This window comes from Stenella coeruleoalba (genome assembly GCF_951394435.1).
Source record: "Stenella coeruleoalba genome assembly, chromosome: 3".
In the NCBI taxonomy this organism is placed as follows: Eukaryota; Metazoa; Chordata; class Mammalia; order Artiodactyla; family Delphinidae; genus Stenella; species Stenella coeruleoalba.
Genome location: NC_137148.1, coordinates 104,015,690 through 105,169,122, shown reverse-complemented (window position 1 = coordinate 105,169,122; position 1,153,433 = coordinate 104,015,690). Strand labels below are relative to the sequence as shown.

Genomic DNA, 1,153,433 nt, shown 5'->3' with positions numbered 1-1,153,433 from the left:
TGAGTGACCGCTCTGCCCTCCCGGGTTGTAACTAACTAGTGGGCCAGGAATCCTGATGTAGCTATCAAGATGGGTGGTGGTGGGGACTGAGCGAAATCATCACTTATGACGGCAGGAACAGAATAGAGGTTGTCAACATTGACCAAATAGGCAAGAGTGAGGTCGATTATTTAATTAAAAAAATCAAGAGAACTAAAAAGGGCAACTGTTAAAATTTCGTTCTCCCTGGGGTTAGATCTAAGAGATGAGCAGTGCAGAGAGTAGCTGCTTTTCAGCATAAGCCTTTCTAAGCAATTTGGCTGTCTAACCATGTGCATGTTGTTTAACTATGTGCAATTTCTCTTTGCAAAGATGGTCAGTGTAGTATGAGCAAAACATTAAAAAAATAAATAAAAATCTTGCCTGAAACCCAATGAGTCTCTTTACAGTGTTATCCTAAGTACCAGCAGCAAATGGATGGATAATTCTTTGAGAACAAAGGCTTCCTCACACACCCAGAATCTCCCCTCAAGGGCTGTGGTCCATTCTGCATATAAGTAAAGCTGATCCTTCTCCACCCTCCTCAAGCATCTTGTGTGCACTCAAAATCTGAGTTTTTGTTTTTTTTTTTTTTTGCGGTACGCGGGCCTCTCACCGCTGTGGCCCCTCCCGTCGCGGAGCGCAGACTCAGCGGCCACGGCTCACGGGCGCAGCCGCTCAGCGGCATGTGGGATCCTCCCGGACCGGGGCACGAATCCGTGTCCCCTGCAGTGGCAGGCGGACTCCCAACCACTGCGCCACCAGGGAAGCCCAAAATCTGAGTTCTTGTAATCACACGCAGTGCCATAGGATCTAAGCTATCGCCCTGGTTTTCCCATAACATGCAGTGTCTATTTTATGCGTTATCTGTTTATTCATTTATATGGCTAACTTGTATTTAATTATTTATTTGTTCATTTATTTATGTATATGTATTTATATCCCATTAAATTTCAGAACTGTTTGAAGAAAGCTATGAAGTAGATTATATGTCATTAGTGGTAGCAGACTTTTTTTAAAATTTTTTTTATGTATTCAATGAATTTTCTCATTGCTAGGAAAGGCTAGATATACTTGTTTTCAAGTTTTGAAGGATAAAGTCATTTTAGAAGGGTTGTGTGGCTGAAGCACTAGATAGCATGTTTAATCTAAAAGAAAAAAACTAGGTTTTTATAAACTTTATTTTGTAGCAATTGTACATAAACAAATGCATAGCGTATATTGATACTTCAATATGTTCAGTGTAGATGACTACCGCAGAGGTGAAAATGCTACATGGCGAATTAATAGGGACTGAATAGAGTTCAGTAACAATTTTCAAAGAGCTGTGAAAAAGTCAACTCTTCATTTGAAATGCTCAAGGATAGCACCTTAAAATAAGCTGAGACAGAGCAGATTATCAGCCAAGTCTCACTTCCATCTGCCTTTGTCCTCATGAGAATGCCCTTCATTGTTAGTTTCAGAAAGGGCCCTTGTTTTTGTTCTCAACATTTTTCTTACTTCAAAAGTAGATGTGGCGTCAACTGAGAAAAATGAACATTTAGTGTTCCCAGTAACCCCATAATTGGTGTTGCATATCACGAATATGGTTAGGGGCTTGGGTCAAATACCAATGCAGTATTCAGTGGACTATGGATTACTAATGTGCAAGCCAAGAAAAGCTGTGTTGGCAAATGCGAAAAGGATGAAGAAAAATCTCTCCATCATTCCCTGCACATGCCCACGTTCATAGGCCTAGTCAGGATGGCAGAATGGGACATTCATCATTAACAGAGACCCCTTCCCTAGTCTTACCTTAAGGATTAGCTTCTATGATCTGAGACGAGCTCTCACTGGCTCCTGGGGCTCTGTCTTAATTTCCCTCTAGGTTGGAGTCCATGCCTTGTCTGGCTCCCTGATTACAGTTCCTTGCATCTTTTTTTTAAACCTCTCTCATTCTGTAGTTCCCATCACTACAAAACCACTTCCCTATTCCTAGGCCCTCTATTTATCTAAAATAATAAATTACATTTCTTCCTTCAAGTATTGTCCATTCAAAGGCTACCTGGCTCAGAGAACTAAATATGGCAAAGAAGAATAATGGAACTTATTTTTTCAACTCCTGTCAACAACTGCTCTTTTTATATCTTCTTAATATCTAACATCACAACAACAACAGTAAAATAATGATGATGATGATGATAATTAGAATAACAGTACAATCACAATAATATAACTCGGCAAACTTGTACCTTTGGTCTTCTTTGACTTTGGATTCTTACAGTGGCAGGACTTGAACCTTTTTACATGTTTTTATCCAGTGAAAGTAGTGTGTGTGTGTGTGTGTGTGTGTGTGTGTGTGTGTGTGTGTGTGAAATTGTTCAGGCTTTCTGATTAGGCTGAATACTTAGATACTTGAGAATAAAGAAGGCTGGATCTCCTATTAATGTATTTTTCCACTTGACTGGCTATACTATTAGCAGAAGTAATAATTTATCCACAGACTTCACTCTTTGTTACAAATCATCCTAAGTAAACATTGTAGTCGTATTTGTTCCTAGTTGTTTTCTCTTGCAACATCATTGTCCTACTTTGCCTGTCATATTAAAATAAGTCTAACCAGGCATGACCATTAATTACTGGCTTCCAACCGGTAATCTTCATTTGTATCAGTCAAGAGCAGTTAGATAATGCTGTGATTTAAAAAAAATTTTTTTTCAGTGGCAACAAATAACAAAAATTTTATTTCTTGCTACATGTTCATTAAGGGTCATCTGGGGACCCTGCTCTGCCAAGTGGCTTAAATTGCATTGGACAAAGCAAATCTCATGGCCACATCTGAATTTAATAGGCTGAATGGTATAATCCTTCCCTAGGTAGGAGCACAGAACACTGTCAAACAGTGGCATAGTCCACCATTACTAGACTATGTAGACTGTTAACTCGTTAACTAGAATTCTGCCCTTTACAAAGTTACCCCTCATAGATTATGCCCCCACAATAACCTTTCTTTGGCATCTCAGCATCCTTGAGCTTCAACCTGCACCGAATTGTCTCCCATCCAGCTCCAGCTCCACCTCATCTAGGTCAAATCTCCTGCTTAAACCTTCTTGCCTCCCCTTTGCTTCTAGTCTCCGTTTGGATTTTGATGCCAGGGTTCCTTTGGCTTCTTTAGCCTTTGATCTGTTGGGTCCTCTTCTGGATGCAGAAGACAGCATCATTAACTCAAGGATGTAGCTGAAGGATACCCTGTACACTCTACTGGCCTCCAAAGGCATTCAAGGGATCATCAAATATGTTGGACACCTTCTGTTCAGATCTTGATTCAGGCATCTTCTGTGAAGATTGACTTTTTGGTTTGGTTGTTAGCCTGGATACCAGAGGAGAAGATATCATCCATATCATCATCAAATACAGACTTAACTTCCACTTTCTTTTTGGACTTTTCTTTCGGTTTTACAGTTAGGTCAGCAAAGATATCAATGTTATCATCAAACAAGTTGGAGTCAAATGTATCATTTCCTTTCTAGCTCGGCACAATAAGGCAGTCTATTGAGCATGTTGCCTTTCTGATGCAATCCCAGAACCTTCGGCTCTTTCATAATGGGCTGTCACAATCTGACGTTTCCATACCCACTCCCACACTGTGGCTCCAGCCTAATGGGTGAGGTATCATACCTGGTACCTCACAGGGGCCATACCAACCCAGGATACAAAATATCATTATTACTCCAATTTTATATCTACATAGACAGAGTTTGGGGAGGTGAAGTGATTTGCTCAGGAACACGAAGATCACATTTAAAATATTTTTGCCCACCTCTCACTTTTATGCAGGGCCTAAGATAAATAGACATGGCAGTGTCTTAAAATAACTCAGAGTTTGATAGAGGCTTTTGGAGAAACAGTGACATTCATTTCTTAGTGGGCAGGAAAGGTGGATGTGGACACTGCAAGAGACTGCATCCAACCTGAATTCTGAGCATTGCCCCTCTGGTCTGCAGGAACGTCTCGTTCCTGCAAATGGAAAGACAGAGCGTGGCCTTGGTGAGTTTGAGGGGTGGACGGTTGGGAGGGAGACAGCGAGCTGGATCTCTGCAATAAGGCAGCCAACGATTTCTTGGGTTTGAGATCCTAAGGGGAAAGTTATTTAGGTGCCTTTTTTTCATCATTCTGACCTACTTGCAATATTTCAAAAATAATTTTTTGTTAATCAGAGATTATTCGTATTTGTCTTCCTTGTTCTCCTGTACCATCTTTTATTGTTCTACTGATTTTTTCCAGTTGGACAGAACCTCTGAAATCCTTCTTGTAACCACCATGACCTTGGCCAACCCCTCTCCTAGATCCATATAGAATCAGAATTTTAAATCAGCACCATTTCTAATAAGGTAGAAGTGATCCTTTAGACTAGACTCCTCAAGGCATAAACATCGTGTAATGGATTTTGCTACTTTGCTGTCCTCTGAAGAGAACATAAGCCTGAGGCCTTCCTGAGTGCAGAGGCAAAAAATCTCTTCAGAACAACAAAAAAAAGAAAAGAAAAGAAAGAAGGAGAAGAGAGGGAACAAGGGAGGGAGGGAGGAAGGAAGGGAAAAGAAAACCCACTCTCATACCTGAAGTTCATGTTCTTAATGGGGACTGACCCATTCACCTTCTTGCATGGATTTTGAGTTTTTAGGTTAATATGGGTCTTGAAGTGACCACCATGTATGTAGCAGATGACTAACCCAACTAGTGGGCAGCTGAGTTCTCTTGGTCCTTTGCTACCTACCTCCACCTCTTACATTTAGACAGCTAAATTTGCTCTTGAGTTAAAATATTACATTATAGGTGGTTCCAAACTGAGCATAGAACTGGGTCTGGGGTTGGTTGGGGGAATAGATCGTCTAACTTACAATTCCACGTAAATTATTATAACTTGATTTAAAGAAGAAATTTTCATCAATTTTTTTATGTTAATGTTTTATATTATAAAATCATTTCTCAAAACTGTACTCTAATTAGCTTGGAACCAAATGAGAGCTCCATGCTCCATGGCTATGATGTTTTACTGTAGGAAGTATCAATAAATAAGGCAATCAGTGTTTTGCTACTCGAAGAATATCGAGTTCCTTTATGTCAAGGAGAATGGTTTTGAGTCTCAGCTATATATTCTAACCAGAATGCAAACTAGCTGTAGTTTGGAGGGACTCTTATACAGTTTTGGATATGATAACTCACGAACAGTATAATCTACTACTCATTACACTCAGAACAGTATAATCTGCTACTGAGAAAAGAGGAATTAAGAGTTACCTAAGACTCCTGGACCCTTTGAGTTGTGACCTGGAGGAGGCAAAGTAGCACAAGGAGATCTGCATTCTTACACTGGCTGTGAAACCAAGTCATCCTAAGCTCTGGTGTCCCATGCTCCCCAGCTGTTAAATCAAGAAGGGTATAACTAGACCTAAAATTCTATGATTCTCCATCTATCATGTGCTCACAAGAAAAAATCACCACTGTCTTCCCACGCTTGGAAGAGCTTACCAGAACACTTACCACCTCCATCAGGATAACTGGAGGGAGTACAAGCCCTTCGGGAACTCCACCTCTGCAAGGCGGAATGGTTCCACCAGCACTTCAGGAGGAAAATTAGAAGGAAATTTCCATCTGGAGGATGAGAGAGATTTCTTGAGTTTTCTCGCATGTTTTTCAGAAAAATATTTTGCAGTGTTGCCTTATAGACTGCTTCACTCAAAGACAGACGGAATAGGGTAACTCTACATTACTATTTGCCTTGAGTCTTCACCTGCGGAGTCAAAAGTCAGATGTTGGAAGTTGAGGAGTGAAGGCTCTGAAGTGTGGTGAGAGGCAGGAAGTATCTCTTCCTTTTGCAGGAACTTCTATCCAGTTCTAACATGTACGCCGGCCATTCTCTGGGGGCAGAAGAGAGAAGTAGGTCTGTTACAGTTGAAGCACAGTAGCAACTTCAATATACAAGCCAACCTTTAAAATTGAAAATATCAGCTATCTAAAAGTAGTTTCCACAATCCATTTGAGTATCAAAATAGTTCAACATCGCTTGTAAACCAATCATAGGGAATTATACTCTTATTCTGAAATACTTGCACTTTCCTCTTACTGATAAATGATGGAAAAGAAAAATTCAGTTCCACAAGCACATTTTCATAAACACAAAGAAAACTAATTCAAATCCATCATGATTTGAGTAATTGGTTCAATTCAAACTGAGTGGGTGGTAATAGCACTGACTATGTTCCTTTCAAAGGTCACTGTTTATAATAAGAAAGTAAATTCATGGATTTCAAGCAGAAACATATTCTAAGAAGACCTAAATAAAGAGTCGTTTCAGAGAATAGCTAGAAATCATGACCCTTTTATTGGTACTTCTGATGGAAAGCTTCTTGGGATGCTTTGCTAGATGAGCTTTTGCCATTATGAGCTACTCATAAAATGATTGACTAAGTACCTAGGAAACATGTTTAACATTTTGGAATCTGGTTATATTAAACCAGAAAGTAATTTCAAAATTACTCTATTGTTAGCAGTTGTCATTTGTGTTGGCTTCTCTAGTTCTCTGACCCATCTGTTAATCATCCCCAGAAACCACCCAGCCACTGAAATCCATTCCTCAGTCAGCTTGGCCCTGTCCTCAAATGACCCTCCACGGAATAAACAGTCAACAAAATCCTAATATAAATAATTCATAGATGAAACTTCACTTTAAAAATTAAATTAATTTTAAACATGTAAAAGAATGAGATCTAATGAAAGGCCAAGAGTTCATAGTTACCATCAACATAAGACAAAAAACAATTCAAATAATGGCATTGTTCTTCTCTCTCAGTTTCTCTGTGCCTATATTCCCGTGTATGTAAAATGGGGATAATAATAGTACTTACCTATCTCCTAGCATTGTTGTAAGGATTAAGTGAATTAAATTTATATAAAAGAGCTTAGAATAGTTTCTGGGACATAGAAGTATATGCTATTATATAAGTACAAGCTATTATATAATCATAAATTTTACTTTCATCTTTTCTCTCTGATTGTATCAATGATAATGGCACATCTTCCCATGATAAAGTGCATTATAATTTTTCATTTCAGCATATATCCAGCAAATTCAAATGCAAGTATAATTTTAAAAGCTACTGCTTATGCTCCAATTGGAATTGGAACCCTAAAGAAATATTGAACTGTATACTGGATCATTAATGTATATGTTATAGTTATTTTTATTGAATTTTCACTATGTGTCAAACAACTTAAATGTGCTTTACATGTGATAGTTTATTTAATCCTCACAGATTAGGTATTGTCCTCCTAGTTTTGCAGCTGAGACACAAACTGTTTGTATGACTTGCCCAATATCACAGAGGTAGAAAGTGGTAAATGAGAAATCCAAATGGAAGCAGCTGGCCTCAAGAGACCACTTTTTAACCTGTACACTGTTTCTTTATGTGGATGGAAAATTCCTCATTGTACTTCCTGAGCTAATAGCTACTATTGTGCAATAACAGGCAAGTCAGTATATAGCTATTACCATCTATAACTCAGAAGAGCTGCCCAAGTTCAGATTCTTTACAAGGGGCACAATTTTATTTAATGAGAACACTGTCACATAATATATGTCCTATCTCCCTAATTATACTTTAACCTCTCTGAGGAGCTTTATATCCTCCAGAAAGTCCAGTATAGATTAAGACAGCCCTGCGTAAATAGGACTTCTGTGATACCTTCCCACCTGATGGTAAGTATTACAGAATTCCACTTGAATGAGGGGAGTTTTTCCACTTCTGACTTAGGACTGGTTTCCCCTGCCAGTACTCCTTCCCTGTGCCACACATCTGGTCGAGTCTGCACTGAGTTATCTGGGGGGCCCCACCTGGCAAGACTTTGTCTTCATTCTTCTGTGAGCCATCTGCATCTATCTTGCTTTTAAAAGAAAGTTATCATTCAGGCCTTGATATAAATATGGAGGTCTCGAGACAATGTTAGCTTAAGAGCTGATATTGTCAGGTATAGGGCTTCAAGACCTTCCAAGGGGCCCTGTGTTGGGTGATACAGATCATATGATGGGTTTCAGGGTGATTTTCTTGCAGAGATACAATATGCTAAGTTAATATATTTAAACTATGTCCAACAGAGAGCTCTGTCCAACAGAGCTACGTCTAGACATGTAGCTTTCATTATATTCTATAACAGGGAGGTAGCTGTGATAAAGTAGAAGGAGCTCAAGATTTCTACCCAATGGTATACATTCCAATTCTGCCACTTCCCAAACTCTATAAACCTGGGTAATTCGTTAACCTTTTCAAGCCTCAGTTTTCTCAGATGTCAAATTAGGATAGGTGTGCTAACCCTCCCCATTTGCTATTCATGAGTAGGTTTTTGCTCTTTAATTCCAGGGAGCACTTTCACAGCTAAGTGTGCCTTTTAAAAGGCATAATGTGTAAGGAGATAATAAAGAATCAGGATCATCATTCTTTTTTGTTTGATTGGTTTGGTTTTTGGTTTTTATTGAAGTATGGTTGATTAACAGTATTATATTAGTTTCAGGTGTATAGCATAGTGATTCAGTATTTTTATAGATTATGCTTCATTAAAAGTTATTACAAAATAATGTCTATAATTTCTTGTGCCATTCAAGATATCCTTGCTGCTTATCTATTTTAAACATAGTAGTTTGTATCTCTTCATCCCATACCCCTTTTCTGCCCCTCCCTACTTCCCTCTCCCTACTGGTAACCACTAGCTTATTTTCTATATCTGTGAGTCTATAAACTTTTTCTTTTACTGTATATATTCATTTTCTTTTTCAGATTCCACATATAAGTGATATCAAACAGTATTTGTTTTTCTCTGTCTGACTTATTTAACTAAGCATAATATTCTCTAAGCCTAACATCCATGTTGCTGCAAATGGCAGAATTTCATTCTTTTCATAGAATTTCATTCTTTTTATTCCATTATATATATATATATATATATATATATATATATATATATATATATATATATATATATATACATATCACTCTTTCTTTATCCATTCATCTGTTGAAGGACATTTGGGTTGCTTTCTTATCTTGGCTGTTGTAAATAGTGCTGCCTTGAACATTGGGGTTCATGTATCTTTTAGAATTAGTGTTTTCATTTTTTCCGAATATTTACCCAGGAGAGGAATTGCTGGATCATGTGATAATTCTATTTTTAGTTTTTTTAAGAACTTCCATACTGTTACCCATAGTGGCTGTACCAATTTGCATTCCCACCAACAGTGCACAAGAGTTACCTTTTCTCCATACCCTCTCCAACACTTGTTATTTGTGGACTTTTTGATGATGGCCATTCTGACAGGTATGAGTTGATATCTCACTGTGGTTTTGATTTGCATTTCTCTAATAATTAATGATGTTCATGTGTCTATTGGCCATCTGTATGTCTTCTTTGGAAAAATGTCTATTTAGGTTTTCTGTTCAATTTTTTCATTGGGTTGTTTGGGGTTTTTATGATATTAAGTTGTATGAGCTATTTATATAATTTGAATAACAACCCCTTATAAGTTCATATCATTTGCAAATATTTTCTCCTATTCTGTAGGTTTCTTTTTGTTTTGCTGATGGTTTCCTTTGCTGAGCAAAAGCTTTTATGTTTAATTATGTCCCATTTTGTTTATTTTTGCTTTTATTTCTTTTGCCTTAGGGGACAGATCCAAAAAACATATTGCTACAATTTATGTCCAAGAGTGCTCTGCCTGTGTTCTCTTCTAGGAGTTTTGTGGTTTCAGGTCTTACATTTAGGCCTTTAATCCATTTTTGAGTTGTGTTTGTGTGTGTGTGTGTGTATGATGTTAGAGAATGTTCTAATTTCTTTCTTTTACATGTAGCTGTCCAGTTTTCCCAGCACCACTTATTGAAGAGACTGTCTTATCTCCATTGGATGTTCTTGCCTCCTTTGTTGCAAATTAATTGGCCACAGGTGGGTGAGTTTATTTCTGCACTCTCTATGTTATTTCATTGATCTATGTGGTTTTTTTGTGCTAATACCATCGTGTTTTGATTACTGTAGCTTTGTAAGGATCATATTCTTGGAAGCTAGTTCTTTCTTCCCTCTTTCTCCCACTGTTCCTCTCTTTAAGACATTAATCAGTAGACAGGATGCTCAGAAACTTTACAGAGGAGTGGAGTACTAAAAATGCTCATCAAAAAGCATGTACCCAGCTAAATAATGATCAGGACCTGACAAATGAAAGCAGCATGCAATGGGATTAAGCATTGTAAGTCTCCTTAATCTCAAAGATAAGGGATGATTGACCCCAAAATGGCTAAATAGGCAGAGGAGAAGGGACTGAGAATTTAGAAATCAGCTATGTGGAAGAATCTTGGGAAAGCATTGCCTCTCTGCTCATCATTCTTTCATACGTGAAACCCTAGGCCTAGACTCTTCTTCAGCCATAGAATAGCCAAGGCAATATTAGGGAGAGTAGAAAATTCTTCTCCAATTCCCTTAGCAATGCACATTTATTCATTAATATTTAGGAGAATGTTACATATAAAGCAATTTTTTCCTTTCCTATGGATTCAGTTTTCTCATTAAGCCTCATTCACGGTGGGAAGAGCCATTTCCTTCTGACTCACTGTAATTGTGGAGTCACCTTAGCTTGTATTAGCTGTGATGGTTAAATACTATTGATGGAAAAAAAACCTCTGCAAGTATGAGATATCTTCAATATTAAACAGGAAAAATTGATTGTGGAAAATGTAACTGTTCCAGGCAGTTACTCATTTCCCCCTCAGGGCAGCACTTTCTTCATGTCTGCATTTTAGAATTTCCTACTTTATATTCTAATTCTGGGGTCCGCAAACTTTCTGTAAAAGGCTGGATTGAAAATATTTTCAGTTTTGCAGGCCAGGCAGTCTTGGTATTTGCTACTCAACTCTGTTGTAGCATGAAAGTAGCCATAGATAATGCATAAACAAATGAGCATGTCTGTGTTCCAATAAAACTTTATTTATGGACACCGCAATTTGAATTTCATATAATTTTCATGTGTCCCCAAATACTTTTTTGTTTGATTTTTCCCCTAACTATTTAAAAATATAAAACCATTCACAGCTCTTAGGCCATGCAAAAACAGGTGTTGGGCCAAGTATGACTCACAGGCCATAGGTCCCCTACCCCTGTTTTAATTCATCTATATAAAGCCTTTGAGAGCAACAACCATATTTTTCTCATCTAAATGAATGATAATCAGATCATCAGCAATGAATATAAATGCTAAGGATCACAGGAACGTTCAAACCAGTATGAGAAAAGAGAACAGAAAGAAGAACATGGAAATAAATAACTGAAATGTCATATCTTAAGAGTGCCTGAAATTGGACTGTGCTATCTGTGAAAACATTTCTTGATAAGCTATTAGGAAACATTGGCTTTATTTTTCACTTTTAGAATTCAGGTCACAGTTGAACCTGGATTACTCAGCAGTGCTTCAAGGGGCTGCTGCGGCTTTGCCGTGATTAGCATCAGAACTGAAAAGATGAGATATGAGCCATGATGGTTAATGGAAGCAATGGCTTTATCCCATTATCATTCTGCAGGGCAGATGGAGAGAAAACAAATATAAATAGAAAAAAAGAAATTTCAAGCTTGTTTATGTGTTCTGATGCTAGCCTTAGGATTGAAGAGAATTTTCAGAGTAATTCAAATAAGGCTATTTCCTTCTGAGCCTAGGAAAAAACCTTGAGATGAAGAGATTGCTTCAGAGTTTCATGGGGTTTCTGGGTTTCAATTGGATATTTTTAACCACATAGAACTCTGCTGATAACTTGTGGTGTGAGTTTATCTGGTGCCCAGGGGAGAAATGGGCTCAGTGCCCATTCAGAAAGTTTCTACTTGTTACTGTCCTGATCACCACAAACACATTCTTTCCAAATGAATAATAAGACCTCTAGGAGAGCTAATGCAAAGCATAAGACCAAATCATTTTACTTTCAGAACTATAAACTTTTTTCAAAAATCACACTACTGCAACTAGAAATTATTAATACAAATGAGTGCCTATCTACAAGTCTCAGAGCCTCTAAAACTTGGGCCACGTGAAAGCACTCTAGACTACTTTCTTTTTTTTTAATTTATTTTATTTTTGGCTGTGTTGTGTGTTCATTGCTGTGCACGGGCTTTTCTCTAGTTGCGGCGAGCGGGGGCTACTTTTCATTGTGATGCATGGACTTCTCATTGCGGTGGCTTCTCTTATTGCAGAGCATGGACTCTGGGCGCGTGGGCTTCAGTAGCTGTGGCTCTCGGGCTCAGTAGTTGTAGCTCTCAGGCTCTAGAGCGCTGGCTCAGTAGTTGTGATGCACGGGCTTAGTTGCTCCGTGGCATGTGGGATCTTCCCGGACCAGGACTAAAACCCATGTCTCCTGCATTGGCAGGCGGATTCTTAACCACTGTGCCACCAGGGAAGTTCTAGACTACTTTCGTTCCAGTAGGAAAAATCTTAGAATTACCAAGTTGGAATAAATTTTGGATATCATGTAGCTCTCCTCAACATTTATCAGAACAAGGCTTAGGTCATTTCAGGTGAAAGAAAACCCCAAGCACCCTCCATGTACATTAGATCTTCTGTCCCAGTATTTATGGTCCTCCCACACCATATATTATCCTTGTGCCTAATTTACATCCTAAGAGGCAGTTCATCTGCTAGACCCGTTTTGCCAGAAACTCATGGATGTTTATGCCAGTCCACAATACCAAAAACTGAGGAAAGAACTTTGAAACTTTTGTTAAGTTTGTAAAAATTGCATAAGGTTTTTTCCTCCCTATACATTGGTGATTAACTAAAGCATGCGGAAGTGTGCTATAGGAAAGGCAAGATATGACTCATAAAAAGCCAATCAAAAAGCTTGGTCCTGGAACACTCCTCTAGCCTAGAAATTGAATTGAAGTGAAAAATAAATTTGGTATGTTTGATGTCATTCAGGAGTAATCAGTTTTGTATCTGCAGCTTTTTGTCTGGCACTATATAAGCTCATTTCGACCATCTCGTAACGAGAGTTCTTTCACCTTCCCTAAGCCAAGCACTTCTGCCTCCTCTCTTCCAACAAACAGCTCCTCCAACAGCAAACAGACACTGAAGCCTTGCCTGCGACCTCTGAAAAAATGTGAGGCTCTCTTCCTAAATCAGCCTGCTCTAAATATGTATTCCCATGATTCTAATTTTTCCACTAGAGTAAGTAAATGTCTGCTAGAGTAGGTAGATTATGTCATCCCTTTAATGATATAATATGAATACTTATTCAATCAATGGAGCTGTTAAATGCTTATTATGTCTATCTTTATACAAATATTATGTCTTGGATTAAATTTAGGGTAGTGCAGGCACTGAGTTTAGTTTCTTTTGTGTCCCAGAGTTGTCCCTAGACACTGTCTTCAGGGCTGACCCTTTGTATTGTCAGTCAGTTCACACGCTGACTTCCAGAAGACCCTTATATATTTCTCCGCCTCAAAACTGACCAGCTTGTAGCCTCTTTGTCAGGACTCTGCTCTCAACCAGTTGTCATTTTGGAAGGAGCTGTGATAAGTAAAATGATGTTAATAGATATTAATGTCTTCACATAGCACTTTTTCTGGAATACTGTACTGTAATCAAGATTATGTTGAAGAGAATTAGAATGGCAGGAATGAATCTATATCAGAGCTGGAATTGCAGGCCAAAGAGTGAGAGACTTTTTAGCCTGAGAGCTTTCTCAGGGCTCTCATATATAAGGAGATAGGCACCTCACTTGTCACCAAAGCTAATCTAAATAGCCCAGCCCAGGGAAATACCTTAATACACAATCTTGATAGGAATGACTATACACACATTGTAAATAAAATTATTAATGGCAAATAGTACACGTGGCAAAAATTTTAAAGTTATGATTGTAAAGAGCCTCTTATAATAATTATAAATAATAGGAAATCTTTCATGCAGGGGTCCCCAACCCCCGGGCTGCGGACCAGAAGCGGTCCGCAGACTGTTAGGAACGCGGGCCTCCCAGCGGGAGGTGAGCCGCAAGTGAGCAAAGCTTCCTCTGCCCCTCCCCATCGCTCGCCTTTCAGTCTGAACCACATATGCCCAGCACCTCGCCCCGGCCCCAGCCCACCACCGGTCCACAGAAAAATTGTCTTCCATGAAACCAGTCCCTAGCGCCAAAAAGTTTGGGGACCTATGCTTTAATATATATGGAATTTACTTAAATAATACTGTAACTATCCAAACTTCATCATATTGGCCATATGCTTGAGCTATACATGAGCTTATGAGCATAATTAGTCAATTCATGAATTTCAATTTCACTTATACTTTTTTTTTAATTGAAGTATATTTGATTTACCACTTATACTTCTAATACCAAAACTTAAAGTAAACAAATTTTTTCTTGTGTAAGTGGTTCAACCTTAATTAGGTCATTAATTGCAATGAGAAAGGAAAATGTATTTTCCTTTCAAGTAGCTCATGTTTCAGCCAGGCTTGGATAATATGTTTCTGCATGTGGTCTCTAATAAAGGCATAAGCAAATATTGCTTAAATATGTGCTGCAGCTAAAGACAGAACAGTGGACAATTACCATGTAGAAGAAAGGAGTTAGAAAAGTCGTGAGTCAGGGTTCAATATATATTTCTGTGAATAAAAGGGCAAACAATTTTCAGGTTAAACAAAACCATTTGCCTTTACTACAGATATAAATATTTGAGAATATTCATTGAACTTGAGTCACTGCTATTAAACTACTATGAGCTCCCAAAATTTTAACGAAGACAGAATATTTTTGCGTTAGATAAACCTATGGTTAGCAATGAGGAAAGACCTGTAACTGAATTCTAAGTTATAAATGTATGTAGTTTTTCCCCAGATGCAAGTAATAAGAATTCCTGTTTGTTTTCTTTGTTTTTTTTTTGTTCATGACATAAACATCTAAGTTTTCAGGAAGAATTTAGAAATGTCTATAGAAAAAGAAACATCATTGCTATAACTGCTTTTCATAAGTATGTATCCAAATATTTAAAGGGATTGGCTGCTCACATTTTTAATTATATCCACTGACTTTTGTGATTAGAGAATCTGTTTCTGTTGGAATTCACCATTTATTGCTTACAATGTCTCACTTATTCTCACAGATTCATTTAAAAGGCAATTATTTTAATAATCACTTTATAGTTGAAGGAACTTAAATTGGGAGAGCATATAAGTCTCTCTCTCTCTCCCTGTAAGGAGGCAAAATGACTTGCAGAGCAAAGAAGACAATTTGACCCTTCTGAATGGAAATGTAATGGTGAAATCTGCTAGGAAACACTGTTTTCTGCCTAATTCTTAAGATACTTGGATCCATTCAGGCTTGTTTACTGTCCGTGGGTGCATGGGACATCAACAAACAGGCTCATGGAAACCTAAAAGAAAAAAGAGCACATACCCTAACAGTGTGGCTGTCGTTTCTAGATCTCTTACCAGAATGTGGGAGGGCTGTAGGCCTGGTGATAGGGCCAGAGACCAGAGCTGACAATTGGCTGTGGCTCCCAGACCCCTTCAAGGTCCCTGGGATGTGGGTAACAGCAGGACAGGAGCATCCTTCTTTCAGGCTTAGCTCACATCTTCCTGGAGTCAAGGGACACAGACTCCTTCACAGATATTATATCAAGTAATTCTTACACAAGCCCTGCCAGCTAGTTGGTGCTACCACTCTAAGTGTACTAACCAGGTTGACATGACTCACTATACCATTAAACTCTAATCCACACGCATTCAGTAATTACCACATAAACCTTTAGACTTCCGATTATAGGGAATAGAACAGGTCCCTTTTATATAGCATGCTAATGATTTATATTTTCAGGCCAGGAAGGCAAAATTGACATTTTGAAAAAGATTATGTTGTATCTGAAGGACTTATATTCCACCAGGATGGCAAAGGGAAATTCTCTGTCACCCCAAGGCCGTGAAGTCCCAGCTCTCTCTGTGATTTTCATCTTTAAAAGGTCCATCAAGGCAGGGTAGTGTTAATAATGTTCCGTTTCTCCTCCCTTGGGGAAAATCTGCTGAGGAACCCTCAAGGCCTGAGGTGCTGCGGTGTTGGACAGAGCACGTCACTTCTTGACACTGGCATTCTGAGTTTACTTTAGAAGATGAGGCTACACCTCCTCAGAGAACCTTCTACTGCAGCTGATTGGCTGCACACTTGCCATGTGGTTGTGTCATTCAGGGTCTCATTCTCTTTTCTACATGTCCACTGGCACACACATGAAAGTACAGAAACCCACAAGATGCACTCGTGTTTGAGCCAGGTCGTAGATCCTCAGAGGACTCAGAGGGCCTAAGGAGAGGTGGTGCTGAAAGGGGCAGCGGAGGCCGGGGAGGGAGTGTCACATCCATCACAGCTCCCATCTGAAACACTTCTGGGTGAGTGTGTGCATTTGTTCAGGTGTGATGAGAAGTGGGAATCATATAACACTTCATTTATGGATTTCACAGCACTGCAATGGGAAAGTGAAAAGTTTATTCACAGGAGTCTCACAGAAGTTTTCTTTAGACTAGTTGTATTCCAAGAACGTATTTCACCTAAATATCTTGAATAGTGGTGCAAATGTTAGAATGGAGAGCATTACTTGCTTCACGTGAGTGTATGATAAACACACACAAAGTCTTAAGAATTTCAAACATATACAGGGACGTTGTAAATCAACTATACTCCAATAAGTATTTTTTAAAAATTAAAAAAAAGAGGCCAAGCCAAAAAAAAACCCACAACCATATACAGGGGTATGAATAAAAATACCATCAGTTCAAATAGAAGTATAGTGTGAATACAATATGTAATCATATATATGTATATTTATGTATAGATATGCATCAATATATATCTTGATTAGTCAAATCATCTTATTTTAAAATTGGCGGGGCCATCCAGCCTCCCTTTTCCTCCACAACGAACCTAGAACTTCCGGATTAAAGGGCAACCAGGAACTTGAAATCTCCTCAACCACCTTCCATACTCTGGGATTTTTAAATTAGATTCACAGTTTGTATTCCAAAATATCACATTTCATAAAATCATCCTTTACAACCCAATCCAAAGTGGTACTGCTAACAACAAAGTCATACACTAAGCAGGGATACCTTGCTCCTTGAGGGTACACACAAGGACACACAGACACAGACACAGGGACACACACTCATATTAGTGAGACGCTCAAGTGCCTTTCCCATTGGGAGTGAAAATACTTGCCCCTCTCAACCCCACCACTGAGCACTGCTTGACCCTGGGGGTAGAGGGAGAAGAAAGAGGGGTTAGAAACCCTGGACCTGACTGAATATTTACCCAAGAGACTGAGAATCTGCAAGTAACCCAGATTACTTAACAGTAACTAGATAGGGACTTCCCTGGCCGTCCGGTGGTTAAGACTTCACCTTCCAATGCAGCGGGTGCGGGTTCCATCCCTGGTCAGGGAGCTAAGATCCTACATGCCTTGCGGCCAAAAAGGTGAAACATAAAACAGAAGCAGTATTGTAACAAATTCAATAAAGACTTTAAAAATGGTCCACATCAAAAAAATCTTTTAAAAAATTTTAAAAAAAGAAGTAACTAGATAAAATTTTTCTATTAGGCAGAATAAGAAACAGAAACCATTCTATTCTGAGTTCAGAATTAAAAAATAAAGTTGCATTTATTTCACATACTTCAGGGTTATGATTATAAGTTATACAGCCAATTGTGTGATTTTCAATTTGATTTACAACATAAGATTCAAAGGTAATATTCAGAAGCTCTGGAAATACAAAATGGCACTCAAAATACTGAGTTGTACATAAGGTAGGAGTTTTGCTGGGTGAATGCAAAGCAGACTGTATTAAAAACTCTTATGTCTTTAAAACCAAAGTTCAATACCTATTTTAATCTATATGCTTGTAAAAGTTACTGTCTGATAGCATCATAGTGGTCTTGTCCTCATTGTCTATCTTCAAGCAAATAAAAAGGATTAGAGGATATGTTTTCAAGACAAATGAAAGAGACTATGCAGAATCACTCATGACAAATAATGTTTTCTTGAGGATAAACCGCAAAAGGTATCAGCTAAGAAATCCATCTTTTAAATCCGATGTTGGGATTTGGGATATAAACCATAAACACAAGAATTACTTTGTCATAGGGGGAAATGCAAGTTCTCTGAATAAGCAATTAATTCAGGTAAAATGCAACTGAAATATTTCTGATCTTTCCCAATCTGTGAAAATAAACTTAAGATGATTTTTCCTCTAATAAAACAAAAATGGACTTTGAACTTCATTAGCAACTTCTATAAATGAAAGTAAAGAAACATTTTCATTTCAATAATTCCCATTAGTTATCATTATTTCATCTGTCAACTCCCAATACAAATTTAAGGAGGGAAGACTTTAATAAATTGAATAGATTAACTTTGACAGCAATGTTCAAATTGTCTGAAAGACAGCATGGATCAAAGTCAACTGAGAAGAGAATATACTCACCAACATAGGTATGGAGGCAGGTTCTACATACTGGGAGTCATTGCTTCTAACGGGACTATGGCATGTCTTCCTGATGTGCTGAGGCGGAAAGAAAAAGCAATATCTCATCTATGAAATTTTGAAAGACATTTTCCAATTCTATTATCATTCTAAATGCTTACATATTGTAAACAACTGACTATAGTTAAATTGAGTAGCATTAATTTATGCAAAATATAACAAAACAATTCAGTAACTGCATTTTTTTTTTACAAAATCACTGAAATTCTAGATCTTAAGATTAATAAATATAGGGACATATTTTTGGAGTAAACCATGTGAGGAATGATTCAATCAGACAATCTTCAGGATTGAACTGAGAAGCACAGATCTATGTGCTTCAGAAAGCCTCAGCTGCCACAGTGTAAAAACAAAGGTTCTATGCACTTCAATTTAGTTCTCCATATAAAGAACAGGGGATTCCTTAAAGGAAAACTGAGTTACAGACCTTGTCCTATAAGAACCCTGTTCTCACCCACTGCTCCATGGGGGTAGAGTTTCCCAGCCTTCCAGATTTCCTGCAGAGGGTGCCTCTGATACAGTTCTGCTTCCATGATGCAAAACTAGTGTGACCTCTTAAAGAGTGACAACCAACGTATTACCAGAAGGATACTCAACCCTTATTGTTAGAAAAATAGAATAGAGTCTAAATGATGATATATAAAGGAGATTCAGTCGTATTCAGGGAGAATTGTGTTTTCTTCTTCATTCTTGTCTATGGGAACCACGGGCTCTTACCCAGATTTCAATTGAAAGACAGAGAGCAACTTTTAGTGTAAGCCATAATTTTTAATTATCTCATCATTCATTCTCAGTCATCATGGATCTGGTTTCCTGGGGGGGAAAAAATGGCTCTTATGTTTGACAGTCTCTGCATTCTTTCCTCTTATTTGATTGATATTTTCGCTGTGTATTAAATTCTACATAGGAAATAATACTCTTCGTGAATTTTAAAGAATTTTTCTAGCTTACAGAGTTGATATGACCTTTAACACTTTGTATATGACTTGGTTTTCCATCTGAAAGCTTTTAGAATCTACTGTGTGCCCAGTTCTGAAATTTCACAATGATGTACCTTACGTGGGCCTGTTTTCATTTATTGTTTAAGCCTCCTATGAACCCATTTAATCTGAAAATTCATGACCTTCAGTCCTGGGGAAATGTCTTCAATTATTTTCTTGATGATTTCCTATCTTCAATTTCCTCTGTCCTTGCTCTTTTTGAATATCTATTATTGTATGTTAGATTTTCTGGACTGTTTTCTAAACTTCTTATCTCCCTTCACCTATTTTCTGTATTTTTAAAAATAAATTTATTTATTTTATTTATTTCATTTTTGGCTGTGTTGGGTCTTCGTTGCTGTGCACAGGCCTTCTCTAGTTGCGGCGAGCGGGGGTTACTCTTGGTTGCTGTGCGCGGGCTTTTCATTGCGGTGGCTTCTCTTGTTGCAGAGCATGGGCTCTAGGCGTGCAGGCTGCAGTAGGTTTGGTTCAAGGGCTCTAGAGCACAGGCTCAGTAGTTGTGGCGAAGCTTAGTTGCTCCATAGCATGTGGGATCTTCCCGGACCAGGACTTGAACCCATGACCCCTGCACTGGCAGGCAGATTCTTAACCACTGCGCCACCAGGTAAGCCCCCCCTATTTGCTGTCTTTTTGTTCTACTTTCTGATCTATGTCTCTAGCTTTATTTCCAACTCTTCCACTGAGATTTTAATTTTTGCCATCATCTTTTTTAATTTCCAAAAAAATCTTTTTAGTTTACCGAATGTTTTTTCCTAGCATCTTGTTTTCAATTCATGGATGCACTAACTTCTTTTAATTCTCTGGACTATGCAAAACAGGCTTTGGAAGATTTCTTCTTCCTCACTCGTTTCTTTCCCTTCCTTATTGTGTTTTCCCTATCTGTTCTGGTTTTTATCTACCATCTTGGAGGTCTTCTCTAGTTGGAAGCTCTGAACAAATGTGTGAGATTTGTTGACTTTGAGCTTCGTTATCATGTGATCTGGGTGGACCATTTATCAGAAAACTATGATGTCAGTGACTTTAGGTCTTTTCTCTTAGGTTTCTCAGACTCTCCATAGGAGAACTTCCTAAGTCCCGTCTGAGTGATGGAAGTCCAGTGGGGCACCTAAGTAAGCACTAAGCATCCAAAATGTGTAAATTCACCTAAGCTGTTGTTTTCAGGATGGTTTTCAGGGTGAGGACTGGTGGTCTAAATTCCCATTGCTGCCCCCTCCTTGGCCTTCCCATTTTTGTTGTGGAGTGCATTTGAAATTTGCCATCTTAAAATAATAAATATGAGGAGTGTATTTTCATCTCATTAACCAGATCTAGTCATTGACCCACTTATTGCTCAGATATGATGGAAGGACACATATGATTTCCGTATACAGATGGGAAAACTGTGTCTCAGTGACAGCACAGGGTCTTCTAAGCAATAATCTCCCCTATTGACCTGGGAACCCAGTTAATCAACTTATTTCTCAATATATAACCTTTTTTCCACTTCCAGTGCTGAGGATATAGAGCCAGCAAACTTAAGCCAGTGTTTATAAGCAGTAAGCGTATAAGGTTCATGGTAAATGTTTAAGGTATCTACAAGCTCAACTTTTACTTCCTTTTAGCACTGTTAATCAACAATAGACTTCTCCTTCTTAAAGAAATTAGCTAAGGGAAACAAGATGAAATATAAAGGCTGGTGACAGGCATACAAAATTCTTACATAGTGCTTGCCCTTGAGTCATTTCTGCACTAATTTTTCACACCAAGCAAATTTTCACTTTAGTTATGGCTTCCCCTGTTCCGCATATTTTCATTAATTATGATTTTTCTCTTCTATTTGGTGTTTTCTATTAGAGTTTTTTATTTCCTTTTTTTCCTGCTACTTCTCCAACGCCTTTTTAGAGAAACACCTGTTTCTCTCCTTCATTTACAGAGTAATCTCATGATCAATGACACCTTCTACCCAACGGATCTTCACAATTACCAATAAATCAACCAGTAAATGATTTCTGAGTAGATTAAGTGTGTGTGTGTGTGTGTGTGTGTGTGTGTGTGTGTGTGTGAGTGTGTGTGTGTGTGTGTGTGTGTGTGTGTGTGTGTGTGAGAGAGAGAGAGAGAGAGAGAGACGGAAGAATGGATAAACCCTGGAAATAAAGCATGAGAGGTATAAGAACACACCTCACGAATGTTCTATGATTGTAGGATTTTTCCATGTAAACCAGCTAAGTGTACGTAAAATGTAACAGAAAATGTGGAAGATATCCCTGATTAAATTTCCTCCACCTGATGCTTCCCCCGAGTTGACATTGTTAGGAATGATTAGCATTCCACAACATCCAAGTTCACAGTGTCGGTGAGTTTTCTCTGAGCTAGGTTAGATGAATAGAAAGTCATTCAGATCCGGTTAATACCGGTAACAAAAATAACATGCTGGCAAGATTTGGGTTCGAACTTCTATCCTTCATCTGCCAAATTTCCATTTTAAATGTAATCAGAATAGACATACTTTTAATATGGAGAGCAGCTTGGTAATAGCTGACATTTCTTGAGCATTCAGTACAAGCCAGGCAGGGTACAGAGAACATGCATTATTATATTTCATCCCTTCAGATCTCTGTTGAGATACTTGTGATTACACTGCATATTTTACAGGTGGAAAAACTGGGTCTTAGATTAATGATGTGCCAAAGGCCATGTAGCCGGAAAAAAGTGGAATCTAGTTTTCATGGCTCCAGTGGCCATGCTCTTAACTACGATGCTTTACTGTCTTTAGTACTGGAGAGAATATACTTTCAACAATTAATTCATTAGAAACTCAGGGTAATAGTTTTCTGTGTTTCTCCATGCTGTTTTTTACTAAGAAAACATGATAGAAGATAAGAAATAGAGACATCATCCAATACTGTGAATCCTGCAGCATTCTTCATAACTCAGAACTGAGTCAAGCATTAGAACCGCTGCCTCCACTAAGAATATGCATTGATTATATATTGTTGCTGAATAGGAAATACTCCTATATTTATTCTACTCTATTACAACACCTCTGACGCCAGATGGCTGGGTTATCCACATGAAGCAATTCTGACACTAACTGCCTGGATTAATGCAAGTCCCCATAGGTTAAGGGCTCAATCTCACAGGACTGCCACCCCTTCATACATCAGTCACAAGTAGTGGGTCCCCAGGCTACTCACAATTTCTGTCTGCCTCAGCTACAAATCAGAGGTTCCCATGACCCCCTCCTTGGGCTCAGTAACTTAATAGATGGGCTCACAGAACCTAGGAAAACAGTTTATTTAGTATTGCCAATTTATTACAAAGGATATTTTAAAGGATACAAATGAACAGTCAGATGAAGGGGTACATAGGACAATGTCTGGAAAAGTCCTGAGCACAGGAGTTTCTCTCCCCTTCTGTGGAGCTGGGGTGCACCATGCTCCTGGCACATGGATGCGATCACCAACCCAGAAGCTCTCCAATCCCCATACTGTGGGGATTTTTATGGAGGCTTCATCATATAGGCATGATAGATTATTAACTCAGATTTTAGCCTCTGTCTCCTCTCCAGAGAATGGGGAGTGGGGCTGAAAGTTCTGAGCTTCTAATCATGGCTTGGTCTTTCTGGTGACCAGCCCCCATCCAGGAGCCCACCAAGAGTCATCTCTTTAGAACAAAAGATGCTCCTATCAATAGGAAATTACAAACATTTAGGAGCTCTGTGTCAGGAACCAGGTCAAAGACCAAATATTAGCAAGAACTAGGGCAGAGACCAATACGTATTTCTTATTACTTTACAGTTGCATAACAAATTGCTACAAAACTTAGTGTCTTAAAACAATAATAATTATTCTCTCTGACACTTCTTGAGAATCAGGAATTCAGCAGTAGTTTGGGTGGTTCTGCATTTGGGTCTCTGATGAGTTGCAGTCAAATGTCAGTCAAGACTTCCATCATCTGCTTCGAGATGGTTCACTCGCATGGTTGGCAGTGTGGGTGCTGGTGTTGGCAGAACCTCGGTTCCTTTCTACATGGGCCACTTCACAGAGCTGCTTGGGTGTCCTGGAGGCATGGCTTCCCCCAAAGTGAGTAACCCAAGAGACCAAGGTGGAATCTGCAATGACTTTTAGACCTATCTTCAGATGTCACACATTGTCACTTCTACCATATTCTCGTGGTCATACAGGCCATGATTATTTAACCATGATTCATTGTAGGTGGAGGGTACACAAGAACAGTAGATTCCAGGAAGCAAGAATCATTGGGGGCCATCCAGAGGCTCATTACCACAAAGGAAAAAACTTGTTTTGTTTAATGAACACTTGGAAAGCCACTGGGTGTTGGATGTGAGATCCCAAGGGGTTTGGGAGATAATGATAGTCAGTAGTAGAGCAGTTGCCAAGGGGAATGGATCCCTCTGTCCGTAGGGCTGTTGTTTTGCTGAGTGGGATATACCAGCTGAGGGTGGGAGCGGTATTACTCCAGAAAGTAGAGAGGTTTGAGGGGGGAAGGGGAAAGAAAGTAGAAATTTGAGGCAGCAGGAGAGAAATTATGGTGAAGTTCTCAAATATTTAATGTGAAATTTTATTGTTTAGATTATTTTTGTTTGGAGTTTGTTTCTCTTTGTGGGCAATGTCAGTTTACTTCCCTGTATTCCTACTAAATCCTGTTAACATCTAAAATACTTGTCATGTTCTGTGGAATTGGATTTGTTCTTTGGGATGTAAAGAAAATGCTGAATTATGTTTCAAAGTGAGTGCAGACACTTGGAGCGCCAGGATCCCATCATGTCTGGATGTACATCTCTACCACCTTCCCTTATCTGAAGCTGGAGGCAAGTACCTCTCTCTGGAGAAACTATCTTATAATTTATTTTAAAAGAATGATTTATTCTTTGTTTTCACAATGTAATGAAAGAGATTTTAATGAAGGATTAAGAAAAAATATCAGGTAAATGAGATACTTGAATGGCTGATTTTGAAGAGCATATAATCTCTCTCAGTGGAACTTTTTAGCAATTAGTTTTAAAACTTTTATAAATAAGTATTTGTGCCTCCGTCTCCCACTCCCATCGCCACCTCTCTCCATTAAGCAATGACTGGAACTGCCTTTTCCCTGGCACTCTGGGAGGAGCTGGAGCAGGTCACCTTGCAGTCTCCATCAGCTTTACATTCCTACACATCCCTCTGGGAAAACTAATAGAGAAATATCTAAAACAGTGTGCAGGAACATGTCATGAATGCAATGAAAACTTGTCTTCCAGGGGTGACATATGCATAAAAAAATTCCCCTGTGTAGACATTGACCAAAACCGGAGTTTTTTCTTCTATTACTGTCTTGTTTCATGTTCTCCATGCTCTGTTTTCCATCACATTCAGAAACTATTTTCAAGTTTTTGATGAAGTTTTTATCCTTTGAAAATAAGAAGGTCGTCTTTCTGCGATTGTGCACTCACCCACGTTCAGTTGTTTTCCTTGTGTTGGAAAACCATGGGTGAATTCTGATACCCTCATCACAGCAGTCTTGACAGTGAATTTATCTGAGATTCCCAGGTGTATTTACCTCCAACTGACCACAGATTCTTGGGAAGTTTTCCGGATTGATTTTGCATCATTTAATTAACCAACCATCCATCAGAGATTGTGATCACCAACATGACTGCAGTAGTGTAGAAATAAGGAAAATTGTCTCCTGAAGTGTATTTGAAAAAAAAAAAGCTTTAAGTTGAAGTTTAATATATGTATAGCTTCAAGTTTAGCTTCAAGTTTCATGGTATAGGTAGTATAGGTGTCCCTCCTACCTCCCTGTATTCTCAACTAAGACTTTATGAAGGAAATAGAACAATTATCTCAACTTTATGAAGGAAATAGAACAATTATCGCCGGATAAAATCATTTAAAACGTTGTGGCACCAGTCAGAGACTTTCAGAATCAGGGATGAAATTTACAGTTACTGCTCCATGCACAGAGAGCTGATGACAATTATCCAAACAAAATTTCTCCTTTTGATAAGCACCTATTGGCTATTCTCCCACCTGTTTTTCTCTTACACGGGGCTTATAGGAAAGAAAATAAATCTAAATATCTAACAAGAAAAATCTGCTATTTTGAGAAGAATGATGGAATTGTAAATTGGGGCTAAGGAATAGGGCTGCCAGATAAAAAGCAGGATATTCAGTTAAACACAAATTTCAAGTAAATAATTTAATAAAGTTTTTAGCACAAGGATATCCCTAATGTTTTACTGAATATCCTGTATTTTTATCTGCTGAGACTGGCAATGCTGCTAGAGGATTTTGAGGATCCTTTATTTTCCTCCCCTGGTTCTAATGGCCATGAAATGATCTAAAGAAGAGTACTCCAGCATGTTGCTCGGGAGGATGACATGTAGTTTGCAGAAAAGGTAAAATGTCTGCTTTCTAACCATTTATATGGAAAAAAACTGGCTGAATAAATAATGCATAGGATGCTTTTGTTAGCATGTGTGCAGTCCCACCAAAGGCATGAGAACGATTTTGAAAGATTAGGAACTCTGACTTGGTATAAAACACTGGCCCTGCTGCCTCTTCCCTCAGTAACCTCAGACACGAAACTTAATCCGAGTTGCAGTTTTGTTGTCTGTAAAAATGGAGATTTTCATCGAAGTACCTGGCAGATGGCTGGCACCCAATAAATCTAGGCTTGGCTTTTTCTTACACGTGGGTGGCACAGGTTGAGACTCCAAGACTGAGGGAAAGGATGTTATTTGCTCCCAAACTCCTTAAATTACCTGGTCTGCTCTTAATTATGGGGATGGAAATAAGCACCTTATCTAAAAAAAAAGTTATGTCTTTGGTAATCAAGGTGTATCTAAATTAAAAAAAAAGTTTCTGAACTTTCGGAAAGTTTATAGACAATGCTGTGTAAATTAACAGTTCATTGTACACTGTATTCTACTATTCTCTAATGGTCTTAATGGGAGGGTGTTTTCTTCCCAAGATGTTTGTTAATACTTGAGGGAATATTCTTCAGGTTCTTTGTGTTCTCTACTGTTTATAGTGGTTTACAGTTACCATATATTTTGCATAAAAAACCAGACATATTGTCTGACAAATAAATGGGTTTTTAGAATTTGTTAATTTACATATGAAGCCAGCTAACATTGTAGAAATTTAATTTCATTATTTATACTTTTAATCGATTGCCTCTATTGAAAAGAAAAAAATCAGTGAGAACTAGACTGTCCCATAAGATCACAGTGTGTGGTTATGGCACTCCCAGCCCCTGTGTAGTCCTGGGCATTTCATACTTCTTGCTTTTACCTAGAAATCACAGTGTTTTAGAATTAAGAAGGGGTTTCCAGGCTTGATAGGTACAAAATAGACTTCTAGGCCAGTGGAAATCAGAGACCATTTCATTGAATGTTTGCCATCTCAACTCAAAGAGCAATCTAATAGCAATTAGACAGCCACTTTTTTTTCTTTTCCCAACATTTTCATCTAAAGATAGTACAAAGAGCACATAGTAAAAGGTCCTTAGGACTGGAGAGCCTGACCTATAAAATCAATACATAATAGTAAGAGCATAAAAGGAAGAATATTGCCAAGACAAAAAGCCTAGCAAACTTGACGGTTTCCTAATGATGGATCCTAAGTATCTAAAAAGAAGTAAATAAATGGGCGATGGACCATGTGGAAACAAACACTGGGAGAGGAAGGGCTCTAGAGTGTTGTGGCTGTATTGATTGAGTACAGTCTTAGGAAGAGGGCTGTTGCTTCTCAGAAACAGAAGGACTTTGTCACTGAGATGTTTTCTTTTGAGGAGATTAGCAGTCCCAGTTCTGTCCAGGTTAAAAAAAAAATTCAAGTCTAGTCACTCTCCTCTTTAATTTCCAACTATGTCCCAATTATGAATTTGCCTTCCAATACTAGGAAAGAGGCATTCAAGATAGATGTGACATCACCAAGATATTACAGTACTCGTGAACATTTACACAATTAATCACATTGCTTTAATATGAACCAAAATCTGTTAGATATTCAAAGGGAAAATTGACAAACCTAAAATCATACAGAGAGAATTTAACATAACTTTCTTAGATACTGTTTAAGACAGTAAGGGCGTAGAGGATTTGAAGTTTATAAGATTGGCCATATATGTTTTACCCAAGAAATAGAGAATATATATTATTTTAAAAAATCAATGAGAACTTTACAAAAACTGACATAGCTTAGACCAAAATAATCCTTAACAGTCAAAAAACAAAAATCATACAGGGCACATTCTTGTACTATGATGCAATAACTGTTTTAAATAGTCAAAGGGGAAAAAAGCCCATGAAAATTGAAATTTAGAAAATACCTTTTTCAATGACTCAAGTTAAAGAAAAAAAACTTAAAACTGAAATGAAGAGGATAATTCCCTCAAAATAAACTGTGATGTCCTAGTAATTAAAGCAGGCAAACAGATCCAAAGAGCGAAGTCCAGACACAAATGCAGATAGATAACAGAATTTAGTATTTGTTAAAGATGGGTTTTTGAGTCAATGCAGGAAGGATGTAGGTTTCCAGATGGCTAGCTATTTGGAAAACGAAATAAAGCTGTAGTTCATTTTCTTTCTCTTCTGACATCTTTTTTTAAAATTGTTAATGAAGTATAGTTGATTTACAATATTGTGTTAGTTTCAAGTGTACAGCAAAGTGATTCAGTTTTATATATATGTGTGTACATATATATATTCTTTTTAGATTCTTTTCCATTATAAGATTATTATAAGATACTGATTATAGTTCCCTGTGCTATACAGTAGGTCCCTGTTTTTTATCTATTTTATATATAGTAGTGTGTATCTGTTAATCCCAAATTCCTAATTATCCCCCTCCTTTCTCCTTTGGTAACCATAAGTTTGTTTTCTATGTCTGTGAGTTTATTTCTGTTTTATAAATAAGTTCATTTGTATCATCTTTTTTAGATTCCACATATAAGCTATATCATATGATATTTTTATTTCTCTGTGTGAGTTACTTCACTTAGTATGATAAGCTCTAGGTCCATCCATGTTGCTGCAAATGGCTTTATTTCATTATTTTTGTGGCTGAGTGATAGTCCCTTATATATATACATACCACATCTTCTTTATCCATTCCTCTGTTGATGGACACTTAGGTTGCTTCCATGTCTTGGCTATTGTAAATAGTGCTGTAATGAACATTGGGGCACATGTATCTTTTTGGCTTATAGTTTTCTCTGGATTGTAGTTCCTTTTTACATTCAATGTAAAATTAAAGTTTATCTAGATTTCAAAATTATTTTTAAACTATAATAACATTAAAAGGAAATTTAGGAGGCATATGTTGTGATATTATAAAGGAGATTACCTTCTTAGTAAACCTATGAATTCCCAAAGTCATAAAGAAAAAGGTTTGATTATATAGAAAGATGAAACTCCAACATGAGGGACTTCCCTGGTGGCGCAGTGGTTAAGAATCTACCTGTCAGTTAAGGAGACATGGGTTCGATCCCTGGTCCAGGAAGATCCCACATGCCTCAGAGCAACTAAGCCCATGCACCACAACTACTGAGCCCGCGCTCTAGAGCCCACGAGGCACAACTACTGAAGACCCACACCCTAGAGTCCGTGCGCCCTAGAGCCCACATGCCGCAACTACTGAGCCCACGTGCTGCAACTGCTGAAGCCCAAGCGCCTAGAGCCTGTGCTCTGCAACAAGACAAGCCATGGCAATGAGAAGGCTGTGCACCACAATGAAGAATAGTCCCCGCTTGACACAACTAGAGCAAGCCCGTGCGCAGCAATGAAGACCTAACACAGCCAAAAAACCCAACAAAAACAACAAAAAAATAAAACCTCCAGCATGAAAATCAATGGTCTGGGGGAAACTATTGTCTGCAGTGTACAATAGACAATAGGATCTGTTTCAGGATATAGAAAGAGTCCCTATGAATAAATAATTACCTATGGTGAGAGGCTCAGTATACAGATTGAACAGTGAGACCATAAGTAAAAATAGAACTCTAACCCACAACCTGCAGCAACCAGCCCCTAAAGTCAATTACCCCTGTAGCAGTTGGTCCAAAACAACAAAGACTTGATTATTAACTAACAGTTTCCCTAATTTGCCCCCTGTTCCCATCTTCAGACCAACTGGAGAAAGCCAAATATGCACCCCTAGCCAATCATATAGAATGCCCTGCTTCTGGTTAGTCTGCCTCTAGCTTCCTCATGCCAACAACCTCCAATCAGGGCATACCTGCAGCTTTCCCTTTTTCCACTGTAAAGCCTTCCCTCTCCTTTCCTTGGCTTTGTGTATCTGCCAGACACAAGTGATGATGGCTAACTCCCTTGCTATAGCAAGCCCTGAATCAATAGACTTTGATCTCATTTGGGTGGTCTTCATTTATTTCTACCATGGGAACTCTATTCATTAATTGTCTATGTATGTGAATTTATAGAGAAAGCATTATAAAGGCATATTTTTGATTGCACATTTATTGGGGATGGGGAAGGTGGTCTCAGAGATCAAGGGGTTTTCACTTTTTTCCTAAGCATGTCCATATGGTTTTGAACAAGGCCCAGGCCCTTCTGTTGTGTTCCACTCTTCCAGTTCCCCCAGTGATGCCAGTGCTATGGTTCTGGTGCCACTCCAGTGGATCCCATCAGGAATGTAACAAAAGTAAAGCTAACCCAAACTGTGGGTTAGGCCATATGGAAAGATCTCAGCGTTTCTCTCTCTCGGTGACCCAGTGGTATAACAAGTCCACTGGATAGCATTTAAATGGCTCAGCACACTCACCTCTGCTGTCATGTTACACTCTCTAAAGCAGACAATGTGCTGAGATAGCACCTGTCTTAAAAGCAAGTGACTCAGGAAGGGCCGATCATAACAGAGATGGGGGAGCTGTATTTAACCTGTTTGGACTTTTTATTTGGTTGGGTTGTGATGAGTTTGGTATGTTTTCAAAATAGGTCAGATTATAAACCTCACTGGAAGGCAGCAGCCATAACCAAGGGAACAAAAAACATCTGGAGACCCAAGTCCTGCGTGACTGTCCCTCAGAATAAAGTTGCAGAGGACAGGAAGCAGAGTAAGGCCCACAGGAGAGAGGGACTCAGGTCTGGGAAGGCTTACGCCCCAAACCACTTCATTTAAGGAATGCAGTGCCTAACAGTACGAGTCCACAACCAGTGAGGCTGTTTCACTGGCCGTGTTTTTAAGTAATCGTATGTGTTAGGATTCTCAACGATCTAGAGAGGCCCAGGCTACTTTTGTTTACTGAAAAAAGAAGAAACGCCAAAATAGGGTTTCAGTGTTGTGTCAACATTTTAAGTGTTCCGTCTTGACTGTGTACCTCTGTGACCTCCTGAACAACCCACTTTGGAGGTAATGTTTGCGTAGGAGACCTGGGCCCAAGGCAGAGCACAGAGCTCTTGAAGAGGAGGGTCCATCCAATTAAGATGGGGTGGTACATGTGACTACACTTAGGAGTTATCTCTTTTCCACATTTTGTTCTCACTAGGGTAGATTTTCTCATTTTTAAGGGTGAGTTAACCTTAATTAACTGGTGTACTGGTGAAATCAACATTTACATTTTTGTGTGAATTTTGTTTGTTTCATCTCGCAGTGTCTGTGCTTTCTCCCATCCATTATCCACACATGACATCAGCTTTTAAGCTGCCCGTATCCAAACACCCTGGTGTCACCTTCCTAAGGAACCTAGGCAACTGGAATGTTCTCTCTGACTCACCCTTCAATCTTATACTTTAAAAAATTCTGTTAGACTATCATAGCTAAAATTTAAGTTGTTCAACCTTAAGTCTGACATCTTCAAGCAAATTCTATTCAGTTAATATAATTTATTTTGAGACGTAGAAATGTTAGATAACATATTCTAATTCCAAAGAAATTAACACAGATGTCAGTGACAAAGTAACTAGGAAATGACTATAAATTCTTAGAAGGCAAACTCAAAGTCTTTTGTCTCCCATAGAATCTCAATGAATTTCAGTTAATAATTTATAAAGATGTTTTCCTGCACCAGGACATTGTAGTCTAGTGAATAATAACCAAGTAGCAAAAGTGTTAAAAAACAGATTACAAAATAGTGCAGGAAAGAATTTTTAGGACCTTTCCAAGTAAAGGTGACTTGGAGAAGTTATGGAATCCTTTCCCGAAGCCCAGAGAGTTTTAGTATTCTCTTTATAATGTATTTACAAAATATACAAATATTTAGTGATTTAACTACAAAAATTCGTAAGTCTTGACTCTTGATTTCCCCCTGTAACTCAAGACTATACATAAAAGGAGAAATTTCCTTGAGGTTACTTCTAACTGAAAGTAGAGAGTTTGGGATATTTTTTTTACCTGAGAGATGTTTCTGGTTTACATTAATCCACATTTGTTAGTGGTCAAAGAATGATTTCTCTAAGATAAACATGAACCTCAGTTCTAAAATATGTTCACCCAACTTCCCTCCTGCCCAGACAAGACCCAAATTTACTGCTGGAACTTCTGTGTCAGGGGCTTTTCCAGATCCCGTGTTTTCCAGGGAGAACAAGACCTTTTCCCTGGGAACAGATCTGAGGACAGTGGGCTCATATTAAATATCATTCACGTTTATATCCTCCACATAACTATCCCCCAAAGAGAGGAGAAATATTAACTTCCAGGCATTAGAGTCATCATCATTTTCATTCCTTTACGAAACAATATGTTTTCAGACTCTACATCCCTGTTTCTTCTCAAATATATAGCAAGTTGGTGTCATGGAAAGAGGAGCATTGTGGGCTGAATTGTATGCCCACAAAATTCACATGTTGACAGCCTCTTCTCTAGTACCTTAGAATGTGACTGTATTTGGAAATAAAGTCTTTAAAGAGGTAATTAATTTAAAATGAGTTCATTAGGGTGGGCTCTAATCCAATATGACTAGAGTCCTTTTAAAGGTTAGGACACACACATGTTACAGAGGAAAGACAATGTGAAGACACAGGGAGAAGACAGCTGTCTGCAAGCCAGGGAGAGGGGCCTCAGAAGATAGCAACCCTGCCAACACCTTGATCTTGAACTTCCAGCCTCTAGAATTAGGAGCGAATAAATTTCTGATGTTTAAGCCACCCAGTCTGTGGTGTTTGTTATGGCAGCCCTAGCAAACAAATCCAGAGGATAAGACCTAGATTCATCGCCCAGCTCTGGAAAAGTGACTTAAACCCTGAAAATATCCTCAAAATGGACATAACGTTTTCATTAAAACCTCCTAGCAGTTTTATGGTTTTACATACTGTCTCTACGTGGCTGCCTCTAAATGTCTATCCCCTGCCTTCTCCCCAGATTCATGCTCATAGCCATCTGTACCCCCACATCTCTACCAGGAGGTCTAATGGGCATCTCAGATTTGATATGGCCAAAGCAGAACGCCTGGTATTCCCCACAAAACCTGAATTCTCCTCAGTAAGTGGAAACTCTAACATTCTAGTAGCTCAGGTCAAAATCTTGGAGTTATGCCTGACTCCTCTTTTTCTGATGTCCCACATCAAATCCATCACCAAACCCTGTCAGCTCTACCTTCAAAACATATCCAGGCCCATGAATTGAGAGACAGATTAATGGAATTGAATATAAAGTACAGAAATTGATCAGCTTTCAAACATTATGAACAAAATCAAATGACAAACTCTGAGACAATATTCGCAACATATATCTTAGATAAAGAGCTAATAACCCTAAGAGACAATGAATTATTTTTGAGAGAATAAAAGCCTATAGAAAAAATAGGTGAGAGACCTGAACAGATGATTCACAAAAAGAATCTAAAAATGTCTCTTGAACATATAAAAAGATGTTCCATTTCATAATAAGTAGAGTGCATATTAAAAGTACACTGAGATACAATTTCTTACTCATCAGATGGACAAAAATTCAAAAGCATGACAACACAATCTCTCGGGGAGGCTGTGGAGAAACAGGCTGTCTCATATACTGCTGTTCAAAATGTAAAATGATATCATCCCTATGGAGGCAATTTGGCATTAGCTAACAAAATTACACATGGATTTACTGTTGATCCTGCAGTCCCACGTGTAGCAATTTATCCTGAAGATACACGTGGATTGATACAAAAATACATAGGCATAAAGGTTGTTCATTTGCAGTATTACTTGTAAGTGTAAGACATTGGAAACTTCCTAAATGTTCAAGCATAGGACATTAGTTGGATAAACTATTGTATCACACAGTGGAATAGTATACAGCTATTTAAAAAGAATAACAAAGATCTCTATGAACTGATGCAGAGTGATTTTCTGGAGATATTATTAAGTGGAAAAAAGCAAAGTACAAAAGAACGTATTTAGAATGTCAAAATTTGAATAATAAAGAAGTGAAAATTAGAAAATATGTATCTGTTTTCTTATCATTACAAAACAAACAAAACAAAACATATAAAAATGATAAACCCCAAGAGTGATGAAGTTGGTGGCCAACAGGTAGTGGTGGTGGAGAAGATAGAGGAAGGAGTGATGCTTCTCTGAGGACATAATTTTGTACAGTTTTGATTTTTGAAAGTGTGTTAATATTCTACATGTTTGAAAATAAAATTAAATCAATAAGGACGGAAAAGTAAAATTGAATGCAAACTGAAACAAATGAATCAAACTGTATGGCAAATGGATACTACAACCACAGGGAAGGAAAGGAAGGGAGGGAAGAAAGGAGGGAAGAAGGAAAAGCGTTGCCAGATAGAGCAAGGAAAAAATACAGGACAGCGAGTTAAGTTTGAATTTCAGATAATCAGCAAATAGTTTTTTAGTATAAGTATGTTCTGTGCACTACATCCCCAGCCACCACCCCTTCCCCTACTTATCTCCATGACTCCCTCTTGCTTTACTCACTTCCTCAGCAGCAGACATGTGGACCTCCCCTTAGACGTGCCAAGCAGCTCCCACTTCAGGGCTTTGCACATGCGTACAGGTCTCTTTTCCCTCATTTATTTAGGATTCTGGTCAGAGGTAATTATAATTGAGAGATCTTGCCTGCCTACCACACTCCTTTTATCTCTTACTTTGATATATTGTTGTTTCCTCTAGCACTTACTGGAAGATACATATATGCCTATAGAAAGTATATGGGGTGTGTGTGTGTGTGTGTGTGTGTGTGTGTGTGTGTAAGAACATGGCACATAGGAAGTGCTCCATGACTATTTGATGATCAAATAAATGGTATTATTGGGCCAGTTGAATGAGTACAGATGCGAAGTCCCTGACACTGAGCAAATGTTATCTCCCATTTCTTAGTCATTCCTTCTTTGCATATAGGGGTTTCCTTTTCAAACCTAGAACTTAAAAACTAGTCAAGAAATTCAGCAATAACAGTGCAAAGAGAGGGAAGATATTTTGCCTCTAGCTTTTTGTGACTAATCAACTCTGCTTCAAGGACTTTGAGGAGATATTTCTCTTCCAACTATGGCTCTTCCATTTAAAATGATAATCCCAGGCCTCATTTTGTATTTTCTCCTATGAAAGGATGTGAAGATCACCCACTTAACAAACTCTTCAGTTGATGCAAAATGCATGTAGAAGCAGCAACTAAGGCAATATAAAAGTGAAGATGAATTGAAGTTATTTATATTCAGTAAAAATGTGTTGGAGGAGTAAAGTAAGAAAAATGTGAATATCCAGCAAAAGTGCTTTATACATGGTTAAGAAATACCCATGGAGAACTTCCCTGGTGGCTCAGTGGCTAAGAATCTGCCTGCCAGTGCAGAGGACACAGGTTTGAACCCTGGTCTGGGACAATCCCACGTGCCACGGAGCGACTAAGCCCATGCGCCACAACTACTGAGCCTGCGCTCTAGAGCCCATGAGCCACAACGATTGAGTCTGCATGCCACAACTACTGAAGCCAGCGTGCCTAGAGTCCATGCTCTGCAACAAGAGAAGCTAACGCAATGAAAAGCCTACACACCGCAACGAAGAGTAGCCCCCACTCGCCACAACTAGAGAAAGCCCACGCAAAGCAACAAAGACCCAACATAGCCATAAATAGATAAATAAATAAATTTTTAAAAAATTTAAAAAAAAAAGAAATATCCATGGACCACCAGCCACCAACTATGGTTACAACTTCCCTCTTCCCAGAAGTGACCAGGCCAGGCAACAGGCAGGATGATGAGGATGTGCCTAGGGTACTTCCAAAACAGAAGCACCACAGGGTCTGAGGAAAAACTGGAAACAGTTATATATGTTCAAGACATAAAAGTGATGACCAAATGGAAAAATAAGAATTTGATTGGTTTATTATTCCTGCTTTACAGTTTAGTCTTGTTTCAAGTTTGAATTATGGTGTAGAGAAGCATCTTAATCTTTTCTGGGCTTTGACTTCTCAAGGTGGTCATTTGGCCCTTTTCTAGAGGACCATTCAGCTCATCTGAAAAAGGGAACTCCATCCTCCACCGGGCAAGACCTTACCTTTCCTAGTAATACCTTCTCCTCTAACCCAGTAGAGCACCTTTAGAGCATCTGGAAGCTTCTGCCAGCTGGAGATAATCTTGATATTATTCCAAAATAAAAACACTCATCCCTTGTAACTCCATTTTTGTGGGGAAGGGGGTTACAGATGATCAAGAAAAAGGGCTAGCATTTGATCCCCTTAGATACAGGCATTTATCTTGTGTTGACACCCTTGATGAGATTCTCTATGTGCTGAAATGTGACCACAGGTGTGTAAGAGGCACACAGACTGTCGATTGTATCGACAAGGTAGGGCTGAACCACGTCCACAGCTTTTTATAAAATCCTATTTATCTTGATAGTCTGGGATACTCAATATCTTTATTCCAAAAGTCACTATATATCTAACAAAAACAAGTTCCACAAAAATGTGGACCATAATCTTCATGATTCAAGAATTTAGCTTTTTAATCTTTTTATGATGGAAAATGTCAGGCAATTAATTTGGATTGCCTGTGATCATGTTTTCTCTTTTTAACTCAAAATAAAATAGGTTTTTGTATCATTTAATAACAGTTTTTTTCATATTGCTGGGTATGAAACCAATTTAGAGGGTCATAACAAGTAGTTTCTTAATGAAACAGAATAAAATAGAAAATAGAGTGCCACTACAAGAAGGGAAATTATTTTTCATAAAACTTTTGTTTCAAGAATATGTTAAGCGTGTGTATCTATAGTATGTATATGTTTTAGGCTGCACTATAAAATGCACTTCTTACTGTGGAGCACAGTAAAAAAAAAATGTGAAAGCCATGGATTTAATATTTTCACTTTCATAAGCAATTAACAGACACCCACAGTAAAAAATAAAATTTAATTCATAGATTAACTGAAAAAGAAACACCACTACCTATGTGAACTAACTTATAGATAAACATTCAAAAATATTCATGCTTCTCTAGAAAAACAGGTACTTTAGTAAAAAGAAAATAGGTTTATGACTTCCTGAAAGTCAAATCCCTAACTTGCCTTACGTGCTGAAGGGTAAAAAAAAAAAAAAAAATCTTATTCACCTTAAATAACCTTTAAAGTAGAATTTATGATGACTGGGTTTTGTTGGCATTTTGATGACTAATTTGAACATTTTTATTAAAATGAAGTGCAGACAGATTTATTGGGATTTAAAAATCTTAAAAGAGGCTTTTATAGGACTTATTTCATTATGAGAAAAACTGTGGTAAACCCTCAGTGGGAGGAATGACATCTTTGGCATCTTAATGGGTGATGTCAAACATGGGCACTTGATAGATGCTGCTCTGGTCTCTACCCTTGCTCTGGAACTTTTCAGCAGCTGCCTGTGTTGTGATGCATAGATAGTCAGGCTGTGAAGGTCCACACCAGTAGAATAAGATTCCAGTTTGGCGTCTGCTCCAGGAATGAATGAAAAACCTAGAAAGTTGCACATAAAGATTTGCCCGTGGGATATTTTGGGGCAGAGATTGCTGACGGTATTTCTTGAGACCCACTGAGATGACCCTCAGACTTCTGAAACCACCTTGTGTATTGGGAGTCGATCTGGGATGTAGTGCATGGACTGCGACAATTCATCTCATTTTGCCCTCTGCCAACTAGTCTGTCATTAATTGCTATTTGCCAGCATTTTTGGAGCTCATTTGTCCCTATCTCACTCCAAGGTACCCTTTTATTGAAAGCTCCCCTGTTTGGGAATAGAAAATCAGCACAGAACGTGGTACCTGGGTAATAACAGAACAGTTGACAGAAGTATCTGCATCTTTTATTTTCTTATTTTATTTTATTTTTTTTTACATCTTTATTGGAGTATAATTGCTTTACAATGGTGTGTTAGTTTCTGCTTTATAACAAAGTGAATCAGTTATACATATACATATGTTCCCATATCTCTTCCTTCTTGCGTCTCCCTCCCTCCCACCCTCCCTATCCCACCCCTCTAGGTGGTCACAAAGCACCGAGCTGATCTCCCTGTGCTATGCGGCTGCTTCCCACTAGCTATCTATTTTACATTTGGTAGTATATATATGTCCATGCCACTCTCTCACTTTGTCACAGCTTACCCTTCCCCCTCCCCATATCCTCAAGTCCATTCTCTAGTAGGTCTGTGTCTTTATTTCTGTCTTACCCCTAGGTTCTTCATGACATTTTTTTTTTCTTAAATTCCATATATATGTGTTAGCATATGGTATTTGTCTTTCTCTTTCTGACTTACTTCACTCTGTATGACAGACTCTAGGTCCATCCACCTCATTACAAATAGCTCAATTTCGTTTCTTTTTATGGCTGAGTAATATTCCATTGTATATATGTGCCACATCTTCTTTATCCATTCACCCGATGATGGACACTTAGGTTGTTTCCGTCTCCTGACTATTGTAAATAGAGCTGCAATAAACATTTTGGTACATGACTCTTTTCGAATTATGGGTTTCTCAGGGTATATGCCCAGTAGTGGGATTGCTGGGTCATATGGTAGTTCTATTTGTAGTTTTTTAAGGAACCTCCATACTGTTCTCCATAGTGGCTGAACCAATTCACATTCCCACCAGCAGTGCAAGAGGGTTCCCTTTTCTCCACACCCTCTCCAGCATTTATTGTTTCTAGATTTTTTGATGATGGCCATTCTGACTGGTGTGAGATGATATCTCATTGTAGTTTTGATTTGCATTTCTCTAATGATTAATGATGTTGAGCATTCTTTCATGTGTTTGTTGGCAGTCTGTATATCTTCTTTGGAGAAATGTCTATTTAGGTCTTCTGCCCATTTTTGGATTGGGTTGTTTGTTTTTTTGTTATTGAGCTGCATGAGCTGCTTATAAATTTTGGAGATTAATCCTTTGTCAGTTGCTTCATTTGCAAATATTTTCTCCCATTCTGAGGGTTGTCTTTTGGTCTTGTTTATGGTTTCCTTTGCTGTGCAAAAGCTTTGAAGTTTCATTAGGTCCCATTTGTTTATTTTTGTTTTTATTTCCATTTCTCTAGGAGGTGGGTCAAAAAGGAAGAAGTATCTGCATCTTGATTTAATGCTTTTGGACAAAGTCTTAGTGTAAAAATTAATCTAGTCCATCGATAAGAATATTTGAAACTCATTGACCAGCCTCTAGAAAACTTGACAAGTCATTTTCAAAATGGCCCAGACTATAAATGGATAATGGAAAACGTTGTTTTTGCTGAAAAGAACTCCAAAAAAGTAAAGCACTCCTAAAATTTATTTCGCAGCATCTACATATTCCTGCTCTCATTCTTTCTTGCAAACAGTGCTATAAGTTTAAAAGCTAAGTTCCTAAGCCTAAAGTTCACAATTAAATGTTTACCAGAGAGGCCCCTGTGAGACAAGGTGGTATAAATATTAGAATTATAACAGTGCTTGCAGTTTAAACTTTTACACTACCCTTTCATAAGTTTCTCCTCAGATATGAGAATAGGACCTGCTAACTCTAAGGCATCCTGGTGTTCTAATGTTTAAAAGACAGCTCGGCTAGAACAATGTTGAGGACTGTAGAGCATTTGTTTACTAGGGTGTACAGACTAATGGCCCCCCAAAGATGTTCTTCACATCCTAATCTCCAGAACCTGTGAATATGTAACCTTACATAGCAAAATGGACTTTTCACATGTGATTAAGTTAAGGACCTTGAGACGGGAAGATTATCCTGACTAGCTGGGTAAGCCAGATAACCACAAGGGTCCTCACAAAAGGGATGCAGAGGGTGTCAAAGTCAGAGGTAGAAGGTGTAAGGACCAAAGCAGGAGTCAGAGGAGAGAGATGTTACCCAGCTGGCTCTGAAGACAGAGGAAGAGGCCATGAGCCACAGAATGCTGGCAGCCTTTAAAAGCTGAAAAAGGTGAGGAAATGGATTCTCCCTTTAAATCCTCCACAGGGGAACAGCCTGGCCAACACCTTGAGCTTAGCCCAGTGGGACTGACTTCTGACTTCTGACCTACTAAGAGTAAGAGAATAAATCTGTGTTGTTTTCGTCACCAGGTTTGTGGTACTTCTTACAGCAGCAACAGGAAACTAATACATTTACCAAGCTCAAAAAAAAATAATACAAGAAAATAGAGAGGGGGAGCCCCTTGTACCACATTTACTTTGGAGTAAGTGTGTTTATTCTTACAACAGATACAGGGTCCTCCCACACATCCCACCCAAAACAGGCCTTAGCCTGAGCACCTTTTCATCAGTCGCTGCTCATTTAACAGCAGGAAATGGAGGATGAAAAATTTGCTTACTCACCCAAAAAATCTGAAAAATTCCATGATGGAAAATTTTTTTGATGTAACCTCTCAGAAATAGTGCAATTTTAGAGAGGTAAGAATACATAACAAACTGGATAAGTAGAGATATTACACTTACTAGAACATATTTAAACTACTGCAGTTTTATAAATAAATCTGTCTTCCATGAATGCTATATTAATTTCTAGGATTTCTCTGATTCATCTTTGCTTACCTTGGTTTATACAGAAGTTTCTAAAACAAGAAAAAGAGGGATGGATTCATTTCCCTTCTCTTTCTTGTATCTCTATAATATTACCAGGTTATTTTCCATATTGGATGTATATTTTACTATTTACTTTGGATGGAATCAGGTGATTTGTTTGAAGTCCAAATAGACTACATTTCAACAAATAAGGTAATTTAGCTATTTTAAATCAACACTTGGTAAAATATTTTCTCCATCATTAAAACTTCAGGAATAATTCCATGCTGTCAAAGACATTTTTCTCCAAATTATTTCTTCCTTCTTATTTTAGAATGTATCACTAAATAAAGGATTCCTTTTTAGTATCTTATCCATTTATATTATATAAGTGGTTCTTCAAACCAGGAAGGGTAAAATATAACTGCCACTGGTTTTGATCATCTATTAATATTGAACTTGCACATCACACACACACGGAAAAAAAAACATATTAAGGAGAAAAGGGAATGTCAAATTCTCTAGGGTTTGATGTTTCTGTAATAATCTCAGTGGAGCCATGTTTCTTCTCAGTAAAGGTGCCTACAAAGCATAAAAAGAAATCCTCCAAAGTCAAATTTGCATAAGATTTGAAATATGAAAGTCTGAATGGTAGAATTCAAGAGCTTGCAGGAAAACCTAGGAGGTTATTAGTTTATCTTATCCTAGCTATCAGTTTCTCTTTAGCAAGTAAGAGTTGGCCCCAGTGTAAAATACAGCCTGAAGTACAGAAAGTTCACACAAGAAAGAATTCACCCGAAAAACTTGCAAATAATAAAGGGCCATGCAGCAAGCTGGCAGCGAAATGAGAAACAACCTCTCAGAGAAAGGTCAAGAGATCATGAGGAGTGAAAAAATTTCCAGGGAACTGTCACTTTCTGAAAAGGAAAATGACAAAAGTGACAAATTTCAGAGAGTCTGAGGAGAGCAAAGGACAGAGGTTGAAAAATATAGAGTAGAACTGCCTGCCTTCTTTCTTTGAGAGACCATTCAAGGACATTTCCCCAGAATCCCTTAGGGGTTCTTCCTTAAAAAAATGGTGAAACCCTTGACCCTCATCACTGCTGACCAGAAGAGGTACCTGAGAAGACAGAGATCTGCATTCCCTGAGCTGACAGCCATGGCCCCTGCTTTATTATCCAAGCTCCTTGAGGAATTTTTCCCTTCAATATTAAAAATAAAAATGCATAGAAGTATCATACCAACCTGCCTTATAATGACCTCCTGAGTAATAACAACCAAGCTCAAATTCACACACTCAGCACACACACACACACACACACACACAGAGTGTTGAGTTCTTAAGCCATTTCCCAGTTGGTGGCCACCGGCAGGGAACACTTTTCCTCCTCTTTCTTTCCCATCCTTTTGTTTTGTCCCTTTCCATTTTTTCTCTCCCTTCAGCTAGTTTTAAAGGTAGTAGGGGGAGCATTCAAAGCATTTTTTTTAAGACATCTTTATTAGAGGATGATTGCTTCACAGTGCTGTGCTAGTTTCCGTTGTACAACAAAGTGAATCAACCATATGCATACATACATCTCCATATCTCCTCCCTCTTGCGTCTCCCTCCCACCCTCCCTATCCCACCGCTCTAGGTGGTCACAGAGCACAGAGCTGATCTCCCTGTGCTATGCGGCTGCTTCCCACTAGCTATCTATTTTACATTTGGTAGTATATATGTGTCGATGCTACTCTTTGCACCTGTGATAATATTCAGCAGTTTAAAATGTTCTCAAGCCTTACCCTTTATTGTGTTTTCGCATTTTGAGACACAATACACCAACTCCAGTCAGAGCTCCTGACTTGAGGCCAAACGGAGACTGAACTGAGAATAGTTCTGAAGGTTTTCAAACAAATATTCAAGCCTATCTCCCAACCAGTTCCTCTAGCTTCAGAGAGATAAAGAGTTGAAAAGCTTCTTCCTAGAGAGTAATGTATGTAATATTTGTCCAACAATGAAAATTCTTTGCTTTTAATATCTCCAAATTTAGGACATAGTTTAAAACATACAGTGATCCATCCTTTAACTACTTTAAGATAACATTATATCTTTGAGGTTTTAATCATTTCTTTTGCAAGTTATTTTTAGACATGTTCATTTTTGGTGGAAGCACCAAAATACAATGGCATTCTGCAACAGCAGTATTCCATCAAGTGCTTTTATCTATAAGGCGTGAAAACAACATTGATTACACTGCCACACACTGCGAAAATGCTCTGCATCATGAAAGGATTGGAACCTCATTTACTATCATCCAAATTGTACACTTGATAGCAACACGTTGTAAACTGAACAGCCTTTCCTATCCAGACCAAAAGATATTATAATAAAACAATCGAGACATTGTGAAAAGCATGATTTGGTGGATTCCAAGCCTAAAAGAAATCTTATTGTTCCCCCATGACAAACGCTGATTGTGTGGCTGCTTCAATAGGTTTGTCCAGCAGGGTTCGGTAATAATCCTGGTCACTTAGAACGGCACTGAGAGGTCAGATGAAATGACAGAGATGCAAAAAGTGTCTGAATCCCATCACCAAAGAGCAAAACTCTGAGGCCTGATGACAGGGTTTTGGTTTTCACATTACATCACACAGAGGTGTTTGTGTTTTCCTCCTGGGAAACATCAAATAAACATCAAAGCAACAAACCTATTAGCATTGACCAAACGAATCCAAAAGTCTATCCTAATTAGAACTAACATAATTTTCCTGATAACAAAGTTTATGTGAGTTTTGGAACTGAATGTGAGGTCCAAATTCCCATGGTGGGGACCACATGTCTTTGGCCAAGTAAAAATATGGGAGCCGATAGTGTTTCTAAATATTGGTCTAAAACTGAGGTTCCAAGTGTTGAAAACATGAGTGCTGATCTCATGATGTCCTAACACCGCCACAAAAACGGGGATTGACTATTGAGCTCTATGCATTACAAAAGGTAAACATTTATGTTGATAATGAATGAAAACTAATGTAGAATGCATTTATTCATTTAGCTGGCTTTTGTGACCCAGGAATAACTTTGTTTAGCTAGTGTCTCTGTACGCTCATATATAGTATTTAACAGAAGACAGTTACACGGGATTTGATGTCTGTCTACGTCTGGTTCCTTACAACTGATGGACTATTCTGGGCTGAACTTACACACTTCAAGTGTTTTATTGCTAATGCAGATCCATAATACTTGAATAATTGAATTTATATGCATATATATAGAATTTTAGAAATCAAAGGATTTGAATTATACCATTATTTTTAAACTTTTTTGGTTGGATTTATTACCATCAGAAAATATTAGCTTTACTGCCTTTTGTATTTTCAAAAACTGTCCCATCCTGTGTTCTCACAGATCTTGTCATTCCCTGTCGAGAGGTGGGATCCCTGTCTCTTCCCCTTGAGACTAGGTGGGCCCCTGACAAATCCAGTGGGGAAGACCCGGTGCCACATGATTTCTAAGGCTAAGTCAGAAGACGCCATGCGGCGTCTTCCAGACTCTCTTGCGATGCTCACTTGCGGAGCCCTAAGCCTCCAAGTCAGTGAGAAGTGCCAGGTGGCCATGCTGTGAGGAAGGCCAAACGAGGCCAAAGACAAAGAGACCACAAGGGGAGGCCCCAGGATAGCAGGAAGAGAGAGAGGTGCCCGGCCAGCCCCACTGCTTCAGCCACCACCTGACTGCATTCACACAAAACACCTCAAGCAGAGCACCCACTCCCAGCCCAGCCACTTGGGCATTTCTGACCCACAGAAACCAGGAGCAATACTAAATGACGTCTGTTGTTTTAAGCCAGCAAGTTTGGGAGTAATGTGTTATAGACACGGTATTAGATCACAGGAAAAAAAACTTCTCTAATTAAGGGACCTCTTCAATAAAGGACCTTGCAGTGGATCTGTATGTATCGTCCAGACTCTCCCTCCATCTCTCTCCATCCCAGAACCAAGGAACTCATTCCCCCAGATGAGAGGAATGTTGGCCCTGAGGGCTCACAGCTGCGCCCCTTTCCAGGCATTGCCCTCAGCCAAAGGAAGCTGACTCACCCACGGTATGCCCCTCCCCGAGGACAGCCCACATCTAATAGCGATTAATGTGGGATACTGAGACCTTGCCTCCTTTGCCTCAATTCAGGCAACACAGAAGGATCCTCACAGCTCCAGAGGTCCTGTGGGACAGGCTAAGGCCTTGGTTGCAACAGTAGCAGCTCAACTTCTTCCTCTGGTCAGTCGCTTCCCTCACTCCCTTATAGGTATTATTCCCGAGTGTCTACATCAATAAATTACTACACACAAATCTCCATTTGAAGGACAGTTTCAAGATAGCCTGAACAGGCCTCAAAGGTTAATTACCATTGGAAAGGAAGGTGAAGTCAGGCTCTGAAGTATACAGTTCCCTCGTTTTCGAGTAGACAGCAATAATAATTAGAGATACGTTGACCCTCATGATGACATGAACGAAGTTTCTAATCAATGGATTATTACCTGTAGACTGAGATGGTCTCCCTGATAGTCTTTAAGGCATCCTTTGCTCATTCTGACACTTGCTGGACATAATCTAGTTTGCCTGACCAAAATCAAGTTGGCCTCTGGCAGTTTTAACTATACAATGTTTCAGAAGAGAGTGTGTTAAAAATAAATCCTTTATATTATGAATCATTCCATTAGCAGTGAAACACTTGAAACAAGACCACAACTCATTCTTAAATCTTGGTCCTGGACATGTGGCAGAACTTAATTAAATATATGCTTTAAGAAAGAAAACCTTTTACAGCAAAGCCAATGAGATTTGAAGGTGCCTAGTTCCATTTTTCCTGGAAGAAAATGTTTTATTTTCTTTTTTGTTGCTTCATCTCTTATTTTATCTACGCGTCATCTTCGAGAAGTGATTCATTATTTCACAAAGACTGTGAAAAGAAAGACTGAGTTCAGAGATCATTGCCAGAGGCTGATGGCATGCGGACAGCTCAGTGATTTAAACCGCAGGACATTTTTCTTTTTCAAACCAGAGCCGATCTTCTACTTCAGGCATTTTATAATTAATTCATGAAGACAAGCTTCAAATTTGTTTTCTCACTTGTCTATCTTGTGTTTGCAGGTTCTTCCCTATCTTTACATGAGGACAGCTCCCAGCAGGAACTACTGATTTCTCAAATTTTTCAAAGTTCTCTTGAGGCCATTACATCATCTCTGAAGACAGTCAGAATGAACACATACATTTATTGTCTTCTCAAGAATCTGTGCAGTGACATGTGGAATTGTTCTGTACTGCTTCACCAGCAGCAAAACAAAATAAGGTACCATTCTTTTCTTTTTTTTTTGAAGTATAGTTGATTTACAATGTTGTGCTAATTTCTGCTGTACAGCAAAGTGACTCAGTTTTACACATATATACATTCTTTTTTAATATTCTTTTCCATTATGGTTTATCCCAGGAGACTGGATATGGTTCCCTGTGCTATACAGAAGGACCTTTTTGTTTATCCATCCTAAAATGTAATAGTTGGCATCTACTAACTTCAACCTCCCACTCCAACCCTCACCCAACTCCCTCCCCCATGGCAACCACAAGTCTGATCTCTTATGGTTGTGAGTCAGTTTCTGTTTTGTAGATAGGTTCATTTGTGCCATATTTTAGATTCCACATATAAGTGATATCATATAGCATTTGTCTTTCTCTTTCTGACTTACTTCACTTAATCTCTAGGTCCATCCATATTGCTGCAAATGGCATTATTTTGTTCTCTTTTATGGCTGCATAGTATTCCATTGTATATATGTACCACATCTTCTTTATCCATTCATCTGTTGATGGACATTTAGGTTACTTCCATGACCTGGCTATTGTAAATAGTGCTGCAGTGAACACTGGGGTGCATGCGTCTTTTTGAATTATAGTTTTGTCTAAGTATATGCCCAGGAGTGGGATTGCTGGATCATATGATAGCTCTATTTTTAGTTTTTTGAGGAACTTCCATACTGTTTTCCATAGTGGTTACACCAATTTACATTCCCACCAATAGTGCAGGAGGGTTTCCTTTTCTCCACACCCTCTCCAGCATTTGTTATTTGTAGACATTTTAATGATGGCCATTCTGACTGGTGTGAGGTAGTAAGGTACCATTCTTTTTAATATTCTAACTAAGTTACTCTCAACCCTCAATCCACCCATGGAGGAAAATATCTCTTCCTTCTCTGGGGCCCTCCTTCCTAAAAGAAGTTCCAAGGCTCAGAGGTGTTTATTCAGTCCAATGGGTCCATTTTACTCTTTCAGATGAGTAAATGGAATACCCACCTTGGTCAGAGTCTTAGTCTTTTCAGGTTACTGTAACAAAAATACCATAGAATGTTAGGCTTAAACAACAAACATTTACTTCTCGTGGTTCAGGAGGCTGGGAAGTCCAATATCAAGGTTCTGGCATATGTGGTGTCTGGTGAAAGCCTGCTTCCTGGTTCATAGAGGGCCTTCTTCTCGCTGTGTTCTTATATGGTGGAAGGGTTGAAGGAGCTCTCTGGAGTTTTTTTTAATACTTTTTTTAAAAAATTATTTATTTTTTTGGCTGTGTTGAGTCTTTGTTGCTATGCACAGGCTTTCTCTAGTTGCGGCGAGCAGGGGCTACTCTTCGTTGCGGTGCGCGGGCTTCTCATTGCAGTGGCTTCTCTTGTTGCGGAGCATAGGCTCTAGGCATGCAGGCTGCAGTAGTTGCAGCATGCAGGCTCAGTAGTTGCAGCATGCAGGGCCTAGAACACTCAGGCTCAATAGTTGTGGTGCGTGGGCTCTAGGGCGCGTGGGCTTCAGTAGTTGTGGTCTGTGGGCTCACAGCACAGGCTTATTAGTTGTGGTGCACAGGCTTAGTTGCTCTGCAGCATGTGGGATCTTCCCGGACCAGGGCTCGAACCCATGTCCCCTGCATTGGCAGGTGGATTCTTAACCACTGCGCCACCAGGGAAGTCCCCGGAATCTTTTTTATAAGGGCACTAATCCCATCCATGAGGGTTCCATCCTCATCACCTAATCACCTCCCAAAGACCCCCACCTCCAAATACTATCACACTGGGTATTAGAATTTCAACATATGAATTTGGGGGAGTTACAAGTATTCAGTCTATAACAGTCCAGCAAGTAGTTGGTGATCCTCAGCTGCAGAGGTTGTTATTGCCAACGTGCCAGTGCAGTCCTTGCCTACTGAAGAGACCACAGCACATCTGCCAGTGCTAACCTCTTAGGAGTTTCTCCCCATTCAGGGGAGAGAAGCATTGGTGTCTTGTTCAGCTAAGGTTGCTCTCAGCCCTATAGCTCTCTAGACACAGGTCCCTGCCCTACACAAAAAACCTAGTCACCATCCCAAGACCACTATTCCATGATGCTAAAGTAGCTGGACCAGAGGTATACAGTCATCTAACACATGTTCTGCCCAGAATTGTATCCCCCTATGCAAACACCACTTACTACCATGGCTCAGTTAGTCCACTCTCCTTGGAAAATGAGTCCCCTGTGCTGCTTTACTAGAAACATAGGTATAGGCCGGGATCCACAGACCAGTGGTGCTGCTAATATAGTCCAGCCACATCAAAGAGAAGAGAAGGTCAGTAATTTCTTCACCTAGCATGCTTCTTAGTCAGCACTCTGACTGTCTCATCCCCATGGCCCACCATCAACGATCAAAATATAGACCCACTATCCTAATACACGTATGCTTGATTTCCCATAACACAACAACCTGGGGTAGCAAGAGTCTTAAAACAGTACAATTACATAGTATTTCTCTGATCCAGCTCCACTAGGTCTGAGGAAACTCTCAGAATACAGCTGGATACTTCTGGGAATTCTCAGAGGCAGCCTGCACACGCCGCCTGAAGTATTTCTTTCAGTGTTCACAGATTTCACTTCTCACAGTCTTCACAGCTATCATTGCTGCTCACCGGGGAGCTGTCTCTTGTCATGGCTGACTTCCAACTGCAACCTGTTGTCCGTCATTGTGGACCATGCTCACGAGAAGCACGGCACTGTGGGCAGGCACCAGAGTGCTGCCACTGCGGCTCCTACGTGGCCAGGGCACTAAGGTACGGCAAGACCACTGGCAGTTGCCAGCAAAGCCACATCAGGGCAGGCGCTGTGCCCGCTAAGGGAGCTGTCTTCCATCAACGCCGACTCTGAAGGCCTGGATGGCTGGCACCTCGTCTCGAGGTCTTTAGCTTTTGCCCCATCTCACTTTAGCCCCCTCCCTTGGACACAGGGCAACACCCCTGGGGACAATTACAGTTCCACCCTGTGCTTCCCCAGAACTCACTTTGTGCAATGCCTGCAGCATGACTCACTGCTTTCAGGGCACCATCTTGCCTAGCGGGTACCCCGGTCAGACACGGAAGCAGAGCCTGGCAGTCCATCCGCTGTTGTGCAGACATGTTCGCGCACGCCTGGACCTCAAGGTGAGTGCAGCTCAGCCTCCCCCTGTAGCTCCTGCCTGCAGCGTGAGGTCACAGGTACTTTCTGGATTAGAGATGACTGACGACTGTGGGCTCAGAACCTCTGGGGAGAGGGGCCACAGCTCGGTTATAATATTTTTATTTCTCCTCGGTTTCATCACCGAATATCCCTTTGACTATCCTTTAAAACCTACGTTGTCTAGCAAGGCGGAATAACCTTGTGTTTGACGGTGAAGAGAGCCACCCTCTGAGAGAAGACATCTGTTTTGTGATAGCTTCCTCCACAGACCCAGGGATTTAGAGCCTTGCGAGTTTCTCTGAAGAAAATAATTCAACTGTCTAAAATCCATAAAAGGGAAACTGTCAGCTCTATTCCTAAGGAGTCAATTAATTAAAGTTAAGTCCCCACAAACACTTGCCAGCCCCAGATTAAAGGATGTGGACAGGAATTAGGCTGTGGCCTCCTGACGCTGGTTGAGTACCTGGCAGATTTGTGGAAAGTAGCTTGTGTGCTGATCTGACAGAAATGAGTATTAACTCACGAGGAAGGAAAGATAAAGAGTTCAAGGACAACCTCGAGCATTTAAATTTGGGGACTTTTCATCTTTTTGCGCCCTCTCCTCCTCTTTGCAAAGTTTTCATCGTTTTTTCACCCACACTTGTATTTATCACCGTCTTCTCATGGGGGTATGTCTGAGATGAATCACTACTTTGAAGTCTGTCTGGCTTGGGGTTTGAGAAACCACCTCTCTTGAGTAACATACCTTCCTCTCAGATTAACAAAGACCAGTGTGTTTCTGTTGCAAAGTTTCGAGCTTAGAGCTGGGCACAGAGGCATACAGAGCAGGCACCAGTCAGTGGCTGTAAGAGTCGGATGCCCACGTGACAAAAAAGGTCACGGGGGAGCCCCAGCCTGCTGGGGGGTGCCTCATGTGGTCCCTCCAACCCTCAACCTTTCCCATCAGGTTGGCACAAGTGTGAAAGTTCAGGGTCTGAGATCTCTTCTCTGCTTTCTGCCTTCCAAATTTCTCTTTTAAAAGCTAATCTCCAGTCTAAGCAATGATCTTTTATTTCTACCTTAGTAGAGATTCATTTATGAGGCTACTTTCCCACATAAGTGGAGGAAACGGGGCACAGAGCAGGAAAGTTTAAGGAAGCTGGCCTTCCATAGAGGGGTTTTAGGAATTAAAAAAGAGGAACGTGGCCAGGTGAACTGGAAAGAAGGAGGCAAACAAATGGAATATCCATTATGCACACAACAGCCCAGTTAAGTAGGTATTAATCCCCCCCCATAGTAGGTACATGCTATTTTTGGATTTTTAAACCTGAAAAAGTACAGAGAAGTTAATAATTTGTCCCTTTACTGACTCTGGAGCCCAGATGCCGAGTTAGGATGACCTGATACCTCTGCCATGGTACTTCCCCAGAATCCAATGCATCACTTAAATCATTTTCCCAGGGAAGCTGCAGCGGTAGAGGGCCCGCCACCCCTTGGTCTGCAGAGAGATGGGTTTAGAGCTCCCTCTACTGAGGCCTGGAACTGCCCCTGCTTCTTCACCTGCTGGTTGAGATGTACTCAGAGTTTAGTTGGATATGTCTTAAATCAGATCCCTGTAATAATAATTAAAGATAACTAGAATAATAATGCTACTGTTTATGGAGGGCTTGTGCTGTTCTAAGCACTTTACAGACACTGTCTCAGAGAGAATGCCAGTAGAGCAAATACCGTCTCTGGTCATCAGCATTTGACCTTTTCCTTGGAACCCAAAAGCCACATAATCTCAATGTGTGTTCAAGTCAGGAAAGCAGCTAATTAATTGATTTAAAAACCAGTTTCATTTTATTTTTCTCTGCCTGGTAAATGCCCTCATCTGTTCTCTCCTGACCCTGAAATGAAATCTTAGGGATGTCTCTGGTTTCTGATGACGCTCAGATGAGAAAAGTTCTCTGGTCACCTTTAAGCATTATCCCGTCCACTCCGGTGACAATTACAGTGTTCAATCTGTTCTGGTAGAGTAACAAAACTCCAAACTCATTTAAAGCTAAAACTTGTCCTCTCCCCATCACTCCATCCAGGTCCGCTCCCCGCTGGAGTTCTGCCATGCGGAAGCAGAGAAGCAAACCACTGGCCTCTAACCTCCTGTCATCTCTCCTCCCCCACCAGTTTCTATTTCTCACCCTCCCTGTGACTAGGCCCAGGGGTAGGGTTTAGGGAGAGAAGGTGCAGATTAAATTGGTACCAGTGCCCTTTGGGCATGGGGGATGTCTGAGGTTGGCTTTTATTTGCGTGAAGCACTTGCGCAGGTTCCTCCGAGAACCCAACTGCGGCCTCGGACCACAGTGCCCTTGCACAGGCAATGCCTCTGTTCTGGCTAGCCGCTTACATCCCCTCAGCCTCTGAGCTTCAGGAGTGTCTGCCTCTGAGGGGTCCTTTCCCCGCTCCACACTATCCTTGTGGACAAGCTGGCTCTCCCATGTGAGACCCACATCAGATCCGTGGAAAACCATCGCTTTCGCCCTGCCATCTTGTTCGCCCCCAAGGAGGTACACCTGCCTTTGCTCTGATAACTCCAGGCTGACCCTGCCGTGAACTCAAGCCCGGGGATGGAGTGTGGCAGACACAAGGTTAGCTGTCTGAGTGGCCCCTTGAAGCTCTTCTCCCTTGGCCCAAGGGTGACATTCTCCCTCTCTCCATAGCCAGACTTGGGGTGAGAGAGAAAGAGAGTAGAGAATCCCACAGCACTGCAAACTGCATCCAAAGAAAACATCTGTGTACCCTTGATCAGTTTCACAGAGCTTCTGCCATCTCCTTAACATGCCTGCACATGGGAAATAACATCTTTGGCACCTCATGTTTTATTCCCGGATGGGAAGCTCAATGGAAACCACAGAGAAGCCGTTGAGGTCCTATTATACTCCAGGAAGGGTGCACATTCACTTTCCCACCCTTCCATCACTCACACTTTCTGAGAAATTCTATGCTTTGTGACAATCAAATTGCCTTGTATTGTCAAGTTCTTGAGTAGCAAACAGTGCACCCGACTGGCTCTCGCATTGTGACTGGACATACGCCCGCACTTCCTGGGGGAAGAATAGGCCACGTAGATTTTTCACATTTTTGAGGCTATGAAACTCTTCTAGATTCTTTAGACTCATCCCATCCCCTTCAACAATTTATGAAATGTTATTGCAATGAGACTGAAAACAATTTTAAAACCATGGTAAAGATCCTTTGGAAATGTCTTAAAGAATCCCAACATCTCTGTTAAACTTAATTAAAAAAAAAAAATTCCCTGTCTTAGACTAGCCCTCTTCTCCAAACTTTAAATACCACTATCTAAGGCTTCTATTTTTATCTCTTCAATCATAATGTGAAGCCCATATAGTCTGGGAGAAATTTTCTCTGAAAATAGGCATGGAGATAATATTTTCAACAAAATGTATTTTCTATTATCGGCATTATATATATATTAATCCATCACATAGTGGCTCCTTAGGTGATCACAGGCTAAAAAATACTGATCAAGTTGAAGCTTGAATTCTTCACATTCAATCCCAATACATTTAGCTAAATTTTATTTTGGAAAAGAAAACAGGGACTTCCCCGGTGGCGCAGTGGTTAAGAATCCACCTGCCAATGTAGGGGACGTGGGTTTGAGCCCTGGTCCGGGAAGATCCCACGTGCTGTGGAGCAACTAAGCCCATGTGCCACAACTACTGAGCCTGCGTGCCACAACTACCGAAGCCCGTGTGCCTAGAGCCCGTGCTCCGCAACAAGAGAAGCCACTGCAATGAGAAGCCCGAGCACCGCAACGAAGAGTAGCCCCTGCTCGCCACAACTAGAGAAAGCCTGCGTGCAGCAACGAAGACCCAAGGCAGCCAAAAATAAATAAATAATAAATAAATAAATTTATTTTTTAAAAAAGAAAACAATGCTTTGCAACATTGGCAGTTGCTCATTGAAATTTCACTGGCTCTTCTCTTTTATTTCCAATGATTAGTATCAGTCTTAGGGTCAATATTATGAATATATATGTTGACTTTTTTAATACTGTGTAATAATATAATTAAACACCAATATGTGTGGTAGATAAAATATAAAACCAAAGCACTGGGTACAATGACTAAGAGCTCTTTTTAGAAGAGGACAGGATCTTGACCAGACCCTGTTTAAGTCGAATTAGCTGTCTCCCTTCCTTCAACCTGGATAGATTTCAGAGCAATTGTCAAGGCCCAGGAGGTTGCTTTTGTAATGAGAAGCTGTTCAGCAGGCTATAAACTCCTCGGAGGCAGGGACTGGATGCTGTGTAAATTAAATTTTTCAGGGCTCTAGGACTGTTGCTGTGTATGGTAGGTTTTGTTACATGATGCTTATTTATAGAATATCCTTAATACGGCTTTTACTTACCTTTCTGGGAGCATTGTCAGGAGGTGACAGACTCTCCGTGGAACTGCTGAAGGTGTTTTCTTTGGAAGCATTTGCAGTGCTGTGGCATCCCACACGTTTAGATTTACAGCACTTTACTGAACTGGTACTTCTCGCCACTGAGGCCTCAGCACCGGTGTCCTGTCTTCAGAGCCTCTTTCCATCTCTCTATCGTATCCCTCCTTGGATGATGTCCAAGGAGTCATCGCAGTTTAAAATGTTCTTGCTATTTGTTATGATCTGCCTCCCCCTCTGATGTTTAAACCCCAAGAAGGCAGCGACCTTGACCTTGTCTCTGGCTTATCTGGGACCTAGAGTAACATCTGGCACATGTTAGATCCCCAACTAAAGAAGTTCTAGCCACTGGCCAGAAGAACCTTGAACAAGTTATTCCATTGCTGTAGGGCTTGGGTCTTTATCCTCAAAGCCAGGGAGCTGCTCAAGGTAATTTTTAAAGCTCCTTCTGACTGCAAAAGCACACCACTCTTCAAAATACTGATATCCTTATAAAATTTGCCTTTTTCATAAATTCAAATTATTGGCTAAAGTAGGAAGGAGTCATAGCCTTACTGGTCATCATGACTGACTTTCAGTTAAAATATATGTCCTCAATCTAATCTCTCTGGCATCTGGGAATAATTTTAGTATACAGTTAATCCCTTCCCATTAGTTGTTTCTTGTTCCTTAAATATGTTAGCATAAACTGCCAAAATCCTTTTTGTAGACTTCCAATGCCAGCCTTACAGCCCATCTCTTATGGCTAAAGGGAAGGAAGAGTAATACTCTGTGCTCAAGGAATTCCGGAAGAAACCACAAAGACGAGTTGGGGCAAAGCTCTATAATAGAGAAGATACCCATACATATAGCCAGGAGTATGTATAACTGTGAGACAGTTAGAAGGACAAGGAAAGTGTAAAGGAAAACAGATCCACAGACGCAAGGAAGAACAGGAAAGAAAGATTTCCCTACAGATGCCTGGAAACTCCAAGGAAAGCCCATAGACGTTCTCAGAAGTGAGACCACACCCAGCCATCTCTAACTGTCATAACACTAACACAGGACCTGACCCGGATGCCTGATATAGTAATACTCTGGGTTTGCTGATGATAACCTCTAGAGAACATGAGGCTGGCAAGTCATCATTTCAGCCTTCAAATAACACCCAGAAATTTCTGAAATGGTTTGTATAAAACTACAACCACGGGAAGCAAGGTGGCCTCGCTCAACATTCAGGGCCCCCGGCCTGGTGCGCGAGTCTTTTAATCTTATAGATCGGGGTGTCCAAACACTTGCTTCTAAGTGGCAGGAAACTTCAGCAAAGGAGCCAACTCATTTGAAGCCAGTGTTTTCTTTAGGCACCTACGAGGGTTTAGAGCCCATTTATTTGCTAGCAGTAATCAGCTTTCTACTTTCCAGAGATCATCTTTGCCTGAGTTAATCGGCAGATAATCTGGATTAAAAAGTTCCAGCCTCTTAATAATATGGGTCACCCCCCATCTGTGTGTGAGGCAGGTACAATATTATGCAAACATAGCTTTCACCATCTTCTACTCTCCTCCGCTTTCTAAGAAAGATTCTTTAGCTGAATTTCTCAACTTCCCAGCCTTTGTCTCCTGAGTGGTGTCGTGGGTAAAATTGAAGAAAAATACTTAGAGATGCTACATTTTTTAATGTAAATTTAGAAAAAAGAAAGAAAGAAAAAGCTTGAGCTCTCTGAAAAGGAAAACTTTCAGAAGCAACAGAGAAAGGAGGAGACAAGCCTAATAATCAAAAGCAATGAAAAGAAAGCCAGAGGGTCGTGAAGACTCATAGAGGTGGTGGGAAGAGATTCGGAGGAAGCCACTGCTGGGCAACGTGGGGCTTCACGGAGCTGAACAGGCAGAGAGGTTTCAAGGCAGTTCATTTATACATTATAAGATGCAATCCCCCCTCAAAAGACTTCAGTAAGGACTCACATTATGTTTCAAGCCTGTGGAAAGCAGAAGTTTCTTTAAAATATGTTACTGACTTGGACCGGACCTTAAAGCAGGACTCGATGCCCACGATTTGGGCGGCATGCGACAGGGTCACAAAATTAGATGATGGCATTTGAGGCTCTGCCCTTGAGAATGAAAAGTCACTGAAATGGCCCAAGCCTGGCAAGAGCAATTAACCCTAATCTGCACGTGCTTACGAGCCAGACAGATGAGGCTCCGCTCCTGCCCCTCTCCGGCTCTTCCCCTCAGTGGGACACCAGGGCTCCCATCAGGCATCCTTGCAGTGATCGCTGAGCACGGCCACCACCTCACACAGGCCCCACCGCATTGCATCCAGGAGGAAATGCTCCCAAAACGTACAGTCGTTTCTGACGTTGTGATAAACAAATAATATATACGGTTATAGTCCCTTGACATACACGTTATTTTCAAAGACAGCAAGCAAATCATCTTCCGAATTAAGACAGTGATTAAACCATGGGTCGGGTCAATTACAGTTGCTTACAGAATCAGTGCCTATGGACAAATATATGAAAAATAAAATCAATGACTTTAACTTTGGTAATTTAGAAATTCGCCCCCTTGGAAGCATGAAACTAAACAGTCCGTAACAGTCTCTTTCTCCTCTGTCATAAGGGAATGCTACTTCCTCTTTCAGCTTCCTAGCTCCCAATCCATTTTTATGCTGCAGCCCCCAAGATCTATGTCAAACAACGCACACTTTGCTCATGTTTGGAAACCTACAATGTTATCAGCTGAATTAAAGCCACACTCCTGTGCCAGGTTTTCAGGGTCGTCCACGCAATGGGCTGCTTTACCTCTTAGATCTCACTAACCACAGCCAACACCCTCCAGCCACTCCAAGCCTCCAGCCCTGTGTCCATCCAGGCTACCTCTGTTTCTGCTGGTCTGAGCCCCACCCGAACTTCTCCCCCTGCCCTGCCCCGCCCATGTCCACTAGACCCTTTAAGCTCCAGCTCAGCCGCTCAGTCCTGCCATGCACACTCCCCTGTTAGCAATAGTCCCTGCCATGGCAGTAGCTTCAGTCTTTAAATTCCTTTGAAGTTATCGCTTGTACTATTTGCAGGTTTTTTTCTGTATTCTGATTTCCTACTTAGTTATCCTGCACAATTTCGCCCTTTCATATATCAGTATATTATAACAATACTATTTATGATAGCTCCATTGTAATGGGTGAACCTAATATTGCTGGCCTTCCCATGAGCTGGTCTTACACAGCACCTTTTGGCAAGGAAGCTCACCTGATTGGCTGGGTCAGTCCATCTGGCCCCCAGAAATCCATCTGCTTCAGATTCCTACTTTAATTACCTTGGAAGGGCCCTTTTACTAAGATTATAAAAAGACAACCAAAAAAGATAAATTGAGAAGCAATGCTTTCACCTTATGGACTATGGAATAACTCATATTATTAAGCATTTAAATGATACATTTAAATTATACAACAAAATGGATCAAAAGTTTGTTCTTTGGTACTGTGCCTCTACTAATCCCATACTCCCAATTTATCCCTCGCCCCCTCTTCCCCTTTGGTAGCCATAAGTTTGTTTTCTATGTCTGTGAGTCTGTTTAGTCTATATTCAATATCTTGTAACGAGCTATAAATGGAAAGGAATTGAAAAAAGAATATAGATATATACAAATATATGTATAACCGAATCACGTTGCTGCACACTCGAATCTAACACAATATTGTAAATCAACTATACTTTAATTAAAAAAAAGTTTATTCTTTGGGATATTTGTAGACCTCATATATACCCAAAAGAGTGTTCGGTGGTCAGATAAACTCAATAAGTCCTGGGTTAAGCAAATGGCAAACAGGTTTCCTTACTCTAGCTTTTCGGAAAGTCTCCTAATGTCTGCACTGGGAATCTCCTTGAGTGGGTGAGTGGATGCTGTATTCCCGCAAATGAGTTGACCCCAGCACCATTTTTCCACGGAGCAACTTCTGGGGAGCATATTCCAGGAAACTCATTCTGTCTGACACTGATGTGGTTGAGGCATTCCCTCCCGAAGCCCTGCTCATCAGGATCTTGCTTGAATGTTTAGTGAGCGGCGGCTAAAGGAAAGGTCTATTTTCTGTCCCTGACTTCCTCTGTTTTGTTTCCTGGTCTGGTCGTGTGAAGGGCCCTGTTCTCTCTTTTTTTTTTTTTTTTTTTTTTGCTGTACGCGGGCCCCTCACTCTTGTGGCCTCTCCCGTTGCGGAGCACAGGCTCTGGACACGCAGGCTCAGCGGCCATGGCTCACGGGCCTAGCTGCTCCGCGGCATGTGGGATCTTCCCGGACCGGGGCATGAACCCGTGTCCCCTGCATCGGCCCGCGGACTCTCAACCACTGCGCCACCAGGGAAGCCCCCTGCTCTCTTTTAACATCTCACAATTTTCATGTTGTGTGTTAACAGGTAATTCTTAGTCTCTGTCTGCATTTGCTCAGTGTGAATTCCAGTTCAGAGAGGCAGCCTCCTAGACCAGTCAGCACTGTGGACCCCAGAGTCCCACAGGCTGGCTTTCAGCTATAGCCACGGCCACTTACCAGCTGTGTAAACCAGGGACATTTCTTAATCTCTCGGCGCCTCATCTGCAGGCATGATTATAGGACACACGTCACAGGATTTTGTGAGAGGTTAATATAGGGAGGGTGTTGTACAGAATCTGGCCTCTAGTAGTGCCATTAGTATTAATTTACAGTATGGTCCTCAATGATTCCATTTCTCCTAACTATAGCTATTGCTGGAACCATTAGCTATTATGAGGATCCATGTAAATCCTAAAACTTCAGGAAGTCTGACTCATGACTTGAAAACTGCTTACTGTATTTGCCTGCGAAAAATGTTCCATTTGTTCTTCGTGGGAACAAGAAAAGAGAAATAGAATGAATTAACTGCTATTGGTGAGAAGAGAACAGCTTCTGGGCTGAGTGTTTTCTCAAAGAGTTATCCCCTATGACTGTGCTTCAGAGGTCAGCAAACTTCTTCTGTCAAGGGCCAGATAGTAAATATTTCAGGCTTTGCGTGATAGAAGGTCTCCATGCTAACTACGCAGCTCTGCCCTTGTAGTGTGAGAGCAGCCATGAGCGATGGATAAGTGAATGGGCGTGGCTGTGATCCAGTAAAACTTTATTTATAAAATCAGGAAGCTGGCTGGATTTTGCCTGCAGGCCTTGTCTGGGGACCTCTGCTCTGCTGTCATCAACTCAATTTCCCAGGGATGGGATTTTTTTTCAGGGTGGCTTTGCCACCATATGTGAGTAGGGATGCTGACCCCTCTGGGACCCAGTAGTGGTGAGAGAAGCCAGTCCAAGAAAAAGCCAACAAACTTGGAGAGTAGCATTGAAAAAACTGCAGGGAACAAAAGCACAGTCCTGGTGACATTGTAAACTTCTGGATCAACTTTGCTGAAGCCTGCCTTACCTCGGGACGTTATGGTTATATAAGCCAGTAAATTCCTATTACCGTTTTAGCCAAGCTGAGTTGGGTTTTCTTGTCACATGCTAACCAAAGTCTTCTCCTGCTACACCATGATTATAGCTACATTAAGTACATCAATGAACACTTTATGGTGGATGCGCCTGGTGCTCAATTATGTTTTATATCTAGTTAGAACTTTCGCTGACTAACTCAGAAAAGGAAATTTAACAACCAAAGCCCATTCCAAAATGAATTTACAGCCATTCATCTAAAAATTTCTAGGGCACTTTCATCATTTCTAAAGTGCTTGGGGACATTATCTTTCAAGTATCTATTATTCATATTTTATTTATAAAGCTCTCTTGTATTTTGGTTATATTGCTTCTGGCTCTTCTGTTATTCTACATAATAAAAACAAGCAAATTCACCCATCAATCTATAACCCCTCCAAGTTCTGACTCTAGTTGAGAAGGACTCTAAGTAAAAATAAGAGAGGCGCTTGCACTGCGTTCATAAATCAACTTCTTGTAAGATTTCTTTAATGCCTCCGAGTGAGCCTTAAACCTAAAACTGCAGGATGCTCTGATGACTGTTTTCTCTCTATAGCAGACAGGGTGGTGCCAGGCACTCAGGCAAGGTGCCTGGAAATGTTGTCCAAGTCCACCTAGAAACCGGGAATCTTGAACACAAGAAATGGTAAAGGCCTTACTCACAGCATTTACCCCAAAGATATGGATCATTCCTGTGACATCTCTGAGTGAATGGCAGGAACTCAACACAATAGTACTGTCCCTCCTCACTCGCCCCCGCTCAGCACACCCTCAGACACACCCTGTGCTCCCAGAACTTGACTGACTTGCTGATCACCTCTGGAGCTTGTGTGATAAAAGTCCTCACCTTGTACAGCAGTTCCCACATTGGACAAATGTCAGCACTCGTCAGGCCCAGGATGCCGTATGGCCACTAACAATGGGTCATTGATTTCGTTCATGCTATGAGTCAGTCTCCTATGCCGCTGTAACAAATTACCAGAAACTTAGTAGCCTAAAACAACACATATTTTTAATCTTATTGTTCGTATTTATTTTTAAAATTTTTTATTGATGTATAGTTGATTTACAATATCGTTAAGTTTCAGCTGTACAGCACAGCGAATATATATATATATATATATATATATATATATATATATATATATATATATATTCTGTCTCAGATTCTCTTCCACAGGTTATTACAAAATAATAAGTATAGTTCTCTGTGCTGTACAGTAGGTCCTTGCTGGTTATCTATTTTATACATAATTGTGTGTATATGTTAATTTCAGCCTCCTAATTTATCCCTCTCCACACCTTTGTCTATGAGTCTCTTTTTATTTTGGAAATAAGTCCATTTGTGTCTTTCTTTTCTTTTTTTTTTTTTTAGATTCCACATATAAGTGATATCTTATGATACTTGTCTTTCTCTTTCTGGCTTGCTTCACTTAGTATGATAACCTCTAGGTCCATCCATGTTGCTGCAAATGGCATTATTTCACTCTTTTTTATGGCTGAGTAATATTCCATTGTATACATGTATCACATCTTCTGTATCCATTCCTCTGCTGATGGACATTTAAGTTGCTTCCATGTCTTGGCAATTGTAAACAGTGCTGCAATGAACATCAGGGTGCATGTATCTTTTTGAATTATGGTTTTCTCTGGATATATGCCCAAGAGTGGGATTGCAGGATCATATGGTAGCTCTATTTTTAGTTTTTTAAGGAACCTCCATACTGTTCTCCATAGTAGCTGTACCAGTTTACATCTCTACCAACAGTGTAGGCGAGTTCCCTTTTCTCCACACCCTCTCCAGCATTTATTGTTTGTAGATTTTTTTGATGATGGCCATTCTGACTGGTGTGAGGTGATACCTCGTTGTAGTTGTGATTTGCATTTCCCTAATAATTAGCGATGTTGAGCATATGTTCATGTGCATTTTGGCCATCTGTATGTCTTCTGTGTAGAAATTTCTGTTTAGGTCTTCTACCCATTTTGATATTGAGCTGCATGAGCTGTTCGTATATTTTGGAACTGAAGGCCTTGTCGATCGCATCATTTGCAAATATTTTCTCCCATTCTATAGGTTGTCTTTGCATTTTGTTTATGGCTTCCTTTGCTGTGCAAAAGCTTTCAAGTTTAATTAGGTCCCATTTGTTTATTTTTGGTTTTATTTTCTTTACTCTAGGAGACAGATCCAAAAAGATATTGCTGTGCTTTATGCCAAAGAGTGTCTTACCTATGTTTTCCTCTAAGAGTTTTTTAATACTCCTCTTATAGTTCTTTAAAGCAGAAATCCGACGTGGGTCGCAATGGGCCAAAGACAAAGTGTCAGCAGGGCTACAATTTCCTAAAGACCCTAAGAAAGGGTTTTCTCATCTTTTTCAGCATCTAGAGGCTGCCCACAGTCCTTGGCTCACAGCTCCCTTCATTGTCCATAACCAGCAATGGAGGATTGAGTCATTCTTATAGCAAATCCCTCCCATTTACATTCTGCCTCCCTCTTCCTCTTGTAAAGACCCTTGTGATTATACTGGGTGATCCAGATAATCCAGGATAACCTCCCCATCTCAAGGCCAGATGATTAACAACCTTAGTTCCATCTACAACCTTAATTTCCCCTTTGCTGTGTGACAACATAGTCATAGGTTGCAGGGATTAGAACCTGGACACCTTTGGGGGCCATTATTCTGCCTACCACAGAAATAAACAAAATAAACAAAATATATTAGTGGCAGATGATGCTAAGAGCAGTGGAGAGAAGCAAAGCAGGGGAGGGTATGGGGTATGCCGGACATGTGTGGCCTTTTACACAGGCGCATCAGAGAACGTCTCATGTTTAGGAGACATCCGAGTAAAGATCTCCAAGAGATTAGGGAACTAGCCATGAAGATATCTGGGGGGAAGCTTTCCCGCCAAAGGGAACAATAAGTGCCAAGGCCCGGAGGTGGGAGCAGGCTGGGAGTGTCTGAGGAACAAGAGGAAAAGCCGTGCAGCTGAAGGTGGGGAGGGAACGAGTGGAGAGAAGGACAGAGAGGGGATGGTGAGCATCGTGTCACCATGATGACATGATTTTTAGGCTATTGAAAAGGACTTTAGATTTGACTCAGTGTAAAACGGAGAGGTTTTTTTTCTTCAGTGTTTTTAGATACCTTTTATTTTAAAATAATTTTCGATTTATAGAATAATTGCCATAATCCAGAAAGTTCCCAAATACTTTTCACTCAGTCTCCGTTCATGTGAACATCTTATATAACCACGGCACATTTACCAAAACTAAGTAATCGACGTTGGTTTGAAACTATACCTAAACTTCAGACTTTAATTCATATTTCATGGTTTTCCCACTAATGTCCTTTTCCTGTCTCGGGACTCCATGCTGGGCTTAGTCATCATCTCTCCTTACTCTCCTCTAATCAGTGACGGCTTCTCATTCTTGTTTTTTGTGACCTTGGTGCTTTTGAAGAGTCCTAGGCAGGTATTTGTAAAATGTCTCTTAATTTGGATTTGTCTGATGTTTGCTCACAATGCGGGTTATGGGTTTTGGGGAGAAAGACGACAAAAATGAAGTGACCTTCTCATCATATATCATGGGGAGCACGATGTCACCATGGTTTACTACTGGGGTTGTTAACTTTGATCACTTGATCCGACCTCTGCCAGGTTTCTCTGCTGCAAATTTACTACTTTCCCCTTTTCATCTTCTATTCATTAGAAAATGAATCAAAAGTCCAGTCCACTCTCAGGAGGAGGAGAAATAACTTCCACATCCTGGAGTGAGGAGTATCAGAGAATCTGTGGATGTATGTTAAAACCGCCTCAGTTATTACAGGCATACCTCGTTTTATTGCGCTTCACAGATATTGTGTTTTTTACAAATCAAAGATTTGTGCAACCCTGCATTTGGCAAGTCTACCTGCACCATTTTTCCAACAACATTTGCTCACTTCGTATCTCTGTCACATTTTGGTAATTTTGACAACATGTCAAATATGTTTATTATTATTATATTTATTATGGTGATCTACGATTAGCGACCTTTGATGTTACTATTGTCATTGTTTGGGGGCCCCAGGAACTGCACCCATATAGGATGGCAAAATTAATTGGTAAATGTTGTGTGACTTCTGACTGACTGCTCCATTGACCAGCCATTCCCCATATCTCTTCCTCTCCTTGGTCCTTCCTATTCCTTGAGACACAACAATATTGAAATTAGGCCAATTAATAACCATACCACGGCCTCTAAGTGTTCAAGTGGAAGCAAGAGTCCATCGATACAGCAAACCTTATTGTTGTCTTATTTTAAGAAATTGCTACAGGCACCCCAGGCTTCAGCAACCAGCACCCTGATCAGTCAGTAGCCATCAATACTGAGGCAAGAGCCTCCACCAGCATAAAAGATTATGACTAGCTGAAGGCTCAGATGATGGTTAGCATGTTTTAGCAATAAAGTATTTTTTTAAATTAATGAATGTACAGTTTTTAGACATAATACTATTGCACACTTAATATACTACAGCATAGTGTACACTAAATTTCCTATGCACTGGGAAACAAAAACATTCGTGAGCCTTGCTTTATTGCAATATTTGCTGTATTTTGCAGTGGTCTGGAACCAAACCCAGATAACTTCCTGGTATTCCTGCAATGAGTATTTTGGAGGAGGTACTTTGAAGCAATGAAAACATCCTGCTTCTCTCAAAGTTTTGCCCACTAATATTGGCATCGATCAGTGGATCTTGACTGTAACGAGTGGTGCTTTAATGGTGATTTTCTATTTCCTTAATTCCTTCTATGTTTAATATTTGGAATTCTTCTGTAAGGAATTCTTCTGTGCCTTTTCCCTTATTCAGTTATTCATTTATTTATATGAGTATAAACTCACGGACAATCATTTTGTTCTTTGGATTGTAATCTGATACTATTGTTATTTATTTTGTTTCTCCGATAGTTCTGGCTTTGGACGTTGGGAAGTCTTTCCCATTGGCTCCTGTGTCCATTTGACATGCCCTGTTTTTTATTTTGTTTTGTTTTTAGCATATCTTCTTCTCCTGATACTTACTATAAGATGCTCCAGGCTTATCTTATATTTTTCCTGTCCCAACCCTCAAATCAGCCATTTCTCTGAGGAGCCCTGGTTTCTTTTATTAGTGTATGCTTTAAGAAACAGAGATCTGGGTACAGTGTCAGTTTTGTCATTGGAGAGATTTGGCAGCAGAAAGATACCATACCTGTGACATGTTTTTAAAGGATCAGTCTTATGGCTGGGTTCAAAATAGCTACATGGGGGTGATTGCTGCAATAATCCCAACTCCTTGACATTCATGTAGAGAAGTTGTAGAGTGAAGCAATCCAGTCACTATGAAGTGCCTCAGAGGCCCATTCGAGGACTCACCCATGAAGCAAAGCTATTCCTCATTCATGAAGCTTTTATTGAGCCCCACTGTGTCCCAGGCCCAATGCTCTCTGCTGATGATACCGTTGTGAAAAAGAGTTTTCCTTCTCCTTGGGGCATTCATAGTCTGGTATAACAGGTGCAGCCCTGTGGTAATCGGGGGAGTAAAGATTTGTAAAAGGTAAGGTGTTAGCACAAAAGAGGAACTAGCTTTTATTAGGAGAGAGTCACAGAAATCATAACACAAGGTGAAGAGTGTAGTTCTGGAGTCAGATTTACAGGGTTGGAATTGGGGTTCCCCATGTATTAACTGATGATTCTGAATCTTTGAGCCTCAATTTCCCTATGTGGAGGGGATGATAGCACCCACCTGTCGAAGCGACCATGATGCATCCACCATGCAGTTTTGTCTTCATCCTGCATTTCTTGGTTCCCCTGCAGCTAAGAGGGACCATATGTCAGACTGGTGGCCCAGAGAAGATGGGGGAAGTAGGGGGGTACCACTCAGAGGTCTCCCTAAAACATCCTTGCGATCCTTCTCACCCTCTCTGCCTTCTACACCAAAACTCCAGGATGGGCATGGAACCCAGTGCTCACAGCTTAAAAGTGAGCCCCACAGGTGCTGCCAGCCAGGAATTTGTGCTCCAGACTCTGCACAAGAGCAGGAAACAAACAGTCCCGCTGAATTCTGCGACTGCTTAATTGCAAGCTTCAGCCTGTCCTGATTAGCACGGCACCTCAAAGGTGGCTGGAACTCCTAAGCAAGATAAAAAGCACATGATAAGCCCTCAACAGCTGATAGCCATTACTGCATTACATGGTACAGAGAGGGGGCCACGCTATAGAGTTGGGACTTGAGGGGATCTGCTAGGTGGATGGGAGGTGATTGGAGTCAAGTGTTTTGAGCAGAGGGTAAACACTGACAAGTAAAGAAAGGAAAGGGGGATGGTGAGAGTGTTAGAGGGGGGGAGGGGGGAAACTGACATGGGACAAAGGGAAGCAAGAGCCATCCAAACTGCAGACAGGGCAGCTGCTGGGAGGTGCCCTGGCCCCCAGGGTCCCGCCTCTGTCATACGCACACAGGGGCGGAGCCCAGCGCCTGGGCCTGCTCTACTGATGGCCACTGATGGCCGCTCAGAGCCTCAGTGATGTTTCCCCCTCAGCTGCTCCAGACCCAGATGGAGAAAGAGGCCTGGTTTTTCATTTGTCTCAACCTAATGATAAGATTCTTCCTGGACACTTGTTTTTACTCTTTGAAATGTGTTTCTTTTATCACCTTCCGGTCACAGGAAGAGTCTTAATGGAGTTAGAATAAGAGAGGGAGCAGAAAGCCCCACAGAGGGGAGGCCAACCAAACAAAGGACAGAGGTGCCTTTGTCTCTCTGGCTTGTCAGGGAACAAAGGACAAATGTGCAGTACGGGGCTGGAAAAGCTGCAATGGACGCTTTTCTTTAAAGTCCCCACTAAGCAGTACAGACAGGTCCCCAGGCTTAGGGGTTCAGCCCGTGGTCAAGTGAAAATTGGCATCTATGCAAAGCTAGCCAGCCTGGAAACTGAGGCAGCCTCACTCGACCTTCCCAGCACTGTGGTCAAACCGGCCAAGTGGCCACCTAGCAGAGACGAGTCCTGATGCTCAAAAAGGCGCTACTTATTTTCCTCTTTGCTTAAACTTACCAAAGTTCACTTATCCAAAAAGTCATTGTTCTGGGGCCTCTGTAAATGTTGTTAAGCTTTGGGGGTGGTTAAGTTGCAGCTTTCGCTTGTGACACCAAGGAACCTTGTACACAACTGGAAAATTGACACCAAGCTGACTGGACCAAATCAACCTAATTTTTATAGAAACCTTATCCAGCAGAAAACTATACATCAGGGCTTCCCTGGTGGCGCAGTGGTTGAGAGTCCGCCTGCAGATGCAGGGGACACGGGTTCATGCCCCGGTCTGGGAAGATCCCACATGCCGCGGAGCGGCTGGGCCCGTGAGCCATGGCCGCTGGGCCTGTGCGTCCGGAGCCTGTGCTCCACAACGGGAGAAGCCACAACATTGAGAGGCCCGCGTACCGCAAAAAAAAAAAAAGAAAGAAAGAAAGAAAGAAAACTATACATCAGAAAAAAATATAGCAGTCCGTGTTTCCAGATAAAAGGATCACCTGTGCCTGAAAAACAGGAAATAACCAAAACAAAGAAAACCAGATCCAGAGAAATAAAATTTGGACGCATGTGAAATCTAGGAAACCTTTACAGTGAGCTGTTTGGGCTCCTGCCCACCAAATTCTTCCTCCGTCCGTCTTCCCCTCCCACCTCCTTGCCTCCGTGGCTTTCCAGACTGACAGTCTACCAGTGAGAATTTGGGAGCGGTGCTTCTTGCTGAAGGACCCACTTTGACCAAGCCCCAACTGCAGGACAGGCTTCTAAAAGAGCGCCGTCTGTATAAATTAAAGCGTATTAGCCATTGTGCCCTTTTCCTGGAAAGGAAATCACATCTACTTATGTGTATCTGGAAATCAAAACCTACTTGTCTGTGGCATTCTCGTGGACACGCCAAAACAAAACCCAGGCCAGCCTGCTTGGATGAGGGCTGAGCACACAAAGAGATCTATTCATGCCTTTGGACTTCAAGAGAATCATATGGTCCGACGAAGGTCAACAAAATGGTCACAGCCTGATTTCAAAGGTTAGTTTTTAAAGGTACAGTTCACTACAGCTGCTAAGAAAAAAACCCTTTTTTTCTTTTAGACACTCAGAGATAAGAAACAAGCATAGGAGGAACTGTGCAATCTGCCCTGTGGTCCTGTCTCTTTAAGATATGCAGTTGGTGTTACATAGTGAATTGGCTGTAAAGTCTAATTTTTAAAAAGCCTCCCATACTATGGGATTTACTCACGTACTGTGGAAAACTGCCTAAAATATCTACAAATATCATCATTATTTAAACGCACAAATTTCTTCCACGTCTTGGCAGGTAGAGTCTTTAGGGAAATTTTTTCTTTCTTCAGCTACCTTCCTTCCTTCTTTCTTTCCTCTTTCCCTATTTCTTCTCCCTCCTACCTGCCTTTGTTTTTATCATCCTTTTTTTTTTTTTTTTTTTTTTTTGCGGTACGCGGGCCTCTCACTGTTGTGGCCTCTCCCGTTGCGGAGCACAGGCTCTGGACGCGCAGCCTCAGCGGCCATGGCTCATGGGCCCAGCCGCTCCACGGCATGCGGGATCTTCCCAGACCGGGGCACGAACCCGTGTCCCCTGCATCGGCAGGCAGACTCTCAACCACTGCGCCACCAAGGAAGCCCCTATCATCCCTTTTTGATGAAAGAACAGGAAAGGAGAAAGTAAGATTTATTGAGCAGCTACTTTGATACAAGTGTTTCCACGTGTATTCAGCAACCATAAGCACGCATCCCCTGGCTTAATCTGAAAAAGCCAGTTGCGCTTCCAGTGAATTCGCTTTAGTAGAGATTTATTTTTTTAAGTAACAGAGACAACTTATTAAGTACACTGTTTTAAGATGTCAAAGTCCTTTGAATGACTTAATATGTCTAATCATAACTAAACTAATGCCCTCCCATGTGATTGGCAGAGGATACATTTTCTGTTTTTGATATAGAAACACACACACAAGCACAAACATGTTCTTTCTTCTTCTGTATTGGTAACTTGCATGCTACGTTTTCTTGGCTGTTGGTTCTCTCTGCCCCTGTGGGACTTAATTAGCCTCTGGGAAGACAGTGTAACATAAGCAGTCTTGAGGAAAGAAGTCTCTCTGTCCTTCCGAATAACTTTCTGACTTTCCCCAACCTTTGCTTCCTCTGCCCGCACCTTGCCTCACCCACTGTCAGCGTCCTCTGGCTCTCGGAGTCTACAAGGCCACGTGCTCCATCTTACACAGGATGGGAGCCAAGCGAGGGAGGAAGGACCTCGAATTGCTCAGTATTTTTCCAGAGAAATATCTATTATTCCTTCAGATTAGACATCAGTGGAATGAGACAGTTCCTCGGATGGAAACAGGTTGAGTTTATTTAAAGTGTTATGAGGAATCTTGAGAAATTAATAGACAGTGTCCCTTACGGGCATGCATTTCCACCTTGCCACCCCTGCCCTCACTTGGCTGGGCCCCTGCACACCTTCCCAGGCTTCCTCCCAGCAGAGGGAGTCCGAGGTCCCTTCTCAGACTCACTCCGGCAAAGGGGAGAGAGTGGTCTGCAGCCTTTTTCGGGGATTTCGTTCACTCTTAAATGTTTTTCCATCCAGTCAGTTCCTTCCTTTACTGCTGATTCATCAGATTTTCTCCCAAGAAGGAATGAGAAGATTAACCTTCAAATATGCTTTGGACCAAATAAATGTTAAGCCATTGTTCCCACAGTGGCTTCTAAGATGCATTTGGGGAAGTTAAGTTTCTCCTGGGTTGCATCAGAGCTTCATGTTTGACAGGTGTGCTCCCTTGACTTTCTAATGATAACAACCCACACCTGTTGAGTTTTTTGCTTTCTTAATCTCCACAAAGAGTAGCCTGAAGAGAGTATTTATTCCTCATCCTATGATGAGGAAACAGACACAGAAAGGTTAAGTAGAGTGTGGCCTGTGACTGTCTGATTGAAAATCCCAAGCTTTTCCCCAACTACCCTTTTGTTTGTGTCAAGGGGGTTCTGGAAGACCCGCCCACACCCTTGGATGAGGCCGCAGGTGTGCCCCCGGCATGCTCCAGGAGGCTTGTCTTCAGGTGGAGATGATAGTAGCAATAATCTCCCTGCTTATAAAGAACCTGCTCTACGTGCTCATTTCACAGGGAGGAGGCTGAGGTTCGAGGTCACGTAGCAGAGGCGCTTCGTGCAAATGAAACGAGCTGTCCTTTATCAGGAAAGTTTCTTCTGTTTTCCCAGACGTCCTGTGGTAAGTTTAGGAGTCTCTGAGAGGAAGATAAAAAGCATCGTCAATGTCCTAAATGTGTTTGGCCCCGGGACCCCTGGTGTGGCCAGAAGCACAGGGCCATTGTTATGTAAGACGCCTGGGAGGTGCTGGTCTTGGTGACCGGATTTTAACAATTTTTCCCGGGTATGCATATAAATTCATTTATCAGGCTTTTTTGTTTTCTAATTCTAGAATGAAGCAGTTGATCTGCAGACATGGTGTGGCTGAGGATACATGAAGGGTGGCAACAGGGCCGAGAGAGTCGGGAGGAGGTGCAGGGGGTGCATACAGGTAAGTGATTTAACTGCTCGCGGCCTCAGGTTTCTCAGGTACAAAGTGGGTGTGATGATACCTTCATTGAAGGGTTGTGAGGATCAGAGCAGAGAATGGCTGTTGGTACAGGGTATGTGTATGGTCAATGCGGGCTGTTATTTACTCTTCTGATACCTCTTACAATGAGCAGTGTCATTGTGGGCAAGTTTTGTTGTTGTTGTTTTGTGGTACGCGGGCCTCTCATTGCTGTGGCCTCTCCCGTTGTGGAGCACAGGCTCCGGACGCGCAGGCTCAGCGGCCATGGCTCACGGGCCTAGCTGCTCCGAGGCATGTGGGATCTTCCCGGACTAGAGCACGAACCCGTGTCCCCTGCATCAGCAGGCAGACTCTCAACCACTGTGCCACCAGGGAAGCCCTGGGCAAGTTTTTAAAATAAGTGTAAGCCCCATTTCTTCCTCCATAAAACAGGGTTAAATGTTCCTAAGACAGTTGAACTGATATAAAACCTAGACGTGCGCCTAGAGCCCGTGCTCCACAAGAGAAGCCACCGCAGTGCGAAGCCCGTGCTCCGCAGCAAAGAGTAGCCCCCACTCACCGCAAGTAGAGAAAGCCCCCATGCAGCAACGAAGACCCAATGCAGCCCCAAAAAATAAATAGAAAAAAAAATTGATACTACTTAAACAATCAAAAACTTAGCCTGGAGCCAGGTAGTCAGTGGCTTCTCAATATGTGATGTGAACTTGTCCTCCGGCTGGCCGTGCCCTCACATAGGGAGCTCCCCCTTCACCCCGCTTGCCTCAGTCCTGGAGAAGATGGAGATTCCAAGGGCATGAAAACCTCTCACTGCTTAACCCTTTTTCGGCCTTCTACTTAGGCTAATTCCTTTATCCTGGGTTCATTAAGCTCATCTACCAAGCCTCACAACGTGGTGAGGACCTGAGGGTTTAATTTCCATTTTTAGAGCGCACAGCACAAAGCACTGTGATTGAAGATCCTGCCTGGCCGCACTCAGAAATGCACGGCAGCTGCTGTCACAGAGCCCCTAATGCACTTGCTTCTACAGCCTGTGTTCCGTGTCCCCCCACCAGATGCCAATTATAGCTCACCTGATACTGGGTCTGCCTGGGGTAGGCAGAGTCCCTGTCATTCCACTCAGTACAGAGTACCTGTCAGCACTCCACAGAATCAAATAGTTCCGTGGTGAATACTCACTTTCCTTTTTTTGTTTTTCTTTCAAAGCACAAGATTATGGATTAGGGAAAACATAGCAGATGCGAGAGAATCAGCCCAGTTTTGCTTGTATGAACTTCAGCAAGGTCGTAGCACAGGGGGTTGGGACCCTGAGGCAAAGCAGTGGAAACTGGATGGTTGGCAGTTTTCTTAAGGCTTTGTTTCTGTGCAGTCCCATGCAGGGTTGCATAAACCAGCATCTGAGCAGTTTTTCTTAACTTTCAATGGAACATCACGACTAGGTCTTATATGGAAACAACTATACACTACAGGGTAGAGACTTAGAGAATTTTATCTTGCAGTTTTGCTATCCGGGGCAGACATTCTGCCCATACCAACCATTTTCATTTGTTGCAGAATCAAAAACTAAACCGTGTGCAAAGTTCATATAAGGTTTTACACATGAACCAACACATGGTAAGAGCCAGAAAAGCGGCAGCAAAGACTATGTAGCCATGTAGTTTTGTTAAAAACATGTTCTTGGGCTTCCCTGGTGGCGCAGTGGTTGAGAGTCCGCCTGCCGATGCAGGGGACACGGGTTCGTGCCCCGGTCCGGGAAGATCCCACATGCCACGGAGCGGCTGGGCCCGTGAGCCATGGCCGCTGAGCACGTCCGGAGCCTATGCTCCGCAACAGGAGAGGCCACAGCAGTGAGAGGCCTGTGTACCACACACACACACACACACACACACACACACACACACACACACACACACACACACATGTTCTCCATGTCTCCAACTTACTAGATCTATGAATTAAAAGAGAATTCTGAAAACATTAAAAAGTCAAAGTTAGCATGTTTGTTTTACTTAATAGCAGAAATGGAGTTAATAAGGACAGGGTAGTGTGGACGCTACGTTATTGCAAACCACTTCTGTGAGATTTTGCTGTGTTTGAAGTTCATGGGCGGTCATGTCTAGACATTTTATGTTCAACTGGCGCCCTCTAGTGACAGGGGAGCAGGCTCTGGCCGTGTGTTGTCTCATTTGAAAGCCAAAGAATTCCACTCAATGTAAAGTATCCTTAGCCAAATTTACAAGAAAGGGAGAGAAGATGAGAAGCTGGGAGGCAAGAAGGTGCTTTGGAGTACGTTTGTAACTCAGAAGGCAAATCCCAGCAGCTATCTGCAGTTTACACAATAGGGGTCTTACGTGCCTGGAGAGAGCTTGAGGACATTCCAGAGATGAGGACATCCTTCAGAGAGGGATCTCTGAGAGCCTGCCTAGTATGGGACCTGAATTTTTCCAGCCTGCCTCAGATAATTCAGATACACTCCAAAAATTACACAATTCCTCTTGGCTTGAGACACTGGAATAATGAGGCAGAACGCAAATGTTCCACAGTCCGTAGCCAGAACAGAACATGGACCTCTCATGAGCTGAAATCCTTTAGCGCCAGCAGAGGACCAAAGATGTATGTATCCACTGTATGTATGTATCCACTGTCCAAAGCCTTTCTTGCTATGGAACCAGATCCTTGGCCTGGAAGACCATCTTCACGGATGGTACCGACATTGGGGGCAGAGACCACACTTGCTCTGGGCTGGCATCATCACCTGCCTATGGGACATCTTGCTTTCATCTGTCCTGGACACTGCTGCCGTAATCCAGGCCTTGTTCGTTTCCAACTGAGACTGTTTTTATATCTTCCAAGTTGGCTTCTCGCTCCCTTGTTAATTAATGCATCTTTTACACTGCCACTAGCTGTTTCTATTAAAAAAAAAAAGTATCTGGTGATCTTATGGGAAACTACAGTAACATGAAATGACCCCAACTCACTTCTTCAGTCCCTTCTCCCCTTTTCCCAGACACAGAACATGCTGTCCTTCACTGAACATACCACATGTTCATCTTCCTGCTTTTCCCTCTACGCAGAACTTCTGCCCCCTCCCCACTGGCCACCCTTCCTGACCTGCAAGTGTCATCTCCTCTAGGAAGCATCCTCCACATCCTAATGTCTCCCACCCCTGATCCCACAGCTGCTTTGACATCAGTGTTGCTCCTGGAGTCTTGGTATCGCTTGCTTTTGCCTTTGTCTCCACTTTGACCTCCTCCAGAACAAAACTCAAGCCTTGTTCTTTTATTTCATTTTTAAAAATATTTTATGTTCTTTTATACTATAAAATACTATACACAAATACTGCACACAAATATTTGCTAAAACTAAAGGGATAACTGAACATGCTTGTTTATATTTGTTAAGATATAATTGACATAACGCTAATTTCCAATGTATAACATAATGATTTGGTATTTGTATATATTGCAAAATAATCAAAATAAATCTAGCTAAACTTCTGTAAGCAACTTTCACATATACAATTATGTATATTGTTATTTAATATATGTATATTACATATACATGAGTATACAATGAAGAACTATAGCAACCTGCTGTACATTATATTCTCATGACTTATTTATTTTATAACTGGAAGTTCGTACCTTTTGATAACCTTGACCCGTTTCATCTACTTCCCCACCCGCCACCTCTGGCAGCCACCAATCTGTTCTCTGTATCTATGAATTCTTTTTTTTTTTCTTAAGGTTCCACATACAGGTGAATTTATATGGTATTTGTCTTTCTCTGACTTATTTCACTTAGCTTAATCAGGCTTATTTATTTCATATGGCCCGGAGTTGCCTGGCATCTAGCAGCACACACACGAGACAGATACAATTTTATACAACTTTGAAGGTCGGCTTCATTTTATCTCTATCTCACCAGTCAAAATGGAAGGATCGTGAAATTCAGCCCTGACAGGACAGGGTTTGAGTCCTTCTGCCACCTCTTACTAGCTGTGTGACCTTAGGCAAGTGATGAACCTCCCTTATAGAATAGAGATGATAGTACCTTCCGTGCAAAGTGAAGGCTAAATTAGGTGATGCATGTGAAGTGCCTAGGAACACCTGGAACTAGGCACTCATTGAACGAAATTTAATCAGTCCATCTGTTATGTAATATACATGGTATATGATTAAGTGGATTTTTTCTTGCTGTTGCAACAGCTGAAACTCAGAATATCTACTTGTTTCTCTGATCTCATGCTGAATATTTCTATTCTTTCCACCATGATTCCATGCACATTTTCACTCGAACTTGAATTTGGCATAGACTGATTTTTTTTTTTAAACTAATGGAAGCTTATTTAAGGGGCAATTATTACTTCATGGAAATATTTATCTACCATTCCTTAGTTTCACACTAAGAAGCAAGGGGAAGGTATGTTTTTACTACTAGATAATTTAACCTTTTTTTTGGTCTCTATCTCACCTCCTATATATCTACTAGGGCCAAGTCAGCTGAAAAAACAAAATCATATAAGCAGACCTCTACTTCATCGTCTTGTCTCAGAAACTCCTGCTGACAACACACATTTCATATACCCAAAGTGGGGTGTTCTGAAAGAAACAGACTCCAGCTCCCTAATTCACTGCCCTCCTTTTATTAGCATCAGATTCCTAAAGCATCACATGGGTGGCTGGCCATCTCACTGTCAGGAGGCTGAAGCAAGTCACAGGGGGTCCAGGAAGGAGACATTAATGCCAAGTTCCTGCTGACAAGGATACTTGCCTACACCCTTTTAAAGCATTAAACATAGGCAAAGAAACAGGCGAAAAAGACCCGGCTTGCCAAAAAGCCATTACGCAAACCTAAAAATTTGGTACTAAGTTTTTCTTTACAAGTGTTATTTCTGTGACAAGCCCTGCTAACTGGTGCTTCAGCTTCAAAAGTATTTCAGTTTTTATATTACAGAAGAGACCTCAGCATCTAATTAGGTATGTTTGTTAGATACACTTGATTTTTTTTCTACCTGTTCTTCCCATGTTAAATAAAGTAGTGAAAAGCAAAATGTAGGAAGAGTTTTAGGCTAATGCATTAGGTCGTAATTTTTCACAAAGTGTTGGGATTTATCCTGGATACAGCAACTCTGCAAAGGCAGAGAAGAAGGAAACTCACCTTGACACTATTTGGAGGAAAGCATGGATCAAACAGCCCAGTGATAGGGAAGTAAAAGAGAACAGGTAATCTAAGTGACAGGCAATTGAATTTCACTCCGATCTCAATATCTATAATACACATTATGTAGCATCCCGTGCAGCTCCAGCAATAACCAGACCTTGAGCTCAGGTGATATAAACCCACACTTTGGGATCCCACCACACACAACAGTCACAGAACTCTCCCCGTTTTAAAACTCTCAGGGGAATTGACACATAAGATTTCTACAGTCTGTTAGATTCCAACAGGTCACAACTGGGAGCCCAGAGACTGGACCCAACCTCTTTGTCATAATTTCTTTGGTCAGAGTTTTAAGAATTGGGCAAATTTATATAAAAATCTAGACATCTGGATACTCTGGGGGGAAAAAAGTCAGATCTTAGCACATGACGGCCCACAATCCCCCAGGGCAACAATTAGATGAAGCTAAGAACACCTTTCCCTCGTGGGTGGGTTATGTGTTTGCCAAGGCAGCCCATCCACCTTTCCCACTTCTATCGCTTCCCTGAGCCTACAGCATTTGACTATACCTAAGATCATTTTTTCTCTTTTTCTTTCTTTTCTTTTTCTTATGTTTTGGACTGTGCCACACAGCATGCAAGATCTTAGTTCCCATACCAGAGATCAAACCTGCACCCCCTGCAGTGGAAGCCCAGAGTCCTAACCACTGGACCAGCAGGGAAATCCTAACATGGTTTTTCAAGTGCTTATTAATATAGTAACTAGTTTCTCACAGTTCTTTGGGCTAGAAGTTCAAGGTGTCGGCAGGGTTTCCTTCTTCTGAAGCCTCTCTCCTTGGCTTGGAGATGGCTTTCTTTTCCCTGTGTCTTCACATGGTCTTTCCTCTACTAGTCTGTGTCCTAATCCGTTTTTATAAGGTCACCAGTCATACTGGCTTAGGATCCTCGCTAATGACCTAGTTTTAACTTAATTACCTTTAAAGATCTTATTTCCAAGTACCTCGACATACGTTTTTTTTTTCTCATCTGTATTGGAGTATAATTGCTTTACAATGCTGTATTACTTTCTGCTGTACAACAAAGTAAATCAGCTATATGTATACATATATCCCCATAACTTCTCCTCCTGAGCCTCCCTCCCACCGTCCCTATCCCACCCCTCTAGGTCATTACAAAGCAACTAGCTGATCTCCATGTGCTATGCAGCAGCTTCCCACTAGCTATCTATTTTACGTTTGGTAGTGTATATATGTCAGTGCCACTCTCTCACTTCGTCCCAGCTTATCCTTCCCCCACTGTGTCCTCAAGTCCATTCTCTACGTCTGCATCTTTATTCCTACGCTGCCACTAGGGTCATCAGTACCATTTTTTAGATTCCATATGTATGCATTAGCATACAATATTTGTTTTACTCTTTCTGACCTACTTCACTTTGTATGACAGACTCTAGGTCCATCCACCTCACTACAAATAACTCAGTTTCATTCCTTTTCATGGCTGAGTAATATTCCATTGTATATATGTGCCACATCTTCTTTATCCATTCATCTGTTGATGGACATTTAGATTGCTTCCATGTCCTGGCTATTGTAAATAGTGCTGCAATGAACATTGTGGTACATATATCTTTTGAATTATGGTTTTCTCAGGGTGTGTGCCCGCTAGTGGGATTGCTGTGTCATATGGTAGTTCTATTTTTAGTTTTTTAAGGGACTTCCATACTGTTCTCCATAGTGGCTATACCAATTTACATTCCCACCAACAGTGCAGGAGGGTTCCCTTTTCTCCACACCTTCTCCAGCATTTATTTCTAGTTTTTTGATGATGGCCTTTCTGACTGGTGTGAGGTGATAGTTCATTGTGGTTTTGATTTGCATTTCTCTAATGATTAATGATGATAAGCATCTTTTCATGTGTTTGTTGGCAATCTGTATGTCTTCTTTGTATTGGATTGTTTGTTTTTTTGATATTGAGCTGCATGAGCTGCTTGCGTACTTTGGAGATTAATCCTTTGTCAGTTGCTTCATCGACAAATATTTTGTCCCATTCTGAGGGTTGTCTTTTCATCTTGTTTATGGTTTCCTTTGCTGTGCAAAAGCTTTTAAGTTTCATAAGGTCCCATTTGTGTATTTTTGTTATTTCCATTACCCTAGGAGGTGGGTCAAAAGGATCTTGCTGTGATTTATGTCATAGAGTGTTCTGCCTATGTTTTCCTCTAAGAGTTTTATCGTGTCTGGCCTTACATTTAGGTCTTTAATCCATTTTGGGTTTATTTTTGTGTATGGTGTTAAGGAGTGTTCTAAATTCATTCTTTTACATGTAGCTGTCCAGTTTTCCCAGCACCACTTATTGAAGAGGCTATCTTTTCGCCATTGTATATTCTTGCCTCCTTTATCAAAAATAAGGTGACCATATGTGCATGGGTTTATCTCTGGGCTTTCTACCCCATTTCACTAATCTATATTTGTGTTTTTGTGCCAGTACCATACTGTCTTGTTTACTGTAGCTTTGTAGTATAGTTAGAAGTCAGAGAGCCTGATTCCTCCAGTCTGGTTTTCTTTCTCAAGATTGCTTTGGCTCTTTGGGGTCTTTTGTGTTTCCACACAAATTGTAAAATTTTTTGTTCTAATTCTGTGAAAAATGCCATTGGTAGTTTGATAGGGATTGCACTGAATGTGTAGGTTGCTTTGGGTCGTAGAGTCATTTTCACAATGTTGATTCTTCCAATCCAAGAACATGGTATGTCTCTCCATCTGTTTGTATCGTTTTTGATTTCTTTCATCAGTGTCTTATAGTTTTCTGAGTACAGCTCTTTTGTCTCCACAGGTAGGTTTAGTCTTAGGTATTATTCATTTTGTTGCAATGTCAAATGGGAGTGTTTCCTTAATTTCTCTTTCTGATTTTTTGCTGTTAGTGTATAGGAATGCAAGAGATTTCTGTGCATTAATTTTGTATCCTGCTACTTTACCAAATTCATTGATTAGCTCTAGTAGTTTTCTGGTGGCATCTTTAGGATTTTCTATGTGTAGAATCATGTCATCTGAAAACAGTGACAGTTATACTTCTTTTCTGATTTCAGTTCCTTTTATTTCTTTTTCTTCTCCTATTGCTGTGTCTAAAACTTCCAAAACTATGTTGAATAATAGTGATGAGAGCAGTCACTCTTGTCTTGTTCCTGATCTTAGAGGAAATGCTTTTGGTTTTTCACCATTGAGAATGATGTTGGCTGTGGGTTTGTCATATATGGCTTTTATTATGTTGAGGTAGGTTCCCTCTATGCCCACTTTCTGGGAAGCTTTTATCATAAGTAGGTGTTGAATTTTGTCAAAAGCGTTTTCTGCATCTATTGAGATTATTATATGGTCTTTATCCTTCAATATGTTAATATGGTGTATCACATTGATTGATTTGCATATATTGAAGAATCCTTGCATTCCTGGGATGAACCCCACTTGATCATGATGTATGATCCTTTTAATGAGCTGCTGGATTCTGTTTGCTACTATTTTGTTGAGGATTTTTGCATCTATGTTCATCAGTGATATTGGCCTGTAGTTTTCTTTTTGTTGTGACATCTTTGTCTGGTTTTGGTATCAGGGTGATGGTGACCTCATAGAATGAGTTTGGGATTGTTCCGCCTTCTGCTATGTTTTGGAAGAGTTTGAGAAGAATAGGTGTTAGCTCTTCTCTAAATGTTTGATAGAATTCACCTGTGAAGCCGTCTGGCCCTGGTCTTTTATTTGTTGCAAGATTTTTAATCACAGTTTCAATTTCAGTGCTTGTGATTGGTCTGTTCATATTTTCTATTTTTTCCTGGTTCAGTCTTGGAAGATTGTACTTTTCTATGATTTGTTCATTTCTTCCAAGGTATCCATTTTATTGGCATATACTTGCTTGTAGTAGTCTCTCATGATCCTTTGTATTTCTGCTGTGTCAGTTGTTACTTCTTTATCATTTCTAATTCTGTTGATTTGAGTCTTCTCCCTTCTTTTCCTGATGAGTCTGGCTAATGGTCTATCAATTTTGTTTATCTTCTCAAAGAACCAGCTTTTAGTTTTATTGATCTTTGCTATTGTTTCCTTTATTTGTTTTTCATTTATTTCTGATCTGATCTTTATGATTTCTTTCCTTCTGCTAACTTTGGGTTTTTTATTCTTCTTTCTCTAATTGCTTTAGGTGTAAGATTAGGTTGTTTATTTGAGATGTTTCTTGTTTCTTGAAGTAGGATTTTATTGCTACAAACTTCCCTCTTAGAATTGCTTTTGCTGCATCCCATAGGTTTTGGGTCATGGTGTTTTCATTGTCATTTGTTTCTGTTTTTTGATTTCCTCTTTGATGTCTTTAATGAGCTCTTAGTTATTTAGTAGCATATTGTTTAGCCTCCATGTGTTTGTATTTTTTACAGTTTTTTTCCTGTAATTGATGTCCAGTTTCATAGCGTTGTAGTTGGAAAGGATGCATGATACAATTTCAGTTTTCTTAAATTTACTGAGGCTTGATTTGTGACCCAAGATGTGATCTATCCTGAAGAATGTTCCATGTGCATGAGAAGAACATGTATTCTATTGTATCTGGGTGGAATGTCCTATAAATATAAATTAAGTCCATCTGGTCTAATGTGTTATTTAAAGCTTGTGTTTCCATATTTATTTTCTGTTTGGATGATCTGTCCATTGGTGTAGGTGGGGTGTAGAAGTCCCCTACTATTATTGTGTTACTATCAATTTCCCCCTTTATGGCTGTTAGCATTTGCCTTATGTATTGAGGTGCTCCTAAGTTGGATGCATAAATATTTACAATTGTTATATCTTCTTCTTGGATTGATCCCTTGATCATTATGTAGTGTCCTTCCTTGTCTCTTATAATAGTCTTTATTTTAAAGTCTATTTTGTCTGATATGAGTATTGCTACTCCAACTTTCTTTTGATTTCCATTTGCATGGAATATTTTTTTCCATCCCCTCACTTTCAGTCTGTATGTGTCCCTAGGTCTGAGGTGGGTCTCTTGTAGACAGCATATATATGGGTCTTGTTTTTGTATCCATTCAGCCAGTCTGTGTCTTTTGGTTGGAGCCTTTAATCCATTTACATTTAAGGTAATTATCGGTATGTATGTTCCTATTATCATTTTCTTAATTGTTTTGGGTTTGTTTTTGTGGGTCTTTTCCTTCTTTTGTATTTTCTGCCTAGAGAAGTTCCTTTAGCATTTGTTCTAAAGCTGGTTTGGTGCTGCTGAATTCTCTTAACTTTTGCTTATCTGTAAAGCTTGTGATTTCTCTGTCAAATAAGATCCTGATCTGATCTGATCTCTGGATCTGATCTCTGGATCTCTGGATCTCTGGATCTGATCTGAATGAGATCCTTGCTGGGTAGAGTAATCTTGGTTGTAGGTTTTTCCCTTTCATCACTTTAAATATGTCTTGCCAGTCCCTTCTGGCCTGCAGAGTTTCTGCTGAAAGGTCAGCTGTTAACTTTATGGGGATTCCCTTGTATGTTATTTGTTGTTTTTCCCTTGCTGCTTTTAATATTTTTTCTTTGTTTTTACTTTTTGTTAGTTTGATTATTATGTGTCTCAGCAAGTTTCTCCTTGGGTTTATCCTGTATGGAACTCTCTGCACTTCCTGGACTTGATTGACTATTTCCTTTCCCATATTGAGGAAGTTTTCGACTATAATCTTTTCAAATATTTTCTCAGACCCTTTCATTTTTTCTTCTTCTGGGACCCCTCCCCTATAATTCAAATGTTGGTGTGTTTAATGTTGTCCCAGAGGTCTCTGAGACTGTCCTCAATTCTTTTCATTCTTTTTTCTTTATTCTGCTCTGTGACAGTTATTTCCACCATTCCATTTTCCAGCTCACTTATCCGTTCTTCTACCTCAGTTATTCTGCTATTGATTCCTTCTAGTGTATTTTTAATTTCAGTTTTTGTGTTGTTCATTACTGTTTGATTGCTCTTTAGTTCTTCTAGGTCCTTGTTAAACATTTCTTTTATTTTCTCCATTTCTGAGATTTTGGATCATCTTTACTATCATTACTCTGAATTCTTTTTTAGGTAGTTTGCCTATACCCTCTTCATTTATTTGTTCCTGTGGGCTTTTATCTTGCTCCTTTTTCTGTAAGATATTTTTCTGTCTTCTCATTTTGTCTAATTTACAGTATTTGAGGTCTCCTTTCCCTAGGCTGCAGGGTCATAATTTCTCTTGCTTCTGTTCTCTGCCCCTGGTGGTGAGGTTCATCCAGTGGCTTGTGTAGGCTTCCTGATGGGAGGGACTGGCTCCTGCGTTTTGGTGGATGGAGCTGACTGAGTCTTTTCCCTCTACTGAGCAGGGCCATGTCAGGTAGTTTGTTTTGGGGTGTCTGTGAGCTTAGTATGACTTTAGGTAGTCTGTGTGTTGATGGGTGGTTTTGTGTTGCTGTCTTGTTTATTGTTTGGTATGAGGCATCTAGCGCTGGGAGCTGCAGGCAGTTGGGTGGAGCTGGGTCTTGGATTCAGATAGAGGTCTCTGTGAGACCTCTCAGCGATTAATCTTCCCTGGGGCTGGAAATTCTCTAGTGGTCCAGTGTCCTGGCCTCAGTGCTGCCACCCCAGAGCCTCAGGCCTACTTCCAGTCAGCGAACCGAGACCCCGCAAGTCGCTTGTCCCAGCAATGAAGGGGATTAAAAAAAAAAAAAAAGACCAGCAAAACCCCAAATGGTAAAAAGGAAAATCAAACAAAGACAGAAATAAGGAAACACACACACACACAAAGGAAACAAAAACAGAACCAAGTAAAACAAAAAGCAAGAGAACAACCAGACAAACAGAAGTACCCCAAAACAAAATCAAACAATTAGAATCAAAACTAACAAAAACACAAAACCTAAAAACAAAACCAAAGCATTGTGCCAACTGAAAAATAAAGCAAAGAGACAAAACAAACAAATAATGACTTTTTAGAAAAAGGGGAAAAAACACAGAACTGAAAAGCAAAGTATGAATGGAAATATACAAAAATAAAAAATATATTAAAGAAGAAGAAACAAATAAGGGAAAAGAACACAGAACAACAGAAAAGCATAGTAAAAATAGAAATGTATAAACTAATAAAAATTTAAAATGTTATAAAACACAAAGATCCCAAAAGACCAAATTAAAAAAAAAATACAACAAACAACAGACAAAAACCAAAAGCCAGAACCAACAACAGAATGAATCCAAACATAATAAAAATATTAGTAATAATTATGTTTCCCTGGGATCTCAGCTGTTAAGTGTCCTTGCATACACTGTGAGCCACAGCCCACCTCTGCCTCCCCAAGAGGCCCTCCTCTGCCTCTGGGCTGGTCTCTGGACATGCTGTGAGTCCTGTGGGGACCACTCAGACTCTGATCTTGCCCGGTTCCTGCATGTGTTGCCCCCAAAGTCCATAGCTACCTGAGCTAGACCATTTTCATTTGTGGGAACACTCATTGTCTACTCAGATAGTCCATAGATGCAGGGTCTACCTAGCTGATTGCGGGGATTTAATCTGCAGCTTGTGGGGCTGATAGAAAGATTTTTGATCCTCTTCCTTAGTCGCCCCTTCCCTGGGGTTCAGCTTTGGTTTTATCCCCACCTTTGCATGTGGTCCACCCACAGGAGTCTGGTCCTGAGGCTGCCTTGGAGCTCTTGGGTCTGCCCCATTGAGGACAGGGCACAGAGGTGATACGATTTCTTGGATCACAGGAGCCCTGGCAATGTCAAATGCACAGGGAAGCCAGCGGTCACAGGCACAAGAGATTTGGCCCTAGTGAGGTCCTTTTCTGGTGCCCACCAGAAGACGCATGAGGGCCAGCCCTGAGGGGGCTTTTTCTATTGCTCTGCAGCCAGCGCATGAGAGCCAGACCTGAGAGGGCTTCTTTTATTGTCCGTCAGCAGGCGCCGGCGTGTGGGGAGAGAGAGGCTACAATAGTGGCTCCTCCCCCTGTGTGTGACTAAGCAGCAGTGCCCTGCTTCCCTGCTGCAGATTTCCTCCCTCCCATCCCCTCAGTCCATCTCCCCACAGCCAATAGCAGTTCTCGCCCTGGGTCTGTTCTCTAATCCCCATGCTCCAGTTTCCAACCCCCTTGCACACCTGTGAACACAGTTCCCAGTCCGGGGCATATAGGGCTGTGGTATGGACTGTCTGTGTAGTTCTCACTCTGTTCCGTCTGCCACAGATCGGCCACTTCACCCACTTCCAACAGCATCAAATGCTTCCCTTCTGTCCCAGTCGATTTTCCCATCAGAGAGGGGGTTTCCCCAAATTCGAGAATCTCTCCTTTGCTTCAACTCCCCTGCCCTGGGGTGCACGTCCTGTCCTGCTTCCTCTCCTCCTCCTTCTCCCTTCTTTTTTCAGTCCTACTCAGTTACCCAGGGATCTTTATAATCCTTTCCAATGTCCAAGGTCATCTTCTAGTGTTCAGCTGGTGTTCTGTGAGAACTGTTGCAGCTGTAGATGTATTCCTGATGCATCCGTGGAGAGAGATGAACTCCACGCCCTCCTACTCCTCCGCCATCTTAACTCTGCCTCCAGGTTCTAAGAACATAAGATTTTGGAGGGGCACAATTCAGCCCCTAAAATTTCTGAAGATAACAAAACAAATATTAAGTTCAGTCTATTCTGCTACCATCCGCATTTCTTTAACAATTAGCGTAAACAAAATTGGGAAATGGGTCCATGTTGTCTGTGTAAACTAGAAGTCTTATTGGTTCATGGAAATAAGCAATAGCACCTAAATGTAAAATCACAAACAGAGATTGAAAAACGGAATCTCTGGAGTGTACTACACTGGTTTCCACTTAAGCAAATGTTTTTCTCTTTGGCTTAGATGAGACCCTTGCTCTGATTTGGAAGAGTTCATTGCATTGTCCTCCCTGACCATTCTGTATTTTTGTCCTTTTTCCAGAACTCAGCCTCCCCAACCCTTTATTAGTCCCCTCTCTTTCCATCAAGCTACCTCCACCATTTTTTAAATTAAGATATAATTGACATATATATTATAGATAATTGACACTTAATAAACATATGATTTCAGGTGTACAACATAATGATTAAAAACTTGTGTATATTGTGAAATGATTACCACAATAAGTCTAGCTAATATCCATTACCACAGAGCTAAATTTTCTTCTTGTGGTGAGAACAAAGATCTATTTTCTTAGTAATTGTGCACTGGTACAGTATTATGAACTATAGTCATCATGCTGTATATTAGGTCCCAAGTACTTACATATTATAACTGGAAGTTTTAACCTTTTACTTCACGCATTTCACCTGCTTCCCACCTCCCAACACTGGAAACCACCAATAAGTTCTCTTCATCTATGAGTTTGACTTCTTGGGGTAGTTTTTTTTTCAGATTCCATATGTAAATGAGAACATAAGGTATTTGTATTTCCCTGTACTTGACTTTCACTTAGCATAATACCCTCGAGGTCTATCTGTATTGTTGCAAATGAAAATATTTCATTTTGACTGAATAATTCTCCACTGTATATATATATACCACTTCCTCTTCATCAGTGGGCACTTAGGTTGCTTCCATGTCTTGGCAATTGTAAATAATGATGCGAAGAGTGTGAGGGTGCAGACAGCATTTCGCGTTAGTGTATTTGTTTCCTTTGGATAAATGCTCAGAAGTGGAACAGATGGATCCATGAAATAGTTCTATTTTTAAATTTGGGGGGAAACCTCTATACTGTTTGCCACAATGCCTACAGCAATTTGCATTCCATCTAAAGGGCACAAGGATTCCCTTCTCTCCACATCCTTGCCAACACTTGTTGATTTTTTTCCAGTTTTATTGAGATATAATTGACATACACCACTATATACATTTAAGGTGTACACTACTACAGTGGTTTGACTTACCTATATTGTGAAATGAACACTGCAGTAAATTTAGTTAGCATCCCTCATCTCATTAAGAAACAATAAAAAGAGGAAGCAAAAAAGAAAAAAAAACTGTTTCTTTTTCCTTATTACAACTCTTTAGGATATAATTTCTGAACAAGATATATATATATATATATATATATATATGGTATATATATACAGTGTTAACTATAATCACACTCCTGTACATCATATCCCTAGTACATATTTACCTTATAATGGAAGTTTGTCACTTTTGACCACTTAGATCCAGTTCCCCCTCCACTCAACCCCCTGTCTTTGGTAACCACAAATCACATCTCTTTATCTATGAGGAGTTTGGTGGTTACTATTGCTGTTGTGATGGTGGTGATGGTAGTTTTGTGGTTCCATATATAAGTGAGATCATACAGTATTTCTATTTCTCTGACTTGTATTATTTAGCCTAATATCCTCAAGGTCCATGCATGTTGCTGCAAATGGGAAGAGTTTCCTTCTATTTCAATAGAATACTTTTCCATTTGCGTATATACACCACATCTTCTTTATCCATTCATTCATCCATGGACGCTTCAGTTCCATGTCTTGGCTATTATAAATAATACTTCTATGAACATGGGGGTGCTATTGTAAACAGAATAATATTTTTCATTTCTTTTTTAGATAATCATTGTTAGTGCATGGACACATTATTGAATTTTGTATGTTAATTTTGGGTCCTGCCACTTAATTCAGGTGGATGATTAGATCTAAGAATTTTTTGAATTTTCTGTATGTAAAATACTGTCACCTGCAAATAGAGACTTGTTCTTCCTTTCCAATTCCGAGGACTTTTATTTCTTTCTGTACCCTTTTTTCTCTGGCTAGGACTCCCAATACTATGTTAAATACAAGTGGTGAGGGAGCATCCTTTTCTTGTGCCTGGTTTTAGAGGAAAAGCTTTCAGACTTTCACCACTGAGTATGATATTACATATGGACTTGCCATATATGGCCTTTATGTTGATGTGTGTTCCTTCTATATTGAATTTTCCAGTTTTTTTTTAATCATGAAGAGATGTTGACTTTTGTCGGTTTTTTTAGATGATCATGTGCTTTTTTTCCCTTCCAATTTATTAATGTATTGTAGCACATTGATTGCTTTTTGTGTATGCTGAACCATCCTAGCATCCCAGGGATAAATCCCAATGGATCATGGAGAATGATTCTTTTAATGTGCTGATGAATTCAGTTTGCTAGTATTTAAGTAAGCATTTTTGTACCTATATTCATTGGGGATATTGGCCTGTACATTTCTGGTAGCATCCCTGTCTGGCTTTGGTATCAGGGTAATGCTGGCCTAAAAACATGAGATTGGTAGTGTTCCTTCTAAGATCTTTTGGAAGAGTTTGAGGAGAATTGGCATTGCGTCTTCTTTCAATGTTAGGTAACATTCACCAGTAAAGACTTCTGGTCCTGGGCTTTTCTTCATTCAGAGGTTCTTCATTGCTGATTCAGTCTGCTTCCTGGTCTGTTTAGATGTTCTGTTTCTTCATGATTCTGTCTTGGTAGGTTGTATGTTTCTACAAATTTCTTCTTTTCTTCCAGATGGCCAGTTTGTTGGTATACAGTGGCTCATAGTAGCCTGTTAGGTTCCTTTGTATTTTTGTGGTATCAGTTGTAATGTCTCATTTTTCATTTCTAATTGTGTTGATTTGGATCCTCTCTCTTTTTTCCTTGGTTAGTCTAGCTAATGGTTTGTCAATTTTGCTTATCTTTTCAAAGAGCAAACTCTTAGTTTTGTTTATTCTTTCTATTGTTTTCTTGTTCTCTATTTCACTTATTTCTGCTGTAATCTTTATTATGTTTCCTCGTGCTAATTTTGGGCTCAGTTTATACTACTTTTTCTACTTCCTTAAGGCAGGAGTTAGGGTGTTTTTTTGAGATCTTTTGTTCTTAAAGTAGGCACTTATTGCTCTAAAATTCTCTGTTCAATCTGCTTTTGCTTTATCTCATAAATTTTGGTATGTTCTGTTCCTATTTCCATTTGTCTCTAGACATTTATTTCTCCTTTAATTTCTTCTTTGATCCCTTGGTTGCTCAGAAGAGTGTTCATATCTATGCATTTGTGAATCTTCCCATTTTCTTCCAGCTATTGATCTCTAGTTTCATACCATGGTAGTCAGAGAAGATAGCTGGTGTGATTTATTTCTTCTTAAATTTGCTAATGTGGTCTCACACATGATCTATCCCCAAAAATGTTTCATGATCGCTTGAGAAGGATGTGTATTCTGATGCTGTTGGATAGAATGTTCTATACATGTCTCCTAGGTAACTTTGGTCTCTAGTGTTGTTCAGATGCTCTCTTTGCTTATTGACTCACTGTCTGGATGACCTAAGCATTGTTGAGAATGGGGTATTAAACTCCCATTTATGATCAGGAGGTAGTTCTATTTTTAAACTTGGGGGGAACCTCGACAGTGTTTGCCACAGGGCCTTACAGCAATTTGCATTACCATCAACAGTGCACAGGTGTTCCTTCTCTCCACCTCCTGGCCAACATTTGTTAATTTTTTTCCAGTTTTATTGAGGTAAAATTGACATACACCACTGTGCACATTTAAGGTATACACCATTACAATGGTTGGACTTACCTATATTGTGAAATGAACACAACAGTAAATTTAGTTAGCATCCCTCATCTCATTAAGAAACAATTAAGAAGAGGAAGCAAAAAAGAAAAACATACTATTTTTTTTCTTATGATAACTCTTTAGGATATACTTTTCTTAACAAGTTTTATATATATCACCCAAATGTGTTATAGTCTCCTTCCTGTACAGTGTATCCCTAGTACATATTTATCTTATAACCAGAAGTTTGTCCCTTTTGACCACTTTGATCAAGCTCCCCCTTCCCCTAACCCCCATCTGTGGTTACCACAAATCTCATCTCCTTTTCTATGAGGAGTTTGGCAGTTGCCGTTGTTGTTCTGTGGTTCCATGTATAAGTGAGATCATACAGTATTTCTCTTTCTCTGACTTGTATAATTTAGCATAATGCCCACAAGGTCCCTCCATGTTGTTGGAAATGGCAAGATTTTTCTTCCTTTTAAATGGAGTAAAATTCCATTGGTATATACACCGCATCTTCTTTACGTATTCACCCGTCCGTGGATGCTTCCGTTTTTCCGTCTTGGCTATTATGAATCATGCTGCTGTGAACATAGGGGTGCTGTTGTGAATGGAATCATTTTCTCCATTTCTTCTTCGGATCATCATTGTTAGTGCATGGACACATCACTGAATTTTGTTTGTTAATTTTGTGTCCTGCCATTTAACTCAGGTGGATGATTAGATCGAAGAATTTTTCAGACTTTCTCTATATAAAATACTGTCATCTACAAATAGAGACAGTTGTCCTTCTTTCCAATTCCAAGGCCTTTTACTTCTGTCTATAGCCTTATTTCTCTGACTAGGACTTCCAATACTGTGTTAAATACAAGTGGTGAGGAAACATCCTTTTCTTGTGCTTGATTTTAGAAGAAAAGCTTTCATCCTTTCACCACTGTGTATGATATTACATATGGACTTGTCACATATGGCCTTTATGTTGAAGTGTGTTCCTTCTATACTGAATTTTCCAGAGGTTTTTTCTTTTTTAGTTTTCCAGTTTTTTTTAAAATCATGAACAGTTGTTGGATTTTTTCAGTTTTTTTAGATCATGTGCTTTTTTTCCCCTTCCATTCTATTAATGTAATATAGCATATTGACTTATTTTTGTGTATGCTGAACCGTCCTTGCATCCCAGGGATAAATCCCAATGGATCATGGTGAACGACCCTTTTAACATGCTGCTGAATTCAGTTTGCTCATATTTAATTAAGCAATTTTCAGCTATATTCATCGGGGATGTTGGCCTGTACATTTCTGGTAGCATCCCTGTCTGGCTTTGGTATCAGGGTAATGCTGGTCTCACAATATTAGTTTGGTAGCGTTCATTGTAAGATTTTTTGGAAGAGTTCAGTTAGAACTGGCATTGAGTCTTCTTTCAATGTTAGGTAACATTCACCAGTAGACCTGCTGATGTATAGCTATTCCTGCTGTTGTATTCTTTTTGGGTTTTTTTTTTTTTTTTGGCTACCATTTGCTTGAAATATCTTTTTCCATCTCTTTCCTCACAGTCTCCATGTGTCTTTAAAGCAAATATAAATCTCTTATTGGCAGCATATCATTTTTCCAAGTTTTTTATCCATTCAGCTATTTAATGTCTTTTGATTGGAGATTTAATCCACGTATGTTTAAAGTCATTATTGATTGGAAAGGACTTACTATTGCCATTTCCTTCATTTCTTCTTGCTGTGGTGTAGACTCATTCCTGGTTTCTTATCCTGTTGACTGTTTTTTTCTGATGTCTTTTGGAATCCGTATGCTTGACCTCTTTATCATGTTCTTTTGTGCAGTTACTATAGGTTTCTCCTTTTTGGTTACAATGAGTCTTACATAAAATATCTTAAAATTATAACAGCTTATTTTAAACTGGTAACAACTTAACTTTAATAGCACTCCTAAACTTTACACTTTCTCCTCCCCTCCACACTTTAGGTTATTGATGTTACAGTTTACATATTTTTTCTCTTCTGTTAATACTAACAAATTATTGTAGTAATTGTTATTTGAGTTATGATTATTGAGTTATTTTAACTTTTAACTTTTAAACTAGAGTTTAAGTGCATTAAGCACCTCCTTTTCATTGTTACAGAATCTAACTCTTTGACTATATACTTACCATTTCAGTTAGTTTTACACTACCTTCTTATTGTTTTATGACATTAATTGGCTGCATTTTACTTCCGTTCAGGGAACTCCCTTTAGCATTTCTTGTAAGCAGGTCTAGTGGTGACAAACTCCCTCCACTTATGTTTGTTTGGGAAAGTCTTTATCTTCTTCATTTCTGAAGGACAGTTTTATCAGGTGTAGAATTCTAGGTTGATCAGGTTTTTGATTTCAGTATTTTGAACATACCATCCCATTCTCTCTAGGCCTGAAATGTTTCTGTTGAGAAATCTGCCTGTTACCTTATGGGGATTCCCTTGTATGTAACTTCTCTTGCCATTCTCAAAATTTTCTTTAATTTCTACCAATTTAATGATAATGTGTTGTAGTGTAGCCTTATTCAGGTTCAACCTCTTTGAGGTCCTTTGTGACTCACAGATCTGGATGTCCATTTCTCTCCCCAGGTTTGGGAAGTTTTTGACCATTACTGCTTTAAATATAATTCCTGTCCCTTTCTCTTTTCCTTCTGAAATTTCCTTCTGCCATCATGCAGATATTGTTTCTTTTGATGGTGTCCCATAATTCCTGAAGGTTTTTTTCATTCCTTTCCCCCTCCCAACTCAATAATTTCAATGTCTTGCCTTCTAGATCACTGATTATTCTGCATGGTCAAGTCTGCTTATGAACCTCTCAATTTAATTGCTCAGTTCAGTTATAGTATTTTCCTGCTCTAAGATTTCTGGATTTTTTTTTAAATTTATTTATTTGTGTTTGGCTGCCTTGGGTCTTCGTTGCTGCACGTGGGCTTTCTTTAGTTGCATTGAGTGGGGGCTACTCTTTGTTGAGGTGTGCAGGCTTCTCATTACAGTGGCTTCTCTTGTTGTGGAGCATGGCCTCTAGGTGCACAGGCTTCAGTAATTGTGGCTCGTGGACTCTAGAGCGCAGGCTCAGTAGTTGTGGTGTGTGGGCTTAATTGCTCCGCGGCATGTGGGATCTTCCCAGACCAGGGCTCAAACCCATGTCCCCTGCACTGGCAGGCGGATTCTTAACCACTGCACCACCAGGGAAGCCCTGGATTGTTTTTAGTGGTTTTCATGTCTTTGTTGAACTTATTTGTTCATGCATTGTTTTGCTAACTTGGTTTAGCTGTCTGTGTGTTTTTGTAGTTCACTGAACTGCTTTGAGGGTTAATTTGAATTATTTGTCTGATTGTTCCTAGATCTTCATTTCTTTAGGGTTAACTTTTGGATCTGTATTAGTTTCCTTTGGTGGTGTCATGTTTACCTCCTTTTATGTGATCCTTGATTCCTTACATTAGTATCTGTGCATTTGAGTAAGTGGTCCTCTCTTCCAGACTTTACAGGTTCCCACTGTCAGAGAAAAGTTAATCACCGGTCAGCTCAGTCTGGGCTGCTGGGCATGTCTGCTGGTGATATTCTTGGGCAGGTGGTGCTTGCTATCTTGGTATATTTTTGGGTGTGACCGCTGCCAAGTTCTGAGGTTCAAGGGGTGGGTGCCACTGGCTGAAAACAGTTGCATAAAACTGCTGGCTTGATTCTCTGCTCAAGTGAGGCTAGAGGATGGGCTCTGCAGTTACCTGGGTTCTCTGGTCAGGCTTACTAGGCAGTCAGGATTGGGTACTATACACAGCAAAGGTGGACCTATGAATTAGCTTCCCTGCTCGGACTGATCTCAGGGCCTGCACAGCTTGTTTTCTGCAGACCCGAATCAGGTGACTATGTACTGAATTCCCTGGTCAGGTGGGGCCAATGGTTTTATTCTGCAAAAACCATGGGATGTGCTGTGTCAAGCTCTACGGCAAGCATGGCTGTTGGATGGGCTCTACAGCTTCCCTGTGCTCTAGTTAGGTTCCCTTTGGGTAGGCTGAATGCTGTATTCAGGAATTGGTGGGGCTGCAAATGTTCCCCTGTTGGGGCACAGTGGGAGACCCAACCGCAAGGCCAGTAAGGCTCTTTGCGGTCTTGACTCAAGTCATCCTGTGCCCCAAGTTCTCTGGCTGAACAGGGCCACTGGATTGCTCTACAGACTATCAACTCTGCCTACTGATCCTCTACTTGTGCTGCTGGGCTGTGCAGCTTCCAGGCATTCATGCCAGCCTTTCTGGTTAGGCAGGGCCAAGAGCTACACCCAACCTGCCAGCTGGCCTGTGGCTAAGCCCCCCTGCCTGGATTGGGGCAGAACAGGTTCCACAACTACTGAGGCTCTTCATTTGAGGGCCTGAATCAGATAGACATGGACCTGCCAAGTTCCTGGTCAGATTGCTCCACTGACTTGGTTCTGCAGATAAGCAAAGCTGCTCTTGGCACTTGGGCACTGCAGGTATGAACTCAATCTCTCAAGATCTGAATGCTGGTGATTTTAAGCCTCTCTGCCTTCTCCATCACAGTCAGATTCCCAGTGGTCAACCCCTGAAGATTCTCCTGCACCCTCCACTGGAGACCAGAATAGCAGCTCCCACAAAGCAACCCACAGTGCTGGGTGTCACCTGGCCTCTTTTTTTTTCCACGACAGGCTCACAGCAAGGTGCTGCTCCAGCCTGCGGCCGGGGGGGTGGTGGGGGGGGGACAGTGCAGTCAGTGTGTATCCACTCCTCTTAACCATCTAATGTGGTCTGTCTTGGTCTCTGTGGCACTGGGAGATGCTTAAGCCTCATCTCCATGGCCTGGAATTCCCTCAGTGGCAGCTTGTCCATGAATAGTTGTTAGCTGGCCTTCTTGTGAGAGGGAGCAAAGTCAGGAACAACCTATGTTGCTACCTTGGTGACATCACTCTCTCTACGATACCTTAGTATATGCAGAATGAGTCAGGATTTGTATTACAGCAGTGGTTTTCAAAGTGTGGTCCCTGAAGCAGCCATAAGTATTTTTACAGTATTTAAAAACGTATGTGGTCAGTACCCTGCTTGAAGACTAGCTTAACAATAATGACATCTCTGGCTTTTATCCTAAAAATACTAGAAGGTAAACCTAGTTTTTGGTTTCTCAATTTTGGGAGTTAGAATAACCAGTTATCACAAATATATTTTCATACCAGCAGCAAAGCCAAAGCAGCCCTCTCAAACTAAAATGAAAAGGCATAAAATAGTTTCCCTTAAACATAATATTGTAAAATTAAAAGTATACTAGGGCAAAGTCCTCATGCCACTATTTGAATTCAGTTAAATTCAAAAAATAATTATAAGTGATTTACCCATAACTTCCTGAAGGAAATATTCAGGACGTTTTGGAAGAGAATGGTTTACCAAGTTACACATTCCATTTGACTTCTATCTCTGTAACTTGTTTGCTGGGATGATCCTGGATAAGCAGCTTAATCTGATTTGGTTATGTCATCTATAAAAATAAGTGCCTACTCCATTGCCTAACTAACAATAGGTACTTATCACATAAATGTTAGCTTCTCTTCCCTTTCTTACTGCTTTGAATCCTTAAAATGAGTTCACTTTATGGATAGTTCCAAAGATTTCCTTCATCCTTAAATTTTTTAATTTCCTTGATAATGACCTTTGCCAATTTTGTTTCTGTTGCCATTTTTTCCCCTCTTCCAGTTAATTCTGAAACAAAGTATAAATTTAACAGGGCTTTTCCTGGGCCCTAAACCGCGTTTTTCTTGTCTATTGAAAACTATTAATAGTTTGTCTTTTGGCAAATAAATCCCCAAATCAATATCCTACTGTCATTTGGCATGTATCCCTTCCCCCACCAAAACAAAAGAGAAATCCCTCGTCTGGAGATCATAGGCTCAGAATAGCAAAGAGTAATGAGTAAATTTTTTTTTTTTTTTTTTTTTTTTTTTTTTACAAGAAAAGATACTCCTGCAGGTCAAGGGTAAATTAAACTCCCCACTGGAGAGGTTTCCTTATGAACACAGGCCTTAACTTCCTGCCTATTACTTTCAATGTATCCTCTCCCCCAAATATTCTGAGTTCTTTAACCTTGAAGTTAAACTCTGGTACACAGTCGACCCTTGAACAACACGGGTTTGCACTGTGTAGGTCCACTTATACACAGATTGTTTTTCAATAAATAAGCAGAACAGTATTACATAATCAGTGGTTCGATGATCTCTGATGTGGAATTATGGATATGGAGGGCTAACTGTAAAGTTGTACGTGGACTTGAGACTGTACAGAGTGTCAGCTCCCCTAAACCCTCATTGTTCAAGGGTCAACTGTATTTGAATGTTATAGTTCCACTTGAAAGACGGTGTTTGAAGCTGCTATTACATAATTCTTGGCATCCAGTAGCCAGTTGAGACAAAAAGGAATATGGGTCCTTCTAATATAATATGAATATGATTAGCATTTTAAAAAAATCACTTGGGATATAAGTCGAGGTATTTTTTATTTATGACATATGTACATACGTACAAAATTGGCTTTATCCAATACATCATCCTGCATAGTATCTTAAAAAACAATACCATATTCTGGGAGTAAAAATCTAAGTTTCTTAATTTATGTATAACCTAAGATCTTTTAGAACATCGAATATTACCAATTTGGCTTCACAGAACACAAATTCCTGTTTAGAATTTTTTCTAGCCAAGGAAAAAAATAAATTCAACAACATCTTAAATTAATTTAGCTGACCCTGAGTATATTACTAATTTGCATAACTTGAATTAATGTATATAATACACTTTCATCTGTACTGTTATCTACTTATATTTATCATACTACCATTTTGTCTATATCCATTCATCTCAATTTTCCACCTCATTAATCCTTGAGAGAAAGAACAAAGAATGGGGAAGTAATAATAAGAGATTCAGAGGAGAAAACTACAGGTATTAGCTCAAACTTTTCCACCCAGAAGTTTGGGGCCCAGCTCTAAGTCCAGGGTTACCTGATAAACTTAATAACAAGATGATATTGATCTGAGTAATCTGAGTACCTTCTGTCAATTGAGGCTGATGTAAAATTACTCTTCCTGCATTTCTTCCTGTTCTCTTTCACAACACTTAATTAAAAAGTATACAAACTGAGCTTCCCTGGTGGTGCAGTGGTTGAGAGTCTGCCTGCCGATGCAGGGGACACGGGTTCGTGCCCCGGTCTGGGAGGATCCCACGTGCCACGGAGCGGCTGGGCCCGTGGGCCATGGCCGCTGAGGCTTGCGCATCCGGAGCCTGTGCTGCGCAACGGGAGAGGCCACAACGGTGAGAGGCCCACGTACCGCAAAAAAAAAAAAAAAAAAAAGTATACAACTTATCAAATTCAGTAAGTAGTTCTGGGAGCACTTCAAAAGAAAAGAAAACATGACCAAAATAGTAGTGGCAAAGAACTGTGTTAAAGATAGGTTGTCCCAAGATGCTTGAAGGTAAAACTCCCCAGCTCAACTCTCCCAAAAAATGCTAGTGCAAGAATTATAAGGAAACAAGCAAGAAAAGGACAGGGCAGCTGGATGATTGGTGAAGGGAGCCGTGGCCTTAGGTTGATGACCAGCATATCTCATGCCAAAATACCAACAGTAAAAGACCTCCTGGCTCATGCTGCCCTGGTGTGTGAGAGGTAATGAGTTACTTTTCTTGCCCCTTGTACAAGAGGGAAATCCAAGAATGAAAAAGTAAACAAGAGGCTGGGAAAGTTGACTGTGGAGTCAGTCATGCACTGATGCCTACATCTCTCTTCTTTCTCTCATTACTTTTAATGACACAGAAGACTGAATGACAACTATACAGTGCACAGAAATTAACACATAACACAGATGGAAAATTAGTACTTAATCTTCTCATCCTCAGGTAAAAAAAATAGAAATCAAACAAGTGCTTGAAATATTAATACAAAGCAAACATTACATGAAATGACAGCACAGGATAACAGCTTCAATACCTTAAAAGATTTTATAAGATTGTGCTGATTCTTTTACATCTAAAGAATTATATAGAAGAGTAAATAAAAATTAAATTATGTTTATATAAGAAACTATCTTCAAAAAGTTATTTGAACTTTCATATATAGAGTTCAAAAGTATATGATGAACTATTTTTGATTTGTATAAATCCCAAAATGGTAAAATATATTATCTGGGGGAAAAAGAAGCTTTCATTAAATACAAACATAATGGACTAAATAAACCAGGTTCACTATAAAATAGTTTCTTGGAAAACTTCCATAAAAAGTAAAGGCAGAATGGCACGAAGTTAGAAAAGCTGTGTTTAAGGCAAACTAAATAAGTAACCTTAAAGTAAGTCATATGATCCCATAAACAAGAAAGTAATTTCCTCTCAAAAATTTCTCTATTACAGTTGGAGAAATGAATTAAAGCAGAAATAATGGCTGTTGTCAGAGTTACTTGGAAGCACTGAATACCATTACGCAAAAAAACCCAAATGCTTCTAATTTAAATATGCTTGACTCACTTGCCCCTTAGTTGTCATAGAGCAATGAAAAAAATAAAATGCATTATCCCAGTGTTCATCGTACAGTATGAATGTGAAATGCTGAAACATTAAAAAAAAAAAAAGAATTTTTCAGGCTATGCGTATAACATGATAACCAAAAAGAAAATGATCGATTCTGTTATTCTGGCCTATGTTAAAAATATGCATAGACAAGTGCACCATCTCCCTACAAGTAGGTGTGTTAGAGTCTCTTGTTGAGCACATGGCTTAGCATCAGACCTGTGATCACATGGACACGTGAAAAGCTTCCAAGACGGACAGGGAATAGATTAATCATGAATTAAAAGAAACAATGCTTTTAAACAGTGTTCGGTAAACATGTTCTTTAGTCAACTATTTCTTAAAAAACAAAATAATCAAGTACATATCATTAAGTTAAATATCTTAGCACATGAATTTGCACCTTATAAATCTGGTGTATCAAACTGTCCTATAAAAATATTTATATATTTTTTGAGAACTATGGTACGTGCAATTATATAATCAGAAAAAGGATCTGTTTCTTTTCATCTACTGGAATGACACCATGCCTTTCTAAGAAAAAAACTGCAGCCTACAGGAAAATGATCAAAACAGCTGGACTGACTGAAGTTGTCCAGTTTAAGAAGGGACTGTCTCTTCTCCACCAGCAGCTCAAAGTTAGCAAGTGTCAGTATCCCAGGCCAGCCTTCTCACATGGTCCCGGGGGACAGGCGCTGTTTATACATGCCTGCTACTGCTTTGGCTGCACTGTAGATCATCTGCCGACGAGACATGCCAGTGAAAGTCATATGCCAATCAGTCCGGCTGACATTGAGTAAGCTCTTCTCCAGGACTTCGCCCACTGTCACCAAAAGGCCCGACCACCTCAGACTGTAGTCCTGGGGAGTTAGACTTTGAGCCTAAGGAAAAAAGAAATCGATATTTTAATACATTAAAAAACATCACTGGAAGTAGTTATGTCATAAGTGACATTTCAAAGTCTCTCAGGTTACTTCTCATAGAGATTATGACAGACCCTGAGAAACACGGCTATGCTGCTAAATGTATGAAGTTACAAGGCTACAAAAAAAACACAAAACAATATTGCACACATGGACTTGATTTACAATGTCCACACTAAGCTCATTTTGTTGTTTAAATACAATCTAAGTCTTAAAGCTAATGACTCTATCTAACAGAGCTCAGTGTCAGAGGGCCTAAGTGTCAGTTCTATATTCAGTGTCACTTTAGGTTAATAAGATTAGTGCTAAAATAGAAATGTTATTTTATCTTTTTACAGTAATAAAATTCCTTACAATTACAAGAAAGAGAGATAATACTGCATATATTAAGGCTTCAACCCTATCAGAAAAGAATTGTTAAATTAATCTGCAGAAGAGTATTCCTGGAAACTTCATTTATGTGTGAATAAGTTAGTACCAATATATATCAAATAACATCCAGTCCAGGAGAGAGCATCAACCACTGTTACATCACTTGTACTTGACCCAGCCTACATCTGCTCCATGGCAATCATTTATTCACCTACACAGGAATGAAAAAATAAACCCACTGCCTGATATCCAAGAATGATAGTTTTTTGGCTTTAGGGTGGTAAGTATAGTCCAGAGGAGTATACCCATATGTAGAAAGGATCCATGCAGTGATTCCCAAATGTGCTATATATTACAATCGCCTGAGATGCATTTTTTTTTTTTTTTTTAACAAAACCACTTTTCATGCTCCACCTAAGGCCAATGAATTGGAAACTCACAGATGGTTCCAAGAGAAAGAGCACAATACTTATAAAATAGTTTCTGAGAAATTTTGCTGGGGAGCCTGCTCTGTCTTCCCTTCCACAGGGTACACTGCACTATCAGTATTCTACTATGTTTTAAAGAGAGATAGTAGATAAACCACTATGGTCCTCAGAACTGTGTTTCTCAAATGCGATGTGCACATGAAGCATCTGGGGAGCTTCTAAAGTTGCAGATCCTAATCCCATAGCCTTAGGTTAGGGCCCAAGAGTACTTTTTTTTTTAAGACTAAATGGGCAATGCACAAATCCTTTTTTTCCACTTTTGAGATAAAACTGACATATATCACTATTTAAGTTTAAGATGTACACCACAATGGCTTCACTTACATTTATTGTGAAATGATTACCATGATAATCACCCCATATTTAGATACAGTAAAAAGAAGCAAAAAAAAAAACCTTTTTCTTTATGACAAGACCTCTTAAGATCTACTCTCTTAACAACTTTCATATAGCATACAATAGCGTTAACTACAGTCACCATCCTATACATCGTATCCTCAGTACTTATTTCTCCCGTAACTGGAAGTCTGTACCTTATGACCACCTTTCTCCTACCACCCTTCCTCAAGCGTGCATTTTTAACAAGTTCCCAGGTGATGATTATGATGCTAGGCCTAGGATCATACTTTTGAGGATCAAAATACTTGACATTATCAGCTAACATCTAGAAACTGGGTTTTTAATTGGGGGAGGAGGGATCATTTACATTTGTTTAACCAGCATAAACTGTATAAAAATTTTTCCTGATTTTCACTAATATATTGATATATGCTGATTATAATCCCCTTAAGGGCTGATTTCTAGTCTCTTAAATTCTCTTTAAAAATTTCAACTACAAGGGAACATAGAATTGAACATCTTGCAGTGGATAAAACAAGAAACAGCGTAGAACTGAAGAGCAAGGACAAGAGGAAGGAATCTCAATACCTATACTTTTGTATCTCAACTTTGTACCTTGTGAAAGAGATGAAATGACAGCAGAAATGGCAAAACAAAAAGCAAACGACACTCTTTGAATACCACTGTTCACAGTTAACCACATTAAGAGCCTGTGTGTACTTTTCCAGGCCTTTTTGTCCTATTCATTTATATACATTTTAAAGTATATATGGGTATACAGTATATATATATAGTATATAGTATATATATAGTATAAAGTATATATATTATATATGGGTATATGTGTGTGTGTATATATATGGATACTACATGCAGTTTATTTTCACTTAGCAATGTCACAGACAAATTTGAATATTAGTATATATAGTTTTATTAGTATATATACTTTTGATGCTTTGTTCCTTGAGCATAATGTCTGTTTCTTTCCAATATATATTTTTAAAACAATAAAAATTGTCCTTGCAGTGATCAGACATCTAGCAAAAGAGTCACCAACATTTTCTGAAAAGGGTCACGTAGTAAATATCTTAGGCTTTGTGGGCCAGACAGTCTCTATAGCAACTACTCAATTCTCCTGCTGTAGCAAAAAAGCAGCTGTAAACAGTATGTAAACAAACGGGCCCAGGTATGTTCTTTACAAAAAAACACTTCTTTACAAAAACAGGGGTCAGGCCAGATTTGGCTGTAAGACTTTTTTCTTTTTTTTTTTTTTTGTGCTAGTCCCTGATTTCAAGCAATGTAAGAATGACAGTGACAGAAGCAGCCTTACAATTACAAGGTTCCTAATGTTTTAGCATTAGATCTGATTTTTGCTTTGACTTTCCAGTATACACATACCCTTCTAATCCTAATTAGCTAAGAGTTATTAGCACGGTTGTAATTTCTTTTTTTTTCTTTTTAATTTTTATTGGAGTGTAATTGATTTACAATGTTGTGTTAGTTTCAGGTGTACAGTGAAGTCAATCAGTTATACATGTATCCACTCTTTTTTAGATTCCTTTCCATTATAGGCCATTAGAGAGTACTGAATAGAGTTCCCTGTGGTATACAGTAGGTTCTTATTAGTTATCTATTTCATATATAGTAGTGTTTATATGTCAATCCCAATCTCCCAATTTATCCCTTCCCCCCTAGCCACCCCTTGGTAACCATAAGTTTGTTTTCTACATCTGTGACTCTGTTTCTGTTGTAAGTATGTTCGTTTGTACCCTTTTTGTATATTCCACATATAAGCTATATCATATGATATTTTTCTTTCTCTGTCTTACTTAGTATGACAATCTCTAGGTCCATCCATGTTGCTGCAAATGGCATTATTTTGATCTTTTTTATGGCTGCATAATATTCCATTGTACATGTACCACATCTTCTTTATCCATTCATCTATCAATGGACATTTAGGTTGCTTCCATGTCCTGGCTATTAGAAATAGTGCTGTAATGAACATTGAGGTGCATGTATCTTTTCAAATTATGGTTTGCTTCCGGATATATGCCCAAGAGTGGATTGCTGGATCATATATTAACTCTATTTTTAGTTTTTTAAGGAACCTCAACACTATTCTCCATGTGGCTGTACTAATTTACATTCCCACCAACAGTGTAGGAGGGTTCCCTTTTCTCCACACCCTCTCCAGCATTTATTATTTGCAGACTTTTTGATGATGGCCATTCTGACTGGTGTGAGGTGGATCCTCACTGTAGTTTTGATTTGCATCTCTCTAATGATTAATGATGTTGGGCATCTATTCATGTGCTTTTTACCCATCTGTATGTCTTCTTTGGAAAAATGTCTATTTGGGTCTTCTGCCCATTTTTTTTTTTTTTGGGTTGTTTGTTTGTTTTTTATATTGAGCTGCATGAGCTGTCTGTATATTTTGGAGATTAATCTCCTGTTTGTCACTTCCTTTGCAAATATTTTCTCCCATTCTATGGGTTGTCTTTTCATTTTGTTTATGGTTTCCTTTGCTGTGCAAAAGCTTTTAAGTTTACTTAGGTCCCATTTGTTTAGTTTTGTTTTTATTTTCATTACTCTAGGAGGTGGATCCAAAAAGATATTGCTGCAACTTATGTCAAAGAGTGTTCTGCCTATGTTTTCTTTTAAGAGTTCTATAGTACCCAGTCTTACATTTAGCTCTTTAATCATTTTGAGTTTATTTTTGTTAGAGAATGTTCTAATTTCATTCTTTTATATGTAGCTGTCTAGTTTTTCCAGCACCACTTATTGAAGAGACTATCTTTTCTCCATTGTATAGTCTTGACTCTTTTTTTTTTTACATCTTTATTGGAGTATAATTGCTTTCCAATGGTGTGTTAGTTTCTGCTTTATAACAGTGAATCAGCTATACATAAACATATATCACCATATCTCTTCCCTCTTACAACTCCCTCCCTCCCACCCTACCTATCCCACCCCTCTAGGTGGTCACAAAGCACTGAGCTGATCTCCCTGTGCCATGCAGCTGCTTCCCACTAGCTATCGGTTTTACATTTGGTAGTGTATATATGTCCATGCCACTCTCTCACTTTGTCAGCTGCTTCATTTACAAATACCTTCTCGCATTCTGAGGGCTGTCTATTCATTTTGTTTATGGTTTCCTTTGCTGTGCAAAAGCTTTTAAGTTTAATTAGGTCCCATTTGTTTATTTTTTATTTTATTTCCATTACTCTAGGAGGTGGATTGAAAAAGATCTTGCTGTGATTTATGTCAAAGAGTGTTCTGCCTGTTTTCCTCTAAGAGTTTTATAGTATACGGTCTTACATTTAGGTCTTTAATCCATTTTGAGTTTATTTTTGTGTATGGTGTTAGAGAATGTTCTAATTTCATTCTTTTACATGTAGCTGTCCAGTTTTCCCAGCACCACTTACTGAAGAGACTGTCTTCTCCATTGTATATCCTTGCCTCCTTTGTCATAGATTAGTTGACCATAGGTGCATGGGTTTATCTCTGGGCTTTCTATCCTGTTCCATTGATCTATATTTCTGTTTTTGTGCCAGTACCATACTGTCTTGATTACTGTAGCTTTCTAGTATAGTCTGAAGTCAGACAGCCTGATTCCCAGCTCCGTTTTTCTTTCTCGAGGTTGCTTTGGCTATTTGGGGTCTTTTGTGTTTCCACACAAATTGTAAATTTTTTTGTTCTAATTCTGTGAAAAATGCCATTGGTAATTTGATAGAGATTGCATTAAATCTGTAGATTGCTTTGTATAGTATAGTCATTTTCACAATATTGATTCTTCCAATCCAAGAACATGGTATATCTCTCCACCTGGTCATGTAATCTTTGATTTCTTTCATCAGTATCTTACAGTTTTCTGAGTACAGGTCTTTTACCTCATTAGGTAGGTTTATTCCTAGGTATTTTATTCTTTTTGATGCGATGGTAAATGGGGTTGTTTCCTTAATTTCTCTTTCTGACCTTTCATTGTTAGTGTATAGGGATACAAGAGATTTCTGTGTATTAATTTTGTATCCTGCATCTTTACCAAATTCATTGATTAGCTCTAGTAGTTTTCTGGTGGCATCTTTAGGATTTTCTATGTATAGTATCATGTCATCTGCAAACAGTGACAGTTTTACTTCTTCTCTTCCAATTTGGATTCCTTTGGATTCCTTTTATTTCTTTTACTTCTCTGATTGCTGTGGCTAGGACTTCCAAAACTATGTTGAATAACAGTCATGAGAATGGACATCCTTGTCTTGTTCCTGATCTTAGAGGAAATGCTTTCAGTTTTTCACCGTTGAGAACAGTGTTTGCTGTGGGTTTGTTGTATATGGCCTTTATTATGTTGAGGTAGGTTCCCTCTATGCCCACTTTCTGGAGTTTTTATCATAAGCAGGTGTTAAATTTTGTCAAAAGCTTTTTCTGCATCTATTGAGATGATCATATGTTTTTTATTCTTCAGCTTGTTAATGTGGTGTATCACACTGATTTGTGGAAATTGAAAAAACCTTGCATCCCTGGATAAATCCCACTTGATCATGGTGTATGATCCTTTTAATGTGTTGTTTGATTCTGTTTCCTAGTATTTTGTTTAGGATATTTGTGTCTATGTTCATCACTGATATCGGCCTGTAATTTTCTTTTTTTTGTGATAACTTTGTCTGGTTTTGGTAGCAGGGTGATGGTGACCTTGTAGAATGAGCTTAGGAGTGTTCTTTCCTCTGCAATTTTTTGGAAGAGTTTCAGAAGGGTAGGTGTCAACTCTTCTCTGAATGTTTGATAGAATTCACCTGTGAAGCCATCTGGTCCTGGCCTTTTGTTTGCTATTAGATTTTCAATCACAGTTTCAACTTCAGTACTTGTGAGTCATATTTTCTATTTCTTCCTGGTTCAGTCTTGGAAGGCTATACCTTTCTTATCTGTCCATTTTTTCTAGGTTGTCCATCTTATTGGCATATAGTTGCTTGTAGTAGTCTCTTATGATCCTCTATATTTCTGTAGCATCTGTTGTAACTTCTTTTTCATTTCTAATTTTATTGATTTGCACCCTCCCCTTTTTTTCTTGATGAGTCTGGCTAAAGATTTATCAATTTTGTTTATCTTTTCAAAGAACCAGCTTTTAGTTTCATTGATCTTTTCTATTTTTTCTTCATCTCTATTTTATTGGGTTAGCCAAAAAGTTCTTTCAGTTTTAAGTAAAAATAAGACACAGTTTTTCATTTTCACCAAGAATTTTATTGAACAATGTATTTACTAACCGAATGAACTTTTTGGCCAACCCAATACTTATTTTTGCTCTGATCTTTATGATTTATTTCCTTTTGCTAATTTAGGGTTTTTTTTTTTTTTTTGGTTGTTCTTCTTTCTCTAGTTGCCCAACAAGGTGGAAATTTTAAAAAGTTATGAAGACATAGGTGAATAAAGTAAATTTTGATTGGGATGAAACAGAGGAAACAGGAGATTCACAGAACTTATCCCAGCAGGGTGGAAATCTTCAGATGGCCATTAAGAAACAGGATGAATAAAACAGACATAGGTGGGATTAAAACAGGTTTTAACACAGCACTACCAAAGGTTGAGTGGGACTCCCTGCTGGTTCCCCAACACTGAAGGGCCCCAAATAAGTCTGCTCTATTTATCCTAGTTAGGAGAAATTTTAAAAGTCTGAAGGTAGAAATGACAATGAGAAATTTAAGCAGCAATCAATTGGGGCAGTGACTAGGCAGATTAATCAAGATAAAGACTGACAAATGGGCCAAAACCCCTTGGCTCAATCCCTAGCTGGGGACCCAAAGACTTTTGTACAAGAGTGAGTAAAATGGTCAGGAGTGGAGAAGAGAAGTTTCCCTTGAGCTGTGTTACCAAAGTCCACTAGTGAAGGCCTGATGTGTGCTACAATTAGACTGAAAGAAAGTAAAAATGTAATGGTTGATAGGATTATGAAAGTTGACACTTCCCCTACCTAGTATTACAAAACCAAAACCCACTGATGAAGTCTCAATGGGGGCTACACTGAGGAACATAAGTGATGATGGAATTACAGTATAAGTTTGTAGGAGACTTGGTGTGTTTGAACTGGTTTCATGTGAAGTGATGGTGTTTTTTTTCACCTGATTATATTTTGGGGATGGACACTGTATCTCACTGGGGAACGTTTCCCTTATCTAGTATTGTAAAACAGAAGGGATGGAAAGCCACCCTTCAAGCATTATTAACTGGACATGCTCTATGGAACCAGTAAGATTGTCTGAGCCTGCAGTGTGGAATAGAAGTTGGAGTGCTGGTAGGGACAAAACTCTCTGCGCCACAGCCCTATGTGGAACGTAGACTGAGGCTTATGGCAAAAATCTGTGAGTGCCTCCCAGCAATGACTACTTGAACTTCGAACTACAGAATTTCCATTTGAGGCATGTTTACTACCTAGCCACTGGACATTATTAATTGAAGCTACTCATATGACTAAAGGGCATAAAATGATACTGAAATGCGAAATACCCAAAATGTCTGGGATGATGGAGAAACACCCTAATAGGGATGGCAGTGCCCGGAAGAGTTCCACCATAATGGAAACGGTTTATACAGGAACATGCTGTCTGGGGAATACAGGGAGGAGACTAACAAGCTCGGTGTCTCTTTTCCTCTAGGACAGATTTTGGAGTCACCCGAGAAGCTGCCGGAACCGACTGCCATGTAGACAGTGCCCTATGAACAGCTCTTAACTGACCAACCAAGAGCTGCTTGGTTTATGGGTAGCAGTTCCAAGGTGGATGGATAACATACTATTTGGAAGTCCACTGCTCTGACTGAGGAAGGTAAAAACAAATCAGACAGGCAAGGCTGAACTGCATGCTGTTTTCCCAGCAGTGATGAAAGAATTGAACAGTGATATAATCTCCTATCTTCTGGTTTTTCCTGAGTCATGGGCAGTGGTCAATGGCCTGGCCATATGGTCAGGCAGGAGGGCAATGGAAACCTGGCCTATTAGAAGGATGCCCATATGGGACACACAACCCTGTGGAAATCACTGTGGGAACTAGAGGGATGCATTAAACTAGAACATGTTGATGCCCATCAGAAGAACTCCTTTCCAGGCTTGGAAGGTGAATGGAATCAACAATCAGATATCCCCCTGCTCTCTCTCAAGACGGCCACCTGGGTCCATGAAGTGAGTGAATATGGGGTTAGTGCAGCAATGCAGAGATGGGTTGAATCTAGACCCATTCTTCCTGTACACTCTGAGTCACAAAATGCCAATAAAAACTGTTCTGTCGACCAGCAAAAAAGACAGAGACTGCAGATGGCTATGTGGCAGATTTCCTGTTAGGAAGGCCCTGAACATAGCAAGTTAGTTGGTAGCCCTGGGGGACTACAAACGGTTCTTTACAGGTAGAGACAGTGACTCTAGGTGGGGCTTTTCTTACCCAGTGGTAGAGGCAAATGCTCAGTTTCTGGTTCAGCACTCTATGTTGTTGTTGTTGTTGTTTTTAACACCTTTATTGTAACTATGTTTTTAATCTTTGTTACAACTCCTAAGGGCCTTTAGGGCAAGATGTGCCTTCACTCCATCTGAAAAAATGGGGCTAACAGTGATTGCTGCTATATGGGCTGGTGGTAAAGACAGCCCACCTGTTCTGCACCTATGTAACCTTAACTTATCTGAATAGAAGTGGATGAGGGGGAGGCATCTGCTAGCCTAGTATTGCTGTCTGTAATCTAGACCAGCACAGTTGCTGAACCTAATGTCCCTTCCAAAGGTGGAGAAGTTTGGATATGAATGGAGAAAAGGGAAAGAAAAAAAAAAGGCTCAGAGCAAGAGATGATACCATCTCTTAGCTCTATTATACTACATGCCTGAAAGGGTGAAGCCATATAGTGTATCTCTGACACCCCTCCTGCTGTTTTTTTAAATTGAAGTATAGTTGGTTTACAATGTTGGGTTAGTTTCAGGTATACAGCAAAATGATTCATTTATACATATGTATGTACAGATCTATTCTTTTTCGGGTTCTTTTTCATTATAGACTACTACGAGATATTGAATACTGTATAGCACAGGAAACTGTAAGTCCTTGTTATCTACTTTTTATATAGTAGTGTGTATTTGTTAACCCCAAACTCCTGATTTATCTCCTTGCCCCACGCCGCCACTATCCCCTTTGGTAACCAAAGTTTGCTTTCTATGTCTCTGAGTCTATTTCTGTTTTCTAAATAAGTTCATTTGTACCATTTTTTTTTTTTACATATAAGTGATATGTATTTGTCTTTCTGTCTGACTTACTTAGTATGATAATCTCTAGATCCATCCATGTTGCTGCAAAATGACATTATTTCATTCTTTTTAATGGCTGAGCAATATTCCGTTGTATGTATGTACACCACATCTTCTTTATCCAGTCATCTGTTGATGAACATTTAGGTTGATTCCATGTCTTGGCAATTGTAAATAGTGCTGCTGTGAACATAGGGGTGTACGTATCTTTTCAAATTAGAGTTTTTGCCTCTTCTAGGTATATGCCCAGGAGTTGGATTGCAGGATCATATGATAGCTCTATTTTTAGTTTTTTTATGGACCCTCTATACTGTTCTCCATACATTCCCACCAACAGTGCAGGAGGATTTCCTTTTCTCCACACCCTCTCCAGCATTTATTATTTGTATACTTCTTGATGATGGCCATTCTGACTGGTGGGAGGTGATAACCTCATTGTGGTTTTGATTTGCATTTCTCTAATAATTATTGACGTTGAGCATCTTTTCATGTGCCTGTTGGTCATCTGTATGTCTTCTTTGAAGAAAAGTCTCTGGATCTTCTGCCCATTTTTTGATTGGGTTGTTTTTTTGTAGTAGAGTTTTATGAGCTGTTTGTATATTTTGGAGATTAATCCCTGTTGGTTGCTTCCTTTGCAAATGTTTTCTCCCATTCTGCTGGTTGTCTTTTCATTTTGTTCACGGTTTCCTTTGCTGTGCAAAAGCTTTTAAGGTTTAATTAGGTCCCATTTGTTTATTTTTGCTTTTATTTCCATTACTCTGGGAGACGTATCCAAAAAATATTGCTGTGATTTATGTCAGAGTCTTCTGCCTATGTGTTCCTCTAAAAGTTTTATAGTATCCAGTGTTACATTTAGGTCTTTAATCCACGTTTGAGTTTATTTTTGTACATGATGTTAGAGAATGTTCTAATTTCATTCTTTTACATGTAGCTGTCTACTTTTTCCAGCACCACTTATTGAAGAGACTATCTTTTCTCCATTGTATATCCTTATCTCCTTTGCTGTAGATAAACCGACACACCTGTGGTCAATTAATTTCCAGACTTTCTACCCTGTTACATTAAATCTGTGTATTTGTTGCCAGTACCATACTGTTTTTGATGACTGTAGCTTTGTGGCATAGTCTGAAGTCAGGGAGTGTGATTCCTCCAGCTTCATTCTTCTTAAGATTGTTTTGGCTATTAGGGGTCTTTTGGTTTCCAGCCAAATTTTAAAATTATTTGTTCTAGTTCTGTGAAAAATGCCATTGGTAATTTGATAGGGACTACACTGAATCTGTAGATTGCCTTAGGTAGTATGGTCATTTTAACAATATTGATTCTTCTATCCAAAACCATGGTATCTTTCCATTTGTGTCATCTTCAATTTCTTTCATCAGTCTTAAACAGTTTTTGGAGTACAGGTCTTTTGCCTCCCTACATAGGTTGATCCCTAGGTATCTTATTCATTTTGATGTGAATGGTAAATGGGATTGCTTCATTAATTTCTTCCTTAATTTCTCTTTCTGAGAACTTAAGAAAACAATTTTCCACTCCTGCTTTTGAAACCTGCATACCCATGTGCCCTCATGCTGGGAGACTTTCTCATGATATGACAATGTACTAAATAGTTATTAATGACAAACTGGGATGCCAGGTATCATTTAACATTTATGACTGTTTTACTATAAGGGATACATGTTCAAAGATCAGGGAGTGGATTGTGATATTCTGATTTATAAAGTATAAAGGACAGGGTTTAGACAGTTTCTTGGTTGGTGAAGGTGTGGAGATCTGGAGAGAGTGGAGCACTAGGAGAGGGTATGGAAGCTCCACCTCCTTTCTCCATAGCTTGCCCTATGCATCTCTTCCATCTGGCTGCTGCTGACTTATATCCTTTTATAATAAACCTGTGATCTAGGGTGAAGTGGGTTTCCTGCATTCTGTGAGCTACTCTAGCAAATGAGAATCTCTGATTTCCTCTGATATACAGCCAGTCAGTCAGAAGTTCAGGTAACAACCTGGACTTGTGATTGATAGGTGTCTGGAAAGGAGGGGTGCAGGCAGTCTTGTCGGACTGAGCCCTTAACCTGTGGGATAGGTGTCAGAATTGAGTTGAATTATAGGATATCCACACGATATCCAGCTGTTCCTAAGAACTGCTAGGTGGCATGGGGAAAACTACACCCCCACACACACTTTAATGTTCTAATAAATACATTTCAAACTTTTATTACTTTTACTGTTTACTTAAGTGATACTGACTGTATTATAATTTATTTTTTCGTTAGGTTACAAGCTAGTCTCACAGAATAAAATGGAAAACTTTCTACCTCTATGCACGAGAATCACGTATTACGTATTCTTTGAATACCTTGTAGACCTCACAACACCATTAAAACTCAGTGATTTTTTTGGAGCTAGATGAAACTCTTGCATCAAAAGGCTTCACTAAGATAATTAGGTTAAATCATATGAAACTGCCAAAATGTGACTGGTTTTGATCAACCTAATGGTTATAAACTGCCATTGTTGATTCAAGAATATTTTCCTAGAAAATCAACCGTTTTCTGTAATTTTTCTAAATTATTGTATAATAGCGTACAATCTTTTAATCACCTTCACATTGGAGTGAGTTTAATAGTACCATGTATAAAAATGTCTTCAACTTCTGAAGAGAAAACTTCTGAAGAGAAATTTTGGTAAAATCCTATGGTGTAAGTAAGTAAAGGTTCAATAAACTTAAAAATTCCAAGCATAAATTCTTATTCCCCATCTAACCTGTAAACCCCTAAGAAGGCCACAGGTTGCTTTCAGGGGCTCTGTAAACATGTGAGCCAAATTTATATGTGAGTGCATACATCATACATGCATGCTTTTGGGGGAGAACCCAGTAGCTTTAGCAAATTCTCAAATACCTAAAGTCCCAAATAACTTTAGAGAGTTTTGAAATGACATTTAACAAGGTACATACATAAAAATGTGATGGAAATTCTATTAAATGGAAGACAGGAAAAATACCATTTCAGAGTACAAAGATCCCAATGTAAACAAACTTAACATTCTATTTCATTTAAGGATTAAAAGTACATAAAAATATAGAAGGAATGAAAACCATTTTATATTAATGCTAACATTCTTCTGGAAACTATGTGGATAGGTAGACATTTTTCAACAAACCGAAAAGACATGTGACTTTCATCCAAGGTTTGTAAACTTCTAAATGTGTTTCTACATGTTTTTAGAGCTGAACAAACTAAAGAGGAAGATGAGGACAATCGAGTAACAGTAACAGCAGAAAATAAAATGTGAGATAAAGGAGACAGTTAATGAAAGGTGAACACAATTTTTTTTTCCAATCACAAGGTAGTGAGCACAATCACAAAAAGAGGGAAAACAATGAGAAAAAGAGGATTAACCATGTAATGGCTTGACAAAGACCACTGGAAAACGAAAGTAGGGAGGTACTGAAACAACATGGAAGGAATAGAAAATTGAAAAGCAAAGAGAAAAGGCTAAAAGGAGCAAAGAGAAAAGGCTAAAAGGAACAAGTGAAGCAAAACAATGAAAAATCTTATTTTGAAAACAGTATTTCAGGTTTCTCTGAAGCATAATGAAAAAGAAAAGGATAAAACTAACCTGTTGTACAAATTCCAAGGGTACTGGTGTGGCTTGTGTAAATGCTTCTAGATGAATACCATGCACAGGGTCTTCAACTATCAGACAGCCAATGTCAAACCATCTGCAACAGAATGCATGAGTTTCACATTGTGTATGTGCTAAATGAGTTATGGTGAATAGATAAAGTACTAACATTCCAGATTGACTAGAAAAACATTTCCTTGAAATTTTCAATAGGACAATCTATAAAACAACATATAAAATTACCCTGTTGGCTTAATTCAGAGAAGGAAAAACAACAAAGAAAAAATAATTGAAATTACTCATCATGGAAAGTTCCTTTTCTTGCTAAGATTTGGAGAAAAGAATGGCAATTAGGGGTGCTCAAATATGCAACAGATAAATCTACTCATTTGAAAATTCAAATAACATCGTAATTAAAAATGTCACTTGCTAAAATATGGGAAAATTTATATTACCAACTCTATAATTAATATATAGGCAAGTTGCAAAGTTACTATAAAAATAAACTCATTCAGGAAATAACAAATCCTCTCCTCATTCCTGATAATTCCTTCTAATCACACTTTCTGAATTGTTCACAACGAATCAGTTTGAAAACAGCCTCATGAAATCAAGAAAACTTTCTTCAATTTAAAGATACACGTAAAAAGTGATAGTTAAAAACTGACTTAGGTGAGGTCATCTGTAATATCACTAGCATTTTAACTAGCCAGAATCAGGAAATCGTGAGTTTAAATAAGATACAGATCAAGAAAATTTTAAAATATACAGATTAAAGTGAGATGAAATACAATATGATTAGGAAACTTATTTACATATTCAAAGAAACAACAAAACAATATGTAGAGTAACTTTCAGTGTTTATAATGTCTGTAGTATTCACATCCTAAAATTTTCCTTTAAATTAAGAACCTTAAATAGTTATTTTATTTATTATATGAATCATTATTTTAAATAATTTATTTGGTATATGATGAATCAGTGTTTTATTTTATATGATTTGTGTATTATGCAGATGGCAGAGAATAACTGTAGTGACTAAGCTTCCAGGCACAGCACGGACGTCCTGAAAAGCAGCAATCCTGAAGGTACGAGCAGTCTCCCCTACAATGCCGGTGATCACACGAGAAAAACTCCCCTTCCTCTTCAAACTACTGTCACGCTCCCGAGCGTGTCAACCTGGATATCCCATCCTTCTCAACTCAAATCTAAACTGCCGTCACTGTCATGCCCACCGAGACCTCTTCCATTTCCCTGACTAGTGCTATTGGCTGAGGAAACGCTGTCTTCTCTCTCCTTCCTCCTGTCCTTCCACCAGCAGGAGGAAAAGTTGTGGTCTCCACTGTTCGCACTCAAGGACAATTGCTGAAGAATGCTCTCCTTCTCCTCACCCTCTCCATGCGGTTGGGGAAGTAAGACAGACTCGACCAATCCCATATGGAAGCTACTTAGACTTAAAAAAGGCTTAAGAATGGTGGTTCCAAGACATTTAGATTTCATGTAGCAGAAAAAAAATCAAAATAGCACCTGAGGAGCTGACACAGGTATGCCAATTTGTATTTTATCAAAGAAAGACCATCCACTACCACCAGTCACTTCACAGAAGGACATTTTAACCCATTTCACACATAACCCTTGGTTTTAGAACTTGATAGGTTAATCTCAGAATAAGGACAAATCATGTTCACACAGGTTATTTTTCCATTTTGGTATAAAACATGCTAATTTCCCTCATGTAGCATGAACTGATGCAAAGTTTATCACAAATAGCTAGGTCTATACTGGCTTTACTATTAGGAGGCAAACACCAATGGTCTTTTCTTGACTCAGTTATAAGCATGTATTTTCCTGACTATCTTCTGTCCATTTATTTTTCATGGGAACACCACAGAGAGAAGTAGCCAAAGCAAACGATCAAGTGTTTGTTTTGGGTCATGGGTTTGCTGTTTGTTCTCATGTCCTTCCTCTAGTCCCCTTCTGTATCTTAATATTACAGCCTTTTCACCCTCTCCTCCTTAAACCATACTGGAAACCACCCACAGACTTCCTAATACCAATTACTATTCCTAATCTTCCTTATTTGCTAGTCTTCTGCTCAAAAAAAGGTAGGAAAAATAGCACATCTAGGTATGATGGAGCAGTTGATGGCAGACCAGTGCTCCCAATGAAAAGCTGGATGAGTACACAAGTCATATCTAATGGCATCCAAGAGCTGTAGAAGCAAGGAAGACAAAATGGAGTAACATTCTGGACAGGGACAACCTTTCAAAGGTATGCTGAAGATTTTCAGCTGACCCTGAGCACAACCCAGCCTGGACTCAGGTCAGTCTATCTAAAGTGCACCAAACTACCCCTTCCACACACCTCACTACTCTGTTTATTAGAGGGAAGAGTGAACCTTCTCAAAATTACCTCAAGACTCTCGAGTTTCTTATAAACAATGCCTGGCCTTCAAAGATTATGAGGCATCCACAAAGACAGCACCTTATCGTCACACCAAAAGGAGGCTAAAAGAGGCCCACACACTGGATTCAGTAGACAAAGATCTTAAAATAAATATGACTCATATTCAAGGAAAGAGAGAGGTAAAGATAGTCGAAGTAGAAAATACAGGTATTCAATAGTAAATTAAATCTACTTTTTAAAAAAAATCAATGTATGGGCTACACAGCAGAAGAATCAGAGTGAGGAAGTAGGGGAAAGAGAGGACTGACCAAATGAGAACTCTGAGGCACAGTCAGAAGGTGAACAAGCATGTAATTATAGTCCTAGAAAGAGAAGAGAGAAAATGGGCCAGAAGCTAATTCTGAAGATCCAATGGCCAAGGACTTTCCAAAACTGATGAAAGACATAAAATCCAATGAAAGAAAGAATCAAGCTCAGGGAATCCACAAAAATTCAATACCTAAGCAAACACACACCCCTGTACCTACCATACAAAACTGCAAAAATAAAATGACAGAAAAAATCCTAAATGCAGCTAAACAATACATTCTTTTCACAGAAACAAGCTGGATAGCTGATGTAACAGAAATGATGGAAGCCAGAAAACAGTACAACAGCATCTTTAAAGTACTGAAAGAAAAGATCTGCCAATCCAGACTTCTACATCCAGAAAAAAACACCCTGTGAAAATAAAGGTGCTTTAAAGGCACTTTCAGACAAAAGCTGAGAGAACTCCTGGCTAAGGTCTTCCATCACAATGTATATAGTACCAAAGGATGCTCTTTAGGCAGAATGACAATGATCCCAGACAGAAAAACCAAAAATGCAGGCAAGAATTCAGAGAATAAATATAAGTGAATAGAGTGTACAGAACTATACTAATATCTTAGGAGTTTAAAATATATACACAATTAAGATACTTAATACTGCAAAAGATGAAGGGGGTAAATGGTATTGAAAGTAGTTCAGTATTATCAAAGTCATAATTTTTATTAAAACATAATACGTGGAAAAAGGCACAATGGAATCTCTAAGGTAGCCCTTAAATGAATATTTCAGTTTCCCCCTCTGGTAACCTTTTAATATTCATCATCACTGGATGGTTGCTTGGTGCTTACATAGAAAGTTCAAACTTCCCAACCTAGCAATCAAAGCTCTTCCAGCTACTTTCTGATTTCCGATTTCCTATCTGATAAAATCACTGACCCCTGAATACATCTTAATCATCGTCACACTTCTCCTCCATGCAGAATGTCCTAGCTATTCTTTTCTACTTAACCAAATTTTACCTACTCTTCAAAATTCAGCTCAAGTCCCAATCATTCACGGATCTTACCTGACACCATCTCCACATCAAGTTAATTCCATTGAAAATGTACATAGCATTTTATGTACAGCCCACGTGCAGCAACGAAGACCCAATGCAGCCAAGAATTTAAAAAATAAAAAAATATGTTCCTCTACTGACAGGTGTTTGGTGATACCTATCAGTGTGAAAAGATATTTAAAAAAAAAAAAGATGAATTATGTTGCTGGAGGGTTTTTCCAAACTAGATGAGGTAGTGTTCAACAGAACTCAAACCTAGTGACTGCCTCCAGGCCCTCTTGCCATACCTTCCATTACTCTGAATGACTGTGTAAATGATTGTTACTGGAGGTCAACATCCAAGCCAATAACTAAATCACTGTATCATATATAATTGATTATTAACACAATCTTAGCATGCAGGGAACACAATGTCCATTTTATAATTAAAAAGGAGAAACGAGCAGAAAGGTGAGCTGAGCTACACAGGTCACACAGCTAGTTAGATGACAGAGCTAGACCAGAACGTAATTTTGTCTCTGGGTCTAAAATAGGATACATTTTTTTACTAGATGTTCAGTGTAAGCAATCATATTTTGCTCCTAAGAGAAACATAATAAGCCTCTTACTGAACCATTATACGCCAACAAACTGGACAACCTAGAAGAAATGCATAAATTCCTAAAAACACACAACCTGAATCAAAAGAAACAGAAAATCTTAACAAATGGATTACTTGTAAGGAGACCGAATCAGTAATCAAAAACCTCCCAACACACAAAAGTCCAGAACCAGATGGTGTCACTGGTGAATTCTACCAAAGATTTAGAGAAGAATTAATACCAATCCTTCTCAAACTCTTCCATTACAAGGCCAGCATTACCCTGATACCAAACCCAGACAAGGACACTACACAGAAGAAAATTAAAGGCCCAATATCCCTGAAAAACAGAGATGTAAAAATCCTCAGTGAAATACTAGCAAACCAGATTCTACAATGCATTAAAAGGATCTATACCATAATCAAGTGGGCCAGGGATGCAAGGATGGTTCAGAATGTGCCAATAAATCAATGTGCTACACCACATTAACAAAATGAAAGATAAAATCATACAGTCATGTCAACAGAGCTATAAAAAGTATTGGACAAAATTCGACACCCATTAATGACAAAAACTCTCAACAGAGTGGATACAGAAGGAACATACCTCAACATAATCTAAGTCATCTATGGCAAGCCCATAGCTAATATACTCAACAGTGAAAAGCTAAAAAGCTTTTACCTCTAAGATCAAGACAAGAATGCCCGCTCTTCCCACTTTCATTCAGCATGGTATTGGAAGTCCTAGTCAGAGTAATTAGGCAACAAAAAAAATGCATCCAAATCAGAAAGGAAGAAGTAAAACGGTCACTATTTGCACATGACATATTATATATAGAAAAACCTAAAGCTACCACCAAAAAACTGTTAAAACTAGTAAATTCAGTAAAGTTGCAGGATACAAATTCAATACCCCAAAATTTCTTGTATTTCTATACACTAATAGCAAACTATCAGAAGAAAAAAATTTTAAATACCATTTACAATTAGATCAAAAAGAATAAAATAGTTAGTTAGGAATATATTTAACCAAGTAGGTGAGAGATGTCTACTCTGAAAACTGTAAGACATTGATGAAAGAAACTAAAGAAGACACAAATAAATGGAAATATATTCCATGCCCATGGACTAGCAGAATGAACATTGTTAAAATGTTCCTATTACCCAAAGGAAGCTACAGACTCAGTGCAATCCCTATCAAAATTCCAGTATTTTCCACAGAAATAGAACAAACAATCCTAAAATTTGTATGCAACCACAAGACCCTGAATAGCCAAAGCAAATCTTGAGAAAGCAGAGCAAAGCTGGAGGCAATATGCTCCCTGATGTCAAATTATAATACGTAGCAACAGTAATCAAAACAGTATGGTACTTGCATAAAAAACAAAAATACAGATCAATGCAATAGAGCCCAGAAATAAACCCATGCATTTATGGCCAATTAGTTTATGACAAAACAGCCAGGAATATACAATAGGGAAAGGACAGTCTCTTCAATAAATGGTGTTGAGAAAACTGGACCACAATTTCACACCAGAGATAAAAATTAATCAAAATGGATTAAATACTTGAGCATAGCATCTGAAACCATAAAAAACTAGAAGAAAACATAGGCAGTAAGCTCCTTGATATCTGTTGTGGCAATGATGTTTTCTGGGTTTGACACCGAAAGCAAATGCAACAAAATCAAAAACAAGTGGGACTACATAAAACTAAAAAGTTTCTGCACAGCAAAGGAAACTATCAACAAAATGAAAAGGAAACCTACCAAATGACAGACAATACCTGCAAATCATATATCTGATATGGGGCTAATATCCAAAATATATAAAGAACTCATACTAATCAACAGCAAAAACCAAACAATCCAATAAAAAAATGAGGAGAAGATCTGATTAGCCTCCTTTTCCAAAGAAGACATACAGATGGCCATACGTGAAAAGGTGCTCAACATCACTAATCCTCCAGGGAAATGCTAATCAAAACCACAATAAGATAACACCTCACACTGTTAGAATGGCTATTATCAAAAAACAAGAAATAAGTGTTCACGAAGAGGTGGAGAAAAGGGAACCCTTGTGCACTGTTGGTGGGACTGTAAATTGGTACAACCACTATGGAAAACAGTATGGAGGTTCCTCACAAACTGAACTACCAAATAATCCATAAAGTTCACTTCTGGGTATTTATCCAAAGGAAACGAAAATACTAACTCAACAAGACATATGCATCCCCCTGTTCACTACAGCATTATTTCCAACAACCGAGGCATGGAAGCAACTTAAATGTCTGCTGATGATAAAGAAAATGTGATTTATACACACACACATAAATATGTACGTATATATACAATGAAATATTATTCCATTGAAAAGGAAGGAAAACCTTGCCATTTGCAGCAACGTGTATGGACACTGAAGTCATTAAGCTAACCGAAAAGTCAAATAGAGAAAGACAAATACTGTATGATCTCACATGTGGGGGGGAAAGCAAACTCACAGATACAAAGGAGAGATTGGTGGATGCAGAGGCAGGGGTGGGAGGGGGAGTAAAATGGATAAAGGGGATTAAAAGGTACAAACTTCCAGTTGACATGAGAATATAATGTACAGCATGGTGACTATAGTTAATAATACTTTTTGTACATTTGAAAGCTGCTAAGAGAATAGATTTTGTCTTGTAAATTTTCTAAAAAAATTATACCTATGTTAAAAAAAAATCCTCTTACTTGTCAGGAAGCAATTCTGCAATGAAGTTTTCTACTGACACAGCCGTCTGTTTTTCATGGATCACTCCAGTTCGACGCAAGCTATCTATCCGTTCCTGGGCACCCTGAAACAGTGTACATTAGAAACTATTTTAAATTATTCGGTTTTAAACATACTAATTTATGACTGTATAAGTAATATACATTTATACACAAACACATATATACTCACTGTAAACATGAAAACAATACAGAAACACACATATATACTCATTGTAAACATGAAAACAATACAGAAGCACAGAGGGTAAAAAGTGAAAAAGCCCCACTGTATTCCCCTCAGTATTAAGAGTCTGCAGTGCATCTTCCAAATTATTCCTATATGCATTATGCATTATTATTTTGGTTGCTATCATGAAATGGATAATTTTTATATTACATGTTCTAATTGGTTATTACTAATAAAAGGAAACTGTGCTTTTTAATGTTGATCTGGCAAGAGGCCATCTTACTAAATAAAAATCATTTATCAGTTCTAGTAGTTTTTTAGTTGATTCTCTCTTGAATTTTTCTAGGCAGGCAATCATATCAATAGCAAATATGTTTTTTCTCTTTCTTCTGATTCCTTTTATATATAGCCTTTAAAGTTTGCACCAAAATAAGTTATTTTAACTTCAAATGTATGCATTACATCAAAGCTTATTCAAGAAAATTAGTACCATTTATGAAACAAAATTGAGGGGCTGAGAACACTATATAGATAACTCAAAATCATGAATTAAATATATACTTATGGCAGAAAACTAAAAGCTGGATTAATGAGGACAAGGTTGTTGTTTACTACTTCTATTTGAATCACTTCATAAAAGTGATCATGAATGATATGATGAGAATGTGTTCAAAAAGCAAGATAAAGCTATTTCTGAATAAAACTAGTCATGGATAATACCCCTATTTTTATCATGAACAGCAGAGCTAAGCAGTGAATGAGATTAAGGGGTCAATTCTTCTTCAAATGAAAAGGAAGAAAGCTAAGATACTTCTAGAGACAACTTAATTTATTTCAGATAAATAAATAAGTGACAACTGCATGAGAACATGTAGGCCAATCTGTCATTAGCTTATAAACATGAAAGATGAAAGAATATATGAGTTAAACTACAATAAAGTCAAGCTGTATTTTTGCTTACTCTTGTATCTCTGGTACCTAGCATAGTGTCTAACCTAATAGGCAGCCAGTGAGAACTTACTACATGAAAAAGTGAACAAGGGAAAAACTAAGGGCTTCTGAAGGCCTATATGGCTAATATTAGGAATCTAAAGAGTGTAAATATGGCATCACCAAATCTAATAGTGCACGAGGAGGTCACTGTTGAATCTGAAAGAAAATACAATAGCTAAGATGAACCTAATTCTTTGTACTGGATAATGTAAATCTGTTCCGAAAAGTAAAATAATTCCCTCCTCCCAAAAGGTAGTTATGTCTAATTTTTACTATAAAGAAGTTTAAATAAATGTTAATTCAGTAAAAAACTATTAGGGGATTAGTGGGATGTTTAGAGATTCATTCGCAACTCTTCAAAGGTGCTATCTCAGCTACACACTACGACAAAATATTCCTAGATTCTATGCTCCCAGGAAGCAGAAACTAAGTTGGTTCATTTTTTACAATCCTACAGCACAGGGCTTTATACGTCATAGGGTTCACAAAATACTGAACTGAAATTAATTAGCACCTATAAAGATAGGATAATGAGTTAGGTAGACAAGTGTAATGCTTGTTTTTATGGAATCCAGAAGAGAAAATGAAGAGGGCGTAAATCAGCCTCTTTCCTCCTCTGACTACAACATTACTTAAGTGTGGCATCTTTTGGCGTCACAGAGACACTTTGATATTAGTCACTACCAATGTTTTGAGAAGGGAATTTTAAACTTTATTTTTCAGCAGTGCAGGGTACCAAAAATTAGGTAGTTTAGAGGCCACACTGAAGTAACTGTCTCAGAACTGAAGTAAGATGCAGAAATGCCTCTAGAGCTTATACTGTACTCTGAGAGCTTATACTAAGCAACTTGGTTCAGATAATCAAAATTCCACGCTTCTTCAAAAATTCTCACAGATATTAACTACATTCTTCTTGACTATAAGCTATAAAACAATGGTCAGAAATATAATTGGCTTTTCAGTAAAATTAATACTTGGCATTGGAGAAGTTTCAGAAGCTTCCTAACTTTAATTACAGCTGATTTATTTCCTTAAACAATTTCATATGTTTAAAGGAAAACTTAAGTTTAGTCAAAAAAGACATTCACTTCAAATAAAATCTGATGGGGAGAAAAAAATCTGGGTTGAAATTTTAATATTCTACATTACTTTCTTTTTGTTAGTTCCCTCTACTGCTTCTGAAAAAAAACAAACAGCTGGGAAAATTACAAATCACTTTCCTATATATATCAGTTTCAATTAACTTTAATTTTAAGCTTGTATTAAAGATTGTGGAAAAGGAACACTTTTCTAAATTTGAAGGGCAAAAACCAATACTAAAACAAATCTGTCAAATACTAATAAAATCACAATATAAACTGAACTATTAATATTCAGAAAATAAGATTTTCTAACAGAAAAAAATCTCCATCAGCCTTTCAAGTTCAGTTTATACCGATCTGAAGTGTCTTTTATGCAATGATATTTAACATAAAATATTTAAGACTCATGTTTTAAAAACCATAAATTTTGAGTTATGTTCCAAAAATCATGTGGTGATCTATCATCAGAAATTATGAATGACAACCCTATCAGTTTTTTTGAGAACAAATAGAAACCACAGGACTTGCAAGAAGATTTTACCGAGTCATTATGTCATTTGCATTCTTAACATCTAAAACATTATTTTGAATTGTCCCTTCGTATGACACTCTGGAGGATTTTAGGTTCCGAGGCAATCAGTGGGTGAGCGGTATATCTTTATTTTCTAATGGGAGAGGTCAGAGCTTATGAAGAGGAGATGAGAAAGGAGATGGCACGTTGCCTCCATTACAAGTATGTATTCAGGCAGAAAATTTTAGGAAAGCATACATACGGAAGTTGAGGAAGGAGAAGCTGAGTTCCTGAAAACTATCTGGGTCTACCTGGACCTTGTAAAATCTTTGCATGTCACCAGAGGTACTTATGCACAAGTCTGAAGACCACTGTTTGATGGTAAAGGTACTATCAAAGTATAGCAACAGGTGGGCAGCTAGAGCTCTGTTAAGGGGAAAAATCTCTATTCTCATATGGCTGACATGTTGTTAAACCAAAATTCAAAACAGATCCCAGAGTGAAAACTTCTTCTGCATTAGACTGCTTACTTGAGGAAATAAATTATTAATTTAAAAAGTTTACCCTAGCACTTTAAATTCTGTTGTTTGGGGTTTTATACCAATATATCTCAATAGGACTGCTAGATATTCATTTTAAAGAACATGAAGCACTATTCTAAAAGTTTATATCTGTAAACGGAACAAAGATCTCTGCTCTTGTAGAACTTAATTCTAGTGGGAAAAAAGTATTAAAAAATAAAAATAACATCAACGTAAATTATATGGTAAATCAGAAGATGCTGGCTGCTATAGGAGAAAGATCAGAGGAGGGCTAGAGAGATCAGGAGTGCAGGGCAGGTATGTGCAGACTGCAGTACTGAACAGGGCGGTCAGGACAGGCCCCACTGTGGAGGGAAGATTTTAGTGAAGACTTGAAGGAGGTCAGGGACTCAACCAAGTAGATAACTGAGGAAAGAGTGGCTCAGAGAGAGCTGTTAAAAGGCTGTGAGAAGAGAGCAGCCTGTCAGACAAGCGCAAAGACCTGCAAGGAGGCCAATGTGGCTGGCATGGAGTGAGCAAGGGGGAAGACCAGAGAAAAGCAGAAGGCCGCTGGTGCAGCCACTGTGGAGAACAGCATGGAGGTTTCCTAAAAATCAAAAATAGAGCTGCCATATGATCCAGCAGTCCCACTCCTGGGCACATACCTGGAAAAGATGAAAACTCTAGTTCAAAAAGATACACACACCCCACTGTTCATAGCAGCACTATTTATAATAGTCAGCTCATGGAAGCAAACGAAGTGTCCATCGACAGATGAATGGATAAAGAAGATGTGGTGTGTATATACAATGGAATATTACTCAGCCATAAAAAAGAGTGAAATCATGCCATTTGCAGCGACATGGACGGACCTAAAGATTATCACACTAAGTAAATCAGAGAAAGACAAATATTTTATGATATTACTTATACGTGGAATCTAGAAAGATAGTACAAATGAACTTATTTACAAAACAGAAATAGACTCACAGACATAGAAAATAAACTTATAGTTACCAAAGGAAAAAGGGTGGGGGTATAAATTAGGAATTTGAGATTAACAGATACACACTACTACATATAAAAGATAAACAACAAGGACCAACTGTTGTACAAGGAACTACTGTTGTACAACAAGGAACTATACTCAGTATCCTGTAATAACCTATAAAGCAAAAGAATCTGAGAAAGGATATATATACACACATATATGTGTGTGTGTATATATATATATATATATATGATATAACTGAATCACTCTGCTGTACATGTGAAACACTGAAAATCAACTATACTTCAATTTAAAAAAAAAAACAAAACAGAAGGCCAGTTCAGCCAGGCCACATGGGGCTGTGGAAGCCTTGGTAAGGAATTTGGATTTTACACTCAGTGAAATATAAAGTTCTGAAAAGCATAGTGAAATGGTTTGATCTTGTGTGTTGAAAGAATTACCGTGGCTACTCTGTTGAGGATAACATATAGGGCCACAAGGGTAGAAATGGGATGACCTGTTAGGAGGTGAACCCAAGATTCCAACAAGGCTTTGTGGTGGCTTCACCCAGGGTGGGAGCAATGGAGACAGTGACAAGCAGTCAGAGGCTGGATGTATTCTGAAGGTACAGTGAACAAGATTTCTTGATGAACTGGACATGGATAACGAGAGATGTCAAGGATGACTCCAAGGTTTCTCAACTGAGAAAACCGAAGGACAGAGCCGTCATCAACTGAGATGGAGAAAGCTGCGGCGGGGGACAGGTTGGAAGGAAAGAAAAGCAGTTGAGTACTAGACATGATAAGTTTGAGACATTCAAGTAAAGGTATTAAAAAGGCAACTTTTATATTAACCTAGTTTACATGAGAGGTCTCTGCTGGAGATACAAACTCGAAACTGTCAGCACACAGCTGGTATTCAAAGCCGTGGGACTGGCTGAGATCACTGAGTGAAGGTAGATGAAGGGAAGGAGACCATAACGAGGTTGGGGAGAAAAGGAGCCAGCAAAGGAAGCACGGAGGAATTTGTGAGGCAGGGAAGAAACCAAGTGTGGCATCCCCAAAGGCAAGCGTAAAAGACATTACAGAGGAGTCTCAAAGCCAGTGGTAGGTCAAACAAGATGCACAACATTGGCGACCTTGAAAGCATTCTCGGTGGAGGGGTGAGGGTGAGAGCCTGGCTGGGGTGGGTGTAAAAGACTGAAGACAAGAACTAGAGATAAAACTCCTGGCAACTCTCTGCAAGTTTTGCTGCAAAACGAAGTGAAAACCTAGGGTTGGAGGTGATGGGGAAAGTAAGGTAAAAAAATTTGTTAAGGTTTTCTTTAGTTTCTTTTTGTTTTTTAAGGTGGGAGCAGTGTTTACATGCTGATGAACTGTTCATTTGTTTTTGCGTGTTTGTAGACTGATGGTAAAAAGTGTATGAGAGGGAGGGCAAAACTCTTGGAACTTTAGCACTTAGCACGCAAGAGGGGGCCAGGTCTACTATGGTAATGGGATTGGCTTGTGTATGTGACAAATTTTTTAATGGTAACAGTCCAGAAGACAAAGTGTACAATATTCAAGTGGTGGTGTGAGTATGCAAGTGTGTGAAATTTGTTTTCAAAATAAGCCATTCTATTATCTGCCACTATTACGTAGGGATTATATAGGTATCTATAGACTTAATCACAAGGTCTTCTTCCCTCACGACCAAAAACTATGGCAGTGTCTTCCTTTGGTAAGTGCATTACTACTGGTAATGTAATTTAATAGGTCTCTATATGCTGATGAGACCTTGGCACACTCTGGTTATATACAGGCTTTGTGCCTATAATATGCCAGCTAGTCAGGTCTCTTAGGCAAGGTAGTTAAAAGGACAGGGAAAGGGAAGACTCAAAGAAAGTAAGTTAAGAAAACTTTCTGGATGAGCGCCGAGTCCCCTCATCAAGTACTGGCTTGGCCAAAAGGTTCGTTCGGGTTTTTCCGTAACGGAAAATACAAGGGAAAAGGGGGACTTTGTCAGGTGTATTTACAACCTGCTTACTAGAACCCCATTACTACTCTGGAAACTTCCAAATATATGAGAATCCCATAAACCATGAAGAAATACATAAAGTGTAAAGTATTATGAATAGTGATAGTAATAAAAAGCTTACGGGATTCAAGGGATATTATAATTTCAGTAATGGATTTAAACGTTAATACTGGGTTAAGAAGATCTCTTTCAGGACTAAAACTGCTCTCTTTCTGTGCTCTTGGCATGTGGTTCCTCCCCTCCCCCGATAATCAAAACCTACTTTAGGTTTCTTTAAATTAAAACTCCACTGTATCTTCCTAACACTACAGAATTGTCTAATTGAAAACCAAATCAATATTTCAGTATGTAAAAACCCAAAAGCTCCATACAGACCACAGGATTATCATCAGAAATTTTAAAAAATGAACTGCCAGCTACTATATCCCGAAAAAGATGCTCTATTACTCACTTTTAATCCAGCTGCATAGCCCACTGGTTGTGGGGCAATGCTGGACTGCCCAGCTTCCCCTATCACCACAGCTAAGCCAAAGACCTCCTGGAAGGCATCTCGGACAGCGGCAACTTTTACTTCTTTATTTGAGGTCACTACAATGTCCAGTTCACCTCCAGATTCTACAAAAACCAGAAGAAAATTTCAATTCCAAATTAAAATAATGAAATTCTCATAATTACTACCATGCACTAACATTTTATTACATAATTACTCTTAACCTGGCAAAACAATGCAAGCTATAGATTACCTTTTTATTGGCCGAGGAAACTGAGGCTGATAAGGTCTCACCCAAGGTAACACAGCTACTTAGCAATGATGTCAGGACTCAAATCTAGGTCTGTATCTTTTCACTACACTGCCTGATGCAAGCAGACACATTTCACCCTGTCATCTAATGGCATCTTACTCTGAGATTTCTCCAGAAAGCTGTTTGTACTGTGAAATATTTTGCCCTAGAAACAATGCTTTTCCTCAGTTAAGTATCTTTTGGAACAGCTGAAAATATTTTCCAAATATCTGGGCTTTTTATTATGGATTTCTTTTTTCCTGATTGAAACAATGTTCCACAGATCCCATCTTTACTGGAATTTCTTAAATTATTAAAACCTAAAAGCAAGGGTTACCATAGGAAAGAAGAGGAAGACTATATGTTTTTCTTTTTTTTCCTCCATGTGGGACATATCTCTCAACGCTATCTAGCTAAGTACTGTTCCATTAGGCTTCAGCTCAAAAAGCTTTTCGGTTTTTTGTGATGACTCATGCCACTTTTAATGATTATAAAGGGAGAGCTAATCAAAAAAATGTTGAAACTGTGTCAAAGTCCATTTCTAATAGTTCTTGTGCTTTCTTGATACATTTGAAATTGTTATGGTGATTTCTAAAATATTTATATAAAAACATGGTAAGTTTTACTAGAGTTTTGTTAGATCCAAATGGTCTCGTTTTTGCTGCTTGTCAATAGCTTTTTCACACTCAGTATTACTGCTTTTTATAGGTGATGAAGATTATATGTTATTATATCTTCTAATAATAGAAATTTTATTTTGTACCTTTCTCTCCCCGTTTTATTTTCCTTTTTCTGGATGTCATGCAGAGTACTGGCCTGAGAAAAGTCTTTGGTTTGAGTCCTGATTTTATCACTAACTAGTTTCGGTACCTTGGGGAAGTCACTGAGCTTGTTTCCTCACAGAAAAGTTCCTGCCACCTCACAGGGCTTGCTCTAAGGATTAAGTAAGGTAATTGATTTCACCATCTAACACAGTACCCATTAAAACAACAAGAGCTCCAAAAATACTAATTCCTTTCTTTTTCTCACTAAAAATAAGAGCTTGTGAAGAGAAGAAAATATATACTGCACTAATTATGTCAAACTTGATTATTATGAATATATGAAATCAGTATATATGGTAGGGTCCAATTTCTAAACCCTGGCAATTACAAACACAGAGAACAATTCAGCTGAGTTAATTCTTTGATTCAATTTTCCACTTAAAGGGAAGCAAAGAAGCTAAGTGTTAGCTCCACCACGTTGTGTAACCTAGGATAATAATAAAGCTCTCTGAACACAAGTTCCTCATCTAAAACTTGAGAAAAATAACACCTAGCTTGCAGAGCTCTTACGGGAATTAGTATCTGGCAGATCAAGCATTTAATAAATGGTGCTTATCATTATTAGGTCTTGCCCTTTGACATTTACTAGACAATTACCAACAGACTCAAGACTTATGAAAGCTACTGACTTTTTATTGCTGCTGAAAAATCTCTGTTCAAGTACCTGGTGCATAGCTTTGGCCACTAAATTGTTATCTTCAACAGAATTACTAATAATTGGTCACAAATCCTGCTAAAAGATTATGTTATTTCACTTACTGGATATGTACATAAAAAATTAATCCTCCAGTTAACCGTCTGGAGGATTATTGGTAATGAGGATTCAATAAAGTAGCTTTCCCAACAAATCTAGTAATGACATATTATTAGTAAATAGATTAACAGCCTATAAAAATTTTATTCCTGAGTTACACATGAACACATTTAATTAAGATAGATAACTGGAGAAATGTCAAAACCAAATATGAACAAAGCAACACTTCAAATGTCAACAGTGAATGGTAAAATTCTTATAAAGCAACACTAACCATATTCATAATTAAAATCAGTAAGTATACTAATAATTCAAATCATTTTTACTCCTCCAAAGTTCATTCTGGGAAGTTTTCAAAATTTATTTAGTGGTGACTAAGAAAAAGATGAATTAAAAGTATCAAAACCAAGACTGACAATCAATGTAAGAATATAGGAGGATTTTCACTAATTACAAGACCTGTGGGATTACACCCAGTGGCTGACATGAGCACATACTTTATATGGCAGATGCTGCTCTATTTTATGTACATACTGATATATGGAGCCATGCCAGGGTCCAGCGTTGTAATCATACTTTCTACTGAATGTTTTGTTTTATCAAGCACAGATTTCACCATAGGGTTCCCAGCCACACCCTGCACAGAACAAATTCACATGTAAATACTCATTCTAAGCAAAGAACACCATGATTACCGGATGGTGAGGAAAAAAAAAATTTTTTTTAAGTTTCCAATGCATTGCAGACCTATACTTTTGTAAAATATAAGAACACTAAGGTTATGGCAATGTCAAATTGCTATGAAATTTCAAAATGCTTCCTCTCAATTTCTCTTCTCATCTCATCATAGATTGACAGCAATCTACTGACCCCACTTCGAGCAACACTGGCCTGGGAAGTATGTTTACTGTATATATATGTATGTGTGTATGTATATATGTTTATTTCATTTCTATGTATACCTATATTTTTATTTCATTTCATTACTATTTATTTATCTATATAAAAGACTAGGCAAAACTTGTCCATCAAGGTCCCAAATAAAGACTGCAATTGGATGTCTCTGAAGACTCATATTTTGTTCCCTAATATAAAAATAAAAACAGTAAAAACATTTCTTTTCTTATCTTTATTTCCCAGAGTTACTTATTACCTTAATATATAATACTCTGTTCTATGAAAGTTTCTTTTTTCCTACTTCCTATTTGTTTTGTTCCCAAATTCTCCCTTTTAATAAAGCCAGACCTAGTCCTCTGAATTCCTAAAACCACACTATTAGACAGAAGGAACCAGATCTGAGTATTTCCTTCCATCTATGCTTCTTCCACAGTCAAAGAGACTTAGAGATGGCATCTGGCTAACAGGCCATGATTCCACCTGTCCCAACCTACTACTAAACTAAGGAGATTCAGAAAAACAGATGAGTTCATAACACTGATATTTAAGACTGTCCACCCATCTTATGCTGAATATTAGAAGAATTATTTACAAGATCTGTAGGGTTGAACTGAGTATTACAACTGGTAACTGACATGCTGACACATGCTCTTAACGAGGAAAAGAAGTGACAGTCTCTACATAAAGAAGACCCTTAAAAAGCACAAAGTGATATAAAGAAGCAAGCTTAGAAAAATGCCATCTTTCTGATACTTTAAAACTCAAACACTGTAAATCAGTTTAACCAGCTACCAATTTAAAAATATGTTTAACATGTAATTAAATTGCAGCCAAACGCTCAGAATATTGAGGGGAACTTGACAAAGCGATTCTAAAATTCATTAAGAAAAATAAATAGAAAAGACCAGCAAAGAAAAATTTTGAAAACAGCAAACTTACACAACCAAATGCTGATCTGCCTTTATGAATGCAGAGACTCAGAACTGACTTTTCTATCTGACTCATCTATGAATACTCTTCATCCCCACCTCAGCAGAGTAGGCTTTCAATAAATATTAGTGTAATAAACAAACAGTTACAATAATTAAAATAGTGTGGTACTGTTGCAAGGACAGGCAAAGCAGTGAAATAAAATACAGAGTGCAGAAACTGAGGTTAACACACAATTTAGTAACTAAGGTAAAGGTAACATATCAAATCACTGGGATATGATTTTGGAACAGTCGATTAAGTGGTTGGAAAAAAATTAAGTTTGATTTCTACCTCATATAATATAGTAAAGTAAGTATCAGCTATATCAACTTGGTAAGTAAAAAAAATGAAACCACAAGAAAATTAGAAGAAATCATAAAAAAACATCATATAATATAGTAGGTAAATGTGATTTTTAACATTTAAAAAAATTGGAAAAAAAATTGATAGAAGTGACTCCCCAAAATTTAGAAGGCTTTGTGTCAATAAAGCATAATAAAGTTGAAATGTAAGATAAAAATGGAGGCTACTGCAACATATGATAGCATATAATAAAATATTCTTCTTACATTAAGAGTTCTTATCAATTCATTAAAAAAGAAAATCATCCCAATTCAAAACTGAGCAAAGAACATGAATATAGACTTCATGAAATAAAAATACAAATGGCCAAAAATCACATTAAATAAAGTTCAAATTGAGTAACAAAGAAATGCAAATTTAAACAAGGTATTATTTTTTGCCTATCAAATTAGAAAATACTACACTTCAATTAATAAAATCACTGCTGGCAAATGTATGATGTTATGACAGTGTATCTTGGTATAACCTTCCTGGAGAGCAATATGTATCAGTAATTTTTTAAATGTCCACACTGACATTTACCAAGAATTAACTCTGATAAAACAGAGATGCACATAAAGATTGGCATACAAGAGTGCTCATCATAATTTAATTAATAAGAATTACAATTAGAAAATGCCAATAACAGGTAAGTGAAATATAACATGGGAAATAAATGCAATGACATGTTGGGCAAAGTAGCCTGAAGAATTATAGCTGGGAAGATGTTCATGATACACGCTAGGTAGACAAACAAAAGACACAAAATTGTGTCCACGTGTCACTACTCCAGTTTGCTTTTCACTAAAAAAGAGATACATTTACATAGATATGTGCATCCAAAAGACAGAGGAACTATAGAAAAAGTGTAATAAGAATAAAAGGTATTTTAATTTTTCCTTACACCTCTTTGTATTTTCAAAATTCTCTCTAATGAATATCTGTTAGTTTTATAATTAAAAAATTAAACGTGATTTTTAAAGTAAACACCCCTTACCTTAATAAAACCCCAGAGTCCACCAGCAGATGCTTCATCCTGCCCTCTACCAATTCTAGGATCTTCTTGCTGCTCTGGAAAAGTTATGGCTGATGCGGTTCCAGTTCCCTGTGCCAGAGACGTCAAACCAGCTTGCTGAGTAATGGGAGTTGGCAGAATACCTAGTTAATGGCAAAAATGTTAATATATGTAATTTATTCCATAAACTATTTCCTATAAAAAGAAGATACAACATATGAGATGAGTAGTTCAAAACAGCTTTAATAATGTAACTATATACTCAGGCATTTCAACACTGAGATATGAGCTCAAAGAATCACCTAAACCTTTATAAAATATACAAAATTCCAAAGAAGAAATTTCTTTCCCTCTTCATAAGCTTACACCAAGTGCCCTGAAAATGGACAGAAAATATACATCCAAAAGTACTTCGTGTTTGCCCTATGAGCACTTGGATGCAGACAGCTACAGTCCGAATCTCTTTAAAGCATAAAAATAGCTGATACGAGCACTCAAGCCCATCATACAAAAAGCATGTAAAAATTAGTAAACATATCCACATAGCCTATTTTAACTCAAAAAAAAATCACATACACATGGGTGTCATACTTGTACTCTCGAAAAATTTTTATTTGTTAAGGTAGACAAGCCAAGTTGGATTATAAAATCACAACAAAATTGTTTCTTTTCCTAAAATGAGAAACAATAGGCAGAATATGACAGGATGAAGTTTTGATATTGATTTCCAATAACCATTCCTGGGAAGTCGAAAAAGTAGGTGTAACTGACCTAGAAAATAAAATAGTCCAATTCCACCAACTCATGGCACATACACTTATTTGTTTTTGAACTTTTACCTGGCTAAATAAAACTACTCCCTGGACCATTCAGTCCTAATAATTTTTTAAGTAAAACTTTTAAAAAAACTCTCAGACTTCACCTTGATGTTTCTCTATAACTGCACAAAATGTTAGGACAAAAGTTTCGAATTCTGTCTGACATTCCACATACTAATCATGTACTAAGTTTTATATCATATAAAAATCATATATTAAGTAACATCAGCTTTATTTTAATAATTTAAATGAAAACAGGAAGCTCTGGAGATCAAGGAAAAGGGAATGAAACATTCATGCACAGTAACAGGACCCCTCATACACTGCTGGTGAGAAAGTAAAACGGTGCAGCTGCTTTGGAAAATAGTCTGGTAGTTGTTCAAAAGTCAGCAATTCTGACATGCACCCCAGTGTTCACAGCACAGCACTATTTAAAACAGCCAAGACATGGAAGCAACCTGAATGTCCATCGACAAATGAATGGAGATATATATATATATATATATACACACACACATATACAATGGAACGTCACTCAGCCATAAAAAAGAATGAAATACTGCCATTTGCAGCAACATGGATGTACCTAGAGATTATCATACTAAGTGAAGTAAGTCAGACAAAGACAAGTATCATATGGTATCACTTATATGTGGAATCTAAAAAACGGTGCAAATGAACTTATTTACAAAACAGAAATAGACTCACAGACATACAAAAAAACCTTATGGTTATCAAAGGAGCAGGAGGTGGGTAAATTAGGAGTTTGGGATTAACAGATACACACTACTATATATAAAACAGATAAACAACAAGGACCTACTGTATAGCACATGGAACTCTACACAATATCTTGTAATAACCTATAATGGAAGAGAATCTGAAAAAGAATATAGATATATGTATAACTGAATAACTATGCTGTACACCTGAAACTAACACAATGTTATAAAGCAACTATACTTCAGTTAAAAAAAAAAACCCTCCAGGAAAAAAAAAGTCAGCAATTCTGCACCTAGGTATAAACCCAAGAGAAATGAAAACATGTTCACATAAAACCCTGCACACAAAGGTTCACAGAATCAGTATTCACAATAGGCAAAAAGTGCAAACAACCCAACAGTTTATCAACTGATGAAATGCATAAACACAACGTGGTATATCCATACAATGGAATATTATTCAGTCTTAAAAGGGAAGTTCTGACACATGCTACAACATGGATGAATCTTGAAAATATTACACTAAGTCACAAAAGACACATATTATGAGTCCATTTATATGAACTGTTCAAAATAAGCAAATTCATAGAAACAGAAAGTAGATTAGTGGTTCTGAGGGCCATGAGGATTGGGAGGAAGTAGGGAGTGACAGCTAATAGGTATGGGGTTTCTTTGGGGTTGATTAAAAGGTTCTAAAATTGATTTTGGTGATGGCTGCACAACTCGATAAAAACAGTAACAACTATTAATCTGTACACATGAAAGGGTTGAATTGTATGTGAATTATACCTTAATAAAGCTGTTTTAAAAAAAAATAAAACATTCACCATAACCACTTGTTTCAAAGTATCAGTGAGAGAGAGAATTACCTGTCACCGGAGGTGCAGAAAAAGACGGCATCAGGGGTGTCTGGGGAGCTCTTCCTGCATGTCCTCGTGTAATGTCATAGGCTGAGCCGACAGAGAATCCTGATGTGGGAGGACCCGAAGCGGGGGCAGATAAGAGAGTGTTTGGGGCAGAAGTGGAAGGTGGGAAGTGGGATAAAGGAGGGTTACTGAAGGCAGCAGCAGTTGGTGGAGAAACATGAGGTGGTAAAGAGGTAATGAGTGGAGGACCAGAAGGAACCGGTGAAGGAGGCACAAAGGGCAAGGGTGGCGAAGGCCTCACAGGAGGCAGGGACTGCTGAGGGGTGGAGAAAGTGTGTGGCGGCGGGGGCTGCACAGAGGACACGCTTGGAGAAGAGAAAGCGCTGGCCGCAGCTAGAAAAAGGAGGGCAGGAAAAAGTGCGTCAGTGAAATGTTTTTCACTTAGTTTTCAAAGTGTCTCATTACTGTCTTCTTGGAAAATTTTAAAATTTAACAGACCCTATCCCAAGAGTTATTTTTAAATGTGTGATGTGAAATATATGACTATGACTGAGTGCAAATGACTTTCAACTCCCATCAGTAAAAGCAGCAGATATGTAAAATTAAGTTATGGTATTGCAGACCTTTGTGTTTTTGTTTGTTTTGATGTGCTTTTAATAAAATAAAGCCGTTTTTCATCCCTGCTGATATGAGCATAAAACCTCACAATTTAAGGCTCAAACTTTGGTCAGAAGGTTAATCACCACAAAGTCACAGAACATTAGACAAAGCTAACACATACTTTTTAGGATATCTCTGTCATAACAAAGAAGATTTCTAGTCAGTATGAACATAAAAAACGAAAGTTAGGATAAAGCAAAACATATATGTTTTCTGTCTTTGGGCTTAAATTAAAAAAGGCTATCTCCCTTCGTCCTGGCAAAGATTACAGAATTTTTAATATACAGGCACATCTCATTTTATTTTGCTCCACTTTACAAATTGAAGGGTTGTGGCAACCCTTGTGTGAAGCAAGTCTATCGGCACCATTTTTCCCAACAGCATTTGTTCTTCGTGTCTCTGTGTGACATTTTAGTAACGCTCACATTTCAAACTTTTTCATTATTATTATATTTGTTATGGTGATCTGCGATCTTTGATGTTACTAATGCAAAAAGATGACAACTCGCTAAAAGCTCAGATGATGATCAGCATTTTTAAGCAATACTTTAGCAAAGTTTTTACTTAAGGTACGTACATTCTTTGACATAATATATTGCACACTTAACAGACTACAGTATGGTGTAACCATAGTTTTTATATGCACTGGGAAACAAAAAAATTCATGTGACTCACTTTATTGCAATATTCACTTTATTGTACTGGTCTGGAACTGAACTCACAGTATCTCTGAGGTATGCCTTTATGCTTTTTTTAAATGACTCTGAGAAAAGATAACAGTATCTTGACTAACCTCAAAACATACTGATGCTAGACAACTGCATGTACCTAAAGGGGCTGGGGGGGGAGATGGCTGTGCCGCTGTGGCAGCAACAGCCAGTCCTGTTGAACCTGGTGGAGGAGTCCCAGGTGGTGTTGTCTCTATTCCACTCTCTTCCATCATTTTTCTTCAATTACGGTAAAACTGTAAAAATATTAAAATGTAATAAATATTACACAGTAATAAAAAGTATATTTTTAAACCTTGTATAGTTAGAGAATAGTTTTTTAAAATAATCAACAGACAGATGTCTGTCTTTACTGTTTATAATGCCACTTATCTCCAGGTGAAGGGTTTGTCAAAATTCCTAATAGTCTGTGAGAATATTTAGCGTGCAAACAATCTGAGACATTTTCACACACCTACTCCATTACTGAGAAATAATTTTACGTTAACTAAGTAATTAATTACCCAATATATTTCAAATAGTAAATTACTAATTTAATTTCTGCCACATGGATGCATGGTAGATTTATATCTAGATTCCAGTCACTATTACTTTTAAAATAAAAATAAGTTATTTAAAGTATTCTTGAAACACTTCCTCTCTCATTAAGCAGTGTATGAGGGCTACTCCTGTTAACAGTAAAAAAAAATTTTTTACTGTGTTCGATTCCCAGGTTTTCTTAGTCTACACTCTAAAATGTGCCCCATAATGGCTAAATGATATGTCTTGGGTTTTAGAAATTTTAACTGTAGCAAAAATGCCACTAGATAGCATTTTGTCCTAACAGTCAAAAATGGGTTACAAAATGTGGGAAAACTACCTTAAAAATTACAAATTTTCAAGCCTGCCTCAAGTATAAAATCAAAACTTCTAAACCTACCAAATTAAGTTTTTGAAGTTTTTACTCATTTAACAAATATTCAGTAACGGTCAACCACTTGCCAAGCACTGTACTGATGCCTCTGGAAATACAGTGTAAGCAAAACAAACGGGATACTTAAAGTCCGGTCCGGGAGACAGTCAAACAATGACAGCAACATAACAATGAACTATAGCCTGAATGATGTGCTCTGAGAGCAAGAACAACTCTGCTCGCTGGGAATACGGTTTTGACTTGTGGACAGAAAAGGGTTCCCCAAGGAAGTCACATATAAGCTGAGATCTGAGGGACGATCAGAATTTAATTAGGCAAGGGAAAGGAGCTAAAGAGGGCACATGCCAGAAAAAGTGAATACAGAGAAGGTATAAAGGCCCTGGAAGGTTGAGGGACACTGACACATTCAAGAAAACGCATGCAGCAGAAAGGAATAATGAGGACCGGAGACATGGAGAAGAACTCAGACTGCGCTGACACGTCTAAGCCAAATTAAAGAGCTGGGTCTTTTAAGAACAGAAACTCACTGTGGGGCATTCAAACTGGGAATGACACATTGGGTCTTTTCACTTTTTTAAAGAAATTTCAGATTCACAAGAAGATGCCAAAATAGAGCAGACTTCATGAGTACCTTAAACCCAGTTTCTGCCCATGATGGCATCCTACATAACTAGACTACGGTGATAAAACCCAGGAAATTAACACTGGCACAATGCGAGTAACTGAACTACAGACCTTATTTGGATTTCACCTGTTTTTACATTCGTGTGTGTGTGTGTGTGTGTGTGTGTGTGTGTGTGTGTGTGTGTAGTTCTATGAAGTTTCATCATATGCACTGACTCATGTAGCTACCACCACAATCAGGACACAGAACTGTTCCATCACCCCAACGAAACTCCCACATGCTGCTCCTTGGTCACACCCTCTCATCAACGATAAGCTCTGGCAACCGACTGTTCTCTACCATTTTCTCATTTCATGAATGTTATGTAAATAGAATCATACAGCACACAACTTTCTGAGATTGGCTTTTTTCACTCCACAGAATGCTCTTAAGATCCATCCAAATTGTTGGATATATCAATGGTTGGTTCTTTATTGCTGAAGAGTATTCCATTTTATAGTTGTACCACTGTTTGCTTATCCATTTATTTGTTGAAGGACATTTAGGCTGATTCCAGCTTTTGGCCATTCATATTTGGGTTTTGCAAAAATTCCTCTGACCACAGTATGCAGTTTGTGCCTTAGGGCAGTCAGAGTAGATGCAGAGAGACCATTAAGAAGGATACAGAAGTAGTTCAAATAACGTCCTAGGTTAGTGATTCTCAAATGGGGAGTGGAGGAGGGTCATTCTGCCCCTCTCCCCCCAAGGGTCATTTGGCAATGTCTGGAGACATATTTGGTTGTCAGAACTAGGGGGTATTACTGGTATCTAGTAGGTAAAGGCTGGGGATACTGCTAAAAATCCTACAATGCACAGGATGCCTCCACAAGAAAGAGTTATCTGGCCCCAGACTAAGGTGATGATAGTGGAGATGGAGAGAGTGGATAGACTCAAGCAATGTTTAGGTGGTTAACACTCAGTGACTGACTGGATATGGGGTCCAGGAGGGGGAGAGGCATGACTTGCACAACTGGAGAGATGGTGGTGCCATTCAGTGAGACAGGGATCACTGGAGGAGGTCAAGGTGTATGTCTGACATCCTGGGAGAGGAGGGATTATGCAGTATTTAATACTGGACCTGCTAAGTTCAAGCTCCTTGAAACGTCCAAGTACCGGTGACTTGGTCTGCAGCTCAGCAACCACATAAATGCGGGCTTCATCAGTTTACTGATAGTCTCTAAAGCCATGTGCTGAAAAGAGATTCTATGAGAAGACCAGGAGAAAAAAGATGGCCCAACGAACCCTTGAGGAAGAGCCCAGGAGGAAAAAAACAGCCTGCAGAGAAGAATGAAAGACCAGAAAGATAGGAAGAAAACCAGGAGGCTGTGGTGTCCAAAAGCCAGAGAAGAGTGTTTCAAGGTAGGAATGGGCAACAGTGTCAAATGCTACAGAAAAGACAAATAGGATGATATATGAAAAAGTCAATAGATTTGCCAAACTGGAGATGAAACCTAGTGAGAGCCGTTTCCATAGGAGGAGTGGGGATAGAAGCCAATTTCAGCTGGACTGAGGTGTGAGGTGAAGCAAATGTGTACAACACTTTCAAAAAGTTCTGTTGTGAATGTAGAGGAAAGATCTATGGCAGTAAGTAGAAAACACGTATCCAGAGAAGCAAAATCCTTTCATTCAATACATACAGACAAAGGGACAGAATGGCCTTCTGGGGACTTTATCACCCCCTGATAAAGCTACCTCTTTTCTTCATCTCATTTTTCTACTGGTTATTCATCTTCCTCCTACAGATGCTACCAATTCTCACAGTAATTAGTAGAAATCATATTTAAAGATAAATATTAATTAATGCATTTGCAAAAGAACCTGTACAATGAATACAACCCATAAAATGGAATAATTGGTCAATTTCTTTCTGTCTTTAAAAGCCACACTATTTGAGAATTGGCTTAATGACAATATTGGGTAAATTTTGGATGCATAAACATACCTTTTACTAAAGAAAAGCTCTTGTGATAAAAGTAACAGCAAAATGTCAGAGTTGGTAAAGGTTCTAGTGCTCATTCTCGACACAAAAAGGATATTAATGTATCAGCATTAAACAAAAAGTGATGGGAAAAAAAGTGATGGAAATGGCTTGGAAAATTGAGTCCTCAGTCTCTGGACCGACCCTGATCTTCCAATTTGCTTGTGTCTTGGTTCTTCAGTTAAAAAAAGTAGGTGGTTACTTATAAAGATACAAGAAAAGGTTTGATAAATGTAAAAGCTTGTTAAAAGCGATTATTATTGTTGATTACCGGTTCAAAAGATAACCTCTACTACCCTTTAGTGAGCACTGCTACAGGAAGGTCTGAGTTTTGTCTCTGCATTCCCACTTCTTATCCCAAAATAACTTCCATAAACGTTCACTGACAAAATAGCAGCTGTACAGGGAAAAGACTGGAATGCCAAAATGCGTCACGTTCGCAGAAATCTACATGTTGTCTCTTAAAATAACTACTTGGAATGACAAAAACTCTCTTGGATTGGACAAATTCTGCCAATCTACAGAACAGGCTATCCGGCAAACTTGCCCGAAGCAGTTCCCAGGAACGAACAAAGAGACAGCACAGTCCAAAAGCCCTCTGGAGCGGCGCTAGGCACCGATGGGGGAACCCACGGGAAAGGAAGCTACATCCCATTGCCCGTCCCCGTTTGCTGACCTAGGAGTCTCCCAGGCGGTAGCGGCCTCTCCCCAAGCTCTGCCACGTCTCCAGGCCGCGCCGGGCCGAGCTAAGGTCAATGGGCTCCTGCCTCCTTATCTCCCCTCCGGCCAGCGCGGTGGAAGGTGGAGCCAAACAACCCGGGGCGCCGGTCCCGGAACTGGAGCAAAGTGCCGGATAAGACCCCCGGGCCGCACCCACCGTGTAAGCCGCGGCGGGAACAGCTTGCCTCTCGAAGCGCACCCTGAACCCTGCATGCACCCACGGCCCGCGCCCGGACTGCACGACGGCGTAACTCCCAAACTACCCTCGCTCTCGGGGCGCCTGCCGGCCCGCCCACCTCGCACCACGGCGCCCCTGGGCACCGGTTTGGGAGCCCGCGTCCCGTCCGGCCGCCCGCATGCACCCGCGTTACTGCCAGGCTGACGCTCACCTGCGGGCCGGAGAGAGTGTCTGCGTGGCAGTGAAAAGCGGGGACTACGGAGGCTGAGCTGTAGGACTACGACTACGAGAAGACGAGCAAGATGCAGGAAACCGCTCGCCGCGCACGCCCCCGCCTCCAAGATGGCCACCGTAGGTGCACTTCCCTGCGCTGCCACGTCGGCCGCGCGCCGCCCCGCCCCGCGCCACGCCCCGTCTCGCTCGCCCGGAGCCCTGACCCGCGGCCGCAAATTTAACCTGCTGGAGTACTTGGGGCCAAAGATCCGCCTGCCCGCAGGGGTGGGTGCTGCCCAGCTCTAGGAGCATTCTGCAGCAGAGCTGCCCAACTTTCCACGCCGCAACCTCCGTACGCGAGAATGGAACCCTTGTTACCGGGTGTAGCTCACTTACTCTGTGCCGTGGCCGCCCGCGGGGATGACGATGAACCAGCCCGGGTCGTCCAGTCCAGTCCCCGCCTCCAGGAAGGACCTTGCTCCGGAAACAGGAGACTTATCCTATGTATTTTCAAAGATTTCCAAATAATAGCGGTTGCATCAAGAAAGAGAGAGAGCACGGTGGCAGCTACCATACTGATTTCCCCCCCAAAGTTCATGTATTACACATTCTTTTTTTTTAATGGAAAACCAAAGATTATCCACTTTCTTAACCTTACGTGCTGCACTTAAAACAGTTCCTGAAAGTCGGTGCTCAATAATGTACACTAAATAAATCAATGAATAGAGTGCAATGGAGGAATATAAAGAATTTGCAATCAGAAGTCCTGTTTAGGTCCAGGAGTGCCCTAATGCTACTTGAGCAGTCATGGGACCTTGTATAGGTCACTTATTCTTCCTAAGTCTCAATATTCCATCTGTAAGATAGGAATAATATTGTTTGCCATCTCTAATCAAGCAGGTAACAGAGTTAAAATAAGACATACGAAAGCACTTTTTAAACTGAGAGGTAAACACATGAAAAACTTGTTTTTATTGTTCCCAAATTCCTTCAGGAACTCATTTGTAGATTTAGCATTAATATAATATCCCGGACTTGACAGCTGAAAGCATTTAAAAATTCCAATACCTCACTGAAACGTTAATACTATTTAACTATGCCCTAATTTCAGACAAAATGACTTGCAGCTGCAGTGGGTTGTTCCCTTTGGCAGTGACTCTTATCCCACCCACTGAGAATGTGTGTAGATGGCTGTCTAGGTTACTCGCCAGAAAGTGCTGTTTGGTTTGGTGTTGAAAATAGTTAGCATCTCTATCCTCTTTGGTCTACACCCTTAATAGCTATAAGAACTGTTCCTTTCTTCATTCATTCAACAAATATTTATTAGTGGCTGCAATGTGCTGAGCATCAGTACTGGAAATGTAGCAATGAACAAGACAGACAAGATCCTTACACTGAGAGGCAGATCTTCTCACAGGAGAGGCAGGCTATGAGCAGGAAAATAAAACAACTAAGTACTGTTTGTGATGGGCACTTTGAGGAAAGTCAATAGGGTGATTATTATTGACACTAATTGGGGTAGGCCACTTTGGATAAGACAGATGTGCAAGCCTTCTCTGAGGAGGTGCGATTTGAGTACAGATCATAAGGAAGCAGCCCTGTGGTTCTCTGAACAGAAGGAAGAGCATGCAAAGGCTCTGAGGGAGGGTGACTGGCAAACTTGCAGAACAAGAAGGAAATCGGGACTGAGAGGGTGGTAAGAAATGAGGTCAGAGAGATAGCTGGGCCAAATCGTAGCCAGCCTTGTAGGCCATCTTAAGGCCTTCGGGTTATATTGAGAGAAATGAGAAGCAGGTGGAAGGTATTGACCAGAGGAGAGACAAGACTTGACTTCAGTTTTCAATCATATTCTGATTGCTGTGTGGACTGTAGGCAGGTGCAAAGACTAAAGCAGAGTGATCATAATGAGATGATGGTGCCTTAGAGGAACTAATGGGATGAGGGCAGAGCGGGTACATGGTGTGGACATATTTTGAAGGTTAAGCTGTCATGATTTACTGATCGATTGGATGTAGCTGTATTAGTTTCCTAAGACTGCCAAAAAAAATTACCACAACTGGTTGGCTAAAAGCAACAGAAATTGGGCTTCCCTGGTGGCACATTGGTTGAGAGTCCACCTGCCGATGCAGGGGACACGGGTTCGTGCCCCGGTCCAGGAAGATCCCACATGCTGCGGAGCGGCTGTGCCCGTGAGCCATGGCCGCTGGGCCTGCGCGTCCGGAGCCTGTGCTCCGCAACAGGAGAGGCCACAACAGTGAGAGGCCCGCGTACCGCAAAAAAAAAAAAAAAAAAAAAGCAAAAGAAATTTATTCTCACACAGTTCTAGAGACCAGAAGTCCAAACTCAAGGGCCAGCAGGGCCTCTCTGAAGGCTCTAGGACAGCATTCTTCCTTGCCTCTTCTAGCTTCAGGGGAGCCAGATGTTCTTTGGCTTGTGCCAGCCTGACTCCAATTTCTGCCTTTATGTCCACATGGCCTCCTCTCCTGTGTCTCTGTGTCTCAAATCTCCCTCTGCCTTTCTTTTATAAACATGCCTTTCACTGCATTTAGGGCCCACCCTAAATCCACAATAATCTCATCTCAAGATCCTTGAGGATCTAGACCCTATTTCTAAATAAGGGTCTAGATTTCTTCCTATTCACAAGTTCCAGGTGGACGCGTCTTTTTTTGTGAAGAACACTGTTCTACCCACTTACATGGGTCATGAGAAACAGGAGTCAACCAAATAAGCAGGATTATAAAATAGGTTTTGAAGTTAACCTTGAACTGCATTTATAAATTGTTTTACTCATCATGTCTCATTTAAACTTCAAAACAACTTTGTGTGGCAGGTACTATTATTATTCCAATATAAGAAATAAGAAAATTAAGGGTCTGAGAATTGTGTGTAGGCCTGGAATTAGAACCCAGAATTCTTCAGCTATACCCCAGATTCTTGCCTGCTTTTGGGGTGGTGGGGTAAGAAGATACGTTCTTAGACGGAGGGCATTGAGGGGAGTCAATGGAAGATTATAGCTTAATGACAGACCTACTTAGGTTTTTTGGTTTTAGCTAGCAGAACTCATCAAATTTTTTTGTACAGGAAGTCTCTAACACATAATAGAGTTCATTTCTGAGCTACAGTGCTATAGTGGAATTTTGCTTTTATTGCTCAAAACCAGAGGCAAATGAAATTACTTCCCACTTGAGGCTTTTTTCAGCTCAATTTGTAGTTAATAGATCTATTCTTAAATAGTCTTAAAACAGTCCATAAAGTTTGTACTATTCATATGAATATTGATGTGTTTATCTCCAGGTGGAGAGGAGACCAGGCTGAGGCTCTGAGCATCTGCAGCATAACTGGGATTAGAGGCAGGGCTGAATCTGTTTGAGAGACCATGGGCTCTGCTGAGAGAACAGTCAGTGAGTTATACAATCAGGAAGGACACATCAGCAGATGTGTCAAGGGTACCGGCTCATGCATAGAGATCAGGGGCTCATACCCACATCCAACTCCTGCAAAGAGGAGATGTAAGTTCCTTTGGCACCTAGGAAGGAGGAGGATGGTTGTCCCAAACACTGCATGGGACATACCTGTACTAAGAAATTATTCATTGTTTATCTGGAATTCAACTTTAGGAGGAAAGCAAGCCATGACCGAGAGTCTGAGAGGCAATGTAGTGTAGATTGGGACACAGATATTGGTACCACATGCCCTGGATTTGAATCCTGACTCTACACCTGCTAGGTCAACAGCTAGCCTTGGGCATGTCACTTAAACTCACTGTGTCTTGATTTTTTCACCTATAGAATGAGAATTATACTAATACTTACCTCATAGTTTTGTTGTTTCTTGGTTTTTGGTTTTTTTCTAATTTATTGTTTTTTGGCTGTGTAGGTCTTCGTTGCTGCGTGCCGGCTTTCTCTAGTTGTGGCGTGCAGGGGCTACCCTTCGTTGTGGTGTGTGGGCTTCTTATTGCGGTGGCTTCTCTTGTTGCGGAGCAGGGGCTCTAGGTGCCTGGGCTTCAGTAGCTGTGGCATGTGGGCTCAGTAGTTGTGGCTCGCGCGCTCTAGAGCGCAGGCTCAGTAGTTGTGGCACACGGGCTTAGTTACTCTGCGGCATGTGGGATCTTCCCAGACCAGGGATCGAACCCGTGTCTCCTGTATTGGCAGGCAGATTCTTAACCACTGCACCACCAGGGAAGCCCCTTACCTCATAGTTTTTTTATTTGTGGATTGAATAACTGAATATGTGTGAAGTGCTTAGAACAGTGCTTAAATCACAGTATTCTCTAGATAAGTGTTAGAGGTAATAGTCTCTATATATTCTTTGACTTTTAAATTGCCTAAATATTCACCTGACAATGACTGTTTTAAACCAAAAAGATTTTTATTTAGGTGAGTCTGAGTTGTAATTTCCAAATAAAGTTTTTATATGCTTCTTTGTTTGTTTTCAACGACAGAAAATTTAGTTTAGTTTTAAACAGAGTGACTCAACCTCTTGATTTGCCCAGGACACTCCCAATTTACTGCCATATTCTCAGCATAATTATTAAAAGCACCCACATTTTACTCTCAAAAGTGTTCCAGGGCTTCCCTGGTGGCGCAGTGGTTGAGGGTCCGCCTGCCAATGCAGGGGACACGGGTTTGTGCCCCGGTTCGGGAAGATCCCACATGCCGCGGAGCGGCTAGGCCCGTGAGCCATGGCCGCTGAGCCTGCACGTCCGGAGCCTGTGCTCCGCAATGGGGGAGGCCACAACAGTGAGAGGCCCGCGTACCAAAAAAAAAAAAAAAAAGGTGTTCCAATTTGGACAATAAATCTTGTGCTTATCCTAGTTACAGAGATATTAAGATACCCTTGGGCTTCCTTGGTGGCGCAGTGGTTGAGAATCTGCCTGCCGATGCAGGGGACACGGGTTCGAGCCCTAGTCTGGGAAGATCCCACATGCCGCAGAGCAACTGGGCCCATGAGCCACAACTACTGAGCCTGCGCATCTGGAGCCTGTGCTCTGCAGCAAGAGAGGCCGCGATAGTGAGAGGCACGCGCACCACGATGAAGAGTAACCCCCGCTTGCCACAACTAGAGAAAGCCCTCGCACAGAAACAAAGACCCAACACAGCAAAAATAAATAAATAAATAAATAAACTCCTACCCCTAACATCTTCTTAAAAAAAAAAAAAGTTTACTCTCTTTGCACATGTGAGTTACAGTGTGGAAATGTCAGTACCTGCTCCTCACCTGAACACACGTAATCGTCATTACCAGAGTCCACTACAGTTTGCTTCAAAAAACTAACTTATCTTTCTAAAATATGGATTTATAAAAACACTCTGACTCCTCATTGCCTGCATGGTAAAATCTTAAAAACTCAACTTATCCTTATTTTCTAGACTCTTCTCCTCTTCCTGCATCTTCCTCCATATTCTCCAGGCACCAGCCTCAAGGATATGCCCCCTCCTGAAACCATGTGCCTTTGCTCTGATCAGTCCCTCTGCCTGAAATGCCTTTTCCCTTTCCACCAAATGAGGAATCCTCATTTTTCAAGGACCAGCTCAAAGTTTTCTTCCATTATAAACCTTCATGCGTTGCATTTTTGTTGATTTTGTCTATATTCACTGTTCATTTATAAGCTCCTTGATGGCAATAACTTTGTCTTTAAAATCCCAATATATTCACATGTTTACATAGAGTGACATGTTATCTGCAGACAGTGACATTTTTACTTCTTCTTTTCCAACTGCATTCCTTTTATTTCTTTTTCTTCTCTGATTGCTGTGGCTAGGACTTCCAAAACTATGTTGAATAAAAGTGGAGAGAGTGGACATCCTTATCTTGTTCCTGACCTTAGAGGAAATGCTTTCAGTTTTTCACCATTGAAAATAATGTTTGCTGTGGGTTTGTCATATATGGCCTTTATTATGTTGAGGTATGTTCCCTCTATGTCCACTTTCTGGAGAGTTTTTATCATAAATGGGTGTTGAATTTTGTCAAAAACTTTTTCTGCATCTATTGAGATGATCATATGGTTTTTAATCCTTCTGCTTGTTAATGTGGTGTATCACATTGATTGATTTACATATGTTGAAGTATCCTGTATCCCTGTGATAACTCATGGTGTATGATCCTTTTAATGTGTTGTTGGATTTAGTTTGCTAGTATTTTGTTGAGGATTTTTGCATCTACGTTCATCAGTGATATTGGCCTGTAATTTTCTTTTTTTGTGTGATATCTTTGTCTGGCTTTGGTTTTGGGGTGATGGTGGCCTCGTAGAGTGAGCTTGGAAGTGTTCCTTCCTCTGCAATATTTTGGAAGAGTTTTAGAATGGTAGGTGTTAAACCCCCAACAGCCAAAGCAATCTTGAGAAAGGAAAACAGAGCTGGAGGTATCAGGTTCCCTGACTTCAGACTATACTATTTTGATGACTGTAGCTTTGTAGTATGTATGGCACTGGCACAAAAACAGAAATATAGATCAATGGAAGAGGATAGAAAGTCCAGAGATAAACGCATGCACCTATGGTCACCTAATCTATGACAAAACAGGCAAGAATATACAATGGAGAAAAGACAGTCTCTTCAATAAGTGGTGCTGGGAAAACTGGACAGCTACATGTAACAGAATGAAATCAGAACATTCTATAACACCATACACAAAAATAAACTCAAAATAGGTTAAAGACCTAAATGTAAGGCTGGACACTATAACACTTTTAGAGGAAAACATAGGCAGAACACTCTTTAACATAAATTGCAGCAAGATCTTTTTCAATCCACCTCCTAGAGTAATGAAAATAAAAACAAAAATAAACAAATGGGACCTAATTAAACCTAAAAGCTTTTGCACAGCAGAGGAAACCATAAACAAAACAAAAAGACAACCCTCAGAATGGGAGAAAATATTTGCAAACAAATCAATTGACAAGGGATTAATCTCCAAAATATACAAACAGCTCATGCAGCTCAATATCAAAAAAACAAACAACCCTATCAAAAAATGGGCAGAAGATCTAAATAGACATTTCTCCAAAGAATACATACAGGTGGCTAAAAAGCACATGAAAAGATGCTCAACATCACTAATTATTAGAGAAATGCAAATCAAAACTACAATGAGGTATCACCTCATGCCAGTCAGAATGGCCATCATCAAAAAATCTACAAGCAAGAAAGAAAAACATTACATGATATCACTTATATGTGGACTCTAAAAAAAAAATGGTACAAATGAACTTATCTACAAAACAAAAATAGAGTTACAGATGTAGAAAACACACTTATGGTTACCAGGCAGTAAGGGGGGGAGGGATAAATTAGGAGATCGGGATGGATGTATACACACTACTATATATAAAATAGATAACTAATAAAGACGTACTGTATAGCACAGAGAACTCTACTCAATACTCTGTAATGGCCTATATGGGAAAAGACTCTAAAAAAGAGTGGAGATATATATATATATATATATATATATATATATATATATATATATATATATATATGGATACATATAACTGATTCACTTTGCTGTACAGCAGAAAGTAACACAACACTGTAAATCAACTATACTCCAATAAAAAATTTTTTTAAAAATCCCTACAAACAGTAAATGCTGGAGAGGATGTGGAGAAAAGAGAACCCTCCTACACTGTTGGTGGGAATGTAAATTGGTACAGCCACTGTGGAGAACAGTATGGAGGTTCTTTAAAAAAATAAAAATATAGAGCTACCGTATTATCCAGCAATCCCACTCCTGGGCATATATCCAGAGAAAACCATAATTTGAAAAGGTACATGTATCCCAATGTTCATTGCAGCACTATTTACAATAGCCAGGACATGGAAGCAACCTAAATGTCCATCGACAGATATATGGATAAAGAAGATGTGGCACATATATACAATGGAATATTACTCAGCCATAAATAAAGAATGAAATAATGCCATTTGCAGCAACATGGATGGACCTCGAGATTATCATACTAAGTGAAGTAAGTCAGACAAAGAAAGACAAACATCATATGATATCGCTTATATGTGGACTCTAAAAAAATGGTACAAACGAACCTATTTACAAAACAGAAATAGAGTTACAGATGTAGAAAACAAACTTATGGTAAGAGGGGGAGGGATAAATTGGGAGATTGGAATTGACATATACACACTACTATATATATAATAGATAACTAATAAGGACCTACTGTATAGCACAGGGAACTCTACTCAGTACTCTTTAATGACCTATATGGGAATAGAATCCAAAAACGAGTGGATATATGTATATGTATAACTGATTCACTTTGCTGTACAGCAGCAACTAACACAACATTGTAAATCAACTATAATCCAATAAAAAGTAATTTAAAAAACAAATGTTTATGAGTATTCTATGAACTTTTTGAATTGATTTGAACTTTCTATGAAGATCCATGTGTATAACACACATTGCAAAAAGTACTTAAAATCATCTTTTTTTTTTCTCCCCTAAATATTATTTTGCTAAAAATAATCATGTAGGTGGCTGAGCAAATATGCTTCCTTTGGAAAATTTGAAATTTTACTTTCAACAAGAAACCATGCAACTGAAATGAGTTATCTGGCAAAAACAAGAACAAAAACAAAAAACACACTGATAATATGCAGCAACATATTACAAAGGATTCTAATTTTTTTCTAGACTTTTTTTTTCTTACAAAGTTTAGTTTGCATAATTTTAACTAAGTGTTCCCGAAGCATAATAACTCCTAAATATTTATACCTGTAGTATTGATTCTCAAGTCTTTGGATTTACAGAACACTCCACTTTTCCCCTCTAGGTTTTATATCATAGTTTAGAAAAGAAAAGGAAATATAAAACAGTTGTTCTTACAAGCACATTCATTTTCAAACAATGTTTAAAGCTCAGAACTTGTATTCATTCTTTTGGCAATTCAGCATTTTCTCTAAGGCTTAGAATTGAAATTTTGGGAAGACAGCCTAGGAGATTAATGACTCCAGTTCACATACCACATACCAACCCAACTGCATATACACAGCCATTTGGTGTCTTCCCACTTGCACTTCTCTTAGAACTGCTGCTGAGCAGGTCATCAGGGTAACGTGGAAAATGCACTAGCTTAGAAATCTAATACTGCCATTAATTAGCAGTGCAACTCTGGAGTTACCTTTCCTGCGCTTCAATTTCTTCCCCTGACAAGTGAAGGATAGATAAGTGATTTCCGTACTGGATGTTAATTATGGTTGGCTTCCTAACAACACAAGAAAAGAAACTGATAAGACATTGTACTTACCAACATAGATGAAAAGTCCTAGATGAAATGTTAGAAGATGGAATTGAGGAGGATACAATGATGATGGTGATGATGATGATATTGATATACATTGTGATTAACTAGGTTTTTTCCCCCAGGAATGCAAGAGTGGTTCCATTTCAGAAGAATGTACTGATGATTTAATAAATTTTAAAAGAAAATGAATCTGATAACACCCATAGATACGGAAAAAAGCATTTGATGAAGTTCAACTCTTATTCATGATAACTCTTGGTTAACTAGAATTAGAAGGCATCTTTAACCTGATAAAGGGCATCTGCAAAACAGCACAGAAAATGTCATAGTTAATGGTGAGCTATTAGAAGATTTTACTTAAAATAAGTAATAATGGAAAAAGAGATTAAAATTTTTAACAGGGAAAGTAAAAACCAATATTGTTCTCATTTGCAGTAAAACTTCCTATTGAAATGATCCAGTACTTATTCCTTGCACCCCTTTTTCAATTTTTAGTGACTAGTCCACGGCTTTAAAAACCATCTATATTCCAGAGATTCCCCCATTTATGTGTCCAACCATAAATTCTCTCCTAAACTCTAAACTACTTAATAGCTTTAACTAGGAGTCTCATCAGGAGGCTAATTAAAACTCTTGATGTTTCCAAAATAACCCCACTCCACTTACACTCTTTGTGCCCAGTGAATGGCAATTCTGCTTTTGCATTTGCTCTGGTAAAAAACACCTTGGATCAGAGTCAACATCAACAGTGGTAAGTCATGTTGATAGAATCTGCCCTTGATATGATGTGATGAAAATGGCACTTTCCTCTGTAGTCTTCCTCCCCAAGACCCATAATCCTGAGGGATGGTGAGAATAAAGATATATTCTATGGGGTAAGACGGGAATAAAGACACAGACCTACTAGAGAATGGACTTGAGGATACGGGGAGGGGGGAGGGTAAGCTGTGACAAAGCGAGAGAGTGGCATGGACATATATACACTACCAAACGTAAAATAGATAGCTAGTGGGAAGCAGCCGCATAGCACAGGGAGATCAGCTCAGTGCTTTGTGACCACCTAGAGGGGTGGGATTGGGAGGGTGGGAGGGAGGGAGACGCAAGAGGGAAGAGATATGGGGACATATGTGTATGTATAACTGATTCACTTTGTTATGAAGCAGAAACTAACACACCATTGTAAAGCAATTATACTCCAATAAAGATGTAAAAAAAAAACAAAAACTCGATATATTCTACAACATCCCTGACCACTATTCCTCAGAACTGTCAGGTTCATCAAAAGTAAGGAAAGTCTGAGAAACTATTACAGCCAAGTGGAGTCTAAGGAGACAACGCCAACTAAACGTAATGTGGTGCGGAAACAAAGGCCACCCAAAGGAGAACAAGAAAAGGCTCTTTACTCAGAGCTTGCAAGGGAGTCAGCCATCACCACTGCAGGCAGTGCAGTAGAAAAGCTTTTAGGGGAAAGAAGGGAAGGCTTCAGGTATGCCCTGATTAGAGGCTGTGGCATGAGGAAGCTGTAGGTGAGATATCTAGAAGCCCAACATTCTATGTGATTGGTTAGGAGGACATATTTGGCTTTCTCTGGTTGGTCCTAAATTGGAAGCTCTCAGTTATTAATCAACTCTAGGTCATTTGGGGCTGATTGCTGCAGGGGTTACTATTTGGCTTCCTGGGCAGGTTGCTATAGGTTGCAGGTCAGAGTTCTATTTTTATATGTGGTCTGGCCGTTGTCCATTTTTATATTCAGTCTCTCAGAAGTATCCTGGATGAGATCTTGGAACTGAAAAAGGACATTAGGTAAAAACTAAGGAAACCCAAATAAAAGCATGACTTTAGTTAATAATATAACAGTATTGGTTCATTAATTGTGACAAAGGCACTGATGTAAGATGTTTTAGTGGCAGAGGAAACTGGGTGTGGGGTATAACAGAACTCTGTACTATCTTCTTAATTTTTCTGTGAATCTAAAACTGTTCTGAAAACTAAAGTTTATTTAAAAGCAACAACACCTTAGAGATATCCTTGACTCCTCCCTTCCCTCACCCTCCACATCCAATCCTTTCGCAAATTCTTAGTATTGACCCCACCCCTCTGCTGTACTGGTGTCACCTTAGCCAACGTCATCACCTCTGCCTTGGAAATCTTCACTAGTTCCCTAAGGGCCCACCTGCTTCCACTCCAGGCTATGTGATACTTTTCCACAGAGCTTTACTGTGGTCTACAAAGCAACGGAAAGCTTCAACAGGTTTGGGAGCCCGATGAATATAGTTGGTGGAGGAAGGAGAGCTGGCAAACCGTATTTCTAATGACTGGATCAAATACAGTCCCTATAAAAGTCAGCAGTTGGCTCTTTTCAGGGACTGGATCCTACAAGCATAGCTCTGTCTCACTTAGCAAGTATAAATTCAGATTTTTATTTCAGATGCTAAACATTTTTAAAAAGTTTGAGTCGATATGTTTTTTTCATTAGTAATGTATACACACAGTACAAAATTCAAAGTTATAGAAAAGCGTGTAATGCCAAGTTTCTCTCATAAGTCTATACTCTAAACCTCATTGTTCTGCTCCTTAGAGACAACCACTGCTCTGAATCTCACAAGCACATGTAATGCATACTCTTTTTCTTGTGTTTTTTACCCAACTGGAAATACACCACGTATACTGTATTATACCTCAGTGCTCGGTGTGTGTGTGTAAATACTGCATGCACATGAGTGTACCCACACATGTGTACGAGACAGGTCTGGGACCCTTTGCTGCAGTGCTGCAATGCTTACACCTGGATAAACATCGAGCAACAAAATACAAAGAAACTATAAGGGACTAAAAATAACTGTGTGCAGCTGGGGAAAATTATGGACAACAAAATACAGGAAAGACCAAAAAGGCCAACTGCCACTTCTGAAGAGTCAGGAGCAAAAGCACGGGGTCGGGAGCAAAAGCAGGGTACTGTGCATGCCCCCTGCACACACCACCACAAAGGGGTGGGCAAACCATCTAATCTACCCCTCTGGCCGACCCCTGGACACACTCCTACCCTCACCCCTTATAAGGAACAAACTCACCCCCACTCAGTGAGCGAGCAAGAAAGGGAACCTGTTATTTGTTCTTGCTCCCCCCAATAAATTTGAATTTGAATTTATTGTCTGGCCTCTGATCAATTTCTACTGATTAAGGAGGCCAAGAACACTGGTCAGTTAACATACTTGGTGGCAACCACGAAGGGACAATTGTCCCCTTCCCAGGAGAGACTCTGGGCACCTCGAGGACCACTGAACGCAGATTCCCTGTGGGTAGCAAGCAGCCTCCTGAACCTCTTGTTTCAACATCACCACGTTTGGTATGTCTGCCTACCTGGACCCTGAGGACCTTAGTACCCTCATTCAGGCAATGCTTTCCCCCTCTCCTTTGTTCTTTTTTCCCTCACCATCCCTTTCCCTCTCCTGAAAACTCTACTTCTCCTCTCTGTCCTCTCCTACTTCTATCCTATTCTTCCGAGAGTGGATGTCGGACAGCTACAGCATCACTCCTCTCAGCTTGTGAGACCCGCTCCCTCTGGCCGGCAGTGGCTCACCTGACAGGTGACAAGCAGAGGTGGGAGAGGCTCGCCTGACACCGTGCAGATCCTGGTCCAGCAGGCTCTCCCTGACCTGAGATCTAAGAGAGTGATAGAGGTTCAAACCTCATATCATGTAGTGGCTGGAAGTCTGATCACCCCAATATTCTCAGCTTTATTTTCCTGCCACTAAGAGAAGTCCTGGTGGGAACGGGCTGAAGCAGCAGATTTCTATACACTGGTGTATGCCTGGGTGAGAGTCCCACCTGTGGGTTAGAGTCCCACAGATGACGTACAACTGACTGGTTTCTGGGCTTGATCACACCAGTGGGCAGTGGACAGGGGGCTCCCTCCTTCGCTGGCCCTTTCTGGAAGCACACAGGTTGATGCCTGAATAGACACCCACAGGGGGCGGATTGAAACAGCAATCTCTCTCTTTCTGCCTCTTTCTCTTTTTCAGTCTCTTCCGTTCCTTCTCCCTTTACCTCTCCCTTGGTCCTCACCCCTACACTCCCATCCCCTTCATCCTGAAGACTCCTTGTTCGTGTCTTTAAGTTTTGGCATTGGCATCTTTGTTTGTGATGTAGTTCTGTCTGTCCAGCTGCTCCGGCAAGTCTCTGCTGACATCGTGGGGCACAGTGCAGTTCTTAAGACTTGAGATACAAACACAGCTCACATTGCCTGTGACTCCAGCCTTGGTTTACTTGGTGGGATTTTAAAGAAAAAAAAGGAAAGGAGAGGGGCTTGCATCTCTCTCCTCTGCCTTTGCAATGTAACTATTCTGCCTGGGCTCTGAGGAACTACCTGATTCATCTGTAATCCCCCAGACTGAGGGGAAAAAAGGGCCATTTTTAATTCAAGTGAGAAAACTATGAGATCTCTAGTTCTGTAGAAATTGGCTTTTTGGGCTTAATTTTGTGGGTTTACTTAATACAGACCTGTCTTTAGAGTCATCCACATTAAGTACAATACATTCATTGTACCTAAGATTATTGCAAGTCAATAAGTACATATTGTTTCTGTTATCAAATCTGTCAACAAGAAAAATTGTCTAATATGATTAAACTTTTAAGTAAACATAACTGGGATAAGAGCTTTTTGGTTAACTCTATAGGAATAATTATGTTTTAGAAATGTCCATCTAAAATAGTCTCTCCAAATTTTGGTAACTTGAAACTAAAGTAAGTTAAATGATAGGAATCCATTGCATATCCAGGGCATTTCAAGTAAAACGAAATATTGGAACATTAACTGCTAAGCGGGTCTAAATTGACTACCGCCACTTTTGTTTTCTTGTAAGAGGGAAGCTAAAGATGTTTGGGTTTATTTGACACGTCTTGAGCCACGTTAAGGAAAGAACTTGTGCTTTGGGAAGATACATGTTTCTAGAGGTTATGGGATATTCCAATCAGGGAATGCTAATATAAAAGACAGTTCATGGTTGCTTAAGGAAAGTAGCATGTGTGTTTTCAAAAAAGAAGGTATGAGGAATGGAAATATATTTTGTTAAAAGGAAAAAGGTGACTTTTTGTCCTGGCACTGGTTATTTCTGAATGGAAAGAATAAGGGACAGGATAATATGGCTACAGAAAGTTGCAGAAGGTTTGCAGAAAAGGAATATTGAGAAAAGAATTTTTTATGTGGTCAGGACTTTCTGAGGTTGGATTAATTTAATTAGCAAAATGGTTTTTATTAAGAGTATGCTGATGCAAGACTGTATTTGGTTTCTCCCTCTCATAAGAGAACGAAGTTTTCCTGGAATGCGGCTTTTTATAACAGATCTTGTGAGTCCCTGTGCCTTTAAGTGATCTGTATTTACTTTTGAAATCTTTCTTCACCTTAGCTCAAGGCGTAAGTACTGTTTCACAGCTACCTATGATCCTATCTGACCGGGTGTTTTAAAACTTTCTGAACTTTTTGACAGGCTTCCCAAATATCAAATTCTAATTAAAGTTCTTTTGACTTCCAGTTAACTTTGGGATGCTTCAAGGGGCCCCTGGCGCATCACAAAGAGAGATCCTAAACTAATTGGGTTCATTTGGTAGGTTAAATTACATGGGACACATTGTGAAAACTTGCTATTGCCTGTGTCAGATGGAGTCATCAGGCTCTCCCCAATTTTATGATAGCCGCGAAACAGATAAGGGATAGCCGCTAATATCACACCTTACTCTTTGTCCAAAAAAAAAATCTCCTGTGGGAATACTCCCACCTCTAGGCCCTCAGGTCCTGACCCCCATGGCATTTTCCAATTCCCGACTCCAATTCCTCCAGGAGTTCCTTTTTGCACCTCTAGGACCCTCTTCACTGCAGGCCTTGGCAGCCCAGACACTGTTACAGCTTACATATTGGGCTGGCCACTTCCAAGCAGCCAACATCCTAGGTTTTATAGATGCTCAATCTCAAGAAATACCCCCAGCATGGGGAAACATTATAGGACAAAAGCCTCCTGGTAAATGTTTTCAGGATGCTGGGCATCATTTCTAGGAGCACTCTTTCTCGGTTGCAGGTTATTCAACATGGGAGGATCCTCTTCTAAGCCAGAAGAAGCACCTCTGAAGCGTATCCTTAAAAATTGGAAAATTTTCAAAACAGATGTGCTGAAAAGAGAAAAACTTAAACTCTACTGTAACATTGCCTGGCCCTTATATAAGTTGGGGAATGGAGAAAAATGGCCTGAAAATAGGTCTCTAAATTATAATACCATCTTGCAATTGGATCTGTACTGTCACAAGATGGGAAAATGGACTGAGGTTCCCTACATTCAAGCGTTCATGGTCCTTTACCGAAACCCCGTTCTATGCGGCTCCTGTAATCAAAAGCCTGAGGAATCAGAAAACACTCCCGATGTTTTAGGTGATCCCCTTCTAACCTTCCCCAGCTCTCAGGAGGGAAACCAAGCCCCACCTACTTCCCTGGAGCCACCTACTTCTCCCGGTCCCTCTGACCAATCCCAAACTCTGCCTCCCTATGTCCCTTTATATCCTCTCTTGCCCCAGGAGGGAGAGATTAGTCCCTCCAGGGTAACTTGTAGTGGAACTTCCTGTCACCTAGGATCAGGTTCAAAGTTAGCCCCCATCTCTGCCCCACAAGGTCTTTACGCTCTTCGGGAAGTAGCTGATGGGAATGGAGGGATTACTAGAGTGCATGTCCCCTTCTCAATGGGAGACTTAGGAATCTGTAAGAAGTCTGGCAGATTCACAGAGAACCCTGACAAGTTTATGGACAAATTTATCAGGCTGGGTTTGACATTCTCTCTAACCTGGCAGGACATCATGGTTATTCTAGCCCACTGTTGCACCCTGGATGAAAAGGAGCATATACTGAGAAAGGCCAGGGAACACACAGATGGCCTACTGGTCACCCATCCACACGGTCGACAATTTATCCGGCAGGTGGGGATGGAATCCCAGAACATGACCTGCCCTGGGAATACGAAGATCTCCAGGCTAGGATGAGACATTACATTACTAGTCTATCAGAAGGAATGAAAAGGTGCATGGTGAAGCCTGTAAATTATGATAAGGTTCGAGAGGCTACACAGGAAAAAGATGAAAACCCGGCAGTCTTCCTGAGCCGAGTGACAGAAGCATTCAGGAAGTACACCAATACAGACCCTAGGTCCGCGGAGGGGAGGACACTGTTGGCTATGTATTTTATCAGCCAGGCTACTCCTGATAGCAGGAGAAAATTACAAAAGCTTGAGGCTGGGCTCCAAACCCCGTTGTCAACCTTGGTAGAGGAGGCCTTCAAGATCTATAACAACTGAGACTTAATGGAGGAGGTCAATAAGTATAAGAGGCTAATAAAGAAAAGGCAGCTTTTGTCTGCTCTAATCCACCCACCACCTCGAGACGACCCTGGAGGGCCGAGAAGCCTGGACAGACCACCAAAGGCTGGACAGACCACCAAAGGGCCTGAACCAATCTGCCTTTTGTCAGTGCCGCTTGAGGGGGCACTGGAGAGGAGAATGTCCTGAGCGCCTCCTGTGGGATACCCGAGGGGCAAACCCGGCTGGCCCCAGGTCCTTGCAAATCTCTCAGACGAGAGATGCCCGCACGCTGACTGATGGGGCCCAAGTGCCTGCCCGGCTCCAAATCCCACTCGATCCATCCTCATCACTCCAGTGGCGCCTCGGGTCACCCTCAATGTGGCAGGTAGGAAAACCAAATTTCTTGTAGCCACTGGGGCCACCTGCTCTGTGCTGACTTGGCCAGCTGGTCCCCTCTCCAACCATGACTGTATTGTGAAGGGATTTGATGGACAGCCAAAGGCAGGGAGATTTACGTCTTCTCTTGCCTGTGGAATCAGGTCCATTATTATTACTCACTCTCTTTTGTGTATGCCAGAATGCCCTGTCTCCCTCCTCGGAAGAGATGTGCTAAATAAATTAGGAGCCAGTGTATTCTTAGGACAGGGTGAAACCCAAGGAGATAGAGAATTCAAACAGAATGCACCTATTGATAGCCCCAGGTGACCCACCTGCTGGTCATCAAAATATTCCCCAAGACATCCCCCAAGAAATTAGAGAACGAGTAGATCCTACATTTGGGGATACCTTGGTGCCAAGAAGGGCAAAACGTCTTCCCTCAATAAAAGTAAGGTTAAGGCCTGGGGAAAAATACCCCTGGAAAAGACAATATCCTTTAAAAGTCTGAGGCCCTGAGGGGAACCCACTGCTGCTCAGCAAATTCCTAAAACACGGACTCATTAGGCCTCGCCAATCCCTTCGGAACACCCCGATCCTCCCCGTTCAGAAGCATAATGGTTAGTATTGGTTTGTGCAAGACTTACACGCAGTGCATGAGGCAGGCATCCCTATTCACATATCGGTGCCAAATGCACGCACCCTTGTCACCCAAGTGCCAGGGAGCATTCAGTATTTCTCTGTTTTGTACCTCAGAGATGCATTTCTCTGTATTCCCCTACATCCGGACTCTCAATACCCTTTTGCCTTTGAATGGAGGGACCCTGACACCCTGCGGGCTACCCAGTGTAGCTGGACAGTGCTTCCTCAGGGCCTTTGGGACAGCACCCATCTTTTTGGAAACGTGTTAGCAAGGAAACTGAGGGAACTGGGCCTTGAGAAGGGAACTCTGTTACAATATGTTGACAATTTGGGGCTTCCCTGGTGGAGCAGTGTTTAAGAATCTGCTGCCAATGCAGGGGACACGGGTTCGAGACCTGGTCCGGGAAGATCCCACAGGCCGCGGAACAACTAAGCCCGTGCACCACAACTACTGAGCCTGCGCTCTAGAGCCCACGAGCCACAACGACTGAGACAACGTGCCACAACTACTGAAGCCCGCGCGCCTGGAGCCCATGCACCACAAGAAAAGAGAAGCCACCACAATGAGAAGCCCATGCACTGCAGTGAAGAGCAGCCCTTGCTCACCGCAACTAAAGAAAGCTGGTGCACAGCAACAAAGACCCAACACAGCCAAAAATAAATAAATTAATTTATTTACTTTTAAAAATTAAAAAAAATAAAATCATGTTGACAATTTATTGATAAGCAGTGAGACCGAAAAGATTCAGATCAAAATACTGTTAGGGTCCTAAGTTTTCTGGCAAAAAGGGGATATGAAGTCTCTCCAACCAAGGCTCAGATCTCACAGCAACGGGTTCAATATTTAGGATTTGTTTTGACCCCAGGGGCATGAGCCCTGGCCATAGATCGAAAAACAGCAATTAGTGCATTACCATCTCCAACCACAAAGAGGCAACTCTGAGGCTTTCTTGGGATAGCTGGGTTCTATCGTATCTGGATTCCAAATTATGGCCTTATAGCAAAACCCCTATATGAGGCTCTAAAGGGAGAAGAAAGCGAACCCCTTCAATGGAATAGGACCACCAGGGGCCTTTGAGACTCTCAAGACTGAGTTGAGTAAAGCACCAGCACTGGGGCGTCCAAATTTGGACAGCCCTTCACCGTATACATTCACGAGAGGTCAGGGAGAGCACTAGGGGTCCCAACAGCTGGGAACAGATCAGAGACCAGTGGCTAACTTTCCAAAACAACTAGACTCAGTGTCCCTGGGATGGCCAAGCTGCCTGAGGGCAGTAGCAGCCACAGCCCTGTTGGTTAATGAGGCTTCCAAGCTTATCCTGGGAAAACACTTAGATGTGTTAACCCCTCATCAGGTACAAAAGACATCATTGGTTAACTGGAAGATGGTTAACAAAATAGCAGGCCCTCCTAATGGACACCCCTGCCATTCACTTAAAGGTGTGCCAAACCCTGAACCCAGCAACTCTGCTTCCAGTGGCCAAGAGTGGAAGCTTAGTGCATCAGTGTATAGAGACCATAGAACAAACTTACTCCAGCAGGTCTGATCTTCGAGATGAGCCTCTTGACAGCCCTGAGGTCGAAGGTTTACTGATGGGAGCAGTTTTGTAGAAATGGGAACCCGAAAGGAGGGGTATGCCATAGTTAGTCTAGATGACGTCATAGAAGCCAAGGCCCTGTCACCCCAGACATCAGCCCAGAAGGCTGAACTAATTGCATTAATGAGAGCTTTGCAATCAGGGAAGGATAAGAAATTAAATATTTTTACTGACTCTAAGTATGGGTTCCACGTGCTATAAGCTCATGCCACCATTTGGAAAGAAAGAAGAATGTTAATCGCTAGAAATTCCCCCATAAAACACAGATTTGATTCTGGCTCTTTTAGAAGCAGTGCAGCTCCCGACCCAGGTGGCAGTAGTAACCCACTGTAGGGGCCATCAGAGGGATGGATATTTAGTGAGCCAAGGGAACAGCAAAGCTGATCAAATTGCAAAACAGGCAGCTCGACTGCAGGAGCCTGAGCAAGTTATAGCCCTAGTGGCTGGCCCCCGTGAACTCCCTAGCCTTCCCCAGTATTCCCCACAGGAACAAGAAAATGCTGAGAAATGGGGTTATGAGAAAGGAAGCACAGGCTGGTATAAAAAGGAGGTTAAGGTTCTAATCCCTGAGGCCCAACAGTGGAAACTCACTAAGAGCTTACATGATGCCACCCACTATGGGAGGGATGCATTATGGGACTTGATGCAAAAGGCTTTTTCAGGGATGGGGCTTAAAAGGACGGTAAAACAAGGAACGCTTGCCTGTGATTTATGTGCCCATAATAACCCATAGGCCCATCCAATCCCCCCTTCATTACTCAGGTCAATTCAGGGCCGAGGGGACAAGCCCGGGGGAAGACTGGCAGTTAGATTTCACCCCAAATGCCCCCATGATCAGGATATAAATACCTTCTGGTGTTTGTTGATACTCCCACGAGATGGGTTGTAGTCTTCCCCACCCAATCTGAACAGGCCATGGAAGTCTGTAAGTCTTTTTTAAAAAAGGAAAGAATTCCTCAGTTTGGACTTCCAATGTCCCTCCAGAGCGATAACGGCCCTCTTTTATAGACAAAATCATACAGGGGCTCACAATGGCCCTAGGGATAGGCTACATGCCACACACCTCTTGGCACCCCCAGTCTTCAGGGAAGGTAGAGAAAATGAACCATACTTTAAAGAAAACCTTAGCAAAGCCCTGCCAAGAAACTCATGCACCCTGGACCAACTTGCTTCCTATTGCACTCCTTAGGGTCTGTGTAGCCCCCAGGAGCGGTCTGAGGCTTAGCCCATTTGAAATGACCTATGGGGGGCCTTTTCTTACTACTGATGTTCTACTGCATGAGGACATGAACCAGGCCCTGAGATATATTCTTAATCCAGGACAAGTTCAGAAGGCAATCCAGGACTATGCCCGCAAGGCACTGCTGGCTCCCACTAAAAATACAGAGGAAGGAGCAGTTCCTTCACAAATAAACCCCGGGGACCAAGTTCTTCTTAAAACCTGGAAAGAGGGGTTCCCTGAAGACCAACTATTGCCAAGATGGAAGGGCCCCTGTAAAGTAATTTTAGCTACCCTCGCTGCTGTCAGACTGTAAGGGATATCTAGTTGGGTACATTTGTCTAGACTAAAGCTTTTACCTTCAGAGGTCACAACAGAAGAACAATACACCTGTGAGCCAGTGGAAAACCTGAGATGCCTATTCAAAGACAGGACCCATCGACAGTTTGTGTGATAACTAATACTTCCTGCTGCATCCGGGTCAACGAGACAGGACAGGTAGAAGTTAATATGAAGGAGGTATACGCCCGGGGCAGAGCAGCTTCACAATTTTGGCAGGGGCGATATCGCATCCACTGCCTGGTCAACGGTTAAGGAAGCCCAAAGTTAACCTGGTTCCTTCCCTTTCTGAGCCCTTTAATGGCTATTGTTGTTCTTCCCCTTTTTAGCCCTTGTTTGTTTAACCTTCTGGTTAAGTTTGTGTCTTCTTGGCTCCAACAGTTTGAAGTAAGGCTCATGATGGCTCAAGGAATTCAACCCATTCCAGCAGAGAGTGGCCCGGGTCCCTACAGTTTCTTGGAACAGTCAGTGAGGGACTTCTACACCTCTGGGGTAGGCTAGGGTCTGTGGCCCCTGTCCAGCAGGAAGAAGTTTCAGAAGAAGAGACCTTCGGCCCCTTACCGCTTAAAAATAAGGGTGTAGAGTCTCTTGGGGGAATAAGATAAGTCTGGGGCCTGGGACCCTTTGCTGCAGTGCTGCAGTGCTTGCACCTGGACAAATCTCTCTTGGAGCAACAAAATACAAAGAACCTGTAAGGGACTAAAAATAACTGCATGCATGTGCAGCTGGGGAAAATGATGGACAGCAAGACACAAAAAAGCCCCAAAAGCCCAACTGCCACTTCTGAAGAGCTGAGAGCAAAAGCAGGGGGTCAGGAGCAATACAGGGTACTGTACATGCCCCCTCCACACAGCACCACAAAAGTGTGGCAACCCACCTAAGCCACGCTTCCAGCCAGACCCCCTGGACACACCCCTACCCTCAGCCCGTATAAGGAACCAGCTTGCCCCCCCACCAAGAGAGCAGGTGAGCAAGGGAAACTGTTATTTGTTCTGGCTCCTCCCTGCTGCAGCAGGGCCCCAGTAAAGCCTCGCCTGAATTTCTTGTCTGATCTCTGATCAATTTCTATTGACTAAGGAGGCCAAGAACCCTGGTCGGTAACACGTGCATGGGCACATGCGTGCACACACACACACACACACACACACACACACCGTGGAGCTATTTCCACATCACTCATTTCTGCTACTTCATTTATAAAGAGCTAGATATGCTTCCATTGAATGGATTAGATTGCCAATAATTTCTTTAACTTGTACCAATTCCTGAACATGTAGTTCATTTCAATCTTCTGCTAATACTAGCAATGCTATGTTGATTCTATTTGGACACATGTCATTTTACACATGTACAAGCATAACTGTAGGATAAATTCCCAAAAGTAGAGTTACTTGATCAAGTGCTGTATCTTTGGAATTTTGAGAGATATTGCCAAATCGCTCTTCATTGGGGATGTATTGATTTATACCCTCACCAGTAAGGTATGAGGCCTGCTTCTCTTCTCCTTCTCCAGCTAAGGTCTGTTATCAAATATTTGAATCTTTGCTGATTTACAGGTAGAAAATATATCCATTTGCATTTATCTTATGAAGAGTAAGATTAAGCACGTTGTTTTTTGTAAAAGTCACTTGGATTTCTTTTGATGTGATCTCTGGGCTTACATTATATTACTGATTTTTAAAAATTAGTTTATAGGAGTTCTTTATACAATAAAGAAATTAGACCTTTATATATAATACATATTGCAAATATTTTGCCTTCTTTGGTGTGTATGTGAGTTTTGCCATGCAGAATTTTTTTTATCTTTCTAGAATCAAATTTATTAGATCTTTATGATCAGTTCTTCTATATTACAGTAAAACTCAGATGACATTTTCATTGAGATCCTATCAAATAGATGCATTAAAGAAAATTGGCATCTTTATAATGCTTTGTCTTCTTACCCAAACTCTTTTTATGTGCCCTGACAACATTTTATTTTTAAAAAATATATAATAGAACTTAAATACTTCATAATTTTTTCTTAATTATTTTATCTGTTTATTGCCATTTTCAATAGAGTCTTTTCTTCTATTGCATTTTCTAATTGATTACTGCTTTCATATAAGAAGCCTATTTATTTCATCATATTAATTTTGTCACCAGTCACCTTACTGAATTGGCTTGTTTCCAACAGCCAATGAATTCATTTGCTTTTGTTTACCAGTTCTGTATGATATTTATACTTCTTATTTATTTCTATCATCTAACTTTCTTAAATTGACTAAGGTTTTATTTGTGTCCTAAAAAATGTCCAGTTAACTCCAGTGTTTTATGGGTATGTAAAAAGAATGTGAAGTCATGGAACTTAGTTCCATGCAAAACACTTGTAACTACCTATTATTTATATTATTTATGTATTCTATTGACAAACTTATTTCTTATTCACTTGCTATGTCATAGACTGAGATACTGGAATTAAAATCTCCTGTAACTAAAGTGTCTCTATTGTCTCTTTGTTTCCTGTAATTTTTGCTTTAATTATTTTGGTACAATGTTGTTTGATTAATAGGTATTCCTAATGATGAGATCATCGAGGTGGATTGTGTCCTTTAACATTTTCTTCACATTTGCCTGATAGGCCTTTGCTCGTCCTTTAATTTTCAATTTTTATGAGTTATTTTATCTTAGGTATATCTCCTGAATTTGAAAATATAATTAGGATTTGTTTTATGATTCAGTTTGAGATTCTTTTCTTTCAATGAGGAGTTAATCAACTTACTTTTATTTACGTGTCATAAATGTTTAGTTTTCATCCAATATATTATCATATTATGTTTTCTGTTATATTGATTTTCTTTTCTATAATTTTTCATTATATTGCCTATAATGTTTTGTATGTGTGTGTAATGCCTGATAATTTAGTTTGTTTTTGTTCTAATAATTACCTTTATAATTATTATTTATGTGACATATTTGACCCTCTGTGTAACACCTATTGACTGCCTACTGTGAATAAAGATGAAACCAGTATAAGCCCTTGGCCTATTCTTACTGCTACCGTCCACTTTTAGTTGATTATATATTTTTGATAGTAACTACCTTTGTATTTTTAAATCACACACATACTTGATTTATTGGATTAATACAATTCCCAAGACCCTTCCTAATCTTCCAGTCTGTATCTCCAACCTCAAACCCTTACACTCAATCTGAGAGGCAAAATCAGAGTCTAGGACAAGCCAGAAACCCAGCCCATGCAGCAGAACATTGGAGCAGGGAAAATATTGTACAACAACCAGTGGCTGTGAGCAATTCTGAGATCTTATAGTTGCAGAAATTTGGGGAAAGAGGAGCAAGCAGGCATTATGGGAAGCAATGCTTTTCAATTAAGTTTGGAGAAGCAAAATTAAATGGGCTTTGCTTTTGAGAAAATTCATGAAAATGAAGTACTCTATGGAATTTGTGAAATTGGAGCCTGTAAAGGGGGCCAGCGAAACAAAGATCATGTTCTGAACATGGGGTTTCAGCTTCTATTATCTAAAGAAAAGAGGCTGCTTCTGGTTGTAAAGCTCAATATATTGTACTTGAAGATTAGAAGGAAATATGAGCTTTGCTTCTTTACAATGCCAAAGGTTGATCTCCTTGTTAGATGATTTTCTGCTTCAGCTGTACTTTTGATTCTGCACTGCTCCTGGAATTTCTTGCCCCATTCTGTCCTGCAACGTTTAGTAACTATTAAGTACTAATATCCACAAAAGAAAGAAAAGGGCAAAGAGTTAATAAATGCTGAATGCCTACTGTGTGCCAGGCTCTCTCTGGAGCTTTTCATGTGCTAGCTCACTCAATCCCAAAACAATACTAGGAGGTCAATATTATTATCTTTATTTTCTGATGAGAAAAATGAATCTCTAGAAGGTAAGAGCTGAAGCCCACACAAATTATAAGTGGCAGGATTCAAACCCTTGTCATATTCTAACTCTCTTATTTTTTTTAATTAATAGATTCTATTTTTTAGAAAAGTTTTACATTTACAGAAAATTTGAATGGAAAGTACAGACAGTTCCCATATATTGCCCCCTAACCAGAGTTCTTCATGTTATTAACATCTTGCATTAGTATAGTACGTTTGTTACAATTGATGAATCAGTATTGATGGTACAATTTCACTGCCCCCAAATTCCCCAGTGCTCCACCTATTCAGCCCTTCCTCCTTCACCCAACCCCTGGCAACTACTGATCTTTTTCTGTCTCCGTAGTTTTGCCTTTTTCAGAATGTTACAAAGTTGGAGTCATACAGTACACAGTCTTTTCAGACTTGGTTTCTTTTACTCTGCAATATGTATTTTGGGTTCCTCCATGTTTTTTTCATGGCCTGATGGCTCATTTTTTTAAATCACTGTATAATAGCCCATTGTATGGATATACCACAGTTTGTTTAGCCATTCGTCTAACAAAGGATGTCTTGGCTGCTTCCAAGTTTTGACAATTATGAATAATGCTACTGTAAACATTCATTTTTGTAGGGACATAAGTTTTCAACTTATTTGGGTAAATACCAAGGAGCATGATTGCTAGATTGTATGGTAAAAGCATGTTTAGGTTTGCAAGAAACTGCCAGACTGTCTTCCAAAATGGCTGTGCAATTTTGCATTCCCACCAGCAGTGAATGAGAATTCCTTTTGCTCCATGTCCTTGTCAGTATTTGGTGTTGTCAGTGTTATGGATTTTAGCCATTCTAATAGGGTGATAGTGGTATCTAATTATTGTTTTAATTAGCAATTCCCTAATAACATATGATGTTGAGCATCCTTTCATTTGCTTATTTTCTATCTGTATATATTCTTTGGTGATGTGTCTGTCTAGATCTCTTGGCAATTTTCCTATTCAGGTTGTTTGTTTCTTATTCTTGATTTTAGAAGTTAGATTTTTAAGCAGTAGATTGTCTTTCAAGAAATTATTCCATTTCATCAATGTTGTGGACATAGAGCTGTTAATAATATTTTTTATTATCCTTTTTAATATCCATGAAATTGTGGTGATGGCCCCTATTCCATTTCTGGTATTAGTAATTTGTATCTTTGTTCTTTTATTCGTAGTTGGCCCTGCTAGAAGTTTATCATTTTATTAATCTTTTCAAAGAACCAGATTTTGGTTTCATTGATTTTTCTCTATTAATTTCTTGTTTTCAATTTCACTGATTTCTGTTATAATTTTTATTATTTTCATTTAGTTCAAAATATTTAAAAATATCTCTTAAAATTTCTTTGACCCTGGTGTTACTTAGAAGTGTATTGTTTAATCTCAAGCATTTGAGAATTTTCCAGCTTTCTGTCTGTTGTTGATTTCTAGCCTAATTTTACTGTGGTTTGAGAGCACGCTTTTTATGATTTCTGTTCTTTAAATTTGTTAAGGTGTGTTTTATGGCCTAGAATATGGTCTGTCTTGATAAATGTTCTATGTGAGCTTGAGAAGACTGTGTATTCTGTTGTTGTTGAAGCAGTCCATAGATGTCAATTATATTCAGCTGATTGAAGGCACTGTTCAGTTCAACTAAGTCCTTACTGATTTTCTGCCTACTGGATCTGCCAATTACTAAAGTCACTAATTATAATAGTGGATTCATTTATTTCTCCTCTATTTTCTATCAGTTTTTGCCTTATATATTTTGACACTCTATTGATAGATGCATACACAGTAAGGATTGTTATATCTTCTTGGAGAAGTGACCCTTTTATCATATATGATTTCTTGCTTTACCCTTGATAATTTTCCCTTCTCTGAAGTCCTCTGTCTCAGAAATTAATAGAGTTAATCCTACTTTCTTTTCATTAATATTAGCATGGTATGTCTTTCCCCATCCATTTAGTTTTAATCTATATGTGTCTTTATATTTAAAGTGGGTTGTTTTTATAGACAACATATAGTTCGGTCCTGTTTTTATCCACTCTGATAGCCTCTTTTAAATGTTACATTTGGACCAGTAATGTTTAAAGTGATTATTGGAGGAGGAGCTTCAAGATGGCAGAAGAGTAAGAAGTGAAGATCACCTTCCTCCCCACAAGCGCATCAGAAATACATCTACATGTGGAACAACCCTTACAGAAAACCTACTGAATGTTGGCAGAAGACCTCAGACCTCCCAAAAGGCAAGAAACTCCCCACGTATCTGGGTAGGGCAAAAGGAAAAAAGAAAAAACAGAGACAAAAGAATAGGGACGGGACCTGCACCAGTGGGAGGGAGCTGTGAAGGAGGAACGGTTCCCACACACTGGGAAGCCCCTTCGTGGGCGGAGGCTGTGGGTGGCAGAGGCGGGGGAAAGCTTCAGAGCCGTGGAGGAGAGCACAGCAACAGAGGTGCGGAGGGCAAGGCGGAGAGATTCCCGCACAGAGGATCGGTGCCGACCGGCACTCACCAGCCCGAGAGGCTTGTCTGCTCACCCGCCGGGGCGAGTGGGGCTGGGAGCTGAGGCTCAGGCTTCGGTCGGAGCTCAGGGAGAGGACTTGGGTTGGCGGCGTGAACACAGCCTGAAGGGACTAGTGCGCCACAGCTAGCCGGGAGGGAGTCCGGGAAAAAGTCTGGACCTGCTGAAGAGATAAGAGACTTTTTCTTGCCTCTTTGTTTCGCGGTGCAGAGGAGAGGGGTTCAACAGCGCCGATTAAATGAGCTCCAGAGATGGGCGTGAGCTGCGGCTATCAGTTCAGATCCCAGAGATGGGCATGAGACGCTAAGGCTGCTGCTGCCGCCACCAAGAAGCCTGTGTGCAAGCACAGGTCACTGTCCACACCTCCCCTCACGGGAGCCTGTGCAGCCCGTCACCTCCAGGGTCCCGTGACCCAGGAACAACTTCCCTGGGAGAACGCAGCACAGCGCGCCTCAGGCTGGTGCAATGTCATGTCGGCCTCTGCCGCTGCAGACTCACCCCGCACTCCGTGCCCCTCCCTCCCCCCGGCCTGAGTGAGCCAGAGCCCCCGAATCAGCGGCTCCTTTAACCCCGTCCTGTCTGAGCAAAGAACAGTTGCCCTCAGGCGACCTACACGTATCGGTGGGGCCAAATCCAAAGCTGAACCCCGGGAGCTGTGCGAACAAAGAAGAGAAAGGGAAATCTCTCCCAGCAGCCTCAGAAGCAGCGGATTAAAGCTCCACAATCAACTTGATGTACCCTGCATCCGTGGAATACCTGAATAGACAAGGAATCATCCCAAATTGAGGCGGTGGACTTTGGGAGCAACTATATATATATATATTTTTTTTTCCTTTTTACTCTTTTTGTGAGTGTGTATGTGTATGCTTCTGTGTGAGATTTTGTCTGTATAGCTTTGCTTTTACCATTTGTCCTGGGTTCTGTATGTCCGTTTTTTTTTAAATATAGTTTTTAGCGCTTCTTAACATTGGTGGATTTGTTTTTTGGTTTGGTTGCTCTCTTCTTTCTTTTTTTTATTACTTAAAAATTTTTTTAATAATTATTTTTTTATTTTATTAAATTTATTTTAATTTACTTTATTTTTCTCTTTCTTTCTTTTTCTTCTCCTTTTTATTCTGAGTCGTGTGGATGACAGGGTCTTGGTGCTCCGGCCGAGCATCAGGCCTGTGCCTCTGAGGTGGGAGAGCCAAGCTCAGGACATTGATCCACCAGAGGCCTCGCAGGTCCACGTAATATCAAATGGCAAACATGTCCCAGAGATCTCTATCTCAACGCCAAGACCCAGCTCCACTCAACGACCAGCAAGCTACAGTGCTGGACACCCTATGCCAAACAACTAGCAAGACAGGAACACAACCCCACGCACTAGCAGAAAGGCTGCCTACAATCATAATAAGGTCACAGGACCGCAACCACCAGATGCGGAGCTGCCCACCAGAAAGACAAGATCTAGCCTCCTTGACCAGAACACAGGCACTAGTCCCCTCCACCAGGAAGCCTATACAACCCACTGAACCAACCTTAGCCACTGGGGGCAGACACTAAAAACAACGGGAACTATGAACCTGCAGCCTGTGAAAAGGAGACCCCAAACACAGTAAGGTAAGCAAAATGAGAAGACAGAGAACCATACATCAGATGAAGGAGCAAGGTAAAAACCCAACAGATCAAACAAATGAAGAGGATACGGCAGTCTACCTGAAAAAGAATTCAGAATAATGATAGTAAAGATGATCCAAAATCTTGGAAATAGAATGGAGAAAAGACAAGAAACGTTTAACAAGGACCTAGAAGAACTAAAGAACAAACAAACACTGATGAACAACACAATAAATGAAATTAAACATTCTCTAGAAGGAATCAATAGCAGAATAACGGGGGCAGAAAAATGGATAAGTGACCTGGAAGACAAAATAGTGGAAATAATCACTGCAGAGCACAATAAAGAAAAAAGAATGAAAAGAATTGAGGACAGGCTCAGAGACATCTGGGACAGCATTAAATGCACCAACATTCGAATTACAAGGGTCCCAGAAGAAGAAGACAAAAAGAAAGGGACTGAGAAAATATTTGAAGAGATTATAGTTGAAAACTTCCCTAATATGGGAAAGCAAATAGCTAATGAGGCCCAGGAAGTGCAGAGAGTCCCATACAGGATAAATCCAAGGAGAGACACACCAAAACACATATTAATCAAACTATCAAAAATTAAATACAAAGAAAAAATATTAAAAGCAGCAAGGGAAAAACAACAAATAACATACAAGGGAATCCCCATAACGTTAACAGCTGATCTTTCCGCAGAAAGTTTGAAAGCCAGAAGGGAGTGGCGGGACATATTTAAAGTGATGAAAGGGAAAAACCTACACCAAGATTACTCTACCCAGCAAGGATCTCATTCAGATTCGACAGAGAAATTAAAACCTTTACAGACAAGCAAAAGTTAAGACAATTCAGCACTACCAAACCTGCTTTACAACAAATGCTAAAGGAACTTCTCTAGGCAGAAAACACAAGAGAAGGAAAAGACCCACAATAACAAACCCAAAACAATTAAGAAAATGGTAACAGGAACATACATATCGATAATTACCTTAAATGTAAATGGATTAAATGCTCCAAGCAAAGACACAGACTGGCTGAATGGATACAAAAACAAGACCCGTATATATGCTGTCTACAAGAGACCCACCTCAGACCTAGGGACACATACAGACTGAAAATGAGGGGATGGAAAAAGATATTCCGTGCAAATGGAAATCAAAAGAAAGCTGGAGTAGCAATTCTCATATCAGACACAATAGACTTTAAAACAAAGACTATTACAAGAGACAAAGAAGAACACTACATAACAATCAAGGGATCAATCCAAGAAGAAGATATAACAGTTGTAAATGTTTATGCACCTAGCATAAGAGCACCTCAACACATACGGCAAATGCTAACAGCCATAAAAGGGGAAATCGACAGTAACACAATCATAGTAGGGGACTTTAACAACCCACTTTCACCCATGGACAGATCATCCAAAATGAAAATAAATAAGGAAACACTTATTTAAATGATACATTAAACAAGATGCTTTAAATGATACATTAAACAAGATGGACTTAATTGATATTTACAGGACATTCCATCCAAAACAACAGAATACACTTTCTTCTCAAGTGCTCATGGAACATTCTCCAGGATAGATCATATCTTGGGTCACAAATCAAGCCTTGGTAAATTTAAGAAATTTGAAATCCTATCAAGTATTTTTTCCGACCACAATGCTATAAGACTAGATAAAAATTACAGGAAAAAATCTGTAAAAAATACAAACACATGGAGGCTAAACAATACACTACCTAATAACCAAGAGATCCCTGAAGAAATCAAAGAGGAAATCAAAAAATACCTAGAAACAGGGCTTCCCTGGTGGCGCAGTGGTTGAGAGTCTGCCTGCCGATGCAGGGGACACAGGTTCGTGCCCCGGTCCGGGAAGATCCCACAAGCTACAGAGCGGCTGGGCCCATGAGCCATGGCCGCTGAGCCTGCGTGTCCAGAGCGTGTGCTCCACAACAGAAGAGGCCACAACAGTGAGAGGCCCGCATACAGCAAAAAAAAAAAAAAAAAAAAAAAAAAACCTAGAAACAAATGACAATGAAAACACGACGACCCAAAACCTATGGGATCCAGCAAAAGCAGTTCTAAGAAGTTTATAGCAATACAATCCTACCTTAACAAACAAGAAATATCTCAAATAAACAACTTAACCTTACACCTAAAGCAATTAGAGAAAGAAGAACAAAAAAACCCAAAGTTAGCCAAAGGAAAGAAACCATAAAGATCAGATCAGAAATAAATGAAAAAGAAATGAAGCAAACAATAGCAAAGATCAATAAAACTAAAAGCTGGTTCTTTGAGAAGATAAACAAAAATTGATAAACCATTAGCCAGTCTCAACAAGAAAAAAAGGGAGAAATCCCAAATCAATAGAATTAGAAATGAAAAAGGAGAAGTAACAACTGACACTGCAGAAATACAAAGGATCATGAGAGATTACTACGAACAACTATATGCCAATAAAATGGACAATCTGAAAGAAATAGACAAATTTGTAGAAAAGCACAACCTTCCGAGACTGAACCAGGAAGAAATAGAAAATATAAACAGACCAGTCACAAGCACTGAAATGGAAACTGTGATTAAAACCTTTCAACAAACAAAAGCTCAGGACCAGATGGATTCATAGGTGAATTCTATCAAACATTTAGAGAAGAGCTAACACCTATCCTTCTCAAACACTTCCAAACTATAGGAGAGGGAGGAACACTCTGAAACTCATTCTACGAGGCCACAGTTAACCCTGATACCAAAATCAGACAAAGATGTGACAAAGAGAGAAAACTACAGGCCAATATCACTGATGAACATAGATGCAAAAATCCTAAACAAATTACTAGCAAAGAGAAGCCAACAGCACATTAAAAGGATCATACACCATAATCAAGTGGGGTTTATCCCAGGAATTCAAGGATTCTTCAATATATGCAAATCAATCAATGTGATACACCATATTAACAAATTGAAGAATAAAAACCATATGATAATCTCAATAGATGCAGAAGAAGCTTTCAACAAAATACAACACCCATTTATGATAAAAAAAACCCTCCAGAATGTAGGCATAGAGGGAACTTACCTAAACATAATAAAGGCCATATATAACAAACCCACAGCCAACATCTTCCTCAGTGGTGAAAAACTGAAACCATTTCCACTAAGATCAGGAACAAGACAAGGTTGCCCACTCTCACCACTATTATTCAACATAGTTTTGGAAGTTTTAGCCACAGCAATCAGAGAAGAAAAAGAAAAGGAATCCAAATCAGAAAAGAAGTAAAGCTGTCACTGTTTGCAGATGACATGATACTATACATAGAGGATCCTAAAGATACTACCAGAAAAGTACTATAGCTAATCAATGAATCTGGTAAAGTAGCAGGATACAAAATTAATGCACAGAAATTTCTTGCATTCCTACACACTAATGATGAAAAATCTGAAAGTGAAATTAAGAAAACACTCCCATTTACCATTGTAACAAAAAGAATAAAATACCTAGGAATAAACCTACCTAAGGGGACAAAAGACCTGTATGCAGAAAACTATAAGACACTGATGAAAGAAATTAAAGATGATACAAATAGATGGCGAGATATACCATGTTCTTGGATTGGAAGAATCAACATTGTGAAAATGACTCTATTACCCAAAGCAATCTACAGATTCAATGCAATCCCTATCAAATTACCACTGGCCCTTTTCACAGAACTAGGACAAAAAATTTCACAATTTTTATAGAAACACAAAAGATCCTGAGTAGCAAAAGCAATCCTGAGAAAGAAAAACAGAGCTGGAGGAATCAGGCTCCCTGACTTCAGACTATACTACAAAGCTACAGTAATCAAGACAGTATGATACTGGCACAAAAACAGAAATATAGATCAATGGAACAGGATAGAAAGCCCAGAGATAAACCCTCGCACATATGGTCGCCTTAGTTTTGATAAAGGAGGCAAGAACATACAATGGAGAAAAGACAGCCTCTTCAATAAGTGGTTCTGGGAAAACTGGATAGCTACATGTAAAAGAATGAAATTAGAACACTCCCTAACACCATACACAAAAATAAATTCAGAATGGGTTAAAGACCTAAATTTAAGGCCAGACACAATAAAACTCTTACAGGAAAACATAGGCAGAACACCCTATGACATAAATCACAGCAAGATCCTTTTTGACCCACCTCCTACAGAAATGGAAAAAAAAAGAAACAAAAATAGACAAATGGGACCTAAGAAACTGAAAGCCTTTTTCACAGCAAAGGAAACCCTAAACAAGATGAAAAGACAACCCTCAGAATGGGAGAAAATATTTTCAAATGAAGCAACAAAGGATTAATCTCCAAAATTTATAAGCAGCTCTTGCAGCTCAATGTCAAAAAAAAAAAAAAAATCCAATCCAAAAATGGGCGGAAGGTCTAAATAGACATTTCTCCAAAGAAGATATACAGATTGCCAACAAACACATGAAAGAATGCTCAACCTCATTAATCATTAGAGAAATGCAAATCAAAACTACAATGAGATATCACCTCACACCAGTAAGAATGGCCATTATCAAAAAAGCTAGAAACAGTAAATGTTGGAAAGGGTGTGGTGAAAGGGAACCCTCCTTCAATGTTGGCAGGAATGTAAATTGATACAACCACTATGGAAAACAGTATGGAGGTTCCTTAAAAAACTAAAAATAGAACTACCATACGACCCAGGAATCCCACTACTGAGCATATACCCTGAGAAAACCATAATTCTGAAAGAGTCATGTACCACAGTGTTCATTGCAGCTCTATTTACAATAGCCAGGACATGGAAGCAACCTAAGTGTCCATCAACAGATGAATGGATAAAGAAGATGTGGCACATATATACAATGGAATATTACTCAGCCATAAAAAACCCCCAAAATTGAATTTTTTGTAGTGAGGTGGATGGACCTAGAGTCTGTCATACAGAGTGAAGTAAGCCAGAAAGAGAAAAACAAATACTGTATGCTAACACATATATATGGCATCTAAAAAAATTAAAAGGTCATGAAGAACCTAGGGGCAGGATGGGAATAAATATGCAGACCTACTAGAGAATGGACTTGAGGACACAGGGAGTGGGAACGGTAAGCTGGGACAAAGTGAGAGAGTGGCATGGACATATATACACTACCAAATGTAAAACTGATAGCTAGTGGGAAGCAGCTGCATGGCACAGGGAGATCAGCTCAGTGCTTTGTGACCACCTAGAGGGGTGGGATAGGTAGGGTGGGAGGGAGGGAGTTGTAAGAGGGAAGAGATATGGTGATATATGTTTATGTATAGCTGATTCACTGTTATAAAGCAGAAACTAACACACCATTGTAAAGCAACTATACTCCAATAAAGATGTAAAAAAAAAAAAGAGTCAAGACTATACAATGGAGAAAAGATAGTCTCTTCAATAAGTGGTGCTGGAAAAACTAGACAGCTACATATAAAAGAATGAAATTAGAACATTCTCTAACAAAAATAAAGTCAAAATGGATTAAAGAGCTAAATGTAAGACTGGGTACTATAGAACTCTTAAAAGAAAACATAGGCAGAACACTCTTTGACATAAGTTGCAGCAATATCTTTTTGGATCCACCTCCTAGAGTAATGAAAATAAAAACAAAACTAAACAAATGGGACCTAAGTAAACTTAAAAGCTTTTGCACAGCAAAGGAAATCATAAACAAAATGAAAAGACAACCCATAGAATGGAAGAAAATATTTGCAAAGGAAGCGACAAACAGGAGATTAATCTCCAAAGTATACAGACAGCTCATGCAGCTCAATATCAAAAAAACAAACAACCCTATCAAAAAATGGGCAGAAGATCTAAATAGACATTTCTCCAAAGAAGACATACAGATGGGTAAAAAGCACATGAAGAGATGCTCAACATCACTGTGTATCAGAGAAATACAAATCAAAATTACAATGAAGTATCACCTCACACCAGTCAGAATGGCCATCGTCAAAAAGTCTACAAACAGTAAATGCTGGAGAGGGTGTGGAGAAAAGGGAACCCTCCTACACTGTTGGTGGGAATGTAAATTGGTACAACCACTATGGAGAGCAGTATGGAAGTTCCTTAAAAACTGAAAATAGAACTACCATATGATCCTGCAATCTCACTCCTGGGCATATATCCAGAGAAAACCATAATTCGGAAAGGTACGTGTATCCCAGTGTTCACTGCAGCACTATTTCCAATAGCCAAGACATGGAAGCAACATAAATGTCCATCAACAGAGGAATAGATAAAGAAGATGTGGTATATATATATATATACAATAGAATACTACTCAGCCATAAAAACGTATGAAGTAATGACATTAGCAGCAACATGGATGGACCTAGAGATTATCATATTAAGTGAAGTAAGTCAGAGAAAGACAAATATCATATAATATCACTTATATATGGAATCTAAAAAACAAAAGATACAAATGAACTTATTTGCAAAACAGAAACAGACTCACAGACTTCGAAAACAAACTTATGGTTACCAAAGGGGAAATGCTGGAGAGAGGAATAAATCAGGAGTTTGAGATTAATATACATATACTGCTATACATTAGATAACCAACAAGGACCTACTCTACAGCACAAGGAACTCTGCTCAGTATTCTGTGATAAGTTATCTGAAAAAAGAATCTGAAAAAGAATGAATATATGTATATGTATAACTGAATCACTTTGCTCTACACCTGAAACTAACACAACATTGTAAATTAACTATACTCCAATAAAATTAAAAAAAAACTGCCAGGAAAAACAAACAAAAAAAATATACAAATTGAGAAGACGTTCTCTTCTTGTCATAAGTAAGTTTGTTACATTTCCTCAAGCACAAAATGACCGATTGGACTAAATAATATTGAGAGCCTCAACCAGGGTTATCTAAATTGTATGATTTAATAATTTAGTCTCTTGGTTAGAAAAGATCTTTGTGTCATTTTTGAAAATATCCACTAGGGGGCGAGATAATGTGTCTCTCTCGTCAGTAATATAGGTGAAATGGATACACGCTCCCCGCGGCAACATTTGGGTACACATCAATTTTTCACCACCATGGATGCTCCACTTAAAGTGAAGCAGCAATGTGAATAGTTCCGAGAATTTTTAAACAACTTTACATGGGATTTACTACCTAATTGAAGTTTCTTATTTTTCCTGGGAATTTTTCCTTTGGGCCTGTAGAGGGAGCTCAAAGCCTTAAATTTTTTTTTCTTTCTGGGCTTTCAGCACTTATTGCCATTGCCATTGAAGACTCTTCATCTTTAAGACCCTGATTTTTCCTAGATTTTTTTTTTAAGAAATTACTTGAGATATCCTCAAAAATAAAATGAGAAAATAAGAATTGCTTTTTAAAAAGTTACAAATAGTATAAGTTATCTAATACAATAAAATTTATAAGCAACATCCTATTGACATCTAGTAAAAGTTAAAATCCTTAGTCTCTACAGGTAAATTTTTTCCCTACTGTATACAGTTAAACTTCCCTTTAAGTTAGATTTTAGGTGCACAAGTTTTGGTACATAGGGACTTTCTTTGTAATTCCGTTCTAATTATTTTCTCACTTCATTATTGTTCTTTGACCCATGACTCATTTAGAATTGTGTTTTAAATTTTCAAGTCTATGAAGGTGTTATCTTTTCATTGATTGATATCTAATTTTATTGCACTGAGATACAAGAACTAAGACTGTATCATGTCAGTTCTTTGATATGTGTTGAGACTTGCGCTGTGGTTTTTTAAAGGATTTAAATTATGAGTGCAGGGTGGTGTGTGTGAGAAACAAGATGTTAACTGACTTTTTATTGTTGTCTTGGTGTTTTCCAGAAGTTGCATAGCTGTCAATGTACATCTTTGCTCTACATTCTAAGAGAGTGTGAGATGGGCTTTACAACCCTTAGATCATCACTCACTTCAAAGGTGCATTAGACTAGTCTAGGGGATTGGTTACGTGTTGATGAAGAGGTCAGGGAAGAAATGTTGGAGAGCCATGGTGTTTCTCCTCTCCTTCCAGATTTGTGCTAATGCTAATATCATTTTAATCAAGGAGCACATTTCAAAAGAACCAATCAGAGAGCTGGACAGGGGCTTTCTAGAATTGGGGGACACTGTAATTGGTACCTGATTTATAAGTAAAGGTGAGAGCCTGGCTGGAGGTCTGCCTGGATTTGGACTGCACTTTCAGAATCTGTTAGCAAAAAAGGATGCATAGTTCTCTCAAGATTTTATGGCTGCTTGGGATGGAGATACTTATGACTTAGGAGGGATATGGTGACTAAAACAGAAGAGTGGACTGTCAGAAGTTAGCCAATCCAGGGATTTATAAACTGCCAACAATAAAAGGTCTCTAAAAATTTTTCACGAAAGTGTCTCTTAAAAGAAAGAGCCAGGGGCTTCCCTGGTGGCGCAGTGGTTGAGAGTCCGCCTGCTGATGCAGGGGACACAGGTTTGTGCCCCGGTCCGGGAAGATCCCACATGCCACAGAGTGGCTGGGTCCGTGAGCCATGGCCGCTGAGCCTCCGCGACCGGAGCCTGTGCTCCGCAATGGGAGAGGCCACAACAGTGAGAGACCCGCGTACCGCAAAAAAAAAAAAAAAAAAAAGAAAGAGCCAGAATTTGGGTGTGGCCACAAAGCAAAGCTTCATACCAGATTGTAACATTGTGAGCCTTGAAAAATTGTTCCCTTTTCCTTAATCCCCTTTTATGCCCCACCTCCTGTCCCCATTGGCCAAAAACACATCTAGGAAGTGAAGAAGGGAGTTTTCCAAGCAAGAGGAAAGAAGCCAGCTATATCCTGCTTCCCCATGGTGGGATTTTACACTTATGACAGTTGAGCTGGGGAAGGAGACCATCTAAAATTGTGTGAGTGTAGAGTTGTTTATATTGGACTGGACTAGACTTTCATTTCCCGAAAATGACTGGAAGAGCTGAACTTGCCAGGATTACATTTAGGAACAAAGTCCTTAGAAGCTGAAAGATTTCCTGGTTTCTCCTTGCACTTTATAAGAACCAGTTTGATAGTTCAATAAATCATATGTAAAGACACAAACATACCTATATCTTTATCCATGTCTATACCTATATCTATATTATGTATACAGTACCTTACACACACATACACTCATATAAATTTAGCGCAAGATTGTTACATTTTTTAAAACATGCTATTCTTTTCCCAACTTTTGCCATTTCCCACTTTTCCTTAAAATTCTTTCAGTGTTTCTTTGTATAGATTGAGGCCACATTGTTAGGCCCACATGGATTCAGAATCATGGCTTCCGGGTAAATTCTTTTATCCACATGCAGGAATTAGTTGTCCCTAATAAATCTTTTACCTTACAGTCTATTTTGTTTGACATAATATAATAATGACAACTTTCTTTGGATGAGTGTTTGTTTGGTATATCTTTTCCCATTTTTGAAATTTCTATCTTCCTACATTATCATGCTTTAAGTATGTCATTTAAACAAAACAGAGATGGATCTGTTATCTTATATGAGACTTTTGACTTTCATCTGACAGGTGTAATCCATTTTATTATTTTTTATTCATATTTTAGATTTGTTTTTATGATCTTAGTTTGTGCTTTTATTTTTATGATTTTGCTATGCTTCCTTTTTTTCCTCCTTTCTCATGATAAAATAGATTAATCAAAATTTCCACGTTTCCTTGTCCATCAACAGATGAATGAATGATGAAGATGTGGTACATAATATACAATGGAATATTACTAAGCCATAAAAAGAATGAAATAATGCCATTTGCAGCAACATGGATGGACCTAGAGATTATCATACTAAGTGAAGTGAGTCAGATAGAGAAAGACAAATATCATATGATATCATTTATATGTGGAATCTTAAAAAATGATACAAATGAACTTATTTACAAAACAGGAACAGACTCACAGACATAGAAAACAAACTTATGGTTACCAAAGAGGAAAGGGGGGGAAGGATGAACTGGAAGACTGGGATTGACATATACACACTACTATATATAAAATAGATGATGAACAAGGAACTATTGTATAGCACAGGGAACTATACTCAATATTCTGTAATAACCTATGTGGGAAAACAATCTGAAAAAGAATGGATATATGTATATGCAAAAAACAATTTTCACATTTCCTTTTCTCCACTTCACTGACTGCTCCCCATACTGACTTTCTTTCTGTACTTTGTAGGTTCACTTAATCCAAAAGATTAATTTTCTTAAAGTAATACAAAAAGGTTAGAAAGTCAAAGCTTAAGTGTTTAGGCTTGGGATGAAAAGGAACAGGCCAGCCTTCCTATTCTTATATCCCACTTCCCAGAAGCAACCTCTTTGAACACTTACAGCTCTTTCTTTGAATATTTATCTTTGTATTTTTAAATAGCATTTTATGCTATGTTTCAAAATGTTTATTCTAGGGACTTCCCTGGTGGCGCAGTAGTAAAGAATCCACCTGCCAATGCAGGGGACACGGGTTCGATCCCTGGTCTGGGAAGATCCCACATGCCGCGGAGCAACTAAGCCCGTGAGCCACAGCTACCGAGCCTGCTCTCTAGAGCCTTCAATCTACAACTACTGAGCCCACACGCCACAACTACTGAAGCCCGCGTGCTCTAGGGCCCGTGTGCCGCAACTACTGAAGCCCGTGCACCTAGAGCCCGTTCTCTGAAGTAAGAGAAGCCGCCGCAATGAGAAGCCCGCAATGAAGAGTAGCCCCCGCTCACCGCAACTAGAGAAAGCCTGCGCACAGCAAAGAAGACCCAATACAGCCCAAAATAAATAAAATAAAATAAAATAAAATGTTAATTCTAGACACTATCTATTGACTAACTACTGACTATTTTCCTGGGATTTCCTCTTCACAATCATCCTGCTATTGCTATATTGGCTCTCCTGCACCCACACTCCATGACTTCTTGTTTCTTAGTTCACCAGCCTGTTTTGAGAGAACACTTCCTTCTGAAGATTACTAAAAAGGGGGTGCCTGGGAGGCAGATTTTTCTCCGAACTTGCATGTCTAAAAACATATTTATCCTACTCTCACACTTGATTATTTGACTGGATATGGGGGTATGAAATCTAAACTGACAATCATTACCCCTTAGAATCTCAAAAGCATCTTCCCATTGCCTTAAAATATTTCTGCTGACAAGTACAATGTCATTCTCTATGAGATTCTGTGATTTCTCCTGGAAATCAAGTTTGTCTCTTAATCTCTCATGTACTGGTATTTCACAGTGATGTGCTTCCTTAACAGACTTTTGTGTTTTTTTTCCATTCGTTCTGCTCTGCAGTCAGTGGGGCAACTTCAGTCTGGAATCTCATGTCTTTGGGTCCTCACATTTTTCTGTATTATGTCTTTGATACTTTCCTTTCCTAGGTTTTCTGTTCCCTTCTTCTAAAGCTCCTATTATTTGGATGATAGAGCTCTTGAAATGGTCCTCTAATTTTTTCATTTCTCTCCTATTGCCGATCTGTTAGATTTTTGTTCTACTTTCTGGAAACATTTTTGAACTTTGTATTCTAATTCTTCTGTTAAAAATTTTGTCTCTACAGTCAAAATTTTCCTTTTCAATGCTTTTTTATTCTCTAGTTTTTCAATGGAAATTTTTATTATTACTTCAAAGGTGTAAGAACTTCTATTTTTCATAGAATATTAATCAGTTATATCCAAATTATTTGCTCCATCTTCCAAGTTCCTTTTTTTTCTGTTTATTCAATTACTTTTATTGCTTTCTTTCACTTTGGAAGTTTTCCTTTAATGTCTAGTGATCATGGACTCTCTATTCATATTTAAGAACAAGGCCCTTAAAAGCTAACTGAAATTTCTAACTCTCTTACTGATATCCCCAAATGATAGAGGATCCAGAGCTGTTTTTGTTTTTTGTTTTCTGCTTTTTGTTTTGTTTTGTGCTCTTGGGCTGGTCAGTTTCATCAATGAGGAGTCTTTGTAACGTCTACCTGAGACTCTCAGCCTGGGTTTCAGTGCTCTGAGAGCCCAGGGAAAGGAGAGGGCTGAGGAGGGAGCTTGCAGGGCTTGACTTGACTCCCTCATTGTAGTTTGGCACCTCACCCCTGCTCTTGGTCATACCAGCATCCATAACACTAGAGCTTCTCGAGGTCACTGTCTTCAGAAAATAAACTTTCTGTTTTTTGCTGTGGTGGAGGAAGGACAGCCACTTTGTTTGCAGCATGGAGGTGGTTTGAGGTTCAAACTTTTTTATGCTTTCAATCAATCGTCCAATTCTACCTGCCCGCCCCCGCAACCTGCACTTTAGCAAAGCCTGTTACCTCCAATTCTTTGGCCTTTCCTCACTCTGTGACGTGAATCAGATTGTTTCTTATAGGCTTTACCCATTAAAGTCTCTTGTATTATATTTCCTTTTTCCCTTCTATAATGTGTTTTTCTAGTTCATACACTTTATGTCTTCAATTCTTTTAAAAACACAGGCTGGCTGTTGTCCTCCCATCTTCTGTTTTCCTTTTCTTTGTGGGCTTACTTCTTTCTTATTTATTTATTGCCATTTTAATGGGATTTGGGCAATAAGTGGTGCTAAACACATATGTTCAAACTAGCATGTTTATAAGAGACACTGCTTTGTTTTTTTGTGCCTACTTGACTTAAAAAGGATAAATTTATTCAAATATATTTATCTTCTTCTTGAACAATAAAAGTTCCATACAATGATTTAACTCTATTCTCCCATATTCCATGTTATTATGACCTAGTATTTTGGGTTGTTTAAAAAAATCTCGATAATTATATCATTTGTTGTTGTTGTTGCTTTCATATTTAATTCTCATTTTCAAATATCTGTATATTTACCACTATTGATTCTAGGACCCATTCCTTCATTTTGGGTCCAATGTTCTTTTTCCTGAACTCTATTAGCAAGCAGGATCTGTAAGTAAAACGTCTTGTTTGTTGTCTTTTTTTAACTAGAATGTTTAATTTTGCCCTCACTTTTACATGGTAGTTTATATCCCAGTCTTGCATTCTTGATCATTTTTCTCAGATCTGTATTTCAGATCTTATTCTTCATTTGTTTGGTCCCCTGAGAAGCAGACATCAAGATGGATTTAGACAACAAGAGATTTATGGAGGGAAATGATGGTAAAGAAGAAAGGGAGGGAGCTGGAGGAGGTAGGGAGCTGTCAGACTGGGATGCATGTCTGACTCCTGCAAAGGAGAGAGGAAGGAAGGAATGATGGATAAGCAGCGTCTTAAACTGTCTAAGAAAGTTTCAGCCAGGCCAATGGGAAGCCTTGGGGCACAGTCACTCATTAGAGGAATGCTGAGTCTCGAAGGACTCGGTCTGCCTATCCCTAGTGCACTCAGTCATTTGTTGGCATCAGGCATTTGGAAGCGTTGCCTCCACCTTACTGTGGGGATAGATTCAGAGCAAAGCAAACCTGGGGCCACCCATCAGTTACACTCCCCACCGCAGAGCTGACCAGCAGTTTCATGGCTGCCACAGATTCCTGTTCAACTGTGTGTAATCTGCTGTTTAACCCTGACAGTTTAAATGACTGTATGTTTCATTTCCAGAAATTTCATTTTATTCTTTCTCACAGCCGATTGTTCTTTGGTCTTGATGTCTTGGTTCTCCTTATGGATTCCATTCCTTTGTTTATCCCTCTGTTTAATATACACATAATTGTTTTGTTTTCCTTTTCAGATGGATTTATTATCTCAAATTCGTGGAGGTGTTACTCTTCTTTTTACTGTATTTGTCAGTTTTCACCTATGATGCCATGTCCTTATTTGTTTGGTAATGTTTGTTGTAAGCTCACCTTTAGCAGGGATTATTGTATCTTTGATACCTAATATTTCATTGTTTTATCTTTAATCCTATGCAGCTTGGGTTGTAGAAGTGACACTTAGGAATGGGATTGATTTTTACAATATCTGGTACCCTAGGGATATCACTAGCCACTGAATAATTTTCATGTCAAATTTTCATCTTAGATGATTGTTTTACCCAATGAACTATACATATTTTTTTTCTAGAGATTTTTTTCCTACACATTGCTCTAGATATTCTTCCCCATCCTTGGTCCTATAGATGTCATTTTTCTAGCTTCCTGTCATGGAGGAGCAGCCTTTCCTATCTTCATGGGGGACAAGAGCTCATATCTTCTTGGAGGACAAGACTCCTGTTTCTAGGCAGACATTAAATTTTCAGCTTCTAGGCCTATAAGACCTAACTGTGGGTCTGATATCCCACCTCCTGACCACAGCAGTAATAGTCTCTACTTCTACTGCTCTGTGTTTCCAGTAACTCTTTTTGTCTGATACCACAAGGATTTTCCCCTTCCACTTTTTTTTCTCTTGCAACATCAGCCATGTATTTACATTATTTTTCCTATTATTTTTTTCCAGAATCTTCAGGTGTTTGTAGCAGGAGAGTGTCCATGTTAGTTGAGTCTACCATGGTTTAGGAACTGGCGTTGTCCTCCTTTGATTATTCCTTCTACCTGGAATGGTCCATATTCTATTCATCCTTCGATCACCCATCCTGGGAGATGTTCTTCTGGGTCTTTCTTCCCACACCCTATTCCTTTAGCCAGAAGTAATCAGTCCCACCTCTGAACAACAATACTACATTATTTAATATCTGCTTTATGGCATAGCATGGTCTCCTTTCAAAATAGTTACTGGATTACCTAGGATTTTGAGGAAAAGGACATGTATTCATAGCCAAACACTCAACACAGTATTATCTATAAATATAGAGTGTAGTGGAAAAAAAAATACTACATTAAATGTTACACACCTGCTAAGTGCCTGAACTTCTTTTCACTTTGCCTACTCATAAAATGAATTACACATTCACTCTTGATTAACTTACATTCTAATGAAAATGAATCTTTCATTTAAAGAGAAATCAACTTAAAGATGAAAATAGTGAATCTAAGTTGCATGTGACATTCTAGGAGAACTCATAAACTGAGAGCACTTCACACACATACAAAAGAAACGTTGCCTTGGTATTTAATTTAAAGTAGAATAAAATAAATCAGAAGGTGAGGAAAACATAATTTAGCTCCCACCTCTGCTGAGTCATCAGATCTTATTGGACAAGGAAGTTTCCTCATCTCCCTTTCAGCATTTTGGTCAGGGTATCTGTGAAAGTACTTAGCAAAATCAGTCAGTTCGGTGAAATCAATATTGCTTGGATAGGCATAGCTTAGTGGTTAAGGATGCAGGATCTGGAATCAGACTGAGTTAAAAGGCTTGCTCCTCCATTTTCTAGTGATATGACCTTGGGCAAGTTACTTAACCTTTCTGTTTTGTTATCTGTAAAATGGTGATAATAATACTTCTTATAAATACTCCTTATTGTGAAGATTAAATGAGTTAATACATGTGGAGTTTGGAAAAACATTTGGCATGTATTCCAGTAGCTACAAGATAAACTACTACTGGTCAGGCACTGGGTTAAGAATTGGGAATATGAAGCTGAAGAGGGTTCTTATAACAAGAAGACAGGAAACTGATCTTGAGCTCAGCATTTGTCAGAGAACATCGATTAATAGGTTAATGGTTGGGTAGGAACAGAAACCAAACACACTTGGCAACAATCTTGATGTAAACTATCAAATTACCTTTGATACATTGAAGGAAAGTATGTTTAGCTCTCATTACCTCTAGTGATAAGGGAAGGAGCAGTGGTGCCCATGATCTGAAATTCATTTCCATTTGGCTTTGAAGAGCATGATGTTATCATTAGGGGCCAATTTGTCTTCCGTGTGTCTTATTGAAGTCAATAGTAAATGATTTTTCATTTTATGACGATAACAGTCCATCACAGAAGGAATCAGCTCATGGCTTGGCGAGCGAAAGACAATCTAGATCATTAATTGGTTGCAGACAATTCACAAAGTACATAATACAGACAGAGGACAGTCAGCGCCAGTAAACTCTCTCAAATGAAACAGGTGTTCAATACCAGTATAAAATCATTTTTATGGAGAGAAGGATTAAAATCTAAGAACCTGTTCTACTATTGTATTAAGCAAAATTCTTGATGTGAATGAAGCTAAAATTCATCTTTATTAACACAGGTTAGGTGACATTCTTTGTATTGTTATATAGTATGTGCTTTTAGGTAGTTGAAATGTTGATAAAATTATGTTACAATAACTTGGCACCCTTTAAACACTATCTGCTGTGGAATGCAGAAACAGCTATAGTTTCATACTGAAATGGAAGTTTTCTACTACTAGAAATGGTAGTATAAAAGGTCAGTGAATAATTCTAAATTGTGTTTAATTGTAATTTTTAGAACCTTTAAGTGAATAATCTTTCTGTAAGTGTAGAATATAATATTGATCTAATTCTCACCTTTATTCAGAAGCTTTGTAAATCCCTATTTACTTTATTAGCCTTTTTCCTTTGGCTTTTGTTGCAAACTGGCTGTTAAATAAACATTGTGAAACATTGTCTGAATGGCTTGTTGCAGGTATTCTCCACCTTTATCAACTAGAAAGCTTAAAGGGGTCACAGGAGGACTCATCTAACAGACAGAGGATTTTTTTTCCTATTCATTTTGACTATATTAATTAATGGAATTATTTTTCTTAGTAACAATTGAGATAAACTCTACATATAGAAAATAAATTTATTTTCAAGTATTTCTTAGATTATAAGAAAAGAAAAAGAGCAATGAGACATGCAGAAAAATAAAAACCAATCAGCATCCTTTTGTGACAGTGCAGAGATGCAGCAACTTTGGGGTTGAAGTACATTTTAGAATTAGAGGCATTAAAGTTCAACATGAGATTTCTGAAACTTTCAAGGAAAATCTGCCAAACAGGGGCCTACAAACACAATACCTTCCCCCTTATAATAAACTATTATGTTTCATACATTTAAAACATTCCATTTTTTTCTGCCAGAAGCATGGAATTCTGAACTCTAGCAGACAATGAACAGAAACCCAAAGCAATGTGTTTCTAAAGGATTATATTGCTGCCAATGCTTCCCAGACTGTTGGTTTATTGTGAGAAACTTAACTCCTTCAAGCTTTTCAGTAATTCACCCCTTTTGTCCATGTCAAGATGAAGTGGCCCCTTGTTTCTAACAATGGATCACATCATCAAAATCCCTGCAAGTGCACAAAGCAAGGAGGTATGTCGCACTGTGCAAATGGCCTTCAGCTTGACTTCCATGGCACTGTCACCATTGTGTCACATGCTGGCAAACCCAGTGCCACAGATATAGAGCCATCGGGTCAGGCCATCATCTAGGATGGAAGAATTCACTTAAAATACAAAAACAGTCCGTGACCAAACCCACGGACATATCTTACTTTACTATTGATAGCAGCAAACCATGAACATGATTCTTGGACCTGCCTGAATCATGACTAGAAATAAAAGGAAAGAAAGGGGAAAAATAATCAGAGAAGACTGTATTAAAGAATGATTCTTCCCCACAGCGAGAATGTTGTATTCTATTTTGAAACCATTCCTCTTGGGTTTTTGCTTGCATTTGCTTCCTTTTTTCATGAGAATCTGACTGTTTTAGGCACAACAGAATTCCATGTTTCCAACTGGTAAATGAGGATTATTTTACAAAAAAGTTGGATGCTAACTGTGTAAGAAGAAAAGGGGGCTCCATCATGCAATACTTTCTCCTACTTTTACAAGAAAGTAACTACTGCCTCACAGATACAAAGAACAAACTAGTGGTAACCAGAGGGGGGAGAGGTTGGGGGAGGGGCAAAATAGGAGACGGGGATTAAGAGGAACAAACCACTAGGTGCAAAATAAATAAGTTACAAGTATGTAATGTACAATACAGGGAATATAGTCAATATTTTGTAATAACTTTGGAGTATAATTTAAAAATATCAAATACCTGTGCTGTACACTTGAAACTAATACAATATTGTAAATCAACTATACTTCAAAACAATAGCTACTACAGTTAGGCACTTCCTCTTTGTCCCATCTGCATGAATCTGTTTTATCATTTCTCACACTGCACTATAATTTTGAAGTAAATGTTTGTCTCCTCCCCATGCACACACATGATGTCCTTCTCAGTCATTGTTTTCTACTCTTTTTTTAAAATTTGAAAACCTAATATTTGGACATGGTTAACAAAAATCACTACAGAGTATATATAATGAAAAGCAACTTCCCTCCCTGCTTCTTTTCACCAGAAGCAACCAAAACTGGTTTTTGTGTGCGTGTCCTTCCAGAACCTTTCTGTGCACATACGAATGTTTGTAACCTGATGGCATGTTACAAAACCTATTTCTGGATTGAAATAATTCACAATGAGCCAGTACAAATTAGTAAATAAAAATAATTATAGTCATAGAAAAAAATAAGATGAAAGAGTTTGTGCTTAAAACATATTGTAAGCCCAGGCAAATAATTTTCTTTGATATTTTTTACCAGTTTATCACCCTCAACAAACCTTTACCCATCTTACAATTGATTTGAGGGTTTATGCTCTAAGTTACAACTCCTGTGAGACATCTTCAGTCATAAATGCCATGAGAACACAGAATCAGTGTCGTATCAACACTTAGGAGTTGTAACCTCTCTTTAAATGACTTAACGTCCCCTTTTCATTCCTGACCCTGTGATTACCTTCTTGAGAGCTGAATAAATTCTTTGTCAAGTCCATGAAATGAGTATCTCTGAGCCCCTTTTAGAGAATCTCCATTCAGGCCTATTGGGTTATTTCTCTCAGGATGAAAAGAGATTAGTAGGTTTAGAGATAAATATTAACTTTTATATTCCCGTGGGAATATAAAATGGAGATAGTTGCTACAAAATCTAAACTTGAACCTTTGCTTCTAAAAAGTGAGTGTTAAAATACTAGCAAACAGAATCCAACAGTACATTAAAAGGATCATACACTGTGATAAAGTGGGATTTATCGCAGGGATGCAAGGATTCTTCAATATAAGCAAATCAATCAATGTGATACATCATATTAACAAATTGAAGAATAAAAACCATATGATCGATCAGAAGAACCTAGGGGCAAGATGGGAATAAAGATGCAGACCTACTAGAGAATGGACTTGAGGATACGGGGTGGGGGAAGGGTAAGCTGGGACAAAGTGAGACAGTGGCACGGACATATATACACTACCAAACGTAAAATAGATAGCTAGTGGGAAGCAGCTGCATAGCACAGGGAGATCAGCTTGGTGCTTTGTGACCACCTATAGGGGTGGGATAGGGAGGGAGGGAGGGAGGGAGATGCAAGAGGAAAGAGATATGGGGACATATGTATATGTATAACTGATTCACTTTGTTATAAAGCAGAAACTAACACACCATTGTAAAGCAATTATACCCCAGTAAAGATGTTAAAAAAAAACCAAAAACCATATGATCATCTCAATAGATGCAGAAAAGCTTTTGACAAAATTTAACACCCATTTATGACAAAAACTCTCCAGAAAGTGGGCATAGAGGGAAACTACATCAACATAATAAAGGCCATGTATGACAAAAAACACAGCAAACATCATTCTCAATGGTGAAAAGCTGAAAGCATTTCCTCTAAGATCAGGAACAAGACAAGGATGTCTACTCTCGCCACTTTTATTCAATATAATTTTTGAAGTCCTAGCCAGGGCAGTTAGAGAAGAGAAAGAAATAAAAAGAATCCAAACTGGAAAAGAAGAAGTAAAACTGTTTGCAGATGACATGATACTATACATAGGAAATCCTAAGGATGCTACCAGAAAACTACTAGAGCTAATCAATGAATTTGGTAAAGTAGCAGGATACAAAATTAACGTACAGAAATCTCTTGAATTCCTATGCACTAACAATGAAAGATCAGAAAGAGAAATTAAGGAAACAATCTCATTTACCATCCCATCAAAAAGAATAAAGTACCTAGGAATAAACCTACCTAAGGAGGCAAAAGACCTGTACTCTGAAAACTATAAGACACTGATGAAAGAAATCAAGATGACAGAAACAGATGGAAAGATATACCATGTTCTTGGGGTAGAAGAATCAACATTGTGAAAATGACTGTACTACACAAAGCAATCTACAGATTCAGTGCAATCCCTATGAAATTACCAATGGCACTTTTCACAGAACTAGAACAAAAAATTTTACAATTTGTGTGGAAACACAAAAGACCCCTAAGAGCCAAAGCAATTCTGTGGGGGAAAAAAAGTGGAGCTGGAGGAATCAGGTTTCTTGACTTCAGACTATGCTACAAAGCTACAGTCATCAAAACTGTGTGGTATGGGCACAAAAACAGACACATAGATCAATGGAACAGGATAGAAAGCCCAGAAATAAACCCCCACACCCATGGTCACCTAATCTATGACAAAGGAGGCAAGAATATAGAATGGAGAAAAGACAGTCTCTTCAATAAGTGGTTCTGGAAGACTGGACATCTACATGTAAAAGAATAAAATTAGAACATTCTATGACACCATTCACAGAAATAAACTCAAAATGGATTAAAGACTTAAATGTAAGGCCTGATACTATAAAACTCTTAGAGGAAAACATAGGCAGAACACAGTCTGACATAAATCACAGCAATATCCTTTTGGATCCACCTCCTAGAATAATGAAAATAAAAACAAAAATAAACAAATGGGACCTAAGTAAACTTAAAAGCTTTTGCACAGCAAAGGAAACCGTAAACAAAATGAAAAGACAACCCAGAGAATGGGAGAAAATATTTGCAAACGAAGCAACTGACAAGGGATTAATCTCCAAAATACACAAACAGCTCATGCAGCTCTATATCAAAAAAACCAAACTACCCAATCAATAAATGGGGAGAAGACCCAAACAGACATTTCTCCAGAGAAGACATATAGATGGCCAGAAAGCACATGAAAAGATGCTCAATATCATTAATCATTAGAGACATGCAAATCGAAACTACAATGAGGTATCACCTCACACCAGTCAGAATGTCCATCATCAAAAAGTCTACAAACAATAAATGCTGGAGAGGGTGTGGAGAAAAGGGAACCCTCCTACACTGTTGGTGGGAATGTAAATTGGTACAGCCACTATGGAGATCAGTATGTAAGTTCCTTAAAAAACTCAAAATAGAGCTATCATACAATCCAGTAATCCCACTCCTGGGCATATATCCAGAGGAAAACATACTTCGAAAAGGTACATGCACCCCAGTTTTCATTGCAGCAATATCTACAATAGCTAAGACACGGAAGCAACCTAAATGTCCATCAACAGATGAATGGATAAAGAAGATGTGGTACATATATACAATGCAATATTACTCAGCCATAAAAAAAAAAGAATGAAATAATGCCACTTGCAGCAACATGGATGGACCCGAGATTATCATACTAAGTGAAGTAAGTCAGACAGAGAAAGACAAATATCATGTGATATCACTTGTATGTGGAATCTAAAAATATGATACAAATGAACTTATTTACAGCACAGAAACAGACCCACAGACTTTGAAAACAAACTTATGGTTACCAAAGGGGAAATGTGGGGCAGAGGGATAAATGAGGAGTTTGGGATTAATATATACACCCTACTGTATATAAAATGGATAATCAGCAAAGATCTGTATAGCACAGGGAACTCTACTAAGTATTCTGGGTTAACCTTTATGAGAGAAGAATCTGAAAAAGAATGGATGTATGTATAACTGAATCATTTAGCTGTACACCTGAAACTAACTCAGTTTTGCAAATCAACTATATTGCAATATAAAATAAAAATTTAAAAAGTGAAAGATGAGACAGAAAAAATAAAAAAAAGTGAGTGTTAGAACCTGACAAATTATTGCCTTTTACTAAAAATTTGCAACTATCTCAAGGCCAGATATCTAAGAAACTCTTCAGATCCAAGCATATCTTCATAACCCATCCCAGTTCAGACATACATGCTCATCACTAAGCCAGAAGTGACCTGAGCTAAGCTCAAAGCAAACTGCCGTTTACCTCTTTGAGTCTCCTCTGACTTGGAAAGCCACACATAGGCACGTTTGCTAGATTAGAGAGCACACACCAGATGTTCATGGGATACCTGTGCACATTGGGTTATTAAACCATGCTGAGTGTCTCTTCTGATTAGACACAAACCTATGATAGGAACTTAGGTTCTTCATTCCACATTTGGAAAGATTTCTACTCCTCCCTGAGTTTGTATTAAGGCAGAATTCCACTTCTTGCTTTGCAACCAAACCAACTCATTTGATTTCTGACTGACCGGGAGAATTCAAAGCCCTTCAATGGAAACTACCAAGTTATCATGAGTTTGGACTTCCTGCATTTCATGTCAGCTACCTCACAGAAACTTTATGATGCTAAGAAAAAACAAATATCAAAGCTCTGGGACATTATATCTGTGTGGACATGGTAATGCATTACACTCCAATGAAAGCTGTGAGCTGTGGCCTAGCTGTGAAAAAGCCTAGCTCCACCTCATTGATGTGCTGAAGGATTGTGAAAAAATCTTTAGCTTTCAAAAGTGATAAATGACCCTACTCTGTTTTCATTTAAGCCATGGAAATACTTAAAAAAAAAACTTAGGATAGATCACATATGTTGCTGAATCTGGGCAAAACACTGCTGATAGCAGAAGCAGAGATGATAGCAAGTATCAAAAAGTAATGTGACCACTGCACAAGGTAACTGAAAATAACTGCAGAAAAATAAAAGGTTAATAGTGGTATCCAAGCCTGATTTCTCTTGGGTTTGTCTTACCAATTTAAGCAAATATTTGGATGCATTGATCAGAGGTAAATGAAATCACTTACTGATAAAAATAGAAAGTGATTTATTGCCCAGCAGGGTCTTGACAGGAAAGGATTCATTCATTATTTCATAAATGTTTGGATGAGAAAAACAGAAGGAAACAAAGTGAAGAACTGGACAATTTGAATGAATTTTTGACTCATTCAAATGAAAAGTAATAATTTATTACCTAAATATCAACTTAAATAATAACTGACTCAAGCAGTGAAATAAATGTCTGATCACAGTGATTTTAGTGACTGTTTTAATAAATATTGTAAACCTTATTCTTAGGATGCATAGTTGCATTTTAATATCTTAGAACTTTTTATGCATTCACAGAGTACCAGGTACTGAGGAAACACATTAATACTTTTTCTCCTGGCTTTGCCATCATACACCAGAAAGAATGGTTGCTACGTAAAAGGAAGAAAATTCAATTTAGACTAGAAGTTCCCAAAGGGTAAAAAAAGGTTTTTTTTAACATACATTTCAAAACTCTGCACTATACACATGAAAACCATTACATGAAATGCTAAAAATGAAACTTTCAAAATGTACATTTCTCCTGTTATTAAAAGAAAACAGCAGAAATGTTAATCATTGAAAATTTCCAGTAACACAAAGTAGGCCCTTCTTAGTGTGCTATTAAACCAAGAAATAAGGGTCTTTGGCATATTCAAGAGGAAAGAAAAATTTGGCATTTGTTCTGCAACACAATTTCACAGTCATAATTTTAGGAAGTCATCATTTACTTGATGTAAAAATGGTATTTCAGACTTCCAGTTTCCAGTCCTGCATGTAAAGAGCTTAGAAGTCGCCACTCCATCCTAACAACCAGTAAAAAGCTGAACAGACTAAAAAAATCAGCAACGCTTCTTAAATCCATCAGAGAAGTGAGGTCACAGGGCAAACCACTGCTTTCAAAACTGAAGAGACAGACAGACTGATAAAGAGAGTCACAACTTACCAGAGCAGAAACCCCTGCTGGAACCAGTGCCAAGGCAGGAAAACCTGACCTTCAGTTAACGAACTGCTGGAGGCTCCAGTGTGGACAAATCTGAGAATTAAAAACTCCAGGGGGTCCAAAAAACTGCAGAGGAAGGAACACTCCCAAACTCATTCTATGAGGCCACCATCACCCTGATACCAAAACCAGACAAAGATACTACAAAAAAAGAAAATTACAGACCAATATCACTGGTGAATATTGACACAAAAATCCTCTACAAAATACTAGCAAACAGAATCCAATAACACATTAAAAGGATCATACACCATGATCAAGTGGGATTTATCCCAGGGATGCAAGGATTCTTCAATATACGAAAATCAATCAATGTGATACACCATATTAACAAATTGAAGAATAAAAACCATATGGTCATCTCAATAGATGCAGAAAAAGCTTTTGACAAAATTCAACACCTGCTTATGATAAAAACTCCAGAAAGTGGGCATAGAGAGAACCTACCTCAACATAATAAAGGCCATATACGACAAACCCACAGCAAACATCATTCTCAATGGTGAAAAACTGAAAGCATTCCCTCTAAGATCAGGAACAAGACAAGGATGTCCACTCTCACCACTATTATACAACATAGTTTTGGAAGTCCTAGCCACAGCAATCAGAGAAGTAAAAGAAATAAAAGGAATACAAATTGGAAAAGAAGAAGTAAAACTGTTTGCAGATGACATGATACTATACATAGAGAATCCTAAAGGTGTCACCAGAAAACTACTAGAGCTAATCAATGAATTTGGTAAAGCTGCAGGTTACAAAATTAATGCACAGAAATCTCTTGCATTCCTATACACTAACAAGGAAAGCTCAGAAAGAGGAATTAAGGAAACAATACCATTCACCATTGCAACAAAAAGAATAAAATACCTAGGAATAAACCTACCTAAGGAGGTAAAAGACCTGTACTCAGAAAACTACAAGACATTGATGAAAGAAATCAAAGATGACACAAACAGATGGAGGGATATACCATGTTCTTGGACTGGAAGAATAAATATTGTGAAAATGACTATACTACCCAAAGCAATCTACAGATTCAATGCAATCCCTATCAAATTACCAGTGGCATTTTTTACAGAACTAGAACAAAAAAATCTTAAAATTTGTAGGAGACACAAAAAACCCTGAATAGCCAAAGCAGTTTTGAGGGGAAAAAACGGAGCTGGAGGAATCAGACTCCCTGACTTCAGACTATACTACAAAGCTACAGTAATCAAGACAATATGGTACTGGCACAAAAACAGAAATATATCAATGGAACAGGATAAAAAGCCCAGAGATGAAACCACGTACCTATGGTCAACTAATCTATGACAAAGGAGGCAAGGATATACAATGGAGACAAGACAGTCTCTTCAATAAGTGGTGCTGGGAAAACTGGACAGCTACAAGTAAAACAATGCAATTAGAACACTCCCTAACACCATATGCAAAAATAAACTCAAAATGGATTAGAGACCTAAATGTAAGACCAGACACTATAAAACTCTTAGAGGAAAACACAGGAAGAACACTCTTTAACATAAATCACAGCAAGATCTTTTTTGATCCACCTCCTGGAGTAATGGAAATAAAAACAACAAAAAAACAAATGGGACCTAATGAAACTTAAAAGCTTTTGCAAAGCAAAGGAAACTACAAACAAGACAAAAAGACAACCCTCAGAATGGGAGAAAATATTTGTAAATGAATCAATGGACAACGGATTAATCTCCAAAATATATAAACAGCTCATGCATCTCAATAATAAAAAACAAACAACCCAATCAAAAAATGGGCTGAAGACCTAAATAGACATATCTCCAAAGAAGACATACAGATGGCCGAGAAGCACATGAAAAGCTACTCAACATCACTAATTGTTAGAGAAATGCAAATCAAAACTACAATGAGGTATCACCACACACCATTTAGAATGAGCATCAACAGAAAATCTACAAACAATAAATGCTGGAGAGGGTGTGGAGAAAAGGGAACCCTCTTGCACTGTTGGTGGGAATGTAAATTGATACAGTCACTATGGAGAACAGTATGGAGGTTCCTTAAAAAACTAAAAATAGAATTACCATATGACCCAACAATCCCACTACTGGGCATATACCCTGAGAAAGCCATAATTCAAAAAGAGTCATGTACTACAATGTTCACTGCAGCTCTTTTTACAATAGCCAGGACATGGAAGCAACCTATGTGTCCATTGACAGATGAATGGATAAAGAAGGTGTGGCACATATATACAATGGAATATTGCTCAGCCATAAAAGGGAATGAAATTGGCTCATATGTAGAGATGTGGATGGATCTAGAGACTGTCATATAGAGTGAAGTAAGTCAGAAAGAGAAAAACAGATATCGTATATTAACGCATATGTGGAACCTAGAAAAATGGTACAGATGAACCGGTTTGCAGGGCAGAAATAGAGACACAGATGTAGAAAACAAATGTATGGACACAAAAGGGGGAAAGTGGTGGGGGCGGGGGTGGTGGTGGTGGTGGGAAGAATTGGGAGATTGGGATTGACATATATATACTAATATGTATAAAATAGATAACTCATAAGAACCTGCTGTATAAAAAAATAAATAAAATTAAATTAAAAAAAACTCCAGGGGGACCCAGTAGTGCAGGATCTCCGTGCTTTAGTGAGTTTTATCTCCAGGAGCTCAGACCAGGTTCTCGCAGTGAATATCATAGAAAAATCCCCTCATGCTTCTAGCAGGGCAAGGGGTAAATGAACCATTTTGAAATATGACAGAACACTGTCTTCCTAAGAAGCTTGATCTCAGGAAAAACTAGTTAACCAGAGCCTAACTGACCTGGGGGGAGGGAAATACCCAACTCCAGCCCTCTCTAATCAACTTGTCCCACTTAAAACCCGAGAAGCAATTGGGAAATTCATAGCCCAGGAACAAGGCTCAGGAAAAGCTGAGGCCAATCACAGAATTAAAGAACTCTTCCTCTCCCCCCACACCTCACCACTACATGAATGAAGGCCTATTTACCTTAGTTCCCTTTACTCAATACATCATATCCACCTTTTCACAGAAAATTATGCAGCATAGTAAAAGACAAAAACAAAGTTTGAAGAGACTGAACAAGCATCAGAACCAGAGTCAGATACGGCACCAGGTTGGAATGACCCGATCAAGAATTTTAAAAAGCTATGATAAAGGGATTTAAAGGCAAAGTATACAACATGGAAGAACAGGTGGATAATATAAGCAGAAAAATGGAAATCCTAAGAAAGAATAAAAAAGAAATGCTAGAGATCAAGAACACTGTAACAGAAATGAAGAATGCATTTGATGGGTTCACAGTAGACTGAACGTGGCTGAGGAAAGAATCTCTGAGTTTGAGGACATGACAACAGAAACTTCTAAAACTTAAAAGCAAAGAGAAAGAAGACAGAAAAAACAGAACAGAATATTTAAGAACTGTGAGACAGCTATAAAAGTTGTATCATACACACAGTGGGAATAGCAGCAGGAAAAGAGAGAAAGGAACAAACACAATGTTTAAGCAATAATGACTGAGAATTTCCCCCAAATTAATGTCAGACACTAACCTACAGATGAAATGGAGAAAGTTGGTGAAAGAATAGACAGATCAACTGGAACAGAATAGACAGCCTAGAAGTGACCCACATAAATATAGTCAATTGATCTTTGATAAAGGAACAAAGACAGTACAATGGAGCAAAGAAAGTTTTTTCAACAAATGGTGCTGGAACAACTGGACATCCACAAGCAAAAAAAATGAATCTAGATAAAGACCACACTCTTCACAAAAATTAATTCAGAATGGATCATAGACCTAAACATAAAATGCAAAACTATAAGCTTCCTAAAATATAACATAGGAGAAACCCTAGATGACCTTGGATATGATGATGTGCTTTTAGATACATCATCAAGGTATGAGCTATGAAAGAAATAATTGATAAGCTGGACTTTATTAAAATTAAAAACTTCTGCTCTGCAAAAGACAATATCAAAAGAATGAGAAGAAAAGCCACAAACTGCGATAAAATATTTGCGAAAGACATATCTCATAAAGGACTGTTATCCAAAATATACCAAAGAATCCTTAAAACTCAACAATCAGAAAGTGAACAGTGATTTTAAAAATGGACCAAAGATCCTGACACCTCCCCAAAGAAGATATACAGATGGCAAGTAAGCATATGAAAAGATGTTTGACATCATATGTGATGAGGGAATTGCAAATTAAAACAATTAGATACCACTTCACACCTATTAGAATAGCCAAATTCTGGAACACTGACCATAGCAAATGCTGGTGCAGATTCAGAATTACAGGAATTCTCATTCATTGCAGGTGACAATGCAAAATGGCCAGCCATTTCGGAAGACGTTTGGCAGTTTCTTACAATATTAAACATATACTTGCCATGCAATCCAGCGATTGCACTCCTTGGCATTTATCCAAATGAATTGGAAACTTATGTCCACACAAAAACCTGTGCAGAGATGGTTATAGCAGCTTTATTCATAACTATCAAAACTTGGAAGCAACCAAGATGTCCTTCAGCTGGTGAATGGATAAAGTGTGGTACATCCACATAGTGGAATATGACTCAGCACTAAAAAGAAATGAGTTATCAAGCCATGAAAAGACATAGAAGAAGCTTTTAAATGCATACTACCAACTGAAAGAAGCAATCTGAAAAAGTTACGTACTATAGTGTATGACTCCAGCTATATGACATTCTAGAAAGTACAAAACAATGGAGGCAGTAAAAGGATCAGTGGTTGCCAGGCGTTAGTGGGGAGGGATGAGTAGGTGGAGCACAGAGGATTTGGAGGGCAGTGAGACTACTCTGTACGATACTACAATGTTAGATACATGTCATTATACATGAGTCAAAACCCATAAGATGTACAGCACTAAGAGTGACTTCTAATGTAAACTATGGACTTTGGGTCATAATGATGTGCCAATGTAGGTTCAACGATTATAACAAATGTATCACTTTGGTGCAGGATGTTGGTATTGGGGAGGTTGTACATGTAGGGGCAGGGGTATTTGGGAACACCCTGTAGTTTCTGATCAATTTTGATGTAAACCTAAAACTGCTCTAAAAAATGAAGTTCATTAATCTATTTAAAAATATTTTACTAACATGAGATTATCCCTGTATTAAAAATAATATTTGCTGTTTTCACAGCAGCATTATTCCATAAAGGTTAGGACTTTTCCACAACTTATCTCATGGACGTTTTTTTCCCATCCTTATTTTCTCCGATGTGGTCAGCTGCTGGAAACACCAGATGTCACTCATATGGTGGAAGGTAAAGTGATTTAAATAGAGCTACACAGAAGGTTCATCTTAGAGATGAACAAGTTAAATCAGGATTTGGGACTACTGATTCATCCTTTCCATAGTTATACCAATGACACCATCCTGTAAGAATCTACTGATTCTAGAAAATCACATTTATATCCCTTCCTTCTTGATCCTTCTACAATGATAATTTCGGTAAATTCGAGCTTCAACAAATATTTCAGTGTCCCTTAAAGTTATTTTATATTAGTTTCCAGTAAGTGGCACATTCATTAGGAGATTTCAAATATATACTTTACACATTATGCCAATTCTGTGAGGAACAGTGTCAGTATTTTTTCAGGCGACTAAACTAGAGCCAAGTGAAATGAATTTCCCTGATCAAGATCACAGAAGGAAGGGGGCTTCCCTGGTGGCCCAGTGGTTGGGAGTCCGCCTGCCGATGCGGGGGACGTGGGTTCGTGTCCTGGTCCGGGAGGATCCCACGTGCCGCGGAGCGGCTGGGCCCGTGAGCCGTGGCCGCTGGGCCTGCGCGTCCGGAGCCTGTGCTCCGCGATGGGAGAGGCCACAACAGTGAGAGGCCCGCATAACGCAAAAAAAAAAAAAAAAAAAGATCACAGAAGGTGTCAAAACTGAAAAACTGAAAATCACCAATACTGCCACTCCATATTTCTTCATTTTCTATCATTCTCAAATGATATTGCTTTAGAGTATGTTCCTCTCAGTCCTAGAAAGAATTTGAAGTAGTCACAATAAAAGCCACTTCTAAAGCACTGCAAACATGGACAATGAAGATAGTAAGGTATAGAGAGAGAAAGGTAAAATTAATATGGAGACTTAAATAATTCAACTGTGACTAACCATAAAATTGAGGTCAGAATCCCTTAAATACACTAGCAAAATCTTTTTTGCAACATAAAACAATGTCACTTGGAAGAGATGATGTGGTCTGTATGCAGTGGGATGAAAGTGGGGAGGGAGTTCAAAGAAGGGTAAGATGATCCTCTGTAGACTAGCAGAGAGAAATCAAAGCAGCATCTTCCAGTTCTATTAAGGAATGCTGTAGGCCTTCTATTCTAATCAACAATGTAATGGCTACATACAAGCAACAGTCTCCACTTTTGCATGCTTTAGGTAACAAGATGCTGAGAACAGCTGTGAGTAAAAAGGTCAAGAAGAAATTCACTGCGACCAGAGGATTTTGGTACTGGCTGATCACACCCATAAGGGCTGAGGTCACCAGCCAGCCCTGTCATTGGGTAAGGGCCACTGCACTCCCTGCCTCTCAGAGCAGTTGCTGGTTTTCCAAAATTCCTCTGAGGTTTTCCTGGGAGAACTTTTTTTCCCTTAGCCTCTGAACCAATTTCTAACAGTATAGGAGCTCTGACTATAAAGTGGTGAGTCCAGATTTTTTTTTTTAAATGAATAATTCAGGATGTAAACACCAAGCAAATGTTTTCCTTAAAGTAGTCACCTTGGGCAGTGACACAGTTTTTCTTAGAGATGCTGTCTTGGCTTAAATCAGTCTGCCTTTAGAACCAGTAACAGCCAAAGGGGGAATTTGTATTATGTAATATATAGAGTTACATGACGCTGTTTTAATATGCCGTGCTTAGTCTTTAAACGTTTGTTTAATGGCACTGTGGCTTTTTACTATTCATGATTTTAATACTGACTTTTGCTTTAAAAGTGCCTAAAGCATTAATGAAGCACATAATGTTCTTATACTTGTTTGTTCAATCAATATTATTTAATGGAAGCCTATTTTATTTATACCAGGTGCTGAGCTCCTAGAAGAATCAATTACCCTAGTAAGGGAAATAGTACTCTTTTTATAACCAAAAGGCATTTTCTAGTGATTAATATGGCCCCATGGTTCCCCATTCTAGGTTTAAGGGTATCCATTGGCAATCACCTTATACTTTCCTCTATGAGGGAAAATAACAATATTTTCAGCCTCTGCATCTGTTTTCCTAGCTTTTCTCCCTCCTTTTCTCCTTTTAAAATAATAACATTCTGGAGATCAACATTTCAGCTTAGCCCCTCAAGGTTCTCTTTCAACATCTCAGGCAAGTAAGACAAATCCTGCCTTTAATTCTAGTGTTTTAAAATTATCTTTCTCAAGTGACTCCGCTCCAGTTTGTTTTCTGCCAGAAAAGAAAATTTACCTACAATACAAATAAAACATTCAGAACATTTTTTAACTTAATAAATATGTAGCCACAATTCAAACATAAAGGACAGCAATTGATATTTATCAATGTCCAGCTATTTAGTGAGCAGAAATACTAAAGTGAATCTTTATAAGTTTAGAACTCTTTTAATTTTAAACATATGTGTTTACATTAGGAAAGTTACCTATAAATTCCTGAATATCCACTAATGAAAAGAAATTTTAAAAAAACCTCTTGATCATTCAAAAAAAAAGTGAATCTTTTAAAAATTAGTGCAGTATGAATAAAACAGTTAATCCAGTTCTTATAGTCACGTAGTTTTAAAGGTCTCTATTAGTTGGGCATCCATCCTGGAAAAAGTCTCAAGTGGGTTCTATTACTCACTTATAGGGTTAGGGAACTCTGTGTATAGTTACAAACAATGGTGTAATCAAGGGCATTTTTTCCTGCATAAGTGCATTTTTTTTCTGAATGGCAATTCATAAATAAATCCTTGTGCTAAGAGTTTATATATATTACACAGAGCCTAGGACCCTTGAGTAAAGTCAGCCAATTCAGCGCTTCACAGGAAAGCCACTAACGAGGGGGACTCCTTCATGGCCAAATAATTAGACTGGTGATCTCCTAAGAATGAGGGAATCCGGTTCCTATCATCTTTTTCTGGTAAAATGAGCACAAGAGAAATAAATATATTTAAGAAGACCCAGCCCATGGTATTTTCAGTAAATAAGTGCTTGCTTGAATGTATAAATCTTCTGGACTTTCATTTTTCTGGATGTAAAGTGAAAATGTAGAAGAAGATGTGCTCTGAGCTCCCTTCCAGCCCCTACACTGTATGAATCATTGGCCGTGTTTTGGGTAAAGATTGTGGCCCCTTGCTTGGATGATCAGAAATCAGGGTCGTGGTAACCTAGAGATGTGCTGAAGCAGCTCATATGGGCTTGTGAGAGACGATTGTTAAATTTTCAGTAATTTTGTGAGCCAGTTGTTAAACATAGCCATTATTAAAATTAAAACATATAGACTTACAATTCAATACATTATATTTTTGAAAGTAATAAATACTCAAAATTCAGCCATTTTAATTCTTTTACTACCTTTTACTATTAGTTACGCCCTTGAAGTCACTTGCATCTATTGGGGAAATACTATATAATGGCCTGCTACTGAGTATCTCTTCCCAACTCCACATTCAGCGATGTCATGTTGGTATTTTCAGATTAGCCATGGTGGGAGAGTATTTACACCATAGAAATGGGAAAATGCTACAAATCACTTCCTTTTCATTCTTTCAGAGAGCGGATTGTTAAACATTTACCAGCACACCACTGGGGTCACCAGGCTGAGACCAAGGAAAGGAAGGAGCTGTGAATTTAAGTAACAGAACAGAGTGCTACATAAAGCAGACCATACAGATGTTTGCACAGGGCAGATTTCACAAGGCATATTTTTACCTCGGTACACCTCGGTCATATGTTCTCCTTAGGCTGTTGCAAGTCTGGTCCTGTGAAGTAGAGAGAGAAGGAAGATCCTGGAGTACAAGCACAGTTTTAAGAAACTTTAGGTCAGGCCAATGGGGAGTCTTTGAGCCAAAGTCAACCGTCAAAGGAATCCCTCATTTCACAGAAAAGGGCTTTCCTTGGTTTCCCTCCTGCACTCAATCATTGCCTGAGAGCAGCCTATGGAAAGCATGGCCTTGGGGCAAATGTTGTGCAGGTAGCCACAGGGACAAAGGGAGAGATGCGGGGAAGTGCAGGGAAAGGGAAGAAGATAGTCGGGCGGGGTGGGGGTGGGGGCTGGGCAGAGAATGGAGACCAGCATGTGGCACAACTCAGCTATAATAGAGGGCTCACGGAAGCAAGGAGTGGGCAAGGCTGAGTGTAACACTTCCCAATAAAATATACTCCCTAGCAATACCTGCTGAAAAAATCAGTGGAAATGCTCTTGACATCTAAAACCTCTGGAGCTGGGGCTCTCAGTATTGTGGGTAAAATATCAAAGACCTGACTTGAGCTTTGAAATAAAATTTTAAAAAAATTTTGCTAAACAGGCTATTGCTGTCCTGTATACATTTTTTAAATAGATCTTTATTGGAGTATAATTGCTTCACAGTACTGTGTTAGCTTCTGTTGAAAGTGAATCAGCCATATGCATACATACCTCCCATATCCCCTCCCTCTTGAGCCTCCCTCCCATCCTCCCTATCCCATCCCTCGAGGTCATTGAAAAGCACGGGGCCAATCTCCCTGTGCTATGCTGCTGCTTCCCACTAGCTAACTATTTTACATTCGGTAGTGTATATATGTCGATACTACTCTCACCTAGCCCCAGCTTCCCCCTCCCACCACACGTCCTCAAGTCCATTCTCTATGTCTACGTCTTTATTCCTGCCCTGCAACTAGGTTCATCAGTACCATTTTTTTTTTAAGATTCCATATATATGCATTAGCATATGGTATTTGTTTTTCTCTTTCTGACTTACTTCACTCCATATGACAGACTAAATATACAAACAGCTCATGGAGCTCAATATCAAAAAAACCAAACAATCCAATTAAAAAATGGACAGAAGACCTAAATAGACATTTCACCAAGGAAGACATACAGATGGCCAAGAGGCACATGAAAAGATGCTCAACATCACTAATTATTAGAGAAATGAGAATCAAAACTACAATGAGGTATCACCTCACACTCGTCAGAATGGCCATTATCAAAAAATCTAGAAACAATAAATGCTGGAAAGGGTGTGGTGAAAAGGGAACCCTCCTGCACTGTTGGTGGGAATGTAAATTGATACAACCACTATGGAGGTTCCTTCAAAAACTAAAAATAGAACTACCATATGTCCTATATACTTTTATGTTACCAGCTTCCTGAACTTGCAGCTCTCATCATGGATTATTGCAATTGTAGGATGGGATGGCAGAAGCAACATTTCCAAGTCACCTAAGAAAAACGCTGAGGAATAACAAAGCCAAACCTGGCATTGCCAAAGTTAAGCACAAGCCATTATTCATTCATTCAATCTATATATATATATATATATATATATATATATATATATATTTATTTATTTTAATTATTTTAAAAATTTATTTTATTTAGTTTTGGCTGTGTTGGGTCTTCGTTTCTGTGCATGGACTTTCTCTAGTTGCGGTGAGCAGGGGCTACTCTTCATTGAGGTGCGCAGGTTTCTCATTGCGGTGACTTCTCTTGTTGTGGAGCACGGGCTCTACGCGTGTGGGCTTCAGTAGTTGTGGCTCACGGGCTCTAGATCACAGGCTCAGTAGTTGTGGCGCACTGGCTTAGTTGCTCCACAGCATGTGGGATCTTCCCGGACCAGAGGTCAAACCCTTGTCTCATGCATTGGCAGGCAGATTCTTAACAGCTGTGCCACCAGGGAAGCCCCAATCAATATTTATTGAAACCCTGGCATGGACCAGACACTGTTGAGTGTTCTGGTGATATGGCAGTGGACCATACAGAAAAGATCATGCCCTCATGGAGCTTACATTCTAGTTGGAAAGACAAACAAGAAATGAATAAACAAAGAGATTGAATAATTTAACTTCAGAGACTAAGCCTCAGGAAGACAATCAAGTAGGTGAAAGCATATAGGATGGTGGGTCTATCCCACGCAGGTGGTCAGGAAAGGTCTTTCTCAAGAAGTGATGGTTGAGCAGCAGCCAAGATTAGAGTTTTCCCCTTTCCTGTTGAAGACTATCATTTAATTCCCATTATTCTAGCTCCCTCTGCCTAAGAAAAGTTGCATGTGAACTAACAACCCTCCTCTTTATATTGACCTCATCCTCTATTTACCACCTGCTCAAGAGCTAATAGATGTTATAAACATGTTGAAGCAGAATAGTCTATACTAGTTTCTTAGTTCCAAAAGCATTTGTTAAAACAAAGTCTCCCCAATATTTGGGGGGATGATAGCAAATTTTAAAAAAGAAGAACTAGAATCCCATGAATGTGTCAGCAAGACCATAGGGATATTTAAATTATTTTTACTTTTTTTTTTTTGCGGTACACGGACCTCTCACTGTTGTGGCCTCTCCCGTCGAGGAGCAGAGGCTCCGGACGCACAGGCTCAGCGGCCATGGTTCACGGGCCCAGCCACTCCGTGGCATGTGGGATCCTCCCAGACCGGGGCACGAACCCGTGTCCCCTGCATCGGCAGGCGGACTCTCAATCACTGCGCCACCAGGGAAGCCCTTTACTTTTTTTAAAAAAACAACAGTTGTTCCTTTTGTATTTTCTCCTCAAGAAATAAGTATGTAAAATTAAAAATTCTTGCATATTTAGATATATACAACTTAAGCATTGTCTTGAATTATTAAGTTCCATTCAATTTTGAATAATTTGTTAACATACAAAACATCTGGGCCACAGAGAGAACAAAAAGCCTCTTTTTTCTGGTTATACACAAGGTGTAGATATTTAATCTGAAGCAAAATACTTAGTCTTTGTGGCTTTCCTCTACAGTTGCATGTGGATATACTGACTATATTATCATGTAATATAAAACACTATATTATTGTCAAGCCAGGTTTTCCAGCCATCTGTGTGAAATAGGTTATAAGAAAGACAGTCTCTTTCTCATTAACTATAAAATCAGTCTTAAGACATGACTCCAAATATTGGAACACGATGACACGTACTAGCTCTGCTTTCTTCGTTATCCTTTATGGTGTGGCATACTTGGTAGAACTCAAGCATGGATGCTAGCATGAGCCTCCAAACCTGCATGAGATATAAAGTGACTTCTATGTAAATGAACTTTGGATATTGTCCACAATCACTGAATTCTTTACCTTAATTTCAGTGCGGCGTCTAAAACTCTATTCTAAACACTTGGGAAGCAATGTCTCAAGTCCCTAATCATGGCTGGACCTTCAGAGAGGACAGTGTTCCTATCTGTTCTCCTAATTGTCCTAATGTACAAGATGCAGCTAAAGGAAAACTAGCCTGTACGGTTAGATAGAAGCCTAGAAAATGGAAAGGCTCAAGCATTATTTCAGCAGTATTTTCGCTGTTTTGTGGAATATTTAGTGGAGGTTATAAGAAATTAATGGATTTCAAGTTCTGCCCTTGGGTATTGCAAGATCACTTGTCTCATAAACTTCTCAATCATATGCCAATCATCAATATACCATGGCAGATTGGCCACTCGTTGGCATATATGGATTTTTCTATTGCTTTATCATCAGTAAAGAAGTTCAGGACATCAATATAGGAGAAAGAACAACCCACCATAAGCCAATGGCCATGTACACTTTTGCTGATTCCATAATAGGAATTCAGTAAAGGATGATTAGCTGGTGCTTTGGTATTTCCAGCTTATCCTGTGCCAGTCTGTCACATAGGCTCCCTTTGCTCTTCCTGTTGTCACTGTCTCTTCCTGGTCTATGCTAACTGGGTCAGAGATTTCAAACAGAATGGAATGGGGGCTATTTAACAATCTGCTGTCAAGTAGCCATGTTGTCCTAGGAAGAGGGTAGCTGCTGTTGCAGCAGGAGAACTTGTCAGGCAGTCTTTTGCCCTTTCCCACCTTGGCCTCCTTCCCATGTCTGCTCCCACCCTACACTCTCACTATTCAATAGAATTATCTTTCCTTTGTAAACACTCTGTTAATTCTACTTGTACCATTCTAATTATTTTTCTAGCCTTAGAGTTCAGAAATTTCACTAGGATTTGTGTCTCCATATTTTTTTCATTAATTCTCTTTCATTAGCCCAGTAGATCCTTTCATATTTGAAAGAAAGATCTAAGAGTCTGAAAGATTCACAGTATGCAAGGGCATAGATTATGGAATTTTTCTTCTATTATTTCTTTGATTACTACTTCTCCAAGTTTTTTTTTTTTTCCTTCTGGATCAGCAGCTGGTTCAAATTGGGTCTCTTGGACGAGTCTTTCCTGGTTCCCTCACCCATATTTACCATTTTTGAAATTTTCTCTTGATCGCATTTTGTCTTCCAAAACATGAATTCAGCCTCTATTAAATTTTAAAATTTTAAATTTTAAATTTTGAAATTGGTAAATCATTCATTTCAGTTCCAGGAAACTCACTCTGGTCCTATAATTATATCCTTTTAAGAGTTTAAACCATTTTAAATCTAGGTTTTCTTCCATTTTCCACAGTAGCTCCATCTCCATAATAGAGGCTTATCATAGTTTTCCAGGTCAGCCTCTTTTCCTTCTGACTGGGCTGCATGTTCCCACGAAGTGGCGTGCGATCTTTCTCTGCCGATTCATGTTGATAGTGTGCTGGTTTTCAACACTTCTGTGGATCTCTCTGGTTCTTTCTTGTGTATTGACAGTCAGAGTAGGGATTTTTCCTTCATTGGCAGCTAGTAATCCCTGTTAATATAACTGACAGAAGACCCAGTTCACAAGTCCAAGATGGGATAAGCTGACCTTAGCCCAACATGGAAACTATCCCTCCTGAGATGCCATCATTCGGAAACAGTCAGTCTCTCTCACTGCTGCATAATGTAAACTGCAGAGACATTCTTCCCTTACTTTCTGTGTATCCCCCAGGTTAGCTGGCTCTCCCCACACTCCCTTCCCCATAGTGCAGCCCCATCAACTCCCAGCCACTCCCATTTACATTTTGCCTTCAACCTGCACCTTCTTTCAAGGACTTGATGTCTCACTGTGTGTGGAACCTCTTCAGGTTGCCAAGGTCAGCCCTTGACTTTTTTGGATGGCTGTATTCTCCAGGATGGGAATATGAGGGCAGGTCACCATTTTCCCACAAACCCACATCCAAAGTTTAAAAATCATTCTCTTGATTACTGTAGCTTTTTAGTATAGTCTGAAGTCTGGGAGCCTGATTCCTCCAGCTCCGTTTTTCTTTCTCAAGATTGCTTTGGCTATTCAGGGTCTTTTGTGTTTCCATACAAATTGTGAAATTGTTTGTTCTAGTTCTGTGAAAAATGCCATTGGTAGTTTGATAGGGATTGCACTGAATCTGTAGATTGCTTTGGGTAGTAGAGTCATTTTCACAATGTTGATTAAAATAGACAGCTAGTGGGAAGCAGCTGCATGGCACAGGGACATCAGCTCGGTGCTTTGAGACCACCTAGAGGGGTGGGATAAGGAGTGTGGGAGGGAGACTCAAGAGGGAAGGGATATGGGGATGTATGTATGCGTATGGCTGATTCACTTTGTTATACAGCAGAGGCTGACACAACACTGTAGAGCAATTATACTCCAATAAAGATGTTAAAAAAATCAGTCTCAAATTCTAGGAAGATAGCATATTACTGGAAGATGAAATTATGTTATTACTGTTTTCCTAAGTTACACCTCTAGAAATAAAATATGTACGGAATGTTTTTGCAGTACAAAAATAGATCAGGATATGGTCCCACAAACATGTAGCTTTTATAATATTCATTAAATGCTCACTTCTGATTTACCAGCTTCATCACTTATCTGGTTATTGCAAACTGGCTCACATTAGCTAATTTTTCATAATAATTATGATAATTAACATTTACCAGCTATCCACTATGTATCGGGCACTGATACATAGTAGTGTTTTGTATGTATAAATTTATTGAAATCTCACAAAACCCCTTGAAATAAGTACTATTATTTCCAACATATTACAATATAGAAACCAAGGTCCTGAGAAGTCAAGTAACTTACCAAGGTCACGCAGCTAATAAGATGCTTCATTTCCTTAACGAAATAATAGCTACTTGAGATCATGTCTTCTATTTCTCTGCATCCCCAACTGTGCTTGGCACCCAGGTCCTCAGTAAAATAAACAGTTATTGAGAGAAGCAGCAATGTTTTATTCATATCTGATCCCTAGAACACAGTGTTATAAAGTGAGAGTTTCAAAAAAATTTTTAATTATAAAATGAAGCACTAACAGGCTACTGAGATTTAAAAAGCAAATCCACATAAGATAACCTGAAGTTTTTTACAGAGACCCAACTCTCAGGCACTAACCTGGGTTCCAGGGATCCGGATATGAATAAAATGTTGCCTCTGTCCTTAAAGAACAAGTGATCAGGAGAAAAAACATGTACACAAGCAATTACATATAATAAAATATAATAATTTTTTAAATGTATATATAAAGTGCTATGGGGCCACACATGAAAAAATACTAATTTTGCCAGTAGGAAAAGGTTTTTCTTCTCTTTTATTAACAATAGAATCAAACATAGAAATAAACACCACTTTAAAGTTTTTTATTAGAAAGTTTATTGCATTAATCTATAAACTCAGTTGGTCATATAAATGACAATGTAGGCTAATACTGTTGAAAGTTTAATCATCTTTGGAAAAGAGATATTTTAATACTGAAAGCATTTTTTGTTTGCTACAATCATGAAAATCCTAATGTGTTTTAATTTTTTTCCTTTTAAAAATATATATTGCGATTTGTTCATAACAAAAGGAAGCCTGGACTAAATACTGAACTAGAATAAACAGACCCAGTGTAAGGACACCAGTATTAAGAGGACCCTAAAAGGGCAGCTGGCCATACATCTTTAGTTACTAGACAAGCACCCATCCACACCATGTGATTCACATTTACACATCTAGGTATACGTCCATGACATAAAGTTTTTAAGACCAGCATACCTCTTAAATAGTTAATGTGAATAATTGAGACATGTTATTCAAAGATAGAAAATCCATTATTTTAAAAACATAACCTTAAAACTCACTTTTTTTATGATTTCATTTCATTTTAAGTGGTAAGTGGACTTCTAACATTGACATGAATTCTAACTGGTATTGCAATATTCTTGTGTAACTCTTGCAATATTTATAGTTTAAAAATCCCAATAATTGATAACTACTATTGTGGCTCTTTGGGGTCAACATGATCACATTTTCATAAAGTTGCTTGCATTTCTCACAGCACATAGTTATTGTGCTAATGGATTTGGATGGGACAGGTTACAACTGTCCTATTATAAAATTCTATGTTGGTTTTCCTGAAATCGATGAATAATTTTCCATAGAGATAATGATAAACACATTAAGCTCCCTGTTAACATTACTGCTATAGCATGGGAGAGGAATCTATATCAAACATTGTAAATAGTTATGAAATATTCCTTATCATATAATTAACTACAAATAACATTCTATCTATTAAAGCAAGCACACAAACTATCATTTGGGCCAGTTTTGATGTATCTATATAGAAACACAAATAGTTTATAAATTTTCTGATATATCAACCTCTAGGGAAAGTATAATAGTTTGGCTGACATTCCTACATGAATGGCTTTTGCTGCATGTCGCCAAGCTCATTCACTGCTTTGACCTCTACAGGGTATAGGGAAGAGATTATTTTTAGGATTCCAAATTAATATGGGTTCAAAGGTCATGAGAATAGCTTCACTATGTAAGACGAATAACATCACCATTAAATTAAATTTGATATTTAATCTGGAAAAGTCCAAAAGGTTGTAATTTCAGGGGGAAAAAACTGTCAGGTCTTTTTGTCTTTAATTCTCATTCTGACAAAAGTATTTCTCTCTCTACCGAAGTCTATATGAAAGTATCTAGAAAATTTTGATCTCTCAACTAGACCTCTCCGAATATAACATGTAGTTTTACGACATCCAACATGCTATGTGTGTTCTGTTGTTTGAAAAATCCTGAGTGAACCCTAATAAGTAAGAATTGCCTTAGGTACAAATGTTGTCTCAGGACAGCAGCCATCCTGAGCAAGAGATCTGTCAGAAAGATTGCACAGGGAGGGATGGCAGTGCCCCTTTTGGATCCGCATCTGCTGCCCAGGTTTTCTACTTACATTGCTGTTGCCTTTGGACATGAAGCTTTCTTTCTTTCTTTTTTTTTTTTTTTAATAGTGGAATGAGAAAAGAAACTGTTTTTTCTTTCTTTTTCTTTTTTTTTTTTTTAACTTATCTCCAGGGAGTAATGGGGAAACTCAACTTACCATGGAGCTCTGAAGAGATGAATCTTAAAAAAGAAGGGGAAAGATGTCTTCTTTTTTTCTAACCAAAAAGGACTCTTTGTGGCTACTGACCCACAAGTGTCTCAATTAGATGTCTATCGCCTAGAACAAAGGGCCAACCAGCAGGTAACTGTTGGAATAAATCAATTGTTTCTAAGGTGTGTTCCAGGCGAGTCCCCATTTCCTTGAATTAACTTTGGAGTTCCCTGAAAGAAACAGCCATCAAAGGAGTGAATGTTCTAAGTGTGTTTGTTCTCTCATCCACCTGACCAAACGAACATCACAGGTGCAGGTGTGCGACAGGAAAGCACTGGATATCCCAACTCAGTAGCTGGCGGGTGCAATGCCTTGTGTATGCTAATGGCAGAACAGGGGTGCAGTACATATTTGTGACTTGACTCACTGAGGTAGGACACCAAGTAGCATTTCATGTCTTTAAAAGATTGATGACCACTGTTTTCTCTTATGAAGTTGCTTCCTCATTCAGCCTTTCAGCCCTTCAGCTTGCTCAGGGAGGTCAAAGAGAAACTGGCTTTCTTGCATCATGTATCAGCATCCTCTTGAGATAACTATCTTGGAGTGAAAAATGTTATTGCATAAGTATGCCCAGGATGAACATCTCTTCTGGTTTGCCTGTAACAGCCCACATTTAAGCCCACTGCAGGATACTTGTTCATAATGCCCTCACTTACTCTCAGAAGTGTTCCAGTTTGGATGATCAATCATATCACCCTAATGAAGGTCTTTAGTAAGACCAGTCTGTGGTACTTTCTCAGTAACAGTGTCTCCCTGCTCCCTTCCCCTTTGGTTTAACTAAGACTCAGGATCTAAGGAACCCCATTTCAGAATATTAAAAAGCTTCTCTATTTCCATTATAAGCCATGCACTTGTGGTTACTGTACTATTTTAGTAATGACCAATTTTAATGGATTTGATTTATATATTTTCATCTCCTCCCTCCAAAAGAAACAAGAACAGTGCATTTTTCTCAAGCAAAAACAAAAGTAGCCATAACACAAGAAACAATAAACATATAATATTTTTTCATTAACAATCCAAACACTACAAAACATAGAATATACAACTTAAAAATGGAAATACAAACTGATGAAAAATGGGGTACATGTCATATTAGCAATGCAAAAGACCAGCTTAAGCATAGTTTCTCTAAATCAACAATTAATAAAAGGAAAGTGCCCTTTTCTCAAATATGCACAAAAATATTTCGGTCACTTCTAGGGAAAAATTAACCAAAACTTTCTGCTAATTCTATATTACAGCCTGTATTACTAATGGTTTACAAAACTTAAGCATCATCTTACACCTAAAATTTACAACTTTTTCCAATCATTATACACTCATTCAATCCAATCTGTCAAAAATAAAATTATTTCATTTCTATATTTATGAAATAATTATTGATATGTTACGGATCTCAAGTGGTGAATGTGTATGATGGGGACAGTAATCAGAATAATGTCATGTATCTAAAGTGGGCCAAGGATCAAATAGAGAGGAGAAGCACTTCTGCCTGGCACATTTGCGTATTGATTCCTGCAATTATTCTAGCATTTCTAAGGTAATTCTAATGGTACATTTCCTCATTCTAAAAGAAGTCTAAAGTTCTCATATTTAAATTTGCTATCCACCTCTAGAGTTTATTCAGAGTCTATCCAGTAATGCCACTTGGCAGAATGGTTCCTGCTGGGCTCATATTATCCTTACAATTCTGAGTCCAGCTGAAAGAAGTTAAACAGTAAGAACTCAATAAGATGGCCCTTTTTCTTCTACACGCTGAGTGATTCACACTTTTATGAAGTATATTTTGTGGTAAACCGCACAATCCTAGGTACAGCTCTATAATGCAAATGAGAAAGAAAACATTTAAATTTTAATTTTTCAAGCAACAATACCAACGTCCACTGCAACCCATGTCACTGAAAGAGTCCTGCACGGTCATGCTTTTAGCCAAGATTTTACAATAAGTCATGCTTCATGAGTGCAGTTCTAAAACTAACAAGAATGGGAAATCACATTGCTATCTCCTTCTGAGCCACCTGTACAAAAAGGACCTACAGTCAGTCACCCTCAGTTTTGAGCTTTCTGGTTCATGTCCAACAATTGCCTACTGAGCAGATTAACGTTCACACAGGGTGGCAAACTCGAGGATGGAGAAGAACCGAACTGTAGTTCTGGAAAGGGTTCCAGCGGCTACCCAGTGGTCCTTTGGTGTCATTCACTGTTGCTGTTGCTGCTGCTGCCGCCGCCATCCTCTTGCTTGGGGGAGGATGAACTGTCTCGGACTGGCAGCAGGTCATAATGGCAAGGGATGTGACTGTTCTTTGGGAGGTCATATGGATCCTGGGTGAGATGCCCATTATTGCTGAATATTCCTTGGACAACACTCACTGTAGGTTCTGTGACAACCAGGGACACATTAACTGATCAGCAATGGAAATTAAAAAAAAAAAAAGAATATGGCATTCCTTGCAAATATCAAACACACCAGAGGAGCTTTTATAAAAATATAAGAAGGGACTTCCCTGGTGGCGCAGTGGTTAAGAATCCGCCTGCCAATGCAGGGGACACAGGTTCAAGCCCTGGTCCAGGAAGATCCCACATGCTGCAGAGCAACTAAGCCCATGTACCACAACTACTGAGCCTGTGCTCTAGAGCCCACGAGCCACAACTACTGAGCCTGCATGCCACAATTACTGAAGCCCGCGCGCCTAGAGCCCGTGCTCCGCAACAAAAGAAGCCACTGCAATGAGAAGCCCGCGCACCACAACGAAGAGTAGCCCCTGCTCGCCGCAATTAGAGAAAGCCTGTGTGCAGCAACGAAAACCCAACGCAACCAATAAATAAATAAATTAATTAATTAATTTTAAAAAATATATAAGAAAATATTATTTTTTAAAACAAATGATCCTTTTATAATCACATAGAGGTGGCTACTCTGTGGTTGGTAGACCCACTGACGCTCACAAACGATGCTCAGAACAAAGGGTGACTATATGGTTGGGATGAAGACATCAAGGGAATATACAGAAACCCTGGACATGAATCACTGTCTGCAAAAACCTGGAGATAATCTAGTCCAAACCCCTTCCTCTACAGGTAAAACAACGAGGTCCTCTGGGGGTCACTTGATTCATGGAAACACATAACAAGTGCACAGTTTTAGAACTCAGGACTCAGGCTCTCAGTTGAGTTCCCATCTCACAGTGGTGGGCTTAGGGGACAGTTCAAAAGGGAACTGTTACTGACTTCTTAGAAATAAATGTAGTTCATTATGGCTTCCATTTCAAAAAGTTGTCTTAATACTTTAAAAAGAATTACGTATCTTTCCATGACATGTCTATGGCCTAAAATGAATGACAAATGACTAGAATTAAATAAGTCACTTCATTTATAAGTATAGTTGACCCTTGAGCAATGCAAGATTGGGGTGCTCCACACCCTCCCCCCAACACGCTGCAGCTGAAAATCCACACGTAACTTCACAATTGGCCCTCCTATCCATGGCCTCACAACCTTGGATTGAACCAACTGCAGATCACATAGAACTGTAGCATTTACTATTGAAAAAAATCCCTGTATAAGTGGACCCGTGCAGTTCCAACCCATGTTGCTCAAGGGTCAACTGTAGTAGAGAATTTTTTTCAGGCTTAAATCATAAACATTGAGAAAGATATGGAGAAAGAAAAATGAAAATATAAAGCTCTACTATCTAGCCCAGGATAGCTCTGCCCAGGATAGCTCTGGTATGTTTTAACTTTCCTCAAATGGCATTTGCAAGGGGCAATCAAAATAACTCTAACACTAACTGAATTCTTATCAATTTGTATCAGATTCACATCAGAGAGTATTACTAATCTAATAGACAAATTTAAAAGTAAAATGTTCCAATCCTGCTAAAAGCATTAAATTAATATAATGAATGCAATCAGGAAATGGAAACATCTGTTTAATCCACTTGAACCATTTGTTTTGGCTAACTTGACATATTAGCTAATATGATACATATGTTATTCCACATGCGTGTTAAAATAGTCACTATGGTTACAAAACAAAAGATGGATGACCGGGTGGGAGGTAAAAAAAAAAAAAAAAAAAACTTACTTTGAATTTTCTAAATGGTATTTTCCCTGAAAAGTTCATTTGACACCAACTAATATGAACACCATAAACACAGGTTAACGTTTAAAATACAGACCATTATTTTCAATACAGTGTATATGGACTGCAACAATTGTATTCTCAAGGACTTTAAAATTGTTTGAAAAGAATATTCCCACTCACTAGGTTCTTTCTTTGGTTAGGAAAACTTACCAATTTCATAGACATTCTTGTTGGCTGAAGTTGAGTTATTGATCTCTGCATATGGGGAATCTCTCCGCGCCGGTGACTTCATCTCCACATAACCACACTCTGAGTGTTTGGGAATAAGGACGGGTGGGTCTTTAATAGTGGCATATGGGTTTTCAGAACTGCTTAGGGAGCAGTTACTTGAATTATATTCAGAATGCTTTCCCAGGTCTGTGAAGAGAGATGAGGTGGGGGGAAGCAAATGCTATTTCATGGGCAACATCATTTATTTTCTTGGCGATTACTGACTTGGGCACATCACTTATTTTTCTTCATAGTTACCTATAATTTTTAACAATGAAAATAATGGCATCCATTTTTTACGTATTTTGGAGAGAATCTTCTATAAAATTACCCATCCACAAAGTAATTTTGGCTCCTCTCTAAGGTGAGGACCAATGTAAACATCATGGATTTGATATCATTTTTATTATCACACTCAAATAAAATTAATTCCACTCTATTTTACTAATAGTCTCTGACTCCTCACAGCCTTCAGTCAAGACCCCATCTGCTGCTGACCCCAGGAGCATAAGAAGATACTATTATCATGGTAAGGAAGGCAACTATGCTGTGAGGCTTCTTTGTAAAACCTCAGGTCTGGGCACCTGAAGTTACTACTCAAATTCCTTCCAAAAAGCAGGCTTCAGTGAACATGTAACCAAGCTGATCTCTTCCTCTTTTCCCTGCTATTTCCATTTTCATATTTCTCTCTCCCCACAAACTATATTTCTTTGAAAGGAATTATGAGTGTTTTCCCAGCAAATCAAAGGCTTGGTTCTCCAAGACTGCTGCTCTAACAGGATCCACCTATGTTCACTCTCTTGCTGGCAGTCAAACGTGCTCATGTCTTTGCTGGAGTAATTAAACCCCCTAACAAGGCTACATTTTCCCTACAGTGCCGCTTTCGCTGGTTTAACAAATTATTTCTGTCTCTGAGTTAAAAAAATTTTTTAATTGTGTTCTGATAAATGTATTTCTTCCTCAAATTTATACTATACCTTTCAAGGATTTTCCCATATAACTTCTGTCAAGTCCAAAAGCACCTGTAACAAAGGAAGAAAAAAATATCCAGTGTGGACTGAAAGAAAGAGAAAACTCATCTAATATTCTCAGGTCCTTGGAGAAGATGGTTTGGGTACCCACTGTCTCCCCACTGCAGGAAATAGCCAAGGATGCTGCTTTCCAAACCTCGACACCAGATCACTTGTGCCAGATGTTTCAGTACTTAAGAGTTTAAAAAAATGTTATACAGCATTCGGAGCATTCTCCTGCTCGTTTCAGTGACTTTGGGAAAGGCTGGTCAATATGGGGCAGAAACTGAGGCACAGATGAATCAGTAGACTTGATTCAAGGGCTAGAACTGAGACAAAGGACTGGGATCTCATCACTTGTTAGCTACGTGACTTTACACAAGATGTTCAACTCGCTGTGCCTCAATTTTCTTATCTCTAAAATGGGGAAAACACAACCCACCTTCTAAGTCTTACAGGGTTGTTGGGAACATGAAGTGAAATAGACCACAGGGAAAGGCATTGCAAATTCTGAAGCGCCATATAAATGAATGGTGCTTCAGTTACTGTAACACTTTTTTTAAAAGTTTATTTTATTGAAGTACAGTTGATTTAAAATGTGTCAGTTCCTGAGCTACAGCAAAGTGATTCAGTTATATATATATATATATTCTTTTTCATATTCAATTATGGTTTATTACAAGATATTGAATATAGTTCCCTGTGCCATACAGCAGGACCTTGTTGTTTTTCTATTCTATATATGTAATAGTTTGTCACACATTGTTGCTAGGAAAAGTTAGCAGTTTCTATGATTCCACTGGGAAAGGACAACTGGAAGTTTCACACTTGAACTTCCCTGGACTCTGCCTCGTGTCTGTTCCCTCGCTGATTTTAATCTGTACCTTTTTGCTGTGATAAACTGTAACCATAAGCATAACAGCTCTTAGTGAGTTCTGTCTTCCTAGCAAATTATTGGTCCTGTGGGTGGTCTTGAGGACACTTGAACTTGTAGTTGGTATCAGAAGTAAGGGTGGTCTTAGAGATTCTGGACTTTTTAAAGGGACCCGGTGAAGATAGGCAGCCTATGGCCTGACAGCAGCCTAATCAAAGAACTCTATGTTATTCTTTGCCTAATTCCCTTGGCCATCTCCAAACTGTGGCAAAGTCTTGTTAAATGTCTGTCTTGATCTTAGCTGTACAATGGCTAGCCTTCCCCAAGGGGTTAAAGAGAGTAGCAACATGGGGTGGATAGTAAATCAGGGAACAAGAGTGGGGCTATGAGACCAGCCACTCATGGCAGATTCCGTCTTCTCTGCCCTGGAAGATCAGGGTGCAGTTTTAACAAGGAAGCACGTGGGCTTCCTCATAAACTCCTGTCTGTCCCAATCCCTGAACAGGCACTTTCAAATGCTCCAGTTAATCTACTTCATACAATGAGCCAGAACATGATCCTTATCTCTATTTTACAAACAAACAAATCAGTCTTGAGAGGATGACTGGCACAGTGTCATATCACAGAACGAGGAATTGATCTCACAGCTTTTGTGTCAAGTTCAGGGCTCTTTCAGACAGCATCACAACTTTCCCATCATTTAAAACTACTACACACTTCATTATCCATAATGTGCCTTATTCTGTTCTTTGTAAGAAAAGACTTTTTCTATGCAACAACTTTACAGGGATATTAAATGCAGAATTACTTTTGGATGGGAACAAGCCAAGGAGATCCAGAATTTCCAATGAAGATTTTATGTTACTAATAATCAGTCCCTTGGGTCTCACTGAGACAGAAAGCGGAGAAATTTATATGTGACAATTACAGTGACTGTGTGTTGTGTTCTGGAATCAGGACAAACTCCATTCAGTGGAGATAGAATGAGAGAACTTTTCCCTCATTAGTGCTGGGTGGTATTTTACTATTATCAATTCACGTACTTCTTTGAGCTAGATTATTAACCTCCCTAAAGTTAAGTGATTTCACCAGTAAGTATAATGTGAATCTGGTATATAAGTAATTTTACTCTAAGTATGTAGAAATACACATCCTAGTGATAATGTTGGTTATCAATTGAAGAATGCAGATAAAAGTTAAGAATTTGTACTCATTTGCTACCTAAACATTTCCATTTCCATAGTAAGAGGGGATTCCAGAGCCCACAGGGGTTGGTTCCTCCATGTGGCTCAGGTGAATTGACATCTGCAGTATTCACAGAAGGATCGAAGTGAGGGGAGGCAGAAGACCAACTGTGAGACCCAATTTTACCCCCTTCCTTCTATGAAATCTTGGACAAGAGAGTTAACCTCTTTGCTTATTCCTCTATAAAACAAGATTTGTGGAAGGGCCCACACAGTAGGGGGTGCCAGATTTAGTAAATAAAAACACAGGAGGTCCAGTTAAATTTGAATTTTAGAGAAACAACAAATAATTTTTCATATAAGTTTGCCTCGTGCAATATTTGGGATATATTTATACAAAAATTATTTGTTTCTTATCTGAAATTCCAATTTAATGGGACTTCCTGGCAACCTTACCACCAAATAAATACATATGAAAGGGTTTGCTGCCCCTAAGACACTGCACACATGCTACTTACTATATCATTCCTCTCCTCCCTGAAAATAAGGGGCTGCACCACATGCTCAATGGGGTATCAGAGCAGTGCCTTAAGTGTGGTCCAGGAATCCCCAGCCCCTTTGCAGGAGGGCCCCGAGAGTAAATGTTGTGTTCTCATCATAATATAACACTATTTGTCCTTTCCACTCTCATTCTCTCTCAGGTGTATGTTGGAGTTTACCAGGAGCCACATCAAGTGTAAGATCACTACTGATCAAACACAGAAGCAGATATGAAAACCTAGCTGTCCTCTATTAAGCCAGATGGTAAAGAGATGTATGAAAGTGTTAAACAGTGCCACTCTTCTCACTAATTTTTTTTGTTTCATTTTGGAAAATGTAGTTATTTTTCATAAAAATGCATTTTATGTTATCATGAAATGAGATGTTATTATAAATTAATAACTAGCTCTTTAAGATGTTCTCAGATTTTATTTGTAATATGGTAAATATCAGCAGATATAACCCATGTCAGTAGGGGTTCTTTGGGCTCCTCGATTACTTTTAAGGGTGTATGAAAGGGTCCCGATTCCCAGACGTTTGAGAACCACTGACTTACTATTTTCAGAACCACTGACTTACTGTTAGATATCTAATTGATATCTCTATTTCCTCACCTAAAAGAGGAAGGGCCTCTAGTGAGGGTGCCTCAGATTAACAGAGAGCAAAGAGAAGCACACACCCTGGAACCAAGCTGACTAGGTTCAAATCCCAGCTCCACCATTTAATAGGCTTTGAGAACTTAGACAAGTTACTTAACCTCTTTATGACTGAATTTCGCAACTGTAACAGGGAGATGATGATGATAATAATGGTACCTGTAACAGTACTTGTGAGAATTAGGTGAGTTAATACGTGGAGAGGTGAGATGTAAGCTACGAGCAGGCAGAGATCCTTGTCTCTTTTTATCAATTCCTGGCTCATAGTAAGAACTCAATAAATGTTGAATAAATAAAGGCCTTAGGACAGTAAAAGCCCCATACAGGGATTAGGTATAATCCTATGACTTTGTTTTTCCATGCATGTTTCCAATAGATCGCTTTGGCACTGTCATGAATCTGTGACTGTTTGCGGTGACTAAAAGACAAAGATGCTTGTGAAGGTGGGGAAGTGGGGGGACTTGCCAAGCTCGTTGAGGTAGCCGCCGTGTTTCCAGTCCGCAGGCAGCGTGCCTGTGTAGTCCACCACAGGGCCCCTCTTCCCAGGATTCACATTTTTCAGGTTCACAAACAGCTGATTGTTTTTTGACTGTTAAAAATATAAACAACAAAAGATTTAAAGAGAAAATACAATATGGCACAGTGAAGTGTTACCCATCTGGGGAAAGTAAGTCCATGGCATGTATCAAGGACCGGTCCTTACATGAGGATGCACCAGGAGGCCAAGGTGACCGCTTCCGACCTGGCAGGACTTAGAGGCAGCAGGAGTATGTGTCCCTCGGCCCCAACCATTCCCTCCACTGCCGCAACTCCTCCATTTCCTGCTGTCGCTCTGTGCCAGTTAGACCTTACTTGGGTTTACATACATGGAACTTTGAACTGAAAAAACCAAATTCTTGGTCTGAGCTTTCCCATCAAACACTGTATGATCTTGTATGAGTCACTCTTAGCAGTTTTCTTAGCCATAAGCATGAGGATAAGATGATCTACTTTGCTCCCTCCCTGAATGGGAATAAGAACAAATGGTATGATAAATATCAAAATCTCTGGAGAATATGAAGTGCTATTTAACTATGAGTCACTATAATTAAAATCCAGCTGCATTAATTTAATTGCAACTGAATTAATTTAATTAGCTTGGTTTTCTTCTAACAGAGAGCTGGAATTAGACAACGGAGACTGGAAATATAATTCAGGTGCAGTTTGGAAGAGAGAAATGTTTGGGATTTCAGATCACTGTGGAAGAGACCTGGGGGTGAACTGGGTGGTACCAGAGGAGCCACTCTGGGGCCTCCAACCTCTACTGGCATCTGTAAAATGGGATAATGACTCTTGATTCATAGGATTGGTGTGAAGATTAAATCATTCTAATCGTTTTACAAATAGAAATTTGTAAAATAATTAGAATTGCTTGTCACATAGTATTAGGTTGTTTCTATTTGATAATTTTTGACCCACAAAAATTCAATTTCATGTGGTTCAAGTGAAATAAATGCATATTATTGTTGTTGTCATTACTCAAGTACGGGTGGCCAGGAAAGGGCACTAGAAGACAGGTGGTCACAAAAGTCAAACTTGGCAATTTTACCCAGGCCTGAGTCCGCTATAGGTTTGGTCTGAGACATTACTTTAGAACCTCATGCAATGTTAGAAACATTTTTCCAAAGAAGTGCAACAAAAACAGTACAAGTTGTAGAGACAGCGAGATGACTCACCTCGTGGCAGCCTCACTCACAAGCGATGTTTGGAAGTGACTTAAATTCCCCATTACTTAGGGGTTTTTGTCAGTAAACCTGAGATCCTAATACACACCCATGGGATTGTTTAGAGGAATAAATGAGATAATAGACGTATGTACGTAGAACGGCAGCTGGCAAACAGTAGCCCTCATACACGCTTGTTCGTTCCTCTCTCCCCTGCCCACCCTCACTGGCTTAGACCATTTCCTCTCACCTTTGCGATGGTCATCCTGTCCCTGTTGTTGACATGAGGGGATGTGGCACACTGGGTGAGTGTGTGGTAACTGGGATTGGTGAAGTAATGGCTGTTAGCATTTCCACCATTGCTGTGAGGAAGGGTTTCTGCCAGAAGAGAAGGAAATGGTTAAGATGGCAGGCTCCCTACATGCCCGTGGGAAAGAGGGAAGCAAAATAACAAGAACAAATGTTTGGACTGCTTCCATATCACAGGCGGGACAGAATCCCCTCCTGCCCTGCATACGCAGCAAAGCCTCTAGAGGCAGCAGGCATCTGCCTTCCTACCTGCCTCCTGGAAAAGTGTGAAAGTATCCACCAACAACTGCTCTTTGCTTTGGAGCTTGTAGAAGCTGGAAAGGCATCACTTTGTAGCTACTTCTGCTGTAACTTTCCTCTTTTTTTAAACACTCGAATTCTTGACACAATATTCCGCACTAGAAGTGCACTACTAAGTAAATCAGCTACTTTATGGATTCCCCCGGAATCACTTTATTTATAAACATGTAACCCACCTGAAATCCTTCAGTGATTGCCCCCAAATTAATAAATACCTTAAGTTTCCAAATTCTTCACCTATGTGGTTACTTCTTCTCAGGATTGAGCGTGTCACTTAAAAATTTACTTTTTATGGGGTCTCGTGACAGAAAGGAAGATTCAAAAGAGTTTTCTTAAAGAACAGCCTTGGTTCTTGCTAATCCCTCCAAACTGTTTCTTATATAACTTGGTTGCTGTGCAGCTAATGATTCCCATGTGCCCCAGGACAGGCTGGAAGGCACCTTGGAAGAATGCAAGGCCAGAGACAGAAGACCGGGTCCTCATCCCTGATCTGCTCCATGACCTCGATAAAATTATGGCCACCTCCTCCTCTCCCCACCCTGTCCCCCACATATGACAACAGCTTGGGACTGGGTGCCCACCAAAGCTCCTTCCGGGTTGAAATTCCCAACACTTAAAGCAACCATATAATGAATCCAATTTTAAATCCCTCACAGAAGACAATAGTGATGATTTTACCACTGTTGTCACATAAAATGCATTTCTAACAATGCATCTTCTCCAAACATAAAATTTTCTCAAGGCTGATTGACAATAACAACAGGCAGCACAGCCAAAAATGCTCAGTTTCAAAGAACCAGGATGAAGCCACATTTTTCAAGGAATAAAATGCCTCTAGTGAGTCCAGTCTCACCTGAAATGGCATAGTCTGCATTCATGACCCTCATAGCGGGGGTGTAGGTGACTGCTGGCATGCTCGATTCCTTCCCCTTCTGCTTGTGTCTATAAATAATGAACAACGCCAGGAGGAACAGAACAACTAGGACAAGAATGATGATGCCCGCAATGGCCCCGATCTGGTAGGAATCAGTGGGAAGAGCTGTACTGGTTCTGCTTAAGCTGTTCAGATTTCCAACTATTATAACACCAGCTGGAAAAGGAGAAAAAGAGATGTGAGTAAGGATGACAATGTGCCGGATACATATTTGGTCTCTATTTACAAAAATCTCCCACTGTGCTAATGCCTGGATATTTTCAGTTCATGAAATGTCAATTTAGAAACTTTTGGAAACAGAGAAGGAAGGAAAAACAAACATTCCTCATGTTCAGGTGTTGTTGGCTTGTCTGTGCCCAGAAGAGGGCATATCTAAGCCTCAAAAAAGAGACAGGATTTCCTGAACCCAAAGACTTAACAGTAGGGTTTGAGAGCTTCTCACAGATTTCCAACTAAATGCTTAGATCAGCCCAGAAGAGGGCTTCTCTAAGCCTCAAAAAAGAGACAGGATTTCCTGAACCCAAAGACTTAACAGTAGGGTTTGAGAGCTTCTCACAGATTTCCAACCAAATGCTTAGATCAGCAGTTACTTGGGGGTAATAATTTATCTAATTTTTATTGTTCTTTATTTATTATCCAGCATTAAGCTTATGAATGGCTAACTCAAGTGCCTAACTTTATGTCTATCCTTAGCATTTCTAAGAGGAAAGTAATTTTCCTTCCAGTCAAGAATAAGTCCATTAGAAATCTAGCCCAGGGCTTCCCAAGGTGGTGCAGTGGTTGAGAGTCCGCCTGCCGATGCAGGGGACACGGGTTCGTGCCCCAGTCCGGGAAGATCCCACATGCCGTGGAGTGGCTGGGCCCATGAGCCATGGCTGCTGAGCCTGCGTGTCCGGAGCCTGTGCTCCTCAACGGGAGAGGCCACAACAGTGAGAGGCCCGCGTACGGCAAAAAAAAAAAAAAAAAAAAAAAATCTAGCCCAAGATCAAGATCTGTCTTGTCCTAATTTCAATGAGCCTTTTACCACAGAAGATATGTTCTATGAGGTATTTTCTATGACAGAAAGGTCTGTCCCAATAATACCTGGTAACATCACCCCAAAACCTTACTCATTAAAATTCAAAATTTCATTTTACATAGTTCTTCCTTGAGTTCCATCAAGTGAAGGCACAAGTGGGGCTGACAATCAAGAAACCTGGCATCTAAAAAAATGGATCCATACATTCTGAACTTTCCCTTAAGCTCTTAGGCTGCAGTTTCATCATCTGTAAAAGAGGAAATAATGAATACATCCTTCATGGCCTCCATGAAGGTACTTCCAGCTCAAATGTCCCTATGACTTTATGATTCTAGATGCTAGACCTTATAAGACAGCCTGCCCCAAAAGGCAGGCACCAAGGCCAGTGGAGTGTGATTACAATGTATTTGTAACAACAATGTTATTGTGGAATATGACATTGTATTGTTATGATGGTCAAATACAAATCATGAGCGTGTCAAAGTTATTTTATGAAAGAAAGTTAAATAGGAATACCCACATAGTTTACTGTTTAAGATGACTTCACTTACATCACTACATGAATTTTCTGAAGCCTTTACAGCCCATGTGTTTATGACATAGAGAAAGCACCACATGTGCTAGGAGCTCTCTGAAGGCCATGCTTCAGAACCATCTTTCTCAAGGGAGCCATCCACCCCAGAATCAGAACTGCCCAAGTAGGACTGACTATGTCTATTGCAGGTAGTCCCGGGTGACTGTGATATACACCCTAGTTAAAAACCACAGGCACAAGTTTCTTGAAAGGCTACACATGCACATACCATAGGACCCAATCCTTCTATTCCTATGAACTTACCCAAGAGAAATGAAAGCCTATGTCCCCAAAGACTTGACACACTACTGTTCACAACAGCTTTACCTGCAGTAGCCAAAAACTGGAAACAATCCAAATGTCCATCACAGGTGAATGAATGGGTCAACAAATTACAGTATATCCACGCAATAGAATACTACTCAGCAATAAAAAGAATTGAAGTATTGATACACACAGCAACATGTTTCAAAACTAATTATGCCAAATAAACAAAATCAGACAAAAAAGAGTACAGTATGGTTCCACGTATATGAAATTCTAGGAAATGCAAACGAATCTATAGTGACAGAAAGTAGATCAGTGATTGCCTGGGACCTAGTGGTGGCAGGGAGGGAACTTTGGGGGGCTGATGGATGTATTCATTATTTTTATTGTGGTGATAGTTTCATGGGTGTATACATACATCAGATTTTATCAAGTTGTGTACTTTGTGTTGTACATATGTGTTTTATATATATGTGTGTGTGTGTACATATATACAGTATAATTATATATATATGTGTGTTGCTTTTTACAGGTTAATTATATTTCAATAAAGCTGAAAAAAATTGTAGGCACAGTGGAAAACTCATGAGCTTTGGAATCAGGCAAACCTGGTATCAAAACACTAACATATTCTAGATATTATGTAACCTTGGGCAAATCACTCAACTTCTCTCAGCTTTAGGGTCCTCATCTGAGTAAGTATCCTTTACTAGCATCCTTACCTTGATCACATCGTGCCCCCTTCCATCCTGGGCTGCAGTAACAGGTCCCGGTGATGTGGTCACAGGTGGAGTTGTTCAGACAGTCACATATCTGGCGACAGCCATAGCCATATGTTCCTGCAGGGCACTCTGAGAAGAAGATGAGAGTCCAATGTAGCTCTCCAGCCTTGGGAACCTGGGGCAAGGGTCTTACTGTATGATCTGGTGTGCCTGGAGGCCAGCCCTTCCAGGGGATCCCTGTCCAAGGAGACTTGTACCACCTAGGGTGTCCTAGAGCTGGCTGGTGTGCCGAGTCATGCTGGGACTCACAGGCCAGGCAGCACAGGGCCGGAGACTGAGGTCCTCGTCACGGCTCTCGGCACTTTCAGGTTCTATTGTATGTACCCACCTCCCTGATGGAGGTTTGTAGAGTGTCTGTGGAACCCCAATGGAGCTGATGAAGATCATCACTAAGAGCAATCTGAGATGACTCCACCAGGCAAAACTATGGGATAGAAGGGGACTACACTGAAAAGTGTAAACTAGAGATGCTTCTTTGAGAACATGTACTTTTTTTTTTTTTTTTTTTTTTTTTTTTTTGCGGTACACGGGCCTCTCACTGCTGTGGCCTCTTCCGTTGAGGAGCACAGGCTCCGGACGCGCAGGCTCAGCGGCCATGGCTCACGGGCCCAGCCGCTCCGCGGCATGTGGGATCTTCCCGGACCGGGGCACGAACCCGTGTCCCCTGCATCAGCAGGTGTACTCTCAACCACTGCGCCACCAGGGAAGCCCGAGAACATGTACATTTTAACTGTAGGCTTTAGGAGCCTCCTGACAGCACATTCTGACTTGGATTAGCTGGGAGCAGGGGAAGAGGGAGAGGGCAAGCTTTGTTAATTTTCTAGGTAAGAACTTCATTTACCACAGAAAGGCTCAAAATTTGGATTTGCAGGTTGAAGACTGAGAGACTAAAATAGTGAGATTTTTATGATGTAGAAACTTGTAAAGGAGTTGGGCATGAATTTCAAAGAATATACTAGGCATGTTAAATGTAAAAATTATCATGACAAAATACTGATGTTTTTTGTAAAGTGAGCAGCAGGGGGCAATGTGCTATTACTATCAGAGCTCTCTGTCAGACACAGGGTTTCTATTTACACATGAGCATTAGGAAAAGTCTCCAAAAATAAGGACATTTTAATTTGATGTTCAGAGTCATCACGGAAGCACTTAAAATGTTTTTATTTAATAAGCCCATAACCATTCTGGCATTCAAGTGAAAGTCAGTTTAGAGCCTATTCTGGTTTCTAGGCATATATGTATGTGTATATATGTTTAGACATTTATACACATACACATAATATTTATATACACAAAGCAGTGTGCAGGCAACTGTGGGACTCAGTATCTGTTTCATGATTAAATGAACTAGCAGTGCAAAACTAAAATGGGGCCATCTCTGTCCAGGCTGATTCCTGGATGTCACTCTTGTTATTTACTAGATGGGAGGATAGGCAGATATATTCTAGAGTTTGGCACATAGACAGCCAGGCAAACCTGGCTGTCCAGTGGTGCTGTGAGGTTCTGGGGAGGGGTCGTGGAGGGAGAGTAGTGCTTTGTTGCCAAAGTCCTACTCTGCTGATCAACCTTTCCAGGCCACATTGCTCCTACAGCCATGTAATCTTTGTTGCATCCTCAAGAGCACACACTCTGTAAGCAGGATGTAAACATCCTGCACCTTTCCTGTCATTTATGGTGAAAGAGTGAGCCTCATACGGCCCTAAGACCTGATTTATTCATCTTGAACATTGAATGAAAGTCACAGAGGAAGGGAACGATAAACTACTTTGAAATACTCAGTCTAAGGCTAATGTTCTTACAGCCCTGTGAGCAGATGCACAGCTGCTGGGGTAGAAATGGAACCATAAGGATGGGGAATTCCAATAGAGTATATGCTCCCTGAGTGGGATTTTTACAACAAAAAAATTGAAGGCAATATATTGTCTGGAAGGTTGTTAATACTCAGATGAGGAGTAGTTAGTGGAAACGGTATAAAAGTACTATCAAGAGAAGGTTGTCAAAAGCATGGCCGTGTTTGCACGGACTCACCCCTCCCCCACGGCGGGGCTGGCACTGGGCTCCCAGCCCCTCTGCCCCGGTGCACCCAACCTGGCCCTACCGAACGCACACCCCTCCACTGCGAGACCCTGGCACTGCCTCTGCCGTGAGGAACGCCTGACTGCCTCTTTTAAAGCTCTGAGCAGCCACATTCCAAAAATAAGAAGGGGAGGGAGAAAGAGCCAGGATGAACAGATGGAAAACTTGAATTCTGTCTTCATCCTTGTAGCCACACCCCCTCCACCCAGAGCGCTGATCAGGTCCTCAGAAGAATTTTGAGGACAAGGACAGCCAGCAAGAATCCCAAGGTAGCGGGGTCTCTGGGAGGGGAAGGAAGTCAACCGCGCTGTTAAGGGACCAGCCATCAGGCGGAACAACCTCAAAGCTGTGGGTCCTGCCTTCGCATCGTCAGGAGTTCTAGGGGAAATAACAGCGCCTAGAGATGCCTCGCTCTCACACTCACTCTGCTCGCAGTGCTTCCCCATGAAGCCCGTGCGGCAAGTACACTGTCCGGAGATGTGGTCGCAGTCAGCTCCGTTTTGACACTGGCATATCAATGCACAGTCCTTTCCATAGAAGCCCAGGGGACATCCTGTGCGAGAAGGAAGGACAGCAGAGTCAAGAGCCCGCTGAGGAGAAACCCAGCTCCGCCTCCAACATGTTTGTTTGAACCTGAAGGACGCTGAGCCCGTAGAGAGAGAATAAAGAGAATAAAGCACATCGCAGCTTCTCACAACGGCTTCTTTGAAGTCCCAAGATGGAGCTCTTGGGAGGAACTTGTACTTCAAGAGCAGGGAGAAGAGCAGTTCCATGCCTGGGGTGGTTTAACCATCACTGGTATCCCTGGAGGCAAGCTGGTGTCTTCTAACAAATCATTCCATCAACCCCATGGAAGTCCGGGGACATTTCCTTTCATGTTTTTCAGTCAACTACTAGAATCCTGGACTCAAATTCCATGGACTGAAATGAGTACTTTGTTAAAATTACCTACATGCTTTTACTTATAGTACAGAATGTCTCCAAATCTGCTACTAGCCCTGTCCTCCTCTGTTACTCTCTTATGTAATAGTATCTTCTTCAGCAAAGATGTGTGGTAGAATTCTGATCTTAATAAAACCTGCAATTCATATGTGCATTGCTAAAAAAAGCAATAAGCCTTCTTACTGCTGCACAATTTTCAAGACCCAGCCTACTGGGGCCTTTGGGCTGAGAACATGCACAAGTCCTATAGGCTTTCCTGGGCCAGCAGCTGCCCTGCAAGAGTGTTTCAGGGCTCTCTGCCATCAAGAAAACTTCAATGCGGGCTGCTCAACGGCTGTTTCCAAGCATCACATGTGCTTTTTAATCTTCCCTTTTTCTTACAGAAGTTTTAACGAAAGCTCAACTTTCAAGAAACAGAGGCAGAGCATGGATGCCAGCATGCAATGACATCATTTCCACATAATTATCCAGCACCTACTCTGTGCCAGATTCTTTTCCTGCATCCTCTCATTGAATCTTTTCAATAACCCAGAAACACAGGGATAGATATTCTCACCCTATGGATGGAAACTGAGCCCAAGTCACACAGCCAGCAAATGGCAGGATGGCAGGGCTACAATACAAACATGGGGAGGTCTGGCTCCAGACCCCATGTTCTTCCCAGTGTGCTGTGCTACTTTTACTTCAAAAGGTCTCCTGATTGAAGCAGGTCCTAATTTTAGAATTATGCACAATAACTTTTCCTTTTTCTTTTCTCTGAAGAGCTGAAAAACTTTCTATATATACAATCTTGGCAGAATATGCTTGAGACAACCTCCCTCCTCGTCAATTTTTCCTTTCAAATCACGGCTCAAGGTCTACACCCCCTTCTAGAAACTTCCAAAAGACTTGTTCAGTCTGTTCTCTAATTATGTTCTCTAATTAGTATTAAATAAGAGTTGACTGATTTCTGACCCATCTTTCTTCCTCAGCTCATTTCCGTGATTTAAAATTATATATTATTATTACTGATCACCATAATACATGCTTTCCTGTCTTGCCTCCTTTATTCCACTGAAGACAAGAGGGCAGAGATCAGTCTTCTTATCCCAACAGTACTGAGCTGTGGAGTACTTTGTACATTATACCCTATGACGCTAAAAACCTCATAGAAGAAGAGACAGTGAAGACATTGTGTGACATAAAATGGAAAAAAAGAACTAGTGGTTCTTAAAGCATGATGCCAGACTGACATCACCCCTTGGAAGGCTGTTAGCAATGTGAATCCTCAGGTCCCACCCCAGACCTAATGAATCAGACACTCTGGGAGCGGGGCCAGCAGTTGTGTTTATCCAGCCAGCCGGGTGATTCCGGAGCTCGCTAAAATTCAAGACCCACAGAATTGGTCTTCTCCAGGAGCACACATTAGGTCAGGCAGTGAGGCTTGTTGTCTTCACTTCCTTTCTAATCACTGCCACTTATCCTAACCTTTGTGCTGCCAGAATTAATGACAGGGAATCTGAGCCATGTAAATAGGGCCTGATGAAAGGAGAGAAGTGAAAGAAGCTGCACACCGTCACTTATAGCATCGCTCCACCTCAGTGTCCTGATACGACACAGGGACAGCAAACCTGGAACGTGGTATCTCTTAACTGCCTAGAGGAATTTAGACGTCTCAGGGTCACTGGGTGACGAAACCCTCCAAAGCCAGGAACCCTGGGGAGCTCAGCTCATGCATGCGCAGGGCAGGGCCGTGTCCCCTGGGGTGGGCCCCCCCTTGGAGAGCCTCCGAAGGCATGCCACTTACTCTGAGTGCAGTAGAGCCCCGTCCAGCCCGGAGTACATTTGCATTCCCCATCGTAGGCGCTGCAGAAGGCCCCGTTGTGGCAGTTGCACGTGTGGATGCAGTTGGGACCCCAATGCACAGGTGGGCAGGCTGAAAGCACAGCATGCATGGAGAGCTCTGTGAGAGTCCTGAGGCCAGTACCCCGAAGAGAGGATCCCACCCGCCTTACACAGCTCCTCGCGTGTGACAGGTCAGCAGTGAGCATCGGGACTGAGAAAGACCATGCTCCACATCAGTCTCAATTCCGATGGTAATGCTGATGGCGACAGCAGCCATCATGACGGACATGGTATTCGTACACAGACTGCAGGGCGAGGTGGGCAGAGTAAACATCATTCCAAATTTACAGATTTAGTTATTTAACAAATGCACATTGAGACCTATATATGCCCAGCACTGTTCTAGGCTCAGGGGAGATAGCAGAGAACAAGACAAGATCCAGATCACCCTCTGAAAGCTTGTAGTTTAGTAGGGGAGGCAGGCAAACCAACCAATCACCCAGCCAGCCAAAAAAATAAGGGCAGTAAGGACTATAAGAAAAAATAAAATAGGGAAAGGGGGACAAGAATGATGGGGGCTACTCCTTTATGGAAGGCCTCTCTGAGGAGAGGACATTTGAGCAGAGACCATATGAACAAGATGGTGTGACTCGAGAGAAGTTAAGGAACCCAAGGTCATATAATCCACCTCTGTGATGTCTAAACCTGCACGTGTCACTCTACTCTAGAGCTGTCCCTAGAGGCTTGTTTTAAATATGAAGGTTCCCATTTGTTTGTAAGACTTGGTTTACTGTAAAAACTCTTAACTGGACAAAGCAGAAAATAGTCAGATTAAATCATTAGGGGTCATCGCCTACTGAAGAGCAATCAGAACCTCAGATAAAGTATCTGTGAAATAACATTTAAAATTATGGGGTAAAATGATTTGATATACCAAAGAAGTACTTTTTATTCATACTAACACTTCAAGAACTACTTAAAAGAAGAAACACAGTTTCTATATGGTTACCCAGTAGGGAATACGGCCCCAAGAAGATAATAAATAAATATGAAGTAATTAAAAAATGAAAAAATTTTCTCCCATAATTGTGTGTACCATTTTTGCCCAAGAGCAAGGGAAAAATCATAGCTGACACTTGAAGTCTGGCATGAACTTCTGAATGGATTTTCTGAGTACAAGACCCTCATTTTACAAATGAAGAATCATTTTAGTGAATAAGCAAAGTGCTACCTATTTAGGTTCTTTCCAAGACATGAGTTGGATTTAAATTCGGGACCACTGCATAGAACTCTTACTGAGGGGAAAAAAGCCACTTAAAAATTAAAATAACATATCCTATAATTATTCATATAGTCTTTCTTGATTATTTAAGTACTCATACTTCAATCCTAAAGAATTTGAAAACAAATGTAAATAAATGGTTTATCAGTTGTTCGCAAACAAGACTTACGTTGAGAGCAGTCACTGCCGATCCAACCTGGGTAACACTGACAAGATCTGTCAATGGGGTTACAGGTTCCATTGTTGGTACAGGTGCAAATTCCTGCACAGTTTTTCCCAAATCTGCCACTGGGACACACTGTGAATAAATCATAGGTCAGAAACTCACAATTACATCTCATCTCACAGAACCCTAGACTCAGGATAGGAAATGACTTTAAAGGTCATCAACCCAGCCGTCCATTTGGTAGCTGCCTCTACTCAAGAGCATCCCTCATCCTGAATGAGCTCATTTTTACAAACATCTGAAGCCAAAGACCCTCATTAAGGCAACATAAATCAGGAGACATCACCACATTTCTAGAAATCTTCCTGGCTCCTTGCTCAGGGAGTCAAAATCCTTCCTCATATTGATTTTTCATGGAAGGCTGTTTCCAATTAAAACTGAAAAGTAGCACAGCTCAGAGAATAAAGAGATTGTGCTGGATTGGCAAGCCAGCTTTTCCAAAGCTCAAAGTCATATTTACAGAAGCTGCAGCCACAGCATACCAGAAGGCACCGCTAGCTGCTAGCTGAAGACGCACGTGTCCTTTGGGAAGCCTGAGGACAGGCTGCATGGGGCGTGCTCACCACCACGTATTTCTCCCAAAGCCTGCGCACCCTACCTTCATTGCAGAGGGCGCCTGTGAAGCCAGGCAAGCAGTCACACAGGCCTGTGATGTGGTGGCAGGGCCCACTGCTGTGCACACACTGTGGACACGTCTGGCTGCAGCGATGCCCATAAAAACCAGGGGAGCAGACTGAAAACAGAAAGGAAATAGTTATCTTCCCGGAGATGTGTTTCTCTCTTATTCCACATAAGGATCTAGTTCAAGTTTGAGGTAAAAAAAAAAAAATTCTTTTTAGTGATACTGAGAATTTTCCAAGTATAAAACAACAACAAAAGGAATGAGGGCACTCTTTAATAATGAAAAGAAGCCAGTAAACTCTGAATTGCTTCAGGGCAGGCAAAATGTCTTAGTTCTCTTTATTTTCCCATTTATGGCCCCAATTAGCTCGAAGCTTGGCATAGAGCAGGGGCTTGAGGAATTTTTGTTGAGCAAATAAATTAAATAAATAAAATTCTAAACACTAACAAGGCCCAAATAAATACTTTCAAGCCACGCGTTAATCCTTTATTCTTTAAGAGTCATTTCTGGCAATAAATAGATCTACAGTCAGAATTAAAAGATTGTTCCTCCTCAAAATGGTCCAGGTTAACGACTGTGACTGAAAAGTGAAAAAGCAAAATGCTCTATAAGTAGGCGCTTCCCAAGACATTATTTGGATTTAAGTATAGAATGATAGCATAGAACCCTTAATGCAAAAAAAATCATAATCAAAAAAATAGAATAATGTATCTTACAATTAGTCATATATTCCTTTCTTGATTACATTTACTAAAAGATTGAGGGAAATCTTATGGATCACTCCCTAACTCAAAAATTCTGTTGACCAATGTCATCAGCCCCCATTTTAAGCTCTGCAATCCTATTTTCCCCCGAGCACTGGCTTTCAGACTACTAGAAGGACGTATGACTTGCCGCAAAGTTTGGCTGATGTTGACTTCTGGTAATTGAGGTAAGGCCGATGCCAAAATGGTTGAATAAAATAGTTACAGGTCAATGGATTTCTGGAACACCATTTGCAAGATTTAAGGCGGGATCAAGAAACTGATGATGATGCCAACGAGGCAATGAAATCATTCCTGAGAAGAAATGGCTAAAGCCCCATCTGTTAGGTTAGTCCTGAAGGTTGGAAAGAATGAAGCCTTTGGGGAAGGGCTATCGAGTGAGGCCAGCTCTGCAAAGGACAGGGTGACCTACGCCACTCTCCCCTGCCCTCGACTGCAACAGAACACTTCTATGAATTGAGGGGTGGGACAGAGATCAGGATTCTGTACACAGAGATCTGAGAAGGGAAGATGGAAACCGCCGTCTAACAAGACACTTACTTCTCTGACAAGTGGTGCCTCGGAACCCTGGTGCACACTCACAGATGCCGTCATCGGGGGAGCACGAAGCCCCGTTTTTACAGTAGCAGGGCAAGGAGCAGTTGGGGCCCCAGCGTCCCTCAGTGCACACGCTGTCACAGTGGACACCTGAAACAAGGCACACGGGCAAGGCTGAGTGAGAAGCCGTTGGGGCGGGCGCCTGGGATGATAAGTCAGAGACCAGGACCAAGGTCACCGTATCGACTCTGAGGTATCACGGGCAGCAGTGAGTGGGGATGATGCAAGGCTTAAAATCCACTTATACACATCAATACATCATCATATATTGGATCATATATCATGTCGTCATAACATTAAAATAATCCCAGAACTGTTTTCTGTGGCATCATAAAGGAGAAGAAATAGAACATCTTTGTTATACTGATTTTTCTTCTTTAGGAGGAGACAGCAGAGGAGAAGCCCAAGGGCTCTGTCTATTGAAGGCAAAATTTATAAAAAATACTATATCCTTTAGCCTCCGGCAACTTCCTCCCTTCCCCATTCTTTGTTTTTATGGAGAAATGGACAAAGTGTAAAAAGATAAGGTGAAGCAAAAGGTGGTTAAATTGTGTTACGTAAAGAAAATCTTCCCCTGGAGCAAACAAATAAACACAGTCTTAAAATATTTTGAAAATACAGTGTGCAAGACAGAAAGATATACTAATCTGTGTCACGAAATTCCTCTTTAAACATTTAATCTGCCATTGGGGAGACACAGGCAGAATATCACAAATGAAGTTACTCATAGCTGTTGTCTAAGCTATTGATTATTATGAACCCATATGCAGGTGTTTAACTCTCAATCTGGAAATAGAGAAACTTTAGAGTCAGTTATGAGTGAACAAATGCCTAAAGGAAACAAAGAAAATCCAAAGTTGCAAAAAATAAAAATAAAGCCAGGTTTTATTTGAAATAAATGGAAGTTTCTTTTGTAAATCTGTATTCGAAATGCCACAGGGGGCTCTTTCTTGTAAGTCAGAATACTTCACAACTCAAAGAAATGCTCCTTGCATTGAGAGGCAAGAAGAATGAGTTATAATTAGGAGTGAACTGGAGACTGCTGGCCTCAGACCAAGTGAAAACACAGTAGGAACAAGCCCACTCCCACTCTGACGATTCCAGAACACGAACTCCGCCCGCACCAAGGAGGCTGACAAGGCCCTGTTTTGTATTAAAGTTTTTGCTCCTAAATTGATTAGGAGAAAAGTTACCATGGCCCAAACCTTAACACAGAAGCAGCCCCAAACCATAAAGTGAACGTTGCTAACTGGTGGCCAGTCATTTCTGCTGAAATAACTCCACTTTTGACTGTTCCTGTTTTTCTCTATCTGAAAGTCTTCTGCATGGTACAGGCTGTTAAGTAGGCATGAAAAAGCACAGACCTCATTGTGTTTCGCTTGAACTTACAACAGACTGTTATTTTAGCTTGGCTGCTGGCTGAAGAAAGGCAAGCAGGCCTGTTAGAAGCCAATTGGGGTTTAAGTGTTCCTCATGAAATAAAACGTGGAATTTTGGCCTACTATGATATTTTCTTTCTTGAGTTCACAAATATTTGATCTTTCTTTCAAATCTCGTTCGAAAAACTGAGATGGAATTGCAAATGCTATGTTCCCCAAGTGTGCTAAGGCTGCCCCAGAGCCTTAGCTGGTGTTTTGACTCATAGCTCTACTAGGCAGAAGCATCAAACGGATTGAGGAGCAAACCACTTTGAAAGAGGCTGCAAATCTAAAGTTTGTTTTCCAAATTTGAAAGAAGTACCCATAAAGGTAACCCGCTACAGGCTTCACTCTCTATTCAAGTTCAAGTCCTGAGCTCTGATGGTGAGCCAGGACTCCTATTTAGCAGCAGCTAATATGGGACACCTGCTTCATAGAGATCCAGACGACCCTGGCCATTTTGGTCTAGAGCTATACCCAGGCAAATCCGAGTTAGGATTTTAAAGAAGTGGAAGCTGAATGATTATCTGGTTAATCTGAAAATCATCCTGAAAATTAGTCCTGATTTTTGACACTTTTTTTGTGGGACAGGCGTTTGCAGGAGGTGGAGATTTAGCCATTTATGGTGATTTAGTTTATCAACTACTTACCAAATCTCTACATGACAATAAATGCAGTTAAGATGGAATACACTTTCGATCAAAAAGCATATATGCTGCTTTTTCACATTAGAGATTATCATGATTTATGTATTAATTAGCACATTCTCAATCAAAGCATGTCAAGAAAAACGACGCCAGGGCAGATTGGCAAATCAGAATAAAGTGATCCTTTATCTCATATCTGTTTCCTCTTCTCTAGTAGGTTTGTCCAGCTGGTTAACATAACCGTCCGTTACAATCAACTTTATCTAGGTAATTTTCATAGAAGTAACAAGGCCCCTGATATAGCAAGGAGATCCATTGCAAAGATAAGCTTTTTTTCACATGATTTACCCATCATTTCATTTCCAGAGAATCACAGGGAATTCTAGAGATCATCTATCAAGCCTTCTGTCTCCAATCATATGAGCATATTTCAACAGAACCAAGCTTACATTTAAATAACTTTTATTTTAGGGCTGCAAAGAAGTCTTTCCTTGGCAAGTAAATTATAACAATTCTATTACCAACTTGCTTTAAAAATTCAATTCCTTTTTTTTTTTCTCTATCACTAGTAAAAGTGAGTCATCATTTTGCAGATATTAATGCCAAATCTATTTGGAGACAAATATAAAGCATGTTTCAGTCAAGGGGCAACTCCAGGAAAAAAGCATGAAGCTGTCTTTTTTCCTCTTGCTGCACCATTTTCTCCTATTGCTATTCCTCCCCTCTGGACCTCTATGCCCTCCTGTTATCTTTCATTTCATCCTACAGTCAGAAAAAGATAAGATAAATGTATCATTGCTGAGGTGTTATCTTCTCTAGAAAATATTAGTATTTTAAGACAGCACACATGTTAGAAGCCTAAGAAATAAATCTCTAGCTATGGAATTTCAGGCAGTAAGGCTGACTGAAATTTAGGAGGTAGTACTGAGGTAAGTGCTTCTCTAGGTCACACTTGGTATATGGCCACTGATATGACCTCCATATAGGGCTAACCCTGCAATGAAACTTTCTCCAGGATAGGGAATTGTAAGTTTGCTTTAACCATTTGGGGGGGGGGAGGGGCTGTGTGTTTTGTGTGTGTGTGTGTGTATTTGTGTATGCGTTTTATTCCTTAATTATTTCCATTGTTCTTATCCTACTCTTTGCCAACCTTGCTGGAGTGCTATAAGACGTCTTTTTCTTTCCTCGTTTGTCAAAGACAGAAAAGAGAATTCAGCTCAATAAACATTCAAGGGGTCTAGAAACTGCTGGCTTGCTCGTGAAAGGTTCTCTAAGAAAGACCTCCAATTCTAGAGTGATGATGGCCCCAGAACAGGCATATCCAACCCTGTCTGGGGATCATGATTAGGGAAGGAGTTACCTTGTGAAGGTGGAGGAGGGTCCCAGGCTAACAGAATGGTGGGTGCAAGGTTCATGCCCTAAGAAGTATGTGTCTATCCTTCAGAAATCACAAGTGTTGGGGACAGCTGAAATTGGTGCTGGGAAAAGCAGGAAAGGCAACGGGGCAGCAGGCAGTGGTCACATAGGGAAGAGCCAAGGATGCCATGCTGTGGAGTATGAGCTTCCTCCTGGTGTTAACAGAGACCAGATGGACAATTAAGTAGGAGAGAGGCATAGTTAGATTTGTGCTTTGTAGGAGGGAAGATGATGGTTTGAAGACGATGGGCCTGGAAGAAAGAAGACATGTCAGGTGGCTATTTTGGGTTACCCAAGTAAAAAGTGCTAAAAATGACAAGGTCTTGAATGAAATCAATGGCACCTGGGGGCAGGATGAATTCCACAGGGGTGCAGGAGAGAATGCAGATGAAAGACCATCCCCCCCCCCCCATATTCCATCCAGGGTAGTTTAGGAATTCTGGCAGCTCTGTGAGGGAGAGACGGATGATGCTGCTTTTGTTCACTGCAGTGCCCAGCACATGGAGGGTGTTAAATAAATGTTTGTTGAATGAGTCAATAAGCACAGTTCCTCTTTCCAACATAATATTCAGAACCATTTTCCAACTGTATGGAGCAACCATATCATTCTTTGCTTCTCCGAAGAAGTTACGAGAAGAGTACTCAAACCAGGAAGCCCAACACATGAATGTTTTGTGTACCTAAAATGGGGACTCTTCCCAGCTAAGGGGGTGGAAATGTCTGCTCTGCTTATTTTGGGCAAGACAGACTTTGATGAGCTTAGGTCTGTGATTTTAAATGTTAGTGCAGATTATAAAGCAATAGAAGAATTATGGGACATCTTAAGGAAATTCTTTTGGAATGTTTATCAAAGTACAGATAGAGGCTTTAATACGAGTTAATTCAGGAAACAACTTCCTACACTATTTGGAAGAAGGGACAAAATCGGAAAGGGATATCTTTAAATTTGCAGGACTCTCTAGTTCAATGGAAGCATTTTTTCCTGATAATGTTCTAACACTGATAAGGAGGTCTGTGCGGGACTGTTTTTGCCAGGACTGAGGACAAAGAGCTCTTTGACAGCCTTCACGAGTTGCTAGGCAATGGCTGAGTGATCGTGATAAACTTCAGCTAAGCAGCTCTAAAGAAATGTTCGTGCATTTAATGCCTGATGCATTATGCCCACGGTCTCCACGTGAAATCAGCATTCACTAGGCATTTGTGATGGCATGAATGCAGTAAATAAATCATCTGGGGTGTCATTATTTCCCCTCTCAGAGATCTAACCCAAACTCCTTGTCTTACTTAATTGTTTATATTCCTCACACAAGTATTGCAATATTTGGGGCGTTAATGAATGAAGGAAATGATTTTGATTTGATGTCTTGTTCCCGAGCAATGAGCTACTAAATATCTATTAGAGCAAAGAGTGAGATTTGTTAACAATCACTGGGCCTGGTGATTATAGGAGAGAGGAACTAAATTATTTAGTCATAACATTATCTCTGCTTTTCTAATCCTCTGGACACCTGAAGCAGAGGCGTATGGCAGTGTAGACAAGTGACTCCCTGGCCTATCCACCTCTGCCCACACAATGCCTTCCCTGAGAGTCATGAATGTCTTCCTGCCGGCCAGGAGCCGGTGCCACCTCATCTTCCTGTTCCTAGCACCGAAGCACTGCGGTTGCATACAACGTGGAGATACTCAATAAATGGTTGTTAAATCAAATTTTTCTCTTTCGATACCATAAACGTTAAAGGAAGAAGGAACTGCTATATTGGTAGCCAAGTTGAAAAAAAATCTTGATAAATAAATAATGTAAATCAGAGATGTTTGTATTTGCAGTGGCAACACAAAACACCAGAGAGCATGGCCCGCCTTAGTCCGGGCCCAGATAAAAGCAAACAGAACGGAATGCCAGGCAGATTAGGGATCTGGAAGCTTGGCTTTTACAACAGCCTTTCTTTTGGGAGGGCGAGCCCCTCCCTCCACCCTCACTTTAGGGACCCCATGTTCTGCTTTTAAATTACTCCCTCCCCCAAGACCATGTGACAGACAGACATATGCATGTGCTAAACATTTCCCACCCTCCTGCCCCAATATCTTAAAGGGTCAAATAACGAGTCATTTGCACTTGTGGCTGATTGGGTGCAAAGCACGTTGATTAAAACTCATGTGCACTTCAATTTGCACTTCTATGTCACTTGACAAAGAAAGTTGGGTCTCCCCTTACTATGACAATTCAGGCATCACCGATCAGTGTCCGAAGCAGCAGCTCCCTTACTCAGCTGGTCAAACTCGGTGTGTGTGTGGAAACTTAGAAAGGGGGACTGTCCTTCTGGAGAGGTGCTGGGACCACTGCAGGCCTGGTTCTGCTTGCTGAAAAGAGTAGAAAAGCTGGCCTCTTCTCATGAAGTTGCCTGCAGTGTTTCCTCTTTCCAGTGCCCCCCTTCCTGGCTGGGCTCAGACGAGCACCCCACCTCTCTTCCTACTCTCCTTTCCCCTCCTCATCATTATCCACGCCTTGCTAGTCCCACTCTCTATCCTAAGGCTCCTAGACTTTGCTTTGGCATCTTAATCTCCTTTCTCTCAGTTTTGCATTTAACTTTTTTGTTCCGGAATGAATGTATCTCTAAGCCTCCTCTAGTCTTTTGCCACTGGCTATGAGGTTTTCTGTCGCAGAAATGTTCCCATGGACTCCAAACTCTTCAATCACTAGAGTAGCAAGGTAGAGCAGAAGCCAACCCACAGATGGGTAATTGCCCCTGCAATTACCGGGGTAACTTTTTAAATAACAGACACGGCCAACAGGTAAGGTTGTGCAGGTTGTACACTGCACAAGAGCCCCTGGCTAAAGGGCTAAGTTAGAGCAGAAATCCAGCTCGTTGCTTTCTACCACCAAGAAGCACACCCTGAGGGAATTCCAAATCTTTTCCAAATTTGTCTGAATGGTACTTTATGGGCTGGCAATGGCTCCATCCTCCTCCTCATGCACCCTCCAGACTGTCATTTAGTAGGTGTGAAGTGGGGATCAGGAATATATGAGTTAAAGGAGTTCCCAGGTGACAGTGATCTTAGCCAGGGTCGGGAACCAGCCTGGAGACTGCATATCCTCCCAGACAGCTGGAATGAAATCTTGATTAGCTGTAACACTCAGCAAAGAGGTGATCTAGCTGACTGAAGTCAGAGCAGAAAGGAAGGGGAAAAAAAAACATCAGCGTGTTTCTGTTTTGGGGAAAAACTTTATAAAGCATATCACTCCACTACTCTGGAAACACACATACACACACACACATACACCTAACTATATTTCACTGACACCTGGAATTTCAGAATAATGATTTTGAAGAGGCAGTCTCATTTTATTAGAGTGTGTGTGTGTGTGTGTGTGTGTGTGTGTGTGTGTGTGTGTGTGTGTGTGTGTAGCAGAGGTGTGGGAGAAGGAGCCCAGGACACAGCCTATATCTTGTTGATGTTTCATTTTTTCCCATTTTTTTAATGCAATCTGCCTCTGTTTGATAAAGTAACCTATTGGCTAAACACATCAATAAATTAAGGTTTTAATTAAAAACATATAATAAAAGTGCATGTCTCTTCTTTTGAAAAATGCTACATTTCTTTTGGAAATAGTATCTGGGATGTCAGATGCAACTTTTGGTTAATATTTATGGTAGTACATTTTGAAAACTTATTTTATGACTAGGTAAAAATGGGACTACCAATTATAGTAGAAATAAATAAGAGTCTTGTTTCTTTTAAGAAAAAAGACTGTCAAACATTAGAAAAGAGAGTGAAGTCACAAGGATGGTGATGAGCCCCTTGGTTGAGAAAGCAAGCTGACCTCCTCAGTATATCATGTCAGTGCCTGACTTTCTCAATGTGGGTATGTCAGTTTCTTTGCAAAGAGGGATAAAGGTCTCTTGACCCTTCTTTCTGGATCCATACTCCTTGGCCAGATCAGCCTCTCCCCATCCTCAGCGGCTGAGCACATTTGGTGCCTCTACAGTATCTTGACGATTTGGTCGAGGGAAGAGCCCAGGTCCCTGTGTTAGATTTCATTGATTCCTTCACAAAAGCCTCACTGTCATCCCACATACTTGCTACCGTCTCCAGCGATTCTCAACATTTCACCTAGAGCAATCTCCAAAATAAGGAGGAAGGAAAAAGAATCACTTGCTTCCCTGGACTGAGGTTACTTATTTTGCCCCGAACCTGATATCTAAAGGAAAAGCAAAGCTTTCTTCCTATTTTGAAATGTCTTTATGAGGCACTTACTCAAAACAAGTATGTAATGAAAAATGATGAGTCTACCCAGTTTTGACAATGAAACGGTGTTCTGTGTACATGATACAGAGTCTACTCTTCTTTCCTTTTAGAAAAATAAGCCAATTCTTGATCCAACTGTAGGGTGTTTTCCAGAACTTCAGGAACTTTCTTTTCCTCTACATATGTTTGCTTATACAAGTGTGTTCTGTTGAGTGCAGGAGATGACTGCTCTAAAAAATGTCTCCCAGCAGTCTTAGATACTTACAGACCAACAGCCCATGCAGAAGACTCACAGGAATTAGACACTGGAGCCATGAAGCAAAGAGATGATGGGCAACAAGTGATAGAACAAATGAAGCAGCAAAACTTCTTCCCCTTTGGAGAAGCAGACCAGTCACAGATGGACAGAGGATTACAAGATTATGTTGTGTGGGGCTTCCCTGGTGGCGCAGTGGTTGAGAGTCTGCCTGCTGATGCAGGGGACACGGGTTCGTGCCCGGGTCTGGGAAGATCCCATATGCCGCGGAGCGGCTGGGCCCGTGAGCCATGGCCACTGAGCCTGCGCGTCCAGAGCCTGTGCTCCGCAACGGGAGAGGCCACAACAGTGAGAGGCCCGCATACCGAAAAAAAAAAAAAAAAAAAAGATTATGTTGTGTGACAAAGCCACCGTATCCCCACAGGAGCTCCACAGGTCTAAGGCCAGATGGGATCATTTGTCTTACTCCATGACCCAGACTATGGAATGTAACTAACACATTTTCTAGCTGGCTTCAGGCTAAATCATATCTCTTGCTTTTCTCATGTATACTAGCGCATGCTTTTCACAGGCTTGTTCTAAATCATCAAAGCAGGTGTATACTTGATCAATGACTGTTGTGTTCAGGAACATCTCACATTTCCTCTATATTCATAAGACAAAAGTAGATTTGGTGGAGTATGGCCCAAAACAAATGATGTGACTTCTCTGTTAGTTAAGTTCTGAATTTGCCAGGGGGGTAAAATGCTATTTGCTTCACTGTGGTCTTTGAGAACTTAGTACTGGTCACTAATTTGAGAACTTCAAGAACGCTGTGAAGTCACAAAATCTGGTTTAATCCCTGGAGGGATGTAGTTTTAACATTTAGTCATTAAGAGCCAAATAGAAACATGGGAAGGTGGAATTTCACATTGGGAAGTCAGTTATCTCAGTCTTTGCAAGTCAGGGAGGAATTAGAGGGCCAGGGAGTCCTTGTTTCTGTGGGTAGCTCCTATTGACAGAAAATGAAGTCTATTACACAAGCCTTGACCTGTTTCCCAAGGTAGCTCTCAAACACTAGAAATCAAGCACACTACAGTTTTTCTCAGTTTACTCCTGCCAGAAGCCAAAGAAGCTCTCAACAAATTCCAAAGGGCTGAGAGACACCACTGCAGAGGTTACTGTTGGCCTCCTGCGTTCAAGGATCTGAAGACTTAATATTGATAAGTTGGCAATATTACTCTCATGGATCTATTTATTCAATCCTCTTTAATTTTACACCTTGTTTCTTTGCAGGAGTTAACATGCTGATCCTAAAATACATATGGAAATTCAAAGGACCCAGGATAGCCAAACAATCTGGATAAAGAAGACCAAAGTTGGAAGACTCACATGTCCCAATTTTAAAACTTTCTACAAAGCTACAGCATTCAAAAGAGTATGTTACTGACATAAGGATAGGCATATATATCAATGGAATAGAAATGAGAGTCCAGAAATAATTGCTGTCACATTTATGGTAAATTGCTTTCTGACAAGGATATCAAGACAATACAGTGGGGGAAAGAATGTTCTTCTCAACAAATGGTGTAGGGACAACAGGATATTGACATACAACTGAATAAATTTGGACCCCTACCTCACACCATATATAGAAACAAACTCAAAATGTATCAAAGACCAGAATATAAAAGCTAAAATTATAAAATGCTTAGAAGAATACTCAGGCATAAATCACTGTTATCTAGGATTAGGCAATGGTTTCTTAGATTTGACACCAAAAGTACAAGCAACAAAAGAAAAAAGTAGATAAACTGAACTTTATAAATATAAAAACTTTTCTGTGGCAAAAGACACCATCAAGAAAGTGAAAAAATAATCACAGAGGGAAAATGTTTGCAAATTATATATCTGAAAAGGGACATAGAGCTAGAATATATAAAGAGATATTACAACTCAATAATAAAAAGACAAATAACCCAAGTTTAAAAATGAGCAAAGTATCTGAAGAGGTATTTCTACAAAGAAGATACACAGATGGCCAATAAATACATGAAAAGATGCTCAACGTCATTACTTATTGAGGGAATGCAAATCAAAAACACAATGAGATAAGGTTCCACACCCACCAGGATGGCTATAATCAAAAAGATAATAACAAGTATGGTGAGGATATGGAAACTTCATACACTGCTGGTAGGAATGCAAAATGGTACAGATGCTTTGGAAAACAAGTGCAGTAGTTCTTAAAAAGGTTAAACTTAGAGTTACCATACAACCCAGCAATTCCACACCTAAGTGTATACCTAAAATATATACATCCACACAAAAACTGTACAAGAATGTTCATAACAGTATTTTTCATAATAGCCAAAAAGGTGGGAACAACCCAAATGTCTATCAACTGATGAATGGGTAAATAAAATGTTGCCTATCCACACAGTGGAATATTATTTGCTAGTCAAAAAGAATGAAGTATTGATATATGCTCCAATATGGGTGAACCTTAAAAACATACGCTAAGAGAAGGAATCCAGTTACAAAATACCACATGTTATATGAATCTATACAATATCCAGAATAGGCAAGTTTACAGAAACAGAAAGTAGATTAGTGGTTGCCTAGAGTAGAGAGAAGGGTGTAGGAGGGTGAGTTGGGAGTAAATGCAGAATGACTGCTAATAGGTACTAATAGGGTTTTTGTTGTAGGGTGGTAATGAAGATCTTCTAAAATTGATAGTGGTAATGGCAGTACAATTGTTTGAATACACTAAAACCCACTGAATTCTACACTTTAAATAGGTGAATTCTATGATATGTGAGTCTATCTATCTACCTACCTACATACCTACCTATCTATCTATAAAAAGGTTGCTAGTTATCAGCACTGAGCACCATGGTCCTCTCATATAATTCTCAGAAGTCTTCATCCATGCTGAAAATAAATCTCAGCGTAACTTCCCTCTCCCCCCAGCACTTCTTGGACTAAGTCCATGCATGGCAGTAGGGTGTAAAAGTTAAGAGAGCTGGCTACACGGTGGGACAGCATTGGTGCAAATCCCATTTCTCATGTTTACTGACTCTGGGACTCTGGGTCAGGCCACTTAACTTTTCTTTGCCTCAGTTTCCTCATCTGTAAAAAGGAGAAAATAATACTTTCTACCTCATAGAGCTGTAAGCCTGCAGTAAGCGCTCAATAAGCATTACTTATTATTATTTCTCTAGAGTCTTCTTTGTGTGCATTTTTGCTAAAAGGTAAGGCCACTCCGTAATTTCCTCAACATGACAACTCTGGTATGCAGGCTAAGAGTCTTCTCTGAAAGACCCATCTTCTGAAAATATGAACCATCACTGAAGAGAATACTGGGCTCGTTACCATCAATTTCTCTTTTAGAGGACAAGTTAAAAAACTATTCTCGAGGATACTGAAGAATCACCAATATGGAAGCAGCTCTGTCTTACAAATCCCCCTCTCTTCTCTAAATATATATACAAATATATTTAGACACAAATATATACAAAGGCACACACAAATGACTTCCAATGAGAATATAATTTTAAATGAAAGTTTTGGTGCATTTATCTACCTCTAATCCTGTCTCCAGTTTAACAGGATTTCACTCTAAGTTGGCAATCAGCATTTAACATTTCAATTTACTTACAGAAGAAATGTTCATCAATATATTCAGTTCATTCTTTCCAATATCTGATAACTTTCCTATTGCATTCCCATTAGTAATTTTTCTTAATGAGGGTTTAAAATTCTATTTTTTGTCTTCTTTTGTCTTCTTAGAACACCCTTGAACTGACGTATCAAAAAGAAGAGCAAGATCCCAATTTGCTTGAGCATTTAGTGCCATCTCCCAAGTCTATATATCCTAAGTAAAAACATGGTTCTTCTCCCAAGACCACTGTTAGTTTGATAAACTTCCTGGCTGAAACCAAGAAGCCATATAAATAAGGAGAAACTTCTACCTTGTGGTTAGAAAATTTGTCCTCAATCATATTATGAATTTTTTTTTTTTTTTTTTTTTTTGCGGTACGTGGGCCTCTCACTGTTGTGGCCTCTCCCGTTGCAGAGCACAGGCTCCGGACGCGCAGGCTCAGCAGCCATGGCTCACGGGCCCAGCTGCTCCACAGCACGTGGGATCTTCCTGGACCGGGGCACGAACCCGTGTCCCCTGCATCGGCAGGCGGACTCTCAACCCCTGCACCACCAGGGAAGCCCCATATTATGAATTTTTAAGACAAATATTATTGTAAGAAATATTTCTAGTAATAAATATTTTAATATTTGCATATTAACCATAAAACTATTTAATAGTTTTGCCTCACTGAGGTGAACTTATTTTCTTATGGTTTATTTCAATCATTCTTTCCTCAATGCTCAAAAATACCACAGAGGTCTTGCTAAACTCTTCACAGCAATTCACAGTTTTCCCTTCTTGATGACGTGAATTCTGATAGTTTATTGGGTTGGCCAAAAAGTTCGTTCAGGTTTTTCCGTAACATCCATACCAGAAGGCTCAAGAGAATTGCTCTTGCCTGACTCAACAAAAAGTCATCCCTGGATTACAGATTAATTAGGCCTAGCAGTAATACTTCTTGGGTAAAAATTTGTCCGCTTCCTGGAGACTTTACCACATTTTCAATTTTTTCTGAAAAGTTGACCTGTGCATGTTTCTCTGAAGTAGCAAGGAACAGCGCTAGGCACAAGTTGGCGTGTTTCCCATTTCAAGTAGTTTCCCATTTCAAGTAGTGGCCCTTGGTTCTCACCTGACCATCCGGGGAGGCAGCGGCAATGGCCCGTGGTGGGGTGGCAGCCATCCGCATGGCTGCAGTCACAGCGCTCGGCACAGTTCAGCCCATACGTGCCATCCTGCATGGAAGATAGCAATGAGGGATGGGAATCCCATGGTGGGAGATGAGAGGGACCTCAGTCAGCCGTTTCAGAAACAACACCCTCCCCTCCCAAACACCTCTCAGCAGCGTGCATTACAATCACCTCTTCCCATGTCTTCTTGGCCCCCCAAATATAGGCTAGGCTGCAAGAGGTAAGCATTTTTAAATCGCTCAAACCTTAGTTTATGTCTACCATATGAACGGTGAACCAACTATGCCAAACCAAATATAGGTAAACATGCCAATTAATTAAAATAATATTTATCTTACCATGAGCCACAACTCATAAAAATATTGTCTTTTTGTTCCTAAAGATTTTTATAAAATATTTCAGTACTCCTTACAGGGCATTTATTTTCCCCCATTGAGGTATAACTGACATACATTTTATTAGTTTCAGGTCTAAAATATAATGATTCGATATTTGTTTATATTGTGAAATGATCACCACAATAAGTTAACATCTGCCACCATACACGGCTCCAGAATTTTATTCTCCTACAAGGCATTCTATTCATTAGTGAAAAGGGAAGTCCCTGACCCACATAAAGAAAGCCTAAAATTTAAAAAATAACAGTTCTAATGATGAAGCTCATTTCCATAAATTGCCAATGAGATACATAGAACTAGGAGAAATTAACATCTTTTGTCACTTTTCCTAATTAGCATCCTCCTCTCCATGATGCCATCGAAACCACATGAAACATTCTGATTCAACCTCCTGAGCCAGGATGCAGTGTGTGTCGGCACCACCCCCACCCCCACCCCCGCCCTCATCCCCTCCCAGACCTTAATGTTTTCACATGCACGTCCGCGTTGGTGGTCCAGCAGAGATGAGACTCTTCACGGACGTGATCATTTAGTTTGTGGGAGAGGAATGAAAGTTCTGCATTTATAAGCCCTGCTCTTTTGCCAGGTCCTGACTGAGGGAGAGTACTACAAACCTCCCACAGCACCAAGCTGCAAAATTACCAACAGGGAGGCACCGAGAACCAGCATTAAACAGGTAGTGGGTGTTAGATGGCATAATCATTTGTCTAGTGCTTACTAAAATAAAATATTAAAAAAACACTTTTAGGTTCTACTAATGTTTGTTCTGGCTTATAGGATTTAGCTTTGCTACAGTGTGAGCCACTAAACCATCTTCAGCCTTTGCTGATTTATTAATGCATCTAATAATATACGAAAAAAAGGACTGGGGGCTTTGCTTTGTCCACACTCAGACTGGGAGTGAAGGGTGATCTTCAAGCCCACCTCAGAGCACTGATAATCTGTTCACTGGTGGATGACAGGAGGCAAAGCTAAGCTAACTTTGTCCCAGGGGTTTGGAGGGCATGGAATAGCCTCCGGTGAGATGCTCTCTAGCTGCCAAATGGGCTGCACTTAATGAGGAGGAAGCCCAGGGAGAAAAGCGCTCTGTGGAAGGACCCCCTCGAGGGGGCCAGTTCAGGGGGTCATGGTGTCACCTCACCATCAGATGATCCCCGGGAGGCAGAGAACACACACCACTGAGAGAATGCTTAATGGCTCGGGAGCGTAGGGAGAGAGAGCAATGGAAAAGAGGGAAGGAAACTGGCCCCGTGCGTGAGAGGAAGCAAGTGAAATGGGCTGTTACTACAGAATGCACTACCCGTTGCCCACCCTGTTGGCCTGCGGCACACTCGGCACAGGGGTTCTGATGATGGGTGCCTCCAAAGTAGGTCAAGGGAACAGAGTCAGCCTTGAACCATGGAAATCTGTGGAGATTTGTGTTACTTCAGAGATATCTGTGTTAAAAGGCAGCTGTTTCCAAACCTTTCCCCACCTCACTGAGGCTTTCTGTGACACCATCACCACCCCCTTTCAATGTCCTGCCACTTTCCACCCCAAAGCCTGGAGGATTTCCATTATAATGGAAACACAATATTTGGAGAGTTGACAGGCATACACTGGGTGTTTGACAAATGCTGGTTACTGGCTGCCACGAAGATATGGGTATATTAGAATAGAGAAAACAGAAGGGAATGGTGGCGGGAACCAGGAGAGAGAGGAAGGGAGGGATTCTCACAAAGCTGCCTAACTAGTTTCCACATCTATTCCTTTTCCTATCCTGTATCCAATCTGAGTTGAAACACCTCAATTCTTCTAGTAGTCACTATGGTTTGGTTCACTACCAGGCACTTTAAATCATGAAGTCTGCAAAAATAAGCTAACCCTCTGGCATCAGCTCCTCCCGGCCCTCCCAGTTGGGTCATACCTGGCAGGGAAATTCACATTTCTCCCCACGCCATCCAGGTGCACAGGTGCAGGTCCCATCCAGGGTGTTGCAGGCTCCGCCGTTGAGGCACTGGCATGTTAAGTTACAGCCAAAGCCCCATGTGCCACTGGGACAGCTGATGGAGCAGTCCACCCCGTGCCAGCCTGCCACGACAAGAGTGCCAGGGCACGTGAGCAAACAAAGGCAGCAGGGAGCTCTGCCCAGCCTTTCCAAGCCACTCTTCACCTGAGAAACATCTCAGAGGTGCACAGAAGTGCCCCTGCCACAGCTCAGGGAGCATTGGCTCTGCCACGTAAAGCCTCTATCAGAAATGAGCTAAAGCACCCGCACAGCTGTCAAGGATGCCAACGCTGAGAAGCACTACCGGGCTACTGGGGGAAGAGAGATGAAGTGAAGTTGCACAACGTACATCACTCACTGTCTAATGCGCAGTGATGCACATTGTGGGGTGCTGAGTTTTGTTCAGGTCAGCAAATGAAATATTTATATGGGAGGGAGAAGGAAAGTTTGCGTTTGAAAGAACAACCCCATCTTTAAAGCAGGAGCCCATGAACCATGAACAGTGAGTATCCAGGATGCCGGCTGCTGCAGCAACTGTGAATAAACACGATCCGGCCCCCACGTACAATCAGGTGCTTGGCTGCATTCTTGTCAGGACTCCAGGCCAATCAATTTAGGGGAATGGACACATGTCTGCTTGCTTACGCTTCACCAAAGCACAGAGACTCACAGACTTTTGGAGCTGGCAGCGACTTCAGAGATAATCTCATGTGAGCCTCTCCCTTTGACTCACGAAAGCAGGAGAGCTCTCCCTGGCTAAGGGTCTTGCTGAGTCCAGGCACCGTATTTCTGCACAGCTGGAGCTAGAATCCTAGTTAAAGTTTCTTTCCTGTGCTTTTAGGAGTTAACAGGACTAGGATCAGGTAACAGACTCATTCACCCACTCACCTGCTTTGCAAGTACAAGACCCATCCACAGGAGAGCAGACAGCGTCGTTTCTACAGCCGCAGAGAGAGGAACAATTTATCCCATAGGTTCCCAGAGGGCATGGGGTAGAGCAGTCAATTCCCTAGATGGGCGCAAATAGGAAAATGCATGCAATTTTACCACATGAAATAAGGCCAACACAAATGAACAAAAATATATCTTGTCCATTCTAATTACAGTCCCTCTCTAATTTTAACACATTGTATTTTTAAGAGTTATTATAACATCACCACTATACTAATTGTACAGATTCAAGGGCAATGCTAGCTGGCCTATATTTAGGATACAGTATTGAATAGGACCCCCAAAAAGCCTGCTGCCTTCATTAGTTTTCCTTGGTAGCAAATAAATTCAAAACCCTCTGTCCTTGCTCAGACAAGTAGATATAGAACAACAAACTGTAGCTGTACAATTACTGTCAATAAACATAAATATGAACTATACATTAAATTGCAATGCTTCCTAGACTGCCTTGTATAACATGTAATACGATTAGCGGGTGAGGCAAAGGAATAGAACACACTCAGCCAGCAGCATGATTCAATTTATTATCTGACAGGGAGCTTTTAAACATAGAAGTTGGTTACCAAAGGTGACTGGAGGTCACCCTCCTTTAAAAACAGAAGACTCTTAAGGATAATTCAAGGGCTCAACCAAAGAATTGTGACACAGGTTAGAAAATCCTGTAAAGATCTCAGCTCTGAGACTTATGACTCACTCATTCTATATTATGTGCTCTGGAGTAATCATCAACATTCTTCACAGTTTAATGTTCTCTCAAAAAGGGGAGAAAATAACTCAAGAACAACCCATTTTCCTTCAAAACAAAAATTTCTAATCTGTTGCTAAGAAATCCTGGAAACTAGGCAAAATTCTTTTCTGTTAGCTTATAGGCATATTGGAAAGGTCTAGATTCTCAAAGGGACTGAAAAACTTATATACTACTAATCCTTGGATATTAATATATAATAAATGCTAACGATGTAGTATGCACCTTCAAATTGCATGGAATTAAAACAAAAACGGTTGACAATAATACATATCCTACTTGGAAAATTTCTTTGCTACCTATAAAACATGATAAAATAATTACATAAGGAATAATTAAAATACATCTTACTTCATGACATATATTAATTAAATAATTAAATATTAATGCCACTTTATAGTCTCACCGGCTTGCCCAGTTATCATTCTCAGGTAAGTATTTATATCTCTTATTATTACATTTCTCTTCATTTTCTTTCTTGTTAATGATGCGATTGATTTTTAGCACATTCACTGGACTTCAGAAAAGGTCAAATAAATCATGGTATCAATATGCTCCAAGCTGCACCCCTTATCTCCTTCCTCCACAGCCCAAGCCACTCACTTTGAATCCTGGGGCACAGGTGCACTTTCCTGTCACACTGTCACAGTCAGCCCCGTTTTGGCAGCTGCAGATCTGTTGGCAAGCTTCCCCGTAGAATCCAGGAGAACAGGTCTCATTACAGTAGAGTCCTGACCAGCCTGGCTTGCAGGCACACTCTCCAGACATGGGGTGACAGCTGAGAGACGTGGATGAAAGGAGCAAGTCACTCTCGGGTAAACATGACACCCAAGGCCCGTGCAAATGTTGCTTTAGCCATGATCATTAAATGTGTGGGTAATTCCATGCACGATCATTTAAACTTCATTCCCAGTCTTGGTATGATTTAATTAATCGGCTGAAACCTGATTGGTACCACAAATGTTGCATGAAATCAGCATCATGTTCTAGCAGGATGACTCTAAACAACTGTGTCCTTTTGTCTGAAACTCATTTTAATTTTTGTAAAGTGAAAGCACTAATTTGATAAGATGTCAACTAGAGGAGACTATCTAAAGAACTCCATCCAATGAACACTACCAAGTCAGTTCACCAGAGTGATGTCCAAGGAACTGCAGGAGCAGCGACCTTTTTAGTCTATTTCTTCTCTCGGCTCCCCATACCTGGTGGCAGAGCAGCTGTCTCTACCTGAAACAGCAGTCGCATTGATGGGCCGGGCAGCCAGCTGTCACCCCATAGCAAATGGACACATCAGCTGCGCTAAGAGGCACGGGTTAGCGAGGCTCACACAACAGGGTGCTCTGTAACACTCAAAACACATGTGCTTCTCGCCAAAGGAAAATCTGAACAATCAAACTAGCTCTGCTCACAACTGAAAGACTGTTGAAGATGGTGTTTCTCCCCTGATGGAGATAAAACCCTCCCCTTAACTCAGGCCAACAACAAAACCCACTGTTTCATCCAGACATTTGCTAAATGACCTCTCACCGGAGGACTGTTCATAGATTTTCTGCAAAAAAACCATGACCTGGAAGGGATGAAGACTGAGGCTGTACATTCCAGCTCTCCCACTACCTGGTCAACATCAGTGAAAACACATAACCTCCCTGTGCCTGACATCCTAAACTGTCAAGTGAGGGTCTCAGCCACACCCCATAATCTCATTTCCTATCTCTTTTTCTTAAAGAAAAGGCCTGTGGGTTAGATAGTTTGTTACTCATTTTTAGAAATTTATTTAAATATACTTTTAGGTCCCTATGGCGACTAAGTGCCCAGAAGCAAAGGCCTAGGCATCCGTCACAAGCATTACTCAGGAAACATGACAGGAAGAAATATTCAAGCACAACTCTACATTTAAGATGGTTTCTGGGGTATATAAGGTTTGGACTCATAAGATAAGAGTTTGAATCTCAAATCAACTTAGAACTACTCAGATCTACTTATCTGCTATTTATCCTTGGGCAAAATACCTGGCATCTCCATGACTTTTCAAATTTAACCATCAAACACAGAGCTCTGGTTCTTCCCTTTCTTCATTCCTCACTCAGTGTTTCCTTTCAACTGCTTTCCACTGAAGTAATGGCACCACCAGCCACTCAGTGGTTTAAGCTAAAAACCTCACAGTTATCCTTGATAACTCCTTCTCCCTCATCTCCCATATTAACTTCATCACTAGGACCTAACCATTCTAACTCCAAAATATGTCTTGAATCTATCCACATCGCTCCATCTTCAGTGTCACCATCCCACTCCAAGGCAAGGTCATCTTTCTCCTACACTCCTGAATAGCCTTCCGACTTTCTTCCCTGCATTCACTCATGCCTCATCACCTAAAAAGTAGATCATATGGTATCATTTTCCTTAAAATTCTTCAAAGACTCTCTTTGAAGCCTACACTCAGAATAAAATCCATACTGTTTAATACAGCTAGAGTGAAGATTATTTATTGTCTAAACCAGGACATTTTTAAGAGTGAAGAGGGAGTTACTAATAATTACATTAGGGCAATAGGCCTAAACCAAACAGTTCCTGTGACACCAGATATATGATGACCCTAAATATAGCCCATAGGCCTTCATCATTTGGCTACTGCCTTCTTTCCGACCTCTTCTTTCATCGTTATTCTCTCTTTATTACTATGTTCAACCGCAATAGATTTCTTTTAGTTTGTAAGAGCATTGAGGTTTTTCAACTTAAGGGCTTCACATGGGCTATTCCATTTGCCAGGAATGCTGTCTCCCCACTCCTGGCCTAGCTCTCTCCATCTTCTCCTTCCAGGCTAAGCTTAAATCTCTCTTACTTAGAGAGGCCTTCCCTGACCACTCATGTTTCAGTTAGGTCTCTCCTATTATTCTCTTTCACTGCACCCTGCTCATCTCACCTATCACAATCTGTAATCTTATGTTTATTTTTATAATCCTTCCCCTGTCTTCTTTCCCATTTAGACTTCCAGCTCCATGAGGACAAGAATTCAGGGTGTTTTGTCACCTGGCCGTGGGCACAGTAGCCCACAGTAAGCACTGATCAAGCGAACAAGTGAAACTGTCAACAGTTGATGTGTGGTGGGGTCTGACTCCAGGGATCGTGCTTTCCCACACAAATCTGCTTCCCCTGATCTCTCGAAGTCATCCAGCAATGTTAAATTATAATCTGTATGTCTGCATACAAAGGCCAGATTTCCCCTAAAATTAGTTTTTTAAATGTCAAATTTATGACTTAAAAGGAATCACCATTAATTGCAGGAGACAGTCACTTAAGTGACATTTATGATGATATTGTAAGCAGGTGCACAGACTAGCACTGAATGTATGCTAACACCATGCTAAGCAATCCATGTGCATGATTTCATTGAATGCTCACAGTGTTAGGTATGATTCCATTTTATAAATGAGGGAAGAGAGACCTGGAAAGGAATTTATTCAAAGTCTTGCACAGGTAGTGGCAGAATCAAACTTGAACCCAGATTTCTTTCTTTGTTTTCACACCAAAGGAAAAGGAAGTTTGATAGCAGCCTGCTAGGAGGTCTATATATGAAAAAGAATTGCTAAAATTTAAATTTTAAAACTGCAAGGATAAAAGGGGTAGCAGGACCAATAAAAGCTTGTATTGTGCAAGAAGCATGGACAAATTTAAGTTTATTTTAGAAAGGCCCTACATATGACAAAAAGAAAAGAAATATTCCAAGTGATGGATTGGTTAAAGTAGTTCACCTTAAGATACTATTTAAAAAAAGGACATATTTTGATAGAAAATATTATTCTACATTAAAAGGTAGAAAATAATATTCATGGTATAGATATAAATGTTAAGCAGAATAGACAATTCGGGGACAGAGAATTGAACTAAGCTAGAGGCAGGCAGAGAAATTGATATTCAATGCCCCCCACTGAGTATTAGTGCAGCACACTGGTTCTCAAATTGATTGACACCAAAATTAGTATTCTGCAATTTGTAATTATATGTAGGAAGCCAGAGCACTTTGGAGGCATTTGATGGGTTCTCACGCAGGCAGCTTAATTGGTAATGAGATTTACGTGTTGTTGTTAGAGCAGCAGAGTGGAGGTTGAAGGGTAATATCCTCCTACCTGATTTCTTTCTAAAGAACAGATTGCTCTGTGTAATATGAAGATCGGATTAAACATAGATAGGAATATCTACCATTTTTTACACATATATAACTAGATAAAAATATTCTAGTAAAGTTTTTCATTTTAAGAGTTAAATTATTACAGGTATCCTACATAATATTGGCTAAAATAGAATGAATCATTGAACTTCCTTTTATTCATTTCCTTAGATATTATTCATGCTCAAATATATGACAATTAGGTGGCATTTGCAAATAGGCACACCCTGATTGCCCACAGCTATTAAATGTCCTTATTAACAAGAGCTAATATACATATCCCATGTGGAATCTCAGTGAATCTTGAATTTTGTTTTCCTGTTCAAAATCATTTCCACTATAAAAGTTAGTTTTAAGAAGTCCAGTTCACAGAGAGTGTCCTTAGGCTCTATAACAGTGCTGTAATTTAAAATACTAATATCACTTATAAATATATTTAAATTCATTTCAACCTTACGATAGCTTGCAAAATAAAGATGGCTACAAACGCTTTGTAACTCCTCCCACTAAGAGGTGGAGTGTAACAAATCTGGACTTGGTTGTGTTACCTGCTTTGTCTAAAAGGACATTAGCAAACATGACAATAACCAAAGGTTTGAAAAGTGTTTCCATGTTGGGGCTTGCCCTCTCTCTTGCTGCTGTTGGAAGCCAGTCACCACTTACAGAAGCCCAGGCTAACCTGTTAGATGCTGGGGACATATGGCTCAGTCTCTCCCATCACCTAGCTAAATGCTAGACTTGTGAGTGAGGAATTCCAGTGAGGAATTCCAGGAATTCCAGCCTCTAGTTGATCTTCCAGCTGAACATAGGCAGACCAGCAGAACAACCACCAAGCTGAGCCCAGCCCAAAGAATCAAGCAAAAAATCATCAGTTAACAAATAATTGTTGTTTTAGACCACTAAGTTTAGGGTAGGTTTTTTTTTTATGCAGCAAAACTAACTGATACAAACCCTTACTCAAATATACGGCTTCAATATATGTCAATACAGACATATCCACAGAACTAAAAATTTACCTAAAGACACTGTAAACTGATAGTGTGCATTAGTTATTTCATTAATTATGACAAAGACTTTTAGGATAAATATACATCATGTATTATGCAATAGTAAGCTACACTCTTGCCTGATTAAATGGTAAGTTAGACTTTCAATTAATACAAAGATTCTATGCCTTTTGGTTCAAAGGGAACCTTGTGTTTCTAGGAATTTTACATAGAAGTTCAAGATATAAGAATAGATGGGTGGCTTCAACTGTGAATTCAAAAAGGCAGAGTCATATAATCAACATTCAACTGGTCTTAACAGAAATTTGTACAAGCTAATTTTAAAAAATAGCTGTCATTATCTAGAGAAGCCACTTCATAGGCTAATTGTTTTTTAATCTTCTGATTATTTGTTATACATTATTAGACAGATTTTAGTGTTCTTTTGATCTATGTGACTATCAAATAAGTTCATGTACTTGTTTGTTAAAGCATACATGCTTAGGTACACATGACCTATGTCAAAATTATATGGTACTGACGTCAACCTAAAAACTGTCCACTTGCACCTTGCAGCTACTAATATGGTAACTAATTCCAACAAAATCAACATTTCCTCTGCTTCTCCAATCCTTCTCATAGCAGAGATCCTTTGTATAGGTTTATTAATCTATTTGATTTCAGGCTGCATCTGTATACAACGAAACAGCACACTGGCATTAAAAAGTCCTTAGCCATTACTAATGACTTGAGCCAAACTAATGAGCCAAACTTATGACTTGTCCCTAATCCTGCCAGCTCCTTCAACACTAAAGAGTTGAAAAACAAAATCCTGCAGAGATTATTCATTTTTACTCCCCAAACTGTCATGTAAAGAGTGGCAATATTTTCCAATGAAGAAAACCAGAAGTTGACTAAAGTAGCTTACTAAGTTGCTTGAGACACATTAAGAATGCACTTCTTGGGCTTCCCTGGTGGCGCAGTGGTTGGGAGTCTGCCTGCCGATGCAGGGGACGTGGGTTCTTGCCCCGGTCCGGGAGGATCCCACATGCCTCAGAGCGGATGGGCCCGTGAGCCATGGCCGCTGAGCCTGCGCGTGCGGAGCCTGTGCTCCACAACGGTAGAGGCCACAGTAGTGAGAGGCCCATGTATCACAAAAAAAAAAAAAAAAAAAAGAATGCACTTCTTTGATATGTCCCACTAAAATGTATTTCAGCACACACACACACACACACACACACACACACACACACACAGTGCAGAGTCCTTTTCTTTTTTTTTTTCTTTTTGGCTCCCAACAAAGGTTTAAAGAAGAGACCCACTACAGGCTTCTATTTACTTTTAACTTTTGTGCATTTGAGATTTGACGTGGTCACAAGTTACCTTTCAGAAACATAAATGAAGTAACAGTTGTGCTGAACACAAATGAAGGTAATTCTGGTGTCATCTGAACTGCTATACAATGCACTGCATTTTTCTCAAACTCAACTTTTCCAGCAGTATGCAAACGAGGCCCAGAACTTTAAGTGATATGTATCTGGTCCTTGGGGGAGGGAGAGGAAGAAACGGTTGGATAGATATTTTCAGGGGCAAACAAGGTACAGAAAAGTGGGTGGGATCTTGGTTTCCTGTTCATAAATTCTTCGAGAAATTTTTGAGCCAAAAGACCTCTATGAATTCTATGTCCAAGTAATCAATTCTGAACACATATCTCACAACCACATGTGACACACTGTCACAAAACTTCCACCAGTACACTTCCTGGCTAGGCAGACGTCAAGTAAAAGAGGCTGCAGTGAGAATCATTTTGTGATAGTTTTACATACTAAACTGGGCTTAACCTATGTCTCTCATTGTATCTTTGCTTCTAAGGGAATGTCCCTCTCTTAGGGATATATTCTACTAACCTCAGCAAGTTTAATATTTTCTAGTGGCCATTAATAGAGAATAGGGGTTCATATCCATCCACGGCCATCTAACAATTTTAGCACTTCTGACTTGTTCCATTAAGTGGAAAAGACTTCTGTTTACTTAGTGGTTCCTGCCCTGGATGACCCAGAGGCAAGAAGGGTCTCAGGGTGGAAATCTCTCTGCCAATCCCTCCTTCTAAATAGTGGACACTGCGGTGAAAACTTTAATAGGACACATCATTCCAGGGGCAGCTGACCCTCACCTATGAGTGTTGTCCAGGTGGCAGGGACACCACTTGTCACATTTGATGCCATAGAGCCCTTCTGGACACAGGCGCGCCTCACAGCGGTCGCCAGCAAAGCCTGCTTCACAGAGGCAGGAGCCGCTCACGTGGTAACACTTCCCTCCATTGACACATTGGCAGGTCTCTGCACAGCGAACTCCGTAGGTGCCAACGGGACACTCATCCTGGCACCTGTCATGCAGGAGGCGGGAGCATAAAATAGATTAGTCAGTGCCTTGTGGAAATACACAGTTGATTCAGATAGGCTTTGTTACGTTTACAATGATATCCTTTTTGGATTTGACATTTATTTGGTAATTGTACCATTACAGATATGAAAAGCATTAAGATAAATTATAGTAGTAACAGTAGTATGACCTGTTTAAAGAAATAGCAAAAACAAAAACAAAATAAAATTATGAGCTTGGGATGAAAAGCATGTTTTACACCTAGTCCTTGCTAAAGGCACACATAGCACTTTAGAAGCTACCAGGAAAGGGAGAAGATGAACTGCCCTAGTGTGAGTTCCCAGCCCATCATTAGGGAATTAAAATATATGCTTTCTCTAAAAAAGAATGAAATAATACCATCTGCAGCAACATGGATGGACATAGAGGTTATCACATTAAGTAAGTCAGACAGAGAAAGACAAACATCATACACCACTTATATGTGGAATCTAAACAAATGACACAAATGAACTCATTTACAAAACAGAAACAGACTTACAGACACAGAAAACAAACTTACGGTTACCAAAGGGGGTAGTGGGCAGGGGGAGATAAATTAGTAGTTTGGGATTAACAGGTACACACCACTATATACAAAATAGGCAAACAACAAGGACCTCCTGTATAGCACAGGGAACTATACTCAATATCTTTTAATAACCTAAAATGGAAAAGAATCTGGAAAAGAATATGTATAATCACATTGCTGTACACCTGAAACTAATACAACATTGTAAATTACCTATCTTCAATTAAAATAAGATATATGCTTTCCCCATTTCAAAGAGAAAACTTTGTAGCAAACTTGAAACGAAATATTAATTCTCTTGGCTTTCACATTGACATTAATTTTTGATTTCAGCCATGTATCTGCTCTTTTCAAAGCTGAATGGCAATCACTGCTCCTCATTTAGAAAGTTATGTAGCTAAATAAACAAAGTCCTCCTTAGATGTGGGAAAGTCTGAGCTACTGAAATGAGGTGTCCTCAACTTCAACCTGGGGAACTCCTGCCAGGAGATGGTAGAGATGCTGGGAGTTCTCGAACACAAAATTTTTATTAAATGGGGTTTTGTCCTCTGTTGGGAAGAAGGGCTACTAAATAGTAAGAAAAAAGATTCACTTTATTGTCTTTTAAAAAATGGCCTAACAGTGTGGTCCCGGCATAAGGATATGCTCTAGGTAAGTTGGATCTGGTGGGAAGCTGAGTTGCTGGAGGGAATTGAGAAGAGAAAATCATCATGGCTCCATGGAACACAAGACTAGCTATCAGGCCAGCCAAGTTTCTTTCTGACCAGGCAAGGTGACTTGAAGGGACTTTCTGTAGCAGCAGGAGCCCTTTCTGCCAAGGGAGGGGAAGCCGGGGTCTCGCCTACCCAGAGTGCTGCCACAGCAGGGTACCCTCTGTGAGTCTCAGCAGCCACTTCCCATGTGGCTCTCAAGTCATGCCAGACCCAGAGTCCAAAATGTAGGTCAGCACTGCATTGTTTCAAATGGGTACAGGGCAAGGGCAAGTGCATGATAATGAATCCAAGCAGACTTCAAAGCAACAGCAAAGAGGCTGAAAAGCAAACATTTTCCACAAGGCTTTGCATAGTTTTTAATGATAGGGTGTGAGGACTAACAATACCAAGGCTGGATGGGATTCTATTTAAGGGCAGAGGATAAATCTTGAGAACCCTTTGATATTTTTCTCCTTAACTCTGGTTCTGGCATGTATTTAGGGAAAAGGGCCTCTTGCAAATTTAGTTTCACAGACTCTAGACACCTTTAGGCTTGTCAATGGCAAAGTCTTCACATCAACCACTCAACAAAGCATTAGAAAAGTTCTGGAGTAATTGAACCAAGTTTATTTAGCAAAAATCAGACGTGTGCTGCAAAGGTACACATGAGTAAACCTATTTTTAGAGCAGAGTATTTTTTAAAGATACTCTATTTTTAACTTGTAAGAAGCTTTACTAAGCCAAGTCACTTAGTTTACTCCTTAAAGATGTAAACTTTGGAGAAAGAAATGCTATAGGACAATCATTGGGCCTCCTCATGGCTCCACTGAAGGCTGGCAAGACAGCTTGGCAACCTGTCTGTCCAGACATCCTTGCAAGGCAGTACCAGAAAAAAAGAAAAAGTTATGCTCAAGGTAAATAAAACCACTAAAAGAAACCCAAATGTTATGCTTTGGACTCCAGGATTTTAACTCAGGAAAAAGCACAGCTCTAAAAGTGGGGAACAGGATAAAAACGTGAAGCATGGAAAAATGTCTGCCGCCAAATGACAGGGGAGCAGTGTGTCTATTCTGTCCTATCTTGGCAGGGACTTCCTTCTCTCTGAGAAAACAAAATCCATAATAGCTGGGCCTGACCCATATTTACCTTTCTAACATATACTTAAACATACTGAGTTTCTGTTTTAAATGGCAAAAAGCCATTTGAATTTTACTTACTGAAGTAGCCAGTAAAGTTTGGTTTACCTTCCCACTTGTTTTTTGTCAATGTTGTACTTGTAAGAGAATTCTATTAATAATAGTTATGTCTGCTTCCACCTACCACACCAAAATGGTAGGATATCTTTCTAGAAGTAGGTATTTTCCACCTTAAAAATAAATGCAATCATGAAGTAGCTTACATCCTTCTCATTGGCTGAATTAGAAGTCTTTGTCAAGCAGTCTTATCTCCCTTTTGGGCTTTTTCTAAAAGAAGCATCATTTCCCAACGAATTTTATGCCCTTAATGTTGCTTTTGTGGTCCCATGTGGAATAAGAAAAGTAATTTTAGAAGTCATTAAAAGAGGAAATATTTTCTTAGGAGAGATGGCAGAGAGGCAGATAAAAATACAGCAATAAATATTGGCCATAGTAGAAATATGAAAATGTGAAGTTCCTATTTTATTTTTTTAGATTTTGAATAATACCCTGGAATTGGGAAAAATGGACAAGCATTAAGTAGAGATAACCTCATAAAACATGACACCAATACCCAAACCAGTGAGGGTCGCAGGCTTGTTTGAATATCATTTTGATTATCATATTGCATCTCACTGTTAACTTATGGAAAAGGAAGTGAGTTAGCACATAAGGGGCGCCAGCTTCCTTTTTCTCCTTTGTCCTTTTGAGCATGGCCCTCCAAGAGTGACCTGAATAAATGGGCCAAACCATGATTTAGTGTGAAAGAATCACATTCCTCATTAAACTGGGATCAATAGATAGGCTGCCTACCTTTCAAACATCTAGAACTGCTGCTCTGGGGAAATATAAAGAACACTGGGAAAGAGCCAACTTTTCCACAATCCCAGAAGCAGGAAAGAGTTCCTCCACTGAAGGCCAGTTCTGCATCCCCCAATTCCTGTCTCCAATTTTGGACTTCACCTCCTTTGGCCCACATTCTTCTTCACTTTCAGGGTGGTACAGAAGACAGCATGGCAGGCTGGCTTCACCTTAACAGAGTCCATAACTGATCCACGGATCTCTCCACTCAGCTAATGCGTAAGGAGCACCAATTATGTACATGGACTCATGCTAGGCCATCAAAGGCCCCAGTGCGATGATGCCATGACAGCCCATCAGCATTAAGAACACTCTTTTAACCCCTTCAGAAGAATTTTTGTGAGGATCTGAAAGCCATGCTCTCACCACTCATACTTGGCTGTGCCGCATGAGATTTCCTCACCACGCTGTCCTCTCAACCGTCCCACAAACCCTACAGCCTATTATGGGGGCATCCCATGATCTGCTCTGCCTGCTTACAAGGTGCCCGTTTTGTTTGTTCTGTTTTCTCTCTGGCTGGGAGGGCCGTCACCACATCCTGGGTACGCTCTGGGCCAGCTGCCTACGGTGGTACCTGTTTCCCTCTGATCTGACCTCAGTGATCAAGTTTCGCTGACTTCTCAAAACAGGGGAAATGGCAAGTCCCCAGGCCTTTGGGCTGCTTTCCCCACACCTCCTGCCACAGATGGTTCTATAACCACTTATTATTTCCCTTTCACGATGACAAATGTGCTTGTTGTCATTGTGTTGTGTGTGTGTGTGTGTGTGTCTGCATGTGTTAACTCTTGAACCCAGATAGTGAGAGCAGAATTGAAAACAGGAGTCATGTCATCAGTTCATCGGAAAAACAACAGTTATAAAAACAAGTCAAGAAGCAAGTTCCCTCTTCACTTTCCTTCTCTTTCTCTAGCTCTTTGCCAGCTTTGCCTCAAATCTAAAACTCACCTGAATATTAGCTGTTATCCCCTTTCCCTGTATGTTATGTTCCCTGTATGTTATCCCCTTTCCCTGTATCATGTAAAGATGAGTATAAGCCGGCCTGTATGTTTGTTGATTTTGTGTTTCCTTGAATTTGAGACTTAAATCCCTACAGGGCAAGAAAACCATTATATTTAAATTTTTAGGGTCCAAAAATATTACACAGAACTATTATTTAGGGTTCTGCTTGGTCCCATGCCTCTCCCTTCCTGACTTATCTTTCTATATTAAGATATTAATGCCACATGGATCCAGAACTCATCTAACAACATCATTTTCCAAAATACAATCATAAACCAGGATGTAGGGCACAAAAACTTTCTGAGTAGCCCAATTACATGTTGTAAAAACCATGTGCTAAAGGTGTCAATACTTCATAACATCAAAAAACTAAGGAAAATATGTAGTTATATTAACAAAAGATGAAAAAGTCTTTAATGAAATTAAACAGATACTACTAACAAAAGTTCCTAATAAAAATAGGAATTAAAAAAAAAAAAACAGGGCTTCCCTGGTGGCGCAGTGGTTGAGAGTCTGTCTGCCAAAGCAGGGGACACGGGTTCAAGCCCTGGTCTGGGAAGATCCCACGTGCCGCAGAGCAACTAGGCCCATGAGCCACAACTACTGAGCCTGCGCGTCTGGAACGTGTGCTCTGCAACAAGAGAGGCCGCGACAGTGAGAGGCCCGCGCACCGCGATGAATAGTGGCCCCCACTTGCCGCAACTAAAGCCCTCGCACAGAAACGAAGACCCAACACAGCCAAAAATGAAAATAATTAATTTTAAAAAAAAAACACTACTCAAGGGGACTTCCCTGGTGGTCCAGTGGTTAAGATTTCACCTTCCAATGCAGGGGGTGCTGGTTCGATCCCTGGTCGGGGAGCTAAGATCCCACATGCCTCGCGGCCAAAAAACCAAAACATAAAACAGAAGCAACATTGTAACAAGTGTAATAAAGATTTTTAAAATGGTCCACATCAAAAAGAATCTTAAAAAAAAAACCTACTGAAGCATGAAAAAGACAGTAACAAACATGAAACTATACTGGAGCCATTTCCAATAAAATTAGGAAGAAGACAGGAATTCCCACTATTACCTCTATTTGTCAACATTCATTCAGAGGTTTAAATTAATGCAACAACTCAAGAAAATAAAATAATCATTACAAATCTTGAAAAGAAGAGCCTAACTTGTCTTTATTTGTAGATGATAAAATAACCATAGTATTTGCTAAAAATAACATGAGAATTAACTAAGAAGTTTGGTAGGGTGGCTAAATAAAAAAATATTCAAAGGCAAGTTCTTCTTTATCCAGAAATATCTAATTAAAAACTTAAATGGGGGCTTCCCTGGTGGCACAGTGGTTGAGAGTCCGCCTGCCGATGCAGGGAACGTGGGTTCGTGCCCTGGTCCAGGAAGATCCCACATGCTGCAGAGCGGCTAGGCCCGCGAGCCATGGCCGCTGGGTCTGCGCGTCCGGAGCCTGTGCTCCGCAATGGGAGAGGCCACAACAGTGAGAGGCCCACGTACCGCAAAAAAAAAAAAAAAAAAAAAAAAACTTAAATGGGATTTTTCAAAAATTACAAAATACTTATAAAAAAATGTAATAAGGAAGTGCAGAGTCTAAGTGTGTGTGGGGGGGGAAACACCCTACAGTATCTTATTAAAAGTCATAAAATTAGACCAGAATTTTAGAAAGAAAAAAATTAGAGAGGAAGGTTAAAGGAATTCTTAATTCACAGATATCACCAAAAAAATAATGATACCTAGTATCTATATAGCTTCTAGACATCACTCAAATAATCGCTAGTATTTATACAGCTCATAGAAATCATTCCACTACAATAATAGCTAATATCTGCAAGTTTCAGCACTGTTTTAAATGCTTTAATGTACTCATTTAATCCTTATAACAACCCTAGAGGAAAGTACAGTTATTTATTTGAACATTATAGATTAGGATGTTTCCAAGGACACAGGTTCCAAAATCTTTGTTTTTGGCTATTATACTCTTCTGCCTCTCAAGCCTCTTTCTCTAATTTTACGCATACATCTAGCAAGCTTGGTTATCAAGTCTTCCAGAATGCAACAGATTAAAGAGCTAATTAGAAGCCGTAAAAGCACTCTGGGTAACAGTTTACCACCTAAGACAAAAAAGGACAAGCAATGGGTGTAAAAACCACGCACCACACGAGCATCACGTGCGACCAGAGAGCCCTGTGAGTCCCACGGGGTCTTACTCTATCAGCACTGCACAATGAAACAACTGCTATTCTTCTTTTTTTTTATCCTTTTTTAAAAACATCTTTATTGGAGTATAATTGCTTTACAATGGTGTGTTAGTTTCTGCTGTACAACAAAGTGAATCAGCTGTATGTATACATATATCCCCATATCCCCTCCGTCTTGCATCTCCCTCCCACCCTCTCTATCCCACCCCTCTAGGTGGTCACAAAGCACCGAGCTGATCTCCCTGTGTTATGTGGCTGCTTCCCACTAGCTATCTATTTTACGTTTGGTAGTGTATATATGTCAATGCCACTCTCTCACTTAGTCCCACCTCCTAGAGAAATGGAAATAAAAACAAAAATAAACAAATGGGACCTAATGAAACTTAAAAGCTTTTGCACAGCAAAGGAAACCATAAGCAAGACGAAAAGACAACTCTCAGAATGGAAGAAAATATTTGCAAACGAAGCAACTGACAAAGGATTAATCTCCAAAATACACTGCAGCTCATGCAGTTCAATATCAAATACACTGCAGTTCATGCAGTTCAATATCAAAAAAAAACACGACTGCTATTCTTAAGAGTACACAGCATCATAAGAAGGTAACTTTATGCCTGACATACTTTTTTTTTAATTTAACTTTATGTTTTTATACAGCAGGTTCTTATTAGTCATCAATTTTATACACATCAGTGTATGCATGTCAATCCCAATCGCCCAATTCAGCACACCACCATCCCCAGCCCCCCCGTGGCTTTCCCCCCTTGGTGTCCATACATTTGTTCTCTACATCTGTGTCTCAGCTTCTTCCCTGCAAACCGGTTCATCTGTACCATTTTTCCAGGTTACACATACATGCGTTAATATAGGGTATTTGTTTTTCTCTTTCTGACTTACTTCACTCTGTATGACAGTCTCTAGATCCATCCACATCTCAACAAATAACTCAATTTTGTTTCTTTTTCTGGATGAGTAATATTCCATTGTACATAGGTACCACAACTTCTTTATCCATTCGTCTGTTGATGGGCACTTAGGTTGCCTGGCTATTGTAAATAGTACTGCAGTGAACATTGGGGTGCATGTGTCTTTTTGAATTATGGTTTTCTCTGGGTATATGCCCAGTATTGGGATTGCTGGATTATATGGTAATTCTATTTTTAGTTTTTTAAGGAACCTTCATACCGTTCTCCATAGTGGCTGTATCAATTTACATTCCCACCAACAGTGCAAGAGGGTTCCCTTTTCTCCACACCCTCTCCAGCATTTGTTGTTTGTAGATTTTCTGATGATGCCCATTCTAACTGGTGTGAGGTGATACCTCACTGTAGTTTTGATTTGCATTTCTCTAATAATTAGTGATGTTGAGCAGCTTTTCATGTGCTTCTTGTATGCCTGACATACTTTTTAAAGATACCTAAATACACATCCCATTTTAAAATAAATCTATCCAAAAATCTTTAAAATGTAAAAAGTATTGGTGCTTGAAGTGGTTGTCCTAAACACTTAACTGTGTAGAACTCATCCATCATGGGTTCTGATATTTTATTATTTTTTTAAAATAAAATATAATATCTTCAATTCACCATTGCTGTATCTTCAATTCACCATTGCTGTCTGTGATCCAGTTTTTATGCACTGAGTTGGGAAGGAATCTGTCAAACACACTGATACCTTACAGATGCTTCTTGGATGATTACAGAATAGTCACAGACAAATGGTAGTAAACGTGTTCCCTGGACCCTCCAAGCTCTCCTTTCACACCGTTACAAACAGTCAGAGAAGCACAAGGATGTCCCTTACCGTTCCCCTGTGTATCCGGGACTGCAGTGACATTGGCCCGTGGTGGCATCACATGTCCCTCCATTATGGCACTGACATTCTTGTGAACAGTTCTTTCCAAAGCGACCCTCGGGGCAAGGCTGACCACACACTGTGCCCTGCATTCAAAGAGACTTGGGAAATTAGATGGGCCTCCAGCCAGGGAAGGGCCAAAGGAGAAGGGAGAAAAGAGGGGAAACAAAAAGGGAGGAGGGATATAGGAACAGGGCTGCAAGAAGATTAGATAAAGGAGATTTTAGAACACGTACACTCTGTTCATCATCTCGAAAGTGTTAGAAATTCTAAATTGACTTATTTGCTTAGTAAGCCTAAATCTCAAGATACACTCATAGGTGGCAGAATAGTAATCTTAAGAAATACCTATATTAAAAAAATAAAGTTACATCAAATTATTATGGAAACCTAAGGAATTTACAAATCCTCCTAAGTATTCTTCCTTGTGCCTTACATGTACAGTAAGTCAACAATACTTATTGAGTATCCATTACATAAATGACAACATCTGGCCCAAATGGAATATCCAAATGCTTCACCATATGTTCTAGAGAAAATAAACTTCATCACTGGTTTTATTTCTTATAAGGAAGCATAAGAAAAGACTGACATTTTTTGTACCTGAATTAATGATAACGTTGCCTAAGAAATACTTCAGCAGAAATGAACCTAGACATTTTATTTCAGAAGAAAATACACTTTTATTTTCAGCAGGTTCAACAAACATTGTTGGGCCAAGATCAATAGGAAAGCCTATTTCCTGGGGAGAAAAATCGAGAGAGTAACTTGGACACATCTCCTCACCCTAGAGGCTGTCTGTCTTGTCAGATACTGTCATATTTATTCCAGTACTATGTGGAGAAGCAGAAGATACTTTGCCAATAAGTCAATGAAATATTCTACTACTTTCTACTTCACTCGTCTACATAACTTGGGCTTGTAGCTTATCATCTATTTACTGGAGTTACTGTTTCAGCAAACAACATATCCCAAGTAACAGGAATTTTTACAATGTTTTTAAATGTTGGAAGCTGTTGCTTTGTCCTCCTTCTCTATAAAAAAGACAGACTGTGAGCACCCTGATATTGGAGGCTAGCGAACACCAGATGGTTTTGTAAATGTTTATTCTGGGTAGTGTAAGAAAATACATTTCCTCTAACTCCTGGCTATCTACAAAGGCAGTTGGTGTGCTAATTAAGTCTCCTCTGGTGGTTTCTAGTTATCTACCAATGAGGAAAGTTCTTCCAGAATCTTGGAACTGAAAAAGCCTTCGAGAGGTGATTCAAATCAATACTTAACTGAGAATCATCTATGTGCCAGGCATCGTGCTAAGCTCTGAGAATCAAAGATAAAGTCGCAACCTTTAATTAGCTCACAACACGGTGAGGGGGAAAGATGTAAAAATAGCTCTGACCCCTCCATTCTAGCATAACATATTAACATGACTAAAGTAATAACACGCCTAGGGTTAATCCATGATAAGCAGGGGTTCTGGTGAAAATTCTCACTCTCTCAGGGACTAACTACTCACATTTTGCAATGGTCCCACATAAGCTTCAGAGATGCTGTTGAAATATTATTTATAAATAAGGATTAATGTCCTACTTAAAGCTATTTGCTCACATTATTCCTATTAGTTGAAATACATACATGTGTATGTGTGATAGGAATATATATTCATCATGAAAAGTACCTAGGATGATTGCACAAAGAAAATGTTGTAAAGAGAAGTATAAGTTGGAAGCTCAGCTATGCACATAAAAAAATGACCTGAAACATTCAGTAAGAAACATCTATCAAGGTAGGGGCCCCAGAGTATTGGGGAGGCTCCACTGGGCTGATGGAGAGGGCCATCTGCCCACCTACTGGGACTCACGGTCCAAGCTTGTGGTTACCGCTATCCCACATCATGACCACCCCAACCCAGAAGAAGAACAAAGCTTCAATCTCAAGATGAGGCAACTCTACAGACAATGTCTACACAAAAATCCTAGGAGTAACATGCCTATAGCTCCTCATTCAAAGAACACAGAGCTCCCTGGACACTCTGCTATCCCAGCAAAATCCATCCCTTGCCAAGGACCAAGCAATGACCAGTGTTGGCAAAAGGTTGAATACAAGAAATAAAAGAAGAGAAGGAGTCAAAGATAATTCAGCATTTCTACCTTGGGCAACTAAAAAAGAAGTGTTGGTTTTAATGAGGATAAAAAAGGTAAAAAAGGAATTGCGGTACAACAAAGGATTAGGGGTACAACAAATTTGGTTCTATGACCACTGACTTTGACGGGCCTGCTTCCAGCTCAGCAGTACTTCAATAGCTCCCCTGTTCACCTCACCATGAGGCATCAATAAAAGGCCCCCTTGCACTGACTCCATTGCTTCATAGAGTTTCCCCAGGCTCTGCTTCCTTGTCTTGCCCACTTACCATTTCCAGCTCTTGCCTTGGTTCTGATATTTCTTTTCCACTTGTCCCAGTGGTCTTAACATCTTGAACTCAACCTTACTTCCTGTGATTCTCACCAGGAAGTGGACTCCAGGTCTCCTTTGCTCCATGCCTACAACAAGGGCAATCCCAAACCAGTCCCATCCCATGTCTGGCTCCTAAGGCAGACACATCAAATACACATCTGTGGTCAAGTGAGGGAAAGTCAAGGTTTGGGAAAATCAGCAGATGGTTGTTAAAGCCATGGATCCTAATGAGCTTTCCAGAAAAGATTTATAGTGACAAAAGAGAAAGGTAAGACTGGAACCAAGGAAATACTGTAAGAAAGCAGTATGTAAAAGAAGGGGGATTAGGAAAAGAGATTTTTAGTAAGAGAGGTAGGACAGAGGATTATCAAAAACTGGAGGGAAAAGAGATTAGGAAAGGGAGGTGGATGAGCAACAGAGTCAAAAGCTTTGGAGAAGTGAAGTGGAATGAGAAGAGAGGAGTTGCTACTGGATTTGGCAATTAAGTCACTTGAACCCCTGCAAGAACAACTTCACTACAGTTCATGGAGATGGAAGGTAATCATCAAGTAAATTGTTCTTTTATTTTCTGTATGTTAACGAAGGAAACAGACATTGGTCATTCACTCTTCTGCCTTCAAGCAGACTTATACACAAACCAATTTAGAGAAATACGAACCAATGTTATTTCCTGATTTCAGAGTAATCTACTTAGTAAACCAGCTTTGACATTTTTTATTCCACATAACATTAAGCCTGTGAGACACTACATAAAGGGTAATGAGAAGGCCACGCACCACAATGAAGAGTAGCCCCCGCTCACCGCAACTAGCGAAAGCCTGCACACAGCAACAAAGACCCAACGCAGCCAAAAAGAGTAAATGAATAAATAATAAAAATAAATTAATTATTAAAAAAAGACAGAGTATCACAGTCAAAGTCTGGGAAGTGTGGTGAGATATAGCTTCCTCCTAAAGTATCATACTATAACCTCTGAGAAGTTCTGCAATACTTGGAAAACCCAGCTTTCCTCAATGTGTCTCGAGATTCATAAGACTGAATAACTTTTTCACATAACACTTAACCTGTTGAGAATAATGTTCCCAAGAATAATAATGATCCACAGAGCATAATTATGAAAATGCTTATTTAAATAGTTGCAGGGTTTGACAGCTCTTGCTGTCATGTGTAAGGCAAGATATTTCCCTTTTATATCCTGAGGGGAAATGCAGAACACATGGCCTACTATCTTTTCCATGAGGACCCTTAATACACTTCAAGTTCAGGATTTAATCACCTTCTGCCTTCTCTGGACTGAAAAATTCCAGCTTTGAAATGATCAGGTATTTCCAATTTTGGAATCTTTAACCATCAATGTAACTTTCTTTTGTATCAAAGTCCTCCACATGCGTTTTCACTTGAGTATCCTGGAACAGGGTGCTTTGGAAGGGTGGAAGTGAGCTTACCAGCCAGCCAGAAGGACACGAGCATTCTCCAGTGACGTGATGACATACACCTCCATTTTGGCAGGGGCATCTCTGCTCACACTGTGGCCCGTGCTTGCCAGGGGGACAAAGATCCTCACAGCTGAGGGATTAACATGTGACAAAGGACACCATGATTTACCCAACCACACAACCCTTAGGTTCACAGACACAGCAGCACCCACAGCCCTAAAATAGACCAGATTTCTCTGTCCAGTATTGTTCGTTTCATTAACATCAAGGGCATCAATCATATTGGCTGGAAGGGTCTTTGAGGGGTCACCTAGTCCTTCCCTTTGTTTGGGGATATCTTCTGAGTGATTAGCTTTTTTGATTGGGGGGGTGGGGGATGATGCTAGGCTTGTGGGATCTTAGTTCCCTGACCAGGGATTGAACACGGGCCCTCGGCAGTAAGAGCATGGAGTCCTAACCACTGGACCACCAAGGAATTCCCATGTTTTGGGATATTTTCTAATGAAACCATTTCAATTTGAGGAGAATCTGTCCTATCAGAGAGCACCAAGGATGACTCTCGTGGGCCACACGCTCCCTGGTGACAGGTACTTTCCATGTAACTTTTATAAAGCTAATGGGTTACACTGGAAGTCTATTTGGTGTGTTTGTGCTAACCTCAAAGGAGACTGAAACGTCTACACATCACCCCATTAGTGTACAAAATCTTCATAACCAATTTTCAGCGTTCTCTTCTTCAGAATGACAAGCCCCCACCCCATATTGTATGAATACACCTTCTTCCCTAAGGCTTTAATTGTCTTTTTTACTCTCCTGTAAAATTGCTGCAAGTTTCCCAAAGCCCTATGCAACTGTGGCCTTGATAAAAACCCATAAAAGCAATATTAACAATTAAATAGTCTGAGATGATCATCCATGCTTCTGAAAATCAGGGCTTTCTTGGCTAATGCAATTCTTTCCTTAGCCCTACTCGTATAGCCCTAACACTGTCAGCAGGAAGTATTTACCGAGTCAGCCACATTTTTTTCAAGTTCTAATTCTGTGACTTACAAGTGTAATTTTCTCATTAAGGGAAGAAAATTGTTTTATCTCCTACTTTTTTTCTGGCAAATTCTGCCTCTTAGTCTGTTTGCTAATACAAGCAAACCGCAGAATGCCTTTCCCACAAAATAAAGCAGTAGAGATTAAGTAACTGCTTTAGTGTTCCCCAGAAAGAATTAAACTATCTGTGTGCACATATCCTGCACAGAGGTGATATATGTACTTTCGAATTCACAAAGCAACATACATATCTATGGGCATTAAATAACCCAGCTAACCTTTCATCATGGACTATTTCTGACATCTTTCACCTTCCTTCTTCTCTAAGGCACTGAACCCACCCCGCTTTATCCAGCTAATTAACAGAGCAGAACAACGTGGATCATTAACAGCCGGCCGTGTAATGAATGCAATTGAGGGAGTATCAAAGTGGAACCCAAATCTGCCCCAACAACCCCCAATACTGCCATTCAGCACAGCATCCTGGCCCTCTCTGCCTCTGCTCTGCCAAAAGAAGGCATGGAAGCTGGCTCTGAGGCTCTGGCTGGGCTCTGATGCTCTACAGCAAACAGCATCTGGGCCTGGGGTCCTATTCCCTCAGTAACTCTTCAGGCAGCAATAGAAACAGAAGCACAGGAATATACCAGCAGCATGAACAGAGAGGGTGGGTGGGCTCTGCTATGCTGCTCAGCAGCAAGTCACTTACAAGGCTCCAGTGTAGCCGGGTGGGCAGCGGCACTCCCCCGTGACGTGATCGCAGGTAGCTCCGTTCTGGCACTGGCATCTCTGGTGACAGTCGTTACCATACGTGCCCTGCTCACAGCGCTCCTCGCAGCGCCAGCCCCGGAAGCCCGCAGCGCAGTGGCAAGCCCCCGTGATGGGGTTGCACAGAGCCCCGTTTTTGCACTGGCACCGGCTGCTGCAGTGAGGCCCCCAGTGATCACCATCGCAGGCTGAGGTTGGGGAAAGAAACAGTGGAGGGCATCAGAGTACAGGTGTGGGTAATGGCAAGCCCTTTAGAAGCAGCTTTCCTCTCCCTTTGGAGAGAGTGGATTGATGATCCCTTCATCACCATTCCTCAACAGAGCAGCAGGGCTCAGGCACACATCCATGGCAATATTTCACTGGTGCTCCGCAGTGGACCACTTCCTATCACTCCGCTGCTAAAGCATTGCTATACTGTTCAACTCCATGCCTGTGCTCAGCCTATTCCCTGCACCTGGAATGTTGCGTTTGATGTGGCCAGAGTCGTTGGCTAGGGGAGGGTGTGAGCAGTTGTAGGGAGAGAGGAGGCTGGCTAGGCAGATGGGAATGGTCAGCTTATGCAGGGGTTTTTATGCACACCAAGAAGTTTGGATTGCATCTGGTGGACAAGGGATTGGTAGTAAAGGATTTTAAGCGCTGAGGGACAATGGAGATTTGCCTTCTAGTAAGATCAGCTGGCTACAGCATGAGGAGGGCAGGAAGCAGCTGACAAGAAGCATAGTACTCAGGGGATCAGTGAGGGGGCCTTGCCTCAGGCAATGATGAGAGGGACAAAGAGGCGACCCACAGGCAGTCCACTGAGGAGTGGGCTGGCCTTGCTACAGGTACGCGCCGAGCTCTCGAAAAGGAAACTGCTGCTGTGCTTTCAAAGTAATCAATCAAAATACATGTGATTGGGAGGTAACCAGAAAAGGTAGGGAAAAAATTGACTAAATGTTTAACGTCACTGACTTTAAAATACAACAAACCTGAAACTGATATGGACAGCAAATAAAAAGATAAGAGGTACATGAAACCAGGTAATACAAAGGCAGAAAAAGCATTTAAAAGACATATTTTGTTTTTAACAGCTTTATTGGAGTATAATTGCTTTACAATGGTGTGTTAGTTTCTGCTTTATAACAAAGTGAATCAGCTATGCATATACATATATCCCCATATCTCCTCCCTCTTGCATCTCCCTCCCACCCTCCCTATCCCACCCCTCTAGGTGCTCACAAAGCACAGAGCTGATCTCCCTGTGTTATGCAGCTGCTTCCCACTAGCTATCTATTTTACATTTGGTAGTGTATATATGTCCATGCCACTCTCTCACTTCGTCCCAGCTTACCCTTCCCCCTCCCCGTGTCCTCAAGTCCATTCTCTATGTCTGTGTCTTTATTCCTGTCCTGCCCCAGGTTCTTCAGAACCATATTTTTTTTTAGATTCCATATATATGTGTTAGCATATGGTATTTGTTTTTCTCTTTCTGACTTACTTCACTCTGTATGACGGACTCTAGGTCCATCCACCTCACTACAAATAACTCAATTTTGTTTCTTTTATGGCTGAGTAATATTCCATTGTATATATGTGCCACATCTTCTTTATCCATTCATCTGTTGATGGACACTTAGGTTGCTTCCATGCCCTGGCTATTGTAAATAGAGCTGCAATGAACATTGTGGTACATGACTCTGAATTATGGTTTCCTGAGGGTATATGCCCAGTAGTGGGATTGCTGGGTCATATGGTAGTTCTTTTTTTAGTTATTTAAGGAACCTCCATACTGTTCTCCATAGTGGCTGTATCAATTTACATTCCCACCAACAGTGCAAGAGGGTTCCCTTTTCTCCACACCCTCTCCAGCATTTAATGTTTGTAGAGTTTTTTGATGATGGCCATTCTGACTGGTGTGAGGTGATATCTCATTGTAGTTTTGATCTGCGCTTCTCTAATAATTAGTGATGTTGAGCATCCTTTCATGTGTTTGTTGGCAATCTGTATAACTTCTTTGGAGAAATGTGTATTTAGGTCTTCTGCCCGTGTTTGGATTGGGTTGTTTGTTTTTTTGTTATTGAGCTGCATGAGCTGCTTGTAAATTTTGGAGATTAATCCTTTGTCAGCTGCTTCATTTGCAAATATTTTCTCCCATTCTGAGGGTTGTCTTTTTGTCTTGTTTATGGTTTCCTTTGCTGTGCAAAGCTTTTAAGTTTCATTAGGTCCCATTTGTTTGTTTTTATTTCCATTTCTCTAGGAGGTGGGTCTAAAAGGATCTTGCTGTGATTTATGTCATAGAATGTTCTGCCTATGTCTCCCTCTCAGAGTTTTAGAGTGTCTGGCCTTACATTTAGGCCTTTAATCCATTTTGAGTTTATTTTTGTGTATGGTGTTAGGGAGTGTTCTAATTTCATCCTTTTACATGTGGCCACCCAGTTTTCCCAACACCACTTATTGAAGAGGCTGTCTTTTCTCCATTGTATATTCTTGCCTCCTTTATCAAAAATAAGGTGTCCATAGGTGCATTGGTTTATCTCTGGGCTTTCAATCCTATTCCATTGATCTATATTTCTGTTTTTGTGCCAGTACCATACTGTTTTGATAGTTTTGTAGTATAGTGTGAAGTCCAGGAGCCTGATTCCTCCGGCTCCATTTTTCTTTCTCAAGATTGCTTTGGCTATTCAGGATCTTTTGTGTTTCCATACAAATTGTGAAATTTTTTGTTCTAGTTCTATGAAAAATGCCAGTGGTAGTTTCATAGGGATTGCATTGAATTTGTAGATTGCTTTCGGTAGTATAGTCATTTTCACAATGTTGATTCTTCCAATCCAAGAACATGGTATATCTCTCCACCTGTTTGTATCGTCTTTAATTTCTTACATCAGTGTCTTATAGTTTTCTGCATTCAGGTATTTTGTCTCCTTAGGTAGGTTTATTCGTAGGTATTTTATTCTTTTTGTTGCAATGGTAAATGGGAGTGTTCCCTTAAGTTCTCTTTCACATTTTTCATCATTAGTGTATAGGAATGCAGGAGATTTCTGTGCATTAATTTTGTATCCTGCTACTTTACCAAATTCCTTGATTAGCTCTAGTAGTTTTCTGTTAGCATCTTTAGGATTCTGTATGTATAGTATCATATCATCTGCAAAGAGTGACAGCTTTACTTCTTCTTTTCCGATTTGGATTCCTTTTATTTCTTCTTCTTCTCTAATTGCTGTGGCTAAAACTTCCAAAACTATGTTGAATAATAGTGGTGAGAGTGGACAACCTTGTCTTGCTCCTGATCTTAGAGGAAATGGTTTCAGTTTTTCACCATTGAGAACGATGTTGGCTGTGGGTTTGTCATATATGGCCTTTATTATGTTGAGGTAAGTTCCCTCTATGCCTACTTTTGGGAGGGTTTTTATCATAAATTGGTGTTGAATTTTGTCTAAAGCTTTTTCTGCATCTATTGAGATGACCATATGGTTTTTGTTCTTCGATTTGTTAATATGGTGTGTCACATTGATTGATTTACATATATTGAAGAATCCTTGCGTTCCTAGGATAAACCCCACTTGATCATGGTGTATGATCCTTTTAATGTGTTGTTGGATTCTGTTTGCTACTGTTTTGTTGAGGATTTTTGCATCTATGTTCATCAGTGATATTGGACTGTAGTTTTCTTTCTTTTTGACATCTTTGTCTGGTTTTGGTATCAGGGTGATGGTGGCCTCGTAGAATGAGTTTGGGAGTGTTCTTCCCTCTGTTATATTTTGGAAGAATTTGAGAAGGATAGGTATTAGCTCTTCTCTAAATGTTTGATAGAATTCACCTGTGAAGCCATCTGGTCCTGGGCTAAAAGTCAGATTTTAAAATGCAGTTCCAAAGGAAAGGAAGAATGGCCATGATTCAAGTCAATGAGCAGGAAAAAGAGAGCAGAGAAGGAAAAAACCTCAATTGCAAACATTCTAAAATTTATGAAGGGTGACAATAAGCAAAGCCTACTCTCAATATGCATTTCCTAGGCAGCGGTGCATTTATTAATTAGACGCTATAAAAGTCACTAGGGAGGAAGCACCCTGCCTAGAGCTCCTAGGATAAATTGCTTTTATGATAAAAAGAAAGTTTCATTTCATAAAACTTTTGTAACGTCAACAGATCTGGAATAAACTATTGAAAAAAACAAAACTAGGCACACAGCAAACAACTTATTAGACTATTAGACATGCAGGATTTATCTTACATTATTAGAACCTACCTTTCATTTCATAATTTCAAAAGGTTTAAATGAATAATTCTGTTTTTAATCAGTATGGCTTTGGTCTCATTAGTACTTTAATAAACATACTTTCACACAATTAAAAGCAGTGGAAGAGAATTATCGAACCTAAAGCAGATCAAGAAAGCAATTACTGAAGAACTCACAATATTCTTTCACAAAATAAGATTAAGTGGTAGTTCCAAGACGATATTTCAGCCTAATTGTTATTCATATGAGTAGCATCTTTTATTGCCTATGGATATGGCCAAAGTTGTGGGTTTTTTTCAATTTTAATTCTTTCAATCTAAGATTTATTCTTAAAAAAAAAAAAATTACATGGTATGTTCCTTTAAGACCTCTCAGCTATCCCAGTTGGAGAAGAATCTGTCCTGTTTTGAAGGTCCCCCAAGGTAAATTACATAGTCCTTTGTAACTTGTTCCCTGGTTCATCAATCCTAAGAGTACGGAAAATCTTCATTCCATGTAATCCAAATCCATTATCCTATAACTTGATCCCCCCCTCCTCTTAACAGCATAGTCAATCCTGTACATCACTGTTCCCTATATTGTAAATGATTTTATTCCTTAAACATGAATACATCCTTGACACTGCTCTTTGTTATACTAAATACTACAACCTCAATACTTCTATGTAGTTTTTAAAAGTTTACTCAATTTCACTCATTTTCTTTGCTGAATCCTCTCCAGAATGTCCACATCCCTCTCAACTTCCGGGAGCCTCAGGTGCTAAATTAAAGATCCATTATTCCTTATGTATAATGGGGGATTAATTGATTGACGCAGAACAACAATGTAGGTAATAAAATTACCTTGATAAGGATATCAAGATCATGTCAAAAGCATTAAAAAAAAACATCACGATGACTTAGAGTTCTTTTCCCTCACTGTGATATTGGGGTAAGAGGGGGCTGGAGCACATATGTTTTATAGAATATATTTTACAACAAGAGGAGAGTGGTAGGAAGAATTTAAGCATTGAGGGGATAGAACTGGTCTTTCCTCTCCTTCATAACCCATTTATTTGTACATCCCATTCAACAGCTTCTCTCCCAGCAGAGCAGTCAGGCACAGACCAGTTCTATTTTCTCGGGATTAGATAAAAACAAAACCAAAAAAAACCCTTAAGATATTTCCTCATGGTAGAAACAAGTTTATAGCAGACATTGATAACTATCAGCATTAAAGAAAGGGTTTCAGGCTTTTAAAGAAATATTATCGTGCCGACATGGTTAATTTCCTGCCTATGTCTAAGCACTGTGGCATGCTTTGAAGTGACAGCTTCTCCCCTTGGGGTTTTATTTCTCTAAAAAGCCACTGATACATGGGCCTCACAATGTGAATACTAAGCACCAACATGGACTCTACTGGGAAGAAAATCCACATACAGAAGTCTACAGACAAATAGACAGGAAGTAGGACAAGTAAGATACAGAAGCCTGGCTTGAATGTAGCCATCAATGTGACTTCCTTTCCTTTCTTCATCTGTCATATTTAACTGCTTCAACATACCCACTTTTAAATGTATACTAGTGAGTTACACAGTTTATCGCACAAAAGCCAGCTTTCTTCCCTGATTACTACAAATACAAGAGTATGTTGACTGTCTAGTACAAGAGGGAGAATTTGTTCCTTATGTTTAGTGCCAAGCTTGGCCAATTATCCTGAATTCAAGTACTGTATTTAGAAAGACAGTTTGGAGAGAGTCTGAACTCAAATCATCTGACATCTTTTAGTTAACACCTCACTCAAATTTCAAGGGGCAAGTATTTCACTCCTCAAGAAAAAGGGACTGGGTTGTCTCCCACAGACAACTTTTTTAAAAAATGTAATATGTATAACTGAATCACTGTGCTGTACAGCAGAAATTAACACAACATTGTAAATCAACTATACTTCAATAAAATAAATTTTTTTAATGTAGTTAACATGGAAACAACTTGAATAACCTAATAGGAAAAGGTAAATGAACAAAATTTTGTTTCAGATTAAATTGAAAAGAACCCAGATGCTAATAAGGAAGCGATGCCTCCTTTTCAGCTTCTGGTTTCAGTTCTTATTGTGCGAACAGCTAGAAATGGGCTATCAGATGCCATGTGCCCAGAATCATGCAGATGTTTCAGGAGACGGCTTAACGAGGGTCTCAGCACAGACAGCTTGCTCTAAGAAGCTCTCATAATAAGTTGGAAATAAAAGGGATTTTAAACTACTGTGTAATGTCAGGAGTATACAGACCATGCTACAGCTCTTCGGGACAGCTTAGCAGAGCACTGGCTCCTCTCAAGACAATGGACTCCCTGGAGCTCTAATGGCTGTAACTTCCGATGACATCTGTAACCACAGGTTATGTTCAGGGGCTGGGAGCTGAAATTCACTCAAGTGATATCTCTTAAGTACCTGCCTTGTGCCAGCCATGGTACCAGGCCTTGACTTCAAACAAGAACAGTAAAGCTCATGCTTCTACAAGCTTATAGTTTAATGGCAAGGTGTCAAGTTACTAGGCAAGAGAATAACCTGTGACAGGTAGTGAGGTAAGGATATGGACTGGGTACAACGGGAAGCACAGGGATGACACTTAACCAATGTTGGTGAGTCGGGAAAGCCTTCCCTGGTAAAATGATGTCTAAGCGAAGACCTAAAGGCAGAGGGTGCCATATTTAAGTAAAGGGCAGAGGATTTGTACATGGGAAAAAGGGGCCACTGCAAGGAGAGGGAGGTTGCAGGGGGTGTTACATTCAGAAAAATGATACATGCAGTGGCCAAAAGCCTTTTACATGACAAACATCCATGAATGCCCTCTTGGGCTTCTACACTATTGTATCATGGCCACTGTCATCTTTCTTAGCTGTGTGCACGACAAAAAGAAGTATAGAAATAAGCAGAGAAGAAGAGATATTAGACATGTCCTCTCCCTCCATCCGTCCTCCCCAGCCTGCCAAGCTCAGCTCAAAAACCTCTGTGCTTCAGGCACATTTTACAACCCAATCTGAGATGCTCTCTGAAAAAGGCAATATATATTTTCCATGACACTCACTTTGCACTTAGATCACAGTTTTTATATATGTTTGCCTTGTCTCATATCTCTCAAATAAAATTGAATTTCATAGGTGTTAAGACACACGGACACCCTTCTAGATCTTAGCAGTTATCAACAGAAGGTTTCATACAGTCATGTCCTGGCAGTCACCTGGCTGACAATGATGGTGAGAGGCATTCTTATTCAGAGATATTAAGCTGTGAAAAACTGTGCAACTGAGTCATGAAGTAGTGTAATAATAATGAGGAGACTGATACTTACAGTGAGGATGATTATCTCTCCCTTTTTTGGGAAAATCAGCATGCTTATGCACTATTATGGGATAGCAGATACCACATCTAGTTTAGAGATTAGCTAAACTGGGAAAGTGTATCAAAAGCCCTTTACTCATAAATTCATCTTTGGGGATTTTTCTAAGAGAAACAAACATAAGTGTGTAAAGACAATTAGTAATACTTACATTGTGCCCACAGACGTTGTTCTAAGCACCTGAAATAGATGAATGACCACAGTGTCCCTATGAAGCAGGGACTACAGTTACCCCTATTTTATAGAAGAAGAAACTGAGATCCAGGTGACGTGCTTAAAGTTACACAGGCAAAGAGGGGTGAAGAACAGACCTCCCATCTTCAGTTTGGATTCTAAACCACTCTATTCTACCCCCGCCCAAGCTTTAAGGATGCTTATAACAGCACTGTTTATAAAAACAAAAAAATTAGAAACAACCTAATTTTCTAGCACTGGTGAAAGGACTGGTGAAAAAAATTTTGGTATAATCATACAATGGAATACCATGCATCAATTAAAAGTGATATTATAGAAGAATATTTAATGAACTTGAAAGATGTTTACAATATTGTAACTGTAAAAAGTAGATTAAAAATATGTAGCACATGATCCAATTTTAGCAACAGATTAGAATAAACTAGATGAAATTGTCATTAACTTAGGTCAAAAATGGTCTAATATCAGCAACTGTATATGGTTGAACCTAATATGTGGGGAAGGGAGGAGAAGAGGGAGAATGAGAAAGACACAGAGACAGACAGACAGATATTGAAACACTCTGTTGTGGGCCAATGGGACCACTGGGTAACTCTGGGTCTTAAGACTGTGCGTGATTTTTTTTTAATTCATTTAGATTAACTAGATTTTCTAAATTTTCTGCAGTTGAATGTATCCTTTTGGCAGGAGGAGAAAAGCAAGCAAAAATTTACATTTTTAAATAGTTCAATCTGCTGAGCATTTATACTGTGCTATGTTCCGTGCTCCATGCTTTACACACCTCTCTCCAGTCCTCACAGCACTGACAAGGTGGGTGTCATTATCACCTTCAGCACATGGAGGATATTTAGGATGAAAACATGTAGGTAAAATGTCCAAAAACACCAGACTGTGGTGTCAGTACTTAAACCCAAGGTTGTCTGCAAACAAAAGTCCAAGCACTTTTCACAAGTCCATTCTGCTCCTGAAGTAGTGAAATCACGTATTTTGGTTAAACATAATATCCCACAATTATGTTTTTCATCTAATATGATCCATTAAGGCGGAGCAGCCAACGATAAGACCTTTCACTGCGCGAACCTATGGGGTCAGCCAGTGACTCAATATTCAGGGGCACTGAAAATAGGAAATTATCTCAGTAGTGAGAACATAGGGCGTTTCTCAAAGAGAAAATAAAATTAAGGAGATGGTTAAGATCTCAAGAGCTTCTGTAAGTTGAAAATGATTCTATGCAAACAGAAAGGGCAGTGAACTCACTATGAAAACAGTACTGATGCTATTAGCTGGCCTGCTAAGGAGTACTCTAACCTGAAAACTAGGCCTGTATAGTACCTGACACATGGCTGGCTCTCAAGATATATTTGGTGAGTGAATGAAAGTGATTGTGCATGCAGAGCAGGATAACTAACTTGGACAAGCAGAGAAACCTCAAAACCATCATCACAATGCTAGGTACATCCTCCTCTCCTAATTCACTTCAAGCAGTCCAGTTTTCCACGCAAAGGACAGGGAGAGAGAGAATAGGTTCCAAGATACACTGAGTTTTGAACCTGTGTCAGCATTATGCAGCTACTTTATTTTAACCTCACAATAACTCGATAAGATGGGTATAATTACTCCAACATTTCATGTGAAAAATGGACTCAGATGATAATTTGCTCAGTCACTTAGCATTCAGGTGGCAAAAGCAAGGGTTCAACCCAAACCCATCAATGCTTCCATATCTGTGCTCTTCCACACACCCTGTGGACCATCCCAAGTGAGCAATGCTCATCAATTACTGGATCTGATATCAGTGCTCATTACTGGCCTGTTTTTCAAAGGGGAACCTTCTAGGACAAAAGTGTCACAGATATTTGAGAAGTAATACTTGTTCGCCTAAAATGAGAGTTCCCAGGCTTCAAAGTGTTAGTAGCAGGTTCATCAGAATGGTTTGATAAGAAATGTTCCAACATGTCCATAGCCATGCATGTATTGACAAAAACAAGGCATTAGGAAAAATCTTTGAACAAATGAGAGATGGTTTAGTAAATCTCTTGTTTTTGTGTAGACCAAGAATAAAGAAAGGAGAACAATTAGAGATACAGAGAAATGCCAAATGGACAGATACTCCAGAGGAAAGAACAAGGGCACATGAATACATTGTCTCATCCAAAGGACTCCCTAAGCAGAAAAAAAAAAAAAAAGGATGAAATCATTTTTCCCTTAGAGAAAGAAGTGATGGTTACCATCAAATTCACCTTGTTAGAAAATTCATCAATCACTAGCTGGCTCAAGAAATGGGTACAATCACTTAGCATTAGACAGGCCTGGACCTTAGCAGGAACACTGCAACTTCATAGGAATGGAAACTTGAGCAAGTCCCTGACTTTTATTATACTTAATTTTCTTTTGGTAAAATGGGGATGGTGAAATGTACTAATTACATCAAAAGTACTTGTTGCTATGTGTGACACAGCACAGATCTGGTAGCAGCAGAAATTTTATTCCGGTGGTTGGCACAGTGGAGCGTCCCACCCCTAGAAAAACATCCTCCAGCTGTATATGAGGCTGGAATAACAGGCCTGTCGGTGGTTTTCATTATTTGTTTGTCTTGCATGAATCATTCATGCCAAAAAGGACAACTTGGTTCTCACAATGTGAATTCCAAAAACAAATTGCCCAGTAACTCCATAAAGTAAAAACAAGCCCTGGAGTATCACCCTTTTCATCCATTTTTATAAAGCCAATTGGAAAAAGCTCAGACCTGGGATGAAAACCAGCGTTAATTTACATCCTATTCTTAATTGTCAATTAAAAACTGGATTTAGAAATTGCTCACTTGCTGACGATTAACGTGTCAGAGGTGTAGGCTCATACATGGAGCCCAGAAATATAAAAGGAGAAACTTAGAAACAAACATGTGAACTTCTTCATAATCCTCCCCTTAGCATAAAGAAGTAGATGGTCATAAATAAAATCTAAAGAATCCTGCCATATTAGAAGGCATCAATTCCAGGACTTGATTTTTCCCCAGCTTATCTACACCCACCAAGACCACAGAAACAGCCTTGAAACACAGTTTGAAGTATAAGATGCTTTTTTTAAAGCAACTGGTTCTGAATTACAGCGAAAAACAAAAGGGCCCAATTCTGTGTGCTTGTGTTTGGTATAAAGAAACCTTTAGATGAACTGAATAGTCCGTTTTTTTGTTTTTGTTTTACCTTGGTTTAACACCTCTGGGATCGAAGAGGTAAAACTGTAGAACTATATGGGTTTCAAGAACTTTGTGGATACATCTCTAACAGATACTTACAACGGGATAGTGTGTTGAATCTTGGAACTTGTGTTTATTATAGGGAAAGTGCCATCAGTTTATAATACATAACTACCCTCACCAGGGTTGCTGTTTAAAGTAACTAAGACTGTAAGTGCCCTTAACATCTAAATGTCAAGCATCTATTAGGTTACATCAGTCAGCTATACGGACTTAAAAATATATTTTTACATGGAGTTTCACCGTGATGTTCTCCATTGACTTTAAATATAGGAAAATCTGTGATTATGAGAGAATTTAATAGGAAAGAAAATTCAGCCCTTCATATTCTCATATATAGACAAAGCACAAATAAGTCACTTTCAAGAAAATATCTCTACAGAGTGCTGTGGGTTTCAAAAGAGACCAAAATAATTTTCTGCTGTCTCAAAGGATAGAAAAACATGATTCTTCCTGAAATATACACACTTTCTTCCCAAGCCTTGGTTCCCTCAGGGTCTTTTATCTCCCTGTGATTTCATTCCTTGTGCCTCAGGCTAACAAGGCTATGGTGTGTCATTCCCTTTGTTAATGTAGAAGAAAAGATCCTCATTCAAAACATCAAGTGCTTTAAAAATAAAACAAGTTTGTAAAGCTTCTCCATCCATGAAGAAGAACAATAAAAATGTATTTTCCAGATCCTCTGAAAGCACTAAAACCTCATGTCCTTCACATGTCAAAAAGCCGGCTGGAGAGCTGACAGAGTGCCAGCAATCACTATGGACAACCACCCAGTGCCGTTTATATTAATATTATTCAGTGGCCGAGAGAGAGAACCTTTATTCTTCTTCTTTAAAAAATGCTTATTAAATGAATTTTCGAAGCATGAACTGTCATTTTATAACATCAGTGCATGCTTATCCCAAATTATGAACCAGAAAAAAGGGTGTGAAATGTTTATTCTTTAATGTTTCTAAATCTGAATGTTGATGTCTCTCAACGAGAGCATATTGATGACTCTATTCACAGTGGAGGGAAATCTCAAGGATATAAATTGTAGGCTGGGATTAAGTAAGGGATTTGGGGGGATTACATTTATTCACTGAAGTCAAAAGAAAAACAACGACCTTGGGAGCCATTATGGGATATCCTGCTTTATAAAGTCTTGCCATATTTTTGCTCTTTTGCCCATTTATTCTTCCATTAAAAATGTACAAAGCAGCTTCTATGGTTACTAAGTTCTGTTTGTTGAGTACTTACTATTGCTCCTCCCTAAGACCTGTCCTATAGCTAAGATTTCTTTGTCTACTGGAAGAGACTGGCCAACAGTGAGACTCATCAGAAAAGAATGTGCTAAGTCTTGCAGTGCACAGAACACTCAAACACAGAGGACTTACACCCACTGCGCCTCTGGGCAGAGGAGAGCAGGGAGGGGAGAAGGCTTCCAGAAGAGGTGGGCTGGAGGTGAGCACTGAAGGATACATACTCAGGACCACCACTGTGCAAGTACTTATTATCTTCATCCTGGATGTGAGAGGCCCAAAGGCGGAAGCCTTAAATGATTTGCTTAAAACCCAACAGTAAGGAAAGTCAGGTCTCAAACCCTCAGTGCTAACAGGATGGTCTGAAAAATTTAAGTTTTCTTGAGTAAAAAAAAAAAAAATTTAACCACAGAAGACAAGTACTACTATAGCAAAGCCCCACGTTCTCACAACCTAGAATTAACTGTTGTGACCATTACATCACATTTGCTTCATCATTTAATGCAAGAAATAACACATTACAGTTAAATTCCCTTTTATCTCCTTTGTACCTTGTTTTCAGTTCTTTCCCTACTCCTTCCTCAATGGGAACCACTGTCATGATTTAAAAAAAAAAAAAAATTTGATTTATTTATTTTGGGCTGTGCTGGGTCTTTGTTGCTGTGCGTGGGCTTTCTGTAGTTGCGGTGAGCGGGGGCTACCCTTTGTTGTAGTGTGTGGGCTTCTCATTGCAGTGGCTTCTCTTTGTTGCAGAGCACTGGCTCTAGGCACGTGAGCTTCAGTAGTTGTGGCTCGCGGGCTCTAGAGCTCAGGCTCAGTAGTTGTGGCACACGGGCTTAGTTGTCCCGCGGCATGTGGGATCTTCCCGGACTAGGGCTCAAACCCGTGTCCCCTGCATTGGCAGGCGGATTCTTAACCACTGTGGCACCAGGGAAGTCCCCGCTGTCATGATTTTAATGTGTATCATTCTAGTCTGCTTGTGTGTCCAAAAATTATATATTGCATGAATTAATATATTATTAATATATTAATAATAATATATCGCATAACTTTTATGAATTTATTAGTTTTCTATTAAAATGTTTATATCACTGTGTATCTTGTTTTCACCCAATATTACGATATTGAGATCCCCTAATGTTGACACATCTTTTAATGCAGTGTATTACTACATAGAAATTTATAGGAATGAATGGCTACACAGCATTACACTGTATTAACAACCTCCAATAAATCTATCTTTTCTCATATTCAAGGCCATTTTTACTTGTCTCCAAATTTTCACTGTTACAAAGATGCAAAGACTATATCCCCTATACATGTATGCAAAGGTTTCTCCAAGGTATACAGACAGATGATAAAGAAGTCAAAATAAAATTACCTAATCCTATGGTGTACACAAATCAACATATTATTCTAGAGGCAGCCAAACTGCTCTCCAAAGTTACTCTGCCAACTTACCCTCCTGAGAGCAGTGTGTGCAAGCTTCCTTTCACATCTTCATTAACACTTGATATTGTCAGACTTCTAGACGTTTGCCAATCAGATGGTGAAAAATGACATCATGTTCCTTCATTATGCACTTCCTTAGTTATTACAAAGATAAATATTCTCATATGCTTATTAGCCAATCAGGTTTCCTTGCCTTGAACTACTTTATTGTATCCTTTGCCTAATCTAAAGTTGAGGGGTTTTTTTCCCTTATTGATTTGTGGGAGTTCTTAACATATCCTATATACTAATCATTTGTTTTTGTTTGTTTGTTATTTTGGCGGTACGCGGGCCTCTCACTGTTGTGGCCTCTCCCGTTGCGGAGCACAGGCTCAGGACGCGCAGGCTCAGCGGCCATGGCTCACGGGCCCAGCCGCTCCGCGGCATGTGGGATCTTCCCGGACCGGGGCACAAACCCGTGTCCCCTGCATCGGCAGGCGGACTCTCAACCACTGCGCCACCAGGGAAGCCCTAATCATTTGTTTTATACATTGTAGAAATCTTTCTCCATTCTCTTCTTTCTCTTTTAACTTTGCTTATGGTGTCTTAAAGAACTAACTTTGATGCAGTCTAATTATTCTAAGAACTAATTTACAGCATGGATACATCTGGTTTGTGTAATACTAATTTTACAACATGAGGCTATTTTTATTTGTAAGGATAAAGGGGCTTTTCTTTAATACATGAACAAAAATTCACGGCTATATACTAATATCAAGTTCAAATCAATTCCATTAAAATTTAAACTTTCTCTGGAAGTTACTTCCACTCACTTTGTGCAAGAGTAGTGAGTAGTAAAACCATTAGGTTTTCACAGAATTTTAAGACACCATTTATGGCCCAGAGGCAGGGCACTTATAACCTCTACTACTTACCCTATTGAAACAGTCTTTATAAGTAGTATAAATGTTACTGTTTTATTACTTTCTACACTTTATTAATTTACACATGTCAAACATGATTACTTTGCTCTAACATATATGTACAAATATTCAAACTTTTTAAAGTCAACTTGGTTGTCAATGAATTAGAAGATATTTTGACCAAAGAAGGAAAAAACAGTTTTTTTTCTTATCTGCCCTGAGGAAGTTTGCAAGTATTTAAAAAACATTCTTTGACACAATCACAAACAATAAGAAATTTGATATAGTCATGAAAGATACCGGACTATATAATAAACCAGAGCACTTAATTTTAGCCAATTAACAGCATAACCTTATGAGAGGAAATGTACATGGCTTTACTAAAATCAGGTATTAGTCTCCCTGATTTTACAGGTAAGGTAAAACCTTTCCTCTTTTGAGGGTGAGGAGCTGTCTTACTACACAACTTCTTCAAAGTTTATGGAACTGACACCTAGTTCATCTTGCCTGGCTTCTACAATCTCACTGCAGCTGTTAGTTTATGGGAATTCACCAAGGATGAATGAGCCTGCATTGCACACAGCCAAAGTGGAGCCTGAGCTCCCTTAAGGCCACTGAAGGAAGGACTTCAGGTCATGCCCTTTCTCTAGAAGACCTTTGACCACGTCCTCCTTGACTTCTCCAGACGCTTTGCCTATATATTTGTAGATGGACTTCCAATCCCTCTATTAAACTGAAAGCATTTGAAAGAAGAGGCAGGGTCTTTCATCTCTCATATCTCATGTTTATATCCATTACTGCTCCTGGAACATTTATGCCTTCATTCCTTCCTTCCACAAATATTTATTGAGAATCACTGGGTGCCCAGCACTGTGCTAGACATTAGGTGAATAAATTAGCTAGGCAGCAGTGAATAAAACAGACAAAATTCACGTTTCTATGGGCCTTCTATCCTGGAGGGGAATACAGACAAAAAAACAAAACCAACCAAACAAACAAAAAAACAAATGAAGTATTTTCAAATAGTGCCATAAAAAAGTGTTAAAAAGATGACGTAATAGATAGTTATGGGAGAATATTCTTTATGTAGTCAGGGAAAGCCTCTCCTGGTGGTGACACATAGATTGAAAGTTCGTTGACCTAAATTAGAAGCCAGCCACATAAAGTTCCAGGGAGGAGAGTATTCTAGGCAGAGGAAATATCAAGTGCAGAGGCAGAAATGAAGCTACTGTGTTCCAAGAAAGGTAGGCAGAGGCCGAGCAGTGTGGTACCCTGAGCGAGCCGTGGGATGAGAAGGGGCCGGGAAGGTAGGGAGGGACAGATCAAACAGGGCTTGGTGGGTCACGTCAGGGCTCTGGCGTTTATTCTAACCATAATGGGAAATACTGGGGAGTTTGGGGAAGGGGAGCAGCATGCTCTGAAGTGCAGTTTTACAAGATCACTCTGGTCTCAATACAGAGAACTGACTGGAGTGGGGCTAAAGTGGATGCAACAGTAGGGAGACTATTGTGATCACCAATTAAGAGAGGACGGTGGCTTGGATTTGAGTGGCAGGAGTAGAGAGTAGGAAAAGGTTAGATTATCTTATATTTTCAGGTTGAACCAAGATTTTCTGATAAACAGATGTAGAGGGAGATTACACAAAGTTAAAAAAAAAAACAAGGAAAACATATCAATAAATGATGTGTGTGGAGTGGAGTTAAATAAAATGACAGCCCAGCCTTGTCTTTACAGCATGTGAACCAACTAGCGCTAGTAACATAAACATCTATAGTGTTCTCACCGTGCCCCGAGCAATACGAACCAGACGTGAATTCATCTGGTAAGGACATTAATGGTCAGAGGTTGGAGATAATGCAAAAAACTGCACCAGGGCTCTGTCTGGGGAGCCTCCTGGCAAGCAACTCTGGACAAAGAGAGGCTCCTGCTCAAGAAGGGTGTGGCCTGCTGGGCAAAACGAGATGTCCTCAAAGAGCCCCTCCATCCATTCTCCAGTCCACAGACCAGTCTGATGTGAAGTCTGGTGGAAGGCACAGTTGTCACACAAGGAATTGTAAGTAAGTACCATTTACTGAGCCATTATCATGCCATTGTGTCATTTAATTCTCACAAGCATATGACACAGATACTTTGAAGCTTATTTTAAGCCAAGGAAAGTGAGGCAAAGAGACAGCACAGAATGGAGAGGCACTAAGTCTACTGTCATTCAGTTCCAACAGGGAGTTGGGTGGGTGGAGGTGGAAGAGATTGTCTGCCCCTCCAGAGAGTAACCAACAAAAGCCCAGGTTTCAGACTCCTTCACAAAGGCAAAATCAGCAGTTTCTGTGTGCGACCTCTATCAAGATACTCGGGCAGTCCATCAATGAAATTGCTTTTGGGCAGTTCTGATGAACCATTCATCCCAAGCTCAGTCCTTCCCACCTGTCATCAATGTCCAGCCCTCATGCCAGTGAACCCAAATGATCCACTCTTATTCTGCTGCTCCATCAACCTGATTTCGAAAGTAATTCTGACAGGGTGATGGGTATGTTAACGACTTGCCTTGAGGACTGGGCTCCAGTGACTTCTCTCCCCAGACAACATCGATCCTCTATTGTATCCAGTCAATAGACCTTTACAGCAGACTTTGCTGGTGAACAAGTCAGCTTTTTGTGCCCTACAACTTCTGGCTTGTAATACCCTTCAAATGGATTCCCCCATTCGAATATCCTGCAGGCAAATTCTTATTACTTATTCGGAGCAGCACAGCGTGCTTGCTTTATCTAAAAGGTTATCAGTACTCTTAATGTTGTACCTGAAAATGTTTGAGCTAGTCTGGCCTCCTAGGCATGTTTTCACTACTTCCAAGTACATTTAACCAGAAATGCTATTGGTGACTAAATAAACTCCAGTTTGGATTTTCTAGACCAAAATTAATTTCCATTTTTTGTTTCTAATTGGTACTAATGTCAAAAGCCTAGGGAACAAGCATTTGAAAACTATTTGCTAGCTGCTGGCTGATTTAGGACTCTCCATGTGTTTTTGGATGTGCCCCATAGCCAGAGGAGAAATAAATTTCTCTATAGACCTTTAGAAAATCATAAATAGAATTATATGGGTTGAGAGAACAAATGTATTATCGCTACTCATACAAAAGGTTTAAAGGGTTTCCAAAACAAAGAAAGATCTCGGGGATTGCAGACACATATTTATGAGAGTAAATCACACATAGAATCATAGGTTTGAAAGGGATCGTAAATACAATCTTGCCCAACATTCTTAATGTTACAAATGAGGAAATTACAAACGCATTCAACCAAATTGGTGTCATTTTAAATGACATGTTAGTGTGCCCTTGACACCTCTCAGGAACTTTTGTCTTGCTCTTTTGTCTGGTGGTATCAGTCCTGCCTCCTGCTCTCATTCACTGACCCTTATCACTTTCACCAAATCTCCTTTCCAGCTCCAGGAGGCACCAGATCCTCATTTAAATTACTGGCTGTGAAAGAGATGCGAGTCTGGTTCCACTATTTACCAGAAGTATAAACTTAGGCAAGACACTTAATTTTTCTGTGCCTCTATTTTCGCATCTGTAAAATAGAAACAAGAATTGTAACCATCTCATCTGTTGAGCATTAAATGAGTTAGTTCCTGTAAAGCTGTAAAGCCCTTACAAAGATGCTTGGCACATACTAAGCTCTCAATAGAGGAGAACTATTGCTGTCATCATCATTATCAACGTACCCAACTTCTGCTTCCCTTGATATCAGCAGATTATCTCTTACCCAGTTCACCAAGAGAAGAAAGGTCATCAAATATGAACTCACTCAGATGCTCCTCCCCACTGCCCGTGAGCTCCTGAGCCCAGAAACCTATCGACATCCTGCCTGCCACTCTTTCCTCCCTCGTTTTGTTGGGAATGGGAAGTACTTCACACTAATCCTTCCATCAGTGTCAGGATCCCATCCGTCTTCTCAGGAGCTGTGTTCCCTCGATTAAATGAACTCTCAATTCAATCTCCAGACTCTGTCTTTTCTTTCACCATCCTCTCAGCCTCTTTCACCTTAAAACACAATCAAAAGCAAACAAACAGGGCTTCCCAGGTGGCGCAGTGGTTGAGTGTCCACCTGCCGATGCAGGGGACACGGGTTCGTGCCCCGGTCCGGGAAGATCCCACATGCCACGGAGCGGCTGGGCCCGTGAGCCATGGCCACTGAGCCTGCACGTCCGGAGCCTGTGCTCCACAACGGGAGAGGCCACAACAGTGAGAGGCCCGCGTAGCGCAAAAGAAAAAAAAAGCAAACAAACACCAAGCTTTCTCCTGAGCCTGCATTTGTCTTTTACTAACTCCCTAACTCTTTACCCTTCCTTGTTGACTTCCCAGTTAAGTTTCTGGAAGAGGAGTCTATGCTTTAGCATCTTTGCATCACCCCTCACCCCACAGCAGTCTGCTTTCTGTCCCCAGCACAACATTAGGCCCTTCTTTCTAGTCCAGCCAGAAAACCTCTCACTACTTTACCCACCACCATTTCTACCTTCCTCAATCCACCTCTTCTCCTGAGGCGGTTCTCTTTCTCAGGATGAGACATTTACAAGTCTGTCTACTTTTCTCCAGGCTGCGAGCTCTGTGGGAACCAACAACTATTCCTCATTGGTTTCTTTATCTGCAGCATCCAGCACAGTTCCTTGCACACAGTATTCAATGAAAGTTCAAACTATGAACACATGAATGACCTTCTCAGAATCATACATTCAATCTCATTAAATGAAACAAGCATTTACTGCTCTCCAATCACAGTCAGGCACAGTGGAGGCCTGGCATTAACAATGCACAGGCCTCCGGGCATTAACAAAGACATTAACAATGCACAGCCCCTGCCCTCCAGGAGTTATCATCCAGTAAGGGAGGAAGAGAAATACAGGACTGATGAACAGATAAGAGATATTGATGGAGGAGGAACAGAGAGAGAACAGGAAAGAGGAGGAAAGAGAGAACTAGAGCTAAGATAATGTCACATAGGCTAGGGTATTCTTTAGGATGCCAATAGAAGTAAAATACATGCATGCTTTTTTTAAAAAAAAATCATTTAATCAAACCTAAAAAGAGGTAATATGCCCAAGTCGTCAAATAAATCATGATTTCACTTCAAGCAAACAAACCATGTTCAGTTCTCTGACACACCTGGTTTTTCATACAGAAAATACATTGAGACCCAGGAACACTGACTGTATACCATATATAGGAATCCGTCCATCCACTGACAAGGTAGACAGTCATACTAAACCTCCAAGGGAAGGCTTTTTAAATTTGTGCTTGTGAAGGTGCTGTCAGACTCTTAATTTCCCATGTATATTGGGAAGGAAAAAATATACAGAGAGAGAGCTATGAAAACGAGTTACTCTTCTGCCTGGAATGATTGATCCTGATGAGCCCAGGGAAACTGGGCTGCTGCTGCATAACGGGAGAAAGCTGAACTACGTCTGGAACCCAAGGGATTCTTTGGGGCACCTCTTGGTACTTCCACGTCTGGTAGTAAAGGCTAATGGAAAGTGTCAACAACCAATAAAAGGCAGGACAACTGAGAATTCAGATCCTTCAGGAATGGAGGTTTGAGTCACTCCTCCAGATGAAGAACCCTAAGTAGCTGAGGTTTGGGCTGAGAGGGAGAAATATGAAATGGGGAAGAAGGAGGCCATACATACAAGTACAGCATGTGACTAATTACAGAAAAGAGGCCTGTAGTAGTTTTTAACATTTCTCTTTGCTTTCTACATCTATGTGTTTATTTGTAGAAGCTATTTTCTTTTTTTCTGCTCTTTGCATTTTTATTTAATTTTATATAAAATAAAAGTTGTTGAAAGATAACTTTAGTATCTAGGTAGCAAAATATTCTGTGGTACTTCATCTGAATTTCAGGAAAAATTAATATAACCAGCTATGGATACCAGGACTTTGGGGACTTGCATCTCCTAATTTTGGGAAAAGAGTGAGAACATCTTAACTTGTAAGATGTCAGGCTGTATTTTATTAGATGGAAAGGCAGAGTCATTTTGTTGATGTACAAGAATTCAAATGTGTGTAGAAAGGTGCACAGAAGAGCTGAGTAAACAAAGGAGTGGACTGGACCAGTTATCACTTTATTGTCTCTCAGGGCTAAATTTATCCTTCATTTTTATCTACAAAAATGGATGTGGGCCCTTTAAGTACTCTTCCTTTGCCAGTTGGCTGACTGTTAAGCGTTTTCTGCAGGGTGCCGGAGAGACACTGTAGGAGGAAGGTGTTGCCCATCATGGTTCTAGTGTGCCAGCTCAACTGACTCCAGAAGTGCCCATGGCTCTTCCAGCACCCAGCCCCTGCCCTGTCAGCACAGTGGGAGTGGCTTCTCCAGCACAGGCAGCTTCTTCAGCATCCAGCTCCTACAGTGCACTGTGGCTAGCAGCACCCATCAGCCAGCAACTTGCCCTGGCATTCCCCCTTGGGCTTTTTTGTAGCAGAGTGCTTCTGGTAAGACACTTCTCCAGAACAGCTTTCTCAAGCATCCTATAGAACAGATTTCTAGCAAGTTCCAGAAAGCAGATTTCCAGCAAGTTTCACTAGGGGTGTACCATGGCAGTCTCTCTGCCATTCAGTGAGCTGTGGCTGTGCTCTAACAAGGTCTGCATCACACCGTTAGTGGGGCTTCCTCTTTGGGTATTCTATCTCAGCCCTAGGAGTAGTGGATGCTCCTTATTTCTGCCATTCCTGTATTCTTTTGAGTGTTATCTACTTTCTACTAGCCAATCTCTACACCAAATTCGTGTTATAGCTAATGATTCTTTTTAATAAACTTTCCCTGCTCAAGTTACTATGCGTTCCAGGAGCAGCGAGCACACCAGCACCCAGATCTTGGTTTCTAAATACCATTCTCCAATGGCTCATTCTAGGACTGAAGCAGGAAAAACACAAAGTGAGCTTGGAGTATCCTACAGTAGCAGAAAGTAAGGAACTGCTCAAAAGACCAAACAAAACAAAACGACCAAACAAAAGGACAATGGCGTATGAAAAGGACACAGAAGCCACCTAAAAGAACTCCCAGTTGCCAAAGCTGGAACAATTTAAGCAACAAAATAAACAATATAATATTGACTTCTCATGTAAATATATATAAGTCCACACTGATATGAATAAATGATTGATTAAATGGGAGGGAATAAATAAATCTTCCTTATAGAATATGTCCAGATAACATATGTATATATTCTCCCCCTCAAAACCATGGAGCTTAATCTCTACCCTTCATCCTTGAGGGTAGGCTAGACTTAGTGACGTATTCTCAGAGAAAAAGGAAAAGGAAAAATAGTAACTTTATGTGGAGAAACCTGGCAAACACTACACATCACCAAATGATGAAGGTTAACCAAGTGATGACACCATCAGTGCTGTCATGTGAATATCATCATACCTCTGATACGATATAATGAGACAGGCACTTCAACTCTGTGGTATTTTCATAACCTGGACCCCTAGTCTAGTCAGGAGGAAAACACAGACTGGGGGACATTCTGCGGGATATCTGGCCAGTCCTTGTCAAGGTTGTCAAGGTTATGAAAAACGAAGACTGAGCAATTGTCACAGACCAGAGGGGACTGCGCAGATGTGGAAATGCAGTGCAGTGCTCAGGACTAGATCCTGGAACAGAAAGAGGACATTAATGGAAAAAATAATAAAATCCAAATAAAGTCTGGAGTTTGTTTAATAGTAATATACTAGTAAGGAACTAACTGGTAGTGTATTCATGTCAATTTCTTTTGGCAATTAGTTTTGCCAAGCTAATGGTAACTTAATATGTTAAGGGAAAAACTGGATGCAAGTGTATGGAAACTGTCAACTCTCTTTGTAACTCTTCTAAAATTGTTCCAAAATGAAAGGTTTACTCAAAAAAATTATTGCAGTTTCTGTCTCTTGATTGGACCCTGACTAATACAAGGAACTGGTGTCATTAAAAAAGCAATCATTTTCTGGATCTAACATATATTATCAAATATAGGCCTAACAATAACCAGAGAGGAGGGGGCAGAGAGATAAAAATCCTTGGGAATTAGGCCATTTTAACTCTGCTACTTAGTAGATTACTAGAGTGTGCATTTGCTTCAAGAATTATCTGGCCAAGAGTAACTAAATTACACACTTCCTAATGAGTGATATTAGGGTAACAGCTATAGATAAAACCCAGGTAACAAAATTCAGTGCTCTGGCTCAGAATAGCATTTTCTTAGGTGCTTAAAAAAGGTGTCAGAAATGTATTCTAAGAACATCTTTAAAGCCTTCAGATATCTGTCCACATTTATTTATGCTTCTGTTCATGATAAAGCCAAAACATAAGCTGTGGAGAATAAACTAAAAGTCACCTCAATATCATCATCCAGGATTGAAAGAACACGTGTTGTCAGAATTCTAGAGGCTTCATTCAAAAGTCAGTCAACTCCGAAATAAAGCAACAGCTTGTTTTCTACAAGGCCTAAATCAGTTCTAGAGAGTCTGAAACCCATGTAGACCTTTTGTTTCGTTTACACACTCTTTAGTCTGATCTCTTAGTTCGAGGTAAGCTTCAGTTCTTAGGGGACAAAGTATGACTGCAACTAAAGTTATTCCACAGTATTCTCACCCTAAAATTAGTAACAAATCTCATTTCTCAAATGAAGAATATAGCCACTCTTCTCTTTCCCAATGGCTTATATAATAATGTTATTTTTCTTCCAAATGTGTAGGCACAACTGATCTTTAAGTTGGAAAAGTCAATGAAAGCAACAATGCATTTGAGGTCAGTTGGCCAGAAAAATGGACATGAGCCAGATCCCACATCCCAAACATTTTGCCTCAACAGCATGTGAACAAAGTGCCCTCTCCCCTCCTGATCTCTAACAGAAGGCTAACAAAACGCAGCAGGACAGTTACCCATTGGAATGGGAAGCCTGTCGGGGCAGAAAGGCGCACGCACGTGCGCGCGCGCGCGCGCACACACACACACACACACACACACACACACACACACATCCCTGTTTAGGACACGACAAAAAGGCTCTTTCACATGGAATGTTCTATGCACAGACAGCATAAGGACCTCCCCTGAAGATGCTGTTTTAGAGGCAGTCAAGAGATCACAAGTCTAAAACAAGTAGTTCTAACAAGATAAAGAGTAATCTCCCCAATTCCAAATGAAAGCAAGTAAAAATTCTTAAAACCAGCTTATCTACATAGCTTAAAGTTCTTTTGGACTAGTTTCAGAAAATTCTTTGGTAGCAAGGAGGACAAAGTTGTGTTGTCATGAGAGTCTGCTAATTTTTAAAACTATTTTTTCCTTTCTCTAAATGTAAACATTTCATGCATTACAATTTAGTTGCACTTCAATTCCTTCTCACATTTTTCAAGGCAAAACGAAGTATAAAGGAACAGGAAGAGTGCACAATTACACGCACAGCAAGGAGTTAGCCAGAAAACCTAAGTTTTAACTGTGAAATTTAGAAAAGCAACTGTATTACATGACATTCCATCATTTAATCCTCATAATAATGAACATAGGATTTTAAGCGCAATCTGCTTATAGTCCAAAACACCATCATTTTACAATTATAATTCTAACATAATGGACAAAAATTATGTACTATATTATGAATTGATTTAATACCTAAATGTTCATGAATTTTCGTTTATTACGAATAATTCTCCCCAGTAATCTGAGCAAGTACTTATTATTTGCACCTCAGAATTCAAAGATAAATATGTTAAGCATTGAAAATATCAATTTTACTTCTGCTTTAGAACCAACAAGTGGTAAGTTTTCATCACCAAGAAAATATATTAGATAAACGAACAAGTAAAAACAGACGCAGGAATACAGTAGCCGTGTTACCACAACTGCCTTACTGAGTTAAGGAATCTAACTTCTGGACCGTACCCGGGAAAATGCATTGATATTCACAGAAGTACAAGAATCAGATGATTGAAATCTTCTTTCCAAGTACCTTTCTTTATACTCTATTCATAACAGTTCTGTGTATAATACATGTAGAGATTTAAAAGAAACAGTATTCGTGAGTTGGACTGGGAATCTACACCACATTTTGCATTGGGATGAAGAGGGAAACCTGTGGCTCATGTAATCTGCAGACAAGAGGCCCATACAGCAAAAACATCCGGAGACAGACAACAGCAGGTGGAAACTTACCACTGGAGCAGTTGGTCCCACCCCAGCCAGGCTCACACTGACAGGTGTTTGGAGCAATGCAGCGACCATGGACACATTTATCAGCACAATGGGCTGTCAGAGAGAAAAATCAATCAAATAAGGAAAGTTGGCACAAGAAAAAAACCCCAACAACACAGCTGTTTCACATCTCAGTCTCAAGTATCACTTAAAAACAACACGCATGCTTGATAATTTTCTTCAATCCGTTCCTCAGCCCTCTTACAGTCCTCTGTGTAACCAAACAATTCCCCTTCTTATTTTGATACCTCCAAATAAATTCCTTCATTTCTACTATATAATTCTACTTCATGCTAAATTAGCAAAGAAGTTTCAAGGAAAATTGCCTAATCCACTTTTTAAAAAAATTATCAGTGACTACCAAATATATCCTCTTTGTTTCAGGAGGAGCGTATGTGGATGCACAAACAAACCACAAAGCAAGATCTCAGGACTCCCGGGCGACAAGAGTAGTCTGAAAGGTATTCCCTTTACATAATACCTTCACTGGAAACAATAGTCAAATTTCTTTGTGCACATGTTATTCACAACCATGACACAGCAGACTTAGATGCCCTTTTTCCTTTGAGGAGAATATTCGAAAAATGTCACCCAGGTCTTTAGGAAATAGTAAATCTCAATTCCTCTTTTGTTAGCGAATATCACTGGTGTGACCCAACCCATGAAAATAAGGGGTATCATTGCAAACATGAGTGGATAATTAGTCTGATGATTTCCAAAGGAAAGCTCAGTGGGCAGATGGAAACGGATCAGAAATATGCTGTGTTGCACATCAGCATTATCCTCAACATTAGTGCCACTCAGGTTGGTTAAATCTTCTTTAAAATACCTGGATATATGAGGAATTGTGAGAACAACTTGGAAGAGTTTGGATTTCAGATGTTCCAGAATTTCATTTAAGGATGGGATAAGGTATCCTATGCTTTAGAGGTAAGTTTCATTAATTTTACTTTTTACAAAAGTAAAACAGGTCTACTGTCCAAACATAAAATACCAATAAGCAAAATAAACCTCTCTCTTAAGGAAAAAAAAAAGAGAATCATAATATTTTTCAATTTGCCTTCCCACTTAATGAGAAAAAAATCTTTCTATGTCATTAAATATTCTTTTGTGTGATTTATATACTGTGTGTAAGTCTATATTGTGTATATATATTTATATATGTTGTGTATATATATTTATATATGTTGTATATATATATATATGTATATATAGTATAGCATATACGTGTGTAATATATATATTGCTGGACCAAAAGTGATAATCACTTCTAAGGTTTTTATCAAAAAGATTTCGAGGGCTTCCCTGGTGGCGCAGTGGTTGAGAGTCCGCCTGCCGATGCAGGGAACACGGGTTCGTGCCCCGGTCCGGGAAGATCCCACATGCTGCGGAGCGGCTGGGCTCGTGAGCCATGGCCGCTGAGCCTGCGCGTCCGGAGCCTGTGCTCCGCAACGGGAGAGGCCACAACAGTGAAAGGCCTGTGTACCGCAAAAAAAAAAAAAAAAAAAAAAAAAAAAAGATTTCGACATGAAGAGATATAAATGAAAGGCATTTTAGATGAAGAGAAAGCAAAAGCAAGCAGTAGAAAGAAAAACAAATGGAAATGAGAAGATCTGTTTGGGTGCAGTGTTTGGAGCAATAGCTTTGGAAAGAGAGAGACACTTTGAAAACCAAACTAAGGTGTCAGGACTTTATTCTGAGAATTAGCTGGGAATATTCTAATGAAAGATATAAATTTGTTATAAGAGAAACTATCAGGTAGGTCACCTGATGAGGACACTGCAACAAAATGAAGTGACCAAAATTTCAGGAAATACACGTTTATGTCCTATTACTAGAATAATTCTTTAGCATCCAGGCAATTTGGTGAGGGGTATCAGGCCAGATGAGCTAGAGATTTTGACACCAGAGCTCCAAGGAGATGCTTAGCAACCTCATAATACTTGATACAATTACGTATTTAATTATAATGAGTAGCAAAATCTGCCTGTAACATATGAACACACTGCCCTACAACATGTTGACTTCTGCTGCCAGGTTAAGTCGACATGTGCTAATCTCAGGGTTCAGTGCCTCCAGCCATTTCTATGCATGTTTGATATTGCAGATGGGTCATTCATTCAAAAGGCCATAGCTCTGTACTGTTATTTCTTAAAATTTAGCTATACATGTATAAGGCAGCAAAATAACATAACTAGAGTATGCAAGGTTCAACTAAATGCCACAGAAGGCCCAGTTCTAATTGTGTAGGGCATGTTCTGGACCCTGTATCACACTGTTTTATGGTAGCCAGGACACCCCCATCTTACAGAGAGTGCTGGCACCCATTGTAAATATGTAAATTTGACCATGCTTGGTCTAACTTGTCTTATGTACTGATGGCATCTATACTTGCAACATACTGTTAGTGATCAGCCTTCAGACATCAAATTCCCAATTTATCCTGCATCAAGATACTAAAACTATTTAAAATTCTGTTTGTATATTTTGAGAAGTTTTAAAAATCAGATACTAGATCTCTTTAATATGAAACCAGAGTTTTCTGATAGTGTGCATCTAAAAGAAAACACAGAGGGCTTCCCTGGTGGCGCAGTGGTTGAGAGTCTGCCTGCCGACACAGGGGACGCAGGTTCATGCCCCGGTCCGGGAGGATCCCACATGCCATGGAGCGGCTGGGCCCGTGAGCCATGGCCGCTGGACCTGCACGTCCGGAGCCTGTGCTCCTCAACGGGAGAGGCCACAGCAGTAAGAGGCCTGCGTACCGCAAAAAAAAAAAAAAAGAAAAGAAAAGAAAAGAAAACACAGAAATTGGATATGAAGGTTGATGAAAAGAAGTATCATTCATATCCTCAAATTTCAAATTTTTGTGTTTATTTAAAATACTCTTGTTGGTCTCACCCATGAATTTTACACTAAGAAAATGTTATAAATGTTAACTTATAACGTATATCTATATTAATAAAACACTACTTTGTCTTTATATCTTAGGCATCTACACATAATTTCATTTGACAGAAAAATCAGTTCCAGTATTTGAAACTTGGAAAATCTCTGGGTTTCCAGGACACTGGATTGGATGACAGCTACCTGGGGTTTCCTATCTACAAAGAGCGGGTGGCCAGGAGAGGAAGGTTTTGGGGGATGTTCCACGGGAAGGTCTCAGTTTGCTCCTCCCCTTTTTTCTGTCTGCTTTCATTTTCTCACTCCTTATCTTCCTTTTCACCTTCTTTTACTACACATCTTTCTCTCCCCTAAAATACTTCCTTGATATGCACAGTCACTACACAGAATGAAGATTAAACTGTGGTTTTAGTTGTAGTTGTGTTGGCTCTTAGCCCCTGAGTAACCCCAAAAGATTTCCACTGTACCCACCTGAATCAACCAGAAAGAAAGGTAACGCAGAGCAAACAGGTCTAGAACCTTTCCTCCAATATCAAGATGGCCTTTACTAAAATGGGTAAAGAAATGCATGATAAGCTAAACCTGGGTCCCAGAAGATTAGGAATCAGAATTGCTTATGCTTGGATACCAATTGATTGTTTTTTGTTACTCTTGTTTTGTTGATTACAAAAAAGGATAGTAAGTGAATTTCTATATGTAAAAATCAAAGGAGATCTGCTTCAAAATGCTTTGAGATTGCTGAATAATCATACGAATACTCTCACGCTTGATTCCTGATGATATGAACTTTGTGTTTTATGAAGTAAACACCAAGAAGTCCAGTCAACTGTAATAGATGGAAAAAAATCCTATCATGGTAATTTTAAAATCTAGATTATTTCTACGAAAACCTTGAAATAATAACATTTGGCTAAAGTCTGAAGCAAAACATAAATAGATAGCAGAAAACAAATTAGTCTGTAAGTTAATTAGGAATTGGAAGGGACAATCTGCTTTCCTAATGATTTTTTTTCTTAATTAAAGCTAGAGTCAAAGGAATCAACTTGAAGCATTGAAGCCTAAAGTCAAATAATGATCTAAGTAATGGAAAATATTATTGGTACGGATTCTCAAAGGAAAGAACACAAAATTCTCCTGCCGTGCTGCAGAATCTCCACATGACATTAGACCGTCACACAAGTGCCATCTCTGTTCCATGCCCTATCCCGCAGCTTGGGACTCTCCACATTCAGCAGCAGCTCTCACCAAGCACCCACAAGACCAGTGGGAGCAAAGAGAGACAACAGAGGAGAAGAGAGCAAGCTAGAAAACTCTGTGTTCTCTGATGTCCCAACTCTCCAAATTGCAGTAACACTAACCATGGCGTATGTGGTGACAAACACAGAGCCTGCCTCTAGGAAACTGACTGAGCTAGATTCCTACCCTAGCTTCATCTTTCCTCTTTTAGCCTCAAATGCCACCTACTCTGGGTGCTGAGTTTTATGACTAACAAACTCCACGTGAGAACCCAAGGTGGGTTAAAGATATGAATTTGTCATATAGAAAATTCCAAAGTCAGCTGGAAACGAGAAAGGGAACAGAGGTCTCCTGTAGCAAATGTTCAATAGCTTAGATTTCAAGGACAAGCACAAAAGAACTATCCTAAGTATGGCTTTCTCATCCATGGAAACTGTCATTTTATTCCCTATCCTATTCTTATTTTTAAAAGGGCAATTAAAATCAGGAAAATGCTAGCAAAGACAATCTATCCAATATGATTCTTTTTCACATCTCTCTTTAAGAAAATCATTAATATCACATTCTGAGTTTTCAGTAATCTTTTACAGAGACCAGATGTAAGCTGAATATGTGGACCATACTTGGTACACCGCTGCAGACACATCAAGTTGCAAAGAGCAGCCAAGGCACCTTCTCCCTCAAGAACTGGGGGGCAAGAGACACTGATGAGAAGAACATGCCACAACTATGAATTGAAAGCTGTGGACAGCCTGTCTGCCTGATGGACAGGTGAGGACTGACCCGATGACCCTCGAATCTTCTCTAATTAGGCTCCTATTTCAGCCTTAGCTCCTAAATCCATTTAAATCCCATTACCAGTGACATGGATCTCATTCCTCTTTCACTTGTAAATATTTGCCTTTAATACTGAGAGCTACTAACTGTACTCAATAGTTTTCTCTTCTGCCATATACATTTCCCTTTGGATTTACACCTACAGTATGGCAGAAAGGTGAAAGTAAGAGTGGGCAGACTAAAGACTCCTTTAAACCAATTGTATCTCTAAACACAGTACCTACCTGTGTCCTAGAGGATATATTATAATCAATGCATTTAAGTTAATTTGAAAAATGCTTCCATGATCAAAGTATCTCTTGAAAATAACTGTCCAATAGAAACACACACCTTCCACCTAATCCATCTTTCCCCAGAAGTGTCTTTTATCTTGATGTCATGAATAAAGAGCATAAGCGACAAATCTTATTTTTGCTCATTTTTTTATTCGGAGTTGCTACAGAGGAACATAGATTTTTAGAGTTAAAGGTGCCTTTACTGAACGTCATTTCCGCATTTTTCAGGCAAGAAAATGGGGACTGGGAAAATGGAATGATTTTCCCAGTATTTGAAGCTGGCATTAGAGGCAGAAGTAGGAGTGAACCCAGGTGCCTGAATCCCAGTGGACCAAAACTTCTGATGAGTTTTGATGGCAGTGGGGAGGCAGGAGGGAAGAGGATGGTAGTAGCTGTGCTGGGTCAGATATTAGGGCAGGTGTATGAGACAACCGCGAGTCGGGAGTTAGAAGATTCAAATGAGGAAGAGAAAGAAAGCAGAGAGTTGACTCCTAAGATAAACTTTAACCACTACATACTTTTGTTTGAGGCCAATTACATGCAAAGTCTTTACAAAAATCTAATTGCTACTGCAGTATTCACTACAGACAGGAATCATTTTGTTTTCATATTTGCAGACATTACATTGTAGCATACCTTATTGTGTTTGTTTATAAAAAGGAAGAGAATTCCCTTTTCCTTCAATTTAATATTTACTGAGGTAGCAGGCACATTACTAGGCACTACTATGGATACAAAGATGGCAGACTGGGAACTCTTAGTCTGCAGAGGAGGTCAAATATAGGCTCCACAAAACCTAACTGCAGAGCAGAATGCAGATGTAATACAGAATTATTAACAAATACTCTGAACCATATTCAACAATTCCATTTATATGAAAAGTCTAAATAGGCAAAACTATAGAGACAGAAAGTGTATTAGTGGTTGTCTAGGGCTGGGAGGGACTGAGGGTGAATGTGGGGTGATGGCTAATGGATACAGGGCTTTATTGAGGAAATAAAAATACTATAAAGTTGATTGTGTGCTGATTGTACAACTCTGTAAATATGCTTTAAAAACCCCACTGAATTATACACATTAAATAGTTGAATTTTATGGTATGTGAATTACATCTCAAAAAGTAATCATAAGAATACCGTGGCAGCTGAGGAAAGGGAGCAATTGATTCCAACTAGAGTGAGATCAAGAAGGGTCTCAGGAAAGAGAGAACATCTGAGCTGAGGAAGTAGACACATTTGTAATAAAGCTGCAGGAGAGAGGTGCCAAAAGCAGCTGCCTCATACTCCATCCTCTTTTCATCCCATCCCCAAGGTTACAAAACCCACTGCATAGGGTCAGGGGCTCTCACCCCACAGCCACCAGTGGTCCATATATGTGACGTGCATAGACTGCTGATCAGTCATGGAGAGTGAGAAAACACTGGAAGTCTAGATAGTTGCACTTGGCAAATGTATTTTTAAAAATCCACATCTAAAATTCCTTTCCTTCCATTCTTGATGGAGCTTTCATGCATGTGAAGGACAAGTACAAAGAGTGATTACCAGCAGCGTCTTTGGCAGACATCTCTAATTGTATACCTAATGTCTAGTCTTCCTTCCACCTTTATTAACAGAATGCCACTTTCACCAGGGACAATGGTGTGACCAGCAAGAAACCACATTTCCATCCCTCTTTCTGGATTGATGTGTCCATGTGGAAACAGTATAGGGGGAGAGATCAATGGTAAGAGCAATCCCCCATCTCCTTCTTCTTCCTGATGACAGGTGTGTAGACAAAAAGGCTGAATCTGCAGATCTGAGGGAAGGGCCCAGGGAATCATGGAACACTTTGATCTGAATTTCTTGCATGGATGAATAAATGCCATAAACCACTCACTTCGAGACTTTTCATTACATAAAAATTAAAAATTCCTCTATATATGTTTAAGATATCTACTTATCACAGCCAAACATGATTCCTAACATACACTGCCCCTTTGGAAGATCTTTCTGGTGAGTCAGTTCCTAAATTGAAAAAAATATATATATAATAGCAGAAAATAATTATCTCAAAAAATGTCCAAAAGGCACTTGGCAAAATCCAACATCCATTCCTGAAAAAAATTCTCTTGAACCCCTAGATTAGGAACAAGACAAGGATGTCTACTCTTATAATTTCTAGTCAGCATTGTACTGAAGGTTCTAGCAAGGTAATAATGCAAGAAAAAAGAAGTAAAAGACATCCAGATTGGGTAGGAAGAAGTAAAATTGCCTTTAGTTATAAATTATTGAAATATATATATATGTGTATAGAAAGTCTGATGGAAGTCTACAAAAAAAGCTACTAAAATAATGAGAGTTTAACAAGTTTGCAGATAAAAACCAATACAAATAACTTAATTATACCTCTATATACTGGCAAGAAACAATCAGCAATTGAAATTTTTTTTTTTTTTTTTTTTGCGGTACGCAGGCCTCTCACTGTTGTGGCCTCTCCCGTTGCAGAGCACAGGCTCCAGATGTGCAGGCTCAGCAGCCATGGCTCACAGGTCCAGCCACTCCACGGCATGTGGGATCTTCCCGGACCGGGGCACGAACCCGTGTCCCCTGCATCGGCAGGTGGACTCTCAACCACTGCGCCACCAGGGAAGCCCAACAATTGAAATTTTAAGTCATTCATAATAACACCAAAAATGTGAAAAACTTAGGGATAAATCTGACTACAGATGTGAAAGACCTATACGCTAAGAACTAGCAACATTGCTGAGAGAAATTAAAGAATTAAACAAAACTATCAATGAAAGTGACCCATTTGACATTTACAGAACACTCCACCCAACAACAGCAGAATATATAGGATATTCTAAATAGAGAGAGAGACATTATTTATGAATCAGATGACTCACTATTGTTAAGAGCAGTTTTCTCCCAAATAGATCAACAGATTCAATGCAATACCAGTCCAAATCCCAGCAGCTTCTTTGGTTGAAATTGACAAGCAGATTTTAAAATTCATATGTAAATACAAAGTACCTACAATAGCCAAAATAACTTTGAAAAAGATAAAGGCTAATACTACTTGATTTAAAGGCTTAAAAACTACAGTAATCAGGACAGTGTGATATTGATGTAAATATAGACAAGTAGATCAATGGAATGGAATAGAGAGTCCAGAAATAAATCCAAACATGCATGGGCAATTATACTTTGATAGAGGCACAAAGGCAATTCAGTGAAGAAAGAACAGTCTTTTCAACAATGCTGGAAAATTTGGATATCCATAGGCAAATAAATAAATATAGATATATAATTTTGCACCATATACAAATATTAACTCAAAACGAATCATAAACCTAAACATAAAACCTAAAAGTATACAACCTCTAGAAAAAAACATAGGAGAAAACCTTTGTGATCTTGAGCTGGGCAAAGATTTCTTAGATATGCCACCAAAAAATACAACTTGCAAAAGAACAAATTAATAAATTTATCCATCAAAATTAAAAACTTCTGCTATTCAAAAAATACCATTAAGAGAATGAAAAGATAAGTCACAGAATGGAAGAAATATTTATTAAAAAAATTAGCTGATAAAGAACTTGTATTCAGAATATACAAAAATACTAAATAAGAAGATAAACAGCTCAATTACAAATAAATAAATAGGCAAAAGATTTGCACACTTCACCAAAGAAGATGTACTAATGGTACATAAGCTCATGAAAAGATGCTCAATATCATTAGTCACTAGAACAGTATGAATTAAAACTGCAATAAGAAAATATTACATATCTATTCAAATGACTGAAATTAAAGACTGACTGTACCAAGTATTGGCGAGGATTAGAGGAACTGGAACTCTCGTACATTGCTAGTGGAGGACTACTGTGGAAAATTTTGTCAGTTTCTTAAATTGTTTATGGACATTTGGATTACTTCCAGTGTTGGGCTATTACAAATAAAGCATCTCTAAACACTATGTACAAGTACCAAATGATTCAGCTATCCCACTCCTAGGTATTACCCAAAAGAAATAAAAGCATAAGTCCATACAAAGACTTGTACACAAGTTCTCAGAGCAGCTTTATCTGTAGTTGCCAAAATCTGGAAATAATACAAGTGTCCATAAACAGATGAAAGAATAAATAAGTTATGGTATATCTACACAACAGAATACTACTCAGCCATAAGAAGGAACGAATCAATGATACGCGTGACAATATGGATGAATCCAAAAGTGATTATGCTGAGCGAAAGAGACCAGACATAAAAGAGAACACACTGTGATTCCATTTGTATAAAGCTCTAGCAAATGCAAACTAACCTGAAGTTGCTGAAAGCAGATCAGTGGTTACCAGGGGGTGAGGGATGCAGGTAGGAATGGCTGGGAGGAATTACAAAGGGATGTGAGCAAATATCTGTATGTGATGAACAAGTTCACTATCATGACTGACATGATGATTTCATTGTTGTAGACATATGTCAGTACCTATCAAATTGTACACTTAAATCTGTGCAGTATATTTTATGTCAATTTTACCTCTGTAAAGTTATTTTTAAAAAAGAAAGGTAGAACGTGAGAACTTCCACCAAGGGTCAGAGACCTCTCTCTATACAAATAAGACATATTAAAAAAAATCTGAGCTAACACTAAAACACTGAACACACTTTGCAATTTCAGTAAGAGTCTGGTCATTGGTGGGTGGGCTCCCCAAATGTTTATGAAGATATTGCCTTTAGAGCCTCCCAAGACATTTACTTGGGGAAATGCTAATACTACAAGCTCACAATGCAAAGTTCTACACTGAGCTTTTCCTCTACAAAATAAATGACATACACAGGAAAAAAAACGTTTGTGTTGAAATTGACTATGGTAATGGATTCCACACAAGGGATTGTAATACCAACTGTGGAGCACATAATCCTATTCATTCATTTAAAAATGGAAAGAGTTTTCAGCTTAATTCCACACATACACAGGCATTATCTATTCTGGCCACAACTCCCACATTGTGTCTCTTTAAGTTAAATCAGATTTAAGTAACATTAGTAACATGATCCTAATAGACCACAGTTTCAAAAAGTTAAGGAGTGCTGGAATAAACTCTAATTTTCCTAAGCACAAATTCCTAACAACTCAGCCTACAACTGGTCTGTTGATACGACTGCAAACTGATTCAATTTGAGAAGGATTTCAAAATCATCAGCAGACAGTTTAGAGAAGAAACCAGAAGGAAGGTACCTTCATTTGCAACAAATTATTTCCCTCCCTGTCCTGTCATGTTTATGTCACTAGGAAAGCATGGCAGTTCTACGGGAAGTGCCATACCAGGCTCTTCTGTTTTTTGACTGGCATTCCTCATGGCCCGACCACTCTCTATGGAGCCATGGAATTCTTTGACAAATATTCTTTCCCACAGCATGTTTTGTACCCCATGGCATTTCCTCATCTGCCCTATTTCATCTTGCTGATACTTGTTTCTAGACACTTTGCTTCCAGCTATCCAGTACGTCTGAATCGCATGTTAATAATAAAGGCCAGTCCTAGGGAAAGTGAAGAGGGCAGTGACAATCATAGTTACCACTTTTCCCATTCAGTATACCCGCCCCTCCTCCCTCCTAGGTGGTGGTCCCTGGACATTTCCTTTTGGACTCTGGTGCCCTAATGTTCTTTCTGCTCTCCTTCCCTGTCTACACTAGCTTGAGAGTAAACAGAGTCCTCATACCGAAGAATCAACAGCTAGTTATAACAGCTAAGGGGGTTATTTCCTTCGTCAGGGACATTTGCATTTCAGTATGAAAGCCTTAAACCAAATGTATAAATTAAGTGGCAGAATTTCTTCAAAAAGGGGAGGATCAAACATCTAAGAGAAGGCTGGCAGCAGAAACTTTGCTACTAGAATGCCTCATAAAAACCAGGGAACACAAACTCAAATGCCTGCAGGAGCAAGTGGGGATCAATGAGAAGAGTATGTAGGTCAGGTAAGGTCTGGGAAACACAGAGAGCATGTGCTCATCTAAAAAGGGCAGCTCCAGGGTGTCAAAGGTACAAACTTCCAGTTATAAAATAAATAAGTCATGGGAATGTAATGTACAGGATGGTGACTATAGTTAATAATCCTGTATTGCATATTTGAAAGTTGCTAAGAGAATGGATCATAAAAGTCCTCATCACAAGAAAAAAACATTTTGTAACTATGTATGGTGACAAGCGTTAACTAGACTTACTGTGGTGACCATTTCACAGTATGTACAAATCATTATGCATTACTGAATCATTATGCAGTACCCCTGAAACTCATGTAATATTATATGTCAATTACACCTTAATTAAAAATAAATAAATAAAAGGGTAGGCTCCCCTTCAGTATCTCCTGCCTATTGCCACATAAGAATGTCAAGCCAGTGTTACCAATATGCTGATTTTTCTGTGGAAGATGAAAGTCTTAGGTTTTATGTTAAAAGTTCTTTACATGTAAATACTACGTAGACCAAACAAAACATGATTATGTAGCAAATCATCCAGCCTGCTAGTTTGCCACCTCCAGCAAAGACTATTGGCCTGCTTTATAAAAAATCAGTGAAGGTCCTGAAATGTTCAGAATAAAAAGCTTTTAAGTTCTTTGACAGATCACATTTTACACATAACTGTCCTTTTCTCTTAATTTTGGTATTTAGCCCCGTAACCGCTGCCAATCACTTATACAGCTATTTTGAATTTAATATCAAGATCTGCTTCATATGCATTGACTCATTGACATCACTTCTGGTAAACACCTGTTTTCCACGAAATAGCTGTTACTAATAGCTCAATACTTGGAGGAGAGGCCCAGCCAATGCTGTACCAATTGATGTAGATAGTAAACAGGTACATCATCTATGCAATGGTGAAGGGAAGGAAGTGCCTGCTATATTCTGTCATGACTGAACTAAATATTTCCCTTTTTTCACTTGTTAAAACAGACATCACTGTCCTTAGAAGAAATTACAGAGTGACACAGCCAACACGCCTGACATATCTATCACGGTATCCCTCCTCGAGAACAATAATTCAGCACTCACCCATAGATAAAAGTGCCTTTGTGGGAGCTATGGAATCCGGCACTATACACTAAGGGACCCAGAAGCAGCCTCACCCACCTGTGCATCAGGTAATAGGCATACAGATCTCAGTCCCAGCTGTGGACACTGAGTGGCCCGTGAACTGTCTCCAGTCTATCTTGGCCATGGCCCAGAAGCCCCTGGAGAACAATGTCTTAGACAATCACCCATGGATGAGAGAGCCTTTGTAGAAGTACAGGTTTCCAGCAGAGAAGCTCCAGCATGTCACTGGAGCAAAAAAAATACAAGTTTGTACACACTGGAGAAGGTAAGAGGAACAGTTAGACTTTATACACATTACCCCTCCTACCAAGGCAGCATAGCTCGTGCCGAGAGAGTCCTTCTCGGCCTGTGATTTCTCATATGGGGGAAAGCTAGTGCATGTGAGTGAGTGAACAGCTTCCCCAGCTGTGTAGGACTTTGCCAAAGAGGCCTGTTTCTCCCTCTCCACATGCACAGTATGGAGTCATGAGCTGCATGACTGGGGGGGAGGGAAGAGTCTGGGAGAGAAACAGATAGAAATCTCAGAGGGCATTAAAGGAATGTGGATCCTACTACCTGTGTCACACCCATGAGCCCACCCATGAGCCAGAGGGGATGTCTAGCCTGTGGATACCCCCAACTGGCCGTGGGCATTCCCCAGTGCTCAGTGTACCTCACTCAACACCACCCCCTACCTTTTGTCCAGCTTTCTGTGCATGCTCCCAACAGTGGTGAGAATGAGCTTTGGCAAATTGCTACTGAACACATGAAGAAAGCTGGTCCCAATCTGCAGACCAGGGAGAGACCACCAACTTGAGTTTTAGCTCTGCCCTTGGGAAGGTAAAAGGCAAGCTGTTAGTACCTGGCCTGGTGCACTGCAGGATGTAGAGAAGGCATACAAGTTTGAGAATTCTCATACGAGAGGGAGCAAGAAGCATGGAGCAGGCATATCAATAGAAGGTCTGAAAAAGCCTCAGAATCCCTAGCAGAGCTGACAGAAGATAGTTTATCTGCCAAAGTCAGTCAGTAAAGACTGAGGAGGTGACTGCTACTGAAAATGCGGAAACAGAAACGAAAGAATTCAAGGAACATTAAATATCAAGGAAACATGACACCACCGAAGGAGCACAATAATCCTCCAGTAACCAACATCAAAGACATGGAGATCTGCGATTTACCCAATAAAGCATTCAAAATAGCTTTTTTTAAAAGGAATTTCAATAAGCTACAAGAAAATGCAGAAGGACAATTCAATAAGATCAGGAATATAATACACAGACAATAAAAGAATTTTAACAAAGAGATAGAAATCATAAAAAAGAACCAAACAAATTCTGGATCTGACGAATATAATGAATGAAATGAAAAATGCAATAAAGAGCATCAACAGAAGAATTTATCAAACAGAAAAAAGAATCTGTGAAGAGGAAGACAGATATTTTAATATTATCCTGTCAGAGGAGAACAAAGAAAAAAAGAATAAAAAAGAGTGAAGAAAGCATATATAAACTATGGGGTACCATAAAGGAAGTCAACAGCAAGTCGTGAAAGAAAAGAGAGGGAAAAGGAGGCAGAAAGCTTATTTAAATAAATAATGGCTGAGAACTTCCCAAATGTGAGAGAGATTTGGATATTTAAGTACATGACCCTCATAAGTCACCAAACAAATTTAACTTAATGAGATCTTCTCTAAGACACACTATAATAAGGTTGTCAAAAATTGAAGACAAAGAGAGAATCTTAAAAGCAGCAGGAGAAAAGAAGCTTGTGACTTACAAGGGAGCCCTCATAAAACTATGGGCAGATTTCTCAGCAGAAACCTTAGAGGCCTGGAGATAATTGAATGATGTATTTAAAGTTTCAAAAGACAGCAACTGCCAAGCAAGAACACTCTATCCAGTGAAGTTGCCCTTCAAAATGCAGGAGAAATAAAAACTCTTCCAGACAAACAAAAGCTGAGGGACTTCATCACCACCATAACTGCCTTTAAGAAATGCTAAAAGAAGTTCTTCAAGCTGAAATAAAAGGATGCTAATTAACATAAAAATATGAAAATACCCAACATGCTGGTAAAGGTAAGTATATAGTCAAATTTAGAATATTCTGATATGAACAGAATGTCAACAAGATATACACACTCCCTTGTTTATTGCAGCATTATTCACGTTAGCTAAGATATGAAAACAAGCCAAATGCCCACCAATAGATGAATGGATACAAAAGATGTGTGCAATGAAAAGATGCTCAACATGTAAATTATTAGAGAAATGCAAACCAAAACTACAATGAGGTATCATCTCACACTGGTCAGAATTGCCATCATCAAAAAGTCTACAAATAATAAATGCTGGAGAGGGTGTGGAGAAAAGGGAACCTTCCTACACTGTTAGTGGGAAACAGTGCAGCCACTATGGAAAACAGTATGGAGGTTCCTTAAAAAACTAAAAATAGAGTTACCATATGATCTACTAATCTCACTCCTGGACATATATCTAGAAAAGATGAAAACTCTAAATCAAAAAGATACATGCAACCCAATGTTCACAGCAGCACTATTTATAATAGCCAAGACATGGAAGCAACCTAAATGTCCATTGACAGATGAATGGATAAAGAAGATGTGGAATACATATACAATAGAATATTACTCAGCCATAAAAAAGAATAAAATAATGCCATTTGCGGCAACATAGATGGAACTAGAGATGATCATACTAAGTGAAGTAAGTCAGACAGAGACAAATATTATATAATATCACTTATATGTACAAATCAACTTGGGGGGACTAGGGCACTTTAACACCCCACTCACATCAATGGAAAGAACATCCAGACAGAAAATCAATAAGAAGATAGTGGCCTTAATGACATACTAGGCTAGTTGGACTTAATAGATAGCTACAGGACATTCCACCCAAAAAGAGCAGAATACACATTCTCTCAAGGGCACATGGAACATTCTCCAGGATAGATCACATGCTAAGTCACAAAAGAAGTCTCAACAAATTTAGAACAGAAATTATATCAAGCACCTTTTCCAACCACAACATAAATGAAACTAGAAATCAATTACAAGAAGAAAAATGGGAAAAAACACAAATACATGGACATCATACAACTCGCTACTAAAAAAAAACCAATGGATCAATGAAGAAATCAAAGACGAAATCAGAAAATACCTTAAGACTAATGAAAATAAAAACACAACTTTTCAAAATCTATGGGACACAGCAACAGCAGTTCTAAGAGGGAAGTTTATAGCAATGCAGGTCTACCTCAAGAAATAAGAACAATCTCCAATAAATAACCTAACTAAGAAATTAGAAAAAGAAGAATAAACAAAGCCCAAAGTTAGCAGAAGAAAGGAAATAATAAAGATCAGAGCAGAAATAAATAAAATAGTCCCCAAAATAATAGAAAAAAGTCAATGAAGCCAAGAACTGGTTTTTTGAAAAGATTAAAAAATTTGATAAGCCTTTAGTCAGCCTCATTAAAAGAAAGAGAGAGAGAGGACCCAAATAAATAAAATAAAAAATGAGAAAGGAGAAATTACAACTGATACCGCAGAAATGCAAACAATCATAAGAGAATACTACAAACAGTTATATGTCAACTAATTGGACAACCTAGAAGAAATGGAAACATTCCTAGAAATATACAGTCTTCCAAGACTGAATCAAGAAGTAGATAATCTGAGCAGACCAATTAGTAGCAGTGAATTTGAATCAGTAACCAAAAAACTTCCAACAAACAAAAGTCCAGGACTGGACAGTTTCACATGAAAACATTACCAAAAATATAAAGAAGAGTTAATACCCATCCTTCTCAAACTATGCTAAAACTCCCAAACTCATTCTATGAGGCCATAATTACCCTGATGCCAAAACCAGACAAAGACACTACAAAAAAAAAAAAAATTACAGGCCAATATCTCTGATGAATAGAGATACAAAAATCCTCAACAAAATACTAGCAAACTTAATTCAACAATATATAAAAGGATCACACACGAACAGGTACATGAAAAGGTGCTTGTCATCATCAATCATCAGAAAAATGCAAATCAAAACCACAATGAGATATCACCTCAACTCACACCTGTTAGAATGGCAATCATCAAAAACAAGAGATAACAATTGTTGGTGAGGATATAGAGAAAAGGGAACCCTTGCGCACTGTTAGTGGGAATGAAAATTGATATAGCCACTATGGAAAACAGTATGGAGGCTACTCAAAAGATCAAAAATTGAACTACCATATGATTCCACAATCCTATTTCTGGGTACATATCCAAAGGAAATAAAATCAGTGTCTCAAAGGGATATCTGCACTTCCCTGTTTATTGCAGCAGCATTCATAATAGCCAAGATATGAAAATAATCCAGATGTCCTTTGGCTGATGAGTAGATAAAGAAAATGTGCAATTATATATATATATATATATATATATATATATACACACACACACACATACATACACACACACACACACATATTCAATGAACTATTATTCATCCGTAAAAAAGAAGGAAATCCTGCCACTTGTGACAACATGGATGGCCGTGAAGGCATTATTCTAAGTGAAATAAGTCAGACAGAGAAAGACAAATACTGTATGATATCACTTATATGTGGAATCTGGAACAGCTGAACTAATAGAAACAGAGAGTAGACCAGTGGTTGCCAGGGCTGGGCGTCAGGGGGCAGGGGTGAGGGAAATGGGGAGATGTTTATCCAAGGGCACAAACTTCCAGTTGTACGATGAATAAGTTCTTGGGATCTAATGTACAGCAGGGTGACTACAGATAACAATATTGTATTATATATCAATACTTGAAAGCTGTTAAGAGAGTAAATTTTAAATATTCTCACCACAGAAGAAGAAGTGGTAATTATGTAAGATGGAGGAGGTGTTAACTAACCCTATCATGGTAATCATTTTGCAACATGTAAGTATATCAAATAATCACATTGTATACCTTAAACTTATGCAATGTTATATGTCAATAATATCTCCATAAAGCTGGAAAAGAAACAAGAAAATAAAGATCCAAAGAGTCTCTGATAAAGTTAAATATTTATAATTATCAGCCTAAGGTTATATAAAAGCAAACCAAATGCCTTACAGCATTGTTTCCCAAATAAGTAGACTCTGGAGACTATTTGTTCCATCATGTTCTTAGAAGAAATAGAAAAGAGGGGTGGAGAGGTAGGGAATTTTATGGCCAAATAAGTTTGAGACATGCATTTACTCCAATTATTCCCAAAGTCTTCAATAAAAATTTACATGTCAAATATGAATTTTTGATAAAGGGGATCCAGCACAAGGCATTTCCCAATTTTACTGGATAATGCAACAGTGAATTCTTCAAGAAGAGTACTCAGTAGTTCACACTTGGGGCACGCAGCTACAGATAATACCCAGGGTCCAAGTTTCTGGAAACCTATTCTCCTCCCTGGATCAACAGATGGATTTCATTTGAGGTAGCACATTTCTTTTTCTGTCCCTCAATTACATGCTGAGTTCAATAAATTAACTCAGTTGTTTTTAAAGCTTAAACCTCAGTTTGGGTGACATATCTTTAGACTTGTCATACAGCTTTTGCCCCTCCAGTGAGCCCAGCTGGCCAGGGAGGTCCACCTTCAGATCATGCTGCCTTCTGTGACCTAGCTAAGAAGACTGCTTTTCTATATGATAGTTCTCTTGGAGCTCTAGATGATTTCCTTTAAATCTTTTTAAGAATTATTCATCAAGAAAAAAACGACATCTGGAACTTGGGATATTACTGTAGCTTAAGAAAAGAACAGTGCCCATGGAGCATTGCCTATATCTGTGCATCAGTCTCCCTTTCCTCTTAGCATCTGTGTGTGTGGTTGGAGGGATGTACTAGGTTTACCACTGGATTACCTGTAAAAGTGCTATCCCAGACTAAAAGATGCAAGTTCTGTCATCACCTGGTCTTGTTAATGTTTTGTGGTTGGTCACTTAGATCAAAGTGTAATTTTTCAGTTACTTTTAGTTTTCTCTAACAATATTTGAACCACAGTGCAATAAACAATTGCTTCTCAGTTCTGAGCTTCTACATTAGCTATTATCTATCCCTGTAAGGAGACTGCATACATTATTAGGACTGTAAAAATTCTACCTGTCCTACACAGACTGAAATTGCAGAAACTCATTTTCTAGAGATAAGGTAAAGCTTTCCATTGTTTCCCTTTGGCCCTGTCTCCATGGGACTCTAAAGTCAGGCTTCCTTAAGGAAAAAGCAGGCAGCAGACAAGATTTCCATCTGTTTAGATGGAGGCTATCTTGAATTCATAGTGGTTTTCATTATCATTATTAAATTCATGATTTCTATCTATAAAACCCTAAGTAGTGAGCAAGCATTTATCATCAATAAAGCAAAAAAGGTTCCCTGCATTGATTATCAGATATCCAGTCTTCACTACTAGCAGACACCAATGACCAAAACCAGAAAACATTAGATTCCAATAGATGTGTGGGAAAATTGGAATTTCTGCTGGTGCAGTATGTTGACAAAGAATCTTTCCCAGTATTTACTGGTACATTCCTCTGAACCAAGTCGGGGTCCATGGCAACAGAATACAGGGTCCCTATGGAAACATGAAAAAATCCACTGCCAGTGGCAGAAAGGGCATCATGGGTAGGTGTACTTAGGAATACCATCTGATTTTGCTGTCAGTTCATGGTTTCTCTGGATAGCTTAACAGGATTGTCTCACTTTTATCTATACTCAAAAGGGTCTGCTTAAAATAATCTACACACTAAGGTTGTTTGGAAATATTTGACAAGATCACAACTTTATTACTAAACAAACTTGTGAGTGTGAGACTCAAACAAATCCAGAGCAGAAGGCTCTGATTGCCCCTCCTCCCCTAAATTCTCACCATGCTCCCAGGAATCCCCCAGAGAAGTCCAGCTCACCCCAAAACAGCCCTCTACCAAAGACTGAATCTTCACAGCCCCCAAAAACAAGGCTGCACTCTAGCTCTTCTCATCCTGAAAAATCTGAGCCCAAGACTTTTCAGCAGCAAAAGACCAAAATAACATGAAGCCTGGATAAAGAATTAAAGGTGTCCCTCCATCCTCTCCAGGTGGGGGAAACAAGTACCTGCAGGGCAGCTCTTCCCAAAAGCCTTGACCATTTGGCCAGTTCCTCAAGCCTGCGATTCCCCCCTCCATCGGATCCTCCGATGGCTGACACTGAGGCAAAATGTGGCCATTGAAAATCTTTTTCCACTCCCTAAATAAAATTGCCTACAATATTATCCTGAGTTAACTTGCTAAATATTCCAGCTCACAAAGAGGAAATGCATTCTGCCTGGAGACAAGAACAGGAATAGTACATATAACTTCCCAGTTAAATGGAGAAGTTAGGTATAACAGGAGCCTATGACCAGGTGCATGATTCAGGAATCTCAATTGATATCTCCATGACTCAAGAGGTCCAAAATGTCACAGGATGCCAGACAGAGTCTAATACAGGGATTGCAAATGTGGGGCACTCAGGCCACCCAATGACCATGACAGAAATCATTAATGAGTCACTCTGTTTTCTCTCTTAGCATAGACATGGCCTCAAAATCCTTCCAAACACAATGTTCGAGGTAGCCGCTTCTAAGAAATGTTACCCTCTCTCCCAAAAGGGAAGCTCTTTGTTAATTCCAGTCTAATACAACATAATATTCCAATATAAAAGGAAGAAATAGGTGGAAACGTATGAGTTATGTGGCAAATAGCCTAACTGCGTCCCTAACGTGCCCCCTGTGTGGCATTTCAGTCTTCTGGAAGGAAAATAGTCCTGGGCAAGTGAGCTGCAGATGTCTTTAAGCCCTTAACCCAAAACTTGGGTTTAAAACCCATTGCTTATTGAAACATGGCATTCAAACAAGAGTAAAGTTCATCAGCAGGAAATATTTTTTATATAAACACTGACCAGAGTTCTAGCCAGTTCAGTTTTTTCACAAAAGTGGCCAAGTTAAAAATCAGCTGTGAATATTCATTCAGTGCTATGGTAATCAATTGTCACACTCCTCTCTACTAAACACAGGAAATCATATACAGTTCAGTGTGCGGGAGTGAAGCCTTCTTATTTACAGTTCCAAAGTTCTCTTAATGATTGCCAAAGACAGCCAGGGCACATCCATGGGAACTGATCCTCTACCATCAGGGCTGGCCTACAAGGCAACAGGGTGGCGACCCAGGCCCCAAACCTCTTCCTGCGTCTTCCCTGTAAGCCACACTGCCCAGGATGCCCCCATTATAGCTTTAATTTGAAGTTAGCATTTGACCTCCACAATCTAACAAAAACAGGGTAACAGAGTCAAGTCCACCACAAAGGAAACATTCATCACAACAGTCCTTTCCTCTGCAGCAGCCTCCAGCAGCAGAAGACTGGGCATCTGGGCAAAAGGATGGGAGCTGCACCAGAGAAGGGACCCCAGGCCATGCCCTTTGTCCATTCACGATTCTGCGGCAAGCAGCCTTGCTTCCAGTGATCTGCTTTCTCTGCCATCAGTAAAGGAAATGGGAGGGAAAATGTATTGCTAGCCTCATCTCAGGATTAGCCAATCCTTCCCACAGAGGGATAGCTGCCAACTTCCCACTCTGCTGTTGTCCTGTGAGCTTTTCCTAGTCCCATGAAACCAAATTTACAGGCAACTCCCACTTGCTAAGAGGTCAGCTTCCAAAGATGTGTTTGGAAATCAGTTGTGTGTATGGCCAAACACATCTTCCTAAAGTTCTAGTGTTGTAAATAATGGTTTGGATGCCTAGGGCAGCCTCAAATCCTTATATACTCCTCAAGTACAGGACTGTGGAGATCACGAGTCTGGGTCTCAGCTCCTTTCCGCAGACCTGGGAGTTTGCATATCACTGTCTAGGGCTCCCTAGAGCTCCCCTCGCTGCCATGGTAGCAGGGATCATGCTTCTCTCCTCAGGGCTCATGGTGGGGGCTGTGGGAGAAGACAAGGGGCTGCCCTGGCTCCAAGCCATTCCCAGAGCTACAAACAGTTGAGGCCTTGGGAGAGAGGGGTACCTGTGGACTTTGGGGTTAGGAGAGAATGGATCCCAGAGATGGTGGTAAGGGTAAGGGGCCCTGAAGGGCCTGGGTCTTTTGCTGGCTTGGCCCGTGGCATTTGTTATTCAAGTCTCAGTCTCAAACTATCTCTTTTACCAGCCTGGAAATCAGCACATTTCTCTCTCCACTGACACCTGTTGTTTCTACCCAGCATTTCTATGGCTCTTGAGACACAAAGCACTCTCTCTTTATCCCCCTTGAAGCCAAAATACAAGTGACTAACAAACATATATTTCTTAAGAGAACAGCATAATAATTAAGGAAATGCAAAGTAAAGCAAGGTACCATTTTTGTCACCCAACAGGTTGAAAGAAATAATAATGCCTAATGTTGGTGAGGATATGGGGAAGTGGGCACCCTCATATACTCCTTGTGGGCATGCAAGTTATTAGAACCTGTCTAGACAGCAATTTGGAAGTTTGTATCAAAAAGTCTTAAAATGTGACTCAGATTTCTCCTTTCTCCCAATATCCATTATTCCCTTCCTACAGAAATATATTTTTACTGGGCCCCTGACCACCCAGAATAAAGATGCCCTTATAGCTTGGTGAGGTCATATGACTAAGGTCTAGTCAAAGCAGAAATGGAATGTGATCACTTCTAGAAACTCTCCTTAGGAAACAGCTGGCATTGTCATTTGCCTCTTTCTCCTGCCTCTTCCATCCATTGCTTGGGACCTAGATTGATGTGGGGTGATCAATAATGGCACATGAAGATGAAGGCTCCACCCTAGACGTGGTGGAGCAGAAAGGTGGAAATTGCCTGGGTTCCTTATTGGTTTACCAACCTCTGGACTCATGTGAGAAAGAAACAAAGTTTTACTCATAGCCAAACCTAATCTTACTGTTACAACATGCATACTCTTTGTCCCAGAAACCCCACTAAATTTGTCTTATTAATCTTTTGCATGTGCAAAGAGATACAAGATAGTTTAGTGGCTGCAGTGAGCATCTTTAAGTGTCGAACATTAGAATAAGCAGGTAGGTAGGAGGGAATGCAGAAAGGAAAGAAAGAAGAAAGGAAGAAAACATAAGTGAGGCAGGCAAAACAGTGAGGAGGAAATAGATGTTAACAGATAATCCTGGAAAGCACTATGTTTAAGCCAATTTGTGTTATGCATCTTTTCATTTTGGGAACAAGGTCAAAATTCTAAATTAGAGAACTATATGAAATCTTGGGGTATGGGGGCTGAGAAGATGGAAGACGAGAAGTGTCTGGAGATTGGTGATCTTGTGGAGGAAATTAATACTCTGGAGGAAAAGCCAGACAACTGACACCCTTGTGACTTCAGACAATACATGGGATCAGCACCAAGGCAAGGTGGAAGAGGATGAACACGATGACTTTAGAGGTTGCGATTTCACATTCAAACACAGCTATGAGATTTGCAAAATGTAACCAGATACCAATATTTACAAGAGATGTGTGGTCATAAAAGATAAGAATTATATGAAAAGAAAAGATAATTGTAGCAATTATCATGGTAGTTAAAGTTAGGCCAAAAAATACATTTATATATCTTAATGACTAAAGATACACAAAATTCAATCAATTGGTATAGCCAACTGGGTAGAGGGTTGTAATCTAACTTGAAAACTAGGACTATTAAATCATATGTCTTAAATCTAAGGAATACAGGATACAACATCTAGAGTAGATAAAGGGCTCAGTATGTTTGGTCAAGGCAGTTAATCAAAGAACATGTTCTCTGGTATTTAAGAAACTTCAGAAAACAATACAAAAGAATATTATGTAGCCTTAAAACAAAAAGGAAATCCTATCACAGGCTACAACATGGAAAAATCTTGAGGACATTACACTAAGTGAAATAAATCCATGATTCCACTCATATAAAGTATCTAAAGTAGTCAAAATCCTAGAAATATAAAGTAGAAGTAAAAATGTGGTCTCTAAGAGCTGAAGGTAGGGGAGAGGGGAAATTAGGTTTTAATGGGTATAGAGTTTCAGTTTTGAAAAATGAAAAAGTTCTAGAGGTCTGTTGTAAAACAATGTGAATACACTTAACACCACTGAACTGTACACTTAAAAATGATTAAGACGGCAAATTTAATGTTATGTAGTTTTTACTACAATTAGCTAACTAACTAAATAATATTAGCAAACTGAAAAGAGACCACCAGAATACTATTTTAAAATAACCCCCCCCCAAAAAAAATGAGATGATATAATTATTTGCTTAGGGGGTATCCGTCAGCTGTGTGAATATTTTGAATTTAATATAGAAACGTGTGTGAGAATCAAAATCTATAGTGTTTATAACTTTTGTTTTGAGAAGATAATTATAATACATAAAAGAATGTGGTCTATTGCAACAAGGGGCTGGTCTTCTAATTTCATTTTTTAAAAGTGTAGTGAAATAACTGATTAGAAATGTTAAAGTTGAAATTTTACAAATACAATATTAGAACATTTAAGAGAATTTAAGATTCCACCTTATTAATAAGTTGAACTTATTAGATTTACAAAAATTATTTAAGCACATGGGATCGTTTGTCACCCTAAAAGCCGGATTATTTAAAATAGGATTCAAATTTATTAAATATACAAATTCCATTTTAAAAACTTGATGGTGTTTAAATATGTAAAACATTAGTCAAAGGCCCTTTTATGTTTATGTGTTTGTTAAATTTTGTTAGGCTGATGAATGAAACACCTGTAAGGTGATTTTAGCTTAAGAAACAACTAGGTTTTGTTGTTGTTGCTGTTGTTTATTTTTTTTTTATTGACCTATAGTTGATTTACAATATTGTGTTAGTTTCAGGTGTACAGCAAAGTGATTCAGCTACATATATATATTTTTTCAGATTATCTTCCATTATAGGTTGTTATAAGATACTGAATATAGTTCCCTGTGTTATACAGTAAATCTTTGTTGCTTATCTATTTTATGTATAGTAGTTTGTAACTGTTAATCCCAAACTCCTAATTTATCCTCCCACCCTCCGTTTCCCCTTTGGGAACCGTAAGTTTGGTTTCTATGTCAAGAAACAACTAGGTTTTAGATTTATAACTTTAGTAAATCAAAATTAATTATTAACACTAACTTTAAAAGAAATTAAGAAAAAAATCCCATTTATAATGTCATCAAAAAGAATAAAAAAATCTAGAAACAATTTAACCAAAGAGGTGAAAGACCTGCACACTAAAAACTATAAGACATTGATGAAAGAAACTGAAGAAGACACAAATACATAAAACCTGACTCAAATATATTTGATACATTCCATGCTCATGTTTGGAAGAATTAATATTGTTAAAATGTCCATACTACTCAAAGCCATCTACAGATTCAATTCAATCCCTATCAAAATTCCAATGGCATTTTTCACCAAAATAGAAAAATCAATCCTAAAATTTGTGTGGAACCACAAAAGACCCCAAAGAGCTAAAGCAACCTTGAGAAAAAAGAACAAAGCTAGAGGTATCACACGCTGTGATTTCAAACTTTATTACAAAGCTATAGTAATCAAGACAGCATGGTACTGGCATAAAAACAGGCACATAGATCAATGGAACAGATAGAGAGTCCAGAAACAAACCCATGCATATATGTGTGGTCAATTAATTTACAACAAAAGAGCCAAGAACATACAAGAGGGAAAGAACAGTCTCTTCAATAAATGATGTTGGAAAAACTGGACAGCCCCATGCAAAAAATGAAACTGGACCATATCTTACACCATACACAAAAATCAACTCAAAATGGATTAAAGACTTGAGCGCAAGACCTGAAATGATAAAACTCTTAGAAGAAAACATAGGTGGTAAGCTCCTTGACATGGGGTTGTGGTGATGATTTTTTGGATTTGGCACCAAAAGCAAAGATAACAAAAGCAAAAATGAACAACTGAGACTCCACCAAACTAAAAAGCCATTGCAAAGCAAATACAAACAAAACCATCAACAAGCAAAAATAAACCAAAAAATCTGATTAAAAAATGGGCAGAGGATTTGAATATATATTTTTCTAAAGAAGATATACAGATGGCCAACAGGTATGTGAAAAGGTGCTCATCATCACTAATCATCAGGGAAATGCATATCAAAACCACAATTAGACATCACCTCACATCTGTTAGAATAGCTATCATCAAAAAAACAAGATATAACAAGTGTTGGCAAGGATGTGGAGAAAAGCAATGCTGGTGGGAACATAAATTAGTACAGCCACTATGGAAATATGGAAGTTCCTCAGAAAATTCAAAATAGAACTACAATGTGGTCTAGCAATTCCACTTCTGCATATTTATCTGAAGGAAACAAAACATTAACACAAAAAGATATCTGCCGCCCCATGCTCACTGCAGCATTATTTACAAAGGCCAACATGTGGAAACAACCTAGTGTCCATCAATGGATAAATGGATAAAGAAGATGTGATATACATATATAGTGGAATACTATTCAGATAAAAGAGAATGAAATCTTGCCATTTGCAACAAAATGAATAGAGGGTGTTATACTAAGTAAAATAAGTCAGACAGAAAAGACAAATACTGTATAATGTCAATTATATGTGGAATCTAAAAACAAAATAAAATGAAAACAGAATCATAGATACAAAGAACAAATGAGTGGTTTCTGGGAGGAGGGGGTGGGGGTGAAATAGGTGAAGGCGATTAAGAAGTAAAACTCTCCAGTTATAAAATAAATAAACCACAGGTATGTAAGTAATATACAGCATAAGGAATATGGTCAATGATGTTGTAATAACTTTGTATGGGGACACATAGTTACTAGGCTTATCCTGGAGATCATTTCTTCATATATAGAAATGTCAAATCACTATGTAGTAACCTGAAACTAACATGATAGTGTATGACAACTCTATTATTTCAAATATTTTAAAAAGTCAAGAAAGTAAATAAATGATATTCCAGTTTTTAAAAAAGCAATGAAACACACAATTAGGCAATAATAGTAACTCTGAAAAATGAATACACTTACAAGCTTAATTAATTTTATGAACAGGTTAAAACCTCAGGAAGGAATCATAGACATCTTCATGTCTAGTATTTTCTCCTTGGAAGATTTTCCAATTCATTCTTTTTCTCCGACCAGATTCTTAGGAAAGGCTTCTAACCACGTTATTCCCTGAACTCTCCATTTTGGCTCTTCCTGCCTGATGGTACATGTCTGTCTTCTGAACACAGACCCTTGTTACCCAAAGTGTGCTCTGTGGACCAGCAGCTTCTGCACAGCCTGAGAGTTTAGCAGAGATGCATAATCTTGGGCAGGATGCAGCAGGGGTGGAGAGGGATGGGAGGATGGAACTTTCTCTCCAGGGGAGATACCCCAGACACCTAAAAGAAACTATTTTCCTAACACAGGTGGTTATGTGAAACCATCCTTTTTTTGCCTTCTAGGTAAACTGATTACCAAAATTAAACTAAAATTATTATCAATTCCTGTGTTTCAATTCCTTTTGTTAACTTGCTGGAAACAGTTAAAATGGTGACAGTGCTAGGTGCCTGGCAGCAAAACCTAGTTGAAAAAAAGATTATGAAAGCAGAACAAAGAATCATGTGTTCTCTCTTCCTTCTCTATCCACAAGGGTGCCTCACTAGTGTCAGCTGTTGAGAGAACAGAAGATTTACCAGTGGCATCCCCAAGAACAAGGAAATCAGGGAAGCATGATTGTCCTCTGGGGTTAAGCTGTGAAATCAAGACATCCGAGTGGAGACATGCAAAATACCCTTAAAGAGATCAAATAGCTTCTAGGCCTTTGAGACTAGACAGTAAGCTGATTAAATATATTAACATATCTGAAGAAAAAATATTTCAGTCTCCAGGAACAGTTGGTCATCCAAGAAGGCTTAGAAAAGGAGAATTTTAGAGGCAAATTCTAGAGATGTCCATCCAAGCGGTCAGGAGGACACCTTGCAACCTGTCTTGTGTGAGATCAAGGAAGAGTTATCTTTACCATCATATGACGGCAATAATTTTTACCAGGTATGATGGTGCTGTGGGATCACCTTGCTTTCTGAGGCAGGCTGCACTACTGAATAAAATGATGGCGGCGTTGGGCTATGGGAGGCTGGAACCACGAAGCACTAAAAATTTTCTCTCTAACTGACCTTGCTCGGATCCACACTCCCCACATCAGCTGCCAATAAAATCTAGTTTCTCACATGCCAGACCTTCAAGGAGAAAAGGTATGACTGGAAGACTGTAAGCACCTCTCCAGGTTCTGTGTAACAATGAATTAGCATCCCAGCTTTATAGATGGTTCCTATGACCTGGGTTAAGAGAAGAGAATCCTGGGAGACAGAACTATTTTCTCAGTGTGCTGACAATTGTATTTGTAAGTTTGAACCCTGGTTAAGTGCACCAAGATAATATCATCCCGAAGCTTCTGTAAAGTGGCAAGCCCAACCAGCAAAGCCTCCCCACTCTTCACTCGGTGTGTATTCAGGGCTTTCCTTTGAAAATTTCCCATCAGCCTGGGCCACAGAGATCACTTCATGATTATTCTCTAAGATGTTTGATTATAAACATGTAAGTTTTCTTATTCAGCATCATTATTAATCAAACACATGCAAATAAAGAAAAAAATAGCAAAGGGAAAATTGCCACAGGGTATAAGCAAAAAGACATTCTATACTGCTGGTGGTGGTATATATTGGAAAAACACTAAACATCTTAGAAATATGTGTATGCCTCTGACCCAGCAATTCTACTATTAGGAAGTTATCCTTACCTATTAATTATGGATATGAACAAAGATTTAACCACAATGATGTCTTCTAAAGCAGTCCATAATAGTTAAAACTTGGAAATCATGTAAATATTCAAGAGTTGAGATCAGTCAAATAAACATCTATAATGCAATAACATACTGACTTTTGTTAAATGTTATAGAAGTTTATTTACTGACCAGGAAAGACATTCACAACATATTTGTATTTTCTTCTTTTCACTTAGTTACATTTTATAATTTCTCTTCAATGAACATTTATTATGTATAGCCTTGGTTTTGAATAAAAATTTGAGAAATCAGCCCTGTCTATATAAATAAAGAATAGACTCCAGGGATCGGAAGGAAGATGACACATACACTGGTCCAAGCCCCCTTGCTGCTTGAGAGCAAATTAGCCTCAAAGAGTTATAAATGGTTTATCCAGGGCCACCCAGATGATTGATGGCCAAGCCAGTGCTATCACTCAGCTCTGCAGAGTTTTAAGCCCAGTGATGTGTCCAACCACTCCTAGTACCTCCAAATTAGAGCAGAACTTTGTCTCTCTCTATACTACTCAACAGCAGCATCTCAGCTCAGAAAGCAAAGGTGTCCCTCTAACTTTGTGTTGAGCCAAAATATTTGAATAAAATTATATTTGTTGCTCTCTTCTACGTGTCCTACACACAATGGTAAGAAACCCCAATTGCAAACTGCATGTCACATGATATTCTAGGATTTCCTAAAGTGCATCATAAAACATCAAACTTCTCTTAAGTCATCTCAAAGATGTAGAGAATGGACTTGAAGACAGAGGGAGGGGGAAGGGTAAGCTGGGACAAAGTGAGAGAGTGGCATGGACATATATACACTACCAAATGTAAAATAGCTAGCTAATGGGAAGCAGCCGCATAGCACAGGGAGATCAGCTCGGTGCTTTGTGACCACCTAGAGGGGTGGGATAGGGAGGGTGGGAGGGAGGCGCAAGAGGGAAGGGATATGGGGATATATGTATATGTATAGCTGAGTCACTTTGTTATACGGCAGAAACTAACACAACACTGTAAGGCAATTATACTCCAATAAAGATGTTAAAAAACAAAACAAAACATCGCAAAATGAATTGGTGAGATGGGGAGGGGAGGGAGGAGAGAAATGACAATGAAAAAAGGTCTACTTTGTAACCCAGACTTACAGTCATTTCCTATTGCGAAAGCTCCTCTACTTTTAATAAGCGTATCATTCTATGTATCAGAAAAGAACATGCTGGCCTCTCAGAAGTTGACTCGGGACTCTGTTGAGCTGCTGCAGGAAGGTTATATCTCTGTTCTCTTCTGTAACCTAAGTTCAATGACTCCCTGACCAATTTCCAAACAGACATTTATTGAAGGACTGTAATGAACATCGCAGCATCCAGCCTTGAATCATCTTTCTACAACATCTGCTTTCTCCTCAAGTGACATTCATTTGGAGATTTTTCATAGGACAGAGGGACACAGTTAATGCTTCCCTCCTTACACAGGCCAAGAAAGCAGCAGTGAATGAAAGGGAATGATCCAAGATGACCCATCTCCCCAGGCCTCTGTTCCAGCCTCCCCTAAATGCAAACCAACACTGCAAAAAATAAATGAACCTCCAAGGGATGCAAGTCTTACTTACGGACACACATTTCCCTGCTCTCATAAAATCCAGGACAACACTGGGATTTGCGCCTATACATAGTTTTTTCTCCATGTCGATAGGCTGTTCGATAACTGATTCTATAGAAAGGGGAAAAATCACATTGTTACTTTATTGGACCTGTAATTTGATTAGAAATCAAGACTTTATATTTTAATACAAAAAGCTATTAAATATAATAAAGGTATAAAAAGCAAAGTACTCCAAAATAATTAAGAAGAAACATGGGATATATGTTTTGACCAATATTATGCTAACTCACTAATTTGCTAAGAATATACGGATTGTCCATTTAAGCCAACCTACACTTTATTTCAAGGAATCAAGTTTCACGACTTCCCTACTTCACTTATCTCGAGATATCTCATATCAGACTCCTTCCCAGCTTGCCAAACACAGAAATACATCTGAGCTTCCATTACCTGTGTCGCGTGCATTTAAACCAGTTCAGAATGTCAGTGCAGCTAGTGTAGTAAATTTGATCAAAGGGATGTGGGTATGACTCTTGCACAGTCACGGAGTAGCTGAAAAGAAGAGGAAAGAGAAGGAATCAGTATTTCTCTTTCTTACATTACTGATAGGTTGTGTACCAAAAAAACAGTGATTGGCTAAATTATCTCCACTTGCAACTGCACACTGACCTTTAACAGAGAATCTTCAGGTTTTTTCAGGTTTCTATTTGTACTAGAACCCTAAAAGATCCAATATTAATAATATATTTTAAAGACAAGGGTTCATCCTATACAGTTCAAAAAAATCTCATTTACTATTCACCCAAAACTCTGATATTCCTAAATTTAAAAACGTATCACCACATATTTTTCTGTATTTAATTCCATCCCCTCCCCCGGGGTCCAGGGATATCAAGACCTTTCACAAATTGTTTTCAATCTAGGCCTCATGCAAATAATAAGGGTAATCAGCAAAAAGACAATCCAAGTACATTTTGCTACTGATTTTGGAAAATCAGAAAGACTATATTTCTCTGGTTGGAACTTGTAATAATTTTCTTTCTTGTGCCTGCCCTACTTCTTAGGCAATGGAAGAATATATACAACCTCTACATAGAAGCTACAAAGAAGTCTTTAAACCCAATTCTAAACATATGGCTGAGACAGTTAGCCTGAAATAATCATATGAACAACCTGTTGCTACTTAAACAGTCTGTTTTCCAACATATTTTCACTAACAGCTTCTTGTTAGAGTAAAAGCATGCACTCCTAAGGGCCTAAGAATGTGGCTGAAAAGCACCCATGAAATATAAAGAATATTCAATGTTCAATCCTATATTTCTTCATTTCAAAGCAGTCTATTACATGCTCAAGAGCTCAGATTTCTTGCCTACAGGAAAATCTGGAGAATCTTCTTTTCAAAACAATTTATTCTATTTTCTTTAACAGTCTCTTAAAGATTTCCACTAAAATCTTTAATTCATGCTAACAACAATGACAACAACAAAATGGGCCTCAATCATGGCCTCACTTGGTGTAGATCAATAGCCCAAGTTCATTAATAGGAACTATCAACTACAGAAGGTACGGAAGGAATGAGGTTAAAATTTCAGCCTGAAGAGTTCAGGTTAGATAGAGAGCAGAAACTTCTAATTTGAAAAGCTAAGCAGTATTGGCCTCACAAACAGAGCAATTTCTTTCTCCAAGTGGTCTCCCTCAGCCATTATGAGACATCCATGAATTAATCATACAATTCATACTGTTTGTACTTGATTCTTTGGGACATTGCAACTTGATTTCTAGGTAAATTTAGGGATCCTCCACAAGCCTGAGGCAGATGCAATAAGCCCCAGTGAAAAAAATCACTGGATTAGAATAAGGCAGGGTTATCATCCTGATCTGACACTGAGCACGCGGCTGACCTTCAGCAGGTAACCTCACTTCCCGGGGTTTTGACAATCACATCATAAAACCAGGGGTTCAGAGATGTTCTTGGAGATCCCTTCTTGGCATTCTGCATTTCTAACATACATTTCAGATGACTACTTCCTTCTATTCCAGCAGACAACACCTGCAGGAACAGGTTCAGACGAGCGTCGAGTATGCCATTGCCTACATCTCTGATATAACTCCTTTGGGGTAAAGCGAGAGGCCTGCGTTAAAATATAAACGTTCTTGGAATGAAATATCACGTGAAGCTATTCAGATTTTCTTCAGACCCCTAGCCGTGTCCTGAAGTTCAGGTTGTTGCAGTTTCTAAGACTTCCTCGCCAATTCTTTTCCCTCCCTATCCAGCAGCTTGTAAAGGCCTGCAGCATTATTTCTCCATTCCATTTCTAGTGGAGAGCAAAGTGAATGAATGTCCTGTGTGTGTGGAACTGCCATCTAGGCAGTCCTACATTCCCATGAGCAAAACAGAACAACTTTCCACATGTGCTATGGGAATGAAGAAGAAACCACCCTAAATTAATGCTGCTTGGGTGAAAAAAATGTAATCTACCAGGCTCCATAGTACTAATTTAGCTGAACTAAATTGGTTTGTTAGAACTAGGCCTGATGCAGTATTCCCACAAAATTTCACAGGCCATGTTAAGTGTTAAGATCTGAATGCCTTGGAGAGCAAAAGTGATAATCAACTAAGGGACCCTGGCCAAACACACGCCATTGGATGTGATGGGGGAGCTGACTCCACAAGCAAACGTGAAAAGTGTTTTCACTAATTTCTAGCAGCCTGGAAGGTTTCTTCAATAAGAGAAAATGTTAAAGTACATGAGCTTCCTCTTCTGGACATTTGCTGCTCACCAATAGCTTAATTTGCAGGATGCTTCTCTGCTTTTAGGATATAAAAAGCTCTTCTCTATAAAAGGATAATCAAACCATTAAGGATTCCAATTCAACAAATGTTTATTGAATAAATTCTATTCAATTCCTGCCCTCAAAGGGCTCTCAAGAGGCCAGCACGTAAATGCTAAAAATAACCTGCTCTTACTTTAATAGAGAAATATAGAGAGTTTGGGGGAAATCGAAGTGTAAAATTCATTACGGTTGAGCATTTCTCTTCAGTCTTGACACTTCTAATTAGAATTATTCAGTCTCAAACTCAATGAGGAACAGACCGAATATAAATTACTTTTCACATTGATCAGCTACTGAGGCTTCCACTTAAGTTTACGGGAGAAGGGCTCTAAGCCTTTTCAACCCAAATTTCTTTTCTGTTCTTTTGCATACATTCTTTTTCTTTTCTAAACAATCTCTTTTTTACTTTTCTTTTTTTTTTAAATTTTTTTTTTTTTTTTTTGCCGTACGCGGGGCCTCTCACTGTTGTGGCCTCTCCTGTTGCGGAGCACAGGCTCCGGACGCGCAGGCTCAGCGGTCATGGCTCACGGGCCCAGCCGCTCCGCGGCATGTGGGATCTTCCGGGACCGGGGCACGAACCCTGAATTGGCAGGCGGACTCTCAACCACTGCGCCACCAGGGAAGCCCCAACTTTTCATTTTTAATGATATTACAATCACACTAGAAAATCTGGAAAACAAATCTTTAAGAAGAGAGGGAGAGAACTATATAACTCTCACCTAACCACACATAACATTTTGCTGTACTTCTTTTACCATCCCTAGGGTTTTTAGTTTTTACTTATAGTTTTGTCTTTTTGTTTTTATATTTTCATACTCATGCTATACACATAATTTTAAACCTACCTTTTAAATTTAAGACTATCATAAGCATTTCTCCATGTTAGTAAATAGTCTTCAAATTATGACTACCAAATACTCACAACTACACCTAATTTGCTCAATACCCACCTATCATTAGACAATTACCTTGTTGTCACTTTTCAAGGGGCCACTTTCTGGAAGCTGTGTGCCCGCATCATGAAGGGAAATGTCTCTGAGAACTGGATGACTTCCTCTGGTCCTCAGTGCTGCTGTTTGAACTTAATTACTACCTCTTGATAGTCCACACCTCCCTGTTCATCTGCAGCTGCTCTTAAAGTCACAGAATGGGAAGCAACCTTCTCGATTGTCTAGTCCAATCTCATTTTCATCACAAATAAGCCACACCGAGCTCCCAGTGCTAGTGGTCAGTCTAGAGCCGGTACCAACACCAAAACCCCCAGACAGCATCCTGTACCTCTGTCCCCTCTCAGATGTTGTAGAATATTGAAAGCTTCTAAAGCAGACAGTGAGTGGCAAACTGTGGTATAAAAGGAATCTGGTCCCAATTCTACACTATTTTCAGCATCAAGATGCAAAACCCTTTATCTCCTGCTTGTTTGTTTAATCTTCTCAAACACACTGAAAACATATCATCACAGTGATTTTAAACTATTAAGTATTGTCCAGGGAGGAACCCCAACAAGATTTAATTTAAGGTCAAAGAACAGGGGGGAAAAGCCATCATCACTTGGACACATTCCAAAGTGGTTAATTACATTTCATCTGCCTAGATTGTCTTGTTACTTTAATTAAATATGGTAATAATTATCATTTCTTATCTCTGCTTGCTTCAGGACTGCAGCTTCAATTATTACCACTCCTGTGTCCCACCCCCAAGGGGTTGGGCAGAGAAAGGCTTCTCTTCATTTGTGCCTTCTTTAGAAGAAACCCCATTATATGGAAATACTTAAACTCACACAACAGGGAAAGGAGATGGGGAGAAGGAACAGATGATTCATGGAGTTATTCATTTTCCAAAAGGATGCTGTGCAGAATTCCTTTAATAACAAGCATCCCTTGTGTATTTTAAATGATTTAATTTTCCTTCATTTCCTTTCATGTATAACTTCTAAGAATCACAATTGCTGCATTAAAATGAGGCATACTTTTATTTGAAAATAAATGATTCAGTAGGTCTGGGGAGGGACCTGAGAGTCTGCATTTCCAACAAGCTCCCAGCTGAGGTTCTTGCCACTGCAGCTCCACAGACCACACTCTGAGAAGCAAGGCTGCAGGTGATTCCATGGCTCGGAACCATTGGTGACAGGTGGGTTTTAGTGTAAGAAAAACCTACAATGAGCACTACTTGGCCCTACTACCAGGACTTTTGTCCTTGAAGCTAATCTTCCTCTCCCTGTTTCAATTCAAGCTCGTTTCAGTTTTTGAAAATACAGGAGAACCTGTCAGCTGCACCTTTATTTGATCATTTTAATTTATACTCCTTTTCTCCATTCTTGCCAAAACAATTCTACTTTTTTTTAACCTTTCTTCAAAGAATCATTATCTAGCCTTATAACAGAAAATCTATCAATAAGAAAATTGTAGCTGTCAATTTTTCTTTTTAGCAGTTTATAGGAAAAATATAGACAGGAAAAAAATCTCCATCATTTTCCTATTTTTCCACACTGAATTTCTTCCCCATTAGTGAGTATTTTAGCGGTTACTCTAATCACCTGTACAACAGTGGAATTATATTAGGTTTAGAGATTAATGTGCCCCTTCTCTATCACTCCGCCCTCCCCACCCCCACTACTGATGTCCATATTTAGTCATTTCCTTTCCTACCAGAAGGTGAGTTTACTCCTCAACAATTATTCACTGAGCACATGCCATATGCAAGGCAGTGTTTTAGACATTGGGAATTTAAAATGGTGAACAGAACAATGCAATTATGTGTTGGTAAGTATGGTTAAATATTGAGCAAGAAATCAGGACAAAATGTGTACATTTGAGTGGGTGCTGGATTACCTGAAGTCTTGGATTCTTTTCTCTTTGTAGCCTTTCCCTCAGAGAGCTCATCTGTTCTCTCATCATGCTGGAGACTCCCAAATCTATATTCCCAAACACTTTCAGGCCCATATTTCTCTTTTCTTTTTTTTTTACATTCATCCAGCACTTTTTATTTTACAAAACATCTTTCATACATTATTTGATGAAAGTTTCACAATAAATCTTTGAATTGGATGATGTTAAGAGACTCATCCAAGATCACTGGACTGCTTAAGTGAAAAAAACAGGGCTAAGCCAATACTCTTTCTTATATTTCATAAGGCCTTTTTGTCCACGACGATTATAAGATAGGACAATGTCAAAACAAACTGGGGAGGGGGGGGCTTCCCTGGTGGCGCAGTGGTTAAGAATCCGCCTGCCAATGAAGGGGATACGGGTTCGAGCCCTGGTCTGGGAAGATCCCACATGCCGCGGAGCACCTAGGCGCGTGCGCCACAACTACTGAGCCTGCGTTCTAGAGCCCTCGAGCCACAACTACTGAAATCTGCGTGCCTAGAGCCTGTGCTCAGCAACAAGAGAAGCCACAGCAATGAGAAGCCCTTGCACCGCAACAAAGAGTAGCCCCTGCTTGCGGCAACTAGAGAAAGCCTGTGTGCAGCAACGAAGACCCAACACATCCAGTAAAAAAAAAAAAGAAAACCTGGGGAAATATCTTTTTAATGTTTTGTTTAAATGAAAAGTTAAACATTCATCCAGGCCCATATTTCAAACTGATCATATCAATACAACATGATAAAACCACAATAATCTCTTCCCTGTCAAATCAGCTCTCTTCTTTTTATTTTTCCATATGTGCACTCTTTCACAGCAGGTTCTAAATCTCAGCCTTTTCTGCCTCTTTCACCTCCACAGTTAATGTATTACCAAGATCTCTTGATTCTTATCTCACAGTACCTAACAAATTTGATTTTTCCTCCCATTCCAAAGCTATCATCCGCCAAGAACTTCAACCACCAATGGACGATCCCTCTTCTAAATTTGATATGTTCTTATTCACGTATTCATCAATTCATTTTTATTACTTTAATCATATTTATTATGTACTTTGTTGATGAAATGTTTTATGAGTGGTTCTGTGAAAATTATAAAGATAATTAATAGGAGGTCCCTTCCCTTAAATTCTATATAACATAGTTAATAGCACAAATATATAGAACTTTATTACACATTCATATTTCCTCTACAGGTTAAAGTTTCATAAGGCTACATAACTCGATTGATTGATCAGGAAAATATGTTTTTGTTACCCTGAATGTAATACTGCCAATGGAGATGGGGACGAGCCCTCACCGATAAATAACGCTATGAGTGAGGAACCAGTGTGCCCCTAGAATAATACAGCTGCTGTGCTTGAAAGACTCTGAGCTTTGTGCATCCCACCAGTGGGTGACACAGCGATTAGAATGTTTACTCTGTGGTGTACTCATCAGGATGCTGAGGGTGACAGGAAAAAGAGACCAAGAGTTTGATGTCATTGAACTTACAGCTATTACAAATATGTATTAATCTCTAGTACTTGACACCTTCTATTTGCTTGAACAACTTGCAAGTGCAATGTTAATTTTGGATAAAGATACACACTTTCCTAGGAATGCAAGTAGCACATGAGAGCACAGTAAACTGCATTTGACGGCACTGCAGTATCACTAAATGGTTTGTGCTGTTTCTGTGTTCCCAAAGGGACTATAAGATGACCTATTATTTTGTACTTCTGTATTTCCTACTGCAAATCACCTAGATCTGGATACTACATCATCTGCTTTCAAATAATCTATTCAACCTTGCCCTCCTCAATCCTGCACTGACTCTAGTTTTACTGGGCACAGTCCTTAGTGGTCTGCATGGCACTGGTTTCAAACTACCTTCCATCCTAGAACCCCACCCAATCACTGCCATCTACTCGTCTTATTCAGGTCTTCAAAGACATCTCAGGGGACAATACTTCCATGCAGCCTTGCCAGTTCCTCCAGAAATCATGTTTCCCTTTCAGGCCACCTACTGCACAATTTTTTATGCCATTCATTTCAACACTCTAGGATATTATTCCACACTGTCTTCCACTGCTCCCTCATTGGTTCCCATGCATAGGTCCAGTTCCACCAAATTATTGCAAACAGATACAGAGCAGGGAGAAGACCTTAGGGAGGTCGTTTTAATCAATCTGTTAATGTTTTCCTTGGTCTTACAACTGCACCTTTGTTAGAATCAGTAAGTATATCAAGTTTTCTTCACATAATATATAATATCTAAGACCAAGGTGAATTATACTATCTAATTATTACATATAACTAATGATTTTTACATATAAGTAATTTTATAATCTCTTCTCAAATTCTAATTTTATATATGGTACTGATAATGAGAGTACATAAAGGAATCTATCAGAAATTATTTCTCAGATTACTTTCAAAACCATTACCTTTCCCAGTGGCTACACACATTAGGGTCTTCAAGGTTCAGAGATGATGCTGTCCTGATCCAGTGGCATAACAGTATACAGATAAAGCCCAGGCATGAGTTCAAAGAAATAACCATTGTTTCTGAAGAACAACCTACAAGAAAAGAAATCCAAATTAAAGATGCGTTAAAATGACCCAAACAGAATTCTTCTGAGCACATCAACTATTCAGTACCAGTTGTTACTAGGGCTGAAACATGCATAACGAGTCTTGGATTTAAGATGGGTCACCAGCTTTCACGGTCCAGGACAGAGAGATACTTCTTAAGTTGTCAGGATGGTCACCATTTTGTAAATTACTAAAAAGTGCAAATCATCATTAATTGCCACCATAACAAGAGACTTTCTCTTCCATGCCAGCTAACATTAAAGGAATCTACCCAAACAGCTCAGAGCAACACAGTCTTCCAGATTCTCTCACCAGGCATATTTCCCTTCTGGAAGAAGAGGGCACACAGAGGAATCTGGCCTCATTTGTCCTAGAGGATAAATAATGAAACAGAAGCTCCATTGACTCAAGAGAGAGGCACCTCAGGCTTAAACTGAGAGTCATTCAATAATTCATTCAACGTTCACTGAATGCCCACTCTATCCTAGGCACCGTGCAAACACTGGACATAAAACACACATCTAGTTCCTGTCCCTGCCCATCAAGATCTTTATAATTTAATAATTGTGATTTACATTTCTTATATTTAGTGCTTCTGTCTCCCCATCTGCTGAACAGAGACAAAACCAGCTGTTTTATAGAGGTTTCTACACAGGTGTATAGAAAAAAAGTGTAAAGGTGTTTGGCGGTCAGTGTTAGAAAAAATGAACCTGGTATTACTATTGAGAGGAAGAAAGACCAAAAAGGAAAAACAGTTAGCAACATATCTTCAGAAGAGTTAGGCCTGCAAAGGAGACAGAAGAAGAGGGAGGAGAATGTTCCAGGCAGAGGGAACGGAGGTGAGGGAAGGTCAGGCACACTTAGGGAGCTCAAACTAGCTCAGCTGGAGAAAGATATGGGGCGTATCACCATGGGTTTTATAAGACATTGCAAAGTATGTGAACCTCATCCGAGGATTACCGAGAGCTAGGAAAGGCTACAGGGTGACATTCGAAAGATCACTGGCTTCAGGGGGTGAGGGACCTGCAGGAGGAGACTATTAGAGGGAGGTCAGGTGAGACACCACTGCGAGTGAAATAAGGAAGTAACACTGGGGTTGCAGGGAACTGAGTGACTCTGGGAGTTTTTCAGGAGGCGAAATAGACAGGACTTGGTGATTGATGTGGGAGTAAGAGTGAGGAGGGATGCCTGATACGGCCCCTTGGGTGGAGGGTGAGCCCCTCATGGAGATGGAAGCACAGAAGCCCTCCTCCTGGGAGGCAGGGGAGGGCAGGGGTGTGGGGAACCTGGCCCTTAGTGAGGAGGAAAAGTTTGTCACACTATATAAAATGATTTTATATAATCATTATAAAAATGGACATAGAAATAGCTGATCCAGGATTTCCCTGGCGGTCCAGTGGTTAAGACTCATCGCTTCCAATGCAAGGGGCACAGGTTCAATCCCCGGTCAGGAAACTAAGATCCCACATGCCGGGAGGCCAAAAAAAAAAAAAAAAGAAAACAAGCATTAGCCTGCTTGTTGGTAAACTGGTGAAACTAGTAACAACTGGTCAGATTATGGGACTAAGCAGTTATTTTCTGGGTGAGAGCTGGCATTTTGAGAATTTGTACTAATTTTCCACACCATGAGATTACCAGTTTTTAGTGTCTGGGAACCAAATTCATTGAATAATCATCTTGTGGTTTTAAAAGGTAAGTTTATCTTAAAACAAACAAATAATAAACAACAATATGGGCAAACACCTAACCTTAGGAAATAGTTTATCCTTCAGATTCCAGACAATAGATTAAACGAGGAAGTATTAAGTTCTTTAAAATCAAGATTGTTATAAGCACAAGTATATTAAGTATATTATGACAAATTACCTATCTCTGAATCCACAAAGGCTAAAACAAAAGAAAATGTTTGATTTGGAATAAGGAATAAAGGTCATGGATTTGTAGGATAATTAAAAGATAGTGTAAGCCACTATGAGAGGTAGTGAAATCTTTGAGAGATTTCTATCATTATGAAATAATTCCAACATATAAAGCATAAATGAGTAGCCAAAATATTGCTTATAAATTAATTCAAATTACTGATGTTTCTCACAGGCTAACCATCATGAAGTTGTAAAATCTGAAGCTTAACATTATATAATTAAAGAAGCTATGCTACTTAACAGAAATAAATACAAAGTAATGATGATGATGATAAACAATAACAGCTAACATTTCCTGACCTATTACTCTGTGCCAGGCACAGTGCTGAACCTTTTATGTGAATTACCTATTTAATCTGCACAGTAACTTACGTAGGTATTTTTATCATCCCCATTTCACAGTTAAGGACATGTAATATACTGTGCTGTTTTCCTCATCCATCAAAAAAAGTAAACCTTTTATATTTTGCTTGTAACAAATAAACATGGCAAATATCTCTCTGTCTCATTGCCTTATCTATGTCAGGTAAGTATTCTGTTTCAACGAAGCGTGAAATATGTATCTTAACTTTCATTCTTTCCTAAAGACAAAACAAGAGCTGGTCAGCAGTAATCTGCCAACTACTCACAAACAATTACCCCAAACTGGAAAGTTTATATCCTGAATCACCAACTCAGACTCAAACCATCCATTTCCCAATTAGAAATGTTTAGTCTGTAAAGTTGGAAATTGCTGGAAGCAATGAATCAAACTGCCAAGAAAAAGGAAGAGGCTGTGTTCTCTCTCTCTCTCTCTCTCTTTTTTTAATGAATTTATTTATTTATTTTATTTTTGGCTCCATTGGGTCTTCGTTGCTGCCTGTGGACTTTCTCTGGTTGCGGCCAGTGGGGGCTACTCTTCGTTGCAGTGCACTGGCTTCTCACTGCGGCGGCTTTGCTTATTGCAGAGCACAGGCTCTAGGCTCGTGGGCTTCAGTAGTTGCAGCACGCAGGCTCAGTAGTTGTGGCTCACGGGATTAGTTGCTCCGCGGCATGTGGGATCTTCCCGGACCAGGGCTCGAACCCGTGTCCCCTGAATTGGCAGGCGGATTCTTAACCACTAAGCCACCAGGGAAGTCCCTGTGTTCTCTTTTAATGTGAAAATTTTAGCGTTAATTTGGTATCTCTTTTTGTTTTGTACTTGATGCATGGCCCCATGAAGGGTTTAACCTCACTAAGGGGATGGCAGAGAAAAAAGAAAAAGCAGAATTTGGTCACCTCCTTATTGCTTCTGAAATTCAGCACACAGAAAAATCAAACCGCACTGCAAAGTTGCCGGCGGCATTCATGGAAGGAAAAATATCAGTATATTTAAAATTGTATATATGTCACTCCGTCTCTTACTCCCAAAGCATTTTCCAAATCAAAATTAGAAAATTAACTGAGTTCTAGAATCATCTACATTAAAGTATAAAATGTTCAAAGCAAAAAGAATTGCTAAATCAAGAAGAAAGGATCGTGCAAACTCACATGAACTGATTAAAATCATTTGAGGAAATAATTCATATGTTATATTGATACATGGTAGGGGGAGAAGACATTTCCCAAATGTGCCAATGAGCTGTAAAGGAGTATAGAAATGAAATATTTCCCTATATTCAGAAACATGGGTGGTCCTTCCTTTTGTTTGTCTTGTCACTGATAGGCAATCAAAACAAGTGGGTAAGGCATTTCATATACCTTTTCCCTTTTTGATTTGTTTTCTTCTATAGGTTTTGATGAGTAAACGTGTGTACCTTTTTTCCTTTGTGTCTACCCTGAAGGAAAAAACTTCAATAAATATTTTTCTTCCTCATTTCTCTTTTAAGCTGTGCCATCTTGTCTGACACTATAATCTTAGAGCGCAAATGAAAACAAAACACAATCTTTAAAAAAGAGCATTATTTCAACTGAAAAAAAAAAGGCAACACAGTGGTGATATGCTTCCTTGAAACAGACGTTCTGAAAATATTCAAAACTCTAAATTGGATATTGAGCTACCCCTACCCACCCAGTCTTTGCCTTCAAATAATTTGCCTCTTAAGTTTAACAAAATTTTAAATGTAAAAAAATAAAGAGACATTTGCATGAACCCCCTAGTGCCAAACTTGATTGCATTCCATATCATTCACTTAATTATTATGGAAAAATCAAAACAGAAAATCAGTACAACTGATGAGCATTGCTAAAGTGCTCCTATTAGAAAGAGGAAACACAGCAGGCAGAGTTAACTCTTACTGCCTACTGGGAAGGCAGGCTTTGCTTATTCTACTACAAAAAACTCAGTAAACAATCAGGTTGAATAAAATCCTTACAATGGATGAGTCCGAGTTGTGATGACAGGGAGTAGTTTCTTTATGAGTGTGTTAGGGAGAAATAAATAATGGGGCGTTGACTTGCTAATTTATTTTTGCAACAACAGAAGGATAAATGATTCCAGACAATTCTTTCTGGCTCTAAAATCTATTTCCTTATTAGAATCATTAAGTGCACACATAGAAATAACTTGGATGCCCTTACCCACTGTTTTTTCAAGCTCACTACTCTAAAATCCTCTCACAGTTCTCTCGATGAAAGTGATTTACTGATTAAGAACAGCCACATTCTCACAATTTCCCCCCTGGATACCAAGAGTCACCTAGTCTACTGATCACTCTATCACGTTATCTGTAAAGGATGTACTAGCTTTACCATGAATCACTCAGAAAGGCTGCCCAGATGTGCTGTACGCTTCCTGGAGCTCTGAACCTGTGAATAGAGTATCAAAGGTCCAGCTTCAGGGTAGTCAAGATGTCAAAAGAGTAACGCTTGCTGGTTGCCCCAAGAACAACCTCAGACGACGACTTCCATGGAAATACTACTTCACCGATAAAAGGAATCCCTGAGGCACTGTCCTGATTTCTATTTTCACCACCCAAAGCTAGTTATTCTAATAGCGTATTAATTTACTCAAGCATAACTACAAACTGGAAGCAGTAAAATGCTATCTATTTTCATCTGGGGATCCTCACATCATTTTGCTCACATCAAATACCACAACCAAGATATGCTTCTAAGTCAAACTAAATCATGTTGTAATGGCAGCCCCCCCAGCATTCCTTGGAAGCTTCTAATAATAAAAGTTAAATGAGTGTGGCTATTAACATTTAAAAAAAGAAAGGTATTCTCAAATCCTATTTTATAAACTTATAAGGATTTTATAAACAACCAAAAAAAAAAAAACTAACACATTAGCATGAAGTGGGTGTTTAATATCAGTTCTGGCATTCACTGAGCACTTCACATCAAGCAAAAACTGGGCAAACCCCTGAGGCTGCCAGGCACTGAGATACCCTGAGGGGCTCACACCACACGGAGAACAGCCACAACCGTTGGCCATCTCAACGCAGCAGGGTGCAGCCACAATTAAGGATTAAGACTGAAAGAGCTGCTGGGGTAACACAGAGGTACAGCCTCACCTACTTAACCAGCCGCCCCACAGGTGTAATCTAGGTGACATTAAGGGAGAGTTTGGGGGAAGCCATGGTCACCCGCTCATCATCAACTCTGCAAAGTACTCTATGACATCCCTGTAAATCCATCTCCTACAACATATGGAAAAAAGTCCACAAACAGTCCTCACTAAGGATCTAAGTGCAAGCAACTGCGGGGAGTATTATGACTTATGAAGCATGGTCTCTAGCTTCAATAGTTCAAAATCTACTATGGAGGAAGATTATAAATAAAATATAATTATTTGACAAATGAGTCAATGTAGAAAGAATTGCCAGAGTTTTAAGAAGATAGAAAAATCGATGTGAGCAGTGAAGGCTCATGAAAGAGGTCAAACTTGAAAAGAAAGTTTCCAAAAGGAGAAAAACTAGAAATCACTGAGTGCCTACCTTGTACCTCGTACCTCACATGCATAATCTCACTGGCTGAGATTAAATGTTTCACCTGAAATCAATTAAAACAGAGCAGTGATTCGAACATGGCTGGCTGATGACTGCAACATCTGCGATCTGCCCTCAGCATCACATCAGGATTAAAGGAAGCCTTTGGGCAAATGAATACAATGGGGAGGGGCCACGAGGCAGAAGGAAAAGTGTGAGTCAAGCCTTGAGAGTGGAGAGCAGGAGGTCTTGTAAGGAATCTTGAGAAGCAGTGCTAGAAAGGAAGGAAGAGCTTCTTGATGAAGGGTCTGGAGCCCCAGGCTAAGGAGTTCAGATGGTTTTATTCTGTCTGCAGTGGAATACACTTAAGTCTATGAGCAGGGTGCATTATTTGATGAAAGAGGTGTTCTGAAGATTAACACAGAGTAGGTGTTCAAAATCCAACCAAGGGATTGCCTCCTGGTGGTGAAGAAAGTGAGTGGAGATTAGTGTCTTCGGGTGTGACGTGGGATGCCTGTCCCAGGGTGGTAGCCTCAGGAATGGGAAGTATGTGAGAGAGCAATGAAAGAAAGAATTGGCAGGATTGGGACACATACTAGAAAATAGGGTTGATAACTGGGAGAGCTGTTCTGGGTTTAAGCCATTCTCAGTCCCAGTTATATTTTCTTGATTCAGTCTATTTTTATCTCCTACTGGGAAAACAATACACCTCTTCTTTATTAGAAAAAGACTTCAAACTTCAAAACTTCAAACACTACTTCTCATTCCAGAATTCAGTAAATAAAATTATATTGATTTTCCTAAACTCTCACAATTTAATATTCCTCAGTAATATTCCTACCTATTCTTCCCAACATGAAGATCTCTAATTTTTTTGGCCCATCCAACAACAAGCCCTTTATCCCTTTTATAAGATACACTCCTTCTTTCCCTTTTTCAACAGCTATGATTTGCAGCACTCATTATACCCTATTGTTGTAGCCAGCCTCCCGGATGACCTCCAATGAATTCTGTCTCGTGTAAACCCTTCTCACAATGAATAGACTTATGTAACCAATAGGATATTGCAAAACTGACAGAGTATAACTTCCAAACCTAGGTCATCAAAGGCGTTGCAGTTTCCATCTTGCTTTTTGGATCACCATTCTGCAGGAAGCCAGCTGCCATGTCATTAAGACACTCAAGCAGCCCTATAGAGAGATGGGCATAGTGAGGAACTGAGGCCTCCTGCCAACAGCCATGTGAGTGGATCCTCCAGCCCCTGTCAAACTTTCAGAAGACTGTAGTCCCTGCTGAAATACCAGCTACAACCTCATGAGACCCTGAGCCAGACCCACCAACTAAGCTTCTCCCAAATTCCTGATCCACATAAATTATGAGATAATAAATGTTTGTTGTTTTAAGCCACTAGGTTAATTTGTTACACAGCAATAGATATCCAATATGCCTATATTTCAATATGTCTATACCAAAAATATTTTGACTTCCAAAATAGTTCTCAAAAATGCCTGCCATTTAGTTGGCATCTTCAGTATCAGTTGTACACAAAAGAAACACCTGCAATGCTTCTGAAATCTTTTCTCTACATTAGAACTCCTAGCAAGAGCCCATCAACTTCTAATTGCACTTCGACTTATTGCGTCCCTAGAGGCATGACCTCACAATACCTGTGTTTTAAGGTGCATCTGCTGCTTTTCCACACAAAGCACTGTCCCAAATTATCCTGCCATTTATCCTTAACCATTTAGCATCTGACTATCCAGAAGAGTTGATCTGCTTCACAACTTGGAGACTTCATCACGTGCTCTGTGCAATGTCATTTGTAAAATATTAAATGAATGGATTCTAGACTTTTCCATAAGTTAATTTTTCATCTACAAATACATGTTCCTTTATTCCTAGTCTTCTGTGATTATCTTTGATTAGATGGCATATAAAATTTAATTATTTCATTTTGTTAACTTTTTATTTTAAAATAATTTCAAATATATTTGAAAGCTATAAAAATAGAACAAAGAGTGCCCTTCACCCAGACGCACTAGTTGCTAACACTCTGCCACATTTACTTTACCACTATCTACATACACATATATAGGCAATATATATACACATTCTTTAACCATTTGAGAGTAATTTGTACATATGAAAATACTTCTAAATACTTCAATTTACATTTTCTAAAAAGAAGAATGTTCACCTATGTGTAACCCAACTGTCTGAGGAAATTTAACACTGATGCTAAAGTACGATGTAACCTTAACCTAATTCAAATTTCATCAACTGTCCTAATAATGTAATTATTTTAACAATGTTTCACATAAACATAGTTCAAAGCCTTTGCTGAAGAACAAACATTTGTTTTCTCAATCAGCAGACATTGATCAGGGACATTTCCGCCCTCCCAGAATTTCTAATCTAATGTGAGAGCCCTACCATGTGGATAGTAATAACAAGGCAATAAAAATTATGATTAGGGTCAAAAGAGGTTACAAAGTAAGTATGGAAGTTAAGAAAGTATTTCCAGCTGGAAAGTGGGGATAAGAGCATATTGAGGGCTGTGCTGGGTAGATGGAGCAGGGGAGGTTGCACCCAAAGGAACGAGTAGGAGCAAAAGCAAGAGAAAGCAGCTTCCCAGAGGGAAAAGCAAATGGGCAAGGCTGTCTGGAGCACAGAGTAGAAAATCAAGTGAGTAGAAAAGGAATTTTAGAGCCAGGTCAGGAATGGCATTGAATATCATGGTTTAAGATTTACTCAAGTTAAAATATCCAAACACTTCATGAGACCTCAGGCAGTCCAGGAATAAATGTGTATAAGAAAAATGAACTAGAAAATAGAACTTGATCAGCCCAGAAAGAAAGGGAGACTATTGTTTTTTGTTTTCTTTCAACCAACAATACTAATTAAAGAAGCTGGACATTTCAGGTTTGACCAATATCCTGACACAGTACAAGCAGGAAAAAATCCAATGGAAACAGAATGAATGACAAAATAAGGCAATTTCCTTTAGAAAGGAAAAGTCAAATTAAAGGGTAAGAGGAGAAAATATCAGTAGAATTCTCTGATGTGCAGCAGGATACTTTGAGTGTCTCAGCATCTTAGGTCTTTCCTTGCACGCAGGGCTGGTGGGAGGACAGAACAATAACAGGAAGCCCAAGTATTTGCACGGTCCCTCTCCTCTCGGGCAGGTCCGTTTCAATGGTGCATGCTGCTATAGTAGGAAAGATGACGACGTTCATCTGCCCCCATCACTGGCATGACAAGGGGGACCTGCTCGTCCAACTCTAGGTCATTGTGCTAACCCTCAATTCCTGAGACACTCACCATTAGGCACAGCTGAGCAATCTAAGTCAAGCCTTACTTTCCTCAAAGATCATTTCTTAGAGAAGAAAACAGAGGAACACAAACCCCATGAGGAAAAGAATTTCTATGGAACCAAGATTTTAGAAAATTCTCCTGTCAGTTGCATCTATCTAGATTCTATTAAGGCAAACACACATACACACACACACACACACACACACACACACATATATACCATTCCTCTATTTTTAATACTTCATAACAGGCCATATAATTGAAGTGTTTTTTTTTAATTTTTTTTTAATTGAAGTTTTTAACATTCATTTGGCTCCCCAAAATTTTCCAGAGCACTACACATATCCTGGGTTCCACAGAGCATTTGTGCTAAAAAATAGAACAGAAAGTTACAGTTTATGGTTTTATGGAATCCAGTCAAAATCCTTTCGTTTTATGAATGGAATAACTGAAGGTCCAAGTTAGGATGACCTGACCATGATCACGGAGCTAGTCTGTGGGTGGTCTGACATTAGATCACAGAACTCAGGTTTCTTAACTCCAGTCAAATTATTAGTACCTCTCCATCAGGTATAACAGTCATAGTCTTCCTAAAATAATACTCCATCTGTGCATTGGAGCCTCTTGAAATGCAAATTCATTCAAAGTTAGATTCTTCAAGTGACCAAGCAACTTCCTGGTCAAAACTGAAAATGTGAATTAGAAAGTACATAAGGTATTTCCATGTTTAGACTGTACAGATGTTGCAAATAATCAGTGACAGCGGAACTCCACTGCCATTCTTCCCAGGGTTACTCAGCTCTGAACCACTAATCCAGACCAGGATGCAGAGTGACCACAGACATCTCTAGCTGCAGGCATTGCCACAAAAGAGTCTGGACACTTTTATCCACATGGTTTTAAGCCCACATGGGCAAAAGCTTTGAAGATTTGGGATAAAATGTGAGGAAATTGCTGAGGAAGTGTAAGTAGGCAGAAGATAATTACTCAAAGCTGCACTTGGCAGGACATTCTGGAGAAAATGCTGGAGCTGCCATCTCTCCCACTTCCGCTTCCTCACCAACAGCATCTATGTGCAAATATAAGAAGCCACAACCCAAACCCCAACTTTATGACTCTTAAAAATAGGGCTTTGTTTTAGTAGATGAAGTGCCACATGCTGAAGCAGCAGCACCACTTCCTGTGGTATCGAGACAGATCTTTTATTCAAGAATTGACCCTGTCTGACCCTGAATAATAGTTTGAGAACAACCCTGAATAATAGTTTGAGAACAATCGCATATTGACAGGAAAGTTAAGAGCCATTCTCCATACTACTTCCTTCATTCACATTATCCATAACACTCTTCTGATTTCCCTGTATCTTATTTGTCCTTCTCTGTCATTTTTAGGGAAATCCAGGATCTGGATGGCACGGGGACAGGAAGGTATAGCGACTGACGTTCTAGTCTGGCTGAGTGTCAAACTTTGATCACTGATGGGTCACTGATTCGCTCTCGCTTTACTTCCTGTTCAGACATATCAGTCAGGAAAGCAGGTTTAATGGCAAGGAGACTTAAAATGAGAGTTGTATTTTCCATTTGCCTTTCTTATAAACCTCCAGAATGCCTATGATTCATCGATTTTTGTGGGAAGATGGCCGTCAGCAGGAAGCTGGTCCAGTACCCTAATTTCACAGATGATGATGCTGTGATCCAGAGAAATTACATGTATGCCCAAGGTCACAAACCTATTTCATAAATAGCTTCTCCTTAGCCTAATAGTGGACCAAAATGCAAGATCCTATCAGTTTATCTTGCACAATATTCTGAATTGCTACACACAAAGATAATAAAGACAAATTTTTTTTTTTTTTTTTTGCGGCTGATGCCAGTCTTAACAGAATACAAATATACAAGCTATAGGCCCTGGGGTTCTTATAAAAGTTTAACTCTAAAATATTGACAAATGGCCAAGACTTTAATCAGGTAACTCGTGAATGCCCTTTCTCATTCCAAGGAGGAGGAGCTCACCATGAGTTATGTCCACCCAATCTCTGCATAGAAGGAGCAGAGTGGACACAGCCTCATAAAAGTTTTGCTAATGGCTGAGGCAAAGGAGTTAATGAAAGGTAAATGGACATTCCCCCAATTCCTCAGCGCAATGATTCCTTTTTGGTTCTTTGTGATGTCCTTGGTACTTAGAACAGCACCTCACAGAGAGGAGGGCAAAAGAATGAATGAAGAACAAATGAATGAATAAATAACTTTAAAGAATAACTTTAAAGAATAATAAAGTATAGAGAAGAGTCAAGTATGTAGACTTGAATAAAGAATTTAAGTAAAGAAAACTAGTTTAAAGAAGAAAAAGGTTTGTGTCTGGTAGGACTTCTCCAGCAAGATTTGGAATTGGTAAATTGAACTAATAAAAATCTGTTGAAAATACATATATTTCAAATTATGGGTTTTTCCAGAACTAATAATTTTTATGTACTATGAGTCCATTGTACATCTCTTATATAACTTAAAGTACCTTTTATTTTTAAAAAATTCTGGGGGAGGACTTTGTTACTTTGAAATGGGGCATAATTTTACAACTCTTATGGGCATTTTAATTTTTCTCTCTCATTCTCAGCCAAATATGCTTGATCTTCTTATGGGAAATGTTTCTCATTAATTTATTTTTCATTATTTTTTAGGGCTTAAGGCAATTTTCCAATGGCAAAATCACTGCAAGAGTCGTTATCTCTTACTGCAAGTATTTATAATCTTTGTATATTCTAGGATGATTTTATAATTATTTTTTAACATAGCATTTGGCGATTTTTACCTGCTTTCCAATGTACTTTTAAATTCATTTTCAGTCCAACTGTATCTACTTAGTATGGTCCCAGCATTTTAAGTTGGTTATCACTTTTATATCTTACCAAAAACTTCTATCAGGAATGAGGAAATGGCCAGTATTTTTTTTGGGGGGGGGCTCTTCCTGAGTCATTAAGTTTTTAATTTTATTTTAACACTGGAATACAAAATAAAGAGTTGAGAAATATATGCCTCTATCATTTATTATTAACTTAGTTTCATTCCTCATTCTAACTACAGCAATAAACAGTTCTGTGGTTTTGGTCCTTTAGTTTGACCTTTTGTTGTAAAGATAAAGTAGGTTTTAAAACCAAGGCCTAGAACCACTAACTTTTGACTAGTTTTTCAGTTTGATCAATTTATCCTTTTTCCAATTAATCTCCAATTCATCCTCCATGCTGCCACCAACCCTCTCAAAACACATATGAGAACATCACACTTTCATACTTAAAACCTTTTGAGAGCTTGCCTTTGTGGTAAAGCCCAAACTGAGCCTTATCACCCAGCAAATTCCCACAGGTATATATCACTTCTAAATATCACTTGAGCAATCCTTGCTACTTGAATTTCCCAAAATATTACACGTTCTCACTCCTCTATGTCTTTCCCCATGCTGTTCTTTCTTCTTGGAATGCCCTTAACTATCTGGTCAACTTAATTCTCACTAGTTCCTCAAGAATCAAAGGTTACTTCCTCTTAGAAGAGCTCCCAGGCCAACCTAGACATCCTTCTTCTTTACCCTCATAACCTCTGGGGCATCCAGGGAGTAGATGATGTGGACTTTGTCAGAGTAATAACACACACTATTTTATTCACCATTTTCTTATTCATCTCTCCACTAGCTGGTAAACTCCCTGATATCAAAAGAGTACACTGTTCATCTTTACATATTCTTACCACATATGGAGGGCTCAATAATATTTCAAGATTTTATCCCATTTAATTGCTAAACTATACTACTACAAAGGGAAATCCTGGAGTTGAAATAAAATGATTACAATACTAGTGAATATAAACATAGGAAAACAATTAAACCTTTGCTAGAAAAGTAGTTGTTCAAAATTAGAGAAAAAAATTATGTTGTTTATATAGAGAACCTATGGACACTTTCAAGGGCTTAATTAATAGTTATTCTGTAAATTCATTTAAAAGCTAAAGGTTTTCTTTTCATTGGCATTCCTTGATTCTCAGTAAGCACCCCTGCTCACACATAGCTACATCTGGTCGTGATTTTTGTAGACCTATATTCATCTCAGCTGTGGGCAAAGTGAGGTGACCATGAGTATACATTTGGGAGCAGTAAAGAGAGGGACCAGGATGCGCTGGGATTCACGCAATATAAGTAACAAAGAAAGGTACAGCAGTCAGGGGCAAAGGAGCAATGGAACCAAGCTCTCAATGGCAGCCTTTTGCTGTGCTAAGAACTCTTGGGAAGAGTTGAGTCCCCATGGCTGAAGAGCACAATTCCTAGGGCCTTTCTGTGTGGGCTGGTAGAGGGACCCATCCCAGCAAACTTCATCATAAAAACAATGTCTGGGAACACACCAGAACAAACCCTCAACAATTAGCAGATTATTACAGTCTACAGTAACTGAAGGACCACCCTGCTTCGACGCGTTCATGAAGTGCAATATAAATATAGTTTAGAAAAGGGAAAGTTTATATTATAAAGTCATTTTAAATATATCCTTGAAATATAGAAAGGAAAAGAACTTTAGGCTCCATTTTTTTGTTGTTTTTTTTTTGCGGTACGCGGGTCTCTCACTGTTGTAGCCTCTCCCATCGCGGAGCGCAGGCTCCGGACGTGCAGGCCCAGTGGCTATGGCTCATGGAACTAGCCGCTCCGCAGCACATGGGATCTTCCCGGACCAAGGCACGAACCCGTGTGTCCCCTGCAACGACAGGCGGACTCTCAACCACTGCGCCACCAGGGAAGCCCTAGGCTCAATTTTGAGAACTACCTAAGGCCCTTGATGGTCTTTAATGAAGGTCACATTGTGATACAAGCAAAAGAAGATTTTAATGGACCCCGAATGTACATGTGTCATACATTACCCAAATAAGGAAAGAAAATGAAAAGCACAGGTGGGCATAAATGCACACCAAGTATAACGCTAAGAATAAATAAATAAACTGTAACATTAACATCAATATAGTTACAGGTTTCATGGTGATTAATACCTTTACTTTCAAGCAGATTCTAATAACTCTTTAAGGGCAATTTGAACCAAAAAAGCTAAAGGTATTTGAACTGAAGCCATGAGTTCTGAACTCTGCAGGGCCACAGGCTTTGCAATTTATGACATTTCTTAAAATCTCTTCCCTTCCTCCGTTCTTGATCTTTTAAATGTCATTTCTCTTTTGCCTTTATTATAAATACCCTTCCTTGACTCTTTTTTTTAATTTCAAAATCTCTAATAGTAGTATCTTCATTTTATCATAAATATTGGAAACTACAGGCAGCACAAAGCATTCAAGATTAAGTTGACCCCATCATACTGAATACCTTAATTTCCTTCTTATGAATAAGTCCCTATAAACTATATTACTGTCATTTGTTCAAGGTTTTAAACTTTCTAATCGTTTAATTTTAAAAGGAAAAATAAAATATAATGGATTTAAACTATACATGAAGCCTATCTCAATTGAAGAATCTATGGAGGATGGAAAAAGTTTCCTGCATGGATTATATTTTTCTTGCTCTGCTAATTTGAAAGGGTCTATGATTAATTTCTATGATTCCCTTGGGTCAACATGTACGCCTCCCTAACTGTTTGAAATTCAAACCATTACATAAGCTTCCTGTCAACTTATTTCTCTCTTTCAATAATTTATTCTCTCATTCCATATCTAATTAATGATGTTTTCAGGACATAAGTAAAAATATTCTTTGGTCTTTTCACTAAAAGCTTCATAGAAATCTCTGATGGAACCAACTCTCCACATCCTTCATCTGTATGTTACCTTGTGCTGCTGGTCATCTTTTCACATAACCAACCCCCCTCCTCATCTAGACTACAAGCTCCTTGAAGGCAGAGTCCATGTCTTTATCTTGTCTTTATTCCACTCCTCTTTGATCTCTACTTCTCTCCCCATCGGTAAGAATATAACAGATGTTCAATAAACGGCTGTTAATTGAGATAGGTCAAAACTTGGGGCCGTGGGGCATGCAACATCCACATTGTTTTCAGCAGTGATCTGAGAGGCTGAAGAGTAGTCAGGGGATTGTATCCTGTGAGTCACAGACAGTTATTATGAGTCTAGAGGCTTGAGGTGAGAGATTAACAACTGAGAACGGCATCCACACCTGGGGAAAACGTCCAAGTAACTTTGAGAAACCATCCCTGAAGTGATCTGTTCCACCAGGAGGTGGCGCTTTAGCTCAGGACCACTCTGCTGGCCAAGTTTCCACTTCATCCGAAAGGTATCTCTCTGAATTTATAGAAACATTTCCCCAGCAACGGAACGGGAACTAAAACATGAGCTGTATCATCCCAGAAGATCTTGCTATTGTTAAGGAAAATATAAGAAAACTAATAGGAATCTTATTTAAAGAAAAGCTTTGCTTTTCCAGCAACTGAATAATCCTTGCAACAGTCTTCTCTTGAACCACAGGTCTTTCCTACTGTACCTAGGAGGTCTCACTTTTTGATGCAAGGTGTACATAGAGATAGTTTCTTAAAACAAATTTTAATGTGGTAAGGTCTGTGGGCACGTGCCTACTTTCATATTTGCCAAGAAATATGTTTGACATCAATGGCAGAAAATGTCTAAATGGATAAAGGTAGTAAAAAAGTGATTAGGTGTCATTTGAATAAACAAATATGGAGTGCCATTAACATTAGTATCCCTTTCCATGTATGTGTGTGTACAAATGTTAAATACATACAAACTGCTTGTTCAAGGCTAATTAGATGAGCAGGTCAAGTTTATGCTTTTTTAATACCTGGGTTGAAATTAAATTAAACCTTGATTATGCTCGATGAATCATCTGCTTCATTGGATTAGATTAAGAGGGCTAAATTTAAGAATATAATCAACTAGAAATTCTCTTGGTAATATCCTGAAAAACTCAAAATTATGCATTAGGAGACAAGGGTATGAGTCAATAATTTTATAAAATGGGATCCAGGGCCTTTTCAAAATACTTAAGCATCTCTATGCTTATGGCCACACTGGATTAGAAACAAGTAAAAAATCATCTCCATGATATAAATGCTGTTTCCAAATCTACACTATCCAATAGAGTCATGTAGAGACGTATCAAAAATGGGCAGAGCACTTGGCTGTCTTTCCCAAGAGCACCAACGATCACATAGACCCAGCTCTAAACAATCCAGGAAGCTCTCCAGAGAGTTTCAAGCCATGTTCTCTTACTATTGAGGACATACACTTTTTCTACCTGGCCCAAGTTATTAAATTCTTAGATTCATTTTCTCCATGATGAGCCAGACTCATGTTCATCATTAAAAAAGAAAGAAGGGAAAACAACCTTAATGAAGACATTTGCCTTAGAAACTGCCACAATCAAAGACAGACCTTTTCAGATATAATTAAATCTTTTTCCAAGATAATTTATCTTATTAAAATATGGTAATTTACCATGGTTTCAGGTTATTTGAAACCTTTCTAGGATTGAAAGCTGAAGTTAATTTCTTGCTATAAGCAGTAGAATTTGGACCAAAGAGATTCAGGGAGCATTTTATATTCACACAAGCACATAAAAGTTAATAAAACTGTTTATTTTTATCCAAAGTACTTAAAGGAATCTGATGGTACCCCAGGAATCTGCATATGCTTCAGTATTGGAGTGCAAAGGGCAGACCGGAAAGAACAGAACTGTCCCCACCAAAACTGAACCAACCTGTCCCTGTCAGCACCCTAGGCTGATAAAGACTTAGGAAGAAAGCTCTTGCAGAGATGTCATTTTTGATGACATCAGGATGCCCAATTCAAAAATCAGCATGATTGGAGGTTTAATGAGGCACTTTGTTATTCCCTGCAATAAAAAATAGAGACAGAGTTCTTCAGGCTTAATTACCACATCTGTTATTAGGCACTTTACCGTGATTGACTGGAGTGTATGTCGGACACCGTGCCAAAAAAGCCTCCCCATGAAAGCAGCTTCCCTCTCGCTGTCTGAATGGCAGCGGCCTCTGTTACAACCAGGATTTCCATGGCAAACAAGCAAAGCCTGGAGTGCACAAGCCCCCGAGCCAGCTGAAGGCATTTTTCCTGGTGCCAGTTAAGCTGGGAGCAGGGCCTGGGCCTCTCGCTCTGAATTCTGCTTCTCTCTCCTTCAGGCTCCACCACACTTGCCTGCAGCCCATGATAAACAGGCACAATGGGGAGAGGAAGGAGCAGGGCAAGACCAGGAGGGGCCCAGTTCTGGCTTTGTTGTGGTGCCTACTTGCAGACATTCAAATTAGGAGTTATGATGGGATGCTGCAAATGAGATGCATTTGCTAGCTCCCAGACTAATTATGACTTTAAAATATGCAGCTAATATCCAATACCAGAAAGGTGCTTTCTCAGGATACCAGTTCCTTGGATGCCTTGGGCTCTATGAACCAACCACCAAATTGGATTTTAGGAACTTAACATCTCATCCTATAACATATGTATTAGAGAAACTTATTGCCATTGCTCCTGTCCCCAGTAAAGCTGTTCACTGATTCCTTCAAGTCTGTGTATGGAGGCCAGTGGGGATCTACTAATTAAACTGCAGTTCATTTGAAAAGAGTTGCCTTTAAAAAGTACGCCATCATTCAACTTTTTAAAACTGCAAAAATCCAGACACCCACAGCTCTCTGTATCCCTGTGCAGGCAGTAGCACGGGGACAATTACTAGCACAGAAAACCATTCTTTAGACCAGATGTATAAGCAGGAAATCTCTTATTTGAACACATGCCAGGTAGGGAAACAAACCAATACTCAGCTAACCAGAGTTGTCTCAAGTAAACAGAGGCCCAATGCTACAGAAGTCGTGACATATGGTTGTAACATAAGAAATGAGAAAAGACTACAACATATATACCTTGTAAATATTCTTGTGGAACAATCAAGTGTAAAGAAGAATGTCCTTGAGGGCTTCTCTCTCTATGTGTTTAATTTGCTCTTCGAGGATGAGATTGTATAAATTTATGATGCACTCCCCAGTCGCATTTTTATACCAAGCAATATCCATGGTGTTTTGATGTGTGGTTACTATCAATGGTGCTTTGTGCATAGAATATAACCCAGAAATAACAGTGAGTAAAGTATGAGAAGTTGGCAAGCAGGAAAAGAATTTTCTACGCTATAAGAAGAATCAGAGCAGCATTTATTAAAAATGAAAGGAATGTATGGTGTTTTCTAAAAAGGAATGAAAAATTTAAAAAGTCATTGTCTATACACTTGGAGGCATTTCAGATATGGAACAACTTTTTCTGTCCTTGGGGTAGAGACTGAGTGTCAATTCCCTAGAGGTTTGCAGCTAAGATCTGCCCACTTTTCAACAATCTTTCCAGCCTGAGGGGAAAAAATGAGCTTTAGGAAATAAATCTCAGACTTCTCAGACAAATGGCAGTCCAGTTTGGTGTCATACACTTCCTGCAAGTCGTGATTGCTAAAGGGCCCTCTCATATTCCCCAGACTTCTGAAATATGGCCTTTCTCTCCTCAGCCCCTATAATACAAATGATTGAGGTCCTTTTCTAACTAAGCCTTTCCCTTACTCTCTCTTTTCTCTTTATCCACAATGAGCCTTTGTGATCCCTTATGAAGAGAAGAGAGATGACAGAGCAGGGTGAAAGTGAAATCAACCAATTCTGAAATTATGTCAAGTCCATCTGCCAACAACAACAACAAAAGAGTTATTTCAAAGCAAAATTCCTTCAAAAGATAAAATTACACAAGTAATGGTTTTTGTGGTATTACAGAGAAAGGAGCTATACGTTAAAATATCTAAAAGCAATTTGGCAGTGACTTCTTGGATATGACACCAAAAGCACAAATAACAAAAGAAAAACCAGATAAACTGGATTTCATAAAAATTTAAAACTTTTGTGCATCAAAGGACACTATCAACAGAGTGAAAAGGCAACCCACACAATGGGAAAAAGTACTTGCAAATCATACATCTGATAAGGGATCAATATCCAGAATATGGAAAAACAAAAACTCCTACAACTCAGCAACAATAAGATAATCAACCTAATTAAAAATGGGCAAAGAACCTAAATAGACATTTCGTAAAGAAAATACACTATTGGCCAATATGCATAGGAAAATGTGTTCAACGTCACTAATCACTAGGAAAATGCAAATCAAAACAACGAGATACCCCCTCCACACCCATGAGGATTGCTATTATCAAAAAAAAAAAACCCAGAAAATCACAAGTGTTGCTGAGGATGAGGAGAATTTGGAACCTTGTGCATTGTTGATGGGAATGTAAAACACTGTGCTGCTGTAGGAAAGAGTATGGAGTTTCCGTTAACTAAAATAATTAAACATGGAATTACCATATGATGCAAAAATTCCACTTCTGGGTATATACTCTAAAAGAATTGAAAGCAGGGACTCAGACAGAGTTGTATACCAATGTCATAGCAGCATTATTCACAATACCCAAAAAGTGGTAGTAACACAAATGTATATTAATGGATACATGGATAAACAAAATGTGCTATATCTATACAATAGAATATTATTCAGCCTTAAAAAAGAAGGATATTCTGAAACATGCTACAACATAAATGAAACTTGAAGGCATTATCCTAAGTAAAATAAAGCAGACACAAAAGTGTAAATATTGTACAATGTCCCTTATATGAGGTACCTAGAGTAGTCACATCCACAGTCAGAAAGTATCAATAGAAGGGTGGTTGCCAGGGGCTGGGGACACAGGAAAACAGGGAGTTGCTGTTTAATGGGTGCATAGTTTCAGTTTGGGAAGATGAAAATGTTCTGCAGATGGATGGTGGTGATGGTTGCACAATAATATGAGTATATTTAATGTCAGAGAATAGTACACTTAAAAATGGTTAAAATGGCAAACGTTATGCCTATGTTATCTCAGTTTTAAAAAAGAAATAACTAGAAATAAGCCAAATTCTAAGGAGTAAGTAACAAATATCTTCCCAAGAGGTAGGGGCTTCTTGTTTGCTTCTTATTTTACCTGTCTGCATGATTACAACACACATCATGCATTCTTCCACGGATCACGCATGGACCTGTAATCTAGTCTCTAGAACTCAAGGGTGGAAGGAGGGAAACATCAGCAAACATAATAACATCTGTGTGATCCTGCGTCAGCCAAGTGTCGCCACTGCCTTCTCTGCCGGGGGTGGGGCGTGGAGGGAGGTGGCAGAATGTAACCTCTCTGCCCTCCTAGAGAGCTCTAAAACAGATCATAATTCCTCCAGAACCAACAAACAGAAGCCAAAATGGACAATTGAACTCCCTCTCAACTTTAAGCAAATGGAAACCAAAGAGCATCCAACATTTGGAAGCCACCCTGCTTGTCAGAATCCCAGCTTTTCACTGTCTGCCTGAATTCAAAACTCCAATTCACTTGTTTAACTTGGAATGAACTTAGGGATGTTGACTTGTGTGCAATTTTTACTTTCTCAGAGAAGTTCTAAGGAATTTGAGGTTTTGGAGTACCTTGTCTTCCTCGATTTCAATTCTAAATTCCTCAACTTGGACTTTCTGGGTCAAATCGAAGTAGCTCTGCTTTGGGGTTTTATTCTCCCCCCCTCCCACTCCTCTAATGGCTAATGAAGTTAAGATGATACAAAACAATGCTTTTTTGAGTACAGAATGCAGATCTCAATCCCTTCTGGCAGGTACTCCTACAGACCAGTTGTTATTTATAATACCTATAAGGGAGAAAAGAGATTAAAAGATCAAGTCCCGCTGCACTTCCCCACAAAGCCGGCCACAGCTGTACCAGGGCTTCCGAGCAACTGGTCGGCAAGGAGACAGCAAGCCTTCTGTTGTCCTGTCGGGTCTGCTCAGGTCACCGCATGTGGTGTGGATTAGAGAATCCTGGCTCTCTGTTACCCAGAGGGGCAGGACTGGGCTTTCCACACCACACTCCCAAACTGGGTCTCTGTGCCATCACTGGACACTCTTTCCAGGGTCTCTTGGGGAACATCAGCAGATATCAGATTTTAAAGGCTAACAATTCCTTTTTTTTTTTTTAAATTTGTGTGTAAATTTTTAAAAGAGAGACACACAGAGAGAACAATTCATTTTTACCCGTTTTCCTGAAGATCTGTTATAATGGAGTAGAAGAAAATGTATCCATTATGGATAGAAAAAGGTAGTTTAGATTCGGTCTGAAGTTAGCTATAACCGGGGACTTTGCTAAAGTTGTGCTTTAAGCTCCACATGTTGGAGCCAGGCTGCACCAAAACCAGGAGCCAGTGCAGAGGAAGAGCCTCACAAAGGCAGCTGTCCCCAAACTCATACTCGGCTTCTCCAGGGCAGAGAAGGGGCAGAAGGAGCAAGCTCTGTAGGTCACATTGTTGTGCTCCCTCCATTTGGTGTCGAGCCCCATGGCCACTGCGAAGCTGCAGCTCTGCTCAGGGTGCTGCCAGCAGTGAGCCTCACCCACCCTAGTCTCACCCACCTGTTCAGCTGCACCCTGCCCTCCAGACACGCCCCAGAGGCTTCCCGGTTGAGGCCATGGGGTTGCAAAGAACCTTTTTGACCTCTTCATCTCATAAATAAGGAATCAGGCATGAAAGCGTTTTTTACGTGTCTACGATCAAACGGTGGCAGACGTGGATCTCAGATCAAGAGCTTTTGGCTCCAGATGCATGGCTCAACCCACCATTCTGGGCCACCTAGTAGAGCTCTAAGGGGAGGTACATTCCCTCACTCTAGAAGCATTTATTTGTTTCACCCAAGGCCATGCGAGTATATATATATATATATATGAATTAGTGACACTGACCTTGAGATTGACATCACTGTTTATGATTTTCATTGGCACCAAGATGAGAAAACACAAAAAACTACCTCAAAATGATACAATTCTAAAAGTGGGCCGCTACGCTCATGAGTAATGCTGGAATTTCAAACTTGGGTGATTCCACCATCTCCCACAAGTCAGCATAAAGTACATTTAAGGTAAAACTTGAACCACGTCAATGAAGTGAAACGTACCAAAAGTCAGTCTCTCCTTAAGCAATTTTGCTTCATCTGGACTTCTTTCCTCTAAACATGGTGTCCCCACTGGGCCTTCAACAATGATCTTGAAGCCTGACCCTGACAACCCGCAGGCATCTTCACTCTCCCTAGCTGCTCCGCTGCCAACAACCGCTGGGACACAGAGAATGGGTGGTACAGTCACTGCACACGGCTTTTTCTTTGTGGGCACAGTGGCCAAAGCCTGGCAGAGGTCGTCTCCTCACGTCTCGGGGAGCACACCATGGACGAAAGTGCACTCTGGTTACCAGTAGACACTGAAGAGGTTTGCTCTGCCTAGGGTCTCACTTGTGATGGATCCAACTCCTAGACAGAGACTGGGAAGCTGCTTTTGTTTTGTTTTAACGAACTCGTTCTTAGAACTCAGTGAAAAACTCACCTGGCTTCTGAAGCCCTGTATTTACTGACTGACACTTTGTCCTGAAGATCTGCCTGTCAGGCCGTGGTTGCCATCCTCCTCAGCAGTGGAGCCTGACACATTCCCCATCAAAGGAAACAGACTGGGCACGTCAGCCACTAACCCATGAAAACACTGTGGTCTCCCTTATGTGCCAGGGAATGAATCTACCTGTCACTGCGGCCTTAATGACATAGCCTCATTTTCACAAAGAATACAACCTAGCCAAGAAATGAAAAATGTTCTTCCAAGTTCCCCAACTAGACAAGAGTTTCCTTAGATCAAGCTATAAGAAATCCTCTGTGGATAGAGAGAGAGGTAATGCCTCTGTCTGCCACACCTTAACTCTGCAAATTCAGAAGGAGCAGAGTTCTGTCCTTTAGGGAGAAGGCAACCCATAAGCACTCACTTAAAATTCTAAAGGCAAATTTGGGGAATCTCTTTCAGAAGCTCTCTGGATGTCATAACAACACAATATCCTCAATCAAAGACAATTACACTGGAAGGTGACAGCTGAACCTAGAGGGTTAGCTTATAGGATGATGATCACGATCATAAAAATTAAACCCTACAGCAGTGATGGGCTGCGGGGAGGCCCTCCAAACAGTCCCCAGTGGCTGCACAAATGAAACTACAAAGCATCATTTACATCCTGCCTTGAAAAAAAAGCCAGGATTTCTTTTTCCTTCCCTAGCTTGGCAGAGCTCCACGTCATAAGCTTTTTGGTTTTGTTTTTGAATGGTGGAAGAACAGTGCCTTTGCCCCAGGCTGGTCTTCACCAAAATAAAAGTAGACCACCTGGCTAGCTCTCCTGAGGAACTCTCTGCAGCTGAGTCCTTGGCTGGGCTCGGGCACAGTCCTCACCCTTCTTGAAGGAGGATGTCTTCTTCTCAGTGGGAAGAACCACCTGACCTCTCCTGGCCCAGGTGAGGCGCTTCCTGGCTGGCATGGCCTCCATTACTGACCCTCCCCTCACACTCTCACCACTTCAATTCCTCTGCCTCCTATGAAAGAATAGCTAAGAGGTCAATTGTTCAAAACCTGAAAGTCCAAAGCATACATTGTCCACCCATTCCCTCACCTCGCATGCTCTGGACAATGGTCCTCACTCGTTATTGACTGTTCACCAATTGTTAGCATCTCCACTAGAGGAAAGATGGGGTCCTGAGGAAGTTTCCATTAAGCAATGATGATACCTGGTGGCCTCACTGGTGTACAGTGGGAGACAAGGTCAAAATTATCCATTCAAATGAGGATTAGGATTGTGGGTCAGGTTCTCCACTTCATGTCATTCTTCTGTCCCTATAGTTCTGAATAATCTCGAAATTAGGTCCACAAATGCTTAAGTTCCTATTCTATGAAAAGAAAGAGAGAGTGAGAGAGAAAGAAGGAAAGAAGGAAGGAAGGAAGGACAGAAGTGAGGGAGGAAAGAAGGAAGGAAGGAAAAAGGAAGAATGAAAGAAAAAAGAAAAAGTTTATATGTCTTGGTCTGCTAGGGCTGCCATAACAAAATACCACAGACTAGGTGACTTAACAACAGAAATTTATTTCTCACAGGTCTGGAGGCTGAGAAGTCCAAGATCGAGGTGCTGGCCAATTCAGTTTCAGGTGAGAGCTCTCTTTCTGGCTTGCAGATGGCCCCCTTCTCACTGTGTCCTTATATGATGGAAAGAGAAAGTTCTGGGGTCTCTTCCTCTTCTTATAAGGGCACCAGCTCTACTCGATTAGGGTCCCACATTATGACCTCATTTAATCTTTATCGCATCCTCACAGGTCCCATATCCAGGCACACTGCGGGGATAAGACTTCAAAATATGAATTTGGGGGACGCAATTCAGTCCATAGCACTATCTGGGGGCTGCGAGATAAACAATATATATCCCACGTGCTCAAGAAGTTTATATTCTAGAATCAATTTATGCTAAAAGTAGAAGGGCCCTCACACTTTATGCAGTCTGTTCCCACAAGTTCCAAGGATTACTTCTAGATACATTCCAAGAACGTACTTCTTCTTTTTTTTTTTTTTTTTTTTTGTGGTATGCGGGCCTCTCACTGTTGTGGCCTCTCCCGTTGCGGAGCACAGGATCCAGACGCGCAGGCTCAGCGGCCATGGCTCACGGGCCCAGCCGCTCTGTGGCACGTGGGATCTTCCCGGACCGGGGCACGAACCCGTGTCCCCTGCAACGGCAGGCGAACTCTCAACCACTGCGCCACCAGGGAAGCCCCAAGAACATACTTCTTGATGAGGGGGTTGGCTATTTTACCCTAATTCCCAGAAAGGGCATGGAGAGCTGAGGTGGCCAGGGGCACTTGTGATGAGGTAAAACAAAGAAATTAAACTCAAATTGTGCCTGTGTCTCCAGAGGGAGACTGGATATAGTAAGGTCTGGGCATCAACCACGTTCCTTAGCACTAGCCTCCTAGTACTGAAAGGGAAGTATCTCTCAGGCCAAGATGTTTAAAAAAACTTCTTGATTCAGAATGTTGAAGGAACATTATTGGGAAGCTTTTTTGCCCAAGCCAAGATCATAATTGTAGTTTGTTAGAGAGAGGAACTTTGCTGCTTTCCTGAATTAAGAAGGCAGAGTTTCTACACTAATTAATTCAACAAGTTCCATATCCAAAATAGTATGGCACATGAAAGAGAGCTTAGACCTGAGAGGCAACACACCAGGAATCTGCAATAGCCTCACTGTATTAAAAACAGAAGTGACCGGGCTTCCCTGGTGGCACAGTGGTTGAGAGTCCGCCTGCCGATGCAGGGGACACGGGTTCATGTCCCGGTCCGGGAGGATCCCACATGCCGCGGAGCGGCTGGGCCCGTGAGCCATGACCCTGAGCCTGTGCATCTGGAGCCTATGCTCTGCAACGGGAGAGACCACAGCAGTGAGAGGCCCGTGTACCACAAAAAAAAAAAAAAAAAAAAAAAAAAACAGAAGTGACCTAGACAAATCCTTGAGTAGAAATTAATCAATCCAATACAATCAAATAAAACTTACTGAGAGCTTACTGTATGCCACATAGTGTCCTAAGTCCTTTCTATTTATTATCTCAATTAATCCTCATAACAGCTCTCTGAGAGACTTAATATTATCCCCACTTAATTGATAAAGAAACTGAAGTCTAGAGTAACTGGCTCAAGGTTATATATCTAGTAAACAATGGAGCAGACCAGGATTCTAACCCCAGGAAGTCTTGTTCTAGAACCCACACTTTAAACCACTACATTATAGCACACCTGTGCCTTAGCTTTTCAACTACATCTGTCCACTGCACAGAGCAGTCAATGCTTGAAATGTATACTATCATAGAACGTGAAGCCAAGGGGGCAGGGACCTTGTTTACCTTAGGTATTGCCCTATCCCTAGCATAGAAAATCACGTGGGACATAATAGGTGCTCAATAAATATTTATTAAATAACTAGCAGATTGTGTTAGATTTAGTGAAATTACTGCAATAGCCTCTTTATCATCTTCCTCATTTTTATTTCATTTTCTACTCCATCATCAATGATAATCCTTTGCTATTCACTGCCTAGTGAATTTAAGCAGCTTTCAAAAATTTTCCAACTTACTCCAACCTATTCTAACTTTACTTCTTGATATTCCATTATACAGACACTCCACTCTGGCTATCTCTGCCTGCCCCTGCTTCTGCCCTCACCCTCCCTCACCCAGCCCTGCATTTCTACCAGCTGGGTTACTCTCTCCCTCTTCTCCATTACATGAAGCTCACTTACCTTTCAAATTCCCATCTCTTCTAAGAAGCCTTCTCTGATCAACAAACCCACAGTGATCTCTCCCCATTCTAAGATGGGTTCACCCAGACATACCACCTGCTTCCTCATCCTTTTCTGTCCCCACAGACTGGCAACGTGCTGAGGAGAGGGGCCAGGGCTTGTCATTTTGAGTATTTTCTCCAACGTGCAGCAAAGGCTTGGCTGTTCAGACACACGGTGAACAGAGATCAACTGACCAATACAGATATATCTCATCTAAAGGCAAAACATCTGCTGATTTCTTTTTAATAAAGGCAAAAAAATTTTTAATGAGATAAAATTCACATGACATAAAACTCATCATTTAATCACATTGTGCCACCATCATCCCTATCTACTTCCAGAACAGTTCATCACCCTCAAAGGAAAGTCCATACCCATGACACAATCACTCCCCATTCCCCACCCCCCAGCTTCTGGCAACACTAATCCACTTTTTGTCTCTACGAATTTGCCTATGCTTGACAGTTCATATAAATGGAATCATACAACATGTAGCCTTTGTGTCTTGTTTCTTTCACTAGCATTATTCATCCGTGTGCTAGCATATATCATACTTTATTCCTTTTTATGGATGAATAATATTCCATTGTATGGAGTTATGACATTTTGTTTATCCAGTCTCCAGTCATCAGTTGGTAGGCATTTGGGTTGTTTTCACCTTTGAGTTATTGTGAATAATGCTGCTGTGAACATTTGTGCTCAAGTTTTTGTTTGAACCCTCTTCTCCATTCTGCTGATATCTTACGAGAGGAGAACAAATTCATTAACTAAAAGCCTCATCCTGGGCTTCCCTGGTAGTGCAGTGGTTAAGAATCCACCTGCCAATGCAGGGAACACAGGTTCAAGCCCTGGTCCGAGAAGATTCCACATGCCGCAGAGCAACTAAGCCCATGCACCACAATTACCGAGCCTGCACTCTAGAGCCCGTGAGCCACAACTACTGAGCCCACGTGCCACAACTGCTGAAGCCCACGTGTCCAGAGCCCATGCTCTGCAACAAGAGAAGTCACCTTAATGAGAAGCCTGCGCACTGCAATGAAGAGTAGCCCCCGCTCGCTGCAACTAGGGAAAGCCCATGCGCAGCAGCAAAGACCCAATTCAGCCAAAGATAAATTAATTCATTACAAAAAAAAAGCCTCATCCTAATTCTGTACTAGAGATAAATAACTTTTCTTTTAATAAGATACTATCATCATTAAAAAATATTCAGGCCCATGAGTAAATTTAACTGTTGTTGTATTCCAGAATATTTTAAATTCCTTATTGATTATATCAGAGTATATCAGAGATCAGATTTCCTAACTTCTGTATTTAATTAATAGAATCTTACTTAAGCACATGAATAATTTGGTCATAAAAATCATAAGCAAAACTTATTCCTAACCGTGTTAATTTTTCTTCCCCATTTTAACATTATTTGGTGTTAAATAATGATAACATGTTTATTGAGAGCTTACTATGTACCTACCACTATGCTAAATGTAACACTCTTTGAAATATATACTGTTATCATTTCACAGGGGATGAAAAGATGCTTAGGGAGTGTAAGTAGCCTGCCCAACATCACGAGGGTTAGGGGTGACCAGATCCTTACCCAGGGTGTCACATTTCACACAGTAAATGACACAACCAGCCAGGAGTAGACCCAGACCATCAAAATCTTGTCCCTAGCTCATGACTTTAATCACATGTGTGTGTGTAAATCAACAGTTAACATTTAAGCCCAATGCCCAAAGGAAGTGTACAGAAGGTTACTCAGACCTCTCACAGCTGTGCTTGAACCATTTCAAGGTGAAGAACTCCAAATTTTCCTTTAGGAAACCAAAAAACGCTCCTATTGTCTCCATTTGAGTCTACCAGCTCCATATGGTAACAGCAAGCTAGGATGTTCTATAGGTACAATGACCCACACTGATGATGAATAACGTCCTCTAGATAGAAAAAGGATCACAGGTCGCCCATGTGTCAGAAGCATCGTTTTTGCTTATAGGGCCATTCCACCTTCACAGGTATTGCTCCCGGAGCTCATTGTGGAGCTCAGGAAGTGATGGCTGAAATAAGTGAGAGAGATGAGACAAAGACCCCATACCTCATCTCACTTTCTCCCAGTTAGAAAAATGAAAGAAAAAAGAAAATAATAGCAGTCCAATATTAGACTTCAGGAGAGTTGTCATCTAAAGATTCAGAAAAACACCCATGACCCAGAGTTGTTCTCTGATTTTTCCTGACAGATGACGGTGAACAGAAGGAGGGCGGAGAGTGGAAAGGAGAAAATTTACTAGCTGACCAACTTGGAGGGGCACTTTTGTTTTAGATTCTGAAGAGTGGGGCTCTGCTGACACTGCTGACCTTTTAGGCACTGGATTTGCTGCCTGGAAAAGTAGAACAATCAAATATGATGGTGCTGGTCCATTGCTTTCTGACACGCAGCTCTTCTGGCTATGGAAGTAAGAGCAAATTCAAAGATATTTAAAGCTCCAGGCCCTCTTAGCCCCAGCAAGACCCAAATTTTGTGACAGTTGGGGTGCTCAGAGTTGATTGTTTTCCATCACTGTTACAGTTTTAATTCTATGTTAAACATCATGCTTTAAATTTTTTTTCAAACTTTTAATTGAAGTACAAAATATATACCAAAAATGTTTACACATCAAAATTAAACAGCTCAATACATTTTCACCAAATGAACACACCCATTTAATCAGCCCCCAGATTAAACAGAACAATATAAGCATCCCAGAAACCCTCCTTGGCCAGGGCTTTAATCCTGACACAAAAATAAGTCCCAGCAAGCATCCTACGCCTAAAAGTGCATTTAGCATTCAATGTGGGACATGAACGACCACAGTGAAAGACATCATATCCCTGCCCTATTTTTTCAACACAAGCTGCATCTACACAGAACTTCAAGTAGAACACAGTACTCATCCCTCACAGCACCGAGGGGTGAGCCTCTCTAAATCACAGGAATGGAGCCAAATGAACAGGCCTAATGACAACGAATTGAAAATTAATGAACTAATCAGGAGCGTGTTGAACACAATTCTTCTGCCACCTGCAAAGAACAGTCTCCTCTTCCCTTTCTCCACTTCAAAGGCATCTCTATCACTGGTAAAACCAAATATCCACTTAGTAAAGTATAAACAAACTGCAAGGGGGAAGGGGGAGTGGAAACACAGGAATAAATAAGCCACTTGCCCCTCTGCAATCCACTTGCTTCTCCTCCCTTAATGGACTTACAATGATAGTCTGTAATCAAGGTGCAGTGACGGACTCAATTACAAGAAGCTCTAAGTGACCTCAAGCGAATCATATATCGCCTTCTCCTGGGTACAAACCTCCTTTAGCCTGATACGCCCAGTCAGAAAACCTCTTACCTCAGAGACAAAAGGATTCCTACGGCCAATGAGCACTAGCTGCCTGACACTGTGTAAATGGGCTCTCCATAACCCATTACATCCAGGGAAGGCTTTTCCCATTTGGCTTAACCCAAGGCTGCACTCTGTGCCTAATTTGCAGAAAAAAAAAAAAAAAATAGACACCTACAAATATCCACAGGAACAAGGGACTAAGTTTCCCTTTAAAAGGAACCCAGAGGCAAAGGCAGAATGAATGACAAACTTTCTCATAAAGGGAGTAATCAGGCTAAAAGAACAATCCTGTGTGAAAAGTCCGTGACCTTTACTGAGGCTACGACCTTGAATTTGAATCTTCTTCTGATGCAAAGAATGTAGCCAATTGTTGGGCTCTAGATTAGATCTTTACAGAAAGTTTACAACCCCTTCCCTCCAGGGCTAGAATCCAGTTTGGAAGTTGGGGGTGAGGATTGGTATCTACATGACACCTGGGGAGTCCCCCAACCTTATAACCGTCCAAATATATCAAGAACTTTCTAATGCATTTAACTGTATGACAACCTCAAAAAATTCTCAGCTTCTAAACTGATACCTGAGTCTAGATTTGTAAGGAAATTTTTAATATATCGTATACCTGGCAACCACAAAGAATCATTCTCTGAGATCACAGGCCTTGATTTAGGCCAGCTTTCAGATCAGATACTTGTCTTTGATGAACGTGGGGAAAAGAGGCTGAGAAAGGTACCTTTGCCTATCATGGACTGAGGGAGATTTTTTTTATTGTTAAAATCAATAATAAAGCCTTTCCATAAGATAAGTCACTGGGCATAGTAGGAAACAACTCTTCTTTGGCCAAAGATCAACTGGGAGTTCTAACAGACTTGTATCCCTTTAATGCCGTGTCTCATGCCCCCCAAAACCAGCAGATTAATGATGCTTCCACAAAATTACTTTTTTCCTTCCCAAATCCTACCTCTGACACATTGCTGCAAGTAGTTTAACTGTGAAAGGCCTTGACCTCCTTTCTTTGTCTCTCTGATTCAAGTGTGTCTGTTTCCTTGGGGCTACCAAGCTCAGTTGGATGACGGACCGCAGTGGAATGGAGCATCGGCCAAGCCCCGAACAATGGGCCCCCTTTCTCCGGCTGTCACATGAACAGCGTTGTGTTACAGCCATTGTCCCTCCAAGCAGAGACAGAGAGGCACGGTTTCTCACAGACCAGCTATTCTCTGACCCCCTCTGACAGAGTTACTAAAAATTAGAAACGAAAGGAAAGGAAAAGAGAAAAGAAAAGGAGACAAAATTCATGCCTTCTGAATGGAGCGATATAGCCCTAACAAGAATTATTAGTGCAACCATGGACCACCTGTGTCAGAATAATACCTTGTCAAAAATACCCATCCCCAGTGCTCACTTCAGCAGCACATATACTAAAAAATATACATCCTTGGTCCCCACTGCATACCTACTGAATCAAAATCATTAGAGGTGAGCCAGTATCTGCCAGTGATTCTTATGCCCCTGAAGTTTGAAAGCAGAGGCCTCGAGCATTTCTAACCTTGCTGATGGCCCGATTTTGCACACCTATCTGTTCAAGGGATGTACAGGAGGTGGGGGGATATTGAAAGGGCAAATACGTTATACCATGGTTATCCAATCTTCGTGTGAGGGAAAACATATGGGAGAAGACAGGTGAGAAAGATGAGGGCACCAAGGGATGTGGGGAATGAGACAGGAAATTTTTAAAATAATAATGGCTGTTGAGAAGATAATAGGAATTTGGGGGTGGGGTCAGCAGTGAGCAAAAAGAGGGAGGTACAGGGAGAATAAAAGGAGGTGCTGTAGCAACCTGGCAGAGGCTTCAGAAAACGATGGACGGTGAGAAAGTTCCAGTGGTGGGATGGACTGTCAAAAAACAAGCATGTTGAATATTTAGCGCTAAGTTTCAAGATGTGAACTTCATTGTCCTAAGCCTTAAAAGTCAGCCACTCAGAGTTGAATGTTTGATGATAGTGTATGAAGTGAAGGAGAAATGAAGCGAAATCCATGGTTGGACGGATAACCTTACGCTAAAAAAGACGGTAGAGTAGCGTGGCAAGATCATCTCTAAACTTCTTAAAGGAAAATATGAATGCAGATTTGGATGATGCTAGAAGAAACAGGAGTCCTGTCTCCATCCACACCCCTAAGAAGCACCATAGTGGTTGAAAGAAATAACAGTTTTCTCATTTCACACCTTCGCATGGCACGGGGGCTCAATTTTTTACTTGACTCTCAGTTGGGTTCCCCAAACCACATTGGGTGTATATAATAGAATAATAGCACTGTAATATGAGGGGCTCCTTTAAAACACATTAGTGCTGTGGGCACAGGCAGAATCTAGTCCTATAGCCCCGGGTGTGGCTGTCATAAAACAATTCTCAAATGTTAACTCATTACTCCTATGGAATGGTTTAGTAACTGTTGCTTAAAGATGTCTTGCAAATTCCTGCAGCCATGTGTTGGCATTCCCCTGTCTTAAATGCCTCATGTACTCAAATCTCTCTCCTTCAAGGCCCTACACTGCCAGGAAACCTCTGGTGAACACAGAGACCTCTCTCTAGGATGAGCCCTCAGAGCGGCTCTCAGAACTGTCCACCTGGCCCTGGCTACACTCAGCCTTATACAGTCACTTGTATTTTTTTTTAAATCTGTTTTTTAAAGGCAAGTATCTTGATAATTCCACACAGTATTTATCCCTATGCCCTATACACCAAATACATATCTGATGGAGCCAAAATAAAACTCACACCAATTACTTTCTTAAAGAACAAAAGTCACATCTTGTCATGATTCCTTGACCGAAAAAATAATAAAGTACCCTTCTCAAAATATCAGTGGGGGTAGATATTTGAAATTTTTCATTTTGATTGTAGAATTAATCCCCTGGACCCAAAACAAAGGTTTCATACTTTTACTTTGTTCTCTGTGAAACAAACTGAATTTGTGGGGTTTGATTTTCAATTTGTCACCAAAAATTATTTAAAAAAAAAAAAGACAGATGAACATGATTCTTTACCAAAGGTATTTAAAAGTTCCATCATGGGAATGATCACCTGTGGTGAGGTTTTAGCACAAACCCAATCTGTGCAGCTCAGCTGGCTTGGCCAGGATGTTAAGGACAGGCACTCAGTCACCCTCTAGATGGGGCCTCCTTGCTCCCAAAGATAAGATGTTTTTAACAGATGCTGATATCCTTCACATGTATGTATCAAGATGAGGCTTTCTATACTAAAATACTGTTTTCTTTGTGTTGGATGAGGGAAAGGGTACAATCTATTGCCCTCTAAGCAGGAAATTGAGGTGGTTAAAGTGCTTTACATAGTTTCTTTATCTAAGAGTATAAATCACTGGACCGGAAACAAGAAAAATCACTAGTAATGAACATCTATAATAACAGGATATATTATCACATTCACACTTTCCAGACTGGCTAATTGCACAAAGTATGCATCATCAAATAGCATCCAGACGGTGACCTGCACTTTTACAAATAAAGTTGTATCAAGGAAAATAACATTGGTTTGCATCTTCTTTTTTCGTCATAATATGAGTAATCCTTTTATTAATTGCTATAAATTAATCTTCTGCAATAACTATTTTTTAAAAGAGTTAGAATGATTACAGTGAAAAATAATCTTAAATTGGGAAAAAAAGAGAGACAAGAGACAAATATAAAATCTTGGGAAATTCAGAGAGAGAGAATAAAGGAATGAATGAGTAAATCAAGAGATTAGGAGAGTAGTTAAGAGACAACAAAAGTACAGCCAGATGCAAGCTTAAATTAAGCTAGAAAAAGTTCATACTGGAAACAACTGAAAAAGAAGACAAATCAACAGAATCCAATGAATCTTGTGTTAATTCTTAAAGCTAAGCTAATTTTTAAAATGAAATACTGGGTACACATCCTTGAGAAAATGAGAGCAGAGTTCGTTCTTAATATTGCTTTTTTTAAAGTCCAAACAAACTGGATGTTTGTACTTCATTCATTGACACTGCTCCCTTCCTGCTCTATGTTACTGGAACTCTGTTACTTCAGCCTATGAAAGAACATTGTTTTGTTGTTTATTTTATGGTGGAGCTGCCCATGAGCTAAAAGTTCAATTTTTGAAGCATCACTATCTTTGTCATTACCCTGCAATTTGTTCACTTGTTCAAATAATATTGCATATTTCCATGATTATAAAAAAAATAAGTGGAAAATGAAAAAATTAAAAACCTAATCATAATTATAAGAAGACTTTGTCTCATAAACTTAACATGTGAAACAAAGATCGAATTTATTAGACATGCCAAAACGGCAAATCTTTAGCCTGAACCAGACACTTATTTAACTTGAACAGGTCAACTGGGGTTCAAACAGGAAGAAATATCAAAATTATAGAATATTTAAAGAAAGAAAAAGTAAAGAAAGAAGTAAATACTGAATACTATGTCTAAATGGCAAGATATAATTATAAATTTATAACATACTTGTCTCTCTAGGACCAGCATTCCCTGTAACATGTAGGCTTTTGGACAATCTTTGGACCTATTTTTAGGACTGCATCCCGTACTCAAGTAGGAAAAACAATATTGAACCAGTCACCATGTCTCTGATCAAATACAAAAAAAGATGCAAAGATGTTTTATAAACTAAAAAGCACAGGGTAAACCATTACAGTGCCCTGACGCTGTCATTCACAACCAAAACTATCCCAAAGGTATGATACACTCAGCTCTTGTATTGTAATGCTGCCACAATGTTGAACATGTAACATCAATTCAGTGGCATCTGGTGTTTCATAAGTCTTCTTAGGATATTCTATTTTGTCCTTTTTCACTCTGTGTTATTAACTTTGTAGACTCTGTCCAGCCAAACTGTAAATTCTTGAATGGCTTCTCCACGACCCTTAGTATGTACATAGTGACTGTCCCAAACACTTGGTGTGCTAAGAAAAAGTCAACTGCATTCATTCATTCATTCATTCTTCCTCCACATTCTTTAGGCATTTATTATATAACTACCATGTGCCAGCCATTGGAATAAAGGCTCAGAATAAGGAATGATAAACTCACCAATCAGTTGGAGAAAAATTCAGGTAACATAACATAGTTGATAACAGTATGATAGATGCTATATTAAAGCTATCCACAAAGCAGAATAGGAATCACATGAGATACCACCGTTTATGTGAGCGAACTAGGAAAAGCTTCAGAGGGGAGGTCTTAACTGAACTGCATCTTGAAGGATGACTAGGTAGTAAGAAGTTGGTTAGACCAAAAAAGGGAGCAAAGACATTTCCTGCAGAGGGAACAGCATACACAGCCAGGGCCGGGAGGAGTGAAAGAGGCAGTGTATTCTTTAAGGAACAGTAACAAAATCAACATCAGTGGGGCTGAAAGGCTGGAGAACAGGGAAGCAGAGAAACAACCCAGAGATTATATGTGAAGCTGGTCTTGTGTATCATGTTAGGAGGTTTAGCTTTATGCTGTAAGCCAGTGTTTCTCCAAATGTGATTTGAGGTCACCTCAGATTCGTTTGGGGATCTGCTCAAGTGCAGATTTCTGGCCCTTACATCTGGGATGAAGCTCCAGAATCTGCATTTTCAATAAGCACCCAGGTGACACTGATGCTTACCATCTGGGGAGCCGCCAAAGATTATTAAATAAGGGAATGACACAATCAGATTTGTATTTTAGATATATGCTATTAAACAATCACGAGGAAGGTAAATCCGCTGCTGCTAACTGAGCTTGTGACTTAGGTTTGCATTAGAACCATCTGGGGAACTTGTAAAAATGCAGACTTTTCACATCTCATCCAAGACTTATTGCACGTGAATCAAGCAGAGGTGGCTAGGATTTATATTAGGTAGAACTATTATACATGAAATCGCCATTTTACCTAGATCAAAAATGGTCAAATTTTGGCAGTTTCTCACAGCTTCATCTAATACTTTTAATAAGCCCCACTCCATGTTTCTGATATACATCAAAGTCTCAGAATAGCTGATGAAACACAAGCAGAGCTAAATGCCTTTCCTTTTTTATTATCAGTGTCATTACTCACTTTGACTGACATGCAATGATGTGACATAATTTATGTACCTAAAACAAATGTTAAAAGAAAAAAATGATGTTCAAAAACAACCACCAATGAGCTAAGGCTAATTTAAGGATGTTAGAGCTGGAAGGAACACCAGAGATTATCCAGCTCTTTCCCTACCTCCCCACACATGATGAAGCCGATGGGAGGAGTACCCTGCTAGAAGTTATACTGAATATTTTGTTCAATTCCTCAGTGATACATGCTCTTCATTTTAACAGGTATTGAAATCATTAGAGCTAAAAAGTTTTGGGGATTTAATTTATAGAGTGATAGTGCCACGTGAAGCCCTAAACTTGATGTGGGGGGGGGGATGGGCATAAAGCAAATACTTGTGCATATCCATTTCTAAAATGAAGCCAACGAATTTAAATAATATAGAACCTAGAACAGTGCTTGAACTGTAATAGATGCTTAATAAACATTTATTGAACAAATTATTAACCTCTTAAAAAAATAGGTTAAAGGAGGTTAGTAATGCAAGGAGTTTCTAAGGCAATGTAGTTTACAGGCTGTAAACTGAGTGTTGATTTCCCACCTGCTAGCCTATCCCAAGCACCATTTGGCACCAAACCATGACCCCTCCCCTACAAATCCCAGCCCTGCCACATGCACTGTTCTTTCCTCTGAAGGGTCCCCAGCAGAAAGCAATACAAAGACCACGTCTGAGCAAAGTTTGACAATGCATCACATTCTAGGTGGGAGTGAAGGCCACATGGGCACAGCTTTCAAAGTCTATTCAAATAGGAAGAATAGCTAACACTTAATGACAGCTAACAAAAACTATATCATCACGATACAACATGTTAATAATGTTAAAATAATATGATGATGATGCTAATAATAATAATAATAGCTAATACGTGCTTACTATCTGCCAGGCTTGTTAGCACTCCACACACATCCACTCATTTAATCCTTTGGACGACCTTCTGGCGTAAGCATTGTTATTATTCTGATTTTGTAGATGAGGAGAGAGAGGTTAAGTAACATCCAAAATCACACAACTGGAAAGTGGCAGAGTTGACAGTCGCCCCCAGGCCCCCTGGTCCCAGAGCAACCCCTCTGTTGAACTCTTTGACCTCAGAGCAGCACAGCAAAAAGTACCCTGCAAGCTGACCTCCTGGAGCGTTCACATCAGGAAAATGATCCGGTCCCAGTCTTTTCATCCATAAGGAATGAAGCATCTTTAGTTGGGAACACCATACACAAACTGAGACTCAGAATATAAAGGAGAAAGGCCAGGAGGGCCAAGAAGAAACGGCATTTTCCTCTGCCTTGGGATAGCATGGATATCACTGCCTGAGAACTTCAGGGCTAACAAAATCTCAAACTTTAACTTTCCCCTGAAGAATCTGGGTCCTCATGTGGGGATATTTTCTAAAGAAGTATCAAAGATATCACTATATTTCATCTGCTCCGTGGTACCATTCTTATTTCCAGAAAGAAAAATAAAGACAAAATATTTCCCTAAACCAGGGGTAAAAGCTCTAGATGAAAGGACTTTAAAAGACCAATAGGAGATAGATCTTTCCATGGTAACTATGGCTGGAAGAACCGCCCTTCCCAACATTCCCTGAGGTGCCAGGTATTCAAAGAAATAAGAGACTCCTTCAGTTTAAGTCACCCAGCCTCTGATCCTGACGCCCCTAAAGGACGCTGAGAGCGCAGTAAGAGGGAGCATCCCCACGTCTGACCGCACAATCTGAATATCAAGTCCCGGAGAAAGAGAAGTTTAGAAAACAAGATCCCAGAGAAGTAAAGCCGATCTGAAAGCAAGAGCCCCGCCGAAACTGCTTTTCGTTCTCAGTCTCATTCTCCCCAAACCTCCCTACACCCAGCTATGACACCGGTCAACACAGAAGCAACACAAACAAGGAAATACAAGGGCAGAAATTATGCAAAATAAAATGCGTAACGGGGGCATTTCCTCATGAAAAATACTCCAAGAAGTTCCTACCCAGCCCCAAGACCAAATCCAAACACTAACAATAAACCCTTGAGACAAGTAAACAAGTCAGACTGAGCCCGTCTCATCCCACCTCACGGGGCACCCGGGGTATCCTGGTTAAGGAAAATGTGCCCGCACCCATAAGAAACCATCCAGCGTCCGGCCAAGGTCCAGCGGCTGCCAGAACGGAGTTTGCCCAACTCTTACCCGAGATCCTGAGATTCGCAGTGCAACCCTTTTCCCCTGGTTTTCACGCAACGCCAGCGGAGAAGCAAAATCTGTTCCAAACAGCGCAGTTAGCCTCCAAGCAGCGTCCCAGAAGAGAGCGATACTTGGAAGTCTCGGTTAAGGCTCAAAGAAGGAGACGCACGGGAAAGGAGGCGGGTCTCTGCGCATTTCCAGAACCCCAGTTTTGCGCACGGGGAAAGTACTCGTTGCAAACTTGAGTAAGGTTTTCTCCGTCTGGCCAGAGATGCTGAAGGAGGAGGGGAGTAACCCGAGCCGGGCCCGGGATGCGAGCAGTTGCCGCTGCTGCAGCTGCTGCCGCCGGGGCAGTGACCGCTGGAGGGGGGCGTCCTCGGCGCCGCGCGCAGTCCCTAGTGTGACCGGCAGGATCCTCCTGGCCCGACTCCTGCGCCCGATCGCGAGTCGCCCCTGTCCTGAGAGGCTTCCACCGCGCCGAGGCGACTCCGCCAATAGTCTGGCTACTAAATTGGCAAACCTTGGGGTCACCGCGTGGGGGTGAACCTAAAGGTGGTGGAGGGAGTGCCCGTCTGCGTCCCGACTCACTCTCAATGTCCCAGTGTCAAAGTCCCCGGAGGTGTTCTAGACCCTCTACGAGGAGTGGAGGGTTGGGGGAGGCACCCGAGCGACCAGATGGAGTGGACGGCACGCCCCAGCGGTGCCAGGGAAGGAGCGAAACAGTGGGACAGAGAAGGGAAGAGTGACCTAGCAGTAGAAGAGTGTGCGCCGCCGCCACAAAGTGGTTGGAGAGGTGGGGCGAGGAGTTGGGGGGCGGGGGACGAAGGGGGCCCACTTTACCGAGGCTGGGCGGAGAGAGAACTCCAAGGACCCGCAAGAAAATCCCTCCAGGCCCGCGGAGGCCCCGCGCGGAGATTTGTTGGGGAATGGCTCCCTCTGCCGACTCGCCGGGGACGCCCCAGGAAACCCAAAGACGCAAAGTTAAAACGATGAAAAAGGCTTTTTCCCCATCTGTGTATTGAGCGAGACGTGAATTCTAGAATCTACTTCTCTGGCTGATCACCTTCCTCTTACGAATTACCCTGCATGCGAACCACCCAAGAAGATACAAACTTCTTATTCGTGGAAAGATGTTGTTGGTGGGTTTTTTTTAATGTTAAGCTGAATTCTATCCTCCCTCATCCTCCCCAAAAGGCTCGTGCTCCATATTCACGCCAGATGAGCCACTCCTACCAGGCTTCTGTTCCTTACATTAATACGAGCTCTTTCTTTTTAGAGAGACCTCAAATGCATATGCGACCCCAGACAATAACAGCACCTGGCAAACAGTCCATGCTCAAAGTTATGCTTGAATGGAATGAATGAACATATATGTTTGAAGCCCCTCACCATCCTCTTCATGACCTTGGGGTAAGTGTTCACCCCTGGACACAAACAAGGGGAGACTGTTTCTGTTTGTTTGCTTGTTTACCAGGTATCATCACCCCTTCTTCTGGTTAACAGTACCTTCATTTTTCTTGGGGGACCACCCTGCCACACTCAGGGCGGTCTGGGTGGGAAAGTCAGTCAGGATGGTCCAGCTTTTCCAGATCCAAGAGTGGGCACCTGAGCTAAGCTAGTCCCCTCAGACCTTCTCTGCCATGAATCCTAAGTTTGATCAGAGCAACACAAGGAGGAACAAATCTAGAGTTGATTGATCCATTTGACAGTGTTCTAGAGATTGGCCATTAGGTCACAGCATTTATTCCCCAAAGCTACCCCCTGCTTTATGCTTTATGAAACCTAGTGACTCCACTTCCTTTGATTTTTTTGATTAACATTATTAGACATGATTTGCACTCAACATATTGCACTCATATGAAGGATACAGTTTGGTGAGTTTTGAAAAATGTATACACCTATACACAATCAAGATAATGAACAATTCCATTCCCAGGAAGTTCCCTTGTACCCCTTTGAAGTCAGTTCCCCACCTCACTATCCCTGGCCCACTGAGCTGCCTTCTGTAGCTATAGATTAGATTTGTCTTTCCTAGAGTTCCTACTATGGAATCATATAGTATGTATTCCTTCGTGTCTGACTTCCTTCACTAAGCATAAAGTTTTTGAGTTTCATCAAAGTTGTTTGTGTAAGCTGTTTGCTTTCTCTTTATTGGTGAGTATTATTCCATTGTATGGATATACCACAATTTGCCCATTCACCAAATGTTTATGTTGTTTCCAATTTAGGCTTATAATGAATAAAGCAGCTAGGAACTTTCTTATAAAAGCCCTTTTTTGGACATATGATGTTACATCTCTTATTTCACAGGAGTGGAATTACTGGATTATACAGTAAGTGTGTGTTCAGATATATAATAGAGATTAACTGTTTTCCAAAGTTCATGCATCACTTTACATTCCCACCAGCAATGTATGAGAGTTGCTCCACATTATTATCAATACTTGGTATTTTCTGTCTTTTTATTTTAGCCATTCCATTGGGTATACAGTGGTATCTCATTATGGTTTTAATTTGCATTTCCCTAATTAATAATGATGGTGACCATCAAAGATGTTAACCACCTTTTCATGTACTTGCATTCCATTTGTTTTTTGCTGAAGCATCCAAAGTTTTTTGCCCAATTTTTAATCAGATCCTTTGTGTTCTTGTTGTGTTGCTATTGGGTTGTAGGAATTCTTTACATATTTTGAATACCAGGGCTTTGTCAGATATGTGTATAGCAAATATATTCTTTCAGTTTGTCTCTTGCCTTTTAATTTCTCAATGTTGTCTCTGAAAAAAAAGGTTTTTTATTTTGAGAGTCTAATTTATCAATTTTTTCTTTTACAGCTTTGCTTTTCATGTTTTATCTAAGAGATCTTTGCTTACCCCAAGGTCATGAAGATTTTCTCCCATGATTTCTTCCAGAAGTTTCTAGTTTTAGCTGTTATGTTTAGGTCTGTGATCTACTTGGAGTTCATTTTTGTGTATGGTTTGAGACAAGGGCTGAAGTTCATTATTTTTCATATAGATATCCATTTGTTTCAGCACCATTTGCTGATAAGATTATCTTTTCCAATGAATAATTATGGAAATAATTACTGAAACATTATCAGGGTTATCCATTGAATAACTTTGACACTTTCATTAAAAATCAATTGGCCATATGAGAATGGGTCTTTTTCTGAACTCACTATTCCTTTCATTTGATCCATATTTCTATTCTTTTGCCAATACCATGCTATCTTGATTACTGTAGCTTTATAATAAGACTTCAATTTCTAACTTTGTTCCTTTTTTTTTCAAAATTTGTTCAGCTTTTCAAGATTTGAGGTTTTTTTTTTAATCTTCCATATGAATTGCAGAATTAGCTTGTCAATGTTTAAAAAGCTCACTTTGATTGAGAATGCCTTGAATATATTGATAACTTCAAGAAGAACTGACATGTTAATTGAATCCTCCCATTTATAAACATGTTGTATCTCTCCATTAATTTAGATCATTTTTAATGTCTCTCAGCAATATTTTATAGTTTTCAGCATGCCAGTTTTTCACATATTTTTAAAAATTTATTCCTAAGTACTTTTTAACTTTTGATGCTACTGTCAACAGAATTATTTTTAAATTTTAGCTTTTAACTTTTTGTTGCTAATATAGAAAAATACAATGGAATTTTGTACAATAGTTTCATATTTTGCAGCCTGACTAAATTTACTTATTGGTCCTAGCAGTTTTTCTAAAGTTCCTTTAGGATTTCTTACGTGCAAATAAATACAGTTTTGCTACTTTTATTTCTCTGTTTTGCTTTATTGCTCTGGATAGGATGCCTAGGACAATGTTGAATAAAATGTTAATGTTGGTAAAAGTTAAAATCTTTGTCTTGTTCTCCATCTTAGATCGAAAATAAACAGTCTTTCACCAGGAAGTAGGATGTTAGCTGTAGACTTTTCATAGACACCCTTTATTGTTTGAAAAAGTCCCTTCATTAAAAGTTTTTACCATAAATGACTGTTGAATTTTGTCAAATGTTTTTCTGTATCAATTGAAATGACTGCATGTTTTTTTTTCCTTTATTTTGTTAATTGATTGGATTGATTGTTAAAACTGCCTTGCATTACTGGTTTAAAGCCTACTTGGCCAATGTGTATTACAAATTTTATGTACTGTTGGATTTGATTTGCTAAAATTTTGCGCAGCTATGTCTATATTCAGGAGGAATATTGGTCTGTATTTTCATTTTCTTGTGACTCTTTGTCTGGCCAGAGGTTCATTAATTTTTTATCTATTCAACAGACCTCATAGCCCCATTCTGGCACAGTGATAAATGTCCTGCAGCCCTCCCCATAAAGATAGTGCCCTGAAGGTCTTCTGCTTACATCATCACTCGAAAGCCTCCTGCCCACATTGGTACCCCAATTCACTCTTTAGTCCCACAATCATGGCTTACCTGCACTGAGAGGTTTGCCATTGAGTCCCTGCACCCTCTACAACTCCCTGCACTGCTTGTTTCTGAACTGGAGAGTATCTACCGAGCTCGTCTGTCGTCCAGAGGGTTCCCATAGAGCTACTACTCTCCCTGCATGCCCATACTACCTTACTAATTACCAGTGTTTTGCCTGCACTGCAGAGGGTTGCTTTCTGATGGCTTAGAGATGGCAGAACAGCTCCAGCCTAGGCAAACCAGCAAACTTCTGTGCTCTCCAGTGGACTGAACTATAGCTCCTATAATAAGGTCTGAACCCCTTCCAGTTTTGTCCTTTCTTTAGCACTTTCTCCACCCTAGAATACCATACAGAATTGTCATATCTTACAGTTGTTTTTTACCAGAGTTAATAATTCTTTATATGAAACACACCCCTGTTTAACCTATGTGGTTTCTATCTCCTGATTAGACCCAGACTGACACATTATAATAAGGCGTGACCTTTCTGAGATCTCTACTGAATGTCCCTAGATGTTCACTGAAGACTACTTACTCTTCACTCGGTTTATCAGTCCCTCAAGATCTCTGGGAATTGTTCAGCTTACAGCTTCTTGACGGGTGTGTACCTGTGTTGTACAGTTTCACCCTATTCATTGTGGCTTACTATTCTGCAACAGAAGGTCCCTATGCAAACTTACAGAGGTTTTTCCTTGTGTAATTCTCTCCTCTTTGGTACACTGCTCTACAAATTCCAGCCACCTCAGCCTCTTTGAATTCCAGTGTCTGTCTCCTGTGCTCACCTGCACTGTAGTCCAGGAAGTATCTCTGGTCAGAAAGCCTGAGTGATTCTAGGGTTCACTTCATTTGCTTACTTTTTCTTTGGGACCACAATCTTCTTGTGCAATATCTGAAAAGAGTTGTTTCAATATTGGTTGCTTAGGGCAGGATCCTAAGTCCAGTCAATCCTTTATGGCCAGAAAAAGAAGTTTTTTCCCTTTGATTTTTAGGAGCTACTGTTTGAACAAATTCCTTCACATTTTTTGGTATGTTTGTATTTGTTTTCCTTGAGTTGGATAGACTTGGTTTTTATTGCTTTTATCCAAAGAACTCTGGACGATACACATGTGGAACCCAGAATGAACACATAAAGCATTTCAGATAAAGCCTGAACAATCTGGATTAAAGTGAGACTTTTACTACCTTTATTCTGAATACTATAAGCATTATTCATATAGTATAAGATTAAATGGTTTTTTTTTGTGGATAACTATACTATTCTGTTAACATAGAATTTATAATCTACTAAAACTCCAATTATTTTTCATATTTGTTATTAAATCTGGCTTTTAAAGATATTATTTATATAATTAGGTGTGACTTTCATAGTAATTTTACAGAACTATTAATTTAGCCCTATGAAATTCTATTTTTCTATATGCAGTCCATTTTAGAGCTTGCTGAGATCTTGGTGGAGCTAATTCTTGTCCTAGTATACTGGCTAAGGAGCTCAAAATCAAGATATCTGAAGTTTGATCAGCAAGCCACAATGCTCTTGAGCAAATACTTATTAAACATGTGGAGGCAGGTGAAAGTCAAAGGCATATTCTGACAGGGACTTTATTCTCCATTTAAATTTATTCACATCCTGTAGTATGGTCATTCAACCACTTATAAATACTACAACTCTATTACATCAGCCCACATTCTTCATCTGATCCAAAAGGATTTCATGGGATATTTTTTTCAATTACCTTATAAATCCAGATGTATTCTCATTCCTTCAATTTACCTGTCTGAGAAGATTTCCAATAAAGGAAATGAAATCAGCCTAGCAGGTCTAACTCTTAGCAAACAAGTTTGGCTTCTAGAGACTCCTCCTTTGGCGTATGATGCTGGATCCCACATTTCCCACAGTCACCTTTGTCTATGAACTGATGCCAGATTTTTGTTGGGAGGTAGGAATATAATGAGGGGCATCTTACTGGGCCATCTTGCTTCTGTCACTCTCTCCAGTTGTTTTTTTACTGTGACCCACAGTAAGAAGTACATTTTTCATCATGACCAAATTCACATCTTCATAGGTATGTGATTGGAACAAGTTTCATCAAACAACACTTACTGTTATGTCATGTCCTCTAATATTTTTCTATTCTAGTGCTCCTCAAACGTCAATGTACATGTTAAACAGCTGGGGATTTTGCTAATATGTGATTCTGATTCAGTATCTGGGATGGAGCCTACATTTTAACAAACTCCTAAGGTGATATGCGTGTCTCTCAGACTGCATCTTGAGTAGCTAAGTTCTATTTTATTTCGTTTTATTTAAGTGCTAAATTACTCTTCTGACTTTCAAATGTATCTGGACTGTCAGTTTGTAAAAGTACTACTGGTATATTTCCTGGTGTAACACTATGCTTGGAGAAGCTCTTGAATCAACAACATGCCTATGTAGGATGTTCGTGTAAAAGTCTACATGTGATGTGGTAACATGCTTAGAAGAGTTTCAACAGGGAACAAGCTTCCTCTTCCATATACCAAGGTCAGAAAATGATAGAAGTAAAGAGACTGATATTTTCCTGACCTTCCTTCTTAAAATTGTAACATTTGACACAAATAAATCTATTCCATTTTGGAATAAACAAGTCTAAGCATTCTACATAATACGGATTTTCATAACTGTATGTGAAAAGAAAGTTAGAGATGACCAAAAGTGACCATGGCAATGAGATCAGTATCAGAAAAAAAAAAATTCCTGTGGTGTGATCTACTTTTTTCTGCAGTATCAGTACTTACTACATCAGTCAAGGTTCTTGTTTCAAGTAACAAATGTCAACTCTGACTAACGTAATAAAAACAAAACTGGGGAGGCTATTGAGGGACTCCAAAAGAGGTGGGAGGCTGTGGTACTAAAGTTGAATATAAGAAGGAGCTCCTCTAGAGGGTACCAAAGATTCAGAGTGGAAACAGCCTGGTCATGCTGTCTCCATTGAGATTAATGGACTTGAACAATTTCTTTCCTTAGACCTCACAACATGTTCTCAAGATCAAAGTCACAGAAGAGTACATCCATTGGTTGAACTTGGGTTTTGCATTCCCTCTTGCCAGACCTGTGGCAACATGAAGTATTTGTCCCTTCAAACTTCTATAGGGGAGCAGGTGCCTGATATACCATCCCTCTAAGAGCACAGAAAAGTGGGGAGAGGAAATGTCCCAAAAGTGAATTGGAGTGCCACTGGGAAGAGGAAATAGATACTAAACCACCAATAAACTATACATGACAGAGCACTGTGAATCAGTAAGGGCCCTTATTATACTTGTTATTGCAAGTATAACAGGATGGTGAATGGGGTTTTCCAATTGTTTGGGAATTGTGGCTATAGTCTCACAGCCAAAGAGCATAGATGCTAATTGGCCCACATTTTAAAGAATGCATGCAGACACAACCCTTGCAGAACTTAATAAGTAAACAAAACAAGCTCTGATAGCACCATCAAGTACTTCTACACACATTCCCACCACACACACAGAATCTCTATCCCTTTACCCCCATCGGAAAAAACTAAAGAATTCCAGAAGAGTTGGCAGAATTCCTGCTGTATGGAAGCTGTCACCCAACTGGTGACTTTTCTCCTTCCCATATTAGAGGGAAGGGGAATATGTCTTCCCTTCTATGGCAAGTTAACTTAAGATGTAGGGGAAGACAAGGAAAACAATCACAAAATGAGGAGAGCTGGCCAGAGGTGGAATCTGGCATTGCCACCCCTACACAGACTTCTGCTTATGTAGAACAGGCATATCTCCTCACATATTAGAACAGGAGGAAAGGAACTGTCAAGAGACAACAGTGTGTAGCTTCTATTCCCACTGCTTGGTGACGCAAGGATGCCTGGGAAAAAAAATTTTTTTAATTAAAAAGAAAAAAAGAACACCTGGGTTTTCTTAAGGCCAAATAGACACCACTGGAGGGTATCTGGGCTTAAGCAGTTTTGTCACAATCTAGCCTAAGAAGGTTGCCTGCTAGTGGGGGTATGTGGCCAAGGAACAGGAGCTGAAAGGGCAAGGGGCAGAAGAACTCAGGTTGTGAAGGATCATCCATGTCAGAGGCCTGTGCAGCCGAGGACCCTGCAGGGCCTCCTGAATAGCCCACACATGCACTGCACTTCAGCAGGATCTAGATGTCTCCTCTGCAGGGGGCACTGACCACCCTATGTGGACCACAGCAGCTCAGCAGGAGACATCAATCCCTTCCTCAGTTCTGCCTCCAGAACCCAACACTCTGAAAGAGATGGAAAAGATGGACCCAAAAGATGAAGAAAGAGAAGGAAGTAGAGGAGGGAAGAGAGAAGCAAAGCACACCAAATATCCCAGGGTGGGACCATTCGCACCACTGGTCAAACCTGGGCTTGAGGGGAGGGGAAGAGTGTAAAATTGGATGTGAGATTCAAGCTGTACAGTGGATTATACTGTCCTTGATGTTTCAAAAGCTGAGAGTCTCTGGAATGCTACAGGAGCTACCCGAGATGTTGTAAAGGGACAGAAAACAAGTCTCATTCAAAGCACACCTGAAAACACTATTGGAGAAATAAAGGGGCTTCATGTTAGGATCCCACTGAGTTCAGACTCTCCAATAAACTGGTTACATAGCAAAAGAAACTGACTTTGAGTAGTTTAAGCAGAAAAAGAATTTATTGAGAAGCTACTGGGTACTTGGTGAGATGCCAGGAAGTCCAGAGGACTGGCTTGGGGAAGCACACAGGGATGGTGAGGTTCTGTACTAAAAGCTAAAATCACTCCTTGGAATTGTTCTGGGGAAGCCCTTCCCCACCAGTGGATATGGGATAGTGGATGTCTCACCAACAAAACCACCTACCCTGGATCATGACTGAGGCAATCACTCCCTCTAGGAATGGGATGTTGCTGCCTCCCCTGAGCTGCCAGAAGAATTCTCCTTTGTCTCAGTTCTCAAATCAAAGCCCAGGGCAAATACATCCAATTGGCTGAGCCAAGACCCAGTGGAAAATGAGTCGAAAGAAGCAAATATTTGGAGGATTGGTTCAAGATGGCAGAGCAGAAGGATGTACGCTCACTGCCTTTTGTGAGAGCACCAGAATCTAACTGCTGAACAATCATTAATAGTAAGACACTGGAACTCACCAAAAAAGATACCCCACATCTAAAGACAAAGGAGAAGTCACAATGAGATGGTAGAAGGGGCGCAATCACAATAAAATCAAATCCCGTAACTGCTGGGTGGCTGACTCACAAACTGGAGAACACTTATACCACAGAAATCCACCCACTGGAGTGAAGGCTCTGAACCCCACATCAGGCTTCCCAACCTGGGGGTCTGGCAATGGGAGGAGGAATTCCTAGAGAATAAGACTTTGAAGCCTAGCAGGATTTGATTGCAGGACTTTGACAGGACTGGGAAAAGAGAGACTATACTCTTGGAGGGCACACACAAAGTAGTGTGTGCACTGGGACCCAGGGGAAGGAGTAGTGACCCCATAGGAGACTGAACCAGACCTACCTGCTGGTGTTGGAGGGTCTCCTGCAGAGGTGGGGTGTGGCTGTGGCTCACCGTGGGGAGAAGGACACTGGCAGCAGAAGTACTGGGATGTACTCCTTGGCAAGAACTCTCCTAGAGTCTGCCATTAGCCCCATCAAAGAGCCAGGTAGGCTTCAGTGTTGGGTCGCCTCAGGCCAAACAACCAACAGGGAGAAAAACCAGCCCCTTCCATCAGCAGACGAGCGGAATAAAGTTTTACTGAGCTCTGAGAAGCAAGAACTACAATCCTGCAGCCTGTGGAACAAAAACCACATTCACAGAAAGATACAAGATGAAAAGGCAGAGGGCTATGTACCAGATGAAGGAACAAGATAAAACCCCGGAAAAACAACTAAATGAAACGGAGATAAGCAACCTTCCAGAAAAAGAATTCAGAATAATGATAGTGAAGATTATCCAGGACCTTGGAAAAAGAATGGAGGCAAAGATCGAGAAGACGCAAGAAATGTTTAACAAAGATCTAGAAGAAGTAAAGAACAAACAAACAGAGATGAACAATACAATAACTGAAATGAAAAATACACTAGAAATAATCAATAGCAGAATAACTGAGGCAGAAGAAAGAATAAGTGACCAGGAAGACAGAATGGTGGAATTCACTGCCATGGAACAGAATAAAGAAAAAAGAATGAGTCAGAGGAGCTTCAAGATGGCGGAACAGTAAGACGCAGAGATCATCTTCCTCCCCACAAATACGTCAGAAATACATCTACACGTGGAACAACTCCTACAGAACACCTACTGAACACTGGCAGAAGACCTCAGACCTCCCAAAAGGCAAGAAACTCCCCACGAACCTGGGTAGGGCAAAAGAAAAAAGAAAAAACAGAGACAAAAGAATAGGGATGGGACCTGCACCAATGGGAGGGATCTGTAAAGGAGGAAAGGTTTCCACACACTAGGAAGCCCCTTGGCTGGCGGAGACTGTGGGTGGCGGTGGGGGGGAAGCTTCGGAGCCACGTAGGAGAGTGCAGCAACAGGGGAGCTAAGGCAAAGCGGAGAGATTCCCGCACAGAGGATCGGTGCCGACCAGCACTCACCAGCCCGAGAGGCTTGTCTGCTCACGTGCCAGGGCGGGTGGGGGCGGGAGCTGAGGCTCCGGCTTCGGTCGGATCCCAGGGAGAGGACTGGGGTTGGCTGTGTGAACAGAGCCTGAAGGGGCTAGTGCGCCACAGCTAGCAGGGACGGAGTCCAGGAAAGTCTGGAGCTGCCGAAGAGGAAAGAGACTTTTTCTTGCCTCTTTCTTTCCTGGTGCGCGAGGAGACGAGATTAAGAGCACTGCTTAAAGGAGCTCCAGAGATGGGCACGAGCCGCAGCTATCAGCACGGAGCCCAGAGACGGGCATGAGATGCTAAGGCTGCTGCTGGTGCAGCCACCAAGAAGTCTGTGTGCAAGCACAGGTCACTCTACACACCTCCCCTCCCGGGAGCCTGTGCAGCCTGCCACTGCCAGGGTCCTGTGATCCAGGGACAACTTCCCCGGAAGAACACACGGCGCACCTCAGGCTGTTGCATTGTCATGCTGGCCTCTGCCATCACAGGCTCGCCCCGCATCCGTACCCCTCCCTCCCTCTGACCTGAGTGAGCCAGAGCCCCCTAATTAGCTGCTACTTTAACCCCATCCTATCTGAGCGAAGAACAGATGCCCGCAGGCCACCTACATGCAGAGGCGGGGCCAAATCCAAAGTTGAACCCCAAGAGGTAGGCGAACAAAGAAGAGAAAGGGAAATTTCTCCCAGCAGTCTCAGGAGAAGCGGATTAAATCTCCACAATCAACTTGATGGACCCTGCATCGGTGGAGTACCTGAATAGACAAGGAATCATCCCAAATTAAGGAGGTGGACTTTGGGAGCAATGATATACAAATATTTTTCCCTTGTTCTCTTTTTGTGAGTGTGTATGTGGATGCTTCTGTGTGTGATTTTGTCTGTATAGCTTTGCATTTACCATTTGTCCTAGGGTTCTGTCTGTCCATTGTTTTTTTCTTTTTAATTACTTCTTAAAATTTTTTTCTTAATAATTATTTTTTATATTAATACATTTTTAAATTTTATATTACTTTATTTATTTTATCTTTCTTTCCCTTTCTTTCTTTCTTTCTTTCTTTCTTCCTTTCTTTCTTTCTTTCTTTTCTCCCTTTTATTCTGAGCTGTGTGGATGACAGGCTCTTGGTGCTCCAGCCAGGAGTCAGGGCTGTGCCTCTGAGGTGGGAGAACCAAGTTCAGGACACTGGTCCAAAAGAAACCTCCCAGCTCCATGTAATATCAAACTGCAAAAATCTCCCAGAGATCTACAACTCAACGGCAAGACCCAGCTCTACTCAATGACCAGCAAGCTAAAGTACTGGACAACCTATGCCAAACAACTAGCAAGACAGGAACACAACATCATCCATTTGCAGAGAGGCTGCCTAAAATCATAATAAGGCCACAGACACCCCAAAATACACCACCAGACGTGGATCTGCACACCAGAAAGACAAGATCCAGCCTTGTACACCAGAACAAAATCACTAGTCCCCTCCACCAGGAAGCCTACACAACCCACTGAACCAACCTTAGCCATGGGGGACAGACACCAAAAACAACAGGTACTACGGACCTGCAGCCTGCAAAAAGGAGACCCCAAACACAGTAAGTTAGGCAAAATGAGAAGACAGAGAAACACACAGCAGATGAAGGAGAAGGGCAAAAACCCACCAGACCTAACAAATGAAGAGGAAATAGGCAGTCTACCTGAAAAAGAATTCAGAATAATGATAGTAAAGATGATCCAAAATCTTGGAAATAGAATGGAGAAAATACAAGAAACGTTTAACAAGGACCTAGAAGAACTAAAGAGCAAACAAACAGTGATGAACAACACAATAAATGAAATTAAAAATACTCTAGGGCTTCTCTGGTGGCACAGTGGTTGACAGTATGCCTGCCGATGCATGGGACACAGGTTCGTGCCTTGGTCTGGGAAGATCCCACATGCCACGGAGTGGCTGGGCCGGTGAGCCATAGCAACTGAGCCTGCATGTGCAAAGCCTGTGCTCTGCAACAGGGGTGGCCCAACAGTGAGAGGCCCATGTATCGCAAAAAAAAAAACAAAACAACAAAAACAAAAAAACTCTAGAAGGGATCAATAGCAGAATAACTGAGGCAGAACGGATAAGTGACCTGGAAGATAACATAGTGGAAATAACTACTGCAGAGCAGAATAAAGATAAAAGAATGAAAAGAATTGACGACAGTCTCAGAGATCTCTGGGACAACATTAAATGCACCAACATTCGAATTATAGGGGTACCAGAAGAAGAAGAGAAAAGGAAAGGGACTGAGAAAATACTTGAAAAGATTATAGTTGAAAAATTCCCTAATATGGGAAAGGAAATACTTAATCAAGTCCATGAAGCACAAAGAGTCCCAAACAGGATAAATCCAAGGAGAAACATGCCAAGACACATATTAATCAAACTATCAAAAATTAAATACAAAGAAAATATATTAAAGCAGCAAGAGAAAAACAACAAATGACACATAAGGAATCCCCTTAAGGTTAACAGCTGATCTTTCAGCAGAAACTCTGCAAGACAGAAGGGAGTGGCAGGACATATTTAAACTGATAAAGGAGAAAAACCTACAACCAAGATCACTCTACCCAGCAAGGATCTCATTCAGATTTTACAGAGAAATTAAAACCTTTAAAGACAAGCAAAAGCTAGGAGAATTCAGCACCACAAAACCAGCTTTACAACAAATGCTAAAGGAACTTCCTTAGGCAGGAAACACAAGAGAAGGAAAAGACCTGCAATAACAAACCCAAAACAATTAAGAAAATGGGAATAGAAATATACATATTGATAACTACCTTCAACGTGAATGGATTAAATGCCCCAACCAAAAGACACAAGCTCGCTGAATGGATACAAAAACACGACCCATATATATGCTGTCTATTAGAGACCCACTTCAGGCCTAGAGACACATACAGACCGAAAGTGAGGGGATGGAAAAAGATATCCCATACAAATGGAAATCAAAAGAAAGCTGGAGTAGCAATTCTCATATCAGACAAAATAGACTTTAAAATAAAGACTATTACAAGAGACAAAGAAGGACACTACATAATGATCAAGGGATCTATCCAAGAAGAAGATATAACAATTGTAAATATTTATGCACCCAACATAGGAGCACCTCAATACATAAGGCAAATACTAACAGCCGTAAAAGGGGAAATCAACAGTAACACAATCATCGTAGGGGACTTCAACACCCCACTTTCACCAGTAGACAGATCATCCAAAACAAAATAAATAAGGAAACACAAGCTTTAAATGACACATCAGACAAGATGGGCTTAACTGATATTTATAGGACGTTCCAACCAAAAAAAACAGAATATACATTCATCTCAAGTGCTCATGGAACATTCTCCAGGATAGATCATATCTTGGGTCATAAATAAAGACTGGTAAATTTAAGAAGATTGAAATCGTATCAAGTATCTGTTCCGACCACAATGCTATAACACTAGATATCAATTACAGGGAAAAATCTGTAAAAACTACAAACACGTGGAGGATAAACAACACACTGCTAATAACCAAGAGATCACTAAAGAAATCAAAGAGGAAATCAAAAAAAAACCTAGAAACAAATGACAATGAAAACACGATGACCCAAAACCTATGGGATGCAGAAAAAGCAGTTCTAAGAGGGAAGTTTATAGCAATACAAGTTTACCTTAAGAAACAAGAAACATCTCGAATAAATAACCTAACCTTACACCTAAAGCAATTAGAGAAAGAAGAATAAAAATACCCCAAAGTTAGCAGAAGGAAAGAAGACATAAATATCAGATCAGAAATAAATGAAAAAGAAATGAAGGAAACTATAGCAGAGATCAATAAAACTATAAGCTGTTTCTTTGAGAAGATAAACAAAATTGATAAACCATTAGCCAGACTCATCAAGAAAAAAAGGGAGAAGACTCAAATCAATAGAATTAGAAAAGAAAAAGGAGAAGTAAGAACAGACACTGCAGAAATACAAAGGATTATGAGAGATTACTACAAGCAACTCTATGCCAATAAAATGGACAACATGGAAGAAATGGACAAATTCTTAGAAATGCACAACCTTCCAAGACTGAACTAGGAAGAAACAGAAAATATAAACAGACCAATCACAAGCACTAAAATTGAAACTGTGATTAAAAATCTTCCAACAAACAAAAGTCCAGAACCACATGGCTTCACAGCCGAATTCTATCAAACATTTAGAGAAGAGCTAACACCTATCCTTCTCAAAATCTTCCAAAATATAGCAGAGGGAGGAACACTCCCAAACTCATTCTACGAGGCCACCATCACCCTGATACCAAAACCAGACAAAGGTGTCACAAAGAAAGAAAACTACAGGCCAATATCACTGATGAACATAGATGCAAAAATCCTCAACAAAATACTAGCAAACAGAATCCAACAACACATTAAAAGGATCATACACCATGATCAAGTGGGGTTTATCCCAGGAATGTAAGGATTCTTCAATATATACAAATCAATCAATGTGATACACCATATTAACAAATTGAAGGAGAAAAACCATATGATCATCTCAATAGATGCAGAGAAAGCTTTCGACAAAATTCAACACACATTTATGATAAAAAACCCTCCAGAAAGTAGGCATAGAGGGAACTTTCCTCAACAAAATAAAGGCCATATAAGACAAATCCAGAGCCAACATCATCCTCAATGATGAAAAACTGAAACCATTTCCACTAAGATCAGGAACAAGACAAGATCGCCCACTCTCACCACAATTATTCAACATAGTTTTGGAAGTTTTAGCAACAGCAATCACAGAAAATAAATAAATAAAAGGAATCCAAATTGGAAAGGAAGAAGTAAAGCTGTCACTATTTGCAAATGACATACTATACATAGAGAATCCTAAAGATGCTACCATAAAACTACTAGAGCTAATGAATGAATTTGGTAAAGTAGCAGGATACAAAATTAATGCACAGAAATCTCTTTCATTCCTATACACTAATGATGAAAAATCTGAAAGTGAAATTAAGAAAACACTCTCATTTACCATTGCAACAAAAAGAATACAATACCTAGGAATAAAGCTACCTAAGGAGACAAAAGACCAGTATGCAGAAAATTATAAGACACTGATGAAAGAAATTAAAGACGATGCGAATAGATCGAGAGATATACCATGTTCTTGGATTGGAAGAAACAACATTGTGAAAATGACTTCACTACACAAAGCAATCTACAGATTCAATGCAATCCCCATCAAACTACCACTGGCATTTTCACAGAGATAGAACAAAAAATTTCACAATGTGTATGGAAACACAAAAGACCCCGAATAGCCAAAGCAATCTTCAGAAACAAAAACGGGCCGAGAGGGATCAGGGTCCCAGACTATACTACAAAGCTACAGTAATCAAGACAATATGGTACTGGCACAAAAACAGAAATATAGATCAATGGAACAGGATAAAAAGCTCAGAGATAAACGCACATATGGTCAACTTATCTTTGATAAAGGAGGCAAGAATATACAGTGGGGAAAAGACAGCCTCTTCAATAAGTGGCGCTGGGAAAACTGGACAGCTACATGTAAAAGAATGAAATTAGAACACTCCCTAACACCATACACAAAAATAAACTCAAAATGGGTTAAAGACCTAAGTGTAAGGCCAGACACTATAAAACTGTTAGAGGAAAACATAGGCAGAACACTCTATGACATAAATCACAGCAAGATCCTTTTTGATCCACCTCCTAGAGAAATGGAAATAAAAACAAAAATAAACAAATGAGCCCTAAGGAAACTTAAAAGCTTTTGCACAGCAAAGGAGACCATAAACAAGACAAAAAGACAACCCTCAGAATGGGAGAAAATATTTGCAAATGAAACAACAGACAAAGGATTAATCTCCAAGATTTACAAGCAGCTCATGCAGCTCAATAGCAAAAAAACAAACAACCCAATCCAAAAATGGGCAGAAGACCTAAATAGACATTTCTCCGAAGAAGATATACAGATTGCCAACAAACACATGAAAGAATGCTCAACATCATTAATCATTAGAGAAATGCAAATCAAACCTACAATGAGATATCATCTCACACTGGTCAGAATGGCCATCAACAAAAAATCTAGAAACAATAAATGCTGGAGAGGGTGTGGAGAAAAGGGAACCCTCTTGCACTGTTGGTGGGAATGTAAATTGATACGGCCACTATGGAGAACAGTATGGAGGTTCCTTAAAAAACTAAAAATAGAACTACCATACGACCCAACAATCCCCCTACTGGGCATATACCCTGAGAAAACCATAATTCAAAAAGTGTCATGTACCAAAATGTTCATTGCAGCTCTATTTACAATAGCCAGGACATAGAAACAACCTAAGTGTCCATCAACAGATGAATGGATAAAGAAGATGTGGCACATATATACAATGGAATACTACTCAGCCATAAAAGGAAACGATATTGAGTTATTTGTGGTGAGTTGGATGGACCTAGAGTCTGTCATAGTGAAGTAAGTCAGAAAGAGAAAAACAAATACCATATGCTATCACATACATATGGAATCTAAAAAGAAAAAAAAAGTCATGAAGAACCTAGGGGAAAGATGAGAATAAAGATGCAGACCTACTAGAGAATGGACTTGAGTATATGGGGAGGGAGAATACTAACCTGTGACAAAGTGAAAGAGTGGCATGTAGATATATACACTACCAAACGTAAAATAGATAGCTGGTGGGAAGCAGCCCCATAGCACAGGGAGATCAGCTCAGTGCTTTGTGACCACCTAGAGGGGTGGGATAGGGAGTGTGGGAGGGAGGGAGATGCAAGATGGAAGAGATATGGGGACATATGTATGTGTATAACTGATTCACTTTGTTATAAAGCAGGAAACGAACACACCGTTGTGAAGCAATTATACTCCAATAAAGATGTTAAAAAAAAAAAAAGGATGAAAAGAAATGAAGACAGCCTAAGAGACCTCTCGGACAACTTTAAAGACAACAATATTCACATTATAGGTGTCCCAGAAGGAGAAGAGCCACCCAAGTCCATGAATCGCAGAGAGTCCTAGGCAGGATAAACTCAAGGAGAAACATGCCAAGAAACATAGTAATCAAACTGACAGACATTAAAGACAAAGAAAACTTATTGAAAGCAACAAGGGGAAAATGAGAAATAACATACAAGGGAATGCCCATAACTTTAACAGCTGATTTCTCAGCAGAAACTCTACAAGCCAGAAGGGAGTGTCACAATATATTTAAAGTGATGATAGGGAAGAACCTACAACAAAGATTACTCTACCCAGCAAGGATCTCATTCAGATTCAACGGAGAAATCAAAAGTTTTACAGAGAAGCAAAAGCTAAGAGAATTCAGCACCACCAAACCAGCTCTACAACAAATGCTAAAGGAACTTCTCTAAGTGGGAAACACAAGAGAAGAAAAGGACCTACAAAAACAAACCCATAACAACTAAGAAAATGGTAATAGGAACATACATATTGATAATTACCTTAAACGTGATTGGACTAAATGCCCCAACCAAAAGACACAAGCTCGCTGAATGGACAGAAAAACAAGACCCATAGATGGGCTGTCTACAAGAGACCCACTTCAGACCTAGGGACACATACAAGACTGAAAGTGAGGGGATGGAAGAAGATATTCCATGGAAATGGAAATCAAAAGAAAGCTGGAGTAGCAATTCTCATATCACATAAAATAGACTTTAAAATAAAGAATGTTACAAGAGACAAGTAAGGACACTACCTAATGATCAAGGGATCAAACCAAGAAGAACATATAACAAATATAAATATATATGCATCCAACATAGGAGCACCTCAATACATAAGGCAAATGTTAACAGCTATAAGAGAAAATAGACAGTAACACAATAAGTGGGAGAGTTTAACACCTCACTTACACCAATGGACAGATCATCCACACAGAAGACTAATAAGGAAACACAAGCTTTAAATGACACAATAGACCAGATAGATTTAACTGATATTTATAGGACGTTCCATCCAAAAACAGCAGATTACACTTTCTTCTCAAGTGCACACGGAACATTCTCCAGGATTGATCACATCTTGGGTCAGAAATCAAGCCTCAGTAAATTTAATAAAATTGAAATTATATCAAGCATCTTTGCCGACCACAATGCTATGAGATTAGAAATCAATTACAGGGAAAAAAAAAACAAAAACACATGGAGGCTAAAGAACACGTTACTAAATAACCAAGAAATCACTGAAGAAATCAAAGAGGAAATCAAAAAATACCTAGAGACAAATTACAGTGAAAACATGATGATCCAAAACCTATGGGATACAGCAAAAGCATTTCTAAGAGGGAAGTTTACAGCAATACAAGCCTACCTCAGAAACAAGAAAAATCTCAAATAAACAATCTAACTTTACACCTAAAGGAACTAGAGAAAGAAGAGCAAACAAAACCCAAAGTTAGTAGAAGGAAAGAAATCATAAAGATCAGAGCAGAAATAAATGAAATAGAAAGAAAACATAGCAAAGATAAATAAAACTAAAAGCTGATTCTTTGAGAAGATAAACAAAATTGATAAACCTTTAGCCAGACTCATCAAGAAAAACAGGGAGAGGACTCATATCAATATAATTAGAAATGAAAAAGGAGAAGTTACAACAGACACCACAGAAATACAAAGCTCCGTAAGAGACTACTACAGACAACTCTATGCCAATAAAATGGACAACCTGGAAGAAATGGATGAATTCTTAGAAAGGTATAACCTTCCAAGACTGAACCAGGAAGAATAGAAAATATGAACAGACCAATCACAAGCACTGAAACTGAAACTGTGATTACAAATCTTTCAACAAACAAAAGTCCAGGACCAGATGGCTTCACAGGTGAATTCTATCAAACAAGTAGAGAAGAGCTAACATCCATCCTTCTCAAACTCTTCTAAAAATTGCACTCCCAAACTCATTCTATGAAGCCACCCTCACCCTGATAGTAAAACCAGACAAAGATACTACAAAAAAAGAAAATTACAGACCAATATCACTGATGATCATAGATGCAAAAGTTCTCAACAAAATACTAGCAAACAGAATCCAACAACACATTAAAAGGATCATACAACATGATCAAGTGGGATTTACCCCAGGGATGCAAGGATTCTTCAATATACACAAATCAATCAATGTGACATACCATATTAACAAATTGAAGAATAAAAACCATATGATCATCTCAATAGATGCATAAAAAGCTTTTGGCAAAATTTAGTACCCATTTATGATAAAAACTCTCCAGAAAGTGGGCATAGAGTGAAACTACCGCAACATAATAAAGGTCATATATGACAAACCCACAGCAAACATCATTCTCAATGGTGAAAAACTGAAAGCATTCACTCTAAGATCAGGAACAAAACAAGGATGTCCAGTCTTGCCACTATTATTCAACATAGTTTTGGAAGTCCTAGCCACAGCAATCAGAGAAGAAAAAGATATAAAAGGAATACAAATTGGAAAAGAAGAAGTAAAACTGTCACTGTTTACAGATGACATGATACTATACATAAAGAATCCTAAAGATGCTACCAGAAAACTACTAGAGCTAATCAATGAATTTGGTAAAGTTGCAGGATACAAAATTAATGCACAGAAACCTCTTGCATTCCTATACACTAACAATGAAATATCAGAAAGAGAAATTAAGGAAACAATCCCATTCACCATTGCAACAAAAAGAATAAAATACCTAGGAATAAACCTACCTAAGGAGACAAAATACCTGAATGCAGAAAACTATAAGACACTGATGTAAGAAATTAAAGACGATACAAACAGGTGGAGAGGTATACCATGTTCTTGGATTGGAAGAATCAATATTGTGAAAATGACTATACTACCCAAAGCAATCTACAGATTCAATGCAATCCACTGATTCAATGCAATCCCTATCAAATTACCAGTGACATTTTTTATAGAACTAGAACAAAAAATTTTAACATTTGTATGGAGACACAAAAGACCCAAAAGAGCCAAAGCAGTCTTGAGGGAAAAAAACATAGCTGGAGGAATCAGACTCCCTGACTTCAGACTATACTACAAAGCTACAGTAATCAAGACAATATGGTACTGGCACAAAAACAGAAATATAGATCAATGGAACAGGATAAAAAGCTCAGAGATAAACCAGGCACCTATGGTCAACTAATCTATGACAAAGGAAGCAAGGGTATACAATGGAGAAAGACAGTCTCTTCAATAAGTGGTGCTGGGAAAACTGGACAACCACATGTTAAAGAATGAAATTAGAACACTCCCTAACACCATACACAAAAATAAACTCAAAATGGATTAGAGACCTAAATGTAAGACTGGACACTATAAAACTCTTAGAGGAAAACATAGGCAGAACATTCTTGACATAAATCACAGCAAGATCTTTTTTGATCCACCTCCTAGAGAAATGGAAATAAAAACAAAAATAAACAAACGGGACCTAATGAAACTTCAAAGCTTTTGCACAGCAAAGGAAACTACAAACAAGATAAAAAGACAACCCTCTGAATGGGAGAAAATATTTGCAAACGAATCAATGGACAAAGGATTAATCTCCAAAATATATAAACAGTTCATGCAGCTCTAAATTAAAAAAACAAACAACCCAATCCAAAAATGGGCAGAAGACTTAAATAGACATTTCTCCAAAGAAGACATACAGATGGCCGAGAAGCACATGAAAAGCTGCTCAACATCACTAATTATTAGAGAAATGCAAATCAAAACTACAATGAGGTATCACCACACACCAGTTAGAATGGGCATCATCAGAAAATCTACAAACAACAAATGCTGGAGAGGGTGTGGAGAAAAGGGAACGCTCTTGCACTGTGGGTGGGAATGTAATTTGATACGGCTGCTATGGAGAACAGTATGGAGGTTCCTTAAAAATCTAAAAATAGAATTACCATATGACCCAGCAATCCCACTACTGGGCATATACCCAGAGAAAACCATAATTCAAAAAGACACATGCACCCCAATGTTCATTGCAGCACTATTTCAGTACCCAGGTCATGGAAGCAACCTAAATGCCCATCAACAGACGAATGGATAAAGAAGATGTGGTACATATATACAATGGAATATTACTCAGCCATAAAAAGGAACGCAATTGGGTCATTTGGAGAGACGTGGATGGATCTAGAGAGTGTCATACAGAGTGAAATAAGTCAGAAAGAGAAAAACAAATATTATATATTAACACATATATGTGGAACTTAGAAAAATGGTAGATGGACCGGTTTGCAGGGCAGAAATAGAGACACAGATGTAGAGAACAAACGTATGGACACCAAGCGGGGAAAGTGGTGGGGGGTGGGGTGGTGGTAGTGGGATGAATTGGGAGATTGGGATTGACATATATACACTAATATGTATAAAATAGATAACTAATAAGAACCTGCTGTATAAAAAAATAAATAAAATAAAATTCAAACAAACAAACAAAATATATTTTTGTAAAAAAAGAAGCAAATATATGTCCTCTGTGCTTCTGTCCCAAAAGAAAGGCTCTTCCTCTGATCAAGTCTCATAAGCAAGATTATTATTAGCCTCTACAGTGCTTTGTGCAAATGAGGAAAATGCATGCCTCTAATTGATGAAGTTAGAAAGAGTCTTTCCTCTCTCCAGTGCTTACAGGCCACTGTCAGGGCTTAGGGGACAGAGCATGCCTGGATTTTAGCCTCTCTTGCCCTCTCTGCTGGGAGCCTTTGTGTAGAGCACAGACTACACAACTCTACGCAGTAGCCCTGCTCATAAGGGAAACAGTTCTCAAAAACAGAAGGGGATGTGGCTGAGATGAAAGATATATAGAAGAAGATGTCTATGTTAGGGAGAAATACACTTAACAGATAATGAGCACATAGCTTGATGAAGACCAGTAAAGAAATGTTATCATGGGCTTCCCTGGTGGCGCAGTGGTTGAGAGTCCGCCTGCCAATGCAGGGGACACGGGTTCGAGCCCCCGTCCGGGAAGATCCCACATGCCGCAGAGTGGCTGGGCCCGTGAGCCATGGCCACTGAGCCTGCACGTCCTGAGCCTGTGCTCCGCAACGGGAGAGGCCACAACAGTGAGAAGCCCGCGTACCGCAAAAAAAAAAAAAAGAAATGTTATCATGGAACCCAGACAAGTAAATAAAAGCTAGGCAAAAATTGGACCTTCTTGAATAATCACTTAGTGTAAAACAATGACCCTCAGTAGGAAAGTCTCTCTTCTTGCATCACATGTGGAATTTGGCCTCCAATGAATGGAGGTATTGACCCAGGGTAGGCATATCCAAATCATCATGCAGAATTAGTTGGAACCATTAAAAGTTTAAATAAGTACACTATGCTAAGATTTACATCAACTCCCTTCCTAGTTCATGAAGTAAATTTCTCATGCTTAACAAAAAAGGAGATTTATGAAAATGTTTATATATTTTCATATTAAAATGAACAATCATTTGTTCACAGTGGCTACAATAATTCAGTCAAGTATTTGTGAAAGAAAAGGTGCATATTATTTTAATATGGTTTAATAATTACATAAAATCTCTCTTGCCCAAACATGCATTATAAAATTAAAAGTAAACACTAGTAAGTTATTCCCATTTTTTATTCTGAAAATAGTAGAAATAGCAAAGACAAGCAAACTGACCAGATCATTCCATTTTGACTAATTGAGGGGGAAAACGTAATTCGATTTAATGAAATAAATAACGTAACACCCTCCTGTATCAGATCAATTCTATTGTGCATGTACTACACAGTCAGTGCTTCTGGGTTGGTTGATTTTACAGATGCTATGTCTGGAGTTTCTTTCTACAGTGGAGTAATGGATTGAAAGTCTATTTGGAGGCAGCTGAAGAGAGAATGGAAAAAGAGGTATTTAACACAGAGTATTGACAACTCTTTCAAATTTTGCTCGAAACTGCAGCAGAAAAATGAGGCAGTAATTATTTAGGAATGTAGGATCAAAGGAGGGTTTTCTGAGGGAAGGAATTACTATGTTTTTGTATCCCCTTGGAAATGACCCAGTAGAGAGCCGGTGTGGTTGGGAAAATTGCTCTCTGTCACTCTAACACTATTTCTGAGAGTTTCTTGCTATTTTAGCCACCAGCCATGGCCAGAATTCCTTCATCTTGCAAAACTAAAACTCTATACCTATTGAACAACAACTCCCCATTCCTCTTTGCCCCTAGCCCTTGGGAATTCTTTCTGTCTCTATGAATGTGACTACTCTAGGTACCTCACATAGGTGGAATCATGTGGTATTTGTCTTTTTGTGACTGGTTTATTTCACTTAGCATAATTGTCTTCAAGGTTTATCGTCTTGTAGGATGTGCCTGAATGTCCTTCCTTTTTAAGTCTGAATAATATTGCACTGTATGTATCTACCATATTTTGTTAACCTTTCTTCTGTGGATGGACACTTAGGTTGCTTCCACCTTTTGGCTTTTGTAAATAATGCTACTATGACCATGGATTTACAAATATCACTTAGAGACCCTGCTTTCAACCTGGGGGGATAAATACCCAAAAGTGGAATTGCTGGATCATCTGGCAGTCCTATTTTTAACTTTTCTAAGAACTGCCATACTGTTCTCCATGTGGCTGCACCACTTTACATCTCCGCCAACAGTGCACAAGGGTTCCAATTTCTCCACATCCTGCGACACTTATTTCACCCCCCCCTTTTTTTAATAGTAGCCATTCTAATAGGTGTGAGATGATATCTCACTGGGGTTTTGATTTGCATTTCCCAAATGATTGGTTATATTGAGTATCTTTGCAGGTTGTTGGTCATTCGTATACCTTCTTTGGAGAAATGTCTATTCTAGTCTTTTGCCCATTTTTAATTGGGTTGTTTTTAACTTGTAAGAGTTCTTTATATATTCTGCTGTCTTCTTGCCCACTCCACTCTGGACACATTGGTATCCTTTCTTTTCCTCAAACCCCAGCCATGTCTCCCCGTTAGAGCCCTTGCTGTTCCTTCTGCCTGGAATGTGTGGCTTGCTCCCTCATCTCCACATGTCTAACCCAAATTGTGCCTTCTCAGTGAGCCTCCCTATCGAGTATGATAACTCATCCCTGCTCCCCCAGAACACCCAATCCCCTTTAAAATGCTCTTTTTCTTTTTTTACATATTGCTTTTCACCTTCTAATATCCTATATAATTTACTTATATTTTACATACTCAAATATAAACTTCTCAAGGGCAGGCATCTTTGTCTGTTTTGTTTACTGATATATCTCAAGCACCAGGTGGAGTCCTTGTGCACAGTAATTTCTCAAAAATAGTGAATATATTTTAAGCAAAAATTTTATAACTCAGTAGGGGATTTTTACTTTCCACTTGGAAATTTTCTCTTCTAAGTAGAACATTATTTTAAGATCAGAGGCTTCTGAACATGAATTTCCTTAATTCATTTAATACATTTACCCAAACCACAGAGTTGCACAAATATTGCTCTCAGTAGATTTAGTCTTATCTCTCAGATTATAATAATTATCTCACTCTTGCTATAAAAGTAAAGAAAGGGAGGAGGAGATGCAGGTAAAGAATTAGCTAATCAAGCCTTTAACTTTTCTGAAAACCCAGGGAATTTTTATCAGCCTGCTTTGTTATTTACCTAACACTACTCTCTGGAATATTAATATTACATCCTGAGATTTACAGCCTTATATTGCCATGATGTATTCACACAAGTGAAGAGCAAGTGCCCTGAAAGAGTCTTTCCTTATACTTCTTGTACATTAATTCACTTTGAGCCTTCATATTCAGGAATATCATTCACATTAAAACAACGGAGGATTGCTTTACTAAAATACAGTGCCTTGCAGCCTTTCTCATAATACACTAAAGTGACAGTTATGTTTATACAGCATACTGGGATACACAAGGGAACTCGATCCCTTGGGCAAGGCTTCTGTGGCCACCCAGCCCTGCTTGGCCACCCCTGCGGCTGGTTGACCCACCTGTTGAGAAGCTCTTGCTAGATTAGATGATGTCATAGGAAGTTAATTCTTACCAATTTGTGGGCGAAACCAATTCTCTAGGACAAACATAATTTATAACTTCAAATTGTTTTTTTCATCAAATATTCTAACAAATATATTTTCTTACACAGCCTACTTTCAAATTTTCAAGCCAACAATGCTTTGAAGTTTTAAAATAAGAATTTGAATATTATAGGAAAGCTCCTCACTCCTTCTGTTGGATTTGTCTATTTGACATCCAGCCCACTTGAAAAACTTTTCTATCTCTTCCTTATATTGCAGAGTCTGGAGGCCTGAGAAGTATATTTCTCTGATACCCTAGCCAGCAAATTTTGGGATGCATTTTTAGGCTCCATCTTACAGATAAACTTGCATGATACTTGAAAGGCAGCAGGAGGGCGGCGTCATTTTTCTTTGCCTTCTGGCAACAGTAGAAGGCATAGCAGGAGCCTTCTAAATGCAGGTTTCTGGAATGGCTTCTATCTCCCCTGCTATTCCACCCATCCCGAAGCTACAAAGTACCAGGAGATGGGTACAAGTTTCTTGCATGTTCCTAACTCTACCAACAGAGGTTCTATAACTTTCTGCGGTGGTACACCTAAAAGCTAGCGGTAGTCCTTTGCCGTTCCTCCTTCAGCTCCTGTAATGGTTCTGTAAGCACCTGATTTCTTGTATTAAAGCCTCTTCCTGAAACACCTACAGTGCTTTTTATGTTCTTGTCTAAGCCGTGACTGAGACATTCTTCTTAGGAAAGAGACATGGAAACTCCACTTTTTAATATGACATATAATAAACATATAGCTTTAACTTTCATTTGATAGTAACAGATATGTGAATACTCTCTAAACTGTTTTCCTATCTATGAGTAGGATGTAATGGCTAGCATGGGGTTTATCTGCTCACATCTCAACTGACTCCCATTCTTTAAATTTCCCATTAAACTACCAAAAAGGACTATGGTTTCTGCTCCAGTTATTTTTCAGTCAAGAGTAATTTTTAAAATATCAGGCTTATAATGTTTTGTTTCCGTATTACCCAAAACACATGACCAGAAAACGAAAGGAATGTACATCCCTAAATGAAAATAAAGGGCTCTTTCTGGAAAAAAATGGTGAATGAATTTAGAGAAGCAAACAGAAAATATTCACTACCATCTACCTACCTAAAAATAATAGAAATAATCTTTTTCTTGTACACTACACCAAAATAAATTTCAAACAGATAAAAATAATTGTATTAAAAGAAATGACCCATTAAATACTGGAAGATAATCCCAGTAACTAATTTTTCTAACTCCTAAGAAAACATTTTCTATGTGTGACACCAAAGGCAAAAAACAAAAAAATTAGAGAGTTGAGGAAGATGGTGGAAGAGTAAGACGTGGAGATCACCTTCCTCCCCACAGATACATCACAAATACATCTACACGTGGAACTGCTCCTATAGAACAACCACTGAACGCTGACAGAAGACCTCAGACCTCCCAAAAGGCAAGGAACTCCCCACATACATGGGTAGGGCAAAAGAAAAAAGAAAAAACAGAGACAAAAGAATAGGGACAGGACCTGGACCAGTGGGAGGGAGCTGTTTAGGAGGAAAGGTTTCCACACACTAGAAGCCCCTTCGTGGGCGGAGACTGTGGGTGGTGGAGGGGGAAGCTTGGGAGCCACGGAGGAGGCCACAGCAACAGGGGTGTGGAGGGCAAAGCGGAGAGATTCCCGTACAGAGGATCAGTGCCGACCATCACTCACCAGCCCGAGAGGCCGGGGCGGGCGGGGACTGGAAGCTGAGGCTCGGGCTTCGGTCGGATCGCAGGGAGAGGACTGGGGTTGGCGGGATGAACACAGCCTGAAGGGGTTAGTGCGGCACAGCAAGTCAGGAGGGAGTCCGGGAAAAGTCTGGCCCTGCCGAAGAGGCAAGAGACTTTTTCTTCCCTCTTTGTTTCCTGGTGCGCGAGGAGAGGGGATTAAGAGTGCCGCTTAAAGGAGCTCCAGAAACGGGCGCGAGCCGCGGCCATCAGCGCAGATCCCAGAGACGGGCATGAGACGCTAAGGCTGCTGCTGCCGCCACCAAGAAGCCTGTGTGCAAGCACCGGTCACTATCCACATCTCCCCTCCCGGGAGCCTGGGCAGCCCGCCACTGCCAGGGTCTCATGATCCAGGGACAACTTCCCCGGGAGAACGCATGGCATGCCTCAGGCTGGTGCAACGTCACGCCGACCTCTGCCGCCACAGGCTCACCCCACATCCGTACCCGTCCCTCCCCCCGGCATGAGTGAGACAGAGCCCCCGAATCAGCTTCTCCTTTAACCCTGTCCTGTCTGAGTGAAGAACAGATGCCCTCGGGCGATCTACACGCAGAGGCAGGTCCAAATCCAAAGCCGAACCCCAGGAGCTGTGAGAACAAAGAAGAGAAAGAGAAATTTCTCACAGCAGCCTCAGGAGCAGCATATTAAATCTCCACAATCAACCTGATGCATCTGTGGAATTCCTGAAGAGACAACGAATCATCCCAAATTGAGGGGGTGGACTTTGGGAGCAAGATATATTATTTTTTCCCCTTTTCCTTCTTTTGTGAGTGTGTATGTGTATGCTTCTGTGTGAGATTTTGTCTGTATAGCTTTGCTTTCACCATTTGTCCTAGGGTTCTGTCTGTCCAGTTTTGTTTTTGTTTGTTTTGACTTAAAAAAATTTTTTTTTCTTAATAATTATTTCTTAATAACTTTATTTTATTTTATTTTTATTTTATCCTCTTTCTTTCTTTCTTTCTATTTTTTCTCCCTTTTATTCTGAGCCGTGTGGATGAAAGGCTCTTGGTGCTCCAGCAGGAGTCAGTGCTGTGCCTCTGAGGTGGGAGAGCCAACTTCAGGACACTGGTCCACAAGAGACCTCCCATCTCCATGTAATATCAAACAACAAAAATCTCCCAGAGATCTACAACTCAACACCAAGACCTAGCTTCACTCAACGACCAGCAAGCTACAGTGCTGGACACCCTATGTCAAACAACTGGCAAGACAGGAACACAACCCCACCCATTAGCAGAGAGCCTGCCTAAAATCATAATAAGGTCACAGACACCCCAAAACACACCACCAGACCTGGACCTGCTGACCAGAAAGACAAGATACAGTCTCATCCACCAGAACAAAGGCACTACTCCCCTCCACCAGGAAGCCTACACAGCCCACCAAACCAACCTTAGCCACTGGGGACAGACACCAAAAACAACGGGAACTGTGAACCTGCAGCCTGCGAAAAGGAGACACCAAACACAGTAAGATAAGCAAAATGAAAAGACAGAAAAACACACAGCAGATGAAGGAGCAAGGTAAAAACCCACCAGACCTAACAAATGAAGAGGAAATAGGCAGTCTACCTGAAAAAGAATTCAGAATAAAGACAGTAAAGATGATCCAAAATCTTGGAAATAGAATAGAGAAAATGCAAGAAACATTTAACAAGGACCTAGAAGAACTAAAGAGGAAACAAGCAACGATGAACAACACAATAAATGAAATTAAAAATACTCTAGAAGGGATCAATAGCAGAATAAATGAGGCAGAAGAACGGATAAGTGACCTGGAAAATAAAATAGTGGAAATAACTACAGCAGAGCAAAATAAAGAAAAAAAAAATGAAAAGAACTGAGGACAGTCTCAGAGACCTCTGGGACTATATTAAACACACCAACATTCACATTATAGGGGTCCCAGAAGAAGAAGAGAAAAAGAAAGGGACTGAGAAAATATTTGAAGAGATTATAGTTGAAATCTTCTCTAATATGGGACAGAAAATAGTTAATCGAGTCCAACAAGCACAGAGAGTCCCATACAGGATAAATCCAAGCAGAAACATGCCAAGACACATATTAATCAAACTATCAAAAATTAAATACAAAGAAAACATATTAAAAGCAGCAAGGGAAAAACAACAAATAACACACAAGGGAATCCCCATAAGGTTAACAGCTGATCTTTCAGCAGAAACTCTGCAAGCCAGAAGGGAGTGGCAGGACATACTTAAAGTGATGAAGGAGAAAAACCTACAACCACGATTACTCTACCCAGCAAGGATCTCATTCAGATTTGATGGAGAAATTAAAACCTTTACAAACAAGCAAAAGCTGAGAGAGTTCAGCACCACCAAACCAGCTTTACAACAAATGGTAAAGGAATTTCTCTAGGCAAGAAACACAAGAGAAGGAAAAGATCTATAATAACAAACCCAAAACAATTAAGAAAATGGGAATAGGAACATACATATAGATAATTACCTTAAATGTAAATGGATTAAATGCTCCCACCAAAAGACACAGACTGGCTGAATGGATACAAAAACAGACCCATATATATGCTGTCTACAGGAGACCCACCTCAGACCTAGGACACATACAGACTGAAAGTGAGGGGATGGAAAAAGATATTCCATGCAAATGGAAATCAAAAGAAAGCTGGAGTGGCAATTCTTATATCAGACAAAATAGACTTTAAAATAAAGACTATTACAAGAGACAAAGAAGGACACTACATAATGATCAAGGGATCGATCCAAGAAGAAGATATAACAATTGTAAATATTTATGCACTTAACATAGGAACACCTCAATACGTAAGGCAAATACTAACAGCCGTAAAAGGGGAAATCAACAGTAACACAATCATAGTAGGGGACTTCAACACCCCACTTTCACCAGTGGACAGATCATCCAAAATGAAAATAAATAAGGAAACACAAGCTTTAAATGACACATTAGACAAGATGGACTTAATTGATATTTATAGGACATTCCATCAAAAAACAACAGAATACACATTTTCCTCAAGTGCTCATGGAACATTCTCCAGGATAGATCATATCTTGGGTCACAAATCAAGACTTGGTAATTTCAAGAAAATTGAAATCATATCAAGTATCTTTTCCGACCACAATGCTATGAGAGTAGATATCAATTATGGAAAGATCTGTACAAAATACAAACACATGGAGGCTAAACAATACACTACTATTAACAAAGTGATCACTGAAGAAATCAATGAGGAAATCAAAAAATACCTAGAAACAAATGACAATGGAGACACGATGACCCAAAACCTATGGGATACAGCAAAAGCAGTTCTAAGAGGGAAGTTTATAGCAATACAATCGTATCTTAAGAAACAGGAAACATCTCAAATAAACAACCTAAACTTGCACCTAAAGCAATTAGAGAAAGAAGAATAAAAAACCCCCAAAGTTAGCAGAAGGAAAGAAATCATAAAGATCAGATCAGAAATAAATAAAAAAGAAATGAAAGAAACGATAGCAAAGATCAATAAAACTAAAAGCTGGTTCTTTGAGAAGATAAACAAAATTAATAAACCATTAGACAGACTCATCAAGAAAAAAAGGGAGAAGACTCAAATCAATAGAATTAGAAATGAAAAAGGAGAAGTAACAACTGACACTGCAGAAATACAAAGGATCATGAGAGATTACTACAAGCAACTATTGGCCAATAAAATGGACAACCTGGAAAAAATGGACAAATCTTAGAAATGCACAAACTGCCGAGACTGAACCAGGGAGAAATAGAAAATATGAACAGACCAATCACAAGCACTGAAATGGAAACTGTGATTAAAACCTTTCAACAAACAAAAGCCCAGGACCAGATGGCTTCACAGGCAAATTCTGTCAAACATTTAGAGAAGAGCTAACACCTATCCTTCTCAAACTCTCAAAATATAGTAGAGGGAGGAACACTCCCAAACTCATTCTACGAGGCCACCATCACCCTGATACCAAAACCAGACAAAGATGTCACAAAGAAAGAAAACTACAGGCCAGTATCACTGATGAACATAGATACAAAAATCCTCAACAAAATACTAGCAAACAGAATCCAACAACACATTAAAAGGATCATACACCATGATCAAGTGGGGTTTATTCCTGGAATGCAAGGATTCTTCAATATATGCAAATCAATCAACAGATACACCACATTAACAAATTGAAGGAAAAAAACCATATGATCATCTCAATAGATGCAGAGAAAGCTTTCGACAAAATTCAACACCCATTTAAGATAAAAACCCTGCATAAAGTAGGCATAGAGGGAACTTTCCTCAACATAATAAAGGCCATATATGGCAAACCCACAGCCAACATCGTCCTCAATGGTGAAAAACTGAAACCATTTCCACTAAGATCAGGAACAAGACAAGTTTGCCCACTCTCACCACTATTATTCAACATAGTTTTGGAAGTTTTAGCCACAGCAATCAGAGAAGAAAAAGAAATAAAAGGAATCCAAATCGTAAAAGAAGTAAAGCTGTCACTGTTTGCAAATGACATGATACTCTACATAGAGAATCCTAAAGATGCTACCAGAAAACTACTAGAGCTAATGAATGAATTTGGTAAAGTAGCAGGATACAAAATTAATGCACAGAAATCTCTGGCATGCCTATACACTAATGATGAAAAATCTGAAACTGAAATTAAGAAAACACTCTCATTTACCATTGCAACAAAAAGAATAACATATATAGGAATAAACCTACCTAAGGAGACAAAAGACCTGTATGCAGAAAATTATAAGACACTGATGAAAGAAATTAAAGATGATACAAATAGATGGAGAGATATACCATGTTCTTGGATTGGAAGAATCAACATTGTGAAAATGACTTTACTACCCAAAGCAATCTACAGATTCAATGCAAGCCCTATCAAACTACCACTGGCATTTTTCACAGAACTAGAACAAAAAATTTCACAATTTGTATGGAAATACAAAAGACCCCGAAGAGCCAAAGCAATATTGAGAAAGAAAAATGGAGCTGGAGGAATCAGGCTCCCTGACTTCAGACTATACTACAAGGTTACAGTAATCAAGACAGTATGGTACTGGCACAAAAACAGAAATATAGATCAATGGAACAGGATAGAAAGCCCAGAGATAAACCCATGCACATATGGTCACCTTATCTTTGATAAAGGAGGCAAGAATATACAGTGGGGAAAAGACAGCCTCTTCAATAAGTGGCGCTGGGAAAACTGGACAGCTACATGTAAAAGAATGAAATTAGAACACTCCCTAACACCATACACAAAAATAAACTCAAAATGGATTAAAGACCTAAGTGTAAGGCCAGACACTATCAAACTCTTAGAGGAAAACATAGGCAGAACACTCTATGACATAAATCACAGCAAGATCCTTTTTGACCCACCTCCTAGAGAAATGGAAATAAAAACAAAAATAAACAAATGGGACCTAATGAAACTTAAAAGGTTTTGCACAGCAAAGGAGACCATAAACAAGACAAAAAGACAACCCTCAGAATGGGAGAAAATATTTGCAAATGAAGCAGCTGACAAAGGATTAATCTCCAAGATTTACAAGCAGCTCATGCAGCTCAATAACAAAAGAAACAAACAACCCAATCCAAAAATGGGCAGAAGACCTAAATAGACATTTCTCCAAAGAAGATATACAGATTGCCAACAAACACATGAAAGAATGTTCAACATCATTACTCATTAGAGAAATGCAAATCAAAACTACAATGAGATATCATCTCATACCAGTCAGAATAGCCATCATCAAAAAATCTAGAAACAATAAATGCTGGAGAGGGTGTGGAGAAAAGGGAACCCTCTTGCACTGTTGGTGGGAATGTAAATTGGTACAGCCACTATGGAGAACAGTATGGAGGTTACTTAAAAAACTAAAAATAGAATTACCATGCAACCCAGCAATCCCACTACTGGGCATATACCCTGAGAAAACCATAATTCAAAAAGAGTGTACCAAAATGTTCTATTTACAATAGCCAGGACATGGAAGAACCTAAGTGTCCATCAACAGATGAATGGATAAAGAAGATGTGGCACATATATACAATGGAATATTACTCAGCCATAAAAAGAAACGAAATTGAGATATTTGTAGTGAGGTGGATGGACCTAGATTCTGTCATACAGAGTGAAGTAAGTCAGAAAGAGAAAAACAAATACCGTATGCTAACACATATATATGGAATCTAAGGGAAAAAAAAAAAAAAGGTCATGAAGAACCTAGAAGTAAGATGGGAATGAAGACACAGAACTACTAGAGAATGGACTTGAGGATATGGGGAGGGGGTAGGGTAAGCTGTGACAATGTGATGGAGTGGCATGGACATATATACACTACCAAACATAAAATAGATAGCTGGTGGGAAGCAGCTGCATAGCACAGGGAGATCAGCTCGGTGGTTTGTGACTACCTAGAGGGGTGGGATGGGGAGGGTGGGAGGGAGGGAGATGTAAGAGGGAGGAGATATGGGAACATATGTATATGTATAGCTGATTCACTTTATTATAAAGCAGAAACTAACACACCATTGTAAAGCAATTATACTCCAATAAAGATGTTAAAAATTTTTTTAGATAGGTTTTTCAATAATATTTTCATTTCAGCTGTTTAAAAATATATCAAAATTAGAAACATAGTACTTGCCACCTAGTTTTAACAATCGTTAACATTGGGCCATAGTCACTTCATGCCTATATTTTTGTTATATCATTCCAAAATAAATGAAAAGTACCGAGATATTTCACTTCTAAATGCTTGAGCATAGATGTCCAAAAGGATGGAACATACTCCAAAATACCACAATACCTTTATGACACCTAACAAAATTGACAATTATTCCATACTGTCATTTACTATCTAGTCCATTATCAAATTTCCTTAGTGAAACAAATAAGAAATTAACTGTTTCTGTTCAGACCAGTATCAAACATTACATTTGGTTGTTATCTCTCTGAAGCCTTTTGAAATCTAGAACAGTACCCTCTACCCCAACTTTATTTGCCCATGGCGCTGACTCTTCTAAGAGCTCAGGTCAGTTTTCTTAGAGAAAATGCCACATTCTGGACTGATTATTTCTTCCTGGTGTTATTTAACATGATTTAAGATTGATAGATTTCATTCTGAAAAAGGAAAGAGTTGAGACAGACATCCAGAGCTGTCCAACAGAACTTTCTACAATGATGGAAATGTTCTACGTCTATGCCATTCATCATGGCAGCCACTAATCACATTGCTATTCAGCACTCAAAGTGTAGCTAGTACGACCAAAGAACTAAATTGTAATTTAATTTTAATTAATTTAAGTTTTGAGTTTGAATAGCTACGTGTGGCCAGTGCCTACTGAATCATTTGTGTAACACAAAAGTGAATATAAAGTGCCTACATTCTACCCGTATGTAGCAGGTATTTGATAAATGTTGGCCCGTCTCTCTTTTAAATGTATTTTTTAAAGCATGTCATGCAATGTATTATCATATACTGAATATTGAATGAAGCTGTATGTATGACCTTATAGTGTGATTAAGACCTTTCCAACAGCAGAGAAGTAAAGGCCATGATTTACAATGTTTCAGGTGTACAGCAAAGTGATTCATTTATATACATACATATATATATCTATTCTTTTTCATATTCTTTTCCATTATAGGTTATTACAAGATATTAAATATAGTTCCCCTGCCATAGTGTAGATCTTTGTTGTTTATCTATTTTATATTTAGTAGTGTGTATCTGTTAATCCCAAATTCCTAATTTATCCCTCCCCGACCCTTTCCCCTTTGGTAACCATAAGTTTGTTTTCTATACCTTTGGGTCTATTTCTGTTTTGTAAATAAATTCATTTGCATAATTTTTTTAGATTTCATATATAAGTGAAATCATATATTTGTCTTTATCTGTCTGACTTACTTCACTTAGTATGATAATCTCTAGGTCTATCCATGTTGCTGCAAATGGCATTATTTCATTTTTTTTTATGGCTGGGTGATATTCCACTGTATATATATATATACCACATGTTCTTTACCCATTCATCTGTTGATGGACATTTAGCTTGCTTCCATATCTTGGCTATCATAAATAGCACTCCTATGAACATTAGGGTGCAGGTATCTTTTTGAATTAAAGTTTTCATCTTTTCTGGATATATGCCCAGGAGTGGAATTGCTGGATCATATGGTAACTCTACTTTTAGTTTTTTAAGGAACTTCCATACTGTTTTCCATAGTGGCTGCACCAATTTACATTCCCACCAACAGTGTAGGAGGGTTCCCTTTTCCCTGGGAGCTATATTGATATCACACCCTTGAGTTCTCACACAATGTTTTCCTTTTCTATTGCTCATTTAAAAGTTTCCCATTTATACCCACATGTAATGTGAAGTCATCTGAACATAAATTAAAAATGGAGAAGGACATTTCATATAGTTGGCAATGTAATGTTCGCCACCTAGTTTCATAAGAGAATCAGTTTAGAGAGCAAGAACATTTGTCTTCTGTTATACAGACCCAAAGTGATGGTTGTGAATTTGTATTGCTCTTCACACAGTCTATACCTTTTTGGTTTATGACACCAATGTAATAGGGATTTAATCTTATTCAGGCACTGGTCACATGGTGCAGTTTCTTTTGCCTTCTTAAATGTAACCATGTGTAGAATCTCCTCTATTGGCATTAAAGATTTACTCATCTTTTATGATCACACTGGATTTAAGTTAAGTAGTTTGATAATCAGATGGAATATAATTAATCATTTTCAGGATTACCTAGGCTAAAAATCAACACAGTAAAATACAGTGAGTATGGTTATGCCCATCTACATCCCTGTATAAATAAAGGTGATGAGGTTATACAATTCAAATGATTTTCAGGAAAATATTCTTGGCACAGATGATTAGAAATATGTTTAAGCTAAATTTAGAATTCAGGAAAAGCAATCCTACAGCTTAGTTTCCATTATTGTTTTCCTTTCAACTAAGCTCTTAAGCTAAATAAATTAAAGTCTCCAAGGTGTTTAAACAGTTCAGTCTATAGTAGTATGCTATGGTTTATTATAAAACACAGTTGTAAAATCATTGCTAAGTTACCCCTAATACCTGCATGGTCATAACTGGAATTCTCTAGCAAAAGCATCAGTGTCTTGCTTACCCATTAGTTTTAGCTCCTTATCTGTAATTGTTCATCTCCTCCTTGAGAATCTCTCTCCCTTCCCCAAAGTCTCACCCCTGTCTCTGGATCATTGCATCACAGTCACGAAACCATATCCCAATTTGTCAGGCAAAATGCCACTTTCTATTATCTAATAATCTATCTAAAATAATCTCATACATCTTTAAGATTTTTTTCATTCTTTTAAAAAAGCTCATCATAGTATGTTTCAAACTGTTTCAAAATTTAGAAAAGAAATGCAATATGTCTTTAAAGGTAGGCAATACCTAGTACCATATATATTTCTTAAAGCAGTAGAAAATTTTTATTGTTGCTCTTTTGTCTTAGCATGACCCTTACTTTGTTATTTTTAGCAACTATTATGAGAATTTGCCCCGCCTCACCTCTATTTTCACCCCATCAGTAGTATGACCATATGTGGCAGGATAAAACTTCATACTGATCCAAAATTGTCCCCATCTCCATCAAGACCCTACTTTTTAGTACAGGCAGTTTGGCTTGAAGGCTCAACCTAGGAGAGGAAAGAGATAAAACTAGAGAACAGGGCTTCCCTGGTGGCGCAGTGGTTGAGAGTCTGCCTGCCAATGCAGGGGATACAGGTCCGTGCCCCGGTCCAGGAAGATCTCACATGCTGCGGAGCGGCTGGGCCCATGATCCATGGCTGCTGAGCCTGCGCGTCCAGAGCTTGTGCTCCGCAACGGGAGAGGCCACAACAGTGAGAGGCCTGTGTACCGCCAAAAAACAAAAAACAAACAAACAAAAAAACTAGAGAACAAAAGCATGTAAAACGAAATATCTGGAAAGATATATGACAGAGTTTTTCTTATACTCAATTTTAGAATTCTCTTAACTGGGGAGAGGGAAGAACAGAAAGGAGAGAAATAGAATAAAGTGAGTTGGGGCCCTATATCCTGTACCCCTCCAAAGACCTGAGGGTGATGAACTGATCCTAGACAGGTTTAGGATCTTTGAATAAAAGGAGACTTGTGGCCTGCTTTCTGTCTAGACCAGGGGTCCCCAACCCCCAGGCCATGGACCGGGACCAGTCAGCAGCCTTTTAGGAACCAGGCCGCACAGGAGGAGGTGAGTGGCCCGCTCCCCATCGCTGGCATTACCGCCTGAAGCATCCCCTGCCCTGCCCCGCCCATCCGTGGAAAAATTGTCTTCCACAAAACCAGTCCCTGGTGCCAAAAATGTTGGAGACTGCTGGTTTTCGACAACAAAGAGAGAGCAAATCCCCACAGAAGGCTGATGTGTTAGTTGTTTGCCGGATACTGCAGGCTGGTTCCCACCCATCTAATCTCTCCCTTGTATCACAGGGGCTGGAAGCCTAGAAACTACATTTCCCAATCCCCCTTGCTGGGCAGGTTTCAGTTCAGGACCTGCTAGTGGAAAGGACCTGCACAAGATTAAAGTGAAATGCTGAGACAACTGGATACTCACATGCAAAAGACTGAATTTGGACCTCTACCTCAAATCATATACAAAATTTAGCTCAAAATGGATCTAAGACCTAAATCCATGAAGTAAAACTGTAAAACTCTTAGTAGAATACATAGGAGTAAATCTTCATGATCTCTGATTTTGCAATGGATTCTTAAATACGATACCAAAAGTATAGGCAGCAAAAGAAACAGATAAATTAGACTTTATCAAAATCAAAAACTTTCATATACCAATGGACATTATCAAAAAGTGAAAAGACAGCCCACAATATGGGAGAAAATATTTGTAAATCACATATATGATAAGGAACTTGAATCTAGAATATATTAAGAAACATTACAACTCAATAATAAAGACAAATTATCCAATTAAAAAAATAGGCAAAGTATCCGAACAGACATTTCTCAAAAAAAGTATATACAAGTGATGAATAATCACAAGAAAAGATGCTCAACATCATTAGCCATCAGGGAAATGTAAATCAAAAGCACAATGGGGTACTATTCCATACCCACTAGGAAGGCTATAATAAAAAAATAAGATAACAACAAGTGTTGGTGAGGATGTAGAGAAATTGGAACCCTTATACACTGCTGGTGGGATGTAAAATGGTGCAGCATCTTTGGAAATCGGTTTAGCATTTCTTCAAAAGGTTAAACTTAAAGTTACCATATGACTCAGCAGTTCAGCTCCTAAGTATATACCAAACATATATACATCCACACAAAAGCTTATACATGAATGTTCATATCAGCATTATCAGTAATAGCCAAAAAGCTGAAATAACCCAAATGCCCATTAACTGATGAATGGATAAATAAAATGTGGTATATTCATACAATGGAATATTATTCATCAATAAAAGCAAATACTGACACATGCTACAACATGCATGAACCTTGGAAATATGCTAAGCAAAAGAATCCAATCACAAAGGACGATATATTTTAAGATTCTATTTATACGAAAAGTCCAGAAGAGGCAAAGGTACAGAGACAAAAAATCAATTAGTGTTTTCCTAGGGTTGGGGAGGGGGATGGGGGGTTGAGGGGTGGCATCTAAGGAGAAGGGGTTTCTTTCAGGGCTAATGAAAATGTTCCAGAATTGATTGTGGTGAGGGATGCACAACTCTGAATATACTAAAGCCAGCGAATTACTTTAAATGGTTGAATAGCATGGTATATAAATTATAGCTCAATAAATCTGTTTTTAAACAAAGATTAAAGGGAAGAAGAAAGGCAGAGCCACATCTTCTGGCCTTGACTGTGGCAGCAGTGTACCCCTCTAGCAACTGCACTGTCTCTGCAGGGGCATAAGAGCACTGTCTCAGAGCAATTCAGGGTTAGACAGGTGTGGTCTCCTACAGGGGCTACAGCAGCTTCCTGGAGTTCCTGAACATTGACTAACATCAATGTCCTCCCCTTCTTTTTTTCTCGTTCATTCCTTTCAACAAATTTGTAGCTTAATTCCCTGGGTTAAATCTCACTCTGTTTGAAATTCCTAGGGTGATTTGTTTTCCTAACTAAATCTTGGCTGTTATTATTGCCTAGAGAACATCTGTCCTCCTTGTTCTTTTCCTAACAAATTCCATATTTCATTCAGGTCCTCACTCCTCCCACATACAGACAAATGCCTGAGGAGATGGTGAGCCCCCACCTTAGCTTCAGGGTTCAGCCTGATTTTGGTCTAAGGGTAATCCCATTCCTCTTACTAAAAATTGGTTTAGAAATAGGCCTATGGCCCGGTTATGCTGACAAAAGATAAAGAGGGGCTTGCCGGAGACTTCTAGAAACATTCCTCTTCATTCTTAAGAAAGAAGCATGAAAAACCAATTATATAAAAGAGAAAGCCCTAATTTCTGCAGGCAGCTATCATACAACCAAGACAGCAGCCCACCTTAGAATGAAGATGACAGGCAGAAGGCAGGGCAGAGAGAACCCAACTCTTTAACTGTTGAATCTACACACTCTGAAGCTCACCTCACCTCTTGACTTCTTCTATGAGCTAAAAACTTGCCTTAAGGCAGTTTGAGATAAGTTTCCTATTACAGCTGGAAACATCTTAATTTATGCCCTGAGCCACTTTGAAATGGCAGCCCCTCCAGGCAGACAGGGCATGAGATAACTCCTCAGTTTCCCACAGTCCCAGAGCGGCATGAAATATCATGCAAAATGTACCTCTAAAAACAGAAATTTAGCCAAGAGGGGGCTGATGGACCTGGAGGGGACTTGCAGCCATGATGAGGGACACAGCGGCAAGAACCATGCAAAACCAGAGATGAGGTAGGAATGCAGACATCAGGACAGAAGGGTAATGACAACCAGGAACCAGATGGCCTCCTACATCATAGTAAAATGCCACACAGGACTGATGATGACCTGGGCCACGCCCTCTCCACGTGACACCTCAAGGCAACTTAACACCCTCCCCTCCCCGCACCCACATCCCTCAAGCCTTAGGAGGATGATGAATTGTTCAAAATAAAGATTGTTGGATCATGGGAAAATGAAAAACATTATAGACTGAGAAAATCATAACCCTAGGAGTGTACATCCCAATTAAGCAGAACTCATTCTTTGGCCACTGGGTGGCAGGGGAGGTATGATCATCTTGATTCCCAGCCCCACCCCACATTTATCAATCTTGTCATCATGGAGAATCACAGTCAGCCTTGGCAAATTTTCCTCTGCAACCTATTCTCATCTGGAATTGTTCAAAGTTCAGGCTCAAACTATCTCATGAATGGAATTTATATTACAAGAGGCTCTTGGGTGCAATCCCGATTAGAGGGCTCAGTGTAGAACTGCTGCCCTTCAACCACTTCAATGACTCTTGCCACCACTGTCTTCTTGATCAAAAAATGGATATATAATTAGGTAAGAGAAACTCAGAAAAATGCTTATAAATTCTGTTCTGCAGCCCTATGCCTCTTTCCTTCCATGTCTTCCAAATTCATATTGTTCCAAATCTGAAGCAGAGAATAGATTTTAAACCATTACTGATGGATAATATGCAACCCAAAGTTGATCTAACTTGGAATGTGAAAGTACTTACAACTCTTTTCTCTGATTAAGTTTGTAGAATTTAAGTGGCACCGTGCTTGAAAGCAACTGTTATCACCATATAATTTACTTCTTAATTTTCTTCTTCTTCATTTGTGTCCCAATCCCTTAAAACCAATCTCATTTCCTCAGTGTTGTCTCTAGAGACAACTGATGCTAGCACATATGTCACTTGGTCTCTACTCTGAAATTAAGAAAATGTTTCCATTTTTATTCCATAGGGAAGAGAATTCACTGCACAAACCAAGAATACTGAACATAACTGGAAAAGTAAAGTTAAATATCAGATTGATGGGTCTCTATCTAATTCCTGTTATCATCCTTCTATTAAAAAAAAAAAAAAGCTAAACCTTTGCATGTGCAGAAAATAAGTTAATTTCTATATTTCACCACTATGTTAAACATATTATTTAGCATTTGATAGAAAATACTACTGAAGTAGTAGAAGCAGATCTTAATTTTTCATGAATGTGAAAAAATAAAACTTTTTATTCCTTGTGCTAGCTCTTACAGCTTTATAAATAAGTAATATTTAGCAATTATGTACATATCTATTACAAAGAAATTTAAATGAAAACTGGACATTCTATATCTTGTCACCGAAAAGCTGAGCTTCTGCATAAGTCTGTTTGCTACGGACAAAGCTTTCTTATAATATTTGAAGGTTTATTTTTAATATTTTTACCAAATGTTGACTTACAACCTTGCAATTAGACCATGTGTTATGGATTACTTTGTTGAAATGTTTGATGTATATGTTTACTTAAAATTATAAACTATATTTTTCCTAAGAGGTTGGTGTTACCCACCAAGTTGATGAGAATAAACCCATTTGGGCACCACCACCATTTGAATTTGATCTATCTCAAATTATTCCAACCTGAGGAGGAATGAAGGAGATTTTCTCTTCTTTTTTATTAATTAATTAATGTATTTATTTTTGGCCGTGTTGGGTTTTCATTGCTGTGCACAGGCTTTCTCTAGTTGCGGCGAGCAGGGACTACTCTTCCTTGTGGTGAGCGGGCTTCTCACTGCGGTGGCTTCTCTTGTTGCAGAGCACAGGCTCTAGGCCCGCAGGCTTCAGTAGTTGCAGCACACGGGCTCACTGTTGTGGCTCGTGAGCTCTAGAGCACAGGCTCAGTAGTAGTGGCGCATGGGCTTAGTTGCTCCGCAGCATGTGGGATCTTCCCAGACCAGGGCTCAAACCCGTGTCCCCTGCATTGGCAGGCAGATTCTTAACCACTGTGCCACCAGGGAAGTCCCAGGAGATTTTCTTAACATTAACCTTTCTTAACATTTATAAACATGACCTATAAAGATGTATTTAAAGGTTCTAACAGATTTTTTTAACATCTTTATTGGAGTATAATTGCTTTACAATGGTGTTAGTTTCTGCTTTATAACAAAGTGAATCAGTTATACATATACATATGTTCCCATATCTCTTCCCTCTTGTGTCTCCCTCCCTCCCACCCTCCATATCCCACTGCTCTAGGTGGTCACAAAGCACTGAGCTGATCTCCCTGTGCTATGCGGCTGCAGATTAATTTTAAAACACTGTTCCAGGTAGAGTTTTGAACTGGCAGGCACAGACGTCATGGGCATCATGGGGGGCAGTGATGGCAGTGCAGATTTCCCAGAGTCTTCCCAGTGGTTGGTTTGAGATGGAGTGGCAGAGGTGACAGCAGTTCTCTCTAGTGTCCGGTGGGGCAGTGGCAATAGCATTTCCTCCTAGGCCACTTGCATGCCGCAGTTTCCTGCAATCTACTGGATGAAGTGCTCCCCACAAACCAGTGTATAAACCATGAAAGAGACAAGGGACCCAGCAAATGGAAGCTCCAACATGAGGAAAAGGAAAAGGAATGTGCCCAGGATGACAATGAAGGGAAGGTCCTGAAAAAGTGGGGCAGCAAGTCTGGAGAGTAACCAAGTCCAGTGTGAAGTAGAAAGATGGTCCAAATGCATATTTTCAAGAACTGAATTCTTAGATTTTATTTTTTTCTGAGTGCTTGACTGAAATTAGAGGTTCATTCTTTTGGTTTTCTTTTTCTCTCCTTCCTCCCTCCCTTCCTTCCTTCCTCGCTCCCTCCTTCTCTCCTCTATCCCTCCTTCCTTCCCCCTCTCTGTCAATTGTATCAAAAACAAAGCAAATTTAAAAGTGAGCAATTATTAACTCCCCCCAAAAGCAAGTTGTATATGACAGGAAATTGTAGACACTGTGTATATAGTATTTACATAGACATACTAATTTTAACCTTAGATACTGATAGAGTCAAAAATATTGTCAGGGTAAAGAGAAGAAGGTGAAACGTGCTCGTCTGTGTGGTATGTATTTGTGTGGGGGAAGTCTTGCTGGGGTTTGAGGAGTAGGTCGGAAAACTAAACCTTACTTTTCACAATAGGAAGTGGATTGATAATCTTCAAAACTGAAAGAAATAAGCAAAACTTAAGTATCAGGAAAACCTTCTTCTAGTAAAAACTGCTCAAAGCGTTGGAAACTGTTGACTTTGGGAGTGGCAATCAGAAGCTGGAAAGAGTAAAGCCGAGAACTGTTATTATAAGATAGCAGAATTCATCATATTTAAAGTGAGTATGTGTAACCTAGACAAAAATAAAGATTAGAATTTTAAAGAAAAATAATTTCTAAACTCTCCCCAAATTCCATCACTATTTTCATTAGAATTTCATTGAGTTTATAGATAAATAATGTAGGGAGAACTGGCATCTTTATAATTCTGATTATTTCTCTCTAAAAATATGGTTAAGACTTCTTTTCTATCCTCAGAGCTTTATCATCTTTTTATATGTCCTGTTCATTTTCCATTGTTTGTGCCAAAGCATGCTATATTATTCTTTGCTATTATGGTGACATCTTTTTCCATTATAACTGATTATTACTAATATATAACAATTTTTCTATATTTATTTTATTTATATGAATTATTTACATTATTTATTTATTTCTATATTTTTCTTGTAACCTGCCACCTTACTGAACACTTCTCATTTTTTTTAACTGATTGTCTTCAGTTTTCTAGGTAGATAATCATATAAATGTACAATTATAATTGTGTATTATAATTTTTCTTTCAAATATGTATGACATTTCTTTCAGCTATCCCATTGCATTGGTTAGAACTTGTTGAATACAGCTCTAAGAGTGGGAGTGAGTGGCTGTACTACTTTCAACTTGAATGGAAATAATCCTAGTTTTCTCCAACATGAATATTATTCTTATTGATTTCAGGTAAAAATTTGACCATCGCTTTCTCCTATTTCTAGTACTTCTCCTATCTAAATACTTCTTCATACTTTATTATTTATCATTTATCATTTGTCTAGTTATCTATTATTCTCTTTACAACGTATGTTCCTAGTGGTATGGATCAGTGTTTGGTCTTATGCCAGAACTGAAAAGAATGCCTGGCTCAACAGAAATTTGTAAAATGAATGAATGAATGGATCAGTGATGGGCAGGTCACCTCTAGACAGTCAGGTGTCCTGTCTCTTTTAACTTGTGAAAAACGTTAAGAACTGTCATAGTCTTAAAACGTTTTTGCATTTATGGAATAAACATTACTTCAATATCGTGTGTTACCTGTATTTCCTAGTGTTTTACTTTAAATGTTTGCATCCGTGCTTATGAGCTTGAACTGTAGCTTTGTTATGTGTTATCTTTGTTAGGTTTGGTTTCAGGATTATGTTAGCCATATTAAGTGAGCTCAAATATTTCATATGTTTGCTCTGTAACAGTTTTAAGGTTACATGGATTAGCTGCTAAGTTAAGAGCGTTCACTGAGAAAATAATCTGCATCCTGGTGCTTCTTCAACTTCTCAAGTCATTATTCTTCTATTATGCCTCATTGTTCTTTATTACACGAGATGTGTATGAGCATGCTTTCATTTAAAAAAGTTAAAATTGTACCTAAGAATAAAGACTAAAAATGTGAGGCTGTATCTCCCTCACCCCATCCCAGAGTTAACCATGATTAACAGTTTAGTATAATACTTTCATTTCAGTATTTTTCCTATGCCTTCCCACACACGTGTGTGTGCATGTGTGTGTAAAAAATAAGAGGAATTATCCTGAAACTTACTTTTTTTTCACTTTCCACTTATATATAATAAAAATATGAAATTTGGGCTTCCCTGGTGGTGCACTGGTTAAGAATCCACCTGCCAATGCAGGGGACACGGGTTCAAGCCCTAGTCCGGGAAAATCCCACATGCCGCGGAGCAACTAAGCCCGTGCGCCACAACTACTGAGCCTGCGCTCTAGGGCCCGCAAACCACAACAACTGAGCCTGCATCCTGCAACTACTGAAGCCCGCACGCCTAGAGCCCATGCTCTGCAACAAGAGAAGACACCGCAATGAGAAGCCCGCACTGCAACGAAGGGTAGGCCCCACTCGCTACAACTAGAGAAAGTTCGCGTGCAGCAACAAAGACACAACGCAGCCAAAAACGACATAAATAAAAATAAATAAATCTTTTAAAAAGATATGAAATTCATGTACTACATCCTTTTTAATAATTGTATGTTATTCAACATTATGACTTTACCATAATTTATTTAACTGATCTTCTGATGATGAATATTTGGCTTTTTCCCATTTTTCACTATAATAAACACTCCTGCTGTGATCATTCCTATACATAAAACTTTAGGTCCATGTGCATGTGAGGTAGTCTTTAGAATAAACTCCTAAACATGGGATTGCTAAGTCAACAAAAATGGGTAGTTTTTATCCTAGTAGATACTGAAAAATTTCCCTCCAAAATATGTTTGTCCTCTTACCCTCCTGCCAACAAAGTATCAAAGTGCCCCTTTGCCACATCCTTATCAACCCTGGGTATTACCAAGCTTTTATATGTTCGCTAATCACGTGAAAATTGATGAAAATGCATCACATTAATTTACCAATGAGTTTGCACATTTTGTAGAGTTTATTGAACATTTGTATTTCTTTTTCTGTAAATTGCTTTTCATATGTATTGTTAATTTTTCTACTGGAGTGTTTGTCTTTTTCCTATTGATTTGTATTTATATTAATCCTTTATTAATATAATAAAAATATATTCCCAGGCTGTGGGTTGTCTATTAATGTTGTTTTTTGTGTACATTGTTTTGTTTTTAGTTTTTATATATTTAAATATGTGACGATTTTCATTTATGACTTTAATATTTTATATCTTCGATACAATTTCTTCACCCCATGCTTATGAATGTTTTTTCTATATTTTCATCTGATAATTTTATGTTTAGTTCTTTGAGTATGGTGTAAGGTATGTGTCTAACTATATATCTCTCAAAATGGACAACCAGCTACCCCAATTGTATTTCTTTCAAAATAGGTAACTGAACTTCACCTTGATTTGAGAAGTACTTCAATGTCTTCCAACTGATTTGTTTACCATTGTTATCATTGATAGCAGCTGGCACTTACATAGTTCTGACCATATTCCAAGCACTCTTCTAAGGGCTTTATGTGTATTAACCTATTTAATCTTCACAACAATCTTTAATTTAACAATCCTAAGATATAGATGATATAATGGTCCCTATTTTACAAGTAAGGAAACTAAGGCACAGAAAGTTTATTTAACTTGCCCAAGAATGCACAGCTACTATGTGGCCTGGCTTGTGATTCAGAGCTTTTAACTATTATGTGAAATAGCAGTGTATACTTCTAAGTTCTATTCAATCTTAGTAATTATTGTAATAATTTGCCTTTACCTGCACCAACCTTATACTTTTACAGTTATATTTTCAAATATGTTTTAATTTCTGAAAGAGAAGTTTCCCCCATTTTTTTTTCTTCTCAGAATTTTCCAGGCAATTACTTATTATTTTCTCTACCATTTGACCTATAGAATGAACTTGTTAAGTCTTATAATAATGATTAGGATTGTATTACATTTCTAAATTAACTTGGGAAGGATTAATATCTCAAAATATTGTCTATTTAGGAAGGGGCTATGTATCTGCATCTATTGGATCTTCTTATAACTTTTTTCCTATAGTTTTATAGGTTTCAACATATGAATCTTATATTTTTGTTAGGCACTTTATGGTTTTTATCGTTACTGAGAATGGATTCCATTTCTGTTTTATTCTTTAATATATTGTCAATAATATATAGGAAAGCATTTATTTTTTTCTACGCTAATTTTGTATCTAGCCACACTGAACTCTTTATTGATTCTAATAATTTTTTCCTTGGATTTTCAAGGCAATCTTGTGCAAATAATTATATTTGTGTCTTTCTTTCATAGTATTTATATATATGTACACATATATATGTTATTCTTTTTGTCTTATTGCATTAGTTAGAGTCAGATTCCATTTAAGGTTAAAGAGCAGCAATGCTAGGAGCAAATTTATCTTGTTTCTAATGTTAATAGGAATGTTTCTTATGTTTTATATTAAATATGATATTTGCTCTTGGTATATGCTAACCTTTATCAGCTTAAGGAAGTTTCCTTCTATTGCTAGCTTGCCAAGACTTATTGTTTACTTGTTTTTAATCGAGTGATTATTGAATTTTAGCAAATGCATTTTTTGCTCATATTGAAATGTCATGAGGTTTTCCTCCTTTGATCTATTTACGTAGTGAATTACATTAATGGATTTCCTTGTGTTGAGTCATCCTTGAATTAATAATATTTAGGTGTTCCAGGAGCTATGTATACACATTTAAGATTGTTGTATCCCCTTGACAAACTGACCTTTTTATTGTGAAACTTATTAATATTAATAGGAACATCTAGTGCATTTACATTGAATATAATTATTAATATGGTTTAATGGGTTTAATTCTACCATCTTGCAATTTGTTTTTTATTTGTCCCATCTCATGTTTGTTACTTTGTTGGTTCTTTCTGCTTTCTTTGGCCAATAAAATACTTTTGAATACTCGATTTTATTGCCTCCTTTTCTTTCTCTCTCTCCCTTTCTTTCTGTATGTGGGTGTGTGTATTAGCGACTGCTCTTAGGATTACAGTGCACATCCTTAACTTATCACAGTCTACCTCTAATTAATATTATACCATGTCATGTAAAATATAAGAATCTTCCAACAGTTGAACTCCATTTATCCCACCCAATTCTTAACGCTATTGTCATAGTTTACGATCACATATGTTAGAAATGCCACAACACAGTTATTACTTTTGCTCAAATCAGTCAATTATCTTTTCAAAAAATTTAAAGATAAGAAAATAAAATTTATTTATATTTACAATTTTCAACAATCTTTATTTCTTCTTATAATTCTAAGTTTTATATTCAAGCCAGTGAACTTTCTTTAGCACTTCTCTTAGTGCCGTGACTATTATAAACAAATTCCTCAGTTTACATTCATCTTAAAATATTTTTAGCTTCCATTCTAGAAGAATATTTTGAAACATATGACACCTTGGGTTTTATGAGTTTCTTAGATCTGCATAATGATTTTTTTCACCAAGTTTTTAATACTTTTGGTTATTATTTCTTTAAATAGTTCTGACCCATTCTCCTTTTCCTTTTCTTCTGAGATGTCAATTACATGTGGGACAAGTGATACTATTCCATAAGATACTGAGCCTCTGCTCATTTGTTAAAATCTATTTTCTGTTTTCTAGTTTTGATATTTTCTATTGATCTGTTTTCAAACTTTTTATTCTGCAGTGTCTAATCTCAAGGCATTGAGGGAAATTGTCATTTCTAGTATTTTTAATTGATATAAACTTTAATATAAACTTTTTTATAGTTTATATTTCTCTTTTGAGATTTCCCACCTCTTTGCTCATTATGTCCATGTTTTCCTTTAAATTCTTGAACATGTTTATAATTACCATTTTAAAAATTATGTCCTAACTCTAAAGTCTGAATTATCTCAGGATCTCTTTCTATTGCTTGCTTTTTTGTCTTGATTATGGGTCCCTTTTTCCTACTTCTGTGCATATGTAGTAGTGCTTTTATTGAATGTTGTATGTTATGGATAACATATGGTAGAGCATTTGGATTTTGCTGTCTCTCCTTTAACGGTGTAGCATTTGTTCTGGCCAACAGCTACATAACTGGTTAATTCTCTTGATTCTTTGGGCTTCATTTTATGCTTTGTTTGGGCAAGTGTATATTAATTTTGACCTTAACCATGGGATATGGTCTTACTCCTGGCTCCTAAAAAGTGACCTTTCTGAGGTCTCAATTTAATGACTGATATGCTCAGTGAAGTCTTTCCACTATGACTGGACCAAAACTTCAATATCTTTTAGCACTGCATAACCTCTGGCATTTCCATTTATTTCTTAGCTCCACTGCAGCTGCTGTCTTGCTGGATCTCAGGTTCTTATAGAATCTTAACCTATAAATGTAAATCCCAGACCAGCTCTCAGCCAAAGAGCTAAGGAGAATCTGCACACTGACTTCTGAGACCTTCATCTGTACAGCTTACTCCTCTCTGGAATCCTATTCTGCTAATTCCAGCTCCTCCTTTACAACCCCTCTGTTTTAATTTCTGCCTCCTCAGCTCAGTGAGACTGATGTTCTTCTCTCGGGCTTCACCTCCTTGTGCCACATCCTGGGAAGTGCCCCCAGACATAAAATAAGGTTGAATGTGGTGCTTATCTCATATTTACAGACTTTCCAGGACTCTAGTCCTGTACTGCCTATTATCCAATGCCTAAAAATTGTCACCATGTATTTTGTGCAGTTTTTAAATGGTAGAGTAAATTCAGTAGCAGTTACTCCATGACAGCCTGGAAGTAAACATCTAATAGAGGAAACTATTATCTTTTTAATCCTTGCATCTTACTTCATTGGTTCATTTCACTGTATTTTCTTGCTGCTCCCCCACTAACCACACACACACACACACACACACATACACATACACACACTGGCACCTTTTTGAATAATGGGGCTATGTGCTTTTTTCTCTCATGGTCTCACTTAAAATTGGTTTTGTTTTTAAAAAATTTTTAAACATGTTTTAATTTATTCTTTATCAATGTCAATGCCAAATTCATAGTTACAAATATGGATCCTCCTTGTTTGACATTAAACCTTTAACATATTTTACTTTCTCTTTTCCACCTCTCTCCTCACCTGACATCTCTAGGGAATGTTTATAGCATACCTTTTTCTTTCTAAAATTCTTTGTTATAAATTGAACTTAGTTTCACAGGCACATTAAAAACAATTCTTAATGTTAAATCTAAATTTACTTCTCACTGCTCGTTTTTCTAAAAACATAGCTTTACCTTTATTAAATTCTGTATTTTGATTAGTTTTTGCTTGAAGGTCTACTTTAAGTTATATTTTTTAAAAAGCATACATGAGTCATATAATTTCTGAATTCTTACAAATCTGAACCAGGTTTTCATTTGTCTTTGCATTTAGGTAATAGCTTGGCTCAGTCTATAATTCTTGGAACATAATGCTTTTTCTTCAGAAGTCTTTACATTTTCTCTGAGGTTTTCTGGCATTAGTGTTGCAAATAAAAAGTCTAATGACGTTTTTTAGTGACCTTTTTTTTTCACAGTTGGCTGCTTCCAGCATTTGTTCATTATTCAGGCCATGGAAAACCATCTGGGTATGATTCCTTTTCATTATACTGCCTAGTCTTTGGTAAGTTTTCTCCATATAAACAATGAATCCTTCCACTCTGAAATGTTTTTTCTTTAATTATTGCTTGACATTCATTCATACTATTTTCTCCTTCTGGAACTTCTGTAACAATATTGCTTCTCCTGCTTCAATCTTTTCTGCCTCTCAACTTTTCTCTTGAATTCCCAACTCTCAGAGTTCTAGAAGAATGTCCCATAGTTATTCTTCTTTTTATCTCTAAGATCTATTTTTTGGTTCTCGATTTTTACTTTACTTTTCAAACAAAAGTAATATATGACGCTTTTGAACCTAAGAAAATTAGCTTCCCCACCCCCAAGTTCTTCCCTTTATTCTATAGCAACTGTTTTACTAGAGGTTATTTAACCTGAATACTCAACATTTTATTCCCCTCATTTGAACCACTGAATTTCTCAATTTACCTGGCAATTTTTCTCTTATTCTTACAGAGTAAGAATGAATTTTTCCAGGATGAACACCCAAAATGTGAATAGTGGCTCATCAGTGTCCCCTTAATTTACTCCTACCTGTGCCATTTCCATCTCTAACTCTTTAGCTTCAGGGATGCAGATGAGAAGTTTCCGATTATGATGCATAAATGATCTTTCTATATTCCTTTTACATTCCTTGGGTTGTTTCTTTCTGAAACTGGAAAGAAGAAGGCATCAAACATGTGATTAGGATACCATATTTGTCACAGCAGTTTCCACTTATTTTTCCTAGACTGTGACAAGAAAATTTTACTTTTGTGTCCCACTTAAAATTCTTTAAAAGAAAAATTGGATATACTTCAAGTTCCTTCCTTATAGAGAAGTAGGAAGGTTGTTCTGGTTCCAACAATCTTATGAAAAGAGTCCCTTGTGAGGAGGAAGGGGAAACACATTTTTAAGTTACTTTCCTCCCACTGAAAACATTTTGAAATACTTTCCTTGAAACCACCTTTGCAATCCTGAATTTATTGTGGACTTCTGTGTCCAACTGCCTAAACAAGAAATAGGGAAATATGCCCATGAAAGTTAACCTCTGCTGAATACAACCATGAAGTAGAAAAAACACAGGGAACATCTGTATTTTATACTGTCAATATGTTCTCTCTTATTCTGGAAGCACAGGTTGTCTTTCCTCTGTCAGCTGCAAAAATATTATCTCTCTGCAGGAATGAAACAAGTGTGGAATATATATTATGCTACCACATTACATGCATACCTAAGCAGAAAACAAAGAAAATAACCATTTAATATATAACTCAATTTTGCCTCCAGGGACAGATAAAAATTTTTATTATAATACCCAAATGGTACAGTACATAAATATACATGGGAAATGTGATAGGACCAAGCCAGGCTCTTTTGGCTACATGCTGGTGGCTAAAAATTTATCATCTAACCTCATCCTAATCTTCCCTTCTCATAGACATGAAGTAGGCTATATTTTTTATAAGAGCCAGGAATTTGGAGCAAAGGAGATCAAAACTGATCACCATTTTTCAGCAGATCATTAATTTCTAAATGTCTGTGGAAAATAACTATTGACTGATATCTTTCAGTTTCATTTCAAGCATAACACCTTATACTGTTTACTTACGAAACAACGAAGATAGTAAAAAAAAAAAAAAACTAAACGAACTAAATTGGTAATTTAATAACTTCAGATGATTGGTAATTTAATAACTTCAGATGGTTTAGAGGTATTTATCCCTTTTGAAATCAATAACCTTTCGTTTGGAATCTTAAATCCACTTTAATGAGCATTCTGCTGGCAGCTGTTTTATTTAGGATCCGAGCTTATACAAACAAAAGTAACAGAGGCTTTTACCTAGATTACAATTTACAGTTAACTTTTGCAGACCACATGACTGATTTGAATGTATAAGTCCCTACAATTCCATTATACATGTTTCTTAAAAATTTGAATGCTTTTAACCAGAGAAGAGCTTATACAGGACGAGTGTTGTCGATGTGAGGAATCTCGATGTTGCTCAGTTATTTGCAGCATGTCTGAAATGGCTCTTCTAACACTGGTTCTGTCTTTGAAAGCCCATACAGAGCAATAACATGACCTTCTTAGAAGCAATAAGTGAAAAACACCCCTGGATAATGCCACTGACTTGCTACATAAGTTGCATTTTTATTGAATTATCAAATTGAAATATTTGTCAACACATAATACCCTATTTCTTTGTATCTTCACATTCACTCACTCTGTTTTAATTCTGACAATGTCTTCTGCACTATTTCTTCTCTATAAGAAACTTTTTGAGGTCAAGTAATCTATCCGTATAAAACTTATTAGAAACATCCTCCACAAAACAAGGGGCTGAATTTATTGTCACTGTAATCTGCATTGCTCTGCCTCTGTGCACCAGGCACCTAAGTAGCTCTGGAAGCCTCCAGAGTGTGTTCAGAAATGAAACTTTCGACTTATCACTGTTTCTCTGTGAGATGCTGTCCTATCTTGCACTAATGTTGCCTCCTGGGAGCACTTCAAAGCTATCACGCCCTTAATACACCAAAAAACCATGCTGCATTCCCTTCATAGTTTACAAAATTCTTCATAAAAACAATGACTTCATCATCTGTTATAATTCTACTTTCCACAGGGATCAAAAACTAGTCCTTGAGCCATGTGAGAGATAGCACCAAGTAATGCCTCCCCACCTGTCCCTTTCCCAGGGGCCTTTAATACAACCTCTCTTTAAACCAAAAAAAGAAAAAGAAAAGAAAAAGTACAAATCACACAGACAGACTCCAAATCCCAGCTTCTGCTCAGCTGGAGCCCCTTGCCCCATTTAAAAATATTCAAAGATCACCTCTTATCCATGAATAACCTACTGTTGCTCCATGAATATCTCATTGCCATGCTTACCTGAGAATGAAGCTAGCAGAGAGGAAAGCAAGCGGGGAGATGAGGAGAGCCCCCATCCTCATCTTAGCCCAAAACCAGCAATCACCTTTGGTCTCCCTAGTTGCATGTGCCAGTAAATTCCCCTTTTTGCCAAAGTCAGTTCGAATTTGGTTTTATATCACTTGCGACTGAAATAATCTTGACTAATATACTAATAATTACCAAATTTTATTGGGTTATGTAAATATCATTGCCTCGGGAACTTGAAACAACAAATCCCTGGGATTTCCAACCGTGAAAACTACAGTCTGATGAGTGATTTAATTAAACCTGTACATATAGATCACTCCCCAAGCTACATACATAGAAATGAGGAGAGACGAATCTGAAGGAGACAGAAAAAAAAACTTTCGCATTTTGAAACAATGTATTAAGAAGACATGTGCCCAATGTCTAGGATTGGAAAGATAAATGATTCCATTTTATGTTGTTATTAAATTGTATGACCCTTCATTAAAGTTAAATGCATTTAGAGGAATTAAGCTTATCAAAAACTTGGCAGTGTAATATAAGTAATGGTTCTTTGTTTATTTGACGACATCCTCCTGTGAGTTGATTCACAATTTTAATTTTGGAAAGCAGTATTTCTTTGATGGGGACTGATGGAATGATGCGAACTGCTACATTGTTTTGCATGAAGTCATATTGATTGTGAAAGGAAACAGAGGCCAAGTGACAACCGATTTTTCAAGGAGCATTATGACAGTAATGTTTCTATATTGTCAAAGGGATCACAACAAATTAAGAACTGAAATTAAACTTTAGGAGACAATCTCCTATCCTTTTGAAGATAAGCACACCAGAATTCTATAACGACAAAAATTCTAAATATTTTTAGTGGAAAAACCTTATTTAAAAAAATATGTATAAAAGTTATGTACCAATACCAAGCACCTATTTTGGACACAATGGTAAGCGGAAGAAATGGTCAGCAAAACAAAATACAAGAGAGAGCTTGCAACCCAGTGAGAGAGGAAGCATTAATCCAATCACAGAGAACTATAATTCCAATTGGGATAAATGTCACCAGAGAAATATGCCTACCACCATAGAAGACAATACTGGGGGCTTTACCCTAAACAGATAGATGAAGGAAGGATTTTGTGAAGAAGTGATATTTGAAGAACAAATAAGCACTAAGGAGGTAAAGAGGGAAAAGCACATTCTGGTGAGAGGGACGAGCCTCTCCATGGGAGTAGAGAAGGATGGGGTAAAAATCAGAAACCTGAAAGGACTGTGCGCCCAGAACCTAGGGAAAGGAGGTGGAGAGTAAGGAGAGGCAGGCTGTGCAGGGATGGTAAGTTTTCTCCTAAAGCAATGGGCAGACCTTGAAGGGTTTTAAGGGGAGCCTGGGAAGATCAACTTTGCATTAAAAAAAAAAAACAACCCTTTGGCTTCAGTCTGGATAATAAATGGGAAGAGAAGTCAGGATGCTGGCAAGGGCAAACAGTAGTTGGGCTAGGGAGAAATGGGGGTGAGGCCAAGACACAGAAAGGGAGAGACAGAATCTGTCATGGCAGTTTACGTTCATCATGTATTGAGAATCAGCACCATGAAATCTGACTGAAACATTAGGGAAGACTTCAAATATATTAAAAAAGTAGACAGAATAATATAATGAACTTCCCGTACTCAACACTTAGCTTTAACCATGTCCGACTCAGCTAATCTTGTTTTATCTAAATCCCCACTCATTTCCCTGCTCCCATATACATATATATATATATATTTAATTATGAATATTTCAGACCTTCAGAAACGTTGTGAGAATAGTACACCACCACCAATTTATCATTAATCTAGATTCACTAGTTGTTAACATTTTGTTAACTTGTTCTACATATGTGTATGTGTGTGTAAATATATGTATTTCATCATCTAACTCCTAAAAGCAAAGTCTTTCTCCTAAACAACCACGACACAATTATCACACTCAGGAAAAGTAATATTATCTAATATACAGTCCATATTCGAAAACTTCCCATTTGTCCCAATAATGTCCTCTATAGGCAGTTTTCCCCCGACCCAGAATCCAAACAAGGATTATGCATTGCATTTTTTGGTCCTGCCTCTTTATCCTCCAATCTTAAAGAGTTCCTCAGCCTTTTTGTCTGACATGACATGGATGCCTTTGAAGAGTCCAAGCCAGCTACTTTGCAGGATGTCCTTTAATGTGGGTTTGTCTGTTTCCTCATGATTAGATTCAGGTGAAACATTTGGCAGTACCATCACATAGAGGGTATTGTGTCCCTCTCTGTGTATCACATCAGGAGCCATATGATGTCAGTCGTACCGCTATTAATGATGATTCTTTCACTTTTTCAACTGCTTGAATTCATATCCTATAGGCATAATCCATTAATGAGGAAACCAGACAAAGGCTGCACAATATAATTTCTATTTCCCCATGAGTATCTTAATGCCAAAAGACATTAACATAGGTCATTTACACAGACAAAGCTTTGTCGGTTTTATTCACGGAAGGTAGATATAGATCATAAATAGACATGGACTGGGAATAAATATCCTGCAGCAATTAGAAATTGGCACACTTGGGAATTAGAATCCTAAGAAGTAAAGTATGAAGGTGAAGCTTGTGGCCTCAGGAACCAGACTGTCGGGGATGTCATCCTGGCCCTGCGGCTCACAACCTGTGTGACCTTAGACAAGTTACCTGCACTTTCTGGATCTGCTTCCACATCTGTGACATGGGTAATCATTAGCACTCATATGTCTGGCTTGAGTACTGAGTTGCTACACATGCAATGCACACAACAAGCTCTCAGTGGTGCAATGATGATGTTTGCAGTGAAGGACCATTAAACTCCATGTGTTGACTAAAAGAAGAACCTAGGTCTTCTTTATAAAAATATTGTCTGAAATTTTGACCCTGTTAGAAATATAATGTGGTAAAATGTCAACATGTTTGCATAAAATCACTAACATCATCATCTAGTGAGAACTACTTAGGGCAAAAGAGTTTGATTTTCACATCAGATAACAAGCACTTATATTTCCCAAATAATAAATGGTAATCTTAACAACGAAATGTGTCCAGTGACATTTCCCATTGAGGATTTTATTACCTCCTGATCATTAGTGATATGTATGTGATCTGTCTGGTGAGTAAGTGTACATATAGTATTTACACGCCCATGGAAAGATCTAAATCACAACTAGAAAAAGGTGTGCTCAGAGGTCTAGTCAAAGATCTAGCCTAGTCTCAGAATCACTTCTTAAACCTTACAATTACAACATGGTTTGAAATTTTCTAAGATATTTTTCTGCTTAGGGAACTCAGCTACAGTATGCTTACCCACTGTCTTGTATTTGTATTTGTCTGTGTGGTGTTGATGGCAGCCCTAGTTGTTTTCCCTGATTGTATCCCATTACCCTTTTTTGAAACAATAACTTTCTTTTCCCTATGGAAATTTCACTGTTAGTCATTCATGGCTTAATAAAATTATCCAATTTTTAATATATGGACTATTGTTTCCCTTAAGTGAAATAATTATAATATCAAGTAGAACAAAAGAGTAATCCTTAACTTTGCATTTTTATGATTTGAGTTTTTCCTAAAATGTGTAGCCATAGTGGAAATCTTTTTGTTTTTCCTTGCAAGTGATATAGACAAAAATGAAAATTTCTCAAAGTTAGAAGTGACTTGAATTGTTACTATTTCGTTTAGGAACAAAGGAGTCAACTGACCTATCCTAAAATTTTAGAATAGGGAAAAGAAAAGAAAATGTAAGTAACAAAGCCTTGACTTTAGTACCATATCCTGGATGGCTCAGGAAAAGACAGGCAGGGTGAAAACATCTAGAGAAAACAGAAATAGAGGAAGGGAGCAGGGAGAAGCAAAGAGACAGAGGGAGGGAAAGTCCAATATGGCTGGTCCCTGAGTCCTAAAATTTCACCCTTCCCAGGGCTCAGGGTAACTGCCCCAGCCCTACCCTTTAAGACCACTCTTGGGCTTGCTTCCCTCAACACCCGCTCTGGGTGTCCTCCTGCCCCCAAACCTCAACTATTACACCTCCAACCCACTCCACCTACCAATACCCCAAACATACATGGTATGTCTTCTTTTTCTTCATTGTCGTCTTTTATTTTTCATCTGATTCCTTCCATTTGTCAAAGTTAAATAACTTCCATCACAGGCATAAATTTAACAGTCACAAAACCTAGATGTACATAAATCTTCATTTCCTCAAAACTGACTTAGCTCACAAGCCCCCATTTCCACAGATGGAAGAATACCTAACTTTGCCAATTTAAGGAAAACTCAGACATTTCTGGTTCTTCTCACTTTCTTTGGACTAATACGAAGTCAATAAGAAATTCACACTCTGATTTCCTTCTCTTCCTTCCATTGATCCTCTAAATGTGGAGGTAGGAACCCATAATTATAAGGGTGGAGCAGCACATACTACAGAGAAGAGGGAGTTCAGTCTAAAAGAGAAGACAGTGAAATAGTCCAGTAAGTGCCCAATCACAAGACCAATGAGAGTGTCAGGGGAGCAGAGTGAATATAAAAAAGAACAGAGGGAGAAGACAGAACAAAAGCTCAGCCACAAGGGGCCAGAGACAGCTTCAGAGAGGAAGCGATTTTTAAGTCAAGGGTGAGTAGGAGTTAGTCAGGTTAAGAAGCTGGGTAAGGGAAGTCACAGGGACCATTTGCTAAGGCATGGAATCAGGGAAACTGTGACATGCTTGGGAAATGCAAGCAGCTCCCTGTGGCTGGAGCACAGGGAAGGTTTGGAGGAGTGGGTAGAAGATGAGTCTAGAGAGGTGAACAGAGGTGTACATCAAGCTAAGGAACTGGGTGGGATCGTATTCTCTAAGCCAGGAGTCGGCAAACTGTACGTGAAGTCCAGATCGGCCTGCTGCCTGGTTTTGTACACAAAGTTTTAATGGACTCAACCATGCTCATTTGTTTACATAATATTCATGATGCTTTCACGCTATACCATCAGTCAAGGACTTCTGACAATGTATGGCCATCAAGGTCTAAAATATTTATTCTCCATATCTTTACATAAAACTTTTGCTGACCCTTCTGCAATCCACTTGAGAAATATACGCATCCTCTTTTTTTGCACCCATTTTTTAATTCTTTTATTGAAGTATAGTTGTACAATATTACATAAGTTACAGTTGTACAATACAGTGATTCACAATTTTTAAAGGTTGTACTCCATTTATAGTTATTATAAAATATTGTTATATTCCCATATTGTACAATATATACTTGTAGCTTACTTTATAACTAATAGCTTGTACCTCTTACTCCCTTACACCTTTATTGTCCCTCCCCCCGCCCCTCTCCCCATTGGTAACCACTAGTTTGTTCTCTCTATCTGTGAGTCTGCTTCTTTTTTGTTATATTCACTAGTATGTTGTATTTTTTAAATTCCACATATAAGTGGTATCATGCAGTATTTGTCTTTCTCTGACTGACTTATTTCACTTAGCATAATGCCCTCCAAGGCCATCCATGTTGATGCAAATGGCAAAGTTTCATTCTTTTTATGGCTGAGTAATATTCCATTGTATATAGCTATACCACATCTTCTTTATCCATTCATCTGTTGATGGACACTTAGGTTGCTTCCACATCTTGGCAATTATAAATAATGCTGCTATGAACATTGGGGTGCATGTAGCTTTTTGAATTAGTGCTTTTGGTTTTTTTTTGGATATATACCCAGGAGCGGAATTGCTGGGTCATGCGGTAGTTCTATTTTTAGTTTTTTGAGAAACCCCCATACTGTTGTCCACAGTGGCTGCACCAATTTACATTCCCACCAACAGTGCATGAGGGTTCCCTTTTCTCCACATCCTCGCCAACATATGTTATCTGTATTCTTTGATGATAGCCATTCTGACAGGTGTGAGGTGATATCTCATTGGTTTTGATTTACATTTTCCTGATGATTAGCAATGTTGAGCATCTTTTCATGTGCCTGTTAGCCATCTGCATTTCCTCTTTGGAAAAATGTCTATTCAGTTCTTCTGCCATTTCTTAATCAGGTTGTTTGTTTTTTGATGTTGAGTTGTATGAGCTGCTTATATGTATTAGATATTAATCCCTTATCTGTCATATCATATGCAAATATTTTCTCCCATTCAGTACATTCTCTTTTTATTTTGTTGATGGTTTCCTTTCCTGTATGTACCCTCTTGAAAAGAAGAAGTTCTCAAAGACCTGACGTGCCACTTAGATATGTTTAGTGTATTGATATTTATATTTGTGCAAACCTAAAACTAGCTGTAAGCATCTTATGCTTATGGCTCTTACATAATTATACAAATTTGCATATTAAATTTAAACAAAAATGACATTCAAATGAATGGTATTAATTCAATGTGACAGATGACATCATTTGTATGGAAACAAATTTCCACTCTTAACATGGGACTGGCTACTGAATACAGGTTCTTTTGAATTTAGCAACTTAAACCACTTGGGCCACATGATGGTTTTCCTTACTTGAACTAGGGTAAAACCTATGTTAATATAACAAAAGATAGTGACTTCATTGAACTTCATGTGTCCTGATTGCCTTGTTTTGGGCTACAAAGTCTCTCTGCCTTCTTTTCTGTGTCAGCTGTTGATAATTATAGTAATGCCCATTTGTACAATAAAAACACAAACACACATGCAGGCACTGAAATCAATTGTCAGTTCTCAGTTTTAAGGCAGCCACTCAGGTAATCCACAATTGCTTGTATTTTTTCAATGTCATCTAGATAAAATAAAGAAATTTGAAAAATAACACAGAGAGCTACAGATTCTGGATACATGCAAAGCTGAGGAAGAAATCTAACAGATATTTATTGTGGCAAAAATATAGCTAAAAGGAGCTAGTCCAAGCTAGGCGAACTCAAGAGGTGGCAATGGGTTAGAGAGAAGAGGGCAAATATGAGAGTTTTCGGTACACTATCTGGACAAGACTCTAACATCAAATGGTTGTGAGGAGGAAGAAACGCGAGGGAGAATTCTGAAATGACTCCCAGGTTCCTGGCCTGGGCATGGACACTCATCAAGGTGGGAAAACACAGAAGAGGTGGAAGTTTGTGAAGGAAAGACAATAAGTTCACTTGGGTGTGTTGAAATTAAGGCAACTGGGAGACTAAGTCTTTATCCTGAATGCAGTTAGGTATATTGGACTGCACAGTCATTAGCAAGGACTGGCTCAGACAAAAAGATTTGGGAGCTAGAAATAAGTGGTTGTTGAAGTATTTATACAGTTGAGCGGGTCCACATATAGAAAAGTAAAAAGTGAGAGCACAGAAAAGCACTAATAATGCTCAATAAAGAAATAGCCATTAGAGACAGTTGTATAAATAACCACATGTATGCATCCACAAATATTATCAAGTCAGGATGATCTGTGCTGATGGAGGGAAACTGTAATATGCATAATATGAAATACCAATACGAAAATCACTCTGCCTTTGGGTGGGTGTTTGCAGAAGATTTACTTTTGTTTGCTAAAATTTGGTTTGCTCTTCCAGAAGGCACATTAACTTGAATAAGAAGGCAAAATGGTATGTAATGTGGCCTTCACTGCTGGTTACCCACCCAGTATCCATTTCCCCTTCTTTCCTAACAGATCCTTAATTTTTCTCAGGCTGTCAGTGTGCCTGATGAGAACTGCATTTCCCAGCCTCCTTTCACCTATGAATGGCCATGTGACACAGTTCAGGTGGGTGAAATATAAGTAAAAGTCACCAGATGGAACTTCTGGGAAGGCTTTTAAAAGGCAAATAGACTCGGCTGCCTGGATGCTTCGTCCTTACCCTTCATCCTGCAGGGAAACATCATTTGAGGCGGAACAACCGTGTTGTGACCTTGAGGCCCCAAGAACATGGTAAGGATTACTGGATGGAAATATAGGATGGTCCCGTGGACTTCACGGAGCCCCAGTATCCGCTCTAGACTTCCTACTTCCAAATGTAAGCAAGAATAATAAAACCTCTCATTTTTTGTCACTGTTTTCTGTTTCCTGAGGTATAGTGCAATTTCTACCCACCCAGAAGCCCTGTTTGAAAATGGTCTTAGGTAAAAATCTCTCCTTAAATAGCCTGTAAAGTTAATGTAATGTCCAGGAAAAAATGAAGAGTTGATTCTCACCTAGATATAACAGGAAGCCTGTCAACCCTATCACTTGATTAGACAAAGTAGGGGGAAAAATGGGGGTGGGCAGCCAGGAGATGAGCTGGCCATGTTAAACAGATTCCCTCTAAGGCCGTGTCTACCAAATCTCCAAATTCTAACATCCTCCACCATGTTTTTATTTTTGGTTTGCATTTTCCCCCCATCCTCAGCATAGTGGAAGAAAAAAAAATGAACATAAATAGGAATACTCTTACTTACTAACATTCAGTGGCTTCTCATTTTCCACTCAATTAAGAATACGTAGGATACTTTATTGAGCTATTAATCTGTGATTTGTTTGACCAGTGTTTTCCTCCCCTATTCTAAGCAAGTAGAAAGGTTAACTGCCGTCTTACTTCGGGGGAGCTTTGTGGTAGAATCTTGAAGGCAAACTCCCTAATACTCCTGCTGGCTGATTGGTCTTGAGGAGTCTGAGTTCCATGGGAGACAGAGGCAAAAGCAGGTGCAGCGAAGAAGAGAACAGACATAGCCCCATACCAGAAAGGCACGGTGGTGTCTGCAAACAGCAGGGATGCCCATCGTACTCCCGGCAGTACCTGGGGGAGAGGAGAGAGCCTCTGAGGGGCTTGGCTGTGTGGTGGAATGAAGGAGGCTGTACCCTGGACAATGGGGTTCCCATGTAAAGAAAGATTCCTGCAGCCCCAAAAGAGCACAGAAAGAGAACAACTGCCATTTAAGGGTCTTTGACAGCTTTGACAAGGAGACTCCCATGATCAGCCAAAAGTTAGGGGCAGTTCCTCTGTGTTTCAAGGAACCACAGCAGTTTCTGAGATGCTGAGGGAGGGAAAGAGAATCCGCAGTAGACAGACTGAATGTACTTCAGCGAGGTGGGATAAAGCCTCAGAGGAGTATCTTGCACATTCCATTTGTGATTCAGGAGTCATCCCCACTGCCAGTACCAATTCCTTCTACTGGAGCCTCAGCCTCAGCAGCACAGTCTCCTCGGCCTGGTGCCCCAGACACTGGCTTTTCTTCTCCTGCGTGAATCCTATGCTCACGAGGCTTTTCTGCCTCAGTTTTGCTCAGCATTTCTGCAAAATGCATTCACTCACAGTAAATAAGTGTCCATTTTTTCAACCCTCAAGCACTTTCCTTTCACAAAACTCTCCTTGATCCTGAAATTGTAAGTCATAATTTCCTCCTTTTCATCTCCAAATTACTGATGACTTCTCTTCTTGGGGTATTTACCCACACTACCTTGTGCTACGCTCTCCTATCTGCTCCCTCACTACACACACCTTTAAAAAAATGTATTGAACATCTACTGTGCACTCTGAGGACAGTGACTGTTTCCCAGGTACCCAGCATAGGACCATATATGTATTCACTTACCAGCAAATACTTTGCGAGGGCCTGCTATGTCCCGGCCCTGAAACACTACAAAAAACAGAACATGGAGTCTGTCCCTGAGATTCTCCAAGTCTGAGTATCATGCATGGTCAAGGCTCACAGGAGTGAACATAATAAATTCCCAATGAGTAACTGTTGATATAATTCTTAGGATTTTAAAGCTGTATTCAGCTACTTAGAGGAAATTTTAGCAAAATGGGTAAGATGATTCCTGATACTTCAGAATATGCCTCCAATACGTGGGCAGTGGGGGAGGGGTGGAGTAACCACTGCACTTATTAGAAATATAAAACAGCAAGAAAAACTTAAAAGTGTGCCTTAATCATTTCCATTTTGAAACTAGATAATTTTTATTTTTCAAGATGACTGTGCAAATAAAAATATTACTCCTTATTTAAAATCCATGAAAAATGCTGAGATGAAGGAAGTCTTGTCCAAAAGCTACTTTCTCTTCTCAGGACTTGTTTCCATAGCCTTTCATTCTTTTCTGCTGTCACTGCTGCTTTGGAATTTGCTATTATGTGTAATAAGACTCCATCACAAATGTTTGTGGGTAGGTCAAGAAATGTTCCCTGGGGATCTTGGCACAGTGCATTGGAGACTCAATCCCTGATCTCCCTTCCCACGGTCCTCATCCTGTGCTCAAGCTCTCTGTCTCCTTCCCAGTTCTCCATTCTCCTGACTCTACTAGCTGTTGGGGGCAAACTTGCTGTTTTCAATCTCCCAAGTATGTCACAAATCTTCTATCTTCGTCAGCTAGTGAAGGAAAGAACACTGGCCTGGAATCAAGAAGCCCAAGGTGATTTGGTCATTTTTTTCAATCAATAAATATTTTAAAGCTTTTTCTATAAGTCAGGTATTGGACTAAGCCTTAGCAAACAATGATGAACAAGACAGTAAAGTCCCTGCCTTCAAGAAGCTGACATTCCAACAGAGAAAAACAGTAAACAAGATTATAGATAATGATAAATGCCAAAAAAGAAAGAAATGGAGTAATGTGATAGATAGTACCTGTAGGGGGTAATAGGAATATGGCTGTCAGAGAAGGCTTTTCTAATATTTAAGCAGAGAATTGATGTATTTCGAAGATACTACAGATTCTAAGGAAGAGTGTTTCAGGCATCTCATCCTAAGATGAGAAAGAGTTCAACATGTCTAAGGCACAGAAGACCAGTGTGGCAAGAAACAGCCAGCAGGATGGAGAGGGACCCTATGTGAGTTCAGTAGAAAAGGATTAGCTCATGGAGGGCCTAGTAGCCACATGAGGAGTTTAGATTTTAATCTAAGAGTATAGGAAGTATTCGATGTGCTTTCAGCAGAGAAGTGACAGATACCATGTTTTAAAGATCATTATGTCTAATGGGTGGAGGGTGGAGTTATGAATACCAATTAGGAGACTGCTGCCTAAATTCAGGCAAGAGAAGGGGAAGGATTCAATGCTTTCGAGTTGGAACTTGCAGGACTTAAAGATGGATCCCATGTGTAAGGCGAGGGAGAGTCACTAAGATGGAGTCTGGATTTTTGGCTTGAAGACTTTAGTAGATGATGATGTCATTTACTGAGATGGGAAAACACTCCAAGCCTATCTTGCCTGACCCTGGGCAATTTGGTCTCTTCAACTATGATGTGAATATATTGAAAGAGGTAGAGTAGATGGCCTCAGACACTTCTTCAGCACTAAAGTGGCACAGCACTATTGGATAATTAGGACATGATATGTTTTTCTTGCTTTCCATTAAGAGAATAACACAAGCCTTGGAACAAGAGAGGCTAGGAGCTCCATAAAGTTCCCACAAAGCTCCATAAAGCCATGTGACTTTGGCAAAGAGACACTCTGTGCCTCTTCTCCTCATCTGCAAAATGGCATCATAAAACTGCCTTGCTCACTGGACTGCTAGGAGGGATAACTAATTTGACTACGTAAGACCCCTAGAATATAATAGTGCTCAGTTAATTATACATTCTCCTTTCCTGACAAACTCAACACTTGCTCCTTCTCTCCTTTCATCCACTTCACTTTGTAAATGTCTTGACTCACTGATTTCTCTTTTTTCTGATTATAAACTAATTCCAAGATTGGCGATGCCCAGAACAGAACTTCCCCTGTGTCTCTCCCTGTGACAGTCACTCAGTCTTGACGTCTCTGCCTTCCCACCTGGAGGTTGAGCATTGAAGAGGGAGGGCATTGCAGCCAGCTCCAAGCCTGTGGATTCCAAGTTATCAATACTAGGATTTCAACATTCCAGCTTAACTTTGGCTTATTCATCTCTCCCTGCCTTCTAGCTCCAACCTGCTCCTGAGGAACAGGACTCCAAGAACTGGGTGGGTCTGAGAAGAAAATGTGATGGAAGGCTTCAGGCTGCTTCCATACCCTGAAACCACAGCAATATGTGTTTTTGCTGCTGCTGACCATATTACTTAACGCTTGGGGAATGAGATGGGCACGCTGCAGGAAGGTATATGATGGTCTTATCTGCTGCCCACACCATGTTTTCAGTTACCAAAAACTAAAATTTTAACCACCATAAAAATTCACTGATAAATGATCACCTTCATTTTTAAATATATGCCTCTATTTTTCATTATCGCATTCACCCACTTTTCCTTTCGGGAAGAAACCTATAAAATCGAATTCCCCAAGTGTCAGGCAAAAAGACGTTTTTCAAAGGTTTCTTACCGACCAGACAGTAACCCAAGTTATGTCTGTAGTTTCTGCTATGGCAGCTAGAGGGCAGTGCAACTCCCTCTCTCCCCTCCCGCAGCCTAGCACATATCCGCCATCCCCCTTCCAGCTAAGGGCAGGGGAAAGAGACACAATGGGGGGAAACATGCTCACATACCGCAGGAACAGAGGGGGAAGTAACTTGAAAAGAAACAAGCAACACGAAGTTCACAGATCGCGTATCTGGGTCTTGCTTCCTCCTCCCTCACACAGCATTAGCTGCTTTCAAATGCATCTAACACACCCTTCACCTTTCCTCAGCCTCTTTCTACATCCTCTCATACACCCAATTCTTCAGATTCTTCAAATGTGAGCTCATCTCAGCCCTCACCCTTGTAGCTGTCACGCAGACTCACTAAGCACCTCCCTGAATATGCTGAGAGGGCTGCAACTCTTTCTTCCTTTCCAGCTCAGTGCTGGCCCCGAGGGCCTGTGACCCTGACTGGGAGAGGTGACTACTCTTATGAGGTCTTGGTGTGTGACAGTGGGCAGACCATGTGGCAGAACCTAATTCCAGAGAGACTGGCTGCTGCAGGGCCGCCCAGCCCCACAGGCAGGGAGGGCGTAACAGGTGAGTAACCAAGTGACTGCTGGCAGACAGTGAGGCAGCTGAATGCATGAACGCATGAGTGCCCCAGGTGCCACCACAGGTCACAGAAGAAACAGGAGCAGCTGGGCTTTGTGGGCAAGGCCAGGCACAGAACTATAGCAAGGGTAAGGGAGGCCACAACAGCATCATCTTACATTCACAGAGAGCTTCCTGCTTTCCAAAACTCAGGCACAAAGACCCTGGTGTATCTGTTACTTCATGTAAGCAGGGCATGTATTACAATCCTCTCTTTATAGGCGAGGAAACACCTCATATGAAGGTTAAGCTGCTTGTTCCAGACAGACATTCATAACAGAGCTCAGCTAGAATCCACTGCTAGGGTGACCACTTTACCCAAAACATCATTGACCTGCATAAAATCACATATCAGGAGCAAACTTGTAATGTGGGAGAGAACCCCTGACAGGGGTTAGCAAGGTGAAGGTCAGGCTTCTCACCATTTCAAATACATTAGACCCCTGCACCTGGGTCCTTCAGCATGCCCAAGTACTCCACAGGAGGAGCAAGAGAAGTGACCACAGCCAAGGCCCAGAAGAAAGAAAATGTGATTAAATGAGACGGCTTCCCCACACAGGACCTACTGGGCACCAACCTCTCAGGAGACGCTTGGGACGGCCTCATTCCCTTCCCCTGCCTCCTCCTAGAAGAGAGAGTTCTTATTGCCAGAATAGTATAACTACAAGAGCTCATAGTGAGGATACTGCAGCCCATCCACTAGAGATTTTTGCCTGCAGGAAGCTTTTTTATTGGCAACTCAAAGACAGAATATTTCCATAGGGCTTCCCCACCTCCCCTGCCCTATAACTTTAAGGAAGAGAACAAAAAGATCAAAAATGAAAGCCATCTTAGTGGTAATCTATAGGTTGGAATGAGACATCGGTGTTTTACTTTTGCTTTTAAATTGATTCTCCTTTTGTAAAGCATTTTTTTTTCAAAAAATTAGTGGTAGGGAAGGTAAGGCACTGCATATTCTGTATTTTTATATCCACTCTAGTAGATTTTGATCCAGTGTTTTGACTCCTGTTTGAATTTCTCTGTGACCTAGATCAAGCAACCTTGTTTCAGGTTCCACATTAGTAAACATTAAATTGTAGCTTCCATCTACATCCCACGCGTTATTTGGTTGATGAAGTAACTACAATAAGACCATATTTACAAAATAGCTAAAACTAAATTATGGTTGTGTAAGATGTCAATACTTAGGTATCTTTGGGACACTTCCTGAAGCTACCTATGACAGTTTGTTCATTTTTCTTTTAATTAGGGATTTATTGTATTTTATTTTAAAATAAATAAATAACCTGACTACAGAGAGCCAAAGTATATGCTAAAGGTGATGTGAGTCACAAAGCTTGTTCCCAGGTAGAGATCACATTTCTTCTTTTCCCTGAAGAAATGTTTCATCTGAGAATACATTCAAGTAATTGACTACTTGCTGACCTCTTGGATATACCATATTCTTATGAATGTCCCTTGAAGACTTATGCTTCAAAATGGCACACCCAGGACATATACTTACTTCTACTCCTTCACAAAATCACAGGACATTTATGGTAAAGAAATACAGCAGGAATAGTCATGATACGATCATGACCAGGAGGAAGAATATCAGTGAGAAATTTATTTTGATAAATTTCTTGGTAATAAGAAAGAGGATGGGATCATATTACTGGATAAACCAGAGTGAAGAAAGTTAAAACACAGAACACATTTGGAAGAAGACTGCAGCAGAGGTAAAAGCCATCCTTTATGGCAGAGTCCTAGGAGAACATAAACATACGGATGACGAGAAACAAGAGTAGAAATAGCATGCAAGGCAGTCATCAGTGTAATTAATTAAAGTACTCTTATGAAATATCTGGTCCAGGTAGCCTCTCCCACCTCACTCCCATCCCCTTGCACCAAAGCAATTAGAGACTGTGGATTCTGAGCAGCAGAACTGCACTCCACACCCACATACCCTAAAGGAAAATCATCCTGTCAGCATGTCCCACCCACAGAGTTCATAGATAGGCCCTGATGGGCGGTGGAGATCGTTTTAGGGGAATGAGACCCACGCCACAGCAGGGAAACTTGTAACAGTAATCTGTAGGACTGACCACTAATACTCAAAGAAATCCACAGCCAAGATGAAAGATTTGAGAAGGGCCCCAAGGGAGCTTTTTGCTTTGATGAAACTATTCTCTATCCTGATTATGGTGGTAGTAACATAAGTGTATGCACTTATCAAAACTCAGCAAACTGAACATCTCTAAAGGGTGAATTTTACTGTATATAAATTATGCCCCAATAAATCTGAACTTAACAAAGAAGCACAAACCACAAAAGGAAAGAAGCCTAAAGTTGTTGACATCTGACCTGGTCTGTAGCGATCCTGGAGAGTTTGTCCCCTTATGTGACAGCACAGAGGAATGGCCATGGAAAAGCTGGCTCCATCTTAGCAAAGGCAGGAAGAGGGCCTGACTGATGTAGAAGCAAAAGAGAGATAAAGTCCTACGTACACTGAGTACACACTGAGCACCAGACATACTGAGATCCCTTATTTTATTCAATTCACAACCCAGTGGATACAACTACCTAGGGAAATGTCCCTTATCACCCTGGATAGGACTGTTTGGGGGTGTCTTACATCAGCTGGGGACACCTAGATAGGCGCTCAATAAATGTGAACTCAAGGTCATGGAAACAAAAATAAAAGAGGCTTCTTATAAAAAAGGAACCACCAGAAAACAAGAAAGGGTTACTGGAAATTTAAAATATCGTTGCTAAAACTTTTCACATGTAATAGAAGGGCTGAAAAATAAAATCAAGGAAGTCTACTAAAATGTTGATCAAAAAAGAAAGAGATCAATGAAAATTTGAAATCATAGGGGATTGATATAAGAACTACACCCTGCAAACCAAACTGCCAGAAAGAGAGAACTGAAAAAATGCACAGGAGAAAATAATTAAAAAAACAGTGGTTGATGAATAAACAAAATGTGATTTATACATACAATGAAATATTATCCAGCCATAAAAAGGACTGAAGTATTGATATATGCTAATACATGGATAAATCTTAAAAGCATTATGCTAAGTGAAAGAAACGAGACACAAAAAGCCATGTGATTCCTTTTATATGAAAGGCCCAGAATAGATGAAACCATAGAGACAGAAAGTAGATTAGTGGTTGCTAGGGGCTAGGGGAAGAGAGGAATGGGGAGTGACTGATAATGATTATGGGGTTTCTTTTGGGGATGATGTTCTGAAACTAGACAGTGGTTATGGTTGCACAACTTTGTGAATATACAAAAAACCATTTAATGGTATGCTTCAAAAGGGTGAATTTTATAGCATGTAAATTATATGTTAATTCTCAAAAAAGAAATAGTAGAAAAAAATTCTCAGAACTAAAGAAAAAAAAAAAAACCAACAAAAAGCATAAGACAAGATTGAGTATTAAGCAGAGTAAATATGTAGATGCTTATTTCCAAATCCATCCCTATGGAATTGAACACCAAAGAAAAAGAAAAAAGGAGCTAAACAAAAATCAAGAAAAAGTTATTTACAGGAAAATTGAAATAAAACTGCATCAAACTTCTCGTCTGCAACACCTCTAGAAGACAATTAAAACATGCCTTTTCATAGTTCTGCAGGAGTATATTATTGACCAAATTAGAATAGGAAGTCAGACATTGATGAGACTAATATCTGCTAAGAAAGTACTTTCTATTTAACAAATAGTATGATGAAGTTGATATCTTAGTAATATAATGAAAACATTTGTGTTTTCACTCTCCACAAAAAAAGTAAGGCAATTAGCAACTTAGGATGAAAAAAAAATAGTTGTTCAAAAAAACCAGTGTTTGAATATGAACAACAAAAGTGTAGCATGATTTTGAAGAATCTGAGTGTGAAGAAAGAGAACCAATGTCTAGAACATGCTCCCTTGAATAGTTCAGTGACATAGGATTGCATTCCTTTTTCTAGGTGTTAAACCACTTCACTTGATGCTGCACTTAATATTTATATAGTAAAAATATGAAAAGTGATGTTTATTGATATATTATAAATATAACTGATAAAGGAAATGTAATAAATATGGGGAGGGAGTAAAAGTTGACGATAAATTCCTCATCTTTCAGAGTGGGGAGGCAATAGATACTATTTAAATAATATGTTTGGAATAGAAGAATAGGCAAATTAAATTATAGTCATAACCATCAAGGACTAAAACAGAAGCAATTAAAAGTGATTTCCTCTGTGGAGGATACTGGGAGCTGGGATAATAGACATTCATTTGTTATTTAATGGCTTTACATATTGTTTGACATTTTGTTTTACTACATGCAAGTGTGACTCTTATGAATCAAAAAAATAGCACAAGAACAATTCCCAGGCCTGCAAACTTAACTGACTATAATTGTATGGAATACTTTCAGCAGCGGTATACAGAAAACTTGACTAACAGTGGCTAAAATCATACCATTTATTTGTATTAAAAGAGATTCAGGGCTTCCCTGGTGGCTCAGTGGTTAAGAATCCGCCTGCCAATGCAGGGGACATGGGTTCAAGCCCTGGTCCGGGAAGATCCCACGTGCTGTGGAGCAACTAAGCCCGTGTGCCACAGTTACTAAGGCTGCACTCTAGAGCCCACGTGCCACAACTACTGAGCCCAAGCATCACAACTACTGAAGCCTGCGCGCCTAGAGCCCGTGCTCTGCCACCACTTGCTGCAACTAGAGAAAGCCCGCGTGCAGCAACAAAGACCCAACACAGCCAATAATAAATAAATAAAACAAATAAATTTATTTAGGAAAAAAAAGAGAGATTCAGGGGTAGGCAGAGTGGTTTGGCCAGGGAAAAACTGGGCTCTTTCCATCTTTTTGTTCAGCCACTCAGAGCACTGGCTGTGGTCTCCCCTCATGATCCCAACATGGCCGCTGAGCTCCGCGCACCAGTTTTCTCACTACCATATCCCAAATCAGGAAGGAAATTAGCAGAGACACAAAGGACTACCTATCACATGCTGATCTCCTTTTATTTCTTTTCCAGAAACCACTGTTCTTTCTCCCTCCAACCCATTCAACCCCTACTTCTCTTACATTTCATTGGCCAGAATTACATCACCTTTTTGTCCCTAAACCACTCATAGGCAAAGGTGTAATTCACCATAACTGGCTTAGGCAAATCATATCTTATCATTGGGGGCTGAGCACATTGCTCCTTGAACAAAACCAGTGTTCTTTAACAAGGAAGAAGACACAACTGACTGTTGGATAGGCAATAACAGGGTCAACCAGGCTGATTGACCAACTAACTAACCAGTCACTGTCCCTCATGAGGAGAGGACTGCTGACCTATCTGGCAGAATCACAAAGCATGGATTCTCTGATGACAAAAGTCTGTACGGTCCTGAGTCCTTAATCCTCTGTTGATTTAATGTGTATTAATCTTTTGAGATAAAAACCCATTAGTCATGTGTTGGCATCAGCAAATTAACACTGGCTTCTGGAGAGAAACTCTTGAGAGAAAAAAAAAATCACATCACTGCATTTTTCAAAGGTTCAACATCAAAAATTTATCACGTGTAAAAACCCAATCTGTTTGATACTCTTAAGATGATTAACTTTACAAATAGCTACTAGAAACAAGGCACATCTGACAACCTGAAGAATTAGAAGAGGAGGCAAACATTTTCCTTTCCGAATTAAAAAAAATGAGTCCCATCATTTCCAATGTTCCTCCCTTGTAACATTTTAGTGTTGCTCACACATTTCTTAAGTCAAAGACTTTCCTGAGGATTCCATGTATCCGACGGTTATTGGCTTGCTTTTCAGCAGCTCTATCACAGCTGATTTACTAATATATCCTAGAGACTTTCGGTGAAATGTATACAGTAAAAGCCCACAGTGCCTCGTAATTCCCACCTATTTTAAGTTAAAGACTTAATGCGTAGACGGGATCTGACATACGATTGTTGCTCACCAGTGCACTGTCAGAGCAGGTCTGAATAATTAGCACCAGCAGCTCTTCTTTCCAGATATTAATACCTTATATCATAAATGTCAAGAATAGCACAAAGATGCAACTGGAAAGCCTCTGTAGAGGAGGGAGCCCATCAATCACGGAGGTTTCACTCTATTTTCCTTCCATTTTACTATCAGAAAATAAACCCAGCATAGTGAGATTTAAAGTCTTGACCTCCTCTTATCTATTACTTATCGCTATGCCTTCCCTGAAGCTGTACCCTGGAGGGAGGACTGAGAGAGAGAAGACTGCTCAGCTGGGGAGGGATAATGATGCGTTCAGCGGGTAAGAGGGGATGTTGGAAAAACCAAACCTCACAGCAGCACTCCAGGTGGTTCTATGCCCTCTATCTGTGTGCTTTGGGGACATGGAGACTGGGTGGTTGTAGAAGGCAGGCCCATGTGAGGGAGGTGTTTCTATCTGGACTATCTCAGTCCCTGCCCTACTCAGTGGAGAAAAGAAAACAATCTCTTTTATGGTTAGAGAATGAATATTGTAATAAATTTTAATGAGCTTGCTGAGGATCCCAAGCCCTAGACAAGCACCCTATTCAAACTAGGCACTCACTCTACAGTTAGCAAAACCACCTCCGACCCACCTCCGATAACAGGTATGACTCTTCCAACTGTAACCATGGGATCTCTAATTTAGAGATGAGCAAGTCCCTCCTTCCAAAAAAACTAACTATTCTATCTTTAGAGAACTTTGGCTATATTGAGCTGAGGTCAGTCTCCTTGAAATTCCTGTCAGTTCATCCTATTTCCATCCTCTCGGGTCCCACTGTGCAATTGTATCTCCTTTTTCTTCTGGAAGCCATTTGTGTATTTGAAAAGTGCTATCTCAAAACTCCTGTAAATCAAGCTGACCGGCCTCAGGCTGTTTAACCATTCCTCCTGTGACAAACTTTCACATTTCAGTGTCTCATCTGAACAAGGCACAGTCTGCCTTTCCCTCTTTGAGTGAGTTCTCCCAAACAATGAGCAAAACACAAGAGCAGCAACAACGATAATGAGAATACTTAATATTTCTTGAGCATTAACCACAAGCCAGGCACTATAATGCATTTTATATTCATTATTTTATTCCATTCTTACAAAATTACTGTGCAGTAGCTGGATTTTTTTTTCTTATTTTTATTTTATTTTCTTAAATTTGTATTGAAATATAGTTGATGTACAATGTTGTGTTAATTTCAGATACACAGCAAAGTGATTCAGTTATATATATAATATATATATATATTAAGATTCTTTTCCATTATAGGTTATTATAAGATATTGCATATAGTGCCCTGTGTTTTGCAGTAGTCCTTGTTGTTTATTTTATATATAGTAGTTTGTATATTTTAATCCCAAACTCCTAATTTATTCCTCCCCCCCCTTTCCCCTTTGGTAACCATAAGTTTATTTTCTATGTCTGTGAGTCTATTTCTGTTCTGTAAATAAGTTCACTTGTACTGTATCATTTTTTTAGATTCCACATGTAAGTGATTTCATATGGTATTTGTCCTTCTCTGTAGTAATTGGTATTATAAACTCCAATTTGTAGTGAAGAAACTGAAACTCAAAGACCTAAGTCACTTCCCTCAGGCCCACACGGCCTGTGCAGAGCAGAGCCAGAGCTCTCAGCCCCTGTGCCATCTTGTGCTCCAGAGGCAGAATTATCATTCCCTTATTCTAAGCCCCACTTTGATGAATAGGGACAAAGACTGAATTTACTATTTTTGTTGATTCATTGAGATTATTGCCAAATCTGTATCTTTAGTCCCAATCTCTCTCTTGGGCTCTAGATTTTTATCCAACTGCCTACTGGACATCACCACTGGGACAACACCGGATCGCTTCAAACTCAACCTGTCCCAGACTGAACACATGACCTTTCCTCCCCAATATGTTCCTTTCCTGCTGTTCCCCAAAATCAGAACATGGTTTCACTATCAACTCACTTGTCCCAAGACAGAAGCCTGAGAGCCACTCTCGAATTCCCTATTGTCCCCCACATCCAAACCATCACCAAATCCTTGATTCCACTTCTGTATATTTTTCAGCTCTACCCACTTCTTTCCATCTGCACTGTCACTAGTGCTGGCCACCATCTCTCACCTCAGTGACTGCAACAGCTTCCTAACAGGTCACCAGGCACCTAGTTGTGCTCCCTTCCGCCTCTTCCCTCCTCAACACTGAAGCTGGTGGGGACCTTCCAATATGAAACTCTGATTAAGTCACTTCCTTGCTTAAGAATATTTTATGAATTGTCATCCAACAAAAATAATATCCAAGCTCTTTAAAGTGACTTGCAAAACCCTTCCAGACCTACCCCAGTTCTCCCTCTCCAGTTTCATCTCTCATTATTTCTCCCACCCTTCATGTCACAGTCTAAACGAACCTCCTCCCATTCCGTCAGTGTTTTATGTCATTTTGCCTCCAGGCCTTTGTACATGCTGTTTCCTCTTGCTGCAGCATTCTCTCCTCTCCCCACGGCTTGGTAAGCCAACTCCTGCTCATCCGGCACATTTCAGCCTTAACGTCACTTTCTCATGGTAAACTTCCCTGAATGTTATGTATTCTCTAGGATACTGTTTTTATGTACTTCATTTCTTATTCAATTGTTTCCATTAGGAAATGAATTATGTCTATCTTGTTTATCACGAAATCCCCAGCACCAAACAAAGAAGGGGTGCAAAGAAGGACTTTGAAAAACATTTGAATGGAGGAATGAATGACAGTTAAAATCCTGCTCTACAGGGATATATTGTACAGCACGGGGCATATAGCCAATATTTTATAATAACTGTAAATGGAGTATAATCCTTGAAAATTGTGAATCAGTATGCTATACACCTGAAATTTACATTATATTGTAAATCAACTATACCTCAAGGGAAAAAAAAATCCCACTTAAATATGGTGGACCTAAGCATGTCTCCCTGAACATGTATGTGTGAGGTTGGTCATTTGAACTCCAGAGAGGATATCACATTTATTCCTCACTAACCTTCATGGTTGTTAGGTTCAGTTCATCATCTCAGGTTGCTCAGATGTTTGGGGTCCTGATTCTCTCTAACCTATTCTCTAGCATATTAGCTAACACTCCAACTTAATGTTCCTTGAAAACTGAACTAGCATACTTTCTCTATCTTCATTAGGCAAGGACAGAGCCCAGTGACACCCATTAGACACCCACCTCCATTAATCAGCACCCATTGACTATACTAATTTAATCAGATTCAAACCTACTTCATTTTCTTTTCCCTTATCCTCATGGGTAAGCTGGTCAAGATTTCTTGATGAAGTCCAAATAAAGAATACTATAATTCTCTAATTCCATTATTCTCCATCTTTTTGGACTACCACACTAATAGATAATATTCAGATAGCATCCTCTGGGCATACTCAAGTTTTTGTGAAATTCCCAGGAGCACAACTAAAACTCCACCTCTTTCTCTGCCATTAAAGAAATCACAGTGGCGAGCAAGTGGATGACTGAGGTGTCTAACGACAGATCCAGCAGGAGTCCTGGCTCTTCTGGAGCTGAAGCTCTATCTGTGCCGGGCAGCTAGCCAGCAGAGTGGTCACTGCCACTTCCAAGGCATCTGTGCAACCCGTGCTTGTGCAGTCAGTCCTCTCCTCTCCTCTGAAGAGAATGTAACATTCCAGATCCCTTCCCTCTGGCCCTGACTCTGCACTCTTCTCACGTGGTATTTTAGTTCTTCCTGACCTGGTCCCCAGCTGGTCTCCAAACATACCAGGATGAAAAGAGCTATGTGGTTAAACTGATTTCTATTAAAATCAGTAAAGACTAATTAATACAAGGTTGTAAGTCAACTATACTTCAATTAAAAAAAATTTTTAATTAAAAAAACCCAAAATTTAAAAAATCAGTTGACTAAAACGTGTAGGAAATTTTACCTGGAAAACCATGTATCACACAAAAACAATTGTCAGTGTATCAATTGGCAATGTATCACCCCACTGCCCTAGCAGGCAGCCTCTGAAGTCCTAAAATTACGTGAGATGATGAACACCAGCAGGGACTATGTCCATGAATGAAGCAGAAATCAATGAGACAGATATCATCCATAGCACGGCCCACTGGCTGCAGGGGCATCAAAGTAAGTAAGACAGAAAAAATATGTGTTTTTTCTGCTACAATACACATGAATTGCTGGCACAAGGTAAGGTCCCTGGGGCAGGGTCCTCAAAGAAAACCAGAAGCTGAATGTCCTAAGAAAATGGGTACACAGAGTTGGGATATCATAACATTCCATTTTTAACGTACCAGGCTTTATGGACTAAGAGTCTACCTACACACTAGGAGTCAGACCAGCAGAAAACAATAGTTGAGAAGAACACAGAGAACAACATCCCAAGCACAGGGATTCCAGGCACCGAGGGGAGGTAAATGTGAGACTACAATGAGGAAGGGCCAATGCCTGGACATCTGATGATGGGATCTTTTGATCCAATAAACTCAGAAACAAAACATTAATGAGAACTTTAATCAACAAGTTCATGAGGGTTACCCAGGTGTGGCAGACACTGCTAGGTGCCTTCCCAAATCTACTCTCCACTACTTCCTTGTTAAAGAATTCTGAATTTGTTTTTTAAACAGGATACATGGCTATCCAGCTAAAAGATTATTTTTTAGCTTTCCTTTCAGTCAGCTTAGGACATAACTAGTTTCTGCCAATATGCTGAATGAAGAGTGCTGTGTGCTAGGTTCAGGAAATCTTCCTGTATGGGAGGGGTTTTATTTCTTCTCTCACCTTCCTCCATCCAACAGCTTGGACTTGGGATAAAATGGCAAGAGGCAAGCAGCCATCCTGGACTGTGAGGTGGCCTTGAGGATGGAAGCAACAAACACAATACAGCAAAACAAGTGCAATTTCCTGACGCTGTTATTGCCACAGTAGTCCTGGATTGCCTTATCTCCAGGTTTCTTTCTTGTGAGAGAGAGAGAGAAACTATCTCATTGAAGATATTATTTTTCAGGACATTGTTACTTGCAGTCAAACCTCTAAATCATCACTGCTCCCTCTTCCAAGTGTTCACCAACTACCTGAGCTCAGCCCCACTGCCTAGCTGCCCTGGCTTATCACAGGGGGATCCAGACCAATTAGCTTAACTCTCTCTCTTACAAGGGGCCCCAAATATAAGCTTAACCTTTTCTCCAAAACCTTAATTCCCCTTCTCCAAAACCTTAATTCCCCTAGCACAGTTAGCTCTGTCATTGTGAATTATCTACAGCTTTCTGGTAAACTTTTATAGTTCCAATTTCTTTCCTCTTGGGATAACAAGATTCATGATTTTATTATCCATAATGTAAAGGTAGTTCCGCTGATTTGTTTAAGACTGAATAATGCAACTCTTTTAGTCATGTCAACTACCAAGTCATCATACCTACCAGTGACAGGGTTATTACTGAACTTCAACTAGAATCTTGCCCAGCTAGCACTCACAAAATACACTAAGCCTGGCTTTAGGGACTAAATGGCACTGATTCCTTTCTCTGTTTTCCAGAACTCTAGAGAGTCATTGTCTGTGCTCCTGGACTCAGATTACCACCACTTGAGAGATGAGACTGGGGATCAGTCTCTAAAGAAACTGTTGGAAAATCATCTGGTACCACCTTCAACAAAGTAAGATCAATTGCTTGTGATCTTTTTCAATGTTACCCCAACACTCCTCTAAGCATGTGCCCTTTTTCTGCATCAAAAGTTAAATTCTGCGTCTTCAAATCAAGTTAAATTCTGCGTCTTCAAATCAAATAGAGTAAAGCAAGCTTATGGGCCACATCTGAGCTGCTCCAACTGTCAGGTGCAGAACTGAAGTCTCCCCTGGTGTGAACATCTAACCTTTCTGACTCATCTCAGGCTGTTGCTTTTCTATGAACTTGAGCAATGTCATCATTTCCTCAGGGGATGTCTGAACCCAAACAGATAATGAATGGAAGTATCTTTAAGGGGTTTCTAGATTCTGAGAGTATCTCAGTTCTCTGTATTTGAGCTTTGTCCCTTTCTTTTATGTATTTTAATTGGGCAGTTATGAGAAGTGTGTTCAAGTGAGGAAACATTGTGTTTGGGATTTAGATGCGTAATTAAAATATTTTCCCAGACTCCCTAGTTCTTACCTAATTGCTTTTCCTTCAGCTCTTAGCAATTCTCATCTGATATATGTTATGATCAGAAGCTCGGGATTCTATGGGATTGTTGTGACTGTTTGGGAAGTAGTCAATATTGGTCAGCTGGAAAACCTGATTCTAAAATAACAAGCAGGCATTGGTTGGACACACATTCAATTCATTCAATCTGACAAGCAATAACACTATTTCCAGTCATTGAGTGTTGTCATTTACTTTCAAGTCATTGGGTCCTTGCCATGTGCTGGAAGACTCATCCTATAATCCATAAAGGCTTTTGATGAATTGATTTATCCTAGTTAGTGAGTTTTCTGTTAGCGCTTTTCACATAAAAAGCCACCTATGTCATCCAACAATTCCATTTGCCATTTACTAAATGAAATATATTGGACATGGGTTCATGAGTTTGAAGAAGGTACATAACCCAAGTCTCAAATAAATTTGAAGCACAAGTGACCGCTGGAGCTGATTATCTTCTGGAACTGCTAAACAATACTTGGTCCAAAGTGCTGCGCCAGGTGCCAAAGGAGTCTCGCCTTCTACTATGGACATTAAAACCCAGATAGGGAACACCTTAGGACCCATTCTTAATATCATTGTTTGATGAGTCAATAGAGCATAATATGGGCTCCTTAGCATGCTGCCCTCAATAGGGCACTTTTCATAATATATATTCACAATATACTGCCAATTTGTGATTAGGATCCCCTTGTAAGGGACACTTTGGAAATATACATCTGACTTCACTGTAAACCTGTAATTTTTACTCTGTATAACACCTGGAGAATATCTGGTGTCACATGTACTGCAATATCTAATGAAGTCTTTTCAAGTAAATTGTGGTTAATTCACAGAAATACTCATGTTGCATTTTCATTTTCATTTTGAATATTAGAAAAGTCCTCTTGCTTGGTTCCTTTTCAAAAAAAAAAAAGAAGTTAAGAAAAACTCAACAATAAAAAAACAAGCAACCTGATTTAAAAATGGGCCAAAGACCTTAACAGATACCTCACCAAAGAAGATATACTGATGGCAAATAAGCATATGAAAAGATGCTCCACATTTTATGTCATTTCAATTAAATGAAAATTAAACAACAAATTTAAACAAATTACAACAATAATGAGATACCACTACAGAACTATTAGAATGACCAAAATCCAGAACACTGACAACACCAAACGCTGGTGAGGTTATAGAACAACAGGAATTCTTATTTATTGCTGGTGAGATACAAAATGGAAGACAGTTTGGTGGTTTCTTACAAAATTAATATACTCTATCATATCATCCAGCAATCATGCTCCTTGTTATTTACACAAAGGAGTTGAAAATTCATGTCCACACAAAAACCTGCACAAGGATATTGATAGCAGCTTTATTCACAGTTGCCAAAACTTGGAAGCAACCATGATGTCCTTCAGTAGCTGAAGAATAAATAAAATGTGGTACAAACAGACAACAGAATATCAGTCAGCGTTTAAAAAAAAAAGTAAGCTATCAGATCATGAAAAGACATGGAAGAAACTTATATACATATTACTAAGTAAAAGAAGGTCAATTTGAAAAGGCTTCCCAGATTCCAACGGTGTGACATTCTGGAAAAAGCAAAACTATTAAGACAGTAAAAGACTGGTGGTTGCCAGGGATTGGGGGAAGGAGGGATGAATAGGCAGAGCACAGAGGATTTTTAGGGAAGTGAAACAACTCTGTATGATACTATAATAGTGGATATACTGTACATTTCCTAAATCCATAGAATGTACAACACCAAGAATAAGCCCTCATGTGAACTATGGACTTTGGATGTTCATGATGCATCAATGTGGATTCAACAATTCTAACACATGTACGACTCAGCCAGGGATGTTGATAATGGGGGAGGTTATGTGTGTGCGGGGGCAGGGAAATCTCTGTAACTTCCTCGCTCAGTTTTGCTGTTAGTCTAAATTTCTCTTTAAAAAATTATGTCTTAAAAAAAAATAACTCACCAAAAAACAGAAAACAAACAAAGAGCTGAAAGATGGTTGGAATAGACGGGTCTGAAAGAGAGGGAAAAGGGGCACGTACAGACTGTCTGAAAACCTAGTTCCTCCCGTGCGCCTCTGCCTCTACTGGCGAGCATCCATATGGTAAACCCTGCTGGTTTTCAGTTTTTGCTTTGTCTTTTCACAAGCATAGGCCGCACACTCCGGCACACAGATGAGTGATTAGGGAGATGTCAAGTGGAGAGATGCCGCCAAGCCTTGCAAATGAGTTTGTAGTTAATGCAGGTTCAGGTTACTTTCCAGATGCTTTCAAATAGATGGACACTCCTTGAATGATGAGCTTTTAACCTTGCAGCTGGTCATTTATTTTTCTGATTAGGACGTACCACTCTCTCAACTTCCAGGTGGTAGTTCACTGTAGGCAATAATGGCCCCTTGTTTACTCATCCCCAAACTCTACTGTGTGTTGCCGGCTCATTATTGTGTGTGTTCTTGCCTTTGAGTGCTAAACATTAGTGGATAATCACTTTTTAAAAAAAATAAATTTATGTATTTTATTTTGGCTGCATTGGGTCTTCAGTTGCTGCACGCAGGCTTTCTCTAGTTGTGGCCAGTGGGGGCTTCTCTTGTTGCGGAGCACGGGCTCTAGGCACGCGGGCTTCAGTAGTTGCAGTGCACGAGCTCAGCAGTTATGGCTTGCGGGCTCTAGAGCACAGACTCAGTAATTGTGGCGCACAGGCTTAGTTGCTCCGCGGCATGTGGGATCTTCCTGGACCAGGGCTCGATCCCGTGTCCCCTGCATTGGCAGGAAGATTCTTAACCACTGCGCCACCGGGGAAGTCCAGGAAGGCGGATTCTTAACAACTGCACCACCAGGGAAGTCCCATTGGATAATCACTTTTGATCCTCTCTCTTTGTTGCATTAGAGAAAACCATAGAATGTTCAAAATTCTAGCATTTACTGAGGGAAACAATTGTGCGTGTGTTTTAAGAGAGCAAACTTGGAAACAGAGTGTTCCAAAACACAGAGCAAACCCATCCAACAAAATGCACTTTCCAAAGTAAAGTAAGGAATGGTGAAACTCCGGGTAAAAACTACTCCTTAGAAATGTTTTATGTCAGCCAATTGAGCCCTAAGGGCCACGCACTCCTACCTTACAGTTTAGCATTTCATTTGTTGCATTTATAATTTGCTTAATCTCTATCCCTCCATACCTCCCCTAATCGTAAACTTTAATAACATCAGCAGTTTTAGCAAAATTCCCAGTGGTGTGCCTTCAGAATCAGGCAAAAATTTTTTATATGAGATTCTGAATAACTGTTTCATTCTCTCAATGAGAGAAAGCCATAATTGCTAAGCCTACAGTGGTGCAGAATATGGTAAGTCAGTTTAATAATGTGTGAATAAAACTATATTAAGAAAAAAGGGGTTTGTTTTCATGGATTCAAAGGGAAAGAAAAATAAAAAACAATTCCGGATGCTTCAGGGAGACTGAAAAATCCATACCACAGAGTTCTAGGATTTTTTTTTTCTTCAAAGCCTTTAAGCAACATGAGAAAACCTAAGTATCTTGGACAAAAGGCAAGCTCATGAGTTACCCACTGGGAGTGAGATCTCAGCTTGGTTTTATATTTACACATTATATCCAGAAGTTAAAATTTTAAAAGCCACCGAAGAACCAACCTTGGTTTGAAGGGGTGGGCTTTGGGGGTTGGAGGGAGAGCACTCTTTTTGCCATAAACAACATGAAATCCCAGTGTTCACTGCTGCTGTCATAACACTGTTTTTAAATAAAATATGCATTATTCATCAAATATTGGCGACCATATCATGAAGCCACCTAAAAGATTATTATCTATTCTTATATCCATAAAACTGGCATGTGTGGCTAAGGAAGAGAGAAGGTAGAATTCTGTCATGGCAGAGAATTCTCGGGTAATGGGGAAAGATTTACAAGAATGCCCACCATCCCAATTTGCTCGTGTAATTCCCCATTCTCCCAAGTCATCTCCCACCTGGGCCAGAAAATAGATGCGGGCTAGAACGGAGATGCTGTAGCCACCAAGAAAATGGTTCAAGATGCTACACACTAATCTAATGGGAAACCACCGTGGCTGTGATTAAGGGACTTGATTTCAGGGAAACCCGTATCTTGGGACCACTAAGTTCCAAAAATCCTCTCTCATATAGGCTATTTCATAAGACTTTGAGCTTTTAAAAATTATAGTTCTTGCACCTGAAAAATATTCCAACAATACAAAAGACTGTACAGTGAATCTTAAGCCCCTTTCCCACCCCAGATCCCCTCCAAAGCTAACCCTGATATTAGGTTTTATGCCTATGCAAACGTATATTTTTCCCTTATTTTCATTCAGATATTTAGAATAAGATATACACTATTCTGCACTTGGCTCTATTCAATTAACACATCTTGGAGAATAGTCCTTATCAGTATGTCAAAAGAGCTGCTTTATTCTTTTTCACGACTGCACAGCTTCATTCCTATTGGTTGCTACTGAGGTGGTTTCAAGTGTTTTTTCCCTGTAAATAGTGCTGCAACAAATATCTTTATCCTTTTGTCTTTATTGCCCTAGCCTTCTAATGGGCCCCCTTGCCCTCCATATTAATCTTTTCCGATTTTCTAATCCCTCACATTCCTGCCTGAATAATCTATCTCCGTGGCAAGATTGATCTTGTCACACCTCTGCTTTAAACCATCAACAGTTTTCCCAACACCCGTAGAAAACATCCAAACTCTTCAACATATAAAAATCCTCCACTATGTCCCAGCTGCTTTTTCAGTCTCAGCTATTACCATTCCCTACCAAATATGACACTCATGCTGAAACAAGAGTTCTTAAAATGTACCCAGTTGCCCATGCTTCCATGCCCTTGGCATCATTTACCTTTATTTCTTCTATGAGTTGTTAGATGTGCCAGGAGTAATGCTGGAATCGACCTTTAGTTCTGAGCGTGGCAGGGAAGCCATATTTAACTGCTTGCTGTCATGGGTTTCCACCTGCTGGTTTCAGATGAGATTCACCCCAGGCTTTAGCAATTAGCACACCTGCAGCTCTTTGTATGAGGTGGGAATTGACCTGCTGCTAACTAACATTTGTCTCCTGACACCTTGCCTGAACCTCATCCTGTTTTGCTATGGCCTCTGCAACCCATGAGATACCAGAAGCAAACTGCCTGGCATGTAAAGGAATATTCAGATGAAAGTTCTTCCCCAAGGGCACTCTGGTTCCTATTCCACTGCCCTGCTCGGACCAAAAACCCAAACTCATTCCCTGGTTCTTAGAAGTAAGCCTTCTGGCCCACTTTCGATCTGACCATATCTGGCATTTCCAGTCGTACAAGTCAGCAACTTTCTTTCCTCCAAATCCCCTCCCTGGCATTATTTTACCTGACTTAAACATCGTATTTCTACAATTCTAAAGTAGGATCATGCTCTCTGACTGGTGAAATGAAATCTTTCATACTACAAAGATATGGGGAAAATACATGTTTGTTCGATCAAGGAATGTTCTGACAAATACAAGTAACAGAAATACACTCATAGTGGGATATCTTCTGGTTCCATTTCCAAAATCTAACATGATTGTGTGCCACAAACAATTGAATAGAGGATTGCACATTTTAAAATGTGATTGTGGCTAACTAGTATACCAGGCATGTATTGTGTACAAGGGTACAGCTGACATTGATATAATATGCCAAGCATAAACAGCAAGATCTTTAATCAATGCCATTTAAAATAAATATTGAATCGATTCCTCCCTTTCCTCTGCAAACACTCATCAGGAAAGAAGGAGTAACTTTCTCTTTAGAACTGGTTCACTCTTATGGGCGAATGGATGGACAGACCATGTGTCATGATGAAAAATAATGAGTGAACTCTGTTTTAAAACACCCCCCATGGGACAAACTGTTAGATTTATTTCCTTGCACTAAGACATTGTCTACAGAAAAGCAATATTAAAATACATCTCTCTTGGCAGGGGCAGCAATATATTAATGCAAAGAGGAAAATCGCTATACATTTGTATTTAGCAATTGCTACTCTGTTCAAGAATATCTTAAAGTAGATGTTTAGGAAAAAAATAACACATAACCCCTTTAAGAAACAGATTGTTGTAGAAAAGAATATTAGTCAGATACTGTTATATGAAAAAAAGATTATAAATGAGTGTTGTAACATCATCTCATTTTTATATATGAGAAAATATGCAAATACCAGGCCCTCCTTCCTCCCCACCCCCCCAAAATGAAAGCATAGTTTCCACAATTATCATAGTGCAAATATCTGAGTGAGTGGTGTAAGATGGGAGATTTTTTAAATCTTTTTTTTACTCCTTTTTTAAACATTTTTATGAACGTGCATTTCTATAACAAAATATCCATAAGAGTTATAATTATATGTATATATTCATGCACTTTTCTATATGCGTCTTTTTGGGAATCAGGTTTTTCCATTTCTAAGTGTTTCTAGGTTTAATTAAAGCACACACTCAGTGGAGATGAGCATTTAATGCAAAGGAGAATGAATAAGTGGGATTTAAAAGGGAGAAGGATACATTGTACAGATACTTTCCTGATAGCTGATCCATGTGGCCTAAGGGAATTTTTTCTTTTTTTTTTTTTTCCCCTCAGAGCCAAATGAGATTCAGGGCAGGTAGAGTGAGCAGAAAAGGCCCTGGGAATGCTTAGGGTACATGGGCACACCCTGCCTTCTTCCTGAGGAGTTCCAGGAAGGTAATAAAACTGGAGAGAATTTGCCTTCCTGGGTTTTGACATCTGAGCAGAAATTTCCTAAGCCATGGAAGTGGCTACACAGCTTTTTGAACAACAGAAATATATTGATAGAAAAAAAGAACTTCTCCCCGAGAAACAAAAGGGGAAAAAATAGAATTAGATTAAGTAGTAATCATTTAAAGTTGATGCTTATGTGATGAACTTAGACTACATTACACCTACAGTAAATTGCATATAAACTTTATTTGTATCAAGAAAATCAATATTTACTTTTTAAAATAAAGCGTAACTTTTAAGAGGGAAAAGCACATTTATTTATTATTTTGACCACAGACCTTTCTTGACATGCAAAGCTATCCAGCCCCTCTTCCCTCTCAGGACCCCCTCCATGATTCTCTCCTCCATAAAATCAACAGAAAAAAGAAAAGAAAAGAATATTCCAGGGACTTCCCTGGTGACGCAGTGGGTAAGAATCCGCCTGCCATTGCAGGGGATACGGGTTCGATCCCTGGTCCTGGAAGATCCCACATGCCGCGGAGCAGCTAAGCCCAGCTCCACAACTACTGAGCCTGCGCTCTAGAGCCCACCCTCCTAGAGCCGGTGCTCTGCAACAAGAGAAGCCACCACAATGAGAAGCCCGTGCACCCAGCGAAGAGTAGCCCCTGCTCGCCGCAACTAGAGAAAGCCCGTGCTCAGCAACGAAGACCCAACGCGGCCATAAATTAATTAATTTAAAAAAAAAGAATATTCCACAGCTGTGCTTCCCTAGTAAGGTTATGCTGGTTTTATTTGCATTGGTTTCTACTGAATGCTCTACTAATCAAATCAAAGTACAAGGTTTTAAAGCCTTTCATCTCTCAGCTCTGAGTGAAGCAGTACATCAATTAATAAAAGGAGAAATTTTTTTAAAAAATAGAACAGTGCTTTTTAGTTTATCAAATGCTTTTATATTTTCTCATTTCATCTTCAAACCCACTCAATTTAAATAGCAATTTTAAATGTCCATTTCTAGTTTTTCCTTGCTCAGAATCCATTCCTCCCACTGCTTATGATAGTAAACCTCCATTTCCCTTTGATGAGGCACACCCCTCCTACTCGCATGTGATTCAGATGAGACTGACCTCATCCCATCCCCTAATCCAAGTATGGACGTGTGACTGGGGGTTAGACAAACAGTGTATTCCGCCTCCCTGGCCACAGTGGTTGGTTTAGAGACAGACACATGACTTAAATCAGTCACACAGACTAAATTCTAGGATTTTTCTGAAGTTGATAAACCAAGAGGCTCTAAGCTGAAAGCTTGTGGGAATCACTGTGATGAGAAAGGCTGCCCAGAATGGTACCAACACAAAGGAAGCAGAACTAAGAGATGGAGAGGCACAATGTCCTGATGAAGCTATTTAACACCTGAATCAGCCACACCTGAAGACAGAGATACCCTTACACCTTACAGGTATACAATCCAGTAAGCCAGGAAGCACCTTCTTCTTTGTCTAGCTCAAGTCACGTTTGTGTCACTTAAAAATCAGGAGTCCTAGCAGATATACATCTCTTCCCCTTACCAGCTCTGGGAAAAGTGGAGCCAGTCCGCCCATGCAGCCCTATTCCAAGACACCACTGATCCCCTGAAGGCAGCTACCTGAACTGCCTCTTTGTGTTTGAAAGAAAATGAGTATTCTAGAAAGAGGTGGCTAGTAAGTCATAATTCATGAAGTATGAGTTATTACAAACATATTAGCATCTCTTAACAGAGATCCACACATTGAAGCCATAAGTATTAGCAGGCAAGTCTCTAAGGGGATCAAGTTCTGACTTGGAAACACCCATAGGCTTTAGGATAAAGATAGCTTCCACTGACCAGTTCTGAGATCTTTGCCTAATTTCTTAATCTTCTGAACCTAAGTTGCCTTATAAGCAGTAAGAGTAATAGTATTCGCCTCATAGAGTTTTTATGAAGACCTATGATATTTTATAAATAAAAAATACTTAGCACACTGCTGGGCACAAAATAGATTCTCAGTAGAGAGTGGTTTTTATTAATAACTTGGGATGCTTTTAATAATATGAAAGAAGTGGATACCCACAGTGGCATAGGTAGGATGCCCTGACCAACTAGAGAAAGCACAAAGCCACCAGGGAAGTCAAGAGTGGAACAGCCTGCAGGTCACAGAAAGAAAGTGAAAAAGCTCTACTGACCAATGTGTTGAAAACCACCATTTTTCTTGGGTGAGTACTGCCAAAGAATATTCTTTTGGGTTTGGGGACCAGTGCCCAAAGTGCCAGAAGGGACTTTTAGAGAGAATGAAGCTAACAATCGGTTCCCTTATTCTGTTTAATCTTTAAGTGATTAGCAAAAATAAAAATTTTTTTAATCACTTTTAACAGCATCATATTTCAATTATCAAGTGCTGAATTAAAATGGAATGCAAACACTAAACTTTAACACACTGCTAAAAATGAACATGTCTAAAATATTAATAGCAACTCTAAATGATTTATAATGCCCTCTTGGGCATATTTTATGATTTATTGATGTCATTTTATCTGCTCCATGGGTGACAGAGTCACCTCACTGTGTGTGCTCTGGTGGGTTTCTAGGCTAGTTATTCAGAAAACTATACACTCAAACCTTTGCTGCATGCATATCAGACTGTAGGTAAAGTAAAAAAGGTAAAAATGTTCACTTTTTCCATAAATCAGGGAATTGTGGGGGACAAACAGACTTTAAAATTGGTTATTTCTTGTTTTCTCAACTTCATGCAGGGCCATATTGGAGCTATCTTCAATGGATGTGAATTTCACAACCTCTCAGGTTAATTTATAATGTCAGTCTTTGTTGACAAGAAATTCAGCTTTAGATGTAACCTATGACCCTTTCTGTACCAAGAAAAGCCCATTTTCTAGAGAATACCTCATAATTTCTTTGGTAGTTCACTTCCCTTCTTCGACCTAACAATGCATTTTTCAAACCTTTCTGTCCAGCCCAGATATATTATTGCCCAGCTCTCTGCTTTATGATTTCTTTCTATTTTATGATTTGCTTCTAGTCTACAGGTTTCCTAAGACTCTCTTAAGCTATGGTAGCCAAAATCTGCTTTAATCAAAATTGGACTTGTCTTTTACTTCGTTTCCAACATGGTTTCCATCTCGCAGTCATTTCTCCTTCTCCAGAGATGGAAAGATCTCATTTCGTCCTCTGGACATCCAGAACTTCTTTTCATCACCTCTCCACTGACAGCCAAACACATCTAAACAGTAGTGACATAGGCCTGCACTTCCGGGGAACAGCTCATACTCAAAAATTACCATTCACTCCTCTACCTGCCCCTTTATTCAAAACTCCAAACTCTTCGATATAGGAATACATGGATATGGGGGGGATTAGGGAGGGGGCTCTGAGAGCCCAACCAATTAATTCATGTTGACAATTCCCCATCTGAAATTAGAACCAAGACCCAGGATTCTGTGTAGTATTAATAAATAGCCAAAAAACAAAACAACGAAAACCCACCCAAACCCAAAAAACAAACAAAAACCAAACTAAAAAGCCCCTCAATCTTTTTCTCTGTTTATTTTTCTGTACCCAATATGTGATTTACTTTTTGAACTGCAGTTCAACGTTGCTGACTCATGGTCCCTGTATTTTTTCCACCATAGACATAGCTAGTCACTTCTTATCTTATTTTGGTGACATCTGTTTTTCCTCACTATATCACAACCCTATAATTACGTAGGCAGCACCCAATGATCCTAAGACGTAGTATATAATCGCTAAATTTTAACCTCTAGCAAACAATTACCATAGGAACCAAAGGCTAAATAGAGGCATGGTATCTAAATTTGCCACATTTCTCCTTTATCTGAGACATTTAGAAGAGGTGATTATGCTTATGAAGGTATGAGTACCCAATGGTTACTCAATATGCACCTGTCTATTGAGTGATTATATATAATCAAGCACCTGCCTGGGCATAGATGTCTACCACGTACCAGGCCAGGTCTACCCAGGCAGCAGCTGGGGTTGATAACTTGGGTTAGGCTGAGCAAGAGCTCTCACTTAGCTGAGTGGTGGGAGGTGTTGGTTGGAACCTCTGGAGAACAGACACTGAGATGGAGTTAGAAGTGCAAAAGGTTTACTATGCTGGGGAGTGGTATTTGTGAAAAGAAATAAAGAAAGTAGGATTGGGTGTGGGAGCTGTCAGATGATGATGCCAACCTCACAAAGTCTCTGCCAGCCTGGAGAGGAGCTCTGAGCAAAGGGTGCCCATAAAGGGGTCATCATTAGTAGAAATGGCCAGGCCTGGGAGAAGAGCTGGCCTGGGCTTCTGAGCTGAAGCAGACTTGAAGAGGTCAACAGCTGGAAGCACTCCTGATGCTAGGCAACAAGCTCTTTCTTCAAAGGGGGCCTAAGCAGTGCATCTCTGAGTCTGCTGCACAGGCTAAGTCCAAAACAGTACAGGAGAGTGAAGGATCCAATCTAAGTATATAGAGCCAAGAATTCTAACCTCGGTGAAAAGGGTTCAGATCAAATAAGGTCAGGATTTAAAAGGGTGGAAGTGAGTGTTATAGCTCAGGAGGGACCTGAGCATGAGGTTTACCATCAGCTGGAATTTAGGACTTTCTTTTTTGTTCAAGAGAAGCCACAGACATAAATGGGTCACTCTAGCTGAAAGGGCCAGGGGTGTAATGAACAATTAAAAATATATAAAACACACCATCAGTGTCTCTGCTTTAAGTAGACACATGAATTTAAAACTTTGGGAAACATATGGCATTTGCTCCACATCTGCCAAGTGGCATAGATCCCCTGTCACATACGCATGAATGAAGTCAGGCGGGATGGGGAAGGAGGCAGGCTCTGCAACGGGACAATCAGTCCAAGCCCCATTACTACAGCTCCAAGCCCTGCGACCTCGAGGAAGTTATTTATCCTCACAACCTAAGTTTATTGTACATAAAATAAGGACAAAAACTAGAACCCATCAGACAGGGCTGTTGTGCAGGTTAAACCCATGTTATTCAAAGGGTGAGTCTTGGACCAGCAGAGCCACCATCAGTTGTTAGAAATGAAGAAATCTTGTGACCCATCCTGGACCTACGGAATCAGAATCTACATTTTAACAAGATCCCCAGGTGACTGTGTGTGCATGTTAAAGGTTGAAAAGCACTGGGTTAATGTACTGGGTTAACGTACTGGGTTAAGTACATCAAACACTTAATACAGTGTTCGGCATGTTGTAAACACAATAGATACTACTTGTTATTGTTTTTGTTATTATAATTGTTATTTTCATCCTGAATCATCTTGGGCAAGCACATCACTTAAGAACCTGAGCTTTCCAGCCACATAACACAGGGAGATCAGCTCAGTGCTTTGTGACCACCTAGAGCAGTGGGATAGGGAGGGTGGGAGGGAGGGAGACGCAAGAGGGAAGAGATATGGGGATATATGTATATGTATAGCTGATTCACTTTGTTATAAAGCAGAAACTAACACACCATTGTAAAGCAATTATACTCCAATAAAGACGTTTAAAAAAAAAAGAACCTGAGCTTTCTAATCTGTAAAATGGGAATCATAATAATATCCAACTGCCTGAGGATTAGATCATCTTTTAAAGTCTTTTCAAACTCCAGGAGACACTTATGATTCAAGCATGACCATATAATGGCAACGGCTGATATTTTGACAGCCTTTACTGTGTGTCAGGTGCTGTTCTTAGCGCTTTACTTTTCTCATCTTATTTAATCATCCAACAGTGCTATGAGAAAAGTACTATTTTTTTTTTTTTTTTTTTTTTTGCGGTACGCGGGCCTCTCACTGTTGTGGCCTCTCCCATTGCGGAGCACAGGCTCCCGACGCGCAGGCTCAGCGGCCATGGCTCACGGGCCCAGCCGCTCCGTGGCATGTGGGATCTTCCCAGACCGGGGCACGAACCCGTGTCCCCTGCATCGGCAGGCGGACTCTCAACCACTGCGCCACCAAGGAAGCCCGAAAAGTACTATTTTTAATGCCACTTTACAGATGAATAAACTGAAACGTGAAGAGATTAAATAATTTGCTCAATAAAACACCCAGGGGTAGAATAAGAATTTGAACTTTGGCAGTCTTATGTAACCATTTATACTCTTAACCTTGTCACTATCCTGTCCCTCAAGCCAGGCCATCAAAGAGAGAGGTAAACTAAACTAACTCTAACACAACCAGTGCAATCCGCTGTAGTACTTGATACATCATTGTTATAGCAGGCAACATTCAGGCTGTGGATTCTCAAATCTGGCTGCATATATTTTAAAGACTGGAGATTTTTCAAAATACAGACTTCTGAGTCTCATCCCCAGAGATTCTGTTTCAGTAGTTTAAAAGTAGGGCTGAAACTTCTAATCTTTTTCTTTTTTTTTTAAGCCGTTAGATATTATTCTGATGCAGAGTCAAGACTGAAAATGTGTGGGAATATGGGTTAATAAGCCACCACCTCCATGTCCAGTATGTGATAAGTCAAACTTCTTTCCAAAGCAATTGAAAGGAATAAGAAGGGAAGAAAGGAAGGAAGGGAAAGAGGGAGGGAGGGAGAGAGTTTTGTTGGTGATGGAGGTGTGAGCCATTCTCCCTAATTCCACAACACACATCCTCATGTCTAAGTGGTTTCCTTGCAAGTTCTGTAGACAGTAATCGTACATCTCCTGAACCGCTGTAGTTTGGGGGATGTTTAACGGCACTGAGCAGGAAATATCTTGGTACCACTGAGTGGAGGAATTTATTTCACCTTATCTCCATGAGGGAGACACTCTTTCAGCCAAAAGAAGGTGACTAGAATCCTGCACATCATCCAAGACAACAGCGAGAGGACTACACCACAGCTGGAGAAGGGAGGGTGGAAGCAGGACAGTGCTTGCTGAGAAGGAAAGAATGGAGGGACTGGCACAGAATCCATAGGTGCTCCCAGATACTCAAGTACAGTAGGACATCAGTATTTTCTAGAGCATCCCACACTCAAGCAGGTCTACCATAACAATGGATACAGCCTAGACTTGAAGCAAACTTTAGACTTGACATACATAGAGCCAGAGAAACTGCAATATGGGCCCATCCCAGCACAGGGGGCCAGGGACATTGAAAAGCATGGACTGTTGATGAGGAAGAGGGGAGCTCAGCAGAAGAGATATGTTAACAGAAAAAACTCCCTGAGCCATTCATACAGAGGAGGGAGGACTGGAAAATGAGATCAAATTCCACTTGTGATAGTTTACAGTTTGTTGTTTATATTAATGCCAAATATAAATTAAAACTAATTATTAGTTTTAATTAGTTAGTTTTAATTCCAGGGCTTTGGTTTCAATTATTCTCAAAAAATCATTTTATTATCTTTATAAAGTCCTCAGTTAAAAAGATCCTCAGAATTATCATACAGACAACTGGACCAGATAAACCCAAGCTGATGTTAGGGTTCTGATACCCAGCTTGATTAAACAGAAACACCTAGAAGACACTGCCTCAACTTGATTTTGTTCTCAGCGTAACACATTATACAGCCATCCCTCCAAGGCTGTGGAAAGGTAACAGGTTAGCAAGCAATGTGGAAAAATCACTGTTTCCGTGACTAGGATATTTTGAATTGAAAAAGATGGCATAATATACCAGACTACAGCATACATAGTAAGAATCCTAGATTTGAATGGAGTGAAACCAATAGTTGAAATTGAGGAAGCATTTAGGTTAAAAACAAATGGATGATCATTTATAAATAAAGCTTTAGTTAACAAATAACATATAACAAATTTTACTTTCATTGTTACTTAACATCACAGAATTCTTTGGGGATGCACCAACTATGAGGAACTAACGACAGCAGTGAATAATTTATGTGGAATATGGAGCCATAGATAAAAGAGAAGAACAGTTGACTGGTTTTTTTCCAAGAAACTGCTAATGTTACGTTACATTTTATTGAACCAGCCTCAAAAAATAACAGAAGCTGAACATTATTATTGCCATTATTACCTTTTCTTTCCAAGTGCCATATCTTGTTCTCTCTTGAGCTGATACATTCTGATTACTTTTGCTTACTTTAGAGATTTGCTTTTTCTAGTAAAAAATGCTTGACTAGAACCTCTCATATTCGAATATCTTCAAGCTATAACCACTTGCTATCAAATTTAAGTAATCTCCCTTATCTTATTGGAATCCATTTGTTCATTTCCAACCTACACCTTCCATTTAATATATGGATCTGTTCTTTGGTGCCCTTTCTCTCTAACTACAAAGGAAGAATGTGTCTTTCATTATTCACAGTCATAGCTACAGCCTCACATCATCCAAGGAATCAGGACAGCTGACACAACGTCTGTGCAAATATGACTATGGCAGGACTGTGTGTGACTGAAAGACTCTGTGGGTCCAATTCACCTTGGATTAAGCAAAGGAACTGACTTCCAGGACCTTGAAAACAGCTGTGATGGAGCAAACAAGCCATTTAGCAAGGGTCACAGATGTGTGGCCTGGTTTGGGCTATTTGCCTCTTTTCATTTTCAGAAAATCTTCCGCGGCCAACGCTGCTCTGAGTTTCTGATCAGGCTCATCATTGTTTGTGGAAACTGTATTATTCACCCTGGTACAGGAATCTAACGATTCACCAAGTGCTTCTGTTTGTTCTGGGTGTTTTGTTTTATGGCTTGGGGATTTTTTTTTTTTTTTTTTTTTTTTTTTAGTATTTTTGTTTTGGGCTATTGTTCAGGGAAACTAGGGTCAGAGCTCCTTATGTCCACCTTTAAAGCTGTTAACCTTTTCTTCCCTATCTTTGATAAAACGTCCTATTCTGCATAGAAGAAATATGCAAAGTGGATTCAAATTTAGCTTTGTGAGGTGTGGAAACTCTCTTGGTTCAACAGGGGCAACTTGGGATGGAACTCTGGACAAAGAAAAATAAAGGCAGGTCTAGTCCTTCCCACTTTGTGCTCCCCAACCTCTCATCTTCAACCACTAAAAATTAAAAGAAAAAAATTAAATCACAGGGGTCTTGTTTTGCTATAACAAAAATACCATGAACTGGGTGGCTCACACAAGAAATATTTATTTCTCACATTTCTGGAACCTGGGAAGTCCAAGATCAAGGTGCCTACAGATTTGGCATCTGGCGAGAACCTGCTTTCCTGGTTCATAGACAGTAGTCTTTTCATCATGTCCTCACATGGAGGAAGGGACAAGAGCTCTCTGGGGCCTCTTTTATAAGGTCGCTAATCCCATTCATGAGGGCTCCACCTTCATGACCTAATCACCTCCCCAAAGCCCACCTCCTAATACCATCACATTGGGATTAGGATTTTAACATATGAATTTGGGGGGGTGGGGGGAGACACAAATATTCAGTCCATACAGCAGGTAACCAGAGTTGTTAGTGTCAAGAGAAACCGAAAGATAGTGTCGGTAAAATATAATTTGTGTAACCAGTACATATTACTTCACAGGTTGTTTGTTGAATAACAGCCAATCTTGCCTCAGGAGGGTCCCTGATGATGCACTGGAGCCCCCAATGTCCATATTAGCAGGAAATTAGTTTATCTCTTGGATCCCCTCATCCCTTCCATACATGTAGAAATTCCAGGATTCCAAGATGCTAAAAAGTCTAAGGAGGGAATCCTGTTTGTTTCTATCCTACTACTTCACTACTTTGGAGCCAAACGCACTCCATTATGGCTGGAGAATTTCACCACTGCTACCAAAGCTGGTTGGCTTGGAGTGAGCAGGCACAGGGAAGGCAGATGAAGTTGCAGCTGAAGCCTGGACAGCCTGGAGTGGCTTCCTCTGCCCGATGCTGCTGTTTCTGAAGGTGCTTAAATAGAATAGAAGGTGATCAGCTGAGGCTGGCCTCTGCAGTGCACCGCCTGCCCAGCCTCTAGTGGTTCTTCTAGGTTCCCTGGAGGGGGAGCCCAATCCCACAGTGCTAGGCTCGGCCAAGAAGCTCCACAACAACCTTCCTGGGCTTTCAAGTGCAGCTCTTAAGATTTCACTACCCCACCTTTTCCAAGGTCAGGAGTCGCATCCTGGATGCTGATTTCAGGAACCTCAAAGACCTCTCATTCATGGAGCCAACCCCTAGAAATAGAAGCTCCTTCTATTTCAGGCCCCAGCCCAGATTCAGATTCTACCACCAAATGAGTAAAAAGACAGGAAAATCTCACCAACAATTGTTATTATGTGATCTCTAACATCTATATCCTAAAGTCTGTTTATATACAAGGCAAGTCATCTTCTTTTATCTGTAATGTTTTCTTGAAAAAGTGAATAACAGTCAAATGTGAGAATTTTGAAAAACTTCCTGGGATACATTTCACATGGGCTAAAAATGCATTTAACTATATATTCATATATACTACTAGTAAAAGTGGCTGCTTCCTATCATAAGGAAATGGGGGCACCAAGTCAGAAAATAGTTGTTTTTCATAAAACAACATCTAGAACTATTTGACTTTAAAATATGACCATTTGTAGATTTGATAACAAAAAAGAAAAATTTTAGGGCTTCCCTGGTGGCGCAGTGGTTGAGAGTCCGTCTGCCGATGCAGGGGACATGGGTTCGTGCCCCGGTCCGGGAAGATCCCACATGCCACGGAGCGGCTGGGCCCGTGAGCCATGGCCGCTGAGCCTGCGCGTCTGGATCCTGTGCTCTGCAACAGGAGAGGCCACAACAGTGAGAGGCCCGCGTACAGCAAAAAAAATAATAATAAAAAGAAAAAGAAAAACTTTAAATTAAATACTACTTTAAGATAAACAAAAAAGCTTTGGAGAGAAGTGAATCACATGTAGATTCAGGAAAAAGAGCAACTTCAGACTTCTAAGCAATAACAATAGAAGCCAGAGGTAATGGAGAAATGCTTTCTAGCTTTTGAGGGAAATTATTTCCAAATTAGAATTCTAGTCTCAATCAAACGCTTATATCTTACAGTAGAATAAAGATACCTTTAGGCATGCAAGGCATATTAGCCAGGCTAGTTTAATATAGCAGAAGTTATTCTAGCCAGTTGCTATGGTCTGAATATTAGTGTCTCCCCCAAATTTGTATGTTGAAATCCTAATGCCCAGTGTGATGGTATCAGGAGGGTGGTGAATGGCCCTCATGAATGAGATTAATACCTTTTATAAAAGAGACCCAAGAAAGCTCCCTTGCCCCTTCTGCTATGTGAGGACACAGCAAGAAGTTGGCAGTCTGCAACCTGGAAGGGGGTCCTCACCAGAACCCAAGCATGTTGCCTCCAGAACTGTGAGAAATAAATTTCTGTTGATTTTAAGCCACCCAGTCTGTGGTATTCTGTTATAGCAGTCCTAACAGACTGAGATATCAGTTTAAGCCAAAAGGACTAGCTATGAGACAGAATTCACAGACTGAGGTGGAGGAAATGGACTGTGTTTCCACAAGTGACACCCGAGTACCATGGCACAGAGCTGCCCAGTGAGGGAGTCACTGCCTCTCACAGAAACCACCAAGCCAGGAGGCTGCTGGCACTGGTTCCAGGTCCTACCTCTGTCTCTGCCATCACTTCAGAGCCCTGCTGTGCTGCTGCACCTGCCAAGTGGAAGCCTTAGGCCCTACCTCTTTCCCAAGTAATCCAGTTCTGGATCCAGATTCTGACTCTGGCAAAGATGCAGCTGACAAGTATAATCAAAGCCACGTGTCTGCAATCCAACAACTAGAAAATGACCTGAAAAATGTCTTTCTTTAAGAATGCAGAATTTATAATGTGGGAAACTATTAAAACAATGGGAAAGGGGTGTTCAAAAATGTGGGGCAGCCTGAATAATAAATGACCACTGCACGCAGACTTGAACTTTTACCTCTTATGGACTCTTTTTTAGGAAGCGACCAGAAAATATTAGTTTCATCACCAAACAAGGGAATGAATCAAGAAATAAGGAGATACAAAATTAGGAAATAGGAGATCTCATACAGGGAGGCGGGCAAAGGAAGTTTCAAGATGATGGTAAAGGGAAGGTTTAACTAGCACTCTAGTGTGAGCAGGAAGATGGCGCTTGTACGAAAGGGATGGGAATGGGGAGGGGAAGAATCAGGTAGATCACCTGATGTTTTCATCTGAAACTATCCAACAACTCCATCAGAGAATTAGGACAGTTTATAGAGAGCACTGAACTATGGTGGTGGGAATGGGGAGAGACAAGTATTAACCCTAAGAAAATAAAAAGTTATTTAAGGAAGGAAATATAATCTTAGGATGCTGCAGGTCTTAACTGTAAATAGTGTTTATGTGGGCATGATAGTGTAAACACTCAATATTAAATGAAAGCAGTGATGTAATTATATTAGGAGTTGGAGTAAGAAGGGGAAGAGAACTCATTGGAAGGGAAAATACATCGGGTACAAGTTCCCATCTTGTACATTAGGAAACCAAAGATAATAGCTAACATTTAAAAATCAAGAAACAGTAATATAAGCATGTTACTTAGAATGTGGAAGTAAACACCAGAATAAACAGTTTTTTTTTAATATCGAAATATGTTGCCTTGAGGGAGCAGAAGTTTGGAGCAGGAAGGGGTGAAGACTGCTGTTTTCATTATAAGCCTGACAGCATTATTTCACTTTTAAAGTCACATATATATGCAAACATACATAAATACATTTACATAGTTACACATAGATAGATAAATTTTAAAAATTAAACACAGAAAAAAGCATCTCTTGGTGTGCACTTGTAGCCTTTCTGTCCTTAAAACTCATACATCTGCTGTCTCTAATTCTCCCCTTTTTATGGTACACCTGTTCATTCTAGAAACCATTCTCTAATCCTGTCAAAATGACAAACTACACTGGCCATTGGCTGCTTCCCAAAAATCAACCCTAGAGAAACTATAGAAGCTGGAGGGAACTCGGATTTGAGGATCTAATGACTAAAAATGAATAAAATACAACCCTATGAGAAGTCCCTGGGGAGTCTGAAGACTCAGAAGTGTTATGTGAGGGCTGCGGAGGGGTGGGGGTATGAGTGAAAGGAGAGAAGGCTTCAGCCGGCCAGGGAAGGCAGCTAAGGTGGCTGTGAGAAGAGCCACAGGAGAAAGGAGAGGGTCTCGTCTGTTCTCGCTTCTCGCCACCGGGGACGGTGACAGACCGCCAATCACCGAAGAAACTGGCAGCAACAGTCACGGCTGCAGGGGTCAGGAGGGTACAATAAGAGATGTGCAAAAGCCCTGCAGGAGAAAGGAGGGATGGAAAGGGTGGTGTGTACTGACCAGTTACCTTTGGGTATTCTCCAAACCCCTAGGGCAGGGAGAGTGAATCTATGGAGATTACTTCTAGAGAGTTTAAATGGGAAAGACATACTAGAGAAGTTATTTGTAGATGATGGAAAATTAGAATGATCACCATCAGTTCTATGAGGCTCTCTTCCCTGGCTTTGTTTCACCTACAGGTACATCAACTGAAGGCTGGGTTGTAGCCATTTCCCAGCACAGAACCTTGTGTAGTAACTGATATCAAAGGGGAAGAGGAGTTCTTTCAAAGAAATAACCAGAAAGCCATAGAAGGAATACAACTACTATACAAGAAAGACAACAAACTCAACAGTATAAACCATCTAAATTATATAGGATTGTAAGAGGAAATGGACCAAGAAATTAAAATAATTATGCTGAATATATTAAGAGGCTAAGGCTGATACCAGCAATGTTAAGCAAGAACAAGAAAACATAAGAAAGGACTAAACTGAGAAGTAGGTATGAAATATGTAATAGCTAGAGTGAAAAAGGCAATAGATAAGATACATAGCAAGATGGACAAAGGTGAATAAATCACTGAGTTGGAAGATCAGATTGAGAAACTCTCCCAGAGGTCATCAGGAAAGGATAAAGAGACAAAAAATACAAAGAAGCTAGGAGATGTAGATGTTGGAAGGAAAAGGGCCAACACCTGTGAGCCATGGCTTTGTGCTGTGTCAGCTTAGCTAGGCTGAACTCCCTTTCCCAAAATCCCCTTTCTTGTGTGTTTCCAGTTAGGGTGGGCCATAAGCAAGATCTCTGTGAAAGGTTCTAAAGTTGTTGTCACTTACCTGCCACCTCACTTCACTGGTGTGAAGAAGCAGTGGAGCCTCCAAATGCTCCACCTTCCATAGATCCCCTTAAGGTTCTCTGATTCCTGAAGCAGGTGTGTGTTTGGCCATGGTGATAAAAGCCCCCGATTTCTGCAAGAAACACATATATTCAAGGTTAGAGGTAACAAGAACTAACATAAGTTTCAGTCTGTTCACAGGTTCCAGCTTGTGCCTCTATAAGGACTCCAACTTGTCCTGCTCACCCCCACCTGACTTCCATCTTCCCTTCCCAACTACTTGTTCTGTAGTTTTAAGGCTTCAGCATTGGAAGTGAAATGAATATACATGTGTGTATGTATGTATGTATGTATACACACATACACATATATGTATAAATATGTGTATATGTATATTTTTTAAAGTCATTACATTTGAAAGAATTGGGCTGGGTATAAAATTCTAGGTTCAAATTTATTTTCTTTTAATATTTAAAAAGTATCTTTCCCATTTGTCATCTTGCACCCACTGTTCAATTTGATTCTTATTCTAGTTGATGATCTCTTCATTATTTCTGGAAGTTTTAAAAATTTCCTTGGATATACAGACATTGATAAATTTAAGAAAGTAATAGGATAAGTAAACATGAGTAAGGGTCTTAAGCAGCTACACTTGAACAAAAATAGAATAATTTTTTGAGCCAGCAGAAAATGCAATAAATTGAAATACAAGATATGGTGGGAGAAATAATTTCTAATATAAAAGAAATTACAGTAAATGTAAGTGGATTTAACTCACAAATAAAAAGAAAAATACTTTCTGAGGGTATTAAGAAATAAAAACAAAATCCAAACATATGTTGTGTATGAGAAAAATTCTGAAAACCAAAAGACACAAAAAGGTTGAAAATGAAAGAGTTCAAGACAGGAAGAAAAAGAACCCCAAAACCATGAAAGAAGGCTGGAATAGCAATCATAATAGTGGATTAAAAAAAAAAATTAAGGTAAAAGGTAAACAAAAAATAGAGTGAGAAGAGATAACCATCACAAACATGTATGCACCTAACAATAGGTCACAGTAACTGACAGCATATGGAGAGAAACATATAAATAGTTGGAGCTTTTAAAACCAAACTATCAAAAATGTATTAAGCAAACAAAAATTAAGCAGACCCTTATCTAAACAGTATAATTAGTGGGCTTATCCTATTAATTATATTGTTCAGATCTTTGATATGAATGTTCAGTGGTATGCTATGTATAATATATATGCTTTGATACATATGCTATAGTAGTTCATGCAACAAATAGCAAATACACATTTTTAGAAGCATACACATGTTTAAACTAACAGATTAGGCCTATAGGAAGTCTCAATAAACTTGCCAGGAACAATATCATGCAGATGAATTAATATTAGAAATTAGTAACAGGAAAGGTTTTTTAAATGTCCTATATTTTGAAAATACCATGTTACTAAATAACTCATAGGTTAAAAATTAAATTATAATCAAAATGAGAGACTATCTAGAATTGAATGAACATGAAGACACAAAATGTGTGGGACATACCTAAAGCAGTGTTTGAAGGAGCATTTACACCTTTAAATATGCTTATCAGGAAACAATAAAAGTTGAAAAGAGGGATTTCCCCATTGGTCCAGTGGGGGGACTCTGCACTCCCAAAGCAGGGGGCTGGGTTCGATCCTTGCAGGGAACTAGATCTCACATGCATGCCGCAACTAAGAAGTCCGCAACCCTGCATACCTCAACTAAGACCCGGCACAGCCAATATTTATTTATTTAAATAAATAAATATTTAAAAAGAAAAATATGCTAAACATCCAACTCAGGAAGTTATAAGAAAGAACATCAAAGCAAACCCAAAGAAGAAAAAGGATATAATAAAGGAAAAGAAACAATATAATGACTTTTCTTAGTAGAGGAAATTAATAAAACTAAAGTTCTACTTTGAAAACATTACCAAGATAAACCTCTGATAAGACTGATCAAGAGGAAAAAGAGACAATGAAAGTAAATAAAACACAGATCAAAATGAAGATGGGGAAATAACTGCAGATTTAAAAAACAAACAGATAAAATGGATAAATTCCTAGAAAACATAAGACGTCAACTGGTACAAGAATAAAAAAGGAATTTAAAATAGACCTACAAGGATCAAAGAAATTTAATTGGTAGTTAAAACTCCATCCCAAATTGCTCTAGGCCTGGATGCTTTTAAAATTGACTCTATCAAACTGTTAAAAACACAATTCCTATTACATAAGTCGTTCCAGAAAATGCAAAAAGAAAGAATAATCCTCAGTTCATTTTCTGAAGCTAATCTATCTCATTTCCCTTAATACCTCTGGCTTTCAAGCCATAGTCTGGAAAGTTTTCCCTACTCCCATTTTATAGAGGAATTCATCCATGTCTTGCCTTGTACTTGCATGGTTTCATCTTATTTTTATGTTTGTGTTTCTGATCCATTTGGAATTTATTCTGGTATATATTGTAAATAATGAATCCAATTTTCTCTATTCCCACATGGCTACACACAGTGGTGTGCTGTAGCTGGCTCATGACAGCTCACAAGAGCTGATTGTTAAATTTTCAGGAATTTTGTGAGCTGATTGTTAAACACAGCCATTATTACAAAATAAATTATATAAACGTACAATGAAATAAATCATGTTCAAAGCAAAGTTAATAAATATTCAAAACTCATCACTTCCTGATTATTTTAATACATTTTACTATTATCAAGGTTCTTGGGGTTATTTTTGTCTGTGGTGGTAAGACTCTAGAATGGCATGCTGCTGTACATCTCTCAACTCAGTATTAAAAATCATATTGCTAGCATGAAATTGGCTATGGTGGTAGTATTCACATCATGAAAGTTGGCAGTGCCAAAATCGGGGCTTAAGTTATTGTTTTGTTGACTGTATACTATAGAGATCACTATGGCCAGTAGGCCAAATCCAACCTGCCACTTGTTTTTGTAAATAAAACTTACTGGACCACAACCACACCCATTTTTTGACCTATTATCTGTGGATGTTTTTGTGCTATAATGGCAGAGGTGAATAGTTGCAACAGATACTAAATGGCCCCAAAAGTCTAAAGTATTTCCCATGTGACCCTTAGAAAAAGTTTGCTGACCTCTGGCCTAGACTTAAGACAATGATGGAGAAAATGTCAACAATGTAGATTCATCTTAAAAGTGCATTTGTCTGTAGCTGTTACACTGTGAATAGCACAAAAAATTGAGAAATAATCTTCCAGTAGTTGGAACCTATTATCCAATTCAGCAAAGAAGTCACTCATGTCCTTCACAAATAAGTCAAGATTCAACATTGTCATTTCACTTTCAGCTTACTTATTAATGTAAATGAAAATATCAACCTACATTCACATGAAAGCTACACTCAACAATTACAACCATAGGTTGGTTATGAATAAGAATTTGGCAAAAATCAAAGAAAGCATTCTGTGAGAATCAATTAATTATATGGTGTTGACAATACAGAATATTGTATATTTTATTACTATTAATAAATTACTAAATATCCTTTATATCAGTAAAATTAATAGTATACATATATACATGCATATATATGTGTATAGATGTAGATATAGATATTGATACATACACACAAACACGTGTATATGTGTATGTATTAAACATTTATCAGCACAACACTGGCTACACAGCATCTCAATTTCACTTATTAAACAGTTTGTATCTCTAGTTTAAAGTGAACACAATGAAACCATTATCTGTGATTTCAGTCCAGAGCTATAAAGCAAGAAACAATGCTTTAATAGTTTGGTCAGCTGAGTTCCATTGACAACTACTATGCTGAATTTTCTTAAGTGTGCTAATCTTTCTGTAAGTAAACCACAATCTTCTATTATTAAAAATATTTATTTTTAAAAATGTATCTTATCCTTACTGATTTGAGATGCTCCCTTTATTATATACTAAATTTCCATATGCATATTATTCTATTTCTCATCACTCTCTTGTCCCACTTGTCTGTCTATTAATGTGTCAATACCAAACTGTCTTAATTATAAAGCGTTTGTGGTTTGCTGTAATGTAACTGCAAACCCTCCCATTCTCTCACCCAATTGCTGTTCTCTTTCAGGATGTTTTAACCATTCTTCCCTGTTTGTTTTTTCAGACAAGTTTTATAATCATATCGTGTTGCTACAGGGGGAAAAAATCTGATGATACCATTATTGGGCATTTCATAAAGTTATAAATAAAAATAGAGAAAACATATTTTTAAATGATGTTGAGTTTTTCTATCCAAGAAAGAGGCACATTTTTCCATTTGTTGAAATCAACTTTTATAACTTTCAGGTTTATTTTCCTCATGTAGGTTCTGGATACCTCTAATTAAGTTTTACCTTTGCAATTTTTTTTTTTAAATCATAAGAGGATCTTCTCCTCCATTACATTTTGTAATTGGTTTTTGTTTCTATTATGAATGTTATTGATTTTGAATGTTAATTTTATAAGCTGCTACATTACTAAATTGTTTTATTTGAGGTCACTTTTAATTAATTCTTTTGGATTTTCCACATGTCTAATCATGTCATCTGAAAATAGAGTTCTAACTCTTCATGTCCAACTATTATATCCTGCAATTATTTTCTCTTGTCTAATTAAAATAGGTAAGAGCTTCAAAATAATGTTACATAGGAGTTGTATGATTCCTCTCTAGTACCTGACTTTAGTGGGAATGCCTCAGTGTCTCTTCATTAAGTAATATGCAATATTGGGAGCTGAATTATATATATTTTACCAAGTTGAGAAAGCATAGTAGGCTGAATAATGGCCCCTAAAGATACAAGATGCTATTCCTTAGAACCTGTACACTTTACCTTATCTGAAAAAAATTTGCATATATGAATAAATTAAGGATTTTGAGATGAAGAGATTATGTCGGATTATACGTGTGGGCCCTAAATGCAAACACATGTATCCTTATAAGAGGGAGACGGAGAGAGATTTGATATATACAAGAGAGAAAGCAATGTAACCATGGTGGCAGAGATTGGAGTGATGTGGCCACAAGCCAAGGAATGCTGGCAGCCATCAGAAGGTGGAAGAGGCAATGAACAGATTTTCCCCTAGAGTTTCCAGAGGGAGTGTGGCCCTGCCCACACCTTGATGTTGGTACAGTGTTACTGATTTTAGATGTCTGGCATCCACAACTACTAAACAATATATTCTGTTTCTTCAAGCCCCCAAATAACATAACTATTCAGATAGCTCAGCATGGTTGCTAGATACAATATCAACTTAAATACTTTAAACTTACAAAATCATAAAAGGCACATTATAAAATAAAGATAAAGTGACATTCACAGTTCAAAACTATATAGTATCTAGGAATTAATTTAGAAAAGACTGTCATGGAGAAAAATTAAAGATTCAATGAAGAATATACAGATGATCTTAGGCTTCCCTGGTGGCGCAGTGGTTGAGAGTCTGTCTGCCGATGCAGGGGACACGGGATCGTGCCCCGGTCCGGGAAGATCCCACATGCCGCGGAGCGGCTGGGCCCGTGAGCCATGGCCGCTGAGCCTGTGCGTCCGGAGCCTATGCTCCACAACGGGAGAGGCCACAACAGTGAGAGGCCCATGTACGGCAAAAAAAAAAAGAATATACAGATGATCTGAATGAAAGGAGAGACAATTCAAATTCTTGAATGAGATGACTTAATATTATAAAGATGATAAATATCCTCAACTTGATCTACATATTCAGTGCAATACCAATCAAAATGCTGGTTGCATTTTTTGAAGAATTTATAAATTGAGTCTAAAAATTCTATAAGGGGAGACCTTCAAGACGGCAGAGGAGTAAGACATGGAGATCACCTTCCTCCCCACAAATACATCAAAAATACATCTACATATGGAACAACTCCTGCAGAACAACTACTGAACGCTGGCAGAAGACCTCAGACTTCCCAAAAGGCAAGAAAATCCCCACATACCTGGGTAGGGCAAAAGAAAAAAGAATTAACAGACAAAAGAATAGAAACCGGACCTGCACCTCTGGGAGGGAGCTGTGAAGGAGGAAAAGTTTCCACACACTAGGGAGCCCCTTCATTGGTGGGGACGGGTGGTGGACAGGGAGGAAGCTTTGGAGCCACGGAGGAGAGCACAGCAACAGGGGTGCAGAGGTCAAAGTGGAGAGGTTCCCGCACAGAGGATCGGTGCCGACCAGCACTCACCAGCCTGAGAGGCTTGTCTGCTCACCTGCCGGGGCGGGTGGCGGCTCGGAGCTGAGGCTCGGGCTTCAAAGGTCAGAGCCCAGAGAGAGAACTGGGGTTGGTGGCATGAACACAGCCTGAAGGGGGCTAGTGCACCACAGCTGGTCAGGAGGGAGTCAGGGAAAAAGTCTGGAGCTGCCTAAGAGGCAAGAGACCATTGTTTCAGGATGTGCAAGGAGAGGGGATACAGAGCACTGCCTAAATGAGCTCCAGAGACGGGTGCGAGCCATGGCTATCAGCTCAGACCACAGAGACAGGCATGAAATGCTAAGCTGTTGCCACTACCATCAAGAAGCCTGTGTGCAAGCACAGGTCACTATCCACACCTCCCCTCCTGGGAGCCTGTGCAGCCCGCCACTGCCAGGGTCCCATGATCCAGGGACAACTTCCCCAGGAGAACACACGGCACGCCTCAGGCTGTTGCAATGTCACGCTGGCCTCTGCCACCACAGGCTTGCCCCGCCTTCCAATTATGACTACTGTACCCCTCCCTCTCCCTGGCATGAGTGAGCAAGAGAGCCCTAATCAGCCATGGCTTTATCCCCCTCTGGTCAGGGTGGGGAACAGATGCCTGAGGGTGCCCTACATGCAGAGGCAGGGCCAAAACCAAAGCTGAAACCCAGGAGCTGTGCGAACAAAGAAGAGAAAGCAAAATTTCTCCGTGCAGCCTCAGGAGCAGTGGATTAAATGCCGACAATCAACTTGATGAACCCTGCGTCTGTGGGATACCTGAATAGACAACGAATGTTCCCAAAACTGAGGCGGTAGACGTTGGGAGCAATTGTAGGCTTGGGGTTTGCTTTCTGCATCTGTTTTGTTTCTGGTTTTTATATTTATCTTAGTTTAGTTTTGAGTGCTTGTTATCATTGGTGGATTTGTTTATTGGTCTTGTTGCTCTCTCCTTTACTTTTTTATATATTTTTTCTCTTTTTGTGAGTGTGTATGTATATGTGTCTCTGTGTGATTTTGTCTGTTTAGGTTTGCTTATACCATTTGTCCTAGGGTTCTGACTGTTCGTTTTTTTGGTTTGTTTGTTTGTTTGCTTGCTTTTTATGAGTGTGTGTATGTTTCTTTGTGCTATTTTTGTCTGTTTAGTTTTGCTTTTACTATTTGTTTTGGGGTTCTATCAGTTTGTTGGGGTTTTTTTATCATTTTTTTCTTCTGAGCCCTGTGGCTGGCAGGGTCTTAATGCTCCGGCCAGGTGTCAGGCCTGAGCCTCCAAGATGGGAAAGCCAAGTCCAGGACATTGGACCACAGCAGACCTCTGGCCCCATGTAATATCAATCAGCGAAAGCTCTTGAGATCTCCATCTCAACATTAAGACCCAGCTCCACCCAACAGCCAGCAAGCTCCAGTGCTGGAAGACCACGCCAAACAACTAGCAAGACAGGAACACAACCCCACCCATTAGCAGAGAGGCTGCCTAAAGTCATACTAAGCTCAAAGACAACCCAAAACACCACCAGACGCGGCCCTGCCCACCAGAAGGACAAAATCCAGCCCCACCCACCAGAACACAGGCACCAGTCCCCTCCACAAGAAAGCCTACAAAACCTCACCCACTGGGGGCAGACACCAAAAACCATGGGAACTACAAACATGCAGCCTGTGAAAAGGAAACCTCATTAAGTTAAACAGAATGAGAAGACAGAGAAATATGCAACAGATGAAGGAGCAAGGTAAAAACCCACCAGACCAAACAAATGAAGAGGAAATAGGCAGTGTACCTGAAAAAGAATTCAGAGCAATGATAGTAAAGATGACACAAAATCTTAGAAATAGAATGGAGGGAATACAAGAAACGTTTAACAAGGACCTATAAGAACTACAGAGCAAGCAAACAATGATGAACAACACAATAAATGAAATTAAAAATTCTCTAGAAGGAATCAATAGCAGAATAACTGGGGCAGAAAAACGGATAAGGGACCAGGAAGATAAAATAGTGGAAATAACTGCCACAGAGCAGAAAAAAGGAAAAAGAATGAAAAGAATTGAGGACAGTCTCAGAGACATCAGGGACAACATTAATTGCACCAACATTTGAAGTATACGGGTCCCAGAAAAAGAAGAGAAAAAGAAAGGGACTGAGAAAATATTTGAAGAGATTAGAGTTGAAAACTGCCCTAAAATGGGAAAGGAAATAGTCAATCAAGTCCAAAAAGTGCAGAGTCCCATACAGGATAAATCCAAGGAGAAACATGCCAAGACACATATTAATCAAACTATCAAAAATTAAATACAAAGAAAAATTAGTAAAAGCAGGAAGGGAAAAACAACAAATAACATACAAGGGAATTCCCATAAGGTTAACAGCTGATCTTTCAGCAGAAGCTCTGCTAGCCAGAAGGGAGTGGCAGGACATATTTAAAGTGACGAAAGGGAAAAACCTACAAACACGATTACTCTACCCAGCAAGGATCTCATTCAGATTCGACAGAGAAATTAAAACCTTTACAGACAAGCAAAAGCTAAGAGAATTCAGCACTACAAAACCAGCTTTACAACAAATGCTAAAGAAACTCTCTAGGCAGGAAACACAAGAGAAGAAAAACACCTACAATAACAAACCCAAAACAATTAAGAAAATGGTAATAGGAACATACATATCAATAACTACCTTAAATGTAAATGTATTCAATGCTCCAACCAAAAGACACAGACTGGCTGAATGGATACAAAAACAAGACATGTATATATGCTGTCTACAAAACACCCACTTCAGACCTAGGGACACATACAGACCAAAGTGAGGGGATGGAAAAAGATATTCCATGCAAATGGAAATCAAAAGAAAGCTGGAGTAGCAATTCTCATATCAGACAAAATAAACTTTAAAATAAAGACTATATTACAAGAGACAAAGAAGGACACTACATAATGATCAAGGGATCAATCCAAGAAGAAGATATAACAATTGTAAATATTTATGCACCCAACATATGAGCACCTCAATACACAGGCAAATGCTAACAGCCATAAAAGGGGAAATCGACAGTAACACAAAAATAGTAGGGGACTTTAACACCCCACTTTCACCAATGGAAAAATCATCCAAAATGAAAATAAATAAGGAAACACAAGCTTTAAATGACACATTAAACATGATTAAACTGATATTTATAGGGCATGCCATCCAAAAACAACAGAATACACTTTCTTCTCAAGTGCTCATGGAACATTCTCCAGGATAGATCATACCTTGGGTCACAAATCAAGCCTTGGTAAATTTAAGAAATTTGAAATTGTACCAAGTATCTTTTCTGTCCACAACACTATGAGACTAGATATCAATTACAGGGAAAAATCTGTAAAAAATACAAACACATGGAGGCTAAACAACATGCTATGAAATAACCAAGAGATCACTGAAGAAATCAAAGAGGAAATCAAAAAATACTTAGAAACAAATGACAATGGAGACACGACAACCCAAAACCTATGGGATGCAGCAAAAGCAGTTCTAAGAGGGAAGTTTATAGCAATACAGTCCTACCTCAAGAAACAAGAAAAATCTCAAATAACAACCTAACCTTACACCTAAACCAATTAGAGAAAGAAGAACAAAAAAACCCCAAAGTTGGCAGAAGGAAAGAAATCATAATACCAGAACCGAAATAAATGAAAAAGAAATAAAGGAAACAATAGCAAAGATCAATAAAACTAAAAGCTGGTTCTTTGAGAACATAAACAAAGTTGATAAACCATTAGCCAGACTCATCAAGGAAAAAAGGGAGAAGACTCAAATCAACAGAATTAGAAATGAAGAAGGAGAACTAATAACTGACACTGCAGAAATACAAAGGATCATGAGAGATTACTACAAGCAACTATATGCCAATAAATGGACAACCTGGAAGAAATGGACAAATTCTTAGAAAAGTACAACCTTCCAAGACTGAACCCGAAGAAATAGAAAATATGAACAGAACAATCACAAGCACTGAAATTGAGACTGTGATTTAAAATTTTCCAACAAACAAAAACCCAGGACCAGGTGGCTTCACAGGTGAATTCTATCAAACATTTAGAGAAGAGCTAACACCTTTCCTTCTCAAACTCTTCCAAAATATAGCAGAGGGAGGAACACTCCCAAAGCCATTTTACGAGGCCACCATCACCCTGATACCAAACCCAGACAAAGATGTCACAAAAAAAGAAAATTATAGGCCAATATCACTGATAAACATAGATGCAAAAATCCTCAACAAAATACTAGCAAACAGAATCCAACAGCACATTAAAGGGATTACACACCATGATCAAGTGGGGTTTATCCCAAGAATGCGAGGATGCTTCAATATACGTAAATCAATCAATGTGATACACCATATTAACAAACTGAAGGATAAAAACCATATGATCATCTCAATACATGCAGAAAAAGCTTTTGACAAAATTCAACATGCATTTATGATAAAAACTCTACAGAAAGTAGACACAGAGGGAAACTTCCTCAACATAATAAAGGCCATATATGACAAACCCACAGCAAATATCATTCTCAGTGGTGAAAAACTGAAATCATTTCCACTAAGATCAGGAAGAAGACAAGGATGTCCACTCTCACCACTATTATTCAACATAGTTTTGGAAGTCCTAGCCACAGCAATCAGAGAAGAAAAAGAAATAAAAGGAATACAGATTTGAAAAGAAGAAGTAAAGCTGTCACTGTTTGCAGATGACATGATACTATACATAGAGAATCCTAAAGATGCTACCAGAAGACTACAGAGCTAATCAATGAATTTGGTAAAGTTGCAGGATACAAAATTAATGCACAGGAATCTCTTGCATTCCTATACACTAATGACCAAATACCTGAAAGAGAAATTAAGGAAACACTCCCATTTACCAATGCAACAAAAAGAAAAAAATACCTAGGAATAAACCTACCTAAGGAGACAAAAGACCTGTATGCAGAAAATTATAAGACACTGATGAAAGAAATTAAAGATGATATAAACAGATGGAGAGATATACCATGTTCTTGGATTGGAAGAATCAACATCGAGAAAATGACTATACTACCCAAAGCAATCTACAGATTCAGTGCAATCCCTATCAAACTACCAATGGCATTTTTCACAGAACTAGAACAAAGAATTTTACAATTTGTATGGAAATACAAAAGACCCTGAACAGCCAAAGCAATCTTGAGAAAGAAAAACAGAGCTGGAGGAATCAGGCTTCCGGACTTCAGACTATACTACAAAGCTACAGTAATCAAGATAGTATGGTACTGGCACAGAAACAGAAATATAGATCAATGGAACAGGTTAGAAAGCCCAGAGATAAGCCCATGCACATATGGTCACCTTATCTTTGATAAAGGAGGCAAGAATATACAATCGAGAAAAGACAGCCTCTTCAATAAATGTTGCTGGGAAAACTGTACAGCTACATGTTAAAGAATGAAATTAGAACACTTCCTAACACCATATACAAAAATAAACTCAAAATGGATTAAAGACCTAAATGTAAGGCCAGACACTATAAAACTCTTAGAGGAAAACATAGGCAGAACACTCTATGACATAAATTAGAGCAAGATCCTTTTTGACTCACCTCCTAGGGAAACGGAAATAAAAACAAAAATAAACAAATGGGACCTAACGAAACTTAAAAGTTTTGTGTACAAAGGAAACCATAACAAAATGAAAAGACAACCCCCAGAATGGGAGAAAATATTTGCAAACGAAGAAACTGACTAAGGATTAATCTCCAAAATATACAAGCAGCTCAATAATAAAAAAACAAACAACCCAATCAAATAAATGGGTGGAAGACCTAAATAGACATTTCTCCAAAGAAGACATACAGATTGCCAACAAACACATGAAAAGATGCTCAATATCACTAATCATTAGAGAAATGCAGATCAAAACCGCAATGAGGTATCACCTCACACCCGTCAGAATGTCCATCATCAAACAAATCTACAAACAATAAATGCTGGGAGGGTGTGGAGAAAAGGGAACCCTCTTGCATTGTTGGTGGTAACGTAAATTGATACAGCCACTATGCAGAACAGTATGGAGTTCCTTAAAAAACAAAAAATAGAACTACCATATGACCCAGCAATCCCACTACTGGGCATATACCCTGAGAAAACCATAATTCAAAAAGAGCAATGCACCACAATGTTCACTGCAGCACTATTTACAATAGCCAGGACATGGAAACATGTCCATCGACAGATGAATGGATAAAGAAGATATGGCACATATATACAATGGAATATTATTCAGCCATAAAAGGAACGAAACTGAGTTATTTGTAGTGAGGTGGATGGACCTAGAGTCTGTCATACAGATTGAAGTAAGTCAGAAACAGAAAAACTAATACCATATGCTAACATGTATATATGGAATCTATAAAAAAAATGGTTATGATGAACCTAGGGACAGGACAGGAATAAAGACACAGACGTAGAGAATGGACTTGAGGACATGGGGAGGGGGAAAGGTAAGCTGGGGCGAAGTGAGAGAGTGGCATGGACATATATACACTACCAAATGTAAAATAGATAGCTAGTGGGAAGCAGCCGCATAGCACAGGGAGATCAGCTCAGTGCTTTGTGTCCACCTAGAGGGGTAGGATTGGGAGGGTGGGAGGGAGACGCAAGAGGGAGGAGATATGGGGATACATGTGTATGTATAGCTGATTCACTTTGTATACAGCAGAAACTAACACACCATTGTAAAGCAATTATACTCCAATAAAGATGTTAAAGATAAATTGTAGAGATGAACAAACATCCACAAACAGCTAAACAATGAAAAAGAAGACTTGACAGAAATCTGCCAAACCAGGCTATCAGCTGTACAATGAAGCCATTATTAAAAAAGAAAAGTGTGGTTTGCACTGAAATAACAAATAGGCCAAAGCAACAGCACAGAATGCTCAGAATCAGACCCAGTACTATTCAGAGTAAGATCCAGAGTTTGACGTGATTTCCAATTCAGGTAGCACCACAAATTAACTGGGAAATAATTATTTGGAGTCAAAATTTGGAAAATTGATTCACTACATGTAGAAAAATAAAGTAATTCTTGGACCAAAAGTGATCACAAGTACATTAAAGAACCAAAGGTGAAAGACAAAACTATGAAATTAACAGGAGGAAATATAGGAGAATATCTACATAACCTAGCAGTGAAGAAAGACTTTTTAAACAAAATCCCAAAGACACAAACCATAATGAGAAAAATGTATGAATCTGATTAAAGCAAAATTAAGAATCTCTAGTCAATGAACAAAATGATAGAGTTAATGGATAGAAGATCGGGAGAAGATATTTACAAAGTATAAAACTAACCAGGGACCAATATCCAGAGCATACACAGAAATCTTGCAAAGCAACTAGAAAAAGATAGGAACTTCAAAAACTTTATATATATAGACAAAAGATATGACCAAGTAATTTACAGGAAAGGAAACCAAAATGCTAAGGAGTATATAAAGAGGTAGCCTAACTAATTGGTATCAGAGAAATGCAAATTAAACCAAACCGATGTCAATTCTTCACAACTTAATCCATCAATTCAATGAAATTTCAATAAAAATCCCAGGAAGTTATTTTGTGGATGCTGACAAACTAATCCAACATTTAAATGAAGAGATAAAAGATCCAGAATAGCCAACACTATATTGAACAAGAACCAAGTCAGAATACCACCTAACATCCAAATTTACTATAAATCTACAATAATCAAGACAGTGCAGTACTGGCAAAGGAACAGACATATAGATCAATGAAACAAAATAGACTCCAGGAATAGACGTACATAAATGTAGTCAACTGATCTTTGACAAAGAAGAAAAGGTAGTCTTTTTTTAATTGAATAAATTTGACATGTAACATTAGTAAGGTATACAGTGCATTGCTTTGACACATTTGTATATCATAATATGATTTCAGATGTAGCAATATTTATCACATTATACAATTATTGTATAATATTCAACAAATGCTGCTAGAACAACTAGATACCCATATACAAATAAATGAACCTAGACACAGAACTTATACCCTTTACAAAAATTAACTCAAAATGGTTCATAGACCAATATATAAAATACAAAACCATAAAACTCTTAGAACATAACAAAGAAGAAAATCTAAATGTCCTTGGGTTTCATGATAACTTTTTACATATAACACCAAAGGCATGATCCATGAAAGAAATAATTGATAAGCTGGATTTCATTAAAATTAAAAACTTCCGCTTTGCAGAAGTCAAGAGAATAAGAAGACAAGCCACAGACTGAGAGAATGTTTTTATGTGCAAAAGATACATCTAATAAAGGACTGTTATCCAAAATACACAGAAAACTCCTAAAACTCAACAATATAAAAAGTAAAAACCCGATTAAAAATTGGACAAATGACCTAAAGAGACACCTCACCAAAGAAGATACACAGATGGCAAATAAGCATATGAAAAGATGCCCAACATCATATGTCATTAGGGAAATCCAAATTAAGACACCTATTAGGATGGTAGAAATCCAGAACACTGACAATACCAAATGCTGGTGCGGATGTGGAGCAGCAGGAATTCTTATTACTGGTGGGAATGCAGAATGCTACAGCTATTTTGGAAGACAGTATTGTGGTTTCTTACAAAGCTAAACATACTCTTACCTACAATCCAACAATGGCACTTATTATTATTTACACAAATGAGTTGGAAATTTACACAAAAACCTGCACACGGATATTTGTAGTAGCTTTATTCATAATTGCCATCAAGTAAAAGCTGAAAGGGCTTCCCTGGTGGCGCAGTGGTTGAGAGTCCGCCTGCCGATGCAGGGGACACGGGTTCGTGCCCCGGTCTGGGAAGATCCCACATGCCACGGAGTGGCTGGGCCCGTGAGCCATGGCCACTGAGCCTGCGCGTCCAGAGCCTGTGCTCCGCAACGAGAGAGGCCACAGCAGTGAGAGGCCTGCGTACCGCAAAAAAAGAAAAAACAAAAAAAACCTGAAAGAGTTCAGCACCACCAAACCAGCTCTACGAGAAATGTTAAAGGGATTTCTCTAAGTAAAAAAGAAAAGGCCACAACTAAAAACATGAAAATTACAAAAGGAAAAAGCTCATTGGTAAAGGCAAGCATACAGTGAAGGTAGTAAATCAACCACATACAAAACGAGTGGGAAGGTTAAAAGACACAAGTAGTAAAATTATGTATATCCACAATAAGCAGTTAAGGGATTCACAAAACAATTAGACACAATTGTCATAACTTGGAGGTAATTAAGACATCCTTCAGTAGGTTAATGGATAAGTAAAATGTGGTACATCCAGACAATGAACTATTACTCAGCACTAAAAAGAAGTAATTAAGTTATGGAATGATATGGAGAAATCTTAAATGATATTACTAAGTTAAAGAAGCCAATCAGAAAAGGCTATATCCTATGTGATTCCAACTATATAACATTCTGGAGAAGGCAAAACTACAGAGACAGGGAACATCAGTGATTACTAGAAGTTAGGAAGGAGAGAGGGATCAATCAGGGGAGCACAGAGGATTTTTAGGGCAGTGAACCTATTCTGTATGATACTATAAAGGTGGACACATGTCCTTATACTTTTGTCAAAATCTATAGATTGTGCAACACCAAGAGTGAATCCTAGTGTAAACTCTGGACTTGGGGCGATTATATGTCAGTGTAGGCTCATCAATTAAAACATATACAGGGGGCTTCCCTGGTGGTGCAGTGGTTAAGAATCTGCCTGCCAGTGCAGGGGACACGGGTTCGAGCCCTGGTCCGGGAAGATCCCACATGCCGCGGAGCAACTAAGCCCGTGCGCCACAACTTACGAGCCAGCGCTCTAGAGCCCACGAGCCACAACTACTGAGCCTGAGTGCCACAACTACTGAAGCCTGCACGCCTAGAGCCCGTGCTCTGCAACACGAGAAAAATGAGAATGAGAAGCCTGCGCACCACAACGAAAAGTAGCCCCCGCTCACCGCAACTAAAGAAAGCCCGCACACAGCAACAAAGACCCAACGCAGCCAAAAACAAATAAATTAATTAATTAGAAGCAAAAAAAACTTATGTACCACTCTCGTGCAGGATGTTGATAGTGGAGGAAGCTGGGTGGGGGCAAGTATACACCCTATTTTCCATTCAACTTTGCTGTGAACTTAAAACTGCTCTAAAAAATAAAGTTCATTTAAAAGACAAAAAACAAAATGAGGCATCACTTTGCTCCAGTAATGTGGGCAGATGCTGGAGAGCTGGGTAACATCAAGTGTTGGGGAGGGAGGGATATCACGCCCTACTGGTGGGTATGTGGATGGGTGCACACTCCACGGCACAACCTGGCAAAGCTCAAGTGCCATTTGTCAGCTAATGTGTGCACATTTCTAGAACCTGTTCCTGAGTACCTACCACAAAGACAGTCTCACACACATCCGTAAGGGGACTTACAAGAGAATATACATTTCAATACTGTTTATTGGAGGCTATCTGGGTGCTCACTACCTGGAATGAGGGAAGGGAAGACAAATAGGTCAAATATGGTGACTGTAGCACTTAGAATGCCACAGACTTGAAAAACACATGGCAACATGTATAATATTAAAAACAGTGAAAAAAGATATAGAATGAGCTATAGAACATAGTACCACTAAAAGTGAATTTTAAATATATGGACCCCAGTGAATGCATACAAATAAAAGGATCCATATTAAAGACATCAGAATAGTTTCCTATGTGGGAAGAAGGAAACAGGAGTAAGGAATCTGCATAAAAGTTTTAAAAAGTTAAAACAAAAAACCAAACTACATTAAACAGAAGCTTTGTGTGGACCAATGGTAATGATATGGCATAAACTAAGAAGTGTGGTTAATTTAAACCTTTGCACCTGAGCTCCAACTAAAGCTAGAGATGGATAGATTAGAGAGAGAATGATAGACAATAGAGAGATAGATGATAGATAGATAGATAGATAAAAGAATGCATTCTCTCTCCCATTATGGCCATTGAAATATCATCACTACCGCTGCCACCCCAGAGAGTTCCATTCTCAACCCATTTGACCTTAGTCTTACATGTAACTTTGAAGCTCTTCATACAAAAACAGTTAATAAGGTCTTTTATTTCAGGATGTAAATACTGTCCATCTAAACTTCTACCCTCATCTCAGTAAGTCCTCTCGTATTTTCTACACCTTGTGCTGCAATTTCTGATGTCTCCCCTGCTTGCTACAACCTGATATGAATCATACACTTGGGAGAATAGAGAAAGGGTCTCCTTACCTAGAGGGAGAGAGAGCATCGTGGAGGGAAAGAACAGCATGTGCAAATGTGTCGTGGCATATAGGGCACGTTTGGAGAAGCGCATTTAGATCACTGAGAACCCTGGTCTGACTGCAATTTAGAGTGAGCTCTAGGAGATGACTCTGCAGAGGGAAACAGGGTCAGATCAGTTTACAGATGATTTTAAGTGAGGCTGAGGAGTTTGAATTTGCACCTGAGGCAAATGCAGAGTCCTTGAAGAACGTTAAGCAAGCACCGAGTGACTTGATTGGATTTGTATTTAGAATGATTACTCTGACTGCAGTGTGGAGAAAAGGCGGGGGTGGGGGGTGGGCAGGAATGAGGGAGCCAGTTAGAAGGATGTGGCCATCCTCCAGGCTACAGCATTCATTAATTTAACAAAAGACCTTGGTAGTGAGGCAAGAGATAGATGGGCTCCAGGCTAGACATTTACAACTGGCCTCCTGTTCACACCTCCTGGGGATAGAAGAAGATGAGTTCCAGGCCGGACATTCATTACCAGCCCCTGTTTACATTTCCTGAAGCAAGAGACAAATGGACTCCAGGACTACATATTTATGACCGGACTCCTGTCTATATTTCAAGATCTGCACCTCGATATAAAAATCAGCAGCAGCAATAGGGTAAATAACCGGACATTGCATTTTATGGCAGGGACACGGTGGGACTAAACCCTATTAAAGGATCAAGAGGTCACACACTTCACATCCTTGGGGCAAGGGAGACACTACGCATGCGCAAAAGCCTTCACAGGGTCAAAATGGCAGGAGATGCCAGACCATAGTAAGTCCTGCTGTCTCCTCCCAGAGGCCTTTGCGGTGGGATCCATCTTAACTTAGGGGTGCGTACGCACCCAGGGGAGGGTCCAGAAGCAAATTAACCATAGGGTCAAAACAATATGATTGGCCAAAAAGAAGAAAAAGACCCAGGAGACTGCCCCCTTATAAAGGACTTAAATTTCCCACAGGCGCAGCTCTCTCTCTCCGTTCGCCGGTGCGTCTTTCCGCGTGTACTTTGTTTTTCCAATAAACTTTTTACTTTTCTCTTTACCTTCTACCTCCTTGCCTGAATTCTTTCTTGACAAAGAAGGTAAGAACTAGGGACCCAGGCCTTACCTGCTGGCCCCTGTGGTCCAGTGTTTAGGACTCCCATTCCTGGAGCTAAGATCTTGCTTCCTACTATTGCTTGCTGCAAGCTGCCACTTTCTGCTGCCTGCGTCCGAAATCAGTAGCCTGACTCTCTTAGTGGATTAGCCATCCAATTGTAAAGTCAGAAGACTAGATAAAATGGTTTCCACATGTCCCTCCTAGCTCTATGATTTTCAAATCCTGCTTATTTTATATTCAATCAAAGAAGGGAGTGAGGAAGAATAAGCAGAGAAATTGGCAAATTTGTGATCAATATGCAGAACTCACATTCAGCAGACAGGAGGCATTAAAGGCTATATATGATGCTGATTGCCTAGATAACTCTCTGTGATCAAGCACACTTTACAATTAATGATAAATTTTTTTGATTCAGGTGAGAATCAAACTTTTTAAAAGTTTTAGTGTTTGAAATTGTATGGGAAAACTCTTGAATTTAATGCTGAATATTCTAAATAGGGACAGAAATATTTTAACTTCACTAGAGTCACTTCTGTGTCCCCCATCCAAAATAAGATTGGATTTGATAGGAAAATCTAGGGCATTGCCATGGCAATTACCAGGCTTAATCTTAGTTCCACTTAGGCTTTATATAACTCCAACCAGATAAAAGGCAGAGGGCAGTAAGTGGCAGAGATGGGTGCTCACCTCTGCCTCTCTTTATCAGAGTTCCGACTCCAACAGTAAAGAGACATGACATTAAACCACTTTTACTCAACCCTGGCTGCATGTTAGAATTACCTGAGGGTCTTTTACAAATTCCTTATGCCTAGGCCCCATTCCTAGAGTGTCTCACTTAATTGATCTGGAGTGAGAAGGCTTTTAAAGCTTCCCAGGCGATTTTCATGTGCAACCACAGTTTAAAACCACTGCACCAGGTAATTATCACAGCAATTCTCAAGATGCCCCCCAGGGATGGGTGGAAGTTGGGAATGTCTTCGAAGTGGCCAGCAAACTGAATTCTTGCGTGTTTGGGTTATTTTATGGTTTGCCAAAAAAATAACAGAAATATCACATTAAAAATAAATCAGGGGCTTCCCTGGTGGCGCAGTGGTTGAGAGTCTGCCTGCCGATGCAGGGGACATGGGTTCGTGCCCCAGTCCGGGAAGATCCCACATGCCGCGGAGCGGCTGGGCCCGTGAGCCATGGCCGCTGAGCCTGCGCGTCCGGAGCCTGTGCTCCGCAACGGGAGAGGCCGCAACACTGAGAGGCCCGCGTAACGCAAAAAAAAAAAAAAAAAAAAAAAATCAGTTCTATCACTGGTGTCCCATCTAAAGGGTAGCAGTATTTTCATAAATTTAGTTTGGTAGTTTTATAGAGTTTTTTGGTTTTTGTTTTTTGTTTTTTAACGGAGCAAGAGGAAGTAGGAGGAAAGGGAAGGAAGGGAGGAAATGCAGAGATCACTAAGAGGGTTCTCACACAAGAGTTTGAGAACCTCTGGGTTTAAGGAGCTGGGTCCAGCGTAAGGAAACAGCAGTTGTGCAGGACACCACCTGTTTCCCATCATGCCCTTGGGGGAATTTTGAGCTCTGTCATAATTATAGTCTTCTACATTATAACATGAAATCGCTAGATTTTTTTTTTTAAGGATCGTGGATCGTAGATCATAATACTACCAAGTGACCTAGCGAGCACTCTCTTCTCTCTCTCTCTCTCTCTCTCTCTCTCTCTCTCTCTGAAAAAAGCCCCAAATCAATAGAGGGCTCTTATCGCATCTTTAAAGTTTCACAAATAGGTCTTAGGAATCATCCAGCATCCTGTGGTTTCCATAGCTGGACAACTCTTAGATCTTATCAGCCTGCTAAACTGTTCCTTTTTCAGAAACATGTACCATCCAAAATGTTTCTGTTATCCTTGCTTTTAACTGTTGTGAGTGAATCAAAGCAGCTACATTTGATATGAAGTCGTCATTTCCTTCAAGATTTAACTCATCTTTCTGGGCCTGAAATACTGAACAAGCAATGCCTTGGCCTCATCCAAATCCTATGAATGTATTTTTCACCCAACAAATTCTATTTCAGTAAGAGACCCATTTTACTGAATAACAACATTGATGAGTAAGTGAGAATATACATACCTCATCTTGTGATGGAAGCCCAGTATCTTGCTCTTGATCATGTTCTGTATATGAACTACGGATAGTTTGAAATGTAGCCAGTTCCTTTCTATTTCCACACTGCTATAGACTAAATATTTGTGTTCCTCTCAAATTCATATGTTGAAACCTAATTCTCAGTGTGGTAGTATTTGGAGGTGGGGCCTTTGAGAGGTGGAGTCCTCATGAAGGGAATTAGTGACTTTATATCTATGAACCAGAAGTAGGTCCTCACCAGAAACTGAATCTGCCAGGACCTTGATCTTGGACTTTCCAGCCTCCAGAACTGTGGGAAATAAATTTCTGTTGTTTATAAGCCACTCAATTTATGGGATTCTGTTAGAGCAGCCTGAACTGACTAAGACACCATTTATCAACCCAGAGCCTCTCTTTTTCTTTCCAAGGAGACTGGGTCTACATTGATGTAATTAAAGTTCCTCCCCAGGGTTCCTCTGGGACCCTTCACAATAACTGTGCATCCCTTCAGAGTGATGTTGACATTTTCTGGGATATCAACAGTCCAATTGCTTAGGATGGTCTTCATTCTCACAGTAGATGTGGCAAAGAGCTCAAGGTCTTTTGAAATTGATAGAGGTAGGGGTTTTATTTACAGTATTCTTTCTTTTCTATCATTGTAAAATAGTACTATTATTATATAAAAATATTATGTATTAGTTTTCTAGCACTGTCATAGCATCGTACCACAAACTAGGTGGCTTCGAACAACCGAAATTTATTGTACACGGTTCTGGAGGTCAGAAGTCTGAAATTAAGGTGTCAGGCAGGGCCCCGTTCCCCCTGAAACCTGTAGGGGAATCCCTCCTCGCCTCTCCCTAGCTTCTGGTGGTTTGCTACCAATCTTTGGTGTTCCTTGGCTTGCAGCCACATAACTCCAATGTCTTCATTGTCACATGGTGTTCTCACTACTTGCCACCGCTTTCACAAGACCATCTTTTTTTAATTTATTTTTTGGCTGCGTTGGGTCTTCGTTGCGATGCGCGGGCTTGTCATTGCAGTGGCGGAGCACGGGCTCTAGGCATGGAGGTTTCAGTAGTTGTGGCCCATGGGCTCAGTAGTTGTGGCTCGCGGGCTCTAGAGCGCAGGCTCAGTAGTTGTGGTGCACGGACTTAGTTGCCCTGTGGCATGTGGGATCTTCCTGGACCAAGGATCGAACCCATGTCCCCTGCATTGGCAGGCGGATTCTTAACCACTGCACCACCAGGGAAGTCCCAAGACCATCTTCTTATAAGGACACCAGTCATGACTTTATCTTAACTAATTACATCTGCAATGACCCTATTTCCAAATACCCTCACGTTCTGAGATATTAGGGGTTAGGACTTAACATATCTTTCTGGGGGACACAATTCAACCTATTACAATATTCAACCAGATTATTTAGAGTTTTTTTAATGTAAAAATCTGAATCTTTAAAGAAATCAATTCATTAACCTCTGCATGCCAAGATAATTTCTGAAGAAGCTGTTTCATTTCTGGTGCGCTCACAAAAGGCCTAAAGGTGAAGTGAATCTCTGCAATGAAAAGAGAGATCCTTGACGAAATGAATATGCCCTTGGGACTATTCCTCTATAATTTATCTTCTTTTTTTTCAATTAAAGCAAAAGAGAAAAATGGAAGGAAACTTCTCTCCTGGTTATTTTTTACCAAATTTTAGTTGGGAGCTTACCTTAAAACCGTGAGTTGTGTTGGAGAGGAGAATGTTTTTAGGGAATATGCAGTTTCCATCTTTATTACTGTGAAACATGAGAATCTAAAAAGATTGAGGAAAAAAGCCACTCTAATTTTTGAAAGCTATTTTTTTTTTCTGTTTACAGTGCTTATGACAACTTGAATCAGAAAGATCTGATGATATAAAATGACATTCCTCAAGATTTTTTATTGGTAAAATGACCCACATTTTTTTCTATGCTATTGAATGAAATTTTATCCTTCAACGTATTGAACGAAAAAGAGTATCCCTATCAAGGATCTAATGTCGTGAAACCAAAGAGGAAAAGTTCATATTTCTTCTTTCATATGAACTTACAGTAAAAATACTTATGAGTAAAGAGAGAGATATAAATAGGTAGGTGGGTAAATAGCAAAACACTAAATAGTACTTTACTTTTCCAGTACTGCTGTGACAGAGTAAAGCACTATCCACACAAGCCAAGAAGATAGAGTACTGGAGTCCTCACTTCAAAGAACACATGGGGATGGGGATAGAAGGGGCATGGGGATAGAATGTCTCGATGCACACTGCCCCAGCCCTAGGTGAGTGTGGTCAGGCCCATGCCTTGCGGTGACAGGTCCAACTCAAACTGCTATAAGAAAAGACAAAAAGTCTTGTAACTAATTAAACATGACTGGACAAAGTGGCTCAGCAACGTTCCCAGGATTCAGCTCTCTCACACCTTCTTTTCCCTCTGCTTTCTTTTGTGTTGGCTTGCCTCTTTACATGGAGACACCTGGCAGGCTGACTCAGCTTCAAGTCCAACAGAAAGGAAACACATTTCTGTAGTTCCAAGTGGGATCCCCAAAACTGGAATACTTGACCATCGTGAACTGTGGCCAATAGGATGAAAGTCCTTATTAGACAGCCTGAGGTCAGTGGCTACTCCAAAGTGAGGAGATTGGATCAGCATTACGTGAACTCCAAAGGCTATGTGGGGGAAAGACTGTGCCCTACACACAATCAAGAGCTGCTCCTTGGGGCTCAGAGACTGGGTGAGCAAACAACCAATGTCCATTTCACATGAGGATAAAGAATCCAGAAGAGGAAGAGGTCTATTTGGGGAAATGAACTGGACCTTAAGCCTCCTTTTCCAAAGTGGTGATAGACACACAATTAAATTTTACTTTTTCTGTGGTCCATCAGAAGTAGCATATCAAATGGTAACTACTCTAATGCTACAACATGGATGAACCTCAAAAACATTACACAGTTGACCCTCACGGAGTCAAAACTCCATGTATAACTTTAAAGTCAGTCCTCTGTATCCACGTTTCCACATATGGGGATTCAACCAACTTCAGGTTGTATAGTACTGTAGTACATACTTACGGAAAAAAAATACGTGCATAAGTGGACGGGGCCAGTTCAACCCATGCTGCTCAAGAGTCAAATGTACTAAATAAAACAAGCCAGACACAAAAGGTCACATATTATATGATTCCATTTATATGAATATCCTGAAAAATACATCCACAGATTCAGAAATCAGATTGGTGGTTGTTAGGCATTAGCTTGAGAGGGGAATGGAGACTGAGCACTTAATGGACACTGGGTTTTCTTTTGGGGTGATGAAAATATTTTGGAATTTGATATAGGTAACGGTCCCATGACACTGTGAATGTACTAAATGCCACTGAATTGTGTACTTTAAAATGGTTAATTTTATGTTATGTGAATTTCTCTTCAATTAAAAAAGAAGATCCCGGGCTTCCCTGGTGGCGCAGTGGGTGAGAGTCCGCCTGCCGATGCAGGGGACACGGGTTCCCTCCCCGGTCCAGGAAGATCCCACATGCTGCGGTGCGGCTGGGCCCGTGAGCCATGGCCGCTGAGCCTGCACGTCCGGAGCCTGTGCTCCGCAACGGGAAGAGGCCACAACAGTAAGAGGCCCGTGTACCGCCAAAAAAAAAAAAAAAAAAAAGATCCCTAGTCACTGTGCAAAACTTAATCTGGGTAGAATCCCTGATCTTTTCTTTCTTTCCACCCCTCTATCACTTAAGTGCTGTTGCCATCTAAAACATTTGATCTACACTCGAGAAGTAGCCTCATTGTCCTCGCTTCTCATCTAAAGCCAGCCATCCAGAAGCCTCCTGGCCATAGAATTTTAGGTGGTTTTATAGGAATTGACCTCTGATCACTCACTCACTCCCCATTCACCATCCCTGCCCCCAACAAATCGGCAGCTGGTGTGCTTTGGCTTAGGGCATATTCTATTCCTTCATTTTCTGCCTTCTGCTGAGGTGGTACTGTTTTCAGTGCATAAGAATTTAGCTAACACTGCATTGATAAGTTCCAGTTTCACATTTTTTTAATTCCAGGAGAGTCTCAACATATATAGGCCCATAGCAACCTTTCCAGAAATGCTCCCAGCAGAGAGTCCAGTCATTTGAAGGATGCCTCTGCTGGGTTTTGCTAAAGGCTTTATTTCTGCCCAATGTCATGTCAAATTTTTTTTTTTTTTTTTTGCAGTACACGGGCCTCTCACTGCTGTGGCCTCTCCCGTTGCGGAGCACAGGCTCCGGACACGCAGGCTCAGCGGCCATGGCTCACGGGCGCAGCCGCTCCGCGGCATGTGGGATCTTCCCGGACCAGGGCACGAACCCATGTCCCCTGCATCGGCAGGCGGACTCTCAACCACTGCGCCACCAGCGAAGCCCTCATGTCAAATTTTTAGACTGAAGTTTCTAAGCTCTGCACAGTTACCAGAAAATTGGTTAGAAACCACAAGGAGTCAAGGAGTTTTAGGAATATTGTGCGAATTTTTATCTGAATCCTGCCTGTGAAACTTCAACAGTTCAAACAAAGACAAGAGTAATTGTTTAAGACATATTTTACAGAGAAAAACAAATTGGTATAGTGGGTATGAATCTCAGTGAGTAAGTTCAGGGGTGCCAGAAATAAACTTTTCTTCTATAGTAAAACTTAATTTCTATTTAGAAGGCCTGATTCCCCCTGCCCGTCCTAGACAGCAGGAAGTTCTCTTGTTAGTTGGAGACCCTGACCCTCACCCTGGGGTTGTGTCTGAATTCTAAGAGGTCAATGTCAAGCCAAGTTTTGGCAATGGAAGCATCTGGTCCTTGGTTGCAGTCCATGCATACATAGCTGGGACATCCCCGACTCTGTCTCTTACTTTCATGCCACAAATGTGGACATTGTTACTATTCTGTGATTCTCTGCTGGGTTCGGCCATGGAAACCTACAGAAACCTACAGAGCTGTCCATACCCTGTAGACCTGGACTCTGTGCAGACACTACCTCTCTGTGGCCTTTCAAACTCCTCAGGACTCTTACAGTTACAGGGCCCTTTTTGCCTCAGATTCCTCCTTTTTTACCATCTCCTTGGGACTCTGCTCAGGAAGAAGATGCAGAGACCCTCCTTCTGGAATTCACCAAACTCTTCTCACATCAACTTCCCTCTATCTCTCCCCACATATATCCCCAGCCTAGAAGAATCTTCTAGTAGGGAGCCCAGAACTGCCTAGAGGCTTGAAAGGGGGCAAGGGCAAGGAGGGGGAAAATCAATGTATGTTTCAAAAAAAAAATACACTATTTGCTTTGTTGCTTTGAGGATTGCAGACAAAAATACCATAATTTTGCATGCCACTCCCCTCCCCAAATAGTGGATAAAATCCTAGACAAAAGAATGTACCTAATTTCAAGACATTTACCTGATTCTTTCCTCTGACCCAAGCTGGAGCACTGGCCTCCTCCTAGCCATCTCCTGTGTTAGCTTCCCTGTTTGTAGGGCCTACCCTATCAAGGAGATGCATTACCACATAGGACACCTGCATACTTATGCACCCAAGCCTCAACAAGGTTGTGAAAGGAAGCATGTCCTACCTTGGAAAACACTCAAAATAATGGCTTATAATTCTTAAATAACTGTAAGACAATCTTGACACTCATCTTAATTTAAGGAGAAGAATTTGGTCCAGCAAACATTTATGCTCACACAGATGCCGTGGTGCTCAATTCTCTGTATCATAATTTTGATAAGTGCCATGTACTAATATTAAATGCGTTTGTATATTGGAGGAAGGTGGGCACAGTGTTTGCTCCTCAACTGGATATTAAGCTCCCAGAGGGCTTGGACCATGTTTTACATTCCATTTTTTATCCCATAACTGTTTTATTCTGTGTGCACAAGATGGTGCTCTGTTTATAGAAGATGCATCAAGAAATTCCTGCTAAAGAGGATGGATGAGTGAATACCATACACTATTAAAGCTACAATGATCTTGAAAGTTCACCTAGCCTTTTCTGAAGCCTTCAGGCAGGTCACAGTCAAGCCAACTCAAATAAATGAGAACTTTTTTCTTTTCAACCTCCAGCAAAAACTTTTAAATCCATTTTCATAAAATAGTAGTAACATGGCATTCAACAACTCTATCTAAAACTTCCTCACCGTATCTAACGTGAATGTGACAGAGGGAAAACACAGGACTGGAGACAAAGCGGCCTGGAGTGGGGCTGGCTCTGTGGCTCACAGAGCCTCGTCCTTGGCTGCATCATTTACCCTCTAGGGATTGTACATGCTTCATCTGTAAAATCATAGGGGTTGGGCTTCCCTGGTGGCGCAGTGGTTGAGAATCTGCCTGCTAATGCAGGGGACACGGGTTCGAGCCCTGGTCTGGGAAGATCCCACATGCCGCGGAGGAACTGGGCCCGTGAGCCACAACTACTGAGCCTGCGCGTCTGGAGCCTGTGCTCCGCAACAAGAGAGGCCGCGATAGTGAGAGGCCCACGTGCCACGATGAAGAGTGGCCCCTGCTTGCCACAACTAGAGAAAGCCCTCACACAGAAACGAAGACCCAACACAGCCATAAATAATAAATAAATAAATAAAAATTAATAAAAAATATCATAGGGGTTGATGAGAGGATCTGTAGGCTCACTTACAACTTTGAAATTCTATAAATCTTTATCACGAATGTGCCAGGATATGAATAGTGAGGTTCTTTTAATAAGGCAACTTAACCATGTGGTATTCCTTCCCTTGCTTTGCTGCTTTAAAGAGATAGAATACATACATTTTCTCTTATCCTTCTGGGAGGACTTGAAGAATAATAGCCCCACCTGCCACCCCAGGATAGGAGAATTCGATTTGGGGCTGCTAGTGATTCCAGGGTCTATTTTCGAGGGGACCAAAAGTCCATTTTTAAAGAACAAGGGAAAAGATGTTCATAATGAGGGAGTACCTCTGATAGAAACTCAAGGAAAGAGGGGGGATTTCCTCCAGACTAAAAAGAAATCAGGGATATTGGGTAGGGGCCGTGTAGGAAGGGGCTGTTGAAGGAGTCTGTGAACCTCTCCTGAGGAAGTTGCCCAAGAATTTAAAGATAACTATGAGTTCACAGAAGCTAGTGGGAGCCAAGTCATTACCACAACTGCCCAGCCTTCAGTTAGACATGAACCTCCCTTACCTGCCCTCCTCTGTTGGTCCTCCTGGTGGTTGGCTAAAGAGAAGTACACTTTGTGGGCACCCAGCACCTCATGACCAAGCACCCATGGGTGCCAAATGCTCTGTTCAGCCTGGCCCCAAATGCCCCGCTCAGACATTTCCTACACAAGGCACCAGGTCACAAGAAAGCCAGGACATCTAGTGGGAGGGAGGTAAAGAAACTGAGACCTCCTGAGCCCGGCACTGGGGTCTGTGGGACCTCCACAGCAGCAGATCCAGGTTTTGTGGAGCCCAAAACATATACAACTGGGGCACCCTTTTTGAGAAAAGGAATACAACGTTACACATACAAAATTAGGTAAGAATGTCAATATTTATCTAGACTGAGATGAGCATAACAAATTACAAATTTTTTAAAGCTCACAAAACCCGAAAACACCACAAAGTCCAGGAAAATAACAAAATATGTTTTACTCCTTAATTACCTGACACACCTCTATTGTAACTGTTTTCTACATTAATTGGTTGAATAGTATTTGATTGTCTCTTCATAAGGATGATGTTATAACACTTTTTATAGGGAAAATAGAAAGATAAATCAGTACTTTTAGTATGGTTGGTGAAAATATTTTTTTGACAGCTGGGATGCAGGAAACATGAGTTCACCAATAGACGTTGTGGCCATTTTGTAGTCGTACTGTTGGTTTGTGCCAACAAGTACAGAAATCCTGATAGGTTCTAAGTTGTGCAATCCCCATCAAAAAAGAAAAAGACTGTGTGGTGTGTTTATAATTGCATATAATGCATTATAAAAAAATTTCTATAGGCAAGAATGTCCATTTTAACTAGGTATCAATGAGAACCTCATCCTCCACTTAAAATTTTACACATCATTTATACCCCAAAAAAGTGAAAGCAGGGTCTCTAAGAGATATTTGTACACCCATGTTCATAGCAGCATTATTCACAATAGCCAAAAGGTAGAGGGACCTCAAGTGTCTATCAAAAGATGAACGGACAAAGAAAATGTGGTATATACATAAAACGGACTACTATTCAGCCTTAAATGGAAGGACATTCTGACACCTGCCACAACATGATCGATCTTGAAGACATTATGTTAAGTGAAATAAGCCAGTCCCAAGAGGACAAGTATTATATGATTCTACTTATGTGAGGTACCTAGAGTAATCAAGTTCAGAGACAGAAAGAATGGTGGTTTCCTGGGAATGGTGGAAGGGGGGAGGTGGAGTTATTGTTTAATGGGTACAAGGTTTTAGTTTCGCGTGATGAAAAGAGTTTTGTGGATGGGTGGTGGTAATAGCAGCACAATGTGAATGTACTTAATGCCAGTGAACTGGATACTTAAAAATGGTTAACATGGTAAATTCTGTTTTGTCTAATTAACCACAATTTAAAAAAATTAAAAATTTTTATACATCAGATGATTAAAATAATTTTCCAGAGTAGTTTCTGGCTCTGTGCATTTCAAACATGGTTCTGTTCTACTGTTCTCATACTTCCAGCATTGGAAGCTGTAGTAGTACAAGTTCATATCACTGTGTGACCTCTGGCTCTGCACCTTCATGTCATGATGCCACTGTGGGCAGCAGGAGTATTTCTGGAAGCCATTCCTACTCCCGATGGCTAGGAATAACTTACTACACACAGAAGTGATTGTGACCCTCATAACTATGTCCCACTGAATGCAAACTAAAGGCATCCTTATCTCAACTTCCTCTTATTTGGATCCCAGAGATGCCTCATTTGTTCCTCCACCATCCAACACAAGGGGAAATGTAACACAAGGGAAGTCGAACTGGAAAGAAACAGTGATCTGAACTGCATGCAAATGAGGGCCCACGAAGGGTGAGCTTCACTGGCTTCTCAGTAAATCCACCCCTGAATTCCCATTTCACTTAAAATCCTTTCTAGATTGGTATCATTCCCACTTGCCTTGTTCTTACATGATATGTGAACTGCCAGGTCAAAATTCTTTGCACAGTAATCCTTTTGAATAGACATTTTATATCACTTTTTATAATCTCTTCAAATCTACCTAGTCTTTTTAACTTGTCTTTGCAGGTATTGCTTTTCAAATAGTTTATCATGCCTGCATCTGGGTGATCTATCAGAGATTGTGAACTACTTGAAAACAAGAAATAGCTCTATCATGAAACTCAGTAGAATACTACAGGTAACCACATGCTTGATAAATGTATTTAGACAAGGTAATGCATTTGTGTGTGTGCGTGTGTGTGTGTGTGTGTGTGTGTGTGTGTGTGTGTGTGTAGGAGGGTCTTCTCTGAAAGGTTACCAAATTGTCTTTATCCACCTTTGGTTGTGGAATCCAAAGGTAAACACAGAACTCTGCCCAGGGTTTTTAAATTTTACTTTATTTGTGTGTGTGTGTGTGTGTGTGTGTGTGTGTGTGTGTGTGTGTGTTTACTACAAAATCTATGTTCATCTGCATCAGATAGGAATTAAGTTCAACTGTGAGTAGCAGAGACCTGAAAAAAAGAGGTTTAACTAATATTTCTTTCTTTCTCATGTAATGGAAATCCAAAGGTGAGCAGTCCAGGGCTGGTGTGGGAACTTCCTTTTGTCACCAGGAACCCAGGCTCCCTTCAACTCTCTGTTCTGATGGTGCTATCCCTTATCCTCATGCTTACAAGATGACTGCTAGAGCACTAGCCCTTTATAGGCCATCCTATCTGCATTCCTAGGAGAAAGAAAACTAAAGGAGGTGGGAAGGCAAAAAAAAAATGTTCTTAGGGTCCTATCACTTTTCTAAGAAATGTTCTTGGAAGTTCTGCTACGTAACTTCTGCCTATATCTTATTGGCCACCCCTAGCTGTAAGGAGTGAGATGGGGAGAAATTTAGAAACATGTTCTTTTGCTGAATATGTGTCTACTCAAAATGAAAACTGGGATTCTAATGCCACAGAGATGGATGGATATTGGATGGATATCCAATGGATGGCTGGATGCATGAATATGGGTAAATTACCACTAGCTCTGCCATAAATCCTCAGGCTGCCCTAATCCGAAGCAAACTGTGAAGAGAAGCATGGGCTGCTCCTTGCCTTTCCTCTCCACCTCTCACCCCCACTTAGGAAGCAACACCCTCCTACTTAAGAGAAAAAAACAGAAACTCATTCACATTTAGGGGATAATGATGAGAACTTTTAAATGCTACTTGCCCCAAGAATTTGTTTTAGCAAGAAGCAAAGCCTTGAATTAGAGAAATAGAATCATCATCATACATATTCAGGTTTCAATAAGTAAGATATGGATGACTGAGTTTGGGAAAGAGTAACTGAGTTTGGATTCCCTTTTCTCTAAAAATCAGATCACACAAGACGATGCTCCTATTTTAACTTCAGGGTATCTCTGAGTACTAATGATAAATGTGTCACCTACCATGAGTCCTAATGTTTTTTTTATTTGCCCATAGCATCATTCCCTTGATCATAACTATGTAGTATATACATATTTTCTCCCTGAAATGGGTGAAAGTTTCTTAACTCTAATACTAATTGGGCTCTAGTGCTGTGGTTTTTACTGGATATTTATCATTTAAACAGCAGTCAAGGCAGGGGGTCGGGGGGAGCGCCGTGGCAAAGCGCTTTTCATTTTGTGTTTGGTTATCGCTAGCAGGCCCACTTCAGCACACACTTAGGCAATACGTGAGAGAGGGTGGGAGACCAGCTCTACGATTCCACCAAGTCTGTCAAGTGGGCATTAAGCAGAAAATGAGGTTTAGTTTCTCATGCTGCAGTAAAACATATGCTTTAAAAAGGAATACAATTGCCTTTGAGTTACTGTTGCTTTATTTTGAGTACTATGGGGTCTTCAAGCAAATATTTCTGCAAACAGCTTTCAGAAAGGATTGTGATAGCTGGCATTTGTAGAGCATGTTCTGGTTTATAAAGCATTTTCACATCTATTGTCAGTGCCCAACTTTGCTCTGCTCTCAGCTGCTAGCAAATGGGATCTCAGTTTCACGGCTTTGAGATGGCCTCTGGGATGAAGCTTTTGATTTCCTTTGCCTCTAGAATGGATACCAGTGGTTTTAACAATGGCCTAAATCAGAAGTTCCAGAAGCAAGAGCAAACTGACCATTTCTTGATTTTTTTTTCTACCCCTAGATAATGCTATTCCCTTTGAAGCAAATTGTTCCCTACCAGGCAGTTGTTCCCCAGTCAGTGAGGGGACGATGATTACAAAGGAGAGGGATGTTGGAGGGTCAGGGTAATTCCTTTTCACCCCGTTTTATGCTTTCTGCTGTTCTCATTCCAAGGTGGCCTGACTCAAGACCACTGTAGGCTGACAAATACACCAATGTTTCTTTGGACCATCAATAAGTCAATCACTGAACCTCCGAGTTGACAGAAAACATAAAAGATCTGAAGACCAACCAGCCAGATCTGTATTAGCCACCTTGGAAAGGGACAATTTTCATCTCTTAGAAGGAGCAATAGAATCAGGAGTGGGAGTTCCCAAGGGAAACAAGCAAACAGGGTCACAGATAACAAGGCTTTATTCCATCCCACATTCTATCCCAGCTTCTGAATATTTAAACTCTCTGGCTATAAAAACGCTTAAGCATCTCTCCCATCTTAAATATATATTCAAGTATCTCCCATCTCAAAAAAAAAAGTCCATTAGATTCTAGTGACTGGAGCTAATGCTAATAAATGGAGCTAATTGGATGATTTTCTCATGCAAAAATATCCACCCAGGGTTCCACACTCAGCACTACTTCCTCACCTCTCATCCAGTGCTCAGCCTATTGAAACCTGGCTTGTTCTCATCACTACTCTCATCCTCATCTCCAATTACTTCCTGTCAACAAATCCAATGCCCGTTTTTCAGTCTTCTCATTGCAAGACGGCAGCATTTGGTGTGTTGACATGTTTTACTCTTTTGGTTGTTATGACACTGGACTCTCCCAACCTCCTCAGACCTCCCTATGGCTTGTTCCGACACCTTCCCAAGCGCCCTTCCTGGGATCCCACCCTCCATTTCTTTCTCTCCACACTTACCTGAGTTAGCTCATTCATTCCTTTGCTTTCAATTACTACCTATATGCTGATACTTCTTTAATCTGCACCTACTACCCACATGACTCCTCCAGCCTCAGACTCAGATATGATTTTTCTAAAAGAACGCCTCCAATGAGTTGCCCTAAGACTAAACGTATCAAATCCCTTTAAACCATTGTCCTCTCTACCCCCTTTTCATATGATGGTCCTGCCATCCTCACATTCACCCGAGCTTCCTCTTTACTCTTCACTGGCCCTACATCTAATTTTCCACATGTATCTTGACCCATCTCTTCTTTCTATTCCTGCTATTATAGCTTAGTTCATAACTCTGTCACCTGTTGCTTGAACAACTGCCACATCTCCTAACTGATATGCACACTTGCCAGAGTGGTTTGTTTGAGATGAAAATCTAAGCAACAGAAAAAATCCAAGAGGCTTACTGAGGCACAGATTCTCAGAGTTTTAGTACCAACTGCCTTCTCCAACTTCACCTGATCCTCCAGCAAAACAGAGCTGCTGGGAGCACCCAGGACTCACTACAGTCTACGTTTATATGCTGGACCCTCTGCCTGCAAGGCCTTGTCTGCCTCTTTCTCCTTCCCTCTCTTCTTCATCTACTTAAATAGTACTCAGCTATAAAACTCATTGGCAGTAACCTCCCCAGGAAGCCACCCCTGACATCCAGGTGTAGGTTACTCACCCTTCCTTGGTCCCCTGCATAGTTCTACCCCAGAACTTAACTCCTTTTTTAAAATTATCTATCCACACAGGTAAATTTACTACGTGATAAAGTTTCAGGGCTCTTGCTCACATAGACCCTTTCCAAGGCCTCTTCCTAAGTGTGTATTCATAACTTTGCATTCTTTTTCATAACAAGGGCCCCCAAATTTACATAAGCTTCACAAAATCAGGAACTGCCTCTTTGGGGGCCGACTTATCCTCTAGTTGGTGAATTCTGTACGAGCAGAGCCCGTCTTATTTATCTTTGTATCAACAGCACACATTGGGTATTTAGTAGTTAGTTGTTGAATGAATGAATGACCCAGAAATCCAAGGCAAGACTGAGAAGGGAGGGAGAGGCAAGCTGAAGCGAGACATGGAAGGTAAAGTTCAGAACAAGGAGCACCCTGGTCCCCTGAGAACAGCCAGGAGAGGACATTAGCCAGGACACCAGGGTCAGAGCAAGGCCATGAATCAGACCTCACACAGGGAGCAAGGGTCAGAAGCCAGGCAGACAAATACAGGCCTGGAATGCATAAACGCCGGTGAGCAGAGCAGAGCAGAAGGTCCAAGTCCAGAACAATGGGCAGGAAACAGAGGAGCAAGACAAGCTAGCAGGAAGACGGAAGCCAAACAGCAATGACAAGCAAGTACTTCTTACACAGGTCTTCTATGGTTCCACAGCTACAGAAGCCCTCCCAAAAGGGCAGCCCAGGGCAGGGGGCAGGAGTTCAGAGCATGCAGCCAAGTGATGGGGCATGAAGAGGACAGAGGGACCCAGCAGCTCTGGCACACAGATTCTGACTGCCAATGTTTTTCTCACTTGGATTGGTGTTCAGGGGATATCTATTTCCAACCCTGAGCATCTACTGAAGACAAAATGATGAAAATGCTGCTGAGTTCACAAAGCTCTCTTAAAATAACAACAACAAAAAAAAGGAATCAAAAATCTGTATCCATCCCATTTTTTTGAGTTATTTCTTTAAAGATTTGCTCTCAATGATGTGACAATGAATGGTTATGTTGTAGTATGAAATCAGGACAGCAGTTATGTAAAGGAGGTAAAAATGGCTTCATTAAAATGCATGGAAGGAGAAGCAATGGATTATAGTATGCATCACGCTAGAGATGAGCAGATTACTGAGCACCAGGCCCACAAGGGAGACAGATTAATGAAAAATAAAGGGGCTTCAGAAAAACAGCATGAAGCTGAACACTGATCTCCTGCTTATCAGAATATAAGCCCAAATGTGTGCGGAAAATCACTTCTTTTCATTTGGAATGTTCATTTGAAAGTTAATGTTATTTGCTTCTTTCTCTATTTCTCCATTTTATTTGTTTATCTTTTGGATAATTAAAGATAATTTTTAAAACTAGGAAACATCAACAGAGACGACTATCTACTGCAGGTTGCTCACTCTCAAAAAATGGCAAGGGGATAGTACAATTTTCTTAATAGTATGGATAATCACTGAAAATTATAAATTAAAAAATTGATCCAAGTGATCCATGATAAAGTCATGACTTTACTGTGTGTTTTGCCTGAAAAACTTCGTGGATGTTACCTTGAAGGGGAAATACCTTAAGGTATTGGGAGAAGAAGGGAGTTGGGAGTCAGATGACCCACGGTTCAAAAGGCAACAATAACATTTATATTGTGTGATTAGGACAAACCACCAAGTCTCTTTCAGCCTCAATTTTTGGCAGGAAAGAAAATGATACCTGCTTTATTTCACTCAGTGTTCTCAGTGTATCTCAAGGGATACATTATAAGAGAAAAATTGTAAAAAGCTGTACAATCATAAATTGTCAATTACATAAGCAAACTCCATTGGGTTTCAGCTGGATTTGGGTTGGAACATAATCACTCTAATGGATGAATAAGAAAGCATGCAGCAATCACCTGAAAATCACACCACTCTTTATAATGTGGATACTGACAGTGAAAGACAGGTAGCATCTATTTTTAAGAATGGTATTAGTTTCTGATATTTACTTAATCATTTTAAAATTAGGCTTATAATTTCTACGATGTATAAGGTTAAACAAGTTACCTCTTTTGAATGTAGTAAACTGCAGTATTTATGATAATTATATATACTTCTGAATATTTATATGCTTAATTAGAAACTTGAAAGTTTTAAGGCAAGTAAAAATAGCTGAACTTATCTATGTTAGAACACAGAGAAAACGGTGAATATGTCTATTGGGATCCAAGTGGAGATGTGGGGTAGTCAGTTGCTTATATAAGTCAAGAGAGTTCAGGAAGAAGATGGGGCTGGGGATATATATATTTCAGAGTCATCAGTCAATAGATGGTTTTGAGTCATAGAAATGCGAGTGACTATAGCTAGACAAGGGATTTAAGGCCTGAGCTGTGGGAACCACTAATGTTTCAAGGCTGTGGAGAAGAGAATGATCCAATAAAGGAGACTGAGGGAGATCAGCCCCTGAGGTAGGAGGAAAAGTGTTCTGAAAGAAAAATGAGGAAAATAGTTCATGAAAGAGGTAATGTCAATTGTGTCAAATACTGCTGAGAAGTCAAGTAAGACATGGAGGAAAAATTGGCCAATGGATCTAGCCACCTGGAGTGGCCTTGACAAGAACAACTTCAGTAGCCTGGAAAGCAATTGAAAGTGGGAATGGGGAGAAGATGTTGACCTTATATTATCTTCCCCTTGGTCCTTTGATTATCTTTTTAACCTGAGCCCACACATTTAATAAGTGGGGAGAACACAAGAGAGAGGGGGAGATCCTGAAATTAAATTTGGCCCTACTAGGACCAACAAACCCAATCTTAGTTTACAAAGTGTCTCTGTTAAATTATTATAATTAAAAAATCCATTACAGTGGAATCAATTCCCCAAAGAGAATGGACCCCAATAGGCTACATAATTACAGTCTCTACATTTTCTGTACCAAAAGTTCCACAAAGTTTGTTTTTTTTTTTAAATTTATTTATTTATTTATTTATTTTTGGCTGCGTTGGGTCTTCGTTGCGGTGTGCGGGCTTCTCATTGCGGTGGCTTCTCTTGTTGCAGAGCATGGGCTCTAGGCGCGTGGGCTTCAGTAGTTGTGGCATGCAGGCTCAGTAGTTGTGGCTTGCGGGCTCTAGAGCGCAGGCTCAGTAGTTGTGGTGCACGGGCTTTGTTGCTCCGTGGCATGTGGGATCTTCCCGGACCAGGGCTCGAACCTGTGTCCCCTGCATTGGCAGGCAGATTCTTAACCACTGTGCCACCAGGGAAACCCAAAGGTTTTTTTTGTTTTTTTTTTTTTGAGTTGTGAACTTAATCACAAAACTTTACTTTTACATTTATACATGTATTGAAAATAGCAAAGTTACTTAAAAATCATAGATGTTCTGTCTACATGGAGCTCATCCTCTTGACTTTAGGCAGAATTACAGCTGAACCTTTGTGAATATTTAAGAGTTAATCTTGGTTTTTTACCCAACAGCATTTAACCTAACACCTACTGTGTGTAAAGTAATATACTGAGCATTGATCTTTATCAGGCTCTCCTTCAGTCACTGATCACACTGCATCATCAGAAAGCTCTAACTCAGATCTCCTAGAGAGATCTTGGTGCAGGACATTTTCATGACTTTGGGCTCTTTTGGTGAACCTAAAAATAAAGCATTAAAGGCACACTTTATTGTATTACTATGAAATGTGTCAAAATGAAATGCTACCTCCATCTTCAAGGCTTATCCCATCTTTCGTCCTACACTTTGCCTCAAAATGCAATGTTTGGGTTTGCCCATATTCTCTTCCGCTGTGCTCCCCAATGTGATGGGAGTGACAATAGCAGTTCACCATCTGTATGACATGATGGTCTTTTAAAACACCATCCATCTATCCTCGGGGTGAAACCATTACCATTCCTGTAATTTGTCTCCATTAGTCCTTTTCCCCAGCTCAACAGCCAATTTTTCCTCTCTTGTCAGATCCAATGGGCTACAGAATTCTAGGAAAAGTCTGGCCCAATTTCTCAATGATTTGATTATTCTACAGTTCTTACAAGTTCTCCTAAAAAATTCCAAGATGCTTCTTTATAAAATTATTATTGGATTGTCCAAAAAGTTCATTCAAGTTTTTACAGAAAAACCCGAATGAACTTTTTGCCAACCCAATAGTATTCCCCTTAAAAACAGCACTGCCCTAGCAGAATACTGCCTTTCAAGACGTCCTTCTCAGCAAACATATTTATTCCATTTATAGTTAGAATTTTCATGTTCATTTTCCTCTTCAGTGAACTACTTTCCAGAATTTCCTTTCCTCTTCCCTATAATTAGTGCCACATACCACCGATAAAGGACCTACATTATCAGAAAGAAAAAAGCCATAGGAGCATATTGCATAGTCTCAAAACATTCCAGCACGTGAGTTTACAATATTCAAATAAGAAATTGCTTCCCACACAAGAAAGTAAGAAACAAATATATTGGAAAACTAGCTTTCTTTACAGACATTCATCTATTCAACAGTTATTTAAGAAGCAAGCATTAGAGGCAAGATCTGGGTCCCCTGGTAAATACAAAGATGACTGGCACAAATCCTGCCCTGGAGGAACTTACAGTCTAGAGAGGAGAAAGTAGGGCAAATCTTGTTAACATGCCTGGAGTACAGATTAGGGAGAGATTCTTTCTAAACAGGAACCTAAAGGAAGGCAGTGAGGAAGAGGTACGTGACGACCTTTGAAAGTTAGGTAGCATTTGGACTGAGGTTTAGAGAGCTAGAATGAGGGGAGGAATCTTCCAGAGAAGGGACCTGTGTGAACACAGAACAGCATCTGGGAGGCCATGAGTCAGCACAGGGAACCAGGGATAGAACGCTCAGGACTGGGCAGGAAGGGGAGCGGGAGACGATGAAGTCGGAAAGACCAGTTAGAGCCAGACCTTGCCATGCTGAGAAGGCCAGGTGGAAGGCTACGGGCTCCATTGCTTAGGCAGAGAGAACCCTCCAGGGGATTCTGGAGCAGAAGAAAAGATGAGAGCGTTATGTATAGGATGGATTGGAATGAGAACACCCCGGAAAAGGGAGACCAATTACAGGGTTTCTGTAATCATAGGCTGGGCCTTGATGAAATCATAGGATAGCAAGGCTGAAGAATTAGACAGAAGGAAAAAGATTTCACAGGTGGAATTGATAGAGTCTGGCATCTGATAGCATGTGGAAGGGGTTGAGTAGGGAGGGGGCAGAGTTAACACTGAGGGTTTGAGACTGGCTGAAATGAGGACTACAGATGGAGGGAAGATTGGGGAAGGACCATATGTTGAAGAGAGGCTATAGAAGATGCCTGGTGACTGACGGAAAAATAAAATAGTTTTTTTAAGAAAGAAGCCAGGAGCTGGAAGTATAAACAAATGTGGAAATCATCTGCACAGACGTGACAACCAAAATCACGACTTTGAATGAGATGTTTAATTGAGAAAGAGCTACAATTACTGTCTATACATCACAAAGTCAAATGCTAATTATCCACTTAGTTTGATGAATGTAGACAGTCAATATCAGATCATTATAGCCTAGATACTTTGCAGACTGAATGACCCAGTTTTGCAGCCCTCATCAATCAAATTAAACAAATCACTGTCAGATCTGCCCCTGGCTTTGTGCTGTGTCAATACAGGCAGTGGGTTCACACTCAAATTGAAATTGAAAACCTGATTCAAGGCCCTGAGCTGCCAGTGTCAGATCTCCTCATCTCCAGTCAACTCAACCATCACCTGGCCATGACCCATCACACCAGGTCCCACAGAGAACTTCCTGAACAGTGTCTCCTTTAAGTGACAGTTCCACACAATAGATAGGTTTTTCACCATTTTATAGATGCAGAAACCTGAGGCTCAAAGAAGTAATTTGTCTAGGGTCCTATGGCCAGTACCAGCTGGAAGCAGAACTAGCAACCAAGGTTTCAGATTCTAAGTAAATGGCAGCGAGGTTTCCATTTGGTGTTTCTTTGTTTTACTAAACTACACTGCCAAACCTTTTTTAAAAAAAAAAAAAAATGAATATTATGCTCATTACTAATTAACACCACTGAATGGAACAGGAGGTTATCTGTGCCCATTGTCTACTTCTCCCTCATGGCCACTTCTGTATTATCTCACTGGAATTGATTGGGTGAATGAAATGTATGCGCACGCGCACACACACACACAACCACCCACCCTCCCACACACACACACACCACCTTCCTCATTAATCTCAACCTAGTTGGCCAACTTAGAAGGAGAGCTATATCTCAAATGACACATTGGCAAAACCATAGGCCCTATTTCTTAGTGTACCTTTCGTGGTTCTTTGGCTTCAGGCAACCAATACCAGCAACCACATTGCACAAAATAAATCTGTAATTTGATGTAACTTTCACATCCTTCAGAACATAACTTATAATCTAAGCATCATATTCAATTCAAAACTTCAAAATGAAGGCCACTATATTATATGAGAAAAGATCAGTCTGAATGAGAATCAAGGGGTATTTTCCAGGTAAGAGGATGAGAAGAACAAGAGAGTGGTGAAAATCACTTTCTACCTTGCTCTATGGTTACATAGACTTACAATATTTCTCCAAGCTCTGCTAGATCCTAACATGTGAGGTTCATTATATGAGACTTAGGAAAAAATTTTCAAAGCCAGTCAGAGAAAAGCATCCTGATATACCTTCACTTCAGCACTTTCTGTCCTTCCACCAAGAGTGAAAAGGAGAACAATTGGACATTTTTTAATTGTCACAGGGAGGCTCAGTGAGGCAAGCACTGAGCCCCAAATGTTTCTGGGGAATGAATGAGGAAATAACCTCCCCTTAACCATTTGTATCCACTTATTGTCATTGGGATTGAAGAGTTCCCTCAGGAAAAAAAGACTTGAACCATCATCCTATTGGAACTCAGACATAAACCACCATGTCTGATGGGTGGGTGGCCCTCATGCAAGTCAGATTACAAAGAGGAGCAATGGGGCTTCTGAGGGAACATTTCAGCCACAGCATAAAGTCAACATCCTACAATCCAAACTGTTTTATATTTCCACGCAGAAATGTCAGAGTTGGTGACAAGTACAGGTGAGAAATCTTAGACTTTTCATTTACATAGAGGGCGTAAAAACACCTGGACTCAGAGGACGTAGGGAAAGAGGTTTTCCCTGAAGAGAAGTGTGCTATGCAACCTTTGCATCTGGAAAGTTGGGAAGGGTGGGGGACATATACTTGAGGAGAGCAATTGAAGAACACGTGAGCTGGTGTCTGACTCTCACTTAAAACTTAATATGAGCTGACAGACGAGTCAAAGAATAAGTGCGTGGGGCAGCCTACGCTCTCAGAGTCTGTCAAGGGTGCAAATGGACGCGTATTTCCCATGGGCAGAAGTGGGTCACGTAACAAAGAATGAACATGGGGTCAGCTTCTGTCCAGTGAGACTTCCCAAAGGGGCAGCGAGACCCTAGTGGCGAGAAGCTAAGGACATTGCAATATGTCTGGAGGCTGCAGAAGGAGGAAGCAATCGGCCACAATGGAGATGCCTCCCCTGGGGTCAAGGGAGTTTCAGATGAAAGGCCCACGGTGATGGGGTTCTCCAAAGAACCAAAGCTTAACTTAAACGGCTGCCCAGCCCACAGACCGCAAACCCAACCCACGAGACAGTTTCAGTCACGTGAGAACTTTTCTGTGCCCCAGTTAACAACTCTCGCTCTTCTCCTACTGTATTCAAGCCCTGGAAGAGCAGAAACAGATTCTAGCAAAGAGGTGGCAAGGACCCTAGCTCCCCACCTCTGCAGGCTTAACTGGGGAAGCGAGAAGATGTGACTTCAAATCAAGCTTGGAGTGTTTGTTATTTTATGAGCTGGACTTTTTGAAAAAAGGTTGTATTTGGTAACCAAAAAAATTTTTTCCAATGGTTGTGGGAGACAAACTAAAGTTGCTGTATGATCACACCCCATGAGTCTTGCTGGGTCGCCATAACAGTGACACATGCTTTTCCTCCCACTTAGCCGTTTGCATCTAGTGACTTATTTGGGATCTGAGGAGCTTCCTTACCAGGCAAAAACCTAGAAACAAACTGGGAATCAGACATATACAGCCATGTTCGATGGGCTAGGGTGGGTGACAGTCAGATGACAAGGGGGGTTAGTTAGGCTGTCATCCAGATATTAGTTGAATGGAAATTCAGGCTCCATGACTCCCCAGAGACTCTCCCTCTGATTTCTCCTTTCCATAGTAAAAGTTCTCTGTCTCTCTCCCCAGCCAGTCCCAGGGCTGCTCCATTTGCTCTGCATTCTAGCTCTTAGATCAGTAACACAGACTCTTTCCCTTGATTTTCCCAGAAACACCACTGGCACAAGGCCTCACCTCAGACAATTACTTTTCAGCACAGAGCAAACAGTGTAAAAGGAAACACAAAACATCCTCGCCTTTGAACACCCTTTGGCCACTGGTGATGTCTAACGCGTGCCGTTCTCAGAGACCCATGGCCTCCATACCCATGGCCTCCACGTTGTGGTTTAATCCCTTGCGGCTCCTGTTCCCTTCTTCTCCTTTCTCGACTCTTCTCCCCAGAAAATCCTAGTTTATTTTTTATGCTGATAGGTTTAGCTATCTCTCTGTTTCAATTCCTCCTTCCAAATCATGCCCCGTGGGCCTCATCTTTGTTTAAATAAAAGGCTATTTACTCCAGAGAGAAATTATGCTACTTACTTACAGGCTGAAGCTGCTGCAGCCACTTGTGGTTTTAAATAGTAATTGCTTTATCTGTGCTCTAAGACCAGCAACAGGGCTTGAACTTGGAGGGACAAGTGATTGTAGTTATAGGTGGTGGCAGGTTCAAGAACTCATTGCCACTCAAGGAGATTGACAGCAGTGTTTATCCTGAGGAGAAAGGGTTCTGTGTGTTAACTGAAAATATAAAAAAATTCTGAAACTCTTTCGGGACTTCCCTCATGGCACAGTAGTTAAGAATCCACCTGCCAATGCGGGGGTCACGGGTTCGATCCCTGGTCCAGGAAGATCCCACATGCTATGGAGCAACAAAGCCTGTGCACCACAACTGGTGAGCCTGCGCTCTAGAGCCTGCAAGCCACAACTACTGAGCCCATGCTCCACAACTACTGAAGCCCGTGTGCCTCAAGCCCGATGCTCCACAACAAGAGAAGCCACCGCAATGAGAAGGTCGCGCATCGAAGAGTAGCTCCCACTCGCCGCAACTAGAGAAAGCCCGTGCACAGCAACAAAGACCCGAGGCAGCCAAAAATAAATAAATAAATAAATTCTGAAACTCTTTTGGCTCTGGTGAACTCATTATGGGTACTTTTCACTGTTCCTGCTTTCCCACCCCTGTATCTCACTCCATCCCCGACCCTGCCAACACACACACACAAAGAAGAAGGAGCATTCTGTTCATTTGGTGGCTATCAGACGTGGTGGCCATCAGGGTCCGACCTTGAGGCACAGATTCTTCATGCTGGGGGCAGTGGGTTTCCAGCTTTACCAGAGTCTGTGCCTATTATAGGGCCTGGCTGCTGCCAAGTCCTGGCACTACCATCTGCAGCTGAATGAACTTTATCAGCAATCACAGAGGACTCAAGCAACCTGGCCATACCTCTCCCAGCTGAGCATAAAAAAGAAAACTCCTCACAAAAACAATAATGAGGATTTTAGGCCTTAGGGGGCAGCGGGTTTGCTCCACTGTGAAAATGACATTAGGCGTGGGGCTCTCCATCTTCCCTAGCAGCACCTGACAGCGCTGACAGGAGAAGAGCAGTAGGCCGGGATCAGCAACTCTGTGCAAACGATGGGACATAAATCTGTAAATCCAGGCTCGGCAAACAGCAGCGTGGAATAATTGTGGACATATGTGAGCACCCCTCGGAGGGGCTCTATAAATGACTGGGCTTGAGTCAAATGGGGGTTTGCTTGCTGCTGTTGACATTTGGGGTTTAATATGATGTGACTGCATTTGCAATCAGCAGCTGCTAAATCCTGAGACACTTGGATTATATGCTATAAACAGCTTTTGTCTCTAAGTCTATGAAATTCACAGAGGTACAAGGTTGCACCATTGTAGAATTATTCTGTGACTTTGATCCAATGTCACTAGAGAAATTTCCACACAAAATATTAGAAAAATAGGTAATAATATCTGAACACCACCTATAAATATTAAGTGCTTCACCTACCTTATCTCATTAAATCCCTACCATGGCCCTGCGAGGCAGGTGTGATTATCCCCGTGTTAGAGATGCCAAAAGAGGCTCGGAGATTTTAAATAATTTAAGGTCAGACAACTAATAAACATCAAAACTGCTTAATCGAAGATGTGAAGATAAACACCAAACTAGGGCACCTGAAAGATTCTAGAATATACTTCTGATACTCTATTTTAGGTTAGGGTCTCTAGAAGCAGAATTAGAGACAAGGATTCAAGTGCAAGTGATTTATCCAGGAAGACCTCCCAGAGGCCACTGATAGGGGTTGACGGAAGCAGGACTGGGAAAGGCAGTAAATCAAGCAAAGGTGTGATCTTTGGTAGACACTCCCGCAGTGACTTCACCAGATCCCACAGGGGAGCTCTGGAATGTTAGTTCCACCTGACAGTCATCCAACCAGAGGTACTGCCACATCTGTCAGTCAGTCCTGACCGCTGACAGCAAATCATACCAAACCCACTGGCGCACACAAACAGTAAGGAGAGATCTGAGGAATCAGGCCAGGGCACTGACTTTACCTGCTCCACCCATTCAACAGCAGAGCTGACTCAACCAGCTGCAAAGCCTTGAGAGTCGTCTCCAGTGAGAGCAGAGTTAGAGGGAGTGCTTCCATGATTTAGGCCTTCAGACTGACTGTGTACACCCAGGAGGAGTAGAAAGACTTCCGTCAGCCTTTTTGTTTATTGAAACTTGTCTGTGATTTGGGAGCCCAGCATTTTCAGGTTTCCATAAGGGGAATGAGCGTTCAGTCAAGGAGGCAGCTTGATGTGACCAAGGACTTCTGGCTTTGCCCCAAAATGAGGTGTGCTTCCCTTCACATGCCCCACAGTCTGGCCCTGTGACCCTGGGCAAATCATTCAACTATGTGAGCCTCTGTTCCCTTAGAGGGAAAAGGAAGAAAATGATCCATCCCAGAGTTTTCTGGAATAACCAAATGAGCTGATGCCTATAAAAGTGCTTTGTAGATGGTCAGCATGATATAAACATTAGTTTTAGTAGTAATAGGTTGTAGTTGGATTAAACAGAGAGAATCATATCTCCATTCAAATGGGCTACATGTAGGTAGACATGACCCTGGTTAGATTAATTTCAGAGATTTGGAGTTTTCTTTTATTCACAAACAGCTTGACTCTGCCTACTTCCTAACATTTCTATCCAAGCCATCATCCATCTAGAGATTAGATGGATTTGGAAAGAGAGCAGCCTTGAGCTTCAGGAAATCCCAGCTCACAGTGACACAAACCAGCTAGTCCCTCAGAAGACTTGAGCCTCACTGTATGCGCTGTCCTGGAGGGGCCTGCACCTCAGACTTTCACACATCCTGTGGCCCTATTTCTCCCTATCAACATGCATTGACCTCTCCAGCACCCCTAAGAGAATACGACATGACAAACACTCTCACCTGAAGGTGCAACTGACACAATGGCATAAACATCCCCCCCCCAACACACACCACTGGGCACAGCCTTAACCCAAAGTAATAGCTCTCAAATGTCCATGAAAAGCTGGTTGCAGGGTGTGGGGTGGAGATTTGAGCAACAGTCTGAAAACCACACCAGACACGTGATTTGGTGAAATAAAGCTAGCATTGTTTATAGAATGTTTCTCTTGAGAGTGACTTCCAAGCATAACGCACAAGGGGCCTCGATTATCAAAGAATGTTTCTTTCTCAACTATCTTTTGGACAACCAAATAAAGCAAGAATACACGTTGGGATCAGAACAACCTAAGTTTTACCCCTGGCTTCAGCAGGTACCAGCTATGTGACCTTCAGCATCATCCGAATCTCAGCTTTCCCACCAGTGAAATGAGACCAAGAGTACCTCCCCTCATCAGGTATTATAAGAATAAAATGCATGCAAACTGTTTAGCACAGTTCCTACTACACAGCAGACACTGAACAAATGTTATCAATAAAATCAATAATAATATGTAAAGGGCCTAGCCCAGAGCCTAGGACATAATAAACTATTTATTATTGTTACTATTATTATTCTCCTCAGAGAGCATTTCAGTGGTTTGCAGTTGGTAGGCTTGCAGTAAATGTTTGTCAATTTAATGAATACACAAACGGTTGCAGCCAACAAACTTCTTGGCCCATAGAAGAAAGAGAACTCAGGCTTCCCTGGTGGCGCAGTGGTTGAGAGTCTGCCTGCTGATGCAGGGGACGTGGGTTCGTGCCCCGGTCCGGGAGGATCCCACATGCGGCGGAGCGGCTGGGCCCGTGAACCATGGCCGCTGAGCCTGCGCGTCCGGAGCCTGTGCTCCGCAACGGGAGAGGCCACGACAGTGAGAGGCCCGCGTACCACAAAAAAAAAAAAAAAAGAAAGAGAACTCTTCTGAATTCCATGCCTGAAGAATACCTTACCTCCTCAACATCTTAAAGGTAACACCTGTGCATAGCCCAGACCAGGTTTCATTTGCCATGCTGTCATCATGGCAGTTTCTCCCCTGTCAGCCCAGGAGGAGAGCAGGCGGTGGCACACACTGCCTTCCCAGACAAGAGGCTAGACATGAGGCCAGCAGCAGCAACAGGGCTGTGAGTTACCAACTGTTTCTGTCTAGAATTGGGGCATAAGTATTGTAACCATGGGGTTGTGTTAATTTATCTGGCTCCAAAGCCAAGCGTCAGAGTGGGAACCTCACAGATATTCATGTTTGTTTCTAAGATGACATCTACTTTGACTTTGCACAAATTGTGGAGCCATTAGGTATCCACCTCTTCATGTCAATGAAAGAAGTACAGAAATATATGACACCACCAGTATCCAATGAGATATTCTCACCCTCTCTTAACCACGATCTCCACCATTGGCAGACAACCCTTCCTTTGTAAATTTTGAACTGGCAGAAGAAGGTGGATTTACCTGCTCAGAAAGCCTATCCCAGAGGAGGCACTCTCTCCTGGAGCTAAACCTGAAAAAAGCCAGAGGGAAGAATCCAGAACAGAGATAAGAGGGGTGTTTGGGGAGAGGTGGCTTACTGCTCCTCAAAGAGGTTGTGTTGGCAGCATCCTCTTGGATACAAGGGAAAGAACCATACTGCCCCAAGTCCAATTTCAAACAGATACCACAGGGGCATGGTGAGGAATCCTTTTCTTATAAGGACACCTGTCAGATTGGATTAGGGCCTACCCTAACAGCTTCATTCTATATGTCCATTTATATGTCCATTCTATATGTCCGAAAATGACTATATGTCCATTTTTTCATGGTTGCCACCTACTTCAAAAAGCATACTAAAATAAATGTACAAGGAAATTAGATACTGCAGATTTCAGATGATAATACAGTCAAAAAAGGAGAGCAGATAATTGGAGACATATTCACAATTAGACATAACTCTCTTCAAACAAAGAAGTACCCCTAGTTAATTAATGTTTGTCAGCACTTTAAAATCATACAATTCATTGTCCTAGACATTCCCACCTAAACACTGAAAGACAAAAGGTTGGGGCGGTATGGAGCAGCTTAGGCTGGTTCTGGGTCTGTCTTGCTCAGTTATTCATCAGATTTACCAAAGATGGGGGAGTAAAACCACGAGCAGAGTAGCTGGAACTAACCCTATCTCCAGGCTTCCCTGGTGGCGCAGTAGTTAAGAATCCACCTGCCAACGCAGGGGACATGGGTTCAAGCCCTGGTCCGGGAAGATCCCACATGCCGCTGAGCAACTAAGCCAGTGCACCACAACTACTGAGCCTGTGCTCTAGAGCCCACAAGCCACAACTACTGAGCCAGCATGCTGCAACTACTGAAGCTCACACGCCTAGAGCCCATGCTCTGCAACAAGAGAAGCTACCACAATGAGAAGCCCACGCACTGCAACGAACAGTAGCCCCCACTCACTGCAACTAGAGAAAGCCTGCGGGCAGCAATGAAGACCCAACACAGCCAAAAATAAATAAAATAAAATAAATAAATTAAAAAAAAAAACCCCTATCTTCTGTGGAGAAAAGGGAAACCCTCTTGCACTGTTGGTGGGAATGTAAATTGATACAGCCACTATGGAGAACAGTACGGAGGTTCCTTAAAAAACTAAAAATAGAATTACCATATGACCCAGCAAGCCCACCGCTGGGCATATACCCAGAGAAAACCATAATTCAAAAAGACACATGCACCCCAGTGTTCACTGCAGCACTATTTACAATAGCCAGGTCATGGAAGCAACCTAGATGCCCATCGAGAGACAAATGGATAAAGAAGATGTGGTACATATATACAATGGAATATTACTCAGCCATAGAAAGGAACGAAATTGGGTCATTTGTAGAGCTGTGGATGGACTTAGAGACTGTCATACAGAGTGAAGTAAGTAAGAAAAACAAATATCGTATATTAGCGCATATATGTGGCATCTACAAAAATGGTACAGATGAACCAGTTTGCAAGGCAGAAATAGAGACATAGATGTAGAGAACAAACGTATGGACACCAAGGGGGGAAAGCGGGGGGTGGGGGGTGGGATGAACTGGGAGACTGGGATTGACATGTATACACTAATATGTATAAAATAGATAACTAATAAGAATCCACTGTATAGCACAGGGAACTCCACTTCATTGTACAGTAGAAACTAACACAACATTGTAAAACAACTATACCCCTGTTAAAAAAAAAAAAGAAAGAAAACAAACTTATGGTTACCAGGGGATAAAGAGGGGGAGGGATAAACTGGAACACTGGGATTGACATATACACACTACTATATATAAAATAGATAACTAATAAGAACCTGCTGCATAGCACAGGGAACTCTACTCAATACTCTGTAATGGCCAATACAGAAAAAGAATCTAAAAAAAAGAGTGGATATATGTATAACTGATTCACTTTGCTGTACTCCTGAAACTAACACATTGTAAATCAACTATACTCCAATAAAAATTTTTTTAAAAAGAATTAAAAATAATAAAAATAATTAAATAAAAACCCTATCTCCAAATCCAGTCACATTCTAAGGCACTGGGGGTTAGGACTTCAACATACAAATTTGGGGGGGGGACACAATTCAGCCCATAACAAGTACTATGATTCCTATCTTACTTGTGAGGATTTTAAAATCTGCTGTGTCTAACAGAGCTAGTAAATGGTAAAGGCAGGCCTTGAATTTGGGTCTGTTTGACATCTGTTATGTCCACCATATAACACTGCCTCTAGAATCTGATTAGCAGTGCGGACACTAGGCTAGGCGTGACATCAACATCAGTATTTATAGGCTACTGTTATGTCTAGAAGGTTTTGGTAGATGGTTTTCTTAGAAGCTTACTTTGAAATTCATAATAAATGTTAAGTCCTGCAGTTGTAGATTAATTTACATTTTGTTCCTTTGTTACTAGAATAAATTTCTCTAAGCAACAGAAAAATCTGTAATTCGCCCCTGCACAATCACATACCTGGCCTGGCTAATTATTTAAGACGCTGTTCAAAGTTATGCTCCTAATTAACAGTGTGCACTGCTTATGCCAAAACACAAGCCCAGCATCCCTTGCAGTTTGTAATCCATCTGGTCCCCAGGCCCATGCTGCCAGTGTCAGGTATGGCTAGCGTCTTCATGTCACCTCTCTTCCTGCATGGGGTGGGAGGAGGGGTCCATGGTAGGTAATGAATCAGTAAGGCTCAGCTAATTCTCTGGACTCTGTTGACATGCATGGCCAGTTTTCTCTCATGATTAATTACACTCGCTTCTGCAGGAGGATTAATTTACTTTTCTGGAGCACTTTTCTGATTTCTGCTGTTAAACAAATCTCAACAAAATCTCAGCTCAGAAGGAATGAAGTCCAGTTCAATGTGGGTATGACAACTGTCAAAATTCACACCTTGAAAGGGAACAGGTTACAAATAGAAGGATATGTGTGTGTATGTTTGTGTGTAAATACATGTATGCACATACATGAGCATAAACATAAATCTTGTACAATTATGATTTGTCTCATTAAGGTGACTATATGTCCATTTTTTCATGGTTGCCACCTACTTCAAAAAGCATACTAAAATAAATGTACAAGGAAATTAGATACTGCAGATTTCAGATGATAATACAGTCAAAAAAGGAGAGCAGATAATTGGAGACATATTCACAATTAGACATAACTCTCTTCAAACAAAGAAGTACCCCTAGTTAATTAATGTTTGTCAGCACTTTAAAATCATACAATTCATTGTCCTAGACATTCCCACCTAAACACTGAAAGACAAAAGGTTGGGGCGGTATGGAGCAGCTTAGGCTGGTTCTGGGTCTGTCTTGCTCAGTTATTCATCAGATTTACCAAAGATGGGGGAGTAAAACCACGAGCAGAGTAGCTGGAACTAAATTTTCTTAAAAGCTATTGCTCTGTCTCTACCTGCCATTTTTCTTCATGAGTGAATAGGGAATAATTCTTCAGAAAATCATTTCACAGGAGCAGTAACATCAAATTTTAATTATTAACATCATGATTTGTTATTTATTGGGTATCAACAGTGCATTAGATGTTGTACAATTTACAGAGAGCTCCAAGTCTTAAATTAAGTTGACTCAGAAATGTGGGTCTTGAGCCTTGTTTTTTGTTTTTTGTTTTTGACGGGATTTGGGGCAGTGGGATGGATAATGAGGTGCTGCCTGCCCTGGAGGGAAGTGTCTTTCTGGCACTTAGGTTTTATCACCCACCAAATAAGAACAGAGCATTTACCTGAGAACTGAAGATTCCAAACTAGGGAATGGACCTTGAAGGACATCACATCCAGTGGTCTCCAACCCCACCCCAACCTTTGCTGACCATGGGCCCATCTCAGTAAACTATCTGAGCATGCACCCTGTTATTTTTATATATTCACTTATACGTTTTATATATATATATATATATATACACATATATATACATATACATATATACACACACTATTGTATCAATATATTACAATCTTTAAAGCCACAAAATGAGAAAATTTAAAAAGGTAACATGTAACATGGAGATAAAATGTTTTAAAATAATTTTTATTTTATTATATTTTATTAATAGGAGCAAAGAATTTTTTTCTCTCACTAAAAAGACACCTCTATTGATAACATTTCTCTGCTGAGAATAATGCAATTGAATATGATTCATTATTTTTTTAAATCTTAGTTTAATACTTTGTGATACTGGGATTTGAAAGTTTGGCACTGCTTTAATGGCTGCCACTGGTGAGAAATCTACTTCTCAAAAACATATCCAACAAAATGGGGAAAAAAGTGCTGGCTGGGCTTACTAAATTATGAAACTTATTTCTAATCTCATTCACCAACTATGTGAAAGTTGTTATAGAAATTTGCTAGTAAATTTATATTTTTCCTGCTCTATCATTTGTTCTTGTCAACAAATTGAAACTTACTGTAGTTTTATATATCTAATAAATGAGTTCAAAATATACTGAAACTCTTCTTTTTTTTTTTTTTTTTTTGCGGTACGCGGGCCTCTCACTGTTGCGGCCTCTCCCATTGTGGAGCACAGGCTCCGGACGCGCAGGCTCAGCGGCCATGGCTCACGGGCCCAGCCGCTCCGCGGCATGTGGGATCTTCCCGGACCGGGGCACGAACCCGTGTCCCCTGCATAGGCAGGCGGACTCTCAACCACTGCACCACCAGGGAAGCCCGAAACTCTTCATTTTTAAATCAGTTTTGAAATTCTATTTCTAAATTTTCTGAGTTTGTGATGTTATGGTTTTTAAAGTTTAAACACTTATACAGCTTTGGCAACAAAAATAACATTAATAATGGAAACATTTTCAGCCATTATTTTCAAAATGCTTTCTCCAAAGCACAAGTTACTGTCAAAAAACAACTGATTTCTCATTTTAGAGAAGGAGTAAATTAGTTTAGATGACTGATTAAAGGCCTTCATTTAAATTCCACTCTTTCATTAACTGAGTGATCTTGGGGAAGTCACTTCACCTTTCTGTGCCTCAGTTTCCTCATCTATAAAAAGGAGTTGGCAGTCTCTACCTTCTAAGACTGTGTGAAGAATCAGTGACTTAACTCATTAAAACAGAACAATGCCTGGCCCATACTAAACCCTAAATAAATGGAACGTATGAAGTGTGTTTTGCTTTACAAAAATTTCTGCCATGAGTTCTACTACCAACAGCTAGTTGTCATCACAGAAGGTCAGCATAATTGGATACATGTCTTTTCATAAAGAAAAAAAGCACAAAACTTTATGTTTGACTATGCTTTAATTATTTTGACCCAAGGTAAGCTACAAACCTCTCTGTGACACAAAAGATTGTCATGGTTATTTCCCATTTCATTCAAAATATTGTAAAGACTATACTATTTGCAATTCTGTTATTTAAAATAATATCATCCATAAATTTCTTTAACAGGTCCCAATAAACTACAATATATGGAAACATGTTAATGTGAATGAACAATGAAGATACTGCTGCAACTTTCAGTGCTGGAGTACTCCTGCTCTGCCTATAGTATCCTATGTGGCATCTCAGTTGTGAGACGGGACTATCTGATTCACCAGACCTCAAACATCAGTAAGCTTACTTCCTTTTTTTAACTTTTATATAAAAATGTAAATATGAAGGAGTTGTCCTCTTCATTCTCCCCTCCACCGTGGAGTCCACTGATCTGGTCCAGTGGTTTCCCAGCAGAGATTCTCTGGATTCCACGCAGAGCTGCTGAATCAGACTCCCAGGCGTGGTCTGCTTCTCAACCAGCTCCCAGCCTGTGTTGGTCTGACAACTAGATGACTATCTAAGCTCCTCATGAGGGAGGCTTCCTTCCTGTAGCCTTGACAGGTGGTCATCTTCTTGAACATTTCCAGTGACGAGGAGTTTATTACCTTTCAGCGTAGCTCATCTCATTTTTGGATTCCTGTAATTGTCAGAAAATGTTCTACCTCCCTGTAATTTTCCCACTGGTGTGAGTATTTTACTCTCTGGTGTCACATAGAAAACACTTCACACCATCTCCTCCATGCCCCATTCCTCCTCTCTCCTCCCCAGACTATTTGAGCAATCCCCATTTGACTTGGTTTCTGGGATGTTTTGCCCTTCCGATTCCCCTGGCTGCTCTCCGACTTGGGAATGTTGTTCAATATCCCACGTGTCATCAGACCAGGTCAGGAAGCCATGAGTGTGTGACCTTCTCTGCTGCCGCTGCTGCAGTGGCATCATTAATGCCAAAGAAATTCATCATTGCCAGCTAAGCTTCCTGTGTCCTCTCCATACGGGTGCTTCATGTAGATGCACCACATACATTCATTGACAGTAGTAACACCTTATGTAATTTAGCTGAGGTATTTTCAAACTCTCATCTAGATATTCCTTTTATGTCTTTTCCTATGTGATATATTGGTTTGCAGTGCAAAGCCTTAAAAGATTTGATATCATCTATTTTATGTCTCTATCTTTGTCTTATTTCTTGCCATAAAAAGTATGGGATCAAAGCAAACACTGAACCTATAAGTAAGGTCAGCTGGTACTATGTAGGCGCAGTTCTGCTGAATAACTTTTAACAGGACACTTACCCTTTATGCATCTCTCTGCACTCACCAATAAAATGAGAATAACAATGCCTACCCACCCGATCTCAGAAAGTTTTAACAAGAATTAAATGAGTTACAAATTGAAAAAGCCTTTTAAAATGGTTTAAAAAATTATATTATTATTATTACAATGTAACCTGTAGGCACTTAATACATATTAATGGGGAAATGAAACAGATAAACGATGGAGAGCAGACTGAATAATAACAAGAAGGGAGGATCAGAGGGAAGGTAAGATGTAACATCAATTCAGGCTCTTGGCACCATAAGCCAGTGTCTGTTGCTGATGGCAACACAGAAAGAATCAATGCCTTAAGTCCAGTGCAGTGTTTAAAAAATGCAGGGCTGGGCTTCCCTGGTGGCGCAGTGGTTGAGAGTCCACCTGCCGATGCAGGGGACGCGGGTTCGTGCCCCGGTCTGGGAAGATCCCACATGCCGCGGAGCGGCTGGGCCCGTGAGCCATGGCCGCTGAGCCTGCGCGTCCGGAGCCTGTGCTCCGCAACGGGAGAGGCCGCAACAGTGAGAGGCCCGCGTACCGCAAAAAAAAAAAAAAAAAAAAAAAAAAAATGCAGGGTTTAGTTTCCGGTGAGAGATCATCTCACCCACAATTTCGATAGCTCCATGCAGTAGAGGCATCTAGTACCACCTGTTTGGAATTTACCCAGGAAGAAATGTAATAGGCAGGAGCCAAGAGGCAAGGCTCACATTCATCAATGCACGTTGCTTGTATTCCGGGGACAGCAAGATATTTAACTGCTGAGTGGCAAATCCCATTTGACTGTTTAAGTAAAAGGTAATGATTAATATCAAGCTAAAAGTGTGTGCCTTGCTACATTTTATTAAATAAAATACACTCATGGCATATGTATGAAATAAAATTGCATTTTTAACGAGTTTTGCATTCTGCCATGAACTCAGTGTCGCAGGACATTTGGTCCTGTGCATTTAGTCATCCATCCATTTATTTAAACAAACATCTCTAAAGTGAATATTATGGGCCAGGCTTTATCACAGATAGAGCAGGACTAAAAGATGAATAACCTTACAGCCTGAGGTCGAGGGGGTGGTGGGAAGGAGAGAGAGAGAGAACAACTTAAGTGTAATCTGATGTGACAGAATAAGGGCTGACTCAGGGTGCACTGGGCTCCCAGGTGATCTTTGAGCAGTGGATGAGTCAGGACTCCGTTGCAGATCAGAGGGACCACTCTAGCTAGTAAGTAGAAAGAGATTTACTACAGAGACCGAGATGCTAACAGAATCACTAAACAGTCAGGAGGAGCAGTTCTATGCTGAGCCTGGAGAGAAGAATTCTAGAACAACACTGCAGAGCTCTCCCCACCCCCAAGGGGAGTGTCCTCTCTGCCAAACTCAGGGAGCTTGGGAATCAAGAGGCTGCCAATGCAATGTTAGCTCCAAGAATAGGCCTCACTAGCAGCTCTCCAGGGATCACAACTGTTGGCTCCTACTAGACCCTTGCTGGGGCGGTGGGGAGGCTAATATACCACCATTGCTCTCACCATTTAACTCAGTTCTGAATTTGTCTTGTGTGAATGCATCTGATTAGCAGAGCCCTAAATCACATCTGGAGTCGTAGTTGCAAGGGAGTCTCTTTCCAGCCCCTGCAGTACCGGAGCACTGGAAGGAGGTGTGAACAGCTGCGAGTGGACTCATCCATCCAGCACAGTCAGCCCAGCAGAGAATGTAAAAATGGAGAGATCTTAGGGCCGAGAAAGGGATGGCCGAAGGTAGGAGGAACAGCGTGTACATGAACCTAAGCAGCACTGGAACAACACCCTGATGAGCTATGAACAGAACAAAGCACAGCATTTTAAATGTCACAATCTTTTTGGTCATCAATGTTACTGGCTTCATTTTTCCCATCTGTAAGATAGGGAGAGTTTCTATGATTCTCTACTAATTAATCAGAAATTAATAAGACATAGAAACATCAAAACCCATCATCTTGGTGTGAATAGTTTTACACAGGCTAGTTAGATATTCTGTTTAATGGGAGAAGGGTGATCTTCATAGTATTTGCAGAAACTCATCATGTGACCAGTAAATTCCTTTCCTAATAATACAGTATTGCAGGTTTGTTACGATAATGTTAGAATGGTGGGAACTTAACAAGTACTTGTTGATATGAAATAAAAATGTAATCATCATGGAATTCCACTGGAAATTCATGGAAATGCAGAACTCTTCCCAGCTTTCTTTTCATGGCATGTCTTAGAAACCTGTGCTCATGATGCACACGTAAAGAAATGAGCAAGCCAGAGCTTTGCACTGTTTGCCCGGCCCTGTGCTCAGTCAAGGTGAGTGTTTGGCAAGTGGAGGATCTTCCATTTCAAAGTTTTCATGAATATGTCATTCATCTAGTCACAATAGATGTATTTCATGCAGCTTGGAAAGCCACATGTTATTTCCTTGCAATAATGGCCTCCTCTGCCCCTTAGAGACGAAAAGGTTCAGCAGCTGTTGAAGGTCAGGCTACCACTGAGTTACTGAGTTACAGCACACAGACAACGGCATGCAAATCACCTGCAGAAGCGCAGCTGACATGAGGTGGCAGCAACCTTCAAATGCCTCTCTCTGTCTCTGTCTCTCTCTCCCTCTGTCTCTCTCTCCCTCTGTCTCTGTCTCTCTCTCTCCCTCCCTCCCTCCCTCCCTCTCTCTCTCTCTCTCTCTCCTCCCTCTCTCTCCCTCTCTCTCCCTCCCTCTCTCTCCCTCCCTCCCTCTCTCTCCCTCTCCCTCTCCCCCTCTCTCTCTCCCTCTCTCTCTCTCCCTCTCTCCGTCCCTCCCTCCCTCCCTCCCTCCCTTCCTCCCTCCCTCTCTCTCTCTCTCTCTCTCTCCCTCTCTCTCCCTCCCCCTCTCCCCCTCCCTCCCTCCCTCCCTCTCTCCCCCTCTCTCCCCTCTCTCCCTCTCCCTCTCCCCCCTCCCTCCATCCCTCTCTCCCCCCTCTCTCTCTCTCCCTCTCTCTCCCTCTCTCTCTCTCCCTCTCCCCCTCCCTCCCTCCCTCTCTCCCCCTCTCTCTCTCTCCCTCTCTCTCCCTCTCTCTCCCTCCCTCTCTCTCTCCCTCCCTCCCTTCTCCTCCCTCCCTCCCTCCCTCTCTCCCTCTTTCTCTTTCTCTCTCTCTCTCCCCCCTCTCTCCCTCTCTCCCTCTCTCTCCCCCTCACCCCCTCTCTCTCCCTCTCCCTCCCTCCCTCCCTCCCTCCCTCCCTCCTCTCTCTCTCTCCCTATCTCTCCCTCTCCCTCCCTCCCTCCCTCCCTCTCTCTCTCTCCCTCTCTCCCTCTCTCTCTTTCTCTCTCGCTCTCTCCCCCACTCTCTCCCTCTCTCTCCCTCTCTCCCTCTCTCTCTCCTCTCTCTCTCTCTCTCTCCCTCTCTCTCTCTCTCTCTCTCTCTCTCTCTCTCTCTCTCTCTCTCTCTCTCTCTCTCGCATGCGCATGCTCTTCCCCTCTCTCTCTTTCCAGACCAAGAGGAAAGAAATCCAAGCAAGCTATGAGAGAATATACAACCAGATAAGCTTTAAAAATGGGTGATGGACAGGGATAACACAATGAAACATGAACTGACCATTCCATTTGCTTAGATTCTGCCTCATCATCTGCTCTTAATGTGATAGACAGCGATGATCATAAAGGAGACCAGTGCTAAACCAAGAAGGCACGAATAACCCCAGAATTACACCCTGGGGGGCAAAAAACTGAGTAGATGCCTTCACAAGCAACCATCTGCCTCATTAACAGTAGTGGAAGTAAAGAGTAATTCTGGGTTGTGAGCTTTCCCCAGATGAATGGAGCTAGTGACTTAGGTCCCTGCTGTGTCTCTGTTTCTTCATTCATGAACACACACACACACACACACACACACACACACACACACACACACGTGCACGCAAAGAGAAATTTCATAAAGATAATCTTTGCCTTAACTGATTAACAATTACAAAATAAGAAATATGACTATACTATAATTGAATTGTCACCAGCAGTATAAGAGGGCAATGCCAAAATTTCCTTGTACTTATAATGAGTTTTCTTCTTATATTAAATGTCTTTTTTTTCCACCAAGCTTATGCCAATTACTCCTGACTTGTCTCTTTGACTAATGGGGAATAACTGATTCCCACTTTCTTTCTAACATTCACACCTGCCCAAGTACTGTTATTTTTCAGTCTTCCTGCTTTTTCCCAGAAAGTAGCTAACACTCTTGATTTTAGAAAGAATCTTTTAAAATTTATTACTATTTCAAGAGATTTCTGAATCCTGGCCCACTTGACTTGCTGTTATTTTAAAAAAATGAAATGTTTAAAACTTGAGAATGCTTTATGCCTTCAGGGTAACTGGCACCAATGAGCTAGTTCAAGCTGATATATATATTTTTTTTCTTTCTCTGCTTTATTCTTTTAAACATGAGTTAGCCACTGAGAGTTTGTATAGAGTTATGAGAAGATGGTCGGGGGCTTAAGGTGTGGTCAAAATGTGGATGTCAGAGAAGACTGGCACGTCTTATATCTGCTGAATAATTGTCATGAAAGGGTTGCTATGAGGACTAATAAGGGCGGAGCAGGAACTGTGGAAATAGAACCTCACACAAGAATTATAGAAAAGAACCCTGTCCAGAAGGAGAGAGCCCAGCACACGGCATAGGCCTTGGGTCCAGCCTCAGAGGCCATTCCTCCAGCATGCTCAGAACTCCTGGCCCTGACACGGGTGTCTTCTCTGTGGAGGACACCTTCCCTCAGCAGACAGGAGTCATGCAGATTTAGCTTGGGGAGACAGGCTGGTTCCTGAAAGCACAAGGGGATGACTATCAAGTTTACCAAGAGGGTCCATCTTCCCTCGGCAGCCAGAGGACACGATTTCCCTGGCACAAGGTGAGGAGAAGGATGGGTGAGCCAGCTCCTTCAGGGGTAAAGAAGACATTATCCAGCTACTCCAGCCAACAACTCATGCAGGATTCACAAAGTAGGAGAAGACCCTAGAGACTTCTTGCCTAAATATCTAACCATAAGCTCATACTGTGTTCATAGGCTCTGGAATAATTGCTCTGCTTTTTGCTTCATTTTGCCTGAACAGCCTCAGCACTCATGAAATACCTACAATATGGGGTGAAAACCTGCACAGAGGCATAATGGATTAGCCACAAACAATGCCTTTGCCAACTGCAAATTTTCCCATTTTCTTCAAGCTGCTTACAGAAAAAACTGCTTTATTAATTATTCTAACCATTTGCCAATTACTTAGGTTTTAAGGGGGCTTTTATGTGCTTTAAAAACACATTTATGTTAAATCCCAGCGTAAATGAAGCACAGAAATAAACAGCAATGCTGTCATGTGAGATCATAGTTAATGGAGATAATGGTTCTTCCCCCACTTCTGCTATTTCACTCTGAGGATGTTAAACTGTTATCAAGATCGTCTTCCCTTCCAGGCCTCAAGGACAGATTTAATTCTGTACAATGCTCAGACTTGATGGCTAATAGCAATAATGCTAGCACAAACATCTGGACTCACTACAGGAAATCCTTTCCCTCATTTTGAGAGTCTGACGCTAACTTGAGTGAAAGGTGGGTAAGAGCTTCCATGCCTCAGCCACCAACAGAGAACTGCAATAGAAAGGTGTTCTGAGAAGGAAGGAGAGACTGACAAGAAATAAGAACTAACCTTCAGAGAACATTCTCCTGCCATCAAAGTGAGATTCCACATGAAGTTTTGTTTTTTGTTTTTTAATGCAGATTCTGATTCAGTCCATCCAGGACTGGGGCTGAGACTGCATTTCATTTTTTTGTTTGTTTGTTTTTTCAATATTTATTTATTTATTTGGCTGCACTGGGTCTTAGTTGCGGCATGCAGGATCTTAGCTGCAGCATGCGGGATCTAGTTCCCCGACCAGGGATCGAACCTGGGCCCCCTGCATTGGGAGCACGGAATCTTAACCACTGGACCACCAGGGAAGTCCCCACATGGAGTTTTTATATTCAGAAAATGCTAGGGCAAGAGATTTAGAAGACAGGGTTTTTAATCTTTTTCTAAAAAATATGTATTTATTTGGCTGCCTTGGGTCCTAGCTGCGGCACACAGGATCATCGTTGTGGCATGTGGGATCTTTCATTGTGGTGGGCGGGCTCTTTGTTGCGGCATGCAGGCTTCTCTCTAGTTGTGGCATGTGGGCTCTAAAGCACGTGGGCTCAGTAGCTGCAGCACGCAAGTTTAGTTGCCCTGCAGCAGGTGGGATCTTAGCTCCCTGACCAGGGATCAAACCTGTATCCCTTGCATTGGAAGGCAGATTCTTAACCACTAGACCACTAGGGAAGTCCCATCTTTTTTTTTTTTTTTTTAAGCAACTCACAAACACTCCTAATTTAGCTAAAGTCATGCACATACCTTAAAAAGGCTGACAGTACAAAGTGAAGTGGAAGGTTTTTAATAATTGTATTTGAAACCCTGGTCCTAGCCCAATAAGATGGAGATAAGGTTGACCCAAACCCCCATGCTGGAGACTGTAGAAATCCAATAGTTCTCTGAGTATCTAGGTGTGGGGGGATTTACAGTCACAGAAGTACTTTTGTTCAGCTTTCCAGCCTCTATTGAATTGTTCTCTGTGAGGTCTCCTGTGTTTACACCCTTGGTGTCCATCACCCTAACATGGGACCCAAATCCTTCTCCATGACTCCACTTGTCATGTGCTCTCTCCCCTTTACCTCCAAAGCATCAGCAAACACAGGTACCAGAACCTTCAACAGAAAGGTGGGAGCCAACACATGGATACAATGGGGGAGATGTTATGCAGCCTGCTACATTTTACACTGTAAGAAAAGCACTTGAAAACCCTGAATTACTCCTTTCTGCCATCCTAGCACCATCGATTTCTTACTGGCTGTATCCACCCTAGCCATTTAACCTCCCACCATTTTATTAATCCTTCCCGCCTCCTCATCCCTGTTATGGGATGAATTATGTCCCCCCAAAGACACATTCAAGTCCTAAGCCCTAGTATCTGTGGATGTGACTTTATTTAGAAATACGGTTTTTGCAGATGTAGTCAAGTTAAGACGAAGTCATTAGGGTGGCCCCTAATCCAATATAACTGATGTCCTTATGAGAAGAGGAGAAGAGGCACAGAGAAGCATGGCGAGAATGCCATGTGACCACAGAGCCAGGGAGTGGAGTGATACGGCTGCAAACCAAGACACACCCAGGATGGCCAGCCACCACCAGAAGCTAGGAAGAGGCAAGGAAAGATTCTACCCACAGCTTCATAGAGGAAACATGGCCCTGCTGACACCTTGATTTCAGAATTCTAGCCTCCCAAACTGTGAGAGAATAAATGTCTGATACTTTAAGCCCCCACTTTGTTATGGCAGCCCTAGGAAACTAATACAATACCTGCCTCTTCCTTCTTTCTCCCTCCCTCCCACTTTCTCCGCAGAGATATTTAGCATCTCTTATGATCTTGACATCTACGCTCAGATCCTCAAATTTGCCCACCAGCAGCTGATGCATGTATTTTCCTATTCAAGGATAGTTCCATCCCTAAGAGATATCCTGGTGCCAGAGGTTAAGAAAATATTTTTTTCTCCACTATCTCTAGTGTATTGAGATTGTAAAAACAAATAATCTGAAGTGCCCAAATCAGATTTGGAGGTGAAAACTCCACAAATCAGCTGTTGCTCTTGATCAAATAAGCCGACTCTTGCTTCATCACCATTGACAGCTTCCCGTGGTCAATAGAGAGGAAGATCCTCCTGCTTTTCAGAGCCTAGAAAGCTGGTGTGAACTGGCCTCTGCCCCCCTGCGCCTCATCCTGGACTGCTCCCCAGCGTCTGCTCTTGGCTCTGACAACACTGGCTTCTTTCACTTCCTCCTTTTCAACACATACTCCCTCCGCCCTCACACCATTGACTCTGCCGCTCCTGCTGCCTGGAATTCTTTTTCTCCGGACCCCTGCCCCAGCCGCTCTCTGAGCAGCTGCCTAATCATCCTCTGATCTTGCTCAACTGTCACGTTCCCTGCGAGGCCTTTCCTGACACCCCAGGACTGAGTCACATCCCACCAATTACAGACCCTTATGGCACCCACTGCTTTTCCTTACTAATGTTTATTAGCTTTTAATCATAATAGAAACTCTTTTAATTGAGCTCCTCTGGGAAATTAACTGATGTTTTCAGCTCCATCTGGAAAATGTATTGACTGATTGCCAGAGTATGATAAATGCTTGTGACTTCTGCCACCTAATACCCTCATCACTTCCACCCCACCAGCTGAGCTCTAGCCTTACTAAGAGAGGGTTGTTTTTGTTCCCAAACCTGTTTATGGCAGTTGAACTTGTTTACTGTAATTATATAGTTTAATTAAATATCACATAAACTGATCGAATATGAGCATAAAAAGAGAGTCACTGTTTCTAGGAAAACTTAAGTTCAATGCTATGAAAAAACTTGAAAAAGCTGGAGAAAAAATTGCTCTTAAACTGTAGGCAAGACAAGTATAAAAGATTGAGGAAAAATAATAAAAATCTAAATGAGCTCAAATTACTTCACAAGTGTCTTTAAGTTCTCCCTCTACTTTAAAGTGTCTAAAACTGAAAATTATAGATGATATACATTTTGAGTGGGCTTTATGCAAGAAAGATAATGTAAACCTTCAGTTACCAGACTGATCCTCAAAGAAAGCACCTTGGTCCTACCAAATTTGGCAAATAAATTTTCATTTATGTGTTTTAAGTAAAAACTAAAATTGTTATATATACATAAACATACATACACACACACATATACCCCTATGCACATTTTAATGATTTTCCATTCTACCTGCATTTTCCAATCACCTAATCAGCTACCAGTCTCCCTCTCATTGGATAAAGGGACTTCTACAGTAAAGATCAGTAAATATTTACTGATGTGATCATTTGATTATAGATTTGACTGTGAGTTCCATTACACAAAGGGGCATGTCTACCGGGTTCAACCCCAGAGTTCTAGCACCTAGCACTGGAATGTACATACTCAGTAAGCATTACTCCCAATAAATGAATGAAAGATAATTTCCCTTTACTTTGTGTTGTGCAGACATAGTAGATAATATAGCAAAATATTTAAGCAGATTTCTGAAAGGTGCTGAAAGCAGTGGAAAAAATTATCCCTCAGAACTCTTCTGAGCAGTAAGTGTTAACTTCAACCCTGTGGAAGATTGTTCTTCCACAGAGCGTGGGGACGTGTTTCTTTCTGACTGATGGGCTGGCTGCCCTGTTCTGTCTGAACAGGACTCCCTGGATAGTCGTGGATCTGAAGCAGGGAATGAAGGAAGCACTTTTCCCTCTTCTCTCCTCTCTTTATGCTGTGAGAAATCTATCCTCCTCCATGATCCAGGCTTAGTGAACATAACAGATGGGTTTAATCCATAAAAATGAAAAACTTTTCCCATTTCAACTCCATTTCCTGCTCCTCTAAGTAAAACAAAGCTTTCCCTGAGGAAATGATGTAAAGGCATTCAAATGTTCTTAAAAGATGCCACATAGCACAAAATATTGCTATACACTAAACCACGAGTTTTTCATTTACATTTCAAAAGAAATATGAGTGTGGTAGTGGAAAAAATACAGATTGGAATTAGGACATGCTTTCACTGTGATCTCCCTCCCCAAAGCATCAATTTCCTTGTCTGGAAAATGGGCTTGGTAAAAATACACACCCTACCTATGTTACAGCATTCCTGTGAAGGATCAAAATAAATAACATACCTGAAAACTTCTAAAATACTACAAAAGGTAAAGTACATTTTTCCTGTCACTGTTACTACAAGGTCCCCACACCAGATTTCCTCAGCAGCTTCAGTCTCTGCCCTTCTCTGCCTGGCAGGGTACACACAACTCATTGCCTTTCACACAGACACAGGGCATCTTCTGTTACTGCACTTGAGAAGATGCTGGAGTCTACTGATTTCGGGGTAGACAGTCAGGTCCTGCTCCAGCAAACCTTCTGGGGAAATCCATGGAACACTCAACCTGTAACTCCTCCCATAGTCTTTTCAAGACAGATATAGAGAGGGAGCATGAGTCAAGGCCCCTGTAAAAACCGTAATTTCATTGCCAGTATGGGTTTAAACAGCTTTGGTATCCATCTGTAAAATGTCATTCCTGTTGGTTCCATCCTAGTAGTTCCAACAATAGAAAATTACAAATCCACCTCCCTCAATAAAATGTATTATGTCTGCAGTCTCTGTATAATATATGTGCACTCAAGCTACACTAATTTATTCTACAATTACTTTTATTTTTTAGCATTTTTATTTGGCTCTTATGCTACATAATTAATGGTGTTTACATGGAAAGTTTCTCTAATGTAAATGGCATAAGTGGATTATTGAGAAAGCCTTAAAACAAATAAACATTTTTCTCCTTTTAAAATTTTCTTCACTCTCCTCTGAATGTCTGGCACAAGAGCAGAGTTTTTTAAATGTCAAGGGGAATATAGAAATCAGGCTACTGAGATCCATTCTCCCCTGGTAAGACAGACTTGTAATTCTGTTTCCTGTAATGGTTGGCCTGGGGGAGTCAACAGCGACCCCACTGACCCAACACACCCAGACTCAGAAGCCAGTCTTTTCTTTGGGAGGTTGCCACTGTTTTTCTCATGACCTTAAACATAACACAATATCTGGTCCCTACAGATGACTTCCCACAGAGTTTGCGGTACTGGGGATGAGACGTTCGTGAGATAAACAAATAAGCTCACTATAAAGACCAGAAAAAAACCAGGGAAGGAAACCTACCAGGCTTCTAAATACCTCCACCATCATGATCACATCACCCAGTTGGGGCAATTACTGGGGCTGTCCCTCCTAGTCAAAGTTCATACTGCATGTTTCTTCAGTGGCAGCACAGGGCCAGGTTACTGTAAAAGAGAGTTGGCATGAATGACAGTCATTAACTGTCAGGACATACATTATTTTTCTAAGGTGTTCTCAAGAGAAAGTGTTAACAACAAAAGCCATTTCTTTGCTCCTGCTCTCTAAGAGGCAAGGCCTGGCAGGAGGGAGTGAAGATGCCTCACTCCTCACCACACGTCCAGCCCTTAGGAGGTCTTGAAGGCAGCCTCGCTCCAGGTCATCGCTGGAAGAACAGGTAATGTGTTTTCTAAAGTACCCTTGGAGTTAACTCAGGAGTTGCGGACCAGGCTCTACAAGCAGGCTTCCTCTAAAGCAGGCTTCTGTCTCAGAACTGACAGCAAAGCTTGCAGGGCCTTGAGATCTAAGAGACAACTCAACCCATGTGAGTTCTGAACGGATGTTCCAGAACACAGAGATCCTTGCACTAGTCCTATCCAGATTCCAAGAGCATAGCTTGGAATTAGAGTCCAGACCTAGAGGACGAGATGGAGATCAAGTGCCTATGACAAGCCCATTCTGAGTGAACAAAATTGCACAAGACCCATGGCTACACTAAGACCTTCATATTCTCTCTTTTTAAAAAAAAAAAAAAAATTATTTATTTATTTGGCTGCACTGGATCTTAGTTTCGGCACTCGGGATATTCATTGTGGTGTGCAGGATCTTTAGTTGCAGCATATGCAGTCTAGTTCCCTGACCAGGGATTGAACCCAGGCCCCCTGCGTTGGGAGTGGGGAGTCTTAACCACTGGACCGGCCAGGGAAGTCCCAAGACCTTCATATTCTCTTAAGACTCTTACTTTTCACATCATGTGAACCATGTTAAAATCTATATACATCTCACACTTCATAATTTTGCTATGTAAGATTTTATAATTTTGCTTTTGAAATAATTTAGCTAAAGTAACTAAAGTATGCTGTGATTTCTCAACACTCATCATGTATATTTAAGAACTCTCCCTCAGGAAGAGCATCTCATCTAAAAACTGCTTTCAAATATAACGAAATTGTTTTGAACACTGAATCCAGCAATTAATATAGCTGACGCAGTATTACAGTTTGTAACCATTAATAAATGTTTATTAATTTTTATTTTTTTTGCGGTACGTTGGCCTCTCACTGTTGTGGCCCCTCCCGTTGCGGAGCACAGGCTCCGGACGCTCAGGCTCAGTGGCCATGGCTCACAGGCCCAGCCGCTCCGCGGCACGTGGGATCCTCCCGGACCGGGGCACGAACCCGCGTCCCCCGCATCGGCAGGCGGACTCTCAACCACTGCGACACCAGGGAAGCCCAATGTTTATTAATTTTGCTTTGGCAGATTTTTTTTTAATTTTGGAGACAACAATTTTTCCTGGTCAGACTTCAGACATTTTCCCAAGCTTAGCTCATATGCCCAGCACTGTGAGTCTTACACCTAGAGGTAAACTGGTCCTCTGGGCTCGCAGCACTCAGCCAAGCTCTCCCAAAGTGATTGGGCATCGATTACAGTGAGTTCTCAGGGATGCCCAGCCATTTCACGGGACTTCCACCCTCAATTAAAACAATCATGAGGAGGTCTGAACAATCCAAGAAATTCTTACTAATTAAATTCAAATTCTGAAAATTTGTGAATTTTTGGCTCTTTGGAGAAATTTACCAGTAACCAATGCTAAAAACCTTCACTGGTGGCCTTGGGTGGAGTCATTCTTCTCGTTCAGTGGATGAAATCAGGTGTCATAAATCCAATTTACAGTATTTCTATTCTCCAACAAGAAAAGAGATTTGGAAGCTGATTTGGAGTTGCATTTCTAGGAAGCTTTTCTATCACTCCACAAAGTTATGCATGTACCACCAAGGCGTTTATAACTAGACCCAAGATAACTTCTTTAAAGATAACATACCAGCAACTGTTTGGTGGAGCATAATTTGTCGATTGATTTTTTTTTCTTTTTTAAATTTTTTTCAGATAAATGAGGTCTTATCAAAGTGTATCAACTCCAAAATAATCATAGGTAGTCTGTTGACAGTCACAAAATCCCCTCTTTTGTTATCACATGTTGAAGTGATAAAGTTAGAATTTGAAAACTCTACTTTCTAGATGTGCCCTCTAAAAGTTATCACATAACCAATGTGGTTTGTTTAGGGGATTCATTCCTGACCTTGGTTTGTTTTGTATCTTCTCTTAAAGCATTGAATACATACTGAGTGCATAGTGGTAAGCTCAGGGATACCGACATCAGACTGCCTGGGGTGGAATCTCAACTCTGCCATTTTCTAGTTCTGAGAACTAGGGCAAGCTACTCAGCTTCCATTTCTTCTTCTGTAAAATGGTACTAACAATACTTAATAGGATTATTCTCAGGATTAATCAAGTTATGAACGTAAAGCTGATGGTGAGCAATCAATAAGTGTTAGTTTTGAGTATTACTCATTATTTTCTCACACCTGATGCTCGTTATTAATGGTTCCCAAACATGCCAGGTCACTTTTCCGTGGACTTTTTTTTTTAAACAGTGTGGCCTTGGTTCTTGTATCTCTCTTTTCATGCGTAACAGCCCAAGCGCGGCCACCCTTCAGAGGGACGATTGGCTCAGACCTGGGATCCACTGATGCCAGCCCGACCGGCCGCGGGCCGGGGCGGAAGTGCGGGGCGGGCGCCTGGCGGCCGGGGCGGAAGTACCGGCGCACAGCGGAAGCGGCGACCCGAGCAGCCGAGCTCAGGTGGGTGCCGGAGGTCGGGTGCCGGCAGTTGGGCGCTCGCGGGGTTCCCCCTGGAGTCGGCACGGGGGCTGGAGAGGGGGGCACGGAAGCCCCACACTGTGCCGCACGCTGCCGATTTCGATTGTCACTACAGGAAATTTAATTAAACCGGGAGCCATAAATCCGTGAACCTCTGGGGGCAAATTATAAGCGTGAGTGAGTGAGTGAGTGAGTGAGTGTGTGTGTGTGTGTGTGTGTGTGTGTGTGTGCGCGCGCGCGCGCGCAGGCGCGCGCGATGGCGCTCTGGGAAGTGAACAGAATCACGGGTGGAAAAGGTAGCTTTTTAAGAGGAAGCAGAAAACATCACAACTTTATGCTTCTTCCGTGATTCACAGATGCCCTGCTTCGGATTTATTCGAGTTTTATGAAGTGGTAATATAATCTCGACTGGCTGAGATGACTGCCTTTTTAAATAAATATTTTTGAGCAACCATGTTGACCTTTAATTGAGGGCTGAAAGGTTTAATCGTGGGTGCTGGCAGGAGCACTGTGAGTCCTGGGGCTCTCTGGACTTCCTGTCTGCCTTTGTTGGGCAAAAGCAGCCCTCTGGGTGCTGAACCATGAGAGAATAAATCAGAGACTGTACAGTTCTCAAATACTTAGCCTTGTCAGTCACCCCTGACAAATATCCCTCATACAATTTTTTAAACTAAGTCCAGAGTTACAAAAAGTCCCTCCTAAATTGCTACTAACATGAATAGGCAAGTGTCTGTTTCTAAGGCTGTTCTGTTGAAGAACAAGGAGTTTTTTGCCTAGCAGATCTTTATTCTTGTTTCTTAACAGAAAGTATTTTACGTCGTACTTTATATTTTAGAGCACTTAAATCCACAGTATGGCCCAGCTAAACCCCAAGGTTCTCAGCTCCTCCAGGACAGGGATAGTGTCTAAGAACTGTTATGCCCCCCACACTTTCTAGCACATTCCCCAGCATAAGCACATCTCCTTAACCACACATTACCTTGGTTAGGCAGCCATGAGAGCCATGTCTCAGTGTGGGACTGCTAAAGATGAAGTGGCTATTAGAGGCCACAGTCTTCTCATTTACTAATTATCTCAGGAATACTGTGTGAAAATGCTTATGAAGCTGTCTACCAATATTTACAGCTGTATGCACTGAGATTTAAAACACTTGGAAAAAGAGGTGTGCCCTGGAAATACTGAGTGGTTATAGTAATATTGGGGGTAAGGCAGAACTAATCATGGTTCTGTGTGAAATGTCGTAGTCTAATAACCTGGGTCCTGTTCTGCTGAGGAATTGCCTGGAACCAAAAAGGTCCTGTTGTGAAAATTAAGGTTGGCAGGGCTAGTGTTTTAGAAAGGCAGACTCTGCAGAGTTTCTTTCTTCGTGCTTATTGTGGTCAGTAGTAGCTACCTGCCAAGGAAGGATCAATATTTTTATGTCTCCTTTATCGGAGGAAAATATGGCTATGTGGTTTTCTTTAGATGGATTGATGGCAGGTAAGGAAATAGGAGGATTTTCCAACTTGGGAATTTATTGGACTGTATTTCTATTTTATTCCAGATGCCTGGTTCTCACAGACTTTTAAGTACCCAGAGGCAATGTGGAAGTATGCCTTCAAAATAAGGGTTTTTTTTATTATTAAGGTTTTTGTATTTCATAACATGTGCATACTCCAGCTGGCTGATGCATTTAGTTACTCTAATGCCAGGGCTCAGGGTTTCACACGTAGCAGGACCTTGAAGAGATCTGGTACAAGTAGTACTTTTTTTTTTTATGTTCCTTATTTTAAATCTAATTTTGCCACTGCTTTATTCAAGGAGTGTACATCAGAGGAAGCCAAAAGCCAGCTGGAATAGTTCCTGCATGCAGTTTTAATATTGTTTGCAATTATTTTGAAGGGGAGAAACTATCTGGATCCAGGGATGTGTAGCTACACAGGTAGCAGGGACTAGGTGAGCTTCCTTCATCCTTCCCCTAGTATCACATAGCAAGTTTGAGAGACAAAATTATTTGAGGAAGAATATGCAAAGTGAAAGGTTTGGGCTAAGTTTCACGTAGATATTATTCCACATCCCTACCTTCCCATCTCAGTTACAGCCGCAGAGAACTGGAGGCATGAAAACATTACTCTCTTTTCATTCCAATCCTTACCCAAGATAAGATTTCCAGAGATAGAGGCAAATTCAAAATACCTTCTATTTTAAGAAAGGATTTCAGAGCATTTTACCAGTAATATCTAGTAATAACCATTTTACTGCTATAGGCTTCATCACTTTGGTATTGTATTATTTGTTTGTAAATCTTTCCCCTACCCAAGATGTGTCCTTAAGGGCAGGGAAAGTATCTTAATCACTTTTATATTTCTAGTATCTGGCATGGTGCCTGGCACATAACAAACACTCAGTACATGGTATAGAAGGGAGGCTGGATCTATAAGGAGTATGAAAGCATCACTGGGAATGCAACAAGGTAGAGAAAACAGTATAAAGCAGTAACCTTTCAAGGAGCTACCAGTGCAGTTATAAATGCTGCAGTTACTAATGCCTCGATAAACAGCTTGGAGTAGGGAAGGGCATATTTGAAAATCTACAGATGGTCACCAAACTGCCTTCCAAAGAGATCTAGCCTGATCAGTTTGCATGGTCTTTGTTATACTGAATAGAGTATGCAAACTAAAAGGCCCCACCAGCCCCCTTTCCACTCTCTCTCAAGGCCTGCCATGCCCAGCTTCTCACCCAAACACCTGTTGAGTGAATATTTGAAAAGTATCCATTTGAAGGTATGCCAAATTATTAGCTTACCTAGGCCACTAATATCTTGGTTTGGTCCTGCCTTAAGGATAAAGGACTCATGTTTGTTCACTATTTTAAGGCTAGGTTACCCAAATAATATTGAAGGAAACCCACAATCATCTTTTCTACTTTACTAACATTTCAAAAGAGTTCAAAGTTGACAGCTTTGTGTATTGTAATAGGGCAGGCATGTGGTATATGCTGCTTCCTTCTGTTGCCAATGGAATTTCAACAGAAACCAGAATGTTACTACTGGAAACAGATGAACTTCCTCTCATTGTTCCTGTACTTTTTCATATTAATCATGAAATAATGGGGAAGTGGCTTCTACTTTAGTCAGAGGGAAGGACATAAGACTGAATAATTTTTTAAACTCTTTTCTTCTTAAAACATGTAGTTCTTCTAGTCAGCCAAGAGAAAGGATACTGTTATTTAATAGAAATTTAGTCAGCCAAAGCATCTTAGGATATAGACTGGAAAAAAAAAAATGAGAGAATTCTAAACTCAGCTCTGTTTCTCCAAGTTCGAAAATAAAGTTAATCTGTATCATCTTAGATTTAGAGATCAGAACCTCTTTCTTATAGTAAAAGAATTCTGCCATCCAAAGCTGAGAGTTTTCCTCATTCTCTCCATCCTTAAATGAAATCTTAAACAAAATGTGATATCTGTTATTCAGTATACTCTGAGGATTCATGTATAAAACTTTTTGAGACTTTTTTTGGAAAAAGGGGGTTGAACTTGGAGGTCCCTTGTAGTTCTGAGAATTCTGTGTTGGTCTCATCATACATAAAAATAGGCACTGTTCAAAGAGAAACATAGAGAAAAAAATTGCAGTATAAAAAGCTTTGGTAAAACAGTTTCTTTATCCATAAAGCAAGGGAAATCTCCAAAGTGTCTTGGCATCCAGTTCCAAAATATTAAGATTTTTCTATCAGTGACAAGTTTTAAGTAACAGAATAGGACTCAGAGAATTGCAGAATCTCACATAACTGAGGGTGGCTGAGGCATGACCTCAAGAGTGGATAGTTCCCAACATTCAGGTATTAGTGTCACAAGTCCAAAGAAATGCTGGATTTAATATCTCAAATGTTCCAAAGTCAGTTGCTACAAAATGGCTAAAAATGAATGAAGCATCTTTCAGGTCTTGTGTGGTCATGTGGATAACGCGCCTCTTAGGCAAGATGAATTGGAAATGGTGGAGTATTAGTGACAAATGGAAGGCATTGCCTGGGTGGATGGAGTTTGAATTGCAAACAGTTACTTTTGGAAATGAAGTTGTGTGCTTTTTAAATAGCAAGGAAACTGGCATTACTAGCTGGGCACAATAAGACTAAGATGTTTTAATGAAATTGCCTTCTTTCTGGGTCAGTATTAAGTATCAGATATACCTTCAAAGGGAATGGGTTATTTTGGTTAAGAAGGATAATGTGGAGAGGAGTCTGCATAATTCCTTATGTACTTTGTTCCCATCCCTTGAACTAGCATGATTTTGCCGTCATCTGAAATGCTATCTTTATGGAATGAGGGAATTTTCAAATTGGTTTTTAAATTCTATTAAGCCCTCATGTATGATATAACCCAACCACATTATTCAGGCTTTCTTGGCTTTCAGCTTTGCAGCCATTATGTCTTTTTTTTAACATCTTTATTGGAGTATAATTGCTTTACAATGGTGTGTTAGTTGCTGCTGTTTAACAAAGTGAATCAGCTATACATATACATATATCCCCATATACCCTCCCCGTTGCGCCTCCCTCCCACCCTCCCTATCCCACCCCTCTAGGTGGTCACAAAGCACCGAGCTGATCTTCCTGTGCTATGCAGCTGCTTCCCACTAGCTATCTATTTTACATTTGGTAGTGTATATATGTCCATGCCACTCTCTCACTTCATCCCAGCTTACCCTTCCCCCTCCCCGTGTCCTCAAGTCCATTCTCTACATCTGCATCTTTATTCCTGTCCTGCCCCTAGGTTCATCAGAACCATTTTTTTTTTTAGATTCCATATATACGTGTTAGCATACCGTATTTGTTTTTCTCTTTCTGACTTACTTCACTCTGTATGACAGACTCTGTAGGTCCATCCACCTCACTGCAAATAACTCAGTTTCATTTCTTTTTATGGCTGAGTAATATTCCATTGTATATATGTACCACATCTTCTTTATCTGTCTGTGGACACTTAGGTTGCTTCCATGTCCTGGCTATTGTAAATAGTGCTGCAGTGAACATTGTGGTGCATTGCTCTTTTTGAATTATGGTTTTCTCAGGGTATATGCCCAGTAGTGGGATTGCTGGGTCATATGGTAGTTCTATTTTTAGTTTTTTAAGGAACCTCCATACTGTTCTCCATAGTGGCTGTATCAATTTACATTCCCACCAACAGTGCAAGAGGGTTCCCTTTTCTCCACACCCTCTCCAGCATTTATTGTTTGTAGATTTTTTGATGATGGCCATTCTGACGGGTGTGAGGTAACACCTCATTGTAGTTTTGATTTGCATTTCTCTAGTGATTAGTAATGTTGAGTATCCTTTCATGTGTTTGTTGGCAATCTGTATATCTTCTTTGGAGAAATGTCTATTTAGGTCTTCTGCCCGTTTTTGGATTGGGTTGTTTGTTTTTTTGATATGGAGCTGCATGAGCTGCTTGTATATTTTGGAGATTAATCCATTGTCAACTGCTTCGTTTGCAAATATTTTCTCCCATTCTGAGGGTTGTCTTTTTGTCTTGTTTATGGTTTCCTTTGCTGTGCAAAATCTTTTAAGTTTCATTAGGTCCCATTTGTTTATTTTTGTTTTTATTTCCATTTCTCTAGGAGGTGGGTCAAAAAGGATTTTGCTGTGATTTATGTCATAGAGTGTTCTGCCTATGTTTTCCTCTAAGAGTTTTATAGTGTCTGGCCTTACATTTAGGTCTTTAATCCATTTTGAGTTTATTTTTGTGTATGGTGTTAGGAAGTGTTCTAATTTCATTCTTTTACATGTAGCTGTCCAGTTTTCCCAGCACCACGTATTGAAAAGCAGCCATTATGTCTTAATAGTACTGAACATTGTTGCACACTCTGAATTCAGAATATGCCTCTGCCCTAGGCCAGATGCTGAGTCAGTATATTTAAGGTTGAGGATAAGGGGAGGGGTACAGTGTGTGCAAGCCCCACTGTGTTAACAAGAATTAGTCCAGAATCCCCTTTGGACCCCTGGGTGCTAGAGGGAGTGTATAGTAACAGTATATTACTGTTCTTTTTATTTTGTGTGTGGTATGCGGGCCTCTCACTGCTGTGGCCTCTCCCGTTGCGGAGCACAGGCTCCGGACGCGCAGGCTCAGCAGCCATGGCTCACGGGCGCAGCCACTCCGCGGCATGTGGGATCTTCCCGGACCGGGTCGCGAACCCGTGTCCCCTGCATCGGCAGGCGGACTCTCAACCACTGCGCCACCAGGGAAGCCCCTATATTACTGTTCTTGATCAGCATCTTCATTTTATTTTTCTTAGCTGAATGTTTTTTTGGAAACCAACCCCGTTACCAAGTAGACTCCTCTGAAGCAATGATCTGGAAAATGTGACTGCTAAGGTCCAAAGATTCTAAAACAAACTCTTGCTTACTCTGAAGATTCCTCCTCCCTTTCATTTCACATTTGTCAGCTTGCTATAGGTCTAGGCAAACACAGCAGCACTTCTGGACATGGAGGAGAATGCCAAGATGATGAGGGTCTGCCATTAAAAATCATTCTTTAAATGTGTCCATCAATAAGAAAGAAACACATTATTCTTCCTTTTCGGAGGCACTTTTCCATCTCAGATGCTCAAACAGTTGCAAGATCAGTGTCCAGCCACCCTAATGTCGCCTCCCCCATTTTCCTGCTGGGTCTTTTCTGATGCCAAGGCTTCCCAGTTATGACTGAGGAGCTAGAGAAGCGAGTTTGCAAAGAGCAAGCCCGTTTACACTTCTGCCCAGATCTGTGTATGAATGTTGGTCCTCTTTTAATGGCCTAGCATTTTAGACTCCTACAGGTAACTACTTCCAAGCCTTTCTTTGGAGACCTTTGACGTCTTGAGTTATTACCATGGCATTTCTTCTGTATGTGGTTTCCCCTTCTCTGATCTGGAAGATATTTAAAAAGCAGAGCCTACGTGCAGAGTTTCTCCTAGTCTCTAAAACGACAGAACAGGACGGGGGTTGTATTTCCATTTTACAGTTGATGAAACAGGCTTAAAGAGATGAGGAACTGCCTAGCATCAGAGAACAAATTAGTGGAATTGCCTGCCTTTGGGGTTTATATTTATGAAATCTGCACACAGAAATGCACCCAGGAATTCAAACATGCTGAATTCCAACTGAAACTCTGTAAGAAAGAGTAACTTTAAAGCTCTAGATGAAGAATCATACCATTTGTGCTTAATTCCCCTGACGAGTTCATGGGAACTATGTTCATTTAAATTTACTTTGACCTCTCTATACAATTTATTCAAAAATACTTTGGAACAAGTTTTGTCTTTAAAGATTATTAATAAATCCAACTTTACCACTGCCTAGGCAGCTTCTGTTTTGATGTACAAGGGTTGGGTTGAAGATATCATTGGTAAAATAATAGTGGTACTGAATTTTCTCTTCCTTGAAAATATAAAGGCAAGTATTGGGAAGGAGCAACTGGAAGGGAAGTGACTTTTGTTCAGAACCTATCAAGGGGAAACCTCTACCCCTTGCAAACTGAATTTCAGTATCCTGTTCTGTAACTATGTGAGACCTGAGTAAGGTAAGCCAATACCTGGTGCCGAGGTATTTGCTGGTCTAGGTATTCAGTCTTAGGAGAAGATAAATATGCTGCGTCTTTAATCAGTGATATCATGTCTTAGGAATTCCTATTTAAGTAATGTTCACAATCTGAAGTTTTCAGCTATTTCTGTTTGAAATATTTTTCAGTTTTGCAATTCCCTATTTCTGAGACTATTATGCCTAGAGTTTTAAATCTTCCTTTTGGAGCCAGTAAAAGCACATTTCAGTCAGTAGAAACATCATCATTATCATTATTAGTAACAATACCTTATTTTTTGTATTATTTAGTAATAAATAGTTAAGCCTTATTTCTCTATTCTGCTTTTTAACTTATACAATGATTTTTACATTTATTATCTCTTTTTAAGACACCCAACCAAATTTTGCTTTTACTCTTCTCCCCTACCCCACTGCCTCCATCCTCAGAAATATCCCCTTTTACTTAAGATGTGAAATTAGGCAAGAGTCAGACAAGGTAGTTCATTTTAGGGGTAGGCATTGGTTGGCAGGTTTCATTCTTTTGGAGCAACATGAGACGCATCTCATCTGATTTGTGGTAGCTTCTTTGACTACCCCTATTCTAGTCCAAGCCCTTATCACTCTTTTTGACAGTGGGCCACTCCCCTCTTTCTGGAGACACTTTCTCCTGTTGGCTTCCATGATGGCCCACTTTTCTGATTTTCCTCCTACCTCACCACCCTTTCTACCTCCTTTGCTGGCTCCTCTCTACCCAACTTCTGATGTTGGATAGCCTCAGAGATTTGTCCTGGGTCATCTTCTTTTTCTCTGCTATTTAGATGGTCTCATGATCTCAGGTGTAATTACAGCCCTTAAACTGAGGGAGTCTCGAAATTTTATCTTCAGCCCTGGTTTCTCTCCTGACTACCAAACCTGTACACGCGACTTTCTGCTTGAGTCTCAGCTTGTCCCTCACTGAGCTCCCAGACCCATACATCCCTCAATCTGTTCCTGCCTCAGCTGCCATTCTAGTAAATGGCACTCACCCAGCAGCTCAAAACCAAAACTAGAATAGTCCTTACTGTCATTTTTAATTCCTCATATCCAGTTCATTGGCAGGTCCTTTTGGCCCTGTCCACACCACCCTCCTTTCTCACCTGGACTACGGCAGTAGCCCCTAACTGGGTCCCTGCTTCCACTCTTGACATCCATTCTCATACAGCATTAAAGTCATCTTTTTAATATGTACATGAGGGACTTCTCTGGTGATCCAGTGGTTAAGACTTCACCTTCCAATGCGGGGGGTGAGGGTTCGATCCCTGGTCAGGGAGCTAAGATCCCACATGCCTCGTGGCCAAAACACCAAAACATAAAACAGAAACAATATTGTAACAAATTCAATAAAGACTTTAAAAATGGTCCACATCAAAAAAAAAATCTTTTAAATAAATAAATATAAAATGTACATGAGACCCATCACTTCCCTCCTCTAAATCTAACTGTGTGAAAATAGAACCTCAGTTCTCTAACATCGCCTGTGAGGCCTTAGGTGATCCAACCCCCACTGATGTGTCTCCTCCACTCTTCCCCTTGCTTACTGTGCTTTAGCCACATGGTCCTTTCTGTTTCTTCCACTAAGTCAAGGTTGTCCTTACCCCAGAGTCTGCACTTACTGTTCCCTCTCCCCAAAATGCTCTTCCTTCAGATCTTTGTACCTTCTCAGCCTTTAGCCTCAGCAAAAATGACACCTGCTCAGAGCATTTTATTTAAAGGACCTGCCTTAGTCACCATCACATCACCTTGTTTCACTCCCTCCCCTCTGCTTACCACTGTCTGATGTTGAGAGACATAAAAGAGTCTCTTTAACTTCCCTATAATATGGACCCCATGAGGCCAGGGACCTGACTTTTCTGTTCACCACTGAACCCAGTACCTATGAGTATCTAAGACATGGAAAACAGTAGGTAATTGTTGAATGAATGATCTCATCCCACACCTGGATTTTCATAATTGAACTCTTTCCCGTCACCATTCTTCTCTCCTTTGCAGCCATCCTGCTCGCTGCTGCCAGATCAATCTCCTAAAACACCGATTTTATCACATCACTCTCGTTTAAAACCCTTCATTGGCTCCCATCCAAAAGGCCACAGCATTCCTACTTCATGCCTTTGTGTCTAACCCGGGCTTCGGAATGCTTCCCCTTTTTCTACGTATCGAAATCCAACATGATTTAGGATCCTTCTCTCGTGAAACCACTTGCAATCTCAGCCCACAGTACTCTTCCTTTCTCTTATGACATTTAAAGTTGCCCATTGGATGTCGCTGTTGTGATCTCTCTTGTATTTATATTGTTTCAGTGAGGAATTTAACTCCCTCCTCCTGAATCTGCTGGAGTACATCTCTCTATAATTCTTGTTGCTTGTATCCAGAATGTGGAGTTGATTTCTCCATGTGAGAGTTTTATTTGGAGGGAAAGAAATGGACTAAACACCAGACAGGATGAAGAAAAAGCAATAATGGCTTATTTTGCTAAGAATTTGAAGCGGTGGGGGGGGGATATGGGGGCAGAGTGTATGTACCAAGTGATGGATATGTAAATGCCATATACCTTCAGTGAAATTATAATCTTACTGGTTAGGCCAGACCCACACTTCAAATAGTTAGAAAACTTTTGCACAAATCAGTGTGTTGAATGCAAATCAACAGAGCACCCATTGCATTCAAACAGTGTAGTAGAGACATCCAGATACTTGGAAACCCCACAGTCATGGTAATAATTTAAAAAAAAATAAAAAGGGGTTTTGTCTGTAGGAACTCATATGACCAGTCATTCCTTTCTGGGACTGATTCTCTACAGGCTTCTCTGCCCCCCATGTGGTAAACCTGTTGGCACTGAAGCCTGGAAGTAGAAGCTGCAGGGAATGGAGTGGACATGCAGGGTATGTCTGCTCAGGGTTTCATGTGTTATGTGGGATCAAATCAGCAGTCCAAATGCATAGCCAGGCGAGGCTGTGGTGATCATTTCGCAATGTATGCAAATATCAAATCATTATGTTTTACACCTGAAACTAATATAATGTTATGTTATTTTTAAAAAAAAGAAAGAATGAAGCTGAGCATGAGGCCATGTACAAGTGGGCCCACAGGTGGGTGGTGAGCTGGGGATCCTTGTTGTAATATCATGTCTGAGTTGGTGCTACCTCCTTGGCAGTTCCCCTGGCCGGGTACCCTGACTGCTGTGGCTGAGGTGCTGAAAAAGCGCCTGAGATCTCACGCACGCAGGAAGTGAGGGCCCCGCCCCAGGTTGCCTTCCACCCCCTACCCTCTGTTTCTGTTCTGTAGCCTAATTCTAACCCTGCTTAGCCCCTTGGAATTGACACCTCAAAGTATCTGCTCAATTTGCAGCTTTGATTGTGTCTCTATATGCTGCGTGTCCTTGTCACTCTTGGCTCCACACTTGGACCCAAGATCCTAGGGTAGGCTCTCACTTGTTTGGGAGAGAGGGAGGTTTGGACACAGCTGACTGACCAAAAGCATATAAGACCACTGGGGAGGCATCATCTGTCCCTGTTTCCCTGGATTAGGTAGAGCCCAGTGACCCAGATGAGTCCCCTAAGAGCAACCTCACCTCATTACATAAACTTTCAGTAATCTAAAATAATGGATTTTGTTCCCAAGAGAGGGATGTGTTGTGTGTGTGTGCACGCGCATGTGTTTCTAGTCATTGTGTAAAAATAGGAATGCTGTACTTAGATGGTAAAGAATGTGAAATGGAGCACTTAACATCTCACATGGCATAAAGGACGGGACGGAAGCCCTGAGCCTCTCTTTCTGGAACACAGGTTCAGCGAGAGTGACGGTAATAGTGTTTGGTTAATGTCCGCTCAGCATTAAATTTACATTGTATTCTTGTGAAGAAGCTCCAACATTATCTGTTAATAATGAAGGCAGTACCTGAGTTTATATAAACTTTCTGATTTTGCACATGAGCTAAGAACACTGCAGCTTGCTGATGAGGGATCATATGAGCTTGGAGATTTGGTGTGCTCAAGGACTCTTCATATGAATAAAAATTCTGGTCAGTGAAGGTCAGTGTCTCTACTCAAGCAAGAACAATGTTGTTTCCCTTCTAATGAGACACACACAGCATTTGAAGAATCCAAGAACCCCACATAAGTGATGTGCAGCCATAGCCTGGGCGGCTCCTCATGCAAGAAATGAATAATCCTTAATAAAGGCTCAAATGACCCTGGCTTCCTTCTATGCAATAATCAGTTGTTTTAATGGTATGTCCTTCAGTGCTTCGCAGGGAAAATTCTATATCTTGCTTCAAGGAGGGCTGAATTGGTCCAGTGAGTCCTCCTCCATGTTGTTATTTGATTCTGCCATAAAGACCACTGAAGTCGGCCTCAGTTTTGTTGAAAAGCCAGCATTCCCTTTCTCTTTCAGGGTGATCCATGCCTCTGAGCGGCAGTGGACTTGAAACAGCAGGAGTCACCATCTTTATTGTTAGGCTGTGGAATTTGTTTTAGGCACATTCTAAATCCAGTGTTATGCTTTTTTTTTTGTCTGTGACAAAGGTGACCCAATTGTGCTTCTTTAATATTATGAACACATCTCTTTTTGCTCATATCACAGAGGCATGTAACAAAATACAGAGGATAAAATTGTGTCTTTGTGTATAGTAAGGACACACACTTCATGACTAAATTCAGTGACATAATCAAAATGGTGCTGTCCTCCCACAGTCATGAGCCAACAGGCATAGACCACCTTTCAGAGTATTTCTTATAGTGCTGAGATACTGTTCAAAAATAATAGAACTAATGAAAATGTCACATTGTCAGCGTAGCCAATATTAAGATTTTACTTCAAGAAAGCATGATGGGGTGACTGTGACATTGACAGCAGTGGTGTTAGGGTTTGGGGTGTTCCAGTTGGAGTGTATCATTTTTCATTTTACTTTTTATTTCTAGAACAAAGTGAACTCCAGTGTTCAGAACTTTAGCCATAATATCTTATTTCTGCCTAGGAGAGGTATGGGAATTCTTTTTTGTATCAGACTCTAATATAATTTTATAATACAGTGCCAACAAAGAAATAAGTTAATTTAACAATATGGTAAAACGCACGTGTCCTCGTGCGCTAGAGCATTTGGAAAATATGCAGGTAGTAAAATTGCATAATGCTAATGCATTTCTCAGTAAACAAATGTGCCATGTTTAAGTGATTAAATACATATTTAAAAAAGGAGAGATAGAGACTAACATGGAAAAGAGAACTAGTTTTAAACAAGATGGTTGTGGCATCTCTGAAGACTTTACTTAGCTTTTTGGGTTGGTTGAACAAGTATTCTAGCAAATCTGGAAAGAAGAGCAACTCTGTTTACTCTGACAGGTTTTATTTGTCTTGGTTGCAACCAAGACCACATGCTGTGTTTCGTCATGTTGGAAATACTGAAGCAGATTTCCATTGTGAATGTGAATTTTTTTTTTTTTTAACAAAAGCCTTAACACCTCAGTCTCAACTCAGTTAGGTGAAAGCAGTAAGTTTTCCATTCCTTACCAGCCTGACATCAATAAATCTTAAATCCCTCCACCAAAAGCACACAGCTGCCGTTCACTGTCCTGGTTGTAACCTTAGGTCACTGCCTTAGATAGCCTGCTCTTTCTCATTTCCAAGAGCTATCTTTCTACCTTTACTCTCACAAAACTGATTTTTAAAATTTTCTTTCTCCTTCATTTTATACAATTTCTTTAACTTCATACCCTAGGAGGGTGTGCCACTGTTGGCGTAAGGCCTTGCCAAAACCAACGATGCAGAAATTTCTACCTGTCGTAAACATGGCTAGCATTCCATTGATACTTCCCCTTCCTCCCGCTGCGGAGCACAGGCTCCGGACACGCAGGCTCAGCGGCCATGGCTCACGGGCCCAGCCGCTCCGCGGCATGTGGGATCCTCCCGGACCGAGGCACGAACCCGCGTGCCCTGCATTGGCAGGTGGACTCTCAACCACTGCACCACCAGGGAAGCCCTCCCCTTCCTTTATATCCTCTGTAGACAGAGCCATGTTTGGAAGCTATTGTCTCCAACCACATTCACCTATTGGACTGTTGGTTCTGCTGAATTTATGGAACATATGTATACCAGGGCTTATCACTTAGTTGAAAGCAGCACAGCATATTGTGAAATTGTTTAGATCCATTTTCCTCCTTAGAATAATGCTGGGTCCTTGCAAAATCTTTATCACATTCCTTTTTTATGCATTATCAGGACCATTTAGTTAGCAGGGAGATCCAGGGAGAAGTGGAAGACTAAGGATTTAAGAGAGAAGGAAAGATTATAGTTTTCACAGATCAGAATCCAATCCTTTTGTCCCGTCTTCCTTACTCTTTTTTGATATGGATTTAGTGCTTTTCTCTAAAGTCATATCATTCTGTTTGAAATGAGTTTAAAGCTAATCTTATGCTGAGAAGCCTGCTCACCAGTAGAGATTAGTACATAATTATTACAGGCACGCTCTCTGGAGCAGAGCAGGAGGAGATTCAAGGTGGTGGTGAAGGGGCTGGGACCAGCTGCAGCACCCTGGCCTGCATCTTGTGGACACCGTGAGGAGCACTGACTTTTAGTTAGGATATGAGATCCGCCCACATAGTGACTGCTGTGCACACTGAGTGTCTGATCAGGGTTAGAGGTGAGACTAAAGATGGAGGGAAAGGCTCACTCCAGTACTATTAACATTCGAACAACTATTTGAACACCTACTATGTACCGGGTTAATTGTAGATGCTCGGGAATATTGGGGTGAACAAGTGTCTGCTCCTATGGAACTCATGTTGTAGTAGAGGGGACATATAGGTAAAGAAATAATTTTAGATAGTGAAGGATAAAAGAAAACTGCAGCAAGATATGAGGAAGAAGAGTGGTGGACTGGCCCACATTGGTAAGGTAGTCACTAAGGCATCTCTAAGGAGGTGACAGAAGCCCAGGCCAGATGAGAAGCTACTTAAGAGTTTTTCATGCAGAGGAACAGCAAGTACAGAAATCCTGATGAAGAAATGATCTTTGGTTATTCAAGGAACAGAAAGAGAATCTTTGTGCTGCAAGTTGCCAAGATAAGGGAGGGGAAACTGATAGATGAAGTTGGAGAGATAAAGAGAAGTTAAGAAATGAAGATATTAGGAATGAATTCATGCAAGGAATATTGATAAGTGATAAAGTCAACAGTGCATATGTGTTTTAAAAGTGAAATCATCATATCTGTAGTTTAAAGGACAAAGCTGGAGGCTCAGTAGAATACCTAGGAATAAGTAGGGTGTCTTATGTCGAGCAAAGTAGCAGGATGAGAGAGCTTCAAAGCCTAGTGTTTGACATGCTGCTATTACCAAGCTGTTCTTATTGGAATATCTCCAGTAGAAACACTAGTACATTTGTGGATGTTTTAAAAAATGATGACCATCTCCTTTTAAAATACTTCTTAGAAAAGCTGAGTAGATTTTTGTTTTTGACAGGTTGACTCAGCCTAACCTCCCCTATAAGTTCCTCTAAGGACAGCTCTGTGTTTCCCCACCTCTTGCAGCAGAGGGGCATAAATCTTGTAAGTAATAGCCTTAACCTTCAGGTACAGACTTGTGCTTCTTGCTTACTATCTCCTTTACCATGAAGGTGGCTGGGCATTGTTGAATGCTTACCTATAAGATAAGGTATCTCTGTGAATAAAAACCATTTCAGGAAACTTCCCACATTTTAGGGGACCATCAGGATGCTAGCAAAATCTGCAGGTGAAATTTAATTTTTTATTCTAATTAACAAACCCATGGAATTTGCTTACAGAAACCAAGTGATTAGACATACAACTAATCCATACATTTGGATTTTTTCCCATTCTAAATTCTAAATTTGGAATACAGTGAATATTGAGGCATCATGAAGACTTGCCAAACATCTTGGCCTCTCTGACACTCCTGGACACCAAGAAGCACATCTGAAGTCTTCAAATTCCATCATAGATTTGCAGCTTACTGTTTCTGTTATAAAGAGCAAAGTCTAGGGCACATAAGTTTACTGTCTCTTTTTCTTTTGGCAGAATTAAGATGCTCTGGTTTCAAGGAAATAGCATGCAACTTGCCAAACACTCCTTTCAACTGCTCTTGAGAAATCTATCTGCCTCCAAGACTGCTCTGCCTGTGCTAACCTTATTCACAAAGGTACAGAATAAAAAGTAAAATCACTACTTTAAAAACATAAAGGATTAAAATGTTGGGTGAAGAAAGTTGTACATTTAAGAAAGGGGAAAAATGTTGAAAGGAAAGCAATGGTATAAATTTTCTTCAGACATGCTCCTCAATTTTTCAGTTCCAGTTACAATAGTGGTAACTCTTTATCCTACCCAGATACTTCATTGTGTCACTGTTATCAGGAGGTAAATTAATATATTTAATCGTCATCTGATCCATACATTGAAAGAAAAGCACTATCAGGTGTTTACAAGTGTATCACTTAGAAATATAGTCAACTCTTATTATTTGTGATAGTCATGTTCTATAAAGTCACCACAAACACTGAATTAGCAAGTACTGAACCACTGCTCCTAGGGCAAATATAGGGTTAGGTTCCTATGAGCTTCTGGTCACAACATTTTTGAACTGATCAATACATAACCTTGTTTTATGTGTGTTTCCGTTTAAAGGCATCTTATTTAACATATATTGTTGATTCATTAACACTGAGCTCAGGGCCAACAGCACTGTAACTTATGCCTGAACAAAGCTTATCTAACAAAGTATTTTCTCCATAAGGCACATCACAGCCTTCTTATGCTTAGAAACATTGGACAGCACTTCAGCACTATGCTTGGGCCATTTTAAATTGCAAAATAACCAAGAAAAAGCACAAAAATGCAAAAAGAGTGGCACTAAGTAGAAAAGGACACTTGTTTACAGTATGAGAGCTGGAACAAGAAGGCAGAGCATCATCCTGTCCCACCTCAGCCAGAAATGTGCACTTTAAGCAACTCAAATTTTTCGCTGCTCTATGCACCTGCATGTCTGTGAATGACTACAAAAACTTGGGTATTGATTTTAGGGTTACAAATAAGTTTTAGCTAATAGATGAATTCGCAAATACAGAATCCACAAATAATGGACTGACTGTACTTATTTTCTTACCCCTAACACTGGTTTTAAGCTATAAAGCAAGGTTAAATTTTTAAGAGCTTTTTCCTCTAAAATTTATAAGACAAACATTATGGATTTCCTTTTGCTAGTTAACATTACTTTGTGTGATTTGTAATCAAAAAGGAAATAAAGTTCAGGGTAATAGAATTACCTTTAGTGAATAATACTGCAATTCAAACAAAAAAGGTCTCTTGTTTGATAGATTTTTTTCAGATTTCAGACATTTTAGCAATTTGAATATATCTGACAGTTATCTAATAACAAAGTTTAAGTCTTTTAAAAATTTATTGAAAATAGTTAATCTTTACTTTTCATATTCATAAGTATATATTGCATTATTATGGAACAAAACTATTTCATCATTTGTGTCTACATATGAGAAATGTATGTGAAAATTAACCACAAAAATAAAATAATCCCTTAAGGCTAATGGTGCTCACTCAGCCTAACTATTCTGCACTATTTTTCAGTTTGAACAACAGCCAAGTTAGCCAAAAACATGTGCCAAAGCAAAACACACTAATCTTCCATTCAGCTTAAAATTTGTACCAAACCCTTCATTTGTGTCATTAGACATATAATAAGACATTATTCTCACCTCCCGGAGTTCACAGTCCTCTGAAAGAAAAAGTACAGTATCAGGTCTCTTTCAGTTATAAATAACAGAAAGTACTACCCAGAGTGGCTTAAACAAAAAAAGGATTTTATGCATTAGTCTGGTTTCAGGAGTAGCTTGATTCTGAGACTTAAGCACATTACCAGTCTCTTCAGCACTGCATTCTCTAGGTTAAATCAGTTCACACTCTGGCTCTTCATATGGATAACTGCAGCGATCCCAAGCCTCAGATCTCACATTTCAGGTATCTACAGAAACTCCAGCAAAACCCTCACACTATCCTTTGGCTCTGATTGGCCGATCCCTGAGCCATTTGTAGTTGAAGGGCTATGATGTGCTGGATGCCTCAGCCTAAATCAGGTGTTCCACCCCCGTTCAGGGAGGAGTCAGCCACATGCTGAGAGCAGTTCTGTAAGGCAAAATCACAGCATTCTTGCTACAAGAAAGGGGAATGGGTGGTAGACAGCCAACCCACCAAATGTCCACTACAATTCAGGGATAGGGTAAATAAGTGCTGTATTGGCACCACTGAAAATCCTAGACAAGGATGTACAAGTGTTCCAGACCACTGGGTCTTGTCATTTTTCAGCTCATAGATTTCTTTAAAATTTGATGACCTTTCCTCATAAAAATATATACAAACGTGATAATTTGCCCAGACTTCCATAGTCCCTGGGTTGTTTGTTTCGTTTTGTTTCTGGCTGCACTGCACAGCTTGTGGGATCTTAGTTCCCCAACCAGAGTTGGAACCCAGGCTCACAGCAGTGAAAGCATGGAGTCTTAACCACTGGACCACCAGGGAATTCCCGTTCTCTGTGTTTTAAAAAAATAAAATAAAAAACCTGATCCTAGCTCTACTAAAGTTTTTTTTTTATTATAAAAGCAAATAGTACCAAATTTGGTACTTCTGCAATTTCACTGGTTCTTGTTTTGCTTTTAAGATCCTCTCTTGACTTTTTGAAACTTTCTCAGAGAATTTTAACGTGGTTATCTTAAAAATCAAAGACTGGGCTTCCCTGGTGGCTCAGTGGTTAAGAATCTGCCTGCCAATGCAAGGGGACATGGGTTGGAGCCCTGGTCCGGGAAGATCCCACATGCCATAGAGCAACTAAGCCCGTGCGCCACAACTACTGAGCCCATGCGCCACAACTACTGAAGCCCACGTGCCTAGAGCCCGTGCTCTGCAACAAAAGAAGCCACCACAATGAGAAGCCCGTGCACTGCAACAAAGAGTATCCCCCGCTTGCTGCAACCAGAGAAAGCCCACCGCAGCAACAAAGACCCAACACAGCCAAAAATAAATAAATAAATTTTTTAAAAGTCACAGACTATCCATAATCTATTTATCGATAATGCTAAAATAACATAATGAGCCCTGAAGCAGAAAAATACGGCCAGAAGGACCTTTCTGAAGGAAAACTGTCTTTTGATGATCCAGGTTCTTATTTCAAAATAAGGTGAGTTAAGCTGGAGGAAGGGCCTCCATAACAGCTCATCTTTTCCTGTCATGTTAAAAAGCAGGTTTTATATAAGCATCAGTAATGTTGAATCTATTTTTAGCTCATACAAGAGAACCTACAGTAGTACCTGTTCATTGAGTCAAGGCCTGAGAAGCCTTTAAAATCTGCCAGTGATCCACAGCATTCTCGGCAGACTTCTCCTCTAGATGGTTAGGGTGCAAACAACAACGGGCACTAAAACTCGCTTGCTCCTAAGGTGGAGAGTTAGTCTGGGAAACCTACTGCTGACACTTGTAATGAGAAAACTGACGAAACATTGAAGAGTTGGTACAATCATCACCCAAAGTAAAGAGATTTTTCCCTTTTAAAGATGGGACGATCACTATCTAACTCCATCCCAATGGGTTATTAGGAAAAACAGGCTTGGGAATCCCCTGGCAGTCCAGTGGTTAGGACTTTGCACTTTCACTGCCATGGGCCCGGGTTCAATCCCTGGTCGGCGAACTAAGATCCTGCAAGCCGTGTGGCGCGGCCAAAAAAAACAAAAACAAAACCAAAACACAGAAAAACAGGCTGGCAAATCTCAGTGCCCCCCAATCAAAACAGACTTTAAGACATTCTGGTGATGTCAGCCAGGCCTGGAAGGTGCTCCTGACCTAGGAAGGACAAAGCCCTAGGACTATAAATGATATGGAAAATAATGTTCCTAGATATCAATTAGATGAAGGCAGTAACAAAAAACTGTAAGCATCTAAATGTATTGTGCGTACATATATATACACACATATATGTGTAACAAATATAAGCATCAACATTTAGTAGATAGATTTATTTGTCAAGAAAAATCAAAACACAACTAAAAAATGCTGAAAGCCCATTTACCATGAAATACTAGCTATTTATAAGATTCTGTGGCAGTGTTTTGCTTTGGAAAATAAAACAGTATAACCTGGTAGAAAACTGTCCTTTAAAATAAGTATAATCTGCTTCTTGTGGTTTTTGTCAGGCTGAATGCCATTCTTTGGGTTTAATGGCTTTTTTCGTCCTGTAGGATCCGTGCCCCCTTTGTGATGAAGCCAAGGAAGTACTGGAGCCTTATAAAAACAGGGTAATATAATACAGTGTGGCTTTATGTATATGGAATAGATACTGTATGTAGTATAAAGTGTCTGCCTGGATCCTTTAAGAGATTGAATGATTTTTTCATTTAAATTTTCTTGAGAGAGATTTTAGTGCTGATTTCCATAAAAGTCATTACACCTAAGTGTTTTTCTCTGAGCAGTACTGGTTTTCTTACTCTGACTCTTAAAATGAGTCAAAGTTAACTAGCAGGTACAGCATTTGGGCCTTCTGTTAAGTTTTTGTCCCTATTCCTTTTATCTTATGTTGTTATTTCCATGAAAGTGTTTTCCTGTAGCAAACCATGACACCTTTCCCAATCTTACAGCCAAAACATGTCTTTCTTGATTCTCAGGCAGCTTCCCAGTTGGGACATTGTTTATTTCATTGGGAACTGAGTAGTACCTGGATGCTGAACCTAACAGATGTAACAGAAAAGTAGCAAAATTAGGGAATGTAAAGAAATCAATCAGGTTATGGAATTCAGGGTCATTAGCTGACTGTGGACCTCAAACAACAACAGTAAAAACCTCTCAGCATTAGAAGCAGTCTGGGGATCAGTTTGTCACTACAGCCGTTGCGTTGTTCCATGTTCTCTGAAATCTAGAGCTTTAGTCTCTCTCTGTTTCAGTTTATTTTACAGGAGGTGGACATCACACTTCCAGAAAACTCTGCTTGGTATGACAGATATAAATTTGACATCCCCGTCTTTCATTTGAATGGCCAGTTTCTGATGATGCATCGAGTAGACGTCTCAAAACTTGAAAAACAGCTCCAGAAACTTGAGCAGCAAGGTGCGGGAGGCTGATGAACGCCCTCAGGATTTTCCACCCTCTCTGTCCAGAACTCATTTTCCTGAGGAAATGACTGTGGCCTCATGCTCCTTTTGCCACTTTCACACAGCTCTAAGGATGTTCTGAACTCAGTGGTGCCAAATAAATGGTAATATTCCTCTTGTGATTAATGGAAGTACCAATGTGGGAACTGTTTACCTGTTGGCATTTTATAAAATAAGAGGAGTGTATTGGCAGGGAGGGGATGATGGAAGGCGGGAGAAATCTACTTGTTTTATTTATTTTTCTCCTTTGTATTAGTATGGAAGCATTTCACATTCACTGGACAGAGCCGTTTATAGGAAAAATGCTCTGTGACCCTGTTGCTGCCCTAAGGGCTTAACTTTTTTTTTTTTTTTTTTTTTTTTTTTGCTGTATGCGGGCCTCTCACTGTTGTGGCCTCTCCCGTTGCGGAGCACTGGCTCCGGACGCGCAGGCTCAGCGGCCATGGCTCACGAGCCCAGCCGCTCCGCGGCATGTGGGATCCTCTCGGACCAGGGCACGAACCCGTGTCCCCTGCATCGGCAGGCGGACTCTCAACCACTGCGCCACCAGGGAAGCCCAGGGCTTAACTTTTTAATGAAAGAATAAATGTTCTTCCACTTGGTAGTTAAAGTGAAATGTGAATTGTTAATAACTGTGCACAGTCAATAAAAGGATGTTTTAACAAATACATCTGCATGAAGTCTATCTCAGAGGAATTTAATAATACCTGTTTAAAATTAGAGCTCTTTTTTTTTGGATAGAAGAGAATAATTATCCTAGCCAAAGACACTTCGTTTGAGAAAAACAAAAGACTTAAACCCCAAAATGTATATAAGAATCTCAACGTGCTTTACAGGTAGTCAGTAAAGTGATTTGTAATATTTGAGTACTGCCTTTGATAGTTTTTCAGTTATCATCAACTGAGTTAATTCAGCTATTTTTAAGACAGTGGTTCTATCAAGTTTTAATATCTTGGGGAAAATTCACATCTGACCATAACTGAACAGATATGTCATCTAAAGAAAAAATATTCTTCACCATTTTATGTAAAGTATTAAAAATGTAGTTGTGTACTCTTATTTGTATTTAGTCAGGTTCAGCCAATAGAGGAATGGATTCATTTAAAAACAAAACTGCCTTTTCCTCTTAAAATTGCATCATTGCAATTTCATCTGTAATGAAATTCTTTTGAGACCTATTTCAATGAATTTGGATAGTGTGATTCACTTAGCTAGTTTTTAATTTTATCAGTATGAGTTAGTCTTAGAAATTAGAGAATTTTAAAGCTAGCCAACCTTAGACATTGTTTAGTCCCGCCCCCCTCATTTTATACCTAAAGAGGACTCTGACATTCAGAGAGTTTCAGGAAGTTAGCTAAGGTCACACAGACAGTCAGATATCAGACCAGGTCTTGGCACCCATCCCAAATATCTTGTACTACCTGGGTTCCCTGCAGGGGCCTCGTGTTATCTCACGTAAAGCATTCTTAACCATTGTGGATCCAAATTAAGAAACAAATTAAGAAACAACTTTAAAAGCCCTCCAAAGTAACAATAGGAAAAAAAAAATCTTACAATTGAATGCCATTGTTTCTAATTTATAAATTTTTGGAACACATCTTATTTGATTTTGTAAATATTCATTGAGCCCTGTGGTAGGCAAAATTCTAGGGTGACCCCAATGAACCATTACCCTTGTATTCCCTCCCCTTTGAATATGGGTGGAACTTATGGATATGATGAAATATCCCTGCTGTGATTATGTTACAGTATGGGGCAAAAGGAAGATTATCCGGGTGGGCCTGGTCTAATTAGGTGAGCTCTTTAAAAGCAGAGTGTTCTCTCTCGCTGGTTGCAGAAGATGAAATCAAAGAGATGTGCTCCAGCTAGCCTGGAAGGAGGCAAACATGCTTCCTTCCATGTTGTGAACTGCCAACAAGCCAAGAAACTGTGGGCAACCTCTAGGAGCTGAGAGTAGTTCCTGGCCAACAGCCAGCAGGAAAATGGAGACCTCAGTCCTACAGCTTCAAAGAGATGAATCCTGTCAACAATTAGTGATCCTAGAAGAGAACCATGAAACCCAGGTGAGAATCACAGCCCTGGCTTACATCTTGGGTTCAGCACAGTGGGAATTTGATCAGAGAATCCAGCCACACCACGCCTAGACATCTGATCTGCAGACTCCATGAGATAATAAATGTGTGTTATTTCAAGCTGCTAAGTTTATGGTAATTTTTTACACAGCAGTAGAAAACTAATAGAAGTCCCTACAACACTGAAGGTGGTGGGAGTATAAAAATGAATAAGGCACAGTCTTTGTCTTAGAGACACTCACTGTCTTGGGCAGCGGAGAGAGGAAAGTTAATAAAGCACTACAACAAAGTGCTGTGAGAGCTGGAGCTGAGACATGTAAAAAATGGTACAGCAGCCAGATGAGGAAAGTGGCAGGAAGGCATCATAGAAAATTAGGCTTAAATTAGGTGAAAAATAAAAGAGTGTGGAAGGGAATGGCATATTTAGAAAATGTCGGGTGGCTTTGTGTAGCTGGAGTGAAGGTGAGGGGAGTGAAGAACATGAGACTGATAAGAAAGATAGGGGTTCACATTGTGAAGGACCTCAGGTAAGGTGGTTTTTTTCCCTGCAGCAGTATCCTCCCTTATTTTCTGCCCTCATCCAGAGTCAGCCCTTCTGTCTCCTGATTCCTCAGAGGTATCTGGCCTCTCTATTCTAGCCTTTCTCAGTCTTTCTAGTCCTCAAGCCTGCTAAGCTCAGAAGTTCCCCAGTAGCCCTTCAGGACATTCACATCTTCAATACAATCAGGAGTGAGAGGGCCATAGACAAGATCGCCCTCTTATGTATCTTGGCACTGTGTGTTCCTTTCTTCCTGCTCCAGACAGCTTGAAAGCTACGTGGGCTGTGTCCTAGGATTGTTGATCAGAGAGTTTCAGGGTCTGCTGAGCTAAGGAGGAGAGAATCCATTGGTTCCCTTCAGAAATCAGGGCTAGTCAGAGACGCTGTAGGTTTGTTTTTTGGAGCAATTCTTGCTTGAGTATAGCCATGTGGTCATAGGTGTGTAGGATGTACACAGACTTCATCCAAACAACACATTTCTGACATTAGAATTTCAAACAAGCAAACAAAAATCCTCCACAAACTTAACAGGGTGTTAAAACTAAAGTGTTGGCTGAGGCACCAAGACACACAAGGTGCTACGTTCCAAAGGAAATACTAGATCACATAAGGACTGCTGGATATTTGGAGGATTTTTTAAGAGAAAAATGTGCTCTCACCTCCCACCAAAGTAAAAGCTTGAGGTCATGTAATGTCAAGAAAAAGGGACATGAGTGGAACTCATCAGAAAGCCTAATGTATGTCTCTGGGTAGGAAGAACCTGGTGGTTTAGCTCCCTTCTGGAAAATCATGTGAAAGAAGAGCTTGCAAGCACTTCTGGTGCAGAGCGAAGGAGGGAGTCTGCTGCCCTGAGTTTGTCCAAGGAAGAAGGGAAGAAAGGGAGTGTGTGTGTATCTTCATGGATTGATGTGTGCCAAACGGGAGAGAGGGCTGGCTGGGGAGAGCCTTGGGTGCGGGCAGGCCTCGGAAGAGGTGAAGCAGAGCAAGACTGGCTCCTCGGGGTTGAGGAAGTAGGCGGCTGCTCAAATGGAGAGCGCATTTGCCTGAATCAAGGAAATGGCAAGTGAGAGAACACCAGCTATGAGTGCAATCTCCAAAGAACCTGCAAAAGTCTCTGTGAAATGTGGTCTGCTTTAAATATTTCTCAGACCCAGAAAGCTGGAGGCCATCTTACAACTTCATCACTCAAGGGACCACACTCCTGCCCCTCCCTGCTTCTCCCACCTTGCCCCACCCCAGCCCCAGAAGGATCTTCCTCCTGCCAGGAGCAAGAAGAGAAAGACCTTCCCCTTCCACAGCTGCCCACCTGCAAGTGGATTCTCACTGGGATAAGGGTAAGACTTAATTTTCAACCAAGTTCCACATTGTATAACACGGGAATAGATGCACTAAACAGTATTTAGAGTGACCAAGGACTTTTTGTTGCCTAAGAATGCTCGAAACTGTCCTAACACTACCTAGTTTTTATTTTATCCTAGACAGAGTGAGAAACTCCCCAGTGAATACATTTTATAGGGATAGTGGGAGACATAAATAAAAATGCTTCCTAATTGTATTCCATATTCAGAGCATTGATTACATGTGCCCAATGTTTTTTACCTAAAGATCTTCAATGAATTTAATTATTCTTATTTGAGAGAGGAATGTGGTCATGTGACTAAGAATCCTGGAGACTTTCAGTAATCCATCTGGTCCCAACAGCTGGCAAACGGAAAGGCAGCTATCTAGAAACATGTCATCTAAAAAGATGGTGTGATTATCCCACTGTTGATAAGCATCAGACAATGTTATGTCACTTATAGTCATTTTCCTATGATATTTGTAGCAGCAATTACTTTTCCTTTCTAAAATTATGTTTAGGGATTGATTTGTTTTTAAATAAAGACTGATTTTGACACAAGAAGCTCATAATATTCTCCCAGTCTCAAAGGAAATAGTGATATAACCTCTTTTTTTCCTAAGCTAATGCTTTAAAAAGAAGTGGTATTAACATTGAGTTTGGGACTGCATATTGCTGCTCTTGATTACAGTGCTGCTTTCTTCCAGATGTCTCATCATAACATCATAAGGGCTTACCGGAACACATAACTCTTTGGCCAATTTATTGAAGGAAGCAAGGGTTCACTCAGATGAGGGTTATTTTGTTTGTTTGCTTATAATAATGCAGAGACTCATAGAAACCTGACAATAGGAATCACAGTAGGGCCAGGCCTCAGGAAATACTCTTAGAGAGCCACAGAAGGGATGCAATGTACAACGCAATAAATATAATGAACACTGCTGTATGTTACGTATGAAAGTTGTTAAGGCAGTAAATCCTAAGAGTTCTCATCACAAGGAAAAATTTTTTTTTCCTTTTATTTTGTATCTATATGAGAAGATAGATGTTCAACAAAACTTACTGTGGTAATCATTTCATGATGTATGTAAGTCAAATCATTATGCTGTACACCTTTAACATTCAGTCCTATATGTCAACTATATCTCAATAAAACTTGAAAAATAAAGCATTGGATTAATATGAATTTTTTAAATTCCATTAAATATAAATGGTAAAATTTTTTAAAAAAAGAACCACAGAAACTGAGGCAACACTCTACTCACAGTGCCTCAGCTTCTTTCTTTTCCTGCTCTCATCTTGCTCACCGGCTCCCCTCCTTACTCACAGTATCTGCTTTCTTATAACCGCAGCTTGCTCATGCCCGCCATTCCTGCTGACCCTTCTGTTCAGCAATACAGTGATCCTAGTCTCTCAACTTCTCTATTCTGAAACTCCAAAAGAGGAATTTTACTCAACTTATATTTTACAACCAGCCACCCAAATCATATGTTGGCTGATCAAGCCCATAGAAAGAGCCACCCTTGGATCAGGCACCCATCCCTGGCCCAATCAGCTATGGTGACCAAGCTCATGTGGTATGCAAATCATAGTCACTGCCCACTCAGCAGAGCCTGAGAGCATGGCTGGCAATGATCAGCAGCTCTGGTACACATCCCAAAAGTTTAACAGCATGTCATTCTACCATATTCAAGAGAAGTCAAGAGTTTGGTAAATTCATCACTCCTACTCATGGGAGTGATAAGGATTTGAACCAGGGCGATGGGAGTTATACAGAAAGAGATATTTAGGAGTCAGGTTGACAAAACTTCATGACTGACTGGAGGGGGTAGGGGAAGAGTGAGTAGAGAGAAAGCATGAAGTCTGGGATGGCTCCCAGTCTTCTTGCTATGGCTATTGAGTAAATCTTGGCACTTCCCATTCCCTGGGAGTATAAGAGGAAGGTGAGGTTAGTTTTTGGTTGTATTTGGATCTAGATGGGAAAGGTGGGCTGTGCTTGTGAGACATCCAGGTAAAGATTAAAGCTGGAAGTTCAAATCAGAGGTCTGGGCTTGAGGTACAGATTTGAGAGACCCCAGAATATGGTAGGAGCAGCATTTACCTGGCAGATGAGAAGAAAAGCAGACTAGGACCAAGTGCTGAAGGGAATACCAATCTTGACTGCATGGGAAGAGGAAGGGCCACTGAAGGAAAATAATAATGAAAGGTGATAGACCTAGAAGTGGGAAAGTTCATCCAATTTGTATTATCCTATTTCTTTCATAATTTGATAGTAGTAGGGACTATTCTAAGCTCTGGGGATAGAGCTTAGAAACAAGATAACCTAGGACTGTACTCAGGGGCTTGCATTCTAGAGGGAGAGACAGACAATAAAAATATCGCAACAAGAATAACAAAATAAAATAACCTATATCTTGAGGTCAGAGGAGGAGTTTTTCCCAGAGTAACTGACAGTATCAAATGTCAATCCAGCTAGGATGGGGACTGAAAAGAAGATACTGGATTTGAAAATTAGGAAATCAATGCTGTGGTAGGTTGAATAATGCCCCCCCCAAATATCCAGTACCTAATCCCTGGAACCTGTTAATGTAATATGGAAAAGGGACTTTGCAGATGCAATTAAGTTAAGAATCTTGAGATGAGGAAATTATTGTGGATTATCCAGATGAGTTCTAAATGAACCACAAGTGTGCTTATAAAAGGGAGAAAAAGAGGGATTTGACTATAGAGAGGAAACAGGAAATGTGCCAATGGAAGCAAGAGGTTGGAGTGATGCATGAAAGGGGCCCTGAGCCAAGGAATGCAAGTGGCCTACAGAAGCTAGAAAAGGCAAAGAAACAGATTCTTCCCTAGAGACTTCAGAAGGGGTAAACCCTGCCAACATCTTGACTTTAGCCCAGTGAAACTGCTCTCAGATTTCTGGCCAACAGAACTGTCGCAGAATAAACTTGTGTAGTTTTAAGCCACCAAGTGTGTGGTAATTTGTTTCAGCAGCAATAGGAAACTAATACAACTGTTAACTTGACCTTATTGAGAACAATTTTGGTGGGGAGAGGGAAGAAGACGTAGACAAAGAAAATTGCATGTGGATGATGAGTGAGAGGTTCAGAAGAGATGGCAGGGTACGTATCTTCCAGGAAGTTTTCAAACATACCTCAATTGACCCTCTAAGAAAAAGCATCAGAGAAGAGCTGAAGACCTGATTAATTGATTAGCTCAAATCCCCAAAATGGTAAGCAGTGATGGGCAAGTACCATAACCTTCAATCCATCTTAGAAGAGCTAAGCAACTGGGCAGCAGAGTTCAGGGGCTTCCAGAGCAACCCTTACACTGGAGAGTAAACCACGGCAATCCATTCTAGTCTGCAGACATGCACCAGACCCAAGACTCTTGCTCACCACAGAGACCAGAATACTTTGATACTGTGAGCCAAAGTCCTACATCTGGCACAGATCTTATATCTCTCTACCAACACAGAAACCCATGTCAAACCACTGAGGTAGAGCCAACAGAGAATGGCCTCATCTGGCCAGTCTTTAATTTAGGCACTGATGTTTCACATTTTACCTCCCCTTTCAGGTTCAAAAAGAATGACCACCAAAGCCACAGTACTTCTGAATTCTAAAGCCTAGAGCATAGAGCTTTGGAAAAAGGGGGAAATATTAAAATCATACAAAAGATGTAGAACAACTCATAGGAGCAGTGCCAACCTATAGATTACACATAATAAGAATCCAGCCATAGGCATCCCTTCCTCATGCCAAAATGTTATATTTGAACAATTCTTGATGGAAAGTTTTCTACCCTCAGAAACAGGGTCCACAGCATATTAAGAAGAACTTTTCTTAATGATTCAGAAACATGAAGAAGTAGAAAGGATACAAGTTAAAGGCAAGTTCAGCCTAACGTCTCATTGTGCTACTCACAATGTACCAGTGTGACTCAACTCCCCTGAGAAACACTGATGGCCTTACTGCAGCATTGCATTGTACAAAACCCCAGCAGTGATCCCACGTCCTCCCAACAAGGTCAGTCCATGCTCTGCCCACCAAAGCAGGAGAGAGAGAGAAACAAATCATTAAAAAACACTTTTCTCAAAACTGGGTTAAAGCATACGATTGCATCATGGGACTAGGTTAACTATCAGTTGGTAAACTCCCTTACTCGGGACAACTTATTCCTTGACCAGGTAAGGAAGGTGTTATTGTATGTTCTTTGTCAGGAACTTAATGTCAAGACAAGAAAAATGGGCATCTATTTATAATCTGGGTAATAAAGAGGCATTAGAAATTGGGGAAGAACTGCCAGAGGAGCTAAGATTCAGGAATTAACTCCACCTGTCCCTACATTTTCTTTGTAAAGTTATCTTCAAAGTAAGGCCAGCAACACTCTTTTAAGGTTGGGGGAGATTAAGACATTAGGAAACCACAGTTTGTAGTATTTATTCCCATTGTGATTGCTGACTTCTAGCATCAGCGTTTTGTTCTGCGTGACAGCTCCCGTCTTGCAAACTAGCAAGATTCCTGAATGTGGCAAGGATCCTGCTCTGTGAAGCATTTTCAAGTTAGAGTTTTTTAGCAATGTCATATTTCTCTAAGCCAGTAATAAAGGTTGAGAGGGCAAAGGATGCCATTGAGTTCTCACCTAATAGCACAAAACAACCTCCTAGCTGGCAGGTGCAGACTGTACATCCAGGGTGATCATGACCTTTGAGTTACAAAGTATTTTTTTAAATCTCTTTACCTTACCAAATAACTTCAAAAGATAAAACGCAATTTAGAGATTAGCCCCCACTTTTACTCTATTCATTTAAAGTGGTGTTTTCTATTTGTGTATATTGTGACTACATGGAAAATACAATATTTCATTTCTTGATATTTTTTATAGCCTGTACACAAAGTGAGGTCAAAAGGATGCCTTCAAGAGAAATAAAGGACACTACAATCACTCCAAGTAAATTTTCCAGGAGGAGGAAGGAAGAGTGGAATAGATGATTACAAATACTTAGAAAGAAGCATGACTTTGCTAATGGTGCAGAGCCTACAATTATGTACAATTCCCTACTTAGACTTTTTAGTTGTGCTGAACATAGAAAAAAGCTAAATGACGGGGAGGAGAAAAAAAGAAAGGGGGAAATTTAAGCATTCAATGTAAGGCGTTCATTTAAATGGAGACAGCACCTCACCATAAGGGGGCAGTTAAGAGTCTGATAATCCTGCTGGTATCCTATCGTCAAATCATTTTTTTTAAACCATGAATTTGGGATCCTTAAAAGTCTTCTGTATTATTCTGAAGTCAAGAATGGTTCCTCCTGCTCACAAAACATGATCACTTTTCACTGATATTTTTTAATGCTCCGACTGGTTTTGCATATGTGGAAAAGATAAATCTTCAAATCTTGGAAATAAATCTTTTTCCTCCCTGCCAAATCCATAATATGATCCTACTCTATCACTGACAGCAGCATCAGATAAGTAGACCTGCCTTGCTTGGTTAGAAGTGTGCTGTGATTTTCAGCAAGAACAAGACTGTAGTTAGAGACCCAGACTGAGACACATTCAGAGCACATTACAAATTCTTTTTGGTTCTATCCTGGAGGTATCCCCTGAAGCCCCAGTTTGACTGTGTGACTCATTCATAGCTGATGTCCTCCCAAATCGGGTGTCTCAGTGAGGGAAGAGAGGAAGCCTTTGGGACTTGGGCTTCAGCAGGTGACATTAAGATTCAAGACCAGATGACTGCAGGGCCTTGCCTCTTTAGATTCCTGAGGTCTTCTCCACCCCTCAAACTGGAGACGAGTTTACACCAGAATCGGTGCACTGGGGGAGAGGGAGGCAAATCTGAAGACTTAAAACGAGCAAACCGCAGAATCACTCAGAGGCATCAGAAAATGTAGTCTGAGATTCTACAACAGCCCAGACTTTTTTTCCTTGTTCCTTTTCATCATTTATAAGTAAAATGTGGAACAAGCAATAGGAAATAATAGTTACACTACCTAGAGTTATATCGCGTTTTCTATGTTCCCCAACTTTTATTTTTTTATATATATATTTTTTACTTTTTCCTTTCAGAAATCCTGGGATATAAATAGGGCCACAATTGTTATCCTTATTTTTGAGATGAGAACAGTGAGGCCCAGAAAGGGGAAGTGGCCTCCATCAGGTCATGCAGTGAGTAAAAGGCATCCCAAGGAAGAATACCCAGTTCTGCTCTCATTTAATCCAGAAAATTTACCCTACTGGCTTTAAGCGTCCCTTTCCTCCTTTTCCCTTTGGTGGTTCTCTTTTGAACATGATCCCTCACCAACTGTGGAGTGAAGATGGATCCCTGTTCAGGGTTGCAGAGAACTGTTGTTTAAAGGTTCCCCAAGGGGCCTGTTTCCATTGCTTACCTACAAAGCCAAAGTTTGAATGTACATTCCTTCATCAAAAAATCTACAAACAATAAATGCGGGAGAGGGTGTGGCGAAAAGGGAACCCTCTTGCACTGTTGGTGGGAATGTAAATTGATACAGCCACTATGGAAAACAGCACGGAGGTTCCTTAAAAAACTAAAAATAGAACTACCATATGATCCAGCAATCCCACTACTGGGCATACACCCTGAGAAAACCATAATTCAAAAAGAGACATGCACCACAATGCTCATTGGAGCATTGCAGTGATAGAAGTCCCTTAGAGGTATCTTCTAGGATTCCTCCCACCCTATACTGCTGTAATTAGCTCTGCTAACAATTGCGATTGAACACAGCTAGTTGTAGTCATTGTTCACCGACAGGCACAGATATGAGCCACATGTTAGCAAGTGGTGTTCTAAACGGTGTTCCAGGCTTGGTTTAACTCATGTAAGGCACTTATTGGAAATGCTGTTCCCAAACTCGGCTAGCTGCAGGCAGTGTCATGGCAACACCTTCCACAGCCCCCAGAGATGGCCATAACAGATCCCCAGTGAGTGTAATGCCATGCAATGAGAGAGACTTGGTCTATTTTGACCTTGCCCAGGAACTGGCTGCCCCTCCTTCAGATGGAAAACATAGGTGTGGCCCTGCACGATTATGAGAAAAAGCAGTCTTCGTCTTCCTGATCCTTAAGACTCCCACAGTTTCAGATCTTCCCTATAAGAACACTTGTAAGGGAAAGTTACAATGTGTGGTACATTCAGCCTATGCTTTTCAGAGGCTGTGCTCTTATTAGAAGCAAAACAAAATGCTGCTTACTAACACCTGCCCGTGAGGACCGAGCCAAGAGGCAACGTGGGTGTTGGAAGGAAGGTGTTGCCCTGGCAGTAAATCCAAGTTGCTCACACCAAAGGAAGTGTTTCTAGGGAAGCTATCTGAGCAAGAGGTAAATACTTAGTCATTCAACAGGCCATAAATAACTGCTTCACCTCCAACAAGTGGAGGTCTGATTCCAAAGAGCTCACAAAATGGAGTGATAGCATTTCTATTCATTCCACCCTTTATTCACAATATACATTCCTTCATCAAAAAATCTACAAACAATAAATGCAGGAGAGGGTGTGTTGAAAAGGGAACCCTCTTGCACTGTTGGTGGGAATGTAAATTGATACAGCCACTATGGAGAACAGCATGGAGGTTCCTTAAAAAACTAAAAATAGAATTACCATATGATCCAGCAATCCCACTCCTGGACATATACCCTGAGAAAACCATAATTCAAAAAGAGATATGCACCACAATGCTCATTGCAGCACTATTTACAATAGCCAGGACATGGAAGCAACCTAAGTGTCCATCCACAGATGAATGGATAAAGAAGATGTGGCACATATATACAATGGAATATTACTCAGCCATAAAAAGAAACGAAACTGAGTTATTTGCAGTGAGGTGGATGGACCTACAGAGTCTGTCATACAGAGTGAAGTCAGAAAGAGAAAAACAAATACCGTATGCTAACACATATATATGGAATCTAAAAAAAAAATGGTTCTGATGAACCTAGGGGCAGGACAGGAATAAAGATGCAGATGTAGAGAATGGACTTGAGGACATAGGGAGGGGGAAGGGTAAGCTGGGACGAAGTGAGAGAGTGGCATGGACATATATACACAACCAAATGTAAAATAGAGAGCTAGTGGGAAGCAGCCGCATAGCACAGGGAGATCAGCCCGGTGCTTTGTGACCACTTAGAGGGGTGGGATAGGGAGGGTGGGAGGGAGACGCAAGAGGGAGGGGATATGGGGATGTATGTATACGTATAGGTGATTCACTTTGTTATACAGCAGAAACTAACACACATTGTAAAGCAATTATACTCCAATAAAGATGTAAAAAAAAAAGAAATTAAGATTCTCTGTAATCAAATCCTTGTTGACAAGATGTTAAAAAGCTATAATTTGGCTGCTTGCTGTTATTTCAACAATAGTTTTTACATTATGATTCTAAATAACTTAACAAAAAAGGACCCAGCCTTTCTGTGGTCTAAAATACCCTGCTGTATATATCCTGTGCCTTCTCACCTACTCCTCAGTTCACAAAATTTTATGATTCTACTTCTTAAATGTTTTCTCAAATCTGTCCTTGTTCCAGTGCTCACTGCTGCTGTCATAGTTGAGGGCTCCATCATGTCTTGCCTATACACTACACTAGCCTAGTCTCCTAAATGGTCTCCCCTGCTCACTGCCCTCCCACTCCATCCCCCATCGACCTCATCACCACCTCCAATTATCCTTCCAAATCACAGCCCTAATCAAACCACTCACAAACCTATCATGGCTCTACAAAAATGAAAACCAAACTGCAGAACTTAGTATGGCAGTAAAAGCTCTGCACCTAGCCCCCATCTCCTGTACCCTTCACGTATCCTAAACTTCATCCTCTCCAGATAACTTGCCCTTGCATGAAAGCATCATCACTTTGACTACATATTTGAGCATGCCTTCCTTCTTTACAAAAATCACCCTTTTTGACTTAGCTCAAATGCCATTTCCTCCAGGAAATTTTCCACCACTTTCTTCCAGTACATACTAATTAATCACTCTTTTCACCAAGTTCATATAGCACACACATATAAAGTGTGTATATGTATATATATATACTGAGATATGATTCACATACCATACAACTCACCCATTTAAAGTATATGATTTAATCATCTTTTAGAATAGTCACAGAGTTGTGCAACTATCACCACAATTTTAAAACATTTTAATCACCCCCAAAAGAAACCCTGTACCCAATAACGGTTCCTCCCCATCTCCTCCCCCGGCCCAACTCCCCAGCCCTAGGCAACCACTAATCTATTTTCTATTTTCTATCTCTATAGATTTGCCTATTCAGGACATTTTATATAAATGGAATCATATAATATGTGGTTCTTTCTGACTGGCTTCTTTCATTTAGCATAATTTTTTCAAAATTTATCCATGTTGTAGCATGTATCAGTACTTCATTCCATTTTATTGTTGAATAATAGTTTGTTGTATAGATATACCACATTTTATTTATCCATTTATCAACTGATGGACATTTGGGTTGTTTCAACTTTTTAGCGATTATGAATAATGCCTCATATACACTTTGATTATCACTTAATATGTGCAGCTTAGTATTATAGGGTTTTGGTTTTTTTGGCCTATGTCTGGTTCTATCACTTGATTATAAACTCCTCGTGGACCAAAACCATTATTTTACTCTGCAATCTCCACATAGCAAGTATTAAATAAGTGTTTGAAAAATGGATGAAAAGGCAGATACTATAGGTTCTTAGTATGCTGATTATCATACGAGGTACTCAGAATAAAAACATTAGGGTGGACCCAATAATAATCCCAGAGTGGACCCGGTAAGTTTACCCAGTAAATTATAACATTCAAACAATGTTAGTTCTTAAATAAACTTTCATCTCTGCATTACTTCCTGGAATTCCACACATGTATTCCGCAGTTGATTATTTCATGGAGGTAGTTCTTTTGCTAATAATAGTTGTTAACTGGTGGGCAGAACCTGGGAGATACCAGACCTTTTCTCCTAAATTGACTCCACGATGTCTTATTGTTGCTTGACTGAGGTTATGATTCTAATCTACAGTAGTGGCTCCCAACCTTGGCTGAGCATCAGAATCCCCTCCCTGGAGCTCTTTCAAGATACACATTATCTGGGTCCCACTTCCCAGATTATGATTCTGTACTTTGGGTAGGGGCCCAGGTGCTCACATGTTCTTAAGGCTATAATGATGTCTCTGATACACAGCCAGGTTCAAGAATTCCTATTTCAAAAGTTGCTCTGAGGTTAAAAAGAATTAATTTTATAGAGCATGTATGAGCACTTTACTCCTGGACTGTATTTTACTCATCGTGGGATCATGCCCATTAATACTACCTAACATTTATAAGGCACTTTTATTTGGAAAGAGCTTTGAAGTCATCTTTTATTAGCTAGGCTTGCATGCTGGGTGACCTTGTACAAATCACATAATCCCTTAGTATCTTACATTTCCTCAAATGTGAACTGTAGGCGGTAATACTGACCCACCCTCAAGGGGTACTGTGGAGACTAATCGGGGACTATAAGGCACTCAGCAAACATAAAAATGTTACATGCATGCTTATTAGATATGAAGTCCTAGTCACAGCCTTTAAAATGAGACAAATACCAAAATAAACTCTTAAACAAGACTTCTGCAACCTTCATTGTCAACTGAAACATCCTTTCCCAGCACTAAAGTACAGCAATTCTCTTTCCACTAAGACTAGTAAGCAGAAATAATCTGCAGTCACAAAGAAAGAGCTAATGATAGCAGCAAATAAATATATAAAACAGTCCTGAAATATAGTTTGTTAACCTTCTCATTTATCATTCATAATGCAATTAAAGATTATATCTATAAATACACTCTTCTGAAAAATATTCTTAGAAAACATTTGGGCATGTTCACACAAGTCTTTAAGCTGCTGCTGCATACTCACTGTTGATGTTAAGCTTGAAGCTGTTTCCAACATTGCTGATGGTTTTTAATGTGGTTATATTTAGCCTCCCCTGTCTCCCTCACGTGGCTGGAAGAATATATGGTCAAAATGAGACTTTGAGACCTATCTCAAGTTGGGGGTAGGTAAAAATGGGGAGGCAGAGGAACAGTCTCCAGCCTTGGAATCAGAGACAAATCTCATAAGGATGATGACCCACAACTAAGGACTCATTTGCACTATATTTTCAGCTTCTTGGAAAAGGTCAGAAAACAGACATGGTTTTTCTCTTTTTTCTATTTTGCTTTGAAAGGGCCACAAAAATTTCAAGGGCCAGGTCCAATTACATATTCCAGTTCCTTTACAATTGAATAGTTCCTGTGACTCTGAATGTGAATTAGTGCCCTCATGCCCACCACAGCTGATTTGAGCCAGGAATCCCAAGCAAGCATGAACTTTCTGGGGCCACTTGACATTGACCATGCTCTTTCCTCCTTGGGCCTCTGAGGGTTTTGGTTTTATTCCCAAGGGAAGTTGTCTCCTTTGATTAAGCTCAGGACCTGCTAACAATTAAATTTATTGAGTACTTATATCTGTGGATAATACTGTAATGCTTATTGTGGAGGCTACCAAGAGTTCCTTGATAGGCTTACAGGGTTGCTATAACTCAAGACCTTGGGTCCTTGAGTCAGGACAAGACCAACAACCTCCCCACAGAAACTCCTAGGGTTTGGTCAGCTGACATACTTGTTCCTTGGGGACTCCTAGACTGGCCTTTGGCAGACATCAAGTTGAAATGTCATTTAACTTCTCACACAACATTTTCCTACCTGCGATATCCCATTAGCCCTCTGTGAGAATTCAGAAGCTCCTGTGTAAAGAGCCTCCATACAGGAAGCCTATTGGTTGGGGAAATTATCTATTTTGCATAGTTATTATTTTTTAAATAAGGTTAATTCCAGCATGTTTCTACCTCAATAATCTTTGAGAGTCTCGGCATTTTTGCTGAACATCTTAAGGGGAGAAAGAGCCATGTAGGCTTCATTTCAATGGTTAGGAGAAATTAATGCTAATACATGCCTTCAATGGGACTCACTTGGTACTCTGAACACTTTCTTCCATCAATACAGAGAATCCCCAGAAGTACCCATGGTAGATTTTTCTTCTGTAAAGAGATGTAAAAGGTTACAATAAGTTGTCTGATTTCCTGTGAGTCTTTCAAAGTCCTGTTTTCTCCATATCTCAAGGTAAGGATGCCAGCTTTGCAGATCTAGAAGTCACAATATTATGAATTAGTTTCATCACTTTCCTCAGTGAAACACAGGTCACCACGTCTCAGCCCATTGCTTTACTTGAAATCAGAGGGAAAAGTCATGCATTTTAAGACAGGAGAAATCAGATACAATTTTCTGGTCTAGTGCTTGTTTCCCATATCTTTCACAGGAGATCCTTAAGATCTTAAGATCTGAGATGAAATTTAATCATCCTTACCTATTAACTGTACTTTCTTTCAACTTCTTAAAACACACACACACATACACACAAACAAACAAACATGGAGAAACACTCAACCATTTACTCATGAATCTATGGCTTGGGTCATAAAACACAATCTGGGCAAAGCCAAACAAGGCACTAGAGGGTCGAGAGATAGGAGAATGTTGTGTGTTGCATCTAGAATTTTTAAATGCCCCATTTTGGTGGTTCCCACTTGTCTTCATGCAGAAAGTCAAAACTGGCCTGTCATTTGTGGTAGATATTTACCCTGGAGGAAGACTTCCCTGACTGATCATGGATAGGCATTTTCAAAGAAAACTCTTCCACAAAACCAGATTGAGATAAAAAGCACCCTTGTTAACAGACGTTAAATTTTTATGTCACCTAAACATTCACCCACCTCCTTAGAGCATCTCTTTATTCCTTTACAGAAAGATTTAAGTAAGCAATCTTTTTCCTTGCTAAATATTTTTGGGTTAACAGTAATGCTTCTCTCACTTGTATTTTAGTCCTGATGATTAAACAGTAAAAATGCTAATTAGTAGCCTGTATCTGGAGAGAAAAAGCTATTTCTTGATGGGCAAAATTCAAGCTGAGATGGAGACCTCACAGGGCACTAAGATAAACAGGTTAGGTTACATGCTAAGGGGAAGGGATGAGGGATAGAATTGACCAACTCCAGAAAGAGATTCTGGTTTAGTGGAAACACTAAGGTGAGGTCAGAATGTATTAAAGATACTCACAAGACTAAAGTTATAAAAATGCAGACATTTATTGTTAATTGTAGGGCAGAGAGAATAGGGGGAAATAACCTATGTCTTTCTTTTTAACTTGGAGCTGACTTTAGATACGGAATAACTTACATGTTAAGAAATTAGATTTATTTCTAGCCTGTTTACTTTCTGTTTCTGGAAAGACAATGGCTAGAGTGAGGGGCATATTATTAGATGGGCATCCTGAGTACACTGTCCGGAATTTGCACTCATTCTCCTCATAAGTACATATCATGAGGAAGTGAAGAGTGCTCCTTTGGAATTCCTCATCTGTCAGTTATTACCTACATGATCGTTTTTTCATCCAGTTAAGGAGGGAAAAATAACATATATCTTGTTGGAATGCTGTGAAGTTTAGAAAAGCTGATGCATGGGAAAATACCTGGAAACTAAGCATATAATAATAGCACTCAGTACAAGTTAGAATAATGAGTGAATGGGAGAAGTCAGAAATGAGTCCAGTGCCCATTGCCCACAGGCTAAAATCTATATATTTAGCTGGGAATTCAGTGCCCTGGAAAATCTGCTCTTTTCCACTCTCCAGCCCTTTTTCCTCAACTGCCCTGCTTCAGTCAAACATTCTCTAATACATGTTGAATTTGCCCATCTTTGTGTCTCTGTGTCATTCCCACCACCCTCAGCCTCTATTTGCCAAAATTCTACCCATCTCTCAAGGGTCTCAAATCCCACTGTCTCTAGGAATCTTAGGGGACTCACCCTCTCCTCCTCTAAACCCTGTCTAGATCACTCTGGAAGACATAATCCACCAACCACTTATTGTCCCAGCAGACTGCAAGCTCCTGCAACGCAGGGGCCTCGTATACAGTACCCACCTCTGTACACCACAGACCATGGTGCCTTGCCAAGAGTAGGTGCTGAATAGACTCATGATTGAATGAATGCATGATTTGTCACCCTGCCTCTGTTGTGCTCTTGGACAAAACACTTTGCCTCTTTCAGTCTCAGCTGCCTCAGCTGGGAACAGAGGATAACAGCACGGATGTACACCCCAGGTGTGCTGTGAAGAGTAAATCCATGACTGAAAAGCAATTTGAAATGTAAAATGAAATGCTATATATAAATGTTACATAATCAAAATCATTTCCCTCTGTATTATGTTTTATTTGGCTTTATATCTTGGAATCCTTTGTGAGTTTCAGAATTTCACAGATGCAATACCATGCACATTAGCACCTAAATTCTCTTGGGTAATAAATGATTGTGTGTGTTATAGTGCATGGCTACTTCTCCCTGGTGGACTTACACATGAATTTGTCATAATTTGGGGTATTCATAATAAGTAATGATAGAATTCATTTCTAAGGGATCATCCATTTTTTTCCTTCTTTGGCTAGCCAGTTATCATTCCAATATTATTGCCTCAAGGGAACTAACTTCCTTTAAACCCAAACCCAGATGATGAGCACACTGTTTAGAAGCCCAAATCTTCTAGGAGCTTACAATCTAAGATCTGGAAATTGGTTTGAAGCACTTGTTTTCTATGGCCTTCTTTCTGCCAAACTCTGAATCCCTCATTTGCTTTGCTGTAATGTATGTGCTACCGAGTGCTCACTGTAGCCTGATTTTCTAGGTACCAGGAAAGGCTGTATTAGCCCACTCCACATGAAAGTAAGACAATGGTAGTTTTAAATGATATTTTCTTTCTTAGTATGTTCAAGGAAGAGGTTGCCTATAGAAAACTAAGATTTTTTGGAATATCTCCAGTACCTATAAAAAGAGAATTTTGACTTTTACTGCATAGCAGGATACTATTCCTGGAATAGTACTTCCACATAGATAGAAAGTGAGGAAGAGATGGCAGCAACATCATAAGGTAGTCGTGAGGATCAAGTGAATCATTAGATGAAAAGGCTCAGAACAGTGCAGAGCATAAAGTAATTGCTCAATTAATATTAGAGGTTATTATTACTGTAGAGAGCCTACTATCAGCCTGGCCCTGTGCTGAGAGTTTGAGACTCTTGTTTGAGATGCATAACAAGCCAGTAAGAAAAACCTTATCACCTCCACCCCCACTCCATCTGGCTCTGAGAAACTAAGGTACTTGTCCAAGGTCTCAAAGTTAGGAAGCAGTTGGAAAGAAAATCCAACCCTTGGTCTATGGTATTTCCAGAGCCCATATTCTTTGTCCTGTTTCTTAGTAGTCTTACTGTTCCTATTTTTTACTTAGGTTGGGAGTCCATTTTTCCTCCCTGAGCACATGAGCCTCCCTTCCCCAATGTCTAATTCCTCAGTGTTACTCATTTTGTTATGAAATTTTTAAATTAAGACTATTTTTCTATTTTTCTGTCTTCTGGTGTACTTCTGATCAGTCTGTCTAATTTTTATATCAGGCCATCTTCTCACGATCATTTTAGTCTTTTCATCAGACTTGTACTCACATAGTGGCATCCATTTTTAAGAAGTTTAATGTAGTTTTTCTTCTGGGGCATGTGTGAGGAAATCCCATGTTTCTGTGGAATAGAGGCTTCCCTTCCCCACCCATTTCTGTTATCATATTTTTTACTTAGTTGAGTCTGTAGCAATATAACTCTCATATGGAACAGTGGCATTTTCATTCAAATACGATAAGCTGTCATTGTTTTGTGGGTGGTATCACCCTGGCCACAGATATTGTGCCAGAGTACTCTCTTACAAAAATATCTCCTAGTTGTGGTGTACAAACTAACACCATACTTTAGTTTGCCAAAAACACCTACATGATATTTTGTAGTCTATATTACAATTAATATTTCAAAGTGCCTTATCATTAGTTATCTCTCCACTGTAGTTTCACAGGTGGGAAACTAAGGTATGGGGACTGTTAACGGCTTGCCCAAGGTCTCATAATGAACACAGAGCATAGCTGGTATTAGAATCTGCTACTTCTGACTGCATTTCTTTGCTCAACCTGTTCAAATTCTGAATAATTTTCCAAGCTGAATATATGTTAGGAGAGGTGGTAGACATGGGAAAGGGGGAAAATACTTTTCACTTAAGTAAAGCTTCTGAAACATTTGGTAATCAAAGAATAAGGATTGTAAGGGCGGTTTTCCCTCATTTCCATTCTTAGAATGAAAGGAGAGTAATCCATTGAGATTAAAATGAACAGAAATTGTAAGTGTAAAAAGGAATTCTTCAGCCCCACCATTTTCCAGTTTCAACATCATTTTGTTCTCCATTTCAGCAGTTGGTACATTTACAGTGCTGTGTCACCATCATTATGGTGTCCGCCTTAAGCAGATAAACACAGTGGATTCTGCCACTGCTGTTTTACGACCAAGGAGGCAAGGGTGAACAGAGGTTAAGTGGCTGCCAGGAGCGCTCACCACAGCAGCCACTCAGATTAGAACCCACAGCTCCTATCAGTCACACCCTATTGAAATTTAGAAGGTCCCAAAATATTCTTTCAGTGTGAGAGGTGGATGACAGTGCCTGAAGGCAAATTTGCTCACCATCCACAAAGTGACCAGCCTTGCTTCCATGGTCCCACCTCAATCTTCTCATTCCCAAGCCATACCATAAACTTCCTCATTCCTTTGAGGGAAAGAACATTTCTTTTGGTGAAACTAAACAAGTGATTTCCAGGTCCAGATTTCCATGTTTTTTTGTTTGTCTAATACAGATAGGACCATAGTGAGTCCTTGTACAAGTAACAGGTCTAATTTTCCCTTGTAGAATATGGGGATGGCCCAAACTCAAGAGATCATTAGGGGGACTGGCAACAAATGGAGTAAGTCTGTGCCTGAGTGATAAGCTCCTGTCAAATACAATTACAACAGAACATGGTGTGGAAATATGAATTGTAATCTACAGTCTTCCAATGCCATCCATTCTATAAGGGAAAATGAGACCAGTTGCTTGTCCAGGAACCCATGACAGTAATGTCTGTATGAAACAAACAGAAAATCTTGGAAATTGGGACATGGAAGTCACTTGCTTAGTTGTAACTTATTTCCTAAAAAGAAACTTCCTATTTCCTTTTTTTTTTTAATTAATTAATTTATTTATTTTTGGCTGTGTTGGGTCTTTGTTGCTATGTGCGGGCTTTCTGTAGTTGCGGCGAGTGGGGGCTACTCTTCGTTGCGGTGCGCGGGCTTCTCATTGCGGTGGCTTCTCTTGTTGTGGAGCATGGCCTCTAGGCACATGGGCTCAGTAGTTGTGGCTCGCAGGCTCTAGAGTGCAGGCTCAGTAGTTGTGGCGCATGGGTTTAGTTGCTCCGTGGCATGTGGGATCTTCCTGGACCAGGGCTTGAACCCGTGTCTCCTGCATTGGCAGGCGGATTCTTAACCACTGAGCCACCAGGGAAGTCCCCTATTTCCTTTTTTCATCATTTAACATAAATACTACATCAAGTACAGTCAACAGCCAATGTTTGACTCCTATTACCAAGGTGATTTTTAAAATAATCATTAGCATCTGTGAAAAACCTTCACAGGGTGTTAATATGGTAAACACTGTTGGCAAACTCCTTCTCCAGTCATATCCAGGAGTGGGAAAAAAAATCCAAGGAAATACATTTTTCCTCTATCCCCCATCCCGTCTTCAGCATAGAGAGACTTAGTATATATTCCATTCATGTGGTCTACATCTAATTCCTTGTGGGCAAAGGCCATTCTCCCAGGCCACTCCACGGCATGCTAAGCAACTGTTGGAATTAGATGGAATGGTCTTCCTTGCCTGTACCAGTCCTTTGGTTCATTAGATGAGGAAAGGTTTAAATATGCACAATTTCTGCATCACTAATCAATCTTTCAGGGTCTAATAAGGACTGTCCAGACCCTGATTTTCTTGCCCACCTGACTGTCTGCTTTTCCCCATTGAGACAGGGAGCTGAGGTGACACAATTTGAAACTGACTCCAAGCCAGAGCTCACCTCAGAGATCCAGGCTTCCCTGCTAGAGGGGCCATTTCACTACTTTTCAGCCATGGGACTTTTGCCTTCCTTCTGCCAATGACCCTCATCAGAACCTGCTCATGAGAGGTGGGCTACCTATGACGCAGGTCCTTATGGGGGCCAGGCAGCCACTAAAATCACACCTGTGGAGGTCCATACTCCCTCGTATATGATAGTCTGAATAGTTACCCATACTGAGAGACTAAAACCTTTAGGATTTCTGGGATCTGAGGCAGACAATGGTCAGTGGTGTCAGGGCACCAGGCTTGACCCCTCGCCTGCCATGCACATCTTCATTTTACTAACATGGGTTGGGTGTCTACCTGTGGCAGGTGCAGTTCTAGGCACACAGAGACCGCTCCCACGCCCAGTCTACAGTCGAGGGCTTGCTAACATTCTAGGCCTCAGTCTGGAAAGCAACACCCAGCTCCGCTCTTTGACTCTTGATACCCCCAGCTCCCTATGTATGTGTGCTGCAGCCAAGGTAAGGGCTTAAACCCCGGCTGAAGAGCTGATCCGCCGACAAAACGAGCAGCAGCGACCGGAACGGCCAGGAAGGACAGAGCCCCCAAAGCCTTCCTTCGGGGCCACTCAGCCACGACTGACCCAGCGAGCTCAGGCTGCCCCCAGGCCCGCCACTACGGGGGTCTCTAAGCCAGGCCCAGGGGCTGCCGAAGTGGAGGGTGCGAGGGCGTGCAGAGTGCGACGGCCGGGGCTGGCTCTGCGGTGTTCCAGTCCGCGAAGACGGTCCTGGTCCGTCCGGCAGGCCCCAGGGACAGCGGCAGGGGGAGTCACCGCTGGGGATGCCATCCCGCCGGGCAGCCCGACCGTCCAGCGCCTGTGCCTCCCTTTCGCCCCCGGGCTCTGCGCAAGTGCCCGGGCGCCTTGAGTCGGGAAGGGAGCCTAGGCGTCTGGTAAGTCTCCGCTGCCGGTGGTGTGAAGGGCAGGGGTGAGGAGGGATGTGTCGCGAACCTTCCGGGGTTGCGGGCGGAACTGGAGTTTTGTTTCGGAGATAACCACCAGACCGCAATCAGAGCCTTTTCAGGGAGCCCGCAGCTCCCAGTTCCGGGCCCTGGCCTCCACTGGCGGCTGGGTGATCCGGCCCGGGACCCACCCTCTTTGGGTCTCAGTTTCCTCCGACTGCTGGGCCTCGTTTAGAGCCAAGTTCCGCACCATCTGAGGGCGCCAGGGGTGGGCGGTGTCGACTCAGTCTTGGCCCGCGCAGTGCTTGGGCTTCTTGCACCACAGCGCGCCGACATGCGGCGGCTCCGGGCCGCCCCAGACCCACATGGGCCCTCCGGGGCCGCCACTTCCCTTCCGAGGCGTCGGGGTCCCGCCGCAGCCGCCCCCACAGCGCCAGCCCAGAGCCCCGGTTCCTCACCTCAGCCAACTTCCCAGCCATGGGCGCGTCTCTCTGCCAGCCCTCGGCTGCCGGCGATTGGACGGCGGCGGCGGGGCGGAGCCGGGAGCGCGGCACCGCCCACGGCCGCCCCAGGCCCGGGCGCCATCCTGATTGGCTGTGGGATCCGCCAGGCACGCGTTGAAGAGCGCCCCGCCCATCGGGGCGGGCCCCTACCTGACCCCGCCCCTCATGCCCCCGGCCCCGCCTCCCTTCGGAGCCCGGTTGCTTCAGCCCTGCTGTCCGTCTCATTCGCTGAGCAGGTCCGTGAATTGTAAGCGCGCTCCAGGCAGCTGTTGAGCCGGGGCGGCCGCCAGGTTTCTGCTCCCTCCGAGGTGCCTGCCAAAGCCAATGTGCCCCGGTGGGCTAGGGCGAGAGCTGTCGCCGGTTCGGTGCAACTTGGGATTCAGGACCCGCAGCAGGGGCGTCGGTTTGCCATCTGGACTCGTCGACGAGGGTGAGTCGCCGCGCGCAAGGGGAGCGGCTCCTCTCGCGCTGTTCGGCAAATGGGGGACTGGACGCGTCCTGGCGCGCATCGATCTGTCCGTCCGAGCGTGTCGGCTATGGGGAGGTCAGGGCTGACGGGATTCACTCCTTGCCAGCACCCCCACTCCCGAACTTCTTGTTTCAAAGCGTCCCAACTCAGCCCGGGACGCGGCTCTGCGTTCGCAAGAACTTGGCATGTTGTAATTGCCATCATTAGGTGGGGTCCGGGGACGCGTCCCCTGGCCCTCTAGAGCGGCGACACGCGCGCTAGGGGCGGCCTTCGAGTCCAGTGGCGTGCAGACAGCAATTCCTAGATGGTTGAAGACGGGTTCCTGAAAAATTAACACGCGCCGGCGTCGGTGAGACGAGATAGTCCTGTGTATGTCTGATGCGTAGCCCGAGCCAGAGATCATCGGGCTCCGGGTGCATCTTTAGGGGTCAGAGAACTTTAGGACCAGTCGGGTTCCGTAGCAGGGGCTTCAGAGCTTTGCAATTATTGAAAGGAACTGACAGCGCGGATATTAAACTTTGTAATTACTTTTTATTAGCACTTGAATCCGCATCCCTCATGAGGTGCTCAGACCTCCATATCCACCTGCAAGGTGTGTCCAAAGGACTTCGTTAGGACCGGGGGTAACTGGTGACTGTCCCAGTGCAGGGAGGCCTCAGGGAATCCAAGAAGAGGCCGTGAAAACGACCACCAGGCTGGTCGGTTGGTGTTTGTTTGAGCACCTGTGTGTTTAAGTGATGAAGTTGTGACAGGAACTGACAGCAGAGGATACAAGGTTAAACCTGACACTTTATGTTTGTGACTCAGCCTGGGATAAATTTTTTTCTCTCTCTCTCATTGGTAAGGATTAAAAGGAGCTGTTTTTTTTAGGGCAGTTACATACATGTAGTTTATATTATGTGTGGACTAAATAGAATCGAATGCAATATTTTCTTGTAATTCTTATTTGATGTGAATGAGAGCTTATTGAAAGTACTAGGTAGAGACTTGGCAACAGAATTGGGGAATATTTTGATCTTTGAGGATGTATAAAAACATTGAGATATATAGCTATGCATGCATATGTAGATGTGCCTACATATGTGTGTACTTATATGTGTGTGTATAAAATTGATAAGCGAATGAAATAGAGATATGGAGGGGGAAACAGCCTTGAACTTCCTCTGGGTAAGGAGATGGACCCTCTGATCTGTGGGGTGTATGATGAGTGTGTGTATAAGCATGTTTGGATCTTCCTAGTCTGTCTGGGTCAGTGTATGTCCGTGAACTTTACGAGCATTCAGTTCAATACCACTCCAAGCAGATTCCCAGTTCCTGTTTTATAGCCCAGCAGCCGCCAGCCGGCCCATCTGTTAAAACATAACATGTACACTTCAGTGGGAGCACTAGGGTGGAACGTGGGTAGGGGGCAACCCTTAGTAGAAACAACATGGTATAAACAAAGCCTGCCTCTCAAGTCCATTTTCATTCAGAATTCAGTCTGAACGTGTGATTTTTGGTGAGGGAGAAAACGAGTGTTTGATTCTTCAGAAATGGCAAACTGTATTTTATGAAGTAATTAATAGGCATGGTTTGGGAAGGAGGAGTATATAAGAGAAAAAAAAAATCCCTCTAGAAAAGAAATGTGGTGCTTGTCACATAACCATGCAACACTGGTTTACTGCTTTGCAGTAGCATTGTATATCAGAAACTGTTTCCTTTTGCTTCTTAAGAGAATGCATTAAAACTGAATTGTTTTGCACCAAAAAAAAAAAAATCTTAACAGTAGTAAATAGAGCTTTATTTCAGAGGCTATTTAATCTACTAGCTCTAGACTGCCTTGGTAATTCTAATGAAATGTATTTTTAGGAATTTATAACTTGAATATAAATTCATATTCAGCCTAATCACTAGTTGCAATGGTTCACAATTTATAGTTTAAAAAATAATAAGAATAAAAACCTTTATCACAAAACTTCTGATGACTAAAAGGGTATGGGAGGAGTATAACAGCTTATTAATTTCCTGCAGCAAACTGACTGATACTTAAAAAACTATAAATTCCTTTAACAGCATAATTACTTTTGGTGACAAAATAAAGGCAATATTTTTGAGAAGCACAGTTGATATTTTACCCAAGAATTTTATGCTCATAATTATATTTTAATAACTGTTTATTATATGTGGGTAGAAAATACTGGAATGGTTCTTAAGAGCTCATCACAAGTGTTGTTTTCATTTTTATGGTACTTAAACATTGGGGGAAAATATTCTAATCCCTAATCTGTGTCTTTGCATTTCTGATGGACTATGTAGACACAATAATTCTCCTACCTTGATATGGATCACCTGAGTCAACTGGGTTGCTCCTTAAAAATTCAGTTCATGGGCTGGACTCTGGTCTCCAAGATGAGATTCAGAAATCTGGGGTGGAACTTAGGAATCTGCATCTTTAACATGCACCCACAAGTGATTCTGATGTCAGGGATCCTCTCACCATATTTTGAGAAACGCTGGAATGGCATTTATGATATAAAAGAACAATTACAGTCTGTGAGTTGATTCAACAAAGAATTGTTCCAGAATTTCCAGGTGGCATTTACCAGCCATATGAAATTTATAGCTAATGTTTTAACTCTCTGTCCTCAACAATGGTACCTTTTGTTCTGTGTTCTGAAGTATTTTTGGACTCCTTAGCAATCCCCTAACCAGGTTAGCCCCAATTCTAAGGAGGTCTGTCTCGGGAAGCAAGGTAGTTTGAGACCTCACCCCAGCCTGTTCCATTCCCTGCTCCAGGTCCAGTGAGTTCCTGGGGTGCTCTGGGGTAACTTTGTCAGTCCTAACTCACATTGTTGGGCATTTCTCCCTGAAAGGTAGAAGAATCCCAGTCCTTGAGAGCCACCTTTTACTCACTAATACTCTTTCGAGCTTGGGGACTAGGACCTCAGCAGGGCTAGTACAGACTTATCTGAGGTCAAGGAGCTCCTTGGGAAGCTGCAGCTGATCTGCCTGTTGGTCGCGAGAGTGTCTCAGGCCACCTACGCAGAGGCCCAGGGAGTCTCATTTTCAGAAAGTCATCTTAGAAGTATTTTGAGGTGTCCAATTAATCGGATACATAGATTTTCTTAGCATCACAGGGAGAGGGGTTGAGAATTGATTGCCGCCTCTCCTTTCAAATCAGTGTGATTCTGGTGTATTAATTATTGCCAATTAGCTTTTTTATATGTAGTTTGATACTGACCTTCGGATTCTGTTCTCCCATCTCAGACTGGCATAGTTCTCAGTGTAACACCCCTAGATAAAGTTTAAAAAAGAAAGGATCTGTCAGAAGTTGTTGCCCTTCCCTCTTTCTACCCTCCAGGTACCTAAAAAACAAATAACTTCTCTGAGGTCAGAAGTGCCCAGAATATTTACTTCCCTGATGACAAAAGGACCTGTATAGACTGGGACACTGAACTTAGATTCTTCCAGGCCACTGGATCATTAGTGGGGCTTTTATGGAGCAATTTATGTTCTGAGGAACACTTGGCAAGCATGTTTATAGCAACCTACGTTGCTTATCTTAACAATCCTTCGAGTGCGAGGATTTTTTCCCACTTTGTTACGGATGAGCAGACAGCAGCCACAAAAGGATCATAATACAGTCATACCTCAGTATCCTTGGGGGATCGGTTCCAGGACCCCCACCCCTGCAGGTACTAAAATCCGGGGATACTCAAGCCCCTTATATAAAATTGCGGAGTGCAGTCAGCATTCCATATCTGCAGGTTCCTCATCCGTGGATACCGAGAGCCAACCCTATTTAGATTCTGTCTTTCACATTCAAAGATGACACCACTAACTGAGACGTTGCTCATGTGTTTTGAATTGTTTTTATTTAGCTTCGTGATGAGATGATAGACACGTGCTTAGTCATTCATATCATCTACAGGTCTTTTTTCACCTCTTAGAATTTTTTTATATTGACTGTGACCTTGGAACAGTTTTCTTTCTAAAGCTAACCACCATATATAATAATTGGTTCAATGATCCTGACCTTAACCATCCAGGCTTGACTTGGAATGGCAAGTAATTTGCAAAAGGTCAAAGAACCCAAAGGGAGCAAAGCCTATATGTAGAATTTGGGGGACTAATATTTTAGACCTGTACTCTTTGCCTATTGAGTCATGTTATGCTGCTAATAATGTCTTTACACTGACAAAAGGAACTTGCTTATATTTTATTTGCCCAGCTTCTGCATGATGGGATGGACCTAGAAAATTTCCAAAGCCTAAGGTATAATCACAGCACCTGATTATACAATGGTACTGATTTGTGCCCAGTTAAAAAACTACAGTAGAATGCTACTTTTCTGGAAAGTGGGCCACAGGTCATTACAAGCTTCTAAGCAACAATTCTCACTCTTTTTTTTTTTTTTTTCCTTTTTTTGGCCATGGCATACTTTTGGCAAAATTCTTTGGCAAAAAGAATTTGACAAATTATTTTCAAGTTTTTGGCCCTTCTTTTCATACCCTTATTCCCATTGTGAAATCTACTTATAAAAAATTTATTTTTCAAATCAATCTGCCCTTTTAACAGCTCCTAATACTTAAATTTTAGCCATTTTGACTCTTTCTCCTCTATAATGCCCCCTTAAGCTCCTACATTCACTTTGGTTTTTTGGATCCAATAATACCTTCTACTCATAGAACACTCATTGAGCTATAGAAGTTCTACTCTAGCTTTAACTTTGTGGATTTAACTATAACAATATTAAGAAAAAAGAAGAAGAAGAAAGATAATATTAAAGTCATGTTGTTACATGTATCTTATTAGATATTCCCAACACAGTTTCTATGGGAAATTTAAGATCCAGATGAATGAAGTGACAGATTCACTCATCTGTGTCCTTACAGACACTCTTCTGATACAAGCTGAGAAATATAACTGAAGACAGCATCCTGGGTTACAGAAGAAAGACAAATATTAAGCTCTGAGAAAAGAACCGGCAAAAAGTGAAGGGTCACGGCTGGGATGGGATGGAGAGAGTGGTGGGAAAGAAATACCTCCAGTAAAATGCCAGATAGGGTGGTAAGAAATTTATAGAGGTGCTGATGGTTTGGGGATTCTTGGAGGCATTGATTCTGTTTTATATTGTCTTCACAACCTACTAGCCCTGCTTGCTTTAAATAATTTATTATAGCAGCAGGCCTTCCCCTGGTTAGTTTCTTTCTTTCTTTCTTTCTTTTTTTTAATAACTTTTTCCTTCTCATCTCTGAGTCTAATCAGAGGCATACATAATTGTGTGGCTGCCCTACACTATTTGGAAAATCCATGATCAATATCGCTACATTATAAACCCATGGCTGCTCTGTTGTATTTTGCAGTGTTTTCTTCCCTGCTATATTAACTCAGTATCTATGTTTTAAACAATATTTTATTAATCTTCGCACACTGAGACTTCTGGGCTTATTCTTCTTGGCTGGAACTATCTTTTGAGTAATCCATCATCAGACCACCATTGATCTAATGACGTATTTATTGCTCACTATTGCAGCACTGGCAAGAAACCCAGTATGATTCTGAAAATTTGATTAAAAAGAAATCAAGTTTTTGCAAGACGTAGCCACCCGATTATGTTAGCAGCTGCCAAGTATATTTTATGCTAAAATATACACACACATTTCAAGTGAACAAAATGGGATCTTTTCAAAAGCTTTTACAACTTTTTGCTATGAAATAAGTATAACGAGAAGATGTCTTGTAATTAGAAAAATTACAAGTGCACTCCTCACCTCAGCCAAAGGTAGGGTATAGTATTTTTCAGATTATACCCCTAGACGCTAAAATGGATAGGTTTATCTTTTTGATTGACAATAATAAAAACAGTGGTGATAAGAACTATCTCCTAGTCCTTGAACAATCTTCCAGGTAATCATTACAAATCAAAATGAATGGAAATGAATTATCAAGTAGTAATTGAATACCTATCATAGGTAGCACCTCTTCTCAGCTTAGCTAACTCAAAATGCAGTTCAAGTATTAGCACCTTTGGAAACCTTTTCCATGCCCTTCTTTGGCCTAGTTGTATACAGCCAGCAGAGTCCTTACGTCCTGTAATCCCCCCCTCCAGACTGGGAGCTCCTTGAGGGCAGGGACCACACCTGTCATCTTGTAGCTTCTCAAGAGACAGTATTCAAGAAATAGTTGCTAGGTGCACTAGGGGCCGCAAAGAATTACAGGTGAACACCTGCAAGGCCTTAAAAGGACATGCACAGGACATTCACCGAAAGTCTGCATGGTAGTAATAACTGAATCATAGTCCCAGACTTTCTGCTTTAGCCCTAGTCTTAACACTTCATAAAACTATCATCCATGCCTGCCCCTTCCATGTTCAGAGTCTCTGCTCCATTCCTAACTTGCCTTCTTCTCTCACCGCCTCCCTGTTGTGTCTTCAAGAATGTCTCCAACTCCCCCCCACACCCAGTCTAGGCCATCTCCCCTGGTTCCTTTGATGTTCCCATACCTGTTGTCATATCTTGACAAAGCAGCTGATTCATGGACCCCACTTTGAGACTTGGGACAGCTTTACTCTCACATCTTTTGAAGTCTCAGATGGCTTGGTCCCTTTTGCCATCCAGTGTAGGTGATGACCTAGCTTTGGCCATGGGAGGTTTGGGGGCCTTGGAGGAACTAGATGGTGCTGGGCCTAGAGGCTACTGAATGGGGAAACTTGGTATTTGTTTAAGTAAAGCTTTTTTTTAAAAAATAAATAATTCCAGCAGATTTTTATTTCAGAGACTAACTTGTATAATATTTTTCATTGATAGACCACCTTTTGTTCAGGAAGTCTCCCTACATAGTCAGGTTTATGATGTAGTCTGAGGGCTTCGATAAGTACCAGCTCTCACCTCAGAGCTGGGTTACTGAGGTGTTGTTAAACCTACGTGTCCAGGTAGAGTTTATGGATCAGCTGAGTTAAGCGTAACTGCCTGAGGTCAGGGCCATTAGTATAGCCCTTTTATGTTAGATCCTAAGGAGCTTTAAATGACTGCAAGAGATCAAGGACCCCTATCTTCTGTCTCATCTGGGAGATTAAGCCTCACTTAACATTGGTGCTTTCTTCTCATACCTGCCAAGAAAATATCACTAGAAAATTGACTGATTACATCTAAAAGTTATTTCAATGTTCAAGGCAGCAGAGAAGATGAGCCACCCTAGATTAGGTCATAGACTCAAATACTGGTTTCTTTTGGATCTTGTAAGTCAGGAGCACATGCCCCTGCATATCCTGGGGCTCTGCTTTCCCCTAGGAGCTGGGGCCTGGGAGGACTTGAGGGAGGCTTGGGTGAGGGGTGGAGGCAAACATCTGTGCAACACACAGGTCACCCTTCCCTGCAGTCAGTGGAGGTTCTCCCTGTGGTGCCTGACTCTGGCATTTTCTCAGATCTGCTTTTCAGCATCCCTAATAGCAAATCTTCTTCCTCTTACCCTTTGTGAACATGTTACCCAAACAGAGGTTCTCATAGTCGGAAAGTTCTCATCCTTAACCTTCTAAGTTTCCCTAATTTCAACTTCTCTCCTTCATTTAGCCCACCCTCCAATAATGTTTTCCTTTCTTTGACATTCTCTTTCCCTTCTGTTCAGGTAAGAACTCTACGTTATAAAAGCTCTTATAATCAGTGTTACCATTAATCTTTTTCCTGCAGGAGTAACTGCATTTTTGACCATTTTCAAAAAACTTTCCTAGAGCATTCCAGTGTGTCTTTCTGGTGCTAAGAAAAAGATCACAATAAGGCAGCTCCTGCTTGCTGGGATATTACATGCTCTGACAGCCTTACACAGTGCAAAAGTGATTAGCCTCACAAAACCTCAGTTTTCACCAACTTTACCCATGCTTGTCAATGACCGCCCCCCACCTGCCTAATCACTCTTACCACCTCCTGCTCACTTTTATATCATTAAGGAACAAGATTGGGACTTCCCTGGTGGCGCAGTGGTTAAGAATCCGCCTGCCAGTGCAGGGGACACAGGTTCGAGCCCTGGTCCAGGAAGATCCCACATGCCGCGAAGCACCTAACCCGTGCGCCACAACTATTGAGCCTCTGCTCTAGAACCCTCGAGCTACAACTACTGAGCCTGCGTGCGACAACTACTGAAGCCTGCGTGCCTAGAGACTGTGCTCCGCAACAAGAGAAGCCACCGCAATGAGAAGCCCGCGCACCTCAGTGAAGGGTAGCCCCTGCTCGCCGCAACTAGAGAAAGCCCATGCACAGCAACGAAGACCCAACGCAGCCAAAAATAAATAAATTAAATAAGTAAATTAAAAAAACAAAAACAACAAGAAACAAGATCACACATCTCTGCTAGCAATAGACATATTCATTACAACCAAGGAGATGAAGCTTTCTACAAAAGCCAAACCAGGCATACACAGAATAGGGAAAAGAGGGGTAGGGCTACCCTGATTTCTTTAAAAGCAGGACACATGAATTGATGCATCTTTTGTTGATAAGTTCTTAATTTGCTGTTTTAACAAACCCTGGCCTGTTTCTCTTTTGAGGCTGGGTGATTGTCTTATAGCTAATGTCAACAGTTGTCACTTTTTGTTTCCCTTCAGAATTATTGCCAGTGAGTTTCAGTTTCCTCTCCTTCATTTATTTAATTTTTATTTTTGGTGTTTCAGGTTGTTTTTCCTGATATACTTAAAGTGTATTGTTTCTGCCTCCTCCAGATATCTTTCTCCCACTTTCCTGCCCCTGACAGCCTCTCACAGCTAGACACCATCCTCACATTGAACGAATTTCCATTTTCACTGCAGATTAGTAGTGAAGACATTAAGTGGAATCCTGATAGTGACCCTTTCAAGAGCTAAGGCACCATTTACTATTCTGTTTTAATTATGATCTCTTAGCAAATTTTCACCAGTTATAATGTTCACCCTATTTTCTAAGTCATGTTTCTCAAATACTATACAAAATTATTAAATCTGTGTGCATTACAGTTTCTGCTCTCCATTAGGGACTAAATTTATAATTCTATAATTTTCTTGTAGGAAAAATGCTTATTAGACTGGAATGGTTACTTTGGTTTCAAGCCATACTGCTTTTTTGCTTATTGTGAATCATTAGGCGCTTATATAATCTTTCATTTTACTTCATTCCCATCCTCCACCAGCAGCTCCCCAAGCAGTAAGCCCACTGCATCCCTTCCCTACACAGTCAGTTATCATCTATCCTTTTTTCTAAGATGGATTTTTTATTTTACTGGTTCCTAATATTTTCCTAATTTTAAAATAACTCTACATAACTAAAACGAAAACAGGCAGTGTCCTATTATGATCATGGTAGTTCCTCCTTCCTGAAAAGGAATACCTCCTGCCTACAAATCACAATACTGCACCTCCTCTCTGGAGTGCTTCTGCCTGTGCCTGGGATCTGTGCTAGTCCCACGTGTTCTCTGTTGATATTCTTGTAATTAGATAAGGGTTCACAATTGGCAGCCTTATGGGAAAAAAAGACCAATAAGAGCTGTGCTTTATTTGGGTCTTGGGGGAAAAACAGATGTCCTAGGCAAGTGGGAGATGAAAGTCAAAGTTTTTGAAAGATTAGGAAAGCCCGAGACAGGCCATTTGGTACCAGCTTCACATGCCAAAGGACCATCTTCCTGTTGTGATTTCTAGGGTGTTTTCCCCTTGGGCTTTTCTGGGTGACTATCCCAAATTGACCTACACGGTAAGGAAGTATATTATCTCAGGAGAGAAGCAGGGCAGGCAGCAGGATTGGTTGATTCAGTGGCACAATGACAATGATACAGGTTCCTTTCATCTCTGCCACTGTTGTCCTCAGGGACCATTTCACTTAAGACTGGCTCTTCTTTTATGCAAGACGGCTGCAGTAGTGCAGATGTGTCATTGCAAGCGTGACAATATCTACAGCGCAGAAAATGGATCCCCCTTCCAGAGGTTCTCCTTTTGAAGAGTATGAAAACATTACCCAGAAGAATCTAAGAAGACCTGCCTTTTCTTCCGTTGATTAGAACAGGATCACATGCCCCATCTCTAAATCAGTCACTAGCAAGAGGATCTCCATCATTGCCTGAGGGAGGAAAGAGAAGAATTTGAACAAAATCAGGATTCTGTTAGTAAGGAAGAAATACATGTGTGGAAGTGAGGGGGGCAATAGATGCTGTCAGGCAATTATAATTGTCTACTACACATTGTGATTTGAAAAATAACTGTGAAATTCGCCCTTATGACCACTTTGTAGTTGGTAGGTACCACTGAACTGCAACACATTTCTGGATACAAAATGACAAGGCTAGGTTGACAAGGAGAGAAAATGCAGGCTAATTAAGGACAGAACTGAGCCAAGATCAATAATTATTCTGATTAGAACCACAATAAGCCCTAATGAATTTGAATGTACTAATTTATGTCTATTTGTCCTCAATAAGAATATGCTCTTTACTGAATAAAAAAGATTCATTTGCTTATTTCTCAGTAATTCTATATTTCTGATATATTATTTTACAGTATAGGCCTATTTGAATGTAAAAATTTTTTATTAACTTTATTTACATATCAGAGCATTAACAATAATGATTATTACTGATGATTGCAACTGGTCATTATTTACTGAGTGCCCTTTTATAAATGAGGAATTTAGCATCTAAGAGATGCTAGCGATTCGCTTAGGCCACATAGTGGGCAAGCTCAGATTGACTCAACTTCATCTGCTCATGTGCCTTCCGTTCCTTGCCTTTCCTTTGCCTTGGAAGACAGTCTCAAGACTCTGTGGCCCGTAGGGCCTTAAGTGATCAGGCCCTGCCCATCTCTGTGACCTCGCCACTTATCCTCTTGCCCTCACTCAGTTTTCCAAGCACACTAGCTTCCTTGCTGTTTGTCTAATAAGCCAGTCTCACTCCCACCTCTGACCCTTTGCATTTGCTGTTCCCTCGGCTTGGATCACACATCCTCGGTTTGAACAACTACCTCTTTTCCATTCTGGGTTCCTCATCACAGGCACCTCCCAGGACTCTTCCATCTGATCTGTTTAGGGCGCCCACCCAATTACCTGTTTCTGTCCCATTTTTGTTTCCAGTATGGTACTTGAACGATCTTATGTAATTTACCAACTTGTATACTTGTTTTTTTCTATTTCGCCCACTAGAATGTAAGTTCCATGGGGGCAGAGACCCTGACTGTATATGTAAAATGAATGAACAATCAAATGAATAAGTTAATGGAGTTAATATTTAGAAGTATTAATCTCTAAGAATCCTTTGTCAGTCTTTTATCTCCTACACTAGGAATAAGGTAAGGTAATAATTGTCAATGAGCTGAGTATGCGCGCTGTAGATTTTTTTTCCTGTAAAATTTGAGAACTAAAAAAGCCTGCTTGCTTGCTTTCTCTCTTTGAGGGAAAATAAAATACAGATATCAAAGTTTTTTGGAAAACAAGATAGACTTACTACAATTATTATATAAGAATTCAAGAGCTTAATCCAAGAGGGAAATTTGAGTAATACTCTTAACTCTAGTTTTTAATATTGATTATAGTTTTAAGGACGCCAACTCCTTTAATTTCAGGGCATAAACGCTTAAAATAATGAAGGTATACATATAAAGCTAAATTGTAAATTGGGAGAATAACAATTGCATGATAATTTGGAGTGGCAAATTCACTTAAAATAAAATTGTTTTCTCTTACACACAATTTTTCATTTGCACTCAGGTATCTACTAAAATGATTTATTCTTAGAACTGTGTTGTTAATTATTCTGAAGTAATTATGAAGGTGCAAATTGAAAAATAGCTTTACCTCACATATTAATTTGGACAGGATTGACAGAAATGAAACAGAGAGCCTTCTTCCGAAGTCCCTTTTCTTTGGCTTTCAGCTCAGGACCTTCTCGATTAAAGTACATGCGTTTGTGTTTTTTTTTCTTTCCCTGTAGTTGTGTGGGTTGCCGTGTCATTTGCTAAATATGTTGTGAGCCATTATTTTCTGGGGCTTGCAGTGTGACTTTACCACTCAACTAAATAGACCATCATTCCAACTTTGACAAGAACTTCACATTTCCCTCCTACCTGCTCATCTTCCCCAGATCTTTCCCCAGGTGACCTCGCAAACTACAGCGTCTGTGCCCAGGATCAGTCTAAACCCACTTGATGCTGTTTTCTGCCTTCTGGTGTTCCACTACCACACAAACCTGTTAGAGTCGCTTACTATGAAGTACACTTCTCAGCTACACTCCCCATATCAGATTTCCAAAAGCAGATCTAAATTTTATGGTGAGTAGAATACATCTGCATTTGAGAGTAAGTTTTAATCTAGTTCTTTACATTTGTTTTTGTTTTGTATCAGAGACAAGTCAGAAAAAAAAAGGGAAGAGGATGTTTTGATGCTGTTCCTTCATGTGTATCCTGGCAGGGACCCCTTTCTTCCTCACTTTATAACCTGGGTAGATTTGGGTGTGTGATTGGGTAAGAGGCCATCAGGATCCAGGTGACAATGAGATCAGTAATTAAAGGGCTGGGTCAGCGTATCATTACTACTAAAGTTAGACAGGTGCATGGTCTATGTAAGCTCTTGAGAGCCTGCCTTTGATAGGGTAGTTTCCATATACAGTAGATTGGCCTTTTTGTGGCTCAAGAAAGCCTTCTTTCTTTCTTTTTTCTTTCTAAGCTGTGTGGGTGGGAAACAGCGTGAGGTTATAGAAAATGTATAGCAAAAGCAGTAGCAATGAGAAAGAATCCATAATGGGTGCACACACATTGCTGGAATATTTCCCAAGGATTTGGGGGGTGGCAGTGAGGCTTCTTTGGCAGAGGCAAAGTAGAACATGTGCTTTCCCATGTGTGAACACCGTGCTTTGAAAGGCCCTTTATGATTCACAAAAGCAGCTGCTTTTGAGCTGGTATAGCCACAGAGTTGGAAATTCACTTAAATAGGTGTATTGCAGACTCCTGACATCTGTTTTGGAGATTTGGTTAAGTGCTGGGAATTTGCTTACTCACTAGTGACATGGAACAAGTATTCCTCATTAGAGTGTTGGATCCTTTGTTCATTTCTTTAGGGTTTGTGGATCAAAGCTAACAAGAAAAGACTTAAAATTTTAAACAGTCATTTGCTATGTTACATACACACTTACATAAATTTGCAACGATGGCTTTCTTCTTAATTATAAAACTATGGATGACAGTTTTACTTTGCCTAGCAAATCAACTTTCCTGACTTACTTTCAGACATATTTTGTTGTATTATAAGGCCTTCTTGCTCAGTATTTGTAATCTTATTGTGCACTGTTTTTTGGTGAGCTTTAGTTTTACCTAACAAATCCTGTGGCTCTGTCTTTTTGTACACTTCTGTTGCATTTCTGAATGTTAGTTTTTGTCTACTCTTTTATCATCATTAATAAGTTATTTTCACTTTTCCAAGAATTTCAAACCTAAATAATACCAGCAGTGTTGTTTCTTGTCACTTTCAACAAGAATCATTTGTGTCTAGTTCTTCAAACAAGATAAGTAACTAGGACATGATTCTTTTACTTTCTGCTCATTAGTTTTCAATTTATTAGATACTGACATAGTGTGGCATTTTCACATTTTTTTTAAAAAAAGGTGAAAGCTTTGTTTTTAATGGGTTATAACTATTATTATGCTTCTAAATGACAAAGCAAAAAAAGATTACCACCAAATAAGATTAGTGTGGATATCTTGAACTAGAAATCATTTGAAATGTTTCACAGCTATACCTTGTGCTAAATATAAAAATAATTGTGTTTCCCATGTGTGAGCATTAAAAGACCCAGTTGGAAAGTCACATAGTATAGCAAGTAGGTCACTATTGATGGTAGGACATGAGACAGGAAATGTCACAGCTAAGATTAGAGGCCCAAGCAATATGTCTCGACATGCGTACTGCATTGTTCATCCTAAGAAGTGGAAGAACTCAACAGGGTATAACTAACTTTAGCCCAATTTGAAAGTATTAACAAGGATCGCCTTTTAATCTGTCATTCCCATTTGTTTCTAGATAACTCACTTTCCAAGTTGGGCAAAATAATTGAACTGCTTGGGTCTGCACATTAGCAGACCTCTGAATACCAATTAAAATGGTACCCTTCACATTCTAGAAGTATAAATGGGAAGCAATAATCAGCTATATACAGTTATAGGTACAGATTTGCCTGGTGGTTGAAATTCCTAACAAGGAGTAAGCAGCCAGTTAAAAGTGAATTCTCTTAGAATCTCATTTATCCTAATATTTGAATGTGAAGTAGTATTATATATGGATATGGGAGAAAAGTACACTTTTAGGGAATCCAGTTGCTTTTTACTTTGATTTTGGGGGTAATATGAGGAAGATTTAATATTTATATGTGGGAATTTTCACCACAGAAGATACCTAACTTTGCATACATTTGCATATTCTAATTTTAACAAAAGACTAGGAAAAAAAGCAGTGCTTTCCTGCATCTGCCCCATACTTTGTTTGGGGGAGCCAGACCAAGATGGAGTCTTGGATTCTGAGAGAAACCATCCCCTCACGCTAGATTAAGCAATTGAACGCAAGCACAGAGAGCCGGCGGTTATTTGGATGAGCGGATGGAGGCATGCCGAGATGACTGAATTTGAGTCTGTCCTTAGAGCACCGAGGATTCATTCACTTCCAGCACAGAGTCCTTCACAGGAGTACCCTGGCTCGTGGATTCCATGTACCCTGCATAGATAGTTTCACTGCTTGAATCTCAGAGGCCTTCCTAGGCTCACCTTTTCAAGGGTCATTAATGCAGATTAAAACACTCCACTTTGAACTAGGATTATTTCATGCAGGTTATAACTTTCAAGAGGTGAGCTGAGTGGTTTGGAGCCTCAATGAAAAGAAAGTATTTTGACAGTGTTTTTTAGTCTTTATTCCTTCTCCAGCTTAAACACAGAGCCTACATTTTTATTCCTGATCCAGGTATGGTATATTCGAAAAGGGTCAGAAGCACAGCTCTCACAGACATCCCTCTGGAATGAAAATTCTGGGAGTGGTTTCCATTTGGCAGGAAGAGGTCTGTTGGCTTCTGATTGAAGCAAACACAAGTGATGCGGCAGTTGGGTCTGACTGCACCATTGTGTGTGCCGGGTTCTTGCCCACGATGAAGTAAGCTGGTTGTGAGCTATAAAGTTAGCTCACTTTCTAGGCCTCTGTCAGTTGACAGATGTTGGTGGGAACATCCTAGAAAATATTTAGGAGTGCCTGAAATAGATTTGTGCTTTGAAAATCTTTGAAAAAATCCCTTTCTAATTTCAAAACTGTATGAATAACTAATAAATATTTAAATCTTTATGTGCTGTGTAGAACTCCTTACCACCCTATGAAAATGGTTATCTAATTTTAGTTACTGCTATGAGACTTCTCTTTGATGTCAACGTAAGTGACCAGAAGGCCAGATACCCCATTCTTCTTTGACCCTAGTCAGAACCCTGAGCCTGGGTCTGGCTCTGCCTCTAACAAGAGGTGGATATGCAGTAAGTCCCCAGGCTCCTTTCTGAGCCTGATGTCTCTCTTCTAGAAAAGGAACAAAAAAAAAAAGGACCATTTTTATGGACTTGTTCCAGTGTTAATACTCTATGATTATATTCATCTTTCAAGACCGTTTATTTTTCTTTTCTGTAGGGAGAAAGATGTAAAATTTTCTGGTTGGCAACTTTTAATTGTAAGGGCAATGCTCACCAGTTACTGGTTGGCTGTTTGAGTTCCTATTTTGGCTGTTTCTTTTACCTGTGTTATAAGGAAGAGCTCAAATACCATTTGTCTGATCACAAATTCCAAGCAAGATTAACCAAAGTAGGTTTCATACTTTAATGCAAGAAGGGCATAAACGGGGGGATGGGGGTGGGTATGGAGGGTCTAGGTTCACAGGAAAATAAAGAGAGGGAATCCAGTATGCAAACATGGAACAGGAACCCAGTCAAGATTCACACAGTTAATAACCTCTGTCCCTTCATATAGGAAATACAATACCAGTGCTCATAAACCTGTGTGCAAGGAAGTAACACAAATAAAAGCTTTATTTATAAGAGCCATCTTGTCACTTTCTAAAAAGCCTACTGAAAAGCGTATTACATAATTTTAACTGAGATACATACAACCCTTTATTATCTTAGGCTTTCTGGTGATAGTAGATAATGTTGGTGGACTCTCTAACATATAGAAAACAACTTAGATAGGATTATTTTTCTTGGTCTTTCTTTTTGTTAACAAAACTTGCTTTCTGAAGAAAGAAAGCCTTAATGTTACCTATAGTCTCTACACTAGCCTGTCCTCAAATACAGACATAGCCAATCAAGGTTAATTTCCTAAGAGTGACTTATCCTTAGCTTTCGTGAAAGACTCTGGTTGTGAGAGGAAAGGAATTAGAGGCTTTGTAATCTCCTTCTTGGGAGTTTTCAAAGAACAGAAGAGAAGCTAATTTTCATGGAGGAAATCTGACTGGACAAAATTCCAAAGACTGTCTTTCGGTCCTGTCTTTCTTCCTTTCTTTTTTCTGGCCACACCACACAGTATGCGGGATCTTAGTTCCCCGACCAGAGATCGAACCGTGTTCCCTGCACTGGAAGCGTGGATTCTTAACCACTGGACCACCAGGGAAGTCCCTGTCTTTCTTTATTTTAAAACCTACCTATGTTCTTGTAAGTTAGTCCCTTAAGAGTTAAGGGTAACCAGGTCTTGCCACTGTACAAATAATTTCTCCTAGATGTTTATGTCTGTCCTTTCAGACTCTTGAAATAGGCTTTGGTTGCTGAACTGGGTTGTCTGGCCCACTGCCTGGTAGATGACTGTTACCACTGGCCACAGAGAACACGCTAGACTTCTGGAGCTCCTGCCCCTCAGCATGGCAATGTAGAAAACCACATTCAAAGAAAATAATCCAGGTGCTAACGGATTCTAAAGTTAGAAAACTTAGCCCTTCCACATAATAGAATACAATTTGTTTCTTCTTCCCACACAAAATGGAGCTGTCCAGAACAACCATGAGAACACCTGACCCCATCACATACTTCCCACTTGCAGCTGTCAAGGCCTCCAAGTGAAATTTGTGTGTGCTGAATAATTTTGCCTGGAGACACATCACAATCACATGTTTTAATGTTTGTGGAGGCTAAAAACTGCCAGTCCATTTGAGGAGTAGGTGAATGTAGGCTACTGTAGGAGACAGATGTAATGTAGGAGACAGACACTGGCCGACCTTACCTGGTTCTTCTGGATGAATTCAACCAGGCTCTCTTCTAGGTGACAGCAGAAGAAGACTCACCCAGGCAACCTGCCTTCATTCCTCACTCAGTAGACTTGTAGATGGAGGGTTTTTCCAGAGCTACCAGGAAACATAAGTTTGGGGATTATCTAAGAGTTGTTTGAGCAGTCAATGAGAGTACCTTTCTAGCAGGACGTCCATTAAGTTTTAATTTTTGAGTTGGAAATGGCACTGGAGATTATCTAGATCAGGGTTTAGAAAGTGAAATTTCCAAGATAAACCAATGGGGCATGGGAAAAAAGTACTAGAATGTCTCTTCATTTTTTATACTCCAAAAATAAGAAAAATTAAATTTTACTACTATATATGAATTTGTATTTGTACCCTCCCCTGTTCTTCAAGTCAGGAGGCCCTATATTCTGAGGGAGGAGTAAGTTCCCCTCAACATACAAGCGTTGACAATGATCCCCTCACCTGTGTACAGCATGTTGCACTGTATTCGTATGTGTCCAGTTAAGTTAATCTGCAGAATATTATTAGTTTCAATTAAACTAGCTTTCAACAATAACAATAACCAAACCCCCACAAAAATCACAACAGGGCAAGTAGCTTAAAAAGATTCTGGCAAAAACAAAATATGGATTAAAGATATCACTAATTGTGAAAGCAATCACAAGGGAGCAATACGAGGATGGAAGAGCTGACACTTCATTCTAGGACAGGCTCTTTGTTAGCTGCGTTGTGAGTTAAAAACAACGGTACAATCAGTTCTGATCAGAAATCAGCCCTCAGATCTCAAAATTATCAAGACAAATAACTGAAATACAGACTTACATCTACTATCATTAAGAATAAATACTTTAGAAGGAGGTGTATACTTTGCCTTGAGAAATTTCCTAATGATAATATGAAGGTACCATGATTAGCAAAACATGGAGGATAACCTCTGCAACTTTTTTTTAACCAATGTTTAAATTCACCTCCTAATCTTTATGAAATTTCATCAAACTAAAATGTGGTTTGAACCTCTTTTGACGTTTTTACTTGTACCCAAAAGTAAAAAAGCTACATATCTTTAGGAAACACTTGTTCTTCCTCCTAATATAAGACCAGATAAGATATGTTAAAAACAATCTATCTAAAATGAGTTTCTTTGTCAAAATGCTGCTGAAAGTATTATTAAAGATACTGCTGAAATCGTGAAGAAGCAAATACCATATTAGAACAAGTTATGGGGAGCAAAAGACTTGTTCTACATTGGTAAGATGTTAGATCTAACCTATTGTATTTATTCATTTCTCTTTTACCGATGAAATATACTAAGCGCTTCTTTTTGGTGAGCCACCACTAGATGAGATTTATTCATAATCTTAATGAAAATGTTTTATGAAAAAACCTAAGTAGCATTTCCTCTTAAAACAGCAGCTGTTCCTGAGAGAAGGATTGTAGGGTAAGGTTACAAGAGAGAAATTCATTCACTGTATCATTCATAAGCAAGCTAGTGCAGCCAAGTTGTTGAAGCCAGAGGAACACAAAATGCTGCAGGATGCTACTTTGTAGTTAATTTTATAAAAACAAACCTTTAATACACCATATAGCAGAAGCCATACGATATTTTGTATAACGTTAAGAAGGGACCATGAAACCTCACAGAGGTTTGCTGGTTATCTTGTTGAAAAACACTTGAGATGTCAAACTTACCGATAAGTTATATTCATTTTTCTTTGTATGAAAAGGAAATGGTTTCATATTTTGTTGACCACTTCTGTGATAATAAGCAGCTTCAGTAGTACGCTACTTAGAGGTCATTTTTTTAAAAAACCATAATTAGGGCTTACCTGGTGGCACAGTGGTTAAGAATCCGCCTGCCAATGCAGGGGACACGGGTTCAATCCCTGGTCTGGGAGGATCCCACATGCCGCGGAACAACTAAGCCCGTGCACCACAACTGCCGAAGCCCACACGCCTACAGTCCATGCTCCACAGCAAGAGAAGCCACCACAATGAGAAGCCGGTGCACCGCAACAAACAGTAGCCCCCGCTCGCCACAACTAGAGAAATCCCGTGTGCAGCAACGAAGACCCAACACAGCCATAAATAAATAAATAAATAATTTTTAAAAAATAAAAATTAAAAAATTAAAAACATAATTAATTTTTCCTCTCAAAATAAAGGTATCATTTTAAGACTAAGTAAGAAAATAACTGAATTTTAAAGAAACTCTTATTATAGAGAGAATATTGTAAAAACAGAGTTTGGAAATGTTTATGTTGTATGTGATTTTATTGCTTAAAATTATGACAGCCATTAAAACCCACCTATGTAAAATAAATTGAACTTAAAATTAGACCTTCAAATTAACACATCACAAATAATTAAATCTAGATTTTCAACATGAAGTATGTTCAGTCACATTACTCTCGATAAAATAACAACTGTTCAGTAAGATGAAAAGGGTTTTTTACTCTTAGATGTAGTTAAAGAAAATATTTAAAGTATTGTTTATTTCATATTTACCTTGTACATTTGTCATTTTGATGTTTGTTTTATAATGGACCTAATATAGTACATGGGTACGTATCTAGTACATGAGCATGGTGTGCACGTTCAAAAGCTTTTTAGTGTTGGAATTCATGATTCAATAATTTTGGAAACAACTGCTCTAGGCTAAAGATTTTTAAACTTTTGGGGGCAGAGAACAGTCACAGAGTCTTTGAAACAATAAAAGATACATACCCTCTTCTCAGAAAAATTATACACATACTCTGCCAAATAAAATTTTGCCCAGAATTTCAGGGCAATCACATGCCCACTGATGGTTACTGTCATAGACTCCATTCAACCCCCTGGATAAGGACATGAATGACCTAAGGAGTTATGCGACTTATGCATGGTCACACAGTGACATAATCTGACCTTTCAATCAAGACTTCCTGAGCATATGTCATTCTAGGCTTTGGTCTGGTTGCTGAGGATGCAAACATGAGGATGGAACTCTTGTTGGGCTCCCAAGGAATTCACAAGTTCACTGGTGACTCCAATATGCAACAAATAATCCAAATACAATTTATGTCTAGGAGAAACTTGTTTGGCATTAAATGACACCAGCTGTGTGAGGGCATTATGCTGAACTCCATAGGAAACGCAGAGATGAGCAAGACAACCGTTGCAGAGAATCAAGTCCCAATTACTTGCTCCAGCTTCCAATCCTTTTTCTAATGCACCTTTTATACTGCTGAACCCGGTGATGCTACTCTGGGGTTTTGCAGCTTCGTGCTCTAAATGATGATGTACAAGTAAAGAGGTGAGGCAGCGGGTCACACGCCTTCCTATTTCTAAGCAACCGAAAGCTCTCTTTTTGGGTTTATGTGCACTAAAATGCACTTCTTTGCCTGTGCAATGGAGAAACGAACTCTTAGATAAATTGGCAAATGGAAGAAAACAGGGAGTAATAAAGGAAGTATGGAATTTTATAAGCTTCATGATCTCCTTCCCCAAAGGCCTGAATCTGTGTGATAAGGTGGTAGAACAAATTCCTGCCGAGTCTGAAGTTATTCCTATAAAAAAGGTAATGATAGGAATAAAGTAGGTGTAATTTTTTTTCTGCCTGGGTCATTAGTTAGTAATATTCTTGAAGGTGATATATAGAGTTTTTCCTACAAACATTGTGCTCTGTGTAGGGACTAAAAATAAACAGAGCTGCACAGGGAAGTAGGCAAGCATTATTGATCGCTGTCAGGCCAATTCCACTTTCATGTTTGCAAAAGGCACATCCCAGTGTTGCAAACCTATTTATAGGGAACAGTTCATTCATTGCTGTATATGGATGATAGAAACAAAGTGAATTGTCAGGTAAATTTTGGTTTACATTGTGAAATTGAACTAGAAGGGATCTCCTTTGGAATTAGTGAAGAGGGATCATCCCCTGTGTTCCTGTGGAACAAAGGAAAGAACCGTGGAGTCCAGTGTCTGGAGCTCCCAACCTAAGTGGGGGCTCCGGTTGGAGTTCGTCCCCTGGCTGCACCCAGCCTCCCTCAGCCACAGCCCCCCACCTCCCCATCCTGGGAGTAGGGGCTAAAAGCAAAGAGGGTGCCTCCCAGACCCCTCCTGCCCTTCAGTCCTTCTAGCGAGTTCTGTTCCCCACTGGTATTGACCATGCTTTTGTGCCCATGTGTATGCACGTGTGTTTGTGTGCACTCATGCATACCTGTGTATGAATGGAATGTTCTGTGGGATCCTCTTTTGACATTTGGTTCTCCATTCATTTTTGGTAAATTTTTGTAATTTTTTTTCTCTCCACTCGTTTCCTACCAGAGTTATTTACTCCTCTAATACCCCCAAACCCCTATTTTTCCAGTTTCCTTCCACCCCGCTCACCAAGCTTCCACCCTTGGGCTTCTTTTTTTCTTTTTTTTACAACTGTCAGTTCAATCCAGCAAGCATTGAGTGAGTGCTGGGCATCTTTGAGGCTGGAGGCTAAAGAGACAAACAAGACAGAATCTTCATCCTCAAGCTGCTCAGTCCAGTAGCACATGTGGTCTATGCTCTGCCCTCTTCCCTCTGCTCTAGTTATTGATCGCACCCTCCAGGCAGAGTTTCCTGCCAGCATACTCCACTGTAGTAAGAGCAAAGCATTGGTTCAGTAAAAATGAATTCCGTCTTAAACCCCCAGTAACCTCTGATTTGTGAAAAGAACTGGGCTTGTAGCAAGGGGCTCAACCGGCTCAAAATGTGATATAAGAAGGGGTTGGATTCTGTGTGTTAAAAATGCCTAAGGGGGCTTCCCTGGTGGCGCAGTGGTTGAGAGTCCGCCTGCTGATGCAGGGGACACGGGTTCGTGCCCTGGTCCGGGAGGATCCCACATGCTGCAGAGCAGCTGGGCCCGTGAGCCATGGCCGCTGAGCCTGCGCATCCAGAGCCTGTGCTCTGCAACGGGAGAGGCCACAACAGTGAGAGGACTGCGTACCGCAAAAAAAAAAAAAAAAAAAAGCCTAAGGGACGCTAATGAGCCTGACCACCTTCTAGACCTCTGCAGTGATGTTGTTTCACCTGAAGGCATGGCTCTCCAGGCTCTGGGAAATGGCCTGGTGATAGTTTTCACTCTGATATGGTGGTCTTAGGGCTAATGCAACACTGGACTGCTAAAATAACTAAGCATTTTAAAATCAGTACCAAAAACAGACAAGCAAACCGAGCCTGACTAAGCATGGTAACAGTTTACTCCGGTTTGAGGCTGGTAAAATTGCTTTCCATCATCTCTGTGTCCATCTCTTCCCTTTAGATCTTTTATAAGATCCTCTGCCCATCCAAATACAACATCAGTTTATTTTCAATGAAAGAGACACCAAGAATAGTGACAGGCAGTACATCTTTCACAGTCACAAAACTATGCCAGTTGTATATAGGCCAGACTTCAAACCAACGGTAGGGAAGGAACTTGAAAACTAATAAACATTTTAAATATAACCCTCGTCTCTATTCCTCAGTCTTCTGATAATCACCAGACAAATGCTATCAGGGCTCAGATAATGTGAGCTCTTTACCCTTCAAGGCCTTACTGTGTGGCTGGAATTCTTAACTGGTTTCATCACTCATGACAGGGTTAACATCGTTCTGGTGGCTGGGTATTGTTCCCAGCTTCATTCTTGAAATCCTTTTGCGCCCTGTCACTCTTCACTAAGCGTACTCAACTCTTCCTTGGTCTGCCTCTGTTTCTCATTCCATACCCTCTGGAATATGTCACTATGTGTAGTGTCCATTCTGTAGCATCTCTGAGTGGCATGCGTCCACATGATTACAGCTGTCTTCCTGGAACCTTATATACAGTAATTCATTCTTGCCTTTTTCAAAGAGGAGTGATGCTTTGAGGTCACTGGCACTGCCAAATCCAAATTATTCCTCATCCTCCTGCATGTTAGATCACTTCCCAGCATTCCAGACTAATAAAAGTTGCTGGGACCAAATTCACCACCATTTTCTTGCATGTTATGGGCACCCCGATCACTGGCTGTTGCATGGCAAATAGATTGTACGTGGACAAAAGGGGAAGCGAGGCAACCAATTAGGAGATTACCGTAGTAATTCAGATGGCTTGAGTAAGGTGACAGCATTGAGGCTGGCGAGAAGTGTCTAATTTCAAGGTGGCAGAACACACAGGACTTGAAAATGAACTGAATATGTGGGAAGAGGAATGGAATGGAAGCATGACGCCTCCTAAGTTTTGGGGAGAAGGAAGTTAATGAGGGAGGTGTGCTAAGGGGCTCGGGAATAGAGATAGCCCAAAGCTGGTTAAATGATGTTAAGGATCTCTTTCAATTCACTAGCGAGAATTTGACTTAAGATCATTAATACTGAAATATATGTACTAGCCTCTTGAAATCTATAAAGTTTAGAATGACTCTAAGACATTGTTATTATTTTGCTTTTGTTCCATAAGATGGCTTCCATGCAGCGGGCTGATTTCTACACAGTGTGGGGCATTAGGAATGGGTAAGCTCTTTGAGGGTGAGAGCAGTGCCTTATTTGTCGTACCTTCTGCACTAACAGTCTTACAATCATATGTTTTTGGTATGTCTGTTGAAACAAATAAATTAGATCGCATATTTGATTTATAGAGAACTTCACTATCTGGAAACAAATAGCATGCCTTAAAAATACATCTCTTTGAGGGGGAGTGCTGCCCCCCGAAGCAGCCAGGTGCCAGAGGACCAGGGGCTGAATCAGCTGGGAGGCATTACTGCAAGGGGACTGGCTAGGCAGAAGCCGTAATGGTGTAAATTTATGCCTGGGCATAGAATAGTGAGGGTCAAATCTGCAAGTCAGTGACAGAGTAGCCTTCAAGAACAAGGATTAAAGTTTGGAGCTGGGAGGCCCAGGATGTAGGTCAAGTCATCCGGGACTTTGCCCTGTAAATAGCCTCCCTGTCCCCAGGGTGCAGGCAGTCCAAGAGGTTGTGCTGGGCTGGCTGGTTCTAATGGGCTCACTGAAAGCTGGTCTGGGCATAATTGCCATTAAAATGGGCATTGTATAAGGAAAAAAATTCTGCCATCTGGAAAAAGGAAGAAAATGGACCCATTTTCTGCATCATCTACATCAGATAAAAACTTCATATCCCCATTGGCAATGTTTTACGTGTTTGCCCCGACTGAGGCCTATAGCTCACAGACCTGCCAGTATTATAGGATCAATATAAAAATTCCTGTTGTTTTGCTGACGTAGGTATTCACTGAGGGATTATTTGGGAAACAGACCTGAAAAGCAATTATGTGGCGAGTTCAATATGCTAGTTCTCCTTGAGAGGGGTTGCTGAGAAAGAACCTTCTGGGAGCCTCTCTGGTTTCCTGGCATGTATGCATTCCTCCTGATGTCTTGTGGCATGTGGTACTATTTCTCCCAGTTCTTAGTTTTTTTTTTTTTTTACTTCAGTCCATCACTTTGAAGTGTCTTTAGGTAACATCCACAAATATTTTGGAGCTTGTTCTTTTTTTTTTTTTTTGTGGTACGCGGGCCTCTCGCTGCTGTGGCCTCTCCCGTTGCGGAGCACAGGCTCCGGACACGCAGGCTCAGTGGCCATGGCTCACAGGCCTGCCGCTCCGCGGCATGTGGGATTCTCCCGGACCGGGGCACGAACCCATGTCCCCTGCATCAGCAGGCGGACTCTCAACCACTGCGCCACCAGGGAAGCCTGGAGCTTGTTCTTTTAACCACAAATCTTTATAGCTTTTCAATTTGTTTTTTGTTTGTTTGTTTTTTAATTTTTATTGGAGTATAGTTGATTTACAATGTTGTGTTCGTTTCAGGTGTACAGCAAAGTGAATCCATTATACATATATTGACTCTTTTTTAAGATTCTTTTCTCATATAGGCCATTACAGAGTATTGAGTAGAGTTCCCTGTGATATAGCTTTTCAATTTGTTTTGGCATGTGGTGATTGGCACAGAGGGAGTGGTGCAGGGGAACATATGAGACTTTGTTTAAAAAAGTGGCTTTTCTCAGGTTGATAGCCAGGGAAATATCTGTTTGTTGTCCTCCTGGCATAGAGTTTGAAGCATTCATGAGGTTCCCTTCTCTCCACCCTATTCTTGACCTTCCCCCACCTCATCTTCCCACCTGTTCTCCCCACTGTGAAAAAGTACGTTTGTGGCCATCTCCACCTGATGGCTTTCGTGTGTGTGGCCTTGGCCGTGGAATGCTGAATGTTTGCACTGGGCTCGCAGAGAGCCAAGTTGAGAAAGAGGCATGTTGGTGTGAGGCCAAGTGCCCTTCTAGTGTGGCTGCTGCGGTTTCATCCCTGACCCAAGCTGGAGTACATTCTCCAAGTTAAGGCCAAGGACCGGCTTGAAAAGGGAGCAGGAATTTTGTACTTTATTCTTAGCTACAAGAGCAGAATTCTGCTCCACCGTAAGTCAGCATTTTTTGCTTTCTGATCCACTGCCGGGCCTGGCTGATGCCTGGTTACCGGGCTCACTGGCTGCCACATGGGCCACTTGGAAGCTGCTGCTTTTGCACTTCCAACGCTCCCTCCTTCCCCTGCACATGATGTTTTCTAACTTCTTTTGGGACCTACACAAAATAAAAGAAAATAACCCACCAAGACCCAAGATTTCCCATGTTGTGAGATATATTATTTCCTGCCATTCAAGAGACTGTTTTATAATACCAGCCAGGAGAGTTTTTAGGAATAGGCTAATATTATTTTGTTTTTTCTCTTAATATTTCCTCATTAGTTCTTAGATTGCCAAGAGCCTCTAATGGGTTTCTGTAATAAAAGTGCTTCAGTATTTTCTTTCTAGTGATAAACAATCAGCCGATTATTTATTATGATCATTTTCTAAGGTAACTGGCAGTGTTTCTTTGCTATATTGATACCATAGCACAAATGGTGAATTCCCTGACAATAGTAGCAGTTAAGCCTGGGTTGGTCAGATGTACTAAATGAACACAGAGAATTATTGCTCATCTCACGTAATTTCTCCAGAGAGAGAGGGAGGAAGTCTGAAAAAATGATAGTCTTACCAAAAAATAAGGTATCCATTCATCTTGGCTAAACTGGCATTTAGAAGAATAAACTGAATAGGTTATTCTACTGTTTCCATTAGAAAGAGAATCTGAATCCACAGAAAGACTGTCCTGAGTCCCCTGGCCCTTCCACTTTGGGGTACCAGCGATGGTGAGAAATCGTAAGACTGTTGATCAGGGCAGAGATCTTCCTCTTCCTGCTCTGTCCCCACACTTGCAAAAAGAAGACAGTGTTTCTGGAGAAACTTCTTGGGATAGAGCACTAAGCAAATACATTGATAAAGAACAATCCTTTAAAAGGGAGATTGGCTAGTTGAATATTATTCATATATGTGGCAAAGCTTTTTTACCTCTGACAAAGAAAAGGAGATGAGAATTTGTTTTAAAGTGCCTGTGTACATGCTTAAGCATGCATGTGTGTTGCGGGGTGGGCGATGGGAGGGAATTCCTTGGTAGTGTTGTCTCCTTACTAAGTCTAGTTCATGGGTCTTGGTCCAAGTAGCTTCAGTCTTTAAAGTCTTTGATGGAAAGGTATTGCCATTGTGATTGAGAGGGGTTGGGATTTTCAGATCTTAATGCAAATCAGATCCAAAACAGAAGTAAGAAGGGCAAATGCTGTATGTCAAGTAAAGGGCTCACCATATTGTTTCCTTGTTCTCTCATTGTTGCCCTTTCCTTGCTTCTTCTGCTTCACCAATCCAAACCCTAATCCGTGCCTCCACCAGGAAGTCTTTTCTGCCTGGCTTTCCCACACATTCACATCATGTCCGTTGTGTTTCTCTTTGTCTTAACTTGATGCTGCACTCCGCTGTTGGCTGCTCAAGGATTGAGACAATGACATATGCAGTAACCACTTTTAAACCGTTTAATAGTTATCGAAATGAACCTCTCTAGTCTCTGTATTGGCCCTCTAACAACAGTAGCCAGTGGTCTTCATATTAAATTGCAAGTCAGCCCAGGAACTATTTTAAGTATTCTTTAATACTTTATGTGATGATGATTATCATCATCTGCACAAGTAGTTAAAAATAAACTCAGTTGGGGCTTCCCTGGTGGCGCAGTGGTTGAGAGTCCGCCTGCCGATGCAGGGGATATGGGTTCGTGCCCCGGTCCGGGAAGATCCCACGTGCCACGGAGCGGCTGGGCCCGTGAGCCATGGCCGCTGAGCCTATGCGTCCGGAGCCTATGCTCCACAACGGGAGAGGCCACAACAGTGAGAGGCCCGCGTACCGCAAAAAAAATAAATAATAAAAATAAATAAATAAATAAACTCAGTTATGAAGGGTATAAATTGAAAAGTAAATTTTTCTCTTTCTCCTACCCTCACTTTTCACTCTCCAGATGTAACCAACGTGAACAATTTTTATGTATCCTCCTAGAAGTTTGTGTGCGTATGCAAATATAAAAGGGAGTCCATTATACATACTCCTCCGTACCCTGATTTTTAAATAACATGAGTAATTTATCCTAGAGATCTTCCTATCTCTTCACACTATTTTTTTTCTTACTATAATATCCCATTATGTAAATAATCAATTATCGATTCAAGCAGTTCCCTGTTGTTGTTTTTTTTAAGTTTACTTAATTGTAAACTTAAGTGAAGGGCCTGAGTATTTTTTTTAATTTATTTATTTTATTTATTTTATTTTTGGCTGCGTTGGGTCTTCGTTGCTGCACTCAGGCTTCCTCTAGTTGCAGCAAGCAGGGGCTACTCTTCATTGCGGTGCATGGGCTTCTCATTGCGGTGGCTTCTCTTGTTGCGGAGCACAGGCTCTAGGCATGCGGGCTTCAGTAGTTGTGGCACGTGGGCTTAGTAGTTGTGGCGCACGGGCATAGTTGCTTGTAGGATCTTCACGGACCAGGGCTCGAACCCATGTCCCCTACATTGGCAGGTGGATTCTTAACCACTGTGCCACCAGGGAAGTCCTAAGCAGTTCCCTGTTGATGAACATTTAGATGATTTTCATTTTCTTATTAGTAATGACAATTCCACAATGAAGTGTCTCCTGCATTCATGATTAGTGTTTTTTTGCTAACACCACTCCCCAAGGAGAGTAAAGATCCTGGATCCATACCCCACTGGAGAGGAGCAAGTTCTCCACCCCATCTTAAAGCCTGCCACCATTGTGCCCTCTTCTCCCTTTCCTATTCGTTTTATTTTTATTTTTCTCTCACCTCTTCATAACTTGACACTCGGCCACAAGCAATCCACTTAAACGAGGGTCCCTGCTGAAATAAATGCCGTTTGAACAAGGACGGTAACCTAAGTACATGAAGCTGTAGTGTGTGAGAGAATAGGGTACTTTGGGATTCATGGAGTAATGGAGAGCCCCAAGGCCTGGAGACATGGAAATTCCAAAAGAATTTTAAATAGTCATGGTTTTCAGGCTCCAGGATGCCAGCTGATGATACCTGGCTTAAACAAATGTGCACTCCCAAGACCCTTTATGCAAAGTAGTTCCTCAGCCTGGACTGTCTGCAGTCCCAGTCTTCTTCATCCTTCAAGGGCCCAGCTTAAACTCCACCTTCCCAGATTGTTTCCCCTCCCCCTTGCTGCTTTAGCACTATATTTCAGCCTCTGCTTATAATACATCACGCTCTGCCTTCCATGGGAGGTTTTGAAGAGCTGATGTAGGCCGCCCAAAAGCCTGCATCTTTGAATTTCTCATTCTGTCTGCCTTTAGCATTTATTTCCATATAGCGGATTTCTAATAAATGTTTTTTACTGGGAGAAGGATAGAGAGGAAATAAAGCCTAGTTTCAAATCATAGCCATTCAGAATGGAGACAGTATATTATGGCCATGGCATCCAGAAGAAAATTAAACAAAATCCTTTGAATGTCAAGGACATAAATATTTTTGGGCCAAAAACAATTCTGTACAAGTAATCTGTAAGAATATCACTGAATTGGGGAAGTCTCTTTTCTCTGTGTTATGTCTGATCAGAATAATAAAGATTAATTTGCTTTATCATCGAAAACACAAACACAGGGAAGGCTTGAATTCTCAGTCTGAAATAACTTCTTGACCCCAATGATTGTAAAAGCAGTGACATCCAGGCAGTGAGCACTCTAGGCAAAGCAAGGTAGGAACACATGCCGCACCCTGTAAAATCAACAGCACCTTCATGTCAAAATGTCAGAAGCTCTCTCATGAAGTACAGGCTTGAAAACATCCTAAATGAGTAACCCCAGACGCAGTGGCATGCTGGCACGCAGCTTTATTGATTTACGTATTAGTGCTTTATTTAAACTATGTGTCCAAGAGTGACTGAGTGCCTGGCTTCTGAGCATCACCAGATCCAGCTTGGGAGAAGGCCTCGTGATCTTAATGTAGGCGGGAAGTTAATCAGCTGTTTTGAAGGCTGCCTTTCTTAATCACTGAGCATTTTCTGCTCAGATTTTGTATTCAAGTTGGGTTTACTGAGGTATAATTTACATACAGTAAAATTCACTTTTTTTTAGTGTACAGAACTATGCATTTTTAACAAATATGTATAGTCGTGTAACTACTACCATAATCAAGATATGGAAGAGAGCCATCACCCTGCAAAATTCTCTCATGCCTTTTTTTTTTTTTTTCGGTGAGTACTTTTGGTAGTTGAGATTTTATTTCTCATGCCCTTTTTTTTTTTTTTTTTCGCGGTACGTGGGCCTCTCGCTGTTGTGGCCTCTCCCGTTGCGGAGCACAGGCTCCGGACGCGCAGGCTCAGCGGCCATGGCTCACGGGCCCAGCCGCTCCGCGGCATGTGGGATCTTCCCGGACGGGGGCACGAACCCGTGTCCCCTGCATCGGCAGGCGGACTCTCAACCACTGCGCCACCAGGGAAGCCCTCTCATGCCCTTTTATAGTCAACTCTTCCTTTCACTCCCAGCCCCTGGCCACTACTGACCTGTTTTCTGACCCTATAGTTTGGCCTTTTCCAGGATGTTACATACTTGGAATCAGATGGTATGTAGCCTTTTGAGTCTGGTTTCTTTCATGCAGCATAATATATTTGAGATGCGTCCATGTCGTTGTGTGGATCAGCAGTGAGTTCCTTTCTGTCCCTGAGTAGTATTCTATTGTATGGATATACTACAGGTTATCTCTTCACCAGTTGAGGGACGTTTGGGTTGTTTCCAGATTTGAGTCATTATGAATAAAGTCACTATAAACATTCACATACCATTTTTTTATGTGAACATATGTTTTCATTTCTCCTATGTAAATACTAATACCTAGGTGTGGGATTGCTGGGTTGAATGACAGGTGTGTGTTTAATTCTTATAAGAAACTGCCGAATCATTTTCCAAAGTGGCTGTTCTATTTTGCATGCCTATACTATTCACTAAGAAAGTTCTAGAATTAAGGTTACATCTACACCATCTTAGGTCACTTCAGTAGGATTATATATTTCAGGTGGACTGAAAGTCGCTTAAAGGTGTCCACGAAGTTGTTCTGCTTCAGCTGTGGGTGAGTCGAGAGGAAGGAAGAGAAGTGGAAGAGGGATTTAGACCATATCTCAGTGAGTTAAGCTTTTTATTTATAAAGAGAACTTTTTTTTTTTTTTTTTGCCTGAAAATGATTAAAGTGAGTGTTTGGCTGCTTGGCAAGACACTGACCTGATATTCAGGGGAGATTAGAGCAGCTTTGCAGATAAGCTCAGAAAATCTAATGGGCCACTAAGTCATTTCCCAGGCCCTTTGGGCGGTCACCAGTGTCGTGGTGCGATGATATCCGATAACATCGGATACTGGGAACCTGAAGATGGTACACCTTTTAAGGGTGATTTTCCAAGTTTTATTCAAATTATCAATTGCCTAATAACTGATTTAGCGCCTCCCCTAAACGCTTTCAGATTCTGACCACTGGAGATACTTTGCTCATAAGGCTTCTTATCTAGATTTCATATGGTGGGTATGAGGGGATTATGGATTTGGCCTCTACCACTGGCCTTGGAACCTCAGCCCGAATTCAGGAGAGCTGTATGTGTGTGCTCTCTGGCTCTTGCTGCCATCAGCACTACTGGACTCAACAGGAAGGTGAGTTCAAAGGCTGTTCGGGTTGGAGGCCTCATCCTCCTGCAGCCTGTTGTGGGTCACGGTGGTTTGCTTCAGAATCAGCTGGGCATCAAAAACGGGAAGGAAAAAAAAATCAGTGACATGTGGACATCTGACGCCTTTTTGTAACCTTTAAAGTTCTGTAGTAATCGTATCAAGCACCCTGACCTGGAAATCCAACCAGTAACCTCCAGGAACCGGTTACTTGCAGTGTTTAAGTAGGAATTAACGGAATGATCCCAACTAAGGAAAACTTTCAGCTAAGGGCACTAGACTCAGTGGGGTTTTTGTATTTTACTCACAGCTTCTACTTGAATACAACAGAAAGGAGATGGAAAAGCAAGTGGAAAATGATGATTTTCTGTCTGATTTTGCTTCAGGGGACTGTCCATTCAATGCTTGCCTGTCAGCCTCAAAGCTACCAGCTCCCCTTCCTTCCCTGAGCTCACATGCTCGGAGATGCTGTGGAAGGTTCTGCAACATCACTTGTGTTTGGGGCTGATGCGACATTCTCCTTAGCAATGCCAGTTTGGACAGAATATTAAGGACCAATAAATATGATACCTGTGGTATGGAGAGGAAGCAGCTTGTTTTGTTTCCAGCTACAGATTTGACTGCCCGTGGACTTTTCGGAGCTGAGCTATCAGAATTCGAGAGCAGACGAGAAGCTGGGGCAGTGTGGGGAGGCAATCACAGGTTTTGATTGTGCCACATGCCCTGGGGCACCCAGCAGTTTTGTGACTGTTCACTCGGCATTAACTAAACCCACGGGGTGGCTTTCCCTTTTATTGTCCGGGAAATTGTTTCCCCAGAGCCTCCCGCATTTGCAGCCCCAGTGAATTGCCCAACTTTGTATATTGCACGTGGCCTGAAGACGACCCAGTTGGCAGGCCCTGCACAGCCATTCCGAAAGGCAGTGAAGTCAATGAAAACATCTTTGGGGACCTTTGCTTGCTAGGCATATGGCGAGTTCACAAAACTAGACATTTTATCAGGCCAACGAATACATTTGCCAAGGAAAAGAATACAGTGCTAATGGATGTAGAGAGAAAAAACTCAGAGAAGAAGCCTGATGCTGCTAAATTTCATTCTTAATAAGGCATGTTGGTATCATTGCAGAAGACACTGAGGATGAGGGCATAACATCATAGGAAGCTGTTCATAATTATCATTGATGTGCTTTAAGTGTTATAATTAATATATTCATACTGGTGCTGTCAGTAAAACATTTCTCTCCTCTATGTGTATTACAATGTGTGGTTTGCTAGGTCACAGTAGAACTGAATAATCCACAAATCTCATTCCTCAGCCAAGAGATGGTGTCAGTGGACCAGCTTATGAAGCATTTGGTCCATTTTTACGCTTAGATCTATGGTGAACTAGCATTCGTACACTGACAAAATCCATGGCGTCCGGGGGAGAGGGAGGGCTACTAAAGTGTGTTTTAAAAACTTCCTTTGCTTTCTGACAAAGAGGACAGTTCAGAAATTTCCTGGTTGTCCTGCTGTGTGAGCCTCTAAGTCTGCATTTGAAATTGTTTCCCTTTGGTCCTATTATTATAGGCTTTTTTCTTCCGCAGTGAAATGTGTTAGTGATGTCAGTGAGTGTCACCTACATAAAAAACAGCTCATTCAAGTCGGAAAGAAACTTCTTTTTCTCCTTTTAAGTTTTTATCAAAATGATACATGTATAAGTTAAAAAATAGAATAGCACAGAAATGCTTGTATTGAAAAGCCATGTCCCTCCCCAAGCCCCAACACAGAGAAGGGGCTAGGTTTTAGTCAGGAGTTTGGGGGCGGTGCTCCAAATGCCTGAGGGGAGGGCTTTTCTTTAGAGTGTTGGCACACACTCTATCCCTCCTACATCTTTCCAGACATTTTTTTAAGGCTCTATTTTGAACTAATTTTAGACTTAGAGAAAAGTTACAAAAATAATACAGAGTTTCTGTATATTCCTCACTCAGCTTCCCCTAATGTTAATAACTCACATATAGTACAATTTCCAGGCAGTCCTAAAATTTCTTTAGAGATAAAAGAGTCCTCTAATAGTGTGCCCACAGGTCAATTTTGGGTTTCTACCACAGCGCATGGACCTAAGGCTGGGGATGGGGAGAAGAGTGAGGGGCACCTGTGGGCCCCCTGTACGTTAGGTAGACTTCAATGAACCTCTCTGCTTTTCAGCTCCCTTCAAAATCCCAGTCTCTGTTGCAGGTGCCCAGTGAGCCTGGGGTTTTACTGGTACATTGACAGGCGGCTCACTCCCACCCTCCCACTTAACCAAAGTTTTCACCTACATGTTCTAGGCTCTTACATTCTCACTCCGTATGAGTCAGGGCTCTCCAGAGAAAAAGAACCAGGTGGATACAGATATTCATAGACAGAGAGATAGAGATAGAGGTTCATTTATGTTAAGGAATTGAGTCACATGATTGTGGGGACCGGGAAGTCTAAAATCCATAGGTCAGGCAAACAGGCTAGAAATTCAGATGAGCTAATATTGTGGTCTTGAGTCCCAAGTCCGTAGGGCTGGCCAGCAGCCTGGAAACTTGGGCAGGATTTCCTTGTTACAGTGTTGAGGCAGAGTTCCTTCTTCTCTGGGAAACCTCAGTTTTTGCTCTTAAAGCCTTCAACTCATTGGCCAGACCCTCTCTCCCACAGTCCACTGCATTACGGAGGGTGTTCTCCTTTACAGAAAGTCACATGATCATAAACATTAATCACATCTACAAAATACCTTCACAGCTACATCTAGACTAGTTTTTTCCCCAAACAACCAGGCGCCACAGCCTACCCAAGTTGACACATAAAATTAACCGTCATCTGCCCTGTTCTCTTTGCCATCCTTTCCTTGACCTCCAGAAATCTGTTGAAATCCTTCTCCTTTCCCTTATATTCTTTTCCCGGTTGCTCCACTGTTATGTCCCTCTTCCCCCTTTTAGTATCATTTTATTAGCGTCCAGGGAGACAGATGCTTGTATTTATTCCACCATCTTCTTTCTACTAGTAGAAACCCAAGTTTCCTTGTCAAAGAGGCCCTAACTGCTCATGGAAGTGCCTGTCCTGTACATTGGCATGTCGGCAGAGATCAGCAGTCCTTTTGAGATTAAAAAAAAAGAAGGCATCACATGATTCAGCTCAAATTTATTTGCTCTACATATTACTCCTGACGGATTTACCAATGTTGGTTCTTAGGCATCTATCGCATTGTACTTATTTAGAATTTTTCAAGTATTCATTTTATTTAATCTGACCCACCTCTTCTAAGAGAACCCCTCGCATCCTGTGCTCCTTCTGACTGGCCGCCGGTGAAGGGTCTGGGAGGCGGAGGAGGCACAGTTGGAAAGGAAGCTGAGGGATCTGACTCCCCGGCCACAGGAGCCTCAGCGGACGGATCCCAGCATCATAAGTCACTTGGCAGCGAGGAAGGATTTGGAGCCCCGAGGAAACTGCCCTTCCAGTCCAAAGTTAGCTCCCCACGAGGCCTGCATTCTGAGCTGCTGCAACTTCCCATAGCCCTTGCCGACATCCAGATGAGAGAATTCAAGCCCTGCCATATTCAGATCCCTGCCCTCAGTCAGAGTTCTGAGCTGTCCCATGGCTGCTTATGATACTCGATCCCGAGCCGAGGAAGTGACCAGCCTGTGGCCTCACAGACTCACAGGAAAGCCTGGTCACGGGCAGAGGGCTAGTTCCTGTCGTCAGACAGCAACGGGGGTGCCACGGCCCTGCCAGGTGGCTTGCTCGCCCCTTCCCTCCCACCCCGAGGCCAGCTTTTCAAAAGGGATCATCTGTCCTTTCATCGCTAAAAAAAAATAAGCAGCTCTCCTGGGAAGCCAGAGGCACCTGCCCTTTGGGGCGTGTGGGAGCGGCGGGGCAGTCCATGTGCCATCCAGCTCTGTGGTTCCGCCCGCGCTGTTTCTGAAGCCAACGCTCCTCCTGCAGGAACGAGAGACTGAAGGCGTGCACAGCCGACCCCGCAAGAAGGCTTTGCCAGGCTAAGACTTGTTAGTGAGACCTGGCGAAGTATTTTATTTTTATTTATTTATTTACAGTTTAAGGTTTTATATAGCAATAGTATTTAACTGGCAGAGAATACTGAATATTTAAAGATGTAGTCTAATAGAAACATTGTTTAACATGTGAACTAAAGCGCTAAGTTCACATGTATAAAGTTATACAATTTAGTAACTCTTGAAATAAAATTCTTACAGCCTTTTTTTTTTCTATTGGAAAAATTTGTTTAGTTAGATGTATGTCACCCCATCATCTGACTTCCAGAAGGAATGAAGATAGGTCCACTTGTAAAACTTGTCTATAAAAATTCCTTTTTTGGTGGATTGGGGCTGAACTCTTAGATTTTTACTCCTGTTCACTTTAAATGCTGCCAAAGATCAGTACCCGCCATTCAGGAACTTGCTGTTTAGCTTATCTGTCGTTTCCTGAAGACTGGAAGTGATGCAGACTGCTGTTTAAAAATATATTTTTCTAAGTATGAAGAAGTTTAAGATGCTCTATTGGTCCTATAATTTTTACTTTAATGTGTTAATTATCTTCGAGCGCGCAAAGTATTTTAGAGCCCATTGCTGCCCTGTATCTCAGTTTAATCCGTACGAAGAGCCCGCGGGAGGAGAGAAAAATGACGTGTTTAGTTGGCTGTGGAATAGGGTGTCAAGATCAACCTGAGCCATGTGTGTACAGTGCAAGTTTCCTCCCATCACAGAGCACAGTGGGTTCTCCTGACTTATAACCCAGTGTCCCTTCACACACCACCCTGCAGGCATGACCACTCCTCCCTGCACCATGAGACTCTAAACGGGCACAACGTGCTGGGACTCCGCTCTGCACCTGTGTCAGGATTAGCTTAAGGGCCACGGTACCCTCAGCCAGCTGTCATTTTGCCTGTCAACAAAGGAGTCACCCTGATGTGGGTCTTTGTAGGAGACAAACAATGGTTCTTGGTTGGCATGGAGCCATATTAGCAGTGTGACAAGGACAATTCAGAACCAAGGCCTATAACCCTACTCCACCCCCCGACTTTCTGAGCACCTTCTATGTGCCAGGCACTCCACTTTGTACTTCATCTGATTTCATTCATACTCATAACAGTTCCATGGAGAAGGTATATTTAGCCCATGTTACAGGTGACAAAATCGAGAATAGAGATTAACATGCCCCAGGTATCACAGTTAACCTTTGGTAGACCAAGGTCATAACCCAGGTCTCCTGACCCGAGAGCCCTTGCTTGTCCTAACACCATGTCCTACCATGCTACATGTGACAGTCTGTAAGATCCCAGAACTGCACATGAGAGTCATCTGGAGACTTTGAAATTACGTAAGTCAGAACCTCTTCAGGTGGGGCCCAGGCTGCCTAGGGGAGAGCTGCCAAGCACCCGGCTTCCTCTCCAGCACTGAGAGGACAGCCTGCCTCACCGTCGCCCCAGGCCCGGCATAGGTCCCCTTCTCTTCCTTCCCCATCTCTTCCCTCAAGACAAAGCCTTCAGGCCATGGTTTAAAAAGTCCACAAATAATAAATGCTGGAAAGGGTGTGGAGGAAAGTGAAGCTCCCCCTATACTGTTGGTGGGAATGTAAATTGGTGCAGTATGGAAGTTCCTCAAAAACCTAAAAACAGAGTTACTATATGATCCAGCAATCCCACTCCTGGGCATATACCCAGACAAAACAATAATTCAAGAAGATACATGCACCCCTATGTTCACAGCAGCACTATTCACAATAGCCAAGACATGGAAACCCCTAAATGTCCATCGACAGATGGATGGATAAAGAAGATGTGGTACATGTATACAATGGAATATTACTCAGCCATAAAAAAGAATGAAATAATGCCATTTGCAACAACATGGATGCAACTAGAGATGATCATACTAAGTGAAGTAAGTCAGAAAGAGAAAGACAAATATCACATGATCTCACATATATGAAATCTATACTATGGCACAAATGAACTTATCTGCAAAACAGAAACAGACTCACAGACACAGAGAACAGACTTGTGGTTGCCAGGGGTGGGTGGGGGGAGGAATGGATTGGGGGGTTGGGATTAGCAGATGCAAACTATTATATGTGGAATGGATAAACAACAAGGTCCTACGATATAGCACAGGGATCTATATTCAATATCCTGTGATAAACCATAATGGAAAAGAATATGAAAAAGAATGTGTATATGTACGTATAATTGAATCACTTTGCTGTACACCAGAAACTAACACATTGTAAATCAACTATACTTCAATTAAATTAAGAAAGAAAGAAAGAAAAAGAAAGAAAGAAAGAAAGAAAGAAGAGGAAGGAAGGAAGAAAGGGAGGGAGGGAGGGAGGGAAGGAAGGAAGGAAGGAAGGAAGGAAGGAAGGAAGGAAGCCATTCAATGCAGTTCATTCAGCCTAGGGATCAACCATGGTACAGGAAAGACTGGAGCAGGTGACTGCAGGCAGAGAGCCGAGCAGGGAGACTGTGACAGAGGTTGGGCCAGTGAGGGTCACTGAGGGCTCAGAGGCAGGCAGGCAGGAGAAGCTGTGGAGGTAGAAAGGGGAGAATCGGCGTCTAGCACAGGGATGGATGCGTTAGATTGGAATGAGGGAAAAATGACTAGGTTTTCAAGTTAGTGTGGCAGAAGGTTTTTCATTAACAAAGATAAGTAAACGCAGAGGAATATTGTGTTTGGAGAGGGAAAATGCTGAGGTCGTGTTGTACACACTGAGTGTGAGGTGTTAGAAGAACTGGACCAGGAGATGGCTACTGGCAAGTGAACATTTGTGATGAGAGACCACAGGACTTGCTCGATTTCCTAAATGAACTGAGATGTGAGGTGAAGTCTCTGAAAAAGGTGAGAAAGTTAGCAGCAGAACAGTGCCACCGAGGTGCTTTTGGAGCATTCAGACAATACTCTTGTGTGTGTGTATGACATGTGTATAGATCTCTTGAAAACGTTTTGCCAAGTGGAAAAAAAAAGACACACAGGCCACATATTGTACAATACAATTTATATAAAATGTTCACAATAGAAGGATCCATAGAGACAGAAAGTAGGTTAGTGGTTTTCAGGGTCTGGGGTCAGAGAGGAGTCGAGATTGACTGCTGATGGGTGTGGAATTTCTTTTGGGGGTGATAAAAATGCTCTAAAATTGTTTATGGTGATGGTTGCACCACTCTATGAATATACTAAAACCCACTTTAAATTGTACAGCATGTGAATTATATATCAATAAAAATATAAGGTTATATACATATATCCTGTTCAAATTGTCATTATTTACTTGACTGAAAACAAAACCCAAACAAAAAACTAATTCCAAATTGTATCCAACCTTTAACTCAAGGACATATGGACACCTTGACTCCTTATGCAGAGAAAATTCACATCTTTATTTACCTCCCCTTCATATGTTACCTTAACTGTCATCACAAGAAGCAAAAACCTGTGAATGAGGAGATGGGAAAACAATTTAAGGAATAATTAGATTCTTTGTTTAAAGAACCACAGTTGTTTGCAGGAGAGAAGAGCCCATGATCCTTTGCTGCCTTGTCTGTTCCCTGGGAGAACCATTCTTACTTGGCCTCTATTTAACATATATGTTCTTACATATTTAGGAGTTGAAAAAGTGGGGTAGAAAAGGAAAGATTAAACAGATTCTTTCTTTGAGATTTGCACTAAAATATGAATTTGATCTTGGTCCACAATTTTTAAACCTGAAAAGTGCAGATGTTTAGACAGTGGTACCAGGTTTCATGATCATTGGTCTGTCCTTATGGAAAAATATGGGTATGGAAAAATCTGAGTTAACCTGAAACTTAGGCACAATTTTTCAAGTTGACTTAAAGGGAAAGGAAAGTGTTAACAAAAGTGGAAAGTATTCTTTGGAAACAGCCTCGGATATTTCACAAAAAAGCTTGGGAATACTCCAGTATAGGGATTCTAAATACCATAGTAGTCAAGTCATGTGTTCTCCTTGTGAAATTAAAACGAGCATGCCTGGCAGCCTGTGAAGAACTAAGCTTCACTCCAAACATAATATTTGATACTGTCCACACTTTAGTACTCTGTTACTGTTGGCTCAGGTATCTGATGTGATATTTTCTTTTGTTGCCGTTCAAAGAAGAAAGGTTGGAAAATTCTCAAATTTGCTGGTGTGATGAGAGGGAAGTTCTGTGCGTGCACAAACAGAGATCTCACTCCAAACTAAACACGTATACAACACCTTCAGTTTGAAGAGAACACTGTGTTCAGTATTACCAAAGCCTTGAAAAATACATTAATATTCTGCTTCCATTTCACTAATGTATTTAAAGAGAAGAAGGCTCGAGGAAATTTTTTCTACATACAATTCTTAGATCTGGAGCAGGAACTAATGCTTAAAGGTCTCAAAAATCTCATCTTCTCCATTATGCTTTTGCATGGCTTCTTCCATCAAACCCTAGAGGCTGTACTGTCCAGAAAGCGGGCTGAGGGCCCCAGGTGCTCAAGTGCTGGAGTAATGGATCCCCAAATGGCTCCAGATTTATTTGGCATCGTGTACAGCCTTGTTTGACAGAGGACAAGGCGAAGTAGGGGCCCCCTATTAGGAGAAGGCCCATTCTTCTGAGAAGCTGGTCTTCCTCAGTGGATACCAACTAGCCAGAGACGTCTTGGGAAGAGTCATTTGTTCACTGCTGGAGGCTGATTCGTTGCCCCGCAGAAGCACACGCAATGCAGGAAGACATGCGGCAGGTTGTGGATTGTTCTTTAGATTCAGCAGAGTGCTGCATGCTAGCAAGCAGCTTGAAGAGTGCTGGAGTCGTGTGGCAGTCCACACTGGGACAAGGCTTTGCAGCGGAGAGCTTGACTGGTAGCTTAAGGAAGGAAGTCGCATACAACTTGATGTTCCATTTGGGGCCATGGATGGCTTCTTTCAAATCCACAGATAGTCTAAAATTTTTAGTCTCTCTTTTAACCACTTCCCTTGCAAACCGTTCAGTAAAGTATCTAGCAAGCAGCAAAACTGAAAATATTCCTTTCACCTCCCCTCCATACACTTAATCTGCCTGACTGGACCAGAACATGATTCCGGATGTTCCCCAAACAAAAATGGAGTTTGCATACTGGTGGCTCACAGGCCCACCCAGCCATAGATGATGTGTTTTATTTGGCCTATACTCTATTTTTTAAAGATGTTTGAATGAGTTGTCAACATCTAAAACTCAGGAAATTCCACATTAAATCTACGTTTCTGATTTCTCTTAAAATTCGGAAGATCTGAACATCCTGGGCCCACATTCTCAAGTGACAGTGATGTGGTGAGTCCAAGGGGCAGCTGTGCCCTTCACACTGGATGTGGCTCCCTGCTGGGCTGCCCCAGTTCTCACCCAGCCCACTTGAATCACTTCCATTACCTACTAGTCCCTGTAGGCATTTGGGTTTGGAACCGCCAACAAGAGAAGGAGCCCAGAAGAGGAAAGATTTTTTGACAAAGTCCCTGCCAGTATGAAATTTGATCTACTGATGAACAAAGCTATCATACACATGCCAGAGTCCTGAATTCAGAGACGGGTGCAATGAGTTCAGTTTAGTATACAAGAGTCCACATTCGTATCTAATAAGGAATAAAGACTATTTCGAACAAAGTTAGAGATGTATAAGGAAATGCCTACTAAATGGAAGACAGGTAACCTGAGTTTTTGACTCAACTCCCCTCACCCCATGCTGGTTAGAGGTCAGCTTCCTTACCTTTCATGATGGAAGCTTTCGTAACTGCCACCTTTATTCTTATTCAGCATTCATTCAACATTTATCAAGTGCACTTGACGTTGAGGGTTGGGTCTTGCAAACATGAATCAGCACGTAGGACTTCATTTTCCTCATCTATAAAGTAAGGAACATAATATTAAACACCTCAGTGTTTGGCATACTCTGTATACTCAGTCGCTGTGAGCTTTTATTTTTTTTTATTAAGTACCAACTGAATGCCAAGCTTTGTGTTAGGCCTTGGAAATAAGAGATTTTATTTTTTAGAGGAGTTCCACATCAGGCTTCTAAATCAGAAGCCCTTGACATTTAGGGGATCAGCCCATGGATATTTGAATCAGTATGACCCCTTCCCTGGAAAGTTGTCCACACACAATAGTTTGCATGACATTCCAGGGGTTTGGGAGCCCCCGAAGCCCATCCACAGGGCCTGCTTCATCCCTAGAACCTTCTCACTGGGTTGGTCACACAGGATGTGGAAGCAGTGGTTCCAGGAGAGGTGATTCTGGAAGAGACAGAGCTGCACATAAACAACAGTCAGACAGGGCTGTTTTGTGTGAGGCCAAGAGGCTGAGGTACACAGAGGTGAAGTGGGCAGTGAAGGGAATTTTTAATGAAGGTATCACTTTTTTTATTTTCAGATGAAGAAGATATTTCTATAACAGCTAACGTAGTCAGAGCTAGCATTTTGTGCATCTGTAATGTAAATAATTGTGGCTACTCTGACAAAAGTTAAGTTCTGAAATCATCTTCTCACCTGTGATCCTTTCACAGTTTTTTTCTGAATTGCTATCTGTCATCCTGAGTATGAAGACTAATCTCAGTACTTATTAAGTCAGACCACCGCTTTTGCAGAAGGCTGATTTGACTTATTGCATTTTCCCCCTATTTTCAAGTCTTCTCTTAGTCATCAACCTGCCCTTCCCAATATGCACAGAACTGATTGCACATGGGACCTGGTTATCTGTTGATGACCCAGACGGTCACTCTCTGCTGTCTCTGCCCTTGACCCTCTCTGACCTTTAGGTTGGATACAACACTTTATCCCGTTCCCTCCAAAGCAAATCCAACTACAAACATATTGGGAAACAGGTAGGTTTTACTGAGGGTTTGGCAGGCAGAGTGAAAAGGAAATTCATAACATTTCACACCAAAACTCCCCATAGAAAACCCTCAGCTGCCAAAGCTTGTCTCTTTCAAAGGCCAGCCCCCTCCCTCGTCTTTCCTCTTTACCTTCCCCTCTCCTCACTCTATAGCGTGTGCTAATTCAGAGAATGTAGCTCCCTGAGCTTCTGCAAATGTTACTTCCTCATGCCTGTTATTTAATACTGCCTTGAATATGAGAAAGCCTCTGTGCTGAGTGTGACGGTTTTGTTTATACCAGGCAATCAGCAACGAGCCCCCCTTAGTGTTCATGCTATTAGTGGTGGGGTTGGGAGAAAGTTTAAATGAACAAATATAGCCTCCTCTTCCCCGTCACCACAAGCTTTTCTCTTTTTCACGTAATACATTAAAGGCATCCTTTATGTTAAACCTGTAAACCCATGTCTCACTTTTGAACAGCTGCACAGTGTGCCGTTGTATACGTGTAGCATGATGTATTCAGCCACTCCTGAACATTTATTTTCTTTTTTTTCTATTACAAACTATGCTACAGTCAGACAAATATTGTGCACTTGTCTATGTCTATAGGATAAACTTCTGGAATAGGTAGTTCTATTTCATGAATATGTACACTAAAACATTTAGTAGTTATGTCTGTCCAGAAAGTTATCTTCCAAGCGTGTAAAAGAGACTATTTCAGGTTGCCATAAAATACCTCGTTTTGTATGTTTGTTTATACGTGTCCCACCTTGATTCAGGAAGGGTTTAAGGTGGTTAGCAGGGGAATATAAATGAGAGGTGGATGGGAGGGAACATGAAAAACAAAGATAAAGACATAAAATGGACTGGTGAGTAAGGTTATGATACAAATTCATTCAAATTCATCGTATGCCCCAGGCAACCCTCAGCTTTGGCACTAAGCTTTCCAGCAGCCAGTGCAAAGAGGGGACACTGATCTGTTATAGACTCCACACCTGAAAGCAAAGCCATGGCGTGGCAGCTTCTTAGAAAGAACATGGTACTGCAAGACAGTGGCCTTAGCAGTGTGACCTCATGTGACCCCTACAGCACCCCTGTATCTGCTTATTTTTCTCAGACCCAAAACGTGTTGCCCAAGAGCAGAGCCCTATCTTGAGGTGCCCATGTACTGACTATGTTGGGTGGGGAGCAGCCTGGCCGAGACGGATAAACCAAGCCCCTGCCTCTGAACGTGGCCAGATAGCAAGGCATTCAGAGCAGGCATCATCACTTGAACACACAGACCTTCCTTTCTCCTAAAAGCTTCTGGGAGTTGCCTTGGAGGATGAGACCAGAAGCAAATCTGGGTCAGTCAGTATGTGTAAGGCAAGTCAGGAGAACACTCCTGAGAGGACACCCCGGGCAGGACGCATGGGCTGCCTGCTGGGTGAACGGGCGGAGTGCCGGATGGCTGTGCTCTCCGTGCTGCCCGGGGCTAGGGGCAAGGATCCCTGGAGCCAACGAGGAGCCAGGGGCCACCTGTGCAAATGGTATGTGCGGAAGAGTGGGCTTCTGAAGGGGCCTGGGGAAATTCAGCTCCAGAGCTCAGACCTTGGATAGTGGAGATAGGAGGGAGCCGAGTGAGCTCAGCTGGGTGGGGAGACTGCGCTAATCAGCCCCCCAGGTGTGCCGCTGGTGGAGAGCTGATGGAGGATGGGAGGAGGCCTGGGCAGAGAGAGAAAGAAGATAAGCGTCACAGAAATCATCAAGGGCCTGAGTGCCCCTGCAGAGGGTCAGACAGCTCTGCAAGGAAGCTCCGGCCCAAAGCAGAGGGAGAGAAACTAGATACCAAGCAGCAGGCTTGCTAAGAGAGAGCTGGACTTGGACCTGGATTTAAAAGCAGGGCAAACTAGCAAGAAAGGAGAGAGACTCCAAGGGTCAGGACTGACAAAATAGAAAACAAAACTGATGGAGTCACATAAGATTTTGTCCCCAAACCCCAGTGAGCTGTGGATAATTTTACCCTCAAGGTACCCTGCACTGTAGTGTGGACACCCAGTCATGTCCTGTAGAGGACATACCAGGAATGCATCATGAGCAGGAAAAAAGAATTAAAAACATGTGGTTCAGCCCCAAGAATGTAGAAAGGGAAATATCTTCCTTTGTCATTCCCTGGGTGACAAAGTAGAAAAGAGGAGGAGAAAGTTATCCAAGGAGAAAAAAACAGTGAGAACCTGACTGAAAGAGCTTTTTTTGAGTGTTAACTCTGGGGAGTCACAAAAGAGAGATTAGGGATGTAAGAACAGCAGGCACCTCCAAAGGGACCAAAAGAAACCAGAAGAGGTACTGGGACAGGCCTATTGGGGATATGACATGGCACGGGGAGAAAAGGAGGTACATTTTCTTGTTAGAGAGGATTATTCTATTCGAGGGGCTTTACATTTCCCTGTCCTTTCAGGTGCATACATGTGAAAATTTGCGTTTCAAATCATCCTGAGTTTTAGCCAGTAGAGTTGTTCTGGGTTTTAGCTTCACCCATACAGACTCTGATCCACTATTTAAAAACCTACAGACCTTGGGGACTTCCCTGGCGGTCCAGTGGTTAAGACTTCGCCTTCCAGAGCAGGGTGTGTGGGTTCAATCCCTGGTCAGGGAGCTAAGATCCCATATGCCTCTTGGCCAAAAAGCAAAACATAAAACAGAAACAATATTGTATCAAATTCGATAAAGACTTTAAAAATGGTCCACATCAAAAAAAAAAAATCTTAAAAAAAATTAAAAAATAAAAACCTACCTCCCTTCACATCAGTTTGCTAACAGACTGCTTTTGCTATACCTGGGAGAAAGGCTTCCTCATTCCCACGTTCTGCATCCCTCTAGGCTGGTGATAAAGAGCTTCCTGGGATGTCTGGCTTACTATACTGGCAGAATGTGATTGATGAGGAAACATGACCCCAGCTTAGGTTCTGGTATAATTCTGGTATAAGTTTACCCAAATCTTATGCAAGTGAAAATATAAGTTGAACTTACACATGGGAAAACAAGAAGATGCAATAATAAAGTTTTAGTGTTAGAATACCATATTCTATTTTAAAATAGATTTAAGGATATGATAGCCAGGTGACTTCAACTGTCACAGGAAACTTAAATAGCTTTTCATTAAGACTTTTAAGTCATAGATAAAAATTAATTTATTGGAATAAAGTAATACTCAGAACATGACTGAATATGTAAAAACTTAATAGAGTGCAGCTTACAAAAAGATACCCATTTTCTGATTGTCTAAATAGCCAGTTTCCATAAATTTAATGTGTTGATCTGAAATCTTGGTCAGGATTCCCTGAAATCTATTTTAAAATGAGTTCATCATATGAACACTGCTAGAAAGGTGCCACCTCTGATCCTTGTAATGCTTTTGATTTGAAAACCCCTAATTAAGGATCTTAATCATTTCCTCGGTAACAGAAAGTTTTGAACAAAATACAAGAACTAGAGTATTATAAAAAGGTTACTTATTTTTCCCTCCATCTCTGATTATCCAGAGAATAACAATGCCCCAATACGGAGGAAAGCGGCTCCTCTTTTGGCCAAAAGAACAGAATTCAGAAGTAGAACATATTGGACTTCCCTGGTGGTGCACTGGTTAAGAATCCGCCTGCCAATTCAGGGGACACGGGTTCGAGCTCTGGTCCGGGAAGATCCCACATGCTGCAGAGCAACTAAGCCCGTGCACCACAACTACTGAGCCTGCACTCTAGAGCCCGCGTGCCACAATTACTGAGCCTGCATGCCACAGATACTGAAGCCCACACGCCTAGAGCCCCTGCTCCACAAGAGAAGCCACTGCAATGAGAAGCCCGCACACCACAAGGAAAAGTAGCCCCTGCTCGCTGCAGCTAGAGAAAACCTGCGCGCAGCGACAAAGACCCAGTGACGAAGACCCAATACAACCAAAAATAAATAAATAAATAAATAAATAAGAAGTAGAACATATTGACGAGGCTTCTCCCTCCTTGGGTGGTGGCCTCCAGGATTTTTTTCCTGCTCAGTTAGGTGTAGCTTTGACAGAGTAAAGTGGGAGCCAGGGGCCTGGACCATCATCCCCAGGAATCAGATCGTCTTGGTAGAATGAGGGTTCCCTATCCATCTTTTCTTCATTCTAGGCCCCCACCTTGAAAAATAGCTTTTGCTTAGTATTATGGATATGAAGTATATATTCCTCTAAGACATCCTTCGGCCCCCAATTTATAATGTTTTTAACTAATGTTCTTTTCTGCTATCAACTTCAGCAGCTTTTGTATCATGATTAACTACAAAAATGTATATATGTTCTCAGTAATAGAGATCACTTCTTACTTTATAACTACAAGAGAAGCAATAATCCACACCCAAACATTTCTTTTCTAGCACTACTGAACCGAGTGGAGTCATTACAATGCATTTTAGGCAAAAGGGATGTGAGAGTTGAGGACTGTTCCCCCAAACCCTCTCTGCTACTTTCTTCGCTCTGGGATTGCCTGCTTTAGCATCTAACTAGGTGAGATGCTCAGACACCGCATGAATCAGGAGCCACGTGACCTCCAGGCTGCCAGGTTTGCAGGTGCATCCCCTGCAGGGGGAAGCCTTACTTCCTCTGGCTCACCCCACCTGGCAGGAGCCCCACAGAAGTGGAATTCACTGGGGTGCACTCACTCAGGCCTCCACAAACTACAGGCTGCAACAGAATGTGTTTACTCAGTTACCATGACACCGCCCGCAAACATGTGGACACAGAGTGGTCACAACTCCCACGGCAGCCTGAAGGAAGTATGCAGGTCAGGTTGTGAAATAGCACCACTGGTTATTTAGAAGGATGTTTGGAATTCACTGGGAGGTTGGTTTTGTTTTAAACTCTGCTTATTGCACTGGTAGAAAACAATGAATGTTGATTACCCTTTATTCTCTCTAACATTAGTGATTCTCAGAGGAGATGTTTGCCGTTTTATTCTCCAGGGAGACACGATGACATGGACTTAGGTCCTGTAACCAGGTATATGGCAAAAATAGCTAAATGAAGAGCCTGGGAAAACATACTGAAATTATAAGTAAAGTGTGAAAATATGCGATTTTGAACAAAGGTATCATTTGTATTCAAAGCAAAAAGAGAGAAACTTTTACAACTGACATGATCATGTGATGTAGAGAAATAGCTATATAATTTTTGCTGGGTATGGGGAGGGGGGAAATGCAGTGTATAAATTATGCAGGAAACAAATTTTCTCCATTGCCAGAGGGTATTTGGGATTCATATCTAAATCCTCTTGAATTTGCAAGTTTTATTTTCAGTGTTGTTTCTTACATCCTATCTCAACAACTAGGTCCCAGTCATTGGACCTCCTTTCCCCAGAATCTGGATACTTTTTTTTTTTTTCCCCTCATTTGAACAGGAGACCAGTGAGAATGAATTACAGCATTCAGTAGTAAAAGCTTCTCTCTCTCCCTCCTCTCACATTTTGACAGTCACAGAAGATGAAACCTGATGGGGATGTGAGTGGTTGGCTGTAAGGCGGTACCAGGTGGGAGGAATATGCTGATAGAGGAATCTGGCTCTCAATTAATGAATGACGTCAACGCCTTTCATGTTGAATGGCACACCCGAGGGCTAGGTGGGACAAGCAGGAAAAAGAGAAAGATCCTATCTTGTTAATTGACCTAATCTCACCTCCTCCCCCAGAACTACAGATGACTTATAACACGGAACTTCCTTTAATTTCATCAAACCACCTTACCCAGAAGCGAGACACAGTAGTGATTATGAACAGTGATTACAAACAAGAAGATATTTTGCTACTATCTCTTGCCATTATTTCCTCTATGAACTAACTCTTTTAGGGAAAGCTGAAATGAAGCTCACTTGTTTTTTTTAGGGCGGGGTGTTTTTTGTTGCGTATTTTTTTAAATCTTTTAATTTTAAGCGGCCACACCCTCTGTTCCAAATGGAGTGCAAATCCCATCCCTTGTATTCTTAACTTTGTATTATAAATGTTAAAGCACCAACAGTCATGGTGGAACTGGCGTGGATAATAAAAGCTTTTGGTCTTGGAAAGGAAAAAATGAAAAGACCTGTTTAGAATTGCAGGGCCAGGGAGTCTGGCAGCTTTTCCTCATATTTCTAGGTGATAGACAAATTGTTAGTTACGACATGTATAATTTATTAGTAATTGCTCTAATTTGCCTCAAGTTTCTAAGTTGCCAGTTCAATGAGATCAACTTTTTTGTACCCGTAAAATAGGAATCGTGGGATCATTTAATGTAGTAGCTAGTCAGTTAGGGTGATTTCTGTGCAAGCGCACTTATTTGCCATTGTAATTTAGAAAAGAGGGAGAGGAATAACACAATCAAACTTCTTAGAAGCCTGGTGACTAATATCTCTCAGTGGGATTAAAATGCTACACATGTATGTTTCCCTCTCGTGGTTGTATGGATAACTGGCTTTCCTTTGGGTTGGGCTGCAGTCTACTTAAAATAAAAAGCTCCTTCCTCCTTTTGGAAGGCTGCTATGGGGTGGATGCCGAATCCCTCCTGTGGGTGGTCTGGGAGACAGAGGGCTTGAGAGTCTGCAGATGAAGCTTAAAGCAGAGCTGGGCCTGCGGCAGGGTTGTTGCAGACAGGGTTAGCATAGAACTTTTGTTTCTTCTTCTCAAAGCCAATGTCCCATTTCTCTCAAAAAATGATTAGCTGACTTCAGGCATTGCTATAAGAACCTAAATGCAAAATGTCTTCTTGTGTCCAGCCTGTCGGATTTCTCTGTGTTCCTAGATCTCCTCAATTTACCAACAGAAACATTTTCTACTTACCTTCTCTACCGAATAGCCAAATAAGCTGAGGTCTCATTCTGCCTCTGTGATATCAGCAAAACTGTAAACTCCCTTCTGCTTGCTGAACTCGGCCCTTGCTGATTTGTAAGAGACGGGAACACAGCTTAATATTTGGTTCTCAGGTTTAAGCCTGTGGTCCTAGAAATGACAGAAAGTAGGAAAATGAAGTTTTTAGCTGACCCTTGAGAAAATAGGAAGTATAGGTGACAGGATAAATGTGGATTGCTCAGGACGTTTTGGAAACTCACCCTTTTGCCCAACTCAGCTAGCAAACATCCTGGGCCTGATAAAATTCCTCTGCAGTTCATCAGAATTTAACTTTGGCTCAATCTGTCAGAGTCACAACCGCATTTCAAGAGTACCAGTTGGCTGTAGGTCAAATCCATTATCACAAACACAGTGGATGTTCCTGAATAGCATTCCTAACGCCAGCTAACATCCACATGCATCGAGCAAGTCAAATACCAAAGAATATCAGAAAAACAAAATAATTTCGATAATCCCTGCTAATTTTATTGAAATCAGGATACATTCCCAAGTGACCAAATAGTGTTTGGAAAAATGATCATATTCTTGGAACCTGAAATGAGACTGTCAGTGACTAAGAATTTAAAACAAACTTGGAAACTATGCTCATGGCCTTGTGATTTCCTTAGTGTACTATTCGCATGTTCCTGACCGAGGTGGAGCACCAGATGAGTCTCCTGGCTTAAAGTTTGCTTGCTCAAGGTTCACTAAGCAACAGGGTGGGATGGGCAGCCCATTTATCCTCTGGTCTTAGGGCCAGAATCATCAGCGTAATCTCCTAGCCTATTAGAAAGGCAAATGTATGGGCCCCACCCAGCCTATTGTACAGCATTTCTGGGGATGGGGCCCAGGAATCTGGGTTTTTACAAGCTCTCCTGGTGATTCTGATGTTCACTCAAGGCCTCAGGGTCTGGAACAAACTGTCAACTAACAGCTGAAGGTTTGTGGATGTATCTGAATGTCTTTCTTTCTGCAGATGAAAAGTGTGGCCATCATGCTGTCCTCTTTTGGTTAGAAGCTAGGTCCCAGCTGCTGATTTTTGCTTTCTTTTCTCCCCAACGTTTCCCACTACATGGATCAGAACAAGGGGCACCATACATTGAAAGTGACTTAAGATGACAGTCTGTGTTTTTAAACTTGGAACTCTAAGGAGCGCCTCCTAAATATGTTTGGACCGTTTTAGTTTTGGGGTACTAAGAGGTGACCATACACCTAAATAGTAGTACACACTTTGCCTGAATCAGCTCTCTGAACATCTCAGCATTCTGCAATATAGCAAAAAACCAAAAAGTAAATTAAAAAGACCTCTCTCATCATTCAACTTATTAAGAAAACTGTGCACCAAAGTTCATACTTAAAAAAAAATTCTTGGAGGCTGCCAGAATCTGCTTACTCTACTTTCCAAAACTAATCATATGAGAAGCTTTTTAAAAATTCAGATGCGTGAAACCTAAATGTAAGAGTTAAAGTATAAAACTCTTAGAAGAAACGTAGGTGTAAATCTTTGTGAGCTTGGATTAGGCAATGGTTTCTTAGATAGGACACCTAAAGCACAGGCAAACTAAGAAAAATTAGATAATTAAGATTTAAAACTTTTAGGCTTCAAAGGACACTATCAGGATAGTGAAAAGATAGCCCACAGAATAGAAAAGATTTGCAAATCACATAACTGAAAAGAGTCCAGTACCTAGAATATATTTTTTAAAACTCTTAGAAATCAACAGTAAACAAAAACCAAATAACCCGATTTAAAAATGGGCAAAAAATCTGAATAGATATTTCTCCAAAGAAGATACGCAAACTGCTGATAAGCATACAAAAAGATGCTCAGCGTCATTCATCACCGGGAAAATGCAAATCAAAACCACAATGAGATGCCACTTCACACTAGGAATGGTCAGAATCAAGAAGACAACAAATACTGGGAAGAATTTGGAGATATTGGCAGCCTCATACATTGTTGGCGGGAATAAAATGGTGCAGCCACTTTGGGAACAGTCTGACAGTTCTTCAGAAAGTTATACATAGAGTTATCATCTGACCCAGCAAATTCCACTTCTAGGTGTACACCTAATAGGACTGAAGACAAAACACTTACATGAATGTTCACAGCAGCATTGTTCATAATAGCTAAAAAGGGGAAGCAACCCACATGTCCATCAACTGATGAATGAATAAATAAAATGTGGTATATTAATTTTTTTCCCTCTTTATTATTGATTTTATTTAAAATAAAAAATTATAAACATTGATACTTTTTAAAAACATAAAAATAAACATTTCTGCACTCTTCGTATTTGTTATGCTTTACAGTAAACCTTTTGGGACTCATTTTGTATTTAATGGGAATATACAATTAGAGGGAGCTTTTTAAAAAATTTTTATTGGAGTATAGTTGACATACAGTTTTGTGTTAGTTTCATGTGTACAGCAAAGTGAATCAGTTATACATATACATATGTCCACTCTTTTTTAGATTCTTTTCCCACATAATGGGTCATTACAGAGTATTGAGTAGAGTTTCCTGTGCTATACAGTAGGTCCTTATTAGTTATCTATTTTATATACAGTAGTGTGTATATGTCAATCCCAAACTTCCAACTCTACCACTCCCTTACCCCCAAAACGTAGTGTATTTATACAATGAGATATTATTCACGCATAAAAAGGAATGAAGTGGGCTTCCCTGGTGGCGCAGTGGTTGAGAGTTCGCCTGCCGATGCAGGGGACACGGGTTCGTGCCCCGGTCCGGGAAGATCCCACATGCCATGGAATGGCTGGGCCCGTGAGCCATGGCCGCTGAGCCTGCGCGTCCGGAGCCTGTGCTCCGTAACGGGAGAGGCCATGTACCGCAAAAAAAAAAAAAAAAAAAAAAAAAAAAAAAAAGGAATGAAGTATTGATACATGCTACAACATGGATGAGCCTTGTAAACATTAAGTGAAAAAGCCAGACACAAAAAAGCCGCATATTGTATGATTCCCTTTGTATGAAATGTCCAAAAGAGGTAATGCCATAGAGGTAGAAAGTTGATTAATGGTTGTCAAGGCCTGAGGGAAGTGGAGAGTGAGTGATAGAGTATGGGGTTTCTTTGGGACTGATGATGACGCTGTGGAATTAGATAGTGGTGATGATTACGCAACTTGGTAAACTATTAAACCACTGAATAAAAGGGTGTATTTTACTGTGAGTGAATTATCTCTCAATTTTTAAAAAACAGGCAGCAAGCTGGATTTGGCCTGTGGGACCATAGTTTACCAATCCTAGTTCTAGTGTAAGAAAGGGGGGGCAGGGCGGGGAGCAGATACATGAAAAAGATTGACAGAATGCTAATAATTGTTGAACTGAATGATGTAGTAGTTCACTACACTATTTTTTTTTCTACTTTTGTGTTCAGACATACACAAACGTATTTCCATAATAAAAAAATAATGTGTGATGCATCCTGAATTAGATATTAGAATCACCAAGGATGGGGCCTGCACATCTGTAGTTTTGACAAGTTTCCAGGTGATACGTTTGAAACCAATCAGTTGCTGGTTTGAAAATCAATAGGTGGGAACCACTGCTCTATACGTATGTTCTTGATAATTTGATTATCTTAGAAGTTAGAAGAGAGGAAAGCAACTCCTACAGAGAGACAAATAGGCAATAGCAAAAAGAAAAGATTGCTGACAGCCCAACAAGAGAAAAATAGGAAAGAATAAGATACAAGTACAAAAACTTAAAAAGCTCAGTACCCTGAGGCCATTTAGCATGGAAGCAAACAGTCCTATGTGCCATAACAAACTAAAATCATCACTGTATTACAGAATAGCACAACTTTTGATATTCATAATGATGACCTGGAGGCATTCAGAGAGGATTAAATTGTATTCAGTAAATGTTATTTAAGGCATATGGAGGTAAATATTCATTTTAGAAAATAGCATTTTAAGAATGTTCTGAGTGGTAAAACCTTATATAGAGAGGAAATCTGATTATCTGGGTAAGACTGTTTAAAAATTCTTAATCGCTTTATTTTAAAGTCTAATAATTTTTTTTCTCCTTGGCTTTTACAAACAAAATCTACCTTGCAACTAAGGAAAAATAACAGGATATAAACTTCCTGAAACAAGCACTGGTTACAGAAAACATTGTGGAGGAGAGAAACTGAGATGGAGGAATTTTTGTTTTTTAATGCATACTCTCTTCTAAGCCAGTAGTCTTTTTTTTTTTTTTAAGTCAACTTTTGGAGGTATAGTTTACACATTTTAAGCATATCATCTGAATGCCTTTGACAAATGTATACACACTCATGTAAACACCGTCCCTTCAAAACTCAGAGCACTTCCACCTCTGCAGAATTCTGTGCCCCTGTGCAGTCGGTTCCCCACCCCAATACCTGCCTTGCCTCGGGAAACCACTGAATGTGATCCTGTGACTGTTGATTAATTTTGCCTCTAGACTTATACTGGATATGTTCCAGTGTCCAGCTTCTTTCAGCATGGTAGCTATGAGATACATGTATATTGCTGCATGCTCTTAGTTCATTTCATTTTACTGCTAAGTAGTGTTCATTATGTGAATATACCCAAAACTATACATTCACCTGTAGTTTTCTATTTGAGGCTATTATGAATAAAAATATGTAAGTCTTTTTATGGACATATATTTTCATTTCTCTTGGGTAGATACCCAATGCTGGGCCATGTGTTAAATATATGTTAAACTTTATAAGAAACTGCCAAACTCTTTTCCCAAGTAGTTTCACCATTTTATACTCCCACTGGCAATGCATGAGAGTGACGGTTAAAGCCCATAACCTTGGCTTATGAATTAGTAGAGAGAAAATTCCCTCTCTCTTTCAATGGTTTTCATCTCTCATTGGCTCATTAGTTTGCTGCTTTAGAAGCTTCACCTTTTACTTATGTAAACATTCTTCATACAGTTCCAAACCCTTTTTAGGCTTCAACCAGCATCAATATTGAAATACTGCTAATTAATTACATATGCAATTTATATATATATATATAAATAACAGTGTATATAATTAATATACTATTAATAAAACTAAAATTTTAAACACAAAATATTTTTTCTCAGCACTGGTAGCTAAAAACTGTTTCTGAAACAGCATTTATTTATGCTCCTTTCTAATAAGTAGGCAATAACAATGAATGAATCCTTGACCATTCAACATCTTGGCAATTTTTGTTGTTTACCCTTTTGAAAATCAACTTTCTGTGGAATTCAGCGCCTCTGTTCATGAAAGAAGAGTAGGACAGTTTAAAGATAAAGAGCTCTGCCTTAAAGAGGTAGTCAGACCAGTGTGAGGATCTTGGCTTCTTTCCATGGGCGCATTCTTTAACATACAGAGTCTTGGTTTCCTCATCTGCAATCTGGGGTGGGGGGTCATAATTATACACATCTCATATGATTGTTCTGAGAACAGTGATCTCATGTATATAAAATCTTTGGCAGTATTCCTAGTCCATATTTATTGCTCAACAAATGGAAGCTTTAAAAAAGACGTGTTCCAATGTCATTGAAAAAAAAAACTCATCACAGGAAACACAAGGTGTGTTCTAGACTGTGAATTCTCTCTCTTCCTTGCTTTGACCAGAATCATGTTCCCTCTCTCCCCTTGGACATCAGGGAGACTCCCATTCCATTAGCTTCCCACCCAGCCTCCTCGAGGTCTTTCCCTCCCCACCTTCCACTCCTCCTAGGGCTACTAGTCTAAGGCGGGCGGGGGTGACCCTTCTCTCACCAGTTCCAGTCAAGCTCACCTGCTCAGAAGCCTGGACTCAAAACTAGCTTACCACGTTGCCCTCTGCCTCAGCTGTTTCAACTAATGTCACACTGAAACAACCTGCTTCCCTCCAGAATTTAACCTTAATGAATATCCCACATGCTCAGGAGAATTACAAGACCAGTGGGCTGAGGGATTAAGATGCAGCTGCTATGTGGACCCCAGCCTCAAACAACCATAATAGGACAATAGGAAAAAAAAAACCTCACTAGACTCACATCTTAAAATTCCAGAAAATCATATTTTTAAGTTTAATTTTTCAAAGACATGGACCATAAGAAAGGAAAACTCCCCTGTCTCAGGCTTTCAATTTAAAGACCATTTGGTAAATGTTTCTCTTCACATCTGTACATAGGGCCTTTATGGAGCAGCCAGTACTGCATCTTCCCTAGCTCCTGAATCTGGAGAAACTGAAATCTGTCAGGAGGTAAATGAATCATACCAAGAAGTAAGTTAATTAAAAACTGTAATGTGTTCATACGTATCTAGCAAATTGAGCAACCAGGGAAACTCAGGTTGAACCAGCATTATGGCATCAACTACGATTTTGAACATCACATTGAGGCAAATCTTGTTATCCCCGCCTTTGTGTGTGTTGTGCCCTTTGCCCTATGGTGTTAGTTCCACCTCATGCCAAGGACTGATGAGGCATAGCACAGAGGAAGAGGCGTGGAAGGCAGAGGTTATGGTCTGGCAGTATTGGGATGAAGTCATGCTAACCTTAGGTCAAGATCTTTCTGTCCAATACCCTCCCTACAAAGCACCCGCTGAAGGATAGGCCTGCCTCTCTGACCACTTGGTCCAAGCTAGCATCTAGCTCACTCACTGAGTCTCCTCAACCAGAACTGGTGAAGGTGTGAGACAGTCAAATTTTGTACTAAATATTGAAAGGAGGCCCCAAAGTAGGAATGCTCTTTAGAGAGGCTTTTAGGCCTCTGATGCTGCCCCTCAGGTCAGTTCTCTGTTACACAGAAAAGAGAGAACGACAGAAAATGTTGGTGAATTATTTTGATGAGCTTCAATAGTTTACGATCAATACCCTTGACATTTTGACATCCTAGTCTATTTTTCTTTGGTTTTCCTGACAGAAGAGTATATACCAGTTGAGGAAGAATCAGGATTCTCTGCTAGCTTTTCTTCAACTCCTCAGAAACTCACCAGATTTTTTTCTTGAAATATTTACTAATTTTAAGACTAAAGTTTTTTGAGCTTCTAGTTCTAAAAATGTTTAGTGTCTTAGATCAAATTTATCTTATATTAGTTCTAACTAATAAGTCAATCTCTGTAGCAAACATCTTTTATGCCATTTACTCAGGCAGAAAATGTGGGTGCTTGGTTTAATTTTCTTTTCATATGTAGCATTCCCCCCACCTCCCTTTTTTTTCAATTGTCAGCAATAACAGTCTAAGGATTTTTTTTTCCTTGATAACTTTGACATGTTACCTAAGATTGGTGACATCTTCTATTTTGGTTTTATATGGGTATTACAGTTAATACTGTCTAGGTTTATCTACAAAATAGTAAAACCAATGTATAATTACTCTATCTTTTAAAGGAGGATCGCATTGTTTTCGAATCCCTTCTTTCTGTTGAAAAAATGTATTTCCAAGACTCAGATGCTTCTTCTCTAAATAACTGTAATTCATTAAACAGTCTTTTTGTAACAATTCTTAAAAATAGTTTCCCTTCTAAGTGGACAATCATAAGTCTATTCATTCTTTGCTCACTTGTTTCATAAACCAAATAAAGAGGGCTAGAAAAGAATAGAAAGAAATGTATCAAGTACCTACTGTGGTCCCCACACTGGGCTGAACTTTATATACATTATCTGGGTAATGCTCACAACATGCTATAAACAACGATAGGTGCTATTATCAGCTTAATTTATATAAAAGGAAACGAAAACTTGGAGGACATTAACTTGCCCATAGTCACATGGACTGAAAGAAAATCTTTTGTTACTAAAAAATAATAAAATAGACTCAGTAACAAATTACAGAATCACAAGTTCATATTTAGTTTAATCATTGCTGCTACTGTTGAAAGCACATAGTTACCATATATATGCATAAACACTCACATATATATGATCACTGTTATATAACCTTACAATGGAAAGGCATTCCCATGGAACGTCTAATGCCCTCATTTTCCAGATGAAGAAATTAAGGTTCATGGAAGTGAAATGACTAGCCCCCAGGGACACAGCCAGCTATGTGAATTCCAGACTCAATCAGCAGATGTATATTGTGTGCCTCCTGTGAACATGAGTTCCTCAAACGCTGGTAGTTCGTCCAAAATGTCCTTCCTTCCCTGAGTTCTCACACTGCAAAACCACTGTGCTCATGGCATAGACCCATCCTTGTTTCTTCACATGATGCCACCTCCCTACCTCCGTGGACCAAGAAATATACTGTATATTGCTGTCCAGTATTGCAGATGCCTGTTCGTTTATACTCTCAAAGAGTAACCATGGTAGTTTCAGTGTATTCACTATCGAGCCTGTCAATATAATTGTGTAGCAGTATCACTGGAGTTGTGAAACAAACATTAATATCCATTCCTTGTGTTTAAATTTAGCAGTGAGTGTTAATGGTGTGATTATAGGATGTAAACAAGCTCCACCCAGAGTGAGCCTGGATGACTAAATGATTGCCTGGGGACTCAGGTTACCCAGCACATATTGCACTCTGAAATGAAAATATCCAGCATAGACAACTTTATTATGACTATAATTTTGGCTTCCTACTATTACCGTTTCAAGCCAAATTATATATGTTTGATGAGGCATAATTTCTTATTAGATCCAGAGAATATCAGAGCAGAAAACATCGTGATAGAATTATAACTTGAATTTTAATTAAGCTTTGTTCATTCCCCAATACTAGCTAATGAAATAAATTCAGTACTGTAGTTTATACAAATTAGTAGGGGACAACGTGGGACAAAAAATTAACAAATTATATTGCTTGCCATAAATATTTTTTATAACAGTAAGCATAACTGTTGGCATTTTTTTCCTGACCTTTCCATGAACCCTCTTTCATCAGCCTTATGGTGGTCACTTCTGAAAGACAGCTGTCTGACTGTGGGTTTTGGCATCTCTGATTAAGGATTTAACATGCTGTACTCAGCCCTTTAATGATTCTCTAAAATTTTATTTTGATAACCTCTATGCAAACCCTGCATGCAGATCAATGTTTCTAATTTCTGTCAAAGAGAATGTGTTGAAACCTTTCCAACAACATATCATTAGTGAAGTGGAGACGGAATTTATGCGGTGGACTTTGGTTTGCTCCAGTCTGCTTGCTCTTTTCTCTCTTTTCTTCATCCAGCACACCCAGAATTCATTCATTTGGAGTAATTGCTTATAACAAGAGATGCCACTGAATGCATGAAGTCGTAGCTGGAATTGCCTCTAACACATCATCGTATTGTCTGTACTAACCACACCATCAGCTTCATGAGAATCGTGTAAATAACAGAAAATTCAGTTATCTATTCCATGAGCCATTTTCCCTTATTCCTGGCCACTTCTCATTTATTCTGGTGAGTATGTAACTTCTAACCAGAGTATTTATTATCTGGTCATTTTTCTGAATCACTATAACATATTTGAGTGTACAAAAAATTAGAGTTTTGTAAACGTTAAGGAGTCAGGTGGAATAAGCCAACGGACACAAGGGCCACACTGCCAGACACTTCTCTCTTTAATCATAAATGGTGGCAAAATATCATTGCTGTAAATGGCTTGGGGGCCTGGTAAGGTCTTGTTTTCCTAAAGGATTTAAGTCAGCAAAGAGGCAGCAGGAGGTCAGTGTCTCATAGTGTTGCTTAATAGCTAGAGGCAGATCAGGATGGTCTTAGATTTGTTTTCAAAACATTTTCACAAGGGTAAATATTAATAAAACATTAAAAGGAAAAGCTGTAGAGTTTGCATAAAACAAGCAGAAATAAGCTTTATGTTCTGCCTCTGTAAGGGTGTTGAATATCATTTCAACTTGCCAATGTTGGTACGACTGTCATTTTCACATCGTGACAATTTTGAGTTTTCTTCACTTGAAGCATTGTCCTGGGGGCATTATGACTGTTAAACTAATCCTTATTCATGATTTATGCAGCCTGAACTCAAATCTGTGGAACAAACTTAATAAATCATGTGTTGATGGAGAGAACGGCAGAGACCTTAGATAATTTGATGAACAATTTCTATGTGATCAGTACCACTTATGCCAACTTTTAGTTTACGTAAATTTTGTACTTAAGATATAAAAACCTTCTGGAAAGTGTAGAAATTCAGGACCACACCAATGTATTGTCAACTCACCCTTTAAAAGATTAACTACTGGGGGCTTCCCTGGTGGCGCAGTGGTTGAGAGTCCGCTTGCCGATGCAGAGGACACGGGTTCGTGCCCCGGTCCGGGAAGATCCCACATGCCACAGAGTGGCTGGGCCCGTGAGCCATGGCCGCTGAGCCTGCGCGTCCGGAGCCTGTGCTCCGCAATGGGAGAGGCCACAACAGTGAGAGGCCCGCGTACCACAAAAAAAAAAAAAAAAAAAAAAACCAAAGATTAACTAGCTGGACTTCCCTGGTGGTGCAGTGGTTAAGGATCCGCCTGCCAATGCAGGGGTCACGGGTTCAATCGCTAGTCTGGGAAGATCCCTCATGCTACGGAGCAACTAAGCCCATGCACCACTACTGAGCCTGTGCTCTAGAGCCTGCATGCCACAGTTACTGAGCCTGAATGCCACAACTACTGAAGCCCACGCTCCTAGAGCCCTCGCTCCACAACAGAAGCCACCACAATGAGAAGCCCGCACACCGCAACGAAGAGTAGCCCCTGCTTGCCGCAACTAGAGAAAGCCCACACACAGCAACAAAGACCCTACACAGCCAAAAATAAATAAATAAATTTATTTTGTAAAAGATTAATTAGCAAGGAATATCACATAACTTGAATTCATAGCATTCCAAAACTCTTAACTCAAAACCCTCCTGGTGCAATTTATGTCCATTTGTTCTTGCTGTTTTCTCAAAGGAGCTCTTAGAGTATAACTGAGTACCCTCTGTGGAACTATAACTAAGCAATAACCTAGGAGAAAAGGTACATTGGTAATTAGTCCAGGAAGTGATGCTGGTTGGAATACCAAGCAGGGCTAGCTGTCTGCTAGTTACTGAGTTGTTTTTCATGGTGGTATAATAATTGCAGCTTTAAGAACACCCAGGAATTACTGGATATTATTACTGAAGGTGTGATTTTTTTTAATAAACATTTTTTAGAACGGTTTTATATTTATAGAAAAATTGCAGAGATAGTACAGAGTTCCCATACACTTCACACCTGGTTTCCCCTATTATTAACATCTTACCGAATTGGACAACCTGAAAGAAATGGATACGTCCTTAGAAACATACAATCTTCCAAGACTGCATCATGAAGAAATAGAGAATCTGAATAGATTGATTACTAGTAAGGAGACTGACCAGTAATCAAAAACCCCCCAGAAGCAAAAGTCTAGGACCAGAGAGCTTCATCAGTGAATTCTACCAAACATTCAAAGAATCAATAGCAATCCTTCACAATTCTTCCAAAAAACTGCAGAGGGGAGAATACTTCCAAACTTATTTTACAAGGCCAGCATTACCCTGATAACAAAACCAGAGAAATACATCACACGCACACACAAAAAATTGTAGGCCAATATCCCTGATGACCATAGATGCAAAAATTCTCAACAAAAGCCAACAAACTGAATTCAACAATATATTAAAATGACTATACACCATGATCAAGTGGGATTTATTCCAGGGACGAAAGGATGGGGTCAACATCTGCAAATCAACCAGTGTGATATACCACATTAACAAAATGAGGGATAAAAATCATATGATCGGGGCTTACCTGGTGGCGCAGTGGTTGAGAGTCCGCCAGCCAATGCAGGGGACACGGGTTCGTGCCCCAGTCTGGGAAGATCCCACATGCTGCGGAGCGGCTGGGCCCGTGAGCCATGGCCGCTGAGCCTGCGCGTCCGGAGCCTGTGCTCCGCAACGGGAGGGGCCACAACAGTGAGAGGCCGCGTATCGCAAAAAAAAAAAAAAAAAAAAAAATCATATGATTATCTCAGTAGGTGCAGAGAAAGCATCTGGCAAAATTCAACATCGATTTATGAAAAAGACTCTCAACAAAGTGAGTATAGAGGGAATGTACTTCAACATAATAAAAGTCATATATGACAAGCCCACAGCTAACATCATACTCAATGGTATGCATTTCCTTTAAGATCAGGAACAAAACAAGGACGCTCACTCTTGCCACTTTTATTTAACGTAGTATTGGAAGGCTTAGCCATGCAATTAGGCAACATAAATAAGAGGCGTCCAAATTGGAAAGGAAAAAGTAAAACTGAGACCATTTGAGGATGACATAATTTTATATATAAAAAACCCCTAAAGACTGCACCAAAAAATGTTAGAACTGATAAATGACTTTAGTTGCAGGATACAAAATCAATATACAAAAATCTGTTGTGTTTCTGAACACTAAGAATAAACTATCAGAAAGATAAATTAAGAACGTACTCCCATGTATGACTGCATCAAAAAGAGTAAAATACCTGGAAAGAAATTTAACCAAAGGGGTGAAATACCTGTACAGTGAAAACTGTAAGACATTGATGAAAGTAATTGAAGACACAAATAAATGGAGAGATACTCTATGCTCCTGGATTGGAAGAATTAATATTGTTAAAATGTCCATACTACCCAAAGCAATCTACAGATTGAGTGCAATCCCTATCAAGATTCCAATGTGCCATTTTTCACAAAAATAGAACCACCTTAAAACTTCTATGGAACTGAATAGCCAAATAAATCTTGAGAAAGAAGGACAAAACAGGAGGCATCATGCTCCCTGGTTTCAAACTGCATTATAAAGCTATCATAATCAAAACAGTATGGTATTGGCATAAAAACACATAGATCAATGGAACAGAATAGAGAGTCCAAGAATAAACCCATGCATATATGGTCAATTAATTTATGACAAAGGAGCCAAGAATATATAATGGGGAAAGGCCAGTCTTTTCAATAAGTGGTGTTGAGAAAACTGGTCAGCCACATGCAAAAGAATGAAACTGGACCACTCTCTTGCACCATACTCAAAAATTAACTCAAAATGGCTTAAAAGACTTGGGTGTAAGACCTGAAACCTAGAACTCCTAGAAGAAAACATAAGCAGTAATCTCCTTGACATCAGTCTTGGCGATGATTTTTGGATTTGACACCAAAAGTGAAGGTAATAAAAGCAAAAATAAACAAGTGAGACTTAATCAAACCAAAAAGCTTCTGCACAGCAAAGGAAACCATCAACAGGGCTTCCCTGGGGGCGCAGTGGTTGAGAGTCCGCCTGCCGATTCAGGGGACACGGGTTCGTGCCCGGTCCGGGAAGATCCCACATGCCACGGAGCGGTTAGGCCCGTGAGCCATGGCTGCTGAGCCTGCACGTCTGGAGCCTGTGCTCCACAACGGGGGAGGCCACAACAGTGAGAGGCCCACGTATCGCAAAAAAAAAAAAAAAAAAAGAAACCATCAGCAAAATGAAAAGGCAAACTGTGGAATGGGAAAAAATATTTGCAAATTATATATCTTATAAGGGGCTAACACCCAAAATATATAAATACCTCATACAACTCAATAGCAAAATAACAATCTGGTTAAAAAATGGGCAGAGGGGGCTTCCCTGGTGGTGCAGTGGTTGAGAGTCCGCCTGCCGATGCAGGGTACACAGGTTCGTGCCCCAGTCCAGGAAGATCCCACATGCCGCTGAGCAGCTGGTCCCGTGAGCCATGGCTGCTGAGCCTGCATGTCCGGAGCCTGTGCTCTGCAACGGGAGAGGCCACAACAGTGAGAGGCCCTCGTACCGCAAAAAAAAAAAAAAAAAATTGTGCAGAGGATCTGAATAGACATTTTTCCAAGAAAGACATACAGGTGGCCAACAGGCACATGAAAAGATGCTCAACATCTCTAATCATCAGAGAAATGCAAATCAAAACCACAATGAGATATCACCTCATACCTGTTAGAACGGCTATTATCAAAAAGATAAGAAATAACAAGTGTTGGTAAGGATGGAGAAAAGGGAACCCTTGTGCACGGTTGGTAGGAATGAAAATTGGTGCAGCCACTATGGAAAACAGTGTGGCGATTCCTCAAAAAATTAAAAATAGAACTACCATATGATCCAGCAATTCTACTTCTGGGTATTTATCTAAAGAAAATGAAAGCACTAACTTGAAAAGATATATGAACCCTCATGTTCATTGTAGCAATATTTTATAAGAGTCAAGATATGGAAACACTGTAAGTGTCCACTGATGGATGAATGGATAAAGAAGATATGATATCTATGTACTGGAATACTATTCAGCCATAAAAAAGAATGGCCGCTTTCCATTTATGACAACACAGATAGGCCCTGAGGGCATTATGCTACGTGAAATAAGGCAGACGGAGAAAGACAAATACTGTATGATTTCACTTATTTGTGGACTCTAAAACAACAAAATAAATGAACAAAAATAAACCAAGCCCATAGATACAGCAAACAGATTAGTGGTTGCCAGAGGGGAGAAAGGTGTAGTGGATGAAATGGGTTAAAGGGGTCAAAAGGTACAGTTATAAAATAAATAAGTCATGGGATGTAAACTACAGCATGGTGACTATGGTTAATAATACTGTACTGTGTATTTGAAAGTAGCTAAGACAGTAAAAAAAAAAATCTTACATTAGTTGGGTATACCTGTTACAACTATTAACCAATATTGATACATTATTATTAACTAAAGTCCATACTTCATTCAGATTCCTTCGTTTCTACCTAATATCCATTTTTTCTGTTCCAGGATTCCATCCAGGATCCCACATTACATTTCGTTGTCACATCTCCTTAGGCTCCTCTTGGTTGTGACAGTTTCTCAGACTTTTCCTTGTTTTTGACAACTTGGACAGTTTTAAAAAGCACTAGTTAGGTATTTTGTAGAATGTTTCTCAAGTGAGATTTGTCTGATATTTTTCTCATAAATGGACTGGGGTTATGAGTTTTGGAGAAGACCAAAATAAAGTGCTAGTGTCATCACATATGAAGGGTACATACTACCATGATTTATTGTTGATGCTGATCTTGATCACCTCTCTGAAGTAGTATTTGTCAGGTTTCTCCAGTGAAAAGTTACTCTTTTTTTCCCCCTTTCCGTACTGTACGCTCTGAAAGGAAGTTGCTATGCACAGCCCACACTTAAGGAATGGGGAGGTATGCTCCGTGTCCTGCAGGTCGGAGTGTCTACGTAAATTATTTGGATTTCTTCTGTACAGGAGATTTGTCACTTCTCTTGCCCCCCTCCCATTATTTATTCAATCAATTATTTGTATCAGTATGGACTCATACTTTGGGTTATAATGCAGTACTACTTAATTTTGTTTCTCAGATTGTTCCACCTTTGGCCACTGGAGTTCTTAACACTTGGATCCGATATCTCTTTGACATAACCCCTCACCACTGTGGGGTTTTCTTTGTGGGGTTTTAGTGATTATTTGTTTTCAAGTTAATTGTTTCTTGCACATAAAAATCAGCCAAATTGGTAGTTATCATCTTTTCTCCTGGATTTCAGTAATCAATAAATTTCTATTCAAGTGACAAGTAGGATCTTTTTTTAAATGAGTCACATTTGATTATTAATTAGAAGATTATTCAGTACCCTCGATCTTTCTTCTCCTTGTATATACTACCCAGTCATGAGACCCTTTTTGGATTCAAAGATTAATTCTTTTAAAAGCAGTGATAAACAGATTAGATCAGAATAGGGACAAAGACTGGAATATGAAGAATTAGATAATGAAAACAAAAAATACAGAATACAAAAGCAGTGCACTTTTAGAAATAAGAAAAAGGAGCTGTGTAAAGAAATAGGCTTAAAATTCAAGATAAGTACACTAGACCATTTATTAAACAAACATCCATCTTAATATGATCAAGAGTTTCTCAGCCAGAGAAACAACTTAGAGCATACTGAATGGCAAGCTGGAGACACTGCATTAAAATCAGGAGTGAGACTTGCTTTTCACCATGATCATTCCATATTCTTCTGGAAGCTACAACCCCTCCAAGAAATAAAAGTCAGAGGAAAGGAGAAAAAAGATAATCATTATTTGTATGTTATATTCCTATTTACCTCGAAATGTAATAGAACCAACAAAAAGTAATATAATAAAAAAAATTTATTAAAAAATTAAAATCTGTATACAAAATAAACCAAAATCAATAGCTTTTCTGTGCATGGACAATAAGTAGCTACAAAATATAATGGGAAAGATCACATTTACTAGAATATAAAATACTAAATAGTAATAAATAATATCTGGGAAATTTAAATACTGAGAGAAAAAAAGAAAATTAGCATAAATGCTGTGTTTCTAGATGGGAAGACTAAATCTCATTTTTAAATGGTGACTCAAAAGAAAAATAGGGAAGAATAAACAGAAATGATCAGTAAAATCTGGCAGACAATAATGTTGGACATCTTCATCTACTAGTCATTAAAATGAATTATAAAGCTAAAATAACTTTAAAATGTGATGTTTTATAAGAATGGACAGATTAGTGGAGCAGAACCTAGGAAGAGATTCTAGTACGTGTAAGAACTTACTATCGATAAAGGTGATACATAAATGAAGAAGTTATCAATAAATAGGATTGAACCAAGTGATAAACAATTTGGAGAAAATGAAAGTTAGCTTTTGACATCACACCATACACCAAAGTAAATTATGAATGGATTGAAGAGTTTATGAAATCATAAAAGTCATAGAAAATCTAGGTTGAATATTTGCACTTGGAATGAGAAGACCCTTTTTTTAATTAATTAATTTATTTGTTTTTATTTTTGGCTGTGTTGGGTCTTCGTTGCTGTGCATGGGCTTTCTCTAGTTGCAGCGAGCAGGGGCTACTCTTCATTGCAGTGCGCGGGCTTCTCATTGTGGTGGCTTCTCTTGTTGCGGAGCACGGGCTCTAGGTGCGTGGGCTTCAGTAGTTGTGGTATGCGGGCTCAGTAGTTGTGACTCACGGGCTCTAGAGCACAGGCTCAGTAGTTGTGGCACACGGGCTTAGCTGCTCTAGTTGTGGTATGCAGGCTCAGTAGTTGTGACTCACGGGCTCTAGAGCACAGGTTCAGTAGTTGTGGCACACGGGCTTAGCTGCTCTGCGGCATGTGGGATCTTCCCGGACCAAGGCTCAAACCTGTGTCCCCTGCATTGGCAGGCAGATTCTTATCCACTGCGCCACCAGGGAAGTCCCGAGAAGACCCTTCTAAGTAGAGGAGTAGTAGAGGAGACCACAGAGAAAATGATTGATAGGTTTAAATTCTAAAACCTCTGAGTCAAATAGACTATAAACAAGATTAGAAGCTAAATGACAGGACTTTTTTTTAAGTTAAACATATATGACAAAGAGTTACTGTCTTTAACATATACATAGAATTTCTAAACACCACTAATAAAAAAACCCAAAACAACAACAACAACAAAACCTAGGGAAAAGGCATGAATAGATAAATCAGAAAGACAGAATACTATGGGCCAAGAAAAACATGATAAAGTTTTTTGTTTGTTTTTGTTTTTACATATTTATCTATTTGACCACGCTGGGTGTTAGTTGCGGCATGTGGGATCTAGTTGCCTGACCACGGATCGAACCCAGGCCCCCTACATTGGGAGTGTGGAGTCTTAACCACTGGACCACCAGGGAAGTCTCCATAATAAAGTTTTTAAGGAGTATTTATTTACTTGATATTTGTGTATTTAAATATTTATTTATATCAAGAAACTAATAACGAAATACAATCCTTAATCTGCCAATTTGAAGAGATGTTTTAAAACAATGAAAACCCAGTCTTGAGAAAGATTCAGTGAGATGAGTAGTTTCATTCACTAGCAGTGGAAGTAAAACTTTGACAGAAAATGGAAACTTGTAGGGGAGGGAGCATAAGTGGAAAGAGGCATGGAATTCAGGCTAAGAGCTACTCCAAGCTTTCTGTCTTGCAGTGTGAACCTGAACAGGAGGTGTAAGAACTCTGCATCTTTGTTTTTTCATCAGTGAACAAAGAGGTGGGTTTAAAAATATGGTCAGTTTAAGTGAAGACAAGAGAAGCCCTGAAACTGGGAGAAAGATGGGAAATTTAGGGACCAGAAGAGAACTGTTTTGAGAGAGAATCTGACTAAAATCTCAGATCTATTCATTGTAATAGCATAGAAACCCCAGAAACAATCCCCCAAATCTATGTGGGAATTTGGCAGAGGGTAAATTAAAGCATTAAAAATAAGTGGGAAAAGGAAGGATTATTTGATAAATTATTTAGCTCTCATTATGAAAAAAGAAAGGTAGATGCCTCCTCATACAGATGTATAATTTTAGATGGATTAGGGGCCTGTGTAAAATAAACCTTTAAATGTTTTAGAAGGAAATACAAAAGAATATCTTTATGACTGTTGGGGAGATATTATTTCTCAGTCAGTACACAGAAAGGACAGTTCATAAAGGAAACATTACATTAAGGAGTAAAACTCTTTTATGCAAGAGCCACTATAAATAAACTTAAGACACAAACTCTGGAGTGGAAAAATATAATTTCAACACATAAAACAGAAAATATGTTGGCTTCCAGACTATACAGTTGGAGAATCGTTACAAAACAGCATTAAAAAGACAAACAACTGACTACAAAAATGAGTAGCAAAGGATACCATCAGGCAGTACACAAAGGAGGAGAGTTAGAGGACAAATAAATATAAGAGATGCTGAGCCTTACTAACAATTAGGAGAAGTGCTCACTAAAACAAAGAGGTACCATTCCTCATCCATCAGAATGACAAAAGATAAAGTATGACTGTTCAAATGTTGGGCAGGATGAATGGAACAGAGCATTTTCCCAGCTTGCTAGGTATGCAGTCTGATATAACTTTTTGGAAAGCAAGTTGGCAATACCTGGTAGAGTTGAAAATGTGGTCTATTAAGCAGCAGTTTTACCCCTAGAAATATTCCCTAGAGAGGCACTTGCAACAGAAGCCCTGTACAAGGACATTCACCAAAGCATTCTTTGTCATGGCAAAACCTAATATCTGTTAATGGAGCAAAGATAAAATAAATTATGCTATGTTCATATTTTGTTTCCTTGGTTGCTGTGTCCCTAGCCACCAGAACAGTACCAGGAACACTGTTGGTGCGCATAAATATTTGTTGAATGAATGAATGAATATGGAGGACAACTTACATCATTAAAAATGAATCAGCTAGATCCATATGTATCAACATCAGTTGATTTCAGAAGGCGTTGGGTGAACAAAATGATTTTGGAATTTGTACACTATGGAACAAATTTAATGCACAGGAAACAATACTACATATTGTTCATAGACACTTGTATATGTAGTAAAAATATTAAAACATAGTCTAGAAAAAAACACACAAAATTTTAATGGTAGTTGCCTCTGGGAGAGAAGGGAAGGATGGTAGGAAAGAGAAAGGGAGAAGAAGGAAAATGAGAGTAGGAGTTGGGAAACAAAAGGAGACTTCAGTTTACCTCTATGGTCTTATTTCTTCTAATAAGAAAAACTCATCTGAAGCACAAATGACAAAGTGTAAGCTTTCTAAAAATATCTGACTTGTAAAAACATGTTTATTTTCTCTGTTTATAAAACTTTTTAGGGACTTCCCTGGTGGCGCAGTGGTTAAGAATCTGCCTGCCAATGCAGGGGACACAGGTTCGAGCCCTGGTCCAGGAAGATCCCACATGCTGCGGAGCAACTAGGCCTGTGAGCCACAACTACTGAGCCTGCACTCTAGAGCCCATGCTCCGCAACAAGAGAAGCCACTGCAATGAGAAGCCCACGCACCGCAGCGAAGAGTAACCCCTGATCTCTGCAACTAGAGAAAGCCCGCACACAGCAACAAAGACCCAATGCGCCCCCCAAAAAAACTTTTTAAATAAAAAGAATACTTTTTATTCATAAAATAAGAAAAGGTAACTATATAAATGGGAGTAAGGAATAAAAAACAGTGGATATTCAAAATATAGTGGATGAAATTGATTCATTTACTGGATTTAAAATAAAGTCAAGTAAATCTCCTAGACCTTAGACCAAAAAGATAGAATATTCAAGAGAAAATTTAATGGGCATGGACACTCAATCCTAGAAGTCAAACATCTGATTAATAAGAGCTCCAGAAACATATGTTTAGACATATATTTAGACAACAGTATGTCTGAATTACAGCATGAAGAAAGCAACAGGAAATATTCAAGAAGAATGTGGATGTTCTGTATTGATTTAATTAACCAGCTGTATGAGATTAGTATTAAGCCAAAAAAATAAGCTGCTACTGTCAAGATAGAAACAAAACAATAACAAAGGCAATTGAAACTGTCAGGAAAAACAAAAAGCTTCGCAAGAAATACATTCATTGTCTAACTATGAAACAATGAAAATGTGTTTTGATTTTCAGCAACTGGTGGAATATAATAAAATTTTTAAAAGTTTTGACCTTGAGGCTTGGAGGATTCTCTTTCAAGCAACCTGAGTTAAGCAACCCAGTATCTCTTTCTGTCAGGGTCTGAAGTGAGTGATATCTATAGAATAATATTGAAATGCTCTTTCTTGGTTTTCATTTTTTGCAGGTTATTTCTAGAGACTTTGTGGAAGGCAATTGAGATTACAGACAATTTAAATTATAAACCCTAAAATTCAAAATATATGCTATGACTGAGAGAATTTAGGTGATGGAAGAGAGGAGCAATGGAGGGAGATTAAATGGTGCCAGTTTCCTCACCTTACACAATTAAGAGATACAGTTTAAATTGATGGGTTAAGAAATAAATGTTTAGGCATGTTATCTAAAGTTCTAAAGCTAACAAAGAACTTAGAAGTAAAAAATATAGCAAAATTTGGGGAAAGGAGGAGGGAGGGAAGAAAAGGTAGTGAGCTAAATTTCTAATTTTTTTAAAACTGAAAGTTAATTGATGCTGCTAAAATTTGATAAATCAAGAGAGGAGGCATAAGTACTGCAAGAAGAACTAAAACCAGGAATTCTAGCAAGTGGTTACTGGGACTAGGGGTAGTATATGATCTGGAGGTGTTATGCCTCCATTTATATCCTACTTTAGTGAGTGAATTTGTATTACCGTGAGAATTCATTACTTCTATAATAAATTTTAAAAAGGAGATAAAAAATCGTAAGCTTCCCTCTGCCTTGCTAATTCCTCCAACACCACTCTGTAAAAAGAGTTGAGCCAGAGAAAAGGGCGAGAGCTTTTTGTCAAAGTTCTTTGTGTTGTAATTTCTGTAGTCTTCTTAGAGAGTAAAGAGCCTAGATTACAGTTTGGCCAAAACTCAAAAACCTATAGAGCAAACACTGAACAACTGACAAAAATGTCCAAAGAAACCAAATGGAAATATTTAAGGTCGGTGCCTTACAGACAATGGTGTCAGTGTACATCTAATCTGCTACTCTTATCCAGATGAATCAAACATTACCCAAAATTAGCAGGAAAACGATGCATCTCATGAACCCAGTCAGCAAACAAACGGATGGGCTCAAAATGATTCGAGGGAATATACAGACATATAACAACAAAGGTGAGACTCTAGACCCAAATTCATTGTTCGCTCAAAGGAAGTCAAAGTATAACTCAAAATATACCACAAAAAAAATTCTGCAAGTGGTACATTTTGAACTCCATTAAAGATAATAATAATAAATAATAATAGCTAACATTTTACCAAATGCCTATTATATGCCAAGCACTGTGCTGAGTGCTTTATGTGTATTATTTCATTTAATCTTCAAGAGGTTCCAATGAGGTTACTACTGTTACTGTCCCCAATTATAGATGAGGAAACTGAGTCACTGAGGGTTGAATAACTTGCTCAGATGCTCAGAATTACATAGCCAGTAAGAAATGGTGCATAGGTCCCAAATCTGCCCGATTCCAAAAGCTCTGAGTTAAGAAGATATGAATATATTTTTTAAGAAATAAATTAATACTGTAATCTCAACACCCTGTGATTTTTATGTACTTTAAATGTGTCTCATCCTCCCAACATAGTTTCCACATGTGACACATTTTCTATTTCTTACCAACCTGGGGATCATGAATCTCTATCTATACTATATAGAGTGTACATGTGTATATGTATATATATATACACACAATATATATTGCTTGATAATCAACTTTTTTCATTTAAGAATAATTGGATATGATTCCATAGTCCTCTGCAATATCAATTTTAAAGTCTGCTTGGTATTTATTCATTCACTCGATCAATATTTATTGATGAGCGAGGCACTATTCTAGACACTTGTACACAAGTCAACAAGCACACAAAAATCCCTGAATTATGAATTTATGGAGTTTACATTTAAGTGTGGGGAAATGACAGTAACAGAGTAAGTGACATGTATATTATGTTGGAAGCTGAAACATACAACATAGATTAAAAGATATAAAAGGTAAGAGGGATCAGGAGAGCTAGGAGGGTGGTAAGGTGATTGAAGTTTTCACTGAGAAAATGACACTCGAGCAAAGGCTTGATGGAGGTAGAGGAGTAATCCAGGCAGATATCTGGGGAGAAAGCGCTTATAAAATTGAGATATACCTCACGTATGATAAAATTCAATCTCTTAAAATACATAGTTCAATGGCTTTTAGTATATTCACAAAGTCGTGTAACCATCATCCAATTCTGTAACATTATAATCACCCCCCAAAAAACCCTGTACCCATTAGCAGTCACTCACCATTGCCCCCTCCCCACAGTCCCTGGCATCCACTAAACAACTTTCTATCTCTGTGGCTTTGCCTATTCTGGACATTTCATGTAAATGGAATCATACAATATGTGACTTTTTGCGTCTGGCTTCTTTCACTGAGCAAATGTCTCCAAAGTTCATCCAGGTCATAGCATGGATGAATATTTTTTTATGGCTGAATAATATTTGATTGTGTGGATATACCACATTTTATTTACCCATTCATCACTTGATGGACATTTGGATTATTTCCACTTTTTGGCTATGATGAACAATGCTACATTGAATATTCATGTACAAGTTTTGGTGGGAACATGTATTTTCAGTTCTGCTGGATATACACCTAGGGGTGGAATTGCTGGATCACATGGTAACTGCCAGACTATTTTACAAAGTGGCTGGGCCAGCGAGAAAGTGTTTAAAGCAGAAGGAACAGCCAATGCAAAAGCATGTCTGTAGCACAGGAGGGAGGCCACTGTGGCTGGAGTGGAGTGAGTGAGCCAAAGATGGGGTCAGAGAGATAATGGGGGGAGGACTAGAACATACAGGACCCTTTAGGCCATTGTAAGGACTTTGGCTTTTATTCTGAGAGAATTGGAGGGCTTTGAGCAGAGGGATGATGTGACCTGGCATCATTTTTACAAGAATTAATATGGCTGCCATGCAGAGAATAAACTATAGGGGAGAGAAGATTAAGAGGCCATTGTCATGATCCAAGCAAGAAATGACAGTGTCTCAGACCAGGATTTAGGCAGTGGAGGCAATGAAAGTGGTTAAATTCTGGATATGTTTTGAAAGTAGAGCCAACTAGATTTTCTGATGGATTTGGTGGCTATAGTAAAAAAAAAAAAAAAAAAAAAAAAAAAAGAAAAAGAAAAGAAAAGAATAACTACAAGTCTTTTGGCAGCCTGAGCGTCTGGGAGGATGGAGATGCCATTGACTGAGATGGAGATGATTACACATAGAATGGTTTTTGTTGGTGGTAGAGGATTAAGGAGTTCAGCTTTGGCATGTTAAATTTGAGAAGTCGCTACTCAGCCACATGGAGATGTCAAATAGGCAGCTGGATATATAAGAATAGAGTAGAGGAGAGCAGTCCGGGCTGGAAATATAAATTTGGGGTTAACTGTGTTACTGGTTGAGACTTATGAAGGGATTGGGTGTAGATAGAGAGGAAAAGAGAACCATGGACTGAACCCTGGTGCTCACTAGCATAGGATGCTAGTGAGGAGGAGAGGAATTAATAAAGTGTGTCGATGAGGTAAGAAGAAAACCAATCAAGTTCGATGCCCTGGAAGCCAAGTGAAGAGAATGTATCAAGATGGAAGGAGAAAACAATTAGGTCACATGCTACAGAGAAGTCAAATAAGATAAGGACTGAAGATTGACTATTGGATTTAGCAATAAGGAGGTAACATGATGAGCAGTTTCTTTGGAGTGGTGGTGGCCAAAGCCTGATTGGAGTGGGTGTAAGAGAGAAGGAAAGGTAGGAAAGGAAACTCTTGAGGATGATGCATAGGTTCATTATCTTGATTCTGGTAATGGTCTCACAGTACATACATTGATTAAACTGTACACTTTAAATTTTTGCACTTTAGGGTACTTCAGTTATACCTTAATAAAGCTGAAAAAGAGAGACAGTGGGAGGAAAGAAATGAATAAATGTCTTTTGAGGAGATTAGCTGCAAGGGGATCAGAGAAGTAAGGTGACAGCTACAGAAGAAGTGGGGTAAAAGGAATTTTTTGATGTGGGGGAAATAACCACATATGTGTATGCTGTTGGGAATGGTTCAGTAAGAGAGGAACTGATGCTGTTAAAGAGGGGAGGGTTGGGAGAGTGAATCCTGTAGAGTAGATAGGCCTGCAGGGGGATGGGATCTAGTGCACAAATGAAGAAAGAGGAACACAGGTGGCTCACTTATGGTGACAGAGAAGCCAAGTCTACGTGTACAGGTATCAGTAGGGGAGGAGATGGGGTGGTGAGTGTCTGTGGAAATTCTCTTTGGATCACTTCACTTTTCTCCATGAAGTGGGAAGCAAGGTCATGAACTGAGAATGAGAGGATAGGGAAGAAGGCATTGGAGGTTTGAGGAGAGAAAGGTCATAGTAAAATCATTGTCAAGGGAATTGACAAGGTATAAAGGAATGGAGCGAGGAATGATTGCTGGGCAGCATTTAGGGCTTGATGAGTCTTGTGGTCATGAATTTCCATTCAATGCAATTGTACATTTTCCTCCTGCCGTGTTCAACAGCAAGGATGCAGGCATAGAGTTGGCAAAGAATTGGATCATGGTTTTGCCAAGAGAATAGACAAGCAAGAGAGGCCAAAGACTTGTGAGTGTGTGTAAGAGATTAGTTATAATGATGGATCATTTGTTTAAACTGGATCAGGAGGGAAGAAAGGACATCCAAGGGGAGAGGGAGGGTGAAAAGATGGTAGACTCAATGGATTGGAGGTCCTGGGGGAGTCAAAAGATTGTTGGGGTTGGGATACTGGAAGTAGGGAGCTGGAAAGGTAAGGGTGGTGGTCAGAGAGTATTCACATGGCACAGTGTTCCATTATATGTGTGTACAGAGCTTGTTTAGCCAGTTAGGACACTTTTCTTAGGTAAGTCTATAGGATCATGAAAGCTGTCTTCTTTACTTCCGCCACCTCTTATTTCTTGGTCATTGCTGTTTCTCCGAGAGCCCAGGAATTTCTGCCATGTTCATTCCCATCGTTCTCAGATCACTTAACCCCAGTCTAACTATTCTATTTAAGCACCTTTGCCTCTGTGATGTCAACTCTCTCTAACATCTGTCCTTGAATTATGCTGGGAATTCTGTGATTCCTTTGAGAACCAGAAGGAAAGCAAGGGGAAACCAGTCCACTTGCCGTATGCCTGTCCCTCCAGGGTCTCCTCGGGGGCAACCCACCTTGTCAAGAACTGAGTCTTGGATGAAGCATTAGAATGGACACAGGTGGAGTGTTTCCCTTTTACAGCTGAAATTCTAGCTCCCTGGTCCAGAACTGCAAAGAAAAGGGAGTTTAAGTTTTGCAGGGTATAGCTCCACCTTTCTAGGTCTCTCGCTGAGTGGAGTATGATCTGTCACTCTGCCCTAGAAGATATTCTCTATTTCCTGTTCCATCGGAACCACTATATTATTGGGAGATACTCCAATCATTGTGGTGTCACCATATTTTTCTTGGTTTAAATGGCCTGTGTGTTATGATCTTTAACGGGAAATCAGTTTAACAGGAAAATTAAATAATTCTTTAGGGAGGATGAATTTGAAATTCTGTGTCATTTACTAGCTGGCTAGTGCCTTGTTTTAACATATGTACAGGAAAGAGTTGGAATTTAGATTTGCATGTATTTAAACCTGTGTTTGCCTCTTAAGCCTTGTCTTTTACGGTATTTCCTCCACTGGGATTTCCTTTAATAAAGCTAAAGTTCACTTCAAAAGAAAGAATTCCTTTATGCTGGTATTATAAGACTTGTTGATTGCCAAGGAAGATTTCCCTTCATGGTGGGAAAACTCCTCTCTGCCCTCTACACGCCCACATGGCCAGGTGTGGCTGCCTACCTCCACAGCTGCACACCAGCAAAGACACACCCCCACAGAACACGTACAACAGATGCTTTCAAACCAAGAAGTCTGCCCTCACCATGACAACTTCCTCAGCCTGCCCCACCAGGCACACACAGATATTTAAGACCACGTCGGGACCGACTTAGGGAGGGTCCATCCACCTTTATTAGTTCTCTGTCATCTCAGTGTCCCCTCTACACACTAGAGTCTTTTCATCCGTAAGTGTCACCAAGTTCCAGGCTGCTGGCCTGTGTCGCAGATAACATAGACATGATGAAATCCATGAGCACTTAAGAAATAACCCCTGTTGAACCTGGCCCAAAGGTCATTATACAGAATGCCACATAACAGAGAAACTCCAGTACCACAATTTTAGACTACTTTCAAGTCTCACACGTTGTTTCAGTCAATGCATTGTTTCGCCAAGGAGCATGGAGATTATCAGGGACAACGTTTTCTCTATGTCTTTGTGTGTTTCTGCACAAGCCCAGGCCTGCTGCACACAGTGGATGCTCAATTATTAACAGACAGGTGAGTAACTGGGCAGCCCCATTGAAGACAGCCCACAAAGCCTTGCAATGGCCGCCCAGGGTTGGGGTGGGAGGGGCTCTCAGTGGTGTTTGGGGAACTCAAGTGGGCAGTTCCTGGCCTGGCATTGTTTTATTGTTGTAGGAACTATATATTGCTTTCTCCCTGCACCAGAAGATGATCTTGGTGAGTGAAAAGCAAGTAGGAAAATGCAGTTAAGCCAAGAAGTGGGTACCTGCAGATCACTGATGGAAATTTCTTCTCTGACCAAATACACAGTTGTCATGTTTAGGGTATCTGTTATCACATTGCCTGCACCCCACACCCACATATGCGCATACACCCTCCTAATCCTGGGTGAGAGGTGGTCTCCTGATGGCTGTGATTTCAGTGACTGCCTGAACTGGACGTGTGATTGCCTGCACGAAGGCAAAGACGTTCTTCTGTACTTTTGCTCCCTCACCTTCCTCAATGGAATCAAGGGTTTAAGAAGTTATTTTTAGCCACTCTTGTCAGAAGGGAAAGGAGGAAAAGGGAAAGTGAAGAAGCCCTGATCTGTGGCAACTTACTGTAAAGAATGGGCTTTAAAAAACATCATTGGTGAAGATTAATTCCTTTGTCAATAAAGGCCGGCAGCTAATCTAGTGCCAATTGCATATGCCTGGGGAATGAGCCCTGTGGAAACTCAAGCAAACTAAATCATCGTGTGGTTTAAAACAAGCGGCGCTTGTTTTTCCTCCCAAATGCTTACCAGGCATCTGCCATTACTTTCCATTTTTTAAATTGCAAAGGAAAAAGAAATGCCAAGTGGTTCTTGCAGCTCCAAAGGGCAAATTGGATATGTTTTGACATATCGTGAAAATAAATTATCCTAAAACCTATTCACATACAGAATTATCTTTCCAAACTAAATGTGTTTCACCTCTCAGTTCCTTCTGCACCAAGCCTTTGGGCAGCAATCTGCCTTGGATGGTTTTAGTGAGTTTGACTTAGTCAGGGCTGGGCTTAGTGACCACAGGGCAGTTGGAGGTCCTTAGTACCCCTTCCCCCCATTCACACACCCACCCCTTAGAAGAAACACTTTCCCTACCTGGCCTTTGGCTTTTGGTCACTTTCATGGGCCACTAGACAGCAGAGAGACTAGAGCTAGCGTCCTACGTGGCCCAAGAAGCATCAGTTCTTATTGGAAGCTAAAAAGCCTTGGAAACTCAGGGGAGTAAATTCCTGAGACATTTCCAGCTCGGGAAGCAGGAGAAAACCAGGGTGGCCCTGCTTTTCTCATCCTGCCTCCCAACCCCCAAAGCTCACAGGAAGTTTCCTGTGGAAGCCAGGGCTTTCTCACCTTTTAACTGTAGCCCTCAGAAATAAATTCTACACAGCAACCCAGTACACACAAACACAAAACTTACCTTGCAACGTACAATGGACTCTGGTGCTTGCTTTTTTTCCTTTCTAATTCCACTGAATTCTATTTCTTTTTCCTTTTTTTTTCTTTTTGTGCTGCTCAAGGCTCACTAAAATGAGTTCACAACCCACTAGTGGGTCACCATCCACAGTATGAAAAACACTGTCCTAGACTAGCAGAAGAGCAGTATTTTAAGGTGGAAAGAGGCTGTGGAGACAGCTCTTCTCCCAGAGAACGTGTGCATCCCCTCCTCAGTTAGCTGCTCTGTGCTGGGACGCCTACCAAGCGGCTCTGAGGGGCCAGGCCTTGTGCTGAGCACGTGACCTGCAGCTTCGCAAGCAACGCCAGGAGGTCTGAGCACTATAATTACTCTCACTCCCAGATGAGGCTCAGGTGGGGTTAGAAGCTTGCCTAAGGTCCGCCCACTGGTGGAGCCAGAATTCAAATGCCATGGCTCTGATTGAACCCCACACTCCTAACCTTGACCCTGCCTGCCCAAAGCCCACTGGTAGCCGCCCATTGCCCTCGGGGTCAAGTTGAAGCCTCGTTCTTCTGGCCTCCCTCCCACGTTGCACTGTAGCCTTAAGGAACTTCCGTCAGCTGCTCTAACGTGCTGGGTCTTTGCACAAGTTGTTACTTCTCCCTCCCCTTCGCCTGCCTGGCTCCTCTCATTATCTAGGCCTCAGCTTAGACCTCATTTCCTCCAGGACACCTTCTCTGAGTGCCTCTGCCCACCCCAGCAGCAATGATAAGTGCCTCCTTGTATGCTCCCAGACCACTCTTGTGCTTTCTCCTTCCTAGTACCTGTGCCATTTTATTATTTTGCTTCTCTGTCCTGTGGTGTGCTGGTAAAAGTTCAACATCCAGCTCTCTGGGAGAAGGGGGAGGAAGGAGGGATTTCTAGCATTTGCTAGTTTCCATAGTGTAAATACTTCCACTGTTGCCCATTTCATGCCATCAGCATGGCTTCACTGAACATGGAGTTGGAAAGAAACTGGTGAGAACTGGTTGGAAAGAAACTGGCTCCAGCACACCACTGAACATCTGTCTTGTCTTCTCTGACCTGGGAGAGGGGAGAGATCATCTTTGCTTTGCTGACCATTGTATAACTCCTCAGTGGATAAAAAGGAGGAGAGGAAGGGGCAGGCAGGAAAAGGGACTGGTGTTCTGAGAAATACTAAGATAGTCACAACGAGTAAAGAAGGAATGGGAGAGGAAAGCATAAAGGCTGTGTGTGATAAAAATAACAACCAACAATCACCCACCCCTTCCTTGTAGATTGTAAAATGCTTCCACATGCTTTGGGTCATTTGATCATTTTCACAGAAATGTTAAAAGGACAGGTGTTATTCAGTAGATGAAGAAACTGTCTCCCAGAGGTGAAGTGATCTACATAGGGGGTCACACAGTTCATACCTGAGCTAGAACCAAGGTCCCCTGAGTTCTAGCCCCACATTCCTTTATTATTCAGGGTGACTTCCCATATCAACATACCTGCTCACACTGTGAAAGCAGATATTTGGACACATGCACAGGTAGAATTGGGGAGGGTAATGGTGCAGGGAAGACTGTCTGGGTATGATGAATGTTTGTGTGTTTGTGTGCGCACGCACGGGGGCCAACACACATGACACCAGGGGCCAGCACACTTGACACCGTATCTTGGGAAAGGAATACCAAGAGAGTGACAGCTGTTAATGCAAGATCTCCTGGTATTGGGAGGTGGGATTGTGAGTGGTTAAGAGCGGAGGTTCAGGAATTTGATACCTGGATTCAAATCCTATTCCACCTCTTCACTGTGTGACCTTGAGCCTGTAATATTTTTAATGCCATCATTTCCTACTACTAACAATTTTTTTTTGCATAGTCCCTCAGATAATTGAGAATTAAATAAGATAATTCATGTTAAATGCTTAGAGCAGTGCTTGTCATGGAGTGAACACTCAGTATTGTTTTTGTAACTTTATTACCTTCTCTCTTTTTATCAGTGCTTTTTTATGACACTGAGGTGATTAAGCATCTTTTATTGATGTAAATCATAGGAAAAGAAAGCCTTGCCAATAGTGCAAGTGCCATTAGTAGGGCTACAATGCCATCCAGCCTTTGAGCTCAGGAATATTTTACTGTTTCTGAGGAAGTTCTAAAACATGTCAAAAAACTGTCCTGAGACAGTCACAGAGTTAAAGTGGAAGCCAGTGACCACTTGAACTTGTCTCGTAGAGAGCTCTGATGATTTTCCTTCTCCATGTAAATTTACCGGTGGCTTTACAAAGCGTAAGATATACTTTGCAAAGTACCATCTTGAGTAAAACATACAGAGACATTAAACTCCATCTAATGTAAATGACTTATCCTCTCCTGTTTTCTTTCCATGTCTGGTTATACTTATTTCTCTGTGTTTTGTTTTTATTTCTGTGTCCACAGTCATCACTTTAGATGGTAAACTCCACTCAGGCAGGGACTACGTTTGCTTTTTTGAACCAAGAGAATGGTCTTTACATTCTTAAGTGGTTTTTAACAAAACAAAAACAAAGACTAATGCTTTATGAATGACTTGGGAAAATTATATGAATTTCAAAACCCAGTGTCCATAAATAACATTTTATTTAAAGTTTTTTACAGCCATGCTTATTCGTGTAATATTGTCTGTGGCTGTTTTGATGTTACAATGGCAGAGTGGAAGAGTTGTGACAGAGATCAAATGGTCTGCAAAGCCTAAGATATTTACACTTTGGCCCTGTAAAGAAAAGATTTGCTGACTCCTGGCCTAGGATAACTAGTAGATCCCCTTAAAAGTTGAGGTTTCATCAGTAAATACGACAATGGCCATATTGTCCTTGTATTTTCAATGTCTTAAAATGGCTTTCAAGATTTTCATTGCTTCTTAAACAACATGGAGAATGGTAGAAACTGTGATGCGATGCCTTTTTTTTTAAAGCTACAGTGCGATTAAATAGCTCAAGATGCTCAAGAAGGCTTACTTTTGGACTCTAAGATAGCTATGAAGTTCATTTTAGGTAAGAGGCACAAGAGAGGAAGACTGCAACCTTGAGTCTCAAACAACACCAGTATTCTATAACCCAGCAATAATAACTGATATTGCACAGGGCTGTTTAGAAGATTAACTGGGATGATCTGTTTGTTGTTATTATAAGATACCCTCATTGTGTGCTTATACCTTAGAGCACTTAACTTTCATTTCCTTCTTGGACGTCTTCCACAGGTGGAGTGCCTGGGAACCTGTCTGGGATGAAACAATAGTGGTGGTGTGGTCAGGGTGACTGTCGGCAGCTCCACCAACAGAAGGGCCCCCAGACACTTCCATGGCACTTCCTCCAATGAACCAACAAATGAATGAATGAATGTGCTTTCCTGGGGTCCTGACCCAAATGCAAACAGTGAGTCTGCCAGAATCTTACTTTAATGCTGCCCTAGACCTAGATGCAAGTCAGTCTTGCCTTATTCAGATTCTACTCCATGGGACACTATTATCACATACCACACATGCTTTGGCTTAAGTTTTGAAAACCCAAGCACAAGTCTGGAACTGTTTCTAACAAGTGTGAATTTTCCCACCTGTTGTTTGTTTTTTTTTCTCTATTTATTACACCTGCTTATTGGGTGGATGGTGTCAAAATTTTTCTCCACAGTTTAGAGAAGATGACAACTTTTTAAAAATAGGTTTGAACTTCTAATCTTATCTGGAGTGTTAGTTCCTGAAATGCAGCTCAGGATAAAAGGGCTTGAGAAGACAGAAGCCTCATTTCCACATGTTCAGTTCTCCCTTTCTAGAGCATTTAGGAATTGGTCATCATTCTTCTACCAAATTCTGAGCATACCATTTCCAAACCAGAATAAGTTATAATGCAGTACTGGTAGTTTTACCTGAATTATAAAAATTAACTTCTGTATCTTTTCAAATCAGAACTCAGACTCAACAGTTTATCTTTTTCTATAACAGGGAACTGGAGGAAATTTTGTGAACTTGTAGTTTTATATTTTCTACCACTCACAGTAACGTTCATTAGTTTCTGAAAATCAAAGCTTCTAACACTCATCTACTTGAAAAAATAAAACAAAAACAAGCAAGCAAATGAATAATATACAGTTGCACTAAAATTGTAACGGCCATCTAGCATAAAGATATTTCTCAGCGTTCAGCATGAGAGATCACTTTAATTGAGACTATCAGTGCTTAGGAGAAAAGGAGATAAACAAAGCATGATCTGCTATTGGATAAAAGGCAGAATTTCTACATTTGAACCTTATTATTCGTGGATTCCATATTTGACAATTTACGCCTACTTGCTGAAATTTATTGGTAACCCAAAATCAATAATTGTAGTGTTTTCACTGCAATATACAGACATGCACAGGGCGGTGAAAATTTTGAGTCACCCTGTGCACACATTCCCAGCCGAGGTTAAACAAGGCAGCGCTCTGCTCTGCTTTCTTGTTTCAACTCTCATACTATGAACAAGTGTCTTCTTCACATTCTCCTTCTGTGTTTTTTGTTGCTAATTTTGCTCTTTAAAATGGCCCAAGCATAGTGCTGAAGTGCTGTCTACCTGTTCCTATGCACAAGAAGGCTGTGATGTGCCTTATGCAGAAAATGTAAGTTAGATAAATCTCATTCAGCCATGAGTTATAGTATTGTTAGCCCTGAGGTCAATGTTAATGAATCAACAGTATATATTAAATAAGATATCTTTAAACAGAAACACACATGAAGCAAGGCTACGTATTGATCAGTTGATGAAAATGTGACCAGAGGCTCACAGGAACCTGACCCTGTATTTCCCCTAGGAACAAAGGTCCAATATTCCCTAATTCAGTGTTCTCGACAATTTATAAAGCATAACTACCTCAAATAAAAAGAATCAGCTGCATTTGGATTTCCTTTCTATTCAAGTCTTAGATTTGGGGCTTATGTACTGTTAGTCCAGAAGAGTCTTTGGCTGTTAAAATTACAACTGTGTTTTATAATTATAACAATTATTCTCAAAGTGCTAACAGGAATTTCTTCCAGTCCTTCCAAGAGAATTACAATTCTCTATTTTATTAATACTGTACCGTGTTCAAAAAGGAACCATACTGAAGGCTGAACACCCAGCACAGATGATATAGGAAGGGGTCGGAGATAAGAAGGGAATGAAGAAATGGGTGGCAGCCAGGGAAGTATTAGTAAGTGTTCTTCCATCCCAACCACTTCTGAGACCTCTTGCTCACCCTGGCCAAAAAGTTTATACCACTAGGGAAGGCTTCCTTTCAGGAAAGGGCATGAAGGGTGGGGTTATGTGGATGAGATGTTGATCCAGCCTTTTCATATAGGGAAAGTATAGCCAAGAGGATGGAGTTGTCAATGAATAAATAATACTAATGGTATTTAAGTTGGGGGTCACCTGTTAAAATCAACCGTAGCATAAGGTTATGTTTGTAGGTGGATGTTAACAGGAATTTGTACATGAGCTGTTATTACACAATATCCAAAAAGGGGGAAACCTCTGGCAATCTTTATAAGGTTTTTCTAAGAAAAAAAGCCATTTGTAACTTCAGTGACTGCTGTATCCACAGAATTCACTTTCATTCAATGGGAGAGCAATCTTTGATTTCCAACCCCACTCCCAAAATACCTGATTTTAATAGCAAAGGAGATCAAGGTGGGTTTTTCTTGTTGTCTGTAAGAAATAAGAAAAATTACTTATTTTTGCTTCTGTGAAACCGAGGAAATGTTACATTTTCTTCATTGTAATGCACATGTGACGTTATTTCCCTCAAACCAGATTCTAATTTTCTGTAATTCAGTAGGACAGCTCACAGAACTTTCTAGCCCACAGTTCTCAAGTGCTGTGGAGAAAATTAAATCATTGCACAAGATGGGAAGTGGATGAATTGTGTTGCTTGTAAAAACGTGTGATGATTCACAGATAAGTTTCATCCACAGTGTGAGCCTTTGGGAATACTAAGGAAGGTGATTCGGCTTCAAGGTTTTGAAAATTATTTTCTACTTTTGTGCCCTACTTGTTAAAAATAAAGTTGTATAGAATCAGATCAACAGACAATTATGAGAATTATGGTCAAGTGAGAATAATGTTCTACTCACCTCTAAGTAAAACGTATACTGAAAAAAATCTGAGGTACACATCAGTGTGATAGCCACTACAAGTGTATATTGTAAGATTCAATCATGAAATCTTGCAACTATTATACACTGTCTTGCCCAACCATTAAATACCAAGAATTCTTCCTGTTTCCAAATTTTGGTCTAATCAAAAGAACACATACTTTCCCTTTAAGCATTCAATCCTACTCAGTGTTATTAGGACACTCAGGAATTCTTTTGTGGACTATCAAAGATTTGTCATAACTGGAGAAATCACCTACTGTGTTAACCTTAACTTTGGGGAAAAGGGTTTTCACTTTTTTAATTTCCCTTTCCCTCCTCCTCCTCCTCTCCCCCTCTCACCCCAGCCAGAATGACTAAGGGTACCTTGCATCATATATGCATTTGATCCGTATTAAATAATAATAGTGGTAACAAGGCACAGAAATTGGAGTCAGAGATGGAGTTATCAGATTCTTCCGCTAGGGTGTGGAGAAAATCATAAAATTCCTTTGCTTTTGTTTCCTCAATTATGAAACAGAGGTGAAAATGCTCATCAATTCTCATAAGGCCACGTGGTTTAAATATACAATTGATGGCCAGGCAATTATAACAATTCCAAACAGGAATAGTAAATGATGCTTTAGAAAACCTTGGCTGGTTATTACAGCTTCTGTTTATACATTTGTCTTCTTTAGCAAGGATATGGCTCACATTAAGTATGGGGTTTTAATCTAAATTGACATGTTTCTGGTTAAAAAAGAAAAATGTCAACCAAATGTTAATTTAGGGCACATTGTATTTATATGGGGGAAAAAGAGAGAGAGAGCATCCTGTCTGGGTCATTTTGTCTCTCCACTGTTGACATCTGTGGCTGGCACCAGGGGAGTAGGAGGGGCCCCCGGAGGATTCACTCATGAACCTGGTGGTGGGGACCTTGATGACCGTTGGTCACGCTGCTACAGTACTTTGCACTTGGGGGTATTTGTGAATTTACCACTTCATTGTACTCTGACAACCCCCAGTGTAGCTCATAGAGGTGGATTTAGTTCTCATGTACTCCTGATGAAAGAACCGAAGCTGAGGGAGAGTAAACACCCTGGTGGCCCCAGCCAGTCAGCAGCAAAGAGCCTGGGGCCTCTGGGACCCGACCCAGGGATCATCCCACTAAACTAGCCATTTCCTGGGGCAGGCTGCTGTGGATGGGGGTTGTCGAATTTCCTTACCTGGAGATCTGTAGTGTCATGCCTGCACCTATGGAATAAAGGAAATCCTTTTGGCTGCTTTTTGGATTATCCATGATGAGGGCATGTGGTTTTTTTGAGTTTGGGTTTGGCTGGTTTGGTCTTTGTGTTTATTGTTTGTTTTCTCAGGAGGTGGTTTAATATGCTTCCGCCTCTTGAGGGCTCTAAAATGTGACTTGCTCATCCTTTTTTTCTAAATACAATAAAAATATATTTTTTTATTTTAGAAAATACGAAAAGCATAAACATTCAAAGTAAAATAAGAATCACTTACTACACAGAGAGAACCACTGTTCATACATTGATATACCACCTTTCTGTCTTTGGTAGTTGAAATTATAGGTATAAATACTTGCATAGTCTACTTTTTTTTTTCCCCACATAGCCTTGTATTGTATTTTCAGTGCCATTAAGTGTTGATAAAAACTTAATGTTCATAAAACTAACGTTGATGGTCCCACTAACAATACACTTTTGGAGGTACTCCATTTATTTAACCTTTCCCCAACTGTTGGACAGTTGTCTTGTGCTACTAAAAGGAATACTGCCCTGTATAAAAGAGCACTGCAGGTTGTGCCTCAGTCCTTGTTTGCATTTCTGATTGTGTCCCTAAAATAGATTCCCTAAGAAGAGGTTCAAACATTATGTCTTAAAAAGAGATTCCTAAAAGGAAAGGCACAACCATTTTAAGGCCATTGATACACGCTTCCGAATTACTTTTCGGTGTGTGTGAGGGCTCCTCACGTGCTGAGAAGAACCCGTGACTTGTCTGCCTGGCAGAACCCTGTCATCCGCTCTCTTAGTGTATGATCCGGGATCGTGCATTACTTTTTACAATAGCCTGAGCGTCAACAAGAAGGTAATTGGGAATTTGCTTAGATTTTACTTCATGGATTTTAAAGCCATATATACATGTATATACATATATATTTTTCAGGTTATCAGCTCTTTGGTGCTTCCTGCTATGTTAGTCAGTACTCTCCAGAGAAACAAAACCAATAGGATAGGAGGGAGATGATAGATTTGATAGATGATAGATAGGGATTTATTATAAGGAACAGGCTCACGCAATTATGGAGGCTGACAAATACCGAGATCTGCAGGGTGAGTTGGCAAGCTGGAGACCCAGAAGGGTCAATGGCATAAGCTCCCTTCCAAAGGCTGGCAGGTTTGAGACCTAAGTAGAGCCAGTGTTTTATTTCAAAGCTGAAGGTAGGAAAAAAAACAATATCCCAGCTCAAAGGCAGTTAGGCAGGAGGAATTCCCTCTTGTTCAGGGGAGAATCAACATTTAGTTTTATTCAGATCTTCCACTGGTTGGACAAGGCCCACCCACATTAGGGAAGGCAATCTGCTTTACTCAATCTATCAAATTAAATGTAAACTCATCCAAAAATACCTTTACAGAAACACCCAGAATACTATTTGACCAAATATCTGGGCACCCTGTGGCCCAGTCAAGTTGACACGTAAAATTAACCATCACACTTACACTCTTGTGCCACCTTTGCCTGCCTGTCTACCCAAACCAACAGCTTCAGGGGACTGAAATGGCAACACTTTTTTTTTCTTTAGGACAGGAGCTTTTTCTGGTGGTTTTGCTACTTCACATCATTCAGAAACAGAATGGGCAGGCTTCCCTTAACTTGCGAACATGGTATGTTGTGACATACAGAAACCTGATGATGTGATGGTTAGATTCCAACACCAGCTCTTAAACGCCCAGTCACATAATAGTGTTTCTGAATGTGGAAGTAAGGGTACCATTTCAACTCTAACCAGCCATTTTATCCCCACTGGGAAAAATGTACCCTTTAGTCCCAAGTCAGAATGCCAGAAACATGCAGCTTGCGCCATGCTTCTGCCTCATACAGCAAATCAGGAACCTGGGCCTGGGCAGACAGGATAAGATCTTTGACCCAAGAGCCTCCTTTTCTATACTTTCAAAGTGTCCTGAATTGATAGGAGAATGGGAATTGCTTTACTTCTGAAGTATTATATATCTTTGTCTATTCATTCAGTCATTTATTCATTGCATTCAGTTTTTATTTCATTTTTCAACAGTATCCTCCATGCCAACTTAAGAAGACTATGTGCATAGGGACAAGTGAGGAAGGGAATTAGAAATTCTTTGTTTTAGAGATGCTTGCAAGACATTTCCAAGTTAAGAGTTCAAATTCATGGTCTGCCGGTTACCATTCCTAAATGACCTGTAGATAGGAGTGCCTGGTTTCAAGTTTGGGAATGAACGTAAGGATTATTCAAAATTCAAGAAAAAGATTAAAATATAGGTAACTATCAAATAGTAGAGGGGATACTAGACTGCTTAGAAGTTAAGCCAGATAGAGTGTACTGTATTTCTAAAGTGGAGGTCTATATCAGCCCTGATTGTGTGACTTGATGACCTGGATGCAGAATTTGATATCAAGACAGTGAATTCATTTATTCATTGAATGAGTCAGCAAATATTATGCCAGCTACTTGTGAAAAAGAAGTGGGTCTTAATACTTTTTTTTAAACATCTTTATTGGAGTATAATTGCTTTACAACGGTGTGTTAGTTTCTGCTGTATAACAAAGTGAATCAGCTATACATAAACATACATCCCCATATCTCCTCCCTCTTGCGTCTCCCTCCCAACCCTCCCTATCCCACCCCTCTAGGTGGTCACAAAGCACCTAGCTGATCTCCCAGTGCTGTGCCACTGCTTCCCATTAGCTATCTATTTTACATTTGGTAGTGTATATAATGTCCATGCCACTCTCTCACTTTGCCCCAGCTTACCCTTCCCCCTTCCCCGTGTCCTCAAGTCCATTTTCTACATCTGCGTCTTTATTCCTGCCCCTAGGTTCTTCAGAACCTTTTTTTTTTTTTTAGTTTCCATATATATGTGTTAGCATACGGTATTTGTTTTTCTCTTTCTGACTTACTTCACTCTGTATGAAAGTCTCTAGGTCCATCCACCTCACCACAAATAACTCAATTTCGTTTATTTTTATGGCTGAGTAATATTCCATTGTATATATCTGCCACATCTTCTTTATCCATTCATCCGATGATGGGCACTTAGGTTGTTTCCATCTCTGGGCTATTGTAAATAGTGCTGCAATGAACATTGTGGTACATGACTCTTCTTGAATTATGGTTTTCTCAGGGTATATGCCCAATAGTCAGATTGCTGGGTCATATGGTAGTTCTATTTTTAGTTTTTTAAGGAACCTCCATACTATTTGCCATAGTGGCTGTATCAATTTATATTCCCACCAACAGTGCAAGAGGGTTCCCTTTTCTCCACACTGTCTCCAGCATTTATTGTTTGTAGAATTTTTGATGATGGCCATTCTGATTGGTGTAAGGTGATACCTCATTGTACTTTTGATTTGCATTTCTCTAATGATGAGTGATGTTGAGCATCCTTTCACGTGTTTGTTGGCAATCTGTATATCTTCTTTGGAGAAATGTCTATTTAGGTCTTCTGCCCATTTTTGTATTGGGTTGTTTGTTTTTTTCATATTGAGCTGCATGAGCTGCCTGTATATTTTAGAGATTAATCCTTTGTCAGTTGCTTTGTTTGCTAATATTTTCTCCCATTCTGAGGGTTGTCTTTTCATCTTGTTTATGGTTTCCTTTGCTGTGCAAAAGGTTTTAAGTTTCATTAGGTCCCATTTGTTTATTTTTGTTTTTATTTCCATTTCTCTAGGAGGTGGGTCAAAAAGGATCTTGCTGTGATGTATGTCACAGAGTGTTCTGCCTATGTTTTCGTCTAAGAGTTTTATAGTATCTGGCCTTACATTTAGGTTTTAATCCATTTTGAGTTTATTTCTGTGTTAATATTCTTTTTAAAAAGAAAGTAGAGAGGTATAGAAGGTGGAGGGAGGATCTATAAAACATACCTTTTAATGCAGTCTTCCCAATGACTGCATTGCCATTAAAGAAGATTGCTTATGTAAAGAAACCATATATGTTTTGTACTTTAAAAAATAATGCAGCTTACTGAAGCAGATTGGAGGTTTATTCCTTGAAACTAATAAAAGAGGCTTATGGGAGTTGGAAAGAAATAAAGAGAATGACTTTACAATCATTTGTAGATACACAACTATCTTTAAATGGCCTTTTTACTCTTTTTAATGAAAATATTCAAAAACCTCCACAGTAATGGGTAATTCACCTAGGAACTCATCTTCATTATTTGTGTAATTTTTAATTCCCCCAGCTTTTACTTTCATGTACATCAAAACCACTTAAGGGCTCTAAAAAGATACTGAGGAGAATGCTATGTTTAGAGCAGAAAATTTTATTACTGAATTTACCATAGTGATCATCGTTTGTAAATCTAAGAAGTGAGTCCAATTTATGAACCGATGAAGCAGGAGAAATCATCATGCCTCATTTGCATCCATACACACTGTCATCATGGATTACCTTTGGTTGCATTTTCTCCCCTAGCAGACAGGACACATATTTTATGTCACCTTGAAAGTAGAACTTGATAAAAATCGTGACGCAGTTTATTCCAGCCTCTTTCAAGTATGCAGATCCTTATGACCCAGATATCCAAAAAGTTGTAAATTTCTCTGTCCACATATCCCTGTTTTATTAAAAGAACATCCATTTCTCCCTAATGTACCTAGTAAACATCTGAGTGGGCCCTGTGCTGAGTACTGTGTAAACAAGATAAAGAGATTGCCTGGTTCTACGAATGTTGGCATCAACAGGTGGAAGTGGAGTTACAAACATAATTTGATTCTCCCTTTATTGTTAGGAAAGTGCAAAGACACATCGTCCCCAATACTAAATGCCTCCGAGTAGTTATCTCATTCTGGGGCCAAATGGTACCTAGCTCTTGAGTAAACCCAGGGAGGATAAAGGGAAAGTTCCAAGAGCTATAGTGGCCCACCTGGCTCCCCAGAGCCTCATATATGCCCTCTAGACAAAGGGAGATAATCTTCTATTCTGTATTGTATTGATGCTGTGTTTTAAGATAATAGACTCTGCACACTTCACCTTCCAGTAGCACTTAATTTCTTTAGATTCCTGATGTGCCCGGGGATGTGTATTTAGTCCCACCCAAAAGTTCCCCTGGCAAGTTCTGACCTGTCCGCCCCAGTCCAGGATCACACTATCTAGTGACAGCATTCATGAGGCCCACCTCTGTCAGTCTCCAGAGCCTGATATAACATTCTAATAATAATGGGAGATACCACTGAGCAGCCCTCCCACTGGGCAGAGCATTTTACATACCCTGTGGGCTAACTGCACAATGACTCTGTAAGGAAGTCAGCCATCTTTTACTTTTTCACACGTGGGCGACTTGACATGCAGAGAAGCAGCTTATCCAAGATTGAACCCTGGGAGCTGGTGGCAAGAGCCAGTATTCAAAGCCATGTGCCTGATTCCTTCCTAAGCTCATGTTTTTTTCTGATCCTCCACTGTGCCTCTCAAAGTACTGTGTTGCTTCCCATATTAGTATCAGTATTGTGATAAATGTGATAAACTTCTGTTGGCTTGAGCAGAAATATCGCAAACAATAGTTCACCCTAGAGACATCTGAAGTTGCTGTGGCCTTAGCACAGTATTGCAGGTAGCAGTGTTTGCTGTGTGCCAAACTCTATGCTAGGCACTTTATATACATTATCCCATTGAATCCTCAAATGTGAGATGGGCACCATTTTACCCCACCATTTGAAAAGGCAAAACTGATAGATGGAAAATCTGGAACTCAAACCAAAGGTGTCCAGTTCCACTGCTCACGTGCTGAATCACTGCAGAAAATAACCTTCCCCAACTTTGTTTTTAAAAAACAAAATTGGGGGACCTTCAAGATGGCAGAGGAGTAAGACATGGAGATCACCCTCCTTCCCACAAATACATCAAAAATACATCTACATGTGGAACAACTCCTACAGAACACCTACTGAATGCTGACAGAAGACCTCAGACTTCCCAAAAGGCAAGAAACTCCCCCAGGTACCTCGGTAGGGCAAAAGAAAAAAGAAAAAACAGAGACAAAAGAATAGGGACGGCACCTGCACCAGTGGGAGGGAGCTGTGAAGGAGGAAAAGTTTCCACACACTAGGAAGCCCCTTCACTGGTGGAGACGGGGGTGGAGGTGGGGAAGCTTCGGAGCCACAGAGGAGAACACAGCAACAGGGGTGCAGAGGGCAAAGCAGAGAGATTCCCACACAGAGGATCTGTGCCTTCCAGCACTCACCAGCCTGAGAGGTTTGTCTGCTCACCCGCCAGGGCGGGTGGGGGCTGGGAGCTGAGGCTTGGGCTTCGGAGGTCAAATCCCAGGGAGAGGACTGGGGTTGGCTGCATGAACACAGCCTGAAGGGGGCTAGTGTGCCACAGCTAGCCGGGAGGGAGTCCGGGAAAAAGTCTGGACCTGCCTAAGAGGCAAGAGAACATTGTTTCGGGGTGCGTGAGGAGAGGGGATTGAGAGCACCACCTAAACAAGCCCCAGAGATGGGCACGAACTGCGGCTATCATCACGGACACTGGAGACGGGCATGAGACGCTAAGGCTGCTGCTGCAGCCACCAAGAAGCCTGTGTGCAAGCACAGGTCACTATCCACACCTCCCCTCCCAAGAGCCTGTGCAGCCTGCCACTGCCAGGGTGCCATGATCCAGGGACAACCTCCCCGAGAGAACACACGGTACGCCTCAGGCTGGTTCAATGTCACGCCAGCCTCTGCTGCCACAGGCTCACCCCACATCCGTACCCCTCCCTCCCCCAGGCCTGAGTGAACCAGAGCCCCCTAATCAGCTGCTCCTTTAACCCCATCCTGTCTGAGCGAAGAACAGATGCCCTCAGGCGACCTACACGCAGAGGCAGGGCCAACTCCGAAGTTGAACCCCAGGAGCTGTGCAAACAAAGAAGAAAAAGGGAAATCTCTCCCAGCAGCCTCAGGAGCAGCAGATTAAATCTCCACAATCAACTTGATGTACCCTGCATCTGTGGAATACCTGAATAGACAACGAATTGTCCCAAAATTGAGGCGGTGGACTTTGGGAGCAAATGTAGACTTGGGGTTTGCTTTCTGCGTCTAATTTGTTTCTAGTTTTGTGTTTATTTTAGTTTAGTATTCAGACCTTATTATCATTGGTAGATTTGTTTATTGATTTGGCTGCTCTCTTCTTTTTTTTTTTAATATATATATGTTTCCCTTTTTCTCTTTTTGTAAGTGTGTATGTGTATGCTTCTTTGTGTGATTTTGTTTGTATAGCTCTGCTTTTACCATTTGTCCTAGGGTTTTGCCTATCCATTTTTTTGTGTGTACAGTTTTTAGCACTTGTTATCATTGGTGGATTTGTTTTTTGGTTTCGTTGTTCTTTCTTTCCTTTTCTTATTACATTTTTTTTTATTTTTAATAATTTTTAATAACTTTATTTTATTTTACTTTATTGTTCCCTGTCTTTCTTTCTTTTTTTTCTCCCTTTTCTTCTGAGCTGAGTGGCTGACAGGGGCTTGGTGCTCTGGCCAGGTCTCAGGCCTGTGCCTCTGCAGTGGGAGAGCTGAGTTCAGGACATTGGTCTACCAGAGACCTCCCAGCCCACGTAATATCAAAGGGCCAAAGCTCTCCCAGAGATCTCCATCTCAAACCTAAGACCAGCTCCACTCAACAACCAGCAAGCTACAGTGCTGGACACCCTATGCCAAACAACTAGCAAGACAGGAACACAACCCCACCCATTAGCAGAGAGGCTGCCTAAAATCATAATAAGTTCACAGACACCCCAAAACACATCACTGGACGTGGTCCTGCCCACAAGAAAGACAAGATCCAGTCTCAACCACCAGAACACAGGCACCAGTCCCCTCCACCAGAAAGCCTACACAGCCCACTGAACCAACCTTAGCCACTGGGGGGCAGACACCAAAAACAATGGGAACAATGAAACTGCAGCCTGCAAAAAGGAGAATCCAAACACAGTAAATTCAGCAAAATGAGAAGACAGAGAAATATGTAGCAGATGAAGGAGCAAGGTAAAAACTCACCAGACCTAACAAATGAAGAGGAAATAGGCAGCCTACCTGAAAAGGAATTCAGGGTAATGATAGTAAATATGATCCAAAATCTTGGAAATAGAACGGAGAAAATGAAAGAAACATGTAACAAGGACCTAGAAGAATTAAAGAGCAAACAAACAATGATGAACAACACAATAAATGAAATTAAAAGTTCTCTGGAAGGAATCAATAGCAGAATAACTGAGGCAGAAAAACAGATAAGGGACCTGGAAGATAAAATACTGGAAATAACTGCCGCAGAGCAGAATAAAGAAAAAAGAATGAAAAGAATTGAGGACAGTCTCAGAGACCTCTGGGACAACATTAAATGCACCAACATTCAAATTATAGGGATCCCAGAAGAAGAGAAAAAAAAGGGACTGATAAAATATTTGAATAGATTATACTTGAAAACTTCCCTCATATGGGAAAGAAAATAGTCAATCAAGTCCAGGAAGCACAGAGAGTCCCATACAGGATAAATCCAAGGAGAAACACACCAAGACACATATTAATCAAACTATCAAAAATTAAACACAAAGGAAAATATTAAAAGCACCAAGGGAAAAGCAACAAATAACATTCAAGGGAATCCCCATAAGGTTAACAGCTGATCTTTCAGCAGAAACTCTGCAACCCAGAAGGGAGTGGAGGACATATTTAAAGTGATGAAAGAGAAAAACCTACAACCAAGATTACTCTACCCTTCAAGGATCTCATTCAGATTCGACAGAGAAATGAAAACCTTTACAGACAAGCAAAAGCTAAGAGAATTCAGCACCACCAAACCAGCTTTACAACAAATGCTAAAGGAACTTCTCTAGGTAGGAAACACAGAGAAGGAAAAGACCTACAATGACAAACCCAAAACAAGAAAATGGCAATAGGGGGCTTCCCTGGTGGTGCAGTGGTTGAGAGTCCGCCTGCCGATGCACGGGACACAGGTTCATGCCCTGGTCCAGGAAGATCCCACATGCCGCGGAGCAGCTGGGCCCGTGAGCCATGGCCGCTGAGCCTGCACGTCCAGAGCCTGTACTCCACAATGGGAGAGGCCACAACAATGAGAGGCCTGCGTACCGCAAAAAAAAAAAAAAAAAAAAAAAAAAAGATAATGGCAATAGGAACATACATATTGATAACTACCTTAAATGTAAATGGATTTAGTGCTCCAACCAAAAGACATAGACTAGCTGAATGGATACAAAAACAAGACCCGTATAGATGCTGTCTACAAGAGACCCACTTCAGACCTGGGACACATACAGACTGAATGTGAGGGGATGGAAAAAGATATTCCGTGCAAATGGAAATCAAAAGAAAACTGGTGTAGCAATTCTCATATCAGACAAAATAGACTTTAAAACAAAGACTATTACAAGAGACAAAGAAGGACACTACATAATGATCAAGGAATCAATCCAAGAAGAAGATATAACAGTTGTAAATATTTATGCATCCAACATAGGAGCACCTCAATACATAAGGCAAATGCTAACAACCATGAAAGGGGAAACTGACAGTAACACAATCAAAGTAGGGGACTTTAACACCCCACTTTTACCAATGGACAGATCATCCAAAATGAAAATAAATAAGGAAACACAAGGTTTAAATGATACATTAAACAAGATGGACTTAATTGATATTTATAGGACATTCCATCCAAAAAGAACAGAATACACTTTCTTCTCAAGTGCTCACGGAACAGTCTCCAGGATAGATCATATCTTGGGTCACAAATCAAGCCTTGTTAAATTTAAGAAAATTGAAATCGTATCAAGTATCTTTTCTGACCACAATGCTATGAGACCAGATATCAATTACAGGAAAAAATCTGTAAAAAATACAAACACATGGAGGCTAAACAATACACTACTACCTAACCAAGAGGTCACTGAAGAAATCAAAAAATACCTAGAAACAAATGACAATGAAAACACAATGACCCAAAACCTATGGGATGCAGCAAAAGCAGTTCTAAGAGGGAAGTTTATAGCAATACAATCCTACCTCAAGAAACAACAAACATCTCAAATACACAACCTAACGTTACACCTAAAGCAATTAGAGAAAGAAGAACAAAAAAAAACCAAAGTTAGCAGAAGGAAAGAAATCATAAATATCAGATCAGAAATAAATAAAAAAGAAATGAAGGACACAGTAGCAAAGATCAATAAAACTAAAAGCTGGTTTTTTTTTTTTGTTTTTTTTTTTTTGTGATACGCGGGCCTATCACTGCAGTGGCCTCTCCTGCCGTGGAGCACAGGCTCCAGACGTGCAGGCCCAGCAGCCATGGCCCACGGGCCCAGCCGCTCTGTGGCATGTGGGATCCTCCCAGACCAGGACATGAACCCGTGTCCCCTGCATTGGCAGGTGGACTCTCAACCACTGCACCACCAGGGAAGCCCCTAAAAGCTGGTTCTTTGAGAAGATAAACAAAATTGATAAACCATTAGCCAGACTCGTCAAGAAAAAAAGGGAGAAGACTCAAATCAACAGAATTAGAAATGAAACAGGAGAAGTAACAACTGACACTGCAGAAATACAAAGGATCATGATAGATTACTACAAGCAACTCTATGCCAATAAAATGGACAACCTGGAAGAAATGGACAAATCCTTAGAAATGCACAACCTTCCGAGACTGAACCAGGAAGAAATAGAAAATATAAACAGACCGATCACAAGCGCTGAAATTGAGACTGTGATTAAAAATCTTCCAACAAACAGAAGCCCAGGACCAGATGCTTCACAGGCGAATTCTATCAAACATTTAGAGAAGAGCTAACACCTATCCTTCTCAAACTCTTCCAAAATATAGCAGAGGGAGGAACACTCCCTAACTCATTCTATGAGGCCACCATCACCCTGATATGAAAACCAGACAAAGATGTCAAAAAGAAAGAAAACTACAGGCCAATATCACTGATGAACATAGATGAGAAAATCCTCAACAAAATACTAGCAAACAGAATCCAACAGCACATTAAAGGGATTACGCACTATGATCAAGTGGGGTTTATCCCAGGAAGGCAAGGATTCTTCAATATACACACATCAGTCAATGTGATACACCATATTAATAAACTGAAGGAGAGAAACTATATGATCATCTCAGTACATGCAGAAAAAGCTTTTGACAACATTCAACATCCATTTATGATAAAAACCCTTCAGAAAGTGAGCATAGAGGGAACCTACCTCAACATAATAAAGGCCATATATGAGAAACCCACAGCCAGAGTCATTCTCAATGGTGGAAAACTGAAACCATTTCCACTAAGATTAGGAGCAAGACAAGGTTGCCCACTCTCACCACTATTATTCAACATAATTTTGGAAGTTTTAGCCACAGCAATCAGAGAAGAAAAAGAAATAAAAGGAATCCAAATCGGGAAAGAAGAAGGAAAACTGTCACTGTTTGCAGATGACATGATACTATACATAGAGAAGAATCCTAAAGACGCTACCAGAAAAATACTAGAGCTAATCAATGAATTTTGTAAAGTAGCAGGAAACAAAATTGATGCACAGAAATCTCTTGCATTCCTATACACTAATGATGAAAAATCTGAAAGAGAAATTAAAGACATTCCCATTTACCATTGCAACAAAAAGAATAAAATACCTAGGAATAAACCTACCTAAGGAGACAAAAGACCTACATGCAGAAAACTACAAGACACTGATGAAAGAAATTAAAGGTGATACAAATAGATTGAGAGGTATACCATGTTCTTGGATTGGAAGAATCGACATTGTGAAAATGACTATACTACCCAAAGAAATCTACAGATTCAATGCAATCCCTATCAAACTACCACTGGCATTTTTCACAGAACTAGAACAAAAATTTCACAATTTGTATGGAAACACAAAAGACCCCGAATAGCCAAACCAATCTTGAGAAAGGAAAATGGAGCTGGAGGAATCAGGCTCCCTGACTTCAGACTATACAACAAAGCTACAGTAATCAAGACAGTATGGTACTGGCACAAAATCAGAAATATAGATCAATGGAACAGGATAGAAAGCCCAGAGATAAACCCACGCACATATGGTCATCTTATCTTTGATAAAAGAGGCAAGAATTTACAATGGAGAAGAGACAGACTCTTGAATAAATGGTGCTGGGAAAACTGGACAGCTACATGTAAAAGAATGAAATTAGAACACTCCCTAACACCATACACAAAAAATAAACTCAAAATGGATTAAAGACCTAAATGTAAGGCCAGACACTATAAAACCCTTAGAGGAAAACATAGGCAGAACACTCTATGACATAAAACACAGCAAGATCCTTTTGACCCACCTGCTAGAGAAATGGAAATAAAACCAAAAATAGGGCTTCCCTGGTGGCGCAGTGGTTGAGAGTCTGCCTGCCCATGCAGGGGACACGGGTTCGTGCCCCGGTCCGGGAAGATCCCACATGCCGTGGAGTGGCTGGGCCTGTGAGCCATGGCCGCTGAGCCTGCACATCCGCAGCCTGTGCTCTGCAATGGAAGAGGCCACAACAGTGAGAGGCCCGCGTACCAAAAAAAAAAAAAAAAAAAACCCAAAAATAAACAAATGGGACCTAATGAAATTTAAAAGCTTTTGCAAAGCAAAGGAAACCATAAACAAGACAAAAAGACAACCCTCAGAATGGGAGAAAATATTTGCAAATGAAGCAACTGACAAAGGATTAATCTCCAAAATTTATAAGCAGGTCATGCAGCTCAATATCAAAAACAAACAACCCAATCCAAAAATGGGCAGAAGACCTAAATGGACATTTCTCAAAAAAAGATATACAGATTGCCAACAAACACATGAAAGGATGCTCAACATCACTAATCATTAGAGAAATGCAAATCAAAACTACAATGAGGTATCACCTCACACCCGTCAGAATGGCCATCATCAAAAAATCTACAAACAATAAATGCTGGACAGTGTGGAGAAAAGGGAACCCTCTTGCACTGTTGGTGGGAATATAAATTGATACAGCCACTATGGCAAATAATATGGAGGTTCCTTAAAAAACTAAAAATAGAACTACCATATGACCCAGCAATGCCACTACTGGGCATATATCCAGGGAAAACCATAATTCAAAAAGAGTCATGTACCACAATATTCATTGCAGCACTATTTACAATAGCCAGGACATGGAAGCAACTTAAGTGTCCATCAACAGATGAATGGCTAAAGAAGGTGTGGCAGATATATACAATGGAATATTACTCAGCCATAAAAATAAACGAAATTGAGTTATTTGTGGTGAGGTGGATGGACCTAGAGACTGTCATACAGTGTGAAGTAAGTCAGAAAGAGAAAAACAAATGCTAACCCATATATATGGAATCTAAAAAAAAATGGTTCTGAAGAACCTAGGGGCAGGACAGGAATAAAGACACAGACGTAGAGAATGGACTTAAGGACACAGGGAGGGGGAAGTGTAAGCTGGGACGAAATGAGAGAGTAACATTGACATATATACACTACCAAATGTAACATAAAACTAGTGGGAAGCAGCTGCATAGCACAGGGAGATCAGCTCGGTGCATTGTGTCCCCCTAGAGGGGTGGGATAGGGAGGGTGGGAGGGAGACGCAAGAGGGAGGAGGTATGGGGATATATGTATACATATAGCTGATTCACTTTGTTATACAGCAGGAACTAACACACCATTGTAAAGCAATTATACTCCAGTAAAGATGTTAAAATATTTTTTTTAATTATAAAAGAAAATTGTAACACTTTTTACTGGTGAGGCTAGTGATTTCTGGCTTCTATCCTATTCAAGTTGACTACTGCCACTGAATACGATGACACCTGTTTTCCTCCCACTGTGCACATATTAGAACTTTACAGTAGGGATTATACTTGAGTAGTCTCTAGGCTCTATGGCTCAGTACAGAATGGTAAGGTTTTATGGTAAATTGTCAGCATAAGCATGGCATTCTACTATAATCATTAATTGAATAAATTAAAGTTTTATTCGATTGAAAAAAAGATGGCATTATACGGGGCATGCGCGTATGTGTATGTGTGTGTGTGTGTGTGTGTAGGATATGCTTTTACTTGCATTAGCCAAGAAGTCAGAACCTGAACATATGACTGGAGATTCAAATATCTGAGTAACAATATTACTTTCTGACAGAGAACTATTTACTGGAAGATTCTCAGTAGGAATTGAATTGCTTTTATTAGTTTATTTTAAATGTGCATTTCCCTTTTGTACCTCTGTTTCAAAAGGGAGTATTTACGCTATTTCAGAATGTGTGAACATCCTCCATTTACTGAGCCATGGAAGATGTTTTCTGCCAGTTCCCCGGTTCAGCAGCTCTCAGTGAGTTCCAGTTAAGCCAGAAAAAAACTGCTGCCATCCTGCTCATCGTCTTTGGCGAGCATTTCCTAACCCATCCCCCTCCTGCACAGAGCAGCGGATCCCCACACTGGTGTCTGCAGGGCCATTTAGGAATCTCCTCTGATCCCATCCCTCTGTTATTCCTCTTCTCACTGCTTTGCTATTCTATACTCAGTTTCCAACTTAATAGAAATGCAGGTGCGCACATGAGCGTCTAGGTTTACCAAAATACACATTTTTCTTGAGTGCTTCCCTCTTGGAGTGTGTGGACAAAGCCAGCATATGATCTTCCCATTATCACGCTGTTTTAATGTCTAACTGACAGATGCCTGTCAGTAAAACAAGGCAATAATGGGCAGAAAATATCTCTGCTCTTAGAGAGCAAAAAAGAAAGACCCTGGATTCCTGTCGTCTCAGAGACACTTGTCAGCCGTTGTTAAGGAAGACTTATAAATGCCTCTGTGGCGAATACCTCTGAATGGCCTGAATGTTTTCACCCTTATTAGTGAGAAGGTGAAAAGGGAGCTGTTTCTCATACATGTGCAAGTTTCACCCACATGCAGTTTCTTTCTTCCCCTAGTGGAAGCTTGCCCATCGTGTTAATGTGCCACCATTGCAGCCTGGAGCTGGGTGTGGCCATGCCAGATGGCACCTGCAGGCTTCATTGGACAGGAATGGTTTCCTGATGGGTCACAGACGAAGCCCAAAAATCTAGTACAGACTTGATGACCTTAGCTAGTCAGTCTGAAGTGGTGTAGTTCTGCCGACTGGCTTCTACACTGGCGGCACCTTCAGATATATTCAGTGAATGATAAGACAGTGGAAGTCACTTGCTCACAGGAGCAAGTGACACCAAGTCAACTGTGCTGCAGTAAGCCGAAGAGGGTAGATTTTAAGATTGTTCTTGTTTTCCTAAGGGATCGGTAAATGCAGAAGACCTCTGTCTTCAGGGAGTGTTCAGCCTAGGGAAAGACTCTATCAACCCTAAAGACAAGAGTCGTATACCAAAGTAGGCAAGGGAAACAGTGCCTGGCCTTCCAGTGAGAAGAGAGATACACAATGGCAGGGACTTGGGCTCAGACATATTTTGTGTCCTTTTTCATTACAAATCCAGTTCTCTATACTCAAGCAGAAGGGTTAGTTATTGCGTGGTGATTTGACTTTTTTTTAAATTTCAATAAAGACAGATGGACCTTTAAGAATAACATAGAAAGCAACAAAAACAACTCAGTTACTATAGGATGTACCTAAAGCAACAATTCCTTACTCTGAAAATTGGCAGTCAAAGGAAAGAATTAAGCAGTTATTATGGCTTCTCTGTGCAAATTGTATTTCAGAATGACCAGATTGCAAGTGTTGATGAAGGAAAATTCTTTTTCACATGAGAACTCTAGCCACTAAATGTGGAAGGGAAGTTAGAATCGGAAAAGCATAATTCTGTAGCCCCCAAATGAAATCATTGATTCAAGCACCTGTCATAAATGGGATGCAATCATTAGCCCATTAGGTATGTTATGGGGAACTCCACAATGGAGGAATCAGGCTGCCCTCACCTGAACCCTCTAAAAGTGGTTCATTGTTATCTTAGGAGCCTGCCCGCTCTGATGCAATAGGTAAGTACACAACATGAGCTATTGTTGCAGAAGAGTTGAACTTGAACTTAAACCAATCAGTAAGGTTCCAGAAAATACAGGGGATAGAAGAACAAGTTAAATGATACTACAAGAAAAATTAAAAACGTAGCTATTGGGATGGGGCTTAAGAGGAGCCCTGTGCCAGTTTCTTTAGCAAGACATTAGCAAGGGGGAAAAAGGGAGGTGGCTGTGTGCAAGTGAGAGGGACTTAGATGTGTCCAAATGTTACACCTTGTCTGGATCATTTAAACAAAGCAACCATAAAAGATTTTTCAAGACAGTTGGAGAAATTTGAATACAGTTTGGGTAACAGATGATAACAAGGAATTATTAAGTTTGTTAGGTATGATAATGGTTTTGTGGTTCTATAAGAAATGTTCATATTTTTAGAAATTCATACTTAAGTATGTAGGGGTAAAATGACAATTTCTGAGACTTGCATAAAAATCTTAATAGGGTGGAAGGAAGGAAGCAAGGGTGAAACAGGTGTAGCAAAATCTTGCTAGGTTGGGATGATGAAGAATATGTGGGGTTACTGTAGTTTTCTCCCTATTTGTTTGAAATTTTTCTTGATAAAAATATTTTTTAAAAAGAGTAACAGCTCTCTCAGAAGGTGGTGGGGAATCCACTGGAGATGTGATTAGAAAAAGGTCATTACCTGATGGTCAAAAATTTTATGTTTTTTTTCTTTTTTTTGAAGATATCCTTTATTTTAAAAAAAAAAGAAAGCTAGTTTTCTAAGATTTGGGGGGTAGTCACTGGAAACCAATTTCATGGCTTCATGTCAAGCAATTGGAGGAGAATTTGGGAGACAAATAGTCTGCAATGTGAAAGTGAATGCTGATCTTAGCTGGAATAACTTGCTTTCTTCAGTGTCTGCAGTGGCTGGTCTCCAGGGACTTATCTGGCTACATGTGTTTTTCACATTTATTAGTGAAATTGGAGAGTCAAGAGTAAAACACAGTCCTCGGGAACATTGTGTTCATTTGTGACACACTAGAGATTTTTTAGCCCATAAAGCAAATGAACGAGCTCCATAGGGGTATAACTGTTATTTTCACCCTCAAAGGCAGTAAAGACCCACTGTATTTACTAAGTAATTAGAGAATAGAAAATGAATAGTGCTATGAAAATAGAAAAATAGACTCTCACTATTGCTATTAATAGTCTAATTTTTTTGTCTGTTCTGAAGGAAAACTACCATCAGATGAAAATTTCAAAGTAAAGGTAGACCTCTGCTTTAATATTTGGTTGTTTGGTCTTGGATAATAAGTTAATTCAGTGTCCATGTAAGGTTGTTTTTGTTTCTGTCAAACAAGAGGGGTCACATTAAGGAACCTCACTCATTGTTTTTGCAAGGAGGAATGCACAAAGAAATGAACAGACCAGATATTTGATTTAGGACCTTCCTCCTGAGTGATTGACTGGCCTAAGGGAAGACAGCCCTCCACTAACTGATGCCCTGGAGCATTTCTAGCAGACTTTAAACACTCTGCTCCCGTGGAGGCTTGGGGAGAGAGTGGGCTGGTTCTCACACTAAAAAATGTCCAGATGAAGCTGACACTCCAATGGGTGTGGGCTGGGTAAGATGCGGGGCCAATGCAACCATCAATGTCAAGATGCAGGGCAAGATGGGACAGAGGAGCAAGTGCGGGAGGGGGCATGTGCTCTACTTAGAAAACAGAAGGCCTGAGAGGCCCCTTTGAAGGGGTTTGGAAGCGCTTTGCATTGAGGTAAATAGGAAGTATCAATACGAATGAGGCCCTTTTTGCCACCGATTTCACGGTCCACAAGAATCCAGAGTATACAGCTGTCAAGAAGTTAAGTGATAAAGTGATCTCAGATCACTTGGTCCTTGGCTGACTGTTAGTTTTTTCTTGTGCTTGTTTATATCTTGATGGTTTAAAAGACTGGACACATTCTAGGGAACCAATAAAAAGAAACTGTGGTTTTTGTGTGTATGTGTGAGCGTGTGTGTAGTGGAAGGAAAGGGGAGCAGTGTCCAAGAGCTGAGAAGAGTAATTCCAGGGAGCATTTCTGTGTTTTTTACCTATGTTATACAAGACTGTCAAAACAGAACTGTCAGCAGTTCTGCCCCCAAAAGACATTCGCTTGGGAAGATGGTAGGGTAGTAAGGATGACTACAGAGGGGTGGGCTAGGCAAGGGGATTAGAGGTAGGGTCTGGAAGGGACCTCTTCCCCACCCTGGTCCTCAGCTGATATGAGCTCACCCTGCTGCACTGCAATCTTAAGCACTGCCGGTTACCAAGTGACCACCACAGGCCAGGCACATACCTACCCCAGGTCCAGCGTGTCAGGGAGGAAACTGAGGCTTAGGGCCAAGTAAATTTTGAGTAGCAGTTCAAAGCCAGGACTCCTTGATCCAAAACTAGGGCTCTGTCCCCTCCCCAACAAAGGCTCCCAGAGGTACCCCTGAATCCAAAGCCAAGTATGTACAAAGGCAACACAGAAACACCCGGAGACTCTGACCACATGGGAAAGAACAAGTGGCGTTTGGGGGACTTTCAGTAATATGAAGCATATGACAGGGAGCCCACCCATAATGCCAAAGACAGAGCTAAAAAGCAAAATCCAAAGAGGTTTTGTCTTCGCTCTGCACTTGCCTTACTATTCCTTGGCGAGCTGAGTAACTTCGGATATCCTCGTGTGTAAATGGAGGTCCACCAGCCACACGTCTCCTGGGGCTCCAGCAAACACTGCAGGGAGACCTAGGCCTCGGAGCCTGGCGGAATGCAGAGCTTGGACCCTACCCCGTGAGAGAACAAGACTACAACCTCCCCATGGTCTTGGTGAAATGCAGCTGGGGAAAGCCCCAAGGAACCCTGGGGCTTAAAATAAGCCACAGCTGGCTTTATTCCAGGCTCTGGGAGGCTGGGGTCAAGATGGAGCACACCTGTGTAGCTAGTACGGCGTTGTTTGTGTGGAGGAGGGTGAGATACGACTTGGAATGGACCCCAAATCAACTTCCTTTAATGGCGGGCATTCACTTGGAGGCTGGTGGAAGATGTGTATGAACCTATCCACAAATCCAGAACTTGTAGTCCTTAGAGCGTATTCAGCCCTCATTTGTAGCCAAAATATTTTCCTTCCATAGCATCAGATATCCTGGTCAACGTGCCGTACCCTCCATACCTTCCTTACGCTGAACAGGTAGCCGTTTGGCACTGGGCACACTGAATATCATTTGAAGCATACACTTTTCTCATCTCTGAGTAACGACGTCCCGTGAACATCTCATTGTGCTTTGCCTGCTCCCCTCTATTTTTTAAACTTGACGTTTAAACTTTTCTGATGTGCCCTGATTGTTCCCGAGCCCCTGGAACTCAACCAGGCAGCTCATGGCTCTCCTAGCTCAGCAGGGCTCCTTGTGCAGGACCAGTTGTTATTTACAAGTGTGATTCAGCTGTCGCTGTGCCTCTGAACACACAGGGTCGTTGTAGGATTTTAATTGCCATTTTCCTCTATATAATTAAAATGAAGTGAAAAAAATGGGATAGCCTCCAAAATCTGAATTAATTTCGTGAGTACTTCTTGAGGGGAAAAAATATGTATAAATATGATAATCGTTACTTGCTTTGCCTTCAGCAGAACTAGAGGATTTTACCTGGCTGAAAAAAATATATAGTCATTTTAAATGGAAGAAAAATTAGCCTGATACTCCTTGTGGCTGAGAATCAGAATTAATAACGTGGATGGGAAATGATAAATAACTCTGGATATCAATTTCAAAAAGAACATTGGGAACAAGCTGTAACTCTCTCTGGATCCAACTTGCCTTATGCTGGTCTGGGTTTTTTTCTTTCCATGGTTCATCGTTGGTGTTTACCCGTTTCTCAATAAAATGCCATAACCCCCAAATCAAAAATTCCTTCATGCTCAGAAACAGGCATTTCACCTGCTTGCTCTGCTCTGTAAGCGTGACAATGAGCACGTAGCAGGGAAGAATGAAACGACAAAAAGAGAAGTCGTTTTTTTGTTTGTTTGTTTTTTTAATTCACTGGGCTCCCAGTGTTTCACTCTGCAGACTCATCAAGCACCTGATGGACATGTTTATAAAGACTTGGATGGTCACTTTATTTGGAATGACAAACTCTCTGCTCTACATAATGAGGTCAGTGAAGCATCCAGAAAAGAAATGTATAATTTGGTAGCTTGGGTCTGTAGGCACAGCCCTGCTGCGGCTATTTAAGTTTAATGAAGCAGCTATTTTGCCGCTAACACGCTCTTCGTGAATAGCCTCCTTGGTGCGTTTTTGAAAACTTAAGTGTTGCTGGTAATCATGTCCCAGCAATCTCCTTGGAGAGCCTTTGTGCCATGTTCTCAGAAGAAATATGCTGCTTTTACATGTTAATGGTTTTGAAATTAGTCATGTGCTCCATTTCCATTGGAAAGGAAGGTCAGTGTGTGATTTCTTGCCTGCCTTCATTTTTTCTGAACATTCAGGATACTCTTAAGTCAGTCCATCAGCCATGCAGTGCACTGTCTGTTTATAACATGCCTGAAAAGCCAGGGAAATGTTCTATCAAAGAGCGATCCTATTCTCAGAGACTGTTCTTAGAATTCAAAGTCTAAAAATCCAACTCAGAGGGGAAAGTTCCTGGACAGGCCATTATTGCTATTTTTTCCCCTTTCAATCACTGACCGACTTGTATCATCCATTCCTTGGCCTCATTAGAGGAGGCCTTGCTCCCTGAGTATGCAGCTCCTCGAAGGAGACTAAAAGACATTTTCGAGATCCTTTTTGAGGCAGATTTGCTCATGTAAAACTAAGGTCAGTTTTCTGAATCCTGGAACAGCATTAATGATGCACAGCTCTGTGGGAGCAGAAAGCCGTCTAGCCATTCCATAGTTCTGCACTCTCATTCCCTCAAATGTAGGGCATTGGGTGGTATCCCCCGAACTGGCAAGGGCATGATTGCTAGGGGGAAGGTGCCATGTCCTCATGGCTCTGCAGCCCTGGAGAGGGTCTGGGGAACACTCCATACTGTTTGGTGGAAATGTAAAGCAGGATTTGAAATGGTTAGACCCTGCACCACCAGAAACTTCCTAGGAATACCTAGTAAGTTCTCAAAAAATGCTTGTTTGAATGGATAAAATAATGAACGAATCCTTTGATTTGCTTTGTTGGCCAACTCTGGCTTTGGAGGTCATACAGGGCCCTTCCGGGACATACTGAGCACCTGAGGAGCCTACCTTTTAAAACCTCTGGAATTAGCATTAGGGTTGAATTTGGAGGTCCAGTCTGGCTCTAGACTGCCCCGCGGAGCTTGGGCCTGCTCAGACCACTGCCCATGCAGCCCACACGACCAGATTAGCACCAGGGTGCACACACCGTTATGCTCTTGTTTTCACCTTTAAATCCTGTGGGTAATTTTTATACCCAAATAGAGTTGCCAACGCACCAGGTACCTCCCCAAAATAGCCTTCTTATCCTACATCTGAGAGATTAAAGTTGACTTGCACTGAAAATGCAGTTCTGATAGAAGCAGGCTTAAAAAGGCAGCTGGGTGTGGCTTGTGTTTTCTTTTCCAGTGTATTTAGATTAGCTAAGATAATGGTAGCTGCTGGAAAAAATAGACACGAATACCAAATATAATAGCAGTTTTTCATCGGGTATCTGTACTAAACATTTTAATGGAAAAGGGCAACCTGTGTTGGGGGGTGTGAAGGTGACAGGTCTTGGGAGGGTGAGGAGACACAGGCTGCAAGCAAGACTCCCTTTGTGCTCCCCGCGGGGAGGGATGGAGTGGCACAAGGTCAGGGCTCAAGTGTGACCCAGAGGGAGCAGTGGGTACAAACTGACCAGCCACGGAGGAGAGCAGTTACACAAGACGGAAGAGATGCAACCCAGGCCAGGAAAAGAGCAGGAAAGGTTAATATAGTAATAAAATACGCATGTGCATGACTGCCTGTGCACGGCTCATTCCAGCTTCCAGAGCACGTTCACATGTCTCATCTTATTTGAGGCCTCACAAACAACCAGATGAGCTGGCTCAGGAAGTATCAATACCCTAATTTCAAATGCAAGTAATCTCAGCAAAGTCGGAGAGACTGAATGGTTTACGCTGGCGTGTGGTGAGCCAGGGTGCAAGCTTGGGTGTCCTGCCTCTGAGAACAGAGCCTTGCCCATAACTCTGTGGTCCTTATGGAGGTTCGGGGGCTGTGAGGCAAGAGGGCTGCACAGGTGAGCGGGGCTCTCTTCCCTGCCCTTCCCCCTCATCCTCTGGACACATCCTCATGATGCCAGCCATGTTCCCATGGAAATCACTTACTGACAGCAGAAACGCAGCCACAGTTAGGTGCAGCCTGGTTGGGTCCTTGCTTTTATGAAACTGTACTCTGTCCTTTAAAGGGGTCACAGTTTCACAGACAGGCCTTTTTATCTTTACCATTGTCTAATCAGGCTTTCACTTCTGTAGCCACTCCTTCCTTTTCTATTTGTCTCCCTCTCATCCACCTATTCCCAGCCCTCCCACTGAGTGCAGCTGAATTTGGCCAATGCCAAATCATGCTTTATTCTCAGCCTGAGGAATTACATAAGGTGTGAAGCCTGGCCAACAAAGAACTCCTCCCATCAGTGTAATTTGAGGTTTCAAGTGTCTATGGACACCACTCCCTCCCAGCATCATGTTTTTTGTCCTGAGAAATCCCAGAGAGCAGCGCTCTTGGGTGGACTTCCTAGGGGCGGTATTAATAAGAAAGCGGTCAAATGGCACTTGAAATTTTGCGGAAAGATCAGTGGAAGACCAGTGCTAGGCTACAAACCCACAGCTCAGCTCTTTCTAGCATCCACGGCAGCAGCCTGCTGTTTTCCCAGGTGGCTCTGAAAGAGACAGGGAAATGCAGTGGGCCATTTGTCACTGCCTGAGGTGCAACACAAGCATGCCAATTGGTGCCCGCAGCCTGCAAGGCCCACTCCTGCCCCACACCTTGATCTCAGCCCCTGGGCTGCTTCTTTTTTTTTTTTTCCCCAGTCGCACCACACAGCACGTAGGGATCTTAGTTCCCTGACCAGGGATTGAACCTGTGACCCCTGCATTGGAAGCACGGAGTCTTAACCAACTGGATCACCAGGGAAGTCCCCCTGGGCTTCTTCTTTTTTTTTTTTTTTTTTTTAATGGTACGCGGGCCTCTCACCGTTGTGGCTTCTCCCGTTGCGGAGCACAGGCTCCGGACGTGCGGGCTCAGCGGCCATGGCTCACGGGCCCAGCCGCTCCACGGCATGTGGGATCCTCCCGGACCGGGGCACGAACCCGTGTCCCCTGCATTGGCAGGCGGACTCTCAACCACTGTGCCACCAGGGAAGCCCGCCCTGGGCTTCTTTTGACTGAGGTTGGGGAGGTGTGCTTCCTTCTCTCCTCCTCCACCTGATTTGATTCCCTCTCTGGGGCTGAAACCAACTCAGTGCTTCCCACCAGGATCGAGGTGCCCATCCTCTGTGTAGTCCCTCCCACCCCACTTTCAATTCAAGACATGGTCTTCGAGGAGTGTGCGGACTCACCCTGTCGTGCAGGACTTAGTATCTCAGGGTTATTCTGGTGTGTGCTGGTCAGTGGAGGTGCTGGCGTGTTCTTCAGTGAGTGCTGGACTCGAGTATCATTTCAATCCTAAGTTGGGTTCAGGGTTCTGCAGAGATGGCATGAGGGAAAGAGCCAGGGCTTGCTTGCAGAAGAAGGCAAGGTTGAGGAGCCTTTTATTTCTTTATGCCCAACTCAGTGCCTGGCACTCTCTGTGAATGGAATAAACTGATCAGATGGTGGGTAATATCCCTTTCACCTTTGAGAAGACAAGTGAAATGAAGAATATCAACCAGAAGTGAAACTACAGTTTTAAGGAAACTCTACTTCCAGAACTGGTTTTTTTTTTTTTTTTTTTTTGCAGTATGCGGGCCTCTCACTGTTGTGGCCTCTCCCGTTGCGGAGCACAGGCTCCGGACGCGCAGGCTCAGCGGCCATGGCTCTCGGGCCTAGCCGCTCCGCGGCATGTGGGATCTTCCCGGACCGGGGCACGAACCCGTGTCCCCTGCATCGGCAGGTGGACTCTCAACCACTGCGCCACCAGGGAAGCCCTCCAGAACTGTTTTAAGGGCATTTTATTGCAAATTTAGGTCAGACATTTAGAACAACTTCCTTTGGTGAGGACTTAATCCAGTCTAGTTATAAGTGAATGAACTTGGGAACCTTGTGTGTCTGAGTGGCATTCCCCTCACTAAGGGCGGCCTCACCGTTGACCAGCCTGGCCTCCTTTTCTCACTCTGCATCCCTTCTCTGCCTCCTTCCAGCTCCGTGGAGTGGAAGGAGGGAATGCTTGGCCCTCTGAGCTGGAGTTAATGCAAAACCCGAAAATAGACTCTCAGACTGCACCCAGACATAATGATTCCGTGAGGCAAGAAGGTCACTGTGTCTGCTTTTCCTGCCAACACACCCCTGGCTCTTACTCTGTGGCTGCCTTGTGAAGCAAGAGAGCTGTGCCAGGAAGTTACACTTTGTGACTGTGAGGCATTATGAGAATTTAAAATCATGTCAATGGGGATTTATAAGGGCAGGCCAGGGGACAGGGGTTAGACACAGATTTCGAAGCCGACCTTTGAACATCCTTTTTGTTCTGTGGCCCCAGCTACAAATCAACTCCACCCTGCCAACCCTGCCAAAAATTAAAAAGTTTACTGTGGTTATTCAAGTGGTGGAGTTTTGAGTGATTTTTATTTTCTTTGTGCTGTTCTATACTTTCTGTAACGTATATTCTTGTTTTTGCAATGTGGAAAAAAAAAAAAAGCAACAAATCCTATTTAACGAGGAAAAGTATACTAGCTAATCATCTCATTGTGTTTCTTGAATGCTTGGTACCTGGGGGTTGAGAAGCCCACCGGAGTCGTGACAGTGACATGGAAGGGGCAGCCCTGCCTCTGCCCCACATCAGGCCTAAGACCAGGGCTGGTGTCCACAGCCCTCGCCCCATTGCCAGGTTCCAAAGGGCTCCTGGAAGAGGCCAGACCGCAGACCCTGAGAGGACTAGAGGCAGCCTAGGAGAACAGGAAAGGGAGCCAGCCAGACACCTCGGCAGGAAGGAGGGGATTCCGTTCCCATCCAATGGTCAGGCCTGTGGGATATGTGCTTGTCAGCAGGGACAGTGTCAGCTCAAGTTCATCTGGAAACACTGCGTTCTCCTCCTGAGAACGTCCAGTTGCTGCACATTGTTCTGGAAGTTGGGCAGATCCTATTTTCCAAACCTGTAAGAGTCGAGTAAAATGTAACAAATATCTGGGAGAAAATAACCCTTTGAGGAATTCCAAACATGCTCTTAGGGTTGGGAAGCAAATTTATTTAGACTTGGGGCCTTGATCACCCAGACTGGTTATTGATGGGAACTCAGTCTATCCATCAAGCCTGCCACTGTCCACTGAGTCCAGGCTGTCCCAGGCTCAGGAGCTCGAGGTGAGCAGACTGGGCAGAGATGGTCCGTACGGACCATGAAACGGTGTCCTCTCACCTTTAGACATAAAGAATTCCTCCTGCAAGTTTCTCTTAAGTCCTCTATTTCTTACACATCACGTGCAGCTCTATTATTGGATGCAGCGGGGTTCCTTACTCCACTGGATCTGAAGGCTTTGAACTTGAGGTCAAGTTCAAGCCCACAGCACACAGATTGGGAACAGAATTTCTTGCACTCTGTGTGGTAGACTATGTGTCAGTGAGGTAAGGCCCTTATTAAGAATGGATTATTCTTCATAGGTGGCAGAGATCTCATTCATCAGTTTCTTGCATTTGCCTGTGTGTTCCCCTATGATAAGGCAAGTGTCCCTGGATTTTAAGTGGTACACAAAAACCCAAAAACTTAGTACTAATGTATTTATTGTAATGTCCTTTACAAATATGTATAACAAGCTCATCAAACTTATCATTTCATGAATAACTTTAAGACAAGGCTAAAATAGGTTAACTTTTTAAAGGAAAGTAATTTTCAAGACACATTGAGCAGATACTTGTGTTATGGAACACAGATATGGGAAAAGTCAGAAAGGTGGTGCATTTTTTTTTTTTTTTTTTTAATTTTGGCTGCACCGGGTCTTACTTGCAGCATGTGGGACCTAGTTCCCCGACCAGGTATCAAACCCAGGCCCTCTGCGTTGGAAGCGTGGAGTCTTAACCGCTGGACCACCAGGGAAATCCCCCCAAGCGGTTTTAATAATGGTTCTAGTAACTTTGAGAGAGTGTTAACGAAGACTTACTGCTTCTCTGGCCCAGAGTGCGAGAAGTGCTTATCTTCGCTTCAGATCTGGCTGCAGGGTCATCTTGCCCTCCCCTCTCTGATCCTCGATGTTTACGGACGCTGACATGCTCGGTGTCCTGTTCATAACCACGTCCACTGTCTCTTGTGGGCTGAGTGTGCGCATGCGTTTTAAATGGTAGCAAGATAATGTACGGCGTCTAGGCCACCCCTGTTATTTCTATTAAATAATGACATGATGATGGTGGCCTGTAATTGTCCATTTTCTATTAACCACCCTGACCAAGTAAACTGTTTTCTGATCTCTCTTAGATGGAAATCCTGTATGAATGTGGAAGCCATTAGCAGAGTAATTGCTGTCCGTTACCATGACAACCAGCCGCTGCAGTCACCTGCCCGAAGTGCTGCCAGACTGCACCAGTTCAGCTGCACCCGTGGTGAAGACCGTGGAGGACTGTGGCAGCCTAGTGAATGGGCAGCCGCAGTATGTCATGCAAGTTTCAGCCAAGGACGGGCAGCTGCTTTCAACAGTAGTGCGGACCCTTGCCACCCAGAGGTAGTACCACCGTTAAAATCAATTCGGAGGGCTGTCAGATGGGAAATGCTACAGGGAATGTAATTAGTGCTCAGGTCTTTGTGTCAGATGAGAGGAGGTACTGGGAGGGGAAAAAAAAAAAACTACACATGTTCTGTCATGGCCGTTTCTATAGCAATGGGGCAAAAAGATAAAACTCACGTTGTGGACGTTTCCGCTTAAAGTCACACTTGCAGAGAGGCAGGCAGGGGAGGATCCCACAAGACACAGGGTTACTTGCTTAACATGTGTTATGTTGACCTTACTACGGTAATTACATTTTCGTTGTCTCCAGGTGCTAACAAAGGTAGCCCTTTGTTATAATAGAATGAAGGAGGCCCCTGGTTTCAGATGACTGAGCCAAAGTGATTGGATACGTGGGCAAAACTTTTGAAGTGACGTTCTGACGTGCACACTAATCAGCATGCCATGATGGGGGCTGTCCACAGCTACTTCCTGGGGGAGTCTCCTCTGACACATCCCCACATGGGGGCCTCTTCTGCTGCTTCCTCCTTCGCTCTCCCTGCATCCCAGCCACGATCCTTCATACACACTCTGCCCCGTGAAGTATCATCGTCTCCCCCAAGTGATAGACCGGAGCCAGAATGAAGGCTCTGAGCAGCCCGGAGACGCCTTATCCAGGCCGGCACTTTGTCCCTGGAGGTCTCCTCTGGTGCTCTTGCTGCCCACTGGCAGGTTGAGAGCCACAGGCTGCCTGGCCACTAGGTACTCCTTGGCTTCTCCATTAGTTTCAGAATGGGTAAGTGGGATTGGGACTTACGACTGTAAAATACTGGACTTGCCCATTGGTTTCAGTGCTGACACTTCCGGCCCTGAAACTTTGGGTCAGTCACTCAGACCTCGACTGCTGACCTTGGTCTGAGCAATTCAGCCAACCCCTCCGGTGCAGATACAGGCCCACCTACGTGCCCCTGCAGCAGGACTCCTAGTGACACCACAACATTCTCTGTCCCCCCTCCTAGCCCCGGACGTGGTGGCCACCAGACATGGACTCACACACCGCCACGTGTTGTAAACATTATCCATGTGCCACCTACTTTCAATCCGTGCGGCTATTGCAAAGGGAAGAAATAGGAAAAAAAAAGAAAAAGGTCAATATATATTTTTCCACCTCTGGGAAAACTTGTAACAATCGGTTAGGTAGAACTCAGTATACGATGAGGCAGTGAGCATCATTGCTCTGCTGTGAACTGAGACGGATAGTTATCTGTCTGCATATGCCCCCATCACCCTCGAGCCATCAATCACCTCATCTGATCAGGAAGAACAGTCTGCAGAGCTGAAACGACTGAGACCTGTGAGCCGATGTGCGTGTGTGTGTGTGTGTTCTACCACGTAGACACGTAAACCAGAGCTTTTACAGTTTTACACGCATTTGGTTCAGGGTGAATGACAGAGGCCAGTAATAATGAGAGAAAAAAGTCAACTCTTTAAACTTTCTTTTCCCACCCCTGGGCATGAGGGGGTCTTTTGGCAAGGGGGAAGGAGATCCTTTCCTCTTTTAATCCCCTTTTAGCCTTCACTCATTCCCAGGATCATCCCCAGAAAGGCCTTTCCACAAAGATGGAGTCAAAGAGAATGGTGGGCATAAGCCTGGAACACTGTCATCTCTGGGGGACAGGAAGAGGCGGAGAGGGTGGGTAAAGAGTCTGGTCCTTGGGTTGGCGCATACAATGATGACATTTTAAAATCTAATACCCAATAAGGACCTCTAGCAATATAAGATGACATTAATCAGAGAGGGATAGTCCTCCAGTATCCATTGAGAAGTGAGGCCATCTTGGTTTGAGCCTCCCATTGGCCTCTGACTTATGTGATGAGGGCCATGTTTTTTGATTTTCTCCAACCTGAGTTTTTCTACAAGTGAAAACAGTTACCATTAACTAGGCACTTACCACGTGCTGGTCCCTCTTCTAAGCTTGTAATCTGGACTATCTTTTCTCATCCTCACAGTCGCCATATGAGGAAGGCACCATGCTTTGTGCCCATTTCACAGATGAGGAAACTAAAGTCCAGAGAGATGCTGTAACTCACCCAAAGGTAGCCAGCTCGTGAGCAGCAGAGCTGGGGTTCGAGCCCAGGCAGCTGTACTCCAGAGCCTGCCTCACAAACCACTACCCTGTGTGTTCTCACAGAATGTGCAGGGGTGGTGTTCCCAAGTTAAAGGCCAAGCTGTGGACTGAGGCCACCTTGGTAGCACGTACCATTCCTCACTTTCAGCTTGCTGTCCTCAGCGTCCCAAAGTGCATCCTAGGAAAGCTCCGAGGACCAAGCTGCCACAGCGTCGTGCTCTGGCTCAGACTGCAGTTCTGTGTGGCAGCTTCAGGGTTGGCCACCAGTCCGTTTCCCTCCTCTCACTCGCCTATCCCACTGAAAGAAGAAAGGAAAGGAACCTCTGGGCATTCAAAAGTGTCCCAGCCTGGTTCAAAAGATGCAACTTGTCTAGAAACTACAATTGGTGTCGTTTCAAAACAACTTCTTAATAGCTAGGGATGATTTTTTTTTTTTGATTGGTAGTTTGCCTGAACTACTTCGATGTCTAAGGTAAGATTAACACATTGCTCCTTTTCACTTGCTTATGACCCTGGGCCCACCTGCTCTGGTATTGGTCACCCCCTATTTCTTTGTATTGACAGAAGTAGATGCCCAAGGACCCCAGCTCCCACTACCGAGTGCCAGTGTAGATCTCGGGTTGTAAACCAGGTGTCTGTTCTGAGCAGCTGCCTCGGGTGAGGGTCCGAAGGACACAGAGCCAGAGGACCACGGCATGGCAGTGGTTTCCAGCCCGTTACCAGCAGGTGCCCCTTCTTCTCTTGCAGCCCCTTCAATGACCGGCCGATGTGCAGGATCTGCCACGAGGGCAGCAGCCAAGAGGACTTGCTCTCTCCATGTGAATGTACAGGGACCCTGGGGACAATTCATCGGAGCTGCCTGGAGCACTGGCTGTCATCCTCAAACACCAGCTACTGTGAACTCTGCCACTTCAGGTTTGCAGTCGAGCGCAAACCCAGGCCGTTAGTGGAGGTCAGTAATTGGGGCACGTCTTGAAAACTTAACTCTAATGAGCAAATGATGTCTGCTTTTATGCCCAGATCACAAACCCTGTGCAGCTTCACTGAAGCACAGTAATAGCTCTGTGTGTGTGTGTGTGTGAGAGAGAGAGAGAGAGAGAGACAGACAGACAGACAGACAGAGTCAGCACTAAGGAGCCAACAGTAGAAAGGTGACCTCCACAAGGTGGAGACGAGAGAGTGGGAGAAATCAGTGTGAGAAGGGACGTTTAGAGACTTGATCTCCATTTCCCATTCCTGTGATGTGGAGCAAACAGATCAAACACTGTTCTCTTTGCACACCATCTGCTCACCTTGAAGCAACAGATAAATGGGCATTTGGGTTGCCTAGTCTGAGAAATCTTTGTGAAAAAAAATAGCGGCATTGTATAATGCATATAGACCTAGACTTCTGGGTTTGAATAGTAGGTAAGTGACTTCAGCTATTGGAATTACTATGAGGGTTAAATGAGTTAATATTTATTATACACTTATAATACCAGATACATGTTCAAGTGTTTGAATAAGAAAAGTCTCAGTCTCTCCTAGGAAATTACATGCAAGCTTTTTTCAGCTAATAACCTGAATCTCTTTTCTTAAAGAGATTCTTAGGATTGGAATCTCTTTTCTTAAAGGTGGTGCTGTCAACTCAGCCATTAAAATGTCAGGACATTCCTTTTCCTATTTTAGGGGCCATATGATGCTTCTTTAGACCCAGGGTTTGGTCTTGTATTAACTGGGGGAATTGGAAAAAATTATTAGATTATTTTTGCCTTCTCTCGTACCTAACTTCTAGTCAATTAAAACTTGGATATCGGCAACAAGAAATATTCTAATACATTATGAAGTATAGCTAGTTGAAAGGGATCAACACATTGTACCTATAATCCGGTCAGGCTGATAACCTCCTCCTTATTTCAGCAGCTGGCCCAGTGGAACTTTGACATTAAACTGAGCTAGAAATCAAGAAGCCCTTCTTGGAGGCTATTTAAAATGGTGTATTAGCGCCCTGGCACTAAGACTCTATAGGGAGCTCTGCTTAAACATTCTTTTGGTTTTGACCTTGAAAATTAATCAGGACCTGTAACTGGGGCCTGTTTTAACTATGACTTGCTTGCCAAATGGCACAAAATTTATTTGACTTGCCCCAATAAACACTATGCTTCTCTTTAAGATTCTGGATCAAGTGACCTCTTAATTTAGGCATCTTGCTCCTTGACATCCACTTCCAGAAATTTGTTTTTGTAGAGTGCTGTGAGGGATTTGGCCCAATGCCGCATTCATTGGGATTTGCATTTCAGAACTTCTCTGCAGAGGGGGAAATATAATTAAATAATAAACAAAGGAGGTGCAGACTTCCAAGCCCAGTGGCAAACGTTAAAAAGAAGCCTATTTCTCCTTTCCAGAAACTTTCTGGAACCTTCCCAAGTTGATATTGCAGCTTCGTCCAGGGAAGCCGACTTCCCAAAGTAAGGAAACCCTGCTTTGAATGGGCTGCATCCAGTGGTCTTTTTTTTACCGGTCTATCCCCAGTAAAGAAGACTTTTGCTTGGTAAAAACCCCAGTGTGTGTATGCATAATACAATAGATAACAAAGGAGGGGGTGTATGTGCTTGCGTGTCAGATAACACACATGTGTGAACCTTTCCAGTCTCAGAGAGGGACACGTACCCCAACACAGAGGTTTCTTCAGAGCTGCTGATGTCAGGCTATAGACAGACTCCAGCATCTTAGGCAACTGTCATTAAACAAGGAAACGAGGCAAATGACCTTGAGAATGTGTGAGGTGCTCTGCAAGATTTAGGGTCTCGCCTACAAAAACTTCACCCAAACGGTCACTGGTGGTGAAATTTTCATTGCACCAATGGAATGTGACATTTTTCAGAGTTAATGATGATTGAACAAGTTGAAAGTGAAAGGCAGACCTTCTCAAGCCGGGGAGGCTGGCCATTTGATCATCCCATGGCGAAATGAACTTGCTGTTTGACCACAAGCAATAAAAAGAAGTTGTCTTTGGTTTCTCAGCTGGAGGACAAATGAGAACCAGGTGCAGGCAGATTTTTAAACAAATGACATTACTAATTGACTTTTATCCTCTTACCAAAGGGTGGGTTTATTCACAGTGAGCATTGCTTCCCAATATGTTTACCTCTAGATGAACACGAATCTTTTTAGTAAATCAGCAAAGCCTGCCTATTTGGGTTAAGCATTAGGAGTATTGTTACTTTATTTCTCATTTTCACTCTTTTGATTGCTTTCATCATTACTTTATTTACCAGTTGGATCTGCCTTCTCATTAAAGCAAGAAAATTCCATAACATTTCATTTCAAAATCAGTGAGATAATAACAACTCCATTGCTAGAGGAAGTGGTTGAAAAAGTCATTTATAAATTTTATTTGTCAGTATCCAAACGTTACATCAGTCGGAATTGTTGTAACACCTCAGACTCCCATTCTTTAGTAAACTCTCAGTCCTCCATTCACCGTAAGCCTTCGTCTTCCTCAGTATTCCTGTTGGGAAGACACTTCCCCTTCCATCTTTTCCTACACTCTCTGCAGCCAGCAGTTGGATGTTCATTTTTAACATATCAGGAACCCAGAGCCATCTTCTACACAGGCTGCTACATAAAGTCTTTCCTCCCTTTCCCTGCAAAAGGGTGAGTTTCTACTCAAAATGGCCAAATCAATAGGCTGGTTACTATTAGCATCTCCAAATAGGGCATCACCTCTCCACTTACCACTGACCATCTGGGTGGTGGCTGTTTCTCTGAGCTGCAGTGTGGAGGGTGAGCTACAGGCTCTCTGTGATCTCTTTGGCCTCTATAAGGCTCAAATTCTTGGGCAAAAAAATACATTCTACACTTAAAATAAGTACATTGTATGGTAAGTAAATTATACTTCAGTAAGTTGCTTGTGTATGTCTACTTACTTACCCACCTACATGGCGGAACTAAATCTGTTAGTCTTTTAAGTTCATTGCCAGTTTTATACCCTAAATATTTTCTTGGTGCTAAGTAAGCAAGTATAACAAGAGTTAGTTTCAACCCAAGAGAGCTGCACTGCGATCATCCGGTTTATTCAATTATGGATGAATTTCCTCCACTGTCCAGCTAAGGTAAATCTCCTAAGATCTGTGCCTACTTGGGCAAAGCTTGAAAGGAAAGCATTCGAACCGTCCATAGCAAAAAGGAAGAGCAGATGTAACCCACATACATATCATAGCTACACAGCCAGCACTTCTCTCACGAAAGCTACATATTTTTTGTTGATGACGGAAAATGTACCCAGTGGCGATTTGTCAGATGAATTAGCTCCAAAATATTGACCTGGTATTGGCAGAAAATAGACATCCACTAACCATAAAAGGATTCTCGGAATGACCAGCCTGGGTAATTTTATGGTCTCCTCCCTGCTCATTTTCAGTTTTCCTCATTTCTATCTGTAAGTTGAACTCTAATACCATTCTTTTATAAGGGTGAAATACAGCAAAGCAATAAAAATATCACAGTTTGTTCCCAAAAATGTGCGCCTTGACTTCAGCCTGTTGCCACGATTGAATATCGGATTGAGCAGTTTGCCAAGGAAGCCCAGGTTGCTATGTGCAAGTAGCGTGCTTGCAACATCAGCTTCTAGTGATGGGAATATCTGCCAGTGGGCTTTCCTAAGACGTGTATCAGTAACACCCACCCTTGCCCGGGAAACTCATGAAGTAATAGGTCAGCTCAACCATGTCGTGATTAAAGTGAAACAGCCAGGAAATGGTGGAAACCTGCAGGAAAGGCTTCCTAGGATCTGATCTTCCTCCAATCAGGGAGACATGGTGATGTTTCACAGAAGGAGTGATTAGGTTTCCATATTCCTATTTCCTTTACCCAACCCCAGCTGACTGATAAGAATTGTATGAACAATTTAAAAGCTGTTCCCTGTGAGTCAGAGGTTGAGCTAAATTGAAACAGACTGTTTTCACACATATCAGTTACTCAGAATAATAGGATATAAAGGGAGCTGAGGATTAAGGATTTTTTTTTCAAACTTTTTATTTATAATTTTTTTTTTAAGTCACTGGAGGAAAATGGTTTTAAAGTGTGCCCTGGATTCACTGTCATCTCCAGCTGTACAACAGAGAGCAGAGTTGAACTGCTGTGAAGAAATGCCTTTGTACCTTGGCCCTTCACTATTTAATAGATTTGAGACTTCACTGAAACCCTCCTACTGTGTTTCTATCAGACTTAGGTGAGGATGTTGCTCGCTTCGTTGTAGTGGGTTGGGTTTGGTTTTGATTTCCTTTTAATATTTATTTATTTTATTTTATTTTTGGCTGCGTCAGGTCTTAGTCGCGGCACGCGGGATCTTCATTGCGGCGTGTGGGATCTTTCCCTGAGGCACACGGGCTTCTGTCTAGTTGTAGCGCACGGTTTTCTCTCTAGTGTGACATGTGGGTTTTCTCTTTCGTTGTGGCGCACGGGCTCCAGAGCGCATGGGCTCTGTAGTTTGCAGCACTCAGGCTCTCTAGTTGAGGCGTGCGGGCTTAGTTGCCCCACGGCATGTGGGATCTTAGTTCCCCGACTAGGAATTGAACCCACGTCCCCTGCCTTGGAAGGCAGATTCTATACCACTGGACCACAAGGGAAGTCCCTGGTTTCGATTTTTAATGTATTCTTGTAAGTAGAAACGTGAGCTTTGTGTTTCAGAGTATTCATTTTCATCAGCAAACACTTGTAGCATTGGGATAATTAGGGAATGACACCAAGGGGGTGTAAACTGATTGAGAAAACTTCCCAGGCATGAGGACCAGCTACTTCCTCGAAGGAAGGCAGGCAAGCTCCCCTCTTCATTCCAACCTGCGAGTGAAGGGCAGGCCAGTGAGAAAGGTGGCTGGACCATAATCACAGCATGTGATAGGCAATCACGAAGCCTCTGTTCGTTGAATAAACGGATGAATGGAGAACCTTCCCTCCCCCAGTTGCAAATCCTGTATTGTACTTGGGGCCTGTGGTTGTAAATCAAAGAAAATGACCCTTTGCCCTTACAGTTCAGGACAGACACAGTTGGACAAGGGCTTATATGACACAAACTGGCACCACTGCTTTGAGCCACACAACAAATGTGATGATTCTCACAAATCCTGGCTCCCGTTCGGTCATCAGTCCTCCGTCAGGTTTTCAAGAATGGCAGGTGGCAGGAGCCCTGTACCACTGGTAGCCAGTGGGGAGAAAACGTGTGCTTCAGGGCTGGGCAGGGAGACACTTGCCCGAGTCAGAGGAGGGTTTTGGGGGATGGGGAGGACCAGGCCGTTCGAAAAGATTCAGGCCCAGCTGGCGTTTGTCAAGCTTTTCTGAATCCAAACTCTGGGCAAACAAAGGCTTCACCATAGTATTGGGGGGAAACGATCGTCTTACCCATTTGGTAGATGAAGACACAGGTTTCCGGTGGTTATGTGAGGTCAAGATCCCAGTGAGGAGGAAGGAAGGTCTCAGGAGCTGCACTCAGGCCTCGCTCTCTCCTCCTGTGTTCTGGAGGGACGAATGGAAGAGAAGCACCGCGGCAGCATTTGCGCAGTGGGATGGGGGAGGGATTTACCTGAACCCACCAGGAGTTCCCACTTCCCACCTTCCCGTGCACTGAGCACAGGTCCTCAGCTCTCCTGGGGCGGATCAGGCCCCTCCTCTATGGCTCCATCTCCCAGAGGCAGCATTTCCACCCGCTCCAGACCAGGCTAAGGCCTCCCAAAGCAGGGTCAGGACTCGTAGCATGAAGGACAAAGGAAAGATAATGTACCAGAAAGGGGAGCGTGTGGAGGGACTTTGTGTCTGTTTTCCGGACAACACGGCAAAGACCCACTGAGTGACATCTGTGCCGGTGACTTTTCCTAGCAGGGCTTAACATCCTGGCCGTGGCTACTGTTCTAGAACCATGAGACAGCCAGCTGGCTGCCCACCACCTCAGTGAGAACCTGAACAAGTCATTTCTCCTCTTAATGCATCAGCTTCCTCACCAGTGAAACAGAGCAGAACTAGCCAACTGGCGACCTCATTCACGCACACAGGTGTGCTTTATTGAGTTAACACTTTTTAGTGTGAATGCCTTCAGGTGAGACATGCATGCACTTTCCAGTTCCCCCAGGCCTTGCCTTTTGCTTACACCCACCCAGCCCTCTTCACCCTCTTGCATTACGTGCCCACTATTTACATTTGAGATTCCAGAATTGGGTGATGTCTTTCAAAGAGTTTAAAAGACTTCGCTAATGCTATGTGACTTCTTTCTACCAACATCTTTCTTCCAGGGTAACACAGACTGAACTTAATGATCTCCCTTCTATTGTCTGCATATTATTAGTGGCTGGTTCAACATCACACAATAAATGAACCACTAAGAGACAGGGTGCTAGCACCAACAGTGGTGAGAAGTACGTTGCACCGCAGCATCCCTTAGTGTTGGCCAAGCACTTCCCTGACCTCTGATAAGGTTGCTGAGCAAGCCACCAGCCTCCCCATCCTTTGTCCAGCAGCTGAGATGACCTGCCTGATGACCGAAGTCCAGCGATGCTTGATCCTGCAGTTGTTCAGTCTTGGATTTTTCTCTTGGTTCTGGTGATTAATTTGGCAGTTGCTTCGTTACTTAAAGCTTAGTTACAAAGAAGCTGTTTTAAGGTACCTATTAAATTCGCAGCTTGCTTCATTAAAAATCACTTCATTAAAAAAGTAAGCCAACTGAAGTGTTCACACGGCCATGCCAGATGAAAGGGAGCTAACTGACTGGTGCCTGGGTTTTCAGCCCATCCACTGCTCGGAAAGGACTAATTTGGGGGGGAAATCCTGTTCCATGCACTAAAAGAATTACATGACCAATTCTAGTATTTTAAATTGTATTGATACTTACAGTAAGCTTGGGTTGAAATACAAATTAGAATTCACATTTTCAAGAGGACCTTTCTTGGTCCTAGTAGCTGCCCTCAACCCCTCCCCACCTGAGGGTTTCCTGCAGCAAGGCGCAAAGATGCGAAACACCAAGAATTGTTTCACACAATTTTTAATTTTAATTATTCTGTGCTTTAACACATACAGAGGAGGGCAAAGAACAATATATAAACAGGTTTGTATCTACCACCTAGAATTAACGAATGTCACCATTTTGTGAGTGACATACCTTTCAAAGAACAGCTTCTTGAGGGGGCAGGGAGAAAGTGTCTGGAGTCGTCACTAATTCATCCTCAGGGAGTCTCAAAGACAGGAGAAAATTCAGCCAGTTTCCCTGAAGCACATCTGGGCCGAGAACAAGAAGTAAACAGAATGAGAGAGATAATCCTGAAAGATTCCAGCCCCTTTGAGCTACCTCCAAATGTAAGAACAAATAGTACAGGTAGTGCTGGCCACCAAGGGGTCCACTTCTTGGAAAGGTAGCCAATTCGAAGTTACTATATGGGAGTTCGGGGGGCAGCGGGTGGAGGGGAAGGTGTCCCTGGGCAGCTGGCGGGAGAGCTTTGTAAAGGCGGGTGTGATCCAGGAGCAGTGAAATGTCACTAAATGAATACATCCAGTAATCATCTCTCTCCTAAGTCCTGCCGAAATAACAAGGCACAATTAGCTCACAGGAGCTGCCCTGTGCAGGTAGAAGGCACCAGGTTGAACTGAAGTGAGACATAAATTGCATAAGCCCTGGTGCAGACTTCAGGTGCAGAGTTACCAAATATGCATGAAACTCCCCGCTGAGGGCTTCTGCCTGCCCTGCTCTTGCCTTTTCAGTTGTAAGTGCCAACACCTGACACTTTTAAATCCAGAGAAAGAATACACATTTTTAAACACATAATGGTGTGAAATATTGTGAGCAGTGCATGATTATGGTTAAATGCTGCCTAATGGGCAATTATATTCGAATGAGCCAAGTGGAGAAGTATCCTCAGTTAAGCAGTGGGAGCTCAGTGGTCATTTATTCACTGCATAACACCCTGCTTTGCCCATTTATGCTAAGATCTTCGTTTTCTAGCACAGGCACAGATCTTGACATGACACTCCAATCCTGGGGCATTCATTCATTTCGCTGTGACTCCATCTATTTTTATCCTTAAGATGTTCACACTCCAGAGTTTTCTCTTCTTTAATTATTTAACCATTTCCTAGGCAGAGGGGAAATATTATATGCTATACACTTTATATAGTCATCTTATTTCAATGTCTCGGGTATCCCTAGAATGGATATTATCCCGTTTGGTAGATAAGGAAGCTGGGATTCTGAAATGTCACCCTTCAGAGATCTTAAAGACTTTCAGCCACAGGGCTAGTAAGCAGAGAAGGCAGAAGAAGAATGCAGGTTCCTCTGGCTCCAGAGTCCATGCACTTGCCACCATACCTGGCTTCTTCCTTCCTGGCTCAAGACTACTTTCTTTCACTTGCTTATTGACACACACAGGTGCAAGCACACACAGAAGCAAGGACAGCCAGCCTTTCTAAGGGACTAAATGTCCCTTAAAAAGGGAAGAATGCAAAAAGTGATGATTAAAGCCCTGATTTCCTCTTGACATTGGCTTCGTCCGTGAAATCCAGAGCTGTTAGCGGGGAGGGAAGGATGAACAGGCAGAGCAGAGAGAATTTTTAGGGCAGTGTACACCACTGCAATGGTGGCTACCTGTCGTTATACATGTGTCCAAACCCACAGAATGTACACCGGGAGTGAACCCTAATATAAACTGCAGACTTGGAGTGATGATGACGTGTCAATCTAGGTCCATCGACTGTAGCAAATGTACCAGTCTTGAGGGGAGGATGTTGATGATGGGGGAGGTTGTACATGTGGGGAGGCACTGGGTATATTGGGCCTCTCTGTACTTTCCACTCAATTTTGCTGTGAATCTAAAACTACTTCTAAGAAGTGAAGTCCATTAAAACAACACAACCACAACGAGCTGTGCCAGCCTCCTGGGTGCTGGGACAGTGGAATGGCAGTTCTTCTCTGTACTCCTGATACCCTGGTCTCGGGGAAACAAAGCTCTTAGGTACACCACCCTATTAGAAGCCAGAAAACTCATTCTTCATTTCCAAGGGACTTTACACACCCTGACTTTTTCCCTTTCCATCCAGTTACTCTTTCTCTGCACTTGCGTCTTCATTTCCGTGAGTCATTATGTCACCCATTTCTTCTGAGATCTCTCCTAAGGGAGAGATGTTATTAGAAAGCCTGGTGAACTCAAAATGTTTGAGCATTTTCCCTCCTTTCAGGAACAGGTTGTGAAGGTCAATCGCTCATAATATGGTGGTACACACACGCGAGGTAAATTTCTTTAAAGACTGTCATCTACATAACTCGGATAGGTGACACTGGTCTTGCAGCTCACGAAGGAGAACCCTGGTTTTTCTCTTGAATTATGTATGTAATTGCCTCGGTTCTTCGCTTCCCTTTCTTGACAGGTGCCGCAGATTTGGGGAAAGATAAGAAAAACCCTGTCAGGTCTTGTCGCTTTACTTTCCTCCTCCATATTGTTCACTAAACTTACATTCCTGTGCGGTGCCTCACGGCTGCCTGACTTCATTCGTGAAGAGACAGGGACCCCGTGAGATTGTCTGGGATAAAACTGTTTCTTTGCCATCCATTATTACAGAGCTAGAGGGATAGGTTTATGCTGTGATGGATACATGAGAGCAAAGTTATGTTTGTGTGTGTTTAACATGAAAGAGAAAAAAAGTCTTTTGAAGCTTTTAGTTTAGAATACTGAAAAGCAGGCTTAATTCTTCGGTGTGCCACCTATTAAAATGTGTAAAACATCTGTTTGTGAAGACTGAGGTCAGATTAAAAGAAGAAAATGAACTATTTTCTACTCATTATTTTATCATCACTTCACCTCCAGCGACCCTATTAGAGACAGAAAGTTGGCATAAATGGTGAAGTTCAAAATCTTTTAGGGCTCTGAGGGAAAATGGCTAGTGTAGTATACGTGAAATGCTGCTGGCAGGTAGGAATAGCAGGAAAGTTGTAAAATAGTTTATAGGCATTAAGGACATATCTGTGCAGAGTCAATAAAAGCAGAAATCAGCAGATGAAGAGAAAACATTCACCATCCTAGAAAATTATGCAGCCCCTCGTAACACTTTGCTTACTTCCAAAGGCTAGATCTTTGCATTAAAGCTGGCCGATGATGGGAGACAAGGCCTGAGAGATGAAAGTAAGAAAAGGGCTCTAATATTTTGCTAAACACTGGCTCATCTGCTTAAAAGCTATGAGTTTAATGTTGAAACCCAGAAGTCATTCGTTCATCAAAATATACACATTTTCGACTGCTTGTAAGATGTACCTGACAGATGCATGTCTGAGGAATGACCCTGTTGGATGAAGCTACGGCAAGGCGGAAAGAAATATCTACAAAACAGGGTTCATGCGGGGGGGGAGGGGGTCTGTAGGGAAATCTACAAGACACTTCAAGTCACTTTTACCAAGGCTGTTTTTCGGTCTCAGATTTTTTAAAACACGTTTATTCAGATACAATTCATTTACCACATAGTTCATGGATTTGAAGCATACAATTCAGTGACATTCAGTGTATTCACAGAGTTCAGTAACCATCACCACAGTCAATTTTTTTAATAAAAAAATTTTTTTTAATTTGTCTACAGAAATTTCACTCCTAGGTATATACTTACAGAAATGCATACCTGTGTTCACCATGAAACATGTACAGCAATGTTCAGAGCAACACTACCTCTACTTGCCAAAAACTGTATAAAATCCATGTGTCCATCTCTAGCAGACAGGGCTGGAACCAGAGTGAGGTAAGTGAAGCCCTCACCTCAGGAGCAAAATTTAAATGGTGCCCAAAAATCTAATACTCAAGATAAATAATATTTTAATGTGATGGATTTTTTCAATCAAAAGTAATGCAAAAACTCCATGATGAACAAAATATCAAATTTTTAAATAAAAGCAGGATCAGTATTACTGATTTTTCCTCAGGCTTCAGGATGGCTTGGCACAGAAATGACAGTAGAATGGACAAATAAATTATGCTATACGCAATGAGAATAAATGAACTACAACTACAACAATAGCATAGATGAATCTCACAGATATAATGTTAAGCAAAACAAGCCAGACACTAAAGTGTATGTACTGGTGACTCAAAAATAGGCAAAGTTCTTGTTCAAAAGTAGGTGAAACTAATCTAGGATATTAAAAATCAGGATAGTGATTTCCCTTGGAAGGGGGCATGGGAGGGGAAGGGGGGTTCTGTAACTCTAGGAATATTCTATTTCTTGATCTGTATGTTTCATGGGTTTTAAACTTTGGGAGAATCCAAACCAGCTTATTTATGATTTGTGTACTTTTTATATGTGCTAAAAAAAATTTAGGAGTTGTCTTACTCTAGACCTAGAGATTATCATACTAAGTAAAGTAAGTCAAAGACAAATATCATATATCACTTATATGTGAAGTCTTAAAAAATGATACAGATGAACTTATTTACAAAACAGAAGCAGACTCACAGACATAGAAAAGAAACTTAGGGTTACCAAAAGGTAAACAGGGGGAGAGATAAATTAGGAGTTTGAGATTAATTTATACACACTACTATATTTGGGATTAACAGATACATACTATTACAGATAAAATAAATAAACAACAAGGACCGCCTGTGTAGCACAGGGAACTGTATGCAATATCTTGTAATAACTGATAATGGAAAAGAATCTGAAAAAGAATATAGATATACATATATGTGTATATATATATATATCTCTATACACACTCATATATATGTATAACTGAATCACTTTGCTGTACACCTGAAACATTGTAAATCACCTACAGTCCAATTTTTTTTTTTTTTTTTTTATGGCTGCATTGGGTCTTCGCCAATGCGCGGGCCCTCTCTAGTTGCGGCGAGCGGGAGCCACTCCTCGCCGCGGTGCGCGGGCCTCTCACCGCGGTGGCCTCTCCCGCTGCGGAGCACGGGCTCCAGGCACGCGGCCCCAGCAGCCCTGGCCTGCGGGCTGCAGAGCGCAGGCCCAGCAGCTGCGGCGCACAGGCCTAGCTGCTCCACGGCACGTGGGATCCTCCCGGACCAGGGTTCGAACCCGCGGCCCCTGCCTTGGCAGGAGGCTTCTTAACCACTGTGCCACCAGGGAAGTGTCTATAATTCAATTTTTTAAATGTGTGGGAAAACGAAAAGTATTACAAAAATAAAAAATAAAATTGAAAAAAGAATTCCCCTACTTAGAAGTGACAATATATACAAGCGACTTCAAGATGAGATGAGCCCCTGGAGGAGGAGACCACAGTCAATTTTAGAACATTTTCATCACCCTAAAAAGAAACCTCACACCCTTCGGCCTTCACTCTCCAGTCCTCACATCCCCGCCCCAGCTCCCTCCCCCCAGCCCAATGCAACCAAGAATCTATTCTATATCTCTATGATTTGCCTATTCTGGACATTTCCTATAAATGGAACCCTGCAGCGCGTGGTCCTTTGTGACTCGTTTCCTTCACGTAGCATAAGGTTTGCAAGGTTCAGTGTCAGATTTTATAGAAAGCGTATCTTAGCCTTCCTTGCTATCATTTTTACTTGACTCCTTCTCAACATCCTATTTACCTTAATATACTACCATTTACTGAGTCCTTACCCTGAGCCACTGTTCTAGGCACTTTCGTGTTCTACTATTTGTATGTACAACCTTCTCCATTTTAGAAAGGAGAAAACGAGCACAGAGGTGTGGATGGTGTACTTCCCTTTTAAAGTTTTGTCTTTTCCCTATCACAATTTATGTGATGAAACCCTGTTCGCTTTTTTTTACTCTTTTATTGTGTGGAAATCATCTGTGCATTGATTTTTTTTATGTGGTCTGAAGTTTAGCCATCTTTGTCCAGGAAAAGTCCTTTTTTCCTTTAAGCCCTTTAATTTAATTGGGCTGCTTTCATGATTCTGCTGCCCTACAACTGCACAATTAATTTTTTAAATATTATAGTTTGTGCCCCAGGTTGATTTTTTTCTTAAACCAGGGTCTAAGGAGAGATTATGGATTCTCAGAAGGCAGTCAAATCCTACTGCCCATATTCCCATATTCATCAAAGCTCAGAGAGTTGGATTAGACCAAAGAGTGTCTTAAGACAGTTTAGGAAGATACCCTGGAACAGTGCTTCTTCTCCGCAAATATGTTTGAGAATCAGATCAAAGCTTGAACTCTCTCCCCTGAAATGCACAGACACCCAGTGTTCAAATAAAGTCACAAAGGTTTTCTGAAGCCCTATGCCCAGGGTCAAAGACCCCTGACCTAGTAGGATAGATAGTTATATAAGCTGCAAGGGAACATGTAGATTTTCCAAAAGTGTCTCTTGCACCCTTAAAATGTTCTAAGCGTGAAAAGTAAGGGAAACTTATCAACTCTTCACTGTAAATTCCTTCTTCTGTGAGGAGGCCACATTATAACTCTGGGGTGCCACAACAGCGGATATGATTTGCTAGTCTTGATGGGAGGGCTGCTGGTTCAGTTCTGCACGTATACGGGACTGGGCTAGTTATTAACTTGGGTTCTTCCATGGTTGGCTTGGTTCTGCCATGAGGGCACATGTCTCAGGATCGCTCATGCTAAAAATGCATGTGTGTCTCCCGATTGGAGTCGAGCTTTCCCACAGGCAGCAGCAGCTGTGTTCATCCAGCCAGTCTCCGGCTTGCCCGTCTGTAAATGCCAGTCCCTGACGTCATGACCCCTGTCAGGGAGCCGTTGCCTCTACCCATTAAGAATGTCTTCCCTGAAGGCAGCTCTGGGAGATTGGTAGCAAAATGGTCTACAAACATTGAACATAATCAAAAGAAGTAATGCCAGCAAGATGGAAACCATCACCCTCCCCTCACGTGACACCGCAGCGTATTTCTACCTGGTGGTCTGATATTCCGGGCCCCATACCTAATGGAGGGTATCTGAAGAGTCCAGGGGAGTGGCTGGGGGAGCCTGGACAGAGAGGGGGAGACTCTTTCACCTGGATGTGAGGAGGCTAAGGAAGGGCATGTCTGAAATCTTACAAATCATGAACAACTTAGATAACGTGAGCATGACGTTCATAGCACGATCCAAATTACATGAATGCTGGTGGGCTCCCCTTGAAATCTGAGGGCAGGAGTGTCCAACAAAAATAAAGAGGTTCCGGCAAATACTGCAACTCATGAACTTAAGACATTGCCTTCGGTGGAGCCTTGAGAGGTTCCAGATCCATTCATTGCTAAGATGTGTCTAACGTCAGCAAGGTCAGACAGGCCCTAAATATTTGGGGAACTTTTTGGCAGCAAAACGTTGGACTGTAAGCACTGTGAACGTAAAAGTTCCTCTGTTCTCACAGTTGTCCATCTAGCAGAAAGTTCCTCTTTTCACAGTATTCCCATCCTTGCTGACTTTGGGAATATATAGCCCTGGTGAGAATGTCTCTTCTATCCTGTATTTTACACATGCATCATATTTCAGTGAAATCCCTCCACCACACTCTGCTTGGATAGCTTTCATACTCACATTCTCACTACATCTGAGGGACACAGATTTTTTAATGTGGTCCCATTTTGAGGACCTGGCTGTGAATTTGATTTCTCCCTCTCTATTCCTTTAAATATCCCCAATTCTTAAAATAGGGATGTGTTATCCTTATTCATGCTATTCATCATATTCTCATCTTCTGTACAGTGTTCCAATTGGGGTTCTTACTTGGTACCCTGTCCTGGCATCTTTTACCCCATGATCCTGTCTTTCTGCTGGAAGTAATTATTCGAAGCTCCGGAAACCTGGGCTCCAACCACAGACCAGCAGAAAGGGTGTTAGATGCCAGCAGCTTTACCAGCTGGAGCGCCAGGGGCCCCGTAAGAGCCAAAAGGAAGCGGAGCTCCAGGAACTGGGAGCTGCTGTATGTGTCCTGTTTATAGTAGACTACATGGTATGATTCCATTGGCTCCCAGAGTAATCATTTTTATTGTTGGCCCTATGCGTTTTATTGATTAATTTCTTCTGCAAATTTCTGTTTTCTTTCTCTTCATCCTCTCTTGGTTGTTTATCTCATCTTCTTATGTTTCCGGCTTTACATGGATCACATATGCCACATAATTCTGCAGTACCTTCTCATACTTTGTTTTTGTTTTTTTTAAGATTTTTTTGGATGTGGACCATTTTTAAAGTCTTTATTGAATTTGTTACAATACTGCTTCTGTTTTATGTTTTGGTTTTTTTGGCCACGAGGCATGTGGGATCTTAGCTCCCCGACCAGAGATGGAACCCCGCACCCCCTGCATTGGAAAGCGAAGTCTTAACCACTGGACCGCCAGGGAAGTCCCGCTTCTCATGTTTTGGATAAGCAGTCTCCATTTGGCTGTGATCACACAGTGATGATCTAAACTAATTAGAGCCAAATGATTTGCATTTTACTTATATCTGAAATTGCAAGTGAATATATAAAATTATTTTGCCATCTAATCCTGCTATGCTGCTAATCTTATCCTTGGAAAATTTCAAACCATTGGTGTGAGTGTGTGTAGCATTTGTTTAAATAATGCTGAAGCCAAATTATAATGTTCCAGACACAAATATAATACTTATGGAGCATTAGAGTCCATTAACTGGCTTACCGGCCCGAGGACTCCAGGGAGTGTCACAGATATCTAGGGTGTCCCTGAATATGATGTACACTTCAGCCAGATCACAGCTGTGAAGGCCCAGAGCAACTGCTAAGCATGTGTCTGTGACAGAAATTACTTTACTGGATTTGATCAGAAGAGTCGGGGAAGTGATTTTATATCTATATGTAGACATTTCAGTTAAACCCATCTGATTTCTACTCAAAGCGATCCCCAGGTTAAGAAGGATTTGTGTATTTCTTTGGCTAGTATTTATCAAGCACAAACTAAATATTTTAGGAAATGGGGATATAACTGTGAACAGGTCAGAAGAACGCTGTGTACTAATAGAGTTTACCTGCTAGGAAGCAAGACAGAATAAGCAAGTAAATAAATAAAAAGATTATCTGTGATGGTGATACAAGTTATAAAGGAAGAAACAAGCTCTTGTGGTAAAGGATGACCAGAGAGGGAGAAGGTAGGGGCTTGTGAAGGCCTCTCTGAAGAGGTGACCTGTGAACCCAGGACCCATGAGAAGGAACCAGATGTGGGAAGAGTAGCAGGCAGAAGCAACAGCCACTGCAAAGGCTCTGAGCCAGGCCAGTTCGGTATTTCTGAAACAGGAAAAAACACTGCCAAGGAGCACTGTTTGAGGGGTCAAAGGAGCTAGATTTGAAGGTGCTTCAACTTTGCTGTCGTGGACTCCTTGGCCGTCTGTTGAAGCCTACGGATGGATCTCTTCTCATAATCATGTTTTTCATTACATAAGACAAAAATACATAGGAATGCAAAGAAGACCAATTACATTATAATACAGCTATCAAAATATTTAAAAGACAAAGCTGCGACATAAAATATAAGTGCTGCTTTAACACATTTTGTAGCAGATCTAATAACTAACTACGAAGTACAATTTGTCTGAAACAGTTGTAATGTGATATGAAATGTCTGTGGTTTCTCTAGGTGACAAAGTCACAGGTACTGCTCATACCACTAAGATTTTCTGCATGACTCAATGAAATACTAAATTTCAATTAGAGGCTGTGAAAATCAAGGTGTGATGTTTTCCCCCCATTGTAAAATCACAGATCCCGTGAATCCTCTCCTTGGACCCCCTGGGGTCTGTGGAGCCCTGGGTACAAACAGCAGGGCTACATCACGCAGGTTTCTTGGGCCACGGCAAGGCGTTAGACTAAGCGCTATGGGGAGCCACTGGGGAAATCTAAGCAAGAGAAGTGGTGTGATATTGCTGCTCTATATATAGAACCTGGATTCTAGGATAACAGGAGTAGAAGAGTGAGGTGACTATTACATGGTTCAGGTGAAAGACAAGCGTGGCTTGGAAAAGAGTAGTGGCCCTAGAGAGTGAGATGTGAACGTGTTCAAGATGTGTTTCAGAACTGCCAGGACCTGCTGATGGATTGGGTAGAGGGGGCGGGGAATGAGGAAAGGCAGATAAGGATGGCACGGAGGTTGCTCACAAGAGCCTTTGGGTGTTGGTGTTGCCATGCACTGGTGTGGAACCACCTGGGAGCGGAATTGGTTTGTAGGAGAGTTAGGGCGGTGGCTGTGAATCCAGTGTGGCATTGTGGACCTGGTGAAGTGTGAGATGTTTATTACACAAATGGAGAGAGATCTAGTATGCAGCAGGATCCACAAGCCTGGGGCTCAGAAGAGAGTAGGGCCGAAAGATGACATATCCACTCTACAGCTGACGTTTTGAACAAAAGTGGGAAGTTAAGACAACTTGAGAGGGGCTTTCACTACTCCCCTCAAAGCTGCACCTTCCCACTCCTTTGAGGGAGAGCCCCCATTTTTCACTCCCCAAGAGAGGTGACGGAACTTGATAAAGGTCACACAGCATAAGGGGGAACCAAGAGGGGGCACCTGGAAGCAGCATCCTGTCTCCTGCTTCCAAGCACGTGTTTTATCTCTGCTCAGTGCTACTTCTCCAACCTTATCCATTGTGAGAGCAAACAAAAATTAGGATCAAGGTTTTATGTAGCACAAAAGCAAGCTGAAGGGAGGATGTGAAAGAACAGTAGGCTGCAGATTTCAAATACTGGCTCCTCCACCATATAACATCGAACAAGTCACTTAACCTCACTGAGGCTTAATACCCTAATTCAAAATGGGAATAACACTACCACCTGGTGTTATTAAATTCAGTAAAAATACCTGGCACATAAAAGGCACTCAGTACATATTTTTGGTTGAACTTGCGTTGTATATATTTTTTAAATTTATTTATTTTTGGCTGCGTTGGGTCTTCATTGCTGCGTGAGGGCTTTCTGTAGTTACAGCGAGCAGTAGCTACTCTTTTTTTTTTGAGGTACGTGGGCCTCTCACTGTTGTGGCCTCTCCCGTTGCGGAGCACAGACTCCAGACGCGCAGGCTCAGCGGCCATGGCTCACGGGCCCAGCCGCTCTGCGGCATGTGGGATCTTCCCGGACCGGGGCACGAACCTGTGTCCCCTGCATCGGCAGGTGGACTCTCAACCACTGTGCCACCAGGGAAGCCCAGGGGCTACTCTTCGTTGTGGTGCACAGGCTTTTCATTGCGGTGGCCTCTCTTGTTGCGGAGCACGGGCCCTAGGGCGCGTGGGCTTCGGTAGTTGTGGCACGCAGGCTCAGTAGTTGTGGCTTGCGGGCTCTAGAGCGCAGGCTCAGTAGTTGCGGCGCACGGGCTTAGTTGCTCCGCAGCATGTGGGATCTTCCTGGACCAGGGCTCGAACCCACGTCCCCTGCGTTGGCAGGCAGATTCTTAACCACTGCACCACCAGGGAAGTCCCAAGTTGTATAATTTTTTTTTTTTCCCTACGCGGGCCTCTCACTGTTGTGGCCTCTCCCGCTGTGGAGCACAGCCTCCGGACGCACAGGCTCAGCAGCCATGGCTCACGGGCCCAGCCGCTCCGCGGCATGTGGGATCTTCCCAGACTGGGGCACGAACCCGCGTCCCCTGCATCGGCAGGCGGACTCTCAACCACTGCGCCACCAGGGAAGCCCCAAGTTGTATAATTTTTAAGTGGACACTTGGTATTGTCTTTTTCTCATATATTTCAAGGTAGTTTTTTTTCTAGAAAAAAGAAGATAGTAATTGTGATGAAAACAGTACAAAGGACCTTGAATAATTTACTGAATTTCTCATGCTATTTCATGACCTATGGAAAAATAGATGATATTCCACAGTTATTTACATATTAGAAAAAAAAAGCTTGAACAGAAACTACAGGGTTTTCACCTTGTAGCAACAAAACACTATGTAGGGGCTTCCCCGGTGGCGCAGTGGTTGAGAGTCCACCTGCCGATGCAGGGGACGCGGGTTCGTGCCCCGGTCCGGGAAGATCCCACATGCCGCGGAGCGGCTGGGCCCGTGAGCCATGGCCGCTGAACCTGCGCATCCGGAGCCTGTGCCCCGCAACGGGAGAGGCCACGGCAGTGAGAGGCCCGCGTACCACAAAAAAAAATAAAATATGGGCAGAGCCCATTCCCCATGTGAGAACAGCCACGTGTAAAGTTGAAAATGAAGGGCGAGAGGTAGTAGGAGAGACACAGAGGAAGGCAGAGGTGAGGTCAGGTTTTCTTGTGGTCCCAGGTAAACAGTTTGAACTATATTCTAACCACCGGAGAATTTTAAGCAAAGGAGCAACATGATCTGATTTATATATTTACAAGGTCACTGTGACTGCTGTTTTGGAACTGGCCTAGGAGGTGACCAGAGTGGAAGCAGGGAGGCTGTTGCCTCCCAAGTAGGAGGTGATGGTGGCCCCGGGATGGCAGCAGTGGACATGGAGAGAGGTGCACAGACTCCAGATGTATGTCGAAAGAGTGCCGACCAGACTTACAGAAGGGCTGGATGTGCAGGGTAAGACACAGAAAGGAAACAGGATGACAAAGTGACTGGGTGGTTGGTGATGTCATTTACTGATTCGGGTTGCAGAAAAGAAAGGTCGTGAGGTCCGTGCTAAAGCAAGAGTTTGGTTGTGGACAGATTAAGTTTGCGTTGTCTATTAGTCATGTAAGTGGAGCTGTTGAGTGGACTGCTGGAGCTTTGGAAAGAGGCCGAGGCTCGAGATTGGCATTTAGGGTCATGAGCAAATCGTCTGTGAAGTTTTCATTTGAAGTGCGTTGTTTCCAGTCGGGGTTGATGGATGTCTGGAGCGAGCATCTCCTTAGCTCCCCCGGAATCAGAATCACCTGAGCAGCTTCAGCTGTCCTGGAAATTCACTGACAGACTGCGGAGTTGGGGGATTTAAAACACTGGCGGGAGTTTGTTTGGTTTTGTTCTCTGCTGTTTCAAGTTAACTGAACTGCATGATTTTCAGGTTTCATCTTCAGTTTTTGTTTTTCTGGTTTTTCTGTGGTACGCAGGCCTCTCACTGCTGTGGCCTCTCCCGTTGCGGAGCACAGGCTCCGTACGCGCAGGCTCAGCGGCCATGGCTCACGGGCCCAGCCGCTCTGCGGCATGTGGGATCTTCCCGGACCGGGGCACGAACCCATGTCCCCTGCATCGGCAGGCGGACTCTCAACCACTGCGCCACCAGGGAAGCCCCATCTTCAGTTTTAAATCATGCAGAGGACCTGTCACATGTCTTCCGATCCTCGCACTGCCCCTTTCACATTGCGGCTCTCCAGGAAAGTAAGACAGCTCAGTGCAGGCTGTGTTGGACTTTAAGAATAAGCCCTGTCCCAAGAAAGGCAAGCGCTTGGTAAATAACTCTGCCAAGTGTCAGATTAACAGGAGACGCTCAGGCAGATAAACATTCTGAGTAAACATTCTGAGATCATGCCTTTTTTTTTCTACTCCATAAATTTGTTATGATTCTATCACTTTTACCCCTTCTATCAGTTTCTTTCATTCTCATGATGGTTTCTCATTAAGGAGATTCATGGGGAAGGTTGTAATCGATCAAAGCTATTAGCCACCAGAGTGTAATCTGGTTCCAGTACAAACTGACCTGCCCGATGTCCTGTCTGCCTTGGAGATTTAAGCCGATTAACTTAGAGTCTGGGAGGCAGGATCTAATGTCCTGTAGCACTGCACTCTCTCACCTCTACCCGCCAGTAAGGGATTTAATAAACTGACACTGTCATTAGAACTGAACCCACAGTTAACCCACCTTGAAAGTAACCACTAGTGCCTCGCTCACCTTGGATGTACATTTACAGCCAGTGAATGATGCTGTGTCCCTGGCAATGGAATGCTGCTTTAATTCCCTCTGCTGTCTCAGGCCCTATACTGCTGATTATGGTGGAGGTTTCTGTTTTGTTTCATTGGTTGGTTGGTTGGTTGTTTTTGTACCTGCTTCCAAGAGTAGATCAATCTCATGGTTCGGGAACAAGTCAGTGATTGGAATGAGGTCGCCACAAAAAAGGGCAGCTCACTGCCAGGGCTTTCAGTAGCACAATCTCTGTCCGCTTTATGTTTTTGATGGAATCAGAGAACAAAAGGCAGGAAGGTGCCCTGGGCTGCCCACAGATCCCCTGGAAGCCATATGGGTGGACCTGCCAAGTGAAAGATGCCATGCAAATTAGCATTCTCCATCACAGACCTCTGCTCTTAAAATACAGCTAACCACCAAGTACAAGCTGAGTACTAAGGTCAAACTAAAGACTCTTCAAGAATGATATTTTAGCTGCAAAAGCTGTCCACAAGCAGCAGGATAAGTAAATATTCCTTCTTGCACTGATAACACCAGTTAAGGTGCAATCCTCCGCCCCCCTTCATCCACCCGCTCTTCTCCCCCTCCCTTCCTTTTTTTTTTATTGACAATGATGATATAATAGGAGCACAGTCCTTGGAGCTAGACCACACAGATCAAAGCCAAGGCCAAACTTCTACAAGTTTTTTAACTTCTCCGAGCCTCAGTTTCCCTATCTATAAAATGGTGATGATAATAATGGTACCTCTTTTAAAGATTATTGAAGAGTAGATCCATTACTACATGTAGCAGATAAGATAGTGCTTGGCATATTGTAAGGTCTGAGTAAACATGTAAACTTAAGCTACTGTCATTCATTCAACCTTGTGAACGTTGAACGTGCTATGGATGCCAGTGACATAAAGGTAAGGGCCTGCCTCAGGTCAGTGGGAAGACGGACACACCAACAAACCTGCCATTCTGCCTCAGCAGGCTCTTTACTGAATGTGTGGGAGATGAAGATGCTACTACAGAATAGGTATAATACTCTCTATATAATAAGTATAACTGTTAAGAGACGGAGAAGACATAGAAAAGCATGAAATGTAATTGAACAATAATTGAGATCAACCTTTTGCCTCTTAAGAATTAAGCTAGGGCTTCCCCGGTGGCGCAGTGGTTGAGAGTCCGCCTGCCAATGCAGGGGACACGGGTTCGAGCCCTGGTCTGGGAAGATCCCACATGCCGCGGAGCAACTGGGCCCGTGAGCCACAATTACTGAGCCTGCGCGTCTGGAGCCTGTGCTCCGCAACAAGAGAGACCGCGATAGTGAGAGGCCCGCGCACCACGATGAAGAGTGGCCCCCACTTGCCACAACTAGAGAAAGCCCTCACACAGAAACAAAGACCCAACACAGCCATAAATTAATTAATTAATTTTAGAAAAGAGTTAAGCTAAAATGCATGACAATGTAGCGGAGATTAAATGCCCAGAAATTGGACCTTATTGTGATTGAGTAAAAGAATTAACATAGAACAGAACAGCAGCCTAAAAATATTTTATAAAGTTACCATGATAACATCCTGGCCAGCCAACCATTCAGTTATCTGATGTACCAATAAAACAGCAGGACTTACCGTATTCCACCAAGCTGAAAATCTGCAAAACATCTAGTGTGTGCATGTGCAGGCGTATACACACACACACACACACACACACACACACACACACACACGCCCACGCGCACATGCAAATGCCATTTGGTGCAGAAAGAAAACATAAATATGGAGAGCAAGGAACAGAAGTGAGGCTGGTTTCAAGCTCACCTCTAATACCCACTTGCAATCTATCCTTAGGTGAGTTACTAAACTCTGCTCCCCAGTGTTTGCATCTGTAAAATGGGGATAATGTTAGCACCTGCCTCACAGGGTTATTGTGAAGATTCAATGAGACATTGCATAAGACACTCCAAATAGCTAGCAGTGGCTTGCCCCAGCCTTGGCTCTGTAATAGTTTATTTTGTTGCTGTAGTTTGCAGTGCACTAGACACCTCCCTCCCCTGACTCCCTCCTCTCTCCCTGTCTCTCTCCCTCCCTCCCTCTCTCCCTCTGGATGTATATATATATATATTTACACAAGTAATCCATGTTCATTTTAGAAAACAAGAATATACATACAAAAAGGAAAAAATTAAAGACCATTCTGATTCCACCACCAAGAGCAGCAACTATTTTGCTGGTATCCCTCTGGTCTTTGTCTATGTAAGTTCACTACATCTATGTAAATGTCCATGTGTATGTAAATACATCACTACAGATACAGGATCATACTCTACATTCTGTCTAGTAGAATTCTTTTCCTGTTCAGCAATATATCATGTCAGTAAATATAAAATATACATTACCATTTCAGATTACTTTATAGTAGTCTGTTTTAAGTAAATTCCACATTGTAGTTAGACAATGCCCTATTGCTGGAAACTTGAGGCAAAATCCCATTTTCTCTGTTATAAACTCTGTTTGTGTAAATATCCTGCATTAGCCTATTTGGATACTTGGGCAGAGGTTCTTACCATGGCACAGGGCGAATTTTTCCTCAACAACAGACATTACCAGTGGTCTTATTCATGGGGCCTGCATTTGTGTAGGAGATAAATTATACTTAGGGTCCTGAAGAAGTCGCAGATTGTAACATAGCAGTACCTGTTTGAAGAACCTCATACCTAAATGTGACCCAGCAGCAAACAATACAAAGGGTGAACTGAACCAGAGAAGAACATGTATAGTGTTAATAAGGTGCAGAATCCAGGTGCTGGTGGTCATGGACATAAAAAGTGGCCTGGAAATTTTTCAGGAATATAGAAGATCAAAGAACAATTAGAAAATTGGAAACTGGGAACAAGCAATAGCAATTTCTAGTTTGCCTTTGCAATGTATTTTACATCAGAGCTCAGTAGTCATCCACAATTACCTCCTTGCATTCCTGAGTCATTTCAATGAGCAATGTCAAGGGCCACATAAAGTGCTAAGTTATTTTTAATAAAACGTACTCAGAATTCCCAAGGAACAGAAACTGGGGGGAGTCTTAGCCAATGAGATAAGCTTGTCTGTGCACATCTGTCACGTAGTTATTGAGAACCTACTATGTTCCAACAAGTGGGGACACAGAGAAAAGTAGGCCAGGCTCCCAGATCTGCTTCCAGGGAAAATCTAAGCTGTCACGGGGTGAGGAGGAGGGCGCGGGGGGTCGGGCCGCTGCTAGGTCGGCACTGTTGTTAAAGAATCTGGACTTCTTTAATGTCTTGCAATTTCAATTTACAAATATCTCACTGACAGGACATCTGAATAAGAGTGGAGAGATTCTGATCCCCTTCTCAGTATCACCTGGAGCAGTCATTCTCCCTCACTGAGCCTCTGTAAAGTTGGGATAACAAGGCCTCATTTCTACTCTCCACTTCACAGAGATAGTGCCAGTATTTAGATAAGAAAACATTAATAACTAAGAGCTCTTTGAATTTCTTTGAAGCTGCCCAGATGTCTGAGGTAGCATGACAACACGTAGCAGGGTTAATACTGTTTGCACTTGATCATTTTGGTATTGTATTAAATTTGTATAATACTGTGTTTATATTCACAGACAATATAATCTATGTTTTAATCTAATATATATTTAGATTATATTTAATTATATAAATATAATTATATTTAATTAATTATTTTAAATAATTAAATTATTTAAATAAATTATTTTAAATAATTAATTTAATTAATTATATTAAATATAAATATATATATTTAATATAATCTATGTTTTAATATGTATTCAGCTCCATTTTTGAGCTGAGGTGACTTCTTTCAGCATCTCAGCCCATTTTTAAAGTGGATTGTCACTGGAAAGGGGTAATTTAGGCATACGGGGTCATTTACTATTCGCCTCAGGCAAACATTCAAGGGAGGGAACGTTCCAGAAAACTGTCTTCTGTGCCTTTGACCCCCCATCTCTTGTGCTCACTCTTTGAGGCTTTTGTGTTGGCCCTTACACAGCTCTTTCCTCAACTTGCTCGCCCTCTTCCTAGCTCGTATGTCTCTTGTCTCTGCCCCGAGCCTGGCCTTCCCCCTCTCTCCAGTCACTTCCATCCACTCTTGTCTCCCCTGTCATGGTCCTTTCCCTCCCACCAATGGTTTTGTAGGAAATGCTGTGCTGGCCCCTTGGGGTATCTGCTCAGCAGCCCACAGCACTGCTAGTCCCCGAGATGAGATGGAAGCCAGCCAGCCAGTGTCTCTCCCACCTCACCCTGTCAACTGTGTGTGACCTCACTCTTTCCCTGGACTCCTTGGCCTCTGTCATCGCTACATGGGATAGTGAGATGGGAATGTCAAATTACTTGGGCACATTTCCATGCTAATCCAAAGGAAAGCCACCTGGCTTCATTACCACTATGCACTGACTCCAACATGTAAGCATGACATTTCCTAGAATGGAAAACATCTCAGCAGACATTTAGCAGTTCCCCAAGTGGGAGGACAGCAACGCTATTTCCCGTCCTGCAGGAATGCTCCTCTCTAGTCTTTCAACAAGCGGACGTTTTCCCCACCCTTTCTGGAGTTGGTTCAGCCAAGATGGCACCACAATTAAGATGTCAGAGACGGTCCTACATAGGAGGTTCAGGGTCCTAAAACATAAGGCAGGGGCATTACAAGACGCGTGGAGTCAGATGAGTCTCATTCCCCAAGACCACCCTCAGGCTCAGAGATTGACTAGAAGGACTCACAAAACTCTTAGAAAAGCTCTTAGACTCATGGTATGGTTAATTACAACAGAGGGATACCAATTAAAATCAGCAAAGGGAGAAAGTGCATGGGGCAACGTCCAAGAGAAACAAGGCACAAGCTCCCAGATGTCCCCTCCAAGTAATATCACACAGATGTGCTTAATTTTTCTAGCAACAATCTGTAACAACGTATGCAAAGCGTTATCTCTCAGGGATGCTCACCCGAGCCCCAGTGTTCAGGGTGCTTATTGGGGTGAGTCACAAAAGACATGCAGCACCTGCATGAAAGACCTCAAGCTACTCAGACTCCAGCCCCTACAACAAAAATAGGTGTTCAGCATAAATCACACTGTTGGCATAAACTATCTGCTCACACTGGCACCATGTGGCCCAAGGCCTCAGGCATGCAAAAACGCTCTTATGAGGCACATTATCACAAGGACTCAGAGCTCTTCTCTTAGGAGCCAGTCTTAAAAAACAGGTCTTTCTTGGGAACGTGCAGGATTTGAGCAACCTGGGCCTGCTGAGTTAACCCTTTCCCGCACACGTTCCCAGGGTCAAGACGCAGGAATGCTCTGGCAGCTGACAGCACTTCCTGCACCTCAGTTACCTTCCAAATATAAGGTCCTCTCTGCCTTCCACATAGGGTCACTGTGATTCATAATAATAATCATTGAACTCTTTCAAAACCAGCAGGACACCTACAGCAAGGATGCTTTTATTATTATTATTATTACTATTCCTATCATCATAATCACTATTGTCATATTACACTCACATCATAATCACTACTGTTCATGGGACAGGGCATGGGAATGAGCCCTTAATGCTTCTGTGTGATCTCAGAACAGGTCAGAAGTGCCTTTTTCCAGATGCTGTAGACAAGGACAACCTCAGAGTAGTGTGTCTTCACTCCTCCCTGGCATTTAACCCTGTCCTTGCTTTTCTCTGTCTCCCTTCCCTTGGCAGTGGCTCAGAAATCCAGGCCCCCAGCACGAGAAGCGGACTCTGTTTGGAGACATGGTGTGCTTCTTGTTCATCACTCCTCTGGCCACCATCTCGGGCTGGCTCTGCCTACGGGGCGCCGTGGACCACCTGCACTTTAGCAGTCGGCTCGAAGCCGTCGGACTAATTGCACTCACTGTCGCACTCTTCACTATTTACCTCTTTTGGACACTAGTAAGTATGGCCCAGGGCCTGGGAGTTAGGTCGGTGGGAGCTGGCAGCCCCCCAGCTGGCACAGCCTCCCCTCTTGCCTGTAGCTCATCTCACCCACCCGGGAGCAGACAGACCTTCAAATGCTGGCGAGAGTGTGGGATTCGGTTTACTACTGCACGTGAACGTGTGTGTGTGTGTGTGTGTGTGTGTGTGTGTGTGTGTGTGTGTGTGTGTATGTGCACTGCTGGGAAGAGCAGATGAAGTAAAGAAAAAGCCCCAGCTTCTGAGAGTTCCTCAAAGACATGCACCCCAGACATCCCTCTCCTCTCGTAGCCAAGGACTCCATCTGTTAGGAGGCCTGGCGTTTTCTCTCTCGTCCATGCTCCTCTCTCTTGCCGGGATTGTGATGTATGGTGAATGATGCACTTGGCCACCGTTGCTGTCGCTGCCTGCACAGATCGTGAATCCTCCTGCTGGTTATTTTCTTTTTATGTCCTGACGCGGCCTAAAGTCCTTGTTGGACATGGAGCTGCACTTCGCCTGATGATTATTCCGGGTTGGGATATTGACTCTGCTGCCCATAAAAACACTAATTCATCCAGCTGAGAAGCTGTCACTAAAGAAAAACCATTTCCCAATAAGTGTTCCTGCTGTATATGAGGGGAAAATCTTTAACCCTCTCTGGTTCTTTAGTGTTTTAACCCCGTGATTGCTCGGGTACCAGTTGGCAGAGCCCACAAAGCGCAGCATCTGCCGTCTCTTGACGCTTCCCTCTGAGACCTGCAGGGAAGGATGTCACGATCCTCTAGAAGGTTTTCAGAAACCGGGCCCCCTGCTTCCTGGCATGACTCTCCTGTGCCTGCTCATCTCTAATCCGAGAACATTCCATTGTTATTCAACATGTATTTCCTGTCTAGACTGTCCCATTCCCACACCGGCAGCACAGTGTCGGCATGTAGAAGCTTCTGGTGCTCACACTTGCTCCCTTGCTCTGTCTCCCGAGTCCTGTGCCACCAGCTGCCATTCCTGCCACACTGACCCACCTGCCACACTGACGCAACCCCCTGCTCATCGCGTTTCCCTCTTGTCCAGCTCTTTGCCTCCTCTCGGGGAAATTTCAGACAATAAGTGGGGGACACATTTCAGTCTCAGTGAGAGGGGCATGACGTGAGCCTTGGTAAACAGGTAGTGTTTACGATGCTTGGAGCTTTATCAGAGTCCTCTGGTGAAGGTAGGCATTCTGTTCCCAGCCTAATGAAGCCCCCAGGCAAAACTATTATTGTCTCCTTTAAATGTCTATGCTTCCAAAGTGTGTCCTGATTCATTGTGAATCAAGCAACCATGCTCACTCAGAAGCCACAAGGACACGGTGATGGGAAGAGGCTTAAAAATAAGAAATTAAAGGGCTTCCCTGGTGGCGCAGTGGTTGAGAGTCCGCCTGCCAATGCAGGGGACACGGGTTCCTGCCCCGGTCCGGGAAGGTCCCACATGCCGCGGAGCGGCTGGGCCCGTGAGCCATGGCCGCTGAGCCTGCGCGTCCGGAGCCTGTGCACCGCAACGGGAGAGGCCACGACAGTGAGAGGCCCGCGTACTACAAAAAAATTAAAAAAATAAGAAATTAGGGAATACCCTGGTGGTCCAGTCGTTAGGACTCAGAGCTTTCACTGCTGAGGGCCCACATTCAATCCCTAGTCGGGGAACTAAGATCCCACAAGCTGTGTGGCGTGGCCAACAAAAAGAAAAAAAGAAAAGAAAGAAATTGTCTGTCTACTACCGTCTAACTACTGAACCACCTTGGGAAGTCATTTCACTTCTCTGAGCCTCAGTGTCCTCATCTGTAAAGTGGGGATGAGATTAATACCCATCCTGTCAACTTCCCCTGGTCTTACGAGATTGAAGTGAAAGCGCCCATGGGAAAGCGCTTTGGAAAATAATTAAGTGTAAGTTTTTACCATGTTTACAGGTTTGCTAGTCTCTGATTTTTCTTATACAAGTGCCTAAGGTGAAGGACGGATGAAGATATAGACTTAAATGATGGGCATTCAAACCAACTTAAGGCCTTTTTGAAAATCTGCTTTGTAAAGCACACACTTACCTAACAAGAAAGAAAAAAAAGAGGGGAGTGGGCAAAAGAGGGAAAGAAAAAAAGAGATTACCTAGGATGTGATCCTATTTCATCTCTCATCCCAGGTGAAAGGAAAATTTGGGAGGGAAAGGTCCCCGGAGTGGCTCTTTCAGGAGTCTGATAACATACGTCATTCCAGAAATGCTTCCAAAAGGCAGTGCTGCGTGGTAACAAGCACATCCCTTCAGAATCCAAAGGCTCTGTGTTTAAACCCAAGGTTTAGCATCCTGGTAGCTGTGTAACTTCAAACAGGTCCCTAACCTTTTTGAGCATCCTTCTCCTGATGCAAAAACTTGGGGAAACGACTGCTAACCCCTGGGCCAATGTGCTATTGTGAGGATGAGGTGGGATGACCTCGGGAACATCCATCAGAGCACCTGGCAGAGGACGGGTTTTCTTCCTCTGACTGCTGTGTTCCACCACATCCTGCACTGCCCCCCGGCTCCCCGTAAAATGCCGAGCAGCTGGAGGGAAAGAAGGCGCTTCTCCCCTTGGGTGTGAAGAACGCACGGCCATAGCTCAGCAGCAGGTTATCGAATCTAGACTAACTCCTTCCCAGATAAATGCTGCTGCTGAGCGGCCCGAGCAAGAGCCGTAATTCAGAAGCTGACAGCACTTGGAAACTGCCCTCCAGCAGAATCGCGCTGTAAACAAGCTGTCAGGCTTAAGGAGAATACGCTGTGAAAACGTCTTAGATAAACAAACACAGTGTCAGTCCCAGCCCGGCTCCTCGGAGGAGCCCTCCTGGAAGGGCCTCGCCGGGCGCTGTCAGGAGGAACCCGCGCCCGTGCTGCTCACCTGCGGTGCCTGTGGAGCTCCTTGCCTCCACCAGGGCCCAGGCTTGACGCAGACTCGGGGAGTTCTGCCTTCTGAAACCTACTGTGCGGGAACACAGGTGTCTGGGACCCGGGAAGCCAAGACCTCTACCACCTCCCCGCTGAGAGCTGGGGTGGGGGGGAAGATACCCCAGAAACATCACTGTGCATGTCACCAACGATTTGAAGCCCATGGACACGAGAAGAGTAGGTGAGAACTGAGTCCACATGAAGCATTTAGAAAGTGTCCACATAGGATGTGCGTTAGCCCAGTGTAGCGATGCCCACATGCAGTCACCCCCAGGAGGTACCACCATCCTCCACATCGCTGATGCAACCAGAGCCCAGCCCAGAAACCAGTTAAATCACAGGATGAAATGAATGATGCCCCGGCTCCACTGGCTGACTCCCAGTCCCACGGGTTAATCATTTAAAATCTCTTTACGAAGGGGGAAGGTCCCGCAGAACACTGTCCCGGCAAGGCTCACTGTGGAGCGGGACTAGACACACCCCGAGGGTGTCCAGCACGACCTGGTGTGGCTGATTCACACCCGCGCCGCCCTCTTCTCTTCCACAGTGCCATCACAGGTCAGTGAGCTGCGCCCAGTTCTGGGAAGGCAGCTGCCAAAGCCCTGGCCCCACCAATATGCTTCTGTCGCACCATAAACTCCCGAGAGGGCAGAATCAAAATTCGTAATGAGATTTCCCAAAGCCTGCTGGGACTTTACAGCAAAGCTCCAGTGCAGCCCATCACCTCCCTCAGGGAGAGGTGATGCTAATATGCTCCAGCCCTCTGTGTGCCGTGCACATGACCGCAACTCTCTGTGCAGACCTTGCCCGTGACAGGAGGTTAATAGTCTTTGGATGAAGAAATGAAGGCACTTCAAGAAACCCATCCCATAAAGAGTAGTGTTTTTAGAATAGTGGCCCTGTGCTCTTTCTTCACCCTCTTTCTTTAAAACCTCAGAAGTTTAAGAAATATCTAAATGAAGTTCCCAGTGTTACTATTGCCACAGCTTCTTCTTCCTTCATGTTGTTTATTTTTTCCTCACTGCCTCTTTATTGCTCTACATCAAACCTGCTTTATTCCACTTCTGTTCCACCAAGGGGAGGGAGTGTCTTGGCGCTCCTAGAGACCAAAGCCAGGACTACCCAGGGCGACTGCAAACCCACCGTCCCTCTGCCCTGCACCTACCTTCCTGTATTTTCCCCGATGCAGCGTCATCTTCATGATGCTTTCTTCTTATTGGTTGAATTTGCCTGCAGACATGGTGGTGAACAGCAATCAAGGTAGATTAATGCCTAATAAGATCTCGTTCGTTTGTCCGAACAAGCGGGCTGATTTTTGTACTTCCCGGCCAAGGAACCACGAGACCTGCGAAGTCATGGACTCCCCACGTTCCCCTGTGCTTCACAGGCTTGAACTTATGTGCGAATCCCCAGGGGATCTTGTTAAAATGCACGCTCTGATTCCGTAAGTCTGGGCGGAGCCCACAGGTGTCACATTCTAACAAGCTCCCAGGTGGTACGGCCTCCACAGGCACACTGAGAGCAGGGCTTTCAAGGAAATAGCCCAGCCTCTCTTTTTCTTTTTGCCCCCAGTTTCCTGTATCCAAGAAGGAGTGTCACAAAGTTATCTTCTTTTCCAGATTTAACCCATCAGAAATAACAGGCCAGGAACACTAACGTGTGGCAGTGGCACTGTGCTAAGTGCTCTTTGTGCATTATCTCTGATATCATTATTCACAGTTTACAAACGAGGACACCGGGACTTGGAGGCAGCAAACAACCCTCCCAAAGTCGCGGAGACATCAGTAGAGGATGGGGCTTCGGCCTGGTGCGCCCGCCCGCCCGGAGCCCTCGGGCTGCTCCCTCCTGCGCACAGCTGCAGCTGCTTCTGCTGCTTACTGAAGACGCCAAGCATGCGCTGCTCTTTAACGTCCCGGACGAAGGGACCCTTGATTTCAAATCCCGCTTTCCTGTCATATTTCCGGATTCCAGACTTCTTGTACTGCCTCAGCTCTTCATTAGTACTAGTCTGTTTCCTACGCCTTCCCGGCCCTTGGCCCTGAACAGCATGCTTTCCAGCCTGCCTCTTACATTCATGAGTAGCACCAAGCAGCAGCAGGACAGAACAGAACAGATAAAAGAGAATCAAACTTAAAAAAAAAAAAAAAACAACCTCTGATCCACTTTGGCATGTTCAGAGCCTCTTGGAGAAAAGCACATCTGTGTGAGTTTAAAAGCTTTTATTTTCATACTCAAATCTCTCTGGCATTCAGCCTGTGGCATCTGCTTTCTAGCCTCAGAAATCTGAGTGGCCTTGGATTTCATGATCCTGCCATGAAGACAAACAAGCCCTTGCTGATCAAGGGCCTGCATTCTCCTCTACTTCCAGAAACACCGAGCCCATACCACAGGGTCAGCCCACTCTTTGACCGACGTAGGCCCTGTACCAGGGTCAACATGACCCACACAACCCAGGTGGTTAAACAGCCCATACCTGGATAATTTGTCACTCTCAGGTCATGGGCCCCTTCCTCCCCAGCACTTACCTAGTTATCTGGATATACTCAAACTAGAACCTACTTCCACCTTTAAAGGCAGTTTGTACATCTTCAGAAGAACAGATTATTTGAATTTCCTGGGCGGTTCATCAGTGCTTTGTGCCAGCCTTCTCCAAAGCAAACCACAGATGTAAGCATCTCATTCCAGTCTATTTACACAAGAAGCAAGCACTTTGGGGGCAAGTTATGTCACAGTTGATGATGCGTTTACTGCTCGTGCTGTCCTGTATCATGTAAGACAGGCCTAAATCTAAAGCAGTGTTGCAATTAGAAGGTACAGGATACTTGGTCACTCATCCATTCACTCAGTGAACTTAACTAAGCAGCTTCCTAAGCGCCAGACACTGTGATAGGTACACAGCATGCAAAGATGAACACAACACAAGACCTGCCCTCAACATGCTTCTAGTGCAGGGTGAGAGAGAAACAAGTGCCGTGGTGTACAGGGCACTGATGCCACGCTGAGGTGGGCACAGGCACTGGCTCAGGAAGAACACATCAGCGGAGTTGGTGCCCAGGCCAAAGCTTCCCCACTGGACGCCATGGAAGGACTGAGCTGGAGGCAATGGGGATCACCCACAGGGGCCGCCAAGTACAGTTGTTCAGTTTGTCCACAGCACAGTACGAAGGGTGCCCTTCCTATCACACCGTGAATGGGGTCCTTCGAGTTGTGCAGTGTCCAACCTACAGAAGGGTGCGTGAAGCCCCAGCATCCCTCTCATTTAACAGAGAGAAACTTGATGACCAGAAAGGCACATTGCCTAGTCCCACGGCTGGGCAAGGGCTGGCGCCGTAGCTACCCTGCCCACTGCCCCCAGCCAACTTTCTTCCCCACTGATACTTTGGGGCCCAGACCACTATCCTGAAAATAAATTCAAACTCAGGAGGAACCTCATTTGCTATTAATACTCCGATTTTACCCAGTTTGAAGAGGCACGAGGGAGACCTGCCCCTTGTTCACACGTGGGTGCTCTGTGGCTGGGGCCAGTCTCCCAGCGCTCAGCTGCCTGCTACAGCAGTTTCCCCCCAGCTCTTGCCCCGCCGTACTGCTGTTTGGAGCTGTTTTAAATGGCGTGTGTGTTGTTTGGATTGATAATCAGCTTCCGCTTACCTGAAACCTTCCCTTATTTTTCCTCTCCTGACCCCAGGTGTCATTTAGGTACCACTGTCGATTGTACAATGAATGGCGTCGGACCAATCAGAGGGTGATTCTCCTCATTCCAAAGTCTGTCAACGTCCCTTCTAACCAGAAGTCCTTGCTGGGCCTCCACTCTGTCAAGAGGAACTCAAAGGAGACGATTGTTTGATGTTTGTGTGTTTGGTTGGTTGATGTGTTGTTTGGGGTTTGGAAGTTTCTGCACTGGGCCACCCCGAAACCCTTCCTCGAGCCCGTGGGTCGAAGAACATCCAGAGCCATGTTATCATGTCGCCCTGAGCAACGGACTCCGCCTGAAGAAAGCGAATCGCTCTTTGACTTCAAATCACGGATGCTGCAATCATATGATATTTGCTGAGCTGCCAAACATGTGTATTTAGCAGATACTGTATGGAATTTTCTGAACACCTCTTTAACATATGAGGAAGGTTGTCCTGCTAAGGATGCAATTCAACTCTTCCTTTTTTATTACTATTTCAAATATATATATAGATATATATATATATATTAAACTTAGATGATAATCAAAGATGAAAAGCCAATGTTAAAACTGATTTCATGGTTGGTTTGGATGGGTTTTGTTTGGGTTCGTTGGTTTGTTTCCCAGTTTCTACTGTAGATTCTTTGGGGTAATTTGATAGCTTGAGTGTCTTTTCCATCTCTTCCATGCCCCTTACTCAAGGGGACAGCGTAGCAGCTGCAGGACAAGTCATATTTGAAGGATGTTTTGTACTCAACTTCATTTAATTATTCAGTTTTTAAAGGAAAAACAAGCGTGGCAACTCTCCCCACAGTGAACTGTTTACTTAAATTTCATTAAGGAGAAAAACAATTTATGGTGAGAAGCACGCTCCTTTCAACTTGTTTGGTAATGACAGCTGATAGTAGCTATTTTCTAATAATAAATATCCAGTGTGTGAAAGACCCCCACTGATTGCAATACTATTTTTTTTAATCACAAAACCTGTGAAGTTTCCCAGAGTAGATTTGAAAAAGGAAAAAAAAAGCAAAGGCAAAAAGGTTGGTGTTCCTATTCCCATTTCATTTAGCGCATGTCTTAATCCTTCATTCGCATTGAACTGGAGGATCATTAGACATTTCTAGGAACCCTGGACCTGTTTTGCATATCAATTAGCATTCCCATTGCTCTGCCGAATTTCCGGCTTGACAGGTAGTCGTGGCCAAAAAAGCCTGTCCAAGCAGTCTAAGACCCCTTTGTCTGATTTTCCAAAAAAACAGAGAAAAAGGCCCCACGCAGTGCCTTCCCCCAACCACGAGCCAATTCTGTCACAGGCTGAAATAGGCATTTTCTAAGGGCTCCATGTCCCTCTTTTATCCATCGCGGTGTAAAGGGTCTAGACTGCTCCCTGCCTTGTGTGTCCACTGAAGCCAGGGAGCAGACATGCTGTCTGAGGAGAGCACTCGCTCAGATTGGCACTCAGGCTCCCGTCCGCCCACCTACCCACAGCCCTGAAGCGAAGACGGAGCCCAGCTTTGGGGAATGCTTAAAATATGGATTTCTAGAACATGACCCACATTGCAACTATCACTCCAGCGTCTGCCTCGTGCTCCAGGAAGTGCAAAGGAACAGGCAGTGAGGAGGGTAACGATTTTTGTCTGCAGATGGATCAAGCTGATGCAGGTGTCGCCTTTGTCTGGCGAGCCCTCCGTTCACAGACCGCTCCCCGCGCTGCCTGGGGAGAGAAACAGCTGTACTGCTCTCCGCTGCAAAACTCAGATGTGCTTTATGGCCTGTGACAATAGGTTTCCCCCCACCACGCTTCACTTCGACACTTCAATTCCAGTAATATATGTCTCAGCCCTTCTGTTTACTCAGCCCTGCTCACCCCTCTGGGCTGTCATTAGCTGCACCACCATCAACCGTTTCTTAATTGACCTTTCTAAAATGCTGGACACCACTGGCTGCACGCAGCTGTCACACATTAAATTTCCAGAGCCAAGAGTCCGGCTTGGTAGCGTGTGAATTGCAGCCCTGTAATATAGTTGACAAACGACGTCCACCCAGCCTTGGTCCCTGAGCTGTCTGGTCAACCAGCCTCTCAATGGAGTGGTGCAAACATTCATGAGGGAACCATGCCCTTGCTCCTCCCTGTTGTTTCCATGAATTAAGGAAGCAGTAGCTTCCCGGGATCATTTCCTGCTGAGGTTGGTTGGCTGCAGAAAATTCCTGCTGTCTTGGTTCATGAGATGAGATGTAATGAAGCAAAATATCAAAAGCAGGCAGGTCCCTCCCCGGCAGCTCGCTGGGGCTTCCGGGCTGGGAAGGTTGGCACGGTAGTACCGTGCCTGAGCCACGCCTCTCTCCCCCCAGTGCACACTCCCACCCCGGGAAATTAAGCAGAGTCCACACGCAAGGAGTGGGTTGCATGTGGGGTGGTGGGCAGGACACCCTGGCAGCCAAGGGAGGCGTCAGTGCCTCCCTGCCCAGTGAGAGACTCTGATCTCCACAGCACCAGGGCCCATCTGGGATTCTGAAAGCTCTTGCAAGACACTTCATCCCCTCTTGGCCCTTTAACCCTGAGGTCATTCAAGGTGGGAGAGTCTGGGAACTGCAGCATAAGCACAAGACACCAGCCAAGAGGACAGAGGCAGCGGGAGCTTCGGTCCAGGCTCTGTGTCTGTCAACAAGCCACGCAGCACCTGTCCGAAGGTGGGTGCATTTGCTAACCGGGGTGCTGCACGAGTTACCAGTGGTCCTGCTGGTAACTCCTTGTTCTCTCTCGCTCTCTCTGCTTCTTTCTTTTTGAAAGATCCAGAATGAAACAGGCACGGTAGGAGGGGCAGGTAAATGATCCTACTGGTTCACTGCTTCCCTCCACCCACCCCTTTACACAGTCCTCTCCCCGCATCCCTCGCCGTATCCTGTCTGGACCATTTTTCTTGAGAATATTAGACGGAGACAAACGTGTGTCACAGTGAAGCCAGAGAGGAAAGTAACAACAGAATCAAGTGCAGGGCACTCTCACTGGCCCCTGTGTGTACTCACGTGCCCGCCTGTTTCTCTTCTGGGGAAGGACAGGGACACAGAGGGTTCACACGAATTCTCCGGCTCCTCAGAGAACTGAGCAGAAGCTCAGACGGGCTGTGAAACCCAATTAAGGAAAAATAAATGGCATGACTTGGAAGTTGCGTGTATTTGTCTTTCGTGTCCAGGTCTCCCTCTCTGTGCCCCGAGCACCCAGGGTGGCCACTTGCGTGCGGCTGGGCTGTTGCCACAGTCATTTTATTTTCAGTGAAAGTCACTCATCTGAGGACGTGGAGAAGCCAACGGAGAAAATGGAAGTGAACCAGCAGCCTGGCTACCTGCACTGGGGCCCCATCCAGCTGGAGGCTCCCTACCCAGGGGGCCTCTCATTCCCCTCTTGGCACTGGCCTGGGCCCGGCCCGGGTCTGCCTCGCCCCGAAGCTTCACGCAGCTTACAGAGAGGCCTGGTGCGCACAAAACCTCTGTCCTCAACCTGCCCTCCCAGGGGGTGTCCTCAGGCCGAAAGGCCCAGAGGAGGAAGCAACCTGGGGAAGGGAATCGGCGGCACATGCTTCCTCTCCGCTTTCATCCAATGTCTTCCCAGAAGCTCCCTGCAGACCAGTCACAGAGCAGGCAGCCCTCGTGCTGGATCAGAATTACAGGCTGTGATTCTGCAGGCTTAAGTGGGATGGGAAGTGGGTCAGTGGGTGGGGACGGGGTTCGGGATTATTTTAGGTGGAGAGGTTGGGACCAGGATGGACCTGGTTGGACGCCATCCCTCCCAGCCATGCACATGCAGGATCTTGCAGGCTGCCAGCCGGAGGCTTCTTGCCACGGAGGCTACAGCCATGAGAAATCGGCTCTAAACTGCAGACCCTCTCCAAAATGTGTCAGTTCTGCAGAAATACACGGGCTATTAGTTTCCACAGTCCACCTTTTCTGACTTTACAGAAGCCTTGGTGTCTTGGAGTTGTGGCTTTGGGACACACTGCCTTCCCCTTGCCGTTGAGTTGCTCTGGGGTGAGTCTGGATCTTTGCTTCCCAGTGGGACAGAGTGGGAGAGGACCAGCTGTGAGTCAGGCTACCTGAGTTTGAATCAGGCTCTGCAGTGTCCCAGTGGCGGTGACCCACCTATGTAAGCCTCAGTTCCTGCCTCTGTAAAATGGGGACGATACCTACCTCAGACAGTCCCTGTAGGGTTTGTAAGGTGCCCAGTAAGCAGTTCATGCATGAACATCAGCACCCTTCCCCCTCCTTCCTTCCACTCGCTGCTGCTAACGTCTGGGCGATCGCCTGGGTTTTGACAAACGACTTTGATCAATGATTTGAAGGACCATAAACGGTTTTAAATCCTTTTCAAAAGGAAGAGGGATTAATTTTAAATAATCAACACATTTATTGAGCACACTGTGTTTGGGAGTAAAAAGAATTGTAAGAGATCCTTCTGGAGGTTGAAATGACTGACGCGATTGAGATCTTTGAATTACACATGGATTTCATTTATCCTTGCATTTCCTTATACTGGAGCCTATGGCTAATTGAGAATTCATCACGGATAAAAAATGTGCTTGTTCTGGCTCTAGCGCTGCAGAGGAAAACAAATATAGTCCATCAGTTGTCTGTGTTCCCAGAAATGAGGGACTCGTGAGTCACTGAGCTCATATATCTAGTGCCTTCTTGGAGGCTCTGAATTCCGGGCACAAAGACAGCAGAAGAGATGGGCTCAGGGAGGCCTGCGTCGTTTTGAAAAACTTTTTTTTGGATACACTTTTCACCTCCTGGGTCACAGTTACCCTATCAAGGAAATGAATAGATGGACCTATTGTAGGTTTTATTTTATCTTATTTGTGGGCACCAGGTGCAAAGAATTGAGTTACTCCTATACTTTAGCCCAGGACACGGTTTCTGTCACCGTCAGCCTCTATAAGTCCCTGTTCTATTTTATTCCACAAATGTGTACATAGAGCCAAGCACTTCCCACGAGCCATGCGCTGTTCAGCACTTTGCAAACTACCTCCTTTAATCCTTACAATGACCTCATCCATTGTGGCCTAACAGAACACCCCCAAATTTAATGGTCTCAAACAACCATTCTACGGCACCTCACTGTTCCGTGGGATGGCTAGGGCTCAGCCAGGCAGTCTGTGGGCAGTGCCTTTTCTGGTCGCACTTGTATGTCGCAGACAGTCAGATGGCCCAGGTGCTTCTCCTGTGGTTTCTCTCCACGTGACATCTCAGTTAAAGGGCCCCTCTTTCCACGGCGACTCAGGGCTCCAAGAGGGAAGAAGCTTCTCTCCTGCTTCCTGCCTGGGCTTGGAAGTCCCTGAGGATCACGTCCTCTGGTCCTATTGGTCAAAGCAGTCACAGGTCTCTCTTCTTGATGGGAGGTGCTGCCTGCACATACAGGGAAGGGCAGAATTGTTTGGGGCCATCTTTGGAGATTAGCTACCAGACCCTTATTACAGATGGAGAAGCTTAACCAAAGAGGTTAAATTATTTGCCCAAGGAAACAGAGCTAGTAAGGGGGAGAGCTGGAGTTCAGACCCAGGCTCTGGAGTCCCTGCTCTTAACCACTGTATTCTGATGCCTCTGAGCTTCTAGTTTTTTAAGAATTTCCTCTTCATTCCTAATCTCCACTTTAATCTCCTTCCTTCATTAGTTACTCATTCTAATACGTTTGACATATAAACTGACTATGGGCATATCTTTGCAAAACATATTGTTTTGTGAGTATATGCCTTAATTTACATAAAAGTGATTATGCTGTACATCTCGTTCTTCTCCCCCACCCTCCTCCCACCTTAGCACTATGTTTTTAAGATTTGTCTGCATGTGCCTCTAGTTTATTGCTTCCAATGACTGCTTGGAATTCCATCTCCTTTTCCATTCCCTTCATGTTACCTCCAACTCCCTGCTGCATCCAACAGTGCTGTGATGGACATCCTCTTACCTGTCTCCTTAAAGCCCTGTTGGAGGGTTCCTCTGCTCTGCTCGGTGGGAACGCTGGGCTGTAGGATGTTGATGTTTAATTGCAATATTTTCGTATGGTTCTCCAGGACAACTATTCCACTTTAGATGGCCCCCAGTAGTGGCTGAGTTTTCCCATTTCTCCACATCCTTTCCTGTACTAGCTATTCTTTATTTATTCATTTTTAGCCAATCTGACAATATAAACCTAGGTCTTATTGCTTATATCTGTCCACCTGTACACTTCTCTATGTTTCCTGTTGGGCTGACTACCTTTTCCTTTTTAGTCTCCCTCGTCGGTTTGATGTGCCGCAAATTCTCTCATTTGTTCAGCTCTCTCTTAACTTTGCTACGGTATACTTTGTTGAATAGCAATCCTGAACTCTGAACAGTCAAATCTAGTTTTTGTCATGTGTTCTGTACTGTGGGTCGTCTTATTTAAATTTTAGAAGTCCTTTCTCATTCCAAAATCACAAAGATAGTCTCCCACGTTTTCTTCCTTTATGGTTTTATGTATATCACCTTTAGGCCTTCAGTCTGTCTAGAGTTCACCTCTGTATCTGATATAAGGGTCCAACTTTATCTCCCTAAGGTAGGTGGTTTGCCATCACCATCTACTAAACAGTCTCCCCTTTCTTCATTCACTTGTGGTGTCACCTGGATCGTGTACCCCGTTGCATATAAACATGATCTGGTTTTGCATACTCAGTCTATGACTTTAACCCATTTGTCCGTTCCTGAGTTAACCTCACTGGTTTTCTTAATACGGCTTCATAATGTGCCTCTTAATCTAGTGGAATGAGCAACTCCTCCACAGTCCCCCACCAACCTCTCTCCATTCTTCAAAATTGACTTAGTTATTTGTGGACAGGCTTTTAATCCCCGTGTATAAATTTTAGAATAGTTTTGTTAAGTCATTTTAAAAGGCTTGATGGACTTTTGTTTGGAATTGTAGTAAGTTTACATATTAATTTCATGAAAATTACAATCTTTACAGATCTTCACAATTTTTAGCCAATCTCCTATGACGACCATAGCATAACACCATTTATTCAGTCATTCTTTGCATCCTGAAATAAGAGTTCTAAACGTTGTCAATAAAATTCTTCTGCATCCTTTGTTAGTTTAATTTCTAGTTTATAGTTGTGTTGCTATGGTAAAATAAGTGATATCTTATTTTCTATTCTATTTTCTCGTTGGTTAGTGCTGGTGTAGAGGAACTCTCGTCATCCGGCACTCGCACCTTTTCTGAGCTCTGTATTAGTTCTCGCAGTTTGTAGCTACCCTTCTAAGCCAGCTCTTTCCTGTCTTAGTGCAGTGGCCAGGCCCTCCAGGACTGGTCTGTTGCAGTCGTGCCAGCAGGCTTATTTGCTGGTTTCCCATCTTAAAGAGTGTTCAGTGTGCCCACCATTGATATTTGCTACACACTTTTCTTATATAATTTTGTTGAGTTATTGTGTTTCCCTTCAATTTCTAGTACTCGGTGAGTTTTTACATCATCATTTTAAATATCATAATTAATTAGTATAGTAATTAAATATAATTAACAATATAATATTGAGAAATTTGTGTGACTTTCTACTTTATAATCTGTGTAGTAAGATATACTGTTGTTGAATTATCCTTTCACTCGTAGATAAAACTTATGCAATATTTTCTGTTCTCTCTCTCTATATGTTAAAAATTAAGAGTTCACACCAACACCACCATTTCCAATCCAATACCAGAGCTCAATCTTGTTTTTTCCATTTTCACATTTATAGCTCCCTTTCCAACCATGAGAAATCTGGCTTTCGTTGTCTTTATTTACTTATATTTAATTAACCTCTCTGCATGTAGCCAGTCTCTCGTCTCCACAGCCATCCCCTCCCCCATGTAGATGGCCCCCTCACCATCTATCTCCATCTCTGACACCCCATGCCAGGCCACCCGTCACATCTCAGCCAAACTCTGGTGCAGCCAGTGGACGTTCTTCACCTTCATTCAGTCTGTACTTATTTCCTTATTCATTGGTGTCTTATTTTCATCCTGTTTTTTATTCTTTTGTCTAGCCAATCTGCATTAATGGTTTATTTCATTAACCTTTTTGAAGAGTAAGTTCAAAACTTTCTTAATTTTCTCTTTTTCTCATCCTCTTTTGTCCTCTATTTCATTGATTTTTAGCCTTACCTTTCTTATTGCCTTACTTCGTGGGGGTTTTGTTTGTTTGTTTTAATTCACTCTTGTGGGAATTCCCTGGTTGTCCAGTGGTTAGGACTCTGAGCTTCCACTGCAGGGGCCTGGGTTTGACCCCTTGTCAGGGAACTCTTAGTTCTGGTGCGGCATGGCCAGAAAAAAAAAAAAATCACCCTTGTTTCAGTCTTCCTGTTTGTTTTTGGATAAATGACTTAAAGCTATAAATTTTCCTCTAAGTACTACTTTATCTCCCACAATTGTTGAAAATTTTAATGTTTAAATTTTAGTTCTAAGTACTTTAAATTTCCCTTATGTTTCTTTAACTCAAAAGTCATTTAGCAGTTTGCTGTACACCTAAAACTAACACAACATTATAAATCAACTATACTCCAGTAAAAAAAAAATTTTTAAAGTCATTTAGGAGTGAGTTATTTAGCTTTCAGCAAATGAGCAGGGGGTGGGGAGTGTTATTTTTTTTTTTTTTTTTTTTTGCGGTATGCGGGCCTCTCACCATTGTGGCCTCTCCCGTTGCGGAGCACAGGCTCCGGACTCAGGCTCAGCGGCCATGGCTCACGGACCCAGCCACTCCGCGGCATGTGGGATCCTCCTGGACCGGGGCACGAACCCGTGTCCCCTGCATCGGCAGGAGGACCCTCAACCACTGCACCACCAGGGAAGCCCGGGAGTGTTATTCTTTTGTTTTGTATTTCAGTTATTATTACATTATGGTCAAAGAACTATGTCCTTGATGATTTGATTCTTTGAAATGCTGGCATGTTTTTGTGGCTTCATACATGGTTGAGGGACTTCCCTGGTGGCATAGTGGTTAAGAATCCGCCTGCCAATGCAGGGGACACAGGTTCGAGCCCTGGTACGGGAAGATCCCACATGCCGTGGAGCAACTAAGCCCGTGCGCCCCAACTACTGAGCCTGTGCTCTAGAGCCCACGAGCCACAACTACTGAGCCTGCGTGCCACAACTACTGAAGCCCGCACACCTAGAGCCTGTGCTCTGCAACAAGAGAAGCCACCACAGTGAGAAGCCCAGGCACTGCAATGAAGAGTAGCCCCCGCTCACCACAACTAGAGAAAAGCCCGCGTGTAGCAAAAAAGGCCCGACGCAGCCAAAAATAAATAAATAAAATAAATAAATAAATTTATTTTAAAAAAAGATACATGGTTGATTTTTAAAAATATATATGAATAAATAAGCTACAGCTTATCAATTGTGTAGTTCACATCTTCCTATCTTTGCTTTTTTTCATGCTTGATCTGTCAGTTTCTGAGAGGGACATATACAATTTCTGATTACAATTGTTGATTTATTGATTTTTCCCTCTAGCCCTGTTGGTAGCTCCTTTATGTATTTGAGGCAATTTAAATAGATTTATCTTTATGATTATATCTTCTTGATATATTGCTCCTCTTCCCCAAATATAACATTCTAATATTCTGCTTGTCCATTTTGATGTTTTAAAAAGCTTTTTTGTCTGAATTAATGTTAAACATTTCTGTATCCTTTTATGTCTCCTGTAGACAGCATACTGCTAAAATATTCTTTTCACAATTTACTCTGAAAATCTCTATCTTTGGATTGGTGACTTTAATCCATTTACATTTGTTTTACTATTATGTTGGGTCTTAATTCTATCATCTTATTTCACGTCTAGTTTTTTTTTCTGTGATCGCATACTCGCCTGGGGATCTTGTCTCCCTTGGCTAGTGATGTGTACCTACGACAGGGGAGCTAAACCCCTGGTGGGTCAGCAGAGAGGGTGGGAGATACTCTGTGCTGCCGTTTGGACTGAACCACTCTCCACTTGGCACACCACAGCAAGTGACTCTGCTCCTCAGGGAAAATCCTCATATCTCTATCCCCATCACATTTTCTAAGTTCCGTCTGTCTGGATTGCCATCAGCTTTCCTTTGAAGCATAGGGGGACAGTTGGGGGCCCGGAGGGTTTGGGGAACGGGGAGGGGCGGGGGGGCACGTGTTAACTCCATATGGCTGGCAGATCTCCCTGCACGTATGCTATATGCACCTACCCCGGCATGGGTGAATGCAGCCCTAATGTTACCCCACTGACCTGGTGGCACTGGGCTGGCACTGCTATCTTCTGTTTTCTGGTATGTGATGAAGCTGGTGATGATGCCTCCAAAGGTACTATACAGGAGAGAGAAAAGGACATGACCGCCTCCCCGCTCCCCCCCGTTTCCTGTCCCCTGGGTATGTCACCAAGCATCCATCCCTCCTCCTCACACATCTTCTGCAGCCCAAGTGTTCCTTGGGTTTTATTTTCTTTTCTCACTTCCAGGGTTGATCATGGGGGGAAGTGAAGGGAGCCAGGACTCAGGATAAGTTTGCCATAGTATCTGCCATGAGCACTTTTCAAAAAACCCTTCTTGGAGCCCTGAGTTGCTGCGGGGGACAGGGCATGGAAAGAGCCCCCCAAACCTAGGCTCTGGTGCTTCAGCCCCACCAGCCACTTGACCTCTGCTTCATGTACTGGGGATCTGGGCTAGATTTCACCCAAGGGAAAATAATAGTGCTAGTCTGTTAGGTCCTTTTTTATTCTAAAATTCTGGGTAACCTCATCTAGCTCCCTGACTCTTGGGGACCCTGGGTCTGCCAAGGGCAATGGAGTGCTTGGCAGGAAAGGATCTGCACCTGCGTGGGCCCGTCCTGACGGCCTGCTCCCCCTCCCTCCCCATCCCCTCCCAATTCACAGCAAGGAGGCATCTGTGACTTTTAACCCAGCTGCAAATAAGTAACACTTAGGAGACAAATGAACTGCATTTTGTTCTCAGATAAGGCTTGAAGGCTGCTGACGTTAGGATTTTTTAAGGTCAGTCTGGAGATTTGTGCGAGAAAACGTCTGGGAGTGACCGCGAGGGCGACTGTGCAGAACATCCATCACAGACCTGCGTGGAGACCCTTCGAGGCCCGGGAAGCAGCAGACAAGCTTGCTATGAGCGTGTCCCCCACAAGGGGCGAGTTGGCATCACTTCCACAGTATAACAACTAGCATTGTTTTCCTGCCCCTTAAACAGAAGCTCAGACTGGCTTCGGGGAAATTTGCAAATAATTTTGCTAATGTAAAAATGTACTCCTACAGAGCTTGAAATGTCATTGGCTTTTCTCCATCATTTACCTTCCTTCTCACTGCCCCCGCCTAGTAAATGCGGGGCCAGCCACATTTGAGGCCTCCAACTCAGCAGCTGAGGGTACCGGGCAGCTTAGTGACATCCACAGGACACTGACTCAGAGCTCACCCTCTATGGGTTCTCTCAGCAGCAAGGGGCTACTGACAACCTGGCCCCAGACCACGGAGACAGATTAAGGGGGGGTCTATGGGAAATGATCTAAGACTCTGTCATCTGAGCACCAGTGGATCTATTCTGCAGCCTGTGTGAGGGTACAGGACCCAAGCCTTGCAGGCAACATCTTAGAACGAAATTAGCAATCCTGAGTTAGGAGGTCCGTGTGTGTGAGAACCTCCCTGAAGGCATGCACCATCTGGGAAGGCATGGGGCGGTTCTGCTGATCCCACAGAGCAGGGCAGCTCTGTCTGAGCAACCTCTAGAGCGCAGAGAATCCTCGGCCCGAACCTCCCCTCAGAAGCCTGTGCTCACAGGAAGGGTGAGAGGAAAGAATCTAACGGTTATGGGTAAATTTACTTCATCCCAGAAGGACCAGGAATCAGACTCGGGCAGGGTCTACAAAAGCACAGTCTATTTGAGGAGGTTCAGGTGGGATTTATTTTGTTTAATGCACCTGGTGAAAAATGCAGTGGCCGTCAATCAAGCCCTTGTGTACCACCTGGGTCCCCTCTGTATATATAGATCTCTTACAGGCTCATTGCTATTTATGCAAAGTCTTCAAAAACTGGGCACACCTGGTTGTAGTTTCTAAATGCCCTTTTCCTACTAAAAAGAATCAGGTATCCTCGGAGAAATGTCTGAGTCTAGGTCAGGGACAGGGAATGTGTAAAAGATGAATCTGGAGCAAGCACCTTGTCATATCAGAAAGCAAGGGGGACTCCTGTGGTCATGTCCAAAGGACACAGGATAAAATCCAAATAGGCTCCCACTGGCCTAAGGTGGACAATAGGGGCATCACAGAGAACAAGACTGTGCTGAATTGTTACACATCACCTATGTTAAAATTCATGAGTTTATAATGATACTAAAAAAAAAAACCGGTCTTCCCTGGTGGCGCGGTGGTTGGGAGTCCGCCTACTGGTGCGGGGGACGCAGGTTCGTGCCCCGGTCCGGGAGGATCCCGCATGCCGCGGAGCGGCTGGGCCCGTGGGCCATGGCCGCTGGGCCTGCGCGTCCAGAGCCTGTGCTCCACGGCGGGAGGGACCGCAGCAGTGAGGGGCCCGCGTGCCGCAAAAAAAAAAAAAAAAAAAAAAAACCTCACTGGCCACATTTGGAGCATGCTAGAGAACCAAATCATTATTCCGATAATGGCTTTTGAAAAAGTATCTTGTATGCACTGTACCTTGGAGTATAAAGGATGAAGGAAAGTTCTTTAGAGAAGACTTGCACCTAAAAAGTGTAGAAATAATGATAGAATCTAAATGAAATCATGGATGTGTCTAATGATCATTAGCTAAAACCATTAGCTGATGGGGAACTTATGATAGAAGTCAGACCCTCAGCACCCAAACCCACAGACCGATCTTAACCTCACAAGAAAGAGAAAATGTGACACTGGGTACCTCCTGATGTGATGCCGTAGGAGGTGCACAGAAACGCTGTGAGATATTCCTGCAAAAAACTGAACCTGCGTGTGATCAAGCACTGCTGTCTATTAGTTTACAGGAGTGAGAGAGATTGATGGTTTGTTAAATGACACCAACATTTAACAGCACCAGTACTATTGACACTTTGGGGTGGATAATTCATTTAGAAAACTTTTAAAAATGTATCAACAAATATAACATATGGGCCTTGTTTGGACCCTGATTCAGAAAAACCAAATATTAAAAAAAAGAAATTATGAGACTATCAGGGAACTTCGAGCACTGGATATTTGATCATATTAAGGAATTCTTTGTTTCAGGCATGATAATAGAATGACGGCTATGTTTATAAAACGCCCTTGTCTCTTAGAGATACTTTCTGAAGAATTTATGAAGAAGTTGTGCAATATCTCAGATTCCACTGGACGGCAGAGTCAGGGAGTATGAAAGACACAAGACTGGCCGGATGTGGATCATGGTTGAAACGGGGTGATGGGTACACGGGGTTCATTATACTATTCTCTCCACTTTTATATAGGTTTAAACTTTTCCATTGTAAAACTTTATTAGAAAAAAAAAGTAGTTGGACACAACTGCCTGACACAAACTCTAAAAGGCTTCCCGGCTCGGCAGGGAGCAGTGGGCTGGAGCTGTCGCCGTAGGAGTGAGCGGCTCCGCAAGAACAGGAGAGACCAAGGATGGGCCTGAGTCAGAGGCTGTAGGGTCAAGGTTGGTCATTTCCCTTAGTGATGTTATACACGCCGAGGTCAACTACTTTGCTGTTTGCCACGCTGGAGTGAAACTCTGCCAGACGGCGCAGTGATACCCAGAGGAGGCGGCATGGGGGAGAAGCAACCTCAGGTTCTGTGCCACGAACAATGCTTTCGGGCACAGATAGAAGGCTGACCGTCTTCGGCGCGTCTGTTTAAAAACCCCACGCCCAGCTGAGACTGGGAGGCGCCGGTGAGCTGTCACCCATCAGCCAGGCCTACGGCTGCAGAGGCCTCCACGCCCCAGAGATAGGACGCAAGCGCCCCGGAAGCCTGGCACGCGCCCAGCTGGGTTTGGAGGCTGGGGGTGGGGTTCGTGGTGAGAGAGTGATTTTCACGCGCTGGTTCTCGGCGTTCTCTCCGCATCCCCATGTCAAAGCGGGCAGTGCGGGGCTCTCCGAGGGCCCAAAGCAGGTGCAAGGGCGGGCGGGTGGGTCTGCCCCGACCCCTGCCAGGCTTCCCAGCTGGACAGAAAAGCCCAGCCCCTGTCAGGGCACATCTTATTGATCCATCCCCACCAGGGACAAGGAGGATGTGTCTGGTGGGCCCCGGGGCATAAGAGAGACTTGCCATCCAAAGGACAAAGCTTTGTGAATCGAACGCCCTCTGTGGTCCAAAATGAGTTAACAACATCTAGATAGAGGACCAAAACTGGGGTACTTCTCCTAGAGGAAAACTTAGCAGTTTAAGAAGTAATTGTGAAGCAGAAAATATGCTCCCACAGACACACACATGCGTGCACAGGCGCACATTAAAAACCCCTGTCACACAGAGAAAGACAAATATCATATGATATCACTCATATGTGGAATCTTTAGAAAATGGTACAAATGAACTTATTTACAAAACAGAAATAGAGTCACAGACGTAGAAAATAAACTTATGGTTACCGGGGGGTAAAGGGTGGGGGATGAATTGGGAGATTGGGATTGACATATACACACTGCTATATGTAATATAGATAATTAATAACCTACTGTACAGCACAGGGAACTCTACTCGGTATTCTGTAATGACCTATACGGGAAAAGAATCTAAAAAAGATATACGGCTATATGTATAACTGATTCACTTTGCTGTACACCTGAAACTAACACAACATTGTAAATCAGCTGTACTCCGATAAAAATTTAAAAAAACAAAAAAACCCTGTCTCACACACACACACACACACACACACACACACACACCCCATTAAGAGAATCCTGGGACAAGCCAACTCTTTCCGTTGTCAGTATCAGTGTGTCTCAAGGTGACATCCTCCGAAGCCCCCCTCCTCTCCCCACCCCCCGCCCCACTCCTGAGTTCAGCACCATTCAGGGAAGAAGTGCCTGGAACACAGTGATCTGAGGAGGAAAAAGAACAAGGCAGCAGCTCTGAGAAGCAAAAGTCGACCATGGAAGACTCAGGAAAGAAGCGGCCGTATGTCCGCCCAGGTCAGGGCATTAGAGGAGGGGAGGACACATCTGTCTCCACAACTTCCCGGTAGCTCTTCTGACATAACAGGGGTCACAAGGCCCCAGACGGGGACAATTTCCGTGTGAGTCAATGAATGGGTAGTAAACACGTTCACAGTTCTTGCTCCTCCCCTGTATTCTTGGAACTGAACGGAGCCTCTTCAAACAACAGCCTTCCAGAATCCTGTCCATTTCCTCATTTCCCGCTGAGACAGTATGGGTGAGCGTTGACTTGTTTCCCAGTTATAACCACCCAGAGTCACTCACAGGTCAGCTCCTGCCTCCTGAGACTGTGGATGAGAACACACTGAAAACAACTTGCTGAAGAATCGCACGGCAGCCTGTGATACACCATCACAAGGCTGAGCTCATAACTGTAACTTAGGATGCATGAGCCAAGGATGACAGAAGCACGCCGACTGCCTTCCTTTATTTCATAATTCAGTGTTTCCCAACCTTCATCATGCAGTTTGGGAAAAAGCTGCCACAGACCCATAGTTACTTCTCCCAGCAACCTGGGCGGGGAGGCGGGGGAAGTCCCCCTGGCTGGTCACGTGCTGCTTTAGCAGCCAGAGCCCTTGCCCGGTGATGTAGCAACCCCTTTCCCAGCTGAAGGCTTGAATTATTTATTTAAATGAAAGCCTGAAATCAACCTACAGACACCACATCAAGGACAAGCGAGATCCTGTCTCCTCAGTTCCGAGGATCAACCACAACAAGTCGGTGCGCAGCGTGCATTCGAGGGCAGCTGGGAGGACAGCTCGGCTTCGGCAGCGCGCAGGCCCTGCGCCAGGAGAGCACTCAGAGAAGGGCGGCCAACCGGCGCGAGCCAGAAGATTTTCTCAGCGTTCGGGTCTCGGTGGAGAACTGGGAAGTGATTGCAAACACGTTCCAGAAATCCTTTCCATTTCCCATGAGCCCTGAGCACACGGGGCCCCTTGACAGTCACGGGCATCTTTGTCAATCTGTGATGGGTTGGCCACATTGGCACCTCCGCCCCTGTTGTTTAAAACCAGAGTTCCCAAGTGCCGCCTTCCTACCTCCTCTTATGGGAGACCAGTTGCTCCTGGTCTCTTACGGGAAACCTGCTGTGTATGGTGCCTTCCTTCTAGAAGTGCACTTAGCACAGCTGTGGTTTTCCACCTTTGTATGATTATTTGATTGAGGCCCACACTGAGCTGTAAGCTCCATCAGGGTCAGGACAAGATTTCCTTTTACTCAGTGTTGCACTTGCCCGTGCCTAGTACACAGCATGGCACTTGGTAAGTGCTGAATAAATGTTTGTTGAAATTAATATTTATTCATGAGATGAATAAAATGTGGCGCTTCCGGTATTCTCAATGCCTTTCCTTGTTTAACCACTCAATTGACCAGAAGTGTTAACTCTAACACCGTCTTCACTTGTAGACTTACGTACACTAAGAACAATGAACAACCTGCCATTTCAAAACCAAAGTCTCACCTTACTTCCCAATTCCCCTAATCAAAATATTTGAAGTAATCATTAGTTTTAAATTCCTACGTATTTTAGACCTACCATATTGGTATGATCTTTCTACGTGCTCTAATATAATTCTCCCATCAACTAATAAGACTTTCTTTTTCTTTTAGTCTTAATTTACAGACAAGGAAACTGAGAAACAGGAATGTTAGCTTTTTCAGGATCACACCGTTAAGTGCCAGCAACTTAGCGTCACTGATGCCGCTCCTATCAGGGGTTTTCCATTCAGAGTTAGTTCAAAGGCAGAAACAATGCTGTTCTTTCTTCTATTTATAGCCTGTCTGTGGAGAAGGACCATCCATGTGGGAAAGTACAAATTTGGGACATAACCCATGACTACACTTGGCATGTTTTAAATAAGAGTTAATTCTCTATCATTAAAAAAACTTTTTTTTTTACCTCCTTTGCAATCAGAGCTGAATCACAGTGCTAGTAATTCCTGTCATTCACAGCCCCTACTGCCCACTAGGATAAATGGGGTGTGCGGTGCACACTCTCTGGGCCACTTTCAACAACTCCCAGATCTGTCACTAACATGTTGCTTCCCTGAGGCCCAGCCTGCTTTCAACTACTCATTAAGCCCTGTACCACCCCTGCTTAGCTTATACCTAACAGTGACCCCACAGGAGACTTTAAACCAGAACAATTAATCAGCTCCCTGATGTCAGGAAAAACACATCTTAAAACATAGCCAGTTCAGGAAAGGGCAGTCCACCCAGGCTGTAACCTGCCGTTTCATCGGAGAGGGTAAATGCAGTGCAGAGTAAGGAAGACAGAATGAGCACAAGCTTGAGCTCTGGAAAAAAAAGCAGAATGGCCCGCCCACTCCTGACTAAGGCACATCAGCTAACCTACATGAAAGCATTTTTTAAACAGCAGCATGCAAGTAATATTTATTTACCTTGACATTCATTTGAAGAGCATCAGAAACAACAGAGATTTAAAATGGGGATTTGGGAGTCACCTGACAGTTGGAATTGTTCCCATTCATTGTTGACAATGAGCAGTACCACTGTCAATGGTATACTAGCTATGTACATTATTTCCTAACAGCTGCCTGGGACAGTAGAATAGGCAGAGCTGTTGAAGTTGGTAGCCTGGGGAATCCCCTGGCGGTCCAGTGGTTAAGACTCAGCGCTTCCACTGCAGGGGGCTCGGGTTCGATCCCTAATGGGGGAACTAGGATCCCACAAGCCGAGCAGACAAAAAAAAAAAAAAAGATGGTGGTGGCCTGGGCAATCAGACTGAGTTCCCAAGAAAACCACAGGATCTCTCGTCTTGGTATTCCGGGTGCTGGCAAGGCAATGCCTGGCAAAACTAAATCCCCCAGTGAACGGTCATTGAAGGAATGAATGAATGAATGACTTAGCCTCTGGGCAAGTTGACCCATCTGCAAAACAAGGATAACACTACTTGCCCAGTGTGGTACTACGAGCTTCAAGTGAGTTAATGTTTGGGGGACAACCCTGAGCAGAGTGCCTGGCTGTGTGAACATTCAACAAACGTCTAATCCTTTCGCTTTCTCCCTCCTTCCTCTTTATGGGTCTTTCCTCCTCCCGTATGAGATTGAAACTATTCCATGTGTAAGCAAGAGACCAACATGTGGTATTCTGTGCCCCCCACACAGTGCGAGAGCAGCATTGCACATCCAGGACCCTGCCCCTGCCCATTCCTCTTGGTTGGGTTCCCAAAGTTCCCCAGGTGCCCGACACGACTAAAGGCCCTGCTTCAGGTTCCTACAGGAGTTTCTGGTATGAGGCACCCTGAGTCATCCCCCCTCTGATGCCCAAACCCTTCCTTCTCCACAAAAGGATCCCGCCCAGATTTGTAAACATAAGCACTGAGTCCTGATGATCCCATGGCCACACCTCTCAGAGTTCAGTCCAGGCTATTTCTTTCATGACGTAGAATAATGAAAACTAAGCAACAGGCGCTCAGTGAATGTTTTCAGCTCGTTTTTCCGAAGTTCAAACTTCCTAACAATTTTTCTCTTAGCAGGACAAAAACTTAAGAGAAATGGACACCTGGGAAAATGGTTCAGAGGAAAATTCTGGCCCTAGAAAGAGCTTGGGTTCAGTCCTCTTGACACGGGTTGGAAGGCAGCATAACAAAGGAGTGGGGAGCTGGCAGCGAGGAGGGAGGCTGGGTCACGATCCCAGGCTTCAGAAGAGAATGGACCAGCTGCCAGGGCCTAAGTCAAAAAGCAGTGCTTGTTAAAGGCGGGGGTGGGCTGGGAGGCTCCCTGGCTAGAGAATGGAGAGAGAACGAGAAAGATGAGGGGAACAAGTGACCTGGGACTCAGAGTTTGGAAACCACAACAATGATCTAAGATCATTGTCTCTAAGACCGCTCTTGGCCACTAAGCTAGAAAGCTGGTTTCTGCCAGAGTGAGACCTGCTATCTGGAGACATGTCCCTCTGGTGTGGTCACACAATGGACACTTAGCTAACACTCGCAGCTAACTTACATCATAGGACACAGGATTATACGGAGGGGGTTGTGGAAATACCCAAGCGTATTTAACAGGCCAAACCAGACAGTCTGAAAATAATTATCCACATTGAGTCACAAAGCGCTGAAGAAAAAAAAAGACTAGGGAAGGTACGCGCCCCCAACTATTACAGCTGTATGGGGAGGTCTGCCGTAAGCCAGATGCATGAAGAAAGTCAGAACGCTGGCAGACCAGACGCTAGTGGCAAAGGGCATTAGGGCACACAAGCTGCAGGAAGAAGCCTTAAAAGGTAGGTGAGGATGATGTTTTAAACCACAGAAATAAACACCAATATCAAGAAAATGGTATACAAAATGCAGAGACATCATTAAGCTACACAGACTGGGGCACTCACATAATAAATCCGCATGAATATGTGTTTTATTGTTATAAGTAATCAAGCTACTGAACAAGCTGTCTCCTTAAACTGAGAGGTGCATTTTGTCTCTTGAGAAACATCAGCAGAAGACAGGATATACTGTGCTGTTAAAGTAAAGGAAGAATACGTATCATGAAAGCGAGGATAGGAGGTAGGGAGTGAGGTGATTCCCGGCTGGCTGTTGGGTGCATGTCTCCAGGGCAAACTGGCTCCCAGGGGACTTCTGTGATCCTTGGCCCACACTCTAACCTTCCAAAACAGCAAAGCCGCATCCACTCCCAGTCCTGTCTGCATTAATTCACTGTTCTTCCCATTCAACATGTTAATGTGAAGCTCCCTCTCCAATTTGAACTGTGACCTCTGTGAGCTTTACATGTATTTTGCCTAAATATTTTCCTTATTCCCATCAACTTTGTTCTGAACGTCCCTTTAGTAAGGTAGACAAATGGCAGAAAAACCGAATCCTAAATACCACCTCTTTCAGTGCCTTTTTTTGGTAGGAAGGGAAGGAGTCAGCCTCAATTTCAGAATTCTGGGTTTTGCCTGGTAAATATTATGGAAATTCCAGAACCTTGCTTCAGGGGCTCAAAAGTTTGAACCCTAAGAGTCATTCTCCTCTGGTGGTACCCCTAAAATTCACACCCATGCCGCTACTTCATGCAGTGGAACTAAAAAGATCTGCATTTTGTTCAGAAGCCAATGATCCAGAAGCGTGGATCAAAGCGTCTCTTCAGGGCTTCCCTGGTGGCGCAGTGGTTGAGAGTCCGCCTGCCGATGCAGGGGACGCGGTTCGTGCCCCGGTCCGGGAAGATCCCACATGCCGCGGAGCGGCTGGGCCCGTGAGCCATGGCCACTGAGCTCCGCAAACGGGAGAGGCCACAACAGTGAGAGGCCCGCGTACCGCAAAAAAAAAAAAAAAAAAAAAGATTTGGTAAAAGGGATGATGATGGGTAAGAAACTGAAGCCCAAAGGAACATGATTTAGCATAACTGTATCTCTTAAAACTGCACACATATGAAAATAAATGTGCATTTATTTGTATGTGTGTGTGATGGTGGAATGAACTGGCCAAGATGACCCCTTCCTTCCACTATAAAACTGATAAACTAGAACTTATTTTGGTTTTAATCTAGGACTAAGCCTAAAAAACAAGAAATGGCCAGGTGCCATAAGGAACAAAGAACTCAAAGTCTTAAGGAGAAGCCTCAGGGGCTGGAGATGGGAACAGGAAACATGGCTTTAAGTCCATGCAAGGAAGAGGGCCCGGTGCACAAGGCACAGGACCACGCCGTGCAGCCCACAGCCCAGGCAAGCAGAACACGGACTGCCTGCCGGCCCAGACCAAAACCCAGCTCCTGCTGGGGCCGGGGGACTGCATGTGAAAGTCACCTGCAAGAACCAGCAAACACTCCACACAACTGTCCTAGTGGACCTTCACCACCACAAGGTGAGAAAACAGCAGCAGAGGTCCAGACCACTATACCACCTCATCACTGGGGAGACAGCACAGGAAACCTCCAAGTTACTCTGTAGCAAAACCCTGGGACAGGGACAACTCACAAAATAAACAGCCCTTATTGAAGATAAGTTCACAATCCTAAAAACCCCACGAGGAAGCAAACCACCAATAATTTTTCTGCGGCTGAGAGAAAAAAAAATGGGCATACTCAAGAACACAGACTAGAGACTATAAAATAAATATGATGAAAATGACCTTTTTAAAAGATGACAACTATAGTTAAAAAAAAGAAAAAAAAAGTTGAAAAGAGGACAGGCAAATTTTGAAAAAGAATCAAGCACAATTTCAGAAATGAAAAGTACAGTTAACGAAACTAGAAACTACAACAAATGGGATAAACAGATTAGACAGGGCTGAGAACATAATTAGCGAGATAAATACTAAGTTACTGAGAATACAGCACAAAGAAACCTAAAACATATGAAAGAGAACAGGTTCAATGTAAGGCTAAAAGAAATCCCAGAAGAGAAGAACAGCGAACAGGGATGAGCTGATATTCAACAAAATACAGACATCCAGAATTCTCTTAGTTAAAAACCCTGAGGTGAGAGCTGAGCAAGAGGAAAATAAATCTGTATCTAAACATAGTGGTGAAACTAGACCACCGCAGATGAAATAAGGGGGGAAAATTTCACGCTTGTTATGAAACAGTTCAATAATGCAGATACGCAGCTGTAGCCTCCACTGATGGGGAGAAGCACTTACTACAGAGAGGCAGCCGTTGAGCCTCTGCCTCCAGATGCTCTGTGGGAACAGGTGTAGGTGCAGCTCACTTTCAGAAAATTTCTATTTAGTGTAAAGTCTGTCAGCTTAAATCGACTCAACAATCTCCTTCCACATATTCAGAGGCACCCAGCTATGTATTAACTGAGTCCTGGGTTCTTACTCTAAATTTCACTAGAGTATATAATATTCCTCTGTATTAAAACTGCCTGAGCTTCCCTGGTGGCACAGTGGTTAAGAGTCTGCCTGCCGATGCAGGGGACACAGGTTCGTGCCCCGGTCTGGGAAGATTCCACATGCCGCGGAGCGGCTGGGCCCGTGAGCCATGGCTGCTGAGCCTGCGCGTCCGGAGCCTGTGCTACGCAACGGGAGAGGCCACAACAGTGAGAGGCCCGCGTACCACAAAAAAAAGAAAAACTGCCAAATTTTCTTAATGCTTAATTAATTAAAGTGATTCCTATAACCCAATTTATCTGGCAATAAAGTACCTAGAATGAATTTTGATGGCAAGAATCCTATCTTGTGGCAACACTTTTCACAAGCAAGTTGGGCCACACCCTGCACTGCCATTCTCATTCTGAAGATAAATCTGTGTGAAGTTATCATTTTATCTGCCTCACCAGACAGAATTTCTAACCCAGCATTTATCTTGTGTCTCCGACGGCACCCGCGAATGCAGTAAATCTGCAGAGCACAGTAATTCTGGGACTTCGTGAGTTATTTTCAAGTGTAAGTTGCTAGTCTGTGCAGCTTACTGCAGGAACATTTTAAGAGAAAAGCAAACACTGACTCTGGATTAGCTTCTGAATTGTTATCAACAGTTCATTCTAGGGATGGTTTGGATATTCTACTTTCTACAAGATGAACTAACTCACTTAGCTAAAGCAATCACAAGATAAACTCTCCAAATGCGTAAAAAATGACACTCTAGTTACCACCATACGTAACTACCCCACACAGCACACACATATTTTCTATCCTTCATACTGTACTCCTTGTAATCAGTGTCTCTTCTGTGTTTCAAAAGACAGTAAAACTTGGGCTTCCCTGGTGGCGCAGTGGTTGAGAGTCGGCCTGCCGATGCAGGGGACACGGGTTCATGACCCGGTCCGGGAAGATCCCACGTGCCGCGGAGCGGCTGGGCCCGTGAGCCGTGGCTCCTGAGCCTGTGTGTCCAGAGTCTGTGCTCCGCAATGGGAGAGACCACAAGAGTGACAGGCCCGCGTACCACAAAAAAAGAAAAGTAAAACTAGATTCCAGAAATACTATCTCCATTTTTTTCCTTTAAAAGGAGTGTCTTCCCCAATTTCTCCTACTGTCCCTAATGTTCCTAAATGGCTTTCTTAAAGAGATTTTCAAAGGTCTTATTGTTAATAAGCTAAAAAATATAAAGCACTGAGCATGGTGTCTGGTTCCAAAAAATTAGCTATTATTATGGCTTTTATTAGTGCTATCATTAATGACAACAGAGTACTGAAAACAGGGGAGACCCCAAAATAGTTTGTGTGTTTATATTCCCCATTGTCAGAGCCTTAAAGAAAAATCTAGTTCAAACAAAAAGCCAAATTATTTTTATCAAAAGTAAAACTGAAACAATGCTTTTCTCCCCCAAAACAGTTCTAAAGTTAAAAGACAGCAGATTAATATTAAAAACAGCTTTTTATTTGTTAATGTCACATAAGAAATTTAAGCAAGTTACACTATCTTAAAAAACACAACTAATGCGTTTTAGGAGAAACCCTTCCCTCCCCCCTCCCCCCTCCCCCCATTCCCCTTGTGAATTAAGAATCTAAGAGAAGAAGTAACCATAAAACAAAGTTTTGTGGAATCCTTCATCCAGAGTGCTTACATGATGATTAGGTTAATATTGCCTTCTTACAAAATTTCTCTTTTCTATTTAAAAAAAATTTTTGTAGCCTTGATTGTTTATTACAAAAAAATTCAGTACAAAAGTTCAATATATTGAAAAATGCTTTTCCCCTCCCTCACAGCACCGTTATATATAGCAGAGAATAATCAAGAGCAGATTGCTAATCTAGATGGAGCAATCTTCAAATTAAAACAAATTAAAACACAGTGGTTTATTTACCCTCCCCTCCTCATAGAACTTAAAAAAAAAAACCACACATACAAAAAAAATGTCAAAATTTTGAGGGACCCTTTTCAAACAGTACATAGTTCAGCGTCAATTCACATCTTGCAACAAAGTATATGGATATGATTTCTTTTACAAAACGTTCAGTGTCAAAAAAGGAAATTAAGGCCATCAGATTCGCAGCTTAAAAATTCACATAAAGGAAATATAAAAATATTCTGTGCTTCTGAGAAGGCTCTGCACTGCATGTAGGTAAGGATTACCATACTTCTTTATTTTGAGGAAGACAGTTGATGTGAGAAGTTTACATAATTGCACAGCTTCTATTGGAACCTCTTGGGGCTCCCTGATGAGGAAAACAGAAAAAAAAATTAGTGCTAAGAAAATGGATCACGGTATTTTAAAATAAGGCAGAGATACTACAAATTCATTATTACCTAACTTCAAATGGACGTTTATTACTTCTCACTTATCCTTTTTAAACTTCTATTATGGACTCTCCCCTAGAATACTCCAACAAATTCCAGAACAGTGATTCTCAACTCTAGCTGCACATTGAGATCCTGAGGAGTTCTTAAAACAAAATTCTGATCTAGGTCCCTAGATCAATTAAATGAGAATTTCTCATTTCGGACTTCCCTTGTGCCACAGTGGTGAAGAATCTGCCTGCCAATGCAGGGGACACAGGTTCAAGCCTTGGTCCGGGAAGATCCCACATGCCACGGAGCAGCTAAGTCCGTGTGCCACAACTACTGAGCCTGAGCTCTAAAGCCCACGAGCCACAACTGCTGAGCCCGTACGACACAACTACTGAAGCCCTCGCACCTAGAGCCCATGCTCCACAACGAGAAGCCACTGCAATGAGAGGCCCACACACCACAACAAAGAGCAGCCCCCGCTCGCTTTAACTAGAGAAAGCCCGCACGCAGCAACAAAGACCCAATGCAGCCAAAAATAAATAAATAAATAAATTTTTTTAAAATAAATGAGAATTTCTCATTTAACTGGGGAACAGTATCTATTTATATGTAATTTTAAAGCTCCCTAAGAAATCCTAATAAGCAGCTGAAGTTGAAACTTCCTATTCAATAACATCCTTTGGTAACTTAGGAAACAGGAGCTCAGTGGATGGCATTCTGAACAACCACATCAGGAAATATGGCTTGCTGGATCCTCAGCTTTCATATCCTGAAGCATTTGCATTGGGTTCATCTTCAAATGTGAAGTCAAAACGGCTCCCTCTATCCATTTCTTTATCACTCACTAATTCCTTAAAATCTCACAACATGACTGTGAAACACCACTTGACTACTGAAATTGGTTTCTTGAAGGTCAACCAGAAAGACTTCTAATCAACTCAAAAGGCCACTGGATTCATTCCCTAATATGAAGTCAAAATAGTTGATCCATCCTTCCATCTTCCCTCTTTTGAACTTTTTTTTTTTTTTTTTTTTTGCAGTACGCAGGCCTCTCACTGTTGTGGCCTCTCCCGTTGCAGAGCACAGGCTCCAGACGCGCAGGCCCAGCGGCCATGGCTCACGAGCCTAGCCACTCCGCGGCATGTGGGATCTTCCCGGACCGGGTCACGAACCCGTGTCCCCTGCATCGGCAGGCGGACTCAACCACTGCGCCAACAGGGAAGTCCCCTCTTTAGAACTTTGATATCATTATTTCTTCTGATCACAAAAGCTAAAAACCTCGCACATCTTTGATTTTTTTTCTTCTCCCCCTCAAGTTCGGTCACTATGCCTTAATTAATGAATCTCCATTTGCATAGTCTCTCAGGGTGTCTGCAATCTCCCTTCTACAGTCATCCCTCTGATATTGTCTCAACTTCTCCTTGCTCCAAAGTGTGCAGAAGCTCCTTCCCTAGGCATTCCACAGTATGCTGATTTAACACCAACCTCCCCACTTCACTTATCTCTCACTCACACCCTACAAACACAACTGGATGGACAGATATACTTGGTGCTCAAGTCTTGACATATACCCTGTGATGAATTAAAGATCATGATAAATTCTTTGCCACTCCTCCCATTATGAGGTGGAGACTATTTACCCTCCCCTGGAATTGAAGCTGGCCTATGACTTACTTTGACTAAAAGAATATGGGCCTTTAAGAAATCTAATGCTTTCCGTTTTCACTCTCTTGGAAGCCAGCTGCCATGCTGTAAAGAAGGTTGGACTAAACAACCAAATGATAAGAAACCACATGGAAACAGACATGGAGAACATTTGAGCCCTAGCCAAGCTTCCAGCTGAATGCAACTGCATGACTGACTTCACTCTCCATTGGGTGGGAACAAATGAATTGCCCAGTGGAGCCCAGTCAAACCACAGAGTCATAGGAATTAAGAAATCAGTTTTAAGTCACTGAGCTTTAATTTAAGGTGGTCTCCTAATGTAGCAACAGATAATTCAAACAACCACAGAACACTACCATCTGCCTTCTAATACTCAAATAATTGCCCATCTTTCAAAATACTGGACAAGCCTATTTTCCAGAGATCTTCTCAACTGTTCTGGTGGCCTAAACAGCCTTCTCCAGCATCTGACCTGCTACAACTCATGCTCTGAACCACTAGCCTGGCACCCTGAGATATCTCTTATATTGTTATTTTACTTCCAGTCATTATAATATTTCAAATAAGGGCAGAAAATGGATCTTGTACCTGTTTCTTGTTAAAGCCAAGTATAAAACACCTGTTCTTAAATATTCCTCCAAAATGTACGAGGAAGTATCCATGCCAAAAATTCATTCTCCTATAACCCACCTCAAGTGGTTCTCAACTCTGGAGGCTGAACACATAAGAAAATGTTTATTTGGAGCAGGACTGGGGCTAATTAAGCAAAACAAACAGATTTATAAATCTGGAGACATGGTGACGACATCTTATAAGGATAAGGGTAGGAATTTTGATTAATGATAGACATGAACAGCTTGAGAATATAAACTGAAGGCTCATTACTTATTAATAATTCCAATTTAATTAATTAAAATCAAATTTGGAGTTTATTTCAAGGACTCTCAAAAGTCCAAGCATCAGCTAAAATCTATCTTGCAATTAAATAATTAAAAACTTAAGACAGCAAGAATTTTGCTTCACACTGAAGCTGAACATTACTCTTTTTTTTTAATCAGGTAATGATTTTTTTAAATTTAATTTATTTATTTTTTGGCTGTGTTGGGTCTTTCTTGCTGCACATGGGCTTTCTCTAGTTGAAGCGAGCAGGGGCTACTTTTGGTTGCGGTGCACGGCCTCCTTATTGCGGTGGCTTCTCTTGTTGCAGAGCACGGGCTCTAGGCACGTGGCCTTCAGTAGTTGCAGCGCACGGGCTCAGTAGTTGTGGCTGGCGGGCTCTAGAGCACAGGCTCAGTAGTTGTGGCTCACAGGCTTAGTTGCTCTGCAGCACGTGGGATCTTCCCCAACCAGGGCTCAAACCCGTGTCCCCAGCATTGGCAGACGGATTCTTAACCACTCCGCCACCAGGGAAGTCCCTACTCTTTGTTTTTCTTGAGTTTATATGCAGATACCTGCTCCAATTTAGTCATCTAAACTCAATCAAAGAACCCTTCAATAAATAATTTTTAGCATGCATTCCAATCCATATATACTTATTTATGTGGCATACATGCCCTACCATAACATATTACATACATTATAAAACAAAAGACAAATCTGAAATTTGATATGAGAAATAATTTTTAAAAAAGAAGTGCAAACATTTTCTTCCAGTACCCAAATGTACTGTATCTTGAAGATCCCCTCAGGAAAAACAAACCCCACTTGGTAGATCACTGACTTAGTTCATCAAGTAATAGGGAAAAAACAAGCTCCACTACTGGTTTTGGTTTTCATGTAATTCTGTTAATAAAATTTAAAAGACATATATTAAAGTAATACCTGCTGGTGGAAAAGTTCTTCCTCGACAGCCACTTCAGCTGTTTCTTCCTCCTCCTCTTCCTCTTCAGGTATGGTTGTTTTGAAGACTGTACTTCTTTGAGCAACCTCCTAAACACAAGAGTTTGATTTAAGTTAAAACACTGTACTTTGGGACTTCCCTGGTGGTGCAGTGGTTAAGAATCCGCCTGCCAATGCAGGGGACACGGGTTCGATCCTTGTCCCGGAAGATCCCACATGCCGTGGAGCAACTAAGCCTGTGCGCCACAACAAGGGAAGCCACCACAATGAGAAGCCCGCGCACTGCAACGAAGAGTAGACCCCGCTCACCACGACTCGAGGAAGCCGGTGCGCAGCAACAAAGACCAACGCAGCCAAAAATAAAAAATTAATTAATTTTAAAAAAAAACCCACTATACTTAAAAATCACAAAGACTGTGGGAGGACGACATCTTTTCGTTGCGTAAATTTAAGAAACAGCATTCCTATGTCAGGGACTTTTCTTTTCTTTTTTTTTTTTTAAGTGGCTCATCAGTAGCTTCAGCTACTGAACAGAAATTTTTGCATAATTAGTAGCAGTTCTTAGATTTTCAATATTCCCTGCAGGGGAGCTACTGGTATCCAATTTGAAATACCTGCTGAGAAGTTCCCACTGCTTTTTATCCCATTCTGTTACTAAGAATTCTGTAAATGATTTGGCACACTAAATTCTTTATAACACTCAACATGAATTCAGCTTAAAGATCTTGGCTCCTAGCAAAGAGAAGGTGCTAAATAAATGCTGAATAAAATGAAGTCAGAGTCTAACTGCTGTGCTCTCAGGGACCTCGGTGGCAAGAGGACCACCTGATGAGTGAGATGAAAAGGACAAACTTTCATTCCTTCAGCAGCTAGTTCCTCTTGAATGAAACAGAATCAAGACACAGGAACACTATTTACTAACAACATACCAGTGAAGTTCCAATGTACTCTGTACAAAAAAACAGAACTCCTATTATTCACTGGAGGCATAACAGAAAGTAACCATTTCCATTTTCTACTGAAAGGCGCAAATACAAATAACTATCCTGTAGAGAATGCTGACTTGCACAAATGCAGCAGTGTTTCTGTTTAAGCACAAGGCTAACCTGATGATCTAGCAGCAAGTAAATGAGTGTGTCCTAGAGTGCTGCAGAACGTCTAATTTTACTCTATACCATGCATGTCCTAAGGTTACTCAAGAAAGATAACTGCAGATGAAGACACTAAAATCACGTCAGTAAAAGCTTACCTGAAATTTAACACAGACCAGCTAGTTTAAAATGGCAGAGGAAGAAAACCAGAGAACAGTGACAGAGAAATGAGAGTTCTATTTACAACATGTCCACATATATATTTTATAAATGAAGTAAGGTAGTACAGTAGTATTTTGTAGGGAATTTTGATTATTGTTGCACGGCCGAGGAAGATAGACCATTTTGAGTCTGAATTAGCCAGAAACTTCAATTCTGTGAGATCAGTCCATGTTTATACACACAAATAGTCTTTTCACAAATAACACTTGCTTTAACCAAATTAGTACTAATAAAAAAGCATGTGAATCCTTAGATCAATTACAACTCTTTGAACTAAGATATCCACTGGGGGATGATGGCATACAAAACAGAAAAAAGATTCCCAAAAAGTTTTCAGAGTACCTAGCTTCCCTCAACTCATCTTAAAATGAGGAAAGAAAAGTCAAATAAAATCTGTTATAGAATTCTCACATTTCAGCTTCTAGCAACTCATGACAGTGTATACATCCCATATGGAAACACCGGCTCTTAGAGCTTATGATGAAACACCAGACTATGAGCCTCAAATGAGAAGCTTAGAAAAGAGCAACTTGCCCAACTTCATTAATTATGAATTACTTCAGCATAATTGCCTTTAATGTAAGCCTGCTGTTAAGCACTTTTCATTTGACAACATTTAAAAATCAGTTAATTTAATGCAGAAAGCCTGTATGGAATATAAGTGAGCTAAATAAATGTCGACAAAATTAAATAGAAAAATAATAAAACAAATTTAGAACCAAAAGTTGCTGGAAGGTTTAGGCCCAGGAAATTATTAGTCAAGGTGCTAAAAGACAAATGTCTTTACCAAAAAATTCCTCTCAGCAAGACACCCAACCCTATCAAGTGCCCTGAAAGGCACACAAAAATGGTCTCTATCAACATGCCATGGGTCTGCCTGGGTAAAGCCCTGGGCACATAAAGGTACACCCATCTCCCCAGCAGTGCTGCAGGGCCAGCTAGCGCCAGCTCACGTGCTGCCTCTTCAACTCCGTGCTCAGTCACAGCGTGTGGGTATCCTGAAATCACCACAGTTCAGCAAATACTAAAAATCAAGGCAGTTTTTGTTGATGAAGGAGCTGACTGTTAAACTAGAATATCTCTGTATACATAAGTAATCATCTGCATATACAAAAATTTCAGTGATGCCTATATTCTAGAAGGTACAGAGAGACTGCTTTATTTTTTATTTCCCTCATTAAAATAACATTTTATTTCTCTATGGTGACATTTGCTGTTTTTCATCCCTAGGACCACCCCTCCCCAGCCATTTCTCAGTAAGAGCCCCCACTTTTACCTGGGTACCCTCTCTCCCATGGAGATGTGACATGTGTGTCACAAGCTGAATGTGATCTAGCCATGGAGAAGGCTCAAGCTCTAACTCTGTTCTCTTGACTCCAGGAACTGGCTCAGAGGTGGGCACATGACCCAGGCTGGTACTACGAGAGCAAAGCCCAGACGAGGACCTGACTAGGCACAATGCTCTTGCCCACGAGAAGTAAACCTAGAATGATGCACCTGAGGAAGACACCCAGGAAACAGACAACATCTCTGGATGGTTGGTTTTGTGAACTCATATATTCCCATTATTTTAAAGCCAGTTTAATTGGGTTTCCTGATATCTCCAATGTCTCAGCAAGAAAATATACGTAAAAAAATTACACTGACTTAAGCCAATTATCTAAGCTCTTACAGAAAAGTGGTCTTTATGGTGGTAATTATGAATTATTATAAATATGGTCTGGGATCTATTAATAAACATGGTCTCACAAAATTAAATGAATAAATGCCAAAAGTACTTGCCTGACAATCACAGAAATAAGAACTGTATTCATAATACTTTCCTCATTTCTGACAGAGGTCACTTCATAGAGCCTAACAAGCAGAATGCAGAAGTTTATTAAAAGAACAGGAAAACAAACCAACCAAATAATCCATTATAGAGTTCAGTGGTTTGAATTATGAAGGGAAACCTGAGCTTCATTTAGCTTAATTGAAACATCACTGGTAATACTACCTCCAGACATATCCCATGTCATGGCATCTACTTTTTCACTTGTCGTATCTATTTTGTGCGCTTTTAAACCCGCTGCATTCCAAATATCCTCCTATAAGATCGTTTCTAACTTGGAACACATTTTCACACAGAAAAAGGTGCTGACTAGATTCCATGGTTCATGAAAACCTATTTCATCTACCATAGCCCCTTAAAACTGTGCTTTTCAATCTGGGCAAATCGGCACTCGTAACACTGTTTTGAAAGAGACATGTATTCTGCCAATTTTAGATGTCGAAGGAACTACCAGCATAGGAGCTGCAGTAATTTCAGCACTTGGGCAGCAGCACCAGTGACAACTGGGAAGAATTCCAAAGTGCCGAAGGCAAAAAGCGAGCAGGGCTCCACACAGAGAACAGGAGGAGATCCAGCTCCTCGAAGTTTGTGAATTCCGGAAGGCATCTGTAAACGCCCACACCCTGAGAACCAGCAAGTATTTGGAGGTGAACTGTACTGAAGTCTGCAGTGGAAATCATCAGATGACCTTTCATTTTTAGCCTCAGTCTGAGATAAAGGGCATTCTTCATTCAGCAGACAGTGAATTCCTTACTAAGAGCAGTCTAAACACCAGCAGATGTTTACAGTGAGGGATGGCTGGAAAGATGGCTGGGCAGAGGACTTCTCGTATGCAAACACCTCAGACCCCCAGAATGAATGTTATTAATTACACTTTATTTCTCTGAACTTAAGTAAAGGTCCATGTTTGATTTTCCTAAAATTTTATCCAGCAATTTCTCACTAAGTGCCTATTATGTGCCAGGAAAAATCAGAACAGGTCCTTGCCCTTGACATGCTTATTACTCTAGTGAGAGAGGACAACGTGACAAGCTAGACAAGGTCTGTGCCTGGGCACTATGGGAGCAGAGAAGAAACCCCTAAGGGGATACTGTACTTTGACCTGAAACCACGCCATCCTTGAAGACATTTTCATCTCTTGGTATGTGTGCGTGGCTGGGGGAATTTGGGAGTGTCTTTATGTGACAGTGGGGGTAGGTAAGGTTCTTTGACAAGAGTTCTAGGACTGACGTGTTGAAAACATACACATCAAGCAAATGTACACTCCACAATCCTTAAACTCAGTTTCACGAGCATGTTGAAAGTCAGTAACAAGGTTAATAACCTAAGCATTTACCAGTGGCCAGATACTATTCTGACCATTTCCCAAGGATTGTCTCATTTATATTATTCTCATTATATTATCTTATTTATATTAGTTATCTTGTTATTACTATCTCCATTTTAAAATGATAAAACTAAGAGAGGTGAAGGAACTTACCCAAAGTCACAAAGTCACTGGGCAGTGAAGACAGAAACTGGACACAAACTGACTCTGGAACCTGTACTAACAATCATATTTCATTCCTAAAATCTGGAGTTAGCATCTCTTTCATTGACTCAGCAGCCTTGGTCTGATTTAAGCAATCAGTTACTTCACATTTAAATTTGATTTTTGAAAAGAAATCACACTTGCATGATGAACTCTCAGGTGAAACTGACACTGTGGTACGAACATAAAGAAGAGTCTGGTGGTTGCCAAGGGGGCAGGGGTTGGGGCAGGGATGGGAGTGGGAGGTTGGGATGAGCAGATGCAAACTATTATATATAAAACGGACAAACAACAAGGTCCTATTGCATAGCACAGGGAACTATATTCAATATCCTATGATAAACCATAATGGAAAAGTATTTTAAAAAAAGAATGTACACAGGAATTCCCTGGCAGGCCAGTGGTTAGGACTCCACATTCTCACTGCCAGTGGCCGGGTTCAATCCCTGGTTAGGGAACTAAGATCCCACAGGCTGCGTGGCGTGGCCAAAAAAAAAAAAAATGTACATATATGTATAACTGAATCACTCTGCCGTACAGCAGTAATTAACACAGCATTGTAAGTCAACTATACTTCAATGAAGAAAAAAAAATTGACACTGTGGTGGTACCGATAAAATGACCATACCTCTCCCTGAGAATTTTTCAATATAACCTTCACATCTTCGCCAGTGCCCCAAGAGTTCTGGTTCTTCCAGATGAGGTCGGTGGGAGGACTGGCTGTGACACCGGCATTTGCAGCCCAGATCTAGAAAGAAAAAAGGAAATCATTCTACACAGAGCCCAGCTTTCCCACGTGCCAATAACAACATAATGATGAGACTTTAACACCTTGTAAGAGGACTGATTCTAAAAGTTCCAGAACTATGGCCTAGCTTTAGACTTGCTATATTAACTAGCTGTATATCCCATAGAGCTTAGCTAGGCCTCAGCTTCCCAGTCTGATAAATAAAAATGTTGACACACGGGACTCTGAAGTGAAGTTGCCTAGATTCACATCCTAGCTCGCCTACATGCCAGCTCACCTTGAGCAAGCTACCTTACTTACCCTCCAATGGTACAGAAATGGTACTGATAATACACGGGACTGTTGTGAAGAAAAATGATTACCCACATGGAGGAGATGGCTGACTCAATGAATATAAGCTCTCACTGTTAGCATTCTATTATTCTACGGGTTTCATGAGCCATCCCTTCCGTGTTAGAGCCTTCTACCCCTTCCAATGGTATCCTCCAGCTGCCTATAGCAGGAATTGAGGAGATGACCAACTTCTCTCAAAAGCTCTGCAGCAGACAGCCTATCTAGAATATTCTAATGGAAGGTGGTATATATCCAACCAGAGACAATGTCATAATACCCCAGTGTCTGAGTCTGAATTCCAAAAAGAATTCAGGAAACAAATAACCCATTATTCAATGGAAAATATGACTGCTACAGAAATAGGCAAAAGAAACAGAAAGATTTCCCTTTTCATAAGCAGGGAAATTCTGCAACATTTTTTATGTATTTACTGGCAGAAGAGCATTGGTAGAATAGAGAACACTTGAGAGTTAGAAAACCTGGGTTTGTATCATGGACATAACACTACACCTCTACAAACCTCTATGTCCTCACTTGTAGGGACACTACTACCAGTCCTGATCTTTCTAAAAGACCATATGAAAAGAGACAGGAAAGTTTTGTACTCCATAAATTGTCTTGCAATATAAAGGGCCATATGATGGCAGAATGAAGACTGGAGATAGTATAAGCAGGTATTCTTTTAAATGGGGAGAAGACCTTATCAATTACTAATTAGGAGAGACCCCTTCCTCTTAAACTGCTCACTTGAAGCTTCCAGATCTTCCATCACCATTATAAATGGAAAGGGGCAAGGAGCATTACTAGGATAAAACTGAAAAGAGAACTGGATCTGGGCTGACTTTCAGGTTATGTGGAATGTTAATCTAACCTCAAGCTATACTTTTCACTAGTCCATATGGAATCAGTTGGTTTAGTGTTTAATAATAATCGTAACACGTCAGTAACCTTACTGGGTAATTTAACCTAAAACTAGTATGTCCTAGAGCTGTGTCGTTCAATATGGTAGCCATATGTGGCTTGTGAGCACTTGAAACATGGCTAGTCCCAACTGAGGTGTGCTGTAAGGGTATCTCGAAGTGTCAAGATTTAGTTTTGTTTTTTTTTTTTAAAAAAAGGGATTTCCCTGGTTGTCCAGTGGTTTAGACTCCACGCTCCCAAAACAGGGGGCCCGGGTTCGATCCCTGGTCAGGGAACTAGATCCCACATGCCGCAACTAAGATCCTGCATGCCACAACTAAAGATCCCACATGCTGCAACAAAGATCCTGTGGGCTGCAACTAAGACCCAGTGCAGCCAAATAAATAAATAAATAGATATTTTTTAAAGTGATCTAATAACTTTTATATTCATCAGATGTTGAAATGATAATATTTTAGATATATTGGGTTAAATTTAAAACATAGTTCTAAAGTTAATTTCACATCTTTCTTTTTCACTTGTTTTTAATGCGGCTACAAGAAAATTTAAAATTACATAGTAGTTCCCTTACTTCTGTTCTGGAGGGGGTTTTTTGCTTTTTTTGTTTTTTTTTTTGCGGTACACGGGCCTCTCACTGTTATGGCCTCTCCCGTTGCGGAGCACAGGCTCCGGATGCGCAGGCTCAGCGGCCATGGCTCATGGGCCCAGCCGCTCCACGGCATGTGGGATCCTCCCAGACCGGGGCACGAACCCGTGTCCCCTGCATTGGCAAGTGGACTCTCAACCACTGTGCCACCAGGGAAGCCCCTGTTCTGGAGTTTTAAACTGATCTTTGCTATTGCCCTGCCTTGTACAATTTTACAGAAATATCACTTATGATTACCACATTCCAAAGAGCTTCTTAACACATTTATGCCAGCTACCAAAGAAAAAAAAAATGCCTTACATTTTTTTATGTGAAAATTGAGTTCTCCACTAGACCTATAGAATATATATATCTATTTAGTCACTGAGGAACTGTATCCAGTGGAAAAAGCAGATGATTGGCAGAGTGGTTTTATACTTTTAAAGAGATAAAGGGCATGCTCAAATCTGAATCTTCTGAATTAAAAATGTCAGACTCTTTCCATCACATTATGCAGCTTCCGTAAGACACATAACAGGGCTGAGAAATTTCCTCTCATTACAATAATTACTAAAGAAAAGAAAAGATAGCGTGGTTAGGATATCTTTTCCAATTTTTACCCATTATTACAAAATTAGCATCTGATATTTTCACAATGTGGTGGCAAGTTCTATGAATACACTTTTTAAAAGAGAAGTTCTAACCTGTTTGAGCTTTTGATCTTAAACACTCAGTAAGGTCTGTATCAATCATAAAATCTTAAACATGTATTTAATATTTTTACAAAGGAATTGATAAAAGGAGACAGTCACCTCAACTTCTTTAGGGGTGAAGGAGGGGTGTCAGCTGCTAATTTCTACTGGAGTAGAGAAAATAAAAATAATTCAAAGATCAATTCTTTCACTTTTAATAGTCACTTACCACTCTCAATAACAAAGAATTTTAAAAATCTTTAATAGCACTTGTAATTCCCTAATAATGTCAAAAACATTTTAATGCCCATTTCTAAAATGCTTCTCTTTAAGCTAAAATGGTTTTAATTACTTCAACTATTGGTTAAGACAATGAAGTTAAATTAAATGATAACTAAATTAACTTACTGTAACAGTCTGGCCTGCCTTCAGCACATATCTTGAGGTATATTTGTAACTGACTGATGTGTCTCCAATTTTTCTGATCATCTCCCAGCCTCCCATTGGTTGATCCTATTGAAAGAACAAAATAAAACAAGGTCACTTCAAATATACAGAAAGTTATGGAATAATCAAATAAATCAATCCATAGGCAGTTAAACTAAGACAACTTTATGACTGTCTTCCCATGGTTCATATTTTCCTACTATGAAAAGAAAACATGGTTTTGTCATTCAGAAAAACACAAACTTTGACAATGCTGCAGTTTTAATTATTAAAGTGTTTAGTTTTAAAGAGGACAAAACTGCAAGAAAAGGGATGTGTACCAAATTAAATGGTGATATTCAATGCTAGAACAGGTATATAATTTAAATTTACAACACAATCTAGCTTCATAACCACCATTATAAACATCTAATTTTTGATGCTTTAAGCTTTTAAAATATACATACATAAAGCTTGGAAAGAGAAGGAAGAAAATATGTCCTTTTTCTTCTTCATCTGTACCACTTCTGCCCATATTTAACTCTTACCTTAAAGCATAAGGGGCTCAATGACATAATGAGCCAGTCCCAAGCACCGGCTATCAACGCTAGCCTGCAGGCTGCCCAGAGCTGCCTGACTCTCCTGAGGAACGGTGCAGGGTATTAAAGCAATTAGCTGAATTAATTTATTTATATCCATCTCTAACTCAAAGACAGGAGTAAACAAGGCTGAGAGCCAGCTCCAGAATAGCTCCACAAAGCACAGCAATGCCATTTGAAAAACAGCCAAACTACTACAATGGAGTAGCAGTACTCTGTTCTTTAGTTTCTGAAGTCGTGACTAAGAGGGCTTAGAACCTATGCTCTTCCATATCAGGACTGCTAAAGCTCCTTTGCCCATCCAAAGTATTTATTCATCCACATGCAAGATAGTTTCAATAGCTTTGGTGAGAAAAGGAGTGATTTTACAAATCCTGAACATGCTTCTGGAAGTGACATCCATCCCATTGCATCCCCACTACACCCCAGACCTGCCTTCCTCTGGCATCACCTGATACCCCTTCACGACCCCAGCTCAATGATGCCTAGCCAGGGTCTTCCCAAGATCTCCACTACTGAGCTCTCAAAAGCCCCAGCGCAAAAGTTCAGAATTCCCTGCTATGAATATTTTATGTTTACTTTTAAACAAATAATTTCAAGATAGGGCTTCATACTAGTCTTGATATAAATTAAATCAGTACTATTCATTCATTTATTTAGAGAGAAAAACACTCCCTACACGTGTCCGAGTCTGGGCTCGTATTTCCTTCCTTCCATAGAATTAACAGCTGGGAAAGAATATCTACCATCTATATCCATAATCTAACTTCTTCACAAATCTGGCTAGGTAGGACAGGGAATATTAATAATTCATCCTTAGGAAGGCCACGGTGACAAAATGACCAGATGTGAAAAACAGCCCTGGCTCTCTAAAGAAGAGCTAAAGAATAAAATCTTTAAACTACTAAGCGCACCATCCCTCTTCCTCCTCCTATTTAAATTTATACTACATTTCATGAATTTAGGTTAACAAGGAGAAGGAAACTCTTATTCCACAGACTGAATCCAAATAAAGGCTGAGAAGTTATTACAATTGCAAGACACCAATCAGCAAAGCCACGCTGGACAAAAAGGGGTCTGTGTTTCCACCTGTTCGGAAGTGTTCTTCAAGCGGATAAATTTCCCATCAACATCTATCTCTTCAATGCAGACATTCCCAGTGGCTGAGGCAGAATGAGAGATGCTGACACTACTGCTGGCCTCGGATTCTTCCACGTCCACTCTCTTCCGCTTCCCTCTGGTTGTACGCACGCTGCGACTCGAGGATGCGCGTGATACTGTCACACGGGAAGAAGGGCTCGGAGAGAGCTTCAATCTACATGGAGGAATAAAACATTCCAATTATGAAACACATATGCCCCTCCTACCTTAAAAAAATGGATATTAATATCCTGTACATGCATTACTAAAGCAAAACATTAATGACAATCTGTTAGACAAAGCCAACATACATTTTTTTTTTTTTTTTTTGCAGTACGCAGGCCTCTCACTGTTGTGGCCTCTCCCGTTGCGGAGCACAGGCTCCAGATGCGCAGGCTCAGCGGCCATGGCTCACGGGCCCAGCCACTGCGCGGCATGTGGGATCTTCCCAGACCAGGGCATGAACCCGTGTCCCCTGCATCGGCAGGTGGACTGTCAACCACTGCACCACCAGGGAAGCCCCAACATATATCTTAACGAAGAGAAACTTATTTGTGCTACAATGCCCACTGTCATACTTTTTTTTCTTTTTAAAAAAGTATTATTTGAATGTTTTAGGTAGGAATAGACTATAACCATAATGCAGGAAGTTTGGAAAACCAGGGGGTGGGGAGATGAGGGGAGGACATTGGGGTGAACATGTCATCTACCACCACCCTACCACAACCCCTGTTACACTTAGTACACTTTCCTTAAGTTTTTCATACCTGCATTTTCTTTTTACAAAATTACAGTCACAGTGTATACAATACTGAAATTAAATGGCTTTTACTCTAAATCAGACACTTTCCCTTTGGAACTTTTTTCTCAGAAAAGGTATAAAAGGATTAATACACTAACCAGATTTGAAAAATAAGTATAAATATATAAATATATTCAGCAAATCTGATACTTTGCAACATATTAAATTATCAAAACATTTTAAATCTCAAAGGAAAGACTCTATCCTGACAGAGTTCAGCATTTAAAATAATAAGACTGCTTGAACAACTTCTAATGTTGAGGTAAAAGTATGATCTATTACTACCTATCTCTACAGCTAGGTATTAAAAGAAACAAGAAAATATTTAAAGTTGCCTTAATTGTTAAAAAAAAAAAAAACCTATTTACTTTTCTTTAAATAGAAAGGGTGGGGGCAAAAAGCAGACTATGAGGTAGGGTGACAACTAAGTTACTCACCTCTCTTCTTCGCCTTCTAAGAGCTTCCTGTACGCACTGATTTCCATGTCCAGGGCTAACTTTACATCAAGAAGTTGTTCATAATCGTTCAGCTGTTGCTGCATCTGATCCCATATTTCCGCCATCTCTCTCTCTTTGTCAGACAGCATGCGGCGAGAGTTGTCTCTTTCTTTAGCAAGCAAGTCCTCCAACTCTTGAATCCTCTCCAAACATGCTCTAGACTTAAGATTCAAGGGAACACATTTACTTTCTAGGAACATTCCAACAGTAGCACAAGGCAGCTATTCTAAACTATTTCCTAGACTGGAACAAATCCAATCTCTGACACCAGAATCCAAGAAAATTTTTATTTTAAGAAATTAAAACCCAAAAATTTCTCCAATACAAAATACAGCCCTCAGGAAAGTTTTATCTTATAAAAAGGCTAGAAAAAGATATATTCCTCAAATCTGTCATAAATGTACATATAATTTTTCTTTACTTGACCAAATAAAACAAAATTGTAAGCTGTGGTTTTAGTAAAAGTCAAGTCTGGCTCCCCTACAAACCAGTGAGCTCAAAAGAATAAAGTAACAAAAGTAAAGAATTAAAAGACAGAAAACTCATTGACAAAAGAAACCTAGTATCTTTTGGAGAAATGCTGGAACTGTTCAGAAACTGAAGAAAAGCGATTCCAGTTACCACTTTAGAACTGTTGTTCTTTCCCACGCTCAATCAGCATGCAAAGACTATATGATATATGGTAGTCTGGAAATATTATTGTAAACATAGAAACTTCATATTTGGTATTAAAAAAATGAAAAAATCACACATCCTATACCAGAAGGTTCATCTTAGAAACCCTGTGGCTCACTAGGTAATTATTCATCTGTATTTCTCCAAGACAGAATTCATCTCCATAACCTCAGAAAATAACAAAGGTAATCAACTCAGAAAGACTGATGTATAGCTTAGGCCCTTAAATCACAAGTACCTGCGCATCAAAGCAGGAGAGAAAGGGCACATACTGTGCAAAAGTTAAATCTAGAAGGCTAAAGATAAAAAGGAGCTCTATGTTATGCAGAAACACTACACTCCAGGTTAGTGAATTTATTTCTCACAGGGGTACAGATTAAAAAATCTGAAATTACTTTGCATGTATACTGGGGCTGGATAAATAAGTAAATGGGATGGCAGAAGCCAGGTTTCTTACTCTCAGAGAGCAGTTACAGGTAAGCAAGGAAGGAAGCCTAAAGTGAACCCAGTGGTACAGGGTTAGAGTCAGAGACATATGTATAAACTCTTGGTTACCTTAATATAAACACAAGTGGACAGAGATACAATTACAGATAAATGTGTAAACATAGGTTAGCATATACACATTTATTACATAGCTCTGCCCACAAGCAGGCCTAGAAGCAATGACACCCCAATACCAATGAGCATACTCAGTGCCCAGATCTTAATTCTAGATGCCACTCTTCAATAAAAAGAACCAGGGCTACTTGCAGAAATAGCTGATTCTAGAGCTGGGGCAGGGAAAATACAAGATGACCCTAGAGCATCTTATAGAACCAGAAAGTAAAGAAGTGCTCAAGAAAAGGAGGAGCATGGTAGCCAATCTGACAGAACTCCTTATAGCCAAAGCTAGAACAATCTGAGCCAGTAAAACAATGTAGTATTCGATATTGTGTTAGAAAACATTTTATAAAAACATTTCCATGAGTCCATACTGATATAAACAAATGAATGAATAAATAAATATACAAATAGGGGGAAAAAAGATGAATCTTTACAAAAGAATTCCATTTAATAAAGGTAAATACTTTCTTCAGGGTGTGGAGCTAAATTCCTGCCCTTTACCCTTGAGAGTGGGATGGACTCAGTGACTTGCTTCCCAAGAACAGAGTATGGAAAGGCAAAAATAGTAACTTAACAGTGGAGAAACCTGGCAAACACTGTCTTAATCAATGGTAAGGGTTAACATCACCAGTGATGTTGTGTGTATGTCACGTAATCCCTGATATGATGTAACAAGAAGGGCACTTAAAATCCATAACCCCAGGCTGATCATGAGAAAAGCACCAGACAAACTTAGATTGGGGGACAGTCTACAGGACACCTGGCCAGTTCTTCTCAAGACTTTCAAGGTCATGAAAAACAAAGAAAGCCTAAGAAACTGTCACAGACCAGAGGAGACTTACAGAGACCTGTGGTATCCTAAAACACAAAAACTACAGTACAGCCTAGAGTATAGTTGATAGTAATGTACCAATGTCAGTGTCTTAGTTTTGACAAATGAACCACAGTCACCTAAGATGCTAACAATGGGGGGAAAACTCAGGGAGGGAAATAAGGGAACTGTCTGTACCAGCTTTCTAACTTTTCTGTAAAGCTACAATTATGCCAAAATAAAAAGGTTATCTAAAAAATAATCAACCAGGGACTTCCCTGGTGGCGCAGTGGTAAAAAATCCACCTGCCAACGCAGGGGACTTCAATCCCTGGTCGGGGAAGATCACATGCCACGGAGCAACTAAGCCCGTGCACCACAACTACTGAGCCTGCGCTCTAGAGCCCATGCACTACAACTACTGAAGCCGGTGCACCCTAGAACTCACGCGCCGCAACTACTGAGCCCACGCGCCGCAACTACTGAGCCCACGCACTGCAACTACTGAAGACAGCACGCTCTAGGGTCCTCACGCTGCAACTACTGAAGCCCACATGCCTAGAAACCATGCTCGGCAACAAGAGAAGCCACCACGTTGGGAAGCCTGCACACTGCAACGAAGAGTAGCCGCTGCTCACTGCAACTAGAGAAAGCCCATGTGCAGCAATGAAGACCCAACACAGCCAAAAAAATTTTTTTAATTAAAAAAAAATCAACTAATCAATTTATTAAAATCCAGAGACATTCTATATCAGAAGCAGGCATTCATCTCAAGAGTGATACTAAATAAAATCCTGCCTCAGAGAATTTGCATTTAACTGCATTTGCAAAAAACCAGGCTATAAACTGAGAAATCCATTTCTTCTCCCTCTCAGGCTTATGATTTTTTTTGGAGGAAGAAAATATAAGAAGTGTAAAATGTGTCCTCTTTGGGAACTCCCTGGCGGTCCAGTGGTTAGGATTCCTCACTTCCACTGCAGGGGGCACGGGTTCAATCCCTGGTCGGGGAACTAACATCCCGCAGGCCACGCAGTGTGGCCAAAAAAAATAAATAAAACGTCTCCTCTTCAATCAATCTCTTCACTTTTATCTCCCATGTGGGAGAAACAGATGGGCAACAAGGTGGAATCTAAAGGGACATAAATCACCCAAGATTCAGACTTAATTTCTGAGCCTCAATTTGTAAACACCAAAATGTCTCTATTTGGCCGCCTCTGATGTTATAGAGTTCTTTAAGAGGGAAAAATCACAATCTAGGTATAAATAAGTTTTAAAGTTACTCTGAGTCATTTTGTATTTTAAATAGAAATAGTTAAATGTAGTTTAAATAGCTGCTCTACACCTGCTTTGTAGTGAAATACAACAAAGAACACAACATGAGAGATAGACCTAGATTCTTCTTCCTGATTCTGCCATTAACTGTAACATACCTCACTAAACTGGTATCCACATTAGGAAAACGAAGAGGTCTAACTAAACTATCTGTTAAGATTCTGCCTGTAACTCTACAGGCAGATAGAGTTAATATTTTACTAACTGGTTTCTAATGGTCTTCAGTTTTCTTTGTTTTAAAGTATGTAACATAATTGTACCAGTTTATTATGATCTAGCTGCAACAGAAGTTTCCAGAGTTCAGGTGTTAGAAAAACAAAAAGTAGAGGTAATCTCAAAGTGCCACTGTAGACTCTTTTGCCACTCAAACAGTCTCTGACCAATCAATTAATTTGGCCAAAGTCAAACATCTAGATAGAAATGAAAGAAATGCTATAAGCAATGTATGAAACTCCTAATTCCAAAACATAAAAACACTATCTCATATATATATATATATATATATATATATATATATATATATCTTAAAAAATATTTTCTAAGTCAGCATTTTTTTTTTGTGGTACGCAGGCCTCTCACTGTTGTGGCCTCTCCCATTGCAGAGCACAGGCTCCGGACGCGCAGGCTCAGCGGCCATGGCCCACGGGCCCAGCCGCTCCGCAGCATGTGGGATCTTCCCGGACGGGGGCACGAACCCGTGTCCCCTGCATCGGCAGGCAGACTCTCAACCACTGCACCACCAGGGAAGCCCTTTTCTTTCTTTTTTTGAATTTTATTTTATTTTATTTTTATACAGCAGGTTCTTCTTAGTTATCCATTTTATACATATTAGTGTATATATGTCAATCCCAATCTCCCAGTTCGTCACACCACCACCACCACCCCCTGCCACTTTCTCTTTCTTTCCTTTTTTCTCTCTTTCCCTCTGAGCCATATGGCTGACAGGGTCTTGGTGCCCCAGCCAGGTGTCAGGCCTTTGCCTCTAAGGTGGGAGAGCCAAGTTCAGGACATTGGTCCACCAAAGACCTCCCGGCTCCACATAATATCAAACAGCAAAAGCTCTCCCAGAGATCACCATCTCAACGCTAAGACCCAGCTCCACTCAACGACCAGCAAGCTCCAGTGATGGACACCCTAAGCCAAACAACTAGCAAGACAGGAACACAACCCCACCCATTAGCAGAGAGGCTGCCTAAAATCAGAAGTTCACAGACACCCCAAAACACACCACTGGATATGGTCCTGCCCACCAGAAAGACAAAATCCAGCCTCATCCACCAGAATACAGGCACTAATCTCCTCCACCAGGAAGCCTACACAACCCACTGAACCAACTTTAGCCACTGGGAGCAGACACCAAAAACAACGGGAACTATGAGCCTGCAGCCTGTGAAAAGGAGACCCCAAACACAGTGAGTTAAGCAAAATGAGAAGACAGAGAAATAATGCAGCAGATGAAGGAGCAAGGTGAAAACCCACCAGACCAAACAAATGAAGAGGAAACAGGCAGTCTACCTGAAAAAGAATTCAGACGAATGATAGTAAAGATGATCCAAAATCTTAGAAATAGAATGGAGAAAACACAAAAAATGTTTAACAAAGACCTAGAAAAACTAAAGAGCAAAACAAACAATGATGAACAACACAATAAATGAAATTAAAAATTCTCTAAAAGGAATCAATAGCAGAATAACTGAGGCAGAAGAACGGATAAGGGACCTGCAAGATAAAATAGTGGAAATAACTACCGCAGAGCAGAATAAAGAAAAAAGAATGAAAAGAATTGAAGATGGTCTTAGAGACCTCTGGGACAACATTAAACGCACCAACACACGAATTACAGGGGTCCCAGTAAGAAGAGAAAAAGAAAGGGACTGAGAAAATATTTGAAGAGATTATAGTTGAAAACTTCCCTAACATGGGAAAGGAAATAGTGAATCAAGTCCAGGAAGTGCAGAGAGTCCCATACAGGATAAATCCAAGGAGAAACACGCCAAGACACATATTAATCAAATTATCAAAAATTAAATACCAAGAAAACATATTAAAAGCAGCAAGGGGAAAGCAACAAATAACATACAAGGGAATCCCCATAAGGTTAACAGCTGATCTTTCAGCAGAAACTCTGCAAGCCAGAAGGGAGTGGCAGGACATATTTAAAGAGATGAAAGGGAAAAAACTACAACCAAGATTACTCTACCCAGCAAGGATCTCATTCAGATTCGACAGAGAAATTAAAATCTTTACAGACAAGCAAAAGCTAAGAGAATTCAGCACCACCAAACCAGCTTTACAGCAAATGCTAAAGAAACTACTCTAGGCAGGAAATACAAGAGAAGGAAATGACCTACAATAACAAACCCAAAACAATTAAGAAAATGGTAATAGGAACATACATATCAATAATTACCTTAAATGTAAATGGATTAAATGCTCCAACCAGGGCTTCCCTGGTGGCTCAGTGATTCAGAGTCCGCCTGCCGATGCAGGGGACACGGGTTCATGCCCCGGTCCGGGAAGATCCCACATGCCACGGAGTGGCTAGGCCCGTGAGCCATGGCCACTGAGCCTGCGCATCTGGAGCCTCAACGGGAGAGGCCACAACAGTGAGAGGCCTGTGTACCGCCAAAAAAAAAAAAAACAGCTCCAACCAAAAGACATAGACTAGCTGAACGGATACAAAACCAAGAGCTGTATATACGCTGTCTACAAGAGACGCACTTCAGACCTAGTGACGCATGCAGACTGAAAGTGAGGGGATGGAAAAAGATATTCCATGCAAATGGAAATCAAAAGAAAGCTGGAGTAGCAATTCCCATATCAGACAAATTAGACTTTAAAAAGAGACAAAGAAGGACACTACATAATGATCAAGGGATAGATCCAAGAAGAAGATATAACAATTGTAAATATTTATGCACTCAACACAGGAGCACCTCAGTACATAAGGCAAATGCTAACAGTCATAAAAGGGGAAATCGACAATAACACCATCATAGTAGGGGACTTCAACACCCCACTTTCACCAATGGACAGATCATCCAAAATGAAAATAAATAAGGAAACACAAGCTTTAAATGATACGTTAAACAAGATGGACTTAACTGATATTTATAGGACATGCCATCCAAAAACAACAGAATGTATTTTCTTCTCAAGTGTCCACGGAACATTCTCCAGGATATATCTGGGGTCACAAATCAAGCCTTGGTAAATTTAAGAAAATTGAAATCAAGTATCTTTTCCGACCACAACGTTATGAGACTAGATAACAATTACAGGAAAAAAATCTGTAAAAAATACAAACACATGGAGGCTAAACAATACACTACTACCTAACCAAGAGATCACTGAAGAAATCAAAGAGGAAATCAAAAAATACCTATAAACGAATGACAATGAAAACACAACGACCCAAAACCTATGGGATGCAGCAAAAGCAGTTCTAAGAGGGAAGTTTACAGCAATACAATCCTACGTCAAGAAACAACAAACATCTCAAATACACAACCTAACCTTACACCTAAAGCAATTAGAGAAAGAAGAACAAAAAAACACCAAAGTTAGAAGGAAAGAAATCATAAAGATCAGATCAGAAATAAATGAAAAAGAAATGAAGGACACAATAGCAAAGATCAATAAAACTAAAGCTGGTTCTTTGAGAAGGTAAACAAAATTGATAAATCATTAGTCAGACTCATGAAGAAAAATAGGGAGAAGACTCAAATCAATACAATTAGAAATGAAAAAGGAGAAGTAACAACTGACACTGCAGAAATACAAAAGATCATGAGAGATTACTACAAGCAACTATATGCCAATAAAATGGACAACCTGGAAGAAATGGACAAATTCTTAGAAAAGCACAACCTTCCGAGACTGAACCAGGAAGAAATAGAAAAATTTAAATAGACCAATCACAGGCACTGAAATTGAGACTGTGATTTACAGTCTTCCAACAAACAAAAGCCCAGGACCAGATAGCTTCACAGGCAAATTCTACCAAACATGTAGAGAAGAGCTAACACCTATCCATCTCAAACTCTTCCAAAATACAGCAGAGGGAGGAACACTCCCAAATTCATTCTATGAGGCCACCTTCACCCTAATACCAAAACCAGACAAAGATGTCACAAAGAAAGACAACTACAGGCCAATATCACTGATGAACATAGATGCAAAAATCCTCAACAAAGTACTAGCAAACAGAATCCAACAGCACATTAAAAGGATCATACACCCTGATCAAGTGTGGTTTACCCCAGGAATGCAAGGATTCTTCAATATATGCAAATCAATCGATGTGATACACCATATTAACAAACTGAAGGAGAAAAACCATATGGTCATCTCAATAGATGCAGAGAAAGCTTTCGACAAAATTCGACACCCATTTATGATAAAAACCCTCCAAAAAGTAGGCATAGAGGGAACTTACCTCAACATAATAAAGGCCATGTATGACAAACCCACAGCCAACATCGTTCTCAATGGTGAAAAACTGAAAGCATTTCCTCTAAGATCAGGAACAAGACAAGGTTGTCCACTCTCACCACTGTTATTCAACATAGTTTTGGAAGTTTTACCCACAGCAATCAGAGAAGAAAAAGAAATAAAAGGAATCCAAATCGGAAAAGAAGAAGGAAAACTGTCACTGTTTGCAGATGACATGATACTATACATAGAGAAGAATCCTAAAGACACTACCAGAAAACTACTAGAGCTAATCAATGAATTTGGTAAAGTAGTAATCCTTTGACAAAGGATTAACCTCCAAAAGTTACAATCAGCTCACGCAACTCAATATCAAATAACAAACAACCCAATCCAAAAATGGGCAGAAGACCTAAATAGACATTTCTCCAAAGAAGATATACAGATTGCCAACAAACACATGAAAGGATGCTCAACATCACTTATCATTAGAAAAATGCAAATCAAAACTACAATGAGGTATCATCTCACACTGTTCAGAATGGCCATCAACAAAAAATCTACAAACAGTAAATGCTGGAGAGAGTGTGGAGAAAAGGGAACCCTCCTGCACTGTTGGTGGAATGTAAAATGATACAGCCACTATTGAGAACAGTATGGAGGTTCCTTAAAAAACTAAAAATAGAATTACCATATGACCCAGCACTGCCACTACTGGGCATATACCCAGAGAAAACCATAATTCAAAAATAGTCAGGTACCACAATGTTCATTGCAGCTGTATTTACAATAGCCAGGACATGGAAGCAACCTAAGTGTCCATCAAGAGGTGAATGGATAAAGAAGATGTGGCACATATATACAATGGAATATTACTCAGCCATAAAAAGAAACAAAACTGAGTTATTTGTAGTGAGGTGGATGGACACAGAGTCTGTCATACAGAGTGAAGTAAGTCAGAAAGAGAAAAGCAAATACCGTATGCTAACACATATATGGAATCTAAAAAGAAAAAATAGTTCTGAAGAACCTAGGGGCAGGACAGGAACAAAGACTCAGACATGGTGAATGGACTTGAGGATATGGGGAGGGGGAAGGGTAAGCTGGGACAAAGTGAGAGAGTGGCATGGACTCATGTATACTACCAAATGTAAAATAGAAAACTAGTGGGAAGCGGCTGCATAGCACAGGGAGATCAGCTCGGTGCTTTGTGACCACCCAGAGGGGTGGGATAGGGAGGGTGGGAGGGAGACGCAAGAGGGAGGAGATGTGGGGATATATGTATATGTATAGCTTATTCACTTTGTTATAAAGCAGAAACTAACACACCATTGTAAATCAATTATACTCCAATAAAGATGTTAAAAAATTTTTTTAAATAAAAAATAAAGGCTATGTCAATTTTAAGTAAAACTAAGGAAGTACTTCACTAACATGAGTCACTTAAGCAAAAAGGAAGTTCTATGGCCTAACATGCAGCATGATGAAACTAAGACTCCACAACAAATACAATTAAGATATACAGTATGAAAAATATATGGTTCTTTTCTTTTTGGTGATCTTTTTAAGGTTAAAATTTATCAACCAAAGAAGATATCCCTTAAGATATATTATTTATCATAAAATCTGATACCAGTAATGAATAGATGAAAGGATCATTCTCCATCCCCCTGAAATTTAGAGAGAAATTTTAAACTATTCTGGCTGAAGGAGGTTCTTCTCTCCTATTTCCTAAGGAGTGAGCTCCTCAAAACCCCCAGGGCCCTGCCTGCCATTTTTTAAAAACCACTAACATGAAGTTAACCAAAAAACTTGCAAAGATGCGAACATAGCTACCAGGCAAACAGGGAAACAGCCCTGGACCTGAGTCAGAAGACGTAGCTACCAAATTTCAGAGCCTACCACTGTTTAACCACAGGCAAGTCTTCGTCTTTTCATCTGTAAACATCCATACGTAGCATAATCAAGTGGATTAAGCACCAGCCACATCCCCACACCCCCCAAAAGACAGGGAATTGTAAAATTGAGGAAGAGGGGATAATTAGAATACGATTTATTAGATGGATAAAAGTAGTAAATGTCAACTCAGAGTAAAAACAGACAGGACTATTTTTGGAAAGGTACCTATTAAATGGTGCAATGGAAAAGAGATTGTTAAATTCTTTTCTTTTTTTTCTAGAATGCACTTATTCTCACAGGCATTCTCTGAAAGGCCAAATTCTTTTTTTTTAATCTTTATTGGAGTATAATTGCTTTATAATGGTGTGTTAGTTTCTGCTTTATAACAAAGTGAATAAGCTATACATATACATATATCCCCACATCTCCTCCCTCTTGCGTCTCCCTCCCACCCTCCCTATCCCACCCCTCTAGGTGGTGAGATTGTTAAATTCTTAAAAGAAAATCTTTGAAGAGAGTGAGGTGTAAAGGGAAAAACTGGGAACTATGAAAGAAACCCATTTATCAGCCTACATGCTCTGGGCCGGTCATTAAACTCACCCAGGTCTGTGGTCAGACTGAATGAACTCAAAGGTCCTTGTCCTTCCAGCTCTACTGTTACATGAAAACTTCAAAATACTATCAGGACAAAATAGGTCCAAAATAATTTTTAAATTTATGTTGTGAGTAATAAAGTAAGTACACATGATAAGCATTGTAAAAACTTCTGTTTTTTAATTAACTTTTTTTACACCACCCTGTTTTATATAACTCATTGCTTTCTAAATTCCTACAATAAATGTCTTCAGTTTTACAATCAGAAAAGGATATTACTAAAAACAAAGGAAAAAGAAAGCTTAATCAAGAATAAAAAAGTTTATTCATGTGGAAAATTTAAAACAACAAACTTTCCTCCCTTAAGGAAAACAGAAGCTGAAGTTACTTTCCAAGTAATTAAGGTGAGTAGATTATCAAAACATTCTGCATACTTCTATGGTTGTACATGTACTTTGTGTGCACATCGACATCACCCTTAGACTAAAAACCAGATTTCAGGCAGTGTCCACACCTGCTTACGCTGCACTCAGAGTGCACCATCACATACTGACAGGCACCCATCAACACAACCAGTAACAGTCATGCGACAGTTAGGCGTGCCAATGAATCAATGAGTCACTAAATTCTTAACTAAGATGCAAATTGATGCTACTTCCCAAGATACTAACTATTGGGTATTCTAAGCATGGAAAAAATTTGTCTAGAAACACAAAGCATTTACCACCCACACAGAATTTCTGCAGGTTTTTCTTCATTATGGTTTCTAAATGTGATGAAAAAGAGTACGTTGGAAAGAGCACTATGTGGAGATCAGGCTGCTGGATGGGTCAGAAAACCTGGGCCCTGGGGTAAATCCAAGGAATAAGCCAGCAGGTTGCACCCTCAAGGGCAGCTCTGAGTAATCTATTAGGTCAGGAACAACAGTCTCTGATCAGAGGATGCTTATGAAATGACGAATAGAAAAATAATCTGGACAGCACTGTGAAACCAGAATTCAGGAAAATACTATCCTCTCTGAAAAGTGATTTCAGGCAGAGCTGAGCAGGTAGACTACCATGGTGGAGGTGGCCTTCAAGTACAACTCCCATGCTTACTTACCTCTTTCTGTAGATTAGAAAGCTGAGATGAGAGACTCTCAATTCTCACACGACTTTCCATCAGTTCTTCCCTGGCACTATTGACAGTAGATGTATTCATCTCTGACGACAGTCTGGCATTCTCAAGCTAAATAAAGAAGCAGACCATAGTCAGTTTCATCTAGTGAATTAGAACAAACAAATGAGGAACCATGACTTATCTCAAGGCATCTCATTTCAAACCTAAACCCTGCCAGTAACTAGTTGATGAAACAGGAAAAGCATCATGAAGTTTGCTGATGTGCTATGAATTACCTTAAAAGTCTTTCTGCCTTTTCGGCTCAATTCCCAATATAGGAGCTTAACAATGCTGATATACCTGGGTCTTTACCCAAAATTTAGTGCTTCAATATTTCATCCATTATATATCTAATGTCTCAGATAACACTGCTAATAAGGAGACTGGACAGGAGCAATTTAACTGTGGTGGCATTTGTAGGAAAACAAGCATCATATACCCCTAACCCACCAAATCTGATACAGAATATAAAGCAATAAGCAGAAAGTACTAATTTAGAGATTATTTCAAACCAAACAGACACACTTCTTTTCAGAAGCAAAAAACAGCTCCTCTGGTAGAAACAATATCCCGCTCCTCCAAATGCCCACAGCATTCTGTTCTGCATGTGTCTCAGGCACGTTTTTTATGTAGGTCTCGTCCCTGGCTCCCTTTGAGGCCAGAGTCTCTTTGACTGACTAATCCTTACTTAAGCTCTGTCACTGCCCAGCACAATGCCAGCACTGAGTAAGTGCGGAACAACTAAACGTAGGGATTAAAAGATCTCTCCCTCTCACCAGGCAATTATTACTTCATAACGTGGATTAAAAGCAACATGAACAATTTGAGGCCATGCAATGGAAATTATTTTCAACACCTCTATGACCCTAATTTTCTAAGTCTTCCACTAATAACTCTTTTTAATCAAATCATGTAACATTTAACACATTGGGGTAAAATTATTTACTATGAAAGCCCGTACTCAGGGAGTTAATAAATTTTTGCATGGTCTCCTAATACAAGAGAGAAGTTTCTATAGTCTTTTTTTAATGAATAATTAGTGGCAGAGGAAACTGCAGACACTGTCCATTTGGCCTTTGTTCAAAAAAGCCCAAAGTGTGGTGGTCACAACCTATGTACAATGATGACATGGAAGTCAGAACTAGATGCAGTCCAACAAGATTAGTACTTGTTACTGAAGGAGAAGCTATTTTCAGATGGCTGGAGTTTAACTAATATGACTTGACATGAATGATCGATCAGTTGGACAAAGAGAAAAACCTTACCTTTGATAAAAGTAGAATAACCCTACTTTCTTTGAATAATCTCTAATAACATTTACTTTATAAAAAACTGCTTTCTTTAAAAAAAAATCCATTTTTTATATCCACGGAGACTAAGGGAATTCATTTAAGAAAACTAGAACAAACCAAACATCAAGTCATGTTCTCAGGGAGACTATGAAACAAAGGCTTCAAGTGTGTAAAGCCATCCCTGGAAGAGTCTGCTCACTTTGGCGTGGTAAGTCTGCTCCATCTCTTCCTTGTACAGCTTGACTTGGGCATCGTGTTGCTCTCTCATCTCATGAAGGGCTTGAGCCAGCTTGTACTCATACTCAATCTGACGCCCAGAATCCACCTCTACCAAGCGAGTTTCATGCTTCCTTCTGGTCTCATTAATCTCCTGTGGGGAGCAGGGAATGACATAAAACCAAGTTACTTACCATAGCTGCACTGGTACAAGTCTGAGTGACATCAAGGCCATCTGAGGTATTACACACCAAGCTCCTCATGTTTTGTCCTAGGGCAAGTATGTGAATAGATACTTTTTTGCCTTCATTTTCAAGTAAGAAGATTTTTGAGCTGGAACTAATGACAGAAATGGTAGCATCTCAAGCCCTACGAATTTTATGTTTCTTTTTAGTAGCATACCTATTTATTTCTCTAAAGGCAAGGAATGGCTGGAAGACTTACTAAAGTACCAGGCAATCGTGGATAACTAGGTACACTGAATAGCACGTAATTATTTTTCTAAATTGTACTGATGATACTAAGGACAACTCTGAAAAAAATCTAAAAGATAAGTTAGAAACTTATCAGCAAAACTTCAACTAGAAGATTTATACATAATAAAACTTTTCTTAGGCATACTAAGATGCAATAGACAGAGCAAGCTAATTTACATGACTTATCCTAACAGCTGGTAGTGTGCTAAGGTATCAACATCAATTGATACAGAATCTTACTGACAATATTACGTTGCTATCTCAAGTACATATGACAATTCACTATTAAAGAATAGAAATAATAGGCATAATCCTTCACATTATGTTTTAAGGAACTATCCAAACTCGAATGGCTAGGAACACAAGTCTAAGAATAAAATTTTCATTCTAGCTTCTAGCTCTGAAAACACAACAGATCTGTCTTTAATGGCAATAATTAAAGAGGCCACAAGAGGGGGATATAAGAAGAACATGTTTCTGTATCATCTTACAGCATGCAGTTTTTCTTTGCATTTCCTCATTTTTCTCTTAACCAGAGGAAGATACACTCGATAGAATCAGAAACCCAGGGTTCAAATTCCGGTTCTGCCATTAATCTCCCAAGGCTCACATCTATATGATGACGCGAATGATACTTAAATCATAAAAATATGCAAATGAAAGGTTTAGTTCAACAAATATTGAGTACCTACTAATCATTTTGCCCTTTGCCTCCTTTCCTCTTCTTCCTGTTTTTCTCCTTCCTCTTTCTTACCCCTAAACTGTTCATAATAAGGAATTTACATATATTTATTGCATAGAATTTTATTCTCCATGTTAAAAGAAAGAAATGAGGAATATTTTAAATTCATTCTCAAAAAGGCAAAACCCCAAAATTCAAAGTTGCTACCCAAACATTCTAAAAATACTAAATTACTTTTTACTGATGCCGTTTTTCACTTAACATTTTATGTAGAATCAGTGACTTACAAAGAAAAAAATACTCAACTCCTGGTTTAAAGATGCAGGAGTACACACAGTGTCAAAAGTAAGAAATAATAGATCACGGACAATTTTAACAAAACAAAACAAAAATGTAGGTCAACTTAATATAAAGATACTTCAATTTATAAGCAGAACTGTAGTTAATAATAATATAGTAGTTAATAATAATTATATGACAGGGACTTCCCTGGTGGTGCTGTGGTTAAGAATCCACCTGCCAATGCAGGGGGACGGGGTTCAAGCCCTGGTCCAGGAAGATCCCACATGCCGCGGAGCAACTAAGCCTGTGCACCACAACTACTGAAGCCCAAGTGCCTAGAGCCCGTGCTTGGCAACAAGAGAAGCCACTGCAATGAGAAGCCCGCGCACCACAACAAAGAGTAGCCCCCGCTCGTCGCAACTAGAGAAAGCCCGCGTGCGGCAACGAAGACCCAATGCAACCAAAAATAAATAATAAACAAATAGATTTACTGAAAATAATAATAATGATAAAATAATTATTACTATATGACAGCATTCACTGTAGTTTACAAGAAGCTATCACACACAATATTCCACTTTGATCCTCACCACACCTTGAAGAAAAAATAGCAGGTACTGATATTTCATTTTTAAATAGGAAACTGACGCAAGAACTGTCCAAAGTCTGGCTGTTTATCCAGTGAGTGCACTTTGCCCCCACAATACCTAGTTTAATATTATATTGTCACAAAAATGGTCAGATTTTTATTATATTATTTTTTCTCCAAATAAAAAATATTATTTAACTTCTACAATAAATTTCTATTTTAAAAGCATTGTTAGTCACCGTTTTCAAAATTACATTACTTTTAAAAACATTATGTATTTAACTGCATGTTCTCTAACCTGGGTGAATTCCAACCGTCTTCAATTTTGAGAAAATATATATTCCCCTTTCTTCAACTGTATTACAGTACACTTCTTTTTTGGCAAATGTTGCTACCTTCACCCCTCAAGGCTTAACCAGAAGTTACGGCTTATAAATGATACTGTTAGATATACATATATAACTGTAAGTGCTCTGGGTAACCAGCCCCCAGTGGTTGCTACCTCCCGGTATTCACCCGCTGTGTGATCCCCCTTCCATAGTGCATCTTGGTTGGTCTGTGTGATGGGGAGTGAGGGTATATCACTTTGGGATTAGTTAATAGAAGTTAATGTGGCTTGTCTTGCTCTCTCTCTCTCATCACTCACTCGAAGAGTCCTATCGTGAGCAGCCCTATAGAGAAGCCCATGCTGAACTGATACCTCTGGCCAAAAACCTACGAATGAACTCCAAACCGGTTCCTGCAGCCCAGGCTGAAAGCCTGACTACAGCCTCATGAGAGACCCTGAAACAACCATCCAGTTAAGCAGCTCTCAGATCCCTGACCTTCAGAAACTGTGAGATAATAAAAGTCTGTGGTTTAAGTTACTAAGTTTTTGAAGTAATTTGTTAATTTGAAGTAATTTGTTAGGCAAAACATATAACTAATACAAATGCAGAGGTTGATAGTAATTAACAGCTGTAGCCAAGCCTTTTTAAGTTAGGTGGAAGTAAAAGCTTTTAAGTTTACCATAGCACCCTGACTTCTTCCTCGCAGTCCTTTAGCATCAGTGCCTTAAATAATTTGCCTACAAAATTCTTCCCATTTTTCATACGTATAGCTTATAACAAAGCCTTTTGGGATCCCTCCATTCCTTAAAAAAAATAAAATTATATATAATTACCTCCTCATACATGTTTTTACGAAACTCCAAGTCCTCAGTAAGGCTCTGACAGCGATTCTCCAAATCCACTTTAAGTAAAGTTTCATCTGCTAACTGTTTTTTCGCAGCAGCTAAAGAGGCTTCCAACTAATATAAGGAAAAAGAATTAATGAAAATTATACAGCAACCATTTAGCAATGAATTTAATAGATACCTACGGATTGAATCAAATCAAGTATTACAATTTCTATATATTTGTTAATGTATGAGAGTCCCTCATGATAACATTTATCACAGAACTGTGGGTTCAACTGCTGGTCCCACCCACAGAGTGTCACATCAAAACACCTCTCAAATTTGGTAAACGGCAACAGGGAATGAACAGAAACCTATGACTTACATTTGAAAACTCAAACTAACGATTTTAGCTACCACTTTCATTTTTTCCTGTGTGCAGAGCACCATTATGACACCTTCTCTCTTTTTACCTCGCATTTTGGTACAATAATGAAATAGGCTGTGAGAGCAAGAAACAGAATGAGCATAAGCACAACAGAGAGGACGGAGAGCAGCAACAAGATCTGCATAATCCAGACACAAGGACTGAGAGGTGAGGGTGCTTTACATGTTAGCTAGTTCAAGGCTATCCTTGCAGGTTAACCACCCACCAAAATAACTTAATAAATTTTTAAACGTAAAAAGCATAAAATAAATTTTACAATCAATCAATCAAAACAAATGGGGCAATTAACCTGCCAAATACGGCTCAAGAGCAGAGTTTACCTTACCTGGGCAATCTGATCCTTCAGATCCTCCAAATCGCTCTCTAAACTTTTTTTATCACCAAGAGCAGTAGCCAGAGCTGCATCTTTCGAATTCAGCGCGGCTTCGTATTCTCGAAGCTTGATCTGGGCTCCATTAAGATCAGATTCTTTCTTAGCATAACTGCAAGACATTTGAAAAAGTGCAAGAAATCAAATTATACCTCTGACTTGAAGCCTTCTCCCTCCCTGCTTAAGGGGGAAATAAAAGAAGAGGCAATTTAAATAAAGGCTGCCATAACCTACTAAAATTACAGGAGCAATTCAGGAACACTAGATCTAGAGTTTTTGGTGAATAATAACTTTCTCTTTCAATGATTTCCCTTCCCTGATTAGGAATGACTCTAGGTCTAAAATGTCCATAGGCCCAACGTACAAGAATCCTGGTTGTCTCTGAGGGAGAACACAAGTCCTCCTTTTTCTATAAAGAGGCATCTATATGCTTCACTAAAACATTTTTGAAGAAATGGAAATTTACTATTTTTAAATACAATGAATATTATAAAATAAGATGTACAGGAGACATAAATCAAGATAAACGATGAGATTAAGTAAGTGAAAATGAACTGTTACTTTAAAAAATAATTTTATGACTTGATGATATATAGAAACTCCTTTGACATTACCTAAGAATTAACTGACCCTAAGCTTGCAAGTAGTTTCCATTTCTTACATAAGAGGTGATTTTAAAATTTCCTTAACTACAAATAAGGGGCTTCCTAGTATTTTGAAGAAAAGTTAATTTTTCCTGTTTATACTATTAACTATCCAAGAATGAAACTCAAATTAAGGTTTCTTTTACTTCTAAATATCACTTTTTATTAAATGGAATTCTACATTATAAAATTAAGGTTCCTTAGGATACATTTTGTCAAATAATTATATTTTAAAGATCAGTATTTTTTAATCCAAATAAGTCCATTATCATTAATTAGTCATATGGGCAAAGCCTTAATAACATAAAAATTTTTGATAGCCATTCTTAATTAAAACTGATATTACAGACAAATATTTCTACTACTGATGTGTGAGAGTGGGCTTAACAGAGGAATCTTTAGTTAACAGAACTTTTTAAAAATATTGTAATATTATAATAAAATGAAGAAAACAGCTATCCAAAGGATAAGCAAAGGTAGTTTGAAGAGAAGATTTAATAGTACTCATTTCTTACTCATTTTGGTATTATACAACAACTACGTACACACATAAAATCTCAGCAGTCATATCACAATAATTTTTTTCTTAAATCCTGTATTTTTAAAAACCACAAGATGGCAGCCTTTCCCTGAAGACTTTGTTTAGGAAGGTGGTGCGGGGGGACGGACTGTTGGGAAAAAAAAATTCCATACAGTCACTACTTTGTAACAAAAATGCCTAGTTCATACAAGTGCTGGGTCTGAAAGCTAGGAACACCATAGAAAAGAATCAGCGCTTGTAGAGGAGCTATTACTTTATCTCACTATATAAATGACCAGAGCTGACAGGGAAAAATACCATAATAGAGAATTGCACAATATTTACAAAAGCTACTTACTCAAAATTACTTACTTAACAGTTACAAAAATTCTACTGCACCACTGTCTAATATTTAAGTCTCAGATCATAATGTGGTGCTTCTGAACATGGTGCCTCAAGGCAGGAGAGTGAACCTGTGCTTCCCAGAAACCAAAATGGCCCACCAAGAAGGATACTGAATTTAAAAAAAAAAAAAATTCACACCAATTTTACTGGCTACTGCATGTTCTGTCTGTTTGATTTCATTGGCTTAATAGATAATAATACATGTCATGATTCCAAATTCAGAATGTTGTAGCACAAGTGAAATTACTGCACAATGGTCTTGTGGAGTGTACGAAATTCGAGAAGCCAAAAATTAGGACAGTACACCTAAATGGCTAGAATATGGTGATTTCTTCAACAAAAATCAAGACCAGGTAAGACAAGGAGTGGTGGACTAAGGGGATGAGTAGGATATGCTATTATCTTATTGTGATAGGTACCCTCTAGCCCTGCAATGGTACCAGCTGAAATCTGATGTCAAGTTCTCAGTCACTTATACCACCGTTACTCTGTAAAAATATAAATTGTTCCATTATAAATTCTTTCTTAAAGTTGTAACTTTTACATTACTGAACAAATTAAGCAGATATACATCAGAAGTTGGAAATGTGCTTAAAATTACAAATAAAAGCTAACCCCATACATGCCCTGGCTTGAGGGAAGAGAGTCGAAAACTGCTTCTGCACGTGGCACATACTTATATTACACTTACCGTACTGATCCTATCTATTTGTGGATATACTTAGCTACCTTGAGAGACAGAACTCTTTGAGGGCAACAGCCATGACTTATTATTCTTCTATCTTCTGTATAGACAACCTGTAGACAATGAGTGTTTTGGTAATTGTTAAATGAAAATCCCCCATACACTCCCCCCAAAAACTCACTCTGCTTTTTTTATACGATGTAAAATATCACGTCCTTTCCTACAAGAAAAAATAACTGTGACACTTCTGTAATCTCTAAAATTCACATTCCTAGATGTCCTCCCTATTACCTTGCCAATTTCCGAGGCTAGATGGGTCATGAAAGAAATTTTTGCTTACACTCAAGTCTCCATCTGCTAAGAAGCCACAAATCAGTAAGTTTTATATGCCATACAAGCGCAACAAGGACAAACGTGGGCCAAGCAGCAAGTTAACATCTTGAACATAACTTATGTCATAGTTTTCTAGTTGTATTATTTTTCATTCATTAAAAATGATGCAGGTAAAAAAAAAAAAAGATGCAGGTAGATTGGTTCAAAATGGTGGAGTAGAAGGACGTGCTCCCACTACCTCTTGCAAGAGCACCAGAATCACAACTAACTGCTGAAAAATCATCGACAGGAAGACACTGGAACTCACAAAAAATGATACCCCACATCCAAAGACAAAGGAGACACCACAATGAGACAGTAGGAGGGGTGCAATCACAATAAAATCAAATCCCACAACTGCTGGGTGGGTGACTCACAAACTGGAGAACACTTATACCACAGAAGTCCACCCACTGGAGTGAAGGTTCTGAGCCTCACGTCAGGCTTCCCAACCTGGGGGTCCGGCAACAGGAGGAGGAATTCCTAGAGAATCAGACTTTGAAGGCTAGTGGGATTTGATTGCAGGACTTCGACAGGACTGGGGGAAACAGAGACTCCATTCTTGGAGGGCACACACAAAGTAGTGTGTGCGTCGGGACCCAGGGGAAGGAGCAGTGACCCCCACAGAAGACTGAACCAGACCTACCTGCTAGTGTTGGAGGGTCTCCTGCAGAGGCGGGGGGTGGCTGTGTCTCACCATGAGGACAAGGACACTGGCAGTAGAAGTTCTGGGAAGTACTCCTTGGCGTGAGCCCTCCCAGAGTCTGTCATTAGCCCCACCAAAGAGTCCGAGGAGGCTCCAGTGTTGGGTCATCACAGGCCAAACAACCAACAGGGAGGGAACCCAGCCCCACCAATCAGCAGACAAGCAGATTAAAGTTTTTACTGAGCTCCGCCCACCAGAGCAAGAGCCAGCTCTACCCACCACCAGTCCCTCCCATCAGGAAACTTCCACAAGCCTCTTAGATAGCCTCATCCACCAGAGGGCAGACAGCAGAAGCAAGGAGAACTACAATCCTGCAGCCTGTGGAACAAAAACCATATTCACAAAAAGACAGACAAGGTGAAAAGGCAGAGGGCTATGTATCAGATGAAGGAACAAGATAAAACCCCAGAAAAACAACTAAATGAAGTGGAGATAGGCAACCTTCCAGAAAAAGAATTCAGAATAATAATAGTGATGATGATCCTGGACCTCGGAAAAAGAATGGAGGCAAAGATCAAGAAGATGCAAGAAATGTTTAACAAAGACCTAGAAGAATTAAAGAAGAAACAAACAGAGATGAACAATACAATAACTGAAATGAAAACGACACCAGAAGAAATCAATAGCAGAATAACTGAGGCAGAAGAATGGATAAGTGACCTGGAAGACAGAATGGTGGAATTCACTGCTGCAGAACAGAATGAAGAAAACAGAATGAAAAGAAATGAAGTCAGCCTAAGAGACCTCTGGGACAACATTAAACACAAAAACATTTGCATTATGGGGTCCCAGAAGGAGAAGAGAGAGAGAAAGGACCCAAGAAAATATTTGGAGATTATAGTTGAAAACTTCCCTAACCTGGGAAAGGAAATAGCCACCCAAGTCCAGGAGGCACAGAGCGTCCCATACAGGATAAACCCAAGGAGAAACACGCAGAGACACATAGCAATCAAGCTGGCAAAAATTAAAGACAAAGAAAAATTACTGAAAGCAGCAAGGGAAAAACGACAAATAACATACAAGGGAACTCCCATAAGGTTAACAGCTGATTTCTCAGCAGAAACTCTACAAGCCAGAAAGGAGTGGCATTACATATTTAAAGTGATGAAAGGGAGGAACCTACAACCAAGTTTACTCTACCCGACAAGGATCTCATTCAGATTTGATGGAGAAATCAAAAGCTTTACAGACAAGCAAAAGCTAAGAGAACTCAGCACCACCAAACCAGCTCTAACAAATGCTAAAGGAACTTCTCTAAGTGGGAAACACAAGAGAAGAAAAGGACCTACAAAAACAAACCCAAAACAATTAAGAAAATAATAGGAGCATACATATCAATAATTACCTTAAACATGAATGGATTAAATGCTCCAACCAAAAGACACAGGCTTGCTGAATGGATACAAAAACAAGACCCATATATATGCTGTCCATAAGAGACCTAGGGACACATACAGACTGAAAGTGAGGGAATGGAAAAAGATATTCCATGCAAATCGAAATCAAAAGAAAGATATTCCATGCAAATGGAAATCAAAAGAAAGCTGGAGTAGCAATACTCGTATCAGATAAAATAGACTTTAAAATAAAGAATGTTACAAAGGACACTATATAATGATCAAGGGATCAATCCAAGAAGATATAACAATTATAAATATATATGCACCCAACGTAGGAACACCTCAATACATAAGGCAACTGCTAACAACTATAAAAGAAGAAATCGACAGAAACACAATTAATAGTGGGGGACTTTAACACCTCACTTATACCAATGGACAGATCATCCAAACAGAAAATTAATAAGGAAACACAAGCTTTAAATGACACAATAAACCAGATAGATTTAATTGAGATTAATAGCACATTCCATCCAAAAACAAAAGATTACACTTTCTTCTCAAGTGTGCACGGAACATTCTCCAGGATAGATCACATCTTGGATCACAAATCAAGCCTCAGTAAATTTAAGAAAATTGAAATCTTATCAAGCATCTTTTCTGACCACAATGCTATGACATTAGAAATCAATTACAGGGAAAAAAAAACATAAAAAAAAAACACATGGAGGCTAAACAATACATTACTAAATAACCAAGAGATCACTGAAGAAATCAAAGAGGAAATCAAAAAATACCTAGAGACAAATGACAATGAAAATACGACGATCCAAAACCTATGGGATGCAGCAAAAGCAGTTCTAAGAAGGAAGTTTATAGCAATACAATCCTACCTCAAGAAACAACAAATATCTCAAATAAACAACCTAACCTTACACCTAAAGGAGCTAGAGAAAGAGGAACAAACAAAACCCCAAAGTTAGCAGAAGGAAAGAAATCATAAAGATTAGACCAGAAATAAATGAAATAGAAACAAAGAAAGCAATAGCAAAGATCAATAAAACTAAAAGCTGGTTCCTTAAGAAGATAAACAAAATTGATAAGCCATTAGCCAGACTCATCAAGAAAAAGAGGGAGAGGACTCAAATCAATACAATTAGAAATGAAAAAGGAGAAGTTACAACAGACACTGCAGAAATACAAAGCATCCTAAGAGACTATTACCAGCAGTTCTATGCCAATAAAATGGACAACCTGGAAGAAATGGACAAATTCTTAGAAAGGTATAATCTTCCAAGACTGAACCAGGAAGAAATAGAAAATATGAACAGACCAATCACAAGTAATGAAATTGAAACAGTAATTAAAAATCTTCCAACAAACAAAAGTCCAGGACCAGATGGCTTCACAAGTGAATTCTACCAAATATTTAGAGAAAAGCTAACACCCATCCCTCTCAAACTCTTCCAAAAAATTACAGAGGAAGAAACACTCCCAAACTCTTTCTATAAGGCCACCACCACCCTGATACCAAAACCAGACAAAGATACTACAAATAAAAAAAACTACAGGCCAATATCACTGATGAATGTAGATGCAAAAATCCTCAACAAATTACTAGCAAATAGAATCCAGCAGCACATTAGAAGTATCATACACCATGATCAAGTGGGATTTATCACAGTGATGCAAGGATTCTTCAACATATGCAAATCGATCAATGTGATATACCATATTAACAAATTGAAGAATAAAAACCATATGATCATCTCAATAGATGCAGAAAAAGCTTTAGACAAAATTCAACACCGATTTATGATAAAAACTCTCCAGAAAGTGGGCATAGGGGGAAACTACCTCAACATAATAAAGGCCATATACGACAAACCCACAGCAAACATCATTCTCAATGGTGAAAAACTGAAACCATTTCCTCTAAGATCAGGAACAAGACAAGGATGTTCACTCTCACCACTATTATTCAACATAGTTTTAGAAGTCCTAGCCACAGCAATCAGAGAAGAAAAAGAAATAAAAGGAATACAAATTGGAAAAGAAGAAGTAAAGCTCACTGTTTGCAGATGACATGATACTACACATAGACAATCCTGAAGATGTCACCAGAAAACTACTAGAGCTAATCAATGAATTTGGTAAAGTTGCAGGATACAAACTTAATGCACAGAAATCTCTTGCATTCCTATTCACTAATGATGAAAAATCTGAAAGAGAAATTAAGGAAACACTCCCATTTACCACTGCAACATAAAGAATAAAATACCTAGGAAAAAACCTACCTAGGGAGACAAAAGACCTGTATGCAGAAAACTATAAGACACTGATGAAAGAAATTATAGATGATACAAACAGATGGCAAGATATACCATGTTCTTGGATTGGAAGAATCAATATTGTCAAAATGACTATACTACCCAAAGCAATCTACAGATTCAATGCAATCCCTATCAAATTACCAATGGCAGTTTTCACAGAACTAGAACAAAAAATCGTAAAATTTTTATGGAGACACCCAAGACCCCGAAGAGCCAAAGCAGTCTTGAGGGGAAAAAATGGAGCTGGAAGAATCAGGCTCCCTGACTTCAGACTATACTACAAAGCTACAGTAATCAAGACAATGTGGTACTGGCACAAAAACAGTAATATAGATCAATGAAACAGGATAGAAAGCCCAGAGATCAACCCATGCACCTATGGTCAACTAATCTATGACAAAGGAACCAAGGATATACAATGGAGGAAAGAGTCTCTTCAATAAGTGGTGCTGGGAAAACTGGACAGCTACATGTAAAAGAATGAAATTAGAACACTCCCTAACACCATACACAAAAATAAACTCAAACTGGATTAGAGACCTAAATGTAAGACCGGACACTATAAAACTCTTAGAGGAAAACATAGGAAGAACCCTCTTTGACATAAATCACAATAAGACCTTTTTTGATCCATCTCCTAGAGTAATGGAAATAAAAACAAAGATAAACAAATGGGACCTAATGAAACTTAAAAGCTTTTGCACAGCAAAGGAAACTACGATGAAAAGACAACCCTCAGAATGGGAGAAAATATTTGCAAACTAATCAATGGACAAACGATTAATCTCCAAAATATATAAACAGCTCATGGAGCTCAATATTACAAAAACAAATAACCCAATCCAAAAATGGGCAGAAGACCTAAATAGACATTTCTCCAAAGAAGACATACAGATGGCCAAGAAGCACATGAAAAGATGCTCAACATCACTAATTATTAAGAGAAATGCAAATCAAAACTACAATGAGGTATCACCTCACACCAGTTAGAATGGGCATCATCAGAAAATCTATAAACAACAAATGCTGGAGAGGGTGTGGAGAGAAGGGAACACTCTTGCACTGTTCGTGGGAATGTAAATTGATACAGCCACTATGGAGAACAGTATGGAGGTTCCTTAAAAAACTAAAAATAGAATTACCATATGACCCAGCAATCCCACTACTGGGCATATACCCAGAGAAAACCATAATTCAAAAAGACACATGCACCCCGATGTTCACTGTAGCACTATTTACAATAGCCAGGACATGGAAGCAACCTAAATGCCCACTGACAGACAAATGAATAAAGAAGATGTGGTACACGTATACAACGGAATATTACTCAGCCATAAAAAGGAACGAAATTGGGTCATTTGTAGAGACGTGGATGGAGCAAGAGACTGTCATACAGAGTAAAGTAAGTCAGAAAGAGAAAAACAACTATCATATATTAACGCATATATGTGGAACCTAGAAAAATGGTATAGGTGAACTGGTTTGCAGGGCAGAAATTAAGACACAGATGTAGAGAACAAACATGGACACCAAAGGGGGAAAGTAGCAGGGTGGTGGTGGTGGTGTGATGAATTGGGAGATTGGAATTGCCATATATATACTAATATGTGTAAAATGGATAACTAATAAGAACCTGCTGCATAAAAAAATAAATTAAATAAAATTCAAAAATAAATATACTTACAAAAAATAAATAAATAAAAGCCTGCCCTGCTGAACTCCAGAGTACCTATGGGCTCACTTGGCCAATGAAAAGTGGGCAGAAGTGACACTAAGAACATAGTTTCCCATCTTTCTTTCCCTCTGTCTCAATGACAGGAAATGTTCCCAGGAGAGGCTACTCCGTCAGCTTGGCTTCAGTATGGAGATATGGAACAGAGTGGCAGCTGAGCCTTTATAGGACATAGGAGTGAGAAATAAACCCTTATTACCATTTAAAAAAAAAAAAAAAAGATGCAGGAGGGCTTCGCTGGTGGTGTAGTGGTTAAGAATCCGCCTGTCAACGCACGGGACACGGGTTCGAGCCCTGGTCCGAGAAGATCCCACATGCCGCGGAGCAACTAAGCCCATGCTCCACAACTACTGAGGCTGCACTCTAGAGCCCACGAGCCACAACTACTGAGCCCGCATGCCACAACTACTGAAGCCCACGCGCCTAGAGCCCATGCTCCACAAGAAGAGAAGCCACTGCAATGAGAAGCCCGCACACTGCAAGGAAGAGTAGCCCCCGCTCGCCGCAACTAGAGAAAGCCCACACGGAGCAACGAAGTCCCAATGTAGTCAAAAATAAATGAATAAATTTGTTTTTAAAAAAATGATGCAGGAAGTCTTGAGCTAAGTGCAGAAACCTGCAAAACTGACATCATAAAACATTCGCACATGAATAGAAAAATACACATTACCTAAGCACAGAGTAACATCTGACAATGCTCCAGAACAAAGAGTAATTTAGACAGGAATCCAAAGTTATCAGAAAGTATCACTGAAGAGATTGGCATTTTTCTTTGACTATATTTCCTAACTGGGTTTGTTCACTTACTGACCTGCCTATTCCTACCTCCAGATAAGGAGACATTCTCAAGTATGCACACTGCTGAGTGTAAGTCAGAAAACATACCGATTTACTGTAAATGTTCACGTGAGAACCTAAACTTTAATTGCAGCTAAGAAAAAAGTTTTATAAAGGGCTTCCCTGATGGCGCAGTGATTGAGAGTCCACCTGCCAATCCAGGGGACACGGGTTCGTGCCCCGGGCCGGGAAGATCCCACGTGCCACGGAGCGGCTGGGCCCATGAGCCATGGCCGCTGAGCCTGCGCGTCTGGAGCCTGTACTCCGCAACGGGAGAGGCCACAGCAGTGAGAGGTCCGCGTACCGCAAAAAAAAAAAGTTTTATAAAATGTAATTAACACTCTATTCTAATTAAGAATTTCCTTCCTTAATAAACAAAATTAGGGCTTCCCTGGTGGCGCAGTGGTTAAGAATCTGCCTGTCAATGCAGGGGACACGGGTTCAAGCCCTGGTCCGGGAAGATCCCACATGCCACGGAGCAATTAAGCCCGTGTGCCACAACTACTGAGCCTGCACTCTAGAATCCGCGAGCCACAACTACTGAAGTCCACGTGCCTAGCGCCCATGCTCCGCAACAAGAGAAGCCACTGCAATGAGAAGCCCGCATACCCCAATGAAGAGTAGCCCCCGCTCGCCACAAATAGAGAAAGCCCACGCGCAGCAACGAAGACCCAACGCTGCCAAAAATAAATGATAATAAAATAAATATTTAAAAACTCTTATCTATAAATAAAATTAGCTTTCATTTCAAGTAAGCTTGACTGTCAGTCATAGCAAGCAACCAGGTCTAATCGAATATCTGACCATTAAAAAAAATAATCAACTGGAAAGGATACATTTACATTCCTGTTAACATTCTATAGCAGTGAGTCAAGAGTTAAGACATAGCCTCAGTGATGTACTTCTCCAACAGAACCTGGTTCTAATTAACAATCTGAGACCTGTCCTTATAATCTCCTGAGGCCTGTAGGACTAACCTAAATGCAACTCGTTACTTGCTACTTTCTGAATTACTCCTGACCACCTCTGACTACCAGCAATACCACTGTACTTCACTGCTTTAATCATCTTGGCTTTTCAACTTACCAACTCTTTGAACTTGACTTGTTTTCGGATCAGCATTTCAACCCTGACTTCTGCACTGAACTACCTGGCTCTGGAACTCAGTGTCTGCTCGCTTAGGACTCTGTACTATCCTTTCTGTTTGGATGACTCAAGTATCCCACTCCCTCAGGGGTATCCTTTATTCGTCTAAGGGTACCCCATTCCAGACTACTCCCACCAATAAGGAAGTGGAGATTAGAAAATGCAACCAGGACTTCCCTGGCAGTCCAGTGGGTAGGACTTCGCACTTTCAATGCAGGGGGCCCAGGTTCAATCCCTGGTTGGGGAACTAGATCCCACATGCATGCCATAACTTAGAAGCCTGCATGCTGCAACTAAGAAGTCCACGTGCCGCGACTAAAGATCCTGCATGCCGGAATGAAGATCCCATGTGCCGCAACTAAGACCCAGCACAGCCAAAATAAATAAATATTAAAAAAAAAAAACGAAAGAAAGAAAATACAACCAATTACAGAATTGCTGGAAAATGAATGAAGGTAAGTGCATCATTGCTAGGTAGTAATTGTAGAGCATTTAAATAAAGTCATATCACATATATATGACACAGAAAATAACTTAAGACCTAGTAAGATATAATAACTACTTGAATCATATTGTAATTTTAACACTCGAAAAATTAGACTGACCACTTAAACAGGGAACAAAGAATTAGTGTGAAACAAAAATTAAGAAGCAGAACTGGAGGGACAAAGACATACTTAGGACATAATCTGAAACTCATTACAGAACAGTTTTTAAATTAAAAACTGTTAATTAAAAATTACAGTTTTAATCAAGCATTGGCAAATTATTGCCTTTCTGTTAACATTTCACTGGTCAGTTTATACCATACAAGTCAGTATATATCACAGACGCTCAGCGGAATGAATTTTCTAGTTTGACTAGCAACACAGCCACAAAAGTCCCTGAACTCAGCTTCTCTAAATCACCTATTATGTACCCGTGAACAAAGAATCCATGTTCATTTTCAGTATGGGATCTATACACATGCTTGGGTTTGGATTCCTTCTTTTACAAGCGCCATTAATTTTCACTTTTTTCGCAAGTACTTTTGTCCTTGTTCATTGATTCTCATATACAGAAATATAAGAACAAAGTGTTACATAAAGCAATTGAAAATGAGACCTAAATTATTAGATGGTCTCTTAGAGATAGAATAATTGCATATCTAGAAAAAGGTATACAAAATTAGTTTTTGGATATTAAATGGCATTTCCATGAAACCCACCAAAGATTATTACACTGCATATATACAAGAATAGATAAGGGCAAGAATTTGTGTTCACCAAATGCTTGCTAAATGCATAAAATCTGTTGGAGATGTGTATTCTTATGGAAAAATTCACCCAAAGTATAATATTGATAGACTTAAGAATACAGCCTTTTAAAAGCTACACATCTGAAAAAAACAGACAAGAATCATTCATGTTTCTAAAGATAAAAAATAGAAATTCAAACATCTGAATTTTTTAAATGACTGCCTTCACATGTCAGATAAAACAACAGCTTACGGAAACCAAAACTGACTCTGAGGTCAGTTTTAAGTCCCATTCATAATATTCTATAGCAAAATACTAGGCAACTCTCTGGTTGCTTAGATCACTTCTTAGCAATTTTGAGAAGCTATTATAGATTGTCAGGTTCACCTTATGTAAGAGTAGCTGGGCTTCCCTGGTGGCGCAGTGGTTGAGAGTTCACCTGCCGATGCAGGGGACACGGGTTTGTGCCCCGGTCCGGGAAGATCCCATGTGCCGCGGAGCAGCTGGGCCCGTGCGCCATGGCCGCTGAGCCTGCGCATCCAGAGCCTGTGCTCCGCAACCGGAGAGGCCACAACAGTGAGAGGCCCGCGTACCACAAAAAAAAAAAAAAAAAAAATCAGGCAATCCCTAATTGCAATCAGATTAAAATTAGGAAAAATATTAAATAAGACCAACACTGGACCACAGAACCATTTCTCTGAACAAAAGAAATCCACTGACATAATAGACACAGGAGTGGGGAGTGGACACATACAGTTTAAGTCCTAACAAAAAATGACTTATTGGGGAAAAAAAACAACCAACAATCACAACTTCGTTATATACGCCAGGCCACTGATCTGGGTGTGTGGAAATCAGCAACGAACAAAATATACCATCCCGGGGCTTCCCTGGTGGCGCAGTGGTTGAGAGTCCACCTGCCGATGCAGGGGACACGGGTTTGTGCCACGGTCCAGGAAGTTCCCACGTGCCGCGAAGCAGCTAGGCCCGTGGGCCATGGCCGCTGAGCCTGTGCGTCCAGAGCCTGTGCTCCACAATGGGAGAGGCCACAACAGTGGGAGGCCCGCGTATGGCAAAAAAAAAAAAAAAATATATATATATATATATATATATACACATATATATATATACCATCTGATCTTATGGAAGGTACCCTATACTGGGGAGAAGCAAACAATAAACAAATACCTATACAGTTGGGGTAATCAGTATTTTGAAGAAAAATAAATCAGAATAAAGAGTTAGAGAGGGACTTCCCTGGTGGCGCAGCGGTTAAGAATCCACCTGCCAATGCAGGAGACACGGGTTCAACCCCTGGTCCACGGAGATCCCACAGGCTGTGGAGCAACTAAGCCCGTGCGCCACAACTATCGAGCCTGCACTCTAGAGCCCGCAAGCTACAACTACTGAGCCCGCGTGCTACAACTACTGAAGCCCACACACCTAGAGCCCATGCTCTGCAACAGAAGCCCACACACCGCAATGAAGAGTAGCCCCGCTTGCCGCAACTAGAAAAAGCCCACGCACAGCAACGAAGACCCAACACAGCCAAAAATAAATAAATAAATAAAATTTATTTTTAAAAAAGAGAGAGAGAAGAGGGGAGGGTGATCATTTTATACAGTGTGGTCAGAAAGAGACTGATTTTATGCCAATAGCCATTTTTCACATCAGAAAATCACTTTTCAAACCCAGATTTTATCCAACAATACAGTTACTAGTATCATTAGTTATTTCACTGCTCCTCTATGGGTTATATGCAACCCAATCTTATAGGAAAATAGTCTCCTAAAAAAATGGTTATTACTAAGTCAATAATTATTTTGGGGGAGCCTAGAGAGTGCTAGGAAATGTGCTGATACAAGAAGCAAAATCAGACACTAGCCCTGTCCACAGAGAGATTCCACTCTAATAAGGGAATCAATCAATCACACAAAATTGTCTTAACAAATCAAACTTGTCAGCAACTTTCTTGTCTAAGACAAAAAAGTACACAGTGCTGCAAGAACACCTGATGTAACTTCTGGGTAAAAATGGCACATTAGACATTACTCCACTATTACCCCTTACAGAAACACAACTAAACAACTGAGGAACAAATTCACAATGAAAACAACTGACGAGGAAAGAACAAAATTTTAGAAGCTGAAATTAGATGAGTGAAAACGAGCTTAGTCCACCCAAGAGTGCTGAATCCCAAAGCCAGACACAGGGCTATGTGAGAAGTAACCTAATTTATACTGCAGATACTGCTGATAGCAAGAGATACCCTGGTACTCTGAAGTAGGACTAGATGAAAATCTATCTAAGAAGCAAAGCAGATCGCACTCCATGCTCCTGGGCCAATGGCCCCTCATTCACCAGGATAAAAGAGGAAAGGTTTACTCTCTAAGGAATAAAACAGAATCTCAGACCTGGTGTCACCTGGTACAGCCAAAGGCAGCACTACCATACTGAAAAGGCAGGAGAATTCCAGTGGACTTTTACAGATGCTGATGTTGCCTCTCAATCTCCCTCAGCTTAAAGTACGCTGTGCAGCCAAAGCCCAAGAGAGAAGACCTGAAGACACTGATACTGGGTGTTCCCAGTGAAATGATTCCACTGTTACACAATGAAGCTTAGTCAAGAAGCCCCACTCATGCGTAGAGCTTCCCATCAGATTTTTAGAGCCCTACTTCTGAATACAGAGGACATACAATAGTCATCAGACCTCAGAGAAAAATTCTGTGAATTGACTCACCCAATGGCCATACCACCCTCCCAGTTGTGCTTTCTTAAACTAGAAAACTAAAACCTACATTTGCCAGAATCTCTTGCAGCTAGGCTTCTGGATGCAAATTAGGTACTCTAATACATCCATAAGCAATGAAAGAAGGAAGTATCATGGGGCCACCGTCCTGGTCTTTGTGGCAATTTTGCTGCTGACAAGCAGGGTCATTAAAACCTGAAATTCTGGGCTTCCCTGGTGGCGCAGTGGCTGAGAGTCTGCCTGCCGATGCAGGGGACACAAGTTCGTGCCCCGGTCCGGGAGGATCCCACATGCAGAGCGGCTGCTGGGCCCGTGGGCCATGGCCGCTGAGCCTGCGCATCCGGAGGCTGCGCGTCCAAAGCCTGTGCCCCGCAACGGGAGAGGCCACAACAGTGAGAGGCCCATGTACCGCAAAGGGGAAAAAAAAAAAAAAAAACTGAAATTCTTTTGTCCTATATCAATACCACACACATTACTGTAGTAAACTTTTTTTTTTTTTTTTTTTTTTGGGTATGTGGTCCTCTCACTGTTGTGGGGTCTCCCATTGCAGTGCACAGGCTCCGGACGCGCAGGCTCAGCGGCCATGGCTCACGGGCCCAGCCGCTCCGCGGCATGTGGGATCTTCCCGGACTGGGGCACGAACCCGTGTACCCCTGCATCGGCAGGCGGACTCTCAACCGCTGCGCCACCAGGGAAGCCCCTGTAGTAAACTTTGAAACCAAGAACTGACTCCTCCAATTTTTGAGATTGTTTTGGCTATTCTGGATACCATGCATTTCCATTTAAATTTTAGGCTCAGCTTCTCAATTTACAAATGAGGCAGCTGTGATTCTGATAGAAACTGCACTGAATCTGTGGGTCAATTTGGGGAGAATTGCCATCTTAACAATATTAAGGTGTCTAGACATGGCTGTGGGCTCAGGAAGTCTTAGGGCAGCCTGTCTGCTGATGGGTGGGGCTGTGTTCCCACCTGGTTGGCGGCTTGGCCTGTGGCGTCCCAGCACTGGAGCCTACAGACTGTTGGGTGGGGCCAGGTCTCAGTCTGGTTACCTGGGCAAGATGTCCACTTCGAGGAGAGTTCATGCAGATGGATACTCCCCAAAATGTCTGCCACCAGCTTTCATGGTCCCAGAAGAACCACAGCCAACCCCCACCTCCCCAGGAGACCCTCCAAGACCAGCAGCCCCAGATCCAAGATGTCCAGTCCCCTGAAGCAGGTTCTGGCTGTGATGGTCACCACCTTCCACAAGTACTCCAACCAAGAGGGCAACAAGTTCAAGCTGACTAAGGGGGAGATGAAGGAATTCTGCACAGGGAGCTGCCCAACTTTGTGGTGGAGAAGGTGGATGAGGAGGGCCTGAAGAAGCTGATGGGTGATCTGGACGAGGACAGCAACCACTAGGTGGACTTCCAGGAGTACACTGTTTTTCTACCCCTCATCACTACCGTGTGCAATGACTTCTTCCAGGGCTCCCCAGAGCAGCGCTGATGCAGAACTCTTGGCTCCCTGCCATGGGTCTCTTGGGCCCAGGAGGACTCTGTCTTTTTTAGTTTTATATTCAGTAGATGTTTTTGCTTCTTGACACCGCCCCCGCCAAAAATATATATATATATGCCAATATTAAGTCTTCTAATCCATCAATATAGGATGTCCTTCCACTTATTTAGGTCTTCTTTAATTTCTTTCAACAATGTTTTGTGACTCTCAGTATACAAGTCTTGTACTTCTTCTGTTCAATTTATTCCTAAGTACTTCATCTCTTTGATGCTACGGAAAATGAAGTTTTCTTAATTTCATTTTTGAAAGTGTTCACTGCTAGTTTACAGAAATACAGCTGAGTTTTGTACATTGCTTTCATACCCTGAAATCTTGCTGAGCTTGTTTATTAGCTTTCAAGAGTTTTTAGTTTTTGTTTTTTACAGATTCCTTAGGATTTTCTTAGAATCATTTCATCTGCAAATAGAGACACCGGTTACCCTTGAACATCAAAGGTTTTAACTACAAGGGTCCACTTATGTGAAGATTTTTTTCAATACTAAAAACTATATTACTACATGATCTGCAGTTGTTTGGCTACAGAGGATTGACTATAAGTTATACATGGATTTTTGCCTTGCAAAAGTCGGCCCCCCCCAACCCCCATGCTGTTCAAGCATCAACTGTGTAGCTGTTTTACTACTTCTTTTCTGATCTGAATGCCTGATTTCTTTTTCTTCCTTAACTGCCCTGGCTAGAACCTCCAATACAATGTTGTATATAAGTGGTAAGAGTGGGCAACCCTGTCTTATTCCTGACCTTAGGGAGAAAGCAGTCAGTCCTTACCATTAAATATGATGTTAGCTACAGGTTTTTCACAGATACCTTTTACCAAGTTAAGAAGTTCCCTTTTATCCCTCATTTGAATATTTTTATCATGAAAGACTGGTACATTTTGTCAAATGCTTTTTCTTCCTCTATTGGGATGATCATATGGTTTTGGTCCTTCGTTCTATTAATAAGGTATATTACACTGTTTACTTTCACAGACTGAACCAACCTTGCATTCCCAGGATAAATCCCACTTGGTGATGGTGTATAATCCTTTTACATGTTGGTGGGTTTGGTTTGCCAGTATTTCTGCACCTATATTCATAAGGGATATTGGTCTGTAAAGTTTTTCTGAAATAATGTCCATTCTAAGTCCATTCTCCAGTTTGCTTGGTGTCTTGAGGCAGTTATTCTTACAGCAACAGCAGTGACAGCTTCCTGGTCCTGAAGTATAGCTAGCTATACACTGTTTTTCAATTCAGTGGTTTCAGTGGTGACCTCAGACATAAAAGCTCCCAAAGAAGATCAGTTCTACAGTGTTTGAGGTATTGTTACTGCTTCTCTGACCCTTCTAATAATTTTTTATAAGCATCTACTTTCCATATTGTTTTCCTTTCTGATTAAGATATCTATTGGTTTCCTGACAGATACAAAGACCTAAACAATTAGAAAAAGAAATTAACTTGGAACAATCAGGAACTATGAAGGAAAACGGAGACTTCTGAAAAGAGCAACCATTGCATCCATGAAACTGAAATGAGATCAGTATGCTCTAAAGAACCATTGAGAATAAAAAGAAGCTACTGGAAATTTTGAATATGACAGCAAAAATTGGAAGATAAAATTGAGAACATCTAGCAGAGAAAAAGAGATTTTTTAAGATAAGAAAACTAAAGGATCAATTTAAGAGTTCCAACATTTGAATAACAGGAGTCTCCAAAAGTAATAAGAGGAAGAAATCATCAATAAAATAACTTAAGAATGTTTCCAAGAACTGAAGACATGAATTTCCAGACTGAAGAATTCTCACCAAATGACCAGCACAGTGGATGAAAAAAGATCCACACCAAGGAACATCCTTGTGAAATTTAAGAATTAGACCACAAAGATGATACAAGCTTTTTAACTTTTCACTCATTAGTACTTCTTAGCAACAACAAAAGCTAGAAAACTGTAGAGCATGCCTTCAAAATCCTGAGGAAATATTCTTTACAACTTAGAATTCTATACCAAAACTATCAATGCTTATGAAATGCAACTAGACTAGAAAAGAGCACAGACTCCAAATGCTACTTCTTTAATAAGATAAAACTGGGACTTCCCTCGTGGTCCCGTGGTTAAGAATCCACCTTCCAAAGCAGGGGACGCAGGTTTGATTCCTGGTCGGGGAGCTAAGATCCCACATGCCGCAGGGCACCTAAGCCCACACTCCACAACTACTAAGCCCGTGTGCTCTGGAGCCTGTGCGCCACAACTAGACAGCCCACGTGCTACAACTAGAGAGCCCGCGTGCTGCAACTACTGAGCTCACGTGCCACAGCTAGAGAGAAGCCCACGCACCACAATGAAAAACCCCACATGCCACAATGAAGATCCCGCGTGCCACAACTAAGACCCAACGCAGCCCAATAATAAATAAATATTTTCTTTTAAATAAGATAAAACTAATAGAAAGCCTCCTGATTCTGAATGACTTGGTGTTTTAACAACTGGTATCATCTTTCTTTATAGTTAGACAAAACTAAGTAAGTAGGAAAAATACTATTTTCACAGGCAATCAAAAGGTGGTATAGGGAAGGGAAACTAAGTATAGTACACTGTTGAATTCTGCTGGGGGTTATGTTCATAGAGTATAGGTATTTTTGCTATAACACAATATATGTGTTCCTGAAAACTCTTACATTCTGCACATATTAAAATTAACAAAGAATGGGAAAAATAAGGTTGGAACAAACCACTAAAAACCTATGCAACCTTGTAACCAGAGCACTAGCAGTAACATAATTAGTACCCCAGGGACTTCCCTGGTGGTTCAGTGATTAGGAATCCACCTGCCAGTGCAGGGGACACGTGTTTGAGCCCTGGTCCGGGAAGATCCCACATGCCGTAGAACAACTGAGCCCGTGTGCCACACTATTGAGCCTACGCTCTAGAGCTCACGAGCCAGAACTACTGAGGCTGCATGCCACAACTACTGAAGCCCGACCGCCTAGAGCCCATGCTCCGCAAGAGAAGCCACCAGTGAGAAGCCCATGCACCACAACGAAGAGTAGCCCCCACTCACCGTAACTAGAGAAAGCCCACGTGCAGCAACAAAGACCCAACGCAGCCAAAAACAAATTTTAAAAATAAAAATAAATTTTAAAAAATAATAATGATGATAATTAGTACTCCAGGAGATGACTTGGACAATGCAAGCAGTCAGTTTAGTGTGTCTAGAGCTGCCTCAAGAGATGCTCAGAGATGCACAACAACATCAGAGTGGCCATGCTGGCTTGCAGAAACTGAGACATTAGAGATAGAAATAGACTCTGAACACAACCCCGGCTACAAGAACAAAGGTGGTGCACACCTCTCTGGGGGAGGGAATCCTGGGTGCAGGCACTCCTTTAACTTTCTTAAAATAGAGTTGAAATCAGAGCTTTCTTCCCCTTTGAACTCTACTCTTGATATTCTGACTCTCCTTTACTAGGAAAAGTCATATATAAGTCAATACAACCTCTAATTACAATATCATTTCTCTATTTACCAGTCACATATGAGCGAATTGGTGCTACAGACGCATTTGCAGCAGAACACAGTGAAATAATACTTTATATACCAAAACTGATCTAAACTAATCTCAACTAAAATGTAATGTATGACTATTGGGAGGATAAGAGGAAGAAAAATTTGTTATGAAGAACAAAATGCAAAAGTCAATTCCTCATCTTCCATGGCACAAAGTCAATAATGCCATTTAGATATCAAGATAAATATCAAAGGAGCAGTTAAAATAGTTGAAGTTAATTTTTTCATAAGAAGTCTTGGAGATCTCTGAATCCTTAAATTATGTTCACACATACGCATTTGTTGGATAGTCACAGGTTTTGGGGGTTTTTTTGTAAAAGCTCACATTTACAAAACCGGATAGGGAAGATTTCCCTAAGAAATGAATTAGAGATCTGAGGTTTAAGGAGGAGTTAACCCAATGATGACAGAAGTCCAGACAAAGGAAACTGCATATGCAAAGGCCCTATTAAGAGACAGCATGGTAAACAGGACTGAATAAAAAATTTCATGGTTGGAGAGGAGAGAGCAAGACCAAGTATGGTGTGAGTTGAAGCCACAGTCATTCAGGAGCCAGCTCATGAAGAGAAGAACTTTTAGGTATGTCCAAGTTTGTCTAGGGTAATTTCCATTGATGCCAGTGTCCCAGCATAATTATCAATAGCTCCCTCTCTCACACCAAGAAGGAAGTAACCCTGTTTGAATGCTAAATTATACGGCCACCCTAGTATTAGGTAATACTGAGGATTTTACTCTTCATCCTAGAAGCTACTATCCTGGAAGCCACTTAAAGTGTTTTAAGCAAAGGCGGTGAAGCCATCATTTTTTTAGTACAGAATGTTAGAGGGATAAGTGTTCTGGTACCCTATCCAGTGTTTTGTTATATAAACATTGAGTAAGACTCTACTTTAAATCGACCTTTAAGAATGTCTTCTTCCTTTCACATCACTCTTTATGACCTAAACTCATGACCTTTATTCCCATTTCTTCCTTAATTATGGTCAGTGGCTTTGACCCTACTGCTCTTCTCTACCATTAGATGCTCCTCACAGTCAACAATAAGTTCCCACGAACCAAAGTCAATGGATACTTTCTAGGCCTTATCACACCAAAACTGTACTACCATTCCTTTGTAAATCTCCTTGCCTTTCAGGACAACACCTCTACTAATGTTTTCCATTTAGAAGCCAACCCTACTTATCTCTCAACACTCAGATTTCACTGCCTCCCCAATTCCTCTGGGATGTCTCTCAAAACTTTACAAAGCTCCTACTCTGCTTTATGTGGTATGGAGAAAGGGGTAGTCCCTTTCTCCATAGCAAGATGTGGATACTGCTATCACAGCATTTGTTACCTTGTACTAGCATATTGCAGTTACAGTATCACAATACTGTAGTGCATTTTATGTCTTCCTCACTACATTGTAAGCAACTTGTTAACAGGCAGTAAGTGTCCCATCTCCCTGTTACCAGCATCTGATTCAAGGCCTGGCATGTAGTACTTGTAATAGGGAAGAACCTGACTCCATATTGATCTGTTTCTTCTACTTTAACCTTTGTATTCTATTGCTTTTGCTATAAGTTACTCATTAAATGGATGTTGCCTACAGCTTAAAGTATACATAATGAGCATCTCCAGGAACCCTGTCTCCCAGTTAAGCTAAAATACCTTCGTTTAGTTCACTAGGAATACCCTAACCAGGCCCACCTGGGAATGGATGCAGGTAAGAAGAAATGAACATATCCCCTCCCGTTCTGGCCTGAACCAGGAAATATTAGCAACAACGTATCACCTTTTTTACTTTACCCCTCACCTCCCCTTCTTTGTTCTGAAAGAAACTAGCACCCAAACCCAGGCAAGATGGTTCTTTGGGAAACTAGTCCACCATCTTCTTGGTGTGCTAGCCTTCCAAATAAAGTCCCTATTCTTTGCCCCAACAACTCGTTTCTCAATTTACTGGCCTTCTGTGTGGGGAGCAGTACAAGCCTGCACTTCGTAACAGTACCTGTTCCACAAATGTGTGCTGAATAAAAAATGAAAACAATATTTCTGCCATGAGTATTCAAGACTTATTTAGAGATTTTAGTTTATTTTAAAGTTATTATAAAGGCACGGAGTAAAGTAGGAAGTTCTTCAACAAGGAAGAAAAGACAAAAGAGGTCTCTTTCAGTAATTCATTTTTAGCCTTTCCTTATTAGCAAATGAAGCCCTCAGTATTTCAAGCAGCTGCCTCAGTTACTGCACCCTCCTGACAAATCCAAGATTATCTCAAATATCACTGTGAAAAACTCACATCTAGTACCATTTCCAAAAGTAGCACCCAAACCTGAAAGTCAACTGTCTTATGTAAGACTTCAAGTCCAAGGACAGATGACAGCGCTCCATGGGCCTGCTTCAGGTCGGTATTAAATGGCATGATCCACGTAAAAACCCTGTAACAATGCTAGAAGACAGAGCTAGGATCTATTCTAGCTCTGCCATTGATCTGCTAAGTTATCCCAGGCAAAATATTTAACCTCTCTGAGCCTCAAGTTTCCTCACCCACCAAACAGGGTTATCATAACACTTAAAAGACAGTGTCTGTAAAGCACCTAGCATAGTACCTGGCAAACACAATAAGCAGAAGATAAATGTTAGCTCTTTTTGTCCCGCATCTTGTACCAGTATTCTTATCTCTCTAGGTCTCAATTTCTGAACCTACACAGTGGGCTGGATAGATCAGATGATCCAAGTCCCCTCCTAGCTATAAAAGTGGTATAATCCTATGATCAATAAACACAAATGCGGGGCTTCCCTGGTGGCGCAGTGGTTGAGAGTCCGCCTGCCGATGCAGGGGACACGGGTTCGTGCTCCGGTCCGGGAAGATCCCACATGCCGCGGAGTGGCTGGGCCCGTGAGCCATGGCCGCTGAGCCTGCGCCTAGGGAGCCTGTGTTCCGCAACGGGAGAGGTCACAACAGTGAGAGGCCCGCGTATCGCATGCATAAATAAATACATACATACATACATACAAATGCAATAAAGGCAAAAAATTAAATTTAAAAAGGACCAAGTAGGGCTTCCCTGGTGGCGCAGTGGTTGAGAGTCCGCCTGCCGATGCAGGGGATGCGGGTTCTTGCCCCGGTCCGGGAGGATCCCACATGCCGCGGAGCGGCTGGTCCCGTGAGCCATGGCCGCTGAGCCTGCGCGTCCGGAGCCTGTGCTCCGCAACGGAAGAGGCCACAACAGTGAGAGGCTCGTGTACCATAAAAAAAAAAAAAAGGACCAAGTAAACATATTAGCTAGGGAAAGTCTCACTTATCATCCAGGTCTACAGCAAAGATATCAGCAGAAACCTAAGATTATGACCCAAATGTGGATCTTTTTACTCCTTTATGTTTGCAACATGAGCACAACAATAAAAATGATCGAGAACTAAAAAGAACCTGCAGAAATTAAAAATAAATTCCCCCAAATGGACACCCATATGCTGTTACTGGCATCAAAAACTGGCCAAGTTGTAATTACTTTATCCAATGGTTAACATTTCACCAGTAAATTAGTTTAACATTTAACCATTTTTATCAATATGTTAACCAGGAGAAAAAATTTGATATTGTCAGAAAGCGGGAAGAGGATAATCATGGCCCTCTATGGCCTCTGAGAAATTAGGTAGTCACTGCAAAGCTGACATCTCTGGTCACGGTAAACTAACCCTACCCATTAAAGGCTGTTGACGTATCTTCAAAATGACGATATAGCACATTTACTGACATGTAAATAAGTTCACAAAGCAGTGTAGCATGAAAGAAGGTTATGCATTAATATTTATCATGAACCCATTTTTCGTTAATAATATGGATATAAAAAGAAAAACTTAGAGCTCTTATTTATGGAACTAAGGGTGACTTTTATTTTCTTCTTGGTGTTTATCTGTATTTTCTAATTTTCCATAATGAATATATAATTTTTGTGTAACAAAAAAATTAGTTTTTTAAAATTTCCCAAATATAACAGCCAAAACACAATCCCTTTTATCAGAAAGATATATTGGAAAAAATAAAAGAAAAGAAGTTAAAAACTCTGATTAGGAAACTTCCCTGGATCCCAGAAATAATTGGGAACTTCAGTTAGACAGGGTGTCGTCACCCAATTAACACTTAAGGCTCATTCTCACTATTTGTGCATGAAATAGACCTACAGTGATGATGCAATAGTCTAAAGATCTCTAACTCAGAAATACCTGAGGTGAAGTCATCTGGACAAATGAAAAGAACAAGCATAATGGAGTATATGGAGAAAAAAAAAAAACATTCAGCAGCATATTTTTACAGTGCTTTATCTTTCATTCTGTGTGTTTACTTCCTTGAGCCTGGATACACCAAAAGATTACCTAGTCTAACCTCCTAGTTTAAATAAACAACTCCAAAAGATACGCTCTACCAAACATCCTTTGAAAGCATGGGAAGGAAGCATCATGATGGTTTCATTACTTAGGACCTGTCACCTAGACTTTAACACCAATGTTAGGCGTCTATCCTTCCTGTTCTTCCCTTGAAAATTAAAGTAATATTTACCATGAAGTTTTATACCTCTCATATTAAGGCAAGGGTGTTACTGGCAACTTGCTTCTACCAGGGCAAAATAAGGACATAAACAAAAGACCAAGTAATATATGGGATCAAATTTTTGTTTTTCAATTAATTATTCTACCTACAAAGGAAAGTCCCTAGAGCAGATTAGCATTTATTACTTTAGGTTTGAAAACTGAAAAATATTAATGTTAAAACAACCCTGAAGATACTGTTTAGCCCTGCACCTAAATTTCATTCTGTGTGACCAAAATATGTAGAAAGTCAACACAGTAAACATATACAATAAGTCCAAATATACAGTAAATCCCCAGCACCCCCTTCTCCCCAAAGAAAGAGAAAAAAAATAGTTTATCTGATTTACTTTCACTTCCATATACTTCCTAATTTATTCAAATAGCCAATTCTGATAAAAATCCACCCGTTATTATGAGACAAGTAAATGACAGGCTAGAAAAAGATCTGGGTTTCTTAATTCTTCCTGAGATTCAGAGAACTACTAGTTATGCCTCATCCCAATTACACAGATGAGGCATGAAAACTCAAAGAATTAAAGTATTAATACCTGCCCCAAGTCACAAAATGTAGGAAGGTGCAACTTCATGTAGTGCTCTTGCTTAACACTACTGTATCTCAAGCTACTGTGACTGACAAGTGTCCCAATTATACATGCGAGTAGCACGTGAACATCTGTACGTATTTTTTAACGAAAACACACAAATCCAAATTTCCCAACAGAAGTTTCCTTACTAACGTACTGACAAAGCAAAATCAGAGGAATGTCGTTTTCCCAAAGGAATATACTATGTAGGCTTGATCCCCTCAACCTCAAACCTATCCTATTCAAAACTTGCTTGGGGACGAAGGTAGGAAGCCTACAAATCTTCAGGTGCATATATACTGTGAAAAAAATACAAGCAACATTACACTTTATTCTATTTTGAGAAAAACTTTTCTTTTCATGAAATTATATTTAAAAAGAAGCACCATCTGTTTTGAAAAGATATGAAATTCTGCTTTAAATAACAAATTTTTTGTCCAGTATCTCAAAGACTAATTTGAAAACACTGGCTTTGAGGCCCAATACCTATAATACACTAAACTATGTTTCTTGGGACATCCTTTTTATTTGTTTTTAAGATTTAGTTTTATATTTTTGGCTGCACTGGGTCTTTGTTGCTGCGCGCAGGCTTTCTCTAGTGGTGAGCAGAGGCTACTCTTTGTTGCAGTGCATGTGCTTCTCATTACATTGCGGTGGCTTCTCTTGTTGTGGAGCACGGGCTCCAGGCACACGGGCTTCAGTAGTTGCAGGATGTGGGTTCAGTAGTTGTGGCGCACAGGCTTAGCCGCTCCATGGCATATGGGATCCTCCCAGACCAGGGATCAAACCTGTGGCACCTGCATTGGCAGGTGGATTCTTTTTTTTGTTCTGTTCGTTTGTTTGTTTGTTTTGCGATACCCGGGCCTCTCACTGTTGTGGCCTCTCCCGCCGCAGAGCACAGGCTCCAGACGCGCAGGCCCAGTGGCCACGGCTCACGGGCCCATCCGCTCCGCGGCATGCGGGATCCTCCCAGACCGGGGCACGAACCCACGTCCCCTATATCGGCAGGCAGACTCCCAACCACGGCGCCACCAGGGAAGCCTGGCAGGTGGATTCTTATCCACTATGCCACCAGGGAAGTCCCGGGACATCCTTTTAAAAATATTTTTTTTAATGAAGGGACAGTAAATTGACTTGCTCAGCATCTCAAACAATGCTATAGCATCCATTATATTAGTTATATTCCAGTGAGCCCCCATCTCCAGTTTCCTAATTAATTCATAATTCTCAAAAGAGAAAATGACTTTAGAGTCAATTTTGCATCCTTTCAAGCTTGAATATCTACTGTGAACCAATCAATCAATCAAATTTATTTGTGTTTGAGGAATAAAGCACAACTTCTAGAACCTGATGAGTCAAGCGAAGTTACTAAGAAGTAGTCAATTAAAAAACATGAATCATTACTCTTATATGTAATCCCAGAGCTCTAAAACATAAATTTTCATTAATTCATTTGGTGACAAAACTTGACCTGAATGGACATGAGGCTATTTTTAGTTGTCTTTCTCCATTTACTGTGACTATTAATCTTTCCCTGCAGAAATACCTGTTTCACATAGAGTGCTACCCCAGACCCCACTGGGGTGTCATATACAGTATACGCATCATACTACCTTCTTAAAGTTGGAATTGCTTTTAATTCCAAACACTTGTGGCTATAAGGGTTTTACATAAAAGACTATGGATCTGTACCACTGAAGAAAAAAAAAATGTATGCATCCACAAAATTAGTTACTGAACAACTGTTAAACATAACTTTCTCTTATATTTAGTTTTCCTGCAGAATTAGTTAATTCTGAAATTCTCAATTAAGTCAATTTTTCTTTGCTTTTTTGTTTAAAGTGTTGACTGATGGTATTCATCATCATTCTTGGCAAGTATTCAAAAAAGCTTCCAATGAAATATAATTAGGCTTGGAATGAACTGGAGTAGCTATATCTTAGATCTAAGATCAGTTTCCCTGTAAGAGACCACCTGCACAGAAGCCGTTGTCAAATTCTTTCTAGCAGGACAAGTGTCTCCAAGAATTCTTCTGTCTTTGAGGTATGTTGTATGCTAAAGAACCAAAAAGGGACTAAGTAATTTTGGAATCTATAATTCTCTCAAGACTTGCTTTCTTTTTTTTCTTTCTTTTTAAATGAAAGCTTATTTATTTATTTATTTTTGGCTGTGTTGGGTCTTCGTTTCTGTGCGAGGGCTTTCTCTAGTTGCGGCGAGCCGGGGCCACTCTTCATCGTGGTGCGTGGGCCTCTCACTATCGTGGCCTTTCTTGTCGCAGAGCACAAGCTCCAGACGCGCAGGCTCAGTAGTTGTGGTTCAAAGGCCTAGTTGCTCCGCGGCATGTGGGATCTTCCCAGACCAGGGCTCGAACCCGTGTCGCCTGAATTGGCAGGCGGATTCTCAACCACTGCGCCACCAGGGAAGCCCCAAGACTTGCTTTCTTAATCTAAATCCTCCTAACAGACTAATTACAAAGACTCTAACTCCAAATAAGTTACAGAAAATTATTCTTAAACGAAAGAGCTCAATGGACCCAAACAGATAATAAAACATTTCTTCCTTTTCATCTTACAAACTGTACTTCAATTATTGTTCAAAATTAAAATATTTCCAAGATTTCCAAGGATTACTATGCACAGGCACTGACCTCCCCACTAGACCCTAATAAAAAAGCAGTAGGGACTTCCCTGGTGGCGCAGTGGTTAAGAATCCGCCTGCCAACACAGGTGACACGGGTTCGATCCCTGGTCTGAGAAGATCCCACATGCCACAGAGCAACTAAGCCCGTGCACCACAACTACTGAGCCTGCTCTCTAGAGCCCGCGAGCCACAAATACTGAGCCCACATGCCGCAACTACTAAAGCCTGTGCGCCTAGAGCCCGTGCTCAGCAACAAGAGAAGCCACCACAAATGAGAAGCCCACGCACCGCAATCAAGAGTAGCCCCTGCTCGCCACAACTAGAGAGAGCCCGCATGCAGGAACGGAGACCCAACGCAGCCCAAAATAAACAAATATTAAGAAAAAAAAGCAGTAAACAACGAATAAACCCATAGCAAGAAAGTGAACAGAAAAAGGATCATTAGCAAACATTTCAACAAATTTCTAGTAGATAAAATGTAGAGGACATCCCTGGTGACACAGTGGTTAAGAATCTGCTTGCCAATGCAGGGGACATGGGTTGGAGCCCCGGTCCAGGAAGATCCCACATGCCCCGGAGCAACTAAGCCCGTACGCTACAACTACTGAAGCCTGCGTGCCTAGGGCCCATACTCTGCAACAAGAGAAGCCACTGCAATGAGAAGCCTGCGCACCACAACGAAGAGTAGTCCCCACTCGCTGCAGCTAGAGAAAGCCTGTGTGCAGCAACAAAGACCCAACACAGCCAAAGATAAATAAATAAATTAATTAAAAAAAATAAAAACTTAGTGGCTTAAAAAAAAAATGTAGATAAAAGTACCTACCACAGAACGTGCACACAGGGGCTACAGGAGAAAGTAAGGCAGACTTAAAATGAGGGATTAACTCATGAAACAGCTTTGCACCTCACCCTCCTGGGCACCCTTTAACATAACTGCAGGCTTTCCAACAAGTTGGCCAAGAATACATCCCATTCCTACATAAAGAGATCCTAATTTGCTCTTACACTCAGAAAAGTGGGAAGGAGCTACCTAAATAACCCGGCAGTAATATTCAAGCATTACCTAGTTCTTCATTTGAAAATGTAGACAACCAAGGATCAGCAATTGACAAAAATGAGTAGGAAGATAAAAAGCAAACCAAACAAAAAGAACAAGTGACCAGGGAGGGAAAAGAGATAATCCAATTAACAGAAGAGAATTTAAAAAGAAAACCCTAAATATTACTCTCAGACAGATTAAAGAAAATAATGCATCCTTAAAAATAAACACAAGCTGAAAAAAAGAGAAATACCTGTACAAAAAGATTTCTTGGAATTAAAAGTATGACTTGTGCCTTTAAATGTCACTATTGAGCTGGAGAAGAGCAAAGTAATTTCCCAGGATGAAAAAAAGTATAAGGAAACAAGAAACCCAAGAGTTCAACATTCCAACAAGAGAGAACAAAGAAAATGGAGCACAGAAAACATACAGAAAAAAGTAAATTTCCCAGAGCTAAACAAAGACCAAGACTTTAAATGGAAAGGACCTGCTTATAACAACTACAATGCATAAGAGAATATCCATACCTAGACCTATCACCATGCAATCCCAGAAAACCAGGAGAAAAGAAAATTCCAAAGCTTCCCGAGAGGCAAAGCAATTACCAAAAGAAAGTAACTGTGACTGGCATTAGGTAGACATGAACAACAACTGGCTACTAGAAGACAACGGGGCAATATGATACTTTCCAAGCTGTAAGGAAAAATGTTGAACCAGTATTCTATACCTAGCCCAACTATTCATCAAGCATGAGACAAAAATCAAAATTATTTTCAGATACACGAGACTTGGAAAGTCTACCTCCTGCCATCTTTTCTGAATAAGTAACTTAAGGATGTTCTCCAATAAAATGAAGGAAGAAACCAAGGAACTGAAAATATATGATACAGGAGGAAACCGGGTCTAAATCAGGTAAATTCCTAGGATGTCAACTGCACATCATGTCTTAAGAGCAGAGAGCTTAAGGGAAGAAAGTAGCCTCATATAATAGATATTATGATTAGATATCTTTTAAAAGTTTGAAGATATGCTAAAGGCAAAATTTTCTTTAATCAGCAAGAAAAATGGAAGGCTATTTAGGAACAAAATTGTACAAAGAAAGTCAGGATTGAAATATGAAAGTAAAATGTGGTATGTTTTGAGGAATTGATGGCACATCAGAAAATAAAATACATCTAATCCTAATAGATATATATGTTCAGGCTCTCTCTATATAGTTATATATAGATATTTATCTATCTATAAAATCCCAGTACACTACCTGACATCTCAAAGAAAATTGTTTTCAATTGTCAAGCCCTCAGACAGGCCTTCCTTAACTATACCATCCCTTCACCCTGCTCTATTTTTATTCCCCTAGTATTTGTTATCCTAACATTATATCACATTCACTGATTTCATTGATTCTAACACATATATTCTTCACTTTTTAATCTTGATGAAACCAGCATGCATTTTACAATCCATGCAGAGCATTTTACAACTACAGTCAGCCAGGTGGCAGTCTTGTTACTGTGTGAAAAACCTTCAGTGGATACCTTCTGAAAAGATTATAAAAGCACCAGCATCAAAATGTTTCAGATTAGCTGAAATACAATTTTTATTCGCTTGCTGGGTATCTCCCCTATCATCAACATAAGGGCAATAACTTATTTTTTTCAAATCTCTGTATCCTCTACATAAAACAGTGACTGGCAGGTAACATACTTAATCTGTGTCACACTTTAACATCTCTGAAAACAGGGTGGGTCCAACAGGACGGATCCTGCATAGTTGGCCCTTAAGTTTTTCTTCTTAGTGGTACATGTGATAATGGTGAATCATATAAGCAATGGCATCCAAGATATGAAGAAATTCAGTAATGAAAAGTTTGGAGGAAGATGGAGACAGTAGTGAGTGAACTGACCCATTTCAAAAGACGACTCCAAAGATTAGAAAATCCAGGAAACAGAAACATAAGCTTATTATTATTTTTATTTTGTGGAACTAAATACTCAAAGAAATAAAAACAAAAAAGGCTAAATGTGATTGTCTCCTGGAAGGAGGCAAGAGACATCGTTTTTCACTATAAGCCTGTCTATACAATTTTTTTTTTTTTTTTACCAAGTGCACATATTCTTTATGAACCGTTTTTCAAGTATTTAACAAGATGGGGAAGTTGAGATTCACATACTGAAAATCACAGAGACTGAGACAGGAACATTTACACGGAGACAGAGAGACATTCAGGGGAACACAAAGTCAAAGTCAGAATCAGGTATCTCCAGAGATTTCAACTGGCAAGAGGGGATGAAGACCACCGGAATTCTGGAGGCAAACCGAGCAATATTCTAAAGCGTGACATCAACACTAGCTGCCTACTGAGGATAACTATGCCATTTTGCTCATCAGAAAGGCAAGGTAGGATCGGCAAAGGCTTGCTAGTTTACCCGTGTGCCCTGAACTGAAAAATTCAGACCCTCTTATGTGAAAAAATTACAAGCTCTCCCTCGCCACAACTCTCCACGTTTACACAACACCCTTTCACCTGCCCTGGCCTGTCAACGTAAGGACAGATGCGGGGACTGAGCTGGGTCTCCCCTACACCCGAAAAAGCAAATGACTATGTCTGGGCGATACAAAAGCTAGGGGAGAGGACTGCTGCGGGAGGGCAGGCGGTTCGTCCATCCGAGAACGGTGGCCAAGACGTGAAAAAACCCAGCTTGCGGAGTCCGGTGCAGAGAAACACCCAAAGACCGCGGCCTGTCTCGGCATAAAGAAAGGACACCTTTCCCCAGAGAAAGCTAACCAGCTTGAACACCCAACTTGCCCAGAGCCGACAGTGGCGCGCAGTTCAGACTCCGCCCCTCCCTCTTCGCCCAAGGCAGGCGCAGAAAGATCGCAAAATGTCACAGGGCCAAGACTGAGCGCGCCAAAGCGGGACCCACCCCCGGGAGACCGGGACGCCGGAGGCAGGTCCCTCCCCTTCCTCTCTCCGCCCGCGCAGAGCTCATTCATTCTCCAGGCGGGCAGCAGGTCCTCCCCGGCCGGCCATTCCTGCACCGCAAACCCACCAGATGCTTTGTCTCCGGCCTGGCCGGAAACCGGGGCGCGCATTCGAGCGCGCGCCCAGACGCCACCTCCCCGCACCTGGCGCCCGCCAGATCTCCGCGCGTTTAAAGCCTTCTGGATCCCGGGGTCCGAGGCCCGAAGCCGGTCGCCTGTCGCTGGCGGCCCCAGGCGCGCACTTCGCCGAGTCCCACTGGGTATCCAGGATCGGGAAATGTGCATCCCGGTCCCACCATCACTACAGCTTGAGACCCCCGCGCGACCCCCGCCCCCGCTGAAAAACACTAGATTCTTTCTCCTTCTTAGAGACCGAGACCCTGCCCCTTCCGAAGGACGTGAGCACCCCGGCCCTCGCCCTCCCGCCCGAGCTGCGCCCCCGGCACTCACTTGAGGAGCAGCTGGTCGTGCTCGGCCTTGAACTTGCCCAGCTCGATCTGCAGCTTGGCGCGCTCGCGGGCCGTGTCGTCGAGCGCGCGTCGCGCGTCGGCCAGCTCGGTCTCGTAGAGTGCCTTGAGGCCGGTGAGCTCGCGGCCGCGCACCTCCTCACGCTCCGTCACCTGCAGCTGCAGCGCGCTGTTCTCCGTCTCCAGGCTGCGCACCTTGTCGATGTACACGGCCAGCCGGTCGTTGAGCTCGCGCAGCTCCTCCTTCTCTTGCAGCCGCGACAGCCGCGTGGGGCTCAGTGGCGTGGCGGGGCCGCCGGCGCGGCTGCCCGTCCGCTGCTGCACTGGGGTCGCTGTCGCCATGGCGATCGGCGAGGAGAGCTGAGCGCTGAGGCCGCGGGCAGCGCCGGAACACGGAGGGGGCGTCAGGCGGAGAAGCGTGAGGGAAGGCACGAACCGACGATCCGCGCTCCCGGAGAGGCAGACGTCGGGGGGAAGGACGAAGCACCTGGGATGGCGGGAGAGGGGTTACAAGCACAAAGGGCAAAGGGGGAGGACTACGAATCAATTAAACGTAAAACGTCCTTTGTAAGAAAACATGCACACACTCACACACGCGCGCACACACGCTCAGGAAATACTGGGTGAGGGTGGCCGGGAGAGCCGAGCAGAGTCCGCGCGCCGCCGCCGCCGCCGCCGCCGCCGCCGCCGAGTCTCCCGCCCGCAGCACTTTGTTTCCTCTCAGGCGGCGCTGAGCCGCGGGCGGGGTGAGGAGGGCGGAGGGGCGGGCTGGCTGCAAGCCGCTGGGGGCGGAGGTGGCGCGGGCCGCGGCGCCGCGCTCCCCAAGATGGCCGGCGCGCTCCGGCGTATCCACGTGACCGTCGCTGGCCAATGGGGGGCCGGCAACTCGGGGGCCGGGCCTGTAAATTCAAAATCTGGCCATCAGGCAACCGTCGGCTCGGAGCGCCCGGCTGGGCGTGGCTGGGGGCGGAAGGACTGAGGGCTGTGGGGAGGGGTGCCGGGGACTGCTCGAGCGGCGGCTTTGGGCTCCGCGCCGGCCGTGCTTTCCCACCAGCGCGCGGGGACCGCTTATCGGGTCGGGTCGGCGGATGGCGGGAAGGGGCCCAGAGGCTTCCGGGGCGGGTCCGTGCCGCCGCCCACACCCGGCGGTTCAGGGAAATTCAAATGTAAACGTCTCTAACTGACACACGCACAACTCGTAGAGCCCGGGACGACCGCGGGCGTTGTAACCTTATACTCGCCCCGCGGTGAGGGTTCGGAAAACGGCCTGGAGGCCCGGCCGCTGTGGAGTTATGTAATGAGCGCTGGTGTCCGAGGTTCAAGACCAACTGCGTGCGGGTTCCAAGTGCAAACCTTTATTTTTCTCTCAGGTGGAAAACGGTGTAGCAAAACACCTCCTCCCATCAAATTGACGCACGCGTGTCTTGAAGCAGATGGATAAAGACCACAGAAAAGCCAGTGCTGATGGGCGGTCCCCGATCCGTGTATTTCTTAACAATTTAGGGCTTTATAAAATCAAAACCACCTCACAAGTGATATGATTAACATGTTACTAAGTAAATAGCACAAGCTCTTCATGGTCATGCTTCACTAAAATCCCATGTATCAAAATCGAAACTTGTGAAAACTTAAGTAGAAATGCTTTTTGCTTTGAAAAGGGATTCCCCTGAAATGTAATTGACCACAGTTCTAATAGAATGTCCATCAATCCCTTTGAAAACTTTGAAAACTTTTAAACTTTTAGACTTAACATTTATTGAAGTTTACTATGTGCCCTGCCCTGGGCTTTTCGTGGATTATCCATCCACACATTCTGGGAACCAGATTCCTTCCATTTGAAAATGTATCCACGTAATAGATGAATTTCCTTACAGCCGCCCGGCAGGCGACAAGACTGCCTTTGAACCCAGGCGGTTTCAATCGCCTCCAGAGCCTCGCCCTCAACTATAACCTGGAAGGCCAACTCAACCCTTTAGGGACGCATCGGTAGAGTAATTACAGGTTAGTTACCTTAATAATGGCAGAAATGAAGACTAGAATGTTTTCTTTCTTTCTTTCTTTCTTTTCCGGTACGCGGGCCTCTCACTGTTGCGGCCTCTCCCGTTGCGGAGCACAGGCTCCGGATGCGCAGGCTCAGTGGCCATGGCTCACGGGCCCTGCTGCTCCGCAGCATGTGGGATCTTCCCGGACCAGGGCACGAGCCCGCGTCCCCTGCATCGGCAGGCGGACTCTGAACCCCTGCGCCACCAGGGAAGCCCTAGAATGTTCTTTAAATATTAATCATGCACATAATTAGTGAAGGGCAGCGGTTGAATATCATCCTCCTTTAATTTCCGGGCTCTCTATTAGTGATGATACTCTTCTTGTTAACGGTTCTATTTCCTACCCTGTTTGTTATCTAAAATACCTCCTTCCTTAACGCCCTTGACAATTAAAAAGTTGAAAAGGGGGCTTCCCTGGTGGCTCAGTGGTGAGAGTCCGCCTGCCGATGCGGGGGACACGGGTTCGTGCCCCGGTCCGGGAAGATCCCACATGCCGCGGAGCGGCTGGGCCCGTGAGCCATGGCCGCTGAGCCTGCGCGTCCGGAGCCTGTGCTCCGCAACGGGAGAGGCCGCAACAGTGGGAGGCCCGCGTTCCGCAAAAAAAAAAAAAGTTGAAAAGGTTCTTTTATGAAGTTGGTGTTAGGAGTTTATAAGTATTCAAGTAAAGTTTTAATAACTTAAAAGGACCTTGAAAATCTAAATTACTTATAAAGAAATGAGGCCTAAAGAAGGTGAGTGCTGTGTCCAAGGTGGTAGAATCCGGATTGCAATGTAATTCCAGTCTTCTTGAGGCCCTTTCCACTACACTGACAGCTTGGCTTTCACTCCATACCCTCCTTTTACCTCAGACGTTAAAAAAATATATTTGGAAATATTTGAAAATTATTTTCTCTCCATTTTTGAAGACTGTATGTGAAATGATTTCAGGCATGATTTCTACTGCTCTCAACCCCACTAAGCTTTCCCTTGAAAGCTTGAGAATCCCTCAATCTCATTGTTTTAGGAAACTCAGATTATATCCTATTAGCTGAAACAACAAATACACTGGAGTCAGACGGTTGGGAATTTGCTGTTGATAGCAATGTAACTTTATGGAAGTTACTCCTCAGTTTCCTCATAGGAAATGGGGATGATTCCTACCTTGCAGGGGTTTGCAATAATTAAAGTAATAGGTGTAGGGTTTAGACATAATATGGGAAGGCTAAATAGTAATCCTTACTCATAGTAATCCTGTGTCTCCTACCAAAAGCAATGAAAAAAGATGGAAAACCTCTTAGCCTTAGAATTAGGTACTTGTGCAAACATTTGGTCAGGCACTTTACTAAATGTAAACTTCTCTTATTCTCTTGGCTTTTCCCAAGCCTAACTCCGTACCTGGAATAAGGCCTATTTCATCCCTGCTCTTTCATACTAAATGTGCCCAGCCCTCTTCATTTAAAGAATTCCTGCAATCCCATTACCACCACTGTTTTCCCCAATAAATGAGAAGTAGCAAATACTATATGAGTATGGTGACAATGCTCCTGCATATACAAAGACAATCATGATTTCAAATATTCTGTCTGATTTTTTTCTATAAACCTTCACTTACTTGTCAGTGCACATATTCTGATTAGTGGTTAGGCCATATATATTGCCACCAAGCTTCAACTTCCCATGGCATCACTTACGTCTTTGAAACTCCTCCCAAAACACACAGCTGCCTCGCTACATGCAGCGAATTTATTTGACATTTGCCCTACTTTCTGTATGTCTTATGGATCTGGGACAAAAAAACACAGGATACCTATCAGGTCTGGGCAGAAGGGACCCAGACTAGGATGGGGGTAGGTAGGAAGGGAGAAGAGAAGGAGAGACTGAAAGCTAACAAGTAACCCAATTTTGTCCCAGGAGAGGGGGGAGACAGCTGGCAGTTAGCTGAGTATACAGTGTAAACATGGGGAAGCTAGGGATGCGGTCCAAAATGAAGAAAAGTATTGCTAAGCAGTGTCTCTTTTTTTAACTTGTATCTCTTCAGTATATGTTTTCTGAATATTTGAATGACGAAATAAATTAATACATGGTCTTCCACTAGACCAGATTGTTTCTATTTAATATACTTTGCAAAGTTAATACTTTTTCTAGTTATCGTAAAAACATAAGAATAAATCATGTTTTAGAAGGTTCAGTGACTATCCAGAATCCACTCCAACTCTGATAAAATATTTGTGTTTTAAAAAGAGCTTAAGAGTTTTAAAGAGTATTTATCACCTTCAATAGCGTTCTCTGAGCGTAGCCCCATGAAGTTTATACACTGCTCAAAATTGTTTTCCAAATTGCTTGTTAAAATCTGGATACACGGCAAGAGTAGGACTGGCAGGATTATTTTAACTCAGTGGTTCCATCTGACTGATCGCTTGTGATTTACTCAAAAAGAAAAACCAATTTGCACTTTTGTATTTTAGTTTTATTTTATGCCAAAATATGCTCATAAACCTACATTTTATTGAAATTATTTTTAAAAGATATCTTTCAAGCATTTGTTAAACTAAACTATGCATCTGATTTTTAACAGCTTTTTTTTAGTCGTACAAAAGTATGCCCCTTCACCCTGTATTCTGCATCTTTGCCTTTAGAATGGTAAAAATAACAAAAAAGACTGGAGTCTAAGTGTAGAGTTTACATGTAATTCAGCTGTTTCTGCTCTGATTGGAACTGACCCCACTCAAAGAGTTTTTCATGAAAAAACAAAGTCTTTAGTCACTTTATCTGGATGTATGGTTTATCCCTCCCAATAACACTTTAATTTATTCATTTAGTTCATAGATTATTGAGGTAAGACTTTCCTTGCCTAAAATATCTTCCCCACCAGTCTTCCTCTGTCGCTTTGCCTGAAATTTCCCCATAAAATTTAGTCTTTTAGGTCAATCTAGAAAAGTAAGGGCACTGTTTCCAGACCCCACAGCTGAGTTCAGGAATGCAGAGGAAAAAGGAAGTTACATCATTTGCACAGTTGATATGGTAAAGTAGAAGAATGAAGTTTCAACCAGCTGTCAGGATGTTCTTTTCTTCTTCCTCATTACCACAATTTTGGGGTGCCATTCTTCCCAGAATGGCATGGTTAAACCAGAACTAAAGGTAATCACACCATTCTCAGCTTTTAAGTTCAATAGCGTTGACATTGGTATAAGAAAAGATTTGAAACGAAGTGTAATCTGGCTAAACCAGTCCCCTCCACCCCATTTCCCATCCCTATCACCCCAACCCCAGTGAATGCCTCCTGGCTGGGAAAGGAAGGAGAGTTTGAAGCCAGATGCACTGTGGGAGTCATGGTCCCTTGTCCCATTCCTGAGCTGAGTTGAGGATGGTTTGTGCCTCACAACAAAGTCTCTTGTTTCCTTCTGTCTTGAGGCAACAGAACAGAAGCCAAGAGCAGCCTTCCTTAGAACGATTGTAGACAGCAGCCTCAAAACAATGGCAACAAGGGGTATGAAGAGCAACAAGGGGAGTGCAGAACAGCCTAACCTTCTGTGATTGTTAGTGTTATGTGTTAATTTAGCTGGACCACAGTGCCCAGATATGTGGTCAAGTATTATCTGGACATTTCTGTGAGGGTGTTTTAGATGAAATTAACATTTGAATCAGTGGACTTTGAGTAAAGCAGATTGACCTCTATGCTGTGGGTGGGCCTCATCCAATCAGTTGAAGGCCTGAAAAGAACAAAAGACTGATATCCCCAAGAAAGACAAAATTTTAACAGCGGACAGCCTTCAGACTTGAATTGCAACATTGGCTCCTCCTGTATCTCCAGCCTTCCAGCCTATCCTGTAGATTTTGGACTTGCTAACCTCCCTAATCATACAATCCAATTCCTTAAAATAAATCTGTCTATATATACACCTCCTACTGGATCTGTTTCTTTGGAGAACCCTTATGTACACCTTTCCTATGCCCATAAGAAGAATGTGGAGGAGCTAAGGAAAGCCAACAGATTGAATTGAGTGAATTGCACAGGGACGCTGCAGACTGAGCTGGGTGAACTGGCCACTCAAGGCATGGTGGAACTGCAGACAATTCAGCAGAAGCATTGAAGACAGACGTGACAGAGGCCAACGTACTCAGGAACTAAAAGAAGTCACATATAGAAAAGGCCAGCACAGAATGGAGACAGAGCAAAACCAAGAGGCAGATGGCTCTCCCTATGGTTGGTAAGAATCTCCTTGGACTTAAAATCAATCTAAGGACAGAAAGGATGAGGTGAAAAATCTTTGGAATATTAAACTCGAATATAATTAATATATAAACCTCAACTGGTCCATGCCACTGGGAGATTGCAATCCCATCATCAGAATGGTCTCCTTCTAGATCTCTTCACACTGCTTTTCCTCCCAAGAAAGGATGAGGTGAAAAATCTTTGGAATATTAAACTCAAATATAATTAATATATAAACCTCAACTGGTCCATGCCACTGGGAGATTGCAATCCCATCATCAGAATGGTCTCCTTCTAGATCTCTTCACACTGCTTTTCCTCCCAAGTAGGCTTTATTCTAACATGAGCTCTCACCACAAGGTTGAAAACCTGGCTTCTAAACACTGAAGCCAAAGTTCTACTAACTCACAATATAACAAATCTCAGGAAAACTGATTTGCCTCTTTGGGTCACATGCCCAGCCTTGAATGGACTGCTATGTCCAGAGCTAGGATGTACTCTGGTTAACCAAGTCCAAGCCCAAAATCACCTGTTTGACAGTCAGGGGTGGGAGAGAGTCAGGAGTCAAGGCTGGCCTCACCAGACCATATAGGATGGGATTCCACCAGCAATGAAGAGTTCATCCTAAACAGGAATGAAGGGATGCTAGACAAAATAACCCAGCATATATCTACCTCATGGAAGGACAGTAAGAGAAATAACATAAATAGTGCTCTTCTGGCCTAAAATTCTCCATAAATTTGCATATTAAAAAACATTAAAGTAGAAACTCTTAAAGGTTCAGGATACCTAAAAAGTCGTGCCCATTTTCTCACTCATTAATCCATGCATTTATTCATCAAACATTTGTGGAGGACTTACTACATTCAGAGCAAGGATGACTGAAGTCCACGCATGATCCCTGCTTTGAGGAGCTTGCCAGTCCAGTGGTGGACAGGCAAACATTCATGTAAATAAATTCTGCCTCCCAGTGCCCGGTACTAAAAATAAGGCATGAACAAGGTAGTGTAGGTTCAACAAGGACCAGACAGGCCTCTGAGTTGGGAGGAGGAAACCACTCACAGACAGATGATCCCTGAGCTGGGCTGGTAAGAATGTCAGTCTTCAGGGACTGGCAAATGGATCGGGTACTTAATGGAGACCTGTAAATGGCAACCCACATCTCCAGGGAGAATTAGAGGGAAACCCCAGATGGAATCCTTAACCTCCTTGTGGTGTGCTTTTTATTTCAAACCACACTGTGTAGGGGGTGCTTCAAACTAGGAATTAGTAAGGTGGTAAGGGAAGCAGATTTTAGTCAACAATCTTAACTTTGTTCGTTTTTTTTTATTTTTATTATTTTTTAAATTTATTTATTTTTTATTTATTTTTGGCTGTGTTGGGTCTTCGCTGCTGCATGCAGGCTTTCTCTAGTTGTGGCGAGCAGAACTACTCTTCATTGTGGTGCACAGGCTTCTCGTTGCAGAGCACTGGCTCTAGGCAGACTTCAGTAGTTGTGGCACACAGGCTCAGTAGTTGTGGCTCACGGGCTCTAGAGCACAGGCTCCGTAGTTGTGGTGCACAGGCTTAGTTGCTCCGCGGCATGTGGGATCTTCCCGGATCGGGGCTTGAACTCGTGTCCCCTGTATTGGCAGGTGGGTTCTTAACCACTGCGCCACCAGGGAAGTCCCAACAATCTTAACTTTAAACATGGCTTACATTAGTCAAGAAAATGGAAAATTGAGGAAATTACCATATAATTAAAACATTACTGAAGCTGAGTTGTAAAATAACAGTTATGCCTTTTGCCTAAAGCAAAACAAAAATAGAAAACCAACTAAGCAGGACATTTTATTGAGTAACTCCTGTGTGCAAAGTGCAGCACCACATGCTATCAAAGAAACTTTTTAAAGTATGAAATGTGGTTCATTTCCTCCATAAAGGTATTGTATTGTGTGTGTGGAAATGAGATGTATACATGCGAATAATTAGGTTAGGAAACTAAGCCATGAGTGACAAAGGCCCAAAGGAATGACATCGATGACAGGTGTCAAATCTCTGGGGCTGCTAAAATTTAGAGAATGAAGAAATTAGAGAATGAGAGGACAATGTGAAAAAAGAGGATTTAACTAGACATTGAAGTAGAGAAAGTCTTATCCAGTAAGTGATTTGATTTATAAAAAGTTGTCTTTACAGAGTCTTCCCCAGCAGTACAGGGGTTAAACCTCCACGCTTGTGCTGCAGGGGGTGCGGATTCAATCCCTGGTCAGGCAACTAAGATCCCACGTGCCACATGCTGTGGCCCCCCCCCCAAAAAAATCTTTACACACAGTTTTTCAGGAATAGCACTATCCCATAAAGTGAAATGATTTTATATTTTTCATGAAATATTTGTATTTGTCTATGTTTAGTACATATATTAGAAACTGGGCAAGACTTATCCAGAATTTGGATACCCACGTGCTTGGGATTTAACAATATCAAAAATATTCTGTTAAAGTCACCGAAAAGAGATGACATTGAAAAGCACTTAGTGACCTCTCTGATTTACATGTATAGTGCGTAAAGTAGGAACTGAAACTTTCATATATGGCTGATGGGAGTGTAAAATAGTACAACCACTTCAGAAAACTGTTTAACTGCTCCTTATAAAGTTAAAAATGCCCCTACCCTGCATTCCAGCAGTTCTATTTCCAAGACAAATGAAAGCACACGTCTACTGAAAGACTTGCACGAGAAGTTTGTAGTACCTTTATTCAAAATAGCCCAAACCGGAAACAATCCAAATGCCCATCAACAGAATAGACAAATAAATCATGGTATAAGTACTACTGAGCAATTAAAAGGAATGAGCTACAGTTACATGTAACAACATGGATGAATCACACAAGCAATACAAAGCACATTTTATGTGACTGGTTTATATGAAATTCAAGAACAGTAAGTGTAATCTATGTGAAAGAAGTCAGAACACTGGTTGTCTACTGTGGTGAGGATTGATTGGAAGGGGACATTGAGGAACTTTCTGGAATGATAGGGTCATAGGTACATGGACAAATACAGTAATCAAATCTCATTAAATTGTACACTTCAGATCTGTGCATTTCACTATATGTAAATTTTACCACGATGAAAACATAACCTAGTCTCTTACAGATTAGATTTAAAAATTCATAAGGTATACTTGGAAGCTTTTTTATCCCCTTTTTTTTTTTTTTTTGGTAAGTGGATACCATTTCCACCTTATTTGTGGCTTGAATTTTGAATTTTCTGTGGACTCTTCATTTTTTATACCTATGCTATAAACCTGTGTGATTTCTTCAGGAGTCAGAAATTGTATAAAACCTTTTTTTTTAAGCCTATGACTTAATCAGATTTAAAAGATGTATTTGAGTGGCTTCCCTGGTGGTGCAGTGGTTAAGAATCCACCTGCCAATGCAGGGGACATGGGTTCGATCCCTGGTCCAGGAAAGATCCCACATGCCACGAGCAGCTAAGCCTGTGCACCACAACTACTGAGACTGCACTCTAGAGCCCGCAAGCTACAAATACTGAAGCCCGCACGCCTAGAGCCCGTGCTCTGCAATGAGAAGCCCGTGCACCACGATGAAGAGCAGACCCCGCTCGCCACAACTAGAGAAAGCCCGTGCACAGCAACGAAGACCCAACGCAGCCGAAAATTTTTAAAAAATAAATAAATAAAACATGTATTTGAGTAATGAAGCCAGGTGTTAAGGGTGAAACTGGTGACTTGAAGAGAGCTACTGCCATTTTTGTCTTAAAAAGGTTGGAATATGAATACTAAAAAACTGAGAACTTAATAAATTTCTAAAGAAAGAAATAAACCTAAAACAGTAGTTTCTACCTATGAAATTCTGTTTTTTACTACTATGTTTGTTTTATAAGTTGACATATTTGGACACTGATCATCCTATTGATCAGATACAAATACTTATTTCTAGTAATCCAAGGACCTAAATTCTTTTATTAATGTAACAACTTTCTAAACAAAAAAGACACACCACAAGTTTAATTAAATAAGGATAGAGAAGAAATTTTCAAAGGGGATGAGGATAAGGGAAGATAAAAGGGAGTTATCAAAATCTAGGATAGCAAAAAATATTACCTATTGTTTTAATAAACATATTTAAAAGGTTGACTAAATCTTCTTGGCCAGACAGGCTTTGTAAAAGCTGTGATTCTCAACTGAAGGTGGGGAAGGACATAAGGCACCCTGTTTGTAAGGGGCTTTCTCAGGTTTGGGGGGGCAGATGAGATTTTTATGCTTATCAAAAGAGATCGTGGGATGATAAAGTTATGAGACACTGCAGTGGAGAACATAGAGGAAGCAAAGCACATAGCTCCTGCCATTGGTCTCACTGGGGCTCTTGAGTTACATCCAGAACCATACAAGCCTGTATACCATTACATACCTGAAGTAACTAAGTCAGACAACCCACCATGACAACCATGACTGCAGAAAAGTTCCGTCACTGTGACTTTCATTTGGAAAAGTCACCCTGTGATAACTTGAATCAACTCCTTCACAAGGTTTTCAGAAACGTATTGTCATTTAAAAGAAATTGGTTTCATTTCTCTAATCTTAACTTCTTAGTTCTTTTCATTTACTATATACTTCCTTTAAGGGATTTAAGTTGGGTTGATCTCAAAGTGAGGGATGTAGAAACAAGATCTCAACTGTCATAGGGAAAAGAGAAGTTACAGCGATGAGCCCAGCATCGTTATTTTTAAAAGTAAAGTGAATCCAAAATGTCTGTTTCACCCCAAAATAATTTAAATGTCATTCCTCCTATGAACCCCCATGGCATGATCATCTATAGCAGTCACTCGGAACCAAGCATATTGCTTTCTGGTCCATTATTTTGACCAAATCATAAGATTCTTTAAGGTAGGAGAATTTCCCTGGGGGACAGTGCAAATGATGAAATGTTGTCACTTTTGTGTCCACAACTCCCAAATGGGAGTAGAGCAATATACAACAATGGATAATCTAAGTATCCTGGCCTTTCACCAATCTCTCATTTCTCATAATGGGTCTACCTCATCTAAGAGGAAGTGAGCAAAGAACTCTAATAAGCATGAGTCAAGAGACACTCGTCAAACTTCCCAAAACAATTATTTAAAGACTTTGTAAGAATTCCATTTGGAAAACTTCTTATTTTCTATAACTTTTGCCTGAAAATAAGAGTCTGATCCATAATGTTTATTTCTGTGATTATCTATTATTGATAAAATAGTACCAAATATAGTAAATAACAATATGTAATATAAGACTTTTTCTCCTTAAATATGAACAGCCTATTTCAGTTTCAGGTTTACTATGTCATCTCAAATGCTTCCAGCAAACTTCGTCATGAAGAAATTGGAGGAAATCAATGACTTGACCACTTGATTTTTTTTTTTTTTTTGCCACACTGCCCAGCTTGTGGTATCTTAGTTCCCCAACCAGGAATTGAACCTGGGACTTCAGCAGTGAAAGCACGGAGTCCTAACCACTGGACAGCCAGGGAATTCCCTAAAATGCATATTTAAAAAATTGATGCTAAGCAATGAGAAAGAGAACCAAAGATGTATCACCTGCCCCAAATGGAATCTAGCTAACATCCAACACATTGCTAGATCTAAAACATGTTCAGCCCATAGGATAAATATCAAATACAAGAATAAGATACATGTGTCACATATTAGCAAGTACAAGGTGAATGTGAAGGTTGAAAATTTGGTAGAAGGGAATTGCAGAATTGTACATTAGGATCAAATTAATGCTCTGTTCTGGATTACCAGCAATATACTATTTCACTTCCCATTTGTCTTTTAAAGCTCTGAAAATGATTTAGTGTGAGAGAGTTAAGCAGTTGAAGACCTGGATGCCAGATCTCTGTCTGCCATTGGGATGGGGGAAAGAAAGAACGTGGAGACTCCTTTAGAGGTAGAGTAGGCTGACTCAACCAATCACTGGACAAATAAAACAGAATATTGGGGGGACCAATGGAGATACTGGGGTTCAGGTAGAATAAAGGCAGGACAGTAGAGTCAGGCATACCCAAGTGTGTATTCTGCTTAGTCACTATGTGACCTCTAGCAATTAACATCTGTGAACTTCCATTTCCTCATCTGTAAAAAGCAGAGAAAGGACTACCATGTAGGGATGTTGAAAAAATTGAATATGTTAATGTATGTAAATTATATGTTACATAGTCAGTACTTAGTAAATATTTATTCCTCTCCCTTCCTCAAAAACAGGTATCAGGATCTTTACTTCCCAATTTTGAAAGCTATTTAATTTAGCATATAAAGCCCTATACCAGCACTGAGAAAAATCCATGCCTGTTACAACACCACATTTTCAAAATGTTAACTGTTTAACTTTGTCATGCTCACTAATATTTATCTTGCATAAAGTCAATAATTATACAAATATTGAATAGTACATATAGTGGTTGACTTACTATAACTTCATTCCATTTAATGAACTTTCAGTGAATATCATTATGGCCAGCTCCAGAGAAATTGCGAAATGATCAAGCCACAATCCCTGCCATACAGAAACTGCTGGTGTCCAAGGAGCGAAGTCAATGCTAGTACCTCTGACACGTGCCCTGCTGAATCTTCTTACAGTTGTCTATAAGCCAACCTCTCTCCAAACACAAGGTGCTATGGTATTGAGTTTGAACTTCATAGCCGGTTTTATCATTTTATCGATTATCTTTTAGATATCCAGACACAGTTTGATTAGTTTGGATTTTTTTTTTTTAATATTTATTTATTTGGCTGTGCTGGGTCTTAGTTGCAGCATGTGGGACCTAGTTCCCTGACCAGGGATCGAAGCCAGGCCCCCTGCATTGGGAGCGTGCAGTCTTAGCCACTGGACCACCACCAGGGAAGTCCCTTGGACTGATTTTTGTAATAGAAGGAACAAATCACTTTCAATTGTTGTCAAAATATGAATGCACATATACTTATTGCAAAAGATGGAAGGAGATACGATCTATTTTTCTTAGATACATATAACATTTAAATCTAGATTTTTCCTTTGTATGCTTCTCCGCCACTTCCACATTTTGAAGAGGAAAAAAAAAGTGCATGCTTTCTGGGGCTTCCCTGGTGGCGCAGTGGTTGAGAGTTCGTCTGCCGATGCAGGTGACGTGGGTTCGTGCCCCTGTCCGGGAAAATCCCACATGCCGCGGAGCGGCTGGGCCCGTGAGCCATGGCCGCTGAGCCTGCGCGTCCGGAGCCTGTGCTCCGCAACGGGAGAGGCCCGCGTAGAGCAAAAAAAAAAAAAAAAAAAAAAAAAGGGGGGGCATGCTTTCTGCCTGACCACAAGGTTCAACCACTACTGCCTGCTGGACAAAAAAAAAAGGGTGGTATTAAAGGTGCAGCCATCTGCTTGACACTGGCTCTGGGTGAGCCAAGGAAAGCTAATTAACGCCTCTACCCTCCCTCCTCTCCTCCCCCCTACCCTTCTCTCCATGCCTCCACCATCTGGCTGACCTTCCCTTCCCTCTCACACCAGCTTCTTTCTGCATCCTATGGCTTGGGTAGGTTAGAGACATTTGCCCATCCCAGGAAGAGACAAGAATGGACTTCAGCAGCATCCTGGGCCATGAATTTCTAAAATTGGAAAGGAAATTACACAAATTACCTCCCCCACTCCCACCAATGGTGCTCTCTTTCACTGATGAAATCTTACGTGAAACATCTTTTCTTCTCTGTTCAAGGAAATTGGTAGGTCTGGAATCCAATCCACTTTGTAATGGACAATAGTCTGATAGGCAAGTACCTAATTCGTACACTGAGTCTCTCTCGTCAGTTTCTTTAGGGGCAATTAGTTTTAGGGGCAGAGATGGAATACGAAATCACAAAGTAAATATAGTATCTTTCACCATAAAGCCACAGGAAATGATGCGAGGGTACATTCAATGTGAAACGGCAGGGACAGCTCAAACGTCGTTACTCATTAAAAAGACATCAGGTAAATAGGACATCAATGAAGCAGACTAAGATTTTGAGACTTTAAAGAATAAATAGTCTTTGAACTAGTAAACAAACACAGACTAGCTATTAACACACAAGAAATATGATTCTGTTTACCTGAGAAATAATGCAATCTGGATAAACTGATGTTTCACTAACAAAAATCCTTGTTAACCTTGGATTTGGTTACAAAAATAGCTATTTTTTTCCTGTACTTCACTCTTGTTCTGCCTTATTTTTTCTCTTTTTCTACCTTGTAGTAATACAAGCTATGTACTTTTTTTTTTTTTTAAAGAAAATCTAACGGTTCCAGTTTAAAAGAAGAAAGACAATAGAAAACAAACTCTGAAAATTACAAAACTGTAAATATTGGGTCAGAATAAGAACCTGATTAGAATCTGGAAGGTAAGCTATAGTTAAGTTTACTATAAAAAGACTTGCTCCATAGTTATATTTCAACACAATAATGTAAACTTGAAAAAGACAAAAATACTGTGAGGTTTTGATGTCAGAATTTTTACATTTCTAAATAACTTGCTAAAATAAATTGCCCAAGTGTATCTTTTTAAGAACAGAAAGGGAGGCCAACAAACCAGTTTAGAGGATTTTTCAAACACAGATAAAATTAAGCTGTGACTCAGATCTGTACAGAACACCAGATGCTTCCTACCTGTAGAGGACATCTGTAACTTTTTTGGTTGCTCACTCTGAACTGTCTTCCTATGTTTGGGGAATTCCTTACCATTTGAGTCTTAGCAAGAGACAGGGTCTGCCTCCCACTCTAGATGCTAAAAAAGCCAGCCAGCCAGCCGTTTCTTTTTCAGGCCTAGGTTTAGCCAATCAGATGCAGCAGGTCCAGAATCTGACCCAAAGCAATGCAAGACTGGCGAATCCATTCTGGTATCGACCTTCAATTTCCCAAAGGCACTGGAGACAGGGTACCGTCCTACCTGCAGGGTTTGTGGATAGCAGCTACAGAACCTACTTTTACTTGGAACACTAACGACCTTCCCAGACAAGTTCTGGGCCCCTGATATGAAGCCTCCTTTGACCTAGGACCTCTAGCCTTCCCACCATTCTGTGAGTTACACAATATGTTTTCAGTACTTTCCTTTTCTGCTTAAGTCAGAATTAGCTTCTGTTGCTTATAGTCAAGAACCTTAAGGCACACAGAGCCTCTGGAATACTAACATAGAATTTAAAAGAGAGGAACCAGGGAATGGATAACAATTTCTCACAGAAGCTATATATGACTCATAAAAGAGTTGAAGGTAAGCTCATTAGTGATGGGATATGTGCATATTTTCCCTTATTGTAAGTCAGGAGTGTGTGTCCAGGATATATGGGGAAAGGCTGGTTTCAGTGATAGTCTAGAAACAAAGATGGGAAGCCTTACCCCTTTATCTAGGTCCAGGCCTAGATAACTTACACAGGTTAAAAATGCAGGAGTACAAAACTGTACACATTTTACGAAAACATAAAACAAAATAATGTACGTTAAACACATGAAAATGGTTGCCTATGGGAGTTGGAAATAGGAGTGGGGAGTGGAATTAAAAGGGAGTGGTTGAATAAACTCATGCAAAACGCAGGGCTTCTATCTGAAAGCATCTGGCGCACATGCCTGGTGCCATTTCTTCTGCCTCTGAGATCTCCAGGAGAGAAAGAAACTCCAGCTGCCCATCCTTTGGGCTTGGAGAGGAGCCTGCAGGTATTGATGGGATTCACCATAAGGCTGGTGCTCCCAGCTCAGGTACCAACAGGAAGCAGGGGGTTGTAAGAACACCTGGAGTGGGGAACCATGGCAGAGGATGATGATATTAAACACCCTCTTTTATAAACAAAACTCTTTCAGTCTAGACCTAATTATACCATTGCAATATTGTGAGCAGTTTTGTTTAGGGTGATGAAAAAGTTTGGAATAGACTGTGGTTATGATTATACAACATCATGAATGTAATTAACGGCACTGAATTGTACACTTAAAATGGTGAATGTGGGGCTTCCCTGGTGGCGCAGTGGTTGAGAGTCCGCCTGCCGAAGCAGGGGACACGGGTTCGTGCCCCGGTCCGGGAGGATCCCACATGCTGCGCAGCGGCTGGGCCCGTGAGCCATGGCTGCTGAGCCTGCGCGTCCGGAGCCTGTGCTCCGCAACGGGAGAGGCCACAACGGTGAGAGGCCCACGTACGGCAAAAAAAAAAAAAAAAAAAAAAAATGGTGAATGTGGCAAATTTCTTTAGATTTACTTTAACACAATTTTAAAATATTAATAATGTAATATACCAAAAACCATTGAATTGTACACTTTAAATGGGTGAATTGTATCATATGTGAATTATATCTCAAGAAAAGCAGTTAAAAAATTATTCTAAGTGTATAGGGATCTTCACTTTTAAACATTTGACACTTGGTGCTGAACACTGGTTTTTTGAACAAAAGGTTTTTTGGGAACTGAGAAATTGTTCCTCCTGTCTAATGGATAACCAGTCACTTCCCTTTCACAGCACGTTAGAGGGATATATCTGGGACAATAGTAACACAAACATCCCAAGATTTGGAATACATCAGGGGTTTATCATTGAAAAGAAATAAAATTTAACGAATCACAAGAATCTAGCAGAGATGGACAGCTCACCTAGAAACTGGCAGCACTGCTGGAGGGAAGTTGAGAATATTCAAGAGAAAATGAAAACCACACTTGGCAGTAATTGGCTGCTTTTTTTTTTTTTTTTTTTTTAAATCTGTGAGGTTTAAAGGAGAAGCTGCTGGCTCCAGGCCCACAAAATGTAACACAGCCCACTTGAAAGCTCCCAGGACTGGATCAACCGCAGCTGGAAGGGTCTGAGCTGCGGCGGGAGCCTAGGCCTGCCAAATATCGCAGCTGCTGAGCAGTTTTCCAGACCCGTCCCTGTATCTGCCCTGGACGTTCCTATGTCTGTGCCATCACTCATGCTGTTCCCTACACCTGGAATGTCCTTTCCACTTATCAGCAGACTTCCCAATCCTACTGATCACTCAAGGTTCAGCCAGAATAGCATTCTCTCCTTTCCTAGGGCCCAGCAGGAGGGATGCTGCTGAGAAAAACCAAATTGATTTCAAAGGGATGATTGCAGACACATCTCTCAGATATTTTTGACCAGGCAGGGCGTAGGGAATGGAGATCAGAAGTGTAACATGACTCTCATTGCTGGCAGCAGGGAGACCAGCAAAATTGTATTAAGAGAAAATACTATCCCTACTGCTCCCTACCATTCTACAAGTTTAGACTTCCTAGATCACCTGATGATCTTTCAATATCAAAGAAGGCATTTTTAAATAATTACTTACGTAATGTAGCTAGTGGTTTTAACATCTTCATTCAAAGTAATGGCCTCTCGGGGCTTCCCTGGTGGCACAGTGGTTGAGAGTCCGCCTGCCAATGCAGGGGACATGGGTTCGTGCCCCGATCCGGGAAGATCCCACATGCCACGTGGAGCAGCTGGGCCCGTGAGCCATGGGCGCTGAGCCTGCGTGTCCGGAGCCTGCGTGTCCGGAGCCTGTGCTCCGCAACAGGAGAGGCCACAACAGTGAGAGGCCACAACAGTGAGAGGCCTGCGTACAGCAAAAAAAAAAACAAAGTAATGGCCTCTCTTTACAAATTATTCTTCTATAATTAAATATTATGGGAAAAACACCTTGTATGCACATTGTTTTCTCTCCTGGTTTGACATTTAACTTTTGTTGAATTGCTATTAATTGCTACTTTTGGTGGCTTCCAAGGAAATGTTTGCATTACCTAGAACAGCTGCTTCCCAATCCTTTAAAAGTCACACCAATAAAAATAATTTTTTATTTAGGAATACAGAAGCAAAAGGCTGAGTCAACCATATCCCCAATCCCTCAGCACAGGGAGCGTATTTATTTATTCATTCATTCATTCATTCATCCGTCCATCCATTCATCCCTCTATCCCTTTTTATCTCCACTCCCCACTCCTATTTCCAGTTCCCATAGGCAACCATTTTGACATGTTTAATGTATATTATTTTGTTTTCTGTTTTACTGTAAATGTAGGGTTATTTTGTACTCCTGCATTTTTAATTTATGTAAGTGATGTCAGGATGCAGATCTCATTCTGTTTCTTTCTTCATTTCCTCAGCACAGCTTTGGAGACCCACAGTGTTGCTGTGTGCGCATCTAGTCTGTTACTCAGGACTTCTTGGAGGACATCTCCTACATTAGCACCCATCCCCAGAGACACACACCTTGATTGCACGGCTCCCTGTCTCTAAACACCTGATCATGGTAAATACTCTCGTACGTGCCCCTTGAGAAGGAACTGACGGGTCAAAGGGTACCTAGACATTCATCACAGTGACGTACTCTCTACTGCTCTCTAGACTACCTACGCTCATCTAGAAGCTGTACGTAAGGTTTCCTAGAGGCCTACAATGCCACCAGCACTTGGCATGAAAATGTGAGTATTTGTACAGCACACTGGGGTGAAACAATGACGCTGCTCCTTGGAAGAAAACGGGTCCCTGGACTCTTGCAGCCTCATCCATGCAGCCTCCCTCAGGGCAGAAGCATCAATACTTCTGGTATTGATCTATTTGCCTGTAACCCCTTTCAAAGCATTTCTCTGCGGCACAACACTAATGAAGAAATGCCAGAGCAGGAGGCCTTTCCTCCCCATCTCCCACTATCTTCTTAAAAGTTAAGTCTCAGGAGTCTATGGAATGAGGAACAAGTGTTAAATTTCTCAGGGTGGCACTTACTGTACCCGCACCCCCCAGGTGTGAAGGTGTCTACAGGAAGAACCCAGGGTTACCACTAGCAGCCACCATCACTTCCAGCATTCCTTCCCGGTGCCACTGACACTATTGCTTACCATCCTGCCACAGTCCTGGACCAAATATTGCTATTTCCAATTTAAGGAAGAAGCAAATATTAAAGACAGGACAGTCAGAGCCTCACATCAGGGGGTGTGAGGGGCAATTGGAATCCAGGCCTGCTTGACTGAAAACCCCAGTTTCTTTGTAGGCCCTCCTGGAAAATACTGCAAGAACAAAGGGCAGAAATAAGGCCTGCAGGAGAAATTAACCTTGCTTCCCTGGGGAACCTGGGAGCTATAGGTAGGAGCTAAAGACTCCAAGACTGAGCTTTCCCATGAACACTGCAGATTCCAATGAGAGCATGGGTCAGTTTCTTTTGCTTTGTTACCCCAGATTTCTGGGATTTCAGTCTGGCGGTTGAGGTACAAACATGTCAACTTTGTTTGGAAAAATCTGATGATCTAAGAATCATTGAATTTGCTTTGATAGATTTTTCTTTTTTCTATTTGGTGTTTTGTTTTCCTTCAGAGGTGTAAATTGCGTGACTAATGTGTTTTCACCATCTGTGGTTTGAGGTTGACAGAGGGAATAAAATAGGTACCTTTTCTATTACTAAATAATGGAAGAAAAAGGAAAAAACCCCAAAGTTAATTTTTCTAGAGAACTATAAAAAAAAAATCCCAGCGAATGCAATGATGAGATAAATAGTTCAAGAAACGACATCTTCATTTATTTATGTGAAATATAGTCTTTGTTGCCGTCTGGAGTGAGGATTTCCAGGACTCCCCTGTATATTAAGTTCTGGGAGAGGGAGAAACGTTTTCTTCTATGTGTCTCTAGAAATGAAGACAACTTATTAACCAAGCAGGAAGTTACATTTGCATTCTTGGCCTCCTTCACAGTTTCTAATGGCACCAGGAACTGGGGATGGACCGGGGCTGACACAACCCCGTTCCTAGTAATGAAGTGTTCAAATCTGGGGTCATTGCAGGCATGCTGAGCCGTTCTCTGGATTTCCAGAAAAACATTTTGACAGTCTTTTCACCTCAGGACTTGCGTTAGGTGTATCATGTCCAATGTATCATATAGTTATGGGAAACCGACTTAGGACATTTGTGTGAGACAAAAAAAAAAATGAGCCTTTAAACAAGCACAGGCTACCAAACTAGTGACTCCAACAGCTACATTTACATGTACATAATATAGGCATTGTTAATTATGGTTTTCCATCTGTATATTTAAAAAGACTGTAATAGCATAATTTTTGTGTGTTTTTTTTATAAATTTATTTTTTTAATTTATTTATTTTTGCCTATGTTGGGTCTTCATTGCTGCGCACAGGCTTTCTCTAGTTGCGGCGAGCAGGGACTACTCCTCCTTGTGGTGAGTGGGCTTCTCATTGCCGTGGCTTCTCTTGTTGCGGAGCGTGGGTTCTAGGTTCGTGGGCTTCAGTAGTTGTGGCACGTGGGCTCAGTAGTTGTGGCTCACAGACTCTAGAGAGCAGGCTCAGTAGTTGTGGCGCACGGGCTTAGTTGCTCTGCGGCATGTGGGATCTTCCCCGACCAGGGCCCGAACCCGTATCCCCTGAACTGGCAGGTGGATTCTTAACCTCTGCACCACCAGGGAAGCCCATAGCATAATTTTTGGGTGTGATGAAGGACAGTGATGTTAAAATATATGTACATGTGTCTATATGTATATATACCTATTCAAGAATAGAAGCCAATTAACATCTGTGGCATAGAACAATAATGATACATTTTAGACGTTTAAAAATTTTTTAAATTCTATTTTAAAAGCTAATTAGGGACTTCCCGGTGGTCCAGTGGTTAAGAATCTGCCTTCCAATGCAGGGGATGCAGATTCTATCCCTGGTCGGGGAAGATCCCACATGCCACGGGGCAACTAAGCTCATGCACCACAACCACTGAGCCCACGCACTCTAGAACCCCTGCACCACAACTAGAGAGAAGCCCATGCCGCAGTTAGAGAAGCCCACGTGCCGCAATGAAGAACCCACGTGACGCAGTGAAAGATCCCCGTCCCCCACATGCCACAGCGAAGATCTCACGTGCCGCAACTAAGACCCGAAGCAGCCAAATAATAATACAATTTTTTTAAAAAGCTAATTAAATAAGAGATCTGTTTTTGATTGTACGTTTATAGTAATAACTGCAAGCTGTTTACCTCTCACATATCTTCCACTGCATATCAAGATGCCAGACTCATCCTCTATTTTCCATTGGTCACGCCTCTGACTCACATCACTGCACTAAGCCTTAATTTTGTAAAGTCTTGAAAATAGAGTATTAGGAAAGAACAGATCATTTAATGTGTTCATCCCTCTGCTATGGAAAATAAACAAAGCTTGCTTTTAATTGTAATACATGGTTATTGTATTAAACTCCATGTGTGGGGAGCAGTGGACTGCTCCCCACCCCTCCCTACCCCCCGTCCCTGCCTCCCTCACCACCATTCTCCTTAAGAACTTCCCACTTGGGCTTCCCTGGTGGCGCAGTGGTTAAGAATCCGCCTGCCAATGCAGGGGACATGGGTTCGAGCCCTGGTCCGGGAAGATCCCACATGCCATGGGACAACTAAGCCCGTGCGCCACAACTACTGAGCCTGCGCTCTAGAGCCCGTGAGCCATAACTACTGAAGCCCATGCACCACAACTACTGAAGCCCGTGCGCCACAACTACTGAAGCCTGCATGCCTAGAGCCTGTGCTCTGCAACAAGAGAAGCCACCGGAAAGAGAAACTCGTGCACCGCAACGAAGAGTAGCCCCCACTCGCTGCAACTAGAGAAGGCCCACGCAAAGCAATGAAGACCCAACGCAGCCAAAATAAATAAAATAAACAATTAAAAAAAAAAAGAACTTCCCACTGTCTCCAGATGAGTGGGTTATCCTAAGTCTTGTTTCTGCTGTGTGGTTCTGTCCGAGAATAGTTGACCAGTCCAGAGCAGAACCCTGAGCAAAGAGGGACAATCAGCTTCTGTTCTCCAGGAAGTACATGTTGACCAAGAAGTGTTTGAAGCAGCAAGCCCTCTAAGGAGAAAGTCTCTGACTGTGTCTGGGTTCACCAAGGTCCCCAGAGATGCCCTGGTTATGCTGCTACCCACTCTTCCCTGCATTCAAAGCCATGCTCGAGTATTCTCCCACAAGGGCCTCCACCCTTCAGGACTTTTTTGCTTAAGTTCTGTTTGTTTTTGCTCACTTGTAAACAGAGGAAATTCAATTTAACACAACACAACACACATACGTAATATGACTTTATTTCAGTGCTAACCTGGAATTTATGGTTTATGGTAGAATGAAGATCATAGACTCATCTTCCATCTGACACTGACACTACCTGACACTGTCCTTTCTGAAGAACCCCAAATTATTTGAAGTAGGTTAAAACAGTATGAGAGAAAATGATTTAAGGAATTTGTGGGGAAATGTGGGGCTTGTTAACTTGAACACTAACTTTAAAAAAATAAAAAGGTCTGTTAGACTTCCTTTCAGAATCCCAGCATCACACAGAAGACTATTTGTGGACTATCACTAAAAGCTATTCAATTTCCTATAACCAAAGGAGGGTCTTTATTTTGGCTTAAGCACCAGATATAAATGTCCTTGCTCGCCTACTCAGGATTTAAAAGTCTTAAGTCATTACATGGCAGTGACGTTTCAAAAAAATTTTAAAAAGCAGGAAATAGAGCAGAACTCTTACCAACACATGCAGACTACAGTTGCAGCCACAAAATACATAGTATCCTGTTCTGCCACATTCACTGGGCTGGATTATATTGTTTCATAGGCCCAGTTAACTCTGGGAGAATTAATAGGTGCATATTGTTTAGTGTGGGTGTGGGCAGTGTAATTAAACCCAGAGTCTTTAATTCTTCTCAAGATCAGATGAAAGAACCATTTTGGTTTTGTCTAACATTCAGGGTGTGTTTCCAGTTAAACTAAAATCAGAGCAAGCAGCTCTGGGTTCTTCTTCAGGATCTCTCTCATGAAAACTAATTGCACGGTTCTGCTCCTCCCAGGCCCACCCCTTTCTTCTGGAAGCAGCACTATCTTTCTGTACCTGAAAAAGCTCCATTGAGGGCACAAGTAGGCCTCATAGAATTTATCTGATCTCCTTTTTTGCCCAAAAATAAATGGCCTAAAACTGGGGGCAGTGTTTTGGTTTTTTTTGTGGTACGCGGGCCTCTCACTGTCGTGGCCTCTCCTGTTGCAGAGCACAGGCTCCGGACGCACAGGCTCAGCGGCCATGGCTCACGGGCCCAGCCGCTCCGCGGCATGTGGGATCTTCCCGGACCAGGGCACGAACCTGTGTTCCCTGCATCGACAGGCGGACTCTCAACCACTGCGCCACCAAGGAAGCCCTGCGGGCAGTGTTGGGTAAGATTAGACATGATGATTTGAGTTAGAGTTCTAATCTGTCCCTAACTAGAACATCCTTTTATTGACCCTGACCCCTCCCACCAGTTCATTAAGGTTCTTTATCACTCAAGTAATTGTTTATAAGAGAAGATATTAAAATAATTCTTAGGCCTACCTTTTTGTGAAGATGTCTTATAAGACTACACCTTCCCTGGTCTAAATGAGAAATTCAAACATGTCCTAGGGGTCCCCTGGTTAAGTTCAGGAGTGAACTTATTGTCAGCCCAAACTGCCAATTCTCATCACGCTGTGAATGAGTCCTTGAGTGCCATTCAATTCATCTTTGCATCCCTGGCACCTGCCATCATGTGGGCTATTAGGAAGGAAGCTCAATAAATATTTGTTAAATGAACATATCTTATTCATCTTTCCTATTAGAATTTAGTTCTCAAAAGGAGTAAGAACCATGTGGACTTATACTTTAGATTCCATGCAATACAGACAAATTTCATGCCCAGGGAAAGAACTTAAGACATATCGCAACACATATTTATCAAATTAAAGAAAACCTAGGACTTCCCTGGTGGTGCAGTGGTTAAGAATCCACCTGCCAATGCAGGGGACATGGGTTCGATCCCTGGTCCGCGAAGATCCCACATGCTCAGAGCAACTAAGCCCATGCGTCACAACTACTGAGCCTGTGCTCTAGAGCCCACGAGCCATAACTACCGAGCCTGCGTGCTGCAACTACTGAAGCCCGCACGCCTAGATCTCGTGCTCCGCAATGAGAGAAGTCACTGCAATGAGAAGCCCGCACACTGCAACAAAGAGTAGCCCCCGCTCGCGGCAACTAGAGAAAGCCCACGTGCAGCAACGAAGACCCAACGCAGCCAAAAATAAATTTTTTTTAAAAAAGAAAAAGTAGTAAGTTTGGCAAATACAAAGAGATTTCAAAAATAGAGTCTTCAGTCAAACTGCAGCACCTGAACAAGGTATCTAAAAAGACCACTCAAAAACTCAGAGCTCTGCACTTGGAACCAGGTGAGTAGTCCCCAGAGAAGGGGTGGTGGGGCTGGAGATTTCGAGGAAAGCCTCAGGTGAGAGGTGGAACCCACTGGAACTGCAGTGACTGGATGAGAGTCAGACCACTCCCACCTCCACAGAGCTTCATAAAAGTCACCACCCCACTCTCATCTGTTGGATGATGAGTCAAACCAAAACTGTCATCAAAGCTGCTAGGATTTTTCCCTCTGTTCTTTTTGCACCTAAGGCATAACAGGGAGAATAAAAAGACAAAAAACAAAAACAAAAAAACAAAACCCAAACCCTTCATAATAAAACAGTGAGCTCGAAGGAGTGACATTTATTGTCTTTGGCAAGTGTCTACTGAAGGGTTTAACTCAGCGTCTCTCCCGCCCTGTAGTTTGTGTGAGAGGAGGGGGGCAGCAGGAGTACTGACTTCATTCCTTCTCTACACAAGCTTTCACTAATCTGCCTCTGAAAATAACTCTATCTGAAGTTTAAGTGGGACCAGGTCTAATGGGATCTCACATGTGATATTTTTTAAGTAAGAAAACAAGAAACAAAAACCTAATACAGCAAATGCCACTGAACTATACACTTTAAAATCATTAATAGTTAAGTTTATGTTATGTGAATTTTACCCCACTTTAAAAAAAAAAGGTGTGGGGGGGTACTTCCCTGGCTCTCCAGTGGTTAAGATTCAGCACTTCCACTGCAGGGGTCACGGGTTCGATCCTTGGTCTGGGAAATAAGATCCCACACGTGGGGTGGTGTGGCCAAAAAAAAAAAACAGTGGAGCAACCTTAATTTGCTGTTAAAATCTTTCCAGGGTCATGAAATTTGTCCATCCTACTTTGTGTCTGTAAAGGGCTGGACAAGACCAAAAGGAATTTCGCACTGTGAGGAAGCCCTGGACTCGGAATCTTGAGTTTATAGTGCCAGCTGTGCTTCATCTTGGGGATCCTTTAACCTCTCTACGCCTTTGTAAAAAAAAAAAAAAAAAAAAAACTCCAGGATTGGAATATCTGGTCACCTAGGTCTTTACAAGAAGTAAATTGTTTAATTTAAAAGCAAGAGTCATTTACATCTTTATTGTTATCTTTCAAAAGAGCTGCTTTCACATTTCACTATTCAGTAAGTCTAGAAGCCCAGTGACATGACACGAGCACTCAAAGCCAAGCAAATCACTTTTCCTGGGTCTCTCCCTACCTAAACACCCATTCATTGAAAAAAGCAACAAATTAACGCATTCCAAGACACAAAAATAAATAAAACCCAATCCTGCCCCCAAGAAGTGAGCAGTCTACTGACCGTTATGCAACCATTTACAGAAGGACAAATGACAGCACAGGCCGGGCAGCGTGGAGAAGCAGAGCGCCTTGAAAGCTAAGGAAGGTGGTGGACCCTGAGGGCGTAGCCGCGGGGGAAGGGCCGGCGGGGCTGAGACCTGCTGGCGCAGGCTGGGCGGGGCAGAGAAGCAGGTGAGCTGCGGGAGCGGCCCCCTATGCACCCTTACGCTTCCCACCTGGCCCAAGATGAGCTTGGGCTTGGCGGTTGAGACACGTAGGTCCCTACAATATGCTTCTTAATTACTAAGAGAAAAATTAGTTACCTTACAGTGGAGAAAACTGGCAAACAGCTTCTTATCCAGGGATAAAAGTTAAAATCATTAGGTAGAGAACAAATTGACATCATGTGCTTCCTGATATAGTGCACTGAGAAATCTGTGGAATTTCTGCCCAAAGTACCTAGTCTTATTTTTTTTTTTTTTGCGGTATGCGGGCCCCGCGGGCCTCTCCCGTTGCGGAGCACAGGCTCCGGACGCGCAGGCTCAGCGGCCGTGGATCACGGGCCCAGCCACTCCGCGGCACATGGGATCTTCCCGGACCGGAGCACGAACCCATGCCCCCTACATCGGCAGGCGGACTCTCAACCACTGCACCACCAGAGAAGCCCTATCTTACTTTTTAAAAGGTCAGGTCTGAGTTATTCACTCACAAAGAGCCTGACAGTGTTCGTTAGAAACAGCTAAGAGCAAAGGCGGAGCACCCAATAGAGCTGGGCAGGGCTGATCTGTTGAAACTTCTGGTCCTGCTGGTATCAGGGTCAGGTTGGGGATGAGCACTTTTCACCCCCAGCTATAGTGTATGGATCCAGTCCCTCCAAGAGAGCACCATCCGGGAAGGTGGGTCTAAAATGAATTATCAGAGCGAGAAAGAGGCCCGAGACAGGAACTGGGAGAGGTGCAGAGCCAGGGAAGTCAGATGCCAGAGAAGGTAAGAATAAGGAACGCATCCAATACAGCAGAGGAATGAGAAACTTCTGGAGCAATTTCAGAGGCTTTAGTAATTGCCTAAAGCAGAGCTTTACATTCTACTAATAGAATGTTGCTTGGTCAGACTGAATGCTTTGGAATGTTCCAGAATAGAACACATAGGAAGAATAAGAAAGTTTAAAAGAGGTTTTGAGGTCAATGTCACAAAACAAAGGGTAGAATGGAGCAGAGGCAAGTGGCTCTGATAAACCAAAAAAGAATTAGATTCAATTATTTGAGAGAGCTGATTGAGTCAGTAACTTCTAATAAGTTTGGAAAAATAGTGTTTATGTAGGTTTAAAGCTCTTGAACTCAACTTGACAGCTAGTATACATAATTAAGTGCGTCTATTGGATATTTGTATTTGAAGTAAAATTTTTTTCTTAAAAATCTTTTAACTTTGTCATCATCCTTGGTATTATGTGACAAAGTTTTAAAAAGGAACTGACTTCTATTTTGTAATAATACATATCTATGTAAAATACTCTGTAAGAAGAGGTGTTGTTTTTGTTTTCTTAGTTTATGTTCCCAAAGCTTTCCATGCCCAAAAGGGAGTGCCTGTGACATGGTTCAGAAGACACCCATGATCATATGGTTTTGGGCATGCCAAAACCTCCCTGGTATGTGTCAGACACTTTATTTTGGCAAATTAGAGCTTGTATATTTCCATGATAAATAATGTGATTCTGTTTGTTTCTCAACTACTTAAAGAAAGGTGAAATTGTCTACTCCCCAAAATCAAACAAAATCCAATCTGCAGAAACAGATCTACAGGATTATTTTTTAATATCTTAACAAAAGATAAATGTCATCAGAGAGCTGTATAAATTTGGTTGTGTTGAGGTGGGATTTACAGAAAATCCCTCAAACATAGCCACTTGTATAATCTGCTTGAGTCAAGAATTTGGACTTCCCTGGTGGCACAATGGTTAAGAATCCGCCTGCTAATGCAGGGGACACGGGTTTGAGCCCTGGTCCGGGAAGATCCTACATGCTGTGGAGCAACTAAGCCTGTGCACCACAACTACTGAGCCTGCGCTCTAGAGCCCTTGAGCCACAACTACTGAGCCCACGTGCCACAGCTACTGAAGCCCAGGCACCTAGAGCCCATGCTCTGCAACAAGGGAAGCCACCCAATGAGAAGCCCACACACCGCATCAAAGAGTAGCCCCCGCTCGCTGCAACTAGAGAAAGCCCGCACACAGCAACAAAGACCCAACACAGCCATAAATAAATAAATGTATTTAAAAAAAAAGAAATTGGACCGACTCTGCAAATATTAAGGGTCTACTATATGGACCATTACAGTTATGATATCCAATGAAAACTCTAGAATAATATTGGCTAGGTTTCACGTTTTAAATATTTGGAATCTTTCAGTTAATTAAATCCATTTAGAATCAAAACCTTAGGATATTTAAAGGAATAACCCAAAGGAAACATCAAAAGCAGACTAAAGTGTTGATTTAGTGGCAGCATCAATTCATCAAAATTTTTAAAAAACAGATTGATTCAAAACATGAGGCATATTCTTTTCTTTTCTATGAATGTCCAGAATGCCCAGAAAGGATTAGCAAATTACAGCTGGGATACATAAAAGTTTCAGTTACGGATTTTCTCAAAGGGCTCTTTTTTTTTCTTTTTTTTTTTTTTGCGGTACGCGGGCCTTTCACTGTTGTGGCCTCTCCCGTTGTGGAGCACAGGCTCCGGACGCACAGGCTCAGCGGCCATGGCTCACGGGCCCAGCCGCTCCGCGGCATGTGGGATCTTCCCAGACCGGGGCACGAACCCGTGTCCCCTGCATCGGCAGGCGGACTCTCAACCACTGCGCCACCAGGGAAGCCCAAAGGGCTCATTTCTTAAAGCGTCTACTTTTTAGACTCAGGTAGCCAAAGGATACTCATATTTGGAGGTTAAATAAATTTGCTTTTAGGAAAAAAACAAATGAATTTGCCAGGAGACTTAATTGTTAACAAGGCCAATTTTCAAAAATGCCAGAAACCCAAAGAAAACCACAACTGTGAAGGGAATCTTTCTAGTACTCCAATGGGAATGAATAGGTCTCCCTGAGCTTCCTTTTCACTGGAATGTATATCCCATTAGGAATGATATCTCAGCGGAGTAAATGCTTAGCACCACTCAGGCTGGAATCTCACCAGCTATAAAGATTTCAAAAATACACATCTAAGCCAGCCTCGGCTAGGAGCCAAGACAATACAGTAATCCACTTGGACAGCTGTGAGGGTGAAGTTGGGTCAGAGATAAGCAGCTCCCGCTGAATGTTTATAGTTCACCTCCCACCTGACAAGCCCAGACACCGGGCTGTGAAGTGCAGGTGTCCTGGTTGTTCCTGTCTAAGGCTTCAAGACACCATGATCCAATCTCTGTTACTGTAACTACACTCACCCCTGATACTTAACATTTGCCGAAGTGAATAAATTTCCTAAATTCATGCATGGATACTAAATTTAGCTGCAGTGTTTTTCATTTTAAATTGTTAAGTTTCTACCGGGTTCTATTTCATGTATTCAATAAATATTTATTGAGCGCTTCCTATGTGTTAGGGTTTCTTTTTGGTTAAGCCAAACAGAGGAAAGAGAGCTGCCAAGGTTTGCCCTGTTCAGTTTTCTTCCAAGTGAACAAACTCCCAAAGGAGTCCACAGTTTAGACTCGATGTTTTCTGTAGCAGCTGCCAGCTGCAGGGAAATAAAGTGTCATAGCTCACTGGTGACAGATGGCAGTAATGGCTTGGGTTCAAAAAAAATTGCAAGTTTATGGACCAACAATATACAAAAAGCAAGTTACGTTAGTTACACAATGCTTAAGGTAGGAAGTAGCATAAAAGCATAATTTAGATAAGCCCTTTGGTGTTACTAAAATACTAGTAGATTTGAAAATTAAAATATTGTGATTATGAAATACGTTAACACCCTCCATACACTCCCTGCCTCTAGTGTACTAAGCAGAATGCTTTCCCTTGCAAGTGACAGAAACCCAATGTAAAACTGTCTGAGCATAAGAGAGTTTACTGGTAATTTCTGGTATTACCAGTAAATAAAAAAACTTACTGGTAAGTTTACTGTAACTGGTAATTTCGGGTTATGGCTGGCTTCAGGATGACAGATCCAAGATCTCGGATGAACTTGTTAGGTCTCTCAACTATGCTTTTTCACTGTTCTCGACCTATTCTCTTCTGTGCAGGTGGGCTTTTTCCACATGGCAGGCAAATTATCAGACAATGTCCCCCAGTTAACATCTGCCCCCACCTCCACAATGTGAAAAGTAAAGCACTTTCCCCTCCAACTCTAAATGTAAAATCCCGGAGGGATTTTCATTGGCCTGACTTGGGTTGCATGCCTTTGCCTACTAAAGCCAGGTAAGCAGGATATCAGGAATGTTCTGTGCCCACTGTGGAACAGGGTCCTGGTTTTAGCAGCCCCACCAAAATCACACGATTGCATTGCTGTGGGAGAGAACGAGTTCTGCAAAGGAAGAGCTTTTTACATAGACAAAACCAAAAGACATTCCTGAAGATTCCACATTCAGATCTGCCCTTACCTTTTGGTTCAGCCATGTTCCACTGAACGTTTGACTAATACGGTTATATTTCTGGCTCATTGGTTCTTAAACTTTAACATGTATCAGAAACATCTGGAGAGCTTGTTAAAACACAGATTGCTGGGGACCACCCCAGTGTTTCTGATTCAGCAGATCTCTTTCTAAGTGACGTTGATGCTGCTGGTCTGAAGACCACACTGTGAGACCCCCTGTTTTGGAATTTATTTTTTAAATTTTAAAAGAGCTCCTTATCCAAGTAAATACCGTTCCTGGATATATTTTGCAGGTAAAATCTTTCTAATTTTCAATGAACATGTCATCCTGATGCTGATTACCATTGTGGCCTTGGGCAAGTTACTAAATCACTCTCCCAATTTTTCCTTGTGTAAATGGAAATAACAGTACTTACTTCATATGGTTGTTGCAGAGATTAAATTAATTAATACATGTAACACACTTAGAAGTACATGGTATGTAATATATAAGTGTTTGCAAGTATTTAAACTGTTCCAGAGGATAGAGAGGGAAATCATGCAAAGTACTTTATAATGGAATCAAAACATGAATATCAAATCCTGAAAAGGATTATGCACACCAGCCTCACCTATGAATTAACCATGAAATCCTAAATGAAATATTAGCAAATAGAATCCAGCTGTATATTAAAAGAATACAATATCACAACTAAGTGGGCTTTATTCCAAAATTGGAAAGATAGTTCAGTGAAATCTATTAATATATTTACTATAGTAATAGGTCTGAAGCAAAAACATCATATGGTCATTTCAAATGCTGGAAAGGTAATCAGTATTGAGTCCTGGTGAAATTTTTTAGTAGTCAGAATAGATGAGTGGTAGACACATGTCACTTATATTTTTAGCTAACCAGCATCAGCTTCCTATTCTGGGGTATGGAGTTTGTGTGAATCTTGGTGGGACACGGGGTCCCACTAGAAAAGCCAGGCACTTGCTTTTCCTGACCCTGGGAGACACAGTGCAAGCACCAACCCAAACCTGGTCAACCAGAGACCCTCACCTGGTACTGAGTCAGAACTGGGTAATGCAAAGAAGTACAGGTGGCAGGAGGCAGTCTCAACCTGACTCCTCTTGGGGCCTAATTTTGTCTGCAGTCTGGCTTCCCAGCATTTTTTTTTTTCTTTTAGAACAGATATAATTTTATTTTACATTTAAAAGATCAGTATTATTGTTTCTTTTGAAGGTGGGAAAAAAGCATTCTTGGTAGAGAGAACAGAATGCATTGGGTTTGTTCCAATAACCCAAGACATAAAACTAGTAACGAGGGCTTCCCTGGTGGCGCAGTGGTTGAGAGTCTGCCTGCCAATGCAGGGGACACGGGTTCGTGCCCCGGTCCGGGAAGATCCCACATGCCGCGGAGCGGCTGGGCCCGTGAGCCATGGCCGCTCACAACGGGAGAGGCCACAACAGTGAGAGGCCCGCGTACTGCAAAAAAAAAAAAAAAAACTAGTAACGATGGGTAAATGCTATAGGAAGTCTAAAAAAATTGGCAAGAACATTATTGGCATTTAGACAGAGGCTAATTGATCTCCACTTGATAGGAATGTTGCAGTGAAGAGTCAAATATCATATGGATACTTGGACCAGATGAACTCATATTTGCAAACTGGAGATTTATTACTGGATGTTTCTCAGTCCAGAAATAAACAAAACCCCAAATATCAAAAGAACCCACAATTTTATAATTCTTAATCTTTCTTGTTCTTATGAGCCAAGTTTGGAACTTCAGCTGTCCCAGAGATTCCATGGGCTGTCAAATAGGCTTCCAAAATTTTCTTCCCATAAGTTACCCAGATTCTATTTGGGATTTTGAAACCAAGAATTTTGACTAGTCCAAGATGAATATCTTCTTGACCTGACTTAAAAAGTGTATACCTCGGGCTCCCTGGTGGCACAGTGGTTGAGAGTCCACCTGCTGATGCAGGGGACACGGGTTCGTGCCCCGGTCCGGGAAGATCCCACATGCCGCGGAGCGGCTGGGCCCATCAGCCATGGCCGCTGAGCCTGCGTGTCCGGAGCCTGTGCTCCGCAACGGGAGAAGCCACAATAGTGAGAGGCCCGCGTACCACAGGGGAAAAAAAAAAAAAGTGTATATCTCAAACCAAAAGCCAACATTCTATTTAATGGTAAAACATCAGAAAACAATCCCATTAAGGCCAGCAATACGGCAAGGTGATCTCTATGCTCATCTACCACAGGAGTCTCTAGATTGTTTTAGGGAGAAGGTGTCAGGGAACAGCTTTTATCTCACGAAAGTCTTGTGAACAGGGCACGGGCAAGGCAAGCTGAGTGGCCAGTAGAAGGCCTGAATCAAGTCTAGGAGAGAGTACCACATACCAGGTCACAGGAGCCGCAGCGGGAGAACTTGATAATATATCTTATATCTTAAAAGGCTTAACAAATGTTCTTACCCTTGTCTCAGCAGTTTACTTCTGGGGATTTGGCCTAAGAAAATAACCAGGGCTGAAAACAAAGACTTGTGTGTGTAAAGGGAAGAAAATAGACAAGAGAATAGACAATAGACCTGGCCCCAATAGATAACAAGTAGCCTGTCTTTTAAGTAGGAAAGTACTTTCTCTTTCTTCTCCTTTTGCCCCTACTCCTCTTTTCTCCATCTTCCTCCTCCTTTTCCTCCTCTCCCCAGCTTGGAGAAAGAGGAAGAGCCAGTCCAGCCCCAGCTCTGGGCCCTGCATGGCCCATCTACTTTCCCTCCCTCCTCCCAGCTCTATTCTGGCCATAGGGGGTTGTATGCACCTGTGGGAACGTGTCATCCTCATGTCCAAGCTCTTTCCACATGCTTGCCCACCCCTCCGGGCTAAGAGCAAGCACACCAGTGATGTGGCCCGTTCTTGGGAGAATGGACCAAAGATGGGGCCGAGTCAGTCAGGTCTCAGAAAATGAGCTTCTTGAGGCAATTTGGCCAGGGAATTCCAGGGTACACAGATTATACTTGAAGGGGAATTGGGACAGGGAGGGACCTATCAGGAGAGGTCTGGTTCAAGTACTGGGTCAAATCCAAAAAAGCTTTTCAAAGATGATCTATCTTAAGTTTTGTTTCCCCTGTGAGTTCAGCAGTCTTGTTATGGGTACAAGGATATCTGAGTACAGGTATACTAAAGATAAGTCTAAGGAAGAAGTACAGTCCAAAAGATGTTAGTAAGAAAAAGGAAATAACTAGATAATGTAGAAAATGACTCCCTAAATTACTAATGTAAGTTTTTAGCAGACAGCCTTCTGTTCAAGTATTCCCAGGTTGTACCTGGGAATCTTAGGATTCTCAGCACAGCGAATCTTCTCGAGAAACATTTGGGGTTTTTGTTTTGTTTTTAATTAATTAATTAACTTATTTTTGGCTGCACTGGGTCTTCGTTGCTGTGCATGGGCTTTCTCTAGTTGCGGCGAGCTGGGGCTACTCTTCATTGTGGTGTGCGGGCTTCTCCTGGTGGTGGCTTCTCTTGTTGTGGAGCACGGGCTCTAGGTGCATGGGCTTCAGGAGTTGTGGCTCAATAGTTGTGGGTCACAGGCTTAGTTGCTCTGTGTCATGTGGTATCTTCCCAGACCAGGGCTTGAACCCGTGTCTCCTGCACATGCAGGCGGATTCTTAACCACTGCGCCACCAGGGAAGCCCCCTCCTCGCTCTTTAAAACACCTTGCAGAGGGCTTCCCTGGTGGCGCAGTGGTTGACAGTCCACCTGCGGATGCAGGGGACACGGGTTCGTGCCCCGGTCCGGGAAGATCCCACATGCCGCGGAGCGGCTGGGCCCGTGAGCCATGGCCGCTGAGCCTGCGCGTCCGGAGCCTGTTGCTCCGCAACGGGAGAGGCCGCAACAGTGAGAGGCCCGCGTACCGCAAAAAAAAAAAAAAAAAAAAAAACACACCTTGCAGAACTGCCAAGAGTGTGAGAAGGGTCTGTGTTAGTGAGCCACAGTTTCAGCCATGTTGCTTTGGACATGATTGGCAATGGCATGTGATGGCAACAGATGTAAGTAGAGAGCTCTTTGATTACCTAGGTTTCAGCTGGGACACCACTTCCCTCTGGCTACGGCAACAGCAGCATGAAGGCTCCTTCTACTCTAGAGCAACTGTCTTCAGATATGGAAGTCTCCAAGGCTCACAAGAGGGGAGTGGAGGGCGGGCATCTGAGTTTTGACTCCAGCAGTGATACATGAGCAAGGAGGACTGCCCCGTGAAATGAAGAAGCACTGAAACCCTGCGTCAAGTCCGTTTCACCTGCCTTCACTAATCAAGGTCGTTTTAAGACTTGCGTGTCCTCCAAGCAGCACATAGCCTAAAGATGTTTGCCCGAGTTGTTTTCCAGGAATTTGGAGTCAGCTGTGTCTAGTTCCAGCTGAGCTGGGTAAGGGGCTAGGACTGCCTCTTAGCACTGAGCATGCGCAGGTGTCCGCTCAGTGACCTTTTGACATCAGAGGGCCAAAACTCCACCCTCAAAGCGTGCTAAGTGCCTCCATTTTTAACATGCAGAGACCTGGAGATGAATTACCCCTGTTCAGAACGACGATTACACACCTTTTCCCAATCACCTTTTGCTATACTCCTCTGCTTTTGCCTCAGACCACCCTGCTGCTGTATTTTTTGTCCCATAAGTACCCCAGCCCCTTGGCTTTGGAGAGGCAGATCTGCGACTTGTTTTCCCTTCTCCTTGTTTGGCTGCCTTGTGAATAAACCCTCTATTTGCTTCAAACTTTGGTGTCGCAGCATTTGGCTTGCTGGGCGCCAGGCAAAACAAACTCGTTTTGGTAACAGCACTTTGAGAAGCTCCCAAACATAATGGGGTTGGGGGCATGGGGGCCGAGGGATAGAAATTGAGCTTACAGTTGTACACCTGAAACTAACACAACACTGTAAATCAACTATACTCCAATAAAAATTTAAAAAAATAGAAATTGACCTTGCTGATAATCTGAGGATATATGCAAGTGGGAAGCATTGCTTGCACCCCCAAATCATCATATGTAATCTCAGTTCCATTTTTATTTATTTATTTATTTTTTGGCTGCATTGGGTCTTCGTTGCTGCGTGGGGCTTTCTCTAGTGGTGAGCGGGGGCTACTCTTTGTTATGGTGCACGGGCTTCTCATTGCAATGGCTTCTCTTGTTGACGGCCATGGGTTCTAGGAGCACAGGCCTCAGTAGTCGTGGCTCGGGCTCTAGAGCGCAGGCTCAGTAGTTGTGACGCATGGGCTTCGTTGCTTCACGGGATGTGGGATCTTCCCAGACCAGGGATCAAACCCATGTCCCCTGCATTGGCAGGCGGATTCCTAAACACTGTGCCACCAGGGAAGCCCCCTCAGTTACATTTTGAAGAGAACTGGGCATTTATACTGTTGTGCTGAGGTCCTGGAATCTACACTTTGGACTTTGGAGATGACTTTAAAGATTGGCTTATTAACGATACACCCAGTATTTAAAGCTTCTTGCCAGGAGTTGTCCAACCTATTTCAACAGAGCTCAAGACTGGGATTCACTCTTTTCTGAAGCACCTCATTCTATGTTTGGAAACATTAATAAAATAGTATCTTGAAGATTAAGCCTGAATTTGTCTCCGTGTAATGTTCACTCTTTGGTTCTACAACCTGAGGCAGTAAGGGTTAGACTTATCTAATCCATCCCCCACAAAATACCTGTCAAAAATTTAAAGGCAGTCGGCCTGATACATCACTTTTCAAGGCTAAACACGCTAAGGTTGTTTGTGCAACTGTTCTTTGTGTAACATGTGTCAGGGCCCTTTGTGCTCCTGATTTCTCTGAGAACTTTGCAGTTGTCTCTTTTCCTTATGAGACGCGACATCCAGAACTGAATGTCATGTTTCTGGGGTAGAGAGAGAGCAACTGTCACCACTGCTTTTCTCTTAATGCAGACCAAGATCATAGTCGCTTTTTTGGTGGAAACCTCAAAATGGGTGTATACTGATATAAATGCTGCCTGCATTCCCTAAATCATTTTCACATGAGCTACTGCTAAACCCTGCTTTTGCTTTGCTTTGCTCAAGGCAGCTGCTGTACTCTTGTGAGACTCAAATGCCCTTAGGGATAAGTTCCAGCAATAGAGGAAATAGTCCATCCAATATTATTAAATCTGTGTCTCCAGATTCAAAACAATCTAACGTTTTCAGTCACGAGTTGTATCCTTTCACAAAAGAATGATTAAGTACCTTTGAAAATGACAGGGAGAATGGCAGTTTCTCTAATGTTTTAGCAATTATTACGCCTTGCTGTGCAAATGTGGAAACAGCATAAGAGTTATAGCCATTTTTTGGTTTTCACATAAAATTTAGGTTCAATTTATTTTTTAAAATATATTTATTTATGTATTCATTTATTATTTATTTGGGCTGCACCAGGTCTTAGTTGCAGCACATGGGATCTTCGTTGCAGCATGCGGGATCTTTAGTTGTGGCATGCATGTGGGATCTAGTTCCCCAACCAGGGATCGCACCCAGGCCCCCTGAATTGGGAGCATGGAGTCTTACCCACTGGACCACTGGGAAAATCCCCAATTTAGATTCAATCTAGAAATATCTTTACTATTTCAGTTCTGAGAACAATAGATTCTTAGGAGAATATAGTAGAATATTTGTATTAACATTAAAGACTAATATTTGAGATCCTGTTAGGGAAATAGCTACTTTTCTGATTACAAAGTCTAACTCAAAATATGAAATTATAGTTCAGCTTTTAGGGTTTTTTATTTATTTAGTTAGTTAGTTACTTTTGGCTGCGTTGGGTCTTCGTTGCTGTGCACGGGCTTTCTCTAGTTGCAGAGAGCGTGGGCTACTCTTCATTGTAGTGCACAGGCTTCTCTTTGTGGTGGCTTCTCTTGTTGTGGAGCACCAGCTCTGGACATACAGTCTTCAGTAGTTGTGGCACGTGGGCTCAGTAGTTGTGGCTCGTGGGCTCTAGAGTGCAGGCTCAGTAGTTGTGGCACACGGGCTTCACTGCTTCACAGCTTGTACGATCTTCCCAGACCAGGGCTCAAACCCGTGTCTCCTGCATTGGGAGGCAGATTCTTAGCCACTGCACCACCAGGGAAGCCCCCAGCTTTTAGTCTTTAAGGGATTGAAAAAGATTAAAATTAAAGTAAGAGTCAGCAATGTGTAAGAAACCTTATTGGATTTTTCAAAGCACTAAATTGTTGCCCTTTTAAGTTTAGCTTCGATAAGTGTTTAAAACCTCAGAAATCAATGTTACACGAGCAAAGTGTCAGTGCTGAGATTATGGTGCTCAGAACTGCCAGTGCTTGCATATCTGTCTAGCATAGGAAGTGGAATTTGTCAAGTTCTAACAAGTATGCGAGTTTCTAGGTTTTTTAAAAGCCTATTTGGGTCATTAAAAAAAAAAATCTTACTACTAATTCAGCTGAAACTAGTTTATTAGTTCAAAACAAATTACTTCATACTTCATCATTCTTTGGTATTTTAAATCACATTTGGCCTCAAGCTAATCATAACCTTATCCAACATGTAATGCCATAAAGGGAAGATTACAGAATTTGGGGGGCCAACTTTGGTGTTTTTATACTTGAAATATTTCATTTTGCTCAAAGTAGAGAAAGGCAAAGGGTTTCATTTGAAAACTTCTTTAAAAATTACTGAATAATAGAACAAAACTATTGATGTTAAATTAGCCACCCTACAAGAAGACAACTGTTTTACTCACTGACATGCAGATAGACAGGGTATATCCAGCACTGGCCATTCCTCCCCACCTTACCTGGAGAGCAGGGTCCTGGGTGGCATCTCTGGAGGTAGAGTTTGCAAAGTTAGCTGGTGGTCTTTGAAATGTGGGCTGAGAAGTAAATGCAGACCCCCTCCATCCTTCCCTGTCCTTAAGTTCTGCCCCCTCCAGATGGCCCAACCCCAGTTAGGGATGCAATGGGGAGTGTTTCCCCAACACCCCACTCAGTTGGAGAAGGCTCCTGCCTTGTATCTGGTCCAGTCTTGCTTAGATGAGGGCTGTCAATGATGGCCACAGAAAGGCCACCTGAACGCATGGAGCCCGTGGGGTGGGAGGTGGCAAAGCCTCTGTTGGGAAAGAGGCTGGTCATTGCTGACAGACAAGCAGTGTGTGGCATGCTGACTGCTCTGGGTGTCAGAGAGGGGAAGGAGAGTGACAAGACGAGGATAATTAACACGGCAACACAGCAGAGCAATGAACCATCCTCACGTGTCTAGAGACCGGATGGCCTCTGGGAGCTGACCGGCCACTGACACTGGGCCTCCTTGTTCAGGCTGAACACTGATGCCTTTCTCCATCCGCCTCTTCCTGTGTGGTCTCTCCCCTCTTTCTCTTCTTTCCTCCAGTGGAATCTTAACTTGGTCAGAAGGTCAGAAGGGGTGGGTGGGGAGAGGTGGGTAGGAAACTGTAAATGTGTATCTGAATTTTTCAGTCTTCACCTCAACGAGTGGCTTTATAACTTTAACATGCCAATAATGGAACCCATGCCCCGAAGCAAGAATGACTCATATCTAGCTGATGGGAGGGGCCCTCAAGGTACAGGTGAAGAATTGCAGTGAGAGCCCCTTGGGTGGGAAGGGATGGAGATTACACATTATTTATCCTTTGAAGTTTCCTACAACCAAATGATTTTAGAGAGAATGGCAATGGATAACCTGTAATTCATAATGAACTAAAAATATTTATATGGGTAGTTCCTCTAGGTTCTATACAGAAATAAAATGAGGGAAAGCACATGAAAAAGAAGATAACAAAACATATGCAATTCTTAGGAAAAAAGATAACAAAACATATGCAATTCTTAGGAAAATTAATGTTGGCAAGTGTTATTAATATCTATTTTTTTAATTCCTGTTAGTGAATCTGTGTGTGTGTGTTTGTTTGTTTTTGGTGACATTCAACGCAGTTGACTGTACATTCTTTTTTTTTTTTTTTGGCTGTGTTGGGTCTTCGTTGCTGCACCGCGGGCTTTCTCTAGTTTCTGCGAGCAGGGGCTCCTCTTTGTTACCATGCATGGGCTTCTCATTGCGGTGGCTTCTCTTGTTGTGGAGCACGGGCTCTAGGTGCGCAGGCTTCAGTAATTGTGGCACTTGGGCTCCAGTAGTTGTGGCTCGCAGGCTCTAGAGTGCAGGCCCAGTAGTTGTACCACCCGGGCTTAGTTGCTCCACAGCATGTGAGATCTACCCAGACCAGGGCTCGAACCCATGTCCCCTGCACGGGCAGGTAGATTCTTAACCACTGTGCCACCAGTGAAGTCCCCATACATTCTTATTTTACAAAAAGTTATATGTATACAGTGTAGAGTCAAATATTTTTATAAGGTTTATTATTTTAAAAATCCCAGCTATTCCCCACCCCCCAATGTGTCATCCCTGCAACATCCCACTTCTGTTTCCCATTTCCCAGAGTAATGGTTTTTTTTTAGTTTTTTTTGTTTTTTTTTTGCGGTATGTGGGCCTCTCACTGTTGTGGCCTCTCCCATTGCAGAGCACAGGCTCCGGACACGCAGGCTCAACGGCCATGGCTCATGGGCCTTAGCCGCTCCGCAGCATGTGGGATCCTCCCGGACCGGGGCACGAACCCGTGTCCCCTGCATCGGCAGGCGGACTCTCAACCACTGCGCTACCAGGGAAGCCCCAGAGTAATGTTTTGTAACTATTTTTGCTCATTCTTTTGATAGTTAACCTCTGTGTCTCTAAATAATGTGCTTATAATATCACTTCTTGAATTCCCAATTTTAGGCATTATCTATTGATTTCACACCGTGGGGAGATAAGGGATTGACATGACTTCTAGTTCTGTCTCTGTATATCTATCTCTGTATCTCTCTCTCTCACACAGACACACACACACACACAATTTCTCATCCCCCTTGTCTCCAGAGTTATACTGTAAGATTGCTTATATAAATAATCAGAATTTCATTATAATGACTGTGTAAACACTATTCACAGCTGAGCTAGGTGATATACAATGAATGAATGAATGTTCTCCCTTTCCTGTATAGCATTCCTCCCTGCCCCACCTCCATTCCACTACCCTAGCTTTATTCATTACCTTTTTTCCCCATTTCCTTAATTTTCTCTGAATAGTACAATTGACCTTTGAACAATGCAGGTGTTAGGGGGTGCAGCGCCACCCCTCCCAGTCAAAAATCTGCATGTACCTTATAGTCAGCCCTTTGTATCCGCCTTTCCTCCATACCCCTGGTTCCACATCCACAGGCTCTATTTCCACATTTAGACACATGGGGGTTAGAGCTTAAACATGAATTTTGGTAGGGTACAAACATTCGGTCCATAACATAGGGAATATAAAGTAGTATCTCTGTGGATTTGATTTGCATTTCCCTAATACTAATGATACCGAGCATCTTTTCATGTGTTTATCTTCTTTGGGGAAATATCTATTCAAATACTTTGTCCATTTTAAAATTGAGTTTTTGTCTATTATTATTGCTTTGTAAGAGTCTTTAATATATTCTGGATACAATTCCTTTATCAGATACATTATTTGCAAAAGCATATATTTTCTTGAGTAACAATTTTAAATTATAAAGGCCACAAAGCCATGAACTTCTCCAAATATCAGATTATCAAAAAGGCAAAGAAAACAGATTACATCATGAAAGAATTTAAAACTTATTAAAAAAACAGAAAAAAGACAAATATTTCAAATTTTTTTAAATGTGCTTATTTATCTTTTAGAAATATGCAGACTTTCAGACTAGAGCACAAGGCAAGAATCCAAACTTTATAGTATATAAAAGAAACACACCTAGAACAAAGTGATTCACAAGGTTGAAAATAAGAGGATTAGCAAAACTAAACTAGGCAAATGCAAATAAAAAGAAAGCAGGATTTGCGATCTTAATATCAGGCAAAAGAAATTCATACCAAAAAACCATAAAATGAGACCAAGTAGGGCAACTTATAATATGAACTTAGAAGATTTAAATGATAATGATGATATAACAGTTGTGATATACATGCAATTAAAGCATGGTAGCAATATTCAAAGAGCAAAAATTACAGGATATAACAAGGGGAAATAGATAACACTTATATTCGGAGACTTTCATTTGCATCTCTTGGTCCAAGGCAGATTACAGACATTTTTAAAATAATGTGAGGATATAGACAACATAAGCAACATGATAAGGTAGAACTGGTCAATATATCACATGTCACTGAATGTAAGATGCAGTCAACTGTAAAACGTGTCATTTTTTAATAGAGCACCAAGAAAATAAATGCTATCAGTTAAACTTTGACACATGCCTATGGCCTGCAAAATGCATGAAGTCTCACTGTTCTCTGCTTGTTATGAAACTTATTTCATCTATTTTGACAGATTTGGCAATTTCTCCTAAACTCAGTTGATTTACTTGGTGTGCAATAGGTTTCCTCTCGTGCTTGCCTCAGGAACAAAATGCCCCACAGATTCATCTACTCATGGTTATTGTCCTTTATTGTTTCAAGGTTCTGTATAGTCTTTGGTTGCTTTTGCAAGAAAATGTGGAATTATAGTAATACTTCCATCAATAATATTTGCTTTACTAATATCAAATTTATACCTTTCCAAACCTTTCTGTGTACCCAATAACTTTTAGTTTCAATGCCAAAATACACTGTAATCTTTTGAACCATTTTCAATGGTAATTAAACCCAACATGTATAGATCCAGCAATGTAAACATAACTCAGTTGAAGTGTCAATGATGTAAATAGCGGTGACCAAGTTTATGACAGTGCCAGCAATAAGAACTGCATTATAAATGCCATCTGGCCAAAAGTAATTATAAGGTGCCAAAATGGAAAGATGAATCTCATGCAGGGATTTTAAAATGTAAAAGAAAGAAATTGTGACTAGATTCAACAAAACATGGTATACTGTGTTTCCTTAAGATAGACAATACACTTCATTTTCAAGTGTCCATTGAAAATTGACCATACATTGGTCCACAAAAAAACCTGAACAAATTTTGAACAGTAATAATACAGGCCACATTCCCTAATCACAATATAGTAAAACTAGACTTACTAACATTATCACAAAATAAGAGCCCTTCTACACAAAAATAGAGAAAACAAATTCTCTCATGTAACTCTTAGATCAAGAGCCACATACTAAAATACTAGGCAACCAAAAGAAGTAAAGGTGAGAGTGGTGCTCTCAAAGTTAAAGTACACTGAAATTCTTGAATTGTTCAAGGAGAGAACAAAATCATCAGTTTTTTACTTTGTCAAATAATATATTTAAATTTTAGGAATTACCAATGAGAAGAATAAATTGCATGTATATTTTCTAAACCAGTAGAAGAGAAAGGCAAAATATAAACCAGTGTCAAGGAACTTACCCCCGTGTTTGCTTCTAGGAGTTTTATAGTTTCAAGTCTTATGTTCAAGTCTTTAATCCATTTTGAGTTGATTTTTGTGTATGGTATAAGATAGGGGTACAGTTTCATCTTTTGCATATAGCTGTCCAGTTTTCCCAACACTATTTATTAAAGAGACTATCCTTTCCCCTTTGTATATTCTTGGCTCCTTTGTCATAAATTAATTTACCATATATGCGTGAGTTTACTTCTAGGCCTTCTTTCTGCTCCACTGATCAATGTGTCTGTTTTTATGCCAGTACCATACTGTTTTGATCTCATTCAGATTGAATTAAGTCCCATGCTAAGGGCCTCATTCTAACTTAATCACCTCTGTAAAGGCTCTGTCTCCAAATACAGTCACATTCTGAGGGGGAATTTTAAGGGGACACAATTCAGCCTATAACATAATTTATAATAAAATATTATGCAATTTTTCGCTATTTCAATAAATGAACCATCGGGCGTGGCTACACTCTCACGGTGCTTCTCAAACTTTAGTCATGCATACGATTGCCCTGGAGATCTTGTAAAAAAAACACAGATCCTGATTCAGTAGTTCTGGAAGGACCTGAGATTCTGCAATTCCAGCAAGCTCCCAGGTGAGGCTGATGCTGCTTGTCCTTGGACCGTACTTTTGAGTAGTGGTGAAGCACTGAAAGACATGAAATAGTCAGATCCTTGCAACTCCTTGTAATCGATAGGACTGCATTTAAGAGAAGGAAGAGGATCAGAAGATATTCCATAAAAGTCAAAAATGAAAGAGCAGGGGAACAAATGGGGTCTATATTTGTAGATGATCAGAGAAGGAAATTTAAGGATCATGTGCCAACACAACATACAATCTTAGTGGAGAAAATGAGGAGGTTGGTTACTCCCACAAATGGTATTAATAGTCACACCCCACCGGGGCTATCAGACTTTTAAATTTACAGATTTGCTAAACAGCTTTTCATGCCATTACATAATTTCAACACTACTACAAGCGACACATTGGGATGCCTACCAAGTTTTCAAAATGTCTTTAAAAATGGAAATTATTCAATCAGTACTAGTAGCTCCCTTTCCAGTTTATTTACTGTCAATTCTTTTTAGAACTATAATCATGCATCACGTAGAAAGGAAGATCAGAGTTGGTAAATTATTCAAAGACTATATCTTTCATCCGTTCATGTTTCCTTCTTCACACCAACTTCCCCTAAATTACAGGGTATTTTTTGTAACTTCTTGTAAAAGTAACAACAACAATAACAGCAACAAGCTCTTCATTATTAAAATCTACCAAATTACCATTGATTTATATTTGTAGTGGGTTTAGTCTGGTGGGACACTGGACAGTTGTGCAAAACAAGGATAATTCTTTGTTGTGGGAGATACTCCCACACTGCAGGTGGTTTAGCATTCCTGGTCCCCACTCTTTAAATGCTAGTGTTGCATCCTCCAATCATTGTGAGGGATAAAAATAGCCCCACAAATTTCCAAAACATACTTTAGGATAGGGGCTTAGACCTGTTAACCATCACTGTATAGATCATCCACTAGACTGGACTAAACTTTACATCTTGAAGATTTCATACAATTTCCAAATGTCTGAATTAAAACCAGACATTTAATATACCAAAGCAAAAAATACTTGATAACTGTCCTGTAATTCAAAAGTTTCATGCAGAAAGATCAAGCCCCAGAAAAACCTGACATATTCACCTGGGATTTACCACTAAAAACCTCAGGGAGTTGGATAGCCAGTGAGCTCTGAAAGTTCTTCCCTTACTAACTGGAAATACCTGAACAACAGCTTCTATTCTTCTTGTAACCTGTTTTACCCAAGTATGGGCCTTCTTCTCTCTCTGTTCTAAGCACAACACCTGAAGATGCTTTGTTTAAATCCACCCCGTCTGCAGGATTTTGTAGCATTTTCTGTGGAAAACGGGACTATACTTCGTATCATAATTTTCATGCTTAATTACCCTATTCTGAATGAGGTAACTTCTGGGGACCATCTGTTCAGAAAATAACTGGATGAACACCTCAGAGTAAATATATGAAAAGGGTAATTAACGTGGTAAGCGAAACAACAGTGAGACATACAAGAACATATTTGGTTAATTCGGAAGGTCTCATCAGATGCTTCTTTTACTGAAGCATCTGTGTAAAATTATGTGATGTTCTATCAGGCCCCATAATTTACAAAAGTACAGTCTTGCCAACAAATTGCTAAACTCTGGCTTATCTGTCCATAAGGAAGAATATGATCTTGAGACCAAAATCTAGATAGATTAGTAACATCAATAAATGAACTCTTCCTAGCCTTAGTAAATTACGAAAAATATATTCCGGCACTAAGTGCCTAGATTTAGGGGCTTCCCTGGTGGCGCAGTGGTTGAGAGTCCACCTGCCGATGCAGGGAACACGGGTTCGTGCCCTGGTCTGGGAGGATGCCACATGCCGCGGTAGCGGCTGGGCCCGTGAGCCATGGCCGCTGAGCCTGCGTGTCCGGAGCCTGTGCTCCGCAGCGGGACTAAGTGCCTAGATTCACAAGATGCTCTTTAAGTATAAACGAAAGCCCTGTATTTTTGCAGTCTGTCACCATCATTGTTCAATTTACGCCAAATATTAAAGCAAATGGGCCACATTTTAATTATTTGCTACATCTGATTTTCAGACATCTACCTATGTACTGTGATGACAAATTGATGTGACGTATAGAATAAAACCTGGAGGGCTAGACCACAAAATATTGTCAGTAGTCTCTGGAAGCTGGGATTATATGTGATCTTTATTTTACACTTTATATTTTTCTGTTTTTTTTCTTTTTCTAAATTTTTTTCAATGAGTATGTTTTACTTTTATAATTAGAAATAAATAAATAAAAGTTACTTTAAAAATATAATGCATTAGTAGTGGAATGTTGACCAAAGCTGCTTGTTTAAACATGTCTTACTGAATGGAAACAAATACCACTCCATAATAAGAAGTGCAGAAAAAATAATGCATTGGAAAGATTAATACCACAAACTATGCCAAGCATTACCTGGGAAAATAAAAGTTTTAGATGTTGAACAAATAAAATATATGACAATAAAAGTCATAAATGGGGACTTCCCTGGTGGCGCAGTGGTTGACAGTCCGCCTGCTGATGCAGGGGACACGGGTTCGTGCCCCGGTCCGGGAAAATCCCACATGCCGCGGAACAGCTAAGCCCGCGAGCCATGGCTGCTGAGCTTGCGCGTCCGGAGCCTGTGCTCCACAACGGGAGAGGCCACAACAGTGAGAGGCCTGCGTACCGCAAAAAAAAAAAAAAAAAAAAAAAAAAAAGTCATAAATGGAGCCTTAAACAAAAACTTTACTATTAAATACTGTTTAAATTTCCAAAAGACTCTGTGTCATGAGAGCACATTAAATCTCTCTTTTAAAACCTTTTAAAACTTCAGGCAGAATATTTTTTTAGGTAAGGTCTATAGACTGAATGTTTGTGTCCCCCAGCCCCAATGGATGTGCTAAATGTGAATTAACCAATGTGGAAGGCATTTGGCCGGGTGGGGGGGGGCCGGTTTGGGGAGGTGATTAGGCCTTGGGGGGGAGCCCTCATGAGTGAGATTAGTGCCTTTATAAAAGAGACCCCAGAGAGCTCCCTACCCCTTTCTCAGTGTGAGGACACAGGGAAAAGACTTCTGACGTGAAACAGGAAGCAGGCTCTCACCAGATACCAAATCTGCCGGTGCCTTGATCTTGGTCTTCTCAGCCTCCAGAACTGTGGGAAATAAATTTCTCTTGTTTCTAACTCACCCAATCAATGGAATTCTGTTAGAGCAGCCTGAACAGACTAAGATGGCAAGGGTAAAATTTTTCTCTTTAGATCAGTTTCTGAGGAACCCTTTCTGGGGTAGTTGTAAACTTTGTGGATTGTAGTACTGTCCAGTCGCCTGAGGTCGCTGCGTCTCCATGCTTCTGAGTCAGGTGGGTCCACTCTCTCACTTTCACATGTGGGCAAGCTTTCCCAAATACACACACATTATCTGGCAGCCATTCTCAAAGTGGGATCCTGGGCCACCTGAGGCTCCCTAAGACCTTTTGGGGAGGATGTAGGAAGTCAAATCTATCTGCATAATAAGAAGACGTTCTTTGACTTTTTCCTTCTCATTCTTGCACTAGTGTACCATGGAGTTTTCTGAAGGCTGCGTGTTAGGAGATATGGTAACAGTGTCAATGCAGAAGTAATGAGACTCCAGCTGCCTTCAATTAAACAAGACATTAACAAGATGTGCAGATTTGGTCCCTATCTCATATTTAAGAAAAATAGTTATTTTTCTTAAAAACATTATGTTAACATATGAGTTTATTATTATTTAATTAATTTTTCATTTTGGTTCCAATGTCTAACATAGTAAATATCAATAGATAAAACCCACATAAACAAAAACTCTTTTGAGGTCCTCAATAATTTTTAAGGGACTTCCCTGGTGGTGCAGTGGTTAAGAATCCGCCTGCCAATGCAGGGGACACAGGTTCGATCCCTGGTCTGGGAAGATCCCACATGCTGCGGAGCAACTAAGCCCATGTGCCACAACTACTGAGCCTGCACTCTAGATCCTGCGAGCCACAACTACTGAGCCTGTGAGCCACAACTACTGAAACCCGCGTGCCTAGAGCCCGAGCTCTGCAACAAGAGAAGCCACTGCAATGAGAAGCCTGCACCGCAATGAAGAATAGCCCCTACTTGCCGCAACTAGGGAAAAGCCCACGTGCAGCAACAAAGACTAAATGCAGCCAAAAAATATATATAATAATAAACTAAAAAATAAAATAAATTTTAAAATAAAATTAAAAAATAATTTTTAAGAATGTAAAGGGTTCCAAAAGACAAACAGTTTGAGAAGCACCATTTAATAGTATAACTGACCTGAAGTCAGAAACCACAGAGGACTTAATACCTGAACATATTTATTGTTAGAAATAATTTAGCAATGAGCTTCAAGCAATGTTTTGTTTTGTTCATGGAATATACAAACCAGTAGAGAGTGGGCACACATTCCTGCAGCTGAAACTTGCCCAAATTAATTAATAAATTAATTCAGTGGGACAAATTTATATGTCAGTACATGGGACTCTGCCATAGAATAAAAAGCATATGATGTGGCTTCACTCTGACAAGTACTGGGAAACACTAACCTATCTTTTGTCTTGTTTTTCACAGCTACAGTCATTAGACTAGACTGTCATCTATGTAATGCTTGTGTGCAGGAAATTACAATGGTGGAATGGTCAGGTTATAGCCTAATGCAGCCAGTGACGTGTGAACAATTAAAGGCCTGATGATCCCACCAATTACGTCAAACCAAAGGAGAATTATCATTTTTATAGGTGTTGGTTTTCTTTTTTTAAATGATACAGTTTAGGGAGATGACACAGTTCATATGTGTATTTAGATACATGAATTTTTGTCATTTTCATTATGGAAATCGTCAAATAAAACAAAAGTAAAAAGTGTAGCACATTAAACCCCAGGTGCCCATGCTTGGTTTCAACAATTACTAATGTTTTACCAATATTTTTTCATCTATCCTATCACCTTTCTGCCCCTCTTTTTAGCTGCAGTATTTAAAACAAATCCCAGACATTATTTCACTCACAAATAATTCAACATGAATTGATAATAAAGACTCTTAAAATTATATCCAATTGTCAATAATTTCTTGGTATAATCTAATATCCAGTCCATGTACAACTTGCCCTGATTGTCTCAAAACTATTCATTTGCACTGGTCTTTTTTTATCCCCCTCAAGATTGAAATAAGTTCCACTGATTTTATCTCTTAAGTCTCTTTCAATCTCTTTTTTTTTTTTGACAAACTTAGGTAATATATGAATATTTTAATTTCATAATAAAGAGGCACAAGAAAAAGATAAGGATGCCAAACCTACTTTTAATTTTCTGGCCATGCCACAGGGCATGTAGGATCTTAGTTCCCCGACCAGGCATCGAACCTGTGCCCCTTTGCATGGGAAGTGTGGAATCTTAACCACTGGACCACCAGGGAAGTCCGATGCCAAACCTATTTTAAAATGTAATGGTTTCAAATTAGATGTAGCTAAGAATCTCTGTCTAAAATTAGACAGGGAAATAAAATATGGCATTTTTCATTTAAAATAGAGTTGTAAATTACTTTCTCAAGTCACGATTACTTTGCTTATTTCTCTTTCCTCCGCTGTCACCTGAAGGAGGATGCGTGCACTAAAGGAACATAAGGACCCTCTTGGATGAGATGGGAGGATTAGGAGGTCAAACAGATGTCAGAGTCATCAATTTAAAAAGAGTGCTGCCGGACTTCCCTGGTGGCGCAGTGGTTGAGAGTCCACCTGCCGATGCAGGGGACACGGGTTTGTGTCCCGGTCTGGGAAGATCCCACATGCCGCGGAGCGGCTGGGCCCGTGAGCCACGGCCGCTGAGCCTGCACGTCCGGAACCTGTGCTCCGCAACGGGAGAGGCCACAACAGTGAGAGGCCCGCGTACCGCAAAAAAATAAATAAAATAAAAATAAATAAATAAAAAATAAAAAGAGTGCTGCCAGCCTCCAAAGACAGTTTCAATGGGGGACTTGCAGTGCTAGCCTCCTATAATTTCAGAGTAGAGTACTGGCTCCTTGCTTGCCCCACCCAAGCCATTCTATCTAGTTATTTTGGAAGAAATTCAAATATACTTTACCCCAATCCTGTCGTCAAGGCTCAGGAACCCATGGTTCTGCTGCTGGCAATATTGGTGGGAACTGGCACAAGCTGCTGGGAGCTGCTCTCCCAAGACTCCATCCCTCCCAGAGGGCAGCCCTAGGCCAACGACTGGCTGAGGCAGGGGTGCAAAGTCCTGGTTTCCTTGCTTCGGTTTGGGACAATGAGTAAGGACCATCCGGCTCCAGAGTTCACCACAAGACTGTAGGACGGGCGGAGATCCCCGCTGCAACTGCATTGTGGGTCAATGTCTCCCTTGCCGGTGTAACTCTTGAGCTCACTCCCCAATAAACCTTCTCTGCTCATTGTTGTCTATGTCTGTTTCCAAAAAACTTGATCTAAAACAGCTGGTTAAAAAAGTAACTTTCTTCCCACCTTCATTGTCCAGCCCCCCAGTTGCTTTCCAGGAGCAATCATATTTATCAGTTTGCCATATATACGTGCAGAGATATTCCATGCCGTTATAAACATACGTGTGTACATTCTGTCCCGCTCATATTTTTGAAAACCTATGGTAGCTTACTACACAAACCATTCTTCACTTTGCTCTTTTCTTTTTTTTTTTTTTTGCGGCATGCGGGCCTCTCACTGCTGCGGCCTCCTCCATCGCGGAGCACAGGCTCCGGACGCGCAGGCTCAGCGGCCATGGCTCACGGGCCCAGCCGCTCCGCAGCACGTGGGATCCTCCCAGACCAGGGCACGAACCCGTGTCCCCTGCATCGGCAGGCGGACTCTCAACCACTGCGCCACCAGGGAAGCCCTGCTCTTTTCTTTTAATTGTACATTTATCTCTTAATAATATGTTTTGCAAAGCTGCCTTATTATTTTTAATGGATGTTTACAATGGATATATCACAGTTTATTTAACCATTACTCTATTATTATTGTATATGTAAGTTGTGTTGAATCTTTTTAAATTACATACCATGTTGTAATTCATAACCTCGTGTGTGTGTATTTTCAGAAATATGTGACTACACCTCTATCATGCCTAGCTAGAAGTCAGATTGCTTAGTCGGAGTATATGCATTTAAAAAATTGACAGCTGTTGCCAAATTGTCCTCCATAGAAGCTGATATACGAGAACGCTTATTTGCTCATACACTAACCAATATCTTGAGTTATTAACCTTTTTGATCTTTATCAATCTTATAGGGAAGAAGTTATCTTATTATAGCTTTAAATGAGTGACATTGAGTGTCTTATGCTTAAAAGGCATTTTTTTCCATGAACGATCTGTTCATATCCATTGTCCATTTATCCTTTGGGGTTGTTATTGTTGTTTCTTATATACTTGTAGGAGTTCTTTATATATTAGGAAACCTAGGATTATAATATGAGCTACAAATATTGTTTCATGGTTTGTCATTTTTATGTAGACTTTGCTTTTGGTAGTTTTTGCCATACTAACTTTTAAAACGTAATTTAATTTGTCAGTCAACTATGGTTTTTGGAATTTGTGTTATAAGAGTACTAGGAAAAAAAGGTTTTGAGATAAAATTCAGGGTGTGCTAGAAAGGAACATTCTAATTAAAACTTTGGAGAAGACCAGAACTACCTTAAATTATCACTGATAAACTAAGAAAAATCTTGATCTGCCCTCCATCCTACTCTAAAATTTGTTCCTTTCATAGTTTATTCCATATCGATAATGCCAACTTCCTTCTACTTACTCAGGGATAATGTTGGAATTATCCTTGGTTCTCTCTTTCTCTCACATCCCACATTCAAACCATCAGCAGTTCTTATCAGCTCTATTTTAAAAATACCTCTAGAATCTGACCTCCTTTCAAACCCTTCACCACCACCCTAGTCCAAGCCACCATCTTAGCTTATCATAGATGCTCCTAAGTGGTTTTTCTGCTTCTACCCTGGCCTATCAGTTTAGATCAGGGAACTCCTCTGCTCAGTGCCCAGCAAAGTCTCTGCATTTGACTTAGGGTAAAAGTCAAAGTCTTCATAATAACTTACGGTCCACTGAGACCCTCACCCTCATCTACCACACGCTTCCGGGCTCACTCCGCTCTCCTTGCTACCTATTACTAGAACACCAAAAGTTCCTGCCTCAGGGCCTCTGCCTGTCTTGTGTCTATCTTTAGAATGCTTTTTTCCCTCAGTAGCCACGAGTTCCTACCCTTTAAGTATTTTGTTCAAATGTCACTTTCTCAGAAAGACCCTCTGTGATCACCATCATTTAAAATTTCTCCCCCCAACCCAGCCACTTCTGGTACTTCCCATCGCCCTCCCAACTCCACTTTTCTCTATAGCTCACATTTCATATGACATTTTAAGCATGTTGCTTATTTATTTGTTTAATGTTTTCATTTCCTACCCCTGCTTCCCCCATTTGAGCTTCATGAGTGCATAAATTTACTCCCGTTGTTGTGTTCAGTTTTTTTATCCCTAGCCCTAGAACAGTACCTGACACATAACTATGAGAGAATGGATCTTGGATTGTACCTGAAGAACTTCATTTTCTAATTCAGTTCCACAAAAGTATACTGAAAACTAGCTATGTAAATGGCTCTGCACTTGGAGTAGTGGAGGTTGTGAAGGAAAACAAAACCAGCTCCTACTCACATGGAGAAAGTTTCAAAGGAGAACTGAGGCATAATATGAAAAATGGTGCATATGTAAGAAAGTTTCAGCTTTTCCGGGTAGTTACGTTAGAGTTGGATGTGTGAAATAGGTACTAGGAAATAAAGGCTGGAAAATGCAAATTTGAGCTTAATTTTAAGAGATGCCGGGCTGAGGTTACCCATAATTATATATACAACAGGAAACCACTGAGAAAGATTGAGCAGAAATTAACATGATGGAATCGGGTTTCAAATGCTTAGTCCGCTAGCATGTCTAAGATGTATTGGGGCTGGAAATGCAGTTTAGAATTTAATATTACAGTGTCAGTGAGAGGGCCTGAAGTAAGTGAGAGTAGCCCTAGAAAGGAACGAAAGACCTTGTGTATGTTGAATAAACATAAATTGGCAAATGATTAGCTATAGAAGGTAAAAGGCAGTCACGGGGTGGGGACTGACGGTGCTCAGATTTTAAGTCTGGGTGGTCCTCACAGCATGTCCGAGACACCTTATGGATCCTTCAATATGTCCTCTCGTGGTCTGATGTATTTGTATGTAAGGAGACATCAAACTTGTCCACAGATCCTCAGCAGTGAAAGCCAGCAATGCCTCAGCTCTCAGTGCTTAAGGAAATAGCCATCCTCTTTACACTAATATTAGAAGTGCAAGGACAGCCCAACACTGGGAGCCAGGCTTGTGGCAGAGCTGAACAGAGCCAGATGCTTGGTGAAGCGGCTGAGGAGATCATCTGCCTTTTCTGTCCCTTGAGGTGCTTTACCAGATATCACTGCTGGAGCTGCATCTTACCCCTAGAAGTTGACAAAAATGTGCATGGCCATTCAGGGAGATATAATCCAACAACCTAGATTAAATGCAGCAGCTCTTTCAACCTCTGAGAATTGCTCATCATCCTCACGTGTGAGGAAATCAGCATATTCTACAGTGGGTAAGACGCAAGGCAGCCCAGAAAAAGGTCAGAGAAAGCCCCAGATATTTTCCAATCCCTTCTTTATCTACAGTTGGCCCAGGCTCCTTACGCAAACACCAGGAGATTAGTTAAATGCTCCGTCCAGTACAAACAAAACAAAACTATGTGGTTCAGAGACACAGAATGTCAGAAGACTTGATAGTTACTAAGGAAACAGATTTATCTGTAGTAGCTTCCAGAACTTTTTCTTTAATAATTTTGTGCCTTCTAAATCAGTGGTCCTGGGACTTCCCTGGTGGAGCAGTGGTTAAGAATCCACCCACCAATGCAGGGGACACGGGTTTGAGCCCTGGTCCGGGAAGATCCCACATGCCATGGAGTAACTAAACCTGTGTGCCACAACTACTGAGTCTGCGCTCTAGAGCCCGCGAGCCACAACTACTGAAGCCCGTGTGCTTAGAGCCTGTGCTCTGCAACAAGAGAAGCCACTGCAATGAGAAGCCTGCACACCGCAATGAAGGGTAGCCCCCGCTCTCTGCAACTAGAGAAAGCCCACGTGCAGCAATGAAGACCCAACGCAGCCAGAAGTAAAATAAATAAATTTTTTAAATTTTTTTTAAAAATTAAAATAAATAAATTAAAAAAAATAAATTAAAAAAAATTTTTTTAATTTAAATAAATAAATCAGTGGTCCCCAACCTTTTTGGCACCAGGGACCAGTTTCGTGGAAGGCAATTTTTCCACGGATGGGGGTTGGGGGGCAGATGGTTCAGGCGGTAATGCCAGTGATGGAGAGGGATGGGGAGCGGCAGATGAAGCTTTACTTGCTCGCCTGCCGCTCACCTCCTGCTGTGTGTGCAGCCCAGTGCCTAACAGGCTGCGGACTGGTACCGGTCCGCCCCCCGGGGGTTGGGGACCCCTGTTCTAAATGACTTCTTTATGTTTGTTAATTAAAAAATAATAATAACCGAAACCACTAAACAATGTTTTATTGGAACACAGCCACGCCTATTTATTTATAAAGGAAACAAAACTTCAATCAGCTTACGGTTTACTGTTGGATTCATTGTCAGTGTGGGCTGTGTCACGGACATGGTCATGGCCCAGTGCCCTGGAGTGTTTCCTTGGCATTGCCAAACAGCCATTTCCCACTGGACTCACTTGGCCCTATTTCCTACTTCTGATACAAATCATCCCCAATTACTGCCTCAATTGAATGGAGTATTTGAGCTGTTCGAGACAATTTGACTATACCTAGAGCCAAAAGCAAAGAACCCAGTGTCTTTGACTCACCTCCAAATTTTGAAGTCCAATAATAAAAGATAACTCTGTGGTTAAAGGGTTTATTATAGGTTAAGTTTAGTGCAATATATAATGCGCTAAAGTGCTGTGCTCCCACTTCTCCCAGGCTATAAAGAGCTGTTGCTGTACATTCTTTGAAGAGATTTATTTTAATACTATACAGAGAAGCAAGGACTACAAGAGCTAGAAAGGACCTTAGAGGTCATATTGTCCCTTTCACATTGCATTTTATTTGCATTTTACAGTTGATGAAACTGAGGCTCAGAGAGGTAAGGTTATATTTTCCAGACTCTATAACAGGCTGGTAGAGGAGCCAGAGCTGGAATCCAGTTCTTCTGACTCAGTGGTTTTAAACTTTACTATGTTTACTATAGGATAATTAAATGATACTATTTAACAACATAACCTTCAAGTACAATAATTCATAAATTTCAGAAGAAATGTATCAGAGAATCTGTATCAGAAGGGGCCTTCAGAAGCATCCAGTCCCACTTCATAGTATGTCAGGAATCCCGTTAGAGTTCACAGGTAGAGGATATTAGAGTAATGCAGCTGCTGTAACAAAAGAACCCACAGTCATTTAACAATACATGTGTTCCTGATTGGTGGCAGCTTCCACATGGTGACTCAGGAACCCAGGCTCCTTTTATCTTGTGGCCTCCTCTTGCCAGGGTTTTCATGCCCTTTGCATGCAGGAGGAGGAAGGGGAAAGAACAAATGGAGAAAGCTTCTCAATCTTGGCCTTGAGAGAATTCACCTCAATAGTTCTCAGTGAGAACTATTCACATGTCCCCATCTAGTTGCAAGAGAAGCTGGGAAATGTAGTCATGGCTAGACAGATGTCTCTGTACACTGTGGAAGGAAGAGTCATCTCTGACTTAGGCACCTCCCTTCAGCCAAATGCAAGCCCCTGGGGCAGAGCGCAGGTGTGAGCCATTAGCAGCCAACACTGGCACACCAGCCTGTAAGGGGGATTTAGGAAGGCACCAGCTGCATCTGCTACAGTCTACACTTTGTACCACTCAGAGCCACTTGTTTTTCATGGTAATGTCACTCCATCTGGTCGCAGGTCCTCCAACATTCTGGTTGGTGCAATTTCTGGTATTTATAAGAGAAGGGTTACTGGAACAAATTACAACTCTGACTGTTGCAGGTGGTCCTCAGGGTATGATAATACCACCATGAATTGTTGTTCTTTCCCAGCATGAAGGGTGTCTGATATAGCTAGCTGGCTTTCTCAAGAGGTTGGGCTGTCTGGGGGACTCGGCATTGCTCTTCGTTACTGGTGGTTGGGTATGCAGCAGCAGCAGTAGCTAGATCAGCTTTGTGGAGCAAGAGCCCATGCTGGTGAACTCATGCATAACCCACATCGATGCCTGTTCTGTTCATAAGCCAACTGTGAAAGGACTGGTGGGGCTGAGGATAGAAGCTGGCTGACGTCTGCTGGGTGACTCTTCCTGTGCCTTGGTTGGCTAGTGCCTCACCTGCAGCCGACACTCCCTGGTGGACATTAACCAGGGCTTCTTGCTCACTCCCACTGATCCACTCACAAGTTCTCTCCACACTTGCTCTATGATTTTCCAGTCTTGCTCTTTCCCAGCCACTGACTGACCAGCCAGGCCATTTGCTAGTGCCCATGAATCTGTGAATAACTTTTCTGGGGGCCCGTTTTCTCTCCACACGAAGTAGATAACCAGGAGAACCATCTGAAACTCTACCCACTGAGATAATTTTCCTCCACCACCGTCTTTCAGCACGAGTGGGCTGTAGCGTACGAGTAGTCTATTTTCAACATGTATTCATATACCAAGAAGAAGACTTTTCCTCCTCTATCAGCTGGTCCTAGGAAAACTTTAAGAGGCTACAGCTATGAGCTGAAGGAAAAGTGTTTATGTAAGAGTAACGAAAGTAGTAGCTGTTCTGATCTACTTGTTTGCACAGCTTTATTATGCTTTGGGGATCTGCTTGAGCCCAGTTTCAGATATACTGTTTCCAGCTTATGATGGATGTTGCTGGTGTACCCAATCTTATGACTTGGTAGGTTTGACCACACCCAGCTTGTGGCGAGCAACTCTAGTTTCGTAATCATTTGATGTCTCGTAATCAGATAGTCTCTTCCAGGTCCCAATAGTGTGTCAGAAGCTGTTTTGTGAATGGTGTATAGTTCTCTCCTACAAGTAACAAGGCCTTGCCCAAGAACCCTAGACATCTGCCCTGCAATTCTCATATTTGGGCTTCCCAAGTATTCCACACAGCATCTTTATCTACCAGAGATACATCGAGTACCCTAGAATCTTTGGGGTCACATGGCCCAAGAGGCAGTGTTTCTTATACCATAACCTAGATCCACTACAGAGCCCTTTTCTACTCTGAGTCCCACTTAAACTGGTAAACTTCCTCATCACCCACTAAATAGCTTGGAGCAGTGTTCCCAAATGTCATAAATACTGTCTCCAAAATGCCTACCATGCTCTGTGCTTTTCTCTTGGTGGCAGGAGTCGCAAGGTGCAGTGACTTGTCCTTTACCAGAGAGGAGATGTCCTAGGATGTACCAGAACACTGTGCCCTTAGAAACCTTGCCAATGTGGTAGTCTCCTTTAGTTTTTTTAGGATTTTTTTTTCCACCTTCTGAAGTGTACTTCAGCATCCCAGAGCACTTGCCATTTCCTTCTTATCAGGTTCACTTAACATCATGCTATCAATATAGTTGACCAATGTAAAATTCTGTGGAATGTCCACATGATCCAGATCCCTTTGGACTACATTATGACAGAGAGTAGGAGAGTTAAAGTAGCCCTAAGGCAAAGCTGTGACTGTATATACTATTATCCATTCCTTGTGAATGCAAACTTTTACTGATTCACCTTTCTGATGGGTATAGAAAAGGATATAGATGTCAGTTAGGGCTTTACACCACATACCAAAGTCTATGTTAATCTATTCTAATAAAGGTACCACATTCAATGAAGTGGCATCAATTGGGGTTATTTGGTTGAGTTTCAGGTAGTCCATGTCATCTGCCACAATTAATTTGGTTTTTGAAGAGGTCAAGCTATTGAATCAAATGGGGGTATATGGGAACCATTGTTTGTGTATCCCTGAAGTCCTTAATGATGGTACTAATGTTTACCATTCCACCTAGGATATAATATTATTTTTACATTATTGCTGTTTGTTGGTTTTCATTTTTAACTTTTTGTTTTGAAATAACTACAGACTCCCAAGAAGTGGCAAAAATAGTCCAAGCATTCCTGTGTACCAAGCTTTCCCCTGTTTTCCTGATACATGTTAAATACCAGAGCCATTGCACAATTTAATGCAGCTTCTTCTACCTATATTTTGTCCTAGTTCTCTGCAGGTGAAAATCTTAGCAACTGCACCCCTACAGCAAGTCAAGCACTAACAATAGTTCACTCACTACCAATGACAGAGTTCTCATTGCCATCTAGTGGATGAGTTATCCAACGCCAAATCTAGATCCAGTTGGCTTCCTAGGACCACTTCTCTCACCAGCTGTCTTTCTTGTGAACAGAACCTAAGATAGGAATTCCTGCTTAAATGATCTTAAAGAGAAACCTATTAGGTAAAAAAAGTAGGGGACAGCAGGGGATGAAGTTCAGCAAAGATATGGCTTTAGGAAGAGTCTAGTCTCAGCCTGATCCCATGGGAAGCCCTGAATCGTGAATTGCACCACAGAAGTTGTGCCACCCAGAGGTGAGGAGGCTGCTACATCCTTTCATCACTTAGCCTTTGTCCACCGCCCTCCCCTGGGTGGGGGAGGTAACTTACCGCCATTATCTCCGGGACCACTGCCAGGTGAGGAGGCTCCTGCGGGCCAAGAGCAATTCCCCATAAAAGGACAAAGGCCTGAGTCATGAGCAGCCAATACCCACAGCATCTGGGGGATGAATGCACAGCCTGTGAAGAGCCTATGGGCAGGGCTCCCAACAGCATCTGCTATCCCTCCCTGAGGAGAGGATACCGTTTAAAAACTGAATGATGGGGCTTCCCTGGTGGCGTAGTGGTTAAGAATCTGCCTGCCAATGCAGGGGACACGGCTTCGAGCCCTGGTCTGGGAAGATCCCACATGCCGCGGAGCAGCTAAACCCATGTGCCACAACTACTGAGCCTGCGCTCTAGAGCCTGTGAGCCACAACTACTGAGCCCACGACACACAACTACTGAGCCCACGCGCCTAGAGCCTGTGCCCCGCAACAAGAGAAGCCACCGCAATGAGAAGCCCATGCACTGCAACCAAGAGTAGCCCCCGCTCTCCGCAACTAGGGAGAAGCCCACGCGCAGCAACGAAGACCCAACGCAGCCAAAAATAAATAAATGTATTTAAAAAAACAAACAAAACTGAACGATGAGAAGGAGGCAGCCACGGGAAAATCTTGGGAGGAACACTGCAGGTAGTTCTGAGATGGGGACTAACTTAGCATGTTTGAAGTGCAGAAGGAAGGCCATTGCCAGGGGAATGGGGTGAAGGAGGAGAGGAAGGGAGAAACTGAGCTTGTGAATCTGACAGAGCAGCATGACACAGGCAGCAGCTGGCTTTTACTCTACCACTTCTTCAAGACACTGTACATCTTCAAAGCATGTTAATGTTGTTTTTGCACTGAGAAAATTTGAGTTGGTGGCATGATTAGAAATGTTATTCCTTACTCCTTAGTCATAAAAAAGAATGAAATGCCATTTTCAGCAATATGGATGGACCTAGAGATTATCATACTAAGCAAAGTCAGGGAAAGAAAGACAAATACCATATGATATCACTTATATGTGGAATCTAAAGTATGACACAAATGAACTTATTTACAAAACAGAAACAGACTCACAGACATAGTGAACAGACTTGTGGTTGCCAAGGAGGAGCGGGGAGGGAGTGGGATGGATTGGGAACTTGGGGTTAGCAGATGCAAACTATTGTATAGAGGATGGATAAACAACAAGGCTCTACTGTATAACACAGGGAACTGTATTCAATATCCTGTGATAAACCATAATGGAAAAGAACATGAAAAAGGATATGTATGTATGTATAACTGAATCACTTTGCTATATAGCAGAAATTAACACAACATTGTAAATCAACTATACTTCAATAAAATAAAATTTTTTAAAAATGTCATTTCAGCTTTTGTTAAAAATATACAGCCTGGGCTTCCCTGGTGGCGCAGTGGTTGGGAGTCCGCCTGCTGATGCAGGGGACGCGGGTTTGTGACCCGGTCCGGGAGGATCCCACGTGCAGCGGAGCAGCTGGGCCCGTGAGCCATGGCCGCTGAGCCTGTGCGTCTGGAGCCTGTGCTCCGCAACGGGAGAGACCGCAACGGTGAGAGGCCCACGTACCACAAAAAAATATATATATATATACAGTCCCACATCAGCTCATAGCTCATTCCAAATGTATCAGATCTCAGATATGAATGTATGAGCTCTTAGATATTACTGCTTTCTTGAATTTTTATAAGTTAACAAAGCAGGTCCAATCTTGACCTCGGGTGCCTTATTTATTCCTTCCTAATTAGGCTATACTGAAATGAACTACCTTTGAAAGGGAAAACAGATTAGTCGCACTAAATGGCTTTCTTAAAATACTTCACGATAAAAAAAACACTGCACCTCTTGCTACTTCTGTACCACACATTGATTTTTTCCCCCTCTGCATTATCATCTGTCTTTCTAGTAGAAAGTGTTTTATACCTTTTCTTGGAGGTTAAAATGGCTCTAATAGGTAATTCCCTGGCTGTCCAGTGGTTAGGACTCTGTGCTTTCACTGCCGAGGGCCGGGGTTCAATCCCTGGTCAGGGAACTAAGATCCCACAAGCAGCCTCAGCAAAAAAAAAAAAAAAAAGGCTCTATAGTGCCTTACTGACCTCATTTATAAAGGTAACTTACCAAGTGCAACTAAACTCCTCTCCAGGATAGGCTGACCTTATTTCCATGTGCTCAAGCCTTGCTCGTGTGCTTCATTCACCCCAATATAAACTGTCTCGAGGGAGCCCTCTGTTCCCCATCCACATATCTTTGATCCTAATCGGGGCTTCTCACCTGGGTTTATTTTCAAACAAGTTTATTCATCGCTTAATCTCCAATCCATCCTTTGAAGTGTTGCCAGATTAATTTTTCTCAAACTCTGTCATGATCATTAACATAACTCTCTATATAGTAATCTATTTCGATCACTAATTTGGGGATTGAAAGTCCTCGATAAGCTGGATCCCTTTTCCTAAGATTACCTTCTTTTATTTCCCACCAGGAAACTTTTCTCTGCCCAGGATGTTCTCACCATTCTGTAAATGCAGTGGCTTTTCCCTTCCTCATCTCCTCTATTTATGCTTTTCCCGTGTGTAGAAAGTCCTTTCTAGCTCTCATTGGCTCACATCGTACCCGTCGCTCAGATCTGCATCCTCCTGGAAACCACCGTGACTTCGTTGACTCTCTAAAGCTTAGCTCTCTTCTGGAAGGTAGCATCAGTCGAGGACTGATCTTCTAATAATCACTTAGGATAAAATGCACCTGCGATTGCTTGAGAAAACTGTAATGCAAACATGACTTTTGTCTTGCAATACCTGGATGACAATGAACCTTGCTGTATCTGCAAAGTATTCTCTTAAATCTCCAGAAAGACCAAAGGATGAACAAGTTACGTTTCCTGATCAAATTAAAAACAGAGTTGTCACAGCTCATTGTTGGGGGAATTAAGTCTGTCTGCCCTGTTCGACTCCCACTGAGAGAGGACTCTTGGAAATTAGTGCTCTCTGTCCCTTGGACTTCATGTGCCTTTTTCCTTTGCTGATTTTGCTCTGTATCTGTAACGGAGAAGAACCCTAGGGGGCCCTTCCAGAACAGAACCCGCCCACCCCGACATGTCCCCTGCCTTCCTCTTGTCTGTAGAAAAACTTTAGCCTCTTAGGCCTTCCCCAAATTCTAAAGAGTAAATTTAACCAGAGAAGTGAGAAAATGCAGAAAGAAAGGAAAAGAGTCAAGCAAGAAAAAACAATAATATTTTAGCCATTAAACCAAGGGCAAGGGCTATAGATAATATTCTGAGCCATGTCCTTTGAGCTGTTTTGCAGAGCCTGAAACCTCCACCAGGTGGAAGAAGTTAACTGTGTGCTGCCCACAAGCATGTAGACCCCAGACTTGTTGGAACCAGAATGTTGATGATGTTGACTCCCTGTTGCCTCACCATGAAACAATCAGAAGAATGTCAGCAAACTGATCACACACCCCACGACCCTGGCCCTCACCCTGCCTTTAAAAACCTTTCCCTGAAAGCCTTCAAGGAGTTTGGGACTTTTAAACACCAGCTGCCTGAACTCTTTGGTTGGCCTGCAGTAAACGCTGCACTTTCCTTCACCACAACCCAGTGTCAGTAGATTGGCCTGTCAGTAGATTGGCCAGCAAGTGGATCCAAGTTTGATCTGGTAACATATCCATTTGTTGTAATAAATCATAGCCATGAGTATGACTGCATGCTGAGTCTTGCGTGTCCTCCCAGTGAATTATTGAAACTGGAAGTGGTCTTGGGGACCTCTAACACAAAAGGCAAATGAGCTTCAATGAGTGAATGAATAAACAAATTGTGGGGACTTCCCTGGTGGTGAAGTGGTTAAGAATCCACCTGCCAACGCAGGGGACACAGGTTCGATCCCTGGTCCAGGAAGATCCCACATGCCGTGGAGCAACTAAGCCTGTGTGTCACAACTATTGAACCTGCGCTGTAGAGCCTGTGAGCCACAACTACTGAGCCCGTGAGCCACAACTACTGAAGCCCACGTGCCTAGAGCCCGTGCTCCGCAACAAGAGAAGCCACCGCAATGAGAAGCCCGCTCACCTCAACCAAGAGTAACCCCCGCTCACCGCAACTAGAGAAAGCCCCTGCGCAGCAACGAAAACCCAATGCAGCCAATAAATAAATAAATAAATAAATAAATTGTGGTACATTCATACAATGAAATAATATTCAGCAATAAAAAGGAACAGCCTGAATTGATGAAATAGCAGCAGCACCAAAGCGGCTTATAGGTGGTGAAAACCATTTACCTGTGATCCAAATTCTTTAATCTGTATCAGCTACATGGGCTGTGGCTTTGATTACCTTTGGACAAACTACAATGTTTAAGGAAGTTCTATATATGCTTCTTGCATAGCGGCACTTCCTAGACATGTTGACAGTACTTAGAGTGTGGTCCACACATAAGCCTCACCTGGAAGCTTGTTAAAAATGCAAATCTGGGGGCCCCATCTCAGAACCGTAAGAAATGTGGTTCAAGGAGGAGAGTAGCTCTTCACGGGCAATGAAAGAGGAGACAGCTCTTAAAGATACTACCATCTACCTACAAGGAACAGGTATGATTGAATGGCTTTGTGGGGAAGGGGAAAGGGGAGCAGACGGGATCTAATGTGATTTCTGAGACCCAGAGCACCCAGAACATAGGACGCTATTAGGTGATGGTATTTACCAATGTTAGACAACTTGTACAAATAGTTAAGTCAGGAGAAAACAGTAGGCCTGAAAAGAAGAGTGGGGAAGATGAGGAGCTCATCTGATGAATGTGAGGCTCCTGGTGAGACAATTATTTGAAAGATGCAGCTTGGAACAGAAATTCTAGCCTAGCCCCTAAAAGAAATTAGAGATATGAATTTTTGGTTTTTTTTCTTAGTGGTGATATTTGAAGCAAAGATGGTTGATGAAAAGCGTTCCTCTTCCCATTTGAGGGGATCTCCTATTTCCTGCTATTCCTATATTCTTCCTCTCGGGAAAAAGCTACTTTGCAACTGAGTTAGCCATGGTATGGCTAAAATTTAACTCCCAACCCAATTCATATGTCTATCCACAGGCCTAATAAGAATCTAAACATCATTATTTAGCGTTACGCTAAGCGCTTTTCTGTTCCCTAACAGACTATTTACAACTCTATGAATGAGCTATCTGTAGCCTCCTTTTCCAGATGACAAACCGAGAGAGAGGAATATGGTACGTGGAGCTGCTTGAAGCCACACAGTTAGTAGTGACGTCAGAATTCAAAGCCAGGTCAGGCTCACTGAAGTCCATGCTCTCGGAAGTGCTTTACTGATGGCTTTTAATTTGTCCCTAGAAAAGATATGTTTTCCTGTTTAAATGTGTTCTCCCTTGTTTTCTCTTTTTTAGTTTTCAAATTTTTACATATCAGATGAAATTGCTCTGTGGCTCAGTAAAATGCAAGGCACTGATGACGGTACCCAAAGGGTTTAAGCTCCCCTTCGTTGATAAAATGCTCTCTTTGAAAATTTTGTTAGTTTCAGAGGCACTGAAGAATTTTTACCTTTTTAAAAAAGCGCAAACCAACAAAACATTTTAAAAAAAGAAAAAAAAAGAAAGAAAGCTTTGTCTTTTTTTGAGTGATGCAGCAGAGACCTCTTCTGGTCAAGAAGGAGAAGTCTTAGGCAGAGAACCAACTTGGAAAAGGTTAAGGTGGAGAGAACTGGTACAGGAGAAAATAGGATATGAAATAGGTTTCATAGAAGAGTTGATAGTTATGTTGGATATAAAACTCTGACAGCAGAACAGAGAGGAGTGCTTTCCACACATGTGGAGAAAAATACATGTTTGCTGTAATTTACAAAGATACAAGGATGTAATTAAGAATCATTTATAACTCCACCATCCAAAACTAATATTGTAAACATTTTGATGCACTGGCTTCCAGCACTGTTTTCTGGTCATATGCATTCTTTTTATTCACACTGGGTACACCTTGACTTTTCATCTAGTGTTCTATCACACACATTTTCCACATTCTCCTTTTTTTCATTTTAACAGTTTTTAATGAAAGTTATATATAAGACTACTTTATTCTTGCATCTTCTCAATTGTTTCTTTCTTATGTCTGCCCTTTTCCTTTCCTACCTGGAGAGATTTGACTTTACGTTCAAGGATTTTTTGTGGTCTTTGTCCAGTTTTAGTCTAGTGACAAGCACCTTGCTGGGGTGAATGCCCACATGGACAGTGCCATTAGCCTCCTCTCGCTGCACTCAGTCAGTATAGGTGACATAGTTCTTCCCGTAAGCCTGGGCTACATTGCCAATTTGCTGCCCTTTGCAGTGCCCTCGCGTAATCTGAACTTCCTCATCCTTTTGGATACGCATGGATCGAATACTGTACTTCTGTCTCAGCTCTTTGGAAAGAGGGGGAAGACATAATCTTCCTGTGAATGTGGGAAGGTACATTGATGTGCCTTTTCTGGTTCTTGCTTTGATCAGAAGCCACAAAGGGATTGAACTTCATCTTGGCTGCTGGTACTTCAGCAATGGTCACTGTTTTGGTCACATTCTTAAAAGAAGAAAGATGTTTTCTGACAGCAAGGCTTTTATTGGTAAATCGCATAAAAGTCAGAGAAGTTTCAGTGAAGACTTTTGTACTGGTCCCCATGTTGCTGGGGTCCCAGTTATGCACTGAGATGCACACAGCTTGGGGAGTGTAGTGCTGGCTCCATTCTAGCCGCTGCTCACCTTCTCTGCCAGACGCCCCTGTGTGGGGTACACCTATTCACCTGCTCTTGGTGGCCCCTCAGGCTGACGGAAGCTAATCAGTAAAGGCCAAATATGATCACCTATATTCTCAGTATGTGAAAAATATATCCATTGGCATTTTTGACCCTGGAAATCCCAGAGATTTCCCAGTCACTGGGACTAACCCACCTGGGCCAAGATGCAGCATCATAATCTGCTCTCTTGCAAGGAAATTTACAGTCTTAAACTAAACCACAGTGGAATGGGGAATTTTGAAAGGAGGAAGCCAAAGGTACAAATTAGAATTTACATTTAAGAGAGTGACATTAGATGAGGAATAATCTGAAAGAGAATCACTTCCTGGGACATAACTTAGGGGTCACACAAAATTAGAGAAAATTAAGTAGGACAGAATAATTGATACCATAGGGTGAGGAGACTGTCACTGGGCCGGACCTCACAATTAGCACAATTGGATGAGAACAATATACTCAGGTGTTTTCATGAGGCAAGAACCAAGCACTGTACGTTGCTCAGTGCAACTCTTTTGTTGAAGGGTTTTTTTTTTCAGTTTATTCCTAGAGATGTACAAAGACCCTACTCAAATGAGCTTCTGCAGTTCTAGGCACCCCTTCATAGAGAGGTGAACCTCTTCAGGATGTCCTGCAGCATTCCTATTCCTCATTGCTGTGAAATTGAGCCTCAGGTGTCACCTTGGATTTTAAATTCTAGTTGAGTGGTATAAACACAGAGAAGTATCTCGAATTTTAACTTAAAGATCTTGCTGATAATTATCCCACCACCAGCCAAATTTTCTTTTGTTTTCAATGGAAGAGAAAATAATGGAGAAATACTTGACAGGAACATAGTCCTGTCAATGCTTACTCTTGAGAAGAAGTGGGTTAGTTGGCTCAGGTCTATTTTAGAGGCAAAGTAGGGAATTACAGGAAGCAAAAATCTTCAATTTATCCTAAATAGCTTTTAAAATTCAGAACTGCTTTTTTCTTTTTTTCTTAAATTAGATGTATAAATTGTCCTCCTGGCAATTTCTCAAGTTTGGACTGAAGTGTGGGTAGAATGACATAATTATATAAATTATATTTCACAGTTTTCTTCCTCACATACCTTTATTTAGGCTCTAGTACTTGTCAGTTGAGGAGACAGATATATTCTTTTTGTTTTGTTTTTGTTTTCAATTTATTTGCTTATTTATTTTTGGCTGTGTTGGGTCTTCGTTGCTGCCTGCAGGCTTTCTCTAGTTGCGGTGAGTGGGGGCTACTCTTCGTTGTGGCGCACGGGCTTCTCATTGCGATGGCTTCTCTTGTTGCAGAGCATGGGCTCTAGTACGTGGATTTCAGTAGTTGTGGCATGCAGGCTCAGTAGTTATGGCTCATGGGCTCTATTGCGCAAGCTCGGTACTTATGGCACCCAGGCTTAGTTGCTCCACGGCATGTGGGATCTTCCCGGACCAGAGATCGAACCTGTGTCCCCTGCATTGGCAGGCGAATTCTTAAGCACTGTGCACCAGGGAAGTCCAAGACAGATATATTCTAGTATCTCTTCTAGTTCTTCGGACTGGGCTTTATGTTCTCTTGAGAACTTGGATCTAAAGGACTACGGGATTCCTTAGAACAATTTTTAAAAGGCTAGAGTTTCACTTCCAGCATGACAATGTGAGGAGCTCTTCAGACTCACTACCAAAAAAAAATCAGTAATAATTACAAAAGGACAGCCATTTAAAGTCTCTGGACGTGGTCCTGGGTGCATACAGCAAATGAAGAAATATTTATTTAATGAAATCTCCTAAAGCTCAGTGAACCCTGAGGTGTTTGATCCAGGACCCACTTCTCCCCTCTCCCCTCCCAGCTCACCATAGTGGAAACTCTACTGCAGACTGGTGCAGCCAAGAGCACAGGGTTCCTCTCCCCACAGATCCCAGGTAGAGGGCTGTCTTCCTAGGCAGGGCAGGATATCAGCATTTCTCATCCTGACCCCGGCTACCTGATTCTGAAGCTAAGTTCTATGCAAGTGTGGTCAAAAGGTGGGGGACTCCTTTTTTTTTCTGCTCAGCCCCAATTCATGGGATGGAAGCTCTGCCTTGGGCATAGAGGCTCTGAGAATACTGGGGCCCTAATTCTCCTTGTCCCAGATCATAAGGTGGTGGTTCCACACTGGGAGAGACAAGCTGAGAAGACCTGAAGCTAAAACCAAGCAGGACCCTGCAGAGCCTTCCTAGGTACAAAAGCCCCTCTGTGTCTCCCATTTCTTGTTTGTAGAAAAAGGGTTTGGTCTCCTAGGCCTTCCCAAAGTTCCAAAGAGCAGGCACAAGCAGTTATTAATTAGGGAAGTGAGGGAATGCAGAAACACAGGAAAAGCAGTCAAGAAACAATAGTTCAGCAGTAAAACAGAGGCCTACTTCCTCCTCAAGGGATATATACAACAATCTGACACATATCTTTGAGTTGTTCTGCAGGGACAAAGACTCCCACCCAGGCTGAGGATGGTGACTACATGCTGACCACAAGCATAGAGACCCCATACTGGTTGGAACCAGGTTGGTGAGTAAGATTCCTGAAACACCACCCTGTTAACAACCACCAACCAATCAGAAGAAAGTCATACCCACTGCAACCCTCACCCTGAATGTTGCCTTTAAAAACCTTTCCCTGAAAGCTATCGGGGAGTTTGGTTCTTTTGAGCATGAGCTGCCCATTCTCCTTGCTTGGTGCCTACAATAAACGCTGTATTTTCCTTCACCACAACCCAGTGTCAGTAAATTGTCAAGTGGACCCTGCTTCAGTTCAGTATCACTTAAATTATCTTCCTTAATAATTTATTGATGCTTTCTTTGCTGATTTTTAAATTGTTATTAGATGGACAGCTCTATCTTTTTCTGTAATAGTTTCCTCGGTGCTGTTATCAGATATGAACACTTGGCTGAACGAAGCATAGCTTAGACCCACTATGGTCTTTTTAAGAAAAGAAATTCTGGTAAAATATATATGACATAAAATTAATGATTTTTACCCTTTTTGAGTGTACAATTCAGTGGCGTTAAATACATTCACCCTGTCGTGTAACCATCCATCTACAGAACTTTTCATGTCAAACTGAAACTCTTTACCCTTTAAATGATAACTCCCCATTCTCCCCTCTTCTGTAGCCCTTGGTAACTAACTACCATTCTATTTTCTATCTCTAAGAATTTGACTACTCTAGGTATCTCATATAAGTGAAATCACACAATATTTGTCTTTTTATGTCTTATTTATTCACTTAGCCTGTTGTCAAGGTTCCCCATGTTAGAACATGTAACAGAACTTCATTTTATGGCTGACTAATAATCCACTCCATTACATTCATATACCATTATTTTGTTTATCTGTAGGGAAACAAAATTTGCCACCCTAAAATGTCTCTGGCATGTGGATTATTTCAAGCTGAAAACAATCAAGGCCCAGAAGACTCAGGAAGAATTTTTGACCTTCCCCCTAAGTGCCTAAAGGAATTTAGATAGAGGGCCGATTACTGGAATAGAGCTATCACCAGAGATGTCTGCAAAGAACATGAGCTAGATGTGGTGGGGGAAACTCTTAGAGATCACAGGCCACCCTGTGTCCCACTGTCTCTGCAGGCTCAGAAAACATTTACCAAACGTTTACTTTGCCATCTCCATGTCAATTGCCTTCCTCCCTTTGAAGTCCCAAATCACTATTCCCAAATCCTCTTCTGTCTTTAGCTGAAGGTGGTATTTAAAGTGAGGGTTTCAGGGACTTCCCTGATGGCTCAGTGGTTGGGAATCCGCCTGCCAATGCAGGGGAGACAGGTTCGAGCCTTGGTCCAGGAAGATCCCACGTGCTGCAGAGCAACTAAGCCCGTGCTCCACAACTACTGAGCCTGTGTGTCACAACTACTGAGCCCGTGCTCCTAGAGCCCTTGCTCTGCAATAAGAGAAGCCATTGCAATGAGAAGCCCACACACCGCAACAAACAGTAGCCCCCGCTCACCACACAACCAGAGAAAAGTCCACACGCAGCAAGGAAGACCCAACGCAGCCATAAATAAATAAATACAATTTAAAAACAAAGTGAGGGTTTCAGTCATTTGGGTGAGTTACTCAGTTTTCCTGGGCCTCTCCCATGTATACATGTTATTTAACTTTTGTTTGACTTTCTCCTGTTAATCTGTCTCATGTCAATTCAATTCTTAAGCCAGTCAGAAGAACCTAGAAGGGTAGAGGAAAATTTCTTCCTCCCCAACAATCCATTCATCTGTTGATGGACATTTGACTTGTTTCCACCATTTGGATATTATAAATAATGCTGCTATGAACATTGGTGTACAAATATCTGTTCAAATCCCTGCTTTCAATTCTTCTGGGCATATGCCTAGAAGTGAAATTGCTGGATCATAAGGTAATTCTGAGTGTAATTGTTTGAGAAACCACCATACTGTCTTCCACAGTGGTGCATCATTTTTGCATACAGTGATTATTATGTCTTAAGTTATGTGAATCAATCCTTCACTATAGGAAATTGATACTTGGATACACTGAACCAATATGGAAACATATGTCTCAGCTAAAATTGTATGATGTATCACAGAGTTGTCTACTAACACTTCTAATAACCATGCTGATTAGCTGCCGGTCTCTATAGCCTTAGGGGTGTGTGTGTGGTGTAGTGGAGCGGAAGGAAGGGTGTTGGAGCAGTCAGAAAAGAAGCAAAAATAATTCCACATCCTGCAACTCTATTTCAGTTTGGCTTTCTTGACACTGAGTTTTGGAGGGAATGAATAATAAGGGTGGAATAAGAAGGAGAGAAAGGTAGAGGAGTGTGGTAAGGTTAGATGGTAGGACTGGATCCGTCTGCTGTTTCTTAACTACTTGGTGTGAAATTAATTTCAGTGAGACAGTTTTCCTTGTTCCCCCATGTCATCTCAGATATTCTCACAGCCTATTTCCTTTCTAAGCTAGTATAATTTAAAGAGTATGCAGTTGACTTATAGCCTTTGAACAAATTGAACCTATAGGCAAAATACAAATGTACAAGGACTTAAACATTATGGGAGAGAGAGAGAGGGAGAGACTGAAATACTTTATCATTTTATTCTTCTTTCATCAGATCAGTCGCCTCCTGAAGCCATGGGAAATCACAGTGCTTTGGTACTTGGAGAGAGGTGAATGCAGAGGCATATCTGCAATTTTTATTTCTGGTGGGATTTTCTTCAAGACAACTTTACGATCTTCCCCATGGCAAAGCCTTTCACTGTGATTCAAAAACAGAGAGTCTTCCAAAGGGCCAGCATGGATCCCACATGCTTCTGCATGCTAAAAGAAAAAAAAATATGCTGTATATCACACCAAAAATCACTTTATTAGGGACTTCCCTGGTGGTGCAGTGGTTAAGAATCCGCCTGCCAATGCAGGGGACACGGGTTCAATTCCTGGTCCAGGAAGATCCCACATGCCGCGGAGCAACTGGCCCTGTGCACCACAACTACTGAGCCTGCGCTCTAGAGCCCGCGTGCCACAACTGCTGAGGCCCGCGCTCCGCAACAAGAGAAGCCACCGCAATGAGAAGCCCGCGCACCACAGCAAAGAGTGGCCCCCATTCACTTGCTGCAAATGGAGAGGACCCTCGTGTGACGATGAGGACCCAATGCAGAGAAAAATAAATTAATTAATTTTTAAAAAACCCACTTTATTAGATTGAGATGGAGGTTGCCCAATAGTTTTTCTAACTGTTCCTGTTGAGAAGGAAGGTCTAGTGGGCAGAGCAATATCCCTTTTTCAAAAGCAGTGCTCTCTCACTTGTGTCTTCCGATCAACAGGAAGAGCCAGTGGTGTGGGCTGCAGACTATAAACTTGGAGTCAGATCACTGACTTTTAACTTCACTAGTTTTGTGTTCTTGTACAAGTCATTTACCTACCGTGAGACTCAGTTTCCTCAAACATAAAATGGGAATTATTAAAGGATTCTTTGAGTGTTGAAGAAAACATTCTATGTGAATGAAAAAACTTTCGCCAACTACTACGTAAAAGAGCTACACAGTATGCAGCTGCTGCTGCACCCTGCTGCTGGATAGATAACAGCTACTTAAGATTCTCTTAGTTGTACATCTATTTCTGATTCTTTGATACTGCTGAACAGCAGTCTGGCCTGGTCTTGGGGTGCCGCTCCCTCTCTCCTATGCTGTGTTCTTGTTTTTATGTTGTTAAAGAGCTATATCATCAGGAAAAATGGTAAAATGAAAAGAAAGCATAGCTAGCATTTATTCAGTGCACATTCACTTCACTGTAATTCTCATTTAATTTTCACTTTTACTCTGTATGGTAGAATATTCCATACACCAGTTGCTAATTATATTTTTTAAGTTGTTAGGAACACTGTTAACTAAATTGGAGAAGTGAAATAACAATGAAAGAATTATGCTGACTTACAGCTCTAAAGAGTAAGGGCAATACTAACAGAAATGTTTTGATGCATTCAAAACAGTTCTTCATTATTGACTTCAACTCAAAGTTTATACCCTATAGTTCTAGTAAATGAAAAATATAAAGTCAGTACTAGTATTGTCACCATGCTAAAGCTACTTAGGACATTGAAAATGACTTGATAAGCCACTAAGTTACATGAAATACAGCCCAATATTAAGATATTAGAAAGTCTTAATAACCATACAAATTTGATGTTTAAGTCTGGTATTTGAATCATGATTTCCTTAGTTTCATATGTGTTTTCAAAATATCAGATAAAAATACATATAAAATAATCATCTCAAGGTAAATGGCAGCCTCATTTATTACATTGTATGTATGCATTTTATAAGAAAATAATTGAGCCATATTTTTATATTTTGTATATAATATTCATATTTTGTAATATCTCTGTCTTCACAAAGTACATTCTTATTCAACATTAATTGCTTATCCTTTAGAAATTTGGAAATTAGTTATATAAACACATTTCTTCCTAGGAATCCTAACATGAAATCTCCTCTTACTGTCTGATTCTTACAAAATATTATAATCTCCTTTAAAGAAACAACTTACCTTTTCACAAGTGAATGGTCAATCAATCTGAATTTGGAAAATGTTTTGAAACTATTGACTACCGAATCAGAGCATTGAGTGAGCAAGGAGTCTTATCTGTAAATCTAGCCAAACTGTTCCCATAGCTCTCAACCTGAGTGTGCAGTACAACTGTAAAAATACACGCTCTGTAAAGAACAGACTTGTGGTTGTCAAGGGGGAGGGTGGATGGGGGAGAGTTGGATTGGGAGTTTGGGGTTAGCAGATACAAACTATTATATATAGAATTGATAAACACGGTCCTACCGTATAGCACAGGGAACTATATTCAATATCCTGTGATAAACCACAATGGAAAAGAATATAAAATATACATATATATATGTATAACTGAATCACTTTGCTGTACAGCAGAAATTAACACACTGTAAATCAACTATACTTCAATTAAAAAAAAATACATGCTCTGTACGGTAGCTTTAATGTTAATGGCGCCTACTTCTGATGAACTTAACAGCTGTGAGTTGCCATTATGTAGAGAAAAAGGTAGACACATATTTATGAAATCTTTTGGTTTATCTATTTTAAGTTTGTAATTGGGTTATTTGAATAGATATTGCTATTTAACTTTTGTTTGCAAGTTTATGTGAAGGCGCATCAAATAGTTTTTGTCAGAACAGAATGGTGGTTGTCGGGGCCTGGGAGAAGGAAGAAATGAGACAAAGGGTACAAATTTTCAGTTTTAAGAAGAATAAGTTCTAACGGTCTAATGTTCAGCACAGTGACTATAGTTAATAATACGGTATTATATACTTGAAAGCTGCTGAGAGTAGACCTGAAGCATTCTCACTGCAAGAAAAAAAGAGTCAACAATGTAAAGTGATGAATGTGTTATCTTGATCTTGGTAATCACTCCACAATGTATAGCAAAGCATCACGTTGTATACTTTAAAGGTACACAATCATATTTGTCTATTATTCCTCAATAAAGCTGAAAAAATGAAAAATAAATTTCAAAGCAGCTTTTGTAGAGTTATATATGTCTATTCACAGATATATTAAATAGTATAGGTTTTTTATTATAAATACCTATAGGAAAATACCTTCAGATTCACATTCCTGAATTTCATGTTCTGTTTCCAAGGCATTACATAACGTCTTGGGATCATCCCATGCTTTAATGAAAACCGTGGCAAATGAATCTCACCACACCTGAAGATTAGGAAAAAGCAAGAAGAAAGGATATATTGTGAGCTAAATTCAATTATTTTAGCTTCATTTTACGGAATGGAAGCAGCTGTGTCTGTGAGGTTTGGACCCTCGCAGATGCAGCACAGAGCTGTGTCACTGTTTGAGGCTCACCTAGTAGATAACCAAGCCATTAAATCCCCGAGTATCACCAAGATCAAGAGTCTGGCCTGGGTATCTGTAGCTCTAACTGCACGCTGTCCTTTACAATTTGCTCATGATGTTCATTTTGGCCTGACTTTATGGGGGAAGACAGCACACCATGACCTACCTCAGGCCTACTCATTACCTAAAGGAATCACTGGCCACTCACAAAAACCAGTAACGAATTTAGCTTCTGAATTTAGTACATGCCCTACACTCAGGTCAGACTTGCTTTCTCTGCACACACATTGTTTTGTTCTGGAACATAAAGCTTTCTATATAGATGCCAAGGGGAAGCACAGAATTAGCGTCCTCATCTATGTAGCTCCCAGATTGAAGGCAAAGAAACAAAAAACAAACAAAGAAACCACCCCAAAACCCAGAACCCTTAAATCCTCACTTATTAGCAGGCTTAGATGAATTCTCATTAGAACAGTTGTTGGTGAGTTTAGGTAAGATAGGACAAGTGTCTTTGCCTGAAGCCATCACTGCCAGTAGTGACAGGAATTCTCATCTAGAACTTCACTAGTCTACTAGTCTAATTATGATGTCATTGCTGCCTCAGATCTAACAATGTTTTGCTAATTTCATAGCAACCCATCGCAGTTACTTTAGAAGTTAAGAGTGTGGCACTTAGAGCTATTTTCGGTGTTTTAGTACACCTTGAGTACACCATCATTCTTATCACGAACACTTAAAAAATAAGGATGCTTGCAGATATATTACAAATTTGACAGATACTAGAAAATATACTGGACTAAAGAATTATTATTCACAAATAATCACTTCAAATTAACACTATTTACCCTTAGCTGATTTTCCTCTTTACATACTGCACGTGGTTGATATGTGTCCCATTTGTTTCACCATTACTTAGACACACTTCAAGGTGTAAATCAAACTTGCCTAAACCCAAACCAATCCAACCCATTTTATCTCCTAAGATTTGAGTTATATCGCAGAGTATTTTAGGTAACAAAACTCATTTTAATAAAGAAAGGTTATGAGTGAGGATGAGCACCTAAATTACTAGGCCAGAGACATGGAGGGTTATTACTGCTAATACTCCTAGCCAGAAGGAGGAAAAATGTTAGGCTGAGCAGGAAGAATGACTGCAATGTACACTGCCTTGGTGAGAGTATTAACTGAATACACATCCGGCAACAGTCTGGAGAGAACTTTCTAGATCTGGATAGTCAGAAAGGTTTAGAGAAGAGTAATGTTAATACACAAAACTTTACAGAACCTTAAAAACTGAAGCACTGGTTTCTATATATAACATTAGGATGTACTACAATCCAGAAATCTGGTTTGCAAATGTTAAGGAAATAACAATTGATGAAAACAATCCGGGAAGCGGGGAATGAGGGAGGAGCAATCCATTGAAGATGAAGTAGCCTGAGGCATTAATGTCCCTCAAAAACTGTAACTTTCACTAGAAAAATTAGCAGTATTTACATGAGTAAGTGGCATTTAGATTTCTGAATGTTGATTACCTTTCCTGATATACTATACCTTTTTTTTTTAATTTTTTATTTATTTTTTAAGTAGTGTTTATTTATTTTTACTTGTTGACAGTTCGCTTTATTTATTTATTTATTTATGGCTGTGCTGGGTCTTCGTTTCTGTGCGAGGGCTTTCTCTAGTTGTGGCAAGCGCGGGCCACTCTTCATCGCGGTGCGCGGGCCTCTCACTATCGCGGCGTCTCTTGTTGCGGAGCACAGGCTCCAGATGCGCAGGCTCAGTAATTGTGGCTCACGGGCCTAGTTGCTCCACGGCATGTGGGATCCTCCCAGACCAGGGCTCGAACCCGTGTCCCCTGCATTGGCAGGCGGATTCTCAACCACTGCGCCACCAGGGAAGCCCTACTATACCTTTTTTTTTTTTTTTTTTTTTGCGGTACGCGGGCCTCTCACTGTTTTGGCCTCTCCTGCTGCGGAGCACAGGCTCTGGACGCGCAGGCTCAGCGGCCATGGTTCACGGGACCAGCTGCTCCGCGGCATGGGCATGTGGGATCTTCCCGGACCGGGGCACGAACCCGCGTCTCCTGAATTGGCAGGCAGACTCCCAACCACTGGGCCATCAGGGAAGCCCTACTATACCTTTAAAATCACCTTACATAAAATAATCTCAGGGACTGTGGTGATCATTTTACAAGGCATAAAAATACTGAATCACTATGTTGTATACCTGAAACTAATGTAATATTGTAAATCAATTATACTTCAATTTAAAAAAATTCTTTAAATAAATAAATAAATGGTTAAAAAATCTCAGGGATAATGTTTAAATACTTACCTATTTAAAATGTTTCTTTCCTAGGTTATAGCAATTTTATGAAAGAACATTTGAGATTAAAAAATAAAATCACTTGAAACTCATTAAGGACTGCCAGAACTCCACTTTTATTTTTGCATTCTTTACGAAAAAAACGTAACCAATTACCATTTCCTTTTCTTTCCCTGCTTACTTAGCTTCAACATCAATGATCATGTATTTCAGAAACTACTGAAAGACTTCAAGTACACTGCTGCAAAGAATAGCTAATAATTGCTCCCTACATATTTTTGCTTAATCTATTTTGTAAACTGTAGTCAACTCCTGGAACATCTTAAGTAAACTACCTTTATTTCCTTAAATAAAAATGAATAATTTTAAACATCATGCAGATGAAACATTTTTAATACCTAACTTCCTTAACATAAGGTAAAACAGTCTTAGGCAGGCTGTCACTTGGAATTTTTTAAATGTCATGATAATTATGCAGGTATGGATCATATTCAGTATTTAACATATGACCAAGGTAACTAATAAGAGGTCAAAAACAAAGTTAAAGTTAAGCACAGATACTTCTTTGAAAAGCTTCTGATGTTTATTTACTTCTGCACAAACAACTTAAGTGGGAAGAGCCACTAGTATAAACCTATTTTTAGTCTCTATTATTAAAACTGCTTAAGAGTTCTTAGAACACAGAAAAACTAAATTTGAATGCATTTGTAATAGCTTAACAATTTAGGTCTTAGGATCTTTTAATGGAATGTTTGAAACCAATCATAATTCACTGCAAAGATAAATCAGAAAAAGAAAACAAACTTTTGAATGCTATGTTATAATGACCTGGACAAAACTGATTATCAACTAGTAATGATTAGCACATGCAATAGACTGAGAAATTAAATCCTCTGCTATATACTTTTGTCAGACATGAGAAAGTTTTAAATGTTCTTATTGCATTCATCTCCCACATACTCAATTTTATTTAAGACAACAGTTCTCTCCAGATTTTTGGGTTTATCAGTGCAAAGTAAAATAAAGCAATCTCAGTAGAAATGGTTTATTACAATGTTATCTTAGAAAGGCTTATTTCTCAAAATGTCCTAAAAGATGTCCAAATCATGAGAATGATCAACCTCAATGGCTTCCTCTGCATCCAACTTTGTTTCTCCGTGTCCTTCCTGTGATTCATCAAGAGAGGCCAGGGCCTCATTTGTGTCACTTGCAAAAGTCTCTCGTGATGTATCATCATCTTCTAGAAAATTTAGGCTTTTAATAGCTTGTTTCATCTTTTTTCCCAACACTTGTGTTCTTCTCTTCTTAGCAGCTTTTTTATTTTCATATTCCTTTTGATTTTCAATGTAGAAAATGTCCTACAATAAAGGAACAACTTTAGTAAACAAGAACTACCATTTATTGAAAGCCTGTTGTAAGGCAGACTCTTTATATTATCTCCATTTTCCACACACAAAAAATATTAGATTCATAATTGAACACAGAGTCCAAGATATTTAATAAATCCTCATTGCAAGTTGAGAGGATGAAGCTATGATTCAAACTCAGCCTAGTGTTAGGTCTAGGGTCCATGCTTATTATACCATATACATCAATCTATAAATGTTTTCTAAATAGAAATATACAGTAGAAAAATCATATTGTTTAGGATTTAAATAAAATATATTTTATCACAACAAAACAAAGTCTTTGGTATAATAATTTACTAACTCTGAAATGTCATCATAACCACATGTTATATGCTAAGAAACTGGCCAGGCCCGAACTGTGTGACTAAATATGATCATGTAACCTACACAACGCAAGAAAAATTCCAGCCCTTAAACACTGCTGTAATTAACATGTGAGACTGTAACTCTCTGCCAAAAACTTTTATCACAAGGCATAAAAATGATATAGTCAGCACTTGGATTCCAGGGTGCCAGAAAAAGGATTTTATAGTATGAAAATATGAGAATCTTCTACTACAGGGTTTTTCAAGTATGGCACTACTAAAACTGCAAACCAAGGAATTCTTTGTGTAGCAGTCTGCTGTGGGCATTGCAGGATGTTCAGCAGCCTACCTGGCCTCTACCCGCTAGCACACCCACCCCACCGCCAAACGGTGACAACCAAAAATACCCCTAGACATTGCCAAATATCCTCTGAGAGGCAAAACTGCCAGTGAATGAGAACGGTTCAAGTAGAAAATACATTTCCATTAAAACACTACATGGAAAAACAAAATAACTTCTGGGAACCTTGATACAGATAGATAAATATAATTTTAGAGGGTACAAAAAAAAAGGTCAGGGATCTAAAGAGAAGGCAAAAATGATGATGCTAATACAAAAAAGATTCAAAGATTTAAAAGAGAAGCTAGTACAGGCAGGACACACTTTTCGACATCCTATTATATTCTAGGAAGTGACTCTTAAAAGCTGTAGCCAAGGGCTTCCCTGGTGGCGCAGCGGTTGAGAGTCCGCCTGCCGATGCAGGGGACACGGGTTCATGCCCCGGTCCGGGAAGATCCCACATGCCGCGGAGCGGCTGTGCCTGTGAGCCATGGCCGCTGAGCCTGCGCGTCCGGAGCCTGCGCGTCCAGAGCCTGTGCTCCGCAACAGAAGAGGCCACAACAGTGAGAGGCCTGCGTACCGTAAAAAAAAGAAGCTGTAGCCAAGTCAGTTCCTATTACATTCTTAAAGTGCATAAAGTGTAAATCCCTTCTTGTTTATAAAAAACATTATGGAGGATGGTGAGATAAAGGGGGCCCTCTGCTTCGCTAAATAGTAAAAGCAGCACATGGAATTAGCAGAGGAAAGAGTAAGGAACCCCGAAATGAATGCAATAAGGGAAAGCGTCAGAATATGAGAGCTTTGATGAAGAGAAGGAATGAACGTGTTTGCTAAAGAAATGAGGATGGGGGTGGAGAAGGAGGGTACATATGTGAGAAAAAAGCGCAGGAAGGACAAAAAGGGTGAATTCAGAGGAAAATGAGGCCAGCTACCAATTCCTGAATGAGCACTTTTATGTGCCAGGCATTACGCTGAGAACTTGACACAGGTGTGAACTCTTTTCATTCACACAAGAACCTTATGAGGTGGGGATTATACTTGTTTTCAGATGAGGAAAGTGAGGCTCAAGATTAGAGCCAACAGGTAAAGGTATAAAGTCTAAACTCATAAATGATTTCTTCAAATCCATATTCTTAAACCTTAAACCTTCGCAAGAGTGTGATAATTCACAATTTTTTCAAGAGTCTACTTACCTTCAAGTGGAGCAATAGTAGAAGTATTTTCATTTTATATGGAAGCACATCCAAACATCTTGATAAAAACAATTCTAACTAGTACAATGCTTGGCAACACTAAATAAAATTACGAAGTTCCCCTTTTCCCTCCAAATATGGCAATCCTTATTAAAAAGGAATGTCATTCTCATGGGTTACGAATTTAAACAGAACTGGGATGACCCAAAGAAATGTCTTTGTAGCATATTATTAATGTTGTTACAACAAATGCAGACAACAGATAATCTGAGAGCAACTTTTTTCTCCCATCCATCTCTTTGTATAATTAACTCTGCAAGTTAAGAACCTGAAGTGCATACTATTTTCAGAGGGAGAATGTTATAGGTGGACTTATTAACTTTTTTTTTTTCTTTTAAACATAGTCAATTTTATTCTCCTTAAACCACAAAATAGAGTCTTTGGTTGTAAAAACACCACTAGCTACAGTCTTGCCAGGACGTCCTGGCTGGGGAGGGGGCAGTTAGCTGGCAGCCAGAACTCCTGAGGGGGAGACCTCTTTAAAATGCTGACAGCCAGGTGGCGGGGCCCCCACACCAAGTCGGGGGAAGCACCCCGACCCTCTAGGAGGGCACTGGGCCAGGCCCCGGTGCCGCAGCCGCACGGCGCAGCAGCTGCTGCACAGCACCACCTCCTCAGGGTCCGCGGCGCCGGCAGAGGGCCTGCCCAGAAGCACCACGGCCACCTCTCCATCCTCCTCCAGAAGACCGGGGCTCAGAGATGGCTCTGAGGACCTCAGCTCCTCAGCAAAATCTGGGGACAAGCGTCCCGGAGAGGTGCTCGTCTGGGGGCTGAGGTCTTCCCAGGGGGTCGGTGATGGGGTGGGCGTGGGCGAGGGGGCCTTGGCCAGGCACCCCAGGGGTCCCCGCTTCGCAAATTAACTTCTAACTATTCTTACTTTTTCTTTCTTCACCAACTTTGTATTGTCTAAAACAAATTATAAGGCCATATACCGAAACAAAATCAAATGAGAACAAGTTGAAAACAAGCCCACTCAGTTCAGTTTTGGCTTCCAAGTTCTACAGACTGTGATTGTTAGCAATACAGTGACTAAAAGAATAATTATAACACCATTATTTGGATGGCACATGAAATTACCTATAATAAAATTATATCTGTCTTAGGCTTTTCCCTCTAGTAACAAAGATAGTCAATCCACGCACATACAGAAAATTTGGTTAAAAAAAACCCAGAAAAATCTTAAAAGACAAAACATTTATAATCCCTCACAACAGACCAAATCATTGGTAATATTTTGGTGCTTTGACTGCCAGTCTATTGTCCCATGCCTCTTTTTCTCTATAAATTTGTACCTTGTCGTTTTAAAAAATTCAGTTATTATTGCATTTTCTAATTTTCTTAAAATTGTTTCACAAAAATAGAGGCTACAGGATAGTTGTTTTATGAATGTCCCTATTAGTCAACATTCCCCTATTATTAGATACTACAAACGTTTCTGTTTATTATAATGGAATGTTTCTGGTTGTTCAAGATAAAAATCTACTAACATTAAATCTCCTTCTCCACAATGTGTTAGAAGAAATGAATTTCAAAGATAGGTGATTCAGGTCTTCCCTGGTGGCGCCGTGGTTGAGGGTCTGCCTGCCGATGCAGGGGACAGGGGTTCGTGCCCAGTCCGGGAGGATCCCACATGCCGCGGAGCGGCTGGGCCTGTGAGCCATGGCCGCTAAGCCTGCGCGTCCGGAGCCTGTGCTCCGCAACAGGGAGAGGCCACAGCAGTGAGAGGCCCGCGTACCACAAAAAAAAAAAAAAAAAAAAAAAAAAAAAAGATAGGTGATTCAATGAAAACAGCATGGGTTTGAAGTCAGAGTCCTTCCTGTGTGATCTCAGACCTATCCTTTTTATTGCCCTGCATTTGCATATCAGGGTAATACCCAATGATAGTGCCAGGCTGATGGTGAATAAATGTTATTTTCTTCTCTCCCGCTTCTGGAAATTGTCCAAGTTTAGTTGACAAACAGCTTTTCTAGACATCACTTTATTTAACTCCTTTATAGGAATATTAAATAGGCAGGACACATATTAAAGTCCTCACTTTATAGATGAGAAAATCAAGGCTGAGGGAGAATAAGCAATCTGCTCATAGTCATATAATCACTAAATGGCAAAATTAAGATTAAAACCTAGATTTTGAATCTTAGAGAATTCTTTTCATCACATCATGCTATATCTTTGAAAAGAGTCACATTTTGCTATCTAACAAAGACCCAAGAAGAATGTTCCTTCTAAGTACACACTCTGATCAGGGGTTATACTGGGGGAGGAGGGAGAACATCATTAAGGTGTAAGCTCTGTTCTACCACTTAAAAGTTGTGTTCCCAAGGAAATTCACATTGTTATAAATTTATTATCAAAATAACTGTTCCAATGAGGAAAAAAGTAGTTACAGAGCAGAGATTTCAAATGTGCAACAGTAACATTTCCTGTAGGAATTTCAGTAACAGATTTTTAAAAAAATGACTAAAAGTGAATAGCCAGAAAAAAGAAAAAAACATTGAGTAGATGCAAAATATGCTCACATGTAGCATCAGCTCAAGAGAAAAGGTTTTTATTTTTCTGTCATCATCAGCATTACATTAGTACGGCTAAAGCACATTCCTATGACCTTTATCACCCACTGTTATAATAAAGAGAATACAAAATTTCTCAAATATTGTAGCTGTGTTGCACATGTGTACCATCTCCTTCCTATGCAAGAAGACAGTTCTCAATTTTGATCACATGTGCTAAATGCGAGTCATGTTCCTTAATTAATAAATTAAAAGGTAACTGAATTCTGAGCTGTGAAAAACCCACAGTGTATAAGATTTCCCATATGACATTCTGGTAATACAAAAATGATACTAAAATGCCTGGCTTCCAGTTTGTGAGGAATGAACAAAACAAATGTGTGAGCAGACAACAGAAGGTAGTATATTCTATAAGAAAGCCATAATGGACTCATCAAAAGGTCTAAATCATGGAGAAAAATGTAGGATTAAACAGATCAAAAGACATGTAACAAATGGGATGTGGAAATCTAGATAGGATCCTGATTTGGGGAGGAAAAAAGCTAGAAAATACATTCTTGGGACAATTCAGGAAATTGGAATAAGGGCTAGATAGATACTGGGATGATGCTATGAAACTGTTCTTATTTTTCTTAGGTGTGGCTCTGTAGGATATTGGGAGATGCTTGTTGAAGTAATTAGGGCTGAATGTCATGATGTTTGCTCCTTATTTCCCAATGGTACAGAAAAAAAATTGTATAGGTAAAGTAAGAATGTCAACATGTTAACCACCCCTGAACCTAGGTGAAGGATATATAGGTATGCATCCTGTTGCTTTTTCATCTATTCCACGTTTGAAATTTTTCATTAATAAAAAGTTGTAGGAGTAGAAAAAAAAAATTACATGCTAAGAGACCAGGAAAAATTGCCATAAAAGAAATCTTGACCTTGGCTCTGAAAGGGAAGAAAATGAGGAGGCAGAGCTTTACCAAAGGCACAAGGTTTACTTGAAAAGAGACAATGAAAAATTGGTCAGTACAAGGCAGAGAAGGTAACAGAGATCAGTAGAAAATGAAGCTAGAGGCTGAGTGGGAGTTAAATTATGATGGATCTCAAAAGTCAAGGACATTATTGTTTCTACCTTAATTTGTTCCTCACTGATACTAGGAGTGTTCTTCAGGAGATTCAGGAAAACTCCACCTGGTGTTCTTCTTCGACTACCATTCTACAAAAAGGAACAGAAAAATGATCCTGTGAAGACTCTTCCAATGAATGGTCAAAGCAACTTTTAGAGACATTCCTAAGGAGATATTAAGGTCTACAGTACCACTCCAGTTTAACTGCAGTGTCCTTCTCTCCTCTCCAGACTTCCATTTGCTCTATTTCTTTTCCCATGGCATGTATCACTTCTTGGCATACTTGAAGATACTACATTTATTCTTTACAGACTGTTTCCCTCCCACCCCCTACTACAACATAAGCTTCCTGTGTCTAGAACAGTGCCTGGCACACAGCAATAGAGAACTGTACAAGGAAAAAATGCATGCACCAAAAGAAAGTGAATTTGGACTTGCATCTTCCCAACATTCAGTAGATTTCCATTAGCTCACTGGTTTTATTACTACTGTATTATTACTACAGTATTAAAATTTTGATATAGGGAATTCCCTGGCAGTCCAGTTGTTAGGACTTGGTGGGTTCACTGCAGGGGCCCTGGATTTGATCCCTGGTTGGTGAACTAGTATTCCACAAGCTGTGTGGCACAGCAAGAAATTAAAAAAAAAATTTTTTTAAAGTAAAATATTGATATAATCTATAACTTCGTGCTCAACTGAATGAAAATCTAGGTACCTTAAACAGTGACACAAACAGGGATGCCAGTACATTCATGATTATTATAATTTGTTTTGTTGTTAACTTCTGGAACCTATGTTCACAAGCTGTTTCCTCACCCAGTGCTATCACTTCTAACTGGTTTCTTTTCTCTCTATTTCCACAGCATAATATTTAGTCTCTTGTGATGTTATTATTCAAATTCATGAGGAACAAATAAGAAGGAAGCCATTCAATCTTCATCCTCACCCTGTGCTGAAAGCTCAATTAAATGAGATCTGCAAAACCATTCATTCTATGGGATAAACTGCTACTGCTTGTGATCTGGCCCCAACCAGAGAAGTGCTCTTTATGCCATTCTGGAGCAATGAAGTATTTTTTAACTGTTTTTTCATTTTTGCTTCCTCAACCCCAGAAGCCTCTTTAGACATTTTGTTCCCTATTCACTCCTACCACCCATGAGATTTTAATACTCACAGATATACTTTATATTTATCTGTCCTTTTTACATAACAAGATTTTTGGTTTTTTTACCCCCAAGAACCAGTTTCCAAGAATGCATGAATTGGGCTTCACTGGAGGTGCAGTGGTTGAGAATCTGCCTGCCAATGCAGGGGACATGGGTTTGAGCCCTGGTCTGGGAAGATCCCCCATGCCGCGGAGCAACTAGGCCCCTGAGCCACAATTACTGAGCCTGCGCGTCTGGAGCCTGTGCTCTGCAACAAGAGAGGCCGCGATGGTGAGAGGCCCACGCACTGCAAAGAAGAGTGGCCCACACTTGCTGCAACTAGAGAAAGCCCTCACACAGAAACGAAGACCCAACACAGCCATAAATTAAAAAAAAAAAAAGCATGAATTAAATGAGCCAAAAGTAACATTTCTTTTTAAAAAAACAAAATAAATTTATTTATTTATGGCTGCATTGGGTCTTCGTTCCTGCGTGCGGGCTTTCTCTAGTTGTGGCAAGCGGGGGCTACTCTTTGTGGTGGTGCGCAGGCTTCTCATTGTGGTGGCTTCTCTTGTTGCAAAGCACGGGCTCTAGGGCACGTGGGCTTCAGTAGTTGTGGTGCATGGGCTTAGTTGCTCTGCAGCATGTGGGATCTTCCCGGACCAGGGCTCGAACCCGTGTCCCTTGCATTACCAGGCAGATTCTTAACCACTGAGCCACCAGGGAAGCCCCAAAAGTAACATTTCTGCTCACCACCACTAACTAAATTCTGGGCACTGTGGTAAGTATATGCATTATCTCATTTAATCCTTATAATAGAGGATTAATCCCATTTTATAGCTGAGACTGAGGTCTGAGAAGTATCGATAATTTAGCCAAATGTCACATCTAGTAAGCTGCACACCCAAAATTCAAAACCAGGTACCCCAAATTCCAAAACCCATATTCTCAAAATCTGAGCTTCCAGTTCCCCCCTCCAGACCTTTCTTAAAATTTCAGCCTTAATGAATCCTATAAGAGATCTGTTGTTGACTGCACACTAACAGGCTACAATTTAGGTATATTTTTTATAAGTAAAGTATTAATTGCAAAAACTGACCATACTGAATTTTTAAATTTTTTTTATACATTTATTTGTTTTTTATTTATTTTTATTTTTGGCTGTGTTGGGTCTTTGCTGCTGTGTGCGGGCTTTCTCTAGTTGCAGTGAGCGGGGGCTACTCTTTGCTGTGGTGCACAGGCTTCTCATTGTGGTGGCTTCTCTTGCTGCGGAGCACAGGCTCTAGGCACGCGGGCTTCAGTAGTTGTGGCGCACAGCCTTAGTTGCTCTGCAGCATGTGAGATCTTCCCCGACCAGGGCTCGAACCCTTGCCCCCTGCATTGGCAGGTGGATCCTTAACCACTGCGCCACTAGGGAAGCCCTGAATTTTTAAATTATTAATGAAGGTTTTTTAAAGTCTGAAACACACTGTAATAATTTATAAATAAGAGAACCAACAATCAGAGACAAGGGCATTTTATTAAAAAATCACATGAAATAATACAAAAGCAGAAAGAATGAAGCAGTTAGTCTTACCATTATAAAAAGGCCACCATTTTGTTCAACTTCAGCAGTTTCCATCAGAAGTTCAATTGCCTTTTTGTTCCCAATTATCCTCACTACTCGGGCTATCAAATCTTTCTTTGGTTCCTGCAACCTGATGAGGAACAAATGAAGTAATATTAAACTTTTTATTTGTTGCAAAAAGTTGAGGAAATCAACTTTTTTAGTTGATTTAGCTAGGAATCAATTTAGTTCCTAGCTAGAATTAACTTCTCATTCTAATAACATTTGCTTTCCAAAATCCCCAATATTTAACCTTGGAATCACTAACATGGAAACATTCCTATCTTGGGTCACCCAAGGAGATCATAACCTCCAGGATCCACCTCAAGTCTCATAACTGGCATCTTCACTTTGCCTTATTGGATTATGGCATATTTCAAAAGAAACATGCACACATAGCAAGGGGAATGCAAGCCTAAAAGCAAAAGAAGATACAACCAGTCTACTCTCATCAAAACAAATAGCAAACATATACCATGCTTTCTAAAAGTTAGCTCTCCTAACTCTAGAGATGTCTAAAAGCTTTAAAATGGATTGGATTTTTCCCTCATGGGCTCCCTGCCTCAGAACAAGGAAATAGCTAATATTTACCAAAAGCTTATTATGGGATAAGCACAATCCTAAGAACTATACATGCATTATATCTCAGTTAACTCTCTCAACAACCTTATGAAGCAGATATTATTATTTTCATTTTACCACTGAGAGGTAAAAACTCAGGGAGCCTAAGTAGGTAGCACTTCTGACATCAGAGCCCATACTCCATAGAGATGAAGGAGCATTAATATTACAGAAGTCTTACCAGTTCCCTAACCAGCCCTGGCTTCTTTTGTTTCTTCTGCTGTGGAAAGAGCAGTAGACTAGGAACAAAGGGGCTAGACTTTAGTTCTAGGTCTGACACTTATTAAATTTGTGACTTTGAGCAAGCCACACAACTACCGGGCCTCAGTTTCCTATTTGTAAAGTGAAGGCTTTGGTTTACAAAATCTCGAAGTTCCTTTCCAGAACTCAAATTCCAAACTCCCTCAGTATTTTAAAAAAATCCAGTATGAGTATTGACAGGCTTGCCTGGAAAGTAAATACTTGTTTTCCTACTAGCTATATTACTCTTGAACCTTACCTGTTTTCAGATTTGTGACACTGTTCACTAGTGATTTAGAGCTAATAAAAAAGTAAGCAAAATTTCAACTTTTTATTTATTTATTGACCTCCCCGGGCGGCTTGCAGGATCTTAGTTCGCCGACCAGGGATCAAACCCGGGCCCATGGCAATGAAAGTGCCAAGTCCTAACCACTGTACTGCCAGGGAATTCCCAAAATTTTAACTTTTAGTATTTCTTGTTAAAAATACATGAAATGGGCTTCCCTGGTAGCGCAGTGGTTGAGAGTCCGTCTACCGATGCAGGGGACACGGGTTCGTGCCCCGGTCCAGGAAAATCCCACGTGCCGCGGAGCAGCCGGGCCCGTGAGCCATGGCCGCTGAGCCTGCGCGTCCGGAGCCTGTGCTCCGCAGCGGGAGAGGCCACAGCAGTGAGAGGCCCGTGTACCGCCAAAAATAAATAAATAAATAAAAAATACATGAAATGTAAATTTACCATACATCAAGCAACTCTACTCCTATTTACCCAAAAGAAATGAAAATCTGTGTCCAAAGATGTGCACGTGAAAGTTCATAACAGCATTATTCATAATTTCCCAAAAGGGTAACAGCCGATATGGATGTGTGCATATGCGTGTGCGTGTAAATAAACAAACTGTTGATTCCTGCTACAACATGGACGAATCTGAAAAACACTGCAGTAAGTGAAAATAGCCAGGCACAAGAGACCCCATACTGTGATTCCATTAACATGAAATTTCCAAAAATGCAAATTGATAGCAACAGAAAGTAGATTAGCAGTTACGTGGGAATAGGAACAGGAACTAACTTTAAATGGGCACATGGTATGAGGGATCTTATAGGGTGATGGAAATGTTTTAAAAGTGCTTTATGGTAATCGTTGTACAACTGATAAACTTACTAAAAAAATCAACACTTGAAATGGATGAATTTTACCACATGTACACCATGCCTCAATAAAATTGTAAAAAAAAAAAAATTCATGAATGCTTGAAAGCACTCCAAAAAACCTACATGATTTAAAAGGATATGTTTTTACCTAAAGAGTTCTATAGCACTAAATGGAAAGAGTTGCTCAAAAGTTCATAAAAATCTGCAAAATTATTCTACCAGGTCGGCCCAAATTTAAGAACACCCAGCTATATTCATATAACCACATAAGCCTAGAGTTCATGCCTTGAATTTAAAAATTTCAAAAAGGAACACCATTGTCAGTGTATTTGGAATCTGTGTTATTTCTCATAAATGGAAGACAATTGGTCAAGTGCTCACTTGTAGACAAATTTAAATACTCACCTAAAAGAAATTTCATCAGCCACTTTCTCTTGAGAATCGTCCTCTGTGATCTCATATCGGCCTTTATAGTTCATTTCTAGTCTGTCTCCTAGTCTGTCTTTGACAGGTCGTTTCCTTTTGAGATGACCTTGCCCATTTTCCTCCTCCTTTGATCCCGTTTTTTTGCCACCATGCATATATTCATCTAGCTCTTTGTCTAATTCTTTTGTATGCTCTTGGGATTCCCTCTTAAGTTTCTTAGCAAGCAAATAATTGTATGTCTCGGATTCTCTGCTTCTGTCAATAGTGCCCTCCATTCCCAAGATACCAAGTTCAGTGGCCACTGCATCTTGATTCTGTTCCTGCAGCACAGCACCCCATATGTTGTTAACCTTCTTCCCTCCAGCAATAGGCGGTTTCTGGCTGCTCTGGCCAAACTGAAAAGGCTCTGGTTTGGAAGGAGTGTTAAAACATTTTTGTCGTTTGCGCTTCCAGAGAGAGCTATCATCATCTGAATCCGAAAAACTCTCCTCACTTGAATCCACACTTTTAACAGTCCGATAATGTGATACCGGAGCACACACTGTTGCAGTACTCTGGAAGGGCCTCACTGCACAGTCCCCACCTAGTGCTTTCTGCAAGTGAAAGAAAATACAATCAATTCCATAAAACACATTAACTCCACACACCATGTGCTTTTTTTTTTTTTCGGTACGCCGGCCTCACACTGTTGTGGCCTCTCCCGTTGCGGAGCACAGGCTACGGACGCTCAGGCTCAGCAGCCATGGCTGACAGGTCTAGCCGCTCCGCGGCACATGGGATCTTCCCGAACCGGGGCACGAACCCGTGTCCCCTGCATCGACAGGCGGACTCTCAACCACTGCGCCACCAGGGAAGCCCCACCATGTGCTTTTTAAAAAGTTATTTAGGGATTCAGCTGGACCATTTTGAAGGAGAAATGATCTTCAAAGATCTCTGAAACCAACTGAGGCCCTGCATTTCTAAAGGTCTACATGGAATTTCCTTTTTTTTTGCCTGCGCCGTGCGTCTTACAGGATCCCTGTTCCCTGACCAGGGATCGAACCCGGGCGGGCAGTGAAAGCGCCAAATTCTAACCACTAGACCACCAGGGAACTCCCTGGAATTTCCATTTTAAAAGCCACAAATTCATATTTCTATATAGCTAATACAGCACTTAGTTCTAAGACCCCTTTTAAAAAATTTCCAAAGCTTTTAATTCTCACCTTTAGAAGATTTTCAGTCTTTTAAGTTATTGTCAGAATGTTTGAAAATGACATACACGACGTTACTAGCAGTTAAAACAGAACTTGTTTTCTTCCTTTCCAAAGATGCCTGCCATGCATTTGATTACATCAACTGTCTTTATATGGTTTTGTGACTATGTTCCTTTTAGACTAGACAGTAAACTCCTATGTGTAAGAATCTCCGACAAATTACTTTTAAAACTGCAGAGTCCGTGGCATTAAGTTTACAAGTCATGGGTCAATCTATGTAAAACAAACTGAAAGAGACTGAAAAACAAAATATTTTGGTACCGATTTCCTAAGAAATTTCTACGCAAAAGGAATCACCTTTGCTTTTTCAACTAAACATTAAACAAAGTATTTGTTAAGTTCCTAATATGTGCTAGAAATGGGGGTGGGGTATTTTAAGTCTAGAAGGTAAGTCTTCCTATTTTGAAATAATAATGGCACTAACACTTGTCAGCCATTACTCAGGCTCCACTGAATCCTGACAGCCACCCTATTACTGTTGTACTATTATCATTCCTATTCTAAGATGGGGACACCAGGCTAAATGACCTGTCAGAGGTCACACAGTGGCGGCGCCAGGATTCGAACGCGGGTAGACTGGCACTAAAGCCTTCTCAAAAGAGCTTGCTACTCAGTAGGGCGGCCAAGACAAACGCCTGCTTCGAAACCTGGGAAGCTAACACAAAACCCAGTGCCACATTATGGCATGACGAAGCTAGGTTCCAGGGGAATATGGAAGACCAGGCCTCTGAGCAAGTGATGAACTTCATCCCTGGTCCTCACTCCCTTTCTGCTCAGCGTGCACATGAGCGCCACAGGCTGTTTGCGGGCAGAGGTCCCCAGGTTCTACATTTTCGGCAAAAAAATGCCCTTCCGAGACAACCTAGCGGCGCCGAAGTGGGGAAGCCCGTAGGTTTAGAAAACGAGGAGCGGAGCACTGGAGGCGGGGAAGAGGCAGCCGCAAGCCCGCCTCCGGGACACAGCCCGCCTCGCGGAACCCGCTTCGCAGCGAGACGCCGGGCTAGGTTCGTACGGCCTCCTATCCCCGCAACCTCCCTCGCTCCGCGCGCCGGGCCGCGGGACGCCCGCCCGCCCCTCACCCTCCCCGCCGCACCGGCTCGCGCGCCGGGCCCGGGGACGACCACCCCTCATCGCAGCCCGGGCTCCGCGCTCCGCGCTCCCGGCCCAGAGTCACCCGCACCCCCCTCCGCACTCACCGGCACCTGCAGCGGCCTGTCGCTGGGTGCCACCGTCATGTCGGAATCCGAGTCAGAAAGTTGCCCATCTTCCATGTCGCCTGCCTCCTGCGCCTCCTGCGCCATCTTCCCGCGGCGCGGTGCAGCGGGCCGAGAGGGCACTTCCGGCGGGGCGGCGGGCTGGTCCGGCTGGCTCTGACTGGTCGGGCGCCCCCGCGAGGGGGGCTGCTCCCGCCCCGGCGGCCGGTGGACCCAGACGCCTGGGTCGAGGCTCGCAGATGTTGCGTCATCATTGCAACCCGCTCGCTTAACGCTATTCTGGGAGAATGAGTCCTCGGCTGCTGCGGCACTCTGGCGCGTTCCTTACCGACCTGTTTCCGGCAAACTTAAAGATGCGCATGGATGGCAGCCATGAGGAATTTTTCCCCTGGCCTCACAACCCTCGCCTGGATGCTCTGGGCAGGCCTTCCTGCTTCCATTCTTTCTCCTCTGTGATCCACCGTGCATGTAGCTTCCCGGGGAACCTTCCAGACGGGACGTGAGGTCACCGCCCTGCTCAGACTTTCCAGGGCTTTCCTCCGCACGATAAGGCTTGAGTTCTCAGCACTGCCAGCAGAGCTGCGGGTGTGTGCCTGTCTGGTGTCCCCCCTCCGGCTCTCCAGCCACGCTGGCGCTGCTCACGTTGTTCCTCTGGCACCCTTTGTCCTTTCCCGGCCCAAGGGCTTTGCAGTTGCTGTTCCCTCTGCCTGGCTGACTCTCCAACACCCGACACCCCGTTGTCGCACAGGCTATGCTGTCTCATGATTCAGGATTCTGATTAAATGCCACCTTCTCAGAGAGGTCTTCTTCAACCACCCTCACTAAAACAGGGTCTCTCCTGTCACTCTCAAACTCTTTTTTTTCCCTCATGGCATCAATAGTCATATGTGTATTTTAAAAATTTTTTGTCTGAGCTCCCCACTAAAATGTCAGTTTTATTCGCTGTTGTTTCTACCTGCGAACATACATGACTTCTTGTATGTAAAGATGGTCAAGAAATATTTGATTTTTTTTTTTTTTGCGTAAAGGGGATCTTGTTATTTGTACCTTTTCCTATTCTGCTATCTACTTTAAAAAAGAAACAATATTGGGGTCCAGAGGTTGGGACTCCGCACTTCCACTGCTGGAGGCTGGGTTCGATCCCTGGTCTGGAGATAAAATCCTGCAAGTCGCGAGGCGCGGCCAAAAAAAACAATATAGAAGTTTATTTGGACACCTTTCTATACCAGAATATAAAGATCTAGCTCCTTCTTTTTAATGACTCCCTAGTTTTCCATTGCATGAAGGTAGCCTCATTTTTTAGTCTCTGATGGTTGTGTTTTGCAATGAACGTGTCTTTTTACAAACTTGTTTTATTATTTCCTTAGGATATGTCTCTAGACTGTATGGAAAAAAATGAATTTAGATTTTTGAAATGTGAATTTAATACCTATAAAGGAATTTGGAAGTCACCTGGTCCAATTTATTTTGACAACTGAAGAGAGTTTACACAGCTAAGCTAGTGAAGACCTGCGTCTTGATTCCAGGTCTCCTAATTCTTAGACAACTTTATTATTTTACCTTTTCTGCATAGAATTACAATCCCCCTACAACTGATTTTTGTGCGTGGTGTGAGGTAGGAGTACATTTTCATGTTATTATTAACATTTTACTATGTGGTATGGGAGGCAGCTAAATACCGTAGAATGCATAAAATAGCCAGCCCCTCACACTAGAGACTTTCTCCAGTGTTTTCCACCAGAAGAGTTTTAGTTCTTACCTTTAGGCCTATGGTCCATTTTGACTTAATTCTTATTATCTAGCGGGAAGTAAAAGTCAAGTATCCTTGTTTTGTGTGTGTGCCTGAATATCCAAATAATATAGCACTATTTGTTGAAAAGACTATTCTTTCTCCCTTGAATTTCTTTGACACCTTCATTGAAAATCGACTATATATATGAAGGTTTATTTTTGAGTACCCTATTCTGTTCCATTGATCTTTAGGTCTATCTTTACACCAATGTGACACTTTCTTGATTACTGTAGCTTTATAACAATTGTAAAATTGTTATAATAATTGTTAAAATTAGGTAATGTAAATTTGTTCTTTTTTTTTCCAGAACTGTTTTGGCTATTCTAGATCCTTTGCCCTTCCATTTAAACTTTAGACTCTGCTTGCCAATTCTGGTATCTTGGTTGGAATTGCATTGAATCTACAGTTTAATTTGGACATTGGGGAGACTATCTTAGCCTGATGCCATTGAATGCAGGAATCATATACTGCTAATCAATAACTCTTCTTCTTCTAAATTCTGGGCTCCTAAACCACTAGATAGGTAGTATATACCCTGGGAGAGAATGCAGTGATTAGAGGATGTGAATGGTTGGTCCTTTCTGAGAATAATTTTCCCCATCAAGTAATAAGCCAGCATTTTAGTTGCAGCATCATTTTTTGGTTAGCTTGATTAATATGAGCCTGCCCAGAGCAATAGTTAGTGTCATTCACTCATGCTCTGTTAAATCAGATTCTGAGTTTACAATAATGAAATTTTATGTGATTTCTCCACTTTACTGCTGCCTTGGGGCAAACGTGCATTATCAGATCAAATCCCTCCGCCTTCTGGCCAGCTATTGTTGAAGAACAAAGACAGCTAGTATTCATGAAGACTTCCCAAGCACAGGTCATTTGTACTTATGTTGTGACTCCAAAGTCTTTGTTATAACCACCCTATGATGCCTTTGATAAGTCATTTGAAAAGCAGAATTGGCCATTTGCTAACTTCTCCACTTTCCATAGAGAATTGGATCAAGGTGTCCTGAGTTTAGTCAGTACATTTAAATTTCTATAGGGCTTTGCAGTTTTTACATATACTTTCAAGTACGATCCATTTAATTCTTTTGCAAGTGGAAAATATGCTTTCATATGATTCATTTAATTCTATCTCTTCGTGCTTTGCCCCATCAAAATTCATCGATGGTGATTTTTCCTGACCTCTTATTGGCAGGCTAAGTGAGTTTTGAAAAAAGAAGGTAGAAGAGAGATGCAATCCCTATTTTCCATATAGGCAGTTGCTGGTGTCTATCATCCCAGAACTGGTTTAGAGAGACAGCCATGAACCTCTCTTCTTAGTGAAGAGAAGGAAGTTAACATTCCTTGAGAGCATTATGTGTTGCTTCTAAAATTTAGTGCATCTGTAAATGCCTTTTCATTTTTTGAATCAAATGGAGGGGAAGAGAATGGAAGGATGTGGTGTTAGGATACGTGTACAAAGAATCTTACTAGCAGCCCAGAAAGTGAGGAGAATTAAATTCTCCATTAAAATGTTTGGAAATTAAAATGAAGGAAATTAGTTCTTCAGTCCTAGGGGTGGATGGAAAACAGTAGCTGGGTTGTTGATAGAGGTTACCAGTGCTGGACAGGGTATCCTTGCTTTCTACCGCAGAGGTGTGTTTATAGTTTCATTTTTTCATTGATGTAAATGTATGTGAGCCTGGTAGGATGCTGGGAATTGTGGAGCCATGCAAGGATGAGTCAGAGATGGTCCTTGCCTTAATGGGGAAAAATATAACATTTTCAAGTGGAAGCATCATTCAGGTATCTCCAGCACTTAACTACAGTTTCTGATAGGTGCTTGATACATGCCGATTTCAACATGGTTTGTTGAAATCATTTGTGTCATAAGGATGGAACAGATAAAGCTCAAGCATGAATGCAGAGATGGAAGGAAGGGTTTTACAGGTTGAGGGAACAGCAAGGGCAAAGACACTGAGAGGAAAACACAGGCTTTGTATAGAAACATACAATGACTGTCTGGTTGCAGTGTGGAAGGCCACAAGGCAAGTCCACTTGGAATCACTGAGACACCTTATTAATTCAATTGATTTGAGAGTGTGTGTATATTTTTAACTCATGCCTAAATCATGCTGACTGAGATGGTGCTATTTCCCTTATATAGAGTAAGCCCAGTTATTGTGGAATTAGATGGAAGATGGGATGGTGGAGGGGTGGGGTTGGGGTGGAAAGAATATTGCAGGAAGAGGTGGGATGAATTGGGAGATTGGGATTGACATATATACACTAATATATATAAAATGGATAGCTAATAAGAACCTGCTGTTAAAAAAAAAAAAGTAACCCCCCCCCCAAAAAAGTTGCAGGAAGATAGAAGAAATGGAGAATAAAGGAAATTGATCAAAACTGTCTTTGTTCTTCAAAAGCAAGAATATGCCCAGGCAGGATATTTAAAGGGAAATGCCACAATTTAATATTTTTCATTCTTTAGAAAACTCTAATTTATAATTTAACAAAGTGGCGAAAACAAAAAATCCTCTCTCCTCCACCAAAAACCCTCCTCCTTTGGCTACTCCAGGAAACAGCAGTCACCATCACTTTGGGAACTGGTTAGAAATACCGACTCTCAACTTACCTCAACATAATAAAGGCGATATATGACAAACCCACAGCCAACATCGTTCTCAATGGTGAAAAACTGAAACCATTTCCACTAAGATCAGGAAGAAGAAAAAGTTGCCCACTCTCACCACTATTATTCAACATACTTCTGGAAGTTTTAGCCACAGCAATCAGAGAAGAAAAAGAAATGAATCCAAATCAGAAAAGAAGTAAAGCTGTCACTGTTTGCAGATGACATGATACTATACATAGAGAATCCTAAAGCTGCTACCAGAAAACTACTAGAGCTAATCAATGAATTTGGTAAAGTAGCAGGATACAAAATTAATGCATAGAAATCTCTTGCATTCCTATACACTAATGATGAAAAATCTGAAAGAGAAATTAAGGAAACTCTCCCATTTACCATTGCAACAAAAAGAATAAAATACCTGGGAATAAACCTACCAAAGGAGACAAAAGACCTGTATGCAGAAAACTATAAGACACTGACGGAAGAAATTAAAGATGATACAAACAGATGTTCTTGGATTGGAAGAATCAACATTGTGAAAATGACTAAAGTACCCAAAGCAATCTACAGATTCAATGCAATCCCTATCAAACTACCAATGGCATTTTTCACAGAGCTAGAACAAAAAAATTTCACAATTTGTTTGGAAACACAAAGACCCCAAATAGCCAAAGCAATTTTTTTTGTTTTTTGCGGTACGCGGGCCTCTCACTGTTGTAGCCTCTCCCGTTGCGGAGCACAGGCTCCGGACGCGCGCAGGCTCAGCAGCTATGGCTCATGGGCCTAGCCGCTCCGCGGCATGTGGGATCCTCCTGGACCAGGGCACAAACCCATGTCCCCTGCATCAGCAGGCAGACTCTCAACCACTGCGCCACCAGGGAAGCCCAGCTAAAGCAATCTTGAGGAAGAAAAATGGAGCTGGAGGAATCAGGCTCCCAGACTTCAGACTATACTACAAAGCTACAGTAATCGAGACAGTATGGTACTGGTACGCAAACAGAAATGTAGATCAATGGAACAGGATAGAAAGCCCAGAGATAAACCCACACACATATGGTCACCTTATTTTTTATAAAGGAGGCAAGAATATACAGTGGAGAAAAGACATCCTCTTCAATAAGTGGTGCTAGGAAAACTGGAAAGCTACATGTAAAAGAGTGAAATTAGGGGCTACCCTGGTGGTGCAGTGGTTGAGAATCTGCCTGCCAATGCAGGGGACACGGGTTCGAGCCCTGGTCTGGGAAGATCCCACATGCCACGGAGCAACTAGGCCCGTGAGCCACAACTACTGAGCCTGCGCATCTGGAGCCTGTGCTCCGCAACAAGAGAGGCCGCGATAGTGAGAGGCCCACGCACCGTGATGAAGAGTGGCCCCCACTTGCTGCAACTAGAGAAAACCCTTGCACAGAAACAAAGACCCAACACAGCCAAAAATAAATAATAAAAATAAAAGGAATTCCCTTAAAAAAAAAAAAGAATGAAATTAGAACACTTCCTAACACCATACACAAAAATAAACTCCAAATGGATTAAAGACCTAAATGTAAGGCCCAACACTATAAAACTCTTAGAGGAAAACATAGGCAGAACACTCTATGACATAAATCACAGCAGGGAGGGGGCTTCCCTGGTGGCGCAGTGGTTGAGAGCACTACGGTGGTTGAGATTCACAGCAGAATCCTTCCTGACCCACCTCCTAGAGAAATTGAAATAAAAATAAACAAATGGGACCTAATGAAACTTAAAAGCTTTTTTTTTTTTTGGAGAAAATAATTTTTATTATCATTTTTTTCTTTTACAAATACACCGAAGAGTCATGCAATGCTGTCAGCATTGGACGCAATCCTGGGCCACAAGTCTGCACATTCCTTTGCAACTGGTCCTGTGATGGCAGAACCTTTCATCTCGCCTTTATTGTTTACTATGACCCCTGCGTTATCTTCAAAATAAAGAAACACACCATCTATTCTCTGGTATGACTTTCGTTGTCGAATTACCACTGCAGGATGTACCTTCTTTCTGAGCTCTGGTTTGCCTTTCTTGACTGTGGCCATCACCATGTCACCCACACCAACAGCAGGAAGTCTATGCAGTTGTTCCTTGATCCCCTTCACAGAGATGATATACAGATTTTTGGCTCCTGTGTTGTCAGCACAGTTGATCATGGCTCCAACTGGAAGACCCAAGGAAATCCGGAATTTCGCACCAGAGGACCCACCACGTCCTCACTTCGACATCTTGAACGCCGGAAAGGGACAAAAAGGAAGTAGGTATAAAGGACACTGAGATCTCAACGCCAACGCCCCGCCCAATCTGGTCACGTCGAAACTTAAAAGCTTTTGCACAGCAAAGGAAACCATGAACAAGACGAAAAGACAACCCTCAGAATGGGAGAAAATATTTGCAAATGAAGCAACTGACAAAGGATTAACCTCCAAAATATATAAGCAGCTCATGCAGCTCAATATCAAAAAAATAAACAACCCAATCCAAACATGGGCAGAAGACCTAAATAGACATTTCTCTAAAGAAGATATACAGATTGCCAACAAACACATGAAAGAATGCTCAACATCACTAATCATTAGAGCAATGCAAGTCAAAACTACAATGAGTTATCACCTCACACCAGTCAGAATGGCCATCATCAAAAATTTACAAACAATAAATGCTGGAGAGGGTATGGAAAAAAGGGAAACCTCTTGCACTGTTGGTGCGAATGTAAATTGATACAACCACTATGGAGAACAGTATGGAGGTACCTTCAAAAACTAAAAATAGAACTATCATACGACTCAGCAATCCCACTACTGGGCATATACCCTGAGAAAACCATAATTCAAAAAGAGTCATGTACCATAATGTTCATTGTAGCTCTATTTACAATAGCCAGGACAATGGAAACAACCTAAATGTCCATGGACAGGTGAATGGATAAAGAAGATGTGGGGCTTCCCTGGTGGCGCAGTGGTTGAGAGTCCGCCTGCCGATGTAGGAGACACGGGTTCGTGCCCTGGTCCCGGAAGATCTCACATGCCGCGGAGCAGCTGGGCCCGTAAGCCATGGCCACTGAGCCTGCGCGTCTGGAGCCTGTGCTCCGCAACGGGAGAGGCCACAACAGTGGGAAGCCCGCATACCACAAAAAAAAAGAAGATGTGGCACATATATACAATGGAATATTACTCATCCATAAAAAGAAATGAAATCGAGTTATTTGTAGTGAGGCGGATGGACCTAGGGTCTGTCATACAGAGTGAAGTAAGTCAGAAAGAGAAAAACAAATACCGTATGCTAACACATATATATGGAATCTAAAAAAAAAAAAAGGTTCTGAAGAACCTAGGGGCAGGACAGGAATAAAGACACAGACTAGAGAATGGACTTGAGGACACGGGGAGGGAGAAGGGTACGCTGGGACAAAGTGAGAGAGTGGCATGGACATGTATACACTACCAAATGTAAAACAGATAGCTAGTGGGATGCAGCCGCATAGCACAGGGAGATGAGCTCGGTGCATGTATATGTATGTATATGTATGTATATGTATAGCTGATTCAGTTTGTTATAAAGCAGAAACTAACACACTATTGTAAAGCAATTATACTCCAATAAAGATAAAAAAAAAATACAGCAGGAAAAAAAAAAAAGAAATACCGACTCTCAGACCCTAGTCTGGACCCACCAGATCAAAATGTTCATTTAACACGATGGCCAGGTGATTACTCGCACATTTCAGTCTGACAAGGCCTGCTCTAACCTACTGTATTGTAGAGCCAATATTTTGCTGAAAAAAAATTCTAGCTGCTGCCGCTGTTCCCAGTCTCTTTCACCAGATGGCAGTAGCCCGTTCACTTCCTCCCAGCCCCACTGTTTCAGGCCGGTGTTAAGCTCCGGGTTACAGCTCCGGGCTCTTGCGGAAGATCCAAATAGGCAGGGGGACGCCGAGGGAGGGGGCGGACCCTGTGGGCGGGACTGGACCTGCCCAATGGGTTCCTCCGGGTGGGGGGCGGGGCCCTATTTCAGCTGCTCCTTGGAACGCAGGCGCAGTGCGCCTCCCTGGTTCAGTATGTGGCGTGTTCCCCGTCTGCTCTGCGTGTACGTTGCAAGGAAGAGCAAGCTCACGGGACCTTTGAACAGGCCTGCCGCCTTCATGTCCACTCTGCTCATCAATCAGCCCCAGTATGCTTGGCTGAAGGAGCTGGGGCTCCGCGAGGACAACGAGGGCGTGTATAATGGAAGCTGGGGAGGCCGGGGAGAGGTATGCGGGTGTCCCGGGCAATCTCTGCGGCCTCACTTCGCCCCGGGAGGCCGGACACGCACTGCCCAGCTCGAGTCCCCACGGACGCTGTCGGCGGTTGTACTGGGTGGAAAGTTTTGAAGTCCACAGTAAAAGTTTCCTCACGTAGAATGTCTTAAAAATACCGTTAGATTTTAGGTCCCGTGTGTTATGGAGAATCGAGTTCATTTTGGAGCTGGTTGGGGTTGAAGTTCCCCCGCATACTTGAAACCGTGCCGGCAGAGTTCGGCACTCTAGTGAGAACTGCCACACGCTTAGCGGTGGAAATTATCGGAATTTTGTGCTTGACTGTGGCTCCTCACATGTGAGGTGCGCCACAGGTACTGTTTTACAGTATAGTTTTGTCTTGTCTTTTCTGAAATCCTTTGGAATGCAAGCTCGGACTTGCTGAAATCCTATCATGTTTTCATTGGGCTCTGAGCTTCCTTGAGGGCTGTGTTTTCAGCGTTTCTCTATTTCCAGAGCCTGACACCGTGCTTGACACCCAGTTAATGTTCAATAAAATGTTTTATAGAGTAGTATGGAAAGGTTAGGTTATTATCACCTAGATTTTTTTGAGAGCTGCATACAAAAGAAGGCTTTTATAAGAAAATGTTATGTAACATTCTGATAGTTTGTTGAATGAACCTGCTTTGTTAGAGGAAACACATCTTTTAGTTATCTGTGACTGTAGGAGATGCAGGCGGTTTTAATTGTTCCCCAAATCCCCCCTCCCCCATTGGTGGTTTCAGCCTGTTTTTCCTGTGGTATCCAATCATTAGATTCATGGATAAATACCCTCTCCTGAAAGCCTTTTTTAAAAGCTACACCTGGGTTCTTTCTTTATAATTGACCTCTCCAGTTTGTGTGGACACAGGCCTTTCCCATGGTTGTCTAGCTTTGGCCATTTCACCCCTTACCAGAGGGTGGGCAGAGTAAGGGAGAGAGGGAATAAGTTAAACTTGTAACTTTGCTCTGTTGTTAATGGAAATAGAGGCAAAATAATGGATTACATTTAGGCTTTTGTTTAAATACCTAGTATTTAGAATGGTGAAGGTGGGTTTTGCAGAAAAGGTTGTTCTGAATGTTCAGGTCAGAAATGAAAGCTCTGTAGAGTCGCTTATTTGTAAAAAGTTAATGTAAAGGTTCTGAGTTTGAATATTGTGTCTTAGTCTCTTTTTTCCCCTTTTTTTCTTCCCCCATTTGATCTGCTCCCCCAGTTTGGGATTACATTTTCTATTTATGGTGGTCGTCTTTTTGTTTTAAGGTTATCACCACCTATTGTCCTGCTAACAATGAGCCGATAGCGAGAGTCCGACAGGTAAGTGGGTTTGTTTTTTTTTTTAAATGCAGAATGCCCACTGGGAGTTTGTGCCAGTGATGACGAGCAATACAACTTTTCAAAGTCAAAGAATAATGTTTCTTTTTAATGTAACATTTAAGAATATCTGAGGGAGACTGTCGATGGGGGTTTGTGTGCCCCAGAAAAGGTGAACCCTAGAGAGGACTCGGGAGGGGGTCCATTGAAGGCCATGCTTCTGGATCACCTGGGTACTTTTGTTAGAATGAATGTTTTGACCTCTTAAATCTGGGTTGGAGCCTGAGGTTCTGAATTTCTAATCCACGTCAGGTATTGCTCACAGATGAGGCTCCTGGACCTCGCTTTGAGAAGCAAGGTTTTAAAAAGCACAGATTCTGACTTACTGAATTCCAGCAAGTTTTTGGAAGTGTAGGCTGTGAAAATCATTTTAAACCACAAATCTTAGGGTCAACCAGAGATTTTACAATTCTTTTCCAAAAATCTGTGTTCTTAGAAGATCATCACTGCCCTTTCCTTTACCCTTTGTCTCCCTCCAAATCTTTATTTAGGCCAGCATGGCTGACTATGAAGAAACTGTAAAGAAAGCAAGAGAAGCATGGAGAATCTGGGCGGATGTAAGTATGGAGGCCATGGCACGATTACCTACTGTAATGACGGTGAGATAAGAGACATCTGATGAGCAGGCCAGTGCCCCCTTGCTGAAACAGGAGCTCCTGGGGGCTGCAACTATCTCCTCTGCCTTCAGTAATTTGGTGATTTTAAAGGGAATAGAACTCTACTAATGTAGCATAAATTTGATCTATGAACACTTTACTCTCCAACTGAAGTTACTTGAATTTATAATTAAGCAAAGAGAAAGGAATATCTATCCTAAAAATACCTGTATGCTCCTTCTCCCTGCCAGTTTTTTCGGGAGTGAGGGTATCTTAGCAATAGGTCGACATTCCTGGCTCAAATGGCAGTGGTGGCAGTGGCCCCTCTTACCGGGCCTAGGCTCCAGTTCCTCAACAGTCTGATGAGGCTTTGAGGCCGGTTCTGCCTTCTTTGTCTGTCTCCACCAGGAGTTCTGTGAGCTGGTGTACGGATTTTGACTGGAGCTGGGCCGGGCCACAGTGAGCTATCACTAGATAAGGGCCTAGGTCTGGAGGAGGGGAGAGTAAAGAACTGGCCTAGTCTGGATCTCTCAGGCCTCCCTCACCTCCCCCACCCTGAATATCCCTTTTGGTCTTCAGCTGAAGGCCCGAAGCAGCAGGAATATCCGGTCGGTTAACCCAGCTCTGCCCCTGGGTATGTTACTTCACCTTAGTGTGCTTTGTCTTGTAAAAAGGGGAGACCAGGTGTGCTTACCTCTTGAGTTATTGTGAGGGTTAAATGAATTAATCATTTAAAGTGCTTGCAGATAGGGGCGAACCTCCGTACCCGTGAGCTTGATTTCTAGAACCATGTGCTGCTGGGTTTGTGACTGCTGAGCCTCAGTGGTTTTTTGTTTTTCTCCTGAATCTGTGATTGCTGTGGGGAGTTGGGGAAGGGCAGACTCTCCAGGAGAGCCCTGGGTTGGATGCAGGGTTATTGTCAGCCAAGAGACCACCTCTGTGCAAAGTAGGAAGAACATCTCTTTAATTCTGGCTAAGTTATGCTCAGAGTTCCATTATATACAATCAAAAATATCCTTCAACAAAGAAAATACCACTTCCAGAAGTAAGCAGTGTGCTGAGTAAAGTTCGCCTTAGCAGGTTAGAGAATTGTGACCAAAGCTGTGTCAAATTATTTTAAGTCAGCCGGTTCTACCTCTGCGGGCCTCACATCTGCAGATACGGAGTGCTGACTGTTCTCAGCCACTCTATGTAAGGGATTTGAGCATCCGCAAGTTTTGGAATCCGTGGGGGTCCTGGAACCAATCTCCTGTGGATACTGAAGGACAGTTGTACTTTTTTTTTTTTAATAGACTTTATATTTTAGAGCAGTTTTAGGGTGAAACTATAGGGGAGGAAAATTTTTTATTCTCTGCTAGGTTCTTTGGCTGTTCTAATAATTAAATCAGCATACAGCAGATTGACAGGAGAAAAACAAATTTTAATTTTGTGTGAGGGGGAGACACAAAGATATGAGACCCAAAGGCAGTCAGGCAGTTGAGGCTTATATACCATCCTGATCTAAGGAAAGGGGTGGGGGCCCTGGGGCTTCAAAGAAGAGGAGGACAAATCTCAGGAACGTGAGAAGAGCAAGTGTTTGGTAACAAATGTTTTCCCTCATGCAGATAAGTCAGATATAAAAAGTTACCTCTGGCGATGGCTCCTGGTATAGGTCCACTTTCTAAGTTCTTGTAGGCGGTTAAGGAGGTGTTGGAAATCTTTTACGAGTCTACTGTGCTTTGACTGCCTTTAGCTCAAAATAATGCCAAAGAACATGCCAGACGGGCCCATTGTGGGGTGGCTTGAACCCCTTCAACGGAAGGATGATCAGTAAGTGTAGAGTTCCTTACTCTCCATCACTTCTGCAAGTTTCCTGTATTAATACCCTGCATTAGTGTGGTACGTGTTAATTGGTGAGCCAATATGGACACATTAGTATTAACAAGTCCATAATTCACATTAGGATTCACTCTTTGCATGTACTATTTTGAATGCTAGTGAAACTTTTGACCAGAAACTTCCATTATATGTGTTTCTTTACCCACAGTAAATACAATCTTGTTTGAAAAAAGATTTGTGTGAATTCAGGGTCTTTTCTTTCTCTGAACTGGCTTTTAGGTTAGTCTTGGCTTTGCCCGAGGGGGTGGCAGCTGGCATTGTGATTCTTTCTTTAAAATCGTGCTGTACTTTGTTGTTGTTGCTACTTTTTGAATTCAGGTTCTTACTTGGTGCCTGCCCTTTACTCAACTGGGCCAGCCTCTGCACCTAACATTCTTACTATTTCTGCTTTTACTTGTTAGACCTCTCAGTAGAGTCGGGGTGCAAAGTGGGAACAGGTGGCTTTCCTGGGTGATGGTAAAATCAGTTGGGAATCCCACTTGTTAGAATTTGAGTTAAGCAATTGAGTCCAAAGTTTAGGGAAGAAGCAGAGCCTTTCCTAACTGTGCCTCTGGACTCCTGCCAGCAGGGCTGCTGGTTCTCAAACAAGAACAGACCAAAGCTTGATCCCCTCCTGGTATATACACTTTTCCTCTTGGATGCTCACTCATGTGGGGCTACTTCTGCTTGGTCCTGACCTTTCTGGATGGCCTTGCCTGTGAGGACAAACCACGGTTTCGTTTAGTTCATTTGTGTTAAACCTGGAATTTTTCAAAGGGAACTTTGTCTCCTTTTTCCTTAAAAAAAAAAAAAAGTATGAAAATATGAAAAAGTAGTTATAAAAACATTTCTTTCTCTTAACTAAAACTAACTACAGGGAACCTGGTTGGGACTTCTCACTCTTGCTTTCTTTCATGAGCTGTTTAGTCTGAATGCCACCTGTTTCTGCCTCTCTCCATCCGCTGTGTGTGTCATCATTTTCTCCATTTCTGGTGAGGAAGTGCCAGAGATGACAGGAACTGTGAATGGGGCTCCTCTAGCTGAATAAAAGGATACCAGATACTTGGTAACTCTTTAACATGGGTGGGTGTCTTTGTAGTACTTCCCCAAGGGCTCAGCTGATACTTCCTCAGTGGTCATAGTTGTCTCCTATGGCTGCCTTTGACGCTCATTCTAAATCTAACTTCACGGTGAGATGTGTAGGGACAAGGGCTCTCGTTTGCCATCTCAGGAGGGTCTGAGGTTATTGATGCCCCGTCACGCCGGGACTGATCCAGCCCACACGGGGAATATGGCTGTATTCCTGGTTTCCCGCTCCCGCCTCACATCCCTCACCTCATACCTAATCCTGCCTTTCTTCTCATCTCTTGCTGCTCCTACTAATCATCTTGGAAGCTGGAGGAAAAAGAAAAAAAAAAAAGCCAGGTTTGAGAGCTCTGGGATGGAATGTAGTTTAAAGCGTGGGTGGTGGTTCTAATATGTAGCCAGGGTTGAGACTTGATCAATTACCAAGCCTTAAACACTTGGAATTCTATTTCTCTCTATTGCTATTTTTGTGGTCCAGACAGCCACCATCTCTTATCTGGCCTCATTTCCTGCCTGAGTCTTTTCTCCCTCCAATCCATTTTCTATACCACATTTAGAGTGGTATTTTAAAAAGCACTGTGATTTTTCTTCCCACCATATGAAACCCTCTAGTGATTTCCCCACTGCTCTTTGGATCCTTTACATAGTCCTTGGCAGTGTGGCCCCTACATTCCTCTCCTACCTCTTTGAAGTCTTTATAGTTTTCCAGAATCACCGTGTTCTCTTGTCTTTTAGCCTTTGCGTATGTTATGCTCCCTGTCCCCCATACTTTCTCTACCTCTTCAGCTGGTGAACACCAGTCATGCTTTAGGTCTTAGGTCTCAACTCTAAACTTATTCTTTTTTTTTTTGCGGTACACGGGCCTCTCACTGTCGTGGCCTCTCTTGTTTCGGAGCACAGGCTCCAGACGCGCAGGCTCAGCGGCCATGGCTCACGGGCCCAGCCACTCCGCGGCATGTGGGATCTTCCCGGACCGGGGCACGAACCCGCGTCCCCTGCATCGGCAGGCAGACTCTCAACCACTGCGCCACCAGGGAAGCCCTCTAAACTTCTTTAAAAAGCCTCCTTCCTCCCCACCTCCTTGCCCGCAAGTAATGCTAGGCTAACACTCATAGGTGGTCCAGTTGTGCAGTCTAGCTCCATCACGGTGCTTACCACATGAAATTGTAATCTCCTGTTTTGTTTCTACCACCCTCACTCGACCATTGGCTCTAGGGGGCATGAATCGTAGCTGACTTGTTTCCCTAGTATCCCGGGGGTTAGCACAATATCTGGCACATAGAATGTGTGCAGTAAGTGGTGGTCGAAAGACTGATAGAATAAATGTGCTTAGAATAGCTATGTGTACTGAGTTGGCCATTCTGAGTTGAAATTAACCAATTTGCTAAGTTTATAAATGTGTGGGCTAAATTCGATCAAAACATTATTAAACCCATTCCATGCCTTAGAAAATACAAAGGATCTGTGCTACTTCATTTAATGTTATAATTTTTGTTTACTGTTTCTGAAAGTGTGCAGGTATCGTAAAAATGGCAAATATCCACATACAAAATGTGGAGAATGAAAGTCTCTTATGATTCCATTTCCCAGAAATGACAACTGTTAATATCTTTTATATTCCTTCAAACTTAATGCATATGGTAAGTAAACTTTTGCTTATCTTGCTATTTTTATGGCTTTTAAAAGTTTGTCCTTATAAATCTATTCTTCTTAGAGAGTGTCAAGCATTCCATTTTATGGCTATTCCATAATAAACCAATCATATACCGATGGACATTTAGCTGGTTTCTGTTTTCTCTACTGGAAACAGCACTGCAGTAAATGCTGTTGTACCTCTACTTCTGCACACTTATGTATATACTCAATTTCCAGAAGTAGAACTGCCTATTCAAAGCAGGGGACATTTTAAATGTTAATAGAATACCAAGCTACCCTTGAGAAAAGCTATACTAAGACATTTGGGGTACATCTGGGAAGGAGAGAGAGTGAAGAAGAGCCCTGAGCTCACGGTCAAGCTCTGGGAGGCCTCTCTGTGAGGAGGGCATGGGGGGACTGGCAGCAGCCTGGGGGGATGGGAATGGTCCTGTTAGTTGCCTTTCAAGGGAGAGGTGGAATAAATCAGGAAGAGCTGGAAGGGAGAGAAGGGGTGACATCGTAGGTGGCGAAAGTATGTCTCCATTCATGCATCACATCTCAAACTTAATATGGCCCAACCTGTACTCCACCTCCAAAAGAAAATCCTGATGCTTCTTCTGAGTTATCTTCATCCCTGTAATTCTACTTCCATCTACCTAGCTATTCAAGCCAGAGACCTGGGAGTCATCCTTAGTGCTTTCATTTCCCATACCTGTTCCATTAGTGCGTTCTGTCCATTCTACTTCCAAAATAGATTCTGAATCCACTTTTTGTCTCCCTTGCTTCTATCTTAAGGCTCATTCACCAGTATTTTTTGCCTAGGCTAGTAGAACATGTTCTTAGTTGGTCTCCCTGCTTCTACTCTTTTCCCCTCCAACTTATTCTACACCCATCAAGGCACTGATCTTAGAAAAGTTCAAGCGAATCATCTTATTCTGCCTCTTAAAAACCATTAAAGACTTCCCATTGCACCTGGAGTAAAATTCAGACTCCTTAAAGCTCCTTCTAGCTGTAGGCGTAGTGTCCTCCTCAGTCAGCCCCTCATATATGATAGGCTTTTATTTTCCATGGGTCTCTTACACGTTTTTCTTTTCCTTGGGAAGAATATTCCTATGGTTGACTTTTCCCAACCTTAGGTTTCAGCTTAAGTCTCACCTTGGAGATTTGGGTTGACAGCCTTTTAGGTAAAGTAATGTACCCGTTTATCCTCCAAGCCTGCTGTTTTCTCTTAGAACCCTCTTTATTTCCTTGGTCTTTATAGCCCTTGTGGCACTTCGTATTTATTTGTTGCCTCCCCCCGCCTGTTATTAGTACCATGACTGCTGCTAGATAATAATTATTAGCTCCATGAGTGCCTCACTTATTTTAGCCCCGGTGCCTAGTACTGCTGTTGTCACATAGTATGTAGGTGCTTAGAAGTATTTGGTGAGTGAGTGGTACTATTTGAATGGATTATGGAATACCAGCTTTGTAAGTAAGCTGAATTCAGGGTCTGGGCATGCAGTCAGTTTGACCCATATGAAAATACTTCTGGGAATCATAAAGGGTTACAGGTATGTAAGGCATTCTGAGCTTTCTGGAGCCATCCCCAAAAGTTGTGTTCAATCTGAATTTCTCTATGTACTTAGCACGGTCCTTGCCTCACCAAGAACGTATCATCTGGATGTTTTTTTGGTCTGTGGTATGGGTTTTGGGGCCTGCCATGTCACAGTCTTGATGGGATCAAAACAGTTGTCTTTGATGTGCTTGTACTTTGTTCTCTTATTGCACATTTATCTAATACTTACTGTGTTATAGACACAAGCTTACACTTTGAATCAGACACTAAAATTCCACTGTTTTTTTAGATTCCTGCTCCAAAGCGAGGAGAAGTAGTGAGACAGATTGGTGATGCCTTGCGGGAGAAGATCCAAGTACTAGGAAGCTTGGTAAAGTATTTTTGTAGTAAATATACAATCCTTCGAGTGAGGAATAAGGCTATCTTGTCCTCCTGTGTATAGGATTGTGATTTTTTTTTTTTTTTTTTAGATTGTGATTTTTAAGAAGAGTAATTTATATATTTCAAAAATCTTTTCTTTAGAGGGAAGATTAACAAAATGGACAGGAAAAAGTGAAGACAATTCTTGGGTTTTAAAATTCTTCAGAAAAATAAGAACACACTTGATGAAGTTTATGAGCATCACAAAACAAACAAAATATGTTTTGATTTCCCCACCATAGATTTAATCTTTAAAGTATGAATTCCCTTGGAAAAATACGGCTTGGTCTTTTGTATTTTTAGGTGTCTTTGGAGATGGGGAAGATCTTAGTGGAAGGTGTGGGAGAAGTTCAAGAGTACGTGGATATTTGTGATTATGCTGTTGGCTTATCTCGGATGATTGGGGGACCCATCCTGCCTTCTGAAAGTAAGCAATGAAGTCAGTTCAGCTAAGAGATTTTTTATTTTATTTTATTTATTTTTAAGAGTTTCATACTCTAATACAGAGAGCTCCAAAAATTTCTCTGGCTGTGAACAGTTTGCAAAAAAGGAATTTCAGGTAATACATGGATATGATAATAACTTTAATCTCTTTACTAAGAAAGGCAAATTAAAACAGATGAAGACATCAGATTAAAATGCTTAAACTTTAAAAAAAATTTTTTTAAATTGGCAAGTCCATGGGTGAGACAGACACTCTTTTATGGGGACTTTTGGCAATGTGGATCACCAGTCTGTCTGGGGAACAATTTGGAAAAATATCTCTCCAAAGAGCCTTAAATACTTAATACCAGTTTCCAGAATCTAATTGAAGTAAATAATCTGAAATGTGACAGAGGTTCATGTGTGAAGATGTTCATTGTCCTATTCATAGGAAACATTAGAAATGGCCTACATGTCAAATCATATGACAAAAGTTGAGTAAATAATTTTGGTAGTCTATTAGCAGGCATTAAAAAAATCATGAAGTTTGCTTTCCCCAACCCCAAATTTTATAGGAAAGTTGTATTTACTTATTTTTGAATTATTTTTATTTTCTTTGAAGAGGTAATATATTCATATCACAAAATTAAAAAGGAATAAAAGGGTAAAGGATGAAAAGTTTTTGTCCTCCCCACGGGATACTCCATAATATTTCCATGGAAGTATCGAATGTTTCTGGTTTCTTGTGTATCTTTTTAGAGCTTTTATTCACGTGCAGGCAAATACATGTCTTTTAGGAACATAAACGTTAGCAAACTGTATGTTCTGTTCTCTACTTTTTTTTGTTTTTTTGGTTTTTTTTTACTTTTTTACTACTTAATGTGTCTTAGAAATTGTTTCATATTATTCCAATAAGGTACTTCCTTCATCTTTTTTTTATGATTGTCTGTTTGTTGTAAGGATGGCCAGTTCCTAAAAGATGGATATTTAGGGTATTTTCAGTCTTTGGTTGTTAAACTGTGCTGCGGGGACCAACCTTGTACTTAATGATGAGAACAAGGAAAAGTACCAGGGTGGAAGTCTGCCAAAGTAGTCACGGCAGAATTATTGATGGTTGTTATTGTCTTCTTTATATTTTTCTATATTTTCCAAAGTTTCCACAATGGGAATTGTGTTACATTTATAATCAGGAAAAGAAATTTTTTAAAAAATCGTGTTTTCCTGGGCTTCCCTGGTGGTGTAGTGGTTGAGAGTCCGCCTGCCGATGCAGGGGACACGGGATCGTGCCCCGGTCCGGGAAGGTCCCACATGCGGCGGAGTGACTGGGCCTGTGAGCCACGGCCGCTGAGCCTGTGTGTCCGGAGGCTGTGATCCGCAATGGGAGAGGCCAAAACGGTGAGAGGCCTGCGTACTGGGGAAAAAAAAAAAAATCGTATTTTCCTATATTTTCTTAGGATATCGGGCAAATTCCCTGCTTGTAGGAAGTTAGGCGATTCTTTTCAAATGTACAGTTACTGTCTTTAATTAGATACATAATAGCGATTGCCTTTAGCCATTAGTAACTGTGTTAACTTCAGCACTGCTGGAGGGCACAGTGTGAAGGAGAGAGATGGGTGGAGAGGGAACCTTGGGTAGGGACTTTTCATGGAGTTTGGACTTTACCCTGAGGGCAGCTGCAGTACTGATCCAGACACCTAAGTGTGGCAAGCTACGGAGGGCTGTTATAAGAGCTCCCCTGGCCTGCTTGAGGGGAGGATAAAGACGGGAGGGGCAGAGAAGAGGAGGCAGGCCCTGCAGGAAGAGGCCCTGTGAGGCTGTACCAGCACATCATCTCCAGGGAGATTAGGGTTCCTAGACTAAGGAAGGGCCTGGGAATGAGGTGCAGCAAGTGGTGGGTTCCCTGTTTTTGCTAGCAGCGTGAGCATGGCCAGAAAGGTGGATGGCTGGGAGCGTGACCTTCCTAGTGCTTTTAACCAGGTTTTGTGAACCTTCATGCTCCTTGCTCTGCTTCTTCACTGCTCCAGCTGCCTTTGATTAAAATAAGGCCCTTGTGGGATTATGGTGTCTTTAAAGTTTGTCTATAAAATGCAAATGGTTCAATTTGTATTTTCAGTTTTCCTGTATGTATGTAAAGCTTTATTTGTGCACTTCATTCGTTCAGCATTTTTATAATTATTATAACTTTTTTCCCTGTACATGAGCCACTTTGTTTTGAATTTAGAGAGGTTAGCTGAGGGCTTCATCGGAACATCAAGAACATGGCCCTGAGAGTCATGACTCCTGTGTTGTGGTCATGCCCTGCCCTTGGCAATCACATCACCTAGGACACGTCTCACCTACTCTCTGAAGTTTCCTTGTCTCCCAGATGGGACTGAAACTGCCCTGATCTACACCGAGTTCCTATGAGCAGAGGCGTAATGGACATCCTCATGGTTTATAAGATAATGTGGTAGTAATAACAGCTTTTGTTGTATGCTCATTAATGTACCAACATCCCACAGCTGTGTAAAGTGATCCGCTGCACGGCATCTGGAGTCGCTACCTGGCGTGGTGCACCTTTGTTCTGAAAATGAAAGATTGCAGACTTTGTTCTTATTACCTTGACAGGCATGAAATTAACATGCTTAAGCATGTTGCATGCTTTCCTTCTCCTCAGGACCTGGCCATGCGCTCATTGAACAGTGGAATCCTGTAGGCCTGGTTGGAATCATAACTGCGTTCAACTTCCCTGTGGCGGTGTATGGCTGGAACAACGCCATCGCCATGATCTGTGGGAATGCCTGCCTTTGGTAAGAACGGCTCATTTTCTTATCCAGTAGTTAGATAGTAAAATTAGCTATTTTCAAGTACTACTGAAAGTATTGCAAATGTATTGAAATGTTTTCTACTACTCTTTCAAGTAACATAGCTAAGTCACACCTGGTAGTTGTGAAATGCTGATTTTTAATTATTACAAATTTTACCATTGGTAAAATTTATTTTTTTTGACACAGCCTTGTCCCCTGTTCCTTCCAGTTATTTCCACCCCAAGCAGGTGTACTGTAATTCAATTCTGACACTATCTGTACTCAGTGTCAGGCTCCACCTGTTTAAGGGCTCAGTCTTCCACAATACTGCCCCTACTTAAGATGCAAGCTGCAGATGTTCCCAGTCCCCGGGACATCTGTAGTTCTGACCAGCCATCTACAAATCTGGAGGTTCCTGTGAACCATTGGTTTCAGTAATACATTAGAATGGCCTACAAAACTCAAGAGAGCGCAATATTTAATGATTGCAGTTTTATTTTAAAGGATACATATAGGGCATGGTCTAGAAGGGTCCTAGACTCAGAGCTTCCCTGCTCTCTCCCTGTGAGGGGAGGACACTTCACCTTCCCAACCAGGAGGCTCCACTGAGCTTTGGAGTCCAGAATTTTTATGGGGGTTTTAGTACGTTGGCATGACTGAGTAAATCATTGTACAAGTGATTGGACTTTAGTCTTCATCCCTCCTCCCCTCCCCATGGTTGATCTTTCTGGTGAACAATGACCAGCACCCATCCTGACGCTATCTTGGGGGCGGGCCCACTAGTCACCTAATTAGCATAACAAAGACTTCTCTCACTCGGGAAATTCCAAGGGGTGTTGATAACAGGGTATGCCAGAAAACTGGGAGTGAAAACCAGATAGTCTTTATTATACTATACTAACAAACAGAAAACTAAGTGAACAAATAGGAGGGAAAAAAATAACTTGTGATACGTCACAACCTTCTTTTAAAAATTCGATTCTTTTTTTTAACTCAATAAAATTTGATGGTGAATTCCCAAGTGATTCTGAGGCACTTGGCCATATTCCCATTGATGCATTAAATGTTACATCGCTATAAAATATGTGATAGTAAAAATTAGCTGGGACAATGTCAGTATTTGTAGATGACAAAACGGTTGCTTGTTTTTAGCTTTCTTGTTCAATGGAGGAACTTAGATGGGAAAACCAGGAGAATTGTCTTTGCTCCTTTTCTGTCTGTCCTGCTAATATGTACTGATCTTAGTGTTGTTTTCAGTTGAAGGTATTCAAAGACTATGAAAGCAAGGGCATAGTTGGGAGGATTAATGATCTGGCACCATGTTACCAAAGGCTAGTTGTATAGTCTTCCTCAGCCCTCTGAGCCTTCCAATGGAAGTTCATGTTGATTGATTTTCTGTTTTACTCAGTTTCCTTAATTGGCAGAGGTTAATGTAACAGTTCCTGTGATCAGTGCAGCAGGCAGGTCCAGAATTGCTTGGTGCCATTTTTCTATTTATAAAAGTTTTATAGTTCTTTAGGTCCCAGAGGCACCAAGCTGAAGGATAGATTTCTCTTTTAGTTACTAGGCTTAGTTGCTTAATTGGAGAGAACTTTTTCTCACAAAGACTTCTGCTTGAAAATAAAAGGTATTTATGATTTCCACCAAATTAAACTGCCTTTTTTTTGTTTTTTTTTTTTACCCTTATAAGGAAAGGAGCTCCAACAACTTCCCTCATTAGTGTAGCTGTCACAAAGTAAGTATGTATGACTGTATTCTTTCTGGGTATGGAAGAATCTTAAAAGGGTGATTGATAGGCACTGAATTTTTAATATGACATGAAAGTGTCATATTTATTTTAGCATGGAGTTTGGATAAACTCTTTCTTCTTTGGTTGTAATAACATTTTTGTATCGTTAGGCCGTTTACAGAGCTTTTTCAGAGCCATACATTTAAGTCTTGGGAAACATGCCAGACACTGATATAAATGTTGAACTTGAACTCTTTTTTTTTTTTTTTTTTTTTTTTGCGGTACATGGGCCTCTCACTGTTGTGGCCTCTCCCGCTACGGAGCACAGGCTCCGGATGCACAGGCCCAGCGTCCATGGCTCACGGGCCCAGCCGCTCTGCGGCATGTGGGATCTTCCCGGACCAGGGCACGAACCCGTGTCCCCTGCATCGGCAGGCGGACTCTCAACCACTGCGCCACCAGGGAAGCCTGAACTTGAACTCTTAAAACATTTTTTTTTTTGTCACTTGCAAAATAAAAACAAATCCAGTAGAGAGGAAATAGCCTTGCAATTTAGGGGCTTTATGCTACAACTATTCAGCATGTTAATGGTCTTGATTTCTACTCACCTGATACTTTTACTGCTTTTGTTTAATAGACAGTTAGCAAAGCAGAAAGAAAGGGTTATTATATTATTCCACTGATTCTTCTTTCGGTTAAAAAAATTACTGTTTTATTTATTCCTATTTGGAAACATGACAACTCTGATTAGGTCATAAAATCAGTGTTACTAATTTATCATTCCAGAATTTAGAGAATGTATAGAAGAGAGTGCCTTCCCATGTAGGGTGACGGTGGGCCCTTGATGTTCCATCGTTTGTGTGGTCTACATTCTCTGATTTAAAGAATTGCTGGTAGAGAGTTTGTGATGGATTCTATACATAAGAGGGTCCTTAATGTTGGAAGGTCATTTTAGGAACACTGGCTTAGGAAGTGAAAAGTCAGCTAAAAAAAGAGTAGCGTGTATTAAGTGTTTACTTGAAAGGAATATGTGATATTGAGAAAACAATATCTTTCAAGGCAATGTTGTTCAAATTAAATATTAAGAACACTGACATACAAAGCACATAAAAATGATGAGATTCCCCAGGCAATTTTTAAAAATAATCCTTGGGCTTCCCTGGTGGCGCAGTGGTTGAGAGTCCACCTGCCAGTGCAGGGGACACGGGTTCGTGCCCCGGTCCAGGAAGATCCCACATGCCGCGGAGCGGCTGGGCCCGTGAGCCATGGCCGCTGAGCCTGCACGTCCAGAGCCTGTGCTCCGCAATGGGAGAGGCCACAACAGTGAGAGGCCCGCGTACCGCAAAAAAAAAAAAAAAAAAAAAATCCTCAAAAAAAAAAAATTAATGTAGACATAGTGAACTGACTTGCCAATTGTTATTAGTAGCTGGTTAAATTATTATTAATTTTGATATTCGTTCTAAGTTATTTTTGCCTTGTGCTTTTAAATATTTGCTTTATTAAACCTTTGAAGGGTTTGAGGTGTTCATAGGAACATGGATGATTTTTTTTAGGTAATTGAGAATATTATCTGATTTTGTAATGTAAGACAATAAGTAAAATGATGCTAAATTGTGCTGGAATTAACCAAGGGAGCTGCAACGTCCACTGGGAATTTTTTAAAATTCAGCTAATATTCAGACTCATAAAATGACCACATATTGTACCTCTATATGTTCAGAAGGATATAGGACAGGAACATAGTTTGCTAGGAGGATAGCATCAGGTATTCCTCTTGATTCAGTGTCTTTGTAGCAGTTTATTCAGGGCAAAGGAGATGAGATCTATACTGGACAGGTGTGGAGGTTGCCCTGGCTTAAAAGCCTAATGCCCCACAGGAGCTAAAATGTCTTGTAACAATTCTATCCACGTGGCTTTCAACCACCCACCAGGGACATACAGTTATAGGAGTCACTGCGCTCAGAGAAGGGCAAAAGCATGAGGTTTCCAGTTGTAGTTCTCAGGTCGTTATTCCAGTTTAGATTGAGTTGACCAGTCAGGGGTCATCTTTACCATGAGCCATATTGTCTAGGTAGCATTGTTGATACTCTGGCATTTATCAGGTAACTTGAGGAGCAAAACTAAAGAGTTAACCCAAGGTCAGATTCTCATGCATTAGGGGAAGAGGTTTTGGTTAACCTTTACCCACAGGCCAAAGCAAAATACCTGCCCTTCAGGAGCAGTCAGCTACTTGTACAGATAGTAGATACACCCTGAGTCCCTGGAGAGAATTGTACAGCCTGACACCTGCTCTCAGACATGACAACTGCAGTATGTGGTCCTTGATTGGGTGGAGGAAAGAAAACTGCTGTAAAGGACATTTTTGGGGACAATTGGAGAATTTACTTAGGTATGACAATGGTATCTTTTTTATGGAAGTGGGTACAGAATTTGGATCCTTTTGAAATTTAAGTTAAGCAAATTAGGAAGTAGCCAGTAGCTTGGGATGATTGATCGAAAGAACTTTTGCTCTATTTAGGCCCATGCTCCTCAGGAAGCTCAAAATCAATGAAAGAACCCTGTTCCAGAGAAATCAGAATTACTGGAGCCATTTTTTACAACTTAAAATTAGATTTAAGTAGCATTGAACTGTGTTTCTCATTTTGACTCTAACAGCCTAAGTTGTAAGCAGACTAATTGAGAAAAAGCTGTGCTTGTCCACCTTACTTTAGCCTGGAGGGCACAATTTCCTGACTAAGAGGTTGGCGCGAAGCCAGTGGAAACTAGTCCTGAACTTCTCTGGGGTTCTGCAGGCAGGTCCAGTGCCTTCTGCTCTGTCTTCTCAGCATACTGTCTAGATTTGGCGAACCTCTTTCCCTTTTCACCCTTTACCACTTATTTGGCTGGCTCTGCTTGGGAGAGATGCGTCAAAACCTCTCATTTGCTAATGGGAGCTATCTTTCATTTTCTTCATCTTTGTGGGTTTTATTCCATATTTCCCTTTTTATTTCTTTAACATCATTTTAGTGGATTTGTGGTGAGAAGCCAAAACAAGCCCTGCAATCAGGCTACCATCTTGAACCAGATATGTCTTCATAGTTTGGCAGAAAATACTTGAGAACAGTGATCACTTGAACTTCCTGACCAGTGCTTTAGGTGTTTTGTTTATTTCGCATGTCTTCTTTTTTTTTTGCGGTACGCGGGCCTCTCACTGTTGTGGCCTCTCCCGTTGCGGAGCACAGGCTCCGGACGCGCAGGCTCAGCGGCCCTGGCTCACGGGCCCAGCTGCTCCGCAGCATGTGGGATCTTCCCGGACTGGGGCACGAACCCGTGTCCCATGCATCGGCAGGCGGACTCCCAACCACTGCGCCACCAGGGAAGCCCAAGAGTCCTGCTTTTTAAGTGTTTGAAAACCTCATTTGTAGTATGTGAGGAGAAATCTAGGCCTAGATATTTGAGGGATGGGAGAGAAAGTTGAAAAAAGAAAGTAGTCACGTAGTTGGAATTTATTGTCATTTTTCAAAAAATGGTAAGAAATTAAATCACTCCCTTCCTTAGTAATTGCTTTTTTCCCCTAGGATAATAGCCAAGGTTCTGGAGGACAACAAGCTGCCTGGTGCGATTTGTTCCTTGACTTGTGGTGGAGCGGATATTGGGTAGGTCAATAGTAGGCCCGGAGTGTCTTTCTGCTGAAGGGCTTGGGTTGATCAACTAGAATCATCTTTACTAGAATTTCGAAACTCGGTATAGCTCAGGAGGTGAGTGGTTTTTTGGAATCATTATTGTTACGGATCTCATTGGGCTTTACTTCATTACTGTGTAGCGTCTGTTGGAGGATGAGTGAGAACTGTCTTTTTCATTGCCCAGAGCTACTACTGTAAGGTGTTTATATCCTAAAATAATACCCTGCCGTACCACTGTGCAGCCCATGGCTTCCTAACGCTTGATTTATCAACGTGCTCACTTACAAAGCAAAGCTGTGGAATTGTGCTCTGGTTTCTCACTCCCCACCAAGGACCTAGCCTCTTCTCTGGGTTCTTCAGCTAACCAAAAAAGGGAACCCTGGAGACACAGCTTCTAATTTATTGCTTTTTAAAAATCATCATGTAATTCACATACCATAAAGTTCTCTCCTTAAAAATGTACAATTCAGTGGTTTTTAGAATAGTAAGTCACAGTGTTGTGCAACCATCCCCATTACCTCATTCCAGACATTTTTGTTACCCCCAAAGGGACCTGGTACCCATTAGCAGTCATTTCCCCCTCCCCTTCCCCTGGCAGCCCCTCATCGACTTCACGCCTGTTGGTTTGCCTCTTCGGGGTGCTTCAGGTAAATGGAATCATGTGGCCTTTATATCCGGCTGCTTTCACTTGGCAGAATGTTATAGCATCTTTTCAGCTGGAACGGACTGTACTGTCTCTGAACCATGGTGAAGCTGGTTCTAGTAGCCTTGACTTTGATTAGAAGGCGTTTCATAGGAGTCAGGTCTTAGAACCCTTACAGGTTTGATGAACGTGTTAGTCCCCCTCTAGCACTTTGACCACACTATTGTACTTCATGGGCAGTCTCAAAAAGTTGTAATACATGACTCCTTTTTTTTAGAAAATACAACTCCCACATAAAGAGTGCATAGTGAAGTGTTATCTAAATTGTCATTTAAAACAAATAGTCTATCCTTTGACCCGCTCTTTTCTTGTACTTTGGGCATGCAGTCCTTCACATTGGCCTTGGAATAGCTCAGATAATAACAATAATGTGTGCAGAAGGGCTTTACACAGCAACCCCCTTGAGTGTCAGTGCTCACATGTGCTGGGCTGACCTGGGAAGCCCACATGCACTGTCTGATCACACAGTTCCAGCCCTGCATTGGTCTGATGCTGTGGCTGCCTTGCTTGGCCCACACCAAGCCCTTTGAAACCCTGCACTATGAGCAAGAAGGTTCAGATCAGTAGTGTCTGGTCTGCATTCCTTAGAAACTGGAAATAGCACAGCCTTTCTGAGTCAGCTTCCAAGAAGGATACTTAGGATATTTCCCTACAGTCTTTAAAATTGTCTTCTTTTTTTGCATATTTTTTAAAAATTTATTTTTTATCTTTGGCCGCATTGGGTCTTCGTCACGGCATGCAGGCTGTTCATCGCGGCACATGGATTCTCTCTAGTTGTGGCGTGCAGTGTTCTCTCTCTAGTTGTAGCGTGTGGGCTCTGTAGTTGTGGCACATGGGCTTTCTCGTTGAGGCACACGAGCTTAGTAGTTGTGGCACGTGGGCTTAGTTGCCCCGCGGCATGTGGGATCTTAGTTCCCCAACCAAGGATTGAACCCACATACATCCCCTGCATTGGAAGGCGGCTTCTTTACTACTGGACCACCGGGGAAGTCCCTAAACTTTTAGTTCTTAAAGGAATCAGTTTTAAGAGACTGCAAAATAACTGGGGTGCTCGTCAAGGAACTGCTACGGTTGTATTGTCCAGTCACCCATCAGTACAAGAAGGAATATCTTCCTTAACAACATCCTTGTGGTGATTTCTGTTTACGGAGAGCTCCCAGAACGGGTTAGTCTGTTCTGCTGTATGGTTCTCCTTGTGAAAATCATTTTCATGAAGACCTTCCCTTGCTCCCTTGGGATAGATCCTTGTGTCTTTTTTTTTTTTTTTTTTTAACATCTTTATTGGAGTATAATTGCCTTACAATGGTGTGTTAGTTTCTGCTTCGATCCTTGTGTCTTTCACTGACGTCTTTCCATGACAGGGGTTTCAGAATTTTCTGGCTTGGCACCGTCGAGTGCCACCATTGCTGGGTTTCTCTGCTTGGGTGACCGTGTCTCTTCCCCTTGCAGCACAGCCATGGCCAAAGATGAGCGAATGAACCTGCTGTCCTTCACTGGGAGCACTCGGGTGGGAAAACAAGTGGCTCTTATGGTGCAGGAGAGGTTTGGTAAGTGTTGGCTTTATATCGAGCTTTTAATTCCCTCAGGTATGGATATGAAATAAAGGTTGGGTTTTTTTCCTTGTCTCTTTCCATGGAGGCACCAGCTGTGTTTATTTGAATGTCCAAGTGAAAGGAAGGGTACAGTTAATAGTGGCTTAATATTAGGGAGATAGCAGATTTAATAGCATAATTTGGAAAAGGATGTCATTCCCTCCCTAAATGACCATAGTAGAATCATATCAAATGTACTTATCAATTTCTATCAGACTGGTTTGGCAAATAAAAAAGAAAACTGACATTTAAACAGGACCAGTGAGAGTACAGGACCTGGAATGAATGTTGTGTAGAAGACTTACATCTGTTCTTCTCTCATTTCTGTTTCATGCATATATGACTGAAAAGGGCTGTAAGACATAGCTTTGTATGCTCTACTTTATGGCTCATTAAAGAGGTTTTCTGGGATAATATTTATGGTCAATTTTTGCCTATTTTGCTGATTTAGACTAACCCTAGCATAAGGTGAGATTCGAATAGTTAATCTGTCAGCTATTTTGCTATATGGGCATTGCTGTTATAAAGGAAGTTTACAAACTATTAGAGCTAATAAACATGGTTGGCAAGGTTGCAGGATACAAAAATCAATTGTATTTCTATACATTAACAGCGAGCAATCTGAAAATGAAATTCATAAAACTTTCATTTACAGTAGCATCAGAAAGAATAAAATTCTTAGGAATAAATTTAACAAAAGAAGTATAAGCCTTTCACACAGAGTACCACAAAGCATCATTGCAAGAAACTTTAAAAGACCTAAATAAATGTAAATACCTCCCATTTTCACTGTTTGGAAACAATTTAATATTATTACTGCCCAAGATCAGTACTGTCCAAGTGATTTGCAGATTGAATGCAATCCCTTTCAAAATGTCACTTGGCTTCTTTGTAGAAATGACGAGCTGTTTCAAAAGATCAGGACTTCACTGGCGGTCCAGCGGTTGAGACTTCGCCTTCCAATGCAGGGGGCACGGGTTTGATCCCTGGTCGGGGAGCTGAGATCCCACATGCGTCGCAGCCAAAAAACCAAAACATAAAACAGAAGCAATATTGTAACAAATTCAATAAAGACTTTAAAAATGGTCCACATTAAAAAAAAAAAAAAAAAAAACTTAAAAAGGGCACACCATCAAAAAAGTGAAAAGAGGGCTTCCCTGGTGGCGCAGTGGTTGACAGTCCGCCTGCCGATGCAGGGGACGCAGGTTCGTGCCCCGGTCTGGGAGGATCCCACATGCCACAGAGCGGCTGGGCCCATGAGCCATGGCCGCTGGGCCTGCGCGTCGGGAGCCTGTGCTCCACGGCGGGAGGGGCCGCAGCGGTGAGAGGCCCGCGTACCCCCCCCAAAAAAAAAAAAAAAGTGAAAAGAACAACCTATAGAATGGGAGAAAATATTTAGAAATCCTTTATCTGATAAGGGATTTATGTCTAGAATATATAAAGAATTCTTACAATTCAGTAATATAAAAGACAACCCAATTAAAAAATGGGCAAGCATTTGATTAGATGATTTCTTCAAAGATAAACAAATGTCCAGTAAGTATGTGCAGTGGTGCTTAAGATCCTTAATCCTGCTTCTCCCACTAGAAGATACTGTCCTCCTCCCTATGCCTCCTTTTAACTCAAAGCGGTAGTTTGTAGTTCTCTTATAAGTAGTACCATTAGTAGGATTACAATTTTTAAATGATGCGTCTGCCTGTCTTAAGTTGTAGGTGCTTTTCCTGGAGGGGGTTGGTGGTTTTGAACATGGTTAGGGAGCACATAGAGAATTGGAAGGATATGGAAGGTACAGATGGAATTGTCAGATCTTATGGTTATACTGTATTGGGAAATTGTCATACAATTTTCCAAAGTGACTGCACCATTTTATACTAACTGGAGTTTTGGGGGATATAATTTTAAACTTAGAGAAATTCCAAGACTAACTCAAGGAATTCCCATATTCCCTTTAATGAGTTTTACCAATTGTACCATTTTTAAAATCACTTTCTCTCTACCAACACACACACACACACACACACACACACACACACACACACACATTGTGAGAGCATATTTTTGAACCTTTTGAGAAAATTGAAGACATTGTATTCCTTTACCACTAAATGTGTTTTGTGTACTTCCTAAGAACAAGGACATTCGATCATATAACCATGATACAATTATTAAAATCAGGAATCTAGACATTGATGCGATGCTCATGCTTTTTTTTTTCCCTTGAAAATTTTTTAAGAGTTACAGTTTATTTATTGTCATGCTGTTCTAAATCAGAAAATAAATTAAAACAATTGGGATAGGCTATGATTTGAGGCCGTGTAGCTGTGTGCATTAAACAATGAAATAGGAATTAATTTCTGTTTATATATGTTAAAGGGAGAAGTTTATTAGAACTTGGAGGAAACAATGCAATTATAGGTAAGGCTGCCTTTTCTTCTTTGTTTGCGTGATTTCTGTTTAGAATATCTTCAGTAGCCATCCTGTATGTATAGAACTTGTGTAAGAACTCATCCCTTTTATGTTGTGTGTCCCATGCTTAGGAACTTTCCTTGTGAGACAGGACACATGGTTTGCAGGCAGAGATAACTAGGAGGGAAAGGCGTTCATGTTTGGAAAATGTTACCTGGGGCTTAGAGTCTGTGTATGAGAGTTTCTAATGTGTCATTGTTTCTTGTTTTCCTTCTGTTTTTTGAAAACTGGCCACATGTTTCTCTAGAATAAATAAGTAAGTAACTCTATGTGACCTGCTGTTTCCAAAAACATTAGTTCGTCTTCAGTGGGGTACTGAGTGCTTTTACATTGGGAAGGAACACTTCCTTAAGGCATTTTATCATTTACCTATAGTCTTGGAGATCATTTAATTCTCTTTTTCACTGGTTTGACACAAAAGGAAATAGTCTACCAGCCTAACTTCTGGATAATATAATGAACATCAGTTGGTTGAGACTTCATAGAATCATGAATTTTATGCTAAAAACTTGCTAATTGTATATTGCCATCATTATCATCATGTTTAAGTGCTTATGTGTTTGTCGGGTACACCAGAAATATAAAAATTATATGGTGAGGGGTTTGTTTTGGATGAACTTCTGATTTTGTAAAAGAGAGAGTTGATTAGAAAATATAGTTTGCGTTTATTGATCAGTGGGTGTGTGTCAGGCACTGTGCTCAGTTTTTTCATGTGCAATATGTCATTTAATCCCCACAGTAATCCCATGAGGCAGATGCCTTTATTAATCTCATTTGAAGGTTACACCCTGAGGCTTAAAATGATTATGTGCCTGAAGTGACAGAGCCAGCATTTGTATCCTCGCAATCAGACCCCAGAGCATAGCTTTCTTCCTAAAACTCCTTACTATCGTCCGTTAGTACCCCAGATAATGTTATCCCATTTTATGGATGAGGAAACTGAGGCTTAAAAAGTTAAAATAACACAATGAAAAAGTGGTGGTGATGGATAAGAGCTTCGGTCTGTTTGGTTGTGTAATCCACCTTCTTAACCATCATGCTAGTCTGAGAATGCTCTTAGACTGGGCAGGGGAAAATTGAAGATGTAAGAGGGAATTGGGACTGTAAGTTTCTGGAAGGGATAGAAAGGAAGGAATTATAAGTAATACAATGGATCGATGGACGGGTAACCTTGTAAAGACTATGCTAGTTTTTTCTTCGGAGGGCAGAAGAGGAGCAGGAAGGAATAGACAAAAGTAGAGAGCAGTCTGAAAGTGATTTTGCACTGATCTCTTCAGAGATGCAGAGGAAGCAGGAAAGGGCCTTGTGTGTGATCACTTTGAGATTTTCCTTGAAGTAAAGGTGAAGTCGTCTGGAGCAGGACTAAAGGGCTGGAGGGGTTTGAGACATTTGCAAAAGCTTCTGTAGCGGGGAGAACAAGAGACATTTTAGGGAATGAACTGATGCAGATGAGGGTGCAGAGGTTGTTGGAGAGCTTGGTTTGATGGCGGTAATAAATCAGAAGGATCCCACTGACTTCTCTATGGGCCCAGGGAAGCTGCCATCTAAATGGGTGGGGGGTTGAGACTGGAGGCAAGTAAGACTGACAAAGACAGTGGTGCTTTCAGAGAAGAGACCACATGAAGGTGCAGAGAAGGCTCAGTCAGCACCAGAAACTTCAGAGAGGTGAAAGATGAAGAGGTCAGAGGAGGGGGAGCTCATTGCTCTCTTCTCATATCATTTTCTTTGGGAGAAAAGTTGCCTCTGCGGTATGAACTTGCTTATTTTACAAGGATAGTTCTGGCGTTCTCTCACTGCACTTTCTAAAGGCATCATCTTATACCAGTTAGTAAAGTACCTTGTCTGCCTACCTCACAACTCTGATGGATGTGTTTCTGCTTCCCTAAGCTTTTGAGGATTCGGACCTCAGCTTAGTCGTTCCCTCAGCTCTCTTTGCAGCCGTGGGGACAGCCGGCCAGAGGTGTACCACTGCGAGGCGCCTGGTGAGTGTTTCTGCATGGGCACATGACAGTGTCCTCCTCTTCCAGTGCTGCTTTTCAACACATTGTACTGTTAAGGAGGTGTAGTAGAAACACTGCTAGAAACGTGTATTCCCTGGATGTGGTTGGCAAGCACGTGGCCCTGCTGCTCTGTTCTGTGCTCCTGGCAGATGCTGCTGGTCAGCGAGGGACTCTGCCTTACCTCCCCAAGCTGAACGTGGTCCAGTCCTCATTGACTGGAGTTGGACGTGGGTGATGAGACCTGCTTTCAGTCCTACACCTAGAACAATGTGGACAAAGTCCCTTGTCACTTAGAGAATAAAACAAGATAAACATTTGAAAAATTCACAACTATTTGCTAAAAGGTAGACAGTCTTAGCTGTCATGTAAAAACATTTTAAGTAGTAAAATATTTAAAAAAATTAAAAAATTTTGGCTTATAGGTCAAGTCTTAGATTTGACTTGATGTGACGTAGTTTATTGGAAAGTAAATATATGTGTGTTCTCTATATAAGTGTATAAGTCTGCATGCATATATATAGGACACATTAATATTAAGTGCATGTGAGGAGAGTGGTTTCGCTTCAGTGTTCGGGGTTTGGGAAGTTTAATCTCCACACTTAGATTTGAGCTGGATTTTAAAATGTTTTTGTATGAGGTACAACCTTGATTTTCATGACTCATACTATTGAAAAACTGGGCCAAACCAGTTTTGATTAGGTAGAAAATTTGGCTACAATTGCCTTTTTAAATTATTATTGTTGAGTTTTCCTCCTGTAATTAAAAAAAAATAATAAACAGTTTACAATTGAATTATGGAGGAATTGGCTTTGGGTTTTTTCTCTTACCCACAATGAGTATGAACAAATTCTTTATAAGGTTGACATAATCTAAATTAATTAGAATAGATAAAAAATATAGGGAAATTAAGCCTTTACCTTTGCCATAACTTTTCATATTCACTTTTTCCTGTATTTTACAATGAATGAGTATCTTTCCTTTGTTTTTATATTACTCAGTTGACGTGGTATGAATTGCGGTATGAACTTGCTTGTTTTACAGGGATAGTTCTAACGTTCTCTTACTGCACTTTTTTCTTTTTTCTATTTATTTGTTTATTTAAATGTTGCTCTGCGGATTTCACCGGCAGAGACCCAGAGCCTGCACTTTCTAAAGGCATCATCTTATACCAGTTAATAAAGTGCCTTGTCTGCCTACTACGATAGAATATCTAAGCTACGATGTTTGTAAAGTATTTACAATTTATTGAATTTGTTCACCTTAAACATTTATTACCTTAAGGCTAAGAAGGAAACGGGGGTACTCCAAAAGATTATAATCTTAATTACGTGGTAAACTATGAAATTACATTAAAGTCAAGCATTTCTTTATTTGGTCAACCTTTATTTTTCCTTTGTGTTCTGGAGCAAATATACATAGCCAGGCTTTATATTTAGTGTCAAATATTGGAGGATCCTGTTAGTCATAACCCAAATCAATTTTTGTAGGGACTGTAGTGCTGTACAGGAAAATCCATTCCAGTACTATGGACCTCCCTGTGATTTATCGTTGGCCCTCTGTATCCATGGTTCTTCCAAATCTGCAGATCCAACCAATTGGGAACCATGTAGTCCTGTAACATTTACTGTCGAAAAATATTTTTATACAGGTGGACCCGTGCAGTTCAAACCCATGTTGTTCAAGGGTCAACTGTATAAATCAGTACTGTTAAGAAAAATTGAGGGAATTCCCTGCTTGTCCAGTAGTTAGGACTCCACGCTTTCACTGCTGAGGGTGCAGGTTCAATTCCTGGTTGGGGAACTAAGACCTACAAGCTGTGTACCACGGCCAAAAAAAAAAAAAAAAAAAGCTGGGGGGAAAAAAATTTGTGCATTTTTAACAATTTCGTACATTTATTTGTGCTATTTAATAGTTCATTTATAGGTACTAATCCCTTGAATGTTTCTTTTTTCTTTTAGTTTTTACATGAAAGCATTCATGATGAAGTTGTTAATAGACTTAAAAAGGCCTATGCACAGATCCGTGTTGGGAACCCATGGGACTGTGAGTATCTGGTTGATTCCAAAGATGTTCCTTTTTGACAGATGGTGTTATAAGAGTTTCTGATTTTCTACTTTTATTTTTTTCCCTTTCCTGAGAGGCCCGAGGGAATACAAAGCAGTGTATTTTGCATTTGGGTGACACGTCTGCTCCTAGTTTAGGATCTCAGTGCTTGACGTGGGCCGGTGGGTGAGCTTGGGAGATGGTATTGAGATGGGATGTGTTGGAGAAGCTTTTCCCTCTTCACTTCCCTCCTCCCAGATACCACCATCCTCCCTCATGCAAGGTTGCAAGAGTCACCTGCCTGACTTTTCTGCTTCCACTTCTGTCTTCCACCATAACCAAAGTAATTTTTAAACATGTAATTAAATAATTCACTCTCTTGCGAAAAACACTCATCACTGTTTGACTAAAACTTGGATGCCTTTTGAGACCCTTTTTGCAAGCTCACAGTCTTTTGTGATCTGACCCCGGCTGCGTCCCCTTCTGGACCCGCTGTGCGCCATTTGCCCCGTTGCTCCCGGAGCTCCAGCTTCTCCAACCTTCTTTCAGTGCTCTGGACATTCCAGGCTCTGCCCTGCTGGAACTGCTCTTTGCCCAGTCCTTCCCACCTCCTCACTGAGGCCTACCTATATCTTCCTTCTTACTCTGTCTCACGGTCACCTTTAATGCTCTGGTTTCTGACAGCCATACAGAGGGAGCATCAGCCTCTTCCCCTTAAATTGTTCACCGACTGCTGGTTCTGTGAAGTTCTTAGAGAATGATCACCCTGTAATAAGCAGAGCCTATATTTTTACTGCAGGACTCTGATGAATTGATAGCTCTTTCCCTAGATTTGGCCCTCCGTGCTTCTGTATAGAAAGCTTATGAGGACCCAGCCATACCTTCTTTTGTGCATATCTTCTGTGGCTGCTTTTGCACTACATTGGCGGAATTGAGTAGTCGTGGCAGAGACCACATGACATGCAAAGTATTAAATAGTTACTGTCTGGCTCTTTGCAGAGAAAGGTTGCTGACTCCTGCTCTCAACTGAGGGGATATATGAAGGGATTGGTCTGTTCATTGGGAAAGCTGTTTAATTATAAAATGATGCCAGTTAGGGTGAAATGAAGAGCATTCCTTTTTCTTTCCAGCTAATGTTCTCTATGGGCCACTCCACACCAAACAGGCAGTGAGCATGTTTCTTGGAGCAGTGGAGGAAGCAAAGAAAGAAGGTGGCACCGTGGTCTATGGTGGCAAGGTAATGACTACTTGAGATCAGGAGTGACAGGTTCTTTCTTTTCCTTTTGCACAAGCAGGGCTCTGGGTAAATTGATGAAGGGTGCCTGACTGCCACTTTTCTTTTCTCCATCCCTTTTATAACGGGGAAATACATATTTTAAAGAATGACAATGTAACATGAATGGAAAATTTCTGGAAAGACACAACTCAGAGCCAGGGTTGCCTATGAATTGAGTCCCTGGGAATTTGTATGGAAGGGAGACCTCTTTTTCATGGTATGGAAGACTGTATTTAGTGCAATTTAAAATCCGCATTTAGGGCTTCCCTGGTGGTGCAGTGGTTGAGGGTCTGCCTGCCTATGCATGGGACATGGGTTCGTGCCCCAGTCCAGGAGGATCCCACACCATGGGCCATGGCCGCTGAGCCTGTGCTCCGCAATGGGAGAGGCCGCAGCGGTGAGAGGCCCGCGTACTGCAAAAAAAAAAAAAAAAAAAAATCCACATTTAGTAGTGATTATTAAGTCATTTAAGGCAGAGAATCAAAAAAAAAAAAACATACCAAAAGCATTTTTAACACATATTACTATTGTCGATGAAAAATTAGTTGATTTAAGAAAGAAATGGAAATTTTTATTTGAGCCAAATCGAGGATTATAACCTGGGAACAGCACCTCAGAAAGCTCCGAGAACCGTTCTACCTGTTAGAAGTCAAGGCAGTTATATAGGTTTTTTAGACAGAGGGCTGTACATTGAATGATGTATCTTTGACAGTTTACACAATCTAGATCTAAGCATCTAAGCGTCATCATGGCCCCTTACAATATAAGGAATGTTATCTTTTAAGGAGTTGTCTTGGTGGTGCTAGGAGAATGTTGCTGTTTATGGTTGAGCAGGTATTTCTGCCAATGGGGAGGTTTGGTTGATGCATGATACAGATACACAGTGCACAGTTGAGGGGAGAGAGGAGGCCATAGGGCAGAGAAAGTTTTTGATGTTTAAATTTTTCTTGCCTTCCCATAAAATATGAATTTTCATTTCACACCATATTTGTTTGATTCTTGAGATGTAGATTCAAGGCGTTTTCTTCGTGTATGATAGGAATTTGTCTTCATCCTTGAATAAGCTATACATGTAATTTATTATCTACAATTTATTTTCACTTCTTTAAAAACCACTGAAAACTGAGTCTTTGGCAAAGCTCTCTGAGAAGCAGAATCCTTCTCCCTAGTCTCTCAACGTTGACATACCCACATCTCATTGGATAGAGATGTGTATGTGTATTTGTACTTTTTGTTACTTACCTTGAGTTTTTTTAAGCATTTTAACTTAATCTTTAGAAGTAGCTCTTTTTTCCCCTTTGTGTAATATTTACTTAAGTTACATAATGCAATATGGTATTGTAATAACAAATACAGCTGCCACATACAGGGTTGGGAGTAAATACAGATGACTCTTGGTAAGCGTACAGCTCAGAGGGTGAGAGCAGAATTACACAGTCACCCTGGAGAGCTGACCGCCAGCCAAGCAGCTTGCTGCAGGCATCAGAATATTTTATAGAAGTTAAGTGGAGATGAACTAGTAATTTGGTTATGTGGAGGTTAGTTAGGAGAGTGTCTATAGTATACCCTTTTAGAGCTTTTGATTTCTGTATTAATATGTTAGTTTGCTAGGGCTGCCATAGCAAAATATCACAGACTGGGTGGCTTAAACAACAAATTTGTCTCACAGTTTTGGAAGCTGAGTCCCAAATCACGGTGCTGGCCGGGTTGATCCTTCCTGGTGAGGCCTCTGTCCCTGGCCTGCAGACGGCCACCTTCTCTCCATGTCCTCACATGGCCTTTCCTCCCTGCCTGGAGAGAGGAGGTCCCTGGTATCTCTTCCTCTTCTTATGAGGAATTATTTCTATCTGATTAGGGCCTCACCCACATGACCTCATTTAACTTTACCTCCTTAAAGGTTCTGTCTCCAAATTTAGTCGTAATGGGAGTGGGGTGGGTTTAAGGCTTCAACATAAGAATTTGGGGGTGTGGGTATGGGCACAATACAGTTTGTAACAGAACAGGTATAGATTACCTCTTTTAAAATTATGTGAAGTTAAAAATAACCACCAGCGTTTTTTCCCTGTAACTTGGTCATGATGCACGGCACAGCTCTCTATCCTTGACTCCTTTATTCTATTTTTTTTCTAACCAACTAAGTTAGAACCAATAAGGGGCAGAGAAAAATTTCATTCACGATGGGAGGTTATTTTGGAGAAATAATTCACTTATAAATGGTGTTTATTTTTTTTTTCTCAAAATTATAAACAAAGATTGTATCCTCTGACTTCAGGAACCAGAAAACAAAATGCTCTTGTTTTTATTTCCTTTCTCTACTGCAGGTTATGGATCGCCCTGGAAATTATGTAGAACCGACAATTGTGACAGGCCTTGACCACAACGCGTCCATTGTACACACAGAGACTTTTGCCCCAATTCTTTATGTCTTTAAATTCAAGGTAAAAAACTGGATTCCTTCTCTCTTTTCTCTAGTTCAACATTGAAACAAGTGAGAAGACTAGGAGAAAATAAAGGTATATTAAATTTCAGTCGGCCTTTAGGGAGGTTTTAGAAAGTCACTCCGATTAGTAAAGATTTGAAGGTTAAGGACAAACTATGATGAGACGAACACTTTCAACAATAGAGCAGAAGCTAGCTGCCAGGGGAATTAAGACAAGTAGAGGGCCAACATTGAAATTTATGGAGAACATTGCCCTCATCACCTGTATCAGCTGTGTTGATAGACTATGAAGTCAGCTTCTGCACCAAAGGGACGAGGTAGTTTGATAGTCTGAGTGCTAAGTCTCAGTGGACAAAATGAGAAGATACAAGGGCAATTTGTAGACATACAATTACAACTTGTATCAGAGGACAGGCTGTGGAGGTTTTAACAGATAAAGGTAACTAGAGGGTCTCCTTCCCAGCCCGTGACAGGCCCTACCATGCCAGCAGATGTCTAGAGATTGAATCAAGGCTTGGCTGTGCCATGATTAACAGTTGAAGGATGATGAGATTTATACTTTGTTGCAATTATATGATTGCACTAATTAAAATCTTGCTTTAAGTTGTCTATTATTGTTTCACATAATGTGACTACAGAGTGTAATTTCATGTTTTGTCTTGTGTTTGTGTGTTTGACTGTGAGTTCCTGAGCAAATCATTTAGCCTCTCTTGCCTAATCTGTACATTAGGGATAATACAGAGCCTGTGTCATTGGGTGAGGATTAAATGTATAAATGCATGCTCAGTGCCTAGGTCAGTGTGTTGCACATAGTAAGAGCTCAGTAAATAACAGCTCTTATGCGTAGTGGCTTGAATGGAAGAATGTACTCATGTTTTTCTCAAAGTTCAGGTAAGGGGAAAATCCCACAAAGCACTGTACAAGATAAACAGAATTAGGAAGATGTTGACTCCTTAGTTTCCTTTTGTGCACTAAAATTATACTGGTAAATTTCACGAAATGAGTGAAATTTACCAGAAATGAGTTTACTATTAGTCAGTTTGGACCAGAACAGTGTGTATCATCTAACAGCTTCCAATGCCTGTCCTTTTAGAATGAAGACGAGGTCTTTGCATGGAATAATGAAGTAAAACAGGGACTTTCAAGTAGCATCTTTACCAAGGATTTGGGCAGAATCTTTCGCTGGCTTGGGTATAACTTTGTCTATTTTGAAAACTTATGTAAGTCTGATTTATGTGGTGAATGGACTATAAAAAAAGAAAATGCAACCATCATAGGTGAAAATATTTTTTAAAATAAATTTATTTATTTATATTTTTAAATTTTGGCTGCGTTGGGTCTTCGTTGCTGCACGTGGGCTTTCTCTGGTTGCAGCGCGCGGGGGCTACCCTTCATGACGGTTGTGGTGCATGGACTTTTCATTGCGGTGGCTTCTCTTGTTGTGGAGCATGGGCTCTAGGCGCACGTGGGCTCAGTAGTTGTGGCTCATGGACTCTAGAGCGTAGCCTCAGTAGTTGTGGTGCACGGGCTTAGTTGCTCTGTGGCATGTGGGATCTTCCTGGACCAAGGATCGAACCCATGTCCCCTGCATTGGCAGGCGGATTCTTAACCACTGCGCCACCAGGGAAGTCCCCTATTTTATTTATTTATTTATTGTTTAGCATTGAGAGTCTTAGAGGTTTTGTTTGGATTATTTATTCATTTCTGTATATTTGTTTTGTGTGTGTGTGTGTGTTTTTCCTTTTTATTTATTTATTTATTTTTAACGTTCACATATTTTGCTTTCGCTTTGCCTCCCTTTTTACACACAGCCCCAAAGGATCAGACTGTGGCATTGTAAACGTCAACATTCCAACGAGTGGGGCTGAGATTGGAGGTGCATTTGGTACGTAGAGAATCCTTTCTCCTTTTTCATGTTGGCCAGTTTATTAGTCTGCCGGGGCTGCCATAACAAAATACCAGACTGGGTGGCTCAAACAATAGAAATGTGTTTTCTCACATTCTTGGAGGCTGGAAGTCCAAAATCAAGGTGTTGGCAGGTTTGGTTTTTCCTGAGGCCTCTCTTCTGGCTTGTAGATGGCCGTCTTCCTCCTGTGTCCTTGCATGGCCTGTTCTCTGTGCACGTACATCCCTGGTGTCTCTTTATCTTCTTATAAGGACATTAGTCTTATTGGCTTAAAACCCCACCTTTATGACTTCATTTAACCTTAATTGCCTCCTTAAGGGCCCTGTTGCCAAATACAGCTAGCCACGTTCTAAGGAATTGGAGGTTGGGGCTTCAACCTATGAAATTGGGGCAGGGGAACACAATTTAGTCCATAACAGGTGGCAAAGAAAAAGCACTAGTCTTTTAGAAAAGTTTGACCAAGACACTGAAATAATAGTCTTATCTGGTCTGATATGCTCGAGAGAGCTTATGCTCTATATTCAGCGTTATTGTCCAAGGTCCTACATTTTATTCTCAGATGCAGCATCATGTTAGAACAGGGGCCCTTCAGCTGAATTATGTGAACTCCTGAAATGGCATCTGTTTTCTTGGGAGACGCTTGAAGACCCCAAAAAGATTAAGAACCTCTGCTTCAAAGCCAGAAAATTTCACATGAAAATTTCTGGGTTTTATTTGCAAAGTGGGCATAGTAAATATTATACATTATCTTTTATCTTAGATAAAATATTGAGTTGTTTCTTTTCATTAGGCCCAGCTCCTCTTTTCTCTTAATGAGCCTGGGGCTCTTGATGCTTAAACTTAGTACTAATAGTAAAAGTTTTTTTGTTTTTTTTTTTTAAAAGAGGCCTTCCCAACAATCATATATTAACTTATTAAAAATTATCCAAAATATAGTAAAAACAGATTGCATTATTTATATATATATATACACACACAGAGAAGTAAAACAAACATACATTAATACCTGTAAAATTTAAATAATTAGAAGCATTTTTTTTGAAGCATTCTTTTATGCATTTTAAAGCAGAGGGCAATTACTATCCAGCGTACAGACATTGATAAACGTTCCTGATTTCAGCTTAGCCGTTTATCTCTGTGCTCCACTATTAAGTGAGTGTCTGCTCCTTCTGTAGGCCCTCAATCCCTGTTTGCCGCCCATGCCTTCTCTCTCCAATTGATTCTTTTATTTCAGCCTTTACAGTTCATTTCTAAAGTTTTTAAAAAGTCTCATTAATGGAAAAAGCAGTTCTGCCCCATACTTTGCTTTTCCTCCTCCTTTCCCGGAGGCAGCTACTTTGAGATTCTTACTGAAGGAAAAAGGAAATTGACCTTTGAATTTACTTCAGTTTTTCTAAGTAATGTGCTTTAACTGCTCTTTCACAACTTTAGACATTATGTACTGACCCTTTGTTATCATAGATTAACTTTCTTGAACCCTCCCTCTCTTTTCCTGTGAGCCGTTATTGCACAGGGTGAGGTCTAGAGAAAATGAGATACTAAGTGCCTCCTAAGTCTTCTCCCAGTGTAGTCACAGAAGATGTGCTTAATTCTTCCCGCATCGGATTGTGACAACATATGTGAAACATTGTCTACCAGCAAAGCATAGAGACTCAGTACCCAAGGCTTTTATTGGGGGTCGGTCACACAGGCAACCTCTGCCTAAGCACCCAAATTCCAGACTCCCTGAAGGAAAGCAGGTATTTAACATAAACCACATTGTTTGCTCAATGAGACAGTGTAGGGGACTGTTTAGCCTACAAGTTTCCAGATGCCAGCAACATTGTAAGCAGACCTGCTATGTCTTTTCTGCACAGATTGTAAGTTTTTCTCAGCCTTTGGAAGCTATAACTTGTCTTCTGGTTTCCATTACTGTGGTTGAAAAGCCCAATCCACTTTGATTTCTGGTCTTTTTTTCCCCCATTTCAAAAAATTTGGGGTCTGTTATTTATGTCTGATGTTCTGAAATTCTTCAGTAATATGCCTCAATGGAGATCTTGGTAAACATTTTTGTTGGACAGTCAATGGGCCAGTAATTGGCCTTAACATTGGGACTCACAGTTTTTAGTTCTGGGAAGTTTTTGATAGTTTTATTTTGTTTTGATAGTGTTTCTTTGACAATTTTTTCCCTTTGATTTTTCTGTATTTTAATTTCTAGAACTAGTATTTGAATGTTATCTGTTGAAGAATTATCTAATTGTGTTATTTTTTTCCCCTCTTATTTTCCATCTCGTTAGTCTTTTGGGGAGATTTCCTCAAACTTTTCTTCAAAACACTTCTATTGTTTTTTTCTCCTCTGCTCTTACTAAAAACGATACTAAGTGTGCTTTGAAGGCACGCTTTTAAACAGTACCCTTTTCTTGTTTTATGGAATCATTATCCTTTTTGTAACCTTTAAAAATAATATGACATTTAAACATTTTTATTATAAAATCAGTTTATGTATAACGTAGAAAATAATATACAGATAAGCATAAATGGGAAAATAAAATTACATTTCCACTATTCAGAGGTTTCCACTCTTAACACCTTGGTCTAATGGTAAGTTTTTTTTTTAAGGTGCTTCCTGACATTTCTGTTTTTTCGGTTAATTCCTTTTACTTTATTTTCCAACCTAGTTCCCTTTTTCCCATTTTTTTTGGTCTCTGTCTTTTATCTATTTGTTTGCAGAGGGGATACTCTGGCTACCTGTTGGTCAGGTGGCTCTGGTCTCCTGGTGTCTTCATTTCTGTGATCCTGAGTAGGAGCCCACACAGAGGCACTGCGCAAGATTCATGAGCTGCTTGTGTATTTCTCTAGGAGGAGAGAAGCACACTGGCGGTGGCAGGGAGTCTGGTAGTGATGCCTGGAAACAGTACATGAGAAGATCTACTTGGTAAGGAAAGGCTTTGGGAAAATGGTTTGGCTTTACAGCCTCTGGAATGTGCTTCCACAGTCTCCTACTGTCTGTTCTGTTCGTGCAGTTTCTCTTGATTTTATGTTTCTAACATTCCACAGCTCTCCCCTCCCAGAGCATCTATTTGGTGCTATTATTTTCCTACCCATCTTTCCAGCTTCAGCTAGTGCCCAGCGCCTGACTGTGAAACCGTCTCGGTAGTGGTTCCTGTCTAGAGACAGCACAGGAGCAGGACAATTGGGGTCAACCAGCAGGAGAACGTGGAAGAGGCTGTCCTTTCAGTTTTTTTCCTTGGGTACAGTTACCACCCCTGCAGGCTGCGAGGGCAGTAGGACATGGAGGTGGGCAGGTGGGCTGCGGGCCTGGCTAGCGAGCTGGGGGATACAGCTCTGGGAATAGTGAGCACAAGCTTTGAAAGTGGATTAGCACGTTCACCCAGCCCAAGGGTAGCTGGCAAGGGAACCTGTTGCTGGGACGTTGTGGCTAGGAGCTGCTTTTTATTTGTTTTCTGTTTTCCCTCCCTCTTGGGTAGAAATCACTTTATCCAAGAGCAGTAAAATGGTGTGTGGGGTCAGGCCCATGTCATGTTAGGTTGTAGAAAGAGCACAGGGTGAGGAACCCAGGACACCGTCTGTCTCATTTACTGCTTCTCACTGGCTCTGGAACCTCTCGGGGAGGGGGGTTTCCTACACCTTCGCTCATTGTCTCCTCAGCAACTTCATGTCTGTTAGGAATTTTTTTTCCCCCTCCAGCTTTATTGAGGTATAATTGACAAATTAAATCGTAATATACTTAAAGTGTGCAGCATGATGATTTGACATACACATACATTGTGAAAAGATTCCCACAATCAAGTTAGCACATCCTTTACCTCACAACAGTGTGTGTGTGTGTGTGTGTGTGTGTGTGTGTGTGTGTGTGTGTGTGTGTGTGAGTCAGAGTGAGAGCGAGAGAGCGAGAGAGAGCGAGCGAGCTTAAGATCTACTCTTAGCAAATTTCAAGTATGTATCAGGAGTTTCTGAGTTGCTTTGGCTGTGGCTTGCTTACTCTCAGACACATGCATGCTCTTTGTCTGATTCCCATTTGTTGAAGCCAGTTATGTTCCTTTTACTTTTCTTGTGTACTTGAGATCTAGGGGACCAAGCATGTAGCTGCAGCCTTTTTGGTATCCATCAGACGGAGACACTTCCTCTCAGGAGAAAAGCCAGATGACTGACTAAGAGGGAATCTTTTATTTTCCAAATTATTATAGTTTTATTTTATTTCTATCAGAATGGGAATATCTGTATTTTTCCTCCTAATTCAGTACAAGTTATTGAGAGACATAAAGAAGATGAAGTTATAATCCCCATATTCTTGTGCCCTGAAAACCGTTACTAACACATATGCTGTGTGTCTTTCCAGAATTTTGTATTTCTCGTATTTTTCCTTTTATAAAACTGGATCTATACTAATGTTTTTTTGTATCCTAATTTTTTTCTTCATTAACTTATAACTTGAATATTTGACCTTGTTAATATATGCAGATCAGACACATTTTTTTAATGGCATAAAATTTCCTCTATTACGTGTATACTATCCATTTAATTTTGTTCATTTTTCCCCCCCCTTAGTACCATCAACTACAGTAAGGACCTGCCTTTGGCCCAAGGAATCAAGTTTCAGTAAAGTTGCTTTCAATTGACATTTCAAGTGTTTCAGGCATTGTTGCATCTCTTTCTTCTGAAGAAGACGAAGAAAATTACTATTTGCCTTGAATCAATGGATCATTTTGAATTTGACAGTGGTTAATCCCTTATGCTTCTGAAGCCTAAATCAAGAGACTTTTTTAAAAAATAAAAATTTTCATGACATAGCCTTAAGTAATAAAAGATAGATTCGATGGATTTTTATGTTACTAGTAGTTACTGATTTTTTTAAACTTTAGCATTACTTTTATAATTTAGAAAAATATAATGCATGCCATGGTAGGAATTTGAAAAGTACAGAACATAATAGGGGAAAAAATAGAAGCCTTGTCAGGAGGTGCAGGAACGTCTCCTGAGCAAGTAAAGAAATCGGTAGCAAGTATTGATTCATGTCACCCTCCTCAGCAGGTGTTGGAAAGGGTGTGATTGAAGGGAGTGTCCCTTGTTTATGGAGGAGCGTAGCACAGTATCCCTGTGGAACGACTTGCTGTTTAAGATGTCTGAGGGCATTCATCATTATCACAGCTTCTCTCGCTCAGGATGGCTTGTGTCACCACAGAAGAAATTTGGGGGGTGGATGGAGATTTTGCTCCTGCCCTACCTAGAACCTGCACCTGCGGACGACTGTGTGGAATTCTATGCAGAGCACATCTGGATTTCTTATGCAACCTCAGACCGTCTTCTTTAGCTGTTAGGCTTCCTTAGTTGCCCTTAGGTTTGTTATCAGAATAACCAAGTGTGTAGCAGCATGTGTTCGCAGTGGACTCGGCATAGTTCACTTTTTCTTTCCTGGGAGTCCACTTCCTTCTCTTCAGAAGCTGCCCGGGAGCTACTGGAGTGATTCAGCCCGGGGCCCTGTCGAGCTCACGCTGGCTCCTGCAGTTCTGTCTTCCTGGCAGCCTTCACTCCCCTGATGGGTAGCAGCCACCACCCTGTCGACTCCTGCCAGACTGGACTGGGACAGAAGACTTGCAAGAAGATGACATCTGTAGATGACCTGATGTGTCAAGATATATGGAGAGATGTAGACACCTGGCAAAGAATTTGGGGTTGAGTTATGGCAGAGAAGCAAGCAAATGAAAAAAACCAAGCAATTATAAATTTATCAGGGAAGGAAAGGTATAACATGTTCCATGGCCCAGCTGTGACTAGTGTTCACCCAGGTATGCTGTTGTCAACCTTGAATATTAAGCCAATCATGGACGATAGGCCTTCTGAGAGCATGTTGGCAGGAAAAGTTCAGGGTTTGAGGTAGGTCAGAGAGGCAGGCAGTTTATGTTCTGTAGTGGAAAATCAATAATGCCTAAAATTACGAAAGCAAGAAATAGAAACATAGGCTTATAAAAGATAGGGAGCTAAATTCTGAAAATATCATTGCTTCAGGAGAGGGCAAATGGGGGGTGGGGCATGGAGACAGGAGGGATTATCTTCCATAACAAGTCTTATAGAGCTATTTGACTCTTTAAATCAAGAGAATGTATAACTTTGATTAAAAATTCAAACCAACAAAAAAATGATGTCGGAGAATCAGGTGCTTGGAATCCTAGGCTTCCTAACCCCCTTTCCACCACCGCTCTCCCCAGCACACACAAACTGCACACTTGTGAGCTTCGCCTTATTCAACTAGGGACTCTTTAAATATCTCATGAAAGGATTGTGCTGAAAGCCAAGTTTCCTTCCATGTGTTGAAGTACAAAATAGATTAAAAGTATATGTGTATCAATACAAGGTTAATACAAGCAGTTGCCTCAGAAAATTACGCAGTTTGGTCATTTGTTTAAAAAAACCTTGCTGTGGTTTTTCTTTGTAAGTCACAATGTTAGGTATTGTAGCCCTTTCTTTAGTGTCTGTAATAATGTCTGAAGAAAATAGTAAAGCACTATTTAAAACGTTTTTAGAAACCATGTAGTAATTGGCTATTTTCATTTTGTGAAATTGAGATTAATTTCGATTGAAATATTTTTTGTATCCTGTTTTTTCCAAGCATATTATTTTTTAACAAGTATTTTGAAACACGAGCTGTGTTGGTGTTTTTTCAATTTTTACATTTACAATTTCTCTCCAATCAGGTATGTATTCTCTCCAATGAGGAGGCTCTCCATCCTCCTGTGTATTTGCTAAAGCCATGCCATGGTGGCCAATATGGAATAATCTCTAGTACACTGGTGAGAGGGGGACCGGCAACTCTAATCTTAGGTATGGAAGTCAAGTTAAACTGATTCTGAAAGCTTTCATTGAAACTAATTCACAAGTTTTCTACAAATGTTTCTAGCAACAAGGACATTTTTTGTCATGATGTTTATTAAAAAATTTTGGCCTTACATGTCCCTCTGTTTCTTACTGACTTAATGAAAGTTACTTATTAGTATTTTTAACCACAGAAGTTAAAATTTACATTTGTGTGTGTTATTGCTGGCCATGTGATTTAAGGTGCTGGGAGTCCTGTACTGCTGGTTACTGGTTACACTGAGCCCCTTGTGACTGTCTGCCCCGCCCTGCCTGCATCCGGTGTTACAGCCATACTGCCAGAGTTCCCAGCTCCCACAGTGGACCTGAGTGGCTGTGATTAGAGTTCCCACTGTATGGGATGGTAATAACGCCCATCCCAAACAACTGTAAAGATTAAAGGAAAAAATTACAAAAGTAATATAGTGCCTGGCAGTGGTAAGAGCTCAATAAGTGTTGTTATTGGGGTATTTTGCACTTTTAAATATTGTCTATTTTCCTAAGTGAAATTCAGAAGCATTTTTCAGGTTTCTGAAAAGCGAAGTTCTTTGAGATTTTTATCGGGATCATAGATTTATAAATAGGAAAGAGTCAATTTACAATACTCATGTTTTTTAAAATCTAGATATATGGTATGTACGTTGAATTCAAATACTTAAGATGCTTAGCAAAATTATTTTAAGTTTATTCCTATATGGTTTATAATTTTAGTCATTGTCAATTGGATTTCTCTCATGTGTAAATTATCGCAGAGGCCATTTATTTTCCAAGGTAGATTAGCTATGAAAATAGGAACACAGATCCAATAATTCCTCAGTGTTTGCTGTTTGCTGGTTGAAGGCTTTTTCACTGGCAATTCCAGGGTTCTAGAAATCTGGCCAGGAATCAGATACTATCAAATTGTCTTCATGGTGTTGACCTGTAGGTGGTGCTGTTGGTCAGAGCAAGCGCCTCAGTTGGGCAGGGCCGAGAGTTGTGTGGACTCTGCTCTCCAGGAAGTCATCGTGGAAAAGGTTTTGCGTTCAGCAGGCAGATGTGCTAAACTCAGTGCCCCATTCTTTTTTTTTTTTAAACTGAGTCTCCTTTTTTTTTTAAGAAAAAATTTATTTTTGGCTGTGTTGGGTCTTCGTTGCTGTGTGTGGGCTTTCACTAGTTGTGGCGAGCTGGGACTACCTTGTGGTGCGCGAGTTTCTCATTGCGGTAGCTTCTCTTGTTGCGGAGCTCGGGCTCTAGGTGTGCGGGCTTCAGTAGTTGTGGCGTGCAGGCTCAGTAGTTGTGGCTCGAGGGCTCTAGAGCTCAGGCTCAGTAGTCGTTCACAGACTTAGCTGCTCTGCGGCATGTGGGATCCTCCCAGACCAGGGCTCGAATCCGTGTCCCCTGCATTGGCAGGCGGATTCTTAACCACTGCACCATCAGGGAAGCCCTAGTGTCCCACTCTTCTGAGCTGCTTTCCATTCCAGCACCACTGGTTACCTGCCTTCCCTTCTCCCGTCTGATTACGTGGATCATTTCTGCTGCAGTTGATTACTATGCTCAAGTAAACCATGAGCCCCGAGATATCAGAGAAAAAACGATGGCTGTAATCAGAGTAGTGTCTTTTAAATTTAAAATATTAAATAAGCTTTCTTTTCTATCCACTCCGCCCCTCCCCACAGTAAGCATGTATGTGAGGTTACTCCGTTTTTTAACAACTCCAGGGGAGATTGTGTTTTACTTAACCATGGTCCAGGCACTTTTCAACACACTTAAATATAAACCCATTTAATTCTCATAACAATTCTACAAAGTAGGTATTATGATCCTCATCTTACTAATGAGACAGGTACAGAGAGGGTAAGCAACGTTCCCCAGGTCTTACCGCTGATAAACGATGGGCGCTGAAATTGGCACCCAAGCAGTCTGGCTCCAGGTTCGTGCTCTGGTGATAGGAACTGCAGTCCCTGAAACTGTGGAGCTCTTACAGTGCCCTCCTTCCCTGCCTGCCTGTTTCTCAATCGCTGATATTTCCTTTTTCCTTTTGTATTGTTCTTTATTTTTGACATAATCACGAACTTAAAAATGGAACTTTTCCCCCCTAAACTGAGAATATGTTGTTGACCTGATTCCGCAACAACTCCAAATACTTTAGTGTATATTCCCCACAAACTACATTTTCCTACATAACCATGTGCAAGCATCAAAAGCAGGAAATTGATGTTATTAACATTCTAATTCTTAGATCCATTCACCTGCCGTTTGAGCCAGTAGAGTCCTTTATAGCAAAAGGAGCCATGCTGTCATATCTCCTTAGTTTCCTTTAGTCTCTCCTAAAGTTTTATGGCCTTGATACTTTGGAAGTTACAGACCACTGACTTGGTAGGATGACCCTCAACTTGGTGTTTCCTCATGATTAGGTTCAGGTTGCGCACCTTTAGCAGTACGATTGCAGAAATGGTGCCGTATTCCCCTGAGTCCCATCAGGTGGTGCATGATTCCGTTTTGTCTATTATTCATGTTACCATTGCTATCTTGACTAGAGTGGTGTCCACCAGCTTTTTTCATTGTAAAGTGTTTCTCCTTTGTAAGTTAGTATGTCTTGTAAGGAGGCACTTTGAAACTATATGTTCAGTTCTCCCTCAAACTTTCCATTTATCCACTTATTTGTCTCTGTTTTCCTATTTTATCCAGTAAGTGATAATCCATTTATTTCATTCCCTATTTGGATGCTCAGAATGTACTTCGATGTCCCTGATTTGGCCAGCAGGACTCCCTTCAAGCTGGCTTCTGTGTTCTTTGGATGTGTCCCCATTCTTTGGGCGCTTCTTTGCTATTTGAAACAAGATGTCTCAGGTGGTTCTTGTACTTTTCCTTCTCCAGCCCTGGAATCAGCCATTTCTCCCAGGAGCCCTGATTCCATTTAGTCAAGAACCGTATTTAGGAGCCAAGATCTGGTGTACGTATGCCTATTGACGTGAAGATGTCACTGCTCCCAGGTCCTCACAGAGGACAGAGCTGGGAAATACATGTACAGTTGACTTTTTTTTTTAAATAAATTTATTTTTTATTTTATTTATTTTTGGCTGTGTTGGGTCTTTGTTGCTGCCTGTGCGCTTTCTCTAGTTGCGGCGACTGGGGGCTACTCTTTGTTGTGCGCGGGCTTCTCGTTGCGGTGGCTTCTCTTGTTGTGGAGCACGGGCTCTAGGCACTCGGGCTTCAGTAGTTGTGGCTTGCGGGCTCTAGAACGCAGGCGCAGTAGTTGTGGCACATGGGCTTAGTTGCTCCACGGCATGTGGGATCTTCCTGGACCAGGGCTCTAACCCTTAACCCCTTTGCTACCAGGGAAGCCCCCCTACAGTTGACTCTTGAACAACAGAGGTTTGAACTGCACTGGGCCACTTACACTGGGATTGTTTTCAATGTCATTACGACAGTACTGCAAAATCCATGGTTGGTTGAACTTGCAGAATTGGAACCTCGTTTACAGAGGGCCAACTATAAGTTTATGCGTGGATTTTCCACTCTGCAGAAGGTCAGCACCCCTAATGCCCGTGTTGTTCAAGGGTCAACTGTACACACAAGTATGTCTATATTTACTTCTGAATCTGTCTGCTTATACTGAGAGCCAGGAGTTCACATCAAAACTTCCACATCCAGCCCAACATTACAGGGTTCATTTTGGTTTTATCCCTTTCAATATTTGCAGCTCTTATCTCTGATAGTAAGAAACTGCCTCTCATTACCCTTGATATATTTCTCATTGGAATAACCTGTTTCCCACTCTTCTGAGGACACCTCCCTCACCTCCTGGTTCTGAGGGTGCTGGTCTCATCTCCCGCCTGGATGTCCTCCTCACCCACCTAATGGCTTTAGGCCTGAACTGTTCTGGAAGAAATGAGATAGAGAAAAAGGAACTGGCCTTTCCTTAAATGTAGATTTTTTAGTCAGAATTAAAATGTTACTTGACTCTCCCCCACCTTGCTTGTTTGTCCGGGAGCTGAGCTGTCCAGGGGTTCAGCCGGATAAATGGGTGGCACGGGTCTGGGAGGTGGAACACCTGAGTTCTAGACACAGCTCTGCTTCTAAGAGGCTGGATGCTCTTAGAGGAGTAATCTGACCTCTCCGTGCCCTAGCTCTCTTGTCTGCAAAATGAATAGTCTGGACCAAATCTGAAGTACAAAAATTGGTGTCCATGGGCCACAATCGGTTAAGTGGTTGAGTCATCCTTGGGAGTTAGCTTTCAGAAAAAATCAAATTGAAATTTCTTCAGATGGCGGCTGTGCACGCCAGTTAGCTACAGGTGGGCCACAGCTTGGATGATCTTTTCCAGTTTCACACATCTCCTTCCAGCCCCAGGATTCTATGGCTTTATTCTTTAGGCTCTGATGAATCAGGCTTGCCCAACTCTAACCCTTCTTGGCTAATGACAGTGTTTCTACCACGAAGAGCGAAACAGCCTATAGACTTCCAATAAGGGCCCTGCTATTATTTAGGATATGATTTTATCTCCTCTAACAGACTACAGAGAATGAAGGCTCAACAAGGTAGTTTGTCTCTCCTATTTAACAGTCCAGGTGTAAGTAGTCCAGGGTGGACTGGTGACCCCATGGTGTCTGGGCCTTAAGCTTCTTCTGGTTGCTGTTCTGCTTGGTGAAGATGGCTCACTGCTACCACCTACATAATTAGGGGAGGGCCCTCTTCCACTTACAGGTGTGACCCAGAAGTTGCATACCTCATTTCCACTCACATCACATTGGCAGAACTTAGTCACATAGCACATACTATATAGCCAAATGGGAGGTTGAGAAGCAAACCTTTGTTTTGGGGAGCCGTGTACTCAGACAAAACTGGGGTGTTCTATTATGTTGAGAGAGGGAGAGAGGACAGAATGGATACTGGGGGAAAATTAGCAGCTTCCACCACAGTATTTGTTAAAAATATTCTCCTCCTCCCACTGTCTGGAATATCCTCTGTCACATGTCCTTTTACTTCCTTATGCTATCTGATGATCAGCCAGTTAAAAATTCATTTAGATTCTGCTATCATTTCCCAGGGCTATCCGTTATTCATCCCTTTGGTAAAAAAAATAGAAGTAATCAGCTTCCAGAAGCAACCAGTCAGGGAAATTTCAAAATTAGGACAGAGTGGGAGGTGGAAGAGATACGTTTGGACAAATGAGACAGTTGGAGGAAGGGTTGGCAAAGATTGGCAATCCTGTAGGGAGCCAAGAAGCCAAATGGAAAGAGTGGGACCTAGAAAAGTCAGTGCTGGTAAAAGAGAAGTGGGAAATGGGAGAGGGGCTGGGTGGGAACCAGATGTGGGCTTCCTCTGCATTACCTCTTTGCTCCATTTTTCTACTCTGACTCAGTGGATTCTTAATCTACCACATTGGGGCTGTCAGAAGAGCTGGATTCGATTCCCAACTCTGGACCGTGTAACACTGGGAAAACCACATCTCTTCTAAGGCCCCCATCTTCCTCTGTAAAATGGGCATACTCTTCCTACCATACTTCTTTTCCCAGAACTATTGTAAAATACAAATGCAATATCGGATACAAGAACTTTCTGGGTAAAGTGTAATAGACACCTGGTATTATTGGTTGAAATGATGGAGCTCCCTGTGTTCTGTGTGGAGCTGTTCTAGGCCTGGGCCAGCCCAAGGGCTCTGATTTAATTAAGAGAGGCTTAGTGGTCTGGACCGATGGGGGCCTGATGGGGGCAGCCCTGATTCAGAGGTCATTCCTTTGGCAAATAGGGTCTGGGGGAGATGACATAGTCTGGGGGGTTAGCCCCTATTTGGCAGGTCCAGGACCTGGGCTATTAGAGTAGACACCTATCTGGAAAGGAGGAGGGGGAGATGGGCATGTCCCAGGTGTATGGTCAGAGAGAAGCATGTTAGGCTGGGCTCCTGTAGCTGTGGTGTGATCTCCAGTGCTTTCTCTGATGAGCTCAGAGTCTCTTTAAGGAAGTCTTAGCCCAGGACTTTTGAGAGAAACCCAAGAACCATGACTGGAACTGGTTTGATCTTGGATTGCAGTGAGCCAAATACCATACCACTGAATTTCTCTCCTTTTGACCTGATTTGAGCTGGTGAACTCATATTCAAATTGTTCCGCTTTCAGCTGCGAAAATCTTCTGAGTGGAAAGAGGAGACATTTTCTCCAGTTTAGGGATCATTTAAGTATGCAATTAACATGAGGGCATTCAGCTGTGAGCCAGGAAATGCGCTTCACTCCTGATCTCAAACAGAGGCTGTGAGCCTCATGTTCTGTGAGAGGCTTTGCCCGTGTCCTTTTTTGGGGAGGAGATGACACATTGCCTTATCTTTTTTGGGGATAACATGAGGGGCCAGTGTCTTAGGGATACATCTTGTCTTATTTCAAATTGCAACTTGGAGAATCAGATGTTAGTTTTATACTACTTCCCTCAGAATTAACAGCTTTCATTAAAAAAATATAACAAACTGTGTTAAGAATAACCAAGACAATTCATTGAAGGTTTTTCTTTCTTGCCTTGAAGTAATGATCTGCCCCAACTTAAAAAAAAATCATGCATAATCATTGCAATATTTCGTGGTGTTTTAAATCCAGACTCTGTCTACCCAAAACAGAGTGATCAAATGATTTTAACCTCTTGAAATGGAAAAGAACCTCTAAGGAAAAAGTACCAGGCTTTCTACAGCTTCTGGGCCGTAGACCCTGTGGGAACGACCCAGTGAATTTTTATTCCCGCAGTTTGCGCTGAGCAAGGAGTCAAAGAGAAGACGTCTTCTCACCTCTGCCTACCTCTGCCGTCGGCCTTAGTTGCCAAGTAAGTGGCAACTCATTCCAGTATCTCCTGTGAATACCGGTAAGCTGAGCCCGCATTCCCCATTTGTATTGTTTGACCTCTACACATTTACCAAGGACTTGCTCGTGACCACACTGCCTACCTTCCTCCTTGAGGGATTTCGTTTTATTCTTTCTCACAAAAGCTCAGAGCCACGCTGGCTGCGGCTGCTATGGCCTTCCCGGCAGCACTCTCCGCCTGGCCTCCCAGGGCTTCCCCACCACAGAGGGTCCCCACCCCCATCAAGATGTCACAGCCTATGTGCTGCTCAGGCTGAGTGGCTGGAGTCACGACAGCCCCTCAGTCCTGGGTCTTTATAAAGAACCTAGTCAGTGTGTTGTCCTCTTTCTCCCCCAGCAGCATTCATCTCTGTAAAGTACATCCTCTGAAGAAGGGAAAAGCCCAATTGTTCCCTCTAAGCTGCCTAAATGACTTGAAGGGCTTGGATTTTTAGTAGCTTCCAGAAACAAAAAGGGCTTTTTAACTGGACAGACCATTTCCTCCAGCGAAATCTCACTGGCTGGCATTTGTTTACTATTAAGCAACATAGGGCCGCCGCTCTGTGGCTCACAGTCAAAGAATCACTACAGGAAATTCGCGTCCGGGTTATTATTGGACTTATAAGGTCTACTTCTGGTTTGTTATTTCTTTTCCTTCTGTGTTCCTTAACAACCATAAGGAAGGTTACAGAAAACTTTATATGATCATCCTCATCCCAATGTGAAATTGACTGCTCCCTCTTTTTGCACCCCCATGGTTATGATGTACCTGTAATTTTTATTTATTTGTTTGTTTATTCTTTTGGCTGCATTGGGTCTTCGTTGCTGCACGTGGTCTTTCTCTGGTTGTGGCGAGTGGGGGCTACTCTTCATTGTGGAGCATGGTCTCTAGGCATACGGGCTTCGGTAGCTGTGGCACGTGGGCTCAGTGGTTGTGGCTCGAGGGCTTAGTTGCTCCGCGGCATGTGGGATCTTCCTGGACCAGGGCTCGAACTCGTGTCCCCTGCAGTGGCGGGCGGATTCTCAACCACTGTGCCACCAGGGAAGTAGGGAAGTCCCTACATTCCATTTTAACCAAGGGCAATATATTGTGGAGAAGTGACAAGATGAAGGAAAAGGGTTTGGGCTTCTAGGCGTAAATTGTGGGATGCTAAGTATACGAGGGAAACATGGAAGACAAGGGTTATCTAGTAAGGTTTAGTTTATGCAGACTCATCTGGGTGCTGTCTCTACCTCTGGTGATAAAGGTTGTTCTTTCCTTCTGGGTATGAGAGAGGAGGACACCTTCACAAGTCAAGTTAAGCTTTTAGGCAGATGGGGGATGGACAGAGAGCTTTTCCTGTGTCTGCTTTTTCTCAACTGCCTTCAGCTCAAAAGAATCCTTCTGCCAAAGTGGCATATTTTGGGGTGGCATATTGTGATCCCTTTCATGTTTTTGGTAGAATTTGGATGTAGTAGAGATGGCTCATTTCCTAATCCAACATCCATCCTCTCCCTCTTGTGGTGGCACGATTGCCTAGAATAAAGACAGACAGCATCTTCTAGTCTCTTGCAAAAAGGTGTGGCCGTGTGTGAAAATAGCTTGGGTTCCTGAGGACTTTTAGGTGCAGCTCTGGACTGCCAACCCCTAGGCTCTTCTGAAACAGAGAGATAATCTTCTATCTTGTTTATGCTGTTGTATTTTTGGCATTTTATTACTTGCAGCCACAACTAATTGTAACAGGTATGTTGGTTTAACATTTGCATTTCCGAGGGAAAGATTGGGAGTAGAAACCTAAATCTAGCTGGGATGATCACAGAAAACCATGCCAGTTAGAGGTGTTCTGAATCTTATGACAGCCTCAGCTGAGGTTATTTTCTTTGGTAATTTATTTCATATTTATCCACTTACCAATGTGGATCATGTCCCCTCTTTCCTTCTTAGCCTTTGGATTAGAAATATTAATAACAAATTAGTATATTAAGTGTTGACATATTGATGTGTCCTATTAGGCTGAAAATAGCTGTGCACTGACAACTGGCAGCAAAGAAGTCTGATATACCCATCTTAGTATTTTTCACTCTTAGGCATAAGAAAAGAGCAAGCAATTCCTTTTTTTTTTTTTAAGGTTTTCCCCTTTTATATTTATGTCATCGGAAGCATTTTCTGTTTCCTGGTGTCCTTAACAGGATTTGAATTTCTTTACTGCCTAGTCTAATTTAGCTCATATGAATAAGAATTTCTTGACAATGGTAGGTTTCCTTATGTTGTGAACTAGTTGTTTCCTATATAGACTGGTTGTCTAAACTATGTTTCACTTACCTTAACCATAAAGGAACAAGGAAATTCTGTTGTTTTTCAAGGAGTGGTGGCTATGGTGACGTGCAGACAGTGTGGAGGGGGCAGTCTGTGAGCTATACCTCTAGATGAACAGGTTTGTGAGCCATGGCTCTACGAGAAAATGCTTTCCCTTCAGTTTTAAGTGAGTAATATGTTTTTTCCCCCCATTAAGCTCAGACAATCATGAAGTTAGGAACTTTCTCAATCTAATTGGAGTCATGAAACATTAAAATAAGAACTTTTACCTCTGCATGCCCCTGCCCCAAAAGCAGATTGGGTCATCAGGTTGGCCGTTTTGGGAATTGTTATGGTTAATCTCTCTTTTGTCTGTTCAGTTCATACACCCAGCTACAGAAGCTGAGACGGTGGAGGAGCCAGGCCCTCCTCCCTTCCAGCAGGAAGGAGGTTGGCACATGTGACAGACTTTCCAGGAGGAGGGAGGCGAGGCCAGTGTGGTTGGTCTGGAGTGAGGCAGGGGGTGTGGACTGAGACCCGTGGTGCACACTTTCATGGACTTGGAAGAGAGCTGGAATTCTGTCCCATGGCACTTTAATTATATATGTAGTTTTAAAAGCAAAAATGGAATAATTCTGTACCCATAATCATTTGTGACTTATTCTTTGAAATTATCTATACCTGTGTTTTGGGTCCATAGTCTTTCTGATGCACGAGTGTCCTTACCTAGGTAGCCCTAGCCTGTTTCCTGCTCCCTTACTGCCTTTGTAAGAGAGAGAACTAGTCTAGCTTTTCCTACCAATATAAAACAAATTAGGAAAAAGAAAAGCTGCCACTTTCCTGTGTATGCATCTATGAAAGTAGTTCCCCTGGAACTGAGTAAAAACCCACAAATGGGCATTTTCCTGATAGGAAAAGATTCTTTTTTTGTTACTGGCCTGTCTCCTGCCTTCTTTGAAGCCCAGACAGAGGATAAAATTGAATTTGTACACAGTATATTGTTTTTAATTTTTACTTTTGACTACGTTGGGTCTTCGTTGCTGCGTGCTGGCTTTCTCTAGTTGTGGCGAGCGGGGGCTACTCTTCAGTAGTTGTGGCTCGCAGGCTCAGTAGTTGTGGCTTGCGGGCTCTAGAGAGCAGGCTCAGTAGTTGTGGCGCACGGGCTTAGTTGCTCTGTGCATGTGGGATCTTCCCGGACCAGGGCTCGAACCCATGTTCCCTGAATTGGCAGGCGGATTCTTAACCACTGCACCACCAGGGAAGTCCTGTACACAGTATTAATACCGTTAGTTAAATTGTAACACCTTAAAATAACATTATCTATCTGCTCTTATTTTCTTCAGAATCACACGTAACTCGGTATTTAGTCAGAGTGATACTCTGATTTCTCTGAGAAATTAATATGCCCCTCTGCCCTTCAGCTGGTATATCAGTGGGGCATTTGGGGAGATAGTCTGTTTGCCTTGCATCACTAGGCTCTTTTTTTTGTCATTGTCACTATTGTCAGTTGATAATCACCAAAAGGGACACAGGGATTATGACATGTGCCAGCCTGGGACATGAGTTGCTTTCAGAGTTTCAGCACTGAGAATCTCAATATCCAGTCCTGACTAGTCAGACTTCATAGCCTTAAGTGAAAAAGACAATGTTTTGAGAGGCAAGTACAGCAAAAATGACTGGCGTATTTTGGGTGATATTTGATGGCAGGTTTACCCAAGACAAAGCAAACAAACAAAATAAGCCAGGGATGCTTTTTAATAGGTGGGTGATTTCCCAGGGTTTTCACAGGTGTCAGAGAAGAGAAATTCTTTTCAGGTGTGTTTGTGCGTTGGAAAGCTTTGCTTGGTTGATAGTGAGAAAAAGACACCTCCACATTCTCACACACACAGTCTGAGGGGAAAAACCACTCACAATCCCCACCCAGCTGGAATTCCCCACTTGATCCACTTTTTGGTGAAACCTGAGATCTGAGATGGGACAGCTGTTTCCAGCTGTAGTCTCAGGAGCCCAGTACGTTCTGTGATTGGTGTGGACTTGTTGGGGCAGGTGGGGCGTGGCCACATGCACTGCAGATTCAGCCCAGGTTGCGATTTAGAGGATTTGGGAGCAGTATTCTTGGCAGGTATTTTCCTGAGTTACCATAAGGAAAAAAACCCATCAAATCAATACAAAGAGGTTTTTGCTTTTAGTGCATTTTCTTTATATAAAACCTAAGCTTCCTGGTTGTCTGTCCCATGTGGAAGGAGTAAGACATTTGAAATATATTTTATTAAAGCAATCTGAGGCCCAGAAAGAAGACAAGAAACCTGCCATTTGTAAGATTCAGAATCTCGGGAAGCGGTAATTCCCAAGTGGGCGCTCTTGGGTGCAGAATCTGAATGGATGGATGGAAGCGAGTGTGGATTTTCTCCACTGAACGGCTTCCAAAAATGCAGGAGACTCTGCTTAGCTGGGATAACTTAGAAGCAACGCCCACTAACAGGAAACTCACCACTAGAAAAATCCAGGGAGTTTTCACTTGAACACTCTAATGGATTCTTGAACAATTTAATGGATTTATACTCCCAGGAGACTCTAAAGGAATGGGAAGTTTGGGCCCCTGGAACTCCTGTGTGTGAGGCTGAAATGAGGAGCAGCTTTGGTTCCTTACGTCTTTGGTTCCAGGGCACTGGGTGCTGGCTGTGCAATCCCGGCCTCAGAGGGAATTAGATGAGGGTCCCTGTGCTGCTGCAGGAGCCAAGGGTGCCCACACTGACCTCCAGAGCTGGGGCCGGACAGCAAGTGGCAGGCGGACACAGTTCAGCCCGAGATGAGATGGAAGGCCCCGGGCAGCCCTTGTGCAGCATTTGTTGCCAGGGCTTTCAATTCTGTAGTCCCTTCTCTGAAAAAGAAACCTTTTCTAGAAATGTTTACTTTTAGGAAGTAAACTTAGGGTGGTGAGACATGTTTCCAAGCCTACAAAGAAAAGCCTCGTCCAGTGATACAGGACTATTTACCTGGTTTGTCATTCAGAGTTTGGTCTCATTTGGTCTTAGATAATGAAAACGTATTTCAGATATTCTAAGATTTGAGGAACCTAATGAAACAGTAGAGTTTACTAATGTTTTTGTGCTCTTAAAAAGGAATAGTGACCAGACAGAGAACAGACTTGTGGTTGCCAGGGGAGAGAGGGTGGGATGGAAAAAAAAAAAGAGAGTGGTAATTTCAATTATCCCATATTATGGGCCCAGGAGTCATTCTGGATGTGTAATTTTTTAGATTGCTCTATCTAGGCTTGGGAAATAATCTCCTAATTTGTTCGTTTGTAAACTTATTAACTGTGCTTTGCTGGACATCTGTTTAAACTATTATAACTTCTTTTCCTTGAATGCTGTTTTCCCAGTGAAGCATGTGTAGTTGTCTGTTAAAGACAATGTTGTGAACTTTGGAGAGTTTCTGAAGGTGCAGAAAATGTGAGTTTAGACAGGAGACAGCGTAGCATAGTGGTCAGCAGCATGGCTTCTGGAACCAGAGCGTCAAATCCCTGGCTCCTCTAACTAACTAGCCCTGACCTTTGAGAAGTTACTTAATTTCTCTGTGACTCAGTTTCACTACCTATCAAATGGGGTGGGGGACGTGGTGGCCACTAGGAAGTGCTTTGCAAACCTCCAGCTGCAGAAAGCATAACGGACCACGGGCCCCAGCCACTGTGCTCTGACATCCGTCACCGAGGTTCCCTGAGGCCAGGGGCCCACGGCTGCTCCTAGCCTACTGAGTGTGGCAGGGATATGGGGCAGACCCAATCCTGGGCCACATGGAGCTCCTTTGTTTGCCACTTTGAACTAAGGTCTCTTTGATGGCTTTGCCTAACCCACCCTTTGTGATGGTTCCAGCCAATGTTCTCTGCGTTTCCTCTCTGGGCTCAGACTTACATTGTGGTCTGAGGTCTCTCCCGGCCTGGCCTGGCTCCCAGCCTTCCTCCCAAAGTGAGGTGGGGACTGGTTGGCCTCCAAGCTATGTGCCAAGTTCAGGGCACCTCCCTGCTCTGGTGTTGGCACCCACAGGGCTGGTAGAAGCCTGGGTGATCCAGAAAGGGGGACCCTCTCAGTGGGGTGCCTCTGCTCTCTTTTCTGCTGAGTGGACACTGCCTGGCTCCCCAGCCCTCACTGTTTCCTCTCCAGCAACACCGTTTCTCACTTCCTTTGCTCTTTTTGTCTAATCATCTTCTGTTTCCCCACTGCTTTATGGCCTTTATACAGAGAGCCAGGCCTGGTCATCAGAAAACCAGAATGCTCTTTCTCTTCTGATAAACCTCCAAAAGTTGTATTTCTAGTTATTCTTCAGGCTGTTTCTCTCTCTCTCTTTTTTTTTTTTGGATTTTGATCTATATATATTTTTAAAAATTTTTATTGAAATATAGTTGATTTACAATGTTGTGTTTCAGGTGTACAGCAAAGTGATTCAGTTATACATATATATATATATATATATATATATATATATATATATATATATATTTGTGTGTGTGGTACGCGGGCCCCTCACTGTTGTGGCCTCTCCCGTTGCGGAGCACACGTTCCGGATGCGCAGGCTCAGCGGCCATGGCTCACGGGCCCAGCCGCTCCGCGGCATGTGGGATCTTCCTGGACCGGGGCATGAACCCGTGTCCCCTGCATCGGCAGGTGGACTCTCAACCACTGCGCCACCAGGGAAGCCCTATATATATTCTTTTTTTTACATCTCTTGCATTATCAGGTATTACTGGATATTGCACATAGTTCCCTCTGCTATACAGTAGATCCTTGTTGGCTATCTATTTTATATATAGTAGTGTGTGTATTTTAATCCCCAAATCCTAATTTATCCCTCCTCCCTTTCCCCTCCCCCCACCCTGGGCTGTTTCTCTTTTTTAATTGTTTGGTTTATTTTCGCCTCTTTATCACTACTGCTTGCTTTCTTTGAACTATCAGGGTCTGCGATAGTCTTGTTGCTTGAATTCTGGAGGGTTGAAATCCGGATAACTGACTGAGGTGATATGAGTGAATTATGTAAGAGTAGAAACTAATGGAGCAAATGAACAATTTCATTGTTATCTGGGAGATGCAGAGAATCTTTTAAGCTCAAAACAAAATGTCCTGGATGCTTGGAATAGAATCTGGATATTTAAATCTTATGTGTTAGGACCAGATTCATATGAGATTTTTGATACCAGTAATACATGAATTGATTTACATTTCCCTAAAATCCAGAAAATAATAATTTCAAATTACTATGTGGACATCAGTTAGTTCTTATGAAAGATAACTTTGTAATGAATTTGCTCCCCCCTTAAAATAGCAGCCTTCTATGTGCATTAAACTTCATAATACTGATGCAAGTTACCAGTGGCAACACTATAATCACAAATACTGCTTATACAATTGAGCTTAAACTTCAGGTCTCAGTAAAATCATAGGATCATTGCACTAAATGAATTTTGAAAGATTATTGGACCCAACACTTTGCAAAGGCAAGTTGTCCCAACAAGATCAAAATCAAACTTATTTCAAAATTTCTGGAAGATGTTTGCATAACTTGACACAAAATGTAAATTCTTATTTAACAAAAAATGCAAACTGAGTTATTTAAAGAGTGGTCGTATTAATCTTGTCCATGTAATGGTTGGTTTGTGACATATTTGCTGCTTAATGAGATATGATATAACATGAAGTCTACAGTAATTTTAATTTTGAGAGTCTTTTGGAATTAGTTTTATTTTCCCTAGTGGTTATGAGATTTTTCAAAGCTTTGCAGTCTGGGGGTTCCCTGGTGGCACAGTGGTTAAGAATCCGCCTGCCAATGCAGGGGACACGGGTTCGATCCCCAGACTGGGAAGATCCCACATGCCACGGAGCAACTAAGCCCGTGCACTACAACTACTGAGCATGCGCTCTAGAGCCCGCGAGCCACAACTACTGAAGCCCATGTGCTAGAGCCCGTGCTCTGCAACGAGAAGCCGCTGCAATGACAAGCCCGTGCACCGCAAGGGAGACTAGCCCCCGCTCGCCGCAACTAGAGGAAAGCCGACGCTCAGCAACGAAGACCCAATGCAGCCAAAAATACAAATACATTTATTTTTAAAAAAAAGGCTTTACAGTCTGGATTTAGGATAAACTCATGAGGCATGGCATATGGTAGAGGCAGAGGCTGGGATTTTGAATCAGAACACCTGGATTCAAGTGTGTTTCCCTGCCATTTAGTCCCTTGGGAAAGTCATCTAGCTTCTCAGAATTTAGATTCCTCATCTGCAAAATTTTAATACTATATGGGAATGAATTTTTTTGGCCAGATTTTTCTGTGGCTTGAAGGCATATTATATAAAAAAGAGCTTTGTAACAAGTTCCTGTTACTATTTGCGTGAGGAAGACAATGTTCATATAATTTGTCACTCATAAGGAGAAATCTCGGGTTTGTTTTTAATTACATTCAATTATGAGGTGCTCAATTCCAACAGAAGTTGATCTTTTTTGGGGAGGGTAGGGCACATCAGTCATTCTGCTCTTACAAGTGATCCTTAATCAAGGAAAAAAAAATCATAAAGGGGGACTTATGCATATTATATTCCTGGTAGGTGAGGCTCAGCCTCTCTTCCCATGATGCCATCAACAGCAGCAATGCCAAGCACTCGGTGACCCTGTTACTGAAACATTGTGCTCGTTATCTCACTGACTGCTCCCAACAAACCTGCAGAATTGTGAGTCATTATCTCGATTGCAGGCAATGTAACTAATGCCAAAAAGATAGGGAACTTTGCCAAACCTCATTATTAGTAAGTCACAGAAGAAAAATTTGAATGTAGAGATTTGAGTTCCAGAATCTATGCTCTTAACACTTATAACTGCCTTTGAGATCACAAGTCACTGGGTTTAGGAATATTGTCATCATGGGTATCTCTCTTTTCCAAGAACTCCTGGGAATATCAAGAAGCTCAGTGCCCTTTGGCTGGGCCAGTTCTGCTCTAAAAATGCAAAATTCTTCTTGCTGTTGTTCTACTGGGTGAATGGCATGAATTTCTGTGGACTTTACTCGACATTGTAGAGGAGGGAAAAACTTCCTCTACCCTCTTAGGTTTAGTCTATGAGACCTGCGAATTAAATTGATAAACAGCAGCTTCACAGGAGAAAAGCTATACAGATTTTACTGATGTAAATAATTTTACATGTATGAGGAACTTCACAGAAAAAAAGTGAAAACCCCAAAGAAGCAGTTAGACTTGGAGTCTTATATACCTAGCTTAGTAGGAGAAAGGGAGGGAGAGAAAAGGCATTCAGGGGAAAACAAATGAAGTTTTGGAAAGATAAAGGGACCCTTAGGAGACTAGATGGAGGTATGCTAGTCTTGCAACAATGTCTGTTTGGGTGTGATTAGATTAGAGTTCTTCTCAGAGAGGGGATTTATGACAATTGAGTTCTTTTGGGAGGCTCTGCTTTTTGGTAGATAAGGGATTTCAGGGACTCAAAAGCCTTCAGTGCAAAATAATTTTTATGCCCAAATGGGATGGTATATTGTGATCCCTTTTAGTATGTTTGACTGAGAATGAAGTTCTTAAGTTACCTAATAAAGTGATATTTAGAGTTATTATCATTTGGTGCAATCTATGAAGACGATCTTATTCACTTTGTAGCTGCTAAGCAAATTCCTTGTGGGGGGACTTCATCTTTGTGGAGGCAATGCATGAAGCACCCTTGGGGACAGAAGATTGGCCTCCAGGCTGGAGAGGCTGGCTGGCTGGAGGCCCTGCTGCCTGTGGTGTGTGCTTGGGAAGGTCAGATGGTGTGAGCAAGGACCTCTGCAAAGGGCAGACTCTGAGAGATCAGGGGAGAGGAGGAAAACCTGTGCAATACCACAAGTCTGGACAGTGCATGATGAATGCTTTCCCTGGGACCCCTCAAATTACCACGTTTATATCAGTACATTTATATGCCCAGAAACTTGTACTGGATCTTTTGAGGAAACCAATGAAGACAGTGGTATCCAGGTCACCAGCACCCACAATCAGAGAATTGGCAATACAGGTACCAAGAGGAAGTAAAAAATGGGGGCAGTAAACATGTCAAACAGAAAAATACATCCTTTTGAGCAAAAACTAAATATTAAAAAAAAATAATAAACCACTCATGTGATGGTTCATTTTGTGTGTCAGCTTGACTGGACTAAGGGATACCCTGCTACTTGCTAAAACGTTATTTCTGGGTGTGTCTGTGAGGTAGTCTTGGGAAGAGATGAGCATTTGAATCAGTAGACTGAGTGAAGTAGATCACCCTCACCAGTGTGGGTGGGTGGGCAGCCAATCCTTGGGGCCCAATAGAATAACAAGGCAGAGGAAAGGCAAATTTGCTCTCTGTTTTTGAGCTGTGACATCCTTCCTCTCCTGCCCTTGGACATTGGAGCTCTTGGTTCTCAGGCCTTTGGACTTAGACTGAATTATATCACTGGCTTTTCTGGTTCTCCTGTTTGCAGACAGCATATGATGGGATTTCTTAACCTCTAGGACCACAAAGTAAATCTCTTATATCTGCATATATCCTATTGGTTCTGTTTCTCTGGAAAACTCTGACTAATAAAATGCAGTAGGCCATATAATATACCTTAATAGATTACAAAAGGAACAGTATCATCCAGACTATGTTATCTGACCATAATTGTCAATAACTCAGAAACCAGTAACAGAAGAATAGCTTAAACATCTCATATGTTGGAAACCAAATATTATTAAAGAAATCTTAGCTTTAAAAAAACTCATAAATTTAAAAAGAAGCCCAAATTAAGAAATATTTGGAACTGAGTGACATGAGAGGTGAGGCAGTTACAGATAGGAACCCTCATGGCTGAAGTCAGGTTGACCTAAACTTCTGAGGTGCAGGAAGGCCAGAACTGTCATAGGTGTCTGGACACTAGAATCGGCCTGCTGTTAGAAAATTCCGCAAATTTTTTTGTGGTGTCTTTAGGATTTTCTATACATAGTATCATGTCATCTGCAAACAGTGACAGTTTTACATCTTCCTTTCCCATTTGGATTCCTTTTATTTATTTTTCTTGTCTGATTTCTGTGGCTAGGACTTTCAATATTATGTTGAGTAAAAGTGGCAAGAGTGGGCATTCTTGTCTTGTTCCTGATCTTAGAGGAAATGCTTTCAGCTTTTCACTATTGAATATGATGTTAGCTGTGAGCTTATCCCATATGGCCTTTACTATGTTGAGGTATGTTCCCTCTATGACCACTTTGTGGAGAATTTTTATTTTAAATGGATGTTGACTCTGTAATGGCCTGTATGGGAAAAGAATCTTAAAAAAAAAGTGGATATATGTATATGTATAACCTATTCACTTTGCTGTACACATGAAACTAACACAACATTGTAAATCAACTATACTCGAATAAAAATTTTTTAAAAATGTATGTTGAGTTTTGTCAGAAGCTTTTCCTGGACTTCCCTGGTGGTGCAGTGATTTAGAATCCGCCTGCCAATGCAGGGGACATGGGTTTGAGCCCTGGTTCGGGAAGATCCCACATGCCATGGAGCAACTAAGTCCATGTGCCACAACTACTGAGCCTGTGCCCTAGAGCCTGCGAGCCACAACTATTGAGCCCGTTTGCTGCAACTGCTGAAGCCCGCATGCCTAGAGCTCGTGCTCCGCAGCAAGAGAAGCCATCGCAGTGAGAAACCCACACACCACAATGAAGAGTAGATCCCGCTCACCACAGCTAGAGAAAACCTGAGTGTAGAAACAAAGACCCAACACAGCCAAAAATAAATAAATAAAATGTTAAAAAATTAAAAAAAAGCTTTTCCTGCATCTATTGGGATAGTCATATGAACATTATTCTTCAGTTTGTAAATGTGGTGTATCCCATTGATTGATTTGTGGATATTGATCCATCCTTGCATCCCTGGGATAAATCCCACTTGATCATGGTGTATGATTCTTTTAATGTACTGTTGAATTTAGTTTTTAATATTTTGCTTAAGATTTTTGCATTTATGTTCATCAGTGATATTGGCCTGTGATTTTCTTTTTTTGTGGTGTCTTTGTCTGGTTTTGGTATCAGGGTGATGCTGGCCTCGTACAATGAGTTCAGAAGCATTTATTCTTCTTCATTTGTTTGGGATAGTTTGAGAAGGATAGGTGTTAACTCTTCTTAAAACATTTGGTAGAATTCAACTGTGAGGCTGTCTGATTCTGGACTTTGTTCCTTGGGAGTTTTAGTACTGATTTAATTTTGTTACTGATAATCAGTTTGTTCATATTTTCTATTTCTTCCTGATTTAGTCATGGGACATTGTAGATTTCTAGGAATTTATCCATTTCTTGTAGATTGTCAATTTTAATGGTGTGTAATTGTTCATAGTAATGTCTTATAATCCTTTGTATTTCTGTGGTGTTGGTTGTTACTTCTCTTTCATTTCTGATTTTATTACCTGGGCCCTCTCTCTCTCTCTCTTTTTTTTAATGAGTCTGGATAAAGGTTTATCAATTTTGTTTATCTTTTCAAAGAATCAGCTCTGCATTTCATTAATCTTTTCTATTGTTCTTTAGTCTCTATTTCATTTATTTCTGCTCTGATCTTTATGATTTCTTCTACTAACTTTGGGTTTTGTTTATCCTCCTTTTTCTAGTTCTTTTAGGTTTCAGGTTAGTTTTTTTTTTTTTTTTTTTTTGCAGTACGTGGGCCTCTCACTGTTGTGGCCTCTCCCGTTGCGGAGCACAGGCTCCGGACGCGCAGGCTCAGTGGCCATGGCTCACGGGCCCAGCCACTCCGTGGCATGTGGGATCCTCCCGGACTGAGGCACAAACCCATGTCCCCTGCATCAGCAGGCGGACTCTCAACCACTGCGCCACCAGGGAAGCCCAAGGTTAGATTTTTTTACTTGAGATTTTTCTTGTTTCCTGAGGTAGGCTTGTATCACAATAAACCTCCCTCTTAGAATTGCTTTTGCTGCATCCCATATATTTTTGGATTGTGTGTTTCTGTTTTCATTTGTTTCCAGATATTTTTTTGATTTCCTCTTTGTTTTCTTCAGTGACACATTGGTTGTTTAGTAGCATATTGTTTAGCTTCCACGTGTTTGTGTTTTTTGCAGTTTTTTCCTTGTAGTTCATTTCTAGTCTCATACTGTTGTTGGTGGAAACTACATTTGATATGATTTTAGTATTTTTAAATTTATTGAGACTTGTTTTGTTGCTTAGCATGCAACCTATCCTGGAGAATGTTACGTGTGCACTTGGAAAGAATGTATTCTGCTACTTTTGGATGGAATATTCTATATATAGCTATTAAGTCTTTTGGTCTAATGTATCATTTAAGACCAGTGTTTCCTTATTGATTTTCTTTCTGGATGATTTGTCCACTGATGTAGTTGGGATATTAAAGTCCCCTAAGGTTATTGTGTTACTGTCACTTTCTCCCTTTATGTTGGATAATATTTGCTTTATATATTTAGGTGCTCTTATGTTGTTGCCTATATATGTACAATTATTATATCTTCTTGTTGGATTGATCCTTTTGTCATTATATAATGTCCTTCTTTGTCTCTTGTTACAGTCTTTGTTTTAAAGTCTATTTTGTCTGATATAAGTATTGCTACCCAGCTTTCTTTTTGTTTTCATTTGCATGGAATCCCTTTTTCCTCCCCTCACTTTCAGTCTGTGTGTGTCTTTAGATCTGAAGTGAGCCTCCTGTAGGCAGCATATATATGGGTCTTGTTTTTGTAGCCATTCAGCCACTCTGTGTCTTTTGATTGGAGAATTTAGTCCATTTACATTTAAAGTAATTATTGGTAGGTATGTATTTATTGCCATTTCGTTAATTGTTTTCTGATTGTTTTTGTAGTTATTTTTCCTTTCTTCTTCTTTTGTTCTCTTCCCTAGTAATTTGATGACTATCTTTAGTGTTATGTTTGGATTCCTTTCTCTTTTTTGTGTGTGTTTCTATTACAGATGTTTGGTTTTGGTTACCATGAGGCTTATGTATAGGAATATACACATATATACGTGATTATTTTAAGTTGATGATCTCTTTTTTTTTTTTTTTTTTTGCGGTACACGGGCCTCTCACTGTTGTGGCCTCTCCCGTTGCAGAGCACAGGCTCTGGACGTGCAGGCTCAGCGGCCATGGCTCATGGGCCCAGCCGCTCCGCGGCATGTGGGATCTTCCCGGACCGGGGCACGAACCCGTGTCCCCTGCATTGGCAGGCGGACTCTCAATCACTGCGCCACCAGGGAAGCCCGATGATCTCTTTTTTGTTGTTTATAGCAGCTTTATTCATCATTACAAAAAAATTGGAAACAACTAAGACATCCTTCAATAAGTGAATGGATAAACACATTGTGGTACATATATACAATGAAATACTATTCAGCAATAAAATCTAATGAGTCTTCAAGCCATGAAAAGACTTGAGGGAATCTTAAATACATATTGTTATGTGAAAGAAACCAGTCTGAAAAAGCTACAATACTATATGATTCCAACCATATGACATTCTGGAAAAGGCAAAACTGGAGACAGTAAAAAGATCATTGGTAGCCAAGGGCTGGGGAGGGAGGGAGGGAGGGAGGAAAGGACAAATAGATGAAGCACGGGGATTTTTCAGGGCAGTGAAATTATTTTTTATGGTATTATAATGGTGAATATACAACATGATGCATTTTTCAAAGCTAATAGACTGTACAACACAAAGAATGAACTCTAATGTAAACTATGAACTTTAGTTAAAAATAATGTATCAATACTGGCTTATCAATTGTAAAAAGAAAAAAAAGGTGAATTGTGAAGCATTTTTTAAATTTAATTTATTTTTTATATATCAGGTTCTTATTAGTTATCTATTTTATACATATTAGTGTATATATGTCAATCCCAATCTCCCAATTCTTCCCACCCACCCCCTGACTGTCCCCCCTTGGTGTCCATACGTTTGTTCTCTACATCTCTGTCTCTATTTCTGCCTTGCAAAGGTTCATCTGTACTATTTTTCTAGATTTCACATATATGCGTTAATATATGATATTTATTTTTCTGACTTACTTCACTCTGTATGACAGTCTCTAGGTCCACCCATGTCTCTACAAATGACCCAATTTCATGCCTTTTCATGGCTAATATTCCACTGTATATATGTGCCACATCTTCTTTATCCATTCATCTATTAATGGGCATTTAGGTTGCTTCCATGACCTGGCTATTGTAAATAGTGCTGCAATAAACACTGGGGTGCATGTGTCTTTTTGAATTATGGTTTTCTCTGGGTATATTCCCAGTAGTGGGATTGCTGGGTCATATGGTAAGTCTATTTTTAGTTTTTTAAGGAACCTCCATACTGTTCTCCATAATGGCTGTATCAATTTACATTCCCACCAACAGTGCAAGAGGGTACCCTTTTCTCCACACCCTCTCCAGCATTTGTTGTTTGTAGATTTTCTGATGATGGCCATTCTGACTGGTGTGAGGTGATACCTCACTGTAGTTTTGATTTACATTTCTCTGATAATTAGTGATATGATTAGTGACATTCGTGTGCCTCTTGGCCATCTGTATGTCTTCTTTGGAGAAATGTCTATTTAGGTCTTCTGCCCATTTTTTGATTGGATTGTTTGTTTTTTTTAATATTGAGCTGTATGAGCTGTTTATGTATTTTGGAGATTAATCTTTTGTCTGTTGATACATTTGCAAATATTTTCTCCCATTCTGAGGGTTGTCTTTTCATCTTGTTTATAGTTTCCTTTGCTGTGCAAAAGCTATTAAGTTTCGTTAGGTCCCATTTGTTTATTTTTGTTTTTATTTCCATTACTCTAGGAGGTGGGTTAAAAAAGATCTTGTTGTGATTTATGTCAAAGAGTGTTCTTCCTGTGTTTTCCTCTAAGAGTTTTATAGTGTCCAGTTTTACATTTAGGTCTCTAATCCAGTTTGAGTTTATTTTTGTGTATGGTGTTAGGGAGTGTTCTAATTTCATTCTCTTATATGTAGCTGTCCAGTTTTCCCAGCACCACTTATTGAAGAGGCTGTCTTTTCTCCATTGTATACTGTTGCCTCCTTTGTCATAGATTAGTTGATCATAGGTGCGTGGGTTTATCTCTGGGCTTTCTATCCTGTTTCATTGATCTATTTCTTTTGTTGTGCCAGTACCACATTGTCTTGATTACTGTAGCTTTGTATTGCAGTCTTAAGTCTGGAAGTCTGATTCTTCTGGCTCCACTTTTTTCCCTCAAGATTGCTTTGGCTATTTGGGGTCTTTTGGGTCTCCATACAAATTTTAAGATTTTTTGTTCTACTTCTGTAAAAAAATGCCATTGGTAATTTGATAGGGATTGCACTGAATCTGTGGATTGCTTTGGGTGGTATAGTCATTTTGACAATATTGATTCTTCCAATCCAAGAACATGGTATATCTCTCCATCTGTTTGTGTCACCTTTGATTTCTTCCATCAGTGTCTTATCGTTTTCTGAGTACAGGTCTTTTACCTCCTTAGGTAGGTTTATTCCTAGGTTTTTATTTTGCAGTGGTGAATGGGATTGTTTCCCTAATTTCTCTTTCTGATCATTCGTTGTTAGTGTATAGGAATGCGAGAGATTTCTGTGCATTAATTTTGTATCCTGCAACTTTATACCAAATTCACTGATTAGCTCTAGTAATTTTCTGGTGGCGTCTTTAGGATTTTCTATGTATGGTATCATGTCATCTGCAAACAGTGACAGTTTTACTTCTTCTTTTCCAATTTGTATTCCTTTTATTTCTTGTTCTTCTCTGATTGCCGTGGCTCGGACTTCCAAAACTATGTTGAATAATAGTGGTGAGAGTGGACATCCTTGTCTTGTTCCTGATCTTAGAGGAAATGCTTTCAGTTTTTTGCCATTGAGAATGATGTTTGCTGTGGGTTTGTTGCATATGGCCTTTATTATGTTGAGGTAGGTTCCCTCCATGCCTACTTTCTAGAGAATTTTTGTCCTAAATGGGTGTTGAATTTTGTCAAAAGCTTTTTCTGTATCTATTGAGATGATCATATGGTTTTTATTCTTCAGTTTGTTAGTATTTTGTATCACATTGATTGATTTGCATATATTGAAGGATCCTTGCATCCCTGGGATAAATCCCACTTGATCATGGTGTATGATCCTTTTAATGTATTGTTGGATTCTGTTTGCCAGTATTTTGTTGAGGATTTTTGCATCTACATTCATCAGTGATATTGGTCTGTAATTTTCTTTTTTTGTAGTATCCTTGTCTGGTTTTGGTATCAGGGTGATGGTGGCCTCGTAGAATGAGTTTGGGAGTGTTCCTTCCTCTGCAATTTTTTGGAAGAGTTTGAGAAGGATTAGTGTTAGCTATTCTCTAAATGTTTGATAGAATTCACCTGTGAAGCCATCTGGTCCTGGACTTCTGTTGTTGGAATTTTTTTAATCTTTTCTGACCACAGTGCTATGAGATTAGAAATAAATTACAGGGAAAAAAACATAAAAAACACAGATACATGGAGACTAAACGATACATTACTAAATAACCAAGAGATCACTGAAGAAATCAAAGAGGAAATCAAAAAATACCTAGAGGGACTTCCCTGGTGGCTCAGTGGTTAAGAATCTGCCTTCCAATGCAGGGGACATGGGTTCAAGCCCTGGTCTGGGAAGATCCCACATGCCATGGAGCAACTAAGCCCGTGCACCACAGTTACTGTGCCTGTGCTCTAGAGCCTGCAAGCCACAACTACTGAAGCCCACATGCCTAGAGCCCTTGCTCCGCAACAGCAGAAGCCACTGCAGTGAGATGTCCATGCACCGCAATGAAGAGCAGCTCCTGCTCGCCACAACTAGAGATAGCCAGTGCATAGCAATGAAGACCCAGTGCAACCGTAAATAAATAAATAAATAAATTTATAAAATAAAAAACCTAGAGACAAATGACAATGAAAACATGATCATCCAAAACCTATGGGATGCAGCAAGAGCTGTTCTAAGTGGGAAGTTTATAGCAGTACAATCCTACCTCAAGAGACAAGAAATCTCAAATAAGCAATCTAAACTTACACCTAAAGGAACTAGAGAAAGAAGAAAAAACAAAACCCAAAGTTAGAAGAAGGAAAGAAATCATAAAGATCAGAGCAGAAATAAATGAAATAGAAACAAAGAAAGCAATAGCAAAGATCAATAAAACTAAAAGCTGGTTCTTTGAGAAGATAAACAAAATTAATAAACCTTTAGCCAGATTCATCATGAAAAAGAGGGAGAGGACTCAAATCAATAAAATTAGATATGAAAAAGGAGAAGTTACAACAGACACTGCAGAAATACAAAGCATCCTAAGAGACTACTACAAGCAACTCTATGCCAATTAAATGGACAACCTGGAAGAAATGGACAAATTCTTAGAAAGGTATAACCTTCCAAGACTGAACCAGGAAGAAATAGAAAATATGAACAGACCAATCACAAGTAATGAAATGGAAACTGAGTTGATGATCTCTTAAGTTCAAACACATTCTAACAACATTGCAATTGTATCTGTGTCCCATGCTTAATATTTTTGACATCATTCTTTACATCCTTTTGTTCTGCATATCTCTTAACTACTTATTGTGGATAGAGGTGATTTTACTACTTTTGTCTTTTAACCTTCCTACCAGCTTTATAAGTGGTTGACCTACTACCTTTACTGCATGTTAGCCTTTATCAATGAGATTTTTCTTTTCATAATTTTCATATTTCTAGTTGTGGTCTTTTCTTTTCCAGTTAGAGAACTCCCTTTAACTTTTTTTGTAAAGCTGATTTAGTGGTGCTGAACTCTTTTAGCTTTTGCTTGTCTATAAAACTCTATCACTCCTTACAATCTGAGTAGATTGCCAGGTAGAGCATTCTTGGTTTTACGTTTTTTCTTCTCATCACTTTAAATGTATTGTGCCACTCCCTTCGCGCCTGCTAAGTTTCTGCTGAAAAGTCACCTGGTAGTCTTATGGGAGTTCCTTTATATGTAACTAGTTGCTTTTCCCTTGCTGCTTTTAAGGTTCTTTACCTTTAATTTTTGCCATTTTAATTGCAATGTATCTTGGTGTGGATATCTTTGAGTTCAGCTTATTTGGGACTGTCTGTGCTTCCTGGATCTGGACTTCTGTTTCCTTTCCCAGGTTAGGGAAGTTTTCACCTGTTATTTGTTTAAATAACTTTTCTGCCCCTCTCTCTCTCTTTTTTCCTTCTGGGATCCCTATAATGCATATGTCAGTACACTTGATGTTGTCCCAGCGGTCTCTTCAACTATCCTCATTTTTTTAAAATAAATTAATTTATTTCTGGTTGCATTGGGTCTTCGTTGCTGTGCGCAGGCTTTTCTCTAGTTGCAGTGAGAGGGGGGCTATTCTTTGTTGCTGTGTGCGGGCTTCTCATTGTGGTGGCTTCTCTAGTTGCAGAGCATGGGGTCTAAGCACCCAGGCTTCAGTAGCTGTGGCTCACGGGCTGTAGAGCACAGGCTCTGTAGTTGTGGCGCATGGACTTAGTTGCTCTGCAGCATGTGGGATCTTCCCAGACCAGGGCTTGAACCCATGTCCCATGCATTGGCAGGTGGATTCTTAACTACTGTGCCACCAGGGAAGCCCTATCCTCATTTTTAAAAATTATTTTTTCTTTTTTCTGTTCACCTTGAGTGATTCCACTACTCTGTCTTCCAGTTCACTGATCTGTTCCTCTGAATCATCCAATCTACTGAATCTGTTTTTCTTTCTGGTATATTTTTAATTTTAGTTACTGTGTTCTTAAGCTCTGTTTAGTTTTTCTTTTTAGTTTCAAACTCTTAGTTAAACTTCTCACTGTATTCATTCTTTCTTTTCCTGAGTTTGTTGAACATCTTTATGATCATTACCTTGATCTCTTTATTGGGTAGATTACTTTGCTTAGTTCTTTTTCTGGGGCTTTTTCTTGTTCCTTTTTTTTTGGAACACACTCCTCTATCACCATTCATTCATTCATTCATTCATTTATTTATTTATGGCTGCCTTGGGTCGTTGTTGCTGTGCATGGGCTTTCTCTAGTTGTGGCGAGCGGGGGCTACTCTTTGTTGCGGTGTGTGGGTTTCTCATTGCGGTGGCTTCTCTTGTTGCGGAGCACAGGTTTTAAGGCGTGTGGGCTTCAGTAGTTGTGGCTTGTGGGCTCTAGAGCGCAGGCTCAGTAGTTGTGGCGCACGGGCTTAGTTGCTCCGCGGCATGTGGGATCTAGTTCCCGGACCAGGGCTCTAACCCACGTCCCCTGCATTGGCAGGCGGATTCTTAACCACCACGCCACCAGGGAAGCCCCTGTCACCACATTTTGCCTATTTCTCTGTTTTTATTTCTATGTGTTCGGTGGATCAGTTACATTTCCTGACCCTAGACCAATGTCCTTATGTAGGAGACATCCTATGGGGCCCAGCAGCACACTCCCTTCAGGTCACCAGATTAATGTGCTCTAGGGTTGCCCCCTATGTTGGCTGCATGGGCCCATCTGTTATGGTGTGGCTGACGACTGTTAGTGCCCTGGTAGGCAGGGCTGGCGCCTGGTCTGGTTGGCTGTATGAGGCCCTGCCTCATACAAAAGCTGCTGGCCTGCTGGTGGGGCAGGGTCATGGCATTGCTGGCTGCACATCTCAGGGAGCCCTGGGGTTGGTGCTGGCCTATTGGTGGACAGGGCTGGGTCCAGGGGCAAGTGGGTTTCCAGGACAGGTGCTGACCAGCTGGTGGGCAGATAAGCCCTGATGCTAATAGGCTGGAGAGGACTCCAAAAGGCACTTTCCAGGACCAGTGTCCTTGTCATAGAACAGGCTTGTCAAAATGGCTGCTGTCAGTATTTATGTCCCTAAGGGGAGTCCCATTTGCCTCCCGCTGCTCTAGGAAGCTCTCCAAGATGAGCAAGTGGGTCTGATCAGGCTCCTTTCAGATTACTGCCTCTGTGTTGGGCCTCTGAGCATGTGAGATTTTGCATGAGCCCTTTAAAAGTGGAGTTTGTTTCCTATAGCCCTCTGGCTCTCCCAAAAGTAAGCCCATCTGGCCTTCAGAGCCAGTGGTTCTGGGGACTTGTCTTCCTGGCACAGGACGCTGGGTTGGGGAGCCCAATGCGGGAGCTCAAGACCCTTACTCCTTTGGGAAAACCTCTGCAATTGTGATTGTCCTTCTGTTTGTGGATTGCCTATCTAGGGATGTGGACCTTGACTATACTGCATCTCCACCCCTCCTACCAATATCATTGTGGTTCCTTCTTTATATCTTTGGTTGTGGAAAATATTTTCTGCTAGTCTTCAGGTTGTTTTCATCAATAGTTGCTCTGTAAATAGTTGTAATTTTGGTGCACCCATGGGAGGAAGTGAGCTCAGGGTCTTCCTACTCTGCCATTTCATCTGAAGCTAGCAAACTTTTAACCTTCATTTAGGCTCCATGCAGAAATGGAAGATCTAGTTCTGATTGGAGCCAGTCATGTTCTTTCCTTCCCTGGATAAATCCTTCTTCTGGAGTGTACAATTTGATATAGAGATTCTTCTTCTGGGGACTACAACTTGACATAGTTGGATTACCACCCAATTTAATACTCTGCCTCTCAAATGTAGAAATGAATCAATTGCTCAGAAAGGTTTACAGTTGCTTCATATGACTACCAGTCATACAATTGGCATGATTATATGATTACATGACAGTGAAAGAACTGGCAAAACTCAGAACTTACTGCTGCAGGTTTTAAATGTTTGCAACCTAAAATCAAAACCATAAAATTAAAGAGCATTTAAGATAATTAAATATATACCTTAAGTAGTACTAACAAGATAGAGCCCATACCTATTTTAGTTACCAAAGTTTAAAAAAATTTATGGGGAGATGTAAGTAGAAATCACCCAGTATTTCATTTCTAGTGAATCCCTCTTCCTCCTTGTTATTTAGTTTTCTTTACTCCAGGGTGGCTTCTGGATTTACACAGCATTTTATTCTGTTCAGCAGCCACTCGGATTTGATTGTGCAATCAGTACCTTGCCTTCATTTTTCTTCTGTCAGTAAACTACCTCTGGAGCAAAAAACCTGGGTCACAAATGCTTATCTGTAAAGCTGACAGCATATCACATCCTTCACGCAACGTTACAGAGATCAACCGTGTCAGAGCCCCAGCATCATCATGTGACTGCTGTTCTTATTTCTTTGTTTACCAAGAAATGGCTTAATTTCCCCATGGGCGGCTTTAACCCTTGAATGGAAATTGCCACAGCCTTAAAAAGGAGGGAATGTGCAGTGGAAGGATGCACATTGCTCACTCACCACTGTTGTCCCCTAAAGTGGTCAGCAGAACCATTCAATGCCAAGCAATCTAGGAAATTTCGTCACACCCCCCTGACAGCTGACTGGCTTGGACTGACTTCCTAACTGGGCATCCACTTAATAAACAGCAAGTCCAGTGCTGATGGGGAGGCAGACCAGAAACTGTGAATATCTCTATTTTTTCAAAGGGCAACTCTAAGAACTAGAGTCCTTGTTCAATCTAAAAGAGCCCATTCAGATTTTAATCTTTAAGTAGAGAATAAATATTATCATGAAGTTTTGTTCTGGGTTCAACCTCACAAACTTCCTCTCACCAAGGATGCCCCAGCTGAGTGCATAACCTGGCAACAGCCTTCCATAGAGTGTCATTCCTCTGTGGCCATCCACTTGGTGGCAAGACTATTGCTTGGGACCTCTTGTAGCATGGAGGGGAAAGATTTCTCTTTGGAATAGATTTGTGTCCTAGATATTGATCTGCCTTCCTTGTCCATAATGTTTCTGCCTTTTTACCATCATCGTGACTTCACTATGCACCGCATTGCTTCTGATCAAGAAGCTCATTTCACAGCACAAGAATTTCAGTAGAGGGCTAGTGCCCACAGAATCCACTGGTTTTTACCACATACTCCATCGCTTAGCAGCTGCTGGCTTAATAAGACAGTGACATGGCCTCATGAAGGCCCTGTTAGGCTACCAGTTAGGAGAGACACCCTGAAAGCATGGGGTTTTATTTTACAGGATGAAGAAACCAACATATGTGTGCCTCTCCTATAGGCATGGGCCCAAGAGTCGAGGTTGGAGTTAAGAGTAGCTCCTTACACTATTATGGCTAATAATCTACTTATGGGAGTCTTGCTTCCCATCCCTGCCATTTTGAGCTCTGCTGGTTTGGAGGTGTTGGTTCCTAATGGACAAATGTTTCAATTGAATTGGAAGCTAAGACTGCCAACTATTTCTTTTGGTTTATTAAAGCCATTGAACCAACATGCAACCACCACCACTACCACCACCACAAATAACAACAAAGGGGAGTGGGGAGGAAGAAGAGAGAGAGAGAAAGGCTCTGGGAATTCAGACCCTTCAGGAATAAAGATTTGGGTCACCTCACCAGGTAAAGAATTGTGACCAGCTGAGGTTCTTTCTGAGGGCAAAGGAAAGATGAAATGGGTAGTGGAAGATGGAAGAAGATTATATCTTTGTGATTAGTTACAGGAATGAAGACTAGAGCAGCTATGCATATTTTCTTCCTTTCTTTGTGTATATATGTGTATGCATTTGTATGATATGTATTATAGATTTGTTTATAGTAACAATTTTCTCTTTTCCTTCCTTTTTATTATTTTTTAAAAATTTATTTATTTATTTATTTATTTATGGCTACGTTGGGTCTTCATGGCTGCGTGTGGGCTTTCTCTAGTTGTGGCGAGCGGGGGCTACTCTTTTTTTTTTGTGGTACGCGGGCCTCTCACTGTTGTGGCCTCTCCCGTTGCAGAGCACAGGCTCTGGACGCGCAGGCTCAGCGGCCATGGCTCACAGGCCCAGCCGCTCCGCGGCATGTGGGATCTTCCCGGACCGGGGCACGAACCCATGTCCCCTGCATTGACAGGCGGACTCTCAACCACTGCGCCACCAGGGAAGCCCAAGGGGCTACTCTTTATTGAGGTGCGCGGGCTTCTCACTGCGGTGGCTTCTCTTGTTGTGGAGCACGGTCTCTAGGTGCACAGGCTTCAGTAGTTGTGGCACGTGTGCTCATTAGTTATGGCTTGTGGACTCTAGACCGCAGGCTCAGTAGTGGTGGTACTCGGGCTTAGTTGCTCTGCGGAATGTGGGACCTTCCCAGACCAGGGCTCGAACCCGTGTCCCCTGCATTGGCAGGCGGATTCTTAACCACTGTGCCACCAGGGAAGTCCCTCCTTCCCTTTAATATTCTACTCAAGTTTTGTTTGAGGCTAACTTTACAATTTAGTCACTAGAGGATAGAATATTCAGATGGCACTGTGACCAAATTTGAGGAATAATTTAAAATAATTTTATTAATTTATTTTAATTATTATTTTATTTTTAATTAAAACTCTTTGGGGAGCTTTGAATTCATTATTTTCCCCATTCTTGGTCCAATTACATCTAGAAATGGCCCCTATATTATAAGACCAGGAGACAGGCCCAGGCACCAGGGAGAGGAGAAGGAGGCAGCTGCCAGTGCTGGAGTCCTGGGGAAGGGGCCACTCCTTCTTCAGGCAGGAGTTAGGACAGGTACAGGTGCAGGATTGCCTCTGACGCTTCAGCTAGTTGGCTGCCTTCCTCACACCCTCCCTGAGGGCAGGGGATGGGTCACTGGGATCTCCCTGAAGCAGGATGTGCACCCCATCCCGGTAACCCTGCAGAGCTGCAGGGTAGGTGCTTGCCTTCTCCTCCCGCAGCCCTGGGTGATGAGCTCTGTAGCTTGGCTCAGAAAGGTGGTGGTGGGCCCTCCTTTCTTTTCCTCTCCCTGCCTTCCTGTTTCCCAGGGTCCCTGGTGCAGCCTTGAGGACTCTGCATCAATACCAACTCACTTATGCAGGTAGGACTGAGGCCTGAGACTTCTTCCTTGGAAAGGGGGTCCAAGAGGGCAAGTTCAGTCTTGGTGTGCGGGGCTCGGCAGGGGCACGGGACGCCTCCTTGGTGCTCCCACAGTTAAAGATGGCAGGTCTGGATGGTGAGGGCGTGGCGTGGGGGATGGTCCGTTGGCACGTCCAACACGTCGAGGCCCCTCCCCTCCACGCCCCTCCTTTCTGCGGGGGAGCCGCTGGTGCAACCAGGACACATCATGGCCCCAGGGCCGGGGCTCATCGAGGGGGCGGTATGGGGATCAGAGAGGCTGGCAGGATGTGCAGGTCCCTGGACACTTTGGAGGACCGTGTCACCTCCCCACCCCCGAAGAACTCCTTGAGTTGGGGGCTGTCGAGCGCGGAGATGTGCACCGTGAAGCGAACCAAATCCTCAGCCCCCTTTCGAGGCTTCTTGATCACCGAAGCTTTGAACCGCCAAACACCTGTGCGCGGGGAGGGGCGGGACCCGGGGGAAGCAGGGAACTCGTGGAGGAAGCGGAAGAGGTTGGGTGGAGGTTGTAGGCCGGGTCTCCAAGCAGCTTGTGGAAGTTGCTGAATCGCAGAGATGGATACAGCCAATGTTGGGACTTTGCATCTCATCATTTTCAGGTAAGGATGAGACTGTCTTCCTTTCTATGAAGTAGAGTGGTGTCTCGTTAGAAAGAGTTGTGTTTCTTGTTGCGTGAGAGTTCAAATATGTATAGAAAGGGTGTGTTTGGGGCTTCCCTGGTGGCGCAGTTGTTGAGCGTCCGCCTGCTGATGCAGGGGACGCGGGTTCGTGCCCTGGTCCGGGAAGAAACCACATGCCGCGGAGCGGCTGGGCCCGTGAGCCATGGCCGCTGAGCCTGCGCGTCCGGAGCCTGTGCTCCGCAACGGGAGAGGCCACAACAGTGAGAGGCCCCCGTACCGCAAAAAAAAAAAAAAAAAAGGACAAGAAAGGGTGTGTATGGATGCTGCGTAGCCCACGGGGTGGCTAGTAGCCAGTATTAAGGGATTCCCTCGTAGCTTGAAGCCCTCCCTTGTGATGCTAAGGTTGCAACACTTCAAACCGTATTGATGTTTTGCCAGCTGTTCCCTGTTAGATTCCGCTAACAAGGGCCCTAGAGAGAGACTGCGCTGAACGGGAAGAAGGGATTGCTCCTTTCTGTTTACTCCCTCAGAGCTGCTAAACTTCTTCCTGTTACAGTGAGTGTCGCCTTATGCTCACTTCTTCGGCTTGGCACTGGCAGTTTCTTTCTGGAGCAGCAGCTGGATCCAGTTTGCAGTTTACCCAGCATTTGCAGAACTAGGCTCATTACGCCCCCTCTGAGACATTAGCGCCACCTGACGTGCCCCTGCTGCAGAGGGCAGAGTTTCAGCTCCACCCAGCCCCTCCCCAGCTTTTACGCTTGGGTAGTTTCAGCCACCTGGCTCTTGTTCCCTCCAAACCTGAGTTTGCTACTTTCCTGCTATCTTTGTGTTCTGATTCCCTTTACTGTCACTGTTACCGAACCAAACTTGGGTCTGCTTGCCCACGTGCAGTAAAGCCAATCTACTGACACACCACACTGGATCGTGGTGAAGGAAAGTGCAGTGTTTATTGCAGGCCAAGCAAGGAGTCCAGGCACCTAGTGCTTAAAAGGCCCAAACTCCTTGAAGGCTTTCAGGGAAAGGTTTTTAAAGACAGGGTGAGTGAGGGGGTCATGGGGTGTGTGATCAGCTCCTGGACATTCTTCTGATTGGCTGGTGGTGAGGTTAATTGGGGGTCACTATCATCAGCCTTCTGTTCCAACAGGTCTGGGGTCTAGGTGCTCGTGGGCAGCACACAGTTAACTTCTTCCACCTGGTGGGGGTTTCAGTCTCTGCAAAACAGCTCAAAGGACATGGCTCAGAATATTATCTATAGCCCTTGAGGAGGAACTAAGGTCCTTGACTTTGTTTAATGGCTGAACTATTATTGTCTTGCTTGACTGTTTTCCCTTATTTCTGCATTTTCTCACTTCTCTGATTAAAGTTACTCTTTGGAACTCGGGGAAGGCCTAGGAGGCTAAGGTTTTTCTACAGGCAGGAGGCAGGCAGAGGACGTGGGGGTTCTTTTATGGGAAGGCTCCATAGGGCCCTGTTCAGTTACAACACCAAGTTAACAGTTTTCTTTGTAATTGGAGTATAGTTGATTTACAATGTTGTGTTAATTTCTGCTGTACAGCAAAGAGATTGTTATACATATATATAATTCTTTTATGTTCTTTTCCATTATGGCTTATCACAGGATACTGAATATAGTTCTCTGTGCTATACAGTAGGGCCTTGTTATCCATCCATTCCATACATAATAGCTTATTAGCTACTAACCCTAACCTCCCACTCCATCCCTCTCCCAACCCCCTCCCCCATGGCAACCACAAGTCTGTTCTCTATGCCTGAGTCTGTTTCTGTTTCATAGATAGGTTCATTTGTGTCATAATTTAGATTCTACATATAAGTGATATCATATGGTATTTGTCTTTCTCTTTATGACTTACTTCACTTAGTATGATAATCTCTAGTTGCATCCATGTTGCTGCAAATGGCATTATTTCATTCTTTTTTTTTTTAAGGCTGAGTAGTATTCCATCGTATATATGTACCACGTCTTCTCTATCCATTCATCTGTCGATGGACATTTAGGTTGTTTTCATGTCTTGGCTATTGTGAATAGTGCTGCTATCAACATTGGGGTGCATGTATCTTTTTGGATTATAATTTTGTCTGGATATATGCCCAGGAGCGGGATTGCTGGATCATATCATAATTCTATCTTTAGTTTTCTGAGGAACCTTCATACTGTTTTGCATAGTGGCTATACCAACTTACATTCCCATCAACAGTGTAGGAGGGTTCCCTTTTCCACATCCTCTCTATATGCTTACCTTTTTAATGCTATCTTCTATGCCATTTTTTGACAATACCATTCTAAATAGTGTCATAATTTAAGTGCTCTGCTATTGAATAGTCTCTAATATTTTGCTGTTAAGTCTTCAGAGAATATTCTTGTATATAAATCCTTGACTAGATCTCTGCTTATTGCTCTGGTATAAATTCCTGGATAGAAGATTACTAATTCAGTGAAATTTGAACCATTTAAAGGCTCTTCACACAGTTGTAGAATTTCTCTCCAGAGGTAGCTGACCCACTCTTGAATCTCTAATGGGTTTTAACTATAGAGCACTGACATAGAACTTTTATAAAACTGGACTGTCACACATGCAGACATTTTAAGAAATAATGAATATGGTTTCTATTAAGAGGAGAGTATACAATTTGCCTCACATGGCAGATGTGCTTTAGAAACTTTGTAACATTTAATTCTCACAATGACACTTTCCCCTGGTACTTTTATCCTCATCAATAAAATGGGGGAAAATGACCAAATATTTTGCTTACGGTCACATAACTCATAAAATGAGGACCCAGGAATCAAGCATTGGTTTTCTGATTTCACAGTTAATTTTTCTTTCCCCTATATCATTGCAACCCAAGAACTTGAATCAGTTTTTTGGAAGTGAATACTTGGGAGGAAAGAAGTATGGGTGAGTTGGAAGTAGTAGAGAGGAGGTGAGAAGCAATTAAAAAGCATATTGTCTCTGTTAAAACAATTTACAAACTGACAAAATACAGCGTTGGCAGGGCATTTTAACCAATGAGTATTTATTAAAAGCTAGGGGTGCACCAGGCACAATTCTTGTCCAGTAGGCCAACAAATACAAATGATGTAACCAATTCACTTATTAGCTTATCTGATTAAACAAAATACATTTCATAGAAATGATTATAAAATGCATCATAAACAGAATATCTTTTATATTACAGATATTAGGGTACCTAAATAATTATGAATAAAAACCAGCCAACCCATATGGTAAATAGAAGTTAGCAAAACCACTAGTTAAATATTTTAGTCAGCAAGAGAAAAGCATGCTATCATCATGCTGAGATGGGTTTCAGCATTAATTACAGACATTCTATTTCAAAACACACACAGTCCACCTACAATCTTAAAAATGCAGTGTTTTTCATCCTGCATCAAATCACTATCATACTTTTTGGTTTAAAGATTAGTTTTGGTTTCAACATAAGTTAATTTAGTACTTTAGTCTCATGTCTCACAAATTCTTGACCTGGGGTGGGTGAGAATCAGTTCTATTAGTTATTAGAGGAACAAAACATAAAATGAGATAGTTTAATCCACTTTGTCCAATACTCTTGCCAATACTCCACTGAGAAGTTAAGATGATATACAGGTGACTTAAACCAGAACATAACAGCAGAAGGGAGAAAACCAAAAGCTAAAATGTTATTTGTTTGAAGCAAGTCTGTCCATTAGGGCTTTTTTGTTTCTTTTTATCTTTTGGGAGAGTCATGGCAAATTCTTTAAAGGATCCTATCGAGTTTGTTGGCACACGATATATCCCTTAGTTTGAAGGTTGGTTAAGAGGGGTGTACAGGAGAGAAAAGGCAGGTGGGTAGGACTGAAAAGGCATGGAGTGGAGGAGTATGTCAGTACCGCTGACACAGTCACGATAACCCACTGAACCACTATCGTCCAAGTCCGCCAGGCCCTTCCTGACACCTCCAGAGATGGGTCTGTTTTTTTCAGGCAGCAGCCCTGAAAACTTCCTCAGAGAGTCGAGGTCAAATTTTACTGCACAGGAACCAAAATTATTCCCCTTCCCCCATTTCCTGAGCTGGAGACCTCCAAGGGCAAGCACGGCTGGGGCTGCCCATCTGCTTGCTCCTCTGGCCAGCAGGGAGCACTCCACCAGAATGCCTGGGGAGCACCTACTTCAAGGGAAGTGCGAGGTTTTGCATTGGTCCAAGCTTCTGGCTGGTCAGTCACCATTCTCAAGTAGCTTTTGTAAGTTGTTTTGTATCTTGAAATAAGAGAAAAGCTCCTGTTATTACATAGAATGGAGTATATTAAGGGCATATTTGCTATGGTCTATATAATGCCTGAGCTTAACCTCTTCTATCTTGAATAAAAAGCTACACATGGGTTCAATTTAGATCAGGCAAATAAATGCATGATTGTGGCATAGAATTCTGTTTGACAAACCACTTTAAAATGAAAAAAGATAGGCTAAAAATTTTTTGAAAGAGTGGCACAAAGATGAAAATGTCGGTAGAGACTAAGAGAAACAGAAGACCTGGCAACACCAGGTGTGACCCATATGCATTCAGAGACAATGAGAAACCGGGTTTGACAAAGCCCATGTGATGGTCTGAATCGGACAAACACCACAAATAATGTTTAACACTCCTATTAGACATGACATTTCCCACGGACCCTGCCTATCTGTGGATCTTAAGACCACAGTATAGTGTTGGGCACTGAAAATGTGCTTGGTAAATGTTTGTTGGGTAAATGAACTTTAAAGAATTCAGAGCAAGGGATTTTCAAGAGCCAATACTGTGAGGGAGTAGGGAACCCTGTGGAACAAAAGAAAGAGAACGGTCTTCTTTTGGAAGAACATTCTGTGATGTCCTAGAGATCTAATCAGTATGTGCCAGGAACATCATGTGTGCTCACCTTGACCACACACCACCACACACAGAGGGAGGTTTTATACACCAAGCTAAGGGCCAGAGATGCTACGTAACAAGACCAGTCACACAGTAAGTGGCAGAGTAGGGAAAAGAACAGACATCTGACTCCAAAGTTCATGCTCTTTCTTCTGCACTGCTCCACCATTAATGCCATTCCCAGTACTAAGAAAATAAGTATTTACTTCTTTACCTGTAAGAGGCATTGCCTTCATCCCCCAAATTCCTACTTCATATCTTCCCTAGCTTCCCACAGGACCAAAGATGAATGGAAAAGCAGGAGTGGGGAGGTAGAGAAAGAAATGAAATAAAAGACTGATATCCAAAATATTTAAAACACCTGCAAAGACAAAAACCCCAAAAGTAAAACAAAGGAGATAAATGGGCAATTTACAGAAGGAATATTACAGAAAGAAATCCATATGGCCAGTATATGTATGAAAAGATGCTCAACCGCAGTAGTAATTAGGAAAATGCAAATACAAACCATAATGAGACTGGACTTCATACTCTTAGACTAGGAGGTAGTAGGGGGTCAGAATGGCCTAATGGTGCCCATCTTAGAGAAACTGAGGAGACATTTGAAGCTAATTAGTTGACAAAGTCCTGCGTAATCTGTCAGTGTCAAGTGAAAAGGACGACGGAAAGGGCAGTGATGCCATGAACAGAAATGGGGAAGTTACAAGAGGGCAGATCAGGAGGCTGAGACATGACCAGTCCCTGCAGGAGAGTAGAAGGAAGTTGCTGGTACTGAGTAGAAAGAGCTGAGACCTGGCTCTGACTTTCCCGCAGCACACAGCTGCTGTCCCCCGACCATGCGCTGCTGCGTTACTACCAGCTTCCCTTAGGCTTGGGGGTGCAGATGGAGCAACAGCACATGGGTGTGGCCTGGTGGCTATTTTTATACTAAGATTCCTATGAGCAATGTGTGCAACTTATGACTTTTTACAACTTCAACACATTGCTTTTGACCCTAAATCCCCTCTTCCCTTCTTCTGCTTTGGGACACAGGTTTCTGTTGGTAGTATAGGCCTCCTAGCCAAGTAGCTGGGCTCTGCACAAGACATGGCCAGCTGTCTGCCTGTTGTGGACGAGCTCTCCTGTTTTCCTGTCCCTCATTACAGAAAGTGGTGTCCCAGCCGGGCCCGGCAGGGGAGTGGGAAGAAATGCACGGGAGGGCAGCAGGGTTCCGTGTGTTTCCAGTCCAAAGAACACCACTGTGTGCCAGAGTGAACGAGAGAGAAAATTACCATCCCGTTCTCTAGGTCAGCACGGAAGCCAAACATTTCTAAGCATTTCATCCAAAAAATTTTATCTTCAATTCTTAGCAACTGACATTTTAGAAGGGAAAACAGTTCTCTTTGCTATCCCATACCTTCTCTAGCTTAATTGTGGATTTAAAAGAAAATTTCCAAGCTTGCCCACCGATACAGTGATTCAGTGGGAATTATCTGTCATGCCTTGGTTTAGAACAGAAGTATGCAGACTCCTTCGCTCTCCATACTTCAGTGGTTAAATGCTAGATACCATTTAGTATTGCAAGACAAGCATAATTTGACTCATTTGTATTTCATGTTTCTTCCCAAGTGAGCATAACTGCACCATTGTGGAAAGCCACCAAATACTTGGCATTTGTGGCAGCAATTTGAATTGAACAACTCACTCTAAACCTTTCCTTTAAGGATAAGGGTCAAAATAAAGCATGAGACAGGGACAGACATGCTGAAAGGAGAAATAAGAAATGTTAACTAGGTTTAACTCTGGGGATATTTCTGGGTGCCTACCTTCTCCTGTTCACCTCCCTACTCAGTGGGCTTATCCCCCAGGCCTAAGGTTGGATTCTGAGGAGCAGTAAAAGCAGAGGGCTTCGAAGCACAACTTTGAAGTCAGACCTGGTTCACATTCCAGTCCTGCCAGCTCTCTGGGTGTGTCTCCCGGAGCAAGTTCACTTGAAACTTGACTTCTTTTGTCAGATGGGAACAATGGCATGTATCATAGAGAGATTGAATGCAAATATTTTCTGTATGGCGACAACTAACGTGGGTGGAGCTGGGGGCTGCCCTCGCTGGTTGCGGGCACTCCTGACCGTGCCCCTCCCCAAGCCCTGTGTCAGCCGACACTTACCATTGGGCCCTATGGCACAGAGAATGATTTCTAACCAAGTGGGAAAACCACAAGGTCAACCAACAAGGAAGATGGGGTTGGAACCTATTTCTCAGTGGAAAATCCCCTGGCTGCGTATGGTCATTTAGGTGGCCTGTTGCACAGCCATGCGTGTGTAACCCCTGCCCTGTGGCAGTGGACAGGCACTACTGCGACGCCCCCAACCCAGGAAAGAGACCTGTCACCTTTTCTAGTCTCATTATGTTGGCTGTAAGCTCTCGGCACAGGACCTCCACATTTAACTGTACGTGTGACCCCGGGCTGGATGGTGCTGTCTGTCTGTAAGAACACAGAGAAGAATTACTGTGGGCAGGGATGGCAAAGAAAGAAGTGGAATGAACACATTTTAAATTTATCTGACCAGAAAACTAGGTTATAATAGAAGACAGTGTGCATTTACCTTGTTCACATCAGAAAGGCCCTGCAGTAATCCTCAACTTCAGACTAGATGTTTAGGGGACTAAGTCTTCAAAGCTTAGCTGGAAATCTCTTAAGCTATTTCTGTTTAAGTGGCTACATTGCGCCTCAGCTTCCAAACACAAATCAGACAATTATCCTTAGACTACTTTTACTGACTCCCGATACCCTCTCTCTGCCCACAACTGCACGCATGTGCAAGGCTTACTGCTCTTCTCAGTTACATATGTACTGTTTATAGGAGAAGCAACCGTTTACACTAGAACTTTCCTAATGTTTAGGAATGTCTTTAGTCAAACTTCTGTTGATGTGTGACTTTTGCAGTTCCTTCTTTGAGACCTGCGGTACAAACATAATTGCCCTTGTCTAGTAATATAACCGATGTATTCACTATTTACCACTTGACTGTTAAAGGCATGGGCTCTTACTCTGAGGTCCACTGGGGTCCTATACCAGCTAAAACTGTAGGAAATTTAGAGATGTGTGTACATTTTCCCAGAGAGCTGCTCTAAAACCAGTGATTAGATTTTCATGTTAAGGTTAAGAACCATGGTCTGTATCTCCTTTCTATTTCTTGGTTGTAATTTAATTTTAGATGTGAAGTTTTTAGATGGCATTGACTGGTCTAATTTATTTTACATAGGATCCATTTTTGAGACATAGGTACTTGGTAACTTATCGATGATTATCTAAATATTAAGAAAGCAATCAGATGTTTTTCACTGAGTAGTTCTGAAACAGTTTTTTCTTTGTCCTTGATCCATAGTATCAAAATCTTAGATCCCAAAAAGGAAACTGAATCTAAACCTTCTGATTTCTAATCGAGGTATCTGAGACCCAGAGTACTGATTTATCCACACGGAATTCTGACAATCCAGACCTTCCCGTCATGGGTATTCCCTGACCTCATATAATATGTGATCTTTGTGATTTTCCCTTTAAATGGTTGTTTTTCAAATTGCATCTCCTCCTGGATTGATTATTTAAATAGTAGAATAAGTATTCCATTTGCTTTCCATTAGTGGAATTTCCCCCTCATCATCATCGTTAATTAAATGGTAACAGGACATGAGGTACATTTTCCTAATAAAATCAACCCCTTATATGGTAGTGAACTAATAGTTTGCAATAATGTAGAGCTACCTCCTAGCTTTAAGTGTATTATTAACATTTTGAACAACATGTGAGAGAGTAAGGGCAGGGTATGAATTTATCCCAAACCATTCATTAGACTTATTACTGTTTCAAATGTATATTTATGGTTCAGAAATAATCTGTGTACCAGCATTGCATAAGCCATAGAACAAGACTTTTAGGTGACTGTTAAGACTGTAAAGAAAGGCCCTAGAATTGTATAGCATAATAGTTCTCAAAGTGTAGACCCCAGGCCAGCACCAGAAATTTGGAGAACGGGCCCTGCAATCTGTTGTAACAAGCCATCCAGATGATTCTGATACACACTGAAAATATCCTGACTCACTTCTCCGCTGTTCCTTGTAAGCAACCACTGGTGACTAGGTTTTTGTAGTCATATAGACCTGAAACCTGATTCTGTTAAAATTATTTCTCTGAGTCTCAGTTTCTTCATCTGTAAAATGGGAATAATAGCTATCTTATAAGGTTATGGTGAAGCTATGAGAGGAAACTGTATCTGTGTAAAAGATCTACTGTAATAGATCTCTAGCACACAGTACTTACTCTGTAAAGAAATATCTCTACTTTTAAAACTTCAGGTAAAAGTATGCTCTAAACATGGAATACTTTATTTTACTTTTTAGAGAATGTGTCAAAATCCTCATGTAAATGGGTTTAAAGGAAAGACCACTATGGCAATAGATTTAATTAGGTTAGGCATGTTAAAAATACATGGTAGAAAATACGTGTTAGAAAATCTTCACAGACACATTCAACTAATTACTAGTCACATGGATCTTTATAGTGGTCAAGAGTTTTGTAAATAAGTGAGTTCATACAAAGAGTTATATATGATGAAATGTGCTGAGTTACTTGAATTGCTTCTTTTCTATGAATGTCTTTTGACTCATTGCCATTGTACAAAGATAAACTTGACTATCTTAATAAATGGGCCAAGGTCACAACTGAGTCTTAGGATAAGAGAACAAGATAATGTAAAATTAGGCTTGTTTCTTGCCTTATCACTGGCGACACTGTAGCAACTCAAGAACATGAAGAGTCAGGTCATTTCTTTCCATATATACACTTAACAAAATGTCTCATACAGAATGTATCCTCAATTAATGCTTGCTAAGAAGGATGCCAAGCTCAGGTCAAACATTACACTAATGTGAACAGCAAGCAGAAGACAGCACTGGAGGGAAGTGTCTTACTCAGTCTGATGGGTGTCCACAATGGAGGTTAGTGACCCCAGCCGCTCCTCCAGAGAATTAATTCTGTATCTCATGTAGAAGGTCGAGATGATTAGTGCACAGACACTGGAAAGGGATAAAAGAGAAATTCCCAATAGGTTAGTGGCCAGGACCTGATTGATGTTTATAAAACAGTAACCTCAGAGGCAACACTGTACATTTGAGGCAAGGTATTTTCCAAAATAACTTGGCTACAGAGACTTCAAAAGTCTTTTTTCAACAGACTGATGCTTGCACTAAACTTTAGAACTAGAAGGATATTGAAAATTCTCTATTTCCTCAATTTACAAATAATGGCATTTCAGTAGTCTCGCTCAAGGCCAGCCAATGGAGATTCCCGAGCTGGTGCTCATTCCTCCCACCAGGTACTGTCGAAGGCCCTGGCCAGCGAGTGTCCAGTCTTGTGACTCACATTCTCTGCTTTATCTGGAAACCAAACTGCAGACCCTCCTTAGTTCTGAGGAACAGCCTAGAACTGGGTCAGGTTATTTTCAGAAGAACAACTGGCTAGAAGCTACAGGCTAGTTACAGGCTAGAAGCTGAGAGGGAACTTAAAAAAGTCAATGCCTAAGTTTTCAATAAAGGGGATGACATTTTCAAGTTGTTCTGGTCTCTATCCAGAGGACACGGGATAGATGGAAAAATAAACATGAACGAAGATGCTGCATAATCCAGGAAACCATTTCCTAACTAAGAGTATCTACTTGGAACTTAGTCTTCTGTTGGATTTGGCATATTTTGTTTTTCCTTCCTTCCTTCCCACTATTTATTTAAATAAGAAGGGGATGAATATGAAAAGGTGACCTAAGTTTAAGAAAAAAGGTATTGAAGTAGGAGACAAAAATTTCCCCCTAAAAGATTTGGGTCATATTAGAGGCAACTGAGATTCACAATGGCTCTTGGTAACGTGATGACATTATTCCTGTAGTGAAATGAATCATTAAGTCATTCATAATAAATACACTTACTTACACAATTGCATAGAATATAAGAATATGGTGGAGAGTCGGACATTTCTGAGACTTTACTCTGGGTATGATTCCAATGGTTTCTGACTGACCTGTTGGGTGGAAAACAAAAAGCTTCTGTTTAAAAATGATAACACATCTCCTTCGCGCAGCAGTATCCCTATAGGGAAGAAGTACTTGAGAGACAGAATTATTTCCAGGTAATAAAAATCAGAGGAAATACTAACCAAAGCCTTTGCTTCTCATTTTAACCAGTAGTTACAATTCCTTCCCACATGTGGCATTCAATACATATCTATTGAGAGCCTTCTCTGTGCCAAGCATTGCGATGGAGTGACTGGTGAACAATACAGACCCCATCCTTGATCTCCTACCAGTACAACTGGTAAGCAGTTATTATAATAATCAGTAAATAATAATAAAATAACGTGAGTTTTACTGGTAATTTTTGAATCACAACCTCAAAGTATTCAGACACGAAGGCTGTTCACCTTTGTATGCCCCACAGTAAAGCATGGAACTGGGTACAGTTTGTTGAGTGAATAAATGAATTAACATGCCAAGACCTACAGCAGGAAGGGAGGGGGAGGTAATAGCAAAGGCAGTCATAAAGTGAAACATGAGGGCCCTTTAAAAATTACAGGCAGATGCCCACCCCTGCCCCCCAAATAATCCATTCCTTACCATGCCCAGGGAGACTCTTGGCTTTTCCTTCAGGCACTCTGTTCACAAGGGCATCTGCCCGAGTTGGTTTTGCTTCTCCCTTGGAGACATTCAGAACTGTCTGGGATTCTGTCACATGGAAATCTACCAAGATGAAACGGGGCTGGGTAAGCTTTCTCCCCAGTGCGTTTAAACACATAGGATCAACCACAAAGCAAATCAATCCCTTAATATGCATAATCGCCAAAGAATATAAATGGATCTTCTTACGAGCTGGTTGAGTGGTTTGGGGATGAAATCCAATGTTCAAGCAAATAAAAAATAAAATGATAGAAGGGCAGTCTGTCCTTATCCCACTGACTCATGGGGATGATTCAGCTATAATAATTAATAATATTACTAAAGAAGAGGTAAGAAAATACTGCATGTTTCTGCCTTTCAACCACTCCAATATTATGTCTATTTAAGAGACTTTTTTTTTTTCTTTTTTGTCACACCATGTGGCTTATGGGATTTTAGTTCACCGACCAGGGACTGAACCTGGGTCCTCGGCAGTGAGAGCGTGGAGCCCTAACCACTGGACCGCCAGGGAATTCCCAAAGAGACATTTGTTGAATGCGTACTACCACATAGGCAACTCCTTTTCCTTGAACTTTCAAACTACCCTTTGTTTAGAGTCCCTTCCTAATTGTTAGCTCAGAAGGTGTGTTGTTTTTTGGTGGTTTTTGGCTTTTGGTTGAGCTAAGGATGTTTTGTGGAGAATTAAATTTCAGTAAAGATACAGAAATCTCCCAGACCTCGAGAGTTCTCAGATTCAGGAGTCTGGGATCCAGAACTGCTGTATCCTTCCATGTCTTGCCTTCTTTGCCGTACCACTCCATCCAGATCTGAGAATTCGTCGTTGAAATCCTGAGGGGAAATAATGAAATGAAGAGAGAGGCCCATTTTCCTTTATTCAACAGACAGAACTTTGTAACCTCCAGGCCTTTCACTTAGGCCTGACCTATAAAAAATGGAAAAGAAGGAAGGATTACCCCATACTACTGGGTTTCCTCAACAGATCACGGAGTATCTGGTTACTGATTTTTTTGGGCAGTTAGAATTCTGTTAACAAACAGTGGCCAACTCGTTTGAAATAACAAATGTCTAGGAAAAAAACTGGGATGCTGTTGTTTGAAAAGCTTCTAGGGTAAAGCTAGAGAAGTCTCATTAGCATTTTGTAATGAGAAAACATGACCAAAACAGACATACACAAGGCAAGTAAGTAGCTAGAAAGTTCTAGATGCATGTTCTAAATGCAGAGAAAGGTTTTCTCAAATTATAGTTTTAAAAAGATATTGGAAATAGAAAAGGGAAAATGGCTTTAGCAAATTAGACACCGGAAGGAAAGTTTTAGCTTTTTTCTTCCCTCGAACAAATCAAAACAGGGTCAGTAACATTACTTCTAAATGACAAAAGGGTGAGAGAGGAGTGAGGAGTCGGGGAAAAAGCAGGATGTTTTTACTGTGTATCCCACTTGTTCCCCAAAGTGCTTAGGAAATGAAGAGACGAGACGCGTCACTAAAATGTCGCGGTGAAGGCACAATTCGGCGAGCTTTTCACAATTTATTTAGCTGCCAAGTGAAGAAGAGGAGACATATCTTGTAAGCAAATTACCAACCTTTCACTTTCAACTAGCTGTCTCTTGATCATTTCAATAGTCATTTCAACGTCATGCAAGAATTTATAGGGGAAGGAAAATTTTAAAATTCAAGTCTCCTCAATTTAATAATTAATTGAACACCTACTACAGATCAGGCAGTATGCAAAGCTCCAAACACACATGACTGCGCCTGATCTCCACAGCCACGTCAGGAGCCTGGCATTTTACTGGGTGAGGAAGCTGAGTCAGAGCAGTTAAAGAGCTTGCCCCATGGCATAGCTCAGCTGGGTGGAACCCAGATTCGAAACCATGTTTGAGGGATTCCAAATCATAAGTGTTTCATTCTATTTTGTACTGTTTCTCACTATTTTTTAAGGTAGATTTTTTTTTCAAAAAATTGAGATAAAACTCACCAGTTTAAGTATACAAATGTAGTGGGTTTTAGAATAATTACATTGTCGTACAACCATCACCACTGTCTTATTTCACAATACGTCCATCTCCCCCCAGAAAGAAGCCCTTTGCCCGTTAGCATTCACTCCCAATCCCGTCCCTTGGCAACCACGAATGCATTTTCTGCCCATATGGATTTGTCTGTTCTGGACATTTCATATACATGGAATCATGCAACATGTGGCCTTTTGCGTCTGCCTTCCTCCACTAAGCATAATGTGTTCAAGGTTCGTCCATGTTGTATTATGTATCAGTAGTTCTTCATTTTTATGGTCAAATAATATTTCCCTGTATGGATATATTACATTTATCCATTTATCAGCTGATGGCTATCAGGGTTGCTTCCACTTTTTGGCTATGATGTATAATGCAGCTATGAACATTCTGGTTTAAGTTTTTGTGTGAACACGTTTTCAATCCCTATACTTTTTAACAGCTCTCAAAAAAAAAAAGATTTGTAGGGCTTCCCTGGTGGCACAGTGGTTAGGAATCCACCTGCCAATGCGGGGGACACGGGTTCGAGCCCTGGTCCGGGAAGATCCCACATGCCACGGAGCAACTAAGCCAGTGCACCACAACTACTGAAGCCTGTGCGCCTAGAGCCCGTGCTCCGCAACAAGAGAAGCCACCACAATGAGGAGCCCACGCACCGCAACGAAGAGTAGCCCCCACTCACCGCAACTAGACAAGGCCTGTGCGCAGCGACGAAGACCCAACGCGGCCAAAAATAAATAAAGTTAAAAAAAAAAATTGTAGATGTTGAAACTCTGGGCTCATACTGCTTCACCAAAGGTATTAAAACATTTAACGATTATCAATTTGGGAACAACCATTTGAACAACACGGCTAGGACTCTCTTGGGCTTGCATGATACCATCTCAGGTATAAATCTTGTACAAATCGGGGGAGCTACTTCCCATTCGAGATTTACTCTGTAGTCAGAAAGTCTAAGGGAATCAAAGAATCTCTACCTCTTGGGCATTACAGCTTTCTTCTTTTACAGTTATTTCTGGGTATCCCTCAGCTTCTCTACTAAGCTGTAAAGACTTTGAAGGCAAGAACTAGTTTTGATATTTCCTGGTGTCCTTATGGGTACACTAGCATGGTGCCTTGAACATAGAAGGCATTCAACGACTTGTGGGATGAATCATGCCCTACCTAAATAGACTGGTGAATCTCTCTAAAACAACGCTGACAGACAAACAGAGCAAGATTTGCTGAATACCTCCATGGACCAGTAACTGGCTAAAACAGTGCACTATCATGTTTCTTTTCTTTTCCAGGATGACTCTTTAATTACCTGAAAAAGTTGATGACCTCCTATGGTCCCCTCTTCTTCAGGACAGAAATGCCCTGTTTCTTCAACTTTGCCTCCAATACCGTGGTCCTAATTTCCTCCCGCACCCTGGTCATGGTGTAAGGAGAAGTGTAATTGTGGGACCTACTCACTTTCTTTTGCATTTAGATAGTTATGTAGGCAACTCACCAGAGGCAGAGATGAAGGGCGGTCTGCCTGGAAGCTGTTTTCAAGAGAAGATGGATTGGGACTGTTGCCGGTACTTGTATTCTGAAATTATCGAAACAAAATTAGTTTTACAAAATGAAAGAACCAGATCAACTACAAAACCATAAGAAATACAGAAGAGAGACAGCAGTTGAGGCTCAGAGAGGTTGTACTCACTTCTAAGTGTCCACACACAGACTTCAGTAGTTTGTAAGTTGAATCTCTGGAGAGTAAGGAGACAAATATGTACTGAAAGACAAAATAATAATTATTTAATTATTAACAGATACTGCTCGACTAGAAGTGAGTGTTCAGAGTTAAAAAATTTATCTGTATATTTTTTCATTTTCAAACACCATAGACTATATTCTATACCAAGTCTATATTCTCATTCCACTCAGCCACATGTTCAGTTTTTATTCCATTCCTGGAATAAAGTGAATATATTCTCCCACAATAGCAACAGAACTCTCAAACCCAACTTAAATAATACAGCAATGCAGAGCAAAATGAAATCTCCGGTGCTCTGACATAGGTGCCCCAAACAAGCATGGATGGAAAAGACCTGGATAGTAAAGAAAGGCCAGTTGTATTCGCCAGGTCCTCTTTTAAGCCTCTCCCTCCCTTCCCCGCCCCCCTTTTAGAAGGTATTTAACAATTCCCAAGGGTCTGCTTTCTCTGCTCTGACCTAGATTTCCATTGAAAATGTCCCAGCCACTCTAAAAGGCTCATTCTTTTTCAAGCCACTTCCAGATTCTTTCTTGTACAAATATGGAGATTTTCTGGTGAATGCTTATAAATAAGTTATGGGAAAGAAGTCAGAGCTAGACAAGTAATTTGGAGACAAATAACACAAGGAAAAATGATTTTACCATAAACCACACGTAGAGAAATAAAAAAGTTCACACTTTTTCCATCTATTTGAGCCACAGCATCTTTTCACACCCCCTTTCCAAAGTTTGTGATTACCCTCTCCTGCATTCCCATGAGAGAAACCGATACACTTCCCGAGCAAATACTGTATTCCAAAGTAGTTAACATTACGGGTTCTGGCATTAGACAGACCGGGTTGCAAATTTTGGCTCTGTTACCTACCAAGTGGGTGACACTGGGCAAACTCTTAGTTTCAGTTTTCTTAACAATCCCCATCCCTTACAGTATGGTAGTGTGGAATAAACGTGTAAATATAAGGAAAGCATTTTGTGTACGCCTGGCAAGAAGTACCTGATGCTTGTTAGCCATTCGTATTAAAAAATAATAATAATCTAGAAACATATTAACATATTTCCTAGCTCATCAGAATAGCCTCTTTTAATCTTTCCTTCTTTCTCCTTCCCCCTTTAAGTTATTCAGTATGATTAGAAATGAATTGTAGCTTTTATGCTTTCATAAAAATAGTAGGTAAAATATTAAAAAAGAATTTCAAGTGAAACATGAGTAACCAAACCATTCTACTCTCTCTCTCTTGCCAAGGTGAAACACACATCGCTCTCCATGCAAATATTTCAGGTTGCCCATGTCTGGGGTAGCCCAACAGTCAATGACAGCTCCAGAACTTCTGTACTGAAGAGGGGTAGTTAAGGCAACCTGGAGGCAAAGAGGGCCTAGGAACTGGTCCTCAAGCTGAACTTGAATAGCAAGCCCAAGTTTTACGTCTTTAGGTTGGCTCTGGGGAGGCACCCAATGGAGGTTATGGGGAGGCTGGTCAACCCCGCCCCAGGGACTCCTCATATTGCCCTGCCGCACCCTGTGAATAAGGTGGTGGTGATGGTGGCGTTTTAAATAATAATAAAGAAATGAAATATATCCCTGTAGCCTGACCTGACCTCATAGATGTTAGGGAAAAGGAAGTTGGGAAAGAATTTTACTTTTTTGACTTTGGTCAAGTAAGTATAATGAAGTCAGCAGGAAATTCAAAATTGGCAACTATTACATTAGAATAAATCACCTTGTCAGGGGAAACAACACTACACAAATGTCTAAAGGCTGTGATTTCAAAAATTCGTCTTACAGAGTAACTCCTGATTCATGGTATTATGGTTCAGGGTCTTGGTCCTCCGCAAGAAGCCCCTAAGGCAATGAAACCCAGAGTAGGACAAAGCAGGGTGCCCGCACCTGCTGCGTACTCACCCTGTCTGTGACTGTCGCTATAATCAGGGCATTTGGCACCAGAAGGGCAGTTTTGGTTTTCTTTATCAGGGTTACCGAGAAAGCCGGAATAGAGATCTGAAACAGAATCACTGAGTTAACATGGGTTCAGGCTTCACAGAGCAGCACTCCAAATCTTCATGTTAAAGGAAAAATAAAAAAAGATAAAACCAGCAGCAAGCTCTCCAGCCTCCATGAAGAAAAGTGAATCTTAGAAGAGTGTCACCGAGGTCGTCTGGATCATCAAGTCTACAGAAGGGTTTGGTGGGAAACCTGGGACATGCGAATAGAATGCAAAATGTACAGCCATTTTAAAGGTAATCCCCAGGCTCTTAAGAAGTTACATGCTTGTGGTCATCTACTTTGAGCTCATCTCTACACACCCTCCTCTTTTCTGTCCTTAGGGAAAAAGGCTGAAAAGCACTGGTATATAGTAGGCCCATTTTTGAACAGGGAGTCTGGGGCCTGAATTCTCAGTTCTATTACTATCCACATGACTTATTCAACCTTGTAAGGTATCCTTTCTTGGCCTTGGTTTCCTGACTTATAAAATAGAGACAGTCTTACCTATTTCCCAGGATTTTCTGTGGATTAAATGAGATAATAGATGGAAAATGCCTAGCACTCAATAAAAATGTCATTCATTTCCTCATCTGTCTCATAAAAAAGAGGATGGGTGAAATACAATCACCCTTAAGTTCTTTTCTGTCTCAAACAATAAAGAATAACAACAATGACAATTACAGCAGCTACCATTATCAATACCTATTTACCAGATGATAATTTCATTTAAATATGACAGTCCTATAGTGTAGACATTCTAAGAGATAAGGATGTTTGTTTAGAGAGGTATATAACTTTCTCAAGGTCATAAATAAGTTACAAAGATAGAATTTGAACCAATCTGATCCAAAATAGGGATTCTTTTTCATACAAGGTACTGCAAGAATGTACCAGATGCTGCGAAGAATAGTAGATGTTCCTGATATTTTTATGTTATAGCCCTTCAACCAGGTTTGATCTCAAAGAAAAATGGATCACATCACTTTGATCCCTGAAAAGAGAGTCACCCCCACTCCTGGTAAAAAGAAAAGGGCCTGAATCCCTCCACAGGTGCACACACTCACATGAACATACATTTTGTAAAAATGCTTCACATATTCTGAAAGAGATCAACAAGGTCAGTGGGAAGAGGAGGGGTTTATGTTAGTACTGCCAGCTTGAAGGACCAAAACTAAGCTTTCAATTTTCTTACATTTTAATTTAGAACGTTTGCGTTCATATTAGGTTTATGAGATGGAGTTGTTCTACTGCCCCTCCAGGTTCCTGATGGGAAGACTATGAAGAATGAGGGGCTACAACACAGCAAAAATAAATAAATTAAATTAAAAAAAAAAAAGAATGAGGGGCTAATCTAAATTAAACACTAAAGAAAAAAAACTATTTTGCCAAAGAACTCTACCCACGAAACTTTTTAAGTTGGGGAGATAATTCAGAAGTGATAAATTGGGATTACCTTGGGGAAAAGAATGTAAGATCTTCCAAGACAGATGATGATATAAAAATGAGCCTAATTTCGTTTCTCAGCAGCAACACACACACACAGTGATAAGGGGCTATAAATTTGGATTTTTGCAGAATGTAAGGCATGGAACACCCTTAAGAAGGAGTTTCTCTCAATTGCTTCATGAGTATAAGTGACAACTAGATAACATTTGAGAAATAAAGCATGAATCACTTCTCTGTTTGAGCCTAGATGCAATGTGATACATGCCTTTAATTTTACTAGCATCTAAAAATACAAACAGGGCTTCCCTGGTGGCGCAGTGGTTGGGAGTCCGCCTGCTGACGCAAGGGACACGGGTTCGTGCCCCGGTCCGGGAAGATCCCACATGCCGTGGAGCAGCTGGGCCCATGAGCCATGGCTGCTGAGCCTGCACGTCCGGAGCCTGTGCCTCACAACGGGAGAGGCCACAGCAGTGGGAGGCCCGCGTACCGCAAAAAAAAAAATAAAATAAAAAAATAAAATAAAAATACAAACAGGCTGAGGAAAAGGTTCTGATTAAAGTTACACTTTAGGGTGCTTAGAAAATTCCCCTTCCTAGAGCAGATTGCTTGCTTGTTTTTAGTTCACATTGGATCATGTTGGACCAAGATCTGTTGGCAGTGAGCAAATTCTGCCTCAGAGCTGAAGCCCACATCTCCTTGACACCATCCTCAGTGGGTAAGGAATGTGCAAGTCACTATCATGGTTCTTATCTTCCCACCCCCTCTTGTCTCTTAGATTAGAGACAGCACATGCAAAAGCAATCCCACATGTCCTTGTCTTTAAAAAACCAGGTCACTCCTTTTAGCTTTTTTTGGTCAGTTCTTTCTTAGGTAGAGATAGGATTTTGAAACCATTGCTAGAATCATATTAGCTTGAAATCACTTACTGGCTTTGTGAATTCCCCATCCTTTAACAAAGGCTAATTTTTTAAAAAAATTATTTATTTATTTTTTGGCTGTGTTGGGTCTTCGTTGCTGCGTGTGGGCTTTCTGTAGTTGCGGTGAGTGTGGGCTACTCTTTGTTGCGGTGCGCGGGCTTCTCATTGTCGTGGCTTCTCTTGTTGCAGAGCATGGGCTGTAGGCATGCGGGCTTCAGTAGTTGCAGCACACGGGCTCAGTAGATGTGGCTTGCGGGCTCTAGAGCTCAGGCTCAGTAGTTGTGGCGCACGGGCTTAGTTGCTCCACGGCATGTGGGATCTTCCTGGTCCAGGGCTCGAACCCATGTCCCCTGCATTGGCAGGCGGATTCTTAACCACTGTGCCACCAGGGAAGCCCAAGGCTAATTCTTTGTTCACTACTGTTTTCAACCCCTGCTGCTTTGGTCAGAGGTGTTGGCTCTCTCTATTCCTGAGAATTGTCTTTATCCCATGGAATTGGAGATCAGTAATACCCAGTTCCCTTCCCCACTTCATGAACAACTGCTTATAATCCAGAAATCTAGAAATATGGTGCAATACTATTCAATATTGCTTTGCATTATACTGATTCAAATAATACTGTGAATCTAAACTATGTTTATCTAAACATAACTCTGTACAATAAAAATTACATGTTTGATGTTAGTCTGCTGACTCAAAACCAAAATAAAGAATTTCCATTATATTTGTTAAGTGGTCTTTATTTATAAGACTGCCAGTGGCTTTAGGGAGAATATTTAAATAAAATATATCTACCAGTCAAAACAAGGAGTTTTTAATCAGCAACTTCAAGAGTATAAAAGCTGCTTATTCATAATCACGAATCAGAATGATTAAAATCTTACTGAGGGCTTCCCTGGTGGCGCAGTGGTTGAGAGTCCGCCTGCCGATGCAGGGGACACGGGTTCGTGCTCTAGTCCGGGAAGATCCCACATGCCGCGGAGCGGCTGGGCCCGTGAGCCATGGCCGCTGAGCATGCGCGTCCGGAGCCTGTGCTCCGTGACGGGGGAGGCCGCAACAGTGAGAGGCCCGCGTACCGCAAACAAACAAACAAAAACTCACTGAGGTCACGCAAACCCCAGGTGTTTCTCTGCCACTTTGTTCTGGTGGCCTGACTGAACTGTGTGATGTGACATCACAGCTCAAAGGGAAAGAATGTCAGTGGGGCGGAATTAGTTTTTCTTTTCTCGTGCCAAAGTCCCAAGGGCCTCGTTTTAGAAGGCGGTGCCCTGGGAAAACTGCCAACTTCTTCAGGCTATCCTCCTTAAAGGCTCAGGTATCGTGGGCCTCTGCTCCCCCAAATCTGTGTTTAGTGAGAAGGAAAAGATGTCCGTGTTCACCGGGGACTGAGGGTATGTGACTCCCCCAGACCAGGCCTAAAATGCTCCAAATCTTGCTCATTTTGTGCTGGTGACAGAGTGAGCTCTAGTGAGTATCTTATGTATAGGCCTGTTTGCCTAGATATCTCTGATGGTAACTGTGAATATGGTGTAAAATTCAGATTTCTTTAAAGAATTGTTTTGGGTTTAACGTATGTCTTTGAAACAAATTATGACACATTCTCCATATGAAAAACTTTAAGAGTGTACTGGTGACATCTTGGTAAAAAGGATTTAAGGTAGGATTGTGGGAGATATATATATATATATATATATAAGGAAATGAATGAGAGAGTGCTGTTTAGGGAAAAAGGGAAGTTTGGGTTATCTAGAGGCATTTAGAACCTGTAGTATTTGGAACTATAGTAAAGGAAACTTGGTCTAAAGGAATAATAATGACACAAATATTTATAGACTTGCTACATTTAAAACAATTAATAGTCACAATATATAAGGAAATGCAGGATTAGCTTTCTTTCTGAAAAATTATACCAACCTTAGTGTCTTTTCCAAAGACCTTGGAATGAAAACAAATCCAGTTTTCTGATACAAAGAGCTTCCCCTGGTATAGTATTTCTTTCTGTAGAGCACAGGTAAAACCTGGGAAAATATATACAGGTATAACATCATGTTAGAATTTCCATTTAAAATGAAAATTGTGTATATATGTTGGTGACTCAGAGATGCGCAGAGATAACACACTCACACGCTCAAAAGATCTCTCACCTCTTTTTCAGTCATCTTTAGTGGAATAAAGCTATGGAGATGAGAGTTTGTTTTTTAATTCCAAGTCTTACAAACTTCAGTATAAACATCAAAATGGAAAGGCAAGGGGCTTCCCTGGTGGCTCAGTGGTTGAGAGTCCGCCTGCCAATGCAGGGGACACGGGTTCGTGCCCCGGTCCAGGAAGATGCCACATGCCGCGGAGCGGCTGGGCCCGTGAGCCATGGCCGCTGAGCCTGCGCATCCGGAGCCTGCGCTCCGCAACGGGAGAGGCCACAACAGTGAGAGGCCCGCGTACCGGGAAAAAAAAAAAAAAAACTCCTCTCTTTGGGAAGGTGTGGGGACGGTGTGTCATCCTTGTGCTAATGTTGGCACTGCTGCCCTTTCTACCCTGGTATGGTCACTAATGACTCCTTTTGAAATAGATGGTCTCATTGTGGGGAGAGCACATGACCCACACCTTCCTGTTTGGAGATGGCGGGAGGAAGCCAGCATGCTGCCTAAGCATTTGTGTACTGAGGGAAGCTGGAATGGAACCCTGGGCCCCAGATGCGCTCAGCGGAGTGGAGCAGGTGCTGAACATCGTGCTGGGCCAGGTGTTTAGGTGTGACCACTGAGCCCTGCACAGGGGTTGACATGTCTGTCCACCTAGGTCTGTGTTGTCTTCTTCTAGTGGCCTCTCTTACTCTGGTCTTATTATCTTAAATCTCAGCACGATCCAATCACAACACATTTCAGCAGTGAGTATGCAAGGCGAGGACATTCTGGAATCCCCTTGGATGGTTCCATATCACGTGGAGGAGGTCACTTTCCCATTCTACTCCCTCATCTTTCAAGGTGCTGGGTGAAAGCTGAGTGAGGTCGGTGTTATTGTTACATCATGACTTTCAGAAACCTATTCCCCTTGGTGATTCAGTCCCCAGACTCTTTCTTCCCCCAAACCAATTAGCATCTTTTCAAAGTCAACCAAGTCAGAACTTACTTTGCCTCAGGGGTTCCTCAGTGGGGACATCCAGAAACAGCTTGTGGAAGTGCATGTTTGCCTTGTCCTACAAGGACGACAAAACACAGGCATATCCGCTCTTGTTCTTCTCAAACATCACGAATTTTAACTTCAATCTAAATTATGTAACAAATCTCCCCACCCTTAACAGAGAATCTTAGGAGTTCATTCTCCCTGATCATAGTCCCCAACCCAACCCTTCAGTGAAAAACAGTGGAAGGCAGGGCACAGAGGTTTCATTTTCCAACAAGATTAGTGACTTGCTGACTGGACATATATATATCTATAATCGTGAAGTAGCTGGTGGTCAGCCTTCTGCAGAAGTGGCTGGACAAGGATGTCCCTAATAAGAAATGAGATAAAATCTCACCAGGTAGTGGATCCCAGGGCACTAAAGGTCCCAGCGAGTACTCTCAGAAGAGGGTAGCGGTTAAAAGCCCTGTATCAGATTACCCTGAGTTTAAGTTTTAGCTGCACCTCTTCTGTGGCACGTGATCCTGGCCTAGTTACTTAACCTCTCTGGGCCAGTTTTCTCTTCTGTGCCAGTAGCTGCCTCAGAGGGATGCCGTAAGGCTTAAATGGGGTAATACGTCTCTGGTTTGTCACTGTGACTGTTACTGTTGTGAAGGTGTTCCCTTAACCAGTGTCAGGGGGAGGTGACAAGTAGGATTTCACACAAAAGACTTAACTCTCCAGGGAGGTAGAAGGCCCAAGAGTCTGAAATGCTGCAAATCACTTCATTTTCATCTGTTTCCACTTGTGACAACAATGTATAGACGGCAATTTACAGTTTGTAAAATGCTTTCACAAAACACCACCCCCAGCCCCACAGTAACCTGGGAACTGATGTCAGTTCAGGACCCTGTGCCTCAGGGATTATGAGCGACTTAACTGGCTCCACACAGCTACTAAGAGGTAGAGCTGGGTCCTCCATCCACAGGACCACTTTTCTTCAAAAGCATCCTAGCAGGCAGAGTCTTATGAGCGGAACAGAGAGATACCACACGTTGGCCCTTGATGATGCATTATCCAAAGTAGGGGTAGTCTCAGTGGCAGAAACGGCCCTACTATTGCCATAAAGAGGAGCTTCAGACAGGTCATGCGTATGACAGATGGTCCCCTCAAGTCAACTCGTTTATAGATGAACACCTCACATAAAGTAGGTTAGCTCATGCTGCTTCCTTGGAGTACATCTTGCATCCAGAAAGTTTCCTTGATTAAAGCTAGGTGTTCTATCAGGGCTTTGCCGAGATCTTCTTTTTAATGGCTACAGTGAGCATTGGTTGCATGCTTGATTTAAAAATATCCTGGGCCATGGAGTCTTCAAAAATGTGAAATTAATAAAAATAAAATTTAAAAAAAGGTAGGGACTGATCTAAATTAAAGGTGACATGACAAATAAATGCAATGCATGGTTCAACTGGATTCTAGAGAGGGGGAGCAAAAAGTCTTTATAAAGGACATTCACTACTGGGACAATTGTGGAAATCGAAAATGGATTTTATATTAGTAATATTTTTGTATATTTACTATTTAGTTAAATTTCTTGGGTGAGCCAACAGTTTCTTGTTCTAGTTCTTAGGAGATACATATTCAAGTATTTTAGGAGTGAAGTGTCAAAAAGCCCCAAACTGTTGGCCCCAGTAAGTATGTCATACTCTATGACACAGAACTGGGCTTTGTTACCCATCTGGGTGTATTTTGAAGCAGACCCCAAATTGCTTCCAAAGAAGAATCATGACCCTGTTCCCAGGTTTTCCTCCTCTGTGTGCAGTTGGGAAGCCTTCTATTCACACAGGTGCCTTATCACACTCTTTAATTGTAGTGCAAGGACGTCACACCTCTCCTGGTCTCCGCTAATTATTAGACAAGCACAGGACTCTCAGTACTCACTGCCCCTCTGCATGTGCCGCATGGTCAGCTGTGAAATATAATGTTGATGAAAGCTCGCCCGAGGGAACTGCAGCCGGTCCTTTCTTCCTGATTCTCTAAAATCTGTGCCTACCTTAGTCCTGACCCTTGCGTCCCCTCTTCCCATTGGCTTCAATGCTTCTGTCACCCTCTGAGACAATACACATTTCATTCCCAAATTACCTGGCTGGAAGTTGAGGCCTTTTTCCTTTCAATCTTAGAGTCATTCTTGCTTTCTGTTTTACAGTCATTCTTCTCACTTGCTAAAGAGGCACCATCAAAACTGGATTTCGACCTGAGGAAAGAAAATCCAAGAAGTCCGTAAGATGAATTTTTTACGCTACCATTAATTGTATACAGTGTAATACATCTTGATTATTATACCAGCTCACAAGAAAGCCCGACATTGATTTTTCTCTTCTAGACATCGATAATCCCTCAGGACTCTAAGGACACGGTGTGGGGGACGGGGTGATTCCAGCAGGCGGGATCCCAAACTGAAGAAACCGTACCTTTTGGAAGGGAGAAGTATCGATTGAGCTGTGAAAGTAATTATATCATCTCAAAAGTATTTTAAGCAGTATAAGGAGGAGTACTGGAGGCTGATTATTGAAACTGCAGCTATAGTTCAATCCAGAATTCTGTGAATACTTAACAAGTGTCAATTGAGAGAGGCGTCATGTTAAATGCCTCGGGGCGCATAAGACACTCCTTACCCTTAAGGAACCTGTGCGCATATCAAGCATCTTTTTAACAAGGCAGTACATGATGTAGCATCAAAACAATACATATCATAGGCGTTAGGAGGTGGTATAGAGACAGTTAAGTCCAACAGGAGGTAAGAGAAGAGACCAGCAGGTCAGTGAGGGTTTAATACACTGGGCCTAACAGGATGAGCAGGAATTGGGTATGGGGGAAAGAGAGACAGAACATCCCAGAGTGGGAAAACAGAAGTAAAATCAGGACAAAAAAAGAACATGTTTGGAAGTCCTTCCTTTGTTCTCATAAGGGCAGAGGTCAGAGCTCCCGTATTTCTTTCCAAGGTGATTCTAGTCCTGGCTCTTCCTTTGAGTAGAATTTGCATCTTTTACCTTACAGCGAAACCCAGCCATTTCAAAGTGGAATGCATGCATGATTTTTAGAGGTATACACATGGAAAAATTTTGTGATACAATTATGTAGATTTTTTTCTGTTTATTGGGGGGAAAAAATGGCACATGAAATTCATGATTCCACGATAGGATTCTATAGCATGAGGCTCAGTTAAAATAATGTTTGGTTCAAAGTGAATTTAAGAAGACTCTTAAGCAATTTGGGTGGCATATGGGTGTGACAGAGGGACAGAAATGAAGTTAGAGGGACTTTGGACTCCGGCTTTCTCAGCTGTGAAGAGACTGACTATGTGATGTCCCAGGCCTCTGCTGCCCCCAACAGTTTTGAGTCCACAGTGCTCAAACCAGAGGCAAAATATCTCTCATCAATTCAAGGCACAGAGATTTGGATTCAGTTACTGGCCACTGAACCAATTCACAGATATAAATTTCTTTAGAATTCTAGGAATTACTTTTTAAAAAAAACTATGAGTAGACATTTGTACTCTACTTGAAAATAAAATTGTTTTTACAAATGTCAAATTACCTATTATTTATACTAGCCACTAATTTGAATTTATCACCTCTACTGATTCAAATTAATAAATGTTAATGGTACTGTCAAGGCAATGATCAGACCTTTTGAAGAACAATGGACTGTAAGCAAACGTGACAAAAGGGCAGCTGTACCCTTGATGATTTCAAGAGACACAAGTAGAAGGGCTTGTCTGCACAGCACTGGCTCTGAGGTAGGGGTGGGAGGCATGCTTATTCACATGCATTATTTCTTTGTATCTTTTCAACTGTGTTAGTCTCACTTCATACAGATGACTATGAGCAGGACCTGAAACCTAGTGCAAAACATTTTTATTCAAAAATTCAGAATTGGGGCTTCCCTGGTGGCGCAGTGGTTGAGAGTCCGCCTGCCGATGCAGGGGACGCGGGTTCGTGCCCCGGTCTGGGAAGATCTCACATGCCGCGGAGCGGCTGGGCCTGTGAGCCATGGCCGCTGGGCCTGTGCATCCGGAGCCTGTGCTCCGCAACGGGAGAGACCACAACAGTGAGAGGCCCGCGTACCGCAAAAAAAAAAAAAAAAAAAAAAAGATGCATCAAAACAGTCATGCAGAAAAGATGGAGACAGAATTGGGAGTGATAGTCAGAATAGAAAAATCTGGGGGCAGAGTGAAGACTTAGGCTTGGTCCTGAGTGAGGTATAGATTTGCAGAGAAGCCGTGGGCCGGGTAGCCAGGAAGGAAGGGAAAAGCAGGAGTTATTTAACCATCCTTTAGCAGAGGACAAAAGACGTAGAAGGTAGGAGTTCTGACAGTTCTAATATGGGGAGGAGAGCTATTACTCCTCCACTTGGTGTGGATAAATGGCCACAGTTACCTGTAATTGATCGCTGGCTTAATCATTCTCTTTTAAGGGAACAAAAGCAACTTGAAGTTCCTCCTTCTTCCTTCCAAGTGAAAGCAAGCACATAATTGGTGCCCCTGAGAGTGACAGGGACCAGAGCTCCACATCTCAAACCGCCTGTCCCCTCACAGCCCCACGACCAAACTGAGCCCGGCTTCCAGCACCGGCCCCAGGAAATGGGCAGCCCAGGGAGATGTGCACACCCCGCCCGGGGATCCCAGGCAGGTTTCCCTCCGCGCTTTTCCGTGGCTGCCAGGAAAGTGAGACAGCAGGTGTGCACACCCACAGGCCGAGCAGACAATCCAACCTGGGTGGCCTCAGCAGCAACCCTGGCAGCCTTTCCGGGTGCTTCTAACTCCATGCCAGAGAGGGGCCCACCCCGGCTTTATCATGTAGCAAAATCAGTGCTTTCAGAAAGGGGCAGAAATTCTGCAGAAGGCTGCAGTGGGAAGGAGAAGAGAGGCTGGCGGGAAGAGCTGAGAAAGGAAGGCAGGTGCCAGTGCCTGGATATCAAGGAAAAACACCCCACTTCTTTCTCAGGGGTGTCATCTGCTTGTAGGAGATCTTCACTGTTAACCATCACCATAAAACTAGAAACACCAGCTCCTCCCAGCAACCCCTCCTCCCCGAAAGGCCAAAAGAACAGAGTCAAGGTGAGGACTCACCGCAGGGAAATGATTCTCTTCGGGTCTGCGGACTCGGTCTCGCTGGACAGAGCAGGGGACAGGGCTGCTGGCGACCTGCAGACCTTCTTTTTCTCCTCCACACCATTCTCAGCCTCTGAGCTGGAGAAAACACTTCACCTTAGATATCCAGAGTGGGGAGGAGGGAAAAACGATGACGTGACCTCGCTTTCTGGAGAGTGGAATGATCTTCAATGCCCGGGACTGGCTGAAGTCAACAAGGACAGCAGTGCCCTTTCCATCCCTCCATCCTACCCCCTCAGCTGGTGCCCCAGGGGGTGGAGCTCTGGGTCATGCCTGCTTCAGATACACGTGCAGGTTTATGTGCAGGTAAATGTCCAACTTTGCAGGGACTTTCCGGCTCCCAGGTATGCGGCCCGTGGGCCCTGCGCTGCCTGGCTCTGCCCAGCCCAGCATGGAGGTGGAAGATCACCCAGAAGCTGGGAGGGCCCCTGACCTGTGCATGAGCTCACGTGCGGCCTCCTGCCAGCTGTGAGCCTTTCTGCTGGGCGCTCCCACCCCGTCTGTTTGCACTTACGTCACTTATCATCTTTTGTTGTAGCTATATAGGTCCTGGTTTGGGTGCTTGCTAATTTCACCAAGCGCTTCTCTCAGCAATTACACTCTCTAATCCGCACCACCACCCAGGCTAGGTGGGAATTATTACTCCCATTTCACAGACTCGGAATTTGAGGCTCTCACATAGTGAATTTCTTGCCCGAGTTTGCAGAACTAGTACCTGTCTGAGTTGGGATTCAAACTCAGGTCTGCCCATCCAAGAGGCCTCTGTGTACATGCCCATTCTCATATTTTCTTTCTTCGCATCCATCCACCCCCCAGCCACGCATCTATCCTCCGAGCCCTCTTACTAGCTCTTCAGTGTGGGAGCCCCAGGCTGGGGAGAAGAATCTCATTGATTTTTATACTGACCACGAGGTCTAGGATAGTGTGGGTATATAATCGCACTCAGTAGGCTTTTGGAAAACTAGGTCTGACCTTGGTGAAAAAGGGAGTAGAGGAGACAGTAAGTCAGAGGGTCAGCACGCTGAACCATTAACAGATGGAGGACGGCCAGTGCAGTGGACACAGGTGAGCTCCCTCAGTCTCGGGATCAGGGGAAACCATTTCAACATGGAAGGAGAGGAAGGAATGTGGCCAGGGAGAACACAAGGTGGTAGCATGGATCAGACCTTCTTTGGTGTCAGCCTGCACAGCAGAGGACTCACAAAACATACTTCTAGACCATGAGAACTCCACGGTGGCTGAGTGTAAAGGAAGACAGCATTGCTGTGACAGTTTAGCTAATTTTAATCCTAACTTACCACCCATTTAGTATCTTCACCTGCAAAAAACCTCGCAGGCAGGAAATGCTATTGGTTACTTGAACCTCTGTGGTTGCTTGCTTACCACTTTTCACAGCGCATGGAAATTCCAGCCCACACTGGGAGTCCTACTGTCGTGTCAAAATCAAAACCAGGTATGTCTGACAAGGTATCCAAGTAATAATCCCTACGAGTGGTTGATACTCTCATTCTGCATTTCTCCTTTTCTAGGTAGGTTAACATCTGAGGACATAGGCCCAACCTTCTATTTCTTCAGTTCTTTTCAAAGTACTTAAAGCACTTATGTACATTAAAAGGACTCAGTACATAACTGAATTGCATTATGTGATAAAAGGTACATGGAAAGCCTTGAAACATTAAAATGAAAACATTGCTTTGGTTTAAAATAGAAGATTTATTTTGTTTATTTATTTATTTATTTATATTTTTTTGTGGTACGCGGGCCTCTCACTGTTGTGGCCTCTCCCGTTGTGGAGCACAGGCTCTGGACGCACAGGCTCAGTGGCCATGGCTCACGGGCCCAGCCGCTCTGCGGCATGTGGAATATTCCCAGACCGGGCACGAACCCGTGTCCCCTGCATCGGATGGCGGACTCTCAACCACTGTGCCACCAGGGAAGCCCTAGAAGATTTATTTTAATATCAAATTTATGGACTCCGAGAATTTAATTTAATTTATGGACTCCAAGAATTATAGAACTGTTAAGGGCCCTTTGAGCACATCCCTGCCTTTTCCCTCTTTCCCCCAAGACACACACATTACTCCTATTCTTCAAAAGCATAAGAAATCCACTCAAGTGAACTTATTTACAAAACAGAAACAGACTCACAGACATAGAAAATAAACTTACAGTTACCAAAGGGGATGGCAGTGGGGGCAGAGGGGTGGGTGGTGGAGATAAATTAGGAGTTTGGGATTAACAGATTCACACTACTATACATAAAATAAACAACATGCACCTACTGTACAGCACAGGAAACTATGTTCGGTATCTTGTAATAACCCATAATGGAAAAGAATCTGAAAAAGTACACATATATGTGTGTGTATATATATAGATATATCTCTGAATCACTTTGCTGTACACCTGAATCTAACACAACACTGTAAATTAACTATACTTCAAGAAAAAAAAATGTTATAAAAAAAAGTAAATCAGAAAATCTCTTTAAAAAGTTTCCATAGGAGCCTTCACAGAAATGGGATACGGTGAGGACTGAGCTAATAATGGGAGTGTGCTTAGCTTTAACATGGATTGATTAGATTTAACAGTGTAGAGTGGCACAACCTTGTAAAAGTGATACTACAATTTGCATTTATTTCTAATGGGCCTCTGGCTAGACTTTGGGGTTGGCTGGGATCAGAGCCAGTTTGTTCTTAAGTTGAATTCATTCTGATGCTTGACAATCCTCCACCCCCTTGTCCATTGGAGCCCTACTTCTAAAGGTCAGTATACTGTCTACTTGACACCCAACTAACACCTAACACCTACCTAACACCATACACAAAAATAAACTCGGGGATTCCCTGGTGGCGCAGTGGTTGAGAGTCCGCCTGCCGAAGCAGGGGACACGGGTTCGTGCCCCGGTCCGGGAGGATCCCACATGCTGCGGAGCGGCTGGGCCCGTGAGCCATGGCCGCTGAGCCTGCGTGTCCGGAGCCTGTGCTCCGCAACGGGAGAGGCCACAACAGTGAGAGGCCCGCTTACCACAAAAAACAAAAACAACTCAAAATGGATTAAAGACCTAAATCGAAGACCAGACACTATAAAACTCTTAGAGGAAAACATAGGAAAAACAGTCTTTGACATAAACCACAGCAAGATCTTTTTTTACCCCCCTCCTAGAGTAATGAAAATAAAAGCAAAATAAACAAATGGGACCTAATTAAACTTAAAAGCTTTTGCACAGCAAAGGAAACCATAAAAAAGACAACCCTCAGAATGGGAGAAAATAATTGCAAAGGAAGCAACAAATGATTAATCTCCAAAATATACTAACAGCTCATGGAGCTCAGTATCAAAAAAACAAACAACCCAATCAAAAAATGGGCAGAAGACCTAAATAGACATCTCTCCAAGGAGGACATACAGATGGCCAAGGGGCACATGAAAGGATGCTCAATATCACTAATTATTAGAGGAATGCATATCAAAACTATAGTGAGTTATCACCTCACACCAGTCAGAATGGCCGTCATCAAAAATCTACAAACAACAAATGCTGGAGAGGGTATGGAGAAAAGGGAACCGTCTTACACTATTGGTGGGAATGTAAACTGATACAGCCACTATGGAGAACAGTATGGAGGTTCCTTAAAAAACTAAAAATACAACTACCATATGACACAGCAATGCCCCTACTGGGCATATACCCTGAGAAAACCATAACTCAGAAAGACACATGTACCCCAATGTTCACTGCAGCACTATTTACAATAGCCAAGACATGGAAATAACCTAAATGTCCACAGACAGATGAATGGATAGAGAAGATGTGGCACATACATACAATGGAATATTAGCCATAAAAAGGAACGAAATTGGGTCATTTGTAGAGATGTGGATGGACCTAGAGTCTGTCATACAGAGTGAACTAAGCCAGAAAGAGAAAAACAAATATCGTATATTAACATGTATATGTGGAATCTAGAAAAATGGTACAGATGAACCTATTTGCAGGGCAGGAATAGAGATGCAGATGTAGAGAATGGACATGTGGACACAGGGTGGGAAGGTGAGGATGGGCCGAATTGGGAGATTAGGATTGACATATATACACTACCATGCATAAAATAGATAGCTAGTGGGAACATGCTATAAAGCACAGGAAGCTCAGCTCGGTGCTCTGTGATGACCTGGATGGGTGGGACGCGGTGTGTGGGGGAGGGGGCAAGAGGGAGGGGATATAGGTATGCATGTGGTTGATTCACTTCATTGTACAGCAGAAACTAACACAACATTGTAAAGCAATTATACTCCAATTAAAAAAAGAAAAAAGAAGCTCTAAAGGAAAAAACAGGCATGCTTTTACATAAGTTACTGTCCTTGGTAGATTAAGAAGGTTAAAGGAAAATGGATATAACTTTTCTTGAATAAATTTGGCTTATTAGATTTTGATATTAAAAAAAAAAAGAGTAGGCTCTAAGGGAAGATTGTCAATATTCTGAGTGGCAAGGAAAGCCACAGTCATTTTGTCTTTGCACCTTAGACGTCGAAATCTTCCTGTGGAACATAGCCACATCTAGATAAATATGAGCTTTTTCTTCTATTAAAATTATTTCCAATGTCTATCAAAATAATTTCTTCTACAGAATGTTTCTGACCCATAGTAGCCTGTAAAGCATGTATTTGGAATAATATTTGGAAAAGTAAATAGGTTTTTCAAAACAAAAAAAAAAGTTTCCACAAACCAGTCAAGTAAATTGAAAACAATAAACCAAAAAAAAAAAAAAAAAGAAAAGAAAAAGAAATCCACTCAAGTGAACTTATTTACAAAACAGAAACAGACTCACAGACAGAAAATAAACTTATGGTTACCAAAGGGAATAGCATTGGGAGCAGAGGGGTGGGTGGTAGAGATAAATTAGGAGTTTGGGATTAACAGATTCACACTACTATATATAATATAGATAAACAACACGGACCTACTGTATAGCACAGGGAACTATATTCAATATCTTATAACAACCTATAACAGAAAAGAATCTGAAAACGCACGTGTATATATATATCTGAATCACTTTGCTGTACACCTGAAACTAATACAACATTGTAAATTATACTTCAAGGGAAAAAAATGGTTAAAAAAAAGTAAATCAGAAAATCTCTTCAACAAGTTTCCACAAACTAGTCAAGTAAATTGAAATACAATAAACCACAAAAAAAAAGAAAAAGAAATCCACTCGAGTCCTTCTTTAAGTAGGGAGATGAAGTGTGTGTGTAACTTCAATAATCCACCTCAGCATTCATTCAAATATTTACAGAATTCTATGCTCTGCAGGGTCAGATTCAGACTTAGAGGCAGCACGGTAGCTGTCCTGCACAGCACCCTTGAAGACTCAGGAAGAGCCATGCCCGGCCAGAAGCACTCATGAAAAGGTGCCGTCTGGATGTAGCCCTACTGACACAGGACTTGGCAGAGAAATGGTGCCTCTTGCTCTGGGCAGGAAGAGCCCAGCACCAAGGAGCAGAGGAAGCGAAGTGGCTGGATTTCAGCCCCTCCTTGCCCCGCCCTTCCTGGCCAGGCACTTGTGTGCAGTGCTGGGCACTCAGCCCTCACCAAGTGGGTGGTCCTGATGCAGCGCCCCTAGCTTAGCACTGACAAGATTACAGAGCCTGCCTCTAGGTCAACCCACCCACACAATGTCTTTCAATGACAGAGCATTCAGGTATGTGCAGATTAAAATGACTTTTTTTTTTAAACATCTTTATTGGAGTATAATTGCTTTACAATGGTGTGTTAGTTTCTGCTTTATAACAAAGTGAATCAGTTATACATATACATATGTTCCCATATCTGTTCTCTCTTGCGTCTCCCTCCCTCCCACCCTCCCTATCCCACCCTTCTAGGTGGTCACAAAGCACCGAGCTGATCTCCCTGTGCTATGCGGCTGCTTCCCACTAGCTATCTATTTTACGTTTGGTAGTGTATATATATGTCCATGCCACTCTCTCACTTTGTCACAGCTTACCCTTCCCCCTCCCCATATCAAGTCCATTCTCTAGTAGGTCTGTGTCTTTATTCCCGTCTTACCCCTAGGTTCTTCATGACACTTTTTTTCCCCTTAGATTCCATATATATGTGTTAGCATACGGTATTTGTCTTTCTCTTTCTGACTTACTTCACTCTGTATGACAGACTCTAGGTCCATCCACCTCACTACAAATAACTCAATTTCATTTCTTTTTATGGTTGAGTAATATTCCATTGTATATATGTGCCACATCTTCTTTATCCATTCATCCGATGATGTACAGAGTCTCCACCTTTCTCTTCCCTAGACTGGCTCCTGGTCTCTAGCACTGGTTCTGCCCTGGAAAGCCCTCCCCAGCGGGCACAAGCTCCACAGAGCCTCCCATCCCATCACCTCAGCTCTGCTGCTGCTGGCTCTGTAACTCACTAGACCCCTCATCAATTAATGATCCAACTACGAGAAGCAGGGAACTTCTGTTTTTTTCCACAGCACTCAGCTCAGCATTTTGCTCAGTGTGGTCATTTATTAGTGTTGACTGATGTGGGATTAATTCTGCGGCATCCAAAACAGAAGTGAAATTCATCAATGGGCCGATTCAACTTTAGGTTTTTGTTTACTCAAAGATGCTACGGAACTCAAGCAAGTTAATTACCAACACAGGCGAGATGATTCCTGGAGCACCCCTATCACAGAGGTCTTGTTGGCAGCAAACTGAAACTGCTAGGATCCGAAGAGCAGAGGCTCACCTGTGTTTGAGTGAGGAGGGCATAGGAGAAGGAACAGACCACTTTTGCAAGGCCTCTCAGTAACTTTAAAGTTACTGGCAGTGAAGCTGAACTCTCATTGACAAGGGAGATGAAATAACAGATCTCACTTAAGTCATGAAAATAAATCAGCTTGGGGGCTTCCCTGGTGGCGCAGTGGTTAAGAATCCGCCTGCCAATGTAGGGGACATGGGTTCGAGCCTTGGTCCGGGAAGATCCCACATGCCACGGAGCAACTAAGCCCATGAGCCACAACTACTGAGCCTGCGCTCTAGAACCCGTGAACCACAACTACTGAGCCCGTGAGCCACAACTACTGAGCCCACACGCCTAGAGCCCGTGCTCTACAACAAGAGAAGCCAACGCAATGAGAAGTCCGTGCACTGCAACGAAGAGTAACCCCGCTCACCACAGCTAGAGACAGCCCGCTCACAGCAACGAAGACCCAACGCAGCCAAAAATAAATAAGTAAAATAAATAAATTTATTTAAAAAAATGAGTGACAGTTTTAAGGAAGCACAGAAGCAGCAGAAGATGCTGGGAACACGGGATCCACCTTCACTTGGCTTTGGCAGGTTATTTCTTCTCCTATCTCCAACCCAATGTAAGCACCAGTTATGGGCCCTGAAAGCTTCTAAGTAGGAATTTCAGAGCAGTGAGATAGACACACTTATACCAACCAAGCCTGACTTTACCAACTAGGCAACAGCATTTTTATTACCAGCTAGGAAGTGCTGGTTTCAACAAGACACTGCCACACACTGTTGCACCACAATCTATAAATAAAAAACAGGTTGGACGATCCCTATCAACAGTCCAATATTCCTCACTTCCTAGACGTGATTAGTCTGATGATGACTTGATTCAGATTTCACAATTTTTCAGAATTAGAATTCTTACATGGGGTCAACTATCATTCCTCCTGAAAAGGGTCTCTCTGAGTTAGAGTAAACTCAACACTCCTCTGTTCTGTCATATCCATCTCCCAGGCCCTTTGCCTCTCCTGTTGAAGATGTGTTGTACTCAGGCATCATCACGTGTAAGTGATAATTAGGTTCTATCTCAGGTGAGTGAATAAGCTGTATTCCAGGTAAATGCAAACAAGTGCCTCACTGTGGTTCAGTCCAGGAAGCTGTGTTCCTTCCTAGTTACAGTGATAAACCTGTGCTTGTCTACCTTCAAGTTAAATTAGTCTAAGCTTAGACATAAAATAGGTCACTAAACTCCTTTATGGTAGTACCAGTGAGATAGTTTTACACCCACTATCATTTAAAAAACTCCCTGATTATCATTACTCAAAACCACAGTCTTGATCAACAAAGGTTAAGAAGTGACTTGAAGATAGGATATGTTTCACCAGAGGATCCCCAGAAGATAAAATCCTGGAAATGGGATGGAAACCCTGTACTGAAAACTAGGCTGCACCTGGACTCGCCAAGATCTGTAGCCTGAAAGACTCTTGTTTTTGGTGTGCTGCCCACTTAGTGGCTCCCTGGCTGGCAGGCAAGGGTGGCAATACTTGGGAAGCTGAGAGATGGGCTGTAGGGACAGAGGAGGACTCTGGGGGCTGCTGCACAGCAGCCACAGTAGAAACAGAGACAACACAGTTACCAAAAGCAGGAAGCAGAATGGGGTGCAGAAGGCGCAGGAACTGGTGATAGAGACCAGGACCTCTCCAAGACCCCTACGCCTCTCCAACTGCAAAGTCAGCTCAGTCTCCCAGCTAGATTTTTCTAAATCAGGAAGAACAGTCTTTCATTTACAATTCTGATATAAGGATATCTTTGGAAATTTTACATTGTATTTATTGATCTACATATTTATTTCTGAATAGGTACTAGAAGCACAACAACACAATTCAAAAGTTACAAACGGAAAAACAAATCTCCCTTCTACCCACCCCTGTTTTATGCTGGCCCTGTTTCTCTCCAGAGGCACCTACTGTTCCCAGCTCCTGTGTGTACTTCCAGGGAGTCTGAATGCATATAAGTGTACTTTTAAGCACAAGTGATAGCATGTTATTCTAGACACCCCCCCGCCCCCTTTTTTGAAACTAACTTGGTGTTCTTTCCCTATTAGTACCATAGAGCTTCCTCGTTCTTTTTAATGACTGCATAGAGTTCCACTGTAATGGCTTACAAAATTTAACCAGTTCCTTATTGATGGGCATTTAGGTGATTTCAGTCTTATCACTAATACAGACAACACTGCAAAGAATGTCCTTATGTGACATATGTCCTTATGTTTTATTATGTGTGAATATATCCCTAGGATAACTTCCTGGAAATGGAACTGCTGTGTTAAAATGTACACAAATTAAAGAAAAATTTATAGTTATTGCCAAATTGCCTTTAGTAAAAGGTTTTGTGACCCACACCCATAATATGTAGCAGTGTTTACACATTCTTACTAAAGTGTTACACTTAAAAAACAATTCAGGGACTCCCCTCGTGGTCCAGTGGTAAAGAATCCACCTTCCAATGCAGGGGACGTGGATTCGATCCCTGGTCGGGGAACTAAGATCCCACATCCTGCGGGGCAACTAAGCCAGCGCGCCACAACTACTGAGCTCGTGCACCTCAACTAGAGAGCCCACGCACTCTGGAGCCTGTGCGCCACAACTAGAAAGAGAAAACCCGCACGCCACAACTAGAGAGAAGCCCATGTGCTGCAACTAGAGAGAAACCCGAGCAGACGGCGAGCCGTAATGAAAAAGATCCTGTGTGCGGCGACTAAGTCCTGATGCAGCAAAAAATAAGTAAATAAATAAAAGGAAAAAATAAATGAAATAAATATTCTTAAAAAACCCAAAAAACAATTCAGAGTGCTTAGCAGAGTACCTAGCACATAGAATAACAATTTTACCAATGATTAGTGTTAAACTTTTTGATCTCTACATATCTAAGAGGTAAAAAAAAAAAAAAAGTCCCATTATAGTTTTGATTTACATCTCTCTCCTGATGAGTAAGGTTGAGTGTATTTTCTTATATTTAAGAGTGTTTTTTATTTCCTGTTTTGTAAATTAGCTGTTCGTATGTACATTTTGCCAATTTTTCTAATGCGTTGCTGATTGAAACATTCAGGGAAAACAATTCTTATAACTGCATCACCAATTCTTGGCAATATCCTAGAATTGACTTTTTAAATAAATAAACATTTAGAAAAGTTAAATGGATATTAGGGCCCAGCATAACGTTAAAATAAAAATGTTAATGACAAATTAAGTTTCTCTTGATAGGCTTACTGGCAGATTTTTTAAAAAAGGAATGCCGAAAACACAGTATTCTTTGGTTTTGTCAAAACCTGTGATGAAAACCCAACAGGCTTCCCAGTCCAGGATGGAGAACAGGAGCACAGATGTTTGCCTCTCCTTTCCGAGGCCTGTTAAGATGAGGATTTATAAAAGAACTAGTAATCCTGCTTACAATTGTGGTGGGAAACCATCAGCAGAAGAGTAATTTCCCCAAATTTCTGAAAAATGGAAAGTAGAAAGTAAATATTAACTCATGCAGCAAAGCAGAGGAAGCTGTATTTCAGAATTTGGGTATAAGTGGAAGATAAGAGAATACTGATCTGTTTGACAGGGTCCAATAAGGTGCTATAGGAGGACGATGTAAGAAGTTGCCGAAAACATTAGACTAAATTAAAGGTGTGTGTGTGAGAAATTTCTGCCCACCACTCACCTTGCCCACACCCCCATCCTCAAGACACAAATGGCAAACAGTCAGCTTCTTAGCTTGTGAGGAAAACATATCAGAAGGGTTGTCAATTAAAAAACTGAATAACTTAGCTGCAGAAAATCAGGGTGCCTAAGAAGGGGGCTGGAACTCCAGAGTAAATCCCTTCTCTTCCTTCCATTTTGAATAAAGTGGTCCCAAGCTAAGTACCAACTCCCTATTCATATTCTTCCAAAACTACTCTAATCCCTTATTTTTTCCCTCTAGTCCCTCATTCTTAAATATGAAATGACAGCAAAGGACTGCCAGACCCTTGAAGAAAATCTAAAGTCTTAAAGAAAAGACCAAGATAAACTACAAGAAAGTAAAACCCTTAGAAAATTGACTTCAGAAAACAGAAAAAACAAACAAGCAAACAAGAAAAACAAAACCCCCAAACCTTCTAATTAATATCTTCAGAAAGAAGATAGAACTCCTAAAACAGATCACAATATTATGGAAAAGGAAACCTTCCTTGACTCCTCAGTTCTCTCAGAGTCCGAATCCCTAATAGCCTACAAGGCACTTCATGACCTGCCCTGTCTGCCCCACCTCATCTCCCTGACCCCCTTTTCTCACTCCACGCTCCCACAAGAAAATCTGTGCACTGGCTATTCCCTCTGCCTGGAACGCTGTTGCCCCCATAAAGCCATGTGGCTCTCTCCCTCTTTTCCTTCGAGTCTTTACTCAAATATTACCTTCTCAACGAGACCTATTTATTTAATCAAAGGGCTGGAAAATAGCATCAAGATACAGAAATTCAAAAGAGAGAAAAAGTAAGAGGGAAACACAAGACGTGTTTAAGCCAGGCACTTTTTTTTTTTTAACATCTTTATTGGAGTATAATTGCTTTACAATGGTGTGTTAGTTTCTGCTGTGTAACAAAGTGATTCAGTTATACATATGTTCCCATATCTCTTCCCTCTTGCGTCTCCCTCCCTCCCACCTTCCCTATCCCACCCCTCTAGGTGGTCACAAATCACCATAAGCCAGGCACTTTTATATCAAATGAGTAGGGATTCTAAACAGGAAAAAAAGGAGAAGTTATTATTAAAGAAAAAACAGGAGTGGTAAAAAGGTGAAAGAAGGGCAGAGGTTACTAATTTCTTATTCTCAAAAGTTGGGAGTCAAATTAATTTAACAAGAGATTTAGGTCAACGTGTTATTTAAAGAGGCAAATGTATGCAAATAGGAAGGAGAAAGAGTGATATGCCTATTTAAAATAGGGAGGAGGAAGAGAGGGAAGCAGGGCGTTAGTATAAGTGAGTTGACTCGTATGTTCCATTAAAACAGGAAGTTGAGACAGAAAGTTTAGAATATGTAAGCAAGAAAGAGCAGGATGAATACATTTTTATAGATAATGAAGTACCACTACCACTAAAACCAGGCATAGTTAAAACCAATGGGGGGGGGGCAGATGAAAAACCTGGCATTTTTTTTCTGGAGTAAGGCAGCAGAAAGAAGCAAATTAAATTGTTGTGAAGTTTGATTCCTAATGAGAAAGCGCTGCTTTGAGACTTCATTTGGTTGGCAGTAGGAATTAATTGAAGATTTTTAGACAGAAGGAATGAAATGATGAGGATGAGATATTATTCAGTGTCCACCTCTTCCTGTACCTACATCACGAGAGGCCTGATGAGATATGTGCTCCTGGAGGGTTACGCTCGCATCAGTGTATAAGAATGGGGATGTGCTGGGATGGAGAGTAGAGACAGAAAATGCAGAGGCAGATGTGGGGAGGAGTTTGAAGGCAAGAAGCAGACACGGCACTGGAGAGAGAATCCAGAGATAACACCAGGATGGGTGGGAGAGCAAGCACTGGAGAGCAACATTCAAGATAACCCAAAGGTTATCTGGGGAATGGAGATTAGCACCACCGTGCATAGTTACAGGGAACACAAGAGGAAAGTTGTGTTTGGTGGGAGGGACTTTGCAAATCTAGTTTGAGATATAATAGACACATATTGTTAGCAGGTAAAAAACTGTACTTGAAAACCAGAAGAGCCCAAAGAACAACAAAAAGATACTGTCCTTGCAGAGGAAGGGCTCTGCCAGTTGGAAACGATTTCTGTTGAGTCCAAGCACATTGCAATAGCAGAGAGCGGTGCCTAAATCTCAGCTGCAATACCAGGGCTGGAGGAGTGGCTTAGCACAGCCATCAGTGGCCCCAACATGCCCCTTTAACCTGGTCCCATGAACAATCATGGGATTCATTTCTACCTTCTTTATATCTACTCCCAATTCTGTTTTCCTAAATCATTGCTTTTCCTTCAAAGCCTAAGGCAACTCACGTTAACTCCAAAGAGTATTCAAATATCAGGATTCTGATTCTGAAGGGACAACTCAAACTGGTTTATGTTTTTTGTTTTTTTTTTAATAAAAACCACCCACAAGGGCTTCTGTCACTACTTTAAGATGAAGTCAACAGCAGAGAACAGCTGCAGCTGCAGACGTGTCCCCTCAACATCGGGAACATTCAGCAGTGGTCTCCAGGGTCTCCCTCTCCAAGTCTTCTGGGACAATCAATGCCCCCATTCATCCTCTTAAGACACTGCCTCCATTATGTCATGCCCCTGCTCCAGAACCAACAATGGCTTTCTATTGAGCATCACAGTGAGGTATCTGGTTATGAGTCAAGACCCTCCAGAGTTTTGCAGTCTCCCTCTACTTTCTAAAAAGAGTTCTCCATTCCAGCCATGTTGATCTTCTCACCATAGCCTCACTTACATCGTGTTTCATCCTCCCTCTGTGCGTGGCTCTTGGCTCCTCTAGCCTGGACTATCCTCTCTGTGCCGCCTTTTTAATTTATTTATTATTTATTCATTCATTTATTTTTGGCTGTGTTGGGTCTTCGTTTCTGTTCGTGGGCTTTCTCTAGTTGCAGCAAGTGGGGGCCACTCTTCACCGTGGTGTGCGGGCCTCTCACTGTCGCGGCCTCTCTTGTTGCGGAGCACAGGCTCCAGAGGCGCAGGCTCAGTAGTTGTGGCTCACGGGCCAAGTTGCTGTGCGGCATGTGGGATATTCCCAGACCAGGGCTCGAAGCCGTGTCCCCTGCATTGGCAGGCAGATTCTCAACCACTGCGCCACCAGGGAAGCCCCTGTGCCTTTTTAACTACCCACAACTATCCATTGTTCCATGCCCAGGACATGTCCAGTTATACACCCTCTTGATACCAGCCCCCATCTCTTTACTTCCAATGTCTGGATATAAGAAATTATGCAATTAATACTTGTTGACTGGACAACTTTGAGTATATATGGGGTTCGGAACAACCATCAGCATTTGAAAAAGGGCTTGGGCTAAAATTTTATCTCAAGACCTATGTAGTAAACTCCTTCCCAAGTGTGATTTACAAGTCCTATTGGAAGAGGGCCATGCTGAAGGTAGAAGAGGGGGATAAAGGTCGTCTTTCCACTTTCCCTTTCACTGAATCAGCATTGTGTGCATACTTATCTTTCAAACTGACCATTAATTAGGTGAGTAATAATTTGAAACTATATGGAAACTTGAATAGACTGTCTTCATTGCTGGAAGAAACAACAGTCGTAAGCAAAATCATAATCAAACTAAATAACTTCTCAGTAGTGGTATTTTGAGGCCAAGCACAATTGGAAAATAACAAAGGAAAATGACAAGAAAATGCATCAAGGAGACAGCAACTGACTTTTCCAACTTCCAGGAAAGGTAGATTGACGCTGCTGATAGTTCCGCTTTGTTATTTGCACCCTCAGCATGTAAATAGGATTTTGTATAATGCATTGCTCAGTACGAACAAAGTTTCTAAAAATATATATCTCCTTCAAGTTAGTAATTTTCTCAGGGGCAAGGCCTTTAAATATTTTTTGTATTTCTATCTCTACACCTTTTTTGAAGGTGTTCTTCCACCAGCAACTGCTGAATGTCAGAATAAGCCGCCTTTCATGTACCTAAGATACATTAGAGGAGATCTAATTAAGGCTTTTGGCCAAAAGGAAGTGTTTGGGAAAGACCTAGATTTTAAAAGTGTAATGAGGGACTTCCCTGGTGGTCCAGTGGGTAAGACTCTGCACTCCTGATGCAGGGGGGCCTGGGTTCGATCCCTGATTGGGGAACTAGATCCCACGTGCACGCCGCAACTAAGACGCCCGCATGCCACAACTAAGAGCTGGTGCAGCCTAAATAAATAAATATTTAAAAAATAATAAAAATAAAAAAAGTGTAATGAGAAACTTACCAAAACAGAAAGTTAAGAATGCAAAAGGCTGGGGCGTGAAATCCAGGAACAAAGTTTTTTAAGAGGAAGTACAATATTAACAGATCGTCAGCTATTATGGCAAATATTCAAAATATCATAAACATCAAATAAGACTGAAAGGTACCTCAGGTACTGTAGATTAAGCACACACATAAAAAACAAAACCCACTGTCAAAACAACCCCATTAAAACCCAGAATAAAAAAATGTTAGGATTTCTAATTTTGGGTTTTTCAGAAGTAAGTGGAATCCATCACAGAAATGATCCATTTGGAGCCCCATTTTAAAGGAACGGAGGATCAAGAACAGCACAAAATTGGGAGGATGAAGATTTCAGGCAAAATTCACAAAAACTTTACAGTATGCAAAGAAGGAGAAAAAAAAGAACAAGTCACTTGTATATCAGGATTGCCAATAAGAAGGTATTTGTAGTATAAGAACCTGGGAAGTGAGGAGGAATACAAGGAACTGAGTGTCTGAGGTGCTGTCCTTACAGCTGGAGGGATGAGGGTGAGGCTGAGCAGAGAACCTGAGTCCTGAAATGAGGCTCAGCTTTATGAAAATGCTACTCCTGAGAAAATTGTTGTGTATTTTCTTTTTTTCTTTATAAATTTATTTATTTATATATTTAAATTTTTGGCTGCATTGGGTTGTCTTTGCTGCATGCAGGCTCTCTCTAGTTGTGGCGAGCGGGAGCTACTCTTTGTTGCGGTGCATGGGCTTCTCACTGTGGTGGCTTCTTGTTGCAGAACATGGGCTATAGGCGTGTGGACTTCAGCAGTTGTGGCACAAAGGCTTCAGTAGTTGTGGCTCGCGGGTTCTAGAGCGCAGGCTCAGTAGTTGTGGCGCATGGGCTTAGTTGCTCCATGGCAGGTGGGATCCTCCCGGACCAGGACTCGAACCCGTATCCCCTGTATTGGCAGGCGGATTCTTAACCACTCCGCCACCAGGGAAGTCTGTTGTGTATTTTCTGATGGAGGGGTACTAGAAGAGAGTCATGTCAGGGGGACCCAACTTAGAGGTACTCTTCCCGGAAAAAGAAGGAATGAGGACCCTTTTCCTTTTCCTTTTCCAGCAAAAGGAAAAGGGACGAGGGAGAGACACCCCAAAGGGAGACAGTCCTAGTAAACTTCATGGACAGAACAGTCGTTTGTCTTCATAGAAATTCCTCTTGAGTTAGACTTCCTTTCTCTTGTTACCATACCTACGATAATAACTTTTACTTGGAGAGAGAGAGAGAATGTATCATGTCAGAAATACATGTATTTAGCCAGAAGGGAATATTTTACCTATTAATAGCACAGTAATGTTTAAGGTTAAAGAAAACAGTAAAAATACCCAAGGCCATCAGAGCCGACTTGGGAAGAGAGAAATGTTTGCTTCTGTTTTGAGGAGCCCTGGTCCCCGTGGAGACGAGCTGCGCTACTTTGGCCCTTAGCGGTTGCAGGAGGCGTTTGGACTTGACGCACTGGAGATATGAGCTGTCTCCCACCACCCTGGCTGCCATCTGTGATGACTTAAGTGCTTTCTTTCCTCTATACCCTTCATTTCCTGGAACTCTGTCTTTGTGTTCCATGTGGGGGGAAACAAAAAGATCAAATGCCAGAGAGCCGAAAGACCGAGGTACGTAGGCACTGCAGCAGAGGTAAAAGTTTCCACAAGAGTCCAGAATAGCACCAGGGAGCCATCCAGAAATCCGTGTCTCCTTTGTTTTTCCCACACAAACTTGGCAGTACCATTTCCTGACTCCTGTACTCTGATCTCATTGCATGTGTATGAGGACAGCTCAGGATGTGCTGTGTAGGAATTTCCCAGAGGTCAGTTTCACACCTTATGCCACATCATCCCCAGTGATCAAAATGGACATGGAATCTCATGGATGTTATTAGCACATGTGACAATTCTCTTTGCTTGAACGCTAAGAGTAATATTATTGAAACTCAGGATTTCCTTTCTAATGAAAAATTAATGGGACTTAATTTCTAAAGAGAGATACTATCACTTTTTTAAAATGGGATAACTCTACGTTAGAGAAAACAATTTTCTGTAAAAGGCTTTGGTTTAACCAAAACACTTCCAAACTAGATACACTTAAGGAAAGAACAGTTCATGCTACCCTATGGCAGAAAATAAAACAGTACATTTTTAGTTATTTCAATATGGAATTAATTCCATAATTATATCATACCATATATGATATAAATAATATATCATATATCAGAATATTATTTATATCATAAAATCATACATTGATATATCATTATATATAATTGATATTATATATATCAAAATATGGAATAATTGTAGAACTAAGAACTCTACTGAAAAGAAATGTTTATCCTAGTATTTTAATGACAGCTAACTTTCACAGGATAGAAGAATTATAATTAATATAATTTACACATGATAATTAGTACCTCTTTCAAGGAAGTAAGCAGTAAGTCTAATAAATCTTACATCTGATATCCTTATTTCCTGTCCTTTATTTCTCCCACTATTCATTTTCTCTACCTGTCCTAAAATATATATAGAGAGATCTTTGGAAGACATCTATTCTTGGCCCCTTCCCTCTTCCTTGCCACTCCTTCCTACTGGATTTTCTAGATGACTTTACCCTTGCATTGCTGTTCTCAAAGAGCATTCACACCCATACCACGATACCATACTAGCCCTCATGCCAACCTTATGAGGCAGGTATGTAAGACAGGTGTTATCCATATTTCATAAATAAGGAAACTAAGTTGAGAGCTTTGAGCGACCAAAGAATAATAAGCTAACTGCTCTCATACTTTGACTATCTGTCTCCTACCAAACCTAGTCAGACACCAAGACCTGTGGATTTCTACCTCCTTAACATTTTTCCAGTTATGCCCCCTCCTGCTCTTTCGCAGTTCTGTCGCGTTAGCTAGGGTCCTCAGTGTCTCCCGCCTGGACCCCTAAACCTCCCCACCTCATCTGAATGATATGCAACATTTCCTCTGTCCATCTCACTCCTCCTTCCATCTATATGGAAGATCACTTTGCCCTGTGATCTTTGAAAAGCCCAAATATGATATGATATTCACATCATCTCCCCAACCCCACCCCATTTAAAACCCTTTTGGTTCTCCATTACCTACAGGATAAAGCTGAATTTGATTCTTTCTGCAGTCTGGAACCTCCTCAGTGGCATTTAACCTCTTGCCATGTTTTGCCCAGCCCTGTGCTTGGGCTGCCCGAGCCCTCTCTTGTGGCCTTGGTAAGCACTGGTCACCTTCCAGGATTTAGCTCTGGCTGGGGCCTTCTCCTATAGGAAGCCTTTTCCAACCCTCTTTGTGCCCTGAGGACTGACCCTCCTTTATCTAATGTTTCTCCCCAGTACTCTCAAAGGTATGATTGCCATGGAAACTGTATGCTTTCATATGGGGTTTGTTTAAGAATTATGAATGGGCTACAATTTGCTCATCTTTACTCTCCTTAGAGCATAAGCCCCGGAGGGCAGGGTCCGGGTCTTATCTCTGTATGGGGTGTTGGGGGGAGGGGGAGGTGCTCTACTCATTTCCCTTAAGTATTTCATGTTCCTTCTACCAGAATCAGAGGCCAGGCATTCTGATTTCTAGCCCAGAGTCCTTTTTGACTGCACCAGACCTTATAAATAGCGACAGGAAGGGATGTACTTCACTGTGAATTCCTGGACTCAGGAAGACTGGCATGCGAAAGGCCAGAGAAGTTTTCTGCTGGGGGTTGGGTCATGTTTTGGCAAATTTAAACTAGTCAGGGGCAGTTTCAGTGAGGCAATAGCCTGCCCTTCCAATCCTGCCAGACAAAGATCTGACAAACTGATCCTGCAAATGTTGGGGGCAAAGAAGAAACACTTCCACTGAGGAAGCGTCACCATTTCACTCACTAAACAGGGTGACAGGTAATGGAGTCTGCCTTAGGAAGGCCAAAAGGGCTGACATTATTGCTGGGAGGGGCCATTACACCTTAGCTGGCTTTACTGTAAGAGTTTAAAGGGCAACACTTGGTTATTGCAGATTCCGAGAAACAGGAAGAAAACAGGATTGCTTTTCTTCATTTTATGCCTCTGAACTGGATAAGCCTCCGGGAGAAGAATCAATTCCATGACCTGTGGCTTTCTAAGAGTAGCCCAAGGCACAGTTTCTGGGAATGGCGTCTTCATCAGGGATATTTATCATATTTCAGTGTCTTAGTAAGAGCCTGGCTTTCTCTCCTCCACACCAGGTCCTCGCTCTCACAGCATGTGTTACAGAGCTGTACCGCACAGAGCTGCTCTCTGTCACATCAAACTTGATTTTAGAAAACACATTTTTTTTCATTAAAACAACTGGGGTTAAAGGAACTTAGAAACATGTATGCATTTTCTATTTGACCAATGAATCTAGGTGGCGTTGACAAGAGGAACAGTGGCAATGTTTGACGATCAGGCATATATTTCATCAGAAAAACTCAGACTGTCTACGTCTTGTGATTAATACTTAATTCACATCATAGATGAGTAATCAAAGGTACCCACTTACTTTCATAAATGATTACAAAAATTTCCAACCACCTACTATGAAAATATTATGACACAGAGTAGGAAGAATGATTATCTACTCATGGCCCATCCTGTTTCACCTGTATCTCTGCACACTCCTCCCACCCCATAATTACTTTAAAACAAATCCCATTACCTTCACGTAATTATTGCAATATGTAGCTCTAAAAGATGAGGACTTTTTAAAAAAAGATAAGCACAATACCAGTAACAAACTCAAAAAGGATTAGCAATTATAATTAACTAAAAAACATGTGAAATCTAGCTGTTCTTTGGGGAAGGTTTTAGCATTACAAATTATTATTGAAGAATAGCGGGTCAATTCTAAGAGATGCCAACTTGGTATACTGATTTTGAGCTGTAAGCACTTGAAGAACAGCAAATGCAGGGAGGCTTTCTCTCAATGTCACATATCTGCCTAAAGACAGATCCTCCTGAAGGAACTCAGTTGTCATAAATGCCCTCCCCAAGTTTCATCAACCAGGAAGGATGGACTCTTATCACAGAGAGGAGACTAGGAGCTCAAACCATACCTAGACATAAACTGTCAAAACTATCATACCTCCCCTTTATTCTATGTGCCCTTCACCTTTCCTAAAAATCATTTACTCTCCCCTGAGAGGCCTATATCTTCTCTCCTCTTTCTTTATTAAGATGGTATTTAGTCCTAAATTCTATAGTCACCTGGAGTTACACATTTTCCCCCGGGGAATCTCCCATGTATACATGAGATATACATGTTAATAAACTTCTGTTTGCTTTTCTCTTGTTAATCTGTCTTGTATTAATTACAGGGGTCTCAGCTAAGAACTCAGAAGGGTAGAGGGGAAATTATTTTTCTTGCTGTTCAGTATTTAGGACTGCAGTGGACTAAATCATCTCTGAAACAGAGCTGAATATTTGAGCATCCAATATGGGATTTGGGAGAGTTCATACTCCCTGTATGAGTCCACATGGCTGTCGCCAGCTTGGCAACAGAAGATACCCACCTTGGTATCTCCAATTGCTGGGGGTGCCTTTTCTCTTGGGAGCCTAGCTGCCCTGGTTACTCTGGGGAGAGGCAGAAACAGACATGACACTCCCTAATCTCGATACCTGGGCCAGATTAGGTTTTCTTGGGGGTGAAGGAAAACAGATTCGTAATTACATGGGTCAACATGAAGCTAGTTGTAGTTATGAGCAGAGCATATCCAACTGGATGAGCTACCATAACTCTAGGTGGGATGATGGAGCCACACCTGTATCCTGCCTGTGTCTCATGCAGCAACTGCTCCTCTGCAACCTCTCCCGGCTCACATCCAAAGGACAATCTTGAGAGAAACCTGAGCAGAGCAGACACAGGTGGTGATGTGATAGGGAAACTGCCCATTTCCTCTGGCCCATCAATACTAGGTGTCAGCAAAGCCTCAGGCTGTGCCGGCACCCGAGACTGTCTGGGCTTTCCCACAGACATGCTCGTTTGCCTTTGAGAATCTCCAGGGTTAGGTCACATCTCCTGAGCACAGAAGAGTGTCAATTCTGTACCCATCTAAAAAGCAAGCAGCATGTGGGTTTGAAACAAAATCTGGAGTTCTAGGTGCAAAGCTCAGTGCTCTCAAAAGTATTAGATTCTCAGAATTTGTCAATCATAAATATACACCACAAATGGTACCTGCCTCCGTATCTTTCCAAGAGGTTCTTGCCAATTCTTAGAACAAAAACCTATAGCATTTTGTTCAGGAAAAACAGCTCTTATGGAACAATGATTCCTACCCTCTCCCTTGAATGGCTTCAGGTACCAAACAGGCAGGTTACCTTACAAAAGACACTGAGGAAACATCTTTTCAAAGCTGGAAAAACTGTTTGTCTTTAAGGCAGCTATCTGTGTAGTATGGTTTGCTCAATGGTGCAAGATCACGGGCAGGGTTCCCCTTTTGTAGTGTCCCTGAATCCCCTTACCTGCGTGCCCCACATAAGCGAGGACTGAGGAGGGGGAAGATGTTGGAAGGCATCTCTAGCTTTTACTTTATTTTTTTTTTTTTTGCGGTATGCGGGCCTTTCACTGTTGTGGCCTCTCCTGTTGCAGAGCACAGGCTCCGGACGCGCAGGCCCAGTGGCCATGGCTCACGGGCCCAGCCGCTCCGCGGCATGTGGGATCTTCCCGGACCTGGGCACGACCCTGTGTCCCCTGCATCGGCAGGCGGACTCTCAACCACTGTGCCACCAGGGAAGCCCTAGCTTTTACTTTTATGCATGTAACCACACCGATACATGCAGTAACTAATGGCATCTTTCCATCACAGCCGAGAGCAAGCCGGTTTTATGGAAGGGAGAGAGCAAGGTTACTGTGCAGGAAAGTCATCACTGTGTCAATACCACCACTGGGACAGCAGCAGGTGACTGGGTAAAGGATGTCTTTGGAGACTGAAGGGAAGAGAAATGTGAAAGAGGCTGTGGGAGGACTCTGTGCCCTCAAGGTTTTGCCTGGACCCTGTTTTCTTTTAACTGAAAGCACCCTGGCTCAGGACACAAATACACAGGCTGAAACAACACGTACCAAAACCAGGACTGAGAATACAAATCAGGCTGAAGAACTTTTCTCACCTCCAGGACGTGTCATTTTAGGCGTACAGTTTGAGCCATACAGTTTCTGGTAAGATCAGTCTGTGAACCCCACAAATTAGTGGTTCTCAAAGTGGGACCTAAGGACCTTCTATTTCAGAACCACCTGGGGTTGGGGGAGGGGCCTTGTAAAAACACACATTATTAGCCCAACTTCAGACCACTTTAAGTCTTATACCCATTACAATCTTGGAACCACTGAACCGGGTGTCAACCACGCCAAGATTATTGAGCCAAGTGGAAAGCAAGTCCATTAACTTTTGTTTCTTTCACCCAGCCGTTGTATGAGGAGTACTGAGTGTGGTAAATTTATCAGCACAAACCAGTACTTCTGGAAAAATACTGCCCCTTAATGACGAATATGCAATGCTACTTCAGGAATGAGGGTTCTATATTAGTTAAATGCACTCTCCAAAATCAAAATACAAACCATGTTAAGTTTTCTTTGGGAGACACAATTACTGGTGGTTTTCCTCTTATTTTTTTTTTTAATTGGGAGTAAAATTGCTTTACAGTGTTGTGTTAGTTTCTGCTGTACAATGAAGTGAATCAGCTATATGTATACCTAGATCCCCTCCCTCTTGGACCTCCCTCCCCTCCTTCCACACCCCCGCTCCCACCCACCCCCATCTAGGTCATCACGGAGCACTGAGCTGAGCTCCCTGTGCTATATAGCAGGTTCCCACTAGCTATCTACTGAAGCTCAATATCAAAAAACAAACAACCCAATTAAAAAATGTGCAGAAGACCTAAACAGATACTTCACCAAAGAAGGCATACAGATGGCCAAGAGTCACACGAAAAGATGCTCAACAACGCTAATTATTAGAGAAATGCAAATCAAAACTACAATGAGGTATCACCTCACACCAGTCAGAATGGCCATCATCAAAAAATCTACAAACGGGCTTCCTGGTGGTGTAGTGGTTAATAATCTGCCTGCCAATGCAGGGGACACGGGTTCAAGCCCTGGTACGGGAAGATCCCACATGCCACGGAACAACTAAGCCCTTGTGCTACAACTACTGAGCTTGCACTCTAGAGCCCTTGAGCCACAACTACTGAGCCGCTGTGCCACAACTACTGAAGCCTGTGCGCCTAGTGCCCGTGCTCCGCAACAAGAGAAGCCACCGCAATGAGAAGCCTGCGCACTTCAATGAAGAGTAGCCCCTGCTCACTGCAACTAGAGAAAGCCCACACTCAGCAATGAAGACCCAATGCGGCCAAAAATAAATAATTTAAAAAAATTTTTTTAAATCTACAAACAATAAATGCTGGAGGAGAGGTTGTGGAGAAAAGGGAACCCTCCTGCACTGTTGGTGGGAATGTAAATTGATACAGGCACTATGGAGAACAGTATGGAGGTTCCTTAAAAAACTAAAAATAGAACTACCATACGACCCAGCAATCCCACTACTGGGCAAATACCCTGATAAACCATAATTCAAAAGGACACATGCACCCCAATGTTCACTGAAGCACTATTTACAATAGCCAGGACACGGAAGCAACCCAAATGTCCATCGACAGATGAATGGATAAAGAAGATGCGGTACATGTTTTTATGCTTCGATCTATGGCTTTCAAGGTTACTACAGCGAGCTTCTTATAATCATAGATGTTAATTTGTTTAAAAGTTCTTTTAAAAAGAGAAAAAGGAAAAGGGATGACATCAGATTCTGAGACACTACTTACGCACAATATCTTAAACTAGAGTAGATTTCAAGTAAACGTTTAGCGGGGATTTTGAAGCCGTAGGCATACAAGAAAATCTAGAAGACATAACATACATTTGAATACACCTTGGGAATGCATCTTAAATAGGCTTTTGAATGAGCTTGTTTCAAAATTATGACTGATGTAAATATTCAGGTAAAGAAAGCTGTTGAACATGAGATCAGGAGTTAATGGGTTACTACGCTAAATTTAAATCCTATAGCTTGACAATACATCATGACAAGCTATGAGTCTATCTTCTATCATTCAGATTTAGGCTGGATATTCTTACAGGCTTATTCTTTCAGAGGAATTTTAGAATCCTTCTGTAATGTTTTCTTAAGAGAGTCATTGAGATTTTGTTTGGTTGCACTGAACTTATACATTCAAGGCATGAAGCTATGTTTATAATGTGAAGTTTTCCTTTTAAAGAAGGTAAACCTCTGCATTTAAGTTGTCTCCTTTAATAGTTGTATTGTTTTACTTTAAGTTCTTTTAAATCTATTTCTGGGAATTTTTATTTTTTGTTGCTTTTCAGTGTCTTTTCCTACAGTTTATTTTTTAAATTAGTATTAGTAAGAAAGGTAATTGATTTTTAAATATTTATTTATTCTTGGCTGTGTTGGGTCTTCGTTGTTGCATGCAGGCTTTCTCTAGTTGCGGCGAGCGGGGACTACTCTGTTGTGCGCAGGCTTCTCACTGCGGTGGCTTCTCTTGTTGCAGAGCACGGGCTTTAGGGCGTGTGGGCTTCAGTAGTTGTGGCTTACGGGCTCTAGAGCGCAGGCTCAGTAGTTGTGGTGCACAGGCTTAGTTGCTCCGCGGCATGTGGGATCTTCCCAGACCAGGGCTCAACCTGTGTCCCCTGCATTGGCAGGCAAATTCTTAACCACTGCACCACTAGGGAAGTCCCGGTAATTGATTTTTTAAAAATTTTTTATTCGAGTATAGTTGACTTAAAATGTTGTATTAGTTTCTGTTGTTAATTTTTAAAGTATTTCAGATAATCAGTCAACTTATTGAATACTCTTGTCTCTAACTTTGATAGTTCACTTAAGTTTAAAAAATAAAATTTCACCTACACTCAGCGTACAGAAAGTCCAACCTCCTGTGGGTTACACTGACCTAGCTGCATTTAATGTTCCGTATTGTCTTCATCCTCTAACATACTGATCATGTTCCCTTTCTTGAGAACGTTGACACCTAGATCCTTCAGTGTCCAGGAGGATGGCATCCAACAACTTGGCATTAAGTCCAGGGATCTTTATTTTCACTTCACATAAATCACCGCCAATGCCTGGCTTTCATCATTGCTCAGACTGCTCCAACCAGAAATCCTCTGTCAGTGAGACATCTTTAATCTCCCACTGTCAGCCTGTAACCTCTCCTTCCGTTTCCCACCATGTGCTTTTTGCCCTCAGACACAGACCACAGTCCTTGATATTTCCACGTTCTTCTAGTTGAATCAATCCCTTCTGGACTTATTTCCTGGACTTATATATATATATATATATATATATATATATATATATATGTGATGGATCACCTTCAGTTTTCAGACATGCCTGTTCTTCTGACAGCCATTCAGCATAAACACCCCAAGACCAGCTCAAAATTAGCCTTTTAAACTTCTAATCCCTGGATTCTGAGTGACGTCAAAGGGGGAAAAATTAGCCCTATGGTGGATTGGTTCTTTGCTGTCAGCAGGACCTTCAGCAGTCTTTGGACATCGTCCTCTCCTATTCCTTCAACTTGCATGCCACACACTGTCCATGCTCTCAAGCCCCTAACCAAACACTACTCATCCCTTTTGATGAAAGGGGTCACGTCACTACCTTGCTGAGACAATTGAAAAATGAAGTATTCAGACAAGCACGTCTTCACCTGACCTACAATCACCTTGCATCTACTGCATCATACATTCCTCCAGTTTCAGAAGACAAGGTCTCTCTCTTATTGATGTTCAAGCCCACTTTCTGATACCTCTGGGCTTGTTCTATCAGTTATTCCATCTTTGTGCCACATCTTCATCTTTTCCTTCTTTGCTGGTTCTTTCTCCTAGTTTATGTACAGGCTCACAAAGCTCTCTGATCAAAAAACCAAAACCTTTGGGCTTCCCTGGTGGCGCAGTGGTTGAGAGTCCGCCTGCCGATGCAGGGGACGCGGGTTCGTGCCCCGGTCCGGGAAGATCCCACATGCCGCGGAGCGGCTGGGCCCGTGAGCCATGGCCGCAGAGCCTGCGCGTCCGGAGCCTGTGCTCCACAACGGGAGAGGCCACAACAGTGAGAGGCCCGCGTACCACAAAAACAAAAACAAAAACCTTTCTTAGACTTCACTTCCTAGAGTTGCCTTCCTGTGTTTCCTTCACTTCTCAGCCAAGGCTCTCGGAGCCATAGTCTACCTGTGATGTCTCTGATTCCGCATTTCGCATCAACCCAGTCCACTATAGTCTGGCCTCCATTCCCACTGCTCCACTAATATTTCTCTGGCAAAGTTCACCAATGATCTCTATGTTGCTAAATGGCAAGGGCATTTCAGGAGTTCTCTTAATGCCGCTATTGGTAGTCCATATTGTTGACTATCTCTTGAGATTTTTTCTTCCCTTTTTTTTTTGTTTCTATACCATTTTGTTTGTTTGATTTTGCTTTTGTTTTATTTTTTGCTGTGCTATTTATTCTCCATCAACCTTGTAGCATCTTCTTTGACCTTCATCTCAACATAGCATCGCTCCTAGGTTCTCTCTTTGGTCCTCTACTTTTCTCTCCACTGGAAAATTCGATCCAGTCTCATGATTTTAACTATCACCTATATGCTGACATTTCCCAAATCTGTCTCCCAACTCTGACCTTCTGGGGTCTTTTCTTTTCTTTTTTTAAAATATTTATTTGGTTGGTTGCACCGGGTCTCAGTTGCAGCACACAGGATCTTCGTTGTGGCATGCAGGATGTTTTTTTTTTTTTTTAGTTGCGGCATGCGGGATCTAGTTCCCTGACCAGGGATCGAACCCGGGCCCCCTGCGTCGGGAGCGTGGAGTCTTAACCACTGGACCGCCAGGGAAGTCCTTGGGGTGTTTTCTGACACCAACAACCAATTCTCTGATTCTCCAGATACCAACTGGGTATCCAACAATTCAATTCAATTCTGGCACTAACTACCCAAAGTTAGAGCCAACCTCATAGGTTAAGGGCTTAGTTCCACAAGACTGCCCCCACTTCAGATGTCAGCTGCAAGTCCCAGGCCAAGTGGCTATAAATCAGGGGTTCCCATGACTCCCCCCCATCCCCCATCAGGTTCGATAATTTGTTGAATGGCTCACAGAACTCAGGGAAATGCTTAACCTACATTTACTTCTTTATTATAAAAGACAAGTCAAGAACAGGCAGATGGAAGAGTTGCATAGGGCAGGGTATGCGGGCATGTAGAGCTTCCATGTCCTCTCTGGGTGCACTGCCTTCCTAGCACCTTGGTGTGTTCACCAATCTGGAAGCTCATCAAATCTTACTGTTCAAGAGTTTTTGTAGTACTTAATTTCTTGGTGCCCTCCCCTCCCAGGAGGTTAGGGATGGGGCCAAAAGCTCCCAAGTTCTAATCACTTGGCCTTTTTGGTGACCAGCCCCATCCTGAGGCTGTCTAAGGGTTCTACCCTAAACCATCTCATTAGTATAAACTCAGGTGTGATCAAAAGGGGTCATTATGAATAACAAGAGACAGTCCTTCTTAGCACTCAGGAAATTCCAATTCTAGGAACTCTGTGCCAGGAATTGGGGACAAAGACCAAATATATTTCTTATTACAGTACACACCTCCATCCCAATCTCAATTTTTTTTTTTTCGCGGTACGCAGGCCTCTCACTGTTGTGGCCTCTCCCATTAAGGAGCACAGGCTCCGGACGCGCAGGCCCAGCGGCCATGGCTCACGAGCCCAGCCGCTCCGCGGCCTGTGGGATCTTCCCGGACCGGGGCACGAACCCGTGTCGCCTGCATCGGCAGGCGGATTCTCAACCACTGCGACACCAGGGAAGCCCCCAATCTCAATTTTTATAAAAGGGAACCCATCATGTTAGACCCTAAGTCTCCTTCTCCTCCTATGTTCCATGGCTTAATTAATGGCATCACAATCCATGCAGCTTTCACCTGGAGAAACTAAGAGTCATTCTACCTTCCTCTCTCTGTCAATGATAATCAATCACCTGGTTCTTCCAATTTTATCCCTTTGACATTTCTCAAACCTATTCTCCCATTTTTCCTACTAAAACAATCTCCTTTGGATTATTTCACAGACAGCGAATCCCTGCTTCCTATTTTGTTCTCCATCCAATCTATCTTAAACCTTGCTACTGGACTCATTTCTGAAACAACTCAAACTTGACTTTATCACATCCCTTCAGTGACTCCCTATGTCTTATAGCTAAGACCAAGCTCCTTCTCATGGCATAAAAGGTCGTCCTCTGTAACCTTCCTCCAATGCATTGCACCTGCTCAGGTACTGCTACTCAATATATAACTTATGTTCTAGTAATATTAGTTCTCCATCATCACCAGGTTGTTTCACATCACTGTGTCGTCATTTAGGCTATTCTTTCTGGATAAAATGACCTCTTTTTTTTTTTTTTTTTGGCTAATTCCTATTCCTCCTTCAAAATTTAGGTATCATCATTTCTTCTAAGAAGACTTTTACTCAATCCCCCCCCTGGGCTGGACGCTTCTCCACTATTCTCTTAAAATGCTTGTACATATTCTTATTTATCACAATAGACTGAAATTCATATTTAATGTCATGGTAAGATATTGCTCAAGTTATAGTGAAATATGCTGTAATGTTCTTGAGGGCAAGATCCACGTCTAATACATCCTAATATCCCCGTAACATACTATAGTGCTTAATAGTAGGTCCTCAAAAAATGTGTTAAATTCCAACCTTTGATATAAATAAAAGTATTTTAAAGACTATAAAGTGCTTTATAAATGCTATAATAATTATTAAGTTGAAGTGGTAAGCTAGTATCCCCGACTTCAAATCTGAGGAAAAGGGCTTTTTATTTTTTTTAATTAATTTTTATTGGAGTATAGTTGCTTTACAATGTTGTGTTAGTTTCTGCTGTACAGCAAAGTGAATCAGTTACATGTATGCTTTTTTTTTCTTTTTAACTTTAAACTGTATTCTGTATTCAAATGGAATATGTTTATTTTCATACCTGAAGTATACCAGAGAAACCTGCAATTCCATTGGTAATGAATTTGCTCCCCATCTGTGTTATAGGTTTAAAACTGTTACTTGCTTAGACCTTTCTACTATGAATTGTCCAGAAGGCATTGTGGCCCTGTCACCTGCAGCCAAAGGGCAAAGCAGAGTTGTCCAAATGCAACGTCAATGCTGATATGTATCTAAAAATACGTAAGAGGAGAGTTGAAGTATGTTCCAGTGGCAGTCCCGCCTTAACCAGGTAAAAGTTTACCAAGGGGAAGAAATAAAAGCAAAAATAATAATAATAATAAAAGAGGCCAAACCAAGTCAGAAAGCAAGGATTCTATTCATATTCAAAACACTTTCCTCAGTTTGTTCAGCCTGAAAGAATTCTTTACACAAAGGCTATAGAAGAGCACAGAGAAATAGGGCAGTTTCTTCAAAGACTCATACGCTTCAGGTTGGAAGGGATCTAACAAATCAGGTCATTCAGCCCTCTCTCTTTACAGAGGAGGAAACTGAAGACCAGAGAGAACGACTTCCCTAAAGTTTCAAAGAATCAGTAGTAGGGTCAAAGCCGGAAGTGAAGCAAAGAGAGCCAAGCAAGGAGAATTCTGAATGGGGGATCCAGGTCCTCCTGTGTTCTGCTCTCCTGTCCCAACCGGTCAACAGTTTAGCCACAGACCCCTAAGGGTTCACCAAAAACACGAATTTGGACTTTCAAGTACCCTATCCTTGTTCATCCCTCACCTGGAATAACTTTTCCCTCCAGTTGAGGCGAAATTCTTTCTTACCCATCAGCCTCACTTCAGATATCACCACTTAGCTCAGTTCACCTCAAAAAACGCAGACTGCCTAGAAGGCAGGAGAAGAAGTGAGCCGGAACTCTCCTTACCATGGTGCCCCCAATTCAGTGACTAAGCTGCATCTGGAACATGACCCTCAGTATCTCCCAGGGAGCTGTCTGGAGGTCATGCCCTACACCATTTCTATTAGCATTTGATAATTATTGTGGAATTTTTTATCACACAGTATTTGTGTGTGTGTGTGTGTGTGTGTGTGTGTGTGTGTGTGTCCCACTCTCCTCTCCCCAGTCGGGGAGCTCCTAAAGGGCGTCGCCCACACCTCACTCAGCCATGTGTTCTCAGCATAGAGTATGCGGTTAAGAAACGCTTGCTGAATTACACTGGATTAGAGAAGAGTGGAGATATGTCACAGAGAAGTTACCAAACAATACAGGATTAAAATCAGAAATGAGATATGCTATGCTAATGAATGCATTCCGACCAAAAAGTCAAGAAAAGGGAACAGGAAAATATGCTTGTCTTTAAGTAGGCTCCAGGACTGATCAGGTAGTAGACCAATCAGCTCACAGATATTAACTATCAGATAACACTTAGAATGGGGGAAAAAAAAAAAGGAAAGCTTCATTAGCTTCATAGCTAATGGATTGCTATCATATGGGAAAGTCAGGAGTAGTGCCTTGCATATACCAGTGGAAAAGTCCATCTGGTATAAAACTAGGATATGGGGAGGGGACCTGAGAGAAATGTAATTTGTATACAAACGCCCATAGTGTGTAATGAAATGGAACAAAGAACAAGATGATTGTGATAGCTGAACCTTCAGTTACTTCACTGCTTAAACTCATGGAAATTTTTTTCAAAAATTGTTTTCCGGGACTTCCCTGATGGTGCAGTGGTTAAGAATCCATCTGCCAATGCAGGAGACACGGGCTTGAGCCCTGATCCGGGAAGATCCCACATGCCGCGGAGCAATTAAGCCCATGTGCCACAACTACTGAGCCAACGTGCCACAGCTACTGAAGCCTGTGCACCTAGAGCCCGTGCTCTGCAACAAGAGAAGCCACTGCAACGAGAAGCCCACGCATCACAATGAAGTGTAGCCCCTGCTCGCTGCAACTGGAGAAAGCCCACGTGCAGCAACGAAGACCCAACACAGCCAAAATAAATTAATTAATTAATAAACTCCTACCCCCAACATCTTCTTAAAAAAAAAAAGTTGCGCAGCTTGGAGTTGTCTGTCGTGCACTAGTGTCCCATGGTTATAGTTAGAAGAGCAGGAATCTCCTGCTGATGCTTAATAGCTTGAGGAGAAGGTCTTTTTTCCTGCTAACCAGGTAAGCAGTCTGAGGAGAGCATGGGCATCGTTTCTGTGTTTGTGGGTATCCTGGTCGGGGTAAGATTGGGACTTACATAAGATTCCTCTTGGGACATCCTTAATGTTTATTAGCTTCTAACTAGTGTTGTAAGCCCAATGGCAGAATTTGTGCAGATCTCAGTTCTTCTGTTCATGGCTTTTTATTCACTGTGACTAATAAGCTTCCTAATGAATCCTGGCCAGACTTAAAAAAAAAAAAAAAGAATGAGCTCCAGGCTCTGAAAGTACCCTGCAAGAAGAATTTCAAGAAGATTTCGTGCAACTGCAGCATTTTTGGAAAAGTTCTTGGGTCCCTTAGGTGACTACTTTAAAAAACAACAACAACAACGTTCGTTTTTAGAAACAAAATTGGTCACATTACTTTACAGAAACACTCTGTACTTGTGCAAAGAAGAACCCAGCCACGGTTTTTAAAAATTGGAACCCATGAGTGACTGCTGTGCAAATCACCATGTAACGCTGCAATTGAAACAAAGTTCCCTATGGTCAGGTCTGAGCACAGATGAAGACAAAAGTATCCAGAAAGGCACCTGTGTCTGACAGTACACAGAGAAAGCACCAGTGCCCAACTGGTAGCTAAAGGTGCTCTCTCTACTCTGTCCTCTATAGATCATTAGAAATCCTTTCAATGTAAGAACTGTAGAAAGAAATGAAACGAGTCTCGGTTTTATAGTTGAGAAAGCAGACCTATAAAAGTTAAGAGACCTATGCAGGGATGCATAGACACCTAATGGGAGCCACTCTGCCTTCTTCATCTTTGCTCTTCCCAAGTGAGGTTATACAATTAATCATTTTAGGAGGCTGGTTCAGATTAGACTGCCTGCCTTTGAATTCTGGCTCCAACACTTCAACAGCTGTTATAAACTTGGGCAAGTCACTGTGTCTGTTATGCACAAAACGTGACAATAACTGTAACCACCTCATTCCATGTATATATTTAAAACTTTGAACAATGGTTGAGCATGTAACAATGATATTGTAACTACCTCATTCCATGTATATATTTAAAACTTTGAACAATGGTTAAGCATGTAGCAATGATATTACCTCATCTCATCTAAATATATCAACTGCTATATTTGATATGTTTTCCGAAGCTACCTGGTTTGATACATTTTCTGGAGCTACCTAGTTTCTTCTTTGAAAGAAGATCAAATCTCTAAATAAAATATTCCTTTCCTCTACTCTGTTTTTCTTATGGGCAAAGGCCTCCTCTTCACCTTGGTGACTGCCATGACACTCAGCATGGTGCCCAGTACAGAGAACTACTTACTAAGTGTCAGCTGACACACGAGCCAATCTCTCTGGTCCTAATCAACTGTTAAATATTGCCTTTCTCCCAGCTCATAAGCCATTTATTATTCTCTCATCGCAGGTTCCGATGACAGGTGTGACATTTTGTGATTTCAGAATTTGAGTTTAGAAAATGTGTTGTGATTCTTTGTAAAAATTTCAGAAAAGATTCTGATCAAATCAAGAACAAGTATAAGAAATCTACCAACTTCACATCAAAACTAGTCCAACTTTAGAAGAGAGGAAGGGAAAGAGGGAGGGAAAAAATATTCTTGACAGTTTGTACGGGCTCTCAGAGGACTACATTATTTGTTATACACAGCATCCAGCACAACATTTACATTGTTAGGATCCAATGAGGAACTATTTTCTAATGAATTATAGAAACAGTACAGCGATAATAAAAGTTGTCATGATGAAGAGTTTTTCTTCACCGTTGACATATGGCAACTCAACTCACAATACAGCTTTTACAGCACTACACGCTAGGGGTTTCAAAATAATTTGTAGGATCACAAGATAACTGTTTTCAGATAAGAATCCTTAACAGTAAAAGACACAAAAATTAGAGTATTTCTGAGGTTCTTCCCAGTTTTAAACTCATTGCACAGGATGGAAGACATAATTTGAAAAGTCTAGAAGATGACAACTATGGATATAATCATAAGCCTGACATATATGGACTTAAAGAAAACACCAACGTTTATATACAGCAGCATCTCCACTGGGGAAGAAGAGGCACGTCAGCCACCCAGCTCAGTGTCTGAGATTTCAGTGACAGGACACAGAAGAGCACAGGGAGAGGTGAGGAGGACCATCCGCCAGGAGAGAAGGGGGAGATCACATAGGTTAATGGTGAAGTAGCATTTTTTTCTTCATCTTTTCAATATGACTCAATCTTCTCCCCTCTCTTTCTAACTTTCTTCTATTCTCCCCCCATCTCCTTACTCCTTGTCTCCAATGTCACATTTCCGTTTCTCCATTTCGGTCTCTGCTCTTCTTAAACAGGTCTCATCACTACTGTGACTTCTATCTAGTTGTTCACAGGGTGGCCCACATTTATTGCTGCCTCATCTGACTGGGGGCCTGTCTAGGATCATCCGGTTGGACAGGGGCACAGAAGAGATTAGAAGATGAACGGGTAACTTGAGGATGGGCCAGTCAGACAGCAACCCTTCTTTCTAACGCTCTGAGTCCACCTGGCTAAGGTCACTTAAGAAACCTCTGTTCCGATGGATTTATTTATTCATCAATATTAAAACTGTGTAGGTCAACTTATTGGTAGATAATTCTTCTGCAAAGAAGTCTGGGAAAACAGTGGTTTATGGGAATAAAGTCCACCCTTTATCGAGCTCTCCTACAGTGTGCAGTCCAGATACTGTAGGATCACACTTAATCTTCCTGACCTCACAAGGTGCTTCATTGTGCCAAGTCCAACACACTTAGAGGCATATTGGAAGGTGGAGGTTCTAAGGAAAAATAAAACAACAAAAAACTTGACTCTGGCCTTAAATGACAAGACCGTAAGAACAAAACCCAAATCCCTGGCAAGTGGTTACCCCTGAGACAAGGAACTGTCAGGTGGGAGATGAGAAGAAGACCTTCCTTTTTCATTTTGTACCTATCTATGTTGTTTTAATTTTCTAGCCTTTAAAATATGTCAGCACAGATAGGGGAAGATTACAGTCTCATTTAAAATTTTCTTCTTTGTATTACTGTCATTAAAAAAAAAAACAGTAACAAATGTTACATGCAAAATTTTAAGAGCTTGTAAAAACAGTACCCAAGTATGACAGTCTGAGTTATCTTTAACACTGCAGTTTGAGGGAGTTTTCAAAACCCTAAGTATGAATTTCACTCAGTCAACAATTCAACAGATATCTGTTATGTTCTAAAGTGTAAGGTACTGGCCTATCTTTAAGGTGTTTGCAATCTTATTTCCCTGCTATGTGAAAGAACTTTCTCTTAAATCTACACCATGGGCCCTCATGCATTGCTGGTGAGCATGTAAAAGGGTGTAGCTGCTTTGGAAAAGTTTGCCAGTTCCTCAAAAAGTTAAACATAGAATTACCATATGACCCAGCAATCCCATTTCTAGGTATATGCTCAAGAGAAATGAAAACATCTGCCCATACAAAGACTTGCACACAAATATTCATAGCAGCATTATTCATCGTAATCAGCAAGTGGAGACAACCTAAATGTTCATGAACAAGTGAACAGACAGACAAAATGTGGTCTATCCGCAAAAAGACAACCCTCAGAATAGGAGAAAATATTTGCAGATGAAGCAACTGACAAAGGATTAATCTCCAAAATTTACAAGCAGCTCATGCAGCTTCATATCAAAACAACAAACAACACAATCCAAAAATGGGCAGAAGACCTAAACAGACATTTCTCCAGAGAAGATATACAGATTGCCAACAAACACATAAAAGGATGCTCAACATCACTAATCATTAGAGAAATGCAAATCAAAACTACAATGAGATATCATCTCACACTGGTCAGAATGGCCATCATCAAAAAATCTACAAACAATAAATGCTGGAGAGGGTGTGGAGAAAAGGGAACCCTCTTGCACTGTTGGTGGGAATGTGAATTGGTACAGCCACTATGGAGAACAGTATGCAGGTTCCTTAAAAAAACTACAAATAGAACTACCATACGACGCAGCAATCCCACTACCGGGCATATACCCTGAGAAAACCATAATTCAAAGAGTCATGTACCAAAATGTTCATTGCAGCTCTATTTACAATAGCCAGGACATGGAAGCAACCTAAGTGTTCATCAACAGATGAATGGATAAAGAAGATGTGGCACATATATACAATGGAATATTACTCAGCCATAAAAAGGAATGAAATTCAGTTATTTGTAGAGATGTGGATGGACCTAGAGTCTGTCATACAGAGTGAAGTAAGTCAGAAAAAGAAAAACCAATACCGTATGCTAACACATATATACAAAATCTCAAAAAAAAAAAAAAAGGTCACGAAGAACCTACGGGCAAGACGGGAATAAAGACACAGACCTACTAGAGAATGGACTTGAGGATATGGGGAGGGGGAAGGGTAAGCTGTGACAAAGTGAGACAGTGGCATGGACATATATACACTACCAAATGTAAAATAGATAGCTAGTGGGAAGCAGCTGCATAGCATAGGGAGATCAGCTAGGTGCTTTGTGAGCACCTAGAGGGGTGGGATAGGGAGGGTGGGAGGGAGGCAAACGCAAGAGGGAAGAGATATGGGGATATATGTATATGTATAACTGATTCACTTTGTTATAAAGCAGAAACTAACACACCATCGTAAAGCAATTATACACCAATAAAGATGTTAAAAAATAAATAAATAAAAAATAAACCTATGGGAATAAAAAAAAAGTGGTCTATCCGTATAGTGGAATACTATTCAGCAATGAAAAGGAATGAACCACTGGTATATGCTACTTCATGGATGAACCTCAAAAACATGATGGTAAGTGAAAGAAGACAGATACAAGAGACTGCATATTATATATGATTCCATTTATATGACATGCCCAGAAAAGAGAAATTTACAGAGATAGAAAACAGATTAGTGACTACCTGGGGCTGGGGTAGGGGGTGAATTTTGACTCTTTTGGTTAAGTACATTTTATGTCATACTAATGGGAATTAGTGTAAATGGGCCCAAGGGATCATAATGGAGAGAGGATGTGAAAATGTTCTAAAACTGGGTATGGTGACGCTGCACCACTCAGTAATGTTACTCAAAGTCATTGAATTGTACATTTGAAATGGGTAAATTTTATGATATGTAAAATATGTCTCAATAAGCCTGTTAAGAATAATCTGCCTCTTGGGACATCATGTCCCATCATGAATGTGGGAACCTCTGACACACGTGGAATGACCAACGAGAACATATCAACTAGTTTACCTTAGGGAATGGAGTTTAAGTTGGTTCTGCTTCTCTCCTAAGGGTATATGATCAAGTTTAAGAGCATGGATAAAAACACGCTCTTTTCTTTAAGAAGGAAGAACAGTCATTCAGGTGGCTGTGGAGGAGTCTGTCTCCAGGACCTGTGCTTTATGCCACTTGGAAATGTGTGAAATGCCTAAAGCTGGGCACTTAAGGAACTAGAAAGATGTTGAAGGGGAGGTCTACTGAAGTTCAGCAAATGGAAACAACTCAGCAGTTTAAAGTTGAGGAGCCATGAAAGAAAAGCTCAGCGCCAGGATGTAGGATGTAGAAATCAATGGATCGGAGATAAAAGCACTGGACGACAGATGTGAGAACACCAAATCAGTAAGCAACATTTAAATAAGCTGGTAGGTCACTAAAGAGTTATGGCATGAGATCCTTTCAGCATAAACTAAAAACCAAGATGCCATGTTGGATTCATGGAAATGCACAGCGGCTGTCAAAGTGCCCTGTAGGTGTCGCTGATGCAACAGAGGCTCACTTAATAGGACACTGGTGCCTGCGACTGTTAAGAGTTACTAGGCCTTTTGAATTTTGACTATTTTGTTTAATTATACTTTCTTTTTTTTGTTTTTTAAATTAATTTTTATTCGAGTATGGTTGCTTTACAATGTTGCGTTAGCCTCCACTGCACAACAAAATGAATCAGCCATACACATACAGATATCCCCTCCCTCCTGGACTTCCCTCCCATTTAGGTTACCACAGTCCCAGACCTTCAACAGTGAGGACCACCACAGCTATGGCTTATGGAGCGCTGACCATGTCAGGCACTAGGTGAAGTGAATTTCTGACATTTCGCATTGAAGCTTCAAGGCAAGCCTAATCAAAACATCTGGCTTAATTAAATTTAGTTATTTATTTATTTCTTGGCTGCGCTGCACAGCTTGCAGGATGTTAGTTCCACGACCAGGGACTGAACCTGCGCCCTCGGTAGAGAAAGCGTGGAGTCCCAACCACTGGATGGCCAGGGAGTTCCCACAGCTGACTCTATTATTCTTTACAGATAATGAAGCTTGGAGGTGCTAAGCAACTCACCAGGGCCAAACTTCTAGGAGATAGGAAAGTCAGACTTCAGATCCTAGTTTCCTAGAGCCAGCATTCTTAACCTCTTTCTGTACTGCCTTGACAAATCAGCAATTTCCAATGATATTAACATTGAGCCATGGAGCTGATTTGGTTCATTAAATTTCTTTTCAAAACATTTAAAACCAGAACACTATTTTTCTCCATCCTTTCAAACTCCTCGATTGTTTTACCTTAATATAATTTTAATATTTTCTAATGCTGTAATTTTTTCTTCTTATCCCAAAGTTTATATTAAAAAGTATGCTGGTTGGGGGCTTCCCTGGTGGCGCAGTGGTTGAGAGTTCGCCTGCCGATGCAGGGGACACGGGTTCATGCCCGGATCCGGGAAGATCCCACATGCCGTGGAGCGGCTGGGCCCGTGAGCCATGGCCGCTGAGCCTGCGCGTCCGGAGCCTGTGCTCCGCAACGGGAGAGGCCACAATGGTGAGAGGCCCGCGTACCGCAAAAAAAAAAAAAAGTATGCTGGGTAATCTGTCAGAGTTGGTGAGCTGGAAATCAGAATTAAAGAAGAAAAATAATATACAAACACACATATGGAAAGATATATAATATATAGATAATTTACAGAGATTTTTCTTGCTAAATAGTCACTTTCAATGTTTGGACTTCAGCAAGCACTAAGAAGTCGAGCTATACTCAATAATTATTCATCTTTGCTCCTCTTGCTTCCAATGCAAGATCAGTCCCCAACTGCAACTCTTATTCTGTTTGTCAAGTACCCACAATATGCACAAGACTAAGGTAATTTATTTTTGCTTGAATTCACTCTTTAAAGTCAAAATATGTGCCCCAAATCATTATTATTTCTTGATAATCCCAGAGAACTTCCTTTTAAGGTAAACTGCTTATATTGCATACATCCACCCTCTCTTTCTCCACACATATGAAATTGAACAAATTTCTAGAATTCTTACATCCCAAATTATTAAATTTTTAAAATTCAAACTGCATTACAAGTGTATGTGGCATGTGATATAATTCATTATTTGAAATATGAATCAACTGCCCAGAAGTATTATCAGTATTAGTTTTAGATACTTTTTGAAATTCATTAAAAGTAACGAGGCCATTACTAAATAAGGTCCGCCAGAGACTTTAAGAAATAAGTGTATCTAACAAAATGTGTGTCAAAAAAGTTAGGCTATGTTAGAAATATCTATGCAACGTGAACACAAAATTAAGAAAGAAAAAGATAAAGTAGGGAAAAACTAGGATCTCGAAAGGAAATATGCAGCTAGAACTACCAATTCTTGGTTTAAAAAAAGGGGGGCTGTTATTTTTAAATTGGATATGTATTTTGGTGGTGAGTAAATGGGCAGTCTCACTTCCAGCACAAAGATGAATAAATAAGTCACAGTTCTTGGGCAAGTAAATGTACCTAAAAATTCTACTGCTACTTACACCACCATGAGTAAACTTTAAAGTAAACATCAAAGATTCTTGTGATACAATTAAAAAAAAATTCTACTGCTACTGACAGATAATTTGATTTGAGAGTATAACTTCCCCTGAGGTCGTCAAACTGAAAGTCAGCTGTAAGCATATTATATACCTTAATCAGCGGGGGATGGGATCCCAGCCTCCGCAGCTCACCAACAGATAGTTACTGAAAGTGATTATTTGCTGAGTCCTTTGAGAAATTCAATAAGAAAAAACGTGATTGGAGTTTGCAATCTATTTGGGGACAGTTAACTAATGTACACTGGACTACTGTGTGAGTATATGTTAATAACTTAGAGCAGTATTTCGTACACACTGAACGTTACATAAACATTAACTGTTAATATATAGTAATAGTAGTAGCGGTGAACTTCTCTGGGCTGACCACATACATACAGGGTGAGCGCTGGTAAGAAAGAGGAGAGTATGGCCAGTGATTAGGAGAGGCTTTAAATGAAGGAAAGCTCGAGTTGATTTACGGAAGTATCTTAAGAGAGACAAGAGAGGGCACTGCTTGAGCAAAGTAATAGAGAGCTGAGGCGGGAAGAATGAGGGAATCTGATTCAGTACTACGTTTGGCACACATGTTCCTTATTCTTCTGCATTATCGCCTCTGAATTACAGTGCTGCTAGCGTGGCTGGCTACAGAGGCTGTGCAAGCTGACCAGGATTAGGAAATGAGGTTGAAATGGTCTATGTGTGTCCAGCTCATTACGGGTCTTAGATTCTTGGCAGAGGAGGCTGTTTTTGAAGAGTAGGTTACGGAGGGCCATCATAGATTCTAGAGCATAGGAGGAGGGATAAAGATTCAAGGTCAAGCTCTAGAGTTAGGAGTCCTGGACTTGAATTTGAGCTGTTCTCTTATTAACTGTGTCTCTGCCTGGCTAGTTACTTAACCTCTCAGAATCAGTGTTCTTACTTGTAAAATGGAGATAACGATAGTATCGACTGGATTCTGTATGACAATGAATAAGTGTTGAGCATACAGCCTGTCACATAGCAAGCATTCTCCATAATTGGCAGCCATTATTAATTAAGAGGCTAAGGTCCTAGGTGATGAGGCCCATGTGGGTGAAGTTACAGAAGCAGAGAATGGGGAGGAGCAAGCCGTTCTAACACTCTTGAAGAAAATGTCCCTTGGGACACTTAGCCTTCAACAACTTTGAGCTTAGTGATGATTAATCTAAGATGAAATTCAAAACAGACAAGTTAGACTGGGTTTCCAAGCATAAAAATTTTGCTACTCAACATGATTTCAAATATGGAATTATCACACCAATATATCATTGTGAAAATGTATCTACCTGTGTCTTTAAATTACTTTTATTCTGTTACCAGAGCAGGAGTTTAAGAGCTCAGAAAAAAAGAGGGTCTAAAATCTTAGATTGAATCAGAAGTGACTTTAGTAGGCCTGGGAATTAACACTTTGCGGGGGAAAAACCAAAGACTCAATAAACCAAAGACTGCCAAATGGGTACATATCCTAACTGTGGAGAAGATTAAGTTATAGGCCAAACTTTTTATAATATCTTGTTTGTGTATTTAATGTGGCAATGGCCACCATCGTCCCTTGAAGTACTGTAACATACATACATGGCTCCCCTCAACAGTGCTCTTGGAGTTACAGAAAGACGGATACCAAATCACATTCATTCTTGTATTGCCCACCATTATTGAACAAATAGTAGGTATTCCCATTTGTAGAACTGAAATGAATTTGTGAAACTGAATGTTCCAAATGAAGGGCTGGCTGTTCGGGGCCTTGAGCTTCAAGGTGGTTGTGTATCTTCTACATAATTATGTTCTCAACATCTAAAGAATTTTAATTTAACAAAATTAGTCTAATGCTATGGCAGATGTTTTCAATCAATCAGAATGCTCTCCTTGACTGAGTATCTTGAGGACTGGGAGGGAATGTGAAGATTTAAAACTTAACAGCTGTTGGGTGGGCTTGAATCATTCTGCTTTGTGTAGCTGAAAATAATAAATAGTGCCTCTGGATGAGTTCTTATCCAGGAGTTTAGAGTCCTGGGTTCCAGTCCTGCCAGTGCCACTTACCACTCCTGTCACCTCAAACATCTATGAAATGGTGACCAGACTAGCCACAACACCTCTTCTTCAGGGAGGTAAAGCTTATAAAAGAATGGTTAAGGAAATACATGTCATTTGCTGGTTCATCTTTTTCTTGGGCTTGAATTATTAGTATAAAGTAAGGATGTTATTTCTGGGTAAGGAAACAAGAACATTTTGTGAGAGTTATACCTAGAGCAATTTTTCCTCAATCATCTCTTTTCAGTCAGTAAAGTGCAAAGAACATGAGCTGAAGTAGCCAAGGAAAGCAGACACTTGAAGAGAATATGACCAAAGCCTTTGAAACCACAATTCAAAGCAGCTAATAAAAGCTATTCTTTTTCTAAAAGGTCGGCCCAAACTTCAATAAATGGGTGGAATATACTTTTACCAACACAAGTCTTTATGTGGAACCAGGCTGTGTTCTTAAAAATGAGTAAATGCTGGGCTTCCCTGGTGGCGCAGTGGTTGAGAGTCCGCCTGCTGATGCAGGGGACGTGGGTTCGTGTCCCGGTCTGGGAAGATCCCGCATGCCGCGGAGCGGCTGGGCCCGTGGGCCATGGCCGCTGGGCCTGCGCGTCCGGAGCCTGTGCTCCGCAACGGGAGAGGCCGCAGCAGTTAGAGGCCCGCGTACCGCAAAAAAAAAAAAAAAAAAATGAGTAAATGCTGAAATAATGAATGATGAGGATTGAATTTTTTAAATCGTTTTTGGGGATTGAATCTTTACTATTAAAAAAGTCTGTCATCTTTTTTATACTAGTAGCAATAAAGCATTTTAGATACCCAACAGCTTGGTACCATAAAAATTAAAATTGGGCTTATTTAGATATTTACCTTACTCTCACTTAATGTTATAGTGATATAGAAAATGACCAAACACTTAAAGATTCTTTTCTTTTTTAAAAGAAAAGTTTGGGAATAACAATCACATAAATAACCATACTTCTGGATTTTAAAAAGTACGTAAGATAAATAAATTTCATTACAGGAAGCTAATCCTTGTGATCAAATATTTGAGTTTTCAGCTTCTTAAACCAGAAGAGTTTATAGGTCAAACAATGTGCAAATCCTATTACGCACATGAATCTTTTGGGAGGATAGTCACAACCCAATATCTGATGTTTTATTTTATGTTCACTATGCTCCCTCACCCCACTCCCACACCCTCCCTCAAAAAAAAAAAAAGCGTATAACAAGTTTGTGTTAAGTACTCAACAAAGGCAGGCAGTCTTTGAGGGGGAAAGATAAAGCGTATTTCATATTTTCCACTACTTTTCCTCTCTCGTGAGGGGAAACAGTGAAGGGGATGGGGGGAAAAAAACACCCTCACGCTCCGAATCGAACGACAAAATACGCATCTTTGTGAAGCTAGTGACCAGACGACATCTACGGGACAGCTGCATCTTCACACAAGTCATTAAGATGTAAGACAGTTAGAATAAATGTTAAGCGCTGCTTCTTGATGTGGCTTGGAGCTCTTAAGAGTCGCCCCAGACCTCCCTTGGGATTTATAAAACACCGGTCGTGCTCTCGGCTCAAATAATTCCCATCCCCACCGGACTGCAAGCTGCAGTGCGTTTCTGAAACGCCACCGTGCCTTTTCTCTACTACAGAATCGGGGGCAAAAAAGAGACCGGGCGCCACAGGAAGAGTTCAAGCCACAATTCTGTCCACGTTAAAAGTTCCAGAAAACCGTTCCCATTCCCAACTCTTCCCTGGCAGAGAAGTTCGGGCAGCGCGCGTTCTACCGCCGCGGCTGGGATCCAGCGGAGGGTACTTACTGGGCTGAGCCAATTTTGCTCTCTCTCTTCCCGAGCACTTTGGCAGGCTTTGTGTCGTCCACATCTTGCTGTAGTTCAGTCATCAGGGCCGCGTCTGGAGGGCACCTTCAGACAGTCTCCTCCTCCCGCTTCCCCGACTCCCACCGTCCGGGGCGCAGGCCCAGCGAACCCGCCGCGCCCTCCCTTGCGCCCTGGGCCGCTCGGCGCATCCGGGCCGGCCCTGCCGGGGGCCGCCAACCTGGACACGTTCGAGCCGGCGCGATTGGTCCGAGCTGGCGGGGCAGAGCTGGGAGGGAGGGAAGGGGTGGGTCGAAGCGAAGTGACAACCTCTTTCTCCAACCCAGGAGGCGGAGGAAGAGAAAAAGGAAACCTGTTGAACTAGTCTTGCGGGCAGAGGAAGCTAATTGGCCAAGCAGGTGAAACATATGCCTAACCCGGCGCCGTATAAGTAGCCTCCTGGTAAACTGGGCTTTTTTTCTACCCCGACTGTAAATATGGGGTATGAAAAATGGGCGGCCGGCTGTAGATGCTGAAAACGGCAGGACTGAGTGAGGCTCTCTCTCGCACAGATGCGCTTTGTGGTCTGGCCTGTGCCCCAGCCTAAATTATTCAAGCAGGGTGTAGTCTCTTTGAGGACTGCCTGTCAGAGCTTAAACAATACGTCGGTTCAGTGACTGAGGCAATAAGAGGTAGTTCCTGGTTGACCCTTCCTAGTTGGTAGGGGCGGAGGGGAGCGTGGAGAAGCAGCCATCAAAACCTCACCAGCAGCTTGCTTACTACGCGCCCAACCAATAAAATGAAGCCACTTTTTCCCGCCTTGCTGGTTCTGTCACGTTTTGTGTTTGAAGCATCCACGGACTCATTTAAGGAACTTTGAGACCTGCCATGTTCTAGCCATTATTCTAAACACCCATTTAGTAGAGTGGGGAAGGAGAAGAAACTTCCCTCTGCCCTTCTAGATTCTTCTGGCTGGTCTAAGGGTTAACTTGACGTGAGATAGATTAATAGGAGAAAATCAAATTTAATTACCTGCGTCCAGGGGGCTCCCTAAGAAAATGAGGCCCAAGGACAAGTTAGGCAATCGAGGCTTATGTGCCACCTGAGAGAAGAGAATGGGGCAGGGGTTTGGGACTTCATAGCGTTGACTGAAAAAAAAACCAAAATTGCACAACCTAAAAGTTGAGAATTATGTTTTATTTGGCGGACTTGCTGAGTACTTAAGTCCAGAAGACAGCCTTTTGGAGAGCTCTGAGGGATTGCCTGGAAGAGGTAAGAGAGGAGCCAGGACATATACGAGTTTTGGCAACAAAAACCGGGTAGTCAAAAGATTACTGTTAATTAAAGAAAAACCAGACATCTCAAGTTAATGAATTTAGCACTCTTCTATGTATGGGGAGATGCAAGAGTCTGGGCTTATTGAAATCATTCCTTTGATATGCACCTTAACTGTCTGGGGCCAGTGTCCTGCTTTTTTTCCATCCTGAATCCCCTCAGGGTGCACAGTTGTGGATGGCTCCATTGTTTGAGGGAAAGAAGGCAATTCACAGGAAGATGAAAATGAGCAAATGGGTGGCCAAAACTGTTTGCTGGGTCATACAGAAACAATGGAACACAGAGAGGAATTTCAACAAGCAGACTTTGCTAGGTTCCTCCCTGTCTACACACCTAGTTCATACTATACTGTAGTAATCTACGGTGACAGCTCCCTTCCTGGAACAGGTCTTCTATCTAAATTTTTTTAGGCAGTTAGGAGAAAGTTCAAAGATTCTTCCCCAATCTTTTGGGCCTTGCTTCTTTTTAGCTTGAAATAATCTGCATGCCAAAGGGATGCATTTTGGGGTGGCCAACTTTGCTCCCCTGCAATAGCAAATAACATATGTGTTGGTAGATTTGTAATTTGCTACAGAGTAGTTGAGAATAAAGAATAACTAATATAAAACCTTATTGTTGGAGGCCTAACTTTATGGCTGGGATAAAATTACTAACATTACGCTCCGGGGCTGCCTTCGGATTTTCTTCTAAAATTAATTTTAGATTTAAGAATAATTACAGGGCTTCCCTGGTGGCGCGGTGGTTGAGAGTCCGCCTGCCAATGCGGGGGACACGGGTTCGTGCCCCGATCTGGGCGGATCCCGCGTGCCGTGGAGCGGCTGGGCCCGTGAGCATGGCCGCTGGGCCTGCGCGTCCGGAGCCTGTGAAGTAGTCAATAGCCCTTTCCTAGTGGGGAGGAACTAGAAAGGAGCTAGTACACAACGTTATTTTTCTTAGTGGCATTTGCTTGAGTTTAAAAGACATTGTCAAACAGCTTCCTAATTTGTTTATTCTTTGGGCTATTCTACAGTAAAATGGAATGCAGTATTTAAAAGGCAGCAGCAGTAAAATGATAGGGAAACTTCATTGTCATGCGATAAAATAGAGACATAAGATTATGTCTAAAATACATTTTGGGGGACTCTTTGATTTGGCACCAATAAAAAATCCTACCCTCTATTTTTCTTCCTCCAAGCCTCTGGGAACATAATTTCTTGTTTCTGACATCAAAGTTCTAGCCAATACTTCTTCCAGTTATCGAAACAGTTCTAGTAGAAAATGCCTAACCCACAACCTTTCAGGAGGTAGGGGCTTCTATCCAACAGCTTAGAGTACTGTGAACAGAGAATGTTGCCTGACATTCCAGTAAACAAATTATGTTGCCTGCCATCCCTGTTCTGTAAGGATCAAGCCATTAGCCACTGCAGGTACCCACTTACGGTGTACCCTATGGGGAATTCAGGATGGAGAAAACCAGGAAGCTATCTGTGCTTTGGATACTGGCCCTAGATACTAGATAGTTAAGATGTGTATCTAAGAATAATTTCAGTAAACCCCGAATCTTGTAACTCCCCATACATAGAAAAACACTAAAATCATTAACTTGAGATATCTGTTTGTGATTAGCAGTAATCTTTTGATGTTCGACTACATGTTGTTTTGGGTGTTTTTTTCCCAGCAAAAAAACTTGTATATATCCTGGCTCTTCTGTTATCTCTTTGGAGCAGTTCCTCATTGTTATCTGAGAGACTGTCTCCTGGACCATAGTCCTCAGTAAGAGCCTCGAATAAAACTCAACTTGAAACTTTTAGGTTGTGTAGTTTTTCTTCGGTCAACAATATTGATCAGATTGCGATCTCTTTTTAACATTGATCAGAAACACTGTGCCTCTGTCCATAGTTTTGGGGCAGAGTTCAAATATGAGTTTGGAGATTTGAGTGGCTATTTGGTTGCAATGTATGGTCAAGAAGTTACCTAATTTATAACACAGGGCGGGGTATATGTTTATTAGCCAATATAAGTACATGTAAAGTGTCATTACATGCCTGTAATTTTATGTATATTGTCTGATGACATATGTTTTAGAAAATGTTGATGCTCTTACCAAGATGAAACCTGGAAGTGCTGTAATAAGTTAACTACACAAAATATTTAATATACATCATAAGTCATAGAATCCAGGAACACTCTTCAGACCATTCCTGTTTTCAATTTAAGGTTACTATGCAGAGGAGAAAATGGGGAAAAAGTGAGAGAGTTCAGAAGAGAGCTATACATGGAACTTCCCTGGTGACCCAGTGGTTAAGAATCCACCTGCCAGTGTAGGGGACACGGGTTCGAGACCTGGTCCAGGAAGATCCCGCATGCCGCAGAGCAACTAAGCCCATGTGCCACAACTACTGAGCCTGAGCTCTAGAGACTGCAAGCCACAACTACTGAAGCCCACGCACCTAGAGCCCAAGCTCAGCAACAAGAGAAGCCACTGCAATGAGAAGCCTGCACACTGCAACGAAGAGTAGTCCCTGCTCGCTGCAACTGGAGAAAGCCCGCACACAGCAACGAATACCTAACGACGATGATGCAATACAGCCAAAAATAAATAAATAAATAAATAAATTTTAAAAAATAAAAAATTTAAAAAAAAGAAGAGAGCTGTACAGTGACACTGAAGAACTTAATTATAAGACATTTTTTAAAAGTTGTAGAAATGAAAGTTGAGAAGCATTATATGCAGGGGAACTTTATTGAGTGATTTCTGTCAAATATGAGGGAAAATTTCCAAATGAATACAGCCATTAAACATTGGAATGGGAAACTCTAGTAGGCTATCTCCTACTATATCTCCTACTATAGAGGCCTTTGAAAATAAAATCTTAAAAAATCAAATAGAATGGTTTTAAACCAGTATTTCCCAAGCCAAGTTATACTGCAGATGGGGAAATCTGAAATACTCTATTTCTCTCTCTAGGGATGAAGCAAGAACTAAGTTTAGCACCTGTGTTGAGAGGAAGAGGCAAGATCGTAAGGGCTTACTGCTCTAGGGGCAGATGGTAGTTGGGAAAAACTAGTATAAATCTGATTTTGTGAGAAAGCAGAAGCAATAAAAAACTCTTCCAAGTCAATACTCTGTTTTTAAATTAAAATAAATGACACCATATAAACAATAAATTAAAATCTACACTGAAGTTTTAAAATAGATGTCTATTTTCTGTGTGGTAAATGTTACAGATCACAACAGTGTGAAGTGGGGAGGCCTCTGAGACCAGCCAGGATAGTGGTTTTCACACCAGATTCTGGGGTGACTGGTGAGGGGATGGGCCAGCATTTGAGCTTAGGTCTTCTGACGGCAGTCCCCACCTCTAACCACTACTCCAATATACAGCCTGTCCTGCTTCAGTCAGAACTCTTCCACTTGTATCTCTCTCATTTATTTCTGTTCTGTATTAGTTTCAGTTTGAGGGAAGGGGTTGTCTGCCACACGTCCAACAGAATTAAAATATCAAATCCCTGCCATCATTTTTCTGAGCCCAAGCTTCAGAGAGTTTAGCGACTTGGCCAAAATTACAGTGGTCCCATGAGGATGAAGACCCAGCTTTTCTGACTCCCAGTGGGTGCTTATAAAGGGTAGTAGGAAAGTGAACAGTGAAAACAAAGCTTATTAATGGCAGAGACATGTGCCTTAGAGGAGAGTGTGTGTGAGGGGGGCAAAGCCCAAGGATCCTTAGACATATGTAGTATTTGTGGAGAAAGAAATGTTTGAATCTAGAACTACCTTTGGCGGCTGCATTTTGCAGTTATCTATTGCTGCGAAACTAACCACCTCAAATCTTGGTGGCTTAAAACAATGATGTATTATTGTCTCTTATGGTACAGTGGATGGATGGGGCTCAGCTGCATAGTTCTCATGCAGATGCAGTCAGAGGGCCCCCAAGGTTGGGGGGGGCAATTCCCCCAAGGGCAATTATTTGAATGCTCTTCTGAGCTGGATGTGCACCCTCATATCTGATGCTTCAGCTGAGATGGCTGGAACAGCTGGGGACTATCTGAGCATTTTAGTCTCTCTGCATGGCCCCCCACATGGCTAGCTTGGGCTTCCTTACAGCATGGCAGTCCCAGTATAGTTGGACTTTTTAACTTGGTGATTGGCTTCCTCCAGAGCATATGTTCCATGATATCAAGATGGAATCTGCAAGGCTTCCTATGAGATAGCCTAGGACATCAGGCGTCTTCACCTCTGCTGCATTCTGTTGGTCACAGGCGAGCCACAGGGCCAGCTCAGGTTCAAGGCAAAAGAACTACCCAAGGTGTGAATACCAGGAGTGCAGCTCACCGTGGGCCATTTTTGGAGACCAGCTACCACAGTGCAGATAAGAGATTAGGTCCTCTGACTCCAGACACTTCGTCACTGGGCATGTGAGTAAGTGGGCATTTCTAATAGCATTGTTCTAAACATGTGAGATATAGAAATGGACAAAACAAGCAAAAACCCATACTACGGTGGCTCTTACATGCTACTTTTTTATCAAAAATAAAAAAGTAACACATAAATAACACAGTTTCAACAGATAAGAGATATAAAGAAAATAAAATAGAACATCAGGGAGAGTGAGGGAGGTCTGTTTTACATAGGATGATCAGGGAAGCCTCTTTGACAGGTGACATCTCAGCTGAGACTTGAAGGAGGGGAAGGAGGAAGCCATGTGAAGTCTGGGAGCAAAGCTTGCCAGCCACAGCGAAGGGCATGGGGAAAGACCTCCAGGCAGGGCTGAGCTTGGCGTATGCTAGGGAACAGCAAGAAGGCCACTGTTCTACACCGTGCCTGGCGTATAAGGAGGGAAGAGAAGGTTGCGGGGAATGGTCTCAGAGAGACACTATCTCCTCTGCCCATTTGTATATTATCTGTCCTCTCCTACAAGAATGGAATCTTCTCAAAAATAAAGGACTTGTCTGTTGTGTTAGCCACTGTATACACAGCGCCTGGTTCATGTTAGATGCTCAATAAATATGTGTTGAATGAATGAATGAATCGTTGGGTGATTGTTTCCAACCAGAGGTTCTCAACCATACTCATCTGGAACTCTAGCTGACCTGAGATGTTGATTTGAATAATATTGGTCTTTTTTTTTTTTTTTTTTCAATTATCACGGGGAAAAAAAGAGTGCATGAAAAAGAAATATAACTTAAATCTCTCCTGAGCCCTCCTTCCCCGTTTAGAAAGGAAAACCTTTGGCCTGTGCTACTTCTCACTTGTCTGCTAGTTGAGTGCAAGTGCTTCAAACAGGTCAGAGAGGTCCCATGACTCCCAGATGGTCTAGCTCCAGAGCAAGTCCAAGAATTACTGTTTATAACCCACAGGCAACACTTTAAAGTTATGGAATCGCTCATATTTTCTTAGAGAAACATCCATACAGCTACTTCCTTTCCCTGTTTTGGGAACGAATGGCCATACTGTCGATATGAGGACTGGCCTTTCTCTTTCCTTGCACCCTGGTTTGGCATGTTCTGTTTTCCTCCCTGTGAAATGTTTTGACAAGGCAGTCCATGCAGGGCCATCAGCACATTGTTTTGAAGTAGGTAATATTGAATTATTGTTAAAGTAGTTTCTGCAAGTTACATTTTTCTTTATGTCACCAATATTGCACACTTTTAATTGCTTTTCATTCTTTTTGCACATACTTTCATATTTTCTGACAATTCCTATTAGCATTTTGTTATCTTCCAATCTGTTCTCGATGTAGCACCATTCATTTCAAAAATTTATCCAACAAATAACCTGGCAAAGAAGGAACATGAGAGAAGTAACCAACAAATACCGCAGGCAAATAAGAAAGTTTTTCTATTTCTCTCAAATAGCTACATATTCACTTTGCTTTTATTTTGTGGCTGAACCTTATAAATAGACCCTACATTTGAGGCAAATTGTGCAGTCTGTCCTCCCTCCCACCCTCCCTTCCTTCCTTTCCTCCAATCAGCACTTTTTGGATGCCTTTTATGTGCTAGGCTATATTCTGGGTGGTGGAGATATAAAAATAAATAAGCACCTGCTTGCTATAAGTGAGTTTGCAGTCCAATGGGAGAGTTCAATATACAGATATTTACAAAACATACATACACAGAACCTTAGTCAAAAACTGCTACCTTCATATGTCACAACCAGACACTTGGACCAAGTGACATCATTCTGTAAAATGGTGAGAGGGGCAGGAGATGGCCCTCTGATTCTTCAGGTTCTACTGTTTTGGGTCACACATGAGCCGCCCCCTCCCCCGCCCCTCCCCCCAGACATCTGCACAACTTATTGAAAAGGCCCTAGACTGGAAGTCAGGAGGACTGGGCTCTAGTCCAAGCACTTTGCTTGGTGCCAGAATATGAATCTATTCATGAAACACGGCATTGAAGTAACAGAACGCTGGCCTCAAGGGAAGGACCCTAAACCTCACGGTTATAGCTACATCACTTTCTGCCTTACATAGACTAACTGTAAGAACCAGGGGGAAAACAAAACAAAACATCTTGTACACAGAAATGTTGCATTTACCAATTGCAAAACGACAATTTTAAATAAATTTCATGAGGAGAGAGTAATTATGCAAATCTATTCCTTTGGGAACCTAAGGCCTTGACCTCCTTCCTGGAGGGCTTTGTGCTTCTTTGCATTCATTTCTACTTTTAAAAGCATACCAGATGAAAACAGAATGTTTCCCTGTGTGTTAGGATCACAGGCTAATTAAAATCAGAATCTAATTTTTATTTTTAGTAGTAGTCAGCAAAATGAAAAGTTCATCCTTCCTCCATATCAAAAAATATATAAGTTCTTTAATAAGACACATAATAGAGGGAGATTCAGACATTGGAAATACTTGGTGCTATAGAGTCCCAATCTCCCAGATTTCAAAAAAATATTGTATAAATTTGTAGTAGACACTGCAAAGAAACAGGAGATGAGAGCCGGTGGGAATGGTCTTGGTTCCTAGCTTCTCAGTTGTCCACCACCCCATCCCCTGCACCAGGTGGTCCGACAGTATTTGCTTTTCTGCTATTGGCATCCAAGGGCTTTCCTGTGGTATCCTGTCAGTAAACAAATCCCCTTGTTTGAGCTAGCTGAGTGAGTTTATCTGGCAATTAAAGAGCCCTGGGAGGAGTAGAGGAGTCCGGTTTCAGACTGATCTTGGAGTCCTAATATGCATCATACTACCTCGGAAGAATGACTTAATCTCCTCTAAGCCTCAATTTCCCCATCTGTGGGAAAAGAATGGGAATAGCAGTAGTATCTATCTTATAGGACCACTGGGGAGTTTAAAGAGAAAATATATATAAAGGAATTAGTACACTATGCAGGTACATAGTAAGCACTCAAGTCGTATAAACTACTAATTATCATTATTACTTTATTACTGACCAGGATAATATTTTAACAAATTGAGGGTATTGCCCTCCCTTAGTTCATCAGCCCTCAGTATGTGAAGACAGTGTGTGTAGTATTATTACATGCTAGACAGATTTACAAAAGCTAGAGATGTACCTTCTCTTCCTCTGAGTCCTCAGCCCTCTTCAGGTTGATTTCCTTATGTCAGAAGCTGAGGCTACAACCTTATATCAGTGGCACTGATATGTTTAACTTGCTGGAGCTCAGCTACAGTCTCTCATGTGTCCTTGGGGTTTCTTTTCTCTCTCAGATGTCTTTGCCACTCTAAAAGCTTTAGCTTAACCATTAAAGGAGACAATGGAATTGAGAGTTAATCAATATGAACTCTTATGGACTGGAGGCTTGTGATAGCTAAGGTGACTGTATGTCCTGGTTTGCTTGGGTCAGTCCTGATTTAGTCCTGCGGTTCTGGCATAATTATGATAGTGCCCCTTTCACTCTCCAAAGGTGTCCCTGTTTGGATAATTTATTGACAGCCAGTGCACAGTACTGGCCAAAGTGAAATATCATGTTAGTTCAGTTGTTGGGCTAGGCGTCTAATGAACCGGACTCTTGGATCTGATTGGCTGCTCAGAAGAGTACCCTCTGTCACTCACTGTACTCCCAAATTTATTAAATGACCTGAAAGTTACCGAATGCTGGGGTGAAAATCAATGTATGCAAGAATGTCAAATGACCACAGTTACTTGAAAAATAACTCAAAGCTCATGCTCCATTGGTGTCAAATCAGGGGCCTGCGCAGAGTTGATAGCTTCATGACCCAACCAAGAGTTTAGGTCTAAGTGACTCCCTGTTATTACTTATCTTGGCTTCGCTAACCACAAGGCAGAATTTTTGCTTAGACCTAACTGAGTCAACACTTATGTTGATACTGAGGTGGTAAACAGTCTGATTTAATTCTCCAGATGCTTTCTTTAATCATTTTGCTCTAGAAGAAAGAAATGGGTCATAGGACTCTTCTACAGTAAGAATTTGAAGGCTGCTGCTTCTCTTAAGCTGCAGGCTATGGTTTTCAGTTTACCACCTAGTGAGCTAATTCCTTAGATCCTTGGGTACCTAATGGTTAGTAAACCGCCAATGTAAACTTTGTAAAGAAAAACCCTAGCACATACCAGAAAACAAAAAAAAATCAGGTTTAGGATTCCTTTACTTTTTCATTTGTCATTTTCTATTTTTGTTACCTGCTTTATTTAAAATGTGGATAGTGGTTACCTTGCGGGTATGGACGAAGAAGGGGGTAGAGGACTTTCAAGGGCGCTAGAAATGTTCTATATGTTGATCTGGGTAGTGGTTATGTGGGCGTATGCATATGTAAAAGTTCTTGAGTGTACGCATTTTAATGTATTTGAGTTAAACCTCAATTAAAAGAAGTAAAAAGAAAAGCCTCAAATCTTTTTAGCCAGAGCTGGTTAAAAAAAAAAAAGTATTCTGGTTAATAAAATAACAGAAAGAAGAAACGAAACACCTACTTACCTAAAGATTTTATCTCTTTTTTTTCTCTTGTATATCAATATGATCTTTGTCTCTTTACTTCTTTCTATGGATATATATCTTATTATCTCTGTCTTTGATAATTAAACTGCAAATTATGGCAAAAGAGTTTTTGAATAAGACTTTTTCTTCCTACTTCCAGTCACATGTTTATTTCAGTATGTGACTTTACAAAGTTTTAAACTCTTTTAACTATGCACTTTTTGCATAACCCATGAAATAGCTACCAAAAGCGTCCTAAGCAATACCAGTCACAGCTTAGGAATAGTATGTAGCCTCACCTCTTGATTTCCAGTTTATCATGTGATTGTTTAATAACTTAGTTGAGTTATATAATCAAAAGGATCAAGAGAAGCAAATGGCATTTACTATAAAATAAATGCTCTGCAAATTAGAACAGATATTTTAGAAAATATTTGCTACCCTCAAATATCCTCTTTTGTTTTGCTATCTACCCCCAAATGGTACTCTACTAATGTGTAGCCAGCATACAATGATCTACGATTTAGGTCAGTTCAAGGACTGAGATTATATTCAGTTAAAGAAAAAGTAAGGGGGAAGGAGAGGCTACAATTAATCGAGTGCCTCCTATGTGCCATACACTGTGCCTAGCATAGACTAGTTAGTCTTTACAACAACCCCATGAGGATTTTCTTATTGCATCAATGAAGAAACTACGGTTCAGAAAAAGTAAACAACTCTACAAAGATCGCACAGCTAATAATTCAGGTGCGTTGATTTCTGAAGCTTGCTCTTTTTGTGCTATTTCTGGTGATGCCACGAGAGGCGAATTCTGAAGTGATTAAAAGATTCCAAGTGATTAAAAGATTATTTGAGATAATCTCATCAGTCCCACTTGTTGGGAGGTAAGAAACTGGGTCTAGGGAGGTTATATTGTGTCCATCTGGGCAACACACAGCTCAATTTCCTCCTGGAAGCTCCCTTCACTTCTCTCCTCACCTCCCCACCTCATCCTGCCCCACTAACCTACCATAGTCAGAATTAAAACCCTTTGTATATATTTTGTGGTATGCAAGGGTGAGTGGCTTCTGGAGCCTGGATTTAAATCCCTGATCTACTATTTATGAGCTGTGTGACCTTGAGTAAGTTACTCAACCTCTCTGAGCTTCAGTTTCCTCATAGTGAAAAAGAAGAGAATAATAGTGCCTGTCTCATAGAGTGGGTGTGATAATTAAATGAATTAAAACATGAATAGCCCTTCCCCCCATCAACCCATGTTGGACATGCGCAGTGAGCAAGCAATTTTATTATAAGACATTGAAATTTTGTTGTTATTCATTGCCACAGTACAACCTAGCTCACATGCTTCAGGATACCTCTGGTCAGGCTCTATATACAAGACCTTTCTTCAAGACCATGCATACATTCACTAACAGTGGAAAAAAACAGGCAGATTGATATTTATGATATGTTTCATCTGCTTGATTTACAAGTGGAACAATTTATTGACATGTGATTAAAAGATTCATTGCATTAGATCATACTTTCCCTTTCTCTTTCCCTTTAGAAGACTACTAGTGATAGACATTATAGAAATTTAAGGGCCCTGGAGATACAGAATCAGTCTCTATCAGAAAAACAAACTAACAAACAAAAAAGCCATGGATAGCCCTTTAGAATGGGGTGTGGCATGTAATAAGTGTCTCATGAATGTTAGCGATTAGTTTTTGTTATTATGCTGCATAATACTTCTATCTTGATTTATTGTTACATGTATACAGACTCGTCTTACCAGTGGGATTGAGATGGTGTCTGGCACATCTTGGTAATTCTCCCCTCAGTGCCAAGATCAGTGTTTAACAATTCTAGACATGGAACAAATGCCCCTTGGATTGATTTCATTTACCTAGCTGATGACTTTGCAAATTTTCCACATTTTCCAAATTTCACCAGTTAGCGACTCCGTCAAGTGCAGAATCCAAGCCTCCCAAACATTATTCTGCTACACTTGACAATCCTGATTATTGATTTCCCAGCTGGCATTTATCCCCGGGGTTCTTCATTGCTTTTGGAAATCTAAAAGTACAGGGGTAGTTGCATACGCCCATGATTCAATTCAGGAATTAGTTATTTCTTTGTTATTCCTTTAGGGGATTAACATCAAGCATGGACTGCCTTTCTAGCCTTGCTATTATGTGGTTAATGCAAACTGGGCTAATGTAACAAGCAAGTAAATCCTAACGTGCTTTCTACCGGCAGCTTCCCATTTCCATCGCACTGTTTCTTCAACTCCCCCTTCGAGCTGCCAGGAGGAAAAGTAAGGCCTCTTTCTCTTTTTGCTTCCCGTCACATTCTGCTCTCTATCAAATATTCCCACCACAGAGAAGTCCAAGGCTTCTTTTCCTTGAGTTGTATCGAGACTGTGGAATCCTGAAATTTCCCAATTTCAGGGAAGGTCACTATTGTTTTTTGATTTACAGTCAGAAAATTTTACCTCTGCATTTCAGTAGCACGAGACTATTGTTTTCCAAAGTATGATATGTGGAACGTCGTGACAAGCTTTCTAAAAATGTGGACTGCCACAATCGGACATTAGCATTCCATCCTCTTCTGGCAGAGTAGTGGATGTTTTTTTTTTAAATGACAAATTCAGCGCTATTGTTTTAAGATTCAAATATTGTTCAGCATCTCTGAGTTTTGGAAAAATAATGCTGTTATTCTACTGTGAATTTCATAAGTTGTTCCCTTCCAGATAGCCACTTCCTTATTAGCAGAACCAGGGGGATGAATATATTTAGAAAGCCTCCCTGACCTTTGCGAAGGTTTGGAGACTTTTGAGTCATTCAATGTGAATCTTTTGGTGTGTCAAACTCGACATCAGGAAATATGAAGCTGCTTTTAAATAAGATAAAACTCATCATGCAAATGCTCTGATGTATAAAATTACAAGAGAAATGTAACTTTATGGAATATTAATTTTACATTAAGATGAGTTTACTTCTAGAAGAGAGAATAGGCAAAACATTCTCTGATGTAAATTGTACCAAGGTTTTCTTAGGTCAGTCTCCCAAGGCAATAGAAATAAAAACAAAAATAAACAAATGGGACCTGATCAGACTTACAAGTTTTTGCACTGCAAAGGAAACCATAAAAAAAAAAATGAAAAGACAACTTACGGAATGGGAGAAAATATTTGCAAATGATGCAACTGACAAGAGCTTAATCTCTAAAATATACAACAGCTCATACAACTTAACAACAACAAAAACAACTCCATCAAAAAATGGGCAGAAGACCTTAATAGACATTTCTCCAAAGAAGGCTTACAGGTGGTCAGTAGGCACATGAAGAGATGCTCAACATCGTTAATCATTAGAGAAATGCAAATCAAAACTACAGTGAGGTACCACCTCGCACCAGACAGAATGGCCATCATCAAAAAGTCTACAAACAATAAATGCAGGAGAGGGTGTGGAGAAAAGGGAACGCTCTTGCACTGCTGATGGGAATGTAAATTGGTGCAGCCACTGTGGAAAAAAGTATGGAGGTTCCTCAGAAAACTAAAAATAGAATTACCACATGCTCCAGCAATCTCACTCCTGGTCATATACCCGGACAAAACTGTAATTCAAAAAGATACATGCACCCCCTCTGTTCATAGCAGCACTGTTTGCAATAGCCAAAACATGGAAAAAACCTAAATGTCCATTGAAAGATGAATGGATAAAGTAGATTTGGTACATGTATACAATGGAATACTACTCAGCCATAAAAAAGAATGAAATAATGCCATTTGCAGCAACATGGATGCAACTAGAGATGATCATACTAACTGAAGTAAGTCAAAAAGAGAAAGACAAACATCATATAATATTACTTATATATAGCATTTAAAATATGGCACAAATGAACCTATCTACAAAACAGAAACAGAATCACAGACATAGAGATCAGACTTCTGGTTGCCAGAGGGGGATGGGGGGAGGGAGAGGGATGGACTGGGAGTCTGGGGTTGGTAGATGAAAACTATTACATTTAGAATGGATAAACAACAAGGTCCTACTATATAGCACAGGGAACTATATCCAATCTCCTGGGATAAACCATAATGGAAAAGAATATAAAAAAAGAATGTATGCATGTGTATAGCTGAGTCACTTCGCTGTACAGCAGAGATTGGCACAATATTGTAAATCAACTATACTTCAATTTAAAAAAAAAAAAAGATGAGTTTACTTTAGTCCGTATTGTATATTTTTTCCTGCTGTCTCTCCCCCTAGGGTCTAAACTGTGTGAAGACTGGTTCGCTGTCTCTTGTTGAGCCCTTTAGGTATTCCTAGTACCTATGATTAGTGCTCAGTAACTATTTCTTGAACAATAAATGATGACAACTAGAAAAACACTACATATTACAGGGAACATCCGATGTAGAAATGCATTGTGTTCTAAATGGCATTTTATTATTTGGGATGCAGAATATATTTTCTCATATTAAACAGTAATTTGGAAGAACTTAGGTCCCTAGACTCACTCCTAAAGTTGAGCTTATCCCATATTGTAAATTCTATTGTTTTAGCTATGCTAGGAGCAAACTTTTTGGGGGTTAGCTCAGGAATCAAATCATCATTTTAAAACTTGTTTATGTGGTGATGGAACTTCTTATCCTACAGTGAACTCTGCACTGAATTCAAGAATAGGTTTCCCTCTATGTAATTTCCTTCCTGGGTGAATATTAGTCAAAGGTGTCTGGAGAGATGAGGAACTGGCTGTTAAGGGGTAAACATTGTCTTCTCCAGGGCTTTGGGGGAGACGCTACCCTAACCCCTGGCCCTACAGAGGTACTCTCTTTCCATTAAATTCCCCACTCAATTATGAAGACTTCTAATTTCTATACGTGACCTTCTCCTTTTAGCCACACATCCTGTATAATTACTTCAGCCCCCTGAGGAAAATAGTATAAAAAACTCTGGAACTAATTTTGAAGCCACTACAGATCTACAGGCCTTTATCCAAAACCCATGAAGACAGGTGTACTTTGTAATTCAGAGAGATTTTTGAATTTTAGGAAGGCAATATGACAAATAAGCTGCAGGTTATATAATATCCCCAGCTTGGAATTCAACACAATAATAGTTCTTCAGCTAAATGTGTGAATATTCCCACTAAGTGAGATAAATAGATATTGCTTATAGCCTTACATCACTTCAATTCAGATTCTGCAAGCAAAGTCATAAATGTTTTTTTGGTTTTCAGAGCTCTTTCTAACTCAGAACTGCTGGTAGGGGATTGTGGAGCTATAATACCGGAGAAATTATGTCTCAAAAAAGAGGTTGTCCCCATCCCAGAATCCTGGACTGGGTTCTCAAGAAGCAGGGCTCCTACTCTGGGAAGATTGGGAGAATTTCCTCCTTTGAGAAGGCTGGCATAGCCCCTGGGATGGTATTTACCAATGCCTCCTAGCTCAGCCAACCCTTGGACTCATTAGCCATAGTTTATTGCTAGTAGGCCCATTGCTTATGAAGCCAGGCTTTCTGAGTTGGCTGAAAGAACTGTCACTCTTAGAGAGAAGACTTCTTTCCACTTGGGGAAGGGCGACAGGAAGGCACAGGGATGGCCCTGGCCCCCAGTGGGGATGGTGGCAGAAGCCCCACAGATACATGTAAAGGGTGGGGGGAGGATACTACTGAAGGTGCTGGAAGGGAGGGCCAATACTGCGGCAGGGTGGGGCCTGAAACCTGACTCCCCTGGGATCCCCACCTAGCTCTGGTTGTCCCTATGGCTGGTTCAGCAGTCACAAAATAGTGACTCTCAGCTAAATATGACCAACCACTGTGTTTTGTCAGAATTCTGAAAGCCTAACAGCGAACAGGGAACTTTCCAATTTGCTGTTGGCCCAATGGTCCTTATTATCTTACTTCCACGATTTACACATTTGTGCCATCTGCTGGGATTAGAGTGTCTGACCTCGGCAGATGACAGTGGGGTCATATGGGTTACCTCAGTATTTAGTTTTCTGAGCTTAACCAGCAGCAGAGATATCTGGACTATTTCGAGTAGATATGGTCTACCCAAGACATGCCCTTAGAAAACTGTATAGTAAAGTATCATAGCTCTATTTGATAGTAAACTTTCCTGTTTAAGTACCAGTAAACAAGGTCTGAATCTGGAAGTTTCCATAAAACATTCCCTCTCATTCTAGAAACTGAATAGCAGGCTCTGTCCTGCTGCTTTTGACTTTTCAGTCCCTGACATTGTTTTGTTCTGTTTTTTCTTCTCTTTTAAACTTCTGGCATTCTAGCATTGATTAATACATGGTTTGCTAATAGATTTTTGGGGGATTAGTCTTAGCAACAAAAAAAAAAGCTTAAAAAAAAAAAAGAAATGAAATGAACTGAGCTTTTGTTAATGCCAGTGTATTTTCCATGAAGGCATGTTTGTGAGTTCTCTGTTGCCTGGAGTCTTGCTGGGAGGTTCAGTGAGTCTAACCTGGAATTTCCCCAGAGCTTCTCTCCTCTGCATCCTGTCAAGCTAGGCAAACTCTAAGGGGCCTTTTAGCTACCACAGGTCATTTTTCCAGAACATCATGTGATCCAACTCTAAGATCATAGTTGTTAAATTCAGATCAAGATAAAGTAATCATATCTTGAAATGTGCTGATTAGGTAAGTAATTAGAAATGAACTTCAATAATTAAAATTAATAGGCAAGAAGAGGTTGTACTTAACCACCTTTGTTTATTACAGAATTTAATTCTGAGACTAAATGTTAACCATTAAAAAAAAATCCTTCTCTTCAATATATACCAGCCTGTGTTTCTTTCCTAATTACAAAATACTGTTATTCCATTTTTCCAAAGGAAAACTATTTTCTAACCATGAAAGATATATAACTCTATTATGAGAACTGTAACCAAGAGCAAAAGGATGATTCCAATAGCTCACTTTAGGAAAATGGACTTGAGGCTCCTTCATTAATGTACTTTGGAGACCCCCAGTTATAACTCTAATGGCTTTATCCCAACAGTATCCCAAATATTCTTTGTGCTCGCCTTAAGCTGTTTCATAGCTAAGGGTTATTAATCTGGCTGGCTCATTCTTGGTAAGAATAAAAACATATTTGGGGCTCTTCAAATGTAGAAAAAAACCCATGGGTTTTACTTCATAGAATCAGTTTCTTGAGATTAGGAAAAACTTCACAGGTCTTGTCTAGATGTATGTTTGAGTCCCCTCTATACGTCTGACCCAGTCACCCCACCAGACTCTAAGTGGGATGAGAGCAGGAACCATGGCTATTTCATTCACCTGTGTGTAGCTTATGTTGAGCTTTCAGAGTAATTGTTTGATAAAAGGAATTGCAGAATGTTGAATGAAACTATCAAAGACTTGAAAACCTCTGGGAACAAGGAACTCATTACTGTTCAAAGCAGCCCAGTTCATGCCTGGGCAATTCTGGTTGCTCAGAGTTCTCTTTTGTAATGACTGGACTGTCTGTCATCTCTTCCCACACATTTGTTCCATTTTAGCCCTTCAGGCTGCACAAACTTGCTCTACCACGGGCCAAAACTTTAAATATCTGAATTGACCCTCATGCCCCACTCTCTCCACCTGGCCTCTGAGCTTTGCTTCTGCAGGCTACTATGCCTAGTTCTTTCACAAGCCGCATAGATCAGAGTGTCCCCATGTGTTCTCAGATACTCCCCTCTGAGCATGCTCTAGATTATCGCCTTTAAGTAGGCAGGATGGTCAGAGAAGGCCTGACCTGCATAGGATGGTTACCTTCTGCATTCTAGAGTCTATTGATGATTTTTGATATCAAATTAACCTTTCAATTTTTTGGAGGAATCGATTTTTTCAGCTTTTCAGAGAGAACTTCTAATTCAGTCTTAGCAAACCCTACCTAAAAGGCAAGCAAATTAAATGGGAGATAATTATTATCTTGGAGGCAGGTTTAGCCTGCTAAATGGTTCATCTGTTGTGTCTTGTTTCCAAGGTGACTTATTTGGATTCAAGATAATTTGGCTCTTTGTGAAGATTAGACGTAGAGAGTTAGATGGAGCATCTCTCCCTGGGTGATCTCTGCCAGGAATGTTCCCTCCATGGCAGCCAAGCCAATCATCGGGACTGCCAAGTCTAATTCTGGGAAACTAAGGTCTCCCCATGTGGTTGCCTGATAGTTAAGGCAGAACTGTGAAGATTTTGAAAGGCTGCTGCTAAAAAAGAATTTACTATATATTTTCTCATAGGGCTAAAGGTACAATTTAGCAAAAAGAATTTATTGATTTTCATGAACTTTAGTATTGCCTGAAGATAATTTTTAAATCAAACTATTAATGTGGACGATGCAGGTACATGTATATGCAAATATGTAAGCATTTTTACTAGAAATAATCGATTGGTGAGATAATATGTTTACATTTGGGTAGAGAAAATTGTAAAAGAAAACAAAATTTTTTGAAGTTATTTGAATCCTCTGAAATTATAGTCAGTTTATAATTTGGGGGGAGGTAGGGATGATGGAAAGTGGGAGAAGAGAGAGGGGGAAGCTGATGGGCGAAGGCAGGGAAGGGGAAAGGAGTGGGGGGTGTAAAAGGGAAAGGGGACAGAGAAGGCAGAATGTTTAAGAATTTCCAAGTGGGCACAGAATCGTTACCTGTTTCCTTGTGTGCACTTTGAGTCTTGCACTATGATATATTTGGTAACTCACTGGTCAAAGTTAAATAATTCTTACATAATAGAAATGTATTGTTCTGGGGAAAAAAATCCCTTCCACTTCCTGTTTTGAATGTATTCTAGTTGATTTATGGTGGTTATTGGTTCCAAAAAGAGCTGGGACAGCCAACAGATCCTTTCATGCTTCCATGAGATAGAAGATAATTCTTACTCAGTATTTGCAGGAAAGAAAAGGACTAAATTAGAGTCCTCCTGCTGAGGGTTTACTTCTCAAGGTTACATCTTTGGCCATCACATCTGGGCTAATGAGAACAGCTGGGCTGACAGGACACAGAAGCAACCTAAATGTTCATCAACAGAGTAATGGATAAAGAAGATGTGGCACGTGTACATAGTGGAATATTACTCAGCCATAAAAAGGAATGAAATTATATCATTTGAAGAGATGTGGATGGACCTGGAGAGTGTCATACAGAGTGAAGTAAGTCAGAAAGAGAAAAAGAACTATCATATATTAACGCATATATGTGGAATCTAGAAAAATAGTATAGATGATCTTATTTGCAAAGCAGAAATAGAGACACAGACATAGAGAACAAATGTATGGATACCAAGGGGGAAAAGGGGTGGTGGGATGAATTGGGAGATTGGGATTGACATATATACACTACTATGTATAAAACAGATAAGTAATGAGAACCTACTATATAGCACAGGGAACTCTACTCGGTGCTCTGTGGTGACCGAAATGGAAGGAAATCCAAAAAAGAGGGGTTATATATATGTATGGCTGATTCACTTTGCTGTACAGTAGAAACTGACACAGCAGTGTAAAGCCACTACACTCCAAAAAAAAAAAAAAAAGAAACAGCTGGGCTAATAAATATTTCAAGGGTGTGTCATGAACTCTGTTCTTGGTGATAACAATTTCATCATCTGTTCATCTGGGAGGATTCTTCCTTGAATACCAGGGCCAAAAGGTAAGAGTCAAAGAATTTGTGATTCATCTATCCTTCTTTCTACTGCTCCTCCAGAAGATATGCTGATGGCAGGAAAGGAACAAGGGTTTACTTGGAGGGCTGGAGAGTGGAAGGCCATAATTGTGGTAATAGACGGACTTAAGCTAGAAACTCTTGGGACCACTGCAAAGTGAGTAGGCCTAATTGGCCCTAAGACTATTGAATCAGTCCTCTTGCCAGGTTTGTGGGTGTCAGCAGACTTCTGACTTGAGAACCAAACCTTACAGTGTCCCCCTGGCTCTGAAATCCTGCTGAGTCTATTTCAGAGTCTCTTAGTCCTCTTCCTCTTTCCCTCGAGGATCTGTTCTTATTGGATGGTGACTTTGAGATCTTCATTTTCCACCCCTCTGCACAGAAGAGGTAACACAGCAGGCCTGAGACTGGTCTTCTAAGAAAGACCTGTTGGCAAGGTTGGCTTTTAGCTGGCATTTTGGAATTTGGATTCTGGGGTGTTCCCACTGTTCCCCAACTGATAAAAGTGGCTCCATGAGCCTAGACTATGGAAATAATATGATTTATGCCCATCATCTGCTTTTTTTCTGGGAGTTTAAATTTGGAGTATGTACTGATACTAGGCAGAGGGTGCCTACATGACCAGCTGCCAATAAAAACCTTGGGTCCTGAGTCTCTAATGGGCTTCTCTGGGCACATCGTACACATGTTGCTACATTTTGGTTGCTGGGGCGAGAAGTGCATTCCCTGTGACCCTCCATGTGAGGGAGAGAGCACGAGGAAGCCTGTACATGGATTCCTGACTCCACCTGCATCTTTTTCCCTTTTGGCCCAACTTACTATGTCACTGTAATAAATCTTAACCATGTGTACAACCATACGCTGAGTTCTGTGAGTCTTTCTGTGAATCTCCGATTGTGGGGTGGTCTTGGGGACCTCTGACGCAACTCCCTTTCCTACAGTACTCCTACATCCCTATCCTAACCCTATACAGTTCCAGTGAAAGGGTAAAAGGGAAGCATTTTTTAAAAGTTAAATGGCAAATAAAGAAAATATTGATCTAGAAGATCTGGTTCAATAAAAACATGCCAATCCTTTTGAAAGTCAGGAAGCCATATTTATCAGTCATGGAAAACTTATTTACATACTTTGTACTTACAGAATATGAACTTTCAAAAAAAAGAAATGATTTCTTATGATCTCTCACTAGCATTTTACAAAATAACAGCTTAATTGACATATAATTCATACACCATAAAGTTCACTCTTTTGAAGTCTATATAATTCAGTGGTTTTAGTATCACTAAACAGAGTTGTGCAACTGTCACCACTAATTCCAGAACATTTTCATCAGTACAAAATGAAACCCTGTAACCATTAGGAGTTAATCCCCATTCTCCCTTCTCCCTAGCCCTTGGGAACCACTAACCTACTTTCTATCTCCATAGATTTGCCTCTTCTGGACATTTTGTATAAATGGAATGATGTGGTCTTTTGTGACTAGCTTCTTTCATCCATGTCATGGCATGTAACAGTACTTCATCCCTTTTTATGACCAAATAATATTCCATTCTGTGGATATACCACATTTTATTCATCAATAGATGGACATTTGGGTTATTTCTCCTTTTTAGCTATTATGAATATCCATGTACAAGTTTTGGCCTGGACACATGTTTTCAGTTATCTTGGGTATATACTTAGGAGTGGAATTGCTGGATCATATGAACTTTATGTTTAACTTTTAGAGGAACTGCCAAACTGTTTTCCAAAGTGGTTGTACCATTTTACACTCCCAATAACGTATGAGGGTTCCAATTCCTCAAACATGTTCACCAACACTTGTTATTTTCTTTTTTGAGTATAGTCGTTCTACTAGATGTGAAGTGGTATCACGTTGTGGTTTTAATTTGTATTTTCCTAGTGACTAATAATGTTGATCACCATGTTGCATCTTGTTGGCCATTTATATATCTTCTTTGGAGAAAAAGCTAGTCAAATCTTTTGCCCATTTAAAAATGAGTTGTCTTTTTATTATTGAGTTGTAAGAAGTTCTTTATATATTCCAATACTAGACTTTTACCAGATGCATGATTTGCAAATATTTTCTTTTATTCTGTGGATTGTTTTCCACTTTCTTGATGGTGTCTTTGGTATTTACTTTTGATGAGGTCCAATTTATTATTTTTTTTGTAACTTAGGCTTTTGGTGTCATATCTAACTCCCCACTTTTGGTAGGGATTTTAATCACCCCACTTATTTTAGGATGTCTACATCCATTAGCCCAATTCCTTTACTCCCTGATGGAAAGAGATTAAAGGTGGGAGGGCTTGCAGTACAGTGAGGTAGAAAAGAGCATGGGGTTTAGAGTCTTAAGATTGAGTCCAACTCATCTGTCATGGGATTTAAGTACTTGATTTTTCAAACTTCAGTTTTCTATCTGGAAAATGGGGTAATTACTATTTCATAAGGCTATTGTAAAATTTGAATGAGCTAATTTGCAAAAAGAGCTTAGCACTGTACCTGCCACGCAGGAGGCATCTAATAAATGTTAGGTTGTTATTTTTATTAAGAGAAGGTGGAACCGAGCCTGGACCTAATCAAGAATTACCCAACAGAAGTAAAGCTATCACTCTGTTCCTAATTGCGCATTTTGGAAAGGCTGCTAAAATTATATAGAACTGCAGATTTGCTTGTGGTTGTATGGTTTTCTGGCACTACGGAAAAGCCCGATAGGCACACAGTAGGAGAATTTTATTTCTTTTGAATTCAGTAATAAACAAAGCAATTGTTCTTTGGGATCCAAGGAAGAGCCTAGACCAAAAAACTGTGGTGTCAGCATAATTGAACGTTTCATCACGATATGTGTTTCTTATTATTTATCATTAACTAAGGGCCGTTTATATAACTACATGGAAACTAACAAAATTCCTTCCCTGTCACGTAGGTAGAGGACTTTAAGAAAGGTCGCTTGATAACTTCATTAAATATTTATCATACTTTACAGCATTACCTTAGAACTTTCATATTAATAGCCCAATCATTTGGTATTGACATGAACAGAGTGGTTTAGGGCCACAATAAAACATACTCTGTTTTATTATGATAAACACAGATAACGGTCAACCTAAAATTGTGTTACTTTATTCATCATCAAAAGTTCAACTCTTGGTCAGTAATTGGCATAATTATATTTCCTAATGGGGACAATTTAGCAAATATTAAAAACTCTTTTGAGAAAACCCATAATAAGCCAATGCCATGAAATATTTAAGTTATGCTACACAGTTTGCTTTTTTACTTGTTCCTATCTTAACTTGCAATCCAAAAAAAAAAACATTTAGGGATTACTCTGTCCTTACTAAGGACAGAAGACTAACCAATAACCTTAGTGGGATACATAGTCTTTTTTACTAAAAATTTGGCAATTCAGTAGGTGATCTAGAAGCAACATGCTGTCATTAATGGGAGAATGACAGTAGGATACAATGAAAAATTTTCAATCATTACCAAAGTGGATAAAACAATCTGTGGGATGACAGACCAAGTTAGAAATCAGCCAAAGGTGTATTAAATAACATTTATGTAGTGCTTATATATGCTAGGCAGTTTTCTAAGCACTTCTCAAGTCCAGTTACTCATTTAATCCTTACAACAGCTCTGTGAGGTAGGAGCTATCACCCTCCCCACCTTTAACAGGAGGGGTAACTGAAGCACAGACATGCCAAGCCACTCAGAGGAGATGGGCCTCCAGGCAATCTGGCTGAGGCGCTGGTGTTCTTAACTACCCTTCTATGCTACTTCTCAACTCAAAGAGGAATTAGTAGCAGTAGAGTAGTTTTTGGATTTCTGGAATCTCTACTTCTTCAACCCCCGCCACATGTGGTATATAATAATGCATATAAATAAAAGATCTGATACTTTTTTCTCTCTTTTAAAGAGGCTACCACCTTTATGTTTTATTCTAAAATTAAATTCTACGTTAAATATGTCACATACTGTAGTATGTATGGATTATATAATGTGGTCAGCTTGTATAATGACAATATGAACGTCCCCCCCCAAATTATGTCTATGTAGGGGATAAGTTTCATTCCCATATTTTTCAGAAATCAATCATTTTGGAAATACCTTTTCATACCATCCCAATAGCTTCTTGCATAGATTTGTTAAGCTGTTAGTAAGTACTTTCCCATTTCCTGGTATGAAATATTGATGACAACATTTAGCACATTAGTCTTGGTTGAAAAATGAAGCATTATGTTAACAACAGCAACTGGGGCAGACTCAGTTTTGTACGGCCTAAAGCCTATACAATATGGCGGAATTCTTTCAGAAGAAAAAATACGTAATGAGGTGCAAAGAGTGAATATCGAATTAGGAGAGCTTTGTTCAAATGATAGGCCCTAAAGTTTCAGCTTTATTAGCTTCATGGTAAAACACCACTTCAGATAGTAACTAAAATAAAATTTAAAAAAATACCACAAAAATAAAATAATACCTGAAAAGAATTCTTCACTTTTTTCCCCCAGAAGGAGCTTGTAATTTTAAACTTATATATATCACCTCATTTGATTTTTTTTTTTTCTCCTTTTAATTTCTCAGTTGTCTGGAAAAAACCTGATCTCTCCATTTTGTAAGATGAGGAAAAAGAGAGGCTCAGTGATTTGTTCCTGGTCACGGAAATCTGTCAGGGCTAGGCCTGGGCTCTTTCCATTATTCTTTCAGCAGATGAATTTGGAGAGATAATATTTTTCATCAGAAATGAAGAAGCCTCTTCTCTTAGTGTCTTTATCGTTATTTTACTGGAGAAGAAGCTAAGGTCGGACAAATTTACAACAAAGCCAAAGCCCAAATTCTCGAATTCTTGAGTATAGAACATTGTTTCACCTTATAATCCGGTAGCACTGTTGGGAAAATGTTTCATTTTGATGTGAGACAGAACTTGACCGTTTGAACTTGTCTTTTCTTTCTAGAGATAATTAATTTTTTTTTTCCTAGAAGAACTGTAATTTTGAGGAAACTACTTCGAGGAAACTACTGGTGGGTGTTTTCCCCCTACCTTATTTTCATATTTCTTTGAGATCATCATAACACAGACGTCAGTCATACAGGAGAAGTGAAATCACTCGACTGCTGCTTGGCTCTTCAAGTTTGGACCTTAAAGTCCTCAAGTTTCTCCATGTTTCAAATATATAACAAAGTATTTTTTTTAGCTTCATCCCCGCCCCGCCCCGTGTTTAACACTCACTAAGTCGTTTGTAAGTTATAAAGGAATGTATGGGGATAATAAAACAAATAGGAAAAAAAAAACCCTTAAGGTTTGACACAGGGCTCAGTGGATTATGACTTCCGACTGTGTTTCTATAGTAACACTTTGCCTACCTTGTAACTATAATAACAGCAATTTTTTAGTGTCCTACTTGCCAGCCACTGTATATTACGCATACCTAATCCTCACAACAGTCTTAAGAGGTAGGTGTTATTTGCCCCATCTTACAAATGAGAAAACTGAGGTTTGGAAAGGTTAGATAACTAGACCAGGTGACGCAGTAAGTGCTGGAATTGTGATTCAAATACAGGTCTGAGTAACTCCAAGGCTACTGCCCTTTCATCATGTATCACCCTTCAGATTAGAAATATGTGGTAGTTTTGCTGTCACCCACAGCTCTTGTGGTGGTCAGCCTCCAAGATGGCCCATGTGATCCCCTCCTCTTGATTTTCTCCCCCTTTTATGATCTCCATCCCCACCGAATACACAGGGCTGACCTGTGTAACCGAGGGGATATTGCAAAAATGCAAAATACTTGTTGGTTAAGTATTGCTTGAGGGAAATGTTATCCGAGGCAGAGAGAAAACAGGCACAGAGGCATGAAGATATGAAAATGTGAGGCATGTGTGAGGCATTATTTATTAAATTAAAAACCAATGTTTTATGGAATTATTTCTTTTATATCTAATTTAATTCAATTTTATAGTAATTAGGTTTATTTTTAAACTTTAATTCAGCGTAGAATTAAGCTAAAATTAAACTTATATTTAAATTTATGGAAACAGGAGTTTCAGCCTATATTGCTCCTTGTAGCCTTTCAGTTGTGTAATTTTTCCCTCTCTTTTCCCAATGGCGAGGATGAAACACTTGGGACCACAGTGACGCAAATACCAGTTGCGATCTAATAATGAATCACTGTGGAAGACTGAAAAGGTCCTGGACTCGGAGTCAGAAGATCTGAGAGGTCACCCGACTTTGCCATTAGCTGCTCTCCCTGCACTGAGCAGATTACCGACTTATGCGCCCTGACTGGTCTGCTGCCCCTCAGCCTTCCTGGGGTGAGGTCAGCAGCGCCCCAGCAAGGGTCAGCCGTGCTTGCCAGCTCAGGGAAGCTCTTTATTCATCCATCACCCAGCACCACTTTTTTTTTTTTTTGCTGTACGCGGGCCTCTCACTGCTGCGGCCTCTCCCGCCACGGAGCATAGGCTCCGGACGCACAGGCTCAGCGGCCATGGCCCACGGGCCCAGCCGCTCCGCGGCACGCGGGATCCTCCCGGACCGGGGCACGAACCCGCGCCCCCCGCATCGGCAGGCGGACCCCCAACCACTGCGCTACCAGGGAAGCCCCACCCAGCACCATTTATTCATCCATCTAACACTTAACATTGTTTAGTTTGTGCCTGGAACTGTGCTGAGTGATTGGTTAGGAATAAGAGGCAGAGAGTAAGGAAGAAAGACAGATATAAAAACAAGCGAGGTTCAGTGTGTGATAAATGCTGTAATGGAAATATACAACAGGTACAATGTGAGCCCAGAGAAAGGGAGATAGGGTGGGGTTGGCTTTCTGGAGGCAGTGATACCTGGTCCAGCTTTGAAGGACAGCTCAGAATTGACTCTGCCCATGTGTTGTAGGCAGAAAAGAAGGTTCAAAGGTCCAGAACTAGCACTTGTGGCTGGAGGGTGATCTCCCTGGGGCATGAAGAGGGCAAGAGATGTGACGGGAAGCCGACAAGATCACAGTGTTCCCTCACAGTCCAAAGGACAATGCTCTGAGATAAATGAACGCACTTGTATGACCTGATCACTCCTGCTGTCAGGTTTCTTTTCTCTATCGCAGGAGCATGCTTGGAGTGAGGCTTGTTCACGGCACTCTGTTCTGCCCCTATGGGTTTATTGGATGGAATAAACTAGACGTTTCTTTTTCTCCAGGATCATCCTGGCAGCTGTGAGTCTTTCACATTTGGCAAAGTTTATTTTGTCCCACTAAACATTTGAAATGTGCAGTTTATTTCCAGATCTAAGTATTGCAACATGGGGATGCTGTGGGAAATTATAATGTGGAGAGTTAGGTTAATAATTTAATCTTCAGGGTACATGTGCCTTGCCTACCCTCTATGTTTGCCCGAGTGTGTGTCTGTCACCAAGAGAGACTGGAGCCCCTGGAAGCAGAAGCTGGGTCTTTAGCCGTTTCTTTACTCCACAAGAGTCTCTCCTCATTGTAGAGTTTCTTCTTTGTGCCAGGTGCTGGGGATACAGAGGCAAGGATGTATTCCTAGCCTCTAAGAGCTCTAGGTGATAAGTGAATATTACCATTATTCCTCTGTGGATCTCCCCCACTGCCTTATAATAATCACAGCTAGTGTCAGAACATTTGCTGTGTGCCAAGCGCTTTCTGTATTATCTCACTTAATACTCGCCACAGTCCTACGATTATCCCCATTTTGCCGTTGAGGAAAGTGAGGCACAGAGAGATTGCACGGTTCAGAAAGTGATGAAACCAGATGTACACCAGGCAGTCCTTCCTAGACAGAGCATCCTTACACAGAGATTATAGAAAGTATTCCATAACTTCCTGTTAAAAGAAATTACCCACCATAGTCGTTCTTTTATCACCACTCAAAAGTACATAGAGCAAATACCATTGTCTTTTTACAGATAAATTTAACTGAAACTCACAGGATCACATAATGACTCAGTGTAGAAATCAGAATCCCAGAAAAGTCTTCAGTCTTTCAGAGAATTATCCCTACTTCTGAAACAAAATGTCCCCTCTGGGGTTGTAAAAATCACCTTGGGTGCAATGAAGAAACTGAATGAAATGACCCTTGAAGATGGATTTGATTTTCGGAAATAGCCCAAATAATTTGAGCCAAGCCAGGTGAAGAAATTGGTTAACGAGGTTGGATAATGCTACTTCAGTCATGTAACTGGCTGCGCATTCACTATCTGAACTAATGTCATCGGTTCAATTATGCCGTACGGCAACAACAGAAAACTTCTCTTCCTTTTCTGTTACTTGCTTTCCTCACCTAAGCAACATAGAGAGTAGCCATAATCCATCTACCACAGTGAAAAGCCACCAAAGTTTATAAGGTCACATCTGTAAAAAGTTCCCACGAGTAAGCCACTGTGCAAATAGCGGAGACTATTATTACTATTATTATTACTGCTGGTTGATACAGAAACACTCATTCATCACTTGTGGACTTGTTGGCAGATCTTTCCACTTGCCCTCATCTAGGCCCATACACATACACATGGAAGCCAAAGCCTAGAACTTCCACTTCAATTACCCTTGGCTGGTTTTGTTTTGTTAAACATGGAGGCGAGAGAGGGAGAGAGCAAGAGAAGGAGAGAGCAAGAGAGAGAGAGAGAGAGGGAGAGAGAGGGAGAAAGAGAGAGAGAGATGAAGGCATGTAAATGAACCTGATTTTTAAAAAGCTTTTAATGAAAATGGGACTTTAAGCTGAACTCATCCATAATAGATTTCCACGAGCTTTTAAAACCAAAAGGCTCAGATCTGCTGGAGAACACAGATACAGAAGCAGTTAGAATCAGCAGCAGATCAATGACTTTTTTTTGTGGTACGCGGGCCTCTCACCGTTGTGGCCTCTCCCGGTGCAGAGCACAGGCTCCGGACGCGCAGGCTCAGCGGCCATTGCTCACGGGCCCAGCCGCTCCACGGCACGTGGGATCTTCCCGGACCGGGGCACGAACCCGTGTCCCCTGCATCGGCAGGCAGACTCCCAACCACTGCACCACCAGGGAAGCCCCAGATCAATGTTTTGTGGGCCTAAAGCTTATGCAAATTTAGCGTCTTCTTTAAGAAAAATCATGAATAAAAAATTAGGCATGAAAGGGAGTATTTATTTAGAAAGAGAAAAGATACCAAATTATTAGTTTGGAAATAGCTGACAAATTCCATCAATACCTCCAAATCCAGAAAACTAATGTAACACTCATAAATCAACTGCCTTCCATACTCTATGCTATTTTCTTATTTTTAACTGATACTTGTTGATCTCTTCATATGGCAAGAATTCTGTAATATTTTCAATAAAGAGATAATTTAGTCTTTTCTCTAGAAAAAGCTTAAGTTTTATCGATAGGTTAGACATTTTCTTTCAGAGTCAAGCCTATTCTTGATAATGTCATGCTAAGATGTACTATGTGACGCATACAGAGGCAATGGCTGCTTTTAGTATTACCTTGGGTTTGTGCCCCATAAACAAGGGATGCTGATAAATTGTGCAATAAGCCTAAAGTCTGGTATACTTCTATCAGCTGCGTCATCAAGTATCCAGTCCTAATAGAGAATTTCTGCTGTGACTTGGCATTAGTGAGAACAGAATCCATATAATTTACACGTGTGGTGATGGGAAGAATTTGCCAGAGATCACCTTCTGGCTCTGCACATTTCCATCTTTGTTTCTCTTCCATTCCCTTCATATTTCTGATGCATGGCACTTTTCAGACATGTTTAGACGATGGTACCATCTCCAGCCCTGTACTTCTGTGTCACCAAGCAAGGTGAATTTGCTTATTGGAGTATTCCTGGAAGCCAGGACAACCAGCAATAACTTATATGCACATAGAAATGATGGTAAATCACATAAATACGTTCCACTAATCTCAAATTAAATGTATCTCCAAACGACTTCCCCTTAGCTCACAGCACCAAAAATGCCCCTGGCTACCTGACTGGAGAGGAATGTGACAGGGGGAGAATTGGAATGGAGAGAGAGAGCAATTATAATTGTAGTTAGAATATTATCTGAAAAGTTGACGGAAAAGTACGACTACATGAACATCTTGCTAGGGACATTCCCAGGGCCTTGGAAGGGGCCCAAATAAATGAGGGTTGAAGCTGAAGCTTCTTTGGTTTTATAATAAACATTCCCCTGATGCCAATACATTCTGGTAAGTGGTTAATATGGAATATGGTACCGACAAATAAGAAAAGGCTGCTAGTTCTGAGGGTGGAAGTAAGGGGGCAAAGGGGAGTCTCCTTTGATGTTATACTAGACCTTTCAGGAGGTGCATCTGGAAAGATGAATAGGAATTTTCAGATGTCCTGCATGTACAAAAGCCCGGTGACACGATCAAACATGTGTATTGAGAGAATACTGAGTGCTCTGTATTAGTAGACTGTGGAGAAGAGCCTGGCACAGTTTGGGAAGGAGACTGTAGGTCCCTTCTCTCCTGGCACTGTTAGCACTGGGGTGTGCTATGCTCTCCTTCTTGGAAAATTCTAACTCTCCTAACAAAGAGGCCTATTCCTCTGTATGTCACCTCCTATTCTAACCTCCACAGCCCCGCTTCAGTACACCCTGGTAGCCTCAAGGCTTGGCAGAGTTCACCCGTCCTGCTACCCTGACCTCACCCACTAAGAACAGATTTAGTCCATTCACTGAAATACCTGCTTTGTGCTCAGGACACTATTATCTTTCCCCTTAACACACTCTTACTTTCTTTGATTGCTACCCCTCATCCCTGCTCCTGGAGAAGGAAGCCCATTTCCCAGAACTCAGCCTCCCTTCAGTTTCTAAATATCACTCTTAACCCTACAATTCCTATGATGAACACCAGCTGAGGCCATGGGCTCACCCAGTAAAAATGGGTCAAGATATGATGTCTACTGTGTTCCTGTTCTTCAGGTACCAAATAGTGCTTCTATCCTTTCCCTAAAATCAGAAGTGGGATTGGCTAAAAAAAAACAAGGCTCTTGGGAGGGTAGAGTGGAGGGGAGGAAGGGCCAGCATCTCCTCTTCTACTCACTGGTGACAACTGGATGAGTAGAGGAGTAGAAGCAGAATCTTTGGAGCCACTAAGAGGAGGCAGAGTGAATGTGATTCAAGGCTGTCTTGGACCTGCCAAGGTCACTGTCCACTGCAGCAGCCTGGAGTGGTCCCCAAACCATAGCACGGGTAGTATGAGTAGGCCTGGGCTGGTCCCACCCTGGTTTCACATTCCAGCTTGGTACTGCCCCATATTTGCCCTCTTTGGTTGTCATCTTGGACCTTGTTTGTGCCTCCCAAAGCCCATGGCACCCCATTCAACACATTAGCTCCACCGGGCAACTTTCATCTTTACCTAAAACTGAAATAGACTGATACTCTAAAAAGAAATATTTTGGAGAAACAAATTTATTAAAAGCAATAGCTCTAATGGTAATTTGCATAGTAAATCTCCAAAAACTAATTTTAAAAAATACCTGGATTTTATTTGCCGAATGACTAATTTATGGAACTATTAATTCTCCACAGCCTTTTCCAGTCTGTTTATAAAGCTTAAAGCAATTCATGTTTTTCAAGGCTGTCCAGTGTTCTGTATTTTGGGAAATGATGACTTGTTGTGAACTTTGAATGTTGAGGTACTGTGCGCTTTATGAGTTCCAGAGATTTTCAAATGAGGATCATCTTAGTGGAGGCCAGGAAAGTACTCAATAGTTTCTACAACTTCTTAGAAAACCTCAATAAGAAGGAAACTTTATTTATTTATTTTTTTTGCGGTATACGGGCCCCCACCACCGCGGCCTCACCCGCCGCGGAGCACAGGCTCTGGACACGCAGGCCCAGCGGCCATGGCCCATGGGCCCAGCCGCTCCGCGGCACGCGGGATCCTCCCAGACCGGGGCACGAACCCGTGTCCCCTGCATAGCAGGTGGACCCCAACCACTGCGCCACCAGGGAAGCCCAGGAAACTTTTTTAATCTGAGAAAGGCTGATAAAACCTGAAATGTTAAAAGCATTCCCTTTTAAATTAGGAACAAAATGAGAATGCCTGGAATTACTATTTATAGTCAACATTATAATGGAGTCCCTTGCTTGTATTATAAAATAAAAAAGATTTAAAAGGGCAAAGTTCAGAAAGGTAAAAAAAGTTTTAAATTTCAAATAATATTATTGTCTACAAAAAACTCAGTCTACAGATTATTAAAATTAATAAGAAGATTTAGTAAGAATGTGGAATATAAGATCAATTTAGAAATTTAATTACATTTCTGCACAACATCAACAAAATCAAGTTAAAAATATATTTCCAAAAGCAACAAAGTTGTAAAGTATCTCGGAATAAATCTAACAAATGATGTGTAAGATCTTTGTGTAGAATAATCTAAGCTTTATCAAAGGATATTAAAGAAGACCTAAATAAATGGAGGCCACACCATGTGTATGAATAGGTATATTTAACACAATAAAATGTCAAATTTCCTCAAATTGAGCAATAGATTTGATGCAATTTCAACTTTTAAAAAAAGTTTTTATGTGACAAGCCAAATTCTAAAATTTAAATGGTAGAGCAAAGGGTCAAAAGTAGACAATCAGGGCTTCCCAGGTGGCGCACTGGTTAAGAATCTGCCTGCTAATGCAGGGGACACGGGTTTGAACCCTGGCCCGGGAAGATCCCACATGCCGCGGAGCAACTAAGCCCGTGTGCCACAACTACTGAGCCCGTGCTCTACAGCCCGCGAGCTGCAGCTACTGAAGTCTGCAAGCCTAGAGCCTGTGCTCAGCAACAAGATAAACCACCACAGTGAGAATCCTGTGCACCACAACAAAGAGTAGCCCCTACTCTCGGCAACTAGAGAAAGCCCAAGCCCGTGTGCAGCAACGAAGACCCAATGCAGCCAAAAATAAATAAATTAATTAATTAATTTAAAAATTAAAAAAAAAGAGTAGACAATCACTTCTGAAGTGAGTAAGAAGTCTTGTCTCATCAGATAACAAAACTTTTATTATAAGGTGATAGTAATGAAGACAGTGATATATGACAGAGCTGGCATTGCAGATTAATGGGGAAAGGAAAGACTATTCAATAAATAATGTGGGAGAATTCTTTATCCATATAAAAGATTAGATGAGGACCTAATTCACACCAGAAACAAAAATAAATTCCAAATACAGAACGGACCCTAGTTTTAAAAGAAAACATACTTTTAGAAGAAAATACATAAGAACATTCTTATAACCTCAGAGTGGGGAAGGAATTCTTAAGTCACAGGAAGCGCAAATCATTAAGAAAACAAGATATCACCTCACACCAGTCAGAATGGCTATTAACAACAAGACAACAAAGAACTAGTGTTGGTGAGGGTGTGGAGAAAAGGGAACCCTCTTGCACTGTTAGTGGGAATGTAAATTGGTACAGCCACTACGGAGAACACTATGGAGTTACTTAAATAACTTAAAAATAGAACTACCATATGATTCAGTATTTCCACTTTTGGGTATTTATACAAAGAAAACAAAAACACTAATTTGAAAAGATGTATGCACTACAATAGCAGCATTATTTACAATAGTCAAGATATGGAGGCAACCTAAATGTCCATCAACAGATAAATGGATAAAGAAGGTGTTTTTTATATATATATATACAACATTAACATAAGATGTACAGAAAAACATAAATGAAGCTTTTGGCCAACCCTATATATATACACACACATACATATACACACACAAAATGGAATATTATTCATATACCATAAAAATATTGAAATTTTGTCATTTTTGACAACATGGATGGACCTGGAGGATATTATGCTTAGCGAAATAAGTCTAATAAATCAGAGAAAGACAAACACTGTGTGATTTCACCTATATGTAGAATCTAAAAAATAAACAAATGAACAAATATAACAAAACAGATACAGATGCACAGATACAGAGAACAAACTAGTGATTACCAGAGGGGAGAGTGGTAGAGGCAGGGGAAAAATAGGTGAAGGGAATTAAAAAGTACAAATTACTAGGTGTAAAATAAGTTACAAGGATATAATGTATAGCACAGGGAATATAGTCAATATTTTATAGTAACTTTGTATGGAGTACAATCTATAAAAATATCAAATTACTATGTTGTACACCTGAAAATAATATAATGCTGTAAGTCAACTATACTTCAATGAAAAATAAAAGTAAACAAACTGATAAATTGAAAGTAAGAACTCAGATATAATGGAGAGCATGAACAGACAAGTCATATGCTGGAATAAAACATTTGCAACACACGTAGCTAACAGAAGATCAGTATCTGGAGTATTTCAAAAACTATCTACAAATAAGGAAAAGATAGTACCCTCTCTCACCCCCTTTGCTTTCCCAAAGGTTCATAAATCCACGAGCAGGAATTTAACAGAAGAGGAAATGAGAATGACTAATAAACATGTTGAAAAGATGCTCCTTTTGTCTTAATAAGGGACATGCACATTGAAACCATTTACACTGAGATGCCATTTCATACATTCCAGTTTAGAAAGAATTAAAAAGTCAAACAATGGCAATGTTGAGGAAGCGGAATAATGCTGGTAATAGCGTAAATGACACAGAACTTTGGAACAGAGTTTGACATAATGAGTAAAGTTAATCATGTCCATATTATAGCCCCGCAGTTCCTCTCCTAGGTATATATATCTTAGAGACACTCTTGTACAAGCACACTGGAGACATGGGCAAGACTGCGCATTGCTTGAATGAGCAACAAACTAGAAATAACCTACAGAGAGGCCAGAATACCCTTCTAAAGGGAACGTCACATCATGATACTCCCCTACGCTAAACCCTTCAGTGATTTCCCACCAAGATTAGAACAGAATTCTAAACCCCTTCATCCTCTACTTGTCTCTCTGATTTCATCAGGTGCCACCCCGCTGAGGTTCCTCAGGACTCAGCTCACTCCCCTCTTCAGGGCGACTTGCTGCTTCCCGATCATGTCATGCTTGTGGCTCTTTTTTCATCCTTGAAGTCAGCCTAATTATCACGTCCTTGGAGAGTCCCTGACTTGCCACTCAATCTAAATTAGTTTTTCCCACCTTATTCTCCGTATCTGCCCTGTAATTTTTTCCTATAAAAATATACATTAATATTTTGAATTATGTATGTATATATGCATTCATTCATAATTTTTTTGCCTGTCTTTGACATTAAACTAATAACCTCCATAAGCACAGGGACTACATCTATCTCACTTATGGTTATATTTGCTGTGCCTTCCACATAGCCTGGCATATAATAGTTATTCAACAAATCTATGTTGAATTGAATGGTTGAATAAAAAGACTGCATAAATTGTATCTGTGCCTATCTGAGTGGTTTGCTGATCTGAGGGTACATATGATTTGCTGTAGTTCATGGGAAGGATAATGGGATGCCACAACAGCCACATAAATTCTTAATGTTAAGGTAAAGGGAAGTGTTTATCTTTTTTTGTTGTTTTTTTTAAATTGAAGTATAGCTGATTTACAATGTTGTGTTAGTTTCAGGTGTACAGCAAAGTGAATCAGTTATATGTGTATGTATACATAGGTATATATATATATTCTTTTTCAGATTCTTTTCCCTTATAGGTTATTACAAGACACTGAGTGTAGTTCCCTGTGCTTATATAGTAGGCCCTTGTTGGTTTCTGTCTTTTTTTTTTTCCTTTCTTTTTTTTTTTCATGGGCTCTAGGTGTGCGGGCTTCCGTAGTTCTGGGTCGCAGGCTCCAGAGAGCAGGCTCGGCAGTTGTGGCGCACGGGCTTTGTTGCTCCGCGGCATGTGGGATCTTCCCAGACCAGGGCTCAAACCTGTGTCCCCTGCATTGGCAGGCAGATTCTTAACCACTGCGCCCCCAGGAAAGTCCTATGCATTTTAATTTGATTTTATTTTTCCTCGTTAGAGCTTGAGTTCCAAGAAGAGTTTGCATTACAGTCAATGTAAGAGGAGGATTAGGCAGACGAAGCAATTAAAGAAGCACTCGAAGTTCAGCAAAATATGGAAATAATGCAAAGTTTTACATTTTCAATCACTGGAATTGTACTCTTGCCCAAATGACCATAATGCAAGTTATGTAGATCTATTTTAATGATGGATGGAAAAATTAAGCCAACCTAAATAGATGTATTAAGCAATATTTTGCATAAATTCAGACTCTTGATCTCTAAAACTTCTTTTTAAAAATTATTGAATTTGTTTTCCTCACTTGACAGTCTGATGTGCGAATGCTATTAAATGAAGTGTGATATCGTTATTTTGTATTTAATTTTTAAAAGCTATAATTTTGAGCTTTTTTTGTGTAAATGATTTAAAATGATTAAAAAATAAATCAAATGATTGACTTTCTGGATATAATATGGAAAAGTGAAGTTCAGGTGTGGAGGCTATTCCTCTGCCTTGACTTAATTTACATGGAAGTTACATTAAAGTTTATATCAGACGGAAAGTAAATTTTAGGTGGTAAGCATGCTGTAAGGTACATAGAAGTAGAAATATAATGTTGTAAACATGAAACCGATGTAATGATATAGACCAATGTCACCTCCATTAAAAAAAGTTTACACCAAAGTTGGATGAGGTATAATCTATAAAAATTTGAATCATTATGTTGTATATCTGAAACTAATATAATGTTGTAAATCAACTAAACCTCAATTTTAAAAGAGTTGTATAAGGAACTTTTTCTTGTAATTGATTCCACTTGCACTTGATTTCTACATTTTATAAGTTGCTAGAGAATTATTATGAGATAAAATGAAAAAGAGTAGATAAATGAATTTTCATTAAAAATATATAATTATCAGAGTGGTATGCATGTAGATATTAATACTTACAGCTAAAGAAGATATGTTCTGAACCTAGTCAAAGCTGCTTTAAATCACTGTACAGTAAGTTGTTGTATCAGAGCATAGCCAGTACTATTTTAATATTTAATTTAGAAAGGTCCAAAGAAGAAAATTATTTTAATATTTTAATAATTACTGTTTTGACAATAATACAGTAATTTTGACACCAAAGTAAGGTTTTTGGTTTAACCATTTGGCTTCACTTCCTATGACCCTGAGAGTGGGTCAGGAATTGAGTAACTGCATAGCTGACCAGTTTTCTAGTACGTACTGAAAAGTACTGAAGAAGGCACTAACAATTATTGTCCCTTAATGGTGGTAAGAGTTCTATTTGCTCAGCAGATCATGTCCTTTGCTATGTACCCCCTTAAAATCCACCAGCCCAGGGGCCTGGGCTGTGCCTTCTCTTTCTACCTGTTAGAATCCTCCCTCCGGGGATGAGGAAGGGGCTCTCCAAGCAACACCTGTCGGGTGGCTGAGGCCATCACGGGGGCAGACGGGATGTACCCACCTGAGAAACACTGAGCCGGGGCTGTCAGGGATGCTGTTCCGGGCCTCCGCATCCACCTTGCTTGGGCTGCCTGGAAACTCAGACCGGAACACTGTGTCATCGGATGATGACAGCCTTTTCTTCACCATTGTGGACTTGTCAATCGCCAAGTCAAGAAATAAACTCAAGGACTCGTTTTTCAACCTCCCCAATAATGTGAAAATCTCTGCGTTTCAGCCTCTCTCAGTTCCTGCATTGCAGGAAGCTACTTCTTCACATGACTCCTAATCTAGCTGAGGCAATTTTTTTTTTTGCAGTCAGTTAATGAGTAACATGTAAGTATGACAAGAGTGGTTTTCATCCTACCCATTTGCTCCGAAGGAGAAATAAACATGTTTGGCAAACTCAGCTTTCAGTTTACTAATAGGAACACCATATAACTCTGGATTTAGGTAGAAAAGTCTATGGAAAAGGAAAAACTTAAGACAACGAGATGCAGAGCCAGGCAGGATCTAAACATTAAAAGTAGGGGTGCTTTCTTTAACCCCTTGAGCCTGATCAACAGGGCAAGGAATGTGGATGTGCTTTATGCCTTTACCATACAGGAAATAACGAGCCCACATTTGGTAAGACACGTAGGAGCCTTAAGGCTGTGCTGCTTGGTCTTTGGGACCAGAAGAGTTCTGGAGTTCTTATGGAAGTGATATGTACAAAGTTCGGGGAGTCTCAACATTCAGGTTGTGTATTTTGCTGGTTATAGGAGGCTGAGCCCTCTACCAAAATGGTGATGACAACAAAGACAAACAAATAAAAAAATCACTAGGAGGCAAGGGCTCAGGCTCCATCCATTGCTTCTGCCTGTCTAACCACAGGTGATCCCAGCCCTGCTGAGCGTGGTATCAGCCATGTGTCTCTCACTAGATTAGAATGAAATCATATAGCAGAATATTCTATGTATTATCATTATTGTTATTTATAACCCTACTAAAAGCAGGAAGGAAAATAAATTTCCTATGTGATGATCTTCAGCTTCTTCAATCATTTAATGTTTATTCACAAGAAAAACATCAGTTTTTCACCAGTGTTACTAGTGGCAGGGAAGGATTTGGTCTGATGTAGCTGTGTTCTCTCTTCTCCTCCTTTTGTGATTAGTCAGTGACATTGGAGAACGACGGGCTTAAGTGAAGTACACAGATTCTGATAGTGGAAGAGAGCAAAGTTTCCTGGGAAATCAAACCTTTAGCCTTGCTCTTGTTAGCACTTTGCTCTAACCAGCTGATAACCAGCCAGGGGCAGGTTTGTATTGCTCCGTGTATAGTAGTGACTCAAAGCACACTTTTGAAATTAGATAAAGTGTATGTTTCAGTGGGATTTTACTGATGCCTAATAAGGTGATCAGTTTATCCCAGTTTGTCCAGGATATTCTTAATTTTAGCCCTGAATGCCCCACATTCTAGGAACCTCTTAGGGTTGGGCCAATCAAGGCAGGTGGTCACCCTGGTTCCAGGTGTTGTCTTGCTGCAGTTGTGATGGTGCATTGCACCCAGCCTCCCTCCTTATCCTTTTCTGATTGTGCAGTACATGTATTTTTCTTTTTCCCCTTATATTTCCCCTTATGTTCCCCTTTTTTGTTGTAATTATGCTGGAAAGATATTAGATAAGCTAAATTATACTAAAGTGTATTAATCGAACCCATTACAACCTAGAGATTATCATACCAAGTGAAGTCAGACAGAAGAAGACAAATATCATATGATATCACTTATATGTGGAATCTAAAAAAAATGATACAAATGAATTTATTTACAAAACAAAGAGACAGACATAGAAAACAAGCTTATGGTTACCAATGGGAAAAGGTGGGGGAAGGATAAATTTAGAATTTGAGATTAACAGATATACATTACTATATATAAAATAGGTAAGCAACCAGGACCTACTGTATAGCACAGGGAACTATATTCAATATCTTGTAATAACCTATAATGGAAGAGTATATCTATCTATCTATCATCTATCTATCTACAAAACTGAATCACTTTGCTGTATGCTTAAAACTAACACAACATTGTAAATCAGCTATACTTCAATCAAAAAAAAATCAGACCCATCACCATACCTCATATAATAGCAACAACCTATAAGGTAGTTTCTGCTGCTTATAAACAAAAAAGTCTAATCAGTACAGATATTATAACTAATGAAACATGTTACTGTTTCCCAGGCAGGTTTAGATTTTAAGTGGGGGCAATGCTTAGCTCAGGAAAAAATGTCTCTGAAGGAGGAAATCCCAGGGTCAGCAGCCAATCTTTGGACATATTTTTCAATAGAGGAGCTTTCTTTTCAACAATATTTTATCAGTAAGGCTCCATGCTAGCTGCAGTGAGTGATACAAAAATATTTTAAGAAATAGGTCCTTGCTCCAAAAATGGAGCTAGGAAGATAAAATATATGGAATTGAAAAGTTAATTAACAGTAAAAGAGGGAAGGGCTTCCCTGGTGGCACAGTGGTTGAGAGGTCACCTGCCAATGCAGGGGACATGGGTTCGTGCCCTGGTCCGGGAGGATCCCGCATGCCGCGGAGCGGCTGGGCCCATGAGCCGTGGCCGCTGGGCCTGTGCATCCGGAGCCTGTGCTCCACAACGGGAGAGGCCACAACAGTGAGAGACCTGCATACCGCAAAAAAAAAAAAAAGAGGGAAGAAGGCAGTCTAGGGGAGGTAGCTTCGAAGTAGTGGAAACAGTATTGACTGAGCTCTTATGTAAGATGTTGAGTTCATTCCTTATCATAAGAAATTGTGCCAGAGATGAGATTTGCTGAAACTCTAGAGCATGGGTCACAAACTCAAATGTCTTCAAGAGCCAGAAGGTAAGGAAAACCGTGAGGCGGGAGGGAGGCATAGAAGTCAGCAGAAAGTGCTAGAAAAAGAGGAACGCTCGTGCCTTCCCTAGAGCTTGCTCGTGCCTTCCCTAGAGCTTGTCAGTGTTAAACTACAGATACTGATGGGAGGGTCTGAAGGCAGGTGTGGCTTTTCCACTGAATTTCATTTCGTGATATGAGATGCCCATGAGCAATCTTTAAAAATTTGCTAGTAGTTAACATCTGGACTTTATGTTCAAACAGGAATAAGGTTATGATGGCACATGGCCACTAAAAGAAAATGTGACTGACTGATTGCTTTATTTAAATGGATGGCAGTTGACTGCTGTGCATCAGTCTACACTTGCAGGCACAGAGCTGCCATTGTTTGACCCCTTTGAGCGTTTAGATGTGGCCTCCGATCAAAGCACTTCGAGCCTTTGCCACAGCTTTCAGTTTTATGTGTGAAAATTAAAACAAAGACCAGGTGATCAAAGAGAAATCACTGGAGTAGGACATTTTTGTCAATATAGCTATAAAAGGAGCAGAGACACTGGCAAAAGAATGAATAATCTATGATAACAACCAGAATACAATGAAAACAAAGGTAGCAGAGACCTTTTATAGCCTTCCATGGAAAGGGAGATTAATAAGCAAGACCAAACAAGACAAAAACTGACAACTAGCAGGCAGCTTTAAGTAAGACCAGCAATGATGGAAACACCTCATTTTTCTTTTTTTTTTTCTTTCTTTTTTTTTTTTTTTTTTGCGGTACACGGGCCTCTCACTGTTATGGCCTCTCCCGTTGCGGAGCACAGGCTCCGGACACGCAGGCTCAGCGGCCATGGGATCCTCACGGACCGGGACACTAACCCGTGTCCCCTGCATCGGCAGGCGGACTCTCAACCACTCTCACCACCAGGGAAGCCCAACACCTCATTTTTCTGATGCTCTCCAATAAGTCACAGTGCTATGTCTTTATAAACAGAGACTGTAGAAGAGTCTGACATAGAGAAGAGAACAAGCAATGTGGGCTCTCCCACATGGTGAGTTCAGTTAACATCTCTGGACTTTTTTCTCTTCTACTACGTGAAGAGATAGTAGGCTAGATCTGGCCTGCTGACATGTTCTGTTTGGCCTCTACCATGTTTTGTAAGTAGAAATTTCCTATACATTTCATAGAAAACATGGTTATCTGGCCTTGCCTGGAAAATCAGACCTGACAAGAGTATGGCAGTAGTTGGCTGGTACTAAGCTGTAGAGGTCCCTTGTGATGGGGCTGACCTCTGTAGTTTGCCTCAGTCTCCAGCCTTCCTCAGTGCCTCACTCTGCTTGCTTTGTTTCACTTACTCTCATAACCTGCATTTGAGTTTGAAAGCCCCAGCCTAGATGATGTTGAAAGTCTTCTCTAGTTCTAGTTTTCTCTCCTTAAACCTGGCTCATTAAAGTTTTCCTGTAAGATTTTTTTCTTTCTTCAATGAAACAAGGTCCATAGTTCCAAGGATTTCATCTTGTGCAATGATGGTAACCTTTGGTTATGAGGAATGGAATATTTCCTGCCATATCAGTAAACAAAGGATGTCACAGTCATCAGCGATTGCAGCCACCACCGATGGTGAGCTGGTGAGCCCTGAGGAAACTCAGGATGTGAAAACACTGGATACTGGCCCCAGATAGCTGAGGTGCATATCAGAGGAATGATTTCAGTGTGCCCAGACTCTAGCACCTTCCCATACACAGAAAAGTGCTAAATTCCTTAACTTGGGATATCTGGTTTTCTTTAATTTACAATAATCTTCTGATGTCCAGACTATCTGCCTTTTATTGCAAAACTTCTATATAACCTAGCTCCTCCCTTTGCCTCCTTGGAACAGTTCTCTCAGGATTACTTGAGGTGCTGCCTTCTGGGCTTGAAGTCCTAAAAATTGCTGCTGCATAAAACTTAACTCTCGACTTTTACGTTGCGCGTGTTTTTTTTTCCAGTCGACAGTTATTACATCCAACCATTCTGAAGTCCACAAATAAGGAACAAATATGCCTACTGGTGTCAGGCTAGATAGGAGATGGGGATTCATGCCTGTATATTCTCCTCCTCCTAGAGCTGTGGGAATTGGATTTTGAGGCACAAGACCAAACTGAAACTACCAGATAAACAGAGCTTGAAAACCAGCTTTCCAAGGAATGGAATATAAATTTCCATTTATAAATAAACTAGATTTCCTCTACAATTAAGTAACATAAATATTTGTGCTTTAAGATTTATCTGATGGATTATGCTTTGTTCAGGCTAGTATTAAAAAAATTAGTTTGTATACTCTACACACATACTGCTGCCATTTGAGCAAAGGAACATATGGCCTGGTGAAGTTACATGGAGATTCAGACTTCATCGTGGAATAGCCGTATATGGCAAACCAGTGTTGGGTGTAATGTGAATTTACCCACATTCCTGGAGTGGGCTGTGTAATGTTGTGGTTTAGGGTGTGGGTTTGGGGGTCAGGTTGCCTGGATCAGAAGGGTGGTTCCATTATTTCCTTGCTGTGTTACTTTGGAAAGGTACTTAACCTTTCCAAGCCTCCGTAAAAATGGTAATGAAAATAGCATCATTAAAAGACTATTGTGAGAACTTGATGATAATGTAAACTTCAAGCATGAAGCCTGTGCATAGCAAGCATTCAGAAAATGCTACTGATGAGGAGGAGGGAAGATTACAATTTGAGCTGGTCATATTTTCTCTAAAGCTGAGTGGATTATTATAATATAATTGAAAGATATGATTTCCTTTTCAGAATGTCACATCAGCTGTGTGTCTGCACGTGGCTTGTGGAAGACTTAACTCCAGCGGGAGAGTGTTGACATTGGTGCTAATGGCCCCACCAAGCAGCCTAGAATACTCCAGTCTAACTAATGGATGATGTCATATCTAAAGTCCCTTCCTCTTGCTTCAAGCTCCTTTATTCTGTGGTTTCTAAGATTGGAGAGGGGTTAGTTCCTCCCCTAAAGTTGTGAGCCCTTCTCTGAGAGGATATAGAGAGACTGACTGTGTTGCCCATGATGGAAAACTATTACTGTCTGCAGTAATAGTTTGGTCATTTTAAAGAAAGTAATAGTAATAGTTTGGTCATTTTAAAGAAAGTTTTGCTCCCAGAAAGATTAGAAAGTTGATTTTGCTGTTCCAGAAAGGTGATCTTGCTGTTCCAGTAAACATGGCCATATCAGACTTAAGGCAATCTTTCTTTTCATGCATTTGGTCTCTGTCATATTAGGGAAAGAAATTTGAAAACCCAAGTTCTCTGACTTGGAGCATCTGCCAACTTCCAGAGTGTAAACACTCCCACCATGGCTGATTTTAAGCTACCAATGTGATGCCACTGAACATGGCTTTAGGAAGAGGTGCTGACCACTAGCTCTTGTGAGCCAGTACAAGCTGACTCCCTCACTCCGCAGTAAACATTTAAATGTTTCAACTTCAGGGCATGGTAAATGTATGAATATGGCCCTAGAGTTACCATATTTAAAAAACTGTGTCCTTTGATTTAAATAGCATTATCATCTGACAAATTGCATAGGAGTTATAGTATATTCTGTCTTGTTTGATTTTACACAAATTGGTAATAATTTCCAGAGAAATATTTATGAACATCATACGATTTTTTAATGCCCCCATAAGGGATTTTTTGGTATTATTTTTAGTGTGGTTAAATAATGTGGTTGATGTGGTTCATAATGTTGTACCATAGGTTTTTTTTTTTTTTTTTTTTTTTTTGCGGTACGCGGGCCTCTCACTGCTGTGGCCCCTCCCGTTGCGGAGCACAGGCTCCGGACGCGCAGGCTCAGCGGCCATGGCTCACGGGCCCAGCCGCTCCGCGGCATGTGGGATCCTCCCGGACCGGGGCACGAACCCGTGTCCCCTGCATCGGCAGGCGGACTCTCAACCACTGCGCCACCAGGGAAGCCCCTACCATAAGGTTTTAAAAACATACTTTTTTGGTTTATAAGACAAAATACACAAAATATAAGGAAGAAAATTTAAAAATCATCTGTAATCCTCAGTTCCCAGAGATAATCACAATGACCATTTCATCATCATCAAAATTATGTTTTACTCTAAAGGAATGTCAACTTGTTTGGTAATCCTGGAAATACATCCAACATTTACTAAACGGATTTTTATTATTTTTAAGGGGCCTTGCACTCAAAGTGAGGAGCAGACAATCTTCTCAGTTCCCTCCCCACAGCTGGAGCACCAGGGGCCAGAGGAGTTGACAGAGGGCCAGAAAAGACATGTTTGGAGAAGTCCATGAAACAGATTTGAGCAAGATTTGTTTGGGAGTTAACATAACACTGGCCAAAATGTTTCTGAGATTAGTCTAGAAACTAAATGGTAGATAATGAGATTCTGAAAGAAATAGGGACCTAAAGATATTTCATGTTATAGATGTATCATTTGTGTTCAGAAGGGTCAGATGACCCACCCAAGGTCACGTGAATAATTAGTGGCAGAGCTGGGGCTGCCCTCCTGGCTCTCTCTTCACTCCTGGCCTGGTAATCTGGCTCCTGTTCCCACCGTGCGGCTCTGTAGAATTCCTCCTCCTGTCACTCACGGGAGAATGAAAACATATGAGGGAGTCTCAGCAACAGCCCATCTGTGTCCACTATTGTCTTTATACAGGACAAGAGAGGAGCACGATTACATAATCTACAGCCTTTCATTTCCACTGCTATTGTGTGAAGTAACAATTTTTCTTTTACTCTTAGGTATTAACTTTTTTGGGCTTTGTCATTAATCATAATATTTAAAAATGTCCCCAGTTCTCTGAATTTTAGGGATTTTCTCCCCATATTTTGCTATTGGATTCCAGGGCTAGTAAATATTTTATTTAAAAACACAGACTCTCCGTGTTTGAATTCTTATGATGCAACTTAATAGCTTCAGTTTTCTAATCTGTAAAATGGGAATAATAGTATTTGCCTAATAGGTTTGTTGGGAAAGTAAATTAGTTAATACTTGCAAAGACTTTGAATATTGTCTGGTACATAATAAGCACTCAGTAAGTTGCTATAATTATTACGAACATTTATAATTATTTTTACCAACATTTATAATAAAATCATAGGGCCTTATAAAAAGTAACTAATTATCTGTTTTTGAAGGTTTTAAAAACAGCCTCAGATACCATGTACGGAATGTAAAGTCCACCTGTTTAAAGTGTATAATTTAGTTTATTTACCGAGTTACACAACCACCACCATCATCTAATTTTAGAACATTTTCCACACTCCAAAAAGAAACCTTGTACCCATTAGCAGTTACTCTCCATCCCCCCACCGCCTCCTTCCTCTGCCCTCAGCAACAGCTAATCTATTAATGTAATTGCTCTATATGAGACATTTCATATCTCAGCTATAGAGAGGGAAAGTACCTATTCTGGGTATTTTATATAAATGGGATCATACTGTATGTGATCTTTTGTGGCTGGCTTCTTTCACGTAGCATGCTGACAGGTTTTGTCCACATTGTAGCGTGCGTCAGTAATTCATTCCATTTTATGACCAAACGGTATTTCATTGTATGGCTATACCACATTGTATTTATCTATTCTTCAGGTGGAGGATATTTGGGTTGTTTCCACTTTTTGGCTTTATGAATAATGCTGCTATGGAAACTTGTGTACAAGTTTCGTGTGGCCATATATTTTCAATTACCTTGGTTGTACACCCAGGAGTAAAATTGCTATGTTTGACTGTTTGAATAACTACCAAACTGTTTTCCAAAGTGGCTGCACCATTTTAACGGTCCAACCAGCAATAGATGGGGGTTCCAATCCCTCCATATGCCTGACAACACTTACTATTTTTTTTTTTGATTATAAACATTCTAGTGGATTTGAAATGGTGTATCATTATCCTTTTGATTTGCATGTTCCTAATGACAAATGATTTTGAGCATTTTTTCTGTGCATTTATATCTCTTATTTGGAGAAGAATCTATTTAATCCTTTGCCCATTTTCAAGTTGGGTCATCTTTTTTATTATTGAGTTGTATCCTTCATATATTCCAGAAATGAGTTCTTTTTCCAAAATATGATTTGCAATACTTTCTCCCATTCTGTAGTTGTCTCTTCACTTTCTTGATGGTGTCCTTTGAAGCACAAAAGTTTTTAATTTTGATAACATCCAATTTATCAATCTTCTTTTATCATTTGTGCTTTTGGTGTCATACTTAAGAAATAATTGCCTAACCCAAGGTCTTCTAAGAGTTTCTTCTAAGAGTTTTAGCATTTACATTAGTGTAAGGTCGTTGATCCACTTTGAGTTAATTCATTTTTTTAAGTTAATTAATTAATTAGTCTGCATTGGGTCTTAGTTGCGGCATGCGGGATCTTTGTTGTGGCATGTGGGCTCTTCGTTGTGGCGCATGGGCTTCACTCTAGTTGTGGCATGTGGGCTCCAGAGCACTCGGGCTCCATAGTTGTGGTGCGCGGGCTTAGTTGCCCTGCGGCACGTGGGATCTTCGTTCCCCGACCAGGGATCAAACCTGCATCCCATGCATTGGAAGGCAGATTCTTAACCACTGGACCACCAGGGAAGTCCCTGAGTTAATTCTTGAGTGTATTATGAGGTAGTGGTCCAACTTCATTCTTTTGCATGTTGTCCTAGCACTTAACTCTTTTGCCAGTTTTCCTAACACTATTGTTGAAAATGAATTGACCATAAATGTTAGGGTTTATTTCTGGCTAACTATTTAACAATATTATTAGAAGCTTATTCACAACTGGTTAATTTGATCACCACTGTTTCTTTTGAAGACATGTGTTTTTATATTTTTCACATAGTCTACATAAGTCCAGGGCCAGGATATTTGGTATTTTCCCTTTATCCTTCTTGGTAACCCTTAAATCATGTTTTTTAGGTGGTTGTTTATTTCACCTGTTTGTAACAGTGGTATAACAAAGAATATTAATAATGATGATTCTCTACAAAATCTTCAGGCATTTAGAAGAGCATGAACTACTATCTCTTAAATACCGGCAAAGAGAAAGAGATTCATTTACTAATATGTTTCTATTTACTGTTGATTACTTCTCTTCAATTTAGCATTCATCTTGTAATTTTTTAAAAAATAGTGACGAATAGTGAGGCTGGGCCGAATTTACAACAGCTGACTGTGATGGTACCGTCTGTGATAGTTTAGTATTAAAAATTTATTTCATGGTATCTTTTAAGATGTGAGTCAGGATATAAGCATGCAATTTATGGAAGAAGAAATGTTCATGGCTAATAAACAAGTGAAAATATTCTCTACTAGTTATAAAAAAATGCAGACGATGACCCAATTGGGAAACAAATTGGCAGAGTTTTTTATAAAGATCACCACATTTGTGATGATGGTTGGTAGGCTTTTTGTTTTGTTTTGTTTTGGTATTTTTAATAACTGAAACAAGACAGACCTAAAACTGCAGCTTCTGGAAGAACCATTTGTTCTTGCCGGTCTCGTATCTCTCCTTGAACTTGACCTTGGCTTCTCACTGGGCCTTGTGTTTGAGAGCAGGGTCTCTGAAGACATCCTTGTTGACAACAATTTTGTCCAAGGGGATATCCACAGACTACCTTGTGGGCACGAGGTGATTATAACTATAAACTTTCATAAAAGACTAGATCTTTGGCCCCTTGGTGATGTTCATCTTGTTCATGGCAGCTGTCACTTTGCAGGGATAGCAGTCGCTTCCAGCCACCAGAGCATGGCTCTAGGGTCGGTCTGAGGTGCCATCATCAGTGTTCTTCACAATGACTTCTTTGCGTCTGGAGTAGCATCCAGCCAGGATCAGAACCACATTCTTGGGTTTCATGAACTTGCCCATTTCAGCAGCACCACTTGGGACTACAGCCGGTGGTAGGCTTCTTAACATGCATGTGTGCAATGCTGGAAATGATTCCATAAAGGAGTTCTCACCCTCATTTTGCAGAGGAGGACGCTGAGGCTCAGCAAGTTTCATGAAGCCATCTCATGTCTCACAGCTTGTACGTCACCAAGCTGAGACTCAAACCTAGGTATAGCTACTGACCAACCCCTCCATAGCCACCGGGAGACTTTAGCCCAGACTGGTTAGAAGTCATGGTGAGATTTCTGGTCAACCAGAGTTTGCATTCTGCCTTATGCACCTGTGAAAACTCTGCAGAGTAAGGTGTGGTTTGGTGATTGGGCTGGGCCATCATGGGGGCTGAAGAAACAGACTGTTTTTCTGAGAAACTGTGTTCCAGTGGTTCTTATTAGGTTTTCAGGGAGGGAGGGTAAAGAGTGGAAGCGAACTTATTTGTTGTGTAATTTCTATATGCCAAGCACTTTATATATAGAAACTTATTTAATCTTCCTCTAATGCTGGAAAACAGGTAATTTCTCACCATTTTGGAGATAAGGAAACCAACCTGAAGAGAAACAGTTTCTTTTCCTAGCTTACACCTTCAGTTAAACAGCAGCAGAGCTGAAATTTAAATGCAAGCGTATAGAATCCAAAGCCATATGTCTTTTCACTATTATACACATTCTCTGCTAAAGGAGAATAGAACACATGGTTCCTAGTCTCTTCAACCTACTTACATATTATATTATGTTTTCTGCATGACTCATACAGTGTTTGCTTTCACGGTATCTGTGTGTACCTACCGCGATGCCTTCAAAAGTCATTCTGGAGAACTTTTATTTATTGCCCCACGTCTGAGCTGAGCCTGAGCACCTTCCCATAAAAGAATCTTTTGCAGATACGATTCTTTGAGGGATGCTTAAGCAATTGTAGTTGGAATTGTAAAGGAATTTTCAAAAAATTCAATACCTCTCCATATACATGGTGCGCTGCTAGTAGCTTTACAAACTTTAAACTAGAAAACACAGTAAAAGCCAAAAAACCAAAAGCCTAATCTACAGTGTCTGTTTACAAGGAAGTCAAAGAAGGTAACCTAAAACCTAACCTATCTTTCTAGATTAAAAGGAACTTAAAACCAAAATTTGGGGCTTCCCTGGTGGCGCAGTGGTTGAGAGTCCGCCTGCCGATGCAGGGGACACGGTTCGTGCTCCGATCCGGGAAGATCCCACATGCCGCGGAGAGGCTGGGCCCGTGAGCATGGCCACTGAGCCTGCGTGTCTGGAGCCTGTGCTCCGCAACGGGAGAGGCCACAACAGTGAGAGGCCCGCGTACCACAAAAAAAAAAAAAAAAGAAACTGCCCGCAATGGGCAACCACAGATCTCCATGTGGAGCCTTTCTGTCCTTGACACACCCAAAAGACATTTTACATAGCAAAGAGGCAACACTCTACTCTCAACTACCTTTTCCAGGTCTGGGACCTGTCACTTACAGTTCTAGGTCTGGATCCATGGGCTTCACTGCTTTCCCCTGGAGCCTACTCTCCTAGGGCATGCGTTGTGCTCGGAATGTCTGCCGGGTGCTCCTCTTTGCTGGCAGGGCCTGTTGTCTTTTCCACATCTTCCAGAGGCCAGCTGATCTTCAAGAAGCTCTGAGGAGTGCCAGGAAGGAACTTTGAGTTTACTCCTGATCTGGTCAATAACAACCCTTTCAGCCAAGTGGCCTGTTCTTCCCTCACAAGTGCTGTATCAGAAGGTTTCGCTTTCAGAGTACGGTCAGAGGGACGGGTCAGCCACACCTGAAACCTATATGTGAAGGTGAGCAATTGACCACAGAGACATTCTATAGGACTGCTAAGGTAATAACTTCTCACCTCAGGAGCTTCATCTTATCTTGAGGCTGCTGTGGGGTTACTTTCATTGACCCCTTATTCACGGTGATCTATGTCTTACTACAATCCTGATGTCCTTCCTCACTTTAGAAGACAGTGAGTATCTGCTACCTCAGAGGTTCCACCCTAATTCTCCCTAAATGGTCCTCAGTTTACGTCCAAAAGTTCACGACTGTACATTATTTAAATTAAACATGCCAAATATAACAACTTTCATATTCATTTGGATTAAACATACCCAACACAACAAATTGGATATTATCAAAATATTGATAAAATATCAATATTTTATCGCCCATGTCTCATCTGTGCTTTCTATAATCAGAATATACTTTTTTTAAAGAACATGTTTTATACTGTATTCATCATAGGAGTTGATCTTTTTTATTCTTCCTTCTTTTTAGCTGTTCCACCATGACACTAATGCAAACACTGAAGTTGCTCATTAACCAGAATAATAAAATGACATGAATATTTTTTTTTTACTCTATTTCAAACAAAAGTCTAATTGGCTGAACTCAAATGTAAATATTTTTAAATATTTAATTCATTTTAATCTAAGACCATTGCAAAACAAACTGTATGTGGGGAGAAGATTTATTTGTATAGGAAATACTAAGATGAAGATTTACATAGAGAAGAAAGACTGCAATTTGCTTGAGTTCAAGACTAGATACTAGAACTAGAGACTTCTATGCATGAGATTATTAAAAATGCACATAACTTTTATTCTCTATCCTCCTTTTCCTACTCTTTCAAGCAGGATGTGCTCTTCTGTCTTGTGTTAGATTGAAGGCATTGATGATCTCAATTAAATTAATGGCTTCTCTGTATCCATACTGTTTGTCTGATAACTTTGGAGTACCTGCCCCTCTAACGTGGGCTGCCTTTGTGGCTTGCTTTGGCCAGTACACTGTGATATTGTGACAGGTTTGAGTCAAGAAGCCGTGCCTGTTTCTGCTTCCCCTTTGGCTTCTCTATGGTCACCATGACAACATGCCTGAATTAGGGGCATGCTCCAGGTGAGACCACGTACAGCAGAGATGAGTCATTCCAGCTTTCACAGACCACTCAGCTCCCAGTTGACCTGCCATCTGACACATGACTGAGCCCAGCCAAAATCTAATTGGTCTAGATCAGTAGAACTAATCACTAGATTAGTGATTAGTTAGATTAAACCACTAGAACTACATGCTAAGCTGTGGATCCATAAATAATAAGTAATTGTTTTGAACCCATATGTTTTGAGATGGTTTGTTATAGAGCAATAGCTAACCGCTTCAGATTCTACATTCATATTATTAATGCGGTAAGATGATAACAGCGCCTCCTAGGAGCAATTTTATTTTAACTGTTGTCAACTGCTTGAGCTACACGAAAGTCACTCTGAGAGGCTTCGGTTTCAGTAAGTGAGCAGGGGGAACTTAGGTAGTGCAGTGGAACCTTCCTGGGATAACAGCTGAATATGTTTCAGAAGCCTCTTGTCATCAGAGATAAGGAAAGGTGGGTAGAGGACATCTTTTACAGATCTTAAAATCGTACTTGGTAGACCTGCACACGGTTGCCACCACGTGCCCCTCCTCCCCAGCCTCCCCTTCAGTCCTCCTATGGAAAGTCCTCCACGGAAAGCCTACAGCAGCACCAGCCGGCTACTCACTTTTGTCAGGTCTGTTCCAGACGCGCTTCTCACCTCTCCCTCGACCGCTCTCCAGGTTTTTGCATTGAATCTAGCAAGCGTTCTTCAGTGTAAGACGAAGCTGGCTTCCAAGCCAGCTCATGCCTGCCGTGTTATGGGCCCTCAGACACGCTAAGGTTTGATGTCTGTGTGCTCCAGTTTTCTTCTCTGCAAAACTGTAATGAGAAAGGGCCCTCGTCAAAGCTCTGTTCTTTGTCTCCGAGGCTTAACCTTACAGTTAGGGAAAGAAATTAGGGAAAAACAGAAGCTATTGCTTTTTGAAAAGTTAGTTCAATGTACTTTTGGCCACTGGTAAAAGATACTTTCTACTGATTTAGAAACTTTGAGTTATGAGCCAAAGCTTTGGCAAATATTAACCCTCATTTTACTGTCCTTATTATTAACAGCCAGATAAATGAAAGTTCAGGAATTTTACATGATGTGAAGGATCCAAAGTCACACACGTGACTGCAGGTGAAGCCATAAATATAGTAACAATTTAATCATCTACTTGGTACTTAAAAAAAAAAATCTACCTCCTACTCTGTATTATGGATATGAAACACAGTCATTCTTAGGCAACTTCTCATAAACCACATGGGTACTATTCAGACATATAAAGGAACTTGAGGCCTTCTATAGGCATCTCATCAACCTGAATGCTTACTATAGACACCTCAGAAACTCAGCTTTTAGGAAAAGGGTAGGAACAGACTACGCAGAGGGGAAGGCTGGTGGGAAAGTTGGGGTGATGTTAGTAACAATAGCAGTATCTTAGCAATGGTATATTCTGTTATAACGAGTTCCAAGCTAGGAGACTTTATCCCCCTTGTCCTCAGATGTCTCATCTGTAAAATGTGGGCTTGGAGTAAATCAGTGCTTTCCTATGGACACTTTTTTTACCGAGTCCAAGCTCACTCTGCTCACCACACGACAGGCCAATAAATCGGGAGACGAGGTGTTGAGGCAAGGAATACAACTTTATTCAGAAAGCCGGGCGTCCATGAAGATGCTGGACTAATATCCTAGTGTATCATCTTATCAGGGTCTGGATGCTAGTTTCTTTTATAGAACAGAGAGGGGGAGGAGGTGAGGAAGTAAAGTAAAAAGGCCATAAGTCTTGCAAAACAACTCATGGTTTGGCCAGCCTCAGGGAGGGGATACGTTAATTTCTTCTTTCTTGAAGCCATTCACAGGTGGGCAGGGTCAAAATATTTCCCTGTGAGTTGAACAAAGGCACTTTAGTTTAACATTTAGGTAGAGGGGCAGGGTTACCCAAGGGAGGCCATTATGTATGCCAATAGCTATAGACAACATCATTTTAGTGATTATAGTAGCAAAAGTAACTGAGAGCAAAGATTAAAGTAAAAGAAACAGATCCAAAAAAAAAAAAAAGAAAGAAACAGATCCAACATGGTGTCAGATTTTGTTCTTCCCTGTTACACTTTCTCCAGCCTGTATGAAAGTTGGGAAATGCTGGGTACAAGTTCCATTCCTTAGAGAGCTTTGTGAGGACCTACATTTAAGAAATCTGTTAAACTTTATTTTTTTAAATTTTATTTATTATTATTATTTTTGTGGTACGCGGGCCTCTCACTGTTGTGGCCTCTCCCGTTGCAGAGCATAGGCTCCGGACGCGCAGGCTCAGCGGCCACGGCTCACAGGCCCAGCTGCTACGCGGCATGTGGGATCTTCCTGGACCAGGGCACGAACCCGTGTCCCCTGCGTCAGCAGGCGGACTCTCAACCACTGGACCACCAGGGAAGCCCTTATTTATTATTTTTTAAGATTGAAGTATAGTCAATTTAGTGTTTCAGGTGTGCATCAAAGTGATTCACTTACACATACATATATATCTATATCTTTTTTCAGATTATTTTCCATTATAGGTTACAAGATATTGATTATAGTTCCCTATGCTATACAATAGGTCCTTGTTGTAAGAAATTTGTTAAACTTTATTAACTCAGGCTTAATAGAGATCCCGGAAACCTGTGAACACCTTAGAAGAACCTCATTTTGGAAATGTGGAGACAGGTGATTATTAAGATTTCCTTTGACTGTAAAGACATCTGAGCTAATGGAAAGATTTTAGTTCTGTTGTAATTTACTGCAGAGTCCACTTTTACCAAGGAATGAAATAGGGAAGAAAAATCATATTTTGTTAATTGTCTACTCTGTTGGGCACTTAGATATTTTAAATATTCCTCAATTTATTCCTTGCAATAACCATAGGGAGTATTATTATTCTCAGCTTATCAATATTGTTCTCTAAGTGATATTCAGCCTTATGGCTCTAAATTCTGTTTGTATGCTGATGACTATCAAATCTTATAATCTCCTCCTAACTTTTCCCATATTAAATAATGATCTCAGACTTACTGTTAGCAAACCAGAATCTTAAAGTCACAGCTCTCCTCCAAACCTTGCTTGTCCCATTTTACCCTAAGTAAGTTGCTTCCCCACCCATCTGGTTGATCAGACAGCAATTTAGGTGTTGTTGATTTCTCTCACCCCTTCACTCCCCACAAGCACTCCACCAGCAACTCTGATTGGCCATACTTTCAGAGCACATCTAGAATTTGACCACTTCTCTCCATTTCACTCTTATCTCTAATCCAGCTATCATCATCCCTTATCTAGATGACTGCAGCAGTATTGCAATTGTTCTCTCTTCTTCCACTGTGCTCCTCTACCAACAGGAACCAAGATGATCTTAAAAAAGAAAGAAAAAGAAACAGTATTGATTTCCTCCTTAAAACGTTCTGATGATTTCCCATTTTATGTGAGAAAAGCAATCTATATTGCAATCTAGGGACTTTCCTGGTGGTCCAGTGGTTAAGACTTCACCTTCCAATGCAGGAGGTGCAGGTTTGACCCCTAGTCAGCTAAGATCCCACATGCCTTGTGGCCAAAAAACCAGAACATAAAACAGAAGAAATATTGTAACAAATTCAATAAAGACTTTAAAAATGGTCCACATCCAACAAAACGAAACAACTTTAAATTGCAATGTATGGTCCTGATCGGGTCTTTGCTCACGTCTTCAACCTCATTTGGCTGACGCTTCCCTCAGCTGTCTTTCTTCTTGATCTGCAACATAGCAGATGTTCCTACCCCAGGACTTTGGCACTTGCTCTATCCTCTGCCTAGACAGCTGTATCTCCAGCTCTTCTTGTCATCATTCACTCCTGGTCCAAATGACACCTCTTCAGGGATGCCTCCCCTGACCACCCTGTCAAAAATAATCCTACCTTGTGTAGAAACTGTCACATCACTCTGCTCTATTTTTTCAAAGAGTTGCCACTCTCTCATTATTTTGTTGATTTACATGTTTCTCTCAAGTAGAATGCAAGTCCATGAGATTTCTATCTTGTCTGTTTTGGTCAACCCTGTATATCTACGTTAGTAGGTATCAGTGCCTGCTATATATCATTACTCAGTAGGTATTTGCAGGATTAATAAAAGAAATACGTTGTCTTGGTCAGCTTTCCAGCTTTTTTTCTGTTCAGTACACATTTAAAAATACTTAAACACGTGTAAGGCTACGTACATGTCCCCGAGCAGATTTCAAACAAATGTACTCTTCAGAAAAATTCTGAAATGAGATTATCGTCACACAGGGTTTTTTAATGGGAAGAAACTCTGGAAATAAAAAAGGATAAACTGTTAAAGAAGTTAAACACTTTTGCATAGAGGCAGTGGGAGTTAGGACAGAATAAACTGATGATTCTGGTATATTTTTGAAGTCATGGTTTTTTGGGAAAGGGCAGAGATATGAGCTACAAATGGTTAAATACAGCTTTCAGGAATTTGTCACATAATTCTTTCTTAGTCCATCACTCATTGCTGGTGAAGCCACTACTCACAGTGGATTTCCTTCTTCAAAACATTTGCACTCAGAAAGGAAGATGCTAAGGGAAAAACAAGCCCTAGATCTGCCTTCCCCAAGACCCACTCAGAGCAAGACTATTACAGCTAAAATAAATTCAAGGAGAAAGTGTCACACTGATGCTGAGTATTGATTTTGGTGTGTTATACCCTTCTTCTAAAAGTTGGGGCGATGTGGAGGAGAGAGATAAAAGGGAAAATGAATATACTGTTTACTCAAAGGGAAATATACATGGAAAGCTCCATCTTCAGAATCCTGGCACCATCTAGTGGTTAATGAATCCCGTTTTAGAGACCAGTCATTTTCTTAAATGGTAGTTCTCAGACTTCCCTGGTATGTCTCAGAATCATACAGTGAACTCACGCAAATACTCCACTCCTATAGATGTTGATTCTCTAGGTTCGATGTGGGTCTTGGGCATGAGAGTTTTTAAAAACAAGTTACCCAGGTGATTCTACTTTAGCTGATGGTTTTAAAACTACCTTTTTGGAAATAGCCGCTTGTTTGTATGACTTTCCCTCTCCTTTCCTTTCTCTCTTGTAAGAAGTATTTATACAGGATATTTTACACGATAAGATCAAAGTGAATTTTGAGCAATACTGTTGTGAAATTTTGAGGATTTTGTGACATATTCAAATCAAACCAGAGTTGAGAAGTTGTGTGTGTATGGGGGTTGGGGTAGGGTGGCCCCAAACCAGCGTGGCTAATAATTGCTCTGGTCAGCCAATAGCCAACTAAATGGGACAGATGTCATTTGTAACCTATTTTCAAGGGTCCTCTTCAATTGTCCATCATCTTCTGTCCTATTGATTTTAATAATTAAAACTTTTTACCCTCTCATTTTGAAGGTTTAAATCATCTTAGATTTACAAAACATTTGCAAACATACCAAAAATTTTCATAATCTTTCATCCAGTTTCCCCAAGTGATAATACCTTACAAAAGCACACCACAATGATCAAAATCAGCAAACTAACATTGATACAATACTATTACCTGGCACATAGACTTCATTTGAATTTTTCAGTTGTTCCACTAATGCTCTTTTCTTGGTCTGCAATTCAATCCAGATTCTCATGTTGTATTTAATTAATGTCTCCTTAGTCTACAATCTGTGATGCCCCTTAGTCTTTCATTAAACTTGATTTGACCCTTTGAAAAATACTGAACAGTTATTTTTAGAATATCAATTTGTGTTTTTAAAAAATTTTACCTTATTGAGGTATAGTTGATTTACAATATTAGTTTCAGGTGTACAACATAGTGATTCAAAAATTTTATAGATTATACTCCATTTTTAGTTATTATAAAATATTGGCTATATCCCCTGTGCTGTACAATATATCCTTGTAGCTTATTTATACATAGCAGTTTGTACCTCTTAATCCCCTACCCCTATGTCTTGAAGATATACCACATCTTCTTTATCCATTTGTGCTGATGGACATTTAGGTTGCGTCCGTATCTTGGCAAATATAAATAATGCTGCTATGAACATTGGGGTTCATCTTTTCGGGTGTTTTTGTTTTCTTCAGATATACGCCCAGGAGTGAAATTGCTTGACCACATGGTAGTTCTATTTTTAGTTTTTTGAGGGAACTCCATTGGCTGCACCAATTTACATTCCCACCAACAGTGTAGGAGGGTTCCCTTTTCTCCACATTGTCTCTAACATTATTATTTATGGTCTCTTTGATGACAGCCATTCTGACAAGTGTGAGGCAAAGTCTCATTGTGGTTTTGATTTGCATTTCTCTGATGATGAACAATGTTGAGCATCTTTTCACGTGCCTGTTGGTCATCTGTATGTCTTTTTTGGAATTATGTCTATTCAGGTGTTCTACCCATTTTTAAATTGGGTCATTTTTTGATATTGAATTGTATCAGCTGCTTATATGTATTTTAAATAAATTTATTTATTTTATTTATGGCTGCGTTGTGTCTTTGTTGCTGTGCACGGGCTTTCTCTAGTTGTGGCAAGTGGGGGCTACTCTTCCTTGCAGTGCGTGGGCTTCTCATTGCGGTGGCTTCTCTTGTTGTGGAGCACGGGCTCTAGGCACACGGGCTTCAGTAGTTGTGGCTTGTGGGCTCTAGAGTGCATGCTCAGTAGTTGTGTTGCACAGGCTTAGTTGCTCAGCAGCATGTGCGATCTTCCTGGACCAGGGATTGAACCCGTGTCCCCTGTATTGGCAGGCGGATTATTAACCACTGCACCGCCAGGGAAGTACCTGCTTATATATTTTGGATATTAACCCCTATTGATCCTATTATTTGCAGATATTTTCTCCTATTCAGTAAGTTGTCTTTTCATTTTGTCAATAGTTTCCCCTGCTGTGCAAAAGCTTTTAAGTTTAATTAGGTCCCATTTATTTATTTTTGCTTTTGTTTCCTCTTGACTAAGTTCAGGTTATCCATTTTTGGCAAGAAGTGATGTTTGAGTTCTTCTCTGCACTCAATCATGAAACACATGATGTCAATTTATCCCATTACTGATTCATGAGAATCTGGGATTTGCACAACCACCTTGGGAGCTCCTGGAATTTCCCAGGAGACCTTTGATATAAGGCTTCCTAAGACTTCCCAAGGAAATGGACCTTCAGATATGACCTTAGACATGGAACAGCAGCGACAGTGGCACATTGATTCACATTTGGTTGGCTGCCCTGTGATTTCACCTGTGGCTGTACTGGACAATTCCATGCAGGCTTCCACTAATTTTAAGGTGACATTGTCTCCCATTAAGTGCTTCACCTAATGCCTCGGGGTTTTCTTTGGTGTTACACATGTTGTGAGGAACTTTCTAGGCCATGGTATGTGCCCAGCATGGAAGCACAGGGAGGCTAACACCTTTGGGAGCAACCCTAGCTGGTGGGATAGTGGCTTCATTATAAAGGGTTTTGAAAGGCAGGCTCAGAATTTTATCCCCCAGACAGAAGTGTTTAAACGAAGCGTGATAGCAGGGAGAATTTTAATTTGGATCCTCGATACTTTGGTGGCAACACGGAGATTAGATTGGTACAGGAAGTAAATGCGGGCAGACACAGATACCAGGAGTCAGTTAGAGTTGTCCTGATTAGAAATAAATTGGGCCTAAATTTGGCAGCAAAGTGCTGTAGAAATTTAAAGTTGGAGACATGATAGTAACCTAAAATACACCAGCCAGTTTCCTTACTCATTTGTTATGTTACGTAACAAAACAAGAGGTAACTGAGATGGGCTGTGGGTACTAGTCTCAGTTATCTCTTGCTGCAAAACAACACTTCCTCAAATTTAGTGGCTTAAATCAAAAACTTATTTGTTCAAAAAGTTGGGCTGGGCTCAGCTAGTCAATTCTTTTGCTGCTCTTACCTGGGGTATACTCAAGAAGTCTTCTGAGGGCTTGTTAGTACAGATGACTCGTGAACAACATGGATTTGAAGTACGGGGGTCCACTAACACGTGGATATTTTCTGTAGTAAATTCTATGGTACTACGTGTCCGAGGTTGGTTAAACCTAGGATGTGAAGGAACCTCGGCTGCAGAGGAACAGTGTATGTGGAGCACTGATTTTAAATTATACGTGGATTTTCAAGTGCGTGGAGCCTCGGTACCCCTAACCCTCGCATCATTCAAGGATCAACTGTACGTTAGTCAGGATTCTCCAGATAAACAGAACCAATAGGATATATATAAACATACTGGAGGAGATTTAACATAGGAATTGGCTTACAGCCATGGAGGCCGAGAAGTCCCACAATCTGCTACCCGCAGGCTGAAGAACCTGGCAAGCCAGTGGTATAATTCAATCTGAGTCTGAAGGCTGAGGGCAGGAGAAGATGGGTGTCCTAGTTCAAACAGAGAAAGAATTTGCCCTTCCTTTGCCTTTAAGTTCCAACGGGTTGGAGGATGCCCGCCCGCGTTGGTGAGCTCAGATCTCTTCAGTCTACTGAATCAAATGCTAATCTCTTCCAGAACTGCCCTCATAGACACAGCCAGAAATAATGTTTTACCAGCTCTCTGGGCATCTCTTAGGCCAGTTGAGTTGACATGTACATTAATCATTCTTACCGAAGCAGGTTTGTTTTGCCCGATGCACAGCACGCCAAAATGCTGAGACAGTGAGGTTTGCAGCAGGGACTGGGTTTATTCAAAAGGCAGCCAAGTAGGGAGACCAAACAAATCTTAAATATGCCACCCCGAGGGTATTTATGTGATAAAGCAACGGGGTATTCATGGGCTGGATCTGAGGCGCGGGGAGCGCTGATTGGAAAAACGTGCCGTAATTGCCATTCTGCGCAGGCGTTAAGTCAGCTCCACCCCTCTGCACGTTCAAACGGGCACGGAGCAGACACCGGCGCAGGCTCAGTTGGAGGTTAGGAGGTCCTATCCAGTTTTAACCAGCTCAGCTCGAATTAGACACAGCTGGCTGCACGTTCCTGGAGCGTGAGGCAAGCAAACGTCTTACTGCTTAGGTTATGTGCTACTTAAAGGACATGCAAGTTTTAAAATGACCTTGAGTAGTGAAGACAGGAGAAATGGATTTCACTCAACCAGGATTTCCCCATCACAGTCAGGGACTTCAGACGAGAGGGCTTGTCTTTGCTCCACACGACATCCTCCTCCAGCAGGTGGGCTCAAATGGAATCTCCCGTGGAATCAGCAGGTACAGGAGAATGAGAGCAATGTTACAAGGCCTCTAGAAGCCTGAGCTCAGAGTCACAGTGTCACTTCTGCCTACTTCTATTGGTCAAAGCAGTCACAAGCTGACTCAGTCTCTCATTGTGAGGAGAGAGACCCCCATCTTTTTTTTTTTTTTTTTTTTTGGTGATACGCGGGCTTCTCACCGCTGTGGCCTCTCCCGTTGCGGAGCACAGGCTCCGTACGTGCAGGCCCAGCAGCCATGGTTCACGGGCCCAGCCGCCCCGCGGCATGTGGGATCCTCCCGGACCGGGGCACGAACCCGTGTCCCCTGCATCGGCAGGCGGACTCTCAACCACTGCGCCACCAGGGAAGCCCGAGACTCCCACCTGAAGGAGCTAAAATAACTTAAAACCACTTTTAATTTAATCTAGCATATTTTAGTAGCCATTGAAATGAATTTTGGGTGTCATTTCCTCTTATATGTGGATTTGGTTTTAAAACTAGAATTCATATTAGTCATGTTCTGGCACAAATCATTTCTACTCTTTTTTACTAATACCTTGGCAAATATTCCAACGCCTCTATTCTTTTTTCCTTTTTTTTTTTTTTTGGCGGTACGCGGGCCTCTCACTGTTGTGGCCTCTCCCATTGCGGAGCACAGGCTCCGGACGCGCAGGCTCAGCGGCCGTGGCTCACGGGCCTAGCTGCACCGCGCGTGGCATGTGGGATCTTCCCGGAGTTCGTGCCCCTGAATCGGCAGGCGGACTCTCAACCACTGCACCAGCAGGGAAGCCCTCAATGCCTCTATTCGTGTTCCTGATAAATATTTTAAGCCAGGACCCTTGAAATCTCTCATAGGTTTAGGTAAACTTGTGTAACGTGAAAGATGTAGGGAAAATTCTTAGATTCTCAGAATAAATATTTTCCAGATTCACTGGAATCAATTACTGTCTTTTAAAAACTAGAGCAAATGTACTTCAAATGAGTTGTTTTTTAGACTATTTGTGTGTGTGTGTGTGTGTGAATTGGGTTTGTTTTTTTTTTAAGGAGGAAGAAAAGGATATTTTGTTTTCAGAATATGGCATCAATATTTATGGGAATGTTTTGATAATTGCTCTAATAAACATCTTCATAACAGAATGAAAATGTTTTAAATGCAGGGAGTTTTAAGAAGCACTAGTAATACTCCAATAAAGATGTTAAAAAAAAAAGTCGAGGAGGAACTAGCTGTTGAGGCCTAAAAAAAGAGCTGTCAGAAGTAATAAGAGAATTGGAAGATTATCATATCAAGAAAATGCAAAAGAAAAAAGTTTAAAAAAAAGCACTAGTAAAAATTTCAGTATCTTTTTTTTCATTGTTGTTTTTTGCGGTACGTGGGCCTCCCACTGTTGTGGCCTCTCCCGTTGCGGAGCACAGGCTCCAGACACACAGGCTCAGCCGCTCCGCGGCATGTGGGATTACCGGATCGGGGTACGAACCCGTGACTCCTGCAGCGGCAGGCGGACTCTCAACCACTGCGCCACCAGGGAAGCCAAAATTTCAGTATCTTAAATATCGGAATTAGCTGGTAACAATGGTTTAGTAACTTATAAGCTTTCATAAAGCGAGAGTTCACCGTAATGGCAATATCTAAAACTTGCAAAGAGAATTTTTGATCACCCGTGTTTAAAAGAGGCAGAAATAGCATGCAGATGTCTTTTTATGCAAGGACATTTTGGTTAAATATCAAACAGTGTGTGAAAAGGTGTGGTAAAATCTGACCCCTTACAGAGGAGCTGCCTTCACAACCACGGGGCTCTGGAGGGAGAACCCCACAGGCGGAGAAAGAAAGACTGTGCTGAAGACACGAGGCAGAACCAGCCTAGATCAAAACCTTTTCAGAAGGCCAACGTTTATTTTCTTTTGAACTAGGATCCCTGGCTCAGTTCTGGGCATTTCTTTCCAAACCTGCTCTTCTGGCGTATCTCACAGGGTGCTTTTTTACTATTCTGCTTCTCTGCTCAGACAGCTGCTTCTTGACAGTTGACTTCAAGCTGTTTCAAAAGGTCATCTTAGTCACTGTTTCCTCTTTGGACTAAAGCTCTTGTATTCTAACCCTGGGATCCATGTGTTTTCCTCAGAGCGCTTGTTTGTTTAGATGCTCCTGAAACAATAACAAAAAAGGGGTAGTTTTCTATGGCAGTGACAGTGAACACACTGTTGCCACAAGTGAAAACAAAGACGAATCTCACCAGTGTAACTTGGAGTGAAAGGAACCGGACACAAAAGAGTATACACTGTATGAATCCATTTACGTAAAATGAGAATATAGGCAAAGTTCATCTATAGTCTGAGCAGAATAGGGGTTACACAGTGGGGCTTTTGGGGTGCCTCGCTAGGTACTGGTTACATTGGTGGGCTTGCTTTGTGAAAATTTGTTGTGCATTTGTTGTGCATTTATGATTTTTGCACTTTGCTATTTCTTTGTTACCGTTCTTTAAAAAATAGAACACTAAAGGAAAAATGGTTCTCATTGACTCTCAAGGGAAATCTGAGATTGGGTATCTCTAGTGGTTTGTCAAGGAAAGAATCCTTAAGTTGGCAACATTTATTTATTTTTTCAGACCCACTTTATTGCAGTGTTGATTTTGATTTTATTGGGTTTTGGTCTCCATCTAAACCACACTTAGGAGGTCAAACATCCAGTAAATCAGTGGCAATCAGAAACAATGAAAACAATACAAAGCAAAGCAAAATACAGCATGATTAGTATTGCAGTGCCGTAGGACTGTATTTTATTGAAAGAAGAATCGCCACGCTCCACTAAGCCAAGAAGCCCTAAGAGGAAACTGAAAACTAAACATTGATATCACGGAAGCCAATGTTATCTAGACAACCACTCTTTTTGTTCCCCCCCTGAAAACATAATCTAAGACGATGCCATTTGATATTTCTTGGTTGATTCTGTTCAGCAGAGAGGTGTATATTCTTTCTTGAAAGGGAAAGGGAAAAGGAAGTCATATATACTGATAAAACTAATGAAATACTTCATACTTGCCAAAATTCACATTTAAATATTATTTATACGTCCTTTTATTGTTTTCTAGAACAGTACTGACTGCTCCCACAGTTGCTGCCTCTTCCAGGACATTTGTGGATTGTAATAGAATGTTGGACATAATGCCTGAATTCACTGTTCCCTCCTACTAGTAGAAAGAGTGGAAATAATATCAATGACACTGTCCTTAAGAGTCTATCCCCTGCATATCTGGGGTGTTACTTTCAAGCTGGAAATTGGAGGATGAAAAATAAATTAGCAATTTCAATTGCTGCTGTTGTATCAGGGATACAACTGTGATGGGTGGAAATATAATTCATCCCTGGGATCCAGAATTTAAGGTAAAATGAATGCTTTATCCTATCTTGTGAGACTGGTCCACAGGTTGAGGGATTGAATTTAGTTCAATAAACTTTTATTGAGTGGCAGTTACTGTATAAAACATTAGGGATAAAGCCAGAATTGTGGGAGAGATAAACGTATACATAAAAAATTATAACACAATATAAGTGCCATTATATAGAAATTTAGGAATGGCTTCATTCACACAGAAAAAAGTGACTATCCTGGTGCTACAGATGCTATAGAGGAAGATCTTAAGAGCACCGGGAATTTAACAGGTAGACAAGGTGGGGAGGACTTTATAAGTAGTAGGAAAAGCACAGAGGCTTGAATTTCCATGCAGTGAGCAGTAAATGATGAAAAGTCTGTTATGTTAGGGGCTGGGGGAAATGGGAGGCTGGGAATGGAGCAGGAAACCTAGGCTAGAGACAGGTTTGGGGGCTTGGATGCCCTGGGAAGGAGTTTGGATTTTACCTAAAGAGCAGCAGAAGGATTGTAAGAAGAGGAGAAGCATGATCCTCCCTGTGTTTTAGGAAGATAAGGTCAGCAATGATACGGGTGGTGGGTTATAGAGGGGAAAGCAGACAAGGAGGTCAGTTAGGAACTGTTGGAATAATCAAAACTCTGAACTAGACTAAGGAAGCAACTTCTTGGAAGGCAGAATTCATCCTCTATTTAAATGTCATTGCACACAGTTGATGGAATACTATAAAAGCATGAAAACAACAGTGTTGACTTATTAATATAGAAAGATGTCCAAAAGATATTGTTGAATAAAAAAGTTTACAAAAACATGAGCAATAAGATTCTGAATCTATGTATGTATGTATCTATCCGTCCTTCTACATAAAAACAAAATGAAAGATTATATAGAATATACTAAAATGTTACCAATACTCTTTACTTGCTAGTAGGCTTTCAAGGAATTTGGGAAAAAGCAACTCAGATGCCCAGTTAAGAATTTAGTACGTAGAAGCTTAGAAAAATGTTCTTATTCACTGAAACCTGGTGGATGGTCTGGCATTTCAAGAGGAGGGGGGGATATGCAGAACCAAGAGGAGTATAAAGAGGGGTCAAAAGATAACAAACAGAAATAAAAAATAAAAATATGAGGACAGGGCTTCCCTGGTGACGCAGTGGTTGAGAGTATGCCTGCCGATGCAGGGGACACGGTCCCGGTCCGGGAGGATCCCACATGCCACGGAGCGGCTGGGCCCGTGAGCCATGGCCGCTGAGCCTGTGCGTCCGGAGCCTGTACTCCGCAATGGGAGAGGCCACAACAGTGAGAGGCCCGTGTACCACAAAAAAAAAAAAAAAATATGAGGACACAATATAGAAATGGGAACTGAGAAGAGAAGGCATGGGAACAATTTTATCTAAAGTGTGTGTTAAAGTTTACCTCTGGATGTGTTTCAAATTGTTTCTTATTGTCAAGAGTCTAGGATGTTGCTCTTTGAAGATGGTGGTGGTGGTTTGAATGGTTTCTTAGGGACACTTCCAGCTCTATGATTCCTTGTATCATCTGGTTCCACTGTACCAGTGTGTGAAGGGAACTAACAGTATTATTGTAAGTATTCTTTCCTGACTTTTTCACAAGACAGAATTTGCCACAGATGCAAGATTGAATTGATGCTTTTGGATAATATAATTTACATGCAATTGTCTGGGACCAAACTGGCTTTACTAATTCAGAATAAAACCTCATAGAAGGGTTGGGGTTTGAAGAGGTAGCCAAGGAAAGGAGGAGTTTAGAATTGAAACAGAAGAAAAGGAAAAGAATCACTGAGGTTAATTTGCAGAAGGATAAATATATTTATGATGAAAGAGGTCAATAGTCATGGTACCGTTTGCTATTTCAGTGTTATAAGAAAATGAGGTTCAAAGGAAGAGGCTCAAAGGGTTCCATGATTTTTAATGTTAAGCCAATCAGCAAATGTTAAGCAATGTTAAGCCAATCAGCAAAGTCCCTCTTGGGTTTGTACTATGCCCTTGTGAGGATCACCTCTTGAAAGTGCTCATCCTCCTGGGTCTTAGGACCATCCAAGCTCACCTTCTTTTCTTCTTTACACCCAGGCATTGGTTGCTTGATTTACATATTGATTTTCACCACTCATTCTTTCAACAGTGCTTCTCTCTGGTTATTTAACTTCTTTTTGCTTCTGTTCCTTCATTTTTTTTTTTTTTTTTTTTTTGTCGATATGTGGGCCTCTCACTGCTGTGGCCTCTCCCGTTGCGGATCACAGGCTCCGGACGCGCAGGCTCAGCGGCCATGGCTCACGGGACCAGCCGCTCCGCGGCATGTGGGATCTTCCCGGGCCGGGGCACGAACCTGCGTCCCCTGCATCGGCAGGCGGACTCTCAACCACTGCGCCACCAGGGGAGCCCTGTTCCTTCATTTTTAAAGGAATAGAGTAATCCTAGATTGTTAAAAGATATTTAAAAATCATGGAACCCTTTGAGCAGATAAACTTAGAGATTTTCTGGCTGAAGTTGGGGTGGAAAGGCAGAGCTCCATCTGGCTCTTCTTACTCTCCCAGCGCTCTCTAAAGGGGCTCCACAGAACCCAGTTTGAAAACCACTGACCTGACTCTGTACTTCCCAGAGTCAGGAGAGATTACTGGGGCCTGGAGTATCTTAAGGACAGTAAAGACCCTGTTGAGATGATATTTTGCTTTTCCCATAACATTTTCAGCTGGATTTCTTAAAAAGAACAATTTGTGTTACTGTGGTCATCTAATGGTTGGGCCCCCAGGGTCAGTTTTTGTGTTAGAGAAAATGAAATAGAGTTATCAGAATCAGGAAGACTGTTTCCTTATCTGCCGCTGTCTTGCTGAATGGCCTTTTGAAAATTGCTCAGGATCGCCCTTTATTTCCCCCTCACTTTTCCATAAAGGTGCTGTGAAGACCTCCGACTGGGATGTACACCACTTTGAAGTTCTCGGAGAAAAGAGGGAGCTGGTATATGTCTTTCAAAGTGGTATCTTTGTACCTGATTGAGTGGAGGAGATTTGAACTCTTCTGGACCTTGATGTCTCTGAGTGTCTCCTTGTCTGGTAGAAAACTCTTAGCTACTTCCCCTCTAAGGGCTTGAGTAAAGAGAATTGGTATTGCATCTTTTGTGGAAAACATTCTCTGCTGCCATTTTGGTCCTCCCCTCTGAACATATTGAATGAAAGGAGTGTAGAAGTGTCCTCCTTTAAGGAAAAGAATCATCTCATTGTTCTGTTGCTATATCAGAGATGCAAGCCGTTTCCAACGGATGGCCCTTCCTTGACCCTCCAAGGCTGCTGGTTAGCACAGACTGCAGAGATCTTGGAGGAACACTTTAAGGGATTGATTTGCGGCAGCAGAAACCTCTTATGTCTACAACCTAACTGACCTTTCTTGGGATTCACTCAAAAGCTGTATCTGGGAGTTCTGTTTTATAGCTTTTGAAGTAATATATCTTCATTAGGACTTAGAAGTAACTATATTTTTCTGAAGTTCTAAGAAGGAAGCAATTTGTCCTGAACACAGTGGATTTGATCTTTAGAGAGAGGTGAACAGCTAACTTTTTTTCAGCAGAAGCTAAGGATGATGAATGAATTGTGCAGTGCTAAGAAGGCATCTTCACAGCAGAGAGGGTTATCTTCGGAAGGATTTTAAATCAACACACACATAGTTACCTGGCTAAGAAGCCCTTGCTTGTCTCTGAGTGGTGACTTTTTCATAGGAGAGTTCAGAAGACAAAAACCCCAACGTTGTATATTGCAAGCCTGAAAGAGTCAGTATCCAAATTGTCAAAGGAATATATCTTGCAAATTATAATTCCTTAGGGTCTTTGTCAAAAGGGTAAGCCCTCCTCACCAGTCTGGTACACTCTATATAAGATATATGAGTTTTTCCACTCTGGAGGTGTGCTGTTAAGTGAAGGCATGCACGATTATTGCCTTCTCCTTTATATGGGTCTTTTTATATTTAGACACTCCTGGTATATATGGGCATTGCCATCTAGTGAGAGTGGGGTGTTGGTGGCAAGATTTGTTAAGATGAAGTTTTACTTACCGCCCGAAATAGAGGTTTGGTTGGTGTATTAGTATGGAATTTGAGTCATATTACTATTTTGATTAATTGCAAAGGTTTACATTTTTGTTTCTGTAGAATTTTTCTGGTCTAGCCATTAGTCCATTTGATGCTAGTCTTTGTACAAATGAAAAAACACACCCAATCCCTTACAACCCCCCAAACCAAGAAAAGTATACAGGTGTATAGCACTTCTGTGGAGTGAGAAAACATGATTCCTTTTATAATGGTCTGATTTATAACCTGATTTCATGGAAATGTTAAAAATGGCCTATATTTGTGGCTGCACACTTTTCTATGTACTTGATGTACATTATGTTATTTAATCCTTTAAACAACTCTACGTGACGGATACTATTATTACTTCGTTCTTCGGAAGAGGAAACGAAGGCAGGGAGAACACAAGTAATTTGCTCAAGATTGCCCAGGTAGTGTGGCGGAGCTGGTGTTCAAACCCAACCCTCATAGTTCACTGGCCACACTCTGGACGGGTGCTCTCTGCTGCTGCCTTAGCCAGAAGGAAATCACAGCATGGCCTGTGATTATTGAACATCTACTACAGTGTGGATTGACGGGAACAGAGGCACAAAAATGTCCTATAAAGTTCCTAGTGCTAGGCTTGGGATAATATATCCATTTGGGAAGATGGCATACATACCCGTGTGACTTAAAGCCAGATAAGTACAGGCTAAGTCTAAATTAATCATACTCCAGAGTGTGTAATTTAGAATCATTCAAATGTAAAAAAAATTGGAAGATTTCAGAGAGTTGAATAAAGACGAGTTAAAACTAGCTTTCTGGTACAGAAAGACCTAGGAAAAACACGTGGGTGAAGAAAACGATAGATACTCGCTGTGGAATCCACAGAATTATATATATTTTTTTCTTTTTCTGTCTAGGGTAAAGATTCCCTCCTTCATGGAATTCATCAGACGTGGCTAGACCATTGGATATTTGGTTTGAGGAGACAACCATTGGCACAAGGTTGATGAACTTTCTGGAAACCCAGACGAAGTGAGTCGAAGTTTGTGGAAGTTCCTTCCTGCCAGCCCTGGGGCAGCTGGGAGCAGCCTGGGGGATACCTTCATGGCGGATGATGCAAGAGCCAGGAGCACGCCTCTCAAGGCCTTGGCTTTATATAATCTCTTCCAAACGTAGATACAACTAATGAAAAGGATGGAATTCCCAATTAATAACAACTGAATTTTTACCATCTTAGCAAAATGGGAGCTCAAAATGTAAGTCAAATTACTATACCCATAATGTTGACGCTGAGTTTTTGGTCCTAGCTAATGTTTTCACAAGGGATAATCATTAACTCATGGAAATGAGGAATTCTTGATTTTTTTTTTTTAAAAAGAGAGTGTCATTGATGGGTTTATGGATCGTCTCTGCAGAGATCCATGCTTTGAAGGTGGAGTCTTCGAGCACCTGAGCCCATGGTGAAAAGGCAGACAAGACTAGAAACATGGATTATAGGAGAAAAATCAAACGAGGCCCACAAATCTAAGGGACCTATTCTGAGAATTTAATACGTGTCTGAGTTAAAAGTGCTCAGACTTACAAAGGAATAGGTTCAAATGTTCTTACATAAAACAAAGTACCTTTTTTAAAAGTACCATTGACAGAAAAGCTGGAGCCGGCTATTAATCTTCTTTATCTGGGAAAGGGCTGAGTTCGCTCTATACATGGCAATTTTCTCTGGACTTGGGCAGGGATATGCATGCAAAAATAAAAATTTTCTTTTCCCCAGGCTAAGACTTTGGGAACCACTTTTTATAAAGCTCTAGAAACTCAGATTTATTTCCTTATTAGCTTTACATAAAGAGAGTTTATGTATCAAGAATCACTTCAGGAGAAGGAGAAAATAAGGGGGTGGGTAGGCGTCAATATTATCACATCTGTTTACCTGCAGCATCTCTGGTCTCTGACGTGACCTGCAGCTCTTGGGATTTCTCCTTTCTGGCCTCTACCTTGAAACCTTGCTGTGTTGGGATAGGGGTTGCCTTGGTTTCAATCTCCTTGCTTATGCTTAACAAGTGCCTACCTCTCTTGCTTTCCAAATTTCCTGTTTCTTTGGGCCACTGACCTTAATGAGCAAGGATCCTCAGACTATACTTATGTCTGGAACATACTTATTAACCTTTCTTTATTATACAGCAATATGTATTATAGAAAAATACAGGTGAGAAAAAATAAGAATCAAAGGAAAACAGGGAGAAAATATAAAACCAACCATAATTCTATCATCTGGAGGCATCAATCATTTATTAGCCATTTTGTGTATATCATTCCAGGATATGTTCTCAAAAAGAGCCATACAGCATAAACTATTTTAGAATCTGCTTTTCCTACTTAATATAGCAAACACATTTCCATATTATCTCTAACCTTTATCAAACCAGTATAAAAGGCTGAATATTATTTTGTGTAATGGATGTGGCATAATTAGTTTAATGTTTTCAACATGGTCAGACAGTTTATTTCTAAGGACTACCCTTTTGGCTACATCACCTGCACAGTCACAATGATCTCCTTAGGCTAAATTTCTAGAATTGGGATTGCCAGGTCAAGGCATGTGCAGAATTTGAAGCCTCTTGGTAGATTTCCAAACTGCCGTGTGGAATGTGTGGCCCAATTTTGTCACCCACCGACAACATCTGAGAGCTTGGCCCTTTGCCTTGGCTTTCTGACTTGCTTTCCTGGATATGGTTTTCTGTATGGCTCTCAGACACGATACAGATCCCCTGCAGGCCTTGTGTGGAGAAAACAGAACAATGCAAAATAAAATGACAAGCAAACAACAAACAAACCTGCTAGGAAGTGGTGTTTAGTTTGAGGAGAGGTTGTCAGTCTGCTTGACTTAATGCATTCTTTCATTGTCCTATGTGCAAAGCACAGCTCTCACGGGCCACAGAGGTTGAAAGTGCTAAAGAGTCTTATCCTGGGGCCAGCGGTGGGTCCTTGATCCCTCAGTCCTCTGAAAATACGTACTCTTTGCTCTAGGGCACGTCAACTTTTTTTGTGTGTGTAGAGAGAGTTCATAATTTCCTTAACTTTCTAAGGGGCTTGTAGGACTGGCAAGAATGAATGAGTCAATGTATTAGCTTCTTGACTCATTAAATGAAAAGAGAGTAAAAGAAGAAAAGAGAGAGATGGTTTTCTCTTTATAATTAAAATATTGCTAATTTGTATCAGGGTGCTCTGAGAGTTATCTTTGAACTCATGATTGTTGGAATCCGGGATAAAAATGGCTACTCTACAATTGCCAGGAATTTGCTTCTGCGCCTCCTCTGAGAATGGAGATGGGGGAGATTTGCCCTTCATTTTGGGAGAGGTCACTTTGGGAGTTAGCCCTCAGGGTCAGACAGCCCAAGGCAAAACCTTCTTCTGGCCTTGGCCCTGCTCCTCCTAACAAGGGATTCCCTAGTCCAAATGTGAGACTTCAGCCAGATGTAACTGTGTAAGGGGAGGGCCAGCAAGCATCAAATGTGTGCAAAATTGTTTTGTTTTTTTAAAGAATTGAGGACATTTATGAAACAATTGAAAATTAGAATACCTTCTGGATATCTGATGATATTAAGGAATTATTGTTACTTGTTAACTAGAAAATGGCATAATGGATATCTATCTTTCTATTTACACACACATACACAACTTTTTTATTGTGGTAAAATACATATTTTCTTTCAATTGCGAGGAGAAGGTGGTTTCCTGTGGCAGACTGAAAGCAAAGTTGAGGATGAGTGCGTGATGGCGCGGGAATGGAAGAAAAGACTGGTCCTCAGTTGGCTGGAGAGCAGTTTTTAAGCATTACAGTTGAGATCTGAATTTAGGCTTTATTTCCAGAATACATGGAAGTGCAACTACTGGATTTTAAAAGAGATTCTTTGCTTATTATCTAGGCTGTTTCCTGAGCTAATATGCAGTACTGGAATTCCAGACATGAATCTTAACCATCCAGAATTTCTCTTCCAAAATGCAATATTCATCATTACCAGGAGCCTATAACTCAAATAAGGTTAAAAATAAGCAAGGGCAGTGCTTAAAACAAATTCATTAAAAAAATTTTCCTTAGGCAGTTTTATACCATTTAAACCCAAAGTTGTTGGTAACTGAACATTCCAAATATTTAAGGCCTATTTCAGGTTAATGGCTAATCCATCATAACAATAAATTTCAAATAACAATAATTGATTAAAAATAAATTCTAAAGAAGTTTATCAGCTAAGAAGAGATCTAGAAGGCAAGATTTATAAACATACCTCAATTTCAAGGTCTGAGCAGCTTTAATGATACAATGCTGCCACCTGGTGTTTATGCTCTTTTACTGCAGTAAGATATGTGGAGGTGACACGTAAGTACTGCTTCAGGGAAAGGTTAAATTTTCGAGACAGTAATTATTTGCAATTTTATCTGAGAATGAGTTGAATGTATTTCCCATAAAACACAAAGTTAATGAATCAAAAAAGACTTGAATTCCCTTCATAGCATCACAAATGATAAAGGAGAGATGGGGCATCTGCCAGTTATCATTGACACATTATGATAACTTTTCTCTCTGTGCTGGTTATTAGAAACAAAGCCACCTTCACAATCAGAGCAGTGTCATGGCTTGATCTAACAAGCGGTAGTTTAACTTAAATCCTGTTTGGAACCCAGAGGAGGAGCTTGGAAATAGAGAATAGGAGCTTTAAACAGAGAACAATATGGGGGTGTGGAGAAGGTCAGAAAATTCTGAAGGGGGGGGCACTTGAAGGGACAGTTTGAGAGCTCCAGGTTTTTAGCTGTAACCTATCTGAAGCAAGCTATGTCACACCCTGCCCACAGATGAGATTTGTTTAGCTCACAGAGATTTTGTTAAAAATTGCTTTAGACTCCAACAATAAAAAAAGGATTTCTGAGGTCTTTTTGGAAATCAGCATCTCCAGATGATGGGCTAACATTCCCAGCTGTATGACTGTCTACAGTGTATGTTGTTCAGTTTGCTCCAGGTCTCACCAGGCAAGTTTTACTCACCAGCCTGGACTGTGTCTACAGCTTCTAGATTTTAATGGGAGAAAAACTGAAATTAAGGCTTTTAGTGTTGATAAAGGGACGTGAAAGTATCTAGTCTACCCCCTTTCCTTCCAAGAAGTGAAAGAGGAAGCTGGCTTGCCCAAGGTCACATGCTTAGGGAGACCTAGAGTGAGAGTTCAGGACTTCCTGCAGCTTTGTGTATTTACCTGGGAATGGTTTCAATTTTGGGTGACCTGATGCAAGTCATTTAGCCACAGGTGCCTTACTTGTCATATTTATACAGTGGGTTCAGAGTTCCTTTTAACTTTCCCAGAAAAATATTTAAGTTGGCTTTTAACATCCTACATGCATGGCACACATGAGTGTGGCAGGACATAAAAGCCACATAGATTACAAATAAATAGAACAAGGAATTTCTTGGAGATGATATACCTATTCTGTACTGTCTAATATTGTAGCTACTATCCACATTTGGATATTTAGATTTAAATTAATTGAAATTATCAATAAATACAATTCAGTTTCTCAGTCTTACTAGTCACATTTTAAGTGGTCAATAGCCATATATGGCCAATGGCTTCCATATTGGACAGCCCGGATATAGAATGCTTCCATCATCATAGAAAGTTGTTATGGGCAGCATTGATGTAGTTGAAAATGCCTATTTTTGAGACCTTTCCCGTAGCCTTATATTGCTTTTTCTTCATGATAAATAGAATTAATCAGAACTACTTAATGCGCGAGAGTGGAGAATTAAAGCCAGGGGATGTTCAGTCTGAAAGTTAGATATGGAAGTGAGAAATTTCTATGTTAAAGGAAGGAACAAAATGCACCAAATGCAGGTGTTGAAGCAGAATGTGTTTCGCCACAGAATGAAGCCTTATGCTTTTAGGAGCAGACCCTGATATGTCATTGCTCTAAGCTTCATGCCGTTGCTGCATGTACAAGTGCATCCGTGTACAAGTGCGTCTACGTACAGCTGTGGTGGATGGCCACTGGTGATGCCTGCCCAGCCTCCAGTCTACCTTCCTTTGGTACCAGCTTTGGGGACCTTGCACTCCCCCACTCCACGCAGTCTCCATGGGAATCTCAATCTGAGCAGAATGACATAATATCGAAAATAGTTGGATTTGACTCATCCTTCTGGTGATTCTGAGGAGACCATCCATTATTTTCCCAGCCTTACCCTGGTTTTCATCCTTCCTGAGATCTGGCTGCTCATCTTGCCCTTCCATTTGATGTACGACCTCATTTCCTTCAAAAAAAGTTAAAAATTATTTTCTTTCCTAAAGTTAGCCAGAAACATTTTGTTGCATTCAACCAAATAATCCAAACCAATAGGATGTTGTTACTTGGATGTCATGGGGGAGGAAATGAGTATGTAACGTGGGAGGGAAAGAGGGATTCTTCCAGGTGCAAAACAAAAGAAAAAAGAATGAAGGGAACCAGAACAGCACAATGACTTTGAGTAGGTCATACAGAATTTGTGCTTAGTGAGCTGTTGTGAGAGAGAAAAAGGCTTCATCTCAGTCCATTCATATTTGGTCTCAGGAACAGGAAGGCAAACAGGGGGAGTACAAACTGCCCCATGGTTTGTACTCTGTGGCTATTATAGTCTCTGTACCACTGGGGCTGTTCTCTCTCCATTTTTATGGATCTCACTTTAGTTCAGAACCGTAAACCCTCATACCCAGAGGGGTCCTGTGATGGTCTGATCGCCTTCCCTTCAGTCTGTCCCTTCTGTAAGTTTATCTACATACATCTCCAACCTGTCACTCTCCTAGCATGTGGTTATAATTTTAAACTATGTCCTTTTCTGTGTACTCTGGGAAGCTCAGTGTTATAAGGTACTTTGGAACATTAAATGAACCAGACAGCAACAAAGTAGATTACTACCTTTAGGGTTGAAGTAGTTGGATGAAAAGTGTGGCATCTGGGACTGCATATATGCAACATGGGGAGCTCTTAATGAAGGCTCTGGGTCTACTAATGGCCACTCCTACTACGTGGCTGAGAGTGGTTTATTTATCTTCCTGAAGGTCTTCACTGTCTTTTCCTGATTCCTTACGCACTCTAAGTTTTACTGTATTTCTGTTGACTGCCAGCATATTTTCTAATGAGAGCAGAGGGGGTCTGCAGCAGCCTTGGTTGTTCATTTCCAATAAGCGGTTAGTGGCTTTTACACCAAGTGCAATAGAGTTTCCTATCAGTAGCACACAGAGAGGGGAAACCTTTAAATTCATAGCACACCAGGGCCAGAGAAGGACATTTACAGCATTTACTTGAAATGCTGTGCAGTCAAACTGCAGTGAGTTTTAGAGGGCACTGACACGTATGAATGCATTCTTAAGGAATTTTTGTGGGTTAGAAATGTTGGGTTGTGTACTGGAATCTCATGCTTAGTGACCCTCCACTTTAATAATTCATAGCCTTTTTTCCCCCCATCAATTACTAGCAAAAAAAAAAAAAAAATTGGAACAACATAAACCAAACAAAAATCCTGCAGATAAAGAAAGAGGCTCACCATTTGAACACCAGTTTAAACAAGCCATATTGCTATGCTTTTGTTGCCATATTCCTATTAAATTGTTACTCTCTTACGCTTTACTAATTTTGAGGTCTAAACCAGTCATATGTGTTTTAACTTATGCTTTGTGAATTAACAGCCAAACTCAAATCAAGGTCATGAACATCAGTAAAAATGTAAACCAATAAAAATGGGAGGATTATTTATGCAGGACCACTTAAGAAGAGGAGGAATTACTCATCATTATTTGAGATTTCCAAAATGAGAGAGTACCCGCAAATAATCAACGTGGTAATATGTGATTTTGAAAGCCCAATATCAATATGTGTGATTCAGCTGTCATCACTACTTGAATAAAAGAGGAAACAAAAATGATAAACATAATTGAGGGCAGAAGCCCTTGATTCCATGATAGAGACCCACCCCTTAGGACAGTGTTGTTCATGTCATCAGATGAAGGCTATGGGCTTCCAACGCCCAAATCTTCCCTTCTGGTAGGCTGTATTTCTTATGTGTCAAATCTGTGACTGGAAGACGGCTGATCACAGACTGTAGTTATATGAATTTTTGGTGCCGAGAACGTCTAATGGCATTGGACAAGGACAGCTGCAATATAATGTAATGTTCCTGTCCTCCATTTCATGCTCTACCTGATTTTTTTCTCTCTCCCCGTAACATTGATTGATTCGGTAACGTAGAATGTTTGCTTTCCAGCTGGCAGATCTAATTGTAAATAAACAGCTGCTCGCTGCATTTAGACAGTGGATGATGTTGGCAGGTACAAGAGCAGGGTGTGCGGGATGATTTAAGGCCTGTGCAGTGGAGCGCGTGGGAGGCTGGGGAACGAGGCGCAGGCGGGAGGCCTTCAGGTACAAAGTCCTCTGTGGCTCAGAATAACCTCGAGGCTAAGTTTTTACATTTCAATGTAAAATAAGGACTGGTACATGGGTTGTGAGGGCCTGTGATGGCCAAGGTTATGGACTAAATATGAGAAAAATATAGGCCCTCTGTTTTCCAGGAGTCTTTTGTGTTTTTGAAGAATGAAATCAGATATTAGACTAATTATTGATGATTGTTTCCCTGAACAAGGTAGACTTAAAAATTCTGAATGAAAAGAGCAAGAAGATGAATATGTGGAGAGGAATTCTTCCTGGTCTATGAGATGATGTGAGAACAGTAACAGCAGCAGTAACAAAAAATGCCAGGACCTCAATGCACGTCATTGCCCTGGTTATTGTCACGTCTTGGCCTAGATCAACCCCAGCATCCTCACGTCTGGGACACTTAGCACAGGGCAACAGTGTCTTTCCCGAGACACTTAGTATTTTGCAGTCTGAACAACAGTCCTTGTAAGCTTAGGAAGGAACATTGCAAGTATCAGCCATTATCCTTTGTGTCAGCCAAAGTGGTAGCATCACTGGTCACTGGAACCTAAGATCTATAGTGGTTGTCCTTTTTTCCCTCACATGAGGACCTCACTTGGCTGGTGGCTTCCTGTCACTGTTGTCATCAATCTGAGTCCCCTCCTTCTTGAGTGGATATGCCCCTTTCCATGGATCAGAACAATCTTAAGCATGCCTCGTTTTACCTGGAGGGGGAGTAGGGTCCTGCACTGTTAAAAGATGGATGTTGGTGTGGAAGGGGAGTTCTCCGGGGCTAGCTAAGGAGGGACCAAGGAGTGACTGAATGGAGCCAGGTCAAGGTGTCCCTCTGACCCAGGACAGTGGTAGGCCACTCTTCCCCATGACAGAACTAAGGATGTAACATGCGCTTAAAACAAGGAAAAATCTCAGCTGTCTGACTGGACCAGCAGCGGAAATGAGTGAATGAGTGGAGAGGTGGGTAGGCACAAAGTGCCTGGTGGCATCAAAAAGTTACAGCATCTGCCAGTACCGACCTTCAGTAGCTTCCTAGCCCTGTGGAGTGAAGACAGGCTCTGGGCATATTGGCAGCACAGTTGTGAGGTGACCTAGGAGTGCTCCTGTTTTCTTTCTGGTTTCTCCTCGGTTTTTGTCATAGACTCTCCCTCTTTCTTGCACTTTATATCAGAATATTCTGGTTGTTTTATGTTCTTTTTTTTCTTCCTCTCTCCCTCTACTGATTTTCCGTTTGTTTATTTTTATTTTTTATTTTTTTTGTGGCACGCGGGCCTCTCACTGTTGTGGCCTCTCCCGTTGCGGAGCACAGGCTCCGGACGCGCAGGCTCAGCGGCCATGGCTCACGGGCCCAGCCGCTCCGCGGCATGTGGGCTCTTGCCGGACCGGGGCACGAACCCGTGTCCCCTGCATCGGCAGGCGGACTCTCAACCACTGCGCCACCAGGGAAACGCCGTTTGTTTATTTTTTGTTACAAACAATGTTTAGGTCTTTGCAAACTTTCCTCTAGTCTTTTTGTTCTTACCTGTCTCAACAGAGGCCCTGTCCTTCTTCAAGTCCGACTTCCTGTTCATATCTGCTCTCAGGCATTCACAAACCATACTGACATGTTAAAAGTCAGCTGACAACTCTCCCTGGAGGGAAAAGGTTTTCTTCCCTAAAACGCTTTATACGCGGGAAGGGGAAGGTGAGGTAGCTCACTGGTTATCTCACTTAATCATCAAACCCCCCAATGAGGCATTTACCTACCTTTACCTGCATTTAACAGCAGGACAGTCTAGGCTGAGAGACTTAGTAACTTGCCAGTGGCTACAGAGCAAATAATGAAACAACCTGGATTGATTTTAATCTGTTGGGCTCCAAAGGCCACATTCGCTCCACTACTCGTGGGGCGTGGTTCAGATGCTTTCCAGATGCAGAATGTCTTGCCACTTCCAGCCCTCTCAAGGTCCAGAGAAGCAGTATTCACAGGCACGGAGAAGGAGGACAGCTTAAACTATAAACGTGCATGATATTCCAGTTTATAAAAAGCTGTTGGCCTGGCCTCAATTTATTCTTCTGAAACAGCCTGATGATCCGTGATGACGAGAATTTGAATCCATAATCTGAATTTACTTAACAAGGTAATTAAATATTTAAAGTCAGTTCATTTAGAGGCTAGAAGGGATTCGAGATAACACACACATAGATTTCCGTCCCTATGTTAGTATGCACAGCAGCACATTCTTAATTTTGGTTATAGCTGTTTTGCAGTTCTCATATCTGCATTTGCCATGGCAATTAGGACTGGAGGGAGCTTGTGGTGTCCTTGGAACTGAGAGAGAAGAGAAATTATGATACTAAATAATACAAAATGGGCCTAGTCCTCACTGCAGTAGAAACCACTCAGAAAAGTTAATTAAACTCAGGAAACAGGCTGCAAGATAATTAAGTTTTGGCCTAATTTTACACTGCAGGCGTTCTATATTGTTTTTGCAAGGGTCCAAAGGAACATGTGATAGAAAATCTCCAGGTTGTGGGCTTGATTCATAAAGGATCATTATCTGTAGTTAAATGGCCAGATAAAATGGTAATGTGTGGGCAGCAAATTGTATTTTGTAAGGTAAGATTGATCATTGTGCTACACATAGAAGACGTTCATAATTTTTTAAAATTATCAGAAGTGAGAGTTGTCAGTATATCTTGTGTAGGAAATGATAAATGTATAAACCCCAAATCCAAGGCATATGACATTGTGTTGTCTAAACTAATGGCAAATAATCAACTTCTTATTGTATTGTGTGAGCTTGGGTATAGATATATTTTATTTATTTTTTTATAAATTTATTTATTTTTAAAATTTATTTTTGGCTGTATTGTGTCTTTGTTGCTGCGCGTGGGCTTTCTGTAGTTGTTGTGAGCAGCGTTGCGGTGCACGGGCTTCTCATTGTGGTGGCTTCTCTTGTTGCAGAGCACGGGCTCTAGGTGCGTGGGCTCAGTAGTTGTGGCTCATGGGCTTACTTGCTCCTCAGCATGTGGGATCTTCCCAGACCAGGGCTCGAACCTGTGTCCCCTGCATTGGCAGGTGAATTCTTAACCACTGCGCTACCAGGGAAGTCCCACTGTGGGTATATTTTAAACCCAAAGGCTGGAGGCAGCCTTGATCACTACCTTATTACCTCGTGTATAACAGAATAAGAAAAAAACCTGTCACAAGTCAAGAGCCAATTCATCATCTCTCCTTGGTCTGTCCCCATGGGAGGAGAGGATGAGGGGATGTTTGCTTCCTGACTGAACTTGCTTTTCACAAACTCCTGCTGAGAGTTAGTTACTCAGTATGCTGTGGCCTTCAAGGGCATTGCTAATTGATTACATTTTCAACTGTCCAGTATTTATTCTAGTTTTCTTATGCCGTTGTGAACTCAGCACTCCTTTTGGACAAAGTAGGGAATTTATTTAAAAGTTGACGTGGGATTTACCTTGCTCCTTTCATCTACATTTTTTTCTTTGCCTTAAAAAAAGATTATCCTGTAGGACAGGAGGAAAATAAACCAAAATCTATCTGTTGGCTGCCACAATGAATCAAGTCAATTTTATTTCTCATTTACTCTTTCTGGGATGTTCTGAGTTAAGACAACTTGCCTTTGGTAAAATTAGATCAGTGGCCGTTCTTAACGTTCAATGCTATGCCATTTCCCCTGCTGGCTGACCCCAAAAGGGACTTCCCAAGGTTCCTTCTTTCATTGTGTATAGTTTTACTGACATTTTGCTGATGACCTGGAATTTCCAAATGCATTGGAAGGTAAAGAAGTCAGTAGGACTAGACATATCATGGTGATCACTTTGTAATGTTTAGAAATATCAAGTCACTATGTTGTGTGCCTGGAACAAACATAGTATTGTAGGTCAAGTATACTCCAATGTAAACATATGTAGACATTGGGAGGAAGTGCATCAAAATGCTAGTGATGGTTATGTCTAGAGGGTGGGGATTATGGGTAATGTTGTTTTTTACTTTATGCTTTTATGTATTTCTAGTTGTCTGCGTTGAACAGGTATTGCTTGTAAAGTTAGAAATAAAACAATAAATGTCATGAAAAAGGAAAAAAACAGAAGTCACCAGGGCAAAACAGGATGTCAAATGAGATATTTCCTACTATCTCATAATTTTGGTTTAAAAGCCCAAAGCTGAGGACAATTGGCAATGAAGGGGCCTCATCTTCTATAGTGGGTGACAGGGAATGATCAGACCTACACCCCTTTTAATATTTATTAAGGAGGGGATTTGACTCTGCTGTCCAGTCAGGCTCTGGAAGTGAAGATCAGAGTTCATTGAAGGAGATCATCTATTTGCATCATTTACATCATGAGCTACCCCAGCGGTTCAAACCGCTGATCTCGATAAGGAGCAAAGAGAGAGTTAAAGGAATGGTTAAATTTCCCCATTCTTAGAAAACCATTTCAGATGGAATGAGAGAAGTTTCGGAGGAGGAGATCCATGGCTGTTGTAGCATACCTAGTTTATTACGGTGGATAATTACACTCCCTGAACCTACATACCTGCTGCCTGTTTTTTTTTTTTTTTTTTTTTGCGGTACGCGGGCCTCTCACTGTTGTGGCCTCTCCCGTTGCGGAGCACAGGCTCCGGACGCGCAGGCTCAGCGGCCATGGCTCACGGGCCCAGCCGCTCCGCGGCATGTGGGATCTTCCCGGACCGGGGCACGAACCCGCGTCCCCTGCATCGGCAGGCGGACTCTCAACCACTGCGCCACCAGGGAAGCCCCTGTCCCCACTGTAATTGAGAAAATGGTGACTCCATCAAGATTACACAGCTGGCAGGCAGCTGAGCTTCTGACCCGGACACCATTCTACCTCTTGTTATGCTAAAAGCATTCTGATTGCCTCAGCTGCACAGTCTGCATCAGAGAGGTGGCTCAGTCACTGTGTGTTGGACCCCAACTGACAAGAGGCCTAATGCTTCCTGTCACTGATGAAGCGGTGGCTTCAAGATGACAGCTGTCTTGCCAGGGCCCTGAGGTGGGAGAAGGGGAGTGCCCTAACCCCAGGCTTGACTCCAGGATCACTCCAGGTGATCTGGCCCTTGCCCATCTTTGCTAGAGCACTGGACCTCACACCCATGTTTGAATCCACGGGTCGTGGGACGATACAGCACGTTCTCCTTTGGAAAATTACTAAACATAGGTTTAGGAGCACCTGGAAAGGCCGGGAAAGCCTGACGAATTCTGAAGGAAATGTAGAATATTTTTATTGGCAGGTTGGAGGGTAAGGTGATGAGCCCAGGAAAATAGGTACGTTTAATCCCCCAAGTGAGAAAAACAGAGCCATTAGTTTTCCTGACATAATTATCTTTTCAACTGTTCAAGGCATGGAGCATGGCAGGTACTGTGTCAGAATGGACCCAAGTAATTTAAAACAGTTGTGAGTGGCAATACTAGCACTTACGCTGCTCACCGTTATGTAGGCAGGTATCTGGAGACTACATGCAAAATAATATAGAGTACTGGAGGTAATTGGAGAGACCCCTGATATCACTGAAGATCTGAAAGATGCCATGTAGGCAACTCTTGTGCTTCTCAACTTCTCCTTGTGGTCATTTTAAATGATTTGGAGAGACTAACTCTAAATTGCTGCTGATGTAATGAAATTGTTCCTACCATTGTTAACACAGGACTTGAGACTGTTTCAATCCTGGGAAAGATATCCAGTATGCCCTGTAATATTAGTAACAGGTTTGGCCTGTGCATTTATCTCTACATCTGTATGTAAAAAAATCACCAGTGGCAATTTACATCTACCTGCACAGGAGAGTAATAGATTTTCACTGTCTTGCCCCAAGGGTGTGTAAATTTTCTTGCTCTCTGTCTCACTATTGATAAAAGGGATTTTAAATCACATGGAAACTTGAAAGCTTTGCTTTCACCTATTACAGAGATGATGTTTTAATTAAGGGAAACAGGGGAGCTGTTTTCTGTGCTTTCTCCTTCTTTATTGAGTTTATGACCTTCAGGGGATGGGTGAGTAAATATAAGGAAGCTCATGAACCCTTGCCCGTAGTCACCTCCTTGGGCATTCCACTATTTGTAGCTTAGAGAAAAACAACCCCTTAGACTAAAACCAAAGTTCTCCGCCTCAAAACTCCCTCTTATAATTACAAATTACTGTACCTTTTATAACAAGACTTTTATTTTTAGCGGTGGGCTTGGAAAGGGGGAAGCCAGTAGGATTTTCCTGTTTCCTTATTAGGAAGAGGCATTGCCCCCAGCCACTCATGCAGCGAAGTGATTTGAATACCGTATAGAAGTAGGGCATTCCCTCTTTATTGATTTGTAGCCGTTTCTGCTTGTTTTATATTCTTTTGGTTAATGCCTAAAAATGTCTGTTACTGTGTTAGTGGTGCTGCGGTGGGATCCAGGAAGAGGTGTCAGTTCCTGGTCACTAAGGGACAGAAGCTGACTACAGCTTGTTAGGTGTACGGCAACAGCAGAGAAGCAGGGTTCCATGTGGGTGGGTGCGAAATGAATCTTGTGGTCTTCAATACATTAGAAGTACAACTTCTGGAAAGGGAAAGGGTTGAGGAGGCTAGCCCATGTTACGACTTGGGGCAGGCACGTAAACCATCTGACTTGGTTTTGCAGAAAGGGGCGACCCCCAAACGCTGGAGGACTTGTGATAATCCAGTTGACTTGGGGCACATAATGGGTTTGGATTTTGAAAGGAAACTTAGATATTTCCTTGTTCACCTTCTATATGTAGAAATGAAGACCAAGAGAATTTAAAGTGATGGCCGAGTCAGGCTGGAAACAGCATCTCCTGACGGCTGGTCCAGTGCATTTCTGGTGACTCCTTTTGAATATCATCTATAAAGTCTCTTAAGTAATATCACTGAAAACATCAATCTATGTTGATAATTATTGACTGTTGTAAAGAGTGAATAATCACAACTGTGTCTTCTAACTTAAATGTTGCTATGGGGCTTCCCTGGTGGCACAGTGGTTGAGAGTCCGCCTGCCAATGCAGGGGACACAGGTTCGTGCCCCGGTCCGGGAAGATCCCACGTGCCGCGGAGCATCTGGGCCCGTGAGCAATGGCCACTGAGCCTGCGCATCTGGAGCCTGTGCTCCGCAACGGGAGAGGCCACAACAGTGAGAGGCCCGCGTACCGCAAAACGAAACAAAACAAACAAACAAAAAACTAAAAAAATAAAAACTGTTTTAAAAAAAAAATGTTGCTATGATCACCCTTTAGTGGTGAGAGGTGGCATGGCATCTGGCCCAGACCTTCTGGGATAATACTCCAGCCCCACCCCTGACTACAGAGAGGTCTTAGCCTCCCTGGGTCTCAGTGACCTCCTCTGAAAGTGACATTTCCCCCTGCCAAGACAGTGTGTTATCAAACTCTAGGGTATTTGCCTATCTGATAAGTGAAAAGTGTTACCTCTGTGTGCTTTTGACTTAACATTTCTTTTATCATGAGTGAGATTGAACATTTTAAAAAATGCGTGGATTAAATAAAGTAATATGTAAAACAGTAGAGTGTCAAGCACAAGGCAAGTGGCTATTGTTAGCCAATATCATTCTTTACTATCTTATTTTATTTTAATGAATAATACATTAACATGGATCAAAGATCCAAAGGTATAAAAGTATAAAGAGTGAAAAGTCAGCCTCCCCCTCTATCCACCAGCCATCCAGGTTTTTTTTTTTTTTACATCTTTATTGGAGTATAATTGCTTTACAGTGGTGTGTTAGTTTCTGCTTTATAACAAAGTGAATCAGCTATACATATACATATATCCCCATATCCCCTCCCTCTTGCATCTCCCTCCCACCCTCCCTATCCCACCCCTCTAGGCGGTCACAGAGTACCAAGCTGATCTCCCTGTGCTCTGTCAGCCATCCAGTTTTGCTCCCCACTGGCAGTTATTTTCATATAGCTCTTTCCAGTAATTGTATGTATGCTTAAACAGATGTGAATATATATCTTCCCTCTTTCTTTATCCAAATGGTAGCATACTATACACAGTGTTCTGCCCTTGCTTTTATTTTTTTCACTTAATATGTCTTTGAGCTTATATACATATATGTAAAGAGGTTCTTGTTCACTTCAATAGCTGTATCATGTAGGATGGACTTACCATAATTTATTTTACTTGACACCTGTTAATGCACATTTAAGTTAATACCAATCTTTTGCTATTTTTAGATATATTGCAACAAATAACCTTGGATGTATGTTATCTGCATATATCTGTAGGATAAATTTCTAGAAGTGGAATTACTGAGTTGAAGGGTATGTGCGTTTAAAATTTTGGTAGATTTTGCCAAATGGCCCTCCACAAGGGTTATATCTATTTACAAAAAGTATTTGCAAATGATATGACCGATAAGGCATTAATATCCAACATACATGAACAGCTCATAGAACTCAGCATCAAACAAGCAAATGTCCCAATTAAAAAATGGGCAGAAGAACTGAATACACATTCTTCCAAAGGGAAATGCAGATGGCCAACAGGCATATGAAAAGATGCTCAACATCACTAATCATCACAGAAGTGCCAATCAAAACCACAATGAGATATCACCTCACACCTGTCAGAATGGCTATCGTCAGAAAGAACACAAATAGCAAATGTTGGAGAGGATGTGGAGACAAGAGAACACTTGTACTCTGTTGGTAGAATATAAGTTGGTGCAGCCACTGTGGAAAGCGGTATGGAGGTTCCTCAAAAAACTAAAAATAAAACTACTGTATGATCCAGCAATTCCACGTTGGGGTATATATCTGAAGAAAACAAAAACACTAGTTTGAAAAGATGCACCCCCAATGTTCATAGCAGCATTATTCATATGGCCAAGATACAGAAGCCTCCTAAGTGTCCATCAACAGACAAATGGATAAAGAAGATGTGGGGGAATATTACATGGCCATAAAAAAGAACGAAATTTTGCCGTTTGTAGCAGCATGGATGGACCTGGAGGGTATTATGCTTAGTGAAATAAGTCAGACAGAGACATACAAATACTGTATGATATCACTTATATGTGGAACTCTAAAAAATACAACAAACTAGTGAATATAACCAAAAAGAAGCAGACTCACAGATACAGAGAACGAACTAGTGGTTTCAGTGGGAAGGGGGGAGGGGCAATACAGTGGTGGGCAGTGGGAAGTACAAACTATTGGGTGTAAGATAGGATCAAGGATATATTGTACAACATGGGGAACAGAGCCAATATTTTGTAATAACCGAAAGTGGAGTGTAACCTTTAAAAATTGTATAAAAATATATATGGAAGAAAAACAAGTAAATAAAAAAACACAAATTTTTAGTGTATAGTTTGTAATGCACTACTATATTAACCAAGTGTAGGGACTTCCCTGGTTGTCCAGTGGTTAAGACTCCGTGCTTCCACTGCAGGGGTCGTGGATTCAGTCCCTTGTCAGGGAACTGAGATCCCTCATGCCACACGGTGCCGCCAAAAAAAACCAACACTATATTAGTCAAGCATATATGTATATAATTGGAAAATATACAGTTGACCCTTGAATAATGTGAAGGTTAGGGATGCCAAACCCCTGCACAGTCAAAAATCCATGTATAACTTTCGATTCCCCCCAAACTTTACTACGAATAGCCTACTGATGACCAGAAGCCTTACCAATGCCATAAAAAATAAACACATATTTTGTATGTATCATATACTGTATTCTTACAATAAAGTAAGCTAGAGAAAAGAAAATGTTATTAAGAAAATTGTAAGGAAGAGAAAATACATTTAGAGTACTGTACTGTGTTTATTGATACCATAAGTTTATGTCATCTGTTTACAAGATGAATCGTCTATCTGTACCTACATCAATATTGTCTTATATGATACAAAACACTGTAGATGTTATGTGTATTACTAACACTAGGCATCAAAAATGAAAAGGTAATATGAAAAAGAAATTCATATTTATTTACAGGTATAATGATTTGTACATTGATGACGAAGAAGCAGCAATGTGATTGTTTTATGGTAGCCCAGTGTGATAGAATTGCTTCACGGTGGCCTAGCCTATACACTAATGAATGAATTGTTAGACAGTTGTTACGGCATACAGTATTACATTAATATGCTTTTTTAAAAAATTTATTTATTTTTGGCTGCATTGGGTCTTTGTTGCTGCACATGGGCTTTCTCTAGTTGCATTGAGTGGGGGCTACTCTTCGTTGTGGTGGGTGGGCTTCTTATTGCGGTGGCTTCTCTTGTTGTGGATGGGCTCTAGACGTGCGGGTTTCAGTATTGTGGCACGCAGGCTCAGTAGTTGTGGCTCGTGGGCTCTACAGTGCAGGCTCAGTAGTTGTGGCACTGAGCTTAGTTGTGGCACAGGGCTTAGTTGATCTGCGGCATGTGGGATCTTCCCGGACTGGGGATCGAACCCGTGTCCCTTGCATTGGCAGGCATATTCTTAACCACTGCACCACCAGGGAACTCCAACAGTAATATTCTTAATACAGGATTGGAAACATTGTTACATTAAAAAACCCCACTTATCTGTGATGATAGGGTGATACACAATTTCTCCAATTATGAGAAAGAGTCATACTACATGATAATGTAATTCTTTGAAAGCAAAGTTATAAAACAGTAAGAAAATTAACATTATTAATTTATATTAAATATCACCCCTTATTTGAGGATGGACTACTATCTACATATATTTTATGCGTTCATGACATACCTTTTTGTTAACTTTTTCAATATTTCTAAACTACATGGTTTGTGAGTTTTTTCAAATTGTTGCAAATCTCCCAGAATTTTCCAATATAGTTATTGAAAAAGATTTGCATATAAGTGGACCTGTGCACTTCAAACCCATGTTGTTCAAGTGTCGACTGTAATTCATATTTTTATATTAGAAGTGTGTATTAAATTTTTTTTTTTTTTTTTTTTTTTTTACTGAAGGGGTGTGCTACAAAAAAAAAGTTTGAGGATGATAGTCACAGTTCACTGAACCAGCCTTTCATTAATAGATGTTTAACTTTTTTTCCTGTAATGATTTTAAAATACGTATGCAAATTCTTTTTTTTTTTGACATTCATTTTTTCGAAAGGTGAAGCTTAATTTAGGTCCCCTTGAATGTGGGCCAGACTTGGTGATTCACCTCCAAAGAACAGACTAAGGTGGAAATGGCAGTGTGTGACTTCTGAGACTATGTCATACAAGACACTGTGGCTTCACCCCTCTCAGATTACTTTCTGTGCAGGACATCAGCTACCATGTTGCAAGGACACACAATCAGCCCTGGAGAGGAAGTGAATCTCTCATCAAAATCCAGCGCCATTGCGCCTGTCAAGTGAGGGAGCCATCTGGGATGTGGATCCTTCAGCTCTAGTGAAGCCCTCAGATAACTGCAGCCCCCATATAACTTAACCACAGCCTAATGAAAAAGCTTGAGCTGAACCATCCTGTTGAAGTTTCCTCAAATTCCTGACCCACTGAAGCCATGTGAGATAATAAATGTTTACTGTAGGTTTAACCAGCTAACTTTTTAGGTACTTTGCTGTGTAGCAATAGATACCTAATATGCTTCTTAGTTTTTATTGTTATAAATATTGCTATAAAGAAATCTGTGTGTGTGTTTGTGTGTATTTACATATTGGCATTCTCGTATGAATATATTTGTGGGATAAATTTCTGGATATAGAATTATTGCGTCAAGGGGCTTATATCCTAAACATTTTGATATACTTTGACACATTTTCTCCCTCAAAGTGAATAAATTTATGCCTCCTTTTGTGCACAACATTGCTAACACCTGGGAATTAAGTATTTTTAATTTTTGCCCAATTGATAAATATTTGTTTTAATTTTCATCTCTTTAATTGGCAAGTCGAATATTTATATAATTATTTGCTCATTTGTAGATCATGTGTTTTGCCCATTTATCATTCTGGTTCTTATCCTTTTTATTGTTGATTTGTAAGTGCTCTTTGTTGTCAGAAAATTTACTTTTTTATTATAGTGCTACAAGTCATTTTTTCAAGTTTTGTTTAAACTAAGTGTGTATTACTGTGTGCTAACTAGTTTTCTGTATAAACTTATTTTTACCAAATAGGTGACCAAGCTTATTTATTCTTTTATTTATGGCTTCTCTAGCTGTGACATGTTTGGAAAGGCCTTCTCCATTCCAGTACTGTATTGAATCCCTGGATTTGTCTGGTACTTCTATTTTTTAAAAAAGTATTTCAATGTATGATCCATTCGGAATTAACTTGGAGTAAATAGCGAGGTACATGTCTAGCTTACAATTTTCTTTTCCCTTCTAAATGTTTAATAAATTGCCCCAACACATTTTCTGGTCTAGCATTTTTTAATGGAAATATCTCCTTTATCAGATGATAAATGAAAAATAGTATTTCCATTGACTGAAAACTTGACACCATGAATAAAGTAGAATATTTGCTGGGCTTCTGAAAATGTAGAACACTATTTGAGCTAAATAAAAGAAAAAGAGCCTTTCTTTCTTCCTTCCTCCCTTCCTTCCTTCCTTTTTTTTCTTTCTTTTCCAGGTGAAATAGGATTTGGAATTAGGTAAATCATGAAAAATTATACTACTTTAAAAATTAAGAATTGCAGAATTATATTTAAATTATAAATGTAATTATTTTCCTCTCTTAATGTATCTGTAAAATGTGTTATTTTATTACAAGTGTGGTACATTATTGTGTACAGCAAGCTCTCTTTAAGTCCCTACTTGGGCATTTGAGGTTGTTTCCAACTTTTTCCCCTAATATGGATAAAATGCTAAAATGAACAAAATGGTGCCTTTACTATTTTCTTTGGGAGAAATCTTCATTTCTATACTCACTCAATGAGCATAACAGTCTCAGATGGGTCAGTACCCTGACATATGGCCAATGAAAACAATGAAAGAATGTGGTTTGATCTTTGTAAGTGGTTTCTTTTACGCTTGGGGAGTCCCTCAAGAGATATAAATGTGCATATACTTACAAACCAAGGCTTTTCCTTCCCTTTTTAAAATTTTCTTAAAAATATATAATTTTGGGGGGAAAATAGGCTAGTTTCTGAGATGTTTTTATGGTCCTCATAATATCTATTCAGAAAACTAGAAAACATTGATTCCTATTAATTTATTATGAATGATAGGAGAACTAATAAAATAAAACAATACCTTTTGTTCTTTGTTCTGTTATTTTGTTCTATGATTTTAGGTAGCTATATTCACCCTAGGAAATCTTTTTGATACTTTTGCAATCTGAGATATATAATAAACCATTTATATCTTTTGCTGTTTCAGAACCCTGAAGCCTATATTTGAAATTTGGAGTAAGCAATTTCTGCAACAGCAATGTTTCTTTTTTTTTTTTCCTGGACTAGTTATATTGAAAGCTGACTTTTCTCTGTCCTCAGAAGTATTGCTACTAAACTTTATGAATTAAATTTAATACTACAAGCCAAAATATCTGTGTTTTTCCACTTTCTGCAACCATAAAAATATTACTGGTAGAATTACTTTGTGAGTCAAGCCTTAGGCTCTGAATGTCACTGAGTTTCTCCAACCTGGAGATTTTTCATTTTCAATTAGACTGAAGAACAGATACAATACAGGTGGAAGAGCTTTTTCAAAAGTAAGAACTGTAAGTACAACCTTTCTCTTCAAGGTAGAAAACTACTGAGCTCTTCTGTTAACATTGGTTTATACAAGAAATTGGAAGGGCTCTTCATTTTTCTGTTTTTTGAAAAAAATTAGTTTAAATTAAAATATGTCCTGTGTATTCTACAGGACATTGAAATCTCTGTGTACTATTATGGCGCCAACATATCAAGACACTTAATGTGCAAAAGCCTTGAGCTTCCTTTTGCTATTTGTCTTACTGCTACCGCACCTGTGATGTAGGAAGTGGAAATCCATTTTATTTCTCTTACAGTCAAATCTATTTTATAAAATGGGAAAATTCATCCCAGGGAAGAAGGGTAATATTCATGGCTTGAAAGATCTTTGAATTCTTCTTATGTATGATGGTGGATATGTGGGAATAGTAATTATCATTTTCTGCATTTCATCATCAGGTAGTCTGACCTTGAAATTAAGAACTTCAGTAAGCTTAGTAAAAGTAAGTTTAGTAAGAAGGCTAGAATGTGAGGACACTGGTCAAGGTAGATTAAACAGTGGTTTAACATTTTAAGCTGGTCAGTCAGGAATGCTAATTGAGCCTTGGTATTGCTAATTGAGAAAGTTGGACTGTATCAGGTAAGTTTTTTTTCTTCTTTTCTGTGGTTCTAAACTGATATACAAATTCATGATATGTATTTTCTAAAAGGAAATTCATTATACATGTTTTTGAAAGGGGAGTGTACCAAAAGTCAATCCTGACTCATGATACTAATCAAGAGAATCATTTCAATTAACGATTGAAAGTGGAGAACTGTACTTTTCATGCATCTTAGTAGAGATATTTAAGTGGATCACAACAATCAAAAGAAATTAAGTGGAACATATTGACAGCAGAGGTACACTTGGTGCCTAGGGCAGGGGTCCCCAGGGAACCGGGCCGCACAGCAGCAGGTGAGCGACAGGCGAGCTAGAGTAGCTTCATCAGCTGCTCTCCATCACTCCCCATCGCTCGCATTACCTCCTGAACCATCCCGCCCCCCAACCCCCCGGGTCTGTGGAAAAACTGCCTTCCACGAAACCGGTCCCTGGTGCCAAAAGGGTTGGGGACTGCCGGCCTAGGATACCTTGATATTCTTTAATATGGATGTTACAAATTATATTTTATCAAAAAATTGTGTAAAATATTTTCAACTATTCAAAATAAGAGGTTTGGTATGTGGACTAAATGTAATATTTTACTTTATTCAGAATTACTTTTCAATCATGACTGTGAAATTACTCATAACTGGATAGTATGCTCAGGACATGTAGAAATCACTTAAGGTGGATTGTCTATATATATTTGAAAGTTCTTTTTTTCTGACTTACATGTGGGAATATTCCTTTTTTTCAGCATGACTTTTTCCTTTTTTAAAAATTATTTTAAATTTGAGTACTAATTTTTTTTAAACAAACTCTAAAAGTAATAAATATCTCCAGCCCCTTCTGAGCAAAATGAAAAGCTTTAGCTGCCCTCTACAGGCCACCGGATGGCAATGCTATATGATTGCTCTAAAGAATTTAAGTTCTAGCATCCAAAAAATCACACAATATTGTTGCTGTTGTTATTTTTAAAATCAACACATTTAAATTTGCCAAAATGTTTTATCAGTTTCTTTGTTCATGTACTTATTTCACACTTCTAATTGGAAGTTTCTCCTTGTCAGTAGTAGCACTGTCCACTGAAGGTCTGTAAATTGCCAGTTTTTTGAGCTCTTCTGAATCTGATGTGTTATTTTTTTTTCTTTAACATCTTTATTAGAGTATAATTGCTTTCCAATGGTGTGTTAGTTTCTGCTTTATAACAAAGTGAATCAGTTATACATACACATATGTCCCCATATCTCTTCCCTCTTGCGTCTCCCTCCCTCCCACCCTCCCAATCCCACCCCTCTAGGTGGTCACAAAGCACCGAGCTGACCTCCCTGTGCTATGCGGCTGCTTCCCACTAGCTATCTATTTTACATTTGGTAGTGTATATATGTCCACGCCACTCTCACTTTGTCCCCACTTACCCTTCCCCCTCCCTGTGTCCTCAGGTCCATTCTCTACATCTTTGTCTTTATTCTTAACATGCTCTCTGGAAGCCATCTTGATCTGGATATTTGCTCTTAATATTGGCAAAATGAGTTCCATTTTCCTGTAGTGCAGTTTACTCGTTAGATTTATAAAAAGGCTTTCCCTATATAGGAGAACTTCTTAGGAGGCATAGAATTTAAAATTTAGACAATAAATCCATTTGTCTCTAGAGAGAGTCCTGTATCACATTCTTTTAGTGTTGAAATTTTACTTGGCCATGACTGCTGACTTCCAGTAACTATTAGCTGGCTGTTTTGGGGTTTGGTTTGAGGAACTGTAGTGGCCCCCAAGCTTCCCGACGTGTGTGTGTGTATCACATAATACTCAATGGGAAGGGGAGAGCACTAGGACAGAATATTTATATTTTTCATTAGAGGATATTAATTCATCGAGAGTGGGACCAATGTACATTTTACCCAGTATGTAAAGAGTTTCATGTGGAAACCCAAGCTAATTGGCACTGTATTTCTGATGTCTTCCAGTGGTGTTTGAGGGCTCTTTAGAGTTTGGAGCCCAAGCAGCTGCCCTGTGACCCATCTTTTAAATCTGCCTCTACTGTCTTCTTGTGGTTTTAAGTCATTTTGCTATGAAGGCTACAGTTTAATGAAAGGAATATATCAGTAACTTTTGCCAAAATGGATGTGAAGAGTCTCTGAACTGCTCGACTGTCCTTCTAGTTTTATTTTTCTGGGTAGCAGTTGGTGTAATGCAATCTTTTCTTTCTATTAATAATATGTTATGCATGGTCACATCCCTGGTAATTAGACTTACAGTTTTCAATTAACAGTATTTTTTGATGATACATTATTATCCTTATTAGTGAGGTCGTAGACTATATTATAACAAAGACTGAAGACTCTATTGTCAGCATAATCTTGAAAGAACCATTTAACTTTATGAAATGGTATCTGGTGAAGGAACTTCATACTTTAGTTGATGTATAATTTAACCCCCATAAAGAACCAAATGATTCTCTTTTCCCTCCGCTTCTTAGAATAAAATGTCCAGCACTTCAGATGGTATGAATATTTCTCTCAGTTAAAATGAATAACATTGTCGGAAAATGAGATCTGAATTTTAAAAAATTGAGTAGATCAGCAGTCAGATATTCTTATTCAGCAATTTATCATGTCTTTGGATGAAATTTATAGTTCTATGTGAAACTGATTAACTCCATTAGATTTTAATTATTGTTCCAAGATCAATACTCATACGAGCTTCAGGCAATTCCATTCACTCACCCGAATAAAGAGGTGGATGTGGGGTGGACATATTCTTTTAGTTGACATTAAAACACTCTAGTTTAGATTGTTGTAGTTCATTTTTTTTTCCTACTGTTCAAATATCAATACAAAGATGTTAAAAGCTATATGGATCAGAGGAGATTTGTGATAGGTTTTAATCTAAACTGCCCAGCAGCTATGGAACGATTGATTTTATCTCCTTTTGTCTTCCCAACTCAGGAGGCAGGCTATAGTGTGATCTGTTGCTCTGAGAGATTTGCCAGTGGCCTCTGTGATGTGGGAGGGAGGACCAGGTCAGGTGTGGGTACTTCTCTCCAGTTCTGCTTGCTTCCTCCTTACTTAAATGAGACAGTCAAGTTTACGAAGAAGGATCAGCTGCACCATTGCTCTTCCAAGTTATTATGTTTCCCCAAATGTAACCACCATTCAGGCATCTAACACCACTTCTACTGGACTTCTGTTAATTTCATCTGTGTTTGAACTTTATAAATTTTTTTAACATCTTTATTGGAGTATAATTGCTTTACACTGTTGTGTTAGTTTCTGCTTTATAACAAAGTGAATCAACTATACATATACATATATCCCCATATCTCCTCCCTCTTGCATCTCCCTCCCACCCTCCCTATCCCACCCCTAATCAAGACAGTATGGTACTAGCACAAAACAGATATATTTAATTTTGATTTATATTTATATATTCAATATAATTTGAATCATAACATGCATTCTTTCGCGTCTGGCTTTTTCCCACCAGCATGATGTGTCTGAGGTTCGTCCTGTTGTATAGTTGTAGTAGTAGCAGCTCATTCTTTTTCATTGCTGTACAGCAGAGGTTGACAAACTTTTTCCGTAGAGGTCCAGAGAGTAAACATTTTTAGCCTTGTACGCCATATGGTCTATGTTGCAACTCCTGAACTTGGCCGTTGCAGTGCAAATGCAGCTGTAGACTATTCTGTAAGTGGGCGTAGCTGGATTTGACCCACAGGCTGTAGTTTGCTGACCCCTGCTGTATTATTGAGAGACTATACCACAATTTATCCACTCTACTGTTGATGGGTGTTTGGGTTGTTTTTGGCTTTGGGAAATGATGCCTAAGGCCGCTGTGAATATCCTTATATGTCTTTTGTGCATATTTTAATGCTTTTTCTGTTGTGGAATTGTTGGATAAAAAAGATGCGTATGTTCAGCTATGGCAGATATCGACGACATGTTTTCTGAAGTGATTTTACTGGCTTGTATTCCTACTGATAGTGTTCCAGATGATTTACATTTTTACTACCACTAGGTATTGTCATTAAAAAATGTGATTATGTAGTGGTATCTCATTTTCCTTATGATGAATAATGCTAAACATCTTTTCATATGCTTATTAGGCAATTTGGATTTTTTAAAATATTCAGGATTTTTTGTCCAATTTTTGAAAATTAGTTTGTTTTTTTCCTTATGGATTTGTAATATTTCTTTATATGTTCTGGAAATGAGCCATTGGTTGGAAATATATATTCAAATATCTTTTTCTATTTGGTGACTTACCTCTTCCTTATAATGATATCTTTTCATGTATAGACTTTCTTAAGTGTAATGAAATCCGATTTTTCAACGTTTTCCTTTAAGGTTAGCTCTTTATGTGGCCTATATAAGAAATCTTTATTTATACTAAGATCATAAATATAGTCTCTTGTGTTAACGTCTAGAAAGTTTATTATTTGTCTTTCGTATTCAGATCTGTGATCTAACTGGAACTGATTTTTTTGTGTATGTATATGGTATAAGGTAGGGGTCAACAGGACCTTTTTTTCCATATGGCTACCCAGTGATTCAACATCATTTATCAATAATCTCTTTTGCTCATTTTAGTATGCTATTAAATTCATCTATGGAGTTCTTAAATTCAGTTATCAATCAATAAATCAATTAATCATCTTCAGTGAGACTACTGCCACTTCCAGGCCCTGCTTTCAGTTTGGCTGTTTTTTTGTGCAATGAGTCAGAAAATGGTATGAGGGGAAAAGAGGAGGCTGATGTCTAGAAACTTCCAATGCACATGCACATTTCCGTTTCTCTCTGGGATTAATTCCTTCAAGTTCTGTTGACTTAGTTGATCTCTTCTGACTCCACATACCTGTTTTATGTGTTTTATCCATGTTTTATACTTGTTTTCTGTTGGAGGGTTAGTCTGATACAAATTACTTTGACATATAAACCATACAGTTTTAAAACCTTTTGTTTCAATTTTTAAATTGGATTTGGGCAATTCAATCAGTGGAATATAAACCAAATCCAATTTACCATACTTAAAAGAAATTTTCTTCTTTTTTCCGCACTCTGTTGTAGACATATACTACGGGAAGATTTTCAGGTGCATAAGATATTTTCCAGGTTTTGGCCTTGTCATTCCTGATTGAGAAGATGTCTGTTTTACAGTTGTTCAACTTTCTTTTCTTATCTTCTACCCATTTTATGAGTTTAAGTCCATACTTGAGAGTGACAATAACCGCTGTCATGCAGTGCTTATCAGTTACAAATCACATTCTAATCCATTATCTCATTTAGTCCTCACAATATGAATATCCTGTGAAGTACGTGTCATTACCTCTCTGTAGCAGTTGCGCAAACTCAGACTCACATAGGTTATGGACTTTGCTCTCAATCATGTTGTCAGTAGGTGACAGATTAGGGGTGAAATCCCTGCCTTCCACAGCATGCTTTCCCCGTCCTGTTCTTACCCTAAGAATGACCTGGCAATTGGCTGGAAAACAAAGCTCCCAATACCATTAAAATAGTGTTTACTCTCAAGGAGTTCCCCGTTTAGTACATTATATTATGTTGCTTCTTAGGACGTACTGTTGTTATTTTTCAAAAATGCTAAAAGCTAAAATGTCCTCAAGCTTTAGTAGAATCTGGAAAGTAAAGATATGAGTAGAATAGAAAAGAATATTAATCAAATTTGGAAAGTGCAGGAAAGGCAGAGCCAGTATTTTGCTCTCCTTACATTTTTATAGAGTAACGATGCCTAGTTTGACTTCAGGGGATATAGGACTAGTAATGCGCATTTCACAGGAGAATCATTTTCTGCACAACTCTTAGAAATTTTGGGAAACCTCTGTCACCCTGACATTTTTCAGATTCTTTAATGCTTACGTGTCTTTTCCTTTAATTTATGTGTCTTGGGAAAAAAATATATTTGAGAATTAGAGTCTCGGCGTTTTCATCAGGTGAGACACATCCCAGAAAAGTACAGACAAGGTTAGAAACAGACCCAGGCTTTGACAACAAGAGACTCCCTCATGTGCATCTGCAGGGTGGCACAAGGCTTGTCTGTGTCTCCCTGGGGAGACACTGTGTCCCTAGGTGTGTTTGGAAGCACGTGGGCCTGCTTTCAGCTGTTGCAGTGCCCTGGATGGGGCTACTACTGACATTTAGTTCCCCTAGGGCCTTGAAGTGGAGGGACTTAAATGCCATATTAGAGTTTTGTATTTTACCGTGCCAGCCACGGTGAGTAATTGG

At 40.8% G+C, this 1,153,433-nt stretch overlaps 11 protein-coding genes and 3 pseudogenes across 29 annotated transcripts; 4 read left to right on the top strand and 10 right to left on the bottom strand.

Annotated features, from left to right (window-relative positions):
* Window positions 1-93,529: 93,529 nt before the first annotated feature.
* On the bottom strand, window positions 93,530-137,184 carry PRRC1 (proline rich coiled-coil 1). Of its 2 annotated transcripts, XM_079916979.1 has the most exons (10): window positions 137,062-137,178; window positions 136,629-136,788; window positions 132,498-132,633; window positions 131,013-131,402; window positions 128,586-128,746; window positions 125,912-126,014; window positions 123,469-123,632; window positions 116,696-116,799; window positions 109,610-109,712; window positions 93,530-96,478 (listed from the first exon to the last, which is right to left on the bottom strand). In XM_079916979.1, the coding sequence occupies exons 3-10, from the start codon at window positions 132,610-132,612 to the stop codon at window positions 96,269-96,271; spliced, it is 1,350 nt and encodes a 449-aa protein (XP_079773105.1). In that variant the 5' UTR covers window positions 132,613-132,633; window positions 136,629-136,788; window positions 137,062-137,178; the 3' UTR covers window positions 93,530-96,268. The 2 variants fall into 2 exon arrangements, with proteins under 2 accessions (XP_079773105.1, XP_079773104.1); XM_079916978.1 differs by lacking the exon at window positions 136,629-136,788 and having other exon boundaries at window positions 137,062-137,184.
* Window positions 137,185-208,150: 70,966 nt separating this feature from the next.
* Window positions 208,151-571,928, bottom strand: MEGF10 (multiple EGF like domains 10; the record flags this gene model as incomplete). Of its 6 annotated transcripts, XM_079916644.1 has the most annotated exons (27): window positions 208,151-209,503; window positions 211,419-211,625; window positions 212,456-212,500; window positions 216,208-216,331; window positions 217,696-217,823; window positions 218,908-219,144; window positions 221,570-221,698; window positions 224,130-224,258; window positions 226,434-226,562; window positions 227,923-228,051; window positions 228,578-228,712; window positions 229,906-230,052; window positions 242,699-242,801; window positions 245,061-245,224; window positions 246,030-246,150; window positions 247,441-247,615; window positions 254,162-254,374; window positions 262,681-262,817; window positions 266,628-266,748; window positions 268,366-268,612; window positions 293,241-293,333; window positions 323,047-323,147; window positions 323,490-323,591; window positions 331,167-331,299; window positions 421,023-421,143; window positions 469,213-469,344; window positions 571,840-571,928. In XM_079916644.1, the coding sequence occupies 24 exons, from the start codon at window positions 331,280-331,282 to the stop codon at window positions 209,319-209,321; spliced, it is 3,417 nt and encodes a 1,138-aa protein (XP_079772770.1). In that variant the 3' UTR covers window positions 208,151-209,318. The 6 variants fall into 6 exon arrangements, with proteins under 6 accessions (XP_079772770.1, XP_079772771.1, XP_079772772.1 ...); XM_079916645.1 differs by lacking the exons at window positions 469,213-469,344; window positions 571,840-571,928 and having other exon boundaries at window positions 421,023-421,166; XM_079916646.1 differs by lacking the exons at window positions 421,023-421,143; window positions 469,213-469,344; window positions 571,840-571,928 and adding an exon at window positions 369,299-369,691.
* LOC307184872 (large ribosomal subunit protein uL6-like) lies at window positions 489,724-490,561 on the bottom strand (annotated as a pseudogene). Its single transcript has 2 exons — window positions 490,367-490,561; window positions 489,724-490,087 (listed from the first exon to the last, which is right to left on the bottom strand). The product of its transcript is annotated as a large ribosomal subunit protein uL6-like (transcript).
* On the top strand, window positions 536,102-557,617 carry LOC307185103 (glutaredoxin-like protein C5orf63 homolog). Of its 2 annotated transcripts, none has more exons than XM_079918907.1 (4): window positions 536,102-536,229; window positions 551,839-551,959; window positions 556,056-556,112; window positions 556,755-557,617. In XM_079918907.1, the coding sequence occupies exons 2-4, from the start codon at window positions 551,846-551,848 to the stop codon at window positions 556,929-556,931; spliced, it is 348 nt and encodes a 115-aa protein (XP_079775033.1). In that variant the 5' UTR covers window positions 536,102-536,229; window positions 551,839-551,845; the 3' UTR covers window positions 556,932-557,617. The 2 variants fall into 2 exon arrangements, with proteins under 2 accessions (XP_079775033.1, XP_079775034.1); XM_079918908.1 differs by lacking the exon at window positions 536,102-536,229 and adding an exon at window positions 551,044-551,349.
* Window positions 571,929-579,897: 7,969 nt separating the features above from the next.
* Window positions 579,898-729,921, top strand: MARCHF3 (membrane associated ring-CH-type finger 3). Of its 4 annotated transcripts, XM_079918961.1 has the most exons (6): window positions 580,655-580,856; window positions 691,918-692,161; window positions 695,020-695,224; window positions 721,703-721,912; window positions 725,281-725,419; window positions 728,547-728,664. In XM_079918961.1, exons 2-6 carry the CDS (start codon window positions 691,974-691,976, stop codon window positions 728,555-728,557), a joined length of 753 nt encoding a protein of 250 aa, XP_079775087.1. In that variant the 5' UTR covers window positions 580,655-580,856; window positions 691,918-691,973; the 3' UTR covers window positions 728,558-728,664. The 4 variants fall into 4 exon arrangements, with proteins under 4 accessions (XP_079775086.1, XP_079775087.1, XP_079775084.1 ...); XM_079918960.1 differs by lacking the exons at window positions 580,655-580,856; window positions 725,281-725,419 and adding an exon at window positions 579,898-579,914 and having other exon boundaries at window positions 728,547-729,921; XM_079918958.1 differs by lacking the exon at window positions 725,281-725,419 and having other exon boundaries at window positions 728,547-729,921.
* A 13,954-nt stretch (window positions 729,922-743,875) lies between these two features.
* Window positions 743,876-817,628, bottom strand: LMNB1 (lamin B1). 2 transcript variants are annotated; one of them, XM_079918581.1, is made up of 12 exons: window positions 817,442-817,628; window positions 816,834-817,337; window positions 784,720-784,876; window positions 783,953-784,078; window positions 780,745-780,915; window positions 779,197-779,322; window positions 767,686-767,906; window positions 766,396-766,621; window positions 764,690-764,794; window positions 761,591-761,710; window positions 756,270-756,377; window positions 752,099-752,710 (listed from the first exon to the last, which is right to left on the bottom strand). In XM_079918581.1, the coding sequence occupies exons 2-12, from the start codon at window positions 817,190-817,192 to the stop codon at window positions 752,669-752,671; spliced, it is 1,761 nt and encodes a 586-aa protein (XP_079774707.1). In that variant the 5' UTR covers window positions 817,193-817,337; window positions 817,442-817,628; the 3' UTR covers window positions 752,099-752,668. The 2 variants fall into 2 exon arrangements, with proteins under 2 accessions (XP_079774708.1, XP_079774707.1); XM_079918582.1 differs by lacking the exon at window positions 752,099-752,710 and adding an exon at window positions 743,876-743,946 and having other exon boundaries at window positions 816,834-817,628.
* On the top strand, window positions 800,668-800,960 carry LOC307184065 (protein S100-A2-like; the record flags this gene model as incomplete). The annotated part of the gene is given in 3 exon segments (XM_079917316.1): window positions 800,668-800,773; window positions 800,776-800,870; window positions 800,874-800,960. Coding segments are annotated over 3 exon segments (288 nt in total).
* Window positions 817,629-880,827: 63,199 nt separating the features above from the next.
* LOC307184214 (large ribosomal subunit protein uL24-like) lies at window positions 880,828-881,332 on the bottom strand (annotated as a pseudogene). The gene has a single exon. The product of its transcript is annotated as a large ribosomal subunit protein uL24-like (transcript).
* Window positions 881,333-886,675: 5,343 nt separating this feature from the next.
* Window positions 886,676-890,479, bottom strand: SPMIP10 (sperm microtubule inner protein 10; the record flags this gene model as incomplete). Its single annotated transcript, XM_079917003.1, has 3 exons — window positions 890,382-890,479; window positions 889,693-889,801; window positions 886,676-886,885 (listed from the first exon to the last, which is right to left on the bottom strand). The coding sequence occupies exons 1-3, from the start codon at window positions 890,465-890,467 to the stop codon at window positions 886,676-886,678; spliced, it is 405 nt and encodes a 134-aa protein (XP_079773129.1). The 5' UTR covers window positions 890,468-890,479.
* Window positions 890,480-892,373: 1,894 nt separating this feature from the next.
* Window positions 892,374-907,143, bottom strand: PHAX (phosphorylated adaptor for RNA export). The gene is made up of 5 exons (XM_079918906.1): window positions 906,839-907,143; window positions 904,369-904,982; window positions 901,924-902,044; window positions 899,208-899,291; window positions 892,374-893,628 (listed from the first exon to the last, which is right to left on the bottom strand). Exons 1-5 carry the CDS (start codon window positions 906,941-906,943, stop codon window positions 893,359-893,361), a joined length of 1,194 nt encoding a protein of 397 aa, XP_079775032.1. The 5' UTR covers window positions 906,944-907,143; the 3' UTR covers window positions 892,374-893,358.
* A 5,892-nt stretch (window positions 907,144-913,035) lies between these two features.
* On the bottom strand, window positions 913,036-913,481 carry LOC307185101 (large ribosomal subunit protein uL14-like; the record flags this gene model as incomplete). The annotated part of the gene is made up of 1 exon (XM_079918905.1): window positions 913,036-913,481. A coding segment is annotated over one exon (405 nt), but the record flags the coding sequence as incomplete, so codon positions are not given.
* A 1,825-nt stretch (window positions 913,482-915,306) lies between these two features.
* Window positions 915,307-960,980, top strand: ALDH7A1 (aldehyde dehydrogenase 7 family member A1). Of its 3 annotated transcripts, XR_013827485.1 has the most exons (19): window positions 915,307-915,520; window positions 916,806-916,859; window positions 917,408-917,473; window positions 923,938-924,018; window positions 924,372-924,495; window positions 927,148-927,280; window positions 928,968-929,012; window positions 932,564-932,641; window positions 934,821-934,918; window positions 937,337-937,378; window positions 939,317-939,411; window positions 941,388-941,472; window positions 942,603-942,709; window positions 945,070-945,186; window positions 946,282-946,379; window positions 947,000-947,073; window positions 949,933-950,008; window positions 951,643-953,913; window positions 960,654-960,980. XR_013827485.1 is itself a non-coding variant. In XM_079916029.1 (18 exons), exons 1-18 carry the CDS (start codon window positions 915,329-915,331, stop codon window positions 951,695-951,697), a joined length of 1,620 nt encoding a protein of 539 aa, XP_079772155.1. In that variant the 5' UTR covers window positions 915,307-915,328; the 3' UTR covers window positions 951,698-954,032. The 3 variants fall into 3 exon arrangements, 1 of the variants encoding a protein (XP_079772155.1); XR_013827486.1 differs by lacking the exon at window positions 960,654-960,980 and having other exon boundaries at window positions 946,282-946,408; window positions 951,643-951,704; XM_079916029.1 differs by lacking the exon at window positions 960,654-960,980 and having other exon boundaries at window positions 951,643-954,032.
* Window positions 960,981-990,503: 29,523 nt separating this feature from the next.
* On the bottom strand, window positions 990,504-1,057,343 carry GRAMD2B (GRAM domain containing 2B). 3 transcript variants are annotated; one of them, XM_079917405.1, is made up of 15 exons: window positions 1,057,081-1,057,343; window positions 1,014,441-1,014,560; window positions 1,011,661-1,011,780; window positions 1,011,452-1,011,563; window positions 1,009,337-1,009,403; window positions 1,008,128-1,008,231; window positions 1,003,770-1,003,865; window positions 1,001,817-1,001,888; window positions 1,001,622-1,001,702; window positions 998,838-998,949; window positions 998,062-998,184; window positions 997,382-997,469; window positions 996,371-996,475; window positions 993,791-993,884; window positions 990,504-990,772 (listed from the first exon to the last, which is right to left on the bottom strand). In XM_079917405.1, exons 1-15 carry the CDS (start codon window positions 1,057,161-1,057,163, stop codon window positions 990,731-990,733), a joined length of 1,419 nt encoding a protein of 472 aa, XP_079773531.1. In that variant the 5' UTR covers window positions 1,057,164-1,057,343; the 3' UTR covers window positions 990,504-990,730. The 3 variants fall into 3 exon arrangements, with proteins under 3 accessions (XP_079773531.1, XP_079773532.1, XP_079773533.1); XM_079917406.1 differs by lacking the exon at window positions 1,011,661-1,011,780; XM_079917407.1 differs by lacking the exons at window positions 1,014,441-1,014,560; window positions 1,057,081-1,057,343 and adding an exon at window positions 1,013,749-1,013,789.
* Window positions 1,057,344-1,104,586: 47,243 nt separating this feature from the next.
* LOC307184151 (large ribosomal subunit protein eL27-like) lies at window positions 1,104,587-1,104,997 on the bottom strand (annotated as a pseudogene). Its single transcript has one exon. The product of its transcript is annotated as a large ribosomal subunit protein eL27-like (transcript).
* Window positions 1,104,998-1,153,433: the final 48,436 nt, after the last annotated feature.

What these genes read in the sequence shown, in the direction of transcription:
- LOC307185103 (XM_079918907.1), top strand. Translation starts at nt 551,846, where the DNA reads ATGCTCTGGTTTCAAGGAAATAGCATGCAACTTGCCAAACACTCCTTT. An exon ending in TGCTAACCTTATTCACAAAG is followed by an intron (nt 551,960 to 556,055) that starts GTACAGAATAAA and finishes TTCGTCCTGTAG; the next exon opens with GATCCGTGCCCCCTTTGTGA. An exon ending in TGGAGCCTTATAAAAACAGG is followed by an intron (nt 556,113 to 556,754) that starts GTAATATAATAC and finishes TCTCTGTTTCAG; the next exon opens with TTTATTTTACAGGAGGTGGA.
- ALDH7A1 (XM_079916029.1), top strand. Translation starts at nt 915,329, where the DNA reads ATGTGGCGTGTTCCCCGTCTGCTCTGCGTGTACGTTGCAAGGAAGAGC. An exon ending in CATGGAGAATCTGGGCGGAT is followed by an intron (nt 917,474 to 923,937) that starts GTAAGTATGGAG and finishes CTGTTTTTTTAG; the next exon opens with ATTCCTGCTCCAAAGCGAGG. An exon ending in TCCAAGTACTAGGAAGCTTG is followed by an intron (nt 924,019 to 924,371) that starts GTAAAGTATTTT and finishes TTGTATTTTTAG; the next exon opens with GTGTCTTTGGAGATGGGGAA.
- LMNB1 (XM_079918581.1), bottom strand. Translation starts at nt 817,192, where the DNA reads ATGGCGACAGCGACCCCAGTGCAGCAGCGGACGGGCAGCCGCGCCGGC. An exon ending in TGAAGGATCAGATTGCCCAG is followed by an intron (nt 784,079 to 784,719) that starts GTAAGGTAAACT and finishes TCCTTATATTAG; the next exon opens with TTGGAAGCCTCTTTAGCTGC. An exon ending in TTAGAAGGCGAAGAAGAGAG is followed by an intron (nt 766,622 to 767,685) that starts GTGAGTAACTTA and finishes TCCTCCATGTAG; the next exon opens with ATTGAAGCTCTCTCCGAGCC.
- PHAX (XM_079918906.1), bottom strand. Translation starts at nt 906,943, where the DNA reads ATGGCGCAGGAGGCGCAGGAGGCAGGCGACATGGAAGATGGGCAACTT. An exon ending in GCTGATGAAATTTCTTTTAG is followed by an intron (nt 902,045 to 904,368) that starts GTGAGTATTTAA and finishes GTTCCTCATCAG; the next exon opens with GTTGCAGGAACCAAAGAAAG. An exon ending in ATGGTGGCCTTTTTATAATG is followed by an intron (nt 899,292 to 901,923) that starts GTAAGACTAACT and finishes TCCTTTTTGTAG; the next exon opens with AATGGTAGTCGAAGAAGAAC.
- GRAMD2B (XM_079917405.1), bottom strand. Translation starts at nt 1,057,163, where the DNA reads ATGACTGAACTACAGCAAGATGTGGACGACACAAAGCCTGCCAAAGTG. An exon ending in AAGAGAATCATTTCCCTGCG is followed by an intron (nt 1,011,781 to 1,014,440) that starts GTGAGTCCTCAC and finishes CCCTTCCAAAAG; the next exon opens with GTACGGTTTCTTCAGTTTGG. An exon ending in GCCCTTCATCTCTGCCTCTG is followed by an intron (nt 998,950 to 1,001,621) that starts GTGAGTTGCCTA and finishes ATTTCCCCTCAG; the next exon opens with GATTTCAACGACGAATTCTC.
- PRRC1 (XM_079916978.1), bottom strand. Translation starts at nt 132,612, where the DNA reads ATGATGGAAGAGAGTGGAATAGAGACAACACCACCTGGGACTCCTCCA. An exon ending in TCCCCCCCCAGCCCCTTTAG is followed by an intron (nt 131,403 to 132,497) that starts GTACATGCAGTT and finishes TCCTTTTTCTAG; the next exon opens with CTGCGGCCAGCGCTTTCTCT. An exon ending in TGGCATGGCTCCATATATCA is followed by an intron (nt 123,633 to 125,911) that starts GTATGTACATAA and finishes TGGTTTTTGTAG; the next exon opens with AATCTGGAGGTGAACTGGAC.
- MARCHF3 (XM_079918960.1), top strand. Translation starts at nt 691,974, where the DNA reads ATGACAACCAGCCGCTGCAGTCACCTGCCCGAAGTGCTGCCAGACTGC. An exon ending in AACCCAGGCCGTTAGTGGAG is followed by an intron (nt 695,225 to 721,702) that starts GTCAGTAATTGG and finishes TTCCCTTGGCAG; the next exon opens with TGGCTCAGAAATCCAGGCCC. An exon ending in TTTACCTCTTTTGGACACTA is followed by an intron (nt 721,913 to 728,546) that starts GTAAGTATGGCC and finishes TCCTGACCCCAG; the next exon opens with GTGTCATTTAGGTACCACTG.